The sequence below is a fragment of the Paroedura picta genome, chromosome 9 (assembly GCF_049243985.1).
Source record: "Paroedura picta isolate Pp20150507F chromosome 9, Ppicta_v3.0, whole genome shotgun sequence".
Taxonomy (NCBI): Eukaryota; Metazoa; Chordata; class Lepidosauria; order Squamata; family Gekkonidae; genus Paroedura; species Paroedura picta.
In genome coordinates, this window is record NC_135377.1 from 75,585,050 (window position 1) to 76,738,482 (window position 1,153,433).

The following is a 1,153,433-nucleotide window of genomic DNA, read 5'->3' on the forward strand; positions in this document are numbered from 1 at the left end:
CACCCCCATTCTGGCTGAGCGGGGAGGGGAAGAAATCGCCCGGTCGGAGGCGACCGCATCTCCTCTGCCTGAGAGACGCGACGCCCCCGGGCAGAATACAGCCGCACCCGGGACAAGCACTGAGAGATTACAAGAGCAGGCTGGTAATGTGTTTGTAACAGGAACTGTGGCTGGGAGGTGGGGCAGTGGGACTCCTCTTTCTACAAACCTCCCTTGCTAGAGCAGAACATGTGGTGACTGCAGATAACACCAGCACGCCGTTTCCCCCCACTATTTTAGCACACTCACTGGCAGAGTGGGGGGGGGGGGAACAATGGCAGACTTTGTGGATTCCACAGTCATTAGCTGCTCCTCCACAAGCCCAGACTGCAGCCAGGGTGCAAGAAAAGTCCCTCCCACCCTCCCAAAATAGACGGAGGGAGTCCAGTTCCTCCCCATGCCCAAGTGAAGATACGGATTCCTCATCCACTAGAGGGAGCAGGGGATCCAGAAAGAGAAAAAGATCCTCTTTAAGATCTAGGAGAGCAGCCTCTTCCTCTAGCAGGAGACCAAAGAGACTTCACACAAGGGGCAGACATACCTTTCAACATTCAGAGGCAGAAAGGGAGGATCTTCAGTCAGCAGCTACATCAGTTACAGTGGCTTCAGACAAAGAGGATGGGGAATGGTCAGGGACAGATTCTGACTGCAAAGAAGTCTCCTCCAGACTTTTTCAAGCAGAACATTTTCAAAGACTTTTGAAAAAGGTCACTAAAAGTCTCAGTTATGAGGAGGAGATTGTGACCAGTTCGGCCTCAGGGAAAACCAGGAGATCAGCTAACTTGGATGCAAGAGGTTTCAAGAAGCCCCCCAATAAGCTCACAGTATGCCCATTGACTGATGACTTTGAAGATGTCATGAGAGCTGAATGGGCAATTCCTGGTAGTGGGATATCCTTGCATTCTGTAGCCAAAGGATTTTATATGCTTCCAGATGAAACCATGCAGGATCTAAAAATACCACTGGCCGATGCTCCTGTAGTGGCTATGTTATCAGGAGTAGTACTAACCAAAGATGGAGATAACGTCCTAAAGGATCATCAGAATCATCAGAAAGGCCAAAGCTGAGAGTGAGCTAAGATTGGCCACGGAAGCCCATTGTAACAAGAAAAGATTTTTCAGTTATGTGAGGAGCAAACGTAAAGTAAAGGAGGCAATAGGCCCACTGTTGGGTGCGGATGGACAAACTCTAACAGAAGATGCAGAGAAAGCAGAAAGGCTTAGTGCCTATTTTACATCTGTTTTTTCCCACAGGTCAAAGGGTTTAGGCACATCTAGAGATGGCAGTAACCAGTGAGTCTGACCTCTGTTGTGGGGAAGATAATGGAGCAGATATTAAAGGGAGCGATCTGCAAACATCTGGAGGACAGTTTGGTGATCCAAGGAAGTCAGCATGGATTTGTCTCCAACAGGTCCTGCCAGACCAACCTAGTTTCCTTTTTTGACCAAGTAACAGGTTTGCTGGATCGGGGAAATTTGGTGGATGTCATTTACTTGGATTTTAGTAAAGCTTTTGACAAGGTTCCCCATGATGTTCTGATGGATAAGTTGAAGGACTGCAATCTGGATTTTCAGATAGTTAGGTGGGTAGGGAATTGGTTAGAGAACCGCACTCAAAGAGTTGTTGTCAATGGTGTTTCATCAGACTGGAGAGAGGTGAGTAGCGGGGTACCTCAGGGCTCGGTGCTCAGCTCAGTACTTTTTAACATATTTATTAATGATCTAGATGAGGGGGTGGAGGGACTACTCATCAAGTTTGCAGATGACACCAAATTGGTAGGACTGGCAAATACTCCGGAAGATAGAGACAGAGTTCAATGAGATCTGAACACAATGGAAAAATGGGCAAATGAGAACAAGATGCAATTTAATAAAGATAAGTGTAAAGTTCTGCATCTGGGTCAGAAAAATGAAAAACATGCCTACTGGATGAGGGATACGCTTCTAGGTAACACTGTATGTGAACGAGACCTTGGGTACTTGTGGATTGTAAACTAAACGTGAGCAGGCAGTGTGATGCAGCGGTAAAAAAGGTGAATGCCATTTTGGGCTGTATCAAAATCACAAGATGTCCCATTGTATACAGCACTGGTCAGACCACACCTGGAGTACTGTGTACAGTTCTGGAGACCTCACTTCAAGAAGGACATAGATAAAATTGAAAGGATACAGAGGAGAGCGACGAAGATGATCTGGGGCCAGGGGACCAAGCCCTATGAAGATAGGTTAAAGTACTTGGGAATGTTCAGCCTGGAGAAAAGGAGGTTGAGAGGGGACATGATAGCCCTCTTTAAGTATTTGAAAGGTTGTCACTTGGAGGAGGGCAGGATGCTGTTTCTGTTGGCTGCAGAGGAGAGGACACGCAGTAATGGGTTTAAACTTCAAGTACTACGATATAGGCTCGATATCAGGAAAAAAATTTTCACAGTCAGAATAGTTCAGCAATGGAATAGGCTGCCTAAGGAGGTGGTGAACTCCCCCTCACTGGCAGTCTTCAAGCAAAGGTTGGATGCACACTTTTCTTGGATGCTTTAGGATGCTTAGGGCTGATCCTGCGTAGAGCAGGGGGTTGGACTAGATGGCCTGTATGGCCCCTTCCAACTCTATGATTCTATGATTCTAGACAGAAGAAATGAGACTGTGTTAAAGAAAGCTCATGAAGCCAACTCCTTAGCTATCAGATACAGTTCTTTCTAATTTTGCCAGAGCAGCAGTAGTCTGGACTGATGACTTGTTGCAAGATCCAGAGCCAGACCCCCTAAGGTTGAGAAGGGCTCTTATAAAGATCAAAAGAGCCTGCCAATTTGCTGCAGATGCCTCACAAGATGCATTGCAGTTCTCAGCCAGGGCACAGGGGGCCAATATAGTAGCCAGGCGTAATCTCTGGCTTAAACACTGGAAAGTGGATACTCTATCAAAATCTAATCTGGCAACGGAAAAATTTTCAGGCAGACTTCTTTTTGGGGAAAGTGCGCTAGACAAAGTCTTAGTAGAGACCAAAGAGAAGAAAAAACCAATGCCATCAACTTCTCAGAAGGACAAGGAATTTAAAAAGAAATCCTTTCAGTCCTTTCATTCGTACAAGTTTCAAAGTACCCAGAGAGAGAGTTTCAGAGGAAGACATTCTTTCCCATACCAGTCTAGATACCAGAGACCCCAGTATCAACCCAACAAACAAAGGGATGGAAATACAGCATCCAAAAAATCTACAGCATGACGCCAGAATAGGAGGCCGGCTTCAGAATTTTCTTCCTGCATGGCAGCAGTCCAATTCAGACAAGTGGGTCCTGTCAGTTGTGGAGCACGGCTACAAGATACAGTTTGTTCAGACACCTCCACACAAATTTGTGTCATCCCCTATGCTGAAAGAGGAAGTGAAAGCTTCTTTAGTACAGGAAGCTATTCAACATTTACTGGACATTGGGGTGATAGAGGAAGTTCCAACATCTCAGAGGGGCAAGGGCGTATATTCTATACTGTTCATTGTGCCCAAGAAGTCAGGAGAATGGAGGGCAATTCTGAACTTAAAGGAACTAAACCTATTTGTCAGAAAACAGAAGTTCAGAATGGAGTCCCTTCGTTCCATTCTACAGGTGCTTTGGGTCAACGACTTCATGGCTTCCTTAGACTTGAAAGAAGCCTATCTACACATTCCAATACATCAAACTTCCAGACAATTCCTCAGATTTGCCTTCAGGAACAAGCATTACTAATACAAGGCTTTACCCTTTGGCCTCTCTTCCTCTCCAAGAGTTTTTACCAAGGTGATGGTGACTTTGGTTGCAGTTCTTCGACAAAGAGCTGTTCATATTTATCTGTATTTGGATGACGTTTTGCTGATGGGGGAGAGCCTCAGGGAAACCCAGAAGAGTGTAGAGGTTACAGCATGCACACTTCAAGAGCATGGGTTCTTGATCAACTTTCAGAAGAGCAATCTGACACCATCCAGAGAGCTGATTCACTTAGGCACTCTGATCAACACCAAACAAGCCAGGGTATTCCTGACTCCAGACAGGGTGAGGAAGGTGAAGGATATGGTGTCAAAGGTTTGCAAGACAAAAAAAGTGGACTTGATGCTCTAGGCACAACTGCTAGGCCTCTTGATAGCAACCATAGAAACAGTTCCCTGGGCAAGGTTACACCTCAGACCACTACAATGGACATTACTACAATTTCAACGTCAGATCATCAAGAAAAGACACAAAATGATCTTCATCTCAGAGAGACTGAAAAAGGATTTTAACTGGTGGCGCTTGAAGGCAAACCTGACCAAGGGAGTGAAATTTATTCAGCCAGTGCCAATCATTGTGACCACGGATGCGAACCTCAGAGGTTGGGGAGCACACTGCAGAAACCAGATGGTCCAGGGAAAGTGGACAAAAACAGAGTCCACCTACAGCATAAATCTGTTGGAGTTAAGGGCCATCAGATTGGCGCTGGTAGCTTTTCAGGATTTACTCCAGGACCAGTATGTCCTAATCAAAACAGACAACGTGATAGCCAAGGCACATGTGAACCGACAAGGGGGCACAAGAGCGTTGATGCTACACAAGGAGGCAGTGATGGTATGCCAGCGGGCAGAAAGCCATGTCCAAGGAGTGAAGGCTCAGCATCTTCAAGGCACCCAGAATGTGATGGCGGATTGGCTGAGCCGCAAGGATGTGGATCCGACAGAGTGGTCAATCAATAATCAAGTGTTCCAGCAGATCATCCTTCGCTTTGGAAATCCAATAATGGATCTGTTTGCCACAGCAAAAAACAAGAAAGTGAACAGATTCATGTCCAGGTTTCCGGAAAAAGGATCAGAAGGCATAGACGCTCTTCTCCAGAACTGGCTGAAGGGGCTTCTCTATGTGTTTCCCCCAACTCGACTGTTGAACAAAGTGTTGAACAAAATCAGAGAGGATCAGGCAACTGTAATACTATTGGCACCCTGGTGGCCAAGGAGACCATGGTTCTCGGACTTAATACAACTATCAGTAGAGAAACCATGGACCTTGCCAGTGACTCCAGATCTGTTAAGCCAGGGACCACTTTGGCACCCAGATCCTCAGTGGTTAAAAATGGCGGCATGGAAATTGGTAGGGAAGCGCTAGTAGAGTCTGGCATTCCCAAAGAGATTGCGGATGTAATGTTTCATGCTAGGCGTCCAGCAACCAGGAGAATATATAATTATACCTGGCTGGCTTTTAAAAAATGGGCACGGAACCACAATTTGGACCCGACTAAGCTGTCTTATAAAGATATCTTGGAGTTCTTACATGATGGTAGAAGTAAAGGGTTAAAGCCTAATACGCTGCGACGTCAGGTGTCAGCCTTAGCAGTGTTAGTAGTGTTGGAGTTCAAAGGTCTAAAAGGCCTTGCAAACAATAAACTGATAAGAAAATATCTCAAAGGGGCAGCTCAATTAGCTACACCTATCCAACGTAGGTTTCCAACATGGAACCTCTCAAGGGTGCTTCAGGCGCTTACGAGACGTCCATTTGAACCCCTAAAATCGATAGAATTAAAGTACTTGTCTTGGAAAGTGGCCTTTTTGAATGCGGTTAGAACAGCAAGAAGGGTGTCTGAACTGGGTGCCGTATCGATTGCCAAAGATCTGTGTATATTCCGTAAACGGTCTGTTTTGTTACATACAGATCCTTCCTTTGTGCCAAAAGTCAATTCAGGTTTTCATTTGAACCAACAAATAGTGATTCCATCATTTTTTCCAAACCCTTCAGGGGAGACAGAAAAGAACTGGCACAAATTAGATGTCAGAAGGGCACTGAGATGTTATACCAAAAGAACTCAGGCATTTAGATTAACGGAGGCCTTATTTGTGGCTTACGGCACAACAAACATAGGTAATAAGGTATCAAAGTCTACAGTGAGCAATTGGATAAGACTGTGTATCAAGCAGGCTTATGATTCACAAGGGTTGAGTTGTCCAAAGAATATCACGGCGCACTCAACCAGAGCTGCAGCCACCTCGGCAGCCTTTAGAACCAGAGCCTCGATTGAGGAGATTTGTAGGACAGCTACATGGTCCTCCTTTACTACTTTTGTGAGGCATTACAAAATTGAGTCTCAGGAGGAGGAATTGGTAATCTTTGGCAGACGAGTCTTGAAACAGGTGGCAGGTTGAATCTGTAAGACGGATATACATAAGCCCACCCTATTTAGCTTGGTTACATAACCAGTGTGGAGGACTTCCCCCACTGAAGGAGAACAAAACATTGGTCTACCTGAAGGTTTCTTCTCTTCAGTGGGGCGAAGTCCTCCAATATATTTACCCTCCTCAATAGGTTGTGTAGCAAAACTGTTGAAAAGCAGATATGTTATGAAAAGTTGGTTTTCATGTTAATATTGCTGTTCATGTTTAAGTTCAATAATTAAAGAAGTTAAATGATTCATCAAGTTGGTTGGATAAGAACATTATTGGTTGGAGCTTGGCTATTCCAGGCCTGGAGGGGTCAGCCTACCACGATCCCAGAAGGCTTGCTCATTACCCTGCAAGGAGCAGTTGGAGGCGTGACCTAACCAGTGTGGAGGACTTCGCCCCACTGAAGAGAAGAAATCTTCAGGTAGGCCAGTGTTCCGTTTTCTCTGCTCTGGTTCGGCCTCACTTGGAGTGCTGTGTTTGGTTTTGGGAACCCCAGTTGAAGAGGGATGTTGACAAACTGGAGTGTATCCAGAGGAGGGCAACAGAGATGGTGAGGGGTTTTGAGACCAAGATGTATGAAGAAAGGTTGGGGGAGCTTGGTCTGTTTAAACTAGAGAGGAGACGACAGAGAGGGGATCTGATAACCATTTTCAAGTATTTAAAAGGGTGCCATATGGAGAATGGAGCAGAATTGTTCTCTCTTGTCTCTCACCTTTCTGCAGGGCTGTCTCACAACAGGTCTGCCCTGTTTCCCACTAGCTCACGGAAATCCTCATCTTCCTCAGACCCCTCACTGGAAGAGGTTTCCAGGGTTTCTGTCAGTGGAGTCAGGAGAGCCCAAACTGTCTTCCAGCTGGTTTTGCCGCCGGCCACGGGAGGAGTGGTTGGCATGGAAGTGGGTTTCGTTGGGGACGATCCCTCGCTGCTCAAGGATTTCTTGGTCTTCTTGGTAGGACATTCCGCCAGGAAATGCCCTTGGCTGTCGTATCCCAGGCACAAACTTTTATCTCGTTGCCTCGCTCTTTCTGCTGCATCTGGTGAGGGGGTCTTTGCCACCGGGCTCTTTCGTGTTCCCCCCTGATCGCTTTTGCGATTTATCGCCGGTGCCTTTGGCATCTAAATAGGTTAGAATGCACATCCGGTTTTCAATTTCCCCAGCCATTTGAATCCAACCCAGCAGGGTACTCAGGTGCGCCTCACGTACCAATCCACTGCCTCTCCATCCAGGTCTACGCCCACGAAATGGACTCGATCTGCGCCATCTGAACAGAAAATCAGAGTCCATCATGTAGCCTTGCAGCTGGATCATGAAGTGAGCAAATTTCTCTGGTGAAATTTCTACTGAGATTGAAAATGTTGCACACGCTGGCGGAGATCACCCTCCAGGCCCGCTGCTGGCTGAGCAGGGGGACCGTGTTGCTGTGGAACTCCCGGCTGGACGGGACCTGACAATTGCTCCGCCAGCTGCTGCGGTTGTGCTCTCTGCTCTTGCAGGGCCGGCAGCACCAGCGGTTACGGCGGTCCTCCAGTGGTGGTTGTCCCAGCCAGCTGGGCGACGTCTCCCTCTGGACAAAGCATGGGCCGTCCTATTTCATTCAGGATGCACTGGACCTCAGCATCCTGCGATCCCGGCAACATGACCATCCATTCCCCCATCGTGGCCATTCGATCTCAAAGGACCTCCAAGGCAGCGGCTGTCTTCACATCTGGGATGGCCCGTGTCAGGTTGTACCCAGAGGGTTCCACTTCATCGTAGTGAGTGGGGACATTCCTTCCCCAACGCTCCGTCACATATCTGGTTGTTGAAATATCAATCCATGACGGGGATCCGCACACTCGGGCAACAACCTATCTCCGATCTTCGAAAAAGGAGACCTGGCGCTGCACATCCGGTGCTGTAGGAGTAACAGGATGAGGCCGGGTCGGAGTCTCCATTCCACCCGCTCTACCCATAGTTTCTCCAGTGGCTCTGTCACCAGCACCGTCCCCAGCTCCTCCATCTGGGACCAAGACATTGTCCTCGTTGGCCCTTCTGGCTATTAGCAAGACCGGTAATCAACCGTGAAATAAGGGGAGATTTGGCTTACTGTCAGGATGACAGACTTGTAATAAAAACTTCATGTATTGAAAAGGTGAAAGTTTATTCGAAGCAGTTCTCCCAGGACTCACAAACCAAATCTGATTAACACAGGTCAATGTCAGGATCAGTACCTGTTCTCTGCCATGACTTGTCCATGAACAGGGGTCCCTCCATCTTGTCTGTATCTTGTATGCTTTGTATTCAGCTGGGGCTCTCTATGTAACTCAAGCCCCTTGATTCTGCTGTCTGCCTAAAACCGAAACCTTTCTGCTGTTCCCATGTTATCATGATTTGTAGTGCCCGCTTTGAACTGCTTGTCTTTTGAACCTTATAGCTAGCTCTGCTTTTTGTAACAATAATAGTGTATCTTGTCAATAGGCGCCAGGCAGTCCAAGGACGCGCCACATGTAACACTCCCTGGCTGGATGCCTAAACTGGCACCTGGGATCCTCCCTCTGGGAACATTCAAGTTTTGGGCGGGAGAACTGCCTTGAAAAGGGCTTGCATTTTTATTGTAGGTTAGATTTGACTTTGCTAGTTATAGTGACTGAAGTAAACTTCCATTAAAGCTTTCTTATTACAGAAGTTTTGTTGTGAGTTCTTTTAGCACTTGACATTAAGTCAAATCTCACAACACCTTTCTCCCGGCATAATGAGTAAGCAGGGAGAAGGTACCTTTTATAGTGACCAGGAGGACGAGGGGGACGGCTACGCGAGCGACATCGGGGATGACCTCGTGGCAATGGGTTCCCTCGGCCTGAGCGGTGCCTCCGAGATGGCCAAAGCTTTGGTAAGCTTCACTCCTGGGCACGCAGAATTCTTGGAGCGGCACGTCACGTATCGGGATCAGCAGCGGCTGTCCAAGTATGACAAACCCACTGAGGACGAATACTGGCCTGTAGGACTCCCCAAGGGGGTCCCTGACCGTGGGACCACGACGGCGCTGGAGATCCAAGACCTACAGGACCAGATGAGTCGTGTAGGAGACTGGCTAAACTCGGTGTCCGGAGAATTGGGGCCGGATTCTCGGAGAGCAGCACGGCGCCTGCTCCGGGATTTGCAGGCAACCTCTGGGTGATCTGGTGTGAGGATGTCTCCCGCGCCCATGGCGCACTCGACTCACAGAGTTCAGATGGTGGCGGCAGGACCCTCCGGAGGGGCGGGCGCAGGAGCCGGTACCGGCGGAGCCCGGGGTGGTGCAGAATCCTTGTCCTCGGAGGACGAAGGGCACCGGGATGCTGATCTCGGTGCCGGGGCAGCCGGCAGCCAGCCAGAGGCGCCCCCCACCTGGCCAGACGGTGGGGACGGCGGCGATGGAGGCGACGGTGGCGATGGCGCTGGTGACAGAGACAGAGCAAGGGATGGAGCTGCAGGATGTGGAGACGGCGCTGGACCCGGAGCAGGGAGAGGACAGCGCCACAGAGGGGGTTGCCCCCGCCCACGCGAGCCGGATCAAGACTGGGCAAACACTCCCTGGCTAATTGCCTAAATTGGCACCTGGAGAGGAGGGAACCCTCCCTCTGGGAACATTCAAGTTTTGGGCGGGAGAATTGCCTTGAAAAGGGCTTGCATTTTCATTGTAGGTTAGATTTGACTTTGCTAGTTATAGTGACTGAAGTAAACTTCCATTAAAGCTTTCTTATTACAGAAGTTTTGTTGTGAGTTCTTTTAGCACTTGACAGTCAAGCACCAGTTATTAACCCTCTTTCCCCGCTTTTCCCAGGCCCCAGGTCTAGCATCCCCCATAGACACAATATCATAGACAATGCAGGTGCAAGGCCGGGAAACCAGCCCGCACTGAGATGACATACAGCAAGAATGACCTTGGAGCACAGAGTCTAATTCTACAAGTATTACAAAAAGCAGATAGCATTCAAAATGGTTGCACATAGGCTAATTACTCATTACTAAATCATGGCAGAAACCTTGGGGTTCTGACATTCACGATGACCGTGTTGCATCTTTCTCTGCCTCTTTACTCTTCAAAACTGTTTTGTCATTCGGTTAAATTGTTATATCATTGTTACTATTATCATTATCACTGTTATTTGTTTCAATTCAATATATATAAGTGAGTTTGATGTACAATTATTTCATGTTCCATGAAAACCAACCTGTCTCAGGGTTTGGCTACTTGAGCTATGCATTCTCCCTGTGTATTTGGCTAAGGTGACCAGATTTTAACATTGGTAAAATTGGAAACTGTTGACCGGGAGGGGGGGGGGTCTTGATTAAATATTTGGTCTATATGGAGCAACAGAAAGTTTCATAGAACGCATAGAATGCAAAAATAGTATTGTAATATATATTTTTTTAATTTCAACATAAGTACAATTTGCCAGGTACCCCCAGATGTCCCTCCAAAAGTGGGACAATCTGGTCACCTTATATTTGGCCAAGATTTCTCACACACCCCCACAGACACATACCTCTTTTGTTTTCTGGCATGCCAACATTGCATACTTTTGGCACTTGAGTTGCCAGTTGAGGGCAACAAAAATGGTGAGGGGTTTGGAGACCAAAATGTATGAGGAAAGGTTAAAAAAAAGCTTGGTCTGTTTAGCCTGGAGAGAAGACAACTAAGAGGTGATCCAATAACCATCTTCAAATACTTGAAGGGCTGTTATAGAAATTTTGGAGCAGAGTTGTTTTCTGTTGCCCCAGAGGGTAGGACCAGAGCCAATGGGATGAAATTTTCAAAAGGATTTTTGGCTAAACTTCTGGAAGAAGTTCATGACAGAGTTCCTGAGTGAAACAGGCTTCCTTTGGAGGTGGTGGGTTCTCCTTCTTTGGATTTTTTTAAAGCAGAGGCTAAATAACCATCTGACAGAAATTTTGATTCTATGAACTTAGGCAGATTGTGAGTGGGTGGGCAGAAGGGATTGTTTTTGTGCTTGGCTGTTTTGGCCTTTTCTTCCATGCCCAGGGAAATGCCAATTACCACTTAGGGGTTAGGAGGCAAATTTCCTCCAGGCCAAACTGGCCATGGGTTCTAGTTTTTTTGGGGTAACATATCTGGGTATGGAAATGGGGTCACTGTGGGTGGGCAAGTAGCTGTAAATTTCCTGCATTCTGCAGGGTTGGATGAGATGATCCTGGAGGACCCTTCCAACTCTGATTCCATGAAATAGAAGCCTCCATTTGCACATGTTCAGGTATCTCATGAGGCTGGAATGTTGGTTTAGGGCTACTGTAAGTGAAAAGAAGCCTTTCATTATGATGTGAGCTAACTTAAGACTTCAGTAAAAGTCAGAAAGAAACAAACACAAGCCCCAGATGGCAGCTACAGATCAGTGGCTAAGTAGGGCAACTGCCAAGACATCTTTGAAATAAGGAACGGCTTTCTGATGAGAAAGTCACAGATGTTCTGAGAAAGCAGTTGTTGCCTTAATTTCATATTAGCTTTATGTGAATTGCCATTCAACAACCAAACCAGCAACAGAGAGGATGGGTTTCCATGAAAACAGACCCCTGTCACAATTGTGTGTCATCTTTGTATTTTGCCCATTGGGGAGTTCTCTGGGCTCAAAAGCTTCTATACTGAAATATAAAGATGTTTACATATTAAGTCAAAATGTTTTGCTCCTCTCCTGGTGGTGACTTTTGCATACTTGTTGAAGTGCCAGCTGTAAGGCTGCCAGGTTTCCTGCTATGGGAGCAATATCTGTGGCATTGCTCTATCACTTTTGGGGAAATCCTGATACAAAATAGAAGAATAGAATAGAGTCAATAATGCCCTCAAGACACAATAAACATCCACTTACAAATGGCAAAATCAATGCAATAGAACAGAAACCAACAAAATGCTATAAGGTCTGTATCATACAGTTACCAATAGTGCCATTCCCCTTGCAATCACGTTTGCATATAGCTCTAATTCAGAGCACCTCCAGAAAGATATGTCTTAGCATATCCAGAAGGCCTTGAAAGAGCCAGTCAATTATCAGTGAAAAGTACTTAGGGATGGAAAATAATCAACACTGGTTAATTATATTGGTGTTGTTCCCCCATCACTTATGTGCCCTCAGGATCAGTATCATCATCATCATTATTTTATTAGGCTTATATCCTGCAACTTTCTGAAGACTCGCAGCGGCTTCCAACATAACCACCCCCCATAAAATCTCCACATAAAACCCACTATACCCAGGGCTCTTATCCCCCTACAACCACAAATGATTGGCAGCCTAGAAACCCCTCCCTCAAGCAGACCTCCCTAGAGATTGGGGGTGTAGATGTAATACAATTGAGCCTGAGGAGGGGCCATGATATTTTGAGCACTAGCGCTGGCCTCAACCAAAGACCTGGCGGGAGAGCTCCATTTTGCAGGAACTGCAGAACTGTGGTAGTTCTGTCAGGGCCCTCAGCTCTCCTAGGAGGCTCTTCCCACCAGGTTGGGGACAGGACCAAGAAGGGTCTGGCCCTGGTTAAGGTCAGGCACACTTCCTTGGGGCCAGGGACCCCCAAGAGATTCGCACCCGCAGAACAAAGTGCTCCAATGTAGGCTATATGATCAATTCAGGGGAGAACGTATACCTTCCCTACAGAATAATCCCAACTCAGAGGCAACCACAGACATGTTGTCAGACAAAAGCACAGAAATAACTTCTGTTGTGGTCAGATTTGCTTGGAGAGCTATCAAAACAAGGAAGAGCTGGGTGGATTCGGAGCAACTTAGGTAGAGATAGTCTCAATTGCTTGAGATAATGCTTGTGAGTTTTAAAAGCAGAATGATTCTTATAGCTAGAATGTTTTTATGTTATAATATTTTAGTTTTATCTTGTTAATGCCAGATGTTTTTATGTATCTTGTAATTTGACTACTGGTCTAGCACTGTAATAATAAAGACTTGGACTTGGATCTGTGTTAGAACTGTCAGCCAATAAAGCTGCCTCAGCACCGGCTGGATATGAGTCCTGCAAGGTGTTTTTGTGGTTTGCCACTTTTAGACCATGGATCCTCCTGCTTCCAAGAGGGAGGAAGCAAAACTGATCAGTGAAATGGCTGATGGCTGAAGTTGCATTCTGTACCAGGTGCAGGACAAGGCCAGCATAGAGCGAGTTACGGAAGTCCAATCTGCAGGTGACCATCACATGGATCGCAATAGTCAAGCAGTCTGGAGGCAGGTAGGGCACTAATAGCCTCACCTGGTGCAGATGGAAAAATGTTGTGTGGGCTACTCCCGTGACCTGGGCCTCCATGCAGAATCATGTCAAAGTTCCTCAGCCAAGGTGGGCAACAGTACTTTCTGTCCTGCAACCTTTCTGCCCAGCACAGGACCTCCATCTTGGAAAAAAATGAGTTTCTCATTACTCTGCTCCAACCGTCCAGTGATGGCTTTCTGACATCTGGAAAATGTAACTGGGGTAGGAATCCAGGTGGCCATCGGTAAGGAGATAGAGCTGGGTGTCACCCTCATACTGGTGACAACCAATCCCAAAACTCCAGACCAACTGCACCAGAGGGTACATAAGCATGTTAATTAGTGTAGGAGAAAGAAATGCACCCTGAGGGACCCCACAAGGGAGTCAATAAGGGTGCGAAAATTCATCCCCTACCACTACCCTCTGTATCTGGTTCCTGAGTAACGAAAACAGTCACTGAATGGCTGCGCCCCAAATTCTGCCCCTGGCGAGGTGGTGAGCCAACAACTCATGGTCGACCATGTCATACGTGGCCAACAGATTGAGCATAATGGGTATGGCTGAACTGCACTGATTCAGTTGGCGCCAGAGATGGCACAAAGGCAATTAACACCTTCTCCATCGCATGGCCAGGATTGAAGCCTGACTGGTATGGGTCGAATTGAAACTTCCTCTAAGTATGACAGGGGCTGGTCCACCATGGCCCTTTCAACTACGTGACCCAGGAATGAAACCAGGTGGTAGCTGGCCGGGTCCTGCAGGTCCAGTGATGACTTCATCAGTAGAGGGCGGACCACCACCTACTTCAGCATCTCAGGGAACATCTGCATGGGTAGGAAGAGGTTGATGATCTCTCTCAGAGGGCTTCCTATCTGCTGGTCACCCAGTTTGAGCAACCATGACAGACTGGGATTCAAGGGGCAAGTGGTTGCCCTCACTGACCCTAGCAACTTGTCCACTTTGGTTACTGAAGCCATCAGGTTCCCCCCCCCCCATCCATCAGCCAACAGGTTTCTAGTTCCCTCTCTGTATTAAAGGTGGCAAAAAGGTCCCAGCAGAGCGACAAGAACTTATCCAAGAAAAAGCTCTCTAATGCCTCACAGCCAATTACAATAATAGAATCATAGAATAATAGAGTTGGAAGGGACCTCTTGCATCATGTAGTCCAACCCCCTGCACTATGCAGGACACAAACCTATCGCTCATCTACTGTAACCTGCCACCCCTTAAGCCTTCACAGAATCAGCCTCTCCGTCAGATGGCTATCCGGACTCTGTTTAAAAATTTCCAAAGATGGAGAACCCACCACCTCCCAAAGAAGCCTATTCCACTGAGAAACCGCTCTAACTGTCAGGAACTTCTTCCGGATGTTGAGACAGAATTTCTTTTGAATTAATTTCATCCCATTGGTTCTGGTCTGTCCCTCCGGGGCAAGAGAGAACAGCTCTGCTCCATCCTCTATCTGGCACCCTTTAAAATACTTGAAGATGGTTATCATATCCCCTCTCAGTCGTCTCTTCTCCAGACTAAAAAGACCAAGCTCCCCAACCTTTCTTCATACGTCTTGGTCTTCAAACCCCTCACCATCTTTGTTGCCCTCCTCTGGACGTGCTCCACTTTCTCTACATCCCTCTTCAACTGGGGTGCCCCAAACTGAATACAGGACTCCAAGGGAGGCCGAACCAGAGCAGACGAAAGCGGTACCATTACCTCTCGAGATTGGACACAATACTCCATTTGATACAGCTCAAAATCCCATTTGCCTTTTTAGCCACCGAGTCACACTGCTGACTCATGTTCAATGTATGGTCTACTAAGACTCCTAGATCCTTTTTGCACATGCTACTGCCAAGACAAGTCTCCCCCATTTTATATTGGTACTAGGGGCAAAGCCCGTTGTCTCCAAGAATACAACGGGCGCTAGAGCTTGGCAGTGGGAAGAGGAAGGGGAGGAGTTGTCCAGTCTGTAAGGGCTTGGGGTTGTCATGTGTGTTGTGTGGGAGGTTGTGGTGGCATGGTGGCAAATGAGGCCATGGGTGTGGAGATATGGGTGTCAAGAACCTGTGGTGTGGAATGTTGGTTGATTGTGGGAGAGGACTGACCTTTGGGAATTGTGGCATAGTGGTTACAGATGAGCTTTCCAGAGCCATGTCCTCAGATATGTGAAGGGAAAATCAGACTGGAGACTCTTTGCCAGTTACTATTTCAGTTACGATGTGTCTCCAGACATTTACTTGTTCTCTATTTAGTTTCAGGCTGTAAATATTTATTTAGATCTTCCTGCACTTTCCAGACTCACAGGACTGATGCTGGTCTGCCTGTCTGCGCCCCAGAATACAAACAGTTGCTGTTAAGTGCTGGCCATAACCCATAGCCCAGGAGGGACACTCCTGCACCACTCCCTACCAACTGCAGGCAAAAGTGGCTCCTTTGAAGGCTGGACTCTGAGGCATTGTATGATTTTGAAGTCCTACCTCCAAACCTCTAGGAATATTTCCAACCCAGGGGTAGCCAACCTACAGGTGTGGCCTGGAGAGCTCCTGGAATTACAGCTCACCTGCAGAGTATAAAGATCAGCTCCCCAGGCAGAAAGAGCTACTTTGGACAGGGTTGTGGTAGAGAAGAAACATTTAAGGCTTCCCACACAGGTTGTTGTTGAATTGAAAGACTTGAGGCCTACTGCATAGGGTTGTTGTGCAGATGAAACAGGAGACAAAAGAGCCAGCTTCCTCTGCAGAATAACGCTGTGCAGTGGCCTCAAATCTGCAGAGAGTTGCAAAGAAGAAAGACACATGGCTTGGCTGTGTCTAACCCCCGGCCAGAGCAGTATTTTAAGTGAGAAGGGGCTTTTCTGTGGCCTCCCTGTCAGCCAGCTGTTTGGCAGAAAGGGAAAGTCCCCCCCCTCAAAAGGAAGGCCCTCAGGCTCCCCTGCGTTGCTCTTGGAAAGGCCTCCCTCCCCTCAGTCAGGGCCTGTCAGAGGCTCCTTCACAGCAGGCCTGAAGGGGGGGGGGACCTCCTGCCAGCTCTGTCAGGGTTCTGAGGCAATTTGCAGTTGGACATGACAGTTAGGACAGCCTTGGGGCAAAAAGGGCTGGCGCAGCCTCTGTTCTCATCCCCCTTGGCAGCCCTACTGATCTCCTCTCCCTGTGGTGGTCAGGAGCAGACTGGCAGCCAGACTGGGCTGCGTGAATGGAATTTTGGTCTGTCCTGGTGAGGGGCCAATAGGAAGGCACTTTGCGCGCCTCCCCATTGGCTGCTTGGCCCTGGATGGACACTCGGAGGGCCCAATTATGATTGGGCCCTCTGAGTATTTATCCTGGACAGGGCCCACCCTAACTCTTCCCCAGGTGGCCTTACTCTTTTATTTAATAGGACCCTGTCGTATTTAAAGATATTTGGTTTTTCCTACCTAAATACAGAACTTTACATTTGTCCCTATTAAACTTCATTTTATTCAGTTTAGCTTCTCGAGCCTATTAAGATCATCCTGTATTCTGATTCTGGCTTTGGTTGTGTTTGCTACCCCTCCCAATTTAGCATCATCTGCAGATTTTATAAGTATCCCCTCTAAACCTTCATCAAAATCATTTATAAATATGTTGAACAACAGAGGCCCCAGGACAGATCCCTTCGGTACTCCACTTGTCACTCTTCTCCAAGAGGATGCTGAACCATTAACAGGTACCCTTTGGGTACGATCTGTACCCTTTGGGTACAACCAATTGCAAATTGACTGCAATATTGGTGCCCCTTTTCAAGGGTAGTCAAAGATCGAACTACCCTAAACAATTGGGCTGGGCTTACGTATGTGATAGAATCATAGAGTTGGAAGGGTCCATACAAGCAATCTAGTCCAACACCCTACTCAACGCAGGATCAGCCCAAAGCATCCTAAAGCATCCAAGAAAAATGTGTATCCAACTTTTGCTTGAAGACTGCCAGTGAGGGGGAGCTCACCACCTCCTTAGGCAGCCTATTCCACTGCTGAACTACTCTGACTGTGAAAATTTTTTTCCTGATATCTACCCTATATCGTAGTACTTGAAGTTTAAACCCATTACTGCGTGTCCTGTCCTCTATACCCAATGGGAACAGCATCCTGCCCTCCTCCAAATGACAACCTTTCAAACACTTTAAGAGGGCTATCATGTCCCCTCTCAACATCCATTTCTCCAGGCTGAACATTGGCAAGTCCCTCAACGTCTCTTCATAGGGTTTGGTCCCTTGGCCCCAGATCATCCTCGTCGCTCTCCTATGTACCCTTTCAATTTATCTACGTTCTTCTTGAAGTAAGGCCTCCAGAACTGCACAAAGTACTCAAGGTGTGGTCTGACCAGGGCTGTATACAATGGGAATATGTCATCTTGTGATTTTGATGTGATGCCTCTGTTGATACAGCCCAAAATGGCATTTGCCTTTTTTACCACTGCATCACACTGCCTGCACATGTTTAGTTTACAATCCAAAAGTACCCCAAGGTCTCGTTCACGCACAGTGTTACCCCACTACTCACCTCCCTCCAGTCTGATGAAACACCATTGACAACAACTCTTTGAGTGCAGTTCTCTAACCAATTCCCTATCCACCGAACTGAAAATCCAGATGAACCATTGTGTTCAGATCTCGTTGAACTCTGTCTCTATCTTCCGGAGTATTTGCCAGTCCTCCCAATTTGGTGTCATCTGCAAACTTGATGAGTAGTCCCTCCACCCCCTCATCTAGATCATTAATAAATATGTTAAAAAGTACCGGGCTGAGCACCGAACCCTGAGGTACCCTGCTACTCACCTCTCTCCAGTCTGATGAAACACCATTGACAACAACTCTTTGAGTGCGGTTCTCTAACCAATTCCCTACCCACCTAACTATCTGAAAATCCAGATTGCAGTCCTTCAACTTATCCATCAGAACATCATGGGGAACCTTGTCAAAAGCTTTACTAAAATCCAAGTAAATGACATCCACCAAATTTCCCCGATCCAGCAAACCTGTTACTTGGTCAAAAAAGGAAACTAGGTTGGTCTGGCAGGACCTGTTGGAGACAAATCCATGCTGACTTCCTTGGATCACCAAATTGTCCTCCAGGTGTTTGCAGATCGCTCCCTTTAATATCTGCTCCATTATCTTCCCCACAACAGAGGTCAGACTCACTGGTCTGTAGTTTCCCGGGTCATCCTTCCTCCCTTTTTTGAAGATCACAATAACGTTTGCTCTTTTCCAGTCCTCCAGGACATCTCCAGTCCTTAAAGTGGTCCTGAAGATGATGGACAAGGGTTGTGCAAGTTCTCTGGAAAGTTCTTTGAACACTCTCAGGGGCATTTCATCCGGCCCAGGGGATTTGAACTCATCCAGTGTAGCTAAATGCCTCTCGACAACCTCTCTGTCCATGTCAACCTGCCACCCAGACATTATCAAGCCCTATGAAGATAGATTGAGGGACTTGGGAATGTTCAGCCTGGAGAAAAGGAGGTTGAGAGGGGACATGATAGCCCTCTTTAAGTATTTGAAAGGTTGTCACTTGGAGGAGGGCAGGATGCTGTTTCTGCTGGCTGCAGAGGAGAGGACACGCAGTAATAGGTTTAAACTTCAAGTACAACGATATAGGCTAGACATCAGGAAAAAGTTTTTCACAGTCAGAGTAGTTCAGCAGTGGAATAGGCTGCCTAAGGAGGTGATGAGCTCCCCCTCACTGGAAGTCTTCAAGCAAAGGTTGGATACACACTTTTCTTGGATGCTTTAGGATGCTTAGGGCTAGTCCTGCGTTGAGCAGGGGGTTGGACTAGATGGCCTGTATGGCCCCTTCCAACTCTATGATTCTATGATCTCTTGGCTACGGCCAACTCTAGATGTGCCTAAACCCTTTGACCTGTGAGAAAAAACACATGTAAAATAGGCGCTGAGCCTTTCTGCTTTCTCTGCATCCTCCGTTAGAGTTTGTCCATCCGTAACCAACAGTGGGCCTATTGCCTCCTTTACTTTACGTTTGCTCCTCACATAACTGAAAAATCTTTTCTTGTCTTGAAATATTCTTCTTGTTATAGTGGGCTTCCCTGGGCAATTTTAGCTCACTCTCAGCTTTGGCCTTTCTGATGATTGATCTACAGTGCCTAGTAACCAGTAGGTACTCTTCCTTAGAGCTCTGTCCTTCCCTCCATTTCATGAACATTTTCCTTTTCTTTCTTAGTTCCTCTTGAAGTTCTCTGTTCATCCAAATAGGCTTCTTAGAGCTCCTGCAGTGTTTTCGTCTTTCTGGGATAGTAATTGATTGAGCATCCAATAGCTCTTATTTGAGTAGCGCCCACCCTTCACATGTTCCTTTCCCTTCCAGCATTCTCGTCCATGGTATGACACTCATCATGTCTCTGAGTTTATTAAAGTTTGCCCTACGAAAATCCAACATCCGCGTCTGGCTACAAGCTTCCTTGGCTCCCCATCTCAAAAGGAATTCTATGAGGACATGGTCACTTCCCCCTAGGGTCTCCACATCCTTCACCTCATCTACCAACTCTTGCCTGTTGGTCAGTATTAAGTCCAGTATGGCTGAACCTCTTGAGGATTCATCTCCTATCTGTTAAATGAAATAGTCAACCAGGCAGGTCAGAAAGTTGCATGACTATGGACGCTTTGCAGAGTTTGTTTCCCAGCACACATCTGGGAAATTGAAGTCATCCATGACGCTTGGATATTTTCTCAAGCTACTCACAAAGTGCAGCATCCACATCCTCTCGTTGGTCTGGCGGTCGGTAGAAGACACCAACCACCACACTGTTTTTTCCCCCCTCCCTTTTTTTCACCCAGATGTATTTCACTGTAGATATACATTTTCTTGTTACAATGGGCTTTTGGTGTAGTGGTTTGGTGTAGTGGTTAGGAGTGCGGACTTCTAATCTGGTATGCCGGGTTCGATTCTGCACTCCCCCACATGCAGCCAGCTGGGTGACGTTGGGCTCACCATGGCACTGATAAAACTGTTCTGACCGAGCAGTGATATCAGGGCTCTCCCAGCCTCACCCACCCCACAGGGTGTCTGTTGTGGGGAGAGGAATGGGAAGGTGACTGTAAGCCGCTTTGAGCTTCCTTCGGGTAGGAAAAAGCGGCATATAAGAACCAACTCTTCTTCTTCTTCTTCTTCTTCTTCTTCTTCTTCTTCTTCTTCTTCTTCTTCTTCTTCTTCTTCCCTGGCCAATCTTAGCTCACTCTCAGCTTTGGCCTTAATGATGATTGATCTACAGTGCCTAGTAACCTGAAGATGCTCTTCTTTGTCCTTCCCTCCATTTCCTGGACATTTTCCTTTTCTTTCTTAGTTCCTCTTGAAGATCTCTGTTCATCCAAATAGGCTTCTTAGAGCTCCTGCAGTGTTTTCGTATTTCTGGAATAGTTATTGATTGAGCATGCAATAGCTCTTGTTTGAGTAGCGCCCACCCTTCACATGCTCCCTTCCCTTCCAGCATTCTCGTCCATGGTATGACACTCATCATGTCTCTGAGTTTATTAAAGTTTGCCCTACGAAAATCCAACATCCGCCTCTGGCTACAAGCTTCCTTGGCTCCCCATCTCAAAAGGAATTCTATGAGGACATGGTTACTTCCCCCTAGTGTCCCCACCTCCTTCACCTCATCCACCAACTCTTGCCTGTTGATCAGTATTAAGTCCAGTACGGCTGAACCTCTTGTGGGTTCATCTATCATTTGATAAATGAAATTGTCAGCCAGGCAGGTCAGAAAGTTGCATGACTGAGGATGCTTCGCAGAGATTGTTTCCCAGCACACATCTGGGAAATTGAAGTCACCCATGATGACAAGGTCCTGCCGCTTGGATATTTTCTCAAGCTGCTCACAAATTGCAGCATCCACATCCTCTCGTCGGTCAGGCGGTCGGTAGCAGACATCAACCAGCATACTGTTTGTTTTCCCCTCGCTTATTTTCACCCAGATGCTTTCCACTGTAGATATGCTCTCCTTCATTAGAATTTCCTGACAGGTAAGCCCTTTCCTCACGTACAGTGCCACTCCTCCACCTCTTCGAGCTATTCTGTTTTTCTGAACAGTTCATAACCATCCACTATTACATTCCAGTCATGAGAATCATTCCACCACGTTTCTGTGATGCCTACTAGATCATACCTTTCCATCAGCATGAGAAGTTTCAGCTCTTCCTTCTTATTGCCCATGCTTCGGGCGTTAGTATAAAGGCATCTGAATCCTTGGACTTTTGGTTCCCTATGAGCTGGCCTTCCTGGCTGAGCTGCCCCTGATCGGTCTCCTTCCTTACACTCCCTATATTGAATGTCTCCTTCCCCTTGTGGCTTCAGTTTAAAGCTCTTCTGATGAATTTCCCCAGGTTCCTGCCAAACACATTCTTCCCCAGTTTCGATAAGTGCAGTCCATCAGGTGCTAGTAGGCCTTCCTCAAGAAAGCCTATCCCATGGTCCCAGAAACCAAATCTCTCCTGCCGGCACCAACTACGCAGCCACTGATTCACTTCCATTATCTTCCTCTCCCGACGCATTCCTCTTCCCTTGACAGGAAAATTGAAGAGAATACCACTTGTGCCCCCATTTGATTGAGCTTTCTCCCCAGATCTTGATAGTCTTTTTTAATAGGAGCGATGGTATTCAGGGACGTGTCATTCGTTCCCACATGGACCATCACAAATGGGTAGCGATCCGTAGATTTGAGGAGTTTGGGCAGCCTTTCTGAAATATCTTTAATTTTCGCCCCTGGCAAGCAACACACCTCTCGGGTTAGGGGGTCGGGCCCAGCCACATGGCGATCCATTCCTCTTAGCAGGGAGTCTCCAATTACCAGTACTCTCCTTTTTTTTTTTCCTCAACTCCATTTCCTTCTGTCCCCGTGGCCTCTTCCCTTTGTCTTAGACTTTGTTTTGGGACACTTGTTGACACTTGCACGTCCTCTGCAATGCCCTGAAATCTATTTTGGAGCTCCAAAGGCCCCGAGAACCGGGTTGCTCTACACCGTGGAGTCTTTTTCCTAACTCTCTGCAGAGGTTCCATAATGAGGTCAATCCCCTTATCCTGTTCAAGACTGGTTGTATCTCTTTATTCTGAGTTGCACAGCTCCGGTCTATGAACTCCTCCCCTCTCTTAATTTGGGTCAGAGTAATAATCCTCTCTTCTAAGTTCCTAATCCTTTCCTCCAAAAGTCTTACTAGCTTACACTTGGGGCAGATGTAGTCCATCTTGTCTTCAGGGAGGAAGGCAATCATGTCGCACTCACTGCAGATGATGGGATGAGTGTCCTGGAGGTCCATTGTAACTTCTAGGCAGTGCAAGTACTAGGGAAATATAATCTACTGATTCTAATTGCTAGGCCAAGAACCCCTTTGTCTCGCGCCTCTGGTGAGGAGCAGCCTTTTTTAATCCTCCCAGCAATCACCTAGCAATCACCTCACTCAGCACCACAATAGCCTCACCTGGTCAGCAGCAGCAGCAGTAGCAGCACTCCCCAGCAGCTTTCTCCACGTGCTCTCAGTTGTCTGAGGTAGCATAGAACTCATGTTTAGCTGCTGTAACTGCCCTCTCATATAGCCTCATAAGTGTGTAATCAGATGCCTTTGCCACTTCTTTGTGAGACTACCTCCACAATCACTCTAGCTGTCTTACTTCCCTCTTCCTCTTCCTTAGCTTCCTAGAATACTAGGGAGGCAGTTTAAGGTGAGGGCAGAATGGGCACGTGGGAGCGATCTCATCAATAGCGACAGTCAATCAGGACTGCCAGTCCTCCACTAACGCCTCCAGCGAGTCACCAGGAGGCATTGAGTCCCACAGAGCATTCAGGAATCCAATTGAATCCATTAGTCTCCACAGATGGGGCTAAAATACACTTGCCGCCCACACGGGGAAGGGGTGGTATCTTGAGCGAGGCCTTCTGGGCATAGTGGTCTGACCATGGAATGGGATCAACCACCAGCAGATCCACCTCTACCCCAGCACCAAATATCCCTCTATCAGTGATGGCAGGTTATAAGGGGCTACTTGATTATCACTGCCTCTTTTTCCCATGTAGCCCAGATCCTTTCTATATTGTTGAACTATTTTGACAGATAAAACTGCCCATCCTCCCACCGCTGCAGGAGAACTGCTCACATTGATATGTTACTTGAATATACTTGCACCATGAAGGGCTGGGCAGGTTCAGTATGGCAGAGAAGGAGTCTGGTGGTGAAAAGCAGCTTAAGCTCCTTGAAAGCTCACTGGTACTCAGCGGACCACTAAAGTCATGCTTTGGGTCGCTTCTCCCCCACTCCTTCCCCTTGGTCTTAAGTAAATCAGTAAAGGGAGGGCTACTTTAACAAAATTCGGGATTAAATCATGGTAGAATTCAGCAAAGCCTAAGAAACTTTGCGTCTAGTCAAGGCTACGGTCTTCCCAGTTGCAATGTATGGCTGTGAAAGTTGGACCATAAGGAAGGCCGAACGTCAAAGAATTGGGGCTTTTGAACTCCGGTGCTGGAGAAGACACTTGCGAGTCCCTTGGACTGCAAGGCGAACAAACCGGTCAGTCCTAGAGGAGATCAGCCCTGCCTGCTCCTTAGAAGGCCAGATCCTGAAGATGAAACTCAAATACTTTGGCCACCTCATGAGAAGGAAGGACTCCCTGGAGAAGAGCCTAATGCTGGGAGCGATCGAGGGCAAAAGAAGAAGGGGATGACAGAGAATGGGGTGGCTGGATGGAGTCACTGAAGCAGTAGGTGCAAGCTTAAATGGACTCCGGGGAATGGTAGAGGACAGGAAGGCCTGGAGGATCATTGTCCATGGGGTTGCGATGGGTTGGACACCACTTCGCCCCCATCAACAATAAAGAAACTTTGCAGTTACTTCCAAGTGCAGGGCAGGTTCCAGCCTAGCTGGGTACATACTTAGTCCCTGCAAGGATGCCCGGTAACCCAGAACATCCAGTCTTTCCTTATGGAAAACACATTTGGAAAATTTTGCATAGAGATGATTGGCTAGGAGCCTAATCAACACATCCCATATCATGTGTACATGTTTATCCCTCATTCTTGAATAAATCTAAACATCATCCATGTAAACCCCTTAGTACAATAAATCATGCAAGACCTCATTTATGAGGTTCATGAACATCTCTAGTACGTCCATATGGTATAATGAAGTACTCAAACTTTCCAAGGGAGTGCTGAATGCTGTAAGGTGCTCATGTCCCTGCTGTCCCTGTAGTTAGCGTCCCGCAGATCAAGTTTGGTGAAGGTCCTACCCGAACACAATTGACCCAAGAGATTTTTTTTTATATACCGCCCATTCTTTACAGCTCTGGGCAGTTTACTTGGGACATTATGTAATTTTACATGGAACATTATAATAATTTAATCTATAATATACAAGTTTCAATACAACATCATAACAACCAAGTAACAATTTATAACACAACATAAATAACAACAAAACTGGGGAGATCAAATTTGTTCAGTCATGGAAGGGTGTCTGTGGGGGGGGCCCAGGAGATGTTCTCAGTCAGTCGACCTCAAGCAAATGCCTGGTGGAGGAGCTCCCTTTTGCAGGCCCTGCAGAACTGTGGAAGTTCTGGCTGGGCTCTGATCTCTTCAGGGAGCTTGTTCTACCGGGTGGGGACCCGGACTGAAAAGGCTCTGGCCCTTGTTGAGGTCCGCCGTGCTTCTTTGGGGCCAGGGATCTGCACCTAGTTGGAGGTGGTGGCGCGGAAGGCTCTTTTGGGGGTATAGGCAGGAAGGTGGTCTCTCAAGTACACTGGGCCCAAACCACATATGGCCTTAAAGGTGGTTACCAAAACCTTAAGCTTAATCTGGAATTCAACTGGGGGCCAGCCGAGTTGTTGGAGTATCGGCAGGATGTCGGATCTCCATGATGTTTTAGTGAGGATCCTGGCTTGAGCATTCTGCACTAGTAGTTTCCGGATCAAGGATGAAGGTAGGCCTGCGAAGAGTGAGTTGCAGAAGTCTAGTCTAGAAGTGACCGTCACATGGATCACTGTGGCTAGGTGCACTGGGTCCAGGTAGGACGCTAGTAGCTTGGCTTGGCGGAGATCGTAAAATGCCAGCTGCGCTACCTTTGTGACCTGGGCTTTGTGACCTGGGCTTTGTGACCTCCGCACCAGCTGAGCCAGAGGGCGCATAAAGATGTTGAATAAGTTAGGAGAGAAGACAGCTCCTTGAGGGACTCCACATGTGAGCTGGTGCTGGTTGGATACTCTCTGTCCTATCACTACCCTCTGTCCACGGCCTCGGAGGAAGGAATTCAGCCATTTGAGGGCTGTTCCCTGTATCCCGGCATCAGCTAGGCGGTGAGCTAGGAGCTCATGATCCACTGTATCAATCGCTGCTGACAGGTCTTATAGTATGAGCAGCGCTGACCCTCCTTGGTCTAGCTGACGTCGGAGATCGTCCGTCAGGGCAACTAGTGCTGATTCTACCCCATGTCCAGGCCAGAAGCCTGACTGAAATCTTTTATATTCAGCAGGAGATACTCATTCAAAGTAGAAATGTTATTGAGCACCCGGAAGAGGGATACAACCGGAGCATCCCATCTTAATTCTTGACAAACAGCATCGGTGCCACCATATGTAACATGGCGGGCCAAGTGAAACCCCGGGCCAGGTTCTTATCCAAGTACTTCTGGAGCTCCCCCATCTTCTGTGAACTCGTAGAAGAAATCTTCACCTTTGGTGGTGGCTCCCCTGGCTTGAGCTCAGTGGCGCAGTCTATCTCACAGTGTGTGTATGGGGAAAGTTCATCACATGAACGTTTCTCAACCCACCCACCCCAGGTCCCAGTACTCTTAGAACAGGGCTCCCCCTCTTCATGACTTAGCCCTGCTAATTTGTTCAGGGGATCAGTTGCTACATAGGAATGCTTCAGGGAGCCCTGTGGCATAACTGAGTGGCAGTGGATGTGGCACACTGGAAAATGAAAGTCATTACTTAGGCCTGCCAGCAAATCCTAGGATCATGCCACCAGAGCCATTACAGCCACAGGACAAGTCAAAAAGCTGCCCGCGGTGCCAGTACTGATGGTCTCCTCTCCCAGTGATCCTCAATGTCTTAGTGGAGGAGGGACACACAATGGGTAGATGCCCCCTTTGAAAAACAGGCATCGATCTGTGCAAAGTGGATGGGTCATTTCAGTTCCTCCAGGCCCACTCTTGGTACCCAAGACCGTCTCTGGGTGAATCAAAATCTGGTGAGCAAGAGCCTTCGTAGCACAAAGTTCCACCCAGCAGAGGGTGGTGCTAGCAGTCAGCCCCAGGCAAAACTGCCACCTTATGCAAATCAGCTAATGTGATTAGCTGTAGACCCTCACTACCCCAGCAGGGAAACGACGAAAAAACGACAACACTCAAACAGCTCTCACTCTTCTTCAACCTATATATCTTCTCACACTGCCCTTACAGCATATATGAGGGACCGCCTTTCGCCCTATATCCCCTGCAGGGCTTTACGCTCTGCGGGGGCTAACCTATTGGTCGTTCCCGGCCCCAAGGAAGCCCGCCTGGCCTCGACCAGGGCCAGGGCCTTTTCGGTCCTGGCCCCAACCTGGTGGAATGAGCTCCCGGAAGAGCTGAGGGCCCTGCGGGAATTACCAGCATTCCGCAGGGCCTGTAAGACGGAGCTCTTCCGCCAGGCTTATAACTGAGGCCGGGCGGAAGGAAGATCAGCCCCCCCCCTCACAAACTGGCGGTAGAGAGTGTCACCCCCTTCCTGTAGTTGAGGATGTGTAGACCAAATGAGCAGATTAAGCCATCGTTGTTGCCATTATAGTAAATTTATCGGATCTTATTGTTATTTTATGGTTTTAGGGGACGGGGTTATGTAAGCCGCCTCGAGCCTTCGGAGGGAGGCGGGGTATAAATATAAATATAAATATAAATATAAATATAAATATAAATATAAATATAAATATAATAATAATAATAATAATAATAATAATAATAATAATAATAATAATAATAATAATAAAATTATAAAAACAATAAAATCCCAATTTACACAATGTACACAATAAAACATCACAAAGATGGCAGTAATATCCTTATTTAATCCTTTCCACCTTGTTCAGGTTGGGGTCCTGATCTTCCTCAAGTGAGAGCGGTCTGGTGGAACTTGGGATCCAGTTGGAAAAACCCGGGACTCTGTCCTGGCCTCAACCGTATGCCCGGTGGAAGAGCTTCGTCTTACAATCATAGAATCATAGAGTTGGAAGGGGCCATACAGGCCATCTAGTCCAACCCCCTGCTCAACACAGGATCAGCCCTAAGCATCCTAAAGCATCCAAGAAAAGTGTGTATCCAACCTTTGCTTGAAGACTGCCAGTGAGGAGCTCACCACCCCCTTAGGCAGCCAATTCCACTGCTGAACTACTCTGACTGTGAAACTACTTTTACAGGACCTGTGGAAAACTGGTAACTCTGACAGGGCCCTCAGCTCTTCCAGGGCCCTCAGCCACCAGGCCGGGGCCAGGACTGAAAAGGCCCTGGCCCTGGTCAAGGCCAGACGTATGTCCCAGGGGCCTGGGATAACCAGTAAATTCATACCCACAGAGCGGAGAGCTCTATGGGGGTTATAAGCAACCAAGTGGTCCCGCAGGTAGGCAAGGCCCATGCCGCGTATGGCCTTAAAGGTTAATACCAGTACCTTAAACTTGACCCGGAAACAGACCCGATAACCAGTGCAGATGACGACGCACCAGCTGAATATGGGCCCTCCAAAATGTCCTAGTGAGGACCCAATCAGCTGCATTCAAACAAGAGCTATTGCATACTCAATCAATGACTATCCCAGAAAGACGAAAACACTGCTGGAGCTCTAAGAAGCCTATTTGGTTGAACAGAGAACTTCAAGAGGAACTAAGAAAGAAAAGGGAAATGTTCAGGAAATGGAGGGAAGGACAGAGCTCTAAAGAAGAGTACCTACAGGTTACTAGGCACTGTAGATCAATCATCAGAAAAGCCTAAGCTGAGAGTGAGCTAAGATTGGTCAGGGAAGCCCACTGTAACAAGAAAAGATTTTTCAGTTATGTGAGGAGCAAACGTAAAGTAAAGGAGGCAATAGGCCCACTGTTGGGTGCAGATGGACAAACTCTAACGGAGGATGCAGAGAAAGCAGAAAGGCCCAGCACCTATTTTACATCTCTTTTTTTCCCACAGGTCAAAGGGTTTAGGCACATCTAGAGATGGCAGTAGCCAAGGGTAGTGTCTGGGTGGCAGGTTGACATGGATAGAGAGGTTGTCGAGAGGCATTTAGCTGCACTGGATGAGTTCAAATCCCCTGGGCCGCATGAAATGCACCCGAGAGTGCTCAAAGAACTTTCCGGAGAACTTGCAGAACCCTTGTCCCTCATCTTTAGGGCCTCTGGAGATGTCCTGGAGGACTGGAAGAGAGCAAATGTTATTCCGATCTTCCGAAAAGGGAGGAAGGATGAACCAGGAAACTACAGACCAGTGAGTGTGACCTCTGTTGTGGGTAAGATAATGGAGCAGATATTAAAGGGAGCGATCTGCAAGCATCTGGAGGACAATTTGGTGATCCAAGGAAGTCAGCATGGATTTGTCCCCAACAGGTCCTGCCAAACCAACCTGGTTTCCTTTTTGACCAAGTGACAGGTTTGCTGGATCATGGAAATTCGGTTGATGTCGTTTACTTGGATTTTAGCTTTTGAGAAGGTACTGATGGATAAATTGTTCTGATGGATAAATTGAAGGACTGCAATCTGGATTTTCAGATAGTTAGGTGGATAGGGAATTGGTTAGAGAGCCACACGCAAAGAGTTGTTGTCAATGGTGTTTCATCAGACTGGAGAGAGGTGAGTAGTGGGGTACCTCAAGGCTTGGGGCTCGGTCTGGTACTTTTTAACATATTTATTATTGATCTAGATGAGGGGGTGGAGGCACTACTCATCAAGTTTGCAGATGACAACAAATTGAGAGGACTGGCAAATACTCCAGAAGATAGAGACAGAGTTAAACGAGATCTGAACACAATGGAAAAATGGGCAAATGAGAACATGATGCGATTTAATAAAGATAAGTGTAAAGTTCTGCATCTGGGTCAGAAAAATGAAAAACATGCCTACTGGATGGGGAATACACTTCTAGGTTACACTGTGTGTGAACGAGATCTTGGGGTACTTGTGGATTGTAAGCTAAACATGAGCAGGCAGTGTGATGCAGTGGTAAAAAAGGCAAATGCCATTTTGGGCTGTATCAACAGGGGCATCACATCAAAATCACAGGATGTTATAGTCCCATTCTATACGGCACTGGTCAGACCACACCTGGAGTACTGTGTGCAGTTCTGGAGGCCTCACTTCAAGAAGAACGTAGATAAAATTGAAAGGGTGCAGTGGAGAGCGACAATCTGGGGCCAAGGGACCAAGCCCTATGAAGATAGGTTGAGGGACTTGGGAATGTTCAACCTGGAGAAAAGGAGGTTGAGAGGGGACATGATAGCCCTCTTTAAGTATTTGAAAGGTTGTCATTTGGAGGAGGGCAGGATCCTGTTCCCGTTGGCTGCAGAGGAAAGGATACACAGTAATGGGTTTAAACTACCTTCCCTTCTTGGTGTCCAAATCCCTTACCATTTTCAGAAGAGGTGAAATAGGACCTCAGGAGAGGAAAAAGGAGTTTATAAGCCAGTTTGGAACTCCTTCAGATATTGAAAAGTGGGGTATAAAAACAGCTCTCTTCTTTTTCAAATACCTAGATAAAAACCCACAAGACATCTTTTAATTACACTGGTGCTAAAAATAGTACTCAAATCCAAGGCAAATCAAAGTTCTTTGTTTTGCCTTCCAATATGCACTTCATGATAATCCAGCTACTTATAGCCAGTAAACCATGCCAGCTAGTCAATTAGCCAAGTATGTGATTAATCTTTTCATAGAAAGAAACATGAAATTCAATTAAAATCCCACAGCTTCAGAATGGTAATGAGCATCATGATCTACTGACATTTTGATGATGGAGAATTTGGGTACAAGCCAGTTTCATTCCTCTGAAGGCTATTTGGATGGTCAAAGAGAAAAACTGGCCTAAATCCAAGTTTTCTATGGTTAATTATATTCTACCATAGTAGGAAACAAAATTGTGTCTGAACTATATGATAAATTTAAATGAAAATGTGAATACTGAGCCTTTGCAAAGGACAATTTTCCTAACATTGAGCTATTCATAGATTTTGAATGTTTCTGTCAGCCTTTCTAATCCAGTTCTGCAGTGAACTATCCACATTCTTCAGATGTACAGCATTTTCTTCTTCTTCTTCTTCTTCTTCTTCTTCTTCTTCTTCTTCTTCTTCTTCTCCACATATTTCTCTCATAGTTGTCTTCTACAGATCCCACTGTACCATTCCTAGGGTTCACTCTCCGTTTCTGTGGCAGATAAGAGATTCCCTGCCCCCCCCCCCTCCACCAGGTGCTGGTACTCAATGTCAATAGGAATCTCAAGTCCCAATAGGAATTATAGCAGCAACAAAAACAAAAAAAAACTGGATGTCATATACAAAATTTTCAGATAGATCAGCTAAAGAGCACTCTGGAAAACCAATATGACTTGCTGTAGGTGCTGGTGAGGAGGAGGTGGAGAAGAAAGGAGGAGGCGGAGGACGAAGAAGAAGAAGAAGAAGAAGAGTTGGTTTTTATATCCTGCTTTTCCCTACCAGAGTCTCAAAGCAGCTTACAATTGCCCTTCCTTCCTCTCCCCACAATAGTCACTCTGTGAGGGAGGTGAGGCTGAGAGAGCCCTGATATTACTGAAGAAGAAGAGTTGGTTCTTATAGGCCCCTTTTCTCTACCCAAAGGAGCCTCAAAGCAGCATACAGACACACTCTGAGGGAGGTGAGGCTGAGAGAGCCCTCATATTACAGAAAAATTCTTATATGCTGCATTTGCGGGAGGAGTGGGGAACCAAAGCCGGCTCACCAGATTAGAACCTGCATCTTTACCAGGACACCAAGCTGGCTCTCAAGCAACTGAGAATACGGAGAAAGGCAGGATAGTGTTGTATGGTTTTATCCCTGCAATTTAAACTGGAAAATTCCTATGTAGACTGAAATTTCTCCCATATGTGAATTCGCCCTGGGATTTTTAGAAACTATTTACTGCATTTTCTGTTTCTTGGCCTCAATTTTTTCCTGCTGTAACATGTTCATTTTTAACACAATTTTTGTAGCAATAAATTAGCATCGTATTTTCTGAAAATACATGTCACAACAGAATTTGGTCCAGAGTTGGGATGAAATAACTCAAGCAGATTTTATAGAACACAGGAAACACAGACATGGTATAGCTCTGCCCCAAGAGAGTCAGTTCAAAACAAGGGACTCAAACCTGGTCTACTCTTGACCTTGTTCCAGATGTTACAGCTGGTACAAAATATCGCTCCTTGAGTCCTCACCAGGCTCTGTGGAGAGTCCATATTCGACCTGCTGAGGGACAGCCTCTCTAAATATGTCTCCCAAAGAGCTCTATGGTCTGCTGATTCCATCACATTTGTGATACCTGACCCCAAACATGCCCTTTTCAGCCCTTGCTCCAGCCTGCTGGAAGGAGTCACCCACAGACAACTGGGTCTGTTAGAGCTCACAGAGTTCCAAGTGGGCCTGCAGAATGGTGCTGTTCCGCCACACATTTGGGTGAAGCACAGAAGCAAATAACAACATCTCCTCTCTTCCCTACTGCCCTTCCATCAGAATTCAAACTGGGGATGAAGAAATTAGAAATTAGAATAATTGATTTAACTCGTACAAGAAATTTTATCAGAGCATTTTTATTGTACTTAATCTGTATAATAGAAATTTATCTTATAATCAAACTATGTTTGTCAGGTTGTTGGCAATGCCCCTAAAATTGGGGCCATCTATAAATCAAATAATAAACACAAATAAATTTTATTTTAACTGCAGCTTCCACCAAAGTGTTTATTTAAGAAAGGAGATGTACTTACATGAGATGGAGAGGGAGGAAGTAGCCAATGCCCAGAGAGAGAAGGACAGGGAACAGGAAGTGGGCCCTGAAGTTCAAACAACAAAGGTTGGAGCCAAGGAGAGGGAATAAAAGGGAGAGCATGGAGACACGGGTGGTGGGTGAAGCAAGTTGGAATTGGAACTGTGGAGAATTATATCGGTTTGCTGGAGGGAATGATTAAACAACACCTTGTACAAGATTATGAGTTGTGGTTTTGCTTCTGTGGGGGAAAAGTAAGACAACAGAAAGGGGCAGGGCCAAAAGGGGTTGGCCTCCAAACATCACAGTGGTGGAGAATGTGGGCATTTTAGCTCTGCCCCAGAGACCTCTACCTGTAATTCCCACCCGACAGGGGTGGACCCCTCCAGTATGATATGCAGCGATCTCACCAGCACAAACAATAAGCAAGAGTAGTTCCGAGGAAGAAAAATCCAAGGCATTCTCCACCGGCTCAGTCATAGAGAAAATGTCAGAAAAGACAAAAATGGATTTTGCCCAGTTCGGTAAATGGCTCATGGAACATCAATATCAAGTGCGGCAAGAAGTTTTAGACCAACAGGCCATGGCACAGGAGCACATGCTACAGGAGAATAGGCTGCCTAAGGAGGTGGTGAGCTCCCCCTCACTGGCAGTCTTCAAGCAAAGGTTGGATACACACTTTTCTTGGATGCTTTAGGATGCTTAGGGCTGATCCTGCGTTGAGCAGGGGGTTGGACTAGATGGCCTGTATGGCCCCTTCCAACTCTATGATTCTATGATTCTATGAGATGCATGAGGGGGGAGAAAAAGGGCTCTGCAATACTTGTGGACAGTGGGGGCATTTTAAGTGAGACTGCCCTCTCATGGAGTGTGAAATGGGATGCGACATAGCCATGAGCAGCTCTCTGTCCATGGCTTGAGCCGATCAGGTACCTAGGTCCCTCCCATACATCCAGTGGGTGACTAAAACCTACTGTCTTGGGCTTATTGAGAAATGATGGTTTTAAGTCTTTAATGGGAGTTTTAATGGGGTTTTAAGACATTGTAACCCGCCACAAGCCATTTGGGAGTGGCGGGAAATGAATCGAAATAATAATAATAATAATAATAATAATAATAATAATAATAATAATAATAATAATAATAATAATAAATTTCCAATACCTCAAGTCAGCATTAGCTATTTGGGAGGACACTGTGAACTAGACATGGCCTTATTTCCAAATCTCCTGCACTCCACCCTGTTCGGCCGGGATGCCCTCAACTTCAAGGCTGCATTTAGAGCAGTGTCTGGAAGCAATCGGGCGGTAACTTGCCCGGGAGTGAGTCAAAAAGACCCCAGTGACCAAGAGAAGCAGTCTGACCCCAGTGATGAGCTACGCAAGAATCTCCAGAATGACCCGGATTTCCTACACTTACAAGAGACTAATGCTTCCCTGGAAGACCTATGGCAACAAGTAGTGGTGGATGAAGCGGTTGTAAAAGAAGCCAGACAGAGTCCGAGTTCACCACACGTAACATGGGAAGGGGGCCTATGTTTTTGTTTCCCAAAAGAAAAAGGGGTAATTATCTCATAACTACTGGTGCCCCAAGCATACAGGTGGGAGACGTTAGAGACAGCTCATGACCATCAATGGGCAGGGCATCGGGGCAGTAAAGCAACCCTGTGTTGCATCTTAAGATGCTTCTTGTGGCCAAATGTGGCCCAAGATGTACAAGGCTATTGCCGCTCATGCAAAGTGTGCCAACGGACCACGGGATGGACTCCTTCCTGGGCTCCGCTGCAATCCACTCCCAATAATTGAGACCCCATTTGAACACATCAGCATGGACTTTGTGGGATCCCTGCCCCGTATCCCACAGGGGTCCCATTACCTACTGGTAATAGTAGACTAAGCTACTATATATCACAAAGCTATTCCCATATGGTCCATGAAAAGTGAGGGGGTAGCCAGAGCTCTAATGAGGTTATTTGCACATGTGGGGTTGCCTTGAGAGGACTTAAAAGACCATGGATCCCCCTTTACCACTGCCTGCATACAGCAAATGTGTCACACTTTAGGGATAAGACAAATATTCACAACTGTGTATCACCCACAAATGGATGGGTTAACTGAACATATGAATCAGACTGTAAAGAGCAATCTAAAATGTTTAGCATATGACAATCCAGGAAAATGGGATTTTTACGTTGTCCCCATACTGTTTGGGATCAGGGAAACTACACAAGCCTCCATGGGGTATTTCCCGTTTGAGCTCTTACATGGGCGGTGACCCTGAGGTGTTCTAGATCTGGTGGGAGAAAAATAGGTCTACACCCCACCAAAGCCTGGGAAAGCCCTAGGGGAAAATACACCCCAGTCCAAAAATTACAATACCACCCAACCCAGGTTAGCGAGGAAGCCTGTAACAACTTAGCCATGGCCCAATTATATAAAACAGAATGGTATGACAGGGGAATCAAGGACCAGTCCTTCAGTGTAGGGGATTTAGTGATGCTACACCAGAAGGGGTGTGGTCAAGTGGATGGAGATCGATGGAGAGGCCCCTTCCAGGTAAAGAGCATTCCGGGGCCAGTAACCTACATGATAGCCCCTATAGAGGGGCAAAGTCAATCACAATGGCTACACATTAACCACCTAAAATCCTGGCATGCCCGACAAGGACTCCCTACCAGATGATATTCCTTAATGGCAGGAGGGAGATGTGGCCTCATAGGAAGAGCCACCCACACAAGAAATGTTGTCAGTGGAGCAACAATGCGCTGTCCGACAGTTAGTCCATTGATTTTGGGGATTTTTTTCAAACATATAGAATAATAGAATCATAGAATCATAGAGTTGGAAGGGGCCATACAGGCCATCTAGTCCAACCCCCTGCTCAACGCAGGATCAGCCCTAAGCATATCTGGAAGAACCCACCTGATTCAGCATACTAGCCAGACAGAACCCGGCACCGTGGTCCTTGGCGACTTCTCCCATTTAAGAAGTGGCCTACAATTCAAAAGGAGGTAGAAGACATGTTATCCTTAGGGGTCATTGAACCCTCTACAAGTGGTTGGTGTAGTCCCATTGTGATGGTACCCAAGCCAGATGGTTCAGTACACTTCCGGGACGTTAAACAAAAGGCAAAGTTCAAAGCATATCCTATGCCCCCGGGCTGAACATTAAGTGCATCAACTAGGACATGCCCAGTTTATATCAGTCTTGGACCTAACTAAGGGCTATTGGCGGATCCCCCTTAGAGAGGAGGATAAGGAAAAAATGACCTTTGCCATGCCCAGGAGACTATCAGTTTAAAGTTATGCTGTTTAGGTTGTATGGGGCCGCAAACCTCTAGCGGTTGGTAGATAGGGCCTACAAAGGCGGCACACCTTTGCATTTGCATTTATTGATGATATAGTGATCTGTAGTCCCGATTGGCTCGCACACCTGGAAACCTAACTCAGGTCTTCCAAGCCCTTAAAGACACCAGTTTAGTGATCAAACCCAAGAAGAGCTGATTGGGGTTTAGAAGTCTCCAGTATCTGTGTTTTATCATAGGCAATGGACAGCTAAAACCCCTGCCAAAGTAGTCAAACTCGTTATGTACAAGAAGCCTCAGACTAAGAGACAAATGAGACAGTTCCTGGGGTACTATCAAGGATTCATTCCCCATTTAGCCTCTCTAGCCACCACATTAACTGACACCTTAGTGAAAATCCAACCGGCTGAGATCAGTTGAGACCCAGAGAAGGATAGCGCTTTCGACAACCTCCAAAATAGTTTCTCGCCTGGAACACTATTACACAACCCGGACTTCAAAAAAACATTCATTGTCCAAACAGACACATCCTGGTAAGGGCTGGGAATGGTATTGGCCCAAGAGATCAAATTAAGCCACGCAGAAGCCTGCTACTCAAAGATCGAATGAGAAGCACTGGCCATCTTTTGGGCTGTCAGTGCCATTTGCTTTAATTTGGCCGACAACCCATTTGTCCTTATCACCGATCATGCTCCATTACAATGGATAGACAGAGCAAATGATGCCAATGCACGAATTATGCATTGGTACAGGTTATGGTCTTCCCAGTTGCAATGTATGCTGTGAAAGTTGGACCGTAAGGAAGGCCGAGCGTCAAAGAATTGAGGCTTTTGAACTATGGTGCTGGAGAAGACTCTTGCGAGTCCCTTGGACTCCAAGGCGAACAAACCGGTCAGTCCTAGAGGAGATCAGCCCTGACTGCTCCTTAGAAGGCCAGATCCTGAAGATGAAACTCAAATACTTTGGCCACCTCATGAGAAGGAAGGACTCCCTGGAGAAGAGCCTAATGCTGGGAGGGATTGAGGGCAAAAGAAGAAGGGGACGACAGATAATGAGGTGGCTGGATGGAGTCACTGAAGCAGTCGGGGCAAACTTGAATGGACTCTGGGGAATGGTAGAGGACAGGAAGGCCTGGAGGATCATTGTCCATGGGGTTGTGATGGGTCGGACATGACTTCGCACCTGACAACAACAACAAGAACCACAGGTTCTTAACCCCTTTTTCGTTTCAGGTGGTCCACCGGCAGGGGCGCCTGCCTACCAATGCTGATTTCTTCTTCAGGTGGTTCAAGAAACAAAGATCCATCACCTCAAATGGGGAGGGGTGTCTGGGCTGGGACAAAGATGAGGGCAGCCCGAACATCTCTCACCCAATGAAGGAGGGGGGGCAAAACAACAAGGTGGAATGTGGCCCCAGGCCCCGCCCATCCCGTTACCCTAATCCATAGAGCCCTGAAGGCAGCCAACCAGGAGCAGATATGGGACCTCACCCAGCCCGTAGAAGGGGGAATTGGGGGGACCACGAGATCAATGCCCCACCCATGCTTCCCCAAGAAAGGCACAGGGAGTTAACAGCCTGTGGCTGGAACCTGCAGGGAAGAAAGGTGATGTAGTTACCTGAGATGGAGAGGGAGGAAGGAAAGGGAACAGGAAGGGTGGAGCCAAGGAGAGGGATACAAAGTAATTGCCGGTAACTATCTTATCCCATCTTATCTTATCCTTATCCTATCTTATCTTATCCTTAGAGCCTCTTGTGGCGCAGAGTGGTAAGGCAGCCGTCTGAAAGCTTTGCCCATGAGGCTGGGAGTACAATCCCAGCAGCTGGCTCAAGGTTGACTCAGCCTTCCATCCTTCCGAGGTCGGTAAAATGAGTACCCAGCTTGCTGGGGGGTAAACGGTAATGACTGGGGAAGGCACTGGCAAACCACCCTGTATTGAGTCTGCCATGAAAACGCTGGAGGGCGTCACCCCAAGGGTCAGACATGACTCGGTGCTTGCACAGGGGATACCTTTACCTTTACCTTTTTTATCTTATCCCAAGATAAGAATGTTTCATACTGGTATGGGAACAGATGGGGCAAGCATCATATGGTGCTGTGATAGCCTTTGATCACTTTCATAGACAGTTTTATTTCTCCCATGTTTGGGTGAATAACAACTGGATTTCAAGGGGATCGATTGACTGTTTTGGCAAAGAATTATCATTGGCTGTATTTGGATGTGTGACACAGTCTACTAATGTAACAGAATTAATTTTTGCTATATATTCCCACGGTCATGTAAGGTGTTCTTAGTCTGATGAAGAGTGCTTGCACTCGAAAGCTCATGCCCTGAATAAATCTTTGTTGGTCTTAAAGGTGATACTGGACTCTGATTTTATTGTGCTACTTCAGACTAACACGGCTACCTTCTTGAATACTGTAAGGGAACTGGAGGCCCCTTGGCCACCTCAGGGGGATATGTTTGATGGCTTCAGGCAGCTCTCAGAACCCGAAGTGGAAGAATTTCTGGGGTCAGTGAGGGTGACCGCCTGCCCCCTTGATCCATTTCTGTTTTGATTGTGCAAAACAAGGGATCGCAGATAGGAGGCCCTTTGGGAGATATTATCAACCTCTCTTTCTGTCTACTAGGGAGTTCCAAGAGGAGCTGAAGGAGGCGGTGTTCTATTCCTTACCAAAAAAACATTGATGGAGCCACGGGATCCAGCCAGCTATCACTCTGTATCACATTTGGTGTTCCTTGGCAAGGTGGTCGAGAAGGCCACGGTAGACCAGCTCCTAGCATATTTCTATGTAGTTGACCACAGTTTGTTGGACCACCACCTCGTTGGGGCTGGGATACAAGGGACAGCAATCCAATGGTTGTGTTCTTTTCCTTGGAACCAGACATGGAGTATGGCTGTTGGCGAGGAGTTGTCACACCCCTATCTCTCTCCCCCAGTTACATTCACCAGATGTTTTAAAGTGGTCACTGGGTGGTTAGAACAGAGTATCCTGAAACTCAACCCTTCAAAGATGGAGGTCTTGTGGCTGAGCAGAAAGGAGGCAAGTCAGGAAACGTCTATCCACTCTGATTGGGGTGCAGCTTACCATCACACCCTCGGCAATCAATTTGGGTGAGATTCTGGATGCCCTCCAGCCACCAAAAGTTGGGGAAAGACACATCTCACTTTTATTATATGCTGATGACTTAGCCATATTTGCCAGAACCCCTATAGGACTGAGAAGAGTCTTAAGAGCGCTAAACTCCTACTGTCAATTGAATAGCCTGGTAATTAACCATGATAAGACCAAGATCATGGTATGTGGTAAGAGACCTACATTTCATATCTGGAGACTAAATGGCACCCTAATAGAACAAGTCCAACATTACAAATATCTTGGTGTTATTTTCCAGGCAACCTATTCAGAGAGCCAGTTTGGTGTAGTGGTTAGGAGTGCGGACTTCTAATCTGGCATGCCGGGTTCGATTCTGCGCTCCCCCACATGCAACCAGCTGGGTGAACTTGGGCTCGCCACGGCACTGATAAAACTGTTCTGACCGGGCAGTGATATCAGGGCTCTCTCAGCCTCACCCACCTCACAGGGTGTCTGTTGTGGGGAGAGGAATGGGAAGGCGACCGTAAGCCGCTTTGAGCCTCCTTCGGGTAGGGAAAAGCGACATATAAGAACCAACTCTTCTTCTTCTTCTTCTCATCTGCCCATATTAATAACCTCTCTTTAAATGCACAGAAAAGTGCAGGTGCAATTATAAATTCTTCTGGCAGAAAGGAGGCCGCTACATTCCAGCAGCAATTAACATCTTCAAGGCTAAGGCTCTTGCTCAGCTAACATATGGGGCTCCAATTAGTATAATGGGCAGATTGGGCAGTCTAGAAAAGATCCAGTCTAAATTTCTGAGGGCATTTCTGGCTATACCAAACAACATCTCAAACGTAGCAGTTAGGATTGAGACAGGTATGGTCAACGTTCAATCCAGGCTTTGGATAGCTACCTTTACATTCTGGCTAAAACTACTTTTCCAACAGCAAGGTCCTGCAAGTCTAATAGTGATCGACACATTGCACTCACTAAAACGTTGTGCTACTATGGTCTCTCATATCAATTGTTTTTGACTATGGGTTATGACAAGGATATAGATCTTGTTAAGACAAGAGTGATAGAAGTAGAGAGGCAACATGATCTCAACAATATTCAGGACCCACTCTTTAGGAAAGATCTCCTAAACAGGAACAACCAGAGCAATATCTAAGAAAAAGTGGTAAATCCTGAGCACAGGAGATCCTTTACCCTCCTTTGTCACAATGCCCTACCCTCTGCTTACTTGAGTGGGAAATTTGATGGACTCTGTATCTGCAATGAGGGTCAAGTAGAGAACACAGAACACATCTTATTTGAGTGCAAACTGTATAATCATATTCGCACAGGTGCATTAGTACCAATGCTTATAGAATGCCCTCGCGACCTGAGAAAGCATCGCCTGCAAATATTGCTATCAGATACAGATAATTTGTTAACTACCAAAGTAGCAAAATTTGCATGGCTAGCTTTAAGAATTAGGAAAGAATGGGTTACTCATGTATAGGCATAATAGGTCCACAGAACTTCTTACGTTTTTTGATTAGTAGATGTATTGCACGTCTCTTAATCTTGTTTTATATTTTAACAGCTTTATTAGTTTTATTGCTTTTATGGCTCATTTTATCTGTGTAAAATAACGGCAGTTAATGCTTCTAAATGTTGGTTTTTATGGTGGAGAAGTTTTAAGTTTTATTGTTGATGCATTTTTAACCTTTTAATGTATTACCTTCCCTTTTACAAACTGCTATTGTATAGTAGCAATAGGCTGCGGCAAACGCTTGGGGCTGGAGTCCGGTGGTTGCGGCAGAGGTTCATCCTGCGGACAGTGAGAGGCCACTTGGGCCGGCCCCTCTGCGCGCGGTTCGACTGCTGGAGTCCCGGGCGGTTCCTTCCCTGGTTGGATGGTAACCTAGAGGACGAGGAGGACTGGGGTGCTGCTGCTTTAAGAACTCAGCCGAAACTGGAGGAGTGGAGAATCATGTCTCTTGGGCGCCACCCAGTGGCAACTGAGATATTGGCCAGAGCAGGGATTCTGAGTTTTAGTACTCGCCTCCCTTGCACCATCTGGTGGCAGAAGGCCGAATTTCATCTCAAATTCTTTTTTTTGCTCTTTTCTTGCTGCTGTGGCCTAGGCCCTCTCCTGAGGTGATAGGAAGGTGTTAGTGACCATCATTGAGAGAGGAATGATAATTGGGAGCTAGGTTCAGCTGAATTAGGTGGGGATGAGCTGGGGGGCAGAGAGAACCCCTGAGATAGGCGGGATCTCACCCCTACAGTGCTGCCCAGCTCTCCAGCTGTTAGATTAGGGTGGGGGAGGGGGGAGGGTGGTGACAGAGTTAGTGGGGTCGGGAGGGTTAGGGAGGGTTAGTGCAGCTGGGGAGGAGGCGGGACTTAGCATAGGAGTTAGGATTGACGTCCTCTCTCGAGGGGGGCACATGGAGAGGGAGGGTTGCCTGGGAGAGATGGCAGATGCTGGGGCCGGGATCCAAACGATCATGGGCCATGGGCCAGGGGCGCTATGGCTGGGGGAGGAGGTTGGACAAGAGAAGGGGTGGGAGCACTGGTGTCCCACAAAGGACCTGGCGGTGGAGACACGGCTGGCGCCCTGGGTGTGCTCGATCCCCTTCTAACCTCCGTCCCATCCCCAGGGCTGTGAGGGTGGAGGCTAGGGAGGCTCTGATCTTGGTCCTGTGCAATGCAAGGTCGATTAAGAACAAGACCTCCACTCTGCAGCACTTCTTTGCAGAGTCGGGGGCGGACCTTGCTTGCGTGACTGAGACCTGGGTGATGGAGGGGGAGTCGGTGGCCTTGAAAGAACTGCCCCCCCCCAGGATTCTCGGTCCTACACCAATCTCGGACCCATAAGAGGGGGGGTGGCAATTCTGGCTCGGGAGTGGAGTGTGTCGGTATTGGGTGGGGCTTGGTCGAGAGCGCGGCCGTTATACCGTCCGCCCAATGCGCCACCAGATGCCCTGCCCCGCCTGCTGGAGGCGGCAGCCACCTGGGCGTTGCAGTTCCCTAGGCTCCTAATCCTGGTGACTTCAATGTCCACGCGGACTCGCCCACTTCAGGACTTGGTGGGAACCTGGTGTCATCCATGGCGACACTAGGGCTCTCGCAATTTGTTGCCGCTCCCACTCATCACGCCGGCCACACGCTTGACTTAATTTTCAGTGCCAGGATAGAGGTGGTTCTGGAGCCAGCTTTGGCTGTGCCATGGTCAGACCACTATGCCCTGCGGGCCCGGCTTGGGATGCCACCCCCTCCCCAGTTGGGCAGCGGGCGCACTTTTGCCCGCCCGCGGAGACTCATGGATCCAATTGGTTTCCGGAATGCTCTGCATGACCCGATGCCTCCTGGCAACTCACTGGCGGTGTTAGTAGAGGACTGGCAGTCCTGTCTGACAGCCGCTATAGATGAGATTGCCCCTAAGCGTCCTCTCTGCCCTCGACTCAAACGGGCCCCCTGGTACACGGGGGTGCTCCGGGAAAAGAAGAGGGAAGTGAGACGACTAGAGTTAGTGTGGCGGAAGACTCGCGACGAAGCTGCAAGAACATCTTATCGCATGCTTATGAGGGCGTATGAGATGGCGGTGAAAGTGGCGAAGCGAGAGTTCTTCGCCACGGAAATTGCGTCCGCAAGCTCTCGCCCAGCCCAATTATTTTGGGTAGTTAGATCGCTTACCGCCCTTCAGGGGCGCCAAAATATTAGTCAATTGGCACTTGGCTGCGAGGCATTAGCGAGCTTTTTTGCGGATAAAGTCTTGTCGCTTCGCCATGACCTTCCTGTCGCAATTAATACAGTAAACGAACTGGAGACCTGTTGGCCGTCTTTGGCAGCGAGGTTTGATGGCTTCAGACGGCTCTCTTCTTCCGAAGTGGACAAGTTGCTGGGGTCGGTCAGGGCAACCACCTGCCCCCTTGATCCCTGTCCCTCTTGGCTTCTCAAGGGGAGCGGAGAGGGGATAGGAGGCCAACTCAGGGATATTATCAACCTTTCCCTGAGTTCCGGGGAATTCCCCGAGCGGCTAAAGGAGGCGGTGGTTCACCCTCTCCTGAAAAAAACAACGCTGGACCCGCAGGACCCTGCCAACTACCGCCCGGTGTCGCACCTAGCGTTCCTGGGCAAGGTGGTGGAAAGGGCTGCGGCGGACCAGCAACTAGCTTTCTTGGATGAAACTTCGGCACTCGATCCATATCAGTCTGGCTTCCGCCCTGGCCACGGGGTGGACACGGTGTTGGTCGCCCTGCTGGATGATCTCCGTCGCCAGCTGGATAGAGGCGGGTCAGCCGTGCTGGTCCTTCTGGATCTGTCGGCTGCTTTAGACACCGTGGACCATGAGATATTGGGCCACCGCCTCGCCGGTACGGGGATACGGGGTACAGCCTTGCGCTGGATACGCTCCTTCCTCCAGAACCGGACCCAGAGGGTTGCAGTGGGGGATGAGCTCTCGCGCCCTTATGGACTCCCTTGTGGTGTCCCACAGGGCGCGGTTCTCTCCCCCACACTAACATCTTCATGCGCCCTCTGGCCCAGCTGGTACGGAGTTTTGGGTTGGGTTGCCATCAGTACGCTGATGACACCCAGCTCTATCTCCTCATGGACGGCCACCCAGACTCCCCCCCGGAAACATTCGCCAGATGTTTGGAAGCGGTGACAGAATGGTTTGAGCACAGTCACCTGAAACTCAACCCCTCCAAGACAGAGGTCCTGTGGCTGGGAAGTAGGGGGCGGGAACAGGAAGCGCATTTACCCACCCTGGCAGGGGCGCATCTTACCATCGCGTCCCAGGCCAGAAACTTGGGTGTGACCATTGATGCCTCCCTGACTATGGAGGCACAGGTCAGGAAAGTAGCTGGCCAGGCATTTTTCCATCTTTGCCAAGCTCAGCTACTAGCGCCCTACCTGTCCCCCGAACACCTGGCCACTGTGATCCATGCAACGGTCACCTCCAGATTAGATTTCTGTAACTCACTCTACGCGGGCCTATCCCTGTCTCTGATCCGGAAACTCCAGCTGGTACAAAATGCAGCCACTAGGGTCCTCACCGGCACACCTTGGAGGGCCCACATCCAGCCTGTGCTGAGGCAGCTGCACTGGTTACCAATTGCTGTCCGGATCCGGTTCAAGGTTCTGGTTCTAACCTTTAAGGCTTTACGCGGGCTGGGACCCACATACCTGAGGGACCGCCTAGTGCCCTATGCCCCCCGCAGGGCTCTGCGCTCTGCGAGTGAGAATCTTCTGGTCGTTCCCGGCCCTAGGGAAGCATGCCTAGCCTCAACCAGGGCCAGGGCCTTTTCGGTCCTGGCCCCCACTTGGTGGAATGAGCTCCCGGGTGAGTTGCGGGCCCTGCGGGACCCTTTAACGTTCCGCAGGGCCTGCAAGACGGAGCTCTTCCGCCAGGTCTATGGTTGAGGCTGGGGCTGCTGGGGTACATCGACTGCTCTCCCCCGGGCTTCTTGAACAACGTTGACCTCCTTCTCCTCCACCCCCCCCTTTTTAGGAATGGGGGTAGGAAGGGGATCTTATTATTTTGCTGCCATGTTGTGACATTTTAAAGTCTTTTAATGGGAGTTTTAATGGGTTTTTTAAGACATTGTAACCCGCCGCGAGCCATTTGGGAGTGGCGGGAAATAAATCTAAATAATAATAATAATAGTAATAGTGCTTCTAAAATTTTGCTCTAAATGACTGTAAATAAATGATTTGATTATGGATGCCTCCCTTTCTATGGTGGCCCAGGTCATGGTTGTATCCCGCATGGCATTTTCCCCATCTTCACTAGGCTAGGCTACTAGTGCCCTACCAGCATCTGGACTGTCAGGCTACAGTGATCCATGCAATGATCACCTCCAGATTAGATTTCTGTAACTTGCTCTGCACAGGATGACTGTCAGGATCAGTCCCTGCTCTTTGCCATGTTTGACTTTCAGTGAACCTGTCTGACTCCATCTTGAATGCTGTGCCTCTGCTGTTACGTTCCCATGTAACCACAATACATGCCTGTAGTTTTCCTTTGATTCCCCCCTCCTTTGATCCTTGCATTTTCACACTGCATAGTCTCCCCGCTGTGAAACAATGTTGCCTGGTTCCTGTAAACATCTTATCAGCTAGCCCGAGGCACCTGCCTCACCAAGGCCGTGCTAATTTCAACACCTTGGCAGGAAGCCTGGGATGGCACCTGGGTGAGGGGCTCCCCTCCTCCCTTGGAACGCTCAGGTTTTGGGTGGGAGAAATGTATTGATAAGTGCTTACTGTCCCGATATCGAACAGTCTTGACTTCGAATGTTATAGTGACCTGATCTGCTTCCAATTAAAGCTTTCTTATTATAGAAGTTTGTTTGTGAGTTTTGTCAGCGTTTGACAATGACTAGGATGATCTGGGGCCAGGGGACCAAGCACTATGAAGATAGGTTGAGGGACTTGGGAATGTTCAGCCTGGAGAAAAGGAGGTTGAGAGGGGACATGATAGCCCTCTTTAAGTATTTGAAAGGTTGTCATTTGAAGGAGGGCAGGATGCTATTCCCATTGGCTGCAGAGGAAAGGACATGCAGTAATGGGTTTAAACTACAAGTACAATTATATAGGCTAGATATCAGGAAAAAAAATTTCACAGTCAGAGTAGTTCAGCAGTGGAATAGGCTGCCTAAGGATGTGGTGAGTTCCTCCTCACTGGCAGTCTTCAAGCAAAGGTTGGATACACACTTTTCTTGGATGCTTTAGGATGCTTTGGGCTGATCCTGCGTTGAGCAGGGGGTTGGACTAGATGGCCTGTATGGCCCCTTCCAATTCTATGATTCTATGATTCTATGAAACCCATGCTAAGTCTTAAAAATCACAGCTCTCAGTTCCAGCTGCTCAAGGACTGAGTGTTTATTTGTTCCAAAATTTTGCCAGCTACAGATGTCAAGCTGACGGGTCAATAATTACCCAGATCCTCCTTTTTCCCTTTCTTGAAGATGGGGACAACATTTGCCCGCCTCCAATCATCTGGCACCTCACGTGTTCTCCAAGAAGTGTCAAAAATAATGGACCCAGAGGTTCAGAGATGACATCTGCAAGTTCTTTTAGTACCCTTGGATGCAGCTCATCTGGCCCAAAAGACTTTGTTTCATTTAAAGAAACTAGGTGTTTGTTGACTGTTCCAACAGTGGTCCTAGGCCACCATTCCTGTCCCCCATGTTGCGTTACGTTTTTGCCACATTGATCACTATTTCCCTCACAAGAGAAGACCGAGGAGAAATAGGAGTTAAGCAGTTCAGCCCTCTCTTCATCATCTGTTATAATTTCACTTTCTTGTCCTCACAGTAGTCCTATGGTGTCCCTATTCTTTTTCTTGTTTGCTCTCCAACAGATCTGCAGTATACCTTGGAATGAGTTTGAGAAGAAGTCACAGAGGACGTTGAGCAATTTTGTCAATGACAGCCAACAAGTAGGACTGCCAGTACCCGTTGTTCGCCATCCCTATGACTTACCTGGACTGGGAGGTAGTGCTGGAAATGGCCTGTCTCCCAAAATTATCATATGTGGTACTACTAATGAGGGACTCCCTCTCATTTCAAGATATATTCAAGGCTCTCCAAAACAGTGCTGGCAACGTAAGCTGCCCTGCAGATGACTCGAACACCGAGGTTGTAAGACAAAACCTCAGGTATTAAAACCCACAGGTATTAAAAGAAGTTCCAAGCCCCACTCCAACCTCTACCAATCGTAGAACTCCCTTTTGACTGGACAGCAATGGACTTTGAGGGCCCACTGCCAAGAACTCCCCATGGGGCGCAATATCTCCTGGTCATTGTAGACTATGCTATGAGATATCCTGAGGCCATCCCTCTAAAGTCCATGAGGAGCGAAGGGATCACCTAATGGACTAAGGGTCTCCCCTTACGTCACAATATATAAGACAGTTGAGTCACACGCTGAGCATACGGCAACTCTTCACAACAGTATATCACCCCGAAACACATGGGTTGACCAAAAGGGTCAATCAAAAATTATCTGTCTATCTTTCTGTTTGTCTGTCTGTCTATCTTTCCAATTTATTTCCGACTGCTTCCGAGACCGACTCATGGTGGGTTACAAGTCTCATAAAACCCGATTAAAATCCCCACTAAAAGACATTAAACCCCCAACATGGTGGAAAACCCCACCCAACCCCCCACTAACCAGAGGGGTGAGGAAGGAGGTCAGAATCGATACACTGCTCATACCGGGGGGGGCGTTGATCTATCTTACCGAACCAAATGTTCCATTTTGCAGGTCCTGTGGAACACCGAAAGCTCCTGCATGGCCTACAGCTCACCTGGGAGCTCATTCCACCAGGTTGGGGCAAGGACCGAAAAGGCCCTGGCCCTGGTTGAGGCTAGGCATGCTTCCCTGGGGCCAGGAATGACCAGTAAATTTTCACCTGCAGAGTGTAAAGCCCTGCAGGGGGCATAGGGCGATAGGCAGTCCCACAGGTATGTGGGTCCCAACTCACGTGAGGCCTTAAAGGTTAAAACCAAAACCTTGAACCAGACCCAGACAGACCCTGGCAAACAATGCAGCTGCCTCAGTACAGGCTGGACGTGGGCCTCCAAGCTGTACCAGTGAGGACCCTAGCAGCTGTATTTTGGATCGGCTGGAATCTCCGGATCACGGATAAGAGTAGGCCCGATTAGAGCAAGTTACAGAAATCTATTCTGGAGGTGACCGTCACATGGATCACTGTGGCCAAGTATTCAGGGGACAGGTAGGGCGCTAGTAGCCAAGCCTGGCGAAGATGAAAAATGCCTTTCTTGACATGAGCCTCCATGATTAGTGAGGTATCAATGATCACACCCAAATTCCTTGCCCGGGATGCAATTGTAAGTTGCTTCCCTGCCAGGGTGGGTAAATGTGCTTCATGCTCCCGCCCCCTACTTCCCAGCCATAGGACCTCCATCTTGGAGGGGTTGAGTTTCAGGAAACTCTGTTTGAACCATTCCATTTAAAAAGCAAATTCAGCGTTTGCCGTACAGCAAGCCAGGCAGTTGGGACCTTTATGTAGATCCTATTCTTTTTGCATTAAAGGAGACCTCACAGGCATCCACAGGATACTCCCTATTTGAGTTAATTAGTTTAGTTTAGTTTGATTTGTCTGGTTGAAATCAGGGTTATGAAGCACCGCTTGGTGTGACAAACTTCCTTTGAGACTCGAGAATGCATTTTCAGCTTTTAGTGTCCATTCAGTCTTATTGGGTTTCCCTTTCTGAAACATGTCTGTCAATGGTGCAGCAACACTGGAGAAATGGAGGATGGATTTTTGGTAGTCATCTGAGCAGAGTTAAGGAATAGGGTGAATTCACTGCCAACTTTAGGTGACCATCTAATTCTATTAATGATCATAGTGTTTTCCAGGGGAGAAGGTTGAGTTTGGTCTGGAGTAACAGTATAAAGGGTTTGGAATGAGAGCTGGAGTGGTAGATGGTCACTTTCGGTGCGTGAGCCTATTGACAGAGAATAAACTGATGCGAAAAAATTGAAAGAACATAAGCTATAGTCAAGTACACTCCTACCACGGGTTGTGCAAAAAGTGAAATCCTTTGAACCGGGAAATTGGTCGAGGCCACTTAGAACAAGCAGATTGTGTGCCAACAGTATTCGATCAATTTGAGACCTGCCCTATTCAGTGTGACATCCGAGGATGACCGATTGAAAGAAAATTGAAAAGGTATATGATCTTCAATGTCAATCCCCAGGGAGGAGGCTAGATCTGAGTTAGGCGCACCTATGCGAGCATTGAGGTCTCCCATGACAACTAAGCGGGCCGTGGGAAATTGGCCTTGGGTCGTTAGGGTGAATTCTGAAAGTTTGGACCGGTTATCATTCAGTTCACTCTCAGTTGTAACTGGGGTAAATATGTGTTAATCAGGATGATATGGTAGTCCGCAGAGAGCGACAGCAGAATAGCTATAGCAATCGGGGGACAAGATCCTAAAAATAGGCTATTGAGTCCTGAGTTGGCTTTGACAAAACATGCCAACCCAGCTTTACAACGACCTTTGCGATGGACTCTAGTTGCAGGAGAATGATAAACTATAAAATCTTTGAAGTTGGGAGCATCAGCTGACCAGGTTTCTTGAAGTAAAATGCAGTGAAAATTAGAAAGATAATTAATAAAGTCTAAAAGGTAAAGGTAAAGGTATCCCCTGTGCAAGCACCGAGTCATGTCTGACCCTTGGGGTGACGCCCTCCAGCGTTTTCATGGCAGACTCAATACGGGGTGGTTTGCCAGTGCCTTCCCCAGTCATTACCGTTTACTCCCCGGCAAGCTGGGTACTCATTTTACCGACCTCGGAAGGATGGAAGGCTGAGTCAACCTTGAGCCGGCTGCTGGGATGGAACTCCCAGCCTCATGGGCAAAGCTTTCAGACTGCTGTCTTACCACTCTGCGCCACAAGAGGCTCTATAAAGTCTACGTCACTGCATTTGTTAGTCCAACCTGCAACGTTCCACAAAATAATATTGAAAGTACTAGCAGTTGGCCTCTGGGCTAGTCAGTTCTGATTGGAGATTTGGTCCAGAACGCCATCAAAATCATTGAAAATGCAGCCATTAAGGATGGAGGTTCTTGAACTAGCAGTTGGAGCGGAAGGATTTTTGGTAATAACCATTGAGCCCTGGAATTGTCGTATCTGTTTTTTAAATTGGGGCATTGGATATCGTTCCACATTGGCAACCTCACCAGGGACCGGTTTCAGCTGTCCTTGCCCCACTCTGAACCCTAGGTACTGTAGCTCATTGAAGCCTATGCGGCTTTTCTTGACATTGACCACTAGCCTGGCGACCTTCAGGACCTGGAACACTTGGCTCAGATGTACATGCGTCTCCCAATTGGGGCTGCATATCATTATATTGTTGATATAGGTGAAGGCAAAATCATGTTGTTGTTAGGTGCGAAGTCGTGTCCGACGCATCGCGACCCCATGGACAATGATCCTGCAGGCCTTCCTGTCCTCTACCATTCCCCGGAGTCCATTTAAGTTTGCACTCCATCCAGCCACCTCATTCTCTGTCGTCCCCTTCTTCTTTTGCCCTCGATCGCTCCCAGCATTAGGCTCTTCTCCAGGGAGTCCTTCCTTCTCATGAGGAGGCAGGAGGACTCACAGCGGGCGAAGGCAGTCTGTCCTTCGACGCGGCGAGTCCCCCCTTTGCGCGCCTCCCCAGTGGCCGCTTGGCCCTTGAGTGGCACTTGGAGGGGCGAATCAGGAGCCGCTTTGCGGCTCCTGATTGTCCCCCCCCCCGAGTTTTTATCATGGACAGAGCCTGCCCTAACTCCTCCCCAATAGCCCTTAGGGCTTTATTTTATCCGCTCCGCATGAGCGGTTAAAGATGTGTCCAATTTCTTAGATTTCTTTTGGGACTTATGTTCCAAAAGTTGTCCTTTTAGCTTCTGGGACATCATTACAGCTGAAGGATGTAGAGGCCAAAACATTTAACTTTTAAACTTCTCAGGTGTACTCTTTTTCATGTATACTTCAGTGCATGACTGACTTTCCTTTTCACCTATTGCGTGCATCTGACATTTAGAAATAAGCAAAAAGTCTAAACTAATCTGCCCCTGTTTGTGAATTCCTCCCACATTTGTGATCCCTGCTATCCCAAGGTTGCTTCCGCTCTCTGTCTCCCCTTCCTTCTCCCTGGAGGTGGCTCTTTTCCTTTCTCCTTTGCAGTGATAGCAATGTTAACAGCTCCCCCTCCCCATTTCTCTCCTACCATCCTCCTTGTTCCAGGAATACTGCTGCATTTGTGTCTCCAGGCCACAGTGTGAAACACTTAACAATTCAGGTTCACTGCACCAGTCGTTTCTCGTTATCATTCTTACAATGGTTTTCCAGGAAGAAATGGATGGTGGTGAGCTGTGGAGACCCCCCCCCCCCCCGCTCCTTTCATGGCTCTAGTTATCCGCCCATCACATTTCAGACCATGTGAGCTACAAAAGAAATCTTTGCGTGGTGAGCCCTTTAGAAAGGAACGGACTGAATCCATTGGCAGTCCTGTCATGGTATGCTAAGTTTCCATGTGGAAAGCTGGGTCTTGATATTGCGGCTCCAGGCGCATTTTGTCCTTGACCTGGGAAGGAGGTGATGGTAGAGAATCACAACCTCATTGCTGATGTGATTATTTACCAGGTTTCTGAAATCTTTCAACTAGGAGTGTTCATTTGATTCTCAGCCAAAAAACAACAACAACACACACACACACACACACACAAATACCTTATCAGTATTTATTGGGTTTTCTTTCAGCCAGATAAAGAGGGATGGGTGTATTTTCAGCTAATTAGTATAGCCAATTTTGGACCAATTTTGGATTATCCTGGAAAGCAGGCTATCCATAGATAATAATAAGTATAACAATAATATCTTTATTTTTGTAACCTGCCCTTCCTATGCTCAGTGCAGTCAAAACAATAACAACAATTAAGCAACATTTTTAAAAAGTACACTCCCTTTAAACACTGTTTCCAGGTGAAACTACAGCTTCAAAAGGCATTTAAAGGGAACGTGACATCTTTAAATGCATTCGGCTTCATTATAGCCCCTGAGACTATCATGTCAATGATCCATATAGGTGATAATGGGGAATATCTGCAAGTATGCAGCAGGGGGGGAGGCTATTTGGGGTTGGGGAGATCCTGTTTCATGAGTCACCAAATTTTCAGCATAACTTCTGGTGCCTCTACTCAAAATAGATCTCAAGTATTAAATGATTGAACGTGGGGTCCAGTTCTATGCCCCCCCATCCCGCATTATCTCCAATGGAAGAGGAAACAGCAAAACAAACTGTAGCGGGTTGCACACCCCACCCCTTTTGGCCATTTTGTTTTTGGTAATAGGAGAAGACTTTTGAGGCATATTGGCTTCAATAAAGTTTATTTCTTACTCTTATACTTCACCTCTTTACCTCCTGCACCTCCTCTTTTCTCTCTCCTGCCTCTAACTGCCCTTTTCCTTAAAGTCCCACCACATTTTCTCTCTTCCTGGTCCCCCCCCCTCCATTCTCTCTGGTTCTCAGGCATTCCATCCTCTTGCCTGCCACTCTTTCCTCTCTTGCAGTCATCCCATGGCTTCTCTCCAAAGACTCACGTGCTTGCCCCTTTATGCAATGGAGTGGAGAGGCATGAATTTTTCTCCCCCTCTACTCCCACTCTCCAGAGTGGCCCTGGTCTTTCCTAAGTCTGGGGACATACCTATTTCTTTTCCCCTGTCTTCTATGTCATTCTCAGTCTCTATTCTTGCATTCAAAGTTGTGCCTGCCATTTTAGAGGCTGCGTCTCCGTGGTTTGCATCAGCTGTCCCTCGTTTTGTTTTCCTGCCGTTTCTCCTGCAGTCACCAATGTCCCCACACACACACACCCCTGGGGTCTCTGGAAATGGCAAACCACTCCAGTATCTTTGCCATAAAAACTCTATGGACAGTTCCAAAAGGCAAAAAGATATGATGCCGGAAGATGAGCCCCTCAGGTCGGAAGGTGTCCAATATGCTACTGGGGATGAGCAGACGGCTAGTACGAGTAGCGCCAGAATGAATGAAGCGGCTGGGCCAAAGCCGAAAGGACGCTCAGTTGAGGAAGTAACTGGTGGCGAAAAGACAGTCCAATGCTGTAAAGATTTTTATTCCATAGGAACCTGGAACGTCAGATCCATGAATCAAGGCAAGCTGGACGTGGTTAAACAAGAAATGACAAGACTGAACATCGACATTTTAGGAATCAGTGAACTAAAATGGACAGGAATGGGTGAATTTAATTCAGATGATCATCAGGTATACTGCTGTGAACAAGAATCTTGCAGAAGAAATGGAGTAGCCTTCATAATCAATAAGAGAGTAGGAAAAGCAGTCTTGGGATACAATCCCCAAAATGACAGAATGATCTCAGTTCGAATCCAAGGCAAACCATTCAACATCACAGTAATCCAGGTCTATGCCCTGCTGCTGAAGATGAAGTTGATCAATTCTATGAAGCCCTACAACACCTTCTAGAAGCAACGCCAAAAAAATGATGTGCTTATCATCATGGGGGATTGGAATGCTAAAGTAGGAAGCCAAAAGATAACTGGGATAACAGGCAAGTTTGGCCTTGGAGTACAAAATGAAGCAGGGCACAGGCTGGTAGAATTTTGTCAAGAGAATACAATGGTCATAGCAAACACTCTTTTCCAACAACCCAAGTGACGATTCTACACATGGACATCACCAGACGGTCAAAACAGAAATCAGATTGACTATGTGCTCTGCAGCCAAAGATTGAGAAGTTCTATACAGTCAATAAAAACAAGACCAGGAGCTGATTGTGGTTCATATCATCAGCTTCTTGTTGCAAAATTTAGGCTTAAATTGAAGAAAGTAGGGAAAAGTACTAGGCCACTCAGGTATGAACTAAATCATATCCCCGACGAATATACAGTAGAGGTGACAAATAGATTTAAGGAATTAGATCTGATAGACAGAGTGTCTGAAGAACTATGGATGGAGGTTCACAAAATTGTACAAGAGGTAGCAACTAAAACCATCCCAAAGAAAAAGAAATGCAAGAAATAAAAATGGCTGTCTGAGGAAGCTTTACAAATAGCTAAGGAGAGAAGGGAAGTGAAAGGCAAGGGAGAAAGAGAAAGATACACCCAATTGAATGCAGAATTCCAGAGAAAACCTAAAAGAGATAAGAATGCCTTCTTAAACGAACAGTGCAAACAAATAGAAGAAAACAATAGAATGGGGAGGACCAGAGATCTTTTCAAGAAAATTGGAGATATGAAGAGAATGTTTCATGCAAAGATGGGTATGATAAGGGACCAAAATGGTGGGAACCTCACAGAAGCAGAAGAGATTAAACAAAGGTGGCAAAATTATACAGAAGATCTATACAAGAGTGAGGACAATGCAGTAAAAGTACTACACTCAATATGCCAGCAAATTTGGAAAACTCAACAATGGCCACAGGATTGGAAAAGGTCAATTTACATTCCAATCCCAAAGAAGGGCAATGCCAAACAATGTTCAAACTACCGTACCACTGCACTCATTTCTCATGCTAGCAAGGTTATGCTCAAAATTTTACAAGCTAGGCTCCAGCGGTATGTGGACCGAGAACTTCTAGAAGTACAGGCAGGATTTCGAAGAGGCAGAAGAGCTAGAGATCAAATTGCCAACATACGCTGGATCATGGAGAAAGCTAGGGAGAACCAGAAGAATGTCTACTTCTGCTTCATTGACTATGCTAAAGCCTTTGAATGTGTGGAGCACAACAAATTGTGGCAAGTTCTTAAAGAGATGGGAATACCAGAGCATCTTATTTGTCTCTTGAGAAACTTATATGCAGGTCAAGAAGCAACAGTGAGAACTGAACATGGAATCACTGATTGGTTCAAAATTGAGAAAGGAGTTCGGCAAAGCTGTATACTGTCGCCTTGCCTATTTAACTTGTATGCGGAGCACATCATGAGAAAGGCAGGATTAGAGGAGTCACAAATTGGGATCAAGATTGCAGGGAGAAATATCAACAACCTCAGATATGTAAATAATACCACTCTAATGGCAGAAAGTGAAGAGGAACTAAAGAGCCTTTTGATGAGGGTGAAGGAGGAGAATGCAAAAGTTGGCTTGAAACTCAACATCAAGAAAACAAAGATCATGGCATCTGGCCCTCTCAATTCCTGGCAAATAGATGGGGAAGAAATGGAGATAGTGACAAATTTTATTTTCCTGGGCTCCAGGATCACTGCAGATGGGGACTGCAGCAAAGAAATTAAAAGACACTTCTTCCTGGGGAGGAAAGCTACAGCAAATCTAGACAGCATCCTAAAAAGCAGAGACTGCCAACAAAAGTGTGTTTAGTCAAGGCTATGGTCTTCCCAGTTGCAATGTATGGTTGCGAAAGTTGGACTATAAGGAAGGCCGAGCGTCAAAGAATTGAGGCTTTTGAACTCTGGTGCTGGAGAAGACTCTTGCGAGTCCCTTGGAGTGAAAGGCGAACAAACCAGTCAGTCCTAGAGGAGATCAGCCCTGACTGCTCCTTAGAAGGCCAGATCCTGAAGATGAAACTCAAATACTTTGGCCACCTCATGAGATGGAAGGATTCCCTGGAGAAGAGCCTAATGCTGGGAGCAATCGAGGGCAAAAGAAGAAGGGAACGACAGAGAATGAGGTGGCTGGATGGAGTCACTGAAGCAGTAGGTGCAAACTTAAATGGACTCCGGGGAATGGTAGAGGACAGGAAGGCCTGGAGGATCATTGTCCATGGGGTCGCCATGGGTCCGACACGACTTCGCACCTAACAACAACAACAACAACAACAACTGTTGTGAACTGTCCCAAGCTGATTCAGAGAGGAGTGGCTTTGTCAGGTTTCTTCGGTTGCCCACAAAACACAGTCTTTGACTTTATTCTAAAGCAAGAAAGTAAACTCAACAAATACTTCATCAGAACTGGAGTTCAGGAAATTAAACACAGCATTTTTGTACTGCCCCCTGTGAGAACATAAATAATGCGGGAAGCTTCAAAGGGAAAACAAACAAGGCAACAGGGAGCCCAAAGACAGGGAAGGCAGGGGAGAGTTAGGGGGAGAATGGTGCGAATGAAGAAGGATGGGAATGAATAATAAATTTTCTAGAGCTGATCTATACATCTTACAAAAATAAGCTGAATAGCATAGGCATTCTGATGAAAAAGAACAAACATTCCAAATGGTGGAATGGTGTCCAGACTCAGGATTCCAGGTGAGAACTGGAGATCCCAAAGCTCTTCGTCCAATGCATCAATGAATCCCAACAAGATTTACAACACAAAACCAATTCTATACAGGAACACATCCCCTCTTCAAGAGACCAATAATAGTTACTATATGCAAAATAAGATGTGTGGTGGTGGAAGGAACCACAACAATTTGACAGAACCAAATTGGTTCTGACAGCTATACAAGTTGAATAAATAATAATAATGTAAATGAATAGTCCATGGAACAGAGAAATAAAATTTCAGCCTATGGGTGTGAGGATTGTCGTCCCCCCTGACACTAACCAAAGGTGTTCATCAAAGTGCAAGCACTAAAGGGCTCTGGGCTTGTGGATCAAGCCAGAGGACTCTATAAATGTTTGAGAGTTTGCAGGAGTCTGGTTCTTCCCGCAATAGACAAAAACAGCACAGCTGGTGATGGATCTGAGGCTGTGACATGTTTGTATTTTTAAATCAGGATAATTTAAAATACACATGTACCAAATGCAAGTTAGTAGCACTCTTGGAGGAGAAGGTACAAAATCTAGAAGAACACCTGTCCACACTTTATTCTAAAAAGGAGGATGAAGAGTTCTTGGAAGGAATTCATGGAACAATTTTCAAAGGGAATTTGGGAGAGGTGGAAAGGTGTCTGACAGATTAAAGGATATCCCAATAAAAAAGGACAATGGATGGAAGAATGTTACCCAGAGGTGTCAAAAAATGAGATGTTCTGCCCCTTTGCTTAGAATCATAGAATCATAGAATCATAGAGTTGGAAGGGGCCATACAGGCCATCTAGTCCAACCCCCTGCTCAACGCAGGATTAGCCCTAAGCATCCTAAAGCATCCAAGAAAAGTGTGTATCCAACCTTTGCTTGAAGACTTCCAGTGAGGGGGAGCTCACCGCCTCCTTAGGCAGCCTATTCCACTGCTGAACTACTCTGACTGTGAAAAACTTTTTCCTGATATCTAGCCTATATTGTTGTACTTGAAGCTTAAACCCATTACTGCGTGTCCTCTCCTCTGCAGCCAGCAGAAACAGCATCCTGCCCTCCTCCAAGTGACAACCTTTCAAATACTTAAAGAGGGCTATCATGTCCCCTCTCAACCTCCTTTTCTCCAAGCTGAACATTCCCAAGTCCCTCAACCTATCTTCATAGGGCTTGGTCCCTTGGCCCCAGATCATCTTCGTCGCTCTCCTCTGTACCCTTTCAATTTTATAGACGTCCTTCTTGAAGTGAGGCCTCCAGAACTGCACACAGTACTCCAGGTGTGGTCTGACCAGTGCCGTATACAATGGGACTATGACATCTTGTGATTTTGATGTGATGCCTCTGTTGATACAGCCCAAAATGGCATTTGCCTTTTTTACCGCTGCATCACACTGTCTGCTCATGTTTAGTTTACAATCCACAAGTACCCCAAGGTCTCGTTCACACACAGTGCTACCTAGAAGCGGATCCCCAATCCAGTAGGCATGCTTTTCATTTTTCTGTCCCAGAGGCAGAACTTTACACTTATCTTTATTAAATTGCATCTTGTTCTCATTTGCCCATTTTCCCATTGTGTTCAGATCTCGTTGAACTCTGTCTCTATCTTCCGGAGTATTTGCCAGTCCTCCCAATTTGGTGTCATCTGCAAACTAGTTAGAGTTTGTCCATCCGCACCCAACAGTGGGCCTATTGCTTCCTTTACTTTACGTTTCCTCCTCACATAACTGAAAAATGTTTTCTTGTTACAATGGGCTTCCCTGGCCAATCTTAGCTCACTCTCAGCTTTGGCCTTTCTGATGATTGATCTACAGTGCCTAGTAACCTGTAGGTACTCTTCTTTAGAGCTCTGTCCTTCCCTCCATTTCCTGAACATTTTCCTTTTCTTTCTTAGTTCCTCTTGAAGTTCTCTGTTCATCCAAATAGGCTTCTTAGAGCTCCTGCAGTGTTTTCGTCTTTCTGGGATAGTCATTGATTGAGCATGCAATAGCTCCTGTTTGAGTAGCGCCCACCCTTCACATGCTCCCTTCCCTTCCAGCATTCTCGTCCATGGTATGACACTCATCATGTCTCTGAGTTTATTAAAGTTTGCCCTACGAAAATCCAACATCTGCGTCTGGCTACAAGCTTCCTTGGCTCCCCATCTCAAAAGGAATTCTATGAGGACATGGTCACTTCCCCCTAGGGTCCCCACCTCCTTCACCTCATCCACCAACTCTTGCCTGTTGGTCAGTATTAAGTCCAGTATGGCTGAACCTCTTGTGGGTTCATCTACCATTTGATAAATGAAATTGTCAGCCAGGCAGGTCAGAAAGTTGCATGACTGAGGACGCTTCGCCGAGTTTGTTTCCCAGCACACTTCTCAGAAATCTCAGAAATCTTCTCAGAAATCATTTCCAGGATCTGCCTGTAGATAGTGACTCTGGAACACAGAAACAAGCGCTATTCCCTCAACTCTCCTGAAGCTCAGAAGATGTCTCACAAACCCCTGCGGATGAGAGGACTAGCTCTTCTGCTCCCCAATGTTTTAGGACTAGGAGACATGTTCTGGTAATGGGGGATTCCCTATTGACAGGAGTAGAAGCAAAAGTGTGTTGACTGGACTTGTCTCAGGAGGTATGCTGTCAATGTGGCACGAGAATCAAGGATGTCACAGAAAAGGTAGAAAGACAGATATTCCTTCCTGCTCATTCATGTGGGAACAAATGATATTGCCTGTTGCAGTGTGGAGCATAAGAAATGAGACTACATGGCCTTGGAGAGAAAAGTGAAGTACTTCGGAGCTCAGATGTTGTTTTTGTAGGTTTTTGCTATTAATGGCCAAGGCTTAGGAAGGAAAGGATAAATACCATATTTGCCGGCGTATAAGACGACTTCCCCCTCCCTGAAAAACATGCCTCCAAGTGGGGGGGTCATCCTATACACTGGGTGCACTTCAATTAGGATAGATATAGCTGCCCATAGTGGCCTCCCGATGCTTGCCCGGTGCCCATAGTGTAAGGTGACCAGAATTAAGGGACGCCGAGGTGGAGGAGGCAGCAGTGGTAGCAGCAGCGCCCCCCCCCCGACTGGGCTCACCAACTGTGCTGCTGTCTTGTGACCTCCTCGCGTCTCGGAACTCGCTGGGTCCGCCATAGGCTGCAGAGTGAAGTGGAGGCAGTGGCGATATCAGGAATCAGAGTGGCAGGGCCAGGGCTTCTTGGGGCCACCTCGTCATGCTCCGTGGCCAGCGGCAGCTGCTGCTGCTCGGAATCCGGCCCGCACACCCCGCCTCGCTCAGCCAGCCGGCCATCACCTCCAGCAGGGTGGGCAACTCGGCGGCAGCAGCAACGGCGGCCCCTCACCTCCTCACCCCCACCCCCTCCCCAGCAAGTTTCCCGGCAGCGGTGGCCCCTCACCCCCGCCCCCTCACCCCACCCCCTCCCCAGCAAGTTCCCCAGTAAGTTCCCCAGCAGCGGCAGTGGTGGGTACAGACACTTGCCTCTGACGCCTGCCTCTGACGAAGGGCGCGAGGAGCTGCTGCCACTTCCCACCCAACCCTCAGCACTTGCCAATGGTGGCATCCTGCAAGCCCCGCTCCAGAGCCTGGGCGCCTGTGTGGGGTCCTCCTGAGCCTGGGCTGCTTGCTCAGGGTGTCTGTTGGGCTGTTGCCCCCCCCAGAATTGATTTTTTAAAAAATATATTAAATTGGGACATATGCAGGACAGCCCAGGAGGCGGGGGAGATGCCGAAAAGGCGGGACAGTCCCTCCATAAGCGGCATATCTAGTCACCTTAGCCTTGTTCCACCCTCTCCACAGTCCACGCATCATCCGATAGAGAGAGAGAGGGAGAGAGAGAGGATTTAATGGGCTTCCCCACAAGGTGGTTTGAATCATGGGTCTGAGTTTGTTGCCAAGGTCTGGTGGGAGCTCCTGACATTACAGGGAGTCAAGTAATGTCTGAATTCAGGCTACCACCCAGAAATTAATGGACAAACTGAGCAGGTTAATCAGATTTGAGAACAATATCTTTGGTGCTTCCTCAACTACCAGCAGAATGATTGTGTTGACCTGATCCCACTAGCTGAGTTCACCTATATAGTAGTAGTAGTTGTAAGTTTATTGTATTAGAAGACATTGACTGTCACAATCATATAAAAACAAGGTTATACAAAAAAAATGACCAAACAAGTGGTATGTAAAAGTATGCCTAAAATGATTAAATCTAAAAAATGTGATCAATAAATGTGATAAAATACAGAAACAGCCACTGATGCCTGAAATAGAGATATGGATAAGCCAGCTAGAAGATCTTGTTTCAACAGCCCAATTAACAAGCCTGCTCCACAGAGAATCCCCAAATAACTTTCTTCAACGTTGGAAAGGCTTCTTGGCCTTCAGAGAGAAATAATCATATTGCGGTGCAATGAAGGATCAAGTTCAGGCCAAAAGGAATACAATCAAAAACATTCATAAATATTTTTTATCTTTAATCTTTAGGTATTACTAACTAATAAATAAAGCCATCAATAAAAAACAAAATAAAACAAAATGAACATAATATAAGAATAAATAAAAAGAATCATTTATTTCTTTCGTGGTGGTTAAAACTTATTTATCAAATTTGCTTCTTCTATGGAAACGGGCTCAGCATTGGCTGAAGGGCCGGTCAGCCTGACCTCTGGATGGATCAAACCTGCCTTGCCTTTCTCTCTCTTTTTCTTTTCAGAATATTGGAGACTATTTCCCAGGATAAAGATGGAACAAGAAGGCATACACCTCAGACAAGATTATAATAGCTTCGTGATTCGTGAGGAAGAAAAGGGCTTCCAGCCACCTTCTCCATAGAGGGGAGAGAAGAATGATCAAGATCTGCATCCAGATCAGAGAAGACTAGACCTGGGGAAATCCCTGTGTAATTAGAACAAACACATTTGGGCAATAACATTACAATGGTGGGGTATTTCAAAATTAGTAATTTGAGGAAATAACATATATCTTATTTGTACAACTCTTAAAAACAAAAATAAGAAGTTATATTAAAAACAATAAAACACAGAAATAAGATTGGCATTTTAAGAGAAGACCCTCAAAACTTAGAAGTGCTACTTGCCTAAATCCGATAATACTGGGATCCCAGAAGCACGGGGATGCCCTCCTTTCAAGTGGTTGGGACTAACTTAAAAATAAATATATAAATAAATAACTTGTTGGCTACCCCTATGTGGGTGCCTCATCTTGACAGCAGCCCAAATCTGAAAGTTTGGGCTGCATGCATCCAGGCAGCTTGGCCGACTATCGTGGCTGTCCCTGATGTGGCTAAAGAGTAATAGAAGAAGCAGGCTGAGAAAAAACATCTTCTAGAGCCCCAATGGAAAGAGGGGGATCAGGCGTATCTATCTACCAAACACCTCCGGTGTTAGTGTCAGGATCAGTGCCTGCTCGCTGCCATGAATTATTGGATTGGCCTGGGTTTCTCCATGTTTGCTTAGCCTATGTTTTACCTTTCGCTTTTTGGGTCTCTTGTAACTTCGACCCTTTGTATTTTTAGCTGCCTGCCTGAAATCGAAACTAGTCTGCTATACCCTGCTATCATGATTTACTGTGAACTATTTGTCTTTTGTAAAGAGCCTCTTGTGGCGCAGAGTTGTAAGGCAGCAGACATGCAGTCTGAACCTCTGCCCATGAGGCTGGGAGTTCGATCCCAGCAGCCGGCTCAAGGTTGACTCAGCCTGTGGCTGGAACCTGCGGGGAAGAAAGGTGATGTACTTACCTGAGATGGAGAGGGAGGAAGGAAAGGGAACAGGAAGGGTGGTTTATTGCACCTGGTGCTCCTTCCCCCCTCCCTTGGGAACCTTCAAGTTTTGGGCGGGAGAGTTGCCTTGATAAGGGACGGCTAATGTAACTTTTGGCAGAATTGACTTTTCCAGCTTAGGTGTCTGAAGTAACTTCTCAATACACGCTTTCTTTTCATAGAAGCTTGTTGTGAGTTCTTGCTGCACTTGACAGTCAGCAGCCTTTTAAAAAACTGGGGCCCCAGTTCATGGGGCCGTTTACAGTTTCCCGTATCATTAATGAAGTGATGCCTAAGACTTATACAAATGTCCATCCTGTCTTTCATTGTAGCATGCTGTCCTGCACTCATGAACGGGGCAAATGGCATTCTGGTCCTGGCGCTCCAGTTCAAGTGTTTGTTGAAGAACACACATATTATGAAGTCAAGCAGATTTTTGACTCCAGGAGGCACCGAGACAAACTCCAGTATCTCGTCGATTGGAAGGAGTTTCCCATAGGGCACACGGAGTGGGTGGATGCCGCTCATGTCCAAGCACCCAGGTAGGTCCAGGACTTCCAGTCAGCCGACCCCTGAAACCTTCCCCATCATCCATTGCTGCTGGGGGTTAATCTTGAGGCAGCAGGATATCAGAACCCTGTTGTTTTTGCCGTTATTTTAGTGATGTTTATGTCGCTAGGTATGTAGAGTGTCAGCCCTGCAGGGGTTGGAGGCAGCCTGTCTTCTTTGACATGTTTTATTGCCTTTTGTTTTCTTTAGTGCACAGATGCTCCTTCCTGTATTCTACCGCTAGTAGTAAAGGGGTACACATATCATAATGAGCTGAAACCACGCCCACCACCTTGCATACTAATTAACATATTTGCATAACCACGCCCCCTGACATCACCGGAAGTGGTGTCATCATGCCCCGCCCTTGCACCCTTGACCCGGAAGTGCTACCATGTCCCCACGCCCCCTTGATGTCACCGGAAGTGCCGTCAACATGCCCCACCCTTTCACCCTTGACCCGGATGTGCCGCCATTACGCCACACCCCCCCTGACGACACCCGAAGCGGCGTCATCATGCCCTCTGGCCCCTGCCCCCTGCCCCAGATGTGCTGCCATTATGCCACGTACACCCCCCTCCCTGGAAGTGATGGTGTCATGCCCCCACCTTCTGCCCCGGAAACAATTTCCACAGACCATGCTCCCGCCGCAAACGCAGCCATCTTTTTACATTCCTCGTGACAGCGTTGGAAGTGACGTGCAGCATAGACCAACCTTCCCTACTGCGTCACAACCAATGCGGATGACCAGGTACGGCCATGTGTTCCCTCTAGCAACATGCCCTGTCACCTCTGGCCAATAGCAAAGAGGCTGGGACAGCCCCCCTCCCCCCCCCCAAAGAAGTGATTTTAGGAAAGAAGCCACTTTTGCTAGCAGACACTCACCACGGCTCTTGCTGAAAACATGGAGACTCCTAGCAGGCCCCTGATGCTCACCACAGCAGCCCCGAGGGTCAAGTCTGATTGGTGCCGAATATTTAACTGTCCGCCTTCAGAAAGCCATCATGCTGCCGCCCATGCTGCAGATGAGATGGACTTGAACAAGGTGACTCCTAGCAGGGCCCTGATCCTCACCACCCCACCACCGGTGTTGAGGCCTAATACAAAAAGGCAATATATAAGTAATAGTGAGGATGAAGAGCTTGTTCCTGCCAAGCTCCATTTTACATCACCAGTTGTTGACCATGAGACTCAGCCACATGGATTTTGGCAAAGCAGCCGCAGACATGATGTCTGGAAGTGAGGAAATGTGGCAGAAGCTGCTGGGAGATTATCTGGATACACAGGCATTGATTTTACCAGAGGATTCCTCAGCACAGGTAAATTGAAAAAATGGCCACTAAAGGTGGAGGTGGGCAGGAGGAGGGAAGGGGGGGGAGAAACCCAAAGGGACAGTATCAAATGTTTAAAGTAAATATTCTCTTTATTTTTCTAGACCCCCGCCATCAGCCAGCCAGAATTTCCTTCACCAAGTTCTACAGAACCAGCGCATGGCTTGGTTGACCACGAGACTCAGAGCCACATGGATTTTGGCAAAGCAGCCGCAGACATGATGTCTGGAAGTGAGGAAATGTGGCAGAAGCTGCTGGAAGATTATCTGGATACACAGGCATTGATTTTACCAGAGGATTCCTCAGCACAGGTAAATTGAAAAATGGCCACTAAAGGCGGAGGTGGGCAGGAGAGAAACCCAGAGGGACAGTATCAAAGTTTAAAGTAAATATTCTCTTTATTTTTCTAGGCCCCTACCATCAGCCAGCCAGAATTTCCTTCAACAAGTTCTACAGAACCAGCGCATGGCTTGTTTGGGGAAGAAATTTCTGATTCCCAGCTGCTATCTTTAACAGAGATCTCTCTGGAACAGGTAATTTTGGAAAGAGAGAGAAAAGTCATTTAAAAAGTCTGTGGGGGTGAGGCGGGGATATGTCTAGCATTTACCAAGCAGGAAAATTTTTTTTTAATGTGTTTGGAATTCTTTTTAACAGGAACAGCCACCAACCACCACATTGCCTATATGTATGAGGCCCAGCGAGACAATTGGCGCTATGAGGGAAGCTCTAAGAATGGATATCGATGAGGTTTTGGACTTTATCCCCCCAAAAAGGCATAAGGCCACCATGCGAAGCCTTGTGAGGGCCTCTGTTTATGGTATTTTAAAAGATTGTATTGGAGAATATTTACATCAGCTGTGTGAAGGCTGTTCTTTAATGTTACCTGCCCAACGTGATCACGATTGTCTCACATGGACACCTAAGTTTTTTGATCAGAAGGTTAAGTTTATATGTGATGAGTTATGCTGTACACAAATTGCAGTTATCATAACATCCATAGGTTATGCACTAAAATGCCTGGCTTTCACTCAAGAAAATATGGATGAGATTTTCAACCTTTTAAGCACTATAGGTGATGCCGCGGACTCAAGAAAAGCCCTTGAAAGAATTTTGAAAAAAACTGATAAAAGAATGTTACAGTTTGTTAAAGATTATATTAAGGATAAACACTACAAGTGTTTTGTAACTCGCCATGGAAAATAAAACTGTGTGACACTGTTGTAATTCATGAGCAAGACATTACATCTTCTTTTACTGACTGTAAATAAATCTGTAAATAAAGAAACCATTTTGTTTAAAACACAGGCCTGTTTTTTTCTTGCCTGGGCATGCCCCAGTGGAAGGAGGGGGGGATTGGTGTGGGTTTTACCATAGCTTTTCAATTTGCAAGGGATGTTAGTACAATCCTATTAGACCCAATTGGGGGTGGGGGCTCTTACGCACACAACAGAGTATTGGAGGGAGGTTGGGATACCCAAAATTATATAAGCCCCATTTACAGCAATAATAAAAATATAAACACTTACCAAAATCCAAAAGCAGGCCATGTGGGACACATTGCTGGAGTGAGGGGGGTGAGTGAAGAGGGGGTGGGGCCTGGGTGAGGGAGGAAGCAGAATGCAGTGAGGAGGAGGAGCATTTCCATGGAGCCTGCAAATCACCTGACGCCAACGGCGAATTATGGGACAGCTTTTACACAAAGGAGATTAGAATGTTTTAAAGGGATTAGCGCATCTGTAGGCTTCCTCTTTCTCAGTTCCACAGAAAGGAGCCAGCATCACCATCTCCATAGCTTGGCTCTTTCTGGCCATTCAGGGTGAAACCAAATCAGAGGCAACACTAGGTAAGTTTTTAAGGCATATTTTCCTTTAGTAATGGGTAAATTGAATTATGTAGGAGCAAAATGATTTAAAAAGTAACTGGGGTAATGGGGAGGCCTTGCTTATCTGAAGCAGCAGAATAAAGTTTGAGTCCAGTGGCACCTTTAGACCAAAAAAGTTTTATTTTATTTCATGTGCATCCACATTTTTCTCTGTTTCTCATTTTTAGTGTAGTGATAAACTAAATCAAAACCCCACAATGTTTGAAGGGAGCCCTTCCAAGCAACCAGGTATGTTTTTTGTATATTTAGAATATTAATTTTGGGCCATGTGGTTCCCCAAAGTTTATCCTTATTTTCTTGTTCCCCCATTTAGTACAAAACAGCTCGAAAGAATCTAATACTGTAAGGGAGTGGCGGGAAATAAATCGAATAATAATAATAGTAGTATAATAACTACTATTACTACTACTACTACTACTACTACTACCACCACCAAATGGTATTTGGTCCCTCAGATCTTATTTGTTCCAGGGAGGAGCTCTTCTGGGGTTTTACTGCAAGAGGCCAATAGGATGTTATACCACAGATCATTCTACTACTACTACTACTACTACCACCAAATGGTATTTGGTCCCTCAGATCTTATTTGTTCCAGGGAGGAGCTCTTCTGGGGTTTTACTGCAAGAGGCCAATAGGATGTTATACCACAGATCATTCATTGGCCTCAATCAAATGCCTGGAAGAAGAGCTCCATTTTGCAGGCACCTTCAGAACTGTGGGAGCTCCCGAGACAGGCATTCAGATGACAGAGTTGGAGAGTTGGTAGAGTTGGTGGATGAGGTGAAGGAGGTGGGGACCCTAGGGGGAAGTGACCATGTCCTCATAGAATTCCTTTTGAGATGGGGAGCCAAGGAAGCTTGTAGCCAGACGCGGATGTTGGATTTTCGTAGGGCAAACTTTAATAAACTCAGAGACATGATGAGTGTCATACCATGGACGAGAATGCTGGAAGGGAAGGGAGCATGTGAAGGGTGGGCGCTACTCAAACAAGAGCTATTGCATGCTCAATCAATGACTATTCCAGAAATACGAAAAGACTGCAGGAGCTCTAAGAAGCCTATTTGGATGAACAGAGAACTTCAAGAGGAACTAAGAAAGAAAAGGAAAATGTTCAGGAAATGGAGGGAAGGACAGAGCTCTAAAGAAGAGTACCTACAGGTTACTAGGCACTGTAGATTAATCATCAGAAAGGCCAAAGCTGAGAGTGAGCTAAGATTGGCCAGAGAAGCCCATTGTAACAAGAAAAGATTTTTCAGTTACGTGAGGAACAAACGTAAAGTAAAGGAGGCAATAGGCCCGCTGTTGGGTGCGGATGGACAAACTCTAATGAAAGATGCAGAGAAAGCAGAAAGGCTTTGTTGATGTTGTTGTTATGTGCGAAGTCGTGTCCGACCCATCGCGACCCCATGGACAATGATCCTCCAGGCCTTCCTGTCCTCTACCATTCCCTGGAGTCCTTTTAAGTTTGCACCTACTGCTTCAGTGACTCCATCCATCCACCTCATTCTCTGTCGTCCCCTTCTTCTTTTGCCCTCGATCACTCCCAGCATTAGGCTCTTCTCCAGGGAGTCCTTCCTTCTCATGAGGTGGCCAAAGTATTTGAGTTTTGTCTTCAGGATCTGGCCTTCTAAAGAGCAGTCAGGGCTGATCTCCTCTAGGACTGACCAGTTTGTTCGCCTTGCAGTCCAAGGGACTCGCAAGAGTCTTCTCCAGCACCAGAGTTCAAAAGCCTCAATTCTTTGACGCTCGGCCTTCCTTATGGTCCAACTTTCGCAGCCATACATTGCAACTGGGAATACCATAGCCTTGACTAAACGCACTTTTGTTGGTAGGGTGATGTCTCTGCTTTTTAGGATGCTGTCTAGATTTGCCATAGCTTTCCTCCCTAGGAGCAAGCGTCTTTTAATTTCTTTGCTGCAGTCCCCATCTGCAGTGATCTTGGAGCCGAGGAAAATAAAATCTGTCACTATCTCCATTTCTTCCCCATCTATTTGCCAGGAATTGAGAGGGCCAGCTGCCATGATCTTTGTTTTCTTGATGTTGAGTTTCAAGCCAACTTTTGCACTCTCCTCCTTCACCCGCATCAACAGGCTCTTTAGTTCCTCTTCACTTTCTGCCATTAGAGTGGTATCATCTGCATATCTGAGGTTGTTGATATTTCTCCCTGCAATCTTAATCCCAATTTGTGACTCCTCTAATCCTGCCTTTCTCATGATGTGCTCCGCATACAAGTTAAATAGGCAAGGCGACAGTATACAGCCTTGCCGAACTCCTTTCTCAATTTTGAACCAATCCGTGATTCCATGTTCAGTTCTCACTGTTGCTTCTTGACCTGCATATAAATTTCTCAAGAGACAAATAAGATGCTCTGGTATTCCCATCTCTTTAAGAACTTGCCACAATTTGTTGTGCTCCACACAATCAAAGGCTTTAGCATAGTCAATGAAGCAGAAGTAGATGTTCTTCTGGAACATCCTAGCTTTTTCCATGATCCAGCGTATGTTGGCAATTTGATCTCTAGTTCCTCTACCTCTTCGAAATCCTGCCTGTACTTCTGGAAGTTCTCGGTCCACATATTGCTGGAGCCTAGCTTGTAGGATTTTGAGCATAACTTTGCTAGCATGAGAAATGAGTGCAATGGTGCGGTAGTTTGAACATTCTTTGGCATTGGCCTTCTTTGGGATTGGAATGTAAACTGACCTTTTCCAATCCTGTGGCCATTGCTGAGTTTTCCAAATTTGCTGGCATATTGAGTGTAGCACTTTTACTGCATCGTCCTTTAAGATTTTGAATAGTTCAACTGGAATGCTGTCACCACCACTAGCTTTATTGTTGCTCAGACTTCCTAAGGCCCATTTGACTTCACATTCCAGGATGTCTGGCTCCAGGTCAGTAACTACCCCACTGTGGTCATCAGGGATGTTAAGCTCGCTCTTGTATAGTTCTTCTGTATAATTTTGCCACCTTTGCTTAATCTCTTCTGCTTCTGTGAGGTCCCTACCATTTTGGTCCCTTATCATACTGGAGGACTGGAGATGTCCCGGAGGACTGGAAAAGAGCAAACGTTATTCCGATCTTCAAAAAAGGGAGGAAGGATGACCCGGGAAACTACAGACCAGTGAGTCTGACCTCTGTTGTGGGGAAGATAATGGAGCAGATATTAAAGGGAGCCATCTGCAAACATCTGGAGGACAATTTGGTGATCCAAGGAAGTCAGCATGGATTTGTCTCCAACAGGTCCTGCCAGACCAACCTAGTTTCCTTTTTTGACCAAGTAACAGGTTTGCTGGATCGGGGAAATTTGGTTGATGTCATTTACTTGGATTTTAGTAAAGCTTTTGACAAGGTTCCCCATGATGTTCTGATGGATAAGTTGAAGGACTGCAATCTGGATTTTCAGATCGTTAGGTGGATAGGGAATTGGTTAGAGAACCGCACTCAAAGAGTTGTTGTCAATGGTGTTTCATCAGACTGGAGAGAGGTGAGTAGCGGGGTACCTCAGGGTTCGGTGCTCGGCCCGGTACTTTTTAACATATTTATTAATGATCTAGATGAGGGGGTGGAGGGACTACTCATCAAGTTTGCAGATGACACCAAATTGGGAGGACTGGCAAATACTCCGGAAGATAGAGACAGAGTTCAACGAGATCTGAACACAATGGAAAAATGGGCAAATGAGAACAAGATGCAATTTAATAAAGATAAGTGTAAAGTTCTGCATCTGGGTCAGAAAAATGAAAAGCATGCCTACTGGATGGGGGATACGCTTCTAGGTAGCACTGTGTGTGAACGAGACCTTGGGGTACTTGTGGATTGTAAACTAAACATGAGCAGGCAGTGTGATGCAGCGGTAAAAAAGGCAAATGCCATTTTGGGCTGTATCAACAGAGGCATCACATCAAAATCACAAGATGTCATAGTCCCATTGTATACGGCACTGGTCAGACCACACCTGGAATACTGTGTGCAGTTCTGGAGGCCTCACTTCAAGAAGGACATCGATAAAATTGAAAGGGTACAGAGGAGAGCGACGAAGATGATCTGGGGCCAAGGGACCAAGCCCTATGAAGATAGGTTGAGGGACTTGGGAATGTTCAGCCTGGAGAAAAGGAGGTTGAGAGGGGACATGATAGCCCTCTTTAAGTATTTGAAAGGTTGTCACTTGGAGGAGGGCAGGATGCTGTTTCTGCTGGCTGCAGAGGAAAGGACACGCAGTAATGGGTTTAAACTTCAAGTACAACGATATAGGCTAGATATCAGGAAAAAGTTTTTCTCAGTCAGAGTCGTTCAGCAGTGGAATAGGCTGCCTAAGGAGGTGGTGAGTGCCCCCTCACTGGAAGTCTTCAAACAAAGGTTGGATACACACTTTTCTTGGATGCTTTCGGATGCTTAGGGCTAATCCTGCGTTGAGCAGGGGGTTGGACTAGATGGCCTGTATGGCCCCTTCCAACTCTATGATTCTATGATTCTATGATTCTATGATTCTAATACCTTATCCAAAGATGAGGTGCTAAGAAGGTTGCAGTCAGGTATATTTAAACTATTTGAAATGCATGATATTTTCACAGATTTGGGAGATGGGTGTGTGTGTGATGAAGCCATGATTATTTCAGGGGAATTCATTTCTCTTGACTCCCTAGATGATGAGGATAATTTCATTCCTGAATCCTTTATTAAATATCGCAAGCATTGTAAAACTCCACAGGATTCCTTTCAGAAAAAAGAGACAGGCTCCAAAAGCAAACGCCCGCAGAAAGGTATTGTATAAATAGCTGGTTTGTATATTTTGTTGTGCTTGTGATAGACATACAGGGAGATGTGTGTAATCAGCCCATTTTTTTCTCTCTCCCCACACAGAAAAAATATCATCCAAACAAGCCTCAAATTTTTCCACTCTGTATCAACCCCTGTGCTTGGTCTTACAACCTGAAAATACCAGTGCCCCTGTCCATTTGCTTCAGAACTCAAGCTCGAAAGAATCTAAGACTTTATCAGATAATGTTGTTCTAAGAAGGTTGCAGACAGGTATATTTAAATATTTGAATTGCATACTTTTGTGATAAAATGCATACTTTTGTGATAAAATGCTAACAATACAATTTATAAGGCCATGTGTGAGGGACAAAGCCTGGAAACTTATCTTCAAATCTACGGATCACTACCCATTTGTGATGGTCCATGTGGGAACGAATGACATGTCCCTGAATACCATCGCTCCTATTAAAAAAGACTATCAAGATCTGGGGAGGAAGCTCAAGCAAATGGGGGCACAAGTGGTATTCTCTTCAATCTTGCCTGTCAAGGGAAGAGGAATGCGTCGGGAGAGGAAGATAATGGAGGTGAATCACTGGCTGCGTAGTTGGTGCCGGCAGGAGAGATTTGGTTTCTGGGACCATGGGATAGGCTTTCTTGAGGAAGGCCTACTAGCACCTGATGGACTGCACTTATCGAAACTGGGGAAGAATGTGTTTGGCAGGAACCTGGGGAGATTCATCAGGAGAGCTTTAAACTAAAGCCACTAGGGGAAGGAGACGATCAACATAGGGAGTGTATGGAAGGAAAACGATCGGAGGCAGCCCAACCGGCAAGGCCAGCTCATAGGGAACCAAAAGTAAAAGGATTCAGATGTCTTTATACTAACGCCCGAAGCATGGGCAATAAAAAGGAAGAGCTGGAACTTCTCATGCTGATGGAAAGGTATGATCTAGTAGGCATCACAGAAACTTGGTGGAATGATTCTCATGACTGGAATGTAATGGTGGATGGATATGAACTGTTCAGAAAAAACAGAATAGATAAAAAAAGGTAAAAAAGGCGAATGCCTTTTTGGGCTGTATCAACAGGGGCATCACATCAAAATCACAAGATGTCATAGTCCCATTGTATACGGCACTGGTCAGACCACACCTGGAGTACTGTGTGCAGTTCTGGAGGCCTCACTTCAAGAAGGACGTAGATAAAATTGAAAGGTGTCGTGGTTCGGTCCTTGGTGGCTTGGGAACCGGACCGAACCCCGCCATCAGAGGCGCCCGCGATCACGGAGGTAGGGCATGGTGATCATAGGCAAGCCGGCAGCTGGGCGCCCCACCCGATCGTTGAGGTGGCAATGGCCGCTAAAGAACCTCAATGTCCCCCTCCACCTTTTGACAAGGGCCCGGAGATGGCCCTTTGTTCCAGGAAAATGGGCCATCAGGAACCCCGGAAAACCTCGCATATGTGCATGAGTCATGATTGTATCAGCATGTTCCCTCCGCAAGTACTGGGTGGGGCAATACAGCCTAAGGAGGTGGGTTTTGTATAAAAGGGAGCTTCCACCTGGAGTTCAGTGGAAGCTCTTACTCCATACCAGCGGACTCCACGTTGCTGAAATAAAGCTTGTTCCTGTTGTATCGTTCACCAGGCCTGGCGTGACGTTTTCTTCAAAGGGGCACCCTGTTTTTTCAGTTAGCAAGCGGGTCCCCGACATCGTAAGAGCTTCCACTCCCGAACTCCAGGGTCGGCATCGCATCCGAGCGCTTATCGGGACGGATCCAGAGATGGCGTTTTCAAGCAACGGGGCGGTCTCGACCCCCACGAACCCCGGGAACATGAGTTTAATGTCCCCGGGAGATTTCCTCCGAAAATCGGGGGGCCAGGAGCAGCTGTCCGGGACCCCGAGACCCTCGGCAGCGGCGGCCAAGGGAAGGCGCCGGGCCATGGGGTTCCCAAGCACGGCGGGGAGCGCGCCGAGGTCTGGGGGGTTGGCCCCAACCTGGGACACCCAGCTGAGGCAGGCGCTTCGCCCGGTAGGACCTGAGGAATCCCTAGAGGACCTGCGGCGGGCCATGGCGGACTTGGCCAGGCGCTTGCAGGCAGCTGAAGCCCGTGAGCAAGCTCGGGCCGGGCCCGGAGGGACTGGTAATACAACGGCGGAGGGGATCGCGTCGAGTGAGGACGTCTCCAGCGACGAGGACGAGCCCGGCACTGGTGAGCGGGCCCCGGACCCCGACCCGGAGCAGTTTTCAGTCCCGAGTAGGCGAGACGGCCAGCGGAGAGGCGAGACAGCAGAGGATCTCGGGGGAGCGGGTGAGCCGACGGGGCGGCGAGAGCCGGACCAACGCAGGAGCGACGTGCAAGGCAGGGAGCGGCACGGCGTCGTTGGGCAAGTTGGTAGCCGGTGGAGCGGAGCAGGACGAGACGGCGGACGCCGAGAATCCCGGATCCGGAGGGGGTCGGACTACTCTCCAAAACGTTCCCCCCCAGAGCTTAAGGCGCGTTTCGACGGGACGCCGGACAACCTCCCGCAGTTCCTCCTCCACGCGCTGACGCATGCCCGGAGGTATGGAGACCGGTATGAGGACTCCGAGGACTTGGTCTGGGGGGTGGCCTCGTGTCTCCAGGGCAAGGCGGGTCAGTGGTACCTAGGGTTGGCCGAGCGCAGCGACCCGGCAACTCGGGACCTGCAGGACTTCGTGGTCGCGCTCCGCCGACGATTCCAGGACCCCCAGGCTGAGGACAAGGCAAAGAGTCGGATCAAGGGACTTCGACAGGGTACTAGGGGGGTTATGGACTATATAGACATTTTCCGGAGGGAAGCAGGCAAGGTGTTCTCCTGGAACGAGGAGACCCAAATCGAGTACTTCCGGGAGGGCCTTAACCCGAAGCTCAGGGAATGGGCCGTGATCAAGGGGACGGAAGAAGATCTGTCTACACTGGAGGGGTGGTGTTTTGTGGTCGCCAAGCTGGAAGCCAGCCTGGGTTGGGCCGCCGCACCCCCCCGGGAGGCCAAAGGCGGGTCAGCCGAGGCGCCGAGACCGGGCCCCGACAACTCTCGCCCCAAACGACCCCCGAACCCCGAGCGGGAAAGGAGACGCCGGGAAGGTCTGTGCCTGAAATGCGGGGGGTCAGGACATTTCGCAGCAGCGTGCCAACGGCAAGGGGGGGAGGACCGCGGGCTCTCCCAGGGGGGAGGTGCGACACGCCCCCAGCAGGCACGCCGGGCGGAGGACCTCCGCAACGAACCGGGAAGCGCCCAGGCGACGGGAAACGGCCAGGACCTGCTGTAGACGGCGCCGGGCAGCAGGTCCCGCGGTGCGAGGGAAAACCCCTACAGCATGAGGCGCGACCTCCGAACGTGGTAATTTTAGAGCTCCGGAACCCGGAGAACGGACTAAGTTGGGTGGGGGAGGCTCTTTTGGACTCTGGATGCGACCACAGCATGGTCCACCCCCAGATAGCCCGGGCTTTGGGGCTACCGAAGCGCATTCGGAAGGTTCCCCTGGTTTTCGTCCAGATGGACGGCAGCCCGATTCAGGGGGGACCTTTCGGGGAGGAGGTGGGTCCTATCGCCATCCACATAGGGGACCACCAAGAGCTGCGGTGGCTGATCCAGGTCCCCGTAGCGGGATATCGGGCGGTGTTGGGCCTGGATTGGCTGAAGGAACACAACCCCGTGGTGGACTGGCGGGCGGGGACCCTGAAGTTCGACTTGACGGTGGGTGCACGGCATCGGGTCCCCCACGAGAATTCCAGCCACAAGAGGACGGCGGCGCGTCCCAGGGGAGCGGCGGCGGCGCAGCAGGAGATACCAGAGCCCGAGGTCCCGCCAGAGTACCGAGACCTCGCAGCCGTTTTCAGCGAGCGGGAAGCGGACGAGCTACCCCCACACCGCCGCACGGACTGCGCTATCAACATCCCAGAGGGGGCGGTACTACCCAAAGGGCGCATCTACAAGATGAGTGAGGGTGAGCTCAAGGACCTCCGGGAGTTTTTGGGTAAAAATCTGGCCCGAGGTTTCATCCGGCCCGCTTCCAGTCCCATGGGAGCTCCAGTCTTGTTCGTCCGGAAAAAGGATGGGTCCCGACGGCTGTGCCAGGACTACCGGGGCCTCAACGCCATCGCAGCGGGGAACGCTTACCCCCTCCCGCTGATCCCGGATTTGCTGGCCCGGCTGGGCAAAGGGACTCTGTTCACTAAGCTGGACCTAAGGGAGGCGTACTACCGGGTACGCATCCGGGAGGGGGATGAGTGGAAAACAGCGTTTAACTGTCAATTGGGACAATTCGAATTTAAAGTGATGCCGTTCGGTTTAAGCGGGGCACCTGGGGTTTTCATGAGTCTAATTAATGAGGTGTTGCAGGACCTTCTGTTTCAGGGGGTGGTTGTTTATTTGGATGACGTCCTGATCTACAGCCAAGATCCCCAAGAGCACGTGACCCTGGTGAGGGAGGTGTTAAAGCGCCTGCTGGCAAACCACCTATACGTGAAGCTGGCTAAGTGCGAATTCCACCGTCCCTCCCTGGACTATTTGGGCTACCGCATCTCAGCCCAGGGCATAGCTATGGACCCCGAGAAGGTGCAGGCGGTGCTGGCCTGGGAAAGGCCCCGCACCCGGAAACAGCTACAAAGCTTCCTGGGGTTTGCTAACTTTTTTAGAAGCTTCATCCCCAGATACTCCTCCGTAGTGGCTCCCCTCACGGACTTGCTAGGTACCAAGGGGAGAGGTCCTCGCGCCACGCGGCCCAGCGCAGCGCTCGGCTGGAATGAGAAATCGGAGGCAGCGTTCCTGGCCCTCAAGCAAGCTTTCGCGTCTGAGCCCACGCTACTGCACGTCGACCCAACCCAGCCGATGGTGGTACAAGTCGACGCCAGCGACGCAGCAGCCGGGGCGGTTCTCCTGCAGCGAGACAAGGCGGGACAGCTGAGGCCGGCGGCCTACCTCTCACGAAAATTCGCCGAAACGGAGCGGAACTGGTCTACCTGGGAGAAGGAGGCGTTTGCGATTAAGTTCGCCCTCACCGAATGGCGGCATTGGCTGGAGGAAACAGAGGAGCCGTTCGAGGTCTGGACAGATCACAAGAATCTGGAGGCGCTCCGGCAACCGCGATCCCTGAACGCCAAGCAGATGAGGTGGGCGGAGTTCTTTTCGCGGTACAATTTCAAGCTTGGTCACATCCCCGGCAAAGAGAATTTCCTCGCGGACGCCCTCTCCCGTCTGCCGCATTATGGGGAGGGGTACGCTCCCTGCACCAGGTCCGTGTTTGGTGAGGAGCAGCTGGGACGGGGGGTCGTCACTAGGCGTCGGGCCAGGGAGGAATGGGAGCCCGACCCGGCGACCGCCCCGCTCCGAGACCGCCTAGTGGCAGCCTACGGGACAGACGAGGAGCTGGCTGAGCTCCGGGACTCTTTGATTTTGGACTCCGGTCTCTGGCGGAGGGGGGAGGCTGTCTACGTCCCGGAAGGGCTACGACGGGAAGCCCTCAGCCTCTGCCACGATGCTAAGACCGCCGGGCACTTCGGTTTCGTAAAATCCTGGAAGTTGGCCCGGCGGCGGTTTTGGTGGCCCAGTCTGCGGCGGGACACAAAAGCTTACGTCAGTGGTTGTCCTGTCTGCCTGACCTGCAAGCCGGGGGTTGGCAAGCCGAAAGGTCTGCTGCACCCGCTCGAGGTCCCGACCCGGCCGTGGTCAGTGATCTCCATGGACTTTATAACAGACTTGCCTCCCAGCAAGGGGAAAACGGTGATCTGGGTGGTGGTAGATCTATTTTCCAAACAGGCCCATTTCATTCCTTGCGCCAGTGTCCCCAGTGCTTCACAGTTGGCTCGGATGTTCCTGGATCACGTGTTCCGACTGCACGGGCTGCCGGACAAGGTGATTTCCGATCGGGGCTCACAATTCGTGTCCCGGTTTTGGCAAGCTTTCCTGCGCCTGTTAGACATCGAGCAAGGGCTGAGCTCCGCTTACCACCCCCAGACGGACGGGCAGACCGAGCGGGTTAATCAAGTACTGGAGCAGTACTTGCGGTGTTTCGGTTCCTATCATCAAGACACCTGGGTGCCCCTGCTCCCCCTGGCCGAGTTCGCGTACAACAACGCAGACCACAGCAGCACGGAGATGTCGCCTTTTGCCGTCGTCTACGGGACAGACCTGAGACACTTCCCGGAGCTTGGAGAGGTCCCCGCCCGGGAATCGGCCGACCTTCGCGAGTGGGGGAAGCGTGCCGGGAGCTGCTGGAAGTCGCTGCAGGAGCAGCTCCACAAAGTCAAGGCACCGCAGAAAGAGGACGCCGACCGGAAGAGACGACCAGCTGAAGAGATCCGACCGGGGGATCGAGTTTACCTTTCCACCCGGAACCTACGGTTGAATTTGCCCAGCAAGAAGCTAGGCCCTCGGTTTTTGGGGCCTTTCGAGGTCTTGGCCCCGATCAACGAAGTTTCGGTCAAGCTCAAGCTCCCCAAGAACCTCCGGCACATCCATCCCGTCTTTCACGTGAGCCTTCTAAAAAAAACTCCGGACGGTGACGTTTGGCACCCCGTGTTTTCCCCGCCAGCGCCCGAGGTCCTGCCGGGGGGGGAGCACCACGAGGTGGCGGATATCCTGGACTCTAGACTCCACCGGGGGAAGTTGCAGTACCTCGTGGAATGGAAGGACTTCGCTTTGGGGGACCGGGAATGGGTCTGGGCAGCGGACGTCCTTGCGCCCCGACTCACTGAACGTTTCCACAAGCGGTATCCTGGCCGTCCCGGGGGGTTGGAGAATGGACCTTTGGGGGGGCAGAATGTCGTGGTTCGGTCCTTGGTGGCTTGGGAACCGGACCGAACCCCGCCATCAGAGGCGCCCGCGATCACGGAGGTAGGGCATGGTGATCATAGGCAAGCCGGCAGCTGGGCGCCCCACCCGATCGTTGAGGTGGCAATGGCCGCTAAAGAACCTCAATGTCCCCCTCCACCTTTTGACAAGGGCCCGGAGATGGCCCTTTGTTCCAGGAAAATGGGCCATCAGGAACCCCGGAAAACCTCGCATATGTGCATGAGTCATGATTGTATCAGCATGTTCCCTCCGCAAGTACTGGGTGGGGCAATACAGCCTAAGGAGGTGGGTTTTGTATAAAAGGGAGCTTCCACCTGGAGTTCAGTGGAAGCTCTTACTCCATACCAGCGGACTCCACGTTGCTGAAATAAAGCTTGTTCCTGTTGTATCGTTCACCAGGCCTGGCGTGACGTTTTCTTCAAAGGGGCACCCTGTTTTTTCAGTTAGCAAGCGGGTCCCCGACAAAAGGGTACAGAGGAGAGCGACGAAGATGATCTGGGGCCAAGGGACCAAGCCCTATGAAGATAGGTTGAGGGACTTGGGAATGTTCAGCCTGGAGAAAAGGAGGTTGAGAGGGGACATGATAGCCCTCTTTAAGTATTTCAAAGGTTGTCATTTGGAGGAGGGCAGGATGCTGTTTCTGCTGGCTGCAGAGGAGAGGACACGCAGTAATGGGTTTAAGCTTCAAGTACAACGATATAGGCTAGATATCAGGAAAAAGTTTTCACAGTCAGAGCAGTTCAGCAGTGGAATAGGCTGCCTAAGGAGGTGGTGAGCTCCCCCTCACTGGAAATCTTCAAGCAAAGGTTGGATACACACTTTTCTTGGATGCTTTAGGATGCTTAGGGCTAGTCCTGCGTTGAGCAGGGGGTTGGACTAGATGGCCTGTATGGCCCCTTCCAACTCTATGATTCTATGATTCTATGATTCATTTTTCTCTCTCCCAGACCCAAATTTGTTCTGCTTGTATCCATGCCCACGACTGGTCCTGAAACCTGTAACGGGGTGCAAAGCAACAGAGCCAACTTCCCTGAAGCAGCAGCAGATCTGCATGAAAGAAACATCAAAACCCACCAGCCCAAAAGTATAAGGTAAACCACAGCCAACATTCAAACACCAAACTGCACATAAGCGTAAACAAAAGAGCAATGGTTCTGAACACCCCTGCAAGCAACATAAAATGGACACTACTGATACTGAATCTACAGTATTATGTGACATAAGAGCTTTGGTTAACAATTATTCAGATCCTAAAGTGACCTTGCATGCCGTGCGTAGTCTTATTGGTGCCACTTTCAAAAATTCAGAAAGTGCTGAAGCCAGTATAAGTGTTGATAGGGGGTTCAGGCAAAGGGGGTCTGGGAAGGTCATAGGGCAGCTGCCCACACACCAAAGAAAAAGCAAGCACTTGAAATTGAAAAAGCAACGGCAAAGAGTAATTCTCAAATGCCGGAAGAATGAAAAAATGGTTATGTCTCGACAAAAAGGATATGAATCTCCTAACAATGGCAGAAATCCTGAGAGATCAGACAATTGCCCCATCGGCTCTGAAGAACAGGCTCCCACTACTTCTCAATTAGACGTTAACAACGCTGCCACCCCCGTATGTGACTCTCCTGAGGAATTTCCCTTAGAACTTCCCCCACAAGAAGTTCCCCAACCTCCTGATATGCCAAGAGTTTACCTAGAAAGGCTTGGACATTGGGAAAGGCAACTGCAGTGCTTGCCAATGGATCAACATTCAGAAGTTTTCAGATTTGTTAACTTGGAGCAGTTAGGCCATCCAATGCTAGCACAGGAAGCTATCCGTCAATCTATACAGCAGCTTCTGAATGAGATGGGTGATAGAGTGCATGAGGGAGATTTAGTTCAACTACATCTTGATGGAGGGGGTCTAACTAATCCTCTGCGATCCGTGAGGAGGCCATTGGGTGGATTCCCAGCTGATGATTTTATTAACCAGATGGCAAACCTCATGCAGAGTAATGCTGAAATCCATCTTCATGGCTCCCTGCGCTTACTGTAATTAGAAACAGAGGTGGGAAAGGAAGGAGGGTTATAAGTACTGTCCTTTACAGTGAAGTTATCCATAAGAAGAAGCGCCACTTATTAGATCCTGATAATGTAAATGGTAACTTGTGCTTTGGTATAAGTCTTTTGGGTGTTATGGAAGAAAAACTGGTCACCATTCCAGAATTAGCCCAAAGTGCCCGCCAGTTGTATAGAGATCTTAGTTTTTCTGATGAACAGAAAATATTACTGTCTGATGTGACTGCATTTGAAAGTCACTTAAAGGTGAATATAGGTGTTGTGCTATATAGTGGAAAAGGCTGGGAAATTTTTAGATCAGGCCCCTCAGCATACCCACATACATACTTCCTCTTGCTACACGACGAGCACTATTTTGGGGTGAAAAATATAAAGGGGTTTTTTGGCCAAAGAAATTACTGTGCTATATGTGGCAATGTTTATAGCCACTCACACAACTGTAAGTATAGATGTCGCTTATGTTTGGACCCCCGATGTGGTCAGCAGCTTCAGCAGCAGCAGGAGGTAATGTGCCCTTATTGTAAAGTATATTGCAAATCCAGTGTCTGCTTAGAAAGGCACATGGTCAAACATATGTAAAACTAAAATCTATTGCAAATCTTGGTTAGCCTATGCCCCAAAGAAACATGTCTGCAGAGTTCGTTGTTGTAAACAATGTAAGGATGTTGTCGGAGATATAAACAGGCACTACTGCTTCATGCCCCCTATCAAGCATTCTGAAATAACAGAGAAATACATATTTTATGATTTTGAATGTATGCAAGAAACCAGCATACACATACCAAATTATATTTATGCAATGGGTCTAGAGGAGTGTGATACCTGGGAATTCAAAGGAACTGACTGCGTTCTAATTTTGTTAAAAGGTTCATTACCAAACAATTCAGGGGTTACACTTTTCTAGCCCACAATGCAAAAGGTTATGACAATTACTTTATAATTAGACAACTTTTGGCAGAGAAGGTAGATGTGAACCTCATCACACAGGGTGGCAAACTGATGTGTGTAACTGTTAAGAAGCTGAGCATCAGGTTTCTGGATAGTTTAAACCTTTTGCCAATGAAACTGGGCAAAATGCCACAAGCCATGGGTTTTAAGGGCTGCAAGCCATGGGTTTTAAGGGCTGCATGGGTTTTAAGGGCTCCCCCATTTCTTTAACACACTGGCCAATTCTAACTATGCGGGGCCATTACCTAGGATGGAGGATTATGGCGTTGATAACATGATGCCAGGTGAGAGAGCCACATTTATTTCCTGGTACCAGGAAAACCAAGGCTCTGTATTTAACCTCCAAAAAGAACTGGCCTATTACTGTCAGCAGGACGTTAAAATCCTGAGAAAGGCCTGTCTCCTGTACAGGGGAGAAATTATTGCCATGTCCTCAGTTGACCCTTTTAATTATATAACTCTTGCGGGTGTTTGCATGTCCATGTACAGACACATGTTTTTAAAGCGAAGCACAATTGCTCTGCTGCCACACGACCATTGCCACAGACAAACAAAGAGATTTTCAACCCCCTCTATACAGTGGCTACTGTATCTTGAGCATAAAGAAGGTTATGAGATACAGCATGCACTAAGAGGTGGCGAGTTTCAAATAGGCCATTATTTTCTTGATGGCTATGCTGTAGTTGGAGGGCAACCCACAGCTTATGAATTTGAATGCTGTTTTTTCAGTGGCTGTCCACAATGTTTCAGCCCCACTGACAGAAATCCACTGACAGATCCACTGACAGATTCATCCTTTGGTGACTTACACTAAGGAAAGAAAGTTATTTGAAAAGCCAGGGGTTTGCAGTTAGGATCCTGTGGGAACATGAGTGGAGGGACATGGTGAAGTTTGACAACGAGCTTAGAGCTTTTCTGAGTGAGAATAAATTCCCAACACCTCTCTGCCTCAGAGACGCTCTCTTTGGGGGCTGGACAAATGCTATTTGTCTATATTACAAACCTAAGGTGGGTGAAAAAATACACTACTATGATTTCACCAGACTGTACCCGTTTGTGAACAAGACAAAGAAATATCCAATTGGACATCCGCAAATTATTTATAAGGACTTTGCCCCATTATCTGAATACTTTGGCACTGCCAAAGTTAAGATGCACCCACCTCGAGGTCTCTTTTTCCCTGTTTTACCCTTCAAAGTGGACAAACTTCTATTCCCATTGTGTTGCACATGTGCTGAGACTAAGCAGAGGGTGAGATGTGGGCACTCTGCTGAGGAAAGGGCTCTAGAAGGGACATGGTGTACTGTAGAACTAATGAAAGCTATAGAGAAGTGGTACAGGATCATGTCAATGAGTGAGGTGTGGCACTTTGCAGAATCCTCTGAAGAACTGTTTTCAGATTATATTAAGCTTCACCTCCACCAAAAACAGGAGGCTTCTGGTTATCCGAGTTGGTGTACAGATGATGAAAAAAAGGCAAAATACATTGCAGATTACTTAGAGAAAGAAGGTATTCAACTGCGCGCCGATCACATAGCTGTGAACCCTGCAAAGCGGCAAATTGCAAAACCTTTTCTAAATTGTTTGTGGGGAAAGTTTGGTCAGCGTTCAGACTTAGTAAACACCAGCATAGTGAGGAATACAACCCAGCTTTTTTTGGCGGCTGGGCCTAGCAGCTGTGGCAAAAGTTTCTTTGTTAAAAACATTTTGGACAATGCCCAGCATGTACTTTCTGTAATGCCTGAAAATGTGATTTTTTTAATGGCGTTTGGCAACATTTATTTGAAGAACTTCTTTGTAAGTACCCCTTTGTAAAGTTTGTTGAAGGGTTGCCTGAAATACTTAATGATGATCAGCTGCTGCCTCCTAATAAAGTAAATATGATCATAGTAGATGATTTGATGGACTCTGCTTGTGAAAATCCTGAGATTGAAAGGGCCTTTACTAAATACGTACATCACCGGAATCTCAGTATTTTATTTATTACTCAGAATATTTTTTCCGTGGAAAAAGCAATAGAACCATCAGCTTAAATACCAAATATCTGGTACTGTTTAAAAATCCCAGGGACAAATTGCAGATTGCAACATTGGCTCATCAAATGGAAAGTCACAATTCTTTCTGGAGGCTTTTGAGAATGCCACACAAAAGCCTTATGGATATCTGGTTGTGGATTTAAATTCCTCTACACCAGATTCTTACAGGCTAAGAACTGGACTTTTCCCACCCGAGTGGCCTGTGGTATATGTCTTAAAAACAAAACAGACCTCCACTGCATACAAAAGGAAACCGCAAGTCCCTTAAACATCCTGTTTCCCTGAATCCTCCGAAGAGCAACATGTTGTCGTGGTTCGGTCCTTGGTGGCTGGGGAACCGGACCGAACCCCGCCATCAGAGGCGCCCGCGATCACGGAGGTAGGGCATGGTGATCATAGGCAAGCCGGCAGCTGGGCGCCCCACCCGATCGTTGAGGTGGCAATGGCCGCTAAAGAACCTCAATGTCCCCCTCCACCTTTTGACAAGGGCCCGGAGATGGCCCTTTGTTCCAGGAAAATGGGCCATCAGGAACCCCGGAAAACCTCGCATATGTGCATGAGTCATGATTGTATCAGCATGTTCCCTCCGCAAGTACTGGGTGGGGCAATACAGCCTAAGGAGGTGGGTTTTGTATAAAAGGGAGCTTCCACCTGGAGTTCGGTGGAAGCTCTTACTCCATACCAGCGGACTCCACGTTGCTGAAATAAAGCTTGTTCCTGTTGTATCGTTCACCAGGCCTGGCGTGACGTTTTCTTCAAAGGGGCACCCTGGTTTTTCAGTTAGCAAGCGGGTCCCCGACATCGTAAGAGCTTCCCACCGAACTCCAGGGTCGGCATCGCATCCGAGCGCTTATCGGGACGGATCCAGAGATGGCGTTTTCAAGCAACGGGGCGGTCTCGACCCCCACGAACCCCGGGAACATGAGTTTAATGTCCCCGGGAGATTTCCTCCGAAAATCGGGGGCCAGGAGCAGCTGTCCGGGACCCCGAGACCCTCGGCAGCGGCGGCCAAGGGAAGGCGCCGGGCCATGGGGTTCCCAAGCACGGCGGGGAGCGCGCCGAGGTCTGGGGGGTTGGCCCCAACCTGGGACACCCAGCTGAGGCAGGCGCTTCGCCCGGTAGGACCTGAGGAATCCCTAGAGGACCTGCGGCGGGCCATGGCGGACTTGGCCAGGCGCTTGCAGGCAGCTGAAGCCCGTGAGCAAGCTCGGGCCGGGCCCGGAGGGACTGGTAATACAACGGCGGAGGGGATCGCGTCGAGTGAGGACGTCTCCAGCGACGAGGACGAGCCCGGCACTGGTGAGCGGGCCCCGGACCCCGACCCGGAGCAGTTTTCAGTCCCGAGTAGGCGAGACGGCCAGCGGAGAGGCGAGACAGCAGAGGATCTCGGGGGAGCGGGTGAGCCGACGGGGCGGCGAGAGCCGGACCAACGCAGGAGCGACGTGCAAGGCAGGGAGCGGCACGGCGTCGTTGGGCAAGTTGGTAGCCGGTGGAGCGGAGCAGGACGAGACGGCGGACGCCGAGAATCCCGGATCCGGAGGGGGTCGGACTACTCTCCAAAACGTTCCCCCCCAGAGCTTAAGGCGCGTTTCGACGGGACGCCGGACGACCTCCCGCAGTTCCTCCTCCACGCGCTGACGCATGCCCGGAGGTATGGAGACCGGTATGAGGACTCCGAGGACTTGGTCTGGGGGGTGGCCTCGTGTCTCCAGGGCAAGGCGGGTCAGTGGTACCTAGGGTTGGCCGAGCGCAGCGACCCGGCAACTCGGGACCTGCAGGACTTCGTGGTCGCGCTCCGCCGACGATTCCAGGACCCCCAGGCTGAGGACAAGGCAAAGAGTCGGATCAAGGGACTTCGACAGGGTACTAGGGGGGTTATGGACTATATAGACATTTTCCGGAGGGAAGCAGGCAAGGTGTTCTCCTGGAACGAGGAGACCCAAATCGAGTACTTCCGGGAGGGCCTTAACCCGAAGCTTAGGGAATGGGCCGTGATCAAGGGGACGGAAGAAGATCTGTCTACACTGGAGGGGTGGTGTTTTGTGGTCGCCAAGCTGGAAGCCAGCCTGGGTTGGGCCGCCGCACCCCCCCGGGAGGCCAAAGGCGGGTCAGCCGAGGCGCCGAGACCGGGCCCCGACAACTCTCGCCCCAAACGACCCCCGAACCCCGAGCGGGAAAGGAGACGCCGGGAAGGTCTGTGCCTGAAATGCGGGGGGTCAGGACATTTCGCAGCAGCGTGCCAACGGCAAGGGGGGGAGGACCGCGGGCTCTCCCAGGGGGGAGGTGCGACACGCCCCCAGCAGGCACGCCGGGCGGAGGACCTCCGCAACGAACCGGGAAGCGCCCAGGCGACGGGAAACGGCCAGGACCTGCTGTAGACGGCGCCGGGCAGCAGGTCCCACGGTGCGAGGGAAAACCCCTACAGCATGAGGCGCGACCTCCGAACGTGGTAATTTTAGAGCTCCGGAACCCGGAGAACGGACTAAGTTGGGTGGGGGAGGCTCTTTTGGACTCTGGATGCGACCACAGCATGGTCCACCCCCAGATAGCCCGGGCTTTGGGGCTACCGAAGCGCATTCGGAAGGTTCCACTGGTTTTCGTCCAGATGGACGGCAGCCCGATTCAGGGGGGACCTTTCGGGGAGGAGGTGGGTCCTATCGCCATCCACATAGGGGACCACCAAGAGCTGCGGTGGCTGATCCAGGTCCCCGTAGCGGGATATCGGGCGGTGTTGGGCCTGGATTGGCTGAAGGAACACAACCCCGTGGTGGACTGGCGGGCGGGGACCCTGAAGTTCGACTTGACGGTGGGTGCACGGCATCGGGTCCCCCACGAGAATTCCAGCCACAAGAGGACGGCGGCGCGTCCCAGGGGAGCGGCGGCGGCGCAGCAGGAGATACCAGAGCCCGAGGTCCCGCCAGAGTACCGAGACCTCGCAGCCGTTTTCAGCGAGCGGGAAGCGGACGAGCTACCCCCACACCGCCGCACGGACTGCGCTATCAACATCCCAGAGGGGGCGGTACTACCCAAAGGGCGCATCTACAAGATGAGTGAGGGTGAGCTCAAGGACCTCCGGGAGTTTTTGGGTAAAAATCTGGCCCGAGGTTTCATCCGGCCCGCTTCCAGTCCCATGGGAGCTCCAGTCTTGTTCGTCCGGAAAAAGGATGGGTCCCGACGGCTGTGCCAGGACTACCGGGGCCTCAACGCCATCGCAGCGGGGAACGCTTACCCCCTCCCGCTGATCCCGGATTTGCTGGCCCGGCTGGGCAAAGGGACTCTGTTCACTAAGCTGGACCTAAGGGAGGCGTACTACCGGGTACGCATCCGGGAGGGGGATGAGTGGAAAACAGCGTTTAACTGTCAATTGGGACAATTCGAATTTAAAGTGATGCCGTTCGGTTTAAGCGGGGCACCTGGGGTTTTCATGAGTCTAATTAATGAGGTGTTGCAGGACCTTCTGTTTCAGGGGGTGGTTGTTTATTTGGATGACGTCCTGATCTACAGCCTTCCTTTTAGCAGGTCGTGGGGGTCCGGTAAGTTGCACACGTTATGCTTTTCTTTTAACCCCTCGCTTTCTTGGAAGGTACATGAGGCCTGACCCATCTTGCGGTTCAGGCGGACTCACTCTTTTCAGAACAGCTTCAGAAACATGACCTACAACGTCTTTAGCAAGATTTCGGGCAGCAGATTTCACATGGGGCTTTATGAGCTCAAATCCCCTTCTCAAAAGAGGGACAGCTTTTCGAAAAAGGCTCCAGAATATGCCCCCTACCCCTGCCCCATACATAACCAGGGCTCCATGGTAACCAGGGAGAGCATAACCGGCTTGGTTCTTGTAATAATTCCTATAAAGTTCTGGGTCTCCATAGCTTTTTATAATGACCATCCTGGTGAGCTTAAAAGAGCAGGCTTTTCCGAGGACGAAAGTGAAGCTTCACAATCACCTTACCAAAACGAAATGACACGTTCTTGTTCTGGTCAGTCTTTATTTCAATAGTGATGGTATCTATGTGTTGCTTATTCACAGGGACATAATGAGGCTTGTCATAGATGTTGTTGATACAGTCACCGGTCTCCCCATGGACAGGAATACAGCGCAGTAATGGTACATATGCATCACCCACAATTTGGTGGTCCACAATGTCTGTGTAAATGTACAATGTGTTGAACCCCCCTGTAATGTCTGCTGTGAAGTGTACTTTTTGGGCAGGCTTATGCGGAACTAACCCTAAAATATGTGACAATTCTGTAGTAGCTGAAAAACTGCAAGTAGATGACGCTTTTAGAGTGACCTTCCTAAGCACTCTGTCATACTCCAGGCTCAGTTCAGGGGGTCACCAGTGAGACTTTATAAGGCTGTTGATTTTCTCAATCAGATCAGGAATGCTTGAATAATAGCCACTGGGGAGTTTGAAAGTCCAGCGCTTCTCCTTATCGAGGATTGTAAAGGCGGCATCTTCATTCAGAGCATACCAGCTGTGAGGATATTATATCTCCACCAACCCTACATCCCAGGCCCCTGGTAGGTCAATTGGCCGTGCTAGACGGATGGTAAAGGCAGAAGCAGTGTTCTGTGGGAAAACCGTGGCGCATGCATTGCTAGGAAGGGCGATGTAAAATCCGCTGTCAGCCATTTTCTTCTGGTGCAGGCTCACAAAGTTGAGAAGCAGGAACCCAGCTGTTAAATTTATCAGGCCACCCTAACCACTTCACTAGCTGGTATTTTCTCTTGCCTCGTCATTTTGATGCTAAGATTTTTTCAATTTGATACACTCTGCCTCCTTTATTTTTAACTTTCTGTAACTCTTCAGGATAGAATGACCATAGGACAGGATCTCCAGCATAATCTTTTAACCGGTACACAGGTCTGTGTCCTCTTGGGATTACCTGTTCCACTATGAATATTTCCCCCGTGTAACTCTGCTCATATCCCTTTGCAAAAAGTCCTTTGCTTTTAGACACTCGAACATGGTCCCCTTTTTTAAAGAAAGGCCTCTCTCCCTCCTTTTCATTTGTTCTCACATAGTCTCTGTAAACCGTTTTCCAGACTGTCTGTGCATTAGTTTAGTTTACATCCACAGGGCGGGCCCTGATAGTCTGTCGTGGTTCGGTCCTTGGTGGCTTGGGAACGGGACCGAACCCCGCCATCAGAGGCGCCCGCGATCACGGAGGTGGGGCATGGTGATCATAGGCAAGCCGGCAGCTGGGCGCCCCACCCGATCGTTGAGGTGGCAATGGCCGCTAAAGAACCTCAATGTCCCCCTCCACCTTTTGACAAGGGCCCGGAGATGGCCCTTTGTTCCAGGAAAATGGGCCATCAGGAACCCCGGAAAACCTCGCATATGTGCATGAGTCATGATTGTATCAGCATGTTCCCTCCGCAAGTACTGGGTGGGGCAATACAGCCTAAGGAGGTGGGTTTTGTATAAAAGGGAGCTTCCACCTGGAGTTCGGTGGAAGCTCTTACTCCATACCAGCGGACTCCACGTTGCTGAAATAAAGCTTGTTCCTGTTGTATCGTTCACCAGGCCTGGCGTGACGTTTTCTTCAAAGGGGCACCCTGTTTTTTCAGTTAGCAAGCGGGTTCCCGACATCGTAAGAGCTTCCACCGAACTCCAGGTGGACCACCAAGACCACCAAGAGCTGCGGTGGCTGATCCAGGTCCCCGTAGCGGGATATCGGGCGGTGTTGGGCCTGGATTGGCTGAAGGAACACAACCCCGTGGTGGACTGGCGGGCGGGGACCCTGAAGTTCGACTTGACGGTGGGTGCACGGCATCGGGTCCCCCACGAGAATTCCAGACACAAGAGGACGGCGGCGCGTCCCAGGGGAGCGGCGGCGGCGCAGCAGGAGAAACCAGAGCCCGAGGTCCCGCCAGAGTACCGAGACCTCGCAGCCGTTTTCAGCGAGCGGGAAGCGGACGAGCTACCCCCACACCGCCGCACGGACTGCGCTATCAACATCCCAGAGGGGGCGGTACTACCCAAAGGGCGCATCTACAAGATGAGTGAGGGTGAGCTCAAGGACCTCCGGGAGTTTTTGGGTAAAAATCTGGCCCGAGGTTTCATCCGGCCCGCTTCCAGTCCCATGGGAGCTCCAGTCTTGTTCGTCCGGAAAAAGGATGGGTCCCGACGGCTGTGCCAGGACTACCGGGGCCTCAACGCCATCGCAGCGGGGAACGCTTACCCCCTCCCGCTGATCCCGGATTTGCTGGCCCGGCTGGGCAAAGGGACTCTGTTCACTAAGCTGGACCTAAGGGAGGCGTACTACCGGGTACGCATCCGGGAGGGGGATGAGTGGAAAACAGCGTTTAACTGTCAATTGGGACAATTCGAATTTAAAGTGATGCCGTTCGGTTTAAGCGGGGCACCTGGGGTTTTCATGAGTCTAATTAATGAGGTGTTGCAGGACCTTCTGTTTCAGGGGGTGGTTGTTTATTTGGATGACGTCCTGATCTACAGCCAAGATCCCCAAGAGCACGTGACCCTGGTGAGGGAGGTGTTAAAGCGCCTGCTGGCAAACCACCTATACGTGAAGCTGGCTAAGTGCGAATTCCACCGTCCCTCCCTGGACTATTTGGGCTACCGCATCTCAGCCCAGGGCATAGCTATGGACCCCGAGAAGGTGCAGGCGGTGCTGGCCTGGGAAAGGCCCCGCACCCGGAAACAGCTACAAAGCTTCCTGGGGTTTGCTAACTTTTTTAGAGGCTTCATCCCCAGATACTCCTCCGTAGTGGCTCCCCTCACGGACTTGCTAGGTACCAAGGGGAGAGGTCCTCGCGCCACGCGGCCCAGCGCAGCGCTCGGCTGGAATGAGAAATCGGAGGCAGCGTTCCTGGCCCTCAAGCAAGCTTTCGCGTCTGAGCCCACGCTACTGCACGTCGACCCAACCCAGCCGATGGTGGTACAAGTCGACGCCAGCGACGCAGCAGCCGGGGCGGTTCTCCTGCAGCGAGACAAGGCGGGACAGCTGAGGCCGGCGGCCTACCTCTCACGAAAATTCGCCGAAACGGAGCGGAACTGGTCTACCTGGGAGAAGGAGGCGTTTGCGATTAAGTTCGCCCTCACCGAATGGCGGCATTGGCTGGAGGAAACAGAGGAGCCGTTCGAAGTCTGGACAGATCACAAGAATCTGGAGGCGCTCCGGCAACCGCGATCCCTGAACGCCAAACAGATGAGGTGGGCGGAGTTCTTTTCGCGGTACAATTTCAAGCTTGGTCACATCCCCGGCAAAGAGAATTTCCTCGCGGACGCCCTCTCCCGTCTGCCGCATTATGGGGAGGGGTACGCTCCCTGCACCAGGTCCGTGTTTGGTGAGGAGCAGCTGGGACGGGGGGTCGTCACTAGGCGTCGGGCCAGGGAGGAATGGGAGCCCGACCCGGCGACCGCCCCGCTCCGAGACCGCCTAGTGGCAGCCTACGGGACAGACGAGGAGCTGGCTGAGCTCCGGGACTCTTTGATTTTGGACTCCGGTCTCTGGCGGAGGGGGGAGGCTGTCTACGTCCCGGAAGGGCTACGACGGGAAGCCCTCAGCCTCTGCCACGATGCTAAGACCGCCGGGCACTTCGGTTTCGTAAAATCCTGGAAGTTGGCCCGGCGGCGGTTTTGGTGGCCCAGTCTGCGGTGGGACACAAAAGCTTACGTCAGTGGTTGTCCTGTCTGCCTGACCTGCAAGCCGGGGGTTGGCAAGCCGAAAGGTCTGCTGCACCCGCTCGAGGTCCCGACCCGGCCGTGGTCAGTGATCTCCATGGACTTTATAACAGACTTGCCTCCCAGCAAGGGGAAAACGGTGATCTGGGTGGTGGTAGATCTATTTTCCAAACAGGCCCATTTCATTCCTTGCGCCAGTGTCCCCAGTGCCTCACAGTTGGCTCGGATGTTCCTGGGTCACGTGTTCCGACTGCACGGGCTGCCGGACAAGGTGATTTCCGATCGGGGCTCACAATTCGTGTCCCGGTTTTGGCAAGCTTTCCTGCGCCTGTTAGACATCGAGCAAGGGCTGAGCTCCGCTTACCACCCCCAGACGGACGGGCAGACCGAGCGGGTTAATCAAGTACTGGAGCAGTACTTGCGGTGTTTCGGTTCCTATCATCAAGACACCTGGGTGCCCCTGCTCCCCCTGGCCGAGTTCGCGTACAACAACGCAGACCACAGCAGCACGGAGATGTCGCCTTTTGCCGTCGTCTACGGGACAGACCTGAGACACTTCCCGGAGCTTGGAGAGGTCCCCGCCCGGGAATCGGCCGACCTTCGCGAGTGGGGGAAGCGTGCCGGGAGCTGCTGGAAGTCGCTGCAGGAGCAGCTCCACAAAGTCAAGGCAGCGCAGAAAGAGGACGCCGACCGGAAGAGACGACCAGCTGAAGAGATCCGACCGGGGGATCGAGTTTACCTTTCCACCCGGAACCTACGGTTGAATTTGCCCAGCAAGAAGCTAGGCCCTCGGTTTTTGGGGCCTTTCGAGGTCTTGGCCCCGATCAACGAAGTTTCGGTCAAGCTCAAGCTCCCCAAGAACCTCCGGCACATCCATCCCGTCTTTCACGTGAGCCTTCTAAAAAAAACTCCGGACGGTGACGTTTGGCACCCCGTGTTTTCCCCGCCAGCGCCCGAGGTCCTGCCGGGGGGGGAGCACCACGAGGTGGCGGATATCCTGGACTCTAGACTCCACAGGGGGAAGTTGCAGTACCTCGTGGAATGGAAGGACTTCGCTTTGGGGGACCGGGAATGGGTCTGGGCAGCGGACGTCCTTGCGCCCCGACTCACTAAACGTTTCCACAAGCGGTATCCTGGCCGTCCCGGGGGGTTGGAGAATGGACCTTTGGGGGGGCAGAATGTCGTGGTTCGGTCCTTGGTGGCTGGGGAACCGGACCGAACCCCGCCATCAGAGGCGCCCGCGATCACGGAGGTAGGGCATGGTGATCATAGGCAAGCCGGCAGCTGGGCGCCCCACCCGATCGTTGAGGTGGCAATGGCCGCTAAAGAACCTCAATGTCCCCCTCCACCTTTTGACAAGGGCCCGGAGATGGCCCTTTGTTCCAGGAAAATGGGCCATCAGGAACCCCGGAAAACCTCGCATATGTGCATGAGTCATGATTGTATCAGCATGTTCCCTCCGCAAGTACTGGGTGGGGCAATACAGCCTAAGGAGGTGGGTTTTGTATAAAAGGGAGCTTCCACCTGGAGTTCGGTGGAAGCTCTTACTCCATACCAGCGGACTCCACGTTGCTGAAATAAAGCTTGTTCCTGTTGTATCGTTCACCAGGCCTGGCGTGACGTTTTCTTCAAAGGGGCACCCTGGTTTTTCAGTTAGCAAGCGGGTCCCCGACACATGTCCAGACGGATAAAGAGGAATTTGGGTCTCCTAAAAATACTTATCAAGGCTTCGCCGCAACAGAGGAAAGCAGTTCTTTGCTCAGCTTCGGATGATCTGGTTGCAGCAATCTCTGAAATCGCTCTCAATACTTTAAAAGGCAACATCCCTCTATCACCGCGCCAAGTATGCGTACTGAGGAAGCGGCGGACTTTTATTAAAAATCTGAGTAACAAAAGAATATCTCTGAAAAAGAAGAAGGCGCTGGTCAAACAATCTGGGGGGTTTATAGCGCCTCTGTTAAGCTTTGCCATTCCCCTCCTAACTAGCCTTCTAACAAACCAGTAATGGAATATGCAGAAAAAATGTACCTGGTTCCTAGCCACCAGGAACACTTAAGGAACCCACCGCCCCTTAAAGAGGAAAACATCAGAACCACTACAATGCAATCCTTAAATACTGAAATGAAGGGGGCTCTCCAAAGGCAAGATTTATCAGAATATGACAAGGCCAAGCATTTTGAAGGACTGCTTCAAAAGTATTTGGCTCATGTGAAGCAGGGGAAAACTGAAAAATCTAAACGTAGCCTGTTTCTGCCTACACCAGAGGCTGCTTCTGCAGAAAGCCCTGCAAGTTCTGACGTGGTCTTCCAAGAAATCATAGACACCCTGCCTGCTAGATACAAAAGCCGTGCAAAGGTGCTGTTCAACAAAATGAAACAAAACAAAAATATTTCTTCTTGGGATGACAGTGGAATGTTTGTATACAGAGGAGAAAACATAAAGGGTTCTGATTTGATGGATTTAGTGAAGGCGATTACTCAAATAAATGATCTGTCTAGCCATAACATACCAAAAGGCTGGGATGTTTTCATGAAAGCCATGGCTGAAATGAACCTCCCATCTTCTGTTGTGGGTAACCTGACTAATCGCCATTCCTTGGAACATCTAAAGAACCCAAGTCCTGGTACAGGGACACCACTGCTTTCTCGCAGAGCTTCTAAAAAGCATCAAGCTACAACACCGCCCAACTGGATAAGCTTGTAATTATGTAAAATAAAAAAATTTTTGAAATTGAACTGGTGTGCTTTTTTCTTAAAAAAAAAAAAGACAGACAAAAGTCACTTTTAAACCCTCATGAGGGCACTTTATAGAAATTCGATATTATTGTGGTGTTGGTGAAACATGCTGCAAGAGACACATGCCTGGGGTTATACAAAGAAGTTGGGGGCAAGCCTGGACATGCCTTTCTTGTTTTTTACAAACTGCTCCACCATTAGGTCATTCTGTGCTAGATCATCAGAGTAGAGTTCTTGAATTTGTTCAAAAGAAAGCCCCTTACTGCGCAGCTGCAGAAAGAATATGCAGTGATATCCACAGACGACAGAGTCAGAGGCTTGCAGTTGTCAGGGCTGGAATACAGTCTCACTGGCATTTTGCCTCAAGAATCTCACAATAGTTTTTGGAAATAAGGGGCTGTTTGGAGGGTGTCCATAAGAGTCAAAGAACTCGCCACGTCCATCCTTTTCCAAGTATATGGCAAGCCAATGTTCTCCAGGGAGGTTGTGGGGGTGGGTGTTCACAACTAGACCGGCAGGTCTTCGATGCAATCTTTGTTTGGGGAGCCAATTGCTTGGAAACACTCCTGAGAAAGTCTTTTTGGTGTAGTGGTTTGTAGATAACACAGCTGTTAACTGGAGGGTGTCCATGTTACATATAGTCAAATAAAACGTTTCGTCTATGATTTATCTCTATGACATTGTCGAAAACACCATAGACCACCATATTGACAGTGTGAGGCAATGCTCTAGCAAAGCGCACTTCAGCTCGCAGGTTTCCAGTTTTAATCAAGGAATAGTGGTCTGCACATTCCTGATCTGGGGAAAGGTCAAAAGCAAACAGTGTGTAGCCACTTGCAAACTCCTCATGGTTCACTAACAAAGATCTGTCTTTCATGTGTTTGCCAGCTGCCTGAACCAGATGCATATATTCCCTAACGCAGTTTCCAGCACCAAAGTCAGGTTGCAACGGCTTAGCAGGTATCTGTTAACCATCCATGTACAGCGCCACAAAATTGATGTCATAATGCTTAAAGTTAAATGGATTTTTATTGTGGGCTCCGCTGAAGGAATCATTATCCACCAGGCCAATCACTAACAACTTGGGCAATTGCCCCAAAAAGAGATTCTCCTGGTTGCTGACACGACTCCCAGCAGGGATGCTAAATACTTTCATGCCCACATGGTCCACAGGGTATTTTGCATTCGCTGTAAAGAGTGCCTCTGCATGGCCTAAGCGGACACCAGGAGCTACTCGTACTTTCTTTATAAAAAGGGAAGCGGTCAAGATCTGTAATTTGCAAGCCCTGTTCAGATCATCCGTCATGAGGCAAAAGGCATCTTTGCTGCGTGTCAGTTTAATTTTCACATCCACTCCATTTAGCATAAGTTTTTCTTGAAAAAACAAGTCACTGTGAAGGCGGCCGAGCAGATCTACTTTTCTGCTTTCAGCTGTGAAGGCGGCTTTTTAAACAAACCCCTTATTATCTCCATCCAGGGCAGTTGATTCATGTTCTCCATGGGTGTCTTTGTAAAACAGGCCTGCGGAGAACTGAGTGGATAGGGTGTCTTCACTATAATTGAGGACAGCTTCTATAAAGGCCCTGTAAGGGTAGCAGTTGTTACTCTGGCTGATGAGACGGTCCCCCAATGTCACATCCAACTGGCTAAAGAGGCCGGCGATCGGGTAATTCACCAGACTTACCCTTGCACCTCTGTCAAGGTTTGTCCCATCCTCTTTGACAATTTTGCCGCATAGGTAAAGCAGGGTGTTATTTAAATCCAAGTAATCTTCACCATTTCCAGCGATGAAAAACTCGAGTGGCGCTGTTTCTGACAATGCTGCTAGGGGTGGGACTTCAATATATAGGCACCTCTCAATGCTAGTTTGCTTAGGTGCTATTTGGAAAAGGTCTAATTCAGATTTCGTGCATTCTTGTGACCCGTCGTGAATAAAAGCCATTGCAGTTTAAAATATATTTCCGGGGCTCGGAGGTCGTCTTCCTACCCTTCTCTTTGCCTTCTGCTTCTGAGGTGGCCGCCACTAGGTAGCACTGTGTGTGAACGAGACCTTGGGGTACTTGTGGATTGTAAACTAAACATGAGCAGGCAGTGTGATGCAGCGGTAAAAAAGGCAAATGCCATTTTGGGCTGTATCAACAGGGGCATCACATCAAAATCACAAGATATCATAGTCCCATTGTATACGGCACTGGTCAGACCACACCTGGAGTATTGTGTGCAGTTCTGGAGGCCTCACTTCAAGAAGGACGTCGATAAAATTGAAAGGGTACAGAGGAGAGCGACGAAGATGATCTGGGGCCAAGGGACTATGAAGATAGGTTGAGGGACTTGGGAATGTTCAGCCTGGAGAGAAGGAGGTTGAGAGGGCTTTAAGTATTTGAAAGGTTGTCACTTGGAGGAGGGCAGGATGCTGTTTCTGCTGGCTGCAGAGGAGAGGACATGCAGTAATGGGTTTAAACTTCAAGTACAACGATATAGGCTAGATGTCAGGAAAAAGTTTTTCACAGTCAGAGTAGTTCAGCAGTGGAATAGGCTGCCTAAGGAGGTGGTGAGCTGCCCCTCACTGGAAGTCTTCAAGCAAAGGTTGGATACACACTTTTCTTGGATGATTTAGGATGCTTAGGGCTAATCCTGCGTTGAGCAGGGGGTTGGACTAGATGGCCTGTATGGCCCCTTCCAACTCTATGATTCTATGATTCTATGATTCTTAACAGCCTTCCTTTTAGCAGGTCGTGGGGGTCCGGTAAGTTGCACACGTTATGCTTTTCTTTTAACCCCTCGCTTTCTTGGAAGGTACATGAGGCCTGACCCATCTTGCGGTTCAGGCGGACTCACTCTTTTCAGAACAGCTTCAGAAACATGACCTACAACGTCTTTAGCAAGATTTCGGGCAGCAGATTTCACATGGGGCTTTATGAGCTCAAATCCCCTTCTCAAAAGAGGGACAGCTTTTCGAAAAAGGCTCCAGAATATGCCCCCTACCCCTGCCCCATACATAACCAGGGCTCCATGGTAACCAGGGAGAGCATAACCGGCTTGGTTCTTGTAATAATTCCTATAAAGTTCTGGGTCTCCATAGCTTTTTATAATGACCATCCTGGTGAGCTTAAAAGAGCAGGCTTTTCCGAGGACGAAAGTGAAGCTTCACAATCACCTTACCAAAACGAAATGACACGTTCTTGTTCTGGTCAGTCTTTATTTCAATAGTGATGGTATCTATGTGTTGCTTATTCACAGGGACATAATGAGGCTTGTCATAGATGTTGTTGATACAGTCACCGGTCTCCCCATGGACAGGAATACAGCGCAGTAATGGTACATATGCATCACCCACAATTTGGTGGTCCACAATGTCTGTGTAAATGTACAATGTGTTGAACCCCCCTGTAATGTCTGCTGTGAAGTGTACTTTTTGGGCAGGCTTATGCGGAACTAACCCTAAAATATGTGACAATTCTGTAGTAGCTGAAAAACTGCAAGTAGATGACGCTTTTAGAGTGACCTTCCTAAGCACTCTGTCATACTCCAGGCTCAGTTCAGGGGGTCACCAGTGAGACTTTATAAGGCTGTTGATTTTCTCAATCAGATCAGGAATGCTTGAATAATAGCCACTGGGGAGTTTGAAAGTCCAGCGCTTCTCCTTATCGAGGATTGTAAAGGCGGCATCTTCATTCAGAGCATACCAGCTGTGAGGATATTATATCTCCACCAACCCTACATCCCAGGCCCCTGGTAGGTCAATTGGCCGTGCTAGACGGATGGTAAAGGCAGAAGCAGTGTTCTGTGGGAAAACCGTGGCGCATGCATTGCTAGGAAGGGCGATGTAAAATCCGCTGTCAGCCATTTTCTTCTGGTGCAGGCTCACAAAGTTGAGAAGCAGGAACCCAGCTGTTAAATTTATCAGGCCACCCTAACCACTTCACTAGCTGGTATTTTCTCTTGCCTCGTCATTTTGATGCTAAGATTTTTTCAATTTGATACACTCTGCCTCCTTTATTTTTAACTTTCTGTAACTCTTCAGGATAGAATGACCATAGGACAGGATCTCCAGCATAATCTTTTAACCGGTACACAGGTCTGTGTCCTCTTGGGATTACCTGTTCCACTATGAATATTTCCCCCGTGTAACTCTGCTCATATCCCTTTGCAAAAAGTCCTTTGCTTTTAGACACTCGAACATGGTCCCCTTTTTTAAAGAAAGGCCTCTCTCCCTCCTTTTCATTTGTTCTCACATAGTCTCTGTAAACCGTTTTCCAGACTGTCTGTGCATTAGTTTAGTTTACATCCACAGGGCGGGCCCTGATAGTCTGTCGTGGTTCGGTCCTTGGTGGCTTGGGAACGGGACCGAACCCCGCCATCAGAGGCGCCCGCGATCACGGAGGTGGGGCATGGTGATCATAGGCAAGCCGGCAGCTGGGCGCCCCACCCGATCGTTGAGGTGGCAATGGCCGCTAAAGAACCTCAATGTCCCCCTCCACCTTTTGACAAGGGCCCGGAGATGGCCCTTTGTTCCAGGAAAATGGGCCATCAGGAACCCCGGAAAACCTCGCATATGTGCATGAGTCATGATTGTATCAGCATGTTCCCTCCGCAAGTACTGGGTGGGGCAATACAGCCTAAGGAGGTGGGTTTTGTATAAAAGGGAGCTTCCACCTGGAGTTCGGTGGAAGCTCTTACTCCATACCAGCGGACTCCACGTTGCTGAAATAAAGCTTGTTCCTGTTGTATCGTTCACCAGGCCTGGCGTGACGTTTTCTTCAAAGGGGCACCCTGTTTTTTCAGTTAGCAAGCGGGTTCCCGACATCGTAAGAGCTTCCACCGAACTCCAGGTGGACCACCAAGACCACCAAGAGCTGCGGTGGCTGATCCAGGTCCCCGTAGCGGGATATCGGGCGGTGTTGGGCCTGGATTGGCTGAAGGAACACAACCCCGTGGTGGACTGGCGGGCGGGGACCCTGAAGTTCGACTTGACGGTGGGTGCACGGCATCGGGTCCCCCACGAGAATTCCAGACACAAGAGGACGGCGGCGCGTCCCAGGGGAGCGGCGGCGGCGCAGCAGGAGAAACCAGAGCCCGAGGTCCCGCCAGAGTACCGAGACCTCGCAGCCGTTTTCAGCGAGCGGGAAGCGGACGAGCTACCCCCACACCGCCGCACGGACTGCGCTATCAACATCCCAGAGGGGGCGGTACTACCCAAAGGGCGCATCTACAAGATGAGTGAGGGTGAGCTCAAGGACCTCCGGGAGTTTTTGGGTAAAAATCTGGCCCGAGGTTTCATCCGGCCCGCTTCCAGTCCCATGGGAGCTCCAGTCTTGTTCGTCCGGAAAAAGGATGGGTCCCGACGGCTGTGCCAGGACTACCGGGGCCTCAACGCCATCGCAGCGGGGAACGCTTACCCCCTCCCGCTGATCCCGGATTTGCTGGCCCGGCTGGGCAAAGGGACTCTGTTCACTAAGCTGGACCTAAGGGAGGCGTACTACCGGGTACGCATCCGGGAGGGGGATGAGTGGAAAACAGCGTTTAACTGTCAATTGGGACAATTCGAATTTAAAGTGATGCCGTTCGGTTTAAGCGGGGCACCTGGGGTTTTCATGAGTCTAATTAATGAGGTGTTGCAGGACCTTCTGTTTCAGGGGGTGGTTGTTTATTTGGATGACGTCCTGATCTACAGCCAAGATCCCCAAGAGCACGTGACCCTGGTGAGGGAGGTGTTAAAGCGCCTGCTGGCAAACCACCTATACGTGAAGCTGGCTAAGTGCGAATTCCACCGTCCCTCCCTGGACTATTTGGGCTACCGCATCTCAGCCCAGGGCATAGCTATGGACCCCGAGAAGGTGCAGGCGGTGCTGGCCTGGGAAAGGCCCCGCACCCGGAAACAGCTACAAAGCTTCCTGGGGTTTGCTAACTTTTTTAGAGGCTTCATCCCCAGATACTCCTCCGTAGTGGCTCCCCTCACGGACTTGCTAGGTACCAAGGGGAGAGGTCCTCGCGCCACGCGGCCCAGCGCAGCGCTCGGCTGGAATGAGAAATCGGAGGCAGCGTTCCTGGCCCTCAAGCAAGCTTTCGCGTCTGAGCCCACGCTACTGCACGTCGACCCAACCCAGCCGATGGTGGTACAAGTCGACGCCAGCGACGCAGCAGCCGGGGCGGTTCTCCTGCAGCGAGACAAGGCGGGACAGCTGAGGCCGGCGGCCTACCTCTCACGAAAATTCGCCGAAACGGAGCGGAACTGGTCTACCTGGGAGAAGGAGGCGTTTGCGATTAAGTTCGCCCTCACCGAATGGCGGCATTGGCTGGAGGAAACAGAGGAGCCGTTCGAAGTCTGGACAGATCACAAGAATCTGGAGGCGCTCCGGCAACCGCGATCCCTGAACGCCAAACAGATGAGGTGGGCGGAGTTCTTTTCGCGGTACAATTTCAAGCTTGGTCACATCCCCGGCAAAGAGAATTTCCTCGCGGACGCCCTCTCCCGTCTGCCGCATTATGGGGAGGGGTACGCTCCCTGCACCAGGTCCGTGTTTGGTGAGGAGCAGCTGGGACGGGGGGTCGTCACTAGGCGTCGGGCCAGGGAGGAATGGGAGCCCGACCCGGCGACCGCCCCGCTCCGAGACCGCCTAGTGGCAGCCTACGGGACAGACGAGGAGCTGGCTGAGCTCCGGGACTCTTTGATTTTGGACTCCGGTCTCTGGCGGAGGGGGGAGGCTGTCTACGTCCCGGAAGGGCTACGACGGGAAGCCCTCAGCCTCTGCCACGATGCTAAGACCGCCGGGCACTTCGGTTTCGTAAAATCCTGGAAGTTGGCCCGGCGGCGGTTTTGGTGGCCCAGTCTGCGGTGGGACACAAAAGCTTACGTCAGTGGTTGTCCTGTCTGCCTGACCTGCAAGCCGGGGGTTGGCAAGCCGAAAGGTCTGCTGCACCCGCTCGAGGTCCCGACCCGGCCGTGGTCAGTGATCTCCATGGACTTTATAACAGACTTGCCTCCCAGCAAGGGGAAAACGGTGATCTGGGTGGTGGTAGATCTATTTTCCAAACAGGCCCATTTCATTCCTTGCGCCAGTGTCCCCAGTGCCTCACAGTTGGCTCGGATGTTCCTGGGTCACGTGTTCCGACTGCACGGGCTGCCGGACAAGGTGATTTCCGATCGGGGCTCACAATTCGTGTCCCGGTTTTGGCAAGCTTTCCTGCGCCTGTTAGACATCGAGCAAGGGCTGAGCTCCGCTTACCACCCCCAGACGGACGGGCAGACCGAGCGGGTTAATCAAGTACTGGAGCAGTACTTGCGGTGTTTCGGTTCCTATCATCAAGACACCTGGGTGCCCCTGCTCCCCCTGGCCGAGTTCGCGTACAACAACGCAGACCACAGCAGCACGGAGATGTCGCCTTTTGCCGTCGTCTACGGGACAGACCTGAGACACTTCCCGGAGCTTGGAGAGGTCCCCGCCCGGGAATCGGCCGACCTTCGCGAGTGGGGGAAGCGTGCCGGGAGCTGCTGGAAGTCGCTGCAGGAGCAGCTCCACAAAGTCAAGGCAGCGCAGAAAGAGGACGCCGACCGGAAGAGACGACCAGCTGAAGAGATCCGACCGGGGGATCGAGTTTACCTTTCCACCCGGAACCTACGGTTGAATTTGCCCAGCAAGAAGCTAGGCCCTCGGTTTTTGGGGCCTTTCGAGGTCTTGGCCCCGATCAACGAAGTTTCGGTCAAGCTCAAGCTCCCCAAGAACCTCCGGCACATCCATCCCGTCTTTCACGTGAGCCTTCTAAAAAAAACTCCGGACGGTGACGTTTGGCACCCCGTGTTTTCCCCGCCAGCGCCCGAGGTCCTGCCGGGGGGGGAGCACCACGAGGTGGCGGATATCCTGGACTCTAGACTCCACAGGGGGAAGTTGCAGTACCTCGTGGAATGGAAGGACTTCGCTTTGGGGGACCGGGAATGGGTCTGGGCAGCGGACGTCCTTGCGCCCCGACTCACTAAACGTTTCCACAAGCGGTATCCTGGCCGTCCCGGGGGGTTGGAGAATGGACCTTTGGGGGGGCAGAATGTCGTGGTTCGGTCCTTGGTGGCTGGGGAACCGGACCGAACCCCGCCATCAGAGGCGCCCGCGATCACGGAGGTAGGGCATGGTGATCATAGGCAAGCCGGCAGCTGGGCGCCCCACCCGATCGTTGAGGTGGCAATGGCCGCTAAAGAACCTCAATGTCCCCCTCCACCTTTTGACAAGGGCCCGGAGATGGCCCTTTGTTCCAGGAAAATGGGCCATCAGGAACCCCGGAAAACCTCGCATATGTGCATGAGTCATGATTGTATCAGCATGTTCCCTCCGCAAGTACTGGGTGGGGCAATACAGCCTAAGGAGGTGGGTTTTGTATAAAAGGGAGCTTCCACCTGGAGTTCGGTGGAAGCTCTTACTCCATACCAGCGGACTCCACGTTGCTGAAATAAAGCTTGTTCCTGTTGTATCGTTCACCAGGCCTGGCGTGACGTTTTCTTCAAAGGGGCACCCTGGTTTTTCAGTTAGCAAGCGGGTCCCCGACACATGTCCAGACGGATAAAGAGGAATTTGGGTCTCCTAAAAATACTTATCAAGGCTTCGCCGCAACAGAGGAAAGCAGTTCTTTGCTCAGCTTCGGATGATCTGGTTGCAGCAATCTCTGAAATCGCTCTCAATACTTTAAAAGGCAACATCCCTCTATCACCGCGCCAAGTATGCGTACTGAGGAAGCGGCGGACTTTTATTAAAAATCTGAGTAACAAAAGAATATCTCTGAAAAAGAAGAAGGCGCTGGTCAAACAATCTGGGGGGTTTATAGCGCCTCTGTTAAGCTTTGCCATTCCCCTCCTAACTAGCCTTCTAACAAACCAGTAATGGAATATGCAGAAAAAATGTACCTGGTTCCTAGCCACCAGGAACACTTAAGGAACCCACCGCCCCTTAAAGAGGAAAACATCAGAACCACTACAATGCAATCCTTAAATACTGAAATGAAGGGGGCTCTCCAAAGGCAAGATTTATCAGAATATGACAAGGCCAAGCATTTTGAAGGACTGCTTCAAAAGTATTTGGCTCATGTGAAGCAGGGGAAAACTGAAAAATCTAAACGTAGCCTGTTTCTGCCTACACCAGAGGCTGCTTCTGCAGAAAGCCCTGCAAGTTCTGACGTGGTCTTCCAAGAAATCATAGACACCCTGCCTGCTAGATACAAAAGCCGTGCAAAGGTGCTGTTCAACAAAATGAAACAAAACAAAAATATTTCTTCTTGGGATGACAGTGGAATGTTTGTATACAGAGGAGAAAACATAAAGGGTTCTGATTTGATGGATTTAGTGAAGGCGATTACTCAAATAAATGATCTGTCTAGCCATAACATACCAAAAGGCTGGGATGTTTTCATGAAAGCCATGGCTGAAATGAACCTCCCATCTTCTGTTGTGGGTAACCTGACTAATCGCCATTCCTTGGAACATCTAAAGAACCCAAGTCCTGGTACAGGGACACCACTGCTTTCTCGCAGAGCTTCTAAAAAGCATCAAGCTACAACACCGCCCAACTGGATAAGCTTGTAATTATGTAAAATAAAAAAATTTTTGAAATTGAACTGGTGTGCTTTTTTCTTAAAAAAAAAAAAGACAGACAAAAGTCACTTTTAAACCCTCATGAGGGCACTTTATAGAAATTCGATATTATTGTGGTGTTGGTGAAACATGCTGCAAGAGACACATGCCTGGGGTTATACAAAGAAGTTGGGGGCAAGCCTGGACATGCCTTTCTTGTTTTTTACAAACTGCTCCACCATTAGGTCATTCTGTGCTAGATCATCAGAGTAGAGTTCTTGAATTTGTTCAAAAGAAAGCCCCTTACTGCGCAGCTGCAGAAAGAATATGCAGTGATATCCACAGACGACAGAGTCAGAGGCTTGCAGTTGTCAGGGCTGGAATACAGTCTCACTGGCATTTTGCCTCAAGAATCTCACAATAGTTTTTGGAAATAAGGGGCTGTTTGGAGGGTGTCCATAAGAGTCAAAGAACTCGCCACGTCCATCCTTTTCCAAGTATATGGCAAGCCAATGTTCTCCAGGGAGGTTGTGGGGGTGGGTGTTCACAACTAGACCGGCAGGTCTTCGATGCAATCTTTGTTTGGGGAGCCAATTGCTTGGAAACACTCCTGAGAAAGTCTTTTTGGTGTAGTGGTTTGTAGATAACACAGCTGTTAACTGGAGGGTGTCCATGTTACATATAGTCAAATAAAACGTTTCGTCTATGATTTATCTCTATGACATTGTCGAAAACACCATAGACCACCATATTGACAGTGTGAGGCAATGCTCTAGCAAAGCGCACTTCAGCTCGCAGGTTTCCAGTTTTAATCAAGGAATAGTGGTCTGCACATTCCTGATCTGGGGAAAGGTCAAAAGCAAACAGTGTGTAGCCACTTGCAAACTCCTCATGGTTCACTAACAAAGATCTGTCTTTCATGTGTTTGCCAGCTGCCTGAACCAGATGCATATATTCCCTAACGCAGTTTCCAGCACCAAAGTCAGGTTGCAACGGCTTAGCAGGTATCTGTTAACCATCCATGTACAGCGCCACAAAATTGATGTCATAATGCTTAAAGTTAAATGGATTTTTATTGTGGGCTCCGCTGAAGGAATCATTATCCACCAGGCCAATCACTAACAACTTGGGCAATTGCCCCAAAAAGAGATTCTCCTGGTTGCTGACACGACTCCCAGCAGGGATGCTAAATACTTTCATGCCCACATGGTCCACAGGGTATTTTGCATTCGCTGTAAAGAGTGCCTCTGCATGGCCTAAGCGGACACCAGGAGCTACTCGTACTTTCTTTATAAAAAGGGAAGCGGTCAAGATCTGTAATTTGCAAGCCCTGTTCAGATCATCCGTCATGAGGCAAAAGGCATCTTTGCTGCGTGTCAGTTTAATTTTCACATCCACTCCATTTAGCATAAGTTTTTCTTGAAAAAACAAGTCACTGTGAAGGCGGCCGAGCAGATCTACTTTTCTGCTTTCAGCTGTGAAGGCGGCTTTTTAAACAAACCCCTTATTATCTCCATCCAGGGCAGTTGATTCATGTTCTCCATGGGTGTCTTTGTAAAACAGGCCTGCGGAGAACTGAGTGGATAGGGTGTCTTCACTATAATTGAGGACAGCTTCTATAAAGGCCCTGTAAGGGTAGCAGTTGTTACTCTGGCTGATGAGACGGTCCCCCAATGTCACATCCAACTGGCTAAAGAGGCCGGCGATCGGGTAATTCACCAGACTTACCCTTGCACCTCTGTCAAGGTTTGTCCCATCCTCTTTGACAATTTTGCCGCATAGGTAAAGCAGGGTGTTATTTAAATCCAAGTAATCTTCACCATTTCCAGCGATGAAAAACTCGAGTGGCGCTGTTTCTGACAATGCTGCTAGGGGTGGGACTTCAATATATAGGCACCTCTCAATGCTAGTTTGCTTAGGTGCTATTTGGAAAAGGTCTAATTCAGATTTCGTGCATTCTTGTGACCCGTCGTGAATAAAAGCCATTGCAGTTTAAAATATATTTCCGGGGCTCGGAGGTCGTCTTCCTACCCTTCTCTTTGCCTTCTGCTTCTGAGGTGGCCGCCACTAGGTAGCACTGTGTGTGAACGAGACCTTGGGGTACTTGTGGATTGTAAACTAAACATGAGCAGGCAGTGTGATGCAGCGGTAAAAAAGGCAAATGCCATTTTGGGCTGTATCAACAGGGGCATCACATCAAAATCACAAGATATCATAGTCCCATTGTATACGGCACTGGTCAGACCACACCTGGAGTATTGTGTGCAGTTCTGGAGGCCTCACTTCAAGAAGGACGTCGATAAAATTGAAAGGGTACAGAGGAGAGCGACGAAGATGATCTGGGGCCAAGGGACTATGAAGATAGGTTGAGGGACTTGGGAATGTTCAGCCTGGAGAGAAGGAGGTTGAGAGGGCTTTAAGTATTTGAAAGGTTGTCACTTGGAGGAGGGCAGGATGCTGTTTCTGCTGGCTGCAGAGGAGAGGACATGCAGTAATGGGTTTAAACTTCAAGTACAACGATATAGGCTAGATGTCAGGAAAAAGTTTTTCACAGTCAGAGTAGTTCAGCAGTGGAATAGGCTGCCTAAGGAGGTGGTGAGCTGCCCCTCACTGGAAGTCTTCAAGCAAAGGTTGGATACACACTTTTCTTGGATGATTTAGGATGCTTAGGGCTAATCCTGCGTTGAGCAGGGGGTTGGACTAGATGGCCTGTATGGCCCCTTCCAACTCTATGATTCTATGATTCTATGATTCTTAACAGCCTTCCTTTTAGCAGGTCGTGGGGGTCCGGTAAGTTGCACACGTTATGCTTTTCTTTTAACCCCTCGCTTTCTTGGAAGGTACATGAGGCCTGACCCATCTTGCGGTTCAGGCGGACTCACTCTTTTCAGAACAGCTTCAGAAACATGACCTACAACGTCTTTAGCAAGATTTCGGGCAGCAGATTTCACATGGGGCTTTATGAGCTCAAATCCCCTTCTCAAAAGAGGGACAGCTTTTCGAAAAAGGCTCCAGAATATGCCCCCTACCCCTGCCCCATACATAACCAGGGCTCCATGGTAACCAGGGAGAGCATAACCGGCTTGGTTCTTGTAATAATTCCTATAAAGTTCTGGGTCTCCATAGCTTTTTATAATGACCATCCTGGTGAGCTTAAAAGAGCAGGCTTTTCCGAGGACGAAAGTGAAGCTTCACAATCACCTTACCAAAACGAAATGACACGTTCTTGTTCTGGTCAGTCTTTATTTCAATAGTGATGGTATCTATGTGTTGCTTATTCACAGGGACATAATGAGGCTTGTCATAGATGTTGTTGATACAGTCACCGGTCTCCCCATGGACAGGAATACAGCGCAGTAATGGTACATATGCATCACCCACAATTTGGTGGTCCACAATGTCTGTGTAAATGTACAATGTGTTGAACCCCCCTGTAATGTCTGCTGTGAAGTGTACTTTTTGGGCAGGCTTATGCGGAACTAACCCTAAAATATGTGACAATTCTGTAGTAGCTGAAAAACTGCAAGTAGATGACGCTTTTAGAGTGACCTTCCTAAGCACTCTGTCATACTCCAGGCTCAGTTCAGGGGGTCACCAGTGAGACTTTATAAGGCTGTTGATTTTCTCAATCAGATCAGGAATGCTTGAATAATAGCCACTGGGGAGTTTGAAAGTCCAGCGCTTCTCCTTATCGAGGATTGTAAAGGCGGCATCTTCATTCAGAGCATACCAGCTGTGAGGATATTATATCTCCACCAACCCTACATCCCAGGCCCCTGGTAGGTCAATTGGCCGTGCTAGACGGATGGTAAAGGCAGAAGCAGTGTTCTGTGGGAAAACCGTGGCGCATGCATTGCTAGGAAGGGCGATGTAAAATCCGCTGTCAGCCATTTTCTTCTGGTGCAGGCTCACAAAGTTGAGAAGCAGGAACCCAGCTGTTAAATTTATCAGGCCACCCTAACCACTTCACTAGCTGGTATTTTCTCTTGCCTCGTCATTTTGATGCTAAGATTTTTTCAATTTGATACACTCTGCCTCCTTTATTTTTAACTTTCTGTAACTCTTCAGGATAGAATGACCATAGGACAGGATCTCCAGCATAATCTTTTAACCGGTACACAGGTCTGTGTCCTCTTGGGATTACCTGTTCCACTATGAATATTTCCCCCGTGTAACTCTGCTCATATCCCTTTGCAAAAAGTCCTTTGCTTTTAGACACTCGAACATGGTCCCCTTTTTTAAAGAAAGGCCTCTCTCCCTCCTTTTCATTTGTTCTCACATAGTCTCTGTAAACCGTTTTCCAGACTGTCTGTGCATTAGTTTAGTTTACATCCACAGGGCGGGCCCTGATAGTCTGTCGTGGTTCGGTCCTTGGTGGCTTGGGAACGGGACCGAACCCCGCCATCAGAGGCGCCCGCGATCACGGAGGTGGGGCATGGTGATCATAGGCAAGCCGGCAGCTGGGCGCCCCACCCGATCGTTGAGGTGGCAATGGCCGCTAAAGAACCTCAATGTCCCCCTCCACCTTTTGACAAGGGCCCGGAGATGGCCCTTTGTTCCAGGAAAATGGGCCATCAGGAACCCCGGAAAACCTCGCATATGTGCATGAGTCATGATTGTATCAGCATGTTCCCTCCGCAAGTACTGGGTGGGGCAATACAGCCTAAGGAGGTGGGTTTTGTATAAAAGGGAGCTTCCACCTGGAGTTCGGTGGAAGCTCTTACTCCATACCAGCGGACTCCACGTTGCTGAAATAAAGCTTGTTCCTGTTGTATCGTTCACCAGGCCTGGCGTGACGTTTTCTTCAAAGGGGCACCCTGTTTTTTCAGTTAGCAAGCGGGTTCCCGACATCGTAAGAGCTTCCACCGAACTCCAGGTGGACCACCAAGACCACCAAGAGCTGCGGTGGCTGATCCAGGTCCCCGTAGCGGGATATCGGGCGGTGTTGGGCCTGGATTGGCTGAAGGAACACAACCCCGTGGTGGACTGGCGGGCGGGGACCCTGAAGTTCGACTTGACGGTGGGTGCACGGCATCGGGTCCCCCACGAGAATTCCAGACACAAGAGGACGGCGGCGCGTCCCAGGGGAGCGGCGGCGGCGCAGCAGGAGAAACCAGAGCCCGAGGTCCCGCCAGAGTACCGAGACCTCGCAGCCGTTTTCAGCGAGCGGGAAGCGGACGAGCTACCCCCACACCGCCGCACGGACTGCGCTATCAACATCCCAGAGGGGGCGGTACTACCCAAAGGGCGCATCTACAAGATGAGTGAGGGTGAGCTCAAGGACCTCCGGGAGTTTTTGGGTAAAAATCTGGCCCGAGGTTTCATCCGGCCCGCTTCCAGTCCCATGGGAGCTCCAGTCTTGTTCGTCCGGAAAAAGGATGGGTCCCGACGGCTGTGCCAGGACTACCGGGGCCTCAACGCCATCGCAGCGGGGAACGCTTACCCCCTCCCGCTGATCCCGGATTTGCTGGCCCGGCTGGGCAAAGGGACTCTGTTCACTAAGCTGGACCTAAGGGAGGCGTACTACCGGGTACGCATCCGGGAGGGGGATGAGTGGAAAACAGCGTTTAACTGTCAATTGGGACAATTCGAATTTAAAGTGATGCCGTTCGGTTTAAGCGGGGCACCTGGGGTTTTCATGAGTCTAATTAATGAGGTGTTGCAGGACCTTCTGTTTCAGGGGGTGGTGGTTTATTTGGATGACGTCCTGATCTACAGCCAAGATCCCCAAGAGCACGTGACCCTGGTGAGGGAGGTGTTAAAGCGCCTGCTGGCAAACCACCTATACGTGAAGCTGGCTAAGTGCGAATTCCACCGTCCCTCCCTGGACTATTTGGGCTACCGCATCTCAGCCCAGGGCATAGCTATGGACCCCGAGAAGGTGCAGGCGGTGCTGGCCTGGGAAAGGCCCCGCACCCGGAAACAGCTACAAAGCTTCCTGGGGTTTGCTAACTTTTTTAGAGGCTTCATCCCCAGATACTCCTCCGTAGTGGCTCCCCTCACGGACTTGCTAGGTACCAAGGGGAGAGGTCCTCGCGCCACGCGGCCCAGCGCAGCGCTCGGCTGGAATGAGAAATCGGAGGCAGCGTTCCTGGCCCTCAAGCAAGCTTTCGCGTCTGAGCCCACGCTACTGCACGTCGACCCAACCCAGCCGATGGTGGTACAAGTCGACGCCAGCGACGCAGCAGCCGGGGCGGTTCTCCTGCAGCGAGACAAGGCGGGACAGCTGAGGCCGGCGGCCTACCTCTCACGAAAATTCGCCGAAACGGAGCGGAACTGGTCTACCTGGGAGAAGGAGGCGTTTGCGATTAAGTTCGCCCTCACCGAATGGCGGCATTGGCTGGAGGAAACAGAGGAGCCGTTCGAGGTCTGGACAGATCACAAGAATCTGGAGGCGCTCCGGCAACCGCGATCCCTGAACGCCAAGCAGATGAGGTGGGCGGAGTTCTTTTCGCGGTACAATTTCAAGCTTGGTCACATCCCCGGCAAAGAGAATTTCCTCGCGGACGCCCTCTCCCGTCTGCCGCATTATGGGGAGGGGTACGCTCCCTGCACCAGGTCCGTGTTTGGTGAGGAGCAGCTGGGACGGGGGGTCGTCACTAGGCGTCGGGCCAGGGAGGAATGGGAGCCCGACCCGGCGACCGCCCCGCTCCGAGACCGCCTAGTGGCAGCCTACGGGACAGATGAGGAGCTGGCTGAGCTCCGGGACTCTTTGATTTTGGACTCCGGTCTCTGGCGGAGGGGGGAGGCTGTCTACGTCCCGGAAGGGCTACGACGGGAAGCCCTCAGCCTCTGCCACGATGCTAAGACCGCCGGGCACTTCGGTTTCGTAAAATCCTGGAAGTTGGCCCGGCGGCGGTTTTGGTGGCCCAGTCTGCGGCGGGACACAAAAGCTTACGTCAGTGGTTGTCCTGTCTGCCTGACCTGCAAGCCGGGGGTTGGCAAGCCGAAAGGTCTGCTGCACCCGCTCGAGGTCCCGACCCGGCCGTGGTCAGTGATCTCCATGGACTTTATAACAGACTTGCCTCCCAGCAAGGGGAAAACGGTGATCTGGGTGGTGGTAGATCTATTTTCCAAACAGGCCCATTTCATTCCTTGCGCCAGTGTCCCCAGTGCTTCACAGTTGGCTCGGATGTTCCTGGATCACGTGTTCCGACTGCACGGGCTGCCGGACAAGGTGATTTCCGATCGGGGCTCACAATTCGTGTCCCGGTTTTGGCAAGCTTTCCTGCGCCTGTTAGACATCGAGCAAGGGCTGAGCTCCGCTTACCACCCCCAGACGGACGGGCAGACCGAGCGGGTTAATCAAGTACTGGAGCAGTACTTGCGGTGTTTCGGTTCCTATCATCAAGACACCTGGGTGCCCCTGCTCCCCCTGGCCGAGTTCGCGTACAACAACGCAGACCACAGCAGCACGGAGATGTCGCCTTTTGCCGTCGTCTACGGGACAGACCTGAGACACTTCCCGGAGCTTGGAGAGGTCCCCGCCCGGGAATCGGCCGACCTTCGCAAGTGGGGGAAGCGTGCCGGGAGCTGCTGGAAGTCGCTGCAGGAGCAGCTCCACAAAGTCAAGGCAGCGCAGAAAGAGGACGCCGACCGGAAGAGACGACCAGCTGAGGAGATCCGACCGGGGGATCGAGTTTACCTTTCCACCCGGAACCTACGGTTGAATTTGCCCAGCAAGAAGCTAGGCCCTCGGTTTTTGGGGCCTTTCGAGGTCTTGGCCCCGATCAACGAAGTTTCGGTCAAGCTCAAGCTCCCCAAGAACCTCCGGCACATCCATCCCGTCTTTCACGTGAGCCTTCTAAAAAAAACTCCGGACGGTGACGTTTGGCACCCCGTGTTTTCCCCGCCAGCGCCCGAGGTCCTGCCGGGGGGGGAGCACCACGAGGTGGCGGATATCCTGGACTCTAGACTCCACAGGGGGAAGTTGCAGTACCTCGTGGAATGGAAGGACTTCGCTTTGGGGGACCGGGAATGGGTCTGGGCAGCGGACGTCCTTGCGCCCCGACTCACTGAACGTTTCCACAAGCGGTATCCTGGCCGTCCCGGGGGGTTGGAGAATGGACCTTTGGGGGGGCAGAATGTCGTGGTTCGGTCCTTGGTGGCTTGGGAACGGGACCGAACCCCGCCATCAGAGGCGCCCGCGATCACGGAGGTGGGGCATGGTGATCATAGGCAAGCCGGCAGCTGGGCGCCCCACCCGATCGTTGAGGTGGCAATGGCCGCTAAAGAACCTCAATGTCCCCCTCCACCTTTTGACAAGGGCCCGGAGATGGCCCTTTGTTCCAGGAAAATGGGCCATCAGGAACCCCGGAAAACCTCGCATATGTGCATGAGTCATGATTGTATCAGCATGTTCCCTCCGCAAGTACTGGGTGGGGCAATACAGCCTAAGGAGGTGGGTTTTGTATAAAAGGGAGCTTCCACCTGGAGTTCGGTGGAAGCTCTTACTCCATACCAGCGGACTCCACGTTGCTGAAATAAAGCTTGTTCCTGTTGTATCGTTCACCAGGCCTGGCGTGACGTTTTCTTCAAAGGGGCACCCTGTTTTTTCAGTTAGCAAGCGGGTTCCCGACATAGTCCTGTGAAAACTGTGGTTGTAACTTTGTATGAGTAGCGACAGCACGTCAATGTATCTGAACGTATTTTTGGCAGTAAAATACCTCCACATTTTTGTTTTTAAGGTCCGATTGAAGCACTCCACAATGGCAGCTTTGACTTCATTATGGGTGAAAACGTGGTGAACTCCATGCTGCTTTAGCACCCTGCTTACAGCCTGGTTTAAAAACTCTTTCCCCTTATCTGTTTGGAGCTTGGCAGGAATTCGATTCTTCTTAAATATATCCTTAAAGGCTTTGGCCACCCGCTCCCCTGTCTTGGTCACCCGCTCCCCATGCAAATTTTGAGAGTATGTCAACAACTGTTAAAATGTACTTGTAGCCATCATTATATTTAGAAAACTGTTGCATGTCCACTAAATCAGCCTGCCATTGTGCATCCAGGCCAGAAACTATGGTCTTGTTTCTCTTAAAGCAGACCCTGGCCTGCTTATGCAGAGTGTAAGCATCTTGCTCTGAAAGCCAGGTAGTAACATTTTTTCGAGTAAGAGTTTTGCAATGCTTTTTGGCTTCCTGGAATAGTGGGCTCATGCCACCAAAAATCCCTACTTCTCCAGGTGTATATATGCCTTAAGACTCCATCTTTGTCATGCATCTCCATCACAGCCCCCTCTTAGCACCAGTATGACCACACAAGACTAAAAAACAAGCACTTTTATTGTAACAAAACTATAGCTTCCTCTTCAGTTTCCCCTTTTTTGTCTTTTTTGTCTTTTTCTTTTTTTTCTTCTCACGTGGGGTCACACTGGTACAAAAACACGATGTGCAAGAGAGGTTCACGTTAACAGGGTTACCAATGTGCAGATTGCCAAAAACCTGGATAAAGCACTCATCAAGCTGTCCAAACAGAATAATAAACAACTGGTCAGTGTAATAGAACTCCTCAATGGACACCCTAGTTTCATTATACAACCCACAAACAAAAACACTTTTTTTTTACCTGTTTACCTGGGCATTGAATGCTTTGTCTTCCATTTCCATGGATTCATTAAAAGCCTCGTCATGTTCTGTGTCCTTTTGAGTGAATGCTTTGTTTTCCATTTCCATGGTTTCATTAAAAGCCTCGTCGTTTTCTGTGTCCTTTTGAGTTTCCTCATCTTCAGATTCCTCCACAGGATTCTGGTGCATGCAACGCAAAGGATTGGGTATCCCCAAGTCCGCCTCATCTGCAATATGGCCTGTAACAGGATGGGTTCCCCAAGATGGTAGCATTGTACTTTCTATGTTTGCAAGGACATTTACTTCTCCAGTTGTAGGGCATTTGGCCAAGCTACCCATAGTTGCTGTAGGGAGGTTAAATACCAGGCACCTCTTGGCAGCATTAGGTCTCAGCATGGGTGGTGTGGTAAGGATCAGGGGCCTGCTAGGAGTCTCCATGTTTTCAGCAAGAGCCGTGGTGAGTGTCTGCTAGCACAAGTGGCTTCTTTCCTAAAATCACTTCTTTGGGGGGGGAGGGGGGCTGTCCCAGCCTCTTTGCTATTGGCCAGAGGTGACAGGGCGTGTTGCTAGAGGGAACACATGGCCGTACCTGGTCATCCGCATTGGTTGTGACGCAGTAGGGAAGGTTGGTCTATGCTGCACGTCACTTCCAACGCTGTCACGAGGAATGTAAAAAGATGGCTGCGTTTGCGGCGGGAGCATGGTCTGTGGAAATTGTTTCCGGGGCAGAAGGTGGGGGCATGACACCATCACTTCCAGGGAGGGGGGTGTACGTGGCATAATGGCAGCACATCTGGGGCAGGGGGCAGGGGCCAGAGGGCATGATGACGCCGCTTCCGGTGTCGTCAGGGGGGGTGTGGCGTAATGGCGGCACGTCCGGGTCAAGGGTGCATGGGTGGGGCATGTTGACGGCACTTCCGGTGACGTCAAGGGGGCGAGGTGACATGGCGGCAATTCCGGGGCATGGGGCACAGGGCGGGGCATGATGACGCCACTTCCGGTGACGTCAGGGGCGTGGTTATGCAAATATGTTAATTAGTATGCAAGGTGGTGGGCGTGGTTTCAGCTCATTATGATGTGTACCCCTTTACTACTACCACTCCCTGTCCTTCTCACCCCTACCCAATTCATCTCCATCCTTCCCCCTCCTCTTTCACCCTTTGCAAACTTTAATCCCCTTATCTAGGTGTTTTGATTGTTTGATGTTATCCTACTTTCTCTGAATTCTCACAGATTGGGGGAGCAGGGTTCGGGTTATATGTGGAGACCTCGATATTTTGCCTGGGTTTCAACAATGTTTTGATGAAATTATTTCCTTACTCAATAAATGAAATCTTTTGCTTCAAATCAAAAGTTTGCTTTTCTGGGTAATTGAAGATCCTCACAGGTTCCTTCCAAATCTATAATGCTATGATTCTATGAAGACTAGTGATTGCAAAATCAATTCTGGGGATGCTGGGGATCCCTTCTTCTGCCTGGGAAGCAGCAGTCCTGGTCAACTGAAGAGAGATGGAAGGCAAAGTGTCACTTAAATGTGGCAGTACATTTCAATGACTTTCTCAGTGCTGAACATGATTTTTCTAATAATAATAAGAATCTTATCTACTATGTTGGTTAAACTGGAAATTGCAATCCTTTTATCCCCTCACTTGAAGCATTATGAGATCAGACAACCATTTGCCAACCATTGTCACCCTAAATTTGCTTTAATGTAAACTTCAAAGAGAAGATGGCTGATTCTGCAAAAGGTCAGGTTTACATGATTCATGTTGAAAATCTTCTCACAACTAAAGCCTCTGCAGCACAGGAATGGACATTCTGTAACTGTCATTTTTGGCTCACTGGTGTGAGTTTCTTCATTAGTCGAAGAAAACAAACTTTCTTTTAGAAAAGGTTCATTTATTTCAGCTCTGCAAACACACTTGTTGCAGGCAGTGATAGAACTAACATGCAATCTACAGAGCAAAGCATATATTACCCTCGGCTGTGCCCCTCCCCCCCCGGAACCCTCACCAAATAATAGATTTTTACCACCGCATACGATCATAGAATCATAGAATCATAGAATCATAGAGTTGGAAGGGGCCATACAGGCCATCTAGTAAAACCTCCTGCTCAATGCAGGATTAGCCCAAAGCATCCTAAACCATCTAAGAAAAGTGTGCATCCAACTTTGCTTGAAAATTGCCAGTGAGGGGGAGCTCACCACCTCCTTAGGCAGCCTATTCCACTGCTGAACTACTCTGACTGTGAAATTTTTTTCCTGATATCTAGCCTATATCGTTGTACTTGAAGCTTAAACCCATTACTGCGGGTCGTTTCCTCTGCAGTCAACAGAACCAGCATCCTGCCCTCCTCCAAGTGACAACCTTTCAAATACTTAAAGAGGGCTATCATGTCCCCTCTCAACCTCCTTTTCTCCAGGCTGAACATTCCCAAGTCCCTTAACCTATCTTCATAGGGCTTGGTCCCTTGGCCCCAGATCATCTTCGGCACTCTCCTCTTTACCCTTTCAATTTTATCTGCGTACCCCAAGATCTCGTTCACACACAATGTTACCTAGAAGCGTATCCCCCATCCAGTAGGCATGCTTTTCATTTTTCTGACCCAGATGCAGAACTTTACACTTATCTTTATTAAATTGCAACTTGTTCTCATTTGCCCATTTTTCCATTGTGTTCAGATCTAGTTGAACTCTGTCTGTCTTCTAGAGTATTTGCCATTCCTCCCAATTTGGTGTCATCTGCAAACTTGATGAGTAGTCCCTCCACCCCCTCATCTAGATGTTAATATGTTAAAAAGTAAATATGTTAAAATGTTAATATGTTAAAAAGTTAAATAAATATGTTAAAAAGTACCGGGCCGAGCACCGCGCCCTGAGGTACCCCGCTACTCACCTCTCTCCAGTCTGATGAAAAACCATTGACAACAACTCTTTGAGTGCGGTTCTCTAACCAATTCCCTATCCACCTGACTATCTGAAAATCCAGATTGCAGTCCTTCAACTTATCCATCAAAATATCATGGGGAACCTTGTCAAAAGCTTTACTAAAATCCAAGTAAATGACATCAACTGAATTTCCACGATCCAGCAAACCTGTTACTTGTTCAAAAAAGGAAACCAGATTGGTCTGGCAGGACCTGTTGGAGACTAATCCATGCTGCCTTCCTTGGATCACCAAATTGTGCTCCAGATCTGCCTTTCTGCTCCACTATCTTCCCCACAACAGAGGTCAGACTCACTGGTCTGTAGTTTCCTGGGTATCCTTCCTCCATTTTTTGAAGATCGGAATAACGTTTGCTCTCTTCCAGTCCTCTGGGACATCACCAGTCCTTAAGGAGGTCCCAAAGATGATGGACAAGGGCTTTGCAAGTTCTCTGGAAAGTTCTTTGAGCACTCTCGGGTGCATTTCATCTGGCCCAGGGGATTTGAACTCATCCAGTGCAGCTAAATGCCTCTCGACAACCTCTCTATCCATGTTAACCTGCCAACCAGACACTATCCTTTGGCTACTGACATCTCTAGATGTGCCTAAACACTTTGACCTGTGGGGAAAAACAGATGTAAAATAGGCACTAAGCCTTTCTGCTTTCTCTGCATCTTCCGTTAGAGTTTGTCCATCCGCACCCAACAGTGGGCCTATTGCCTCCTTTACTTTACGTTTCCTCCTCACATAACTGAAAAATCTTTTCTTGTTACAATGGGCTTCCCTGGCCAATCTTAGCTCACTCTCAGCTTTGGCCTTTCTGATGATTGATCTACAGTGCCTAGTAACCTGAAGGCGCTCTTCTTTAGAGCTCTGTCCTTCCCTCCATTTCCTGAACATTTTCCTTTTCTTTCTTAGTTCCTCTTGAAGTTCTCTGTTCATCCAAATAGGCTTCTTAGATCTCCTGCAGTGTTTTCGTCTTTCTGGGATAGTCATAGATTGAGCATGCGATAGCTCTTGTTTGAGTAGTGCCCACCCTTCACTTGTTCCCTTCCCTTCCAGCATTCTCGTCCATGGTATGACACTCATCATGTCTCTGAGTTTATTAAAGTTTGCCCTACGAAAATCCAACAACCACCTCTGGCTACAAGCTTCCTTGTCTCCCCATCTCAAAAGGAATTCTATGAGGACATGGTTACTTCCCCCTAGGGTCCCCACCTCCTTCACCTCATCCACCAACTCTTGCCTGTTGGTCAGTATGAAGTCCAGTATGGCTGAACCTCTTGTGGGTTCATCTACCATTTGATAAATGAAATTGTCAGCCAGGCAGGTCAGAAAGTTGCATGACTGAGGACGCTTCGCAGAGATTGTTTCCCAGCACACATCTGGGAAATTGAAGTCACCCATGATGACAAGGTCCTGCCGCTTGGATATTTTCTCAAGCTGCTCACAATGTGCGGCATCCACATCCTCTCATTGGTCAGGCGGTTGGTAGCAGACACCAACCACCATACTATTTGTTTTCCCCTTGCTTATTTTCACCCAGATGCTTTCCACTGTAGATATGCTCTCCTTCACTAGAATTTCCTGACAGGTAATCCCTTTCCTCACATACAGTGCCACTCCTCCACCTCTTCGATCTATTCTGCTTTTTCTGAACAGTTCATATCCATCCACCATAACATTCCAATCATGAGAATCATCCCACCAAGTTTATGTGATGCCTACTAGATCATACCTTTCCATCAGCATGAGAAGTTCCAGCTCTTCCTTCTTATTGCCCATGCTTCGGGTGTTAGTATAAAGACATCTCAATCTTTTTACTTTTGGTTCCCTATGAGCTGGCCTTGTCAGTTGGGCTGCCCCCAATCGTTCTCCTACCTTACACTCCCTATGTTGATCGTCTCCTTCCCCTTGTGGCTTCAGTTTAAAGCTCTCCTGATGAATCTCCCCAGGTTCCTGCCAAACACATTCTTCCCCCGGTTCGATAAGTGCAGTCCATCAGGTGCTAGTAGGCCTTCCTCAAGAAAGCCTATCCCATGGGCCCAGAAACCAAATCTGCTGGCACCAACTACGCAGCTACTGATTCACCTCCATTATCTTCCTCTCCCTTGACAGGCAAGATTGAAGAGAATACCAACTGTGCCCCCATTTGCTTGAGCTTCCTCCCCAGATCTTAATAGTCTTTTTTAATAGGAGCGATGGTATTCAGGAACATGTCATTCGTTCCCACATGGATCATCACAAATGGGTAGCAATCCGTAGATTTGAGGAATTTGGTCATTCATTCTGAAATGTCTTTAATTTTCGCCCCTGGCAAGCAACACACCTCTCAGGTTAGGGGGTCGGTCCCAGCCACATGGCGATCCATTGCTCTTAGCAGGGAGTCTCCAATTACCAGTATTCTCCTTTTTTTTTCTCTTCTCAACTCCATTTCCTTCTATCCCCGTGGCCTCTTCACTTTTCTTGTTTATTCCTTTTGAATAGATTGTACCCCTCAATTTTAGTATTCCAATTTTGAGTATTATCGCAACAGGTTTCTGTGATTCCTATTAGGTCATAGCCCCCTTCCTCTATTATGACTACTAGTTCCTCCTGCTTGTTTCCCATACTCTGATTTGGATGAGGGATTAGAGGGGATACTTATTAAATTTGCAGACGATACTAAACTGGGAGGGGTAGCAAACACAACTGAAGACAGCAACAGAATACAGGATGATCTTGATAGGCTCGAGAAGTGGGCTAAACTGAATAAAATGAAGTTCAATAGGGGCAAATGTAAAGTTCTGCGTTTAGGTAGGAAAAACCAAATACACCAATATAAGATGGGAGAGACTTGTCTTGGCAGTAGCATGTGTGAAAACTATCTAGGAGTCTTAGTAGACCATACATTGAACATGAGTCAGCAGTGTGACTCGGTGGCTAAAAAGGCAAATGGGATTTTGGACTGTATCAAATGGAGTATTGTGTCCAATCTTGAGAGGTAATGGTATCGCTTTACTCTGCTCTTGTTCGGCCTCACTTGGAGTCCTGTGTTCATTTTTGGTCACCCCAATTGAAGAGGGATGTTGACAAACTAGAACATGTCCAGAGGAGAGCAACAAAGATGGTGAGGGGTTTGGAGACCAAGACGTATGAAGACAGGTTGGGGGAGCTTGGTCTGTTTAGCCTAGAGAAGAGATGACTGAGAGGGGATCTGATAACCATCTTCAAGTATTTAAAAGGGTGCCATATAGAGGATGGAGCAGAATTGTTCTCTCTTGCCCCAGGGGGACAGACCAGAACGAATGGGATGAAATTAATTCAAAAGAAATTCCACCTAAACATCTGGAAGAAGTTCCTGGCTCATCATGCTTTTAAGTCTTAATTAACTAGACCTAGCTAATGAGCAGAGAGCCCATGGGATAATAAATATGGAGCAGTGAAAACATTAAGAAAATACAATCACAATCATTGAGGAAGTTTGGGAAAACGGGATATTATTTACCTATTATTTACCTTTTGGTTGTGATTTATGATTTTGGATGATTTACAAAGTTTTGAATTATTATAAAATGAAGAAATAAAAAGATCTATTAATGATTTGAAATAGCCTGGACAATTCCTATACATTTTGTTTGGACTGGATTTAATCAATGTGGCCATATATTTTTATTTTGGTTTTTCTTGACATGTTCCTGCAATGCCTGTCCTCAGTTCCCAAGTTCAACCTCTTGAGAATATGTGTCTGTCTGTTCTCCAGCACAGCAAGAAAGCCCAACGATACAGAGAGGATTTTACTTCTGCAACTGGGAAGGCATCAGATTAGTGCTCACACAAACAAGGCAACCCCCAGGGGGCCAAAGTCCCCAGGGGCCCTGCCAACCCCTGGGACCCTGCCAATGTCCACTCCTGGAGCTTCAGGAAGAGGTGGACAGAGGCCATTTTTCAGGGGACAGGGAAGATGATGCCTGCTGTCTCCTGGGGAGGGTGATCAAGAGATGCCTGAAATGTTTCCCCTGGGGGAGACTGTTGTAAAAGGAAAGGAGTGAAAGTGTGGGTAGACATCAGAAATGCAAATGAGAAAATAATATCTCATTTAGCTGTTAATATTTTCATACACCACTGTTATGCTTGTCAGGGATAGTGATTCATTTGAAGTGAGAAAAACCATCCAAGAAACAAAACATTTCTGTCTATCCATTTTAAAATTAATCTAAACCAAGATGTACTTCCCTTTGTGTTTTGTTCCCTCTGGCTGAAATAAGAAAACATAGAATCATAGAATCATAGAGTTGGAAGGGGCCATACAGTCCATCTAGTCCTACCCCCTGCTCAACGCAGGATTAGCCCTAAGCATCCTAAAGCATCCAAGAAAAGTGTGTATCCAACCTTTGCTTGAAGACTGCCAGTGAGGGGGAGCTCACCACCTCCTTAGGCAGCCTATTCCACTGCTGAACTACTCTGACTGTGAAAATTTTTTTCCTGATATCTAACCTATATCGTTGTACTTGAAGTTTAAACCCATTACTGCGTGTCCTCTCCTCTGCAGCCAACAGAAACAGCATCCTGCCCTCCTCCAAGTGACAACCTTTCAAATACTTAAAGAGGGCTATCATGTCCCCTCTCAGCCTCCTTTTCTCCAGGCTGAACATTCCCAAGTCCCTCAACCTATCTTCATAGGGCTTGGTCCCTTGGCCCCAGATCATCTTCGTCGCTCTTCTCTGTGAACATGTTTCAGATAAGTTCTTTATTTTTCATTTGGTGAAAAGAATGTTCCCAGAAATGATGCCTTGAGCTACCAGGACTCCTGCAAAGCCGTGGCAGCAGGCTAGCTGCATTTCATAGAATCATAGAATCATAGAGTTGGAAGGGACCTCATGGGTCATCTAGTCCAACCCCCTGCACAATGCAGGACACTCACAACCCTATTGCTCCTCCACTGTCACTTGCCACCCCCTTAAGCCTTCACAGAATGAGCCACTCTGTCAGATGGCTATCTAGCCTCTGCTTTAAAATCTCCAAAGATGGAGAACCCACCACATCCCGAGGAAGCCTTTTCTACAGAAACTACTCTAACTGTCAGGAACTTCTTCCTGAAGTTTATTTTTCTTTCATTTCATCCCATTGGTCCATCCCCCCAGGGCAAGACAGAACAACTCTACTCCATCCTCTACATGGCAACCAGTTATCGATCCACCTGACAGAATTGGGATCCATACTGCATTTTACCAACTTGTCAACAATATCATGTGGAACCTTATCAAAAGCTTTACTGATATCCAGATAAAATATGTCCACAGCATTCCCCTGATCCAACAATCTTCCCATCTTCAGGTTCTGAATATCAGGAATTAGTCAGAGGTTCAATGGTAAAGTCCCATCAAATGAAGCATCCGAGATTTCCAGGTGAAATCCAGTGTCAGGATCAGTCCCCTGATCTCTGCCATATTTTGAGATTGACCAGAGAGACTCCATCTTTTGTAGATTGTGTGTTCGTAGAACCTTTGTAACCCCTCTTTATGACCCTGAGCTATTTCACACTGCAATGTGCATTCTCTCCTGCTGTGACACTTAGTTGCAAATGTTGCTCTGTACTTTGTTATGTACAAAGAAGGGCGCCAATTGCACCAAGGATGCCGGAGCCAGAGACGGTCTGGCAGGAAGCCCAGGATGGCATCTGGAGGCGGAGGGTAATTCCACCCTGGGAAAGTGGGGACATTTGGGCGGGAGAAATGCATTGATAATTGCTTGCCATCCATGTATCGATTAGTTTCGACTTCAGACGTTAGAGTGTTCAGAACTACTTCCAATATGTTACTTTTTAACATATTTATTAATGATCTAGATGAGGGGGTGGAGGGACTACTCATCAAGTTTGCAGATGACACCAAATTGGGAGGACTGGCAAATACTCCGGAAGATAGAGACAGAGTTCAACGAGATTTTAGTTTCTGTGGCTGCAGAGGAGAGGACACACAGTAATGGGTTTAAACTACAAGTACAACGATGTAGGCTAGATATCAGGAAAAAAAATTTCAGTCAGAGTAGTTCATCAGTGGAATAGGCTGCCTAAGGAGGTGGTGAGCTCCCCCTCACTGGCAGTCTTCAAGCAAAGGTTGGATACACACTTTTCTTGGATGCTTTAGGATGCTTAGGGCTGATCCTGCGTTGAGCAGGGGGTTGGTTCTATGATTCTATGATTCTAAAGCTTTCAATTAATACAGAAGCCTTCTTGTGAGTCTGTGTGCCTTTGACAGTAAGTCGAAACTCACAACGGTCTCTGTCCGTGCCAATGGCAGAACACGGAGAGGACCTAATCCTTACAGACCTCCAGGCTCGGAAGGCTTGGATACCCAAGATGAGGGAACCAAGCTGGTCAACAGAGGAGCAATGGTCGGCACCCGTACTGGGGCACGAGGCAGCACAGTCGTCATCCGGTCGGGGATAGCTAGAGTCCTGGAGAGCGCAAGGGCACATTGTTTTCTGGAACGGCATGTCACTGGAGCGGTATATCACGGAGCGGCGCCTATCCAGATATGACAACCCGGCCGGGTCGAGTGGTGACCAGCGCTGAGGCAGGGAATCCCCGACCAGGAGACAGCGGTCGTCCTGGAGAACATGGACCTCCAAGACCAAATGGATCGCATATGAGAGTGGCTGGCCATGGTGGCTGATCCAGCTCCAGGCCTACATGCTGGATGTTGGCCATATGTTTCCAGATGATGTCGACTGAATCCGCTTCGTGGGCGACTGCATGGACAGCGAAGCAGCCAGGTGGTTTGTGAGCCTCTACCGGTACGCCCTAGCAGAAGTCCGGGATTATGACCACTTCATCCGCTGCAAGAGGGAGAGGTTTGAAGACCCTTTCGAAGCAGTGACAGCCGAAGAGAACCTGAGGAATCTGAATCAGGGCTCGATGACGGTGGGCCAGTACACACGGAAGTTCTGGAAGCTGTCTGCATCCATCCTGCACTGGGTGGAGGCGCAGTGCGTCCGGGCATCCCGAAAAGGGTTGCACCGGGACGTGGTACGAAAGAGTTTGAACCTGGACAACCCCGAAACTAGGGATGGGCGATTCAGGTTCAGAAACGCCCGAATCGCCCGAATTGGGGCGAATCGGCCCTCTAGCTCCCCCTAGCAGTTCGAATCGCCAAGATTCGGCGATTCGGACAGCTGAATCGATTCGGCTGAGTCGGAGGCTTCAGGCAGCCGTTGCCTGAAGCCTCTGGCTGCCTTTTTTTTTTTACTTGATTTTTGCTGCCTAAAATGGCAGCGGGGGGGAGGGGGGAGTGAGTGGCCAACCAGAATGCCTGTAGCTTTTCAGCTCAGGCATTCTGGCCACTCACAGAAGGGTTTTTATTTTTTAAATCCCCTTGCTTTAAGCCTGCCCAGGAGGAGGCTACTTAAAGCTTGTTGGAGCTCACTTGAGCTCTCTGACTGGCTGGCTGTGCTGCTCCTAAGCTCCCTGCTTGGTAGAGCGGCTTGCCTGCCTGCCTGGACTCCTGGACCTGGCCTATGGATTGTGGACAACTGGACATCGCTGGAGAAGACAGCGAATAGTTTGTTTTAGGGTTTTTTTTCTCCTTTCCTATTTTTCTCTTTTTTCCCTCCCTCTTCTTCCTATCTCTCCCTCCTCTTTTCCAAAGTTTTATGTGCCTTTGGGTTACTGTGGGTGAGGGCCTGGGGGGGGGGGGTTTGGGGAATTGTATTTGCTTTTTATTGTATTTGTTTACTGTTTTTCTTTTAAAGTATTTTGGGGGTGGGGGTGGGGGCTTTTGAAGTTGTTCTGTTTCTGGTTGTTTTTTGGGGGGTTGTTTGGTTGTTTGGAGTTTTTTTTCCACAGGTTTCCTCAGTTGCCACCTTAGGGCTTCATGCCCTGGGTGGCAGCTGGTTGTTTGATAGTTGTAGGTGTTTTTTTGGTAGGGGGGCTAGTTTCAGTTTAGGGGGGGTTGTGTTTGTTCTTAGGTTGGTTTAGCTTAGGGCCTTGCAGGGCCAGTTTTTCTAGATTGCCAGCCATCTTTGGGGGAGTGCCCTGGGTGGCTGCTGCTTGTTTGTTGAAGCTGTTTCTTTGGTTAGCCTAGGAAGAGTTAGCTTGTTTGGTTAGGCCCCTACGGGGCAAGTTTTTCTTGGTAGACACCTTTGGGGGAGTGCCCTGGGTGGCTGCTGGTTGTTTGCTTGTAAAAGCTGTTTGGTTGGCCTAGGCTAGGCTTGGTTTGGTAGTTTGGGCCTTGCAGGGCCACTTTTGCTCAATTGCCACCTTTGGTGGAGTGCCCTGGGTGGCTGGCAGCTGGTTGGTGTTTCATAGATTGTTTCCTTCCTGGGGGGAATTGCTGCGTTCTTCTTGGGGTGCCCAATTAGTGACCCTTTAAATAGGCAGTAAAATCCATAGTGTTAGGAGAAATTATAAAGTACAAATAATTTTTTAGAATAGATAGTTTCTTTCCTAAGTAGCCAGATAGGATTTTTATAAGAGAACAGTGATTTGGGTTTTAGGTTAAAATAGTACTTCCTTAATAGTTTAAAAAAAATTAAACCAGCAGGGGCTGTGCCTTATTGAAGTCCAGCTTTCTTGGTAGAGACAGGAATTGATTTAGAGGCCAACAGGTTTAGGGGTTCTTCTTAGCAGATCTGGTGGCGGCTTGGTGCACAAATCTGCTCCAGCCTTCCTTCTAGCTAGTAATACTCAGGTAGCTTAAAACACTTTAAAAGTGTAAAAAGGGTTTTTTTTCTAATTTTTCCCTGCTGTAGGTTAGCTAGGGCCAGTTAAACTTAACTAGGCCCAGACAGGTTCCTTTAGTTTAACAAAAAAAAAACAACAACAACAGAGAACAGGAAAACTCCATAGAAGTTAGGTCAGCTTAGGGTCTAAAAAAACTAAACAGGTAGCTGGTGGGAGGTTTTATAAGTTTCAAGGTTTCCTTAGAAACACGTGTTAGGGCAGTTAGTGGTAGGGCCTCAAATTTCCCTGTCTCTTACATTACAGAAGTTAGTAGAAAAAGTTTGTCCAAGGGAACATGAGTGGGAAGAAGGAAGGTCAGGCTAGGGGCCCTGGGGGAAAGGCCCTACAGAAAACTAGAGAGGTGGAGGGGAGTGAGAGGGGGAAGAAAGCGTCCTTCCCCCCCTCCTGAGAAGAGGCCTGTCTTGGGCTGACCTTCCACCACTCCGACCTCTGGCCGGAGTGGTGCAATAAAGAGGGTCCGCAAGCGTCTCTTTATTGAGGCGGCTGACGGGGCGCCCCCTTCTAAGGTGCATCAGGCAGGGGTCTTTGCTGGCACTTCTGCGGAGCCTGCTGATCAGGCGGCCCCTCATGTCCTTTTGCTAGTGAGGCACGGGGGCGTCAGGAGGAGTTGCCTGATATCTCCCTCGGGGTGAGCCTTGGGGACATGAGTGGCTTGTCCTTCATGTCCCCAGGCATCACCTCGGGGGTGCAGAGAGCCCTGGAGGAGATGGCCCGCCAGTCTATTCCCCTTTCTCCTCCAGGATCCAGCAGGATTCTTTTTTTTGGGGGGGGGAACAGGAGCAGAAAGAATCATAGAGTTGGAAGGGACCTCATGGGTCATCTAGTCCAACCCACAGCACTATGCAGGACACTCACATCCCAATCGCTCATCTACTGTCATAGAAAATCATAGAATCATAAAATCATAGAGTTCGAAGGGGCCATACAGGCCATCTAGTCCAACACCCTGCTCAATGCAGGATAAGCCCTAAGCATCTTAAAGCATCCAAGAAAAGTCTGTATCCAATCTTTGCTTGAAGACTGCCAGTGAGGGGGAGCTCACCACCTCCTTAGGCATCCTATTCCACTGCTGAACTACTCTGACTGTTAATTTTCTTTTCCTGATATCTAGCCTATATCCTGCCCTCCTCCAAGTGACAACCTTTCAAATACTTAAAGAGGGCTATCATGTCCCCTCTCAACCTCCTTTTCTCCAGGCTGAACATTCCCAAGTCCCTCAACCTATCTTCATAGGGTTTGGTCCCTTGGCCCCAGATCATCTTCGTCGGTCTCCTCTGTACCCTTTCAATTTTATCTACGTCCTTCTTGAAGTGAGGCCTCCAGAACTGCACACAGTACTCCAGGTGTGGTCTGACCAGTGCCGTATGCAATGGGAATATGACATCTTGTGATTTTGATGTGATGCCCCTGTTGATACAGCCCAAAATGGCATTTGCCTTTTCTACCGCTGTATCACACTGCCTGCTCATGTTTAGTTTACAATCCACAAGTACCCCAAGGTCTCGTTCACACACAGGGTTACCTAGAAGCGTATCCCCCATCCAGTAGGCATGCTTTTCATTTTTCTGACCCAGATGCAGAACTTTACACTTATCTTTATTAAATTGCATCTTGTTCTCATTTGCCCATTTTCCCAATGTGTTCAGATCTCGTTGAACTCTGTCTCTATCTTCCGGAGTATTTGTACCGGGCCGAGCACCGAGCCCTGAGGTACCCCGCTACTCACCTCTCTCCAGTCTGATGAAACAACAACTCTTTGAGTGCGGTTCTCTAACCAATTCCCTATCCACTTAACTATCTGAAAATCCAGATTGCAGTCCTTCAACTTATCCATCAGAACATGATGGGGAACCCTGTCAAAAGCTTTACTAAAATCCAAGTAAATGACATCAACCGAATTTCCCTGATCCAGCAAACCTGTTACTGGCTCAAAAAAGGTAACCAGGTCGGTCTGGCAGGACCTGTTGGAGACAAGTCCATGCTGACTTCCTTGGATCACCAAATTGTCCTCCAGATGTTTGCAGATCACTCCCTTTAATATCTGCTCCATTATCTTCCCCACAACAGAGGTCAGACTCACTGTAGTTTCCCGGGGTGGTAGATGGTAGAGGTGGTGCAAGAGGGAGAGATGGAGGTGGCACCCCCTGCCCCGCTATCTCGACCCCTTTCCCCTCTCTCACCTCCTTCTGTCCCCACCTCAGGACATGGTGTGTCCGGCCCGAGCTCCTCACAGGAGGCAGCTCAGAGGACTTCGCAAGCTGCGAGCCAGCCTGTGTCGTCCAAAGGCTCCAAAGTCCGGAATTACTTCCAGACAGTGGAGGGAACCCACCTAGCAGAGTGCCAGCTCTGTAGGCAGAAGGTTAGTCTTGGAAGACAAGAACGTCACTACACGACTAGCGTCCTCATGAACCACCTGAAGAGGCACCACCAGGCTGTCCTGCTTCAGGGGGAGAGACAGGCTGGTAGTGGGGTGCCTGCGCAGGAACAACCTACCAGCATGGGGCTGGAGAGTCTACCTGGGACCTCCACCTCCAGAGCTGTCCCTAAGAGTTCTTCTCAGGGGTTGGGTGGAGTTAGAGGGAGGCAAGCGACCATGGTGGAGATGCTTGCCCGGGCTGGCAGCGGCATGCCAAAAGGGGGGGTTGAGGCAGGGTGTAGGGCCATGAACCATGACCTAGCTGCGCTCATGGCCGTGGGTGGGTACCCCTTTCGTCTGGCCGATGACATGTACTTCCACCAACTATGCTGTCGCACATCCACCTGGTACATGCCTCCTATTAGTACCACGATTAGCAGGTCAGTGTTGCCCTCTCTTTATAAGGCAGCCAGGTTCCGCGTGGAGGTAGAGATGTCCCGAGCTTCACGGACCGTACACTTCACGTTGGACATATGGACGTCATGTCATGCGCAGGATGCGTACATCTCGCTGACTGCGCATTGGTGGGACATATGGGAGGTGCTGGGTGGGTTTGAGCCTGTTAGGCAGGGTGAGGGCTGCCGGGCAGGCTATCGCCATGCCTTGCTGCACATCGGGCCCTTTGATGTGCGGCACATGGCAGACAACATCAAGGGCACCATTCGTAGAATGGTAGATGGGTGGGTAGGCAGTGGGATGGGGTCACCAAGGGTTTCTTGGTGACAGATGGTGCCCTCAACATGACCAAGGTGGTCAAGGGCATGGGCCTGAAGCACATCTCCTGTGTGTCCCACCTTCTCCACCTCGTGGTTAAGGATGCCCTTAGTATCGGCTCCAAGGGAACCGGTTCATCCGCCGAAGCCATTCCGGCATCTCATCGAGAAGTGCCGGAAGATTGTGGCGCATTTCTCTCACAGCTCGTATGACGTCTCAAGGCTGGAGAGACAGCAGGTCCTGATGGGCGTGCCGCAGAACTGCCTTATCAGAGACGTCAGCACGCACTGGAACTCCACCCGCGCCATGCTTGAGCGCTTGGTGGAGCAGAAGAGAGCCTTGTCCAGGAGACGATGTTTATGCTTGGGGAGTGGCTCACCCACCGAGAGTGGGAGATCCTTTCTCAGACCATGGAAGTGCTTGGGCCCTTCAAGACTTTCATGGAGATGCTCTCGTCTGACACAGTGAGTTTGGGTCTGGTCGTGCCCATGGTCCACAACGCCCGTTTGATGCTGGCCCCATTCCTGGCCCCGGCTCGAGGACGTGCAGATGCTGTTCCAGCCATGCGTGCGCTTGCAAGGAGGCTTCTGAGAGGGCTTGACAGCCGCTTTGAGCCCCTCTGTAAGTCAGTGACATACAGACTCGCCGCCATGTGTTATCCGCCGCCATGTGTTATCAAGGGCAGCTTAGCAGAGAAGGAGAGGAGCCTTCCTGAATGGCGCGAACTGCTCATTCAGAGGCTTGTATGGTGGAAATCCAAGGAGGCTGAGGTGTCAAGCCAGGCAGGGGAGGAAGGAGCCAGCACGGAAGCTCAGGGAGGGTCTTTCCTGAGTCCCCTCAAAGTTTCAAGAAGATTGGACCAAGGGGTCCAATCCTAGGGGCTCCCAAAGAGGGTGCCCCTATCCGCTCCATTGGTTACAATAGAGTGTCAGGTTCTTTAGGCTGAACATGTTTCCCCATAGACTTCTATGGGGAATGTTCCTTGGGAGCCCCAGGATGGGACCCCCTGGTGCAATCTTCCTAAAACTTGCAGGGGACTGAAGGAAGACCCCCCTAGAGCTCCCCTGCAAGTTTCAAGAAGATTGGACCAAGGAGTCCCATCCTATGGGCTCCCAAAAGCGTGAGAAAAAAATGATTTCAGAACAAGGAAATTCCCAATTTACCTGCCAATTTACCAATGGAGCGGATAGGGGTTCCCTCTTTGGGAGCCCCTAGGATTGGACCCCTTAGTCCAATCTTCTTGAAACTTTCAGGGGACTCAGGGAAGATCCTCCCTGAGCTTCCCAAGAGGTTTCAGGAGTGCAACTTACACCCCCTCCCCCCAGCCCCCGGGGAAGGCGGGAGGAGGATTTCCAATGCAAATCAATGGAGCCATTGACTTGCATTGGCCCCGAATCGATTTGGACAGCTCCGAATCGATTCGGGAGCCTTTCCAATGCAAGTCAATGGCATCCAATCCCAGGAGAAGCCCTGAATCCGAATCGGTCTGAATCAGCTGATTCGGATCTGAAACGGTCCGAATCAGGGCCTCCACACACTATCCTGCCCGAAACCATGATGGGCTGGGTATGACTGGCCGGGGAAGTGGAGAAGCGGATGTGCTTGGCAGCCCAACTCAGAGGAGAAAAGCCCAAAGTGGGAATCAAGTCATAGACTCCAAAGCGAAGCCCCACCGCCAAGGCATCGGCTCCGGATGCAGTGGAGCGCACCCAACGCCGGGAGAAAGGGCTCTGCTGGGGCTGCGGGGGACAGGAGCACTTCCTGGCTCAGTGCCCCTCCAAGAAGTTAGCGGCGCCTGCGAGAGAGAAATCTCCAAGCAAGCCCACGACCGGCAAGCCGGCCAGAGCCCCAACCAAGGGGGCGACCACAGGAGAAAAAGGTAGCGAAAGTGCTCCTGACTCCTTTTCTGGAACCCATCGTCTACGTACCCACCTCCACCAGCGACAGCGGAGCAGACAAAGGAGGAGCCTCCGGAGAGCTGTTGGAGAACGAGGACGACCTGCTGTGAGGCGGCCCCACCAGCAGGTCCGAGGCAGGGGCAAGCGTTCAGTGAGTCCTCTCCCCCTACTCCTCCTCCCAGTGACCTTGACAGTTCCTGAGACAGGGAAGAAGGTGGGGGTGCAAAACATCCTAGACTCGGGGTGTACTCAGACAATGATTAATCCACCCCTAGCGTGAACTCTGGGGGTGGGGGAGGAGCCGCTGTGTCAACTGCTCCACTTCGCCCAAATGGATAGGAAGTGCGTGCCCAGGGAAAAGCGGTGACCCACACCCTCCTTCTGGCCTTAGACATTGCAGAGCATTGGGAGCAGATTCAACCGGTGGTCGCTCCCAGTTCAGTGTTTCCGTGTGTCTTGGGGCTGGATTCGCTACGCAAGCATGACCCCAGTGTTCATTGGTGGTCCTGCGTAATCCAGTATACTAACCCAGGATGCCAGGAGCACTGCCGAGCCAAACAGGTGAAGCCTGTAAAGGAAGGGCGGCATGAGCATGCAGCAGTGTGTCACACTGGAGCACCGGGGTTGTCGAAGGACTATTGGGATATGCAGGATGTGTTTGCAGAGAAAGAGTGTGATCAGCTGCCCCCCATCGTAAAATGGACTGTGCCATTGAGCTTAAACCATAGAATCATAGAATCATAGAATCATAGAGTTGGAAGGGGCCATACAGGCCATCTAGTCCAACCCCCTGCTCAACGCAGGATCAGCCCTAAGCATCCTAAAGCATCCAAGAAAAGTGTGTATCCAACCTTTGCTTGAAGACTGCCAGTGGGGAGCCCATCCCGCGAGCCAAATTGTATTCCATGAGCCCTTTATGCAAAACTGTCCAAATGTGAGTTCCATAAAGACTGTGTAGACTTCCTAGGTTACAGAGTGTCCCCAGCAGGCATTGAAAATAGACCCAGAGTAGGTATGGGACTTGCTGGTCTGGGAACCGCTCCGCACGCGCAAGCAACTACAAAGCTTCCTAGGATTTACAAACTTTTACCATTCATTTATCCCCAATTTCGCCCAAGTAGCACTGCCCCTTATGGACTTACTAAAAACCAAAGGGGGGGGGAACAGGCTGCCAAACTGAGCGCCGCACTAGCGTGGTCAGAAATGTGTCAAACTGCTTTTGAAAACCTGAAAGCCTTGTCCACCACGGATTCAGTGCTGGCTCATGCGGACCCGAGCAAAACATTTACGGTGCAAGTAGATTCTTCAGATGTGGCCACTGGGGCAATGATCCTCCAAGACAGTGGTCCCCAACCTTTCCGAGGCTGGGGACCGGCAGGGCATCGGGCCGTGCCCCCGCGGACCGCGCCCGTGCGGGCCACACCCGCGGACCAGGCCGCGCCCGCGGATCGGGCCGAGCGGGCGTGGCCCGCACAGGCGCGGCCCGGCCCTGATTCCCTCTCCCCGCCTCCCGCAGTAAGAAGCTTCCCGGGCCGCAAGCTTGCGGCCTGGGAAGTTTTTTACTGCGGGGGCGGGGCGGGGAGAGGGAGCTGCGGCCCGGTGCCATGGCCTTTGCGGCCCGGCACCGGGCCGCGGCCCGCAGGTTGGGGACCACTGCTCCAAGAGGAAGGGGATGGCCGGTTGCACCTCCTCGCCTATATTTCTAAGAAATTCTCGGGGTCGGAAAGAAATTGGGCGATTCGGGGAAAGGAAGCCGCCGCTGTAAAACTCGCCCTTTCCACATGGCAGCATTGGCCTGAGGGTTCTACCCCCCCTTCATTGTCTGGACTGATCCTAAGAACCTCCAGGCCCTGAAACAGCCCCATTCACTCTTGGCCAAGCAAATGTGCTGGGCAGATGTTTTCTCACACTTCAACTTCACCTCAAGCATCTGCCAGGCAAATGAACTTTTGGGTTGATACGCTATCGCGCCTCTCTGAGTACGATTGCAAACGTGAACGGTTGGTGGACCCTGTCTTTACCCCCTCCCAATTGGGGTTGGCCGTGGTGACGCGGAGTCAGACCATGGGGGGGCACCCTCTCCCGGGGGTTGGTTCCAGAAGGACGTCACCAGTGATCCGGATTTTGTCCGCCTCCTCTCGAAGCTCCTGGACAAGGAGGGGTTGTTTTTCCGGGGGGATCGACTGTTTGTGCTCATGACGGCGTGGCGAGCCATTCTGAAACTGTGCCATGACTCCAAAGCGGTGGGGCATTTTGGCTTTGTGAAAACACTGCACTTGGTGCGGCGACACTATTGGTGGGCCACTTTACACAAAGATGTGGAACTGTATGTGCAAGGGTACCCAGTGTGCCTCACGTCCAAAACAGCGGGGGGGGGGGGGGGAGAAAAAGGGGTTGCTACAGCCACTGCCCATGCCTTCGGCCCCCTGGAAGGATATTACAATGGACTTTATCATGCATCTCCCGCTCAGCCGTAGGAAATCGGTCATTTGGGTGGTGGTGGATGCATTTTCAAAACAAGCCCACTTCATTCCCTGTGCAGGCTTTCCTTCAGCCCCAAAGCTTGCCTCTCTGTTTATTGGACACATTTTTAAACTGCATGGAATTCCGTGGTGTATTTTTACTGACAGCGGTTCACAGTTCGTTGCCAAGTTCTGGTGGGAGCTCCTGAGTTTGCTAGGGCCCTCACCTCGGGCTACCACCCAGAGACCAAATGGGGGAATCCAATTCTAGAACAATACCTCCGTTGCTTCATCAACCACCAGCAGTCTGCTTGGCTTGCCTTACTCCCGTTAGCTGAATTTGCATATAATAATGGAGTGCATTCATCCACGGGGGTCTCTCCTTTTAAAGCTGTCTATGACACGAATTTGACAGCTGTGCCTACTTGGGAATTCTCACCCTCCAGTTCCCGGATGTTAAGAAATGGGCCAGTGGGATCGCTGCTGCCTGGCCGCAGATTGTGGATTGTTTGGAGGAGGTGAAACGCTTGTATAAGGCTCAAGCGGACAAGAAAAGGGCAGTAGCAACTGCTTGGGCAGTGGGGGATTTGGCTTATCTGTCTACCAAGAATCTGCGCAGCCAACAACCCTCCCGCAAGTTGGGCCCCAAGTTTGTAGGTCCTTTTACTGTCAAGAGACTAATCAATGTTGTGACTGTGGAACTGTCCCTCCCCAAAACTTATAGACATGTTCATCCCGTTTTTCATTCCAGCTTGCTGAAGAAAGCCCCGCCACCTGATGACTGGCATCCTGCTTCTGCTGCTCCCATCCCCGTATTTGTTGATAAAGACACACAATACGAAGTGAACAAGATTTTGGACTCTCGGTGGCATAAGGGAAAATTGCAGTACCTGGTTGATTGGAAGGAATTTCCCATGGGGGACAGGGAATGGGTGGAGGCGGGACATATACGAACTCCCAGGCTCATCAAGGAGTTTCACCGTGAGTTTCCCCAGTGCCCTAGACCTGTCGATGGTGGGTGAGGAGGGAGGGGGAGACCCCCTTGGAAGGGTGGAATGTCAGGATCAGTCCCCTGATCTCTTCCATATTTTGAGATTGACCAGAGAGACTCCATCATTTGTAGATTGTGTGTTTGTAGAACCTCACAGGGTGTTTGTTCTGGGGAGAGGAAAGTCACATTGAGACTCCTGGAAGAGTGGCACATAAAATGCAGCTTTTCCGCCTCCTCCTCCTCTGTGCTAGAAGTGCCTACCTCCTCTGCTGGCCCACGTCTCAAAGGCAGGCTGGGACAGAGAGTGGAGTGGCTGAGAGGGAGGAAGAGGCTTGGTGTTCCCTTCCGCACACCTGTCATGTGCCATGCCAATTTCTCCAGTTTTTTCCAGTATGGAAGTAAGCCATGTGAGATCCTCAGCTTTAACCCCCCCCCTTTCTTTTATGTGTCCTTTGTTTCTTTGGTGTATTGTGGCTTCCTTTGAAGCCCTGCTTTGACCAATGTTATATTAATGTTATCTCTAGCCTTGGGGGAGCTGTAAAACATCCCACCTCCTAGGTGTCCAAATCCTCTGGTTTCTGCCATGATTGTAACAATGTGCTCTGAACATCTCTGTAACCATTTTGTTCTTTCAGTCTGGCTGTTAGATTTAGGCGCTCACCTCAAGGTCACTGCTTGCTGCCCAGTTATCTCTCTTGGCGAGCTTCCCAGACTCTGCAGCTGGGCCTCTTGATATTATGACTTGCCTGCTTCTGTGAAACTAACGGTTGTGGAAGGGCAGGAAAGCTGAGGGAATAAGTGTTCTGGTTTGATTTGTAAGCGCCAGAATCGTCTATGAATGTTCTGTTTGTTGTAGTGGTTAGAACATCCTGAGAGCCAGTTTGATAGGTCAGTGGATAAGTGTAGTGGTTAGGAGTGAACCAACTCTTCTTCTTCTTCTTCAATGATTCTATGATTCTAGAACTCTGAAGATGTTGTATAAGAGCTTCCTAAATAAATCATAAACTCACTCAATGAATTTTATCTGCTGAACTCCACAGAGATGGGAGAAAGGTCACATACAATCAAAGTAATTAGATTAGAATTTAGATTCAAGTCTTAGAAAATGAATGCATCTAATTAGCAGCAAATTGGGAAGTCATTTGTATCCGCAGGGTAATTCAGATGGCCTTCAATCAATTATTACATTTAACAGGTGTCATGGTCTGTGACAGTTTCCCCCCAAAAGGCTAACTCAGAGCCTTGGATGGAAGCTTGGTAGTTTATTGAGAGAACAACAATGGTTAGATAGGGTTCTTTGCTGCTAAAGCTAGAGATATACAAAAGTTTGGAATCAGGGTTCCAACCTCACCGCTGTGAACCCTGTGGGATGGGTGAGGCTGAGAGAGCCCTGACATCACTGCTCAGTCAGAACAACTTTATCAGTGCCGTGGTGAACCCAAGGTCACCCAACTGGCTGCATGTGGGGGAGTGCAGAATCGAACCTGGCATGCCAGATTAGAAGTCTGCATTCCTAACCACTACACCAAACTGGCTCACAGATGCTCTGCCTACTTGATGCCAGTGGGGTCTATGCCTTCCCTGGGATTGCTTTAGCCAGCAGGGGGCTTTGCTTCACTGCCCCCCCCCACCTTTCCCCTCAGGACAATTCCTGATGGCCACACCCTGGACCATTCAGCTGCTGTCTCTGCCTCCACGGCTGCAGCAGCAGGATGTGGCATCGCTGGCTGAATGTTCCATACAAAGTTTGATAGGTCAGTGGATAAGTTGGACTTCTTCCTGGTGCAGGCCTTTGTGCAGAGCTGGGGGGCCTCATTCCTGAGAGCAGCAGCAGTAGTGTGTTTCCTCAGCTCCTACATTGAGGGGGAGGCTGGGGACTGGTGGGCCATCAATCAGTGCTAGGGGTGGAACTGACTGACTTTTGACACTTTCAGGCCACCTTGCATGGGTCCTTTGGGGACTCATTTCAGGACAAAAAGGCACAGGCTGACCTACAACAGCTCCACCAGCACAGTCTACCCCTGGTGAAGTATGTTGGTGAACCCTCCTGGCTCATGTATGGGGCCTCAATGAGGACTCCCAAATTCAGTTTTTCAACCAAGGGTCTGCCTCTAACAAGAGGAGCTGGACACCATGGAATGTTGGTTGCTGGTGGCAGGATGCACAGAGAATTGCATCCATGAGATGAAGCTTTGGTGCCACCATCCAAGTCACCCCCTCAGAGTTGGACTGCCACCACCAGCAAGGACTCTGCTTGAATTTGGGATGGCAAGCAACTACATGGCAAATTGCCCCATATGCAAGCCTCTGGTAGTGTAGCATGGTGGGCCCAGCCAAATGTGTGACCAAGAAGTCTGCTACAGGTAGCAAGTCCCAGGCCATGCTGGGCCCCAGTGTAGAGCCTCCCCCTCTGATCTGCAAGCATTCTGGCAAGTTGGAGGGGAATGCAACAGGGGTCTGTTGGGAATTGAGGAAGACCTGCCATGAGTGGTGCCCTACAGGAGATCGGCTACCAGTGACCCCCAGGAGTTCCTCATCATCTCTACTGGGTCCCATATATAGTCAAGTACACTCCTAACATGGGTTGTACAAAAAGTAAAGTCCTTTGAACCAGGAAATTGACCGAAGCCATTTAAAACAAGCAGATTGTACAAACAGTATTTGATCAGTTTGAGACCTGCCCTATTCAGTGTAACATCCATGGATGACCGGTTGAAGGAAAACTGAAAAGGAATATGGTCTTCAGTGCCAATCCCCAGGGAGGAGGCTAGGTCTAAGTAAGAAGTGCCTATGCGAGCATTAAAGTCTCCCATGACAACTAAGTGGGCCGTGGGAAATTGACCTTGGGTTGTTAGAGTGATTTCCAAAAGTTTGGACCAGTTATCATTCAATTCACTCTCAGTTGTAACTGGGGGTAAATATGTGTTAATCAGGATGATATGGTAGTCCGCAGAAACTGATAGCTATAGCAATCAGGAGACAAGATCCTAAAAATGAACTATTGAGTCCTGAGTTGGCTTTAACAAGACATGCTAACCCAGCTCTACAACGACCTTTGCGATGAACTCTGGTTGCAGGAGAATGATAAACAATGAAATCTCTGAAGTTGGGAGCATCAACCGTTTCTTGAAGTAAAATGCAATGAAAATTAGAAAGATAATTAATGAACTGAGGATGCAGCACGGACCTCATCCAGCCCCATGGAATCATGCCTAGCTTCAATCAGGGCCAGGGCAGATTCATTCCTGTAAAATGGAGCTCTTCTGCCAGATCTATGGTTGAGGCTGCGGTCGGCGAGGTAGATTGATGCCCCCCCCCCAGGTTTGAGTAGTACATTGTTAGACCTCCTTCTCCACCCATCTAGTAGTGGAGGTTGGGAGTGGGTTTGCTGAGATGTTGGGGGTTTTTGTTGGGTTTTTTGTCTTTTAATGGGTGTTTTAATCGGGATTTTATAAGATGCTAAAAGCTGCCACGAGACGGTCAGGGAGTGGCGGGGAATAAATTGAATCATCATCATCATCATCATCATCATCATCATCATCATCATCATCATCATCTCCCTGAAGCTGGTCAGGGGCCTCAATTTGTCAATGGAGGACCTGGAGCATCCCCCCCAACATGGAACATGTAGATGGGAAACCTGTTGGGAATGGGGTGACCTCATCCTTCACCAAACCCATCCTCATGCTGATTGGCCATCATAGCAATTGGCCATCATAGAACCCTCATCTCTGGGTATGCCATATTGCTGGGAATGGACTGATTCATTTCCCAGTTCCCAGCATTCCTATGGGAGGAGCAGGTGATCAAATGATCTCATCTTACATGGGCTGAGTACTTCTGTCATTGTACCCCAGCTAAGGCCACCCTGGCACAGGTTGCCGTAGAGGTTCCACATGTCAGAATCCCCAGGTATTCCTGCCATGATTTCATTCTGTTTTATTCTGTTGCTTGTTAGGGTGTTGATCTAGCCTGGCACCTCGGCCCTGATATAACACAGATGCTTTTGCTTGACACCAAGATGGCGGCGGTGAGGAGATAACACAGCAGGTGACGCTCTTGGGGAAGTATTTTATTTTTAATCTTTTATTCGGGCTGTTAATGATTTACTTCTTTACTTCTCTTTCATGCTACTGTAATGGTCATCTGGGAGTCTTAATTGGTGTGCGGTTCTTGAGGTAATCTGCCAGCACACAAAAATCAGCAAACAGCTTGTGATTTTGCCTCGTCCCGCCCAGCTGTGGAACATAGCAACATCCCAACCCTCCTTAATTAGAACTCACAGACAAGGAGTTACATCTTCAAACCTTGTTTTGGCACACCTGAAACTAGGCACAATTATTGGAACATAGTATTTTATAGTGGCTGCTTAGTAAAGTCGTTATTAAAATGATAAAGACGGGTGGAAACAAACGAAGAAGAAATGGCAACTCTAAGGAGGAAGAGTTATTGCCAGCCAGCAAACAAAAGAAGATAGATGATTATTTTCCAAATAAAGACTCCCACCTTAACAAAATACCAGTATCAAATCACTATGCAGCTCTGGCAGAGAGCCAGCAAAGCAATAGCAGGCAAGAGTCAGAAAGAGAAAAGGACAAACTAAACCAGGAAGTAAGAGAACTAACTTATAAAGACAGCAGACTTAATGAGAGTAAAGTTGATTTACTATTAAAGTTTGTAGAACTGATGGCTAACACAGTTACCAACATATTTGGTCTGATAGCTGAATTAAAAAAAGATATAAGTGCCCTTTCCTTGAAAACTGATCTGTTAATTAAAGAGAAACAGGGCAAGGATAGGATGCAAGGTGCATCTAAGTATTTAACTAATCCTCTAGGATTATCAGCTGATAACACCGAACAGCCAGGGTCCAACCAACTGCACTATGCAGGACACTCACATCCCAATCGCTCAACTACTGTAACCTGCCACACCCTTGAGCCTTCACAGAATCAGCCTCTCATTCAGATGGCTATCTAGCCTCTGTTTAAAAAATTCCAAAGATGGAGAACCCACCACCTCCTGAGGAAGCCTGTTCCACTGAGAAACCGCTCTGTCAGGAAATTATTCATTACATACATACATAAGACTTTATTGTTTCCAGCCGTAGGCCATTACAATGCAATGCAATCAATATCATATCAGTTGATATAAAAACAGTAAAAGAATTAGAACAATACATGCGGTAGTCCATAGATAATAAAAGACAATAAGAATTCAGGTTTCTAGCTCTCTGGTGGCATAAGTTTGGCTCGAATTTTCCTTGCAGCTAATGCAAATAGGGAAACATTATAACTAATTAGGGGGTTGGTATCTGATAATAAAAAGACTATTTTGTCCAAATTCATAGGGAAGTTCTGGCCACTCAAACATCTCTCAATATATTTGGTTCTTGGCTCCAAGTATAGTGGGCAATCCAAAACATAATGATAAAGGTCTTCAACAGCAGGTTCTCCACAAATACATAGGCGAAGGGCAAAAGATACACCAGAAAAACGGCCTGAGAGTAGGTCTGATGGCATAACTTGAAAGCGTAAATGAGTAAACGCCATTCGAAGTTTTTGTACAGAGATGGTTACTAAATAGTCTGATCTGAGATGGACTGTTTTGAATAGTTTAAACAAAGGAGAAAAGTTAGATTTTATTATTGTTTGTCTATCCAGTATGGCATCAGTATTAAAGATCCAGTCTCTCAGATTAGACCCATCAACTTGTGCTCTTAATAAATCATCTGGGATGGAATACCGTGATTGTACTTTATCATAACTGGCAAGTCGTAAAGGTTCAGTATTCAAGGTTAGTTCAAAACATTGCTTGAATATTGAATTTGTAGTGTTTTTCCTATGTTTTGCCCAAAATTTTAACAAAGCTAAGTGGACTCGAGCTCTGATCGATGGAAGCCCTAACACTGCACGTATATGTGCGGCAGGAGTTCCTTTAGGTAAGGCCAAAATATGTCTAAGGAAGTGATTCTGAATCTCTTCCAAACTAGAAATCAGATGATCCCTCTATCCCCAGACTTCGATACCATGAAGGAGATGAGGTAAGGCCTTGGCTACAAATAGTTTTATTGCTGGATCAATAAGAAATCCTCCCTTAGATGCATAGAATCTTAGTATGGCCCCAATTATTTTAAGAGTGGAGGCCTTAATCAAGGCTAAATGGTTGTTCCAACTCAGTGTCTCAGTGAAGGTCACTCCCAGGTGTTTGAATGAGCTGCTTTGTTCAATGGGAATATTATGGATGTTCCATTTAAATCTCTTTGGCCTTCTCCTAAAGACCATGACTTTGGTCTTGTTGTAATTTATCTTAAGAGCCTCCTCATTACAGTAATCTCCTAGTTTGACCAACAACCTCTTTAATCCAATGCAGGTGCATGAAATTAAAACCATATCATCCGCATATAATAAGATTGATACTTTTTGCTGCCCAAAGGAGGGAGGAGTAAACTCTGGTCCAGTTAACCTCAAAACAATATCATTCAAATAAAGATTAAACAGCATGGGGGCCAGGACACAATCCTGTTTAACTCCTCTCTGAATTGGAATTGGGTCAGTCACTGAGCCAGAAATACCAACTCTGACTTTTGCATGTATGTCCATGTGTAGTGCTTATAGGAGGAATAACAGGCGTTTATCAATGTTTGTTTTGGCAACCTTTTCCAAAAGGCGGGCTCTATTGATTGTATCAAATGCTGTGGCCAAGTCCACAAAAGCTACAAAAAGGGCTTTGGTGGGGCCATTAATGCTTAAAGTGGCAAGTTGAAAAAGACTCTGACAGTGTTCAATAGTGCTTTGTCCTTTTCTAAACCCTGCCTGATTGGGGTGAATAACACAGTTAGATGATTCCCAATCCTCTAATTTATGCAACAGATGTTTACTATAGAGTTTAGCAGTTATATTCAGCAAGCTTATAGGGCGATAGATCTTTGGGCCTGTTTTGTCCCCTGTCTTGTGAATAGGAACCACAATGCTCATTTTCCAATCGGGTGGAACAATGCCTGAATCATTTATTTGAGTAAATATCTTGGCTAATACTGGAGCCCACCAGTCTGGAAAGGATTTATACAAGTCTGGGGGAATCATGTCCTCCCCTGGAGATTTTCCTCCTCTTAATGATAGAATAAGTTTGGGGTGTGGCTAAAGATGTCGTTCTGAGAGGGTGGCAGGGCATTTGCTCTGCTATCTCTGAAGCCTGACAGGGGTCAATTGCGCAAGCAATTGGCAGAAAAGAGAAGGGGTACGCAAACCCCACCTCACCTTTCTACCCAGGAAGTTCTTGGGGCCGTCTCCAATCCTTTAGGGAGTATATCTCCCTGGATTATAGGCTGTCAGTGTTCCAGGTACAGAGGACGACTGCCATTTTCTATCTCGGACTTTCTTTTCTTTCTTTAATCTTAAAGTATCTGCTTCAACCCTACATGATGATTTACTGCAAATGAACATTGTGAACTGAGGGGAGGACATCGGCTGAGTTCCAAAACATAATTTACTGCAAGTATCTCTTGTTTTTTTTTCTCCGTCTCTCTTCCTGCATCAAAGCCCTTTGTTTCCCCCCTCCTCTTACTCTGCTCTGCCCGAAGCCACCTCGTTATGAGGCAGGCTAATTCTCCTAACTAAGCAGAAGAAGGACTCAAATCAACTCAAATTAATTGGCAAAAGCTCTTATTGTAATTGTTTTGGTTTTCGGAGATAAGAGATAAGAGCTGTGAATGGGAAGATCTCACGAGAACTCTGTTCCAGCACGAGAATATCTACCTTAACTGACTTCAATACGTCACATGCCAGAGGATAAAACAGAGGACCTCTACTGGCCACTTGTAAAATTGTTAGAGGCCGGCTGTTTTCTTTTTAAGTCAAAAACATGTCTATGTTAAAAAGACTGGCTCATCTAATAGAGGAACAAACCCAAGATTTCAAAGCATTTACAGAAGGATTGGTCAAAAATATCTTCAAGGAGATCCAAGATGGCAAGGAAGAAGTCTCCAACAGGAATGATGGATTAATAACAGTGGCTGATGACAGCTTTAAACAAGGTGGAAAACCAACAGTAGAAGAGAAATCTGAAATAACAGTGGCTGATGACAGCTTTAAACAAGGTGGAAAACCAACAGTAGAAGAGAAATCTGAAATTCATATCTTCAAGGAGATCCAAGATGCCAAGGAAGAAGTCTTTAACAGGAATGATGGATCAATAACAGTGGCTGATGACAGCTCTAAACAAGGTGGAAAACCAACAGTAGAAGAGAAATCTGAAATTCTGGAGACGGAAAAGGGGATGCCGGAGTTCTGCAGCCCAGATAAGGACACCCTTTTAAAAAAGACATACAGCCATCTCAAAGCTACAGTGTACAAAAATCAATCAAAAGAAATATGGATCTGTAGTGAAAGTAACCGATTTAAAGGAGCTCTTTGGGGAAAAAATTGTATTGATACTGGAGTCAATACTGGAGTCCAGGAGGTGCAACGGCCTCAAGATTTATCGATGCATATTCTGCGGGAAAGAGTACAACTGCACTTTCTATGCCAAAGGCCAATGGGACAGAATATAAGTCTACGGGAACGACAAGATGTAGCAAGCCTCGAGATGAGACCCCCTTAAGAAGTCTGAAAGCTCATATTGTTTTATGTTCAATGTTATACTGTATTCTATATTTCTATTTTTATGAAAAAGGGGAAGCAGTGTCTCTTTCTCTTGTTTCTTTTCCTTTGTAGGCATATAGGTAATATAATCATTAGTGTTGGAAATATAAAATGGGGTTCTCCCCCCTTATTTTTTCTTTTTTCTATTAGTGTATTGTTCTAGGGCCAAAGCCCACACTGACCTGTAGAAAACGTTTAATGTTAAGCTTTTAACTTAAATCTGAAAATATACCTGTCAGGATGGCTCTTAGAATGGGTCAAGTATAAATTGTTTTGTAGATGTATCTGAATTAAGGATAAGGAGAAGCTATAGAAGACTGAAAGCTTATATTGTTCTATGTTTAATGTTAAGCATTTACTCTAAACCTGGAAACTTTACTATTCTCTGTATTAACAACATATACTGTATCCTACATTGCTATTGTTATGAAAAAGGGGAAGCAGTGTTTTTTTCTCTCTCTTGTTTCTTTTCCTTTGTAGGCATATAGGTAATATATGAGGGTATTGATACAGGGCCAAAACTCATACTGTTCTACAAGAAATGTTTAATGTTAAGCATCTAACTTAAACCTAGAAATATCTGCCAGGATAGCTCTTAGATTGTATCAAGCAGTTAACGTGAGGTCTACGATCTCTCAAGTAAGTCGATTAATAACAACTTTTCTTTTGTATATCTAAATAGGCCTTGTTTAATGTAGTGGAAATGTGGATGGCTCTTAGACTCAGTTTTGGGCAAAAGTTTATATCACTGTGTAGTTAATGTGGGGTCGTATATTTTCAAATGATTATTATATTTTATTTACTGTTTTTTGTATTAATAACTTGTATTGCATTCTATATTTATATCTTTATGAAAATAAAAAAACTTGTATATATAAAATGATAGAATAAGTTTTTTGATTTCTGATTCAGTTACTTGGGACCAAGCTGGTAAAATTTGAGGGATTTGTGCTTGAAAGATTTTTGTATTTACATCTGAGTGAATTAAGAGCAGAAACTGAGATATTAGTATTTGAGTGGCGAAACTTTCTGGTGTAGGATACAAGTTCCTTCCTGGCCATCTTACATTCAGCATCAAACCAACCTTTATTAAGATATGTTAAGTTATTTAAAGGTTTGTCATTGGAAAAAAAAGGCTTAAGAAAATAAACTATGTCCATGAAGTATTTAGAAGAGTCGCTATCCGATTGAATTAAAGCACAACGCCTCGCCCATATATCCCCCTCAATCAGAGCATGAGATAATGTTGCATGAAGCTGTTCTGACCACTTGATTCTTCTAGGTCCAGGGAAACAGCCTTCTGCTATATTAGAGGTAGAATTCAAATAAATGCCGGGCTGGAAATTTAAAGAAGAAGAAGAAGAAGAAGAAGAAGAAGAAGAAGAAGAAGAGTTGGTTCTTATATGCCGCTTTTCCCTACCCGAAGGAGGCTCAAAGCGGCTTACAGTTGCCTTCCCATTCCTCCCCCCACAACAGACACCCTGTGGGGTGGGTGAGGCTGAGAGAGCACTGATATCACTGCCCGGTCAGAACAGTTTTATCAGTGCTGTGGCGAGCCCAAGGTCACCCAGCTGGTTGCATGTGGGGGAGCGCAGAATCGAACCTGGCATGCCAGATTACAAGTCCGCACTCCTAACCACTACACCAAACTGGCTCTCAGAAGTCTCAATGGGCAGTGGTCACTTTCAACTCTATTGATAATGACAAATAACCCAACATGACTCAAGAGTGAGGGGGGGACAGCTATATAGTCTATAGTACTAGCGCCATGAGAAGATAAAAACATAAAAGAACCACCTGATACATCATATTTTCTTCCATGTAGAATAGATAAGTTAAAATCAGAAGTCAATTCAAGCAGTTTTAACCCTGGTCTATTAATAACTAAGTCCTTTGAAGCTCGGTCTAAGATACAAGTAGCAGTTGCAATCTGGTTTTTTATGCCTTAACAAGGAGTTAGATAGGCCAGGGCCAATTCTGGCATTAAAATCTCCACAAAGTACTAAATTGGCATTGGAAAACTGAGAAGTTAAACGTTCCAAGGTGTCTATTAATAGATTCCAACCGTTTTCACCATTTAGGGAAGCCGGTAATTTAGGTGGAATATAGACGTTAAAAAGTAGGATGGGTCTTATTTTCCTCCCCTGCAAAAGTAAGGCCTGGAAATAATGAGAGGATTTAGTGTCTAAAACTTGGATATTGATTTGCAAGTCAACAAACTTGGTGGAATGATTCTCATGACTGGAATGTAATGGTGGGTGGATATGAACTGTTCAGAAAAAACAGAATAGATCGAAGAGGTGGAGGAGTGGCACTGTATGTGAGGAAAGGGCTTACCTGTCAGGAAATTCTAGTGAAGGAGAGCATATCTACAGTGGAAAGCATCTGGGTGAAAATAAGCAAGGGGAAAACAAACAGTGTGGTGGTTGGTGTCTGCTACCGACCGCCTGACCAACGAGAGGATGTGGATGCTTCACTTTGTGAGCAGCTTGAGAAAATATCCAAACGGCAGGACCTTGTCATCATGGGTGACTTCAATTTCCCAGATGTGTGCTGGGAAACAAACTCTGCGAAGCAAGTTTCAAGGGAAGCCCATTGTAACAAGAAAAGATTTTTCAGTTACGTGAGGAGCAAATGTAAAGTAAAGGAGGCAATAGGCCCGCTGTTGGTTGCGGATGGACAAATGGACAAACTCTAACGAAAGATGCAGAGAAAGCAGAAAGGCTTAGTCCCTATTTTACATCTGTTTTTTCCCACAGGTCCAAGTGTTTAGGCACATCTAGGGTGGGTGGCAGGTGACAGATGTTTCAAAAGAATTCATCTTCAAACTTGTCAACCAAAATGAAGACTGAACCTAGGAAACAGACTGGAAAGGGCAGTCATGAAGGAGCAAGAAAAGATATTTAATTGTAAGAATGGGTTGCTGATGAACAAAATCAAGGCAATTCAAACTATAGTATTCCTCCTTTACTAAGTTAAATTATATAAAGAAACTGATAGTACTACTCGACTTTCCAAACGGCATAACCAGTACCTTCAACCTTCTGAAACCTAGCATGCAGCTGCTGCGAGGATCTTCAATAATCAAAACTGAGGCATAGAGCAACCGACATCCTTATCCATGATTCCTCTATATGGAATGAGTGGAATGATCCTCATGACTGGAATGTAATGGTGGGTGGATATGAACTGTTCAGAAAAAACAGAATAGATTGAAGAGGTGGAGGAGTGGCACTGTATGTGAGGAACGGGCTTACCTGTCAGGAAATTCTAGTGAAGGAGAGCATATCTACAGTGGAAAGCATCTGGGTGAAAATAAGCGAGGGGAAAACAAACAGTGTGGTGGTTGGTGTCTGCTACCGACTGCCTGACCAATGAGAGGATGTGGATGCTTCACTTTGTGAGCAGCTTGAGAAAATATCCAAGGGGCAGGACTGTCAGGATTGCTGCTGAACCCTGCCATGAGTTAGCATGAGTTTCTCCATCTTTGTTTGCCTGGTCTTTTCTCTGCTTTGTTCTTGGGGCCCCAGGCCCATATATTATGCTTGCATGCTTGAAACTGAAACTATGCTGCTGCATCCTGTTATCACAGGGAGCTGTGAATTATATGTCTTTTGAACCTCCCGGCTGGGTCTGCCTTTTGTAACCATAACATCTTATCTTGTCCGGAGACGACCAAGGACGTGTGAGTTGTAACACTATGGTTTATGGCACTTGGTGCCTCCTTTCCCCCTCCCTTGGGAACTTTCAAGTTTTAGGCGGGAGAACTGCATTGATAAGGGGAGGCAAATCTGTCCTCAGGCAGATTTGACTTCTTTAGCTTAGGTGTATGAAGTAATTTCTCAATAAACGCTTTCTTTAATAAAGAAGCTTGTTGTGAGTTCTTGCAACGCTTGACAAGGACCTTGTCATCATGGGTGACTTCAGTTTCCCAGATGTGTGCTAGGAAACAATCTCTGTGAAGCGTCCTCAGTCATGCAACTTTCTGACCTGCCTAGCTAACAATTTCATTTATCAAATGGTAGATGAACCCACAAGAGGTTCAGCCATACTGGACTTAATACTGACCAACAGGCAAGAGTTGGTGGATGAGGTGAAGGAGGGGGGAACCTAGGGGGAAGTGACCATGTCCTCATAGAATTCCTTTTGAGATGGGGAGCCAAGGAAGCTTGTAGCCAGATGCGGATGTTGGATTTTCGTAGGGCAAACTTTAATAAACTCAGAGACATGATGAGTGTCATACCATGGACGAGAATGCTGGAAGGGAAGGGATCATGTGAAGGGTGGGCGCTACTCAAAAAAGAGCTATCGCATGCTCAATAAATGACTATCCCAGAAAGACGAAAACACTGCAGGAGCTCTAAGAAGCCTATTTGGATGAACAGAGAACTTCAAGAGGAACTAAGAAAGAAAAGGAAAATGTTCAGGAAATGAAGGGAAGGACAGAGCTCTAAAGAAGAGTACCTACAGGTTACTAGGCACTGTAGATCAATCATCAGAAAGGCCAAAGCTGAGAGTGAGCCAAGATTGGCCAGGGAAGCCCATTGTAACAAGAAAAGATTTTTCAGTTATGAGGAGCAAACATAAAGTAAAGGAGGCAATAGGAGTGTTGGGTGCGGATGGACAAACTCTAACGGAAGATGCAGAGAAAGCAGAAAGGCTTAGTGCCTATTTTACATCTGTTTTTTCCCACAGGTCAAAGGCACATCTAGAGATGGCAGTAGCCAAAGGATAGTGTCTGGGTGGCAGGTTAACATGGATAGAGAGGTTGTCGAGAGGCATTTAGCTACACTGGATAAGTTCAAATCCCCTGGTCCGGATGAAATGCACCCGAGAGTACTCAAAGAACTTTCCAGAGAACTTGCACAGGCCTTGTCCATCATCTTCGGAACCTCTTTAAGGACTGGAGATGTCCCGGAGGACTGGAAGAGAGCAAACGTTATTCCAATCTTCAAAAAAGGGAGGAAGGATGACCCGGGAAACTACAGACCAGTGAGTCTGACCTCTGTTGTGGGGAAGATAATGGAGCAGATATTAAAGGGAGCGATCTGCAAACACCTGGAGGACAATTTGGTGATCCAAGGAAGTCAGCATGGATTTGTCTCCAACAGGTCCTGCCAGACCAACCTAGTTTCCTTTTTTGACCAAGTAACAGGTTTGCTGGATCGGGGAAATTTGGTTGATGTCATTTACTTGGATTTTAGTAAAGCTTTTGACAAGGTTCCCCATGATGTTCTGATGGATAAGTTGAAGGACTGCAATCTGGATTTTCAGATAGTTAGGTGGGTAGGGAATTGGTTAGAGAACCGCACTCAAAGAGTTGTTGTCAATGGTGTTTCATCAGACTGGAGAGAGGTGAGTAGCAGGGTACCTCAGGGTTCGGTGCTCAGCCCGGTACTTTTTAACATATTTATTAATGATCTAGATGAGGGGGTGGAGGGACTACTCATCAAGTTTGCAGATGACACCAAATTGGGAGGACTGGCAAATACTCCGGAAGATAGAGACACAGTTCAACGAGATCTGAACACAATGGAAAAATGGGTAAATGAGAACAAGATGCAATTTAATAAAGATAAGTGTAAAGTTCTGCATCTGGGTCAGAAAAATGAAAAGCATGCCTACTGGATGGGGGATACGCTTCTAGGTAGCACTGTGTGTGAACGAGACCTTGGGATACTTGTGGATTGTAAACTAAACATGAGCAGGTAGTGTGATGCAGCGGTAAAAAAGGCAAATGCCATTTTGGGCTGTATCAACAGAGGCATCACATCAAAATCACAAGATGTCATAGTTCCATTGTATACGGCGCTGGTCAGACCACACCTGGAGTACTGTGTGCAGTTCTGGAGGCCTCACTTCAAGAAGGACATCGATAAAATTGAAAGGGTACAGAGGAGAGCGACGAAGATGATCTGGGGCCAAGGGACCAAGCCCTATGAAGATAGGTTGAGGGACTTGGGAATGTTCAGCCTGGAGAAAAGGAGGTTGAGAGGGGACATGATAGCCCTCTTTAAGTATTTGAAATGTTGTCACTTGGAGGAGGGCAGGATGCTGTTTCTGCTGGCTGCAGAGGAGAGGACACGCAGTAATGGGTTTAAAGTACAACGATATAGGCTAGATATCAGGAAAAAGTTTTTCACAGTCAGAGTAGTTCAGCAGTGGAATAGGCTGCCTAAGGAGGTGGTGAGAGCCCCCTCACTGGAAGTCTTCAAGCAAAGGTTGGATACACACTTTTCTTGGATGCTTTAGGATGCTTAGGGCTAATCCTGCGTTGAGCAGGGGGTTGGACTAGATGGCCTGTATGGCCCCTTCCAACTCTATGATTCTATGATTCTATGATTAATACAAATCGCCAAGCCACCACGACCACGACCTTTGGAATTTACTTTGATAGATGGGACTGTGTATAATCGAAAACCTTGAAGGTTACTGGGACCAGACTCTTGCACCCAAGTCTCCTGTAAACATAGAATCTCAAATTTACCCAGAAATAATAGAAATTCTGAGTCATTAAGTTTGTTACGCCACCCACCTAAATTCCAAGATAAGACATTTAATTGTCAATCTGTTTTTTCAATCTTTTCAATCTTTTCCAAGGAGCCCTCATAGTCCATATAAATACAGCCATTTTTAGTAGAGTTTGAGGATTCATGGTTTTGTACTTTTACTATAAGTCTTTTTCCTATTGAACTGTCCTTTGTTGCTGTTGTCATACTGTCAGACTTGCTGATCAGTTGTTCTTCCTAACTCTTGAGTTTTGATGCTGTCTGAAGAAGAGAAATTGGTGGGCTCAAGGTCCTGGATAGAAACAAACGTGGAATTGTCAAATAGGGATAGAGTTTGAATATGACTCTGTGTTGCTGATGCTTTTGTGGATCCCAATAGTCTGCATCTTAACAGACCCAGCCTGTCCATAATGTTCTTTTGATCCTGGAGTGGTAAAGCTGAGAAAGAGGTTAACAAGTCTTTTTCAACTGAGTTTGCAAGAGTAGGACACTTGGAAATGTGAGTAATGATGGAATTTTAGAACTAGCAAACGAGAGTAGAACTCTGTGTGTTTGATTGGGCTGATTGAGTAGTTCTATAGAATTCAGATCGATAAATCCAATTTGGTTTCCAAAAAGGGCTTTAAGATGCCGTTTAGCCAAGTTTTTAATTCCCCAGAATGGTAGATGTCCATTATACCGACCTATAATCAGGCCAACTGTATGAGGCTGGAGTACTACACGATAGAATTGTCCTGATTCTTGGCTTGATGTAAAGATTTGTTTGTCCATATAGCTCCTCCTTGTCTTTTTTGGCTACATTTCTAGTTAAAGGTATAGTTACTTCCTGTATGAGATGATCAAGCTTATTTGTTATTAACTTCGCTGTTGTAAATAAATTGTACAATTCTGGCTGTCAGCTGACATAACTCTTTGATATCACTTTTGTTCTCTTCAGGTCCCTCGATGCCTCTAATCTTCTCCATTTCTTTCTCCTTAAGTGTTAGAGATACTGGTTCCTCACAGGAGTTCTTTAAAACATCCTCCTCTAGAGGAGTGCAGCCCAATGAAGCCAGGGGGGTAAACTGATTAGAGGTGGGAATGTTGTATTTTAGTATATTATCTGGAGCAAAGTAATCTTCTATCTTTTTTTGCTTGCAAGCAGGAGTTGTCAAATCTTCCATTCCTTCTGTTCCCTCTAAATCCTGGATCCTCCTTTTTTGCCCCATCTCTTGCAGGCTTATTAATTAATCAGGTAATTAACACGACTCAGCGGTATACAGTAAACAATCCACGAGACCAGGATAAACTTTCAGTCTTTTCCAATAAAGTTTAAAAGATCAGAAATTAGTACCAGTAATCCTTCTCAGTGTGCTTACCCGAGTTGCACATTTAGCAGATAAGAGAATTCAGTTGTAGACAGTCCGCTTTAAAAATCCTCCTTAATCAGCAGAGATAACCGTTCCAAGGAAATGTGAGAAGGAATTCCAGTTGTTATTAATAAATAAAAGAACTTAAAACAACTTAAAACAACTTAATTAGCTGTTGAGAGATTAAAAGAGGAGGTTTAAGACTCCCAGCTCTCAGCATCAGAACCTCGCCGCCGTCATCTTGTTCCAATTATTCATTATGTTTAGACAGAAATTCTCCTCTCCATCGTCTCCTCTCCAGGCTAAACAAACCAGACTTCTTCTTGCAAAACCAATGCTGAGTCATAGAAATGGTTGAGCAGCTGGAACTGAGAGCTGTGATTTCTAAGACTCAGCATGGGTTTCGCAAGAACAAGTCATGTCAGAACAACCTTATCTCTTTTTTTGAGAAAGTGACTACCTTGCTGGATCAGGGGAATGCCGTGGACAAGCTTATCTGAATTTCAGTAAAGCTTTTGATAAGGTTCCACATGATATTATTTTTGACAAGTTGGTAAAATACGGTATGGATCCTAATTCTGGCAGGTAACTGGCAGGATCGATAACTGGTTGACAAATTGTACCCAGAGGGTACTTGTTAATGGTTGAGCGTCTTCTTGGAAACGAGTGACAAGTGAAGCACCCCAAGCATCTGTCCTGGGGCCTGTGTTGTTCAACATATTTATAAATGATTTGGATGAGGGATTAGAGGGGATACTTATTAAATTTGCAGACGATACTAAACTGGGAGGGGTAGCAAACACAACTGAAGACAGCAACAGAATACAGGATGATCTTGATAGGCTCGAGAAGTGGGCTAAACTGAATAAAATGAAGTTCAATAGGGACAAATGTAAAGTTCTGCGATTAGGTAAGCAAAACCAAATACACCAATATAAGATGGGGGAGACTTGTCTTGGCAGTAGCATGTGTGAAAAGGATCTAGTAGTAGACCATACATTGAACATGAGTCAACAGTGTGACTCAGTGGCTAAAAAGGCAAATGGGATTTTGGGCTGTATCAAATGGAGTATCGTGTCCAGATCACATGAGGTGATGATACTGATTTAGTCTGCTCGGGTTCGGCCTCACTTGCAGTACTGTGTTCAGTTCTAGGCACCCCAATTGAAGAGGGATGTTGACAAACTGGAATGTCTCCAGAGGAGGGCAAGAAAGATGGTGAGGGATTTGGAGACCAAGACATATGAAGAAAGGTTGGGGGAGCTTGGTCTGTTCAGCCTAGAGAGGAGACAACTGAGAGGGGATCTGATAACCATCTTCAAGTATTTAGAAGGGTGCCATATGGAGGATGGAGCAGAATTGTTCTCTCCTTCCCCAGAGGGATAGACCAGAACAAATGAGATGAAATTAATTCAAAAGAAATTCCATCTAAACATCCGGAAGAAGTTCCTGATAGTTAGAGCCATTTCTCAGTGGAACAGGCTTCCTTGGGAGGTGGTGGGTTCTCCATGTTTGGAAATTTTCAAACAGAGGCTAGATAACCATGTGATAGAGAGGCTGATTCTGTGAAGGCAAAGGGGTGGCAGGTTACAGTAGATGAGTGTTGGGATGTGAGTGTCCTGCATAGTGCAGGGGGTTGGACTAGATGACCCATGAGGTCCCTTCCAACTCTATTATTCTATGATTCTATGATTCTATGTTCCATGCTCTTCTGGGCAGTATTATTTGTTCCTACATGGATGAGAAAGAAGGGGTAATGGGCCTGTCCAGCCATTCTTTGATATCCTTGATGTGTGTACCAGGTAGGCAGCAGACCTCTCGAGGGAACAAGTCTGGTCTACACACTAGCAGGGAATCCCCAATTACCTGTACCCGTTTCTTCATACCCTTGGGAGCAGAACTAAAATTCTTCTGTGGGGGACTGCAAGGTGTTTCCTGAATTTCGTGGTGTCAGTGTGGGAGAAGACCTAGAACTCTCACCTGTGGGGGCCTGTGACTTTTTCCCTCATCTACACTGGGGCTTGCTCTTCATGGGGGATTGCACATGCTCCTGTGTTCCTGAATCAACCTCTTCAGGCACATCTTGGAACCAATTGCTGAGCATCAGTGAGTCAGACCTTCTCCTTATTCTCCTCCTCCTATGTGTAAAAGTCTTCCAGGTATTACTCTCCTGTATTTGGTGCTCCTGATTTTGTTTTGATAGATTTCCCTCCTCCTGCAGTGTAATCAGTCCCGGTCTTCTTTCCCAAAATGGATGGGATCCTCCAGCTCTTCATGGACTACACAATCTCCAATACAAATGCCAACCTTTATTAAAGATTTGTTGGTCCAGTTTGGAACAAGATGTTTACCAAATTGGACCTGAGGGAGGTGTGCTTCTGTACCAGAATTGCCCTGGAGATGAATAGAAGTCAGCCCATGGGACAGTTTGAGTACTTATACTGTTTGGCGTAAGCAGAACACTGGAAGAGCACATCCCCCACGTCAGGGAGGTCCTCAGAAGGCTCCTCAAAAACAATCTGCATGCTGAACTCCAAGTTTAAATTTGATAGGGTGAGTCTGAACTACCTGAGTGTGTGCCTAGGAAATCCAAATGTGCTTAAGAGACTCCAGCCAGGGAATCCAGCAAAGATACTGGATGTCCTTGACTAGGCCCCACCTTATACTCGCAAACAGCTTGAATTGTTCTTAGGCTTTGCCAATGCTATGCCCACACCTGCTGACCAGAGGGTGTTCCAGAGGCCATGGATCTCCTGGAGCTGCCGGGAGACCCAGCAATTGCAGAACCAGATCTCCCACTTGCCCCTGAGGACAAACAGCGCAGGCCCACCCAGGCAGACACCAAGACCTATTATGTAAAGCCACTGGACAAGGCAGTGACAAACCCCAAGGACTCGTCAGAAGAGAAGCCTCAGAGGACATTAGCAAAGGCTCCAGCCAGTCCAGATCAGCAGTGTCAGAGGAGGAGATCTACCCTGACAGCCGTCCATAGAGAGGCATACCTGTCAACATGCCATCAGGGTAGATTGGGGCTAGGTTCACTGGCCTCCTCCAGATATGATTTAATCCAGCTGCAAGCCCTCAGGCTGAGTGTGTGTGGCTCTAACCCGGAATAAGCTGTATTTCAGCAGAGCCTTAGAACAAGGGTTTTGTGGGTCAATGCATTTGTTACCCTGTCCAGTTCCTGAGACTCCTGTTCCCATGTAGCGAAGCTCCCTTCCTGTGACCCTCAGCTCTTCCACCCCAGTCTGACTGACATACCTTTCTGGATCTTCGACCCCAGCTTGACTGATGTTTCCTTCTGGCTCCTTGACACTGGCTGGACTGACGACCCTCCTTCAGCTCTCCAACCTTCATTGTCTTCCTATGACTCTGCCTCTGGTTTGTGTTATGAACTCTGATTCTCCCAGCTCCTGACCACCTGGACTGGATTCTGACTGGTTCTCTGCTCTACTCCAACTCCTTGATTGTGTTGGTGCTGCCCAGCAGGACAGCACAGACAATTTCTATTGTGACTTTATATCTCACTTCTTCCCAGGTCACATTTTCCCTCACCGACCTGTTGAAAACCCGTGGGAAGGAGGACAGAACAAAGAAGATCAGCAGTTCCCTGGAGTAGTCAGACGCTTGCCAGGCTGCCTTTGATGTACTCAAACATCTGTTTTCCACTGAGCCCATCCTCACCCACCCAGCCCCCCACCAGCAATTCATTGTCCAAGGTGATGCCAGCAAACTAGAAGTGGGTGGGATCCTGTCACTACAGGGGAAGAATGGGAAATTGTGCCCCTGTGCTTACATCTCCCATAAATTTTCTGCCACGGAATGGAACTGGGCTAAGTGGGAGAAGGAGGCAGTCACGGTGAAGACTACCCTCGTAACTTGGCACCACTTCCTACTGGGGGACAGGGAGCCTTTTCAGACCTGAAAAAAACACAAGAATCGCAAAGTCCTGGGCAAACCACACAAACTTAATGTCAAGCAAATTCATTGGACAGAGTTCTTTTAACATAACATGGATAACATATCCATAACATGGATAGAGAGGTTAACATGGATAGAGAGGTTGTCAAGAGGCATTTAGCTGCACTGGAAGAGTTCAAATCCCCTGAGCTGGATGAAATGCACCCGAGAGTGCTCAAAGAACTTTCCGGAGAACTTGCACAACCCTTGTCCATCATCTTCGGGACCTCCGGGACATCTCCAGGAGGACTAGAAGAGAGCAAACGTTATTCCGATCTTCAAAAAAGGGAGGAAGGATGACCCGGGAAACTACAGACCAGTGAGTCTGATCTCTGTTGTGGGGAAGATAATGGAGCAGATATTAAAGGGAGCGATCTGCAAACATCTGGAGAACAATTTGGTGATCCAAGGAAGTCAGCATGGATTTGTCTCCAACAGGTCCTGTCAGACCAACCTAGTTTCCTTTTTTGACCAAGTAACAGGTTTGCTGGATCGGGGAAATTCGGTTGATGTCGTTTACTTGGATTTTAGTAAAGCTTTTGATAAGGTTCCCCATGATGTTCTGATGGATAAGTTGAAGGACTGCAATCTGGATTTTCAGATAGTTAGGTGGATAGGGAATTGGTTAGAGAACCGCAGTCGAAGAGTTGTTGTCAATGGTGTTTCATCATACTGGAGAGAGGTGAGTAGCGGGGTACCTCAAGGCTCTGTGCTCGGCCCGGTACTTTTTAACATATTTATTAATGATATAGATGAGGGAGTGGAAGGACTACTCATCAAGTCTGCAGATGACACCAAATTGGGAGGACTGGCAAATACTCCGGAAGATAGAGACAGAGTTCAACGAGATCTGAACACGATGGAAAAATGGGCAAATGAGAACAAGATGCAGTTTAATAAAGATAAGTGTAAAGTTCTGCATCTGGGTCAGAAAACTGTCAAGCATGCCTACTGGATGGGGGATATGCTTCTAAGTAACACTGTGTGTGAACGAGACCTTGGGGTACTTGTGGATTGTAAACTAAACATGAGCAGGCAGTGTGATGCAGCGATAAAAAACATGAATGCCATTTTGGGCTGTATCAACAGGGGCATCACATCAAAATCGCAAGATGTCATAGTCCCATTGGATACGGCACTGGTCAGACCACACCTGGAGTACTGTGAAGGCCTCACTTCAAGAAGGACGTAACTAAAATTGAAAGGGTACAGAGGAGAGTGATGAGGATGATCTGGGGCCAAGGGACCCAGGTTGAGGGACTTGTGAATGTTCAGCCTGGAGAAAAGGAGGTTGAGAGGGGACATGATAGCCCTCTTTAAGTATTTAGAATCATAGAATCATAGAGTTGGAAGGGGCCATACAGGCCATCTAATCCAACCCCCTGCTCAACGCAGGATTAGCCCTAAGCATCCTAAAGCATCCAAGAAAAGTGTGTATCCAACCTTTGCTTGAAGACTTCCAGTGAGGGGGAGTTCACCACCTCCTTAGACAGCCTATTCCACTGATGAACTACTCTGACTGTGAAAAACTTTTTCCTGATATCTAGCCTATATCGTTGTACTTGAAGTTTAAACCCATTACTGCGTGTCCTCTCCTCTGCAGCCAGCAGAATCAGCATCCTGCCCTCCTCCAAGTGACAACCTTTCAAATACTTAAAGGGGGCTATCATGTCCCCTCTCAACCTCCTTTTCTCCAGGCTGAACATTCCCAAGTCCCTCAACCTATCTTCATAGGGCTTGGTCCCTTGGCCCCAGATCATCTTCATTGCTCTCCTCTGTACCCTTTCTATTTTATCGACGTCCTTCTTGAAGTGAGGCCTCCAGAACTGTACACAGTACTCCAGGTGTGGTCTGACCAGCTAAATGCCTCTCAACAACCTCTCTATCCATGTTAACCTGCCACCCAGACACTATCCTTTGGCTACGGCCATCTCTAGATGTGCCTAAACACTTTGACCTGTGGGAAAAAACAGATGTAAAATAGGCACTAAGCCTTTCTGCTTTCTCTGCATCTTTTGTTAGAGTTTGTCCATCCGCACCCAACAGTGGGCCTATTGCCTCCTTTACTTTACGTTTGCTCCTGACATAACTAAAAAATCTTTTCTTGTTACAATGGGCTTCCCTGGCCAATCTTAGCTCACTCTCAGCTTTGGCCTTTCTGATGAATGATCTACAGTGCCTAGTAACCTGTAGGTACTCTTCTTTAGAGCTCTGTCCTTCCCTCCATTTCCCTCCATTTTCCTTTTCTTTCTTAGTTCCTCTTGAAGTTCTCTGTTCATCCAAATAGGCTCCTTAGAGCTCCTGCAGTGTTTTCGTCTTTCTGGGATAGTCATTGAGCATGCAATAGCTCTTGTTTGAGTAGCTCCCACCCTTCACATGCTCCCTTCCCTTCCAGCATTCTCGTCCATGGTATGACACTCATCATGTCTCTGAGTTTATTAAAATTTGCCCTATGAAAATCCAACATCCGCATCTGGCTACAAGCTTCCTTGGCTCCCCATCTCAAAAGGAATTCTATGAGGACATGGTCACTTCCCCCTAAGGTCCCCACCGCCTTCACCTCATCCACCAACTCTTGCCTGTTGGTCAGTATTAAGTCCAGTATGGCTGAACCTCTTGTGGGTTCAACTACCATTTGATAAATGAAATTGTCAGCCAGGCAGGTAAGAAAGTTGCATGACTGAGGACGCTTCGCAGAGTTTGTTTCCCAGCACACATCTGGGAAATTGAAGTCACCCATGATGACAAGGTCCTGCCACTTGGATATTTTCTCAAGCTGCTCACAAAGTGCAGCATCCACATCCTCTCGTTGGTCAGGCGGTCGGTAGCAGACACCAACCACCACACTGTTTGTTTTCCCCTCGCTTATTTTCACCCAGATGCTTTCCACTGTAGATATGCTCTCCTTCACTAGAATTTCCTGACAGGTAAGCCCTTTCCTCACATACAGTGCCACTCCTCCACCTCTTCGATCTATTCTGTTTTTTCTGAACAGTTCATATCCATCCACCATTACATTCCAGTCATGAGAATCATTCCACCAAGTTTCTGTGATGCCTACGAGATCATACCTTTCCATCAGCATGAGAAGTTCCAGCTCTTCCTTTTTATTGCCCATGCTTCGGGCGTTAGTATAAAGACATCTGAATCCTTTCACTTTTGGTTCCCTATGAGCTGGCCTCGCCGGTTGGGCTGCCTCCGATCGTTTTCCTTCCATACACTCCCTATGTTGATCATCTCCTTCCCCTAGTGGCTTTAGTTTAAAGCTCTCCTGATGAATCTCCCCAGGTTCCTGCCAAACACATTCTTCCCCAGTTTCATTAAGGTGCTAGTAGGCCTTCAGGTGCTAGTAGGCCTTCTTCAAGAAAGCCTATCCCATGGTCCCAGAAACCAAATATCTCCTGCCGGCACCAACTACGCAGCCAGTGATTCACCTCCATTATCTTCCTCTCCTGATGCATTCCTCTTATCTTGACAGGCAAGATTGAAGAGAATACCACTTGTGCCCCCATTTGCTTGAGCTTCCTCCCCAGATCTTGATAGTCTTTTTTAATAGGAGTGATGGTATTCAGGGACATGTCATTCGTTCCCACATGGACCATCACAAATGGGTAGCGATCTGTAGATTTGAGGAGTTTGGGCAGCCTTTCTGAAACAACTTTAATTTTCGCCCCTGGCAAGCAACACACCTCTCGGGTTAGGGGGTCGGGCCCAGCCACATGGCGATCCATTCCTCTTAGCAGGGAGTCTCCAATTACCAGTACTCTCCATTTTTTTTCTTCTCAACTCCATTTCCTTTTGTCCCCGTGGCCTCTTCCCTTTATCTTAGACTTTGTTTTGGGACCTCTTCCCTTGTTGACCCTTGCACCTCCTCTGCAAGGGCCTGAAATCTATTCTGGAGCTCCAAAGGCCCCGAGAACTGTCTCGCCCTTTGCCGTTCAGTCTTTTTCCAAACTGCCTGCAGAGGCTCCCTATTGTGGTCAATCTCCTTATCCTCTTCAGGACTGGTTGTATTCTCTTTATTCCAAGTTGCAGAGCTCTGGACTATGAACTCCTCCCCTTTCTTACTTTGGGTCAGAGTAATAATTCTGTTTTCTAGTCCCCTAATCTTTTCCTCCAAAAGTCTTACCAGCTTACACTTGGGGCAGCTGTAGTCCATCTTGTCTTCTGGGAGGAAGGCAATCATGTCACACTCACTGCAGATGATGGGATGAGTGTCCTGGAGGTCCATTGTAATGTCTAGGCAGTGGAAGTACTAGGGAAATATAATCTACTGATTCTAATTGCTCGGCCAAGAACCCCAGGCTCAGTGCCACAGGCCAAGAGCCCTTTGTCTCGCGCCTTTCGGCTCGTGCCAAAGGCTCGCGCCTGTGGTGAGGAGCAGCCCTTTTTAATCCTCCCAACAATTACCCAGCAATCACCTCACCCAGGCAGAACAATAGCTTCACCTGGTCAGCAGCAACTCTCCCCAGTAGCTCTCTCCACGTGCTCTCAGTTGTCTGAGCTCTGCCTCTTGTGAGGAGCAGCCTGTTTTAATCCTCCCAAGAATTACCCAGCAATCACCTCACTCAGGCAGAACAATAGCCTCACCTGGTCAGCAGCAACTCTCCCCAGTAGCTCTCTCCACGTGCTCTCAGTTGTCTGAGAGCACGTGGTTGTCACTTGGAGGTTGTCACTTGGAGGAGGACAGGATGCTGTTTCTGTTGGCTGCAGAGGAGAGGACACGCAGTAACTTCAAGTACAACGATATAGGCTAGATATAAGGGAAAAGATTTTCACAGTCAGAGTAGTTCAGCAGTGGAATAGGCTGCCTAAGGAGGTGGTGAACTCCCCCTCACTGGCAGTCTTCAAGCAAAGGTTGGATACACACTTTTCTTGGATGCTTTAGGATGCTTAGGGCTGATCCTGTGTTGAGCAGGGGGTTGGACTAGATGACCTGTATGTCCCCTTCCAACTCTATGATTCTATGATTCTATGATTCTTTTCCTGGTTTGATTTTACTCTAAGCCTGCTCATTCTAATTTCCTGACCAATGCCCTCTCCCATCTCCTAGAATCACAGAATAATAGAGTTGGAAGGAACCTCATGGGTCATCTAGTCCAACCAACTGCACTATGCAGGACACTCACATCCCAATCGCTCAACTACTGTAACCTGCCATCCCTTTGCCTTCACGGAATCAGCCTCTCTATCAGATTGCTAACTAGCCTCTGTTTAAAAATTTCCAAAGATGGAGAACCCACCACCTCCCGAGGAAGCCTGTTCCACTGAAAGACTACTTTAAATGTCAGGAACTTCTTCTGGATGTTTAGATGGAATTTCTTTTGAATTAATTTCATCCCATTCATTCTGGTCTGTCCCTCTGGGGCAAGAGAGAACAATTCTGTTCCATCCTCTATATGGCAGCCTTTTAAATACTTGAAGATACTTGAAGATCCTATAGCATGACAGCAAATGTGGTCACTGTGTTCACCTCTCATCAACTGGGACAGCTGGTCTAGTCCAGTATTCATACCAAGACTTATGGATTTAGGGACTCTTTTGACTTAGGGAGGGGTGAGCTGGGATACTTTCCCCCAAAATACCCCAATCTCCTACAGCTTCAGAGATGCTCACAGACGTCAATCATCTGTTTAATTTGAGGTCTAGGTTCTATGTTCTGGATGTGCTCTGCAGCCTGTTCTGCTGTCTGGTGCATCGACAGTTTTTGTGGCTCCATCTAAGCAAAGATGTAGAGCCCTACATCTGAGGTTGCCCTGTGTATACTACTATGAAGAAGGGGTGGGGAGAACCCTGCGGCCATTGAAGCCCAAAGAGACACCCCCCCCAGCATTCATGGTCCATTATTTCCATGGACTTCATCACTGACCTTCCCCCCAAGCAATGGGAAAATGGTGATCTGGATGTTGGTTGATCTCTTTTCCAAGCAAGCCCAATTCCTGCCTTCTGTATCCCTGCCCATGGCCCAGTGCCTTACAGAGTTGTTTTTAACAGGACATCTTCCACCGACACACATTCGAAGATAATCTCTGACCAAGAGGCCCAGTTTTCTGCTAAGTTATGGGGGACCCTTCTCAAACTGGTGGAAGTCAGTCAAGGGCTCACATCCACCTAGCACCCTGCCACCAATAGACAGACTGAACAGATAAATCAGGTTTTGGAGCAGTACCTCTGTTCCTTCATGAACTGTCAGCAAGACAATTGTACTCAGTGCTCCCGCAGGCTCAGTAGGCATACAACAATGCTCCCCACCAGAGCACTAGCCTCTCTCCCTTTGAGGTAAACTACGGTTATGCCTCATGGCCATTAGCCTCCTCCTGTGGACCCCAAAAGTATATAGCTAGGGTGTGAAATGGGGGTGGCACCAGAGGGGGCAAAGTCTTCCTTTAAAAAGCATCAGACTGGAAGCAGTCTCCCAGGCCCGATTTCAAGGCATTGACCTTGGTATTCCTTTCCACCAAACACTTGAAAAACCAATGCCCCAATAAGAAAATCAGTTTCCATTTTGTAGGAGTGTTACCATGATCAGGAAATGGCTTGCAACTCATGAGGGTGGGGAAAACTGTCTTTGCAAAGAGTCTTGCAGACCTGGTGAGGAGGCCTTTAAACTAAGTTCAAAGGCGGAGTGAAACATACATTCAAAGCCAAAGATAACTGTAGATGGAAACACTGCAGATTTAAAGGGAATGGTAAATATGCAGGGAACTATTATTTTACTGGAAAGTTCACAAAAATAAAAGCCTGGGGTACTCATATGAAGGATCACGATGTCTCTACACTAATGCGCAGAGTATGGGAAACAAGCAAGAAGGAACAGAAGTTCTAATAAAAAAGAGGACTATGATCTAATAGACATTACAGAAACCTGGTTAGGCAATGTTCACAACTGGAATAATAGTATTGAGGGATATAACCTATTTAAAAAGTGGAGGAGTAGAACTATATGTTAAGGAGATACACACACACACACACACATACTGGTAAGGAAATATCTGTGCCTGAGCATGAACGTTCAAGCTGAGAATCTTTGGGTAAAAATTAAAGGGGTAGGAAATAAAAGTGGTAATAATAATATGAGTTTAGGCTAGCAAGAAATGAAAAACAGCAAGAAAAGGTTCTTTCATTATATTCAAAAGAAAAAGAATAGAAATACGGTAGGAACATCACGCGGACCAGAAAGTGACACTGTCACAGGTGATGAAAAGAGTGCTGAATCGTTCAATTCCTACTTCCCTTCTGTGTTCTCTTGCAAGAGGAATCATTCTCAACCCAGCTAAATCATTTCACTGGATGAGTTGTGGCCAAGGATCACTATGGAAAGACCTAATTTCTTTAAATGAAACCAAATCCTCTGGGCCAGATTAATTGTATTAAATGGTACTAGAAGAACATGCCGATGTAATTTGGGAGCCACTTTCCATTATTTATGATTCTTGGAGAGCAGGTGAAGTGCCAGAAGGTTGGAGGCGGGCAAATGTTTTCATATCTTCAAGAAGGGGGGAAAGGAGGATCCCGGTAACAACCAACCCATCAGTTTATAGCTGATAAAATTTTAGAAGAAATCATCAATCAGTCAGTCCTTGAGCACCTAAAGAGGATGGCTGTATTTACTAAGAGTCAGCATGGCTTTCTCAAGAACAAGTCATGTCAGACTAACCTTATCTCTTTTGTTGAGAAAGTTACTACTATGCTAGATCAGGGGAATTCTTGGACATAGTTTAGTGTGATTTCAGCAGGCTTTTGATAAATTTCCTCATGAATTCTTATTAACAAGTGGGTAAAATGTGGGAGAACTGAAGATGGCGCCATAAAGAAAGCTGGACTTCTGTTCAGCTCTTAAGCCATGCCGAGGGTCAGGGGCTTCTGCACCTGGCTGACCTGAACAGATACGCAAATCTGCTCACCGGTCGCCCCAGGAACCGGGAACGGTGACCTGAGGGTCCTACAGATCCGTAGGGAGATAGCAAGACCTCCCTGGATTAATAGCGGCTTGTGCTCAAGGTCACGATGGCGTCTTTGTCGCAAACAACTTTACAAGCTTGAAACAACCAGCCGACCTCACATTCTTCCCAGACCATCATTTACCAGATCGACAGGAGCAGAAGCTGATAGAAGCTGGAACCTACAACAGTAAGAATTGAAAGCTTTCTGGCTTTTCTCTCTCTTCTCCCACAAGCTCTTCCCTCCCCCCCCCCTCAACCAATTCACAAGCGAATTCCTTCTTTCCCCGAGTGAGAGACTCCCAGCTAATTATACCCATTAACCAAACAAAGAGAGTGCTTTGAAGATTTATGGGTGAAGGTTCAGTGGGGGAATTTGACTTGATACGGAGATCGACAAACTGATAATTTGGGATCGCTCGTGCTCCCGCAAGACCTTACGAGACTTTCTGTTTACAGTTTGTGACTGCCTAGAACTATGGAAGAATTAACTAAGGCACAGCTTTTCCATTTGTTATGCAAAGGAAACTCAGAGATACTGAAAGCAGTCAATAAGCTGGAAAAGGAAATTCGTGGGACTAAGGGGGAGCTTTTGGATGGAGCCCAAGGTCCGGAGAGACCAGCTGATGACGCAGCTCAGCTAACAGTAAATCAAGTGAAACTTCAATGTCTGGAAGCTAATCAACTGGAGGGAGAGAGTGCCAGAGATGTAAAAACCCAAAGTATCTTTAAAGAACCTGGGAAAACAGATTCACAGAAGGAAAGTACCAAAAACCTGGAAGTCTATTCAGAGCAGGAAATGACTTGGATCAGCAAAATAAAAAGAGTCTATTCAAAAGCGACAGCAACTAGGAAGCTATCAGGAGATATTTCTGTGCGACCAGAGGAAGAGATCCAGATTGACAAAGGATTCAGAGCCCCCTTAAAGGCGATTACAAGCAAGAATCAAGTAAGAGATTTCTCTGGCCCTGACAGAAGGACAATCAGAAACACTCTACTATGGAAAAAAACACAATTTCATTTTCTGCGACCACCTGAAAGATGAGCTGAACACTGGAGTATTCTCCTGGCTTCCTGGGAGAAAAATAGCAGTAGCAACCTTTAGGACAGGTCCAATATATGAAGGGAACTGACTTTATATCATTTAAGACAATAATAGAATATATCCTTATAATAGATTATACTCTCCTATGTATCAACAACTACTTTGTTAAGAAAGATGGTAATAACTCCTAGATCAGGATTAATATGCGATGGGAATTGAATATGTATGTTAATATGTATGCCAAAAGAGGATGACAAACCATATTTTATAGGCATTAACAAGACAACAGTAGTAATTCTTGGGTCAGGGCCAATTTATGAAGGAGACTGACCTAATATCATTTAAGATAATAACAGAATGTATTCCTATAACAGATCTCATATGTATTAACAATCACTTGGCTAAGAAAAATGGTAAAAACTTCTAGATTAGGAATAATATGTGATGAGAACTAAATATCTATGTTAAAAGAGATGGCAAACCATATCAACTGGTCGCTTTTTCTTTACAACTTCTCTGTAAACGCTTTATATAATAATAAACAATAAAATTATTAAAAAAAAACAAGTTGGTAAAATGTGATATGGATCCTATTACTGTTAGGTGAAATAAGTATTCAAAAACATTTAACCTACTGGCACCTCAATTATTGTAAATTTACCAGTAACTGCTGCATTTTCCACCCTCAGCTTATATGCGAGTCAATAAGTTTGCCCAGATTTTGTGGTAAAACTAGGTGCTTCGGGTTATATGCGGGTCGGCTTATATGCAAGTATGTATGGTATACTGTCCAGATCATGTGAGGTAACATTATGAATTTACTACGCTCAGGTAATACCTAATTTCGAATACTGTGTTCAGTTTTGGGCACCACAACTGAATAATTTGTAGAGAAACTGGAGTGTGTCCAGTGGAGGGCTACAAAGATGGTGAGGGGTTTGGAGTCATATGAGGAAAGATTGAGGGAGCTTGGTCTGTTTAGCCTGGAGAGGAGATATGATATGATATGATAACCATCTTCTAATACCTGAAAGGCTGTCATATAGAAGATGGTGCAGTTATTTTTTCTGTTGTCCCAGACCAGAACCAATGGGATGAAATTAATTCAAAAGTATTTTCAGCTAATCATCCCTGCTGCCTATGCCTCTTGTTTTCTTCTTTTGTGGGTCTCCCTTTTGGAGGTCTCTCTAGAATATGGCACATTGTGAGTATCTCTTTTGTCTTCTGGCCTGGCTGTCCCATGTTCCCTTTGGGGGTGGTGAGGGTGAGGGGTGGCCCTCACTCCGCCATTGGTGGTGTCACATCACTTCCAGTCTAGCCACACTGACCTGTTTGGATTGTGCTGTTGCAGATATATGGCCACTGTCTTGCTCCCATGTAGCTGTTGTCAGATACTGGCAATAATAGCTGCAGATCTCACCTGGGTGAGACCCTGTTTCAGACTGCCAATCAAAGAACTGGCAAAGGTAATGGGATTTTATGATGGAGGACATTCCTGAGTGTCCTCCCCACTTCCACTTTCAAAATCCAGGAACTCTGTATTGTGTGATTTATCTGAACGTGTCATGGGGTCCTACGAATCATTTAACAGCAGAAGCTGTGCCTCAAAACACAAAGCCTCAGGGGAAGTACGGTACAGCTCTGCAGTTAGACTACTCCATGCCCAAGCAAATCACACAGTTGTGTGAAATTTAAGGTGTTATACTTCTGATTATTTAGAATGACAAATTCACATGCATCCCATGTCTAAATTATTTATGTGGTATCCAGAGCAGTATAGGTGATCTTGTAACTTAATGTTTCACATCCTTGCACAGATTTTTTTTAAATGCATTTTGGACACATAATGCCATTTTCCTCACTGACATTTCCAAAACAGTTCTATAAACATAAAATTACCCAAGCAACACTGACAACTCTGAGATCTTTTTCTAATGGCTAAATTATTGTAGTAAGGAGAAGCTGTGTGTTTTGTGTATTAAACTTTAAACATTTTCCATAAAAGCCCAAATGCTTAAACATATCTATTATGAACATATCTATTATAGATATGAATTAGATATGAACATATCTATTATCAAAAGGGATCAAATGGGATTTAACATTTGCTCTTCAGTTAACTTGATGATAACACAGACTCCTATTGTTTGTTTGGCTCTTAGGTGATAGAACTGGAAACATGAAACCAGATGCAAATACAAACATTCCACAATCCTACTGTATGTATGTTTGAAAGTCGCCATTATTCGTTTTTAATAGCCTGAGGGGTGTTCCTGAATTCTCTGCTCATTTCTCAGTGTATTAAAAATGCATTATTAATCATGTTCACAAGACTGCTTAGAAGTCTAGGTTTTTCACCTCTCTTTCTATTGTTTGTTATGTTGAGATTATCAGAATTCCTTTTCTATCCATGCATTTAGTTAGCCTGATTCTTTTCTGCAACTGAAGGCCAGACATATGGATGTTCCAAATTCAAAGGCTGTTCCAGGAAAATCATTTACTTGCCTATCTCGCCCAAAACAAAATCATTGTCAGATTTCTGTAGATTGCCACCAAACAAGAATCCTTGACTTGATCCATTTTACTGAAAGCAAGCAAGTTAACCCAGAGAACACTTTGTCAGAACTGAGGTCCGAGCTTCCTCCATCTTTCCTCATGCCCCTGACCATCTTCGTAGCCAACCTCTGTACGTGCTCCAGTTTCTCTACATGTTTTTTTCAGTTGTGGTGCCCAAAACTGAACACAGGACTCCAAGTGAGGTCTCACCAGAGTGGAAGATGGTGTGCACTTCAGGATGGTGGGGGAAATGTCTTTCTGAAGAGTCTTGCAGACCTGGTAAGGAGGGATTTAAACTAAGCTGAAAGGGGGATTAAGATGTGCATTCAAAGCCTAGTTTGTTGAAGATAACTGTAGATGGGTAGACTGCAGATTTAAAGGGAATGGCACATATGCAGGGAACTGGTAACCTACAAGAAAGTTCAAAACTAAAATACTTGGGGTACTTATATGAAGGATTGTGATGTCTTTACACTAATGCACAAAGTACGGGAAACAAGCAGGATGAACTAGAAGTCGTAATAAATGAAACGGTCTATGATCTAATAGATATTACAGCAACCTGGAGGGATAACTCTCATAATTGGAATAATAGCATTGAGAGGTACAATTTATAGGAACAGACAAATAAAGAAAAGGAGGAGGAGTAGCACTATATGTTAAGAATATATATACGTGATAAAATATATAGAATCATAGAATCATAGAGTTGGAAGGGACCTCATGGGTCATCTAGTCCAACCCCCTGTACTATGCAGGACACTCACAACCCTATCGCTTATCTACTGTAACCTGCCACCCCCTTGAACCTTCACAGAATCAGCCTCTCTGTCAGATGGCTATCTAGCTTCTGTTTAAAAATTTCCAAAGATGGAGATCCCACCACCTCTCGAGGAAGCCTGTTCCACTGAGAAACCGCTCTGTCAGGAACTTCTTCCGGTGGTTTAGATGGAATTTCTTTTGAATTAATTTAATCCCATTCATTCTGGTCTAGGAGTTTTCATAGACCATACATTGAACATGAGTCAACAGTGTGACTTGGTGGCTAAAAAGGCAAATGGGATTTTGGGCTGTATCAAATGGAGTATTGTGTCCAGGTGATGGTACCGCTTTACTCTGCTCTGGTTCGGCCTCGCTTGGAGTACTGTGTTCAGTTTTGGGCACCCCAGTTGAAGAGAGATGTAGACAAATTGGAGCGTGTCCAGAGGCAGGCAACAAAGATGGTGAGGAGTTTGGTGACCAAGAGGTATGAAGAAAGGTTTGTTTGGTCTGTTTAGCCTGGAGAGGAAGCGACTGAAAGGGGGTGTGATAACCATCCTCAAGAATTTAAAAGGCTGCCATATAGAGGATGGAGCAGAGTTGTTCTCTCTTTCCCCAGAGGGATGGACCAGATCCAATGGAATGAAATTAATTCAAAAGAAATTCCATCTAAATATCCGGAAGAAGTTCCTGACAGTCAGAGCGGTTTCTCAGTGGAACAGGCTTCCTCGGGAGGTGGTAGGTTCTCCATCTTTGGAAATTTTTAAACAGAGGCTGGATAGCCATCTGACAGAGAGGTTGATTCTGTGAAGGCAAAGGGGTGGCAGGTTACAGTGGATGAGCGATTGGGATGTGAGTGTCTTGAATAGTGCAGGGGGTTGGACTAGATGACCCTTGAGGTCCCTTCCAACTCTATTATTCTTTGATTCTATGATTCTATGGCAAAATTATTTCACACTAGGAATTAAGCCCGCTGTGGTATAAATACAGCGGGCGCTAGGTAAGAGAGAACATGTCTGCGGGTGGCTGGGCCACGGTCCCTGGCTTGGGGGGGGGTCCTGTTGTTGCGCGACCACCCTCCCCGTCCTGAAGACTCACCGGGGCTGGGGCTGGCAGCAGCGTCCTGGACTCGCAGTGGGCAGCGGAAGGGCAGGTGGCTGAGGTGTGGGCACAATGGCTGCGGGTGGTGTTGTTGGCGCCATTTTGTGCCGGGCGTGGAAGGCGTCAGCGGGCCGCCAGCGTCGGAGCAGTTCGGCGGCGTGGCATGGCGGGCGTTGTTAGTTGAATGGGCTTCGGCGGCGGCGTCCTGGGGAAGCATCAGTCGCAGGTATGTAGTGGCCGCGGCAGCGGCGAACTCCGGGGCCGGTCGAGTGAGCGGCGGCATGGAAGTCGGGGTTTGGGGGTGGGAAGATCTCGTTCTGGGGTGGGCGGGTATGGACGGTGGGGTGGGGGGGTTGTTGTGGGCACGGCAGCGGGGAACTCCGGGGCCGTGTGGGCCAGCGGCGGCATAGAAGTGTGGGTTTGGGGGTGGGAAGGGCGCGGTCTGGGGCGGGCGGGAACGTACGCGGGCGGTGAGAAGTGGTCGAGTGCCGGCTGGTAGTAGGACGTAGTGGAGGGCAGTTTGTGGGGAAGGGCAGTCGCTGGGTGGAGGGGAAGAAGTTTCCCTGGAGCCCAGCGTCATGGGGCAAGGCTCCTGGCCAGCAGCCATCTGGCAAGGATGGCTGCTCGGGAGGAGTGTAGACTTAGCGGCGGGCCATTCGGGAGAGCACCGAGCACCGAGCCCTGAGGTACCCCGCTACTCACCTCTCTCCAGTCTGATGAAACACCATTGACAACAACTCTTTGAGTGTGGTTCTCTAACCAATTCCCTATCCACCTAACTATCTGAAAATCCAGATTGCAGTCCTTCAACTTATCCATCAGAACATCATGGGGAACCTTGTCAAAAGTAAATGACATCAACCGAATTTCCCCGATCCAGCAAACCTGTTACTTGGTCAAAAAAGGAAACTAGATTGGTCTGGCAGGACCTGTTGGAGACAAATCCATGCTGACTTCCTTGGATCACCAAATTGTCCTCCAGGTGTTTGCAGATCGCTCCCTTTAATATCTGCTCCATTATCTTCCCCACAACAGAGGTCAGACTCACTGGTCTGTAGTTTCCCGGGTCATCCTTCCTCCCTTTTTTGAAGATTGGAATAACGTTTGCTCTCTTCCAGTCCTCCGGGACATCTCCAGTCCTTAAAGAGGTTCCGAAGATGATGGACAAGGCCTGTGCAAGTTCTCTGGAAAGTTCTTTGAGTACTCTCGGGTGCATTTCATCCGGACCAGGGGATTTGAACTCATCCAGTGTAGCTAAATGCCTCTCGACAAACTCTCTATCCATGTTAACCTGCCACCCAGACATTATCAAGCCCTATGAAGATAGATTGAGGGACTTGGGAATGTTCAGCCTGGAGAAAAGGAGGTTGAGAGGGGACATGATAGCCCTCTTTAAGTATTTGAAAGATTGTCACTTGGAGGAGGGCAGGATGCTGTTTCTGCTGGCTGCAGAGGAGAGGACACGCAGTAATGGGTTTAAACTTCAAGTATAACGATATAGGCTAGCCATCAAGAAAAAGTTTTTCACAGTCAGAGTAGTTCAGCAGTGGAATAGGCTGCCTAAGGAGGTGATGAGCTCCCCCTCACTGGAAGTCTTCAAGCAAAGGTTGGATACACACTTTTCTTGGATGCTTTAGGATGCTTAGGGCTAGTCCTGCATTGAGCAGGGGGTTGGACTAGATGGCCTGTATGGCCCCTTCCAACTCTATGATTCTATGATTCTATGATTCTATGATTCTATGATTCTATGATTCTATGATCTCTTGGCTACGGCCAACTCTAGATGTGCCTAAACCCTTTGACCTGTGAGAAAAAACACATGTAAAATAGGCGCTGAGCCTTTCTGCTTTCTCTGTATCCTCCGTTAGAGTTTGTCCATCCGTAACCAACAGTGGGCCTATTGCCTCCTTTACTTTAACCTGCCACCCAGACACTATCCTTTGGCTACTGCCATCTCTAGATGTGCCTTTGACCTGTGGGAAAAAACAGATGTAAAATAGGCACTAAGCCTTTCTGCTTTCTCTGCATCTTCCGTTAGAGTTTGTCCATCCGCACCCAACACTCCTATTGCCTCCTTTACTTTACGTTTGCTCCTCATAACTGAAAAATCTTTTCTTGTTACAATGGGCTTCCCTGGCCAATCTTGGCTCACTCTCAGCTTTGGCCTTTCTGATGATTGATCTACAGTGCCTAGTAACCTGTAGGTACTCTTCTTTAGAGCTCTGTCCTTCCCTTCATTTCCTGAACGTTTTCCTTTTCTTTCTTAGTTCCTCTTGAAGTTCTCTGTTCATCCAAATAGGCTTCTTAGAGCTCCTGCAGTGTTTTCGTCTTTCTGGGATAGTCATTTATTGAGCATGCGATAGCTCTTTTTTGAGTAGCGCCCACCCTTCACATGATCCCTTCCCTTCCAGCATTCTCGTCCATGGTATGACACTCATCATGTCTCTGAGTTTATTAAAGTTTGCCCTACGAAAATCCAACATCCGCATCTGGCTACAAGCTTCCTTGGCTCCCCATCTCAAAAGGAATTCTATGAGGACATGGTCACTTCCCCCTAGGTTCCCCCCTCCTTCACCTCATCCACCAACTCTTGCCTGTTGGTCAGTATTAAGTCCAGTATGGCTGAACCTCTTGTGGGTTCATCTACCATTTGATAAATGAAATTGTTAGCTAGGCAGGTCAGAAAGTTGCATGACTGAGGACGCTTCACAGAGATTGTTTCCTAGCACACATCTGGGAAACTGAAGTCACCCATGATGACAAGGTCCTTGTCAAGCGTTGCAAGAACTCACAACAAGCTTCTTTATTAAAGAAAGCGTTTATTGAGAAATTACTTCATACACCTAAGCTAAAGAAGTCAAATCTGCCTGAGGACAGATTTGCCTCCCCTTATCAATGCAGTTCTCCCGCCTAAAACTTGAAAGTTCCCAAGGGAGGGGGAAAGGAGGCACCAAGTGCCATAAACCATAGTGTTACAACTCACACGTCCTTGGTCGTCTCCGGACAAGATAAGATGTTATGGTTACAAAAGGCAGACCCAGCCGGGAGGTTCAAAAGACATATAATTCACAGCTCCCTGTGATAACAGGATGCAGCAGCATAGTTTCAGTTTCAAGCATGCAAGCATAATATATGGGCCTGGGGCCCCAAGAACAAAGCAGAGAAAAGACCAGGCAAACAAAGATGGAGAAACTCATGCTAACTCATGGCAGGGTTCAGCAGCAATCCTGACAGTCCTGCCCCTTGGATATTTTCTCAAGCTGCTCACAAAGTGAAGCATCCACATCCTCTCATTGGTCAGGCAGTCGGTAGCAGACACCAACCACCACACTGTTTGTTTTCCCCTCGCTTATTTTCACCCAGATGCTTTCCACTGTAGATATGCTCTCCTTCACTAGAATTTCCTGACAGGTAAGCCCGTTCCTCACATACAGTGCCACTCCTCCACCTCTTCAATCTATTCTGTTTTTTCTGAACAGTTCATATCCACCCACCATTACATTCCAGTCATGAGGATCATTCCACTCATTCCATATAGAGGAATCATGGATAAGGATGTCGGTTGCTCTATGCCTCAGTTTTGATTATTGAAGATCCTCGCAGCAGCTGCATGCTAGGTTTCAGAAGGTTGAAGGTACTGGTTATGCCGTTTGGAAAGTCGAGTAGTACTATCAGTTTCTTTATATAATTTAACTTAGTAAAGGAGGAATACTATAGTTTGAATTGCCTTGATTTTGTTCATCAGCAACCCATTCTTACAATTAAATATCTTTTCTTGCTCCTTCATGACTGCCCTTTCCAGTCTGTTTCCTAGGTTCAGTCTTCATTTTGGTTGACAAGTTTGAAGATGAATTCTTTTGAAACATCTGTCACCTGCCACCCACCCTAGATGTGCCTAAACACTTGGACCTGTGGGAAAAAACAGATGTAAAATAGGGACTAAGCCTTTCTGCTTTCTCTGCATCTTTCGTTAGAGTTTGTCCATTTGTCCATCCGCAACCAACAGCGGGCCTATTGCCTCCTTTACTTTACATTTGCTCCTCACGTAACTGAAAAATCTTTTCTTGTTACAATGGGCTTCCCTTGAAACTTGCTTCGCAGAGTTTGTTTCCCAGCACACATCTGGGAAATTGAAGTCACCCATGATGACAAGGTCCTGCCGTTTGGATATTTTCTCAAGCTGCTCACAAAGTGAAGCATCCACATCCTCTCGTTGGTCAGGCGGTCGGTAGCAGACACCAACCACCACACTGTTTGTTTTCCCCTTGCTTATTTTCACCCAGATGCTTTCCACTGTAGATATGCTCTCCTTCACTAGAATTTCCTGACAGGTAAGCCCTTTCCTCACATACAGTGCCACTCCTCCACCTCTTCAATCTATTCTGTTTTTTCTGAACAGTTCATATCCACCCACCATTACATTCCAGTCATGAGGATCATTCCACTCATTCCATATAGAGGAATCATGGATAAGGATGTCGGTTGCTCTATGCCTCAGTTTTGATTATTGAAGATCCTCGCAGCAGCTGCATGCTAGGTTTCAGAAGGTTGAAGGTACTGGTTATGCCGTTTGGAAAGTCGAGTAGTACTATCAGTTTCTTTATATAATTTAAACTTAGTAAAGGAGGAATACTATAGTTTGAATTGCCTTGATTTTGTTCATCAGCAACCCATTCTTACAATTAAATATCTTTTCTTGCTCCTTCATGACTGCCCTTTCCAGTCTGTTTCCTAGGTTCAGTCTTCATTTTGGTTGACAAGTTTGAAGATGAATTCTTTTGAAACATCTGTCTGTACTAGGAGATAGTACATCAAACATTTCATGAATGGCAATACTGGATGGTTTGGTCAGGTAGGCTATAATCTGCTTTACTTAAACAGGAGCCCATCCTAGCAGACTTGTGTGCTTCTAAATCTAGAAGACATGCTAGGCAACTCAGAAATCACACAATCTCAAGCAAACAGGTTAATGCACTGTGATACGAGACAAGTAACAAATGCAGTACAATATCCTGATAGGCTTACATATGTAGGCATGACTGCAGGACCAGTTAGAAGGAGGATTTTAGAACATAAAAGCTGCCTTGTAACTGTCAGAATCTCAGGAGAAACACTTCTGTGCTGCAAAATATACTAAAACAAGGAGCTTCCATTCTGGGTAATTGAGAATATCTCAGCCTCAGGACTTCAGCTTCACCAAGAAAAGAGAGGCTTTTTGGATGTTAACCCTCAAGACTATGTCTGCTATTGTTATTCAAACAGGAGGTCACCTAATGTAGTTTGGGGGGTTTAGTGAAAGGAGATATAGCAAGAGTGGGTAACTGGAGATCTCCACCAATGTTTGTGGAGATAGTTCCCTAAGAGAAACTCAGAAAACCCAATTAGGTGGTAGAATATAGGCTAGATATCAGGAAAATGTTTTTCACAGTCAGAGTAGTTCAGCAGTGGAATAGGCTGCCTAAGGAGGTGGTGAGTGCCCCCTCACTGGAAGTCTTCAAGCAAAGGTTGGATACACACTTTTCTTGGATGCTTTAGGATGCTTAGGGCTAATCCTGCGTTGAGCAGGGGGTTGGACTAGATGGCCTGTATGGCCCCTTCCAACTCTATGATTCTATGATTCTATGATTCTATGATTCTATGATTCTATGATTCTAATACTTTTTATTGAGGGGAATTTAAAGCCTACACAAAAACATAAAAAGCACACTAAAAACAAAAGGGTGGCTAATAAGGGATGAAAAGGGAGATAATTTTTTTTTGGTGGGGGAGGCAATATTACCAGTCATGACCTGAAGAGGTCCATTGAGGCAGCAGAAAAGGAAAGTAGAAGGGACTCAAACAAGTGGGAGTTTCCTGAGAGTCCAAGAATACAGATTGGGACAAGAGGCCTATATTTTATAGGGTAAAGGTGCCTTTGAGAAATGCTGATGTGTAAGCCCCTAAAACAGTGTATGGATAAGACCTTTGGTTCTTGACAATGCCTTTGGGAAATGTTTGATGGTTTTGTCCAGAAAAGGAGAGGAATCTCAATGGGTTCTCAGGAAATAAACAATAGGTATAATTATGTTATTTGAGGTGAACTCTAGGAGAAAAGGGTTTCTGAACAATTCCAAGATTGTTGTTGTTGTTGTTAGTTGCGAAGTCGTGTTGCGACCCCATGGACAATGATCCTCCAGGCCTTTCTGTCCTCTACCATTCCCTGGAGTCCATTTAAGCTTGCACCGACTGCTTCAATGACTCCATCCAGCCACCTCATTCTCTGTCATCCCCAGGATTACTGGATGGGAAAGCTATTAAGTTTGAATAAAGTGTTAGGAATTGCTAATTGAGATGGGCAGATATCCAAAGAGTGAGACTGGGGAAATGACAAGATTACTTGCTAGTTCCTGAGAAACCTATTGCCCTAAAGTATGCATATCCCTGGGGTGTGGAGGAGAGTAGTTAGAACATCAGCCCTTCAATCTCACATGATCAAAATGATATGTCAAGATGTCACCTGGAGACTGGCATATGTTGGAGAGCCAGTTTCGTGGGCTTCTAATCACATAAAATCCCATTAAAAACCCCATAATAATTACAGTGATTCCAGATGGCAAAAATTTTATACTTTCCATGGAACTTACAGAGGTAACATGTGGGCCGGATGGTCAGAGCTGGATGTAATCACTTTTGATAGTTATTTTCTGGAAATCAATTTTTCCTTGTACGTAATATTTCTGTCAGTTTCTGTCAACATTTTTACTGTTTCAAGAGGCATCTGTACAATTTAATGCCCAAAGAAGTGACTAGCAGAGGAGCTGGGAGAAGAACATTATCTCAAGAGCTGACTCAGGAGCTGCTAGCTCTGCTGAGTAGGCCTTTGTGCTATCTAAAACTCTTGCTTGACAAAGGAATACAAACAAAACGCAAAGCCTCTTGGGTCTGGATCAAACCATAATACTTTGTGAGTGTCAGGATCTGTCCCTGCTCTCTGCCATGCTTGAGTTTCAGTGAACCTAAGAGACTCCATCTTGAAGTGCTGTGCCTTTACAGAAATGTTCCCATGTAACCAGGGTGCTTATGCCTGTAGTTTTCCTTTGATTCCCCCCCCTCTTTGATCCTTGCATTTTCACACTGCATAGTCTCCCCGCTGTGAAACAATGTTGCCTAGTTCCTGTAAACATCTTATCTGCTAGCCTGAGGTGCCGGTCTGACCAAGGCCGTGCTAACTTCAACACCTTGGCAGGAAGCCTGGGATGGCACCTGGGTGAAGGGGTTTGCTGGGAACACTTGGGTTTGGGTGGGAGAATTGTATTGATAACTGCTTGCTGTCCTAGTATCGAACACCTGGTGAAGATGACTTTAAACTAGACACAAGGGGGGTGTGAGATCCTGCGTTGAGCAGGGGGTTGGACTAGATGGCCTGTATGGCCCCTTCCAACTCTATGATTCTATGATTCTATGAATTCAGAACTTGGTGTGATGGCAAGATCCGTACATGAGAAGATCTCAAATCTACAGGGAATGTTACTTAAGCAGGGAACTACTAGCTTACAAGGAAGTTCAAAAACCAATGCCATGAGGCACACAAAGGAAGGACTATGATGTCTCTACACTAATGCACAGAGTATGGGAAACAAGCAGGAGGAACTAGTAGTCTTAATAGAGGAAAGGGGCTATGACCTAATAGGAATCACAGAAACTTAGTGGGATAATACTCACAATTGGAATACTAAAATTGAGGGGTACAATCTATTCAGAAGGGACAGACAAGAAAAGAAGGGGGGAGGTGTAGCAATATATGTTAGAAATACCAGTACCCGAGCATGAAAGTTCAGGTGAGTGTATTTGGATAAATATAAAAGGAGTAAAAAAGGAGTAAAAAATGAGAGTGGTATTATTGTGGGGGTCTAAGCCACTAAGCCACTCAGAGGACTTGAATGAGATACACATTTTTTTAAAAAAGGGGGAAACAGTGGTTATGGGTGACTTCAATTACCCAGATAACTGTTGGAGGACCATATCTGCTAAAAATGCTAACTCCATTAAATTCTTAACTTGTCTTGCCGAGAGCTTCTGCCATGATTTATAAATGTTCTCTGAACCTGTTTTTTCCCTCTGCCTGCTTTGTTGGCTCCAAGGTCACTGCTAGTTGCCTTTGACTGGGCCTCTCGGCCTTGCACCTGCATTCCTACCTATTATGACTGCTTGCTATGTGAAACTTAATGGTTCTGGAGAAGGCGGGAAAACTTTTTGAAGAAGAAGAAGAAGAGGATTTGGTTCTTATATGCCGCTTTTCTCTACCCGAAGGAGGCTCAAATTGGCTTACAGTCGCCTTCCCATTCCTCTCTCCACAATAGACACCCTGTGAGGTGGGTGAGGCTGAGAGAGCTCTGATATCGCTGGTCAGTGAGAGCAGTTTTATCAGTGCCATGGCTGGTTGCATGTGGGGGATCACAGAATCGAACCCAGCTGGTTGCATGTGGGGATCACAGAATCGAACCCGGCTTGCCAGATTAGAAGTCCGCACGCCTAACCACTACACCAAACTGGCTCTCAGTTTGGTGCTGGTGTTTGTTCTGTGTGGCTCAGAATCATCTGTGTATGTCCAAGGAGTTCTGCTTGAATAAATTACCATCTTATTGCAGTGGTGTTTATTTGCAAGTCTGTAAACCTGACATATTGACTGTTCCTGTAGAATAGAGAGTCAACGATCAGCAACATGAGCCAGTGTGGCAGGAGGTTCCAATGGATCCTGAGTTGGAAAGTACTCAGTCTGGCTGTGTACAGCCATAGTTTATATAGTTTTTTGGGGGGAGGGGGCTACATGAGGAGGCCTTGGAGTCAGACAGGTTCACTGAACAGTAATCATGACAGAGAGCAGGGACTGATCCTGACATTCCTCCGGCCTAAAAACAACCTCCCTTCACCCAGCGTCCTTAGGCCTCGGGCACTACGGGAATTCCCTATGGAAAGCCCGCAAGAGTCTGGCGGCCCGAACATTACCGGCCTGAACCCATTCACTGTCCCCCATTGGGAAAGTCCTTCCAGTCAACAAGGTATTGAAGCTTCCCCTTATGCCAGCGAGAGTCTAGAATTTTGTCGACTTCATAATGCGTGTACTTGTCCACACAGACGTGAATAGGTGCAGCAGACAAGGGGTGCCAGGCATCTGGGGGCGGAGCACGTTTCAGCAGGCTGGAATGAAAAACGGGGTATACATTCCGGTAAGTCTTAGGCAAGGACAGTTCTACAGTCACAGCATTGATTAAACGCTTCACCACAAACGGCCACAAACTTAGCCCCTAGTTTGCGCGAAGGCTGCTGACACCGAAGGTTTTTTGTAAACAAATAGGCCAAGTCCCCCACCACCCACGCAGGGCTTGCAGTTCGTTTTTTGTCTGCCGCGGCTTTGTAGGAGCATTTCGCCTCCTCCAGGCCATCAACAATAGAGGGCCATGCCTGGGAAATTCCACTCGGCCACTTTTGGACGTCTGGGGCATCCGGGGAAGAAATGTCCCAGGTGGGCACAGCAGACAAGTCAGCCCCATAGACAGCTTTAAAGGGGGTTACTCCTGTAGTCACAGGTCACTCCTGTGCACCCCGTTGTTGTATGCAAATTCGGCCAGGGGGAGGAGGGACACCTAATCGTCCTGCTGGTGGTTAAGGAAGCAACGTAAATACTGCTCCAGGATTTGGTTTACCCTCTCAGTTTGTCCATTAATCTCTCGGTGGTAGCCTGAAGTAAGAGCTTGCTCTACCTCCAGTAGCTTCAAGAGCTCCTGCCAGAACTTGGCAACGAACTGGGAGCCCCAATCCATGAGCAGCCTGCTCGGGATCCCATGCAGACGATATACGTGGGTGATGAACAAAAAAGCCAGTTTCAAAGCCGAGGGAACCCCGGCGCAGGGGACAAAATGCGCTTGCTTAGAGAAAGCATCTACCACAACCCAAAGCACACTTTCCCCTTGTCTAAGGGGAAGGTCCGTAATAAAATCCATAGTGACAGCCATCCAGGGTCGTGACGGGGTAGGCAGGGGCTGCAGCAGGCCCTTCTTTTTCCCACCCATGGGTTTAGCGGTAAGACATACAGGGCAACCTTGCACATAAAGTTCAACATCCTTTTGCAGGGAAGGCCACCAGTAATGCCGCCAGGCAAGGTGGAGTATCTTCACGAAACCAAAATGCCCAGTGGGTTTGAAATCGTGGCAGAGTTTCAGTACTTCTTTACGAGAGGCAAAAGGGACAAACAAAAAATCCTCCTTAAAAAACAGTCCTTCCTTTTCCACCAGGGAGGGGCGGAGGCATTCAAACTCCACGTCTAGCCTGACGTCCTTCTGGACCCAGCCTCCTGGGTACGGCCCCCGTCCCTCACCTTGCTATGCATCATGACCGTCAGGCTGAGCTGGGAGGGGGTAAACACTGTGTCGACTAATTGGTTGCATTTGCAGTCATATTGGGGAGGCATGAAAGAGCATCAGCAAGAAAGTTCATTTTGCCTGGCAGATACTTGAGGGTGAAGTTGAACCGGGAGAAAAACTCCGCCCAATGCATCTCTTTGGCGGACAAGGAGCGAGGCTGTTTGAGCGCTTGCAAGTTTTTGTGATCTGTCCAAATTATGAACGGGTGGGCTGCTCCCTCCAGCCAATGCCTCCAAGTTGCCAAAGCCAATTTGACGGCCGCCGCCTCTTTTTCCCAAATCGCTCAGTTCTTTTCTGGGCCAGAGAATTTTTTCGAAATGTACGCAAATGGGTGCAGTTTGCCATCCCCCCCTCCTGGAATTTGCCATCCCCTCCTCCTACATCCAAGGAATCCACTTGCACTGTAAATTGCTTTTGGGGGTCTGCGTGGGCTAGCACCGGCTCTGAGGTGAACAGTGCCTTCAGTTTGTCGAAAGCCGCTTAGCAGTCAGGTGACCACACCAAAGGAGCGCTAGGTCGTGCCGCCGTTTCCCCCCCTTTCGTCTTTAGTAGGTCAGTCAGAGGGAGGGCAACCTTTGCAAAGTTGGGAATGAAGGAACAGTAAAAATTGGCTAACCCCAGGAAACTTTAGAGCTGTTTTCTCGTGCGGGGGGGTTCCCAAGCCAATAAGTCTCGGACCTTTCCAGGGTCCATTTCAATTCCGCCACTGGAGACGCGGAAACCCAGGAATTCCACCGCCTCCCAGTGGAACTCGCATTTTGAGAGCTTAGCGTATAGGTGGTGTGCCCACAGCCGGCGCAGTACTTCACAGACCAACGAAACATGTTCTGCTGGGTCCTCTGAATACACCAAAATATCATCTCGTTAAACTAGGGCTCCTTTGTACAGCAGTTCATGCATGACCTCATTAATCATGTTCATGAACACGCCCGGAGTGCCGGCGTGGCCGAATGGCATGACGGTGTACTCAAATTGTCCTAAGGGGGTGTTAAACGCCATCAAGTACTCGTGCCCCTTCTAGATTCGCACACAGTAGTAGGTTTCCCTCAAGTCTAGCTTTGTAAAAATCCGCCCCCCCCCTAAATGACCCAACAAGTCTTTAATCAAAGGCAATGGGTAGGCACTGCAGGTAGCGACTGCATTCAGCCCTCTGTAATCCGTAAAGAGACGCAGGGAACCGCCCTTCTTTTTCACAAACAAGACAGGGGCGGCCAGGGATGAGGTGGCGGGGTGGATGAACCCGCGCGCCAAATTCTTGTCTAGGAATGCTCTCAGATCCTGCATTTCTCGGGGGCTCATGGAATAAAGTTTAGCCTTGGGGAGCAGCTCTCCAGGCTTGAGTTCAATCGCACAATCAGTTTTATGGTGGGGGGGCAATTGGTCACACTCCCGTTCTGCAAAAACGTCTTGTAAATCCCAGTACTCTTTGGGCAAACCCTCAGGTTCTGTTTTAGCCACCGCAGCTATTTCATGGGGCTTGCGTTTCTGGGGCTTGCACGGCTTGCCCCTGGCACTGGGAAACTGACCGTGCCTTTGTGCCAACTTATCAACGGGTCATGTTTGTGCAACCAGTCTTGCCCTAGAACACATGGAAACGCCGAACTGGGCGCCACCACAGGTTGGATTTTTTCCCAGTGTTCAACAACGTCCATTTGCAGTGGGAGCGTCTTGCTCATTGCCTCCCCCCCCCCCGGGGCACATTTCCCATCCAACTGGGTGATGCAGAGAGGTTTTGCCAACAAGACCTCTCCTACCCCCAACAATTAGGCCAATGGAGGATTGGTACATCCAGAGCCCACGATACACTGGACCCTCACGTGCTTCCCCGATTTTGGCACAGTCAAAGTCACAGGGAGGAAGACTAAAGGGGGAGCACTCACTGAACGTTTGCCCCTGCCCGGGACCTGCTGGCAGGGCTTCTTCACAGCAGGTCATCCTCGTTTTCCGACAGCTCGCTGGTGGACACCTCCTCCTCAGTCCCACTGTTGCTGATCCCGGATCCTGGCTCGGTGCCTCCAAGCGGGGCAAGCAGTGAACGCACGGTTTTCTTGGTGGAATGAGCCTCTTGTGGCGCAGAGTGGTAAGGCAGCCGTCTGAAAGCTTTGCCCATGAGGCTGGGAGTTCAATCCCAGCAGCCGGCTCAAGGTTGACTCAGCCTTCCATCCTTCCGAGGTCGGTAAAATGAGTACCCAGCTTGCTGGGGGGTAAACGGTAATGACTGGGGAAGGCACTGGCAAACCACCCCGTATTGAGTCTGCCATGAAAACGCTGGAGGGCGTCACCCCAAGGGTCAGACATGACTCGGTGCTTGCACAGGGGATACCTTTACCTTTTTTTACCTTTAGGTAGAAGGATGGAAATTAAAATGCGTAGGACTGATGGAGGGAGTTTGCTGTAGAACTGAAGGTGGAATCTGGGAGGGGGACATGATGGCAAAGTGGGGATTTTATCTGGAATATATGCAACCCATGCAGGTGTGATAGACCAGGACAAATTTAGAGTCCAGTGGCACCTTTAAGATCCCAGCGCAAAGAATAATATTCTGAAAGGATACATAGGGATACTTAGATGGCCAAGTGGGTCTGTAAGCCATGTTGGTCTGAAGCAGCACAACAAATCTAGAGTCCAGTGGCACCTTAATGCCACCTTCCCCCCTGCAAACACAGAAGCATCTGTATTGATGAAGGAAACATAGAGATACTCAGAGACCAAAGTGGATTTAATCCTGTTGAGGGTGTCATCGAGCCGTCCAGATGAAAAAGAAATCAAGCAGATCCAGAAATCAAGCAGTTCCTGCATGTATGTGACTGAAGTTGGTCTGAAGCAGCGGAACAAATTTCAGTGGCACTGGGAAGAACTCTCCACAAAGACAAAGGCAACTGTATAATAAAAGTAAACAGGGATATTTGGACTCCAAAGTGATTGTAATCCTGTGGAGGGTCTGACAGAGCTGGCCAAGTGGAGAAGTCATGAAGTCTCCTGTGGATGATTTGGTGAGAGGTAGAAAGATGGAAATCAGATTTCCTGGGACTGATGAAGGAGGGTGTGTGTGTGAGCACTGAAGGTAGGATCAGGGCGGAGAAGTTGATGACAGAGTGGGGAATTTTGCCAGGATGTCTGCGACCCATGTCGGTCTCAAGAAGCAGAAGAGGGTGGGGAGAAGACTGTGAGAGGAAGGAAAACATAGAGATGGGAAGGAAGTAAGAAAGGGAAAGAAAAAGGAAGTGAAAGGTAGAAGAAGAGAGGCAAACATAGGGAGAAAGAGAGGGAAAGACAAAGAGAGTATCACAGAGGAAGAGAGAGATTGTAAGAGATAGAGAGGATGAGCCAGCCCCCCCCCCCGCCGCCGCTGCAGGGCTCGAGAAGGGGCGGGGAGAGTTAGAGAGACGGCAGTTCTCGAGGCAGGCGTAAAGTGTTGGTGTGAGGGCTGGGTGGGGGAGGAGGGGGGGGGTCCCGCAGGCAGTTCCGAGTGGTTGGAGAAGGCTAAGTCTGGCGCTGTCTGCTGCTTTCTGTCTCTCGGAACCTTTGCCTTTCTCTTCCTCTCGCTGTTATGTCACAGAGTTTGTCACTCACTCAACATCTTCGCCTCTCTCTCCACAGGGGACAATAACAGCTAATCTCTAACGCTTCCTGTCTCCAGGTCATCTTTATGACCTCTTTGTGTGACTGTCGATCTTTGTTTTGAGAAGCAGGTAGGGGTGGGGGTGGGGGTGGGGGTGGGGGTGGGGGTGGGGGTGGGGGTGGGCGGGTCAGGAGGCCCTTCTCGCCTCCCAAGTACTTCAAACTCCAGCCATCCCCAAATCCCGAACGGCATTCTCTCTCCCCCAGGAGAGGCCAGGCGGTAGCGAGGCCTCTCCCGGGGGAGAGAGAAGGCCCACCCCCCACCCTCCCCAAGTCCCGAACGGCGGGCAGTAGCGCAGCTCACGGCGGCTGGCGGAGGAGAAGGTGGAGTGGGCTCCAACTCACATGGCTTTGGCTTCTCCCGGCTGCTGAAGCAGGCCGGAGAAGCAGGAGGAGGAGCAGGCCGGCCGGAGGACTGTCGGCGCGGTCTGGCAGACTGGACTGAGTTCCAGCCGGCCGAAGCAGCCAATGGCTGCTGGCCCTCGATGGACACTTGGAGGGGCTTCGTGGCTCCTGATTGGCCCCTCCGAGTTTTTATCCCAGACAGGGCCTGCCCTAACTCCTCGCCAACAGCCCTTACTCTTTTATTTAGTCCGTGGTGCCCACAGCGCCACGGGCGGTTTACAGATGAGATCAAATTACTTAGAGAGGATTTCCAACTAATTTTGGATAATGAAATGGGAAACAATTAAAAATTCATTAGACAAAAATACTTCAAACATGATAATAAACTAGGGAGATACTTGGCCTGGTGTTGAGATCAAAAAGGGACAGTAAAATAATTAATAAAATTAGAAAAGGAGAAGATATTATATCTTACCAATTAACTATGAAGAAACAATATTATAACTATTATTCTAGCTTATATATTGGAAATACCACTAATTTGTCTGCCACAGCTCCTGATAAGACCCAAAGAGATCTCTTAGGTGTTGAAATACCTGGTGCTTGGTTTTCCAAAGATGCATTTGGCCTTTATATCTGCAGATAGTCACACAGATTTTGCAAGGCTGTAATTTTAGCTGGTATTGTAGACTTTTGCCATCTTGTATTCTTGGAATCCCCCGTCAAGGATCGCTGCCTTGTTGTGGCAAGGGGGCTTGCGTAGTTCAGTGAAGCTATGAGCTATACTGTGCAGGGCCACCCAAGATGGACAGGTCATAGCTGAGAGCTCTGACAAAAGGTGATCCACTGGAGAAGGAAATGGCAAACCACTCCAGTATCTTTGCCATGAAAACTCTATGGACAGTTCCAATAGGCATAACGATATGACGCCGGAAGATGAGCCCCTCAGGTAGGAAGGTGTCCAATATGCTACTGGGGATGAGCAGACGGCTAGTACGAGTAGCGCCAGAATGAATGAAGCGGCTGGGCCAAAGCCGAAAGGACGCTCAGTTGTGGAAGTAACTGGTGGCGAAAAGACAGTCCAATGCTGTAAAGATTTTTATTCCATAGGAACCTGGAACGTCAGATCCATGAATCAAGGCAAGCTGGATGTGGTTAAACAAGAAATGACAAGACTGAACATCAACATTTTAGGAATCAGTGAACTAAAATGGACAGGAATGGGTGAATTTAATTCAGATGACCATCAGGTATACTACTGTGGACAAGAATCTCGCAGAAGAAATGGAGTAGCCTTCATAATCAATAAGAGAGTAGGAAAAGCAGTCTTGGGATACCTCCCCAAAATGACAGAATGATCTCAGTTCGAATCCAAGGCAAACCATTCAACATCACAGTGATCCAGGTCTATGCCCCAACCACTGCTGCTGAAGAGGATGAAGTTGACCCCTTGCCAGACAACTGAGAGCACGTGGAGAGAGCTACTGGGGAGAGTTGCTGCTGACCAGGTGAGGCTATTGTTCTGCCTGGGTGAGGTGATTGCTGGGTAATTGTTGGGAGGCTTAAAAAGGGCTGCTCCTCACCACAGGCGCGAGCCTTTGGCGCGAGCCGAATTGCGAGAGAGACAAAGGGCTCTTGGCCTCGGGCTCTTAGCCTGGGGTTCTTGGCCGAGCAATTAGAATCAGTAGATTATATCAGTAGATTATATTTCCCTAGTACTTGCACTGCCTAGACATTACAATGGACCTCCAGGACACTCATCCCATCATCTGCAGTGAGTGTGACATGATTGCCTTCCTCCCAGAAGACAAGATGGACTACAGCTGCCCCAAGTGTAAGCTGGTAAAACTTTTGGAGGAAAAGATTAGGGGACTAGAAAACAGAATTATTACTCTGACCCAAAGTAAGAAAGGGGAGGAGTTTGTAGTCCAGAGCTCTGCAACATGGAATAAAGAGAATAAAGAGAATACAACCAGTCCTGAAGAGGACAAGGAGATTGACCACAATAGGGAGCCTCTGCAGGCAGTTCGGAAAAAGACTGAACGGCGAAGGGCGAGACAGTTCTCGGGTCCTTTGGAGCTCCAGAATAGATTTCAGGCCCTTGCAGAGGAGGTGAAAGGGTCAACAAGGGAAGAGGTCCCAAAACAAACTCTAAGACAAAGGGAAGAGGCCACGGGGACAGAAGGAAATGGAGTTGAGAAGAAAAAAAAAACGAGAGTACTGGTAATTGGAGACTCCCTGCTAAGAGGAATGGATCGCTATGTGGCTGGGCCTGACCCCCTAACCCGAGAGGTATGTTGCTTGCCAGGGGCGAAAATTAAAGATGTTTCAGAAAGGCTGCCCAAACTCCTCAAATCTACGGATCGCTACCCATTTGTGATGGTCTATGTGGGAACGAATGACATGTCCCTGAATACCATCGCTCCAATTAAAAAAGACTATCAAGATCTGGGGAGGAAGCTCAAGCAAATGGGGGCACAAGTGGTATTCTCTTCAATCTTGCCTGTCAAGGGAAGAGGAATGCATCGGGAGAGGAAGATAATGGAGGTGAATCACTGGCTGCGTAGTTGGTGCCGGCAGGAGAGATTTGGTTTCTGGGACCATGGGATAGGCTTTCTTGAGGAAGGCCTACTAGCACCTGATGGACTGCACTTATCGAAACTGGGGAAGAATGTGTTTGGCAGGAACCTGGGGAGATTCATCAGGAGAGCTTTAAACTAAAGCCACTAGGGGAAGGAGACGATCAACATAGGGAGTGTATGGAAGGAAAACGATCGGAGACAGCCCAACCGGCAAGGCCAGCTCATAGGGAACCAAAAGTAAAAGGATTCAGTTGTCTTTATACTAACGCCCGAAGCATGGGCAATAAAAAGGAAGAGCTGGAACTTCTCATGCTGATGGAAAGGTATGATCTAGTAGGCATCACAGAAACTTGGTGGAATGATTCTCATGACTGGAATGTAATGGTGGATGGATATGAACTATTCAGAAAAAACAGAATAGATCGAAGAGGTGGAGGAGTGGCACTGTATGTGAGGAAAGGGCTTACCTGTCAGGAAATTCTAGTGAAGGAGAGCATATCTGCAGTGGAAAGCATCTGGGTGAAAATAAGCGAGGGGAAAACAAAGAGTGTGGTGGTTGGTGTCTGCTACCGACCGCCTGACCAACGAGAGGATGTGGATGCTGCACTTTGTGAGCAGCTTGAGAAAATATCCAAACGGCAGGACGTTGTCATCATGGGTGACTTCAATTTCCCAGAAGTGTGCTGGGAAACTAACTCTGCGAAGCGTCCTCAGTCATGCAAGTTTCTGACCTGCCTGGCTGACAATTTCATTTATCAAATGGTAGATGAACCCACAAGAGGTTCAGCCATACTGGACTTAATACTGACCAACAGGCAAGAGTTGGTGGATGAGGTGAAGGAAGTGGGGACCCTAGGCGGAAGTGACCATGTCCTCATAGAATTCCTTTTGAGATGGGGAGCCAAGGAAGCTTGTAGCCAGACGCGGATGTTGGATTTTCGTAGGGCAAACTTTAATAAACTCAGAGACATGATGAGTGTCATACCATGGACGAGAATGCTGGAAGGGAAGGGAGCATGTGAAGGGTGGGCGCTACTCACACAAGAGCTATTGCATGCTCAATCAATGACTATTCCAGAAATACGAAAACACTGCAGGAGCTCTAAGAAGCCTATTTGGATGAACAGAGAACTTCAAGAGGAACTAAGAAAGAAAAGGAAAATGTTCAGGAAATGGAGGGAAGGACAAAGCTCTAAAGAAGAGTACCTACAGGTTACTAGGCACTGTAGATCAATCATCAGAAAGGCCAAAGCTGAGAGTGAGCTAAGATTGGCCAGGGAAGCCCATTGTAACAAGAAAAGATTTTTCAGTTACGTGAGGAGCAAACGTAAAGTCAAGGAGGCAATAGGCCCACTGTTGGGTGCAGATGGACAAACTCTAACGAAAGATGCAGAGAAAGCAGAAAGGCTTAGTGCCTATTTTACATCAGTTTTTTCCCACAGGTCAAAGTGTTTAGGCACATCTAGAGATGACCGTAGCCAAAGGATAGTGTCTGGGTGGCAGGTTAACATGGATAGAGAGGTTGTCGAGAGGCATTTAGCTGCACTGGATGAGTTCAAATCCCCTGGTCCAGATGAAATGTACCCGAGAGTACTCAAAGAACTTTCCAGAGAACTTGCACAGCCCTTGTCCATCATCTTCGGAACATCTTTAAGGACTGGGGATGTCCCGGAGGACTGGACAAGAGCAAACGTTATTCGGATCTTCAAAAAAGGGAGGAAGGATGACCCAGGAAACTACAGACCAGTGAGTCTGACCTCTGTTGTGGGGAAGATAATGGAGCAGATATTAAAGGGAGCGATCTGCAAACATCTGGAGGACAATTTGGTGATCCAAGGAAGTCAGCATGGATTTGTCTCCAACAGGTCCTGCCAGACCAACCTAGTTTCCTTTTTTGACCAAGTAACAGGTTTGCTGGATCGGGGAAATTCGGTTGATGTCATTTACTTGGATTTTAGTAAAGCTTTTGACAAGGTTCCCCATGATGTTCTGATGGATAAGTTGAAGGACTGCAATCTGGATTTTCAGATAGTTAGGTGGATAGGGAATTGGTTAGAGAACCGCACTCAAAGAGTTGTTGTCAATGGTGTTTCATCAGACTGGAGAGAGGTGAGAAGCGGGGTACCTCAGGGCTCGGTGCTCGGCCCGGTACTTTTTAACATATTTATTAATGATCTAGATGAGGGGGTGGAGGGACTACTCATCAAGTTCGCAGATGACACCAAATTGGGAGGACTGGCAAATACTCCGGAAGATAGAGACAGAGTTCAACGAGATCTGAACACAATGGAAAAATGGGCAAATGAAAACAAGATGCAATTTAATAAAGATAAGTGTAAAGTTCTGCATCTGGGTCAGAAAAATGAAAAGCATGCCTACTGGATGGGGGATACGCTTCTAGGTAGCACTGTGTGTGAACGAGACCTTTGGGTACTTGTGGATTGTAAACTAAACATGAGCAGGCAGTGTGATGCAGCGGTAAAAAAGGCAAATGCCATTTTGGGCTGTATCAACAGAGGCATCACATCAAAATCACAAGATGTCATAGTCCCATTGTATACGGCACTGGTCAGACCACACCTGTAGTACTGTGTGCAGTTCTGGAGGCCTCACTTCAAGAAGGACGTCGATAAAATTGAAAGGGTACAGAGCAGAGCGACGAAGATGATCTGGGGCCCAGGGGCCAAGCCCTATGAAGATAGGTTGAGGGACTTGGGAATGTTCAGCCTGGAGAAAAGGAGGTTGAGAGGGGACATGATAGCCCTCTTTAAGTATTTGAAAGGTTGTCACTTGGAGGAGGGCAGGATGTTGTTTCTGCTGGCTGCAGAGGAGAGGACACGCAGTAATGGGTTTAAATTTCAAGTACAACGATATAGGCTAGATATCAGGAAAAGGTTTTTCACAGTCAGAGTAGTTCAGCAGTGGAATAGGCTGCCTAAGGAGTTGATGAGCTCCCCCTCACTGGAAGTCTTCAAGCAAAGGTTGGATACACACTTTTCTTGGATGCTTTAGGATGCTTAGGGCTAGTCCTGCGTTGAGGAGGGGGTTGGACTAGATGGCCTGTATGGCCCCTTCCAACTCTATGATTCTATGGTTCTATGATTCTATGATTCTTCTAGCTTTTCTCTGGAATTCTGCATTCAGTTGGGTGTATCTTTCTGTTTCTCCCTTGCCTTTCACTTCCCTTCTCTCCTTAGCTATTTGTAAAGCTTCCTCAGACAGCCATTTTGATTTCTTGCATTTCTTTTTCTTTGGGATGGTTTTAGTTGCTACCTCTTGTACAATGTTGCGAACCTCCGTCCATAGTTCTTCAGGCACTCTGTCTATCAGATCTAATTCCTTAAATCTATTTGTCACCTCTACTGTGTATTCGTTGGGGATATGATTTAGTTCATACCTGAATGGCCTAGTGGTTTTCCCTACTTTCTTCAATTTAAGCCTAAATTTTGCAACAAGAAGTTCATGATATGAACCACAATCAGCTCCTGGTCTTGTTTTTATTGACTGGATAGAACTTTTCCATCTTTGGCTGCAGAGCACATAGTCAATCTGATTTCTGTGTTGACCGTCTGGTGATGTTCATGTGTAGAGTCGTCTCTTGGGTTGTTGGAAAAGAGTGTTTGCTATGACCATTGTATTCTCTTGACAAAATTCTACCAGCCTGTGCCCTACTCAATTTTGTACTCCAAGGCCAAACTTGCCTGTTATCCCGGTTGTCTTTTGGCTTCCTACTTTAGCATTCCAATCCCCCATGATGATAAGCACATAATTTTTTGCCGTAGCTTCTAGAAGGAGTTGTAGGGCTTCATAGAACTGGTCATAGAATCATAGAATCATAGAATCATAGAATCATAGAATCATAGAATCATAGAATCATAGAATCATAGAGTATTTGCCAGTCCTCCAAATTTGGTGTCATCTGCAAACTTGATGAGTAGTCCCTCCACCCCCTCATCTAGATCATTAATAAATATGTTAAAAAGTACCGGGCCAAGCACCGAGCGCTGAGGTACCCCGCCACACACCTCTCTCCAGTCTGATGAAACACCATTGACAACAACTCTTTGAATGGGGTTCTCTAACCAATTCCCTATCCACCTAACTATCTGAAAATCCAGATTGCAGTCCTTCAACTTATCCATCAGAACATCATGGGGAACCTTGTCAAAAGCTTTACTAAAATCCAAGTAAATGACATCAACCGAATTTCCCTGATCCAGCAAACCTGTTACTTGGTCAAAAAAGGAAACCAGGTTGGTCTGGCAGGACCTGTTGGAGACAAATCCATGCTGACTTCCTTGGATCACCAAATTGTCCTCCAGATGTTTGCAGATCGCTCCCTTTAATATCTGCTCCATTATCTTCCCCACAACAGAGGTCAGACTCACTGGTCTGTAGTTTCCCGGGTCATCCTTCCTCCCTTTTTTGAAGATCAGAATAACATTTGCTCTCTTCCAGTCCTCCGGGACATCTCCAGTCCTTAAAGAGGTTCCAAAGATGATGGACAAGGGCTGTGCAAGTTCTCTGGAAAGTTCTTTGAGTACTCTCGGGTGCATTTCATCCGGACCAGGGGATTTGAACTCATCCAGTGCAGCTAAATGCCTCTCGACATCCTCTCTATCCATGTTAACCTGCCACCCAGACACTGTCCTTTGGCTATGGCCATCTCTAGATGTGCCTAAACACTTTGACCCGTGGGAAAAAACAGATGTAAAATAGGCACTAAGCCTTTCTGCTTTCTCTGCATCTTCCGTTAGAGTTTGTCCATCCGCACCCAACAGTGGGCCTATTGCCTCCTTTACTTTACGTTTGCTCCTCACATAACTGAAAAATCTTTTTCTTGTTACAATGGGCTTCCCTGGCCAATCCTAACTCACTCTCAGCTTTGGCCTTTCTTATGATTGATCTACAATGCCTAGTAACCTGTAAGTACTCTTCTTTAGAGCTCTGTCCTTCCCTCCATTTCCTGAACATTTTCCTTTTCTTTCTTAGTTCCTCTTGAAGTTCTTTGTTCATACAAATAGGCTTCTTAGAGCTCCTGCAGTGTTTTCATTTTTCTGGGATAGTCATTGATTGAGCTAAGAATGCCTTCTTAAATGAACAGTGAGATAAGAATGCCTTCTTAAATGAACAGTGCAAACAAATAGAAGAAAACATTAGAATGGGGAGGACCAGAGATCTTTTCAAGAAAATTGGAGATATGAAGAGAACGTTTCATGCAAAGATGGGTATGATAAGGGACCAAAATGGTAGGGACCTCACAGAAGCAGAAGAGATTAAACAAAGGTGGCAAAATTATACAGAAGAACTATACAAGAGCGAGCTTAACATCCCTGATGACCACAATGGGGTAGTTACTGACCTGGAGCCAGACATCCTGGAATGTGAAGTCAAATGGGCCTTAGGAAGTCTGAGCAACAATAAAGCTAGTGGTGATGACAGCATTCCAGTTGAACTATTCAAAATCTTAAAGGATAATGCAGTAAAAGTGCTACACTCAATATGCCAGCAAATTTGGAAAACTCAACAATGGCCACAGGATTGGAAAAGGTCAGTTTACATTCCAATCCCAAAGAAGGGCAATGCCAAAGAATGTTCAAACTACCGCACCATTGCACTAATTTCTCATGCTAGCAAAGTTATGCTCAAAATCCTACAAGCTAGGCTCCAGCAATATGTGGACTAAGAACTTCCAGAAGTACAGGCAGGATTTCGAAGAGGCAGAGGAACTAGAGATCAAATTGCCAATATACGCTGGATCATGGATAAAGCTAGGGAGTACCAGAAGAACGTCTACTTCTGCTTCATTGACTATGCTAAAGCCTTTGATTGTGTGGAGCACAACAAATTGTGGCAAGTTCTTAAAGAGATGGGAATACCAGAGCATCTTATTTGTCTCTTGAGAAATTTATATGCAGGTCAAGAAGCAACAGTGAGAATGAACATGGAATCACTAATTGGTTCAAAATTGAGAAAGGAGTTTGGCAAGGCTGTATACTGTCACCTTGCCTATTTAACTTGTATGCAGAGCACATCATGAGAAATGCAGGATTAGAGGAGTCACAAATTGGGATCAAGATTGCAGGGAGAAATATCAACAACCTCAGATATGCAGATGATACCATTCTAATGGCAGAAAGTGAAGAGGAACTAAAGAGCCTGTTGATGCGGGTGAAGGAGGAGAGTGCAAAAGTTGGCTTGAAACTCAACATCAAGAAAACAAAGATCATGGCATCCGGCCCTCTCAATTCCTGGGAAATAGATGGGGAAGAAATGGTGACAGATTTTATTTTCCTGGGCTCCAAGATCACTGCAGATGGGGACTGCAGCAAAGAAATTAAAAGACGCTTGCTCCTGGGGAGGAAAGCTATGGCAACTCTAGACAGCATCCTAAAAAGCAGAGACATCACCCTGCCAACAAAAGTGCGTTTAGTCAAGGCTATGGTCTTCCCAGTTGCAATGTATGGCTGCGAAAGTTGGACCATAAGGAAGGCTGAGCGTCAAAGAATTGAGGCTTTTGAACTCTGGTGCTGGAGAAGACTCTTGCGAGTCCCTTGGACTGCAAGGCGAACAAACTGGTCAGTCCTAGAGGAGATCAGCCCGGACTGCTCTTTAGAAGGCCAGATCCTAAAGATGAAACTCAAATACTTTGGCCACCTCATGAGAAGGAAGGACTCCCTGGAGAAGGGCCTAATTCTGGGAGCAATCGAGGGCAAAAGAAGAAGGGGACGACAGAGAATGAGGTGGCTGGATGAAGTCACTGAAGCAGTCGGTGCAAACTTAAATGGACTCTGGCGAATGGTAGAGGACAGGAAGGCCTGGAGTATCATTGTCCATGGGGTCGCGATGGGTCGGACACGACTTCGTACATAACAACAACAATTCTTGGAATATTATCCACTGTCATGAGGGGTTTAGGATTCTGTTTTCATGGTACAGTTTCATTAGAACTATAGTGAATAGCTTCCCTCTTTATATGACATGAGATAAGCTGTGAAAGATTGTCAATTTTGGCATCAATTTCATTTAGCCTTTCAAAAATAAACTTCATTGTTGTAGCAGTCAGGCGTAGAGGGTCATTTGATATGTTATCTGGGTCTCCAGGGTATTCTCCTTGCAACGAATTAACTAAATCGTCTTTTTCTTTTTCACAACAATTATCAGTTGTAGGGTTGATCAGAGGAGAGAATTTATTGGCAGTTGGATGAGTGCATAATACATTGTTTGTGGCAAAATAATCATCTATTTTTAACTGCTTGGCTCCTGGAGGCGAGCATGATTCTTCTCATGGCCTTTTGTTAACACCCATAATTAAAGGCACAAGCCCAAGCACCAGCAGAAAATAATTCCTATGAGCGTCTAAAACATATTTTCCAGACAAAGAATGAGTATGAGATAAACACAAAACGGTGTTTTCCAAGCCTGCAATCCAACAAACATCAAATTCCCCAGCTCTCTGTCACAGCGCCTCTTCAGAACTCAGACAGCTGACTGCCATTAGCTGCTAATTAAAGGATTTACTACTTTCTTTCAATACAGTTCTCCAGTAAAAAAATAAAATTCTAATCAAAGTTGAGCCACCAGATGTATCTAAAATCCTACTGCCCTCCAACATAATTGTCCCTGGCTTCGAGCAAGGTCCTTAGCGTTCTTCAGCTCAATTCAAGGTTGTGGGCATTGAGGCTCCTCTTGATAAATTAAGACAAACAAAGATAAAATCCTACCAGGAACTGTAATGTTGGCAGCCTGGGCTGAAAAGTTCTTAAAAACTTCCAAGGCAGCTCACAAAACCCTGACTCCTTGTTGCAAAGGCAATTTTGCAGTTTGAATTAGGCTTATAGGAAAACAAAATAAAATAAAACTTGTGGAGCGAGATAGCTGGAGTTTCTATCTGGACACCATCTTGAGGAGTGGCGAGCAGTTAAATGAGATAAGACCCGGACTGGACTCTTGACTCTGCTTTCTGGTATGTGCTTTGAACTTGGTTTACTGGCCAAGAGTGCGTTCATCTGGACTGACCCTGCGTGTGCCTGGCTAGGGTAGCACATTTTGCACCCACCACACCCCAAGCCCATCCTGCAGGCTCCCCTGGGGGTGCTATGGAGCAGCAGCTAACTGACCTCATTGCTTGCCAGCAAGTGCTGGAAACCCGGGTGCAAGAACTGACTTGCAAGAACTGACTGCTGTTGTTTTGGCTCGACAGCGAGTACGCCCAGTCCCACATATCCCCTTTAAATGCCAGACAAATTTGCTGGAGAAGTTCCCAATTTTCCTGGGCCATGAATTTTCTTCATGAATTTTCTTCAAAATTAATCCCATGAATTTTCCCATGAATTTTCTTCAAAACAGGCAAAGGTTAGTTTTCTCATCAGCCTTTTAAAAGGGGCCGAAGCTCGCTGGGCCATGCCCCTACTACTCGCCAATGCCCCCAAACTGGCAAATTTCCCCACCTTTGAAGCACAGTTTAGAGGAGGCATTTGGAGATGACCAAAAAGTCCTCAGAGCCAGCAGACACCTGCAACAACTCCACCAAGGCTTCAACTCAGTATGGGACTATGCAGCGGTATTCCAGGTGCTTGCCCATGAACTGGACTGGAATGAGCCAGCACTAGTGGACCAGTTTGTAATTGGGTTGTCAGATGAAGTGCTGGATGAACTAGCCCACGTGGACCGGCCCCGGGATTTGAGGGATGTGCAACCGGATCAATAACTGCCTTGAGGAGTGTCGGCTCAACCGGGATGAGCAACTCCCACATCACCCCAGTAACCAGACCCTGCCTAGCACTCCTCCTCCACCATCTGCTATCCCAAGGGAAAAGAAGTCAGTCCCACTGGAAGGAGTTTGATCCCAACTAGACCTCACGGAGAAACTGCACAGATGGCAACACCATATCTGCCTCTTTTGTGAGGGGTCCTGACATTAAGTGGGACAATGCCCGGAGATAACGCACCCACTGTATTCCAGCGGTTCATTAATGATGTTTTTAGGGACCTGTTAGATTGGTTAGATAGGAGCCTCTTGTGGCGCAGAGTGGTAAGGCAGCCGTCTGAAAGCTTTGCCCATGAGGCTGGGAGTTCGATCCCAGCAGCCGGCTCAAGGTTGACTCAGCCTTCCATCCTTCCGAGGTCGGTAAAATGAGTACCCAGCTTGCTGCTGGGGGGTAAACGGTAATGACTGGGGAAGGCACTGGCAAACCACCCCGTATTGAGTCTGCCATGAAAACGCTGGAGGGCGTCACCCCAAGGGTCAGACATGACTCGGTGCTTGCACAGGGGATACCTTTACCTTTACCTTAGATTGGTTTTTCATTATTTACTTGGATGATATCTTGGTGTACTCCAGAAGCACTCAGGCCATGTAAGGCAAGTCCTCCAATGGCTCTGGGGCCAAGACAAGTCCTCTAATGGCTAAACAGTCCAAGTGCTCTTTTTCCCAGACTAGGGAATTCCGTAAGCCTAAAATTCTGTGGTAGAAGGCGGCAGACATACAGTCAGCTTCTTTATTCAGAGACTAGATCCATACGGGAATCCCAAAGAGCAGTCGAAGGATCACAGAGGCTTGAGAAACCCAAAGAGCCACAGGCACATATTAGTTCTGGAAGTGGAAGTGACTAATGGCCTGTGATTTATTCTTGGCCAAGGAACTATGTGTTATGCTGCGTAGACCATTTTAGGTTATAATGAAAAAGAAGCCCCAGATATCTGAAGGACTTAACGTGTTCAATCTTTTTTCCTGCAACTCTCCAAGTGGCAAGCTTCCAAGATTTAGAAAAGATTAATATTTCGGTCTTATCAAAATTGATATCTAAGGAATTCAAATCACAGAATGAGATAAATTTGTGTAAAGAACATTTAAGACCCATTTTTGTGACTGAGAGAACCACTGCATCATCAGCATATAATAATATAGGAACCTCAGCTGATTTTAATTTAGGGGGATGTCCATCCACTGTAGCCAGATACAGAGGTAGATCGGCAAGAAACAAATTGAACAGGCTTGGGGCTAATACACAGCCCTGCTTTACCCCTTTTGAGACAGGGATTCTATGGGATAAAGTGGCCAAGCCATCTAATCTAATTTGGCAAAAATTAGAGTAATGTAATTTTTGAAGTAAAAAAAAGAGACGGTGTTCTATTCTCGTCTTTACTTTCTCCCATGGTATTGGACGCTTGACTGAGTCAAAAGACTTACATAAAACAATAAAACCTGTATATAACTTTCCACACCCCTTCTGGGAGTATTTTTCAGCAAGGAGGCCAAAATTGAACAGTGATCCAGGGTGGAATACTGAGGCATACATCCGATTTGTTCCCCACCCAGTAAATTAGAAGCATTCATCCAATCTTTCAGTTTTTTATGCAGATGTTTAGAACAGAGTTTTCCCACTATTGTCAGTAAACTAATAGGTCTATAGTTTTCTAAATTATCGGGATCACCTTTTTTGACAATAGAGATCAAAATGAAATTCAACCAGGAGTCTGGGATAGAGCCATATTTATCTATCAGAATGAAGAGATGGGCAAGCGAACCTGACCACCAATCAACATTGTTTCTCAAGAGCTCACCTGGAATTCCATCTGGGCCTGAGGCCTTGTTAAGGCCGGGCGTGGCTCGTGGGTGCGGCCCGAGGGCGCGGCCGGGCGCGGCTCGTGGGTGCGGCCCGAGGGCGCGGCCGGGCGCGGCCCGAAGCATGGGCGTGGCCGGCGTGGTCCCTGCGGGCGCGACCCAATACCCTGCCGGTCCCCAGCCTAATAAAGGTTGGGGACCACTGTCATACAAGCTTATCATAGAATCATACTGGACTTAATACTGACCAACAGGCAAGAGTTGGTGGATGAGGTGAAGGAGGTGGGGACCCAAGGGGGAAGTGACCATGTCCTCATCGAATTCCTTTTGAGATGGGGAGCCAAGGTAGCTTGTAGCCAGATACGGATGTTGGATTTTCGTAGGGCAAACTTTAATAAACTCAGAGACATGATGAGTGTCATACCATGGACGAGAATGCTGGAAGGGAAGGGAGCACGTGAAGGGTGGGCGCTACTCAAACAAGAGCTATTGGATGCTCAATCAATGACTATCCCAGAAAGACGAAAACACTGCAGGAGCTCTAAGAAGCCTATTTGGATGAACAGAGAACTTCAAGAGGAACTAAGAAAGAAAAGGGAAATGTTCAGGAAATGGAGGGAAGTACGGAGCTCTAAAGAAGAGTACCTACAGGTACTCTTCTTCCACCTGGATAGGGAATTGGTTAGAGAACCGCATTCAAAGAGTTGTTGTCAATGGTGTTTCATCAGACTGGAGAGAGGTGAGTAGCGGGGTACCTCAGGGCTCGGTGCTCGGCCCGGTACTTTTTAACATATTTATTAATGATCTAGATGAGGGGGTGGAGGGACTACTCATCAAGTTTGCAGATGACACCAAATTTGGAGGACTGGCAAATACTCCGGAAGATAGAGACAGAGTTCAACGAGATCTGAACACAATGGAAAAATGGGTAAATGAGAACAAGATGCAATTTAATAAAGATAAGTGTAAAGTTCTGCATCTGGGTCAGAAAAATGAAAAGCATGCCTACTGGATGGGGGATACGCTTCTAGGTAACACTGTGTGTGAATGAGACCTTGGGGTACTTGTGGACTGTAAACTAAGCTTGTGTTGACAAGCTTTTCTCAAATCACTGTAAAGAGAAGGCTTCCATGGGAGTAAACCTGAATGCATCAGATGGAAATATTTACGTACACTTTTTTTGCAGACACACACTCAGTATCAAACCAGACATTTAAAGATCGTTTAGCTGACCGAGAGGGAATGGGATGTGCAAAGCCACTAAGATTATCGATGATGCAATTAAATTTGTTTAATGCCTCTTCTATTGAGCTGCTCCCATTTAAATCATTCTTTAATGACATCGCAGTTATAGAAGATAACCAAAGTTCCATATGTGTGGCAGCTGTGGGTGACCAGATGATTCTTTTAAAAGTGAGGGCATCTGAATCGGCAGAAGCATTAGGAAGGGGATTATCTGAGTCATGGCAAATATCTAACGAAAGCATTATCGGAAAGTGGTCACTCTCAGAGTGGTTACCTATCGAGAATTTTGTTACATATCTGATGCAATCCATGGAAATGGTTGCATAATCAGCCATGCTGCAGCCACGAGGGGAAACAAAAGTAAAATGGCCCTTGGGGTCATAAAAGGAGGAGCCATTCAGAATATTTAATTTAAATTTAATACAGAGGTCTGCTAGCCAGCGGCCACCTAGGTTGATAGTTGAGTTTTTGAAAAGTCTGTTTAAAATAAACAGGAAAGGGGTATGATTAACATCCTCCCAATGCAAGAAGTTGCTTAATTGATCATTGCTTGCTCCTATTCATGCATTGAAGTACCCCACCAAACAAAAAGGGAAAGTGTGAAAATTGGAACTAGGCCTTCTAGGTAGACAGTTAAAGAATTCCAGTGAGAGAGCAAACATTATTCCGATCCTCAAAAAAGGGAGGAAGGATGACCTGGGAAACTACAGACCAGTGAGTCTGACCTCTGTTGTGGGGAAGATAATGGAGCAGATATTAAAGGGAGCGATCTGCAAACATCTGGAGGACAATTTGGTGATCCAGGGAAGACAGCATGGATTTGTCTCCAACGGGTCCTGTCAGACCAACCTGGTTTCCTTTTTTGACCAAGTACCAGGTTTGCTGGATCGTGGAAATTCGGTTGATGTCATTTACTTGGATTTTAGTAAAGCTTTTGATAAGGTTCCCCATGATGTTCTGATGGATAAATTGAAGGACTGAGAGGGGACATGATAGTCCTCTAAGGATTTGAAAGGTTGTCACTTGGAGGAGGGCAGGATGCTGTTTCTGTTGGCTGCAGAGGAAAGGACGCGCAGTAATGGGTTTAAACTACAAGTACAATGATATAGGCTAGATATCAGGAAAAAAAATTTCACAGTCAGAGTAGTTCAGCAGTGTAATAGGCTGCCTACGGAGGTGGTGAGCTCCCCCTCACTGGCAGTCTTCAAGCAAAGGTTGGATACACAGGGCCTTTTCGCACAGGGATCTTTGTTGCAAATTGTTTGCGGAATGAAAAATCGCCATTTAAAATAGTGGAATTCGTCGTTATGCATACCTGCCTTTGTAGTGGAATCAGTTGCGTTTTTTAGCGTTTCCCACAGGCTTCCGGTCTCGGCACAAATCGCTAGAAAGGAAGCGCTATTGCCAAGCTCATCCCGCCCCTGGCCGTCAAGCTGCCAATGGGCAGCCGTTAGCATGCTCCCAAACAGCCCCTTTCCCTTTAAGAAAGGTTTTTTTTAAAAAAAAAACGACCCATAGCAATGAATCTAGGTAGATTCGTTGCTACGGAGAGACCCATCCAGCTGCCTAATGTGAGCTGTCGTTTGATTGTATGATCATTTGCACGCTGCCTCGAGTGATAAAAAAAAAAATCCCCCCCCTCTCACGGGCACGATTTTCAGCTGAATTTATTTGTAAAAAATAAAGGGACTTTATTTCAGCAAACGGGCTTTTCAGTTGTTTGTGCTTAGTGACTAAAGGTGAAGGACTGAAGCCAGGGAAGCCTCTAAACAGAAAGAGGCTCGCCGGTGCGTTTATCCCCGCTCGCTCGGAGAAAAAAAAATGGCGATCGCTTCGCCGGAAGTTTGGAGGAGAGAGCCAGGGGGAGGGACTTTGAAGAACCAGCAACAATGGTAACGCACAGATCTTTAGCGCTACTGTTGCAGATTGGTTGCAGGAGTGTATCGCTATCCGGAGGGTGAATCCACTTTTCTGGATTCCCCTGAAAGCGCCACAACGAAGCGCTTTTTGCTGATTGGTTTCAGGATTGTTGCAGATTGTCTACGACTTCGTGGGTTATGTCAAATTAGTAGCGTTTCCAAATAGCAACCATTCTGCTACTTTGAAGCCGTGCGAAATGGCCCACACTTTTCTTGGATGCTTTAGGACAGGGGTAGTCAACCTGTGGTCCTCCAGATGTTCATGGACCACAATTCCCATGAGCCCCTGCCAGCAAATGCACATCTGGAGGACCACAGGTTGACTACCCCTGCTTTAGGATGGTTTGGGCTGATCCTGCATTGAGCAGGGGGTTGGACTATTTGGCCTGTATGGCCCCTTCCAACTCTATGATTCTGTGATTCTGTGAATTTGGATTTTCAGATAGTTAGATGGATAAGGAATTGGTTATAGAACCGCACTCAAAGCGTTGTTGTCAATGGTGTTTCATCAGACTGGATGGAGGTGAGTAGCGGGGTTTCTCAGGGCTCGATGCTCGGTCCAGTACTTTTTAACATATTTATTAATGATCTAGATGAGGGGGTGGAGGGACTACTGATCAAGTTTGCAGATGATACCAAATTGGGAGGACTGGCAAATACTCCGGAAGATAGAGACAGTGTTCAACGAGATCTGAACACAATGGAAAAATGGGCAAATGAGAACAAGATGCAATTTTTTTTAATAAGATTTTTATTTTTATTTTCCAGGATTAAAGATAATGAAATACAGGCAATCTACATTGTTAGTACAGAAGAAAAAAGGTTATGCTCTTCATTTGATACATGTCGTTCCCCGTTTCAATCCCCTTTTAAAATATTTAAAGATAATACAATGCAAGTAATCTACATTATTGATACAAAAAGAAAAGGATTATGCTCTTCGTTTGATACACTTGATACCCCGTTTCAATCCCCTTTTAGGTAAATCAGATAAGGGCCCCATTGTTCTTGAAAACCCTCTTCTCTTCATTTAAGATTATAAGACTCCACATGGCTACAATATTATGGACTTTTACCCAAAGCTTATAAACTTTTTCACGTTTCCACCACATTTAAAAAGAGAAGTCTACTTTGTTACCATCGTTTCAACATTTGTTTGCATAGTTTTTAACAATTTTAGCAATCATAAACAATTTATACTTAGCGTGGTCTTAGAGCCATCCACATTTCCACTAGGGAAAAGAAAAAAGGAAAAAATTAAAGCCTACTTAGTTGTACGGAAAGAAAAAGAAATATATATATATATAGGTTAAGGTTGTTAAGTTATATAGGTGTACATTATTGATACCAAAAATGATAAAATAGAGTCTTCATTAGTTAGTAAAATAAAGTCTTCGTTAGTTACATTTACACCTCCTCAGTTAGGTGCCTCCTTTTAGTTATGCTTTAAGATTGAGCTAAGAGTCACTACAGAGATATGTTAAATAATTCAAATTCAGCTAACATAGGAAATCTAAGACCCCACACTTACATGGTAGTATAAACCCATTCCATTAAGTGTCTCCTTTTAATTAAGCTTGGGCTGGTAGACACTACGAAGTTAAATTTGATAATACAAATTCAGCTTACTTAGAAGATCTTAGACCCCAGATTAACTTCTTAACTAGTTATATTGCCTATATGGCTACGGAAAAAAGGAAAAAGGAGGAAAAGAATTTCAACCACTGTGTCTTATTTCCGTTCCCCAAGCTTCTTAAGGGGGTCTCATATCGAGGCTTGTTGCATCTTGTTGTTCCCATTGACTTATGTTCTGTCCAGTTGGCCTTTGGCTTAGAAAGTGCAGTTGTAGTCTTTCCCTCGGAGTATACATCGGTGAATCTTGAAGCAATTGTACCTCCTGGGCTCCAATATCAGTACAGTTTTTTTTCCAAGAAGCTCCTTTCAATTGATTACTTTCACTACAGATCCATATATCTTTTGATTGGTTCTTGTGTACTGTTGCTTGAGAGTGGCTGTATGTCTTCTTAGGCAGGGTGTCCTTATCTAGGCTGCAAAGCTCCGACATCCCCTTTTCCATCTCCATAGTTTCAAGTTTCTCTTCTGCTGGTAGTTTTCCACCTTGTTTAGAGCTATCATCAGCCACTGTTGTTGATTCGTCATTCTTGTTAGAGACTTCTTCCTTGCCGCCTTTGAACTCCTTGAGCATATTTTTAAGCAAGCCATCTGTAAATGCTTTCAGGTCTTGAGTTTGTATCTTTAATAAGTAAGCAAATTCTTTTAGCATAGACATGTTCTAGGCTTGAAATTTTCTTAGGCAATTTTGCAAATAACCAGTAGAGGTCCTACGGAGTCTTAACGAAAAGCAACAGTCTGTTATGATATTGAACTCAGTAAAGCAGCATAGTAAAGCAATGTCTCGTACTGGAACAGAATTCTCACGAGATCTTCCCACCCACGGATCTTATCTCTTATCTCCGAAAACCAAAACAAATGCAGTAAGGGCTATTACTAATTAGTTTGAGTTGATTTAAGTCCTTCTTCTTCTTAGAAAAGAGAATTAGCCTGCCTCATATTGAGGTGGCTTCAAGGAGAGCCAGAAACGGGAGAAACGGAGGAACGGAAAAATACTTGCATCTCTGTGCGTTAATTGATGTCTTAATATCTTGGAATTTAGCAGATGTCCTCCCCTCAGTTCACAGCATTCGTTTGCAGTAAACCGTAGTAGAGGAACGAAGTAGCTTCACTTACACTCTATCTTGCTTAGATTAAAGAAAGCAGCTTTCCACGCCGAGAGTTTGTTCCAGGGGAGAAGGTGCCGGGGGAAACCCCCACTCACTGTTTATAGGCTCGATCTGATGTCTGCCAGTGGTTTTCACTCCGGAGTTATGATGAGTCGAAAGTCTTGCAGGGAAGTATCCAATTAGCTTTGTAGATTAAAATAAGAGCTTTGTAGATTGCAGAGTTGAAAGAAAAGAAAAAAGTTTTAAAATGGCGGACGGCACTTACTGGACCCTGTGCACACTGAGCTTGCGTTCCATGGAAAATTAATTTCCCTGCGGAACAGAGAGGCCCCAGAGATTCACAAGGAATTCCTGAGTAGATGGTGGGTGAGTTAGCGTACCCAAAACCCGGTTCTGTCAATCACAGCAGCAATTGACCCTCAGTGAAACAGGAGCTCGAAGTATTCGAGCTATCCAAGTGCCATGTCTCCCCCCACTCCCCTCAGAACAAGATGCAATTTAATAAAGATAAGTGTAAAGTTCTGCATCTGGGTCAGAAAAATGAAAAGAATGCCTACTGGATGGGGGATACACTTCTAGGTAACACTGTGTGTGAACGAGACCTTGGGGTACTTGTGGATTGTAAACTAAACATGAGCAGGCAGTGTGATGCAGCGCTAAAAAAGGTGAATGCCATTTTGGGCTGTATCAACAGGGGCATCACATCAAAATCACAAGATGTCATAGTCCCATTGTATACGGCACTGGTCAGACCACACCTGGAGTACTGTGCGCAGTTCTGGAGGCCTCACTTCATGAAGGATGTGGATAAAATTGAAAGGGTTCAGAGGAGAGCGACGCGGATGATCTGGGGCCAAGGGACCAAGCCCTATGAAGATAGGTTGAGGGACTTAGGAATGTCCAGCCTGGAGAAAAGGAAGTTGAGAGGGGACATGATAGCCCTCTTTAAGTATTTGAAAGGTTGTCACTTGGAGGAGGGCAGGATGCTGTTTCTGTTGGCTGCAGAGGAAAGGACGCACCGTAATGGGTTTAAACTACAAGTACAATGATATAGGCTAGATATCAGGAAAAAAATTTTCACAGTCAGAGTAGTTCAGCAGTGGAATAGGCTGCCTACTGAGGTGGTGAGCTCCCCCTCACTGGCAGTCTTCAAGCAAAGGTTGGACACACACTTTTCTTGGATGCTTTAGGATGCTTTGGGATGATCCTGCGTTGAGCAGGGGGTTGGAGTAGATGGCCTGTATGGCCCCTTTCAACTCTGTGATTCTGTGATTCTAACGGTGGAAGTGACAGTCTCCCCCCAATTAATATACAAAATCTAGTGTAATGATAGAACGTGTAGAAAGGTACCAGTCCAGAGAAAGCTATCAAATTCTAATGTGTCAACCCACATTGACACATGGAGGGACTACTCATCAAGTTTGCAGAAACACCAAATTGGGAGGACTGGCAAATACTCCGGAAGATAGAGACAGAGTTCAACGAGATCTGAACACAATGGAAAAATGGTCAAATGAGAACAAGATGCAATTTAATAAAGATAAGTGTAAAGTTCTACATCTGGGTCAGAAAAATGAAAAGCATGCCTATTTGTTACAAGTTTCTTGTAAGCAGATGATATCAAAATATTTAGAAAGGTAGATAAGTCCGAATCACCCCTTTTATTCCCCCAACCCACGATATTCCAAGAAATTAAATGGAGAGGGAGGGATTCAGGACTGTCTTGAGGGTCTCCTGCAGAAGGTAGTCAGGCCATAGTAGGCACCTAAAAATACTTCTCCAAGTGTTCGCAAGGTACTGCAATCAAAATCAACTCTGGATCAATTTCAACAAATCTAAAATAGTCGTATTTTCTAAATCCAGAAAGCTCACCAAGTAAAAAATAAATGAATATTTCATCTATCAAGTACACCACTTTAAATATTTAGGAGTCCATTTCCAGCACTCTCTGAAATGGGCCATACATTGGAACTAAATAACAACCTGCACAAAACTCAAGGCAAATGCAATAGTGCGATTCTACTTTTCTAAGGGAGGCCAAAATCTGCCTGCCGCTATTAAGATTTTTCGGACTATGGTGATCCCAAAACTTTTCTATGGCCTATCAGTGTGGGGTATAGACCTCCCTGCAGGAGTAGAGAGGCTGAAATTTGCCTTTCTTTGCTGGTTATTGGGTCTCCCCAAATGCTTCTCTGCCTTTACAATATACTTGGAGACTGGCATCACCCAACTGGCCTCTCTCGCCTGGCTCCGTATCTTTAAATCTTGGCTCCGACTGAACTTTAGAGCCCAAGCTGGGAGCCTAGTCTACCTTAAGTTGTCTAATAAGTTTATATCACCCTGGTTTGTGAAGATTAATACCAAATTAAAGTCTATAGGCCTGTCTATTGAGCTCTTGGAAAACCTTGAAGAGAACCAAGCTTACAATACCATCAGAATACTATCGCTGGAGCATGCAGAACATGCTTCCCCATCCATTTTGAAATCTATCCCCCAGTAAGAAGGATTCCGGAGTACTTTACATCTTTAAAGTCGCCTTCCCTGAAGCATTTTTTTATGCTAGCAAGGCTAAACCTCCTACCAACAGCAGTGACTAAAGGCTGATATGCCAAAATCCCATATGGTGACAGACTCTGCTCATGTCCTGCAAAGAAACCTGAGTCAGTGGAACACGTCCTCCTCTTCTGTGAGCAACACAACCATCTCAGAGAATGGTACATATATCCTATCATGTGGATACTGGACTTAATACTGACCAACAGGCAAGAGTTGGTGGATGAGGTGAAGGAGGTGGGGACCCTAGGGGGAAGTGACCATGTCCTCGTAGAATTCCTTTTGAGATGGGGAGCCAAGAAAGCTTGTAGCCAGACGCGGATGTTGGATTTTCGTAGGGCATACTTTAATAAACTCAGAGACATGATGAGTGTCATATCTTGGAAGAGAATCCTGGAAGGGAAGGGAGCATGTGAAGGGTGGGCGCTACTCAAACAGGAGCTATTGCATGCTCAATCAATGACTATCCCAAAAAGACGAAAACACTGCAGGAGCTCTAAGAAGCCTATTTGGATGAACAGAGAACTTCAAGAGGAACTAAGAAAGAAAAGGAAAATGTTCAGGAAATGGAGGGAAGGACAGAGCTCTAAAGAAGAGTACCTACAGGTTACTAGGCACTGTAGATCAATCACTGTAGGCCAAAGCTGAGAGTGAGCTAAGATTGGCCAGGGAAGCCCATTGTAACAAGAAAAGATTTTTCAGTTATGTGAGGAGCAAACGTAAAGTAAAGGAGGCAATAGGCCCACTGTTGGGTGCGGATGGACAAACTCTAACGGAAGATGCAGAGAAAGCAGAAAGGCTTAGTGCCTATTTTACATCTGTTTTCCCCCACAGGTCAAAGTGTTTAGGCACATCTAGAGATGGCCATAGCCAAAGGACAGTGTCTGGGTGGCAGGTTAACATGGATGGAGAGGTTGTCGAGAGGCATTTAGCTGCACTGGATGAGTTCAAATCCCCTGGTCCGGATGAAATGCACCCGAGAGTACTCAAAGAACTTTCCAGAGAACTTGCACAGCCCTTGTCCATCATCTTTGGAACCTCTTTAAGGACTGGAGATGTCCCGGAGGACTGGAAGAGAGCAAATGTTATTCCGATCTTCAAAAAAGGGAGGAAGGATGACCTGGGAAACTACAGACCAGTGAGTCTGACCTCTGTTGTGGGGAAGATAATGGAGCAGATATTAAAGGGAGCGATCTGCAAACATCTGGAGGACAATTTGGTGATCCAAGGAAGTCAGCATGGATTTGTCTCCAACAGGTCCTGCCAGATCAACCTGGTTTCCTTTTTTGGCCAAGTAACTGGTTTGCTGGATCAGGGAAATTCGGTTGATGTCATTTACTTGGATTTTAGTAAAGCTTTTGACAAGGTTCCCCATGATATTCTGATGGATAAATTGAAGGACTGCAATCTGGATTTTCAGATAGTCAGGTGGATAGGGAATTGGTTAGAGATCCGCACTCAAAGAGTTGTTGTCAATGGTGTTTCATCAGACTGGAGAGAGGTGAGTAGCGGGGTACCTCAGGGCTCGGTGCTTGGCCCGGTACTTTTTAACATATTTATTAATGATCTAGATGAGGGGGTCATCAAGTTTGCAGATGACGCCAAATTGGGAGGACTGGCAAATACTCCGGAAAATAGAGACAGAGTTCAATGAGATCTAAACACAATGGAAAAATGGGCAAATGAGAACAAGATGCAATTTAATAAAGATAAGTGTAAGGTTCTGCATCTGGGTCAGAAAAATGAAAAGCATGCCTACTGGATGGGGGATACGCTTCTAGGTAACACTGTGTGTGAACGAGACCTTGGGGTACTTGTGGATTGTAAACTAAACATGAGCAGGCAGTGTGATTCAGCGGTAAAAAAGGCAAATGCCATTTTGGGCTGTATCAACAGGGGCATCACATCAAAATCACAAGATGTCATAGTTCCATTGTATACGGCACTGGTCAGACCACACTTGGAGTACTGTGTGCAGTTCTGGAGGCCTCACTTCAAGAAGGATGTAGATAAAATTGAAAGGGTACAGAGGAGAGCGATGAAGATGATCTGGGGCCAAGGGACCAAGACCTATGAAGATAGGTTGAGGGACATGGGAATGTCCAGCCTGGAGAAAAGGAGGTTGAGAGGGGACATGATAGCCCTCTTTAAGTATTTGAAAGGTTGTCACTTGGAAGAGGGCAGGATGCTGTTTCTGTTGGCTGCAGAGGAGAGGACACGCAGTAATGGGTTTAAACTTCAAGTACAACGATATAGGCTAGATATCAGGAAAAAAAATTTCACAGTCAGAGTAGTTCAGCAGTGGAATAGGCTGCCTAAGGAGGTGGTGAGCTCCCCCTCACTGGCAGTCTTCAAGCAAAGGTGGGATTCTTGGATGCTTTAGGATGCTTAGGGCTGATCCTGCGTTGAGCAGGGGGCTGGACTAGATGGCTTGTATGGCCCCTCCCAACTCTATGATTCTATGATTCTATGTGGGCGTGCAAGATTTACGGTCCCTCAACAGCAGTGCACTTTCTTTTACTGGATCACAATCCTCAAGTAACCGAAGGTATCGCAAAATTCCTCCATGAGCTTTTCTCCAAGTGGTCTGGGATCTGAATTGTCTGGTCTTTTATAGAGATGTTTTGCTTTGATTATGCCAATAAAGGTGTTTGAATTGAAATCTGAATTTGAAATTGTCAAGCAAAATTAGAAGACAGTGAACCAAGTACATGGTCAGAGATACAAATAATCTTAAAGATGCTCCTAATTTTGGGGACTGCGGCCCTTTGCAGTCTGTTGGAGGCCACGTGCATATTTTCTCTTGGGGTGCTGTCAGGGCCAAATTTTGGGGTGGAAGACCTGGCCCTCAGCTCAGCTGCTAGTGGTGGAATGGGGGGGGGGGGTGCAGTCCTAGCTACCAAACCTTAATAAATTCAGTAGGTCTTACTTCTCCATAAATGGGTATAGACACAGATTACATTTTGTGTGTTAATCTATGGAGATGGCAGGATGGGATGAGATCCCATTTGAAATATAATATCTGAAGATTTCCAAAGAACCTTATGCTCAGAATTTAAAATTACCAAAATAATTTTCCTTTTTCTTCCCAATACAAGTGAGGGCTCACTCCTAATCCCTGCTTGTATTCAGAAAGGAAACATCAAACCCTTCCAGAGAAAGCAGAGTGCTTCTACCCTAGCAGATTGCCTTATTGCCAGGCCCTGCCTCTGTCTGTGCTGGTAACAGCCAGGGATATATCGATGTGGCTGGGAGGAAGACAGGGAAGAACAGAATAACTTTGTCATGTAAATATGCTGAATACTATTAGAATTTCACTACTAAATTATAGGAACTTCATCTTGGCTGGGATCCATTTCAGTTATTTTTCATTTTCATTGATGTGTTGGCACTAAACAACTCGTACAAGAATGATTTTGCTGCTGGGTGCATTTTCAGGTCCTCCATCGTTCATATGATAAAATTCTGAACACGTTCCAGAGAACTATTATTTAGACATGTTTAGCTCTTTGCTATCAGCATAAATAAATTATTACATGTGGGTTATTCTGACTGTGAAGGTGTACGTAGCATGTCAGTTATGAATTATACATCATTCACTAAATTTAAAGTAAGTACATAGAATTGACACTGTTCTCAGTCAGACTCTGGTGGTGAGTCATCAGAGTCTCGAAAAAATGATGCATTACATTCTGTTTCCATGATAGTATTGCCTAATTATTGAAGGTACAACAATACTAAAAATGCACTAGGTGGAACAGCAGATCTTGTGAAACAGTGGTCCCCAACCCCCGGTCCGGGGACTGGTACCGGTCCATTGATCAGTCGGTACCGGGCCGCAGCTCCTCCTCCCCGGCTGCTGCCTCTGGGGCTGCCCTGCCACGCTGCCGCCGGCTCACCTTTGGTGCTCTCCGGCAGCTGCCATGGCTGGGGCTCCCCCTCGGCGTGGCACTGTGCAGCTGTTGCTGGCAGCGCCCCTCAGTGGGCAGCGCAAAGTCAGGAGCACTGGTGGGAAAGCAAATGGAGCAGAGGCTCAGGCGGCGGTGATGTCCTCTGCAAAAGACTACCCCCCCCGGGCCTCAGTAAAATTGTCAAGCATTGACCAGTCCCCAGTGATAAAAAGGTTGGGGACCACTGTTGTAAAGGATACTAGCTAGGGCTATATATGTGACTAACAATGGTTAAACAAGGAGGTAGATCCAGATGGGTAGCTGTGTCTGTCTGTAGTAGCAGGAAAGAGCAGAATTTGTGCCAGAGGAAGACCTTTGGGAGACATGGCTTCACTTCTTCTCCATCTGTAGCTCTATTATACCACACTGGGCACCGTGTGATGGTGGTTTGAATCTATTATATGAGTTTTATGTGATTTTACTGTGATTTTATATTTTATTGTAAACCACCATGAGACCTTTTGCCAAATGGCGTTATATAAATCCAACTATAAATAAATAAATAAAATAAATTAGAGGGGTGGGACTCAGAAGGTGGTATGGGTAGGATTCTTGCTTGGCTTCATGGGTGGGATTGGCCTGTGGGATTCTGCAGGGTGGAGCTGTGCAAAACGGCTGCGAGTGGTCACTGGGACCTTTAGGCTGTGATGTTATCAATATACAGATGATGGCCATGACCACACTTGGTCAAATTTTCTAGCAATCTTGAGTTGTGACTTTGTTTTTTATGCATTTTATCTATGCTGTAAACCACCTTGCCCCCTTCAAGGATCGCTGCTTTGCTGTGGCAAGGGGGCTTGCGTAGTTCAGTGAAGCTATGAGCTATGCCGTGCAGGGCCACCCAAGACGGACAGATCATAGCTGAGAGCTCTGACAAAAGGTGATCCACTGGAGAAGGAAATGGCAAACCACTCCAGTATCTTTGCCATGAAAACTCCATGGACAAGTTCAAAAGGCAAAACAATATGATGCCGGAAGATGAGCCCCTCAGGCCGGAAGGTGTCCAATATGCTACTGGGGATGAGCAGACGGCTAGTACGAGTAGCGCCAGAATGAATGAAGCGACTGGGCCAAAGCCGAAAGGATGTTCAGTTGTGGGGGGAACTGGTGGCGAAAAGACAGTCCGATGCTGTAAAGATTTTTATTCCATAGGAACCTGGAAGGTCAGATCCATGAATCAAGGCAAGCTGGACGTGGTTAAACAAGAAATGACAAGACTGAACATCGACATTTTAGGAATCAGTGAACTAAAATGGACAGGAATGGGTGAATTTAATTCAGATGATCATCAGGTATACTACTGTGGACAAGAATCTCGCAGAAGAAATGGAGTAGCCTTCATAATCAATAAGAGAGTAGGAAAAGCAGTCTTGGGATACAATCCCCAAAATGACAGAATGATCTCAGTTCGAATCCAAGGCAAACCATTCAACATCACAGTGATCCAGGTCTATGCCCCAACACTGCTGCTGAAGAGGATGAAGTTGATCAGTTCTATGAAGCCCTACAACACCTTATAGAAGCAATGCCCCAAAATGATGTGCTTATCATCATGGGGGATTGGAATGCTAAAGTAGGAAGCCAAAAGATAACCGGGATAACAGGCAAGTTTGGCCTTGGAGTACAAAATGAAGCAGGACACAGGCTGGTAGAATTTTGTCAAGAGAATACAATGGTCATAGCAAACACTATTTTCCAACAACCCAAGAGACGACTACACATGGACATCACCAGACGGTCAACACAGAAATCAGGTTGACTATGTGCTCTGCAGCCAAAGATGGAAAAGTTCTATACAGTCAATAAAAACCAGACCAGGAGCTGATTGTGGTTCAGATCATGAGCTTCTTGTTGCAAAATTTAGGCTTAAATTGAAGAAAGTAGGGAAAAGCACTAGGCCACTCAGGTATGAACTAAATCATATCCTCGACGAATATACAGTAGAGGTGACAAATAGATTTAAGGAATTAGATCTGATAGACAGAGTGCCTGAAGAACTATGGATGGACGTTCGCGACATTGTACAAGAGGTAGCAACTAAAACCATCCCAAAGAAAAAGAAATGCAAGAAATCAAAATGGCTGTCTGAGGAAGCTTTACAAATAGCTAAGGAGAGAAGGGAAGTGAAAGGCAAGGGAGAAAGAGAAAGATACACCCAATTGAATGCAGAATTCCAGAGAAAAGCTAGAAGAGATAAGAGAGATGAACAGTGCAAACAAATAGAAGAAAACAATAGAATGGGGAGGACCAGAGATCTTTTCAAGAAAATTGGAGATATGAAGAGAATGTTTCATACAAAGATGGGTATGATAAGGGACCAAAATGGTAGGGACCTCACAGAAGCAGAAGAGATTAAACAAAGGTGGCAAAATTATACAGAACAACTATACAAGAGCGAGCTTAACATCCTTGATGACCACAATGGGGTAGTTACTGACCTGGAGCCAGGCATCTTGGAATGTGAAGTCAAATGGGCCTTAGGAAGTCTGAGCAACAATAAAGCTAGTGGTGGTGACAGCATTCCAGTTGAACTATTCAAAATCTTAAAGAATAATGCAGTAAAAGTGCTACACTCAATATGCCAGCAAATTTGGAAAACTCAACAATGGCCACAGGATTGGAAAAGGTCAGTTTACATTCCAATCCCAAATAAGGGCAATGCCAAAGAATGTTCAAACTACCGCACCATTGCACTCATTTCTCATGCTAGCAAAGTTATGCTCAAAATCCCACAAGCTAGGCTCCAGCAATATGTGGACCGAGAACTTCCAGAAGTACAGGCAGGATTTCGAAGAGGCAGAGGAACTAGAAATCAAATTGCCAACATACGCTGGATCATAGAATCATAGAATCATAGAATCATAGAATCATAGAGTTGGAAGGGGCCATACAGGCCATCTAGTCCAACCCCCTGCTCAACGCAGGATTAGCCCTAAGCATCCTAAAGCATAGGATCAGATCATAAAGGATCATGGAGAAAGCTAGGGAGTTCCAGAAGAACATCTACTTCTGCTTCATTGACTATGCTAAAGCCTTTGATTGTGTGGAGCACAACAAATTGTGGCAAGTTCTTAATGAGATGGGAATACCAGAGCATCTTATTTGTCTCTTGAGAAATTTATATGCAGGTCAAGAAGCAACAGTGAGAACTGAACATGGAATCACTGATTGGTTCAAAATTGAGAAAGGAGTTCAGCAAGGCTGTATACTGTCGCCTTGCCTATTTAACTTGTATGCGTAGCACATCATGAGAAAGGCGGGATTAGAGGAGTCACAAATTGGTATCATGATTGCAGGGAGAAATATCAACAACCTCAGATATGCAGATGATACCACTCTAATGGCAGAAAGTGAAAAGGAACTAAAGAGCCTGTTGATGCGGGTGAAGGAGGAGAGTGCAAAAGTTGGCTTGAAACTCAACATCAAGAAAACAAAGATCATGGCATCCGGCCCTCTCAATTCCTGGGAAATAGATGGGGAAGAAATGGAGATAGTGACAGATTTTATTTTCCTGGGCTCCAAGATCACTGCAGATGGGGACTGCAGCAAAGAAATTAAAAGACGCTTGCTCCTGGGGAGGAAAGCTGTGGCAAATCTAGACAGCATCCTAAAAAGCAGAGACATCACCCTGCCAACAAAAGTGCGTTTAGTCAAGGCTATGGTCTTCCCAGTTGCAATGTATGGCTGCGAAAGTTGGGCCATAAGGAAGGCCGAGCGTCAAAGAATTGAGGCTTTTGAACTCTGGTGCTGGAGAAGACTCTTGCGAGTCCCTTGGACTGCAAGGCAAACCAACCGGTCAGTCCTTTAGGAGATCAACCCTGACTGCTCCTTGGAAGGCCAGATCCTGAAGATGAAACTCAAATACTTTGGCCACCGCATGAGAAGGAAGGACTCCCAGGAGAAGAGCCTAATGCTGGGAGCGATCGAGGGCAAAAGAAGAAGGGGACGACAGAGAATGAGGTGGCTGGAGGGAGTCACTGAAGCAGTCGGTGCAAGCTTAAATGGACTCCGGGGAATGGTAGAGGACAGGAAGGCCTGGAGGATCATTGTCCAGGGGGTCACGATGGGTCGGACACGACTTCGCACCTAACAACAACAACAAAACCACCTTGAGCTCCTTAAGGATGAATGGCAGTTAATACATGTTAAAGGTAGTTAATACATGCAGGGTTCACACACACTTGTCAGCCCAGCCTAAATCATGAGAAGTAAAATGGTAGCCAGAGGGAGGGGAACTTGGCGGGAGGAAGACGCAAGAGAGTAGTCAAGGGACCACTCACCAGCTCCTGCAACCACAGTTGTATAAGAAGACTCCTAGCTGAAATAAGGAATGGAGGAGAGGCAGGAGCAAGCAAGGCCAGAAGTCAGAGCAACCAGCTCTTGTTGGGGAAGGAAGGATGCTTTTGCTTGCAGCAGCAGCCTCACCAGTCACTTTGGAAGCCACTTGCTTTGATGGGTGGAGCCTCTAGAGATTTTCAGTATGCAAAACACTTTGCATCCTTCTTTCCCAAAACTACTAGACTTTTTCCTGTCCTTTTCCTGCCTCCCCCCCCCCTGTAAAAACAGATCTGACATCTGAGCCCATTCATACAGTGACTTTACATCCCTTACATACATTACTTCAGCATGGTAATTCATGGAAAGGGGGAGTTAAAATGCTGAGTGGTCTGGGTGCCTAGCATACCTTGATGAAGCTTCGGTCTGTATACTGGTGTTTCATCAGACTGGAGAGAGGTGAGTAGCGGGGTACCTCAGGGCTCGGTGCTCGGCCCGGTACTTTTTAACATATTTATTAATGATCTAGATGAGGGGGTGGAGGGACTACTCATCAGGTTTGCAGATGACACCAAATTGGGAGGACTGGCAAATACTCCGGAAGATAGAGACAGAGTTCAATGAGATCTGAACACAATGGAAAAATGGGCAAATGAGAACAAGATGCAATTTAATAAAGATAAGTGTAAAGTTCTGCATCTGGGTCAGAAAAATGAAAAGCATGCCTACTGGATGGGGGATACGCTTCTAGGTAGCACTGTGTGTGAACGAGACCTTGGGGTACTTGTGGATTGTAAACTAAACATGAGCAGGCAGTGTGATGCAGCGGTAAAAAAGGCAAATGCCATTTTGGGCTGTATCAACAGAGGCATCACATCAAAATCACAAGATGTCATAGTCCCATTGTATACAGTACTGGTCAGACCACTCCTGGAGTACTGTGTGCTGTTCTGGAGGCCTCACTTCAAGAAGGACGTAGATAAAATTGAAAGGGTACAGAGGAGAGTGACGAAGATGATCTGGGGCCAAGGGACCAAGCCCTATGAAGATAGGTTGAGGGACTTGGGAATGTTCAGCCTGGAGAATAGGAGGTTGAGAGGGGACATGATAGCCCTCTTTAAGTATTTGAAAGGTTGTCACTTGGAGGAGGGCAGTATGCTGTTTCTGCTGGCTGCAGAGGAGAGGACACGCAGTAATGGGTTTAAACTTCAAGTACAACGATATAGGCTAGATATCAGGAAAAAGTTTTTCACAGTCAGAGTAGTTCAGCAGTGGAATAGGCTGCCTAAGGAGGTGGTGAGCTCTCCCTCACTGGAAGTCTTCAAGCAAAGGTTGGATACACACTTTTCTTGGATGCTTTAGGATGCTTAGGGCTAATCCTGCGTTGAGCAGGGGGTTGGACTAGATGGCCTGTATGGCCCCTTCCAACTCTATGATTCTATGATTCTATGGTCCTTGATTTCTTCCATCCAGCTTCCGACCTGGCTATGGGATGGAGACAGCACTGGTCTCCCTGATAAATGAACTCCAGCTCCAACTTGACCAAGGTGGTTTGGCCCTGCTAACATTCCTAGATCTCACAGCAGCATTTGACACTGTTGACCAAGAACTCCTTACTCACCACCTCACCAGTGTGAAGATTTAGATGACTGACTAAAAATGGCTGACATCCTTTCTCCAAGGTCAAAGACCAATTGGATTCCTAAATGCTCTACGGGACCCAATACCTCCTGGCTCTGGTCGGCGACTGGCACAACAGACTGCTGGCCACCATTGATGAGATAGCTCCCAGACGTCCTCTCCGTCCCCATCTCAAGTGGGCCCCCTGCTATACTGAGGAGCTTCGTGAGAAAACGGGAATTGAGACAAATCGAGTGAGTTTGGGGAAAGACTCACGATGAACAATCAAGAGCATCTTATAGAACGCAGTTAAGAGCCTATGAGATGGCGGTGAAGTCAGTGAAATGCAACTTTTACTCGACTAGCATCGCATCTGCGCACTCACGCCCAGCACAACTATTTAGGGTAGTCTGATCTCTCACCGCCCTTGATGAAGGGCGCCAAAACAATAGCCAATTGGACATTAGCTGTGAGGCATTTGCGAGTCACTTCGCAGACAAAATCTCGATTCTCCGCCATTACCTCCCTCCAACTTTGGACACAGAAAGTGAACTGGAGGCCCCTTGGACGTCTTTGGAGAAAACAATGAGTCACTTCAGATGACTCTCACTAGATGAAGTGGACAGGATGCTAGCAACAACGAGGCCAACCACTTGCCCTCTAGACCCGTGACCATCATGGATCCTAAAAACAACAGACCTAAGAATAGGAGCCCTCCTCCAGGAAATAATCAACCTCTCCTTTTCAACGGGAGATTCCCGGAGGGATTAAAAGAGGCAGTGGTACGCCCGATGCTCAAAGAACCATCCTTGGCTCCACAGGAGCCTGACAACTACCGCCCCGTTTCGCATCTGCCGTTTCTGGGGAAGTTGGTTGAAAGGGCTGCTGCGGGCCAAATATCAGCATTCCTGGAAGAAACTTCAGCCCTTGACCCATTTCAGTCGGGCTTCCCGCCTGGCCACGGGGTGGAGACAGCGCTAGTCGCCCTGACGGATGACCTCCACCACCAACTGGAACGAGGCAGGTCAGCGCTGCTGATACTATTAGACCTGTTGGCAGCGTTTGACACAGTCGATCATGAGCTCCTAACTCACCGCCTTGCCGACACTGGGATACGGGGGACAGCCCTCAAATGGCTGACCTCCTTCCTCCAAGGTCATGGACAGAGGGTAGCAATAGGAGAGAGAGTATCTAGCCGTCACCAGCTCACATGTGGAGTCCCACAAGGAGCAGTGCTCTCTCCTATCCTATTTAATATCTTCATGCGCCCTCTTGCTCATCTGGTGCAGATGACACCCAGCTCTTCCTCCTGATACATGACCGCCCTGATCCCCCCCCCCCCCAGAATCTTTAGCCAGATGCCTGGAAGCAGTGATGAAGTGGATCAAGAAGAGTCGTCTGAAGCTCAACCCTGCAAAGACGGAGGTCCTGTGGTTGGGTATGAAGAGACCATGGGAGGAAGCTCGCCTGCCCACCCTGGATGGTGTGCAGCTCTCACCAACGCACTCTGCCAGGAACCTGGGCGTGTTTCTGGATGCTTTCCTTAAAATGGAAGCCCAGGTCACAAAGGTAGCATGGCTACCTTAGGCAGCGGTTCACCCGGTTTCAGTTCAATGACACAGTCTGTTTTATGATGGGGGGCGGGGCAACTTGTTGCACTCATGCACCTCAAACACATCCTGAAGGTCCCAATACTCTTGGGGTAGGACATCCCACTCATCATGGCTAAGCCCCGCATATTCACAATGTTTTGGGGTTCCTGAGTGGGGAACAGGCACCCAGCAATGCTTTCTACAGCTTGGATCTTTAAAAGTCAGGATCTGGGCTCTCCACCTTACACAGGGGTCATGGTGTCCACAGCCAGTCCAGACCCAGCACAAAAGGGGAAACTGCCCCTGGGGCTACCACTGGCTGAATCCTCTCCCAGTGTTCCTCCATGTCCAAGTTAAAGGGGGCTGTCCATTTCATGTCTGTGCCACCTTTTGAGAACCCCCTGTCCACTTGGGCAAATCTTATGGGCCACTGCAGGGGTTCCAACCCTATTCCCAACACCCTCAACATCTCCAGGTTTATTAAGAGCTCGAGTGCACCCACAGTCCAGCACCCCTTGAACCCTCACCCCCACTCCCATCTTTGGGTCTTAAAAATGAAATACTGAAGACAAAATAAGAAACAATTTCCTTGAGAAGGAGAAATGGAAGTTGCCTAAAGAAGCCAGAGTGGCTCCATAAACAGCTTTCAAAAGATTTGTGTAATAAAAAAGACTCATTTAGAAGAGCCTTATAACTGAAAAATATAAACAAATAACCAAGGCTTGTAGGGAGAGTGCTAGAAAAGCTAAAGTATAGAGTAGCAATAAATGCTAAACACAACAAAAAAGGCTTCATTATTTTCAAAGGAAGAAAAAGAGGAAGGACATGGGAGGACCATTACTGGGACAAAAAAGTGAAGTTATAACAGGTGATGAAGAGAGGGCTGAACTGCTGAATTTACTTCTCCTCAGTCTTTTCTTGTGAGGGATATCATGGTCAAGTGACAAAATCATTTCACATGATGAAGGATGGGACTTGTGGCCCAGGATCAGTGTAGAGGTACTCCATAAACACCTCGTTTCTTTAAATGGAATCAAATCATCTGGTCCAGATGAACTGCATCCAAGGGTACTAAAAGGACATGGAGCTGTAATTTCTGAGCCTCTGTCCATTATTTTTGACAATTCCTGGAGGACAGGTGAAGTGCCAGAAGATTGGTGGTGGGCAAAAGTTGTCCCCATCTTCAAAAAGGGGACAAAGGAGGATGTTATTATCTTCCTGGATCAGGCGAATGCTGTGGACATAGTTTATCTGGATTTCAGTAAAGCTTTTGGTAAGGCTCCACATGATATTCGTGTTGACAAGTTGGTGAAATGCGGTATGGATCCTCATTCTGTCAGGTGGATCAATAACTGGTTGATGGATTTCAACCCAAAGGTGCTTGTAAATGGTTCCTCATCCTCTTGGAGAGGAGTGACAAGGGGAGGGCCTCAGGGAGTACTTGAGCGGCTTGAGATGTAATTAATCAGAGCCAGCACAGCTTTCTCATAGGGTTGAGAGTTTGGGTGCCTGAAGTGGCCAGTCTCTCCCGGCGCAGCCAGCGCCACGCTGCAGGGGGGAGGGGTAGTGCTGGTGTTAGCATGCTGACAGGCGCACACACAGGCGCAGAGCCGCACATGCTTGTGTGTGCCCGCCGGCACACTGACGCCCGTGCCTCCCCTCCCCCCCCCCCGTGATTCAGTGCTGGCTGCGCCAGGAGAGACTGGCCGCTTCGGGCACCAAAGCGTCCAACCCCACTTTCTCAGGAACAAGTCATGTCAGACTAAACTGTCTCTCTTTTTAAAAGAAAGTTACTGTTATGCCTGTGGGCATTTGGACACAGATGCAAATGAGGGTCCTCTGCTAGCCAAGGAACTAGCCAATCAAGGAACCTGATCACTCTGCCAGAGCCAATCCGATTGCTCTGTTTAGGGCCAACTGGACTGCTCTGCTGCGGGCCAATCAGATTGCTCCACTTAGGGGTCAATTGGATTGCTCTGCTAGAGCCAATCAGATTGCTCTGCTTAAGGGCCAATCAGATTGCTCTGCAAGTACCAATCAGATTGCTCTGCTTAGGGCCAATCAGAGGCAGCAGCTGGCTGCCTGAAAGGTATAAAAGTACATGAGTTTGCCTGTTTTTCTCCGTTCAGTATTTGGAGTTTGTTGCTGGAGTTGCTAAATAAAAAGAGCTGCCCTGAAGACTTGGAGTCTGGGATCACTGAACCCGCAGACTTAACAGTTACCACCTTGCTAAATCATGGGAATGCTCTGGATATTGTATAGCTTGATTTCCTTATTCTTATTGATATTCTTATTGGCAAGTTGGTAAAATGCAGTATGGATCTTATTACTCTTAGATGACAGGGATCTGTCCTGGGCCCTGTGTTGTTCAACATATTCATAAATGATTTGGATGAAGGAATAGAGGCGCTTTTTGTTAAATTTGCAGATTATACTAAACTGGGAGGTGTAGCAAACACAGCAGAAGGCAGAATCAGGATACAGGATGATCATGACAGACTGTAAAACTGGGCTAAAATGAATAAAATGAATTTCATTAGTGAAAAATGTAAAGTTCTGCATTTAGGGAGGAAAAATCAAATGTATCCTTATAGGAAGAGAGAGACCTGTCTTGGCAGTTCCTGGCAGTTAGCATGGTTCTTCTGTGGAACAGGCTCCCTCAGGAAGGGGTGGGTCTTCTTCTTGGGAAGTTTTAAAGCAGAGACTAGATAGCCACCTCACAGAAATGCTGATTCTGTGAATGTAGGTGAATTGTAAGTGGCTGGGCAGAAGGGACTGTGTGCATGCTTGGCTCTTGTGGCCCTTTCTTGCATGCCCAGGGAATGACAATCACCGTGTTGGAGTCGGGAGACTAATTTTCTCGAGGCCAGACTGCCCAGGTAATTCTGTTTTTTTTGGGGGGGGGGAGGATTCATTTGGAAGGGGAATCCTAGTCACTGTAGGTGGGCAGGTGAATTTCCTGCAGAATACAGGGGATTATACTACATTACCCCCAAGGTCCCCTCCAACTCTATGATTCTACACTGAAACTACTGGAGAGCATCCTTGCCATAAATACATCAGCCCCAGATTTGGTGTGTGTGTGGGGAGGGGGGCACAATGCTCTCTCTCATACTGACTCTCCATACTCTCCCATCCATTGTTACCAACTGCCTGGGGGGAAAAGCATATCCTGTCCCTCTTATAGAGGATCAATGGAACGTTATTTCCCGGGGAGTTATTGACCTCCCTGCCAGGAGCTCTGCCTGTTTCCACACATTCCGTCTGGCTTTTAAAGAGAAGATATTTTCCTCCAGATCTGTTGGCAACGTGAGTCATAACTTCAGCAATGAATCGACACTGCCCCCAAAAGACAGATATGCATCCTGTTCAGTTTAACAGTTTGGCACTAATGAATAAAACTTCCCAGTAGTGGTTTTTAATACAGTGATGATACTAAGCTATTATCCAGCGGAGTTACTTAGGCATATCAAAACAATATTATTTTTAAATGAAAAACAGCAATGATTGTTCTATGTTCATCACAAAAGGCTCAAGTAATTGGATAGAGGTTTATTTGCATACAAGGTTGTCCTTTTAGCGTATATGCTTTTCAATTACTATATAAATGAAATGGTAAAGCATGTGAAGGATTCCAAATTTCATCCACCTAAATAGGCCTCTTGCCATCTTTAACCGCTCCTGCGGAGCGGATAAAATAAAGCCCTAAGGGCTATTGGGGAGGAGTTAGGGCGGGCTCTGTCCGTGATAAAAACTCGGGGGGGTGGGGAATCAGTAGCCGCAAAGCGGCTCCTGATTCGGCCCTCCGAGTGCCACTCAAGGGTCAAGTGGCTAATGGGGAGGCGCCTCCCCAGTGGCCGCTTGCCCCGGCCTCACCCGCCTGGGGACTCGCCATGCCGAAGGACAGACCGCCTTCGCCCGCGGTGAGTCCTCCTGTCTTCCCATCGCCCTGGGGAAAGGAGCCGGGACGCCGATGCAGCATCCCTGCTCCTTTCCCGCCCACTCCCAAACACGCTACGCGAGCGCAAAGCCCCAACTGCCGCCCTCCGTCCACACACCCCTTCCCCCACCCTCGCCAATACCCTCCCTTCAAACAACCCCCCCACACACACACTCACTGGCGCCCACACCGTCCGCTCACCCTTCCACCCTCCCCAGACCCCTTCCCGCCCCGCCACGCTTCCCACGCTTCCACCACCCACCCAACCACACAATCACCCGTCCCGCCGCCGACTGATCACCCCCCAACCTACCCAGACCCCTTCCCACCCCGACATGAAGCCCAAACAACCAGCCACCGCCTATCGCCCAGCCCCCATTCCCGCCCTTCCCCACCTCCCCTTTCCTAGCCCCACCCAGCCACACCGACATGACGATCACCTTACCCTGGTCCTCGCTGGCCCTGGCCCTTCCTTCCCATTCTCCCTAAGCCAGCCCCAGCTGCCACTCTCTGCCCGGCTCCTCCGCCGGCCCTGGAATGAACCAGGCATGCACAAAGTCACGCGCATGCCTGGTTGCCGGCCCCAACGCGCTACCGTGCCCCAAGCACCCCGCCCCCACACTGCTGCATGCATGCCCAGATTCCCGAGCATGCGTCCTTCGCCTCCCCATTGTTCGCCCCACCCCCCAGCCCACGCTGCGCCGCTTCCTCGCTTACACCTAATGCCTGCCGCCCAATACTCCGCCGCCTCCCCCCTCCAGTGCCCTCCACAGCCCATGCTCCCTACGCCCAACCTCTGCCCATTTTTACAAATGGCCTTTATCCCTAGTTTACCTATATTGTTATATGCAGGTGATGCTGTCTTACTATGTAGAATATCCAGAGGGGTGCAGAGACTATTAAAGAAAATTACAGCATATTGTGAGGAGGATAACCTAGAAGAGGAAGAATGGATGCCACTATTCTCTACCCAAAGGAGTCTCAAAGTGGCTTACAGTCGCCTTCCCTTTCCTCTCCCCACAACAGACACCCTGTGAGGGAGGGGAGGCAGAGAGAGCCCTGAGATTACTGAAGAAGAAGAAGAGCTGGTTCTTATATGCTGCTTTTCTCTACCCAAAGGAGTTTCAAAGCGCCTTCACCTTCCCTTTCCTCTCCCTGTGGGGGAGGTGGGGCTGAGAGAGCCCTGATATTCCTGCTCGGTCAGAACAGTTTTATCAGTGCTATGACTAGCCCAAGGTCACCCAGCTGGTGGCATATGTGGGAGGAGTGGGGAATCAAACCCAGCTCACCAGATTAGAAGTCGACGCTCCTAACCACTACACCAAGCTGGCTCTCCTAGAAATTAATATTGATAAAACTAAAGAAATTCTGTTGAGCAGATACCCCAAACCTTGGAGGGCAATAGAACTGAACAGGTTAGCAAATTTAAATATCTGGGGGTGTTGTCTAAGCATCAGGGTCTCTGGCACTACACTGCAACATCTTGACTGATCTTACTGAATGGTCAGTGCATTCTATTGTAAAAATTTTCATGTGGGACACATCTTCTGGTATGCCTTGTCAAACAAAAATGTAGACGGACCTGATATCTGTCATCTCACCCACAAAGCACGCCAGAAGATAGAAGGCCCAGCCAGCAGCTGAGCTGGACCCTGGGGCCCGGGCAGCCACTGCGCAACCCATGGGGGCTGAGGCATCAGCTGCCCTGCCACTGAGCCAGGCAGTGGCTGCCCCACCCCAAGACCTTGGCAGCAGCCACACCGGCCCTGGGAGGCCGAGGGAGCCTCCGCGTGACCTACAAGAGCTGAGGCAGCAGCTGCCCCACCCCCAAGGTGTTCACAGCAGCTGCACCAGCCCCCCCCCTCACATCTTGGGCCTAGGCAGCCCTGAGCAACCCCCGAGGGCCAAAGCAGCAGTGGAGGAGCACGTAAACAGGTGCGGGAGGTTGGAAGGGGAGTGAGAGAGAGAGAGTGTGTGTGTGTATGTGTGTGTGCACATGTGTGTGTGTGCATGGGTTTGCTTGTTTGGAGGGATAGAGGTTGGGGAACCAATAGGTAAGGGGGGAACAGGAGGGGGGAAGGGGAATGTGTTTGAGAGGGAGAGAAGCGGAAGCAGGGAGAAAGTTTGGAAACCAACAGGTAAGGGGGGGAACTGCGGGTGGGGAGAGAAGTGAGTCTCTGTATGTCTCTCTCTCTCTGTGTATGTGTTTGTGAAGGCAGGAGGGAGGAGTCGCTCCAGATCAGGTATGTGTCTCACAAAGCCTCTGAGAGTCAGACTGTCAGGACAATTTATTTCTCATCCAAAGTGGGCTTCTATGTTCCCGCAGCTTTAAAGCTGTATCAAACTAAAATTATGGCACAGTTACTCTGCGGCATGAAATCTGGCCTTCCTGCCTCTTCTATAACTTGACTAGGGAAGATACAATCCAAATTTCCTCAAGCAATTTTACAAGTCCTCTCTTGCCTGCCCAATGCTTTGATCTGTCTTCAGACTGGTTGTATGCATACTGAGGACAGGATTTTTTTGTTTCCCTTTTATCAGAGCTTCGCAGCACATCAGAAACAAAGAGGTCTATTTCTGCTGATTGTACAAGATCTTTACCAACCTAAATGGATTAATGTGGCTAGGATTCATCTTAAAAAATTGGTTTTCCGTCTGATTGTAGTTGAAAGGCTAACTATAAACAAGCCAAATTTACAGTCAAACAGAGAGAGGGTGACATACAGAGACGGCAAGACCTAAGGAAGTTGGCCTGCTTTCGAGCCCTGGTCCTGAGGAAATATACATTGACACCACCCAAGTATTTATTACACACCAAGGCTCATTTTAAAAGAAGAGCTGTAACACTGGCCAGATGTGAAGCCCTAACCGCTGTGGCTCTTGATGGTAAATAAAGGGGACCCCTTACATAGAAAGACTCTGCCCTTGAACACTGGGAGGGGTAGAATCTATAGGACACATACTTCTTCACAGTCCTCACTATAAAGAGCTAGTGGCTAAGCTTATTCTTCCAAAGAATCATGGAAAAATGGACCTCCAGAGTCATCTAGTCTAACCCACTGCACAATGCAAGAACTCAACTACCTGCCCACCCAACTACCTGCCCACCCAAGGAGACCCAAATTTCATGCCCAAGTGATCCCCCCCCCCACCAAAAATCTCCAGAATCCAGTCTCGCCTGGAAGAAATTCACCTACCATCCAATGGCAGCAATTAGCATATGCAAGGAACGGCCACAAGAGGCAAACCCTGGCACATCCCTCCCTGCCCACCCACTTACAATCTGCCTAAGTTCATAAAAGCAGCATCTCTGTCAGATGGCTATCCAGCCTCTGCATAAAAACTTCCAAAGAAGGAGAACCCACCACCTCCTGAGGAAGCCTGTTCCACTGAGGATCTGCTCTAACTGTCAGGAACTTCTTCCGGAGGTTTAGCCAAAAATTCTTTTGAATTAATTTCAACCCACTGGTTCTGGTCTAACCCTCAGGGGCAGTGGTTCTCAACAAGTGCGTTGGGACCCCATTTGGGGCTGCCTGAGTCCCCAGGTTGGTTGCTGCTGTGGCAGCAGTGGCCAGTGGTGGCCGGTAGCAGTAGCAGCCAGTGGTGGCCACGGGCAGTGGCTGCGAGTGTCCGCAGGTAGCGGCAGGCGGCAGGCGGCAGGCGGCAGGCAGCAGGCGGCAGCGGTGGGCTGGGGCCAGCAGAGGAGGAGCCATGTCAATGGCTGCCTCCACACTGCCTGACCATTGTGTGCCTGCACAAGCACATTCACGTGTGCACATGCTCACATTCACGTGTGCACATGCTCGCAACACTTCCAATATGAACCTGCGTACTTTCCCCAAATTGCTCTAATGGAAAACACTGGTTGTCGGATAAGATGGTCCCCTCAACTAGATGATTCGGTAAAAAGAATGTTAGTCTCGGACAACTTAAAGGAACTGCGCAAGAAGCTTCTTGTGCCCAGTTCTTGCCAGAACCTTCTTTCCTTGTATGTTGAACTCACTGACAAGTTGAAGCCTGTCCTAACCAAAAAAAACATCCCACATAGTCCGACAACGGGCCATTTTGGCAAACCTTGGTTCGATAAAGACTGCATCAAATCAAAGAAAGATCTAACAGCCGCTTACAAACGGTATAATGAAAACGGAGCTGGGTCTTTGAATAACAAGCCTTTACAAATTTTAAATCTTAAGAAAAAGTATAAAAATCTAATAGCTCGTAAGAAGAAAAAATACAGTCTTGAGCTCTGGCAGTCCTTAATACAGTCTGTAAAAAATAAGAACACCACTCTCTTTTGGAAACTGACCTCAGGGGTGAAGTCAAGTGGCAGAATGACTACTGACCTATGCATCCCCCCACAAAAGTGGGTCACTTACTTTCAAAACCTTTATAACGATTCTTCAGAAATGAACCAACCAGGCACATTGGAGGGGCTTCCTGAGTGGCCTCCAGTCACTCAAAATGAAGTAAAATCACTTATTAATCAGTTAAAGGGAGGCAAGGCCCCGGGGCTGGATGGGATCCCCCCTGAACTTCTAAAGAATAATGAGGAATGGTGGAGCCCAATATTAGCAACTCTTTTTACATCTATTAATTCCTCAGGTCATATTCCCAGTAGTTGGCTGACAGCAGTGGTTGTACCTTTATATAAGACTGGCAAACGAAGTGACCCAGCAAACTATCGCCCTATCAGCTTATTGAGTATTCCCAGCAAATTATATGCCAAACACCTACTAGAGAAACTCTCGAGTTGGAGCGAGCAGGAAGGGCTGATAGGGTCCGAACAAGCTGGCTTCAGAGAAGGTGCCTCCACTATCGATCACTGCTTGACTATCCAACACCTAGCAGAAAAATACACCTCTGCAAAATCTGCTCTCTACGCTGTATTTGTTGATTTTAAAGCGGCCTTTGATTCCATCTCTAGATCTCGCCTCTGGAAGAAATTGGAGAACTCCTCTATTGACCGACGGCTTCTTGCCCTTATTAAATTATTATACCAGGGTACAACAATAAGGGTCAGATGCAGTAACCAAGGCCACCTTACCAATCCCATTAATGTTACTAAAGGAGTTAGACAAGGCTGCATCTTAGCTCCTACTTTGTTTAATATTTACATTAATGGTATAATTAACTCATTCCAGGACAAGGAATTTCATCCTCCTAGTTTAGCCCATCGTCCAATTCCAATTCTCCTTTATGCTGATGACGTAGTTTTACTTTCCAGAACTGCAGTAGGACTCAAAAGAATGCTAAGGAGGCTTAGCAGTTACTGTAAAGAAGAACAACTACAAGTAAACTACAAAAAAACAAAGGTCATGATTTTCGGCAAGAGGACCAAACCAAAAATTTGGAAACTAGACAACTATAAAATTGAAGAAGTCCACAGATTCAAGTACCTGGGAATTGTATTACAATCTTCATGTGCTAGGACTGCGCACTGTCAATATGCTGCTGAGCAAGCCCAAAGATCGGCTAACAACATTCTCAAATTCTATCGAACCAAGGGGAAATACTTTGTACCAGCTGCCCTAGAGCTCTACAAAGCCAAGACACTTTCTCAGCTGCTTTATGGCTCCTTTTCAGGAACCCCAACATCTAGTGTTATGTTACTGGAAAGGGTGCAGTCAGTATTTCTAAGGAAGATCATCCAGCTCCCTAAGTGCGTATCAAATGCTAGAGTGAGATTGGAAACAGGTATGCAAAGTGTGGAAGATAAGATCTAGGTGTCATCGATCCTATATTGGCTGAAGCTAACCTATGACCCAAAGCGATTGTCTGCTTTGATCTTAAGAGACAACTTTCAGCCAATCTGGCTAAAAACTGTGAAATGCAAATTATCACAGCTTGGCTTTATGGAACAACAGCTAGCCTTCATACAGCAAGATCAAGCTAAATCCATAATTAAACAAAGGGTCAAGGACATCAGTCGGCAAAGGGATCTAGCCAAAACACCAGAATTTCTGTGTCCAGATAGGATCCGATACACGCTTGTTCCAGCTCCATACCTGTCAGACCTAGAACTTATCACCCATAGAAGGGCCTTCGCCCAAGCAAGATGCTCAGCTCTACCCACTGCCGTGCTGGAGGGGCGTTACCAAAAGAAACCCCTTGCTCAGAGACTCTGTCCTTGTGCCAGCGGATGGATAGAGTCAGATGAACATGTGCTTCTGTTCTGCCCCATTTATGACACTATCAGACGCACCTTTATCCAGCCAATTTTGAACACTTACCTGAGATCTTCCACAAAGGAGAAAATCAAGGTACTGCTTCAAGACGAAGATAAGCAAATAACTCTCTGCACAGCTAAATTTTGCACCGCCGCCATGAAATTGCGTACTCGGTATATGGATCAAAAAATTCTCTCTGATCCAACCTTATAAACTGGTAACTTAAAGTATGTTTTAAATACTGACTATGATGTCAGATTTTTAAGATTTTTATAGTATTGGCAGTTTTCCTGCTTTTTGTATTGTCTTAGTTTTAACTGCATGTATTTGGGTTTTGGTCTGAATGACCGTGAATAAAATACACTCATGCTCGCATGCACATGTGCATGCTGCCCGTGTGCATTTGCACAACAACCCTGCCACCGCCACAGTTGGGGTCGCCAGCTCAGAACGGCTGAGAACCCAACCTCCAGGGAAGGGACTGTCCAGTTGCTGAACATGCTGCTCGGAGAGCAGACTCAGCAGAATGAACGCTTTGGCTACCTTTCCATTGGCAGTCCTATGAAAGGTGATTCTACCACTACCTCTTGGCCAACAGCATCACCAATGGAGCAAGGAAATGGTCAGTGTTCCTGAGCTTGTGTTGGTCAGATACCTATGACCTTACACAATATCCCTTCCAGATGACGTGGACAACATGGAATTGGGTGAGATATTCCCGTCCCTGTAGGAAAACTGTAACCCCCATCCAGGAGGGATTACCTGCCACCATGTGATTCTGTGAAGGTTCAAGGGGGTGGCTGGTGACTGTGGATGAGCAAGAGGGTTGTGAGTGTCCTGCATCGTGCAGGAGGTTGGACTAGATGACCCAGGAGGTCCCTTCCAACTCTGTTATTCTATGATTCTATGTGTTCTTCCAGTGGGTACAACAGGAGGGTGAGTCCATTGTTGCTCTCACAGCCGCTCTTTGCAACCTCACTCAAGATTGCCACTTCTCAAATCTTGAGGAGACACTTTGGAACCATTTAACCTGTGGCCTCTGGGATGAGGCCATCAACAGGGACTCCTCAGGGAAAAGGGGCTGACCTTCAAAGATGCTCCGGAGGAAGCCACCAATGCAGAGATAAATCCCAAGGGAGCGAACCCCCCCCCCCGCGAAATCCTCCACTCTGGATGCTGCGGAGCGGTCTTGGCACCGCGAGAAGGGGCTTTGCCTGGGATGCGGAGGCCAGGGGCACTTCCTCGCCAACTGTCCATCTAAGAAGGATCAGCTGCAAGAAAGAAGTCTGTGAGGACGCCCAGGCCAGAGATGGCCTGGCAGGAAGCCCGGGATGGCACCTGGGACAGGAGGGGTATTTCAACCCTGGCAACGGGGGGACATTTGGGCGGGAAGGATGCATTGATAATTGCTTGCTTGACGTGTATCGATTAGATTCGACTACAGACGTCGGAGTGTTCAGATCTACTTCCAATAAAGCTTTCTATTAATCCAGAAGCCTAGTTGTGAGTCTGTTTGCCTTTGACAATCTTCTTGTTTGAAGTATAAAGATACACTCAAAGGTTTATCACTGTGGTTATTACAGGTCTGTTAGAAGAGGTCTGTCAACTTGTGTTTTGTTGAATGGCTGCTGAGCATACAGGATTTTGAAATGCTAAAGCAGCAACAAGTAAGATCCATACTAACAAAGATTATACTAGGCATGTGTGCTAACCAAAAAAACCTGAACCGCATCAGCTTCAGAAAAGCCCCTTCGGTTGTTTCGGAGAACTCTGAAGCTTCAGAGGTCTCTGAAGTGCATCTGTTAAGTCTGGCAGATGGGCACACTGTCTTCTACAACCAGTGGAACCCTTCAATAGTCTAGGCTTGGGCCAAAGCCAGACACTGTTAAAGTCTGCTAGGCCAGGGCAGACTCCATCTTAAGAGCTTGCTCATAGCCACAGGTTCAGACAGAATGGGAGCCTCTGCCTGACACATGTATTGCTCTCCTCCTTCTCCCCATCCCATTGTATTGCTGATTCAGACTCAGACTCAGAAAACCTTTATTGGCATACACAATCACAATCCAAGGAAACAAAATGGATTAGACAAGACTATGCTTCCGCACTAGCAAACATAAGTGGTTTATTTGGAACATGCTTCCAAGGGCATCGGCTACCCTGGCAACTTTAATGGGATCCTTTTCTGAAAGCATTAATTTAATGATGAGGGATTTAGAGTTGACTTTGGAATTTAAATCCATCAGCATTTGGAGGACCTGGGAGAAGGAGAGTGTTATCTCAGGAACTAACTCAGGAGTTGACTGCCAGCTCCGCCCACTGCAGAGTAGGCCTTTGTGCTATAAAAGGCTTTTGTTTGTCAGAGGCATGTGCCAAAGGCACACACAATACTAAAAGAACCAAAGAACTCTTGGGTTCTGGATCAAACCAGAAGTCTCTAAGGAGTCATAGGGCAAGAGCTAAAGGACTATTGCCTGTAGGCTCATTGCTGAAGGATCAAGCCAAAGGATTGAGTGAAGTGTAGGATTGTTTGAAACAATTTCAGATGAATCAAAGTGGCAAGAAGACTGAAGAACCTCAGGTAGTGACATGTACCATGTGCGGAATGTATGTCTTCTTACCTTGGTGGGACAGTTTTTACAAATGCAGCAAGTGTAAATTAGTGGCTCTGCTAGAACATTTACGCACTGGGAACTTCATTGCCCCAGCTTCCATGCAGGAACACTAATTGGAGGAGCAAGAAATGCTAAACATAACAAAAAAGGCTTCTTTAGTTATATTTCAAGCAAAGTATAGGGACACCATAGGACCACTGTGAGGACAAGAAAGTGAAATTATAATAGATGATGAAGAGAGGGCTGAACTGCTTAATTCCTATTTCCCCTCAGTCTTCTCTTGTGAGGGAAATAGTGATCAATGTGGCAAAAACATAACATAGCACGGGGGACAGGAATGGTGGCCTAGGATCACTGTTGGAACAGTCCACAAACACCTAGTTTCTTTAAATGAAACAAAGTCTTCTGGGCCAGATGAACTGCATCCAAGGGTACTAAAAGAACTTGCAGATGTCATCTCTGAACCTCCGTCCATTATTTTTGACACTTCTTGGAAAACAGGTGAGGTGCCAGACGATTGGAGAGGGGGGCAAATGTTGTCCCCATCTTCAAGAAAGAGAAAAAGGAGGATCCAGGTAATTATTGACCCATCACCTTGACATCTGTAGCTGGCAATATTTTGTTTTTTTTTATTTTATTTTTATTGTATATAAAGCGCTTACAAAGGTAGAAAGAAAGAGAAAAAGAAACAACCAGCTGAGAGAGTAATTGTTGATACATGTAAAAGTATAGTCTGTTATTATCTTAAAGAAGAAGAAAAAAACATATTCAGTTCCCATTGCATGTTAGTCCTAATCTAAAAGTTACTGTTGTCTTTCTTAGCCAAGTAATTGTTAATACTTATAGGGATACAATCTATTATTATCCCAAATAATATATAGTCAGTTCCCATCGTATATTGGCCCTAACCTAAAGGTTGCTGCGGCCTTTCCTAAGAGAGACCAAGTAATTGCTCCACTGTTCATCACATTCTTCAGGTGGTCGCAAAAGGTGGAATTGTGCTCTTTTCCATGATGTATCTGCTGGCAGGTCTTGAAGTATTTGTGCTTCTTCCTTGTTGTCAGGTCACACAAAGATATCTCTTGATTGCTTCCTGCGTATGGTCGCCTTTGAGTAGACTCTGTATATTTTGTCAATCCGAATCTCTTCCTCCTCTAAGTAGTCTTCCAGGCTTTTGGTGCTTTCCTTCCTTAAATCTGTTTTTCCCAAATTCTTCCAAGATGCTTTTGATTTTTATGTTCCTAGCTCTCTCCCACTCCTGTTGATTAACTTCCAGACATTGAATTCTCGTTTGGTGTATTGCTGGCTGAGTTGTGTTTTCATCGGCTGTTTTTTTCAAGATTCTGTCTGAGAGCTCTTTCTTGGTGTCTTGGATTTCCTTTTCAAGCTTTTTGACTGCTTTCAGTATCTCTGAGTTCCCTTTGCATAACAAATGAAGGAACTGTGCCTTAGTTAATTTTTCTATAGTTCTAAGCGGCCACAGATTATAAGCAGAAAGTCTCACGAGGTCTCGCGGGAGTTCGGGCGATCAAAAATTATCAGTTTGTCAATCTCCATGTCAAGTCAGTGTCCCCCACTGAACTCTCTCCAATAAATCTTTAAGCTTTCTCTTTTATTTAAGCTCTTTCTTTGTTTGTTTAACGAGTGTATTTAGCTGGCTTGCCTCCCATCCGAAGAAAGGATTCCCTTGTAAATTGGTTAGGAGAGGGGAGGGGGGCTGGTGCCTGGCTCCAAAGAATAAGAAAGCAGACAGAAAACTCACAGTCTTTACACCACCGACCTTCCCAGACTTCAGCTCCTGTCAGTCTGGTGAGAGATAATCTGTGAAGAATGCAGGATCAGCTGGTCGTTTCAAGCTTAGAAAGTTGTTTACGACAAGGACGCCATCGTGACCTTGAGCACAGGCAGCGGAGATCCGGAGAACTCAGTCTCCGCTGATCTAGTAGGACCCTCAGGATGCCGTTCCTGGTTCCTGGGGTGAGCGGCGAGCAAGATTTGCGTATCTGTTAAGGTCTGCCAGGTGCATTTGCTCCTGACCCACTGTTTGGCTCAAGAGCTCGTCACGGACCGAGCTAGCACGGCGCCATCTTCAGTCGTTCTTTCTAGCTGGCAATATTTTGGAACAAATAATCAAACACTTGGTCCTTGAGCAGCTGGAACTGAGAGCTGTGATTTCTAAGTCTCAGCACGGATTTCGCAAGAACAAGTGATGCACCAAGCTTATCTCTTTTTTCGAGAAAGTGACTACCTTGCTGGATCAGGGGAATGCTGTGGACATAGTTTATCTGGATTTCAGTAAAGCTTTTGATAAGTTTCCATATGATATTCTTGTTCACAAGTTGATAAAATGCAGAATGGATCCTAATTCTGTCAGGTGGATCAATAACTGGTTGACAAATCGTACCCAGAGGGTACTTCTTAATGGTTCAGGATCTTTTTGGAAAAGAGTGACAAGTGGAGTACCCCAAAGATCTGTCCTGGGGCCTGTGTTGTCTAATTTATTTATAAAGGATATAGATGAGGGATTAGAGGGGATAATTATTAAATTTGCAGACGATACTAAACTGGGACAGGTAGCAAACACAACTGAAGACAGCAACAGAATACCAGATGATCCTGATAGGTTCGAGAAGTGGGCTAAACAGAGTAAAATGAAGTTCAATAGGGACAAATGTAAAGTTCTGCATTTAGGTAGGAAAAACCAAATACACCAATATAGGTTGGGGGAGACTTTTCTTGGCAGTAGCAAGTATGAAAAGAATCTAGGAGTCTTAGTAGACAACACATTATTGTGGTATTATTATGGGGGCCTGCTGTAGACCACCAAGCCAGTCATTTATAAAGTCATTTATACACAATTTTAAAAAAAGGGGGAAACAGTGGTCATGGGTGACTTCAATTACCCAGATATCTGTTGAAAGACTAACTCTGCTAAAAATGCAAACTCCATTAAATTCTTGTCTTGCTGAAAGCTTCATTTCCCAGAATGTAGAGAGGAGAACCAGGGGCTATGCTATTTTACACTTGATTCCCATCAATAGGGAAGAATTGGTAGATGAGGTGAAAGTAGTGGGCACACTTGGTAGCAGTGACCATGTGCTTTTGAAATTTTCAATTGTGGGAAAGAGAAAAACTTTATGTAGTCGTACATATAGACTGGACTTCAAGAAAGCTGATTTTCACAGACTTAAAGTAATGTTGCGTAGAGTCCTGTGGTCAGAAAGATGAGGGAGTAGAGGGGATACTTATTAAATTTGCAGATGATACTAAACTGGGAGGGGTAGCAATCACAACTTATTTATTTGTTTGTTTGTTTGTTTTTCGATTTCTTCCCCACCACTCCCTGGCCTCCTGGTGGCGGGTTACAGCATCTTATAAAATCCCCATTAAAACACCCATTAACAGATACTAAAAAAACCCCAACATAGCGGAAACCCTCACTACTAGTAGGGTGGAGAAGGAGGTCTGATGATATACTACTCAAACCCCGGGGGGGGCGTTGGTCTACCTCGCCAGCCACAGCCCCAGCCTCAACCATAGACCTGGCGGAAGAGCTCCATCTTGCAGCCACCCACATTCTCCCCCAGAACCATTCGTCGGATGTTTGGAAGCAGTGAATGGTTTGAACAGAGTCTCCTGAAACTCAACACCTCCAAGATGGAGGTCCTGTGGTTTGTAACCCCTCCCAGTTTAGTATCATCTGCAAATTTGATAAGCATGTCCTCTAATCCCTCATCCAAATCCTTTATAAATAAATTGAACAACACAGGCCCCAGGACAGATCCTTGGGGTACTCCACTTGTCACTCTTTTCCAAGAAGATGCTGAACCATTAAGAAGTACCTTCTGGGTACGATTTGTCAACCAGTTATTGATCCACCTGACAGAATTAGGATCCATACCACATTTTATCAACTTGTGAACAAGAATATCATGTGGAACCTTATCAAAAGCTTTACTGAAATCCAGATAAACTATGTCCATGGCATTCCCTTGATCCCGCAAGGTAGTCACATTCTCTAAAAAAGAGATAAGAAGAAGAGTTGGTTCTTATATGCAGCTTTTCTCTACCCGAAGGAGTCTCAAAGCGGCTTACAGTCGCCTTCCCATTCCTCTCCCCACAACAGACACCCTGTGGGGTGGGTGAGGCTGAGAGAGCGCTGATATCATTGCTCGGTCAGAACAGTTTTATCAGTGCCATGGCGAGCCCAAGGTCACCCTGCTGGTTGCATGTGGGGGAGTGCAGAATCGAACCCAACATGCCAGATTAGAAGTCCGCACTCCTAACCACTACACCAAACTGGCTCTCTGACATGGTTGGCCCAACATGACTTGTTCTTGAGAAACCCATGCTGAGTCTTAGAAATCTCAGCTCCCAGCTGCTCAAGGACTGAGTGTTTGATTATTTGTTCCAAAATTTTGCCAGCTAGATGTCAAGGTGACAGGTCGATAATTACCCGGATCCTCTGTTTTCCCCTTCTTGAAGATGTGGACAACATTTGCCTGCCTTTGATTGTCTTGCAAAACCTGACTTGTTTTACAAGAGTTGTCAAAAATAATGGACAGAGGTTCAGAGATGTCATCTGCAAGTTCTTTTAGTACCATTGGATGCAGTTCATCTGGCCCAGAAAACTTTCTTTCATTTAAAGAAACTAGGTGTTTGTGGACTATTCCAACAGTGATCCTAGGCCACTATTCCCGTCCCCCGTGTTGTGTCACATTTTTGTCACATAGATCACTATTTCCCTCACAAGAGAAGAACGAGGAGAAACAGGAGTTAATCAGTTCAGCCTAGTCTTCATAATCTGTTATAATTTCACTTTCTTGTCCTCGCAGTGGTCCTATGGTGTCCCTATTCTTTTTCTTGCTTGAAATATAACTAAAGAATCCTTTTTTGTTATGTTTAGCATTTCTTGCTAGCGTAATGTTTAGCATTCCTTGCTAGCCTTCTTCTTCTTCTAACATTCTTTAGAAAAGAGATACAGTTTAGTCTGACATAATTTATTCCTGAGAAAGCCGTGCTGACTCTTATTAATTACATCCATCCACTCTTCCTAAGCAAAAGATCTTGATAGCAACAATAAGCAATAGTCAGTACAGAACAGATATAGGGTTCTCTCCATAAGGGAGGGGCACAAAGGCATTTTGGCAGGAGAGCGAGGGGGCACCTAAGGTGCCAGGGTTCACAGGATTGCCAGATGGCCGGAATCTAATCTATACAATTACAGCTTTGTTGAGACTAGGCTGTCTAAGCAAGGTCACGAAAGGGAGATTGATAAAGCAACGGAAGAAAACTCCCGCTGGGAAAGAAGGGGAGTCTTGGAGCCTGAGGACAGATTTACAGGTTTACAACCCTCGACTTTGCCAGCCTTCAAGAAACGAAACTGAACGGGCATGAATCGAAGTTCATGACAACCATGCTGTGTCACGCTCCTGAACAGGACACATCGCATTCTGGTCCTGACATTCCTATTCTGGAGTATGTGAATTCCTATTCTGGAGCCCACTATGAGGTCAAGCAAATCTTAGACTTCAGGATGCACTGACATCGGAAGGAATTTCCCATGGGGGAAAAGGAGTGGGTAGATGCTGCTAATGTTCTAGCACCCAGGCTTGTCCTCTCAGCCTACCCCCTAAAACCTTCCCCGTTACCTACTGGGGACAGGATGTCATAATCCAGTTGTTTTTGCCATTATTTACTGATGTTTAGGATATCAGAATCCTGTTGTTTCAACCATTATTTAGTGATTTTCATGTAGCTAGGAATGTAGAGTATCACCCATGTAGGAGCTTGTCTCCTTTGCTTTGGCTTATGGCCCTTGATGATATTTCCTGCATTTCCACCCCTCCCTTCTTTCTCATCCTAGGAAACCCATCTGCTCCTTCCCCCCACCCCTCTTCGAGCCAAATTCTCTTTCTGAGTGTTAAGGCTGTTTGATGTTCTCCGGCTTTTGCTGGATTCCTATGAGAGGGGGAACAGGGTGTGAGATATATGTGAAGACCTGATCCTTGGCCTCAGTTTCAGCAATGTCTTGATGAGAGTGCTTTCTTGCTTAATAAATGAAATCTTTTGCTACATGTCAAGAAATTGTTTTTCTGGGCAATTGAAGATCCTCACAGTATTTCACTCTTGAGAAACGCCCAAACTTCATGGCCTTCCATCTCCTTAAATTTTTCTGAATGTGGGATTGTACCCAAAACAATTTTACGTTTGTTAAAATTTGATCTCCTGACATCCAACTTGTATGTGTGACTTGTATGTGTGACTGTATGCAGATTTTCTCTTCGCCAAGATCATAAAGTCCAAAATCACATGGTCTCTACTACCAATAGCCCCTGCAACATTTACATTGTCAGCCAGTTTTTCTCGGCCTTTTGGCTAAGATCAAGTGTAGTATCTGTTCTTATCAGTTCCTTGTGGTGAGAATCAAGTCTGGTTGCCCCTGCTTGCCCCTTCCACTTTCTGGAAAATGAAGTTGTGAGCAAGACAAGTCAAGGATTAATTGGACTTTTCATTTTCAGCAGAAATGGTCTTCCAATAGATGGAGCTCTTCCACCAGGTCTATGGTCAGGGCAAGTGCTAGAGCCAAGATTCATGTCCCCTCTCTGGCCAGAGCATTTACACCTGGCTTTGAACATCAAACCCCCAGGCTCCCTGTGAAAGTTATTGCACTAAGCAGGGTTTTTTAAGCATCTGGAAGTATGGAATCTTAATGTGTGTTTTAATGGGTTTTTAATGTGTTTTGTTGTATTTTGATATATTGGATTTTATGTAACTCGCCGCGAGTTTTGGGAACAGTGGGCTAAAAATTGAAATAATAAAAATAAAAATATCTGGGTAATTGAAATCTCTCATGACCACTAGGTCCCGTCTCTCTGAGAACTTTGTAATCTGGTCTAGCAGTATCTCATTCAAGTCCTCTGCTTGGCCTGATTGTCTATAGTAGACAATAATACTATTGTTTCCTACTCCTTTCATTTAACCCAAAGACTCACAATTGAACGCTCATGCTCAGACACATATATTTCTTCACAAGTATATGATTATTCTTAACATATAGTGATATATAGTGATATCCTCATCCTTTATTTCTCTGTCTCCTTTAAATAAGTTTTACCCCTCAATTATTCCAGTTTTGAAAGTTATCCCACCAGGTTTCTGTAATGCTATATGCGGCTTGGGTCCAGCCTACCTACAGGACCACTTGCCTCCTTATGCTCCCCTCAGGGCACTTTGTGGGTATGAACCTGCTAATGGTCCCGGGACCCTGGGAGGCAGGCCTTTTCAGTCCTGACCCCTACCTGGTGGAACAAGCTCCCTGAAGAGCTGTGAGCCCAAACACACCTCTTGATGTTCCAGCGGGCCTGCAAAGAGCTCTTCCACAAGGTTGAGGTTGGGCTAAACTCTTGGGGTTTAAGAATGGGCTGCCCTACCCTCTAGGCTTAAGTTTAAGGATTAATCCGCTGAGCTATCTTTCTTATCTACCATCCTTGGTCACATATAGAAATGTTGGAGGGAAAATCCTATACATTTTACCATCATATTATCATTATTATTGTTAAAAACATTTAGTCTTTAAGTGGAATTTTTTAGTAAGGATGTTTTATTGTTGAGATATTGTTTTATGATAGGTTTATGAACCACCCCAAGCCTGCAAATGCTGAGTGGTGGTACAGAAATATAATAAACAAACAAACAAAATGACACAGCCAGTTATTTTTCTGCATTGTTTTTCTTTCCCTTCCTAAGCCTCGGCCTTAAACAGGAAGAAGCGATGAAAACACAACCTGCCCTCTCAAGTTTCCACTTTTCCCCCAAGGCCACGTAGTCTCATTTCTTATGCTCCACACTGCAGCAGTGGGCAGTATCATTTGTTCCCACCTGAATGAGCAGGAAGGGACATCTGTCCTTGCACTTTACAAGAGTTCCCACCCTTTCCGTGACATCCCTGATTCTCACACCAGGTAGGCAGCATACCTCTCAAGACAACAAGTCCGGTGGACATACTTTCACTTCTCCTCCTCTCAATAGGGAATCCCCAATTACCACTATATGTCTCCTAGTTCCAATACATTGGGGAGCAGAAGAGCTAGTCCTCTCATCCGGAGGGGCCTGTAAGCTTCGAGGTTGTTGGGGGAATAGCCCTTCTTCCTGTAGTCCAGAGTCACTATCTACAGGCAGATCCTGGAAACGATTTCTGAGAATCAGAGGGGCAAAACCAAAGAAGAACATGATGGAGAGTGGGTTCATTGGGAATAGAATCACAGAATCATGGAATTGGAAGGGACTTACAGCGGTCCCCAACCTTTCTGTGGTCAGGGACCGCCTCCGGGGTGAGAGGAGAGCCGACGGGCCGTGCGCCATGCGGCAGCTGCGCGCAAACATGCAAAAGCAGTTCCTGTACATGCGCATTTTCACCACCAGGGGGCGCATGCGCGGCAACTGCACATGTGAGTTTGCATCGCTGGCATGCTTCCCACTTCTGGGATATTCCCATATCTTGCAAATCCATGCCCATGTATCTCCAAATTTTGGAGACACACCAGTTAAGAAGAGCATTTCTAGTAGCTCGCTTAAACATCTTTCCCTCAAATGTCACCCAACGTAGATTTTTGAAGATTCCTCCTCAGGAGAGAGACTGTTTACATGGATGTAGTGTCCCTGACACGTTGCACCATATACTTCTGGTGTGTCCTAGGTTTGAAGTATTTCATCGCCCGTTAGCTAATTATTTGAAAAATTGAAATTCAGCTGTGTTAACGAGAAACACTGGATTAAAATGATACTAAATGTGAGGGACACAGCAACTATTATAAAAGTAGCAAAGTTTTTACTGGCAATTTTAAAAGAAAATCTTTTACGATAGATTTTACATCTGAAACTGTTTGAAATTTTCATTTTATTCTTTGCAATTTTATGCCAATAAATCTGCCGGTGGCTTCATGGGAAGGAGGCTTGGGGACCAATGAAAGGTGATTGGTTCAGGTTATTATTATTATCATTATCATCATCATCGTCATCATCGATTTATTCCTCGCCACTCCCTGACCAGCTCGTGCTGGGTTACAGCATAAAATCCCCATTAAAACATCCATTAAAAACATAAAAACCCACATGACGGGAAACCCACTCCCAACTCCCAGTACTAGCGGGATGGAGAAGGAGGTCTGATGATTGCCAGGGGGGCCTCGGTCTAGGCGTGCTTCCCTGGGGCTGGGAATGACCTCAACCAAATGCCCGGTGGAGAAGCTCCCTTTTTCAGGCCCTGCAGAATGGTTCTAGCTCCACAAGGGCCATGATCTCCTCTGGGAGCTCTTTCCACTAGGTGAGGGCAAGGATGGAGAAAGCTCTGGCCCTGGTTGAGGTCAAGCGGGCTTCCTTGGGGCCAGAGATCACCAGGCAATTGGAGGTAGTGGAGGTGCTCTCTCTCATGCACTTTGGCACAATTTGGCTGGAAATTCTGTCATAACATGAGTTCTAGCATTTTAAAACAACAGCCTAACAAGGGAATAATATGTCCCAACAGAGCTGTTTAGAACCAAATTATTGTCGGTGGCTGTCCACTGGAGTAAATGCATTTGGGACAACTGCCAGAATTTTCAATCAGAAGATCCTATAATTCATAATGAAACAGATATATTTTTGTCTTGTATAAATAACACATTAATCAGCATGCTATATAAATGGTTTTCAAACATCTTCCACTGCTATCAAAGAAATGTTTATGATTCTTTATTGATGTGTGTATGATTTCTTTTTCTGAACAGTGCTGTTCCAGAATCACCGTCTCCTATAAGAGGAACACTCAACAATGGCCACAGGATTGGAAAAGGTCAGTTTACATTCCAATCCCAAAGAAGGGCAATGCCAAAGAATGTTCAAACTACCGCACCATTGCACTAATTTCTCATGCTAGCAAAGTTATGCTCAAAATTCTACAAGCTAGGCTCCAGCAATATGTGGACCGAGAACTTCCAGAAGTACAGGCAGGATTTTGAAGAGGCAGAGGAACTAGAGATCAAATTGCCAACATACGCTGGATCATGGAGAAAGCTAGAGAGTACCAGAAGAACGTCTACTTCTGCTTCATTGACTATGCTAAAGCCTTTGATTGTGTGGAGCACAACAAATTGTGGCAAGTTCTTAAAGAGATGGGAATACCAGAGCATCTTATTTGTCTCTTGAGAAATTTATATGCAGGTCAAGAAGCAACAGTGAGAACTGAACATGGAATCACTGACTGGTTCAAAATTGAGAAAGGAGTTCGGCAAGGCTGTATACTGTCGCCTTGCCTATTTAACTTGTATGCAGAGCACATCATGAGAAATGCGGGATTAGAGGAGTCACAAATTGGGATCAAGATTGCAGGGAGAAATATCAACAACCTCAGATATGCAGATGATACCACTCTAATGGCAGAAAGTGAAGAGGAACTAAAGAGCCTGTTGATGCGGGTGAAGAAGGAGAGTGCAAAAGTTGGCTTGAAACTCAACATCAAAAAAACAAAGATCATGGCATCCGGCCCTCTCAATTCCTGGGAAATAGATGGGGAAGAAATGGAGATAGTGACAGATTTTATTTTCCTGGGCTCCAAGATCACGGCAGATGGGGACTGCAGCAAAGAAATTAAAAGACGCTTGCTCCTGGGGAGGAAAGCTATGGCAAATCTAGACAGCATCCTAAAAACGTAAAGTCAAGGAGGCAATAGGCCCACTGTTGGGTGCGGATGGACAAACTCTAACAAAAGATGCAGAGAAAGCAGAAAGGCTTAGTGCCTATTTTACATGTGTTTTTTCCCACAGGTCAAAGTGTTCAGGCACATCTAGAGATGGCCGTAGCCAAACGATAGTGTCTGGGTGGCAGGTTAACATGGATAGAGAGGTTGTCGAGAGGCATTTAGCTGCACTGGATGAGTTCAAATCCCCTGGTCCGGATGAAATGCACCCGAGAGTACTCAAAGAACTTTCCAGAGAACTTGCACAGCCCTTGTCCATCATCTTCGGAACCTCTTTAAGGACTGGAGATGTCCCGGAGGACTGGAAAAGAGCAAACGTTATTCCAATCTACAAAAAAGGGAGGAAGGATGATCCAGGAAACTACAGACCAGTGAGTCTGTTGTGGGGAAGATAATGGAGCAGATATTAAAGGGAGCGATCTGCAAACATCTGGAGGACAATTTGGTGATCCAAGGAAGTCAGCATGGATTTGTCTCCAACAGGTCCTGCCAGACCAACCTAGGGGCTTTTTGCACGGCTTCAAAATCGCACAATGGTTGCTAATTGGAAACGCTATTGATTTGCCTTAACGCACGACGTCGTAGACAATCTGCAACACTCCTGAAACCGATCAGCAAAAAGCGCTTCGTTGTAGCGCTTTCAGGGGAATCCCAAAAAGTGGATTCACCCTCCGGAAAGCGCTACACTCTTGCAAACAATCTGTAACACTAGCAATAAAGACCTGTGCGTTACCATTGTTGCAGTTTCTTCAAAGTCCCTCCTCCTGAGCCTGTCCTCCAAACTTCCGGCGAAGCGATCGCCATTTTTTTTTCTCCATGCGAGCGGGGATAAACGCACCAGCGAGCCTCTTTCTGTTTAGAGGCTTCCCTGGCTTCAGTCCTTTACCTTTAGTCACTAAGCACAAACCACATAAAAGCCCGTTTGCTGAAATAAAGTCCCTTTATTTTTTACACATTAATTCAGCCGAAAATCGGGCCCGTGAGAGGGAGAGGGGGTTTATCACTCGAGGCAGCGTGGCAACGATCATACGATCAAACGACAGCTCACATTAGGCAGCTGGATGGGTCTCTCCGTTGCAACGAATCTACCTAGATTCGTTGCTATGGGTCTGTTTTTTTTTTTTTTAAACCTTTCTTAAAGGGAAAGGGGCTGTTTGGGAGCATGCTAACGGCTGCCCATTGGCTGCTTGACGGCCAGGGGCGGGACGAGCTTGGCAATAGCGCTTCCTTTCTAGCGATTTCTGCCGAGACCGGAAGCCTGTGGGAAACGCTAAAAAACGCAACTGATTCCACTACAAAGGCAGGTATGCATAACGACGAATTCCACTATTTTAAATGGTGATTTTTCATTCCGCAAACAATTTGCAACAAAGATCCCCGTGCGTAAAGGCCCCTAGTTTCCTTTTTTGACCAAGTAACAGGTTTGCTGGATCGGGGAAATTCGGTTGATGTCATTTACTTGGATTTTGGTAAAGCTTTTGACAAGGTTCCCCATGATGTTCTGATGGATAAGTTGAAGGACTGCAATCTGGATTTTCAGATCGTTAGGTGGATAGGGAATTGGTTAACCGCACTCAAAGAGTTGTTGTCAATGGTGTTTCATCAGACTGGAGAGAGGTGAGTAGCGGGGTACCTCAGGGCTTGGTGCTCGGCCCGGTACTTTCTGGGGCCAAGGGACCAAGCCCTATGAAGATAGGTTGAGGGACTTGGGAATGTTCAGCCTGGAGAAAAGGAGGTTGAGAGGGGACATGATAGCCCTCTTTAAGTATTTGAAAGGTTGTCACTTGGAGGAGGGCGGGATGCTGTTTCTGCTGGCTGCAGAGGAGAGGACACGCAGTAATGGGTTTAAACTTCAAGTACAACAATATAGGCTAGATATCAGGAAAAAGTTTTTCACAGTCAGAGTAGTCCAGCAGTGGAATAGGCTGCCTAAGGAGGTGGTGAGCTCCCCCTCACTGGAAGTCTTCAAGCAAAGGTTGGATACACACTTTTCTTGGATGCTTTAGGATGCTTAGGGCTAATCCTGCGTTGAGCAGGGGATTGGACTAGATGGCCTGTATGTCCCCTTCCAACTCTATGATTCTATGATTCTATGATTCTAAAAAGCAGAGACATCACCCTGCCAACAAAAGTGCGTTTAGTCAAGGCTATGGTCTTCCCAGTTGCAATGTATGGCTGCGAAAGTTGGACCATAAGGAAGGCCGAGCGTCAAAGAATTGAGGCTTTTGAACTCTGGTGCTGGAGAAGACTCTTGAGAGTCCCTTGGACTGCAAGGCGAACAAACCGGTCAGTCCTAGAGGAGATCAACCCTGACTGCTCTTTAGAAGGCCAGATCCTGAAGATGAAACTCAAATACTTTGGCCACCTCATGAGAAGGAAGGACTCCCTGGAGAAGAGCCTAATGCTGGGAGCAATCGAGGGCAAAAGAAGAAGGGGACGACAGAGAATGAGGTGGCTGGATGGAGTCACTGAAGCAGTAGGTGCAAACTTAAATGGACTCCGGGGAATGGTAGAGGACAGGAAGGCCTGGAGGATCATTGTCCATGGGGTCGCGATGGGTCGGACACGACTTCGCACATAACAGCAATAAGAGGAACAGTTTCTCTGTGGTTCTTTATGTCAGGTTTACTCCTCATCAACAACAACAATTATTATTATTATTGTTTTTATTGAATTTATTACCCGCCACTCTCGGCAATGCCGGCTCAGCATTGTAATGTAAAAACAATACAGTCCCCTAAAACCTCTATTTCCCTTAAAACCAGCCATTAAACTAGAACTACCCAAAAGCAGCAGCAACCGACCCACCCTCCACCCCCACTGGGAATCAGGGGACCACCACAGATGACACATGGTGGAATACTCCTCCTGGGGGGCGGGGGCTAGATCTTCTCTTCCAGGATGAAGAATGAAGAACAGGAGTACTGGTGACAAGGACTGACCAAGACAACTTAACACAAACTTACATGAGTTGATATAGGGGCCAAACCTGCCCATACATAACATCAATTGACAAGGGCACACATCACAGGTACAATTCTGCAGGGCCCACTAAACAGGCAGTCCTAAAACAATTCTCACTGTTCACATAATTTAGAAATGTTTTCAAAGAAACATGGCATTGTAGTGCCCTATCAGTGCAGCTGGGTTTATGCACAACAATGTTGCAAAATCTCAAAACAGGCACTGCAAACACCAGCAATGGAAAATAACGTCTAAACCAGTTTCAGGGATGTGTTCTAATGATCCCTAACTATAGGGAATTGGGTTTAACATACAATTCAGATGTCTCCTGGAATCTCCAGGTTTCCCCTGGAGAATGTCCAAAATGGCCAAATTAAACATGGAACAATTTTGGCAAATTTAAACATTATGAACATATTCACCAAATTATTCTAAAGTATAAGACTACTCCATTAACATTCACCAAAGCCTCTGAAGGCACTAATGGAAAAAGATATTACATAACATATTTTAACATCATTATCATATAACAACATTTCTTAAACTTAACATCCCCCCACCCTATAGAGACGTCTACTTAAATTCTATAGGCAAATCCACAATCACTGTTGTTAAAGGTAAAGGTATCCCCTGTGCAAGCACCGGGTCATGTCTGACCCTTGGGGTGACGCCCTCCAGCATTTTCATGGCAGACTCAATACGGGGTGGTTTGCCAGTGCCTTCCCCAGTCATTACCGTTTACCCCCCAGCAAGCTGGGTGCTCATTTGACCGATCTTAGGAGAATGGAAGGCTGAGTCAACTTTGAGCCGGCTGCTGGGATTGAACTCCCAGCCTTACGGGTAGAGCTTTCAGACTGCATGTCTGCTGCCTTACCACTCTGCGCCACAAGAGGCTTTTCACTGTAACTGTGAGTCCTATTCTCTGCTCTCTCATTCTTCAGATTCTCCTCTTTTCCCAGGGGCCAGGAAGAGCTACCATCTCTGTAGTTAATGTTTGCCAAATCGAAAACACAAACCTTAACCCCATAAAAGACCTTTCAATACAATCAATACTTAATTAATCAATATGATTACTCTATAAAAGCATACTTAACTTTTGCAAATATACTCTTAATCCTATAACCCAGATACAAGGCGTATTAAAGAGACTAGATAATTCACTTAACAACTTATGGACTATTCATGCTTGTTCAGTTCTCTACTGAAAACACTCCAAAGCCCTTGGGCATTGCTGGGGGCAGGGCCAAGAGACCAAGAGGCAAAATCGTTCTCTGCCAGGCAGAGCTCAGCCCAAACCTAAAAGAAATAAAACCAAATAGCTCTTCCTGGCCCCTGGGAAAAGAGGAGGGGCTGAAGAACAAGAGAACAGAGAATAGGACTCACAGTTATGGGTTTAAACTATGTGGAAAATGATCTCAGTTAGATATCAGGAAAAAAAATTCAGTCAGAGTTGTCCAGCAGTGGAATGGGGTGCCTAAGGAGGTGGGGAGCTCCCCCTCACTGGTGGTCTTCAAGCAGCGGCTGGACAGATCCTTCTCCTGGATGCTTGAGGCTGATCCTGCACTGAGCAGGGGGTGGGACTAGATGGCCTGCATGGCCCCTTCCCACTCTAGGATTCTAGGAGTCTAATTCAGCAGTGGAAGGGGCTGCCTCAGGAGGTGGGGAGCTCCCCCTCACTGGTGGTCTTCAAGCAGCGGCTGGACAGACCCTTCTCCTGGATGCTGGAGGCTGATCCTGCACTGAGCAGGGGGTGGGACTAGATGGCCTGCATGGCCCCTTCCCACTCTAGGATTCTAGGAGTCTAATTCAGCAGTGGAAGGGGCTGCCTCAGGAGGTGGGGAGCTCCCCCTCACTGGTGGTCTTCAAGCAGCGGCTGGACAGATCCTTCTCCTGGATGCTTGAGGCTGATCCTGCACTGAGCAGGGGGTGGGACTAGATGGCCTGTGATTCTTTGATTATTATTTTTTTTTAGAATAATAGAGTTGGAAGGAACCTCATGGGTCATCTAGTTCAACCCCCTGCACTATGCAGGACACTCACATCTGAGAGAACCAGGAATGGTCCACATTAACCCAGCAGGCCTCAGTTGTCTCCAAGCAGTTTAAAATCGCCTTTTCTCCCTCTCCCCATAACAGACACCCTGTGAGAGAAGTGGGGCTGAGAGCTCTGAGAGAACTGGGATGGCCCACAGTCACCCAGCACGCCTCAGTTGTTTCTAAGCAGTTTAAAATTGCCTTCCCTTCCTCTCCCCATAATAGACACCTTATGAGAGAAGTGGGGCTGAGAGCTCTGAGGATGTCGGGGACCCGCTTGCTAACTGAAAAAACAGGGTGCCCCTTTGAAGAAAACGTCACGCCAGGCCTGGTGAACGATACAACAGGAACAAGCTTTATTTCAGCAACGTGGAGTCCGCTGGTATGGAGTAAGAGCTTCCACCGAACTCCAGGTGGAAGCTCCCTTTTATACAAAACCCACCTCCTTAGGCTGTATTGCCCCACCCAGTACTTGCGGAGGGAACATGCTGATACAATCATGACTCATGCACATATGCGAGGTTTTCCGGGGTTCCTGATGGCCCATTTTCCTGGAACAAAGGGCCATCTCCGGGCCCTTGTCAAAAGGTGGAGGGGGACATTGAGGTTCTTTAGCGGCCATTGCCACCTCAACGATCGGGTGGGGCGCCCAGCTGCCGGCTTGCCTATGATCACCATGCCCTACCTCCGTGATCGCGGGCGCCTCTGATGGCGGGGTTCGGTCCGGTTCCCAAGCCACCAAGGACCGAACCACGACATTCTGCCCCCCCAAAGGTCCATTCTCCAACCCCCCGGGACGGCCAGGATACCGCTTGTGGAAACGTTCAGTGAGTCGGGGCGCAAGGACGTCCGCTGCCCAGACCCATTCCCGGTCCCCCAAAGCGAAGTCCTTCCATTCCACGAGGTACTGCAACTTCCCCCGGTGGAGTCTAGAGTCCAGGATATCCGCCACCTCGTGGTGCTCCCCCCCCGGCAGGACCTCGGGCGCTGACGGGGAAAACACGGGGTGCCAAACGTCACCGTCCGGAGTTTTTTTTAGAAGGCTCACGTGAAAGACGGGATGGATGTGCCGGAGGTTCTTGGGGAGCTTGAGCTTGACCGAAACTTCGTTGATCGGGGCCAAGACTTCGAAAGGCCCCAAAAACCGAGGGCCTAGCTTCTTGCTGGGCAAATTCAACCGTAGGTTCCGGGTGGAAAGGTAAACTCGATCCCCCGGTCGGATCTCTTCAGCTGGTCGTCTCTTCCGGTCGGCGTCCTCTTTCTGCGCTGCCTTGACTTTGTGGAGCTGCTCCTGCAGCGACTTCCAGCAGCTCCCGGCACGCTTCCCCCACTCGCGAAGGTCGGCCGATTCCCGGGCGGGGACCTCTCCAAGCTCCGGGAAGTGTCTCAGGTCTGTCCCGTAGACGACGGCAAAAGGCGACATCTCCGTGCTGCTGTGGTCTGCGTTGTTGTACGCGAACTCGGCCAGGGGGAGCAGGGGCACCCAGGTGTCTTGATGATAGGAACCGAAACACTGCAAGTACTGCTCCAGTACTTGATTAACCCGCTCGGTCTGCCCGTCCGTCTGGGGGTGGTAAGCGGAGCTCAGCCCTTGCTCGATGTCTAACAGGCGCAGGAAAGCTTGCCAAAACCGGGACACGAATTGTGAGCCCCGATCGGAAATCACCTTGTCCGGCAGCCCGTGCAGTCGGAACACGTGATCCAGGAACATCCGAGCCAACTGTGAAGCACTGGGGACACTGGCGCAAGGAATGAAATGGGCCTGTTTGGAAAATAGATCTACCACCACCCAGATCACCGTTTTCCCCTTGCTGGGAGGCAAGTCTGTTATAAAGTCCATGGAGATCACTGACCACGGCCGGGTCGGGACCTCGAGCGGGTGCAGCAGACCTTTCGGCTTGCCAACCCCCGGCTTGCAGGTCAGGCAGACAGGACAACCACTGACGTAAGCTTTTGTGTCCCGCCGCAGACTGGGCCACCAAAACCGCCGCCGGGCCAACTTCCAGGATTTTACGAAACCGAAGTGCCCGGCGGTCTTAGCATCGTGGCAGAGGCTGAGGGCTTCCCGTCGTAGCCCTTCCGGGACGTAGACAGCCTCCCCCCTCCGCCAGAGACCGGAGTCCAAAATCAAAGAGTCCCGGAGCTCAGCCAGCTCCTCGTCTGTCCCGTAGGCTACCACTAGGCGGTCTCGGAGCGGGGCGGTCGCCGGGTCGGGCTCCCATTCCTCCCTGGCCCGACGCCTAGTGACGACCCCCCGTCCCAGCTGCTCCTCACCAAACACGGACCTGGTGCAGGGAGCGTACCCCTCCCCATAATGCGGCAGACGGGAGAGGGCGTCCGCGAGGAAATTCTCTTTGCCGGGGATGTGACCAAGCTTGAAATTGTACCGCGAAAAGAACTCCGCCCACCTCATCTGCTTGGCGTTCAGGGATCGCGGTTGCCGGAGCGCCTCCAGATTCTTGTGATCTGTCCAGACCTCGAACGGCTCCTCTGTTTCCTCCAGCCAATGCCGCCATTCGGTGAGGGCGAACTTAATCGCAAACGCCTCCTTCTCCCAGGTAGACCAGTTCCGCTCCGTTTCGGCGAATTTTCGTGAGAGGTAGCCCGCCGGCCTCAGCTGTCCCGCCTTGTCTGGCTGCAGGAGAACCGCCCCGGCTGCTGCGTCGCTGGCGTCGACTTGTACCACCATCGGCTGGGTTGGGTCGACGTGCAGTAGCGTGGGCTCAGACGCGAAAGCTTGCTTGAGGGCCAGGAACGCTGCCTCCGATTTCTCATTCCAGCCGAGCGCTGCGCTGGGCCGCGTGGCGCGAGGACCTCTCCCCTTGGTACCTAGCAAGTCCGTGAGGGGAGCCACTACGGAGGAGTATCTGGGGATGAAGCCTCTAAAAAAGTTAGCAAACCCCAGGAAGCTTTGTAGCTGTTTCCGGGTGCGGGGCCTTTCCCAGGCCAGCACCGACTGCACCTTCTCGGGGTCCATAGCTATGCCCTGGGCTGAGATGCGGTAGCCCAAATAGTCCAGGGAGGGACGGTGGAATTCGCACTTAGCCAGCTTCACGTATAGGTGGTTTGCCAGCAGGCGCTTTAACACCTCCCTCACCAGGGTCACGTGCTCTTGGGGATCTTGGCTGTAGATCAGGACGTCATCCAAATAAACAACCACCCCCTGAAACAGAAGGTCCTGCAACACCTCATTAATTAGACTCATGAAAACCCCAGGTGCCCCGCTTAAACCGAACGGCATCACTTTAAATTCGAATTGTCCCAATTGACAGTTAAACGCTGTTTTCCACTCATCCCCCTCCCGGATGCGTACCCGGTAGTACGCCTCCCTTAGGTCCAGCTTAGTGAACAGAGTCCCTTTGCCCAGCCGGGCCAGCAAATCCGGGATCAGCGGGAGGGGGTAAGCGTTCCCCGCTGCGATGGCGTTGAGGCCCCGGTAGTCCTGGCACAGCCGTCGGGACCCATCCTTTTTCCGGACGAACAAGACTGGGGCTCCCATGGGACTGGAAGCGGGCCGGATGAAACCTCGGGCCAGATTTTTACCCAAAAACTCCCGGAGGTCCTTGAGCTCACCCTCACTCATCTTGTAGATGCGCCCTTTGGGTAGTACCGCCCCCTCTGGGATGTTGATAGCGCAGTCCGTGCGGCGGTGTGGGGGTAGCTCGTCCGCTTCCCGCTCGCTGAAAACGGCTGCGAGGTCTCGGTACTCTGGCGGGACCTCGGGCTCTGGTATCTCCTGCTGCGCCGCCGCCGCTCCCCTGGGACGCGCCGCCGTCCCCTTGTGGCTGGAATTCTCGTGGGGGACCCGATGCCGTGCACCCACCGTCAAGTCGAACTTCAGGGTCCCCGCCCGCCAGTCCACCACGGGGTTGTGTTCCTTCAGCCAATCCAGGCCCAACACCGCCCGATATCCCGCTACAGGGACCTGGATCAGCCACCGCAGCTCTTGGTGGTCCCCTATGTGGATGGCGATAGGACCCACCTCCTCCCCGAAAGGTCCCCCCTGAATCGGGCTGCCGTCCATCTGGACGAAAACCAGGGGAACCTTCCGAATGCGCTTCGGTAGCCCCAAAGCCCGGGCTATCTGGGGGTGGACCATGCTGTGGTCGCATCCAGAGTCCAAAAGAGCCTCCCCCACCCAACTTAGTCCGTTCTCCGGGTTCCGGAGCTCTAAAATTACCACGTTCGGAGGTCGCGCCTCATGCTGTAGGGGTTTTCCCTCGCACCGCGGGACCTGCTGCCCGGCGCCGTCTACAGCAGGTCCTGGCCGTTTCCCGTCGCCTGGGCGCTTCCCGGTTCGTTGCGGAGGTCCTCCGCCCGGCGTGCCTGCTGGGGGCGTGTCGCACCTCCCCCCTGGGAGAGCCCGCGGTCCTCCCCCCCTTGCCGTTGGCACGCTGCTGCGAAATGTCCTGACCCCCCGCATTTCAGGCACAGACCTTCCCGGCGTCTCCTTTCCCGCTCGGGGTTCGGGGGTCGTTTGGGGCGAGAGTTGTCGGGGCCCGGTCTCGGCGCCTCGGCTGACCCGCCTTTGGCCTCCCGGAGGGGTGCGGCGGCCCAACCCAGGCTGGCTTCCAGCTTGGCGACCACAAAACACCACCCCTCCAGTGTAGACAGATCTTCTTCCGTCCCCTTGATCACGGCCCATTCCCTGAGCTTCGGGTTAAGGCCCTCCCGGAAGTACTCGATTTGGGTCTCCTCGTTCCAGGAGAACACCTTGCCTGCTTCCCTCCGGAAAATGTCTATATAGTCCATAACCCCCCTAGTACCCTGTCGAAGTCCCTTGATCCGACTCTTTGCCTTGTCCTCAGCCTGGGGGTCCTGGAATCGTCGGCGGAGCGCGACCACGAAGTCCTGCAGGTCCCGAGTTGCCGGGTCGCCGCGCTCGGCCAACCCTAGGTACCACTGACCCGCCTTGCCCTGGAGACACGAGGCCACCCCCCAGACCAAGTCCTCGGAGTCCTCATACCGGTCTCCATACCTCCGGGCATGCGTCAGCGCGTGGAGGAGGAACTGCGGGAGGTCGTCCGGCGTCCCGTCGAAACGCGCCTTAAGCTCTGGGGGGGAACGTTTTGGAGAGTAGTCCGACCCCCTCCGGATCCGGGATTCTCGGCGTCCGCCGTCTCGTCCTGCTCCGCTCCACCGGCTACCAACTTGCCCAACGACGCCGTGCCGCTCCCTGCCTTGCACGTCGCTCCTGCGTTGGTCCGGCTCTCGCCGCCCCGTCGGCTCACCCGCTCCCCCGAGATCCTCTGCTGTCTCGCCTCTCCGCTGGCCGTCTCGCCTACTCGGGACTGAAAACTGCTCCGGGTCGGGGTCCGGGGCCCGCTCACCAGTGCCGGGCTCGTCCTCGTCGCTGGAGACGTCCTCACTCGACGCGATCCCCTCCGCCGTTGTATTACCAGTCCCTCCGGGCCCGGCCCGAGCTTGCTCACGGGCTTCAGCTGCCTGCAAGCGCCTGGCCAAGTCCGCCATGGCCCGCCGCAGGTCCTCTAGGGATTCCTCAGGTCCTACCGGGCGAAGCGCCTGCCTCAGCTGGGTGTCCCAGGTTGGGGCCAACCCCCCAGACCTCGGCGCGCTCCCCGCCGTGCTTGGGAACCCCATGGCCCGGTGCCTTCCCTTGGCCGCCGCTGCCGAGGGTCTCGGGGTCCCGGACAGCTGCTCCTGGCCCCCCGATTTTCGGAGGAAATCTCCCGGGGACATTAAACTCATGTTCCCGGGGTTCGTGGGGGTCGAGACCGCCCCGTTGCTTGAAAACGCCATCTCTGGATCCGTCCCGATAAGCGCTCGGATGCGATGCCGACCCTGGAGTTCGGTGGGAAGCTCTTACGATGTCGGGGACCCGCTTGCTAACTGAAAAAACAGGGTGCCCCTTTGAAGAAAACGTCACGCCAGGCCTGGTGAACGATACAACAGGAACAAGCTTTATTTCAGCAACGTGGAGTCCGCTGGTATGGAGTAAGAGCTTCCACCGAACTCCAGGTGGAAGCTCCCTTTTATACAAAACCCACCTCCTTAGGCTGTATTGCCCCACCCAGTACTTGCGGAGGGAACATGCTGATACAATCATGACTCATGCACATATGCGAGGTTTTCCGGGGTTCCTGATGGCCCATTTTCCTGGAACAAAGGGCCATCTCCGGGCCCTTGTCAAAAGGTGGAGGGGGACATTGAGGTTCTTTAGCGGCCATTGCCACCTCAACGATCGGGTGGGGCGCCCAGCTGCCGGCTTGCCTATGATCACCATGCCCTACCTCCGTGATCGCGGGCGCCTCTGATGGCGGGGTTCGGTCCGGTTCCCAAGCCACCAAGGACCGAACCACGACAGAGGGGCAGCAAGCAGTCACTCAGCCCCTGACCCAGAGTAGGACTGACTGGTTTCTAAAGTGGAGTGGGACTCAAACCTGGGCCTGGCACATTTTAGTCTGAAACTAAAGTGCTAGTCACAGTGGCTTTCATTGGGTGGCTGGTGCTGAATAGTAGCAGGCAGCCAGTCCTGGATGAGTTGTCTGAATTTCATGGTATCATGTCCTCTCTGTGTGAATTCTGCAGGACCATGGAGAGCTCCCAGGCAAGTCAGTCTGTGCTTTGATGAGAATCAAATGGAAGTATGTCTAAGTAACAAGTCACGCCTGGGAATGCAAGCAGAGGGGCAGCAGGGTGTAAAAGGAGCAGAACCTTGGCTGGAAGGCGTGCACTGAAATGGACCCTTTCTGCCTCCACTGGGAGCTTACAGTGGGGTGACCAGACTTAGCCACTGAGGAGCTACACTTTCCAGTTCCTTCCTTGAGCGTGAACCTCCAGCCGCACGGCAAAATGAGGGACTAATCCCCTTCATCTGGGCCTCCTCCTCCTCCTCTTCTTCAGACTGGCTCTCAGGGCCAGTTTGGTGTCTGCAGAATCCGGACTGCTGTTGACTGAAACCTGACCTGGCCCTTGGGAGCTGCTCTCTGAAGGGTAATGGGAAGTGGTGTCCTGATGTGGCGTCTGTGGGCCCCCAACATCTTTCCTGGTGCCTGCCTAGTACTTTTAGAAAATGCACAGGGCTAGGTGGAGCTTTTTCTCAGCAGAGCTCCTGATTGGCTGTGCAGATTCAACGTCCTCTTGTTAAGCAAACCTTCTGCCTGAAAACACTGAACAGCTACTTTAGAGTTGCATAGAAGTTCAATTGCTTTGTGGTTGGTTCTGCCTATAGCAACAGCCAATTTGTGACTGGCTCTGCCTCCAGTGACAAACATTTTGTGCTTCCACACTTTGCCCTATTTCAAATTCCTCTGGCTTAATAACAAATAGCTGTGACTTCATTTGCCATCCTAAGCCGTTTCCCCCTTCCAAGTCCATATAAGTCAACGTGCCCTGAAGGGTGTCACTCTGCTTAGCTATAGTTCCCCCAAGTCTAAGGTTAGGCCAAAGTCTAGGCCAGTGGTTCTCAACGTACCTGATGGAGCGACCCCCTTTGGGTCGCCGAGGCTGCCACCGTGTTGCTGTTACTGCTGCTGCGGTAGCAGCGTAGCAATGGCGGCCTCGGCGACCCAAGGGAGGTTGGTAGGACTGTGTGCTTCGGCGAACTGGTGATCGTGGAAGCCCAAGGTGGCCAGTGCTGTGGCATGGAGGGGCAGCGCTGGCACGCCAGCTGGCCAGCAGGCACAGAGCTCTGCACCACCCCTCCACGCTGAGGCACTGGCCACCTTGGGTTTCCGTGATTGCCAAAGCGGCCAGAGTGTGCTGTAGCATGCCACCCTTGCGCCATTAGGAAGGTGGTGGCGGCATGGCGGCAGCAGTTTGGCGACCCCTGGGAAAACAGTTGATTATTATTAGTAGATTTATATCCCGCCACTCCCCCAGGTTGAGTATCGCTGGTCTAGACAATTCATTTTTTGTTTGTTTGTTTGATGACCTAGGAAAGAAACTACAAAATAGTGGGGGAGAAAGAGAGAGAGGGTGAAATGGAACATCCTCCCTCCCCAGTTATTAGGATGTACAAATGATTAATGCCACAGAGAAATTGTGGACAACATTCAGCTTTGTAAGGTGACCTGAGGAATGCATGTTTTGTGAACGTCATTTCCTCTTGTCATTGGAATCCATCCTTGTTTGAACTCCTTGTCTGAATGGCCTTCTTTAACCACTAAAGGAGAATGTCCTACATTTCAGTTCAACAGAGATGTTGTTAATTAAACAGCAACCAGGAAGGGACAGGAACATTAAAGTCATCATTTTTAATATTAAAAGCTGAAGTAAATTGCAATTTCTGACACAAAGTATTTATATTTCTTTGCTCATAGGTGGATAAATACAAATAGAGGTCAGCAAGAAGACACAAATTTAGGGCAGCTGCTTCCACACAGTTTGTGTCAATGGCATTTCAAGAATTGTTTTAATTGGTTTATTTGTTTTAATTAATGTTATAATTATGTTAAAGTTTTAATCTCATGTAATTCTTATTATGTTGTCAAACATCCCGAGCCGGCAAGCCTGCTTGGGGCGGCACATAAATTGAAACATGCACACATACATATTTCTTCAAGCAATTTCTTCAAGCAATGGATCTTAATTATATGGCTCTTGCCAGATTTTTCTGTGTAACTTTTGTATGTGCACATCTGTCCTTTTTCCCCCATTTCATTTTGAAAATTTGGCCTTGTTGAAGAAGTTGCAGCCATTATTTCTTAACCCACTAACATGGAGATCTTTTCAAAAGAGCAAAAAAAAAATGTTTTCTATTTCTGCTTTTCTACATCTGCTTTTCAGCACTTGTCCAACTCCCAAATCTCCCTCTCACTGACCAGTCACAGATCTAAACACTTCTTTCCTGTACTTTCTTCCTGATGATGTCAATATAAAAGCTAATAGAGTTATTCCTTATTTTTAGCCTCAGTTTGCAAGCTTGAGCAATTGATTGAATATATATCCCTTTGAGCTAAGGCAGTGATTCTCAAATGGTTGGTTGAGAGACATATGTAGGCCTCAAAGATTTTTTTAGTGGGTAACCATGGTAACATTATTGGATGTTAGTGATCTATCTAGCACAGGAACTTACTGAGACAAATATCTGGTATAAAATGGGAAGTTGTGTATTTACTGGTGGGCAGAAACACTAATGATTAACTGCTGCTCCTACTACAATGTTTTTAACACACTGGCACTATTTTTTAAAAAAAAGTTTAGCTTAATGCAATAAAAAATATTTGTATTTTCATTCCTCAACAGGACTTAAAGGGGCTTACATCATCATTCCCTGTGCAGTCCTGAACCTAGTTATGCCCCCTTTTAAGTCCTTTTAAGTCCACTGGAGTCTACGTCCTTAAAAGGGTAGAACTATGCTCAGGATTGAATTGTAAAACCAGCTTGACATCTCACTTAACAGAAATACCACGAAAATTTAAAAAGAACAGAACAAAGCATTACCCATCATGCTAACTGACTGGAAGTCCTGCAAGGCGGAATGGAGTAGTTTCATTTTAAATGTCTACAGTGATGGGGCCTTCCGCGTGCTTTCAGGAGGCCTGTTCCACAATGGAGGAGCAGCCACTAAGGAACCCCTAGCAGGAATTTCAAATAACCCATTATGAAAATAAACGTCTGTAATGATAGCTAAAGATACTGGCTTTTAAAAACAGAAATAATATCTAACACAATTACATAGCAATTAAAAGTTTTAACTATTTGTGGTTCTTTCAAAGTCTGAGTGCTTGAATAGCTTTGCAAGAACACAGGGCAAACAACAGTTCTGAAACCTGTTTTTAGGGATTTTTGTACAAAACCTGCAATTTAAAAAATCAGTGCTGTGAGATTTTTCAGCATGTAGGGGGTCAAAAGCCTTCTTTGCTTAAATAGGGACCTTGGGACCTGCCAAATGTTTTTAGGAAATGTGGTCAGGTGGGGATTTTTGACATTTGATTGGCCACTGAACTGGTTGGTCACCTTTAAAAATGTTTTACTTGTAGTTGCCATCAATAGATGATAGATAGATAGATAGATAGATAGATAGATAGATAGATAGATAGATAGATAGATAGATAGATAGATAGATAGATAGATAGATAGATAGAGAGAGAGAGAGAGAGAGAGAGAGAGAGAGAATTACTTTTCTTTTTACCCATGCACATTTGAGCATGCTGGTTCCAAGAACAGGAAAATGGGGAGCATTAAGGAAAGACCTGGCAAGTTGTAAAAAAAATTGCCAAGAAAATCCTATAGTACAGCTCTCAAGTGATTAATATGGTGCCCAGTGGTGAGCCCCTAAGGCCCAACAAGTGACGGGGCAGGAGAAAGGACCTGCAGCAAGTAGGATTTTATGATGAGCTATTGCATGCTCAATGATGAGCTATTGCATGCTCAATCAATGACTATCCCAGAAAGACGAAAACACTGCGGGCGCTCTAAGAAGCCTATTTGGATGAACAGAGAACTTCAAGAGGAACTAAGAAAGAAAAGGAAAATGTTCAGGAAATGGAGGGAAGGACAGAGCTCTAAAGAAGAGTACCTACAGGTTACTAGGCACTGTAGATCAATCATCAGAAAGGCCAAAGCTGAGAGTGAGCTAAGATTGGCCAGGGAAGCCCATTGTAACAAGAAAACATTTTTCAGTTATGTGAGGAGCAAATGTAAAGTAAAGGAGGCAATAGGCCCGCTGTTGGGTGCGGATGGACAAACTCTAACGGAAGATGCAGAGAAAGCAGAAAGGCTTAGTGCCTATTTTACATCTGTTTTTTCCCACAGGTCAAAGTGTTTAGGCACATCTAGAGATGGCTGTAGCCAAAGGATAGTGTCTGGGTGGCAGGTTAACATGGATAGAGAGGTTGTCAAGAGGCATTTAGCTGCACTGGATGAGTTCAAATCCCCTGGTCCAGATGAAATGCACCCGAGAGTACTCAAAGAACTTTCCAGAGAACTTGCACAGCCCTTGTCCATCATCTTCGGAACCTCTTTAAGGACTGGAGATGTCCCGGAGGACTGGAAAAGAGCAAACGTTATTCCAATCTTCAAAAAAGGGAGGAAGGATGACCCGGGAAACTACAGACCAGTGAGTCTGACCTCTGTTGTGGGGAAGATAATGGAGCAGATATTAAAGGGAGCGATCTGCAAACATCTGGAGGACAATTTGGTGATCCAAGGAAGTCAACATGGATTTGTCTCCAACAGGTCCTGCCAGACCAACCTAGTTTCCTTTTTTGACCAAGTAACAGGTTTGCTGGATCGGGGAAATTTGGTTGATGTCATTTACTTGGATTTTAGTAAAGCTTTTGACAAGGTTCCCCATGATGTTCTGATGGATAAGTTGAAGGACTGCAATCTGGATTTTCAGATCGTTAGGTGGATAGGGAATTGGTTAGAGAACCGCACTCAAAGAGTTGTTGTCAATGGTGTTTCATCAGACTGGAGAGAGGTGAGTAGCGGGGTACCTCAGGGTTCGGTGCTCGGCCCGGTACTTTTTAACATATTTATTAATGATCTAGATGAGCGGTTGGAGGGACTACTCATCAAGTTTGCAGATGACACCAAATTGGGAGGACTGGCAAATACTCCGGAAGATAGAGACAGAGTTCAACGAGATCTGAACACAATGGAAAAATGGGCAAATGAGAACAAGATGCAATTTAATAAAGATAAGTGTAAAGTTCTGCATCTGGGTCAGAAAAATGAAAAGCATGCATACTGGATGGGGGATACGCTTCTAGGTAGCACTGTGTGTGAACGAGACCTTGGGGTACTTGTGGATTGTAAACTAAACATGAGCAGGCAGTGTGATGCAGCGGTAAAAAAGGCAAATGCCATTTTGGGCTGTATCAACAGAGGCATCACATCAAAATCACAAGATGTCATAGTCCCATTGTATACGGCGCTGGTCAGACCACACCTGGAGTACTGTGTGCAGTTCTGGAGGCCTCACTTCAAGAAGGACGTCGATAAAATTGAAAGGGTACAGAGGAGAGCGACGAAGATGATCTGGGGCCAAGGGACCAAGCCCTATGAAGATAGGTTGAGGGACTTGGGAATGTTCAGCCTGGAGAAAAGGAGGTTGAGAGGGGACATGATAGCCCTCTTTAAGTATTTCAAAGGTTGTCACTTGGAGGAGGGCAGGATGCTGTTTCTGCTGGCTGCAGAGGAGAGGACACGCAGTAATGGGTTTAAACTTCAAGTACAACGATATAGGCTAGATATCAGGAAAAAGTTTTTCACAGTCAGAGTAGTTCAGCAGTGGAATAGGCTGCCTAAGGAGGTGGTGAGCTCCCCCTCACTGGAAGTCTTCAAGCAAAGGTTGGATACAGACTTTTCTTGGATGCTTTAGGATGCTTAGGGCTAATCCTGCGTTGAGCAGGGGGTTGGACTAGATGGCCTGTATGGCCCCTTCCAACTCTATGATTCTATGATTCTATGATGCGCCTGGGGCAAATTCAGCAGGAACCCCAGGTGCTCATGCTGCCAATGGTGAAAGGAAGAGTCTGCACTTTACAAAGATGCACTGAATAGCAACTTGGAATGCTAGAGGACTAACTCCGAGAAAATTGGAAATTGTCAAATGAGAAATGGTCAGGTTGAACATTGACCTCCTTGACATCAGTGAATTACATCAGACATGATGGTTTCTTCCAGTCAAAGGATTTTACCATCTACTATTCAGGACACAACTCAAGAAGAAGGAATGGCGTGGCTTTCATTGGAAGCAAAACATTTTCTCGAGCAGAGGAAAGTTTTTCGTTGATCAACAATTGAATCATGGCAATTCGAATTTGTGTCAAGCCAATAAATATCACAACTGTCCAAGTATATGCTCCAACAACTGATGAAACAGAGGCAGGAATTGAAGACTTCTATACTGTGATTCAAGACACTGTAAAACTAGCACCCAAGAAGGATGTCATTTACAGAACGAGTGACTTTAATGCAAAAGTTGGCACACAAACAGAGAGAGACATTACTGGCAATTTGGATTTGGAGAAAGGAATGATGCTAGTGATTGTCTGGCACAATTCTGTGATGAAAATAAGTTTTGCATCATGAATACTTAGGTCAAACAGCATAAACATTGTCTATACGCTTGGACATTACCAATGGACTACACTGGAACCAAATCAACTACAGTATTTGCTGGCATATAAGACTACTTCCCCCCCCCCTGAAAAACATGCCTCCAAGTGGGGGGGTCGTCCTATACGCCGGGTGCCCTTCAGTCGGGATAGACATAGCTGCCCATAGTGGCCCATAGTACTGTAATGTAATGTGACAAACTCTATATTTTGAGTGGAAATGTTGGGGGGTTGCCTTATACACTCAGTCGTCTTATACACCGGCAAATACGGTATATCTTATGTGGTTGACGATGGTCCAGTTCACTCCTTGATGTCAAAACATATCCAGGTGCTGATTGCAGTTCAAATCATGAACAGTTACTGGCTAATATCAACCCAAAAGTCCCCAACATCAAGAGAACATCAAGGTTAAGGAAATTTGATGTAAATAAAATTCAGCTCACATATGTAGTGAAGGTGAAAAATCAATTTCAACTATTAGACGCAACAGAGAAGATGCATGATGAACTGTGGCAGGAAATTCAATCAACTGTGGTTCAAACAGCAGTTAAACATCGCACAAGTAGACAGAAAAAAGATCAAAATGGCAGATGAAACAATAATAGCTGAATGTAGAAAAGCAACAAAAGCTGCAGGCAAAAGGGAGGAAGCAAGAAAAATTTCAAAGGGCAGCAAGAATAAATGCAAGCAGTTAGAAGATTACAAAAAGGGACATACAAGAAATTCTCCTGACTCCATGACAATGAATGATAGTAACATTCTGATCCTAAATCAGCCCATGACAACATATTCTGCTTACACTGATAAAATATTCTTCGAGGTAAGGAGTTGATGAATCAGGTTATAAGGTTAGATTAAGTTATGCAAGGGATATTGAAGTGGTAATAACTTTTGGGCAACCCAATCATCAGGTACATAATTGCTCTGAAGCAAGTCCACTTTAAGAGGATTTTCTCCCAGATTAAATGTACATGAAACTGTAGTCTAACATGCTGATCGTAGGCACACTTATTTGGAAGCCTGTTCTACTTTGCTCAATGGGACTTACATCTAAGTATGTGGACAGAGAATGGCAACCATATGTTTCGTGTCTCTCGTCTCAGGCAAGTGCTGCCCTCCCTTACCCGCAGATATCTTTACGCTGTACAAAGCCTGAAACCACCGGAGTTTCTCTAATGGCAGGGCACTGTAGAGAGGGAAACCAAAGTATCACTCTGTCAGAAGGACTCATCTTGCTCAGCTCCATTTCCAAGGGATGCAGGACCAAGCAGGAGCCTCAACCTGCATGGCCAGGGCCCCTCCCCTCCCCACCCCCTCAGTCCCATCATTGGCCACTTTGGGCGTAGGAGGGTGGAAAAGGTAAAGGTATCCCCTGTGCAAGCACCGGGTCATGTCTGACCCTTGGGGTGAGCCCTCCAGCATTTTCATGGCAGACTCAATACGGGGTGGTTTGCCAGTGCCTTCCCCAGTCATTACTGTTTACCCCCCAGCAAGCAAGCTGGGTGCTCATTTTACCGACCTTGGAAGGATGGAAGGCTGAGTCAACCTTGAGCCGGCTGCTGGGATTGAACTCCCAGCCTCATGGGCAGACAGCTTCAGACAGCATTTCTGCTGCCTTACCACCCTGCGCCACAAGAGGCTCTTGGAGGAGGGTGGAAGGGTACTTAAAAAAAACAACAAACTTTTATATCATTCAGACACAGGCTGGGGAGGCACTTCTGGTCACCATTCTGAGACCCACACATGGCAGTTCCATTGGAGGGTTTGCATGGCAGTACCTTTGGGAGACCCGGAAGGAGAGGATAGCATCCTGTGGAGGCTCTGGGAGGCCAAAATCAGGGGATGCAGCCGAACTCTTCCGAATATTCCTCGGGATCAGACTGGAAGAGGGGCTGCTGGAACTGAGCTGTGGTGTCTGGGGCACTCCCTAGTCTCTCAAGCCCTTAAGCACAAGCTGGATGGCATCCACAGTCGGCCGCGCCCACCTCCACACGCCCCGATCCAGGTGTGCCGGGCCTGACTAAAAGCGGCGGGGCCCGAGAAAGGCGCGGGGCCCCTGAGGCGGATCCCCCTCCCCCCGCTGCTGGGCTCCGGAGAAGCAGGAGGAGACAGCGCGAGGGCGGCTGCCCCCCACTCCGCCGAGCCCAGTGGAGCTGCGCCTGGGCCGCGCCGCCTCCCCGCTGGCCCCGCACCCTCGCCCGCCGCCTCCCCCACGCACGGCCGCCTCACGCCGCGCGCCTCTTCCACGCGGACACGGCCCCACCGCGCGCCCGCCCGCCCGCCCGCCCAGCCAGGAGCCGACGAGGGCGGCGCATCCGCCGAGGAGTCCCGCGCAGAGCCGCGCCCCCCCCCCCCCCACTCCGCCGAAGCCGGGCCCGTGCGGGGCCTCTCCTCGCAGGGAGGGAGCTGTGGGCAGAGGAGGCTTCGCGCGGCCCCGCGCCAGCCCCCCGTCCTCGTCCTCGTGGCGGCGGCGCGCCGGTGGCGTCGGGGGCTGCGGGAGCGGCCGTGGCGGAGAGCGCAGCCGCCTGGATGGCTTTTCCCGCCCGCCGGGCCTGAGCCGCGCGCGCTCCTGCTGCTGCTGCTCTAGCGGAGGGCGGAGGCGGCGGCGGAGGCATCAGCAGCATCAGCATCAGCAGCAGCAGCATCAGCATCAGCAGCAGCAGCAGCCTCTCCAGCGGCGGGAGGGCGCCGAGCGGCGGGCCGTGCCCAGAGAGAGAGAGAGAGAGAGAGAGGGAGGGAGGGAGGGAGGGAGGGAGGGAGGGAGGGAGAGGCGGAGGCGAGCCAGACGCCGCCCGCCCTCCCAGCCCAGCCGAGGCGAGGCGAGGCGAGCCGGTGCCCGGAGGAGCTGCCAGCCAAGCCCTCGGCGGCCAGCAGGATTCGCGTCGCCCTCGTCGCCGGGCAGGATGCGGTGACCGGCCAAGGTCAGGCCCTGCGCCGAAGCACTCGCTGCCCGCCCGCCCGCCGGAGGACTGGCCCTTTGTGCTCGGCGGATGCTCGGCAAGCAGCGCGCGGCAGCGCCCGGTGAGTCGCCGGCGCCGGGAAGGCAGCCTCGCCCTGGCAGACGTGGGGGGGGGGGGCAGGGAGAGAGGCGGCCGCGTCCCGCGAGGGCCCAGCCGGGGATGCTGCGGGGGGGGGGGGCACCTGGAGAGGCGTGGCCGGGCCTGCCCCCTCTGCCCGCCGGGTTCGCTCGACGCCCTCCCCGGGGGCGCCCCCTCCCCTCCCCTCCCCGGGGGCGCTGCGGCCCAGGCCAAGGGCGCGCGCGCCACCGCCGCCGGAAAGCCTGAGTCATCCGTCGGCGCCCCCTCCCCGGACGCCTGGGCCCGTGGCGGCGGCGGTGGGGGGGGATTGGGGTGGGCATCGCGGCGGGGGAGGGGGAGGGCCCAGCCGCCCGGCCTCTGCCCGCGGGGATTTGGCGGCTCGATGCCGGTGGCGTCCCTCGGCGCGGGGCTGCGGCCGGGCAAGCGGCCGGCAGATGCTGCAGGTGAGGGAGACGCGCGCTGGAGCCGCGGCCGCGGGGCCCTCGAGAAGCGCCGGGGGCCCGTGACGCCAGGCAGCCTGGGCAGGGGCGGGGGAGCGGGGGGGCGGGCTGGGAAGCTCCCCAATCTGCTTGTTCCGAGGGGCTGGAGGCGGAGGCGGAGGCCAAGATGGTGGCAGCTGCAGCAAGCGGCCTTCGCGCGGCACATGCCAGGAGCTCCCGAGCCGTCGGGAGCCATTTGTGGAGAACTGAGATCTCGTGGAACTTTGACCAAGGCCCTTATTTCTCAACGGAGGCCTTCTTCTTCATACGGCTGGCTTTCATCTTCCAGCTGCAGAAGTCTCATTTTTATTTGAACAAATGGCTCTGACTGGTGGTGATTACAGTAGGTTTATTCAAACTGATGATAGGAAAGTAACTTGCTTGTGTGAAAAGAAGTAAGAGAAAATAAGTATATATCAATAACAATGGCTCACAATAGTGGATGCTCTGGGCCAGTTTATTTTAAGTTGCCTTGGATGTCCTCTTGAGGCCCTCCATCTGAATTGACGTTGAAGGAAGCAGACGGATTCACGAGGGTTAAATCTCACATGACATTTCAGATGTTATTTCTACCTGCCACTTTTTTGTGCAGGTTTGTGTTGTGGCATTTCAGTTCATCTCATGCATTTCCCTTTCCCCCACAGCTGCTAGAGCAAGAGTTGTCATGGTTCATTTGTCATCTGTTGGTTTGACCAGTATGGGTGTTCTTTCAGCAGCTGGTATGAAAACCTATTAAATATATATTTAGAGATCTTAAGCGTATGATGTGCTAATGGTATCCTTACTTCTCACAAATGCTTACATGAAATCTCAGTAGAGGTTCATCCAGATTTTCTTAAAGTTAACAGATTTTCGCCAGGGGAATGAGCCTTTCTGTCCTTTGCTCTCCTGTAGCAACCCCAAATCCCCCCCACCCCCACCCCAATCCTGTTTCTCAATACTCCTCCCTCATGGGGATCCAAGCCAAAATTCTTAACTTTAAAATAAGTTTAAAAATAAATAACTTTCCATTTCATTATGAAATGTGCTGGTTCCCTTCATTCTTATTCTCAAAGAAGAATTTTTGTGCAGATCTTCTGTTTCCTCAGGGCTATTACTATGAAAAGAGTCACTCTGCATGGCTCTACCTAAACTCAGTATTTAATTTCAAATCCTCATTGACATCAGTTCCCAGGAGAAAGTTCTGTTTACATTGACAGCAACAATTTGGCAAGAAAGTTAAAAAAGACAAGGCTTAAAATTCTACCAAAGGGAGGGCACTCCAGGAAAAAGCTGAAAGACAGAATCAAATGCCCAAAGCTTGGGCACTACCACAGGCAAATCTTGGCTCTGGTGGGCATCCCACAGAGGGAGGGGGTTGGCCCAGGGGAAGAGGGCCTGCTTCAAAGATCCTTAGGTGCCTGCAAGGGGTTTCCTGTTAAATATCCAACACCCAAGGTATGTAGGTCTGTCCAGATTGAAAACAACACTTTTGAGTTGTACCCCAAATGGACAGGACATCCAACTAAAATGAGCTTAATTTTAGTTATTTAAAAATTGGTAATTTTAGTTATGTAAGGACTGACATGCTGTCTCTTTGGCCAACAAAATGTGTCCAGAGGAGGGCAACAAAGATGGTGAGAGGTTTGGAGACCAAGACATATGAAGAAAGGTTGGGGGAGCTTGGTCTGTTTAGCCTAGAGAGGAGACGACTGAGAGGGGATCTGATAACCATCTTCACGTATTTAAAAGGGTGCCATATGGAGGATGGAGCAGAATTGTTCTCTCTTGCCCCAGAGAGACAGACCAGAATGAATGGGGTGAAATTAATTCAAAAGAAATTCTATTTAAAGATCCAGAAGAAGTTCCTGACAGTCGGAGCGGTTTCTCAGTGGAACAGGCTTCCTCAGGAGGTGGTGGGTTCTCCCTCTTTGGAAATTTTTAAACAGAGGCTAGATAGCCATCTGACAGAGAGGCTGATTCTGTGAAGATTCAAGGGGGTGGCAGGTTACATGATGAGCGATTGGTAGATGAGCGATTGGGATGTGAGTGTCCTGCATAGTGCAGGGGGTTGGGCTAGATGACACATAAGGTCCCTACTAACTCCATTCTGTGATTCTATGATTCTAAAATAAAAAGCTGGTAACTGTAGTCTCAGTTTCTAAGTTGTCTTCAAGAGCAGTTGTGCACTGCATGCAGTGAGGTTCCTGCAGATTCAAGAAAAACGCAACTGAGGAAAGGGAAGTGTAGGCATCTGCAGATAATCACAGCATATGTAAGAAGTTCCCATCTGTCTAGATCACTGGAGAAGCAGCAGAGACACCTGCTAGCCAACAGGAGAGGATGAAAGGGAGGAGAAATAGCTGTGTAGTTAGGAGAGAAACAACTCTTTTTTGAGGTGCTGAGAAATTAACACTCTTACAATGTTTCCTTACAGTATCTTCCTGATGCCTCCCCACTTACACAGTGCAGAGCTTCTACAATCTTGCAACAAATGTGTTTTGAGGAGAAACATTGTTAATTGGGTTTGCTTGAGTGTCCATGATAAAGCATGCATCTGTAGAACCTGGGATGTCACTTTATGGCACACGTGACCTAGCCTGACAAAATGACATTTATGTTAGACCTGGCCCTCATTACAAATGAGTTTGACATATCTGATTTACCATATTAAGAGCAAGGGGGAGGGTCAGTGGTGGAGAATCTCTTTGCTGTGCAGAAGGCCCCAGGGTCAGTTCCTGTCCGCTCCGCTTCATTAGGTAGAGGGTGAAAGGAACAGCCTTAGCCTTGAGACAACACAGCAGTGCTCCTGCCTCTCTGGGTAGACAGGGCTGAAGGCCTCATTCTGCATTTTTCACAGTCAGAGTAGTTCAGCAGTGGAAGGGGCTGCCTAAGGTGGTGGGGAGCTCCCCCTCACTGGCAGTCTTCAAGCAAAGGTTGGATACACACTTTTCTTGGATGCTTTAGGATGCTTAGGGCTGATCCTGCGTAGAGCAGGGGGTTGGACTAGATGGCCTGTATGGCCCCTTCCAACTTTATCATTCTACTAGTAATATAGCCCGCTGTATGAGGAATACAGCGGGCGCTAGAAATGTACCTCCACTCCTCCAAGTGCAGTTCCTGTGGCTCGCAGTCCCGCCAGCATTCAGAGGTGTGCCTTCATACCCCCGGCTCAAACTTCGGAGAAGAAATGGGGGAAACGCAGTCTGAATACTCCGATTCCAGCTGTGGTGAGTCCCGCTGGCCCTCGCTGACCCACTGACGGCTCTTTGAGGCGGCGGCCTGATGCGGCGAGAGGCGCAAAGCGTCTTTCGCCGCGTCAGGCCGAGAGCAACTGCGAGCTGCGCTGCGCGCGGCTCGCAGTTGCTGGGGCTTTGGTCCCTCTGATTGCCTGTCCGGAGGAAGGGTCCAGTCCGGACCCTTCCTCATCCCGGACACATCCCGCCCCAGAACCCCTTAGCGCTTTATTTAGTCCGCGGCACCCGCAGCGCTGCGGGCGGTGTTTAGATTATTCATAAGGCAGTATAAGGTGAGTTCAAATGTGATTTGCCAATCAATGAAGCTCCCCCCTCCAATAAAACAATTTGAATGGTTACTTGGCTTTTATGGATGGTTGCCCAACATGTACCATCATTGGACTGATTTCATATTTTTGGCTGCTGATCTTGTATTGTTATGTACATTAAGTGGTAATTTAAAAAAACAAACAAGTGGTAATTTTTGATTATTTATTTATCTTTATATTTATATAACACCACTCTCAAAAGTCTCACAGCGGTTTACAGAAATTCATAAGAACACTAAAATCCCATAAAAACCAATTGAAACATAATTAAAACACAATATCACGATGGTGGATAATAATATATAACCCACTCCCTTCCCCCCGTCCAGCAAAGGCCTATTACTCTCTATCTGGGAGTGAGGGACTTAGTTGTTTTCAGCTAGAGATCAACAGCTGACAGTGCCGGGAGTCGCCCTGGCCTCAACTATATGCCAGGCGGAAGAGCTCCGTCTTGCAGGGCCTGCAGAAAGCTGACAAATCCCGCAGGGCCCGTAGCTCATCTGGGAGCTCGTTCCACCAGGATGGGGAAGGGCTGAAAAAGCCCTGGCCCTGGTCAAGCGCCACCTGCAGAGCGAAGAGCCCTGCGTGGGTCATAAGCAGATAAGCAGTCCCGCAGACAAGCCGGACCGAGGCTGCATATAGCCTTAAAGGACCATAAACTTGATCTGGAAGCAAACTGGTAAACAGTGCAGATGGTATAGCACCAGCTGAATATGGGCCCTCCAAGATGTTCCAGTAAGGACCCTTGCAGCCACATTCTGTACCAGCTGCAATTTCCGGGTCAAAGCTAAGCATAAGCCCGTGTAGAGCGAGTTACAGTAGTCTAGTCTGGAAGTGACTGTCGCATGGATCACTGTTGCCAAGTGTTCAGAGGGCAGGTAGGGCGCTAGTAGCCACACTTGGCACGGATGAGAAAACGCCGTTCAGCCTACTTTAGTGACCTGACCCTCCGTGGAAAGGGAGGCATCAAAGTTCACACCCAAGTTCCTGACTTCTAGTGCCAATGTTAATTGCACCCCATCCAGGCATGGGAGACATGCTTCCTGATCCTGCCCCCTTCTACCCAGCCACAGGACCTCCGTCTTGGAGGGGTTGTGTTTCAGGTGATAATATTTTGTCCCAGACACTAAATAAAAATAAATAGAACTATAAATCAAGGTGTATTCTATTACAGAAACTCATAGCCACTCAAATTCTGTTAGTCTCCTGGACTCTTACTCTTTTCTCCTGCTACAGCCTTGGCTACTTATCTGGATCTTCATATAATCTATATCTTGAACTTTAGGTTCAGGCTGATCCTGCATTGAGCAGTTGGTTGGACTATGGCCATACGATAATTCTTTGCTAAAAAGCTAATCAGTCCCGTTGAGTTCAGCTGTAGTTCACAAAAACTTTTAAGCATCCCTGCAAGGGACAAGCTGTGCTGGCAAGTATCTTGTCCTGATACCAAAGTTAAATTCTGAGTTCCAGTACATATTGCTAGCATCACATTACAGTCACATTGTCCCAAATAAAATGAATTAAAAAGAAGAGAGGATTGTGAGGAGTGTGGATATAAGAGTTGAACAAGGTTAGCATGCATAGTGAGATAAAAAAAAACTATGTCCTTGTTGAATCATAGAATCACAGAATAACAGAGTTGGAAGGGACCTCCTGGGTCATCTAATCCCACCCCCTACACTATGCAGGACCCTCACAACCCTCTCGCTCCTCCACTGTCACCTGCCACCCCCTTGAGCCTTCACAGAATCAGCCTCTCCATCAGATGGCTCTCCAGCCTCTGTTAAAAAATGTCCAAAGATGGAGAACCCACCACCTCCCGAGGAAGCCGGTTCCTCTGAGAAACCGCTTGAACTGTAAGGAACTTCTTCTGGAGGTTTAGATGGGATTTCTTTTGCATTAATTTCATCCCATTGGATCTGGTCTGTCCCTCCAGGGCAAAAGAGTCCACGGCATGCCACTGTTTTGAGTGTTATAATAACTTGCATTTCTGCAATCTCCCTTTCTAGCCTGTTCTTGAAGTTCCTTTGCAATAAAACAGCCACTTTGAGGTCCCTTATTGAATGTCCTGGAAGGCTGAAGTGTCCCCCTACAGGTTTCTCAGTCCTGTGATTTTTGACATCAGACTTGTGACGATTAATTCTCGTGTGGCCAACCGTTGTTCAAAGCAATCGCACTCATGACTAGTATTGGTTGCTACACTAACTCCAAAAAGATACTGGATTTACTTGGAACAAAAAAAGCATTGCATTTTCTTAAAGCTTCCACTTATAGTTTAGGAAAAAAAAGCCCTACATGACTGCTATTGCTTTATAATGCTCTTCTCTTTAAAAAGCATAGGATTAGGAAGAAGAGTTCAGTTCTGTTCCCAGTTATAAAGCATTGATGATATGAGAGTATTCTCAGAACAATCTTGTGCTTACTTTAACTGTATGCATTACATGTGGGTTTAACAGTTCTGACATCTTTGAAAGATAGTCATCTTATGATGAAGCTTATGCGGAGACTAGGGGCCAAGACCCTTGCATCCAGGAATACAACGGTTCCTTAGATTGGGTGGGAGGGAGATGAAGAACTCTGCGGACGGCCTCCCCGCAGGACCTGGAAAGGCTGTAGACAGCTGTTAGGGAACTCACCAGCAGGGGCAGCTCTCACGCGACAGGGAACTGCCGCCTCCAAGCCTCAGAGGGAAGTGGAAGGAGGAGGGGGTGTTCAGGGGTGGGGGATGGAAGGTGCTGGACAGACAGGCAAGCAAGTAGGAGGAGGAGGCACTCAGGGGCGGGACAGCCACCCTGAGTGGGTGTTAAGCGCCGAGTGGTGCTTAAGCCGTGAAACACACTCCTCCTTCAAGGCCTTACCAGAATTATGTGAGACAGATGAGAGGACTTAGACCATCTGTTGTACAGTATTTCCTAATACGCTATATTAGTACTAGATATTAAGCCCGCTGTGGCCAAAATACAGTGGGTCCTAGCATGATGGGTGGGTGGAGGGATGAGGCAAAGGAAGGAGGAAAAGGAGAAAGAGAGACAGAAAGAAAGGGAGGAAGATAGAGACAGAAGAAGAGGGAGAGAAACAGGTAGCCAGAAAGAGGCAGATGGAAGAGAGGGAGGAAGGGAGGAAGGGAATCTTGCAATAGCTTCAGTTACTTGAGAGTTTTGATCCGCTAAGAGAAAGTGCAGTATTGTTGAGGGATTATGGATCTTCTTCTTCTTCATGAGAGGATTTATGGAGTGTTCTCGCAGATGGTTGCGCTGCTCACAAAAGAGCAGAACATATTCCACTGATTTGGGTTTCTTGAAGAGCACGTACAAAATCTGTCGGCATATGGAATTTTAGCATAGTGACCTTTAATCACTGCCATCGGTAGGAGGCTGAGTCTTGCAAGCATTTCAAGAGAGGTGATGTTAAAGACATAAAATACTCTGGGATCCTCCTTGCCGGAGGACAGATCAGAATTCAAATTTCAAAAAACCTTTAATGGCATATACGGGGGATAGATTAAAAATGATGGAAGAGCATGTTCTGCATGCTCCAGCAATAGTATTCTGATAATCAATATCCAAGATTCATTGCCTGATGGTATTATACGCTTGTTTCTCTTCAAGGTTTTTCATAAGCTCAGCAGACAGGCTTATATACTTCCATTTGTTGTTTAACTTCATGAACCAGAGCAATAGAAAATGATCAGATAACATAAGATGAACTAGGCTCCCCACTTGGGCACTAATGCTCAGATGAAGTCAGTATTTAAAGATGCAAAGCCAGGCTAGAGAAGGCAGTTGGATGATGCCAGTCCCCAAGTATATTGTACAGAGATGCATTTGGGGAGACCCAATAATCCAGTGGTTCTCAGCCTTCCAAATGCCGTGACCATTTAATACAGTTCCTCCTGTTGTGGGGACCCCCAACCATAAATTTTTGCAAGGGCTCTTTCATAGAAATTAAATGGCGTGAAGCCTATTGTGTGGATGGCGCCCACCCTGGCCATGCTGCTTGCCCTGCCATGACCCCTGTGAAAGGGTCGTTCGACCCCAATGGGGTCCCGGCGCCCAGTTTGAGAACCACTGCAATAATCGGTGAAGAAAGGCAAATTGCAGCCTCTCTACCCCCACAGTGAGGTGTAAACACCATATTGGTAGGCCATAGAATAGTTTTGGGATTAGCATGGTTTGAAATATTTTAAAACTGGAAGGGAGGTTTTGGCCTCCCTTAGAAAAGTAGAATCTAACTATTGCATTTGTCTTGAGATTTGTGCAGTTTGACATTTGCTTCCAATATAAGGTCCATTTCAGTGTGTGATGAAAATGAACTCCTCTAAGTATTTAAAGTGGTGCACTTGCTTGATGTAATGTTCATTAATTTCCCACTTAGTGAGCTTTCTGGATTTGGAAAATATGATTATTTTAGATTTGGTGAAGTTGGTTTTGATTGCAATAGCATGAGAAAACTTGGAGAAGAGCTTTTAGGCCAACCTTAGTACAGGAAAGGAGGGCCGCATTATCCGCGTACAAATGGAGTGGGACTGGAGGGCTTCCCAGCCTTGGGACATAGCAGAGGATTCCTGTAATGTTTAACACTTTTCATGGAATCATAGAATCATAGAATCATAGAATCATAGAGTTGGAAGGGGCCATACAGGCCATCTAGTCCAACCCCCTGCTCAACGCAGGATTAGCCCTAAGCATCCTAAAGCATCCAAGAAAAGTGTGTATTCAACCTTTGCTTGAAGACTTCCAGTGAGGGGGAGCTCACCACCTCCTTAGGCAGCCTATTCCACTGCTGAACTACTCTGACTGTGAAAAACTTTTTCCTGATATCTAGCCTATATCGCTGTACTTGAAGTTTAAACCCATTACTGCGTGTCCTCTCCTCTGCAGCCAGCAGAAACAGCATCCTGCCCTCCTCCAAGTGACAACCTTTCAAATACTTAAAGAGGGCTATCATGTCCCCTCTCAACCTCCTTTTCTCCAGGCTGAACATTCCCAAGTCCCTCAACCTATCTTCATAGGGCTTGGTCCCTTGGCCCCAGATCATCTTCGTCGCTCTCCTCTGTACCCTTTCAATTTTATCGATGTCCTTCTTGAAGTGAGGCCTCCAGAACTGCACACAGTACTCCAGGTGTGGTCTGACCAGCGCCGTATACAATGGGACTATGACATCTTGTGATTTTGATGTGATGCCTCTGTTGATACAGCCCAAAATGGCATTTGCCTTTTTTACCGCTGCATCACACTGCCTGCTCATGTTCAGTTTACAATCCACAAGTACCCCAAGGTCTCGTTCACACACAGTGCTACCTAGAAGCGTATCCCCCATCCAGTAGGCATGCTTTTCATTTTTCTGACCCAGATGCAGAACTTTACACTTATCTTTATTAAATTGCATCTTGTTCTCATTTGCCCATTTTTCCATTGTGTTCAGATCTCGTTGAACTCTGTCTCTATCTTCCGGAGTATTTGCCAGTCCTCCCAATTTGGTGTCATCTGCAAACTTGATGAGTAGTCCCTCCAACCGCTCATCTAGATCATTAATAAATATGTTAAAAAGTACCGGGCTGAGCACCGAACCCTGAGGTACCCTGCTACTCACCTCTCTCCAGTCTGATGAAACACCATTGACAACAACTCTTTGAGTGCGGTTCTCTAACCAATTCCCTATCCACCTAACGATCTGAAAATCCAGATTGCAGTCCTTCAACTTATCCATCAGAACATCATGGGGAACCTTGTCAAAAGCTTTACTAAAATCCAAGTAAATGACATCAACCAAATTTCCCCGATCCAGCAAACCTGTTACTTGGTCAAAAAAGGAAACTAGGTTGGTCTGGCAGGACCTGTTGGAGACAAATCCATGTTGACTTCCTTGGATCACCAAATTGTCCTCCATATGTTTGCAGATCGCTCCCTTTAATATCTGCTCCAAACAGAGGTCAGACTCACTGGTCTGTAGTTTCCCGGGTCATCCTTCCTCCCTTTTTTGAAGATCGGAATAACGTTTGCTCTTTTCCAGTCCTCCGGGACATCTCCAGTCCTTAAAGAGGTTCCGAAGATGATGGACAAGGGCTGTGCAAGTTCTCTGGAAAGTTCTTTGAGTACTCTCGGGTGCATTTCATCTGGACCAGGGGATTTGAACTCATCCAGTGCAGCTAAATGCCTCTTGACAACCTCTCTATCCATGTTAACCTGCCACCCAGACACTATCCTTTGGCTACAGCCATCTCTAGATGTGCCTAAACACTTTGACCTGTGGGAAAAAACAGATGTAAAATAGGCACTAAGCCTTTCTGCTTTCTCTGCATCTTTCGTTAGAGTTTGTCCATCCGCACCCAACAACGGGCCTATTGCCTCCTTTACTTTACATTTGCTCCTCACATAACTGAAAAATGTTTTCTTGTTACAATGGGCTTCCCTGGCCAATCTTAGCTCACTCTCAGCTTTGGCCTTTCTGATGATTGATCTACAGTGCCTAGTAACCTGTAGGTACTCTTCTTTAGAGCTCTGTCCTTCCCTCCATTTCCTGAACATTTTCCTTTTCTTTCTTAGTTCCTCTTGAAGTTCTCTGTTCATCCAAATAGGCTTCTTAGAGCTCCTGCAGTGTTTTCGTCTTTCTGGGATAGTCATGGATTGAGCATGCAATAGCTCTTGTTTGAGTAGCGCCCACCCTTCACATGCTCCCTTTCCTTCCAGCATTCTCGTCCATGGTATGACACTCATCATGTTTATTAAAGTTTGCCCTACGAAAATCCAACATCCGCGTCTGGCTACAAGCTTCCTTGGCTCCCCATCTCAAAAGGAATTCTATGAGGACATGGTCACTTCCCCCTAGGGTCCCCACCTCCTTCACCTCATCCACCAACTCTTGCCTGTTGGTCAGTATTAAGTCCAGTATGGCTGAACCTCTTGTGGGTTCATCTACCATTTGATAAATGAAATTGTCAGCCAGGCAGGTCAGAAATTGTCAGCCAGGCAGGTCAGAAACTTTTGTTGGCAGATGTTCTATCAGAAAGCTTCCCATCACCGGCATTGTGGATTCGGCAGCCAGTGTTTGTGTAAAGGTTACAAATAAGATGTAAAAGGTGGGTATCCATTCCCATCTTGAACTGCTCCTGTGGTTATAAAATAAAGCCCTAAGGGCTATTGGGGAGGAGTTAGGGCGGGCTCTGTCCGTGATAAAAACTCGGAGTGCCACTCAAGGGCCAAGCAGCCAATGGGGAGGTGTGCGAAGCACCTTCCCATTGGCCCCTCACCAGGACAGACCAAAATTCCATTCGCCCAGCCCAGTCTGGCTGCCAGTCTGCTCCTGACCACCAAAGGGAGAGGCGGTCAGTAGGGCTGCCAAGGGGGATGAGAACAGAGGCTGTGCCAGCCCTTTTTGCTCCAAGGCTGTCCTGACTGTCATGTCCAACTGCAAATTGCCTCAGAACCCTGACAGAGCTGGCAGGAGGTCCCCCCCGCTCTTCAGGCCTGCTGTGAAGGAGCCTCTGACAGGCCCTGACTGAGGGGAGGGAGGCCTTTTCCTTCAGAGAGCAATGCAGGGGAGCCTGAGGGCCTTCCTTTTGAGGGGGGGGACTTTCTGCCAAACAGTTGCCTGACAGGGAGGCCACAGAAAAGCCCCTTCTCACTTAAAATACTGCTCTGCCCGGAAGTTAGACACAGCAAAGCCATGTGTCTTTCTTCTTTGCAGCTCTCTGCAGATTTGAGGCCACTGCACAGCGTTATTCTGCAGAGGAAACTGCCTCTTTTGTCTCCTGTTTCATCTGCACAACAACCCTGTGCAGTAGGCCTCAAGTCTTTCAATTCAACCACAACCTGTGTGGGAGGCCTGAAATGTTTTTTTCCACAACCCTGTCCCAAGTAGCCCTTTCTGCCTGGGGAGCTGATCTTTATACTCTGTAGGTGAGCTGTAATTCCAGGAGCTCACCAGGCCACACCTGTAGGTTGGCTACCCCTGCGTTGGAAATATTCCTGGAGGTTTGGAGGTGGGACTTCAAAATCGTACAGTGCCTCAGAGTCCAGCCTTCAAAGGAGCCATTTTTGCCTGCAGTTGGTAGGGAGTTGTGCAAGGATGTCCCTCCTGGCCTATGGGTTATGGCCAGCCCTTACCAGCAACTGTTTGTATTCTGGGGCACAGACAGGCAGACCAGCATCAGTCCTGTGAGTCTGGAAAGTGCAGGAAGATCTAAATAAATATTTATGGCCTGAAACTGTAAATAGAGAACAAGTAAATGTCCGGAGACACATGGTAACTGAAATGACTTATTGGCCTGGCAAATTAACAAAAACAGTATAAAAAACCTTACTAAGGTCAAGACTGCTGTGCACAGAGAGTCTTCCTCTTAGGGTTGATAGCTTCCATGTGAGGCACTCTACCCCACCTCCCTCATGAGGAGTCTGCTATGGAGGGAGGATTGGAAAATGCTTTGAGACACCTGAGGTCTGCTGGGTAACTGCGGCCCATTCTCAATTCTCTCAGATCTTTCACAACCCCACATACCTCACAGGTTGACTATTGTGGAAGATAGAAAAGGTGTTTGTAAACCGCTTTGAGACTTCTTTGGGTAGTAAGCAATAGGGTACAAAAATCCATTCTTCTAAGGAGCAACCATGAAAGAAGCATGTGGGCACATAACATTTTACCAACAGTGAAAAAATGGAAAAGAAGGAACAGGGTGGACACCTGTGTACTGTGACTACCCCATGTGTATTAGGGCAGAGGGGCATTTTGGTGAATGTGGCCTAATTCACACAAGAAGGGAAATATAGCAGAACTGGGAGGAATTCATTGCCATGTATTCTTCCCCTAAGAAGAGTCTCCAGTCTGATTTTCCCTTCACATATCTGAGGACATGGCTCTGGAAAGCTCATCTGTAACCACTATGCCAAAATTCCCAAAGGTCAGTCCTCTCCCACACTCAACGGACATTCCACACCACAGGTTCAGGCACGCATATCTCGACACCCATACCCTCATTTGCCACATCCCCACCACAACCTCCCACACAACACACATGACAACCCTTACAGACACACATGACAACCCTTACAGACTAGACAACTCCTCCCCTTCCTCTTCCCACTGCTAAGCTCTAGCGCCCGTTGTATTCTTGGATACAACGGGCTTTGCGCCTAGTAATGATAATTTCTTTTCCTGCCAGATATAGTCCAGGATAGTAAATGTGAGGACGATTTGCCGAGAGACGTTTTAGTCAATCTTGTTCCACTAAATGATCCAGGACTGCACGTTGGTGATAGAAAATGCTGCTGTTCCTTGGATTAATGGTATTGGATTTAAACATATGGATGCTGGAAGGATTTCTCAAGGAGGTTGATGATACAGAAAGCTGTGAGTTTGGGTTGTCTTTATTGCCTGTTTTTTTTTTTTTTTTTTTGGAAGGTGATGTTGAGGACTGGTGATGTTGAGGACTGGTGGTCAAAAATAATCCAAATTAAGCCCTTATGCAATATTTGTTTTGTATTCAGACTTTTCCTAAGTTCATTTAACAGCTTATCTAGTTGTAAATCATTTGTTTGATGTGCATTTGGTGCCGTTGGGGGTTGGTCTTTACAGTCACCTCTGGAATCTGCCATTCTTCAGCGATCCGAGAATTCCTGAGAGAGACAGTTTCTCGAGTTGTTAATGTATAATCTACCCCCTGCCTGAACAGGCAGGTTAGGAGCTGTAGATGACACTAAAGTGGAGTCGATTCCAGTAAGGCACGGGGTCGAGTTTTGGGATTTGTTTTGGAGATGCAAGGGATTTTGGCAGATCTTCACCTAATAGGGTGATCTCTGGCTCTTTAAACTACTGCTTGGCTGCTGCCTTGAGATTTCTTGTCAACAGACACTCATTTTCCTCTAAGGGTCTCAAGGTTTGACCTTTCTTTAGTGGATTTTGATGGAAGGTTCCTTTTGTATGTCAGTATATGCAAAATTGTGTTTATGAAAGCTTGATGCATATAAATATTGAAGGAGGCTAAAAAATGACTTTTGGCCTGAAGGATGTCTGGAATTCCTGGTTTAAAGAAGGTGAGCAGTACCTTTGTTTTCCGGGGATCTTTCCATAGGTATTCTAAGTCTTTTAGTTCAATAGAGGTCCTATATCTCTTGGTGAGTTGACTAATGACAGTGATCATTTGGGGTCTATTTCCCCATCTTCTCCTGTCTATTTCCAGAACAATTTTATTCTTTTCATATTTGTAATTGTTATTTCCAAAGATTGAGTTGTGAGGCCTTGTCTGTTGTCGACACCCTCCACATACTGGGATCCATACTTTGAATATGTCTATTTGGTGTAGTTGTGATAAAATCTCATTGCATTGAGAAAATAAAATTTTGATTGTTTCTACCATTATAATAGCCAAATTTGCTAATAAAGACCATTGTTTTAATTGTAAATTTGCTTCTGTTGGTTGCTTCTCACAGCTCCCTGAATGGCTGTTTTTTTGGGGAGGGTCTGAAGGGGAGACAAGGGGGGACTGCGTTCTCATAGCCATTCAGGTCCCCCAGATTATTAGCAGAGAAGTTCCACTGTGTTTCATTTAAGCCCAGCCTCCTTCTGGACGGATATTGTGAAGAAGATGTAGCTTGGTCATGTTGAAAAATTGCCCCCCCCCCAAGGAAGCTGGCTTGCAGGGGGCTGCGAACTCATGGACGCCTCTGGATCCTCTAAAATGCCCCTTGAAGAAGAACTTTATGGGTCAGACACTGGTGGTATACTCTCAAGTTCTAATGGCCTCTGAGTGGGAGATAGAATGGGGACTAAAGTTGCATTCTGAAATGGCTGGAATGGGGGCTCTTCAATGCGTGGCTGTTTAAAGGCTTTTTGTTTTAAACCAGCTTCTAGAGCCTCCCCCAAGTGTTTTTTTCTTCTTTCCTATCTATATGGTTTGATAGTATTCAATGAGAAAGGGGGTGTAAGCCCTTTGATAATTTAGTGAGTTTAATTTAGCAAGCCCTTGACATTCAAACACTCAGATTTGACCTCTTTTCATCTTTATTGCATCATGCCTATACAACATCAGCAATCTAACTTTTCAGAAGCAGGATTACACTGTTTATCAAACCATCTAACTTATATTGTCTGAAGCAAATTGGAACAAAAAAATAACTTAAAAAACACTTAAAGATTATACAGTGAAATCTTGTTAAAATACCCTCTTTTCCTACAATGATAATTTATGTATAAACTAGGGTCAAAGCCCATTGCAGAGGAAGGGGAGGAGTTGTCCAGTCTGTAAGGGCATGGGGTTGAATGTGTGTGTTGTGTGGGAGGTCGTGGTGGCATGGTGGCAAATGAGGGCATGGGTGTGGAGAGATGGGTGTCAAGAACCTGTGGTGTGGAATGTTGGTTGATTGTGGGAGAGGACTGACCTTTGGGAATTGTGGCATAGTGGTTACAGATGAGCTTTCCAGAGCCATGTCCTCAGATATGTGAAGGGAAAATCAGACTGGAGACTCCTCTTAGGGGAAGATTACATGGCAACCAATTCCCCCCAGTTCTGCGTCATTTCCCTTCTTGTGTGAATTAGGTGGTGAGGGATGGGGACAGAACAAAGGTATGCTGGAAGTTTATCATGCTACATAAGGTAAAAGCAGGATAGCAACTGAACATCAAGGCAAAAATATTTAAGGCGAAGGAATTATATGAAGAAGAAGAGTTGGTTCTTATATGCCGCTTTTCCCTACCCGAAGGAGGCTCAAAGTGGCTTACACTCGCCTTCCCTTTCCTCTCCCCACAACAGACACCCTGTGAGGTGGGTGAGGCTGAGAGAGCCCTGATATCACTGCTCGGTCAGAACAGTTTTATCAGTGCCACGGCGAGCCCAAGATCACCCAGCTGATTCGAACCTGGCATGCCAGATTAGAAGTCCACACTCCTAACCACTACACCAAACTGGCTCTCAGCTTCAAGATTAGCTTTAAGATATAACTTTAAGATTAGCAATGAGGAAATTGAAATTGTTCATAATTTTCTGTTCTGCAATTCCATCATCAACCAAAACAGAAACTGCAATGAAGAGATTAAAAGGAAATTGAGGCTGGGAAGGGAAGCCATGAAAGAGCTAGAAAAGATTCTTAAGTATAAGGATGTGTTTCTGGTGACCATGATCAAGTCAGTTGATGATTATAGTATTCCCTGTTACTGTGTGTGGGTGTCGAAGTTGGACAGTGAAGAAAGTTGACAGGAAGAAAATTGATTCCCTTGAAAGGTGATGTTGAAGGAGAGTTGGTCACATTAGGAGAAGGATCTGCATCTGGTACTTTTTGACTGCTACACTGAGTAATTTCAAGGTGGTTCTTTCTTTACCCAGCAAACATGAAACTTTTATTTATTTGGGGGACCCTCCAAATTGTGTCTCTTTTTCTTCAAGGGAGAAATATACAAATCTCTCCTTTTCCCAGGCTGTTCCTAGTAATCAGTGTGACTTGTTCTGCTTGTGTACAGATTTTTACTTTGCTAATTTGGGTGGAAATACCCTGTTTTATTAAACCCACCAAACAACAAAAAAACTCCACAATGGCCACAGGATTGGAAAAGGTCAGTTTACATTCCAATCCCAAAGAAGGGCAATGCCAAAGAATGTTCAAACTACCGCATCATTGCACTCATTTCTCATGCTAGCAAAGTTATGCTCAAAATCCTACAAGCTAGGCTCCAGCAATATGTGGACCAAGAACTTCCAGAAGTACAGGCAGGATTTCGGAGAGGCAGAGGAACTAGAGATCAAATTGCCAACATACGCTGGATCATGGAGAAAGCTAGGGAGTTCCAGAAGAACATCTACTTTCGCTTCATTGACTATGCTAAAGCCTTTGATTGTGTGGAGCACAACAAATTGTGGCAAGTTCTTGAAGAGATGGGAATACCAGAGCATCTTATTTGTCTCTTGAGAAACTTATATGCAGGTCAAGAAGCAACAGTGAGAACTGAACATGGAATCACTGACTGGTTCAAAATTGAGAAAGGAGTTCGGCAAGGCTGTATACTGTTGCCTTGCCTATTTGTATGCGGAGCACATCATGAGAAAGGCAGGATTAGAGGAGTCACGAATTGGGATCAAGTTTGCAGGGAGAAATATCAACAACCTCAGATATGCAGATGTTACCACTCTAATGGCAGAAAGTGAAGAGGAACTAAAGAGCCTGTTGATGCGGGTGAAGAAGGAGAGTACAAAAGTTGGCTGGAAACTCAACATCAAGAAAACAAAGAACATGGCATCTGGCCCTCTCAATGCCTGGCAAATAGATGTTGAAGAAATCGAGATAGTGACAGATTTTATTTTCCTGGGCTCCAAGATCACTGCAGATGGGGACTGCAGCAAACAAATTAAAAGACGCTTGCTCCTGGGTAGGAAAGCAAATCTAGACAGCATCCTAAAAAGCTGAGACATCACCCTGCTAACAAAAGTGCGTTTAGTCAAGGCTATGGTCTTCCCAGTTGCAATGTATGGCTGCGAAAGTTGGACCATAAGGAAGGCCGAGCGTCAAAGAATTGAGGCTTTTGAACTCTGGTGCTGGAGAAGACTCTTGCAAGTCCCTTGGACTGCAAGGCGAACAAACCGGTCAGTCCTAGAGGAGATCAGTCCTGACTGCTCCTTAGGCCAGATCCTGAAGATGAAACTCAAATACTTTGGCCACCTCATGAGAAGGAAGGACTCCCTGGAGAAGAGCCTAATGCTGGGAGTGATTGAGGGCAAAAGAAGAAGGGGACGACAGAGAATGAGGTGGCTGGATGGAGTCACTGAAGCAGTAGGTGCAAACTTAAATGGACTCCGGGGAATGGTAGAGGACAGGAAGGCCTGGAGGATCATTGTGCATGGGGTCGCGATGGGTTGGACACGACTTCGCACCTAACAACAACAATAACAATTAAACCCACCAGTCTGCTCATACCTTTTAATTCCCCCCCCCCCCGATTTATACCCCCATCCTTCCCAACATGATTTATACATAGTAAAATTTTGGGAGTCGTGCGATATTTGATTTGGTAATGTGTTCTGTGGTTGGAACAGTACCAATGTAACTGGACACCAGATATTGTAACATCTGGACAATCTGTTAATATGTTGAAGGACCTGCACTTGATAGTGTGGCCAGAAAGCATGGAGGCCAAATGTATGTTAATAATTCCTGGAGTTTTAAAAAAGTCTACAGTGTTTGCGTTTGTTGGGGCAGCTGTGTAGTATATATTCTGCAGTTTTAAGAACTATTATTTTTAGTTGTACCATGTTCTTTAACTCAAGTGAATCTGAAAATTACAATAGCAAAAAGATCTCCAAATTGGGGTGTGATGTGGCTTCTGCGAAGATTAAGAGGAAATAATTTCAGTGCATAGAATGTTACGCAGGCAGTTGGATGTCTCTGGATTTTTTGTTTGGAATTTTTTGTCTATTTGAATTGTTAGCAGTTATTCATGATCTAGTGATATTGTATGCCAAGCGCATTGCATTCTATTTAGCAGTAACAGAAATGTAATTTTCCATGCACTGACTAGCTCTTTCTCTGATGAAATGTCATAACTCATCAACTTTGAATAGTTGGCAAAGAGGAAAAAAAGGAATAAAAAAATTAGGAAAAAATGCAACAATGATGATGTTATCCATTCAGTCATGTCCCGACCCTTGGTAATTCTATAGGAAAGTTTTTGCTTTACGTTTCTGTCAATGGCTGCTTGTTTTAGTTGGTTCATGGTCATCCTTATATCAGCTTTGATTGTGTTAAGCCAGCAAATCCTTTGGTGACCATGTTTCCTTTTGCCACTGACCATGCCGAGCATTAATGATTCTTCTAATGAGTTTGATTGCATGATGTGTCCTTCCAGCTGTCCATCACTAGACCCCACTGAGTTCTCTTCCTGGTTCTTCTGTAGTCTGTCTTCAAGGCACCCATCCTATCATATTGTTTGGCACAAACATTTGTATTGTCAGCCCATGAGTTTTGATAGATTTTTTCAAATTCTACTTGTTCTTCAATTTTCTGGCCAACCCAGCTCTACCTCCTGATGGACGGCTGGACAGACTTTCCCCAGGATCCATTTGCCAGATGTTTGGAAGTAATAGCTGGATGGCTCAAGCAGAGTTCTCTGAAACTCAACTCCTCCAAGATGGAGGTCCTGTGGCTGGGTAGAAGTGGACAGGAACAGGCAACTCATTGCCCATGCCTGGACGGGGTGCAACTAACACCTACACTCACCGGCAGGAATTTGGGGATGTCATGTAGGCTCAGATCACTAAAGTAGGTCAGATTGTGTTCTTCCATCTGCACCAAGCACACCTACTAGCGCCCTACCTGTCCTCGGACCACTCAGCTGCAGTGGTCCATGTAACAGTCTCTTACCGACTAGACTTCTGTAACTCTCTGTATGTGGGCATATCCTTGTCTTTGACCTGGAAATTCCAGGTGGTATAGAATGCAGCTGACAGTGTCCTCACTAGGACACCTTGGAGGACCTACATTCAGTTGAGACAACTACACTGGTTACCAGTCTGCTTCTGGATCAAGTTCAAGGTTCTGTTTTTGACCTTTTAAACTATACGTGGCCTGGGTACTACCAATCTGAGGAACCACTTGTCTGCTTATGCCCCTTGCAGGGCTTTATGCTCTGCGGGTAGGAATTTTCCGGTTGACCTGGGCTCCTGGGAGATTCACCTTGCCCTGGTCCCAAGCTGGAGAAATGAGCTCCCAGAAGAGCTAAGGGCCCTCACGGACAGAGCTATCTATGTTCCGCAGGGCCTGTAAGTCGGAGCTCTTCCGCCGCTCTTCCGCCAGGTGTTTGGTTGAATCCAGTGGAGGGGGTGTGTGTGACTGGAATTATGAACAGGGCGTCCTGCCCTATCCTGTTTTAGCTGATCCTGCATTGAGGAGGGGGTGGGACTAAATTGGCTATATGGCACCTTCCAACTCTATGATTCTATAATCCAAGGTTAACACGTAAATGTATTCTTTTCCATTGATCCATCGCTATATCATATCAAAAATTTTCTGCCCAATTTACCATACATTCTTTCACCTATTCTTCTTACTTTGATAAAAGTTTATACAATTTTGCTATCATAGCCAAAAAATGCAAAAAAGAAACTTTTTGGCTTAACTTCCTGACAGTTAGAGTGGTTCCTCTGTGGAACAGGCCTTCTTGGGAGGTGGTGGGCTCCACTTCTTTGGAAGATTCAAAGGAGAGGCTAGAGAGCCACCTCACTGTAATGCTGATTTTCTGAACTTAAAGGTGAAGAGCCATCAGCCATCATATAATCAGAAGAAAAACATCTCAAAGTGGCAATGGCAAAATTATTTATTCCAATGAAAATAACGTTCAAAATTTCAAAACGGATTCCTAGGTCTAGTCCGTTTTCAATATCTACATCAATGATATTCTCAATATTATCAATAACTGAATCTCCTCTAAATGTATTCTTTTAGATGCTACAATTATAGGAAAAAACTTTGTCTCTGAACATCATTTTCATTGGAATAAATCTCTTCTCCATCTGTAGCTTGGAACTTTTTTCTTCTGTTTTGATTTTATGAACATAGGCAGGTGGTGAGTGGGGGGGGGGCAGGAAGGGATGGGCCAGGGTTTGTCTCTTGGGGCCCTTCCTTGCATACTCAGCGAATTGCTGATCGCCACTGTGGGGTGGTAGGTGAATTTCCTTCAAGGCAGGCTGGATTCTGGCTGGGTTCTGGGGATTTTTGGTGTGTGTATAAGGGATCATTTGGGCATGACGTTGGGGTCACTGTGGGTGGGCAGGTAGTTGTGAGTTCCTGCATTGTGCAGGGGGTTGGACTAGATGACCCTGGAGGCTCCTTCCAACTCTATGATTCTACATAATATCATTTGTACATATTTCTGTTTCAGTTTTTTAAATCCATTTTAAACATCTATTGAACATAAAAATCCATTGGCAATTAAACCTTCCTTGTATTAAAACTTCTCTTGATTTCATTTTATAATTTGCTTGATCAAATATTTAGATAATTATTATTAATGGAGGCAATTATTATTATTATTATTATTATTATTATTATTATTATTATTATTATTATTATTATTATTATTATTATTATGGCATCGAGACGTGCTCTTGCTCTACTGAGAGGGCCTCGTGAAAACTGCCTGCTGTCCATAGTGCTAGTTTGTTTTCCATGCTGGCATTTAAAGGAATGCCTTCAGTCTCTCTCCTGGAGGGAATGGCGAATTGCATGTCTGATTTGCCATTTGCAGCCAGGGACAGGGAACTGGGCTTGACAGCTATTTCCCTGCTCTAGTGATTTAAATAGACATGGGTGTCCACACGTAGTATGACTTGTGCCACTTCCCACACTTCTGTGTAGGAAGTTTAATCTTGACTGGATGGTTTGATACTCTGTGATCTTGACTGCAGTTAATTATCACAATTTAGCCTAGCCTTATAAGTAGTCAGTTGTGTTCTGGTAAATTGTGAAAAGTAAGATATAAATTCCAGGTCACCATATGGAGAAATTTGTATAAACTGGATGATCCTTGACACTGCATTGTACTTGATGTGGCAAAAATGACTCCTCCTGAAATAGGAGATCCTGGACTGTTCATACAAAATGCTCGTTAGGTTAATCACATGAGTGGACTTGTTTGCAAAGGGATGGTGTACACCTTTGCAAGTCACAGTGGTTTTTCTGCGTGGCTGCACAGGTTCAGGGGGTCTCATTTCAGTCATGTGAAACAGTTATGCCTGCTCAGCTTAAACCAGGGATGGGCAAATTGTGGCCCTCCAGATGTCCATGGACTACAATTCCCACAGGCTTATGGGAATTGTAGTCTATGGACATCTGGAGGGCCACAGTTTGCCCACCCCTGGCTTAAACGGTAGAGATATGTAGCTATTTTGTGTGGGTTGCAGTGCATGCTGAAACTTAAAGCCATAAGGGAAAGCTCCTTGCCTGAAATGATGCTGACCAAGATTGCCTTTGGGATACATAGAACTCCCTCCCCTCAGCACAATGAGGCTCCTGACAAGGGGAGAGGGAGAAATGCTAGCTGTGCAAATACAAAACAAAGAGCCTTCCCACAGTCTCCCAGGGCATACGATCCAGTGTCCATGAAGTGCAGCTGCCTGAGCGCCACATACGTAAAGTGCAAAACATCTTTGATGGTTCATATATGGGGGGGGGGGGGGTGAATGTAATCTGTACTTTGGCCTGCAGCCCTGCTCAGACCCTTGCAGCATTTTTTCTTTCAGTGTGCATCTCCTTGCAGTTACCCACTCTGCCGTGTAACTGGACAATGCAAAACAAAATGGGGAAAGGCCCTGTTTGTTCAACTTCCATTTTACTGTCCTGCTGTATTTTTCCAATGCCGAATCAGCACCTTTATGGAAGTGGTCCTGAGACTTCTCTTTAAAAATACTATATAGATAGCATTGCATTCTTGACCAGTGATGTAAATATGTATGGAAGGAAACTCCACCTGCTGCAGGTGTGAGAAACATGCTGGGAAATCTAAACATATAGGGGTGGGGGAATTCTATCTGCTGCTTGGCCTCTCTCGGTAGATATTATTGGATGTTCAAGCTATGGTAGTTGCAATGAATGCAGCATTATTTTGCTTGGGAATTGAGAAGAGATGGTGAAAAAAGACATATATATTTGATAATGATTGTAATGAGTTTGGTCAGAATTTTAATTGAAAAGCATTGGAAGCAAAGTAGTGCTTTTGGGAAGGCAGTGTGGCATTTAAGGAAAAGCAGTGATAACTTTTAAGCAATAGAATATAAAATAGCAGCTAAATTGTTGCAAAATTCTCTACTTTCTTGGTTAAAAACTGAAGTGAACTGAAGTCTGAATGTGTCAGACGCTGAAAGGACTCACAACCAACTTCTTTGAAATAGAAAGTTTAATTGAGAAATACTTCATACACCTAGACTAGAGAAGTCAAATCTGCCTGAGGACAGATTTGCTTCTCCTTATCAATACAATTCTCCCGCCCAAAACTTGAAAGTTCCCAAGGGAGGGGAGGAAGGAAGAGGAGACAGATACAATTAAAAACAGTGTCACTTTCACATGTCCTTGGCTGTCTTCAGGCTTAGATAAGGTGTTATGGTTACCAGAAGCTGGCCCAGCCGAGAGGCCTCAAGGAAAGGAACATTCAGAGATATTGGCTACATCAACATAGTTTCACTTTTAACAAGCATGCATGATATAGGGGCCTGGAGCTCCCAGGCACCAAGCATTCCTGGAAGGTGAATGTGTGCTGCATGGGCTACTCTATGTATGCATGGGACTAAGCAAGCTGGGAAGAGCACCTAGGCCTCAGCCCACACCGGTTGGACAAGGAGGTTGCCTCATTTTAATGTGAGGTAGAGGACTTGAAGGACCAGATATGAGAGATGGTCCAATGGATGCCCACCATGGGGGATGAGGCCCAGGTTGAATGGCTCCATCAGAATCCTGTGCTTCTGCTGCTGCCCGATTAACTCATGATGCCTGTGGCCCATGTGGCCCCAACACCAGGGCCGGGGCCAACTGCAATGTCCCAGAAGTTGCAGGCCACCTTTGATGGGTCCATGGAAAAACTGCCTTGCTTTATTCTGCAAGTAGCATTGTCCATGGGAGGGTACAAGGGTACTTTCAAGGTGGACAACAGGCGGGTGTGCTACATCAGTGGTCCCCAACCTTTTTATCACCGGGGACCGGTCAACGCTTGACAATTTTACTGAGGCCCGGGGGGGGGGGGTGGCTGGCTTTTGTTGGAAGGCATTGCCGCCACCTGAGCCCCTGCTCCGCTTGCTTTCCCACTGGTGCCCCTTACTTCCCGCCACCCACTAGGGGTCACTGCCAGCAGCAGCTGCGCAGTGCCACGCTGAGGGGGAGCCCCAGCCATGGCGGCCGCTGGAGAGCACCAAAGGTGAGCTGGCGGCAGAGTGGCAGGGCAGCCCCTGAGGCAGCAGCCAGAGAGGAGGATGAGGAGCCGTGGCCCGGTACCAACTGATCCACGGACCGGTACCGGTCCCCGGACCGGAGGTTGGGGACCACTGCGCTACATGGGATCATATCTCAAGAGGGAGTCCACAGAATGGCTGCTAGACCTGTATGACATGAATGCCCCAGAACTACAGAACCTTGAATTTTCCATGCAGGCACTGTGAGAGCACATTGAGGTCCCTCTGCAGGCAAATCAGGAATGCAACCAGCTATGGCACCTGAAGCAAAGCACTTATAAGAGTTCACCTGATAGCTCTCAATAAGCTGACTTCACTGGAGAAAATCTCTTTATCGAAGAGATATGATTTTAACATCTATAGTTCCTTTGCGGAAACTCCCAGAATCCGTTACTCTGCTTTAATCTCCAACCCTTGGGTGCAACCAGTTGGGTGCAAAACACTCCAAATGACATCCCCCTCTTCATGAGAGAAGACACAACCTGCGACCTATCATGCTAAAATTCTCACCTAAGACAATCAATTATACAAGGCAGAAAAACACAAGAGAACAAATGACAAAACCATTGATGGGACTTGACTGGCCGCCCGCTACACCAGTGCATTCTGCAGACTGTTAACAACAACAAAGCCTTTGTTGGTGTAACAGAAGTAAAGAATTTTTAAAAATACAGTACAAACATGGTGTGAACTAGGTTTGCAATAGAAAACAATTACAGACAATCATGTTCAGATTCAGATATCTTTATTGACATAAGATTTGATACCCACAAAACAACAATTAAAACAGCAAACAAATTCTGGGGATAACTTAGGTAACAATGATAGTGCCGTATGTCATGCAGTCGATCTGCAACAGAGGTAGATTGGCCCTTAAAATAATTGACAGAATTTTTGCAAAGTCCACTATCCAAGAAGGCTCCTTTACAAGCAACATCGTTTTCACCAGATGTTTCTGATCAGTACACATATACTTCAGTTTACCCATAAAACCCCCAAATAATAGTACTACAGCTGAAATTTTGGACAGTTGAATAATAGGTGGATAAGGTAATCTGGAACACAGACAATCATGTTTGGTTACAGCAGTTGTAGCATTCAGCCGTTCCAAGCTGGCAACTAAAATAGCACACCTCTTTAGAGGGTCCTTCTCATCCAGTGCTATCTCAATGCAGTGTTTCCTGTCTAGATGGATAATATGAGCCTTGTATAAGGATACTCTCCAAGCTGAACGACAACTCTCAAAGACCCATTATGCACGGGCCAGAATGCCCGAAGTTGCAGCGACAGGGCTTCGGGGAAAATCCCCGATTATGCCCGACGTCGCCACCATCCAGGGCCCAGCCCAGGGCCACGGAAGGCCCGCATTATGGAAACGGGGAAACTTCTGCAGCTTCCTGATACTGCGGGCACCTGCAGTGGCTGGGATGGGCCGGCGCTGTGCATAATTGCCAGCGCCAGGCCTTTTGGCCCGCCCGGCCCCAAAGTACGGTGTTCCTGTAGGGACACCGCACACCCATGCAGGCTCCATGGAGCCATGGAGCCAGCAGGTGCATCCCCCTGCCTCCACCAAAGCATGTGGAGGGGGCCAAGGCCCCCCACTCCACCTGGTCCCTTCCTACCTCTCCTCCCCCGGCTGCTGCCACTTATCCCGCTGGCCCCGGCGCAAAGCGCATGTGAACGCACTATGCCAGGGCAGCCCTGCACGCCCCACCCCCGTGTGTTCACAGGGAACAGTGGGGCATCCTGCCCCGGCGCAATGGCATGGCAGCAGCACAGAGTAGCTGCCGCCATGCATAAAGTGAGGGCAGTCTAAGATTCAGTAATCTAGGGTGAAGCACCCATTCAGGCACAGCCTTTGGGAAACAGGGATCTTATTTTTTTTCTTTATATGATTTTTATTATTTTTATATAGAAAGAACAAGGAAAAATATCTTTGATTACAATATTACAATATCATCCCTCCCTCTACTCCCCAAAGTCCCCATTTGCTTGAAGTTTTGCATTGCTGAATACTGTAGATGTCTGTTGCCTGTAAATATAAAAACAAAGCCACAACAAAAAATCCCACTTTAACATTTCCAGACTTACAGGGATCTTATTAAATTTGCTTTTTGTTAAATTAGAGGGAAATATGTTTCTTCTGGCTAGCAAAAAAGCCCTTCTTGAAAGTGAATTGTCTAATGCTCAAAGATAGGGATGTATTTCTCTATAGTCTGTTGTTATTCCCCTGTGCTTTGGCAAACACAAACTCACTGGCTCAGATCTCACAAAAACTGAGTTTTCAGATCCTCCAGTCTATGGATAATCCGTAGCAATATTGATTTCCCATCATGTCCAATCAGAAACGATAGTATATATTCCCATTGTTGCTATTTTCAGATGGACTTATGCTGACCAGTTGGACGCAAAGGGATCTTCATTAGAATAGAAACCAGACTCCCCTGGTGGGGCTTAAAGTACAACCAAAGCCAGTACTTAAAAGTTTGCTTCCATTCTCTTGGTCAGATGCTGACCAAGTTCTGCAACCAGGGTTTTATCGCCTACACCAGTGGTCCCCAACCCCCAGTCCGGGTACTGGTACCAATCCGTGGATCAGTTGGTACCGGGCCGCAGATCCTCCGCGTCCTCCTCCCTGGCTGCTGCCTCGGGGGCTGCCCTGCCACTCTATTTCTGGCTCACCTTTGGGGCTCTTTAGTGGCCACCATGGCTGGGGCTCCCCCTCGGCCTAGCACTTCACAGCTGCTGCTGGCAGTGCCCCCCAGCGGGGGGCAGGAAGTCAGGGGTGCTGGTGGGTAAGCAAGTGGATCAGGGGCTCAGACAGCGGCGGTGACGTCCCTCGGCAAAATACTATCCCCCCTGGGCCTCAGTAAAATTGTCAAGTGTTGACCGGTCCCCAGTGATAAAAAGGTTGGGGACCACCGGCCTACACAGTTAGGCACTCCAAGAAGTGAACGCAAGAAAGAGGCTTGTAATTTTTCAAGATCTTTATTTAATGCCTCAATCCACACTGGGACCCCATAGAGGAGATGAGGCAATATATTGGATTCAAGCACTTTCATTATATCTGGTAGATTCTTATTACCTTTACAATGAAAGAATTTAGATAGCAGTGCCAGCTGATTTTTAATAGATTTTGTGACAGATCTCCTGTGCTCTGCCCAGTTGTTGTTGTAGAAAAAGGTTATGCCCAGATATTTTAAATGGGAAGTTTGGTGGATCTCATTTGACCCTAGTTTCCATTTATATTCATTCCTCCTAGTAGCAAAATCCATTATTTTTGTCATGATTGGTTTGAAGTAAGTTGTTCTGGCAATAGTTAATGTAGGCATGAAGGTATCTCAGTAGACCTACTCTGGTCCTTGAAAGATTTACCATGTCATCAGCAAATAGTGGTGTAGGCCTTTTCGTAGGATCAGTGAGTGTCCAGTGACCTCAGTCAGGACCTTAGGGAAGTCACTTAAAAAGAGACTGAAAAACTGTAGGGCTGAAATGCAATCCTGTTTTACCCCAATATAGATGTTTACTTTATTTGCAAATGCTCCTTCTGCTGTATACTTGCATTGACACATATTTCCTTTGTGAAGTTGTTTTATTAAGAAGAGGAGACTTTGATCTATTTTTAGAGAGTCAAGATTCTCTGACAGACGTTCCCTAGGGATAAGGTCGAAAACTGATTTTAAATCAATAAATGCTGCAGGTTTCCCTTTTGCAGGTCTTTTATGTTTTTCTCATAAGAAGGCAAGTATTGAACAATGATTTAAAATTGAGTTCCCTTTTCTGAAGCCAATTTGTACAGGTCCCAGTATGTCATTTGCATCGCTCCAGGTGGTCAATTTTTGAGCCAAGAATCTGGCATATAGGTTACCTATGATTACCAGTAAACTAATGGGACCATAGTTCCCCAGAATATCAGGTTTTCCTTTCTTAAACATAGGGATGATTATGGCATTCAGCCATGAATCTGGGATTGAGCCAGACTAATTATTGAAAATAGGTTGGCAAGGGGGGTGGCCCACCACTCAAGAAATTGTATTAATAGTTCCAGTGGTATCCCATCTGGGTCTGGGGATTTCTGTAACTTCAGGGATTTTATCAACTCCAACATTTCATTTGGAACAACCTCTGGCCAGTCAGGTAGGTTGGGGGTTGATTTACAGGTACCATCAACTTAGCAGAGGGCCTGGAAAAATGGTCTTCCCACTTATGAGCTGGGAATTGGTACAGGACGGTGTTAGACCTGTTTCCACTAAATTCATTAGCAACTGTTTTCCGGAATAATCTAGGGGCTGTGGAATTTAATCTTTCTCTACTGTTCTTAAACTCCACTAAAGTGGAGTGATCATAGCTACCTGTTTGCAGTCTCCTTAAGCATTCCCTCAGTGATTTCTTTGTGCAAAAACACTCTTTATCAAACAAGGAGCTCTCCTTTTATTCCTAAGGGGTTTTGTCTGGTTCTGCAAGGTTTTAATAAGGGCGTCATATAATTGTATACCCTCTACAGGGGAGCTAGAGCTGAGCTTCTCTTTCAGTTCTAATAGTGCGGGGGAGTTTAAAAATGTTTCCATGTGGGAGGTCATATTCTTAGAATACGTTTCCTATAGATATCATTGCTTGGATGTGGCACTGCCACTATATCCTCAACAGGCCTTCCGGCCCTGAGTCTCAAAGCCAGTTGAAGTGACATGTGATCACTGTGAATTCCAGCTGTGATGTATTGGAATATGTTATCTCTCCTGGACCCTGGGGCAGGACATGGGGGTATCATCCACATGGAATAGGCTGCCTAAGGAGGTGGTGAGCTCCCCCTCACTGGCAGTCTTCAAGCAAAGGATGGATACACACTTCTCTTGGATGCTTTAGGATGCTTAGGGCTGATCCTGCGTTGAGCAGGGGGTTGGACTAGATGGCCTGTATGGCCCCTTCCAGCTCTATGATTCTGTGATTCTATGATTCTATAGTTTTTGTGTCCAAATGGGCAGGCAGGGGCAGTCAGGGGACTGGAGGTTAAGTCGGAGCAACCCTCCTATTTAGTCTCAGCAAAGGATTTAGAGATGTTAGCAGAGATTTTCTTCAATGAATTCTGCTTATTGGGAGCACTCGGGTGTACTCTCACACCAGGGAGATTGGTCTAAGCGAGAATTTAAAGATGCTTACATTGTTGTTTTTTCAGTAAAGAGATTTTATTCAACAAATGTCTACTTATTGAGAGCAATCAGGTGAAACCTCACAGTTTGACAGGCGAAGGCCACATCTTGCCACATCTCTAACAACATTTACATAACAGCATCCCTTTCTCAAATCAGCTTCTCCTGCTAACATATTCCAAGGTCTTTCTACCAGCAAGGCAGACATCCTTCCTATCCTTCCAAATCCATCTCAGCTCCCAGGCCAAAGCACTCTAAGATAACATTCCCTTGGACTCCACTGGGGAAGCCGAAGAATGAGGCCAGGAATGAGGCCCCCTGAGGGGAAGGTCACTCCACCACAGCTCTGAAGTCAAGACCCCGAGGAGGAACCTGGCTTACAAACACTACCACAACACAGCAGCACAACAACAACACATAGCAGGGAAAAATCTGGGTCTTGTCAATATCAATAATTAGGATAAAGGAGTAAATATTTGGAGAAATATAATAAAAAGATAGATAAATAAGTAAACAGTTAAGGTAATCCTTCTAGAGCTCCATAGAATGGCACCCATCTTCATGTTTCTATAGCAATGCCCCCAGCTGATTTTCCTTTAGCTGGAGGGTTTTCAAGGTAAAGAAAATAAATTTTAACAGAACAAACCAGCTAAAAAACTCAAAGACAGCTACAGTAGAATTTCAGCTTCAAGCCTTATGCTGTTCCCAGTAAAAGCATTTTTGGAACAGTTTTCTTTGTATGCATTAAATCAATTAGCGAAGGAGACACAGGCTTGGATCAAAAAAATGTCCATGGGTGCAAAGATTTCTTCCTCTGGAGCATTACATTTTCACCTCCTTTCTCCTCCAGGAGTTCCAAACACCCCAGGAAATGCTACTCCTGAAAGTCTTGGTGGGAAAACAGGGTTTTGAAGGTAGAGATTCTTACATGAATGGCAACAATCCTCTGGATTGAAGCACTCCTTAGAAACCAAATTCATTAGTAAAGAAATGAACATAAATGCAGGTGTCATGCAATGGATATTCTCAATATTAAAAACAATGCTATTCATTCTTTGATAACCACTGAAATGTCAGCATCATGTTAACAAAAGTGGGAGAAAACCAACAACAGATCTATCCAGAGTTTCCTTCCTGACTTGCAGTCCCGAGTTTGGGGGAAACAAAGATATGTCTGGCTCTGTTACAAACCGTGTGGCCCTCCACCTTCACGAACAGATCCACAGATGAACCTTTGTTGACTTACAATGTTACCTGTTCTAAAACAAATTGTTGATCTCCCCTACAAACTGATGAATCAGGTAAACTTTTGGAGATTTGCACTGATTTACAAACAGAAAATGTTAAAGTCTGTATTCCCAGAAAAATAAAAATAATGCTATAAGGTAAAATACATGTTTTTGGAACCTAACTCATATAGCATCTGCAGCTAGGCCAGGAAAGGAGAATGAAGCAGGTGGTAAGCTGCTGAAAGGTGGTGTGCTGCTTCTCTCTGTTCTTCCACTGTGTGAGGGTATAGAACTTGCAGGAGAGTGGGGGCTGTTTGAGTAAGTGTTTTTTAAGTCCATTCATTGCTTTGATAACAAGGGCAAGAGCTAAAGGGCTCTTGGCCTGTGGCTCTTCACCTGGGGGGTCAAGACAGAAATTTCTGTAAGTATCCAGGAGAGTGCAGGAAGATACAATCTACTTTTGCAGTGGACCAAAGTGGCACGGCTGGTGATGTCTGCTATAAGTTGGTATTCTTACCTCAGGGAATGAATGAGCCTCTTGTGGCGCAGAGTGGTAAGGCAGCCGTCTGACAGCTTTGCCCATGAGGCTGGGAGTTCAATCCCAGCAGCCGGCTCAAGGTTGATTCAGCCTTCCATCCTTCCGAGGTCAGTAAAATGAGTACCCAGCTTGCTGGGGGGTAAACGGTAATGACTGGGGAAGGCACTGGCAAACCCGTATTGAGTCTGCCAGGAAAACGCTGGAGGGCGTCACCCCAAGGGTCGGACATGACTCGGTGCTTGCACAGGGGATACCTTTACCTTTTACCTTACCTCAGGGAAACTGAAATTCCACTTGCAGCAAGACTAAGAGTAAGTTGGTAGCTCTACTACAGGAGAAGATACAGAGACTAGAGACATACCTGTCCACATTGAATTCTACAAAGGAGGGTGAAGGTTCTTGGGAAAAACTTATGAAGCACTTTTGGGGAAAGAGGGAAAGGCATCTCACCAAATAGAGAAGCACACAAAACAGGAGGACGACACACGAGGGCAAGTTACAAATAGGGGTAGAAAAATAAAGAAATGTTCTGCCCCTTTGATTCTTAGTTATCGATTCCAGGATCTGCCTGAAGATATTGATACAGGTCCACAGGAGCAAAGACCATTTCCCCAGTCCCCTCAAAGCTCAAAAGATTTTCCATGGATCTTGCGGACGAGCTCTTCTGCTCCCCAATATAAGATGAAGTGGGTGCTGGTAATTGGGGATTTCTTACTGAGAGGGGTGAAGGCCAAAGCATGTTGACTGGACTTGTGGTCTGGAGAGGTCTGCTGTCTATCTGGTGCATGCATCAAGGACGTCACAGAAAGGCTGGAAAGGCTCGTGAATCCCACGGATCATTATTCCTTCCTGCTCATTCATGCGGGAACAAATGGTGCTCCCGGGTGCAGTATGGAGCATATTAAAAGAGACTGTGGCTCTGTGGGAAAAGGTGAAGGACCTGGGAGCAAAGGTCGTGTTTTCATCAGTTCTCACTGTGAATGACCATAGTTTGAAAGAAAATAATGCAAATAAATGACTGGCTGTGCCATTGGTGTCATCATGAAAGGTTTGGATTTTTGGACCACGGCTTATACTATCATGATGAGGATCTTCTCTTGGGCGATGGTTTGCGGAGAGCCTTGCAGTCCAGGTGAGGAGGGCTTCAAATTAAATCCAACAGGGAGAGACATAAATTCAAAAGCTAGTTGAAGACAGATGGGAACCATGCTGATTTACAGGGAATGGGGCATATGCAGGGAGCCATTTACTTACAGGTAAATTCAAAAACTTAAACCCTGGGACACATGAATGAAGGATTATGATGTCTCTACATTAATGCACAGAGTACGGGAAACAAGCAGGAAGAACTAGAAGTCCTAATGGAAGAACGGAACTATGACCTAACTAGAGGCAAAGCCCGTTGTATCCAGGAATACAACAGGTGCTAGAGCTTGGCAATGGGAAGAGGAAGGGGAGGAGTTGTCCAGTCTGTAAGGGTATGGGGTTGAATGTGTGTGTTGTGTGGGAGGTTGTGGTGGTGTGGAGACAAATGAGGGCATGTGTGTGGAGATATGGGTGTCAAGAACCTGTGTTGTGGAATGTTCATTGAGTGTGGGAGAGGACTGACCTTTGGGAATTGTGGCATAGTGGTTACAGATGAGCTTTCCAGAGCCATGTCTTCAAATATGTGAAGGGGAAATCAGACTCTTCTTAGGGGGAGATTACATGGCAACCAATTCCTCCCAGTTCTGCATTCAACATCATTTCCCTTCTTGTCCCCCTGCCCTAATCCACATGGGGTAGTCACAGTACACAGGTGATCACCCTGCTTCTTTTGTCTCCATTTTTTTTTACTGTTGATAACATATGTGCCCAGATGCTTCTTTCATGGTTGCTCCTTAGGAGAAGAAGAGCTGGATTTTTGTACCCTGCTGTTTACTACCCAAAGGAGTCTCAGAGTAGTTTACAAACACCTTTTCCCTTCGTCTCCCCACAATAGACAACCTGTGAGGGATGTGGGGCTGTGAGAGGTCTGAGAGAACTGGGAATGGGCCGCAGTGATCCAGCAGGCTTCAGGTATCTCAAAGCAGTTTCCAATCACCTTCCCTTCCTCTCTCCATAGCAGACTTGCTGTGAGGATGGTGGGGTAGAGAGCCTCACTTGGAAGATGGCAACCCTCTGTGCACAGCAAGCTTGACCTAGGTAGTGTGGAATTCCAGAAGATGAATCTACACCAATCTGGCAACCTTACCTCTTCTCTGCAATGTTTTATTGACCTAATATAGGTCAGGGGGTGCTAGGAAGCTGCGGGGGCATTACACACTTTTGAGGCCCCAATTTCAGACTTCAAGGAATATATTCAGACCAGGGACAGCCAACCTCCAGGTGGTGCCTGGAATTGCTGCTCATCTCCAGACTACAAAGACCAGCTCTGCAGACAAAAATGGCTACTTTGGAGGGTGTACTGTGTAGCATTGTATCCCCCTGAGGTTTAGGGATGCCAGCCACCAGGTTGGGTCCGAGAATCCCCTGGAAGTACAGCTCATCTCTAGGCAGTTAAGCTGAAGGGAAAGCTCTCTCCCCTCCCCTTCAAAAGGAATGCATGTGGCCCCAGAATCCACTTGGTTGCTTGACTGGTGATGTCTGCCCTTCTGAAGACTTACTGCTGGCAACTGCAGTCCCTGTTGTTGTCTGCAAGGTCAAGTCATTGCCTAATAAAAGTGGATCACCTAGTTTCCCCCAAACTCTCACTGTCTACTTTCCTGTAAAGCTAACTAAACTTGAAATTCTGGACCACTTATGTCTTTGAGTTCATAGGAGTTTTTATTTACCAGGCCAAGCTTGAGAAAAGTCACTTTAGTTCCCATGTCTCTCCAGCCATTTACTTGTTCACTATTTATAGTTTCAGGCTGCAAATATTCTTTATTTAGATCTTCCTGAACTTTGCAGACTCGCAGGATTGATATTGGTCTGTCTGTCTCTCTGCACCCCAAAATACAAACAGTTGCTGGTAAGGGCTGGCCAAAGCCCATAGCCCAGGAGGGACACAGCAACAACCACTTCACCCCAACCACAGTCTGTGAGCCTCTACCATCCTCTCTAGATTGCTGCTTTTTTTCACAGTCAGAGTAGTTTTTCACAGTCAGAGTAGTTCAGCAGTGGAATAGGCTGCCTAAGGAGGTGGTGAGCGCCCCCTCACTGGAAGTCTTCAAGCAAAGGTTGGATACACACTTTTCTTGGATGCTTTAGGATGCTTAGGGCTAATCCTGCGTTGAGCAGGGGGTTGGACTAGATGGCCTGTATGGCCCCTTCCAACTCTATGATTCTATGATTCTATGATTCTATGCTCATCTCTAGATTATAATGATCACCTCTGCAGGCAAAAATGGCTACTTTGGAGGCTGGACTCTGATGCATTGTACAATTTTAAAGCCCTCCTCCAAACCTCCCGGAATATCTCCAACACAGGGGTAGCCAAACTCCAGGTGTGTCCTGGAGAGCTCCTGGGATTACAGCTCATCTGCAGAGTATAAAGATCAGTTCCCCAGCCAGAAAGGGCTCCTATGGAGTTTGGACACGGTTGAGGAGAAGAAACATTTAAGGTCACCCACGCAGGTTGTTGTGGAGTTGAAACACTTGAGGCCTACTGCACAGGATTGTTGTGCAGATGAAACAGGAGGTAAAAGAACCTCTGTAACAGCTTCCAGTTTCACCTGCACAACAACCCTGTGTGGTAGGTCTAAAATCTGCAGAGAGTTGCTTGGCTGTTTCTTTCTTCCAGCAGCATGGCCGGCCACAGCCGTATTTTAAGTGGGAAGGGGCTTTTCTGTGGCCTCCCTGTCAGCCAACTGTTTGGGAGAAGGGGAATGTTCCCCCCTCAAAAGGAATGCCCTCAGGCTCCCCTGCGTTGCTCTTGGAAATGTCTCCCTCCCCTCAGTCAGGGCCTGTCAGAGGCTCCTTTGCAGCAGGCTGAAGGGAGGGAGGGGGAGGGAGCGCACTCTCCAGCCTCCTGTCAGCTCTGTCAGTGGTCTGAGGCAATTTGCAGTTGGACATGCCAATTAGGACAGCCTTGGGGCAAAAAGGGCTGGCGCAGCCTCTGTTCTCATCCCCCTTGGCAGCCCTACTGACCTCCTCTCCCTGCGGTGGTCAGGAGCAGACTGGCAGCCATGTCTCCAGATTGCTCCTGGGTAGGCGGGCCCTGTCAGAACTTTGGCTCAATGACTGGGCCTCCCGACTGGCTTTGCACCTCACGATTGGCTAAAACTCCTGTCTTGGTGAGGGCCCAATCGGAAGGCACTTTGCGCCTTCCCATTGGTCCCTTACCCGACTGGCTAGAACTCTTGTCTGTTCTCATGAGGGCCCAATTGGAAGGTGGTTTGCGCCTTCCAATTGGGCCCTCACCTGGACTGGCCTCGCCCACTCTCCACCCACTTAGCCCTTAACCAAATATGTATACCGTTCCTTGAGTGGCTTAAAGATAGGCATTGCAGAAACTTGGTGTGATAACATTAGTATTAAGGGGTACAACTTATTTGAACGGAAGAAATAAAGTAGGGGGGAGTAGTAGAACTTTATGTTAGGAATGTGTATACTTGTGAGGAAGTAAAATGATCTGAGCATGGAAGTTCAGTTGAGAGATTTTGGGTCAAAATAAAAGGAATAGGAAATAATAGTGGTAGTATTGTGGGGGTGTGCTATCGACCACCAGGCCAGGCAGAGGACTTGGATGAGATGCTTCTAGACCTGATTACAAAGCTCTCAAAGAGGCAGGACACAGTGGTCATTATAATTACCCAGATATCTGTTGGAAGATCAACTCTGCTAAAGATGAAAGTCCAGTAAATTCTTGACTTGTCTTGTTGACAACTGTATTTCTGAGAGTGGGCAGCTAGGGGGTCTGCAATTTTAAACTTGATTCTTACCAATACGAAGGAGGTTATTGATGAGGTGAAAGTGGTGGGCACATTTGAAAGTAGTGATCATTAGATTTAGGCATTCACAATCGTGGGAACAGAAAAACTGTTCCTAGTAAGACATATGGACTGGACTTCAGGGGAACAAACTTTAACAAACTTAAAGTTATGTTGCATAGAGTCCTGTGGACAGAAAAACTTAAGGAGATGGGATGGGAATTTCTTAAAAGTGAAATACTGAAGGGTCAATCACAAACAGTGCCCTTGAGAAAGAAAAATAGGAGAAGCCTGAAGAATCCAGTGCAGTTCCATAAACAGCTTTCAAAAGTTTTGAGTATTAAAAAGTAATTTAGAAAATGGAAGGGGGGGCTTATAACTGAGGATGAATATAAACAAATAACCAATGCTTGTAGGGATCTACATGGGCCTTCCTTTGTCCCTTCTCTGGAAAGTACAAATGGCCCAAAATGCAGCTGCCAGAGTCCTCACTGGAACAACTTGGAGGGCTCATATATTCCCTGTGCTTAGCTAAAAGCATTGACTTCCAATAGAGTACTGGATTAGTTGTTTGTTTTGACCTTTAAAGGCATTCATGGTCTGGGCCCTGCATAGCTGAAGGATGGCCTCCCCAAATTCATCCCCCACATCCCCTTACAGACTCCCTTGTGGGGTACCTCAGGATCCGGTGCTCTCCCCCACATTATTTAACATCTTTATGCACCCTCTGGCTCAACTGGTGCAGAGTTATGGGCTGGGCTGCCATCAGTATGCTGATGACACCCAGCTCTAACTCCTAATGGATGGCTGCCCAGACTCCTCCCCGTAATCTTTCGCCAGATGTTTGGAAGCAGTGACAGAATGGTTCGAGCAGAGTCGCCTGAAACTCAACCCCTCCAAGATGGAGGTCCTGTGGCTGGGAGGCAGGGGGTGGGATCAGGAAGCACATTTGCCCACCCTGGTAGGGGCGCAACTTACCATCGCGCCCCAGGCCAGGAATTTGGGCGTGACCATCGACGCCTCCCTGACTAGGGAGGCGCAGGTCAAGAGAGTAGTGGGACAGGCATTTTTTCCACCTTCGCCAAGCCCGGCTAGTAGCACCCTACCTGTTCCCTGATCACTTAGCCACAGTGATCCATGCGACAGTCACCTCCAGACTAGATTTCTGTAACTCGCTATGTGGGCCTACACTCGTCCTTGAGCCGGAAACTTTAGCTAGTGCAAAATGCAGCTGCCAGGGTCCTCACTGGCACATGTTGGAGGGCCCACATCCAGCCTGTGCTGAGGCAGCTGCACTGGTTGCCAATTGCTGCCCGGATCCATTTCAAGGTTTTGGTATTAACCTTTGAGGCTTTACGCGAGTTGGGACCCACATGCTTGAGGGACCACCTATTGCCGACGCTCTGCGAGGGAAAATCTGTTAGTCATTCCTGGCCCTAGAGAAGAACGCCTGGCCTCAACCAGGGCCATGACCTTCTCTGTCCTGGCCCCGACCTGGTGGAATGAGCTCCCAGGTGAGCTGTGGGCCCTGCGGGATTTGTCAGCTTTCCGCAGGGCCTGTAAAACGGAGCTCTTCCGCCAGGTTTATGGTTGAGGGTGGGGTCTGCAAGGTAGAAGACCGGGGGGTCTGAAGTATACATCACCTCCCCCATTCTCTATCGCCTTGGTAGGTGGGAGTAGATTGTGATTGGCTGCCGCCATGTTATGTTATGTTTTTTAATGTCGTTTAATGGGGTTTTAATTGGGGTTTTTAAGACAACTGTCACCCGCCACGAGCCTACCCAGTGGTGGGAAATAAGTCCAATAATAATAATAATAATAATAATAATAATAATAATAATAATAATAATAATAATAATAATAATACATACATACATACATACATACATACATACATACATACAGCCAGTTTCAACAGGCTGGTGGTCCCTGGCCCACAAGAGGTGTGCCTGGCCTCAACCAGGACCAGGGCCTTTTTGGCCCTGGCCCCTACATGGTGGAATGAGCTCCCAGCAGAAACAAGGGCCCTGTCAGAACTTACCCAGTTCTAGAGGACCTGCGAGATTGGGCTCTTCTACCAGGCATTTGGTTGAAGCTGGGCTGCCAGTAACATCTAGAAGAAGAAGAAGAAGAGTTGGTTTTATATGCCGCTTTTCCCTACCCGAAGGGGGCTCAAAGCGGCTTACAGCCGCCTTCCCATTCCTCTCCCCACAACAGACACCCTGTGGAGTGGGTGAGGCTGAGAGAGCCCTGACATCACTGCTTGGTCAGAACAGTTTTATCAGAGCCGTGGCGAGCCCAAGGTCACCCAGCTGGTTGCATGTGGGGGAGCGCAGAATCGAACCTGGCATGCCAGATTAGAAGTCTGCACTCCTAACCACTACACCAAACTGGCTCTCTAAGAACCTCTCCCCCAATACTATTTCTTGTAATATGGTGAAAATGCTTTGGTTTTATGTGCTAGATACAACATTTTAATAATGTATTTTATTAACAATGTAATTTTGCATCAAATATGTTTTTTCTTCTAATCACATGCCTTCTGTGTCTTTAGAATGGCTGGCATTATGCTATATTTAATAAACTATCTATAGCATGGTTGTCTGAAAGGCTGCTAGCAGGATGAAGAGGCAATAGTATTGTTATTTTACGGTGTTTTAACTGCTTATTTTAATTAATAATAATAATATATATTATTATTATATTATATATATATATATATATATATATATATATATATATATATATATATATAATAATATATAATAATAATAATAATTATTATTATCTGACCCAAATTAAGAAAGGGGAGGAGTTCATAGACCAGAGCCGTGCAACTCAGAATAAAGAGAGGATACAACCAGTCCTGAAGAGGATAAGGACATTGACCTCACGACGAAGTCTCTGCAGACAGTTCGGAAAAAGACTCAACGGCGAAGAGCGAGACAGTTCTCGGGGCCTTTGGAGCTCCAGAATAGATTTCAGGCCCTTGCAGAGGAGGTGCAAGGGTCAATGAGGGAAGAGGTCCCAAAACAAAGTTTAAGACAAAGTGAAGAGGCCACGGGGATAGAAGGAAATGGAGTTGAGAAGAAAAAAAAAGGAGAGTACTGGTAATTGGAGACCCCCTGCTAAGAGGAATGGATCGCCATGTGGCTAGGCCTGACCCTCTAACCCGAGAGGTGTGTTGCTTGCCAGGGGCGAAAATTAAAGACGTTTCAGAATGGCTGCCCAAACTCCTCAAATCTATGGATCGCTACCCATTTGTGATGGTCCCTGTGGGAACGAATGACATGTCCCTGAATACCATCGCTCCTATTAAAAAAGACTATCAAGATCTGGCGAGGAAGCTCAAGCAAAAGGGGGCACAAGTGGTATTCTCTTCAATCTTGCCTGTCAAGGGAAGAGGAATGTGTCGGGAGAGGAAGATAATGGAGGTGAGTGAGTGGCTGCATAGTTGGTGCCGGCAGGAGAGATTTGGTTTCTGGGACCATGGGATAGGCTTTCTTGAGGAAGGCCTACTAGCACCTGATGGACTGCACTTATCGAAGCTGGGGAAGAATGTGTTTGGCAGGAACCTGGAGAAATTCATCAGGAGAGCTTTAAACTGAAGCCACAAGGGGAAGGAGATGATCAACATAGGGAGTGTAAGGAAGGAAAATGATTGGGGGCAGCCCAACCGGCAAGGCCAGCTCATAGGGAACCCAAAGTAAAAGGATTCAGATGCCTTTATACTAACGCCCGAAGCATGGGCAATAAATAGGAGGGGCTGGAACTTCTCATGCTGATGGAAAGGTATGATCTAGTAGGCATCACAGAAACTTGGTGGAATGATTCTCATGACTGGAATGTAATGGTGGATGGATATGAACTGTTCGGAAAAAGCAGAATAGATCAAAGAGGTGGAGGATTGGCACTGTATGTGAGGAAAGGGCTTACCTATCAGGAAATTCTAGTGAAGGAGAGCATATCTACAGTGGAAAGCATTTGTGTGAAAATAAGCGAGGGGAAAACAAACAGTGTGGTGGTTGCTGTCTGCTACCGACCGCCTGACCAATGAGAGGATGTGGATGCTGCACTTTGTGAGCAGCTTGAGAAAATATACAAGCGGCAGGACCTGGTCATCATGGGTGACTTCAATTTCCCAGATGTGTGCTGGGAAACAAACTCTGCGAAGTGTCCTCAGTTATGCAACTTTCTGACCTGCCTGGCTGACAATTTCATTTATCAAATGGTAGATGAAACCTCAATAGGTTCAGCCTTACTGGACTTAATACTGACCAACAGGCAAGAGTTGGTATATGAGGTGAAGGAGGTGGGGACCCTAGGGGGAGCGACCATGTCCTCATAGAATTCCTTTTGAGATGAGGAGCCAAGGAAGTTTGTAGCCAGACGCGGATGTTGGATTTTCGTAGGTTAAACTTTAATAAACTCAGAGACATGATGAGTGTCATACCATGGACGAGAATGCTGGAAGGGAAAGGAGCATGTGAAGGGTGGGCGCTACTCAAACAAGAGCTATTGCATGCTCAATAAATGAGTATCCTAGAAAGACGAAAACACTGCAGGAGCTCTAAGAAGCCTATTTGGATGAACAGAGAACTTCAAGAGGAACTAAGAAAGAAAAGGGAAATGTTCAGGAAATGGAGGGAAGGACAGAGCTCTAAAGAAGAGTACCTACAGGTTACTAGGCACTGTAGATCAATCATCAGAAAGGCCAAAGCTGAGAGTGAGCTAAGATTAGCCAGGGAAGCCCATTGTAACAAGAAAAGATTTTTCAGTTATGTGAGGAGCAAACGTAAAGTAAAGGAGGCAATAGGCCCATTGTCGGGTGCGGATGGACAAACTCTAACAGAAGATGCAGAGAAAGCAGAAAGGCTTAGTGCCTATTTTACATCTGTTTTTCCCCCACAGGTCAAAGGGTTTAGGCACATCTAGAGATGGCAGTAGCCAAAGCCACCTGTCTGGGTGGTAGGTTAACATGGATAGAGAGGTGGTCGAGAGGCATTTAGTTGCACTGGATGAGTTCAAATCCCTTGGGCTGGATGAAATTCACCCGAGAGTGCTCAAAGAACTTTCCAGAGAACTTGCACAGCCCTTGTCCATCATCTTCAGGACCTCTTAAAGGACTGGTGATGTCCCAGAGGACTGGAAAAGAGCAAACGTTATTCCGATCTTCAAAAAAGGGAGGAAGGATGACCCGGGAAACTACAGACCAGTGAGTCTGACCTTTGTTGTGGGTAAGATAATGGAGCAGATATTAAAGGTAGCGATCTGCAAACATCTGGAGGACAATTTGGTGATCCAAGGAAGTCAGCATGGATTTGTCTCCAACTGGTCCTGCCAGACCAACCTGGTTTCCTTTTTTGACCAAGTAACAGGTTTGCTGGATCGTGGAAATTCGGTTGATGTCATTTACTTGGATTTTAGTAAAGCTTTTGACAAGGTTCCCCATGATGTTCTGATAGGTAAGTTGAAGGACTGCAATCTGGATTTTCAGATAGTTAGGTGGATAGGGAATTGGTTAGAGAACTGCACTCAAAGAGTTGTTATCAATGGTGTTTCATCAGACTGGAGAGAGTTGAGTAGCGGGGTACCTCAGGGCTCGGTGCTCGGCCCGGTACTTTTTAACATATTTATTAATGATCTATAGATGAGGGGGTGGAGGGACTACTCATCAAGTTTGCAGATGACACCAAATTGGGAAGACTGGCAAATACTCTGGAAGATAGAGACAGAGTTCAACGAGATCTGAACACAATGGAAAAATGGGCAAATGAGAACGTGATGCAATTTAATAAAGATAAGTGTAAAGTTCTGCATCTGGGTTAGAAAAATGCAAAGCATGTTACTGGATTGGGGATATGCTTCTAGGTAACCGTGTGTGAACTAGAATGAACAGCAGTTACTGGAAAGCAGTTAAGTTTTTGGGCTTAAGTTTTGGTGGGCAGCCATGTTGGTCTGAAGCAGCAGAATGAAGTTTGAATCCGGTTGCACCTTTAAGACCAACACTTGACTGGGATTCAGTGTTGCTTATGTTAATTTCCTGTCAGTTTCCCATGATAAATCAACCATCCATAAAATATCATTCTTTGCTATTACTTGTATAAATCTTTGCATTGGTTCAGCAGCACATCTACAACCATACCAAAAAACTCTACTTCAAACCATCATCAACATTCTCAGAGATCCAGAACTACAGAAGCAATAGAAGCAATGGACTTTGACTTTTCCTCAGACCCACAACAAACTGGCTCACTTCCTCAAGATATTATGTCACCCTGTGATTCCTTACTCAACCAACTGCCTGTACCTAACTCGAGCCAATTAGCAGACAAGCGTAAAAACCAGTCTGACCTAGGAAAGCCATGTGACAGAGCAGAAGGTGACAAAAAATCAGAACCTGCCGATCAATCTCTGATGCTCCCCCACTTACTCAATATCTACAGTGACTGTGATCTGGCCATGCAAACTCCACTTAAATCTTGCCCCAGTCTGACATCGCAAGCGACGTGTAACAACAAATCATTGGCACAAGAGCTGTCAGAAGCTGGAGTCCTTTTAGGAAGTCCCACATGTAGCCCTACCGAACTTGAGAATCCTTCCACTCCAACTGCTAGTTCAAGAACCTCCATCCTTAATGGCTGCATTTTCGATGATTTTGATGGCGTTCTGGACCAAATCTCTAATCAGAAATGACTAGCCCAGAGGCCAACTGCTAGCACTTTCAATATTATTTCGTGGAACGTTGCAGGTTGGACTAACAAATGCAGTGACGTAGACTTTATTAACTATCTTTCTAATTCCCACTGCATTTTACTTCAAGAAACCTGGTCAGCTGATGCTCCCAACTTCAAAGATTTTATAGTTTATCATTCTCCTGCAACTAGAGTCCATCGCAAAGGTCGTTGTAAAGCTGGGTTGGCATGTTTTGTCAAAGCCAACTCAGGAATCAATAGCCTATTTTTAGGATCTTGTCCCCCGATTGCTATAGCTATTCTGCTGTCGCTCTCTGCGGACTACCATATCATCCTGATTAACACATATTTACCCCCAGTTACAACTGAGAGTGAACTGAATGATAACTGGTCCAAACTTTCAGAATTCACCCTAACAACCCAAGGCCAATTTCCCACGGCCCACTTAGTTGTCATGGGAGACCTCAATGCTCGCATAGGTGCGTCTAACTCAGACCTAGCCTCCTCCCTGGGGATTGACATTGAAGATCATATACCTTTTCAATTTTCTTTCAATCGGTCATCCTCGGATGTCACACTGAATAGGGCAGGTCTTAAATTGATCGAATACTGTCTGGCACACAATCTGCTTGTTCTAAATGGTCTTGACCAATTTCCCGGTTCAAAGGATTTCACTTTTTGCACAACCCGTGGTAGGAGTGTACTTGACTATAGCTTATGTTCTTTCAATTTTTTCGCATCAGTTTATTCTCTGTCAATAGGCTCACGCACCGAAAGTGACCATCTACCACTCCAGCTCTCATTCCGAACCCTTTATGCCGTTACTCCAGACCAAACTCAACCCTCTCCCCTGGAAAACACTATGATCCTTAATAGAATTAGATGGTCACCTAAAGTTGGCAGTGAATTCACCTTATTCCTTAACTCTGCTCAGATGACTAACCTAAAACAGGTTATCACTAGAACTGGTTCCCCTTCTGAGATTCTAAGAACATTTGATCAAATTGCTTTGGCCTGCAGAACTAAGGCCCAACCCCTAAGATCTACTACAACCCGACCTTCTTCTTGGTTTGATAATGATTGCCTCAGTGCAAAGGTTGCTCTGAGGAAGTCATTCCATGAGGCTCGTCTGTCCAAAGACCTCACTTTGTTAGAAAACTATACACTCCAAAAAAGACACTATGAATCTTTAATAAACACTAAGAAGCGCTCTTATTATCAGGCAAAATGGGACCATCTTCTAGCAACATTTAAATCTAACAACAGCAGCTCTTTCTGGAAAACGATCGCAAACTACTTAGGTGAAAGCAACAGGCCAGTTAAATTTTCCATCCCTTCCCAAACATGGCGCAATTATTTTTCTACACTTTTTGCTGCCTCCCCAATCCAAAACAATCATCTCAGCCTACCCTCTGCTGATTCTCTTCCTAGCTGGCCTCCTGTTAGCCTAGATGAAATTGAAAACCTTATCCAAGAACTAAAATTAGGCAAATCTCCAGGGCCTGATGGTCTACCAGCTGAACTATTTAAACTAAACTCTAACTGGTGGAAACAACTCCTGGCTGTCCTTTTTACAGCCATCGACCAATCGGGAATATTCCCTGAATCCTGGCTTAACTCAATCATTGTGCCTATTTATAAAAAAGATGGCTCCAGCTCTCCAGAAAATTAACGCCCTATTAGCCTTCTATCCATTGCCAGCAAAATGTATGCCAAACATCTAGAACTTAAGCTATTAGATTGGGTGACTTCAAATGACCTAATAGGTCCTTAACAAATTGGCTTCACTAAAAACTGTTCCACCTTAGACCACTGCTTAACCCTCTACTCTCTTGCAGACAAATATCTCCATACAGGTAGGAGGAAACTCTATGTAGCTTTTGTTGACCTCAAGGGTGCATTTGAGTCTATCTCCAGGTGTTTACTATGGAGAAAATTGCAAGACCTTAATACTGATTTGCGCCTATTACTACTTCTAGTGAACCTCCATTCCAACAATACCTGTCAGGTTAAATTTACTGAAAAGGGTCATTTAACTAATCAAATTCCCATCCTGAGAGGAGTTAAACAAGGCTGCGTCCTTGCTCCTCACTTATTCAACCTCTTTTTACATGATCTCCCAAAAACCCTAAGACTCATAAATGGTCATCCACCCAAACTAGATAAACTGCCAATCCCACTTCTTCTGTATGCTGATGACACCGTTTTGCTTTCCCATTCCAGAATTGGTCTGAATAGATATCTGAATGCTTTCCACGAATATTGCCAACTCAATGACCTATCCATAAACTTTAAAAAAACCAAAGTGATGGTCTTTGCACAGAAGTGGTCTCCCTCAAACTGGCGCATTGGTGGTCATAAAATTGAGCAGGTCAAATGTTTCAAATACCTAGGAATCACCTTCCAACATAATTTGCACTGGACCAAACACAGAAATAGGATTACTGTGCAGGCTAACTGTTCCATTACCCATCTAAACCGTTTTTTCTTCCTTAAAGGCAATCATTTTGTCCCAGCTGTCTGTCGTGTGTTTGACTCTAAAATTCTTCCCCTGGTAGCCCTCTGTGGATTTCAGGTTTTAACAAAAACATAGAGAGGTTACAGTCTGCCTTTCTCCGGCAGATTTTGAGAACTCCAAATTGCGTCCCTTACTCCTCTTTATGTCTTGAAACTGGACACAATCTTCTCGAAACTAAGGCCTGGATTTTCACCTTTAAATATTGGCTAAAACTGCATTTTAGGGTTCGATCAGATAGTCTATTGGCCTATTTACTGAGAGACACTTTTAAATTTAAATGGTTCTCTACCATCCTGACTACACTCCAACAAATTGGCATTGACTACGATTACATCTTATCTCTGAATGAATCCTCCATTATGTACCAGATCAAACAAAGGCTACTAGATCAGGAATTTCAAAAAATCCATCCCACTGTGCCAGCAATCTGCTCTCCTTGTGCGCTTGGTCTCCAAGTGAAGCACGGGATAATGCCGGCTTATTTCCATAACTTGGCAAATCCCCTCCATCGCAGAGCGTTTTCACTTGCTCGGCTTAACGCCTTTCCATCTAAAGTATTACAAGGGAGATTTGCCAAGATCCCCTTCGAAAACAGACTATGCACCTGTGAATCAAGTTCTCCTGACACCATCCAACATATCCTACTGGATTGTCCCTTGTTCACTGAACAGAGAAGGCATATCATACCTCTCATACCAAAACGGAGAAACCATTCAAGAGACCTGATTTGCCAATTTTTACTGAGTGATAAGGATGCCGACGTCACTTTTATTACGGCTGAATTTTTGTCCTCAGTTTTTAAATTTAAACTGTCTGACGTATCCTGACTAACTTTGTTTATCCTGCTTATCTGCTTTATGCCAATAAAGGTATTGTATTGTATTATATTGCATTGGTTCATTGAATTGATATTCTTGTACTGGAGGTCTTCTAATGTAGTCTTCTAATGTAGTAATGTAGTCTTCTAATGTAGTCTTCTAATGTAGCAGTGAGATATTTCATCCAGGCTGAATATTTATGCCCAATGTTTTGGTATTTTTATTGCAATGTTTTATTTGTATTTTGTAATTCAACATCACAACTTCTTCATTATTGTAATGACCTTTATCTATAAACAATTTGACTTTTCTCGTCAAGCAATCTTACTTCAGTTGCCCCATTTGCTGTGATATTGTTTTATTCATGTTGCTCTTGCCATCCCTTTAGAATGGTCATGACTTTTCTTTTCTAGCTTTATCAATATTGCCTTTTGCTGGCAAGCACTTTAGGCCAATTGCTTACTTCAGCCTCCCACCTTTCTCACTGTTCCTCTAAGTTGCATTGCACTGGGCCCTGAACTGTCAGGAGAAAGGCAGCATAATATAAATATTTTAAAAGAACAATGGATATAGTTCAGAATCCATCCTGAGAGTTGCATGAACCCGACCTTCTAATGTGCCTCAAGGAATAAGCAAGAAAAAGAAAATGAGCATGAGGAAGGGGAGCCCATGTTTCCCAGAGATCCCTAAAATTTCCTCTCGAATCTAAAAGTCCTCAGCTGTTTTATTGGACTGTGCTCAGGATCTGGAGGATTTATTTTAGTCAATGTCTTGAGACGAAGAAAGGAAATGTGATGACTAGGTTATCTTATGGTTTTATATTCACTCTAAATGCCACCTGAAAGCTGATCAGATTCTTCTCTAAGATTATATTAGGTCATGCTGAGGATATTTCTAACAAGAACCCAAGATGGTGGAATCCGTTCTTGTTCTTCCTGCCACAATGCCTAAGTGACCAGATTTCGTTCCAAAAGCATTATCACATTTCATACTCTTAGAATGATAGAATCATAGAGTTGGAAGGGGCCTCCAGGGTCATCTAGTCCAACCCCCTACACTATGCCAGACACTCACAACTACCTGCCCACCCACTCACAACCTGACTAAGTTCATAAAATCAACATTTCTGTCAGATGAGTATCTAACCTCTGCTTAAAAACTTCCGAAGAAGAGTTGGTTCTTATATGCCGCTTTTCTCTACCCAAAGGAGTCTCAAAGTGGTTTACAGTCACCATCCCTTTCCTCTCCCTACAACAGACATCTTGTGAGGCTGGTGAGGCTGAGAGAGCCCTGATTTTCCTGCTCAGTCAGAGCAGTTTTCTCAGTGCCGTGGCGAGTCCAAGGTCACCCAGCTGGATGCATGTGGGGGAGTGCAGAATCAAACCCGGCTCGCCAGATTAGAAGTATGCACTCCTAACCACTACACCAAACTGGTGAGAGCTCCCCACCTCTTGAGAAAGCCTATTCCACTGAGGAACTGAGGAAACATCTTCCGGATGTTTAGCTGAAAACTCTTTTGAATTAATTTCACCCCATTGGTTTTGGTCTGACCCTCAGGGGCAACAGAAAACAACTCTAGTCTATCTTCTATAAGACAACCCTTCAAGTATTCAAACTTTTCATATCACCTCTTTGTTGTCTCCTCTCCAGGCTAAACAGACCAAGCTCCCTCAGCCTTCCCTCATACGACTCGGTCTCCAAAGACCCCACTTTAATCAGTGATTGTATAATTATTTTAACTGTTGCATTAAAGAACTACAATGTTGACAAAACCTAGTTATTTCTAGCAGTCTAATATTCTGCCCACCTACGTGTTTCAGTTTGTCAGCAATTATACTTGGGAGAAGCGACAATGAATCTTAGTTGAATGCCACTATGTATTCAGAACAATTTTTGGAACTTTGTCTGCTCATGCTGTGCCTTAACACAAAGCCTTCCCAATATTAATTATTTTTGTTGGCGTATGTAACAGCCTTTCATGCTGTTTCAGAGATTCTTCCACCATGGTGTGAGATAAAATTGTCTATCCTGACTCGGAATTGGCCTTTTCTTTGAGTTTCCTCTCTACTGTCTGAGGGTTAGATCGGCTGCCCTTTGCCCCCGTGGTTCTGCATATCTGTGGAGAAGGGTGCTTTTCTCATTTTTTTCTGGCTGGGTTAGTTTGACAATAGAAGCCACAGATTTCAAAGCACACACGCATTCTTGCTGGTTTAACATCCTGTTGTTTGGCTCCCTCACCCACTTTCACAGATGCTAGTGTGTGTTTTATGTTCCTGCCCCATTTGAAATTTACATCGAGCCCTTAAAAACTGCAGGATCAACATTTATTTTCTGTGCACCTTATTTTATTTATGATTTATCATCTAGGCTGCCTTAAACCCACTCACAGGTTTGGGGTGGTTTAGAATGGGAGTTTACATCTCAAGACCATTTCAATAAAAGCAAAATTTTAACAAAGTTAACTGGACTCAAGCCCTGAACGATGGAAGCCCTAACTCTGCATTCATATGTGCAGCAGGAGTTCCTTTAGGTAAGGCCAAAATACATCTAAGGAAGTGATTCTGAATCACTTCCAAACTAGGAATCAGGTGATCCCTCCATCCCCAGACTTCTATACCATAAAGGAGATGAAGTAAGGCCTTGGCTACAAATAGTTTTATTGCTGGATCAATAAGAAATCCACCCTTAGATGCATAGAATCTTAGTATGGCCCTAATTATTTTAAGAGTGGAGGCCTTAATTAGGGCTAAATGGTTGTTCCAACTCAGTGTCTCAGTGAAAGTCAGTCCCAGGTCTTTGAATGAGCTCCTTTGTTCAATCGGAATATTATGGATTTAATTTAAATCTCTTTGGCCTTCTCTTAAAGACCATTATTTTGGTCTTGTTGTAATTTATATTAAGAGCCTCCTCATTACAGTAATCCCCTAGTTTGACCAACAGTCTCTTTAAACCAATGCAGGTGTGTGAAATTAAAACCATATCATCTGCATATAATAGGATTTATATTTTTTGCTGCCCAAAGGAGGGAGGAGTAAACTCTGGTCTAGTTAACTTCAAGACAATATCATTTAGATAAAGATTAAATAGCATGGGGGCCAGAACACAGCCCTGTTTAACTCCTCTCTGAATTGGAATTGTGTCAGTCACTGAGCCAGAAAAATCAACTCTAACTTTTGCATGTATGTCTGTGTGTAGTGCTTGTAGGAGGAATAGCAGGCGTTTATCAATGTTTGTTTGGGTTTGTTGTTGTTGTTAGGTGCGAAGTCATGTCCGACCCATCGCGACCCCATGGACAATGATCCTCCAGGCCTTCCTGTCCTCTACCATTTCCCGGAATCCATTTAAGTTCACACCCATTGCTTCAGTGGCTCCATCCAGCTATGTTTTGGCTAGCTTTTCCCAAAGGCGGGTTCTATTGATAGTATCAAATGCTGTGGCCAAATCCACGAAAGCTACAAAAAGGGCTTTGGTGGGACCATTAATTTTTCAGTGGCAAGCTGAAAAAGAGTCTGACAGTGTTCAATAGTACTTTGTCCTTTTCTAAACCCCGCCTGATTAGGGTAAATAACACAATTAGATGATTCCCAGTCCTTTAATTTGTGCAAAGCATGATAAAACACTGTAAAAATGTTTTAGGATTTTGCCAATTTCCGCTGCCACCACTGTCTAACTGGTAGTTTTCTATTTTTCTCAGTGGTAATATGCTCCCATTATTGGGGGGAAATCCAAAGTATCATGGCAGGGCATGGAGAGGAGAAGCTGGAGGCCTCCAGTTCTTTCTAAGCTATCTTGGCCTCAACCATTAACCTGGTGAAAGAGTGCCATCATACAGGCCCTGTGGAACTTTGATAGCTCTGTCAGGGCAGGAGCCAAGACTGAAAAGGCCAGGGATCACCAGCAAGTTGGTATTTGCAGAGCATAGTGCATTTTGGAGGATATATTGGGAAAAGTGGTCCTTCATTTATCGAAGGCATTCATGTGCATGCACACTTCCTCAGACAATGGAAAAAAATCATATGAGTACAGATATAAAGAGAGATTAAATTAGTAAAGATTGGATAGTTTCTTGCTAGAATAATTGTTCTTTGGGTTCAGTCATCATTCACAAAATGACTTGTCTTGCTGACAACTTCATTTTCCAGAGAGTGGAAGGGGCAACCAGGGGGTCTGCTGTTTTAGACTTGATTCTCACCAATAGGGAAAAATTGGTGGACAAGGCAAAAGGTTTTGGTGCAGTTGGAAGTATTGACCATGTGATTTTGTACTTTATGATCTTGGGGAAGAGAAAAGCTGTACATAGTCATACACACAGGCTGGACCTCAGGAGAGCAAATTTTAACAAACTTCAACTTACATTGGGTAGAATCCCATGGTCAGAAAAACTTAAGGAGATTGAAGTCCAAGAAGGTTGGGAGTTTCTCAAAAGTGAGATACTGAAGGAACACTTGCTGACCATTCCCTTGAGAAGGAAAACTGGAAGGAACCTAAGAAAAACAAAGAATATAAACAAATAACCAATGTTTGTAGGGATAAAAGCTAAGTATGAGCTTAGGCTAGCAAGAAATGTTAAAAACAACAAAAATGTTCTTTAGTTATATTCAAAGTAAGAAAAAGAATAGGGACATGGTAAGGACCATTGTGGGGACAAGAAAGTGGAGATGCAACAGGAGATGAAGAGAAGTCTGAACTGCTCGATTCCTACTTCTCAGCCTTCTCTTGTGAGGGAAATCATGCTCAATGTGGCAAAATCATTTCACATGATAAGAGAGGGGAGTTGTGGCCTAGGATCACTATAGGGTTAGTCCATAAATATCTAGTTTTTTTAAATGGAATCAAATCTTCTGGTCCAGATTAATTGCATCCAAGGGTAATAAAAGGACATGGAGCTTTAATGTCTGAGCCTCTGTCCATTATTTTGACAATTCTTGGAGGACAGGTGAGGTGCCCAATGACTGGAAGCTGGCAAATGTTGTCCCCATCTTCAATAAGGGGGAAAAGGAGGATCTGGATAATTACAGACCTGTCAGCTTGTCATCTATAGCTGGCAAATTTTTAGAACAAATCATGGAACAGTTAGTCCTTGAGCAGGTAGAGTAGATGGCTGTGATTACTAAGAGTCAGCATGACTTTCTCAAGAAAAAGTCATGTAAGACTAACTGTATCTCTTTGTTATTTTTTTGAGAAATTTACTACATTGCTAATTCAGGGAAATGCTGTGGACATAGTTAATTTGATTTCAGTAAGGATTTTGATAAGGTGATATTCTTGGCTAAAATGAATAAAATGCATTTCAGTAGTGACAGAATCATAGAATCATAGAATAATAGAGTTGGAAGGGATCTCATGGGTCATCTAGTCCAAGCCCCTGCACTGTGCAAGACACTCACATCCAAATCACTCATCTACTGTAACCTGCCACCCCTTTGCCTTCACAGAATCAGCCTCTCCATCAGGTGGATATCTAGCCTCTGTTTAAAAATTGCCAAAGAGGGAGAACCCACCACCTCCTGAGGAAGCTGTTCCACTGAGAAACCACTCTAACTGTCAGGAACTTCTTCCGGATGTTTAGATGGAATTTCTTTTGAATTAATTTCATCCCATTCATTCTGGTCTGTCCCTCTGGAGCAAGAGAAGAATTCTGCTCCATCTTCCATATGACACCCTTTTAAATACTTGAAGATGGTTATCAGATCCCCTCTCAGTCGTCTCCTCTCTAGGCTAAACAAACCAAGCTCCCCCAACCTTTCTTAATATGTCTTGGTCTCCAAACCCCTAACCATCTTTGCTGCCCTCCTCTGGACACTTTCCAGTTTGTCAACATCCCTCATCAACTGGGGTGCCCAAAACTGAACACAGTACTCCAAGTGAGGCCGAACCAGAGCAGAATAAAGTGGTACCATCACCTCCCGTGATCTGGACATGATACTCTGTTTGATACAGCCCAAAATCCCATTTGCCTTTTTAGCCACTTAGTCACACTGCTGATTCATGTTCAATGTATGGTCTACTAAGACTCCTAGATCCCTTTTGCACATGCTACTGCCAAGACAAGTCTTCCTCATCGTATATTGGTGTATTTGGTTTTTCCTACCTAAATGCGGAACTTTACATTTGTTCCTATTGAACTTCATTTTATTCAGTTTAGCCCACTTCTCGAGCCTATCAAGATCATAGAATCATAGAGTTGGAAGGAGCCATACAGGCCATCTAGTCCAACCCCCTACTCAACGCAGGATCAGCCCTAACCATCCAAGAAAAGTGTGTATCCAGCCTTTGCTTGAAGACTACCAGTGAGGGGGAGTTCACCACCTCCTTAGGCAGCCTATTCCACTGCTGAACTACTCTAACTGTGAAATTTTTTTTCCTGATATCTAGATACATTTCACTGAAACCTTCGGCTTGATCCTCAGGCAAAAAGCCAACATCCAAGAGTCTTTTAGCTCATGCTCTTGGCTCCTTACACATTGTTCAGGTTTAATCCAGACCCGAAGAGTCCTTTGGGTTTTGTTAGTATTGCACGCACCAAATGCGCACATCTCTGGCAAGTGAGAGGAGCCTTTTGTAGCACAAAGGCCTGCTCAGCAGAGGGTTGAGCTAGCAGTCAGCTCCTAAGTCAGCTCCTGAGATAATACTTCCTCCTTCTCCCAGCTCCTCCAAATAAATGTAAAGTTCTTCATTTAGGTAGGAAAAATCACATGACTCACTATAGGATGGGTGAGACTTGTCTTGGCAATAGTACACATAAAAAGGATGTGGGGGTCTTAGACCAGACACTGAACGGTGTGACTCTGTAGCTAAAAAAGCAAATGGGATTTTAGGCTGTATTAAAAGAACTATAGTGTCCAGATCATGTGGGATAGTGTTACTGCTTTATTCTGCTCTGGTAAAGCCTCACTTGGAGTCCTGTGTTCAGTTTTGGGCACCGCAACTGAAAAAAAGATGTCGAGAAACTGGAGCGTGTATGAAGACAGTGAGGGGAGTGGAGACGAAGTGGTATGAGGAAAGGTTGCGGGAGCTTGGTGTGTTTAGGGTGAAAACAACTAAAAGGTGATACAACTGTCTTCAAATATTGGAAGGGCTGTCTTGCAGAAGATGGAGCAAAGTTGCTTTCTGTTGCCCCAGAGGGTCGGACCAGAACCAGTGGGTTGAAATTAATTCAAAAGAATTTTCAGCTAAACCTCTGGAAGAAGTTTCTGAGGTGGTGAGTTCTCCTTTTTTTGGAAGTTTTTAAGCAGAGGTTAGATAGTCATCTGACAGAAATGCTGATTTTATGAACTTGGGCAGATGGTGAATATTTGGGCAGGAAGGGATAGGTTTGTGGATGATTGGTAAATTTTCTCCAGTTCTGGAGGTCCCGTTCAACTCTGTGTTTCTATGATTTTGTGTCCTGTTGTCAAAGTGAGTTTTTATTTCAATCTTTTAAAAAAATCTTCTTTGATTTCTGTAACCTTAAAGAAATCTGCCTTGTATACTTCTACTAGAAGCTTGCCTTTGTTGTTCTAGCTGTAGAGATAGATGCAGGTGGGTAGCCATATTGGTCTAAAGTAGCAGAACAAAATTTGAGTCCACCTTTGAGACTAACCAGTTTTTCTTCAAGGTGTGAGCTTTGTGTGCATATTCACTTCCTCAGACAATGAATGAGAAATTATCAGAGTACATATAAGGAAAAATAGGGGTTTTAGGGGATTGCATTGTTTTATTTTGTAACCCGCCATGAGCCAGCTTTGCCGAGAATGGCGGGTAATACATTTAATAATGATGATGATGATGATGATGATGATGATGATGATGATAATAATAATAATATCATCCAACAAATATGCAGCATAATGAAGATGCTCCTGGGAATTGTAGTCCATGGACATCTGGAGGGCCGCAGTTTGACTACCCCTGGGTTTGAGTATTGCAATAACTTGCATCCCAGCAGTTTCACTCTCTAGTCTGGTTTTTGATGTTTCTTTGCAATAAAATGGCTGCTTTGAGGTCCCTCACTGAATGTCTCAGAAGGCTGAAGTGTTCTCCTAAATCAGTGGTTCTCAACCTTCCTAATGCCATGACCCTTTATATAGTTCCTCATGTTGCGGTGACCCCCAACCATAAAATAAAGCAAGGGTTCTTTCACAGAAATTAAACCAAAACTGACCAAGGACTTGAAGATCCTTTATTCATGATTGTATATAAATTGTACTTTTTCCCGGGGAAGCTGATGGAGTGGCTGAGCCTGCAGGAGGAGCAGCAACAGTGGCGGCCCCCCCAGCCAAGCTGCTTGCCTTGCTGTGACAGCTGTGAAAGGGTCATTCGACTCCCAAAGGTGTCCCGACCCCCAGGCTGAGAACCACTTTCCTAAAGGTTTCTCAGTCCTGTGATTTTTGAAATCAGGTTTGTATTCCTTTATTCTTTGATGGGAGTCTCTTGTGGCGCAGGGTAGTAAGGCAGCTGACAGGCTGACTGAAGCTCTGCCCATGAGGCTGGGAGTTCGATCCCAGCAGCCGGCTCAAGGTTGACTCAGCCTTCCATCCTTCCGAGGTCGGTAAAATGAGTACCCAGCTTGCTGGGGGGTAAATGGTAATGACTGGGGAAGGCACTGGCAAACCACCCCGTATTGAGTCTGCCATGAAAATGCTAGAGAGCGTCATCCCGAGGGTCAGACATGACTCGGTGCTTGCACAGGGGATACCTTTACCTTTACCTTATTCTTTGACTGAGGGTTTGATCCCTATGGCCTAAGTAGATAACAGAAGGGCATTGTTGGCATTTAAAGGCATATATAGTGTTAATGTAGATTAGCTTGATCTATCATATTTCATGTAGCCACTTATGGCTGTGAAATGTGGATGATGAAAATATCAAATAAAAGAAGAATCAATTTATTTAAACTCTGGTGTTGTAGAAGGCTTCTGCGAGTTCCATGTATAACAAAAGTCATAAACAAGGAAATAACACAGTGCATAGAGTCTGATCTATCACTGGTAGTCAAAATCACGAAACTCCAGCTCATTTACTTTGGCCATATCATGCAATCAAACTCAGTAGAGAAAGCAATTATGCTGGTATTGGTCAGTGGGAAAAGGTGACCAGGCCAACAAAGAACCCTCGTTAGACAGGATCAAAATAGATACTGGCCAGAAGAGTGCATGGCTGAGGGAGGCCGTGTGGGATCAGGGATCATGGCAATAACTGTGCCATGGGATTACCAAGAGCTGGACACAACTGAATGGCTGACAACAACAACGAGAACATGACTTTGATGGTATAGTTGATGTTGTTAGGTCCAGTGGTTCTGTTGCCTGGGTTATGTGGCAGCAATGTTGACATCTCGGTTTGTTGCAAGCAGGCAACAGCCTGCTGGAGATCTCCCGCCCCTGTTGCTGGCAGTATAACTTCAGAAACTGGAGATGGCTTTCAGCATGCCCAGCTGCCATGTACCACCCCTCGATGGTGTCTGGGTTGTTGCTAGTGAGCACCCGCTTGAGAGTAGAGCGGTCCCTTCTGGAGTTATTGAATCTGTGAGTCTTCATTGAGGTTGCTGATGTTCTGGCCACGGGGACACCCCCTCTGTTTGATCTGCTGCAAGAGAGCCCTGGCCTCGTGCTCCCGGAAGAGGTCCCCAGAGTGCTCCCCTAGCGCAGCCCTGAATAGTCCAAGTCCATGAGGTCACGACCCTCTGGTTCACGGAGGGTTGCCCACCCCTCCAGAGCTTCCCCTTCCATATTGTTACCCAGACATTAGGGAAACCGGCCGTCCACTCCTGCAGGAGCCCTGCAGCCTGAGCCAAGAAGCAAGAGTGCTTGTCCACTGACCCACTGCGCTTTGTTTTAAACCTTGCTTGGCCACCCCTCCTGGCATCAGGACTGCTGGGGCCCACAGGGAGCATGTGCTCTGACCCTCCTGGGGAACCACCAGAGCCACTGTGCCAGCCAGGCCGGGTTATCTTCCCAGCTGGCATTATGTTGCTAGCTGCTACTAGTGTTGCTTAGCATTTCAAAGAAGAAGAAAGTGATACTGCTCGCCCTGAGCAGGCATAGCTAAGCACAATCAGGAAAGAACCAGAAAGGGAGGGGTGGGAGGGAGGATTCCAGTACATCAAAGGAAGCACAAAAGGCCCTGACACAATACAGACCTAGGAATCCGGAACTCACTTGGAACTCCAGGGCACAGGCTAGAGATGGTGAAAGAACAATATGGATGCCAGTTAACAGGCTCACAGCCTCCTCCCCCCTCCTCATTCCATCACACATGGTATCGCACCCCCACCACAGCTGGGGCATAACAGAAGCTGGGGCAGAACAGATCATTGCACAACCCCCCCCCCCAGCAAGCGGGCTGGACTCATGGCATGGGTAGTGCAGGCCTGCATGTAACTCCCTGGAGCTGCCAATGTGGGTGTGTGGGAGGGCAGTGGGATTACCTCGGGGATGCTAGGAGGCCGGGAGGGGTGGTGGGGCACAGGAGGTGAGTCCTTTTGACTGCCTTGGTGGCAGCAAGCACTCTAGATTTCTGCAGCTGAAACATGATGGAAAATGCCAGAATTGTTAGTAAACGCATCACCAGAGCGCTAGTCAGACCAATATTTCACGTTTCAAGAAACTTTCATAACTTCATGTGCATTTTTTGTTATTGGTCATTTCCCCCCCAATTTCTTGGTGTCAAGTTCTTAACATAATACTATCCTGTGTCCTTTTGATTATGAAGTGCACTTTTAAGCTATGTAAGCATCATTTTCCTCACAGTCTGCACATTTCAAAATCCACCAGCGCTGTGAAGCACGTCTTGCAGTGCTCCATAAGAAAACACTGATGCTTTCTGTGCATCATGCAGGGTTTCATTGTTGACTGCTCACCCTGGAAAGCCAGACACACTTGGTGAAGGACTCACCCTGTCAGCAGTTAGTGAGGGTCTGAGTCCCCTTTTGCATAAGTCACTGCACCATCTCACTGAGGTGATCCCATTCTGGGCAAAGATTGAAACTGCTGAAAATGTGAAAGATGCCTGGCACAGCACACTCAAGGAAACAGAGTTTGCCTTACAGCTGGGTGAATCAGCTCTGCCCTGCAATGGATCTTGCTCCTTGCTTAGGGTGTTTCGTGACAGAGGAAGGTTGGCGCGAGAGTTGTTGTTGCCAAGGCAACCAAGAACTGATACTCAAGGGTAATAAATAATTCATGCTGTTAAGCAGTTCTTCACCGATGAGGACATTATGCTGACTAACACATTTGCTTGTGCAGCTGAGGGAGCCCCATCCGGGATTGGTCACTCTGTAGGTTTGTTGCTGTGCCAAATGGCTTGACCATTCACTGTGTCATGCATCGGCAGCCTCTGGCCCCAAAGCCCCTCAGTGATTACTGGCACCGGTTGTGTTGTTATCTGCTGCTGTCATTGCAGTGAATAAAATGGAAGCCCATGTTCTCAGTGATCGAGTATTCCTACGGGAATTGGTGGGCTATAAAAGACAACTGTGTGAGATGCTTTTGTGATCTTTTTTACACTGCTGTGGAGTGTTCTGACGACACTAATGTTTCACTCGGGTCTATTCTGCACAGCAGCGGCTGTGCCAGGTCACGACTGGTGCGGCGTGGAGGAGCAGCATGCTCTGCTGTTTCCTGTGTCCCATTTTGCAGCAGATGGTGTTCGCCCTGGATTTCTGTATCCTGATGGATACAGCCATGGCGGAAAGGGTCCGCCCCACGGGGGCTAGGGGGGACTGCAGGGGCTTGCAGGAAGGTGGGATATATAATCCTTTGTTGTTGTTGTTGTTGTTGTTGTTGTTGTTGTTAGGTGCGAAGTTGTGTCCAACCCATCGCGACCCCATGGACAATGATCCTCCAGGCTTCCTGTCCTCTACCATTCCCCGGAGTCCATTTAAGTTTGCACCTACTGCTTCAGTGACTCCATCCAGCCACCTCATTCTCTGTCGTCCCCTTCTTCTTTTGCCCTCGATTGCTCCCAGCATTAGGCTCTTCTCCAGGGAGTCCTTCCTTCTCATGAGGTGGCCAAAGTATTTGAGTTTCATCTTCCGAATCTGGCCTTCTAAGGAGCAGTCAGGGCTGATCTCCTCTAGGACAGACCGGTTTGTTCGCCTTGCAGTCCAACAGGCTCTTTAGTTCCTCTTCACTTTCTGCCATTAGAGTGGTATCATCTGCATATCTGAGGTTGTTGATATTTCTCCCTGCAATCTTGATCCCAATTTGTGACTCCTCTAATCCCGCCTTTCTCATGATGTGCTCCGCATACAAGTTAAATAGGCAAGGTGACAGTATACATCCTTGCCGAACTCCTTTCTCAATTTTGAACCAATCAGTGATTCCATGTTCAGTTCTCACTGTTGCCTCTTGATCAGCATATAAGTTTCTCAAGAGACAAATAAGATGCTCTGGTATTCCCATCTCTTCAAGAACTTGCCACAATTTGTTGTGCTCCACACAATCCAAGGCTTTAGCATAGTCAATGAAGCAGAAGTAGATGTTCTTCTGGAACTCCCTAGCTTTCTCCATGATCCAACGTATGTTGGCAATTTGATCTCTAGTTCCTCTGCCTCTTCGAAATCCTGCCTGTACTTCTGGAAGTTCTCGGTCCACATATTGCTGGAGCCTAGCTTGTAGGATTTTGAGCATAACTTCGCTAGCATGAGAAATGAGTGTAATAGTGCGGTAGTTTGAACATTCTTTGGCATTGCCCTTCTTTGGGATTGGAATGTAAACTGATCTTTTCCAGTCTTGTGGCCATTGTTGAGTTTTCCAAATTTGCTGGCGTATTGAGTGTAGCACTTTTACTGCATTGTCTTTTAAGATTTTGAATAGTTCAACTGGAATGCTGTCACCACCACTAGCTTTATTGTTGCTCAGACTTCCTAAGGCCCATTTGACTTCACATTCCATGATGACTGGCTCCAGGTCAGTAAATACCCCATTGTGGTTATCAGGCATGTTAAGCTCGCTCTTGTATAGTTCTTCTGTATAATTTTGCCACCTTTTTTAAATCTCTTCTGCTTTTGTGAGGTCCCTACCATTTTGGTCCCTTATCATACCCATCTTTGCATGAAATGTTCTCTTCATATCTCCAATTTTCTTGAAAAGATCTCTGGTCCTCCCCATTCTATTGTTTTCTTCTATTTGTTTTTACTGTTCATTTAAGAAGGCATTCTTATCTCTTCTAGCTTTTCTCTGGAATTCTGTATTCAGTTGGGTGTATCTTTCTCTTTCTCCCTTGCTTTTCACTTCCCTTCTCTCCTTAGCTATTTGTAAGGCTTCCTCAGATAGCCATTTTGATTTCTTGCATTTCTTTTTCTTTTCAATGGTTTTAGTTGCTACCTCTTGTACAATGTTGCGAACCTCCGTCCATAGTTCTTCAGGCACTCTATCAGATCTAATTCCTTAAATCTATATGTCACCTGTACTGTATATTCATCGGGAATAGGATTTAGTTCATACCTGAATGGCCTAGTGCTTTTCCCTACTTTCTTCAATTTAAGCCTAAATTTTGCAACAAGAAGCTGATGATCTGAACCACAATCAGCTCCTGGTCTTGTTTTTACTGACTGTATAGAACTTCGCCATCTTTGGCTGCAGAGCACATAGTCAATCTGATTTCTGTGTTGACCGTCTGGTGATGTCCATGTGTAGAGCCGTCTCTTGGGTTGTTGGAAAAGAGTGTTTGCTATGACTATTGTATTCTCTTGACAAAATTCTACCAGCCTGTGCCCTGATTCATTTTGTACTCCAAGGCCAAACTTGCCTGTTATCCCGGTTGTCTTTTGGCTTCCTACTTTAGCATTCCAATCCCCCATGATGATAAGCACATCATTTTTTCACGTTGCTTCTAGAAGGTGTTGTAGGGCTTTATAGAACTAGTCAACTTCATCCTCTTCAGCAGCAGTGGTTGGGGCATAGACCTGGATCACTGTGATGTTGAAGGGCTTGCCTTGGATTCGAACTGAGATCATTCTGTCATTTTGGGGATTGTATCCCAAGACTGCTTTTCCTACTATCTTATTGATTATGAAGGCTACTCCATTTCTTCTGCGATATTCTTGTCCACAGTAGTATACCTGATGGTCATCAGAATTAAATTCACCCATTCTTGTCCATTTTAGTTCACTGATTCCTAAAATGTCGATGTTCAGTCTTGTCATTTCTTGTTTAACCACGTCCAGCTTGCCTTGATTCATGGATCTGATGTTGCATGTTCCTATGGAATAAAAATCTTTACAGCATCGGACTGTCTTTTCGCCACCAATTACTTCCACAACTGTCCTTTCGGCTTTGGCCCAGTCGCTTCATTCATTCTGGTGCTACTCGTACTAGCCGTCTGCTCATCCCCAGTAGCATATTGGACACCTTCCAACCTGAGGGGCTCATCTTCCGGCGTCATATCGTTTTGCCTTTTGAACTTGTCCATTGGGTTTTCATGGCAAAGATACTGGAGTGGTTTGCCATTTCCTTCTCCAGTGGATCACCTTTTGTCAGAACTCTCAGCTATGACCTGTCCCTCTTTGGTGGCCCTGCACGGCATAGCTCATAGCTTCACTGAGCTACGCAAGCCCCCTTGCCAGAGCAAGGCAGCGATCCTGGAAGGGGGGAACACAATCCTACCTTCCTGCAAAATAAAAGAAATGCCCCATTTTTCTGTGTGGCATTGCGAACCATCACGGAGCTGAGTGGGGCAGTTTTGGTCCCCTCTGGACCTCCGCAGGATGGGGAGGAGCTGGGCATCTCTTTCGCATCCACATGGAGCTGTGGCAGGACAGGCCCCACTGGAATCCTCCGTGTTCCCTTCACGCAGGGCAACTGAGGGCCTGATCTGCTCCAGGCTTGGGAGATGTGCTGTGGCAGCAGGGACTGATCACCCCACTTCTCAATGAACTCCCTCCCAGGCTTTTTCACCTGTGTGGAAGGGGCCTCTGATGAGCTCAACAAGATCAGGCATGGCACTGCTTATTCATCAGGACCATTTGCAAAGTTCAGTAAGATGAATTTGCACTTGCAAGGAAATGAGGTCACTCTTATTCAAGCCAAATCTATTATTTCCATACTTATTTCAAAGTTGACTCTATTCAGATGCCATGTAGGTCATCTCAAGCGATGCCAGTCTCTGAGCCAGTCTGAGATTAGGAGGACAGGAAACAAAATAATGATCCAGAAGGTTTTCTTCCTGACAATTTGCTGGGCCTGTATCTTGGAAAGTAAGGCTGAATAGGTATTCGTGGATTATAAAGAGTGGTTGGATATAGATATGATAAGGGCCTGTTTCCATCTGCCTGGCATTCTCATAAACAAAGGCCCTAGTCCTGTGCCCCACCATTAAGGGTTGCTCTTTAATATTTCCACTGGTATTTGATCTATTCCAGGGCTCTGCCGGCTTGCAAGCACCTTAACAAAAGAGGCCTTTCTTGGCCCTGCTGCTAGATTTAGTGGGTCTAGAGCATCTCTAGTATTGGCTCCATCACTGGAAAAGTCCTTTCCAGTCTCCCAAAGATGGAGACTCTGGGGAAGTGTTGCCAACCCTGGGTTAAGAAATTCCTGGAGATCGGGGAGGGGAGCCTGGGAAGGATGGAGTCTGAGGAGGAGAAGCAGCTCAGGAGGAGGATGATCCCATTCAGTCCACCTCCTGAAGCTGTTGTTGTCTTCAGGAAGCCAAGCAGGGTTGGCCCTGGCCAGCACTGGGATGGGAGCCCACCAAGGAGGCCCAGGGTGGCTACTGCCCAGAGGGAGGCGATGGCCAGCCCCCTTGGGATGTCTCTCGCTAGGAAAATGCGGCTGCAGCTGGAAGAGTCAGACTACTTCCCCCCTACTGGTCCCAAATTCCTCACTGCCTCCCTGGATCCTTCTGCCACCCCTGGGGGGGATGTACTTTGGGAACCCCCAGGCTACATGATTAATAAATACCTTGTGGAAATGAATTTCCCAGGTATCACCTGAGATGCAGTAATTAAGAGGGGCACATATATTAAGACCATCTGGCACGAGATTCCAGAAAGCTCTGATACCCTTACTTAAAACAGTATCTTCTGCTTGAGAATCATATATTATCTTTTTAATTAATGACTTGCACATGATTTTCCAGAAACCACTGTTGATGGGGTGGCCAAGCTACTCTTGGGGATCGTATCAGCACAGGTGCCCCACCCTGAACTGCGCTGATTACTTGTTGTCAAAACCTGGTGCTGTTTGCCACGTCTAATGGGATTTGATTTTGATTTGATTCCTCACCACGTGGCTATGTTTGTTGTATTGTTCCAAGCCCTTTTGTCTAAAGAAAACCAGCAGTTATTCAGCCCTGGGAATCTCGCAGGTAGCTCACATCCCTCAGTCAGTTTCCTTGCCCTTGGCTGGTCCCCCTACATCCCACACCCTTGTCATTCATGTCCCCTCCAGCCAGCCAGCCAGCCAGCCTGGCACCTGGGCCATCCCCACCACCTTCAGCCACGGGACCAGCTCCCACTGTTGCCATGCCGACCCTCTGCCTCTCAAGGCAAAGCGGTACCTGGTGGGGGGAGTGGGGGTGACTATCTGGAAGCCACATAGTTCCTGGACCGGGAGGCCCTTCTCAGTGCAAGCAAAGCGTGTGTCTCCTGCCGCCTCAGGGCTCCAACAAATAAAGAACCTGCTTTCTGCAATCACAAGACTTGTTAGTGTCCACGGGGGCAATCTTCACACCTACCTTTATGGCCAGGGTTTTTGAAGAACTGTGTCTTCTGGTGTGGTCCAGGCTGCCAGCTGAGATCTTTCTGATCAGCTGTGCTCTCTGGGCCCCCTTCTCCTTCTGAGATGACGCACAGGGCAAGTGGCACCTTTGTTTGTTTTTTTAATTTTTATGCTGCCCTCCCATAAGGCTCAGGGTGGTTTACACAGGGGAGTACATTATAACCATAATAATAATAACCATAATAGTAACAATGAGAACCAGTATTGATCAACAATAACGTAACAGTTAACCAAGGACTAAAAGAGGCAGTGGTTTGCCCACTACTCAAACCGCCTTCTCTGGACCCACGACCGTCCAACTTCCACCCTGTGTCGCACTTAGCGTTTCTGGGGAAGATGCTTGAAAAGGCTGTTGCAGACCAACTCTCAGCATACTTGGAAGAAGCTTTGGTCCAGTCAGGTTTCTAGCCTGGCCATGGGGTAGAGACAGTGCTAGTCGCCCTAATGGACAACCTCTGTCACCATTTGGATTGGGGGGGGGGTCCACACTGCTTATATTATTAGATCTTTCAGCAGCATTTGATGAAGTCAACCATGAGCTTTTTGCTCACTGCCATGCTGATGCCGGGAGCAGAGAGAATGCCCTTTGGTGGCTGATCTCCTTGCTCCGGAATCGTGGACAGGGGGTAGGACTAGGAGAGAGCTCATGAAGCTGCAGCCAACCGGCTTGCAGAGTCCCCCAGGGGGCAGTTCTCTCTACAATTCTATTTAACATCTTTGTGTGCCCTCTTGCCCAGCTGGTGCAGAGGTTTGGGATGGGTTGCCACCAATATGCTCTTCTTTCTGATGGATGGCTGCCCTAACTCTCCTCCAAAGCTATTAGCCAGGTGCCTGGAAGCAGTGACAGGGTGGCTCAAGCAGAGTTATCTGAAGCTCAATCCTTCGAAGATGGAGGTCCTTTAGCCAGGCAGGAAGGGCCCAAGCAAGGAAGTGCAACTACCCACCCTGGATGGAGTGCAGCTATCAGTGGCCCACTTCACCATAAACCTGAGCTTGTTTCTTGATGCCTCCCTCTCAATGGAGGCTCAGATCACAATGGTAGCCCGGCTGGCATTTTAACACCTTTGAAAAGCAAAACTAGTAGCACCCTACTTGGCCCTGGAACACCTAGCCACAGTGATCCACGCGACGGTCACCTCTAGACTGGACTTCTGTAACTTGCTCTATGCTGGCCTGTCCTTATCCTTGATCCAGAAACTACCACTGGTCTAGAATGCAGCTGCCAGGATCCTCACAGCAACACATTGGAGTTCCCATATCCAGCCCATCCTCCAGCAGTTGGGCTGGCTTCCAGTTGAATTCTGGATCAGGCTTAAGGTTTTGGTGGATCGCCTCTTGCCTACAGGGCCTTGTGCTCCACTACTTCAACCGTCTGGCGGTCCCTGGCCCCAAGGAAGCCCACTTGACCTCAACCAGGGCCAGAGCTTTCTCCATCCTGGCCCCCACCTAGTGGAACGAGCTCCCAGAGGAGATCAGGGCCCTGACAGAACTAAAGCAGTTCCACAGGGCCTGCAAAAGGGAGCTCCTCTGCCAGGAATTTGGTTGAGGTTGTCCTGAACCACCGCTTCTCATTGGCTCCCAAGCCTTCCTCCTACGACAACCACTACAAATTTTCCCAACGCACTGGTCCTCAGTATGAGTTGAATTCAATGCTCTTCACAGTATTTCACCATTCTATAATGTTGGCATGGTTATTACTATGTTAAGATTATTATCACCACATTACTACAAATAGAGTTAACTGTATCGTTCTTGTTTCATGTAAACCACCCTGAGCCTTTGGGGAGGGCGGTATATAAACAAAGAAACAAACAAATAAATAAACAAGCAATGCAACTTTTCAAACAGAACCCGTAGGGTGTGTGGTTGGGTTCAGGATGTGGAGAGGATGTCTGTGATGACTGGGGTGGGGGCAGCTGCATGGTGTTAGATCTGTCAGCCTCAGTCGGATGCCTGGTGGAGCTCCCTTTGGCAGGCCCTGTGGAATTGTGGGAGTTCGGGCAGGGCCCTGATCTCCTCTGGGAGCTCATTCCACCGGCTGGGGGCCAGGACAGAGAAGGCTCTGGCCCTGGTTGAGGCCAGCCGTGCTTCTTTGGGGCCACAGATCCTCAGACAGTTGGCGGTGGCAGAGTGTAATGCTCTTTGGGGGGTATAGGCAGGTCTCTCGGGTACACTGGGCCTAGACCGCGTACGGCCTTAAGCCTGATCTGGAATTCAACTGGGAGCCAGTGGAGTTGTTGAAGGACCAGCCAGATGTGAGAGCTCCATGGAGTGTTTGTGAGGATTCTGGCTGTTGTGTTTTGGACCAACTATAGTTTCTGGATCAAGGTTAAGAGGAGGCCTGCGTAGAGTGAGTTACAGAAGTCCAGTCCTGGGGCTCACCTGATACCAACCTCACTGGCTTTTGAAAAAGAAGAGCTGGCTTTCATATCCCGCTCTTGACTGCTAGAAGAAGTCCCAAAGTGGCTTCCAAACACCATTCCCTTCATCTCCCCACAACAGACACCTAGTGAGGTGGGTAGGATTGTGAGAACAGCTGTAACAGGACTGTGATTAGCTCAAGGTCACTTAGCTGGCTGCACATGGAAAAGGAGTGGGGAATCAAACCTGGTTCTCCATAGAGTTGGATGGAAACTTAGAATCATAGAATCATAGAGTTGGAAGGGGCCATACAGGCCATCTAGTCCAACCCCCTGCTCAACGCAGGATCAGCCCTAAGCATCCTAAAGCATCCAAGAAAAGTGTGTATCCAACCTTTGCTTGAAGACTGCCAGTGAGGGGGAGCTCACCACCTCCTTAGGCAGCCTATTCCACTGCTGAACTACTCTGACTGTGAAAAACTTTTTCCTGATATCTAGCCTATATCGCTGTACTTGTAGTTTAAACCCATTACTGCATGTCCTCTCCTCTGCAGCCAACGGAAACAGCATCCTGCCCTCCTCCAAGTGACAACCTTTCAAATACTTAAAGAGGGCTATCATGTCCCCTCTCAACCTCCTTTTCTCCAGGCTGAACATTCCCAAGTCCCTCAACCTATCTTCATAGGGCTTGGTCCCTTGGCCCCAGATCATCTTCGTCGCTCTCCTCTGTACCCTTTCAATTTTATCTACTTCAGGGCCATCTAGTCTAGCCCCCTGCACCATACATGAACTCACAACTACCTGCCTATGCACGGTGACCCCAGTTTCATGCCCAAATGACCCCCCCCCCCTCAGAGGATTCTGTTTTAACCACAACAACACGCTTGCTCTCTTTGGTGTCAGGCAAACCATTTCTTTTTTACCCAGGCTTCTAATTAGGCTTTTATCTTTTTAGCCTTTTCAAAGTTTGCTTCTTGTCTGAGACCTGTTTGGGGGCAGTTTCATAAGGTTTTTATGTCCCTGAGCTTGGTGGTCCCTTGTTTAAATATTTATAATTCATTAGATGTAACCATCTTCAGCAGGACTCTGGAGAAGTAGCATAAAAAATTCCTAATTAAACAAACAACATTTCAGACCAGCCTTCATCCGTGGCTGAGATGAAAGCTAGAGATGGCCCTGAAGATCATGTGGATGGCGCCACCTGTCTCTGAAGGAGATCCCTGAGCATCTCCTGTGGACATTGACTGGAGCCCTGCCCTGCTCTCCATCATCTGCCTTCCAGCCCCGCTCCTGGAGCCCTCCCTGCCACGTAGGAGCCAAGTCCGAAAGAAGCCTTCCTTCAGCTCCACCCTGCTGTTGCTCCAGGATGTAGTTATGCCTTTACTACTGCCCTGGCTGTCTGTTAGCAGTTAAAGATAAATTAGGGAGGACTGAAGGGCCCAGGTTTGGCACAAGTCAGAGGTTTATGCCAATATTTAAAAAATTAATTCCCGAAAATGCAGAAAATGTCATTTTGTTGTTCTTTCCATAGATGTAAAACAGAATATCACTTCTGTGCATCATCAAAGGAAACCCCTTCAAACCTTCACTTTCCTGTGTGCTGAAAAGCATGTTTGTAATCATTCTGACACAGAAAGGGATAGACTTGAGTTTTCATTTTTTGCTTTCATGTTGCAGAAGACCACAGCAATGTAAAAAAAAAAAAAAAGACCAAGATAGAAACCACTTCAAAACTAAGCCACTGTATGCCAGAAATTTATTTGTAAAATCTCTCTCTCTCTCTGAAACAGTTTCATTTTTGGTATTCCTTTCCAGAAGAATACAGTTGTGTTCTTTATACAGCATTATAACTACAACCATCCCTCTCTCCCTCCCTCCATCCTATAGGCAAAGCCAAAGGCAGCCAGGAATACTATGGGCACTAGCGTGCACACCTACACTGTGGCCTCCCTGGGGGCTGGCCCTCCTGCCCCCCCCCCCCAGTCTTGAGACGGAGTGTGACCTAGTGGTCAGAGGGTGGCAGGCTCTAATCTCGAGAGTCTGGTTTGACTCTCCACTCTTCCTCCATGTGCCGTCAGCTGTGTTTCCAACCTCAGGCGGGGCCTAGAGGTCATCACTTATTCGCCAGGCATCAGTTCCCCTGGGGGAAACAGCTGCTGACTTCCCCTGGCTCAGAACAAAACGTGGTTGGGCTCCAAGGGGCCGCTGGCTCAGACTTTGTGCTGCTTATGCCCAGAGAGTGGATACGTTTTCTGTTTTGTTCCCTCACCGATTCCTCCTTCCTTGCATGTATTGTAACCGGAACATATGTATTCTAACTCAGTTTTAAACTCTTTTGTAAATTGTTTTAATGGCTTCTATTTGGAATGGAAGTTGATTTTAATGGTTTTGTAATTTTATTTTTCATTTAAATTGTTAGCTGGCTTGGTGGCCCTTGTAATAGCCTGTACATAAATAATCACATCATCTTTAACCCGCTCCTAGCAGAGCAGATTATGGGTATGATAAGGGACCAAAATGGAAGGGACGTCACAGAAGCAGAAGAGATTTTAAAAAAGGTGGCAAAATTATACAGAAGAACTATACAAGAGCGATCTTAACATCCCTGATAACCACAATGGGGTAGTTACTGACCTGGAGCCAGACCTGGAGCCTCGAAATTGGCCCCTGCTTCCTGGACTGACTAATCGGGAGGCACGAAGCCTTGACCGTCGACCGCAGCCGCCCCCCTTGACCGTCGACCGCAACCGCCAACGAGCAGCCATTAACTCACTCCCCAGCGCCATGGCAGCTCGCTTCCTCTCTGCCCCAACACGACAGCCCGCCGCCCGCCGCCTCCAGACCTCTCCCCCTGCACAGCGTGCCGAGGCGCCCGATGCCCGATGCCCCATGGAGATTCAGGAAGTGGCTGAGGCGCCGGCGCCCGGCCTGCTCACTTCCACACCCCCTCCGATGCCGCGTCACTTCGCCCGCCGCGCCTCCCGCTCCAGGTACCTCCACGCGCCTATGTGGACCTGCAGCCTGCGCTGCCCCTGCCCGCGACCCCGACAGACAACCACCCCGCCGACAGCCCACTCACCGACACCTCCGCCGCCCCAGGGGGGGCCAGAATAAGTCGCCTCCGCCTTGTCCGGCGCCCCATGACCACCCTCAAGTTCGGACCCTCGCCCAGTGCCCGTGGACACCCGGCCCCTGACAAGCCCAAGCCCCGCTAGCGCCCGCTGCATTCCGAGAGCAGCGGGCTTATTTACTAGTTATATATATATATAGAGAGAGAGCCTCTTGTGGCGCATTGTGGTAAGGCAGCAGATATGCAGTCTGAAAGCTCTGCCCATGAGGCTGGGAGTTTGATCCCAGCAGCCGGCTCAAGGTTGACTCAGCCTTCCATCCTTCCAAGGTCGGTAAAATGAGCACCCAGCTTGCTGGGGGGTAAACGGTAATGACTGGGGAAGGGAATGGCAAACCACCCCGTATTGAGTCTGCCATGAAAACACTAGAGGGCGTCACCCCTAGGATGAGACATAGTTCAGTGAAGCTATGAGCTATGCCGTGCAGGGCCACCCAAGATGGACAGGTCAAAGCTGAGAGCTCTGACAAAAGGTGATCCACTGTAGAAGGAAATGGCAAACCACTCCAGTATCTTTGCCATGAAAACTCTATGGACAGTTCCAAAAGGCAAAACGACATGATGCCGGAAGATGAGCCCCTCAGGTCGGAAAGTGTCCAATATGCTACTGGGGATGAGCAGACGGCTAGTACGAGTAGCACCAGAATGAATGAAGCAACTGGGCCAAAGCTGAAAGGACGCTCAGTTGTGGAAGTAACTGGTCAACTGGAAGTAACGGTCAACACAGAAATCAGATTGACTATGTGCTCTGCAGCCAAATATGGAGAAGTTCTAGGTAAAGGTAAAGGTAAAGGTATCCCCTGTGCAAGCACCGAGTCATGTCTGACGCTTGGGGTGACGCCCTCTAGTGTTTTCATGGCAGACTCAATACGGGGTGGTTTGCCAGTGCCTTCCCCAGTCATTACCGTTTACCCCCCAGCAAGCTGGGTACTCATTTTACCGACCTCAGAAGGATGGAAGGCTGAGTCAACCTTGAGCCGGCTGCTGGGATTGAACTCCCAGCCTCATGGGCAAAGCTTTCAGACGGCTGCCTTACCACTCTGCGCCACAAGAGGCTCTAGGAGAAGTTCTATACAGTCAATAAAAACAAGACCAGGAGCTGATTGTGGTTCAGATCATCAGCTTCTTGTTGCAAAATTTAGGCTTAAATTGAAGAAAGTAGGGAAAAGCACTAGGCCACTCAGGTATGAACTAAATCATATCCCCGACGAATATACAGTAGAGGTGACAAATAGATTTAAGGAATTAGATCTGATTGACAGAGTGCCTGAAGAACTATGGACGGAGATTCGCGACATTGTACAAGAGGTAGCAACTAAAACCATCCCAAAGAAAAAGAAATGCAAGAAATCAAAATGGCTGTCTGAGGAAGCTTTACAAATAGCTAAGGAGAGAAGGGACGTGAAAGGCAAAGGAGAAAGAGAAAGATACGCCCAATTGAATGCAGAATTCCAGAGAAAAGCTAGAAGAGATAAGAATGCTTTCTTAAATGAACAGTAAAAACCAATAGAAGAAAATAATAGAATGGGGAGGACCAGAGATCTTTTCAAGAACATTGGAGATATGAAGAGAACATTTCATGCAAAGATGGGTATGATTAGGGACCTAAATGGTAGGGACCTCACAGAAGCAGAAGAGATTAAACAAAGGTAGCAAAATTATACAGAAGAACTATACAAGAGTGAGCTTAACATCCCTGATGACCACAATGGGGTAGTTACTGACCTGGAGCCAGACATCCTGGAATGTGAAGTCAAATGGGCTTTAGAAAGTCAGAGCAACAATAAACCTAGTGGTGATGACAGCATTCCAGTTGAACTATTCAAAATCATAAAGGACGATGCAGTAAAAGTGCTACACTCAATATGCCAGCAAATTTGGAAAAGTCAGCAATGGCCACAGGATTGGAAAAGGTCAGTTTACATTCCAGTGCCAAAGAAGGGCAATGCCATAGAATGTTCAAACTACCACACCATTTATCATGCTAGCAAAGTTATGCTCAAAATCCTACAAGCTAGGCTCCAGCAATATGTGGACCGAGAACTTCCAAAAGTAAAGGCAGGATTTCGTAGAGGCAGAGGAACTAGAGATCAAATTGCCAACATATGCTGGATCAAACCGAGCAAGATGGCGGCCGGAGCAGTCATGAAATCAGACTGCTCCCGAAACTAAACAGGCCCAGACCAAGAATAGCCGCCAAAAAAGCACCCAAATTTGATCAGACAAAAAATAAAAAAGAATAAGAAGAACCCCACCAACTTAGCCACAAAAATCCGAGGGAAAACACCCTCACCCACCTATCCAGCTAATTAAATTAACACCTCCACCCACCTACCCAGCCAATTAAATTAATACCCCACCCACCTACCCAGCCGATTAAATTAACACCCCACCCACCTACCCAGCCAATTCAATCAATACTCCCACCCACCTACCCAGGCAAAGTAATAAATCACCACCCACTGATCTATCCCAAACCAATACAATTAATTAATTATTTCTGACTCATTCCAAATAAAATTAACACCTTTACCCACCAAAAACAGTTTACTACCACCAACTGATCTATCTCAACCCAACCACCAATTGACCTATCCCAACCCAACCACCAAGTGATCTATCCCAACCCAACATAATTAAATACCATCAGCTGATTCCGCCCAAACTCACCCGAACAATTAACAGTAGCCAATTGGACATCAGCTGCGAGGCATTTGCGAGTCATTTTGCAGATAAAATCTCGACACTCCGCCACGACCTCCCACCAACCTTAGATACAAAAAGTGAACTAGAGGCCCCTTGGCCGTCTTTGGAGAAAACTATGAGTATTTTCAGACGATTCACGCTGACCGAAGTGGACAGGATACTAGAAACAGCAAGGCCAACCACATGCCCACTAGACCCTTGCCCATCCTGGCTCTTAAAAACAGCTAGCATAAGGATAAAGGGCCCCCTCCGGGAGATAATCAACCTATCTCTCACAACGGGAGAATTCCCGGAGGGATTGAAAGAGGCTGTGGTACGCCCACTGCTGAAAAAAACATCTCTAGATCCGCGAGAGCCTAACAATTACAGACCCATCTCGCATTTAGCGTTTCTGGGGAAGATGATTGAAAGGGCAGTTGCAAACCAACTGACGGAATACCTGGAAGAAGCTTCGGTCCTAGACCCATCCCAGTCAGGTTTCCGGCCTGGCCATGGGGTAGAGACAGTGCTAGTTGCCCTGATGGATGACCTCCATCGCCAGTTGGACCAAGGCGGATCGGCACTGCTGATATTACTAGACCTCTCAGCAGCGTTCGACACAGTCGATCATGAGCTACTAGCTCGCCGCCTCATTGATGCCAGAATACGAGGAACAGCCCTTCAATGGAGAAAGAACATCAGACTGCCGACAACTCACTTGTGGAGTCCCACAGGGAGCGGTCCTCTCTCCTATCCTATTCTTTATACGCCCTCTTGCACAACTGGTACGGAGGTTTGGGCTGGGTTGCCATCAATATGCCGATGACACCCAGCTCTTCCTCCTGATGGATGGCCGCCCTGACTCCCCCCCAGAAGCATTAGCCAGCTGCCTGGAAGCAGTGACGAGATGGCTCAAGCAGAGTCATCTGGAGCTTCAAAGACGGAGGTCCTGTGGCTGGGTAGGAAGGGCCCATGCGAGGAAGCATGCCTGCCTGTCCTGGATGGTGTGCAGCTCTCTATGGCTCACTCAGCCAGGAACCTAGGCGTGATTCTGGACACTTCCCTCACAATGGAAGGCCAGATCACAAAAGTAGCGTGGCTGCCATTCTACCACCTTCGCCAAACCAAGCTACTAGCGCCCTACCTGGCCCCGGAACACCTAGCCACAGTGATCCATGCGACGGTCACCTCTAGACTGGACTTTTGTAACTCGCTCTATGCAGGCCTGCCCTTAGTCTTGACCCGGAAGCTACAGCTGGTTCAAAATGCAGCAGCCAGGATCCTCACTGCAACACCGTGGAGATCCCACACCCGGCCCATTCTACATCAACTGCAGTGGTTGTCAGTTGAATTCCGGATCAGACTAAAGGTTCTGGTAATTACCTTCAAGGCCATACGCGGTCACGGCCCAGTGTACCTGAGGGATCGCCTCCCTGCCTACGCCCCCAAAAGAGCCCTGCGCTCCACTGCTACCAACCAGTTAAAGATCCCTGGCCCTAAAGAAGTCTGCCTGGTCTCAACCAGGGCCAGAGCATTCTCTGTTCTGGCCCCCACCTGGTGGAACGAGCTCCCAGAGAAGATCAGGGCCCTGACGGAGCTTAAACAGTTCCGCAGGGCCTGCAAGGAGGAGCTCTTCCACCAGGCATTCGGTTGAGACCAGATATATATAACCAACAGCGACCAAAGGGCCCCTGCTCCCCGCCCCCCTCAGAACACCACCTATACACTCTGGACCTGTTTGTATGTTGCAACGTTGTATTGTTTATTGGTTACACAATTATGATGTTACTAGTTTCAAAGCCCATTTCTAAAAATGGGCCTTGAAAGGCGATAAGGGGGAAGGGAAAAGGAGAGAGGAGGGCCGCGGCAGCTTACCCGTTCGTCCGGCGGGCCGTTGGCCAGGCGCGCAGGCCGCTCCGTCGGGCAGTCAGGCAGGCTTGTAGCGGGGAGGCCCCGGCAGCCGCGCTCCGCGCGACTGCCGGGGGCTCATTGGGGCGGTGGCCTGTCGCGGCGAGAGGCGCTTTGCGCCTCTCACTGCATCAGGCCGCCGGGCTGGGCAGGGGCTCCCTCGGGCGGCGGTCTGACGCGGCGAGAGGCGCTTTGCGCCTCTCGCCGCATCAGGCTGCCTGGCAGGGAGCCCCCGGCAGGGCTCCCTTGCAGGCGGCCTGACGCATTGGAGGTGCTTCGCGCCTCCAACACGCCAGGCCAGCGGCTAAGGGAGCAACTGTGAGCCGCGCGGCTCGCAGTTGCTGGGACTGGGAATCGGAGGGACCAATCGGCAGGCGCTATGCGCCTGCCGATTGGTCCCTCCGATTGTCTGTCCGGAGGAAGGGTCCAATTCGGACCCTTCCTCATCACGGACACATCCCGCCCTAGAACCCCTTAGCCATTTATTTAGTCCGTGGCGCCCGCGGCGCCACAGGCGGTTTAAAGATATGTTTACAATTATGTTATTATTGCTCCGTTACCCAAATGTTTTATAAGACTGTTCCATGTATTGTTCTTGTGTTTTTATGTAAACCACCCTGAACCCCCGGGGAGGGCGGTATATAAATATAATAAATAAATAAATAAATAAATAAATAAATAAATCATGGAGAAAGCTAGGGAGTTCCAGAAGAACATCTACTTCTGCTTCATTGACTATGCTAAAGTCTTTGATTGTGTGGTACACAACAAATTGTGGCAAGGTCTTAAAAGTGATGGGAATACCAGAGCATCTTATTTGTCTCTTGAGAAATTTATATGCAGGTCAAGAAGCAGCAGTGAGAACTGAACATGAATTAAATGATTGGTTCAAAATTGAGAAAGGCTTTCGGCAAGGCTGTATACTGTCGCCTTGCCTATTTAACTTGTATGCGGAGCACATCATGAGAAAGGCGGGATTAGAGGAGTCACAAATTGGGATCAAGATTGCAGGGTGAAATATCAACAACCTCAGATATGCAGATGATACCACTCTAATGGCAGAAAGTGAAGAGGAACTAAAGATCCTGTTGATGTGGGTGAAGGAGGAGAGTGCAAAAGTTGGCTTGAAACTCAACATCAAGAAAACAAAGATCATGGCATCCGGCCCTCTCAATTCCTGGCAAATAGATGGGGAAGAAATGGAGATAGTGACAGATTTTATTTTCCTGGGCTCTAAGATCTCTGCAGATGGGGACTGCAGTAAAGAAATTAAAAGACGCTTGCTGCTGGGGAGGAAAGCTATGGCAAATGTAGACAGCATCCTAAAAAGCAGAGACATCACTCTGCCAACAAAAGTGCGTTTAGTCAAGGCTATGGTCTTCCCAGTTGCAGTGTATGGCTGCGAAAGTTGGACCATAAGGAAGGCCGAGCATCAAAGAATTGAGGCTTTTGAACTCTGGTGCTGGAGAAGACCCTTGAGAGTCCCTTGGACCGCAAGGTGAACAAACCGGTCAGTCCTAGAGATCCGCCCTGACTGCTCTTTAGAAGGCCAGATCCTGAAGATGAAACTCAAATACTTTGGTCACCTCATGAGAAGGAAGGACTCCCTGTAGAAGAGCCTAATGCTGGGAGCGATCAAGGGCAAAAGAAGAAGGGGACGACAGAGAATGAGGTGGCTGGATGGAGTCACTGAAGCAGTCGGTGCAAACTTAAATGGACTCCGGGGAATGGTAAAAGACAGGAAGGCCTGGAGGATCATTGTCCATGGGGTCGCGATAGGTCCGACACGACTTCGCACCTAACAACAACAATATATATAGTAATAATAAATAAATAAATAAATAATAATAAAAGGTTCAGAAGTTAAAGTGTCAGGTGCTTAGTTTACTCTAAGAAAAGCAAACCTCCTTTGGAGAAGTTTCTTTATTAGAGCAGAGCACTCTTAGTGACCCATGGGGAACTCTTTCCAATTCACAAGGGATTGCAACCTTCCCTAATGCCACCTAGAGTCAAGCATTTGATGCCCTTTGTAGTGGGTCTGTTCATCCACAAACACGTAAATAGGTGCCTTTGGGGCGGGGTGCCACCGGTCAGGTTCAGGAGCTTGTTGCAACAAACTGGAATGAAAAACAGGATGTACATTTGTGTAAGTCTTGGGCAAATCCATCTCAACAGCTGCCTCATTCAGATGCGAAAGGGTCACCCCATTCACAAACAGGTGGCCACTTTCTTCCATGTATGACTGCATCTGGACCAAGAAAAAATGACAACTTGTTGGGTGAACCGTTGAAGAGGGCTCGATGTTTCCTCAGTTCCTGGATCACTTCTGGGTTTAGCATTTGGGGGTTTTAATAAGTGGCTCCCCCTGGACGGTCCAGTTTGTGGGCTCCACTGCCACCCACAGCTCTGGGGGCTGTTTGCCCCTATCCTGCTAGAGAGGTTCTAGGCTCTGTTGGGCCAGATCCAGCAGTCGCCATTCCCAATGTTCCTTATCGGCGAGGTCTACTGGACACTCCTGGCCCCTTCCGAGGTGGATGGTTCAGGCTCACACTGTTCCAACAGGATCTCCCACCTCAGGCCTGTCAGGAAAGGCCAAAGCTGAGAGTGAGCTAAGATTGGCCAGGGAAGCCCATTGTAACAAGAAAAGATTTTTCAGTTATGTGAGGAGCAAACGTAAAGTAAAGGAGGCAATAGGCCCACTGTTGGGTGCGGATGGACAAACTCTAACGGAAGATGCAGAGAAAGCAGAAAGACTTAGTGCCTATTTTACATCTGTTTTTTCCCACAGGTCAAAGTGTTTAGGCCGTAGCCAAAGGATAGTGTCTGGGTGGCAGGTTAACATGGATAGAGAGGTTGTCGAGAGGCATTTAGCTGCACTGGATGAGTTCAAATCCCCTGGTTTGGATGAAATGCAACCGAGAGTGCTCAAAGAACTTTCCAGAGAACTTGCACAACCCTTGTCCATCATCTTCAGAACCTCTTTAAGGACTGGAGATGTCCCGGAGGACTGGAAGAGAGCAAACGTTATTCCGATCTTCTAAAAAGGGAGGGAGGATGACCCGGGAAACTACAGAGAAAAGGATGCTGTTTCCGTTGGCTGCAGAGGAAAGGACACGCAGTAATGGGTTTAAACTTCAAGTACAACGATATAGGCTAGATATCAGGAAAAAAACTTTTCACAGTCAGAGTAGTTCAGCAGTGGAATAGGCTGCCTAAGGAGGTGGTGAGCTCCCCCTCACTGGCAGTCTTCAAGCAAAGGTTGGAAGCACACTTTTCTTGGATGCTTTAGGATGCTTAGGGCTGATCCTGCGTTGAGCAGGGGGTTGGACTAGATGGCCTGTATGGCCCCTTCCAACTCTATGATTCTATGATTCTATGATACCCATGCCATCATTTGTCACCACACTACCACAACCTCCTCCACAACACATACATTCAACCCCATACCCTTACAGACTGGACAACTCCTCTCCTTCCTCTTCCCACTGCCAAGCTCTAGCGCCCGTTGTATTCCTGGATTGTTGTTGTTGTTGTTGTTAGGTGCGAAGTCGTGTCCGACACATCGAGACCCCATGGATAATGATCCTCCAGGCCTTCCTGTCCTCTATCATTCTTCGAAGTCCATTTAAGTTTGCAGTGACTAATTCAGTGACTCCATCCAGCCACCTCATTCTCTGTCATCCCCTTCTTCTTTTGCCCTCAATCGCTCCCAGCATTAGGCTCTTCTCCAGGGAGTCCTTCCTGCTCATGAGGTGGCCAAAGTATTTGGGTTTCATCTTCAGAATCTGGCCTTCTAAGGAGCAGTCAGGGCTGATCTCCTATAGGACTGACCGGTTTTGTTCACCTTGCGGTCCAAGGGACAAGAGTCTTCTCCAGCACCAGAGTTCAAAAGCCTCAATTCTTTGATGCTCGGCCTTCCTTATGGTCCAACTTTCGCAGCCATACATTGCAGCTGGGAAGACCATAGCCTTGACTAGACGCACTTTTTTTGGCAGGGTGATGTCTCTGCTTTTTAGGATGCTGTCTACATTTGCCATTGCTTTCCTCCCCAGGAGCAAGCGTCTTTTAATTTCTTTGCTGCAGTGATCCTGGAGCCCAGGAAAATACAATCTGTCACTACCTCTGTTTCTTCCCCATCTATTTGCCAGGAATTGAGAGGGCCGGATGCCATAATCTTCATTTTCTTGGTGTTGAGTTTCAAGCCAACTTTTGCACTCTCCTCCTTCACCCGCATCAACAGGCTCTTTAGTTCCTCTTCGCTTTCTGCCATTAGTGGTATCATCTGCATATCTGAGGTTGTTGATATTTCACCCTGCCATCTTGATCCCAATTTGTGACTCCTCTAATTCCGCCTTTCTCATGATGTGCTCCGCATACAAGTTAAATAGGCAAGGCGGCGGTATGCAGCCTTGCCAAACTCCTTTCTCAATTTTGAACCAATCAGTGATTCCATGCCCGGTTCTCACTGTTGCTTCTTGACCTGCATATAGGTTTCTCAAGAGACAAATAAGATGTTCGGGTATTCCCATCTCTTTAAGAACTTGCCACAATTAGTTGTGCTCCATACAATCAAAGGCTTTAGCATAGTCAATGAAGCAGAAGTAGATGTTATTCTGGAACTCCCTATTTCTGGATACAATGAGCTTTGCCCCTAGTATATAATTTAACTCCCATCCATTCATCAAATATTTCCAGGGCTGTCAAGAAATCTAAGGGTTCATGAAACCCTGTACTAGGATGAGTAGATGCCATTTATTTTTTGCTTAAAATTTTAAATTAAACGGAGCTAATAATGGTTGCTTTTATTAAACAGCATGACAATTTAATTTAAAGTAATATCATGACTTTATGTGCTGAGAAAATTGAAAGTACATAGCTCTGTTCATCGAATGAATTAAGCATTATATTCTCACCATCTGCTAAAAGAAGTTGACTACCACTATAGGCATCTCAGGGAGCCCTGTCTGAGAAAGCCAGTCATAACAGAACAATAGAAAAAACATTCTTTCTTTGAAGAAGAAGAAGAAGAAGAAGAAGAAGAAGAAGAAGAAGAAGAGTTGCTTCTTATATGCCGCTTTTCTCTACCCGAAGGAGTCTCAAAGCGGCTTACATTCGCCTTCCCTTTCCTTTCCCTGTAAGGCCGAGAGAGCCCCAATATTACTGTTTGGTTAGAACAGCTTTATCCATGCTGTGGTGAGAACAAGATCACCCAGCTGGCTGCATGTGGAGGAATGGGGGATCAAACCTGGCTTGCCAGATTAGAAGTCCACACTCCTAACCACTACACCAAGCTGTCTGTCTGAAATATTCACAATACTTCAATAAGAGTATGCCTTCATGAAAGATTATGCATGTCTTGAGAAGATTGTTTTGCAAGAAGTCCATAAAGTATGTTTGTCCATAAAACAATCACAAATGATTGTTCATTGAGTGGCCACCCATGGGCACTGAAGGTACAGAGGCCTACATTGAGGAAGTTTTTGAAAGCTTAAAATCCCCCTCTCCCACAGTTTTCTCACCTTCCCACAGCAAGGTCAACAGTGGACACTCTTCTCTCAGTTCCTTACTGTCACCATCAGAGAGAAGTCAACACATCACAGTATATCTAAGACAGGAATTGTAGGCAGCTTTCTGCTCATGGAAGCAGGGATGGTGGAGGAGGCTGGATGTTGGTTCCTAGAATCACAGAATCATAGAGTTGGAAGGGGCCATACAGGCCATCTAGTCCAACCCCCTGCTCAATGCAGGATCAGCCCAAAGCATCCTAAAGCATCCAAAAAAGTCTGTATCCAACCTTTGCTTGAAGACTGCCAATGAGGGGTATCTCACCACCTACTTAGGCAGCCTATTCCACTGCTGAACTACTCTGACTGTGAAAATTTTTTTCCTGATATCTAGCCTATATCGTTGTACTTGGAGTTTAAACCCATTACTGCGTGTCCTCTCCTCTGCAGCCAACAGAAACAGCATCCTGCCCTCCTCCAAGTGACAACCTTTGAAATACTTAAAGAGGGCTATCATGTCCCCTCTCAATCTCCTTTTCTCCAGGCTGAATATTCCCAAGTCCCTCAACCTATCTTCATAGGGATTGGTCCCTTGGCCCCAGATCATCTTCGTCGCTCTCCTCTGTACCCTTTCAATTTTATCTACGTCCTTCTTGAATTGAGGCCTCCAGAACTGCACACAGTACTCCAGGTGTGGTCTGACCAGTGCCGTATACAATGGGACTATGACATCTTGTGATTTTGATGTGATGCCCCTGTTGATACAGCCCAAAATGGCATTTGCCTTTTTTACCGCTGCATCACACTGCCTGCTCATGTTTAGTTTACAATCCACAAGTACCCCAAGGTCTCGTTCACACACAGTGCTACCTAGAAGCGTATCCCCCATCCAGTAGGCATGCTTTTCATTTTTCTGACCCAATGCAGAACTTTACACTTATCTTTATTAAATTGCATCTTGTTCTCATTTGCCCATTTCTCCATTGTGTTCAGATCTCGTTGAACTCTGTATCTTCCGGAGTATTTGCCAGTCCTCCCAATTTGGTGTCATCTGCAAACTTGATGAGTAGTCCCTCCACTCCCTCATCTAGATCATTAATAAATATATTAAAAAGTACCGGGCCGAGCACCAAGCCCTGAGGTATCCCGCTACTCACCTCTCTACAGTCTGATGAAACACCATTGACAACGACTCTTTGAGTGCAGTTCTCTAACCAATTCCCTATCCACTTAACTATCTGAAAATCCAGATTGCAGTCCTTCAACTTATCCATCAGAACATCATGGGGAACCTTGTCAAAAGCTTTACTAAAATCCAAGTAAATGACATCAACCGAATTTCCCCGATCCAGCAAACCTGTTACTTGGTCAAAAAAGGAAACCAGGACCTGTTGGAGACAAATCCATGCTGACTTCCTTGGATCACCAAATTGTCCTCCAGATGTTTGCAGATCTCTCCCTTTAATATCTGCTCCATTACCGTCCCCACGACAGAGGTCAGACTCACTGATCTGTAGTTTCCCGGGTCATCCTTCCTCCCTTTTTTGAAGATTGGAATAATGTTCGCTCCCTTCCAATCCTCTGGGACATCTCCAGTCCTTAAAGAGGTTCCGAAGATGATGGACAAGGGCTGTGCAAGTTCTCTGGAAAGTTCTTTGAGTACTCTCGCGTGTATTTCATCCAGACCAGGGGATTTGAACTCATCCAATGCAGCTAAATGCCTCTCGACAACCTCTCTATCCATGTTAACCTGCCACCCAGAAACTATCCTTTGGCTACGGCCATCTCTAGATGTGCCTAAACACTTTGACCTTTGGGGAAAAAACAGATGTAAAATAGGCACTAAGCCTTTCTGCTTTCTCTGCATCCTCTGATAGAGTTTGTCCATCCGCACCCATCAGTGGGCCTATTGCCTCCTTTACTTTACGTTTGCTCCTCACATAATTGAAAAATCTTTTCTTTTACAATGGGCTTCCCTGGCCAATCTTAGCTCACTCTCAGCTTTGGCCTTTCTGATGATTGATCTACAGTGCCTAGTAACCTGTAGGTACTCTTCTTTAGAGCTCTGTCCTTCCCTCCGTTTCCTGAACATTTTCCTTTTCTTTCTTAGTTCCTCTTGAAGTTCTCTGTTCATCCAAATAGGCTTCTTAGAGCTCCTGCAGTGTTTTCGTCTTTCTGGGATAGTCATTGATTGAGCATGCAATAGCTCTTGTTTGAGTAGCGCCCACCCTTCACATGCTCCCTTCCCTTCCAGCATTCTCATCCATGGTATGACACTCATCATGTCTCTGAGTTTATTAAAGTTTGCCCTACGAAAACCCAAATCCGAGTCTGGCTACAAGCTTCCTTGTCTCCCCATCTCGAAAGGAATTCTATGAGGACATGGTCACTTCCCCCTAGGGTCCCCAACTCCTTCACCTCATCCACCAACTCTTGCCTGTTGGTCAGTATTAAGTCCAGTATGGCTGAACCTCTTGTGGGTTCATCTACCATTTGATAAATGAAATTGTCAGCCAGGCAGGTTAGAAAGTTGCATGACTGAGGACACTTCGCAGAGTTTGCACACATCTGGGAAATTGAAGTCACCCATGATGACAAGGTCCTGCCGCTTGGATATTATCTCAAGCTGCTCACAAAGTGCAGCATCCCCATCCTCTCATTGGTCACCGGTCGGTAGCAGACACCAACCACCACACTGTTTGTTTTCCCCTCACTTATTTTCTCTCAGATGCTTTCCACTGTAGATATGCTCTCCTTCACTAGAATTTGCTGACAGGTAAGCCCTTTCCTCACATACAGTGCCACTCCTCCACCTCTTCGATCTATTCTGTTTTTTTCTGAACTGTTCATATCCATCCACCATTACATTCCAGTCATGAGAATCATTCCACCAAGTTTCTATGATGCCTACTAGATCATACCTTTCCATCAGCATGAGAAGTTCCAGCTCTTCCTTTTTATTCCCCATGCTTCAGGCGTTAGTATAAAGACATGTGAATCCTTTTACTTTTGGTTCCCTATGAGCTGGCCTTGCCGGTTGGGCTGCCCCCGATCGTTTTCCTTCCATACACTCCCTATGTTGACCGTCTCCTCCCCCTTGTGGCTTTAGTTTAAAGCTCTCCTGATGAATCTCCCCAGGTTCCTGCCAAACACATTCTTCCCCAGTTTCGATAAATGCAGTCCATCAGGTGCTAGTAGGCCTTCCTCAAGAAAGTCTGTCCCATGGTCCCAGAAACCAAATCTCTCCTGCCGGCACAAACTACGCAGCCACTGATTCACCTCCATTATCTTCCTCTCCCGACGCATTCCTCTTCCCTTGACAGGCAAGATTGAAGAGAATACCACTTGTGCCCCTATTTGCTTGAGCTTCCTCCCCATATCTTGATAGTCTTTTTTAATAGGAGCAATGGTATTCAGGGACATGTCATTCGTTCCCACATGGACCATCACAAATGGGTAGGGATCCGTAGATTTGAGGAATTTGGGCAGCCGTTCTGAAACATCTTTAATTTTCACCCGTGGCAAGCAACACACCTCTCGGGTTAGGGGGTTGGCCCCAGCCACATGGCGATCCATTCCTCTTAGCAGGGAGTCTCCAATTACCAGTACTCTCCTTTTTTTTTCTTCTCAACTCCATTTCCTTCTGTCCCCGTGGCCTCTTCCCTTTGTCTTAGACTTTGTTTTGGGACCTCTTCCCTCGTTGACCCTTGCACCTCCTCTGGAAGGGCCTGAAATCTATTCTGGAGCTCCAAAGGCCCCGAGAACTGTCTCGCTCTTCGCTGTTGAGTCTTTTTCCGAACTGTCTGCAGAGGCTCACTAGTGTGGTCAATCTCCTTATCCTCTTCAGGACTGGTTGTATTCTCTTTATTCCAAGTTGCAGAGCTCTGGTCTATGAACTCCTCCCCTTTCTTACTTTGGGTCAGAGTAATAATTCTGTTTTCTAATCCCTTAATCCTTTCCTCCAAAATCTTACCAGTTTACACTTGGGGCAACTGTAGTCCATCTTGTCTTCTGGGAGGAAGGCAATCATGTCACACTCACTGCAGATGATGGGATGAGTGTCCTGGAGGTCCATTGTAATTTCTAGGCAGTGCAAGTACTAGGGAAATATAATCTACTGATTCTAATTGCTCGGCCAAGAACCCCAGGCTAAGAGCCACAGGCCAAGAGCCCTTTGTCTCTCGCCTCTGGCGAGGAGCAGCCCTTTTTAATCCTCCCAGCAATCACCCAGCAATCACCTCGCCCAGGCAGCACAATAGCCTCACTTGGTCAGCAGCAACTCTCCCCAGTAGCTCTCTCCATGTGCTCTCAGTTGTCTGAGCTCTGAAGACATGGGTGTCAAGAACCTGTGGTTTGGAATGTTCATTGTGTGAGGCAGGGGACTGACCTTTGGGAATTGTGGCATAGTCGTTGAAGATGAGCTTTCCCGAGTTATGTCTGCAGACATGTGAAGGAAAATCAGACTGGAGACTCTTCTTCTTATTATTATTATATTTATATTTATACCCCGCCTCCCCCGAAGGCTCGAGGCGGCTTACATAACCCCGTCCCCTAAAACCATAAAATGACAATAAAATCCGATAATTTACAGTAATGGCAACAACGATGGCTTAATCTGCTCATTTGGTCTCTGCATCCTCAACTACAGGAGGCGGGTGACACTCTCTACCGCCAGTTTGTGAGGGGGGGGGGGCTGATCTTCTTTCCGCCCGGCCTCAGTTATAAGCCTGGCGAAAGAGCTCCGTCTTACAGGCCCTGCGGAATGCTGGTAATTCCCGCAGGGCCCTCAGCTCTTCCCGGAGCTCATTCCACCAGGTTGGGGCCAGGACCAAAAAGGCCCTGGCCCTGGTCGAGGCCAGGCGGGCTTCCTTGGGGGCGGGAATGACCAATAGGTTAGCCCCCGCAGAGCATAAAACCCTGCGGGGGATATAGGGTGAAAGGCGGTCCCTCATATATGCTGGGCCTAGACCATGGATGGCCTTGAAGGTCAAAACCAAAACCTTGAACCTGATCCGGAAGGTGACTGGTAACCAATGCAGCTGCCTCAGAACTGGCTGGATGTGAGCCGTCCATGGTGTAGCTGTGAGGACTCTAGCAGCCGCATTTTGGACGAGTTGCAGTTTCCGGATCAAGCCCAGAGGCAGGCCGGTGTAGAGCGAGTTACAGAAATCTAGTCTAGAGGTGACCGTCGCATGGATCACTGTGACCAGGTGTTCGGAGGACAGATAGAGCGCTAGTAGCCGAGCCTGGCGAAGATAGAAAAATGCCCGGCTAGCTACCTGTTTAACCTGTGCCTCGAGTGTTAGTGAGGCATCAATGGTCACCCCTAAATTCCTGGCCTGAGACGCTATATTAAGTTGCGTCCCGGCCAGAAAGGGTAAGTGCGCTTCCTGATCTGCCCCCCTATGGCCCAACCACAGAACCTCCGTCTTGGAAGGGTTGAGTTTCAGGCGACTCTGCTCGAGCCATCCAGCTACGGCTTCCAAACATCTGGCAAATGGATCTGGGGGGGAGTCCGGGTGGCCATCCATGAGGAGAAAGAGCTGGGTGTCATCAGCATACTGGTGGCAACCCAGCCCATAGCTCCGTTCCAGTTGAGCCAGAGGGCGCATAAAGATATTAAATAATGTAGGAGAGAGCACCGAGCCCTGTGGGACCCCACACGGGAGCCAGTAAGGGCCTGATACTTCCTCTCCTATGGCTACCCTCTGTGTCCGGTTTTGGAGGAAGGAGCGTATCCAGCGTAACGCTGTACCCCTTATCCCCGTACCAGCAAGGCGGCTTGCTAGCAGCTCGTGATAGACCACATCAAATGCGGCCGACAGATCTAAAAGAACTAGCACAGCAGAGCCACCTCGGTCAAGCTGGCGACGGAGGTCATCCAACAAGGAGACCAACACAGTCTCCTCCCCATGACCAGGCTGGAAGCCAGACTGGTATGGATCGAGTGCCGAAGTATCTTCCAGGAACGTTAGGAGCTGGTCCGCCGCAGCACTTTCTACCACCTTACCCAGGAACGCTAGATGCGCTACTGGGCAGTAGCTTGCAGAGTCATGCGGGTCCAGAGATGGCTTCTTGAGGAGAGGGCACACCATCACCTCCTTCAGCACCTCAGGAAACTCCCCCAACTGGAGAGAGCAGTTAACAATATCCCTGAGCTGCTCACCTATCCGTCCATCCCTCCCCTTAAGGAGCCAAGACGGACAGGGATCAAGGGGGCAGGTGGTTGCCCTCATCCTCCCCAGCAACCCATCCACTTCGGATAAAGAGAGCTGCCTGAAGCCATCAAACGTTACCTCCAAAGGCAGCCAACGGGCCTCTAGTTCATTAACTGTATTAACTGTTGCTGGAAGGGAGTGGCGGAGCGACAAGATTTTATCCGCGAAATGGCTCGCAAATGCCTCACGGATGATGGTCAAATTCCTACTATTTTGGCACCCATCTTCCAGGCCGGTAAGAGATCTAACAACCCTAAATAATCAAGCTGGGCGAGAGCTAGTGGATGCAATTTCTGCAGCAAAGAAGTCACGTTTAGCCACTTCCACTGCCATCTCATACACCCTCATAAACGTGCGATGAGATTCTTGTAGCCTCATTACGGGCCTTCCGCCACACTCACTCTAGTCGTCTCAATTCCCTCTTCTTCTCCCGGAGCTCCCCAGTATACCAGGGTGCCCGTTTGAGTCAAGGGCAGAGAAGACGTCTAGGAGCAATTTCGTCTATGGCAGCCGACAGGCGGGACTGCCAGTCCTCCACCATCGCCGCTAATGAGATGACGGGAGGTTTCGGGTCCCGCAGAGCATTCTGGAAACCAATTGGTTCCATGAGTCTCCTTAGGCGGGCAAAAATGCGCCCGCCGCCCAACTGGGGAGGGGGTGAGGTCTTGATCCGAGCCCACAGGGCATAATGGTCTGACCATGGTACGGCCAAAGCTGTATCCAGAACCACGGCTTGGCCCAAGGACTAGCACAAGTGCTCTCTGACCTTTTCTTGTCTAACCTCCTCCCCCAGCCATATCGCCCTCGACCCATTATGGACGAGATCCCGGCTCCAACTTGGGCCCCCCCTCGTGGTGGTACCCCTCCAATCATACTCCCAGGGGAACAAACCCTCAGCTAACTAGCTGCCCTAGAACCCTAGCACTAATACTCCTAGGTCGCACTGAAATATCCCACCCTAGCCCCCCCAAACCAATTCCACCCACTAAACCCACCCTAACCTCCCTCCCTAACCTTATCTCTGCAAGCCAGCAGTCCTATTTCACCAGCGGGCTAGGGCCTGGTCAGATCCGCCTCGTGGGGGTTCTCACGACCTTGCCCCCTACTGGTTCCAATAGATCCCTGCTAGGGCACCTTAACTTATCTAATTCCCCGTAGATGGCCTTGAGTATGCCCGTATTCTTATCCTTATCTTGCCCCTCCCCCTCAGCCCCCTAATGAGCTGATTCGTGCAGGTGCTGAGTCCAATTTCCACTTTAGTCGGTCGCCTGCTTCCAATGGTAACTCCAGGAGGCAGCTGTTTTGCTAGTCCAGCAGAATGATCCTGATAATCTTGAATGATTATTCTAGAGGCCAGTAGATGGCGTTGGAGGTCCAGGGCTGCGTTTCCCGGATGATCTTCACGACCCTGCCAGGTCGAGCCACTAGAGGGTGCAGGATGGTAGATCTTCGTAATGCTGGTTTGCAGCTTAAAGTGGTAGCACAGCTCCGAAAGCCTCCCAGACCGGCAGCTCACAATAGAACAAAGGCCCCCCGAACGCCCTACCCAGCGGCAGGGCCAGCAGGGAATACGCTGGGAGATCTTCCTCCGCAGCTCGATTTCTTAAGTTTGGGGTGCCAATTCCACGCACTTGCCAAGCAAATGGCTGCCCAAACCCTAGACGCTGCTCCGCGGTCTCTCTCCAGCCCCTTGCCGTGCAAGAGCGATTTTCAGTTGCTGCGGCCTCGCCCACGATTCCCACGCTGGTAGGGACTTCTTCTTTTGTCTCCCTCTGTGGACTTAATTGGGGAACAAGCCTAAGGGCAGCTCCCCAGAGGGAGGAGGGTAAGCTTGCAGACGCGAGGAATAAGGAGCAGGTGAGGAGGGGGGGAGGGCGAGGGGGGTGAACGGTAGCATTTCCACTGCACCCCCCGACTTCAGTTGCATTCCACAGCTGCAATAAATCCAGCCGGGTATCTTTATCAAGCCGCCGGGTCGTCAATAATTGGGCCAAAGTCCTGCATCAGTGTGACCTGTCTGACAGGCCATGCCCACTCTGTCCACCTAGCCCTTAGCGAAATATTATATCATAGCTCCCGCTGTTACAGATGTGTTTGTGATATGACCATATGTGGTCATGTTGACCCCCCTCCCAATGGGCCTGGAGGGAGTGGGAAGGGGAAAGGCTCCAGGTGGGCCTGTCCACAGCTAGACTCTGCTCCCCCACTATATTCTGCACCATCACACCACTTCGGAGGTTTCTCGAAGCCTGCAGAATGTTTCAGGAGTTTCTCAATGATAAAAAAGTTGAGAAAGGGTGCCCTAGTTCATGCTTCCTATATTTTAAATAAATATCTGGAGATTAGTATTGTCTGTGCCGGAGGTTTCTTAGCTCCTGGTTGAGAAATATCTGGGGTTTGAGGGGTTGGGTGGGGAGTGGAGGCTGAGGAAGGAGGGGGTTGGGGAAGGTAGGGGCTTCAATGGGGATACTATAATCTTTCAAAGCAGCCATTTTAAGTCCAGTGGGACCTTTAAAAGCAACAAAGGTTAAATCTGGGCATCAGTTTTCATGTGGCCTCTGGCCCCAAAATTTCTGTGCTTAAAAACTATTGTACCCAGACTCAAAGGAGATCACACAAGCCCACAACTGCTCTTGGATGAATACGGTGCTGTTATTCCCACAGCATACCTTGACTCTTCCTCTGGTGAGGACTCCAGGGCTTACATGAGGATCAGTTTGCCCACCAGCAGGGAGACCTGGGTGAGGGAGGGCTTCAGCAGCCATTGACAGTACTATGAATTTTGCCCGCAGACACATTGGCTGGCACAGGGCTTTGGTGGCACATTCCCACAATGGGTCCCTGTGACTCTAGTCTAATCTGGAGGTTCCCAAAACATTTATAACTTATCTATAAGTGGCTACAGTTCAGCCAGATACAGAATTCAAAAACAAAGTTAGGTCAGCTATTTTTATGCACATTGAACTCTTGTTAAAAGCTGCGTGTATGACTGTTCATGCTTTCCTTCGTGCAGGAGCTATGCCTGTTCCAGATCAGCCGTCATCTTCAGACAATACAAGTTCTCTTAGCCCAGTGCTGAACACATCCAGTGGAAATGGATCTGAAACAGAGACCACCTCTGCCATTTTGGCATCGGTCAAGGAACAGGTAAGCTATTACAAAAAAAAAAAATTACAGAATGAGCAGAGACTAATTTCAGTGGTATTTTATGTTATGCACATGAGATTACCCCATTACTTGATATATTCCATAAAAGAGCTATAGATTAAATTTTGGAAATGTTTCTCGTTTGCATTCCTCATTGTAATTTGCAAGTATTGTTTTGTGAGTGAAACTTTAATTTCAGTAATTATTTCCTTATTTGCCTTAAAATAGTTTAAAATGAGTCTGTGGACAGCATACTATTCATTTTTCCAAGGAAGTCAGCATGGATTTGTCTCCAACAGGTCCTGTCAGACCAACCTGGTTTCCTTTTTTGACCAAGTAACAAGTTTGCTGGATCGTGGAAATTCGGTTGATGTCGTTGACTTGGATTTTAGTAAAGCTTTTGATAAGGTTCCCTATGGTGTTCTGATAGATAAATTGAAGGAATGCAATCTGGATTTTCAGATAGTTAGGTAGATAGGGAGTTGGTTGGAGAACTGCACTCAAAGAGTTGTTGTCAATGGTGTTTCATCAGACTGGAGAGAGGTGAGTAGCGGGGTACCTCAGGGCTCGGGGCTCGGTCCAGTACTTTTAAACATATTTATTAATGATCTAGATGAGGGGGTGGAGGGAATGGTCATTAAGTTTGCAGATGACACCAAATTGGGAGGACTGGCAAATACTCCAGAAGATAGAGACAGAGTTCAACGAGATCTGAACACAATGGAAAAATGGGCAAATGAGAACAAGATGCAATTTAATAAAGATAAGTGTAAAGTTCTGCATCTGGGTCAGAAAAATGAAAAGCATGCCTACTGGATGGGGGATACGTTTCTAGGTAACACTGTGTGTGAACGACGCCTTGGGGTACTTGTGGATTGTACACTAAACATGAGCAGGCAGTGTGATGCAGTGGTAAAAAAAGGCAAATGCCATTTTGGGCTGTATCAACAGGGGCATCACATCAAAATCACAAGATGTCATAGTCCCATTGTATATGGCACTGGTCAGACCACACCTGGAGTACTGTGTGCAGTTCTGAAGGCCTCACTTCAAGAAGGATGTAGATAAAATTGAAAGGGTACAGAGGAGATCGACGAGGATGATCTGGGGCCAAGGGACCAAGCCCTATGAAGATAGCTTGAGGGACTTGGGAATGCTTTTTCCGTTGGCTGCAGAGGATAGGACACACAATAATGGATTCAAATCAAATCAAATGTATTTGTTACAGCACTGTGGCCAGATAAAACAGATAGCGAGAAAAAACATTTAACAGTAAAAAATTGCAAAATCAGGGAGCCAGTACAAAATTTAAAATATATAAAATTGAATAATGGATTTAAACTACAAGTACAACAATATAGGCTGCCTAGGGAGGTGGTGAGCTCCCCCTCACTGGCATTCTTCAAGCAAAGGTTGGATACACACTTTTCTTGGATGCTTTAGGATGATTTGGGCTGATCCTGCGTTGAGCAGGGGGTTGGACTAGTGGGACTGTATGGCCCCTTCCAACTCTATGATACTATGATTCTGTGAAATCCAATCCCCTTATCGTTTGACATCCTTCCTCAAGGGTGGTAAGAGACCCAATTATTTTAAATAATTGTGCCATGCGAGAGCTTGCAGATGTGATTTCTGGGGCATAGAATTCTCGTTTTTCCACTTTCACTGCATTTTCATACGCCTTCATAAGTGTGCAATGAGATGTCCTTGTAGTCTCGTAGCAAGACTTCTTCTACACCCGGTCTAGCTGTCTCTCTTCCTTCTTCCTTTCCCGAAGCTCCTGGGTATACCATGGAGCCTCTTTGAGATGAAGGCGGAGAGGACCCCTGGGAGCAATTTTAACAATAGCGGCCAAAAGGCAGGACTGCCAGTCCTCTACCAAGGCCATTAACGAGATGCCAGAGGGCATCGTGTCTCGCAGAGCATTCAGGAATCTCTCGAAATCCACAAGTCTCCATGGGTGAACCAAAATACATCCATCACCCAAACAGGGAGGGGGTGGCATCCTCAGTCAAGCCTTCAGGGCATGGTGGTCTGACTATGGAACAATGTTATTCACCACTGGATCTATCGCTACGCCTACACCAAAGATCAAATTGAGAGTGTGATGAGGCTGATGGGTGGGAACAGGAACAAATTGCGAGAACCCTTGTGTCACCATGGACAACACTAGGTCCAGGCCAAGTTATGAAGTCAGCGCATCCGTGTGAACGTTGAAGTCCCCGAAAACAAAAGTTTTGTGTACTGCAACATCCAAGCAGCCACCGCCTCCAGCAGGCCTGGCAGGGAATCTGGAGGGGCAGTGGTTGATTGGTACTCTAACCGACTCCCACCCTAAACCAACACACTCAATTCCCAGAATCGATGGTGCAGGGAGCTCAGGTGGCAGTGGTGACGTCCCTCGGCAAAAGACTACCCCCCCCCCCCACAAGCCTCAGTAAAATTGTCAAGCATTAACCGGTCCCCGGTGATAAAAAGGTTGGGGACCACTGTCCTATAAGATGTTTTTGAAGTGTCGTTATGAGTTTTCCTCACAACTCATTCTAGTCATCTCAGTTTCCTCTCACATAGCTTCTCTGTATGCTGGGGGCTTGTTTGAGGTGGGGACAAAGAGAATGTCAGGGAGTGATCTCATTGATGGCTGTCACCATCCTGCTATGCCAGTCGTTGACTGGCCTGTCCAGTGAGTCACCAGGAGACAACAGGTCCTACAGAGGTAAGTGAGCATGAAATGAAGGGGTGCTATTGAGTGGGAACAACATGTAGAGCATATGGAAGAGAGGCACCTTTCCTATGTGGGGGGGGGGGAAGGGAGGAGGGAGGGAGGGAGGCAATGGGTCCTACAGAGCATTCAGGAATCCATCCGGATCCATAAATCTTTGTGGGTGGGCCCAAATTAGCCCATCGCTCACACAGGGAGGTGGTGCTATACAAAGCCGGGCTTAAGAGCATAATGGTCTGACCATGAAATGGCATTAATCACTGAAAAATCTACTTCCAGACCTGTATCAGTCCATGGTATGGGCTGCCTATGGGTGGGGCCAGCAACAACCTGTGAGAGCCCTAGCATCGCCATGAATATCACTAAGTCCATTCCATTGCCAGAGGACAACAGCTCTGTATGGACACTGAAATCCCCCAGTGTCTGGGGACTGCAGAGTCCAGGCAGCCACCACCTCTACAATGCTTGACAGGGCATCTGGAGGTGCAGAGGGTGATCAGTACACAAATCAGATGGCTGAGCTCTCAGCTGAATCCCATCCAAGGACAACACATTCAGTGCCTGGGAGTCAGTATTACCACCCTTCCGACCTGGAGTCTGTGAATGATGGTGGATTGAGAAACTGGGGTGGGGGGAGCTCTTTCAGGGCAACCATTTCACCCTCCCTGTCAATCACAGATGCCAGGTCTCCTCCAGTTTTGCAAAATGTGCTTGTAGAAAGGAGGCTTTGTTGTTAATTCACTTAGCATTGCACAACATCAGTGTCAGTGTTCAGTTAACACCCCTAGCTTCTGTTCCTGCATCCTAGGGATGGGTTGGGTGTTGTGTGTCCTTGGAATCTCCAAGTGTATGAACCATTTGAGAAAAGATATCTCACGTTCCTTCTTTTGCCCAACTTCCTCCCATCACTATATCTGCCATACCCTCCAATTGTCTAAGTGTCGAACTATGCTCAAGAATTAGGCCATTTTAAAAGCCTAACACAAGGTAGTCGGAGAGGGCTGTAATATGTTTTTTATGTTGCCTGTTCAGGTGTAAAACTGCCACAAGCTGCAGCAGATTTTTTATGAATGCAATTTACTCGTGAATGCGGTTTACTTGCCAAGGCCTGTCATAGCCATGATCCTGTAGCATATGAAACAATATACTAAGCTGGAAAGCTGGTGAAAACAGCTGCTGCACAGGTGCAGGGTTCAGTTGGTTAGTTGCTGGTCTGAAGCAGCTGGACAAAGTTTGAATCCAGTGGCATGTTTAAGACCAATGAAGTTTATTCTGGGTATAAACTTTTCATGTGCATTCACATGAAAGCCTATAAGCAGAATAAAACTAGCACCACTGGACTCAAATGTCATCCAATTTGAAGTTCAAGCAATACATGGGATTTGCTGCTGTGAGAACAAGCAGTTTGTATTGTGGTCAGAGAATGTTGAGCATATATTTGGTGAAGTTTCCAATCCCCCGGCTGACTTTAGGCATCCATGCTTGACTTTCTTTTGCTGAAAATCAAAGTAAAGTACTAGAAGCATGGTTCATACAAAGTTACTTAAGGAAACAGCTTTGCTCTGGAAGTAACTGAACAAAACAGACATTAATTCATTTCTGAGTTTATTAGGACACCCCTCTCCAACTGTGGTTTCGGGGCAGCTAACCTCATTGAAATTCAACATATTCTTAAAAATCATTTTTAAAACATTAACTTCTGAAAAGGCTGTTGCCCTTCCTTGGCTGTGTTCGTCCACCTTTAAAGTTCACAGTCCTTATGCAGAGGACTTCATCTGTTGCTGCAGACTTTGTTGCTGGCCTCTTTTACTGTAACAAGGTAAAGGTATCTCCTGTGCAAGTACCAGGTCATGTCTGACCCGTGGGGTGACGCCCTCCAGCGTTTTCATGGCAGACTCAATACGGGGTGGTTTGCCAGTGCCTTCCCCAGTCATTACCGTTTACCCCCCAGCAAGCTGGGTACTCATTTTACTGTAGGATGTAGCAATTTTCCTTTAGGAGCCAAGAACTAAAAGCCTGCATTTTTGTTCCCTCCCCCTTCCTCCAATGTTTATGGAAGACCAGTTTCATGGAATTTCAGTAAAATTAATGCTATTTCTCAGCATGGAGTGTTGCATGTGCCTCCCTAATGACAAGCACAAGAGAGTGGTACTTTAATTTGCCAGGGCTATCTCATAAACGGCTTTCAAAATCTCTGTGTGTCAAAAAGCATCCAGTAAATAAAAGTGGGGGAACTGACTATCAATTCTGAGGGGACAAAATTAAAAATCATTGAGGGAGTGGGGAAGGGGGTAGCTGTGAATTCCCTGCGTTGTGCCAGGGGTTGGACTAGGTGACTCTTGGGTGCCTTCCAGCTCCATGTCTGTTTCCCACAGCAGGGGTCCCCAACTCCCGGTCCGCGGCCCGATACCGGGACGCAAAGGCCATCGAACTGGGCCGCCAACGGCCGCGCCTGCCTCCCCCTCTGCAGCGAGAGGGGGGGAAAGAGGCCGGCACGGCAGCTGGTGCGGCAGCCTGCGCGGCAGCGACGCTAACGTGCATGCGCGGAACTGCCGCGCATGTGCGTTTGCGCCCCCTGGTGGCCAAAACGCGCATGCGCGGCAACTCCGCGCATGCGTGTTAGCGCCACCCGGTGGCCAAAACGCGCATGCGTGGCAGTTCCGCGCGTGCGCGTTTTTGAGCAACTGCGGCAGCCGGGCCGCTGGCTCTCCCCCACCCCCGGAGGCGGTCCCCGACCAGATGAAGGTTGGGGACCGCTGTCCCACAGCACAGGATCAGTTCCTAGGTACAGTCTGGATCCCTCAAAGTTCAGCAAGAGTTCCATGCGTAACTTTAAAAGGAAATGAATGTTGCCAATTAAAGGGTCGGGGAGATTCCATTTAGGGAGGTGACTCATTTTTCAAAATAAACCATTTAACCACTCATTCTGTGGAATGGGGCTCTTTGCTTGTGCAATTGGGATGGGAATAGATAGCAAAAACATGTGCTTTCTGTCAGTTATGGAATGCAGTACCCATTGTTGGTGCCACAGCTTTATTTATTTTATTTATTAATTACAGTTAGATTCCGCTGTTCCTAGCACAGTTGGCTCTAAAATGAAGGTTGTATGATTTCCACATTTTCCTTCTATTATGGTAGAAGCATGTTTCTTTTGACAGCCTTATAATTTATTTTTAATTTACAACTGCAAGTAAAACACTTCTTTTAAATTCTTGTTAAAAGAAAATTAAGCCATCACAAATTAAGCCATGCAGGAAAATTCAGTGTAGAATCTATTAAACTAATATTCAACTTTCTGTCAAAAATGCAATTTAAATACTAATCTCATTAAACAACTGGAATGTTATTCTTAATGTGATTTTTCTTCCCTCCCCTCAGAATGATCAGATTCATATAGTAGCTTTAGTTTTATAGGTTTTCATGCAAATAGTGAGTAGTGTACACCTATCATGTGTACAAAGAAAAACTTTATTTTAGCAGTTGTTGCTGATAATTCTGACTTTGTTTAGATTTTGCCTGTTAAGGATGGGATGGTACAATTTAGTAATTGCTACAGGAGTATGAGTTGACATCTTATCCACACGGCAATGTTGTTGGTTCCTGTATCAGTGTTTTTCAGGAATCCTGGGGGTTCTTTGGACAATTACCATGCTTCTTCTCACAGTGAAGAAATGTGCTGGGAAACATTCTTCTTTCACAGGCAGGTAAATTAACACTACCAAGTTATTTTTTAGCTTTCAAACTTTTTAACATAATTTATATTCTACTTTTCTCCCCAGTGGGGACTAAAAGTAGCTTAAATCGTTCTTGTCTCCTATATTTTAGCTTCACAACAAAATTGTAAGATAAGTTAGGCTGAGAGTTCAGGCTGGTCCAAAGTGCCATAGTGAGTTTCCACGGCAGGGTGGGCACTGTAGTCTGAGTCTCCCCAATTTTGTGTTTTCTGGTCCATCCATTGGATCAGCTGGCAGGGGACGGAGGTGAACTTACCGGAAGCAGGGAGGGAACGAGTCAGAAATAAGCAAGATGTCCCTATTTTCTCAGAAGTGACACAGGCACATTGGGGGGCCATGCTCTGGTTTTTTGATAGAACCGTAGAGTTTCACCTAAAATACAGAGCATCACCCCCCTGACATCCCCAGTGTCATGAGTCAACCTTAATAGTCAAGACTATCAAGATCTGGGGAGGAAGCTCAAGCAAATGGGGGCACAAATGGTATTCTCTTCAATCTTGCTGTCAAGGGAAGAGGAATGCGTCGGGAGAGGAAGATAATGGAGGTGAATCACTGGCTTGCACAGCCCTTGTCCATCATCTTCGGAACCTCTTTAAGGACTGGAGATGTCCCGGAGGACTGGAAGAGAGCATATGTTATTCCGATCTTCAAAAAAGGGAGGAAGGATGACCCAGGAAACTACAGACCAGTGAGACTGACCTCTGTTGTGGGGAAGATAATGGAGCAGATATTAAAGGGAGCGATCTGCAAACATCTGGAGGACAATTTGGTGATGGATTTGTCTCCAACAGTTCCTGCCAGACCAACCTGGTTTCCATTTTTGACCAAGTAACAGGTTTGCTGGATCAGGGAAATTCGGTTGAAGTCATTTACTTGGATTTTAGTAAAGCTTTTGACAAGGTTCCCCATGATGTTCTGATGGATAAGTTGAAGGACTGCAATCTTGATTTTCAGATAGTTAAGTGGATAGGGAATTGGTTAGAGAACCGCACTCAAAGAGTTGTTGTCAATGGTGTTTCATCAGACTGGAGAGAGGTGAGTAGTGGGGTACCTCACGGCTCGGTGCTTGGCCCGGTACTTTTTAATATATTTATTAATGATCTAGATGAGGGGGTGGAGGGACTGCTCATCAAGTTTGCAGATGACACCAAATTGGGAGGACTGGCAAATACTCCGGAAGATAGAGACAGAGTTCAACGAGATCTGAAAACAATGGAAAAATGGGCAAATGAGAACAAGATGCAATTTAATAAAGATAAGTGTAAAGTTCTGCATCTGGGTCAGAAAAATGAAAAGCATGCCTACTGGATGGGGGATACGCTTCTAGGTAACACTGTGTGTGAACGAGACCTTGGGGTACTTGTGGATTGTAAACTAAACATGAGCAGGCAGTGTGATGCAGCGGTAAAAAAGGCAAATGCCATTTTGGGCTGTATCAACAGAGGCATCACATCAAAATCACAAGATGTCATAGTCCCATTGTATACGGCACTGGTCAGACCACACTTGGAGTACTGTGTGCAGTTCTGGAGGCCTCACTTCAAGAAGGACGTAGATAAAATTGAAAGGGTACAGAGGAGAGCGACAAGGATGATCTGGGGCCAAGGGACCAAGCCCTATGAAGATAGGTTGAGGGACTTGGGAATGTTCAGCCTGGAGAAAAGGAGGTTGAGAGGGGACATGATAGCCGTCTTTAAGTATTTGAAAGGTTGTCACTTGGAGGAGGGCAGGATGCTGTTTCTGTTGGCTGCAGAGGAGAGGACACGCAGTAATGGGTTTAAACTTCAAGTACAACAATATAGGCTAGATATCAGGAAAAAAAATTTCACAGTCAGAGTAGTTCAGCAGTGGAATAGGCTGCCTAAGGAGGTGTTGAGTTCCCCCTCACTGGCAGTCTTCAAGCAAAGGTTGGATACACACTTTTCTTGGATGCTTTAGGTTGCTTAGGGCTAATCCTGCGTTGAGCAGGGGGTTGGACTAGATGGCCTTTATGGCCCCTTCCAACTCTATGATTCTATGATTCTATGATTCTAACCTCAGTCTTCGGTCTCCTCGGAGGAGCTGGAGAGCAACCAGGGGGCACAGGCAGAGGCTTAACACAGGGAATGGGAGAAGCCCTCTGCTCCAGAAGTACCAGCAGAAGCCTCTCTGTCCAGCAGTGAGCCCCCCTCCCCTCAGGACCAACTGCTAGTGATCAGCCTGACATTTTACCTGATAGCCCATGTGAAACAGCTGTGGCTCGCTTAAGCCAACACTCACCTTGCCTGACCCCTGCCTGAAATCCTACCCGACCAGATCCTTGACCATCCTCTTTGGCTCTTGTCCGCCTGCTTAATTGAACCTCTGGCTTTCTCACCTGGCTTGCTGACTAATCACCCTCTCTTGCTTCCAGCATGCTAAATGGCTGCTGAAACCCGACACTTCTGACAGGGTCTGCCATCTGCAACAACCCACGTGCCTACATCACTTGGGGGGTGACATAGGCATGTAATGTTTTCTTTTGGCTTCTTGCCCTTTTTTGTGGGTGGTGGGGGGTGGCAATTTCTCTGCTGGCAGCAGATAGGAGTACCACAGGAGGTCTGGCATCAGTACCCTGATTTGAGTCTAGCACTCTGTTTGCGCCAAAGTTAAATAATTCATTGGTGGGGATTGTTTCAGCTTCTAAAAATATTGTGGGGATGAGGCAGAGTTCCTTGTCCTCCCTGCTCCGGTCACAACAGATCTGCCTCTGACCTTTGAAGGGACATTCTTTACAGCTGAAACCCAAACTCAACTTGCTAGGAAGTGGTTTGGCCCTTATTCGATGGAGAGCAAGCTCTGACACTTTTGAACCCCTCTGCCCACTAATAGGGGAAAGAGGCCCAAAAGGACAGGGGCTAAACCCTAAAGGTGCCAGCCTGGCAACTGGCAGTAGCTTCAGGAAGAGGATCAAAGGGAAGGCAACATGTTCTGTGCACCGTGATGTCACACCCAGAGGAAATGCAGAAGGGATGCCCACAACTGCCAGTCTGGAATTGTGCCAGGGAGCACCAGACCAGCACTGGTTTGTTTGACAGGGACAAGAAAATTCCTCCGCAGCACATAAAAGAAAGACTCTCAAAGCAGAATTAACATAATTTAGCTGGCAGGAATAAGAGCCTCTTGTGGTGCAGAGTGGTAAGGCAGCAGTCATGCAGTCTGAAAGCTTTGCCCATCCCAGCAGCCGGCTCAACGTCGACTCAGCCTTCCATCCTTCCGAGGTCGGTAAAATGAGGACCCAGCTTGCTGGGGGGTAAACGGTAATGACTGGGGAAGGCACTGGCAAACCACCCCGTATTGAGTCTGCCATGAAAACGCTGGAGGGCCTCACCCCAAGGGTCAGACATGACTCGGTGCTTGCACAGGGGATACCTTTACCTTTTATCTGGCAGGATTGCAGAGTTGGCTTCTCTTTCTCACATAGAATCATAGAGTTGGAAGGTACCTCCAGGGTCATCTAGTCCAACCCCAGCAGAATGCAGGAAATTCACAGCTACCTGCCCACCCAATTCCATGCCCAGATTATGTCTTCCAAACCAGAATCCCTGGCCAGTCTGACCTCTTTCCCTCATGCCTTAGATAGTATCTGCAGTGCCAGAAAAGCTGAGATGCACCTGGGGAAATGAGTGAGCCGTAATAACTTATTTTTAGCAATGGCAGGTTATTTCATAAGGGTTTTTTTGGGGTACTCATTACCAATCATGCTTTCCAGCAGAAATTTAATAATAGTAAACCCGCTTTATTAAAATTAGAATCCTGGTCCTGCGGCAGCACTGAGAGGGAGCCAGAGGGAGGACTCGGCCGCACAGGGAGCCTCCTATTGATCTGCTTGGCCCATTTTGCCAGAAATGGTGCACTTGAGACTTCTGTGCGACCCAGCTACTCTGAGCTAATTTTATAACAGCTACCGTGTTTCCCCGAAAAAATTCCCCATAAAATAAGCCATAGCAGGATTTCTAAGCATTTGCGCAATATAAGCCATACCCCGAAAATCAAACATTCCCATAAGCTATAGCAGGATTCCGAAGTGTTTGCACAATATACGCCATAGAAGTAAAGTTGCAGCTGACTTTTTACTCAGCATTGTGGGTTTCTCTCCCCCAGCTGCAGGGCCGGGAATCCACTCTGACTTGGGGGTGTTTCTCTCTCCTCTCTTCAAAGGAGGGGGCGGAAAAGCCCAGCCAAGAGGAGGCAAAGGGAAGAGCCGCCCTCCCTCCCTCCCTCCCTCCCTCCCTCATGGCAGGATACAGCATGGGCCTCCTCCTCCTCCTCCTCCTCCTCCTCCTCTTCCTCCTCAGTGCAGCGGCACTGATCCTGGCTTGCTCCCAGCAGCCAGAGCAGCAGAGGCGAGGAAGGCATTTTTTGTAACCAGGGACGACCAGCAGCAACATGCCAGCTGATGTTTGGTGAAAGACTTGGGCACCTGTAGCAAGCCAAGCATCTTCCCAGGCACCAGCCCCGAGCACACCCGGCACATTTCCACCCCCACCCCACTTTTCCCTACCCCCTTACCCTGCTGTGCACCCACTTCCTTCCCCTGGCCTTTTGGGGGGTTTCTTTCCTGGTGGGAGGGGCAGAGCTTGCACCAGCACGCCAGCCAGCACCCACATGCGGGCACAGAGCTCTGCGTCTGGGGCGGGCGCCGGCTGGTGCACCTCCAGTTTCAGCACTCTGCCCCTCCACAGTGCTGGCCACCCAGGTTGTTCTCACCCACCACAGACACCTGCAAAGCTGCTGCTCCCCAGCACTGACCAGCAACAGTCTTTGGGTCTCTTTCGCCCCACACAGAATCCTTCGTTGATGGCATCGACTTCTCTAAATAAGAAGCCCCTGAAAATAAGCTGCAGTGTGTCTCCTTGAGGAAAAATAAATATGACAGTGTCTTATTTTCGGAGAAACACGGTAGTATTCCGGCACCTCCTTTGGACTTACTGAAACATTAAATGTTTTGCAACAGTTACGGTGGAGTTTTGTGTAAGGATTCTGTCTCTTTTACAGAGTTTCAGGCAGGGTGCCACTGAGAAAAGTGCATGAGGCATTTGAAAAATTCATTTTGGTATTTGGTGTTCAACTCACAAAGGAGCCGCATATTGTTGTTGATGTCAGAATAAATTTGATGAATGTCACAGAAATCCATATTGAATCCAGATTGGTGGAAGAAGTCCACAGACAATTCCCTTGAGAACGAAAACTGGGAGGGACCTAAAGAAACCAGGGTGGCTCCATAAACAGCTTTCAAAAGAACTGAGTAATAAAAAAAACTAATTTAGGAAATGGAAGTAGGGCCTTACAATCAAGGAGGAATATAAATATACTAGTAATCAAGCCCGCTGCAGGGGAATGCAGCAGGCGCTAGGTCCTTACATTAGTCGTCGGCGGGCTGGTCTGCGGCTCCTTCATCGTCGTCGGCGAGCTTCTTTCGGCGTGGGCGGGCTGACGCGGCGAGAGGCGCTTCGCGCCTCTTGCCACGTCAGCCCGCCAGGCAGGGAACCCTCGGCAGGCTCCCTGTGTCGGCGGCCTGATGCGGCGAGAGGCGGGAGGAACTGCGAGCCACGCTGCGCGCGGCTCACAGTTGCTGGAGCTGGGAATCGGAGGGACCAATTGGCAGGCGCGAAGCGCCTGCCGATTGGTCCCTCCGATTGTCTGTCGTGAGGAAGGGTCCAATCCGGACCCTTCCTCATCACGGACTAATCCCACCTCCACACCCCTTACCGAATTATTTAGTCGGTTTAAAGATAACCAATGCATGTAGGGAGAAGTGTTAGAAAAGCTAAAGCTCAGTATCATTTATCAAATGGTAGATGAACCCACATCATTTATCAAATGGTAGATGAACCCACAAGAGGTTCAGCCATACTGGACTTAATACTGACCAACAGGCAAGAGTTGGTGGATGAGGTGAAGGAGGTGGGGACCCTAGGGGGAAGTGACCATGTCCTCATAGAATTCCTTTTGAGATGGGGAGCCAAGGAAGCTTGTAGCCAGACGCGGATGTTGGATTTTCGTAGGGCAAACATTAATAAACTCAGAGACATGATGAGTGTCATACCATGGACGAGAATGCTGAAGGGAAGGGAGCATGTGAAGGGTGGGCGCTACTCAAACAAGAGCTATTGCATGCTCAATCAATGACTATCCCAGAAAGACGAAAACACTGCAGGAGCTCTAAGAAGCCTATTTGGATGAACAGAGAACTTCAAGAGGAACTAAGAAAGAAAAGGGAAATGTTCAGGAAATGGAGGGAAGGACAGAGCTCTAAAGAAGAGTACCTACAGGTTACTAGGCACTGTAGATCAATCATCAGAAAGGCCAAAGCTGAGAGTGAGCTAAGATTGGCCAGGGAAGCCCATTGTAACAAGAAAAGATTTTTCAGTTATGTGAGGAGCAAACGTAAAGTAAAGGAGGCAATAGGCCCACTGTTGGGTGCGGATGGACAAACTCTAACGAAAGATGCAGAGAAAGCAGAAAGACTTAGTGCCTATTTTACATCTGTTTTTTCCCACAGGTCAAAGTGTTTAGGCACATCTAGAGATGGCCGTAGCCAAAGGATAGTATCTGGGTGGCAGGTTAACATGGATAGAGAGGTGGTCGAGAGGCATTTAGCTGCACTGGATGAGTTCAAATCCCCTGGGCCGGATGAAATGCACCCGAGAGTGCTCAAAGAACTTTCCAGAGAACTTGCACAGCCCTTGTCCATCATCTTCGGAACCTGTTTAAGGACTGGAGATGTCCCGGAGGACTGGCAAAGAGCAAACGTTGCTCCGATCTTCAAAAAAAGGGAGGAAGGATGACCCGGGAAACTACAGACCAGTGAGTCTGACCTCTGTTGTGGGGAAGATAATGGAGCAGATATTAAAGGGAGCGATCTGCAAACATCTGGAGGACAATTTGGTGATCCAAGGAAGTCAGCATGGATTTGTCTCCAACAGGTCCTGCCAGACCAACCTAGTTTCCTTTTTTGACCAAGTAACAGATTTGCTGGATCGGGGAAATTCGGTTGATGTCATTTACTTGGATTTTAGTAAAGCTTTTGACAAGGTTCCCCATGATGTTCTGATGGATAAGTTGAAGGACTGCAATCTGGATTTTCAGATAGTTAGGTGGATAGGGAATTGGTTAGAGAACCGCACTCAAAGAGTTGTTGTCAATGGTGTTTCATCAGACTGGAGAGAGGTGAGTAGCGGGGTACCTCAGGGCTCGGTGCTCGCCCGGTACTTTTTAACATATGTATTAATGATCTAGATGAGGGGGTGGAGGGAGTATTCATCAAGTTTGCAGATGACACCAAATTGGGAGAACTGGCAAATACTCCGGAAGATAGAGACAGAGTTCAACGAGATCTGAACACAATGGAAAAATGGGCAAATGAGAACAAGATGCAATTTAATAAAGATAAGTTTAAAGTTCTGCATCTGGGTCAGAAAAATGAAAAGCATGCCTACTGGATGGGGGATATGCTTCTAGGTAGCACTGTGTGTGAACGAGACCTTGGGGTACTTGTGGATTGTAAACTAAACATGAGCAGGCAGTGTGATGCAGCGGTAAAAAAGGCAAATGCCATTTTGGGCTGTATCAACAGAGGCATCACATCAAAATCACAAGATGTCATAGTCCCATTGTATACGGCACTGGTCAGACCACACCTGGAGTACTGTGTGCAGTTATGGAGGCCTCACTTCAATAAGGACGTAGATAAAATTGAAAGGGTACAGAGGAGAGCGACGAAGATGATCTGGGGCCAAGCCCTATGAAGATAGGTTGAGGGACTTGGGAATGTTCAGCCTGGAGAAAAGGAGGTTGAGAGGGGACATGATAGCCCTCTTTAAGTATTTGAAAGGTTGTCACTTGGAGGAGGGCAGGATGCTGTTTCTGCTGGCTGCAGAGGAGAGGACACGCAGTAATGGGTTTAAACTACAAGTACAACGATATAGGCTAGATAGCAGGAAAAGGTTTTTCACAGTCAGAGTAGTTCAGCAGTGGAATAGGCTGCCTAAGGAGGTGGTGAGCTCCCCCTCACTGGAAGTCTTCAAGCAAAGGTTGTATACACACTTTTCTTGGATGCTTTAGGATGCTTTGGGCTAATCCTGCGTTGAGCAGGTGGTTGGACTAGATGGCCTGTACGGCCCCTTCCAACTCTATGATTCTATGAGCTCAGGCTAGCATGAAATGCTAAAAAAAGATGGGGGTTATTTAGGTATATTCAAAGTATGAAAAAGAGTAGAAACAGGCTAGAAAGCTGCCTAAAATGGGTAAAATGAATTTTAATAGTGACAAATGTAAAGTTCTGATTTTAGGTTGGAAAAATCAAATGCATGACTATAGGATGGGTGAGACTTGGCAGTAGTACGTGTGAAAAGGATCTGTGGGTCTTAGTAGACCTCATTTGGAATATTGTGTTCAGTTTTGGGCACCGCAACTGAAGAAAGATTCAGAGAAACTGAAGTATGTCCAGAGGAGGGCTACAAAGACGGTGAGGTGTTTGGAGACCAAGACGTATGAGGAAACATTGAGCAAGCTTGACCTGTTTAGCCTGGAGAAAAGACAACTAAGAGGTGACATGATAGGGTTGAATAGAATCATAGAGTTGGAAGGGGCCATACAGGACATCTAGTCCAACCCCCGGCTCAACGCAGGATCAGCCCTAAGCATCCTAAAGCATCCAAGAAAAGTGTGTATCCAGCCTTTGCTTGAAGACTGCCAGTGAGGGGGAGCTCACCACCTCCTTAGGCAGCCTATTCCACTGCTGAACTACTCTGACTGTGAACATTTTTTTCCTGATATCTAGCCTATATCGTTGTACTTGAAGTTTAAACCCATTACTGCATGTCCTCTCCTCTGCAGCCAACAGGGGTACACCCTGAGGTACCCCGCTACTCACCTCTCTCCAGTCTGATGAAACACCTTTGACAACAACTCTTTGAGTGCGGTTCTCTAACCTATCCACCTGACTATCTGAAAATCCAGATTGTAGTCCTTCAACTTATCCATCAGAACATCATGGGGAACCTTGTCAAAAGCTTTACTGAAATCCAAGTAAATAACATCAACCGAATTTCCATGATCCAGCAAACTTGTTACTTGGTCAAAAAAGGAAACCAGGTTGGTCTGACAGGACCTGTTGGAGACAAATCCATGCTGACTTCCTTGGATCACCAAATTGTCTTTTTCCTAACAGTCTGCAGAGGTTCCATAATGAGGTCAATCCCCTTATCTTCTTCCAGACTGGTTACATCCTCTTTATTATGAACTCCTCCCCTTTCTTAATTTGGGTCAGGGTAATAATCCTCTCTTCTAAGCCCCTAATCATTTCCTCCAAAAGTCTTACCAGCTTACACGTGGGGTTATATGTAGTCCATCTTGTCTTCAGCGAGGAAGGCAACATGTCACATTCACTGCAGATGATGGGATGGGTGTCCTGGAGGTCCATTGAAACTTGTAGGCATTGCAACTACTAGGGAAATATAATCTACTGAGTCTAATTGCTCGGCCAAGAACCCCAAGCTAAGAGCCACAGGCCAAGAGCCCTTTGTCTCTCGCCCTTCGGCTTGCTCCAAAGGCTCACGCCTTTGGCAAGGAGCAGACCTTTCTAATCCTCCCAGTAATCACCCAGCAATTACCTCACTCAGCACAACAATAGCCTCACCTCGTCAGCAGCAGCAGCACTCCCTAGCAGCTTTCTCCACGTGCTCTCAGTTGTCTGAGCTCTGCCTCTGGCAAGGAGCAGACCTTTTTAATCCTCCCAGTAATCACCCAGCAATTATCTCACTCAGTACGACAATAGCCTCACCTGGTCAGCAGCAGCAGCAGCAGCACTCCCCAGCAGCTTTCTCCACGTGCTCTCAGTTGTCTGAGCTCTTCAGGGAAGCAATCATGTCACACTCACTGCAGATGATGGGATGAGTGTCCTGGAGGTCAATTGTAACTTCTAGGCAGTGCAACTACTTGTCAGCAGCAGCACTCCCCAGCAGCTCTCTCCACTTGCTCTCAGTTGTCTGAGAAAGGATTACCATTCCTGCAGAAAGAAAGGATTACCATCCACAGAGTATCGTTTCCATGCACAGAGTATCGTTTCCATCCTTTTTCGGTAATCCAGAATACCCCCCTGCATGTTGCGTCTAGAAGAAATTGGACTTCAAGAACAGCACAGGCGGAGCAGATCTCTGTGCTGGGAGAGCTGGATCACCCCAAATACCCCAATCCATTCATAGCAATTTTGAAGGCAATTTCAGCTAAGCTTTGCACAGAAAAAGAGAAGCTCAGCATTCATGTTGTTTATTTCATCTATTGTTGGGTTTCCATTTTGGGAGGGCTTTTACTGCCCCTCCAGTCCTGAAACCCACTAGGTCATTAACCAAACTGTCAGCCATGCCAGCAGGATCTTCGGTATATTGCTCCTTTGTACCTAATCTATCTATCTATCTATCTATCTATCTATCTATCTATCTATCTATCTATCTATCTATCTATCTATCTATCTATCTATCTATCTATCTATCTATCTATCTATCTATCTATCTATCTATCTATCTATCTATTAAACTTTTATACCGCCGTTCCCTTAGGCTCACGGCAGTTTACAAGAAAGAAATTGCAATAAAACCCATAGTTAAAACCATTAAAACCAATCCACCCTATCAACATTATCCATGTTAGGCAACAGGCGAGCAATAACTAACCCCACTAACATCCCCCAAACTGCCCCACGTTAGCCGAGGGTCATCAGGTTGCTAATATGAGAGTGAGGCAATCAGATCATTCAGATTAACCCAGGGAGCCCAAATCTAATGTCGGGATCGCCCACCCTGGCCTCAACCGTATGCCTGGCGGAAGAGCTTCGTCTTGCAGGCCCTGCGGAAAGCTGTTCACAGGGCCCTTATCTCTTCCGGGAGCTCATTCCACCAGGTTGGGGCCAGGGCCGAAAAAGCCCTGGCCTGGGTCGAGGTCAAGCGAACATCCCGAGGGCCGGGAACCACCAGTAGGTTTGCACCCGCAGAGTGAAGGGCCCTGTGGGTGGCATAGGCAACCAAGCAGTCCCGTAGGTAGGCAGGACCCAGGCCGCGTGTTGCCTTAAAGGTTAAAACCAAAACCTTGAACTTGATCTGGAAACAAATTGGCAACCAGTGCAGATGTTGGAGTACCGGCTGAATGTGGGACCTCCAAGGTGTTCTAGTCAGGACCCTAGCAGCCGCATTCCGTACCAATTGGAACTTCCGGGTCAAAGATAAGGGCAGGCCCGTGTAGAGCGAGTTATAGTAGTCTAGTCTGGATCACTGTGGCTAAGTGATCTGAGGACAGGTAGGGCGCTAGTAGTCTGTCTTGGCGAAGATAGAAAAACGCCGTCCGGGCTGCTTTCATGACCTGAGCCTACATGGAAAGGGAAGCATCAAAAGTCATGCCCAAGAGAACGACTGAAGATGGCGCCGTAACATCTGGGCTTCTGTCCGGCTCTTAAGCCATGCTGAGGGTCAGGAGCAACCGCACCTGGCGGACCTGAGCAGATACGCAAATCTGCTCGCCGGTCGCCCCAGGAACCGGGAACGGCATCCTGAGGGTCCTACAGATCCGTGGAGAGGGAGAGAGACGAAGCTCTCTGGATCAACCGTGGCATGTGCTCAAGGTCATGATGGCGCCCTTGTCGTAAATAACTTTCTAAGCCTGAAACGACCAGCTGACCCTACATTCTTCCCAGATCATCTTTTACTAGACTGACAGGAGCTGAAGTCTACAACAGTAAGGATTGAAAGCTTTCTGGCTTTTCCTTTTCTTTCCCCACAAGCTCTTCCCACCCCCTCCTCAACCAATTTACAAGTGAATTCCTTCTTTCGTCGAGTGAGAGGCTTCCAGCTGATTATACCCACTAACCAAACAAAGAGAGAGCTTAAGAAAAAAGAGACTTTAAAGCTTTGCTGGAGAGAGTTCAGTGGGGGAAGCTGACTTGATACAGAGATCGACAAACTGATAATTTGGGATCGCTCGTGCTCCCGCGAGACCTCACGAGACTTTCTGTTTATACTTTGTGACTGCCTAGAACCATGGAAAAATTAACTAAGGCACAGCTTTTCCATTTGTTATGCGAAGGGAACTCAAAGATACTGAAAGCAGTCAATAAGGTGGAAAAGGAAATCCGAGGGACTAAGGGGGAGCTTTTGGACGGAGCCGACGGTCTGGAGAGAGCTGTTGAAGAGGACACAGCTCAGTCAACAATACAAATGAGAATTCAATGTCTGGAAGTTAATCAACAGGAGGGGGAGAGAGCTAGGGACGTAAAAATCCAAAGCACCTTGGAAGAACTTGGGAAAACAGATTTAAGGAAGGAAAGCACCGAAAACCTGGAAGTCTATTTAGAGCAGGAAGTTATTTGGATCAGCAAAATAAAAAGAGTCTATTCAAAGGCGACAGCACGCAAAAAGCTATCAGGAGATATCTCTGTGCGACCAGAGGAAGAGATCCAGATTGATGAAGTATACAGAGCCTACTTAAAGGCGACTGCAAGCAAGAATCAAGCAAGAGACTTCTTTGGCCCTGTCAGAAGGACAATCAGAAATACTCTACTATGGAAAAAAACACAATTTCTTTTTTTGCGACCACCTGAAGGATGTGTTGAACAGTGGAGCATTCTCCTGGTTTCCTGTGGGGAAGACAGCGGCAGTAACTCTTAGGACAGGACCAATATATGAAGGGAACTGACTTTATATCATCTAAGACAATAATAGAATATATTCTTATAATAGATTATACTCTTATATGTATCAACAATTACTCTGCTAAGAAAGATGCTAATAACTTCTAGATCAGGATCAATATGTGATGGGAACTGAATATGTATGCCAATATGTATGCTAAAAGAAGATGACAAACTATACTTCATATGTATTAACAAGTCAGCAGCAGTAACTCTTAGGTCAGGGCCAATTTATGAAGGGACTGACCGTATATCACTTAAGATAATAATAGAATATATTCTTATAATAGATCATATTCTCATATGTATTAACAATCATTTTGCTAAGAAAAATGGCAAAAATTTCTAGATTAGGATTAATAGGTGATGGGAACTGAATATGTATGTTAAAAGAGGATGGCAAACCATATCAGCTGGTCGCTTTTTTCTCTTTACTTTTCTGTAAATGCTTTATATAATAATAAATAATAAAATTATTAAAAAAAAAAGTCATGCCCAAATTCCTGCAGGTGTTAATTGCACTCCGTCCAGGGATGTGAGGCACGCTTCCTGATCCGGCCCCCTTCTACCCAGCCACAGGACCTCTGTCTTGGAGGGGTTGAGTTCAGGCAACTCTGCCTGAGCCATCCAGCCACTGCTTCCAAACAGTTGGCAAATCTATTTATGGGGGAGGGGGGGGAAGTCTGGCCATCCAGCCATTAGGAAGTAGAGCTGGGTGTCATCTGCATATTGAGTGCAACCCAGCCCATAGCCCCAGACCAGTTGGGCTAGAGCGCGCATATAGATGTTGAAAAGTGTGGGGGAGAGTATCGCCCCCTGCGGAACCCCACGTGGGAGCTCGCAGGGTTCTGATAACTCATCCCTCACTGCAACCCTCTGCGTCCGGTCCTGGAGAAAGGAGACCAGCCATTGTAGCACAGTCCCTCTTATTCTGGTTCAGGTGAGGCGGTGTGCCAATATCTCATGGTCAACCACATCAAATGCAGCTGACAGATCTAAGAGCACGAGTATGGAGGAACCACTTCAGTCCAGCTGGTGCCAGATATCATCCATCAGGGTGACCAGCATGGTCTCCACCACGTGGCCAGGTCGGAAGCCAGACTGGTATGGGTCAAGGGCTGAAGTTTCCTCCAGAAATACTAGAAGCTGGTCCACTGCACCTTTCCCAGAAACACAAGATGTGAGACTGGGCGGTAACTGGCGGGGTCCCGCGGGTCTAGCGATATGCCAATGGAGGCTTCGTCGTTGTTGTTGAAAACTTGGAAATACTAGTGTGGGTGGATAGCAAAATAATAACATATCAGCCATTGTGTTCTCTAAGAACAATGTAAATAAATAGCTTTTCCAGGCCATACACTCCAAAAGCTTTTACTAATGAAAATCTCATTCATTAATTGTATCTGATTATACTTAATTATTTTTGTGACTCTTATTTCTGTGTTTTGAATTTAATTTACAAGTAACTAATAGGTATTATACCAACTCTCAACTGACTTTTAAAATATATCTGATGGCATCCGTATACTCCTCTCTCCAAATTAGATGTGCCTTTTCAATCACTTTTGCAATTAAGCTTCCATGGAATCAGGAGGGCTTTGAGTATCCTCTTCTGTGGTGTTCAAAGCAGCTCACTACAATGTCCAGAATTCTGTTAGTGCCTTTCCTGGCTATGGATGCTATGAACGAAGAGACTCTGAAAAGGATTGCCTTCCAATTAAGTGGCCTTTTTGTATTCATGCCCTGTTCCTTCTAGCCCAACTTGGTCCTATCACCCTTTCAAATCCTATTAGCTAGGTTGTTTTCACTTTCTTTTATTGATCTCTCTATTGATCCAGCTATTAATGAAACTTTTCTACTGTGGAGTGGAACATCTAAAATGAACAAAAAGTCATTCTCCAAGCCGTGAGTTCATTAACTTACAGGGAAGCAAATAACCTTCTTCTTGTGGTTCTTTTTTGCTCTCAAGTTATGGCTGACCTGCGGTAACCCCATAGGGATTTAATGAGAAGAACTGTTCAGTGGTGCTTTACCATTGACTGCCTCTGCATAGTAACCCTGAACTTTTTGGGAGGTCTCCCATCCAGGTACTAGCTGGTGCTAATCCTGCTTAAGTTCTGAAATAGGCTGATCCAGTCTTGAGCAGGGGGTTGGGATGGGTGGCCTGCATGGTCCCTTCCAACTGTAGACTCTATGAGACAATCACATCGGGCTCGCCTTGCCTCTCCCAGTCAGAACAAACAATCTAGCAGGTTAAAAAAAATCCTTTGCTTTTATGAGTAGTCTACTCTTTTCAGTTTGAAATCTAACAGACTCATGATCATGCAAGGCCAGGGCTATGTAAGAACTGATCATTTGCAAAGTAATCCTGTGCAGTTTCTTCAGTCTAAGCCTGTTGAAATCAGTGAGCATATGAGTAACTCTGCATCAGCGGTACTGTAAGTAATCCCAATACGGTGTACTGAATATCCATCTTAAAATGATATAGAAATGAGGAGGAAAAGGGATTGAAAGACTCCTTGCCTGGAGCGTGGTCACACAGAGAGGAAGAAGGCGGATTGTCCTGCTGTTACATCATGGGCCATCGTTTAATGCACTGTCATGGCCAGAACTGGTAAAATGTGGGAATGGGGTGGGATGGGGGGCTGTTGAAAGTTCTTTTTAAAATTTATAAAACATATGTGGTCATGTAACCCCCCCTCCCCAGTGACCATCGATAGGCCTTGAGGGGGTGGGAAGGAGAGGGTCCTCTGGTGGGCATGGACACAGCTATGCTTCCCAACCATATTCTGCACAATGGGGACGCTCCTGGGGTTTCCCAAAGCCTGGAGGAGGTCTCAGAGGTTCCTCAAGGGTGAAAAAGGTTGAAAGAGGCTGGTCCACAAGATGCCATTGAAGACTTTCCTCTAGGACTCACTCTAATGGCAGAAAGCGAACTAAAGAGCCTCTTGATGCGGGTGAAAGAAGAAAGTGCAAAAGTTGGCTTCAAGCTCAACATCAAGAAAACTAAGATCATGGCATCCGGCCCTCTCAATTCCTGGCAAATAGATGGGAAAGAAATGGAGGTAGTGACAGATTTTATTTTCCTCAGCTCCAAGGTCACTGAAGATAGGGACTGCAGCAAAGAAATCTTTGGAGAAGCTGGGAGCTGTCTTTGGAGGAGCTGGGAGAAGGAAGAAGGATTATCTCAGGAGCTGACTCAGGAGCTGACTGCTAGCTCCGCCCTCTGCCGAGTAGTCCTTTCTGCTATAAAAGGCTCTTGCTTGCCAGAAGCAATACTAAAAAAAACCCTAAGGACTCTTGGGGTCTGGATCAAACCAGAATACTCTGTAAGGAGCCAAGAGCAAGAGCTAAAGGACTCTTGGCTGTTGGCTCTTTGCGGGAGGATCAAGCTGAATGGTTCAGTGAAGTGTAGGACTGTTTGTGGAGCATTTCAGATGAATCAAAGTGGCATGGATATTGAAGAAGGTTGCGTAATGACATGTACCATCTGCGGAATGTTTGTCTTTTTCCCTCAGGGGGACAATTTTTACAAATGCAGCAAGTGCAAATTAGTGGCTCTGCTGGAGGAGAAGGTCTGGGGATTAGAGAAATGATTGAGTACACTGCCGGAGGAGGGAAATCTATCAAAAGAAAATCAGGAGCACCTAATACAGGAGGGTAATAATTGGAAGAATGTTACACATAGGAGAAGAAGAATAAGGAGAAGGTCTGACCCACGGATGCTCGACAATCGATTTCAAGATCGGTCTGAAGAGGTTGATTCAGGAACACAGAAGCATGTGCAATCCCCCATGAAGAGCAAGCCCCAAAGTAGACCACAGGTGAGAGTTCTTCTTCCCCACCGACCCCATGAAGCTCAGGAAACACTTCAAAGTCCCCCACAGGTGAGAGTTTTAGTTCTGCTCAGAAGGGTACAAAGAAACAAGTATTGGTAACTGGGGATTCCCTGCTGAGAGGCATAGAGGCCAACATGTGTAGACCAGACTTGTTGTCTTGAGAGGTCTGCTGCCTACCTGGTGCACACATCAAGGATGTCACAGAACAGCTGGACAGGCTCATCAACCCCACAGATCATTACCCCTTCCTTCTCATCCATGTAGGAACAAATAATACTGTCCAGCAGAGCATGGGACATATTAAGAAAGACTTTGTGGATATGGAGAAAAGGTAAAGGAACTGGGAGCACAGGTTGTGTTTTCATCAGTCCTTCCTGTAAGTGGCCGAGGCATAGGAAGAGAGAAGAATCATGCAAGTAAATGACTGGCTACGTTACTGGTGTAGTTGGGAAAGGTTTAGATTTCTGGGTCATGGTCTACGATGTCACTATGTAGGGCTATCATCAGGAGAAGGTGTGCACCTCACAAGGGACAGAAAAAGGAGTTTTGGGAGAACCCTTGCACACCTGGCGAAGAGGGCTTTAAACTAGATCCAAAGGGGGAGTGAGACGAAAATTCAGAACTTGGTGTGATGGCAAGAACTCAAGATGAGAAGATTGCAAATCTACAGAGAATGGCACCTAAGCAGGAAACTGCTAACTTGCAAGGAAGATCAAAAAACAAAACCATGAGGCACACAAAGGATGGACTACGATGTCTCTACACTAATGCACAGAGTATGGTTAACAAGCAGGGGGAACTAGTACTCCTAATACAGGAAGGGTTCTATGACTGAATACGAATCACAGAAACTTGGTGGTATAATACAATTGGAATACTAGAATTGAAGGGCAATCTGGGTTTTGCAAGATCTCTTTTTTTTTTTTTGAGAAAGTGACTACCTTGCTGGATCTGGGGAATGCTGTGGACATAGTTTATCTTGATTTTAGTAAAGCTTTTGATGAGTTTCCACATGATATTCTTGTTTTCAAGTTGGTAAAATGCGGTATGGATCCTAATTCTGTCAGGTGGATCAATAACTGGTTGACAAATCGTACCCAGAGGGTACTTGCTAATGGTTCAGGATCCTCTTGGAGAAAAGTGACGTGGAGTACCCCAAGGATCTGTCCTGGGGCCTGTGTTGTTCAGCATATTTATAAACGATTTGGATGAGGGATTAGAGGGGATACTAAATTTGCAGATGATACTAAACTGGGAGGGGTAGCAAACATAGCAAACAGAGGGGAAGATAGCAGAATACAGGATGATCTTGATAGGCTCAAGAAGTGGTCTAAACTGAATTAAATGAAAATAGGGACAAATGTAAAGTTCTGCATTTAGGTAGGAAAAACCAAATACACCAATATAGGATGGGGGAGACTTGCTTGTCAGTAGGATGTGTGAAAAGGATCTAGGAGTCTTAGTAAACCATACATGGAATCATAGAATCATAGAATAGAGTTGGAAGGGACCTCATGGGTCATCTAGTCCAACCCCCGGCACTATGCAGGACACTCACATCCCAATCACTCATCTACTGTAACCTGCCACCCCTTTGGCTCCACAGAATCACCTGTTTAAAAATTTCCAAAGATGGAGAACCTACCACCTCTTGAGGAAGCCTGTTTCACTGAGAAACCGCTCTGTCAGGAACTTCTTCCGGATGTTTAGATGGAATTTCTTTTGAATTAATTTCAAGAATGCAGACCATCACTGCCAAGAATGCAGACCATCACTGCCCGTTTTAATGATTGGGCCAAAGTCTTGAGTGGGCGTGACCTGTCTGAGGCTTTGTGCGTCCCAGCACGGTAGAGCTCTGACCACTGAGGAAGACCCAGTAGGGTTGAAATGTGTTTGGTTTTATGTGCTGTTAGTTCTGTATGTTGGTATTTTTACCTCAAGGTAACATTAAAGGCACCTGCACCAAGTGCAAGTTAGGAGTGCTCCTGGAGGAGAAGGTGCAGAAGCTGGAAGAACATCTCTCCACACTTTGTTCTATAAAGGAAGGTGAAAAATTCTTAGAAAGATCTGATGGAGCACTTTTCAGAGGGCAATGAGGAGAGGTGGGAAAGGTGTCTCAAAAATTAGAGAACACAATACTAGAGGAAAGTGGATGGAAGTACATTACCCAGATGAGACGAAACATAAGGAGATATTCTGCCCCTCTGATTCTCAGAAATTGTTTCCAAGATCTGCCTGTAGATAGTGACTCTGGACCACAGGAAAAAGGGCTTTCCCCCCCTCCCCCGAAGCTCAGAAGGCGTTTCACAGGCCCCTCCGGATGGGAGGACCAGCTTTTCTGCTGTATTGGGATTAGGAGACATGTGCGGGTAATGAGGGATTCACTATTGAGAGGAGAGAAATGAAAGTATGTCCACCGGACATCTTGAGATGAATGCTGTCTACCTGGCACGAGAATCAAGGATGTCACGGAAAGGGTGGAAAGGTTTGTAAAGCCCAAGGATACATATCCCTGGCTGCGCATTCATTTGCTCCCAGTGCAGTGTGGAGCATACGACATGAGACTATGTGGCACTTTTCCTAGAATATATAAAATATTAGTAATTAAGCCTGCTATAAAAAAAATACAGTGGGCGCTAGCCGTTCCCAACCGCCCTGGCAGCACTGCCTGGGCAGGTGAGAAGGGCTGGGCCCCCCTGAACTTCCCCCCCCTCTATGGAAAAAGCCTCCCCAGGGCTGATCGCCGACTCTGTTAGCCGGCGATTGGCGTGGCCAGGCCCTGGGGAGGCTTTTTCCTCCCCCCCTCCATAGGAAAAGCCTCCCCAGGGCCCAGGCGCTAGCGGCTCTCCTATCCTTGCCGAGGCACCTCTCAGCTGTCCCGCCCCCCCCCGCACCCGAGGCCGGCCTGGGAGGCCTCCTCGCCACTGCCGCTGCCTCTTCTTCCGTCCCCGCCCCGCCGCTGACCTCTCTTCTTGGCGACGAGGCAGCAAATGGCGGCGGTCGGCCGAATGTGGCTGACGCACGGCTCGCAATTCGTCCCTTGCCGTCGGACTGACAATTGGACTGACAATCAAGCAGTTCTGTAGAACTTGTGGGATTTTGTCACCCTTTAGCAGAGCCACTCTGTCATCCTGTGCAGAGATCTTCTTCAGGCCAGCCCAGGTCAGCTCACTTGCTGGTCCGTCTTGCATTGCAGACAAACCAGGTCAGCACTGAGCCCAGCGGCTAGATTTGTTTGTGATTTAATTATGTAAATTGTTTTAATTTCAAGTTGACTTTTAAAATGTATGATGAAGTTAAAAGTCTCCCATCAGCGCCTTTGTTTTATATGCCAAAGATAAGGTAACGAGAAATGCAGTGAAATTTATTATCAGTGTGCCTAGATAATTTATCTGCTCCTGCTTTCATTTTCCTTCCTTCCTTCCTTCCTTCCTTCCTTCCTTCCTTCCTTCCTTCCTTCCTTCCACTGTATCTGAACACATTTTTCTCCTCGGCTCATTTCCTGCCCACGCTGTGTGAAGGCACAATGGCTCGTCTATGACAGAGACATTTTGAATTTCATCGGGGAAATGGGATTAAGCATAAACTCTGTATAAGGTTCAAAGTACGCTGTCTGCCTGAGAGATGGAGCATGAAGGGACCAGCTGCATTATTATTTTCAGCTTTGGGGAATCTAAATAAATGGAAAGGCCCCATTCCAGTGGGGAAGAGCTTGGAGGTCCCTGTTAGGCATGTCAGAGGGTCCTATTGTGATGAAACATTGCATAAGTAATAGCAGAGGGGAGGGCTACCTACCCTGTTGCCATGGAGACCTTTGTGGGTGACTGAATTCTGTTCTTTTCTCCTTTACGTCTGCAGCCGCTGGATCGTGGAGTAGCTCAACATTTTGCCTTTTATTCTCTGCCAACGCTGGCATGCCTAAAAAACAGGCAAGAAGATTTCTGATCTGTGTTACGTTTATGATAAGGCTGGTTGTCGTTATTTGGGATTTAAAATGGCCCGTGTTCTGTTTATATCTGATGAAAGGAGAGCAAGGACTGAACTTGCTTGAATTGGTGAGGTCGAAAGAGGCAAAACTGCCTGTTCAGCTTTTTGACAGGATTTCTTTTGCCTGGATGGCTGTGGATTTTTTTTGGGGGGGGGGACTGATCAAGAAATCACAGGTAAAAACACAAATACACACTATAAAGCTAAATGGATGCATGTATTTTTTATATTTAATAATAATAAGTGTATAAGGGATTTTATTTTAATAGCAAACATATAAGGTTTCCTTTTCAGTTGCACAGGCAAGCTTTCTGAATGTTGTACTCTGTAATATCTGCTCCCAGTGGATCAACTCACTGCGCTTTATGCTAGGTGGTAAATTAACTTTTTGTCAAGGTAAGGTCTTAAGAGCTCTTAACAGAATATAAACACAGAGTAAATGACCAGTCTTTGTTAACCCTGGGCTGCATAATTGTTGAAGTGAAACTCATCAACATTTGAAACTTAATTAAGTGGCTGAGCATTATTCACTTTCTCTTAAAAAATTTTTTAACTTGGTGCACTTTTAAATGTAAGAAAATTCTCATTATACAAAAGAAGCCTGTCAAGTGTAGCAAGAACTCACAACAAGCTTCTTTAGAAGAAAGCGTTTATTGAGAAGTTACTTCAGACACCTAAGCTAGAAAAGTCAATTCTGCCCGAGACCACATTTGCCACCCCTTTTCAATAGAAATCTCCTGCCTAAACCTTGAAGGTTCCCAAGGGAGGGGGGAGAGGAATACCAGGTGCTATAAACCAAAGTGTTACTTCTTACACGTCCTTGGGCATCTCCGGACAAGATAAATGCTTTGGTAACAAAAAGCAGGCCCGGCTGGCCGGTTCAAAAGACAAATAATTCACAGCTCTTTGAGATAACAGGCTACAGCAAAATAGTTTCGATTTCAGGCATGCAGGCATAATATATGGGATCTGAGTTATAAAGAGGCCCAAGCAAGAAAGGTAAAACACAAGTTAAACAAACATGGAGGAAACCAGGCCAACCCATGGCAGGGTCAGGCACTGATCCTGACATTCCTCTGTTCCAAAAAAGGTCCACTCATCTACGGGTCTAGGGCACAGAGGAAAAGCCCGATGAAAAGCACGTAGCAACCGTGGGGCTTTCACATTCCCGGCCTCTACCCACTCCCTATCCCCGGAGGGAAAATCTTTCCATTCCACCAAATATTGGAGGCGCCCCTTATGAACCCGAGAGTCCAGAATTTGGTCAACTTCGTAGTGGGTGTCCTTATCGATGAAAACAGGAACTGGCATTGAGTGCGGAGGGTGCCAGGCATACAACAGGGGGGCACGTTTCAGCAGGTTGGAATGAAAAACTGGATGCACATTTCTATAAGTCTTAGGCAACCCCAATTCCACAGTCACGTCATTGATTAGTCTAGTAACACGGAAAGGCCCCACAAACTTGGGCCCCAACTTGCGGGACTGCTGCTGACAGCGGAGGTTTTTGGTTCAGGGGTAAACACTGCCCACGAAGGGTTGGCTGAGCGTTTTTTATCCGCCTGGGCTTTGTAAGTCTGTTTAGCCTCTTCCAGGCAGGTGATGATGGAGGGCCAAGCCTTGGAAATGTTACTAGCCCTGTTCCCCACATCCAGAGCCTCTGGGGACACAAGCTCCCATGTGGGCGCTGCTAACAGGTCGGTGCCATAGACTGCTTTAAAAGGGGACACCCCAGTAGAAGCATGGACCCCGTTGTTGTAGGCAAACTCCGCCACCGGAAGTAGCGAGACCCAATCATTTTGTTGATGGTTGAGAAAGCAGCGGAGGTACTGTTCTAGGATTTGGTTCACCCGTTCGGTTTGGCCGTTTGACTCTGGATGATAACCAGAGGTGAGGGCTTGCTCCACCCCCAGGAGCTGCAAAAGCTCCCGCCAGAACTTGGCAAGGAACTGGGGGCCACGATCCGAGAGCAGTCTCCTAGGGATACCATGCAGGCAGTATACGTGCGTGACGAACAAAGACGCCAATTTGGCGGCTGAAGGCAATCCCCCACATGGCACAAAATGAGCTTCCTTGGAAAAGGCATCGACCCCCACCCAGATCATGTTTTTCCCTTGGCTGAGAGGGAGGTCGGTTATAAAGTCCATCGTGACATCCGACCATGGGCAGGAGGGTGTGGGCAACGGTTGCAACAAGCCCCTTTTCTTTCCCTCCATGGGTTTGGAGGTGAGACAAGTAGGACATCCCTGCACATAGTTCTCCACATCCCCCCGCATAGAGGGCCACCAATAGTGTCACCGGATCAAATGCAGAGTTTTGACAAAACCAAAGTGCCCTGCTGATTTAGAGTCGTGGCACAATTTCAAAATTTCCCCCCACGCCACTGCAGGGACGTAAAGCCGGTCATCTTTGAAAAACAGGCCCCCCTTCTCGACCAAGGAGGAGCGCAGCATCTTGAATTCCACGTCCCTTAGGACCTCCTTCTGGACCCACCCTCCAGGGACAGGAACCCCTCCCTTCGCCTTGCTGCGTGTCATCGCGGCCAGCCCCAACTGGGCAGGCGTGAACACCGTGTCCACCAATGGGTCGCGCTTGCTGTTGTACTGGGGGAGGTGTGACAGGGCATCAGCGAGAAAGTTCAGTTTCCCCGGCAGATGTTTGAGCGTGAAGTCGAACCGGGAGAAAAACTCCGCCCACCGCATTTGTTTGGCGGACAAGGAGCGGGGCTGCTTGAGAGCCTGCAAATTTTTATGATCCGTCCAAACCATGAACGGGACTGCTGACCCCTCCAACCAATGTCTCCAAGTGGCTAGGGCCAGTTTCACAGCTGCAGCCTCCTTTTCCCAGATCGACTAATTCCTTTCAGGACCAGAAAACTTTTTTGACAAATAAGCAATAGGGTGCAGCTTCACGTCCCCCCCTTCCTGGAGGATCACCGCACCCATGGCCACGTCCGAAGAGTCCACTTGCACCATGAACTGTTTGGTGGGGTCCGCATGGGCCAGGACGGGCTCCGATGTAAAGAGCTCCTTCAGTTTTTCAAAAGCCCCCTGGCAGAGCGGGGACCATTTTAAAGGGGCCCCGGGCTGCGTTGCCGCTTTTCCCCCCTCCTTGGTTTTTAGCAAGTCCGTTAAGGGGAGGGCCACCCTAGCAAAATTGGGGATAAATGTTCTGTAGAAATTAGCGAACCCCAAGAAACTTTGGAGTTGCCTGCGCGTCTTGGGCGGTTCCCATGCCAGCAGGTCTTTCACTATCCCCGGATCCATCTCAATGCCCCCGCTGGACACCCGGAATCCCAGAAACTCCACCGAGTCGCGGTGGAACTCACACTTAGACAGTTTGGCAAACAACTGGTGCTTCCGGAGTCGATGCAACACTTCCCGGACCAGGGCCACGTGGTCTGCCTGGTCGTCAGAATACACCAGAATATCATCAATGTACACCAGGACCCCTTGATACAACAAGTCATGGATTATTTCATTAATCATGTTCATGAACACGCCCGGAGCGCCGGCGAGGCCGAACGGCATGACAGTGTATTCGAACTGTCCAAGGGGGGTGTTAAATGCCGTTAAATATTCATGCCCCTTCTTTATACGGACCCGGTAATAGGCCTCCCGCAAATCCAATTGGGTGAAAATCCTCGCCCTCCCCAAATGTCCCAACAGATCCTTGATCAAAGGCAAGGGGTAGGCGTTGCAGGTAGAAACAGCGTTCAACCCACGGTAGTCACTGCAGAGGCGCAAGGAACCGTCCTTTTTCACAAAAAGGACCGGGGTGGCCAGCGGGGAGGTGGCAGGCTGGATAAAGCCCCGGGCCAAGTTTTTGTCTAGGAACTCCCTGAGCTCCTTCATCTCACGCGGACTCATAGAATAGAGCTTGGCTTTTGGGAGCGGCTCCCCTTTCTTGAGCTCAATCGCACAATCAGTCTTACGGTGGGGAGGCAGCTGATTGCACTCAGCCTCCACGAACACATCCTCAAAGTCTCGATACTCCGCCAGGAGTCCAGGTTCCCCCACCCCCGCAATTGCAGCGGTGACGGGCCCTTCCCCCGGTGGCTCGGGACGTCGGTGTCGCTTACACCCAGGCACCGAGAATTTCACTGTTCCCGTTTTCCATTTTACAGTGGGGTCGTGCTCTCGTAACCAGTCCAGCCCCAACACACATGGGAACGCCGATCTGGGAGCCACCAGCGGTTGTATCTGCTCCCAATGTTTGTCAATGTCCAGAGCTATGGGGAGCGTCTTGGCAGTGGCCTCCCCCCCAGGGGCACACTTCCCATCCAATTGGGCAATGGGCATCGGTTCCGCTAAAGGCTCCTTTCCCACCCCTAAATTCTTGGCCATCGAAGGGCTCACCAGTGTCTTGGTGCAGCCCGAGTCCACGATGCACTGCAATCCCACTTGCTTCCCCGAATTGGGCTCAGTGAGGGTGGCCGGCAAAAGTACCAAGGGAGAGTCACTCACCAAACCTTCGCCCCTGGCCGGGACCTGCTGGCGGGGCGCGTTTACAGCAGGTCGTCTTCGTTTCCTGACTGCTCACTGGAGTTCGTGCCCTCCCCCGGGCTGCTGTCACTGGAATCCGCAGTCACAGGCATGGCGCCCGCTGGAGCCAGGAGCGACCGAACGACTTTCTTGGGTGGTGGCTTCTTAGGTACTGCGCTACGGGTAGAGGCACCTCCCTCCGGCTTGGCATCGGTTGTGGTTGTCCCGGCCGTCTTCGTCGGGCACTGAGCAAGGAAATGCCCGGACTGGCCACAGCCCAGGCACAACCCCTTCTCACGTCGGCGTGCCCGCTCGCTGGAATCCACTTTTCCCTTTGGCTTCGGTTTCTTGGGAGTTGAAGTCTTCACCGCCGCCTTCTCCTTCCCACTGCCTAAGCCTGCGGCCAGCATCAGGCGATGCTCCATTTCCCCGGCCAGATGCACCCAGCCCATCACTGTTGCCGGGTTGTCCAGGTGCAGGCACTTGCGGGCCAAGTTCCCAGATAGCCCCTCTCGGAAAGTGTGGACCCGCTGAGGTTCGGTCCACTCCGGTACCGAGGCTGACAGCTTCCGGAACTCCCAGGAGTACTCTGCCACCGACATCGACCCCTGTTTGATTGCCTTGAGCTTTTTCTCTGCTGTTTCACACTCAAACGGGTCCACGTACATCAGGCGCATCGTTCTCATGAAGCGGTTGTAGTTCCTCACCGCCCTGGGGTTGTAACGGTAGAGGTCGATGAACCATTTCGCTGCCTCACCCTCCAAGCAGTCACCCACGAATCGAATGCGTTCAGCATTGTCCTGAAAGGTGAATCCCACATCCATCATGTAGGCTTAGAGGTGGACCAAGAACCCTGGGAAAGCAGACGGGTCCCTGGCGAATCGAGTTTTAAACTTGTAGGATCTACGGATCTCGGCTCCTCGTATTGTGGGGGCAGCCGACCTGGTGGGGCATTGGCCCAATCCTGAACTGCCCCTCTCGGCCGCCTTGCTCCCCTGGGTCGAGGGTGCGCTCCGCGTCCCGCTCCTGCGGCCGCTGCTGCGTCGGCTCCGAGCCGCCCCGGCTCCGCCAGCACCAGCCCTTTGGGTGCGCCACCACCCTTTGGGTGCGCCCGCTCGGGGTTCTTCTCCACCCCCTGCTGCCGCTGCTCCCTGGTCATCAGCATCCTCCTCTTCACCGGAAGAGTAGGCCGCGACCTCAGCCGCCCCTGGGGCAACGGCCCCGTTCCCTGTTCCAGTTGCCGAACCTGCAACCGTCGCCATGTGGTCTCGACGGGTCGAGTGACTTCCCGAGGATCGCCGACCTCCCGGCCGTCTGGCGGCTGCCTGTAAATCCCGTAGGAGGCGCCTCGACTCACGCTGGGACTCCGGCCCCAATTCGCCAGACAGTGAGTGCAGCCAATCACCCACACGGCTCATCTGCAACTGTAGCTCCTGCACCTCTAGTGCCGCCGCCATCCCACGGTCTGGCACCCCCACAGGCAGTTTTTTGGGCCACAGTTCATCGTCCGTCAGGTGGTCTTACTTGGACAATCGCTTGCGATCTGTAATGTGCCATTCCAGGAACTCCGAGGGCCCTGGGGTAAAGTCACTCAGGACCTTCGCCATCCCCGAGCCAAAGGAACCCGAGGCGGCAAAGTCATCCTGAGTCTCATCCGCATACAGGTCTCCCTCATCTTCCTGCTCACTATAGAGGTTACCTTCGCCCTGCATGATTACAGGCGAAAGGTGTTGTGAGAATTGACTTAATGTCAAGTGTTGCAAGAACTCACAACAAGCTTCTTTAGAAGAAAGCGTTTATTGAGAAGTAACTTCAGACACCTAAGCTAGAAAAGTCAATTCTGCCCGAGACCACATTTGCCGCTCCTTTTCAATAGAAATCTCCTGCCTAAACCTTGAAGGTTCCCAAGGGAGGGGGGAGAGGAATACCAGGTGCTATAAACCAAAGTGTTACTTCTTACACGTCCTTGGGCATCTCCGGACAAGATAAATGCTTTGGTAACAAAAAGCAGGCCCGGCTGGCCGGTTCAAAAGACAAATAATTCACAGCTCTTTGAGATAACAGGCTACAGCAAAATAGTTTGGATTTCAGGCATGCAGGGATAATATATGGGACCTGAGTTATAAAGAGGCCCAAGCAAGAAAGGTAAAACACAAGTTAAACAAACATGGAGGAACCCAGGCCAACCCATGGCAGGGTCAGGCACTGATCCTGACAAAGCCATATAATACTGTTCTGGTCCCTAAAGGACCTCATGTATTTGAAGACTTACTTTACTTGTTTAAAGCATTTAAAGAGAACTGATAACCAAATATGCTCTGATCACGCATGCTCAAAATACATCTCTATCGTAATAGCTTATAGAAATATTGATATAGAGACCTGTTGCTTTCTGCCTTCCCTTAGGATGACATTCCTTTTCAGTTCAAGTTAATGAAATATGTGTATGTTCAAAGAAGTCCTTGAACTACTAGCATTTTGGGCAGTTTACAGTCAGATAATCCAGGCGTTATATATATATATATATGTGTGTGTGTGTGTGTGTGTGTGTGTGTGTGTGGAAGGTTCTTGACAGTAGTGTGTGCTTATAACCTTAAGATGAATAGCCATGCATTGCTCCTGGCTGCTTAGGAAATTTAATAAAATAAATGGATGTCGTCATCCATCTATGTCTGAAATACTTGGGTCCATTCCACACAGTTTTAATGTAGCAGGAGTGTGGCAAATTGTAATTGCTACTAATATGCTGTTATGCACAACGTCGTACACAATCTGCCACACTCCTGAAACCAATCAGCAAAAAGTGCTTCGTTGTAGCGCTTCCAGGGAAATCCCAAAAAGTGGATTCACCCTCTGGAAAGCACTACACTCTTGCAAACAATCTGAAACAGTTTCGAGAAAGTTCTGTGCGTTACCATTGTTCGGTTTCAGCAAAGTCCCTCCCTCTGGCTCTCTCCTCAGAACTTCCTGTGAAGCGATCACCATTTTTTTTTCTCAGAGTTAGCGGAGAGCAATGAACCGGCGAGCCTTCATTCACCCAGCGAGGCTTCTCTGGCTGCAGTCCCTCCACAGAGCTGCTTTAAAGCTGGCCTCAAGTCACCAAGCACCACACAGCCCCGTTTGCAAGTTCCCTTTATTTTCGGCAAAAAATCGCGCCTGTGCACGGGGGGGGGATTTTTTTTTCACTTGGGGGAGCGTGGCAACGATGAATCGGCAGCTCACAGGCCAGCTGCCAGCTAGATGGGTCTCTATGTTAGGAGGAAGCAAGGAATCAAGGCATATTCGTTGCAACGTGTGTTTTGCTTTTTTTTTAACAACATGTTCTTAAAGACAAAGGGGCTTTTCTGGAGCATGGTAACAACCGCCCATTGGCTGCTCGCTTGATTGACGGCCAGGGGCGGAACAAAGCACGGCAAAAATCACTTCCTTTCTAGCGATTTTTGCCGAGAACGGAAACCTGTGGGAAACGATTGAAATGCAACTGGATTCCACTACAAAGGCAGGTATGCGTTACACCGAATTCCACTATTTTAAATTCCGTTTTTTCTTTCCGAAAGCAATTTGCCACATTGAACCTGGTGCAGAATGGGCCTTGCTGTTGCCTTTCTTTTCAACTTGTACTCAGAATTCTGTTCCATATACTGAATTTACTGACACCTCTTATTGGTACTCACCCATGTCTTCTGCACTTCAAAGAGACTTTGATTAATTTAATAATTTTAAATTCCTCTGCTGATTTAAGCATGTGACTTAATCCCCCACACCCCCCACCATTGTGTAGATAATATTTCTTTTTTTAAAAAAATCAATGGAACAAGCCTCACTAATTGTGAATATAATATCACAAATAAAATTAAATGAAATAATATTTTGATATGCTTCCAAATGGTATTTGCCTGAACTCAGAAATAAGTTATTGTTCTTGTATTAGTAAAGCTAAGCTGCTTAAACCTATGCTGAATGTTATATTTGCATTTGAACATTCTACATGAAGCAATCTTAGATTTTTCTAGTTCTTAAGAATACAATAATGTAGCTGGAATCATGTTATGATTCCAAGAGCTTTTATCTATGGAAAATGTAATGGTTTAGTATGTTATGTTTTAGAATCCCCCCACCCCCAGGTTTCTTAAAATCTGCTCTAGATTTGCAATTCAATTTTGTTTCACATAACACACATTTGACAAATACTGCTGGTAATACTAAGCTGTATTTGAAGGAGAAAAGTGACATCTCTTTGAACATGAGCATCATCATATCACAATAGATTTTTGAATAATATCAGGTTGGTTTATGTGATTTCTGAACTCTTATACCTGATAGTTAAGTGTGGCCCACACAGTGGATCAGGGCACATTGTCAGAAATGGGATTTCTCTCCAAAATTGAGGGATTTCCCCCTCCCAAGTTGCAGAGAAATCCAATAACAGTGAGTGAAATGGAGAGGCTAACAGCGAAGTGTTGCCTGTACCAACAACTCTTCTCTTCTGGAGACACTGCATGCAAATTGCATCAGCACCTCTACTGGGCCACCACTGCAATGCCTGGCTCTGCTGGCAATTTTACCACCTGGCTTGAGCCTGTCCTGACACAACTGGTGCAGTTCCCTGGGCTACTTTGCCATCGCCCGGGCTCAGCATTGCTGCTGCAGCCATGGCAGCCTGCTCCTGGCGTTATTGACCCCCAGGCCTGGCCAGGCTCTCTGCTGTGTCGCCAGTCCTGCTACAGCCAGAATCTATTTTTCTTGGATCACAAATTGGCGATTGCAGCATGGAAATAAAACATCACAGTGCTCTGGGCCACTCAGCAATGATGAGCTTGAACCAAACAAGGACATAAGCCTGTAGGTTAGTTCGATCTATCATAGGTCCAGTAGCCACTTATGGCTCTGAAAGTTGGACAATGCCAGACACCATCTTCTCTAACAAGGGGGCTCAGTTCACCATGTTGGAGTTCAAGGATTTCCTTGATGAGCGCTTGATCCAGCATGTCACTTCAGCTTCATTCACCAATGGAAAAGCAGAGCTAATGGATGACCAAGGAGTTGCCGGGCCTGGTGGTCTATAGCCCTCCTCACTAGATCTACTAGAGACTTCACAAAAACATTTTTCCCCACCCTCGTGTGGTGCAAAACATCTCCTGTTAGAAAATCCCCATCACGGTAACGTTATCCATGGTCCAAAACCCCAAACCACCGTTCCTCATGACACCAATGAGATTGCCAGTCATTTATCTGCATTATTTTTCTTTCATTTCCTAAGCTTCGGCCATGAACAGGAAGAACTGATGAAAGCACAACTTGTGCTCCCAAGTCTTTAACATTTTTCCCCAAGGTCACATCATCTCATGTCATATGCTCCACCCTGCACTGTGCAGTATTTCTTCCCAAATGAATGAGCAGAAAGGGATATCTGTCCTTGCGCTTTACAAGTCTTTCTTGTGCTTTACAAGTCTTTCTGTTGTACTGAGGCAAGCGGGAGAGGGCGTCCGCCAAAAAGTTCATTTTGCCTGGCAGATGCTTAAGAGTAAAGTTGAAACGAGAGAAAAACTCCGCCCACCGCATTTGCTTGGCAGAGAGTGAGCGGGGCTGCTTGAGTGCTTGGAGATTTTTATGGTCTGTCCAAACTACAAACGGAACGGCAGACCCCTCCAACCAATGTCTCCAAGTGGCAAGTGCTAATTTTTCCCAAATCGCCCAGTTGCGTTCTGCCCCGGAAAACTTCTTTGACAGATAGGCTAAGGGGTGCAACTTTCCATCCTCCCCCTCTTGTAGGATTACAGCCCCCATTGCCACATCCGAGGAATCTACTTGCACAGTAAATTGCTTAGTTGGGTCAGCATGGGCCAACACCGGTTCAGATGTAAAAAGAAGCTTCAGATTCTCAAAGACTTCCTGACACCGGGGGGTCCACTGGAGCGGTGCGCCTGGTCGATTTGCCGCCTTTCCCCCCTCCTTTGTTTTCAACAAGTCAGTAAGCGGCAATGCCACTTTGGCAAAGCTGGGAATAAACGTTCTATAAAAGTTCGCAAAGCCTAAGAAGCTCTGGAGCTGCCTCCTCGTCCTGGGGGGTTCCCAGGCCAACAAATCACGCACTTTGCCCGGGTCCATTTCAATTCCCTCTTTGGAAACCCGGAACCCCAGAAACTCCACCGCGTCCCGGTGGAATTCGCATTTTGAAAGTTTGGCAAACAGATGGTGCTTCCGCAGCCGGCTGAGCACTTCGCGGACCAATTTGGCGTGTTTGCCCGGGTCCTCTGAATACACCAAAATATCATCAATATAAACCAGCACCCCTTGATACAACAAATCATGCATAATTTCATTTATCATGTTCATGAACACGCCTGGAGCGCCGGCGAGGCCGAACGGCATGATGGTGTATTCAAATTGGCCCAAGGGGGTGTTGAAAGCGGTCAAGTACTCATGCCCCTTCTTTATGCGGACCCTGTAATAGGCTTCTCTCAAGTCCAGTTTTGTAAAAATCCGAGCCCTCCCCAAATGTCCCAACAAGTCCTTAATCAAAGGCAAGGGGTAAGCATTGCAGGTGGAAACAGCATTCAGCCCCCTGTAGTCCGTACAGAGGCGTAGGGACCCATCCTTCTTTTTCACAAAGAGGACTGGGGCAGCCAGGGAAGAAGTGGCCGGTCTGATAAATCCCCTGGCTAAATTCTTGTCCAAGAACTCCCTAAGCTCCTTCATTTCCCTGGGGCTCATAGAATACAACTTGGCTTTGGGCAGCGGCTCCCCCTTCTTCAGCTCAATTGCACAGTCTGTTTTGCGGTGGGGAGGTAGTTGATCGCATTTGCAAACACATCCTCAAACTCTCGATACTCCCGTGGGAGGGCAGGCGCCCTAGCTGCCCCCACTGCGGCCACGGTTCGACAGCCCTGAGCGGGTTGGGGCCGCACATGCTGTTTGCAACTAGGAGACGAAAACTTCACTGTCCCTTTCTTCCACTTCACCGTGGGATCGTGTTCCCTCAACCAGTCCAGCCCCAACACACACGGAAATGCAGAGTGGGGCGCTACCAGGGGTTGGATCTGCTCCCAATGTTTTTCAATGTCCAAGTCCATCGGGAGCGTTTTCACCGTGGCCTCCCCCCCTGGGGCACATTTCCCATCCAGTTGAGTAATGGGTAGGGGCTCCCCCAGAGGCACCTTCCCCACCTCCAAAGTCTCGGCTAGCGCTGGGCTAACGGGTTTCCGTACACCCCGAGTCCACTATACAACGGACACCCAATTTTCTCCCAGAGTTGGGCTCTGTGAGAGTCGCGGGCAAGAGAACCAGTGGAGAATCGGCGTGACCCGGGGTCGCCTCTCCCAAGGCTCTGATCATGCCTGAGCTAAACGAGCCCGCTCCGGCCCCCTCGCCCTGAGAGAGATCCCAATCCAGGCCTTCTTCCTGCTCAGTATAGAGATTGCCTTCGTCCTGCATATTGGCAGGTGAAAGGTGTTGTGAGATTTGACTTAATGTCAAGTGCTGAGAGAACTCACAACAAGCTTCTTAATAATCAGAAAGCTTTATTGAGAAATACTACATGCATCAAGACTGGCGAAGTCAAATCTGACCTGAGTACAGATTTGCTTCTTCTTATCAATACAATTCTCCCGCTCAAAACTTGAAAGTTCCCAAGGGAGGGGAGAAGGAGAGAAGAGGCACAGGCAATTAAAACAGTGATACATTCTCATGGCCTTGACTGGGTGATAGCGAAACCGGGCCCAGCCGAGAGGCCTCAACAAGTGATAAGAGTTACAACAACATATATTTCACTTTTAATTGTTAGCATGATTATAGGACCTGTAGCAACCAGGCGCCAAGCATTATAACTGTCATGGAAGAACTCAGGCTAATTTATGACAGGGATTCTACAATCCTGACACAGAAGAGCTCGTCCTTTCATCCGGAGGGGCCTGGGAAACATCTTCTGAACTTTGTGGTTGTTGGGGGAATAGCTCTTGCTCCTTTGGTCCAGAGTCACTATCTACAGGCTGATCCTGGAAGTGATTTCTGAGAATCAGAGGGGCAGAACATCTTATTTTTCGACATCTCTAGGTAACATTCTTCCATCCTTTGTCCTCTTGTACTGGGTTCTCCTTTATTTGGTGAGACACCTTTCCCACCTTTCCCAAATACCATCTGAAAAGTGCTCAATTTGTTCCTTTCAAGAACTCTTCACCCTCCTTTTTAGAATAAAGTGTGGACAGGCATTCTTCTAGCTTCTGTACTTTCTCCTCCAGGAGCACTACTTGGTGCATGTGTATTTAAAGTTACTCTGAGGTAAAAATGCAAGCATGCCACAGACAGTGCAGGTCCATCGCCAGGTATGCTGCTTCGATCCATTGTGGGAAGAACCAGACCCCTTCTCAAAAGTCTTGAACACTTACATACAGCCCAAAATGGCATTCGCCTTTGTTACCGCTGCATCACACTGCCTGCTCATGTTTAGCTTACAATCCACAAGTACCCCAAGGTCTCGTTCACACACAGTGTTACCTAGGCCGCCCTCGGTTATTTCCATCTCCAGTCATTCCAGCCTATTGGTAAACTGCATCAGAGGTTGGGGGAGACTTTTTTGTAGCTTATAACCGCTGTCTTGATTTTGTTATTGGTAACTGGGGAGTTTTAGAATGTGTTTATGGCACGAGTGTTTTATGCTTGATGTTTTATTAATATATCTTTGAATTTATATACCGCTGCTTACCATAGTCTCGTGGCTGTTTCCAACAGACCTTTAGCTCTCCCCCTGATGAGCAAGGATGGCTCAATTAGTGGTTCTCAGTCAGTTGGACATGGGCCCGCCATGATGATCTACTGCTGCATTCTGTACTAGCTGTAATATCCAGGTCAGGAACAAGGGTAGGCCTGCCTAGAGTGAGTTACAGATATCTAATCTGGAAGTATCTGTAACATGGATCACTGGCTCAGAGTACCTTTATTGGCTAGGTGTTCCAAGGACAGGTAGGCTGCTAGTAGCCGTGGCGCAGAGGGAAAAGTACCGTTTGGGCTACGTTTGTGATCTGAGCGTCCATGGAACGTGAGGCATTAAAGATCACACCCAAATTCCTACAGTGCAGATGTCAATTGCACCCCATCCAGGCAGGGTAGACATGCTTCAGGCCTTCAACCCTTGAAAGTCGTGTCACCAGTTGGGTTTTTATGGTTCCAGTTCCAGTCCCCCCACCCCACCCTTTGATTTTTATTGCTTATAACAAAGCCTGAGTGAATGAAGCTAGGTCTTTGTTGGCTTTGAGCGATCCATTAAAACATACAGAGACAACTATATGATATAAGAGCACTTACACTGGTTGTGAAGATCTTGTACTAGCAACCATGGAAACTTTTCCCCAACAATTGTGTGACATTTGATTCCATTAGGGCCTTTGCACAGAAGAGTATTTTCTGAACTATATTTTTAGCAGTCACATTTTACCAAGAATGCCTTTCATCCTGGAGTGCCTTTTTTTTTTGCAGTATCCAGATCCAGAAGTGGGAGGCTCAGTCTGCTATTTGTTGTAGTGATTATCCTGTCTGAGGGAACAGAGGGCTCTGGACAGATCTCCGTTGAAGTTCTTTGTGAACTTTCCATAGTGAATAAGGACATTTTTGTCTTGAAGTTGAGATTTTAAAAAATCTTAATTGACATGATGATATTAACCATTCAGTCGAGTGGGTAGATGAAAATCATATTTTATAACCACATCAAGCTGGATTCAGAGAGGGCCTTAGCACCATTGAGAAATATCAGATACTTCAGCAATTGGTACATTCAGGGATAAATGGCCCTAAGAAAGTGTTGTATGTGGCTTTCGTTGACTTGGCTGCAGCATTTGATTCTATGGCAAAAATTAGCAAACTTGAATATTGATAGATTGCTCCAATTTCTGCTGTGGGAGTTGCACTTTGACACTTATGCTCAAATTAGAGTGGGAATTTCTGGCTCCCTAACCAAGAAAATTCTAACATGCAAGGGTGTCAAGCAGGGATGCGTGTTAGCTCCCCTGTTGTTTAATTTATATATAAACAACATTGTAGAAAGATTCTCTGGTCCACAATATGTTTCTCCTATACTAGGAGGTCAAAAAATATCTATTTTACTGTATGCGGACGACATGGCCCTTATTTTCCTCACAAAGATTGGGATGCAAAGATTATTACAACAACTTGGTGCTTATTGTAACAAAGAAGGTCTTAAAATAAACTACAATAAGACGAAAGTAATGGTCTTTAAAAAAAGGGCCAAAAAATTATCTTGGAGCCTATCTGGAAATGCTGTTAGCTAGTGCAATTCATTCAAATATCTGGGTATCACATTTAGTGAGAGCCTGAATTGGAAACTTCATCTGGACACCATTAGAGCCTCTGCAACATGCTTAGTGGGCACTACTCTGAAGTTTTATTATACACAAGGAGGCTTCCTCATTGATCCAGCCCTCAAATTATACAACCGCAAGGTTATCCCCTATCTATTGTATGGAGTAGAGGTCTGGGAATGGAAGGAAAACATCATACTTAGGTTGGAATCTGTTCAAAAGACATTCTTAAGGCGAATTCTAGCTCTCCCCAGGGGAACTCCAGCTATTTTGATGAGGACAGAAATAGGCCAACCTTCTCTTAGTGCCCGAGTACATTTTGCAATTCTAAAATTATGGAAAAACCTTAGGTTAGCCAACTCAAACAAATTTAGTCATCAGTCCTTTAATATAATGTTATCAAAGGACCCAGCATGGCACAGCCTTATTAATACCCTTCTTGCACGCTACTCCATCCCCGATGACCTCCTAAATCCATCAGCTAATAACTCTCACCTTAGAGACTGGATGCCCAGCTAGACAGAATGCAAATTTTGAAAATTAACTCAGCAACATGGTTCAAGCAGTTTAAATATGACCACCATAAATCCTCTTACCTAATTAAGATTACCAACTACAAACTCAGAGCAGCTTTCACATCACTCCAATTTGAAACGGTGCCCACAGAGGTTTTAGGTGGCCGTTTTAGCTGTACGCCAAAAAAACAGCGGGTTTTTTTGTATCTGTGGTGCCCAAGCTCTGGAGGATTTACCCCATTACATATTTGACTGCCTACTTTACACTCAACCCAGGGCCAAATTCTTCAACGTGATTTTAAGGGGTTCTAACCTTTCCTCTATTGCTGAAAAGACAATCTGTTATCTGACCAGGTTGATAAAGTAACATATAAAACCGCTCTTTTTGCTTTGGCTACAAGGAATATAAGGGCCAACATTGTTAAGGTAGGCTCTTAATATTCTTGCACTTTGTACTCATGTATGTTGTTTCAGTTCTTTGGTCTTAAATTTTATATTTTTATACAGTTCTTTTTATTCTATTTTACTGTTAATAAATTTGTATTTTATATTTTGTAAAGGCCTATGGCTATATACAGATAAATGTATCACTATCACTGTTAAAATAGCTCAAAATGCCTTTTAGCTGCCCAGTCACACTGCTGACTCATATTCCCTGTCTAGTCTATGAAGACGCCCAAGACAAATCTCGCCCATCCTATAGTGATGCATAAGATTTTTCCTACCTAAATGAACTTTACATTTATCACTATTGAAATTCATTTTAGCCCAATTTTCTAGCATGCCAAGATCATCTAGTATTGTGATTCTGTCTTATGCTGTGTTAGCTATCCCTACCAGTTTAGTGACATATGAAAACTTAATAAGTACCCCCTCTAGTTCTTCATCCAGATAATTTATGAATTTGCTGAACAACACTGGGCCCAGGACAGATCCCTGAGGCATTCCACTTGTCACTCCTGTCCAAGATGTTCTGATGGATAAATTGAAAGACTGCAACCTTGATTTTCAGATAGTTAGGTGGATAAGGAATTGGTTAGAGAACCTTGTCAAAAGCTTTACTAAAATCCAAGTAAATGACATCAACCGAATTTCCACGATCCAGCAAGCCTGTTACTTGGTCAAAAAAGGAAACCAGGTTAGTCTGGCAAGACCTGTTGGAGACAAATCCATACTGACTTCCTTGGATCACCAAATTGTCCTCCAGATGTTTGCAGATCGCTCCCTTTAATATCTGCTCCATTATCTTCCCCACAACAGAGGTCAGACTCACTGGTCTGTAGTTTCCCGGGTCATCCTTCCTCCCGTTTTTGAAGATTGGAATAATGTTTGCTCTCTTCCAGTCCTCCGGGACATCTCCAGCCCTTAAAGAGGTCCCGAAGATGATGGACAAGGGTTGTGCAAGTTCTCCGTAAAGTTCTTTGAGCACTCTCTGGCCCAGGGGATTTGAACTCATCCAGTGCAGCTAAATGCCTCTCGATAACCTCTCTGTCTATGTCAACCTGCCACCCAGACACTGCCATCTCTAGATGTGCCTAAACCCTTTAACCTGTGGGAAATAACAGGTGTAAAACCACTCCCAGAACCTTCCGCTGCATGCAGAGACCTGGGATCAGGGCAGGAATTGTCCTTCTAATTGGCACAGGCCTTTGGGTTGAGGTCGACCCAAACCACCTCTACCGATTAGCCCCCAATACCCCCCCCCCACTATGACTGACACTAATCGCATTTACCCACTGGGTCCCAGTAAGAGTTGAGCTGAGGCTCTTGCAATTTCTATTTTATAATGTTATTGTTATGACCTTGTGAAATTATTATTGTTATAATGTTATTACTGTTATCACCTGTTATCATATGTTCTCTGTATCTTTTCCTGTTTTCTGTAAACCGCTCTGAGCCTTCGGGGAGGACGATATATAAATATTTACACAAATACACTCAACTGAACTTTCATGCTTGGATACCTATATTCCTTCACAAGTATAAAGATTCTTAACATATATTGCTACACCTCCCCCCTTCTTTTCTTGTCTGTCCCTTCTGAATAGACTGTATCCCTCAATTTTAGTATTCCATTTGTATTATCCCACCAAGTTTCTGTGGTTCCTATTAGGTCATAGCCCCCTTCCTCTATTATGACTACTAGTTCCTTCTGCTTGTTTCCCATACTCTGTACATTAGTGTAGAGACATCATAATCCATCCTTTGTGTGCCTCATGGTTTTGGGTTTTGAACTTCCTTGTAAAGTAACATTTCCCTGCTTATGTAATATTTCCTGTAGATTTGAGATCTTCTCATCTTCAGATTTTGCCATCACACCAAGTTCTGAATTTTCATCTCACTCCCCCTTTGGATTTAGTTTAAAGCCCTCTTCGCCAGGTGTGCAAGGGTTCTCCCAAAAGTACTTTTTCCGTCCTCTGTGAGGTGCATGCCGTCTCCTGATAATAGCCCCTCATATTGACATCGTTGACCATGATCCAGAAATCTAAACCTTTCCCAACTACACCAGTAACGTAGCCAGTCATTTACTTGCATGATTCTTCTCTCTCTTCCTATGCCTCGGCCACTTACAGGAATGACTGATGAAAATACAACCTGTGCTCCCAGGTCCTTTACCTTTTTCCCATATCCACAAAGTCTTTCTTAATATGTCCCATGCTCTGCTGGGCAGTATTATTTGTTCCTACATGGATGGGAAGGAAGGGGTAATGATCTGTGGGGTTGATGAGCCTGTCCAGCTGTTCTGTGACATCCTTGATGTGTGCACCAGGTAGGCAGCAGACCTCTCAAGACAACAAGTCTGGTCTACACATGTTGGCCTCTATGCCTCTCCCTCCTCCGGCAGTGTACTCAATCATTTCTCTAATCCCCAGACCTTCTCCTCCAGCAGAGCCACTAATTTGCACTTGCTGCATTTGTAAAAATTGTCCCCCTGAGGGAAAAAGACAAACATTCCGCAGATGGTACATGTCACTACGCAACCTTCTTCAGTCTTCATGCCACTTTGATTCATCTGAACAGTCCTACACTTCACTGAAACCCTCGGCTTGATCCTCAGGTGAAAAGCCAAACAGCCAAGAGCCCTTTATCTCTTGCTCTTGGCTCCTCACAGAGTATTCTGGTTTAATTCAGACTCCTCGAGTCCTTTGGGTTTTGTTAGAATTGCGCGCACCAAAGGCATGTGCTCCTGGAAAGCAAGAGCCTTTTATAGCACAAAGGCCTACTCAGCAGAGGACGGAGCTAGCAGTCAGCTCCTGAGATAATGCTCTCCTTCCCCCAGCTCCTCCAAAGACTGGTTCCTCTGGCAAGCAAGAGCCTTTTATAGCACAAAGGCCTACTCAGCAGAGGGCCGAGCTAGCAATCATCTCCTTTGTCAGCTCCTGAGATAATGCTCTCCTTCTCCCAGCTCCTCCATTAACTGTCCTTCCCCTTTATTTTCAAGTCTATTCCTCAGATGTTTCTCATGACTATCCTGCTTGGCAATACAATGTACTTCACTATGTTAATATTTTGCACAGAATGGGGGTGATTTCACATTTCCCTGAAATTTAACAATTTAGTAAAAGGATGCCTCCTCTTCACCTCTACTCTTTACATATTGCCCATGCTGAAGATAGCCAGTTCCCTTCATTTATGGCACTATAACTTCCATCAAGGTTGGTAGCCAGTTTTGAGCTCTGTGCCACAAACAGAAACTCTGAGCTTCCTTTGCAAATAGCATGGTGTCTTTGTGGTTTGTTTTCCCATGCCTTTCAAGCTAGCTGCATGATTTGTTGTGAGATTTGCTTTGGATCACAGTGACACTGTGTAAAGACAGGTGGGGAGGGGGTCAAAAATGGCAGCTGCAGCATCTTCCCATGTGCCCCCCAAGTGTGTTCGGAAAGTGGGAAGGGGCAGGTGGGCCTTTGCCCAGCAGGGCTCCTCATCTGGGCATCTGATTGACAGTAGAGCTTAAAATGCATCCTTTTAAACAGGATCCCTGAGGGAGACCAGGGTGTTTTAAGTCTTGGTATTACTAAATTCAGAGTCAGAGAGAGGGAAGCTATTCATTAGACTGCATCATTGCCAGCAGTGTTTAAGAATACTGCCGCACCTTTGCCGCATCTTCCTCAGTATGTAATGCCCTTGTTCTTCAATATGTATGTAATACATTTTTCCTTCCTGAAACATTTCAATTCATCTGCAGAGTTAGAAATCATACTGTAGTTTCTCGATACTTTTAATTGTTTTATTTTTAAGGGGTTTCACTGATGCACTCACCAAGCTTTATGACTTATTTAGATCAATTTGCATTATCTTCTGTGTTCTATGGGAGACTATCTTGTCATTTTTCTCCCTCCCTGGCAGTTCCAATAACTTTTGCATAACTGACAGAATCAGCTCTCCATTCTGCAGAAGCTTCAGGGAACAGGAACATTGCAAGAGCCCCTCTGTCATCACAGGAGCCAAACCCTGGCTTCCAAATAGCAGTAACATAGAGATTCAGCCAAAAAGCAACACAAAAATGTGTGGAGTGCAACACCTGGCTGAGATTGCCTTCTCTTGGCCTCACGCAGTCTCCTGTGCCGCAGAGAGATACATTGGCAGATGCAGAATCCTGGATGGAGCCGTGCCCACCATAGGTGACTATGATGGCCAAACAACTGCTCACCTACTTGGTAATTCTGCAGGAACCAGGCAGGAAGAAAAGAGAAGTTGGCCACCACACATCAGAGCAGCTAAACAGAGGCTGGTGGCTGCAGCTGTGCGGGATACCAATGAAGGCCTGGTCATTCCTTAGCACCCCCTTCGTGCCACCTACTTCTTACTTCAGTGCCAGCACAGCCATGCCAGCATCAGTGAAGGGCCAGCAGTCCAAAGACATCTCTCCAAGCTACAAAGGCATGGGGGTTCCTGGCTATCCTCAGCAATCTGCGGATGGGAATGGCTACATCTGTGCAGTCAAATACCAGAAATCATGGGGTTATATTATTATCTTTGAAAATCCCGTGATGCTGAATGCTAGCTATTGTAAACTTCAGTTTGAGCTGCTTCCACCCCTCACCCAATATTAACTGGAAGAGGGCTTTTTGTCCGTTTTTTGTGTTTTTTAAATTTCCTTCTTGGGATTTTTTTTTTATTTCTTGAAACTTTTACAATCATATAATAGTATTATAGAATCAGGGACCTCCAGGATCATCTAGTCCAGCAGTTCTCAAGCGCCATAAAGTGGCGGGGGTGGCGTGCGCAGGCACAGAACAATCTGGAGGCAGTGCAGAGGCAGCGAGTGTCATGGCTCCTCTGCAACCGGCCACCACTGCAGTCACCAACTTGGCAACCCTGCAGAAGGGGCCAGGTGACCCCACTTGGGGTAGGGACCACAAGGTTGAGATCCCCTGATCTAGTCCAGCACCTGCAGAATACAGGAATCTCACAACTGCCTGCCTACTCACAGTGACCCCAATTTGAATATGAATAAATATGAACAAATATGAATAAATAAATACATTTAATGGCCGAGTGATCCCCCCAACAAAAATCTCCATAATCCAGCCTGGCCTGGAGGGAATTCACCTCCCATCCCACAGTGGTGATCAGCAATTCCCTGGGACTGCAAGGAAGGGCCACAAGTGACAAACCCGGCACATCTCTTCCTGCCCACCCACTCACCATCTGCCTAAGTTCATAAGACCAGCATTTCTGTTAGATGACTTTCTGCTTAAAAACTTCCCAAGGGAAGTTCCCACCACCTCCCAAGGAAGCCTGTTCCACTGAGGAATCACTGTAACTGTCAGGAACTTCTTCTGGATGTTTAACCAAAAATTCTTTCAAATCAATTTAAACCCATTGGTTCTGGTCTGACCCTCTGGGGCAACAGAAAACAACTCTGCTTCATCTTCTATATAACAGTCCTTCAAGTCCCTGAATATAATTATCATATCACCTCTTAGTCATCTTATAGAATCATTCATTCATTCATTCATTTGCCTCCACTCCAAGGCTAGCTGGCTCGTGGTGGATTACAATACTTAAAGTCCCACGATAAAACATAAAATCCCCACCTCTTAAGAAAATCACAGTGGCGTGTAACCTAAACCCACCCTCACCCATTTCCCCATGCTCAATGCACTCTGAGAGAGCCGAGATATCCCTGCTCAGTCAGAACAGTTTTATCAGTGCTGTGGCGAGCCCAAGGTCACCCAGCTGGCTGCATGTGGGGGAGCAGGGAATCAAACTTGGCTCGGCAGATTATTAGTCCATGCTCCTAACCACTACACCAGTGGTTCCCAAACTTATCTGGCCTACCGCCCCCTTTCCAGAAAAAATATTACTCAGCGCCCCCTGGAAATTAATTTTTAAAAATCTTCTTTCTTTTACGCTTTCACCACCCCCTTACAGTTATTCATCACCCCCAAATGCACCTGTGGCCCATCACCGCCCCCCTGAATCGCTGCAGCTCACACTAGGGGGCGGTAGCGCCCACTTTGGGAATCACTGCACTTCACCAAGCTGGTATATGGGGACCGAGACCGCAGAGGCCTTGAAGGTCAATACCAAAACCTTAAACTTGATCTGGGATACAACTGGCAACCAGTGTAGCCTCAGCACCAGCTGGATGTGAGCCCTTGAAGGTGTCCCTGTGAGGACCCTAGCAGCTGCATTCTGCACAATTTCCAGTTCGAGGATAAGGGAAGACCAGCATTGAGCAAGGCACAGAAGTCAAGCCTAGAGGTGTCCGTGACATGGATCACTATGGCTAGGTGATCTGAGGACAGATAGGGTGCTAGTAACCTTGCCTGGCATAGATGGAAAAATGCTGTACAGGCTATCCTGGTAACTTGTGCCTCCATCAATAGGGAAGCATCAAGAATTGCTACTAAATCTCTGGCCTCAGGCATGATCTGAAGATGCACACCAGCCAGGCTGGGAAGGCACACTTCCTGATCTGGCCTCTTCTTCCAGAACCACAGGACCTCCATTTTGGAGGGTTCAGGTGATTCAGCTTTAATGATCCAGCTACGGCTTCCAAACAACTGGGAAATGTTTTTTTTGGGGGGGGGGGAGTCTGGGCAACCATCTATTAGGAGATAGAGCTGGATATGATCCACATTTTGGTGACAACCTGGCTCAAATCTCTGAATCAACTGAACCAGAGGGCAAATGTAGATGTTAAAAAGTGTAGGGGAGAGCACTACCCCCTGTGGGACTCCACAAGGGAGCTGAAAGGGGTGTGATATCTCCTCCCCTGCTGCAAGCCTCTGTGTCTGGTTCTCGACAAAGAAATGAGTGAAGAAGATGGCCCTTCCATTTATTATTTGTCCCTTAATATCTGTGTTCCCTTTTGATTTTCAAAAAATATTATGTTCTAAACTTGGGGTGAGGAGAAAAGATGTTGGCGGTTCTGGTGCTTCAGAGAAGGGAGCTGAATGATGAAATATAGTTGACCCTGCAAGACAGAAGAATCCCCTTCTATCAGCAATCAGGACTTCTTTTCAGGACAGTTGCTTCCCTGTCTCCTTCTAAAATGGTGTTCAAAACAGAATCATCAGATGTTTGCTGACCATCCTGGTTTTACTTAATGTGACCCAATTTATGCCATTCCTTTTCTTGCTATTGGAGAAAATGCAGGCATATGTTGGGATTGTTTTTGCTGCCTCCTCTCTTCCTCCTCAGTCATCTTGCTTAGCTTTGCCACCAAGACTCTTGCATGATTGCCTGTGTTTTACATTTCAGGAGTTACAGTTTGAAAGGCTTACCCGAGAACTCGAGGCTGAACGCCAAATTGTAGCCAGCCAACTGGAGAGATGTAAACTTGGATCAGAGACTGGAAGCATGAACAGCATTAGGTACCGCATGGGAGTTGTTTGGTTTGGTTTCTCTATCTATGTGATTGATTTTCATTGTGGTCATTGTCTACTGGTCATCTTCCTTTGGTGAACACCAGAGAGGGTCTGATATTTTTAACAGAGGAAAAAGTTATTTTTAAGTAACTTCACACTGTTTCATATGTGTTAGCTGATAATGAACTGTTGGCAGAAACAGATAGAGAAAATAAACCCCGTGAAAACTGTGGAGGAGATGAAAAGGCATAACTTCTTGATCTGATTAGCAGTAAGTCCTTTTTCTGAAGATCTGGGGTAAGAAAAGAAGGTGGAAAATAAATGATGTTCTGTAGACTGTGGGAAAGTTAGGATCACTTACTGTCCCACAGGCATAAATATCTCAAAACAGCTCCACTGTCAAAAGATGTCCCCCGTGGAGCCACATCTGCAGTGGAAAGGTTCCCCCACAAGGGAGGTGCGGTGGGGGGCAGGTTGCAGGAAGATGGGATTGTGACCAAATGCAATCCTACCTCCCTGCAGAAATTTTTTAAAACACTATCTGACCCTGTGGCATTGCAAAGCACCATGGAGCTGAGCAGAACATTTTTCGTCCCCTCCCGGCCACCGTAGCATGGGCCAGGCCAGATTGCACAGGCCTGGCTGCCAATAGCAGTCATGGCAAAAAAAAGGAAATGCTGGAAAACAATGTATCCTTGCTGTGGCCCATTGGAGGCCCTAAAGCAGGCCAGGGCTAGGAGGGTGCCGGGTCGGCAGCAATATCATGCATGTAGGGAGAATTAGCCCTGCTGCCACACAAGCACCAACCTGGCCTTTCCTCTCTGAGCATAATTGGTCTAAGTCATGGCATGCCTAGAATACTATATTGAAGGTTGATTTCATAAGATGACGGTGATCTGGCTTGTAAAGAGAATATATGATGGATTCAGGTGGATTGTCATAGAATCACAGAATCATAGAATCATAGAGTTGGAAGGGGCCACACAGGCCATCTAGTCCGAGGCAAGAGAGAACAATTCTGCTCCATCCTTCATCCTTCATATGGCACCCTTTTAAATACTTGAAGATGGTTATCAGATCCCCTCTCAGTCGTCTCCTCTCTAGGCTAAACAGACCAAGCTTCCCCAACCTTTCTTCATATGTCTTGGTCTCCAAACCCCTCACCATCTTTGTTCACAGAATCACAGAATCGTGGAGTTGGAAGGGGCCATACAGGCCATCTAGTCCAACCCCCTGCTCAATGCAGGATCAGCCCAAAGCTTCCTAAAGCATCCAAGAAAAGTGTGTATCCAACTTTTGCTTGAAGACTGCCAGTGAGGGGGAGCTCACCACCTCCTTAGGCAGCCTATTCCACTGCTGAACTACTCTAACTGTATAGAGCGAGTTGCAGAAGTCCAGTCTAGATGTGACTGTCGAATGGATCACTGTGGCTAGGTGTGCCGGCTTTGACCAGGATTGCAGACTTTTAATAAAAACTCCACTGTTATTTCAAGATTGTAGTTTATTCAAGCAGATTCTCTGGACGTTCATAGATGAATCTAAAGGGCATTGGTCAAAACCCCATTCTTATTACGCACAATTTCCTGCCTTTCCAAGGCCAGTTAGGATTTACAGTACAGCCAGAAAAAATAGTTACAGGCACAGGTGCAAGGTATGGGAGAGCGGCCAGACCAGATAACAAGTGGCAGCACTTACCCCGGAGATCAGTCTAAGTCTACAAGTAATACAAGCAGAGCAGAATCATGGCATTTCAAAATGGTTACACACAAGTTCAATAGGGACAATTGTAAAGTTCTGCATTTAGGTAGGAAAAACCAAATACACCAATATAAGATGGGGGAGACTTGTCTTGGCAGTAGCATGTGTGAAAAGGATCTAGGAGTCTTAGTAGACCGTACACTGAACATGAGTCAGCAGTGTGACTCAGTGGCTAAAAAGGCAAATGGGATTTTGGCCTGTATCAAACGGAGTATCGTGTCCAGATCACGGGAGGTGTTGGTACCGCTTTACTCTGCTCTGGTTTAGCCGCACTTGGAGTAGTGTGTTCAGTTTTGGTGACCCCAATTGAAGAAAGATGTTGATATGTCTTGTATGGATATCTGAGTACTTGAGTGATGTTGAGTGATGTTATCAGCCACCACCACTCCTCAGATGGGAAGGCATCATCCATATGGAATAGAATCCCCGTGTGGAAATGCGGCCCCAAGAAAACTCCCCTGCTATGCGGTTTCGAGATAGATGGCGAGCCCCCTGGAGAGGAGAGAAAACCCCAGGGCCATTCCGCACCAGGATCTATGTAGTGAATTGGTTTCGGAACGAAAAAACGCCATTTTAAATAGCGGAATTCGTCGTTATGCATACCTGCCTTTGTAGTGGAATCCAGTTGTGTTTCTATTGTTTCCCACAGGTTTCCGGTCACAGCAAAAATCGCTAGCCAGAAAGTGATATTACCGAGCTTTGTCCCGCCCCTGGCCGTCAATCAAGCCAATGGGCGGCCGTTATCATGCTCCCCTCGAGTGAAAAAAAAATAACCCCCCCCCCACGGGCGCGATTTTCGGCCGAAAGAGTGAAAAATAAAGGGAAAATAAACCAGCAAACGGGGCTGTGTGGTGCTTGGTGCTTGGTGACTTAAAACAGCTCTGGGGAGGGACTGCAGCCGGGGAAGCCTCATTGGGTAAACGAAGGCTTGCCGGTGTGTTGATCTCTGCTCGCTCCGAGAAAAAAAAAATGGCGATCGCTTCGCTGGAAGATCAGAGGAGAGAGCTAGGGGGAGGGACTTTGCAGAAACCGCAGCAATGGTAACGCACAGAACTTTCCTGCTAGTGTTGCAGATTGGTTGCAGGAGTGTAGCTCTTTCTGGAGGGTGAATCCACTTTTTGGGATTTCCCTGAAAGCGCTACAACGAAGTGCTTTTTGTGGATCGGTTTCAGGAGTGTTGCAGATTGTCAACGACGTTGTGCTTAACAGCAAATTAGTAGCGATTTCAATTAGCAACCATTGTGCAATTTTGAACGAGTGCAGAATGGCCCCCAATTCTGTTAAGAAAAGTCATTTTTGGTTATGGTCTAATTTGGAAGCGACAAAAGAAGAGGGAGAGAAAGAGGGAGCGAGAAAGAGGCAGATAGGAGGGAGGGAGGGAGGGAGGAACCTACTCATCAAGTTTGCAGATGATACCAAATTGGGAGGACTGGCAAATGCTCCAGAAGATAGAGACAGAGTTCAACGAGATTTGAACACAATGGAAAAATGGGCAAATGAGAAGAAGATGCAATTTAATAAAGATAAGTGTAAAGTTCTGCATCTGGGTTAGAAAAATGAAAAGCATGCCTACTGGATGGGGGATACGCTTCTAGGTAACACTGTGTGTGAACGAGACCTTGGGGTACTTGTGGATTGTAAACTAAACATGAGCAGGCAGTGTGATGCAGCGGTAAAAAAGGTGAATGCCATTTTGGGCTGGTAAGTAGCGGCGGAGGTGAGCGGGGATGGTGGGGCGGGTGGGAAGATCGCGCGGGGGGAGGAGGGAGGGCTTGTTTGGGGCAATGGAGGTGAGCGGGGATGTGGGTGCTCAGGAAGCCCATTGGGCTCGGCAGGTTCGACGCTGGAGCCAGAGCTTCCTGCACAGCAAAGGGACAGCCCTGCTGCGGCTGCGCCACGGCCAGGCTATCCCTTTGTCGGACTGAAGCTTGGGGGGCCGCCCTGATCGCTGCCTGCCTTGCTTGGCTGCAGCATAATAGCAGTGGTGGGCAAGGCAGCTGACGTGGGGGGGGCAGCTGACGTGGGGGGGCAAAGTGCCTGCTGCTTCATCAGTCAGGGACCAAGAGGCCGATTGGCTCCGGTACTTTTTAACTTATTTATTAATGATCTAGATGAGGGGGTGGAGGGACTACTCATCAAGTTTGCAGATGACACCAAGTTTGGAGGACTGGCAAAAACTCCAGAAGATAGAGACAGAGTTCAACGAGATCTGAACACAATGGAAAAATCCACAAATACCCCAAGGTCTCGTTCACACACAGTGTTACCTAGAAATGTATCCCCCATCCAGTAGGCATGCTTTTCATTTTTCTGACCCAGATGCAGAACTTTACCCTTATCATTATTAAATTGCATCATGTTCTCATTTGCCCATTTTTCCATTGTGTTCAGATCTCGTTGAACTCTGTCTCTAGGTTTCATTGAACTCTGTCTCTAGGTTTTATGTAGGTTTCATTTTGATTGTAAAAATGAGAAGTATTTGGAAGACAGGGAAGGACTCCTGTTCTATACAGGCTGAGAGGACAAATAGCACAAGACCGAGGGTTGTTTACTTAAGCTATATCCTATTTATTCCTTTAGTTTACTTTTTATCCCACATTTACTCTAATGCAGACCCAAAGCAGTTGACAAAAATACACTCCTAGTTGAGAAATTAAACGAAACAACTGACAAGACCTCCTGATGCTGTGGCCACCAAGGCCCCAGCTGAGTTAAGAGTCACCCTTCAAGAGTGTTTAGCTCTTCCCCTTTGGCTGCCGCCTCTGGCCACACACTGGCAATAGGGGAGAGAGAAGAACACTCAGCCTAGAGGTTTCCCGGGAACATTTTCCTATCGTTTTTAAACACAGAAATTTGTCCACAATCATGCAAATCCTGGCTGCCTATAAAAAACCAACAACCTTAATACACATTGATGCCATTTCCTTCTTCTGGGAGAACAAGCCAAGATTAAGTCAGGATATCTGTATTCAGACTTCTTCTGAAACCATAATTAGGACAAACTGTGTGGCAGTTAAATCAACCAGTTCTGGCTTGATAAACATCATTTGTTAGGTTGATTCACAGTTTCAAAATTGTTCTTTTAAGGTTTTATGAACTTGCAATCAACAGAGAGCAAGTCCAATCTGGGTCTTTCACAGGGGTTCCTGAGCCAGTGAAAATTGTTAGATTTTTGACAGCCTCCAGCTTTGACTGCCAGTATGATGCCTCATTCGCCAAAGAGACAGAGTGTGAGCTGGTATATTTAGGGAATCAATTTGGTGATGAAGGGGGAAATATTGTTTCCATCAAGACATCTAAGTACATTGCGTTAAGCTGGGCAAGGAAATATTGTTTTCCAATTAACATAAACAGACCCCTCTTTGGAAAAACAGTTTTGTTGGCAGAAGGAAAACCAAGTTTAATATTGCATGAAGCTTAATTATATATGTTAATTATGCAGTTTCTTTTACAGATCTTTAAACTCAGAAGTACCCATTAGGCATTTGTGCTCGGACTGTTGTGGCCAAAAAATGTCTAAATTGGCTGCTTTGGACAAAGATCGGCCAAATACGGTCCTGAGCAGCTAATGCTATAGATTTGTATGGCTGAATTACAGCCAACCGAATTGTCATGATTGGAACTCTCCAAAGGTATTTAACCATTAAAGTCAATTAGAATTTTCCCATTTCTATCTACTCCAAGGCCTGGGGGGGGGAGGTCTGCATTAGAGACTCCAAACTTTCAGTGTAGTTTGAAGAATCTCTTCTTTAAAGACTTCCCAAGTTTCAAGAAAATTGGACCAGGGGGTCCAATTCTAGGGGCAGCCAAAGTAGGGGCCCCTAATTAGCTCCATTGTATCGTATGGTGGGAATTCAGACTCTCTAGTCTAATCTCACTCCATTGGATACAGTGAAGGCCAGATGGAGCAACCACTTTGGGTGCCCCTACAGTTGGACCAATTGGCCACCCAAAACTGTATGTCACTTGGGGCTTTTCCCCCTCGTTTCTTGTTTGGTATTGTTGGTGTTTGCTGATTGTTGCTTCAAATAAAAAGAGCTAAATTCATTGAACCTACAGATTCAACAGCGAGTCTCATAGTTTGTAGAGTATATTTATGAATTGTCAGGATCCTAGTGCAGATAAGACATTAATGGTTCCATTTAGCAGAGTCTTACAGCGACAAGCAGGGCATAAGTAGGAATAAGGGGTAAAATGGAACCACCCTGCAAATAAAGTTGTCTACTCACAGGACAGCAGCCAAAGTGGGGCGAGAGCTGGTAGTGGCAGAGAGCTCCTGGATAAAGAGTCATGCATGTGGTGTAACCTGTTAAGGGTGCCAGCAGTGGGTATAAAGACATGTGATCAATAGCAATTTGAGCCCCTGCAAAAACATATTGTGTAATTTGAGTCAGAAGTGATAGGATCAAAGGATCGTGTCATAGAATCATAGAGTTGGAAGGGGTCATACAGGCCATCTAGTCTAACCCCCTGCTCAAAGCAGGATCAGGCCAAAGCTTCCTAAAGCATCCAAGAAAAGTGTGTATCCAACCTTTGCTTGAAGACTGCCAATGAGGGGGAGCTCACTACCTCCTTAGGCAGCCTATTCCCCTGCTGAACTACTCTGACTGTGAAAAATGTTTTCCTGATATCTAGCCTATATCGTTGTAAGGTAAAGGTAATCCCCTGTGCAAGCACCGGGTCATGTCTGACCCTTGGGGTGACGCCCTCTAGAGTTTTCATGGCAGACTCAATACGGGGTGATTTGCCAGTGCCTTCCCCAGTCATTACCGTTTACCACCCAGCAAGCTGGGTACTCATTTTACCGACCTCGGAAGGATGGAAGGCTGAGTCAACCTTGAGCCGGCTGCTGGGATTGAACTCCCAGCCTCATGGGCAGACATTCAGACATCATGGAATCATAGAATCATAGAATCATAGAGTTGGAAGGGGCCATACAGGCCATCTAGTCCAACCCCCTGCTCAACGCAGGATTAGCCCTAAGCATCCTAAAGCATCCAAGAAAAGTGTGTATCCAACCTTTGCTTGAAGACTGCCAGTGAGGGGGAGCTCACCACCTCCTTAGGCAGCCTATTCCACTGCTGAACTACTCTGACTGTGAAAAAATTTTTCCTGATGTCTAGCCTATATCATTGTACTTGAAGTTTAAACCCATTACTGCGTGTCCTCTCCTCTGCAGCCAACAGAAACAGCATCCTGCCCTCCTCCAAGTGACAACCTTTCAAATACTTAAAGAGGGCTATCATGTCCCCTCTCAACCTCCTTTTCTCCAGGCTGAACATTCCCAAGTCCCTCAACCTATCTTCATAGGGCTTGGTCCCTTGGTCCCAGATCATCTTCGTCACTCTCCTCTGTACCCTTTCAATTTTATCTACGTCCTTCTTGAAGTGAGGCCTCCAGAACTACACACAGAACTCCAGGTGTGGTCTGACCAGTGCCGTATACAATGGGACTATGACATCTTGTGATTTTGATGTGATGCCTCTGTTGATACAGCCCAAAATGGCATTTGCCTTTTTTACTGCTGCATCACACTGCCTGCTCATGTTTAGTTTACAATCCACAAGTACCCCAAGGTCTCGTTCATACACAGTGTTAACTAGAAGCGTATCCCCCATCCAGTAGGCATGTTTTTCATTTTTCTGACCCAGATGCAGAACTTTACACTTATCTTTATTAAATTGCACCTTGTTCTCATTTGCCCATTTTTCCATTGTGTTCAGATCTCGTTGAACTCTGTCTCTATCTTCCGGAGTATTTGCCAGTCCTCCCAATTTGGTGTCATCTGCAAACCTGATGAGTAGTCCCTCCACCCCCTCATCTAGATCATTAATAAATATGTTAAAAAGTACTGGGCCGAGCACCGAGCCCTGAGGTACCCCGCTACTCACCTCTCTCCAGTCTGATGAAACACCATTGACAACAACTCTTTGAGTGCGGTTCTCTAACTAATTCCTTATCCAACTAACTATCTGAAAATCCAGATTGCAGTCCTTCAACCTATCTATCAGAACATCATGGGGAACCTTATCAAAAGCTTTACTAAAATCCAAGTAAATGACATCAACCGAATTTCCCCAATCCAGCAAACCTGTTACTTGGTCAAAAAAGGAAACCAGGTTGGTCTGACAGGACCTGTTGGAGACAAATCCATGCTGACTTCCTTGAATCACCAAATTGTCCTCCAGATGTTTGCAGATCGCTCCCTTTAATATCTGCTCCATTATCTTACCCACAACAGAGGTCAGCATGTTGCTGCCTTACCACTCTGCGCAACAAGAGGCTCCTTATCGTTGTAGTTTAAACCCATTACTGCATGTCCTTTCCTCTGTAGCCAGTGTAGCTAAATGCCTCTCAACAACCTCTCTGTCCATGTCAACCTGCTACCCAGACACTATCCTTTGCCTACTGCCATCTCTAGGTAAAGGTAAAGGTATCCCCTGTGCAAGCACCGGGTCATGTCTGACCCTTGGGGTGACGCCCTCTAGCATTTTCATGGCAGACTCAATACGGGGTGGTTTGCCAGTGCCTTCCCCAGTCATGACCGTTTACCCCCCAGCAAGCTGGGTCCTCATTTTACCGACCTCGGAAGGATGGAAGGCTGAGTCAACCTTGAGCCGGCTGCTGGGATTGAACTCCCAGCCTCATGGGCAAAGCTTTCAGACGGCTGCCTTACCACTCTGCGCCACAAGAGGCTCTTCACTGCCATCTCTAGATGTGCCTAAACCCTTTGACCTGTGGGAAAAAAACAGATGTAAAATAGGCGCTGAGCCTTTCTGCTTTCTCTGCATCCGCCCAACAGTGGGCCTATTGCCTCCTTTACTTTACGTTTGCTCCTCATAACTGAAAAATCTTTTCTTGTTACAGTGGGCTTCCCTGGCCAATCCTAGCTCACTCTCAGCTTTGGCCTTTCTGATGATTGATCTACAGTGCCTAGTAACCTGTAGGTACTCTTCTTTAGAGCTCTGTCCTTCCCTCCATTTCCTGAACATTTCCCTTTTCTTTCTTAGTTCCTCTTGAAGTTCTTTGTTCATCCAAATAGGCTTCTTAGAGCTCCTGCAGTGTTTTCGTCTTTCTGGGATAGTCATTGACTGAGCATGCAATAGCTCTTGTTTGAGTAGTGCCCACCCTTCACATGCTCCGTTCCCTTCCAGCATTCTCGTCCATGGTATGACACTCATCATGTCTCTGAATTTATTAAAGTTTGCCCTACGAAAATCCAACATCTGCGTCTGGCTACAAGCTTCCTTGGCTCCCCATCTCAAAAGGAATTCTATGAGGACATGGTTACTTCCCCCTAGGGTCCCCACCTCCTTCACCTCATCCACCAACTCTTGCCTGTTGGTCAGTATTAAGTCCAGTATGGCTGAACCTCTTGTGGGTCCTTGCTCACCCCGGAATCTCTAATCACAATACAAATTGAATGCTTCTTCAGTCATGGGAGCTGTTAAAGCCAGAAGCTATGAGCCTCTGCTTTGCCCTTCTTCTTGAAGAGAATATACTATAAGAAACAGGCAACATAATCCTCAGGAGACATATCTAAAACTGGTTTATGATAAAGTGCAGACTATTTTTAATTATTCAAGAAACTAATAGGCCAAGATATTTAATACATTCATTGGAAAATTTAAGTGGCCACTGATCTACAGAAAGCACACTGTCAGGATTTTCAGTTAATATCTCATCTAATATTTCCCAATTCATTTTACAGTTGGAAATGTTGACCAGTTTCCTCTATTCAAGCTTTTAAAGAGACTGAAGAGATGATTCAGTTATTGTAAGTGCATCAGTAGCTTACAGTAGCCATTTATATTTATGGTCTCCAAGCAGAACCCCTTTAATGTATGAGGTATAACGTGTTAAATGTGGCAGTAACTCTTAAGTGGGTCTGAAGCCAAACAGTACAGTATGTTTATTCTGTCGATTGACCCATATAAATAATTCATCAGTAGAGACTGCAATCCATTATAAAAGTTAATCGATGTGTGTAGTAAAAAATACAAAAGTATTGCTACATAAAAATATTAAGATAATAAAACAATGTTAAAAATAATGTATTGGTGGAAACAATATGTTATTGTAGGCTGGGGGGGAAGGGTTATAACATGTAAAGAAGAAGGGGGGAGAAACCTCAAAGGAGTTAACTGCAGGGACAGGGAATCAATATATCTTCTAGAACACTCTGTTAACCCAAGTGATAAGATGGCCTATCCCTTATCCATTACTATCATTCAGACATTCTTTCCGATCTAATTCTAGTAGAGATGTAAAGGAATTTTGCTACCATGTTAGAAATGAGTGGGTCTTTATCCCTTAGCAAAAATTTAACTAGATTGTCACTATTATGAGATGATAAGGATGAGTGTCTAGTGTAGTGGGATAGTAAAGGTAGGATTAGATGTTTTCAGGAGCTTTCATTAAAAGGACAATATAATAAGATGTGCGAAATTGTCTCAGGTCGGGAGTTATCACAGGGGCATACACTTAGCTCCAGTGGATGATTGAGAAACCTGCCCTCGAGGGCGGCTGAGGGGAATGAGTTAAAATGTGCTCTTGAGAAGGCCCAATGGTATTTTGCTATTGAGATGTTTGTGAGATACCAAGCTGGAGTATATCCTGACCATCCTTTCAGAGTGCTATAGATTCTAGGAAGAATTGAGAATTCCTCCTGAGAATCTGTATCGGAAAGACGTTGCCGTCCGACAGCTTTGGCTGTTTTAAGGCCAAGTTCTATTAGATGGTTCGGATTGAGGCCCAGAGTTTGGATTTTTCCAATGATTTTACTATTCCATGGGAATTGCGAGGAGACTGCTAAAAATTTCGGGATTAATCCCTTAGGATAGAGGCAAATTTTTAGCCAGTAATTGATGGTTGTCAGCCAGGCACGGGTTTCTACAGAAGGCCAGATTCTTGGCGTAGAACAACATTTGGTGTGCAATTAGGTGTTTTATAAAGGTCTCTCAAAAATTTTGATTGCAATCTTTCAAGCAGTACATAGCTTCTGTAAGGACCCAATTGGGTACCGTATAGCAGTGGTCCCCAACCTTTTTATCACTGGGGACCACTCAACACTTGACAATTTTATTGAGGCCCGTGGGGGGGTAGTTTACTCCTCTACTCTCAACCACTGCCCTAACGCTCTCTGATCGCTATGATAATGTTTAAACATCCTTTCAAAATAAGATACAGACACGGCACAACATTGAACATAAGGAACATTTTATTTTCATGGAAATTTTAACTCATGACAATGACAAATCAATGGGAACCCTGAGCTTGTTTCTCTGCAACGAGATAGTCCCATCTGGGAGTGATGGGAGACAAGGACACCCGAAGTGTGTTGTAAAGGGCCAGGGGGGATGAAGTAAAGGGCCGGGGGGGAGAAGGTGTCCTTCGCGGCCCACCTCCAATTAGTTGACAGACCACATGTGGTCCGCGGGCCACAGGTTGGGGATCGCTACCGTATAGGATTTGCGCTAATACCTTTGCAGAATAAAGCTTCAGGGCTGCTGGAATAAATTTACCGCCTTTGGTATGAAGGAATCTAAGGATGGCTAGAGCACTTTTTTTTGTGGAATCTGTTACCGAATGTATGTGGACGTAATGGCCACCATTATATTGGAAGCTGACTCCTAAGTATCTAAAGCACTTAACCTGATCAATTATCTGCCCGTCAATATGCCAGCGATGTTTCTGGAACCTGTTGTTATAGTGCAGTATTTTGGTTTTCTCATAGTTAATATTTAGATGTTCTTCTTTGCATTGTTGGCTTAAAATAAGCAGAGCGCGTTTAAGGCCAATTTTGGTTTGTGAAAGGATCACAGTGTCGTCTGCATACATAAGGATTGGTATTTTCTTATCGTCCAACTTAGGGGCATGGATATCAGAGTTCTGAAAGCGTTTGATTAAGGAGTCAATGTAGAAATTAAATAAGAAGGGGGCTAGGATACAACCCTGTCTCACGCCTTTCTGAGTGTTCACTGGTTTTGTTAGGTTACCCTCATTGCTAAATCTTACTTGCAATCTGGTGTCCTTATGTAGCATGACCATCAAATGTAGTAGCCTTTTATCAATGGAGGAATTGACCAGCTTGGCCGACAATTGGTTTCTTGGGATGGTATCAAAAGCAGCCTTGAGATCAATGAAAGCTGCGTATAGGGAGCCCTTAACTTTTGTGACATGTTTATGGATTAAGTATTGTAAGATAAGGCAGTGATCCATGGTTGATCTCCCTGGTCTGAAGCCAGCTTGTTCATCTTCTAAGATTTTTTCTTGTTCTAGCCACTTGCATAGTTTAAGGCATAGGTGTTTAGAATATAGTTTAGAGATCACATTTAACAGACTAATTGGTCTGTAGTTAGATGGTTCAGATCTGAGGCCTTTCTTGAAGATGGGTATAATTATGGCTAGTCCCCAATCATATGGGATTTGTGCAGTTTGATCTATATATGTAAAGAGTGATGCCAAAATAGGGGCCCACCAATCAATATTAGATTTTAATAGGTCAGAGGAGATAAAGGAGCCTTACCACATTTTAATTCTTATATCAGTTGTTTGATTTCAGATATGACAACCTGCGATCATTGAGGAATTGTATCTAAAGATTCAGGTGCAAACACTTCAGATGGGGTGTCATTGTACAGAACAGAGAAAAATTGCATCCATTTAGTTGCACTAATATTATCAGATGCAAGAAGGGGATCTAGATTTGAATGTGAGGAGGTCAGTCTCCAGAATTCTGCAGTGTTGTTGGATTTAGTGGCTTCAATGATGGTCCTCCAGTTATCCATCATCATCTCCCTCTTTATTTTTTTAATTATGATTTTAAAGGCTCTTTTATTTTCCAATACACTTGTTTTTAGCTGAGGAGATGGATTGAGTTTGAATTCATAAAGTTGTCATAATAATTCTTTTTTAGCTACCACACATTCTTGGTCAAACCATTTTGCTGGTTGGGGCTTAGGGTGGTGGTATTTTGAGTTGGCTTTAGAGAGCAAAGGATTTAAAGTTTGTATAAGTTCCCCATATGCAACAAGGATAGAGTCATTGTTGCTAGGGTTTGTCAATTTGGCATGAATCAGTTTGGCTTGATGAGAATTTAGCCACCCATTTACGTTATCTTTTAGCTGGCAGCTCCACTTGATTTTTTGTCTATCCAGTACGATTGAGGTGTCTAGATAGGTAAGATCCCTAAGTTTTACAGAGTGCCTATCAGGATTGCAAAATAGCGTAAGAGGTAAGTGATCACTTTTGGATCTTGAAAGTATTTCAAATTTATTTACTCTTTTTGCCAGACCTGGGGCAACTGCAAAATAGTCAATAGTAGAGGATCTGGATACAGTCCAGAAGGAGAATTGACCAGGGTAGTCTCTAGGAGCTGAGCCATTTAAAATTGTAAGATTTAGTTTGTTAAAAACATGCCAGAGACAAAGACCAGCAAAATTAGCTATCGGATCTAGAGATAAGCGTGATGGGAAGTACTGTTCATTATCTGCAGGTGAGGGTATATATTGAAATTTGTTAGCCAGTGAGTCATCTTTATGTCCTGATCTAGCATTTAAATCACCTCCTATAAGAGGCAGTGCAGTAGGGTATTTGCTTATGAGGGAAGTTATGAAAGACTCTCCTTCCTTCCAGAGAGTGAATTCACTCAATTTGGGAGTGAATACTTAGAGGTGGTAAGTATAGGTTGATACATAAGATTGTTAGTTCTTTCATGGAGAGCAGAACAGCCACTGCCCAATTGGGGTACGGAGCTATACTGGTGACTTGTGCCTCTAGATGGGTGGAAACTAAAATACCCAATCCTCCCTAGGGTCTTCCCCCTCTAACACTTGGGATTGCCATCTTAGTAAAAGATTGATAATTGGGAATGTTAAGCTCCTCAGTTTCTTCCAAGTTTCTTGGAAGAAAATAATATCAAATTTTGAAATAAATTTTCTAAAGTCCAAATCTGAACACTTGTTTTGCCACCCCGCTATGTTCCAACAGAGAAAAGATAGTGAGCGGGGAATCTCCTGTAGTCATTTGGCAGAACCAACACTGGAATTTATCACTGCTTTTATCTTATTTTGTGGAGGCAAATCATTTATGCTCTCATCCTGTTGAGGTCTTCTGTCTTTTGAGGGAGTGTTAGTGGAAATAAGTGGATCGAGGGTGTAGATCTTCTCTAATTCCCCAGAAGAATCTTGAAAAATAGAACCATTCGATGGTCTCATGTCAGGATTTGTAGGATCCTTATTATGCATAAGGAAAGAGAATTTTGTGGTGTTCTTGGGCAACTCATCCCTATTTGGTAAGAGTAGTGTGTCCAGAGCAATGGACTTAGTTTCAAGATTTGGTGAGGGAGTGCATGTTGCATTACAAGAAGAGGTTAGTTCTCTTTCATTAGATACCGTTGGTCTGGAGGAAATAATATTCAGTTTTATTTCTTGCTCTCGGGGCAAGGGATCCTTGGACACATGGGAGCTCTCTCTTCTGTCCTGTATTGTTGGTGTGAGCGAGTTGTTACAGTCCATAAAGTCCGCGTTGTCAGGAAGTTGGTTCGTCTGGATGTTGCACAGCTGGGCAGAATGAGTAATTTGTAATTTATGTTTTACCAAATCCAACCTTTCAATAATTGTCTGCTGTTCGGGTAAGGGTAGATTCCCAAAGGTAAGCAAGAGGTAATCTTCGGTGGAGTTTTCCAAAAGGTTATGTTCTTGACTGGTAGAGGTCCAGTCATCTCTTCGGTTTGTATCTGAGTTTGTTTGTCTCCAGAAGTTCGTCTGGCTGGTCCCACCTTTTTAGGTCTTGTTGAGCTGAGACTTGAGGCATCAACACCTCCTGCAGGGAGTTGTTTGTCACAGAATTTTTGGGGAACAGATCAACTACTGTGGAATTTGCAAAAATGCATGTTGAATAAATCCCTTTTATTCTCAGCTGCCTTTTCTGTCTTTGGATAGATGAGGGGATTCTTGGGGAGCTAAATGTGAGCAGAATCTTCATTGCCTGAGACTGGTAGTTAACTGATTCTAGTTCTGTATGATCATTGACAGAATAATTAGTTTTAAGCAGTACACTTAAGTGGTGTTTAATTTCATGTTTGTTTCTCCAGCTGGGGAGCTTCCCTATATACCTGCAAATAGTCAAGAAGATTGAATTTGGTCTTAAAGTCAGCTTATATTGGTTTCCTGAAGGCATAGCTGTTTTTTGACCACATTGTTGTACGTTGTTTATGGCTGTTTTGGGGGGTCTGGATGAATGAGTGCAAGGCTTCACTTGATGCAGGTTATCAACTGCAGATGTCAGTTTTCCAATTTCAGAAGTAAGGGTTTTGAGATGCGTTCTAATATCATTCAAACTTCTAAAGATATAATCAACAGTCTTTGCAATCAATTCAGTTTGGTTGTAATCCACAGGTGATGAGAGCTCCCCAGTATTAGACATCGTTTGGGAGAGTTGGTTCGGTGTCAATGTCAGTTGTAGCTTCACAAACAACCAACTTATCAGATATAGTTGATTCATCCTCTGTGGATTCCTCTTGTTCACAGCACTGACCTTCAAGCGGGGCAAAGCGGTTGGCCATTCTAATTGAACACACCTGTGTTTGTTGCTTATTAGTGTTGGTTGAAGTGAAGAAGTCTCCTATTCTTGTCTGTTTACTCTTGTGTAGGGCAGTGGTCCCCAACCTTTTTATCACCAGGGACCACTCAACGCTTGACAATTTTACTGAGGCCCGGTAGGGGGGGTAGTTTACTCCTCTGAACACAAGGAACATTTTATTTTCATGGAAATTTTAACTCATGACAATGACAAAATGAGCTTCTTTCTCTGCAACGAGATAGTCCGATCTGGGAGTGATGGGAGACAATGATACCGAAGTGTGTTGTAAAGGGCCGGGGGGGTGAAGTAAAGGGCCGGGGGGGGGGAGAAAGTGTCCTTCGCGGCCCACCTCCAATTAGTTGATGGACTACATGTGGTCCGAGGCCCACAGGTTGGGGATCACTAGTGTAGGGAGTTAGTGTTTTCCTCTTGATCTTGATCCCTTGACGTTTACCGGGGGCCATAGTTGATTAAGGAGTGAGCGTTCTCTTGCACGGGTTGAGATTTTTAGTCATGAAAAACCCTGCGTGCTCCCCACAGAGTTAATTGAGTCACAGTTTCAGAAATAAATAAAAGCAGGAGGACGCTATCAGTCAATAGAATAAAATATATTTTAAGACAAAGAGCCCTTTAGACTTATCGGTGTCGAGGTAACTAGAAGAAGCTTCACTGAGCGGTAGCAGCAGCTTTGTCAGCCCAATCAACAGGTAGAGTAAAAAGAACTATTTTGTAAAGTAATGCTCAATTGTTCTTTGCAAACAGTCAACTCAGCTCAACTTGAGGTCGTTTTGCTTGGCAGCTATTGCACTTTTATCTTTTATCTTAGTAGGCTTTATCGTTACCAGGAGTAAAACTGTCCTCCTCGTGTCAGGATCAGTCCCTACTCTCTGCCATGTTTGAGTTCAGTGAACCTAAGAGACTCCATCTTAGTGTATTTTGTCCTTGCTAACTTTCCCATGTAACCAGAATGCTTATGCCTGTAGTTTTCCTTTGATTCCCCCCTCCTTTTGATCTCTTCATTTTCACACTGCATAGTCTCCCTGCGGTGATACATTGTTGCCTGTGTTCCTGTAAACATCTTATCTGCTAGCCTGGGGCGCCGGCCTGACCAACTTTGGCACCTTGGCAGGAAGCCAGGGGTGGCACCTGGGTGAGAGAGTGACCCCCCCCCATGGGAACTCTTGGGTTTCGGCGGGAGAATTGTATTGATAACTGCTTGCGCTTCTGATATCGAACAGTCTTGACTTCGAAAGTTAAAGTGTTCAGATCTACTTCCAATTTTTTTCTATAGAAGTTTGTTTGTGAGTTCTGTCTGCTCTTGATAGTAAGTCAAGACTCACAACGCCTTTCCTCCGACATAATGGCTATGTTTGGAGGGGGCACCTTTCTTGGCGAAGTCCCGGACGAGGAGGACGAGACGGCCGGTGCCCCAGACGGGGAGACCAATCTGATTGAGTTGCTCGATCTGGGAGACTCCTCGAACAGGGGAGGCCTGATGCTGACGCCCGTGGGGGTGCAATCCCGAACTGCTACCCATTCCGGTCCGGAATGGCACGGGCACTCGAAAGCTTCAGCCCAGCGCCTCAGTTTTTTCTGGAGCGGCATGTCACTGAACGGCAACGAAGGTCCTGTTTTGACGACCCCACCGTGCAGATTGAGTGGCGTCCGGCCTTCCTGAGAATGGCACCCGACCGAGAAGCCACTGATGGAGGTGCTGGACCTCCACAATCGAGTGGGCCGAGTGGGAGACTGGCTCACGTCGGTGGCAGGCGAGCTGGGAGAAGAGTCAACGGCCATTCCCGAGGAGGGGTCAGCAATCGCCATCCTTGCTAGCCCTTGGGAAATGGAGGCGGTAAGGGGAACTGGACGTCCCGAGGAGCCGCCACCACAGAAGCTGCGTCCGCGGGGAGCTGGAGCGGGACTCCCCGAGCCGCGCCTGCTGCCACCGTGGGGGGACGAAGGCAATCGCCGGAGGACCCAGCCTCCGCCCCAGGGAGAAGGAGCTTGACCCCAAGAGCCCTGGCCACCGTAGCCTCAAGGAGATGGAGCCCGGCTGGGAGAACCAAGGAGACCGGTGCCACTTGGTGGGGAAGCCATCGCAACTCTGAGGGGCAGAAATCCGCCGCCTGTACCGGTTCAAGACCCGATTTACGGGGGATCCCGAACCGTTTCCTGGATTCCTGGTTCACCTCCAAGCCTACATGATGGAGGTAGGGTTTCACGTTCCAGGACACCGCCGAGCGCATCCCCTTTGTTGGCAATTGCATGGACAGCGCTAAGCCGCCAAATGGTTCGTGGACCTGTACCGGTACGCCCCGGCGGAGCTGTGCAACTATGACCGCTTCATGCGATGCATGAGGGAGCGATTCGAAGACGCATTCGAGGAGGAAAGGCTGGCCTAAAATCGATTAAACAAGGTACCATGTCGGTGAGCCAGTACACCAGAGAATTCCGGAAGCTGGCTGTAGCGGTGCCCCGCAGGGGTGAGCCCGAGCACGTCAACGCCTACAGAGAAGGGCTGCGAAAAGACCTGGTGCAAAAATGCCTTCACCTGGATGACCCAGAAACAGTGATGGGTTGGGCCCGCCTGGCTGGGGAGGTGGAGAGGCGTCTGTGTGTGGCAGCCGAGCTGGGAGGTGAAAAACCCAAAGTTCCACTGAAGATGTCCACCCCAAAGAAGGCTTCGGCCCCAAAAGCCCTGAAAGTGGATGCGGCCGAACGCAATCGGCGCAGGGAAAACGCGGTTTGTCTGGGATGTGCCGGTCAGGGCCACTTCCTCGCTCAGTGCCCTTCCAAGAAGCAGCCGCCCGCCTACGGGGACAAACTGTCCAGCAAGGCAGCGGCCAGCACAGCCAAGCCTGTGGGAGGAGCGCCGATGCAAAAAGCTCCGGCCAAGAAAACCATCCGCTCCTTACTTGCCCCACTGGGGGGTTCGGCTCAACTGGAAGCTGTCAGCGGCAGCAGCATGGAGGAGGAGGCTACTTTGGGTGAGCCATCGGGAAACAAGGATGACCTGCTGTGAAGAAGCGCCACCAGCAGGTCCCGGGGAGGAGCAAACGTTTTGTGAGTGCTCCCCCTTTAGTCTTCCTCCCAGTAACTTTGACTGTGCCAATAACGGGGAAGCAGGTGGGGGTCCAGAGCATTGTGGACTCTGGGTGCACCAAGACTTTGATTAACCCCCCCCCATGGCAAAATCATTAGGAATGGGCCAGGTGCCATTGGCCAAACCCCTCCACTTCACTCAGATGGATGGGAAGTGTGGGGGGGGGGAAGCGGTGAGCAAGACGCTCCCGTTGCAAATGGATGTGGCAGAACATTTGGGGAAAAATTCAGCCCGTGGTGGCACCCAGTTCGGCATTCCCATGTGTCCTGGGATTGGAATGGTTGCGCAAGCATGACCCCACGGTGAATTGGAGCAAAGGAACGGTCCAGTTCTAGAGTTGGAATGCGTGAAGCATCGCCGCACGAAGCCCTGGAGAGCCCTGGGGTACTCTGTTTCCGAGACAGCAGCGGTGGCTGAGGCGGGGCCAGAGGGTTTGCCTAGGGAATATTGGGACTTGCAAGATGTGTTTGCAGAGACGGATTGTGACCAGTTTCCCCCCCCCCACGAAAAACTGATTGTGCCAGCAAACTATCATCCACCCGAAAGCCAAACTTTATTCCATGAGTCCTAGAGAAATGCAGGAACTACAGAAAAGAACCTGGCCCGCAGGTTCATCCACCCCGCTACTTCCCCCATGGCAGCCCCAGTTTTATTTGTCAAAAAGAAATATGGGTCCCTGCGTCTTTGTACAGATTACAGAGGATTGAATGCTGTGTCCACATGTAGCACCTACCCTCTGCCCTTAATCAAAGACCTGTTGGGGCATCTGGGGAGTGCGCGCATTTTTACTAAACTGGATTTACGAGAAGCAGAGTAAGGATAAAAAAAGGACATGAATATTTGACTGCCTTTAACACCTCGCTGGGACAATTTGAGTATATCGGCCTTGCCGGCGCTCCGGGCGTGTTCATGAACGTAATTAACAAGGTCATGCATGACCTACTGTACAAGGGGGCCCTGTTTTTTTTTAGATGATATTTTGCTGTATTCAGAAGACCCTGCTGAACACGTGTCTTTGGTTCGTGAAGTTTTGCGCCGTTTACAGGAGCATCACCTTTACGCAAAACTTTCTAAGTGCGAGTTCTACTGGGAGGCGATGGAGTTTCTTGGCTTCCGCGTCTCCTGTGAAGGGATTGAAATGGACCCTGGGAAGGTCCGAGACTTATTGGCTTGGGAGCCCCCGCGCACGTGGAAGGAGTTACAGAGTTTCCTGGGGTTCGCCAACTTTTACCGTTCTTTCATCCCCAATTTCGCTAAGGTCCCTTCGCTAAGGTCCACTGACAGACTTATTAAAAACCAAAGGGGGGGGAGAAACTGGCATCCCGACCCAGTGCGCCTCTGGTGTGGTCCCCCCAATGCCAGGCGGCATTTGAATGCTTAAAAGCTCTGTTTACCATGGAGCCGGTGCTGGCCCATGCAGACCCCCACATCCCTTCATTGTGCAAGTAGACTCCTCTGATGTGGCTATGGGGGTAGTGATCCTCCAAGAGCGACAGGGAGGAAAGTTGCACCCGCTGGCATACATTTCAAGAAAGTTCTCGAGGCCCGAAAAGAATTAGGCAATTTGGGAAAAGGAGGTGGCAGCAGTAAAGCTGGCCTTAACTACCTGGCAGCATTGGCTGGAGTGGGCGGCTCACCCTTTCATTGTTTGGACGGATCACAAGAACCTATGAGCCCTAAAACAACCCTGATCGTTGTCTGCAAAACAGATGCACTGGACAGATGCACTTTCTTCCGCTTCAACTTCACCCTAAAGCATCTGCCGGGGAAAATGAACTTTTTGGCTGATGCACTTTCGCGCCTCCCCCAGTACGACTGTAAACGAGACCGATTGGTTGACACAGTGTTCACCCCCTCACAATTAGGTCTGACGGTGATGACACGTAGCAAGGCAAAGGGAGGTAGACCTTTCCCAGGGGGCTGGGTTCAGAAGGATCTAACATTGGACTCTGAGTTTGCTAGCCTCTGCACCTCCTTGATTGAGAAAGAGGGTTTGTTTTTTAAGGTCGACCGGTTGTTTGTCCCACTGGCTGCGCGCAAAGATGTTTTGAAACTCTGCCACGATTCCAAGCCTGCAGAACACTTTGGATTTGTGAAAACTTTGCACTTGGTGCGCAGACATTATTGGTGGCCCACTTTGAGAAAGGATGTGGAACTGTACATCCAGGAATGCCCAGTGTGCCTCACAGCGAAACCCATGGACGGCAAAAGGAAGGGACTGTTGCAGCCTTTGCTGACCCCCTCGTGTCCCTGGAAGGACATTACAATGGACTTTATTACTGACCTCCCGCCCAGCCACGGGAAGAGCGTAATCTGAGTGGTGGTGGATGCTTTTTTGCCAAGTTCTGGTGGGAGCTTTTGAGGCTCCTAGGGGTGGAGCAGGCACTCACATCCGGCTATCACCCAGAGACTAATGGCCAGACCTAAAGAGTAAACCAACTTTGGAACAGTACTTGCGCTGCTTCATTAATCACCAACAAACTGATTGGGTCTACCTTCTCCCCCCTAGCAGAATTTGCCTACAATAATGGGGTTCACGCATCCACCGGGGTGTCCCCTTTCAAGGTGGTCTATGGGGCTGACTTAACTGCAGTGTCCACGTGGGACATTTCCTCTCCAGAAGCTCCGGACATTCAGAAATAGGCGGGGGAGATTTCGAAGGCCTGGCCCACCATTGTGAATTGCTTAGAGGAGGCAAAACACGCATACAAAATGCAGGCGGACAGAAAATGGGTGGAAGCCCCCACTTGGGCTGTGGGGGATCTAGCCTACTTGTCTACTAAGAACCTTCAGTGCCTGCAGCCATCGCGTAAATTGGGACCGAAATTTGTGCGGCCTTTTCCTGTGAAGAGACTGATTAATGCGGTGACCGTAGAACTGTCCTTGCCTAAGACTTACAGACATGTGCATCCCGTTTTTCATTCCAGCTTGCTGAAGCATGTTCCACCCCCGGACGACTGGCACCCGCCGACTGCTGCCCCTATTCCTGTATTTGTGGACAAAGACACGCACTACGAAGTCAACAAAATCCTGGACTCTCGATGGCATAAGGGGAGGTTGCAGTACCTAGTGGATTGGAAAGAATTCCCCATGGGGGACCGGGAATGGGTGGAGGCTGGGGATCTTCGGGCCCGTAAGTTGTTGCGGGAGTTCCATCGGGAGTTCCCGCAATACCCTCATCCCAAAGATGGTGGGTGAGGGGAAGGATGTTTTTAGACCGGAGGAATGTCATGATCAGTCCCTGTTCTCTGCCATGTTTGAGTTCAGTGAACCTAAGAGACTCCATCTTGGTGTATTTTATCCTTGCTAACTTTCCCATGTAACCAGAATGCTTATGCCTGTAGTTTTCCTTTGATACCCCCCTCCTTTTGATCTCTTCGTTTTCACACTGCATAGTCTCCCTGCGGTGATACATTGTTGCCTGTGTTCCTGTAAACATCTTATCTGCTAGCCTGGGGCGCCGGCCTGACCAAGGCTGTGCTAACTTTGGCACCTTGGCAGGAAACCTGGGATGGCACCTGGGTGAGAGGGTGACCCCCTCCCCTTGGGAACACTTGGGTTTCGGTGGGAGAATTGTATTGATAACTGCTTGCTCTTCTGATATCGAACAGTCTTGACTTCGAAAGTTAGTGTTCAGATCTACTTCCAATTAAAGCTTTCTTTCTATAGAAGTTTGTTTGTGAGTTCTGTCTACTCTTCACACCTCGCTGTGAGGCAAATGAGCTAGTCTCATAAAAGCATTTTAAATATGCAGTCGTACTACGAACTCTGGTGCCTGAAGTTCACTAAGTTATTACAGAAGCAGCAGATAATAATGTAAAAAGAGTAAAACTTGCGGAGCAGCAATCAGCGCGTCCTTTCCCTCAGCGACCGGAACCCAGCTTTTTCCTGAAGCCAAAGTCTGTTCACACATTACAGCAAGGACACTCAATGTGGCACCTATTGGCACCTTTCCTGGCACCCACCAAATGTGGACATGGCCAGATGGGGCTTCTGATTGGCCACTGGAGATTCGATTGGCATTGAAGAATAAACGGCATCCTATTTTATTTGATTCAGAGTTGGTGAGGTCATGTCTCCCGCTCCTAAGGAAAGAGCTCCGGACTGCTAGCTGAACAGGGGTGGGGGGAGTAGAATAGTCTTCTTTACTGTGTTTTATGAGCAGGAGATTATAAGGGTTCTGTGTTTATATCATTTGATTGTAACCCACCGTGAGTCTCTAAGAGCAGCAGCATATAAATAAATAAATAAATAAATAAATAAATAAATAAATAAATAAATAAATAAATAAATAAATAAATAAATAAATATTTGAATACCGCCCTCCCCTGGGGCTCAGGGTGATTCACATGGAACAGAAAGAATACATAAAAGTGTGTTTCTTCATAACTTGACATATAAATGGACTGCAACAGTAACTATTTATTGATTGATTAGATTTCTGTACCGCCGCTCACCGTAGCCTCCCGGCAGATTACACATAAAATTCTAAAACAATAAAACCCCAATAAAATCCCCATTAAAATAACAATCACATACTAACTAACTATGCAATGCCGACCATAATCTCTAATAATCTCTTCTTGTTCAGGGTGGGGCATTGGATCTAATCTAATGTAATGAGCTGGGGCCAAGATGAATTTGGGACCCAGTTGGAAAACCGCTCCCCCGGGACTCTGCCCCGGCCTCAACTGTATGCCTGGCAGAAGAGCTCCATCTTACAGGCCCTGTGGAAAGCTGATAACTCCGGCAGGGCCCTTAGCTCTTCCGGGAGCTCATTCCACCAGGTTGGGGCCAGGACTGAAAAGGCCCTGGCTCTGGTCGAAGCCAGGCATACGTCCCGGATGCCCGGGACAAGCAGTAAATTCATACCTGCAGAGTGAAGGGCCCTGCGGGGGGCATAAGCAAGCAAGTGGTCCTTAAAGGTCATTTGTGATCTGGGACATGCTTTGAACCTGACCCGGAAAGAGGTAACCAGTGCAGTTGACGAAGCACTGGCTGGATATGGGCCCTCCAAGATGTCCCAGTGAGGACCCTTGCAGCCGCATTTTGTAACTTCTGGAGCAAGGACAAGGGTAGGCTGGCGTAGAGCGAGCTACAGTAGTTTAATCTGGAAGTGACCGTTGCATGGATCACAGTGGCCAGGTGTTCTTGAGGGCAGGTAGGGCACTAATATCTGGGCTTGGCAAAGTTGGAAAAAAGGAGGTAGAGCTGAGTGTCATCCACATATTGGTGACATTGGTGACAACAGCAAACATAACCATAACTTCCTCCAAACTCGCTCTAGTTGTTTCAGTTAAACAGGATTTCTGCTTGAAATGTTAGTTGCTATTAGAGACATGCATAAGTTCACCAATCAAATATCTTGGAACAGCTCATCATTCAAGGCTCTCTGGCTCTTTGAAGAATTAACAGAGCCTTCACAGTCCTTTCCATATTTGAACAGCATTTCTAACTATTAAAAATGCTGTCTATCACAGGTGCATAAAGAAATATTTAGCTGGTATCTGCCTTGGTGAAATACTCAATCCAAGTTAAAAAAAAATAAAACCATAGCGTTTGGCCAGGTAAGGTCAATGGAAAGCATTCAAACCCAGGACACCAAGCAGGAAATGAGTCTATAAAATGCATTTATCGTCCTTACTTTCTGGACTCAAACCATTTTCACAATTTAAGCCTCTGTCAGCTGTCAGATGGAAACGTGCATTCTTGTTCGAATAAATTATTCCAAATATGAGAGAAATTAAAATATAGATAATATTAGGCTTTCCTGAGGGTTTGTTTGAGGGTTTGCTAATAATGCAGGTTAGCATAGTGAGTTAAGAAATCAATGTCACTGTTGAGTCCTGGGGATTCCATTATTCTGAGTGCATTTCAGCAATTTCCCTTTCCATTCTATTCTTGAACAAGAAGATTATACTATAATTTAAGAAAGGTATTAGTTTCTTAATCTCGTGATATGCTAACCTACATTCTCAACAATTCCTCATAAATGCCGAATGTCTTCTGTATTTTAATTTATCTCTTATTGGAATATTTGAACAAGTAAATTGTAAGGTAACTATGACTAGTATGATGCAATATGGTTTGGAATAGTGTGTGTGTGTGTGTGTATTGTTGTTATGTTGTTATGTGCGAAGTCGTGTCCGACCCATTGCGACCCCATGGACAATGATCCTCCAGGCCTTCCTGTCCTCTACTATTCGCCGGAGTCCATTTAAGTTTGCACCTACTGCTTCAGTGAATCCATCCAGCCACCTCATTCTCTGTCGTCCCCTTCTTCTTTTGCCCTCGATCGCTCCCAGCATTAGGCTCTTCTCCAGGGAGTCCTTCCTTCTCATGAGGTGGCCAAAGTATTTGAGTTTCATCTTCAGGATCTGGCCTTCTAAAGAGCAGTCAGGGTTGATCTCCTCTAGGACTGACCGGTTTGTTCGCCTTGCAGTCCAAGGGACTCGCAAGAGTCTTCTCCAGCACCAGAGTTCAAAAGCCTCAATTCTTTGACGCTCGGCCTTCCTTATGGTCCAACTTTCGCAGCCATACATTGCAACTGGGAAGACCATAGCCTTGACTAAACGCACTTTAGTTGGCAGGCCTCCAGACCTGCTGCGAAGGAGCCTCTGACAGGCCCTGACTGAGGGAAGGAGGCCTTTCCAAGAGCAACGCAGGGGAGCCTGAGGGCCTTCTTTTTGACGGCGGGGGGGGGGACTTTCCCCTTCTGCCAAACAGTTGCCTGACAGGGAGGCCACAGAAAAGCCCCTTCTCACTTAAAATACTGCTCTGGCCGGGGGTTAGACACAGCCAAGCCATGTGTCTTTCTTCTTTGCAGCTCTCTGCAGATTTGAGGCCACTGCACAGCGTTATTCTGCAGAGGAAGCTGGCTCTTTTGTCTCCTGTTTCATCTGCACAACAACCCTGTGCAGTAGGCCTCAAGTCTTTCAATTCAACAACAACCTGTGTGGGAAGCCTTAAATGTTTCTTCTCTACCACAACCCTGTCCAAAGTAACCCTTTCTGCCTGGGGAGCTGATCTTTACACTCTGCAGGTGAGCTGTAATTCCAGGAGCTCTCCAGGCCACACCTGTAGGTTGGCTACCCCTTGGTTGGAAATATTCCTGGAGGTTTGGAGGTGGGACTTCAAAATCGTACAATGCCTCAGAGTCCAGCCTTCAAATGAGCCATTTTTGCCTGCGGTTGGTAGGGAGTGGTGCAGGAGTGTCCCTCCTGGGCTATGGGTTATGGCCAGCCCTTATCAGCAACTGTTTGTATTCTGGGGCGCAGACAGGCAGACCAGCATCAGTCCTGTGAGTCTGGAAAGTGCAGGAAGATCTAAATGAATATTTATAGCCTGAAACTAAATAGAGAACAAGTAAATGTCTGGAGACACATCGTCACTGAAATAGTAACTGGCAAATAACCTTGGCCTGGCAAATAAAAAAACAGTATTAAAAACCTTACTAAGGTCAAGACTGCTGTGCACAGAGAGTCTTCCTCTTAGGGTTGCCAGCTTCCCTGTGAGGCTCGCTACCCCACCTCCCTCATGGGGAGTCTACTATGGGGAGAGAAGGGGAAGACGATTGGAAAATGCTTTGAGACACCTGAGGCCTGCTGGGTCTCTGCGGCCCATTCCCAGTTCTCTCAGATCTCTCACAATCCTACATACCTCACAGGTTGACTATTGTGGAGAGACAAATGGAAAAGGTGTTTGTAAACTGCTTTGAGACTCCTTTGGGTAGTAAGCAATAGGGTACAAAAATCCATTCTTCTAAGGAGCAACCATGAAAGAAGCATGTGGGCACATAACATTTTACCAACAGTGAAAATATGGGAGACAGAAGGAACAGGGTGGACACCTGTGTACTGTGACTACCCTATGTGTATTAGGGCAGAGGGGCATTTCGGTGAATGTGGCCTAATTCACACAAGAAGGGAAATGATGCAGAACTGGGGGGAATTGGTTGCCATGTAATCTTCCCCTAAGAAGAGTCTCCAGTCTGATTTTCCTTTCACATATCTGAGGACATGGCTCTGGAAAGCTCATCTGTAACCACTATGCCACAATTCTCAAAGGTCAGTCCTCTCCCACACTCAACGAACATTCCACACCACAGGTTCTTGACACCCATATCTCCACACCCATGGCCTCATTTGCCACCATGCCACCACAACCTCCCACACAACACACATGACAACCCCATGCCCTTACAGACTGGACAACCCCTTCCTCTTCCCACTGCCAAGCTCTAGTGCCCGTTGTATTCTTGGAGACAACGGGCTTTGCCCCTAGTGGTATAATAAAATACCAAATGTTGCATTGTAGTATGGTGAAATATCATAATCGCTGTCATCGAATCCAAATTACATATTAAAAATAATTTGCTCACCCATTGTCCAAAAATGTGTCCTAAAAATATTTCCCACCAATTACTTCTTTCCCTTGGCTGCTTCTCATATACCATTCTTCTGATTTCCATTCTTTGCTCACAAATATTTGAAGACAATTTTTGTTGTATATATGTTGCATTCTCCTCTACTACCAAGTATTTATTTCCATGTAGAATTTTTTTCATCGTCCTGCAACTGAAGAAGGTCTCTCTCAATCTCACTGCTGGTTTTTTCATCTAAGATCCTTTGCTATAGATTTTCTGGAAGCTAGGATTTTATTACTTGGTGACTTTAATACCAAAATAGGCTTTGATAATAGTGCTTTGGAGGCAAACCTTAACAGGCTTTCAAAACAGAGCTCTTCCATCAGGTGTTTGGTTGAGGCTGGGTTAGCAAGATCAGTGGGCCCCCCTCAAGTCCTGCCACAATAGCTAACACACCCTTGTTAGCTGGCTGCAGGAGATAAGAGGGATTTTGTCATCTTAGTAAATTTTGGATTTGTGCTGTTTGTAGAATGGTGTTTTTATAGGGATTTTTTACTTGTAACCCGCCTTAAGTCCAAGGAGGAAGGCAGGCTAGACATTTGATGTGGTCGCATTTGATGTGGTCGACCACGAGCTATTGGTTCACCGCCTCGCCGGGACCGGAATTAGAAGAAGAAGAAGAGTTGGTTCTTTCCCCTACCCGAAGGAATCTCAAAGCGGCTTACAGTCACCTTCCCATTCCTCCCCACAACAGACACCCTGTGGGGTGGGTGAGGCTGACAGAGCGCTGATATCACTGCCCGGTCAGAACAGTTTTATCAGTGCCGTGGCCAGCCCAAGGTCACCCAGCTGGTTGCATGTGGGGGAGCGCAGAATCGAACCTGGCATGCCAGTTTACACTCCTAACCACTACACCAAACTGGCTCCTAACACTCCTAACCACTACACCAAACTGGCTCTGCGCTGCAATGGCTGGCCTCCTTCCTCTGGAACCGGACGCAGAGGGTGGCAGTGGGGGATGAACTATCGGATCCCTGTGGGTTCCATAGGGGGCGGTACTCTCCCCCACGTTCAACATCTACATGTGCCCTCTGGCCCAGTTGGTTCGGGGTTATGGGCTAGGGTGCCACCAATATGCAGATGACACCCAGCTCTATCTCCTAATGGGCGGGCGGCCGGACTCCCCCCCAGATACATTCGCCACTTGTTTGGAAGCAGTGGCTGGATGGCTCAGGCAGAGTTGCCTGAAACTCAACCCCTCCAAGACGAAGGTCCTATGGCTGGGCAGAAGAGGACAGGATCAGAAAGCGTGCCTGAATGGTGTACAATTAACATCTACACCAGTGGTCAGGAACTTGGGAGTGACTTTGGATGCCTCCCTGTCTATGGAGGCTCAAGTCACGAAAGTAGCCCAGATGGCTTTTTTTCATCTTCGCCAGGCCTGGCTACTAGTGCCCTACCTGTCCTTGGAACACCTAGCCACTGTGATCCATGCAACGGTCACTTCTAGACTAGACTACTGTAACCCGCTCTACGCAGGCCTACCCTTGACTCTGATCTGGAAGTTACAGCTGGTACATAATGTGGCAGCTAGGGTCCTCAGTAGGATACCTTGGAGGGCCCATATTCAGCCGGTACTCCGTCATCTTCATTGGTTACCAGTCTGTTTCTGGGTCAAGTTTAAGGTGTTGGTATTAACCTTTAAGGCCATACACAGCTTGGGTCCTACTTACCCGCAGGACCGTTTGGTTGCTTATGCCCCCTGCAGAGCTCTCCACTCTGCGGGTATGAATCTACTGACTGTCCCGGCCCCCCGGGACGTTCGCCTGGCCTCAACCAGGGCCAGGGCCTTTTTGGTCCTGGCCCCAACCTGGTGGAATGAGCTCCCGGAGGAGCTAAGGGCCCTGTCGGAATTACCATCTTTCCGCAGGGCCTGTAAGACAGAGCTCTTCCGCCAGGCATATGGTTGAGGCCGGGGCAGAGCCCGGGTTCCATCCAAGATCCCTAATCCATTGGCCGGTCTTCCTCTCCTCTCTCTCTTACAGAATTAATGTCCAACCTCTCTCTGAACAAGCGGGGAAAGTTATAGAATAGAATGCCATCTTTTATTGTAATAATGGGGTATTTATGGGATTTTATGTGATTTTACTTTGATTTTATATTTTATTGTGAACCGCCATGAGACCTTTTGGCGAACGGCGGTATATAAATCCAATTATAAATATAAATAAATAAATAAAAATAAAGAAATAAAGAAGTAAATACACAGCCTTCCCAGCTTTTTCCTGCCCAGAGTTTTTAAAGAGCAGCACTGTAATCTAGCAGGCTCTTGTCTAGCCAAATTGGCTTATAGACTTTGGTTGCATATTTTAAATGGCTCAGTTCCTAGAGATCATCCTGGGGAGTACGCCTTCATGTCTGGTAACAGATGTAGTACGGTGAACTACATGTTGGTGTGTTCCTCCCTTTTACAGAGTACTAGAAACTTTCAGATTTTACCATTTATGGAAAGAGATCTTTTCCCTCTCTCCATTTGATCCCCTTTGTACAGTTTGCTCACTTCTCTTTCAAATCCTTATATCTAACCCCTATATGTCCGCAGAACAGGTAGGTTGCTGAGCTAGATGGTAACCCCAGATCGACCCATTATTCATGGGCCAGACCACCTGAGCTGGTGGCAATAGGGCTTCGGGGAAAATCCCTGATTATGTTTGATGTTGCCACCATCCTAGGCACCACTGAACCCAGGCCCTCAGAAGACCCTTGTTAAGGAAATGCAGAGTCTTCCACATTCCTGGGTCTCCCGAGGGCACAGGCGAGGGCTAGGTCGGGCTATCCCTGTGCATAATCGGAGGAGTAGGGCCTTTGGGCCTTTGGGCCCGGCTCCTCCCCCAACCTATGGTGTCCCTGCAGAGAAGCCTCTAGCTCCTGCCGGCTCCGCAGTTCCGCAGAGCTGACAAGGCTGTACTCCCACCTCCTCCATGTCCCCACCATCATGCAGTGGGGGCTCTATGCTCCGATCTCCACCATTGCCATTGTATGCCAGGGGAGCTCCACCACTGTGCATACATGGACAGTGGGGCTTTGTGCCCTGCCACAACGTCACGGCAGCAGCATAGCTGCCACCTTGCATAATGGGTATCTGACAGCAACCTAAAAGGTATTCTACAATCCCTAGACCTTCAATCTTATTTCTTAGCCTTTACCAGATTAGATGCTTCAGTGGATCCACTATCTGTCTATCAGAAATTATACAAAAGTCTGAACCTAAGCTAACAGATTCCACTAAAAAAGAAGAAGGAAACCCCAATCTTGTATATCCACCAAAAAAGTTCTTATCTCCATGTTTTATCTCCATGTAACATACATATGTTAAATCGCTAGGCCTTGGAAGATAGGATGCTTATTCATGACTGCTTATTTGAAAGAATTGAAAGAATCTTAATTCCTAGTAACCCAAAAGAAAGAAAAATTACTAGAAAAATGGAGATTCCTTTTCCAGGCTGTGAAAGGCAAAGATTCATCCAGTGTTTGGTGTTTAACTTCCAGTCAAAGTTGTGTGAACTCATTTAAACTGGATATAGTAATCCTTCCAGAAACATGGGAAGCTTTTTTCAAAAATATGTATGAGGTTAATATACAGTCCTTGACACCAACTCATGTTACAGTGCTTGCTAAACTGCTACTCTGGCCTCCCGTCTCTTTAGGGGAAATTGTGTCTCTCATTGATTACTTAAAAAGAGGCAAGGCTCCAGCAATAGATGCCATTCTCTCAGAATTTATAAAGGAGACTCAGAACTGGTGGGGTCCCATTTATGCTCTTAGAGAAGACCGAACTTTATCCCAAAATTGGGGCACTCTTAAAAAAAAAAAGAAAGGTAGTATCTTGTATGCTACAGATCTATCAGCTTACTAAGTATTGTTAGTAAATTATATGCTAGTCACCTGGAACGGTGATCCCCAACCACCGGGCTGCAGCCCGGTGCCGGGCCACGGCCCAGTGCCGGGCCGCAAAGGCCCTGGCACTGGGCCATGGCACCCTGCCGGGTCGCACATGCGCGTTTGCACAATGTGCGGCCCCAACCGCACATACGCGGCACTCATGCGCATGCATGGCTGGGGTCGTGCATGCGCATTTGCGCCGTGTGCAGCTGCGAATGCACTTGCGCAGCACTTGCGCGCGCATGCGCAGGAGTGCCACACAGACCTCCATCCACCCAAATTAGCACAATGACATGTCCCTCTATTACTCTGAGCGAATGATGCTGTATTACTGTCCAGAACACCACTTGGGCTAAGGAGAGCCTTAGTTAGGCTTGCAGTATATTGTGAAGGCAAAAATTGAATATTATTTATGTTTGGCACCTTTCAATAATCAAGAAAGTGGTCTATTAACAACTGTAACATAGAACAAAAATACATTTAAATACCTAGGAATGGTTCTGCAGGCAAACGGATTGAAACTTGCCCATAGTAACCAATTTGCAAATATTGGAGCTAGATCTACACACAATATTCTTAAGTTTCTTTGGAACAAAGGTGGCCATTATGTCCCAGCCCATCTCAAAGTCTATCAGGCCAAGACGCTACCTCAACTAGTTTTGGGTACATTCTTAGGTTTTGCCAGCCACCTGCTTTACTGCACTTGAATGAGTTCAAGCAAAGTTCCTGAGAGCAGTTTTACAATTCCCTAGATGTGTATTGAACTCCTTGATTCATCTGGCAACTGGAATGCTGAAAGGTGAGACACAGGTCGCACTTTCATCTCTCCAGTTTTGACTTAAGCTGTTTTTCAACCCTAGAGGCCTATTATCTTGAATTCTAATAGACAGCTTTCAATCTAGCTGGTTAGTGGCAGTTAGATGTAATATTGAACATCTAGGCTTATCCTCTCACGCCTTAATCTTGATATTATGTACTGAGCTAGAAATGTGATAAAATCGAAATCCAGGATACTGAATGGCAAGCAGATCACAGCAGTACTATTTTTAGGTCACCGCCCAACAAAAATATAGTCTTTCTCTTGTCACAAATCTTTTTACTCTGGAAAGACATCTTTCTTCAGCTGCAGTACCCAAAACTGAACACAGTACTCCAAGTGAGGTCTTACCAAAGCGTAGTAAAGTGGTAACATTACTTTTCGCAACCTGGACACCATACATATTTTAATACAGCCCAAAATATCATTTTTAAGCTACTGCGTCACAGCTGCTAACTCATGTTCAGTGTATGGTCTACTAAGACCCCCAGATCCTTTTCATATGAACTAATGCCAAGACAACTCCATCCTATAATGATGCATTTGATTCTTCCTCCCGAAATGCAGAACTTTACATTTTTCACTATTGAAATTCATTTTAGCACAATTTTGTAGCATGTCAGGATCACCATTTATAAATATTTTGAACAACACAGAGCACATGACAGAGCCCTGAGGCTCTCCATTCATCACTCCTCTCCAAAAAGATGACAAATCATTTACAAGCACTGTTTAGAATCTGTCAACCAGTTCTTGATCCACTTCACAGTAATAGGATTGATTCAACATTTTAACAACTTATCAATGAGAATATCATAGAATCATAGAATCATTGAGTTGGAAGGCACCTCATGGGTCATCTAGTCCAACCCCCTGCACTATGCAGGACACTCACATCCCAGTCGCTCATCTATTGTAACCTGCACCCCTTTGCCTTCATAGAATCAGCCTCCCCATCAGATGGCTATCCAGCCTCTGTTTAAAAATTTCTAAAGATGGAGAACCCACCACCTCCTGAGAAACCGCTCTAACTGTCAGGAACTTCGTCCAGATGTTTAGATGGAATTTCTTTTGAATTATTTTCATCCCATTTGTTCTGGTCTGTCCCTCTGGGACAAGAGAGAACAACTCTGCTCCATCCTCCATATGGCACCGGTTTAAATACTTGAAGATGGTTATCAGATCCCCTCTCAGTCGTCTCCTCTCTAGTCTAAACAGACCAAACTCCCCCAACCTTTCTTCTTATATCTTGGTCTCCAAACCCCTCACCATCTTTGTTGCATACCTCTGGTCACGTTCCAGAGCAGAGTAAAGTGGTACCATCACCTCCCATGATCTGGACATGATACTCCATTTGATACAGCCCAAAATCCCATTTGCCTGTTTAGCCACTGAGTCACACTGCTGACTCATGTTCAGTGTATGGCCTACTAAGACTCCTAGATCCTTTTTGCACATGCTACTGCCAAGACAATTCTCCTCCATCTTATATTGCTGTGCTTGGTTTTTCCTACCTAAATGCAGAACTTTACATTTGTCCCTATTGAACTTCATTTTATTCTGTTTAGCCCACTTCTCGATCCTATCAAGGTCATCCTCTATTCCCTTGCTGTCTTCAGTTGTGTTTGCTACCCGTCCCAGTTTAGTATCATCTGCAAATTTAATATCTCCTCTAATCCCTCATCCAAATCATTTATAAATATATTGAACAACACAGGCCCCAGGACAGATCCTTGGGATACTCCACGTGTCACTCTTTTCCAAAAAGATGCTGAACCATTAACAAGTACCTTCTGGGTACGATTTGTCAACCAGTTATTGATCCACTTGACAGAATTAGGATCCATACCACATTTTACCAACTTGTGAACAAGAATATCATGTGGAACCTTATCAAAAGCTTTACTGAAATCCAGCTAAACAATGTCCATGGCATTCTCCTGATCCAGCAAGGTAGTTACTTTCTCTAAAAAAGAGATAAGGTTGGTCTGTCATGACTTGCGAAACCCATGCTAAGTCTTAGAAATCACAGCTCTCAGTTCCAGCTGCTCAAGGACCGAGTGTTTGATTATTTGTTCCAAAGTTTTGCCAGCTACAGATGTTATGCTGATGGGTTGATAACTACCCGGATCCTCCTTTTTCCGTTTCATGAAAATAGGGACAACATTTGCCCGCCTCCAATTGTCTGGCACCACACCTGTTCTCCAAGAAGTGTCAAAAATAATGGACAGAGGTCCAGAGATGACATCTGCAAGTTCTTTTATTACCCTGGGATGCAGTTCATCTGGCCCAGAAGACTTAGTTTCATTTAAAGAAACTAGGTGTTTGTGGACTGTTCCAACAGTCAGGGGTAGTCAACCTGTGGTCCTCCAGATGTTCATGGACTAAAATTCCCATAAGTCCATGGACATCTGGAGGACCACAGGTTGACTACCACTGCCCACAGTGATCCTAGGCCACAGTTCCCTTTCCCCATGCTGTGTTTTTTGCCACATTGATCACTATTTCCCTTATAAGAGAAGACCGAGGAGAAATAGGAGTTAAGCAATTCAGCCCTCTCTTCATCATCTTTAATCTGCTCCTGCGGAGCGGATTAAACAAAAGAGTAAGGGCTGGTGGGGAGGAGTTAGGGCGGGCTCTGTCCGGGATAAAACCTCGGGGGAAGCGGCTCCTGATTCGCTCCTCCGAGTGGCACTCCAGGGCCAAGTGTCCAATGGGGAGGCGCGCGAAGCACGCCTCCCCATTGGACACTTGGCCCGTCTCCCGAACGCCGCGCCACAAACTCCACTCCTCCCGAGCCGCCATCCTGCCCGGGTGGCCGCCAGGGAGGAGGCTTGCCCCACTTCCCTGGGTTCAGGGAAAATAGCTTCCCCTCAGCCCAGCGAACGCCTTTCCCCGGCTACGGACATGAATCCACCCACGGCCGCCGCCGACTGCGCCCTTCCCACCCTACTCCCTTCCTGACACCCCCGATCCCCACCGTCCACCCACGGCCGCCACTGCCCGCACTTCCCCGCCAACCCCCACCGCACTTGCGCCTCGCCACTTTCCAGCCTGTCCCCGACCTTCCCCGCCGCCACCACAGACATGCCCTGACATCCAACAGCCCCTTACCTGCTTGCCCTCCTTACCTGCTTGCCCTTACCTGCTTGCCCGCGCTCCGACATTGCCACATTCACCATGAGGCCATCAACGAGCCGCACCTGGAGCCGCACCACAAGTAAGCTCCCCTGCCTCGTGCAGCCCTCGCCTCTTCCTTGCTCTGCCCCCCCGGGATCCCTGCCGTGCTGCCTACAACGCCCGCTGCCGCACATCTCCCACCCCACTGGAGTGGGGCCACTGTGCTGCTAGGCTACACCTCCGCTTCCACGGAGCCCTGCCCGCACCCACGCAACCCCTGCTAGCGCCCATTGTATTTTCCCTACAATGGGCTTTATTCCTAGTCTGTTATAATTTCACTTTCTTGTCCTCGCAGAGGTCCTATGGTGTCCCTATTCTTTTTCTTGCTTGAAACAAGAATATCATGTGGAACCTTACTGAAGGGTGGGCGCTAATCAAACAAGAGCTATTCCATGCTCAATCAATGACTATCCCAGAAAGAAGAAAACACTGCAGGAGCTCTAAGAAGTCTATTTGGATGAACAGAGAACTTCAAGAGGAACTAAGAAAGAAAAGGGAAATATTCAGGAAATGGAGGGAAGGACAGACCTCTAAAGAAGAGTACCTACAGGTTACTAGGCACTGTAGATCAATCATCAGAAAGGCCAAAGCTGAGAGTGAGCTAAGATTTCTGTTTCTGTTGGCTGCAGAGGAGAGGACACGCAGTAATGGGTTTAAACTTCAAGTACAACGATATAGGCTAGATATCAGGAAAAATTTATTCACAGTCAGAGTAGTTCAGCAGTGGAATAGGCTGCCTAAGGAGGTGGTGAGCTCCCCCTCACTGGAAGTCTTCAAGCAAAGGTTGGATACACACGTTTCTTGGATGCTTTAGGATGCTTAGGGCTAATCCTGCGTTGAGCAGGGGGTTGGACTAGATGGCCTTTGTGGCCCCTTCCAACTCTATGATTCTATGATTCTGTGATTCTAAGATTGGCCAGGGAAGCCCACTGTAACAAGAAAATTTTCAGTTATGTGAGGAGCAAACATAAAGTAAAGGAGGCAATAGGCCCACTGTCGGGGGCGGATGGACAAACTCTAACAGAAGATGCAGAGAAAGCAGAAAGGCTCAGTGCCTATTTTATATCTGTTTTTTCCCACAGGTCAAAGGTTTTAGGCACATCTAGAGATGGCCGTAGCCAAGAGATAGTGTCTGGGTGGCAGGTTGACATGGACAGAGAGGTTGTTGAGAGGCATTTAGCTGCACTGGATGAGTTCAAATCCCCTAGGCCAGATGAAATGCATCTGAGAGTGCTCAAAGAACTTTCCGGAGAACTTGTAGAACCCTTCTCCATCATCTTCGGGACCTCTTTAAGGACTGGAGATGTCCCGGAGGACTGGAAGAGAGCAAACGTTATTCTGATCTTCAAGAAAGGGAGGAAGGATGACCCGGGAAAATATAGACCAGTGAGTCTGACCTGTGTTGTGGGTAAGATAATGAAGCAGATATTAAAGGGAGCTATCTGCAAACATCTGGAGGACAATTTGGGGATCCAAGGAAGTCAGCATGGATTTGTCTCCAACAGGTCCTGTCAGACCAACCTGGTTTCCTTTTTTGACAGGTTTGCTGGATCGTGGAAATTCGGTTGATGTTGTTTCCTTGGATTTTAGTAAAGCTTTTGATAAGGTTCCCCATGATGTTCTGATGGATAAGTTGAAGGACTGCAATCTGGATTTTCAGATAGTTAGGTGGATAGGAAATTGGTTAGAGAACCGCACTCAAAGAGTTGTTGTCAATGGTGTTTCATCAGACTGGAGGGAGGTGAGTAGCGGGATACCTCAGGTCTCGGTGCTGAGTCCGGTACTTTTTAATATAAAATCATAGAATCATAGAATCATAGAGTTGGAAGGGGCCATACAGGCCATCTAGTCCAACCCCCTGCTCAACGCAGGATTAGCCCTAAGCATCCTAAAGCATCCAAGAAAAGTGTGTATCCAACCTTTGCTTGAAGACTTCCAGTGAGGGGGCGCTCACCACCTCCTTAGGCAGCCTATTCCACTGCTGAACTACTCTGACTGTGAAAAACTTTTTCCTGATATCTAGCCTATATCGTTGTACTTGTAGTTTAAACCCATTACTGCGTGTCCTCTCCTCTGCAGCAAACAGAAACAGCATCCTGCCCTCCTCCAAGTGACAACCTTTCAAATACTTAAAGAGGGCTATCATGTCACCTCTCAACCTCCTTTTCTCCAGGCTGAACATTCCCAAGTCCCTCAACTGAAATTCATAGGGCTTGGTCCCTTGGCCCCAGATCATCTTCGTCGCTCTCCTCTGTACCCTTTCAATTTTATCTACGTCCTTCTTGAAGTGAGGCCTCCAGAACTGCACACAGTACTCCAGGTGTAGTCTGACCAGCGCCGTATACAATGGGACTATGACATCTTGTGATTTTGATGTGATGCCCCTGTTGATACAGCCCAAAATGGCATTTGCCTTTTTTACCGCTGCATCACACTGCCTGCTCATGTTTAGTTTACAATCCACAAATACCCCAAGGTCTCGTTCACACACAGTGTTACCTAGAAGCGAATCCCCCAGCCAGTAGGCATGCTTTTCATTTTTCTGACCCAGATGCAGAACTTTACACTTATCTTTATTAAATTGCATCTTGTTCTCATTTGCCCATTTTTCCATTGTGTTCAGATCTCGTTGAACTCTGTCTCTATCTTCCGGAGTATTTGCCAGTCCTCCCAATTTTGTGTCATCTGCAAACATGATGAGTAGTCCCTCCAACCCCTAATCTAGATCATTAATAAATATATTATATATTATAAATATATCCTCAGTCATGCAACTTTCTGACCTGCCTGGCTGACAATTTCATTTATCAAATGGTAGATGAACCCACAAGAGGTTCAGCCATACTGGACTTAATACTGACCAACAGGCAAGAGTTGGTGGATGAGGTGGGGACCCTAGGGGGAAGTGACCATGTCCTCATAGAATTCCTTTTGAGATGGGGAGCCAAGGAAGCTTGTAGCCAGACGCGGATGTTGGATTTTCGTAGGGCAAACTTTAATAAACTCAGAGACATGATGAGTGTCATACCATGGATGAGAATGCTGGAAGGGAAGGGAGCATGTGAAGGGTGGGCGCTACTCAAACAAGAGCTATTGCATGCTCAATCAATGACTATTCCAGAAATACGAAAACACTGCAGGAGCTATAAGAAGCCTATTTGGATGAACAGAGAACTTCAAGAGGAACTAAGAAAGAAAAGGAAAATGTTCAGGAAATAGAGGGAAGGACAGAGCTCTAAAGAAGAGTACCTACAGGTTACTAGGCACTGTAGATCAATCATCAGAAAGGCCAAAGCTGAGAGTGAGCTAAGATTGGCCAGGGAAGCCCATTGTAACAAGAAAAGATTTTTCAGTTAGGTGAGGAGCAAATGTAAAGTAAAGGAGGCAGTAGGCCCGCTGTTGGGTGCGGATGGACAAACTCTAACGAAAGATGCAGAGAAAGCAGAAAGGCTTAGTGCCTATTTTACATCTGTTTTTTCCCACAGGTCAAAGTGTTTAGGCACATCTAGAGATGGCTGTAGCCAAAGGATAGTGTCTGGGTGGCAGGTTAACATGGATAGAGATGTTGTCGAGAGGCATTTAGCTGCACTGGATGAGTTCAAATCCCCTGGTCCAGATGAAATGCACCCGAGAGTACTCAAAGAACTTTCCAGAGAACTTGCACAGCCCTTGTCCATCATCTTCGGAACCTCTTTAAGGACTGGAGATGTCCCGGAGGACTAGAAAAGAACAAACGTTATTCCGATCTTCAAAAAAGGGAGGAAGGATGACCCGGGAAACTACAGACCAGTGAGTCTGACCTCTGTTGTGGGGAAGATAATGGAGCAGATATTAAAGGGAGCGATCTGCAAACATCTGGAGGACAATTTGGTGATCCAAGGAAGTCAGCATGGATTTGTCTCCAACAGGTCCTGCCAGACCAACCTAGTTTCCTTTTTTGACCAAATAACAGGTTTGCTGGATCGGGGAAAATTGGTTGATGTCATTTACTTGGATTTTAGTAAAGCTTTTGACAAGGTTCCCCATGATGTTCTGATGGATAAGTTGAAGGACTGCAATCTGGATTTTCAGATCGTTAGGTGGATAGGGAATTGGTTAGACAACCGCACTCAAAGAGTTGTTGTCAATGGTGTTTCATCAGACTGGAGAGAGGTGAGTAGCGGGGTACCTCAGGGTTCGGTGCTCGGCCCGGTACTTTTTAACATATTTATTAATGATCTAGATGAGGGGGTGGAGGGACTACTCATCAAGTTTGCAGATGACACCAAATTGGGAGGACTGGCAAATACTCCGGAAGATAGAGACAGAGTTCAACGAGATCTGAACACAATGGAAAAATGGGTAAATGAGAACAAGATGCAATTTAATAAAGATAAGTGTAAAGTTCTGCATCTGGGTCAGAAAAATGAAAAGCATGCCTACTGGATGGGGGATACGCTTCTAGGTATAGGCTAGATAGCAGGAAAAGGTTTTTCACAGTCAGAGTAGTTCAGCAGTGGAATAGGCTGCCTAAGGATTTGGTGAACTCCCCCTCACTGGCAGTCTTCAAGCAAAGGTTGGATACACACTTTTCGTGGATGCTTTAGGATGCTTAGGGCTGATCCTGCGTTGAGTAGGGGGTTGGACTAGATGGCCTGTATGGCCCCTTCCAACTCTATGATTCTATGAAGGGGGAAAAGGGAGATCTGAGTAACTACCAACCCATCAGTTTGACATCTATAGCTGGTAACAATTTAGAACAAATCATCAAATAGTCGGCCCTTGAACAGCTAGAGCGTATGGCTGTATTTACCGCTACTCCTCCAGTGGTGTTGTGGTGGTTCACAGAAATAAATCATTAAAGTACAATAAAACCCTATAAAATCCTCCCTTACAACAAGCAAGCAGTCAGATACCCTTCTAATTACTCCCGGTCCTATCCCTCCTCATTCAGCCAGAGGCCATGTCTTCTTCCACTGGGAGTGGGTGACAGATTTAATTGGGCCTTTTGTGTGTGTGTGTGGGGGGGGATCCTCAGTTGGAATGCTGGGACTCTGTCCTGGCCTCAACCATGGAAGACTGCGATCTTGAAATCCGTGAGGAAAGTTGACAACTCTGGCAGGGCCCTCAGCTCTTCTAGGAGGGTTGAGGCTAGGTGAATGTCCCGGGGGCCTGGAACAACCAATAGATTCATACCCACAGAGCGAAGGGCCCTGCAAGGGGCATAAGCAACCAAGCGGTCCCACAGGTATAAATGATTTGGATGAAGAAATAGAGGAAATTATTAAATTTGTATATGACACTAAACTGAAAAATGTAAAGTTCTGAATTTTGGTAGGGAAAAATTAATGTATCACTTTAGGATGCGTGAGAATTGTCTTGGCAGTAGTATGTGTGAAAAGTTATCTTGGGGACTTAGTAGCGCAGACACTGAACTTGAGTCAGCAGTGTGACACAGTGGCTAAAAAGGCAAATTGAAATTTGGGTATTTGTTGTATTAAAAGAATTATAGTGTCCAGATCACATGAGGTGATGTTACCACTTTACTCTGCTCTGTTAAGACTTCAGTTGGAGTTCTGTGTTCTGTTTTGGGCACCACAACTAAAGAAAGAGGCAGACAAATTGGAGCATGTCCAGAGGAGGGTCACAAAGAAGGTGAGGGGTTTGGAGACCAAGTTGTATGAGGAAAGGTTGAGGGAGTTTGGTCTGTTTAGCCTGGAGAGAAGATGACTAAGAGGTGATATGATAACCATCAACAAACACTTGAAGGTCTGCCCTATAGAAGATGAAGCAAAATTGATTTCTGTTGCCCCAGAGGGGCGGACCAGAACAAATGAGTTGAAATTAATTCAATAGAAATGTTGGCTAAACATCCAACAGATGTTCCTGACAGAGCAGTTCCTCAGTGCCGGGACTCTGTCAGCTTCCTTGGGAGGTGGTGAGTTCTCCTTCTTTGGATGTTTTTAAGGAGGGGCTAGATAGTCATCTGACAGAAATGCTGATTTTATGAACTTAGGCAGATTGTGAGTGGGTGGGCAGGAAGGGATGTGCCAGTGTTTGTCTCTTGTGGCCCATCCTTGTATGCCCAGGGAATTGCTGATCTCTACTGTGGGATGGTAGATGAATTTCCTGCAGGCCAGGCTGGATTCTGGAGATTTTGATGTATGTGTATGTGGGTCACTTGGGATGAAGTTGGAGTTACGGTGGGTAGGCAGGTTGTTGTGAATGCCTGTATTGTTCAGGGCGTTGGACTAGATGACTTTATTATTCACAAACACTAGCCAAGATTCTGACTTATGCGCAGTTTTCTTCATGTACGGTAAAATCTACTGTCTTTCAAATTCTTGTTCCAGACCAAATAGACCAAAAAAACAAACAGATTATTCAAATTTGTATTTTGAGATTCAAAATAATAATTGGCAGGGAGTTTTAGTTCTAATTTAGACGATGACCAAATTTCCCATTACATCACTCTGCAGTGTAGTGTGTTTAAGTGTTTTCAACAAGGAATATGATATCAAATGTGGAAGCTGAACTGAATTTTAATTATTCATCTAAAGTTTTATTCTTTATATTAATTTATGTATTTCATACATTTGTTTTTGTAGCTCAGCTGAAGAACAGTTTCAGTGGCAAACACAAGGTGAGTTATAATTGTGTAGAATTCTGCACTGAAAGTTTTATCTCAGTACTCTATATCTTCTATTAAAATACTCCAATTTTCCTTGCATGATTCCTTCAGGGTGGTCTAAGCTATTTCTGTTGGCTATCCTTAATCACGCTCCACAGGGAAATAAACGGGAATTTGCAGACAGATAAATAAGCCCTAAAATGAAAGAATATTTATGAATAACTATTCCTTATTAAGAGCCTCTTGTGACGCAAAGAGCCTCTTGTGGCGCAGAGTGGTAAGGCAGCAGACATGCAGTCTGAAGCTCTGCCCATGAGGCTGGGAGTTCCATCCCAGCAGCCGGCTCAAGGTTGACTCGGCCTTCCATCCTTCCGAGGTCGGTCAAATGAGTACCCAGCTTGCTGGGGGGTAAACAGGAATGACTGGGGAAGGCACTGGCAAACCACCCCGTATTGAGTCTGCCATGAAAACGGCATCAACCCAAGGGTCAGACACGACCCGGTGCTTGCACAGGGGATACTTTTACCTTTATTCCTTATTAATGGGTTTGGAAAATGATGTGACACATCTGAACAACGAGATTGTGAATAAGCAGGAACAGGGACAAGATGTGTTGCTGCTCTGAGAAGTACTGCTAGGTGCTCCTTTAATAGTTGTTCTGCTGCCATTTTGTGTGCTGCCTTGATTGTGATGCAGGTTATAGGTCTACAGTGGAGCTAGGCTGACTTTTCAGTTTGGGACCAGAGGGACCTTAGCCTCCCTTCAGAAGTCAGAACCGAACCCAGGCAAAGAACAGCTGATTTAGATGTCATCCCCCTCAAGTCAACAGCTGGCTCACGGGCACATTACCCAAACTGACACATCAGTTGTGAGACAGGTGAATTATGCTGCAGCTGTCAGTGCTATGGACAGGACAGGACGGGGGGGGGGGGAGGTGAACCTTCTCCTTTGAGGCAGTAGTTGTGAATTAACAGGGTTGTAAATGTCACCAAATTTACCAAAGATTCTGTTAGTTGGTTGATGGTTGTAATATAAAACTTTGCTCCTAAATTTATGTTTTTATACAATAATACACGGCCTCAGAAGTGTCTGTTGAAGTATCCAGAAGGAACTCACGTGGGGCAACAGCAGCTGTGATCATGAGGAACTCCAGGGTAAAAAGTCAAGAGTTCATGGAAAGGAGAGGATAAGAATTCATATTTCCAACTCAATTTTCAATCCCTATTGTTGTATTAAGCTTGATTTATGGTTATAACTGGAATTAATGATCTTGAGTAAGTTTCTCTTAATTGATGATCTTAAGCAGGATTGTTGCCAGCAGTATGAAGAACACTGAGGGCCATTCCGCACCAGGATCTATGTAGCAAATTGATTGCGGAATGAAAAAACGGCATTTTAAATAGTGGAATTCGTTGTTATGCATACCTGCCTTTGTAGTGGAATCCAGTTGCGTTTCTATCGTTTCCCACAGGTTTCCGGTCTCGGCAAAAATCGCTAGCCAGGAAGTGTTATTGCCGAGCTTTGTCCCGCCCCTGGCCGCCAAGCAGCCAATGGGCGGCCGTTATCATGCTCCCCAAAAGCCCCTTTCCCTTTAAGGAAGGTTTAAAAAAAAAACGTTGCAACAAATCTGCGTTGATTCGTTGCAACGGAGAGACCCATCTAGCTAGCAGGTGGTGTTTGAGCTGCCGTTTCATCGTTGCCACGCTCCCCCCGAGTGAAAAAAAAATACCCCCCCCCCCCGCACGGGCACGATTTTTGGCCGAAAATACAGTGAAAAATAAAGGGAAAATAAACCAGCAAACGGGGCTGTGTGTTGCTTCGTGCTTGGTGACTTAAAACAGTTCTGGGGAGGGACTGCAGCCAGGGAAGTCTCGCTGGGTAAACAAAAGCTCACCAGTGCGTTGATCTCTGCTCGCTCCGAGAAAAAAAAATGGCGATCGCTTTGCCGGAAGATCAAAGGAGAGAGCTAGACTTTGCAGAAACCGCAACAATGATAACGCACAGAACTTTCCTGCTAGTGTTGTAGATTGGTTGCAAGAGTGTAGAGCTTTCCGGAGGGTGAATCCACTTTTTGGGATTTCCCTGAAAGCGCTACAAAAGGTGAAGGTAAAGGTATCCCCTGTGCAAGCACCGAGTCATGTCTGACCCTTGGGGTGACGCCCTCTAGCGTTTTCATGGCAGACTCAATACGGGGTGGTTTGCCAGTGCCTTCCCCAGTCATGACCGTTTACCCCCCAGCAAGCTGGGTACTCATTTTACCGACCTCAGAAGGATGGAAGGCTGAGTCAACCTTGAGCCGGCTGCTGGGATTGAACTCCCAGCCTCATGGGCAAAGCTTTCAGACAGCTGCCTTACCACTCCGCGCCACAAGAGGCTCTTTGAACGAAGCGCTTTTTGCGGATCAGTTTCAGGAGTGTTGCAGATTGTCAACAACGTTGTGCATAACAGCAAAACAGTAGCGATTTCAATTTGCAACCATTGTGCAATTTTGAACGAGTGTGGAATGGCCCTGAATGTTGTAAACAGGTCATGCTTTATCCAACAATTTAACTAATTCTCCTTTAAAAAAACTTTTTTTTCAAAAGGGTCTTGCCTCCATTTTCTTTGAGGTTGCTAAGAACATTTTGTATTCTCTTTCTACAGATGGCCAGAAGGACATAGAAGATGAGCTTACGACCGGTCTTGAACTGGTGGATTCTTGTATTAGATCCCTGCAAGAGTCAGGAATACTTGATCCACAGGACTATTCAACTAGTGAAAGTAAGTTTCTGAAGCATTTACCTTTCTTTGTGTTCTGCTCTGAATTGAAGCCCAACCTATTCAGAATACTTTATGCTCTTAAGATGAAAGGCTATCTGGACATTATGGGGACAGCTGCCAGTGTGCCATGAGCAGCTGCTTCTCTGTGCGTGAAGAGGTTGGCCCTCATGTCGGTTTTGTGTCCTTTCCACATGACAGACAACACAGAGAGCAGCAGCAGATCCTTTTGCAAGCTCCTGGCTGTCAGGAGGAACATGCTGGATAGGGGAAAAACAAATGTCGACCTCAAATTTTAGAAGGGGTTTTCATGTACCTGGATGTTTGGACATTTCCTCCACAGCTTATTTCTGTGGGCTGTCTTCCTTGAGTCCCCTCGCCTTAACATTTTCTTTTGCACATCGCAGGTCTCTTTGCCATGGAATTGTTGTTTCCTTCCCAGACTGTGCCTGTGCGGTTTGATTCATAAATGTTCTTGTCCTGTTGCTGTTGTTAAAGCAGTCCCCCCCCCTCACACACACACACACACACAAACACGAATACTGTTTCCATGTCTTCAGGCCATGGAAGGCTGTTGGGGCCAGTGGCAACTAGAAAGAGACTGACATGAATGCACACCATCTCCTTCCTGAGCTCCCTTTTGTATTTTTCTTAACATGCCATCTTCCCTCTTTGTGCATTTTATGCTCTGCTTCTTCACCAAAGTTGTTAATATCCGTAGGGCTTCACTTCTTTTCCAGCCACTGCAAATAGGAACAGAATTGAAGTTCAGGTATGGATACCCTCTGGTGCTCATTCTCAGAGCCCAAATAGTTCCCACCAAAACCCTCTGTGGACGAAAGAGAGGTAGACATGCCCTTTGCTCTTGGCAGAATCTGGAGGAGGGAAAACACTTTTATACATTTTTGTATCAGGTCTGGGAGAAAGGATACATGTGACCACTGGAAAACATGGCTAAGTTACTGGCAAATGCAGTAATCCTAGCAGTGCCTGTCCTACAAGCTGCCTGTCATGCCAGCTTGGCCATTTTCTTCCATCCTGGAGTGGGACTGGCTCATCAGAGGCTTCTCCTAAGCAGCCCCCCTTGCTTGTTTTGTGAGGCTCTGTGTTCGTATGTGTGTTCCTTTGTGGTACACATAACAGTCCTCTGCTAGATCAAACATGGTTACTTTGGGAAAGTGGACCTCCCACCCGAATTTGGGTTTAGGGGATGTGGGGGTCTGAGGGCATCATCTCTTTAGTTCTTTGTCTTCAACAATGCTTATCTGCAAATGCTGATTTCCTATAAGATGCTGTCTTGCTATAATAAGGTTAACCTCTTATTATCCCAATAATTGGGACTCCTGTGTGCTCATCTTGAGGGATCTGTAAGACTGCACCCCAGGGTCATGACACCACCCTTCCAGCAGAATGGTACAGGTGAGGTGTGGGATGCTGAGAGGGGAGAACCCACAATAAGGGAGAGACACTGATCAGGAGGACAAAGGAATACAAGGAGGGGCTGGGGCAGGGGCCCCAGGAGAAGGAAAGGCTGGCTGTTGAAGAGGCTGCTGTCGGACCGCCCACTCAGTCTCGTCCAACAGCGAGAGGGATTTCTTTTCTGCCACTGAAAAAGAAAAGTAATTTGGAAGATTTAGGAAGCACCCTTTTCCCACTGAGAGGACCTAGGAGTGAAGAAGTGGCCTTATATGGTTCAATAGCTACAGCAAAGAAAAACCGCATCTATATAACTATAAAGACTTTTATCTATAAAAACTTTTTATTTCTTGTTTGAAGTTCTTATTTATTTAGTTGTAATGAATATGCAACATTTTGGTGTATTCTTCAGTTATACTGTACAAGGTATAACAAAAATTGCAATTTACATGAGAATAGTCCATTGGCATAGTAAGGAAACAAGTGCATTTAAAATGATTTCAAATCCTTAAAAGGTTAAACTCAGCACTGAGATGTAAATAGTTATATAAGTGAGTAAGGAAACAATAGCAAATTATTCTGTAAAACAAAGGCATAAAGTAACTTTTAGTACAGTAATAATAGTATTAGAAACCACTATTTACACTAAAGAATAAATGCTCAATGACCGTTCATGCACTGGGAACCTTATTCATTCATTCATTCATTCATTCATTCATTCATTCATTCATTCATTCGGGTTTTATACCGCCGTTCCCAATTGGGCTCACAGCGGTTTAGACAATAAAAGAATAAAACACAGTAGGTCCCATAGAGAGCCAAATTATGTTACTAAAATTTTTAAAACTAAGATAGTGACAGACTCAATTTATCCCCCTTGATCAGCCAGGGTCAACAATCCTACTAACCTACTGATGAGAATGGGAGCAGATGGAGGCGATGGACATAGGGGATCCCAGATTGAATAACAGGAACCCACCCCTCCCCCCAGGCGGCTTGAACACTTCCCCCTCCCCCTCTTGAATGCTGCCGGCTGGGTGCAAGCCTGCCATGCTCGCCATCCAGCGGCAGTCTAGCAGTGAGGCTCGGAGAGCGGAATCCGCATGCCATCCGGAGGCGGGCCCTTTTGGGGCTGGGCCAGTCAGAGCATTGCGCCTTCTGATTGGGCCTGGGCCAGTGGACCTGGACAGACAGGGCCAATCTCCTCCTAGGACAATCTCCTCCTAGGAGGCTGTTTGCCAAATATATAAGGGAGCAACATAGTATTAAGGATTGCAATTGCCACTCACATCAATTTTGTGATCCAAGAAAAATGAATTCTTGAACACATTTGATCACTTCGTCACACAAGACATATTGTGATATGTCTGGGTTTTTTTGCAGTTATCACTATTTTTCTTTTTAGTGTTTAAGAAAAGGCCAAATTTCTTACTTACTTCATTGACCCTTGTAATCAGCTTTTTGAGGCCTTCCCTAATTTCTGACAGGCGGGTCATGTCATCATCATACCTAAAATTATTTATATTCCTTTGTCCAATCTTAATTCCAGTGTTTGATTCTTTGAGTTCCATCTTTCTCATAATGATCTCAGCATACAAAAGTTAAGCAGGTAGGGGGAAAGAATACAACATTGGTGCACTCCTTTCCCTATTTTGAACCAGTCAGTGTCATCAAATGATATTTGTATAATCAACTTTGTGGTTTGCATAGAGCAATGTCTGGGGGTCTTAGTAGACCATAAACTGAATATGATTTTATTAAAAGGGTATAGTGTTCAGATCACGCGAGGTGATGTTACCGCTTTACTCCGCTCTGGTTAGACCTCACTTAGAATACTGGGCACCACAAATTCTGGGCACCACAACTGAAGAAAGATGTAGAGAAACTGGAGCATGTCCAGGGGAGGGCTACAAAGATAGTTAGGGGTTTGAAGATCAAGTCATATGAGGAAAGATTGAGGGAGATTGGTCTCTTTAGCCTGGAGAGAAGAAAATAGAGGCTGGATAGCCATCTGATGGAGAGGCTGATTCTGTAAAGATTCAAGGGAGTGGCAGGTTACAGTGGATGAGCGATAGGTTTGTGAGTGTCCTGCATAGTATAGGAGGTTGGACTAGATGACCTTGCAACTCTAAGATTCTATGATTTTTATTATTATTGTTGTTGTTGTTATTATTATTATTATATTTATATAATAATACCCGAAGTCTCAGGTATTTACATCAAACTTCCTTAACCCTGATGTTCTCTTGATGTTGTGGAGCTTTAGTGAGTTACAGTTCTTTATCTGAACCAGTAGTTCTCAACCTGGGGTTTGGGACTAGATGGCCTGTATGGCCCCTTCCAACTCCATGATTCTATGATTCTATTATTCTATGACAAGAGAGCCAGTTTGGTGTAATGGTTAGGAGTGCGGACTTCTAATCTGGCATACCGGGTTTGATTCTGCACACCCCCAGCTGGGTGACCTTGGGCTCGCCATGGCACTGATAAAACTGTTCTGACCAAACAGTGAAATCAGGGCTCTCTCAGCCTCACCTCCCTCATAGGATGTCTGTTATGGGGAGAGGAAAGGGAAGGTGACTGTAAGCCACTTTGAGCCTCCTTCTGGTAGAGAAAAGCGGCATATAAAAACCAACTCTACTTTTTCTTCTTGAAATGAGAAACCCCAGGTAAAAACCAATTTATATACAATCATGAACAATGGATCTTTACACCATTGGTCAATTTTTGTTTAATTTCATTGAAAGAACACTTGTAGAAATTTATGGTTGGGGTCACCATAACATGAGGAACTGTATTAAAGGGTTGCGGCATTAGGAAGGTTGAGAAACACTAATCTGAACTGTAATCAGGATATGTTTTCACAGCAAGGATTGAACTTGACCATTGTCAGCTGTGTAGTCCTTTTGGTAATGTCCAAGTGTATTATGTGAAATTGATTTTCATGATGGAATTGTGCCAGATGATCACCTGCATCAGTCCTCTCTCCAAGTCTGAAATTGCCAACTTTTGCATTAAAGTCACCCAGTATATAAATGGCAACCTTGTTGGGGACTCGTTTTAATATGTCTTGAATGCCAGTATAGAAGTCTTCAATTTCCACCTCAGTTGCCTCAGTTGTCGGAGCGTATACTAGGAGAGCTGTGATATTTATTGGCTAGGCACAAATTCAAATTGTTATGGTTCAATCGTTGTTCATTGAAAAACTTTCTGTGTGCTTCTTATGGAGTTGTGTCCTGATTTGTTGTTGTTGTTGTTAGGTGCGAAGTCGTGTCCAACCCATCGCGACCCCATGGACAATGATCCTCCAGGCCTTCCTGTCCTCTACCATTCCCCGGAGTTCATTTAAGTTTGTATCTACTGCTTCAGTGACTCCATCCAGCCACCTCATTCTCTGTCGTCCCCTTCTTCTTTTGCCCTCAATCGCTCCCAACATTAGGCTCTTCTCCAGGGAGTCCTTCCTTCTCATGAGGTGGCCAAAGTATTTGAGTTTCATCTTCAGGATCTGGCCTTCTAAGGAGCAGGCAGGGCTGATCTCCTCTAGGACTGACCGGTTTGTTCGCCTTGCAGTTCAAGGGACTCTCAAGAGTCTTCTCCAGTACCAGAGTCTCAATCCAGTCTCAATTCTTTGATGCTCGGCCTTCCTTATGGTCCAACTTTCGCAGCCATACATTGCAACTGGGAATACCATAGCCTTGACAAAACACACTTTTGTTGGCAGGGTGATATCTCTGCTTTTTAGGATCCCATAGCTTTTCTCCCGAGGAGAAAGTGTCTTTTAACTTCTTTGCTGAAGTCCCCATCTGCAGTGATCTTGGAGCCCAGGAAAATAAAATCTGTCACTATCTCCATTTCTTCCCCATCTATTTGCCAGGAATTGAGAGGGCCAGATGCCATGATCTTTGTTTTCTTGATGTTGAGTTTCAAGCCAACTTTTGCACTCTCTTCCTTCACCCACATCAACAGGCTCTTTAGTTCCTCTTCACTTTCTGCATATCTGAGGTTGTTGATATTTCTCCCTGCAATCTTGATCCCAATTTGTGACTCCTCTAATCCTGCCTTTCTCATGATATGCTCCGCATACAAGTTAAATAGGCAAGGCGACAGTATACAGCCTTGCCGAACTCCTTTCTCAATTTTGAACCAATCAGTGATTCCATGTTCAGTTCTCACTGTTGCTTCTTGACCTGCATATATGTTTCTCAAGAGACAAATAAGATGCTCTGGTATTCCCATCACTTTAAGAACTTGCCACAATTTGTTGTGCTCCACACAATCAAAGGCTTTAGCATAGTCAATGAAACAGAAGTAGATGTTCTCCTGGAACTCCCTAGCTTTCTCCATGATCCAGCGTATGTTGGCAATTTGGTCGCTAGTTCCTCTGCCTCTTCGAAATCCTGCCTGTACTTCTGGAAGTTCTCGGTCCACATATTGCTGGAGCCTAGCTTGTAAAATTTTGAGCATAACTTTGCTAGCATGAGAAATGGTGTGGTAGTTTGAACATTCCTTGGCATTGCCCTTCTTTGGGATTGGAATGTAAACTGACCTTTTACAATCCTGTGGCCATTGTTGAGTTTTCCAAATTTGCTGGCATATAGAGTGTAGCACTTTTACTGCATCGTCTTTTAAGACTGTGAATAGTTCAACTGGAATGCTGTCACCACCACTACCTTTATTGTTGTTCAGACTTCCTAAGGCCCATTTGACTTCACATTCCAGGATGTCTGGCTCCAGGTCAGTAACTACCCCTTTGTGGTTATCAGGGATGTTAAGCTCACTCTTGTATAGTTCTTCTGTAGAATTTTGCCACCTTGTTTTAATCTCTTCTGCTTCTGTGATGTCCCAATCATTTTGGTCCCTTATCATACCCATCTTTGCATGAAACATTCTCTTCATATCTCCAATTTTCATGAACAGATCTCTGGTCCTCCCCATTCTATTGTTTTCTTCTATTTGTTTGCACTGTTCATTTAAAAAGGCATTCTTATCTCTTCTAACTTTTCTCTGGAATTCTGCATTCAGTTGGGTATATCTTTCTCTTTCTCCCTTGCCTTTCACTTCCCTTCTCTCCTTAGCTATTTGTAAAGCTTCCTCAGACAGCCATTTTGATTTCTTGCATTTCTTTTTCTTTGGGATGGTTTTAGTTGCTACCTCTTGTACAATGTTGCGAACCTCCGTCCATGGTTCTTCAGGCACTCTGTCTATCAGATCTAATTTCTTAAATCTATTTGCCACATCTACTGTATATTTGTCGGGGATATGATTTAGTTCATACCTGAGTGCCTAGTGCTTTTCCCTACTTTCTTCATTTTAAGCCTAAATTTTGCAACAAGAAGCTGCAACAAGAAGCTGATGCCCTGAACCACAATCAGCTCCTGGCCTTGTTTTTATTGACCGTATAGAATCATAGAATCATAGAGTTGGAAGGGGCCATACAGGCCATCTAGTCCAACCCCCTGCTCACCGCAGGATCAGCCCTAAGCATCCTAAAGCATCCAAGAAAAGTGTGCATCCAACCTTTGCTTGAAGACTGCCAGTGAGGGGGAGCTCACCACCTCCTTAGGCAGCCTATTCCACTGCTGAACTACTCTGACTGTGAAAAAGTTTTTCCTGATATCTAGCCTATATCGTTGTACTTGAAGTTTAAACCCATTACTGCGTGTCCTCTCCTCTGCAGCCAACAGAAAGCATCTTGTTCTCATTTGCCCATTTTTCCATTGTGTTCAGATCTCGTTGAACTCTATCTCTATCTTCCAGAGTATTTGCTAGTCCTCCCAATTTGGTGTCATCTGCAAACTTGATGAGTAGTCCCTCCACCCCCTTATCTAGATCATTAATAAATATGTTAAAAAGTACCGGGCCGAGCACCGAGCCCTGAGGTACCCCGCTACTTACCTCTCTCCAGTCTGATGAAACACCATTGACAACAACTCGGAAGAGCAAACGTTATACCGATCTTCAAAAAAGGGAGGAAGGATGACCCGGGAAACTACAGACCAGTGAGTCTGACCTCTGTTGTGGGGAAGATAATGGAGCAGATATTAAAGGGAGCGATCTGCAAACATCTGGAGGACAATTTGGTGATCCAAGGAAGTCAGCATGGATTTGTCTCCAACAGGTCCTGCCAGACCAACCTAGTTTCCTTTTTTGACCAAATAACAGGTTTGCTGGATCGGGGAAATTTGGTTGATGTCATTTACTTGGATTTTAGTAAAGCTTTTGACAAGGTTCCCCATGATGTTCTGATGGATAAGTTGAAGGACTGCAATCTGGATTTTCAGATCGTTAGGTGGATAGGGAATTGGTTAGACAACCGCACTCAAAGAGTTGTTGTCAATGGTGTTTCATCAGACTGGAGAGAGGTGAGTAGCGGGGTACCTCAGGGTTCGGTGCTCGGCCCGGTACTTTTTAACATATTTATTAATGATCTAGATGAGGGGGTGGAGGGACTACTCATCAAGTTTGCAGATGACACCAAATTGGGAGGACTGGCAAATACTCCGGAAGATAGAGACAGAGTTCAACGAGATCTGAACACAATGGAACAATGGGCAAATGAGAACAAGATGCAATTTAATAAAGATAAGTGTAAAGTTCTGCATCTGGGTCAGAAAAATGAAAAGCATGCCTACTGGATGGGGGATACGCTTCTAGGTAGCACTGTGTGTGAACGAGACCTTGGGGTACTTGTGGATTGTAAACTAAACATGAGCAGGCAGTGTGATGCAGCGGTAAAAAAGGCAAATGCCATTTTGGGCTGTATCAACAGAGGCATCACATCAAAATCACAAGATGTCATAGTCCCATTGTATACGGCGCTGGTCAGACCACACCTGGAGTACTGTGTGCAGTTCTGGAGGCCTCACTTCAAGAAGGACATCGATAAAATTGAAAGGGTACAGAGGAGAGCGACGAAGATGATCTGGGGCCAAGGGACCAAGCCCTATGAAGATAGGTTGAGGGACTTGGGAATGTTCAGCCTGGAGAAAAGGAGGTTGAGAGGGGACATGATAGCCCTCTTTAAGTATTTGAAAGGTTGTCATTTGGAGGAGGGCAGGATGCTGTTTCTGCTGGCTGCAGAGGAGAGGACACGCAGTAATGGCTTTAAACTTCAAGTACAATGATATAGGCTAGATATCAGGAAAATTTTTTTCACAGTCAGAGTAGTTCAGCAGTGGAATAGGCTGCCTAAGGAGGTGGTGAGCGCCCCCTCACTGGAAGTCTTCAAGCAATGGTTGGATACACACTTTTCTTGGATGCTTTAGGATGCTTAGGGCTAATCCTGCGTTGAGCAGGGGGTTGGACTAGATGGCCTGTATGGCCCCTTCCAACTCTATGATTCTATGATTCTATGATTTTATATTAAAAAGTACCGGACTCAGCACCGAGACCTGAGGTATCCCGCTACTCACCTCCCTCCAGTCTGATGAAACACCATTGACAACAACTCTTTGAGTGCGGTTCTCTAACCAATTTCCTATCCACCTAACTATCTGAAAATCCAGATTGCAGTCCTTCAACTTATCCATCAGAACATCATGGGGAACCTTATCAAAAACTTTACTAAAATCCAAGGAAACAACATCAACCGAATTTCCACGATCCAGCAAACCTGTCAAAAAAGGAAACCAGGTTGGTCTGACAGGACCTGTTGGAGACAAATCCATGCTGGCTTCCTTGGATCCCCAAATTGTCCTCCAGATGTTTGCAGATAGCTCCCTTTAATATCTGCTTCATTATCTTACCCACAACACAGGTCAGACTCACTGGTCTATATTTTCCTGGGTCATCCTTCCTCCCTTTCTTGAAGATCAGAATAACGTTTGCTCTCTTCCAGTCCTCCGGGACATCTCCAGTCCTTAAAGAGGTCCCGAAGATGATGGACAAGGGTTCTACAAGTTCTCCGGAAAGTTCTTTGAGCACTCTCAGATGCATTTCATCTGGCCCAGGGGATTTGAACTCATCCAGTGCAGCTAAATGCCTCTCAACAACCTCTCTGTCCATGTCAACCTGCCACCCAGACACTATCTCTTGGCTACGGCCATCTCTAGATGTGCCTAAAACCTTTGACCTGTGGGAAAAAACAGATATAAAATAGGCACTGAGCCTTTCTGCTTTCTCTGCATCTTCTGTTAGAGTTTGTCCATCCGCCCCCGACAGTGGGCCTATTGCCTCCTTTACTTTATGTTTGCTCCTCACATAACTGAAAATTTTCTTGTTACAGTGGGCTTCCCTGGCCAATCTTAGAATCACAGAATCATAGAATCATAGAGTTGGAAGGGGCCACAAAGGCCATCTAGTCCAACCCCCTGCTCAATGCAGGATTAGCCCTAAGCATCCTAAAGCATCCAAGAAACGTGTGTATCCAACCTTTGCTTGAAGACTTCCAGTGAGGGGGAGCTCACCACCTCCTTAGGCAGCCTATTCCACTGCTGAACTACTCTGACTGTGAATAAATTTTTCCTGATATCTAGCCTATATCGTTGTACTTGAAGTTTAAACCCATTACTGCGTGTCCTCTCCTCTGCAGCCAACAGAAACAGAAATCTTAGCTCACTCTCAGCTTTGGCCTTTCTGATGATTGATCTACAGTGCCTAGTAACCTGTAGGTACTCTTCTTTAGAGGTCTGTCCTTCCCTCCATTTCCTGAATATTTCCCTTTTCTTTCTTAGTTCCTCTTGAAGTTCTCTGTTCATCCAAATAGACTTCTTAGAGCTCCTGCAGTGTTTTCTTCTTTCTGGGATAGTCATTGATTGAGCATGGAATAGCTCTTGTTTGATTAGCGCCCACCCTTCAGTAAGGTTCCACATGATATTCTTGTTTCAAGCAAGAAAAAGAATAGGGACACCATAGGACCTCTGCGAGGACAAGAAAGTGAAATTATAACAGACTAGGAATAAAGCCCATTGTAGGGAAAATACAATGGGCGCTAGCAGGGGTTGCGTGGGTGCGGGCAGGGCTCCGTGGAAGCGGAGGTGTAGCCTAGCAGCACAGTGGCCCCACTCCAGTGGGGTGGGAGATGTGCGGCAGCGGGCGTTGTAGGCAGCACGGCAGGGATCCCGGGGGGGCAGAGCAAGGAAGAGGCGAGGGCTGCACGAGGCAGGGGAGCTTACTTGTGGTGCGGCTCCAGGTGCGGCTCGTCGATGGCCTCATGGTGAATGTGGCAATGTCGGAGCGCGGGCAAGCAGGTAAGGGCAAGCAGGTAAGGAGGGCAAGCAGGTAAGGGGCTGTTGGATGTCAGGGCATGTCTGTGGTGGTGGCGGGGAAGGTCGGGGACAGGCTGGAAAGTGGCGAGGCGCAAGTGCGGTGGGGGTTGGCGGGGAAGTGCGGGCAGTGGCGGCCGTGGGTGGACGGTGGGGATCGGGGGTGTCAGGAAGGGAGGAGGGTGGGAAGGGCGCAGTCGGCGGCGGCCGTGGGTGGATTCATGTCCGTAGCCGGGGATATCAAGAAAAAGTTTTTCTCAGTCAGAGTAGTTCAGCAGTGGAATAGATTGCCTAAGGAGGTGGTGAGCACCCCCTCACTGGAAGTCTTCAAGCAAAGGTTGGATACACACTTTTCTTGGATGCTTTAGGATGCTTAGGGCTAATCCTGCGTTGAGCAGGGGGTTGGACTAGATGGCCTGTATGGCCCCTTCCAACTCTATGATTCTATGATTCTTTGAGTGCAGTTCTCTAACCAATTCCCTATCCACTTAACTATCTGAAAATCCAGATTGCAGTCCTTCAACCTATCCATCAGAACATCATGGGGAACCTTGTCAAAAGCTTTACTAAAATCCAAGTAAACGACATCAACCGAATTTCCCCGATCCAGCAAACCTGTTACTTGGTCAAAAAAGGAAACCAGGTTCGTCTGGCAGGACCTGTTGGAGACAAATCCATGCTGACTACCTTGGATCACCAAATTGTCCTCCAGATGTTTGCAGATTGCTCCCTTTAATATCTGCTCCATTATCTTCCCCACAATAGAGGTCAGACTCACTGGACTGTAGTTTCCCGGGTCATCCTTCCTCCCTTTTTTGAAGATTGGAATAACGTTTGCTCTCTTCCAGTCCTCCGGGACATCTCCAGTCCTTAAAGAGGTTCTGAAGATGATGGACAAGGGCTGTGAAAGTTCTCTGGAAAGTTCTTTGAGTACTCTCGGGTGCATTTCATCCGGACCAGGGGATTTGAACTCATCCAGTGCAGCTAAATGCCTCTAGACAACCTCTCTATCCATGTTAACCTGCCACCCAGACACTAACCTTTGGCTACGGCCATCTCTAGATGTGCCTAAACACTTTGACCTGTGGGAAAAAACAGATGTAAAATAGGCACTAAGCCTTTCTGCTTTCTCTGCATCTTCCGTTAGAGTTAGTCCATCTGCACCCGACAGTGGGCCTATTGCCTCCTTTACTTTACGTTTGCTCCTCACATAACTGAAAAATCTTTTCTTGTTACAATGGGCTTCCCTGGCCAATCTTAGCTCACTCTCAGCTTTGGCCTTTCTGATGATTGATCTACAGTGCCTAGTAACCTGTAGGTACTCTTCTTTAGAGCTCTGTCCTTCCCTCCATTTCCTGAACATTTTCCTTTTCTTTCTTAATTCCTCTTGAAGTTCTCTGTTCATCCAAATAGGCTTCTTAGAGCTCTTTCAGTGTTTTCGTATAGAACTTCTCCATCTTTGGCTTCAGAGCACATAGTCAATCTGATTTCTGTGTTGACTGTCTGGTGATGTCCATGTGTAGAATCATCTCTTGGATTGTTGGAAAAGAGTGTTTGCTATGACCATTGCATTCTCTTGACAAAATTCTACCAGCCTGTGCCCTGCTTTATTTTGTACTCAAAGGCCAAACTTGCCTGTTATCCCGGTTATCTTTTGGCTTCCTACTTTAGCATTCCAATCCCCCATGATGATAAGCACATCATTTTTTGGTGTTGCTTCTAGAAGGTGTTGTAGGGCTTCATAGAACTGGTCAACTTCATCCTCTTCAGCAGCAGTGGTTGGGGCATAGACCTGGATTACTGTGATGTTGAATGGTTTGCTTTGGATTCGAACTGAGATCATTCTGTCATTTTGGGGATTGTATCCCAAGACTGCTTTTCCTATTCTCTTATTGATTATGAAGGCTACTCCATTTCTCCTGCGAGATTGTTGTCCACAGTAGTATACCTGATGATCATCTGAATTAAATTCACCCATTCCTGTCCATTTTAGTTCACTGATTCCTAAAATGTCGATGTTCAATCTTGTCATTTCTTATTTGACCACGTCCAGCTTGCCTTAATGCATGGATCTGACATTCCAGGTTCCTATGGAATAAAAATCTTTACAACATCTGACTGTCTTTTCGCCACCAGTTACTTCCACAACTGAGCGTCCTTTCGGCTTTGGCCCAGTCGCTTCATTCATTCTGGCTCTACTCGTACTAGCCGTCTGCTCATCCCCAGTAGCATATTGGACAGCTTCCGGCCTGAGGGGTTCATCTTCCGGCGTCATATCGTTATGCCTTTTGGAACTGTCCATAGAGTTTTCATGGCAAAGATACTGGAGTGGTTTGCCATTTCCTTCTCCAGTGGATCACCTTCTGTCAGAGCTCTCAACTATGACCTGTCCATCTTGGGTGGCCCTGCACAGCATAGCTCTTAGCTTCACTGAGCTACGCAAGCCCGTAGCGATCCTTGAAGGGGGAGTGTCCTGATTAGTAGATGGCAAAATCCTCCAACTGAAACCATCATCTGTCCAATGTAATTCATTGATGCCATGAAGGTCGATGTTCAACCTGACCGTTTCTCTTTTGTCAATTTCCATTTCTCTCTTTGTCAGTCCTCTAACATTCCAAGTTGCTGTTTGGCGTATCTTCGTAAAGTGCTTTCACCTTGGCAGCATCAGCATCTTGCTGGATTTGCCCCAGGCATGTCATAAAATCCAGGGTTATGTGCTGCAGGTCCTTGCTGCTTCCCAGTCACTTGTTGGTTATTTTCTGGCCTGAGGAGCTCATCATTGAAATCATTGGAGAGCTGTACCATAGGAGGTTCTTAGCAAAATTGTTTTACAAAGTAGGTTGCCAGGTCAATCAATCAATTTACGGTCTTTTAGACCAAAATTTTAGATGCACTACTATAAAATTGCAGTTTGTAAAAGGGAAGGTAATACATTAAAAGGTTAAAAATGCATCAACAATAACACTTAAAAACTTCTCCACCATAAAAGTCAACATTTAAAATCATTAAATACCATTGACTATTTTACAAGGATAAAATGAGCCATAAAAGCAATAAAACTATTAAAGCTGTTAATATATAAAACAAAAAAACAAGATTAAGAGACGTGCCATAAAAGCTACTAACCAAAAAACATAAGAGGTTCTGTGGACCTATTGGCAAGGTTATAATGGTTATACATGAGTGACCCAATCTTTCCTGGTTCTTAAAGCTAGCCACGCAAATTTTGCTACTTTGCTAGTTAACAAATTATCTGTATCTGATAGCAATATTTGCAGGCGATGCTTTCTCAGGTCGTGAGGGCATTCTATAAGCATTGGTACTAATGCGCCTGTGCGAATATGATTATACAGTTTGCACTCAAATAAGATGTGTTCTGTGTTCTCTACTTGACCCTCATTGCAGATATAGAGTCCATCAAATTTCCCACTCAAGTAAGCAGAGGGTAGGGCATTGTGATAAAGGAGGGTAAAGGATCTCCTGTGCTCAGGATTTACCACTTTTCTTAGATATTGCTCTGGTTGTTCCTGTTTAGGAGATCTTTCCTAAAGAGTGGGTCCTGAATATTGTTGAGATCATGTTGCCTCTCTACTTCTATCACTCTTGTCTTAACAAGATCTATAGCCTTGTCATAACCCATAGTCAAAAACAATTGATATGAGAGACCATAGTAGCACAACTTTTTAGTGAGTGCAGTGTGTCGATCACTATTAGACTTGCAGGACCTTGCTGTTGGAAAAGTAGTTTTAGCCAGAATGCAAAGGTCACTATCCAAAGCCTGGACTGAACAATTGACCATACCTGTCTCAATGGTGACTCTTAAGGAAGAAGAATTATTGCCAGCCAGTAAACAAAAGAAGATTGACAATTATTTTCCAAATAAAGACTCCCACCTTTACAAAATACCAGTATCAAATCACTATGCAGCTCTGGCAAAGAGCCAGCAAAGCAATAGCAGGCAAGAGTGAGAAAGGGAAAAGGACAAACTAAACCCAGAAGTAAGAGAACTAACTTATAAAGACAGCAGACTTAATGAGAATAAAGTTGATTTACTATTAAAGTTTGTAGAACTGACGGCTAACACAGTTACAAACATATTTGGTCTGATAGCAGAATTCAAAAAAGGTATAAGCGCCCTTTCCTTGAAAACTGATGTTAATTAAAGAGAAACATCTGGTACAGGGCAAGGATAGGATGCAAGGTGCACTTAAGCATTTAACTAATCCTCTAGGATAATCAGCTGATAACACCAAACAGCCAAGGACTCAGCTATCAAATGGATCTTCATTGCTCCAAAATCTTATTCTTCAAAAATGAAGTGTTGGCCTGACAGTCTGCCCGTATAGAGGCCACTTACCATCCTTGGGGCCAACCTGGAAAGCGACCAAACACTTGAGTGTTATTTTAAATAAACAAATAAACTCTATTAATTTGAATATGATAGAGATTTTGAGCAGCCCAAACCAAACAATGAAAGTATTGTTAACCTTCTGGAGTGCAACCATTCCCAAACTAATTTTGGCGGAGAGGGGAAGATTGGAGCAATTGGGGGTGTTCCCAAACAGAGTATTTAAAAACACAGTTATAAGCCCCCTAACCAATTTAAAGACATGCTCAATGGAGAGATCTTCACGGGAACAAAATCATGCTAAACAGATCATAAGCAAACAGCCTAACCCGAAAAGCTCCACAGAGACTGGCAAAGGGGGATAATCAACTTGGACAACTCAATAGAGGAGGAGCTTCTGCACTCATTTGGGAAGTTGGCCAGGCCAGAATACGATGCAATCACAGCATGCCTATCTTCCCTTAGAGACAAACTCCTCGAAGCCACAGATGGTGAAATCAACATGGAAGTGACACACGCCACCTCTGCGGAAAGCGGTAACATAACTGGAGATCCAGGACAAGAGACAGACTTTCCTCCTGAGAAACCCTTGAGGCATGAAAAACCAAAGGGCTCCAAAGGAATATCCCCGGTTATTGAAGGTTCACAGCTGGAAGAACAAGCCACAAATTCCATCTACTGGAAAGACAGTCAAGTTCCCGAAGCTACTGAAAGCTTGCTTCCAGGAGGGATTTCTGCCAACCTTGAATCATGGGGAAAGCCTTTGCTAAATGTAGGTGCAAGGCTTTATCTGGATGCTGGCAGAACTATGCAAGGCTCCCCCCTTTGCTACTAAAGAAATATTGAGAACGTTCCTATTTAGTATGGATGACTTAGCAGAATTTTTCTCTTTTGTCCACCATGATTTGAACAACTTCTAACCCATTTTCAAATTCCATCATTCAATTTTTTCCATAATTCAAAATCTTTGATAATTCTTTCACAATGCCCAAGTCAATATTGTACATTCTCAACCATTAAGTTTCTCATGCATTAAATCCAACTGTTTAACTGTATTTCTGCAGCTACAGCCTCTCTCTGTTGGGGACTACCTAACCACTTTATCAAAAGATCTCAAAACTCCTTCTCCACAGATTTGACAGGATATGCAAAATAACACATAACCAAAGGAAATAGTGTCAAAAACTTTTGCTAGAACATACAGGTGTCTATTCTGCTGTTCGAATAACATAAATTTCCATTCTTTATGGCTTATAAACTTCAGGATGTGTGTACGGTTTACCCAAGCATAGCCAAGGCATTAGGCAATTCACTCACCATTGTAATCGTAAAATCCAAGCAGGACTCCTATTGTCTCATGCATTACCTATACAGATGTAAACTTTGAATTACACCTAATTTGCCGATATACGTTGAATTACAGAACATCCCAGAAACCTTACTGCTAAAGATGTTCCTCTGTGCCATGTGGGCCTGAAAATGCATCCATCCAGTCCTAGAGGCAAAGCTTATTGCACTCAGGGAAACAGTGGGTTTCCTGGAGGTTCCTGGAGATGAATGGGCTTGCTTGGGAGGGGAGAACTCTGTGAGTCACATGATGCCAATCTCCACTTGGGGCCTGGGGAACAGACCAAGCTCCCCCAACCTTTCTTCATATGTCTTGGTTTCCAAACCCATCACCATCTTTGTTGCCCTCCTCTGGACACATTCCAGTTTGTGCAGGGATGCCAGTCTCCAGGTGAAGACAAAGGGATGAAGACAAAAGGGTGGCAGATTACAGTAGATGAGCGATAGGATTGTGAGTGTCCTGCATAGTGCAGGGGGTTGGACTAGATGACCCATGAGACCCCTTCCAACTATATGATTCTATGATTCTATGATTCTATGATTTGTTTATACTCATCCTTGGTAATAAGCCCTTCCTTCCATTTCCTAAATAAATCTTTTGACAACTGCTTATGGAGACAACTTATCTTCCTTATGCTCCTTCCATCTTTTCTTCTCAAGGGAATGGTTTGTGATTGAGCCTTCAGTATTTCAAGTTTAAAAATTGTCTTTCCCACAATTGAAAATTCCAAAAGCACATGTTCACTGCTACCAAGTGTGCCCACTACTTCCACCTCATCTACCAGTTCTTCCCTATTGATGAGAATCAAGTCTAAAATAGCAGAGCCCCTGGTTCCCCTCTCTTCTTTCTGGGAAATGAAGCTGTCGGCAAGACAAGTTAAGAATTTAACGCAGTTTGCATTTTTAGCAGAGTTGGTCTTCCAACAGATATTTGGGTAATTAAAGTCACCCATGACCACTGTTTCCCCCTTTTTTGAAAATTGTGTAATTTGGTCTAGCAGTATCTCATTCAAGTCCTCTGAGTGGCTTGGTGGTCTATGTTAGACCCTCACAATAATACCACTCTCATTTCCTACTTCTTTTATATTTACCCAAATACACTCAACTGAACTTTCATGCTTGGGTACCTGTATTTCTTCACAAGTAAAAATATTCCTAATGTACACCTCCCCCCTTTTTTTCTTGTCTGTCCCTTCTGAATAGATTGTACCCTTCAATTTTAGTATTCCAATTGTGAGTATTATCCCACCAAGTTTCTATTATTCCTATTAGGTCATAGACCCCTTCCTTTATTACGACTACTAGTTCCTCCTGCTTGTTTCCCATACACTGTGCATTAGTGTAAAGACATCGTAGTCCATCCTTTGTGTGCCTCATGGTTTTGGTTTTTGAACTTCCTTGTAAACGAGTAGTTCCCTGCTTATTTAACATTCCTTGTAGATTTGAGATCTTCTCATGTTCAGATCTTGCCATCACACTAAGTTCTGGATTTACGTCTCGCTCCCCCTTTGTGTCTAGTTTAAAGCCCTCTTCACCAGGTGTGCAAGGGTTCTCCCAAAATAGTTTTTCCATCCCTTGTGAGGTGCATGCCGTCTCCTGATAATAGCCCATCATACTGACATCGTAGACCGTGATCCATAAATCCAAACCGTTTCCGTCGACCCACTCATTTACGTGCATAATTTCCCTCTCTCTTCCTAATCTACGGCCACTTACAGGAAGGACTGATGAAAACACATCCTGTGCTCCCGGGTCCTTTACCTTTCTCTCCGGATCCACAAAGTTTTTAAAAAAATGTTCCGTGTTCTGTTGGGCAGTATTATTTGTTCCTACATGGATGAGAAGGAAGGGATAATGATCTGTAGGCTTGATGAGCCTGTCCAGCCATTCTGTCCCATCCTTGATGCGTGCACCAGGTAGGCAGCAGACCTCTCAAGACAACAAGTCTGGTCTACACTCTTCGGCCTCTATGCCTCTTAGCAAGGAATCCCCAATTACCAGTACCCGTTTCTTCGTTCCCATGGGAGCAGAACTAAAACTCTTTCTTGTGGGGGACTGTGAAGCGTTTCCTGAGCTTTGTGGGGTTGGTGGGGGAGTAGACCTAGAACTCTAATGTTTGGGGGCCTGTGACTTTTTTCCTGGTCTACGTTGGGGCTTGTTCTTCATGGGGGATTGCACATGCTCCTGTGTTCCTGAATCAACCTCTTCAGGCAGATCTTGGAACCGATTAGAATCATAGAGTTGGAAGGGGCCATACAGGCCATCTGTTCCAACCCCCTGCTCAACACAGGATCAGCCCTAAGTATCCTAAAGCATCCAAGAAAAGTGTGTATCCAACCTTTGCTTGAAGACTGCCAGTGAGGGGGAGTTCACCACCTCCTTAGGCAGCTGAACTACTCTGACTGTGAAATGTTTTTTTCTAGCCTATATTGTTGTACTTGTAGTTTAAACCAGTGGTCCCCAACCTTTTTATCACCGGGGACCACTCAACGCTGGGGACCACTCACCGGGGACCACTCAACACCTTTTACTGAGGCCTGGGGGGGGTAGTTTACTCCTCTAATCTCAACCACTGCCCTAACGCTCTCTGATCGCTATGGTAATGTTTAAACATCCCTTCAAAATAAGATACAGACATGCCACAAAAATGAACATAAGGAACATTTTATTTTCACGGACATTTTAACTCATGACAATGACAAATCAATGGGAACCCTGAGCTTGTTTCTCTGCAACGAGATAGTCCCATCTGGGAGTGATGGGAGACAATGACACCCGAAGTGTGTTGTAAAGGGCCGGGGGGGGGATGAAGTAAAGGGCCGGGGGCGGGGAGAAGGCGTCCTTCGCGGCCCACCTCCAATTAGTCGAAGGACCACATGTGGTCCGAAGCCCACAGGTTGGGGATCGCTAGTTTAAACCCATTACTGCGTGTCCTCTCCTCTGCAGCCAACGGAAACAGCATCCTGCCCTCCTCTAAGTGACAACCTTTCAAATACTTAAAGAGGGCTATCATGTCCCTTCTCAACCTCCTTTTCTCCAGGCTGAACATTCCCAAGTCCCTCAACCTATCTTCATAGGGCTTGGTCCCTTGGCCCCAGATCATCTTCGTCGCTCTCCTCTGTACCCTTTCAATTTTATCTACGTCCTTCTTGAAGTGAGGCCTCCAGAACTGCACACAGTACTCCAGGTGTAGTCTGACCAGTGTCGTATACAATGGGACTATGCAGAACTTTACACTTATCTTTTTTAAATTGCATCTTGTTCTCATTTGCCCATTTTTCATTGTGTTCACATCTCGTTGAACTCTTTCTCATTCTTCTGGAGTATTTGCCAGTCCTCCCAATTTGGTGTCATGTGCAAACTTGATAAGTAGTCCCTCCACCCCCTCATCTATATCATTAATAAATATGTTAAAAAGTACTGAGCCAAGCACCGAGCCCTGAGGTACCCCGCTACTCACCTCTCTCCAGTCTGATGAAACACCATTGACAATAACTCTTTGAGTGCGGTTCCCTATCCACTCTACTATCTGAAAATCCAGATTGCAGTCCTTCAATTTATCCATCAGAACATCATGGGGAACCTTTCCTGAACATTTTCCTTTTCTTTCTTAGTTCCTCTTGAAGTTCTCTGTTCATCCAAATAGGCTTCTTACAGCTCCTGCAGTGTTTTTGTCTTTCTGGAATAGTCATTGATTGAGCATGCAATAGCTCTTGTTTGAGTAGCACCCACCCTTCACATGCTCCCTTCCCTTCCAGCATTCTCGTCCATGTTATAACACTGATCATGTCTCTGAGTTTATTAAAGTTTGCCCTACAAAAATTCAACATCCACGTCTGGCTACAAGCTTCCTTGGCTCCCCATCTCAAAAGGAATTCTATGAGGACATGGTCACTTCCCTCTAGGGTCCTCACCTCCTTCACCTCATCCACCAACTCTTGCCTGTTGGTCAGTATTAATTCCAGTATGGCCGAACCTCTTGTGGGTTCATCTACCATTTGATAAATGAAATTGTCAGCCAGGCAGGTCAGAAAGTTGCATAAATGAGGACGCTTCGCAGAGTTTGTTTCCCAGCACACATCTGGGAAATTGAAGTCACCCATGATGACAAGGTCCTGCCGCTTGGACATTTTCTCAAGCTGCTCACAAAGTGCAGCATCCACATCCTCTCATTGGTGAGGCGGTCGGTAGCAGACACCAACCAACAAACTGTTTGTTTTCCCCTCGCTTATTTTCACCCAGATGCTTTCCACTGTAGATACGCAGCCAGTGATTAATCTCCATTATCTTCCTCTCCTGACGCATTCCTCTTCCCTTGACAGGCAAAATTGAAGAGAATACCACTCTTAATAGTCTTTTTTAATAGGAGCGCTGGTATTCAGGGACACGTCATTCGTTCCCACATGGACCATCACAAATGGGTAGCGATCCGTAGATTTGAAGAGTTTGGGCAGCCGTTCTGAAACGTCTTTAATTTTCGCCCCTGGCAAGCAACACACCTCTCGGGTTAGGGGGTCGGGCCCAGCCACATGGCGATCCATTCCTCTTAGCAGGGAGTCTCCAATTACCAGTACTCTCCTTTTTCTTTTCTTCTCAACTCCATTTCCTTCTGTCCCCATGGCCTCTTCCCTTTGTCTTAGACTTTGTTTTGGGACCTCTTCCCTCGTTGACCCTTGCACCTCCTCTGCAAGGGCCTGAAATCTATTCTGGAACTCCAATGGCCCCGAGAACTGTCTCGCTCTTCGGCGTTGAGTCTTTATCCGAACTGCCTGCAGAGGCTCCCTAGTGAGGTCAATCTCCTTATCCTCTTCAGGACTGGTTGTATCCTCTTTATTCCGAGTTGCAGGGCTCTGGTCTATGAACTCCTCCCCTTTCTTACCTTGGGTCAGAGTAATAATGCTGTCTTCTAATCCCCTAATCCTTTCCTCCAAATGTCTTACCAGCTTACACATGGGGCAGATGTAGTCCATCTTGACTTCTGGGAGGAAGGCAATCATGTCACATTCACTGCAGATGATGGCATGAGTGTCCTGGAGGTCCATTGTAATTTCTACGTAGTGCAAGTGCTAGGGAAATATAATCTACTGATTCTAATTGCTCGGCCAAGATCCCCAGGCTAAGAGCCACAGGCCAAGAGCCCTTTGTCTCTCGCCCTTCGGCTCGCGCCTCTGGCGAGGAGCAGCCCTTTTTAATCCTCCCAGCAATTACCCAGCAATCACCTCACCCAGTCAGCACAATAGCCTCACCTTGTCAGCAGCAACTCTCCCCAGTAGATCTCTCCACATGCCCCCAGTTGTCTGATTTCTTAACTTGCTGCTGTGTAAAAGAGAACTACATTTGGATGAACTTAAGATTCAGATTATTTTGACATCCCAGAAACCTGATATGATTGGACCAGTTGCAAAGTTTTTATATCTTGCCATGAGAGATCGTCTTGGGAGAAGCTGGGAGGAGACCATTATCTCATGAGCTGACTGCTAGCTGAGTATGCATTTGTGCTATAAAAGGCTCATGCTTGCCAGAGGCACACATCTTTTGCGTGCGCAATACAAACAAAACCCAAAGGACTCATGGGTTCTGAATTAAACCAAAATACTCTGTGAGGAGCCAAGAGCAAGAGCTAAAGGAATCTGGGCTGTTGGCTTTTCGCATGAGGATCAAGCCGAAGGTTTCAGTGAAGTGTAGGATTGTTTGTGGAGCAGTTCAGATGGATCAAAGTGGCATGAAGACTGAAGAAGGTTGCGTAGTGACATGTACCATCTGCGGAATGTTTGTCTTTTTATCTCAGGGGGACAATTTTTACAAATGCAGCAAGTGCAAATTAGTGGCTCTGCTGGAAAAGGTCCGGGGATTAGAGACACTGCCGGAGGAGGGAAATCTATCAAAAGAAAATCAGGAGCACCTAATACAGGAGGGTAATAATTGGAAGAATGTTACACATAGGAGTAGAAGAATAAGGAGAAGGTCTGACCCACTGATGCTCAGCCCGGTATTTTTTAACATATTTATTAATGATCTAGATGAGGGGGTGGAGGGACTACTCATCAAGTTTGCAGATGACACCAAATTGGGTGTGAACGAGACCTTGGGGTACTTGTGGATTGTAAACTAAATATGAGCAGGCAGTGTGATGCAGCAGTAAAAAAGGCAAATGCCATTTTGGGCTGTATCAACAGGGTCATCACATCAAAATCACAAGATGTCATAGTCCCATTGTATACGGCACTGGTCAGACCACACCTGGAGTACTATGTGCAGTTCTGGAGGCCTCACTTCAAGAAGGACGTAGATAAAATTGAAAGGGTACAGAGGAGAGCGACGAGGATGATCTGGGGCCAAGGGACCAAGCCCTATGAAGATAGGTTGAGGGACTTGGGAATGTTCAGCCTGGAGAAAAGGAGGTTGAGAGGGGACATGATAGCCCTCTTTAAGTATTTGAAAGGTTGTCACTTGGAGGAGGGCAGGATGCTGTTTCTGCTGGCTGCAGAGGAGAGGACACGCAGTAATGGGTTTAAACTTCAAGTACAACGATATAGGCTAGATATCAGGAAAAAGTTTTTCACAGTCAGAGTAGTTCAGCAGTGGAATAGGCTGCCTAAGGAGGTGGTGAGCTCCCCCTCACTGGAAGTCTTCAAGCAAAGGTTGGATACACACTTTTCTTGGATGCTTTAGGATGCTTAGGGCTGATCCTGCGTTGAGCAGGGGGTTGGACTAGATGGCCTGTATGGCCCCTTCCAACTGTTTGATTCTATGATTCTATGAAATTTAGCTCAGATCGAGAAATAAAATGGACAATGGAAAAAAATGTGTGTAATTCATTCTATACAGCATTGTCCTCCTAGCTGAATGTGGGATGTGCTGAAATCTCCCATACGGCACAGCAGAAGGTAGTATATTGGAAGGTATGTTATGGTGCTTTGTAAAATTATGAACTATGTTTTGAAATTTTACGTGCATATATTGTCTACTTGTCTATTCATTTTGCAGAGCAACCACTGACGAAGATAAAACAGAAAGCGGGTCACAACCTAGGATCCCGTTTTGGTTGACTCTTTATGTTTGATCATATGTTTGACCATTTAGACTTTGTTATGACCTTTTCCCCTCTCAACATAGAGAAGACGACTACATCATTGTGCCTCGTGATTTCCTTTTTCTTCTGAGTCCACCTTGAGGAATCCCCGGTTCTATACTTGACAGCAGAAAGTCGAGCAGTAGTTCTAGCCAATGTAAATGCTCTATGATGTTGTGGGGTGATTCGATCGTAGAAGGACACAGCTAGGGGCTGAGAGCTGTCAAACGTGAAGAGAACTCACAACAGGCTTCTTAATTAAAGAAGGCTTTATTGAGAAGTACTACACGCTCTAGGACTGAGAAGTCAAATCTGACTAGAGTACAGATTTGCTTCTGCTTATCAATACAATTCTCCCGCTCAAAACTTGACAGTTCCCAAGGGAGGGGAGCAAGAGAGAACACATACGTAATTAAAACAGAAATACATTCTCATGGCCTTGACTAGGTGATAGCGAAACCAGGCCCAGCCGAGAGGCCTCAACATGTGATAAGGTTACAACAACAAATTATTCACTTTTATGGTTAGCAAGAATACAGGACCTGGGGCAACCAGGCGCCAAGCAATATAACTGACATGGAGGAACTCAGGCTAATTTCTGACAGAGATTCTACAATCCTGACATCCCTCCGCACTAAAATAGACCTCCCCCACCCTAGCCCGCATCTACTGGACGAGGGCAATCAGGGAATGCGCGGTGGAATGCCCGGAGGAGGCGAGGCGCTTTTACATTTTCTGCCTCCACCCACTCCCTTTCTCCTGAAGGGAAATCTTTCCAATCCACTAAATATTGGAGGTGACCCTTGTGCACACGAGAGTCCAAAATCTGGTTGACTTCGTAGTGAGTGTCTTTATCAATGTAGACCGGTACTGGTATTGAGAGTGGAGGGTGCCACACATCAGGCACAGGGGCTCGCCGCAGCAGGCTGGAATGAAAAACCGGATGTACATTCCTGTAAGTTTTTGGCAAACACAATTCTACAGTCACAGCATTGATCAGTTTCACAATTGGAAAAGGTCCCACGTATTTAGGACCCAACTTCTTAGATTTTTGCTGACAGCGTAGATTCTTTGTAGACAGGTAAACGAGATCACCCACTTTCCAAGCGGGCGCTGGTGCACGTTTTTTGTCTGCCTGAGTTTTGTAAGCCTGTTTTGCCTCCTCAAGGCTAGAGACAATGTCAGGCCAACCAGCACTAATAGTTGCTGCCCATTTGGTGACTTCAGGGGCCTCAGTAGAAATTAAATCCCAGGTGGGTGCAGCCACTAAGTCTGTCCCGTACACCACTTTAAAAGGTGACACTCCAGTGGAGGCATGCACCCCATTGTTATAGGCGAACTCAGCAAGAGGCAAGAGGGCGACCCAATCATTTTGTTGGTGGTTAATAAAACAGCGCAGGTACTGTTCAAGAATTTGGTTCACCCTTTCAGTCTGGCCATTGGATTCAGGGTGGTAGCCCGATGTCAAGGCTTGTTCAACACCCAGCAACTTCAGGAGCTCCCGCCAGAACTTGGCAACGAACTGGGGGCCCCGATCCGTGAGCAAACGCCTAGGGATCCCATGTAGGCGGATTATGTGGGTCACGAACATGGAGGCCAGTTTGGCCGCTGAGGGCAAGCCCGCGCAAGGAATAAAATGGGCTTGCTTGGAGAATGCATCCACAACCACCCAGACTACCGATTTGCCCTGGCTGGGAGGCAGGTCCGTGATAAAATCCATGGTGACATCGGACCAGGGACGGGCGGGGGTGGGCAGGGGCTGCAGCAACCCCCGTCTCTTCCCTCCAGAGGGTTTGGAAACCAGACAGGTGGGGCAGCCTTGCACGTATTTCTCCACATCGCTCCGCAACGTTGGCCACCAATAATGTCTCCTGACCAGGTGCAGAGTTTTCACGAAACCAAAATGCCTTGCGGTTTTTGCATCATGACAAAGTTTTAAAACGTCCCCACGCGCAGCCGCTGGGACGTAGAGACGCTCCCCCTTGAAAAACAGGTCCCCCTTGTCGGTTAGGTCAGGGCGGAGGGAAGCAAACTCAGAGTCCTGTAACACCTCCTTCTGAACCCACCCACCAGGAATCGAGTTTCCCTTCTTTGTTTGACTGCGCGTCACTGCGGCCATCCCCAGTTGGGCGGGAGTGAAAACTGTGTCCACCAATGGGTCGCGCTTACTGTTGTACTGGGGCAAGCGGGATAGAGCGTCCGCCAAAAAGTTCATTTTGCCTGGCAGATGCTTAAGAGTAAAGTTGAAACGAGAGAAAAACTCCGCCCACCGCATTTGCTTGGCAGAGAGTGAGCGGGGCTGCTTGAGTGCTTGGAGGTTTTTATGGTCTGTCCAAACTACAAACGGGACGGCGGACCCTTCCAACCAATGTCTCCATGTGGCTAGCGCCAACTTTACTGCGGCTGCCTCTTTTTCCCAAATTGCCCAGTTGCGTTCTGCTCCAGAAAACTTCTTTGACAAATAGGCTAATGGGTGTAGCTTCCCATCCTCCCCCTCTTGTAGGATCACGGCCCCCATTGCCACATCCGAGGAATCTACTTGCACGGTGAATTGCTTAGCTGGGTCAGCATGGGCCAACACGGGCTCAGATGTAAACAGGAGCTTCAAATTCTCAAAAGCTTCCTGACACCGGGGGGTCCACTGGAGTGGGGCGCCCGGTCGATTTGCCGCTTTTCCCCCCTCTTTTGTTTTCAACAAATCAGTGAGCGGCAATGCCACCTTGGCAAAACTAGAGATAAACGTTCTGTAAAAGTTTGCAAATCCTAAGAAACTTTGGAGCTGCCTTCGCGTCCGGGGAGGTTCCCAGGCCAGCAAGTCACGCACCTTGCCCGGGTCCATTTCGATCCCCGCTTGAGAAACCCGGAAGCCTAGAAATTCCACCGCATCCCGGTGGAATTCACACTTTGAAAGTTTAGCAAACAAACGGTGCTTCCGCAGTCGGCGGAGCACTTCGTGGACTAATTTGGCGTGCTTGCCCATATCTTCTGAATACACTAAAATATCATCAATGTATCAACACCCCTTGATACAACAAATCATGCATAATTTCATTTATCATGTTCATGAACACGCCTGGAGCACCGGCGAGGCCGAACGGCATGACGGTGTACTCAAATTGGCCCAAGGGGGTGTTAAAAGCAGTCAAATACTCATGCCCCTTCTTTATTCGGACCCGGTAATAGGCTTCTCTCAAGTCCAGTTTTGTAAAAATCCGAGCCCTCCCCAAATGTCCCAGCAAGTCCTTAATCAAAGGCAGCGGGTAAGCATTACAGGTGGAAACGGCGTTCAGCCCTCTGTAGTCTGTGCAGAGGCGCAAGGACCCGTCTTTCTTTTTCACAAAGAGGACCGGGGCCGCCAAGGGAGAAGTCGCGGGTCTGATAAATCCCCGGGCTAAGTTTTTGTCCAAAAACTCCCTAAGTTCTTTCATTTCTCTCGGGCTCATAGAATAAAGTTTGGCTTTGGGAAGGGGCTCCCCTTTCTTTAGCTCAATGGCATCAGTCTGTTTTACGGTGGGGAGGAAGTTGGTCGCATTCAGCCTCTGCGAACACATCAGCAAAGTCTCGATACTCCCGAGGGATGGCCGCCCCCCCGGCGGTCCCTACTGCGGCCACGGCTCTGCAGTTTTGAGCGAGTTGGGGCCGCACATGCCGCTTGCAACTAGGCGAGGAAAACTTCACTGTTCCCTTTTTCCACTTCACCGTGGGGTCATGCTCCCTCAACCAGTCCAAACCCAGAACGCATGGGAAAGCGGAGTGGGGCGCTACTAGGGGTTGAATTTCCTCCCAATGTTTCTCAACGTCCAAGTCCATCGGGAGCATTTTCACCGTAGCCTCCCCCCCTGGAGCACATTTCCCATCCAGTTGGGTAATGGGTAGGGGCTCCCCCAAAGGCACCTTCCCCACCCCCAAAGTCTCGGCTAGTGCTGGGCTTACTAGGGTTTTGGTACACCCTAAGTCCACAATGCAATGAACCCCCACTTTTCGTCCAGAATTGGGCTCTGTGAGGGTCGCGGGAAAAAGAACCAAGGGGGAGTCACTCACCACGCGTCTGCCCCTGCCGGAGGCCTGCTGGCGGGGCGCCTTTACAGCAGACCATCTTCGTTTCCCGACTGTTCCTCCGATTGAACTTCTTCGTCCTGGCCCGCTGCTCTCCTCCGATTCCTCCACCACAGTCGTGGCCCCAGCTGGAGCAAGCAGAGACTTGGCACTTTTCTTCGGGGCCGTTTTCTTAGTAGTGGGCGCTTTGGCTGGGGTTCCTCCCGTTGACTTGGCGCTGGGCGACGTCTTGGTTGGGCATTGTGCAAGGAAGTGGCCAGCCTGACCGCAACCCAAACACAATCCCTTTTCCATGCGCCGAGTGCGCTCGCTTGGCTCCAGTTTCGCCTTTGGCTTGACTTTCTTGGGGGCAGAAGTCTTTGTCCCCGTCTTGCCTGCAACTCCTTGATATTCGGCCGCCCTTTCCAGGCGGCTCTCCATCTCTCCTGCCAACTGCACCCATCCCGCCACCGTAAGTGGGTCTTCCAGGAGGAGGCACTTGCTGGACAAATCCCCGGAGAGTCCCCCCACGAACGCGTGCACTCTCTGGGGTTCAGTCCACCCCGGGACCGCCGAGGAAAGCTCCTTGAATTCCCTGGCATATTCAGCCACCGTCATTTTCCCTTGCTTCAGGGACTTGAGTTTCTTTTACGCCGTCTCCTTCTCGAACGGTTCCACGTACATCAGGCGCATGGTTCTCAGGAAGTGATTGTAATTATGGACGGCTCTCGGGTTGTAACGATAGAGGTCCATGAACCATTTCGCTGCCTTCCCTTCCAGGCATTCTCCCACAAAACGAACGCGCTCGGCATCATCGTTAAAAGTGAACCCCATGTCCATCATGTAGGCTTGGAGATACACCAGGAACGAAGGGAAGGTTGATGGGTCCCCCGAGAATTTAGCTTTAAACTTGTAAGTGCTCCGCATTTCCACTCCTCTGAGACCGGGCAGCCGTCCCGGTCCCCAATCCATCGGGGCTCCTGCAGCTGTGCTGCCGCCCTCGCCTCGGCCAAGGCGGCGGCTTCGGCCTCGGCGGCCGCCCGCATCACCACCTCCTCGCGCTCCCGCAGGGTGGGAAGATCCCCCAGCATCCGACTGCTGGGTTCGCGAAAGTCTCCGTGCAACTCGCACAGCAGGCGCCGCGCTTCGCGCTGCTCTTCCGGATCCAACCGGCCCGAGACATCCTGCAGCCAATTGGTCACCTTGTCCAGTTTATGCTGCAAGTCGCGCACCTCCAAGGTGGGCTCCATCCCGTAGCTAGGCATCCCCAGTTGATCCGGCCACTGCTCATCCCCCATCAGGTGGTCATACTTTGACAGACGCCTGCGTTCGGTGATGTGCTTTTCCAGGAACTCTGCATGACCCGGAGTCGCCTCTCCCAAGGCTCTGATCATGCCCGAGCTGTACGGACCCACACCGGCCCCGTCGCCCTGAGAGAGGTCCCAATCCAGGCCCTCTTCCTGTTCAGTATAGATATTGCCTTCGTCCTGCATGTTGGCAGGCGAAAGGGGTTGTGAGATTTGACTTAATGTCAAACGTGAAGAGAACTCACAACAGGCTTCTTAATTAAAGAAGGCTTTATTGAGAAGTACTACATGCTCTAGGACTGAGAAGTCAAATCTGACTAGAGTACAGATTTGCTTCTGCTTATCAATACAATTCTCCCGCTCAAAACTTGACAGTTCCCAAGGGAGGGGAGCAAGAGAGAAGACACATACGTAATTAAAACAGAAATACATTCTCATGGCCTTGACTAGGTGATAGCGAAACCAGGCCCAGCCGAGAGGCCTCAACATGTGATAAGGTTACAACAACAAATTATTCACTTTTATGGTTAGCAAGAATACAGGACCTGGGGCAACCAGGCGCCAAGCAATATAACTGACATGGAGGAACTCAGGCTAATTTCTGACAGAGATTCTACAATCCTGGTGAGATCCCCCAGCTCAATGGAGAGCAAGAAAGCAAATCAAAACCGTTGTATCAAACATGAAACATTGGCTGGCATAGAACTTACAGAGGGTTTCTGAATAACTGCCTCTGTGTCAGCTTTTCTCAACTTTTTTAGCATTGAGAAACCCCTGAACTATTCTTCAGGCTTTGAGAAACCCCAGAAGTGGAAGCTTCAGGTCCCAGCTGGAGGCTGGTATCCCTGTCATGGTTCAGGGATTCCAACCTCCAGGTAAGACCTAGAGAACCCCCAGAATGAAAGCTCCAAACTGTAGAGATCAGTTCCCCTGAAGGAACAGCTGCTTGGGATAGGGGGGCTGTTTAGCACTCCCACTCCACACATAGACACACAGAATGAGAGAACACACACAGAAGACAAAAAAACATCCCTTCCTTCTTGAATAGCAAACTTTATTAACCACACAGTCACCTCCTCATGAAATACCTGAGTTTCTCCCTCGTTGGACTGCTCTGAGAAGCCATTGGCCAGAAGGTCCAGATTTAAAGGAAAAGAAACCCCTAACAGTCACTGAGCAAGCCAAAAAAGACTCATTTACATCTGCATTTACATACCGCCGTGAATACAGTAAAATCCCGTACACCATCCTCCTACAACAGCTTCTTCTACCTGTACTCTAGCTGCATCTCTGTTAGGCAATGGCAATTTCAGAAACCTTTTCCTTCTCATCCTTGGATGAAAGCTCGCACAGGGTGCTTCAAAAAGCTTCATTAAGAGTTACCAAATAACTAACTTATCTCTATTGCTCAGGCATTGCTGATCCATTAGACATGTGCCTGGTTCTTTAGGCACTAGAAAAGTATTCAAATATGTGTCTGTAACAGGTGATTCCTCTTCTCTACAGGTGACAAGAATCCTTGGTCAAAGTAAAGTTTACTACTATGACAAGAATTCCTAGTCCAGGTAAAGGATCTAGGTAATTAGCAATCTTAGCATGAATCTACTCTATTTACTCAGGATTATAAGGGTTGGTTTTCCTCACTCTTAACATTAGGTGATCTTTAGTGTTCTTCCCACCTGTGAAAAACAGTAATTCTTGTTCAAAGATAGCCTGCTCTCTTTCTACAAACATAACACAGCAACAATTTGACATTGACATAAGAGCGAGGTAAGAACAAATTAAGAAAGAACAAATAATGCATCTATCCTAAATATCATAAGCACTCTGTAAAAATCTTTCACCAATTCTTGAGTTCTTGAATTGAGACTTATGCATCGGCCCACAAAATGGAACAGTCTGGAACAGTACAGCAGGTTTGCAGCCAGCTTCTCCCTTATAAGATGCCCCTATGGTCCCTGTCCTGTCCATTTCCAGAGTCTCCCCTCTAGTTCTTTCAGGAACACCCAAAAGACTGATCAGAGTATATCTCAAAAAAAAAGGAAAGGGGGAAAAGAGGGTAGAAGAAAGAGGGCCAGAAGAGGCAGGTAGGCAGGCAAGGGGGAAAAGGAGGAAGGAAGGAAGGAGAAGGAAGGAAGGAGGCAAAAGAGGAAAGGGAGGGAGGAAAGTTCAGGTCAAAGAGGAGGGCTTGTGGGGAGCCACCCCCCCCCCAAAGGTGTGCCGTGGCCTTTCCCAGACTCTGCAAGCCTGCAAAGGGGAGTGCTGGCAGGGACTCAGATCCTCTCTCCCCCCATCCTGGGCAGCCTCGTTGAGGCTGGGAAATGCCACGGTGCACCTTCTGGGGGTGGGGGGAAGAGAAGAGACGAATCCCAGCTAGGGCTCCCATTTGGCCTGAGAAGGCCCGGTGCAGCCTTTCCTGGCCTTTGCAAGCCTGCCTGGGGTGAAAGAAGGGCTGTCTGGGACTCGCCTCCTACCCCCACACTGCAGGCAGGCCCGTTCAGGGTTGAGTTCGCGTCGGTGGGGCAGACGTTTTGGAATGGCATGCTGAGGGGGCTGTAGGCTGGTTGTAGGCTGGGCATTTAGGTGGCTTGGGCAGCAGAGGCCTGGGGCCTTGAGGGGTGAGTTGGGCTTGGCGGGGTCAGGAGTTTTGAAAGGGCAAGCTTGTGGGGTGGGGGTCATGCTGGGAGGGTGTTAGGCCTTCCCCAGCAGCATTCAGGCTCAGAATGGCGGTGATTGTGTCACAGTACACCTCATCCGGTTTGTTGGGGCCAATGCTGGCCCAATGGAATGGAAGCAGAGGCTGGAGCGGCTCCGCCCAGTATCCTTCTATGCAAATATTTATAGAATTAAGTGTTAAAGACTAGGGGCAAAACCTGTTATATTGAGGAATACAATGGGTGCTGGAGCTTGAGGCTGGGAAGAGTAAGGGGAGGGATTGTCTAGTCTGTAGGGGCATACATGGTTACAGATGAGCTTTCAAGAGTGATGTCTTCAGATATTTGAAGGTAAAATCAGACTGGAGACTCTTCTTACGGTGAGATTACATGGCAGCCCATTCCTTCCTGTTCTGCGTTCAACCTCATTTCTCTTCTTCTGTAAGTTAGGTCACAAACATCGAAATGTCCCCCTGCCCTAATCCACATGGGGTGGTCACAGTACAGAGATATCCACCCTGCTCCTTCTGTCTCCATTTTTTTTACTGTTGATAAAATGTTGTGCCCACATGATTCTTTCGCTTTGCCCCTTAAAAGAATAGCTGAAGTTTTGTATCCTGATTTTTACTACTCAAAGGAATCTCAAAGTGTTTAACATACACCTTTTCCATTCCTCTCCCCATAACAGACTCCCTGTGATGGAGATGCGGCTGAGAGAGCTTTGAGGGAACTGGGAATGGTCCACAGTACACCTTGGGTGTCTCTAAACAGTTTACAATCGCCTTCCCTTCCTTACCCTATAACAGACTCCCTGTGAGGGAGGTGGGAATGAGAGAACTCTGAGAGAACTGGGACCATCCCAAGGTTACCCAGCAGGCCTCAGGTGTCTCAAAGCAGTTTCCATTGCCTTTCCTTCCTCTCCCCATTACAGACACCCTGTGAGGGAGGTGTGGCTGAGAGAGTTCTGAGAGATCTGAGACTGTCCTAAGGTCACCTGGCTGGCTGCCTGTGGGGAATCAAACCTGGCTCTCCAGGTTAGAGACTGCCGTTCTTTAACTGTGACCCTACAATGGCTCTCAGAGACCCACGCCAAAGTTGCTCTTCTCTCTCCTTTGTATACCATCAGGTCTCCTGCTTCATTAGCTGTCCCCTCTGAAACTTGGGGTGGTTGGCCTTCTTGAAGTGGACTGATCTCGAGATGGTTGTGTCTTTGGTGACTTGATCCAGGATTCTGTATGGTTTAGACTGAGCTGTGTAGTCCACCATTATTCCCTTTTTCACCCTAGCATCCAGCTTGTGTCTTTTCTCTTCTGGGATGCGTGTATAGGCAGTGTATCCAAAGGTGCACAAGTGTTTTATAGATGACTTACACCCCTGCCACAGTTCATAGGGTCATGCTCAGTGGCCTTTGTATAAAGTCTGTTCTGTGAATATGCAGTATTCATAACTGCCTCTCCACTGAGTTGTGCTGGTAAACTGGCATAAGTCAGCAGAGATCCTACCATGTCCAGCAGCGTCCTGGACTTCCTCTCGGCAACTCCGTTCTGTTCCGGGTTATAAGGGCCGGTAGTTTGGTGCTGGATAACTTCACTTCTCTGGTCTAGCTGTGCTTCTCTGGACATGATCTCCCCTGCATTGTCTGATTGGAATATCTGTGGTTTCCTGAGAAATGTGTTACTTGATATGGCCATAAAATCTTTCAGGTACAGAAGCATCTCTGATTTGTGCCCTAATAGATGCACAACCCAGCAGCCTGAGAAATCATCTTGTCATAAAATAATGTTTTTTTACCTACAGTGTCTGCCTTTGGACCACATACGTTACTGTGGATTCGATGGTTCTCAAGCTCTGCTTTCACTCTCCTTTGGAAAAGAAGCTCTCACTGGCTTGGAGATTAAGCAAGATACACAGTTAGAGATATCAGTACATGTTACAAAATCAAAACCTTCAACCAGTTGATTTCTTTTCATAGTCTGGATAGATTTAGAACAACAATGTCCCAGTCTTTTGTGCCATACCTGATCATACATAGCAGGAGCACAGGCTGCTGCTAAATTCACTTTGTGTTGACTGCTTCTTATAGGTGGGCTATCACCCTCATTGTACTCCTCAGTCACTTGATGTATAGAATCATAGAATCATAGAGTTGGAAGGGGCCACACAGGCCATCTAGTCCAACCCCCTGCTCAACGCAGGATCAGCCCTAAGCATCCTAAAGCATCCAAGAAACGTGTGTATCCAACCTTTGCTTGAAGACTGCCAGTGAGGGAGTGCTCACCACCTCCTTAGGCAGCCTATTCCACTGCTGAACTACTCTGACTGTGAAAATTTTTTTCCTGATATCTAGCCTATATCGTTGTACTTGTAGTTTAAACCCATTACTGCGTGTCCTCTCCTCTGCAGCAAACAGAAACAGCATCCTGCCCTCCTCCAAGTGACAACCTTTCAAATACTTAAAGAGGGCTATCATGTCCCCTCTCAACCTCCTTTTCTCCAGGCTGAACATTCCCAAGTCCCTCAACCTACCTTCATAGGGCTTGGTCCCTTGGCCCCAGATCATCTTCGTCGCTCTCCTCTGTACCCTTTCAATTTTATCTACGTCCTTCTTGAAGTGAGGCCTCCAGAACTGCACACAGTACTCCAGGTGTGGTCTGACCAGTGCCGTATACAATGGGACTATGACATCTTGTGATTTTGATGTGATGCCCCTGTTGATACAGCCCAAAATGGCATTCGCCTTCTTTACCGCTGCATCACACTGCCTGCTCATGTTTAGTTTACAATCCACAAGTACCCCAAGGTCTCGTTCACACACAGTGTTACCTAGAAGCGTATCCCCCATCCAGTAGGCATGTTTTTTTTATATTTCTGACCCAAATGCAGAACTTTACATTTATCTTTATTAAATTGCATCTTGTTCTCATTTGCCCATTTTTCCATTGTGTTCAGATCTCGTTGAACTCTGTCTCTATCTTCCGGAGTATTTGCTAGTCCTCCCAATTTGGTGTCATCTGCAAACTTGATGAGTAGTCCCTCCACCCCCTTATCTAGATCATTAATAAATATGTTAAAAAGTACCGGGCTGAGTACCGAGCCCTGAGGTACCCCGCTACTTACCTCTCTCCAGTCTGATGAAACACCATTGACAACAACTCTTTGAGTGCGGTTCTCTAACCAATTCCCTATCCACTTAACTATCTGAAAATCCAGATTGCAGTCCTTCAATTTATCCATCAGAACATCATGGGGAACCTTGTCAAAAGCTTTACTAAAATCCAAGTAAACAACATCAACCGAATTTCCCCGATCCAGCAAACCTGTTACTTGGTCAAAAAAGGAAACCAGGTCGGTCTGGCAGGACCTGTTGGAGACAAATCCATGCTGACTTCCTTGGATCACCAAATTGTCCTCCAGATGTTTGCAGATTGCTCCCTTTAATATCTGCTCCATTATCTTCCCCACAACAGATGTCAGACTCACTGGTCTGTAGTTTCCCGGGTCACCCTTCCTCCCTTTTTTGAAGATCGGAATAATGTTTGCTCTCTTCCAGTCCTCCGGGACATCTCCAGTCCTTAAAGAGGTCCCGAAGATGATGGACAAGGGCTGTGCAAGTTCTCTGGAAAGTTCTTTGAGCACTCCATGTGCATTTCATCCAGACCAGGGGACGAACTCATCCAGTGCAACTAAATGCCTCTCGACAACCTCTCTATCCATGTTAACCTGCCAACCAGACACTATCCTTTGGCTACGGCCATCTCTAGATGTGCCTAAACACTTTGACCTGTGGGAAAAAAAAGATGTAAAATAGGCACTAAGCCTTTCTGCTTTCTCTGCATCCTCCGTTAAGAGTTTGTCCATCTGTACCCAACAGTGGGCCTATTGCCTCCTTTACTTTACGTTTGCTCCTCACATAACTGAAAAATCTTTTCTTGTTACAATGGGCTTCCCTGGCCAATCTTAGCTCACTCTCAGTTTTGGCCTTTCTGATGATTGACCTATAGTGCCTAGTAACCTGTAGGTACTCTTCTTTAGAGCTCTGTCCTTCCCTCCATTTCCAGAACATTTTCCTTTTCTTTCTTAGTTCCTCTTGAAGTTCTCTGTTCATCCAAATAGGCTTCTTAGAGCTCCTGCAGTGTTTTCGTCTTTCTGGGATAGTCATTGATTGAGCACGCAATAGCTCTTGTTTGAGTAGCGCCCACCCTTCACATGCTCCCTTCCCTTCCAGCATTCTCGTCCATGGTATGACACTCATCATGTCTCTGAGTTTATTAAAGTTTGCCCAACGAAAATCCAACATGGCTACAAGCTTCCTTGGCTCCCCATCTCAAAAGGAATTTTATGAGGACATGGGCACTTCCCCCTAGGGTCCCCATCTCCTTCACCTCATCCACCAACTCTTGCCTGTTGGTCATTATTAAGTCCAGTATGGCTGAACCTCTTGTGGGTTCATCTACCATTTGATAAATGAAATTGTCAGCCAGGCACCAACTATGCAGACAGTGATTCACCTCCATTATCTTCCTCTCCCGACACATTCCTCTTCCCTTGACAGGCAAGATTGAAGAGAATACCACTTGTGCCCCCATTTGCTTGAGCTTCCTCCCCAGATCTTGATAGTCTTTTTTAATAGGAGCGATGGTATTCAGGGACATGTCATTCGTTCCCACATGGACCATCACAAATGGGTAGCGATCCGTAGATTTGAGGAGTTTGGGCAGCCTTTCTGAAACATCTTGAATTTCGCCCCTGGCAAGCAACACCCCTCTCGGGTTAGGGGGTCGGGCCCAGCCACATGGCGATCCATTCCTCTTAGCAGGGAGTCTCCAATTACCAGTACTCTCCTTTTTTTTTTCTTCTCAACTCCATTTCCTTCTATCCCCATGGCCTCTTCCCTTTGTCTTAGACTTTCTTTTGGGACCTCTTCCCTCGTTGACCCTTGCACCTCCTCTGCCTGAAATCTATTCTGGAGCTCCAAAGGCCCCGAGAACTGTCTCGCTCTTCGCCGTTGAGTCTTTTTCCAAACTTTCTGCAGAGGCTCCATAGTGAGGTCAATCTCCTCATCCTCTTCAGTAGCGATCCCCAACCTGTGGGCCACGGACCACATGTGGTCCTTCGACTAATTGGAGGTGGGCCCCGAAGAATGCCTCCCCCCCCGGCCCTTTACTTCATCCCCCCCCCCCCCGGCCCTTTACAACACACTTCATTGTTGTGGCTTGTCTGTATCTTATTTTGAAGGGATGTTTAAACATCACCATAGCGATCAGAGAGCGCTAAGGCAGTGGTTGAGAGTAGAAGAGTAAACTACCCCCCCACCGGGCCACAGTAAAAGGCGTTGAGTGGTCCCCGGTGATAAAAAGGTTGGGGACCACTGCTCTTCAGGACTGGTTGTATCCTCTTTATTCCGAGTTGCATTGCTCTGGTCTATGAATTCCTCCCCTTTCTTACTTTGGGTCAAAGTAATAATGCTGTCTTCTAATCCCCTAATCCTTATCTCCAAAAATCTTACCAGCTTACACTTGGGGCAGATGTAGTCTATCTTGTCTTCTGGGAGGAAGGCAATCATGTCACACTCACTGCAGATGATGGGATGAGTGTCCTGGAGGTCCATTGTGATTTCTAGGCAGTGCAAGTAGTAGGGATTCTAATTGCTCGGCCAAGAACCCCAGGCTAATAGCCACAGGCCAAGAGCCCTTTGTCTCTCTCCCTTCGGCTCGTGCCTATGGCGAGGAGCATCCCTTTTTAATCCTCCCAGCAATCACCCAGCAATCACCTCACCCAGGCAGAACAATAGCCTCACCTTGTCAGCAGCAACTCTCCCCAGTAGCTCTCTCCAGGTGCTCTCAGTTGTCTGAGCTCTGCCTCTGGTGAGGAGCAGCCCTTTTTAATCCTCCCAGCAATCACCCAGCAATCACCTCACCCAGTCAGCACAATAGCCTCACCTGATCAGCAGCAACTCTCCCCAGTAGCTCTCTCCACGTGCTCTCAGTTGTCTGAGCTCTGCCTCTGGTGAGGAGCAGCCCTTTTTAATCCTCCCAGCAATCACCCAGCAATCACCTCACCCAGTCAGCACAATAGCCTCATCTGATCAGCAGCAACTCTCCACAGTAGCTCTCGCCACGTGCTCTCATAGTCCTATTCTAATCTAAACAGCTAGATGGAGAGAGATGCAGGATACAACTCTATATCCTCCATGTTGGAGGCTGAAAAGATGGAGAAGAAGAGAGAGGAGAATACAGCTGAGGTAGAGTTCTGCAGGGCCTGTAGGATGGATTTCTTCTCCCTGTTGTTTGGTTGAGGCCAGGATAGGGCCCTGTTCCGTCTAGGTCCCTGGCTTGTTCATTGACACCATAGACTGCGAGAAGACCCAAGTTAGAATTAGGTGCAATTTATATTATGTTGTAGATATGTGTGATGATGCTGTGGGGGTTAATTTATGGTGTTTTAATAGGTGGGTTTTATTATATTTTGAAAATTTTGTAAGCTGCCATGAGCTGGTGACCCCAGGAGTAGCGGCATAGAAGTCTAAATAGATTGTAAAAAATATTCCAGACTTTATGATAGGCTTGTGCGGGACTACCCTGCCTCAGAGGGATTTATGTTTGTTTTGGTGTAGGGCATTGGTACCTACTTGGTCCATCCTTGGTCTGCTTCTTTCCCCACTACCTGTGCAACTACTTAGGGACTGCATGTAGCTCCAACTTGTTTTTGTGTTGCTAGTGGTGCTTTTGATTTTACTAAAAATTAAAGTAAAATTACAGTACCAGAAAGTTCAGCTTTCCAAGCATACATTTTCTCTAGGGGAACATATCCCTTTAATCTGGAGCTGTAATTCTAGGGGCTCCCCAGGTCCCACCTGGAGGCTGGCATCCCCAGTTACAATACCAGAGAGTTCACCCTTCCAAACATCAATTTTCTTTATAGGAACTGATTTCTTTCTTTCTTTCTTTCTTTCTTTCTTTCTTTCTTTCTTTCTTTCTTTCTTTCTTTCTTTCTTTCTTTCTTTCTTTCTTTCTTTCTTTCTTTCTTTCTTTCTTTCTTTCTTTCTTTCTTATATATTTCTATACCTCCCCCCCGGAGGCTCAAGGCGGGTCACATAAAACCTATCCCCTAAAAATAGTAATAAGAACAATAAAACATAGTACATTAATCACAACAAGGCAAGACAAGAATGGCAGCCAGGTTTATGCAAACTAACCCAATTTCCATAACCCCACTAAAAGGAAGAAAAAAAAGGGGGGGCTGATGTGAGGGCGGGGCGGATCTCCCTTGCTGCCCGGCCTCAACCAAATGCCTGGCAGAAGAGCTCCGTCTTGCAGGCCCTGCGGAACATTGAAAGTTCCCGCAGGGCCTGCAGTTCTTCCAGGAGCTCATTCCACCAGATAGGGGCCAGGACCAAAAAGGCCCTGGCCAAGGCCAGGCGGGTTTCTCTGGGGCTGGGAATGACCAATAGGTTAGCCCCCGCAGAGCGTAAGGCCCTCTGGGGGGGGGTATAGGGCGATAGGCGATCCCTCATATACGCTGGGCCCAGACCACGGATGGCCTTGAAGGTCAAAACCTTGAATCTGATCCAGAATATAACTGGTAGCCAATGCAGCTGCCTCAGCACTGGCTGGATAAGGGCCCTCCAAGGTGTAGTTGAGAGGACCCTAGCAGCCACATTTTGGGCCAGTTGCAGTTTCCAGGTCAAGCCCAAAGGCAGGCCAGTGTAGAGCGAGTTACAGAAATCTAATAGAACCTAGGCGTGATTCTGGACACTTCCCACACAATGGAAGCCCAGATCACAAAGGTAGCACGGCTGGCATTCTACCACCTCCGCCAAGCCAAGCTACTAGCTCCCTACCTGGCCCCGGAACACCTAGCCACAGTGATCCATGCGACGGTCACCTCTAGACTGGACTTTTGTAACTCGCTCTACGCAGGCCTGCCCTTAGTCTTGACCCAGAAGCTACAGCTGGTTCAAAATGCAGCGGCCAGGATCCTCACTGCAACACCGTGGAGGTCCCACATCCAGCCCATTCTCCATCAACTGCAATGGTTGCCAGTTGAATTCCAGATCAGACTAAAGGTTCTGGTAATTACCTTCAAGGCCATACGCGGTCAGGGCCCAGTGTACCTGATGGATTGCCTATGCCCCCAAAAGAGCCCTGAGCTCCACTGCTACCAACCGGCTAAAGGTCCCTGGCCCTAAAGAAGTCCGCCTGGTCTCAACCAGGGCCAGAGCATTCTCTATTCTTGCCCCCACCTGGTGGAACGAGCTCCCGGAGAAGATCAGGTCCTTGACGGAGCTTAAACAGTTCCGCAGGGCCTGCAAGGAGGAGCTCTTCCGCCAGGCATTCGGTTGAGACCAGATATATATAACCAACAGTGACCAAAGGGCCCCTGCTCCCCGCCCCCCTTCAGAACACCACCTATACACTCTGGACCTGTTTGTATGTTGCAACGTTGTATTGTTTATCGGTTATACAATTATAATGTTATATGTTTACAATTATCAGTTATTAAACGTAAAGTTAAAAGTATCCCCTGTGCAAGCACCGAGTCATGTCTGACTCTTGGGATGACGCCCTCTAGCGTTTTCATGGCAGACTCAATATGGGATGGTTTGCCAGTGCCTTCCCAGTCATTACCGTTTACCCCCAAGCAAGCTGGGTACTCATTTTACCGACCTCGGAAGGATGGAAGGCTGAGTCAACCTTGAGCCGGCTGCTGGGACTGAACTCCCAGCCTCATGTTCAAAGCTTTCAGACGGCTGCCTTACCACTCTGTGCCACAAGAGGCTCTTTATCAGTTATTATTACACGGTTATTCAAATGTTTTATAGACTGTTCCATATATTGTTCTTATGTTATTATGTAAACCGCCCTGAGCCCCTGGGGAGGGCGCTATATAAATAAATAAACAAACAAACAAATAAATAAATAAATAAATAATCTGGAGGTGACCGTCGCATGGATCACTGTGGCCAAGTGTTCAGAGAACAGATAGGGTGCTAGTAGCCAAGCCTGGTGAAGATGGAAAAATGCCTGGCCAGCTACCTACTTGACCTGTGCCTCGAGTGTTAATGAGGCATCGATGGCCACCCCCACATTTCTGGCCTGAGAGTTGCATCCCAGCCAGAGAGGGTAAATGCGCTTCCTGGTCTGCTCCCCTACGGCCCAACCACAGGACCTCCGTCTTGGAGGGGTCGAGTTTCAGGCGACTCTGCTCAAGCCTTCCAGCCACGGCTTCCAAATATCTGGCAAATGGTTCTGGGGGAGAGTCCGGGTGGCCATCTATGAGGAGAAAGAGCTGGGTCTCATCAGCATACTGATGGCAATCCAGCCCATAACTCCACACCAGTTGAGCCAGAGTACACATGTTGAATAATGTGGGGGAGAGCACCAAGCCCTGTAGGACCCCACAAGGGAGCCGGTAAGGGCCCAATAATTCCTCTCACACAGCTACCCTCTGTGTCCAGTTTTGGAAGAAGAAGCGTATCCAGCGCAAGGCTGTACCCCTTATCCCCGTACTGGCGAGACGGCTCGCTAGCAGCTCATGATCGACCACGTCAAACACGGTCGAAAGATCTAAAGGAACTAGCATAGCAGAGCCGCCTCGGTCAAGCTGGTGACGGAGGTCATCCAACAAGGAGACCAACACTGTCTCAACCCCGTGGCCAGGATGGAAGCCAGACTGGTATGGATCGAGGGCCGAAGTATCTTCCAGGAACGCTAGGATCTTTTCCGCCGCAGCCCTTTCCACCAACTTTCCCAGGAACGCTAAGTGCTCTACTGGGCAGTAGCTTGCAGAGTCATACAGGTCCAGAGATGGTTTATTGAGGAGAGGGCATACCACCGCTTCCCTCAATGCCTCAGGGAACTCCCCCAGTTGGAGAGAGCAGTTGACAATGTCCCTGAGCTGATCACCTATCCGTCCACTACTCCCCTTAAGGAGCCAAGACGAACAGGGATCGAGGGGGCAAGTGGTCGCCCTCATCCTTCCTAGTAACCCGTCCACTTTGGATAAAGAGAGCCACCTGAAGCCATCAAACGTCACCTCCATAGGCGGCCAACAGGCCTCCAGTTCATTAACTGTACTAACCATGGCAGGAAGAAAGTGGCGGAGCGACAAGACTTTATCCGCAAAGTAGCTCGCAAATGCCTCACAGCTGATGGTCAATTTCCTACTATTTTGGGGCCCTTCCACCAGGGCGGTGAGAGATCGAACAACCCTAAATAGTCAAGCTGGGCGAGAGCATGCAGATGCAATTTCCGTGGCAAAGAAGTCACGTTTAGCCATTTTCACTGCCATCTCATACGCCCTCATAAGCGTGCGATGAGATGTTCTTGTAGCCTCGTCACAGGCCTTCCGCCACACTCGCTCTAGTAGTCTCAATTCCCTCTTCTTCTCCCGGAGCTCCCCAGTATACCAGGGTGCCCGTTTGAGTCGAGGGCAGAGAGGACGTCTAGGAGCAATTTTGTCTATGGTGGCTGACAGGCGGGACTGCCAGTCCTTCACCATGGCCGCCAATGAGATGCCGGGATGTTTCGGGTCCCGCGGAGCATTTTGGAAACCAATTGGATCAATAAGTCTCCTTGGGCGGACAAAAATATGCCTGCCGCCCAACTGGGGAGGGGGTGGAGTCTTGATCTGAGCCCGTAGGGCATAGTGGTCCATGGCATGGCCAAGGCCGTATCCAGAACCACCTCTATCCCAGCCCCGAAAATCAGGTCGAGGGTGTGTCCGGCCTGATGGGTAGGCCCAGCAACAAGTTGCGAGAGCCCCAGCATCGCCATGGATGACACTAGGTCCGAGCCAAGTCCCGGGGACATTGAAGTCCCCCAAGATTATAAGACTGGGGAACTGCAAAGCCCAGGTGGCCTCCTCCTCCAGCAGGCTCGGCCGGGAATCTGGTGGTGCATTGGGCAGGCATTATACCAATCAGATGGCCAAGTAGCAAAATAGTGGGAAGATGTTGAGAGGTGGGAGTTCTAATCTGATTGGGCAGCCAGTGGGTGAACGGCCAAACAGCATCAATGATTGGCCAATTACCCTTAACACCAAACTCCTCCCAGGATCCCTTACCCCTTTTATTTAGATGCTCATTGTTACAGATATAATTGGAAGGGGCCATCCAGGCCACCTAGTCCCACCCCCTGCTCAGTGCAGGATCAGTCTAAAGCATGCTTGAAGACTGCCAGTGAGGGAGAGCTCCCCACCTCCTTAGGCAGCCCATCCCACTGCTGAACTAGACTCATAGAATCCTAGAGTGGGAAGGGGCCATGGAGGCCATCTAGTCCCACCCCCTGCTCAGTGCAGGATCAGCCTCAATCATCCAGGAGAAGGATCTGTCCAGCCACTGCTTGAAGACCGCAAGGGAGGGGGAGCTCATCACCTCATTAGGCAGCTGATTCGACTGCTGAACTACTCTGACTGTGAAAATTTGTTTCCTGCTATTTCGCCAGTATTGTTGTACACATAGTTTAAACCCATTACTGAGGGTCCTGTCCTGTGCTGCCAACAGGACCCCTTTCTCTGACCTCTAAGTGACAGTTTTTCAAATGCATAAAAAGAATCATAGAATCATAGAGTTGGAAGGGAACCATAGGGTCATCTAGTCCAACCCCTGCTGAATGTTGGAAATTCACAACTACCTGCCCACCCACAGTGGCCCCATTCCCCCCCAAAAAAACCAGAATTCCTGGTCTGGTCTGGAGGAAATTCACTTTCTGACCCCAAAGTAGCGATCAGCATCTCCCTGGGCATGCAAGAATGGTCCACAAGAGCCAAGTTCAGACACCATCCCTTCTGCCCACCCACTTACAATTTGCCTAAATTCACGTAATTATTGTTTCTATCAGATGGCTATCTGTCCCCTCTCAACCTCCTCTTCTCCAGGCAGAATATTCTTTCCTCAGAGGGCTTCATTCTTCTTCTTCTTCTTCTTCTTCTTCTTCTTCTTCTTCTTCTTCTTCTTCTTCTTCTTCTATGTTGAAAAGGCCCAAACCTAGTACTGATCCCCATGGCACCCCTCTGCTCACCTCCCTCCAATCATATTTATTTGTATTTGTATGTTTGTTTGGTCTCTTTGTTTCTCTCTGCTTTCAGCAATGCTGGCTTGTGGAGGGTTACAAGTTAAAACCCCATAGTAACAACAACAACAACAACAACAAAAACAACTCATAAAACCAATCCCAACTATTCAAAGTAAATCCCATTGATGGTGGCGGGTAAAATCAAAATGAAGTTCCCACCCTCCCCGAAGTCCCAGCAGCACACAGCCTAGAGACTGCGCTCCGCAGTAATTCTCTGTAAAACCCATGTCTCCAGCCATGGGGAGATGGGAAGGGAGCCCGGATCTTCTGGCCCTTGCCTTGACCAAAAGCCTGGTGGAAGAGCTCTGTTTTGCAGGCTCTGTTGATCTGTGACAGCTGAAACTGGGCCCTCAGCTCTCTCAGAAGCTCATTTCACCAGGGTGGAGCCAGGACCAAAACGGCCCTGGCCTTAGACAAGGCCAGGCACATCTCCCAGGTGCCAGCATATTCATACCTGCAGAGTGTAAAGCCCACTGCCCAAGCAGGAAGGGGACAGGACCCAAAGTGGGGCCTTCAAGGCATAGGAGTCTCATTATAGGACAACTATGGCACCATCAGTTCCACTTCATCCCATCACCGAAGATCAAGTCGAAGGTCTGACCAGCCCAGTGTCACCATGGTTGATACCAGGTCCGAGTCAAGTCCTGGAGACAGCGAATCCGTGGGGATGTTGAAGTTGCCCAGAATCAGTAATCTGGGGACTGCAACATCCAAGCAGTCACTGCCTCCACCAGGCTGATAGGGCAGCTGGCGGTGCATTGGGCAGACTGTAAGCCAACTGAATGGCCAATCCTTCAACCAAGTCCCATTCTGGCACTTTCCATACCAGGTATTGACGGGGCTGGGAGAGCCCTGTAGGGATAAGAATCCCAGACCAGGATCGCCACCCCCATGCACACAGCAGAGGTCCAAGATCTGTGAAGTATTGAGAACCTAGGCAGCACTGGATCTTTCAGGGGGACAGCCTTGCCCTTGCACGCATGCCATGTTTACCTCTTGCAGAGTGGAAGACTTGCTTTTAATCAACATGGCGTTGCACATCATTGGTGTCAGAGCCACTCTAACCTCCACTCCCTCATTTCTGGGGATGAGACAGAAGTTAGAAGGGCCATGGGTGTACCCCTGCAGGGGCCAGTTGTGAAATCCTCATGTCCAGGGCCCTGTTGGTCCTCAACATCCTGTGGACCTTCTCTTGTCCACCCTTCTCCCACCGTGGTATCTCCCTGGGCCCATGATGGCTGGGATCTCCAGCCCAGACTGGGTCCCTCCTCTCATCTCCTCCAACCGCAGCACCCCCTGAAAAGACAGCAACTGGCCACAAATACAAACTGACTAGCCTAACTATTGGCTCTAACTAACTCCACTCCCACTCTACCCCCACCCTATTAAACCCACCCCCCACCCATCCCCATGAGCTATCCAATGATAAAGGACGGCTTGCCCCTGCCAGCAACCTGAGCTACAAAACTGCATCTAGATGATCCTCAGGATCCAATTAGGGTGGGCTCACCCCTATTGTGAACTGCTGTCTTTGGTTGAGGTCTTCTTTCTGCAAGAGAGGCCGTCCTCTCTCTCACCCGACATGGCTCTGTTGTTACTGTCCCTAGTGAGTTCTCCACAGGCAGAATCCACCCCCAAAGGGGGTGAGGGTCCTCCTTCTGCTCTGATCTCTTCTGAACCACTCCCGTCACCCCTGAATGTTCTACTCCACCCTCCTTCAGGATGTCTAATGCTCCTTCCCAGGCCTCTGACCGGCAGCAAGCAGGCCAAGATCTCCCATTTATCTGCTGAAATCCCATTGACAACCATCGTTCCGATGTGCTATTCTCGCTAATTCCCTCTCTGCCTCACCCTCTGAAAATCCCTGCTTCTTCCCTCTGCATATCCTTAGGAAGTGGGGTGGGGGAAACATCATGATGTCAGAATGTCAACTAAGCACGACAACAGGACCTCAGAATGTGGCGACAATGGAAACTGCATTTTTTGGAGCACGAAGGGGTTGGTTGGAGAACTCTGACAAAGGGTTGCAGCAGCACAGTGATCTTGCCATGTTTTCCTCTGTCCAACAGTCTTTCATTGATTAGTTTGGGCTTTATTTATTTTTTTGTAAAAGACCAGCGGGGAAGCTTTTCAGTTATGAAGGACTCTGTTACCTTGTTGAGAATGGCAGAACGATGGTGTTTAACTAATCAAGTGCCAGATTGAAGGCTGTGACCTGATTTCTATGTGCTGAAATGCCAAGAGACACCAAGTAGGGAGTCGCCACCCAGCCCTTCTGGGCTGCTGGCAACCAATACTGCGTGCTTTTCCACTGGCATGGTGGCACTGGCTGACTCCTGCCCATTCCTTCCCACACAGGGCCCAGCCTCCTCTCCCAGAGTGCACTTCAGCTCCATTCCAAACCAGAAGGGTCCTTCCAGTACTCCTCTAGCTACCATAGCAACCAGACCCTTGCCCTCGGTGACACAGCAGCGTCTCAGCTCCCAGCCCGAAGCAGTCAACCCAGATCAGCTATACAGAACTATAGCCAGGTACGTGTTGAGAAGGAGCCTCGTGCCTCGGAGGGTTCTGACGGGGAGGTGTCTGGGAGCCAAACTCCGGGCGGAGGCTGGGCAAGTCGAACCGTTCCTAAGGAACACTGAAGGAACTGCCCTGCTGCCTGAGGGTGAGGCACTCAGTCAACTCCGTGTAATAGGAAACAAATGGGTCAGAATAACACCGAGCACAGTCATGTGTTTATCTAGCAGCAAAGTATATGACTGTTAATATTACATTTTATTACAAGGTATTTTATCTCGTATTAACATGTGATTATGACTTCACAATGCAAATCTGAACCATTGCTCTCTGTTGTATGTGTATGGGTGTGTGTGGGTATCTGAAGTTGACCTAATCTTGCATAATATTCCACATTGTATAGCATGGATGACTGAATGATGTAGATGTGAATCCCTGTTGTGCATTTCATGTATAAATAGCTGAATTGTATAAGTTTGTGCAGCCTATCACTTGCTCTCTTCCCCCTTCTTTTTCTTTCCATGGCTCAGTGAGCATATTTACCACCTTGAGAAGTCATTTTTGCATGTTATTGTCATTCAGAATAAGCAATATTTTGGGGTAGTCTTGCACTGTGCTGAATTTAGGTGAGCAGCTGTTATTTATTAGTACAGGGAATTTATGTTCCCTCTCTCTGAAGTCCAGTTGTGAGTGGTTTATAAATCAAACAATAATATCAAATAATGTGAAAAGTTATCAATAGATAACCAAACAAGGAAGCTGCTGTTAATATGTAGTCAGAATTTGTGAGGGTTTGCTTGGATTACACCTGCCCCGGGATTCTCCGGCATGGATTACACATCATTTTAAATTTGCTATACTGCAAGTTATCACATGCTCAGAACTTAATAGGTGGCCATGTGTAGAAGAACAAAGTATTTCTATCCTACTCGGATGTCATGCACTGGATCACCCTGGATGCGCTCCACTCTGGGAGTCAGGTGGGCAGAGGGCAAGGGCAACATCTCAGTGGTGCAACATCCACTTTGCACGCTGAAGATCCCAGTTTCAGGCAAGGGCATCTCTCCTTACCAAGCGGTATGCGATGTGAAATGCCCTGGACCGTTTACGCACTGGAGGTTTCATGCAAGGCTGCAGGCTGGAGTTTTAGTCGTGGCAGGTTGCCCCACCTCTTCCTGCACCTACCTGGGGGAGCATTTGGACTGGTGCAGCTCATCTGCCCCCGATTTGTGCTCCTGCATGGGAGATGGGGCAGAGAAGTTCCCAGTGCATAAACGGTCTTGGAGAGCCCCTGACAATTGCAGTGAACAAGACCAAACAGGATGGACCAATGGTCTGACTCAGGATAAGGCAAGTTCACATATTATTTGTCAACTATGAAAGTCTAAGCAAGAAACGAACCATACAGCTTTTAATGCTTTTCTTAAGCCCAGCAGGCAGCAACAAAAACAACAATAACAACATCAACAAAAGCACCACTTTTGGAATGTTTGTTTCTATGGACAGGGAGCACTTCCAAAACACAAAGTCTTTTTATTATGAAACGCCATAGAATACCTTTTATTAGGACACAAAACAGTGTGCTAGCTTTTGCACTCTTGAGCACTCTTTGCCCAGGTGAATGCTTCTTGTTTAGAAGGATGCCTCATTTAATAGGGAAAGCAGAATACTTTTCTCCAGCCTTTCCCTTGTGGCTTTCATGTGGCTCCTTCGGTCTCTGCCCCGCTGCAAATTACCAGCGCACATGACTGCAACTCTGCTTGTCTCTGGCCATTGAGCAGCCATAGCCTCCCATTCAGAATGAGACTTGTCACCTGCTGGCCCCAGCTCAGCCTTGCCTTGGTTTCTGTCTGGGATTGTCCTGCTTCCTGTTTAGGCCCCGGAGAACATCCCTCCTAGTTGGGGGGGGGGGGGGCAACGGGAAAAAAATCAAAATGGAATGGGTCAGAGAGGTGAAAGTGGCCTCAACCAGTGCCCTGGCGCTGGCCTGGTGGAAGTCTCCCCACCCACCTCACAGGGTGTCTGTTGTGGGGAGATGAAAGGGAAGGCGACTGGAAGCCCCTTCAGGTAGAGAAGAGCAGCTTATAAGAACCAAATTTCTTCTTCTTCTTCTTCTTCTTCTTCTTCTTCTTCTTCTTCTTCTTCTTCTTCTTCTTCTTCAAATGAGATCAAGACCCTGCAGGACCTAAACCAGATCCATGGGGCCTGCAAGACAGAGAAGTTCGGCCAGAACTATGGTTGAGGCCTACAGAATACCTGTGCCCAAACACTAGGCGTATTTACTACCTGCCCCTCCCGATGGAGTAGTAGATGAAGCAGATACCAGACCCCCCCCTCCTTCTGAACACTCCCTGAACCCAGCACAAGCACTGCAAATCTATGCAGACACTAACAGCAAAAAAATGCACAATGGAGCTGCAGTAGCCATGGCAAAAGCCTGTGAATACTCGGTTTTGACAGTTCTGTCCTCGCCATATAGCCCAGTTTAGGCTGATCTCATCTGATCTTGGAAGCTAAGCAGGATCAGTCCTGGCCAGTACGTGGGCAGAGGGCCACCAAGGAAGTCCCCAGGTTGCCCTGCAGAGGTAGGCGATGGCAAACCACCTTGGAAGCCCTACAGGGCGTCCATAATTTGGCTGTGACTTGACAGCAAAACAAGCATAAAAACATGGTTGCAAAAACATGGCTGCATATCCCCTGGAGAGGTGACATAATTTTTTCTAAATAAATAAACTTCATTATTATTTGTCATCTTTGAGACTCCTTCGGGTAGTTAAAAGTGGGGTACAAAAAAGCCTCCAGCTCTTCATCATCATCTTCATCATCACTTCCTTGATTATTAAAATTGACCTCAAATGCCTCTCTGACCATTTTTTTACAGCAGCCACAGGTATCAACTATAGTCCATCCGAGCTCTCTAGCAACCAGAAGGTGTAGAACTTATTTATCATACACAAGGCCATGTATCTTCAAAATGCAAACTGTTTGCATGCACGTGGCCAGGCCCCTCCTGCAGGCTGCATATCTGGGCAGGCTTCAGACCTTCCATGTCTGATAAGGAGTCTCACTGTTCTTTCCAGCTTCTGTTAGAAGATCACTGGCATTTTCCTTCTTCTGACTCAAATTGAAATAGGATTAGTATGTGCTTGCATTCATATATGACTTGACTTATGGACCGGTTTTGTAATCTTTCTTAAAGCACAGTTGAGGCTTGCATATTAGTGTGGGGGAAATACAGCACAAGCAGAGAAGAGCACACAGAAATATTTTAAATGTGCTTTCAGCTTATCTACTTCACACTGTTAGCAGATACCGTGCAGGATCATATTAATTCTTATAGCATAACACAGCTTATTGTAGATACACTGGAACAGGAATTGTAATTGTACATCCACAGCATGACATTTGAAATCGCACATTTATTTTGCTCCCAAGGAATTAAAACGACAGACACATTTTATCCCTGTTACACTTATCTCTTTTTCTACATCAAGCAGCATGCTGTATTGCCTAGAGATTTTATTATAAGCATAGGAGTTGGCTGACATCATCCAGTTAAGGCTTTTTAACTGAATGCTTTCCATTTTACAGGTCGGGGGGGGGGGGCTTTCTTTTTGCTTAGTTTTTAGGAATCAGTAATGATTTGGACAAGCACTTTTCCACCCACCTAAGGGATGTTTGTACCAAGCATCCTGGACTCTAAGGAGGCCTTTGTTTGATTTATTTATTTTTATGATTTTATTGTACTTACTTTATAGCTCAGCTTTCTCTCCATGCCAGTGAGTTTGATCTGGCTTAGAGAATGTGACAGGTGGCAGAGTGAGGATTCAAACCTGTCCAAGTCCAACACTGACATGACTACCAGACTTGGACCCTCCTCCTGTACATGGAAGTTGTCGTGGCTGGCAAATACTGATCGACATCTTAGTTTGCCTGCCTTAGGGGTTTCCAACCCTCCTAGTGCCAGTATTGTTATACTTGATGGCATCTCAGCTGAACGCTGGGGACATCTGCATTCCAGTCCCCATTTAGCCATGCCTACTTCACTTATTTGTTTGATGAATAAAATTGGATGAGTGAGCTTGGACTGAGCTGCTACCATTACATAGATGACGCTCGGCTTCATCTCTTGCTACCAGCAGATCCCAGGGGACACCGTGGAAACTGGCGCCATTGGCCTGGGGGCCATTTTGGAATGGATGAGGTCTAACAAGCTGAAACTTTATTCCCCCAAAACGGATGCTATACAGGTGGGGGGAAGGCCAGGCATAGGTTGTACTGTCCCTAAAGGAGCAGGTTCATAGTGTGGGGATGCTTCAGAACCTGGGCCTCCTGCTGGATGACAAATAACATAAAGAGAAATAGAAACACAACCTGGAAACAGGTAAGAGCCATGAAGGTTAGGGATTAAACTAACCTAACCTTAGAAAAACATAAATAATCTATTACTGGAGCAATGTTTAAAAACCATAAAAGAACATCGTACTCAGTGTGTACACCACTAATACCAACAAGTTCAGATCTAACGCGTTTTGATCATACTGATCTTCCTGAGAGATCAATATATAGACATACACAGTTGTACGTATGTTTTATTTCAATTTTCAATGGGGTAAATACTCGTGGGTAGCAGAAATAATGAGAAATCAGTGATGATATTATCCTTTTTCAATTACATAAATATAAATCTAAAAATATTATTTGCTTACTTCTTGGCCTTTTGGCTAAGAGCAGGCGTAGTACCTTTAACCTATTCTAGCTGATTCTGGTCCTACAATATATTTGTATTGGTTGATGTACACCATATTACCCGAAATGCACTTACACACGTGTCCTGTGACGTGTGTATAATCAGCTGTGGGGAATTTATTTATTTATTGTATTTCTATATTGCCTCTCTTGGACCTGCCGACTCATGGTGATTTACAATAAAGCATAGTAATAAAACACAAGAGCCCTATACTACAGGCAAGGCTATGCCATCTTGCCAAGAAAATATACAGTACACACTAAATAATAACAATAACAATAGAAATTAATAGTAAACAGTAAAGAGTAGATGGTGGCAACAATTTCTCTCTACTAATCCACAACCCCTCAGCGCTTCAATTCAAAGTTGTATATCCAACTTCGTATCCCCCAGAGGTGTTATCCCAAGAGGGTTATGTTGGCCAGGGGATGGGGACCAATGGCCCAGCTGTGGAAAACCCAATCTATCACCCCAGTCTCCAGCCCAGCTTCAGCCAAAAGCCTGGCAGAAGAGCTCCATCTTCCAGGCCCTGCGGAACTCAGAGAGCGCCATCAGGGCCTTCTGTTCTTTTGGGAGCTCATTCCACCATGTGGGGGCCAGGAGAAAAAGCCCTGGCCCTGGTCAAGGCCAGGCACAGTTCCCAGGGGCCTGGGACAACCAGCAAATTTATACCCGCAAAGCAAAGTGTTCTTTGGGGAGCATAAGGAGATAAGCAGTCCCAGATAGGTAGGACCCAGGCTGCGTATAGCCTTAAAGGTCAAAACACCACTAATACCAACAAGTTCATACCTTTAACTTAATACCTTTAACTTAATACCTTTAACTTAACTTAACTTAAATACCTTTAACTTAATTCAGATGCAAACTTGCATCCAATGCAGCTGTCTCAGCAATGGCTGGATAAGGGCCCTCCTAGATGACCCAGTGAGGACCCGTGCAGCCGCATTCTGTACCAGTTGCAGTTTCTGGGTCAGGGACAAGGGTAGGCCCGTGTAGAGCAGGTTACAGAAGTATAACATGGAAGTAACTGTTGCATGGATCATTGTAGCCAAGTGTTCCAGGGACAGGTAGGGCACTAGTAGCCATGCTCGGTGCAGATAGAAAAACACCACCCGGGCTACCTTCATGACCCGAGCCTCTATGGATAGAGAGGCATCAAAGATCACCCCCAAGTTCCTGGCTATTGGTGCAGATTGTAAATTGCACTCCATCCAGGATTGGGAGAAGTGTTTCCTAATCCTTCTCCTTTCTTCCCAGCCACAGGGTTGAGTTTCAGATGACTCTGCCTAATCCACCCAGCTATGGCTACCAAACATCTAGCAAATATATCTGGGCGGAGGTCCAGCTGGCTGTCAAGAAATTAAGCTGGGGGTGTGTGGCTAAAGATGTCATTCTGAGAGGATTGCAATGCAATCACTGGAGCCTGACAGGGGCCAATTGTGGAAGCAATTGGCAGAAAAGAGGAGGGGTACGCAAACCCCACCTCACTTTTTCTACCCAGGAAGTCCTAGTGTACTCTTGGGGCCATCTCCAATCCTTTAGGGAGTTTATCTCCCCGGATTACAGGCTGTCAGCATTTCAGGTCAAGAGGACGACTGCCATATTCTATCTTGGACAATTTTCTTTCTTTCTCTCTTAAAAGAAACTGCTTTAACCCTCTTCTACGATTTATTTACTGCAAGTGAACATGGTGGACTGGGTGGAGGACAGCATCTGACGGCCTCAACGAAAGCCATTAATCAATGCTTCAATAAATAACAGCAAGTAATCTCTCCGTCCAAGCCACTTTTCACCTCTCTCTTTCCCTCCCCCTCGCTCTGCCTGAGTAGCCATCTCGATTCGGGGCAGGCTAATTTTCTTAAGTAGAAATAGAGGACTTAGATTAACTAGCAATAGCTTTTACAGCAATTGTTTTGGTTTCCGGAGATAAGAGCCGTGAAGATCTCACGAGTACTCTGAAGATCTCACGAGAACTCTGCTCCAGGACGAGACTATTGGCTTCACTGACTTCAAAACGTCATCTACTAGTGCCAGGAAATTCTGATGTGCGACCAGCTCTTAAAGGACACCTATTTAGGCTATACTAAATTCAACTTGCTGAAAGTGCTTTAGTTCTGAATTGCCCTGTTTTTAATTTCCATGCTGTTTTTTGGTCTTCTGTTGTTTTTTATTTAGTTTTTGCATTCTACACTGAAGAACGTCGGATGACTAAACAGACTTTCGCTTTTGCCTAGGACTGTATAGAACCTCTCCTTGCTATTTGCAATATTGTCTGAGATTGCCTGCTGACATAAGCCTAAAACATGTCTATGTTAAAAAGAATGGCCCATCTAATAGAGAAACAAACTCAAGATTTGAAAGCATTTACAGAAGGTTTGCTTAAGAATATTTTCAAGGAGATCCAAGACGGCAAGGAAAAAGTTTTTAACAGGATTGATGAATCAATAACAGTGGTTGATGACAGCACTAAACAAGGTTGGAAATCATCAGCAGAAGAGAAATCCGAAATTTTGGAGACGGAAAAGGGGATGTCGGAGCCTCGCAGCCCAGATAAGGACACCCTTCTTAAAAAGGCACACAGCCATTTCAAAGCAACAGTACACAAGAATCAACCAAAAGATACATGGATCTGTTTTGAAAGCAATCTATTTAAAGGAGCTTCTCAGGAAAAAAAATTGTACTGATATCAGAGTCCAGGAGGTGCAACTGCCTCAAGATTCATCGGTGAATATTCTGCGGAAAAGAGTACAACTGCACTTTCTATGCCAAAGCCTAACTGGACAGAATATAAGTCTACGGGAAGAACAAGATGCAGTAAGCCTTGCTGGAACAAGATGCAGTAAGCCTTGACCCCCTTAAGAAGATTGTGGAAGGGAAAGGAGAAGCAAAGGAAAGGGAGAACAAAATGTTTGAAATCTTTTCTTTATTCTTCTTCTGCACACTTTTAAGGCAATATAATTGTATGTGCTGGAAATGCCATGATAAAGTGGGGGTTTTTATGTGACAACAAAAGTGACTGCTAAAATTGCTAAAAACTATGTTAACAATTGTTGGATATGTGGTGATAGACTTCTTTTTCTAAATGTGGTGGAAATGTGAAAAAGCTTATAAGTTCTGGGCAAAAATTCATACCATTGTGTAGTTAATGTGGGGTCTTAGATTTCCTATGTAAGCTGAATCTGTATTATTAAGTATATCTCCGCAGTGCCTCCCACCCCAAACTCAAAGCTTAACTAAAAGGAGACACTTAATGGAGGGGTTTTAAGTGTAACAAGTGAAGACTATATTTTACTGTTCTTTGTATTAACAACTTATACTGTCTTATTTCTATCTTTATGAATATATGTATATGTATAAATAAATAAATAAATTAAGCTGGGTATCATCCACATACTGGTGACACTCCTGCCCATAACTCTGATCCAGCTGGGCCAAAGGGCACATATAGATGTTTAAAAGTGTGGGGGAGAGTATCACCCCACAAGGAAGTACAAAGAGGTCTGACAACTCCTCCCCCACAGGAACCCTCTGTGACCAATTTTTGAGAAAAGAGGTCAGCCATTTCAAGGCTGTACCCCTAATCCCTGTGTCTGCAAGGTGGTGAACCAATAGCTCATGATGGGTCACATCAAATGTGTCTGATAGGTCTAATAAAACAAGAATGGCCTACCCGCTGGAGATTGTCCATAAGAGCAACCTGCTCAATCTCCACCCCATGGCCAGGACGGAAGCCAGACTGGTATGGGTCCAGGGCCAAAGTTTGCTTATCGAGAGGTGGTAATGTAGCTAAATAGATTGTTTGCCAATGTTTATAAGGTGATTACACCATTAAGAACTCTAGGTAGACTAAAGGTATATAGTAAAAAGAGTCACAATCATTATTAGAAGGAAAATAATGAATATATATCTATAGCACACTAGCAGTAAGTCATATAGGGAAAAACAGAGTTGGAAAAGATTTTTCAATTCAGTTATCGGTATTGAAGAGTAGAGAGGCTGAGATCAACAACATGAACCAGCACTAAGGGTGTTTTAATGGATCCAAATCAGAAAGTACAAGGTGGCTTTGTGAAGCCACTATTTATATATGTGTTTGGGCAGGGGGCTACATGGTATAACCCAGGTGAGCATATAATGGAGTTTTCCATGGAGTAGGATGTTGGGCTATGCCCTGGCCAGGTCCGGAGATCAGGGTTGATGGGCTTAATGGGTCTAAGAAAGGGAGCCATCCTGTCTCAGTGGGTCTAGCTGCTGAGTTGGGGAAGAGATTTCCCCTGGCAGAGGGGCCAAGCAGGAGTCATCTGTGAGACACAAAGAAGTCTGCCTAGGAGCCACTGGGCAAAGAGATTTTAGCCAGGCCACTGAATCAGCAACACAATGGGGTGGGGAAGAAAGAGGAAAGAAATTCCTGAGTTAGGTGGTACCTGTGATTCCCAACCTATAGTGAAGGACAAGCCGAAGAGCGGGGGTCCAAAATTCAGTTAGTCCCTAGCAGTGTCTTGTCAGGTTTTTACTGAATCTGGCTTTGGCCCAAGCCTAGACTATTGAGCAGTACTACTGGTTGTGGAAAGACATTGCGCCAGCCTGGGGGGCAAGGGTCCTGCCATACTCAACAACCATGCAGAACTCTCAGTCAGCAAATATTTCTTATTCTTAATAAATAACTTAATAAATAATCAATAAATACGCATTGATGTCTTCAAAATATACAGCACCCACTTCATGTTCATAACACTACAAACCTCTCCTGGGTATTTTAGCATGGAGATGCTTTATATGTGCCCAGTAGATAAGATATTTTGTATGGTTTTTAAACATTTTGAGCTCTCTAATAATAAATTGTTTCTATTTTTCTATATACATCCCTAACCTTCGTGGTTTTCTCCTCTTGTTGGATAAACGGGTAGCAGCAGTGGCCACGGGTAGCTTTTAGCAGCTTTGGCTGGTGAGCTAATTGCAGCCCTTCTTAGAAAAGATTTTACCACTATGGTGCATGATCTGGCGACATCTAGAGTAGATCACTGCCATGTTTTGTGTGGGGCTGCCGTTTAAGGCTGTCTAGAAGCTATAGTTGGTACAGAATAGTGCAGCCAGAGTGTTGACCAGTGTGATCGTAGGAACCATCTCACTCCAGTCTTGTTCCATCTACAGTGGCTATGCTGTCCGGCATGGTCAGGCACGCTGCTACCACGACACAGTACTGAACTGGGAGGGAAACCCTGAGCAGGAAGAGCTGTTGGGTTCAGCTGAAATCAGAGCTTCTTGCAGCAAGGGGGCTGCACTGAAAGGAATGTCCAAGGCCATGTGTGAGAGTCCAGCTGATTGCTCCCAATAAGCATGTATTATGGAAGAAAATCTCTTTATTGAACATACAATACTAACATCTCCAGGTCCTTTGCTAAGACTATCCTCCCAGAATCCATCATTCTGTTTTAACCTCCAACCACCTGGCTCCCCCTGCCTGCCCATTTGGGTATGAAAATCCTTCAGATGCCACCTCCTGTCCAGTCTAGGAAGACACAGGGCTTCCTGCCCCTAGGTCAACGAGAGAGATAACTCTTATCCACAGATAAAAGCGGCAGTGCCGGAATTCCTGAGCTAGCTAAACTTCCCTAACTTAGCTGCAATTCACACCTAGGGTAATCAGTTATACAAGACAAAAAACAGAGTCAAAAAACACATGACTAAAACAGGGATACATGGTTTTGACACTGTGGTCGTAAACCCACCAGGAGTCAATAGTTACCCAGTCAGAGGGTCTAAAATCAAACTGAAGAGTCCAAGCCGAGAAGTCATGATGCCAACAGAGAGTGTCCAGAGTCAAGATCGTTGCTACCAGTCTGGGATCATCAAGGAGTTCAGGAACAAGACTAAGGCAACTAAGGATGTTGCATCCACACTGCTCTCTTTATGACTATTCCTTGAATCAGGTTGAGTAGTCTGCCTGGAAGCCATCTGGCAATCATTTATTGCCAAGATCTTTTGCACCCCAGTGGCTTAGTAAGCATGCCAAGTGTCTCCTCTTGTATAAACAACCCTAAGACTTTGCTGACAGTGTCTATCTGCTTGGGGAGAGCCTGAAGAACTACTTGTTTCAGAGTCTGTAGGTTTAACGGGCATGCTGCTCAAAGCTCCTTGCTGGGACTGTGCCTCATCAGCTATAGCTGGCTGAGCCCACATTCCTTCTCCTGTTGGGGGCTCTAAAACCCACCAGCAACCAGAGGCTGTCCAGAGTCAGATTCCTCATGTAGAAATGGTCTAAGCTTTAGCTTTTCTAACACTCTCCCTATATGCATTGGTTATTTGTTTATATTTCTCCTTAGTTATAAGGTCCTCCCTTCCATTTCCTAAATGAATCTTTTTTGCTACGCAATTCTTTTTAAAACTGTTTATGGAATTGCTATCTTTAAATCCCTCCCAGTTTCCTTTTTCAAGGGTCTGCAATTGTGCGCTCAGTATTTCAACTTTGAGAAACAACCAACCTTTTTCGATTTCCATGTCCTTAAATTTTTCTGACCATGGGATTCTACCCAACATTTGTTAAAATTTGCTCTCCTGAAGTCCAGCCTGTATGTGTGACTACAAATCCCATTATTCAAGTAGTGAGATTAATCCCACCAGTTTTCTGCAGTGAATATTAGATCATAGTCTCCTTCCTTTATTAGGACTTCTAGTTCTTCCTGTTTGTTTCCCATACTCTGCATATTAGTTTAGAGACATCATAATCATAGAATCTGCAAACTTAAATGGACTCCGGGGAATGGTAGAGGACAGGAAGGCCTGGAGGATCATTGTCCATGGGGTCGTGATGGGTCGGACACGACTTCGCACCTAACAACAACAACAATCATAGGATCATAGAGTTCGAAGGGGCCATACAGGCCATCTAGTCCAACCCCCTGCTCAACGCAGGATCAGCCCTAAGCATTCTAAAGCATCCAAGAAAAGTGTGTATCCAACCTTTGCTTGAAAACTGCCAGTGAGGGAGAGCTCACCACCTCCTTAGGCAGCCTATTCCACTGCTGAACTACTCTGACTGTGAAAATTGTTTTCCTGATATCTAGCCTATATCGTTGTACTTGAAGTTTAAACCCATTACTGTGTGTCCTCTCCTCTGCAGCCAACAGAAACAGCATCCTGCCCTCCTCCACGTGACAACCTTTCAAATACTTAAAGAGGGCTATCATGTCCCCTCTCAACCTCCTTTTCTCCAGGCTGAACATTCCCAAGTCCCTCAACCTATCTTCATAGGGCTTGGTCCCTTGGCCCCAGATCATCTTCGTCGCTCTCCTCTGTACCCTTTCAATTTTATCTACGTCCTTCTTGAAGTGAGGACTCCAGAACTGCACACAGTACTCCAGGTGTGGTCTGACCAGTGCCGTATACGAGTGGTCCCCAACCTTTTTATCACCGGGGACCACTCAACGCTTGACAATTTTACTGAGACCCAGGGGAGGGGGTAGTTTACTCCTCTACTCTTAACCACTGCTCTAACGCTCTCTAATCGCTATGGTAAAGTTTAAACATCCCTTCAAAATAAGATACAGACACGCCACAACAATGAATGTAAGGAACATTTTATTTTCATGGAAATTTTAACTCATGACAATGACAAATCAATGGGAACCCTGAGCTTGTTTCTCTGCAACGAGATATTCCCATCTGGGAGTGATGGGAGACAATGACACCCAAAGTGTGTTGTAAAGGGCCGGGGGGGGGATGAAGTAAAGGGCCACGGGGGGGGGAGGTGTCCTTCATGGCCCACCTCCAATTAGTCGATGGACCACATGTGGTCCGCAGCCCACAGGTTGGGGATCGCTACCGTATACAATGGGACTATGACATCTTGTGATTTTGATGTGATGCCCCTGTGGATACAACCCAAAATGGCATTTGCCTTTTTTACCGCTGCATCATACTGCCTGCTCATGTTTACTTTACAATCCACAAGTACTCCAAAGTCTCGTTCACACACAGTGTTACCTAGAAGCGTATCCCCCATCCGGTAGGCATGCTTTTCATTTTTCTGACCCAGATGCAGAACTTTACACTTATCTTTGTTCTCATTTGCCCATTTTTCCATTGTGTTCAGATCTCGTTGAACTCTGTCTCTATCTTCTGGAGTATTTTCCAGTCCTCCCAATTTGGTGTCGTCTGCAGACTTGATGAGTAGTCCTTCCACCCCCTCATCTAGATCATTAATAAATATGTTAAAAAGTACCGGGCCGAGCACCGAACCCTGAGGTACTCCGCTACTCACCTCCCTCCAGTCTGATGAGTGCGGTTCTATAACCAATTTCCTATCCACCTAACTATCTGAAAATCCAGATTGCAGTCCTTCAATTTATCCATCAGAACATCATGAGGAACCTTATCAAAAGCTTTACTAAAATCCAAGTAAACGACATCAACCGAATTTCCACGATCCAGCAAACCTGTTACTTGGTCAAAAAAGGAAACCAGGTTGGTCTGGCAGGACCTGCTGGAGACAAATCCATGCTGACTTCCTTGGATCACCAAATTGTCCTCCAGATGTTTGCAGATCGCTCCCATTAATATCTGCTCCATTATCTTCCCCACAACAGAGGTCAGACTCACTGGTCTGTAGTTTCCCGGGTCATCCTTCCTCCCTTTTTTGAAGATGGGAATAACGTTTGCTCTTTTCCAGTCCTCCGGGACATCTCCAGTCCTTAAAGAGGTTCCGAAGATGATGGACAAGGGCTGTGCAAGTTCTCTGGAAAGATCTTTGAGTACTCTCGGGTGCATTTCATCTGGACCAGGGGATTTGAACTCATCCAGTGCAGCTAAATGCCTCTCGACAACCTCTCTATCCATGTTAACCTGCCACCCAGACACTATCCTTTGGCTACAGCCATCTCTAGATGTGCCTAAACACTTTGACCTGTGGGAAAAAACAGATGTAAAATAGGCACTAAGCCTTTCTGCTTTCTCTGCATCTTTCGTTAGAGTTTGTCCATCCGCACCCAACAGCGGGCCTATTGCCTCCTTTACTTTTGCTCCTCACGTAACTGAAAAATCTTTTCTTGTTACAATGGGCTTCCCTGGCCAATCTCAGCTCACTCTCAGCTTTGGCCTTTCTGATGATTGATCTACAGTGCCTAGTAACCTGTAGGTACTCTTCTTTAGAGCTCTGACCTTCCCTCCATTTCCTGAACATTTTCCTTTTCTTTCTTAGTTCCTCTTGAAGTTCTCTGTTCATCCAAATAGGCTTCTTAGAGCTCCTGCAGTGCTTTCGTATTTCTGGAATAGTCATTGATTGAGCATGCAATAGCTCTTGTTTGAGTAGCGCCCACCCTTCACATGCTCCCTTCCCTTCCAGCATTCTCGTCCATGGTATGACACTCATCATGTCTCTGAGTTTATTAAAGTTTGCCCTACGAAAATCCAACATCCGCGTCTGGCTACAAGCTTCCTTGGCTCCCCATCTCAAAAGGAATTCTATGAGGACATGGTCACTTCCCCCTAGGGTCCCCCCCTCCTTCACCTCATCCACCAACTCTTGCCTGTTGGTCAGTATTAAGTCCAGTATGGCTGAACCTCTTGTGGGTTTATCTACCATTTGATAAATGAAATTGTCAGCCAGGCAGGTCAGAAATTTGCATGACTGAGGACGCTTCGCAGAGTTTGTTTCCCAGCATACATCTGGGAAATTGAAGTCACCCATGATGACAAGGTCCTGCCGTTTGGATGTTTTCTCAAGCTGCTCACAAAGTGCAGCATCCACATCCTCTCGTTGGTCAGGCGGTCGGTAGCAGACACCAACCACCACACTGTTTTCCCCTTGCTTATTTTCACCCAGATGCTTTCCACTGTAGATATGCTCTCCTTCACTAGAATTTCCTGACAGGTAAGCCCTTTCTTCACATACAGTGCCACTCCTCCACCTCTTCGATCTATTCTGTTTTTCTGAACAGTTCATATCCATCCACCATTACATTCCAGTCATGAGAATCATTCCATCAAGTTTCTGTGATGCCTACTAGATCATACCTTTCCATCAGCATGAGAAGTTCCAGCTCTTCCTTTTTATTGCCCATGCTTCGGGCGTTAGTATAAAGACATCTGAATCCTTTTACTTTTGGTTCCCTATGAGCTGGCCTTGCCGGTTGGGCTGCCTCCGATAGTTTTCCTTCCATACACTCCCTATGTTGATCGTCTCCTTCCCCTAGTGGCTTTAGTTTAAAGCTCTCCTGATGAATCTCCCCAGGTTCCTGCCAAACACATTCTTCCCCAGTTTCGATAAGTGCAGTCCATCAGGTGCTAGTCGGCCTTCCTCAAGAAAGCCTATCCCATGGTCCCAGAAACCAAATCTCTCCTGCCGGCACCAACTATGCAGACAGTGATTCACCTCCATTATCTTCCTCTCCCGACACATTCCTCTTCCCTTGACAGGCAAGATTGAAGAGAATACCACTTGTGCCCCCATTTGCTTGAGCTTCCTCCCCAGATCTTGATAGTCTTTTTTAATAGGAGCGATGGTATTCAGGGACATGTCATTCGTTCCCACATGGACCATCACAAATGGGTAGCGATCCGTAGATTTGAGGTGTTTGGGCAGCCTTTCTGAAACATCTTTAATTTTCGCCCCTGGAAAGCAACACACCTCTCGGGTTAGGGGGTCGGGCCCAGCCACATGGTGATCCATTCCTCTTAGCAGGGAGTCTCCAATTACCAGTACTCTCCTTTTTTTTTTTCTTCTCAACTCCATTTCCTTCTGTCCCCGTGGCCTCTTCCCTTTGTCTTAGAGTTTGTTTTGGGACCTCTTCCCTTGTTGACCCTTGCACCTCCTCTGCAAGGGCCTGAAATCTATTCTGGAGCTCCAAAGGCCCCGAGAACTGTCTTGCCCTTCGCCGTTCAGTCTTTTTCCGAACTGCCTGCAGAGGCTCCCTATTGTGGTCAATCTCCTTGTCCTCTTCAGGACTGGTTGTATTCTCTTTATTCTCTTTATTCCATGTTGCAGAGCTCTGGACTACGAACTCCTCCCCTTTCTTACTTTGGGTCAGAGTAATAATTCTGTTTTCTAGTGCCCTAATCTTTTCCTCCAAAAGTCTTACCAGCTTACACTTGGGGCAGCTGTAGTCCATCTTGTCTTCTCGGAGGAAGGCAATCATGTCACACTCACTGCAGATGATGGGATGAGTGTCCTGGAGGTCCATTGTAATGTCTAGGCAGTGGAAGTACTAGGGAAATATAATCTACTGATATAATCTACTGATTCTAATTGCTCGGCCAAGAACCCCAGGCTAAGAGCCACAGGCCAAGAGCCCTTTGTCTCTCGCCATTCGGCTCGCGCCTCTGGTGAGTAGCCCTTTTTAAGCCTCCCAACAATTACCCAGCAATCACCTCACCCAGGCAGAACAATAGCCTCACCTGGTCAGCAGCAACTCTCCCCAGTAGCTCTCTCCACGTGCTCTCAGTTGTCTGAGCAATGAGTTTAAACTGCAAGTACAATATAGGCTAGATATCAGGAAAACAATTTTCACAGTCAGAGTATTTCAGCAGTGGAATAGGCTACCTAAGGAGGTGGTGAGCTCCCCCTCTCTGGCAGTCTTCAAGCAAAGGTTGGATGCACACTTTTCTTGGATGCTTTAGGATGCTTTGGTCTGATTCTGAGTTGAGCAGGGGGTGGACAAGATGGCCTGTATGAATCATAGAATCATAGAGTTGGAAGGGGCCATACAGGCCATCTAGTCCAACCCCCTGCTCAACGCAGGATCAGCCCAAAGCATCCTAAAGCATCCAAGAAAGGTATGGCCACTTCCAATTCTATGATTCTGTGATTCTGGGAAAGCGGCATATAACAACGAACTCTTCTTCTTCAGTAATCTCAGGGCTCTCTCAGCCTCACCCACCTCACAGGGTGTCTGTTGTGGGGAGAGGAAAGGGAAGGCGACTATAAGCCGCTTTGAGACTCCTTCGGGTAGAGAAAAGTGGCATAGAAGATCCAACTCTTCTTCTTCTTCTTCAGTAATCTCATGGCTCTCTCAGCCTCCCCTCCCTCACAGGCTGTCTGTTTTGGGGAGAGGAAAGGTCTTTGAGTCCTTTCCTCTCCCCTGGAACAGCCGATTTGGATGCTGCCGCGCACAACCCTAATTGTTACATGGAAGAGGAAAATCTGTATATCCTCAGTCTCTTCATTATAATTATATAGAGCTTATTAATTACTGTTGCTCTTAGATTGGCAGCCTTGACATGAAAGCTCCTTGAAGCGAGCTTGGTACTGGAAATGCTTTAGCAGCTGCCTGGGGGCTCTGATGCCTACCTAGATTTCCAGGCTCCAGATGTGTGTCCTGTTCCCGTCCATATCTTCTCAACAGCTATCAACAGTTGGCCACTCCTATTTTAAAGTTAATGCCATTCCTAAAATGTTAACAAACCTTTATGATTATTAACAAAAGTACAGCTGAATGAACATTAACATATCCTAACTTAGAGTTGAATTTCATTCCGAAGACAATTAGTATAATTGGTCCACACTAGAATATTGGAGTGGGGAAAAGAATGCCTTTTTTTTTAAGGACTTAATTATGAACTATTTTTGTGACTTTCAAGGAAGTTTCTTCCATGTTTATAGAAATCCTGACCTTGTCAGTGGGTCAGTCATTTTTTCTGCCACTGAGCATTACATGTGTTCCTTGGAGGTCGGCAGGCAATTGTGGGTCAGGGGATCAAGCCCTAGCATGGTCTTGCTTTGCTGGGACCCCTTCAGAGTCATTTATTTTGACATGGAAAGCATATCGTACTACATAAGGATCCAACAGGTTCTGAATTCTCCCACACATGTGACTATGTTGGCTCAAGAAGTCATGCCCTGATTTAAGAATTCCCAAACACATATGTTTAGGATTGCTAAAATCTCTTCTGGGAGACAGGCTGCCGACAGTTGATCCTGAGAAGCAAGAGAAAGTAACAGCAGCCTCTCCCGCTGAAGGGAAACTGAAAGAATCCTAGAATCATAGAGTTGGAAGGGACCTCATGGGTTATCTAGTCCATCCCCCTGCATTATCCAGGACACTCACATCCCGATTGCTCATCTCCTGTAACCTGCCACACCCTTGAACCTTCACAGAATCAACCTCTCTGTCAGATGGCTATCCAGCCTCTGTTTAAAAATTTCCAAAGATGGAGAACCCACCACCTCCTGAGGAAGCCTGCTCAACCGAGGAACCGCTCTAACTGTCAGGAACTTCTTCCGGATGTTTAGATGGAATTTCTTTTTAATTAATTTCATCCCATTCATTCTGGTCTGTCCCTCTGGGGCAAGAGAGAACAATTCTGCTCCATTCTCTATATGGCACCCTTTTAAATACTTGAAGATGGATATCAGATCCCCTGTCAGTCATCTCTCCAGGCTAAACAGACCAAGCTCCCCCAACCTTTCTTCATACGTCTTGTCTCCAACCCCCTCACCATCTTTGTTGCCCTTCTCTGGACACGTTCCAGTTTGTCTACATCCATCTTCAACTGGGGTGCCCAAAACTGAACACAGTACTCCAAGGGAGGCCGAACCAGAGCAAAGTACAGCGGTACCATCACCTCCCATGATCTGGAGACGATACTCCATTTAATACAGCCCAAAATCCCATTTGCCTTCTTAGCCACAGAGTCACACTGCTGACCGAGGTTGGGAACATGTCAGGATCTATGCTTTTTGGCTTTTTAACTCCCAGTGCCCCATTTTCATAAGGTTGTCTAGCTTTTAGGGACATACTTTCAAGTTTCCAATATTTGTGCCTGATCAAGACGAAGCAGGGGGAGGGGGGGAGGCAGTGTGGCTTTTGGCAGAGCGCATAGCCATCCTTCACACTGGCGGCATGCTGACATTAGAGGACTTTAATGTTACCAGATGATCTCTTGGGCCTCAGATCCCCAGTAAGAGCTGGAATGCTGAGAGACAAAGAGGCACATGCTATTCTCTTCTGCTCCAGAAGGGACTCAGGCACATAATTGAAATTTTTAATAGGCAGTATCTGCTGGGGATTTTCTCTGTTCCTCTTCTTCCCCCTCTTCCTCTTTTTTTTTAATTACAAGATTTAGGGGAGACTTTGCACTAGGCTGTGTCACAGACGGGGAAGGCGAAGCCCTCCTGTGCAGACGCATCTGACAAGGCACTGTTTCCACACAATCCGCCTGGATTGGCCCCAGAGGAAGGGTCTCTTTTCATCTTGCATGCCTTGCCAATAAGCGAGCCAACACTGCTTGACACTGCAGAAGGGCTGCAGCTGCAGAGGTGTCTTGCAACTGAGCCAGAGCGAGGTGTGGGGCTGGTATCCTTCCATCAGAAAAAGAAAGGCAGACCTGGAGGGTCACGCAGGAGGTAAAATGGCCATTTTTGGAAGAGCTTGTTCCCTCTTCATGTCACCCAGCTTGTCAGGCCCATTTCTGTCAATGGGAAGCCAAGTCAATTGCCCAAGGTCAGGAACCGAGTCAGAACTCCCTTTTGGGGAATGGCTGGCCTGGAGGGGCATGGTGACCTCTCTGCTCTCAGGCTGGTCCTGAATAACAAGGGATCTTTTCTTGTTCACCTAAAAGAAGCAAAATCCCTTGAACTGAAACATTATTTAACTACTTTTATTTCAGCTATGCAACAGTCACACTTCATAGCAACAAGCTTCATTCCTTCGACTTATTAGAGAGGATAAATGCTTCAGAAAAAAACAACAAATATTTCCCAAGAACAAAGTTCTAAAAGTTACAATCTCCACTAGTTCCACTCAACTGAAGAGGAAAATGTCCCCCCAAGCATAAATTCTCAATAAATCCTAACTCTTCATGGTACTAGAATCATAGAATCATAGAATCATAGAGTTGGAAGGGGCCATACAGGCCATCTAGTCCAACCCCCTGCTCAACTCAGGATCAGCCCACAGCATCCTAAAGCATCCAAGAAAAGTGTGTATCCAACCTTTGCTTGAAGACTGCCAGTGAGGGGGAGCTCACCACCTCCTTAGGCAGCCTATTCCACTGCTGAACTACTCTGACTGTGAAAATTGTTTTCTGGATATCTAGCCTATATTGTTGTACTTGAAGTTTAAACCCATTACTGCGTGTCCTCTCCTCTGCAGCCAACAGAAACAGCATCCTGCCCTCCTCTACGTGACAACCTTTCAAATACTTAAAGAGGGCTATCATGTCCCCTCTCAACCTCCTTTTCTCCAGGCTGAACATTCCCAAGTCCCTCAACCTATCTTCATAGGACTTGGTCCCTTGGCCCCAGATCATCTTCGTCGCTCTCCTCTGAACCCTTTCAATTTTATCTACGTCCTTCTTGAAGTGAGGCCTCCAGAACTGCACACAGTACTCCAGGTGTGGTCTGACCAGTGCCGTATACAATGGGACTATGACATCTTGTGATTTTGATGTGATGTCCCTGTTGATACAGCCCAAAATGGCATTCGCCTTTTTTACCGCTGCATCACACTGCCTGCTCATGTTTAGTTTACAATCCACAAGTACTCCGAGGTCTCGTTCACACAGTGTTACCTAGAAGCGTATCCCCCATCCAGTAGGCATGCTTTTCATTTTTCTGACCCAGATGCAGAACTTCACACTTATCTTTATTAAATTGCATCATGTTCTCATTTGCCCATTTTTCCATTGTGTTCAGATCTCGTTGTACTCTGTCTCTATCTTCCGGAGTATTTGACAGTCCTCCCAATTTGGTGTCATCTGCAAACTTGATGAGTAGTCCCTCCACCCCCTCATCTAGATCATTAATAAATATGTTAAAAAGTACCGGGCCGAGCACCGAGCCCTGAGGTACCCCGCTACTCACCTCTCTCCAGTCTGATGAAACACCATTGACAACAACTCTTTGAGTGCGGTTCTCTAACTAATGCCCTATCTGAAAATCAAGATTGTAGTCCTTCAACTTATCCATCAGATCATCATGGGGAACCTTGTCAAAAGCTTTACTAAAATCCAAGTAAATGACATCAACCGAATTTCCACGATCCAGCAAACCTGTTACTTGGTCAAAAAAGGAAACCAGGTTGGTTTGGCAAGACCTGTTGGAGACAAATCCATGCTGACTTCCTTGGATCACCAAATTGTCCTCCAGATGTTTGCAGATCACCCACTTTAATATCTGCTCCATTATCTTCCCCACAACAGAGGTCACACTCACTGGTCTGTAGGTCATCCTTCCTCCCTTTTTTGAAGATCGGAATAACATTCGCTCTCTTCCAGTCCTCCGGGACATCTCCAGTCCTTAAAGAGGTCCCGAAGATGATGGACAAGGGCTGTGCAAGTTCTCTGGAAAATTGTTTGAGCACTCTCGGATGCATTTCATCCGACCCAGGGGATTTGAACTCATCCAGTGCAGCTAAATGCTTATCGACAACCTCTCTATCCATGTTAACCTGCCACCCAGACACTATCCTTTGGCTACTGCCATCTCTAGATGTGCCTAAACCCTTTGACCTGTGGGAAAAAACAGATGTAAAATAGGCACTAAGCCTTTCTGCTTTCTCTGCATCTTCCATTAGAGTTTGTCCATCCGCACCCAACAGTGGGCCTATTGCATCCTTTACTAGCTTACAAATTATTGAGAGAGATAATACCTTTATTTGCACAATAAAAATAAATAAAATAGTAGTGCCAGAAGAGTACAATTAAATGATATATACAATCCTTCAGTAGTATATGAATTCTACAGTGGGGTTCACAGAGGTTAGTTATTTAGCCGGTAGTGGGTTCAAGCATGAATAATTTACCCTTTGTATTGTTACTAATACCTTGGCTACTTCTCAGATCCCTTCAATCTAGGATTATATGCACTGAGCCATTTTCAACCACACTAGTGGATTTCATTTTTCCCCAATATTTGGCCACTGGTTTTTGTAAGTGGACATATCTAGGGCATTCCACCAATAGGTGATCAGGTTCACTGCATCCATGAAGACACAACCTTTTGGTGAAGAGAGTGTCCAAAAGGCAGCATCTGGATACACAGGGAGGGAGGATATTTAGCCACGCTAGAATAAAGGCTTTTCTAAGAGAATTGTCTTCTCTTAGGCCCATTATGCACGGAGTGGAAGGTCCGCATTTGGTGTGGAATGGTGATGGCTAATATTACCAATTATGCACGCTGCAGGCGGCAACCAGGCACAGAGTCAATGTATGCCACCGAAAAAGCCGCATTAGCGAGATGCGGAAGAAAGTGGAGGTTGCCGGGACCAGGGCGCAACCAGAAGTGGCTCCGGAGTAACCGTGTGCATAATCAGATACTCTGGGTTTTGCCGCCGTTGCGTTCTATCCCGTGCATAACCGGTTTGCTTCGCTTCTTCCTCCTCCGCGTTCTCCATGCCACCATTTCAGCGGCCGTGCATAACAGGCCTTTGAGACACAAAGAGGGAGTGAGACGTAAATTCAGAACTTGGTGTGATGGCAAGATCTGAAGATGAGAAGATTACAAACCTATAGGGAATCTTACTTAAGCAGGGAACTACTAGCTTACAAGGAAGTTCAAAAACCAAAACCATGAGGCACACAAAGGATGGACTATGATGTCTCTACACCAATGCACAGTGTATGGGAAACAAGCAGGAGGAACTAGTAGTTCTAAAAGAGTAAGGGGGCTATGACCTAATGGGAATCACAGAAACTTGGTGGGATAATACTCACAACTGGAATACTAGAATCGAGGGTTACAATCTATTCAAAAGGGATAAACATGAAAAGAATGGGGGAGGTGTAGCAATATATGTTAGGAATCTCTATACTTGTGAAGAAATACAGGTACTCGAGAATGAAAGTTCAGTTGAATGTATTTGGGTAAATATAAAAGGAGTAGGAAATGAGAGTGGCATTATTGTGGGGGTCTGCTACAGACCACCAAGCCAGTCAGAGGACTTGAAAGAGATACTGCTAGACCAAATTACACAATTTTTAAAAAAGGGGGAAACAGTGGTCATGGGTGACTAAAATAACCCAGATATCTTTCGGAGGACCAACTCTGCTTAAAATTGTTGTTGTTGTTGTTATGTGCGAAGTCGTGTCCGACTGATCGCGACCCCATGGACAATGATCCTCCAGGCCTTCCTGTCCTCTACCATTCCCCAAAGTCCATTTAAGTTTGCACCTACTGCTTCAGTGACTCCATCCAGCCACCTCATTCTCTGTCGTCCCCTTCTTCTTTTGCCCTTGATCGCTCCCAGCATTAGGCTCTTCTCCAGGGAGTCCTTCCTTCTCATGAGGTGGCCAAAGTATTTGAGTTTCATCTTCAGGATCTGGCCTTCTAAAGAGCAGTCAGGGTTGATCTCCTCTAGGACTGACCGGTTTGTTCGCCTTGCAGTCCAAGGGACTCGCAAGAGTCTTCTCCAGCACCAGAGTTCAAAAGCCTCAATTCTTTGACGCTCGGCCTTCCTTATGGTCCAACTTTCGCAGCCATACATTGCAACTGGGAAGACCATAGCCTTGACTAAACACACTTTTGTTGGCAGGGTGATGTCTCTGCTTTTTAGGATGCTGTCTAGATTTGCCATAGCTTTCCTCCCCAGGAGCAAGCGTCTTTTAATTTCTTTGCTGCAGTCCCCATCTGCAGTAGTCTTGGAGCCCAGGAAAATAAAATCTGTCACTATCTCCATTTCTTCCCCATATATTTGCCAGGAATTGAGAGGGCCGGATGCCATGATCTTTGTTTTCTTGATGTTGAGTTTCAAGCCAACTTTTGCACTCTCCTCCTTCACCCGCATCAACAGGCTCTTTAGTTCCTCTTCACTTTCTGCCATTAGAGTGGTATCATCTGCATATCTGAGGTTGTTGATATTTCTCCCTGCAATCTTGATCCCAATTTGTGACTCCTCTAATCCCGCATTTCTCATGATGTGCTCTGCATACAAGTTAAATAGGCAAGGCGACAGTATACAGCCTTGCCGAACTCCTTTCTCAATTTTGAACCAGTGATTCCATGTTCAGTTCTCACTGTTGCTTCTTGACCTGCATATAAATTTCTCAAGAGACAAATAAGATGCTCTGGTGCCAGATCATCATCTGCTTAAAATACAAACCGTTAAATTCTTGTCTTGCCGAAAGCTACATTTCCCAGAAAGTAGAGAGGGGAACCAGGGGCTCTGCTATTTTAGACTTGATTCTCATCAATAGGGAAGAACTAATAGATGAGGTGGAAGTAGCACTTGGTAGCACTGACTATGTGATTTTGGAATTTTCAATTGTGGGAAAGATAAAACCTTTACGTAGTCGTACGTATAGACGGGACATCAGGAAAGCTGATTTTCACAGACTTAAAGGTATCTTGCGTAGAGTCCCATGGTCAGAAAGACTTAAAGAGATGAGATTCCAAGAGGGCTGGGAGTTACTTAAAAATGAAATACTGAAGGCTCAATCACAAACAATTCCGTTTAGAAAAAAAGATGGAAAGAGCCTAAGGAAGCAAAGTTGGCTTCATAAGCAGTTGTCAAAAGATCTGAGGAATAAAAAAAAAGAGTCATTTAGGAAATGGAAGGAAGGCCTTACCAATAATTGTAGGGGGAGTGTTAGAAAAGCTAAAGCTCAATATGAGCTTAGGCTAGCAAGAAATGCTAAACATAACAAAAAAAGGCTTCTTTAGTTATATTTCAAGAAAGAAAAAGAATAGGGGCACCAGAGGACCACTGCGAGAACAAGAAAGTGAAATTATAACAGATGATGAAGAGAGGGCTGAACGGCTTAACTCCTATTTCTCCTCACTCTTCTCTTGTGAGGGAAATAGTGATCAATGTGGCAAAAACGTAACACAACACGGGGGATGGGAATGGTGGCCTAGGATCACTGTTGAAACAATCCACAAACACCTAGTTTCTTTAAATGAAACAGTCTTCTGGGCCAGATGAACTGCATCTAAGGGTACTAAAAAAACTTGCAGATGTCATCTCTGAACCTTCGTCCATTTTTGACATTTCTTGTAGAACAGGTGAGGTGCCAGACAATTGGAGGCGGGCAAATGTTGTCCCCATCTTCAAGAAAGGGAAAAAGGAGGATCTGGGTAATTATTGACCCGACAGCTTGATATCTGTAGCTGGCAAAATTTTGGAACAAATAATCAAACAGTCGGTTCTTGAGCAGCTGGAACTGAGAGCTGTAATTTCTAAGATTCAGCATGGGTTTTGCAAGAACAAGTCATGTCAGACCAACCTTATCTCTTTTTTCGAGAAAGTATCTACCTTGCTGGATTAGGGGGATGCTGTGGACATAGTTTATCTGGATTTCAGTAAAGCTTTTGATAAGGTTCCACATGATATCCTTGTTGACAAGTTGGTAAAATGCGGTATGGATCCTAATTCTGTCAGGTGGATCAATAACTGGTTGACAAATTGTACTCAGAGGGTACTTGTTAATAGTTCAGCATCTTCTTGGAAAAGAGTGAAAAGTGGAGTACCCCAAGGATCTGTCCTGGGGCCTGTGTTGTTCAACATATTTATAAATATGTTCCCACCACTTCCCAAGGAAGCCTGTTCCACTGAGAAACTGCTCTGTCAGGAATTTTTTCTGGATGTTTAGCTGAAAATTCTTTTGAATTAATTTCAATCCATTGATTCTGGTTTGACCCTCTGGGGCAACAGAAAACAACTCTGCTCCATCTATATGACAGCTGTTCAATTATTTGAAGAAACCTTTTTATTGAATTATTTTTTATTGCATCAGTTCCCTTAGTGAAAAAGTTAACCCTATATGAAAATGAATGCTAAAAATATCAAAGTACCTAATATTGTTTTTTTTTTTTTACAAATAACAGCCTTTAAAAGCAAACCAGGTTTAATTTGTTTCTTTCATTATTTGAAGGGATGATCAGGACAGGGATCTGTTCTGGGGCCTGTGTTGTTGAACATATTTATAAATGATTTGGATGAGGGATTAGAGGGGATACTTAATAAATTTGCAGACAATACTAAACTGGGAGCAGTAGCAAACAGAACTGAAGACAGCAAGGGAATACAGGATAATCTTGACAGGCTCGAGAAGTGGGCTAAACTGAATAAAATGAAGTTCAATAGGGACAAATGTAAAGTTCTGCATTTAGGTAGGAAAAACCAAATACACCAATATAAGATGGGGGAGACTTGTCTTAGCAGTAGCATGTGTGAAAAGGATCTAGGAGTCTATGAAGCCCTATGAAGATAGGTTGAGGGTCTTGGGAATGTTCAGCCTGGAGAAAAGGAGGTTCAGAGGGGACACGATAGCCCTCTTTAAGTATTTGAAAGGTTGTCACTTGGAGGAGGGCAGGATGCTGTAATGGGTTTAAACTACAAGTACAACGATATAGGCTAGATATCTGGAAAAAAAATTTCAGTCAGAGTAGTTCAGCAGTGGAATAGGCTGCCTAAGGAGGTGGTGAGCTCCCCCTCACTGGCAGTCTTCAAGCAAAGGTTGGATACACACTTTTCTTGGATGCGTTAGGATGCTTAGGGCTGATCCTGCGTAGATCCATACAGGACTAGATGGCCTGTATGGCCCATTCCAACTCTATGATTCTATGATTCTTAGTAGACCATACATTGAACATGAGTCAGCAGTGTGACTCAGTGGCTAAAAAGGCAAATGGGATTTTGGGCTGTATCAAATGGAGTATCGTGTCCAGATCACGGGCGGTGACGGTACCACTTTACTCTGTTCTGGTTCGGCCTCCCTTGGAGTACTGTGTTCAGTTTTGGGCACGCCAGCTGAAGAGGGATGTTGAGAAACTGGAGCATGTCCAGAGGAGAGCAACAAAGAAGGTGATGGGTTTGGAGACCAAGATGTATGAAGAAAGGTTGGGGGAGCTTGGTCTGTTTAGCCTAGAGGGGAGAAGACTGAGAGGGGAATCTGATAGCCATGTTCAAGTATTTAAAATGGTGCTATATAGAGAATGGAGCAGAATTGTTCTCTCTTGCCCCAGAGGGACGGACCAGAATGAATGGGATGAAATTAATTTAAAAGAAATTCCATCTAAACATCCGGAAGAAGTTCCTGGTAGTTAGTTAGCAGGAAGTGACTGTGGACATTCCGGGATGTTCATCCACGCAGCCTGTGACTGTTCTTGGGACTCCTTTGACTATTTATAGCCTGGGGGAGGGGGCATCCAGTGTAGAGACTTTGCCTGTGGTAGATGTTATCAGGCTGTGGAGTCTGGCCAGATGCATGAGCCATACTGACTTCTCCTGCTAAGTTGCCCAGTTCCCCACCTTGACTTTGGAAGGCATCCATACCTCACTAGTCTTCAGAGCTATAAACCCAAACCATTGTTTCTTCCATGCTTGGTTTCCCTCTTTCCTGGTGCCTCTGCTCTCAGCTGTTCTGATTTCTGGCCAACTTGACTGCCAGCAACAGGATTGCTGCTACTAAAAAGCTTTACCCAGGTCAGATCCTGAGGAACCACAAAGACCTGAGAACCACAACATTGACAGAGACCAGATCAGCATTTTCTAAGTAGACAGAAAGAAATCCTCACCAAGCTTTAGGCCTGAGTTTAGTTGTGTAGGTTCCTTGCATACATTGGGTTGCTGGAATCTGTCAGTCTAACAGTCCCTGACTCAGGTCTCCTCATCTCTCCCCTCACCCATTATTCCCATGATGTTCTTTGCACTTGTATTTTCTGAAAGAAAGACTTGTGTTTTCTCCCCTCCTCCTGGAGCCAGTACTCTTAGAGCATGATTCCTCTGGAGGTCCCATTTCACCACCACAACTAATACCCATTGCTGACAGACCTCTACGGCAGGACGTCATTTATAAAGCCATCTTCAGCAAGTAACAATCACATCACCTTGTGTGGCAAGAGATTCTTGCATCCAGTCAGAGAACTGGAACTTACCACTTCAGTCAGTCAGTAACCTTTTATTGGCATAAAATATGTATAAAACATAGAAATAGGGCTCAACATTTCAACGAAATAATAAAATAGGCCATGGGGTTACATAACCGAACAGATCTTAAAATGATTAGATAAACTATAAAAGATAAAATACAAAATACCCTAGTTGAAGAGGGATGTTGACAAACTGGAACATGTCCAGAGGAGGACAACAAAGATGGTGAGGGGTTTTGAAACCAAGATGTATGAAGAAAGGTTGGGTGAGCCTGGTCTGTTTAGCCTAGAGAGGAGATGACTGAGAGGGGATCTGATAACCATCTTCAAGTATTTAAAAGGCTGCCATGTAGAGCAGTGGTCCCCAACCCCTGGTCTGGAGAATGGTACCGGGCTGTGGCTCCTCCTTGTCCTCCTCCCTGGGGGGCTGTTCTGCCACTCTGCTGCCGGCTCTCCTTTGGTGCTCTCCAGCGGCCGCCATAGCTGGGGCTCCCACTTGGCGTGCCACTGTGCAGCTGCTGCTGGCAGCGCCCCCCAGTGGGTGGCAGGAAGTCAGAGGCGCCGGCGGGAAAGCTAGTGGAGCAGGGGCTCCTTCTACTCCTGAAAATTGTCAAGCATTGACAGGTCCCTTGTGATAAAAAGGTTGGGGACCACAGATGTAGAGGATGGCACAGAGTTGTTCTCTCTTGCCCCAGAGGGATGGACCAGAATGAATGGGATGGAATTAATTCAAAAGAAATTTCATCTCAACATCCGGAAGAAGTTCCTGACAGTTAGAGCGGTTTCTCAGTGGAACAGGCTTCTTCGGGAGGTGGTGGGTTCTCCATCTTTGGAAAGTTTTAAACAGAGGCTGGAGAGCCATCTGACAGAGAGGCTGATTCTGTGAAGACTTGGACTAGATGGCCCAGGAGACCCCTTCTAACTCTATGATTCTATGATCAGAAAGTTCAAGTTAACCACCAACTACTCTCCCTTATTCTTCCATGCAAAGAAATCTGGTCTCCTCCTCACGGGAGTGCATATTTACAGGGAAATATCAATCCTTATCTCTAAATTTCGTCCATCATAGTCATGTGATATTATTTAGATAACTGACTGGTTTATAATGAAATAAGGGATAAGCAATGTGAGTGCTGATTCGCTAACAGTCCTGGGATGTTATCTTGAAAACTAATTGGTTCTTAACCAAATAAGAGATATGAGCTAATCTGGAGGTGCATATCAGATTCATCTGGGAAAGCAGGATAAGAAGGCCGATCTCAGTTTTTAGCCTCCATTAAAAACCAGTTAATCGGCCCTCTTTGATAAGCAGCTCAGCTAAGTATCCAGCTGAAAGGAAGCTCAGGGGGTGTTCAGTTGTGCCTCAACTCTCCACTGCTTTGCCCGCTCAGCAAGGAAAAGCCCTGTGAGGTTTCAGCTGCCGCCCCATCCGCCGCGATTCCCGCAGGGGGATGGAGCCCTGGCGCCCCGGCATATTCCTCCCAGCACAGGGCGACCGGACCAAGCCGCCCTGCCTCCTAGGGAAGCGCCTCCAGCCGCCGTGTCTGCGGACCCCGTGCCAGGGCGGAGGCTGCGTGCGGCACCCGGGCACCCTAGTCCCCCACTGCGGGGAGCTGCGGGAGGTCGGGGCGGGAGACGCAGAGACCCCTCCATCGATTGGCCACCCAGGCAGGCGCAGGCTCCTGCCGCTGCAAAAAGGGCTTTCTTTCAGCTCCAACCTCCTGCTCACACGAGGCCTCTGGGCGCGCCCGGGACTTTGCCCTCGCACAGACATCCACTGGGGGGGGGGGGCAGGCTTGTTGCTCCCCTTGGGCGAGCCCACCGTGGGCCCCCTCCCCCGGGGCTGCCTACAGAGGCCCAGGAAGGCGCCCGCCCTGCCAGGCTGAACGGGGGGGGGGGGTGGCTGGGTGGGGTGCCCCTGCTTGCCCTGCTGGGGGGGGGTTGGCGGGGGTCGTCCTGGGGGGGGCTCTGCCGGGCCTCCCCGTCCCCCCTCCCTGGGCGCGGCGGCTCTGACGCTGTCTCCTCCTCCTCCTCCTCCTCCTCTTTCTCTCCCCTCCCGGTCCGCAGGGCAGCTCGGGCGGGCGGCCGGGTCCGCTGTCGGCGTGCGAGGGCTTCGCGCCCAGCCACGGGAGCGCCTTCCACCTGCCGGACTCGCTGCTGTCTTCCCCGTCGCCGCCGCCGCCGCCGCCTCCCGCGCAGCCCTCGCCGGCCGCCGCCGCCGCCGCCCACTACTCCAGCGCCACGCTGCCCGCGCAGCGCGTCAGCTCGCCCCTCTCGCTGCCCGCCGCGCACGGCGGGTCGCCCACCAAGCTCCAGCGCGCCGGATCCGCCTCGGAGGGCGGCGGCGGCGGCGGCGGCGGCGGCGGGGGGGCGCGCGGCTCGTCGCCCAAGGGCTCGTCTCCGGGCCGCCTGGCCAAGTCGCACAGCACCAGCTCGCCCATCAACATCGTCGTCGCCGCCGCCGCCGCCGCCGGCCTGCCGCCGGCCCGCCTCGCCGCCGCCGCCGCCGCCTCCTCCTCTTCGTCCTCTTCGCCGCCGCCGCCGCCGGCCCACCCGCAGCTGAGCGCCGCCCTGGGCGCCTACGCCACCCTCTCGCCCGCCAAGCGCCAGCTCGCCCACCCGCCCGACCTCTACGCCAAGCACGCCGCCGACCTCGTCTACGCCGCCGCCGCCGCCACCCTCCAGCGCCCCGGCAGCCTCGCAGGTACGACCCGGGGGACCGGCGGGGCGGGGCGGGGCGGGGCGGGGGCCCGGCGAGCGCCAAGGGCAGGCGGGAGGGGGGGGTGGGGAGGCCGCCGGAGCCCCTGAGGATGGAGCGAGGGGGCCAAACAGTCCGAGCCGCGCTCAGCACCAGGCGGCGCCCGGAGCCCCCCCCCGGAGCCCCCTCCCTACTTCAGCCGCGGTCACCGGGGGCGGGGGGGGGGAAGGGGTTCCCCAGGCCTCCTGCTTCGCCTTTGCCCCTTCTCCTGCCCGACCCCCAGAGAACAAGGCCTGTGGGTGGGTGTGTGGGGTGGGTGGGTGTGTGCAAGGGAAGCAAAGAAACTGGCAGGCAGGCTGGTCCAGAGCCAGTGTGGTCCCTTTACTTCTGAGTATACCCTTTCCCCTGGGCAGTGATGGTAAATATTAAAAATAGCCCAAACTTGTACCAGTTCTATAGTATAAGCCATGTTTTCAATGCTTTCCTTAGCGGGGACTATACAAGTAAGTAATACAGTGCCATGCAAGGAATTGGGAAAGTGGGCCTAAACCTTTTAGAATGTGTCCTGACTTACTCTTTACAGATCATCAAGAATTTATGGCTGTGACACAGTTGCTGGTAGCGTTCTATAAATAAATAAAAACATAAATAGCTGTAATTTTACACTATTATCACCAAAAGCTGTATAAACACAACACCAAAGTATCACCAACAAAGAAACAAAATTTCACTGCATGCCCATTAATAAGAAGTTATTTCAGTCACCGTAATATGGTGGGGAACAGAGTATCTACTGGAGTCTTCCTACATGTCTCAAATGTCCTCCAAAACACAACACTCAACCTAGCAATCTACTGAGTCATTCTTAAAAGGGCAATAAAACACTTAAATGTAGGCTTGCGTTTAAATACTTTGGAGAAAGGGTCTGGGGTTTAAATATATAATAGGATTCCCACTGGAACAATCTTTTCATAATGCCTATTTTTCTATCTGCTGGTTGTTGAATATGTTTCAAACAACAACAACAAAAATAATAACAATAATTGTGGTCATGGTTACATTTCAGGAAATATTCTACCATAGAACCAGCTTTGGTTAGTGGTCAGGAGTGCGGACTTCTAATCTGACGAGTCAGGTTTGATCCCCCACTCCTCCACATGCAGCCAGCTGGGTGACCTTGTTCTCACCACAGCTGTTCTTACCGAGCAGGACTATCAGGGCTCTCTCAGCCTCACCCTCACCCACCTCACAGGGTGTCTGTTGTGGGGAGAAGAAGGGAAGGCAAATGTAAGCCGCTTTGAGCCTCCTTCAGGTAGAGAAAAGCGGCATCTAAGAACCAACTCTTCTTCTTCTTCAGTAATCTCAGGGCTCTCTCAGCCTCACCTCCCTCACAGGGTGTCTGTTGTGGGGAGAAGAAGGGAAGGCAAATGTAAGCCGCTTTGAGCCTCCTTCAGGTAGAGAAAAGCGGCATCTAAGAACCAACTCTTCTTCTTCTTCAGTAATCTCAGGGCTCTCTCAGCCTCCCCCTCACAGAGACACTCCCAATGACACATCCTGGTCTGTGGGGTCCCACTGGGAGCCCTTCTCTCCCCAAGGTTATTGAGCATCTGTATGCGCCCCCTTGCCCTACTAGTCCAGAGTTTTGGGACAGGGTGCCATCTGACAATGCTCAGTCATCTGTCAACACTACCAGATCTGTTGGCCAGTAGTTTGGAGGCTATGGTGAACTTGCTCAAGCAAATTCAGCTGATGTTGAATCCAGCTACGCCAGATGTCCTCTGGCGGTTCAGCATGCCCCAGGTGAGTCAGTGTAACTCCTGGCTCTTGATGGAGTCCAGTTGACCATTTTGACCTTTGTTATGAGCCTGGGTGTGATTCTGTGCTCCTTATCTATGGAGGTTGCAAAAGTTTCCCACCAGAATTTCTACCATCTTCACCAAGCACAGCAACTGTCACCTTACCTGTCCACATTCGACCTAGCCATTGTGGTCACTGCAATGATCTCCTCTAGACTAGACATCTGCAGATTACTCTGCACAGGGCTGCCATGGAGGTTGCTCCAGAAGCTTCAACTGTTCCAGAATGCGGCTGCATTACAGGAACTCAGTGGAGAGCACGCATTGGTCTGCACTGGCTCCAGATTGAGGACCAAATCAGATTCATGGTGTTGGTTCTTACATTTAAAGCCCTGAATGGTCTGGGACTTTAGTATCTGTGCTTCCTCCACCTACAACTCCCCCCCCCCCCAGTGTAAGGAGTAAACCTGGCTTCACCTGGACTGGGGCCTTTGGTGGAACATTCTGTCTCATGAGATCAGGGTCCTGCAGGACTGTAGATGGATCTACAGGTCCTGTAAGACACAGCTGTTCCTCCAAGCTATGGCTGAGGCCCAGAAGTACCATCAGTTGCCTGCCTCCCTTACCTGAGACACCTAAAATGCCCATCTATTGATCAGTAAAGTTGCACTTCATGTGACCCTCTCTCTAAAGCGGAGGCAGCCACTCTGAAACTGTTGTTTATCTATTAGGGCTTTTTGTAGCGGCATCCAAATCGGCCGTTCCAGGCCAACGCAGCCAGCACCGTGGGGGGGGGGGGAGATGTGGGTGCCGATGTACAACTCAGCGCACACACGCAGGCACAGAGCTCTGCGCCTGTGTGTGCATGTCGACTGACACACTGGCGCCCGCACCTCCCCTCCCTCCCGCAGTGCTGGCTGCGTCAGCCTGGAACAGCCTATTCGGACACCGCCATGCACAATTCTTGTATCGATCTTTGTTGAATTAACTTATTAGGTGTTTTGTGGGGCGGGGGTTGTGGTGTTGTGGTGGCAAATGCGGGCCTGGTAGTGGGGACATGGGTGTGAAAAACTGTAGTGGGGAAGGTTGGATGGGAATGGTTGCTGGCTTCGAAGGGGCTGGGTGGCAGAGGGTGGTGGGGAGGGCTTTTGCAGGGAGGAGGACAGCAGGGCAGGGCAATGTGCAGCTCCCAAGATGCCCATCCTGGAGGCCATGGCAGAATTTTTGTTAGAGAAAGGGGTCCAAGGCCAGTGTTAGTTGCATTGCAGGTGAGCTTGGTTGGGGAAGGTTTGGGGGGGGGGGATGCAAGTGGGAGTGAGGTTGGTTTCTGGGGCAGGGGTGGATGAAGAGGGGGAGAGACCCTCTGAGGGAAGTGGGGCTGAGAGAGCTCTCCAGTATAGAGGTCACCATTTCCTTTAGGGGAACCTAAGTCTGGAGCTGTAATTTTAGTGGGTCCCCAGATCCCACCTGGAGACTGGCATCTCCAGTTACAGTACCAGAAAGTTCTCTCTTCAAAACATCAATTTTCTCTAGGGGAACTGATCCCTTTAGACTGGAGCTGTAATTCTAGGGGGGCCTCCCCTCTCCCTGGTGTTTCCCCCTGGCCCTCCCCTCTGTTTGCAGTTTAGACCGCACCCCGTCAAGCTTTTCTTGGCCTGCAGGCATGCCTCTGAATTGGCAGGAGGTGGTGTTGAGGCATGTGTGGAAAGATGTTTAGGGGTGGGAGTTCTAATCTTATTGGGCATCTAGTGGGTGGACAGCCAATCAGAAGTGTACAGACTCTAATGATGGACCTAATTGGCCTATAACCTTTAACACCAAACTCCTCCCAGGACCCTTACCGCTCTTATAGCTGCTCATGGTTACAGATTTTGAGGCTTGCCCAGTCCACGTACTTGAGGGAAGAAACAAAATGACCTCCCTTCTACTCCTGAAATAGCACACAAAAAGCTTTAGTAAGTTTAAGATAAATTGCTTTATTTAACTTAGAGGAATAAGAGGAAAGCTGAAGTGTCTGAGGTGAACTGGTGATAAAAATGGAGACAGTTTTGTATTCATACTAAATCCATCTAATATGTTGGCAACATGTAAATGTTTTTGCTTTAAAATGAAGTCTTTAAAACTTTGGGGATAAAGGCTTTCTTTTCAGTTTGTTTTAATTCACAAGCAGAGATTTCTGAGTTTCACTGGCACTTCATGTTTAAAAGGCCATGTTCACAGGATCCTTCTACATATACAAGCCAAGGGTCACTTGTCTTTCAAGAGCTGCCTCCGTTTGTTGGCTTGCATGGAGATCCCTCTTGGTCCACCCACTCCTTCAGCCTCTTTCCCAGTCCAGTGGCAGGGCTGAACTTTCCCTTCTTCAGCTGCCATTTCTTTCCTGACGCTCTCCAAAGAGTTGCCTTGGAGCCGCCTCTCACTGAAAGGTTCTTGCACAGACTGTTGCAGGCTCCCATTGGCTTGAAGGTTTGATCAGGTGTTCAGATTTTTTAAAACTTTTCTTTCGCGTCATCTGGAACAGCTTGCGCTCCCTCCTGCAGCAATTTGAGGACTGTGTCCACCACAAAGATGCCTGCAGGATACAACAGACTCCTGTCCTAAACTGCTGAGAGCTTGAACAGGTCACTGTTTCCTTAAAAACAAAAACCCTTACCCTTGACCACTGTCATCATTCTGAGGTTGATGTGCATGCTCAATCTTCGTTAGACCCCTTTTGGGGATGAGGAGAGTAATTTACAAATTATCTCTCTTTTCTTGTATGTGTTGGAGGTCCTGTGAATACCCAGAAGCCTTGGTCTTGTTGGAAGGTGGGCTTCTTTTGTTGTCTCAAATGGGAGAGAGGCGGTCTAGAATCTTCATCATCATCTATATAAGACAGATTTCTAAAACATTCAACCAAGAGAAGCAGGTGCATCCATTTTTTTTTCTTGAATGTATTAATTCAAGCACACACAAAGGAACGGATTACGTTTCTTTTTCTTTTCCTTTATGAAGGACTACCTTTCTAGCAATTAATGACATCATACATGACAAAAAAGATACTTAATTGGTTCAGTTTCCAGGTCCCCCATAAACCCTTTGGACTCCCCTTCAAATGAGCCAGGGTCCACCAGGCGGGCATAGGACCCCTGTTGAGAATAGCATTCAGAGAATTTTACTCTCTGGCCAGCATGGTGAAGTGGTTAATAAGTGGTGGACTCGAATATCCAAAACTGGGTTTGATTCCACCCTATTCCACATGAAGCCAGCTGAGTGACCTTGGACTAGTCACAGTCCTCTTGGGCCTGTTCTCACAGAGCAGTTTTCTTAGAACACTCAGCTCCATCTTCCTCACAGGGTGTCTGCTTTGGGGAGAGCGAGGGAAAGGTTTTTGTAAGCTGCCTTGAGACTCCTTTGGGTAGTGAAAAGCAGGATATTTGAAAACCATATCCTCTGCTAAACGATAAAGAATTCCGGGTGTATGGGGTCCCCATGGGTCCCCATAAGATTGTTCTTGGGGTATATTTGTCAAGGGCCTTTGACTAAGGTTACCAGTTTCCCTTCCTTCTCAATGATCCTTGGAGAGTCTCAGCTGCAGCTCTCCTGCTGGCCCTTGTGTCTTTGGCCTCTGCTTGCTCAGCTCTCTGCAGTGATGCCTGTCCAGGAAAAACCTGAAGGCTGAGTGCACAGGAAGGGGGGAAAAGATGATCCGGGTAACTACCGACCCATCAGCTTGACATCTGTAGGTGGCAAAATTTTAGAACAAATCATCCAGCAGTAATTACTAAGAAAGCATGGCTTTCTCAGTAATAAGTAATATCAGACTAACCTTGTCTCTTTTTTGAGAAAGTTACTATCTAGCTAGATCAGGGGAATGCTGTGGACATAGTTTATCTGGATTTCAGTAAAGCATTTGATAAGCTTCCACTTGATTTCTTATTGGCAAGCTTGTAAAATGTGATATGGATTCTATTACTGTTGGGTGGATTGAGAACTAGTTGCCGTATTGAACCCAAAGGGTGCTTGTAAATGTTTTGTCATCTTCTTGGAGAGAAGGAGAAGAAAGAAGAAGGAGAAGAATTTGGTTCTTATATGCCGCTTTTCTCTACCTGAAGGAGGCTCAAAGCAGCCTTCTCTTTCCTCTCCCCACAACAGACACCCTGTGAGGTGGGTGAGGCTGAGAGAGCTCTGCTATTACTGCTCGGTCAGAACAGTTTTATCAGTGCCGTGGCGAGCCCAAGGTCACCCAGCTGGTTGCATGTGGGGGAGTGCAGAATCGAACCTGACATGCCAGATTAGAAGTCCCCTACTCCTAACCACTACACCAAACTGGCTCTCTGAGGGGAGTGCCTCAGGGATCTGTCCTGGGCCTTGTGTTGTTCAATATATTCATAAATGATTTGGATGAAGGAATAGAGGGAGTGCTTATAAAATTTACAGATGATGCTAAATAGGGAGGGGTAGCAAACACACCAGAAGACAGAATCAGAATACAGGCTGGAAAACTGGGCTAAAATTAATTTTAATAGTGAAAAATGTAAAGTTCCACATTTAGGTACGAAATAACAAATGCATCAATATAAATTGGGTGACACTTGTCTTGGCAGTAGTACATGTGAAAAGGATCTGGGCTCTTATTAGACCAGACACTGAACATGAACCGGCAGTGTGACTCAGTAGCGAAAAAGGCAAATGGGATTTGGGGCTGTATTAAAAGAAGTATAGTGTCCAGATGACACAAGGTGTTGTTACTAGTTTGCTCCGCTCTGGTTAGACCTCGCCAGGAGTTCTGACTTCAGTTTTGGGCACCGCAACTGAAGAAAGATGTAGAGAAATTGGAGTGTGTCCAGAGGAGGGCAACAAAGATGGTGAGGAGTTTGGAGACAAAGTCCCATGAGGGAATTTGGTCTGTTTAGCCTGGAGAGGAGGCAACTAAGAGTTGATATGATGACCATCCTCCAATACTTGAAGGGCTGTTACATCAAAGATTGGGCAGAGTTGTTTACTGTTGCCCCAGAGGGTCGGACCAGAACTAAGGGGTGAAACTAATTTGAAAGAATTTTCGGCTAAACTTCTGGAAGAAGTTCCTAACAGAGTGGTTCCTCAGTGGCTTCCTTGGGAGGTGGTGAGTTTCTCCTTTGAAAGTAAACAAAGGCTAGATAGAAATGCTGATTCTATGAACGTAGGCAGATGGTGAGTGGGTGGGCAGGAAGGGATGTGCCAGTGTTTGTCTCTTGTGGCCCTTCCTTGCACCTGCAGGGAATTGCTGATCTCTACTGTGGGTTGGTAGGTGAATTTCCTCCAGGACAGGCTGGATTCTGGAGATTTTTGGTGGAGTGATCACTCGGGCATGAAATTAGGGTCACCGTGAGTAGGCTGGTAGTTGGGAGTTCCTGCATTGTGCAAGGAGCTGGACTAGATGACCCTGGAGGTACCTTCAAACTCTGTGATTCTATGATCCCTTGCTGTAGTCCCCTTAAACGTTGGGCAGACACGTGCTGGTTGTCTCAGGACATGTTTGGTAGTTAATGCTGACCAACAGGCAAGAGTAGGATGAGGTGAAGGAGATGGGGACCCTAGGGGGAAGTGACCATGTCCTCATAGAATTCCTTTTGAGATGGGGAGGCAAGGAAGCTTGTAGCCAGACACGGATGTTGGATTTTCGTAGGGCAAACTTTAATAAACTCAGAGACATGATGAGTGTCATACCATGGACGAGAATGCTGGAAGGGAAGGGAGCATGTGAAGGGTGGGCGCTACTCAAACAAGAGCTATTGCATGCTCAATCAATGACTATCCCAGAAAGACGAAAACACTGCATGAGCTCTAAGAAGCCTATTTGGATGAACAGAGTACTTCAAGAGGAACTAAGAAAGAAAAGGGAGATGTTCAGGAAATGGAGGGAAGGACAGAGCTCTAAAGAAGAGTACCTACAGGTTACTAGGCACTGTAGATCAATCATCAGAAAGGCCAAAGCTGAGAGTGAGCTGAGATTGGCCAGGGAAGCCCACTGTAACAAGAAAAGATTTTCAGTTGTGTGAGGAGCAAACGTAAAGTAAAGGAGGCAATAGGCCCACTGTTGGATGCGGATGGACAAACTCTAACGGAGTATGCAGAGAAAGAAGAAACGCTCAGCGCCTATTTTACATCTGTTTTTCCCCACAGGTCAAAGGGTTTAGGCACATAGAGATGTCAGTAGCCAAGAGATGGTGTCTGGGTTGACATGGACAGAGAGGTTGTTGAGAGGCATTTAGCTGCACTGGATGAGTTCAAATCCCCTGGGCCAGATGAAATGCACCCGAGAGTGCTCAAAGAACTTTCCAGAGAACTTGCATAACCCTTGTTCATCATCTTTGGGACCTCTTTAAAGACTGGAGATGTCCTGGAGGACTGGAAGAGAGCAAACGTTATTCCAATCTTCAAGAAAGGGAGGAAGGATGACCCGGGAAACTACAGACCAGTGAGTCTAACCTCTGTTGTGGGTAAGATAAGGGAGCAGATCTGCAAACATCTGGAAGACAATTTGGTGATCCAAGGAAGTCAGCATGGATTTGTCTCCAACAGGTCCTGTCAGACCAACCTGGTTTCCTTTTTTGACCAAGTAACAAGTTTTCTGGATCGTGGAAATTCGGTTGATGTCGTTTACTTGGATTTTAGTAAAGCTTTTGATAAGGTTCCTCATGATGTTCTGATGGATAAATTGAAGGACTGGAATCTGGATTTTCAGATAGTTAGGTGGATAGGGAATTGGTTAGAGAACCGCGCTCAAAGAGTTGTTATCAGTGGTGTTTCATCAGTGTGGAGGGAGGTGAGTAGTGGGGTACCTCAGGGCTTGGTGCTCGGTCCGGTACTTTTTAACATATTTATTAATGATCTAGATGAGGGGGGCGAAAGACTACTCATCGTTTGCAGATGACACCAAATTGGGAGGACTGGCAAATACTCCAGAAGATAGAGACAGAGTTCAATGAGATCTGAACACAATGGAAAAATGGGCAAATGAGAACAAGATGCAATTTAATAAAGATAAGTATAAAGCTCTGCATCTGGGTTAGAAAAATGAAAAGCATGCCTACTGGTTGGGGGATATGTTTCTAGGTAACACTGTGTGTAAACGAGATCTTGGGGTACTTGTGGATTGTAAACTAAACATGAGCAGGCAGTGTGATGCAGTGGTAAAAAAGGCGAATGCCATTTTGTATCAACAGGGGCATCACATCAAAATCACAAGTTTTCAATGTCCCATTGTATACGGCGCTGGTCAGACCACACCTGGAGTACTGTGTGCAGATCTGGAGGCCTCACTTCAAGAAGGACGTAGATAAAATTGAAAGGGTACAGAGGACAGCAACGAGGATGATCTGGGGCCAAGGGACCAAGCCCTATGAAGATAGGTTGAGGGACTTGGGAATGTTCAGCCAGGAGAAAAGGAGGTTGAGAGGGGACATGATAGCCCTCTTTAAGTATTTGAAAGGTTGTCACTTGGAGGAGGGCAGAATGCTGTTTCCGTTGGCTGCAGAGGAGAGGACACCCAGTAATGGGTTTAAACTACAAGTACAACGATATAGGCTAGATATCAGGAAAAAGATTTTCACAGTCAGAGTACTTCAACAGTGGAATAGGCTGCCTAAGGAGGTGGTGAGCTCCCCCTCACTGGAAGTCTTCAAGCAAAGGTTGGATACACACTTTTCTTGGATGCTTTAGGGTGCTTAGGGCTGATCCTGCGTTGAGCAAGGGGTTGGACTAGATGGCCTGTATGGCCCCTTCCAACTCTATGATTCTATGATTCTATGATTCTGCTCGGCCCTGTTCAGTGGTTTCTGTGTGGCCATGGATGTGCTTTGAACGTGGTTGCAAAGTACTGCATTGCATTGCAAGGACAGTTTTGCTGTGCTGTCTGTACGTTGTTTAAAGGTTTGAGGTTTAAAAATGGACATACATTACATCATGAACTCTTCAAAGTTCCTTGTTTTCATAGAAACTCTCTCCATTGAATTCCTGGGTCCGCATTTGGAAGGTGTGGAAAGGAAAGAAAACGGAAGTAATTTTCTGAAAAGGAGGGGGAGAAAGCGCTATTTGTTCTTATTTGGTCTGTTTATTTCTGGAAAAGGTGGTTTTCTGCTTTATGTATGTATTAGATTAGAAATTCAGGTCTTGTCTGCTCATGATAGATTATGGCATATCCAGAGACGGAAACTAAACATGTCTCTGTCTTTTTCATTTCTTAGCTCAACTGACTAATGAACTCTTGAATCAAAGGTTGTCTTTGTTAAGTATAAAGCCCTGCCAGATCTTTTCAATTAAACTCTTTTGATTCATGGTACCCAGACCTTGGGAAGGGGAGGGGGGTGAGACTGTTGGGGGAAAATGTTCAGCTTCCTTCAACAAATAGAAATACTTTTTGGTGGTCTTTTTTTTCTACAGCTCACCTTCTTTTCAAAGACCAGTGGGGTTGCTTTTCATTTGAAGAATGAGGCCTCTGTTTCTTGCTTCCTGGGGTTAGTGGCAGCTCCCTCTGAGGATTTGGAACAGTAATGCTCACGTCTCTGCCAGTTGCTTCGGCTTGCTTGCAGCAGTGGTCTTCCTCATGGTGGGAAGGGGGATGTTGCTCTCTTTGGCTGAGCTGTCTGATTAGAAACTGGCGTGTTGGAGACGGGGGACTTTGGTCTCCTGACAGTCCTTCCATGGAGCTATTTAATGCTGAGTCAGCATTCTCTGTGTGTGTGTTTCTAAAATGTGTGCCTGGCAAGAAAAGAAAAGAAATGAAGCTCTGTAAGTTTGCAGAATCAGGAACTGAATCCAGGAATGTGTGGGCTTCTCCAATATTCACATACCTGTCCTTTGCTTTACCATACTGTCAGTCACTAAGTGAAGTAAACTATGGTTTATGTACTTAAATTCCATTCTTCCTGCAGGGAACTTAGGGCAACCAATGTAGGCTTCTTACTGCATCGTCCTATAGGTTAGGTCAGGCCGAGGCATGCAGGGAACTCTGTGCTTGTGAGGAATGGGAAAGGAATCCCTGGCTACCTAGTGGGAGTCCAGCATGTATTGGCTGGGCCACACTGCCTCCTCAGAGAACAAGCCTATGCTAAGTAGTTTTACTGAGGTCTGCTGAGTGGGCCTTCTTCCCAGGAAAGTCCTAGGATCACCCTGCTATGCTCTGTGGTGCCACACTCCCAATGTAACTTTATTTCATAATGCTGCTGTGTTTGTCACCCCCCACCCCAACTGATACCCTCCCAGTCTCCTGGGACATCTCTCCCCCACCCATCCAGCTTCGTCAGTCCCCAGTCCTTGAAACCGATATTTGACAGCCGTTTGCTGCAAGAATTCCTGGGGTTGACCTCCTCTTTCTGCTGACAGTCCAGACAGTACTGTTGTAAAGCTCTTTTGGAAAGTCAGGTCAGGAAAATGATAAAGAAGCACATGATGAATTTACATAGATTTATTATTGTATTTCTTGCAATGAATATTTCGAGTGCTGTGCTGTTCAAGTTGCTTGTTGTGCCTTGATAATGCTTTCCCTCTCACAGCTGAGGAAAATTTAGCTTTTAAAATATGCATCATTTCCTTCTATTTTCTTCAGCTTTCAACAACTACTTGTTTTCCTTTGCCAATTCCCAGTTTAGGGCTTTGTAAAGTGATGGGTATTGTCAGCAAATTAAACGGATTATATTATCACCCCTTCTTGCCCCCTCAGATGCCCAGTGAAGCTTTCAAAGGAACTCCTTTAGCCAAGGCCAAAGGCGTGTCCTTCTCAAGTGGGATTTTCCCCTCCCCTGCCCTCGCCCTCCCTCCCTCCCTCCCTCCCTCCCTCCCTCCCTTTTTATGTTGCAGCCATCTCTGTGGCCGCCCTCTGCTTCAGAAGCCTTTGCCATACAACCTGGAAGCACAAGTACAACCAGCCTTGGACTCAGCTTGTTGGCAGGTTGTTTGGGCCTTAACTATGTCCCTTGGTACCGGAGCCCATTCTGTAAGCGGATTGTATTGTTTAGGGTAGTTCCTCCTCCTGGCCTGTAATTTTTTACTTATGGCAAAGTATATGGAGGAAGGGTTCTATCTGTCATTGGATGTACTATGGTTTTTTAACATGGGGATGGTTTTATGTTTTATTTTGGGGTTTTAATAATGATGTAATCCACTGCAAGCCATCTTTCTGGGAGCGGCGGGAAATAAATCAATAAAATAAAAGTAATAAAACATAAAACCAGTCCCATCAGTTGGATTTAGTTATAAACCAAGAAGTTTCAGAACTAGATGCTGTCCACTAACAACAAGGAAAATACATTGCTTTATCTTTGTCTCTTGTGTCATACTGCAGTCATCCCATGGTTTTTCAAGTTTATTCCTGTCATAATATATATCCTGGCTTACAGATTCTGATGTTTTTGCATCAGAGACAAATTTGGGCCCCAGAAGGGAAACAGGATGGGAAACTCAACTGGCCTTTGGTCTGATGCAGCTGTGCTTTCCCATGTCAAGTTCTTCTGGTTGATGGAGCAGTTTGCTTCTAGATTTGTTCAGCCTTTCTACATGTCAGATGTTGGGAAGGGTATTTTATGAATGGAACAGTCAGATTGTAAAGGGAAGGCTCTGTTTTTGTCATTAGAGCTAAGATCAGATAAGGTCAGTTGTCTTAAAGTGAAAAGGAGTCCTTCCACAAAAAGGTAGTACAGCTTACTACCACTCTGGGATTTTTGAATCAATGGACTGTGTTCATCTAGAAGCAGAAGGTATAAGAGGTAACGTGTATAGATTCTGGTGGGTAGCTGTGTTGGTCTGAAGCCACAGAACAAATTTAGGCCATTCAGCTGGCGTAACACAGTTCAGGACACAGAAACATGACGTCACTGCCCCAGCCTCAACCAAACGCTTGGTGGAAGAGCTCCTTCTTGCAGGCCCTGCAGAACCCAGCAAGCTCTGTCAGGGAGCTCATTCCACCAGGTTGGGGACCAGAGCCAAAAAGGCCAAAAAGGCTCTGTCCCTGGTTGAGGCTAGGCAAATATCCTGGAAGCCTGGGGCTACCAGCAAATTCATGCCCACAGAGAGAATAGCTCTGCAGGGGGGATAAGGAGGTAAGCGGTCCCTCAGATAAGTGGGACCCCGGCCACATATAGCCTTAAATATCAAAACTAAAACCTTGAACTTGATCTGGAAGCAGACAGGTCACCAATGCAGCTCCCGTAGCACCACTAGATATGGGTCCTGAGGACCCTCGCACCTGTATTTTGCACCAGCTGCAATTTGTGGGTCAAAGACAAGGGAAGGCCTACATAGAGGGACTTACTGAAATCTAATCTGGAAGTGACTGTTGCATGCATCACAGTGGCCAAATGTTCTGAGGACAGCTAGGGCGCTAATAGCCATCCTTGGTGAAGATAGAAAAAATGCCGTTTGGGCTACTTTCATTATCTGAGCCTCCATTGAAAGGGAGACATCAAAGATCAACCCTTGGTGCCTCCAGGACTTTGTGCACCGTCTGCTAAATGACTACTTGAGGGGGGAGGAGTATTGTGTCTGTCGCCCTGCCACGGAGCAATCTTGAGGTCTGAGGCAGTATCCATGCCCGCACAAAACTGACCAATGTGCGGCTAGATCCGCATTCAGTTTGATGTGATACTGACCAATAGCATGCACTGGCAAGATCTATTGTGTGGCTTGTGTATATATGTTGGGGTGTTGGGGGGATTATGTGGTTCAGTTATCAGTTCTGTTTGTAATATGCTGGATCAAATCATTACCAGTGTCCACCAATGCTTGATGGTGCCATCCTAAAAGGAGTTAATACTCTTCTAAACCTGTTGGTTTAAGTTGATTTAGAAGGGTGAAACTCTTCTGAGAATAGCATGGCAAGGCATCTAGCATCTCTTTCTGGTACCATGGAATATTGTGAGGTTTGAGGAATCAGTAACTGGAAATGGAATACAAATTCCAAATTACAGCACAGGAAAATTCAAAATTCTCCTAAGTACCCCTCCTCCCATGTCTCCATTCTGAATTGTCTTTCTGAATACTACTGCAAGCCAATCACAGATTTATGTGTTTGCCTTTTACTCTTTCATATATCATGTAACAGAGTTCTCAACAGAGTACTTGCTAATGGTTCAGCATCCTCTTGGAGAAGAGTGACAAGTGGAGTGCCCCAGGGATCTGTCCTGGGGCCTGTGTTGTTCAATATATTTATAAATGATTTAGATGAGGGTTTAGAGGGGACAATTATTAAATTTGCAGACAATACTAAACTGGGACAGGTAGCAAACACAATCGAAGACAGAATCAGAATACAGGATGATCTTGACAGGCTCGAGAAGTGGGTAAACTGAATAAAATGAAGTTCAATAGGGAAAGTGTAAAGTTCTGCATTTAGGTAGGAAAAACCAAACACACCAATATAGGATGGGGGAGACTTGTCTTGGCAGTAGCATGTGCGAAAAGGATCTAGGAGTCTTAGTAGACCATACATTGAACATGAGTAAACAGTTTGACTTGGTGGCCAGTTTGGTGAGTGGTTAGGAGTGCGGATTTCTAATCTGGCATGCCGGGTTCGATTCTGCACTCCCCCACATGCAGCCAGCTGGGTGGCCTTGGGCTCACCACGGCACTGATAAAACTGTTCTGATCGAGCAGTGATATCACGGCTCTCTCAGCCTCACCTTCCTCATACGGTGTCTGTTGTGGGGAGAGGAATGGGAAGGCGACTGTAAGCCGCTTTGAGCCTCCTTCGGGTAGAGAAAAACGGCATATAAGAACTAACTCTTCTTCTTCTTCTTCTTCTTCTTCTTCTTCTTCTTCTTCTTCTTCTTCTACAAAGACAAATGGGATTTTGGGCTGTATCAAATGGCGTATCGTTTCCAGATCACGAGAGGTGATGCTACCACTTTACTCTGCTCTGGCTTGGCCTCACTTGGAGTACTGTGTTCAGTTTTGGGCACCCCAGTTGAAGAGGGATGTAGACAAACTGGAGCGTGTCCAAAGGAGGGCAACAAAGATGGTGAGGGGTTTGGAGACTGAGATGTATGAAGAAAGGTTGGGGGAGTTTGGTCTGTTTAGCCTGAAAAGGAGACCACTGAGAAGGGGATTTGATAGCCATCTGACAGAGAGGCTGATTCTGCGAAAGTTTAAGGGGGTGGCAGGTTACAGTAGATGAGTGATAGGGTTGTGTCCTGCATGGTGCAGGGAGTTGGACTAGATGACCCATGAGGTCCCTTCCAATTCTATGATTCTATGATTCTTCAGGTAGGGTTTTCAGACTAGCAATATGGCAGAGTCAAATATTGTACTTGTCATCAAGTTTTCCTGTTATCTCTAAGTCTACGTGTGGTAGAAATGTATATGATAAAATAAAAAAGTCAGGAATGCAACCCATGTAGTGGGCCCAAAAAGTATGAGGAAGGAACCTTAAAATGCAAGGAATAGGTAGCTACCTGGGCCTTATGTCAACCATACGTTTAATGCTGGACCAGAATTAAATGTGGGATAGAGTAGAAATGGGTTACAGAGCCGAGAACATGCTCCTACTTGTGAGCCTTTCACTGTGAGAGAGGGAGACTGGCAGGGTTACAAATTCTGCTACCCCACAGCACTTTCAGTTTAGAGCTGTGTTGCAAAATCCCAAATACTGAGGAATCAAAAAGGATAATACATCCTGCTTTTTGCCTTTGAACACTGTGACCTCTTTGTAGGTCATGTGTAGAGTATTTAGCATCAGCAGACTACTTTGGGGCCTGTTGGTTTCACCATGTGCTTTTGGAATCACCGTTTTGTTAAGCACATGGCATGGGATGCACTATGTATCACAGAAGGACCGGGAGAACTTCCAGCCTGTTCCTTGGGACTAGCTGCACAAGAGCGCCACCCTGCTGTGCTCTGGTGCTTTTCAGAAGCAACCAGCTGGCCATGGTAGGAGAAGATCATGTTGTTCTAGAGGCAGCTTTGAGCTGTGACCTTCAACCAGGCTGCTTAAAATTCTGTTGAAAGGATTGATGCTCAAGCAACCCAATTGTGTGCAGGATTGCAGTAGGAGTCAGCAAGGCAGCAATAAGAGTCCTTTTTAATGTCCTTTTCTCAGAGGTGCTTGAACCTGAAGGACCGAGGAAGTGCAGCGGCCTTATTGCTTCTTAGACCCCACCTCCTCCTCCTCCTCCTCCTCCTCCTGCTCCTCAGCAAATGCATGAAAGATGGTTCTGCTCCCCCCCCTCTCCAGTATCCATGCACCCACTACTATTATTCAGTGTGCTTTTGAACAAATGCATCTCTTTCCACTTAAAAGGGGCAATGGGGAAAACCCTGACTGAGACAGAGGTCAAAGCTTTGAAAGGCCCTTCTGTTCCCAGTGATTTTAGTGTGAATTTGGGAACTGTCGCAGAGCAATGGTGAACCTCCTAGACAGTGTGCAGGGCATTGCCTGGCAACACCAGGCCTTCACGACAATACTCGACTTGGATTCAGTGTCTAACGAAAAGAACTGGACATGGTGATTTACATTTAAAGAAATCAGGGTCTGTGTCCAGTTTCTACAAAACATCTTGTCTTTCTTTTGTTCTTTTAAACATTATTTTTAAGTAAAATAGAAGGGTGAAAGAATTAGTTACATTTCCACAATATGGTTAAATTTCATCTAAATATGAAATGATGATGACTGGGCATTGTTGGTTAGAATTTTTTCTTTTTTTGGGGGGGGCTCTTTTTATTGAAGTATTACTAAATAGAATGGACAAGGGAGGGTTTTCTTTCTTTCTTCATTCCTTCATTCCTTCATTCATTCATTCATTTATTTGATGTTTATACTGCCCTTCCGTATGGCTCAGAATGGTTTACAGATAACGTCAAGGGAGGATATCTGGAACGGTCTAACATATAACGTAGTCAATACATGAACAATAATTCAACAGTGGATCTGAATAACACAATTTCAGTATAACAGGAACAGTAACTTAGCCAAGTCCCCCAGAGAGGTCAGACTGGTTCAGGTCATGGAGGGGATGTCTGAGGGGGACCTGGGAGCCAGTTTGGTGTAGTGGTTAGGAGTGCGGACTTCTAATCTGGCATGCCAGGTTCAATTCTGCGCTCCCCCACATGCAGCCAGCTGGGTGACCTTGGGCTCGCCACAGCACTGATAAAGCTGTTCTGACCGAGCAGTGATATCAGGGCTCTCTCAGCCTCACCCACCCCACAGGGTGTCTTTTGTGGGGAGAGGAATGGGAAAGCAACTTCGGGTAGAGAAAAGCAGCATATAAGAACCAACTCTTCTTATTATTATTTGGGTTTGGTCAGCCTCAGCCGGAGGAGCTCCCTTTTGCAGGCCCTGCATAATTGTGGGAGTTCGGGCAGGGTCCTGATCTCTTTGGGGAGATTGTTCCATCAGGTGGGGGCCAGGACAGAGAAGGCTCTGGCCCTTGTTGAGGACCGACGTGGTTCTTTGGGGCCAGAGATAACCAGCCAGTTGGCGGTGGCAGAACGTAATGCTTTTGGGGGATATAGTCAGAAAGACGGTCTTTTGGGTACACTGGGCCCAGACTGCGTATGGCCTTGAAGGCAAGAATCAAAACCTTCATCCTGAACTGGAATTCAATTGGGAACCAGCTGAGGTTTTGAAGTGTAGGCCGGATGTGAGAGCTCCTTGGTATATTGGTGAGAATCCTGGCTGCTGCATTCTGAACCAGTTGCAGTTTCCGGATCAAGGATAAGGGTAGGCTTGCATAGAGCAAGTTGCAGAAGTCCAGTCTTGAGGTGACTGTCACATGGATCACTGTGGCTCGGTATTCTGGTGCCAAGTAGAGTGCTAGTAGCTTGGCATGGCGTAGATGTTAGAAGGCCTGCTGCATTACTCTCGTGACCTGTGCCTTCGTGGAAAGGGAGGCATCAACAATCACACCAAGGTTTCTGGAGTAGTGAGCTACTGCTAGATGCACTCCTTCCAAGTTAGGTAGGCGCGCTTCCTTACTTTGTCCCTTCCTACCCAGCCACTGGACCTCAGTCTTTGAAGGGTTGAGCTTCAGACAACTCTGCTTGAGCCATTTGTTCGCTGCTTCCAGGCATCTGGCTAAGCTTTCTGGCGGGGGGGGGGAGATCAGGGCGGTCATCTGTCAGGAGGAAGAGCTGGGTTCATCTGCATATTGGTGGCAACCCATCCTAAACCTCCATACCAGCTGAACAAGAGGGTGCATGAAGATGTTAAATAAAATAGGGTAGAGGACTGTTCCTTGTGGGACTCCACATGTGAGCTGATGATGGTGGATACTCTCATAGATTCAGAGTACCTTTATTGGCATAAAATTGCAAAGAATAAAATGAAAATTTCAAACAGTTTCAGATGTAAAATCTATCGTAAAAGATTTTCATTTAAAATTGCCAATAAAAAACTTGGCTACTTTTATAATAGTTGCTGTGTCCCTCACATTTAGTATCATTTTAATCCAGTGTTTCTCGTTAACACAGCTGAATTTCAATTTCTTCAGCTAACAGGCGATGAAATACTTCAAACTTAGGACACACCAGAAGTATATGGTACAACGTGTCAGGGACACTACATCCATGTAAACAGTATCTCTCCTGAGGAGGGATCTTTAAAATCTACCTCGGGTGACATTTGAGGGAAAGATGTTTAAGTGAGCTACTAGAAATGTTCTTCTTAACTGGTGTGTCTCCAAAATTTGGAGATACATGGGCATGGATTTGTAAGATAAGGGAATATCCCAGAAGCGGGGAGAACATACACTGTTGTTAGAGGAGCCCAGAATCTGTGTATCCTGATCTTCTAGTCTCTGTGATATTAGCTTTAGTATCGTCCTTACGTCTTGCATGCTAAGGGATGAGATGTCCATACCCATAATTTGAAGTTTCTTTGACATTTTGCCCAGCCAGCTGAAAGAATAAAGGTCACTCAAAAGGTTAATTAACAAACTACCCGTTTGAGCATGGAAATTAATTTTTAACCAGTATTTAAAGGACTGAAACCAAGCCCGGACTTCTAGACTCTGTTGGCCAAGTTCTGCGACAAGTGTATGATTGGCCACACAGTTTGGGACTCCTAGCAGATTTCTGAAAAAGAAAGATTGGATGTTCTCTAATTTATTATTAAATGCATCCATCCATATTGGGATTCCGTAAAGTATCTGAGGAATTATTTTGGCATTCTAGATTTTAATGGCTGCTTGAAGGTTTTTGTTGCCTTTTTGATGATAAAACTTGGCTAAAAGGGACAACTGGCCTTTTGCAGATTTGATTGTTTTTTCTCTATGGTTGACCCAACTGTTATTATAAGTAAAGTTTATGCGTAAATACTTGTTGTGATTGACCTGTTCTATATGTTTATTATCCAGGGAAACTTATATCTGGTTTTTGCAAATACCGTGATCTTCGTTTTTTCAAAGTTTATTTTTAGTTGATTGTCACTACAGTAATCTCCAAATGTCCGGAGATAGCGTATAAGGCCAACTCGAGTTCTAGATAACATAACTGTGTCATCTGCGTATAAAAGAAGTGGAGTGGGTCTTTTGCCAAGAATGGGGGGATGACCATTAACTTTGACAAAATAGAAGGGTAAGTCACTTAAGAAAAGGTTAAATAGCTGAGGGGCAAGGATTCAGCCGTGTTTCACCCCTATGTTTATTTGGATTTTTGTTGTTAAATTTCCCTCAGCAGAATATTTGACTTAGAATCATAGAATCATAGAGTTGGAAGGGGCCATACAGGCCATCTAGTCCAACCCCCTGCTCAATGCAGGATCAGCCCACAGCATCCTAAAGCATCCAAGAAAAGTGTGTATCCAACCTTTGCTTGAAGACTGCCAGTGAGGGGGAGCTCACCACCTCCTTAGGCAGCCTATTCCACTGCTGAACTACTCTGACTGTGAAAATGTTTTTCCTGATATCTAGCCTATATTGTTGTACTTGTAGTTTAAACCCATTAGTGCATGTCCTTTCCTCTGCAGCCAATGGGAACAGCATCCTGCCCTCCTCCAAATGACATCCTTTCAAATACTTAGAGGGCTATCATGTCCCCTCTGAACCTCCTTTTCAACAGGCTGAACATTCCCAAGTCCCTCAACCTATCTTCATAGGGCTTGGTCCCAGATCATCCTCATCGCTCTCCTCTGTACCCTTTCAGTTTTATCTATTTACTTACTTGGCAGTGGTTGTTATGATGGAGCTGTTTTAATAGAAATAGTAGACACTGGTCTATGTCTAGATTGTTTAATTTTATTCAGAGTTGGATAATCTCCTATTTCAACTGTATGTCTGCGACCCCAGAGGAAGGAGATCAGCCATTTGAGGTCTCTCCTCCGTATCTGGCATCGGCAAGGCGGTAATCTAGGAGCTCATGATCTACGGTGTCAAACGCTGCTGACAAATCTAATAGTATGAGCTGCGCTGACCCACCTCAGCCTAGCTGGCAATGGAGGTTGTCTGTGAGGGCAACTAGCACCATTTCCACCCCATGGCCATGCCAGAAACCCATCTGAAATGGGTCAAGGGCTCCAGGAATGCTGATATTTGATCTGCTGCAGCACTTTCAGCTAACTTCCCCAGGAATTCTAGGTGCGAGACGGATTGGTAGTTGTTAGGTTTCTGCAGGTCTAGGGATGGTTTTTTGAGCAGCTGGCACACCACTGCTTCTTTTATTCCTACCGGGAATTCTTCCATTGAGATTGTTTATTTCCTGGAGGGGGGCCTAATTCTTACGTCCATTGTTTTTAGGAACCACAATGTGTATGGGTCTAATGATAAATGGGGGCAAGGAGGATGGGGGCAAGGAGGATGTCTGAGATACACATCTCATCGATCGCGGCCAGCATTCTGTCATGCCAGTCACTGACCATCTAGAGAAGTGCCAGGAGGCATTGGGTCCTGCAGAGCATTCAGGAATCCAAGTGGATCCATAAGTCTCAGCGGGTGAGCTGAAATCTGCTTGGCGCCCAATTGAGGTGGTGGTGGCAGCAACCTTAGAGCCTAGTGATATGACCATGGCACAACCATAGTCATGACTGGATCCACATTCAACCCTGCACCGAAAATGTGATCCAGGGTGTGGCCTGCCTTGTGGGTAGGGCTAACAACAAATTGTGAATGCCCTAGCATCGCCATGGCTTACACCAGATCCAGCCCATTGCCAGAAGACGGTAGATCCGCATGGATGTTAAAGTCCCCCAGTGTGTGACTAATGATGGACAGAGAACCCAGCAGGGGCTAGCTCTTTAAGGGTGACTGATTCACCATCCCTGGTCCATCCCCTGCTCTGGTCTACCCCCTGCTCTGCAAAGTAGGCTTGCAGAGTGTAGGCTTTGTTGTTGATCGACCTGGCATTGCACAGCATCAGTGTGGGATGTGGGTTGTTCACCTCCAACCTAGCGGTCAGAGAGACGGGGAAGAGGTTAGAAGGGGTCCTAGCTTGATCATATCTCAAGCCCCTTCTTTTGTGCAACCTCCTCCCACCTCTGTCTCTGCCTCTTCCCCTTATTATTGGGATCCCTGACGATGTTATGACTATGATTGTACCTGCTGTTTGTGTGCCATCTGTGTCTGATGTTTTGCTGGCTTTTCTTGGGTGGCTAACAGTTTTATTTCTAGGGAAGCTTCAACCCTGGCTTTCTTGCTTAGTTTCTTGAAATTTGGATTACCTGGGGGGTTTGGGGTTGCGTGGTGTGGTTGGATTGGGTGAGTTTTTTTCCAGGGGGATGGCCCTGATTGTCTTTTGTGACCTCTCAGGGATGTCCAGCCTGGTGTGCTTTTTCTTTTGATTTTATATTTATTTATTTATTTTATTTATTTATCATACTTCTATACCGCCCTCCCCGGAGGCTCAGGGCGGTTTACATTATAACAAAGAACCTTACATAAAACAGTCTGTAAAACATATACATCAATAACCAACAATTGCAACCAAACACAACACAGTATAACAGTAAACAGTTGTGATACAAACAGGTCCAGGGCTTGTTGATGGGATTCTGAGGGGGGTGGTTTATTGATTGAATTCTGAGGGGGGGTGGGGGGGGAGCAGGGGCCCTTGGTCGCTGTAGATTACGTCTGGTCTCGGCCAAATGCCTGATGGAGGAGCTCCTTCTTGCAGGCCCTGCGGAACTGTTTAAGCTCCGTCAGGGCCCTGATCTCTTCTGGGAGCTCGTTCCACCAGGTAGGGGCCAGAACAGAGAATGCTCTGGCCCTGGTCGAGACCAGACAGACTTCTTTAGGGCCAGGGATCCTTAGCTGATTGGAGGCAGTAGAGCGTAGAGCTCTTTTGGGGGCATAGGCGGGGAGGCGGTCCCTCAGGTACACTGGGCCCTGACCGCGTATGGCCTTGAAGGTAATTACCAGAACCTTTAGTCTGATCCGGAATTCAACTGGTAGCCATTGCAGCTGATGGAGAATAGGCCGGATATGGGACCTCCACGGTGTTGCAGTGAGGATCCTGGCTGCTGCATTTTGAACTAGTTGTAGTTTCCGGGTCAGGGCTTAGGGCAGGCCTGCGTAGAGCGAGTTACAAAAGTCTAGTCTAGAGGTGACCGTTGCATGGATCACTGTGGCTAGGTGTTCCGGGGCCAGGTAGGGCGCTAGTAGTTTGGCTTGGCGGAGATGGTAGAATGCCAGCCGCGCTACCTTTGTGATCTGGGCCTCCATTGTGAGGGAGGCGTCCAGAATCACGCCTAGGTTCCTGGCGGAATGAGCCGTGGAGAGCTGCACGCCATCCAGGGTAGGCAGGCACGCTTCCTCGCAAGGGCCCTTCCTACCTAGCCACAGGACCTCCGTCTTTAAAGGATTGAGCTTCAGACGACTCTGCTTGAGCCATCTCGTCACTGCTTCCAGGCAGCTGGCTAATGCTTCTGGGGGAGAGTCAGGGCGGCCATCCATCAGGAGGAAGAGCTGGGTGTCATCTGCATATTGATGGCAACCCAGCCCGAACTTCCGTACCAGCTGTGCGAGAGGACGCATGAAGATGTTGAATAGGATAGGAGACAGGACCGCTACTTGTGGGACTCCACAAGTAAGTTGCCGGCGGCCTGATGTTTTCTCTCCTACTGCAACCCTCTGTCCACGATCCTGGAGGAAGGAGATCAGCCATTGAAGGGCTGTCCCTTGTATTCCAGCATCGATGAGGCGGCGAGCTAGAAGCTCGTGATCGACTGTGTCGAACGCTGCTGAGAGGTCTAATAATATCAGCAGTGCCGACCCGCCTCAATCCAACTGGCGACGGAGGTCGTCCGTCAGGGCGACTAGCGCTGTCTCTACCCCATGGCCAGGCCGGAAGCCAGACTGGGATGGGTCTAGGACCGAAGCTTCTTCCAGGTATTCTGTCAGATGGTTTACGACTGCCCTTTCTATCATCTTGCCCAGAAACGCTAAGTGAGACACGGGCCTGTAGTTGTTAGGCTCTTGTGGGTTTAGAGATGTTTTTTTCAACAGTGGACGTACCACAACCTCTTTCAAACCCTCCGGGAATTCTCCTGTTGTTAGAGATAGGTTGATTATCTCCCGGAGGGGGCCCATTATCTTTATGCCAGCTGTTTTCAAGAGCCAGGATGGGCAAGGATCTAGTGGGCATGTAGTTGGTCTTGTTGTCGCTAGAATCCTGTCCACTTCGGTCAGCGTGAGTCGTCTGAAGTTACTCATAGTTTTCTCCAAAGACAGCCAAGGGGCCTCTAGTTCACTTTTTGTATCTAAGGTTGGGGGGAGGTCGTGGCGGAGTGTCGAGATTTTGTCCGCAAAATGACTCGCAAATGCCTCACAGCTGATGTCCAATTGGCTACTGTTTTGTTGCCCTTCAATCAGGGCAGTGAGGGACCGAACTACCTTAAACAATTGAGCTGGGCGTGAGTCTGCAGATGCGATGGTAGCCGAGTAAAAATTGCGTTTTACTGACTTCACCGCCATCTCATAGGCTTTCATCTGCATTCTATAAGATGTTCTCGAGGCTTCGTCACGAGTCTTCCTCCAAACTCGCTCTAGCCATCTCAGTTCCCGTTTCTTGTCGCAAAGCTCCTCGGTGTACCAGGGGGCTCGCTTGAGACGGGGCCGGAGAGGGCGTCGGGGAGCTATCTCATCAATGGCAGTCAGCAGTCTGTTATGCCAGTCACTGACCAGGCCATTGAGAGAAGTGCCGGGAGGCATTGGTTTCCGCAGAGCATTCCGGAATCCTATTGGATCCATAAGTCTCCGTGGGCGAGCTAAAATTTGCTCGGCGCCCAACTGAGGAGGTGGTGGGAGCCTTAGCCGAGCCTTTAGAGCATAGTGGTCATGGCTGTTGTTGTGACCAGATCCACATCCAAACCTGCGCCGAAAATAAGATCCAGGGTGTGACCTGCTTGATGGGTGGGGCCAACAACAAATTGCGAGAGCCCTAGTGTTGCCATGGTTGACACCAGGTCCTGCCCAATTCTAGAGGACGGTAGCTCAGCATGGACGTTAAAGTCCCCCAGAATTAATAGGCTGGAGAACTGTAGCATCCAGGCCGCCACCGCCTCTAGCAGGGCAGGCAGAGCATCTGGCGGTGCATTGGGCGCGCGGTACACTAGCCAGATGGCCACGCTCTCGATTGATCGATTGATCGATGGGGTTGTATTTTGCATTGTGTGCTAAGACAGGTCCAGGTAGGGGTGGGGAGAGAGGGATAGGAGAGGGTTATGGTGCTTAATTTAGATTAGTTTTCATTCCAGGGTTGAGTAAATCTATTTGGGAGTTTGGGCTATTTTAATTTGATTAGGGATTATTAATTTAAATTGGTTGATTAAATGGTTAATAGTATATTGGGATTTGATTGTGGGTAGTTATTTGATTTGGGGGTGGTTGATTGGGCATGGTATTTTCCTTCTCTTTCCTCCCTTCTTCCTCCTTGTTAGACAGACTTTTCTCTTCCTTCCCTCCCTCTTTCTTTCCACTCTTTTTTGTTATTTGACAGGTTCACTTTACCATTTTCCATTTTCCTCCATTCCTTCCCTTCCCTCTCTTCTCTGTATTGGGCAGGTTCTTTCTTTTTCTCTCTTAGATTTTCTCCCCCCCCCCACACACACACATTTTCCTTCTCCTCCCCCCTCCCCCTTCTTTCCCACGTTTTTGTTGCTCTTCAGTGATTTTTCTCCCTTCCTCCCTCCTTCCCCGTTTGTTATATTCCCACCTCAAGTTTTACCGATAGAGGTTCCCGCCTAATTTTTATTTGTTTCTTTGGAGTGTGTCTCTTCCACACATTTGGGTTGATTTTGTTTAATTAATTCCACCTGTCCAAACCCCCTCCCCCCATGGATCAATTCTGGCCAGTTTCCCCACCTGCCAGTAACCAATTTCTGCTAGTCTCCCTTTGCTCCCCCAATCGATTCAATCAGTTCGATTCTCTACCCCCAATTAATTTCAGTCTGGTTCACCCCCCCCCCAATCAATTTTGATCAGTCCAGTTCTTCTCCCCCTGATCAGTTTCATTCAGTGTTTTTTCTTTGTGATGGTGGCGTTGGTCACAGTGCTTCTCCGTGGTGATAGCAGGGCCGGTTGTGCCGGGAGAAGGTGGAGAGCACACGGTGGCAACGATAGGTTGCGGGTCCCAGGCTGGATCTTGCAGGGCATGGTGGAGGACATGTGGCGGCGGCAGTGATGGGAGGTACTGTCATATATTAAAAATAATTAACTCCTACGCACCTGGGAAACCCTTCCAAGGCCGTCAAGACACCCCAGGGTTTCATGAAACCCTGGTTGAGAAAGCCTGAATTATCTAATTTATATGCCACCCTTCCCCAAGGACTCAGGGTGGCATACAACATTTGTAATAACATATTTAAAACATTTTCACATTAAGATTTAAAAACAAATCTTAAACATTAAAAGTTAATATTAAAAACTCATGAGCTCATCAAATGTGTTGGAATTTTGCAGAAGCTGTAAATGCCTCCAAATATAATGACAGCAATTTGCTGAACAAGAAAAGCCACAGAAGCTTTAAGGAAATGTAAATAGGTTGACAGTTTAGTGATTTTTTTTCATGGCTTGTAAATATAAATTACATTAAAGGCATTACAAATTGTCTGGAACTTTAAGGTACTCTGAAGGGAGAGAAAGAACATTTTGAAGCTAGATACATTTATTTACTCATTTATTTATTTGTATGCCACCACTCCCAGCACAGCAGGCTTGCTCATCAAACGTCAGACAACAGAATTTCGATTTATGAAAGAAACAAGTGTGGAAGACATAAAGGGGATTGGGTCCCATGGAGCTCTTAGGTGGACACAGCAAGTCCCTCATGTAAAAAAGGAAAGCCTCTCATAACAGAACAAATCGTCAGGATCCGCCCAGAGCAACTTAGCATGCAGAAATAAGAGCTTTTTCTCTTCCCCCAAGATCATAAAGTCCAAACTCATATGGTCACTGCTACCAAGTGCTCACACAAATCTTACCTCATCAACCAGTTCTTCCCTATGGGTGAGAAAAAAGTCTAAAATAGCAGACCCCCTGGTTGCCCCTTCCACTTTTAGGGAAATGACATTGTCAGTGAGACAAGTCAAGACGTTGTTGGACTTCTCATTTTTAGCAGATCTAGTCTTCCAACAGATAACTGGGTAATTGGAATCTCCCATGACCACTAGGTCCTGTCTCTCCAAGAACTTTGTAATCTGGTCTAGGAGCATCTCATCCAAGTCCTCTGCATAGCCTGGCGGTCTATAGCAGATCCCACCATAATACCATTATTATTTCCAGATCTCACACTATTTGCTCACAAGTATTTGACTCACAAGTCCAGAACGCTGCAGCCAGGGTGCTCACAGCAACACCACGGAGGCCCCACATTCAGCCCATCCTGCAGCAACTACACTGGCTTCCAGTCGAATTCCAGATCAGGCTTAAGGTTCTGGTAATCACTATTAAGGTCATCCGCAGTCTGGTTCCAGTGTACCTAAGGGATCGCCTCCCTGCCTACAGTCCCAAGAGAGCCTTATGCTCTGCTACCACCAACTGCCTAGTGATCCCTGGACCCAGGGAAGCTCATTTGACCTCAACCAGGGCCAGCGCTTTCTCCATTCTGGCCCACATCTAGTGGAATGAGCTCCCAGATAAGACCAGGGTCCTTGTGGAGCTAGAACAATTCTGTAGGGCCTGCAAAAGGAGCTCTTCTGTCAGCCATTTGGTTGAGGTTGACCAGAATTCAATCACTTCCCATTGGCCTCTGAGCCCCCCTCCCATGAGAACAACCACCAACATGTCCATCCTACAGAGCCATCAGTATATTACAGTAAAAATTGGATGTTCTCTCCAAGTTTGTTCCATTATGTTACTGTTCTCCAGTTATGACTGTTTCACTATTGTTCAATTTATCATGTTATCTGTACCATTTTTTAATCTCTTCCTGGAGTTCCATGTAAACCGCCCTGAGCCTCAGGGGAGGGCAGTATATAACTAACTAACTAGCTAGCTAGCTAACTAACTAACTAACTAACTAACTAACTAATAAATAAATATTCTTAACTTACTAGCTTCAAAGCCCATTTTAAAAAGGGAGCACCAGGTAGGAGGACCTCTGCAGATAGTGGGGCCCCTAACAGGTATGTGCGGGAGGGGGAAGTGCCTCGGGGGCTGCAAGATGTGGGGGGCGACCCTTTGCCGAGGGGCAAGAGGTGTCTGGAGGCCCCTTCCCCCCTCCCTCCCATCCAGAAGTCAGGGGTGTCCTCCCTCCTTCCTCTCGTTCCCCCCGCTCCCCCGTGCCTGGCTGGTTCACCTTCATGGAGAAGGCAAACTGCTAGGTCTTGGGCAAGGAGCATAGGGCCCAGCAGTGCAGTCGGGCGCAACTGGCGATGGTGCCCGAGATCCAAGGGCGGTCTGATGTGTGCAGGGAGAGGGCTCGACGGAGAGGCGGGACGGCAGCAGCACCTTCCTCGCTTTGGCCGAGCACTGCTTCGCCCTCACTTGAGCTGCTCTGTGCATGCCTCCGAGAAGGCAAGGCGAGGCCTAGGTGGGCAGGTGTCAGGCGAGAGGGCAGAGTCACAGGTGAGGGAGGGAGGTGCAGGAGGCAAGGGTGAGGCAGGGCTTGCAGACCCGTGGTAGTGGCTACGCCTCCTGCTGATTCCTCAGTGTCACTTTGGCCTTGCGTGGTACATGGTGCTCTTTTAGTTCTTTAGTATAATTTTGCCACCCTTTTTAAATCTCTTCTGCTTCTGTTAGGTCCCTACCATTTTGGTCCTTTATCATTTCCATCTTTGCATGAAACATTTTCTTCATAGCTCCAATTTTCTTGAAGAGATCTCTGGTCCTCCCTATTCTATTGTTTTCTTCTATTCTGATCTTCAAAAAAGGGAGGAAGGATGACCCGGGAAACTACAGACCAGTGAGTCTGACCTCTGTTGTGGGTAAGATAATGGATCAGATATTAAAGGGAGCAATCTGCAAACATCTGGAGGACAATTTGGTGATCCAAGGAAGTCAGCATGGATTTGTCTCCAACAGGTCCTGTCAGACCAACCTGGTTTCCTTTTTTGACCAAGTAACAGGTTTGCTGGATCGTGGAAATTCGGTTGATGTTGTTTACTTGGATTTTAGTAAAGCTTTTTTTTTTTTAAATAATTTTATTATTTATCTTTAAATAGGACAGGGTCCTATTAAATAAAAGAGTAAGGCCACATGGGGAGGAGTTAGGGCGGGCCCTGTCCAGGATAAAAACTCAGAGGGCCCAATCAGGAGCCGCGAAGTGGCTCCTGATTGGGCCCTCCGAGTGTCCATCCAGGGCCAAGCAGCCAATGGGGAGGCGCGCAAAGTGCCTTCCTATTGGCCCCTCACCAGGACAGACCAAAATTCCATTCACCCAGCCCAGTCTGGCTGCCAGTCTGCTCCTGACCTCCGCAGGGAGAGGAGGTCAGTAGGGCTGCCAAGGGGGGTGAGAACAGAGGCTTGGACAGGCTGCGCCAGCCCTTTTTGCCCCAAGGCTGTCCTAACTGTCATGTCCACCTGTAAATTGCCTCAGAACCCTGACAGAGCTGGCAGGAGGCTGCAGAGTGCTGCGAAGGAGCCTCTGACAGGCCCCGACTGAGGGGAGGGAGGCCTTTCCAAGAGCAACGCAGGGGAGCCTGAGGGACTTCCTTTTGAGGGGGGGGGACTTTCCCCTTCTGCCAAACAGTTGCCCGACAGGGAGGCCACAGAAAAGCCCCTTCTCACTTAAAATACTGCTCTGGCCGGGGGTTAGACACAGCCAAGCCATGTGTCTTTCTTCTTTGCAACTCTCTGCAGATTTGAGGCCACTGCACAGCGTTATTCTGCAGAGGAAGCTGGCTCTTTTGTCTCCTGTTTCATCTGCACAACAACCCTGTGCAGTAGGCCTCAAGTCTTTCAATTCAACAACAACCTGTGTGGGAAGCCTTAAATGTTTCTTCTCTACCACAACCCTGTCCAAAGTAGCCCTTTCTGCCTGGGGAGCTGATCTTTATACTCTGCAGGTGAGCTGTAATTCCAGGAGCTCTCCAGGCCACACCTGTAGGTTGGCTACCCCTGGGTTGGAAATATTCCTGGAGGTTTGGAGGTGGGACTTCAAAATCATACAATGCCTCAGAGTCCAGCCTTCAAAGGAGCCATTTTTGCCTGCAGTTGGTAGGGAGTGGTGCAGGAGTGTCCCTCCTGGGCTATGGGTTATGGCCAGCCCTTATCAGCAACTGTTTGTATTCTGGGGCGCAGACAGGCAGACCAGCATCAGTCCTGTGAGTCTGGAAAGTGCAGGAAGATCTACATAAATATTTACAGCCTGAAACTAAATAGAGAACAAGTAAATGTCTGGAGACACATCGTAACTGAAATAGTAACTGGTAAATAACCTTGGCCTGGCAAATAAAAAATCAGTATTAAAAACCTTACTAAGGTCAAGACTGATGTGCACAGACAGTCTTCCTCTTAGGGTTGCCAGCTTCCCTGTGAGGCGGGGAGTTTGCTATGGGAAGAGAAGGGGAAGACGATTGGAAAATGCTTTTGAGACACCTGAGGCCTGCTGGGTCACTGCGGCCCATTCCCAGTTCTCTCAGATCTCTCACAACCCTACATATCTCACAGGTTAACTATTGTGGAGAGACAAATGGAAAAGGTGTTTGTAAACTGCTTTGAGACTCCTTTGGGTAGTAAGCAATAGGGTACAAAAATCCGTTCTTCTAAGGAGCAACCATGAAAGAAGCATGTGGGCACATAACATTTTACCAACATTGAAAATATGGGAGACAGAAGGAACAGGGTGGACACCTGTGTACTGTGACTACCCTATGTGTATTCGGGCAGAGGGGCATTTCGGTGAATGTGGCCTAATTCACACAAGAAGGGAAATGACGCAGAACTGGGGGGAATTGGTTGCCATGTAATCTTCCCCTAAGAAGAGTCTCCAGTCTGATTTTCCCTTCACATATCTGAGGACATGGCTCTGGAAAGCTCATCTGTAACCACTATGCCACAATTCCCAAAGGTCAGTCCTCTCCCACACTCAACGAACATTCCACACCACAGGTTCTTGACACCCATATCTCTACACCCATGGCCTCATTTGCCACCATGCCACCACAACCTCCCACACAACACACATGACAACCCCATGCCCTTATAGACTGGACAACCCCTTCCTCTTCCCACTGCCAAGCTCTAGCGCCCGTTGTATTCTTGGAGACAACGGGCTTTGCCCCTAGTTACTATATAAAGCATTTACAAAAAGTAAAAGAGAAAAAGCAACCAGCTGATATGGTTTGCCATCCTCTTTTAACATACATATTCAGTTCCCATCAAATATTAATCCTAATCTAGAAGTTTTTACCATCTTTCTTAACAAAATAATTGTTAATACATATGAGAGTATAATCTGTTATAAGAGTATATTCTATTATTATCTTAGGTGATATAAAGTCAGTCCCCTTCATATATTGGCCCTGACCTAACAGTTACTGCTACTGTCTTGTTAATACATATGAAGTATAGTTTACCATCCTCTTTTAGCATACATATTAGCATACATATTCAGTTCCCATCACATATTGATCCTGATCTAGAAGTTATTACCATCTTTCTTAGCAGAGTAATTGTTGATACATATGAGAGTATAATCTATTATAAGAATATATTCTATTATTGTCTTAGGTAATATAAAGTCAGTTCCCTTCATATATTGGCCCGGACCTAAGAGTTACTGCTGCTGTCTTTCCCACAGGAAACCAAGAGAGTGCTCCACTGTTCATCACATTCTTCAGGTGGTCACAGAAAATGAAATTGTATTCTTTTCCATGTCGCCTGATGGTTCCTGCATAGAGTATTTCTGGTTGCCTTTCTGTCAGGGCCAAAGAAGTCTCTTGCTTGATTCTTGCTTGCAGTCGCCTTTAAGTAGGCTCTGTATACTTTGTCAATCCGGATCTCTTCCTCTAGTCGCACAGGAATATCTCCTGATAGCTTCCTGCGTGCTGTCGCATTTGAATAGACTCTGTTTATTTTGTTGATCCAAATCACTTCCTGGTCTAAATAGACTTCCAGGTTTTTGGTGCTTTCCTTCCTTAAATCTGTTTTCCCAAGTTCTTCCAAGGAGCTTTTGATTTTAACGTCCCTAGCTCTCTCCCCCTCCTGTTGATTAACTTCCGGACATTGAATTCTCGTTTGATGTATTGTTGGCTGAGTTGAGTTTTCATCAGCTGTTTTTTTCAAACCGTCGGTTCTGTCTAAAAGCTCTTTCTTAGTCTTTTGGATTTCCTTTTCCACCTTGTTGACTGCTTTCAGTATCTTTGAGTTCCCTTCGCATAACAAATGGAAAAGCTGTGCCTTAGTTAATTTTTCCATAGTTCTAGGCAGTCACAGATTATAAACAGAAAGTCTCGTGAAGTCTCGCCGGGAGCTCGAGCGATCCAAAATTATCAGTTTATCGATCTCCGTATCAAGTCAGCGTCCCCAACTGAACTCTCTCCAACAAATCTTTAAAGTCTCTCTTTTCTTTAAGCTCTCTCTTTGTTTGATTAATGAGAGTATTTAGCTGGGAGCCTCCCACTCAACGAAAGGATTCACTTGTAAATTGGTTGAAAAGGGGGGGAAGCGCTTGTGGGGGGAAAAAAAGGAAAAACCAGAAAACTCACAGTCTTTACTGTTGCAGACTCCGGCTCCTGTCAGTCTGGTAAAAGATGATCTGGGAAGAATGTAGGGTCAGCTGGTCGTTTCAAGCTTAGAAAGTTATTTACAACAAGGGCGCCATCATGACCTTGAGCATATGCCGCGGCGATCCGGAGAACTCAGTCTCCACGGATCTGTAGGACCCTCAGGATGCCGTTCCCGGTTCCTGGGGCGACCGGCGAGCAAGATTTGCGTATATGCTCAGGTCTGCCAGGTGCATTTGCTCCTGACCCTCAGCATGGCTTAAGAGCCCGGCACAAGCCCGGCTAGTAAGGCGCCATCTTCTGTCGAAACCTCGGATTTTAGTAAAGCTTTTGATAAGGTTCCTCATGATGTTCTGATGGATAAGTTGAAGGACTGCAATCTGGATTTTCAGATAGTTAGGTGGATAGGGAATTGGTTAGAGAACCACACTCAAAGAGTTGTTGTCAATGGTGTTTCATCAGATTGGAGGGAGGTGAGTAGCGGGGTACCTCAGGGCTCGGTGCTCGGTCCGGTACTTTTTAACATATGTATTAAAGATCTAGATGAGGGGGTGGAGGGACTATTCATCAGGTTTGCAGATGACACCAAATTGGGAGGACTGGCAAATACTCCAGAAGATAGAGACAGAGTTCAATGAGATCTGAACACAATGGAAAAATGGGCAAATGAGAACAAGATGCAATTTAATAAAGATAAGTGTAAAGTTCTGCATCTGGGTCAGAAAAATGAAAAGCATGCCTACTGGATGGGGGATACGCTTCTAGGTAACACTGTGTGTGAACGAGCCCTTGGGGTACTTGTGGATTGCAGCGGTAAAAAAAGGCAAATGCTATTTTGGGCTGTATCAACAGGGGCATCGCATCAAAACCACAAATGTCATAGTCCCATTGTATACGGCAGTGGACAGACCACACCTGGATTACTGTGTGCAGTTCTGGAGGCCTCACTTCAAGAAGAACGTGGATAAAATTGAAAGGGTACAGACGAGAGCAACAAAGATGATCTGGGGCCAAGGGACCAAGCCCTATGAAGATAGGTTGAGGGACTTGGGAATGTTCAGCCTGGAGAAAAGGAGGTTCAGAGGGGACATGATAGCCTTCTTTAAGTATTTGAAAGGTTGTCACTTGGAGGAGGGCAGGATGCTGTTTCCATTGGCTGCAGAGGAAAGGACATGCAGTAATGGGTTTAAACAAATACAAGGCTAGATATCAGGAAAAGATTTTCACTGGCAGTCTTCAAGCAAAGGTTGGATACACACTTTTCTTGGATGCTTGGGGATGCTTTGAGCTGATCCTGCGTTGAGCAGGGGGTTGGACTAGATAGCTTGTATGCCCCCTTCCAATTCTATGGTTCTGTGATTATGTGTTTTGTTTGCACTGTTCATTTAAAAAGGCATTCTTATCTCTTCTACCTATTCTCTGGAATTCTGCATTCAGTCTGGTGTATATTTCTCTTTCTCCCTTGCCTTTCACTTCCCTTCTCTTCTCAGCTATTTGTAAATCTTCCTCAGACAGCCATTTTGATTTCTTGCATTTCTTTTTCTTAGGATGGTTTTAGTTGCTACCTCTTGTACAATGTTGCGAACCTCCATCCATAGTTCTTCAGGCTGTCTATTAGATCTTAAATCTATTTGTCACCTCTACTGTATATTCATCGGGGATATGTTTTAGTTCATACCTGAGTGGCTTTTCCCTACTTCAATTTGAGCCTAAATTTTGCAACAAGCTGATGATCTGAACCACAATCAGCTCCTGGTCTTGTATAGAACTTCTCCATCTTTGGCTGCAGAGCACATAGTCAATCTGATTTCTGTGTTGATCGTCTGGTGATGTCCATGTGTAGAGTCGTCTCTTGGGTTGTTGGAAAAGAGTGTTTGCTATGACCATTGTATTCACTTGACAAAGTTTTATCAGCCTGTGCCCTGCTTCATTTTGTACTCCCAAGACCAAACTTGCCTGTTATCCCGGTTATCTTTTGGCTTCCTACTTTAGCATTCCAATCCCCCATGATGATAAGAACATCATATTTTGGCATTGCTTCTAGAAGGTGTTGCAGGGCTTCATAGAACTAGTCAACTTCATCTTCTTCAGCATCAGTGGTTGGGGCATAGACCTGGATTACTGTGATGTTGAATGGTTTGCCTTGGATTCGAACTGAGATCATTCTGTAATTTTGCGGATTGTATCCCAATACTGCTTTTCCTACTGTTTTATTTATTATGAAGGCTACTCCATTCCTTCTGTGAGATTCTTGCCCACAGTAGTATACCTAATGGTCATCTGAATTAAATTCACCCATTCCTGTCCATTTTAGTTCACTGATTCCTAAAATGTCGATGTTCAGTCTTGTCATCTCTTGTTTGACCATGTCCAACTTGCCTTGTTTCATGGATCTGACGTTCCAGGTTCCTATAGAATAAAAGTCTTTACAGCATCGGACTATCTTTTTGCCACCAGTTCCCTCCACAACTGAGCATCCTTTCGGCTTTGGCCCAGGTGCTTCATTCATTCTGGTGCTACTCGTACTAGCCGTCTGCTCATCCCCAGTAGCATATTGGACACCTTCTGACCTGAGGGGCTCATCTTCTGGCGTCATATCATCCGTCTTGGGTGGCACTGCATGGCATAGCTCATAGCTTCACTGAGCTACGCAAGCCCCCTTGCCACAACAAGGCAGCGATCCTTGAAGGGGGATAATAAATTAAGAAAACCTAATTTATAAATATGGTATGAAAGGAGTCAAATGGACCAGCATCTAGTGGAAATCTCTGTGGATGGAATATGCTGCCTTGGATGGTGGAGTCTCCTTTGTTGGAAGTTTTTAAGAGAAGATTGGAGGAAGTGTTTTTAAATTCCCTGAGAAGTTGGGGGGCTGGACTGAATGGTTCTCTAGCTCTGTGTGATTTTGGTCCTGAAAAAAATGGGGTCTGCTCATTCTATGGCACCTTAATGTTTGTGTGTATTAACTTTTGTAAGGTGGGCTTCATGATCCATCTGCCATCTATCTAACCTGTGTCAGGGCATAAATCCCCTCTGCTGTTTGTGCTGTGAAGATTAGAACAGAAATTATTCTTCAGAATTAACATGATTGCATTTTTTTTATTTTTTATGCTGGCACAGATGACGGTACTTGGTTGGGGATTTACTACTTTAAAAAAAAGTAGTAAATCCTCAACCAAATACCGTCATCATATGTGCCAGCATAAAAAATCTTTAAAAAATAATAATAATAAAATAAAAACCTGATGCGATCACTCATGAGCTGCTTGAAACCTTCCCAGACTGGTGGGCTCCTCTTCTGGCTGCTCTCTTTACTGCAATTAGCAAAACAGGCTTAATGCCTGACTCATGGACAAACAAAATCCTTGCTCCAGTATTTAAAAAGGGGGACCGCTCGCTCCCAACCGATTATAGACCCATCAGCCTTTTCTCTATTGTTGGGAAGCTATATGCCAAACTCCTGTCAAATACACTCACCTTGTGGTTGACTGAGAAAAAGATTTTAGGCCCTGAGCAGGTTGGATTCTGTCAAGGGAAATCCTCCCTTGATCATTGCACCATCCTTGCCCACCTTGTCAACAAATATAGTAAGAAAGAGGGTCCAAAGCTCTTTGCGGCTTTTCTGGACCTTAAGGGGGGCTTTGATTCTATCCCTAGTGATCTTCTCTGGGATAAGCTGTTAAAGATGGAGATAGATAAAAGGCTCCTATATCTTATAAATACCTATTTATACCTATAAATACCTTATAAATACCTATATCTTATATCTTATAAATACAAATACTTTGGCCACCTCATGAGAAGGAAGGACTCCCTGGAGAAGAGCCTAATGCTGGGAGCGATCGAGGGCAAAAGAAGAAGGGGACGACAGAGAATGAGGTGGCTGGATGGAGTCACTGAAGCAGTAGGTGCAAACTTAAATGGACTCCGAGGGAATGGTAGAGGACAGGAAGGCCTGGAGGATCATTGTCCATGGGGTCGCGATGGGTCGGACACGACTTCGCACATAACAACAACAACAATATCTTATAAGGAAACTCTATTCTTCTACCTGTTGCCAAGTCAAACTCACCCCCCTTGGGAGTCTTACTCCTAAAATACCAATCAGCAAGGGTGCATTTTGGCTCGCCTCCTATTTAACCTTTTTATGAATGACTTTGCTCCGTCCCTATCCACCAGTGCTGGCCATAGCCCAAAAATTGGTTCTCTTCACATCCCACTGCTTTTATACGCAGATGATGCAGTAGTGCTGTCCCATTCACAAATTGGCTTAAAACGCTTACTGGTTCAATTCCTGGACTTCTGTGAAGTAAGCAAACTTGCTCTGAACTGTGAGAAGTCAAAAATTGTGGGTTTTGGAAAGCCTTGGAAGCCTCTTAAATGGAATGTAAGAGGTAACAACACTGAACAAGTTAAAAGCTTCAAATACCTGGGAATATTTTTTCACCATAATGCAAATTGGGCTACACAGAGGAAACATGCAATCACATCTGCAAAAACTAGTGCCCTGGCAATTACACGTTTCTTCTACACCAGTGGAAACCAGTATGTGCCAGCAGCCCTCAAAGTATTCAATGGGAAACTAAGTGCCCAACTGTTCTATGGCATCCCTATTTGGATCAACGCTTTTAACCAAGCAGTCAAACGTCTCCAATCTGTCTTCCTTCGTAAAATCCTTGGGACCCCGAACTGTGTCTCTTACGCAGTCTTATGTCTAGAAACCAGCCAAAGACTTTTGGAAACCAGAGCATGGTTGTTAAAAATCAAGTTCAGGCTTCACATTCATTTTAGATCTGACCCCAACAGTCTAATTTCCCTTATGCTATCTGAACATGAGTCATCTACTTGGATAAGACACATTGAGGGAAAAATTAAATCTATAGGCATCTCTTTGGACTCCTTGTATCTGGTATCTGAAAAGTCTGCATTTGATTCAATTAAATGCAGACTGTTAGACATAGAACTGCAGGAACTTAGCAGTAAAACTAGAAATGTTTGCTCTCCATTGAGCTTGGGGATCCCACCAAGCTCTCATCCCCTAGCTGTGTATTTCTACCATCTAATCATCCTGCAACAGCATAGCCATAGAGCATTCATGTTAGCTAGAACTAACAATCTACCTTCTGCTGAACTATATGGGAGATTTCAACAGATCCCGCATTCAGCTAGGTTGTGCCCCTGTGGACAATGCTGTATAGAATCAATTACACACGTTTTCTTCCATTGCCCATTTTATTCCTTGATCTGAGCTAAATTTCTTAACTGATGTGTAAAAGAGAACTGCATTCGGATGAACATAAGATTCAGTTTCTTTTGACATCCCAGAACCCTGATATAACTGAACCAGTAGCAAAGTTTTTATTTCTTGCCATGAGTGATCGTGAATGTAATATGTCTTCCTCTCTAAAGCATGATCTTTGCCTTTGTTTTCTCTAGCAGTGGATCCCTTTGCACTTTCCCTCCGCATATTGTACTTTTCTATGCTATTAAAGGCTTGTTGTTGTTGTTGTTGATTTACTACCTTGCCCGCTAGCAGGCAAATCCATTTGTCAGTAAGCGAGGAGATGTGGGTGTGGGGGTGAAAACCGACCCCAAAATGAGCTTCCCTGAAATGTCCTGCCCTTGACCTGAGACCTTCCTGCTGTGCGCCAGAAGCAGGCGCCTGGGCGACCTCAGCAGTCTGCTTTGCTTGAATTCTTGGCTTCTTCCAGGGTTCCTTCTTGTTTTTACATGTGTCTTTTGGGGAAATGGGCTTAGGTGGGTCAGTTTGCTCTTTCTGTGGTTGTCCTCGTTTGTTGTTTCCCCACCTGCCTGGATCTCTTTTACAGCTGGATGTCGGGCTTCGTATACCAGCCAGCACAGCCACCTGGGGTCCGAGCTGAGGGCGCTGCAGTCCCCCGAGCACCATATAGGACCCATTTATGAAGACAGAGTCTATCAGAAGCCCCCTATGAGGAGTCTCAGCCAGAGCCAAGGGGACCCTCTTCAGCCAGCACACACAGGCACCTTCCGCACTAGCACAGGTAGGTGGAAATGACAACTGCCCTTCCTATCCCTTTTCCTCACCAGAGCAATCTCACGTGTCTATATTTCCTTGGAAAACATGACTGAGTTCATAGTGAGACAGTTGTGCCAACTACTGATTGCAGTAATTTTCTCAAAGAGTTTATGCATCTTCATTTATTTTCCCTATGGGCCTTTTGCACTTGAATTTCTCTTTTGAACAGCATGTATGATGGCTCTCTGAAGAGGTGGTTTTTTTGTGGAAGACGTGCAGGTGAAAAAAGGGCAGGGAGGTATTTTCTGATGAGGTTCGGGATAGTTTAATTTCGGGGCAAGAGAGTCTTGCCCCGACTCGCCCCGATAGGGAACATGGGTTCTTTCCCCCCTTCCTATGTGTACACACATGCTCATTCATTCACGAGTTCTCTCATGTCACTCCATGTAAAACCGTATTGTAAATGGCTGCATTTCTGTACCATTGACCTATCCTCAGCGTAACAGTGCATGATCTCACACATCTGCCATGTTGTTGTGCAAGTCTTAGTTGTGGTGTGTCCTCTCGCCTGCAGAGTAGTTCTGTCTCTGAAGCCCTGCATACAGGAATGAAATCAGTTGTGGCAATTAAGACATGAATGAAGGAGTCTGCCCAAATAGACGGTGAAGAGGTGTGTTAGGCTGATGTTAGACATGATGGTGGTGGTGGTGTTCATGTCAGTGAGATTTTTATCTTTGCTGTACAGACGATTGTGTTGGATTTTCTTAGGTGCAAAAGAGATCATTTGAATTACCACAAAACTGGTTTCTGCTCCAGCCTTTTTTGCATATGTATATTTAGTCATAAGGTTTCTTGTCTTTAACATTTTGATGACTACTTTTCTGTTCTCTGTGGATCCAGACGTCAGTTAAGGTCATCCAAAAATGAAGAATCTTAGGATTTAATTTGACTCATAAATAGGAGCCCCTCCATTGCCTGACAGCGAAAAGACATTACCAAGGACCCCGCCTCAGTCCGGTTTTCCAAAAAGAGTAGGCTGACTGGACAGGAGCCACGCCAGTAGCCGTGATGAGCAAATGTTACAGCAGAAATTGCATGGCCTCATTTAAAAGGAGTTAAGAGGAACATGGATGATTTCCTGTGTGCAGTAGTAGCCTTGATGGAATGAATATTGTGTGTGGAAACACTCAGGAGGCAGGATACCTAAGAGGTGGGGAGATGACAGTGGGGAGGAACTCAAAAGTTGAGCTGAACAATAAAAATAATGTAAAACTTGTTAATTATTTATTGTAGTGCACAATTAAAAACAGAATAGCTTTTTCTGACACACATGAGATTACACTCTGAGTACAGAACTTAATGATAGCGAAGAGTGTTGACTTTAGGGACATAACATAGGAATTGGTCTCCAAAAAGGATAAAATTTACACATTACAGATCCCACTCAACCATTCAGCTACACATTATAGAGAGTTCTATATAGGTATATTTCTATATAGAGTGTATTATCATAATCTTGACCACTGAGGAAGAACCGGAAGGGTCGAAACGCGTTTGGTCCTTGGTTCTATGTGCTGTTAGTTTGGTATAGTTTTTAAGAAGTTTTTATTCTGTTTTTAATTGCGCACTACAATAAATAATTAACAAGTTTTACATTATTTTTATTGTTCAGCTCGTTCCTGCCTAATTTTTTGTTTAGCATTGAGATGACAGTGGGGCCTGTGTTGTCCTGGATTGGGAGACTCAAAATTAGCCGATTCAGTTGCTCTCCTTTACTTGGGATAACCTGGATTCATGGCTCTGCTGCGAACATGAGGCTCTCAGAATGAGCCTGGGCCAGGGCTCCTCTCTTACCCTAATCTTCTTCACAGGGCTGTTTGGAAGACCAGATAGGATTGCCCTCATCAGTATGTGTTCCTCTCCATGCCTTTCAAGGCCAGGTAGAAATGTGATGGACAGGTTCCATGCAGATTAACTGCAAAGTGTGCCCTGTGGACAGCAGATACAGCAGCAGCCCTAACCTTGCTGTAAAGATACAGAATTTGGGGGAGGAAAGAAAGAAGGAACCTCCACCCCAGGGCTGACCCTGGCAAAGACTGCTGTCAGGTCACTTTTTGTGTAGTAGGGAACGAGATAAATACATCCATATTCATTGGCCACATTTGTTTGTATGTCTTGGTTTATGGGAAGTGGCCGGACATCCTGTTGGCTTTGAGGGAATCCACAGCCTAATGCTCAGGAAATTTTCAGAGAATTAAGTGACACTTGCCCCTTGGAATATGTGTTTGGCATACAGTCATTAGTTCCACAGTCCTGCTTCGAATTTAGCCGAAATCTTAGTGAGAAAGGCAGACTTAGTGAGAAAAGCAGAAAACAAAACAATGTTACTGGTGTAGAACCCACACCTCCTTCTGGCCCTCCAAATAATGCTCAGGCAGTGATTGCAAAGGAAGTGAAGTAGAGTAACAATTCAGCTGGGGACTGAGAGCCAAGTCATATTGCAGTTTCATATCCTGGTTCAGTGAGCAACCTGGTTCAGTGAGCAACCTGGTGGTCCTTAGCCATCGATGTTGTCACACTAGCCCATTGTGAAGTTATCATTGAGCTCCTCAAGAAACAGCTTCTCTTATGACAAAATCTCTTTATTGAGGAAGACAAAATCTCTTTATACCGCAGAGCGGTATAAATAAAAGCCTAAGGGCTAAGTGGGAGGAGAGTAGGCGGGCGCTGTCCGTGATAAAAATTCGGAGGAGCAAATCAGGAGCCATGAGCCGGCTTCTGATTCGCTCTTCCGAGTGGCACTCCAGGGCGAAGCGCACCTCCCCATTGGCTACTTGGCCCATCCTAGGAACACCGCACCTCTGACTCGCCAGTCCTCGCCACTGCGCCCTCCAGACGGTGAGTCCTGTTTGCATGGAGAAGAGCAGGGACACGCGTTGAAGACGCCCCGGCCCTGCTCTTTTCTTGCCGCCCACTGACGGGTGCTGCCAGCAAAGCAGGCGAGCAGGCGCCACGTTAGTACGGGCGGTGATAAGCGGAGGAGGCTCCCAAAGGGACCGGCAGGGTCCACGCCCCTGCTCTGCCCATTTTTTAAAATGGGCTTTACTTCTAGTAAAACAGTAAGGAGGGTTGGGGTGGGCTGAGTCTGTGATCAAAACTACCGGACTGGCCCCTTGGCCCTGGACTGACAAGCGGAGGGGCCAATCAGAAAGCACGACCACCTTCCAATTGGGCCCTCACCAAGACAGACCGGAGTTCCAGGGCAATCTGGAGAAATGGCTACTAGTCTGCTCCTGACCCCTGCAGGGAGAGGAGGTCAGCAGGGCTGCCAAGGGGGAGGAGAACAGAGGCTGTGCCAGCCCTTTTCGCCCCAAGGCTGTCCTAACTGCCATGTCCGACTGCAAATTGCCTCAGAATCCTGACAGAGCTGGCAGGAGGCTGGAGAGTGCGCTCCCCCCCTCAACTTCGGGCCTGCTGCGAAGGAGCCTCTGACAGGCCCTGACTGAGGGGAGGGAGGCATTTCCAAGAGCAATGCAGGGGAGCCTGAGGGCCTTCTTTTGAGGGTGGGGAACTTTCCCCTTCTGCCAAACAGTTGGCTGACAGGGAGGCCACAGAAAAGCCCCTTCTCACTTAAAATACTGCTCTGGCCGGGGGTTAGACACAGCCAAGCCATGTGTCTTTCTTCTTTGCAACTCTCTGCAGATTTGAGGAAAGGTGGTACGGGGTGGACACCTGTGTACTGTGACTACCCCATGTGTATTAGGGCAGAGGGGCATTTCGGTGAATGTGGCCTAATTCACACAAAAAGGGAAATGACACAGAACTGGGAGGAATTGGTTGCCATGTGATCTCCCCCTAAGAAGAGTCTCCAGTCTGATTTCCCCTTCACATATCTGAAGACATGGCTCTGGAAAGCTCATCTGTAAGCACTATGCAACAATTCCCAAAGGTCAGTCCTCTCCCACACTCAACGAACATTCCAAACCACAGGTTCTTGAAACCCATCTCTCCACACCCATGGCCTCATTTGTCTCCACACACCACAACCTCCCACACAATACACACATTCAACCTCATGCCCTTACAGACTGGACAACTCTTCCCCTTCCTCTTCCAACTGCCAAGCTCTAGCGTCCGTTGTATTCTTGGAGACAACGGGTTTGCCCCTAGTATACAAATATCCCATTGGAAGAGGCCAGATTATCTATCAAAAATATTTTAAATCAACACCCCAATCCCCATCCTCCAAGCCATTTTTTAAAAAGTTTATTGGATATTATTTTTGAAAATAATTTTTTTTGTATTCAAACAGCAATTATTTCTACAAATTCATGGCATAGCTATGGGCAGCCCAATTTCGCTCTTGGTGGCCAATATTTCCATGAAAGATATACAAAGAACTTGGTTATGCAATCTGCAGATCAATCCATTTTTCAGGCATGTTTTCTTTTACACACGTTTTCTTGATGACATCTTTTACATTTATGATGGCGCCAGTAGCTTGGGTGAGATAGCCAGTTTGGTGTAGTGGTTAGGAGTACGGACTTCTGGCATGCCGGGTTCGATTCTGCACTCCCCCACATGCAGCCAGCTGGGTGACCTTGGGCTCACCACGGCACTGATAAAACTTTTCTGACCAAGCAGAAATATCTGGGCTTTCTCAGCCTAACCTATGTCACAGGGTGTCTGTTGTGGGGAGAGGAAAGGGAAGGTGAATGTAAGCCGCTTTGAGCCTCCTTGGGGTAGAGAAACAACTTAATAATCAACATCAAACTTAATTACTATGAAGATGGACACTAAATGCAATAATTTTTTGGATACCAATGTTTCTTTAAATACCAAACAAACGTTGCACATTTTGACTTTTCAAAAAGAAAGAAACACTCTTCTCCATTTCAACAGCTTCCGTCCATTTCATTTAAAAACAGACTTACCAATTGGGCAGTTCCTTAGGCACAAACAAATTAATGCAGGAGAGAATGAATTCCGCAAAGCTAGGGAATGCCTGTCTCTGCATTTAGAACAACGTGGATACCCAACAGGGGTAGTCAACAAGGCTTTAGAGAGGGCGCGGAACACTAAACAGGAAGATCTACTTGTGCACAAGGAAAAGTTGCTGCATGGCAGGATAGTATGCTCTTTTGAACATTCAGTCAGAGCAAATACTTTAGGATGCTTTTGGATGCTTTGGGCTGATCCTGCGTTGAGCAGGCGGTTGGACTAGATGGCCTGTATGGCCCCTTCCAACTCTATGATTCTATGAAATACAATCAGACAGATAATCAGCAAGCACTGGCACATTGTTTCTGATATTAGGAGCTGCGAGAGACACACACTTCTTTCATGGTGCCATGGTAGGAATATTAAGTCATTTTGGGAGCGCTCTAAAACGGAATGGTTACAGCACGGAATACAGCACGGAATGGCTACACTTTACCGAAATACTATCTGTGGATCATGTTGAACATGCAAATGCTTGCTGAAAATCAAGGAGTCTGTGCATGCCTTCAATCATTATAAAATCATTATATATAGTTTGATACATTGTGACAGAAAATGTTTTATTCATGGGATTTTATGTCCGTGCCAAGTCTTATATGTGGGCATGACATCTAAAGCCCTCAATGTTAGAATTCTCGAGCAGTTCTCCCATTTAAAACTCCGCGTTCGCACAATCTTGAAGCTATAAACGTTCCCCTGAAAGGTAAAATCGATATTAAAAAAGAGCTGCTACAATGGGAGAATTTTTATATTTTTACTTTGGACACATTAACACCCAATGTGTTGAACACAAACTGGGATTTATCATGTCATTTGTAACACTGTCTCTTTAAATCATTTGTAGTCAGCACACCTGCCATTTAACACTGCAGTTAAATGTTAGCTCTTATGGGGAATAGGTGGGCACCTTACCATTGAGCCTTGAAGAAGCCCCAGCGAAGTTTGTGAGCCTTCGGGACAAGGTATCCTTTGAGATTTATTATGAATACATACAATCTTTGTGCATGTTTTAAATTGGCTTCTATAAGTAACATTGCATTGTTATGATTCTAAATGTTTACTTATATATTTCATTTTTAGAAATACTTGAAGAACATACTGAATCAATTAGCATCACGATTTTCAAGAATACTATTAATTTGCTATTTCACTGTTTCATTGTAGGTTAGCCACTGAGGAAGAATACTTGAAAATGGGAGATTGATACATAGAAAAATTGTTCATATCCAGACCCCATTTTGGCTTGAATTTCTTTCCAGTGATGAAAGAAAAATCATGTAGATTTAATTTTCAATTATATTTATTGTGGTAAAACGGTGGAAAAATATCACAAATTGTATTGAGAATAAAGAGGAGCATCATTTAAGCCGGTGGTCCCCAACCACCGGGCCGCGGCTCCCTCTCTTTCAATTGGATAAGTCTTCACCTGTCTCCTGTCCCCATTTCCAAGAAACTGGGTCAACTTGGTCTCCTCCTCTGAGAAGGCTCCGGGGGTGGTGAAACCAGAGTAAGCTGCTGGGGCTAATAGAATGCTGGCAGAGTGTCTCCCAGACTTCTGTTTGCCTTTAATACAATAAGCAAACTTTGCTGAAGAAAATCTTGTTTTGGAAAACTAACTTTGTTTGTTTGTTTGTTTGTTTATTCATTCATTTATTTATTTATTTATTTCAATGTATATATTCCTGCATTTCCTAAGACCCCATAGTGGTTCACAGAATAAAACATTAAAATACAATAAAACCCCAATTTACAATAAAAAAGCAAGTGGTCAAAACACCAATACTCCCACCCCACCTCGTTCAGATGGTTCAGGCAGAGGCCGAGTATTCTTCCACTAGGAGTAAGTGGGTGCAGGTCTAGTAGATTCTAATAGATTTTGATAGACTTTGGGAAGGGGTTGTTGATGGAAACACCGGCGTTCTACCCTGGCCTCAACCAAACGCCTGGTGGAAGAGCTGACAATTCTGACAGGGCCCTCAGCTCTTCCAGGACCAGGTTGGGGCCAGGACTGAAAAGGCCCTAGCCCAGGTCAAGGCCAGGTGAACATCCTGGGGGCCTGGAACGACCAGTAAATTCATACCCGCAGAGCGGAGGGCCCTGCAGGGGGGCATAAGCAACCGAGCGGTCCTGCAGGTAAGTAGGACCCAAGCCACATATGGCCTTAAAGGTTAATACCAAAACCTTGAACTTGATCTGGAAACAGATTGGTAACAAGTGCAGATGGTAAATCACCATCTAAATATGGGCCCTCTAAGATGTCCTAGCGAGGACCCTGGCAGCTGCATTTTGTACCAGCTGTAACTTCCGGATCAAAGTCAAGGGCAGGACCGCGTAGAGCGAGTTACAGTATTCTAGTCTGGAAGTGACCGTTGCATAGATCACTGTGGCCAAGAGATCTGAGGATATGTAGGGCATTACTAGCCGGGCTTGGCGAAGATGAAAAAATGCCGTCCTGGTTACTTTAGTGACCTGAGCCTCCATAGAAAGGGAGTTATCAAAGGTCACTCTCAAATTCCTGGCAACAGGTGCAGGTGTTAATTGCACACCGTCCAGGCATGGAAGGCATGCTTCCTGATCTTGCCCTCTTCTTCCTAGCCACAGGACCTCCGTCCCTCTGCATCCGGTTCTGGAGAAAGGAGACTAGCCATTGAAGTGCTGTCCCGCTAATCCCAGCCCCAGCAAGGCAATGTACCAATAGCTTGTGATCGACCACATCAAATGTGGCGATAGATCTAAAAGGATGAGAATGGGGGAACCGCCCCAGTCCCTCAGGGCGACCAGCACAGTCTCCACCCCATGGCCAGGATGGAAGCCAGACTAGTATGGATCAAGGGTTGAAGTTTCTTCCAAGAATACTAGGAATTGGTCTGCCGCAGCCCGCACTACCTTACCCAGAAACGCAAGGTGTGAGACTGGGCAGTAACTGGTGGGGTCCTGCGGGCCCAACGATGGTTTTTCAGTAGAGGGTATAGCACTGCTTCCTTAAGCCTAAAGTGACCAGATTGTCCCACTTTTGGACCGTTTATGCACTGGAGGTTTCATGCTGGGCTGCAGGCTGGAGTTTTAGTTGTGGCGGGTTGCCCTACCTCTTCCTGCACCCACATGGGGGAGCATTTGGCCTGGTGCACTTCATCTGCCCCTGATTTGTGCTCCTGCACAGGAGCTGGGGCAGTGAAGTTCCCAGTGCGTAAACGGTCTTGGAGGGACATCTGGGGGCACCTGTCAAATTGTACTTATGTACAATTTTTGTTGCTCCATATAGGCCAAATTTTTAATCAAACACCCCCCCCTCCAGTCAATGGTGTCCTGTTTTACCAATGTTAAAATCTGGTCACCTTACTTAAGCCCCTGGGGGAACTCTCCTGGTGTTAAGGAGAGGTTGATAACCCCTTTGACAGCCATGGAGCTTCCAGTTCGCTAACTATATCAATAGTGGCAGGTAGATAGTGGCGGAGTGACTGGACTTTGTTCACAAAATAGCTCGATAATGCCACACAGCTCAAATCCAATTCTCTCATTGTTAGGCGCCCTTCCTCGAGGGAGGTAAGAGACCTAATTATTATTCTAAATAATTGTGCTGGGCAAGAGCTTGTGATTTCCGTGGCATAGAAATCTTGTTTTGCCGCTTTCACTGCATTCTCATACACCCTCATTAGCTTGCAATGACATGTCCTTGTAGCCTCTTTGCGAGTCTTCTTCCACACTCCCTCAAGCCGTCTCACTTCCTCCTTCTTCTCTCGAAGCTCCTGGGTATACCATGCAGCCTGTTTGAGGTGAGGGCAGAGGACGCCTAGGAGCAATCTTGTCAATATCGGCCGATAGGCGGGACTGCCAGTCCTCCACCAAGGCCGTTAGCGAGATGCCGGAGGCCATCAGGTCCCACAGAGCATTCAGGAATCTCTCGGAATCCATAAGTCTCCGCGGGCAGACTAAAATACGTCTGTCACCCAAAAGGGGAGGGGGTGGCAACCTCAGTCAAGCCTTCAGGACATGGTGGTCTGACCATGGAACAATGTTATCTGCCACCAGATATACTGCTACACCTGCGCCAAAGATTAAATCGAGGGTGTGCCTGGCCTGATGGGTGGGACCGGCAACAAATTGCCAGAACCCCAGCGTCTCCATGGCATCTCTAATTTCCTGCCAAGCCTAAAACACTTCTAGACAAGTTCCTCTCCAGAAAGTTGTTGGACCACTCTTGGGCCCAATAGCACCTTTTAGACCAGCAAAGATTAATCAAGGTGTGAGCTTTTGAGTGCATGCACACTTCCTTAGACAAAATGGAACAAGGATCATAAGTGTAAAGGTATAAAGAAAAGGTAAATTAGTGGCAAATTAGTATACTGTGTCATAATTTCCAAATTATGCAGTATGATAATTCTTTGCTAAAACAGCTAGTTGGTCCTTTTGATAAAAGTTCACAAAAACATTGGAGAAATAAAAATCTCAAGATTAGTAATTAATGGCATATACATTCCCCCTTGTGAAAAGAAATAATGAAAAGAGATTAATCAGAGAAAAGACTTCCCAACACTCCTTTTATGCTTTAGTTTGAGGGACATGAAAATTTATGGCTAGTAATATAAATGTTATTTCTACTACTTTGACCCATTATGTACGGCAGCAGCCAAGGTGGGCTGCTGCTGGGCCCCAGTGCTTTTCACATATGCGTGGGGGAGGGTATCCCCCAGTGTATGCAGGCTGCCTTAGCGTAGCGCACATGCACAAAATGCCGGGGCTGGAAAGCCTGATATGCTGCCTGGACGCAGAAGCAATGGGGGGGGAGCGGGGTGCATGGGGCCCCCACTTGCATGATGTCGGGGAGCAGCATGCCACTCTCTCACCAAGGTGGGGGTGGGGGCCTCCTCAGCCAGCTCTGCGGAGCTGACAGGGTCCCTACAGGGACACCATAGGTTGAGGGAAGAGCCGGGCCCAAAGGCTGGCCTGACCTAGCTCCCACTGAACACTGGCCCCCATGGTATCCCAGGGAACATGGAAGATTCTGCATTCCCTTACCGCGGGCCTTCCGGGGTGCTGCGCTGGGCTAGGGCTGGGATAGCGGCAGCGTTGTGCACAGTCGGGGCTGCCCTGCTACCGCCACCCTGGATTTCCTGCCCTGTGCATAATCAGTCTCTGAGACTGATTTGGGAACACAACAATGATTAAGCTTCCCAAATTGCTAGTAATGTTTTCTGCTTCTGTTCCTGGAAGTAAAACATGTAGCAGTCATTTGTTAGCAGCATGCACATGTTTGAAGTCTGTGGCTAAATGGCCACATTTTTATGAACAAATCACTGCAGATAGATTGAAAGAAGCTTATTTACAGAACAAAGTATACACAATCCATCATTTCGTTGCTAGAAGACACTGAACTGTTGCAAAAAGGCATTTGGATTGGGCCAATAGCCAGTAAACAGTAAGATCTTGAGTTGGCCCCATCCTGCGCTGAAGTTCCCCTGAAAATGAAGAATATTTATTTGCAATTGTTCAGATACTATCGTGGCAGCGGAATCTTAAAGAAATGTTTTAGAATAATAGAATCATAGATTTGGAAGGGATACCCATGGTCATCTAGTCCAACTCCCTGAACAATACAGGAACTCACAATGACCTGCCCACCCATGGTGACCCCAGTTTGATACCTGTGATCCCTCCAACAGGAATCTCCAGAATCCAGGCTGGCCTGGAGGAAATTCACCTACAATCCCACAATGGAAATGATAGATTTCCTGGGTATGCAAGGAAGGGACGCAACAGACAAACAGTGACACGTCCCATCTTGCCCAGCCACTTACAAGTTCATAAAATCATCATTTCTGTGGGATGACTATCTAGCCTCTGGTTAAGAACTTCCAAAGAAAGAGAACGCACCACCTCCCGAGGAAGCCTGTTCCACTCAGGAACTACTCTAACAGTCAGGAAGTTCTTCTAGACATTGCTCTGAATTAATTTCAATCATTTGTTGGGGTTCGACCATCTGGGTCAAGAGAAAACAACTCTGCTCCATCTTCTCTATGACAGCCCCTCCAGTATTCGAAGATGGTGATGATATCTCCTCTTTGTTGACTTCTTTTCAGGCTAAACAGACTAAGCTCCCTCAACCTTGCCTCATACAACTTTGTCTCCAAACCCCTCACCATCTTTTTAGCTATCCTTTGGACACACTCCAGTTTCTCTACATCTTCTCTTCAGTTGTGGTGCTCAAAACTGAACCCAGTACTCTCGAGTGGAGTCTAAGCAGAACAGAGTAAATGGGTAACATCACTTCACGTGATCAGGAAACTATATTTCTTTTAATAGAGTCAAAAATCCCAATTGCCTTTTTAGCTACCGAGTTACACTGCTGACTCATGCTCAGTGTCTGGGCTACTAAGACCCCCAGATCCTTTTCACACCTACTACTGTGAAGACAAGTCTCACCTATCCTATAGTGATGTATTTGATTTTTCCTACCGGAATTTTATATCCAGAATTTTATTTTCACTATAACCAATTCATTTTATTCATTTTAGCCCAGTCTTCCTATCAAGATCATAATGCCTCTGAGTCTGTCTTATGGTGTGTTTAGTATTATCATCTTGAAATGCACCCCCCTCCATTCCTTCACCCAAAAATGTTATGAATATGTTGAACCCAGGACGTATCCCTAAGGCACTCCACTTGTGACTTCTCTCCAAGAAGATGGTGAACCATTTACAAGCACACTTTGGGTAAAATCTGTTAACCAATAAAATCAGAGTCCAGTAGCACCTTTAAGACCAACAAATATTTATTCAAGGTGTGAGCTTTTGAGTGCAAGCACTCTTCGTCAGACTAAGAACTGACCATCATAACAGTAGGAATATATAAGCAAAAGTTAATCCTGTTACATTAGTAAACTGTGTCACAGCATCCAAACACAGCCACATGATAACTCTCTGCCAAACCAGCCAATCAGACTCCTCGAACCCATTTGTAGTTCACAAAGACATATCTTTAAACCGCTCCTGCAGAGTGGATTAAATAATCGGTTAAGGGCACCTAAGGAGGGCCCTGTCCGTGATGAGGAAGGGTGCTGATAGGCTCCTTCCTCATGACTGACAATTCGCGTCTGCCGATTGGGCCCTCCGATTGTCAGTCTGGCGGATTGGTCCCTTGCCGCCAGACTGATTAATCGGGAGGCGCGAAGCACCTCCAGAACCACCCCCTCGAACATCCACCGTGTTCCCCCACACTCCGCCATTTATTCCCTCGCCGCCGAGACAAGCAGTGGCCCCCCCAAGCGACAGGCCGCGCCAGCGCGACCACGCGCCCCCAGCAGCTGCCGATCACAGGCGCCAGCTGTCGCCCACCACTATCGGCACCGGGGAACCGCTGGTGCCCATTCTGTGCCGAGGCGCCCGCTGCTGCTGGGCCTGGAGCCAACACGCGCTTCGATCCCACCGCCAGCCGCTCGCCACCATTTTCTGCCTCGCCGCCAAGACAACCGGCGGCCTGCAGCGCTGAGAGGTGGCGGCGGCAACTCCCGGCGCCAACCAACGCGGCGAAGACGCCCGCCAGCCACGCGGCCAACAACAGGCCACCGTCCACCCACCTCTCTCCCGGTCCACAGCCCACTGGGACAGGCCAACACGCATACTTCAGCCCCACCGCCAAGCGCCCGCAGACATCTCCTCTCTGGCCCCAAGGAACACAGGTAGGCAGCGGCGCAGACACACCACTGGACACGGCCGTGGCAGCGGTGAAGACGACCCACCTCGCACACACCCGGCCGCGGCAGTGGGGGGGGGGCTCGCGAAGGCTGCCACCCGCCCCGGGAAGGGTCTGACGCCCGCTAGCGGCCGCTGCATTTCAAGTGCAATGGGCTTTATTAATAGTCAGAAATAAAACTGTCAAAGTCACGGCTCACACCCTACTATTTACTGCTGGCCCCATCTGTCTCCATACCAGTGTGAAACTTTCTTACAAGTAGAAGCTAAGCAGGTAGCTATCTTGTCCTGGGACCAGAAAGTAGAATTCAAAATTACATTACATATTACTAACAGTCAAATAATCCCAATTAAAATAAATTGTGAGGAATGTGGATACACAAGATACATAAGGTTATCGTGTACAGTGAGATAAAAAAAAAACCTTTGTCCTTGTTGAGTCCAGGGTATGTCAAAGTATTGAGTGTTGTAATAACTTGCATTTCTGCAATCTCCATTTGTAGCCTAAAACAGCTACTTTCAGGTCCCTTCTTGAATGTCCTGGAAGGTTGAAGTGTTCCCTTACAGGTTTTTCAGTCTTGTGGCTTTTGATGTCAGACTTGTGTGCATTAATTCTTTGGCGGAGGGTTTGACCTGTTTGCCCTATATAGAGAACAGAGGGACGTTGTTGGCACTTAATGGCATATACCAAGTTTGAAGATGAGCAGGTGTATAAGCTTTTGATGGTATAGGTGACGTTGTTAGGTCCAGTAATTGGCATTGGAGTGTATATGGCTGCACAGTTGGCATCTGGGTTTGTTGCAAGCTCTAGTACCAGTGTCCATGTTCACATTAGATGCTACATTGTTGTGGGTGAGGAGTTGTTTGAGATGCGTGGGGGGGGCTGTCTGTGTGAAAGAAAAGGTTTACCCCCCAGTGCTTGGGAAAGAGAACTGTCATTATCCAGTAGAGGTTGCAAATCACTGATGATGCGTTGTACTGTCTTGAGCTGAGAGCTATGTGTAACCACTAGTGGTGTTCTGTTGTTTTCTCTTTTGGGTCTGTCTTCTAACAGGTTTTCTCTTGGTATCTTTCTGGCTTTGTTAATCTGTTCCTTGACCTCCCTGGCTGGGTACTTTAGTTCCTAAAAGGTTTGTTGTAGGTCATTTAGATGGGAATCTCTGTCTGCGGGATTGGAGTAGATGCGGTTGTAACGTAGGGCCTGGCTGTCTACAATGGATTGTTTGGTATGTTCAGGATGGTAGCTAGAGGCACGCAGGTACGTTTGCCGGTCAGTAGGCTTCCGGTATTAGGTAGTCTCTGGGCATCCATTGTTTATTCTTACATTAGTGTCCAGAAAGTGTATTTCTTGCGTAGATTGGTTCATTGTCAGGTTGATAGTGGGGTGAAAGTCATTGTATGTCTGGTGGAAAGTATCCAGGGCTTCTTTACCATGTGTCCAGACAATAAAAATGTGATCAATGAATCGCAGGTATACGAGAGGTGTGAGTGGGTGAGCATTCAGGAAGCGTTGCTCCATGTCTGCCATGAAGATGTTCATTGATTGAGGTACCATGAGGGTGCCCATGGCTGCACCATTGATCTGAAGTGGTTATGGGTGAGAACAAATTGGCACAGTTTGGTGGCTGATTCAGCTGTGGTGGTGTTAGAAATTGTATTCCTAATGGCTTGCAATCCATCTTTGTGTGGGATGTTGGTATACAGGGATTCCACATCCATAGTGGCTAAAATAGTATTTTCTGGAAGGTTGTTCAAAGATTGTTTTTTTCCTCAGAAAGTCTGTGGTGTTTCATACATAACTAGAAGCCTAGATGGCATAGGGCCTTAGAACAGAGTCCATATAGCCAGACACCCCCGTGGTGATAGTGTTTATGCCTGAGACAATTGGGCATCCTGGGTTGCCAGGTTTGTGGATTTTGGGTAGAAGATAAAAGGTACCTGGACGCGGTTCCTCTGGTGTGTCTGAAAGGATTTCTTCCTGAATGCATGGGGGTAATTCCTTGATAATCTTGTCAATCATCAGAAAGGCCAAAGCTGAGAGTGATCAATCATCAGAAAGGCCAAAGCTGAGAGTGAGCTAAGATTGGCCAGGGAAGCCCACTGTAACAAGAAAAGATTTTTCAGTTACGTGAGGAGCAAACGTAAAGTAAAGGAGGCAATAGGCCCGCTGTTGGGTGCGGATGGACAAACTCTAACGAAAGATGCAGAGAAAGCAGAAAGGCTTAGTGCCTATTTTACATCTGTTATTTCCCACAGGTCAAAGTGTTTAGGCACGTCTAGAGATGGCTGTAGCCAAAGGATAGTGTCTGGGTGGCAGGTTAACATGGATAGAGAGGTTGTCGAGAGGCATTTAGCTGCACTGGATGAGTTCAAATCCCCTGGTCCAGATGAAATGCACCCGAGAGTACTCAAAGAACTTTCCAGAGAACTTGCACAGCCCTTGTCCATCATCTTCGGAACCTCTTTAAGGACTGGAGATGTCCCGGAGGACTGGAAAAGAGCAAACGTTATTCCGATCTTCAAAAAAGGGAGGAAGGATGACCCGGGAAACTACAGACCAGTGAGTCTGACCTCTGTTGTGGGGAAGATAATGGAGCAGATATTAAAGGGAGCGATCTGCAAACATCTGGAGGACAATTTGGTGATCCAAGGAAGTCAGCATGGATTTGTCTCCAACAGGTCCTGCCAGACCAACCTAGTTTCCTTTTTTGACCAAGTAACAGGTTTGCTGGATCGGGGAAATTTGGTTGATGTCATTTACTTGGATTTTAGTAAAGCTTTTGACAAGGTTCCCCATGATGTTCTGATGGATAAGTTGAAGGACTGCAATCTGGATTTTCAGATCGTTAGGTGGATAGGGAATTGGTTAGAGAACCGCACTCAAAGAATTGTTGTCAATGGTGTTTCATCAGACTGGAGAGTGGTGAGTAGCGGGGTACCACAGGGTTCGGTGCTCGGCCCGGTACTTTTTAACATATTTATTAATGATCTAGATGAGGGGGTGGAGGGACTACTCATCAAGTTTGCAGATGACACCAAATTGGGAGGACTGGCAAATACTCCGGAAGATAGAGACAGAGTTCAACGAGATCTGAACACAATGGAAAAATGGGCAAATGAGAACAAGATGCAATTTAATAAAGATAAGTGTAAAGTTCTGCATCTGGGTCAGAAAAATGAAAAGCATGCCTACTGGATGGGGGATACGCTTCTAGGTAGCACTGTGTGTGAACGAGACCTTGGGGTACTTGTGGATTGTAAACTAAACATGAGCAGGCAGTGTGATGCAGCGGTAAAAAAGGCAAATGCCATTTTGGGCTGTATCAACAGAGGCATCACATCAAAATCACAAGATGTCATAGTCCCATTGTATACGGCACTGGTCAGACCACACCTGGAGTACTGTGTGCAGTTCTGGAGGCCTCACTTCAAGAAGGACATCGATAAAATTGAAAGGGTACAGAGGAGAGCGACGAAGATGATCTGGGGCCAAGGGACCAAGCCCCATGAAGATAGGTTGAGGGACTTGGGAATGTTCAGCCTGGAGAAAAGGAGGTTGAGAGGGGACATGATAGCCCTCTTTAAGTATTTGAAAGGTTGTCACTTGGAGGAGGGCAGGATGCTGTTTCTGCTGGCTGCAGAGGAAAGGACACGCAGTAATGGGTTTAAACTTCAAGTACAACGATATAGGCTAGATATCAGGAAAAAGTTTTTCACAGTCAGAGTAGTTCAGCAGTGGAATAGGCTGCCTAAGGAGGTGGTGAGCGCCCCCTCACTGGAAATCTTCAAGCAAAGGTTGGATACACACTTTTCTTGGATGCTTTAGGATGCTTAGGGCTAATCCTGCGTTGAGCAGGGGGTTGGACTAGATGGCCTGTATGGCCCCTTCCAACTCTATGATTCTGTGATTCTATGATTCTATGATTCTAGTTCTTTTTTGTATTCCTGTGTGGGGTCTGCGTCCAGTTGTTTGTAAAAGGTGGTATTGGAGAGCTGTCTTTGAGCCTCCTGAAGGTAGTCTGATCTAGTCATGATGACAACAGCTCCTCCTTTGTCAGCTTCCTCAATTACTATATCCGGATTGCTCCTAAGGCTCTCTATGGCCTTCCTTTCAGCATAGCTGATATTCTGCTGTGTGCGATGTTGTTCGTTGATCACATCAGTTTGGACACAGTTTACTAATGTAACAAGATTAACTTTTGCTTATATATTCCTACTGTTATGATGGTCAGTTCTTAGTCTGAGGAAGAGTGCCTATACTCGAAAGCTCACACCTTGAATAATTCTTTGTTGGTATTAAAGGTGCCCCTGCTGGACTCTGGTTTTATTGTGCTACTTCAGACTGACACTGCTACTCATTTGAATCTAATCTGTTAACCAGTTCTCCATCCACCTAACAATAATAGGACCCATTCCACATTTTACCAATTTGCCAATAAAAATATCATGCGGAACTTTATCTAAAGCCTTACTGAAATCAAGGTAAACTATGTCCACAGCATTCCCATGATCTAGCTAGATAGTAACTTGCTCAAAAAAGAGATAAAGTTAGTCAGACATGACTTGTTCTTGAGAAAGTTACACTGACTCATAGTAATTACAGCTATCCACTCGAACTATTCAAGGAACGACTGATGATTTATTCTAACATGTCGCTAGCTATAGAAATCAAGCTCAGTCAGTAGTTACCTAAATCCTTTTTCCCCTTCCTAAATCATAGATAAACTTAGTCTGACAGGAATTGTTATTGAGAAAGCCATGCTGACTCTTATTAATTACAGCCATCCCCTCTAGCTGCTTAAGGACTAACTGTTTGATTATTTGTTCTAAAATAGGTCGGTAGTTACCCATATCCTACTTTCCCCCTTTCTTGAAGATAGGGACAACATTTGCCTCCCTGCAGTCTTCTGGCACTCCACCTGTTCTCCAAGAATTGTAAAAACTAATGGACAGAGGCTCGGAAATTATATCTGCCAGTTCTTTTATTACCCAGAGTTTTTGGTTTCATTCAAAGAAACTAGGTGTTGATGGATTGCCCCTAAAGTAATCCTAGGCCACAACTCCCTTCCCTCATCACATGAAATGATTTTGCCGTGTTGAGCACAATTCCCTTCACAAGAGAAGGCTGAAAAGAAGGAATGGAGCAGTCCAGCCCTCTCTTCATCACCTGTTACAAGGTCACTTTCTGGTCCCTGCAATGGTCCTACCAGGTCTCTATTCTTTTTTTCTTTTTTTTTACTTTGAATATAACTAAAGAACCATTTTACCCAAATGTTTTAGCATTTCCTGCTAGCCTAAGCTAATACTGAGCTTTAGCTTTTCTAACACTCTCTCATCAAGCATTGGTTATTTGTTTATATTCCTCCTTGGTTATAATGTCCTCCTTAGATTTCCTAAATGAGCTTTTTATTATTCAATTTATTTGAAAGCTGTTTCTGGAGCCATCCTGCTTTCTTTGGGTTCCTCCCAGTTTTCCTTCTCAAGGGAATTGTCTGCAATTGTGCCTTCAGTATTTCACTTTTGAGAAACTCCCAACCTTCTCCCAATACGACTATTATTTCCTACTCCTTTTATTTTTATCCAAACACTCTCAGCTGAACACTCATGCTCAGACACACGTATATCCTCACAAGTATATATATTCTTAACATACAGTGCTACTCCTCCCCCTTCTTTATTTGTCCCTTTTAAATAAGTTGTACCTCTCACTCCCATTCCAGTTGTGAGTGCTATTCCCCCTAGTTTTCTATAATGTCTGTTAGATCATAGGCCCCTTCCTTTATTAGGACTTCTAGTTCTTCCGGGTTGTTTCCTGAACTCTTCGCATTAGTGTAGAGACTTCGTAATCCTTCATACGAATACCCGAGGCCTTTAGTTTTGAACTTTCCTGTAAGTTAACAGTTCCCTGCTATGGGCTTATGGCCAGAGAAAACACACGAAGCAGGCAGTTGGGGTAAAAAAGCCTCTCGAGCACATGGCACAGCTTTATTTATACAGAGGTAGACAAAGAACATTCCTGAGGAGCGTGTGTGTACCCAATTGGTCAGGTCATACAAAACCCCTAGCAAGAGGTCAGCGGACATTCCACGACCTTATATAGCAAAAAGCCAAAGCCTAATTAACTTGGAATGCAATCCCAGGTTCGGCCATTAAGGGGAGTGGTTTGCCAACCTCCCGGCCTGGTCGAAACCAGGACTACATCTCTCCTTTTTTCGTTTTAATTTGATAATACTTCCGATAGAGCACTCGACACTGAATGTCATCCTGCGAGCGGCAACACATGACCCATAGACCAGATAAACATTGGATACAACATCCTATACCAACCAATAGCATAATTCCAAAGAGAATACAAGCAAAAGTAGTCTTGACCCACGAGAGATTGGGTAACCAAGAGATGAGCCAGTTGAATGGCTCCCAGCCCTTAGAGGTCAGAACATTGTCTTGTATCATGTCTTGGAGCTTTTGTAGCTCATCTTCAATAGTTTTATTCAAGTCATGAAAGGTTACCTTGCAACCTGCTTGTCCCACAATCCTACAAAATCCTCCCTGGCGAGCCAGGAGAAAATCAAGAGCGAAACGGTGTTGCAGGGTGATTTGATGGAGTTCAGAAATTTCCTGTTGCAAGTCCTGAATCAACCTGCTAGTGGCATCCACTGTTTTTTCTAGGCGGCATGTGAGACCCAGAATTGATCTCCTGTTTTCCTGGACTATAATCCCTGGGTAAGATCCCAGAGTGAAAAGACCAGTGACAGCACCAGACACCGCCCATCCCCACTCAGTTCCTTTACTGAGTTGCCCATCTACGATGACTTCGTCTGAACAGGCGGGCCCTAGAGGTCCCTGTTTTTCCCCGCACTTGGGCCTGGGGCGCCTGTAGGCAACCTGCACTGGGATAGCGAGGTAGCCAATGGCAGCACATTGATAGTTTCCAGGATGGTAATTTGTTGCCCATCCATGACCAAAGAAAAAACAAAGATTGGGGTCTTTGATAAGCCACTTAGCGCAAATGGGCTAAACATGGGAAATGTATGATATAATTGACCAAGGGTGCTATTCAAGAGAGAAAGGTCCGGCTGAAAGGTGTGATTATAAGCTCCCCATAGGTAAAAGTAATCAGAACATGCAGAATAATTTCTAGCCTCATTTCCCCATTGCATGTCTGCCTGACTCTTTGGTGCCCAGTCTTCAAACCCGTTATTCTGTGCATGGCAGCAAAAACACAACCCTGGCAGCGTTCTGTGATAGCGAAAACGAATAAATCTTGATACCTGAGAAATATTACCCGCAAAAAACAAAGATTTGTCCACATCTTGCAGTTCAGCTAAAACCATTTCAGGGGAATTAAAAGGTGTGGGAATAAATGATAGGGAGGCTACCGATAAAGGGGGTTCATAAACTAAGGACACATTCTTCCCATGAAAGGCAAACATATATGCAGCATGACGCACCCAAAGATTAGGCGCAGACATATCATGCGGAGTGGCAACCCCACTTGGTAAAAAACCACACATACAACATAACCAAATAACAACAGAATTGAAATGTAAGGATGGTATAACAGAAGCAAGAAAGTTTTCCGGAGTCTCTGGCAGGCCTTGGTCCCTGAGTTGCCATTGAGCTTGATCAGACAGGCCCTTTATTGCCCCCCAAGTCACTGGGGGGTTGGATGTCTTCCCTCCCCGTTTTCTCTTGAACACGGGCTCCATCTCCTGCAGCTGCAGGTTGAACTGAGGAATCGGGTTGCTTAACTCCTGATGCCAAGCCATCAAGTGCAGGGCGGACACAAGGAGCAGGAACCCACAACGGACCAGAGGGAAGGGCAACTGCTGCGTAGCCCCGGCCCAGGTAATCATTGGGACTGGCCCGTACCACCTCAGGTCTGGTAAACGACGGCATTGAACCTGGGGCCGAGGAAGAGGGACGTCGGTCTGGAAATGACGCTGAGTCCTAGCTAAAAATTGAGAATTAAAAGAAATAAGATTAAGATGATTTAAAGTAAACAAAGTACTTGAAAGCAGGGATTCCTTGTCTAAAAGGGAAATCCCAATTCCCCCTTTTTTTTTTAGTTTGTCGAGCATGCGTTTCAGGGTCCCATTGGCACGCTCTACAATAGCTTGACCCGTGGAATTATAGGGAATTCCAAAGACATGTTTGATGTTCCATTGCATGCAAAACTGAGCAAAAGCTGTGGAGCAATATGAAGGAGCATTATCCGTCTTCAGGGTACTTGGAACGCCCATGACCGAAAATGCTCTAAGCAAATGTGCATGGACATGCTTTTCTTTTTCTCCTTTTTGCATGGTAGCAAAAATATACCCAGAGTAAGTATCAATGACTACATGGAGATGCTCCCAAGGAGAAAATAGTGGAAAAAGAGTGACATCCATCTGCCAAACTTGGTTAGCCCCAAATCCACGGGGGTTCACCCCAGTAGTTGGAGAAGAGGCCTGATTGGAGCATTGCGGACATTGGCGCACAATAGCCTGTGCATCTGCCAAAGGAAGGTTAAATTCCTTGGCTAAGGCCTTTGCATTTTGATGATGAAAAGCATGACTCTCAATTGGGGAACGGGCTAAAAAGGAGACAAGAGAGTCAGCCTTGGCATTGCCTTCCGTGAGAATGCCAGGAAAAGGTTGATGACTTCTTATATACAGTGGAACTGTACGTTGTTGGAGGAAGTGCTGTACAGCCAAAAACAATTCTAACAATTGCTCATCACAAGTTGGAGACAAATATGAATATTCTATAACAGATAACACATTACAGACATACAAGCTATCAGAGATCAGGTTAAAAGGTTGAGAAGAAAAAAGATCCAGAGCCAATATAATTGCAGCTAATTCAGAGCGCTGTGCTGACCTCTGCCTTAATGGACCCCTGGGGGGGGGTACCAGGGTCCCTGGGGGGGGGTACCCGGGTACTAGGGACACTGACAATTAATTTCCCTAATTAACTCTTGGAGGTCCTTTACCGAAACCACCTGCCTCGTACATTCTTTAACGGCCTGTCCTAACTCTTTCACATGACTTTTCTGTTCTGCACTTAAAAAATTCCCCATACTTACCTGAAGAGCGCGCACAATGCAGACTTTTTCCGTCTGGGCAAGCAGGGGGTCCTTCAGATGAACTACACTGGGATCTAATGACTTCACAGTCACTAGATGAAAAGAGCTCTTGGGATCCGTGACACACTAGATACTGTGTGGCACCAGATGAAGGAAGAACTCCGGAATCTGAAGAACGCTCTATTTTCTCTACCACGTCTGTGGTCACTACTTATGGGCTTATGGCCAGAGAAAACACACGAAGCAGGCAATTGGGGTAAAAAAGCCTCTCGAGCACATGGCACAGCTTTATTTATACAGAGGTAGACAAAGAACATTCCTGAGGAGCGTGTGTGCACCAGGTTATACGAAACCCCAGCAAGAGATCAGCGGACATTCCACGACCTTATATAGCAAAAAGCCAAAGCCTAATTAACTTGGAATGCAATCCCAGGTTCGGCCATTAAGGGGAGTGGTTTGCCAACCTCCCGGCCTGGTCGAAACCAGGACTACACCCTGCATCTGTGCCATGCCCTTTAAATCTGCAGTCTACCCATCTACATTGATTGTTATTGAACTAGTCTCGCTCCTCCACTGAGCTTAGTTTATAGCTCTCCTCACTAGGTTCACAAAACTCTTTGCTAAGACATTTTCCCCTTACCTTTGTGAGGTGCAAATAGAAGATCCAATAGAAGATCCTCATCATGGTAGCGTGATCTGTGGTCCAACCCCCCAAACTTTTCTGATACCAATGTTTTAGCTAGTCTTCATTTTTCTGCATTGTTTTTCTTTCCCTTCCTAAGCCTTGGCCTTAAACAGGAAGAAGCAATGAAAACACAACCTGCCCTCTCAAGTTTCCACTTTTCCCCCAAGGCCACGTAGTCTCATTTCTTATGCTCCACACTGCAGCAGTGGGCAGTATCATTTGTTCCCACCTGAATGAGCAGGAAGGGACATCTGTCCTTGCACTTTACAAGAGTTCCCACCCTTTCCGTGACATCCCTGATTCTCACACCAGGTAGGCAGCATACCTCTCGAGACAACAAGTCCGGTGGACATACTTTCACTTCTCCTCCTCTCAATAGGGAATCCCCAATTACCACTATACGTCTCCTAGTCCCAATACATTGGGCAGCAATCCTGGAAACGGGGCAGATTATCTCCTTATTTTTTAACACCTCTGGGTAATGCTCTTCCATCCGTTGTCTTCTTGGATTGGGTTCTCTTTTTAGTGAGGCACCTTTCTCACCTCCCCTGATTGCCCTCCAAAACTGCCCCTTGAGTTCTTTCTAAAAGCTCTTTACCCTTCTTTTTAGAATAAAGTGGGGACAGGCATTCTTCTAGCTTCTGTACCTTCTCCAGGAGCACTAGTAACTTGCACGTGGTATATGTGTATTTAAAGGTACCGTGAGGTTAAAATACAAACATGCTACAGACCGTGTAAGTCCCAGCCTCAGGTCCATCGCCAGCTATGCCGTTTTGATCCATTGTGGGAAGAAGCAGACCCCTTCTGCAAACTTAGTCCCCCCCCCCGTCTTGATTCACAAGTCAAGAGCCCTTTAGCTCTTGCACTTTGGATTGTGCCTCTGGCAAGCAAGAGCCTTTTATAGCACAAAGGCCCACCCAGCAGAAGGTGGAGCCAGCAGTCAGCCTTTAACACTTATTTGCTCTATATTTGAGTAGCGGCCTCCTGGGCAGAGCCAGTCCAGCCTCTGTTTCCAGTCCACGGGCCATTTGCTGTGCCCTTATTGGACCGTGGACCAGAAACAGTATCTGGACCGGGCCCCAACAAACCTGCCGAGGGGCAGTCTAGTTGGTGGTGTTGGTGGAGCGTAATGCTCTTTTGGGGTTGTAGGCAGAGACGGTCTCTTAGGTACACTGGGCCCAGAATGTGTATAGACTTTTAGATGAGAACCAAAACATTCACCCTGATCCAGAATTCAGTTAGGAGCCAGCTAATTTGTTGAAGTATGGTCATTTGTGGGATCTCCGTGGTGCATTGGTGAGGATCCTGGCCGTGACATTCTGAACCAGTTGTAGTTTCTGGATCAAGGATAAGAGTAGGCCTGTGTAGAGCGAGTTGCAGAAGTCCAGTCTAGAGGTGACCGTAGCATGGATCACTGTGGCTAGGTGTTCTGGTACCAAGTAGGGCCCTAGTAGCTTGGCTTGCAGTAGGTGGTAGAAAGCTGGCCACGCTAATCTCTTGATCTGTGCCTCTATGGACAGGGAGGTGTTGAGGATCACACCCAGATTTCTGATGGAGTGGGCTACTGCTAGACTCATCCCATCCAGGTTAGGGAGGGACGCTTCCTCATTTGGACCCTTCTTCCCCAGCCACAGGACCTCTGTCTTTGAAGGGTTGAGCTTCAGATGGTTGTTTTTGATCCACTTTGTCCAGGCATCTGGCTAAGGTTTCTGGGGGCAAATCAGGGTGATCATCCATCAGGAGAAAGAGCTGGGTGTCATCTGTGTATTGATGGCAACCAAGCCCAAGCCTGCGCACCAGCTGAGCAAGAGGGTGCATGAAGATGTTAAATAAAAAAGAGAGAGGACAGCTCCCTGTGGGACTCCACATGTGAGCTGATGGTGGTTGGATATTCCCTCTCCTAATACTACTCTCTTTCCACAACCCTGGAGGGTGGTGTTTCCTGCTTCTCATACCCACCCAACTCAGGAGAGTACAAAGTCTACACACAGTCCTATGGGGGCTTGTGGGGGGGGGGCTGGAGCCCCTATCTCATCCCCAGGAGCTCAAGGGGACATAGAGGCTACTCTTGCTGTCCTGGGGCTGTATGGCAGACTGAGCTCCTTCCTCTCTCCCAGCTACTCTACTCTCTAACTAACTTTGCTTTTGGGTAATTGGCCAGCGGGGGGGGGGGGGCTCTTATTCCAGCAGAAAGAAAGAAGTAGTATGAGGGCACTTGGAGTGGGACAGACCTGCCATTGGCCCTCCTTGAGAGAGTGGGACTCCTGAGGTCCAATCAGGTAAGGTGTGAGTTGTCCTCACACAACTTCATTCTGGTTAAATATAAGTTTTATTTAAAAATAATACAGTGCATATTACAGAACTATTGCTTCTTAAAGACGCTAAACTACTATTATATAACTAGTAATAAAGCCCGCTGTAAAAAAAATACAGCAGGTGCTAGCCGTCCCCAACCGTTGTGGCAGTGCTGCCCGGGCGGTTGGGAAGGGCAGCCCCCCCCCCAGCAAGCGAAGACGCAGGCCCCAGGGAGCCTGGGGAGCGTTTTTCCTTCCTCCCCCCCCAGCAAGCGAAAACACTTCCCGGGGAGCCTGGGGAGCGTTTTTCCTCCCCCCCCCCCCCCAGCAAGCGAAAACTCTTCCCAGGCTGCTAATTGGGTGTTTGAGGCTGAACTGACAAGCGGTGAAGTGCCTCCCAATTGGGCCCTCCACTTGTCAGTCCAGGGGAAGGGGCCAATCGGCACCCTTCCTCATCCCAGACAGGGCCCGCCCTCAGGGCCCTTACTCTTTTATTTATTCCTCTCCGCCGGAGTGGTTAAAGATATTATCGTTTATTTATGGTCCATTGACCAGTGAATTCCAACAAACAAATAAAATACCACAATACATGTAGATTATAACAATTGGTTACAAATGATTAATAGCAATAATTAAAAAGATGATAAAATTAATATATAATAATATCTAGAGAATTACATTGTTATTTAAAAGCTTTGCATTTGTAAACCACACTATTATAAAATTTTACAACCATGAATGACATTGTCTTGTTCTTGCCATCCAATTTTCTAGAGGTATGGGTATAGCTTTTAAAAAGAGAAGAGAGGGAGGAAGAACCATCCTTATCCATTGTTGTTTCTCTATATATTTATCAAACAGCCTAGGGGGTGGGACGTGTCCGGCTGTCTAAGTTGGAATATGGCCAATCAGGGTGCAGCCAGCTTTGCCCTGATTGGCCATGCCCCTTCAGCTCCTGCCCTCCGTCCCTTGACTCTAGCCTCTTTGCTCTCAGATGCCTCAGTGCCTGGAGCCAGCAGCAGGTAAGGAAAAAGACCCTGACAAAGGATCGTGGTGGAGGGCCTCCTAACAAGAGCCTCTTGGCCTGCGAGGCTGGGCCTGCTGATGAGGGCTTCCTGGTCTGCTGACTGCTCGTTAAGGACTGCTAAGGAGCTGACTACCTGACTGCTAAGGAGCTCTGTCAGCCCTGCTAATGCTCTTAGTGTACCCAGCTGCCCAGCCCCCGCCTGCCCCACTTGATCTGGCTGCGAGCTGCCTCCCAAGGCCACCTTAAGCTGCCTGGCCGGAGTCCAGGGGAGGGGGCCCTTTCAAGGCCCATTCTTAGGAATGGGCTTTGAAGCTAGTAATAATATAATTTCCATTATATAACTCCTTTTTCTTTCTTTACTTATCTCTATAGTCAATATAGTCTTAGATAGGACTCCATTTTATTTTCAGATCTTACATTAGTTGTGTATCAGCTATGTGAGTTTTGCCATTGTTGCCTATTCAGCCATTTTGTTTGATCAGGCATGTCAGAAATGTGCATGACTCTGGATGCTTAACAGAGTTTATTCCCCATCACACATCAGGGAAATTGAAGTCTTTACAAGGTCCTGTTGCCCAGCAATTTCATCAAGCTGCTCAAGGAGGGCAGCATCCATGTCCTCACCTGGTCAGGGCAAAGCAGGCAACATTTCTTAATCTGGTGTTCTGACTTTGCAATTGAACACTTTGTGCTTTCGTATGCCATGTTCTACTAACCTGTTGTATGCTTTGCCTGAAAGGTGTTACCTTTGACCCTGTGTCTAATTAAGTCAATGCTTTCTCACAGCTCTTTTTCAGATGTTTATCACCTTGACCTTTTGGGCTGGTCTATGCTCTTAAGAATGGCAAGTGGTGCCTGTGCTTTTGAGCTTGGGGAATCTGGTTTTGGAAAAACAGGGCCTGGTACACTAAGAGCATCCTTCTAGATTTGAATTGGGGGAAGGGGCTGCAAGGTACATCAAAGGAACCTTGTAGTTTGGTGTCTCACTTCAGGCAATGAAAAGCCTTGTTTCTCTGTTCATTTGCATTCTACAATAAAGAGGTTCTTTTTCCACATCTAGTCTGCTTATTAAGTCTTGATAGGGGACTTGACAACCCTGAGAAACAGAGAAAGAAATGTATAAATTACATAGAAGGTATTAACCTTTGTTTATGTTAGGATTAATGATTTAAAAACCCTCCTCAGGGATAATGATGCAGAGGGTAGACTGAAGAAGAAACTAGCTTCTAGTTCCACAGGGCCTGTAAGATGGAGCTCTTCTGCCAAGCCTACGGTTGAGGCCAGAAAAATCTATGATAACATCTGATCAGGGCCTTCCTCATCTCACCCTCCCCCCCCTCCCCCATTATGGGGCAAATGGTTTCATTTTAACATTTTATACTGGCTAAGTTGTATTTTAAGTTTTACATGATTTCTACAGCAATTATATGTCTTGGCTTTTATATTGATTGTTATTGATGCCTGTGTTGTTCACTGACTCAGGGCTATGGGTGACAGTGACCCTTCAGTGGGTGACTCCTTTCTCTGCAGAGGACGAAGGGCAGAGGATTGTCATCAGTCACACCACTGTGAACTCCATATGATTCTCTCCCCAACATTATTTAACATATTTATGTGTTCCCTTACCCAGCTAGTCCAGAGCTTTGGGCTTGGATGCCAACGGCATGCAGATGATACCCAGCTCTATCTCCTGATGGATGTCCAAGCATCTGAGTCCACTGGCAAGGTGTTTGGAGGTGGGGTAGACTGGCTCAGAGCAAGTCAGCTGAAGCAAAGCCCTTCAAAGATAGCAGTGTTGGAAAAGTGGCCAAAGGAGAGCAAGATGCAGTTCAATAAGGAGGAGTGCAGAGTTCTATGTCAGGGTTACAAAATGAGAAGCAGGCACGCTGGATGGAAGATACTCTTCTGGGTAGCAGTATTGATGAACAAGGTTTAGCTCAACCTGGAGGAAAGGAGGTAGAGAGGGGACATGATTACACTCTTAGAATCATAGAATCGTAGAGTTGGAAGGGACCTCATGGGCCATCTAGTCCAACCCCCTGCACTATGCAGGACACTCACAACCCTCTTGCTCATCCACAGTCACCTGCCACCCCCTTGAACCTTCACAGAATCAGCCACTCCTTCAGATGGCTATCCAGCCTCTATTTAAAAATCTCCAAAGATGGAGCACCCACCACCTCCCAAGGAAGACTGTTCCACTAAGAAACCGCTCTAACTGTCAGGAACTTCTTCCAAATGTTGAGACAGAATTTCTTTTGAATTAATTAATTTCATCCCATTCGTTCTGGTCTGTCCCTCCGGGGCAAGAGAGAACAATTCTGCTCCATCCTCTTATCTATATAGCACCCTTTTAAATACTTGAAGATTGTTATCAGATCCCCTCTCAGTCGTCTCCACTCTAGACAACAACAACAACAAGCCTTTAATAGCATATAAAAGTACAATATAAGAAGGGAAAGTGCAAAAGGATCCACTGCTAGTGAGAACAAAGGCAAACATCATGCTTTAGACATAATACATTCACGATTTCTCATGGCAAGATGTAAAAACTTTAATCCTCTCTAGGCTAAACAGATCAAGCTCCCCCAGCCTTTCTTCATATGTCTTGATCTCCAAACCCCTCACCAACTTTGTTGCCCTCCTCTGGACACGCTCCAGTTTGTCTACATCTCTCTTCAACTGGGGTGCCCAAAACTGAACACAGGACTCCAAGTGAGGCCGAACCAGAGCAGAGTAAATCGGTACCATCACCTCCCGTGATCTGGACACGATACTCCGTTTGATACAGCCCAAAATCGCATTTGCCTTTTTAGCCACTGAGTCACACTGTTGACTCATGTTTAATGTGTGGTCTAATAAGACTCATAGATCCTTTTCACACTTGCTACTGCCAAGACAAGTCTCCCCCATCCGATATTGGTGAATTTGGTTTTTTCTACCTAAATGCAGAATTTTATATTTGACCCTATTGAACTTCATTTTATTCAGTTTAGCCGACTTCTCAATCCTATCAAGATAATCCTGTATTCTGATTTTATCTTCGGTTGTATTTGCTACCTCTCCCAGTTCAAATCTCTTCAGACATTTATTTATTATTTAGTGACTTCTATATCACTAAATAAAATAAATAAATAGATAAATAAGCAAACTCTGCACTTCTCCTTATTGCATCTTGTTCTCATTTGCCCAGTTTTCCCCTCAGATTCTGATGTGTATCTTCTGGGGTATTTGCTGTTCTTCTTGATTTGGTGTTATCTGAAAATTTAATTTTCTGTTTTCTGTGAGTTCTCTACATTTCATTGGAATATGTTGCCTATATAAAACAAAAATGTGTATGAAATAGAGTGTACAATAAAATATTCTAAAAGCATAAAGATTGAAGTACATCTGCTTTGTAAATTAATAATTTAATTTCTCAGTGTATATAGGATAATAAGTATACGAGTTATATATGTTTCATTCCACTTCTTTTGTCACACTTTTGTAGTTAGATCATTAGCAAAGTTCTGTATGTCAGAGATAACCCTGAAATTGGGTGCTGTACAGCAGTTCTGGAGGCCTCACTTCAGAACTGTAGACTTTGATCTAGATCAATGGTTATCAATCTTCCTGATTTGACCCTTTGAATATCTGATTTGACCCTTTAATACTTATTTGACCCTTTAATACAGTGCCTCATGTTGTGGTGACCCCCAACCACAAAATTATGCAAGGCTTATTTCACAGAAATTAAACCCAAACTGACCAATGGCGTGAAGATCCATTGTTCACAATTGTATATAAATTGCTTTATTTCCGGGGTTTCTCAGTTCAGTTCTGCCTCTTGTCCCGCCATGACAACCTCGCTCTTTTCCTCTGCTCCAGAAAGACGAACGCTCTATCTTGATCTACCCCGCAAGGCTGTTGTGTGGATGGCGCCCCCCCCCTGGCCAAGTTGCTTGGTGTGCCGCGACCCCTGTGAAAGGGTCGTTCGACCCCTAAAGTGGTCTTGACCCCCAGGTGGAGAACCAATTATCTAGAGGAATATATGATAACGAAGCAGCAGCTGGACAGATACTTATCATGGATGCCTTAGGCTGATTCCACATTAAGCAGGTGGTGGGGGTTTGGAGTAGATGACCTATATCGCCCCTTCCAACTCTGTGATTCTAGGATGTACCTGAAGAAGTGGAGTGAAACAAGTTCACAACCGGTGTACTTGTCATACTGTAAACATTGAGAAAATAAATTGTTAATTTATAACTTGGATGTGAATGAGAAGATTATTTAATGCAATTCTATCCATTTTGCGATTGTTCTTTAGAATACTTTAGTATTCAGCCTGTTCCATACAAAGCTTTGCATCTTGTGTTTCACTCTGTGTCGCCTCTTTTTATTGTTTATGTAAAATGAAGCCAACGCTTGGCGCTTCTAGGTCTGTTGCATGGGCCGGTGGCTTTCCAGTAGATCTGCATTTGGAAATACTCAGAGTGAAAAACAGAACACAACAGTGTTGACTGATATTGCCTTCTGGGGAGGGGGGAAGTTGTGTGGAGTAACATTGCAGGTAGGTCCTGAAAAGTCTAGTAAGTTGAGAAGAGAATCCAGAAGAGTTCAAAAAGTGGGTTGCACTTCAGAAAAGTTCCCATTCTTTCAGCTCATTCATAACAAAAAACCATGCTTAGTTGTTTCCCATCAAATCATGATGGTTTAGATTTGATTTAATAATCATAGGCTTACTTGGGCACTGTGTGAAACCAGGCCTCAGGTAAAGGATGGCTAGCATCAGTGTCAGAATGGAGGCCGCTCCACTAGCTGTCAGTAGAGGGCCCATTAAACTTGGCCCCAGAGTGGGCTAATTCGTTATATTTATTAGTTGAAACTGTAGGTTCATGTGCACTGAAGAAACTTTTAGCTGAATACAGTCTGGCCTGAGTCCCAATGACCGAGGAGACCAAGGACTCCTTCCCCCTAAGTGTAAAATCTTTGTCCATTAAAAGAAAATTCCTTGTTTGTGAAAGGGAGTCCTTGGATCCAACCAACATATTTGTCAACCATCTATCTACAGGACACTTTTACATATGTACAGTACAGTATGTTTATTCGGTCGATTGACCCATATAAATAATGCATCAATACAAACTGCAGTCAATGATAAAAATTAATGATAAAAATAAACAAGGGCCTCCAGACACCCCTTGTAAAAAAATACAAAAGTATTGCTACATAAAAATATTAAGATGATAAAACAATCTTAAAAACAATGTATTGATGGGAACAAATAATATGTTATTGTAGGTAGGGGGGAAGGGTTATAACATGTAAAGAAGAAGGGGGAAGAAACCTCAAGGAAGTTAGCTGCAAGGACAAAGAATCAATACGTCTTCTAGAACGGTCCATTAACCCAAGTGATAAGATGGCTTATCCATTACTCTCGTTCAGACATTCTTTTTGATCTAATTCTAGTAGAGATGTAAAGGAATTTTGCTATCATGTTAGAAATAAGTGGGTCTTTATTCCTTAGCAAAAATTTAACTAGAGTGTCGCTATTATGTAATGATAAAGATGAATGTCTAGTGTAGTGGGATAGTAAAGGTAGGATTAGATATTTTCGGATGGTTTCATAAAAAGGACAATATAATAAGATATGTGAAATTGTCTCAGGCCAGGCGTTATCACAGGGGCATACACTTAGCTCCAGCGGACGATTGAGAAACCTGCCCTCGAGGGAGGCTGAGGGGGATGAGTTAAAACGTGCTCCCAACGGTACTTTACTATTGATTTTTTTATGAGATACGGAGCTGGAGTATTGTAAGTTCATGTGATGTCTGTCTGACTGCAGACTTATGCTTGGTTGAGATGAGATGTGAAAGCCTGGGGGGAAAACTGGAAACATTCAGAAAATTTCCAAACATTTTCAATCATAGAACTATAGAGGTGGAAGGGACAATACAGGCCATTGAGTCCAACCACCCTGCTCAGTGCAGGATCAGGCAAAAGCTTCCCCACTATCTGTCCAACCATTGCTTGAAGAAGAGGAGCTCAGTGCATCCTTTGTTGGACTAGAGTTAACTTCCATTAAAGTGACTAGAGTTAACTTCCATTAAAGCTTTCTTTTTACAGAAGTTTTGTTGTGAGTTCTTTTAGCACGACACTCCAAGTTTGTTTGTTATGTTACTGTTCTCCAGTTATGACTGTTTCACTATTGTTCAATTTGTCATGTTATCTATACTGTTTTTTAATCTCTTCCTGGAGTTCCATGTAAACCACCCTGAGCCTCAGGGGAGGGCAGTATATAACTAACTAACTAACTAACTAACTAATTTAAATAAATAAATAAATAAATAAATATTCTTAACTTACTAGTTTCAAATCCCATTTTAAAAAGGGAGTAGCAGGTAGGAGGACTCCTGCAGATAGTGGAGTTCCAGGAGTTCCATGTAAACCGCCCTGAGCCTCAGGGGAGGGCAGTATATAACTAACTAACTAACTAACTAACTAACTAACTAACTAACTAACTAACTAACTAACTAAAATAAATAAATAAATAAATAAATAAATAAATATTCTTAACTTACTAGCTTCAAAGCCCATTTAAAAAAGGGAGTAGCAGGTAGGAGGACTCCTGCAGATAATGGCGCCCCTAACAAGTATGTGCAGTAGGCGGAAGTGCCTCGGGGGCTGCAGGACTTGGGGGGCGACCCTTTGCCGAGGGCAAGAGGTGTCTGGAGGCCCCTTCCCCCCTCCCTCCCATCCAGAAGTCAAGGGTGTCCTCCCTCCTTCCTCTCGTTCCCCCCGCTCCCCTTGTGCCTGGCTGGTTCACCTTCATGGAGAAGGCAAACTGCTAGGTCTTGGGCAAGGAGCATAGGGCCCAGCGGTGCGGTCGGGCGTAACTGGCGATGGTGCCCGAGATCCAAGGGCGGTCTGTTGTGTGCAGGGAGAACAGTGCAAACAAATAGAAGAAAATAATAGAATGGGGAGGGCCAGAGTTCTGTTCAAGAAAATTGGAGATATGAAGAAAACATTTCATGCAATGATTGGTATGATAAGGGACCAAAATGGTAGGGACCTCACAGAAGAAGAGATTTAAAAAAGGTGGCAAAATTATACAGAAGAACTATACAAGAACGAGCTTAACATCCCTGATAATCACAATGGGGTAGTTACTGACCTGGAGCCAGATTCTGGAATGTGAAGTCAAATGGGCCTTAGGAAGTCTGAGCAACAATAAAGCTGGTGGCGGTGACAGCATTCCAGTTGAACTATTTAAAATCTTAAAAGACGATGCAGTAAAAGTGCTACACTCAATATGCCAGCAAATTTGGAAAACTCAACAATGGCCACAGGATTGGAAAAGGTCAGTTTACATTCCAATCCCAAAGAAGGGCAATGCCAAAGAATGTTCAAACTACCGCATCATCGCACTAATTTCTCATGCTAGCAAAGTTATGCTCAAAGTCCTACAAGCTAGGCTCCAGCAATATGTGGACCGAGAACTTCCAGAAGTACAGGCAAGATTTCGAAGAGGCAGAGGAACTAGAGATCAAATTGCCAACATACGCTGGATCACGGATAAAGATAGGGAGTTCCAGAAGAACATCTACTTCTGCTTCATTGACTATGCTAAAGCCTTTGATTGTGTGGAGCACAACAAATTGTGGCAAATTCTTTATATATAATTTTCATAAAGATAGAGATATAGAAATGAGACAGGATAAGTTGTTTATACAAAGAACAGTAAAATATAGTCTTCATTTGTTACACTTACACCCCCTCCATTAAGTGCCTCCTTTTAGTTAATCTTTGAGTTTAGGCTTGGAGGCACTGCGGCGATATATTTAATAATACAGATTCAGCTTACATAGGAAATCTAAGACCCCACATTAAGTACACAATGGTATGAACTTTTGCCCAAAACTTATAAGCTTTTTCACATTTCCACAACATTTAGTAAAAGAAGCCTACTTTGTTACCACATTTCCAACATTTGTTAACATAGTTTTTATCAATTTTAACAGTCACTTTTGGTGTCACATACCACCTATAAAACATTTTATACTTGACACAGTCTAAGAGCCATCCTGACAGATATTCAACACATATTTTCAGATTTGAATTAAATGCTTAACATTGAACATTTCTTGTAGAACAGTATGAACTTTGGCCCTATAACGATACACTAATAAAGAAGAATAAAGGGGACGAACCCCCACTTTATCATGACATTTCCAGCACTAACAGTTATATTGCCTTAAAAGTGTACAGAAGAAGAATAAAGAAAATATTTCAAACATTGCTTCTCCTTTCCCTTCCCCAGTCTTCTTAAGGGGGTTTCATATCAAGGCTTACTGCATCTTGTTCTTCCCGTAGACTTATATTCTGTCCAGTTAGACTTTGGCGTAGAAAGTGCAGTTGTACTCTATTCCGTAGAATATTCACCGATGAATCTTGAGGCAGTTGCACCTCCTGGACTCCGATATCAATACAATTTTTTTCCTGAGAAGCTCCTTTAAATCGATTACTTTCAAAACAGATCCTTGCATCTTTTGGTTGATTCTTGTGTACTTTGAAATGGCTGTATGCCTTTTTAAGAAGGGTGACCTTATCTGGGCTGCGAGGCTTCGACATCTCCTTTTCCATCTCCAAAATTTCAGATTTCTCTTCTGCTGATGATTTCCCACCTTGTTTAGTGAATCATAGAATCATAGAATCGGAAAGGGCCATACAGGCCATCTAGTCCAACCCCCTGGTCAACGCAGGATTAGCCCTAAGCATCCTAAAGCATCCAAGAAAAGTGTGTATCCAACCTTTGCTTGAAGACTGCCAGTGAGGGGGAGCTCACCACCTCCTTAGGCAGCCTATTCCACTGCTGAACTACTCTGACTGTGAAAATTTTTTTCCTGATATCTAGCCTATATCGTTGTACTTGAAGTTTAAACCCATTACTGCGTGTCCTCTCCTCTGCAACCAGCAGAAACAGCATCCTGCCCTCCTCCAAGTGACAACCTTTCAAATACTTAAAGAGGGCTATCATGTCCCCTCTCAACCTCCTTTTCTCCAGGCTGAACATTCCCGTCCCTCAACCTATCTTCATAGGGCTTGGTCCCTTGGCCCCAGATCATCCTCGTCGCTCTCCTCTGTACCCTTTCAATTTTATCTACGTCCTTCTTGAAGTGAGGCCTCCAGAACTGCACACAGTACTCCAAGTGTGGTCTGACCAGTGCCGTATACAATGGGACTATGACATCTTGTGATTTTGATGTGATGCCTCTGTTGATACAGCCCAAAATGGCATTTGCCTTTTTTACCGCTGCATCACACTGCCTGCTCATGTTTAGTTTACAATCCACAAGTACCCCAAGGTCTCGTTCACACACAGTGTTACCTAGAAGCGTATCCCCCATCCAGTAGGCATGCTTTTCATTTTTCTGACCCAGATGCAGAACTTTACACTTATCTTTATTAAATTGCATCTTGTTCTCATTTGCCCATTTTTCCATTGTGTTCAGATCTCGTTGAACTCTGTCTCTATCTTCCGGAGTATTTGCCAGTCCTCCCAATTTGGTGTCATCTGCAAACTTGATGAGTAGTCCCTCCACCCCCTCATCTAGATCATTAATAAATATGTTAAAAAGTACCGGGCCGAGCGCCGAGCCCTGCGGTACCCCGCTAATCACCTCTCTCCAGTCTGATGAAGGACTGTGACTACTGTGACCAAAGAAATTAAAAGACGCTTGCTCCTGGGGAGGAAAGCTATGGCAAATCTAGACAGCATCCTAAAAAGCAGAGACATCACCCTGCCAACAAAAGTGCATCTAGTCAAGGCTATGGTCTTCCCAGTTGCAATGTATGGCTGTGAAACTTGGACCATAAGGAAGGCCGAGCATCAAAGAATTGAGGCTTCTGAACTCTGGCGCTGGAGAAGACTCTTGAGAGTCCCTTGGATTGCAAGGCGAACAAACCGGTCAGTCCTTTAGGAGATCAGCCCTGCCTGCTCCTTAGAAGGCCAGATCCTGAAGATGAAACTCAAATACTTTGGCCACCACATGAGAAGGAAGGACTCCCTGGAGAAGAGCCTAATGCTGGGAGCAACTGAGGGCAAAAGAAGAAGGGGACTACAGAGAATGAGGTGCCTGGATGGAGTCACTGAAGCAGTAGGTGCAAACTTAAATGGACTCCGGGGAATGGTAGAGGACAGGAAGGCCTGAAGGATCATTGTCCATGGGGTCACGATAAGTCGGACACAACTTCGCACCTAACAACAACAAATGCAGGCCATCTAGTCCCATGGGACCAGCCTAAAGCATCCAGCCACACTTAAAGACTAATGAGGGGAAGCTCCCCACCTCCTTAAGCAGTCTATTCCACTGCTGAATTACTCTGACTGTGAATTTTTTTTCCTGATATCTAGCCTATATCGTTGTACTTGTAGTTTAAACCCATTACTGCGTGTCTTCACCTCTTCAGCCAACGGAAACAGCATCCTTCCCTCCTCCAAATGACAACCTTTCAAATACTTAAAGAGTATTAAACGTTTCATGCAAAGATGGGAATAATAAAGGATCAAAATGGTAGGGACCTACCAGAAGCAGAAGAGATTTAAAAAGGGTGCCTCCTGCACCTCCCTCCCTCACCTGTTACTCCGCCCTCCCACCTGACACCTGCCCACCTAGGCCTCGCCTTGCCTTCTCGGAGGCATGCACAGAGCAGCTCAAGTGAGGGCGAAGCAGTGCTCGGCCAAAGAGAGGAAGATGCTGCTGCCGTCCCGCCTCTCCGTCGAGCCCTCTCCCTGCACACATCAGACCGCCCTTGGATCTCGGGCACCATCGCCAGTTACGCCCGACTGCACTGCTGGGCCCTATGCTCCTTGCCCAAGACCTAGCAGTTTGCCTTCTCCATGAAGGTGAACCAGCCAGGCACGGGGGAGCGGGGGGAACGAGAGGAAGGAGGGAGGACACCCCTGACTTCTGGATGGGAGGGAGGGGGGAAGGGGCCTCCAGACACCTCTTGCCCCTCGGCAAGGGTCGCCCCCCCCAAGTCCTGCAGCCCCCGAGGCACTTCCCCCTCCTGCACATACCTGTTAGGGGCCCCACTATCTGCAGGAGTCTTCCTACCTGCTACTCCCTTTTTTAAATGGGCTTTGAAGCTAGTAAGTTAAGAATATTTATTTATTTATTTATTTATTTATTTATTTTAGTTAGTTAGTTAGTTAGTTAGTTAGTTAGTTAGTTAGTTAGTTAGTTAGTTAGTTAGTTAGTTAGTTAGTTAGTTATATACCGCCCTCCCCTGAGTCTCAGGGCGGTTTACATGGAACTCCTGGAACTCCACTATCTGCAGGAGTCCTCCTACCTGCTACTCCCTTTTTTAAATGGGATTTGAAGCTAGTAAGTTAAGAATATTTATTTTAGTTAGTTAGTTAGTTAGTTAGTTAGTTAGTTAGTTAGTTAGTTAGTTAGTTAGTTAGTTAGTTAGTTAGTTATATACTGCCCTCCCCTGAGGCTCAGGGTGGTTTACATGGAACTCCCGGAAGAGATTAAAAAACAGTACAGATAACATGATAAATTGAACAATAGTGAAAGTCATAACTGGAGAACAGTAACATAATGGAACAAACTTGGAGAGTGTCGTGCTAAAAGAACTCACAACAAACTTCTGTAAAAAGAACCTTTAATGGAAGTTAACTCTAGTCACTATAGCTCGAGAAGTCAAGTCTGCCAAACAACAGAACTACAAGCGTTTATCAATACAATTCTCCTGCCCCAAACTTGAATGTTCCCAGGGGAGGGGTATCCCCTCTCCTAGGTGCCATCCCAGGCTTCCTGCCAGAGGTGCTACATTCGTGCGTCCTTGGGCCAGCCAGCTCCAGCGACAAGATAAGGCCACTCACAGGCACCCCAGGGTTTCTGTTACTATGTTGCTGTTACAATATGCAGAGCGAGCAGGCAGAGATCAAAGCACAAACAATTCAAAGTGGACACTACAGAGCATGATAACATGGGAACAGAGCAGAGGCTTGGATTGCATGAAATGCAAGGAGAGGTACACTAGAATACAGGCAAGATGGAGTCACCCCTGTCTATAGACAGGGAACAGGCACTGATCCTAACATTCCTCCAACCCAAAAACACTTTCCCCTCACCTATTGTCCCGGGGCCTTGGGCACAGCGGGAATTCCCGGTGGAACGCCCGTAGGAGCCTGGGAGCTCGGATGTCAGAAGCCCCAACCCACTCCCTATCACCCATGGGGAAATCCTTCCATTCAACCAGGTATTGCAGGTTGCCTTTATGCCAACGCGAGTCTAAGATTTTGTCGACCTCGTAGTGGGTGTCCTTGTTGATGAACACTGGAACGGGTGTAGACAAGGGGGGGATGCCAAGTGTCCGGAGGCGGGACACGTTTCAGCAAGCTGGAATGAAAAATGGGGTGCACATTTCTGTAAGTCTTTGGCAGGGCAAGTTCCACAGTCACTGCATTGATCAGCCGGGTTACGCGGAAAGGACCCAAAAATTTGGCCCCTAACTTACGAGAGGGCTGCTGACACCGCTGTTTTTTTGTGGGCAGGTAGGCAAGATCCCCCACAGCCCAGGTAGGATTTGCCACTCTTCATCCAAGCTCTGAACAATGGCCGGCCAGGCCCGGGAGAGCCCGCTGGCAGAGAATAGGCACTGATCCTGACAGAGAGAACATCCAATTTTAACTGTAATATACTGATGGCTCTGTAGGATTGACATGTTGGTGGTGGTTCTCATGGGAGGGGGGCTCAGAGGTCAAAGCGAAGTGATTGAATTCAGGCCAACCTCAACCAAATGCCTGGTGGAAGAGCTCCTTTTGCAGGCCCTACAGAATTGTTCTAGCTCCACAAGGACCCTGGTCTTCTCTGGGAGCTCATTCCACTAGATGTGGGCCAGAATGGAGAAAGCACTGGCCCTGGTTGAGGTCAAGTGAGCTTCCCTGGGTCCAGGGATCACTAGGCAGTTGTCCTTAATGGTGATTACCAGAACCTTAAGCCTGATCTGGAATTCGACTCGAAGCCAGTGTAGTTGCTGCAGGATGGGCTGAATGTGGGGCCTCCATGGTGTTGCTGTGAGCACCCTGGCTGCAGCGTTCTGGACTTGTGAGTCAAATACTTGTGAGCAAATAGTGTGAGATCTGGAAATAATAATGGTATTATGGTGGGATCTGCTATAGACCGCCAGGCTATGCAGAGGACTTGGATGAGATGCTCCTAGACCAGATTACAAAGTTCTTGGAGAGACAGGACCTAGTGGTCATGGGAGATTCCAATTACCCAGTTATCTGTTGGAAGACTAGATCTGCTAAAAATGAGAAGTCCAACAACGTCTTGACTTGTCTCACTGACAATGTCATTTCCCTAAAAGTGGAAGGGGCAACCAGGGGGTCTGCTATTTTAGACTTTTTTCTCACCCATAGGGAAGAACTGGTTGATGAGGTAAGATTTGTGTGAGCACTTGGTAGCAGTGACCATATGAGTTTGGACTTTATGATCTTGGGGGAAGAGAAAAAGCTCTTATTTCTGCATGCTAAGTTGCTCTGGGGGGATCCTGACGATTTGTTCTGTTATGAGAGGCTTTCCTTTTTTACATGAGGGACTTGCTGTGTCCACCTAAGAGCTCCATGGGACCCAATCCCCTTTATGTCTTCCACACTTGTTTCTTTCATAAATCGAAATTCTGTTGTCTGACGTTTGATGAGCAAGCCTGCTGTGCTGGGAGTGGTGGCATACAAATAAATAAATGAGTAAATAAATGTATCTAGCTTCAAAATGTTCTTTCTCTCCCTTCAGAGTACCTTAAAGTTCCAGACAATTTGTAATGCCTTTAATGTAATTTATATTTACAAGCCATGAAAAAAAATCACTAAACTGTCAACCTATTTACATTTCCTTAAAGTTGACCTGAATTCAATCACTTCCCATTGAAGCTAGTAAGTTAAGAATATTTATTTATTTATTTTAGTTAGTTAGTTAGTTAGTTTGTTCAGGACGTATTAGGTCATTTGAAGTCACCCAATCTAGTAGCTTAAGTTCTAGATGTTTGGCATACATTTTGCTGGCAATGGATAGAAGGCTAATAGGGCGGTAATTTTCTGGAGAGCTGGAGCCACCTTTTTTATAAATAGGCACAATGATTGAGTTAAGCCAGGATTCAGGGAATATTCCCGATTGGTCGATGGCTGTAAAAAGGACAGCCAGGAGTTGTTTCCACCAGTTAGAGTTTAGTTTAAATAGTTCAGCTGGTAGACCATCAGGCCCTGGAGATTTGCCTAATTTTAGTTCTTGGATAAGGTTTTCAATTTCATCTAGGCTAACAGGAGGCCAGCTAGGAAGAGAATCAGCAGAGGGTAGGCTGAGATGATTGTTTTGGATTGGGGAGGCAGCAAAAAGTGTAGAAAAATAATTGCGCCATGTTTGGGAAGGGATGGAAAATTTAACTGGCCTGTTGCTTTCACCTAAGTAGTTTGCGATCGTTTTCCAGAAAGAGCTGCTGTTGTTAGATTTAAATGTTGCTAGAAGATGGTCCCATTTTGCCTGATAATAAGAGCGCTTCTTAGTGTTTATTAAAGATTCATAGTGTCCTTTTTGGAGTGTATAGTTTTCTAACAAAGTGAGGTCTTTGGACAGACGAGCTCCATGCAATGACTTCCTCAGAGCAACCTTTGCACTGAGGCAATCATTATCAAACCTAGAAGAAGGTCGGGTTGTAGTAGATCTTAGGGGTAGGGCCTTAGTTCTGCAGGCCAAAGCAATTTGGTCAAATGTTCTTAGAATCGGAACCAGTTCTAGTGATATCCTGTTTTAGGTTAGTCATCTGAGCAGAGTTATGGAATAGGGTGAATTCACTGCCAACTTTAGGTGACCATCTAATTCTATTAAGGATCATAGTGTTTTCCAGGGGAGAGGGTTGAGTTTGGTCTGGAGTAACAGTATAAAGGGTTTGGAATGAGAGCTGGAGTGGTAGATGGTCACTTTCGGTGCATGAGCCTATTGACAGAGAATAAACTGATGCGAAACAATTGAACGAACATAAGCTATAGTCAAGTACACTCCTACCACAGGTTGTGCAAAAAGTGAAATCCTTTGAACCGGGAAATTGGTCGAGACCATTTAGAACAAGCAGATTGTGTGCCAGACAGTATTCGATCAATTTGAGACCTGCCCTATTCAGTGTGACTTCCAAGGATGACCAATTGAAAGAAAATTGAAAAGGTATATGATCTTCAATGTCAATCCCCAGGGAGAAGGCTAGATCTGAGTTAGGCGCACCTATGGGAGCATTGAGGTCTCCCATGACAACTAAGTGGGCCGTGGGAAATTGGCCTTGGGTTGTTAGGGTGAATTCTGAAAGTTTGGACCGGTTATCATTCAGTTCACTCTCAGTTGTAACTGGGGGTAAATATGTGTTAATCAGGATGATATGGTAGTCCGCAGAGAGCGACAGCAGAATAGCTATAGCAATCGGGGGACAAGATCCTAAAAATAGGCTATTGAGTCCTGAGTTGGCTTTGACAAAACATGCCAACCCAGCTTTACAACGACCTTTGCGATGGACTCTACTTTCAGGAAGAGATTAAAAAATGGTACAGATAACATGATAAATTGAACAATAGTGAAACATTCATAACTGGAGAACAGTAACATAATGGAACAAACTTGGAGAGAACATCCAATTTTAACTGTAATATACTGATGGCTCTGTAGGATGGACATGTTGGTGGTTGTTCTCATGGGATGGGGGCTCAGAGGCCAATGAGAAGTGATTGAATTCTGGTCAACCTCAACCAAATGGCTGACAGAAGAGCTCCTTTTGCAGGCCCTACAGAATTGTTCTAGCTCCACAAGGACCCTGGTCTTATCTGGGAGCTCATTCCACTAGATGTGGGCCAGAATGGAGAAAGCGCTGGCCCTGGTTGAGGTCAAATGAGCTTCCCTGGGTCCAGGGATCACTAGGCAGTTGGTGGTAGCAGAGCATAAGGCTCTCTTGGGACTGTAGGCAGGGAGGCGATCCCTTAGGTACACTGGAACCAGACTGCGGATGACCTTAATGGTGATTACCAGAACCTTAAGCCTGATCTGGAATTCGACTGGAAGCCAGTGTAGTTGCTGCAGGATGGGCTGAATGTGGGGCCTCCGTGGTGTTGCTGTGAGCACCCTGGCTGCAGTGTTCTCTACTTGTGAGTCAAATACTTGTGAGCAAATATATGTGTCTTAGTGTGAGATCTGGAAATAATAGTGGTATTATGGTGGGGTCTGCTATAGACCGCCAGGCTATGCAGAGGATTTGGATGAGATGCTCCTAGACCAGATTACAAAGTTCTTGGAGAGACAGGACCTAGTGGTCATGGGAGATTCCAATTACCCAGTTATCTGTTGGAAGACTAGATCTGCTAAAAATGAGAAGTCCAACAACGTCTTGACTTGTCTCACTGACAATGTCATTTCCCTAAAAGTGGAAGGGGCAACCAGGGGGTCTGCTATTTTAGACTGTATTCTCACCCATAGGGAAGAACTGGTTGATGAGGTAAGATTTGTGTGAGCACTTGGTAGCAGTGACCATATGAGTTTGGACTTTATGATCTTGGGGAAGATAAAAACTGTACAGGCTGGAATTCAGGAGAGCAAATATTAACAATCTTAAAAATTATGTTGGATAGAAACCCATGGTCTGAAAACCTAAGGAGATGGAGGTCCAAGAAAGTTGGGAATTTCTCAAAAGTGAAATACTGAAGGCACAATTGCAGACAATTTCCTTGAGAAGGAAAACTGGGAGGAACCCAAAGAAGCCAGGGGGCCCCATAGTTTTCAAAGCAATTGAGTAATAAAAAGATTGGTTTAGGAAATGGAAGGAGGACCTTATTAGCAAGGAGGAATATAAACAAATAATCAATGCATGTAGGGAGATTGTTACAAAAGCAGAGTTGTTCTCTCTTGCCCCAGAGGGTTGGATCAGAACCAATGGATTGAAATTAATTCCAAATTATTTGCAGCTAAACATCCAGAAGATGTTCTGATAGAGCGATTCCTCAGTGGAACAGGCTTCCTTAGGAGGTGGTGGGTTCTCCTTCCTTGGAACTTTTTAAGCAGAGGCTAGATGGTCATCTGACAGAAATGCTGACTGTATGAACTTAGGCAGATGGTGAGTGGGTGGGCAGGAAGGGATGTGCCAGGGTGTGACTCTTGGGGCCCTTTCTTGCATCCCCAGGAAAATGCCAATTGCCACTTTGGGATCAGGAGGCAAATTTCCTCCAGGCCAAACTGGCCAGGGATTCTGGGGAGGGGGGGTTGGGAGGGGGGGAATCACCTGGGCATGGAATTGGAGTCACTATGGGTGGGCAGGTAGTTGTGAGTTCCTGCATTGTGCTGGGGGTTGGACTAGATGACTCTGGAAGTTCCTTCCAACACTTAAGATTCTATTATTCCAGATCTTGCTGAATTCTTTTTCTATGTTCTGGGGCATTTGCTACTCCTCACAATTTGATGTCATCTACAAGTGTAATGAGCAATCCCTCCACCCCTCCAACCCTTTTTCCAGATCATTGATAAAGCTGCTGTGGTACCCCACTACTCACCTCCCTCCAGTCTGATGAAACACCATTGACAACTCCTATTTGGGTGTGGTTCTCTAACCAGTTCCCTATCCAGTTAACCATCCAAAAATGCAGCCTGCAGTCCTCCAGTTTACCCATCAGAACATCATGGGGAGCCTTGCCATTACTAAAATCCAGGTAAACAACATCACCTGAGTTCCCACGATCTAGTAAGCCTGTCACTTGGACAAAGAAGGACACCAGGTTGGTGTGGCAGGGCCTGTTGGAGACACATTCATTCTGACTTCTTCAGACACATGGCTGCTTTTAGCTGTGGTTAGTCAGTGAAACCAAATAGTACGCACACACTACCAAAGCCTTCTGGCTCCTTTTGGCAACTGCAGCACTGTTGCTTCCTACCCCTTCCTTCCTGCCACAGACCTCACCGCTACCCTAGATAGCCTTGCAGTTGTAAATGGCAGTATCTCACTGCACCATCGATACCCTTGCTGTGGGCAACTAGAAGCAGGAAGGCCTCTCTTGAGGTGCTTCTCTATGGCTGCTATCCAAGCAGCATCTGGGTGCAAGGCACGACTGACCCCCCCCCCCCCCCCCCGGCTTTCAGGAAATCCTGCGGGAAGCAAGTTTCTGCAGTCAACAAATGCAGCCGTATGCCCTCAGCTGAGCATTTGGTCTCTTCCATGCCATATCTGACATTTATTACAGGTTCTCTATCCCTCCTCTTCCTCCTCCTGACCCCTAACTTTTAACTTGTATTTTCAAAGTGTTTTTTTGCTTCCTTTAAATGCTTGTCTGCCAACCAAAAGCCTAAATTGTTCCCACCCAGAGAGCAAGCCTGGGCAGAGTCTGCACTTACTTTCTTTATTCCATTGTCAATCCTGTTGAATTCAGATCACTTTGAACTCAGGTCTTCCGCTCCCCCCCCCCCCATTGAAACAGGAAAGTCTTCTGCACATGGTTAGGGAGGCTCAGAAGGTGGGGGGGGAGCCAAGCCTCTTTCTTTCTTTTCTTGAAGGGGGGGGGGAGAGAAGCCAGGCAGGGAGCCTCTTTCTTTTCTTGAAGGGGGGGGGGAGAGGAGCCAAGCAGGGAGCCTCTTTCTTTTCTTGGAGGGGGTGGGGGAGAGGATCGAAAAAGGATTCAGTCTTCTTTTTTCCTTTATGAATAATAATAATAAAGGTGGAGGTAGAAAAGCGAGCAGAATGGGAGGAGGGGAGATAGAATCATAGAGTTGGAAGGGCCTCCAGGTCATCTAGTACAACCCCCTGCACAATGCAGGAACTCACAAGTAACTACCCACCCACTGTGACCCCAATTTTATGCTCAAGTGATCTCTGCCACCAAAAGTCTCCAGAATCCATCCTGGCAAGGTAGCCACAAGACCCATCACTGGAGGAAGCCTGTTCCACCGAGAAATCAGAAACTTCTTCCAGATGTTTAGCTGAAAATTCTTTTGAATTAATTTCAACCCATTGGTTCTGGTCCACCCCTCTGGATCAACAGAAAACAATTGTTCTCCATCTTCTCTATAACAGCCCCTCAAGTAATTGAAGATGGTTATCATATCCCCTCTTATTCATCTCTCCAGGCTAAAAAGCCTAAGCTCCCTCAACTTTTCCTCATACAAGTTAGTCTCCAAACCACTCACCATCTACATAGTCCTTCTCTGGACATGCTCCAGTTTCTTTATGTCTCTCTTCAGTGGTGGTGCCTAAACCTGAACACAGTACTCCAAGTCGGACTCAGAAAACCATTATTGCCAATAAAGGTTTTCTGAGTCGGATTACTCCAAGTGAGGCCTTACCAGAGTGGAGTAAACTGGTAACATCACCTCGTGTGATCTGGCTACTATAGTTATTTTAATACAGCCTAAAATCCCATTTGCCTTTTTACTACTGAGTCACAATGCTGACTCATGTTCAATGTCTGGTCTACTAAGACCCCCAGATCCTTTTGACGCATACTGCTACCAAGTAATTTCTCACCCATCCTATAGTGATGCATATGACTTTTCTACCTAAATGAAGAACTTTCCATTTATCACTATTGAAATTAATTTTAACCCAGTAGATTATATAGATCATCTTGTATTCTGATTAGGTCTTCAGGTCTGTTTGCTACCCCTACTATCTTAATGTCATCTGCAAATTTAATAAGCACCCTCTCTATTCTTTCATCCCAATCATTTATAAATATATTGAACAATACAGGGGGCAGGATATATCCCTAAAGCACTCCACTCATCACTCCTCTCCAAGAAGATGATGAACCATTTACATGCACCCTTTGGGTGTGATCTGTCAACCAGGTCTTGATCCACCTAACAATAATAGGATCCATACCTCATTTTACCAACTTATCAATAAGAATATCACATGGAACCTTATCAAAAGCCTTACTGAAATCAAGGTAAATGTATATCCACTGCATTCCCCAATTTAGCAAGGTAGTAATTTTCTCAGAAAAGAGATACAGTTAGTCTAACATGACCTGTCCTTGAGAAAGTCATGCTGAATCTTAGTAATTACAGCCATCCGCTCTAGCTGCTCAAGGACTGACTGTTTGATGATTTGTTTTATAGATGACAAGCTGATGGGTCAGTAGTTATCGGATTCTCCCTTTTCCCCTTCTTGAACCTGTTCTCCAAGAATTCTCAAAAGTAATAGACAGAGGCTCAGGACTTACATCTGCAAGTTCTTTTAGTACCCTTGGATAAATTAATCTGGCCCTGAGGATTTGGTTTCATTTAAAGAAACTAGGTATTTACGGACTAAGCCTACAGTGATCCTAGGCCACCACTCCTGTCCCTCATCACATGAAATGATTTTGCCACATTAAGCATGATTCTCCTCACAAGAGAAGACTGAGAAGTTGAAATTCAGCAGTTCAGCCCTCTCTTCATCACCTGTTACAATGTCACTTTCTCATCCCCGCAATGGTCCTACCATATCCCTATTATTTTTCTTAATTTGAATATAATTAAAGAACCCTTTCATGTTATTTTTAGCATTTCTTGCTAGCCTAAGCTTACAATTAGCTTTAGCTTTTCTAACACTCTCCCTACAAGCATTGGTTATTAGTTTATATCCCCTTTGTTTATAAGGTCCTCCTTCCATTTCCGAAATCAGTCTTTTTATTACTCAATTCTTTTGAAAGTTGTTTATGGAGTCACCCTTGTTTCTTTAGGTTCCTCCCAGTTTTAGTGTCTGAGGTTTCCTGTAATTTAATAGTTCCCTCCATATGTGCTATTCCCTTTAAATCTGCAGTGTTCCCATCTGCAGTTATTGTCATCCAACTAGGCTTTGAATGTATGTCATGATCCCCCATTGAACATAGGTTAAAGCGCTCATTACTAGGTTGGCAAGAGTCTTCTCAAAGACATTTTTTCCCACCTCGTGAGTAGGGTTGTGTATGGCAGTGTCCGAATTGGCTGTTCCAGGCCGACGCAGCCAGCACCACGCTGTGTGGGGAAGGGGAGGCATGGGTGCCGGTGCGTAGCTCAGCGCACACACGTGGGTGCTCCTACGCGCTTCCCCCCATCGGCACAGCGCTGGCTGCGGCAGCCTGGAATGGCTGATTCAGATGCCGCCACATACAACCGTACTCATGAGGTGCAAATCATATAGAAGAGCCTCATCATGGTAGCACAATCCATGGTCCCAAAACTCAAAACGTTCCCAATGACACCAATAGAGGAGACAGTCATTTATCTGCATTATTTTTCTTTCCCTTCCTGAGCCTCGGCTAATATCAAGAACTGATGAAAACACAATCTGCACTCTCAAGTCCTTCACTTTCCCCCACAAGGCCACATAGTCTTGCTTCATACGCTCCACACTGCAGCAGACGGTATCATTTGTTCCCACAAATGATGAGCAGGAAGGGACATCTGTCCTTGCGCTTTACAAGAGTTCCCACCCTTTCCGTGACATCCCTGATTCTCACACCAGGTAGACAGCATTCCTCCCGAGACAACAAGTCCGGTGGACATACTTTCACTTCTCCTCCTCTCAATAGGAAATCCCCCATTACCGGCACATGTCTCCTAGTCCCAATACATTGGGGAGCAGAAGAGCTGGTCCTCTCATCCACAGGCGCCTGGGAAACGCCTTCTGAGGTTCGGGGGAGTTGGGGGAACAGCCCTTCTTCCTGTGGTCCAAAGTCATTATCTACAGGCAGATCTTGGATAATCAGATGGGCAGAACATCTCCTTATTTTTTGACACCTCTGGGTAGCATTCTTTTCCATTGTACTCTTGTATTGGGTTCTCCTCTGTTTGGTGAGACAGCTTCCCCACCTCACCAAACTGCCTTCCAAAAAGTGCTCCATTACTTCCTTCCAAGAACTTTTTACCTTTCTTTATGGAATAAAGTGTGGACAGGTGTTCTTCTCGCTTCTGAACCTTCTCCTCCAGGAGCACTCCTAACTTGCACTTGGTGCATATGTGTGAGGTAAAAATACAAACATGCCACAGACCGTGTAAGTCACAGCCACAGGTCCATCGCCAGCTATGCTGCTTTGATCCATTGTGGGAAGAACCAGACTCCTTCTGCAAACTCTGGATGGTGTTGTTCCATTGGAGGAATCCGCTTGACCTCGGCTATTGTTAACCAGCAATGGCTATTTGTCAGCTGGCTGGAGGGATAAAAGTAGTGCTCCAAAGCCATTATGAGAGTAGCCCTGTAAACAAAAGGGATACCTGTGCTGGTTGTATAGCTCATGTGGGCAAGGCATAGCCAGTGTCTTCGAAACAGGTGATGAACGGCAATCAGGTGGTCCTGTTTAGCGGGTTTACTTCCATCCTCTGAAATGCCACATGTAGTTTCACTTTATTTTGTAGAATCATAGAATAGAATCATAATCATAGAATCATAGAGTTGGAAGGGATCTCCTGGGTCATCTGCAGGAAATTCACAATTACTTGCCCACCCACAGTGATCCCAAATCCATGCCCAGATGATGCCCCCCCCAAAAAAAACAATTCCTGCCCAGTCTGGCCTGGAGGAAATTTGCCTCCTGACCCCAAAGTGGCGATCGGCATTTCCCTGAGGATGCTAGAAAGGGCCACAAGGGCCAAGCTCAGACAGAATCCCTTCTGCCCAGCCACTTCTGCCTAAATTCACAGGATCAGCATTTATGCAAGGTGGCTATCCAGCCTATGCTTAAAAACCTCCAGGAAAGGAGAACCCACAACCTCCTGAGGAAGCCTGTTTCACTGAGGAACTGCTCTGACTGTCAGGAACTTCTTCCGGATGTTTAACCGAAAAGTCTTTTGAATTAATTTCATCCCACCCTCTGCAATGCCATAGCTATGTTCACTTTATTTTCATACTTGCAGATTCATTGCAAATGTTGAATTCAGGCAGTAACTTGGAAGAGCTGGGGGGGGGGTTCCCCACAGTCCAGAAATTGCTTCAAACGTCCATGAAGATCTTGAGTTATGATTTTCATCAACATTTGTGAAACTTGCTGCCGCTGAAGTAATTTTTATTTCTTTCTTTCATGATGCCCAATTGCATTTCCTGGCTATTCATGTTCATGCAGTGCAGGCTTCCTTAAATCTCACTGAGGTCAACATAGTTAAAATCTGATGATCTGTTTGGCATAGGAAACTGCAGGAACTGCTTCCTTTTAGACTCTCTGCTTGTTTTTCACGTGCATTTCACGTGCAAAAACATACTGTGGATTTGGGGTGTTTGTGACTTAGTATATATTTATTTATTTTGTTTTATAGTTCTTTTCTTCCAGAAATGTTGACCATTGTTTTCAATCAAATGATTTTGTACATGGTTATGGGCTTGTATCCTAGTTTATCTTTATTCATCCTTTTAGATGTTCATTGGACAGATCACCGGTTGTTATAAAATGCACACAGTCAAATGAAGATTGAATAGCTGTTTTGTACTTTTGTGCATGTGGACTACTAACTTGATATCATTGCATTCTTTTCTGAGTCTACTAACCAATGGGATTTCAGTACTGAACCATCTTACTCATTGCCATAAATAACAAGTACATTCAGTAGCTTAGTTTGCTGTTCCATATACATGAAAAATGGTGATTTCATGAAGAAAATTGAAAATTGAACCCAACATGGAAGGAGTAAACTAATAGTCATAACTTCCACTGTGAAGAATGCTGCATATGTGCTCATATTCAAATTGGTGGGTGGGTTTTTTTAAGGTCTCATAAAGACACTTAGGAAATGTATAATCTGTTTCGTTTACCAGTTTTCACCAAGGTCTACAGCATCAAAATAGTATTCCAGTCAAGATGGAAGAATAGGTGGACATGGAGCAGTTGCATCTGTTAAATTTATATTTGGGAGAGAAATCACTGGCACCATTATGCAATATTTTAATGTGTACCTAAAAGTTGAATGAGAGCAGCCCTCCAGCAGGTGTACTTACTTTCCAGGAAAGTGTTCTTAGGGGTGACACCTCCAAAGTTCTGTCTTCCGTGACAGCAGCCAAATGTTATGCCTATTGTCATCCTCTGTTGTTCATTCCTGCTTCATGATGCTCCATGTCCTCTGCTGAGGGAAGGGATTCTTGCATCTTCCCCCATCAGCTGCTTTTCCCATGCAGATCTCTTCTCCCAGCCAAGGGGAGCGCAGAGAAGATGCATCTCTTCCCCGCCAATCATATTTCCCCTCCAAATTTTGCACCTCTCCCATTGCATTTTAGATACTTGTTAGTGACCTGGTTTCCAGGCACGTGTCACCAAAAGTCTTGTTTAACCCTGAAAAAATTAAAATAGGAAACTTTCAAGGAGAAAGCTCTGAAAATGGGCTCTTTTCTCTCTTGATTTTATATGCACCTGAACCAATCAGAGAGGAATGGAATAACAATTAAATGTGATAAAAATAGAGGAAACCTACATTTTGGCTAGATTCTCTTCATATTTACTCAGAAGTAAGTCTCATTCAATGGGATTCATTTCCAAGTAAGTCTGTGCATGGGAGGGAAGGCGGCTTGGTGCAGTCTGACCTTGACAGATCTTGGAAGGCAAACCACCAAGGAAGGCTCTATAGAAGACCGCCCTGGCCAACCCCTCTGCCTCTTCTCACTTGCTTTGAAAGGCCCTTGCCGGGGTTGCCAGAAGTCAGAAGACGTGTATGCATGCTTAGACATGATTACAATCCTTGAGAATCGCTGTTTCAAAAACATCTTTAAAAATAAAAACAACTGTAGAGCATGGTTGACTGCTAATATATAGTTTCCCAAGATTACATTACAAGATTACCCACTGAGGACCAATTGATGACTTAGGTTTTGTCCCATTTCAGTTTGCTTTTTTCCACTGTATTATTGACAGTTTCTGTGTGAAAGTATTCCAAATGCCTGTCCATATATCCAAATCAATTTTAGTGTCCCAACATTCATTTTTCAAAGAGATCTGCTGAAATGCTGCCTCGTAGATGTGATCTTGGTGGCGTTTTTACCACGGATGGTGGCCTTCCGTGGTGGCAGGAAAGTCTGTCCTTACAGACTACCAGGAAAGCCATGTAACTAAGCTGGGCTGGTTGTTTTCTCGGGGGGGGTGTGTGCGGTATTTGGAGGTTGGTATCCTCATGCAACTTGACTTGAAAGTTAATTTAAAAGCCTGGTCATTATGAAGCAGCTTCCCACTCATTGGCTGTAAAAATCCTTAATACTATGACTGCTCTTAATACCCAAACTTGGATTGCTTTTTCCTTTTTCTGCAAGCAGCATTCTCAGTATGATGTCACACACTTGAAGATCCCACATACAGAAGGAAGGGAATGTACATAGAAAGAGAGAGGTCATTTTCATTCAGATTGCAATAGGAAGGAGACCTTGGGGCATATGCATGCAGATTTCATCCTTGAGAAACATTTTTTCTCTTCTGGCGCCCTTCCAAAGAGTCCTGCAATTATTAGGCTGTAATTGTGCCTTTTTAAAAGATCTCATCATCAAATCTGGAAACTCAGGAGGACTACGATGCCCTGAAAGTCATGGGGGATTTTGTTTACATGTGGTTTATATCACACTTACCTGCGGCAAATGTCTTTGAAATGGTGTTACCAGTTAGGAAATCACCCTTCAGGAGGAGAATGCGATAATGTATTTAAAATTGTCATCAGTGTATCTCATTGTGGTTTCAGGTATTACAATGTTCTTTTTTCCCCCTCATTCTTTTTGAACCCCTGTTTATATGTGTTGTATTTTTTTCCTCTGCCTAGACCTGGTTAACCATTTCTGTGAACAGGTCCTCAATTTTTTACTTTGTCCCTACTTTCCTGTCGTAGCCCCATCTTCCCCTGGTGTCGACTCCGTACCCTTACAGCGCACAGGCAGTCAGCACGGCTCCCAGAACACAACCGCGACCTTCCAGAGGGCCAGCTATGCGGCAGGCCCCACCTCCAATTACACAGACCCCTACCGGCAGCTGCAGTACTGTCCTTCTGTCGAGTCTCCATACAGCAAATCTGGACCAGCCATCCCACCTGAGGGAACCTTGGCTAGGTCACCTTCCATTGATAGCATTCAGAAAGATCCAAGGTGGGTGAAATGTTCCTTCTTTCTATGGTTGGTTGCAAGTGCGTGAAAGAGGTTGACAGTTGCAGCCAGCTTCATATTGTACAACGATGGGCATCATGGGTGGCTTAAGGAGCCAAACCGGTGGGACAGGGGGGCTCGCTGCTTCATCAAAGTATGCTTTCGTTGGCCTTTTCCTCGTAAGAACAAAAATGAGAGCGTACCATGAATACATATGATTGGTTCTCCCTAAAAAGTCCATTAAACTTTTTCTAAGAACAAGTTATGTGTCTTGACAAAGAATTCAAGAAGCCTCTGATAGTATTTTTGAATTGTTTGGGCATGTTTTCCATTAACAAACAACAAAAAAATAATGGAATGTCTGGGAAGATGAATCATGTTTTGTAAACTCACTGATTCTGCAAGGTCAGAAAGCTGGGACTGAGGAGAGAGAGAACTGTGAGGGAGTCTCTCATTGGCAGGGAATTTGCATTGCGATTTCAATTGAGTTTCTTTAGTATGTAAAGTCCAAGCTAGTTGCAACTGCAAGACATTCCCTGTGTGTTTGTGAGAACTGCATCAGTGGGTGCAGAGGAAGGAAGCAGGTTGATGCTGTCAGTGGCATTTTCTCAACTTGGCACATTCCTCTGGAGCTGTTCTTTGCTTTGTGCAGGGGAATTGTTCAAACACCATCTATGTATTTGAACATTTCACCTGTCAGGCAGACAGCAGCGCTGGAAAGGGTGAGGGGAGCCAATGCAGGCCCCACATGCTGGGGTTGTGATTTGCATTTCAATAGCCAGAGCGCCATTCCTGGATTTCACAATGCCTTTTCGGTTGGCCCCTGATGGTGAAGCTGCGTTCACGAAAAATATGCAGTTAGACTTATTCATAAATCTGTGACCTTCTCATTCAATACTTCCATTACCAGTTGGTTAAATAAGCATGGTAAAATAAAGTTCATTCAGTATTATGTGCTTCACATTTGAAATGTATAAACAGCACATTCAATCAGCTAGATGCTTGTTCTTTCGGGGCACATGGGAGCATTGTACTTCTGAGCCAGATGCAAATAATTCTGTCTTATGTTCTCAGTGTCTTTCATGTTTAACATGGAAAACAATGAGAGGATGACTGACTCTTTTCTCCTTCTTCTGTTTGTAAAAATGAAATATTGTCCTACAAAAGAGTAGACACTTGTCCGTTGAGTGTTGACAGCCTTGACTTTAAGAAGCCTCAGCCTAAAAAGAAAGGGTACCTGCAGGAAATGGCAGAGAGAGTTTTGGCTGTGCTGGCTACAGGTGCAGAAATAGTAAGTTGAAGACATTTTGCACAGAGTAAAGAGCCAGATGTCTCATGTGACATAAAGGGCTTGACATCAGAAGTTGTCTGTTACAGAAATGAAATTACTATAAGATGGGCGAGGTTGGTATCTCCCTGCTGCTTTTCTTGTGAATTTCATAGTATACGATATTTCAATTTGGTATTTCAGTTTTATAGAATTTGGTGTTTTGCCTATTTCGTGGATATTTCATATTTCCCTAGGTGTTTCCATATTTCCTTAGGTAAGTTTCCCTTTGTACATTCTGTATTCAATCAATTCCGTTCATAGCAATTTTGGTTAGAAATACCAGCATCAAATTGGTGTTTGAGGATCGTGTGGGGCTCATGGATGCCTGCACCTCATATCTCCACCCACCTGCCTCCTGCTCCATTTCAAGATGACTTCCCTGGCTATGCATGTCCCCCGGGACTAGGGTTGCCAGCCTCCAGGTTGTACATGGAGATCTCATGTTCTTATAACTGATCTCCAGGTTATAGAGATGAATTCCCCTGCAGAAAATGGCTCTTCTGGAAGGTGGATTCTGTGGCGTTATATCACTATGAAAGCCCCTCCTCTTCCCAAACCCCTTTCTTCTTAGTCTCTACCACAACCTCCCCAGGTATTTCCTACCCCAGAGATGGCAAGCCTGGATGGGCCTCCCTACCTCTCCTCCTGAAAGGCCAAACCCCTCTCTCCTTCCTTGGAAGTCAACTGGTTCATGTGGAGAGATAACCTCAAGGGCACATCTTGGCAGCAGTTCACAAACAGTCCTCCAGGTAAGTCCAGGGATTCTCTCCCCCGCCCCCCTTAGGCTTAATCAGGTCCAATATTGATAAGCACAGATTTGCTGAACACTTTCGCCCAAAAGAATTTCCTGTATACACAACTCAGTGATATTTCTTATATGACCCTTCAATATTATTTTTTAAGATTCAGATTAAAAAGGTAAAGGTAAAGGTATCCACTGTGCAAGCACCGGGTCATGTCTGACCCTTGGGGTGACACCCTCTAGCGTTTTCATGGCAGACTCAATACGGGGTAGTTTGCCAGTACCTTCCCCAGTCATTACCGTTTACCCCCCAGCAAGCTGGGTACTCATTTTACTGACCTCTCACCTCAGTCTCCTGGTCTCCTCCAGGCCAGTTGTCATAAAACCATAAATCCCTTTGCTGGTTCCTGACCGCCTCTGCATTCCAAAGCTATCCTCAGCAGGGTGTCCTTATCTCCCTCGTTTCCTTGTGATCTTGCCAGTCTTACTGGAGAATCAACAGGAATACCGGTTTAGATCAAATCTTGGCAATCTGGATCTGCTTGGAACTTTTGTAACTCTTTTGCAAAAGTACCTTTCTCGCCATCCTGATACACCATGCCCCCTCCCATGCTTGGTCCCCCCTATAACTACACCTTAATGTCCGTTGTATCTTTGTCTCTGCCAAAACATTTGTTCAATGAGTCTTGGCACGTACTAGCTGTTGTATTGTTCTGTTTAATAAAGACTTTCCTTTGGATCTTCACTCTGCCTGAGATCTTAGAATCATAGAATAGTATAGTAGAGTTGGAAGGGACCTCATGGGTCCAACACCCTGCACTATGCAGGACACTAACATCCCTATCGCTCATCTACTGTAACTTGCCACCCCTTTGCCTTCACAGAATCAGCCTCTCCGTCAGATGGCTATCTAGCCTCTGTTTAAAAATGTCCAAAGATGGAGAAGCCACCACTCTGTCAGGAACTTCTTCCGGATGTTTAGATGGAATTTCTTTTGAATTAATTTCATCCCATTCATTCTGGTCTGTCCCGCTGGGGCACAATTCTGCTCCATCCTCCATATGGCACCCTTTTAAATACTTGAAGATGGTTATCAGATCCCCTCTCAGTCGTCTCCTCTCTAGGCTAAACAGACCTAGCTCCCCCAGCCTTTCTTCATAAGTCTTGGTCTCCAAACCCCGCACCATCTTTGTTGCCCTCCTCTGGACACGTTCCAGTTTGTCAACATCCCTCTTCAGTTGGGGTGCCCAAAACTGAACGCAGTACTCCAAGTGAGGCCAAACTAGAGCAGACTAAAGCGGTACCATTACCTCCCATGATCTGGACCCGATACTCCGTTTGATAAAGCCCAAAATCCCATTTGCCTTTTTAGCCATTGAGTTACACTGCTGACTCATGTTCAATGTATGGTCTACTAAGGCTCCTAGATCCTTTTCGTACATGCTACTGCCAAGACAAGTCTCCCCCATCTTATATTGGTGTATTTGGTTTTTCATACCTGAATGCAGAACTTTACATTTGTTCCTATTGAACTTCATTTTATTCAGTTTAGCCCACTTCTCAAGCCTATCAAGATCATCCTGTATTCTGTTGCTGTCTTCAGTTGTGTTTGCTACCCCTGCCAGTATAGTATCATCTGCAAATTTAATAAGTATCCCCTCTAATCCCTCATCCAAATCATTTATAAATGACAGGCCCCAGGACAGATACTTGGGGTACTCCGCTTGTCACTCTTTTCCAAGAAGATGCTGAACTATTAACAAGTACCCTCTGGGTACGATTTGTCAACCAGTTATTGATCCACCTGACAGAATTAGGATCCATACTGCATTTTACCAACTTGTTAAGAATATCATGTGGAACCTTATCAAAAGCTTTACTGAAATCCAGATAAACTATGTCCACGGCATCCCCCCTGATCCAGCAAGGTAGTCAGTTTCTTGAAAAAAGAGATAAGGTTGGTCTGACATGACTTGTTCTTGTGGAACCCATGCTGAGTCTTGTGGAACCCATGCTGAAATCACAGCTCTCAGTTCCAGCTGCTCAAGGACCGAGTGTTTGATTATTAGTTCCAAAATTTTGCCAGCTACAGATGTCAAGCTGACGGGTTGATAATTACCCGGATCGTCCTTTTTCCCTTTCTTGAAGATGGGGACAACATTTTCCCGCCTCCAATCATCTGGCACCTGTTCTCCAAGAAGTGCCAAAAATAATGGACAGAGGTCCAGAGATGACATCTGCAAGTTCTTTTAGTACCCTTGGATGCAGTTCATCTGGCCCAGAAGACTTCGTTTCATTTAAAGAAACTAGGTGTTTGTGGACTTATCTAGCAGTGATCCTGTCCCCTGTATTGTGTTACGTTTTTGCCACATTGATCACTATTCCCTTCACAAGAGAAGACTGAGGAGAAGTAGGTGTTTAGCAGTTCAGCCCTCTCTTCATCATCTGTTATTATTTCACTTTTTTGTCCTCACCGTGGTCCTATGGTGTCCCTATTCTTTTTCTTGCTTGAAATATAACTAAAGAAGCCTTTTTTGTTATGTTTAGCATTTCTTGCTAGCCCTAGCTCATATTGAGCTTTAGCTTTTCTAACACTCCCCCTACAATTATTGGTTATTTATTTATACTCATCCTTGGTAATAAGGCCTTCCTTCCATTTCCTAAATCAGTGGTCCCCAACCTTTATTAGGCTGGGGACCGGCAGGGCATTGGGTCGCGCCCGCAGGGACCGCGCCCGCGCGGGCCACGCCCATGCTTCGGGCCGCGCCCGCGAGCCGCGCCCGGCCGCGCCCGCGAGCCGCACCCGCGGATCGGGCCGCGCTCGCGAGCCGCGCCCGCGAGCTGCACCCGCGGATCGGGCCGCGCCCGCGAGCCGCACCCGCGAGCCGCGCCCGGCCGCGCCCGCGGGCCGCACCCATGGATCGGGCCGCACCCGCGAGCCGCGCCCGCGGGCCGCACCCACGGATCGGGCCGTGCCCGCGGATCGGGCCGAGCGGGCGCGGCCTGCACGGGTGCGGCCCGGCCCTGATTCCCTCCCCGCCCTCCCGCAGTAAGTTGCTTCCCTGGCCGCAAGCTTGCGGCCTGGGAAGTTTTTTACTGAGGGGGGGGCGGGGAGAGGGAGCCGCGGCCCGGCGCTATGGCCTTTGCCACAGGTTGGGGACCACTGTCCTAAATGACTCTTTTTTATTCCTCAAATTATTACACAGCTTCTTATGTAGCCACCTTGCCTTCCTTAGGCTCCTTCCATCTTCTCAAGGGAATTGTTTGTGATTGAGCCTTCAGTATTTCACTTTTAAGAAACTCCCAGCCCTTTTGGACTCCCATATTTCTGACCACGGGACTCTACGCAATATACCTTTAAGTCTGTGAAAATCAGCTTTCCTGATGTCCCGTCTATACGTACGACAACGTAAAGGTTTTCTTTTTCCCACAATTGAAAATTCCAAAAGCACATGGTCACTGCTACCAAGTGTGCCCACTACTTCCACCTCATCTACCAGTTCTTCCCTATCTTGGAAGCTCCTTTATCACAGACTTTGCTGGCTGACATCTGCCTGATTCATGACAGGAGGTCCCACATTTGGCCCATCCTCCATTAATTGCAATGGCTACCAGTCGAATTCCAGATCAGGCTAAAGGTTCTGGTAATCACCTTCAAGGCCATACATGGTCAGGGTCCTGAGTATACCTGAGGGACTGTCTCTTTCTCTTATGTTCCCAAAGAGCTCTACACTCTGCTACCGCCAACTGGCTAAAAGAAGCTCACTTGGCCTTAACCAGGGCCAGAACCTTCTCTGTCCTGGACCTCCACTTTGTGGAATGAGCTCCTGGAGGAGAACAGGGCCATGACAGAGCTGAAATAGTTCCACAGGCCCTGCAAAAGGGAGCTCTTCCACCACGCATTTGGTTAAGGCTGACCAGAATCAATAACATCTGCAGGGCCCCTGAACCTCCCTCCCAAGAACCCTGAACTATGGACCTGTTGAACTATGAATTAGATTGTTAAAGTTGCTATTGTTATTGTTATTACTGTTATAGTCCACTTACATGTTATGAAGAAACAAAGTCCATGTATTGTTTATGTTTATGTTCCATGTGAACCGCCCTGAGCCTCAGGGGAGGGAGGTATATAAATATAATAATGTGATACATTGTTGTGATGAGCTCTTCTTCTGTGCACAGAATTAAAAAGCTACTACATCAAAGCAAAGACTATGAAATTATTACATGTTCCTTTTCCATGTGGAGGTTCCAGTCACACAGCCCCCTTTCTTGTACACCAGTAAGCTGTACATCCCTTTCTCGTTTAGTCTAGTACTCAAAGCATTAATGACATTTTCATAGAATAAAGGAATGGAGAACAATTCCAGGAATTTGAGGGAGGCAAGGTTCAAAGATAAGACCTTCCAGTTCAGAAATCCTCTAAAAGGAGAGCATAGGGCAGCTAGGAGGTCTGCCAAAAGCTCTGGACGCTTCAGATTTCCCAACGTTATGCAACAAAATCTTCAAATTAATCCTGGGGAGTAATTCTTTTTTATTTAACTGATGGACCAGGTGAGGTAAAATTTAGTTTCCAGATTTCCCTTCAATCACTGTATAAACAGCAGCCCCTCTAAGTCTTCTGTGACCCCCAGAATTGTGCTTCCATGGGTCAATGGATCCCTTGGAACACTATGCAGGATCAAAGTGGAGGGATAAACTACAAACACCATCTTCCTTTTCTTTAAGCACAAAACTAAAGGGAAGTTGGGATCCATGCCATTGTTTTTGCTGCAAGAGAGTGTGTATGATGGGATGTTTTATGTATTTATTCAATTTAATATGTATAGCCCTGGGTCTCAAATAAACAACCTAATCACAATCCTCAGCCAGTGACTGGTGGAAAGGACACAGCACATTTGGATAATTCGTTAAAGAATCATAGAATCATAGAATCATAGAGTTGGAAGGGGCCATACAGGCCATCTAGTCCAACCCCCTGCTCAACGCAGGATTAGCCCTAAGCATCCTAAAGCATCCAAGAAAAGTGTGTATCCAACCTTTGCTTGAAGACTTCCAGTGAGGGGGCGCTCACCACCTCCTTAGGCAGCCTATTCCACTGCTGAACTACTCTGACTGTGAAAAACTTTTTCCTGATATCTAGCCTATATCGTTGTACTTGAAGTTTAAACCCATTACTGCGTGTCCTTTCCTCTGCAGCCAGCAGAAACAGCATCCTGCCCTCCTCCAAGTGACAACCTTTCAAATACTTAAAGAGGGCTATCATGTCCCCTCTCAACCTCCTTTTCTCCAGGCTGAACATTCCCAAGTCCCTCAACCTATCTTCATAGGGCTTGGTCCCTTGGCCCCAGATCATCTTCGTTGCTCTCCTCTGTACCCTTTCAATTTTATCGATGTCCTTCTTGAAGTGAGTCCTCCAGAACTGCACACAGTACTCCAGGTGTGGTCTGACCAGTGCCGTATACAATGGGACTATGACATCTTGTGATTTTGATGTGATGCCTCTGTTGATACAGCCCAAAATGGCATTTGCCTTTTTTACCGCTGCATCACACTGCCTGCTCATGTTTAGTTTACAATCCATAAGTACCCCAAGGTCTCGTTCACACACAGTGCTACCTAGAAGCGTATCCCCCATCCAGTAGGCATGCTTTTCATTTTTCTGACCCAGATGCAGAACTTTACACTTATCTTTATTAAATTGCATCTTGTTCTCATTTGCCCATTTTTCCATTGTGTTCAGATCTCGTTGAACTCTGTCTCTATCTTCCGGAGTATTTGCCAGTCCTCCCAATTTGGTGTCATCTGCAAACTTGATGAGTAGTCCCTCCACCCCCTCATCTAGATCATTAATAAATATGTTAAAAAGTACCGGGCCGAGCACCGAGCCCTGAGGTACCCCGCTACTCACCTCTCTCCAGTCTGATGAAACACCATTGACAACAACTCTTTGAGTGCGGTTCTCTAACCAATTCCCTATCCACCTAACTATCTGAAAATCCAGATTGCAGTCCTTCAACTTATCCATAAGAACATCATGGGGAACCTTGTCAAAAGCTTTACTAAAATCCAAGTAAATGACATCAACCGAATTTCCTCGATCCAGCAAACCTGTTACTTGGTCAAAAAAGGAAACTAGGTTGGTCTGGCAGGACCTGTTGGAGACAAATCCATGCTGACTTCCTTGGATCACCAAATTATCCACCAGATGTTTGCAGATCACTCCCTTTAATATCTGTTCCATTATCTTCCCCACAACGGAGGTCAGACTCACTGGTCTGTAGTTTCCCGGGTCATCCTTCCTCCCTTTTTTGAAGATCGGAATAACGTTTGCTCTTTTCCAGTCCTCCGGGACATCTCCAGTCCTTAAAGAGGTTCCGAAGATGATGGACAAGGGCTGTGCAAGTTCTCTGGAAAGTTCTTTGAGTACTCTCGGGTGCATTTCATCTGGACCAGGGGATTTGAACTCATCCAGTGCAGCTAAATGCCTCTCGACAACCTCTCTATCCATGTTAACCTGCCACCCAGACACTATCCTTTGGCTACAGCCATCTCTAGATGTGCCTAAACACTTTGACCTGTGGGAAAAAACAGATGTAAAATAGGCACTAAGCCTTTCTGCTTTCTCTGCATCTTTCGTTAGAGTTTGTCCATCCGCACCCAACAGCGGGCCTATTGCCTCCTTTACTTTACGTTTGCTCCTCACGTAACTGAAAAATCTTTTCTTGTTACAGTGGGCTTCCCTGGCCAATCTTAGCTCACTCTCAGATTTGGCCTTTCTGATGATTGATCTACAGTGCCTAGTAACCTGTAGGTACTCTTCTTTAGAGCTCTGTCCTTCCCTCCATTTCCTGAACATTTTCCTTTTCTTTCTTAGTTCCTCTTGAAGTTCTCTGTTCATCCAAATAGGCTTCTTAGAGCTCCTGCAGTGTTTTCGTATTTCTGGAATAGTCATTGATTGAGCATGCAATAGCTCTTGTTTGAGTAGCACCCACCCTTCACATGCTCCCTTCCCTTCCAGCATTCTCGTCCATGGTATGACACTCATCATGTCTCTGAGTTTATTAAAGTTTGCCCTACGAAAATCCAACATCCGCGTCTGGCTACAAGCTTCCTTGGCTCCCCATCTCAAAAGGAATTCTATGAGGACATGGTCACTTCCCCCTAGGGTCCCCACCTCCTTCACCTCATCCACCAACTCTTGCCTGTTGGTCAGTATTAAGTCCAGTATGGCTGAACCTCTTGTGGGTTCATCTACCATTTGATAAATGAAATTGTCAGCCAGGCAGGTCAGAAACTTGCATTACTGAGGAACCCATTTGGGAGGCTACCTAAGACTGAACACGATGCAATCACATCATGCCTGTCAAAGACAAGCTCTTAGAAGTAACAACAAATGTAAATTTTATTTATTTATATTTGATTTTTATACCACTCATCATGGTAGCTCGGCTCTGAGTGGTATACAGTCAGTCAGTCAGTCAGTAAACTTATTGGCATAAAATATGTATAAACATATAGAAATAGGGCTTAAAATTTCAACGAAATAATAAAATAGGCCCTGGGGTTACATAATCGAACAGATCTTAAAATGAGATAAACTAAAAAAGATAAAATACAAAATAGGCAGCATATTATAAAAGCATCTTAGTTAAGACTCTGGCGACTATAATGGTTACCTCTGGGTCTTTGTCAGAGAGCAGAAATCGCAAGGTCATAGACTTACTTAGAAGGCTTGTTTCCCAGCAAAGCAACAAAACTGTCATCCCGGCATTGCTCATATAAGGGGCAATCTAACAAAATGTGTACGTTAGAGTCAGGGCAGCCAGAACCACACGGATGGAATCTCGCATGGTATGGGATACGGTTAAACCTTCCTTCTAAGATCTTTGAGGGGAAAGCATTCATTCATGCAAGGAGAAAAGCTCTTCTCAGAGTAGTATACAACATGCCATAGAAATACAGATTAAAATATAAATTGATTAAGACAGCTAAAACAACAATTAAGATAACAGTAAAACAGCTTCTGGCTGAAAATTCTTCAGCTGCTGAAAGTCTGGAATCTCCTGCTAATCTTGATCATGTCAGATGGTGGTCTAGAACTCCCGCAACAATGGTAGATGGTCACATATGGTTGAGTAGGGCCCTTTAAAGATGTTTAGTCTACACCTGCCTAATGACATGGAGGTGACTGCCATTAATCCAGCCGATAATAGCACTGTGGTGTGGGTACAAGCCAGTGATACCCTCTTTGAGATGCCCTCCCCAGTATGTGGAGTCTGATGGCTCCCAAAGAAAATCATTGTTTAATCAAACATCACAGCAGGAACAACCACATACCAATGGGAAGGAGAAACCCTTACTATCTATGAAGAACGGTTGAGTTTATAACTACTCAGAGGGCCAGCTGGATATTATTACTGGGGATTGACTAGTTATCTTGAGGTTGGAAGGCAAGAAGAAGTGGGGATCCCAGAAGCTTACATGATTATCATGGAATCCCAGGGGTTGCTCCAACAGGAAAAGTGATCCAACAGTCCTCAGATATCTCATTGGGTATGATACAAGGATTCAGGAGACATGGCTATTAGATTCACCACACTTCCCTCGCTATGTCCTTTGATTTCCTGGCAGAACCTTCACCACAGGGGAGAGCTAAAGGGGGGTTGGCCATTTTGATCCCTACCAAATTTTAGGCAGTCAGCAATGGCTGTGGTTATTACATGCCAGCAGGCAACTTGTGTGAACATTTTATTTATCTTTCGATTTATCCCCACCACTCCCGAAACCAGTCTGGCTCATGGTGGTTTACAGTAAAATACAATATGACATAATAAAAATACAATATGCTCCTCAAAAATAGCAATAGCCAAGATGGCGGGAAAACAATCTAAAACCCCACCCCCTCCAATTCATCCCCAATAACCACTGTCATCCTCAGGAGAGAGACTGTACCCAGACATCAAAGGCAATGTCCCCACAAGGCCTATATAGGGAGTGACCCAATCCTGACCTGAACTCAACCACGTGCCTGGCAGAAGAGCTCCATCTTACAGACCCTGTGGAATGATGACAGGGCCCTCAGCTCTTCCGGGAGCTCATTCCTCTGGGTTGGGGACAGGACCAAAAAGGCCCTTATTTAGCCCTGTGTGTAGATCCAAAGCACATAAATATGTAAAGCCCACATTTCCCTTGTGGCTCAAGGCAGCTTAATTGGTTCTTTGGGCAGCCATAATCAGCCAGTTGTTGGCTGATCTTTGTTACTGGGTTTGTTTTTCACCCCATCTTTAACCCCCCCCCCCCCGATTAGCTGTTCACCAGCACAGCATGCACAGAAGGATGATGTCCCCATTGGATTGGCAAGAAGGGATTAGGAACCTAGAGGAGAGGGCAAGTCTGTGAAGTCCATTAGCGGTGCCCAGATCAGCCCAGTGCGAGTGAAGAAAAGCGGAGGGTGGCATCCATTTCTGGCCAAGGCAAGGCAGAAGGCAACATGGCGAGTCAGACATCAGTTCCTGGCCTGGCAGAGCTCTGGGCAGGCAACAAAAAAGAGGAGGGGGGAAATCAACTTGGAATAGAGATGAGAACCTTAAAAGGTTGAGAAAGCTACAACTTTCTAATGTTCATTTGAATTTTATTTATGGGGCTCAAATGGACAAAAGTATTAAAAAGAATAAAAACAACAGGGAGTGACACTGGCAGTCTTCAAGCGAAGCTTGGATACACACTTTTCTTGGATGCTTTAGGATGCTTTGGGCTGATCCTGCATTGAGCAGGGGGTTGGACTAGATGGCCTGTATGGCCCCTTCCAACTCTATGATTCAGTGATTCTATGATTCTATGACATTTATCTCTAGGTCACAAATATATAAGTTAGTTCTATCCTGACATCTAAAGACCTAATGCATTTCGACCCATGCAGGTCTTCCTCAGTGGTCAATTGTTTTAAAACACACAGATATAAATAAAATTATATGTTTTTATGTCATTTTTCAATCACCAGGGTAGTAAACCATCATCCTGGGGATGACAAAAACATTTTATTCATTCTTTGATTTTTAGCCCACCATTCATACAAGCAACTCATGGCAGGTAAATAAGATCCCCAATAAATCTCCCGTAAAAGTCCAGTATGCCTGGTGGCTCAAACCCCTCCCTCCTTTCCTCCCTACAACAACATCCTGCCTCAGGGATAGTGAGGAGAGGCCCGATGACCTGGCCCAGCCTGGGAGGGACCCTTGATCTTACTCTGCCTCAACCAAACACTGGCAGAAGAGCTCAACTTAACAGGCTCTGCAGGACCCTGCAGACAACTCTGCAGGACCCTCAGCTCTCCTGAAAGCTCATTCCACCAGATCTGAGCCAGAACCAAAAAGGCCCTGGCCCGGTCAAGGCCAGGTGACCTTCCCTCGGGCCACAGATCTCCAATAGATTAGTCCCCACAGAATAGCCCTGCAGGGGGCATACGTTTCCTCAGGTAAGTAAGCTCAGACCACCTTAAAAGGTCACTACCAAAACCTTGAACTTTATCCAGGCTGCAAATGGCAACCAATGCAGCTGCCTCAGCAGTGCCTGGATATAGGTCCTCCAAGATGTACCCCAGCATCTGTTCTGCAAGCACTGCAATTTTTGTTTTAAGGGCAAGGGTAAGCCCGCATACAGCGAGTTACAGAAGTCCAGTCTAGGGGTGACTGTTGAATGAATCACTGTAGCCAAGCAATCTGAGAGCAGGTAGGGTGTTAGTAGCCTCACCTGGCACACATAGAAAATTGCCTTGCGAGATATTCCCATGACCTGGACCTCCATCAATAGGGAAGCATCCAGAAGCGCCCCCAAGTTCCTGGCTGAGGGTGAGGTATTAAGCTGCACCCCAACCAAGGTGGGGAAACACATTTCCTAATCTGCTGCCTTCCTTCCCAGCTACAGGATCTCTGTCATGGAGAGGTTGAGAGTCAGGCAACTCTGCTCTAGCCATAAAGCCACAGCTTCCAAACATTGCTGAATGTATCTGGGGGGCAGTGTGGGCTGCCACATGAGGAGATAGAGCTGGGTGTCATTCATATATTTTGTTCATATATTCATATATATGGTGACAACCCAGCCCATAACTCTTGACTAGTTGGGCAAGAGGTCGCATGAAGATGTAGGGTAGGGTAGAGTATCGCCCCCTGTGAAACTCCAGAAGGGAGCTGATAGGGGCACAACAACTCTTCCCCCACTGCTACCCTCTATTTCTAGCTCTGCAGAAAGGAGCACAGCCACTGAAGGGCTGTCCCCCAAATCCCGGCTCCGGCAAGGTGGTGGGCCAATAACTCATGGTCAGCCCCATCAAACATTGCTGATAGATCAAGAGTCATGAGTATGAGTGAACCACCCAGATTCAGCTGGCACCAGAGATCATCCATCTGGGGAACCAGCACCATTTCCATCCTGTGGCCAGGAGGGAAACCCAACTGGTGTGGGTCAAGCACCAAAGTTTCCTCCAATTATGCTAGAAGCTGGTCCACAGTGGCCCTTACAACTACCTTGCCCAGAAATGCAAGATTTGAGTCCTGATGGTAGCTGGCCAGGTCCTGTGGATCCAGCAATGTGTTTTTCAGTAAGGGACAGAGCACTGCCTCCTTCAGCATCTCTGGGAACTCCCCAGAAGACAGGGAGAGATTGACAACTTCCTTCATAGGGCCTCCTATCCGCTGGTCACTCGATCAGAGCAGCCAAGATGGACAGGGATCAAGGGGCCATGTGGTCACCCTCACTGACCCCAGCAACTTGTCCACTTTGGTTTCCGAGAGCTGGCTATCCCCCTTCCCATTCTGTATCAAATGTAGCAAGAAGGTCCAGGAGAAGGGACAAGACTTTATCTGCAAAAAAACAAATGCCTTACAGCCTAATTCCTACTGGACTCTGATTTTATTGGCCTAATTCCAATTGACTGTGCCCTTCCTCAAGGGCGGTAAGGGGCTGAAGGCAAGAATATGCAAGAATAAAGGCAGCATAAAACTCTTGTTTAGCTGCCTTCGCCACCATCGCATATGCCTTCATAAGCATGTGATAAGATGTTCTTGGTCCCTTGTCGTGAGTCTTCCTCCACACTTGTGCTACCTGTCTCACTTCCCTCTTTGTCACCTGCAGCTCCATGGTATATGATGAAGCTAATTTGAAGTGAGAAGAGAGCATCAGGGAGCAATTTTATCAATGGCGGCAGCAAAGCGAGACTGCCAGTTCTCCATTAGTACTGCCAATGAGTCATTGGTGGGCATTGTGTCCCACATAGCATTCAGGAATCCAACAGGATCCATAATTCTGCAGGTGGGCTAAAATGCACCCAGCGCTCACACAGGGGAGGGGTGGTGTCCTAAGACGGGCCTTCAGGGTATAGTGGTCCGACCATGGGACAGGGTCGTCATCAGATCCACATCTACCCCAGCACCAACGATCAAATTGAGTGTGTGGCTGTACTGCTGAGTGGATCTGGTAACAAATTGGGAGATGCCCAGCATCACCATGGTTGACACTCAATGACGCCAGAGGAACCCTGAAGGAGAAAGTCTCCAAGTCCAGGATTGCCACTCAACCCCCACCCTGCCATGGAGCTGGGACTTGTGAAGGACCATAAACCAGGTCTTTAAGTCTTGCTCTCTCTCACTCAGGTCTCAGTCACACACACCAGGTCTACCCCTGCCTTACAAAGTAGTCTTGTAGGTGGAAGATTTGTTTTTAATTGATCTGGCATTGCACAAGACCAGTGTCAGTTCCACCCTAGCCTCATCCCTCTCCTGTCTTGGGATGGGACAGAGGTTGGAAGGACAGTGAGCATGTCCAGGCTTGCGTCCCTGAGATCTCCACAACCTGGGGCCTATTGGACCTTTATATCTCCCTCTCTTGTCCAGCCTCCTCCATTCAAAATACTTCTCCTCCCCCTGTATGACCCCCTGGAACGAATACAGCCATCCCTATCTAACCTCTTAGCCCCAGTCCATTGTCTGTACTAAAAGAACCCACCATCCTACCCTATCCTAACTATACATAACAAAACTGATCTCTCCTCCTCGGGTCTCTCATGGGTCTGCTATACACACCCTCCCGGCTATTTAAAAATCTTCTCTGATCCTCGCTGATTGTTAGAGGAATCAACAACCATTCCCCCTGGTGGCTTGCAGTCCCAGCACAGTTCACTCTCCAGGAAACTCCCCTTTCCATCTGCCCCTTGTAGTTCTCTGGTGACTTCGCCGCAAGAGAGCTTTTCTTCTCTTCTGGGGCCAAATGCCCTGGGGCACCTATCTGGACCAACCCTCCGCGGTTTGTACCACTGATAGGCCTTCAGATCTGCTCTGTGCTGCAGTCCGCCTGCGGCTTACTGAACCTAGCAGGCAGCAAAGGGAATCACTATGCTACCACACCTTCATGGGTGCCTCTTCTGTCACCCTAGGCTCACCAGCTCCTGCTCTTTCAGGTGTTGCTTTGTCCCCCCTGGGACCAGAAGCCTGGGTAGGGGGTTATGCTGATCCTCCCATCACTCCAGATCTGTACTTCACAATCCCTAGAGACCACCATCATCCAGGAGACACTCCATCGTGCCCGTCATGGGTGGGAGGGGGCCCAGGAAAAAATTCATAGGTAGGGGGGCACCATGACAGTGGGGCCATGTTTCCTTTGCCTCTCACGTTGCTCACCCTTCAACCTTCGGGTTCGAGGGTTAGTACAAAAATTACCAGACATGATATAAAAATACTCAAATGGTTCGATAATAGTGTCTCCCCACTATATTCATGTCATTTGCATGTCCACTGGATATTAAAAGTTCAGGTTTTTTCAAGGGATTGCCTTCAATAACCTATTCCATATCAGGGGAAAAGAAAGACATTTTCTGGTAGTTCCCAATTTAACCAACCTTTTAAATCTTATTTTATTTATTTTAGAAATTAATTTTATACATATATAAAACCGTCCCTGTTTTTCAACAAAACTCCCTATGTGTTCTTCTGTGCCTCTCAAAATATGAACTATCCCAAAGGAGGGGAGGAAAAAAATGTGAGATGATGCAATAATCTTCTGCTGAGTCCTGCAGATAGAAAACAAGTGGCAGGGGGGGGGGGCTAATAGCCAAATGTGAACCACTATTACATACTGAAAAAACACAAAGCAGTCATAGATGCATCCAGTCAATTTCTGAATTCATGCCATCTAGTGCTAAGGTTCTTAATGTAAAAATCCAGAAGCGTTCCCTTCTGCTGAGGGTGAAGGAGATAGAGATGACCTTCCGTGGCTGGAGCTCATTCAGTCACCCAGAAGCACAGGACCCCATGTGGTCCAACGACATAGTGAGGCACAATGGGGGCAGAAGCATACTGATGATTTCATGAACTTTGTAACTATTTAATGTTCAATTTTTGATGATGTCTTGATTCATATAAGCATACAAAAAAAAAACAAAAAACCTAAGGACATGCTAGTCAGAATCTTTCATGGGTAATTCAAGAATCTTTCATGGGTTATTCCACTGTAGACATCAGAGATGTACCAAAAAAGTTTCCCTTGTGGGTGTTGTGCTGTGTGCAGACATTCTGACAAGAGGCAAACATTTTAGAACTCAGATGAGTAGTCTGACGAAGAGTGCTTGCATTTACAGAATCGTAGAATCATAGAGTTGGAAGGGGCCACACAGGCCATCTAGTCTCACCCCCTGCTCAACGCGGGATCAGCCCTAAGCATCCTACAGCAAACTCGAAAACTCACACCTTGAATAAATCTTAAAGGTTTTGATTTTATTGTTTTAGAACTCAACAAGAGAAAACTTTTAACATCAATGAGTTTGTGATTTGTAGCAACAAAGGTGTTGTCTATGATAGAATGTGAAGGGTCAGAGCTGAATTTCTTGTTTAGCTGCACAGAAGTTCTGCCTCATAATAAAATGGGTTAGAGAAACAACATATTAGATACACTCTAAGAATTCTGGTGCCTGCTTGACAGAGAAGAGCCCTGTTGTAAAAATGAGCTTATTGGAATAAAGACAAAAGATGCAGATACTGACGCTGGCACAGACAAATGGTTAGGCCTATTAGCACGTTAGAGTTACCACCCCGGGCAGACCTAGAGCTCATTTTAATGCCCGTGTGACACATGAAGCTGTATGTTTTGGGTGGTTGGGGAACAGAATGTGAGCCTGGCCCAGGGATGCCCTGGGAGGGACAGTTTAGATGCAGCCTTCCTGGATAAGTAGGATAAATAACTGCTTTGGTCCAGCAACTTTTGAGTGAGGTCTTGGCTTTCACCACAGAAGGCTAAAGGTTAGCATATTAGAACACGTCAGTTGTATCAGGAACAGGACTTCCGTTGTGCCTTGCTGGGTGTCCTTGGACCACATGGAGAAAAAAATCAATAAATAACCCACAGAGCTAAAGATCATAGAATCCTAGAGTTGGAAGGGACTTCCAGGGTCATCTAGAACCCCTTGCACAATGCAGGAACTCACAACCACCTGCCTACTGTCAGGAATCAAGCGGCTGAGACACCACAGACTCACTCCATAGACATCACTCTCAGGCTTCAGGAAGAAGCTTTGAGTAGAAGTCTTTATTGGAAGAATCGGAGCTCAGGATCTACACATCACATATGTTTGCAGACAGGAATCTTGGCAGAGACCCTGGAGGAGGGGGTGGGGTCACATGCAATATATACCTGGGCTCTAAGGGGGGTACGGAATGGGCTCTTGGCGGGAACTGGGTGTTCACTCAGGAAAGAAGGCAATAGTGTTCTTTGCTCTAAAGGTGCCAAAACAACTGTGCTAACCATCTGGTGTTTTGACTGCCAGGCCCAGGGAAGGCAGCCTTCAATTGTGTTGACAAGAGTCAGAGAGCAGGATGCATCTTTGAAATGCAAGGAGGCAAGAGATGGGAGGGGCATTGCCTGGAGGACCCAGGGAGGTGCCATAGCTCAGCGGGGGATCCGGGAGCATGAGAAGGGTCAGGAACTAAGGGTTGATGACACTCTATTCCTCCCAGGGCCCCCTTCTATCCACCTCCTGAGTGAAGAGGCCTGGGACACGGTTTGGAGGGACAGGCATCATGGAAATGCTTTACTGGTACTCTGCCTCCACCCATTCATTGTCGGAGTCAGGGAACCACTTCCATGCTACCTGATACCGCATGGGAATCTATTGCCTAAGAAAGTTCATAGTGTGTCTCATCCCCCACCAAAACCTTAAGCCTGATCCGGAATTCAGTTGGGAGCCAGCTGAGTTGTTGAAGTATAGGCCGGATGTGAGATCTCCACGGTGTGTTGGTGAGAATCCTGGCCGCTGCATTCTGGACCAATTGCATTTTCCGGATCAAGGATGAGGGTAGGCCTGCGTAGAGAGATATGCAGAAATCTAATCTAGATGTGACCATCACATGGATCACTGTGGCTAGGAATTCTGGTGCCAAGAAGGGTGCTAGTAGCTTGGCTTGGCGTAGGTGGTAGAAGGCCTGCCATGCTACTCTTGTGACCTGTGCCTCCTTGGGAAGGGAGGCATTAAGGATCACCCCCAGGTTTCTGGCGGAGTGGGTTACTGTTAGATGCACTCCATCCAGATTGGGTAGGCGTGCTTCCTCATTTGGTCCCTTCTTACCCAGCCACAAGACCTCCATCTTTGAAGGGTGTCATTTGCATATTGGTGGCAACCCAGCCCAAACCTCCGTACCAGTTGAGCAAGAGGGTGCATGAAGATGTTAAATAGAGAGAGTCCCTGAGGGACTCCACATGTGAGCTGATGATGATTGGATACTCTCCTATTTCAACCCTCTGTCTGCGACCCCGGAGGAAGGAGATCAGCCATTTGAGAGCTGTTCCCGTATCCCGGCATCGGCAAGGCGGTAAGCTAGGAGCTCATGATCTACAGTGTCAAACGCTGCTGAAAGATCTAATAGTATAAGCAGTGCTGACCCGCCACGGTCTAGCTGGCGACGGAGGTCATCCATCAGGGTGACTAGTGCCGTTTCCACCCCATGGCCAGGCCAGAAACCCCACTGAAATGGGTCAAGGGCTGAAGTTTCCTCCAGGAATGTTGATATTTGGTCCGCTGCAGCCCTTTCAACTAACTTCCCCAGGAACACTAAGTGCGAGACAGGGCGGTAGCTGTCAGGCTCCTGCAGGTCAAAGGACGGTTTTTTGAGCAATGGGCGTGCCACTGCTTCACCCTGGATGGCAGCTTCCAGAATAAGGTATCATTTTGTCCCTCACAGATTGGACTAGGGATCGCCAAGGATCAGCACAATATTCTTCTTACCATTTAGTAGTTTTGAAATAGTTTTTCTTAAATTTAAAATATGGGAAGATTCATTGGTCCTATCCCCAGTCTCTATATACTGTTTGCAAGCTGATGTCAATTCTTTCTTCACAGTAATAACACCCCCTGGTTTGCCTGAATGGCCAGATTTATTTATAGCTGTAGATGGGGAAGAAATTGAGATAGTGAAAGATTTTATTTTCCTGGGCTCCAAGATCATTGCAGATGGGGACTGCAGCAAAGAAATTAAAAGACGCTTGCTCCTGGGGAGGAAAGCTATGGCAAATCTAGACAGCATCCTAAAAAGCAGAGACATCACCCTGCCAACAAAAGTGCGTTTAGTCAAGGCTATGGTATTCCCAGTTGCAATGTATGGCTGCGAAAGTTGGACCATAAGGAAGGCCGAGCGTCAAAGAATTGAGGCTTTTGAACTCTGGTGCTGGAGAAGACTCTTGCGAGTCCCTTGGACTGCAAGGCGAACAAACCGGTCAGTCCTAGAGGAGATCAACCCTGACTGCTCTTTAGAAGGCCAGATCCTGAAGATGAATCTCAAATACTTTGGCCACCTCATGAGAAGGAAGGACTCCCTGGAGAAGAGCCTAATGCTGGGAGCGATCGAGGGCAAAAGAAGAAGGGGACGACAGAGAATAAGGTGGCTGGATGGAGTCACTGAAGCAGTAGGTGCAAACTTAAATGGACTCCGGGGAATGGTAGAGGACAGGAAGGCCTGGAGGATCATTGTCCATGGGGTCGCGATGGGTCGGACACGACTTCGCACATAACAACAACAACAAGCAGAACTTCCCTTGTCAGGATTTCCTTTAGCCTGTCAGTGAGTGTACTGAACTAGGGGATTCTGAGAAAGACTTAGGTGTAAAATCATCTTGCGAAATCCGTGTAGATCATCTGTGGCAAGCATTTTTCAATTTGCTTGTCTAATTCTGAAGACCACCTTAACCAACAGGCAAAACGTTCCATTAAAGTAATTTGAAATAGATGTTCTGAGTCAAGGTGGTATTGTCCATCAAAAGGAAGAATTTGTAATACGAGGAAGAAATTATCAATCTCCAAATATGGTAAAACTTGAAATTATCAACTGACCTATGAAGAACTCCATCAGTGAACATATAGTCAATCGTACCAGCTCTTGTTCCTGCCATAAAGGTGAATTCTCTGGGATGGTTCCCAAGAACTGAACCATTTAATATGTACAAATTTAATTTAGAAGCCATCAAAACAAGTTGTGCCCCCACTTGATTTAACCATTTATCAGATATATTGGGGGTGGGGGGAGAAGGTTACTAGCTATCCCCTCCTTGTTTACAGGGTATATTATTTCATATTTGGCACATAATGTTTTGAGTATTTGAACCAATTCTGGCATTCAGATCTCCAACCACCAGAATCTGTTGGGTGCTCCAGGCTGGTTTCTTTAAGGGCTTTCCAGGCATCCTTAGTAGATTAAGGTGACCAGGTTGTCCCACTTTTGGAGCGACATCTGGGGGTACCTGCCCAATTGTACTAATGTTGACATTTAAAAATGTATATTGCACTACTATTTTTGCATTCTATGCATTCTATGAAACTTTTTGTTGCTCCATATAGACCAAATTTTTAATCAAGAACCCCCCTGGTCAATGGTTTTACCAATGTTAAAATCTGGTCACCATATAGTAGATAGATATTATAAATCAATATTTTACCGGTTTCATAACTTGCTAAAATATCTGTGGCCAAATTATTTAAAGAATTTAATGATGAGCAAGTTCCCTTAAGCTTAGTAGACCCCAGAATGCCTAGTGCACGCCCTCCTGAGTTGAAGCCTTTATCTTGAATTAAGTCAGTTGAAAGACCTGATGCCTCCAAGTTTCCTTCCAGAGATGGACAGTGTGATGTTTCTAATGTTGGCATAGAATCAGATGATATTGGGAGAAATATCTTGTTTTTGACATATCTTGTCTTTCTTCTGGCACAATGTCAATATCTAGGGCCATTTCGCACGGCTTCAAAGTAGCACAATGGTTGCTATTTGGAAACACTACTAATTTGCCATAACCCACGACGTCGTAGACAATCTGCAACAATCCTGAAACCAATCAGCAAAAAGCGCTTCGTTGTGGCGCTTTCAGGGGAATCCAGAAAAGTGGATTCACCCTCCGGATAGCGATACACTCCTGCAACCAATCTGCAACAGTAGCGCTAAAGACCTGTGCGTTACGATTGTTGCTGGTTCTTCAAAGTCCCTCCCCCTGGCTCTCTCCTCCAAACTTCCGGCGAAGCGATCGCCATTTTTTTTTCTCCGAGCGAGCGGGGATAAACGCACCGGCGAGCCTCTTTCTGTTTAGAGGCTTCCCTGGCTTCAGTCCTTCACCTTTAGTCACTAAGCACAAACCACTGAAAAGCCCGTTTGCTGAAATAAAGTCCCTTTATTTTTTACAAATAAATTCAGCCGAAAATCGGGCCCGTGAGAGGGGGGGGGATTTTTTTTTTATCACTCGAGGCAGCGTGCAAACGATCATACAATCAAACGACAGCTCACATTAGGCAGCTGGATGGGTCTCTCCGTAGCAACGAATCTACCTAGATTCGTTGCTATGGGTCGTTTTTTTTTTTAAAAAACCTTTCTTAAAGGGAAAGGGGCTGTTTGGGAGCATGCTAACGGCTGCCCATTGGCTGCTTGACGGCCAGGGGCGGGACGAGCTTGGCAATAGCGCTTCCTTTCTAGCGATTTCTGCCGAGACCGGAAGCCTGTGGGAAACGCTAAAAAACGCAACTGATTCCACTACAAAGGCAGGTATGCATAACGACGAATTCCACTATTTTAAATGGCGATTTTTCATTCCGCAAACAATTTGCAACAAAGATCCCTGTGCGAAAAGGCCCCTATTTTTTCTGACTTCTTACCCTTGCCGTTATTAGGCTTGACTTAGGGTTTGCTCTTTTGTTAGTTTGATGGCTCAGTATCATTTCATACTCACTGTGAGCTTGAAAGTTTGTAATTCCAAAGATTCCTCCATTAACAGAGATTTAACTTCTTTGTCTTGTGTTCTTCTTTTTTTGGGGGGGCAACATTCCCAGAACTGTATGGAGCACCATTTCTTTTCATTTTTAAAACATTAGAGTCCGGTATCTCACTTTGCTTTATACAATTGGGGGGGGGGCAAGATGAGTCTTTAAAAACTCCTTAAACACTCTTAGCCAGTTTGAGCCAGTTTGGTGTAGTGGTTAGGAGTGCGCGCTTCTAATCTGGCCTTTTTTGACCAAGTTTGCTGGATCGGGGAATTTCGGTTGATGTCATTTACTTGGATTTTAGTAAAGCTTTTGACAAGGTTCCCCATGATGTTCTGATGGATAAGTTGAAGGACTGCAATCTGGATTTTCAGATAGTTAAGTGGATAGGGAATTGGTTAGAGAACCGCACTCAAAGAGTTGTTGTCAATGGTGTTTCATCAGACTGGAGAGAGGTGAGTAGTGGGGTACCTCAGGGCTCGGTGCTCGGTCCAGTACTTTTTAACATATTTATTAATGATCTAGATGAGGGGGTGGAGGGACTACTCATCAAGTTTGCAGATGACACCAAATTGGGAGGACTGGCAAATACTCCGGAAGATAGAGACAGAGTTCAACGAGATCTGAACACAATGGAAAAATGGGCAACAGAGAACAAGATGCAATTTAATAAAGATAAGTGTAAAGTTCTGCATCTGGGTCAGAAAAATGAAAAGCATGCCTACTGGATGGGGGATACGCTTCTAGGTAACACTGTGTGTGAACGAGACCTTGGGGTACTTGTGGATTGTAAACTAAACATGAGCAGGCAGTGTGATGCAGCGGTAAAAAAGGCAAATGCCATTTTGGGCTGTATCAAAGGTTGGATGCACACTTTTCTTGGATGCTTTTGGATGCTTAGGGCTAATCCTGCATTGAGCAGGGGCTTGGACTAGATGGCCTGTATGGCCCCTTCCAACTCTATGATTCTATGCAGGGTTCAATTCTGCACTCCCCCACATGCAGCCAGCTGGGTGACCTTTGGCTCACCACGGCACTGATAAAACTGTTCTGACCGAGCAGTGACATCAGTGTTCTCTCAGCCTCACCCACCTCACAGGGTGTCTGTTGCGGGGAGAGGAAAGGGAGGGTGATTAGAAGCTGCTTTGAGACTCCTTCGGGTAGGGAAAGCAGCATCTAAGAACCAACTCTTCTTCTTCTTATCAGAAAAATTTGGTATTTGGCAAATGTTCCCTTTTCCCAAAAGCAAGGCTTGAGTCATATTTTGCCCAAATTTTTTTTTACTAACCTCCTGTAAAAATTCGTACTCATCAGCCACTATAGGTTATTTATGTCTACCCATAACAGTGTAACATCTAACAATGCAACATCTAATTTGCACATGGACACTGGTATCAGAGCTTGCAAAAACCCCAGATGCCAACTTTGCTGCCACATACAACCAGGCAATAAAATCACTGCATCTAACAGAATCAGATACATCTCAGGTGTATTCACTTGTTTATTTTCAAACACTGGATATGCCATCAAATGTTATCTATACCCTTCAGTTTTTTATGTAGTGCAAACAGGTCAAATTTTGTGCCAAAGATTAAATGGACACAAATACACTCACAGGACCGAGAAACCTGTAGGGGAACACTTCAACCTTCAAGGACATTCAGTAAGGGACCTCAAAGTAGATGTTTTATTGCAAAGGAATTTCAAGAACAGAACAGAAATGGAGATTGCAGAGATGAAAGCAATTACAACAGAGCAGTGGAATATCTTGGGCTCAACAAGGACATTGATTTATCTCACTACATATGCTAAACTCATTCCGCTCTTATATCCCCTCTTCTTTTTATTATATTTGGGTGGGACGATGAGATAGTTATGCAATGTAGGTAAGTATGCAATGCTATTTAGAATCTAACTGTTCTCAGGACAGAATAACAAACTCAGCATGGGTTGTCATTTGCTTCCATGCCTGGATGGAGAGAAATGGGCTAGCAAGGATCACTTCTTTTCCCAACTGGGAAAGTGTCTGCCATTAATTACTAACCTTCACATTTTATTGCTCCAATGTTTTTGTGAATGACATTGGGACCGAAGGTACTGATTTGTTTTTCTAGCAAATAATTATCATACTGCATATTTTGAACATAATGATGCTGTTTATTAATCTGCTACTAATTTATTTTCTCCAGTTTGGTGTAATAGTTAGGAATGTGGATTCTAATCTGGCAAGCCAGATTCAATTCTGCGCTCCCCCACATGCAGCCAGCTGGGTGACCTTGGGCTCACCATGGCAATGATAAAGCTGTTCTGACCGAACAGAAATATCAGCGCTCTCTCAGCCTCACCCACCCCACAGGGTGTCTGTTGTGGGGAGAGGAATGGGAAAGCGACTGGAAGCCGATTTGAGCCTCCTTCGGGTTGGGAAAAGCGGCATATAAGAACCAACTCTTCTTCTTCTTTAGAATTTCAGGACTCTCTCAGCCTCACCCACCTCACAGGGTGTCTGTGGTGGGGAGAGGTAAAGGAAGGCAAATGTAAGCCATAGTGAGACTCCTTTGGGTAGAGACTCCTTTGGGTAGAGAAAAGCAGCATATAAGAACCAACTCTTCTTCTCCTTCAGTAATATCGTGGCAGTAATCTGTATCCTGTGTAATACTGATGCAGTAAATAAATCATCACAGGAAATAAAAGTACTCTCTAAAAACAGTCAACCTTAGAGGATTGAATAAAGAAGTTAAATTGTATATGGCACTGGTCAGACCACACCTGGAGTACTGTGTGCAGTTTTGGAGGCCTCATATCAAGAAGGACGTAGATAAAATTGAAAGGGTACAGAGGAGAGCGACGAAGATGATCTGGGGCCAAGGGACCAAGCCCTATGAAGAAGTTCTCTGCTTATGTAACATTCCCTGTAGATTTCAGATCTTCTCATGTTCAGATATTGCCATCACACCAAGTTCTGAATTTACGTCTTACTCCCCCTTTGTGTGTAGTTTAAAGCCCTCTTCACCAGGTGTGTAAGGGTTCTCCCAAAAATACTTTTTCCGTCCTTTGTGAGGTACACACTGTCTCCTGTTAATAGTCCCTCATAATGACATATTGACATTGACTTCTGTATACAGACAATGTAGTTCTCCTATCCAGAACATTAGTAGGACTTAGGAGACTGTTTACAAGAGTGACCTTAACATCCCTGATAACCACGATGGGGTAGTCATTGACCTGGAGCCAGACATCCTGGAATGTGAAGTCAAATGGGCCTTAGAAAATCTGAGCAACAATTAAGCTAGTGGAGGTGACAGTATTTCAGTTGAACGATTCAAAATCTTAAAGGACGATGCAGTCAAAATTCTACACACAGTATGCCAGCAAATTTGCAAAACTTTACAGTGTCCGCCGGATTGGAAAAGGTCAGTTTACATTCCAATCCCAAAGAAGGGCAATGCCAAAGAATGTTCAAATTACCGCACCATTGCACTCATTTCTCATGCTAGCAAAGTTATGCTCAAAATCCTACAAGCTAGGCTCCAGCAATATATGGACCGAGAACTCCCAGAAGTACAGGCAGGATTTCGAAGAGACAGAGGAACTAGAGATCAAATTGCCAACATACGCTGGATCATGGAGAAAGCTAGGGAGTTCCAGAAAAACATCTACTTCTGCTTCATTGACTATGCTAAAGCCTTTGATTGTGTGGAGCACAACAAATTGTGGCAAGTTCTTAAAGAGTTGGGAATACCAGAGCATCTTATCTGTCTCTTGAAAAACCTCTATGCAGGTCAAGAAGCAACAGTGAGAATCGGGCATGGATTCACTGATTGGTTCAAAATTGAGAAAGGAGTTCGGCAAAGCTGTATTTAACTTGTATGCAGAGCACATAATGAGAAAGGTGGGGTTAAATGGGTCACAAATTGGGATCAAGTTTGCATAGAGAAATATCAACAACCTCAGATATGCAGATGATAGCACTCTAATGGCAGAAAGCGAAGAGGATCTAAAGAGCCTTGATGCGGGTGAAGGAGGAGAGTGCAAAAGTTATCTTGAATCTCAACCTCAAGAAAACAAAGATAATGGCATCCGGCCCTCTCAATTCCTGGCAAATAGATGGGGAAGAAATGGAGATAGTGACAGATTTTATTTTCCTGGGCTCCAAGATCACTGCAGATGGGGACTGCAGCAAAGAAATTAAAAGACGCTTGCTCCTGGGGAGGAAAGCTATGGCAAATCTAGACAGCATCCTAAAATGCAGACATCACCCTGCCAACAAAAGTATGTTTAGTCAAGGCTATGGTATTCCCAGTTGCAATGTATGGCTGCGAAAGTTGGACCATAAGGAAGGCCGAGAGTCAAAGAATGGAGGCCCTTGGACTGCAAGGCGAACAAACCGGTCAGTCCTAGAGGAGATCAGCCCTGACTGCTCTTTAGAAGGCCAGATCCTGAAGATGAAACTCAAATACTTTGGCCACCTCATGAGAAGGAAGGACTCCCTGGAGAAGAGCCTAATGCTGGGAGCGATCGAGGGCAAAAGAAGAAGGGGACGACAGAGAATGAGGTGGTTGGATTGAGTCACTGAAGCAGTAAGTGTGAGCTTAAACGGACTCTGGGGAATGGTAGAGGACAGGAAGGCCTGGAGGATCATTGTCCATGGGGTCACGATGGGTCGGACAGAACTTCGCAACTAACAACTGCAACAAGGAAACCGTTAAGACTGTTAAACTGCCCTCTCCCTCCAGTCTGATGAAACACCATTGACAACAATTCCCTATCCACCTAACTATCTGAAAATCCAGATTGCAGTCCTTCAATTTATCCATCAGAACATCATGGGGAACCTTATCAAAAGCTTTACTAAAATCCAAGTAAACGACATCAACCGAATTTCCACGATCCAGCAAACCTGTTACTTGGTCAAAAAAGGAAACCAGGTTGGTCTAACAGGACCTGTTGGAGACAAATCCATGCTGACTTCCTTGAATCACCGAATTGTCCTCCAGATGTTTGCAGATTGCTCCCTTTAATATCTGCTTCATTATCTTCCCCACAACAGAAGTCAGACTCACTGGTCTGTAGTTTCCCGGGTCATCCTTCCTCCCTTTTTTGAAGATTGGGATAATGTTTGCTCTCTTCCAGTCCTCTGGGACATCTCCAGTCCTTAAAGAGGTCCCGAAGATGATGCAACTTCTCCAGAAAGTTCTTTGAGTACTCTCGGGTGCATTTCATCTGGACCAGGGGATTTGAACTCATCCAGTGCAGCTAAATGCCTCTCGACAACCTCTCTGTCCATGTCAACCTGCCACCCACTCACTATCTTTTGGCTACTGCCATCTCTAGAAGTGCCTAAACCTGTGGGAAAAAACAGATGCAAAATAGACGCTAAGACTTTCTGCTTTCTCTGCATCTTCCGTTAGAGTTTGTCCATCCACACCCAACAGTGGGCCTATTGCCTCCTTTACTTTATGTTTGCTCCTCACATAACTGAAAAATCTTTTCTTGTTACAATGGACTTCCCTTTAATAAACTTTAATGAATTTAGCAGAGTTTGTTTCCCAGCACACATCTGGGAAATTGAAGTCACCCATGATGACAAGGTCCTGCCGCTTGGACATTTTCTCAAGCTTCTTACAAAGTTTAGCTTCCACATCCTCTCGTTGGTCAGGCGGTCGGTAGCAGACACCAACCACTACCCTGTTTGTTTTCCCCTCGCTTATTTTCACCCAGATGCTTTCCACTGTAGATATACTCTCCTTCACTAGAATTTCCTGACAGGTAAGCCCTTTCCTGACATACAGTGCTACTCCTCCACCTCTTCGATCTATTCTGTTTTTTCTGAACAGTTCTGAACAATTAAGGCTTAGAGGTCTCCTGGATCGAGAATGGTTTGACCATGGAGCAGTAATGCTCAACGTGGAGTCGGGACCCCTTTGGGGGTCGAACAACCCTTTCACAGGTGTCACAGCAGGGCAAGCATCTTGGCTGGGTGGGAGCCATCCACACAACAGCCTTGTGGGGTATATCGAGAGAGCATTTGTCTGTCTGGAGCAGCGGTAAAGAGCAAGATAGACATGGTGGGTCAAGAGGCAGATCTGAACTGAGAAACCCCGGGGAAAAAATGTATATATACAATCATGAACATGGATCTTCACACCATTGGTCAGATGAGGTTTAATTTCTGTGAAAAAACACTTGCTTAATTTTATGGTTGTGGGTCACCACAAACTGAGGAACTGGTTTAAAGGGTCACAGCAGGATGGTTGAGAACCTCTGCCTTAGAGACTTCTTAGTGGCAGGCCTAGCCAGAATGCTGAATATATATACCAAAGAGCTTAATGAGCCATTTGAAAAAAACATATTGGATTAACACATCTAATCCTAAATATAAGAATGCAAGAGATTGTATTGTACAGTTTTAATAATCAAGCTATTAAAGATCAAATTTTCCAAGAATATTTCCTTACTCTATTCTGCGTAGAAGCCCACAAGACTAAAATACTAAAAGATATCACACCCACCTTGTTGTAGAAGGGGAAACCGTATAAATTTCTGATGGAAGCTTTGAAGGAAAAAGGAATATCTTTCAGATGGGAACTTCTACAGGGCATGGCCTTCTGCTACAAAAGCAAAATATTTTAAATAACAAAACTTATCAAAGCTAAGGTGACTGAATTTTAACATGGGTAAACCATTGACTGGGGTGGGGGTTCTTGATTAAAAATTTGGTCTATACGGAGCAACAAAAATTTTCATAGAAAGCATAGAACGCAAAAATAGTATTGTAATATATATTTTTCAATTTCAACATAAGTACAGTTTGCCACCCTCTTCAAGGATCGCTGCCTTGTTGTGGCAAGGGGGCTTGCGTAGTTCAGTGAAGCTATGAGCTATGCCGTGCAGGGCCACCCAAGACGGACAGGTCATAGCTGAGAGCTCTGACAAAAGGTGATCCACTGGAGAAGGAAATGGCAAAACACTCCAGTATCTTTGCCATGAAAACTCTATGGACAGTTCCAATAGGCATAACGATATGACGCCGGAAGATGAGCCCCTCAGGTCGGAAGGTGTCCAATATGCTACTGGGGATGAGCAGACGGCTAGTACGAGTAGCGCCAGAATGAATGAAGTAACTGGGCCAAAGCCGAAAGAAGGCTCAGTTGTGGAAGTAACTGGTGGCGAAAAGACAGTCCGATGCTATAAAGATTTTTATTCCATAGGAACCTGGAACGTCAGATCCATGAATCAAGGCAAGCTGGACGTGGTCAAACAAGAAATGACAAGACTGAACATCGACATTTTAGGAATCAGTGAACTAAAATGGACAGGAATGGATGAATTTAATTCAGATGACCATCAGGTATACTACTGTGGACAAGAATCTCGCAGAAGAAATGGAGTAGCCTTCATAATCAATAAGAGAGTAGGAAAAGCAGTCTTGGGATACAATCCCCAAAATGACAGAATGATCTCAGTTCGAATCCAAGGCAAACCATTCAACATCACAGTGATCCAGGTCTATGCCCCAACCACTGCTGCTGAAGAGGATGAAGTTGATCAGTTCTATGACGCCCTACAACACCTTCTAGAAGCAACGCCAAAAAATGATGTGATTATCATCATGGGGGATTGGAATGCTGAAGTAGGAAGCCAAAAGATAACCAGGATAACAGGCAAGTTTGGCCTTGGAGTACAAAATGAAGCAGGGCACAGGCTGGTAGAATTTTGTCAAGAGAATACAATGGTCATAGCAAACACTCTTTTCCAACAACCCAAGAGACGACTCTACACATGGACATCACCAGACGGTCAACACAGAAATCAGATTGACTATGTGCTCTGCAGCCAAAGATGGAAAAGTTCTATCCAGTCAATAAAAACAAGACCAGGACACTCTTTTCCAACAACCCAAGAGACGACTCTACACATGGACATCACCAGACGGTCAACACAGAAATCAGATTGACTATGTGCTCTGCAGCCAAAGATGGAAAAGTTCTATCCAGTCAATAAAAACAAGACCAGGAGCTGATTGTGGTTCAGATCATCAGCTTCTTGTTGCAAAATTTAGGCTTAAATTGAAGAAAGTAGGGAAAAGCACTAGGCCACTCAGGTATGAACTAAATCATATCCCCGACGAATACACAGTAGAGGTGACAAATAGATTTAAGGAATTAGATCTGATAGACAGAGTTCCTGAAGAACTATGGACGGAGGTTCGCAACATTGTACAAGAGGTAGCAACTAAAACCATCCCAAAGAAAAAGAAATGCAAGAAATCAAAATGGCTGTCTGAGGAAGCTTTACAAATAGCTAAGGAGAGAAGGGAAGTGAAAGGCAAGGGAGAAAGAGAAAGATACACCCAATTGAATGCAGAATTCCAGAGAAAAGCTAGAAGAGATAAGAATGCCTTCTTAAATGAACAGTGCAAACAAATAGAAGAGAACAATAGAATGGGGAGGACCAGAGATCTTTTCAAGAAATTTGGAGATATGAAGAGAACGTTTCATGCAAAGTTGGGTATGATAAGGGACCAAAATGGTAGGGACCTCACTGAAGCAGAAGAGATTAAACAAATGTGGCAAAATTATACAGAACAACTATACAAGAGCGAGCTTAACATCCCTGATGACCACAGTGGGGTAGTTACTGACCTGGAGCCAGACATCCTGGAATGTGAAGTCAAATGGGCTTTAGGAAGTCTGAGCAACAATAAAGCTAGTGGTGGTGACAGCATTCCAGTTGAACTATTCAAAATCTTAAAGGACGATGCAGTAAAAGTGCTACACTCAACATGCCAGCAAATTTGGAAAACTCAACAATGGCCACAGGATTGGAAAAGGTCAGTTTACATTCCAATCCCAAAGAAGGGCAATGCCAAAGAATGTTCAAACTACCGCACCATTGCACTAATTTCTCATGCTAGCAAAGTTATGCTCAAAATCCTACAAGCTAGGCTCCAGCAATATGTGGACCGAGAACTTCCAGAAGTACAGGCAGGATTTCGAAGAAGCAGAGGAACTAGAGATCAAATTGCCAACATACGCTGGATCATGGAGAAAGCTAGGGAGTACCAGAAGAACGTCTACTTCTGCTTCATTGACTATGCTAAAGCCTTTGATTGTGTGGAGCACAACAAATTGTGGCAAGTTCTTAAAGAGATGGGAATACCAGAGCATCTTATTTGTCTTTTGAGAAATTTATATGCAGGTCAAGAAGCAACAGTGAGAATTGGACATGGAATCACTGACTGGTTCAAAATTGAGAAAGGAGTTCGGCAAGGCTGTATACTGTCGCCTTGCCTATTTAACTTGTATGCAGAGCACATCATGAGAAATGCGGGATTAGAGGAGCCACAAATTGGGATCAAGATTGCAGGGAGAAATATCAACAACCTCAGATATGCAGATGATACCACTCTAATGGCAGAAAGTGAAGAGGAACTAAAGAGCCTGTTGATGCGGGTGAAGGAGGAGAATGCAAAGGTTGGCTTGAAACTCAATATCAAGAAAACAAAGATCATGGCATCCGGCCCTCTCAATTCCTGGCAAATAGATGGGGAAGAAATGGAGATAGTGACAGATTTTATTTTCCTGGGCTCCAAGATCACTGCAGATGGGGACTGCAGCAAAGAAATTAAAAGACGCTTGCTCCTGGGGAGGAAAGCTATGGCAAATCTAGACAGCATCCTAAAAAGCAGAGACATCACCCTGCCAACAAAAGTGCGTTTAGTCAAGGCTATGGTCTTCCCAGTTGCAATGTATGGCTGCGAAAGTTGGACCATAAGGAAGGCCGAGCGTCAAAGAATTGAGGCTTTTGAACTCTGGTGCTGGAGAAGACTCTTGCGAGTCCCTTGGGCTGCAAGGCGAACAAACCGGTCAGTCCTAGAGGAGATCAACCCTGACTGCTCTTTAGAAGGCCAGATCCTGAAGATGAAACTCAAATACTTTGGCCACCTCATGAGAAGGAAGGACTCCCTGGAGAAGAGCCTAATGCTGGGAGCGATCGAGGGCAAAAGAAGAAGGGGACGACAGAGAATGAGGTGGCTGGATGGAGTCACTGAAGCAGTAGGTGCAAACTTAAATGGACTCCGGGGAATGGTAGAGGACAGGAAGGCCTGGAGGATCATTGTCCATGGGGTCGCGATGGGTCGGACACGACTTCGCACATAACAACAACAACAGTTTGCCAAAAGTGGGGCAATCTGGTCACCTTAATCAAAGTTCAAGCATTCTGGCAAAAATATTACAAAGACCTTGGTTCATTTCAAGAACAGAGCTCATTATAGTTATCAGATATATTTGCTTTCCTTAATTAACTTAAAGTAAGTTTATGAATTTAAAATTCCTTTCTTGGAATATTAATGGTTTAAATGAAAAGGTTAAGCAGCTGGGCAGGGAGAAGAAGAAAGTGCCAGTGGAGGAGCTACTGGTGACTGTGGCTTTCTTTCTTGCCATGTGTGAGGTTACATAGGTTGCAAGAGAGGGGAGGCTGTTTGAGTATTGTTTTTTCTCTGGTCCTTGCCTAGGTGGTGGAGGGCTGAAGCTCATTGCATTGGCTGATTTGCATTATTGGTAGTTTTGCCTGAGGCTGACTGCTAGCTCCACCCTCTGCTGGGTGGAACTTTGTGCTATAAAATTATTGGTTATTTGTTTATACTCCTCCCTGGAAATAAGGCCTTCTTTCCATTTCCTAAATGACACTTTTTTATTCCTCAAATCTTTTGACAATTGCTTATAGAGCCAACTTGGCTTCCTTAGGTTCCTTCCATCTTTTCTTCTTAAGGGAATTGTTTGTAAGAAACTCCCAGCCCTCTTGGACTCCCATCTTTTTAAGTCTTTCTGACCACCGGACTCTACACAACATACTTCTAAGTCTGTGAATATCAGCTTTCCTGAAGTCAATATACGTACCACTACATAAAGGTTTTCTCTTTCCCACGATTGAAAATTCCAAAAGCACATGGTCACTGCTACCAAGTGTGCCCACTACTTCCACCTCATCTACCAGTTCTTCCCTATTGATGAGAATCAAGTCTAAAATAGCAGAGCCCCTGGTTCTCCTCTCTACTTTCTGGGAAATGAAGCTGTCGGCAAAACAAGTTAAGTATTTAACGCAGTTTGCATTTTTAGCAGAGTTGATCTTCCAACAGATATCTGGGTAATTGAAGTCACCCATGGCCACTGTTTCCCCCTTTTTTGAAAATTGTGTAATTTGGTCTAACAGTATCTCATTCAAGTCCTCTGACTGGCTTGGTGGTCTATAGCAGACACCCACAATAATACCACTCTCATTTCCTACTCCTTTTATATATACCCCAAAACACTCAACTAAACTTTCATGCTCGGGTACCTGTATTTCTTTACATGTATAAAGATTCTTAACATATATTGCTACACCTCCCCCCTTCTTTTCTTGTCTGTCCTGAATAGATTGTACCCCTCAGTTCTAGTATTCCAGTTGTATTATCCCACCAAGTTTCTGTGATTCCTATTAGTTCATAGCCCCCATCCTCTGTTACGACTACTAGTTCTTCCTGCTTGTTTCCCATACTCTGTGCATTGGTGTAGAGACATCATAGTCCATCCTTTGTGTGCCTCATGGTTTTGGTTTTTGAACTTCCTTGTAAGCTAGTAGTTCTCTGCTTATGTAACATTCCCTGTAGATTTCAGATCTTCTCATGTTGAGATATTGCCATCACACCAAGTTATGAATTTACGTCTTACTCTAACAACTGCAACAAGGAAACTGTTAAGACTGTTAAACTGCCCTCTGGGAAGGGTGGTATATAAATATGAGAGAGAGAGAGAGAGAGAGAGAGAGAGAGAGAACTTACATGATACTGCATAGAAGAACAATTAGAAGTGAATTATCATAAGATGAAGGAAAGCAGCTAAAATTGAGAGCATGGAAACTGAACAATCACAAAATTGAACAGGTCAACAAGTTTAAATATGTGGAGTCTTCGGGAGCCAGGAATGCCCAATTCCAGGAATGCTGCAGAACATGGCCAAAGCGTTACAATCATCAATTGCTCAGAAAAGCAAATGTAAAAGATTTCATTTATTCAGAGCAAGAAAGCGCTCTCTACAATATTTTGTCAAAACTGAGGCAAAGACAAAGAAACAGAGCATATGACCCCTTGCCCCATACCTCCCCCCACCGTGAAAACCTGTGTAACACAGGAAGACTTTAAACGGTCACAACAATTTCCGAGGTTGCATTCTGGAGGGAAATGGAGATGGAGGGGAAGAGGTGAGATGAACATGAAGGGAAGGGGGAAGTGTGAATGCAGGAAGAACACTGAGGTAATAAAACGTGGCAAATGGACTCCAGCATGGCTAGCAAGCTAAATAAGCAAATATACTTCATCGCAGGACCCAAAGATCAGCTAATAACATTATGCCAAGGGCAGACAATTTTTTCCAGCAGCCTTAGAATTATTTAAGGCAAAGTCCTTCTCCCAACATTTATTTATTTATTACATTTATATGGTACCTTTTTAGGAACCTCATTTACAAGTATCATCCATCCGGAGAAGGTTCAAGCATAATTCTAGGACCATTTTCCAGCTTCCCAAATGTGTCTCTAAATGCCCAGATGTGCCTGGAAACAGGAATTCAGAGAGTGGAAGACAAGATAAGAATACTTTCTAACTCTCAGTGGTTAAAATTAAATCATAACCCAAAGAGCCTAAGTGATAATTTCCAGTCACTTTGGCTGAAACCTGTGAGGTCCAGGTTAGTACCACTCGAGTTCTTAGAACTGTGAATCACGTGAGATGTCTGGGTGAGCACACCAGAATTGCCAATTTGTTAGGACCAGTAATAACATGTTTTGATCTAATAGTCCTTCATCAGGAGTAAAAAGACAGGTGCACAAAGGTAAATATATATTTTTGTACAATGTTACAGGTGGGTGAAATAACTTATTTGATCCTGCCTAGTGCAGGGGGTTGGACTAGATGACCCATGAGATCCCTTCCAACTCTATTATTCTATGATTCTAGGTATAGCTAGTTCCAGTCCTGCAAGGTGTTGTTATTTAGCAGAATTCTCAGCCAGCTTGTATCCTATACCTCCCGTGGATATTTGAGATTCCTACAGTGTGCTGATCTGACAAAAGGTCCTAAGTGTAGTTTTGAATTTAACTCTCTGCTCTCAGGAAAAGAGAACTGGCCAGCACAGCTTGTCCCTTGCAGGGATGCTTCTACACTTGGGGGGAGAAGGATGGGGCCAGCAATTAACCTCTTTTCATTATTTCTTTTCACAACTGGGAAAGTATCTTCCATTAAACTACAAGTACAACGATATAGGCTATACATCAGGAAAAATTTTTTCATAGTCAGAGTAGTTCAGCAGTGGAATAGGCTGCCTAAGGAGGTGGTGAGCTCCCCCTCACTGGCAGTCTTCAAGCAAAGGCTGGATACACACTTTTCTTGGATGCTTTAGGATGCTTTGGGCTGATCCTGCGTTGAGCAGGAGGTTGGACTAGATGGCCTGTATGGCCCCTTCCAACTCTATGATTCTATAATTCTATGCTTTAGGATGCTTTGGGCTGATCCTGCATTGAGCAGGGGGTTGGAATAGATGGCCTGTATGGCCCTTTCCAGCTCTATGATTCTATGATTTTATGATTAATTACCAACATGGAAAGTTTGATTTCCCCAGTGTTTTTATGAACTACAACTTAGCCACTTTAGCAAAGAATTATCATATGGCATAATTTAGATACTCTGACACAGTTTACTAATTTGCCACTAATTTACCTTTTCTATATATCTGAATGGTAGAGGACAGGAAGGCCTGGAGGATCATTGTCCATTGGGTCACGATGGGTCGGACACGACTTCGCACCTAATAACATATATCTGCACGATCATGATCCTTGTTACATTTAGTCTGAGGAAGAGTGCATGCACACAAAAGCTCACACCTTGAATAAATCTTTGTTGGTCTTAAAGGTGTTCTTGGACTCTATTTTTTTTTTAATCTAGTTTGCTAAAATATTCAAAAACCATCCATCACTATTAGGCTCCATAGATTCAAGGGTGTGGATCTTAGGCATATGCTTTGCCAGAGCAGAGCTTTTATTTTCATAAATCCTTCAGGATAGTGGTCAGATCCATCATTTCATCTTTTTGATGTAATAGTAAACTTTTCCTGCTGTGCACTTTTCCTGTAAACATTTAAGAACTTACAATAAGAATATCCATATTGACCTTAAAATGAATTACATAGATGAGCAAAGAGAGTGGTGTGAAATACTGGGTTTAGCTAAAGAAAAGTATGGGTACCATTGACTATAGTTGAACAAGTGTTTATGTTCCTAAGCAGATTTCCAGAGTTCAAATCTAGGGTGTGACCGGCCTGATGGGTGGGACCAGCAACAAATTGCAAGAACCCTAGCGTCTCCATGGCCAACACTAGGTGTCACTCCCCTGCGGCCACCTCCTGTCTCCTGTCTCCCAGGGGTTGCCATAGCAACTGGAGCCGTCAGCTGAGTCAGCTCTGGCTGAAGATGCTGAAGAAACAGGGGATTCCGACAGGGACAATGGGGAGGGCTGCTCCAGTCAGCCGGGCCCGGCATATGAGCGATCGTGGACACTGCCACAGCAGGAGTCTGAAACAGATCTGGATGGGAGCCAGTTTGGTGTACTGGTTAGGAGTGCGTACTTCTAATCTGACATGCCAGGTTCGATTCTGCGCTCCCCCACATGCAACCAGCTGGGTGACCTTGGGCTCGCCACAGCACTGATAAAACTGTTCTGACCGAGCAATGATATCAGCACTCTCTCAGCCTCACCCACCCCACAGGGTGTCTGTTGTGGGGAGAGGAATGGGAAGGCCACTTTGAACCTCCTTCAGGTAGGGAAAAGCGGCATATAAGAACTAACTCTTCTTCTTCTTCTTCATCGCCCGAGCGACTCAGAAGAAGCCTTAGGGTGGGGTTGGCAGAACGCTGAAGAAACAAGAGGATGCAGGCATGCTGCCAGAATAGATGGGGTCCAGTTGAGTTAACTCGGGGGAGGATGGGTGAGTCATCCCCCAGGTGCAGCTAATTAGCTGGGCTGCATTTAGGAAGACAGAAGCGACTCTTCGGCGTGGATGCAATCTATGCAACTACCCTCCGGACCAGCTCTGCTCTTGTGAACGTCTGGTTGATCTCTGGCTCAACTGACCTCTGGCTTTGTTCTTGACTATGGCATTGGTAAAGTGAACTGGCTTTGTTTGACTATCAGATTCTCTGGACTTTGACCTTGGGACTGCTCGACTATTCTTTGCCTTGCTCTGCACTGACTTGTTTAACTCCCGGTGACTTGGACTGAACTCTGACTCTGCTCTGGCTAGGTTGGATGCCCAGGCTTCTCCGAGACAGCTGCTACTGGGTGTGGCCAGCTAGGGCAGCATACCAGGTCCAGGCCAAGTCCTTAAAGCGGCGCATCCGCATGGACGTTGAATTTACCCAAAACCAAAAGTTTTGGGTACTGCAACATCCAGGCAGCCACCGCCTGCTGCAGGCCTGGCAGGGAATCTGGAGGTGCAGTGAGTGATCGGTACACCAGCCAGATAACCACATTCTTAACCGACTCCCACTCTAGGCCAACACACTCTATCCCTCTGATCAATGCTACAGGGAGAGCCCTGAAAGAGAAAGACTCTCTGACCAGGATTGCCAACCCCCTCCCCTTCTCCAGAGCCTGGACTGATGCAAGACTGAATACCCGGGTGGTGCCAGATGTTATGAAATTGCTGTACAACTTAGGGCCCAGGACAGATCCCTGAGGCACTCCACTGGTCCAAGAAGATGATGATCCATTCACAAGCACCCTTTAGGTGCAATCTGTCAACCAGGTCTCAATCCACTAACAGCAATAGGATCTATATTGCATTTTACCAACTTGGCAATAATAATATCATGTGGAACCTTATCAAAAGCCTTACTGAAATCAAGGTAAACAATGTCCACAGCATTTCCCTGAACTTGCAAGGTTTTAACTTTCTCAACAAAAGAGATAAAGTTAGTCTGACATGACTCGTTCTTGAGAAAGACATGCTGACTCTTAGTTACTCCGTGGATAGCTTGGAGAGAGGCCACTAAGTATCATATATAAGAATATATAAATTTTGCCTTAGACCCCTGTTCCATCCATTTACCTAACCATTTTGCAAGATTTGGTAAGGATTTTTTTTTCCATCTTGAAGCGTATAAGATCCTGGCAGCTGTAAATTCATTGTACATTTTAATATTGTTTGTTATTGTATTTAATAACATATATTTTGGATCCATCTAGTTTTCAATATCTTTTGCATGTCATTATGAATATTTACCACTTATGATAGAATGATGTATTTCATAATGTTTCCAGCATTTCCCATTATAACTTTTATTGATCTTTAATATATTGGGGGGGGCAGTGCACCATCTATAAAAAGTTTATACCTATATTCTTTTAACATTTGACATTCTGTAAACTTCAGCTCATGGACCCATAATGCCTCGTATTGGACCATACTTATATTTTCTCCAAAATTCGGAGCCCATTTTGTCATTCAATTTTTGATTTGTTCTGGGTAGAATCATATTGAAATACCAGTTTGTAAATTTTCCCCAGCGTTTTGTATCACCCATTACCATTGTTTTCAAAGACAGTTTTTTCTCTCAGATGACCTTTCATAATTTGCTCTTTCATTTTTTAATCCATAGGTAATTATGGATTCCTTCTTTAATATCTTTTGTCTCTGACTTATTATTACTTCCTTGAGAATCAATGATCCAATCTGTAATCTCAACCAATGCTGCTGCTTGTCTGTATAGGCCTCCCTGTTTTTTATAATCTCGTAACGTCTTGAGCCTTATCTTGGTCTTTTCCCCCATCTTTAACCACTCCCGCGGAGCGGAATAAATAAAAAAGTAAGCCCTAAGGGGGAGGAGAAAGGGCGGGCTCTGTCCGGGATAAAAACTCGGAGGGCCAAGTGGCCAATGGGGAGCCACGCAAAGCACGGCTCCCCATTAGCTGCTTGTCCCAGCCTCGCCTTGCCCGGCCGGGGATTCACCGCACACAAGGAGAAGCAGCCTTCCCCGATGGTGAGTACTCCCGCTGGCTTCCCCTCGCCCTCACGAAAGGACCACGGACGCCGCCTCTGTGATGCGGCATCCCTGCTTCTAACCTGCCTGGAGTCTTTGCGCGGCCGCCACTTCCCCAAACCCAGACACACACACATACAGCCTCACCAGGCAAACCCCCCTGGCCACCCCCCACGATCACCCCACCGCCGCTTCCCCGCCCCCACAGACACACACACACACACACACAGCCTCATCAGTCAACCCCCCCTGGCCGCCCCCCCATGATCACTCCGCCGCCGCTTCCCCAACCCCCATCCCCCACACACACACACACAGCCTCACCAGGCAAACCCCCCTGGCTGCCCCCCCAACAATTGCCCTGCCGCCCCTTCCCTGCCCCCACAGACACACACACACAGCCTCACCAGGCAACCCCCCTGGCCATCCCCCTGCGATAGCCCCGCCGCTGCTTCCCCACCCCCACGATCGCCCACCGCAGCTGCCCCCCCACAGACACACACAAACTGCCTCACCAGGCAAACCCCCCTGGCTGCCCCCCCGCGATCGCCCCGCCGCTTCCCCGCCCCCCCCCCACAGCCTCACCAGGCAACCCCCCCTGGTCGCCCCCTCGCGATCGCCCCGCCCCCACAGACATGCACACACAGCCTCACCAGGCAACCCCCCCAGCCGCCCCCCCATGATTACCCTGCCCCCGCTTCCCCGCCCCCACAGAGATACACACACATACAACCACCCACCCACTGTGCTCTCCCACCACTTCCCCCACCCCACACACCCACACACCCACTCCTCTCTTCCCTCGCCACCTCCCCCTCCCGATTTGCCCCCCCTCGTGATTTCCCCCCACCCTTCACACCCCCTGTCCCCTCCCCTTTCACCTCTGCCTGCCTTCATCTCTTCCTTCCTGACTTCCACTATTTCTCCATCTCTTTCCTGTCTCTCTGTCTCTCCCTCTCACTTGCTTCCTGTCTTTCGCCTTTACTTCCTTTCTTTCTCCCTTCTACCCATCCCTTCAACCATCCCTTGCCCTTTTTTCTCCCTCCCATACCTCCTTTCCTCTTCTTCCTTCCTTTCCTACAGTCTGCCTCCCCAACCACTACCTCCCACTGTATTTCTTCAACAGCGGGCTTAATTTCTAGTTCCATATAAATGTATTTATTACTCTCTGCCTTGATCTTTAGCTACTTTTTGTTATAAAATTTGAGTCATTCTGTCTAACAAGAAGGCATACGCTTAACTCTCCCACATAAATCAGTGAGGCTCAAAGTGGCTGGGTTCTTCCTCATTCTTCTGTCCCACAGCTCAAGTGGCTGTAGAGCTGCTTCCAGAAAGTGTTCAACTCAAAACAAACATATTTAGATCACTTTAATTACGTATCTCAGTAGCAGACTTACATGATTGCAGGAGTTCTTCTAAAGGAAAAGTGATTCTTTACAAGTTCGGGTCAGTGAAAAAGAGTGAGGCATCTATCTGCTGGGTATGGCTGAAGACTAACAAAGAGTTTGGAAAGAGAGAGGAAGGGGTGTTTTCCCGCCTTCGCTATTAGCCAGGAAATTAGCTTAACTTCCAATCACATTTGAGGAACACAGGAAGAAGCTAGGTTACTATAATTCCCAGCATCCTATCTCTTAAAGTGACAGGGGAGAATATCTCCTGTTTCTCAGAACTCGAGCTGAACAGAACACTCCCCGGCTGGAATTACTAAATTCCACTCACTACTTGTCTGTATGAATGTTATGTGCTAAACTGAATGTCATGCAATTAACATTCTACACTGCTAAGCTAAACAATTACAGCATGCAAGCTTGGTCTTCATTCTTCCAGCGCGTTCTTCTTCAGCAGCATCACCAAGTCGGTGATTGGTCTGGTATAAGTCTTTCTAGTCTGAGTCCCGGATTCACTGGAGTTTGTGATATGTACTATAACTTAACAAATTAGTTCATCTGAGCTTGGGAGCACTTGGTCTATCAGTCCCAAAGGGCAAAGGTTCCTGGGGGTTCCTTTGTCCTTTAGCAGCACAAGGTCTCCTACCTCGAGATTGGTCTCAGGTGACTCACACTTCGATCTGCTTTGCGAGGCTGGTAGGTGGTATTGCTTCCATCTTTCCCAAAAGGCATTGGCAAGCAGTTGGACTTGTCTCCACTGCTGTTTTGTCTTTAGGAACAGAGTCTCCTGGAGGTGTTGTCCGGACCCTTCTCTTCTGAGTCAATGAGGAAGTTTTGATCGGCTTTCTGTTCTCAATGACTTTGGTGTGAAAGGCTTCTTCCTTTCAAAATCTCAAGATGTCATAGTCCCATTGTATACGGCACTGGTCAGACCACACCTGCATGGCCCCTTCCAACTCTATGATTCTATGATTCCTTGCCATAGGCTCCAATAGGCACAGCCGATGCTGTTGTCTCAATGACTGTGTCAGAAGAGATGTGTAGTTTTCTGTGCAACATTGGGATGGGTGACACAGGAATACAGGTGCAATGTAGGTTAACATCTCCTGAGGTGCTGAGGGAGCTACTCTGTTTCTCCCAGTTTGTCTTCTGATCAGAAGGTAGGGGCTTGTGGTCTTTGGGTAGCAGTTGCAATTTGTCTTCTATGGACATGGCTGCATTGTTGTTCACCAAGGTTGTCTGGAATATCTTAGCTCCCAAGGTAGGTTCAGGTTCCTTTACAAGTGGGGCGAAGCATTCCTGACATGGTTTGACATGGGGTGTACGAACCCTTTTTGGGAGAGTTGCCATGAGAGCACTTGCCTGAGTTGGTGTCTTCTGACAGTTCTCACGCACGTTCCCAATGATGAGCCATCCAAGCTCTAACCTCTGGGCATGTGGGCTGCCCCATGGGCCAGTCACTTGTTCTAGACATACCAGCAGGTCTGGAATGTCTGTTCTGAGGAGGAACAGGACGTCTGCTTCAGGTTCCAGAGCAGGAACGTCTGTTGCAACTTGCCTCAGTTGAGGATGATAGCTCACTACTTTAGGTATAGGGATCTGGTTGTGATCATCTGGGAGTGTGTCACATTCTAACAGTGGTGGTAGACCGAACCGAGCATTTCCATCTATGCCTCGATCTCAAACCCGACGGCTCACTTCCTGGCCATGGTCTGGACTCCAGCGCACATTCTCAGAGAGTAAGGTGTCTCTTTGCCTTTGATTCCAAAGAGTTTGAAGAAGGCAGGACTTGCAAGTGAGTGAGTGCTTTTACCATCAAGGATCACGTATATTTTTATGGCCCGCTCTGGTTGGTTGACAGGATAGACCTTGGCCAAGCAGATCCGATGGCAGGATCTCTGATGAAGAGTGATGTCGCAGACCTTTATGTAGTGGGTGCTAATGGTGGTTTCAGGAGTTGTCCCAGGGCTGGTCTGAGTCTCTGTCATGGCAGAAGGGCTGGAAGGCTATTGTGGTGATGCAGAGTCTGGATGCAGAGAGTCTGGATGCCTGCCGTTGTTGCATATGAGACACTTGATGATGGCACTGCAGTCTCACTCCATGTGTGAGATGGAGTCACAGCACTTGAAGCAAAACCTATACTCTTTAAGCAAGGCCTTGCGTTGCTCCAGAGATTGTGCTCCGAACTCTCTGTACTTGTTCAGGGCATGTGAGGTTTTGTGATAGGGACAAGTCAACTTTTTCCTCATCCCTGTGGCCTCTGATTCCACCTGTTCTGCTGACTGGGTGTCTCCACACCCTACTGTCGACCCGGAAACATCAGTCTTTCTGACAGACACGATTTGTTTGACCCTTTTGCCTGACCTGTCATCTTGGATATCCATGACTGCATGCCAGCATGGAGTGCATCGTGAGGTAGCATGCTCAGCAACAAAGTCAGCGAACACAGAAAAAGGTGGGTACTGGTCGCCACTCGCTTTTCCGTACTTGGTGATCTTTGCGAGCCACTTGCGTTCCAAATCGTCAGGTACCTTCTTGATAATCGGTAATTGCGATGAAAATTGATCAAGGCATGCAAGTCCTGGTAGGGCAGGGCCGGCCTTTGCCCTTGCTGTCTCGATGAGCAGGGTTGATAACTTCCAAAGACTATAGGTTTCCTTGGGACCCAATTTGGGAAAGTTGCATAACTGTTGCAGAAGTGAGGTTTCCAGCCCCACTGACATACCATACCGCTGGTCCAGTCGGGTCCGGGCCAGCTCCAAAGCTGATACAGGATCTGCAAGGTTAGCCCTTGCAGATAAATGCCCTTTACATCATCAGCAGATTCTGTTCCTAACCAAGACATCAATAGGATAAGCTCTTCATCTGCGTGCAGGTCCTTGTCACTGATGGCTGTTTTGAAGATGTGCTTCCACATCATGTAATCACCTCCTTTATCGTTGTTCTGTAAACCTACAGTTACCCCATTGGCATTTTTCTAAACTGCAAAAGACATTTGGGGGGACAAATTTTGAAAAGTGAAAAGCTATGGTTGGTTCTGTGTTTTATTCCTCAGGTTTATGTTGCAAAAGTTACGCAAACGTTGCAAAATTACAGTGTGAAAGAAACTTGTGGAGAGATTTGGAGCAAAAGAATTATTTTGAGAGAAGTCTGCACTCTGTCTTCTTCTTGCCACATCTCTTCACAAGGTGCCCTTCTCGAATCAGCTTTTTCTGTTTTACCCTAGATGATTGGGGTAATTTTACACAAGCATGTAAATAACTTTTAGCTTAGATCTGTCATATCTTCCCTCCTGTCTTTCACAGGAGAGTTGAGTAAGAGGCTTAACTGAGAATCACCCCCCCTCCCTGGAGTGAAGTTCCTGACATTCTTTCTGAACCTTTCCCCTTGCCCCCAATCGCAAGGTTATATGGACCAGAGAGGCCCTCTCTCCTGCGCTGTGAGAACTCGCCCTTATCTACCCACATCCTTGGTCTGTCTAGTAGGTTCTGGAAATTTACTGCCAAAAACTACAGGCAGGGCATACTGGATATCTCTTAGGATTCATGCCTTTTTAGATCAAAAAACCTTCCTATGTGAACCCATTTTCCCTCCTAATCTGCCCCCTATTTATACCCCCAACGGGGCTACCTATGCTTGTCTCTGTTAATGCTCCCTGTGCTTGCCATGCTTTGTCCTGTTTCACCTTATGGTGACTGACTTCTTAGCAGCACATCTGTCTAGAGCAACTCTGTACAAGGGGCTCTGTTCTGGTCAAGCAGACCAGCCTATGGTTCGTGACAAGATTGAATACATTACAATTGCAGAATTAGTTTTGTTAGAATCCATATGGATTTTTCCATTTTTTCCTAGAGAAAAGCTGTTTTGGAGAGGGAGTAAAAATAATATTTCTAACACCCAAATCTCATTTTTTCACAGGGAATAGACTGACAATCTATCAATTTATCTTTAGAGAATATGATTGAATGTTCAATTAATTTTTACTAGAAAACATGCTGATCCTGCATTGAGCAGGGGGTTGGACTAGATGGCCTGTATGGCTCCTTCCAACTCTATGATTCTATGTGCATTCCCTTAGATGAACAATGAATTATATTTTATAAGCGTAGATTTTTCCCTGCTGGCAAATTTTATCATTGAAAAAATAGTCTTGGCAAGAATATTTTTGTCTCTGTGCAAAGGAAACGCCAGTGAGTGTGGCATGATAAGCAAACGTTTGGCATCCTTGTTTGTAGCATAGAATCATAGAGTTCGCTCCCTTTAATATCTGCTCCATTATCTTCCCCACAACAGAGGTCAGATTCACTGGTCTGTAGTTTCCCAGGTCTTCCTTCCTTCCTTTTTTGAAGATAGGAATAACGTTTGCTCTCTTCCAGTCCTCCGGGACATCTACAGTCCTTAAAGAAGTCCCAAAGACGATGGACAAGGGTTCTGCAAGTTCTCCGGAAAGTTCTTTGAGCACTCTCGGGTGCATTTCATCCAGACCAGGGGATTTGAACTCATCCAGTGCAGCTAAATGCCTCTCGACAACCTCTCTGTCCATGTCAGCCTGCCACCCAGACACTATCCCTTGGCTACTGCCATCTCTAGATGTGCCTAAACCCTTTGACCTGTGGGAAAAACAGATGTAAAATAGGCGCTGAGCCTTTCTGCTTTCTCTGCATCCTCTGTTAGAGTTTGTCCATCTGCACCCAACAGTGGGCCTATTGCCTCCTTTACGTTTGCTCCTCACATAACTGAAAAATCTTTTCTTGTTACAATGGGCTTCCCTGGCCAATCTTAGCTCACTCTCAGCTTTGGCCTTTCTGATGATAGATCTACAGTGCCTAGTAACCTGTAGGTACAGCGTGATGCTGTAGGTGCTTTAGTTCCAGATTTCTTTACAATGTGCTCCCATATCAGTCTTCATCTTGTGGCATTTTTATACTCATTACTTGTCAGTACCAGCTCACAAGCTTATCTGCAACTATCACACTGCCAGATTCGTTCCAAGTAAGACTGAATTCAGCCTGAATTTAATCCTGAATGTAAGGGCCTATCTGGTGTGTATCACAGACCTGGCTGGATGAAGTGGCAAGAAAAGTTATCACTCTCCTGATGTCAATATAGTATATTTTACTGAGATTCTAGGTTTATTACTTCTGTACCTGTGAACCCAAAGGCAGCTGGTGGTCATCCCAACAACAAAAGAAAGAACAGATTTGTGCTAATGAGTATTATTTTGCTTCAATTAGATACTCATCCTTATCCATTGTTGTTCCTCTATATATTTATGAAACAGCCTAGGGGATGGGACATGTCTGGCTGTCCAAGATGAAATAGGGCCAATAAGGGTGCAGCCAGCTTTGTCCTGATTGGCTCTGCCCCTTCAGCTCCCACCCTCCGGCCCTGGACTCAAGGCACTTTGCTGTCAGACCCCTCAGTGCCTGGAGCCAGCAGCATGTAAGGGGAGAGGCCCTGGGCAAAGGGTCGTGTTGGAGGGCTTGCTAACGAGGGCCTCTTGGCCTTGTAGGCTGGGCCTGCTGACTGCCTGCTAAGAAGCTCTGTCTCGGCCCTGCTAACGAGCCGCCCAGCCCCCACCCACCCCACTTGATCTGGCTACGAGCTGCTGCCCACGGTCAACTTAAGCTGTCTGCCAAGGGGCCATGGGAGGGGACCCTTTCTTAGGTACGGGCTTTGAAGCTAGTTTTGATGTATAATCCAATTTGTTTAACATTGACTCTTCATTGTTTGAACATCATCCTACCTTCTAACATCAGTAGAGGGGGAAAAAATTACCTAAAAGAGTAAGAGGAGATACTGCTGTAGTTGTAAGTGAGCAGTTTTAGAATTCCCTTGTATTAGAGAGAGAGAGAGAGAGAGAGAGATACCCTCTGTGCTGGTAGGGGAAGGTAGCAAAACATTTTTCCTGTGAACACACAGTCACTCCTTGGGGTCCAGTTATCATGGCCACATCTACCCAAACATAAATAGAGACCATTGCATGAAGAACCCCCAAAAGAGGAAGGAATGTTTTTTGTTGTGTCATTTCTCCATAGCAATGTGGAAGTAATCCTACGATAAATATTAGTGGGATGGATGCCCAGAAAGGGTATTCCAGCAAATGGAGCCCCACCTCCTGCTAGCGGAGGGAACCAAAGATACTGCTGCTGTTCTGCAGAGCTGTTGTGGCCATGCCCATCCATCATCAGTATCTATGTCTTCAGCAGCAAAGATACTGGAAGGAAAAGTGTGTATCCAACCTTTGCTTGAAGACTGCCAGTGGTGAGCTCCCCCTCACACTTTTCTTGGATGCTTAGGATGCTTTGGGCTGATCCTGCGTTGAGCAGGGGGTTGGACTAGATGGTCTGTATGGCCCTTTCCAACTCTATGATTCTATGGTTCTATGATTCTAAGTGTTAGTTTTAAAAGAAAATGGTTGTATGTTGTGGCATTTCTCTATAGGAACACGGAAGTGCATTTTTTTTAAATTCAGGGATTGGGAGGGGAAGGAATGTCGAGTCCCCAATACAACCACTGTTCAGGGATTGGTGGCTTGTGATTGATAAGCCAAGGAAGGGGGGGAGATGTTTGTGTTGTTTTCCCTTGCCACCTCGTCAGGAGGGAATAAGCCATGATGAGGTGGCGGGAAAACATACGAAGGGAAGCATACAAACACGCATTTGCAAGCAGGAGGCAGCACGAGTTTTATGCCTCTGTATGGAATTGGGGGGAAATGAAGCTTTTTTTCTGACACACCTGTAATGCACTCTTTGTGCAGAATAAGACAATAGCTGGGAGTAGTGGTCCTAGACATTATATATCTTAGATAGTGGGCTCCAAAAAGAAACACTATAGAAGTATTTGTTGGGGCCACACCAAACAGATTTCCCTTGACTTCCCAGCTAAAGTTCAAAATTGGTTCAAAAACTCTTAACTCAAGAGTGCCTTGTATAATAATAATGACCACTGAGGAAGACCCAGGAGGGTCAAAACATGGTTGGTCTGTTCGTGTGCAGTTAGATCTGAATCGTTTTTACTTTGTTTTTAACAATATATTGGTGCATTTTAATAATATTTGTTCTAATTTTTATATTGTTTTATAGCTCAGTTTTTGAGTTCCTGACTTTGTTAAAGTTGGATTTCCATTCCGTTTTTGGTTTTGCTCTGTGCAGAATTGGTCAGTGTCTCTTCTCCTTTTCTGATCCCTTTACGTTGGGAAGAAGGACTTTATGAGTAATCATAAATTGAAATGGAAATGGTTTCATGGGAAAGGCCACACTTCCTTTTGAGCAACACAAACCAGATGCAACATGACGCTGAGCCTGGTGAGCATCAAGAGGCAGGTACTTCACAAGCCAAATGGTTTTCAGACCCACTCCAAGTACCAACTTCTCAGACCCACTGCAGGTACCAACTATGTGGTCATTCCCGACCCCAGAGAATCTCACCTGGTCTCATCCAGGGCCAGGGCCTGCAAGATGGAGCTTTTCTGCCAGGTTTATCATTGAGGTCAGGCAGAGATAAAGTCCTCCCCCCCCCCCCACCCCACACACACACACTCACTAAGAAATAGATACCACTTCCACTGTTTGGTATATCGGGGGGGGGGGGAAGCTGAGGCTGCAGAAGATGCATAAGAAGCACCAAGGAAAGGAGGGAATCTTCTTGCATACTTTATTGTGTTGGGCCCTAGTAAAGGTACTTTCTCCTAGTGGGGCTTCTCTCCTTGTACCAGATACAGGTTAACTGGTCATGCAACTTACTGGGAAATTTCCTGGTGGGCCACTCCACTAGCCAGCCCTTGACCAGGGTCTTCAGCAGAAATGGCCATTGGTGTCGGCTGAACAGTTGCCTCTACCACAAGTTTGTGAAAGAAGGCATTAGGTGGTCCAATGTCCAGTGTTGATATTGCTGGTTGGATGGTAGTCAACTGGCTCTCAGTGCTGATGGCCACAGGGGCTGTTTGGCCTGGCGTACTCTGGATCCATTTTAATTGCTCACTCTTGGTGTAGAGAGCCAGCTTGGTTTAGTGGTTAGGAGTGCGGACTTCTAATCTGGCACACCGGGTTTGATTCCTCGCTCCTCCACCTGCAGCCAGCTGGGTGACCTTGGGCTCACCACAGCACTGAGGAAACTGCTCTGACCGAGCAGGAATATCAGGGCTCTCTCAGCCACACCCACCTCACAGGGTGTCTGTTGTAGGGAGAGCAAAGGGAAGACAACTGTTAGCCGCTTTGAGACTCCCTCAGGTAGAGAAAAGCGGTACATAAGAACCAACCTTCTTAATATCAGGGCTCTCTCAGCCTCACCCACCTCACAGGGTGTCTGTTGTGGGGAGAGGAAAGGGAAAGAGATTGTAAGCCACTTTGAGACTCCTTTGGGTAGAGAAAAGCAGCATATAAGAACCAACTCTTCTTCTTCCACTGTCACCAGAGGAAAGCAGCTCTAGTAGCAGAAGAGAGCCACAACTTTCAGACCGTGGTATCTTTTTCATCCTTTCCACTTGGACTACGTGGGACCCAGCTGAGGGCAATTATGACTAAGAAAATGATAGGCATGAACACATCACCCACCACCAGTACCTGTAACTGATTTTTGAAGCCTATACAACCTAAATTTCCAGCATCATGTGTCATTTAATATCAAGGTGCAAGCCCTCCAGTTCTAAGCAGTCACTCCACTCTAAATAGACCAGCAATGGAATTCTAAGCACAACAAGAGCCTTGATTTGACTTGACTTTGGTGGACTTAGAAGGAGAGAACCCCAAGACAGTTGCTACAGACTACTGTGTGTGTTTTGGAAAGATTTCCATAGTCTGAAGGAGGCCTTTCTGTCATCTGGACACATGCTACACATGTCCCTCACAGGTCTTTGAGTATGTTAGTCAAATAAAATATTCCCATTTTTTGAGCAGATATAACCTCATTTTTCTCTTGATCCCCCCCCCCCCGAATTAGTTGCAATTTCATGCCTCCCTCCAAGGGAGAGACATATGTAGAATCAGATACCATACCATCTTAAAAATGTAAAAAATTAGGTAGAGGGTTAATTCCCCCCTTTTAAACAATCACATTGTCTTCTGATGCCAATGACAACCTCCTGGACCGTAGCTGCTATTGACTGTGATACAGTAGATCCTGGGTGCCCTGGCCAATGCCAGAGGCCTTGCTGTCAACACAGCAAATGCCTGGAGCTCCGTCATCTCTGTGGACCCTGCTGCCAATGGGGGATCTCCCCAGTGGCCCAAGAGGAGGTCCAGGGAAGGATGGGGGGAGGGAGGGAAAAGACAAGGCTATTGCCAGAAAAGGGCAGGAGGAGAAAGAGGGAGAGGAGGATTGTCAGAGCAAGGTAGGGGGGAAAGTAGGGGGAGGATTTCTAGAGAAGGGGAGAGGGAGAAAAAGAAAGAGAGGGATTGTAAGTGAATTGGAACATAAGAAATTAAGGGAGAAGATTGTCAGAGAAAGGTAGAGAGGAAAGGACTCAATAGTAGGAGGGGTACAATGCACCCTCCCTACAAGTTTCTTGCAGGTCCTCATTTGACTGTATTCTAATAGCCAACTCATACAGATCTGAGAAAAATTAAATCTGAAAAGTGGAGCAGTGAGTGGAAAAGATGGATCAATCACCCATACCTGAAAAATTTCTCAGGTTTATAGAAAATTCTGAAATCTAAAACTCCAACAGGATACAAGAAATTTCTGTAGCTTTAAGAATTTGATGGCACGAGTTGCCATTGCTTGGCAGTTGTTTCTGTCAGTAAAAGACAAGGGTGGGCCCTTCCCAGGGCTGTTTTGGCCCTTGGAGGAGGCAACGACCTGGCAGCAACCCTTGGACATATTTGGCAGCAGCCACCGGGGAACTTCATGCCACACAACTTGCTTGACTCATCAGGGTCTGGGTATTTGCTATGTTCAATAGCAGCCACCCCAGGAAAGCCAGCGCAGTAGAATTGGATTTTGGGTCCCCATTCTGCCCAGGAAACTCACTAGGTTCCTTTGAGCCAGTTACATATCCCCAGCCTCTTACCTCACAGAGTAGTACTTGGAAGATACTTTGACACTTGACCCTTACCAGTATGGCTTCCAACCTGATCGTGGGGTGGCGACAATGTTGGTTGCCTTGATAGATGGTCTCCAGCACCAATTGGATATGGTGGAAAGGACTGTGGCAGACCAAATATCAGCATTCCTTAATGAAGTTTCAGTACTAGGCCTATCCCAGGCAGGCTTCCAGCCTGGCCATGGGATTGAAGCAGTGCTGGTCACCCTGACGGACAACCTCCACCATCAGGTGGACCAAGGAATGTTAGCACTGCTCATGCTATTAGACCTCACAACAGTTTTTGACACCGTTGACCATGACCATCTAGCTCATCACCTTATTAATGCTGGGATACAGAGAACAGCCCTCCAATGGCTGATGGTCCAGGGTTGCAGATAGAGCATTGGAGAGAGACAATCAAAACACAACACACTCACATGTGGAGTCCCACATAGAGCAATCCTCTCTCCAATCTTATTTAAAATCTTGGTGTGCGCTCTTGCCCAGTTGGTACAGTAATTCTGGCTCAGATGTTGTCAGCATGCAGATGACATCTAGCTCTTCCTCCTGATGGATGGCCACCCTGATTCACCACCAGAAGCCTTAGCCAGATGTCTAGAAACAGTGATGAGGTGGCTCAAGCAGAGTCATCTGAAGCTCAAACTTTCAAGATGGAGTTCCTATGGCTAGGCGGAAAGAGTCCAAGCAAGGAAGCACAACTGCCCAACCTGGATGGAGCACAACTATCAGTAGTTCACTCTGCCAGGAACCTGGGCATGATCCTGAACACCTCCCTATCTTTGGAGGCACAGATCACAAGAGTAGCGTGGCCAGATTACAAAATTCTCAGAGGGGGACACAGTGGTCATGGGGGACTTCAATTACCTGGATATCTGCTGGAATATCAACGCTGCTAAAAATGAAAACTCCCATAATTTCTTGACTTGTCTTGCTGACAGCTTCATTTCCCTCTCTACAGAAAGTAGACAGGGGAAATGGGGGGTTACTATTTTAGACTTGATTCTCATCAACAGGGAGGAACTGGTAGATGAGGTGAGCTTGGAGGAGCTGGGAGAAGGAGAACATTATCTCAGGAGCTGACACAGGTGAGCTTGGAGGAGCTGGCCGAAGGAGAGCATTATCTCAGGAGCTGACACAGGAGTTGACTGCTAGCATTATCTCAGGAGCTGACTGCTAGCTCCGCCCTCTATTGAGTAGGCCTTTGTGCTATAAAAGGCTCTTGCTTGCCAGAGGCACATGCTTTCAGCGCGCACAATGCAAACAAAACCCAAAAGACACTTGAGGTCTGGATTAAACCGGAATACTCTGTAAGGAGCCAAGACCAAGAGCTAAACGATTCTTTTCACCTCAGGATCAAGCCGAAGGTTTCAGTAAAGTGTAGGACTGTTTATGGAGCAGTTCAGATGAATCAAAGTGGCATGAAGACTGGAGAAGGTTGCATAGTGACATGTACCATCTGCTGAATGTTTGTCTTTTTACCTCAGGGGGACAATTTTTACAAATGCAGCAAGTGCAAATTAGTGGCTCTGCTGGAGAAGAAGGGCTGGGGATTAGAGAAACGATTGATTACCCTGCAGGAGGAGGGAAATCTATCAAAAGAAAATCAGGAGCACCTAATACAGGAGGGTAATAATTGGAAGAATGTTACACATAGGAGTAGAAGAATAAGGAGAAGGTCTGACCCACTGATGCTCAGCAATCGGTTCCAAGGTCTGCCTGAAAAGGTTGATTCAGGAACCCACAAAGCAGTAGTTCATTTTCTTAGTGGGGCACCAATTCTTGAAATGTTTGGTGAAAATAAACACCATATCACCCACCTGGTACTGTGGGCCCAGCGTCTATTTTCTGTTCACGAACTTTTTGTATTCAGTCTTTGCACTCCGGAGTGCATCTGACACTTCCTCCCATGTGTCCCTCACTCAAGAGGCCCAATCCATCACCCCTTGAGGGAGGCTGTGTGGGTCTGCGGGAGGAGGTTAAAGAGCAGGAAATGGGCATGGGGTGTACCCATTTACCACCTCGAAAGGGGATAACCCTGTGCTCAGGTGGGGAGCATTATTGTAGGCATATTTGGCCAGGGGCAACAGTGGGACTCAGTCATCCTGGTGATAATTTAGGAAGCAGTGCAACTACTGCTCTAACACCTGATTCGCTCGTTCGATCTGGCCATCTGTCCCTCAAAACTTGGAAATGAACTGGCTCCCCCTGTTGATCACCACCTTTGCTGTGAAGGAGTGGAGTCTCAGCACGTGCTGTACAAAAAACTTTGCCAATTTATGGGCACTGGGTCGTGAAGCACAAGGCACAAAATGTTTTACCATTGCTGGGTGGGAAGTCAGTCATTAAATCCATGGAAATTGCTTCCCAGGATCAACTAGGGGTTTCTAGGGGCTTTAAGAGACCTGGGGTCTGTATACAATCCACTTGGTTATGGCACACATGGGGCACCCTTTCACATAGTCCTCCTCATCCCGGTGAAGGCGGGGCCACCAGAATTGCCACATCACCAACAGGTAGGTCTTAGTAAACCCAAAATGCCCTGCCACTTTACAATCATTGCAGACTTCAAGCATCCCTCCACACAGGGAAGCTGACACATATACTTTGGCATTCTTGTACCATAACCCATTGCATTCCTCCAGAGATCCCTTCAGTGAAACCAGCTGGGGGTCCGTGGCCAGAGCCTGATAAAATTCTTCATGGATCCTACCCATTAGATTGAGGCGGACATTTGCACCGCTGCCTTGTTCTTGGTGAGTTGTTCGTGGTGAGTGCGGTTTTTACTACAGCCACCTCTTTCTCCCAGGTCACCCAATTCCTCTTGGCCAGGGTGAACTGGCTGGACAAAGGCATAGTTTTCCCCCTCCCCTCTTTGGAGTAAAATTCCACCCACCACAGAGTTCAAGGTGTCTACCTGCACAATAAAGGGCCATTACATGTCTTGGTGTGTGAGCACTGGCTTAGTGGTGAACAATCGCTTGAGTTCCTGGACATGACCCCGTGCTTGCACAGGGGATACTTTTACCTTTACCTTTATCTGGGAGTACAAATCCCTATAAAAGTTTGTGAATTCTAAGAATGATTGTAACCGCTGCAGTGTGCGGGGGGCAGGTCAAGTCAACACATCTTTTACCTTGGTTGGGTCCATCTGGATCTCCTGAGCCGAGACCCTATACACGGGTTGACGTTTTAAATAAAAGTCTTTATTGGAAGAATTCAGGATCTAAACGTCGCATGTGCTCTCACAGACAGGAACCTTGATAGAGATGCTGATGGGGGTGGAGGTACATAGAATATATACTTGGCAAGGGGCAAGGGATGGGCTTTGGGTGGGATCGGGCATTCACACAGGAAAACAGGGCCATAGCGTTCTTTGATATTGAAAGGTGCCAAAACAGTTCAGCCAGCCATCTGGTGTTTTGCCTAGCAGGGCAAGCTAGCCTTGAAGTAAGATAGCTAGAAGCTGCAAGCTGGACGAGCCTGTGAAATGCAAGTGAGGGAATGGTAGGGGCTTTGCTCCTAGGTCCTGCAGAGGTGCTACAACCCAGCCAGAGTTCCAGGAGCATCAGAGGGAACAAACAGCATCAGAGGAAACAAACAATCTTACTGAATGCAGTCCCTGGGGCAGGAACCAGGGGTTCATGACACCCAGGCCTTTTGGCCAAACTTTATGGTTCAGGGAAGCTCTCCCTCCCCTGCTGTGAGAACTGAGAAACTTTGCTTATCACCCTTGTCCTTGGGTGCTGCAGATTTACAACCGTAAGAGCAGGCCAGATGTTTCCAACTATTCACACCTTTTTAGATCAATAGTCTTTTCCCATGTGAGCCCTCCTCCCTACCTGAGCTACCCCCATTATAAAAACTATCCCCATCTCAGTCACTGCTCCCCTGAACCTACTCTGCTGTGTTTTTCACATCATCTAATGGGATCTTTCAATAAAGACTAGCTTCTTTGCATCACATGTGTCAGGAGCAGTTTTGTTTGAGAGGGTGTCTTCCGATTGAGCGGGATCAGCCTCGGTTTGTGATATAGGGTAGGTCCTTGAAGTGACCTTGCAGAGCTTGCATGAACAAGCTAAAGTCTAGTAACTCTGGGTTGTAAAGGTTGTAGAGGCCCAAGTACCAGTTGGCTGCATCTGCACCCCACATAGCACACCCAGGAGGCCTCATCTGGGAAAATGGATCCACATTTGTCCATGAAGGCCTGCACCTGCACCAGGAAAAATGTCAGCTTCCCGGATGTTCCATCAATGTAGGTGTGTAGATTCTACGCCTTAGCTAGGACACCAGGGATTGGAGGAGGAACTGCACCCATGCCACCTTCTAGGGTCTGCACCATAGTATCTGCAACCATGGTTGTAGTGGATGAGGGTCCTGCAGTGTCCCCTGTAGCCCAGGTCCCATAAAGCTAGCGGGTGGCATTGAGCAAACGCCGAGGCCAAATCCTTGTCAGTCTTGGAAGAATGCCACCATTTGTCCCTGTAATCTCGCTTTGCTGGGCACTAAATTCAGCTCACATCTCCACCATCTCCTTGATCCATTGTTGGACAATTGCAACCCACCACCTCCATCCAGTCAGTGAGGTCGCAGTCGTAGGCTGTGGACATTTGAAGTCCCTGACCGTCAGTCATGTACCTTCCCACTTCAGCCAGGGCACCCCCTCGCTTCAAGCTTGGAATGCTGACGATACAGTAGGATAACAAATAAAATCAGTGTCCAGTGGCACCTTTAAGACCAACAAAGATTTATTTGAGCCATGAACTTTTGAGTGTTGAAAACTCACGCCTAGAATAAATCTTTGTTGCTTTTAAAGGTGCCACTAGACTCTGATTTTGTTTTGTTGTGCTGCTTAAGACCAACACGGCTGCCCACTTGAATCAATGCAGGAGGATACGTAATGAGTTTTTGTGCCTGCTCCAGTGTTCCAAACGTAAGTCTCTGCCATGGTGTCCTTGGGATTTATGCAAGGCAGGCACCAGGATTGGAGCTGGAACTTGAGTCACTTTCCACAGTCACGTTGTCTGAGTGAGGAACATGAGTGCTAATCTTAGGAGTTCCAACCGCCTGTCAAGTTGTTCCTTCTAAAGCAAGAATGTTAACCCAACAAGTATTTTGTCAGAACTGGGGCATAATAGAACAAGCACAGCATACAAATGCCTCGCCCGCACCCCCTCCTGTGAGAACCTGAGAAATGCGGCAGATTTCCAAAGGGAACAGATCAGGCAGATAACAGGGTGCTCAAGGCCATGGTTCTGCCTTCTGAAGACAGGGAAGATGGATTGGGGAAAAAGTTTGAGAGGGAGAAGGGAGGCAAGGAAATGGGTACAATAAACCATCTGGATTTAAACATCAAACTATACACACCAAACAGACCCAAAACAAATGGCAGAAGCACAGCATTCTGACAAAGGAAAGTGGACGTAGTGGGGAAGGGGAAATTAGCACCCCCCCCCCACATCAGTCCTTGTAGGAACTTTACTTCTCCTGGATGGAATTTGAGTGTGTTTGAGATGCTGCGTTCCTGGAGAATGCCACACCAAAGCAGCACTTCACAGCCTTCATATGGCCACCCTGCTGGCAGAATGGATTTTTTGGTCCAATCCCCCCCACCAAAAAAAAAAAAAAACATGGTTCCAGAGCTAGTAAAAGGCCCTGAAATATCTAGACTGGGAAAAACAGATGTTCCCCTTCTCTATGAGGAAGCTGTGATTTTAGTAATTCATGGTTCAAAATAAGATTATGATCATCTGCCAGTGACTTCTAATAATTACTGACTTTAAAACAACTGAAAGAAAAACTGTAACATTGATTTTGAATATTATCTATTTAAGAGCAGCGTGCGCAATATGAACGTTAAATGAAAGTGACTATTTTCTTTTTAATCAGTTACGGGGGGGGGGGGGGAATGATTGTAAGTTTATTGCTCAAGCAAACCTGGAGATTTGTTGTGATCCTTTCATCATTGGCCCATTGGGCTGGGCTCCACCTGCATTCACAGCCTGAGCCAGATCCCATTGCAGGAATGCCCAAAGAGTTGGATCCAGTGCTGGATCCTGGGAAGACATTTGATGGCAGGTGGCTCATGGGAGCTTTGGAAGGACTGGCTTGCTCTTCCTCTTCCCCCTGGCAGAAATATTAATGGAAGGCACCGTGTGCACCATGGCTGTGTGTGTTAGTTGACTCAGAAAGCCTTTATTGGCATACACAATCACAATCCAAGGAAACAAAATGGATTAGACAAGACTATGCTTCCGCACTAGCAAACATAAGTGGTTTATTTGGAACATGCTTCCAAGGGCATCGGCTACCCTGGCAACTTTAATGGGATCCTTTTCTGAAAGCATTAATTTAATGATGAGGGATTTAGAGTTGACTTTGGAATTTAAATCCATCAAATATGACTGGACAGAAGCTTGTTGGGGAGGGAAGACTGGACAGTCCAAAGCAATATGTGGCCGTGTGTCCAGGACTTTACAACCACGTAGACAGAGTCTGATGGAATCTTTCCCAGGACATGCTTGAGGGAAAGGAGCTTACTCTGACAAGAACAAAGGCCCTTCCTAGACAAATGAGAATCCAACTGATTGCGATAAGCAGGTAGGAGTTTATAGTTGGGTGGAATTGGGGGGAGCAGGTATTACATGGAACGGAAGAGGAAGTTTGCATTTTGATATCAAGTCTACGTGTGTTAGTTGTATTGTGTCATTTCTCAAAGTTCTATCATTCATTATCTGTTTTCTATGTAGACATTTTGTTCCACCTTTGTTTTCAAAGTAGAATAATCCCCCCAGGAACAGTTTTCCTGTGGTTTGCTCAGATCTTTTAAAAATCAGTAAATTGCTAGTCTGCAATAGTGCAACATTATAACAATCTATAGTCATAATCCTATCACTTCCGCCATGGCTCTTAACTACTACTACACAAAGCTGGATCTCTCATTTTCAAAATGCATTCCGTATCAAATAAGCATTCATAGCCAGCCGTTTGGAGAGAACTGAGCTTTGGACCACAAAAGAGGTCACTATTATAATTGGGCTTCTTAGGCTAGATATCAAGATTTCTGAATTCTGACATGGAGCAGGTATATGGCTTTCAGCATTTCACCGTTGCATGTGACAGGATATATTGGGTTAATTTGATTGTTAACTTAATGATTTCATAGTTTACTTTTTAATCTATGGCTTGACATTGAGTGGCATATTTTTATGTCTCTTTCAAAATACCAGGAAGCCTACTCCATATGAATGAGCTGGAAGCTCTTCTGAAAACAGATGGACTAACATGTCCATTTGGGGGGGGGAGGGGGGTTTCATTCAGTGTTGCCAGAATGGACAAGGCGATCCTTGTAGGAAGCACCTTGTGTGTCTGTTAGAGTCTCCTTTCCAGGAGCTCCATTTGGAGAGCTGAGCCCTTTTCACTAAAGCCGGCCCCGCCATCCCTGAACAGCAGCAGCCCCTCTTGTCTAGGCTGCTCAGTTAGATAAGGAGAACTGACCCCTTCTGATTCTGTTGCAGTTGGTGTAAGAATGGGTGGAAAGCAAAGTCTTCATGAGAAGGCAGATTGTAGCATTTAAAACAGGATGGTCCTTCAGCTAACAATACTGTTAATGATGATGCTCTGAGACGGAAAAACACCATCCCTCCATCCATCCACAAATGAAGAAGTACTTTCTCCCGCCTTCCTCCAGCTGCTGCCGGTAACCCCTACAAAGTTGTTGTCATGGGATTGTCCCAGCCACGCAGGGGGCTGTATGAGGAGGGGATGTTTACTAGCAGGAGAAAGAGGAAGGCCATTTTGCTCAACTTTTCCTTCTTTCAACTACAGGCCCCCTTGTCAGTTGGTTTTTCTTTGGCCCATGAGCCTTCTCGCCCTTGTCATTACCTTTTCCCGAGTCGCAGGGGTGTTTTGGGGGGAAGGTCTGCCTCTGTGATTGGGTCCACCCCATAATACTTCTCTGTACTGGGGGCTGAAATGCATTTCCTGGTAGTGCTTGTACAGGTAAATGACCAGGACAAAGTTTGAGTCCAGTCAGGTACTTTTAAGACCAACAAAGTACAAGGTACAAGCTTTTGTGTACAAGCTCAGTTAAATTACCAGCCATAGTAAACAAGGCTAATTTGATTCTCAACATAATTGTAGGAGTCATTGAAAACCAATTTAATGAGTAATTTTGAAATACCAAATATGGTTTAAAAATGCTGTGTTCAGTTTTTAAAAGATTCCGCTTATAGGTAGGAAGGGCTCTGCCTTGTTTGCAATGTTTTAAACTTGTTTCATCTAATTTTGATTGCAGTTCTTATGACAGAAGGTGCACAATCTTCTCTTAATGACTGACTGAACCGTGTGTGTCTGTTTTTCTTCTAACCTCCACAATTCTGTTCCTCTCCAGATCTTTCATGAACCCTTTTTCCTGGATGATGGTTGCCTCCAATAAGATTTCAAATACGCATTCAAATGTGTATGTACTTGAATGATTGATTCATTTCTAGCACATTTTAAAAAGAGGGCAAGTTGGATTGGACTCCAACCTCCTTGATGCAATGCATTCAGACATATTCTCTTGCTACATATTACTTGGTTTTATCATGTTGATTTCTATGTTGATTTCCATTTTCCCCCAAAATTCAGAGCATTATGAAGACTTACTCCCCCCTCCACAAAAAAACTCACCCCTTTATAGTAAAAATTTGGAAGGTCATAGTTTGTGTACTGCATGCATATTTGGGTCTCTTCAGGTGCTTGCCCGCTCCCCCGCTGCCTGTGAAGATCAAGGGACCCTCAAGGCTATGTCTGCATGTGCACATACCACCTCTCTGTGACCCAGTTAATCAAACCAATGCAACCAGTGACAAACAAAAAGGAAACAGAAACCTCCATCAGCTTGGCTGGCCCACCTGTTTCTGGCCAGATACTCTTGAGAGGGGCACCATGATCCCCTGCCAATAGAAGCTTAATGTCAGCACTTAAAATGCTGAAATAAGACTGTAGGTATAAAAAGCCAATTAAGGTACTTTCCTCTTTCACAGACATTATCATTTGGCACTATATGAAGCACTGATTTTGTTTTACAGAAATTATTTATGTCCGTGCTTGTGAACTATTATAATTCCTTTTGTGCTTTTCATAGGTGTGCATGTTGTATTCCAGGGATCAGTATCATCCATCATGGCATTTAAATATATGTGATATGAAGACAGTAGGCAGGGGGAAATAGCTTTACACGTCATAATTTTTGCAATATTTCCCAGAGTGGCTTACAGTCACCTACCCTTCCCCTCCCCGCAGTAGGTAGATCCCTGTGAGTTCGATGTGGGTGAGAGAACTGTGGTTGGACCAAGGTCACAAGGACTGGGAGGGAGTGAGGCTGGCCGGCTCTCTGGAAAGCAGTTTGACTGAAGTGGCCACTTCTAGTTTAACAATTGTGAGGGCTGTCTTAATCTATTGGCCATGGCAAATGGAAATACTGCATTTCCTCAGCTTCACACCTGCAGACTCTTCTGGCCCACTCATGCTGTTTGGTGCCACGTTCACCCAAGTAATACTCCTAACACACTTTTAATCATGTTCCTTAATGCCAGGCCCTCGGGTTAAGGGTTGGATTTAATTTTGAACCCTGGAAAGGTCTCATTTTCAGAGTGCAGGCATCTAGACAGCAGGAAGAAGAGTTCTTCACCCATCAGCTTCTTGTGTGGAAGGGGCCTTCTATTTAAATAAAAAGAGCCCCATCCTGGAAAGGGATGTCATGACTCAGGCTTATCATGTTAAGGTCAAACCAGAATTCTTAAAAGGAACTTGCCATGCAAAATCCTGATGCTGCAGAGCGGGTGCAAGAGGTGTTCCCCCTTCCCACCCCAGCTGGCCCCAGGTGTTCCTCGTGTTTTTGTGTTGAAAGGAGAGAAAGAGAGCCCTTCTCGTTATAGCCTGTAGGTACCAGGCTTTTGATTGGTGAAACACTGTGGACTGGATAAGGGAAGCATCATGCTGCCCTGCTGGGCCACACTGAAATGAGTCTCTGTTCCTGCAGCTAGAGAGCCATAACCAAAACACAGTCCAAGAACAGCATTGCTAGCAGTCTGTGATGAAGCCCACAGAGACAGAATCATAGAATCATAGAATCATACAGTTGGAAGGGGCCATACAGGCCATCTAGTCCAACCCCCTGCTCAACACAGGATTAGCCCTAGCATCCTAAAGCATCCAAGAAAAGTGTGTATCCAACCTTTGCTTGAAGACTGCCAGTGAGGGGGAGCTCACCACCTCCTTAGGCAGCCTATTCCACTGCTGAACTACTCTGACTGTGAAAATTTTTTTCCTGATCTCTAGCCTATATCGTTGTACTTGTAGTTTAAACCCATTATTGTGTGTCCTTTCCTCTGCAGCCAATGCAGAAGACAGAGTGTGATCCAAAAGCATGCCAGACATCGTGTCTGGGAGTCAGTCCTGGGGCAGGGGAGACAGGTGGGGCGTGAGGTACTAGAACAGGTAGGTTGGGTTCAGAGAAGGGCTGGGACAAGTCACAGGAATTAGGGCACAGGAGACAGGTTACCTGGAACAAGGAGTGTCACAGGTCTGTAGAGCAAGCCAAGGTCATATTCCAGAAGACAAACCAGGAGAGCTTCGCCAGGAGTCAGGAATCCAGACGGGTGGGCAGGGAACACTGATGTTGCAACTACAAAGCCATCTGGATTCCATTGCCTTGTGTCAGGAATCAGGCTGAGCCCAGCCAGTGGAGTCCCAAGTAAAAGCACATCCGAAATCCAACAGCCGGTTGCAAATTTCCAAGAAGAGCTTCATTAGGCAAAGTCCACAGATCGCTAAAGCAGGCCAAGATCTTCCTAAGCAAAGATCTTGATAATAACAAAGTACAGGGGGACCAGGTGGGGCAGTTATAGGGCTCACCAGATAGGGGAGGGGGACCCAGAAGGTTTCGGCAGGAGAGCAGAAAGAGGTGACAAAAGAGAGCCTGTTCCCAGGCTGCCAGATGGCCAGGAGCCTTATCGGGAGGTTGGCACATTGTTGAGACTTTGTTGTCTCCGCAAGGACACTTACAGTAAGATTGATACCTTTGGTGGAGCTCCTCACCCGCTGGAAAAGGAAGGGAGTGAAGTTCTCAGAAGACAGGTTTATTGCTTTATGGCCTTGGCCAGAACCGGCCGGGGAAGACATAGAAGTGTGAGAATATGCAGGGTCGGGACAGATCAGGATGGCATGAATTAGGGGATTCATGACACTTGCCTCCCCTTAAGGGCCCCCCTCAGGCACCCGCGGCGACGGGGGCTGGGCCAGGCTTGCCGGGGAAGCGGGCGTGAAAGTTGCGGAGGAGGATGGGAGCGGCCACGTCCTCCGCGTCCACCCACTCATTGTCGGAGTCGGGAAACCCCTTCCAAGAAACTAAGTATTGCAGCTGCTTACGGAAGAAACGGGAATCAACGATGTCGGCCAGCTTGTAGTGGGTGTCCTCCCCCACCATGGCGGGGGGAGGAGGACGGGACTGAGGGTGCCAAGCGTCAGGCGGGGGGGCTTTTTTGACCAAGCTGACATGGAAAACTGGGTGTACTTTGCGATAAGCTTTTGGGAGGTCCACCCGTATGGTAACTTCGTTTAGCACTTTTACCACTTTAAAGGGGCCAACGAATTGGTAGCTCAGCTTTTTGCACGGTCGCCTATTCTTGAGGTGTTTTGTGGAAATGTACACCTCGTCCCCCACGACGTAGGGGGGGGACTCTGTCGCTTCCAGTCAGCCCACCATTTGAAATCAGCTTTTGCCTTCCCCAGGGACTCTGTCACCTCTCCCCAGGCCTCCCGTACCCGGGCCGCCCACTCGTCGACCCCCGGCGGGGTGGCAGAGGGGTCCCCCGGTGGCTTTGTCAAAGTGGGGAATGGGGGTGAGGCGTAGCCATGCACCAGCTCAAAGGGGGATTTCCCCTTGCTGGAGTGCGGCGCATTATTGTACACGTACTCCGCCAGGGGCAAGAGGGAAACCCAGTCATCCTGATGATAGTTTAGGAAGCAGCGGAGGTATTGTTCGAGCACTTGGTGTACACGCTCCGTCTGCCCATTTGTAGCGGGGTGGTACGCGGAGCTGAGCCCCCGGGACACGCCCGCCAGGGTCATCAGGGCCCCCCAGAATTTGGCAACGAATTGTGCCCCGCAGTCACTGATTATTTTGCGGGGGAACCCATGGAGTCTTACCACGTGGGCAACGAACAGTTCCGCGAGGCGTTGTGCGGTGGGCAGACCCGGACAGGGCACGAAGTGGGCCTGTTTCGAGAATTGGTCCACCACCACCCAAATCACCATCTTCCCCTCACTAAGGGGTAAGTCCGTGATGAAATCCATGGAGATGATCTCCCAGGGGCGATCAGGAACTTCCAGGGGCTTCAACAGGCCCTGGGGCTTCCCCACGCCCCGCTTGTGCGAAAGGCAGACCGGGCAGCCCGCCACGTATTACCCCATGTCGCGGCGGGCTCCCGGCCACCAGAACTGGCGCCGAAGCAACCCCCACATTTTCAGGAAACCAAAGTGCCCAGCGGCCTTGCTGTCATGGCACAATTCAAGAATCTGTTTGCGGAGAGAGGCGGGGATGTACAAGCGGTCCCCCCTGTACCAGACCCCCTCGTGGGCGCGTAGCTGCGAACGGAGGTTGGCCAATTGTGGGTCAGGCCCAAGGGCCGTTCGGAACTCCGATAGAGGCACTAGGGGCGGGGCCCCCGGAGATGCCAGCGTAGGGCCCTGGACTCGTTGACCCGCTGCCTTGGCCTGGCTACGGGTTTGGACCAGGAGGCCCAGCTGTTTCGGGGTGAAAACCGTGTCGACCGGGGGGCCCTGTGCTCGCCCGGGTGCATGCGGGAAAAAGCGTCCGCCATGAAGTTTTTCCGACCAGGAATGTGCACCAGGGTGAAATCAAACCTGGAGAAAAAGTCAGCCCATTGGATTTGTTTGGTGTTTAGCGTACGCGGTCTCCTCAGGGCTTCTAAGTTTTTGTGATCGGTCCAGACCTCTAACGGGATGTTGGACCCTTCCAGGAAGTGGCTCCAGGTAGTGAGGGCGGCCTTTACAGCCGCTGCCTCTTTCTCCCAGATGGGCCAGTTCTGTCGGTTGGGGAGAACTTACGGGAGAGGTAGGCGCAGGGCCGCAATTGCCCCCGCCCCCCTCTGTAGGAGAACCCCCCCGATGGCTTCGTTCGAGGCGTCGACCTGCACCACGAAGGGTTTGTCGGTCTCGGGGTGGGCGAGGATGGGCTCGGAAGTGAACAGCCGTTTGAGATGTTCAAAGGCTTGTGTGCAGTCCAGGGTCCACGGTAGTGGTGCCCTCGGACGGCCGTCCCGGGTGCCCTTCCCCTTGGTCTGCAGGAGGTCGGTGAGGGGCAGGGTCACCTTGGAGAAGCCGGGGAGGAAGTCACGGTAGAAATTGGCGAACCCGAGGAAGGATTGGAGCTGGCGGCAGGTTCGAGGGACCTCCCAGTCTAGGACAGCTTGGACTTTGGCTGGGTCCATCCCAATCCCCTCCCCGGAAACCCGATCGCCCAAGAAATCAACCTGGGGTTTGTGGAACTCACATTTCTGAAGTTTGGCGTACAGCTTGTGGTCGGCGAGGCGGCACAGGACCTCCGGCACCAAAGCCGTGTGCTCCTCCTCCCCCTTAGAATAAATCAGCACGTTGTCAACGTAAACCACCACCCCCCGGTACAGCAGGTCATGCAACACCTCATTAATTACATTCATGAACACGCCCGGAGAGCCGCTTAAACCGAACGGCATGACGAGATTTTCTAATTGTCTAAGTGGGGTGTTGAATGCTGTCTTCCACTCGTCTCATTTGGCGATGCGGACCCAAAAGTAGGCATCCCGCAAGTCCAGTTTAGTGAAGATGCATCCCTCCCCCAGGCGACTAAGCAAGTCCTTGATGAGGGGGAGGGGGTAGGCGTTGACGCGAGAAACGGCGTTGATCGCTTGGTAGTTGGTGCAAAGTCTGAGGGAGCCGTCCTTCTTAGCAAACAGGACGGGGGCCGCCATGGAGGAGGTGGCGGGGCGAATGAACCCACGGGCCAGGTTTTTGTCCACAAAGGCGCATAACTCACGGAGTTCGACCGGGCTCATGTTGTAGAGCTTCGTCTTTGGGAGCTTCGCGCCGGGGACCAGTTCGATGGCGCAGTCGGTTGGGCGGTGGGGGGGGGGAGTTGGTTGCACTCTTCCTCCGAGAAAGCCTCAGCCAGGTCCCGGTAACAGGCGGGGATCCCCTCGTCGGACTCGGGGTAGAGGCCTATCGCCCTCAGCCATGGGTTGAGGGTGGCGGGGCTTTCGGACCACGGGACCACCGTTCCCACGGTGGCCACCGGCGGTGCTTCTGGCTGGTCGCGGTACCAAAAATGCAGCTTGCAGTTGGGGTGAGAAAAGACCAGGCGCTTTTCATCCCAGTCGATTTCAGGGTGGTGCAGGTCCATCCAGTCCATGCCGAGCAAGATGGAGAAGCCCGCGACGGGGGCTATGGTGAGCGAAAGGCGCTCCCAGTGGGGGCCCAGGTTTAGGGCGAGGGCGTTGGTGGCGTGGCGGATTGCCCCCCCCGCCCACCGGGGCTCCATCTACCTGTCGCATGATGAACGGCTTGTCCAGGTCGTCCAGCCTTGCTCCCAAGGCTTGCGCACCAGGGAGCTGGAGCAACCGGAGTCCACGCATACCTGGACCTCGACCCTGATGTCGGCCTCCTCGTTGATTAGTACAGCCGGGAGGAGGATGGGGGGTAGGACTCGTCTGGGAGGCGCCGGTGTGCCGACTGGGAGGGTCTGCCAAGGGGCGCCCGTCAGGACGGACCGTCCTCGTTTCCCAAGCTGTCAGATTGAGAGGACTCAGGGCTGGCCCGGGAGGAGAGCTCGGTGTCCGTCGAAGAGGTGGCCAGGGCAAGGAGTGCCCTGGGCCCCTCTTCCTTGCCGGCCGGCTTGTCGGTTGTACGCTGTAGATCGGTGGGGGGGCGCGGTTTGCTCCTGTCTTGCCTTCGCCAACCGCGTCGGGCACACCGAGGCGAAATGGCCTTTCCCCCCGCATTCATGGCAGAGCCCCAATTGTTTGCGCTTCTCGCGGTCAGGAGTGGGCGCGGAGGTCGACTAGGCGGCGATCGGTCTGGGAGCCACGGGGGCCTTGTCCCCCCGCGACGACCGCAACAGGCGGGCGGCCTCCTGGCGGCGGTGGTAGGCCCTGTAGTCAGCGAGGTTTGCTTCGATCACTCCGGCGGCGTCGATCCACTGCTGAAGGTTTCCGTCCTCGGGGGGCCCTCAATTGAAGACCCCGTCGGCCACGGGGAGATCCAGGCCGTCTACGAAGGCGGTGATGATCTGGGCGTCGTTCATGGTGGGGATTCTGGCCACTATCACATGAAAGTCGATGACATAGTCCATCAGTGGCCTCCCCCGCTGTTTCAGTTCGGCAAGCGCCTTTTTCGCTTTCCGCTCACAAAAAGGGTCACTGAAGGCGTCCCGGAGGGTGGCTCTGAAGGATTCTAAGGAGGTGGCCGCCTCCGTTCCCCGCTCATACTGGGTGATCCACCACTCCATGGCCTTGCCTTCCAGGTTGCAGCCCAGGGTGCGGACTAGGTCCGCTTCGTTCCGGAAGGAGTCCCCCCATTCCGCCAAGAAACCATCCACCATAATTAAAAAGTAGGTGAGCCTCTCCGGCGAACCATCGAATTTCACCTTGAATTTCCAGCCACCCAAGTGGTCGTGGCGCTCCCCTCGGGCGGCTCCACCTTCCGGGCGTTGTGGGGGCGGCCGGGCGGGTGAAGGCGGGGGCGTGGCGGGCGGTTGAGGCTGAAGAAGGGGGGGCGGGTGCTGGGTGTCCACGGCAAGAGGGGCATAAGGCTCCCTCCTCGGGGCTGCAGGGCGCTCCCACTCCCATGCCCGTAGGTCTCCTCGGGGCGCCGGAGGCTGCTCTGGGGGCGTGGGGATCCGCGTCGGGGGCTCCCCCCAAGGGCCCGATAGAAACGTTCCGGGGTCCGGGGCCCCCGGCTGGGAACGTGATGGTGAGGCTTCCCCCCTCGGGCGGCGGGGTTCTTGGCGCGAGGGCGGCTCGCTGAAGACTGTGAGCCTTTTGGGCCCCGGCCGGGGCTCTGGCACAGTGTCGACATCGTCCTCCTCCAGCCAGGTGGTCGTTACGCCCGGGCAAGGGAAGGCCAGCCGCCTGGGGGGGGCAACGTGGAGAGAAGGCCCGAGGTGGCGACTTCCCCCAGGGATTCGAGAGTTCCGTACCCGAGCGAGGGGGTACTGTGGTGCTTGGGCCTGGCAACGGGGCCCACAGGGGGGCGAATAGCAACTCGGGTGGCCTGGGCAGTGGAGTCACCGGGCAGGAACGCGGGCAAGGAAGATCGTCCCTTCTTCCCCTTCTCAGAGGCGAGGTGGGCGTTCCAGAGGCCGCGATAAGTCTCGGCTTGGCGAAGGGCCTTGGTTTCGGCCCGGCGAAGGGCTTCGATTTCTCTCCGCTGGTCCCCCACGCGTAGCATCAGGCCCTCGAGTTCTTCGGCCGGGACGAGGTGTTGGGGTCCTTCTCGGGTGAAATCGACTCCCACCTGGTGGCCCATTTCGATCAGTCGGCCCACGTCTCCTGGATCTTCGGGGGCTCCTTCGTCCTCGTCCGGGTTGGAGGGGGAGGGTGACTTCCCCGTCGCACTCGCAGCATCCTTCCCGGGAGTCGGGCATGACGGGGTCTGGTGGTCTCCGGTGTCCGGGGGGGTTGTTAGAGGCACCGTGGTTGCGCCGTCCTCGGCCCGCTCCTCGATGGAGATGTGGATGATCAGCCGCTGGCGGCCCCCGTCCGGGGACTGCTTCACGATGTCTGACCCTGAGTCCTCCGGGGCTGCCGCGGCCATGGGTAGCGAGGCACCCCAACGGATGGATTAACAGGGAGAAGAGGTTATTATCAATTTGTCAGGAATCAGGCTGAGCCCAGCCAGTGGAGTCCCAAGTAAAAGCACATCCGAAATCTAACGGCCGGTTGCAAATTTCCAAGAAGAGCTTTATTAGGCAAAGTCCACAGATCGCTAAAGCAGGCCAAGATCTTCCTAAGCAAAGATCTTGATAATAACAAAGTACAGGGGGACCAGGTGGGGCAGTTATAGGGCTCACCAGATAGGGGAGGGGGACCCAGAAGGTTTTGGCGGGAGAGCAGAAAGAGGTGACAAAAGAGAGCCTGTTCCCAGGCTGCCAGATGGCCAGGAGCCTTATCGGGAGGTTGGCACATTGTTGAGACTTTGTTGTCTCCGCAAGGACACTTACAGTAAGATTGATACCTTTGGTGGAACTCCTCACCCGCTGGGAAAGGAAGGGAGTGAAGTTCTCAGAAGACAGGTTTATTGCTTTATGGCCTTGGCCAGAACCGGCCGGGGAAGACATAGAAGTGTGAGAATATGCAGGGTCGGGACAGATCAGGATGGCATGAATTAGGGGATTCATGACACCTTGTAGGTGCAGCTTCTCTGCCCTACTTCAGGGGTAGTCAGCCTGGGGTCCTCCAAATGTTCATGGACTACAATTCCCATGAGCCCATGCTTGTAGTCTATGGACATCTGGAGGACCACAGGTTGACTATCCATGGCCTACTTCACAGCCTCATAATGCCTTCAGCTGTGCCTAGTCCTCATCAGCGAGAGAGCCCTCACCTGTGCGTCATCACAGGGAAGCTCGCAGGGATCCCCCACTGCCACCCTCTGCGTCCGGTTCCGGAGGAAGGAGACCAGCCATTACAGCGCAGTCCCCCTAATTCCGGTCCCGGTGAGGTGGTGAACTAATAGCTCGTGGTCGACTACATCAAATGCCACAGACAGATCTAATAACACGAGAATGGCGGACCCGTCACAATCCAGCTGGCATTGGATATCAACCGTCAGAGCGACCAGCGCGGTCTCCACCCCATGGCCAGGACAGAACCCAAACTGGTATGGGTAGAGGGCCGAAGTTTCCTCCGAGAAAACTAGGAGCTGGTCTGCTGCGGCCCGCTCTACTACCTTCCCTAGAAATGCAAGATGCGAGACAGGGCGGGACCTGGCGGGGTCTCGCTCGTCTAGCAATGGTTTTTTTTAGCAGAGGGAGAACCATGGCTTCCTTAAACCCCTCGGGGAACTCTCCAGATGTCAAAGAGAGGTTGATAATCTCCCTCAAGGGGCCTCCCATCTGTTGGTCGCCCTGTTTAAGCAACCAGGATGGACAGAGGTTTAGGGGGCAAGGGGTTGCCCTCACTGATCTTAGTAACTTCTCCACTTCAGTTAAAGAGAGCCACCTAAAGCCATCAAACACTAACCCCCTCAGCTGCCACGGAGCTTCCAGTTCACTAACTGTGTCAATAGTGGCAGGAAGGTCGCAGTGGAGTGACGGAACCTTATCTGCAAAATAGCTTGAAAATGCTACACAGCTCAGATTCAATTCCCTTAATTTTGGGCGCCCTACTTTGAGGGCGGTAAGTGACTTAATCACTCTAAACAGTTAGAATCATAGAATCATCGAATTATAGAGATGGAAGGGGCCATTCAGGCCATCTAGTCGAACCCCCTGCTCAACGCAGCATCAGCCCAAAGCATCCTAAAGCTTCCAAGAAAAGTGTGTATCCAACCTTTGCTTGAAGACTGCCAGTGAGGGGGAGCTCACCACCTCCTTAGGCAGCCTATTCTACTGCTGAACTACTATGACTGTGAAATTTTTTTTCCTGATCTCTAGCCTATATCGTTGTTTTTGTAGTTTAAACCCATTACTGTGTGTCCTCTCTGTAGCCAACGGAAACAGCATCTTGCCCTCCTCCAAGTGACAACCTTTTAAATACTTAAAGAGGGCTATCATGTCCCCTCTCAACCTCCTTTTCTCCAGGCTGAACATTCCCAAGTCCCTCAACCTATCTTCATAGGGCTTGGTCCCTTGGCCCCAGATCATCCTCGTCGTTCTCCTCTGTACACTTTCAATTTTATCTACATCCTTCTTGAAGTGAGGCCTCTAGAACTGCACACAGTACTCCAGGTGTGGTCTGACCAGTGCCGTATACAATGGGACTATGACATCTTGTGATTTTGATGTGATGCCCCTGTTGATACAGCCCAAAATGGCATTCACCTTTTTTACCGCTGCATCACACTGCCTGCTCATGTTAGTTTACAATCCACAAGTACCCCAAGGTCTCGTTCACACACAGTGTTACCTAGAAGCATATCCCCCATCCAGTAGGCATGCTTTTCATTTTTCTGACCCAGATGCAGAACTTTATACTTATCTTTATGAAATTGCATCTTGTTGTCATTTGCCCATTTTTCCATTGTGTTCAGATCTCGTTGAACTCTGTCTCTATCTTCCGGAGTATTTGCCAGTCCTCCCAATTTGGTGTCATCTACAAACTTGATGAGTAGTCCCTCCACCCCCTCATCTAGATCATTAATAAATATGTTAAAAAGTAACGGACTGAGCACCGAGCCCTGAGGTACCCCACTACTCACCTCCCTCCAGTCTGATGAAACACCATTGACAACTCTTTGAGTGCGGTTCTCTAACCAATTCCCTATCCACCTAACTATCTGAAAATCCAGATTGCAGTCCTTCAATTTATCCATCAGAACATCATGGGGAACCTTATCAAAAGCTTTACTAAAATCCAAGTAAACAACATCAACCGAATTTCCATGATCCAGCAAACCTGTTACTTGGCCAAAAAAGGAAACCAGGTTGGTCTGACATGACCTGTTGGAGACAAATCCATGCTGACTTCCTTGGATCACCAAATTGTCCTCCAGATGTTTGCAGATCGCCCCCTTTAATATCTGCTCCATTATCTTCCCCACAACAGAGGTCAGACTCACTGGTCTGTAGTTTCCCGGGTCATCCTTCCTCCCTTTTTTGAAGATCGGAATAACGTTTGCTCTTTTCCAGTCCTCCGGGACATCTCCAGTCCTTAAAGAGGTCCTGAAGATGATGGACAACAGAGCCTTGGGCCCAATATTTCAGCTCTGTAGAATAGGCAGGAAGTCCTTTTACTAGGAAATAATTCTCCAGGCAGGCCTTCTTTGCTTCGTGCTTCCTGCAGTAGAGGCAGGAGATGGTTGGTCAGCGGCTTCCCCTGGCCCTTCCATCATATTCCCATCATCCGACTGTCCCCACATAGCAGAGGCCGTTCCTTTTAGCCAGCCTGTTTTGGTGGGTGCATTCCAAGGAGTATCTGATCCGGATCAGTTGGGGGCAGGGGGGTCTGGGGCTGGTGAAACTTTGTGTGTTGACTGCCCCTTTGAGAGATCTATGGACATCAGTGGTGGTAGTTTTCTAGCTTTTTGTGTCTTCCCTACTAGCACATACTGATTGTGGTTTTACTTTTGGCTGTAGTTAAATTTCTGGCCACAAATTCTTCTGTTCAGGGACAGAAATACGACCGGTTCTGTCCAAGCCAGCCGGGTCACTTAATAGTGCTTTCATAATGCTCCAGACACTATAAACAGAAGTCATTGTTATTAATGACTAGGTGCTGCCATAACAAAAAAGGGACCTTTTAATCTGAAATCACTAAAGGAAAACTTAGGAAGACTGCCAAATGTCCTCCACTGGTTAGTGGACTTGCAAAGAAAATGTGCAGAATTGACCAGACAATCTTTATTCTGGTCCACAGGCCTCAAACAGAATGTGAAATCATTGTACTTCTTTTGTTCTAACATAGCGATCCCCAACCTGTGGGCTGCTGACCGCATGTGGTCCTTCGACTAATTGGAGGTGGGCCACGAAGGACGCCTTCTCCCCTCCCACCGACCCTTTACTTCATCCCCCCCGGCCCTTTACAACACACTTCGGGTGCCATTGTCTCCCATCTCTCCCAGATGGGACTATCTCGTTGCAGAGAAACAAGCTCAGGGTTCCCATTGATTTGTCATTGTCATGAGGTAAAATTTCCATGAAAATAAAATGTTCCTTATGTTCATTGTTGTGGCGTGTCTGTATCTTATTTTGAAGGGATGTTTAAACATTACCATAGCGATCACAGAGCGTCAGGGCAGTGGTTGAGAGCAGAGGAGTAAACTCCCCCCCCCCCCACCAGGCCTCAGTAAAAGGCATTGAGTGGTCCCCGGTGAGTGGTCCCCAGCGCTGAGTGGTCCCCAGTGAAAAAAAGGTTGGGGACCACTGTTCTAACAGCATGGTTTTCTTTGTGCCTGTATGTGGTTTGTATTTTTTAAGGAAGGAAAGGGCACCAAATGCTCTTTTTTGTCATTGCAAAAATGTGAAGGTTCCTTTTTCTCCCTGGAAATAGTTGGGTAGCACTCAGCTGTCTGGTCCACCCTGTCACACAGATGCAGGACTGCAATTAAGCATACGTGAGTTCTAATCCTCCGAATCCTGTGTTCCTAGGAGGGATAGGCAAGCACTTTCTACTCTAAACTGCGAAGGAATGAAGGGCCATTATGAAACATCAGCCGTTTTGAAGCGGGATATCTTTTGCTTTGACCAATCAGAATGGGATAGACTCGAAGAGCTAATCTTTAAATAGGACAGGGTCCTATTAAATAAAAGAGGAGTTAGGGCGGGCCCTGTCCAGGATAAAAACTCAGAGGGCCCAATCAGGAGCCGCACAGCGGGCCCTCCGAGTGATTGGGCCCTCCGAGTGTCCATCCAGGGCCAAGCAGCCAATGGGGAGGCGCGCAAAGTGCCTTCCTATTGACCCCTCACCAGGACAGACCAAAATTCCATTCACCCAGCCCAGTCTGGCTGCCAGTCTGCTCCTGACCACCAAAGGGAGATGAGGTCAGTAGGGCTGCCAAGGGGGATGAGAACAGAGGCTGTGCCAGCCCTTTTCGCCCCAAGGCTGTCCTAACTGTCATGTCCAACTGCAAATTGCCTCAGAACCCTGACAGAGCTGGCAGGAGGCTGCAGAGTGCTGCGAAGGAGCCTCTGACAGGCCCTGACTGAGGGAAGGAGGCCTTTCCAAGAGCAACGCAGGGGAGCCTGAGGGCCTTCTTTTTGACGGCGGGGGGGGGGGGGACTTTCCCCTTCGGCCAAACAGTTGCCTGACAGGGAGGCCACAGAAAAGCCCCTTCTCACTTAAAATACTGCTCTGGCCGGGGGTTAGACACAGCCAAGCCATGTGTCTTTCTTCTTTGCAACTCTCTGCAGATTTGAGGCCACTGCACAGCGTTATTCTGCAGAGGAAGCTGGCTCTTTTGTCTCCTGTTTCATCTGCACAACAACCCTGTGCAGTAGGCCTCAAGTCTTTCAATTCAACAACAACCTGTGTGGGAAGCCTTAAATGTTTCTTCTCTACCACAACCCTGTCCAAAGTAACCCTTTCTGCCTGGGGAGCTGATCTTTACACTCTGCAGGTGAGCTGTAATTCCAGGAGCTCTCCAGGCCACACCTGTAGGTTGGCTACCCCTGGGTTGGAAATATTCCTGGAGGTTTGGAGGTGGGACTTCAAAATCGTACAATGCCTCAGAGTCCAGCCTTCAAATGAGCCATTTTTGCCTGCGGTTGGTAGGGAGTGGTGCAGGAGTGTCCCTCCTGGGCTATGGGTTATGGCCAGCCCTTATCAGCAACTGTTTGTATTCTGGGGCGCAGACAGGCAGACCAGCATCAGTCCTGTGAGTCTGGAAAGTGCAGGAAGATCTACATAAATATTTACAGCCTGAAACTAAATAGAGGACAAGTAAATGTCTGGAGACACATCGTAACTGAAATAGTAACTGGTAAATAACCTTGGCCTGGCAAATAAAAAATCAGTATTAAAAACCTTACTAAGGTCAAGACTGCTGTGCACAGAGTCTTCCTCTTAGGGTTGCCAGCTTCCCTGTGAGGCGGGGAGTCTGCTATGGGAAGAGAAGGGGAAGACGATTGGAAAATGCTTTGAGACACCTGAGGCCTGCTGGGTCACTGCAGCCCATTCCCAGTTCTCTCAGATCTCTCACAATCCTACATACCTCACAGGTTGACTATTGTGGAGAGACAAATGGAAAAGGTGTTTGTAAATCGCTTTGAGACTCCTTTGGGTAGTAAGCAATAGGGTACAAAAATCCATTCTTCTAAGGAGCAACCATGAAAGAAGCATGTGGGCACATAACATTTTACCAACAGTGAAAATATGGGAGACAGAAGGAACAGGGTGGACACCTGTGTACTGTGACTACCCTATGTGTATTAGGGCAGAGGGGCATTTCGGTGAATGTGGCCTAATTCACACAAGAAGGGAAATGACACAGAACTGGGGGGAATTGGTTGCCATGTAATCTTCCCCTAAGAAGTGTCTCCAGTCTGATTTTCCCTTCACATATCTGAGGCTCTGGAAAGCTCATCTGTAACCACTATGCCACAATTCCCAAAGGTCAGTCCTCTCCCACACTCAACGAACATTCCACACCACAGGTTCTTGACACCCATATCTCCACACCCATGGCCTCATTTGCCACCAAGCCACCACAACCTCACACACAACACACATGACAACCCCATGCCCTTACAGACTGGACAACCCCTTCCTCTTCCCACTGCCAAGCTCTAGCGCCCGTTGTATTCTTGGAGACAACGGGCTTTGCCCCTAGTTTCAAATAAAACAAATAAACCTCAATTTCCAGTTGCCCAAAACATTCTCCAGATGAACCTGATATAGGCTTTGAACATTGTTTAATTCTTAAAGAAGATCACCAGTGTAATTATTTTGCCATCATGTTTTCTGACTCTTCTGAGCTATATTCACTGCAAGGTTGAACAATTTATAAATCTTAACAGTCCTCAAAAGTTCTTTAAAGTCCTCAAACAAAGAAATGCAGGGCGGAAAAGCTTTCTTGTCTTTCTCTAACATTAAGGGGCAAGGGACTGCATTTATTATAGAGCTAGATAACTTTGTATAGTCAACATTTTGTGCTTATGTAATGCCAGTTCTTTTGAGTTGGCAAGTGTTCTTTACTACAGGACTTTTCTTTTTAAAACATGCCTTTATGCTTTTGTTACCTGCCATGTATAATATACATCCCTCATCTGGTTTACGGAGCGACATGTCTAAACTCAGTCATAAGTTTATAGTTCACATCCTCACAAAAGTGCAGATTTTCATGTTGACCCAGGCTGAGCTGCCACGATCTGACAAGGCAGCTTTCAGCATGTTTGTGCTGAAGTAAGCCTGGCTGTTTTTAGTGGCACCACAGGATTGCATGGGAGTCCCTGAACACTCTCCTCCCCAAAGTGCTCTCGAGGTTAAGAAATCTCCTGCAATCCAAGCTGCTCCCAAGACTTATGCCGATACTGTGCCAGCTTTAAGAGCTTCCTGATACCCCTCCACTGCGGAAGAGAACATTTGCAGCTTGCTGTTTTGAGAGACTGCTTTGTCGGCCGATCACTCTGGTGTAGCGAGCGCAGCGCTATGGGGGGGAGAGGAAGGCTGCCATTTTGAGAGGCTGCTTCGTTGGCCGATTGCTCCCGGCTTTCCTGCGGCTTTTCTGCTACGTAGTGAGTGCCGCGATTCGGGGGGGAGGGAGGCATGGGTGCCGACAAATGTGCCTGCATGGAGCTGCTGCGCCTGTGCATTGGCGCCTCCCTGGAGCGATGGGGGGGAGGGGAGGCATAAACGTGCAGGCATGGCAGCTCCGTGCAGGCGCATTTGCCCCTGCGCACCGGTACCCAGGCCTCCCTCTCCTCCCCTCCCGTGGACCGGTCTCGAGCCCAGAAAACGTTGGGGGCCACTGCTTATGGGAACACCTTGTAGGACCCATATTCTACCTGTGATTTGGCTACTGCACTGGCTCCTAGTTGAATTCCAGATCACGTTTAAGGTTTGACCTTCAAGGCCATCTGCAGTCTGGGCCTGACGTACTTGAGGGACCGCCTTGCTGATTGTGCCCCCCAAAGGTCATGACACTCCAACCAACTAGTGAGCTCCAAGAAAGTAAGTCTGGAGGATTATAATGTTTTATTGTATGGAGATCTATTTCTATCAGTTGTAAGTCCCCCTGATACCTTTTTAAAAGAGGGGTGACTCAGAAATCCAAGAAAATGAATGAATGAATGAATGAATGAATGAATGAATGCATGCATGCATGCATGAATGAATGAATGAATGAATGAATGAATGAATGAATGAATGAATGAATGAATGAATGAATGAATGAATGAATGAATGTCTTCAATTCTTCCACTCATTCTGAGTAACAGAACCAGACAAAACTGTATCCCTCTATCAATTTGTTTTGCATCTAAAGATTCTTTTCCAATAACGCTGGACCCAGTGTGTTCTGCAGTGGTATGCTCTATTTGCCAGAACAGAACCTTTGAATCCATCCAAAGATTTTGATCAGCGCTTAATGACTAAAAGTAAAATTATAAAAAAATATTTATGTAACTACAGATCCCCCCCCCCAAAAAAAAATCAAATATATTCCTTTCCCTGCAAACTCGTATACAATTTCCGCACAAGGAATTTTTCATGTCACAGCCTCCTAATGTTGTCGGCTTATTGAGCCCCCTCCAAATGACATCGACAACATTCGGAGACTATTTCACAAAGTGACCATTTTTAAAGAACAATGTGGTCAATCCAAGAAAGTGTTTTTGCCACCCTCTATCGCCCGTCCCAGAGGTGAGCAAGCAGCCAGGGTTAAGAACTTACGGAGATGAAAACGTGCTACAGTCTATGGAGCGCTGCCCTCCCCCCCCCTCTCTGCTTGCTCACCTGCAGTGGCTCAACCGCCATCTTTATCTGCAGTTGTCCTAAGTAACCTCTGCCACCGTGACCGTCTCACCCCCATCCCTTCCACTCCTTACCCCCACCCCACACTGCTGGTTGGTCTGCCTGCCACTCAGCCTCCCCCACTTGCCATGGCCCTCTTCCTTCCTCCATGAACACTGCTGAAGCATGGGTGCCACTGTCGCCACCTCCCCCCTGCACACACGCACACAGGCTTCCCCATGAGGCCTCGCCACTGCTGCTGCCACTGCCTCCTTTCCACGCACAAATTCTTCCCTGCGAGGTGTGTGCCTGTGTGCGGGGGTGGTGGTGGCGAGGCTTCACGGGGAAGCATGTGTGCGTGCGGGAGAGGTGGGGGGGCAGCAACGGCAACAGCAGTGAGGGCTCATGGGGAAGCGTGTATGCGTGTGTAGGGGGAGGCAGCGGCAACAGTGCCCATGCTTCAGAAGTGTTCATGAAGGAAGAGGGCCAAGGCAAGTGGGGGAGGCTGAGTGGCAGGTGGATGGACCAGCGGGATGGGGGGGGGAGGAATGGAAGCGATGTTGGTTTGACAGCTTGAGCAGCGAGACAGCAACAGCAGCAGAGGTTACTTAGGAGACAAATGGTGGTTGAACTACTGCAGGGGTGGGAGTTTGCCTCCCTCACCCTGTAGTGTTATTTTGTGCTGCTTTGTCTGGCGTGGCAATGCATATTCCTTCCCACACATAAGTCTCAGTTACTTTTAAAAAATAATCACGCTCGGAGGAACTTTGTAGGCACAGAAACCTCTGATTGGCTGCCTCCATTGACTGACAGGCATCTAACAGAGTGTGTTGCTCTCTCTACTGCCCTTTTCACCACCAGTGATAACAGGGAAAGGCAAGACGCCAAGGTAGAGTGTGGAGGGGAGAAATGGATGAAGTTATTATCATGCAATTGTGGGTAGGAGACATCGTGCAATTTTGCCTCACATGCAGAAGTGGTTTTATAATCCAGTCTTCAATGAACTCCAAGAATACCATAGCCATTGATGTGCGGTTATGCATGCAAACACAGCTGTGGATAGAAGACTTCCCCTGGCCTGGCATCCAAAGCTGCAGTAGTGACTTCTCACAGGGGTCCTCACCAGCTGCAGAGACACTGGCTGACAAGTCCCTTGGATGCATGCACACATGTGCCCTGCTCAGCAGTAGCCTGCAGATGTCGCTTGGGGGCACTTGAAATGTCTGGCTACTTTTTTGTGACATGTAAGCCATAATAAGATAAAGTAAATTAGTGTAGTTGCCGTAATGGTTCTGTATTCATAAATCAAATGTGCGGTGATTTTAATGCTGCCTTCAAATAAATATACTACTTTCCTAAAATTTTAAGTTTTAGTTACAACTCGGGAGATCATACTTTTGAGGAAGTAACCATCTAGTGATTTTGGTACTATTAATAATTATTAGAATGGGTTGGAGCCCATGGTTGGCTACTGTGAGCTGCTGATGGATGCTGAGCTTTCCCTTCTCCAACCCCGAGGAATGTGGATTCCAGCGAGCATAGGTTCCCTGTGGACTAAGAGCTGCACAGGACAGGAGGAAGAACAAAAGCAAACACTGGTGGCATTTCCGCACATCGTTAAAAATAGCTGAGTGGCGTAACACTACATATCATCGCGCCTCCCGGCCCCCTCCTTACCTTTCTTGCTGTCTCGCTTTTCTCTGCTGCCATTTCGCACAAAGTATGGTTGCATACCGCTGGTCCCCCTCCACAAGTGCTGCTGGAAATGGCAGAAGAGAGCAAAACAGTTCATATGCATCAATCAAGCCAGCCAGCCAATCCCCGTCTCCATGCTTCAAATGGTCCACGATGCCCACTAATTGTTTTTAAATCAATAGTTCTTTGTTGAAACGCCTATGCATCTAACGCCTATGCATAGTGCTTCTTTATTGCCCCTGCTTATGGAATCACAAGTATTGCTTCTTTTAAAAATACATCTCGTTCCTGATTGGCGGGGAAGCTTAGTGAGGCATGCTTTGTGCTACAAGTTTTTTTTTTTTTTTTGGGGGGGGGGTGTTGCCTTTGCCTGCATGATGGAATGCCTATTTGCTGCTGCAGGCAGTCCATTTAAAAAAAACCTTCCATCCCCAGGAGAAGGGAGAGGGAGGCTGGTGGATAGGCGTGACATTGGAAGCAGAGATAGCACTTCTTCGCCTCCGTACATTTTTTTGCTGGTTGCTCTCTGGTAGGTAACACTACATATGGTCCCGCAGTCACACTGGGCCCAGACTGCATATTGCCTTAAAGGTGATTACCAGGACCTTAAGTCTGGTCTGAAATTCGACTGGGAGCCATCACAGTTGTTGAAGAATGGGCCGAATTTGTGACCACCATTGGTGTTCCTGTGAGGATCCTGCTCATGGCATTCTGGACCAGCCGTAGTTTCCAGATCGAGGTTAAGGGCCGGCCTGTGTAGAGGCACTCTTAAGGGACATCTCAAGGTACAGAATTTCTGGAAGCAGATTAATTCTGTTCATGTGAATTTGAAATATACTATGCATTATAGTCAGGATTGTATTACATTTTTGGATACAGAAGTGTAACATCTCAACGTATATTGGAAGTGACATAAAATCCTCTGACAGAAATTCTTTATTTTCCCTCATATCATCCAAGGAACATCAGGGATAATATTCCTGTAGGTCAGTTTATAAGATTAAGGCAGAATTCTTCTACCTTTAGTGATTTGGAAAGAGAAACAAACATCAGGGAGTCACAGTTTATGAAACGGGGCTATACCAGGGTAAGGAGAGCTATCATCAAGGTGTGCAATGTGGATAGGGCAGTGTTATTGGAAGATAAGAAATGGGAGAAGTTCAGTTCTATTTTCTCTACAGGCTGCCTTGTATTAAAGCGGTATCAGAGGATACTGGCATCTGGTCACAGGCACTTTGGGGTTATTATTGATGGCTGATAATTTAGAATCATAGAGTTGGAAGGGAACTTCAGGGTCATCTAGTCCAACCCCATGCACAATACAGGAAATCATATCTACCTGCCTACACATAGTGATGCCAATTTCATGTTTAAGAGGTTCCTACCATCAGAAATCTCAAGAATTCAGCATAACCTGGAGGGAATTCACCCACCATCCCATAATGGCAATCAGCAGTTCACTGGGCATGCAAGGAAGGGCCACAAGAGACAAGCACTGGCACATCCCTTCCTGCCCACCTACTTACAACCTGTCTAGGTTCATATAACATACAATCATACTTTCTGTCAGATGACTATCTAGCCTCTCCTTTAAAACTTCCAAAGTAGTGCCCACCACCTCCTGAGGAAGCCTGTTCCACGGAGAAACAGCTCTAACTGGCAGGAACTTCTTCCGGATGTTTAGCTGAAAATTGTTTTGAATTAATTTCAGCACTTTGGTTCTGATCTGACCCTCTGGGGCAACAGAAAACAACTCTGCTCCATCTTCTACAAAGCTGAGAGTGAGCTACGATTGGCCAGGAAAGCCCACTGTAACAAGAAAAGATTTTTCAGTTATGTGAGGAGCAAAAGTAAAGTAAAGGAGGCAATAGGCCCACTGTTGGGTGCAGATGAACAAACTCTAATGGAGGATGCAGAGAAAGCAGAAAGGCTCAGCGCCTATTTTACATCTGTTTTGTCCCACAGGTCAAAGGGTTTAGGCACATCTAGAGATGGCAGTAGCCAAGAGATAGTGTCTGGGTGGCAGGTTGACATGGACGGAGAGGTTGTCGAGAGGCATTTAGCTGTATAGATTAGTTCAAATCCCCTGGGCCTGGTGAAATGAACCCAAGAGTGCTCAAAGAACTTTCCAGAGAATCCTTGTCCATCACCTTTGGGACCTCTTTAAGGACTGGAGATGTCCTGGAGGACTGGAAGAGAGCAAACGTTATTCCAATCTTCCAAAAACGGAGCAGGGATGACCCGGGAAACTACAGACCAGTGAGTCTGACCTCTGTTGTGGGTAAGATAATGGAGCAGATATTAAAGGGAGCGATCTGCAAACATCTGGAGGACAGTTTGGTGATCCAAGGAAGTCAGCATGGATTTGTCTCCAACAGGTCCTGTCAGACCAACCTGGTTTCATTTTTTGACCAAGTAACAGGTTTGCTGGATCGTGGAAATTCGGTTGATGTTGTTTACTTGGATTTTAGTAAAGCTTTTGACAAGGTTCCCCATGATGTTCTGATGGATAAATTGAAGGACTGCAATCTGGATTTTCAGTTAGTTAGGTGGATAGGGAATTGGTTAGAGAACCGCACTCAAAGAGTTGTCAATGGTGTTTCATCAGACTGGAGAGAGGTGAGTAGCGGGGTACCTCAGGGCTCGGTGCTCAGCCCGGTACTTTTAAAAATATTTATTAATGATCTAACGAGGGAGTGGAGGGACTACTCATCAAGTTTGCAGATGACACCAAATTGGGATGACTGGCAAATACTCCGGAAGATAGAGACAGAGTTCAACGAGATCTGAACACAATGGAAAAATGGGCAAATGAGAACAAGATGCAATTTCATAAAGATAAGTGTAAAGTTCTGCATCTGGGTCAGAAAAATGAAAAGCATGCCTACTCGATGGGGGATACGCTTCTAGGTAACACTGTATTTAAACAAGACCTTGGGGTACTTGTGGATTGTAAACTAACCATGAGCAGGCAGTGTGATGCAGCGGTAAAAAAGGCAAAAGCCATTTTGGGCTGTATCAACAGAGGCATCACATCAAAATCACAAGATGTCATAGTCCCATTGTATACGGCACTAGTCAGACCACACCTGGAGTACTGTGTGCAGTTCTGGAGGCCTCACCAAGAAGGATGTAGATAAAATTAAAAGGGTACAGAGGAGAGCGACGAGGATGATCTGGGGCCAAGGGACCAAGCCCTATGAAGATAGGTTGAGAGACTTGGGAATTTTCAGCCTGGAGAAAAGGAGGTTGAGAGGGGACATAATAGTCCTCTTTAAGTATTTGAAAGGTTGTCCTTTGGAGGAGGGTAGGATGCAGTTCCCATTGGCTGCAGAGGAAAGGACACGCAGTAATGGGTTTAAACTACAAGACCAGTGAGTCTGACCTCTGTTGTGGGGAAGATAATGGAGCAGATATTAAAGGGAGCGATCTGCAAACATCTGGAGGACAATTTGGTGATCCAAGGAAGTCAGCATGGATTTGTCTCCAACAGATCCTGCCAGACTAACCTAGTTTCCTTTTTTGACCAAGTAACAGGTTTGCTGGATCGGGGAAATTCGGTTGATGTCATTTACTTGGATTTTAGTAAAGCTTTTGACAAGGTTCCCCATGATGTTCTGATGGATAAGTTGAAGGACTGCAATCTGGATTTTCAGATCGTTAGGTGGATAGGGAATTGGTTAGAGAACCGCACTCAAAGAGTTGTTGTCAATGGTGTTTCATCAGACTGGAGAGAGGTGAGTAGCGGGGTACCTCAGGGCTCGGTGCTCGGCCCGGTACTTTTTAACATATTTATTAATGATCTAGATGAGGGGGTGGAGGGACTACTCATCATGTTTGCATATGACACCAAATTGGGAGGGCTGGCAAATACTCCGGAAGATAGAGACAGAGTTCAACGAGATCTGAACACAATGGAAAAATGGGCAAATGAGAACAAGATGCAATTTAATAAAGATAAGTGTAAAGTTCTGCATCTGGGTCAGAAAAATGAAAAGCATGCCTACTGGATGGGGGATACGCTTCTAGGTAGCACTGTGTGTGAACGAGACCTTGGGGTACTTGTGGATTGTAAACTAAACATGAGCATGCAGTGTGATGCAGCGGTAAAAAAGGCAAATGCCATTTGGGGCTGTATCAACAGAGGCATCACATCAAAATCACAAGATGTCATAGTCCCATTGTATACGGCACTGGTCAGACCACACCTGGAGTACTGTGTGCAGTTCTGGAGGCCTCACCAAGAAGGATGTAGATAAAATTGAAAGGGTACAGAGGAGAGCGACGAAGATGATCTGGGGCCAAGGGACTAAGCCCTATGAAGATAGGCTGAGGGACTTGGGAATGTTCAGCCTGGAGAAAAGGAGGTTGAGAGGGGACATGATAGCCCTCTTTAAGTATTTGAAAGGTTGTCACTTGGAGGAGGGCAGGATGCTGTTTCTGCTGGCTGCAGAGGAGAGGACACGCAGTAATGGGTTTAAACTTCAAGTACAACGATATAGGCTAGATATCAGGAAAAAGTTTTTCACAGTCAGAGTAGTTCAGCAGTGGAATAGGCTGCCTAAGGAGGTGGTGAGCTCCCCCTCACTGGAAGTCTTCAAGCAAAGGTTGGATACACACTTTTCTTGGATGCTTTAGGATGCTTAGGGCTAATCCTGCGTTGAGCAGGGGGTTCGACTAGATGGCCTGTTTGGCCCCTTCCAGCTCTATGATTCTATGATTCTATGATACAAGTACAACGATATAGGCTAGATATCAGGAAAAAAATTTTCACAGTCAGAGTAGTTCAGCAGTGGAACAGGCTGCCTAAGGAGGTGGTGAGCTCCCCCTCACTGGCAGTCTTCAAGCCAAGGTTGGATACACACTTTTCTTGGATGCTTTAGGAAGCTTTGGGCTGATCCTGCGTTGAGCAGGGGGTTGGACTAGATGGCCTGTATGGCCCATTCCAACTCTATGATTCTATGATTCTACAAGACAGCCCCTCAAGTTTTTTGAAGATGGTTATCATATCACCTCTTAGTCAGCTTCTCTCCAGGCTAAACACATCAAAATCCCTCAAACTTTCCTTATGTGACTTGGTCTCCAAACCCCTCACCATCTTTGTAGCCCTCCTCTGAACATGCTCTAGTTTCTCTGTATCTTTTCTCTGTTTGTCAGTCCGGCGGCAAGGGGCTGATTGGCCCCTTGCCTCCGGAATGACGAGTCAGGAGGCGCAAAGTCAGGCGGGAGGAGTCGGGCGGGAGGTGGGCAGGCAGGTGGCGGGCAGGGAGGGGCTTCAGGGTGGGCCAAGGGACAGCCTTGCTGCTGAAGCCGGAGGATGTGGGAGGGGCCCAGGGGGCCTCCCGCACCCACTCACCCACTGCCCGCTAGTGCCCGCTGTATTTTTTATACAGCAGGCTTAATTTCTAGTTTATACATATGTTGAATATCACAGGGCCCAAGACAGATCCCTGAGGCACTCCACTCATCACTCCTCTCCAAAAAGATACCGAACCATTTACAACCCCCCTTTGGGTGCGATCTGTCAACCGGTTCTCAATCCACTTAACAGTAATAGGATCCAAGTGGGGAGCCGTGTGGGTCTGAAGCAGCACAACAAAACAAAACAGCAGGGGCACCTTTAAGACCAACAAAGATTCATTTAGGGTGTGAGCTTTCGAGTGCAGGCTCTCTTCCTCCGACTACAGGATAAATCTTTGAATAAATCTTTGTTGCTCTTAAAGGTGCCTCTGAACTGATTTTGTTTTATAGTAATCCATCCTGCATTTTACCAGCTTGTCAATTAGAATATAATATAATGTGGAATTGTATCAAAATCCTTACTGAAATCAAGGTAAACAATGTGCACAGCATTCCTCTGATCTAGCAAGGTCATAACTTTCTGCAACTGGCTTTATGCTGGCCTTCCCTTATCCAGTCGATGCAGAATGCAGCTGCTAGGGTCCTCACTGGTTAATCTTTAAGGACTCATAACCTGCCAGTGATGAGGCAGCTGAATTGGTTTTGGTTTTGACCTTTAAGGCCATCCACATCTTGGTCCCAGGCTGAGGGACCTGACAGAGCTGGCAAAATCCCAAAAGGCCTGTAATACAGAGGTCTTTCATTAGGTCTTTGGTTGAGGACAGGTTAGCAAGATCAATGGGCTCCTTCAATTCCCATCATCATATCTAGTATACCCTTGTTAGCTTCCTGTAGGAGGTAGGAGGGATTTTGCCATCTTAGTAAATTTTGGGGTCCATTCCGCACGATTTCAAAGTAGCAGAAGGCTTGCAAATTGTAAACGCTACTAATTTGCAGTTCCGCAAGACAATCTGCCACACTCCTGTAATAGTCCCGCAAAAAGCCATTTGTTGTAGCTCTTAAAGGGAAATCGGGAAAAGTGGATTCACCTTCCGAAAAGCGCTACACTCTTGCAAAATCTGCAACACTAGCGGAAAAGACCTGTGCGTTCCCATTGTTGCCGTTCCAGCAAAGTCCCTCCCCCTGGCCCTTGATCCCAATTTGTGACTCCTCTAATCCCGCCTTTCTCATGATGTGCTCCGCATACAAGTTAAATAGGCAAGGCGACAGTATACAGCCTTACCGAACTCCTTTCTCAATTTTGAACTAATCAGTGATTCCATGCCCGGTTCTCACTGTTGCTTCTTGAGCTACATATAAGTTTCTCAAGAGACAAATAAGATGCTCTGGTATTCCCATCTCTTTAAGAACTTGCCACAATTTGTTGTGCTCCACACAATCAAGGGCTTTAGCATAGTCAATGAAGCAGAAGTAGATGTTATTCTGGAACTCCCTAGCTTTCTCCATGATCCAGTGTATGTTGGCAATTTGATCTCTGGTTCCTTTGCCTCTTCGAAATCCTGCCTGTACTTCTGGAAGTTCTCGGTCCACATATTGCTGGAGCCTAGCTTGTAGGATTTTGAGCATAACTTTGCTAGCATGAGAAATGAGTGCAATAGTGTGGTAGTTTGAACATTCTTTGGCATTGCCCTTCTTTGGGATTGGAATGTAAACTGACCTTTTCCAATCCTGTGGCCATTGTTGAGTTTTCCAAATTTGTTGGCATATTGAGTGTAGCACTTTTACTGCATCGTCTTTTAAGATTTTGAATAGTTCAACTGGAATGCTGTCACCAGCACTAGCTTTATTGTTGCTCAGACTTCCTAAGGCCCATTTGACTTCACATTCCAGAATGTCTGGCTCCAGGTCAGTAACTATCCCATTGTGGTTATCAGGGATGTTGTATAGTTTGTATAATTTTGCCACCTTTTTTTTCATCTCTTCTTCTGTGAGGCCCCTACCATTTTGGTCCCTTATCATACCCATCTTTGCATGAAATGTTCTGTTCATATCTCCAATTTTCTTGAAAAGGTATCTGGTCCTCCCCATTTCATTGTTTTCTTCTATTTGTTTGCACTGTTCATTTAAGAAGGCATATCTCTTCTAGCTTTTCTCTGGAATTCTGCATTCGGTTGGGTGTATCTTTCTATTTCTCCCTTGCCTTTCACTTCCCTTCTCTCCTTAGCTATTTGTAAAGCTTCCTCAGATAGCCATTTTGATTTCTTACATTTCTTTTTCTTTGGGATGGTTTTAATTGCTACCTCTTGTACAATGTTGCGAACCTCCGTCCATAGTTCTTCAGGCACACTGTCTATCAGATCTAATTCCTTAAATCTATTTGTCACCTCTACTGTATATTCATCGGGAATATGATTTAGTACATACCTGAGCGGCCTAGTGCTTTAAGCCTAAATTTTGCAACAAGAAGCTGATGATCTGAACCACAATCAGCTCCTGGTTGTTTTTACTGACTGTATAGAACTTCTCCATCTTTGGCTGCAGAGCACAAAATCAATCTGATTTCTGTGTTGACCGTCTGGTGATGTTCATGTGTAGAGTCGTCTCTTGGGTTGTTGAAAAAGAATGTTTGCTATGACCATTGTATTCTCTTGACAAAATTCTACCAGCCTGTGCCCTGCTTCATTTTGTACTCCAAGGCCAAACTTGCCTGTTATCTTGGTTGTCTTTTGGCTTCCTACTTTAGCATTCCAATCCCCCATGTTGATAAGCACATCGTTTTTTGGCGTTGCTTCTAAAAGGTGTTGTAGGGCTTCATAGAACTGGTCAACTTCATCCTCTTCAGCAGCAGTGGTTGGGTCATAGACCTGGATCTATGGTTGGGGCATAGACCATAGATCACTGTGATGTTGAATGGTTTGCCTTGAATTCGAACTGAGATCATTCTGTCATTTTGGGGATTGTATCCCAAGACTGCTTTTCCTACTCTCTTATTGATTATGAAGGCTACTCCATTTCTTCTGCGAGATTCTTGTCCACAATAGTATACCTGATGGTCATCTGAATTAAATTCACCCATTCCTGTCCATTTTATTTCACTGATTCCTAAAATGTCGATGTTCAGTCTTGTCATCTCTTGTTTAACCACGTCCAGCTTGCCTTGATTCATGGATCTGACGTTGCATGTTCCTATGGAATAAAAATCTTTACAGCATCGGACTGTCTTTTCGCCACCAGTTACTTCCACAACTGAGCCTCCTTTCGGCTTTGGCCCAGTCGCTTCATTTATACTGGAGTGGTTTGCCATTTTCTTCTCCAGTGGATCACCTTTTTTCACAGCTCTCAGCTATGACCTGTCCATCTTGGGTAGCCCTACATGGCATAGCTCATAATTTCACTGAGCTACGCAAGCCCCCTTGCCACAGCAAGGTAGCGATCCTTGAAGGGGGACCTTGCGTGCTACCATCCCTAAATGTTTTATTTATTTATTTTATTTAGAATTGGATTAATATAACTGCCTGTCCCAAAGCTGGCTCATGGTGGTTTACAATTTAATAGAATCATAGAATCATAGAGTTGGAAGGGGCCATACAGGCCATCTAGTCCAACCCCTTGCTCAACGCAGGATTAGCACTAGCATCCTAAAGCATCCAAGAAAAGTGTGTATCCAACCTTTGCTTGAAGACTGCCAGTGAGGGGGAGCTCACCACCTCCTTAGGCAGCCTATTCCACTGCTGAACTACTCTGACTGTGAAAATTTTTTTCCTGATATCTAGCCTATATCGTTGTACTTGAAGTTTAAACCCATTACTGCGTGTCCTCTCCTCTGCAGCCAACAGAAACAGCATCCTGCCCTCCTCCACGTGACAACCTTTCAAATACTTAAAGAGGGCTATCATGTCCCCTCTCAACCTCCTTTTCTCCAGGCTGAACATTCCCAAGTCCCTCAACCTATCTTCATAGAGCTTGGTCCCTTGGCCCCAGATCATCCTCGTCGCTCTCCTCTGTACCCTTTTAATTTTATCTACATCCTTCTTGGTGAGGCCTCCAGAACTGCACACAGTACTCCAGGTGTGGTCTGACCAGTGCCGTATACAATGGGACTATGACATCTTGTGATTTTGATGTGATGCCCCTGTTGATACAGCCCAAAATGGCATTTGCCTTTTTTACCGCTGCATCACACTGCCTGCTCATGGTTAGTTTACAATCCACAAGTACCCCAAGGTCTTGTTTAAATACAGTGTTACCTAAAAGCGTATCCCCCATCCAGTAGGCATGCTTTTCATTTTTCTGACCCAGATGCAGAGCTTTATACTTATCTTTATTAATTTGCATCTTGTTCTCATTTGCCCATTTTTCCATTGTGTTCAGATCCCGGAGTATTTGCCAGTCCTCCCAATTTGGTGTTATCTGCAAACTTGATGAGTAGTCCACCCCCTCATCTAGATCATTAATAAATATGTTAAAAAGTACCGGGCCGAGCACTGAGCCCTGAGGTACCCCGCTACTCACCTCTCTCCAGTCTGATGAAACACCATTGATAACAACTCTTTGAGTGCGGTTCTCTAACCCATTCCCTATCCACCTAACGATCTGAAAATCCAGATTGCAGTCCTTCAACTTATCCATCAGAACATCATGGGGAACCTTGTCAAAAGCTTTACTAAAATCCAAGTAAATGACATCAACCGAATTTCCCCGATCCAGCAAACCTGTTACTTGGTCAAAAAAGGAAACTAGGTTAGTCTGGCAGGACGTTGGAGACAAATCCATGCTGACTTCCTTGGATCACCAAATTGTCCACCAGATGTTTGCAGATCGCTCCCTTTAATATCTGCTCCATTATCTTCCCCACAACAGAGGTCAGATTCACTGGTCTGTAGTTTCCCGGGTCATCCTTCCTCCCTTTTTTTTTTTAAATAATTTTATTATTTATTATTATATAAAGCATTTACAGAAAAATTAAGAAAAAAAGCGACCAGCTGATATGGTTTGCCATCTCATTTAACATACATATTCAGTTCCCATCACATATTATTCCTAATCTAGAAGTTTTTACCATTTTTCTTAGCCAAGTGATTGTTAATACATATGAGAATATGATCTATTATAAGAATATATTCTGTTATTATCTTAAATGGTATAAGGTCAGTCCCCTTCATAAATTGGCCCTGACCTAAGAGTTACTACTGCCATCTTGTTAATACCTATGAAGTATATTTTGTCATCCTCTTTTAGCATACATATTGACATACATATTCAATTCCCATCACATATTGATCCTGATCTAGGAGTTATTACCATCTTCCTTAGCAGAGTAGTTGTTGATACATATGAGAGTATAATCTATTATAAGGATATATTCTATTATTGTCTTAGATGATATAAAGTCAGTTCCCTTCATATATTGGTCCTGTCCTAAAAGTTACTGCTGCTGTCTTTCCCACAGGAAGCCAGGAGAATACTCCATTGTTCAACTCATCCTTCAGGTGGTCGCAGCAAATGAAATTGTGTTTTTTTCCATAGTAGAGTGTTTCTGATTGTCCTTCTGTCAGGGCCAAAGAAGTCTCTTACTTGATTCTTGCTTGCAGTCGCCTTTGAGTAGGCTCTGTATACTTTATCAATCTGGATCTCTTCCTCTGGTCGCACAGGAATATCTCCTGATAGCTTCCTGGGTGCTATCGCTTTTGAATAGACTCTTTTTATTTTGCTGATCCAAATCACTTCCTGCTCTGAATAGACTTCCAGGTTTTCGGTGCTTTCCTTCCTTGAATCTGTTTTCCCAGGTTCTTCAAAGGTACTTTGGGTTTTTACATCCCTAGCCCTCTCCCCCTCCTGTTGATTAACTTCCATACATTGAATTTTCGTTTGATTTATTATTGGCTGAGCTATATCAGCTGCTCTCTCCAGACCGTCGGCTCCGTCCAAAAGCTCCCCCTTAATCCCACGGATTTCCTTTTCCAGTTTATTGACTGCTTTCAGTATCTTTGAGTTCCCTTCGCATAACAAATGGAAAAGCTGTGCCTTAGTTAATTTTTCCATAGTTCTGGGCAGTCACAAATTATAAACAGAAAGTCTCGTGAGGTCTCGCGGGAGCACGGGCGATCCCAAATTATCAGTTTGTCGATCTCCGTATCAAGTCAGCTACCCCCACTGAACTTTTTCCAACAAAACTTCAAAGCTGTCTCTTTGTTTGGTTAGCGGGTATAATTAGCTGGGAGTCTCTCACTCCACGAAAGAAGGAATTCACTTGTAAAATGGTTGAGGAGGGGGGAGGAAGAGCTTGTGGCAGAAGAAAGAGAAAAGCCAGAAAGCTTTCAATCCTTACTGTTGTAGACTTCAGCTTCTGTCAGCGCTTCTGTCAATCTGGTAAAAGATGGTCTGGGAAGAATATAAGGTCAGCTGGTCGTTTCAGGCTTGTAAAGTTGTTTGCGACAAGGGCGCCATCGTGACCTTGAGCACACGCCGCTGTTGATCTGGGGAGCTCGGTCCCCCTACCTCCCCACAGATCTGTAGGACCCTCAGGATGCCGTTCCCGGTTCCTGGGGCGACCGGCGAGCAGATTTGCGTATCTGCTCAGGTAAGCCAGGTGCAGAAGCTCCTGACCCTCGGCATGGCTTAAGAACTGAACAGAAGTCCAGCTTTTATGGCGCCATCTTCAGTCGACTCTCCTTCCTCCCTTTTTTGAAGATCGGAATAACGTTTGCTCTCTTCCAGTCCTCCGGGACATCTCCAGTCCTTAAAGAGGTTCTGAAGATGATGGACAAGGGCTGTGCAAGTTCTCTGGAAAGTTCTTTGAGTACTCTCGGGTGCATTTCATCCGGACCAGGGGATTTGAACTCATCCAGTGAAGCTAAATGCCTCTCGACAACATCTCTATCCATGTTAACCTGCCACCCAGACGCTATCCTTTGGCTACGGCCTTCTCTAGATGTGCCTAAACACTGACCTGTGGGAAAAAACAGATGTAAAATATGCACTAAGCCTTTCTGCTTTCTCTGCATCTTCCATTAGAGTTTGTCCATCCGCACCCAACAGTGGGCCTATTGCCCCCTTTACTTTACGTTCGCTCCTCACATAACTGAAAAATCTTTTCTTGTTACAATGGGCTTCCCTGGCCAATCTTAGCTCACTCTCAACTTTGGCCTTTCTGGTGATTGATCTACAGTGCCTAGTAACCTGTAGGTACTGTTCTTTAGAGCTCTGTCTTTCCCTCCATTTCCTGAACATTTTCCTTTTCTTTCTTAGTTCCTCTTGAAGTTCTCTGTTCATCCAAATAGGCTTCTTAGAGCTCCTGCAGTGTTTTCGTCTTTCTGGGATAGTCATTGATTGAGCATGCAATAGCTCTTGTTTGAGTAGCGCCCACCCTTCACATGCTCCCTTCCCTTTCAGCTTTCTCATCCATGGTATGACACTCATCATGTCTCTGAGTTTATTAAAGTTTGCCCTACGAAAATCCAACATCCGCGTCTGGCTACAAGCTTCCTTGGCTCCCCATCTCAAAAGGAATTCTATGAGGACATGGTCACTTCCCCCTAGGGTCCCCACCTCCTTCACCTCATCCACCAACTCTTGCCTGTTGGTCAGTATTAAGTCCAGTATGGCTGAACCTCTTTCAACATACAACCTCTTTCAACATACAATCCATACAGTGAACAATACTATCCCCATTATAACATTCTAAAACTCAGATATAATTTATGGAGATACAAAATTTAAATTTACATCCCACACGAGCCCGGTCAGTGGACCAAAGATGGCTGATGGAAAATTGGGATGATGTCACAGGGAACCTGTGAAGGCCAGTCTAGTACTAGCCCTGACTCTAAAGAGAGAGGGGATCCCGATCTCAACTCCCAGGACCACCTCCAGGCCTGAGACAAACACCTGGTGGGAGAGCTCCGTTTTGCATGCCCTGCAGAACTCAGAGAGCTTCGACAGGGCACACAGCTCTTCAGGGAGCTCATTCCACTAGGTCGGGGCTAGGACCAAAAAGGCCCTGGCCCTTGTAGAGGGCAGGTGTGCTTCCTGGGGTCCTGGGATCATCAGCAGATACATACCCATAGAGAGAAGAGCTCTGTGGGGGGCATAAGGAGGTAAGCAGTCCCTCAAGTATGCAGGACCCAAGCCGCACATAGCCTTAAAGGTTAAAACCAAAACCTTGAATCTGATCCAGAAACAAACTGGTAAGCAGTGCAGCTGCTTCAGCAAAAGTTGAACATGGTTCCTCCAAGATGATCTAGTGAGGACCCGTGCAGTTGTGTTGTGAACCAGCTGTATCTTCTGAATGAGAGATAAGGGTAAGCCTGTGTAGAGCGAGTCATAGAAGTTTAACCTAGAAGTGACCATTGCATGGATCACAGTGGCCGGCTGTCCTGGGGGCAGGTAGGGCGCTAGTAGCCATGCTTGGCAAAGATGGAAAAATGCCGTCTGGCCTACCCTGGTGACCTGGGCCTCCATAGAAAATGAGTCATCCAGGATTACCCCAAGTTTCCTGGCTTGGGGCACAGATGATAGTTGTACCCCATCCAGGCAGGGAAGACACGCTTCCTGCTCCTGCCCCTTTCAACCCATATTCTTCAGGGAAAACACAGAGGCAAAATAGGTACTGAGCCGTTCTGCTTTCCCTCTGTCCTCTGTCAGAGTCTTTCCATCTTCACCCAGTTGCAAGTCTATTGCCTCATGTACCTTAGTTAGCTCCTTTATATATCTGATGAAGCTTTTCTTGTTATAGTGGGCTTCCCTGGCCAGTCTCAGCTCATTTCCAGGTTAGGATCTTTGATGGCTGACCTATTGTTCCTTGTAACCTGCAGATGCTCTTTAGAAGTCTGTCCTCCCCTCCATTTTTTGAACATTTCCTTTTTCTTCCTTAGCTTCTCCTGAAGTTCTCTGATCATCCAACTGGGCTTCTTGGATCGCTTACCCTATTTCCATCTTGCTTGAATAGTCATGGCTTGAGCATGCAATAGCTCTTGTTTAAAGAGAGCCCACCCATCTCTTGCTCCTTTCTAGCATTCTGGTCCATGGGATGTTCCCCATTATGTTTCTGAGTTTATTAAAAATTCTACAAATTCTAACGGTCATGTCTGAGTATGAACTTCTTTAGCTCCCCATCTTATAAGAAATTCTAGGAGGACATATTTACTCCCCCCCCCCAGGGTCCCACCTCCTTCACCCCATCTACCAACTCTTGTCTGTTGGTCAGTATTAAGCTGAGTATGACTGAGCCTCTCGTAGGTTCTTCCATTTTATAAATCAAATTGTCAGTAAGGCAGGTCAGAAAGTTGCCTACTCAGGACACCTAGCAGCGTTTGTTTCCCAGCAAACATCAGGGAAATTGAATTCACCCATCATTACAAGGTCCTGTTGCTGCTTAAGGAAGGCAGCATCCAGATCTTCACCCTTGGTTAGGTTGTCTGTAGCAGATGCCAACCACTAAGCCCTCTGTTTTCCCTTCCATTATCTTCACCCAAATACTTTCCCCTAGAGTGTCCCTCTTTTGACAGTCAAGCTCTCTCCTCACATAGAGCACCACTCTACCTCCACTTTGACGTTTTCTGTTTCTTTTGAACAACTCTTATCCATCAACTACTGCATTCCAGTCATAGGAATAATTCCACTAAGTTTCTGCAATGCCTACTAAATCATATCTCTGTCTGTTTTAAATAAGAGCCTATACTTTTTGTACACAGTATTTTGTATACTTCTGGAGTGCTCATATTGATCCAAGCAACACCATCAGTGGACCCAACAACATCAGCCAGACCATCTCAGGTTCAAGTGAAGGAGGAGATTAGTCTGCTGCTGGGTGAAAAATGGAGAAAATTCAACAAAGGGAAATATAGAAGCAGAGAGGTTTAATGACTCAGTCTTTTGCCTCAGTCTTCTCTCTGAAGGAGAGGAGGCCCACTTAAGGACAGTGGGATGCAAGGTTAGGGTTTGCAGATGGATATAAGTACAAAGGTTGTTCAGAAGCATTTGGAGTGCATATAGAAGTAGCCTGGGAGTTGACAGAGCTACTATCTTTCAGGCTTCTTGGAGGATGGGGATATACCAGATGACTGGAGAAGGGCAAACATTTCTACTGATGTAACATAATTGATTTTTGCTATATATTCCATGTCATGTAAGAATCACAGAATCATAGAGTTGGAAGGGGCCATACAGGCCATCTAGTCCAACCCCCTGCTCTACGCAGGATGAGCCCAAGAAGATCATAGTCTGAGGAAGAGTGCTTGCACTCAAAAGCTCACACGCTGAATAAATCTTTGTTGGTCTTAAAGGTGCCCCTGGACTCTGATTTTATTTCACTTTTAAGATAGGGAAGAAAGGATGAGCTGGGGATCTATAGGCTAGTCAACTTAAATTCTCTGTGTTCCAGGGGAAATCATGAACAGATTTTGAAAGGGCTTTTAAACATCGACACGATAATTTGGTGATAAGAATTCGTCAGCATGGATTGGCCCCAATAGGTCCTGACTAATCTCATTTACTTTTTTGATTCATCTACCATGGATATTGTATATTTGGATTTTGGTAAAGCATTTACTAAAATCCAAATCGGAGCTGTCAGAGTTTTCCCAGTTCCACAGGACCAGCAAGATGGATCTCTTCCACTAGGTCTTTGATTAAGATCAGGGGCCCCTCTCTGAAATGGCCAGGACAGCAGCTTATTCCTCTAGCATCAATATCCCCAGGCAAATGTTAAGTCCATTGAGCAGGGGGGAGTAGAGATTAGTTTTTTTCACTCCTAGAGAGGGATAATTTCTGATTTATTGGGGTTTTATTGTATGGAATCTTATTATGCTACCCACCATGAACCAGTTTGTCTGGGAGTAGCAAACTATGAATAATAATAATAATAATTATTATTATTATTATTATTATTATTATTATTATTATTATTATTATTATTATTATTATTATTTGATCTATTTCCCGCCACTCCATACAGGCTCGTGGTATGTAACAATAGTCTTAAAATCCCCCATTAAAACCCCCGTTAAAAGACTATAAAAATACCCAACACGGCGGAAAATACCACTCTCCCTTACCCGAACAAGGGCATTGGGGGATGGAGGGTGATGATGACTACTTCAAACTCCCCAGGGGGGCAATGTTCTTCCTTGCCAACCCCAGCCTCACCCATAGACCTGGTGGAAGAGCTCCGTTTTACAGGTCCTGCGGGATACTGACAGCTCCCGCAGGGCCCACAGCTCACCTGGGAGCTCATTCCACCAGGTTGAGGCTAGGCGCGCTTCTCTGGGGCCGGGAATGATCAGTAGGTTTTCTCCCGCAGAGCGTAGACCCCTGCGGGGCACATAGGCAACAGGCGACCTCAGGTATGCAGGTCCCAACAACCTCCAATTTTGTCTCCGATCATAAATTCTTCCAGATTAAGCTTCCGCATAATTACTTCTGCATAAAGGTTAAAAAGAAAGGGTGATAAGATACACCCTTGTCTCACTCCTTGGTGACCTTGAACCAATCAGTGTCTCCATATATTATTCGTACTGTGGTCTCCGGGTTGGTGTACAATGAATTGATGGGGTGGGTTAAGTCGGGTGACATTCCCAATTCATGTAAGGCATCCCATAGCTTTGGATAACTGTACCCAAAGAATAGTTGTCAATGGTTCCTTGTCTGATTGCAGGCTAGTATCTTACAATACAATTTGTTGTTGTCAGGTGTGAAGTCGTGTCTGACCCATCGCGACCCCAAGGACAATGATCCTCCAGGCCTTCCTGTCCTCTACTGTTCCCCAGAGTCCATTTGAGTTTGCACCGACTGCTTCAGTGACTCCATCCAGCCACCTCATTCTCTGTCGTCCCCTTCTTCTTTTGCCCTCGATCGCTCCCAGCATTAGGCTCTTCTCCAGGGAGTCCTTCCTTCTCGTGAGGTGGCCAAAGTATTTGAGTTTTATCTTCAGGATCTGGCCTTCTATGGAGCAGTCCGGGCTGATCTCCTCTAGGACTGACCGGTTTGTTCGCCTTGCAGTCCAAGGGACTTGCAAGCGTCTTCTCCAGCACCAGAGTTCAAAAGCCTCAATTCTTTGACGCTCGTACAATATAATACAATACCTTTATTGGCATAAACCAGATTAACAAGATAAACAAAGATAGTCAAGAAACAACAGTTAGTTTAAATTTAAAGACTGAAGACAGAAATTCAGCCATAGTAAAAGTGACATCAGAGTCCTTATCACTCAATAAATATTGGCCAATCGGGTCTTTTGAATGGTTTCTCCATTTCGATATCTCAGAGTCCAACTGCGAGCACTTCAAATATTATTTCATGGAATGTTGCACGTTTGACTAACAAATGTAGCGATGTAGACTTTATTAATTATCTTTCTAATTTTCACTGCATTTTACTTCAAGAAACTTGGTCGGTTGATTCTCCCAACTTCAAAGATTTCATTATTTATCATTCTCCTGCAATGAGAGTTCTTTGCAAAGGTCGTTGTAGAGCTGGGTAGTATCTACTGTGGTACCACAGGGCTCAGTTTTGTGGCTCAGTACTCTTTGGCACTTTTCTCAATGATCTAGATGTGGGTGTGAAAAGATGACTCATTAAATTTTCAGATGACACCAAATTGGGCAGGGTAGTAAACACTCCAGAAGATCAAGGTAAGGTACAATCAGACTTGAATACGTTGAAAAAATGGGCAGATACAAACATGATGTGATTTAATAGAGATGAATGTAAGGTTTTACATCTGGATAGTATAAACTTTATTCACATAAACCAGAAAAGAAACAGAAACAGCAAAAAGGGATGTATATGAGGCTGATAAAGCATCACACTGCTGACTCTGTGGTCTGGCATAATGGAGAGGAAGAGAAGAGAGGCAGAGAATAGCCTGCTGCTGCAGCTGTGGCAGCCCACAGTTCCCCCTGCCACGAGAGGCCAGAGAATTATGGGATTGATGCAGAATTGATACATACTTAAGACCCCAGCTTTTGTGCCTTGTACCAAGCAGCCTCATACGTACTAGACACCATCTTGCTGGAGTCCAGGTGGCTGGTCTGTACCTTGGCGAAGAAGAAGAGTTGGTTCTTATATGCCACTTTTCTCTCCCTGAAGGAGTCCCAAAGCGGCTTACATTTGCCTTCTCTTTCCTCTCCCCACAACAGACCCCGTGTGAGGAAGGTGAAGCTAAGAGAGCCCTGTGATTACTACTCGGTAGGAACAGCTTTATCAGTGCTGTGGTGAGCCCAAGGTCCCCCAGCATTATTTATATCACCGTAGGCATATACTTACAAACATATACTTACAAACATGCCCTACTTCTGGAGCACTTTTAATTATATTGTACAAGAAGTGTCTGAAATGGAAATAAAGTTAAATGGGTTAATGAGTCACTCCTGACCATTTTAATATAAGATGTCAGGAAATGACTCAGTCTCAGGATCCTGACTGAATGCACTTTTGGTCAGTCGTGGAAGCTCCAAGGAACTGATTACCCCACTCCCTTCCATGAGTAAATAAGAAAACTAATTATCTGCACACTATTAAGTTAATGCACACTTATCTACGACCATTCAAATCTGATCCTTCTAGTCTATAATTATACTCCAGTTTAATTAGCATAATTCCTATGGCTTGTTCTTTAATAAAGAAGCTGATAATACTAGGGCTGCTTTCAAATACCAAGGACATTATGAGCAAAGAACATAAGAATGGGTGGCAGCGGGAAGAGAGAGGGATGTCTCCAATGCACGGATTGCAGAAATTCCTACAAGCACACAGGGAATGCTGTGATGGAGTACCATGGATTTGAAAAAGTTCATATATTAAAACCAGAAGGTGCTTACAGATGTCAAGGAAGTTGAGTGTTGCCGTGTCTCTCTGCCGCTCAGAATCTCCGACTCTTACAATTCAGTTCTAAGCACAGTTAACCCTCTTCTAAGCCCAGATGATTTAGGAAAGTACAGTTTGGTTTAGCAGAGATGGATTGGTAATTTATGTCAGAGGGGAAAGTCTTGGTGAGCCGAGGGTAGATGTTATGGGCATGTGTGATCCGGGATGCTCCTTCCTCCCCTGGACCGTTTATGCACTGGAGGTTTCATGCCGTTCTGCAGGCTGGAGTTTTAGTCATGGCAGGTTGCCTCACCTTTTCCTGCACCCACACTGGGGAACATTTGGCCTAATGCACCTCATCCATCCCCGATTTGTGCTCCTGCATGAGAGCTGGGGCAGTGAAGTTCCCAGTGCATAAACGGTTCTGGTGGGTCTGAACCACATCAAGGTCAAGGCCCATTCCACAGCAGTTTTTGCCTCACCCCCTAGTTTGCCCCTACTGCTTAGGACTACATGGCTCAGAGCCCCCTGTATACAACCTGGAAACTGGAAGCACACGTGTAAGCAAAGTTACTCCCTTGTAAACTCATTCCAATTCTGCTTAGGATGAGTTTTTGAGACTAGGAAGAAGCCAGACAGCTCATATTGCCACTAGTCCATTTCTCATTGTTTCTGAATTGAGCATGGTTTGAAAGAGACAGGAATCCAGATCTGTCCAAAATGGAAAAGAACTTGCTGTCAATGGACTGAGTCCCATTCACTGGCCTTGACTTAAGAGGACCACATCCATGTGTCAACCATGAAAACATATGGGCAAGGTGCAACCATGTCACTTAATGTTTCTGCTCGTGTCCAGGAAAAGCTCTGCTGAAACGAACATGCTGTGAATCAAGCCCTAACACCCCCAGGAGCACTAAGATCTTCAACTCAACATCTGGTTGGGTCCCTGGCCCAAAGGAGATGAAACTAGCTTCAATCAGGACTAAGGCTTTTTTGGTGCTGGCCCCAGCCTAGTGAAATGCACTCCCAGGAGAGATCAGGGCCCTGCAGGACCTAGTTACACAGAGCCTGAAAGATGGAGCAATTCCACCAGCCTTAGAGTCAAGGCCTAAAATAACATTCAACAAGAAATGCTGAACGTCACTAGGAGGAGGAGAGCTGGAAGTTCAGCTCCTTCTTGTCAACACCCATCTGGGAATTTTCATTGGAAGGCATTAGAAAAATTGTAAATGTTTTTAACTTCTAAACCTTTGTATGTTGCTTTGCTGTTGTACTCTGAGCATGGAAGGGCGGGATAGAAGTAAACATTATTGTTGTTGTTGTTATTGTTATTGTTGTTGTAAGCGCATCAAGGACGATTGTCTTGAAGAATAGTGCCAGGTGTGAGTTAGCGGAGGTAATGGAATGCAAGGCTGAAGCTGAGGAAGTGGGGCCCAGGACAGAGCCACCTGCTGCAAGGCTACCACTCAAAGAGCCAGCTTGGTGTCGTGGTTAGGAGCACGGACCTCTAATCTGGGGGTTTGATTCCCCACTCATCCCCCACATGCAGCCAGCTGGGTGACCTTGGGCTCACCACAGCACTGCTAAAGCTGTTCTGACCAAGCAGGAATATCAGGGCTCTTTCAGCCTCACCCACCTCAAAGGGTGTCTGTTGTGGGGAGACGAAAGGGAACGTGAATTTAAGCTGCTTTGAGACTCCTTTGGTAGAAACAAGTGGCATATAAGAACCAGTAAATATCGGGGGGGGGGGATCTCTCTGTCTATCTCTCCAATGGTGAAAGTAAAGAAAGACTATGAAGCATTTCAGACTTCGGAAGGTCCTGTTGATTGCTCCCAAGAAGCAGGCTTCATTGAGGAAAATCTCTTTAATTAAAAGTATAACAAAACAAGCATCCCGAAATCTTTGCTAAGACTAAGTCCCTTTGCTAAGGCTAAGACTGTTACCTTCTGCTCCCCCTGCACACTCATTTGACAGCAAATCATTTCAGGTGCCATCTCCATCGCTGGATCAGGGGAATGCTGTGGACCTAATTTATCTGGATTTCAGTAGAACTTTTGATAAGGTTCCACATGATATTCTTGTTGAAAAGTTGGTAAAATGTGGTATGGATTCTATTACTGTCAGGTGGATCAATAACTGGTTGTAGAAGAGTGACAAGTGGAGTACCCCAACACCTGGGGCCTGTGTTGTTCAACATATTTATAAATTATTTGGGTGCGGTATACTTATTAAATTTGCAGACAATAAAGTTCTGCATTTAGGTAGGAAAAACCAAACACGCCAATATAGGGTGGGGGAGAATTGTCTTGGCAGTAGCATGTGTGAAAAGGATCTAGGAATCTTAGTAGACCACACATTGAACATGAGTCAGAACTGTGCCTCGGTGGCTAAAAGGGCAAATGGGATTTTGGGCTATATCAAATGGAGTATCGTGTCCAGATGATGGGAGGTGATGATACCGCTTTACTCTGCTCTGGTCCGACCTCACTTGGAGTACTGTGTTCAGTTTTGGGCACCCCAGTTGAAGAGGGATCTAGACAAACTGGAGCATGTCCAGAGGAGGGCAACAAAGATGGTGAGGTGTTTGGATACCAAGACGTAAGAAGAGAGGTTGGAGAAGCTTGGTCTGTTTAGCCTGGAGAGGAGATGACTGAGATAGCCATCTTCTGATAGCCTGATAGCCATCTTCAAGTATTTTAAAAGGTGCCATATAGAGGATCCCTTAAGTCTAATCCAGAATTCAGTTGGGAACCAGTTGTGTTTTTGGAGTACCAGCTGGATGTGGGATATCCATGGTGTATTTGTGAGGATCCTGGCTGCAGCATTCTGAACCCATCATGGTTTCTAAATAAAGGATAAGGTAAGGCGTGTGTAGAGCGAGTTGCAGAAATCCAGTCTAGAGGTGACTCTCACATGGATCACTGTGGCTAGGTGCTCCGGGGCCAAGTAGTAGCTTGGCTTGACATAGGTGGTAGAAGGCCTGCTGCACTACTCTTGTGACCTGCACCCCCACAGAGAGGGCAGTGTCAAGGATCACACCCAGGTATCTGGCGGAATGCGCTAAAGCTAGTTACACTCCGTCCAAGATGGCAAGCACACTTCCTCGCTTGGTCCCTTCTTATCCAACCACAGGAACTCTGGTTTTGAAGGGTTGAGCTTCAGACAACTCTGCTTGAGCCACTTTGTGACTGCTTCCAAGAATCTGGTTAAGGATTCTGGGGGAGAGTCAGGATGGTCATCCATCAGGAGGAAGACCTCCATTCTCAGAAATCCCCATGTATTTCTGCCATGATTATATCTCTACTGGCAAATAGGTGAGAGGGGAAGGACTCCCCGCGGAGTGGGATGAAGAGTCCTCGTCGGATTCAAAAACATAGTCTTCCAACCCTGGGACCTTGACTTCAGGAAAGTGTGCTGGGAAATCGGCCGCAGGGCCCACCCATGCCACTGGCTGTTGAATCAGGATTGGTCTAAGGAACAGGAGTGGCAGATGGGTGAATAAAGTGCAATTCTTCCAAGAGGGTCTACTCAAGGTGTTTCTGCAACGGTGCCTGGGTCAGGTGAATATAGCTACCCTGTTGGGCTGGATCCGCCTGGCAGGGGAAATAGAGGGCTGTCTGTAACATCCTGGAGATAGTGGTGGCCAGGGATGCTGGCAATAGGGAGATCAAGTGTTCCAATTTCCCATGAAGGAGCACCCCCCAGAAACTGCGAGGCTACAATGCAGCTGAGAGAACCTGACATCGTGAGAAAGGTTTGTGCTTGGGATGTGGAGGCACCGATGATTTCCTAGCCGACTACCCATCCCGAAAGGAGAAGAAACCAACAGCACAATCATCTGAAACACCGAAAGCCCCAACCCAGATCCCGGGGGGTAGAGCACCAAAGAAGGCTATGTGAGCTCTACTGACCCCCTTGGTTTAACTTCCTGCCCAAGGCTCCTTCAGGGAATCCGAGGAGGAAGTGGCTGCACTTAAGCCAGTGGGAAATGGGACCAACCTGTTGTAAGCCAAAAGAAAACCAGAAAGATTGTAACATGGAATGTATGTGGAATGTCACGAGGAAAATTGGATATTGTGAAATCAGAAATGACCCGACTCAACATTAGTCTGATCGGCGTCAGTAAATTACACTGGACAATGGCTACTTTCCATCCGAAGACTTCACAGTCTACTATTCTGGTCACCACAGTAACAGAAGAAATGGTGTGGCCTTTATTGCGGATGAGATGACAGCTCATGCAGTGGAAAGTTTCACAGCAGTAAATGATCGAATTATGTCCATCTGAATTTATGGAAAGCCAATGAACACATTTGTTTTACAAGTGTATGCACCAACGACAGCTGCTGATGAAAATGAAATTGACGATTTCTATACAAAAGTGCAGGAAACAATTAAACAGATGCCTCAAAAGGACATGATATACATTATTGGGGATTTCAATGCCAAAGTTGGAAATCAACAAGAACACGGCATCTGGGGTAGGTTTGGACTAGGTGAGTGAAATGAAGCTGGTGACAGTCTTCTCCTGTTCTGTCAAGAAAACAAACTGACTCGCTTACACCTTCTATCAACAACCGAAATGCGGTTTATACACCTGGACATCTCCAAATGGCATACACCATGATCAGATCAATTTTATCTTTTGCAGTCAAAGGTGGCAGAGCTCCATTATAGCAATAAAAACATTTCATGGAGCAGATTGTGGCTGTGATCATGAACTATTGGTGGTCAAGTTGAAAGTCAGATTATGTAATATCAAGAAAAATGTACCCCCAAAGAAGCTTGATGTCACCAAGATTCCACCAACATATGCCATAGAAGTGAAGAACAAATTCAGACTGCTTGATACTACTGAGAAGCTACCTGAGGAATTGTAGCAAGAATTTCAGTCTAATGTCATAGAAGCTGCTTTAGAACATATACCATACAAAAAGCTGGAAAGAAGATGCAAATGGTTAACATCTGACACAATCAAAATTGCTGAAAAACAAAGTGCAGCAAAAGCTGCTGTCATGAGAGATGAATTCAGGAGGCTAAATAGAGATTTTCAACATGCTGCTAGACAAGATCAGGAAGTGTATCGGAGGCAATGATGCAAGTGATTGGAAGAGGAGTGTACTAGAGGCCACATCAGAAGCCTCTTTGCTCCGGTGAAACAAGTTCAGAGCACCTTCACTGTTCGTAAAGTGACCATCATAGACAATGGAAAAGACTTGACTGACCAAACCAATATCAAGGATCGATGGTGACAATATGCAGAAGAATTATCAGTCACCAGCCAAAAACACCCAAACACGAATTGGAACTGCTTATACTGGAAGAAGAAGTGGTCTGGGCTCTGAAACAGCTCCCAAATTATAAGGATCCTGGCATAGCATTCCAGCAGAACTACTCGGATCTGTTCCACCAGCAGCAATCACAGCATTATGTCAAAAAGTCTGGGAAACTAGCACAGGGCCAATAGACTGGAAAAGGTCCATTTTTATCCCATTATTAAAGAAAGGTGAAGCTCGCGTCTGCTCAAACTATCGAACTTTAGGCCTGAGCAAGTAAAATCTTATTGAAGATCACCCAGAACCGTCTCAAATCAACCATTGATACTCAGCTGCCGAATGTTCAGGCTGGCTTTCAACATGGTCGCGGCACCCAAGACCACATTGCAAATTTGCGCTGGATTCTTGAAAAAACACATGAATATCAAAAGGCCATCTATCTATACTTTATTGATTATTCACAAGAAGGAATGGAATGCCTCACATGAATTGGGAATGTCACCTCACTTAACCCACCCCATCAGTTCATTGTACACCAACCCAGAGACCACAGTACGAATAATATATGGAGACACTGATTGGTTCAAGGTCACCAAGGAGTGAGACAAGGGTGCATCTTATCACCCTTTCTTTTTAACCTTTATGCAGAAGTAATTATACGGAAGCTTAATCTGGAAGAATCTACGATCGGAGACTAAATTGGAGGTCGTAACATCAATAATCTCTGCTGTGCAGATGATACAACACTCCTTGCTGAATCGGAGCATGATCTGAAGACCCTGATAAAGAGACTAAAAGGAGAAAGTGAAAAGATGGGACTATGCCTAAATATCAAAAAGACAAAGATCATGATAACTACTGGCAGTAGAACCAAAGTCACGATTGACAACGAGAACATTGAATGTATTGATGATTTCATCTTTCTTGGCTCCATGATCAATCAAAGGGGTGGATTCAGTCGTGAAATCAAACCGCGAATAACACTGGGCCGGAATGCAATGTGAGGCATGAACCGAATATGGAAGAGTAAGAATATCAGCCTTAATGCAAAGTGCCGGCTAGTCAACGCCGTTGTCTTCCCCATAACAACCTATGGATGCGAAAGCTGGATCCAGAAGAAGGAAGACAGGAAGAGAATAGATAGGGCCATTCCGTGCGACTTAAATGTAGCAGAAGTCTTACCTTTGGTAAACGCTATTAATTCAACATTCCGCACGACGTTGTACACAATCTGCAACACTCCTGCAACACTCCCGCAAAAATTGCTTCATTGTAGTGCTTTTCGGAAAAATCCAGAAAAGTGGATTCCCCCTAGAAAAAACCACTAGACTCTTGATAACAACCTGCAACACAGCCGACAAAGATATGTGAGTTCTCAATGTAGTGGTAGAAAGAATGTCCCTCCCCCACTCTTGCCCCTGAGCTTCCAGTGACGTGATCGCCATTTTTTTCCCTTAGACCGGCAAAAGCAACGAACGAGCCAGGCTTCTCTGGCTAAAGTCCCTCCACAGAAGTGATTAACAGTAAACAGTCCTCTCTGCCCTCGACTCAAACGGGCCCCCTGGTACACGGGGGTGCTCCGGGAGAAGAAGAGGGAAGTGAGACGACTGGAGCGAGTGTGGCGGAAGACTCGTGACGAGGCTACAAGAACATCTTATCGCACGCTTATGAGGGCGTATGAGATGGCGGTGAAAGTGGCTAAACGTGAGTTTTTTGCCACGGAAATCGCGTCCGCAAGCTCTCGCCCGGCCCAATTATTCAGGATAGTTAGATCACTTACCGCCCTTGAGGGGTGCCAAAACACTAGAGAATTGGAAATCGGCTGCGAGGCATTTGCGAGCTATTTTGCGGATAAAGTCTTGTCACTCCGCCGCGACCTTCCCTCCACAATTAATACAGTGAATGAACTGGAGACCTGTTGGCCGCCATTGGTAGTGAGGTTTGATGGCTTCAGGCGGCTCTCTTCTTCTGAAGTGGACAAGTTGCTAGGTTCAGTCAGGGCGACCACCTGCCCCCTCGACCCCTGTCCTTCTTGGCTCCTCAAGGGAGGTGGCCAGAAGATAGGAGGCCAGCTCAGAGACATCATCAACTCCTCCCTGAGTACGGGAGAGTTTCCTGAGCGGCTCAAGGAGGCGGTGGTCCGCCCTCTCCTGAAGAAACCATCGCTGGACCCGCTGGACCCTGTTAACTACCGCCCAGTGTCGCATTTAGCGTTCCTGGGCAAAGTGGTGGAGAGGGCGGCAGCGGACCAGCTCCTGGCTTTCTTGGAGGAAACTTCAGCACTCGATCCATATCAGTCTGGCTTCTGCCCTGGCCATGGGGTGGAGACGGTTTTGGTCACTCTGCTGGATGACCTCCGTCGCCAGCTGGATAGAGGCGGGTCAGCCGTGTTGGTCCTTTTAGACCTATCGGCGGCCTTTGACATCGTGGCCCACGAACTGTTGGTCCATCGCCTGGCCGGTACGGGGATACGGGGCACAGCCTTGTGCTGGATACGCTCCTTCCTCCAGAACCGGTCCCAGAGGGTTGCTGTGGGGGAAGAGCTCTCCCTTGCGGGGTCCCTCAGGGTGCGGTCCTCTCCCCCACATTGTTTAACATCTTTATGCGCCCTCTGGCCCAGCTGGTACGGAGCTTTGGGCTGGGTTGCCATCAGTACGCTGATGACACCCAGCTCTATCTCCTAATGGATGGTCACCCGAACTCCCCCCCGGAACCATTTGCCAGATGTTTGGAAGCAGTGACAGAATGTTTGGAAGCAGTGACAGAAGATGAAACTCAAATACTTTGGCCACCTCATGAGAAGGGAGGACTCCCTGGAGAAGAGCCTAATGCTGGGAGCGATTAAGGGCAAAAGAAGAAGGGGACAACAGAGAATGAGGTGGCTGGATGGAGTCACTGAAGCAGTCAGTGCAAACTTAAATGGACTCCAGGGAATGATAGAGGACAGGAAGGCCTGGAGGATCATTGCCCATGGGGTCACGATGGGTCGAACATGACTTCGCACCTTACGCTCTGCGGGTGAGAACCTGTTGGTCGTCCCCGGCGCGAAGGAAGCGCGCCTAGCCTCAACCAGGGCCAGGGCTTTTTCAGTCCTGGCCCCTACCTGGTGGAATGAGCTCCCGGGTGATCTGCGGGCCCTGCGGGATTTGTCAGCTTTCCGCAGGGCCTGTAAAATGGAGCTCGTCTATGGTTGAGGCTGGGGTCAGCGAATCAGGGACATCGCTCCCCCCCTAGGAGTTGGAGGGTACACTACTCCCCTATCCTTTCCTCTTCACCTCTTAATAATTGGGGGAGGGATGTTTTAATGGGAATTTTAATGGGATTAGTTGTTGTGACCCGCCTCGAGTCTATCGGGAGAGGCGGGATATAAATCTAATAATAACAACAATGACAACAACAACAACAACAAATGGAGTATCATGTCCAGATCACGGAAGGTGATGGTACCGCATTACTCTGCTCTGGTTTGGCCTCACTTGGAGTACTGTGTTCAGTTTTGGGCACCCCAGTTGACGAGGGATGTAGACAAACTGGAGTGTGTCCAGAGGAGGGCAACAAAGATGGTGAGGTGTTTGGAGACTGACATATAAAGAAAGGTTGGGGGAGCTTGGTTTGTTTAGCCTGGAGAAGAGATGACTGAGAGGGGATTTGATAACCAAGAAGGACGTAGATAAAATTGAAAGGGTACAGAGGAGAGCGACGAAGATGATCTGGGGCCAAGGGACCAAGCCCTATGAAGATAGGTTGAGGGACTTGGGAATGTTCAGCCTGGAGAAAAGGAGGTTGAGAGGGGACATGATAGCCCTCTTTAAGTATTTGAAAGGTTGTCACTTGGAGGAGGGCAGGATGCTGTTTCTGTTGGCTGCAGAAGAGAGGACACGCAGTAATGGGTTTAAACTTCAAGTACAATGATATAGGCTAGATATCAGGAAAACATTTTTCACAGTCAGAGTAGTTCAGCAGTGGAATAGGCTGCCTAAGGAGGTGGTGAGCTTCCCCTCACTGGCAGTCTTCAAGCAAAGGTTGGATACACACTTTTCTTGGATGCTTTAGGATGCTTAGGGCTGATCCTGCGTTGAGCAGGGGGTTGGACTAGATGGCCCGTATGGCCCCTTCCCACTCTATGATTCTATGATTCTAATGGTTCGAGCAGAGTCACCTGAAACTCAACCCCTCCAAGACGGAGGTCCTGTGGCTGGGGGGAAGGGGGCGGGAACAGATAGCGCGTTTACCCACCCTAGCAGGGGTGCAACTTACCATCGTGCCCCAAGCTAGGAATTTGGGTGTGACCATTGATGCCTCCCTGACTATGGAGGCTCAGGTCAAGAGAGTAGCGGGCCAGGCATTTTTCTACCTTCGCCAGGCCCGGCTACTAGCGCCCTACCTGTCCCCTGACCACTTGGCCACAGTGATCCATGCGACAGTCACCTCCAGAATAGATTTCTGTAACTCGCTCTACGCAGGCCTACCCTTGTCCCTGATCCGGAAACTACAGCTGGTACAAAATGCAGCTGCCAGGGTCCTCACTGGAACATCTTGGAGGGCCCACATCCAGCCGGTGCTGAGGCAGCTGCATTGGCTGCCAATTGCTGCCCGGATCCGGTTCAAGGTTTTGGTTTTAACCTTCAAGGCCATACGCGGGTTGGGACCCACATACCTGAGGGACTGCCTACCGCTCTATGCCCCCCGCAGGGCCTTACGCTCTGCGGGTGAGAACCTGTTGGTCGTCCCCGGCCTGAAGGAAGCGCGCCTAGCCTAGACCAGGGCCAGGGCTTTTTCAATCCTGGCCCCTACCTGGTGGAATGAGCTCCCGGGTGATCTGCGGGCCCTGCGGGATTTGTCAGCTTTCCGCAGGGCTTGTAAAACGGAGCTCTTCCACCAGGTCTATGGTTGAGGCTGGGGTCAGCAAATCAGGGACATCGCTCCCCCCCTAGGAGTTGGAGTGTACGCTACTCCCCTATCCTTTCCTCTTCACCTCTTAATAATTGGGGGAGGGATGGGATTTTTAGCCGCCATGTTAGTAGAGTGATGTTTTAATGGGAATTTTAATGGGATTAGTTGTTGTGACCCACCTCGAGCCTATCGGGAGAGGCGGGAAATAAATCTAATAATAATAATAATAATAATAATAATAATAATAATAATAATAATAATAATAATAATAAAACAAAGCTCCCTACTAGTGTCTTTAAAGTTCCCAAGCACAATACAGCCCCCTGTTCGACACTGGCCATAATTTCGGCCACAAATCGCGCCCGGGGGGGGGAGGGTTACGTAAATGATTACGCGCCAGCTCCTACGCCAGCAAAAAAGTTCTGAGACAATGAATGAACACATATTCGTTGCTACAAATGAACACATATTTGTTGCTACTGGTGTTTTCGGCTTTAAAAAAAGTTTTTAAAGGGAAGGGGGCTTTTTGGGAGCATGAACACAACAGTTCATTGGCTGTTCTGTTGGATTAACGGCCAGGGGCAGGAAGAAGCGCAGAAAAAAATCGCTTCCTTTGATGCGATTCCAGCAAGACCGGAAACCTGTGGGGAATGAATACAACGCTACTGGGACTTCAATATTCCACTAAAATTAAAGGTATGTGGAATGACGAAATTCCACTATTTAATATAGCGTTTCTGCATACTGAAAACATTCAGCAAAATTGGTCCTTGTGCGGAAAGACCCATGCTTTCAAATTATGGTGTTGGAGACGAATGCTGCGAATACCATGGACAGCCAAAGTTACCAACAAGACAGTTTTAGAGAGGAGCAAACCAACCATGTCATTAGATGGGAAGATATTATGGCTAAAGCTCACTTACTTTGGACTCATCATGCGATCAAACTTTCTAGAAAAATCATTAATGCTTGCCGTGGTCAGCAGCAAAAGGAAACGTAGTCGTCAAAGAATCTGCTGGCTCAAAGCCGATAGAGGGATGACCATGAACCAACTGAAAGAAGCAGTCAGAGACAGGGGTGCATGGCGAAGACTTTCCTATAGAATTGCAGAGGAGTGGACAAGACTGAACAGATAACATCATCATCATCATCATTAGATGCCTCAGAGTTAGACCTCGGGGCTCTAATGCAATAGGGTTATGATGGTGAACTTCACCCTGTAGTGTAAGTGAGTAGGAAACTGTTGCCCAGAGAGAAGGCCGATTGTGTTATGGGAAAGGAATGTATGGCATTAATCTGGATTCTTAATAATTTGGGCACATAGTTTGTGGTGGGAACCTTCCTGCACCAAATGAAGGAAAAGAGTGCCAGAGTCTCTAGATATAATCTAAGCCTACAGGATTTTCAGTTTGAAATCTAACACATTAAGGGAAGTTCCACTGAGACAACTGACACATTATCTCAACAAGGAATGTGATTGTACTGTTGTATGTATTTGTATATTTCCTGCACTCTTCTGTGCACTGTACACAAGCATGTTCTTTTTCCGTATCCTATAATGTTAATGTAAAGAGCTGAAGGAATTTCTGATCCCTTGAGACCTTTTAGGGGGGTCATGTGAGGACAGGCTGATATCAAGCATCTGCATAAGCACATCGAGGGTTAGGAAAGGTGTCCACTCTTGACAATGTACCTTTGAGCAAACTGCCTGATAACATCCTGGCCAGATTTCTGGCGAACAAACCGGTCAGTCCTAGAGGAGATCAGCCCGGACTGCTCCTTAGAAGGCCAGAACCTGCAGATAAAATTCAAATACTTTGGCCACCTAATGAGAAGGAAGGACTCCCTGGAGAAGAGCGATCGAGGGCAGAGGAAGAAGGGGACGACAGAGAATGAGGTGGCTGGATGGAGTCACTGAAGCAGTCGGTGCAAACTTAAATGGACTCCGGGGAATGGTAGAGCACAGGAAGGCCTGGAGGATCATTGTCAATGGGGTCGCGATGGGTTGGACACGACTTTGCACCTAACAACAACAAGGTGTGTTTAGAGCAATACCGACAATCTAGGTTTACACCTTTTTCCCATAGCCAGGAGCCAGGAGCTTTATCTGTTCCCAGCCAGCAAAGACTAAATAAAAGCGCGGTTTCTCTAAACAGCTCTAACAATGGGAAAGGGCCTGCAAGACGGATCTCTTCTGCTAGATGTGGTTGAGGCCGAGGAGGGGCCCAGAGTTATGAACTGGGGGCCATTCCGCACCGGGATCCATGTAGCAAATTTTTTGCTGAACGAATAATCGCCATTTTAAATAGTGGATTTAGTCGTTATGCATACCTGCCTTTGTAGTGGAATCCAGTTGCGTTTCTATTGTTTCCCACAGGCTTCCGGTCTCGGCAAAAATCGCTAGAAAGGAAGCGCTATTGCCAAGCTCGTCCCGCCCCTGGCCGTCAAGCAGCCAATGGGCGGCCGTTAGCATGCTCCCAAACAGCCCCTTTCCCTTTAAGAAAGTTAAAAAAAAAAAAAACACCCGTTGCAACGAATCTGCGTTGATTCATTGCAACGGAGAGACCCATCCAGCTGGCAGGTGGTGTTTGAGCTGCCGTTTCATCGTTGCCAAGCTCCCCCCGAGTGAAACCCCCCCCCCTCATGGCCGCGATTTTCGGCCGAAAACAGTGTGAAAAATAAAGGGAAAATAAACCAGCAAACGGGCTTCTGTGTTGTTTGTGCTTTAGTGACTTTAAACAGAGGGACTGCAGCCGGGGAAGCTTCCCTGGGTAAATGAAGGCTCGCCGGTGCGTTGATCTCTGCTCACTCGGAGAAAAAAAAATGGCGATCGCTTCGCCGGAAGATCAGAGGAGAGAGCCAGGGGGAGGGACTTTGCAGAAACCGCAACAATGGTAATGCACAGAATTTTCCCACTAGTGTTGCAGATTGGTTGCAAGAGTGTAGCGCTTTCCAGAGGGTGAATCCACTTTTTGGGATTTCCCTGAAAGCGCTACAACGAAGCGCTTTTTGCAGATCGGTTTCAGGAGTGTTGCAGATTGTCAACGATGTTGTGCATAACGGCAAAACTGTAGCGTTTTCAATTAGTAACCATTGTGCAATTTTGAAGGAGTGCGGAAAGCCCCTGGGGATTCCTCCTACACTGCTAAGCGTGATTGCTTGACATGGTAAATGGGAGGCCTTGAGTGATATCAGTGGGTGAATGCAGTTGTAGGTGAGCAGATCTGGAATAATGAGTTGTTTTATTCCACCATCAGGGTTCATATTGTTAATTGTTGTGGGTATTTGGATTTGAAATTGTAGGGTTTTTATGGGTTTTATTGTTTTATATTTTATATTTTACTAGGGACCAAATACAACGGGCGCTAGGTGTGCTTTTGGGGCCGGAAGCACACTCGCGGCCTCCTCGAAGGCTGGACTCTGAGGCATTGTATGATTTTGAAGTCCCACCTCCAAAACTCAAGAATATTTCCAACCCAGGGGTAGCCAACCTCCAGGCAGGGCCTGGAGAGCTCCTGGAAAAACAGCTCACCTGCAGAGTATAAAGATCAGCCCCCCAGGCATAAAGGGCTATTTTGGCCAGTGTTGTGGTAGAGAAGAAACATTTAATGCCTCCCACAGATGTTGTTGTTGAATTGAAAGACTTGAGGGCTACTGCATAGGGTTGTTGTGCAGATGAAACAGGAGACAGAAGAACCAGTTTCGTCTGCAGAATAACGCTGTGCAGTGGCCTCAAATCTGCAGAGTTGCAAAGAAGAAAGACACATGGCTTGGCTGTGTCTAACCCCCGGCCAGAGCAGTATTTTAAGTGAGAAGGGGCTTTTCTGTGGCCTCCCTGTCAGCCAGCTGTTTGGCAGAAGGGGAAAGTCCCCCCCCCCCTCAGAAGGAAGGCCCTGATGATCTCCTGCATTGCTCTCCGAAGGAAAATGCCTCCCTCCCCTCAGTCAGGGCCTGTCAGAGTCCGCTTCGCAGCAGGCCTGAAGGGAGGGAGGGGAAGGGAGCGCACTCTCCAGCCTCCTGCCAGCTCTGTCAGGGTTCTGAGGCAAAGTGAGGGATGCAACAGTTAGGGCAGCCTGGGGGCGAAAAGGGCTGGCGCAGCCTGTCCAAGCCTCCGTTCTCATCCCCCTTGGCAGCCCTACTGACCTCCTCTCCCTGCGGTGGTCAGGGGCAGACTGGCAGCCATGTCTCCAGCTTTCCCCTGGTTGGGCTGGATGAGTGGGTCAGGAGGCACGACTCGATGGAACTCTGGTCTGTCCTGGTGAGGGCCAAATCACCCGACTGGCTGGAATTCTTGTCAGTCTGGGGCCAAGGAGCCAATCATTGGCCCCTGTTTCTATCCTGGACTCTGCCCACCCCTTAGCCCTACTGTTTTATTTATACCGCTCCCTGAGCAGTTTGCACATTATTCTGTGAGCCACCTCGAGATGACTTTGTCAGGAGAGGTGGGATATAAATTAAATTACGAATACATTAAATAAATATAATGGAGTAAGCACTTGAGAAAAAATGTGTCTCAGTATAGGCCAGCTTCCTCAGGACTCAGAGGGAAGACTCCATCTCACTCAGGGGACTCGCCAGAAGGGAAGCAACAGCGATGGTCTGCAGATCTGACCCTTGTCAAGAGATCAGCTTGGCTGTCAGCAAGCTGTCCATCCCAATGAGGTGCTCCTGCAGTTCCTTCCCCAGATGAGGACTAGGCCCAGCTGCAAGTCCTCTGGCTGAAGGCTACTCCAGCAGCCTTGGTGTACTGGAGGAGATGCTTGAGGCAAGATTCTCTGAGGCAAGAATACAATGTGTGTATTCCCTGTCTGTCTACCTAGAAAAGTGGTGTTTCGGTTAGCTATGGTGAAGCTCTGCTCAGTTAACTCCTGGTTTCTGACTTTTGTTTTGCATCTTGACTTCGTTCCTAGTTCCTTATTTCAGCTTGTCCTGACTTCATTCCCAGCTCCTGACCCCAGCTTGTTCTTTGACTCCATTCTGGGCTCTGGCTTGGCTTGCAACTCTACTCCCCAATTTAGAGACTCGCCCTGGCAAATAACGCCAGCTCAGCTTTGACTCTGCTCCCCACCCACCCTCCTTGGTGAACTGAATCCCCTCAGAAGCATCCAGTTAGCAGCCAACTTAAAGGGAACCATCAAAGCCATTCAGTTCAAACTCAGTATTGCATAGTGAGAGGCTTGAGTGGGTTCCAGACCTTGTGGACACCCTTCTTTGTTGCAGTGGGACCAGCTAATGAATGATTTCTGCTTTGTGACATTTGGTAAGTTTGCATGTATGTTCAAGCCACTGCTTCTGCTTTCCCTGCAAAATCTTCATAAATTCCAAATACTGATGAGACATTGGTTCAAATTGCTGGTTTGCTTGAAATGTGCAAACCATAGTTTGGCAGCAGCAGTGTGCCTCATTCCTCTGGGATCAGAAATCATTCATCAGCTAGCCAGTTCAGTTGATTTTGATAAGTGAGAGTGACCTGTCCCCAAGGTTCCCCCAGGATCTTTTGCATAGTGGAAAGGTATGGGAGGTTAAGTCTGAACCAAGCTTGCTGTCATGTTGGTGCTCTGATCGCTATTATTTAATTCTGTGCTGAGATTGTATCTTGTCTGTGTCAGAAAAAAAGCTATCAAGAACAAGTCATGTCAGACGAAGCTTATCTCTTTTTTTTTAGAAAGTTACTACCCTGCTTGATCAGGGGAATGCTTTGGATATAGATTACTTTGATTTCAGTAAGGCTTTTGATAAGATTCAACATGATTTTTTTATTGACAAGTTGGTAAAATATACTATGTATCCTATAACTGTGTCAAAGGCAGACAGACCCACAACTAGGATTCTGGATTAATAGAAAGCTTTATTGGAAGTAGATCTGAACACTCTAACGTTTGTAGTCGAATCTAATCGATACATGGAAAGCAAGCAGTTATCAATGCATCCTTCCCGCCCAAATGTCCCCTCTTTCCCAGGGTAGAATCCCCCCCCCCCCCGCCTCTCACAGGTACCATCCTGGGCTTCCTGCCAGACCGTCTCTAGTCTGCTGGCCTTGGGTGACAAGCGCCCTCCCTTTCAGATAACAAAGCACAGAGCAACATTTGCAAGAAAGAGAAACAGCATGAAAGGATACACAAGGCAGTGTGAAATAGTTCAGGGTTGTAAAAGGGTTACAAAAGGTTCTTCAAACAACACACATCAAACCAACATGGAGTTTCTCTGGTCAACCACAAATCATGGCAGAGATCAGAGGGGCTGATCCTGACAAACTGTTAGGTGGATTGAGAACTGGTTGACAGATCACACCCAGAGGGTGCTTGGAAATGGTTCGCCATCTTCTTGGAGAGGGGAGTGCATCAGGGATCTGTCCTGGGCCCTAATCTGTTCAACATATTCATATCATATATACTCACATATAAGCCGACCCGCATATAAGCCGAGGCACTTAATTTTACCACAAAATCTGTGCAAACCTATTGACACGCATATAGGCCGAGGGTTGGGAAATGCAGCAGGCTACTGGTAAATTTACAGGGTGGCCTAAGCGCTTAATCCATCATCACAGGCTTTCCCATACAGCTTCCCTCCCAACAAATACACTAAAGAGGATGAATAGCTGCTGGTTTTTGTACTCCCCTTTTCACTAATTAAAGGAATCTCAAAGCGGCTTACAATTGCCTTCCCTTCCTCTCTTGATGCCACTAGCTCACTTGAAAAGGGCTTAGTTTTTAAGATCTTTGTAGAAGGCAAAAGTTACCTGGAGGCCACTTGCTCAAGGCAAAGGTTAACTGGAGGCTACTAGCTCACTTGCAAAGAGCTTAGGTTGCAGATGCAATGCTGCAAGTGGCTGGCTGGGGGAAGGCTCTTAATCAATTACCTGTGTATAAGTATAAGAGGAGGTCTTTGAAGTGCTAAAAACTGTGCTGGAAAACTCGGCTTATATGCGAGTATAGACGGTAAGTGATTTGGATCAAGGATTAGAGGGGGTCCTTATTACATTTACAGATGGCACTAAACTGGGAGGGTTAGCAAACTTGGCAAAAGACAGTATCAGAATACAGAATTATCTTGACAGGCTAGAAAACTGGGCTAAGAATTACTCTCTAGGTCTGATTTATATTATTTAGCATTTCCACACAGATTAAGTCAATTTGGTTCACTGCAACACCTAATAATATCCTGAGGTGATCTTTTGCCAGGATGTTTGAATTCCAACAGGAGTGCCATCCTCAATATTTGCAGACAGTTAGAAAAATTTGCTTTGGCTCAAGTACCAGATGATAAGACTGCTCTTTCTCATTAGTAGACAGCACTTAGTACACAGTAATTTTAGTTTTCGCCAATAGGGCTTAAGAGTGGAATGTTAAGCTGAGACTTAGAATTAGTGTATACCTGGTTCTCTTTTGTCAGCACATTAACTAGGAGGTCCAAATTGGTGTAAATTTGATTTAACTTCTCACATATAAAATTCAAATATATATATATATTTGAATTGATTTGATTTGATTTGTGATTTGATTTGATTTGTATCCCGCCACTCCCCAGTGGGCTCATGGCGGGTAACATGGTCTTAAAACCCCATTAAAACACCCCCATTAAAAGACTTAAAAACCCCTAACATGGCGGATGATCTCTCAACCAGATAGAGCTGGATATCTCCCCTTTCTCCCCCGCAGCCTCCTGACACTCTTCACATGATATAGGGGATGCACTGCCTCGATCTGTTGCAGACTCAAGGCCAGTCTCAGTTCCATGTAGCAGGGGGTCTAGAGAGTTCCCTTCAGTCTCCACCAGAGCAGAGAATCGGTTTGATGTGGACACCTGAACTTGATAGAAGTCTGCAATCTCTAGTTGTTTAGGCAGTGGGGGAGAAGAGTCTTCTGAATTTCTCGTATGACTAAGAGAACATTTTAAGGTTGCTCAAAGCACAGTCCACTGAGGGAATCCCTTAACCCAGTTGCAGTAGATCAATCACCTCCTCTCTTAGGGTTGACAGCAGAGTGCAGCAGAAGGGAGTTCCCATTGGAGTTATATTAGAGACGATAGGACGACTTATTTGGAAAAGAGCTTCAGCATCCGGCCACACTCAACATAGGCACTCACACACATTTGTCTCCCTTTCATCTTTGTTTATATGCAAGGAGAACTGAATAACCTCGGAAAGAGCATTTTAGTAACGTTGTTTCCTTGCCGCCATCTTCCCATGAATAAAATTAATTTTAATTATTCTACATGCAAGGTTTTTCATTTAGGTAGGAAAAATCAAATGCATCACTATAGGATGGGTGAGACTTGTCTTGGCTGTAGTACATGTGAAAAGGATCTGGGGGTCTTAGTAGACCAGATGCTGAACATGAATCAGCAGTGTGACATGGTGGCTAGAAAGGCAAACAGGATTTTGGGTTGTATTAAAAGAAGTATAATGCCCAGATCATGTGAGGTGCTGTTACCACTTTACTCTGCTCTGGTTCGGCCTCACTGTGTTCTGTTTTGGACACCACAACTGAAGAAAGATGTAGACAAACTGGACCGTGTCCAGAGGAGGGCTATGATGATGGTGAGGGGTTTGGAGACCGAGTTGTATGAGGAAAGGTTCAGGGAGCTTGATGTGTTTAGCTTGGAGAGATGACTAAGACATTCTTGAAGGGCTGTCATATAAAAGATGGACCAGAGTTGTTTTCTGTTGCCCCATAGGGTTAGAACAGAAACAATGGGTTGGAATTAATTCAAAAGAATTTTCGCCCAAACATCCAGAAATTACTGACATTTACAGCATTTCCTCTGCAGAACAGGCTTTCTCGGGAAGTGGTGGGTTCTCCTTCTTTGGAATTTTTAAATCAGGGGCTAGATAGTCATCTGACCGAAATGCAGATTTTATGAACTTAAGCAGACTGTGAGTGGGTGGGCAGGAAGGGATGTGCCAGTGTTTGTCTCTTGTGTCCCCTCCATGCATATCCAGGGGATTCCTGATTGCCACTGTGGGATGGTAGTTGAATTTTCTCCAGGCCAGGCTGGATTTTGGAGATATTTGTTGGAGGGATCACTTGGGTATGAAATTGGGGTCACTGTGGGTAGGCAGGTAGTTGTGAGTTCCTGCATTGTGCAAGGGGTTGGACTAGATGACCGTGGAGGTATTTTCCAACTCTCTGATTCTAGGGGGGGGGGGGAGAAAATGGGTAGCATTAGTGGGATAATTGGAGAAGTAGGGAATAGAAGGGGAGAGAGTGAAAGTAGTGAATCCAGTCACAGGCTGGGGATCCCCATAATTGGGGATCAAGGGAAATGTGGTGGCAGGATAAGTTAATGAAACCAAAGCAGGAGATATAGAAATGCTCACACCCCTTCTAGCTTCTGTCCCATCCTGAGAAACAGCAGTGGAAGAACTAGGAGGCCAACTTGCTCTCTGACATTGGTATTGTGCAAGGTCATGTCCATAAATAATACGACCAGCAACCTACATGACTTTTTTGTAGGGCAGGATATAGACCTGGCTTGCTGGACATGGACATGGAAAGCTGGACATGAGAGGGCAATACTGTTACCCTCATACAACTTTCTCCACGCAGATTATCAGTCCTTCATCAGTCTTGGACAAGAGGATGGAGGGATGGCAATGTTGGTCTGAGAATATTTTTCCTTTCAGGTATTACCCATCCCAAATATCCCAGGAACTGAATGTGTGGCTATGATGTGGGGTGCAGTGAAGAGTTTGGCCATCTGTACCAATAGATGCCCTGCCATATTTCCTGGAGTTGGTTGTTGGGTGGGCCATAAGATACCCTAGGCTATGGGTACTGGTGGACTCCAGTGTCCATACAGATAAGGCTGGCTCCTCACAGAATTTAAATCTGTTGTTAGCCATGGCAACATTAGGAGTCACCCAATTTGTTGCTGGGAGCCCTGTGTTTTGTGAACTAGTATTATTACAAGGGATCCTCCAAAAGAACTTCATGAACCACTGGTCACTTTATATGATAATAAATCATTGTATAACATTTACAAAATGATTTAGGAATTGAGGACCAAGCCTCTGAGGAAATATTGTATTTGAAAACAGGAGGAAATTCGAATACCGTTTTAGCTTGTCTCCACTGTAAAAGCTTTGAGATTAGATCATTCAGCTGTCACATCAATTCCTTGCTTCGCTTTTGCTTCTGTTGGATCGACAGGTTTTCATTTTCAAGGCCCTACATATCAAGGACACCTGGGACTTCAATGGGGATAAATGTGAGACTAGCCCAAACACCCTACCCAGTGGATTTGATGCAGATAGCAAACTAGAGTTCCCTTGGCCATCTCAAAGTCCTCTTCTGGACCACTTCAGTCAGCTCTCCTTGGCTGACATAAACAGGGTTCAGGTTAATTAAAAACAATAATTGTAGATCATCTTACTTAGCTAGGATCACAGATAATAACTTAAGAGCAGCCCTTATGGCACTGCATAGAAATGATACCGGTATAACAGGATGCTAAAGGATTAATGATTTTATACTTGTCATCTCCTAGTTGTGGAGAATCTACCACATTGCATCTTCAAATGCCCTCTGTATTCGCAACCTAGGGCCAAGTTTATAAATAGGACTCTTCGTGATTCAAAATTTGACACTGCTATAGACAAGATGATATCCTTGCTGTCAAATATTGATTGTAACTTCATTCATAATGTGTCTATTTGCTATGGCCGCAAAAAAATAAGAGCCAATATCTTTCTAACAATTGTGCCTATTAAAGGTGGTTTTTAGACATTTTGTATACAAGTAAAAGATTTTCTGATACGTTTTTATTCAAGTATTTTGTATACCGTATATACAACTTATAGTGTTTTGCAGTGAACTATTTTGAACTCTGTTGAAATGTATTTCATTCTTGTGTGCTTTGGGATTTCATAGATGTTTTTCTGGACTGGACAGGGCCCTCAGCTGTCCAGCGAATCATGTATCCCCTTGACCCATGACCCTTATGGTTGGTGAAAGCTGGTAGTGATGAAATGGTTGCCTCTACTGGAAGCTATCTATCTGCCCCTGGGATCAGGGACCTCCTTGGAGAGATTGAAAGAGGCCATTGTTAGGCTACATTTGAAAAAAACAAGGGCTGGATCCTTCTAATCCAGTCACCTACCACTGGGTTTTGCATCTAGCATTCCTGGGTAAGGTGGTTGAACGAGTGGTTGCAGGATAGCTGGAGGTTTTCCTAGCATCCAGCCTGGCCGTGGGTTGGAGACAGTTCTGGTCATCCTGACAGATGACATACAGGAAAAATGGATCTAGGGTCTGCTGTTCTTATTAGATTAGACAGTGGTGTTTGTCCTGCCACCTAGCTGAAATGAGGATTCATGGCAAAGTCCTGAAATGTCTGTAGTCCTTTCTCCAAGGCTGGGGACAAGCATGGTTTCAGGTGGGAGCACTTCCCAGCATTAGGCCCTTATATGTGGGGTCGCGTGGGAAGCAATACTTTCCCTGATGTTATTCAACATAATAGAGACCAGAAAGAAGGCAGCCCTGGGAAGCATTCCTCCCTTCCCCTCCCCCTTTTGTTTTTGTTTAACCAAATCCAACCAGTTTTAAAAGCTCAGTACAGATAAGTCCCAAGTCCATGGTTTTGGTACTAACCTTCTAAATGGTTTGGGACTGTCATATATGTGGAACCATCTGTTCTACTACACCCCCTCCCCCCAAAGTGTGTTTAGGTCATCAGACCAAAACCCACTTAAGATGCCTGGCCCAAAAGAGGTGATAGTGACCTCAACCAGTGTTAGGACCTTTTCGACCTTGGGCCTGGATTGGTGGCATGCTCTAGCAGAAGAGATCAGGGCCCTGTGGGACCTGAACCAGTTCCGCAGGGCCTGAAATACAGGCCTGTTCCACAAGGCCTATGGTTGAGGCCAGGCCAAACAACAAGAAGTGCTGACCTCACTGTTGGAATATCTGCCTCCCTAAGAAAGGTTTGAAAGCTCTACCCCCAGTTCTACTGAATGGGGGCTGATGATGTATATAAATGTTGTAATGATTCTACTAGTTCTTATATAATCCTTATTATTTTAATCAATGCTTGGGTTACCAGGAAGGGTGGGATACAAAAATATAGATATGTCTGTCTGTCTGTCTGTCGGTCTGTCTGTTGGTCTGTTGTCAGGATTGCAGACTTATAGTCCCACAGTCACAATAACTGATCACTTTTATCACTTTAAAAGGACCCACAAATCTGGGTCCCAATTTCCGTGAGGGCTGTTGGCATCTCAGATATTTCGTGGATAGATAGGCAAGGTCCCCCACTTTCCACTGTGGGGCAGGACCCTGATTTTTATCCACCTGAAGTTTAAAAGAATTCTTTGCCGCCTCAAAAGTTTGCAAAAATATTTGGCCAGGCAACTGCAATAAAGTCCTGCAATAAACTGCAACAAAGTCCATGACTTTAAGTCCATGGAGCATTCAGGCAGGGGTGTCCAGGCAGGCACCACCAATAAATCGGTGCCATACACTACTTTAAAAGGAGACAAACCAGTAGATGAATGTACCCCATTGTTATAAACAAATTCACCCAAGGGGAGCAACAATACCCAATCTGACTGTTGGTAGTTTGGAAAACACCTCAGATACTGCTCGAAGACCGGATTAATCCGTTCGGTCTGACCATTCATCTCAGGGTGATACCCCAATGTCAGAGCTTGGTCCACCCCCAAAGTTTTCAGAAGCTCCCGCCAGAACTTGGCAACGAACTGGATTCTGATAAACATCGAGTTGGCAATCCGTGCAGTCTGTACACATCTTCAATAAACAGTGAAGCTAACTTAGCCACGGACGGCACACTGTCGCAAGGAATAAAATGGGCTTGCTTGGAAAATACATAAACAACCCCCCAAATCACTGTCTTCCCGTGGCTGGATGGTAGATCAGTGATAAAATCCATTGATTCTTAACCGTGATACAGATGGAACAACCCCGTACATAGGACTCTATATCCCCCCTGAGAGTGGACAACCAATAGTGATGCCAAACAAGGTGCAATGTTTTGACAAAACCAAAGTGCCCAGCCGGCTTGGAATCATGACACGGTTACATCCGGAACATAGATTTTTTCTCCTTTGCAAAACACCCCCTCCTTTTCCTGAAGGGAGGGTTGGAGGCGGGGAAACTGCAGGTTGCTAGCCAAGCCTCTCTGGACCCAACCCCCTGGGAAGGGTCCTCCTGCTGGTGCTTGACTGCGCATCACTGCCGCCAAACCCACTTGGGAGGGACTGAAGACTGATGCCACCAATGGCTCCTTCCTGCTCTCGTATTGTGGCAGGCGGGACAGGGCATCAGCGAGAAAGTTCAGTTTGCCCGGCAAATGCTTGAGAGTAAACGAGAACCGAGAGAAAAAGTCTGCCCACCAAATCTGTTTAGCTGTTAATGTTCAAGATTGGCACAGTGCCTGTAAATTCTTGTGATCCATCCATACTTCAAATGGAGTAGGGGAACCTATCACCAGTGCCGCCAGGTGGTTAGTGCCAATTTCATTGCTGTGGCCTCTTTTTCCCAAATGGTCCATTTTCATTCAGTGTCATTGAACTTTTTGGAAATGTAAGCTAAGGGGTGCAGCTGACCGTCCTCCCCCCTCTGGAGGATCACAGACCCCACTGCCACATCGCTTGAATCTACCTGGACCTCAAAGGGTTTCAGGGGGTCTACATGACCAAGATTGGTTCAGAGGTAAACAGTGTTTTAAGTTTCTCAAAAGCCACCTGGCACTTCTCAGTGCACGCCAAAGCCATTCCAAGCCTCAGCACCTTGATCCCCCCCCCCCACTTTCATTTTTAACAAGTTAGTATGGGGGAGCACCACTCACGCAAAGTTTGGAATGAAGGTGCGGTAAAAGTTTGAGAACCCCAAGAAACTTTGCAATTGCTTACATGTGTGGGGGGCCTCTGAGTTGAGCAAGTCCTTTACTTTATTAGGGTCCATACTCAGTCCTTGGGGAGAGATGTGGTACCCCAGAAAATCCATACTGTTTTTATGGAATTCACATTTGGACAGTTTGGTGTACAATTGATTGTCTCTCAAGCGAGTCAGGACCTTGTGAACCAACACCACATGATCTCTCAGGTTCTCTGAGAAGAGTCAAATGTCATCTAGGAAAACCAGGGCCCCTTTAAACAACAAATCATGAAGAACCTCATTGATTAGGTCCATGAACACGTCAGGAGCACCGGACAACCCAAACGCATCATGCGGTACTCAAATTTTCCCAGTGGGGTGTTGAAAGCGCTTAGGTGCTCATGGCCTTTTCAAATCCTCACTCTATAGTACACTTCCCTTAAATTCGTGAAAATCCTCCCCTTCCTCAATTGCCCCAAAAGGTCCTTTATAAAGGGGAGGGGGACGCGTTGGATGTGGACACAGCATTCAGCCTCTGGTAATGCATGCATAAGTGTAACGTCCCATCTTTCATTTTCACAAATAACACAGGCGCCTCCATGTGAGTGGCAGCAGGACGGATAAAACCGCATGCCAAATTCTTGTCCAAGAAGGCAGGCAACTCCACCAGATGGGCTCATGGAATAAAGCTTAACTTTTGGTAGGGGTTCCCCCAGTTTCAATTCAATGGCGCAATCGGTCTTGCAGTTAGGGGGCAGCTGGTCATATTCCTGCTTCTCAAAAACCTCCCCCAAGTCCCAATACACTTCCAGCAAACCTGGCACTGCTCTCTTACACAGCACCCCAAATTCCCACTGCCCGTCCTTGGAGGGCTCCGATGTACCAATATGGGGGAGACTTGTCTTGTCAGTAGCAAGTGCGAAAAGGATCTAGGAGTCTTAGTAGGCCATACATCAAGTCAGCAGTGTGACTCAGTTGCTAAAAAGGCAAATGGGATTTGGGGCTGTATCAAACGGAGTATCGTGTTCATATCATGGGAGGTGATGGTACCGATTTACTCTGCTCTGGTTCGGCCTCACTTGGAGTACTGTGTTCAGTTTTGGGCACTCCAGTTGAAGAGGGATGTAGACAAACTGAAGCATGTCCAGAGAAGGGCAACAAAGATGATGAGGGGTTTGGGACCAAGACATATGAAGAAAGGTTGGGGGAGCTTAGTCAGTTTAGCCTGGAAAGGAGACGACTGAAAGGAGATCTGATAACCATCTTCAAGTATTTAAAAGGCTGCCATATGGATGATGGAGCTGAGTTGTACCCCGGAGGGATAGACCAGAACCAATCGGATTAAATTAATTCAAAGGAAATTCCATCTCAACATCCGGAAGAAGTTCCTTACAGTTAGAGCAGTTTCCCAGTGGAACAGGCTTCCTCGGGAGGTGGTGGGTTCTCCATCTTTGGAAATTTTTAAGCAGAGACTGGATATCCATCTAATGGAGAGGCTGATCCACTGAAAGCTTAAGGGGGTGGTAGGTTACAGTGGATGAGCGATTGGGATGTGAGTGTCCTGCATCATGCAGGGGTTTGGACTAGATGACCCATGAGGTCCCTTCCAACTCTATGATTCTATGATTCTAATGGTGCTTACATCCGGGTTCATTAAAAGTCAGCATCCGGGACCGCCACCGAACACTGGGATCATGCTTCCTTAACCAGTCCAACCCTAAGACAAATGCCCAAGGAGCAACTATGGGTTGGATTTGTTCCCAATGTTCCCAATATCCAAAATCAAAGGAGATGATGTGGACCACTGCCTCACTCCCCTTGGAGAATTCTCCTTTCATCTGGGCAAAACGTATTGGTTTCCGTAAGGGCTCTACTCCCACCCCCAATATCTGCACCATGTGTGGGTTCACCAGGGTTTTTGTGCACCCACAGTCCAAAATCATTTCACCCTCATTCCTGCTCCAGTCTTGGGATCGGACAAAGTCACCGGGATTAGCAGAAGGGGAATGGGAGTTACCGAATGACTGCCCCTGCCTCTGACCTGATGGCGGGGATGTCTCATGACAGGTCTGTGCCATTTCCCGCTGGCTTGCGGGGCTCTTCTTCCAGCTCAAAAGGAACCAAAAGTAAAACGATTCAGATGCCTTTATACTAATGCTCGAAGCATGGGCAATGAAGAGCTAAACTTCACATGCTGATGGAAAGGTATGATCTAGTAGGCATCACAGAAACTTGGTGGAATGATTTTCATGACTGAAATGTAATAGTGGATGAACTGTTCAGAAGGAACAGAATAGATCGAAGAGGTGGAGGAGTGGCACTGTATGTGAGGAAAGGCCTTACCTGTCAGGAAATTCTAGTGAAGGAGAGTATATCTAAAGTGGAAAGCATCTGGGTGAAAATAAGCAATGGGAAAACAAACAGTGTGGTGGTTGGTGTCTGCTACCGATTGCATGACTAACGAGAGGATGTGGGTGCTGCACTTTGTGAGCAGTTTGAGAAAATATCCAAGCGGTAGGACCTTGTCATCATGGGTGACTTCAATTTCCAAGATGTGTGCTGGGAAACAAACTCTGCGAAGCGTCCTCAGTCATGCAACTTTCTGACCTGCCTGGCTGACAATTTCATTTATCAAATGGTAGATGAACCCAGAAGAGGTTCAGCCATACTGGACTTAATACTGACCAAAAGGCAAGAGTTGGTGGATGAGGTGAAGGAGGTGGTGATCCTAGGGGGAAGTGACCATGTCTTCATAGAATTCCTTTTGAGATGGGGAGGCAATGAAACTTGTAGCCAGACGCGGATGTTGGATTTTCGTAGGGCAAACTTTAATAAACTCAGAGACATGATGAGTATCATACCATGGACGAGAATGCTGGAAGGGAAGGGAGCATGTGAAGGGTGGACGCTACTCAAACAAGAGCTATTGCATGCTCAATCAATCCCTATACGAGAAAGATGAAAACACCGCAGGAGCTCTAAGAAGCCTATTTGGATGAACAAAGAACTTCAAGAGGAACTAAGAAAGAAAAGGGAAATGTGACAGTGAGTGTAACATGATTGCCTTCCTCCCAGAAGACAAGATGGACTACAGCTGCCCCAAGTGTAAGCTGGTAAGACTTTTGGAGGAAAGGATTACGGGATTAGAAGACAGCATTGTTACTATGACCCAAAGAAAGAAAGGGGAGGAGTTCATAGACCACAGCTGTGCAACTCGGAATAAAGAGGATACAACCAGTCCTGAAGAGGATAAGGAGATTGACCTCACTACGGAGCCTCTGCAGACAGTTCGGAAAAAAACTCTATGGCGTAGAGCACAACGGTTCTCGGGGCCTTTGGAGCTCCAGAATAGATTTCAGGCCCTTGCAGAGGAGGTGCAAGGGTCAACGAGGGAAGAGGTCCCAAAACAAAGTCTAAGATAAAGTGAAGAGGCCACGGGGATAGAAGGAAATGGAGTGGATTGCCATGTGGCTGGGCCCGATCCCCTAACCCGAGAGGTGTGTTGCTTGCCAGGGGCGAAAATTAAAGACGTTTCAGAACAGCTGCCCAAACTCCTCAAAACTACGGATGGCTACCCATTTGTGATGGTCCATGTGGGAACGAATGACATGTCCCTGAATACCATCGCTCCTATTAAAAAAGACTATCAAGATCTGGGGAGGAAGCTCAAGCAAATGGGGGCACAAGTGGTATTCTCTTCAGTCTTGCCTGTCAAGGAAAGAGGAATGCATCGGGAGAGGAAGATAATGGAGGTGAATCACTGGCTGCCTAGTTGGTGCCGGCAGGAGAGATTTGGTTTCTGGGACCATGGGATAGGCTTTCTTGAGGAAGGCCTACTAGCACCTGATGGACTGCACTTATCGAAGCTGGGGAAGAATGTGCTTGCCAGGAACCTGGGGAGATTCATCAAGAGAGCTTTAAACTGAAGCCACAGGGGGAAGGAGACGATCAACATAGGGAGTGTAAGGAAGGAGAACGATTGGGGGCAGCCCAACCAGCAAGGCCAGCTCATAGGGAACCAAAACTAAAAGGATTCAGATGGCTTTATACTAATGCCCGAAGCATGGGCAATAAGAAGGAAGAGCTGGAACTTCTCATGCTGATGGAAAGCTATGATCTAGTAGGCATCACAGAAACTTGGTGGAATGATTCTCATGAAGGAATGTAATGGTGGATGGATATGAATTGTTCAGAAATAACAGAATAGATCGAAGAGGTGGAGGAGTGGCACTATGTGAGGAAAGGGCTTACCTGTCAGGAAATTCTAGTGAAGGAGAGCATATCTACACTGGAAAGCATCTGGGTGAAAATAAGCGAGGGGAAAACAAACAGTGTGGTGGTTGGTGTCTGCTACCGACCGCCTGACCAACGAGAGGATGTGGATGCTGCATTTTACATCTGTTTTTCCCCACAGGTCAAAGGGTTTAGGCACATCTAGAGATGGCAGTAGCCAAATGATAGTGTCTGGGTGGCAGGCTAACATGGATAGAGAGGTTGTCGAGAGGCATTTAGCTGCACTGGATGAGTTCAAATCCCCTGGGCCGGATAAAATGCACCCGAGAATGCTCAAAGAACTTTCCAGAGAACTTGCACAACCCTTGTCCATCGTGTTCGGGACCTCTTTAAGGACTGGAGATATCCCGGAGGACTGGAAGAGAGCAAACGTTATTCCAATCTTCCAAAAACGGAGAAGGGATGACCCAGGAAACTACAGACCAGTGAGTCTGACCTCTGTTGTGGGTAAGATAATGGAGCAGATATTAAAGGGAGTGATCTGCAAACATCTGGAGGACAATTTGGTGATCCAAGGAAGTAAGCATTGATTTGTCTCCAACAGGTCCTGTCAGACCAACCTGGTTTCCTTTTTTGACCAAGTAACAGGTTTGCTGGATTGTGGAAATGTGGTTGACGTTGTTTACTTGGATTTTAGTAAAGCTTTTGATAAGGTTCCCCATGATGTTCTCATGGATAAATTGAAGGACTGCAATCTGGATTTTCAGATAGTTAGGTGGATAGGGAATTGGTTAGAGAACCGCACTCAAAGAGTTGTCAATGGTGTTTCATCAGACTGGAGGGAGGTGAATAGCGGGGTACCTCAGGGCTCGGTACTTGGTCCGGTACTTTTTAACATATTTATTAATGATCTAGGTGAGGGGGTGGAAGGACTACTCATCAAGTTTGCAGACGACACCAAACTGGGAGGACTGACAAATACTCCGGAAGATAGAGACAGAGTTCAACGAGATCTGAACACAATGGAAAAATGGGCAAATGAGAACAAGATGCAATTTAATAAAGATAAGTATGACATTCTGCATTTGGGTCAGAAAAATGAAAAGCATACCTACTGGATGGGGGATACGCTTCTAGGTAACACTGTGTGTGAACAAGACCTTGGGCTGCTTGCGGATTGTAAGCTAAACATGAGCAGGCAGTGTGATGTAGCGGTAAAAAAGGCAAATGCCATTTTGGGGCATCACATCAAAATCACAAGATGTCATAGTCCCGTTGTATACGACACTGGTCAGACCACACTTGGAGTACTGTGTGCAATTCTGGAGGCCTCACTTCAAGGACGTAGATAAAATTGAAAGGGTATAAAGGAGAGCAACGAAGATGATCTGGGGCCAAGGGACCAAGCCCTATGAAGATAGGTTTATTTATTTATTTATCATACTTCTATACCGCCCTCCCCGGAGGCTCAGGTTGAGGGACTTCGGAATGTTCAGCCTGGAGAAAAGGAAGTTGAGAGGGGACATCATAGCCCTCTTTAAGTATTTGAAAGGTTGTCACTTGGAGAAGGGCAGGATGCTTTTTCCATTGGCTGCAGAGGAAAGGACACACAGTAATTGGTTTAAACTTCAAGTACAATGATATAGGGTAGATATCAGGAAAAAAAATTTCACAGTCAGAGTAGTTCAGCAGTGGAATACGCTGCCTAAGGAGGTGGTGAGCTCCCCCGCACTGGCAGTCTTCAAGCAAAGGTTGGATACACACTTTTCTTGGATGCTTTAGGATGCTTAGGGCTAATCCTGCGTTGAGCAGGGGGTTTGACTAGATGGCCTGTATAGCCCCTTCCAACTCTATGATTCTACTAGATAAAAAGCCCATTTTAAACCTTAATAAAATGGGCGCTTGATGGGCTGTCCCTCCCCCTGGCAACTGGCGAAGGCTTCTCAGGGGCTGTGGTCGGCAAGGTCGCAGAAGGCTCTTTCCTCCCCCCCCACCCCGATGGACTGGGGATGGGTGGTGGGCGGATTTTCGTAGTGGGCCTACCTGTTGACTTCCATCGCGATTGGCGAGTGGGCGGTGGATTGCAGGCCGCGGCGCTGTGCTCAGGCATGTGGTGCAGCGTGGCGGCAGGCCAGGTGCGGTCCTTGGGGCGGCGTGCGAGGCATAGCGGTGGTGGTGGATCGGCTCAGCGGGGGCGTCGTCGCCCTCATGGCAGCAGGGAGTTGTGCGTCGCAGCATCTGCACCAGGATCGAGGAGGCGAGTGTGTTGGTGGCTCCGGGGCGCGGCGCGGTTGTGCAGGAGGCGGGCTGCCGGGGGAAGGAGGCACATTAACAGGGCGCTGCTGGTGTTGTGCACCAGTCCCGCCGCAGGGCGGCCGCCGCCTCTTACTGGTTTCAGCGTTGGGTACGGTGGTGGTTGGCGGCGGCAGTGGCCGCTGCAGCTGGTCGGCCAGCTCGTCATGCCCGCGGCTGTTGCGGCGGGGCGGAACGTGTTGGCGGCACGGCAGGTGAGGCTCGCAGGACGCTGCAAATGGCGGCAGGTGGGCTCCGGTGGTAGTCGAGGGGTGATGAAGGCGGCTTGAGGGGGGAGGCTCGTGGAGTTCCCCCGGTCCCATGTAGGTTTTTCTGCGAGGCTGTGCGGAGGGAACTGCGATACTCCGGCGGCGGGAAAGGAACAGGGTCTTTGATGCGGCGGCCCTGCTCCTTTCCCGGCGGCGAAGCATCTGGGTGGGCAGCCCTGGGCGGGCCAAGTGGCCAATAGGGAGGCGCGCATAGCGCAACTCCCATTTGGCCATTTGGCCCCCGAGTGGCAGTCTGCGGGTCCCAATCAGGTGCCGCTTCACGGCTCCTGATTGGACCCCTCTGAGTTTTTATCCCGGACGGGTCCCGTTCTGATTCTATGATTCTATGGGATTTTCTTGGATGCTTTAGGATGCTTTGGGCTGATCCTGCGTTGAGCAGGGGGTTGGTCTAGATGGCCTGTATGGCCCCTTCCAACTCTATGATTCTATGATTCTATGATTCTGACCTATCACTGGACGATATTTCTAGAGGTCAGTGGAGTAAGGAGAGTGTGCACTGTCTTACTGCCCGGTTTCCCGGCTAGGGTGGAAGGGTTGATTTGCTAGCCGCTTTCCGGGTGGATCTCATTCCCGGAGTAGGTTTCTTTGCCTTCTTGGAAGGGCAATCCACCAAAAAATGCCCTTGTCCTCTACATCCCAGGCACAGCCCTTTCTTCTGACACCGATCTCTCTCTGTCGCATCTGGCACTGCCCATTTTCCGTTCGACATCTTCCGACCCCTACTGGTTCTCTTGGTGGCTTTCTCCCCAGCATTGTTCACATCAACCAATTATAGAATCATAGAATCATAGAATCATAGAATCATAGAGTTGGAAGGGGCCATACAGGCCATCTAGTCCAACTCCCTGCTCAATGCAGGATTAGCCCTAAGCATCCTAAAGAATTTGTATCCTGGTCTCGATTTCTCCTGCCAGATGAACCCAGCCCCTCAGGGTAGTGGATGGCACTTGGGTCAGGCATTGTTGGAGGAAATCGAGGCGCAACCCATCCCGGAAGGCATGGACCCACTTCGTCTCCGACCACTCCGGCACCCTGGCCACCAGCCTGCAAATTCCCCCTGCGTACTTGTATACGGCTGGGTCAGAGCTTCAGTGCCAGCTGCACCCCCACTCATGCCGGTGTCCCCGGCACCATCGTCCCCTTCATCTCCGTCGCCAGGAGTCAGAGCGTTCCCATCGTTGCGAGGATCAGTGGTCATTCCAGATATTTTTTGAGACCAGTAATGTACACTAAACTGTGAGATTCATCTAACTGTCAGGATTGCAGACTTCTACATAGATAGATACATACATTTATTTATATATAGCCGTTTTATTTATATATAGCCATAAAAGGTAAAGATAAAGGTGCAAGCACCAGGTCATGTCTGACCCTTGGGGTGACGCCCTCTAGCGTTTTCATGGCAGACTCAATACGGGGTGGTTTGCCAGTGCCTTCCCCAGTCATTACCGTTTACCCCCCAGCAAGCTGGGTACTCATTTTACCAACCTCAGGACGATGGAAGGCTGAGTCAACCTTGAGCCGGCTGCTGGGATCGAACTCCCAGCCTCATGGGCAGAGTTTTCAGACTGCATGACTGCTGCCTTACCACTCTGCGCCACAAGAGGCTCTTTATATATAGCCGTAGGCCTTAACGAAATATAAAATACAAATTTACAAACAGTAAAATAGAATAAAAATAAAAATATATAATTTAAGACCAAAAAACTGCAATAGCATACATGACTACAAAGTGCAAGAGTGTTAAGAGGCTGCCTTTGCGGTTGTAACGTTGGCCCTTATTTTTCTTGCAGCCAAGGCAAATAGAGTGGTTTTATATGTTACATTATCAACCTGGTCAGATAAGAGATAGATTGTCTTTTCAGCAACAGAGGGAAGGTTAGAACCCCGTAAGGTCTCATTGAGTAATTTGGCCCTGGGTTGAGCATAAAGTAAGCAGTCAATGCAGTCAAAATCCTCCAGAACTTGTGCACCTCAAATACAAAAATGCTGGGTTTTTTTGGCGTACAGCTAAAATGGCTCGCCAATACCTCTGTGGGCATCATTTCAAATCAAAGTGATGCTTTGAGATTATGGTTAGTGATCTTAATTAGATAAGAGGATCTACGGTGTTCATATTTAAACCGCTTAAACCATGTTGCTGACTTAATTTTCAAAATTTGCATTCTGTCTAACTGGGCCGACTTGTAAATAAAACACCACTCTATTGAAAGATGGTTGTTTATTCAAGCAGATCTCCCTGGACTCCCATAGACGAATATGACGAATGCAAGACAGACCCCTGCTCTTATCCCCCCAGCTTCCCGCCTTCCCCAGACCTGTTAAGATTTACATAACAAGCATAATAGTGAGAGATGCAGGTGGTAGGCCCGGGAGGCCAGCCAAACGAGATAACTAAGCGGCAAGCTGTGACCTCGGAGAAAGGCACCTAACACTAACAGCCAGACAGAAAGAGAAACGGGAGTACATTTCAAAATGGTTACATACAGGTTCAGAGTATATTAATAAATCATGGCAGAAACCCAGAAATCCATCTATCTATAAATTAAAAATTGGGAAGCCAGGCAGTCTTTACACATTTAAAAATTACTGTAGACATGGATAAGAATTTAGCCACTTAAATAAATGGGCTCTAGTCCAGTGTTCCCCAACCCCTGGTCCGGAGACAGGTACCGGTCCATACATCAGTTGGTACTGGGCTGCGGCTCCTCCTCGTCCTCCTTCCCGGCTGCTGCCTCGGGGGCTGCCCTGACACTCTGCCGCCGGCTCAACTTTGGTGCTCTCCAGTGGCGGCCATGGCTGGAGCTCCCCCTCGGCAGCACCCCCCAGTGGGTGGCGGGAATTCTGGGGCGCTGGCAGGAAAGCAAGCAGAGCAGGGGCTCAGGCGGCAGTGGCGACGTCCCTCGGCAAAAAACTCCCCTCCCCCTGGGGCCTCAGTAAAATTGTCAAGCGTTGATCGGTCCCCAGTGATAATAAGGTCGGGGACCACTGCTCTAGTCCATTAAAAAAATGTTCTGTAAAAACTTTAGTTTGGTGCCACTTGGTTAGGTCCTGAGTATTTTAGCTCTCTTAAGAAGCAAGATTTGTCCACTTTTCACAATCAGAGTATGGCACTGTGTAGGTCAATTCTGAGCACTTGTGTATGTTTTTGTGTAAGTGTATATTTGTGCTGTTACACACTGATTTTGTTGCATCAGGCTATAATAGGAGTGGAAACCCACTGGCCAATGTAGAAGGTTGGACTGCTTTGGACTTTCACTTCTGCTTCTCTGAATTAAAGCAGAGACCTCAATTAGGCCAAAGGAGTGGAAACAGTTTAAATACATTTCCTCATTTCTACTTACCCCATCCAAGTCACCTCTCTGCTGCAAACTGCTGCCTGGCAAGATCCAGGCACTGCTGTTGTGTGTTCCTCATTCTTATTATTGAATAATGGGTTCAATAAGGCATGGAGTTGCTTGGATAGATGCAACAACCAATAGCAGAATGGATCCTGCAAGCTAGCCAACAGTAATTAGACATTCCCTTTCCAGCAGTAAGATTCAAGGTCCCGATCTCTGTTGCCTCACGTATACAACACTTTGCAACTCCCCATTACACTCAAAGCCTTGCAGATATTCAAAGGTCAGCGTAGGACTGCTGCTGCCTTAGTTGCTGCCTCCTTGCCATCTGGTGATTCAGGCTGTGAATCCAGGATGTTGGATTGTAGCGACTACTAATTTCCAGTGCTGGGGGAGGAGGTGCTTCCTTGTACAGAATGATCAAGAAGAAAAAACAGGCATCAGAAATAATTTTGAATCAACAGAGATTGCTTTAAACAGTAATCAGTCATTGATCATTATAGCCAGTCTGTCAATTTTGTGTTATCTCTCCCACACTTCTGTCTTATTCCACTGGCAGAGATACTAAGGCACTAATATGGCAGCTGTTGCTCTCAGCATCAAAGACTGAAATAATGGGAGGCAATTGAGTCTAATTGTCTTGAACTTTCCTACGGTTATACATTTGAAGATCATTCTGAACATACTGTTCCAGCAGGGGTTGGGGCTTTGGTTCAAATAGTTCATGTTGTATAAGCACCCAATTCGCAATCTTTCCATGACTAGGCAGTAAGTCCGTAATGAAGTCCATTGAAATGACTGTCCATGGGACTTCAGCAGTCCTCACTGTTGCCCCCTGCCCACTTGGCAGTTATGCAGGTGGGGCAACCCTGACTAGATGATTCAATATCTTGGTAGCCCATCAGAACTGCCGCCTCATAATGTGTAAGCTTCGTTTTCACAAATCCAAAATGTCCTGCGACCCAACTGTACCATTCGCTCCTGGGTCCTAATCTGTAACCGCTCCTGTGAAGTGGTGATAATAAAACCCTAAGGGGTAGGTGGGAGGAGAAAGGGGCGGGGCCTGTCCATGATAAAAACTCGGAGGCCAAGTGGCCCATTGGCGACTTGGCCCGCCCTGGATTGGCCACTCTGGGGGTTCGCCGCAGGGAAAGGAGCAGGACTGCCGCGTCGAAGACCCTGCTCGTTTCCTGCTGCCGAGGCAGGGACCTTGCCCGGGGGGGGGGCTTACCTGGTTGGCCGATGGACGAGGTAAGCCGCCCCCATGGCGGCACCCCCACCCATCCACCCTCCATGCTCTTCCGACCCACCTCGCCCCCCCTCCCAACAACCTGCCCGCCCACCCCCAAAAGTCACCGCCATGCTCCCCCCTCCGCCGTGGAGCCACCATCGCACCCGTCACTGTCTTTCCCCCCCACGCTCAACACTTGGCCCCGTGCTCCCCTCCACCACCGATCCCCCGACCCACCCATCCATCCCCGTCTGCCCCCGACCACCCCCCCAAGAAAAGCTGCGCCCGTTATCCGCGCACCCACTCCTCTCTACCCAATGCTTTTCCCCCGCCCCCCCTTCATGTCCCCCTTGCCATTCCCCCCCGGAACCTTCGTCAGGTGCTGCTGCAGCTGCAAGGTCATTTAGTGGATAATTTTATCAACACTCTTTGCTGGCTGGTTTCCTGGACTCTGCACTTGGTAGTTTCATGTTATGTCTTAGCTTGATACCTTTGTTACCAACTGCTGCTGGGGGGGTTGGGGGGGGGTCATGAGATCTTATAATGTACTGTTTGGCCTGGCAAAGCCAGAACTGTCTTTGAGTTTCAGTATGATACAGCTTGAATAAAGAATCTATCTTCTAAAGTGGATTTCTTGTCTACAAGTCTGGGATCCTGACACCAGCTCCCACAACTGTTTTAGGGCCTGCAGATTTTTGTTATCTGTCCAGACTTCAAATGGCATTGCCCTCCCCCTTCCAGCCAGTGCTGCCATGTGGTCAGCTTAATGGCCGCTGCCTCCTTCTTTCAAATGCCCCAGTTTTCTTCTATATCTTAAACTTTTTGGACAGGTAGGCACTGAGGTGCAGTCCCCATTCCCTCCCTCTCTAGAGTAGGCCCACCCCTATTTTCATGTCACTCAAGTCAACTTGGACAATAAACTCCTGTGCAGGATTGGTATGTCAGAGGATGGGCTCCAAGGCGTCTAAATTAGTTCAAGAATTCCGTTGTGTTAATCCTACAAAAATTGTGCCTCCTTTGCATGAAGAGGGGAGGTTGATTTTAGGGGTGCAGAATATCATTCTTTTCTTTCTCCTTTCTTCTCCCCCCCCCCCATTCTCACTTCGGGGTTGTTATTATGATGATGCGCGGCATCTGTTAATTATTCCCAGGAAGGGGGGGGGAGGCAGCCCTGCTGAATCCTATATGTAGCAACCTGTAGTTTGAATGTTAGTTCTAAATTTGCGTCTGGTGTAGCAGCTTGCTTTATTCTAATACATTAAACTTTTAAACAAGAACATTAGCTTTATTGGGAGTAAAAGAAGAATCTCAGGGCTCTCTCAGCCTCCCCTCCCTCAAAGGGGGTCTGTGGTGGGGAGAGAAAAGGGAAGGTGCTCTGAGACTCCTTTGGGTAGAGAAAAGCGGCATATAAGAACCAAATCTTCTTCAGTGATCTCAGGGCTGTCTCAGCCTCACCCACGTCATAGGGTGTATGTTGTGGGGAAAGGAAAGGGAAGGTGACTGTAAGCATCTTTGAGCCTCCTTTGGGTAGAGAAAAGTGGCAGATAAGAACAAACTATTATTTTTTATTTTTTTTATTTTTTTTATTTTATCTTTATCTTTCTTTTATTCTTACTCTTCTACCCAGCAAATGTTTCACAGTGAAAAAAGCAGTGTATAAGAACCAACTCTTCTTCTTCAGTAATCTCAGGGCTCTCTCAGCCCCTCTTCCCTCACAGGGTGTCTGTTGCGAGGAGAGGAAAGGGAAGGCGAATGTAAGCCGCTTTGAGACTCCTTCAGGTAGAGAAAAGCTGCATATAAGAACCAACTCATATTCTTCTTTGAGGGCTTCCTGGGTGGCAGCAGGCAAGCCCCTCAGCCACCCACCCCCAGACTGGGGCCTTTGACATTGACCTCAATCCCTGGTGATATCCAGTGGCCAAATGGCAGCCACAGGCTTTGCTGGGTTTGTGGAGGGCTGGCCCGAGAGTGGCTTGCCAATCAGAAGGTGCACAGGACAGACAGAGCACTAGACAGTCTCCATCCAGAAGGCTGTTTCCAAAATATTAAATGGAGCAAAAAGTGTTAAAGATGCACAGTACAACCAATAGTTTGAAAAATCTGCAGAATTCGTTTAGTTTGGGTTTTCAACACAATGTAAGTCATGTAGCTCTTCCTTCTTCATAACATTATGTTCCACAGGCAGACAAGAACCCGGTGCATTCTTGTTTAGTTAAGTGACTCCACTTTAGTTAAGTGACTCCACTAATATTTTCAAGGAACAAGGCATTGGACAAAGTTTCAACCACTGTGTTCTTTGTTGGCCTGGTCTCCTTTTTCCGCTGACCAATCCCAGCATAATTGCTTTCTCCACTGGGTTGGATCTCATGATATGGCCAAAGTAAGTGAGCCGGAGTTTCATGATCTCGCCTACCAGTGATAGATCAGGCTTTATGTGCTGTAGTATTTCCTTGTTTCCTTGTTTCCTTGTTTGTGACTTTTGCTTTCCATAGCACCCACAGAAGCCTTCTCCAACACCAGAGTTCAAAGAAATTGTTTTTCTTCTTGTCTGTTTTTTTTCATCATCCAATTTTCACAGCCATAAATAGCTACTGGAAATATGACAGAACTAATCAACATTTGGTCATCAGGCTTATGTCCTTGCTTTTCCATGTTTGGTTCAAGTTCATCATTGCTGAGCAACTTGGCTACAGGCTTTGGAAATAACTAGGGTAATATAACACTAGAACTATCTGAACCAAAAAGAGTACGATATCTGGTGGTCCTTCTTCAAAAGAGGAAGAACAGCAGGGCAATGGCAGGGATGGAGAGACACTGCAGAACGTCTGCCTAAAGAAACATAAATTGAAGAGTAAGGAGATTTCTAATGAGGGACTGACTTTTCTGGTTGAAAACCCTGGAATGGAGCTCCTTCAGTACAGAACATACACGATGCTCATGGTATAATTAGGTATCTGTGATGTGGAAAATAGCACCAACATATACTCTTGTGGATATGGCCCAGTGGAGACCACTATTGGGCACTTGGGTTCTGCTGTATGAGAATTAGGTGTCATGCGTGTGTATATAGGCCCTGTAGCCAATTTGAGGCTAGATGAGGGAGATCCAGCATCTCCCAGGTGGGCCCAGGCATCTCTTTCTTGGAGCACTCCCGGAGCATACCTGGTTTGGCTTCACTTCCTCTGAGGCTGCTTAGCTCAAAATGTGACCCCACCCCAAACCCTGCTATTTGAGAGGGGCTCTGCTCAGCCGCCCCCCCCCCATGGAAAAAGCATGTCTTTGCATATTGACTGTGTGTGTATGTGTGTGTGTGTGTTTCATTTTTCCCCATCATGATCAGGGCTTCCTATAGTGCGTCTGATTTTTATTATTTTAGAATACTGGTGCAGTAAGAAAATAAATCCCAGCAAAGTCTGTAATGGCAAAGCATATTTAAAATTGTGGGTAGCGTTGTTTCCATATGTTAATTCTGGCAGTGACACTGGTAAACACCCCCCCCCCCCGTTTCCCCTTAAATATATTTTCTGTTGTCTTGGCGCATAAGCCGATAGGCCCTTCAGCCATGCTAGGTGCTCCTGCCATCTTTCTAGGATAACTACTGAATTTTTCTCTTGTTCTTTGTGCACAGAGAGTTTGGATGGCGAGATCCAGAACTTCCAGAGGTTATACAGATGTTACAGCATCAGTTCCCCTCAGTGCAGTCCAACGCTGCCGCCTACTTACAACATCTTTGTTTTGGAGACAATAAAATAAAAGCTGAGGTAAGACAACAAGAACGGTGGCATTAAGATTAGCAATCATTTCACTTGTGTGTTTTTGTGTGTATGTCATACATAGCCTCTTGGGGTTGTGCCACCCTCCAGCTTGGAACTCCCTTCTTGGCCAGGCTGAGGTCCTTTCTAGAGCACTAAGTCTCATATTTCAGCAGTCTAACAATCAGATCCAGTTTTCCTATTGGTGAATAAATGAAGAGGGATTCCTCATTGACCACCGAAATGCTGGTGATCTTGGACAAGAGCCAGTGTGGTTGGCAAGGGGTCTATAGCGAGGGGGGGGGTTGGAAGAGAGCAAAAAGGATGCCTGGATCCAAGACAGCCCCTCATTTCTAGGTTCTGAGGCTAGAGGAATAGTGTGTGTGCATTTCTCAGTCATGGCAAAGTGTCATAGGGCAGCTTTCTGGACCATTTTGATACCCAGACTTCTTGATAGAGACATAAATGAGCAGATGGGTTATATATAGAGAAATATTTTTTAAACTTCTTGTACTGCTGTCATAAAGCAGTCATTTCTCAATTTGTCATATATTAGTTTTCTTCCTGTGGGCAAGAGAGCTGGGCATTCCTGTGGGCAAGAGAGCTGGGCATTCAATGAAATGATAGTGACTTGGCCAAAAAAGAAAGGAAGACCTTTGTGGTTTGCCTGTTTCCTGGAGCTCTTAAAGGACATTTCAGTCACTAATTAATGAGCTATCAGTTTTTGACCCAGTGATCTCCAAATGATTCTATCACAGCAGTTGTTAGGGGTCTTCTGTCCACAGAACAGCATTTCATAGAGAACATTTCTCCTTGGAGAATAGTTGACAAAAGTCGGAATCAAATGTAGGCATTGGGCAGGGGGTGCATTCGGCTAAATCCAAACTGGAAAAATAGCCAGAGAATACCTCAATGGCATTTTTCAACTATTCCTTCTACTGGATATATATTTTTTCAGCTTCGCACTATAGTGTATCCTGGATAATCTTGAAAAAAATAGGATTAACCAGGGAAGCTGGATGGCCTCGGTTAAACAGCATTTTTATTTATTTATTTATTTATTTATTTATTTATTTATTTATTTATTTATTTATTTATTTATTTATTTATTTATTTATACTTAATTTTATATACTGCCGATTACCAACAGGGCTTGCGGCGGTTTACACAGTAAATGAATAAAAAGCATAAAACTCATAAAACCTATAATTCCCTTAGTAATAATACATGATAATACATAAAACCAGGCGGCAGGCAGAAAAAGCCCAATTGCTCTCTATTCCCCTCATCCAACTGGGGGCAGCCCTCCTGTTGTTCTGTTGGTGTTCTGTTGGTGGGAGTGAGGTGTCAGATCACTCAGATGGACACAAGGAATCAAGATCAAATGTCAGGACCCCCTCCCCCACGGGCTCAACCATATGCCTGACGGAAGAGCTCCATCTTACAGGCCCTGCGGAAAGTTGACAATTCCGACAGAACCTGTAGCTCTTCCGGGAGCTTATTCCACCAGCCATTGCCTCCTAATCCCGGTTCCAGCAAGGTGGTCAATCAATATCTCATGGTCGACCACATCAAATGTGGCCAACAGATCTAACTGAATGAATATAAGGGAACTGCCCCGATCCAACTGGCACCGGATATCATCCGTAAGGGCGACCAGCGCGGTCTCCAACCATGTGGTCAGGATGAAAGCCAGACTGGTATGGGTCAAGGGCCCAAGTTTCTTCCAGAAATACTAGTAGCTGATCCGCCGCGGCCCGCTGTATCACCTTGCCCAGAAACGCTAAATGCGAAACTGGGAGGTAACTGGCGGGGTCTTGCGGGTCTAGCAATGTTTTCTTCAGCAAAGAAAGAAAACTTCCACTGCCTCCTTAAGTCCTTCAGGGAATTCTCCAGATGTTAAGGAGAGGTTGATAATCTCCCTCAGAGGACCTCCTATCTGTTGGTCACCTGATTTAAGCAACCAAGATGGACAGGGATCTAAGGAGCAAGTGGTCGCCCTCACTGAACCTAATAATCTGTCCATTTTGGTTAATGAGAGCTGCCTGAAGCCATCAAACACTAGCCCCTGTGACAGCCATGGAGCTTCCAGTTCGCTTACTGTATCAATCGGAGGCGAAGAGGGTGCCTAGGAGCAATCTTGTCAATGGCGGCCGTGAGGCTGGACTGCCAGTCCTCCACCAAGGCTGTTAGCAAGACGCCGGTATGCATTGGGTCCCGCAGAGCATTCAGGAATCGGAATCCATAAGTCTCCGTGGACAGACTAAAATCAGTGCATCACCCAAATGGGGAGGGGGTGGTATCCTCAGTCGAGCCTTCAGGATGTGGTGATCTACTGCTACACCTGCGCTAAAGATCAAATCGAGGGTGTGACCGGCCTGATGGGTGGGACCGGCAACAAACTGCAAGAAGTCTTGGGTACTGCAATGCCCAGGTGGCCGCTGCCTCCAGCAGGCCTGGCAGGGAATCCGGAGGCACAGTGGGGGTGATCGGTACACCAACCAGATAGCCACATTCTTGACTGGCTCCCATTCTAGGCCAACACACTCTATCCCCGGGATCAATGGCACAGGGAGAGCCCTGAAGGAGAAATACTCTCTGACCAGGATTACCACCCCCCTTCCCTCCCCTGGAGCCAGGGCTGATGCAGGATCGAAAAACCGAGTGGTGCAAGATCTTTCAAGGCGACAGTCTCACCCTCACGCACCCAGCTTTCAGTCACACAAGCCAGGTTAGCCTATTGCCTTGTGAAGTACTCCCGCAAGGTTGAGGACTTGTTGTTTATCGGCCTGGCATTGCATAGGATCAGCACTGGTTCTACCCTAGCCCTCTCTCCTGTGAACCTGGGGATGGGACAGAGATTTAAAGGGCAACGACGGTTTAAGAAAAATGTTTAAAGCCAGTGTAGTGTAGTAGTTAAGGATGGTGGCTTCTAATTTCATGAGCTGTATTTGATTCCTTGTTCCTCCCCATGCAATCAGCTGGATGATTTTGGACTAGTCACAGCCCTGAAAGAACTGTTTTAGAAGGCAATCCTGTCATAGGGTGTCTGTTGTGGGGAGAGAAAGGGAAAAATTGTCAGCTGCCCTGAGACTCCTTTGGGCATTGAAAAGTGAGGTATAAACACCAACTCTTAGTGTTTCTTTAAAGCAGGCTTTCTCTTTATGGGTTTTTCTTTATGGCCATCAAAGGGTTTCCCAAATGGATGGGAGTTAATTATTTGTATAGTTTTTAAAAAATTTAAACATTTATTGGGTGATCGGATTATTTATTATTATTATTATTATTATTATTATTATTATTATTATTATTATTTGATTTATTTCACAATGTCTTAAAAACCCCATTAAAACTCCCATTAAAACTTAAAATCCATCACAACATGGTGGCAGCAAAAAAGGTCCTTCCTACCCCCATTGCTAAGGGGGGGTGGCAAAGAAGGAGATCAGTGATGCAAAAGAAGCCCAGGGGGGAGCCATCGGTGTACTTTGCCGACCCCAGCCTCAACCATGGACCTGGTGGAAGAGCTCCATTTTGCAGGCCCTGCGGAACTCCGAGAGATTCTGCAGGGCCCGCAGCTCACTCGGTTTGGTGTAGTGGTTAGGAGACCCAGTTTGGTGTAGTGCTTAGGAGTGCGGACTTCTAATCTGGCATGCCAGGTTCGATTCTGCGCTCCCCCACATGCAACCAGCGAGGTGACCTTGGGCTCGCCACAGCACTGATAACTGTTCTGACTGGACAGTGATATCAGTGCTCTCTCAGCCTCACCCACCCCACAGGGCGTCTGTTGTGGGGAGAGGAATGGGAAGGCGACTGTAAGCCGCTTTGAGCCTCCTTCGGGTAGGGAAAAGCGGCATATAAGAACCAACTCTTCTTCTTCTTCTTCTACCCAGCCACAGGACCTCCGTCTTGGAGGGGTTGAGTTTCAGATGACTCTGCTCAAACCATTCTGTCACCGCTTCCAAACATCTGGCAACTGGTTCCGGGGGAGAGTCCGGGCAGCCGTCCATAAGGAGATAGAGCTGGGTGTCATCAGTGTACTGATGGCAACCCAGCCCGAAACTCCGCACCAGCTGGGCCAGAGGGCACATAAAAATGTTGAATAATGTGGGGGAAAGAACCATGCCCTGTGGGACCCCACAAGGGAATCTATAGGGGCGTGAGAACTCATCCCCCGCCGCAACCCTCTGGGTCCGGTTCTGGAGGAAGGAGTGTATCCAGCGCAGGGCTGTGCCCTTTTATCCCCGTGCTGGCGAGGTGGAGGACCAGTAACTCATGGTCCACGATGTCAAAGGCAGCCGACAGATCCAAAAGGACCAGCACAGCTGACCCGCCTCTATCCAGCTGGCGACGGAGGTCATCCAGCAGGGCGAACAACACCGTCTCCACCCTGTGGCCAGGATGGAAGCGAGACTGATATGGGTCAAATGCCGAAGTTTCTTCCAAGAATGCTAGGAGCTGGTCTGCCATGGCCCTTTCCACCACCTTGCCCAGGAATGCTAAGTGCAACACCGGGCGGTAGTTGGCAGGGTCTCACGGGTCCAGCACTGTTTTTTTCAGGAGAGGGCGAACCACCGCCTCCTTCAGCCATTCAGGGAACTGCCCGGAACTCATGGAAAAGTTGATAATGACCCTGAGTTGGCCTCCTATTCCTTCCCCACCCCCTTGAGGAGCCACGAGGGACAGGGATTGAGGGGGCAGGTGGTTGCCCTGACCGAACCCAGTAACTATAATGGTAAACAGTAAATAACAATAGAACTATGTAGTGGAACAGTAGAACATTAGTAAGAACAGTAATTCAAACAACAACATACTAACAGCCTCAGGGATTTGATGATTCAGGCAATGCTTTTCATGGGAGGGAGGACCCAATGAAAGGTGTTGGATCTGGTTGACCTTAAACAAATGCCTGGTGAGGAGATCCCTTTTGCAGGCCCTGCAGAATTATTCTGGTTCCATTGTATCATGCAAGGAGGAGAACAAAATGAAGGATGAGAAATGTTTGGAAAGGGGGGGGATATCTTAAAAAGGGGGAAGCTTTTTTATTTTTTACAGTACACTAACAGGGCAAGATCTGGATGAGCCGACAAAACGATGGAGCTGGGTATAAGGAAAGTTAGAGGGAAACAGTGGCCTCACAAGGATGCTGCAGCCCGGCAGTGACTCTCACAGCCATGAGCTGTGGGGGCAGATCTTGTCTTGATCCAGGGCTGGCTTGGTTGATGGGCTAAGCAGATGTGCAAGTGTTTGCCTCTTTGTTTTGCAAGCCACAATGAGTGGAAAGCAGAGCTATGGCTCTTTAAGGCACTCTGACTGCACAAAGGCAGAAGACCTTTAGAAGTAGATTAAATCGAGGTGCATCCTGAATGCAGAATGACACTGGCTTCAGGAGTCCTCCAGCTGACTTGAACCCCCCCCCCCCCCCCGTGGGATGATCCTCCAGGCCAGGCTGAATTCAGATATTTTTGGTGGGGGGGATCACTTAGGCATGTAATTAGGATCACTGTGGGTGGGCAGGTAGTTGTGAGTTGCTGCATTGTGCAGGGGATGGACTAGATCAGGGGTAGTCAGCCTGTGGTCCTCCAGATGTCCATGGACTACAATTCCCATGAGCCCCTGCCAGCAGGGGTTCATAGGAATTGTAGTCCATGGACATCTGGAGGACCACAGGTTGACTACACCTGGACTAGATGACCCTGGAGGTCTGTTCCAATGCTATGATTCTATGATACTAAGAAACAATGATTAAGTACTTAGGAAATGAACATTAAATCAGCTTTTGATTTCATATTGAAAACTATTTTGTGGAAGTGGTTAGAAACACCTTCAGTAGATAGGTGTCTCTTTTTTTTAATATTAGCCCTTCAGAAAATTACTTTTATAAGGGTCCAATGCGATCCACAGGGCCATTGAACTAAGCCAGTGAGATCAGAGAAGGGAGTTGAACAGGGCCATATTTTAGCACCCCTTCTGTTCAGTATCTATATAAATGATCTGGTCCCTTGTCTAAGCAAACTAGCATTCCATCCTCCAAAGCTTATGGAAAGCTAAGTTTTATACAGATTATGACTGGAATGTAATAGTGGATGGATATGAACTGTTCAGAAAAAACAGAATAGATCGAAGAGATGGAGGAGTAACACTGTATGTGAGGAAAGGTGAAGGAGAGTATATCAACAGTGAAAAACATTGGGTGAAAATAAGCGAGGGGAAAACAAACAGTGTGGTGGTTGGTGTCTGCTACAGGCCTCACTTCAAGAAGGACGTAGATAAAATTGAAAGGGTACAAAGGAGAGCGACGAAGATGATCTGGGGCCAAGGGACCAAGCCCTATGAAGATAGGTTGAGGGACTTGGGAATGTTCAGCCTGGAGAAAAGGAGGTTGAGAGGGGACATGATAGCCCTCTTTAAGTATTTGAAAGGTTGTCACTTGGAGGAGGGCAGGATGCTGTTTATGTTGGCTGAAGAGGAGAGGACACGCAGTAATGGGTTTAAACTTCAAGTACAACGATATAGGCTAGATATCAGGGGAAAAAATTTCACAGTCAGAGTAGTTCAGCAGTGGAATAGGCTGCCTAAGGAGGTGGTGAACTCCCCCTCACTGGCAGTCTTCAAGCAAAGGTTGGATACACACTTTTCTTGGATGCTTTAGGATGCTTAGGGCTGATCCAGCGTTGAGCAGGGGGTTGGACTAGATGGCCTGTATGGCCCTTTCCAACTCTATGATTCTATGGTTCTATGATTCTAAGACAGAACTCCCCCCCGCGCTCCGTTTTCCTCAAGTGGGGGTCAGTAAACAAAAACAAAAGTTATTCCTGGGCTGGAAACAAAGGATCATTCCTTTGTTGTGGAAATCCTTTTAGTTATGTAGATTAGTGAGTGATGGCGGAGACAATAAGACATGACTCACTGGGCTGTTCAGATTTCTAACTGAATTCCTAGCTTAGGAACTGGAAAGAGAGAGCCTGATTCCAAATTGCAGCAAAATTTGAAAATTTGAAATGCAAAAATAAAGGTACCATGTTGGGGAATCATTCTGTTAGCTCCCTGGCACTGGAGCAGTTTTGGAAAATTGAGGTGCAAAGCAGCATAGATTACTTTCACCCAGTTTGAAGTCCGCTAAGACTTTGTTTGTGCAATGCACTGGGAGAATGGAAGCAAGGAGTAAATTGAGAAAGAATATAATTCTTGCTACAAGTTCTTCCTTGATAAAGGAAATGCTGTGAGCCCGGATTCTGGAACTCTGTTTATGCTTAGAGACTAGGCTTTCTTCCTGACTCGGAGGTGGGGAAACTGAGATACCAAATGTTTTTTCTTTTGGGAAGAAAGGTAAAGTTGGGCGTTGTACAGATTACTGGCTAATTTATTTTCTGTGTTGCTCTGGGAATCCAGTACATTTTGCAAGCATGTCATTACACTGGCATTTTCTCTTCTGTTCATCTCATCCTGACTTTTTACTCTGCAAAATTCATCCTGGAATTCCTGGTTTTGCTTACGAAGTTGCTGGATTTCTAAATCATAGAATAATAGAATCATAGAATAATAGAGTTGGAATGGGCCATACAGGCCATCTAGTCCAACCCCCTGCTCAACGCAGGATTAGCCCTAAGCATCCTAAAGCATCCAAGAAAAGTGTGTATCCAACCTTTGCTTGAAGACTGCCAGTGAGGGGGAGCTCACCACCTCCTTAGGCAGCCTATTCCACTGCTGAACTACTCTGACTGTGAAAAATTTTTTCCTGATATGTAGCCTATATTGTTGTACTTGAAGTTTAAACCCATTACTGCGTGTCCTCTCCTCTGCAGCCAACAGAAACAGCATCCTGCCCTCCTCCCAAGTGACAACCTTTCAAATACTTAAAGAGGGCTATCTTGTCCCCTCTCAACCTCCTTTTCTCCAGGCTGAACATTCCCAAGTTCCTCAACCTATCTTCATAGGGCTTGGTCCCTTGGCCCCAGATCATCTTCGTCGCTCTCCTCTGTACCCTTTCAATTTTATCTACGTCCTTCTTGAAGTGAGGCCTCCAGAACTGCACACAGTAATCCAGGTGTGGTCTGACCAGTGCCGTATATAATGGGACTATGACATCTGGTGATTTTGATGTAATGCCTCTGTTGATACAGCCCAAAATGGCATTTGCCTTTTTTACCACTGCATCACACTGCCTGCTCAAGTTTAGTTTACAATCCACAAGTACCCCAAGGTCTCGTTCACACACAGTGTTACCTAGAAGCGTATCACCCATCCAGTAGGCATGCTTTTCATTTTTCTGACCCAGATGCAGAACTTTATACTTATCTTTATTAAATTGCATCTTGTTCTCATTTGCCCATTTTTCCATTATGTTCAGATCCCGGAGTATTTGCCAGTCCTCCCAATTTGGTGTCATCTGCAAACTTGATGAGTAGTCCCTCCACCCCCTCATCTAGATCATTAATAAATATGTTAAGAAGTACTGGGCCGAGCACCGAGCCCTGAGGTACCCCGCTACTCACCTCTCTCCAGTCTGATGAAACACCATTGACAACAACTCTTTGAGTGCAGTTCTCTAACCAATTCCCTATCCACCCAACTATCGGAAAATCCAGATTGCAGTACTTCAACTTATCCATCAGAACATCATGGGGAACCTTGTCAAAAGCTTTACTAAAATCCAAGTAAATGACATCAACTGAATGTCCCCGATCCAGCAAACCTGTTACTTGGTCAAAAAAGGAAAACAGGTTGGTCTGGCAGGACCTGTTGGAGACAAATCCATGCTGACTTCCTTGGATCACCAAATTGTCCTCCAGATGTTTGCAGGTCGCTCCCTTTAATATCTGCTCCATTATCTTCCCTACAACAGAGGTCAGACTCACTGGTCTGTAGTTTCCCGGGTCATCCTTCCTCCCTTTTTTGAAGATCGGAATAACGTTTGCTCTCTTCCAGTCCTCCGGGACATCTCCAGTCCTTAAAGAGGTTCCGAAGATGATGGACAAGGGCTGTGCAAGTTCTCTGGAAAGTTCTTTGAGCACTCTTGGGTGCATTTCATCCGGCCCAGGGGATTTGAACTCATCCGGTGCAGCTAAATGCCTCTTGACAACCTCTCTATCCATGTTAACCTGCCACCCAGACACTATCCTTTGGCTACGGCCATCTCTAGATGTCCCTAAACACTTTGACCTGTGGGAAAAAACAGATGTAAAATAGGCACTAAGCCTTTCTGCTTTCTCTGCATCTTCCGTTAGAGTTTGTCCATCCACACCCAACAGTGGACCTATTGCCTCCTTTACTTTACGTTTGCTTCTCACATAACTGAAAAATCTTTTCTTGTTACAGTGGGCTTCCCTGGCCAATCGTAGCTCACTCTCAGCTTTGGCCTTTCTGATGATTGACCTACAGTGCCTAGTAACCTGTAGGTACTCTTCTTTAGAGCTCTGTCCTTCCCTCCATTTCCTGAACATCTTCCTTTTCTTTCTTAGTTACTCTTGAAGTTCTCTGTTCATCCAAATAGGCTTCTTAGAGCTCCTGCAGTTTTTTCGTCTTTCTGGGATAGTCATTGAATGAGCATGCAATAGCTCTTGTTTGAGTAGCGCCCACCCTTCACATGATCCCTTCCCTTCCAGCATTCTCGTCCATGGTATGACACTCATCATGTCTCTTAGTTTATTAAAGTTTGCCCTACGAAAATCCAACATCCGCGTCTGGCTACAAGTCTTTTTAAATAGGAGCGATGGTATTCAGGGACATGTCATTCGTTCCCACATGGACCATCACAAATGGGTAGCGATCCGTAGATTTGAGGAGTTTGGGCAGCCGTTCTGAAACATCTTTAATTTTCGTGCCTGGCAAGCAATACACCTCTCGGGTTAGGGGGTCAGGCCCAGCCACATGGCGATCCATTCCTCTTAGCAGGGAGTCTCCAATTACCAGTACTCTCCTTTTTTTTTCATCTCAACTCCATTTCCTTCTGTCCCCGTGGCCTCTTCCCTTTGTCTTAGAGTTTGTTTTGGGACCTCTTCCCTCGTTGACCCTTGCACCTCCTCTGCAAGGGCCTGAAATCTATTCTGGAGCTCCAAAGGCCCGAGAACTGTCTCGCTCTTCGCCGTTGAGTCTTTTTTCGAACTGTCTGCAGAGGCTCCCTATTGTGGTCAATCTCCTTATCCTCTTCAGGACTGGTTGTATTCTCTTTATTCCGAGTTGCAGGGCTTTATTCCGAGTTGCATGAACTCCTCCCCTTTCTTACTTTGGGTCAGAGTAATAATTCTGTTTTCTAATCCCCTAATCTTTTCCTCCAAAAGTCTTACCAGCTTACACTTCGGGCAGCTGTAGTCCATCTTGTCTTCTGGGAGGAAGGCAATCATGTCACACTCACTGCAGATGATGGGATGAGTGTCCTGGAGGTCCATGTCTAGGCAGTGCAAGTACTGGTCAGCAGCAACTCTCCCCAGTAGCTCTCTCCACGTGCTCTCAGTTGTCTGAGCTCTGCCTCTGGTGAGGAGCAGCCCTTTTTAATCCTCCCAACAATTACCCAGCAATCACCTCACCCAGGCAGCACGATAGCCTCACCTGGTCAGCAGCAACTCTCCCCAGTAGCTCTCTCCACGTGCTCTCAGTTGTCTGAGCTTTTTCTGGCTATTAATTTTGCACTCATCTATTTCCTTCTGCCAATCCTTAGGGGATTCAGAAGAAATTTCTGTGGGGCTAGTTCTTGCATCCATCTCTGGCTGAGATCTGAGCGTTTCTTCAGTTTTCTTCTTCCTCATGGCCTTTACAAAGGCACACATGAGCACAGATGTTATCTGTGGGTCATACTGGGTCATGTCTACCCCAGTATTTCTAAGTTCCCGCCACAGAAAAATCCGGTCACTAATTTTATTCTGCCGCTGAGGGACAGAATCTCTATTAGGTTTGGGATTGTTCTGGGGGAAGTTACTAGAAGGAAAGGCACTCTGTGGCTTATCCCTGTTTTGGCCAGGGGAAGTTGGCTGTGGGAACTCTGCCTGGTTGAGGGAGAGTCTCCCTTACGCTAGCATCAGCTTGTCCATGGGTTGCTTGTGGAACTGGGCCATGTCCAGTCCAGCTTTTCTGAGTCTAGCCCACAAGCACTTTCGAAGGGAAGTTTCTGGGGGCTGAGACTGTTTCTGGGCAGAGGGAACGGCCTGCTGAGGGCTCCCATGAGGGGTTGGTGGAGCAGCAGCCTGGATGCCAAGAGAAGACTCTGCACTTTGGCCAAAGGGGTTCTTCCTGGCTCTAAAGCTGCTGCTTCTCCTGTTCTTTCTAGGTATCAAATGGGCGTCAAAGATGGCATCAGTGACTGCTTGAACAGGCTCTTGTGCTGCCTGTCTCTCCTTCCCTGTCTCCCCTTCCCCTTCCCTGAACAGGCTCTTGTGCTGCCTGTCTCTCCTTCCCTGTCTCCCCTTCCCCTTCCCTGAACAGGCTCTTGTGCTGCCTGTCTCCCCTTCCCTGCAGGGAGCCAGTTCTCTGAGAACATCAGAGACTTGCCTAAGATTGATGGCAAGGACATCCCAACAGGTCAGCCAGTTCAATGGGGCCTAACATGATTTGGGACGGGGTATTGAGTCCTTTTAGGATATCTTCCTTGAACTCAGGGGTGTTATACTGAAGGACAGCATTGTGGTCTGCCCTCGCACGCTTCGAAAGCAGCCCTAAGAACTGCTTTCTGCAGACATAAACCTCTGTAATTTCGTCTGCTCCCTGCTTGCTTGTGTAAAACAAGTCAGTGAGAGACTGATCTGGCCAAATATTCTGGCGACCTCTTGGGCCCACTCTAGACGCAGAAGCCCTCTAGATGCTACTGCTGAGTTCAAGACAGCTAGGTCAGACCCTGACATGCAAAGTCGCGCTAGCTGGCACAAGTCCTCCACAGTGGCATCAGTGTGCTGATAATAAACCACCGAAAGCCACTGTACTCCGGTGTCCTTGTCTAGAGGTCCAAGCCAGTCTGCTACTACTTTAACCTCATGTGGTTTCCAAGCTAGGGTCTTCCTGATCTCTTGTTGTTCCACGGGGTCACCCTGGGTGGTCTGCTGAACTGATTCAGTTTGGACTGGGTTTGCAGGAGCCCGACTTACCCAGTCAGGGTTTATTGGTAGACTGCTAACAGCCTCCTCTGGCAAGGGCTCAGACAGAACCAAACATGGCAGATTGGGAAGTCCACTAGGGCAAATGACAAAGATCAGGGCATTCTGACTCCCTAATCTCTTTTTCAGGGCTTCTACTTCTCTGTGGCACGCGTCAGGACTGACTTGTGCATGCTTGGCCACATTGTTCTCAACTAGGAACTGTGCAGCTCCTTTGATCTAGAATCATAGAATCATAAAATCATAGAGTTGGAAGGGGCCATACAGGCCATCTAGTCCAACTCCCTGCTCAACGCAGAATTAGCCCTAAGCATCCTAAAGCATCCATGAAAAGTGTGTATCCAACCTTTGCTTGAAGACTGCCAGTGAGGGGGAGCTCACCACCTCCTTAGGCAGCCTATTCCACTGCTGAACTACTCTGAATGTGAAAATTTTTTTCCTGATATCTAGCCTATATCGTTGTACTTAAAGTTTAAACCCATTACTGCGTGTCCTCTCCTCTGCAGCCAACAGAAACAGCATCCTGCCCTCCTCCAAGTGACAACCTTTCAAATACTTAAAGAGGGCTATCATGTCCCCTCTCAACCTCCTTTTCTCCAGGCTGAACATTCCCAAGTCCCTCAACCTATCTTCATAGGGCTTGGTCCCTTGGCCCCAGATCATCCTCGTCGCTCTCCTCTGTACCCTTTCAATTTTTTCTACGTTCTTCTTGAAGTGAGGCCTCCAGAACTGCACACAGTACTCCAAGTATGGTCTGACCAGTGCCGTATACAATGGGACTATGACATCTGGTGGTTTTGATGTAATGCCTCTGTTGATACAGCCCAAAATGGTATTTGCCTTTTTTACCGCTGCATCACGCTGCCTGCTCATGTTTAGTTTACAATCCACAGGTACCCCAAGGTCTCATTCACACACAGTGTTACCTAGAAGCGTATCCCCCATGCAGTAGGCATGCTTTTCATTTTTCTGACCCAGATGCAGGACTTTACATTTATCTTTATTAAATTGCATCTTGTTCTCATTTGCCCATTTTCCCATTGTGTTCAGATCTCGTTGAACTCTGTCTATATCTTCCGGAGTATTTGCCAGTCCTCCCAATTTGGTGTCATCTGCAAACTTGATGAGTAGTCCCTCCACCCCCTCATCTAGATCATTAATAAATATGTTAAAAAGTACCGGGCCGAGCACCGAGCCCTGAGGTACCCCGCTACTCACCTCTCTCCAGTCTGATGAAACACCATTGACAACAACTCTTTGAGTGCGGTTCTCTAACCAATTCATTATCCACCTGACTATCTGAAAATCCAGGTTGCAGTCCTTCAATTTATCCATCAGAACATCATGGGAAACCTTGTCAAAAGCTTTACTAAAATCCAAGTAAATGACTTCAACCGAATTTCCCCGATCCAGCAAACCTGTTACTTGGTCAAAAAAGGAAACCAGGTTGGTCTGGCAGGACCTGTTGGAGACAAATCCATGCTGACTTCCTTGGATCACCAAATTGTCCTCCAGATGTTTGCAGATCGCTCCCTTTAATATCTGCTCCATTATCTTCCCCACAACAGAGGTCAGACTCACTGGTCTGTAGTTTCCCGGGTCATCCTTCCTCCCTTTTTTGAAGATCGGAATAACATTTGCTCTCTTCCAGTCCTCCAGGACATCTCCAGTCCTTAAAGAGGTTCCGAAGATGATGGACAAGGGCTGTTCAAGTTCTCTGGAAAGTTCTTTGAGCACTCTCGGGTGCATTTCATCCGGCCCAGGGGATTTGAACTCATCCAGTGCAGCTAAATGCCTCTCGACAACCTCTCTATCCATGTTAACCTGCCACCCAGACACTATCCTTTGGCTACGGTCATCTCTAGATGTGCCTAAACACTTTGACCTGTGGGGAAAAACAGATGTAAAATAGGCACTAAGCCTTTCTGCTTTCTCTGCATCTTCCGTTAGAGTTTGTCCATCCGCACCCAACAGTGGGCCTATTGCGTCCTTTACTTTATGTTTGCTCCTCACATAACTGAAAAATCTTTTCTTGTTACAATGGGCTTCCCTGGCCAACTAACTCTGCTTCTAGCTCGAGAATCTGAACTTCTGCTGACTCAGCTCTCTGCCCTGTGGCTTTGAGCTGGCTCTCCAGCTCCTGGATGGTTTGAAGCTGGTGAGCTTTCTCTACCTGTGCACTCAAGCACTCACTTCTCCAATTCCCGACCTCATCGTTGAGATGGAGAATGTGAGATTCACACTGTTCAAGGAGGTCAGTCAGCTGAGCCTCCCTTTGTTCAAGCTGTTCCGTCAGAAGGCTGTCCTTCTCAGCGAGCAGGGTATGCTACAGCTCAGTGATCTGAGCTACACTGTCCTGGAGGGACATATACAAACCCCAAGCAGCATAAGAGTCCTTACTGCTGCTCCTGAACCTCCGGGTGTCACACCATCTTTGGAAGGCTTCGGTGAGGGTTTTTAAGGGGTTAGGGCCTTTGAAAACTCCTGGGCGCCAGAGGTTCTGGCCGCCACGCTTGGCTACCGGTTCCTTGTCAGCAACCATGCTGGCAAATTCCAATTGGGATGCCATTCCTCAATTTTCAGGGACTGGGGCACTGTTTTTCTGGCTTCCTGCAGCTGAGCAAGCAAGCACAGAGGAATGAGCTTAGGGTCTGCCGCAACTAGTCTCTTAAGAAGCGGAGGAGAGGGGGAGAGGAGCCCGTAGAGTTACGCTCTCACGGGTGTGGCTAGTTTTTCTTTTGACCGAGATGGCCTGGGCTCTCTCAGTTCAGGGGGAAAACTACCAAAAGCCTGTCAGCTGGCTGATTTTTCTAATTGAGATTGCCGGAGCGCACTCAATCCTCGGGAAAACCACCAAAAACCTGAGTGTACTTGGCTAATTTTGGTTAGGATTGCCGATGCTTTCCTGAACATGGGGGAAATTACCAAAACCTGCACTGCGGAGCTTCGCTAAGCCCGCCCAAGTTCAGTGCCACTCTCGACACTCAAACTTCACTGCCTGCTTTCACAGGGCAGTTTTGTGCTACAGAGGGCGACTCTGCTTGCACAGATTTTAGCAGTAGGGGGATTTTCCTGGTCCTTCCTACAGCGAAGAGGAATTTTCCCTAACGCCTTCCTACGCTTGGCTAATCCCTAGTTCTTGTTGGGTGCGTGTCGTCCACCCGCCCGTCTAAGCCTAAGAAAACCTTGCTTCAGTGTTCCTAGCCTTAAAGGAAACTGTTGTTGGGTGCATGTCGTCCACCCGCCCATCTAAGCCTAAGAAAACCTTGCTTTGGTGTTCCTAACCTTAAAGGAAACAAGTCTCCCGTAGGAGCAAAATGATAGTGAAAGATCAGAAAGGAGAGAAAGGCCCACCCTTTTAGAAAGCACACAAGAGCACATTCACACACACACACACACACAACTGCCAAGAGTTCACTCAGGCTTTTTCCCTTATGTCCGGGTTACTGGAGAGTGCCGTGCATCTACTTTACTCCCTTGTAAGCATGGGGCAAATGCCCGCATTCTTCACCATAATCTGTTACCCAAACTGTGTGAACAAGTGTCCTAAAACACGTATCTTTGAGCTTGTGGGGAAGATTAGCCCAAATGCTGCGAGAGGGGGGTAACTTAGCGTTTATGGATTGAAATGCCTATATATACCAGGGTCGATGACTCCCATAGGAACTCAAAGCAAACAAAGATGTAAATGGTAAAATAGTAACATAAACAGGAGGAAGCCAGTCCACTCCCTTAGAAATACAATGGGGGGGGGGGGATGAGCTGATGCATGCTTGAGTCCAGAGGCACCTCTGGGTCAGGCAAAGGCTGTCATTCCAAACCTAAGGCAGAGATGGAGTCTGGCCTGGCTTGGCCAACCCTAGCAGTGTCGGCTTGGCTTTAGCTTAAGCCTAGACTATTGTGGGGTGCCATTCGTTATAGAAGACAGTGTGCCTGTCAGTGAGGCAGGGGGCCCTGCCACACCTTAACACTGTTTTTTTCCCACAGGTCAAAGAGTTTAGGCACATCTAGAGATGGCAGTAGCCAAAGGATAGTGTCTGGGTGGCAGGTTAACATGGATAGAGAGGTTGTCGAGAGGCATTTAGCTGCACTGGATGAGTTCAAATCCCCTGGTCCAGATGAAATGCACCCGAGAGTACTCAAAGAACTTTCCAGAGAACTTGCACAGCCCTTGTCCATCATCTTCGGAACCTCTTTAAGGACTGGAGATGTCCCGGAGGACTGGAAAAGAGCAAACGTTATTCCGATCTTCAAAAAAGGGAGGAAGGATGACCCGGGAAACTACAGACCAGTGAGTCTGACCTCTGTTGTGGGGAAGATAATGGAGCAGATATTAAAGGGAGCGATCTGCAAACATCTGGAAGACAATTTGGTGATCCAAGGAAGTCAGCATGGATTTGTCTCCAACAGGTCCTGTCAGACCAACCTGGTTTCCTTTTTTGACCAAGTAACAGGTTTGCTGGATCATGGAAATTCGGTTGATGTCGTTTACTTGGATTTTGGTAAAGCTTTTGATAAGGTTCCCCATGATGTTCTGATGGATAAATTGAAGGACTGCAATCTGGATTTTCAGATAGTTAGGTGGATAGGGAATTGGTTAGAGAACCGCACTCAAAGAGTTGTTGTCAATGGTGTTTCATCAGACTGGAGGGAAGTTGAGTAGCGGGGTACCTCAGGGCTCGGTGCTCGGCCCGGTACTTTTTAACATATTTATTAATGATCTTCCTAAAGGAGATCAGCCCGGACTGCTCCTTAGAAGGCCAGATCCTGAAGATGAAACTCAATTACTTTGGCCACCTCATGAGAAGGAAGGACTCCCTGGAGAAGAGCCTAATGCTGGGCAAAAGAAGAAGGGGACGACAGAGAATGAGATGGCTGGATGGAGTCACTGAAGCAGTAGGTGCAAACTTAAATGGACTCCGGGAATGGTAGAGGATAGGAAGGCCTGGAGGATCATTGTCCATGGGGTCGCGATGGGTCGCACACAACTTCACGCTTAACAACAACAACAAATTAATGATCTAGATGAGGGGGTGGAGGGACTACTCATCAAGTTTGCAGATGACACCAAATTGGGAGGACTGGCAAATACTTCGGAAGATAGAGACAGAGTTCAACGAGATCTGAACACAATGGGAAAATGGGCAAATGAGAACAAGATGCAATTTAATAAAGATAAGTGTAAAGTTCTGGGTCAGAAGAATGAAAAGCATGCCTACTAGACGGGGGATACGCTTCTAGGTAACACTGTGTGTGAACGAGACCTTGGGGTACTTGTGGATTGTAAACTAAACATGAGCGGCAGTGTGATGCAGCGGTAAGAAAGGTGAATACCATTTGGGCTGTATCAACAGGAGCATTACATCAAAATCACAAGATGTCATATTCCGATTGTATATGGCACTGGTCAGTCCACACCTGGAGTACTGTTTGATTGTCTGTCCAGAAGAAGGGTCCAATTTGGACCCTTCCTCATCACAGACACATCCCGCCCCAGAACCCCTTACCCTTTTATATAGTCCGTGGCGCCCGTGGCACCACGGGCGGTGTCAAGATGTGGTTTTGTAATCTTTTGATGCTTTATTGAAAGTTGTTTTGATGTTATAGTCTGTATAATGTTCCGTGTAAGTTCAGTGTAAACCGCCCACAGCTGCAAAATAATGGGCGGTTTAGAAATGTAAATAAATAAAAGTAATAAAATAAAGCTGTACATGTTATCATGCTTGGACGCCTTCCCAGACAGCACCTGCACACGAATGCCTATTTTGTCTAATTTGTGAGAACACAGTTGTGCGGGGAAATTGGGTTTAAAACTGCGTTTTTGGGTTGGCAAGTTAGTTTTGGCTTTGAATGGTCCTGGATAGCATGCCTTCGAGATAAATGCTTACTTTTCTCAAGAAGTCATTGTTTTCAAGTCTGTCTTCCTGACTCCATCCTCCACTGACTACAATGGCTACCAGTCGAATTCTGAATCAGGCTAAAGGTTTTGGTAATCATCAAGGCCATATGCAGTTAGGACCCAGTGGAACTGAGGGACCGCCTTTCTGCCTATGCCTCTCAAAGAAATACACGCTCAACCACTGCCAACCGGCTAATGATCCCTGGCCCAAAAGAAGCGCACCTGGGCCTCAACCAGGGCCAGAACCTTCTTTGTCCTGGCCCCTACCTGGCAGAATGAGCTCCTGGAGGAGACCTAAAGCATTTCTGCAGGACCTGCATAAGGGAGCTCTTTCACTAGGCATTTGGTTGAGATCAGCTGGAATCTACAACACCCACTGGGCCCCTGAACCTTCATCCCTGGAATCCATGTAGCAGAATCTATACTATGGACCTGTTTGATTACTATTCTGTTAAATTCTTATCTTCTGTTACTATTACTATTGTCACTATTGTTATATTCTAGTTCAATGTATAATTTTTCACGTTCCATGTAAACTGCCATCAGCCTCAGGGCAGGGTGGTATATAAATATAACAGAATAAATAAATGTTCCAGATATAGGTTGAACAGGAAGGGAGATAAAATCAGAAGTCATTCTGGTTTTCTATGTTTTGTCCTAAGAATGACCTCCAGAGAATAATTTGCACGCCCATTTCATTTAAAACCAACCACAAGTTTTCATGATCTTACAGTGGTCCCCAACATTTTTATCACTGGGGACTGGTCAATGCTTGATCATTTTACTGAAGCCCGGGGGGGTAGTCTTTTGCCGAGGGATGTTGAGGGGGAGCCCCAGCCATAGTGGCCGCCGGAGAGCACCAAAGGTGAGCCAGCGGCATAGTGGAGGGCAGCCCCTGAGGCAGCAGCCGGGGATGAGGGAGAGGCGGAGTCATGGCCCAGTAACGACTGATCCACAGACCAGTTCCAGTCCCTGGTTGGGGACAGCTGATCTACACAATCAAAAGTTTTACTGTAATCTTTGAAACACAAGTTATTTTTCTTCCCAAATTCTCTTGTTCCGCGTGTTGTAAACTTTAAAGCATAACTTTATGGTCTGATAGCTACTGCAGCCTTTGCTGTCTCCTTTATCAGAACTGGAATGTAAACTGAGGATGCCTAGCCTGTGAGCTGCTGTTTTCCATATTTGTTGATATATTCTTGTTAAAATTTTGATGAACTGTATTTCTGTCCCTTGGAATAATTCTATTCCTGGTTGTCAGACGCACAGGAAACTCACAACAAAACTTATTCAAAAGAAAATAGTTTTATTGATTAGCACTATACGCATTGGACTGAAAGTCAAATCTGACTCGAAGCCAGATTTGCCTCAGCTTATCAATACATTTCTCCCGCCCAAAACTTGACAGTTCCCAAGGGGGGGGGTTAGTGAGGAAAGACATATGTGAAACAACAACAGGATTCCAAACTCCCATCCTTGAGAGAGGTGACAACAACCCTGTGAGCCCATAACAAGATAAGGTTAACATAACATCGCTATTCTATTTTATTGCTTACAAACTACAAGGCCGGGGCTAGCAGGCGCCAGGCTCAATCAAGCAATATAACTGACATGGAGGAACTCAGGCTAATTTATGACAGAGATTCTACAATCCTGACATCCCTCCGCATTAAAACTAACTTCACCCCCCCACCTAGCCGGCATCCACCGGGCGAGGACAATCAGGGAATGCTCGGTGGAAAGCCCGGAGAAGGCGGGGTGCTTTCACATTCCCAGCCTCAACCCACTCTTTGTCCCCAGAGGGGAAATCTTTCCAATCGACCAGATATTGAAGGCGACCCTTATGCAAACGAGAGTCTAAAATTTGGTTGACTTCGTAGTGGGTGTCTTTGTCGATGTAAATTGGCACAGGCGTGGCTGGAGGAGGGTGCCACTCGTCCGGGACTGGAGCTCTTCGCAGCAGGCTGGAATGAAAAACCGGATGCACATTCCTATAAGTTTTTGGTAAAGCCAGCTCAACAGTCACATTATTAATCAGTTTTACCACTTTAAATGGTCCCACGTATTTTGGGCCAAGTTTCTTGGATTTCTGCTGGCACCTCAGGTTCTTAGTAGACAAATAGGCCAGGTCCCCCACTTTCCATTCAGGTGCTGGTACTCTTTTCTTATCTGCTTGAGCTTTATAGGCTTGTTTTGCCTCCTTGAGGCTAGCAACAATTTCTGGCCAGCCTGTACTAATAGTTGCTGCCCATTTATTTATGTCAGGAGCCTCAGTGGAGCTGAGTTCCCAGGTGGGGGCTGCCACCAAATCAGTTCCATACACCACCTTGAAGGGTGATACCCCTGTTGAGGCGTGAACCCCATTGTTGTAGGCAAATTCGGCAAGTGGCAATAAGGAGACCCAATTATCCTGCTGGTGATTAATAAAACAACGCAAATATTGTTCCAGGATTTGGTTTACCCTTTCGGTCTGACCATTTGATTCAGGGTGATAGCCCGAAGTGAGTGCTTGCTCCACACCTAATAGTCTTAAGAGTTCCCTCCAAAACTTGGAAACGAACTGGGGGCCCCGATCCGTCAGAACACGTGTCGGGATCCCGTGCAGACGTACCACGTGTTTAATAAAAAGAGAAGCCAATTTAGGTGCTGAAGGCACACTCGTGCAGGGAATGAAGTGAGCCTGTTTAGAAAAAGCATCCACTACCACCCATACAACGGTGTTCCCGTGGCTGGGAGGGAGGTCCGTGATAAAGTCCATAGTAACATCTGTCCATGGACGAGAGGGGGTGGGCTGTGGTTGTAATAGCCCCTTTTTCTTGCCCCCAACCGGTTTTGAGGCAATACAAATGGGGCACCCCTGTACATATTTCTCCACATCTTTGCGCAGGGACGGCCACCAATACTGTCTCCTGACCAGGTGCAGAGTTTTTACGAAACCAAAATGTCCAGCAGTTTTTGCATCGTGGCAAAGTTTCAAAACCTTTCCCCTGGCCGCAGCAGGAACAAAGAGTCTCTCGCCCTTAAAAAAGAGCCCCCCCTTCTCAGTCAGATCAGGGCGGAGGGAGCAAAACTCCGGATCTTGTGACATCTCCTTCTGGACCCAGCCCCCTGGGATGGGCGTATCAGTCTTTGTGTGGCTACGCGTCACGGCAGCCATCCCTAGTTGGGCGGGGGTGAAAACGGTATCTACCAATGGGTCTCGTTTGCTGTTGTACTGGGGCAGGCGTGACAATGCGTCTGCCAAAAAGTTCATTTTGCCCGGCAGATGCTTTAGAGAGAAGTTGAAACGGGCAAAAAACTCCGCCCATCTCATCTGCTTGGCCGAAAGCGAGCGGGGCTGCTTGAGTGCCTGAAGGTTTTTATGATCCGTCCAGACTACAAATGGGACCGCGGACCCCTCCAACCAATGCCTCCAGGTGGAAAGGGCCAATTTTACTGCAGCCGCCTCTTTTTCCCAAATTGCCCAGTTGCATTCCGCCCCCGAAAACTTTTTTGAAAGATAGGCCAGCGGGTGTAATTTCCCGTCCTCCCCCTCTTGGAGGATCACGGCCCCCATTGCTACGTCCGAGGAGTCTACTTGTACAGTAAATTGCTTGGAAGGGTTAGCATGGGCCAGTACTGGTTTGGACGTAAACAACAACTTTAGTTTGTCAAATGCGTCTTGACAGGGTGGAGTCCAGAGAAGGGGCGCCCCCGGGCGGCTCGCTGGTTTTCCCCCTTGTTTGGTTTTCAACAAGTCAGTGAGGGGCAACGCCACTTTGGCAAAGTTGGGGATAAAAGTCCTGTAAAAATTAGCGAATCCCAGGAAGCTTTGCAGTTGCCTCCTGGTGCGGGGAGGTTCCCAAGCCAGCAAGTCGCGCACCTTGCCAGGGTCCATCTCAATCCCAGCCTGGGAGACTCGGAAACCCAAAAACTCCACCGCATCGCGGTGGAACTCACATTTAGACAGTTTAGCAAACAATTGGTGCTTCCGCAAGCGGCTGAGCACTTCGCGGACCAGATCAGCGTGACTCTCAACATTCTCTGAATACACAAGAATATCATCAATGTAAACCAACACCCCCTGGTACAATAAATCATGCATAATTTCATTTATCATATTCATGAACACGCCCGGAGCGCCGGCGAGGCCGAACGGCATTACAGTGTACTCAAACTGCCCCAGGGGAGTGTTAAAAGCCGTTAAATATTCGTGCCCCTTCTTGATCCGCACTCGGTAATAGGCTTCCCTCAAATCCAGTTTCGTGAAAATTCGTGCCTTCCCCAAGTGGCCCAATAAGTCTTTTATCAGGGGGAGCGGGTAGGCGTTGCAGGTGGAAACCGCGTTCAACCCACGGTAGTCAGTACACAAACGCAGCGAACCATCCTTCTTTTTTACAAAAAGGACCGGGGCTGCCAGGGAAGATGTGGCCGGTCTAATAAAACCCCTCGCCAGGTTTTTGTCCAAAAATTCCCTAAGCTCCGCCATCTCACGAGGGCTCATGGAATAAAGTTTGGCTTTGGGGAGCGGCTCCCCTTTCTTCAATTCGATGGCACAGTCAGTTTTACGGTGGGGGGGAAGTTGGTTGCACTCCACCTCCGCGAACACATCACCAAAGTCCCGATACTCGGGAGGGAGCGCTGCCCCCCCTGATCCCAAAGCGGCCACAACCCCCGAACTTGGAGGACCCTGCGGTCGAGCGTGCTGCTCGCAGGCGGGAGAGGTAAATTCCACAGTCCCTTCTTTCCATTTCACTAGGGGGTCATGTTCCTTCAGCCAATCCAACCCCAACACGCAAGGGAAAGCAGAGTGAGGGGCTACCAAAGGCTGGATTTGCTCCCAATGTTTTTTTATGTCCAAGTCCATTGGGCGCGTTTTCACCGTGGCTTCCCCCCCGGGAGCACATTTCCCATCTAATTGGGTGATTGGCAAGGGTTCTCTCAGTGGCACCTTTCCCACCCCCAAAGTCTCGGCCAGTGCCGGGCTCACTAGGGATTGGGTGCACCCCGAGTCCACGATGCACCGGACTCCCACTGTTTTCCCCGACTTGGGGTTGGAGAGATTGGCCGGTAGGAGTAGCAAGGGGGAATCACTCACCACGCGTTTGCCCCTGTTGGCGGCCTGCTGGCGGGGCGCCTTTACAGCAGACCGTCCTCGTTTCCCGACTGCTCCTCAGCTTGATCCTCGTCCTCCAGCCCGCTTCCCTCCTCCGAGTCGTCCACTGCCGGCACGGCAGCCACTGGCACCAGAAGAGACTTGGCACTTTTCTTCGGAGTGGTTTTCTTAGCAGGCTGGGCTTTCGGCGGGGGGCTGCTCACAGCCCTCGGGGTCGATGCTGCTTTCGTCGGGCAGTGTGCGAGAAAGTGCCCCGCTTGGCCGCAGCCCAAGCACAGCCCCTTTTCCATGCGCCGGGTGCGCTCAGCCGGCTCCAATTTGGCTCGGGGCTTGGCTTTCGCCGGGGTGGAAGTTTTCGCCACGGTTTTGCCTGCCAGGACCTGAACCATTGAGGCTCGCTCCAATCGATTTTCCATCTCTCCAGCTAATTGGACCCACCCTTCGACTGTAAGCGGGTCTTCCAGGAGGAGGCATTTGTCTGCCAGAGTAGGATTGAGGCCCCCCACAAACGCCAGCACGCGTTGGGGCTCTGTCCAGTCCGGTACAGAGGAAGCCAGCTCTTTAAATTCCCTAGCGTACTCGACAACTGACAACTTCCCTTGCCGGTGAGCCCTGAGTTTTTTCTCCGCAGTCTCCCGTTCAAACGGTTCCACGTACATTTGGCGCAGGGCCCGCATAAAGTGGTTGTAGTCACGGATGGCTTGGGGGTGGTAGCGGTACAAGTCCACGAACCATTTGGCAGCTTTGCCTTCTAGGGCTTGACCCACGAAACGCACCCGCTCGGCGTCGTCCTGGAAAGTGAACCCCATGTCCATCATGTAGGCCTGGAGGTGCACCAGAAACGTAGGAAAATCGGAGGGGTCCCCAGCAAACTTAGCCTTGAATTTATAGGTGCTCCGCATCTCCACTCCACGGAGGTGGGCAGGTAGGCGCCCTGGGCCCCAATCCGCTGGTGCCGGGGCCGGGACCAGGGGTCTTGCGCCACGGCCGATGCCTCGTCCTCTCCCCGCCGCCACTCTTGCTCGTTCCGCTACCCGCGCCGCCTCTGCTGCCCGCGCGGCCGCCACCGCTGCTTCGCGCGCCGCTGCTGCTGCCGCCGCCTCGGCTCCCGCCACGTCCGCCGCCGCCGCCGCCGCCGCCGCCGCTGCTGCTCCTTCGCCTCCATCCGCGCCGTCCCCTCCGGCTCCATCGCCACCCGCGCCGTCTTCGTCCTCTCGCTCCTCGTCCTCGTCTTCTCTTTCCCTCTGCGCTCTCGCTCGCGCCGCCGCCTCCGCCTCGATCTCTAGCTGCGCCCTGGCCCTGGCCACCGCCTCAGCATCCGCCGCTGCTTGCGTGTCCGCCATGCCGTGTTCCCGCAGCGCAAGCCCACCGCTCGCTCTTCGCACACTGGTATCGTGCGCACCACCACCGAGCACTTCCTGCAGCAGGCGTTGTGTTCGGCGTTTCTCCTCCGGATCCAGCCGACCCGAAAGATCCTGCAGCCAGTTAGTCACCCTGTCCAGCTTGTACTGCAAGTCCTGTGTCTCACCCACAGGCTCCAGTGCGTAGCTAGGCAGTCCCAGGTGCTCCGGCCACCGTTCATCCCCAGTGGGGCGGTCGTATTTTGACAATCGCCTGCGCTGGGTGACGTGTCGTTCCAAAAATTCCTCGGGCCCCGGGGTTGTTCCCGAGATTGCCCGCATCATGCCCGAGCTGTGCGGCCCAGCACCAGCTCCATCGCCCTGGGAGAGGTCCCAATCCAGGCCCTCTCCCTGCTCAGAAAAAGTATGTCCCTCGCCCTGCATTTTGCAGGTGAAAGGAGTTGTGAGATTTGACTTGATGTCAGACGCACAGGAAACTCACAACAAAACTTATTCAAAAGAAAATAGTTTTATTGATTAGCACTATACGCATTGGACTGAAAGTCAAATCTGACTCGAAGCCAGATTTGCCTCAGCTTATCAATACATTTCTCCCGCCCAAAACTTGACAGTTCCCAAGGGGGGGGGTTAGTGAGGAAAGACATATGTGAAACAACAACAGGATTCCAAACTCCCATCCTTGAGAGAGGTGACAACAACCCTGTGAGCCCATAACAAGATAAGGTTAACATAACATCGCTATTCTATTTTATTGCTTACAAACTACAAGGCCGGGGCTAGCAGGCGCCAGGCTCAATCAAGCAATATAACTGACATGGAGGAACTCAGGCTAATTTATGACAGAGATTCTACAATCCTGACACTGGTGACTTTTTTCTCTGAAGGACTATGTCAGCATCTGTGTTTGGGGCAAAAACTTGAGAGATGGTTATGTGGACAGGCTTTCCATGAAATCTGATGGATATTATTTGGTCAATCAGGTTATTACTGTCATTTATCAGATCAAAACACCCACAATATTTTTAAAAATTAGTCATACAATAAAATCTGGATTTCAACATTAAAATCAACAGAGCATTAAAATTAATACAACATTAATACAAAAACAAATTGCAAAATGTTTAAGATTAATTAAATTATCCATAATTTATGTTCTTGAATGAATGAAAGCATTGTTGCCAATATATTAGAAGCAGACCTTTGTAGAGACAAGTTACAGTGGAGAATCTCCTAACTGCCCACATTTCCCTTGAAAAAGCCTACGGCCAAATGTGGAGAAGGGAGTTATGTCTTGGACCTGTAACTTGTGCCAAGGTCCCGTCTACAGTTGAATAACATGCAAGAGAAGAAGATACTAGCCTTGTTGATAATTTACATTTGCAAAAGGTTATTTTATCAGACGGGAAACCACTAAACTTGTTTTGAAATACAACAACTTATGTATTGACTATTATCAACTCTTTAAGATACGGTGGCCAGACGTCCTGCCTTTGGCGGGACAGTCCTGCATTCGGGCATTTGCCTTGCATCCCGCCGCGTTATCCAAATGTCCAGCTCCTTCCTTTCACTCCCTGCTTGCTCTGCAGTGTGTGTGAAGGAATCTTCAGCCAACACTGGCTGCCCAGATGATGGATGTGGAGCAGCTGGCTCTGGTTGCTGTGGTAACACCTCAGAGGGCCCAGGAGGCATCGGCAGGGGCATGACACCCACCCCATCATTTACTGCTGGCTCCATCTGTCTCCATACAAGTATGAAACATTCCTTCAAGTAGAAACTAAGATGGCAGCTATCTTGTCCTGGGACCAGAGAGTTAAATTCAAAATTACATTATATATTACTAACAGTGACATAATCCCAATTAAAATAAATTGTGAGGAATGAGGATAGAGAATGGGGGAGGTGATGTATACTTCAGACCCCCATTGGTCTGAAGTATTTTATAAATATTTTATTTTACATAATAACTATTTGAGAATTTACAACCTTTTTTCTAAAAAAATTGCCAGTCATCATATTGAATCTCTTGGCGCAAATTAACATAAAATGTTTAATAATTTCAGTCTCAGAATCCAAACTCAGACATTCTTCATATACTCTACTTATCAGATGTTCATTACTTTTCATTAGCTGACTTAACAATATATTAGGCTTACTTTCAAATCCAAATTCTTTATTGTTTCTAATGAATCTGTCTCTTAATTGAGCAAAAAGCTACCAGTCTTTTAATTCACCTTCCTCGCGTAATTTTAATTCAGTCTTTTAATTCACCTTCCTCGCGTAATTAATCTAATTATTTTAGTTTAAATTCAGTCTTTCCATCTTCTATCTGTTCATTTAATAGTTGTTTGTATGCGAACCATACTTCCTTGGAGCCAACCTGTCTCCTGGATAACGCTTTGTGCCGTGATAGCCATAAAGGAATTTTTTCTAATAACTTCCCTTTATACTTACGCCATACTCTATTTAATGCAAATCTTAATAAATGATGACCAAACTATTTATTTTTCCTTTTCCATACCACATATAGGCGTGGCAACCGTAAATGGTCTCTTCTCCTTCTAGTGTCAACAATCCATGGCTTTTTAGTAATATCCATTCTTTCACCCAGGTGAGGGCCACTGCTTCAAAATAAAGTTTTAAATTGGGAACTTTTAGACCTCCTCTCGTGCTTATCATCATGGGGGATTGGAATGCTACAGTAGGAAGCCAAAAGATAACCAGGATAACAGGCAAGTTTGGCCTTGGAGTACAAAATGAAGCAGGGCACAGGCTGGTAGAATTTTGTCAAGAGAATACAATGGTCATAGCAAACACTCTTTTCCAACAACCCAAGAGACGACTCTACACATGGACATCACCAGACGGTCAACACAGAAATCAGATTTACTTTGTGCTCTGCAGCCAAAGATGGAGAAGTTCTATACAGTCAGTAAAAACAAGACCAGGAGCTGATTGTGGTTCAGATCATCTTGTTGCAAAATTTAGGCTTAAATTGAAGAAAGTCGAGAAAAGCACCAGACCACTCAGGTATGTACTAAATAATATCCCCAACGAATATACAGTAGAGGTGACAAATAGATTGAAGGAATTAGACAGAGTGCCTGAAGAACTATGGACGAAGGTTCACAACATCGTACAAGAGGCAGCAACTAAAACAATCCCAAAGAAAAAGAAATGTAGGGAATCAAAATGGCTGTCTGAGGAAGTTTTACAAATAGCTAAGGAGAGAAGGGAAGTGAAAGGCAAGGGAGAAAGAGATACACCCAATTGAATACAGAATTCCAGAGACTAGCTAGAAGAGATAAGAATGCCTTTTTAAATGAACAGTGCAAACAAATAGAAGAAAACAATAGAATGGAGAGGACCAGAGATCTTTTCAAGAAAATTGGAGATATGAAGAGAACGTTTTATGCAAAGATGGGTATGATAAGGGACAAAAATGATAGGGACCTCACAGAAGCAGAAGAGATTTTAAAAGGTGCCAAATTATACAGAAGAACTATACAAGAGCGAGCAACATCCCTGATAACCACAATGGGGTGGTTACTGACCTGGAGCCAGACATCCTGGAATGTGAAGTCAAATGGGCCTTAGGAGGTCTGAGCAACAATAAAGCTAGTGGTGGTGACAGCATTCCAGTTGAACTATTCAAAATCTTAAAAGACGATGCTGTAAAAGTGCTACACTCAATATGCCAGCAAATTTGGAAAACTCAACAATGGCCACAGGATTGGAAAAGGTCAGTTTACATTCCAATCCCAAAGAAGGGCAATGCCAAAGAATGTTCAAACTACCGCACTATTGCACTCATTTCTCATGCTAGCAAAGTTATGCTCAAAATTTTACAAGCTAGGCTCTAGCAATATATGGACCGAGAACTTCCAGAAGTACAGGCAGGATTTCAAAGAGGCAGAGGAACTAGCGATCAAATTGCCAACATACGCTGGATCATGGAGAAAGCTAGGGAGTTCCAGAGGAACATCTACTTCTGCTTCATTGAGTATGCTAAAGCCTTTGATTGTGTGGAGCACAACAAATTGTGGCAAGTTCTTAAAGAGATGGGAATACCAGAGCATCTTATTTGTCTCTTGAGAAACTTATATGCAGGTCAAGAAGCAACAGTGAGAACTGAACATGGAATCACTGATTGGTTCAAAATTGAGAAAGGAGTTCGGCAAGGCTGCATACCGTCGCCTTGCCTATTTAACTTGTATGCGGAGCATATCATGAGAAAGGTGGGATTAGAGGAGTCACAAATTGGGATCAAGATTGCAGGGAGAAATAACAACCTCAGATATGCAGATGATACCACTCTAATGGCAGAAAGTGAAGAGGAACTAAAGAGCCTGTTGATGCGGGTGAAGGAGGAGAGTGCAAAAGTTGGCTTGAAACTCAATATCAAGAAAACGAAGATCATGGCATCCAGCCCTCTCAATTCCTGGCAAATAGATGGGGAAGAAATTGAGATAGTGACAGATTTTATTTTCCTGGGCTCCAAGATCACTGCAGATGGGGCCTGCAGCAAAGAAATTAAAAGACGCTTGCTCCTGGGGAGGAAAGCTATGGCAAATCTAGACAGCATCCTAAAAAGCACAGACATCACCCTGCCAAGTGCGTTTAGTCAAGGCTATGGTCTTCCCAGTTGCAATGTATGGCTACGAAAGTTGGACCATAAGGAAGGCTTATGAATTAAAGCTTTTGAACTCTGGTGCTGGAGAAGACTCTTGCGAGTCCCTTGGATTGCAAGGCGAACAAACCGGTCAGTCCTAGAGGAGATCAGCCCTGACTGCTCCTTAGAAGGCCAGATCCTGAAGATGAAACTCAAATACTTTGGCCACCTCATGAGAAGGAAGGACTCCCTGGAGAAGAGCTTAATGCTGGGAGCGATCGAGGGCAAAAGAAGAAGGGGACGACAGAGAATGAGGTGGCTGGATGGAATCACTGAAGCAGTAGGTGCAAACTTAAATGGACTCTGGAGAATGGTAGAGGACAGGAAGGGCTGGAGGATCATTGTCCATGGGGTCGCAATGGGTCGGACACGACTTCGCACTTCACAACAATAACAAGACCTCCTCTCTCTGTAGAGTCACATAATGTTATCATTTTAATTCTTGCTTTTCGTCCCTGCCAGATATATTCTTCTAATTGCTTTTGCCAGCAATTCAATACTTTGTCTGAACTGGGTACATTATGGAAAAGAAACATATTTCGGGGTAAGATATTGGCTTTAATTACTGAGATTCTCCCTAGCAGAGATAAATTTAGATGCTTCCACCGATTTATATTCTCGTTTATTTTTTTCCAAACCTTCTCATAATTATTTTGAAAAATTGTTAAATTAGAGTTATTATAACTCCTAAATATTTTACTTTACTGACTATTTGAAAACCTGATTTTTCCTCCGTTTTTGATCTTTTAACAGGATATTTTTTTCAATGATTTTAGATTTACCCTTGTTAACTTTTAAGCCTGATACTCTACCAAATTCTTCTAATTTTGCATTTAAGTACTGAATGCTATCTTCTGGGTCTTCTAAAATAATGAATAAATCATCTGCATATGCCTTAACCTTACATTCCTCTTTTCTAATCCGAAACCCTCCTATCTTTTTTCTTCTCTTATATCATTAATCAGTATTTCCAGTACCAGAATAAAAAGTAGTGGGGAAAGAGGACATCCCTGCCTTGTTCCTCTGCTTATTTTATGGGTAGGGGTTATTTCTTCATTAATTATTAAACTAACATCTTGATCTTTATATTTATTTATTTAATTAGTTAATTAAAAAAAAACTTTGTCCTTGTTGAGTCCAGGGTATATCATAGTATTGAGTGTTATAATAACTTGCATTTCTGCAATCTCCTTTTCTAGCCTGTTCTTGAAGTTCCTTTGCCATAAAACAGCTACTTTCAGGTCCCTTATTGAATGTCCTGGAGGGTTGAAGTGTTCCCATACAGGTTTTTCAATTTTGTGGTTTTGGATGTCAGACTTGTGTCCATTATTTCTTTGGCGGAGTGTTTGACCTGTTTGCCCTATGTAGAGAACAGGGGGGCATTGTTGGCACCTGGTTCTATGCTTGCTTGAATGGTTAGTTCCTTTATTGTGTGTAGTAAGTTGTGTGTCTCTGGAGGGATGTCGCTGATCACCGCTTAGGGCTTTCCATTCCAGTTGTTTGTTGTATGTAGGGTCTGGTTGTTGTGTGGTGTATGTTTCTGGAAGGTGACTTGAATCACCAGTTGTGGCATCTCAGGGTTGTCCAGTCCAAATGTGTTGTGTGTTTATTATATGTTAGATCATACTGGGAGTCTGTAGGGGCCTCTGTCTTATTGGATTGGTATAATTGATTCCATTTGTTGTTTTGGTTATTTGGTGATTCATAATTTGAGATTAAAATTAGTTGGGGAATTGGTGTGAGTATGGTTAGGTAATTAAGAACGGGTTGGGTTGGTTGAATTTGATTGGATTAGGGAGATCGATTTGGAGTAGGTTGAGGTAATCAGTCAGGCAGGATCACTGGATTGATTTGGGTTAGGGGTGGTAATCAGTTGGGATTGTGTTGGATGGAAAGTTAGCAGTTTGATTGATTGGGGTGGTTGGTTTGGGATCAATCAGTGGTGGTAAATGATTATTTGAAAATGAGTGGTTGGGAAGGTTCTTTTCTCCTCCTCCCTCTTTTCTACCTCTCTTCCCTCTTTTCCCCCAGTTGCCAGTGTCCCTCAAGGAGCCCTCCCCTCTCTTTTCCCTTGTTTGTTAAGGTTCTTTGTTGCTTTTGTTCTCCTTTGACCTCCCCCTCCCCATTTGTTTCCTACTTAATTTCCTCCCTGGAATGTTCCCGCCTAGACTGATTCCTGCCTAGATCTGTAGCCTGGTGGTGGCCTAGTTTAATAGTATCCTCCCCATCTGACCCCCCCCCTCCCATCAGCAGTAATTGTCTTTGTCCAGATTAGATGTGGGTGTTTTCTGGTGGCATTCTCCTTTTCCCCTCTTTGGTTTCTGTTTGAGATGTTTCTTCCTCTTTTGGTATCTTTCTTCATTTTCCCCATTCTGTTTCTTATGTCTCTTGGTGTTGGTGAGGTCGGTTCATTGAGTGGGCTGGGTTGGGTTGCGTCAAAGCAGGCTGTGGTGATGGTTCCTGACTTTGCTGGCTCCCGAAGCTGTCCAGCAGTATATACTGGTGGCTTGGCTGGTCGACATAGTTCAGGTGCGGTGATGTCAGCGGCCTGGTGGCAGTGGGATCCCTACAGGATTCCAGTGCCCTGAGCAGCAGCAAGCTGTGCAGTAGCAGGCAGGAGACATTCCTGGTGATGTCCTACATAGTGGTGGGATGGAGGCAGTGGCAGCTTGTTGGGTCTGCAAGGTTTGAGAGTGGCCATGGTACCAGCTCGGTGGATCTCCGGAGCTGATAGTGGTGAGCTGAGGACATCCTGGGCAGTGTGAGTTTGCAGCAGGATGGTCCCTCCCTGCGAAATGGCTTAGTATGTGGGATTCAAATTGTTGGATCTCTGGTGCCCTGGGCAATGGCGAGTCAAAGGTAATTGTGGCATCGGAGGTGTCCCAGGTGGAGGCGAGCTTATGACAGGATGGGCTCTTCCTGCAATGATGGCTTGGTGCGTGTTCACCATGGCCTGCATGGTGTCTGGGGGCAACAGGGAAGGCTAGATTATATACATATTAGTGGAAGGAAGATTAACTCTTTTTGAGCAGAAATCAGCGACTCCTTGAGATAATTATTGATGAAAGTAGGTTTACAACTCAAAATTAATAAAACAGATGTAATGACTACTTGTGGAATTACATAACTTGGTAAAGTTAACTATGAAGAAATTGAAGAACTATGAAGAAACTAAAAATGGATGGATCCAAGGAACAGAAAATCTTTGAATAGTTCAAAGATTTTCTGTTCCTTGGATCCATCATCCATTTTTAGTGACTGAAACCAAGAAGTCAGAAAGATTGAAACTAGGGAGAAGAAGAGTAGTCCGTCAGGGGTCTCCACCTGGTAGGAGACAGGCCTGGTCGCTTGTGTGTCAGCTGCAGGAACCCAATTGGGGCCAGCCCCATAGTTCCAGATGAAGACCTGGTTGTTCACGATGAAGTAGTGGGGTGTGGCAACCGTTCCCCTCAGGCTGGTATCCTGGATCACATTGTGGTATGGGTACAGGCGATCTAGCAGGGTCTGAAGATTCGTACCAAGGGATAGTGTCTGGGTGGCAGGTTGACATGGACAGAGGTGTTGTCGAGAGGCATTTAGCTCCACCAGATGAGTTCAAATCCCCTGGGCCGGATGAAATGCACCCGAGAGTACTCAAAGAACTTTCCAGAGAACTTGCACAGCCCTTGTCCATCATCTTCGGAACCTCTTTAAGGACTGGAGATGTCCCGGAGGACTGGAAGAGAGCAAATGTTATTCCGATCTTCAAAAAAGGGAGGAAGGATGACCCGGGAAACTACAGACCAGTGGGTCTGACCTCTCTTGTGGGTAAGATAATGGAGCAGATATTAAAGGAAGCGATCTGCAAACATCTGGAGGACAATTTGGTGATCCAAGGAAGTCAGCATGGATTTGTCTCCAACAGGTCCTGTCAGACCAACCTGTTTTCCTTTTTTGACCAAGTAACAGGTTTGCTGGATCGTGGAAATTCGGTTGATGTCATTTACTTGGATTTTAGTAAAGCTTTTGATAAGGTTCCCTATGATGTTCTGATGGATACATTGAAGGACTGCAATCTGGATTTTCAGATAGTTAGGTGGATAGGAAATTGGTTAGAGAACAACACTCAAAGAGTTGTTGTCAATGGTGTTTCATCAGACTGGAGGGAGGTGAGTAGCGGGGTACCTCAGGGCTCGGTGCTCGGTCTGGTACTTTTTAACATATTTATTAATGATCTAGATGAGGGGGTGAAGGGACTGCTCATCAAGTTTGCAGACGACACCAAATTGGGAGGACTGGCAAATACTTCAGAAGATAGATACAGAGTTCAACGAGATCTGAACACAATGGAAAAATGGGCAAATGAGAACAAGATGCAATTTAATAAAGATAAGTGTAAAGTTCTGCATCTGGGTCAGAAAAATGAAAAGGATACCTACTGGATTGGGGATACGCTTCTAGGTAACACTATGTGTGAACAAGACCTTGGGGTACTTGTGTATTGTAAGCTAAACGAGCAGGCGGTAAAAAAGGTGAATGCCATTTTGGGATGTATCAACAGGGGCATCATATCAAAATCACAAGATGTCATAGTCCCATTATATATGGCACTGGTCAGACCACACCTGGAGTACTGTGTGCAGTTCTGGAGGCCTCACTTCAAGAAGGACGTAGATAAAATTGAAAGGGTACAGAGGAGAGCGACGAAGATGATCTGGGGCCAAGGTTACCAAGCCCTATGAAGATAGGTTGAGGGAATTCGGAATGTTTAGCCTGGAGAAAAGGAGGTTGAGAGGGAACATGATAGCCCTCTTTAAGTATTTGAAAGGTTGTCACTTGGAGGAGGGCAGGATGCTGTTTCTGTTGGCTGCAGAGGAGAGGACACGCAGTAATGGGTTTAAACTTCAAGTACAACGATTTGGATAGATATCAGGAAAAAAATTTTCACAGTCAGAATAATTCAGCAGTGGAATAGGCTGCCTAAGGAGGTGGTGAGCTCCCCCTCACTGGCAGTCTTCAAGCAAAGGCTGGATACACACTTTTCTTGGATGCTTTAGGATGCTTAGGGCTGATCCTGCGTTGAGCAGGGGGTTGGACTAGAAGGCCTGTATGGCCCTCTTCCAACTCTATGATTCTGTGATTTTATGACTTGGACTTACCAACGCCATGGCACACAGAATTTGCACAAGTGTTATGCATGTGAGTTGCCACAGCGGGCTAAATGGCAGAGTGGTGTTGTTGAATGGCTTGGAATCTCAACCTGGACTCACTGGACTCGGAGGAGATGGCCTCATGGTGCACGGCAGCTGCTCAGGAGAGGTGGTGGTGTGATCTAGGGCTGTGGCCATGGACCTCTATTGTGTCCAAGAGAGTAATCTCCGTGGACAGAGCCTCCTCCAGTGCCACCTCGGAACCTCAGTCTTTCATGGTGAGGAAGTGGTGCTAGGTGTGCTCAGGACGGAGGCCGCACATCAGCCAGTCTCACAACTTTTCTTCCATGTCGTGGAAGTTGCCGAACTTCACTGTGCTCCAGAGTGCAGCCACAAACGCAGGCCTGGTCTCTTCTTCTCACTGCACTCACTCGTAAAATGCATGCCAGCTCGCTTTGACACTGGGCTTCAGACTGAGGGAGTCATTAAGCCATGTGATGAAATCTTCGAAGGAGACAGTCTCGAGACTGACAGGTGCTGTCAGTTCACTGGCAAACCTGAAGATAGCCGGGCTGCACATGCAAGACAGAGTTTGCTCTCCAGGCAGCACATTCAGTCCCTTCCTTCTCTGAGCAGAGAGCGATTTCAGCTGGTGGATGGTCCCTCCTCAGAAGGTTATATTAAGCCAGCAAGTACACTTATTCAAGGCATTTATGGAACTTGGGTTCAAGGTGCAGGTCTCTGCCTCCCCCCCCCCATTGGAATCCCATACAAGTGGAGGCCTTTGCATAGTCAAGACATTCTGATAAGAGTCCAGGCTCCAAGGCAGGGAAACACAGGAGAGGTTGTGAGGTCGAGGGGAGGTGTATGAAAGAATGAAAGGAGGGAATGAGATTGCTCTAAACCATACATCATAGACAGGCTGCTCTAATTTACACAAGGACAATTTCTAAGCAGCATGCGAGTTTGCGCCGGGGCTGCCGCGCGTGCGTGGGCCCCCGGACCACCCTCTCCCCTCACTCCGGAGCACCGGTCCGCAGCGGCCGAAAGCTTGCGGACCGCTGTCCTAAAGCATCCAAGAAAAGTGTGTTCAAACCTTTGTTTGAAGACTGCCAGTGAGGGGGAGCTCACCACCTCCTTAGGCAGCCTATTCCACTGCTGAATTATTCTGACTGTGAAAATTTTTTTCCTGATATCTATCCAAATCGTTGTACTTGAAGTTTAAACCCATTACTGCGTGTTCACTCCTCTGCAGCCAACAGAAACAGCATCCTGCCCTCCTCCAAGTGACAACCTTTCAAATACTTAAAGAGGGCTATCATGTTCCCTCTCAACCTCCTTTTCTCCAGGCTAAACATTCCGAATTCCCTCAACCTATCTTCATAGGGCTTGGTCTCTTGGCCCCAGATCATCTTCGTCGCTCTCCTCTGTACCCTTTCAATTCTATCTACGTCCTTCTTGGAGGCCTCCAGAACTGCACACAGTACTCCAGGTGTGGTCTGACTAGTGCCGTATACAATGGGCCTATGACATCTTGTGATTTTGATGTGATGCCCCTGTTGATACAGCCCAAAATGGCATTTGCCTTTTTTACCGCTGCATCACACTGCCTGCTCATGTTTAGTTTACAATCCACAAGTACCCCAAGGTCTCGTTCACACACAGTGTTACCTAGAAACGTATCCCCCATCCAGTAGGCATGCTTTTCATTTTTCTGACCCAGATGCAGAACTTTACACTTATCTTTATTAAATTGCATCTTGTTCTCATTTGCCCATTTTTCCATTGTGTTCAGATCTCGTTGAACTCTGTCTCTATCTTCCGGAGTATTTGCCAGTCCTCCTAATTTGTGTCATCTGCAAACTTGATGAGTCCCTCCACCCCCTCATCTAGATCATTAATAAATATGTTAAAAAGTACCGGGCCAAGCACCGAGCCCTGAGGTACCCCACTACTCACCTCTCTCCAGTCTGATGAAACACCATTGACAACAACTCTTTGAGTGCGGTTCTCTAAGGAATTCTATGAGGACATGGTCACTTCCCCCTAGGGTCCCCACCTCCTTCACCTCATCCACCAACTCTTGCCTGTTGGCCAGTATTAAGTCCAGTATGGCTGAACCTCTTGTGGGTTCATCTACCATCTGATAAATGAAATTGTCAGCCAGGCAGGTCAGAAACTTGCATGACTGAGGACGCTTCGCAGAGTTTGTTTCCCAGCACACATCTGGGAAATTGAAGTCACCCATGATGACAAGGTCCTGCCGCTTGGATATTTTCACAAGCTGCTCACAGTGCAGCATCCACATCCTCTCGTTGGTCAGGCAGTCAGTAGCAGACACCAACCACCACATTGTTTGTTTTCCCCTCGCTTATTTTCACCCAGATGCTTTCCACTGTAGATATGTTCTCCTTCACTTGAATTTCCTGACAGGTAAGCCCTTTCCTCATATACAGTGCCACTCCTCCACCTCTTCAATCTATTCTGTTTTTTCTCAACAGTTCATATCCATCCACCATTACATTCCAGTCATGGGAATCATTCCACCAAGTTTCTGTGATGCCTACTAGATCATACCTTTCCATCAGCATGAGAAGTTCCAGCTCTTCCTTCTTATTGCCCATGCTTCGGGCATTAGTATAAAGACATCTGAATCCTTTTACTTTTGGTTCCCTATGAGCTGGCCTTGCCGGTTGGGCTGCCTCCAATGGTTCTCCTTCCTTAGACTCCCTATGTTGATCGTCTCCTTCCCCTAGTGGCTTCAGTTTAAAGCTCTCGTGCCAAACACATTCTTCCCCAGCTTCGATAACTGCAGTCCATCAGGTGCTAGTAGGCCTTCCTCAAGAAAGCCTATCCCATGATCCCAGAAACCGAATCTCTCCTGCCGGCACCAACTACGCAGCCACTCATTCATCTCCATTATCTTCCTCTCCCGACGCATTCCTCTTCCCTTGACAGGCAAGACTGAAGAGAATACCACTTGTGCCCCCATTTGATTGAGCTTTCTCCCCAGATCTTGATAGTCTTTTTTTATAGGAGCGATGGTATTCAGGGACATGTCATTCGTTCCCACATGGACCATCACAAATGGGTAGCGATCCGTAGATTTGAGGAGTTTGGGCAGCCGTTCTGAAACATCTTTAATTTTCTGGCAAGCAACACACCTCTCGGGTTAGGGGGTCGGGCCCAGCCACATGACAATCCATTCCTCTTAGCAGGGCGTCTCCAATTACCAGTACTTTCCTTTGTTTTCCCTTCTCAACTCCATTTCCTTCTGTCCCCGTGGCCTCTTCCCTTTGTCTTAGACTTTGTTTTGGGACCTCTTCCCTTGTTGATCCTTGCACCTCCTCTGCAAGGGCCTGAAATCTATTCTGGAGCTCCAAAGGCCCCGAGAACTGTCTCGCTCTTCGCCGTTGAGTCTTTTTCCGAACTGTCTGCAGAGGCTACATAGTGTGGTCGAACTCCTCTACAGGATTCTTGCAGCTCATTGGTCTAAGCCATGCTTGCTTCGATCCTAGCTCTGGACCTCAATCTCAGTCCTCTGTAGGATCATTAGCTTGACTACAGACACAACACCCTTAATCAAAATGATATCCAATTCATTCGTTCATCTTGGAAGAGAACCTAATCTGAATGAAGCGTCCTCCCATTTTTTGATCCAACTCAATTCAATGCAGTCTGGGTTTTTTTCTGGTGCTCATCCTTTGGTCACGACGGTGAAAGTAATTTGACCTTTCTGCCTTTCTCCAGTCCATTATGATCAGTCACACCTTCACCCACGCTGGGTGTGTAGCCAGGCAAAACTTGTTATGAGACATGGTCTGACCAGTGTCACAGAATCTAAAAGTTTTTTGGGGGATAAAGTTCTCCTTGTTTGAGAGCAGAAGGAGTCACACGCAGAGATGTGTTCTGTCTGCATGTTGGCTTGCCTGTAGTCCTGTGAGGTGATGAAGTTTCCACAGGAATGGACTTCAGGGAGCCAAAAGTGTCCCTGGAGGATTTCTACTCAGGCCTTCCGGAACCATCCTTGAACACTGGTGGAATAGGCTCCCTACATGATACTTCACGGAAAGGATGTGGCAGCATTTTGCTTTCATCATGTAGCCAGGGAGCATAGAAAACCCCCGCAGGAAGAAGCGGCTCAAGGGCCACTGGCTACCCAGTGCCTGCTTCTAGAGTCCCAGTAATCCAGGTATATGCCCCAACCACTGCTGCTGAAGAATCATAGAATCATAGGGTTGGAAGGGGCCATACAGGCCACCTAGACCAACACCCTGCTCAATGCAGGATCAACCTAAAGCATCCTAAAGCATCCAGGAAAAGTGTGTATCCAACCTTTGCTTGAAGACTGAAGCTCTAACCCAGCCAGATCCCGGTACACCCACGGCTCCAGATGTTGGGACCACGATCCCCTACCTGGTCGACCGCAGGTCCGGGGTGCCATGGGTGCTGGAGTTGCCATTGTGGGTTGAAGGACCAAAGGGGAAGGCACGCATAACTGCTACGATGAAGAGGTCTCTGGATGGATGTACAGTCAGGCTTGGGCAATTCCTGATGTGGAGAAGGCAGCCACCCTTGAGGTCCTTGAATTGCGGGCCTGAATGGAGCGGATGGGGGATTGGATGGCCATGTTGGCAGGTTCACGGGATGAAGAGATCCAGCGCAACGCCCGATACTTCCTGACCGAAATGGGCAGGCCAGTGCTGAGATCACAGGCAGAGCCAACCCGTCTGGTGGCTACAGGAGTTGGAGTGCCTCAGGCACTACCCGTCCAACCTGCACAGCCTGCCCAGCCACCACAGCTAGCGCCACCTGCTCAGCCAGCATTCTCCCAGGCACCCACTGCCCTGTGGGTTCCCCAGCAACCTCTGCAACTGGGGGTTCCTCTGCAACCATGGTTCAACATGGAATGGGACCCTTGTCAGCGTTTGTGGCAGGTCCAGTTGTGGTACGATGGCTCCCCTGAAAAATTGGCTCATTTCATTTTTATTTTTTTTATAGAAAATTTTTATTTTTATTTTCCAGAGTTAGAGACAGTGAAATCTACATTGTCAGTACAGAAAAAAGGAGGGTTATGCTCTTCATTTAATACACTTAGTTCCCCGTTTCAATCCCCTTTGTATTATTTTCTTAAATAATTCAGGTAAGGGCCCCATTGTTCTTGAAAGGCCTCTTCTGTTCTTCCGTTAACTATTAGTGTCAGTTTAGCCATCTTGGCAAAGTCAGCTAGTTTATTCAGCCAGTCTTCTATCGAGGGTATTTCTTGCGTTTTCCATTTCTTGGCCAATTCTAGTCTTGCTGCCGTTGTCGCATAGAAGAAAAAACTCTGTGTGTGGGTTGGGAGGCACTGCGGAGGAACACTTAATAACATAGCTTCAGCTTTCATAGGAAATCTAAGACCCCACATTTTCTGCATAATAGTATGTATTTTTGCCCAAAACTTATAGACTTTTTCACATCTCCACCACATATGAAAAAAAGAGCCTACTTTATCATCACATTTCCAACATTTGTTGTTACAATTTTTGGCAATTTTAGCGATCACTTTTGGTGTTACATACCACCTATAAAACATTTTATACCAATTTTCTTTAAGTATTTGACTGTTAGTATACTTTGGTATTCTAGACCATACTAACTCCCATTGTTCCATTGTCACATTAATCTCAATATTTTACATCCATTTGATCATACCCGTTCCATTTCTGTCTCATACCTTAATAACAGTTTATATATTTGGCCCTGTAAATGTGGTTTATCTTGGATTACTAAGTTTTCAAACTCTGGTATTGGAGCCTCTAGATTTAACGGTTGCTGAAACTCTGCTTTAAATCTAGATACTAGTTGGTTGTACTCTAACCATTGAATTTCTACTCCTTCTTTCTTTATTGTTTGTATGTCCTTGAACTTGCCAGTCTTTGATATTAAGTCTTTGTACTGGAGACAAGTCAACCTTTTCTGTTGGGCTTTCCCAAAATATGCCTCAATTGGCGATTTCAATACTGATGGTGTTGGGGATAGTCTCTTATTATATCTTGACCATACATTCAAGAGCCCACTAGTCCAGGTGTTTGCTACTGCTTTTTGTTTTTGTTTTCCTGCTGGCCATAGTCTTTCATGGAAGCTGTTACCCATGGTTTTTCTTTCAAATACCAATTCTCTTGAGTGCGGTTCCCTAATCCAGTCCACTATGTATGTAAGTGCTGCTGCGTCTTTGTATAGTTTTAGATTGGGAACACCTTGGCCTCCTCTCTCCTTCACATCTTGAAGTATTTTAAAAGCAACTCTTGGCCTTTTTCCACTCCAGATAAATTTGTTAATCACTGATTGCCATTTTCTTAGCGTTTTCTCCTGGATCACTATTGGTAACATTTGGAACAAAAAGTTGAATTTGGGCAACAAGTTCATCTTGACCGTGGCCATTCGAGCTGACCAGGACAGTTTTGACTCGTTCCATCTTTTGATATCCAGTTGCATAGTCTTCCATAGTCTTTCATAGTTACCAGTGAAGAGTTCTTGGAAGTCTTTGTCTAGGTAGATTCCCAGATATTTCACCCATTTGGGATTTGTCTCACATCCGGTTTTTCATCAAGATCTGTGGCTCCCTGTAAAACGATTTTTGTTTTATCTTTATTTATTCTGTACCCTGAATAGTGCCCAAAGTCTTTCAGTAGTTCCAGGAGAGGGGGAATTGACGCTTTTGGGTTCATAACAGTACACACTACGTCATCAGCATAACATTTTAATTTAAATTCCTGATCATCGATTTTGATTCCCATGATCTCCTCTGTAGCTCTTATCTTAGTTGTCAGCATTTCTAGTACCAGGTTGAATAACAGTGGAGACAAGGGGCATCCTTGTCTGGTACCTTTACCTATTTTAATAGATTGTTTTGTGAGCATTCCATTTATTAAAATTCTGGCTTCTTGTTCAGAGTATATTTGTCTGATGAATTCCAGGAAAGTACCACCACAATCGGTTGCTTTCAGTGTTTCAAACAGAAAGTCCCAACTAACGTTGTCAAAAGCTTTCTCCGCATCCAGGAATATAAAAGCGGCCTGCAACTTTTCTTTACGCACGTAGTCTGCCACATTCAAGACGAATCTTATGTTGTTCCTCATTAATCTTCTTGGCATAAATCCAGTTTGATCTTGGTGTATAACGTCACCGATACATTTTTTCAGTCTTTCTGCTAAGATTTTTGCCAAAATTTTATAGTCCACGTTTAGCAGAGAGTCTATACGAATTGGGTGAGTTCATATCTCCTCCTTCTTTGTGAATAAGTGTTATTGAGGCCTGTTGCCATGATTTTGGGAGGGATTTTCCAGGGTTGTCTATAATCTCATTCAATAGTTGAAGTAAATGTGGAGAGACAACATGGCTCATCTTCTTGTAATATATTGCACTCAGTCCATCCGGCCCTGGGGCTTTTTGGGCTTTTGTTGCCATTATTGCATCATTTATTTCTTGCATTGTAATTCTTTGATTGAGAATTTTTCTGTGATGGTCTGTGAATTTGCTCATTGATATTTTTTGACAGAATGTTCCAGGGTCTATATTTTGTTCCTTTTTTGTAAATATGTTCTGAAAAAATTGGGTAAGACATGAATGAATTTCTGCTTTATTATTATAATTCAGGCCTTCATGTGATGCTAAGCTTCTGATAACTCTTCCGCAGTCTTTGAGCCAGCCATCTCCCCGGTTTATCTGCCCATTCAAAGTTTTTTTGTTTGAGATAATCCAGTTTCTTCCTCATTTCCTCCACCTCTAGATTGTCTCTCTGTATTCTTAATAATTTTATTTGTTTTGCTAATCCTCTAGTTTGATGTTCTTGGTGTTGCTTTTCTGTCTGTTGCAGTTTTTCTTTTATTTTACTCAGAATCTTTTCCTTTCTTTTTCTTATTGTAGTGTTAAGTCGCAAAAGTATGCCTCTCATATATGCTTTACTGGCATCCCACACCGTGGCCAATGAAGAGTCTGGGGTGACATTTAGTTTGAAGAACTCTTGTAGACTTGCTTCACAGGTCTGCTGGACCTTTGGGTCCTCCAGAAGATAATTATTCATTTTCCACCTTCTTATTCCGACTCTTTTCACACATAGCTCTATTTGTAATGGGTTGTGGTCTGCGAAGGTGTTTGGTAGTATCTCTGAAGTTCTCAGTTTGTGTAACATTTGTTTTGACGCCCAACATTGATCCAGTCTTGAGTAAGCATCATGTCTGTTTGAATAGAAAGTATATTGGCGCGATTTTGGATGGTGTTCTCTCCAGACGTCCACTAGAGCCAGGTATTTAAAGTTAGATCTTGCAGAGGGAGGAAATGTTGAGCCTGTTTTCCTTGAAGATTTGTCCCAATATGAACCTTGGACTGCATTAAAGTCTCCGATTATCATTACCTCATTTTCCAATAAATCCGAATTGGACAAGAAAAAGTCCCTATAAAACATCTCTTTGGCATTATTTGGCGCATATAAATTCACCAAGACAAAGTTTTGACCATCAGGGAGCTTAATCCTTAGGATAGAAAAGCGTCCATCTGGGTCCTCGGATATAATCTTCGCATTTATATTGGGGTTTACAATATACGTCACCACCCCTCTTTTCTTTTCCTTTGCTGATACAATCCATTCTTTTCCTAGACTTTTGTTTTTCAATAAGTTTTGATGTCTTTTTGCAATATGGGTTTCTTGTAGACATATTATATCACATTTTAGTTTCCGTAATTGATTGAAAACTTTCGATCTTTTATTCGGTGAATTTAATCCATTGAAATTAACAGAAACTATCTTCAAGAGCTCCATTTTTACTTTCTGGTCCCAGCACCTTTTCTTGCTACTCCTTTGTATTCTTGTTGGCTTGACTGTTTTCTCTGTTCTTCTGCCAAGGCAGAGCCTTTGGCTAGGGTATCCGCTAATTCTTGTGCTTGTTGTAGTGTTTTTATGATCCTTCTTCCTGTTGGTAAGATAACTTCCAATGCGAATGGAATTTTCCAGACGTATCTAATGTTTTGTCCAATCAGAATTTGCCATAGGAAGTGAAATTGTGCCCTTTTTTGTAATATCTCTGGTGGCAAGTCTTGAAAGATCTTAACTTCTTGGTCTTCCAGGGTGAATGGATCTTCTCTATGCTTTCCTTGGAGTGCATTCTTTACTGACTTAGATTCGAAGCCGACGAGAATGTCTCTTGGCTGGTTGTTTCTCTTGGCTGCTCTAGAATTTACTCTGTAAACTTTCTCAATTTTCACCTCTTCTTCCTCCAAGTATGCACCGATCACCTCAGTAAGTTCTTTCTTTAAATCTTCCTTGCCAAAAGATTCCGGGGCCCCTCTGATCTTCACGTTCCTACTTCTCACTTCTGACTGCAGGATTTCAAACTTATCATCTGCTCCTGTTCTCCAGCCTTCCAATTTTTCAATTTTGGCGTTGTGTTCTTTTAGTTGTTTTATATTTCCTTCTACAAGTGTTTTTATTCCATCTATACTATCTGTGAGTTCTTTCTTGATGTCTTGTATTTCTTTGGAGATTTCTTTAGATTGTTTTTTTAGTGCTTCATCCATATAAGCTTTTATCTCTTTGCTATGTTTCTCCAGAAAGCGAGCTATTTTTTCCATATCTATGCTTTCTTCTTCTGAGCTTTCTTCCAATTCTTCTGGGTCTTGTTGTTGCCATTTCAATCTTTCTAGTTCTTTTTCTTTTTCCTTAATTTTCTTTGCTTTGGCAGCTGTTGACATATCCTTCTTTCTTCTCCAGAAGGCTGTCATATCAATCTTTAATTTCTTTTTTGGTGATCTATCAGCTTTGGGGAGTTGCCTATCTTTTTTTCCAGACATACATTGAATACAAATTATATTAATCAACAAGTGGTTATATCACCTGGTATATGTCACTCTTAAAACTCTATTATTGCAAAACACTATTAAATCAACATATATACCGATATACCCAATATACTTTATAGCCAAGTTATAAAAAATAGTTACACCAATGTTCTACCCTCCAATCCTGCAGTGCCTCCTTGATGTTCTGGCTTTACTCCGCTTCACTTCTTCAATCCTTCTTGTCTACAACATCTCAACAGCAACAGATAGGGAGCTTGTCCAGGTTATATGCACCTGCACCTTAACCTGTCAGGCACCTCTGGAAGCAAAGAGAGATAAAAAGATAAAGGTGTGTTAGATATGGTTTGAGAGCAACAAGGGGAGGGGAGAGGATGGGGGGAAAAGAAGGAAAAAAAGAAAAAAAGTAAATCCACGGCAAAAAGAAGGTTCAAAAAAGAAAAAAGAAAAAAAGAATGATAATAGAAAAAAATAATTAAAAATAGAGTAAAAATACTAATAAAAAGCAATATGCTAAAAATAACAACAACCTGAGAGGGAAAAAAATGTCCACTAGATGGCAGCAAAGTCTTGATAGTCTATCAGTCTCTCATTATAAAGCTCAGAATCCTGGGAGATCAGCCAAAAAACAAAAGCGAAACAAAACAACACAAAGAGATACAGAACGGGACAGAGCAAAACAGAGAAAAAAAGACCAAAAATAGCACTCCAGATAGAATTTTGTCTCTTTGCACACTCTGGTCCCTGTAGCTGCCAATGGGAAACCGAAACTATTTTCTTCACCAGCTGTCGTCCGTCGCTTTAATGACCTGTTGAAGCTTTTCCAAGCCTGAGATCTCGTTCTGGCGCAAAGCTCTCGCGAAGTCCTTTTATCTGCTTTTCAATCTCCGGTTTATAAACAATGGCGAGGGAATGTTCTGGCTGTCTGAACCCCTTTTTCTACCTTCTCACACTTATCTTCCTGTCACTCTAGCTTGCTTAAATTAGAGAAAGCAGCTCTCCACGCCGAGAGTTTGTTCCAGAGGGAGAAGGTGCCGGGGGAAAACCCCACTCACTGTTTGTAGGCTCGATCTGATGTCTGCCAGTTGTTTTCACTCTGGAGTTGTAATGAGTTGAAAGTCTTGCGGTAGGAATCCAATTAGCTTTGAAGATTAAAGTAAGAGCTGTGTAGATTGCAGAGTTGTAAGGAAAGACGAAAGTTTTAAAATGGCGAACGGCTCTTGCTGGACCCTGTGCACACTGAGCTTGCGTTCCAGGGAATATTAATTTCCCTGCGGAACAGAGAGGCCCCAGAGATTCACAAGGAATTCCTGAGAAGATGGTGGGTGGGTTTGCGTACCCAAATCCCGATTCTGTCAATCACAGCAGCGATTGACCCTCAGTGGAACAGGAGCTCGAAGTATTCGAGCTATCCAAGTGCCATGTCTCCGCCCACACTCCAATTGGCTCATTTCATGATTCAACTGCAGGGCTACATGATGGACGGTGATTTCCTGTTTTGACATGGGGTGGACCAAGTGTGCTTTGTGGGGGAAGCCCTAGATGGGGTGCCTGCAGAGCGGTATGTGAGCCATAAGTCCCAGTCGTCATTTCTTCAAGAAGGGTTAGTTGGCCTGTAGCTCGGCAAAAGAGCTAGAGTACTTTAAGAAGTACCATAAAAGCATCTGGGCCAGGATAGGCGCTTTGGCCACCTCATGAGAAGGAAGGACTCCCTGGAGAAGAGCCTAATACTGGGAGCGATTGAGGGAAAAAGAAGAAGGGGAAGACAGAGAATGAGGTGGCTGGATGGAGTCACTGAAGCAGTCAGTGTAAACTTAAATGGACTCCGGGGAATGGTAGAGGACAGGAAGGCCTGGAGGATCATTTTCCATGAGGTCGCGATGGGTCGGACACGATTTCGCACCTAACAACAACAACAACAAGAGTCCCAGTTTCACAAAAATGAGGCTGGATAATGCTTTTCAGCATAACCTATGGATATACGATTAAAATCATATCTATATAACAGCTGATATTCACAGCGGATTTTCATATTGCCTCCCTGATATAGCAATTGGCTGCATTAAATGAGGATTGGAAATATCAAATTGTAGGTCTTCTAATTATGGAATATCATGTCTGCTGTTAACAAGATTTTTGAGATTCTGCAAGCGTCCAGCCAATTATTAAGTGTCCAGCCAACTTTTCAGAAGTATTGGTATGCTGAGAGACTGCGCATGAAAGATGTTTCAAGCCCTCTGAAAAGCATTAATGGCCCAGACCACTTTATTTAATCAGTGTTGGCAGACTGAGGCAGAATAAAGCAGCATATCTTTAAACTGCCCCGCGGCGCACTCAAATAATTGAGTAAGGGCTGTCGGGGAGGAGTTAGGGCAGGCCCTGTCCGGGATAAAAACTCCGACTGTCCATCCAGGGTCAAGCCATCGCTGGCTTGGCCCGGCCTCGCTCGGCTGCCAGAAGACTTTTCTTGGATACACACTTTTCTTGGATGCTTTAGGATGCTTAGGGCTAATCCTGCGTTGAGCAGGGGGTTGGACTAGATGGCCTGTATGGCCCCTTCCAACTCTATGATTCTATGATTCTAAGACTCACCGCGCTGAGGGACAAGCCGCCTTACGATGCTGTGAGTCCTCATGGCGCCCTCCCCTTGCCCTAGGGAAAGGAGCAGGGACTTTGACACGGCGTCCCTGCTCCTTTCCTGCCCCCCCAAATGCTTCCTAACACTCCCTACTACCTCCCTCGCCCCACAGACCCCTTCCCGCCACACTGCCGCTTCCTACTCAACATGCACACACACACACACACACAGCCCTTGGAGACTACCCCCCCTCTTCCCCAATACCCCTTCCCGCATCGCCGCTGCTGCCTACGCTACACACACGTACGCACACACACACTCCAACCCAGACATCAAACACTCACCCCCCCTCGCCCCTCAGACCCCTCCCCTCCCCGCCACGCCGCCATGCCAAGACGCACCAACAGCCACTCGACCCATTCCGCTCCGTCACCGTTCTCGCCCTTCCCACCCTCACCACAACCCTCCCTTTACCTGGCTGATCGCCGCTCACCCCGCACCTCCTTACCTTTTCCTTCTCCTCTGCTGCGCCGCCCCTTCCCGGACATCACTCCAGCGCTGCGGCTAGGCCGCGCCACCTGCGCGGCCCCAGCCATGGCACTAGACTGAGCCAGGCATACGCAGAATCTCGCGCATGCCTTCTTCCCCTGCACAGCATGCTGCCACTGGACCGCTCCACTGGATCACGCATGCGCGGCCTGCCGCGCATGCGTTTCCCCTTTCCACGTCGCCCGCCCCGCAACTCCAAGCCCCCCGACAAGCCGCAGGACTCACCGCGGCAACAGAGCGTGGATCCTTGCTTCCCCTCCCCCCCACACCAAGCGCCCGTACGTGCTCCGCTGCCCGCCTCTGGACCGACCCATCCCCACCCCGCACGCTCCACCCACCCCTCCCTAGCACCGCCCGCCGCCCTCCCCGACCCTCTACTCCCTTGTCCATTTTTATAAATGGGCTTTATTTCTAGTGAACAAATGTTTCCGTAATTGGACAGAGAGTCGGTTCATGCTTCATTGTAATCCGCCCTGAGCCATAAGGGAGGGCAGCATATAAGTGTGATAGATAGATAGATAGATAGATAGATAGATAGATGGATAGATGGATAGATGGATAGATGGATAGATGGATAGATGGATAGATGGATAGATGGATAGATAGATAGATAGATAGATAGATAGATAGATAGATAGATAGATAGATAGATAGATAGATAGATAGATAGATAGATAGATAGATAGATAGATAAGGACACAGCGTCTATTCCTGAGCTCACCAAAGAGCTGATCCCTCTGAGAGACTTCTCTTACTGGGATCAGCTGTTGGGCAGGCTCAGAGGCATTTAGGCATCTAGGCCACTTTAAACGCCTCAAAGCCAAAACTGATTTGGCTGTCCTCAGATTGTCTGAATCCAAAAAGTACTGGGTTGTTACTGTCGTTGTAGTTACTGAATTTATTGCCCACCATTCTTGGCAAAGCACATCCCTACTTAACACCAAATAAATCTGCTGAGCCGAGTTTTTCTCACCATTCATCTTCAGCCACCTGCTGGAGAAGTCTAACTTTCTTGCAGATATCTTGTCTTGCCTACCATAGCATTACAGCAAAAGGGAAGAGTTGGTGGAAACAGTGTTCTGGAAATACCTGGTTCTGCTCGTGCAGACTGGTAGCCAAACCCCTGTCCAGCAGACCCCAGGAGTGAGGTCTGAGTTTGGTTGAGGAAGGCATTACAAAAAGACCCTGCATTGGATGATTTGTACCCCCAATTGTTATGTTTTATTAAGGGGACAGCTGTACATCCACAAGGGGGCCCACAAAAGAATTTTCAAAATACGTCATGCCAACAAGGCTGCAGGATATTTCGGGTTCCTAAAGCCTTATCATCTGATGCCCTGGTCAGTGATCTTAATCGATATCATCATTTTCCCCAGTTGAGGAAAGACTGTGTTCTGGGTTGTGGTAAATCTGTTTTTGAAACAGGTTCATTTCATAATCTGTGCCTCACTACCTATGGCTGAAAATTTAGCATTTTATTCAGCACGTGTTCCACCCCCATTCACCTCCAAGCAAGATTAGTGAAAGGGGCCATCAGTACATGGCCAGATTTTGGAAAGAGTTTCTAAGACCCTGGGGGTTGAGCAGGGACTGAGCTTTGACTACCATCCCAAAAGCAACAGCCAAACAGAACAAATAATCAGACCCTTAAGCAGTACCTGTATTGTTTCATAAATTAACAACAAGATGCTTTGCTGAATCTGCATATAATAATGCCTCCCCCCATTGGAACACAGAGATGGCTCATCTCAAAGTGGTTCCCAGACATGCCCCCAACACTCTTCCAGCACTAGATCTCCCAGGCAGGGGCCCAATAGATCTCTGGAAATGGACAGATCATATATAAGACTCCTGGGGGGACATTGTCTCAACCATGGAGAATTAGAATAATTGCTCAGGATGGGTTACAATAAAAGACACATACAAACAATGGGCTGAATGCAAATTGGCTCTTCACCTGGTTTGGTTCCTGGGGATTTGGTGTACATTTCTACTAAAGTGCCTGATTGGTGTAGTGGTTAGGAATACAGGCTTCTAATCCAGTGAGCTGGGTTTGATTCCACACTTTCCCACATGTCACCAGCTGGGTGACCTTGGGCTCACCACAGCCCTGATCAAGCTGTTCTGACTGAGCAGTAATATCAGGGCTCTCTCAGCTCCGCCTCCCTCACAGGGAGAGGAAAGGAAAGGCGAATGTAACCCGCTTTGAGACTCCTTTGAGTACAGAAAAGCGGCATATAAGAACCAACTCTTCTTCTTCAGTAATCTCAAGGCTCTCTCAGCCTCACCTCCCTCACAGGGTATCTGTTGTGGGGAAAGGAAAGGGAAGGCAAATGTAAGCTGCTTTGAGACTCCTTCGGGTAGAGAAAAGTGACATATGAGAACCAACTCTTCATCTTCTTCTAAACATTTGAACAATATGCAGCCAAGTAAGAAGTTGAGTTACAAATATGTATTTCCATTTAAGGTGGTTGAGGTCATAAACAAAGTGGCTGTCTGGGGTGAGTTACCACTCACTCTGTGTGTGGGAATCCACCCTGTGTTCCACTGTAGCCTGTTAAAGTGCACTCCTCCACCTGATGCATGGCACCTGGCTATGGACAAGCCAGTGCCTATTAGGGTAAATGAGAATTTACATTTTGAACTATCTAAAGTGTTGGACTCCCAGTGCCACTGAGGACATTTTGTATCTTGGAAAGACCTGCCACCTTGTGAAAATTAGTAGGGGAATGCATGCGACATGAAGGCTCCTGACCTGCTCTGGGATTTCCATGCTGTGTACCCTGACCATAATTTGGAGGGGAAAGTTGATCTTGGGGTGGCAGGATGTCATGTTCACTTCCGGTACATGCCATGATACTTGACCAATGTCCTAGGATGCCCCTCAGGCAATCAATTGATTTATCTCCTGGAAGTTTCCCCTTCTGTTTTCTCAACACCTCTCTGGCTTCATTGGCCATCTGGTTTCTTATTACCTTTTGTGTATTATGACTATGCTCTTCCTGCCCTGAGGTGCTGGGTTGTAAACTGTACTTTCAGTTTAAAATCATAGAATCATAGAATAATAGAGTTGGAAGGATCTCATGGGTCATCTAGTCCAACCCCCTGCACTATGCAGGACACTCACATCCCGATCTTTCATCTACTCTAGCCTGCCACCCCCTTAAGCCTTCACAGAATCATCCTCTCCATCAGATTTCTATCCAGCCTCTCTTCCACCACCTCCCGAGGAAGCCTGTTTCACTGAGAATCCATTCTAACTGTCAGGAACTTCTTCCTAATGTTTAGTTTGAAGGTAAGTGGGTACATTCTGTAAGATCAAAGACTTTGGGAGACCAGTTGTCATGGGGTCAAATTAAGCTATAGAATTCTCAAACTCTGTATGTGGTCAGTTTCAGTAATGAAGCATCCTATGTAGCTGTCTCTCCTATAAACTACTGCAAGTTCTATAAACTATAAACTACTGCAAGTTCTTTTCTAAGACTCAGAGTTGCCTTCTTGGGGAGAATTGCCATGGAACATGACTTTTTTCAACTGAGCTTTTATTTCTGTAGCACCTTTGAAATAAACCTGATGGATTTCACAAATCCATTCAACTAATGGCGACCCCTTTATACAATGGAATTCTCTTTCATTGGGAAGGCACCACGAAGGACTGCGTAGAATCTTGACTCAATGAACGTTGGTCCTGCACTTTGTCTTATTATTGGATGCTAACTTGTAGCGCAGAGTGGTAAGGCAGCAACATGCTGTCTGAAGCTATCTGCCCATGAGGCTGGGAGTTCGATCCCAGCAGCCGGCTCAAGGTTGACTCAGCATCCCATCCTTCCGAGGTCGGTAAAATGAGTACCCAGCTTGCTGGAGGGTAAACGGTAATGACTGGGGAAGGCACTGGCAAACCACCCCATATAGAGTCTGCCATGAAAACACTAGAGGGCGTCACCCCAAGGGTCAGACATGACTCAGTGCTTGCACAGGGGATACCTTTACCTTTACCTTTAACTTTCTCTGCTTTCTGTAGTTGTTGTGTAAAAACTGTCAGTATAGACTATGGTAAAAATATAATAGCATCAGCCAGTAATTCTCTTTTCTTTTCCAATGTTTACTATTACAGATAAGAAGACAAGGAGGAATACAGTTATTGGTGGACCTCCTAGACCATCGAATTACAGAAGTCCACCGCAGTGCCTGTGGAGCTCTGAGGAACTTGGTCTATGGGAAAGCAAATGACGACAACAAAATTGCTTTGAAGAACTGTGGGGGTATTCCAGCACTGGTACGGTTACTCCGCAAGACTACAGATTTGGAAATCAGAGAACTAGTCACAGGTTTGAAGATCTTTTGTTGTTCTATGCCAAAGTATAGCTTGGAATATACTCAGAGTTTAATATCACTCACTACTTGGCTAGTAGATTTGAAAATGTCACACATTCTTACTAGGTCACTAGATTTGGTTCTGTGAGTTTAATTATATATCTTGCTGTTGTTTCCAATTTGTTGTAGAAATGAGGCAGCTTATGTGGAGGAAATCCTAAATCCTACACAATATGTAAAAACTATTAGCCAAGCCTGTTGAGTGTTGAAAGTCAATGGGCACTAGCTAGTGGTTTTCTAGGTCTAGCATTAGTGTGAAGGGCTGTCTGCAGTCCATTGCGCAGGTGGATCACAGCTCTGCCACTCCACCCCACATTGGCTACAGTCAGACTAACATGGCCACACATCTTGATCCATCTCCATGGAAGGCCCTACAGGATGGAAATCCATCAACCATATGCTATCTGAAGAAGTGAGCAGTGATACCTGAAAGCTCCTTGTTGCTGTTGTTAGGTGCGAAGTCATGTCCAACCCATCGCGACCCCATGGACAATGATCCTCCAGGCCTTCCTGTCCTCTATCATTCCCCGGAGTCCATTTAAGTTCGCATCGACTGCTTCAGTGACTCCATTCAGCCACCTGTCTTCCCCTTCTTCTTTTTCCCTCAATCGCTCCCAGCATTAGGCTCTTCTCCAGGGAGTTCTTCCTTCTCATGAGGTGGCCAAAGCTCCTATCCTGGCCCAGATGCTTTTATGGTACTTCTTAAATAACTCTTTTGCCGAGCTACAGGCCAACTAACCCATCTTGAAGAAATGACGACTGGGACTTATGGAAGCTCCTTCTGGACACCGATTTGGTTGGTCTTTCAGGAGTCCCTGGGCTCCTTTCTACTGAAATGTGCATCTATTAATGTTCAGTTTGGCCCTAATAAGGAGGTCCAAATAATTGGCTGGGCATGATACAGATGCATGTGTGCATGTCTGGGAAACGCCTGTGGTGAGCCACCTGGCCAGAGCCTTGTGTCAAAGCTGAAATTGCAGCCTGCCTTGGGTCCCAGCCTGTCCACCTCCTGAAGTCCAGCCTGTATGTGTAACTAGGTATAGCTTTTCTCTTCCCCAAGATCATAAAGTCCAAAATCACATGGTCACGACTACCAAGCACAACTTTTACCCTGTCAACCAATTCTTCCATATTGGTGAGAATCAAGTCTAACACAGAATACCCTCTGGTTGCCCCTTCCACTTTCTGGGAAATGAAGTTGCTAGCAAGACAAGTAAAGAATTTATTGGACTTTTCATTTTTAACAGAGCTGGTGTTCCAACAGATACCTGGGTAATTAAAATCTCCTGTAACCATTAGGTCCTGTCTCTCTGAGAATTTTTTAATCTGGTCTAGGAGCATCTCATCCAAGTCTTTTGCCTGGAATGGCAGTCTATAAATAATACAATTCGGAAAAAGACTCAACGGCGAAGAGCGAGACAGTTCTCGGGGCCTTTGGAGCTCCAGAATAGATTTCAGGCCCTTGCAGAGGAGGTGCAAGGGTCAACAAGGGAAGAGGTCCCAAAACAAAGTCCAAGACAAAGGGAAGAGGCCACGGGGACAGAAGGAAATGGAGTTGAGAAGAAAAAAAAAAGGAGAGTACTGGTAATTGGAGACGCCCTGCTAAGAGGAATGGATCGCCATGTGGCTGGGCCCGACCCCCTAACCCAAGACGTGTGTTGCTTGCCAGGGGCGAAAATTAAAGATGTTTCAGAACGGCTGCCCAAACTCCTCAAATCTACAGATTGCTACCCATTTGTGATGGTCCATGTGGGAACGAATGACATGTCCCTGAATACCATTGCTCCTATTTAAAAAGACTATCAAGATCTGGGGTGGAAGCTCAAGCAAATGGGGGCACAAGTGGTATTCTCTTCAATCTTTCCTGTTAAGGGAAGAGGAATGCGTCGGGAGAGGAAGATAATGGAGGTGAATCACTGGCTGCGTAGTTGGTGCCGGCAGGAGAGATTCGGTTTCTGGGATCATGGGATAGGCTTTCTTGAGGAAGGCCTACTAGCACCTGATGGACTGCACTTATCGAAACTGGGGAAGAATGTGTTTGGCAGGAACCTGGGGAGATTCATCAGGAGAGCTTTAAACTAAAGCCACTAGGGGAAGGAGACGATCAACATAGGGAGTGTATGGAAGGAAAACGATCGGAGGCAGTCCAACCGGCAAGGCCAGCTCATAAGGAACCAAAAGTAAAAGGATTCAGATGTCTTTATACTAACGCCCGAAGCATGGGCAATAAGAAGGAAGAGCTGGAACTTCTCATGCTGATGGAAAGGCATGATCTAGTAGGCATCACAGAAACTTGGTGGAATGATTCTCATGACTGGAATGTAATGGTAGATAGATATGAACTGTTCAGAAAAAACAGAATAGATCGAAGAGGTGGAGGAGTGGCACTGTATGTGAGGAAAGGGCTTACCTGTCAGGAAATTTGAGTGAAGGAGAGCATATCTACAGTGGAAAGCATCTGGGTGAAAATAAGCGAGGAGAAAACAAACAGTGTGGTGGTTGGTGTCTGCTACCGACCGCCTGACCAACGAGAGGATGTGGATGCACTTTGTGAGCAGCTTGAGAAAATATCCAAGTGGCAGGACCTTGTCATCATGGGTGACTTCAATTTCCCAGATCTGTGCTGGGAAACAAACTCTGCGAAGCGTCCTCAGTCATGCAAGTTTCTGACCTGCCTGGCTGACAATTTCATTTATCAAATGGTAGATGAACCCACAAGAGGTTCAGCCATACTGGACTTAATACTGACCAACAAGAAAGAGTTGGTGGATGAGGTGAAGGAGGGGGGGACCCTAGGGGGAAGTGACCATGTCATCATAGAATTCCTTTTGAGATGGGGAGTCAAGGAAGCTTGTAGCCAGACACGGATGTTGGATTTTCGTAGGGCAAACTTTAATAAACTCAGCGACATGATGAGTGTCATACCATGGACGAGAATGCTGGAAGGGAAGGGAGCATGTGAAGGGTGGGCGCTACTCAAGCAGGAGCTATTGCATACTCAATCAATGACTATCCCAGAAAGACGAACACACTGCAGGAGCTCTAAGAAGCCTATTTGGATGAACAGAGAACTTCAAGAGGAACTAAGAAAGAAAAGGAAAATGTTCAGGAAATGGAGGGAAGGACAGAGCTCTAAAGAAGAGTACCTGCAGGTTACTAGGCACTGTAGATCAATCATCAGAAAGGCCAAAGCTGAGAGTGAGCTAAGATTGGCCAGGGAAGCCCATTGTAACAAGAAAAGATTTTTCAGTTATGTAAGGAGCAAACGTAAAGTAAAGGAGGCAATAGGCCCACTGTTGGGTGCGGATGGACAAAATCTAACGGAAGATGCAGAGAAAGCAGAAAGGCCTATTTTACATCCTTTTTTTCCCACAGGTCAAAGTGTTTAGGCACATCTAGAGATGGCCATAGCCAAAGGACAGTGTCTGGGTGGCAGGTTAACAAGGATAGAGAGGTTGTCGAGAGGCATTTAGCTGCACTGGATGATGCACCCGAGAGTACTCAAAGAACTTTCCAGAGAACTTGCACAGCCCATGTCCATCATCTTCGGAACCTCTTTAAGGACTGGAGATGTCCCAGAGGACTGGAAGAGAGCAAATGTTATTCCCATCTTCAAAAAAGGGAGGAATGATGACCCGGGAAAATACAGACCAGTGAGTCTGACCTCTGTTGTGGGGAAGTTAATGGAGCAGATATTAAAGGGAGCGATCTGCAAACATCTGGAGGACAATTTGGTTATCCAAGGAAGTCAGCATGGATTTGTCTCCAACAGGTCCTGCCAGACCAACCTGGTTTCCTTTTTTGACCAAGTAACAGGTTTGCTGGATCGGGGAAATTCGGTTGATGTCATTTACTTGGATTTTAGTAAAGCTTTTGACAAGGTTCCCCATGATGTTCTGATGGATAAATTGAAGGACTGCAATCTGGATTTTCAGATAGTCAGGTGGATAGGGAATTTGTAAGAGAACCGCACTCAAAGAGTTGTTGTCAATGGTGTTTCATCAGACTGGAGAGAGGTGAGTAGCGGGGTACCTCAGGGCTCGGTGCTTGGCCCGGTACTTTTTAACATATTCATTAATGATCTAGATGCGGGGGTGGGGGGACTACTCATCAAGTTTGCAGATGACACCAAGTCTCAGCCCTCTGCTGTGGGCTGCCGGGTTACCATGATGGTGAGTTGCCTCATGGGGCCATCTCATGGTTCCTTTCCCTTTCCTCTGGAGGACTTCCCTCCCCCCAGTCCTTCTCCCACTGCTTCTCCTCTACCGAGGCCTGCTCCCATGATACTGTTGCCGCTTCGTGCCGGGCCTCCTCAGCTGGTGTTGTGGTATCCTTGGTTGCTGCTGTGGCTCTCTCCCGGTCTGTCTCTGACCCTCCCCAGTTGTTGGGAGGGGTTCTGTCAGATGCTGGCTGTCCTGGACAGCTGTGGAGTAATCCAGGATTCTGCCCGGGAGACCTGGGAGGGCAGAAGGAGCAGGTGGTGCCACAGAACACTTTGCATTCCACTGCTCTCAGTAGGGAATCCCCATTTAGCAGCAGTCATCTCCTTGTTGGGGAGCAGAAGAGCTGTTCCTCTCATCTGTGAAAGGTAGTCCAGTTATCTGCCTGGGAAACATCTTCTGAGCTTCAGGGGAGTTGGGGAAATAGCCCTTGTTCCTGTCGTCCAGGGGGAGATCCTGGAAACAATTTCTGAGGATCAGAGGCCAAAACATCTTATTTTTTGACACCTCTGGGTAACATTTTTCTATCCGTTGTTATACCTATGGGCAGATCTTGCATAATTTGCCTTCAATATCACAGCAAGGTACTTGTATTTTTGAACCTGTTCTATCAGGGATCCATTAAGTCTCCAAACTTCATGATGGTGAAGTTACCCACTCAGTCCATTCCAACTCTTGCTGATCCAAACATGGAGATTCAGTCTATTACCGCATACCATGATCTTGGTCTTCTCATGATCTATTACCAGGCTATTCGTTTGCCCATAGGAGATTAAGTCCCTTAAGCCTCTTCTCAGACCTATTGGAGATCTGGCAAATCATTAATTCATTTGTTCATTCGTTTATTCATTTGTTTGTTTATTCGTTTATTAGTTTATTCATTTATTCATTTCATTTTTTCAATTTATATACCGCTGCTCCTCGAATGGTCTAGAATCATAGAATTGGAAGGCACCTCCAAGATAATCTAGTTCAGCACCCTGCAAAATGCAAGAACTTGCTACAACCTGCACACCAACAGTGACCCGAATTTCATGGTTAATTGATTCCCCCCCTCTAAAAATCTCCAGTATCTAGTCTGGCCTGGAGGGGTTTCACCTACTATCTCACAGTGGCAATCAGGAATTCCCTGTGTATGTAAAGAAGGGCCACAAGAGACAAACACTGGCGAATCCTGCCCACCCACTCACAATCTGCCTAAATTCATAAAATCAGCATTTCTGTCACATGACTAGGCTCTGCTTAAAAACTTCCAAAGAAAGAGAACCTGCCACCTCCTGAGGAAGCCTGTTTCACTGAGGAGCCACTCTAACTGTCAGTAACCTTTTCTGGATATTTATCCAAAAATTCTTTTGAATTCATTTCAACCCATTGGTTGTGGTTTGCCCTTCTGGGACCCCCTCTATTCCTTGATCCAAATCATTTATAGATATAGAGTCCAGTAGCACCAGTGGTTCCGTGACATTGTATCTGAGGAAATGTGCCTGAACTTGAAAGCTCATCCCTTGAATAGAACTTTGTTGGTCTTAAAGGTACCTGACTGGACTCTACATTTTTTCTGTCTCTTCAGATCAACACTGCTTCCCACTTGAATCCATTTATAAATATGTTGAATAACACGGGCCCCAGGAAAGATCCCTGAGGCACTGTACTCTTCACTCCTTCAAGAAGCTGACCAATCATTTGCAAGCATTCTTTAGGTCCAATCTGTCAACCTCCCGATTCCTGGATGAGCAGGTTTTCTTCTTCTGGCTAATCTTCAAATTTTCAGTTTAGGCGCCTTGTGTCCAGTTTGCTTATTGTGTCCCCCTTTTTATAGATTGGAACCACCGCTGCTGTTTCCCATCCTTGCAAGTGTCTGCCTGATCTATCAATTGCAGTAAAGACCTTGGCTAGTACTTGTGTCCACTAGTTGATATTTCTCTTTAATAAATCAGGGGGTACTAGGTCATAGGCCAGAGCTTTACCTGATTTCAAGCTTAGAATCATAGAAGGGGCCATACAGGCCATATAGTCCAACCCCCTGCTCAACACAGGATCAGTCCTAAGCATCCTAAAGCTTCCTATCAGCTTCCTTATTTCTATGGAACCAACTTAAATATAACGGGATCCCCAGAACCTGGCCACGAGTCCTGTATTCATGGTTATTAATTTAGTACATGGGACCTCCAGCCTACTCTAGGGTTGTGTCCATCAAGCACAAGTTCAAAATCCCATGCAGTTTCATCCTTTGCCTCAAGTGGGTGCTCCCCAGTGTCACTGTTACCAAGATCAAAAAGGTAGAGTTGCTTCACCAGAGTTGCATCTGCACCCTGTCGAGGGGCCTGCTGAGAGGCACATTTCACAGCAGTTCACCATTGTTTCCTGGGGGATGCTGCAACTTGGGCTCCTCATCCAAGGACTCCTCCTGGGTGGTGGTGATAACAGAGCTGGTCACCAGGCCAGAAGCACCTTAGTGAAGTGACCATTGGCTCTTGGTACCCATGCTGTGCACATGTTCCCCTGTGTTTGCAAGCAAAAAGTGCCTTGCAATTGCTGGACCTCTACCTTGCCAGCTCATCAGTGTCCCTGGTGGTGCCATGTCAGGAATGATGCTGCTGGAGATGCTGCTGGAGACCAAACTGGCTCCCACTATCTTGTTCATTCCCTTCTGGTGCTGCTTGGCAATCTTCACCTGCTGATTGCAGTTTTCAGTTTCACCTTTAGTTTCAGTTCCACCTCATCCGGGCCACTGGATTGTTGTATGCCAGGGCCTTCTCCAGGATTTCTCTTGAAAAAACTGGTCCTCTTTGGGCTGATGGCAATTGTGCATGTGGTCCTTCATGAGCTGAAAAGTGACTCCCACTGCTGGATATCGAAAGGCAGAGTAGCTCTTTAATAAACCCTGGGGCCTAACAAGGAAGGGTCTCTGAAACATCTAGGTCAGGGATTCCCAACCAGGGGTCCATAGGAGCTCTGGAGGGGGTCCACAGCATTTCCTCTCCTCTTTTAATGGCCTTGGCCACAAGCTAGGACCACTTTGCTCCCCCACCCCTCCTGAACGTCTTGTGGTTTCTGTGCCAAAGAAGGGGCCTACCTATTCCCGCCTTACCCAATGCCCCCCACCTCAGTCCTCCTCAAAACTGTCGGTTAACACAGGTGGTGATGTCATTTCCAGCGACATGCAACTTACAGGGGCATGGTAGAGAGACGTAGCCAGCTGCCAGAGCTCCTTGAAACCTGAAAAATTATTCCAGAGGCTGATCTAGGCCTTCAAATCTGGAAACACAGTTCATGCAGGGCATTCTTATCATGATGTAAGCTGCCTTGGGTCCCCATTGGGGAGAAAGGCAGGGTACAAATTATTTCCATAAATATATACAATACTCATTTTGCCACTCTGCTACAACCAAGCTACACTGGTTATTATTTGTTTATTCTTTTCAGGTGTTCTCTGGAATCTGTCCTCTTGCGATGCATTAAAGATGCCAATTATCCAGGATGCCCTTGCAGTGCTGACCAATGCAGTGATCATTCCTCATTCAGGATGGGAGAACTCCCCTCTCCAGGATGACCACAAAATTCAACTTCATTCATCACAGGTGCTGCGCAATGCCACTGGGTGCCTACGGTGAGTTTAGACATCCAACACTCAAGGCGTTCCATTCGCCTATCTGTGCCTAAGTTTCTAAGATGTTCCACTGAATCGTGCTTTGTGGAGCATCTTAAGCATCACAGATGTTTAAGGAATGGTTTTGCATTACTCTTCTCAACCTTTGAAAGGAAATAGTTTTGTGCCATCACTAGGTGCAAAGTGACCCAGGAATGCACCAGGTAATAGGACAGTCTTGCACTCTGTCTTTCCTGTGTGCTGGCTCTCTCCCCCTGCTGGACCTTGAGATCCAGCACAGCAAAGTGGTTAAAGAGTAGTACACTCTAACACTGCATAAGAGTAGTACACTCTTATCTCAAGGGCTGGGTCTGATGCCCCATTCCCGCTGATCTCAATGCAGCTGATCTCAATGCAGTTCTTGTGGAGAAAACAGCTGGAATCTACTGGTTGTCCCGGGCCTCCAGGACATTCTCCTGGCCTTGACTTGGACCAGGGCTTTTTTGGCCCTGACCCCAACCTGGTGGAATAAGCTCCCAGAAGAGCTAAGGGCCCTGCTGGAGTTGTCAGCTTTCTGCAGGGCCTCCAAGACGAAGCTCTTCCGCCAGGCATACGGTTGAGGCCAGGGCAGTGTCCCGGTGTTATCATCTTAGAATCTCCATCTGAGACCAATGGAGATCACCTTGCTCCCAGTTTCCTTACCCACATGCTGAACGGAGAGGGAAGGTCGATCTTTTATTGTTCACCATCTTGTTTTTATTGTTAGTTGTTACATTTTTAAGGGTATTGTTGGGGATTTTATCGTGTTTTATTGACATCTGTAAACTGCCGCAAAACATTAGTGAGCAGTGGTATAGAAATAAACGAAAGAAAGAAAGGATGAGGAAGGACAGAAGAAGAGAAAAAGAGAGAGAAAGAATAGGGAGGGAGAGATAGAGAGGGGTCAGGAGGAGGGAGGGAGGAACAGAGACAGGCAAAAGGAAGGAAGGAAGGAAGGAAGGAAGGAAGGAAGGAAGGAAGGAAGGAAGGAAGGAAGGAAGGAAGGAAGGAAGGAAGGAAGGAAGGAAGGAAGGAAGGAAAAGCTACAGAGGACTGGTACTCCTGCCCTCTTCAGCTGCACCCCCCTCCAAGGCATAATTCCCTTGTGACAGATGTAACTGTTTCTTGTCTCTGTGGCTGTTTAAACCTGAACAGACATTGGGCTATTATGAATGGCAGGAAATTTCACCCTAAAGATGTATTTTTAAAATTTATGCCCATGGGACCGTTTTTGCTGTGGACAACACACTGTAGTATTTTTGAGTCTGCATGGCATTCCCCCCCTCTCAGCAGTGACTGCATCTTTTTATTGCAGTATTTAAAACTAGCTTTCCAATGACTTTTCTTATACGACGGTGCCAAGAACAGCTCTTTATTCATGTATAAATGTTAGACTGTTTTGGTCTCCTCCCCTGTGTCCATGACAGCCCCTTTTCTACTTGCAATTCACCAATGGGACCTTGAGGCATCTACTACTGATTCTCTGCCAAAGCGTGTTGCCTTCGCTCTGGGGAAGTGGAACCTCTGGCTGCTGTAGCTTCTCTGATGAACTGTAGCAATAGCAGTCAATCTCTGAGCAGTAACCATGGTGGAGGTGGGGCTGTTGTTTGACAGTTTATCAGGCTGACAGTCTATCAGGCTTTCTCAGCCTCCAGTTATTCATTTAGAGACAGAATTCAACGAGATCTGAACACAATGGAAAAATGAGCAAATGAGAACAAGATGCAATTTAATAAGTGTAAAGTTCTGCATCTGGGTCAGAAAAATGAAAAGCATGCCTACTGGATGGGGGATACGCTTCTAGGTAACACTGTGTGTGAACGAGATCTTGGGGTACTGGTGGATTGTAAACTAAACATGAGCAGGCAGTGTGATGCAGCGGTAAAAAAGGCAAATGCCATTTTGGGCTGTATCAACAGAGGCATCACATCAAAATCACAAGATGTCATAGTCCCATTGTATACGGCACTGGTCAGACCACACTTGGAGTACTGTGTGCAGTTCTGGAGGCCTCACTTCAAGAAGGATGTAGATAAAATTGAAAGGGTACAGAGGAGAGCGACGAGGATGATCTGGGGCCAAGGGACCAAGCCCTTCAGCAGTGGAATAGGCTGCCTAAGGAGGTGGTGAGCTCCCCCTCACTGGCAGTCTTCAAGCAATGGTTGGATACACACTTTTCTTGGATGCTCTAGGATGCTTAGGGCTAATCCTGCGTTGAGCAGGGGGTTGGACTAGATGGCCTGTATGGCCCCTTCCAACTCTATGATTCTATCATTCTATGATTTTGGGAGCATTGCCATATCAGAGCATTGCTCTGACCCCTGGAGTCATTGCTTCTGCCAGCCAGGGGCGCTTACTTCACTGCCTGCTGGGCAGCCTCGCCAGCGTACACATGGCTTGTTGCTTTCATCGCAACAAAATACAAACTTCCCCAAAGTGCCTGAAGTTATACCCTTCGGGGAAGGAAATGGAGACAGGGTCAGCCTCCTATAAAATGGAAGTGCTGACTTTTGAGGACAGCCAAGGCATAATAGGCATCAGTTAACCCCCCCCCCCCCACACACACACACACACACAGATGTCATGTAGTCACCATAATTGGTGATTGGGGTTACCTCCAGAAACATACATTACACAACAACCACACCCTACATACAACAGACAACCAGAATGTGAAGCCTGAGATACCATAAGCGAGGATTGGGGTCATCCTTCCAGAAACACACAACCCACTACACCCAACAAAGAAACCAATCACCCAAGCAAGTACAGAACCAGGACACAAGAGGATCCCTAGCTAAAACTAAAAGAAACAAAAAACAAAAAAGGAAACAAAGCCAACAAGTTCCACGGGAAACAGAACAGCCAAAACAAACAGACCACTAACATAGACATTCCACCAACACCAAAAGGAACAAATGGAGGACCAACAACAGGGGACCCAAAAGGGTCAGGGATCCCAATAATAAGGGAAAGATGCAGAGACAGCAGAGGGCGGAAGTGGACCAAGACAAGGGGCCCAAAATTCAACCGTATCTGGGCCCCCTCAAAACTCCACCCCTTCCCTTCCAACACCTATGACACTGGCGTTGTGCAACGCCTGGTCAATAAACAACAAAACCTCTACCGTGCACATTTTTTTTCCAGAGCATAAAACTGACCCGATGTGTGTAACAGAGACCTGGGCCGAGAGGTTAAACAGTTGCCGTTAACGAACTAGCCCCTGCCAGGTTCTCTGTCCTCTACCAGGTTCTCTGTCCTCTGCCAGGTTCTCTGTCCTCTACCAATCTTGGATTGCAGGGTGGGTGGGGGAGTGGCAATACTAATCCTACTAATTTCCTTCAGGGCCCTTCCTGCACTGTCAATCCCAGGCATTGTGTTGGTCTCAGGTGGTGATCAATTGACAGCATGGCCATCTTGCTGGTGTGCCAAACACCCAATGCACCTCCAGATGCCCTGCCAGCCCTGCTGAAGGGGATGGTTGCCTGGACACTTCAGTTCTCCAGGCTATTAGTTGTAGGGGACTTTAACGTCCATGCTGACCTGCTGTCCTGTAGAAATGGGCTGGACCTGGTGTCATCCATGGTGACAGTAGGGCTCTCACAATTTGTTGTTGGCTCCACCCACCAAGCAGGCCAGACCCTTCTCGGTCCTGGCCCCCACCTGGTGTAATGAGATCCCGGAAGAGATCAGATCCCTGATCTTGACTCAGGTCAAGCATAAATCATGGCAGTGATCATGTGATCCTGACATGCAAGAACGCTGAACAAGAACCCATACACCTGAACCATGGCCTGTTTGAACTGTTATAGATTAGACTGTTATCTTCAGTTATGGTTGCTATTATTATTGTTATTGTTGCAGTTCACTTATATGTTTTGAAGAAACAAAGTTCCATGTACTCATAGAATCATAGAATCATGGAGTTGGAAGGGGCCATACAGGCCATCTAGTCCAACCCCCTGCTCAACGCAGGATCAGCCCTAACCATCTTAAAGCATCCAAGAAAAGTGTGTATCCAGTTCCTCAGGGCTTGCAAAAAGTAGCTCTTCCACCAGGCATTTAGTTGAGGTCGACCAGAATTAGTAACATCTGCAGTGTCAGGGCTGACAGACTAGCAACAAGACTTCTGGATTAATAGAAAGCTTTATTGCTAAGCATATCAGCACACCTCAACTTTTGTAGTCAAATCTGATCAATACACAGAATGCAATCACTTTTACTAGTTCTTTTCCCGCCCAAAGACATACATTTTCCCAGAGAACACAAGCCCCCTCCCGCAGGTGTCATCCAGGGCTTACAGCCAAAGGTGATAGCTGGTCCGCCTTGGCCTTGGGTGTTACACAGCGACCCCCCTCAGAGATAACACAGTCTAGCATCCTTGGTGCGAGAACTAAATCACTTCACCAAGAGTTCGGGGTTGTTACAGAGTCAGAGAAACAGACACACGTTGATACAAGATGGAACCACTCAGGTCAAGCATAAATCATGGCAGTGATCATGTGATCCTGACATGCAAGAACGCTGAACAAGAACCCATACACCTGAACCATGGCCTGTTTGAACTGTTATAGATTAGACTGTTATCTTCAGTTATGGTTGCTATTATTATTGTTATTGTTGCAGTTCACTTATATGTTTTGAAGAAACAAAGTTCCATGTACTCATAGAATCATAGAATCATGGAGTTGGAAGGGGCCATACAGACCATCTAGTCCAACCCCCTGCTCAACGCAGGATCAGCCCTAACCATCCTAAAGCATCCAAGAAAAGTGTGTATCCAGCCTTTGCTTGAAGACTGCCAGCGAGGGGGAGTTCAACACCTCCTTAGGCAGCCTATTCCACTGCTGAGCTACTCTGACTGTGAAATTTTTTTTCCTGATATCTAGCCTATATTGTTGTACTTGAAGTTTAAACCCATTACTGCGTGTCCTCTTCTCTGCAGCCAACAGAAACAGCATCCTGCCCTCCTCCAAGTGACAACCTTTCAAGTACTTAAAGAGGGCTATCATGTCCCCTCTCAACCTCCTTTTCTCCAGGCTGAACATTCCCAAGTCCCTCAACCTATCTTCATAGGGCTTGGTCCCTTGGCCCCAGATCATCCTCGTCGCTCTCCTCTGTACCCTTTCAATTTTATCTACGTCCTTCTTGAAGTGAGGCCTCCAGAACTGCACACAGTACTCCAAGTGTGGTCTGACCAGTGCCGTATACAATGGGACTATGACATCTTGTGATTTTGATGTGATGCCCCTGTTGATATAGCCCAAAATGGCATTCGCCTTTTTTACCGCTGCATCACACTGCCTGCTCATGTATAGTTTACAGTCCACAAGTACTCCAAGGTCTCGTTCACACACAGTGTTGCCTAGAAGCATATCCCCCATCCAGTAGGCATGCTTTTCATTTTTCTGACCCAGATGCGGAACTTTACACTTATCTTTATTAAATTGCATCTTGTTCTCATTTGCCCATTTTTCCATTGTGTTCAGATCTCGTTGAACTCTGTCTCTATCTTCCGGAGTATTTGCCAGTCCTCCCAATTTGGTGTCATCTGCAAACTTGATGAGTAGTCCCTCCACCCCCTCATCTAGATCATTAATAAATACGTTAAAAAGTTCCGGGCCAGGCACCGAGCCCTGAGGTACCCCGCTACTCACCTCTCTCCAGTCTGATGAAACACCATTTACAACAACTGTTTGAGTGCGGTTCTCTAACCAATGCCCTATCCACCTGACTATCTGAAAATCCAGATTGCAGTCCTTCAACTTATCCATCAGAACATCATGGGGAACCTTGTCAAAAGCTTTTCTAAAATCCAAGTAAATGACATCAACCGAATTTCCACGATCCAGCAAACCTGTTACTTGGTCAAAAAAGGAAACCAGGTTCGTCTGGCAAGACCTGTTGGAGACAAATCCATGCTGACTTCCTTGATTCACCATATTGTCCTCCTGATGTTTGCAGATCGCTCCCTTTAATATCTGCTCCATTATTTTCCCCACAACAGAGGTCAGACTCACTGGTCTGTAGTTTCCCGGGTCATCCTTCCTCCCTTTTTTGAAGATCGGAATAACGTTTGCTCTCTTCCAGTCCTCCAGGACATCTCCAGTCCTTAAAGAGGTCCCGAAGATGATGGACAAGGGCTGTGCAAGTTCTCTGGAAAGTTCTTTTTTTTAATGAAATTTTATTGTTTATTGTTATATAAAGCATTTACAGAAAAGTAAATGAGAAAAAAAACGACCAGCTAATAAGTAATTATTAATACATAGTCTATACATCGTCTATTCATGTATACCATACATAATATAATCTGATATTATCTCAAGAGATATGTAGTCATTTCCCACTGCTGTCTTTTTTAAGTTTACAGAAAAATAGAGGGGGGAAAAAAGGAAACAGCCGGCTGGCCAAGTAATCATTAATCTATATAAAAACACAATCCATTCTTATCTTGAGAAGTACGTACTCAATTCCCATCGCTTAAGTTATAAAGAAAAAGAGACAATCAACTAACCAAATAATTATTGATACATATGAAAGTATAGTTTGCCATCCTCTTTTAACATACATATTCAGTTCCCATCACATATTAGTCCTAATCTAGAAGTTATTACTATCTTTCTTAGCAAAGTAATTGTTGATACATATGAGAGTATAATCTGTTATGAGAGTATATTCTATTATTGTCTTAGGTAATATAAAGTCAGTTCCCTTCATATATTGGCCCAGACCTAAGAATTACTGCTGCTGTCTTTCCCACAGGAAGCCAAGTGAATGCTCCGCTGTTCATCACATTCTTCAGGTGGTCGCAGAAAATGAAATTGTGTTCTTTTCCATGATATATCTGCTTGCAGGTCTCGAAGTATTTGTGTTTCTTGATCCACCCAACTCAGCGGTGTCACCTGATGGTTCCTGTATAGAGTATTTCTAGCCGCCTTTCTGTCAGGGCCAAAAAAGTCTCTTGGTTGATTCTTGCTTTCAGTCGCCTTTGAGTAGGTTCTGTATACTTTATCAATCCTCTTGTATGTAATGTTCCAGGCTTTTTGTAATTTCTTTCCTTAGATCTGTTTTCCCAAGTTCTTCTGGGACGTCTTTAATTTTAATTATTCTAGCTTGTGGTTGTGCTTCCAATGTTGTCTCCCACTCCTGTTGTCTGACTTCTGGACTTTGGTATGTTGCCAGCTGATTTGTGTTTTCATCAGCTGTTTTCTTCAAACCGTCGATTCTATCTGAGAGCTCTTTCCTGGTATCCTGAATTTCATTTTCAATCTTTTTAACTGCTTTCAGTATCTCTAAGTTGCTTTTGTTTAACAAATAAAACATCTGTGCGTTTGTTAGATTTTCCATTTCTGTGCACAGTATGCAATAAAGTCTCGTCTCTGCTCAGACGTTATCAGTTAGCAAAATCTCCGTGTTCTGTCAGAAACTTCCCCTGAGCTCTCATTAACAAATTCTCAAGCTCTTTCGTTGTCGGTTTTAGCGAGTCTATTTAGCTGGCTTGCCTCCCGTCCAAGAAAGAATTCTCTTGTAGATTAGTTCGGGTGAAAGGAGGGGGGTTGGAATGCCGAGCTTTGAAAGAGCGAAAACCAAACAAAGAACTTACAGTTTTTGCGTTCCTCAGACTTCTGCTCTCTTCAAGCTGGAGGAGAAAAAAGTGGTACTCTGGGGAAAACGCAGGCTTTTATCAGCTTGTCGTCCCAGGCTTAAAAGATTATTTACGACAGGGTCGCCATTATAACTCCCAGCACAGGAAGCAGTGATCCGGAGACCTTAGTCTCCATGGATCTGTAGGACCCTCAGGATGCCGTTCCCGGTTCCTGGGGGCGATCTGCAATCAAGATTTGCGTATCTTGCTTCTGATCAGCCACGTGCTTCTGCTCCTGGTCCTCTGCCTGGCTGGGAAGCCCGATACAGATTGGGCTAGCATGGCGCCATCTTCAATCGTCTCCTCTGGAAAGTTCTTTGAGTACTCTCGGGTGCATTTCATCCAGCCCAGGGGATTTGAACTTATCCAGTGCAGCTAAATGCTTCTCGACAACCTCCCTATCCATGTTAACCTGCCACCCAGACACTGTCCTTTGGCTACTGCCATCTCTAGATGTGCCTAAACCCTTTGACCTGTGGGAAAAAACAGATGTAAAATAGGCACTAAGCCTTTCTGCTTTCTCTGCATCTTCTGTTAGAGTTTGTCCATCCACACCCAACAGTGGGCCTATAGCCTCCTCTACTTTACGTTTGCTCCTCACATAACGGAAAAATCTTTTCTTGTTACAATGGGCTTCCCTGGCCAACCTTAGCTCACTCTCTGCTTTGGCCTTTCTGATGATTGATCTACAGTGCCTAGTAACCTGTAGGTTATTTAGAGCTCTGTCCTTCCCTCCATTTCCTTTTCTTTCTTAGTTCCACTTGAAGTTCTCTGTTCATCCAAATAGGCTTCTTAGAGCTCCTGCAGTGTTTTCATCTTTCTGGAATAGTCATTGATTGAGCATGCAATCGCTCTTGTTTGAGTACCGCCCACTCTTCACATGCTCCCTTCCCTTCCAGCATTCTCATCCATGGTATGACACTCATCATGTCTCTGAGTTTATTAAAGTTTGCCCTACGAAAATCCAACATCCGCGTCTGGCTACAAGCTTCCTTGGCTCCCCATCTCAAAAGGAATTCTATGAGGACATGGTCACTTCCCCCTAGGGTCCCCACCTTCTTCACCTCATCCACCAACTCTTGCCTGTTGGTCAGTATTAAGTCCAGTATGGCTGAACCTCTTGTGGGTTCATCTACCATTTGATAAATGAAATTGTCAGCCAGGCAGGTCAGAAAGCTGCATGACTGAGGACGCTTCGCAGAGTTTGTTTCCCAGCACACATCTGGGAAATTGAAGTCACCCATGATGACAAGGTCCTGCCGCCTGGATATTTTCTCAAGCTGTTCACAAAGGGCAGCATCCACATCCTCTCATTGGTCAGGCGGTCGGTAGCAGACACCAACCACCACACTTTTGTTTTCCCCTCACTTATTTTCACCCAGATACTTTCCACTGTAGATATGCTCTCCTTCACTAGAATTTCCTGACAGGTAAGCCCTTTCCTCACATACAGTGCCACTCCTCCACCTCTTCGATCTATTCTGTTTTTTCTGAATAGTTCATATGCACCCACCATTACATTCCAGTCATGATTCTGTGATGCCTACTAGATCATACCTTTCCATCAGCATGAGAAGTTCCAGCTCTTCCTTCTTATTGCCCATGCTTTGGGCATTAGTATAAAGACATCTGAATCCTTTTACTTTGGGTTCCCTATGAGCTGGCCTTGCCGGTTGGGCTGCCTCCAATGGTTCTCCTTCCTTAGACTCCCTATGTTGATCGTCTCCTTCCCCTAGTGGCTTCAGTTTAAAGCTTTCCTGCCAAACACATTCTTCCCCAGCTTCGATAAGTGCAGTCCATCAGGTGCTAGTAGGCCTTCCTCAAGAAAGCCTATCCCATGGTCCCAGAAACCAAATCTCTCCTGCCGGCAACAACTACGCAGCCAGTGATTCACCTCCTAATCCTTTCCTCCAAAAGTCTTACCAGCTTACACTTGGGGCAGATGTAGTCCATCTTGTCTTCTGGGAGGAAGGCAATCATGTCACACACACTGCAGATGATGGGATGAGTGTACTGGAGGTCCATTGTAAGTTCTAGGCAGTGCAAGTACTAGGGAAATATAATCTACTGATTCTAATTACTCAGCCAAGAACCACAGGCTAAGAGCCACAGGCCATGAGCCCTTCGTCTCTCGCCCAGCAATCACCTCACCCAGTCAGCACAATAGTCTCACCTGGTAAGCAGAAACACTCCCCAGGAGCTCTCTCCACGTGCTCCCAGTGCTCATGTTTAGTTTACAATCCACAAGTACCTCAAGGTCTCGTTCATACACAATGTTACCTAGAAGCGTATCGCCCATCCAGTAGGTATGCTTTTCATTTTTCTGACCCAAATGCAGAATTTTACACATAGAGTTTGTCCATCCGCACCCAACAGTGGGCCTATTGCCTCCCTTACTTTACGTTTGCTCCTCACATAACTGAAAAATCTTTTCTTATTATAATGGGCTTCCCTGGCCAATCTTAGCTCACTCTCAGCTTTGACCTTTCTGATGACTGATCTACAGTGCCTAGTAACCTGTAGGTACTCTTCTTTAGAGCTCTGTCCTTCCCTCCATTTCCTGAACATTTTCCTTTTCTTTCTTAGTTCCTCTTGAAGTTCTCTGTTCATCCAAATAGGCTTCTTAGAGCTCCTGCAGTATTTTCGCCTTTCTGGGATAGTCATGGATTGAGCATGCAATAGCTCTTGTTTGAGTAGCGCCCAACCTTCACATGCTCCCTTCCCTTCCAGCATTCTCCCTTCCCTTCTAGCATACTGTTTATGTTCCGTGAGAACCGCCCTGAGCCTTAGGGGAGGACAGTATACAAATATAATAAATAAACATAATAAATAGTTGGAAAGACTATACTGGCCAAGTAGGACCCCACCTTTGTCCTGGCAGGGGTCTGATCAACGGGACAGGGAACCCGCAGCTGGATCCCTGATTTCCTTTTTTGACCAAGTAACAGGTTTGCTGGATCGGGGAAATTCGGTTGATGTAATTTACTTGGATTTTAGTAAAGCTTTTGACAAGGTTCCCCATGATGTTCTGATGGATATGTTGAAGGACTGCAATCTGGATTTTCAGATAGTCAGGTGGATAGGGCATTGGTTAGAGAACCGCACTCAAAGAGTTTTTGTCAATGGTGTTTCATCAGACTGGAGAGGGGTGAGTAGCGGGGTACCTCAGGGCTCGGTGCTCAGCCCGGTACTTTTTAACGTATTTATTAATGATCTACAAGAGCCTCTTGTGGCGCAGAGTGATAAGGCAGCCGTCTGAAAGCTTTGCCCATGAGGCTGGGAGTTCAATCCCAGCAGCCGGCTCAAGGTTGACTCAGCCTTCCATCCTTCCGAGGTCGGTAAAATGAGTACCCAGCTTGCTGGGGGGTAAACGGTAATGACTGGGGAAGGCACTGGCAAACCACCCCGTATTGAGTCTGCCATGAAAACACTAGGGGGCGTCACCCCAAGGGTCAGACATTACTCAGTGCTTACACAGGGGATACCTTTACCTTTACCTTTATTAATGATCTAGATGAGGGGTGGAGGGACTACTCATCAAGTTTGCAGATGACACCAAATTGGGAGGACTGGCAAATACTCAGTCCCCAGTCCTTTCTGCGCCCCCCCCCCTCCACACCCAGTGCAGCACATGGGCTATAGTGAGATCCTTAGCAGACCAGCAGCAATGTCTGCAGTATGGATGAGAAACCATACATGTATTTGTGGAATTTCTTTACCCCCACCATGGTCGCCAGGGCCTCAGGTGCCAAAGCACCCAACCCTAGATGAAACCACACTTCCATCTGCTGGTGACTGGAGACATAACTGGCTCTGTGCAAACTGTACTGACTCCCAATTAAAAAACTGCAGAAGAGGATCAGCATAGGAGAGGGGGCTAGTTAGCCCTAGGGTAGCCTCTGGGGGTCTGACACTAAAAGAGCCCCTCTGGTGAAGGGGATCTGGGAGAATGGCTCCATAGGGGCTAGTTGCTTTTGATAGTAGTTAGCTGGTAGTTAGGAAGGGTAGGGATGGGAGAATGATTAGGCTGGGACTGTGGGTGGGATGATTTGAGTGGGGGTGGGTTGTGATTAGTGCAGCCAGGCATTCAGGGACTAGGGGGGTAGTCATAGAATCATAGAATCATAGAGTTGGAAGGGGCCATACAGGCCATCTAGTCTAACCCCCTGCTCAACGCAGGATCAGCCCAAAGCATCCTAAAGCATCCAAGAAAAGTGTATATCCAACCTTTGTTTGAAGACTGCCAGTGAGGGGGAGCTCACCACCTCCTTAGGCAGCCTATTCCACTGCTGAACTACTCTCACTGTTAAAATTTTTTTACTGGTATCTAGCCTATCTATCGTTGTACTTGTAGTTTAAACCCATTACTGCGCGTCCTTTCCTCTACAGCCAAATTGTTGGATCCCTTTGGAGGAACCATGCCAGGGGAAGGTGGAGGCACTGGAGGGGCCTGTCCTGGGTCTGGGATCTCAACAATAATGGGCAAAGGGAGGAGGAGGAAGAGGAAGAAGAAGAGTTGGTTCTTATATGCCGCTTTTCCCTACCAGAAGGAGGCTCAAAGCAGCTTACAGTCGCCTTCCCTTCCTCTCCCCACAACAGACACCCTATGAGGTGGGTGAGGCTGAGAGAGCTCTGATATCACTGCTCGGTCAGAACAGTTTTATCAGTGCCGTGGCGAGCCCAAGGTCACCCAGCTGGCTGCACGTGGGGGAGTGCAGAACCGAACCAGGCATGCCAGACTAGAAGTCTGCTCTCGTAACCACTACACCAAGTTGTGGTGGGAGGAGGCCTGACAAGAGAAGGGAAGGGAGCTTTAAGGGTCTGTATAGGCCCTGGCCATGTGGACCTGGCCATGCTAACTGTCGTCCTAACCACTGTCCCATCCCAGGACATGGGAGGATGGAGGCTAAGGAGGAGGCCGTGAGTTGTGCAATGCCAGCACATCACCAGAGGGCCTGTCAAGTCTCCTGGAGTTATGGCCTGGACGTTGCAGCACCCAAGGCATATTTATTTCTTACATTTCTATTTTATTTATATTCTTAGGGGACTTAAATGTCCAATGCTGACTCGCCATTCTTGGGTTTTGGCTCAGACCTCGTGTCAGCCATGGCAATCTAGGGTTCTCCCAGTTTGTTACTGGACCCACCCATCAGGATGGCCACACTGACAACTAGATCTTTGTGGCCGGGGTAGAGGTGGATCTGATGGTAACAGGTGTCAGCCCACGGTCAGACCACTGTGCCTTGAAGGCCCAGCTTAGGGTACCACTCCCTCCCTGCTTAGGTGGCAGGTGCAATTTAGCCCACTCAATAATGATCTGACCAGATTTCTGAATGCTCTGCGGGATCCAGTGCCTCCCGTCAACTTGCTGGAGGCCCTGGTGGAGGACTGACAGCGCTGCCTGACACCTCCCATGAACACGATCACTCCTTGGTGCCCTCTCCGCCCTCACCTCAAACAGGCTCCGTGATACATGGCAGAGATGCGGGAGCAGAAGAGAGAAGTGAGGCAGCTAGAGCGAGTGTGGAGGAAGACTTGCAATGAGGCAGCAAGAATATATTATTAGGCGCTTATGAAAGGTGGCTAAATAAGTGCTTGTTACCTTTATTGCGCCCCCAAGGTCTCACCTAGCACAATTGTAGAGGGTCAGTTGCTTACTGCCCTCGATGGAGGGCATCAAAATTGTAGAAAGTTGGCTGTAGGCTTTGAGGCATTAGTCAGCTTCTTCATGGACAAAGATTTTTTGCTCCGCGAGGACCTTAGAGACAGAAAGAGAACTGGAGGCCCCTTGGCCATCCCAGGGAGATACATTTGATGACTTCAGGTGGCTCTCAGTAACTGAAGTGGACAAGTTGATGGAATTAGTGAGGGCGACCACTTGCTACCTCGATCCCTGTCCATCTTGGTTGCTGAAGATGAGCAGCCAACTAAAAGGACGCCCTCTGAGGGACATTGTCAACCTCTTCCTGTCTACTGGGGAGTTCCTAGAGGTGCTGAAGGGAGAGAGGGCTCATCCCTTACTGTAGCGATTCCCAACCTGTGGGCCTCGGACCACATGTGGTCCATCGACTAATTGGAGGTGGACCGTGAAGGGGAAAATGGGGCAGCCAGCCTCAGAGCCTGTGGGGCAGGCCCCTCTTGCTGGGGTGTTTGTAGAGATCTCTGTCCTTTTAAAAGGCAACCAAAGCTGGTACATTCTCTGAAAGATGCACAATCTTTCTCTCTGAGCTTATTTCCATTCGTAGGCATACTGATGCTACAACACCGGATGGAAGGGCAGCAAACCGAAAGGTCTTGTAAGAATGCCTAATGGCAGGCATTGTTACTGTCTTTGAAATCTTAGAATCTTTAAACCGCCCGCGGCATCGCAGGCGCCGCGGACTAAATAAAGCGATAAGGGCTGGTGGGGAGGAGTTAGGGCGGGCTCGGTCCGGGAAAAAACTCGGAGGAGCGAATCAGGAGCCGCAAAGCGGCTCCTGATTCGCTCCTCTGAGTGCCAATCCTGGACCAAGGAAGCAATGGGGAGGCGCGCAAAGCGCGCCTCCCCATTGCCTCCTTGGCCGCCATTGCCTCCATCTCAATGCAGGGAAAGGAGCAGGACCGCTGCATCTTCGATGCGGCGGCCCTGCTCCTTTCCACCCGCACATCCACCCAGCTCTGCCTTCTCCCGGCCGCTGGAGTGGCCGCGCCGTGTCGCAGACGCGGCGAGGCCGCTCCAGCGGCCGGGAGAAGGCTGCCAACAGGGAGAAGGCGCTGCCGACCGGGAGCAGGCTGCCGGCAGGGAGAAGGTGCCGCCGACTGGGAGAGGCCTGCCGACAAGGACAAGAGTGCCGGCTGGGAGAAGGCTGCTGACCGGGAGAACGTGCCGCCGACTCCGAAGACCCCACCCGGCCGCTCCATGCTTCGGCCCGCTGAAGCCTTGCAGCCGAAACATGCCGCCGCAGCATCGCTGCCCGCTCTGGGGCCTGCGCTGCCCAGCCATCGCACGACACCCACTGGGCCGGGACACGCCCGATCAGCCTCTCCATCACCACCGCCGTGCCTGCCCCGCCGGCTCCAGTACCACGCCTAGGCCGCCGCCATGCAGAGCCGCCTGCCCGCCCGCCTCGGCCCATCCCACGATCCACCGTCACCTCCAGAGCAACGACACGACACTGATGGTAGGCCCACTTTACACACGCGCACCCCGGCTCCGCCGAACCGTTCCCCAGTCCGGGGGGGGAATGCTGAAATGCTTCTGCGGCCTCGCAGACCCGCCCCAAGCCATCTAGCGCCCATTTTATTTAAAAATAAAATGGGCTTTTTATCTAGTTTATGAATAAAATGCAAAGTGGCAATAAAAATAGAGATAAAGTAATACCTAAAAATAAGCAAATACAGAATGACATTTTAAAATGAAAATGTCTTCTGTCTCTAACATGTAACTAGTAATTTCCAAAACAAATTAGACCCACATCATTGGGAAATTGGGAACACCTTGTCATCTACCAACAACAAGCTCTCTGAGATGGACGGCCTGGGCTGTTGTGTGATATTTTTAGCCAGTGTTCCAGTCATTGCCCATGAGTCTGAATTAGGGGTCCCCATGGTGTCGCCTGGGGGGGGGGCACGGAACCAAGCAATGTATTTCTTGGCCATTGCCTAGTGCAGTGGTCCCCAACCTTTTTAACACCGGAGACTGGTCAGTGCTTGATAATTTTACTGAGGCCCGGGGGGAGGTAGTCTTTTGCCAAGGGACGTCACCACCTGAGCCTTTGCTCCACTTGCTTTCCCGCTGGCGCCCCTGGCTTCCCACTACCTACTGGGGGTACTGCCATCAGAAGCTGAACAGTGCCACGCCAAGGGGGAGCCCCAGCCATGGCGGCCACCAGAGAGCACCAAAGGCGAGCCGGCGGCAGAGTGGCAGGGCAGCTCCCGAGGCAGCCCCCAGGGAGGAGGACGAGGAGGAGCTGTGGCCCGGTACCGATTGATCCACGGACCGGGAGCTGGGGACCACTGGCCTAGTGTTTGTAGACAGGAGGGGGCACTTTTGCATAGCAAGATTTCTGACTGGAGGTGTAATTGGCTGTGCAGATACTTATACTGTTGTTTTGATGGCAGCTGCCACCACAGCAGAAGGATCTTCAGTGTGTGACTGAAAATGGCTTAAAAGTATGCAATGCTGCCTATTTTTAACAATGCTGAGAGGAGGTTCCCTTAATTCTTGAAAAGTGCTTGAACAGTATCAGAAATCTGCCTAAGGAACACAGCTGTCTGAAGCAGGACATGGATTTTGCTTCCCAGTACTGTTTCTGAACTGTTTGTTCTTGGGCTATAAGCAAGACCATTGCACCCGACATCATTGCAGACCTGACAGATCATGATTTTTATCTCCTCTCTTCCTTTCTGGCTCAGTTGCTTGCTTTCCTCCCCTGTACAGGGGTGTTTGAAGCTTCCATATTATTTATAAGCATACTGCAAACTGACGTTGCATGTACAAGACAATTGTTTGGAACTGCTGGAACATATTTTGCATGAGTTTAAGATGGCTTCCATCCCAGCCTAGGTGGGCCTCTTATTAGATCTGTAATACTTGTGGCTTCTTGAAGACTTAAAACTGGTTTGACTCTGTTTCAATGAGAATTTTATGAGGAAAGTTAGCTGAGACAGATATTGACAGGAGGTTTGGAGGAGGACCTTGAAATGGTACAATGCCTCAGAGTCCATCCTCCAAAGTAGCCATTTTTGCCTGCAGAGCTGATCATTATAATCTAGAGATGAGCAGCAATACAAGAGACGATGGTAGAGGCTTGCAGACTGTGGTTGGGATGGAGTGGTGTGGGTGTGTCCCACCTGGGCTATGGCCAGCCCTAACCAGCAACTGTTTGTATTTTGGGGTGCAAACAGACTGGCAAACAGACAGACCAGCATCGGTCCTGCAAGACTGGAAAGTGCAGAAAGATCTAAATAAAGAATATTTACAGCCTGAAACTATAAATGGTGAAGTAAATGGCTGGAGAGACATGGGAACTGAAGTGACTTTTCTCAACTTTGGCCTGGTGAAGAAAAATCAGTATTTGCCAGAAAGGTCCTATGAAATCAAAGGCATAAGTTGCCCAGAATTTCAAGTAGAGTTAGCTTTACCGGAAAGTAGACAGTTGTCAAAGGCAGGCAGACTCACAACTAGGTGCCATCGTGGGCTTCCTGCCAGACCGTCTCTAGTCCGGCTAACTTTGGGTGACAGATAACAAAGCACAGAGCAACATTTGCAAGAAAGAGACACAGCATGAAAGGACACACAGAGCACTGTGAAATAGTTCAGGGTTGTAAAAGGGTTACAAAAGGTTCTTCAAACAACACACATCAAACCAACATGGAGTTCCTTTAGTCAACCACAAATCATGGCAGAGATCAGAGGGGCTGGTCCTGACATTCCGCCCTTCCATAAACAGCCCCCCCTCCCCATCTACTGGCCTCGGTTAATGGGGAAATTTATGATGAAATTTCTGCACCAGCTTGCTGGCCCATTCATTCCAAGCCTCCACCCACTCGCGGTCCCCCATAGGGAACATTTTCCAGTCCACAAGATATTGAAACTTTCCACGATGCCAGCAAGAGTACAAAATCTGGTTCACTTCATAGTGTGTGTCCACAAAAATGGGGATGGGTGCTGCGGGGGACAAGCATCTGGAGGTGGGGTCTTTTTCAGCAAGTTGGAATGAAAAACGGGATGAACATGCCTGTACGTCTTTGGCAGATCCAGTTCAACAGTCACAGAGTTTATAAGGCATTTAATTGCGAAAGGACCCACAAATCTGGGTCCGAGCTTGTGCGAGGGTTGTTGGCTGCGTAAATTCTTAGTGGACAAGTAAGCCAGGTCCCCAACCACCCATGATGGGGCTGCACCTCTGTTCTTGTCAGCCTGCTCTTTATAGTCCCGTTTTCCCTTCTCCAAGCAATTCACAATCTGGGGCAAAGCTGAGGCAACCCCCGCCACCCATTTTTGTATATCCACGGACCCTTTGGCAACCAGTTCCCAGGTGGGCATGGCCGTCAGGTCCATGCTGTAAACCACCTTGAAGGGGAAGACCCCTGTGGATTAGTAGGCCCCATTATTGTATGTGAACTTGGCCAATGGGAGCAAGGCCACCCAGTCCGTTTGCTGATGATTAATAAAACAACATAGGTACTGTTCTAAAATTTGGTTTTACTCGTTCAGTTTGACTATTTGTCTCTGGGTGGTACCCCGAGGTGAGGGCTTGTTCCACCCCCAGTAATCCCAAAAGCTCCCACCAGAACTTGGCAATGAACTGAATCATAGAATCATAGCATCATAGAATCACAGAGTTGGAATGGGCCACACAGGCCATCCAGTACAACCCCCTGCCCAACTCAGGATCAGCCCCAAGCATCCTAAAGCATCCAAGAAAAGTGTGTATCCAGCCTTTGCTTGAAGACTGCCAGTGAGGGGGAGCTCACCACCTCCTTAGGCAGCCTATTCCACTGCTGAACTGCTCTGACTGTGAAAAATTTTTTTCCTGATATCTAGCCTATATCGTTGTACTTGAAGTTTAAACCCATTACTGCATGTCCTTTACTCTACAGCCAATGGGAACAGGATCCTGCCCTCCTCCAAATGACAACCTGACCAGTGCCGTATACAATGGGACTATGAGATCTTGTGATTTTGATGTGATGCCCCTGTTGATATAGCCCAAAATAGCATTTGCCTTTTTTACCGCTGCATCACACTGCCTGCTCATGTTTAGTTTACAATCCACAAGTACCCCAAGGTGTCATTCACACACAGTCTTACCTAGAAGCATAACCCCATCCAATAGGCATGCTTTTCATTTTTCTGACCCAGATGCAGAATTTTATACTTATCTTTTTTATATTGCATCTTGTTTTCATTTGCCCATTTTTCCATTGTGTTCAAAACAAAGTCTAAGACAAAGTGAAGAGGTCACAGGGATAGAAGGAAATGGAGTTGAGAAGAAAAAAAAGGAGAGTACTGGTAATTGGAGACTCCCTGCTAAGAGGAATGGATCACCATGTGGCTGGGCCCGACCCCCTAACCCGAGAGGCGTGTTGCTTCCCAGGGGCGAAAATTACAGACGTTTCAGAACAGCTGCCCAAACTCCTCAAATCTACGGATCGCTACCCATTTGTGATGATCCATGTGGGAACAAATGACATGTCCCTGAATACCATCGCTCCTATTAAAAAACACTATCACGATCTCGGGAAGAAGCTCAAGCAAATGGGGGCACAAGTGGTATTCTCTTCAGTCTTGCCTGTCAAGGGAAGAGGAATGCGTCGGGAGAGGAAGATAATGGAGGTGAATCAGTGGCTGCGTAGTTGGTGCCGGCAGAAGGGATTTGGTTTTTGGGACCATGGGATAAAGGCCTACTAGCACCTGATGGACTGCACTTGTCGAAGCTGAGGAAGAATGTGTTTGGCAGGAACCAAACTTGATGAGTAGACCCTCCACCCCCTCATCTAGATCATTAATAAATATGTTAAAAAGTACCGGGCCGAGCACCGAGCCCTGAGGTACCCCGCTACTCACCTCTCTCCAGTCTGATGAAACACCATTGACAACAACTCTTTGAGTGCGGTTCTCTAACCAATTCATTATCCACCTGACTATCTGAAAATCCAGATTGCAGTCCTTCAATTTATCCATCAGAACATCATGGGGAACCTTGTCAAAAGCTTTACTAAAATCCAAGTAAATGACATCAACCGAATTTCCCCGATCCAGCAAACCTGTTACTTGGCCAAAAAAGGAAACCAGGTTGGTCTGGCAGGACCTGTTGGAGACAAATCCATGCTGACTTCCTTGGATCACCAAATTGTCCTCCAGATGTTTGCAGATCGCTCCCTTTAATATCTGCTCCATTATCTTCCCCACAACAGAGGTCAGACTCACTGGTCTGTAGTTTCCCGGGTCATCCTTTCTCCCTTTTTTGAAGATCGAATAACATTTGCTCTCTTCCAGTCCTCCGGAACCTCTCCAGTCCTTAAAGAGGTTCCGAAGATGATGGACAAGGGCTGTCCAATTTCTCTGGAAAGTTCTTTGAGCACTCTCGGGTGCATTTCATCCGGACCAGGGGATTTGAACTCATCCAGTGCAGCTAAATGTGTCTCGACAACCTCTCTGTCCATGTCAACCTGCCATCCAGACACTATCCTTTGGCTACGGCCATCTCTAGATGTGCCTAAACCCTTTGACCTATGGGGAAAAACAGATGTAAAATAGGCGCTGAGCCTTTCTGCTTTCTCTGCATCCTCCATTAGAGTTTGTCCATCTGCACCCAACAGGGGACATATTGCCTCCTTTACTTTACCTTTGCTCCTCACATAACTGAAAAATCTTTTCTTGTTACAGTGGGCTTCCCTGGCCAATCTTAGCTCACTCTTAGCTTTGGCCTTTCTGATAATTGATCTACAGTGCCTAGTAACCTGTAGGTACTGTTCTTTAGAGCTCTGTCCTTCCCTCCATTTCCTGAACATTTCCTTTTTTTTTCTTAGTTCCTCTTGAAGTTCTCTGTTCATCCAAATAGGCTTCTTAGAGCTCCTGCAGTGTGTTCGTCTTTCTGGGATAGTCATTGATTGAGCATGCAATAGCTCTTGTTTGAGTAGTGCCCACCCTTCACATGCTCCCATCCCTTCTAGCATTGTCGTCCATGGTATGACACTCTTCATGTCTCTGAGTTTATTAAAGTTTGCTCTACGAAAATCCAACATCCGCGTCTGGCTACAAGCTTCCTTGGCTCCCCATCTCAAAAGGAATTCTATGAGGAAATGGTCACTTCCCCCTAGGGTCCCCACCTCCTTCACCTCATCCACCAACTCTTGCCTGTTGGTCAGTATTAAATCCAGTATGGCTGAACCTCTTGTGGGTTCATCTACCATTTGATAAATGAAATTGTCAGCCAGGCAGGTCAGAAAGTTGCATGACTGAGGACGCTTCGCAGAGTTTGTTTCCCAGCACACATCTGGGAAATTGAAGTCACCCATGATGACAAGGTCCTGCCGCTTGGATATTTTCTCAAGCTGCTCACAAAGTGCAGCATCCACATCCTCTTGTTGGTCAGGCGGTCGGTAGCAGACACCAACCACCACACTGTTTGTTTTCCCCTCGCTTATTTTCACCCAGATGCTTTCCACTGTAGATATGCTCTCCTCCACTAGAATTTCCTGACAGGTAAGCCCTTTCCTCACATACAGTGCCACTCCTCCACCTCTTCGATCTATTCTGTTTTTTCTGAACAGTTCATATCCATCCACCATTACATTCCAGTCATGAGAATCATTCCACCAAGTTTCTGTGATGCCTACTAGATCATATGTACAATACCAGCCTGTCTGAACAAGTGAGCAGTGACTCACAAAAGCTCCTCCCGTACTTTAGTACTTTGACTGTTTAGGGTGCTCCTAGACTCCTGCTGTTTTCTACTACTACTGCAATCCTAAACAGAGCTATACCCTCTGAAGTCTAACAGATTTAGAATGGAGTAACTCTGTTCAGGATTGTCCTGCTAGAATTAAATTGTTGCACTATAGAAGGTATGAAATCCTTTTTAAGGGAAAAATATAGAACATCTGCTGCCTAAAATACAGAGCTGTGTTGGAGAGTCTGTGACCACTGTGGTTTTCTTTCAGGAATGTCAGCTCTGCTGGAGAAGAGGCCCGCAGAAGAATGCGAGAGTGCGATGGTCTTACTGATGCACTGCTGTACGTGATTCAGTCTGCTCTAGGAAGCAGTGAAATTGATAGCAAGGTTTGTCATCTTTTTCCTTCAAAGAACAGAATTTAGGCCTTTTAGGTGAATTAGGCCTTTTAGGTGAAATTGGATGCTTTTATAATGGTAAGGGATCTTGGGGTTTTATTGGAAGCCTTTGTAGGATGTTTGTTTTGCTTTGTATATCTGGTATGTTGGGATGGGCACAGTCTGGTTCATGTTCCAAAATGCATCTCAAATTTTGCCCAGTTCTGGATCCCCAAACCAATACTTAGGTGAGACAACTTTCCAAAGCATTTCTCAGACTTTTCTACAATTCTGTTCATGAGGTCGGATCATTTAAACCTGACAGCTGAGCAAGGAGACCTGTCAGGTGTTAGATTTAAATGGCTGAGTCATTTAAACTATCAATTTCCTCCCCCCACAACCACCACTCAAAAGCAAGGGGAAGCAAAACAGAACACTGAAATTGCTGGTAGCCATTTATACTTATACAGCTGACAGGCGGACCCACCAAGCTGATGGGTTTGAATGACTTACAGCTGTTTCACTGATTTTGTTCCCTTCCTTCTTCTAAACAGGTAGACATGAAATGGACAGGTTGCAGTCATTTAACATTTCCTGGATGATTCCTCCTCCCCTTCTCCTGGCCACAACCAGGAGAAAGAGGGTCTGAACTGGCCAGTTCATTTGGGGGTTTTCAATTCAGGTCAGGGGTTGAGTTCAGGAACATGCCGAACCGAACCAGAATTTCCTGCTTAATGCCTAACACTACTGGTTTCCCCTAAAATTCACTACGTTTGAGCAAAAAGCATTTCAGTCATGGAAGTATTTATTTGTTTGTTTGTTTGTTTATTTCTTCTTCCCTACGGCTCTGGGTGGTTTACATAGAACATTTTTGAACATTCACATAGAACACTATCAAAATCAATATAACAGTATAACAATAACAACGTATCAACTGGAACAATTTGAACTGCATTTCAACAATAACTTGACAATCCCTCAGTGGGGGGCACCTGTAGGTGTTATGGCTCAGTAGGCCCCACCAAATGCCTGGTGGAAGAGCTCCTTTTTGCAGGCCCTGCGGAATTGTGGAAGTTCCGGCAGGGCCCTGATCTCTTCGGGGAGCTCATTCCACCAGGTGGGGGCAAGGACCGAGAAGGCTGTGGCCCTTGTTGAGGCCTGACGTGCCTCTTTAGGGCCAGGGATCCGTAGCCAGTTGGGCATTCTTCACCAGTTGTAGTTTCCGGATCAAGGATAAGGGTAGGCCTGCATAGAGCGAGTTGCAGAAGTCCAGTCTGGAGGTGACCATCGCATGGATCACTGTGGCTAGGTGCTCTGGTTCCAGGTAGGGCGCTAGTAGTTTGGCTTGGCAGAGGTGGTAAAATGCCAGCCGTGCTACCTTCGTGACCTGGGCTTCCATTGTAAGGGAAGCATCCAGGATCACGCCCAGGTTTCTGGCGGTGTGAGTCGCTAGGGGCTGCATACAATCCAGGATGGGCAGGCGCGCTTCCTCCCATGGTCCCTTCCTACCCAAACAGAGGACCTCCGTCTTTGCAGGACTGAGCTTCAGACGACTCTGCTTGATCCATTTTGTCACTGCTTCCAGGCATCTGGCTACAGATTCTGGGGGGGAGTCAGGGCAGTCATCCATCAGGAGGAAGAGCTGGGTGTCATCTGCGTATTGGTGGCAACCTGTCAGGAATCAGGCTGAGCCCAGCCCGTGGAGTCCCAGGTAAAAGCGCATTCGAAATCCAACAGTCGGTTGCAAATTTCAAAAGTAGCTTTATTTGGCTAAGTCCACAGAACGCTAAAGCATGCCAAGATCTTCCTAAGCAAAGATCTTGATAATAACAAAGTGTAAGGGAAACAAGTGGGGTAGTTATAGGGCCCACCAAATAGGGGAGGGGGACCGAAGGTATTTCGGCGGGAGAGCAGAAAGGTAACAGAAGAGAGTCGGTTCCCAACCCGCCAGATGGCCCGGAATCTTATCAAGCGGTTGGCACTTTGTTGAGACTTTGAGTTGTCTCCGCAAGGGCACTTACGGTAAGATTGATACATTCACATGGAGCCTCTCCCGCTGGGAAAGGAAGGGAGTGAGGATCCCAGAGGACAGGTTTATTGCTTTACGGCCTTGGCCAGAGCCGGCCGGGAAGAACAGAGAAGTGTGAAAAAATGCAGCAACGGCTGGAGCCCTGGATGGCATGAATCGGGGTTCATGACACAACCCAGCCCAAACCTTCGCAGCAGCTGAGCAAGAGGGCGTATGAAGATATTAAATAGGATAGGAGAGAGCACTGCTCCTTGTGGGACTCCACATGTGAGCTGGTGACGGCTAGATACTCTCTCTCCTATTGCTACCCTCTGTCCGCGACCCTGGAGGAAGGAGATCAGCCATTTGAGGGCTGTCCCCCGTATCCCAGCGTCGGCAAGTAGTGATAATTCCAAACTTTCAACCAAAACAGGAAATACTGTGGACTTAAGTAAAGGCCTGATGAGATTTATTTGATGCTTTATTTGATGAGGCTCATGATATCAATTCTAGGTTGAGTATAGTGGGGTTTAATCCCTTAGGCCTATTCTGCTAACAGACATGTTTTTTCTATCAGATGGAGACTTGCAAAAAGGAGAGCCTAAATCTGCTGGAGTAAATTATCTCTACTATCAGTAGAATTCTATGGGATCCAACCCTTTTTTTGTTACACAAAAACTGCACAAAAATATATCCATCTCTCACTTTTTTCAAAATATATATTTTGGGTTTTGCTTTTTCTTTCAGTTTTGGGGCCACATTGTGTATTTTCTATTTACCACCCTGCATGGCTGAGGGAAAGAGGTGCATATCTTTTGTCTGGACAATGGTACAGAAGAGGCTTGGAAGTCAGCAGCTGCTCCATTCAAGCAAGCGAGAGCAGTGAAACTTTATCCTATAGCTGACAACTATCAGGAAGAGCACAAGTAGCTGAGCAGGGAGAAGGAGACAGTGCCAGCTCAGGAGCTACTGGTGACTGTGGCTTTCTTTCTTGCAGTGTGTGAGGGTAGATAGGTTGCAGGAGAGGGGAGGATGTTTGAGTGTTGTTGTTGTTTTCGTCTTTTCCTTGCCTGGGTGGTGGCGGACTGCAGCTAACTGCATTGGCTGATTTGCATTAGTTGGCAGTTTTGCCAGGGCCTGACTGCTAGCTCCACCCTCTGCTGGGTGGAACTTTGTGCTATAAAAGGCGCATGCAAAAGTTGTGCACCAAACTACAAAAGCTAAAGGACTCCTGGCTTGTGGATCAAGCTCTGTAAGTGTTCCAGAATATGCAGAACGGTTCTGGTTCTTCCAGCAATTGATCAAAGTGGTATAGCTGGTGATGGACCTGAGGCTGTGACTTGCACCGTTTGTGGCATGTTTGTATTTTTACTTCAGGGTAACGTTAAACACACATGCACCAAGTGCAAGTTAGGAGTGCTCCTGGAGGAGAAGGTTCAGAAGCAAGAAGAACACCTGTCCACACTTTATTCCATAAAGGAAGGTGAAAAATTATTGGAAGGAAGTAATGGAGCACTTTTTGGAAGGCAATTTGGTGAGGTGTGGAAGGTGTCTCACCCAATACAAGAGTACAATGGAAAAGAATGCTACCCAGAGGTGTCAAAAAATAAGGAGATTTTATTATCCAGGATTATCTGATTATCCAGGATCTGCCTGTAGATAGTGACTTTGGACCACAGGAACAAGGGCTGTTCCCCCAACTCCCCCAAAGCTCAGAAGATGTTTCCCAGGCCCCTCCAGATGAAAGGACTGGCTCTTCTGCTGCCCAGTGTATTGGGACTAGGAGACATGTGTTGGTAATTGGGGATTCCCTATTGAGAGGAGGAGAAGTGAAAGTATGTCCATCGGACTTGTTGTCTCAAGAGGTATGCTGCCTACCTGGTGCAAGATTCAAGGATGTCACGGAAAGGGTGGAAAGACTTGTAAAGCCCAAGGACAAATGTCCCTTCCTGCTCATTCATGTAGGAACAAATACTGCACCGTGCAGGGTGGAGCATATGAAGGGAGACTACGTGGCCTTGGGGGGGAAAAGGAAAGGACTTGGGAGCACGGGTTGTGTTTGCATCAGTTCTCCCTGTTAATGGCCAAGGCTTAGGAAGGGAAAGAAAAGTAATGCAGATAAATAACTGGCTGTCTCATTGGTGTTATAGGGAAAGTTTTGGGGCTTTGGACCATGGATCATGTTACTGTGACGAGGCTCTTCTATCAGAAGATGTACTGCACCTCACAAAGGTGGGGGGAAATGTCTTTGCAAAGAGCTTTGTGAGCCTGGTGAGGAGTCCATTGGAGGAGCGAGACATACATTCAAAGCTTAGTTTTGATGAAGATAACTGTAGATGGGAACACTGCAGATTTAAAGGGAATGGCACTAATGCAAGGAACTATTAGATTACAGGAAAGTTCAAAAACTAAAAGTCTTACATTTGAAGGATTACGATGTCTATTGTGCAGAGTATGGGAAACTAGCAGGAAGAACTAGAAGTCCTAATAAAGGAAGGAAACTATGATCTAATAGGCATTACAGAAACCTGGTGGGATAACTCTCACAACAGGAATAATAGGACTGAGGGGTACAACTTATTTAAAAATGAATAAATAAGGGGGAGGAGTAGCACTATATGATAAGAAAATATATATACTTGTGAAGAAATATATGGATTTGAGCATGAGAATTCAGCTGAGAGTCTTTGGATAAAAATAAAAGAAGTAAGAAATAATAGTAGTATTATGGTAGGCGTCTACTATCGACCATCAGGCCAGGCAGAGAACTCAGATGAGATGCTCCTAGACCAGATTGCAAAGTTCTCAGAGAGACGGTAGTGGGAGATTTCAATTTGCCCAGATATCTGCTGGAAGACCAGCTCTGCTAAAAAACAAAAGTCCAATAAATCCTTGAATTGTCTTGCTAACAACTTCATTTCACAGAAGGTGGAAGGGGCAACCAGGGTGCCTGCTATTCTAGACTTGATTCTCACTGATAGGGAAGAACTGGTTCATGAGGTAAACGTTGTGGGTGCGCTTGGTAGTTGTGACCATGTGATTTTGTAATTTATGATCTTAGGGAAGAGAAAAGCTGTACATAGTTACACAGACAGAATGGACACCGGGAGAGCATTTTTTAACAAAGTTTGATTGGGTAAAATCCCATGGTCAGAAAAACATAAGGAGATGGAAATCCAAGACGGTTGGGAGTTTTTCAAAAATAAAATACTAAAGGCACAATCACAGGCAATTCCCTTGAGAAGGAAAACTAGGAGGAAACTAGAGAAACCAGGATGGCTCCATAAATAGCTTTCAAAAGAACTGAGTAATAAAAAGACACATTTATGAAATGGAAGGAGGGCCTTGTAAAGGAGGAATATAAACAAATAAAGGAGGAATATAAACAAATAACCAATGCTTGTAGGGTGAGTGTTAGAAAAGCTCACTGTGAGCTCAGGCTAGCAAGAAATGCAAAACATAACAAAAAAGGCTTCTTTAGTTATATTCAAAGTAAGAAAAAGGGACCTGGTAGGGCCATTGCAGGAACCAGAAAGTAACATTGTAACAGTTGATGAATAGAAGGCTGAATTCCTATTTCTCTTCAGTCTTCGCTTGCAAGAGGAATCGTGCTCAACATGGCAAAATAATTTCATGTGATGAGGGGATGGAGGTTGTAGCCTAGGATCACTGTAGGGTAAGTCCATAAACACCTAGTTTCTTTGGGGCCCATTATGCACGGCCGCCGAAACGGCGATTTCGGGTCACATGGAAAACGCGGAGGGGGAAGACGCGACGCATACCGGTTATACACGGGGTGGGGCGCGACGGCGGCAAAACCCAGAGTAACCGATTATGCACGCGCCGATCCGGGCGCCGCTTCTGGTTGCGCCCCGCTCACCCGGAAGCTGCACTTTCTTCCGCGTTTCACTGACGCGGCTTTTTCGGCTGCATGCACCGAAGCTGCAGCCGGTTGCAGCCGGCTCCGTGCGTTATCCGTGATTTTAGTCGCCGCCATTCCACCCCGAATGTGCGCTAAAACCCCCGTGCATAATGGGTCTAAATGAAACCAAATCTTCTGGGCCATGTAAATTGTACAAAGTACTTGCAGATGTAATTTCTGAGCCTCTGTACATTATTTTTGGCAATTCTTGGCAAACAGGTGAAGTGCCGGAAGACTGGAGGTGAGCTAATGTTGTCCACAAAGTGAAAAAGGAGTCTTAGTAGACCATACATTGAACATGAGTCAACAGTGTGACTCAGTGGCTAAAAAGGCAAATGGGATTTTGGGCTGTATCAAATGGAGTATCGTGTCCAGATCACGGGAGGTGATGGTACCATTTTACTCAGCTCTGGTTCGGCCTCACTTGCAGTACTGTGTTCAATTTTGGGAACCCCAATTGAAGAGGGATGTTGACAAACTGGAGAGTGTCCAGAGGAGGGCAACAAAGATGGTGAGGTGTTTGGAGACCAACACGTATGAAGAAAGGTTGGGGGACTTTGGTCTGTTTAGCCTGGAGAAGAGACGACTGAGAGGGGATCTGATAACCATCTTCAAGTATTTAAAAGGGTGTAATGTAGAGGATGGAGCAGAGTTGTTCTCTCTTGCCCCAGAGGGACAGACCAGAACAAATGAGATTAAATTAATTCAAAAGAAATTCCATCTAAACATCTGGAAGAAGTTCCTGACAGTTAGAGTGGTTTCTCAGTGGAACAGGCTTCCTCAGGAGGTGGTGGGTTCTCCCTCTTTGGAGATTTTTAAACAGAGGCTGGATAGCCATCTGATGGCGAGGCTGATTCTGTGAAGGTTCGAGGGGGTGGCAGGTGACAGTGGATGAGTGATAGGGTAGTGAGTTTCCTGCATAGTGCAGGAGGTTGGACTAGATGACCCATGAGGTCCTTTCCAACTTTATGATTCTGTGAAGGCTCAAGGGGATGGCAGGTTATAGTGGATGCGCAAAAGGCAGGCCATTTTGGCTTTATGAAACATACTGTTTAGTCCACAGACAGTTTGGGTGGCCATGCCTTTACATGGGGGCTCATGTCATGAGCTGTCCAGCATTTGTCACTACTAATCAGGGGGTGGGGAGGACTCCTGGTCTCCTGAAGCCTCTGGAGACACCCCCCCCCAACACCCATGGGAGCTGGTTTTTCATGGATTTTATTATTGACCCACACACACACACACATCCCCAGCAATAGGAAGACGGTTTTCTGGATGGTGGTGGGTCTGATTTCCAAGCAAGCTCACTTGGTACCCTGTGCCTCCCTACCCACTGCCTTGGAAGGGTTTCCCTAATTTTGAAAATGTGGGGGTGGATGTGGAGGACATCTCTGCTCCCAAACTGGTTTGCAAGTTCCAGGAGTCTTATCCTAATAAGCCATTTCTTCAGCCATCATGATTTTTTTTGGGGGGGGAGGCATTTAAAGGTGGGTGGGTGTCATTTGCCATTTCAATTTTTGGGTTCACCTTTCCTGAGCTGGGGCTGGGGCCCTCCATTCTACCCCTCCCTCCTAGCTCCTTTCCTGTTGACACCTGGCCTTTCTGGGTGAGCTTGTGAAATGCAACTGTTATTGCCCAGTTCCTCTTTGAAATGGTAAACATTTTGTGTAGCTGCTAGAAGTAAGAGCCATTTGGCTCAATTACCCTGCCAAGCAGGCACCAGGATGCACACCTCTAAGATCAAACACTTTTCCCGCACAGCGCTATGGGGGGGAGTGTGGGTCTGAGCCTATATCTGCCTTGGGCTTCACTCATCTATTGTCTTCATCAATCTACCTATGCTTTGATGAGCTTCTACTGATGCCTTTCGCTGTATGTGCCTTCTAATAAAACTCTTTGGTTACATGCTTGATGCCTGGGACTTGGCTCTGTTGGTGAAAAAGGTAAAGCCTGCCTGCGTCCAACCACTTTTTAAAATCATTTGAGAGGCCCCAGTGGGCACCACTGCCTCCAGGGGCATCACACCAGGAGCTCCTGTCCTTTCCTCACTCAGTTCTTGCCTTCCAGTTTAGAGTACTTTGTGCTAAGGCAATAATCGGAGTTCACCACTGGTCCTTGTCTCGTTTAATACTAGGATTTTGACAATCTGGAGCTTGATACACAAAAGATAAAGGTATCCCCTGTGCAAGCATCGAGTCATGTCTGACCCTTGGGTTGACACCCTCCAGCGTTTTCATGGCAGACTCAATACGGGGTGGTTTGCCAGTGCCTTCCCCAGTCATTACCGTTAACCCCCCAGCAAGCTGGGTACTCATTTTACCAACCTCGGAAGGATGGAAGGCTGAGTCAACCTTGAGCCGGCTGCTGGGATTGAACTCCCAGCCTCATGGGCAAAGCTTTCAGACGGCTGCCTTACCACTCTGCGCCACAAGAGGCTCTCTACACAAAAGATGGGTTGGATCAAATCAGTTTTTTTCACTGGCAAAAAGGCTGTGCTGAGGCTCATGGGGCCTGCATGGGAAAAAGCCACGTAGGACAGCTGCTTCAGCCAAGAGGAGAATGGTGAGATAGCATTAGATGCCTGAATGGATCCAACCCGGAATGTAATTGACAAGTATATCCCCTTTTGTAAAGCTGAGGAAGCACATAAGCACTTATGGCCTATTTTGTGTCTCTTGGCCACCATCTTAAAGACAAAATACCAGACCCAGACCTGGAAATGATTGCATTCCTTTCAAGAAACCTACCATTGCACATTTAGGACTCATTACTAAGGAAAGTCGGTGGGATTCCCACAAAACACAGATCCATTCCTGCTAACTACGGAGCTGTCCTTGGATACCAGTGGAAGAGGTTTTTTGTCCAGGAAGAAGGCAAAATGGGCTGCCTCTCCATTCGTTTGCAGTCTAAATATAAGATGCAGCCAGCTAGTGTGCAGGGGAACTGTTGTTCAAGAATACCTGCAGCTTTTCTGGGGGTGAATGTGTAAAACCTTCCTGTAACCTGTGGTGTCCCTTTGATTATTGCCTTTCAGACCGTTGAAAACTGTGTGTGCATCTTAAGGAACCTCTCGTACCGACTGGCTGCAGAAACCTCTCAGGGACAGCAGACGGGGACTGATGAACTGGATGGTTTACTTTGTGGTGATGCTAATGGAAAAGATGTGGAAAGTTCTGGATGCTGGGGCAAGAAGAAGAAGAAGAAGAAAGCTCAAGATCAGGTAGGCCAGATTGACGGAGGGTGGGGGGCAGCACATGCTCATGCTGAGGGCCTTGACCCACAAAGAAACACATTGGGCAGCAAAAAAAAGATGGGGGGGGGCTTTGATTAAATGGCGTGGTCTTGAGCTATATTTTTTCATGTTGCTACAACCGCCCTGAGCCTCAGGGGAGGGCGGTATATAAATATAAATAAATAAATAAACTTCTTTCTTTCATATAATTTGTAAATATAACACTTTAAATTACTTTATTGGCAATATTTGACAGCATTGCTCAGCAGTTTCTGCAAGGCTGTTCTGGATAATCAAACCATTGTGCATTCCCTGAATGTGCCTAGAAGGACATGGGATTTCCCCGGCACTTTCAGTCCCAGAACTCTGTTGGGTAACTCAGAATGGGAGACCAAGAGAGGTACTTGCAAGGCTCAGGAACCTGAGTGGGACGTGTGCTGTTGCCGCAAGGGTGCTTCAGGCTATGAATTTGGCCCCTAGGAGCACCTGGGCCTGTGGTGCCTAGCTGAGTGGACTCCCTGCTAGGTTGGGCTCCATTCCTGACAAGTGCCCTCACCTTGTGAGTAAGGTACATGACCGGACCGAGGGCATGAACTCCAAGATTCTCCAGTAGCCCCTGGTGCAAGACAACCCCCAAATGCTCGAGGGTTGGGCTCTGGATTAAGGTGGTGTGGGAGAGTCAGGCCTGGGGCTCAGGGGGAGTAGCGAGGCTAGAGACACGTCTGGCTTGACGACTAGGATCTACGGAGAAGTAATGATGCCAACAGTGGGGATTATGCCTAGAATGTGGATCCGAGGGTCACTTTTTGGCTGATTGCTCCCCAAACATTACCACCCAAGGCCAATGATATCAGCAGAGACACCCACTGGGAAGCAGCATAGCTGGGTGGAAACTGTCAGGAGAAAGCCTTGGTTCAGTGACTCCCTACTGCCGTGCTTCTAGTGCCTGTGGTGGAATCAAGCTCTACAGCACCCAAAAAATGGTACTCCATGGAGGGATGCAATCCCAGCCATCTGGCAGGAAATGAGGTGGGCCTGCTGTGAAATGCACCCACATGCAGGCCAAAGAGACAGGTGCATCCTCTGTGGTGAGTGTCAAGATCTTGTTACTGCTGGGACTAAGAAACCAGAGGCATGGAGCTGGTGTGAATTTTTAATGGAGTAATAGGCTCTGGCTGCAACCAGAGCCTAATCCATCCTGCCATGACAGCAGGCTTGAGACCTTGAATGAGCTATCCTATTTGAGCAAATGGATGGGGGATTCCCATGAAACTGAACCAGTGACGATGGACATAGGTGACCACTGGGAGTGGATCCTGTGGACTGCAGCTCCTGCGGCTAAGTACCCACTGTTTCTGGGTTTGAACATGATGGCCCAGGGCCTGGTCTGGGCTTTTTAGGATCATTTGCCTAGTGTGCAATGCCCAAATAGAATGACCACTAGACTGGAAAACCTTTTATGATTTTTATTCTGCTGCAGAAGAACAAAAAGGACGCAGGTGGGATGGCCCCAAAGGACCTTTGTGTAGAACAAGACAGTTACATGAAATTAGATAACTTCTTATTGGAGGTGGGAAAAGTGATGCCTTCATGGTTCAAACCAATAACCTGGGGTCTCCACCCCTTTGTACCTCCCACGGGACCACCCTGATGCCATTGTGCTACGTCACCGGAAAAGGTTCCCAAAAAGGCAATTTCCGTTTCTCCCAGTTCTTTGCCCACCCTCATGGCTAATATAAACAATTCCAGTTTCTTCCTTTGGCTGTGAGGATAGGTCAGGCCACCATATCAGCATTGGCAATATTACAAGACATAGCAAAGTACATCCTTCTCACAAGCAAGGCCTTCTGATTAAGAAATAGTTCCAGAAGCCAAGTTACAGAGACAAAAAATTACAGAATTTGCATTTTCACATACAATGTCTTAAACACTTTAGATGTCTTAGCATTTCACAGCATAGCAAAAGCTAAAGAGACTATATTATTTCACCCCTCACCCCATCAGTCCCCCTTCTGGGACTTTCTGTCCCGTTGGGACAAAGAAAATATCCCACACTCCTCTTACTCCTAAGGGTTGATTAAAAAGGGTTACCCTGGGGGTGTAGGCAGCATCACGGCTGTCAGGACCATGACATTGGGGCTTGTTTTCTGTGAACAGCAACCTTTAATTGACTGAAAGATAACAGGCAAGCATTGCAATGCGCAACAAATCATGACACCTATCGTTATGAGTAATAACAGGAGCAAAAACAAAGATTTTGACCAAGTTACTCCAGGCAGCCAGCTGGTTCTCCAAGACAGATTGAGTCCACCAGACATCTGAATATCATCTACCATCTCTTGAAGTTTCTTAATCTTTACTTTAAGTTAAGTTAAAACAACACATGCCTTTGAAGGAGGAACATCCCAAGCCATGCTGCGGCAAACGATAGTTTGCTGCTCTGTTTTGCAGAGTTGCATCTCTTGCACTCCTTACAAACTGGCTGGAGGGTCTCAATTCTACTTTTGACTGGGAAAAGTGGATCTATTCATTCCCTGATCCAGTGTGAAAACCCCATTGGGGGTTTCCAAACAGAGGCTGGGGTAGGAGTGGCAATGGAGGAGTTGGAACACCTTCCCGAGGACTACTGGAATTCGAGAGAGGTGATTATGGAGAAGGACTACAATATGTTGCCCCTACCCACCACCAAACTGACTGCACAATTGAGTTGAAACCAGGGGAGCCCTTGCCCAAGGCATGCTTGTTCTCCATGAGTCCCAAGGAGATGGTGGCACTCCGGAGAAGCTACGTGAGAGGAAATGGGAGCTGAGACAGCTAGAGCCATTTTGGAAAAACACTTGCACTGCAGCTTTAAGAACATCTTATAGGACATTGATCAAAGCCTGAGAGGTGGGAGTGAAAACTGTGAAACGTGAATTCTACACAGTCTTCATCATGTCCGCTAGCTCATGCCCAGCACACTTATTTAGGCTAGTTCAGTTTTTAACTGCTGTTGAGGAAGGGTGCCAAAAAAATCAGTTATCAGCTGCAAAGCATTTGTGAGCTTTTTTGGAATCAGATCTTGATATTCTGCCATGATCCCTCCACAACTATTGATGCAGGAAGGGAACTGGAAGCCCCTTGGTTTTGGAGGATTTGATGCTTACAGGCAGATCATGCTGACTGAAGAAGTGGATAGGTTGCTAGCATCTGGCCCATTATGCATGGCCGCCGAAACAGCAATTTCGGGTCACATGGAAAATGCGGAGGGTGAAGACGCGAAGCACACCGATTATGCACGGGAGGGGGCGCGACGGCGGCAAAACCCAGAGTAACTGATTATGCACGTGGCGATCCCAGTGCCGCTTCTGGTTGCGCCCTGGTCACCCGGAAGCTGCGCTTTCTTCCGCGTTTCTGACGCGGCTTTTTCGGTGGCAGCCCGAATGTGCGTTATTGCCCCCGTGCATAATGGGTCTCTGTGAGGCAAACCACATGCCTCTCTGTAGGCCTCAGCCAAAGGCCCAGCGGGACAACTCTGTCTTGCAGGCCCTGCAGAACTTTTTAAGTCTCACAAGACTTACTCAGAGGACTGATCCGCCAGTCTGGTGCCACGGCAGAAAAGGCCAGGGCAGTTTCACCTCTCTGGGATTTAGCACTTTTTGTATGCTTGATAGCCAAGCTTCCTACCCTAGCTGAGAAGTGATGAAAAATCAAGACCAATACTTTCAGTTATCAAGCACATTTAGAATCTTCCAGCGAAGGTATTTTCTGCAACTATCAGATTGCAAACTTTTCATAACATGGCCTAAACCTTCTTCAGTGTAGCCATCATGGTGTTGTGTATGTGGGTCTGCTTGAGGTCTGAGGCAGGATCCAAGCAAACACGTAACTGACCAATATGCAGTGAAGATCTGCCTGATCCTATCAGTTTAAACCAATCAATCTATCAAATCACACGCATGGGCAGAGAGCTCTATCGTGTGCTTTGTTTTATATGTTGGGTGTTTGTGTGAGGTTTCTCAATGTGGTCTTGATACAACTTGCACCATTTTCTGGCACCAATAAAGAGCTGCAACAATTCCAGAATCTGATTCAAGTGGGTAGCCATATTGGTCCAAAGTAGCACAACAAAAACTGAGTCCAATTGCACCTTTAAGACCGATAAAGATTTATTGATGGCATGAGCTTGTGCATGCACTCTTCCTCAGATTGTGAACGACCATCATAACTGTGGAGATATCAGCCCAAAGCAAATTGTGGCAAATTAGTAAACTGTGTCATAATATCCAAATTAAGCCATATGATGCCATATGATAATTCTTTGCTAAAACAGCTAATCAGTCCTGTTGAGTTCAGCTGTAGTTCACAAAAAATGATTTTTCATTTATGTGAGGATCAAACGTAAAGTAAAGGAGGCAATACTGTTGGGTGCAGATGGACAAACTCTAACGGAGGATGTAGAGAAAGCAGAAAGGCTCAGCGCCTATTTTACATCTATTTTTTCGCACACGTCAAAGGGTTTAGGCACATCTAGAGATGGCAGTAGCCAAGGGATAGTGTTTGGGTGGCAGGTTGACATGGACAGAGAGGTTGTGGAGAGGCATATAGCTGCACTGGAATTCAAATCCCCGGAGACAGATGAAATGCACCAAAGAGTGCTTAAAGAACTTTCTGGAGAACTTGCAGAACCCTTATCCATCATCTTCAGGACCTCTTTAAGGACTGCAGATGTCCCAGAGGACTGGAAGAGAGCAAACGTTATTCCGATCTTCAAAAACGGGAGGAAGGATGACCCGGGAAACTATAGACCAGTGAGTCTGACCTCTGTTGTGGGGAAGATAATGGAGCAGATATTAAAGGGAGCGATCTGCAAACATCTGGAGGACAATTTGCTGACCCAAGGAAATCAGCATGGATTTGTCTCCAACAGGTCCTGTCAGACCAACCTGGTTTCCTTCTTTGACCAAGTAACAGGTTTGCTGGATCGTGGAAATTCGTGATCTAATAGAATCATAGAATCATAGAGTTGGAAGGGGCCATACAGGCCATCTAGTCCAACCCCCTGCTCAACGCAGGATCAGCCCAAAGCATCCTAAAGCATCCAAGTCCCTCAACCTATCTTCATAGGGCTTGGTCCCTTGGCCCCAGATCATCCTCGTCGCTCTCCTCTGTACACTTTCAATTTTATCTACGTCCTTCTTCAATTGACGCCTCCAGAACTGCACACAGTACTCCAGGTGTGGTCTGACCAGTGCCGTATACAATGGGACTATGACATCTTGTAATAGGATCTGTCCTGCCTGTGTTGTTCAGCATATTTATAAATGATTCGGATGTGGGATTAGAAGGGATACTTATTAAATTTGCAGATGATACTAAACTGGAAGGGGTAACAAACACCACCGAAGACAGAATCAGAATACAGGATGATATTGACAGGCTCGAGAACTGGTCTAAACTGAATAAAATGAAATTCAATAGGGACAAATGTAAAGTTCTGCATTTACACCAATACAGGATAGGGGAGACTCATCTTGGCAGTAGCATGTGCGAAAAAGGTCTAGGAGTCTGAGTAGACAATACACTGAACATGAGTCAACAGTATGTCTTGATGGCTAAAAAGTCACATGGGGTTTTGGGCTGTATCAAACGGTTTGTCATGTCCAGATCACGGGAGGTGATGGTATCGCTTTACTCTGCTATGGTTCAGCCTCACTTAGAATCATAGACTCCAAGTGAGGCCCAACTAGAGCAGAGTAATGTACTTGGAGTACTGTGTTCAGTATTGGGCACCCCAGTTGAAGAGGGATGTAGACAAACTGGAGTGTGCCCAGAGGAGGGCAACAAAGAAGGTGAGGGGTTTGGAGACCAAGATGTTAGAGGAAAGGTTGGGGGAGCTTGGTCTGTTTAGCCTGGAGAGGAGATGTCTAAGAGGGGATCTGATAACCATCTTCAAATATTTAAAAGGGTGCCATATAGAGGATGGAGCAGAATTGTTCTCTCTTGCCCCAGAGGGATGAACCAGAACCAATGGGTTGAAAATAATTCAAAAGAAACTCCGTGTAAAGGGAGCGATCTGCAAGCATCTGGAGGACAAATTGGTGATTCAAGGAAGTCAGCATGGATTTGTCTCCAACAGGTCCTGTCAGACCAACCTGGTTTCCTTTTTTGACCAAGTAACAGGTTTGCTGGATCGTGGAAATTCGGTTGATGTTGTTTACTTGGATTTTAGTAAAGCTTTTGATAAGGTTCCCCATGATGTTCTGATTAATAAATTGAAGGACTGCAATCTGGATTTTCAGATAGTTAGGTGGATAGGGAATTGGTTAGAGAACCGCACTCAAAGAGTTGTTGTCAATGGTGTTTCATCAGACTGGAGAGAGGTGAGTAGCGGGGTACCTCAGGGCTCGGTGCTCGGCCCGGTAGTTTTTAACATATTTATTAATGATCTAGATGAGGGGGTGGAGGGACTACTCATCAAGTTTGCAGATGACACCAAATTGGGAGGACTGGCAAATACTCCAGAAGATAGAGACAGAGTTCAACGAGATCTGAACACAATGGAAAAATGGGCAAATGAGAACAAGATGCAATTTAATAAAGATAAGTGTAAAGTTCTGCATCTGAGTCAGAAAAATGAAAAGCATGCCTACTGGATGGCGGATACGCTTCTAGGTAACACTGTGTGAACGAGACCTTGGGGTACTTGTGGATTGTAAACTAAACATGAGCAGGCAGTGTGATGCAGCGGTAAAAAAGGCAAATGCCATTTTGGGCTGTATCAACAGGGGCATCACATCAAAATCACAAGATGTCATCGGCCCATTGTATACGACACTAGTCAGACCACACCTGGAGTACTGTGTGCAGTTCTGGAGGCCTCACTTCAAGAAGGACGTAGATAAAATTGAAAGGGTACAGAGGAGAGCGACGAAGATGATCTGGGGCCAAGGGACCAAGCCCTATGAAGATAGGTTGAGGGACTTGGGAATGTTCAGCCTGGAGAAAAGGAGGTTGAGAGGGGACATGATAGCCCTCTTTAAGTATTTGAAAGGTTGTCACTTGGAGGAGGGCAGGATGCTGTTCCCATTGGCTGCAGAAGAAAGGACATGCAGTAATGGGTTTAAACTACAAGTACAACGATATAGGCTAGATGTCAGGAAAAGATTTTTCACAGTCAAAGTAGTTCAGCAGTGGAATAGGCGGCCTAAGGAGGTGATGAGCTCCCCCTCACTGGCAGTCTTCAAGCAAAGGTTGGATACACAATTTTCTTGGATGCTTTAGGATGCTTTGGGCTGATCCTGAGTTGAGCAGGGGGTTGGACTAGATGGCCTGTATGGCCCCTTCCAACTCTATGATTCTATGATTCTACCCATGAGGGTAGAATCCATAGAATCTGTCTTAAACTGTTGGTGATTGTTGTGTCAGGTCATATATTTTTCTTCTAACAGTTTCATGTTGCCTGTGCTTGTAATAATCTCCTTTTCTGCCTCTTTCTAGTGGGATGGAGTAGGACCTCTCCCAGACTGTGCAGAACAACCAAAAGGAATCCAGATGCTGTGGCACCCATCCATAGTCAAACCCTACCTCACACTTCTCTCCGAGTGCTCCAATCCAGATACATTGGAAGGGGCAGCAGGTGCACTACAGAACTTGGCCGCGGGAAGCTGGAAGGTAGGCCGTCTGTCTTCCGACTCAGAGCCACTTGAAGCAGCCAGTTCCTGACTGGGGTAGACCCAAAGCAGCCAGTTCCTGACTGGGGTAGACCCAAACTCCAGTGGGGATGATGCTCTCTTGGTGGACACTTGGCTCTTTTAAAAGGTTCCCACTGTAAAATGTGTGACTATCCATTATTTATGCAGGTATATGTTTGCTCTCGTTGGTGTCAATGTTTAGAAACTAGAATATTTATCTGTAGCCTGTGCTTTCAGATTAATTCTTAAAATTTCACTTTACCTAAAGTAGCTCTGTACAACTTGTTTGATTTCAACAGGGCAATCCCTTTCTGCAAAAGAAAGAAATTCATGAGCTAATAAATAGATCACTAAATGACTTTGAGGATTTAATTGATAATGCAGGTAAAATAGAAGAGAAATTAATATCAAAATTATATAAACTATCAACCACCCAGTCGATTAAAATGACATTAGTATTATAATTAAATACTATTAATAATTCGAGGGATTGAAATATGATATTTAAGCAAGTTCCTTTTGTCCTTATCAAGGGAAAGAAATTCTGGATATAAACATGTTGAAGAGGCTATGATAATGAGAATGCCCAGTAATAATGGAATTTTGGCAAAAAGAATTTTATAGAAATCGTCAGTAAATTATAAGAAATTAGAATTCTCAGTTCAATTAGTTCTCCTTAATTTATTTTCAAACTAGAGACTAGATTGGCGGAGGGTGGAAGAAGTCTGCAGATGGCCTCTCTCTTCCCCCAGGATGGACCAGAACGAATGGGGTGAAATTAATTCAAAAGAAATTCTATCTAAACACCCAGAAGAAGTTCCTGACATAGTGGTTTCTCAGTGGAACAGGCTTCTTCGGGAGGTGGTGGGTTCTCCATCTTTGGAAATTTTTAAACAGAGGCTAGTTAGCCATCTGACAGAGTGGCTGATTCTGTGAAGGCAAAGGGGTGTCAGTTTACAGTAGATGAGCGATTGGGATGTGAGTGTCCTGCATAGTGCTCTAGTCTATAGGGATGGACTAGATGACCCATGAGGTCCCTTCCAACTCTATTATTCTATGACTAGATATTAAGCCCACTGTAGCCGAAATACAGCGGGCGCTTGCAGAGTGGGTTGAAGGAAGGAAGGAAGGAAGGAAGGAAGGAAGGAAGGAAGGAAGGAAGGAAGGAAGGAAGGAAGGAAGGAAGGAAGGAAGGAAGGAAGGAAGGAAGGAAGGAAGGAAGGAAGGTGCCGTGAAAGGGGACAGGGCAGGGGTGGGAGGAAGGGGTGGAAGGTTCCGTTGGGAGAGGGGCAAGTAGCGATGGGTGGGTAAGAGTGGGGGTTTAGAAGGGTGGGTGGGAAAGCAACAGCGGTGGTGAGTGGCAATGGGGGGGGCTTGGAAGATCGAGCGGGGGAGAAGGGGGAGGGGGAGAGTGGCGGTGGTGATGAGTGGGGATGGGGGGGCTTGGAAGATGGGGCTTTGAAAGGGGAGAAGGGGCAAGGGGAAGGGATGGAGGAGGGATTTCCCCCCACCCCGGCTTACCTGATTTAGGCATCCCAGGCTACTTCAGGTGGGCTCTTCAGGAGCAGCGGCATGTGCGGGTGGGCGGCAGGTTCCTCGGGGCTTCTGCCAGGCTTAGGGACAGCCCTACCACATCATAGATATGGCGGGGCTGTCCCTGGGCCCGCCAGAAGCCCCCGGCTGTCCACACAGATTCCTCCAGGCTTCTGGTGGGCCCAGGGAGAAGCTCACAGGCGAGATTGGGGCTTCGGGTCAGGGCCAGGCCCCTATGGTCGGGGCGAGACCTCCCCAGGTGGCCAGTTCCCACTGGATGCCGGGGCCTGGGGCCCAACCTTCCCCCATGGCTGCCAGAGTGGGAATGGCGGCCATGGGTGAAGGTGGCCCACGTTGGGGGGTGGGCAGGTTGGGAGGCGTGAAGTCTGGGGCAAGGGGCCAATTGGTCCCCTGGCCCAGAACTGGCAAGCTTCACACCTCCTGATTGGTCCCTCCGCTTGTCAGTCCTGGGCCAGGGGCCAATCTTTGCCCCCCATCCCGGACAGCGCTCCCCTCCCCAAGCTCTTACTGTTTTATTTTTACCACTCCCATGGAGTGGTTTAAACATTCTTTGATCCTATGATTCTCTATATAAAAATAATGTTATGGGAGACATGAGATAATGAGTAATGGAATTGAATGGTAACTGAAATGAATGACATTTCAGATTATTTGTATTCTGTTAGATATTTCTTGTGTTCTTTTTGCTGTATTGTCTTTAGCTTTATATGTAATTTATTTTCTTAAAATTAAGTAAATAAAATATCAACAGGGAAGTCCCTTTGCAGGAACATTCATGTATACTACTTGGCACTAATTAGCATCCTTGCTAATAGCTCCAATTGAAGAGCCATGAATAAATTAGAGAACACAGGCATGGGCTCCTTCTGCAGGGCATGAGAACAACCTAGGTAGATTCACTGACTTACTGGAAGCAAAGGATTGATTCTGCTGAAATGTTTTCCTGGACTTTAATGCATGGGCTCAGGTTGTGTAAGGCTGAGGTGATTGAATCCATGTTTCCTGTACTCTGGCAGCATGTTTCATTTAAGCAATGGAGCTGTTAATACAGTGTAGTAATCTATACAGACCAGGTGGTAGAACACATGATTTATCCTGATGATGCTTGCCAATAATAGTCCATATACTAAGAAGATTCATGGTTTGTCAAGTCCAATCACTGCTTCAAATGGTACAGCTGAGCAGTTAATGAAATTATCTGCCTTTCTAGAAAACATATCCTTATTCCATGGTTCCTCTATATATTTATGAACCAGCCTGGGGGTGGAACGTGTCCAGCTGTCTGAGTTGGAATGGGACAATCAGGGTGATTGGCTCTGCCCCTACAGCTCCTCTCAGATGTGTCAGAGACAGAGAAACACACACAGAGCCCTGCCAGACCGAGCACAAGCCCTCATTCCCTTCTTCCCTCCTATCACTCCTGCTGCGAGGGAAGCAGAGAGAGACACAAAGAGAGCTGACCCCAGGTGCTGACCAGCCCTGCTTCCCTCCTAATCATGAGCCCTAATTACTTGCTGTGGCTCCTGCTGCCATGGAGAGAGAGACAGAGAGAGCCACCCCTGCTGCAACAGAGGGAGAGAGACAGAGAGCTGCCCCAAACTGCACACCAGCCCTGCTTCTCTCCTAAGAACGAGCCCTGATTACCCGCTATGCCTCTTGCTGTGCGGCACACCAAGAGACACAGGGAGAGGGAGAGAAAGAGAGAGAGAAATCTGCACCTCCCAGTGTCCCCTAGGTCCTAGCGCCCATTTCATTCCTAGAGACCATTTCCAGGAGAAAAAGCAAATGGCCCATCCTCCTGTATCTGTTGCTTAAACAATGTCATTTAGTTCTTGCTGTTTGTCAGTTGTGGTGCCTTTCTATAAGGCAGAAAATATTTGTCTAGTGGAGTGTTCTTCTCACTGTCTGTCAGGAAACCCATTGAGGCAAAAAACAAACAAAACAAAACCAGGCACTCTGTGGGAAAAGACAGCCTTTAATTGGGAAGCAAGCAACAGGTCACAGGAGATGGAATCTTTGCTAGGACAGTAAAGACAAAGAGACTAGCATCTTTTATGGTTCAATAACCTCGCCCCCTGAAAGTGCCCAGGTTCCGACAATGCCCCATCCCTTCAGCTCCCTCCCACAGCCAGGTGCTTGGAAAACGAGTCCACCACCACCCAAATGGCAGTATTCCCATGGTAGGTCCATGATAAAGTCCATTGACAGGACAAGCCAGAGCCTACTTGGCTGTAACACAGACTGTAACAAACCATGTGGCTTTCCTCCAGCCTTTTTTGCCATAATACACACAGTGCAGCCCTGCATATACAGTTCAATATCCTTCCTAACTGTGGGTCACCAGAACTACCTTTGGACTTTGTTAGGTTTTCAGAAACAAAAGAGACCAGCTGCTTTTTTATTGTGTCTTAATGCTAGCACATATTCTTGTTCACCTTTGTTATACAGTCCATTGCTTTCTGTGAGCCTTTCACGCAAGGCCTCCAGCTCTATGTCCTCTCTTTGAGCTGGCAGAAGCCAGGACAGAGTTTTGGCCCCCCTATCTTGCCCAAGGCTCTGTTGTCCATCATCTTCAGGACGTCTTTAAGGACTGGAGATGTCCCGGAGGACTGGAAGAGAGCAAATGTTATTTGGATCTTCAAAAAAGGGAGGAAGGATGACCCAGGAAACTACAGACCATTCAGTCTGACCTCTGTTGTGGGGAAGATAATGGAGCAGATATTAAAGGGAGCGATCTGCAGGCAAAATGATATTCGACCTGCCAGCCTCAGGTGTGTTGCACTGTTTCCAAGGTTATAAGGAACAGGAATTGATACTACCCCCGGGGCAAATAAAATTCTATGCTCAGAGGCCTCCTTTTTCAAAGGAATCTGCCAATATTCAGATGTTAAGCCCATAGAGCTGAACGAAAGAAGCACTCACCAATTCCTCCAACAAAATCCCCATTTTAGGTGCAGCGTAGGGGCCTGGTTATCATTAGCTGGTTCAATTTCCTATCGTCCACACAGCCTGGAGAAAAGGAGTTTGAGAGGGGACATAATACTCTTTAAGTATTTGAAAGGTTGTCACTTGGAGGAGGGCAGGATGCTGTTTCCTTTGGCTGCAGAGGAGAGGACATGCAGTAATGGGTTTAAACTACAAGTACAACGATATAGGCTAGATATCAGGAAAAAAATTTTCACAGTCAGAGTAGTTCAGCAGTGGAATAGGCTGCCTAAGGAGGTGGTGAGCTCCCCCTCACTGGCAGTCTTCAAGCAAAGGTTGGATACACACTTTTCTTGGATGCTTTAGGATGCTTTGGGCTGATCCTGCATTGAGCAGGGGGTTGGTCTAGATGGCCTGTATGGCCCCTTCCAACTCTATGATTCTATGATTCCTGGTTTGGCTCTGGCCAACAAGATAAGCTGTTGGGGACTCTCTTCCCTCTCTATTACTCTCTTCCCTCTCTATGACTCTCTTCCCTCTGACTCTCATGTTGAGGGAGACGGGAGAGGGCATATGCAAGGAGATTACCTGGGGCATGATTTAGAACGAATTCAAACTTAGAGAAGAACTCTGCCCACTGGAGTTGCTTGGCATTTAAACACCAATGAATCTTTAAAGCCTCAAAGTTCTTACAGTTAATGTTGCATCCCCCTTCCCCCCCCAAAAAGAACCCTTTTTAAGTCCCTGCATTCCTTCAGGAGGCCAGGGCACTCTTCCTCCACAGCATTAGCACTAACCTTTTCCCCAGGTGTGGGACTCTCTACGATTTCCAGCACCTGACCCTCTGTATGATTAACCTCCCCCAAAACCATGGAATCAAAAATTACAGATGTTAGCTGTGGTAACAGCACTGAAGAAGCTTTATTTGACTAATATATGGCTTGATTGTTTTAATAGGTTATATATGATATGATGATATGATATATGATATGATTACTAGATTCAAAGCCCTTTCGTGAGAACAGGCTTTGACAGCCCCCCCCCCCCGCCACGGCCGCCCATCAGACACATAGAGGTAGCATTGCCCCCGGGTGCGGTGTTTTTGGGCCTGGTGGGTAGGCCTGCTTCCCCCCTCCACCCTGGCGGCAGCGTGGCCTTTCCCTCAGGCCTAGAAGCACACCCAAGACTCCGGGTGTGCTTCTAGGCCTGAAGGGAAGGCCTCCTTCTTTACTCATGGTGTCCTGACACTTCCCCGTCGCTTTCTGGCCTGTCCTGGTGAGGGCCTAGAAGCCTTTCTGGCCTGTGCTGGGGTGGGCCTAGATTGTGCTCTCACCTGATTGGCTAGAACTGCTGTCTGTCCTGGTGATGGGCCCCGCCCACTTACCCCTTAGCGAAATATGAAGGTTGAAAAATATTTTATATATATAGATATTATATTTATTATAATATATAAATACTAGTAAAAAAGCCCATTGTATTCCAAATACAATGGGCCCTAGCAGGGGGGGGGAGAGCGAGGGACTGGCGAGGGCAGGGTGAGGAAAGGTAGCTTACCGGTGAGAGGGCTGTAGCGACGTCGGGCAGCTCCTTCGCGGCGGGCAGCTCCTTGGGTGGCTCCTTCTCGGCGGGCAGCTCCTTTGCGGTGGGCAGCTCCTTCGGCGGTCGGCTCCCTGGCGCGGTCTTCTTGCCGGCGGCCATCTTCTTTTTAGAGGCCGGGGGCTCCCTGGGCGGCGGCTTGAATCGGCGAGAGGCTGCGCGGCCCGCGGGCGCGGCCCGATCCGCGGGCGCGGCTCGCGGGCGCGGCCCGATGTGTGGCTGCGGCCCCCGCGGGGGCGGCCCCCATGGGCGCGGCCCGATGCCTTGCCGGTCCCCAGCTTAGAGGTTCTTAGAGGCCGGCTGGCTTGGAGCAACTGCGAGCTGCGCTATGCGCGGCTCGCAGTTGCTCCGACAAGGAATCGGAGGGACCAATTGGCAGGCGCTTTGCGCCTGCCGATTGGTCCCTCCGATAGTCTGTCATGAGGAAGGGGCCAATCGGCACCCTTCCTCATCCCGGACACAGCCCGCCTTCCAAGGGCTTACTGTTTTATTTAGTCCGTGGCGCCCGCGGCGCCACGGGCGGTGTAAAGATTAACATATAAATATTATAACATTAAAATGTTAGATTGGAATTGTACTGTATGTTTATTAATCCAATTTGTAATGTGTATAACTGAATGTTGGAAAGCACCCTGAACCAGCTATGCTGGGTTGGGCAGTAAATAAATTGCATAATCTCATAATAAATCATAAATCTGGCTCAAGGTTGACTCAGCCTTCCATCCTTCCAAGGTCAGTAAAATGAGCACCCAGCTTGCTGGGAGGTAAACGGTAATGACTGGGGAAGGCATTGGCAAACCACCCCGTATTGAGTCTGCCATGAAAACGCTGGAGGGCGTCACCCCAAGGGTCAGACATGACTCGGTGCTTGCACAGGGGATACCTTTACCTTTTTAAACTAAGAACAATGTAGCCTCTTGTGGCGCAGGGTGGTAAGGCAGCCGTCTGAAAGCTTTGCCCATGAGGCTGGGAGTTCGATCCCAGCAGCCGGCTCAAGGTCGACTCAGCCTTCCATCCTTCCGAGGTCGATAAAATGAGTACCCAGCTTGCTGGGGGGTAAACGGTAATGACTGGGGAAGGCACTGGCAAACCACCCCGTATTGAGTCTGCCATGAAAACGCTAGAGGGCGTCACCCCAAGGGTCAGACATGACTCGGTGCTTGCACAGGGGATACCTTTACCTTTACTTTTTGCATTAAATACCATTTTCTGAAACCTCGTGTTCCTTCTCCCTTCTGCCCTGTATTTTCACAGTGGTCAATATACATCCGCGCTGCTGTTCGGAAAGAGAAAGGCCTTCCAATCCTGGTGGAGCTGCTTCGAATAGACAATGACCGGGTCGTATGTGCCGTTGCGACAGCTTTACGGAACATGGCCTTAGATGTCCGAAATAAAGAGCTAATAGGTAAGTGCTCCCCAAAGAAAATGCACGTGTGCACACCCACACATGTATAATCGATTTCCCCAGAGCAGGGTTCCATTGGATTTTTTAACTGCTCAGTACTTAGATGCAATTCTGCAAGACTTTTAATGTCTTTTAGCATTAGAATGTTCCAGAAAATATTTAATTCCATTTTTAAAAGTTACATGGGGACCTAAGGCAATTTAACCTCAATCAGCTAACAACTGTTGTTGCCTTTTCCATCTTCAGATAGTGGCTTCTCTTGGGAATAATGAGATGCAGTTACTTTATGTTTAATGGGGAATTTTAATGTTTTAATGTATTGATTTTGTATGAAGTATTGTAAACCGCTGCGAGCCGGTTCTCCGAGAGTGGCAGTCATATCAATCTAATAATTAAATACGGAACATTGATGGTTTGGCTCAGTGTAAAAAAACTTATGTTGATGGCCACTGCATGATACCAAGGTTGAACCTAAAGTTACTAGCCTCCAGGCAGGGCCCAGAGATATCCCAGAATTACAAATGATCTTCAGATTACAGAAATCAATTCCTCTGAAGAAAATGGCTCCTTTTGGGGGGGGGGGATTCTAAGGCCTTACCTTCTGCTGAGGTCCCTGCCCTCTGCAAACCCTGGCATCTCCATGGGAAGATGTGTGGGGGAGCTTACTACCTCTTTAGGCAGCCAATTCCACTGCTGAACTACTCTGATGTGAAAAATTGTTTTCTGTTCGGTTCCACATGTAGTTTAAAGCCAGTACTGTGAGTCCTATACTGTGCTGCCAACAGGAACCGATCCCTGCCATCCTCTAAGTCAGTGGTCCCCAACTCCCAGTCTGGAGACCAGTACCAGTCTGTGGATCAGTTGGTACCGGGCCGCGGCTCCTCCTTGTCCTCCTCCCCGGCTGCTGTCTCAGGGGCTGCCCTGCCACTCTGCTGCCGGCTCACCTTTGGTGCTCTCCAGCGGCTGCCATGGCTGAGGCTCCCCCTCGGCATGGCACTGCGCAGCTGCTGCTGGTAGCGTCCCCCAGCAGGCGGCGGGAAGTCAGGGGTACCGGCAGAAAAGCAAGTGGAGCAGGAGCTCAGGCGGCGGTGACATCCCTCGACAAAAGACTACCCCCCCCCCCAGGCCTCAGTAAAATTTTCAAGTGTTGACTGGTCCCCAGTGATAAAAAGGCTGGGGACTACTGCTCTAACTGACAACCTTTCAAATATTGAAAGAGAGCAATCATGGACCCTCTCAACCTCCTCTTCTTCATGCTAAACATTCCCAAGTCTCTCTCCCTCCCTCATAGGGTTTGGTCTCCAGACCCCTGCTCACACACACATCCAGTGTGTATGCCTCTCAGTTCAGTGACCCAGATGTAAAACATCTGGCATTTTTGTTCCATAAATGTTAACAGTCTTTGTTGTAAGATTTTGAGCATCACTTTAATTGCATGAGAAATTAATGTGATGGTATGATAGGTGCTAAGTTAAATTAAACTTGGGTCAAAACCATACCCACCTTGTGGAATCCTGTGCCCCTAAATCCAAAAGAGTCCAACCAATTCTTCCTTCCCTTTGAACAATCATGATAAAAGCCAATATTCTTCATTCACATATTGCTCTGTTTTCTTTCATTTGCTGTAAAAAGGCCAAGGCAGTTTGATCTGTTTCATAAATAGGTTTTCAGCTTGTTTAAGACCCATATCAGTGCTAGCCCCTCCTTTCCCATCACACAATATGTTAATTCTTGGAGCAGCAACTTACAAATTACCATTCATACTCGCATATAAGCCTAGTTTTCCAGCACCCTTTTTCACACTGAAAAAGCCCTCCTCAGTTTATATGCGGGTATATATGGTAATTGAAATAAAAGCCTGCTCCAGCCAGCCAATCGTTGCATTGCCTTTTGCAAATCATAGAATCATAGAATCATAGAGTTGGAAGGGGCCATACAGACGATCTAGTCCAACCCCCTGCTCAATGCAGGATAAGCCCTAGCATCCTAAAGCATCCAAGAAAAGTGTGTATCCAACTTTTGCTTGAAGACTGCCAGTGAGGGGGAGCTCACCACCTCCTTAGGCAGCCTATTCCACTGCTGAACTACTCTGACTGTGAAAAATCTTTTCCGGACATCTAGCCTATATTGTTGTAGTTTAAACCCATTACTGCGTGTCCTTTCCTCTGCAGCCAACGGGAACAGCATCCTGCCCTCCTCCAAGTGACAACCTTTCAAATAAAGAGGGCTATCATGTCCCCTCTCAACCTCTTTTTCTCCAGGCTGAACATTCCCAAGTCCCTCAACCTATCTTCATAGGGCTTGATCCCTTGGCCCCAGATCATCCTCGTCACTCTCCTCTGTACCCTTTCAATTTTATCTACATCCTTCTTGAAGTGAGGCCTCCAGAACTGCACACAGTACTCCAGGTGCGGTCTGACCAGTGCCATATACAATGGGACTATGACATCAATGGGAGACGATCAACATAGGAAGTGTATGGAAGGAAAACGATCGGAGGCAGCCCAACCGGCAAGGCCAGCTCCAGCTCATAGGGAACCAAAAGTAAAAGGATTCAGATGTCTTTATACTAACGCCCGAAGCATGGGCAATAAAAAGGAAGAGCTGGAACTTCTCATGCTGATGGAAAGGTATGATCTAGTAGGCATCACAGACACTTGGTGGAATGATTCTCATGACTGGAATGTAATGGTGGATGGATATGAACTGTTCAGAAAAAACAGAATAGATCGAAGAGGTGGAGGAGTGGCACTGTATGTGAGGAAAGGGCTTACCTGTCAGGAAATTCTAGTGGAGGAGAGCATATCTACAGTGGAAAGCATCTGGGTGAAAATCAGCGAGGGGAAAACAAACAGTGTGGTGGTTGGTGTCTGCTACCGACCGCCTGACCAACGAGAGGATGTGGATGCTGCACTTTGTGAGCAGCTTGAGAAAGTATCCAAGCGGCAGGACCTTGTCATCATGGGTGACTTCAATTTCCCAGATGTGTGCTGGGAAACAAACTCTGCGAAGCGTCCTCAGTCATGCAACTTTCTGACCTGCCTGGCTGACAATTTCATTTATCAAATGGTAGATGAACCCACAAGAGGTTCAGCCATACTGGACTTAATACTGACCAACAGGCAAGAGTTGGTGGATGAGGTGAAGGAGGTGGGGACCCTAGGGGGAAGTGACCATGTCCTCATAGAATTCCTTTTGAGATGGGGAGCCAGGGAAGCTTGTAGCCAGACGCGGATGTTGGATTTTCGTAGGGCAAACTTTAATAAACTCAGAGACATGAAGAGTGTCATACCATGGACGAGAATGCTGGAAGGGAAGGGAGCATGTGAAGGGTGGGCGCTACTCAAACAGGAGCTATTGCATGCTCAATCAATGACTATCCCAGAAAGACAAACACACTGCAGGAGCTCTAAGAAGCCTATTTGGATGAACAGAGAACTTCAAGAGGAACTAAGAAAGAAAAGGAAAATCTTCAGGAAATGGAGGGAAGGACAGAGCTCTAAAGAAGAGTACCTACAGGTTACTAGGCACTGTAGATCAATCATCAGAAAGGCTAAAGCTGAGAGTGAGCTAAGATTGGCCAGGGAAGCCCATTGTAACAAGAAAAGATTTTTCAGTTATGTGAGGAGCAAACGTAAAGTAAAGGAGGCAATAGGCCCACTGCTGGGTGCGGATGGACAAACTCTAACAGAAGATACAGAGAAAGCAGAAAGGCCTATTTTACATCTGTTTTTTCCCACAGGTCAAACGGTTTAGGCACATCTAGAGATGGCCATAGCCAAAGGACAGTGTCTGGGTGGCAGGTTAACAAGGATAGAGAGGTTGTCGAGAGACATTTAGCTGCACTGGATGAGTTCAAATCCCCTGGTCCGGATGAAATGCACCCGAGAGTACTCAAAGAACTTTCCAGAGAACTTGCACAGCACTTGTCCATCATCTTCGGAACCTCTTTAAGGACTGGAGATGTCCCGGAGGACTGGAAGAGAGGAAATGTTATTCCGATCTTCAAAAAAGGGAGGAAGGATGACCCGGGAAACTACAGACCAGTGAGTCTGACCTCTGTTGCGGGGAAGATAATGGAGCAGATATTAAAGGGAGCGATCTGCAAACATCTGGAGGACAATTTGGTGATCCAAGGAAGTCAGCATGGATTTGTCTCCAACAGGTCCTGCCAGACCAACCTGGTTTCCTTTTTTGACCAAGTAACAGGTTTGCTGGATCAGGGAAATTCGGTTGATGTCGTTTACTTGGATTTTAGTAAAGCTTTTGACAAGGTTCCCCATGATGTTCTGATGGATATATTGAAGGACTGCAATCTGGATTTTCAGATAGTCAGGTGGATAGGGAATTGGTTAGAGAACCGCACTCAAAGAGTTGTTGTCAATGGTGTTTCATCAGACTGGAGAGAGGTGAGTAGCGGGGTACCTCAGGGCTCGGTGCTTGGCCCGGTACTTTTTAACATATTTATTAATGATCTAGATGAGGGGGTGGAGGGACTACTAATCAAGTTTGCAGATGACACCAAATTGGGAGGACTGGCAAATACTCCGGAAGATAGAGACAGAGTTCAACGAGATCTGAACACAATGGAAAAATGGGCAAATGAGAACAAGATGCAATTTAATAAAGATAAGTTCTGCATCTGGGTCAGAAAAATGAAAAGCATGCCTACTGGATGGGGGATACGCTTCTAGGTAACACTGTGTGTGAACGAGACCTTGGGGTACTTGTGGATTGTAAACTAAACATGAGCAGGCAGTGTGATGCAGCGGTAAAAAAGGCAAATGCCATTTTGGGCTGTATCAACAGAGGCATCACATCAAAATCACAAGATGTCATAGTCCCATTGTATACGGCACTGGTCAGACCACACTTGGAGTACTGTGTGCAGTTCTGGAGGCCTCACTTCAAGAAGGACGTAAATAAAATTGAAAGGGTACAGAGGAGAGCGACGAAGATGATCTGGGGCCAAGGGACCAAGCCCTATGAAGATAGGTTGAGGGACTTGGGAATGTTCAGCCTGGAGAAAAGGAGGTTGAGAGGGGACATGATAGCCCTCTTTCAGTATTTGAAAGGTTGTCACTTGGAGGAGGGCAGATGCTGTTTCTGTTGGCTGCAGAGGAGAGGACACGCAGTTATGGGTTTAAACTTCAAGTACAACGATATAGGCTAGATATCAGGAAAAAGTTTTTCACAGTCAGAGTAGTTCAGCAGTGGAATAGGCTGCCTAAGGAGGTGGTGAGCTCCCCCTCACTGGCAGTCTTCAAGCAAAGGTTGGATACACACTTTTCTTGGATGCTTTAGGATGCTTAGGGCTAATCCTGCGTTGAGCAGGGGGTTGGACTAGATGGCCTGTATGGCCCCTTCCAACTCTATGATTCTATGATTCTATTCTTGTGATTTTGATGTGATGCCCCTGTTGATACAGCCCAAAATGGTATTTGCCTTTTTTACCATTACATCACACTGCCTGTTCATGTTTAGTTTACAATCCAAAAGTACCCCAAGGTCTCGTTCACACACAGTGTTACCTAGAAGCGTATTCCCCATCCAGTAGGCATGCTTTAAATTTTTCTGACCCAGATGCAGAACTTTATTAAATTGCATCTTGTTCTCATTTGCCCATTTTTCCATTTTGTTCAGATTTCATTGAACTCTGTCTTTATCTTCTGGAGTATTTGCCAGTCCTCCCAATTTGGTGTCATCTGCAAACTTGATGAGTAGTCCTTCCACCCCCTCATCTAGATTATTGATAAATATGTTAAAAATTACCGGACCGAGCACCGCGCCCTGAGGTACCCCGCTACTCACCTCCTTCCAGTCTGATGAAACACCATTGACAACAACTCTTTGAGTGTGGTTCTCTAACCAATTCCCTATCCACCTAACGATCTGAAAATCCAGATTGCAGTCCTTCAATTTATCCATCAGAACATCATGGGGAACCTTATCAAAAGCTTGACTAAAATCCAAGTAAACTACATCAACCGACATCAATCAAATGTGTACTGCAAGCTGAACTTGCTCTGGCAGCTTGTCGGACATCAACGTTTTGACTGTGGAATTCTCATCTTCTCTTTCCTTTTGCTTTCACTTCTTCCTCTTCTTAATCACTTCTTCCAAACTATTCTTTTGGTTTCTGTGGGTGTGGTTGGGTGGGTTTTGGGGGTGGTTTGGGATTTCCTTTTTCTTTCTCCTAGTGTTTCTTCTTTTATCTGAGGGGCAGCATTGTTTGCCTTTTCTTCTTGGGGTTGTGTTTCTTTTAGAAGTTGATTTTTACAGTTCTTTATTTCAGTGTTTTCTGGGGGGGGGCACTACAGTTGTAGTTAGAGTTGTACTTGTTGTAGTAGGTTTCCAACTTTGGGTATTGTTGTTCTGCTCTGGTTTGCTGGCCTGGGGAGGGCACTGTTTGGTTCTCTGGCCAGAGCTGTTCTCACAGAGCAGTTCTATCAAAGCTCTCTCAGGGTGTCTAGCATCAAGAGAGTAAGGGAAGGCAATCGTAAGCTGCTTTTAGACCCCTTTGGTTAGTGAAAAGCAGGGTACAAAAAGCTATTCATCCCCTTGACTTTTCTGTCTTTGTTTGAGGGGGGAGGTTGGATGGGAGAGCCTGTGATGATGGAGCATTTCCCACCCACAGTTTTTGTGGTAAAATTAGCCTCGGCTTATATGCGAGTATATACGGTAGACTACCGGGTGCAGTTCGCCATCTCCACCTTCTTGCATCAGAGTTGCCCCGAATGGTAAATCGGAAGCGTCTGTGTGCACATGGAACACTTCCTGATACTTTGGGGCCCTAAGAATAGGGGCTTGGGCCAAGCACTGCTTTAACTGATCCAATGCCCTCTGGCACTCAGCCGACCAAACCACTCTCACAGGAGCTTTCTTGCGCCACAGTTCATCCGAAGGAGCTGCTCTTTCCCCCAAATCCTTACAGAAATGCCTGTAATGCTTAACTAAGTGTACCTCCTCCTTTGTCTGGGGCACAGGCCGCTTGATAATACTGGCAATCTGGCCCTCCTTTATGGCCCCTGCCTCCACCACATGACTGAGCTCCATCCTTGCAGGCAAAATGATATTCGACCTGCCAGCCTCAGGTGTGTTGCACTGTTTCCAAGGTTATAAGGAACAGGAATTGATACTACCCCCGGGGCAAATAAAATTCTATGCTCAGAGGCCTCCTTTTTCAAAGGAATCTGCCAATATTCAGATGTTAAGCCCATAGAGCTGAACGAAAGAAGCACTCACCAATTCCTCCAACAAAATCCCCATTTTAGGTGCAGCGTAGGGGCCTGGTTATCATTAGCTGGTTCAATTTCCTATCGTCCACACAAAATCTACACTCCAAAGGGTGCCTCTACTTTAACCTTCTTCTTAGGAATCACCACAGTGCGGGAGCCCCACTCTGAGATGGACTCTGATAATCCCCCATTTCTAACAGCTGCTTTAACTCTTCAGCCACCCACCCTTTGGAGCTTAGCATTTAGAGGGCAGGGCCTGGATTTAACAGGCTGGTGACCCCCTGTATCTCTGTGATGCTGTAGTACCTGCGTGATTTCGGGAACCGTAGAAAACATATCAGCATCCTAAAATATGATGTAATTTTAGGATTTTTTTATTATACTTATAATAGAGTTTTGTATTGTGTACTTTTAATTATTTTTGTAAATATAACATCTTGTTTTAATAAATTTATTTTAAAAGAAAAAAGGAAACACATCAACATATTTACCCAGCGGCCTCTGGAGATCTTCATGCTGCAATCCGGTCAGCAAAGGGTCAATATTGGGCCGGGGAGTTTGTAGATTTAATGGGCATGTCAAGGCTGGGGAAGACTGAGTGACGTGGCTAGGAAAGGGCATGAGATGTATAAATATTTTTTGACATTGCTGTTCATGTATATATATGTTTTAAAAAGCAGATTTATTACAGAGTAAATTCTCCAGTAAGGGTTAGCTTTAGCATGAGTCAGGGTGAGGAACTTTGAGCTTTAGTTGATTTTATTAACTTAGGCAGGTTGTGAGTGGGTGGGCAGGAAGGGATGTGCCAGGGGTTGTCTCTTGTGGCCCTTCCTTGCAGACCAGGGAATGGCTGATCACCACTGTGGGATGGGAGGTGAATGTCCAGGCTGGATTCTGGAGATTTGGGGGGGGGTCATTTGGGCACGAAATTGGGGTCATTGTGCATAGGCGGGTAGTCATGAGTTCCTGCATTGTGCAGGGGGTTGGATTAGATTACCCTGGAGGTGCCTTTCAACCCTATGAATGTACTGCAGTAGCACGCCTATCCAGTGCTTGTTGTCATCCACCTTTTGGCATCTCTGACAGAGAGCAAGGTTTTCTTCAAACTCGACCGTACTTAAGTATACCCACAATGGCCAGTCAACAATGCCTTGGCTGAGGCCCAAACGATCGTCACCCACTGGGGGCGTGCCGGGTCAAGCGCCTCAAATTCAGTGTCAGCATTGCAACAGAGATCTTCCGGAACCTTATAGAAGATCTCCTTAAGGGAATTCTGGGGGTGGTTCCCTATATTGCCAATATTTTGCCAATGTTTTGCTTGTGATCCCCTACCTCGCTGACCCCATACAAGAGGTCCTCCACCATTTCAACTCAGCTGGCCTGAAGGTAAAGCAAGAAAAATATTGTCTTGGAATACCATTGGTGGGGTTCCTCGGGTTCCTCATTGAAGCCACTGAAGACCATCTGATCATCTGACAAAGCGATGGTCATCCGGAACATGCTTTTCCCATTTCTCTCAGCCCAACAAGGCCACTGTCACAGTCCCTACATTGGCTCTTACATAAATCATTTTCTGGGTCTGGGGACTTGCTCAACAATATGCTTTTGAAGCTGTCAAACATCTCATCACTTTGGACAGCATGTTGATTCTTGCCTGCAACACCTCCAAACATGGAATAGGTGCCGTTTTTAGCAGTGGCTTACTGGAGGCTCCAGTGTCCTTCTATTCCTGGACCTTCTCTTCAGCTGAGTGCAATTATGTGCAAATTAAAAAAGAGACACTGTTATAGTCATTGAAATTTTTAAAAATCCATGAATACGTCTACAGCTGTTGGTTTACAGTCATTATGGACCACAAACCTCTTCCTGGCCTCTTCATGATGGACTGCCAAACACCACAGATCCTCTCCACAGATGCTGTGCTGGTCCATTTTTCTCCATGGATATGACTTCTGCCTTGAACATTGACCCAGGAAATCCACTCTCTGTCAGATGCTCTCTGCCACTGCCTCAAGTCGATGCAGACCCTAGCCCTAATATGGAGGTCCTGCTGTTCAATTCACTGCTGCACTCTGTGGACATTGCTGCCTACTCTCTTGCACTCTCAACTTGATGCTGAGGGGGCCTAGCAACAAGCAAGACTCAGACTTCACCCCCTTCATTGCCTCACAACTGAGGTGTCAGGCCTCAAGGGATGCTTGCTGTGGGGTCACCAGTTTGTGATACCCCTCAAGTTGTAGCTGTCAGTCCTTGAAGCACTGCCTGATAGCCACCCTGGCATTTTGCACATGGAAGTGCTAGCACACAGCTTTGTTTTATGGCCTGGGATCGACAAGGGTGTTGAGTCTAGTGTCCACTGCTATTCGACCTGTGAAGAACACCTCCCCAAGATGCCACAAATGCCAGTGTAACCAGAGGGCTAAGAATCCCTGCTGCCAGTTACACCTTGATTTTGCTAGCCAAGGACACATGCTCCTGGTTGTTGTGGACCCATTTTCCACATGGCTAGAGGTAGTGTCAGTCTCAGCCATGACATCTACCATGGTCATCAGGACACTGGAATGCCTTTTTGCAACTAATTGCCAGACATGACCATCTCAGATAATGGGACTCAATTCACATTGGCAGAATTCACATTTGCAGAATTTCTTAGAGGAGCACCTGATTGGTCAAGTCACCTCCACACCGTTCCATCCTTCAATGAATGAATAGGCCAAGCACATGGTCTGCAAAACCAAAGATGTGCTTTCCAAGCTGAAACAAGAAGACTGGAAACAGCAACTGACCCATTTCCTGGTTCGCCAACAGATGACACTGTGGACACTGGCAAGAACCTGGCAGAATTGTTCATGGGCTGGAGACGCCACACTCTCCTTGACTGCCTGCATGATGCAACCCAATCTCTGTGCCAAGAGGTCTCGACTGCGCCCTGCACCTGCATCCTGGATGACCCTGTCTACTTCTGGCATTACGGTGATGGCCCCAAATGAATTCTGGCCCCCATCACTCAAGCCACAGACCCAGTCTCCTGCAGTGTCCAGACCTGGCACATCAACCAGGTACATCAATGCAATTCCAGTTCAGCAGCAACAGTAAGGTAGAGCCCAGTGCCCACAGACACAACCATCACTGGCAGGTCACCTCTACAGTCTGTCACAGCACTATCTGCCTGCACCACTGCTGGCTGAGCCAGGGCCGAGCGTTCCTGTAGCCCCTGTCATTACTCAGGACATTGATCCACTGGCTCCTGCCACAGAGCTGTGCCAGTTTACACGAACTGTTATGGCATCCCACTACTTGCAGTACTTTGGATCCCTTCTGCTGGATCCAATCAGTTTAAATCAATCACACTTGATCTAGCCAATTGTGTGCAATTGCAGTAAGTTGTTTTGTCTACCACACACACACACACACACATTGCCATTTTCTTGAATAAGATTTGTGATTGTAAAGTAAAATATCTTTATTAGGTTGCATTGACGTAGCAACAAATGTGCTCATTGCTTCAGCTGGGGATGAACCCCCAGCTCAGGTCATAGAATCATAGAATCATAGAGTTGGAAGGGGCCATACAGGCCATCTAGTCCAACCCCCCGCTCAACACAGGATTAGCCCTAAGAATCCTAAAGCATCCAAGAAAAGTGTGTATCCAACCTTTGCTTGAAGACTGCCAGTGAGGGGGAGCTCACCACCTCCTTAGGCAGCCTATTCCACTGCTGAACGACTCTGACTGTGAAAAAATTTTTCCTGATATCTAGCCTATATTGTTGTACTTGAAGTTTAAACCCATTACAGAGTCCTCTCCTCTGCAGCCAGCAGAAACAGCATCCTGCCCTCCTCCAAGTGACAACCTTTCAAATACTTAAAGAGGGCTATCATGTCCCCTCTCAACCTCCTTTTCTCCAGGCTGAACATTCCCAAGTCCCTCAACCTATCTTCATAGGGCCTGGTCCCTTGGCCCCAGATCATCTTCATCACTCTCCTCTGTACCCTTTCAATTTTATCTACGTCCTTCTTGAAGTGAGGCCTCCAGAACTGCACAAGGTACTCCAAGTGTGGTCTGACCAGTGCCGTATACAATGGGACTATGACATCTTGTGATTTTGATGTGATGCCTCTGTTGATACAGCCCAAAATGGCATTTGCCTTTTTTACCGCTGCATCACACTGCCTGCTCATGTTTAGTTTACAATCCACAAGTACCCCAAGGTCTCGTTCACACACAGTGTTACCTAGAAGCGTATCCCCCATCCAGGAGGCATGCTTTTCATTTTTTTGACCCAGATGCAGAACTTTACACTTATCTTTATTAAATTGCATCTTGTTCTCATTTGCCCATTTTTCCATTGTGTTCAGATCTCGTTGAACTCTGTCTCTATCTTCCGGAGTATTTGCCAGTCCTCCCAATTTGGTGTCATCTGCAAACTTGATGAGTAGTCCCTCCACCCCCTCATCTAGATCATTAATAAATATGTTAAAAAGTACCGGGCCAAGCACCGAGCCCTGAGGTACCCCGCTACTCACCTCTCTCCAGTCTGATGAAACACCATTGACAACAACTCTTTGAGTGCGGTTCTCTAACCAATTCCCTATCCACCTGACTATCTGAAAATCCAGATTGCAGTCCTTCAACTTATCCATCAGAACATCATGGGGAACCTTGTCAAAAGATTTACTAAAATCCAAGTAAATGACATCAACCGAATTTCCCCGATCCAGCAAACCTGTTACTTGGTCAAAAAAGGAAACCAGGTTGGTCTGGCAGGACCTGTTGGAGACAAATCCATGCTGACTTCCTTGGATCCCCAAATTGTCCTCCAGATGTTTGCAGATCGCTCCCTTGAATATCTGCTCCATTATCTTCCCCACAACAGAGGTCAGACTCACTGGTCTGTAGGTCCTCTATTAACTTTTGGAGGGCCAGCCCGCACTTCCCAACAAAGTAACATGTTGCCTTGAGCTGCAAATGGTTGGGATGGTCATGATGGGGGCTTGTGGAATACACCCAAAATATACCCTAATAAAACATACCATATTTTAAAACTGCAGTCACAGTTCAAACAAGCTTCATCAGAAGTGTATGGCCACAGCTAGGAATGCCAGTCTCCAGGTAGGAACTGGGGATACCTCAAAATTACAGTTCAACTCCAACCTACAGACAACAGTTCTCCTGGATAAACCTGGTGCTTGTGGGAGGATGGATTCTACAGTCCACAGATTCTACATATTCTACAGTCTACAGCCCCACCCTGGATTTGGCAACCCTCCCCCAACCCTTGCTGGTGGTCAAGGGGAAATCGGGCAGCCCTACCTGTGGGAAGCATGGCGTGGATGTTGTGTGTCTCTATCAGAGGAGGATCTCATGGTAGATGGCATTCTTTGTCACAATGAGGTCCGATTGAGGGAGGAGCATGCCCTGCTGTGGTCCAGGGGCAACATGGACCCTGAAGGTCTGTGAAAGGTCTGACTCGTGACAGGGCAACATATCCACAGAGCCTGTGACTGAAGACAGGCCCGGCATGGCCCTGATGTCATCTGAGTGCCCATTCCACCAGGTGGGAGCCTGGACAATCCCCGACTCTGGTCAAATTCAGGCAAGCTTTCCTGAAACCAGGGATCACCAATTTATTGATGGTGGTGAAGTGCTATGTTCTCTGTGAGGTATAGGTAGAAAGGCTGTTTCTCAGGTACACAGGCCGTGTATGGCCTTAAAGATGATTACCAGAACCTTAAGCTTGATCCAGTAGTCAACTGGTAGCCAGTGCAGTTGTTGGAGTCCATTGTGTTCCTATAAGAACCCTGGCTGCTGTATTCTTCACCAGTTGAAGTTTCCAGATCAGGGATAAGGGAAGGTGAGTTACAGAAATCCAGCCTAGAGATGACTGTAGCTTGGATCACTGTGGTTAGGTGTTCTGGAGACAGGTAGGACACTAGTAGTTTGGCTTGATGCAGGTGGAAGAATTCTTCCATGGAGAGGGAAGTGTCAAGGATCACACCAAAGTTCCTGGCTAAGTACTCTACAGATAGCTGCACCCCATCCAGGTAGAGCAATTGTGCTTCTTGCTTGGACCTTTCCTACCAAACCACATCTTTGAAGCATTGTCAGAAGGCTCTGCTTGAGCCAGCCCATAAATTCTTCTAAACAGCTGGCTAATGAATCTTGGAGAGTCAAGATGGCCCTTCATCATGAGGAAGAGCTGAGTGTCATCCACATATTGATGACATCCCAGTCTGAAGCTCTATAACAGCTGGGCAAGAGGATGCATAAAGATGTTAAATAGGATTGGGGAGAGAACTGCTCCTTGTGGCACCCCACATGGGAGTTGTTAGTTATGTGATTGGTTCTCTCCTATTCCTAACCTCTGTCAACAACCCTGGAGAAAAGAGATCAGCCATTGAAGGGCTGCCCCTCATATCCTGGTGTAGGCAGGGCAGTGATCTGGTAGCTCATGGTCTAATGTGTCAAACACTGCTGAGATGTCAAGTAGTATTAACAATGCTGACTTCCCTTGTTCCAGCTGACAATGGAAGTCTTCCATCAGGGTGACCAGTGCTGTCTCAACCCCCTGGCCAGTCTGGAAGCCTGATTAGGCTGGATCTAGGACTGAAACGTCATCTGTTGGTCTGCAGCACCTCTTTCCAGCACCTTCCCTAGAAACTTTAGATGAGAGACAAGGCAGTAGTTGGTGAGCTCTCAGGAAGCCAGGAATGATTTCTTCATCAGAGGCTATACCACTGCCTCCTTCAGACCCACCAGGAATTCTCCAGTTAAAAGGGAAAGGCTGATTATCTCCCAGAGAGGGTGCCTATCCTCATGTCTGACATTTTGATGAGCCATAAGGAACTGGGGTCCAGGGAGCAAGTGGTTGGCCTCATCAAAATTTATTTATTAAAACATTAAAATCCCATTAAAACATTAAAACATTAAAATCCCATATTACAAGAAGTGGTAAAAATCCAGATCCCTCTTCCCAATTGCACCTCAGTGTGCCAGAGATTCCCATAACCCAGAGCAACATGGGGTTTCTGACATCGAGTCATCCTCAGTTCCAGGAATAGAGAGTTTAGACAATCTGTCAGACTTCTGCAGATTGCCTAATATATGAATCCTTGACTTGATGCAAAAGATCAAGTTTATTGAAAGCAAGCAAGTGAAACTAAACAATACCTTGTTGGAACTGAGGTACAGCAAAGCAGGTTCAACATATAACTCAAAAGTCCAGGCCGTCTTGATAGCAAGGCAATCCACATTCCCGGAGCCAAGCAGAGATTAATCTGCGGGGGGGAGGGGGGTGCTAAAGGAAATAGAACAGGCTATGGGGGCAATTAACATAGGCATGCATTCTTAATATATACACTTCTAACAGTTGCTAAAATTCATGGCAGAAGCCTAGTACTTCAGACACTGTTTAGGTGGGAAAATGGCTTCAGCATGCTCCAAAGGGCAGTGGCCTCCTCAATTAGGCTCTAAAGGGCTAGAAGCAGCTATAAAGATTTTTCAGAATGCCTAGCCCATTGTTTGCCTGCATAGAACACAATTTGATGAACAGTTTCAGGTAAGCACAATACTGTTTTATTTAGATCAGTGGTTCCCAACCTTCTTAATGCCACGATCCCTTTTTGGGCCATGGCAGCAGCCTTGGCAACTCCTGGGAAAAGTCGATCGACCCCCCGCCCCAGGCGGTCACTACACCCAGTTTGAGAACTGTTGATTTAGATTGTAAGGTGTTTTGAGTTTCATGAGGTATAATGGTAGTTGATAAATGTTTTAAATTAAATAAATAGTGTTCTCTGCTGTGAGATGAAACATAATAGGGAAGAGCCATAATGGAGGAACAGACCATAGCTTCAGTCCCCAGGCAGCCCCAATTAAAAAGGATTTCAGGTAGCCGGGCAAGAGACCCAACTGGGACCCTGAAGAGCCCCTTCCTCTCAGAGCAGCCTGCAGCAAGCTTTGTGGGGCCAATTATGGGATACTATAAAGTAGCGATCCCCAACCTATGGGCCATGGACCACATGTGGTCCTTCGACTAATTGGTGGTGGGCCCCGAAGGACGCCTTCTCCCCCCCCCCCCGGCCCTTTACTTCATCCCCCCCAGCCCTTTACAACACACTTCATTGTTGTGGCATGTCTGTATCTTATTTTTAAGGGATGTTTAAACATTACCATAGCGAACAGAGAGTGTTGGGGCAGTGGTTGAGAGTAGAGGAGTAAACTACCCCCCCCCACCGGGCCTCAGTAAAAGGTGTTGAGTGGTCCCCGGTGATAAAAAGGTTGGGGACCACTGCTATAAAGCATCATCGCATTTCAGGGTAATACCTTTTTTATTGAACTCTTCTCTATCTTCCGGAGTCTTTTTCCAACACCTTTTTTCAGATTTTAGCTAAGGTATTGAGCCTCTTGTGGTGCAGAGTGGTAAGGCAGCCGTCTGAAAGCTTTGCCCATGAGGCTGGGAGTTCAGTCCCAGCAGCCGGCTCAAGGTTGACTCAGCCTTCCATCCTTCCGAGGTCGGTAAAATGAGTACCCAGCTTGCTGCTGGGGGGGTAACCAGTAATGACTGGGGAAGGCACTGGCAAACCACCCCGTATTGAGTCTGCCATGAAAATGCTAGAGGGCGTCACCCCAAGGGTCAGACATGACCTGGTACTTGCACAGGGGATACCTTTACCTTTACCTTATTACCTGCATTAATGCCCAATCTGAGGCACAGACAAAGAAGAAAACTTGGTTCTTAGATGCTGCTTTTCTCTACCCGAAGGAGTCTCAAAGCGGCTTACAGTCGCCTTCCCTTTCCCCTCCCCACAACAGACACCCTGTGAAGGAGGTGAGGCTGAGAGAGCCCTGATATTACTGAAGGAGAGTTGGTTCTTATATGACACTTTTCTCTGGTCCTTTATTTTGACCAGTCTTCCCATTGCAACTCCAACCAAAGTGCAGCTGTGTGTGTGTGTGTGTGTATGAATCAAGAAAATGTTTTGACTGATTAGGAATATCTGGTGCTGATAATATAATAAAATAAACAATAACAATAGTATAAAGTAAAGCCGGCTGCTGGGATTGAACTCCCAGCCTCATGGGCAAAGCTTCAGACTGTATTTCTGCTGCCTTACCACTCTGCGCCACAAGAGGCTCTAATAATAGTATACATTAAAATTAATAACATTTTAAAACAATGATGTTTTCATGGAAGTGTAGGGGAGGAGCATATTATGTTATTTTATGTTTATGTATCTTAGCTTTTGTTTGTGCTTTAAATCAGTGGTCCCCAACCCCCGGTATGGGAACCGGTACCGGTCCGTGGATCAGTCGGTACAGGGCCGTGGCTCCTCCTCATCCTCTTCCCCGGCTGCTGCCTTGGGGGCTGCCCCGCCACTCTGCCGCTGGCTCACCTTTGGTGCTCTCCAGCGGCCACCATGGCTGGGGCTCCCCCTCGGCCTGGCACTGCACAGCTGCTGCTAGCAGCGCCCCCCAGTGGGTGGTGGGAAGTCAGGGGTGCTGGCGGGAAAGCAAGTGGAGCAGGAGCTCAGGCGGCAGCGATGTCTCTCTGCAAAATACTACCCCCCCCCAGGCTTCAGTAAAATTGTCAAGCGTTGACCGGTCCCCGGTGATAAAAAGGTTGGGGGCCACTGCTTTAAATTATAAGCTTCTATGAAGAACAGGAGAGAGGCATAATATGAATGTGGTACATATTTGTCCTGGAAGTGAATTCTGACAGATTAGCAGGGCCTTAACAGAGGTCTCTGTTTCGAGTGCAGTTGTAATATACTACTTTTGAATGTTCAAACCGTTTTCCGTACATGAGGTCGGGCCCAGCAGTAATTCCTTCTGCCAGAGGGAGACTTTCTTGCCTCCACCCTTCAAGTACAAATGTGTGCTGCTTCTGAACACAGGGGGCCAAAGGAACATTATGAGAAATGAATTGGGTATCTCCAATGGAAGGAAAGAACTGAAAAAAATTGACCGCTCTTTTAGTTAAAGTTTATAGTGGGATCCAACCCATAATCTTGTAAACCTTGTAGCAACCCTGTAAGGCCAGCTGCTGTTATTTACAGCCCATTACAGATGGGCTGTTTAGTGGTGGTTGTTCTCCTAGACCTTCCTTTTTTGCTTTTTGCTTGTACTGTATGACTCTCTCCTGCATGTTCGTTTTCTTCTCAAAAGGCAAATATGCCATGCGGGACTTGGTACACCGGCTTCCCGGAGGTAACAACAGTAACAGTTCGACAAGCAAGGCCATGTCTGACGATACCGTGACTGCCATTTGTTGCACCTTGCATGAAGTCATCACAAAAAACATGGAGAATGCCAAGGCCTTACGGGATGCCGGAGGAATCGAGAAGCTTGTTGGAATTTCCAAGAGTAAAGGAGACAAGTATGTTTCACAATCCCTCTCACTTATTAGCTCTTAATTTCATTAGTGTTTGTCTGCTCTGATTGTTTCCCAGAGAGTTGCAGTTTATCATTTATTAGTAAGCTTGACAGATGATGGAGGAGTTGGGGAAGGTGTCAGTGAAAATTCACATAGCAATGCATCTGACACACTCAATCCTGAATGATGTCGGTCTCATAATATTCATCAAGGGACTCTTGGATTAGCCCACATCCACTAACAGGGCCCAGAAAGCAAGAACTGTACTTGTTAACAGAGGGGCCTATTTCTCCAGGATCAGGAAACACATGCTTGGATATTTGCAGGTGGTCCTGTTGGGCATGAATGCCTCCCATGCATGATACTTGTGAGCCTTTTCTGTCTGGAAACATCCCACCGCTAGCCATTCATGACCTTGTATCTTCAAGGCTTGATGACTGTCATGTCCTGTATGTGAGGAGAGCATCCAGGAGCTTCAGCTGGAGCAGAATGCTATGAGCCATCCAATACCCTGTGCTGAACACAATATGATCTGGACACATTTCTTGGTTTGCCAACTGTAGGCAACCAACAGCATGAGCCCTGCACAAGTAAGAGAAGAAAAATTGGGTCATCCAAGCACTCTGTTTGATGTTCTCTGACTCTTTGATGATGAAACTCCATCCCAGAGCCAAGCTTTCAGGATCTTTTTCTGACACCGAGATCTCTATGCGTGTGGTTTTAATTAATCAAAAGCTTGTGCATTGTTAATGAAAGAGATGCCAGGTAGTTGAAACTGGACTAGATTATAAAGTATACAGTATATTTTTGAATGCATTTTAAATTATTGCAAGCTCTTTAAAATTATTAGGAGCTGCCATGAGTTATGTGGCAGGTGAAAAGGAAGAAGGGAAATATTTAATTTTTTAAAAATATATACAAATGTATACCAGCCTCCCAAAGTCATCCTATGTGAATTTTATTTTAACGGGGTGTAAAGTTTTTGTTTAGCACTAAGCCTTTCAAAGACGATTTTTGCTGTTATTTTAAATGTTACACTTTCTTCTGACTACTTTGTCAATTGTTCGTTTATAGATAACAACTGTTCTTGTTCTCTCAGCAAGCCCACTTGCTTGTCAATCCAAATCTTGTGAATTTGGAGATCTTTCCCCCTTTATCTAACACATAGTAAATATTGAGATGATGTTGGCCAAGACAATTCCAATGTTCAGCTACCATGAATGAACAGAGCACATCTCACAAGCTACGGGCTGAAATCTACAGGGGGAATCTCAGACCAGCTTCCTTGAGGTCTTCAGTTACTCATAAGTGTAACCTTTTTCCTTTCTTAAATAGGCACTCACCAAAAGTAGTGAAGGCAGCATCTCAGGTCTTAAATAGCATGTGGCAGTACAGGGACCTGAGAAGTCTCTACAAGAAGGTAAGAGTTGTGTAGTTATGTTTGCTATGCATAAAATTAGCATCTCTCAAAGTAGAAATGAAGAGCTATAAAGGAAAAAATTATGAATGGATCTCCTATTTCCAATAGAAGCCCAAATCCTGGTTCTGTCATCCAGGATGTGTGGTCAGAGGCACCACACTTGGGTTGTGGGTTCAGACATTGCAGTTCAGGTTTTATTTGGCATGTGGGAAAAGGGATTTTAAATTCATTCAGAGATAAATTATATTTAAAAGTATATTTTAAAACTACTTTTGTTCTGATTGACTTTTTTATGTCTCATAAACCACCACCACTCACAATTGAATCAAGGGGTACAATCTATTCAAAAGGGACAGGCAAGAAAAGAAGAGGGGAGATGTAGCAATATATGTTAAGAATCTTTATACTTGTGAAGAAATACAGGTACCTGAGCATGAAAGTTCAGTTGAGTGTATTTGGGTAAATATAAAAGGAGTAGGAAATGAAAGTAGTATTATTGTGTGGGTCTGCTATAGACCACCAAGCCAGTCAGAGGACTTGAATGAGATACTGCTAGACCAAATTTCATAATTTTCAAAAAAGGGGGAAACATGGGTGACTTCAATTACCCAGATATCTGTTGGAAGACCAACTCTGCTAAAAATGCAAACTCCATTAAATTCTTAACTTGTCTTGCCGACAGCTTCATTTCCCAGAAAGTAGAGAGGGGAACCAGGGGCTCTGCTATTTTAGACTTGATTCTCATCAATAGGGAAAAACTGGTAGATGAGGTGGAAGTAGTGGGTACACTTGGTAGTAGTGACCGTGTGCTTTTGGAATTTTCAATTGTGGGAAAGAGAAAACCTTTATGTAGTCGTACGTATAGACTGGACTTCAAGAAAGCCATCTGACAGAGAGGCTGGTTCTGTGAAAGCTTAAGGGGGTGGCAGGTTACAGTGGATGAGCGATAGGGTTGGGAGTGTCCTGCATAAGGCAGGGAGTTGGACTAGATGACTCAGGAGGTTCCTTCCAACTCTGTTATTGTATGATTTTGTGTTTCTACCCCCCTTCAGCAAAGTTAATAAGATGGATGAAATCATCTTAATTTAAAACATAAAGGCAAAAATTTCAGCATATTTAGTAGGAGTATCTAATATGTGTGACAAAACAGGTCCACTTTTGACTTGCAAGCCCTGTTGTACCTCACCCACCTCCTTTCTCAGCTGGTTCCCAACTCTAGAAGAGCAACCACCAACACCACCTGATCATAGTCCAAGGCCACCCTAGCCACCCCTTTCAGTCCTGAGGCCTCACTTCCATGTGTTCCACAGCCCCAGCAAGAGTGCCATGGGGACAATTTACTGCAGGGCACACACTCAGAGGAGTAGCTGCTTGCCAAGATACCTCCCCTGGCCCAAATTTCAAATTTATAAAAGATTTATTAAAATAATAAGGTTATTTTAGCACACCACAGAGTTAAGCAGAAGAATCATAATAAGTTGGATGAAACACAATCCGTCTGTTCCTCTGCTAAAACATCCCTTATCTAATTTTAAATACAGGAGTTCCCAGTTCTCATTGCATGTTCCTCAGCTCAGCTTGCAGCCACATGGTCCATGATGGCTGCTCACCTCTTCCCCTAAGAGCATGTGTCTACTTTGATGATCGGCAGGTAAAAGAGAGACCTTTCTTTGGTCAACATCAGAAATACTTCACTGCCCGCTCCCATGGGAAGCTCCTTTCTCTTAGAGAAGTCTGGGGAAAAGTGGCTTCCCTCCACCCCAGGTGCCTATTTCTTGGCTAGGTCAATTAGCATCTGAAAGGAGACGAGTAAGGGATTAGCTGCCCCTCCCTTCTCTCCACAGCACAAAGGAAAAACCTGTGCCCTTTTGAAATAGCAAGCAGGGAGGGGGATTTCATCACAAAGACCATTTATGCACAGGGAACTTCACTGCCCCAGCTCCCGTGCAGGAGCACAAATCAGAGACGGATGAGGTGCCCAGGGCCAAATGCTCCCCCATGTGGGTGCAGAAAGAGGTGGGGCAACCTGCCACAACTAAAACTCTAGCCTACAGCACGGCACGAAACCTCCAGTGCATAAATGGTCAAAGTGAAACCAATTTAATAGAAATGCATCATCCAGTATATAGAGACCAAGAGATTATATTATTGTGTTGTTGTTGTTAAAATTTATTACCTGCCACTCCTGAGACCGGCTCGTGGCGCGTTACAATTAAAATCCCATTAAAACACTCCAAGGACACAAAGACGTACAACAACAAACCCAACAACATGGTGGTAGTCCTCAATCACCCAACCCCCCCCTCCACACACACACAAAACATCTAACAAGGGGAGTGGGAAGAGGGGGCCATAATTAACAGGTGGTCTTAATGTTGCCTCATAATAGGGGAGCCACAATCAGATCTTCCATCAGATCTGATGGGTGCCTCTGAGGAATATATGAGATCGGGAAATTGCCCCAGATCTAGGATTTTTGTTTGTAATAATGTCATGTAAGCTTTCCATACTGCTCATTTATGACCTTCCAAATCTCTACTAGAAGTGAGAGCACCGAAGCTAAAGCTCCATAGCTACTTCAAGTGTCCAGGCTGTTCTTTAAGATATAGGCAATCAGACATTGGGATGAATTTCTTTTGTTTTGCATTCAGCCTTTGGGAACCGAAATATGATTAATATCTGTAAATCGCTCCTGTGGACCAGTAGGAATAAAAGGGTAAGGGCTAAAGTGGAGGAGAAAGTGCGGGCCGTGTCCAGGATAAAAACTTGGAGGGCCCTCCGAATGTCAATCCAGGGCCAAGTGGCCCATTTGGCTGCTTGGCCCGGCCTCACCTGGGCCAGCCAGGGAGTCACTGCGCAGAAGGAGCCCTTTTGACACAGTGAGTCCTCTGGCCGGCTTCTCCTCGCCCTAGGGAAAGGAGCAGGGACGCCGCGTCAAAGAGTCCCTGCTCCTTTACTGCCCTGGGTGCCTTTACACTGCGGGGGGAGAGCTGAAGGCCCTAACGGAGCTATCAGAGTTCCGCAGGGCCTGCAAAACAGAGCTCTTCTGCCAGGTCTTTGGTTCAGGTCAGAGTCAGGAACAATGGGGGGGACCCTACTCAGGTTACGCAATAAGATCCAGCATATCCCACCCTGCAGGGTGGACGGCTGCAGGGATGGGGTGGGGGAAGAGGAATTATACCACCAATTTTGTTTTATCCTCTTCTATCTATGTTTTGTTATGGGATGGGGTTTTATCATGTTTTATAGTGGGGTTATATTGTACCTTGCCATGAGTCCCCGGAGAGTGGCGATATAAAACTATAAGGAATAAATAAAATAATAAACAGAGAAGGGGAATGGGATCCTCTTAATGGACAATCAAGCAGTTCAAAACCTCATCCTAACATTTTTAAGAAGACATTTCCCAATAGGTAAGACAAATGCCAGAAAACTACCATAAATGGACTAGTTGGGACAATAAAAGTAGAGTCTTGCACTCGAAAGCTCACGCCTTGAATAAATCTCTGTTGGTCTTAAAAGTGCTACTAGACTCTGATTTTATTGTGCTACTTCAGACCAACACAGCTACCCATTTGAATCTGGACTAGTTGGAGCAATTATTAAGTTGAAAAAGAGGTTAGCAATGTGTCCCTAGACATCTTTTCCCTAGACTGGTCTTAAACCTATTTGGAAGATATAACCATTTTTCTGTGGAGCTATGGCTGATGAAGAATGACCAGCTGGAGCTCAGCTCTGCCAACAGAAGGCCAAAAGAACTAAGGAGCAAGCTATCCAAGAGGGGTTCCCTCAGAAATGCCTCTGTACACACAATGCAAACAAAACTACCTCTGAGGAAGCTGAACACGGTAGTCCAATTACAAATAATAGAAATGTAGCCCCTGAGTCTCCAGGGCCGGATTGAGACACTCAGGTAAAATTAAATCCAGTTTCTTTAAACACAATGGAACAGTTTCTGTTGGGGGAGAAATGTCCCAAAGATGTGACTACAGATTCACCAGTTGCCCCAGAGCAGAGTCTTACTCACAATCCCTTTTGTGGAAAGCACAGCAGAGTCCCAGATGTCAAAAAGGCCTTCTGCAGTAGCAAAATATATCTGGGGAAGATGCTGAACAGCAGGAACTCTTTTGGTAGAGATGCTGGAGGTGAGCTTCCTTGCAGCAGGCCTCCTGGCATGATGGAAGGGGTGCAGGTCTCCACTCAGGTGCTCCCTTTCCAAGCCAGTCAAAGCAGAGTTCACCCTCAACCAAATCCTGTACTGCAGCTCTTCCCAAACAGCAGTTTTCCTCAATTTTTGCTGGGACCAAAACTTCACAAAACAAGCCTTTCCTTTCAGAAAGGGAATATCAACTCTTTTTCTTAGTAACTTTTCCAATATCAACTCTTTTCCTTTTAGCTGGCCTAGCCTGGCTTTACAATATCCCTTGAGGTTATGGAGAGCCTTGTCAAAAGCCTACCCATGAGCCTTTGCTAAACATGCAAATTTGTACAAGCTCATTTACATATCAGCTGTCAGCTTGATCTTGCCTGAGGGCCTGTCTAAGTGCACTCTGCACTCTGTTAATCTTACCTAGATCCAAAATCAGTCCTAGGCCTCAAGCACTTTTTCCAATACAGGCTGACATAAATTCTAAGACAGAAGTTTGACAATTTGGAGATGTTTCAGTAAAATCCAGAAAGGAAAAAGTAGATGTCAAGGAAAATGTGGGTACTGCAAAGACTGCAAAAGAAGGTGGTGTGCATTATAGTGTGAATTATAGGGACTCTGCTAACTGGCCTATCTATTGCCGTGATAATTTGCACCACCTTATAGTACAACATAGGCCAACAGCAGGTTGCATCCTATGATATCCCCAGAGATTTAAGAAACAGAAGATTTTATCTGATACTCTACAACAGGAGCCTGGCAAATGGTGAAGAAGTGTGCCGTCAACGGTTGTTATATTCCACCTCAAAAGATGCGGCTTTCTATTTTTGCTGTGAATTGCACAGCAACGGAAATAATGCATCAATTCTACAACAACCAGGTTTAAAAAACAGGAAGAAAATGGAGCATTTCAGTCTTTACAATTGTGACATGCTCTCCATTTACATACCTAACAGACCTGGAGAGAATTTGGACTGCGCTTATCTAAAGGAAAAACCATTATAATAACCAGCTCAAAATCAGGCAAGAAGGACAAAATTGGCAACAAATCTTGGAATGTTTGACTGTTTTGGTCACAGTTTTAGATAAACAAAATTTGGCATTCTGCGGTATAAGTGAAAAGCGGAACAGTACAAATAATGGAAATTTTCTGAAATATTTAGCCCTTTGTTCTTTCATGAATGGTAGTAACATAAAGGTCAAAGAAAATGGCATACACACGAGTCCTTGACATTAATCTAAATGCCTTTCTTGTGCCCTGCAATGCACGTTCTTTAAACTCAATAGTCATTGAAGCTGCTAAGTGTTGTCAGGAATAGAATCATAGAATCATAAAGTTGGAAGGGGCAACACAGGCCATCTAGACCAACCCCCTGCTCAACGGAGGATCAGCCCAAAGCTACTAAATTCTTCAGTTTGGTTCAATAGATCTATAATTATTTCTCTGCATTGACTCAGAATCGACAAATTCTAACTAGCTACGTATCAAGCATAACTGTTAAGCCATTGAGTCAAACAAGATCGGAGAGTCGGATGGATGCTTTGAAACTACTATATACTACTATCTTCGTAGTATATATGATGGTTTAATGGAGATAGAATCATAGAGTTGGAAGGGGCCATACAGGCCATCTAGTCCAACCCCCGCTCAACGCAGGATCAGCCCTAAGCATCCTAAAACATCCAAGAAAAGTGTATATCCAACCTTGGCTTGAAGACTGCCAGTGCGGGGGAGCTCACCACCTCCATAGGCAGCCTATTCCACTGCTGAACTACTCTGACAGAGAAAAACTTATTCCTGATATCTAGCCTATATCGTTGTACTTGAAGTTTAAACCTATTACTGCGTGTCCTCTCCTCTGCAGCCAACGGAAACAGCATCCTGCCCTCTTCCAAGTGACAACCTTTCAAATACTTAAAGAGGGCTATCATGTCCCCTCTTAACTTTACACTTAACTTTATTAAATTGCATCTTGTTCTCAGTTGCCCAGTTTTCCATTGTGTTCAGATCTCGTTGAACTCTGTCTCTATCTTCCGGAGTATTTGCCAGTCATCTGCAAACTTGGTGTCATCTGCAAACTTGATGAGTAGTCCCTCCACCCCCTCATCTAGATCATTAATAAATATGTTAAAAAGTACCGGGCTGAGCAACGAGCCCTGAGGTACCCCGCTTCTCACCTCCCTCCAGTCTGATGAAACACCATTGACAACAACTCTTTGAGTGCGGTTCTCTAACCAATTCCCTATCCACCTAACTATCTGAAAATCCAGATTGCAGTCCTTCAATTTATCCATCATAATATCATGGGGAACCTTATCAAAAGATTTACTAAAATCCAAGTAAACGACATCAACCGAATTTCCACGATCCAGCAAACCTGTCACTTGGTCAAAAAAGGAAACCAGGTTGGTCTGACAGGACCTGTTGGAGACAAATCCATGCTGACTTCCTTGGATCACCAAATTGTTTGCAGATCGCTCCCTTTAATATCTGCTCCATTATCTTCCCCACAACAGAGGTCAGACTCACTGGTCTGTAGTTTCCCGGGTCATCCTTCCTCCCTTTTTTGAAGATCGGAATAACATTTGCTCTCTTCCAGTCCTCCGGGACCTCTCCAGTCCTTGAAGAGGTCCCGAAGATGATGGACAAGGGTTGTGCAAGTTCTCCAGAAAGTTCTTTGAGCACTCTCGGGTGCATTTCATCTGGCCCAGGGGATTGGAACTCATCCTGTGAAGCTAAATGCCTCTCGACAACCTCTCTATCCATGTCAACCTGCCACCCAGACACTATCCTTCAGCTACTGTCATCTCTAGATGTGCCTAAACCCTTTGACCTGTGGGGAAAAACAGATGTAAAATAGGCGCTAAGCCTTTCTGCTTTCTCTGCATCTTCCATTAGAGTTTGTCCATCTGCACCCAACAGTGGGCCTATTGCCTCCTTTATTTTACGTTTGCTCCTCACATAACTGAAAAATCTTTTCTTGTTACAATGGGCTTCCCCTGCCAATCTTAGCTCAGTCTCAGCTTTGGCCTTTCTGATGATTGATCTACAGTGCCTAGTAACCTGTAGGTACTCTTCTTTAGAGCTCTGTCCTTCCCTCCATTTCCTGAACATTTCCCTTTTCTTTCTTAGTTCCTCTTGAAGTTCTCTGTTCATCCAAATAGGCTTCTTAGAGCTCCTGCAGTGTTTTCTTCTTTCTGGGATAGTCATGGATTGAGCATGCAATAGCTCTTGTTTGAGTAGCGCCCACCTTTCACATGCTCCCTTCCCTTCCAGCATTCTCGTCCATGGTATGACATTCATCATGTCTCTGAGTTTATTAAAGTTTGCCCTACGAAAATCCAACATCCGCGTCTGGCCACAAGCTTCTTTGCCTCCCCATCTCAAAAGGAGTTCTATGAGGACATGGGCACTTCCCCCTAGGGTCCCCATCTCCTTCACCTCATCCACCAACTCTTGCCTGTTGGTCAGTATTAAGTCCAGTATGGCTGAACCTCTTGTGGGTTCATCTACCATTTGATAAATGAAATTGTCAGCCTGGCAGGTCAGAAAGTTGCTTGACTGAGGACGCTTTCCTCACATCCAGTGCCACTCCTCCACCTCTTCAATCTATTCTGTTTTTTCTGAACAGTTGATATCCATCCACTATTACATTCCAGTCATGAGAATCATTCCACCAGGTTTCTGTGATGCCTTCTAGATCATACCTTTCCATCAGCATGAGAAGTTCCAGCTCTTCCTTCTTAATGTCCATGCTTCGGGCGTTAGTATAAAGGCATCTGAATCCTTTCACTTTTGGTTACCTATGAGCTGGCCTTGCCTGTTGGGCTGCCCCCGATCAGTCTCCTTCCTTACACTTCTTATGTTGATCATCTCCTTCCCCTTGTGGCTTCAGTTTAAAGCTCTCCTGATGAATCTCCCCAGGTTCCTGCCAAACACATTCTTCCCCAGCTTCGATAAGTGCAGTCCATTAGGTGCTAGTAGGCCTTCCTCAAGAAAGCCTATCCCATGGTCCCAGAAACCAAATCTCTCCTGCCGGCACCAACTACGCAGCCACTGATTCACCTTCATTATTTTCCTCTCCCGACGCATTCCTCTTCCCTTGACAGGCAAGACTGAAGAGAATACCACTTGTGCCCCCATTTGCTTGAGCTTCCTCCCCAGATCTTGATAGTCTGTTTTAATAGGAGCGATGGTATTCATGGACATGTCATTCGTTCCCACGTGGACCATCACAAATGGGTAGCGATCCGTAGATTTGAGGAGTTTGGGCAGCCGTTCTGAAATGTCTTTAATTTTTGCCCCTGTCAAGCAACAAACCTTGCTTAAGGGGTCGGGCCCAGCCACAGGGCGATCCATTCCTCTTAGCATGGAGTCTCCAATTACCAATACTCTCCTTTTTTTTTTTTTTTTTTTGCTTCTGAACACCATTTCCTTCTATCCCCGTGGCCTCTTCACTTTGTCTTAGACTTTGTTTTGTGGTCTCTTTCTTCATTGACACTTGCACCTCCTCTGCAAGGGCCTGAAATCTATTCTGGAGCTCCAAAAGCCCCGAGAACCGTCTCGCTCTACGCCGTTGAGTCTTTTTCCTAACTGCAGAGGCTCTTTAAGGAGGTTAATCCCCATATCCTCTTCAGGACTGGTTGTATCCTCTTTATTCCGAGTTGCACAGCTCCGGTCTATGAACTTCTCCCCTTTCTTAATTTCTGTCAGAGTAATAATCCTCTCTTCTAAGCCCCTAATCCTTTCCTCCAAAAGTCTTACCAGCTTACACTTGGGGCATATGTAGTCCATCTTGTCTTCAGGGAGGAAGACAATCAGGGAGGAAGGAAATCTATGGCACTGTGATCCCACCTTGTGAGATTTGCATTTATAGAAATAGCTGTAACCCAACTTCAACAGATATCATCTTTCGAACAATTTAACATATCCAGCAGCAACCAAGAGTGGACCATTTAGGCCCGTTGCCTTTGGGCAGACCTGCAGGGCCTCCATCTTTCTGACTTCTGGCCAGACAGTCCCTTGAAGAAGCACCAACTGGCAGCTGGGCTGCCTTGGAAGATCCGCTGTTCTTCACAGAAGTCTCTGGTACGCTGCTTCCCCAACAATAAGACCTACTCCGAAAGTAAGACCTAGTGGCACTTTTTCATGTACCGCTAGTATAAGCCCTCCCCTGAAAATAAGACCGGCCTCTAATTGGTCCTTACAGCCAGGGCCGGCCTTAGGAGTGTTCCTGTAGGGGTGTTTGCGGTCATACAGGGCACTGGGCCAGCTGACATCCAAATCTGCAGCACACATGTATGCTGTGCAGCTGTGCCGCTCGTCCCCCCCCACCCCCGCTGGCAGCGATACGCACTGCAGAGCCCTGCCCTTGCTCACTCAGCCTCTGTCATCTCCGCCTACAGCCGCAGAATCCCCCGGCTGGACAGAAGCTGTGCCCTGCACTTAAGGTACCATTTAACGGGATTCTGGAGAGGGGGGTGGACCAGTCTAGGGAAAAGATGGCTAGGGACATTTTTGGGGACATCAATAAATATAAGACCTACCCGAAAATAAGCCCTAGTGCATTTTTAACCTAAAATTAATATAAGACACTGTCTCGTTTTCAGGGAAACATGGTCTCTTTTCATTTTCCAGATGGAAGGCATCATGCACAATTAGCAGCAGAATTCCTTACCTAAAATGTTAGTAGGTGTAGTTTTTTTTCAAAGGAGTGCTGCTGCTTCTGAAGGGAGAGGGCTTCGCCCTGCAGCTTCAGGCCTCCAATCCTTCTGGGGAAATGGCATATAACATTCATTTTAAATAATTCCAACAACTATCAAAATCCAGAATAACAGACAATTGATATAAACACAATCCCTCCCCTCTGGTAATTAGTGTAATAATCTTTCCTACCTAAAATGTTAATAGATTCAAGTGGATACCCATATTGGTCTGAAGCAGCACAACAAAATTAGACTCCAATAGCACCTTTAAGACCAGCAAAGATTGATTCAAGGTGTGAATAAAAGCACTTTCCAGCCCTGGCATTTTGCACATGGGATTCCCTCCCCTGTGATTACGCGGGAAATGCCAGGGCATGTTGCCCCAGCGCAATGCCCAGCAGCAGCCCAGTGTGGCTGCTGCCATGCATAATGGGTCATACTGATTTGCTCTGACAATGAGGGCAAACAAGACTGCATACAGTCAGGGCAAAGAAGGTGGAGGAGGAAAATGTAGCAGAGAAATAAAATATTTAAACAACACAAATTACAACAAGGTCATGTCCAGAGGAGGGCAATGAAGATGGTGAGGGGTTTGGAGACCAAGTCATATGAGGAAAAGTTGAGGGAGCTTGTTCTGTTTAGCCTGGAGAGAAGATGACTAAGAAGTGATAAGATAACCATCTTCAAATACTTGAAGGGCTGTCATATAGAAGATGGAGCAGAGTTGTTTTCTGTTGCCCCAGAGGGTCGGACCAGAATCAGTGGGTTGAAATTGATTCAAAAGAACTTTTGGCTAAACATCAGGAAGAAGTTCCTGACACTTAGAGCGGTTCCGCAGGAGGTGGTGAGTTCTCTTTCTCTGGATGTTTTTAAGGCTAGATAGTCATCTGACAGAAGTGCTGATTTTATTAACTTAAGCAGATTGTGAGTGGGTAGACAGGAAGGGATGTGCCAGTGTTTCACTCTTGTGGCCTTTCCTTGCATACCAGGGAATTGACAGTTTCAAGGTGTATCAGGGAAACTGCTTTATCCTTGTTTAAAACAAAGTACTCAGTAGTCCATTTCTCATTAAAGTCATGGTGTCAATGTGCAATTTTCGTTTCTTTGAAACAATACTTCCTTTTGCAGACATCTTACAGAGGTTTTAGCAGAGCAGCAGTTGCAGAATTTCAAAGTTATCCCTGAATAAATAAAAATATGAGTAGTATAATTTTAGGGGCCTAACTGCTCCCTTTCCCATTAAATCCACTCCACTCTAGCTGCTAGTAGCTGGGGATTTTCAAATTGACCATGGCAAAGAAGAGCCCTGCTCTCCCCAGCGACACCAGTTCTCAGAAGCACTGGGCTGTATACACAGGCTAGGAACAATTTTTTAAAAATCGTTGTGAATTTGGCCTTCCATATGGTAGAATTGCAACCATAAGTACATTGAATACTATGAGATTTATTTCACAATAAACACATTTTTTTGCAAAAGCAGACCTGACACCTTCTGAACTGATTCATACAGCTACTTTAAAAAGGTAAAGGTATCCCCTGTGAAAGCATCGAGTCATGTCTGACCCTTGGGGTGATGTCCTCCAGCGTTTCCATGGCAGACTCAATACAGGGTGGTTTGCCAGTGCCTTCCCCAGTCATTGCTGTTTTACCCCCCAGCAAGCTGGGTACTCATTTTACCAACCTCAGAAGGATGGACGGCTGAGTCAACCTTGAGCCGGCTGCTGGGATTGAACTCCCAGCCTCATGGCCAGAGCTTTCAGACTGCGTGTCTGCTGCCTTACCATTCTGCGCCACAAGAGGCTCCTACCTTTTACAGAAGAGTGATGTGAACTGCAGAGTTTGAAAGACACCAAATGATTATTTAGTCTTCATCATGAAATCGATGTTTCTTAAGGAGAAAAGTAAAGTTCAAGAAGCACATTCTGACCCTGAATGGATTTTTGATTCAGCTTTAGAATCATAGAATCATAGAATCATAGAGTTGGAAGGGGCCATACAGGCCATCTAGTCCAACCCCCTGCTCAACGCAGGATTAGCCCTAAGCATCCTAAAGCATCCAAGAAAAGTGTGTATCCAACCTTTGCTTGAAGACTTCCAGTGAGGGGGCGCTCACCACCTCCTTAGGCAGCCTATTCCACTGCTGAACTACTCTGACTGTGAAAAACTTTTTCCTGATATCTAGCCTATATCGTTGTACTTGAAGTTTAAACCCATTACTGCGTGTCCTCTCCTCTGCAGCCAGCAGAAACAGCATCCTGCCCTCCTCCAAGTGACAACCTTTCAAATACTTAAAGAGGGCTATCATGTCCCCTCTCAACCTCCTTTTCTCCAGGCTGAACATTCCCAAGTCCCTCAACCTATCTTCATAGGGCTTGGTCCCTTGGCCCCAGATCATCTTCGTCACTCTCCTCTGTACCCTTTCAATTTTATCGATGTCCTTCTTGAAGTGAGTCCTCCAGAACTGCACACAGTACTCCAGATGTGGTCTGACCAGCGCCGTATACAATGGGACTATGACATCTTGTGATTTTGATGTGATGCCTCTGTTGATACAGCCCAAAATGGCATTTGCCTTTTTTACCGCTGCATCACACTGCCTGCTCATGTTTAGTTTACAATCCACAAGTACCCCAAGGTCTCGTTCACACACAGTGCTACCTAGAAGCGTATCCCCCATCCAGTAGGCATGCTTTTCATTTTTCTGACCCAGATGCAGAACTTTACACTTATCTTTATTAAATTACATCTTGTTCTCATTTGCCCATTTTTCCATTGTGTTCAGATCTCGTTGAACTCTGTCTCTATCTTCCGGAGTATTTGCCAGTCCTCCCAATTTGGTGTCATCTGCAAACTTGATTAGTAGTCCCTCCACCCCCTCATCTAGATCATTAATAAATATGTTAAAAAGTACCGGTCCGAGCACCGAACCCTTAGGTACCCCGCTACTCACCTCTCTCCAGTCTGATGAAACACCATTGACAACAACTCTTTGAGTGCGGTTCTCTAACCAATTCCCTATCCACCTAACAATCTGAAAATCCAGATTGCAGTCCTTCAACTTATCCATCAGAACATCATGGGGAACCTTGTCAAAAGATTTACTAAAATCCAAGTAAATGACTTCAACCGAATTTCCCCGATCCAGCAAACCTATTACTTGGTCAAAAAAGGAAACGAGGTTGGTCTGGCAGGACCTGTTGGAGACAAATCCATGCTGACTTCCTTGGATCACCAAATTGTCCTCCAGATGTTGGCAGATCGCTCCCTTTAATATCTGCTCCATTATCTTCCCCACAACAGAGGTCAGACTCACTGGTCTGTAGTTTCCCGGGTCATCCTTCCTCCCTTTTTTGAAGATCGGAATAACGTTTGCTCTTTTCCAGTCCTCCGGGACATCTCCAGTCCTTAAAGAGGTTCCGAAGATGATGGACAAGGGCTGTGCAAGTTCTCTGGAAAGTTCTTTGAGTACTCTCGGGTGCATTTCATCTGGACCAGGGGATTTGAACTCATCCAGTGCAGCTAAATGCCTCTTGACAACCTCTCTATCCATGTTAACCTGCCACCCAGACACTATCCTTTGGCTACAGCCATTTCTAGATGTGCCTAAACCCATTGTGGGACCTGTGGGAAAAAACAGATGTAAAATAGGCACTAAGCCTTTCTGCTTTCTCTGCATCTTTCGTTAGAGTTTGTCCATCCGCACCCAACAGCGGGCCTATTGCCTCCTTTACTTTACATTTGCTCCTCACGTAACTGAAAAATCTTTTCTTGTTACAATGGGTTTCCCTGGCCAATCTTAGCTCACTCTCAGCTTTGGCCTTTCTGATGATTGATCTACAGTGCCTAGTAACCTGTAGGTACTCTTCTTTAGAGCTCTGTCCTTCCCTCCATTTCCTGAACATTTTCCTTTTCTTTCTTAGTTCCTCTTGAAGTTCTCTGTTCATCCAAATAGGCTTCTTAGAGCTCCTGCAGTGTTTTCGTATTTCTGGAATAGTCATTGATTGAGCATGCAATAGCTCTTGTTTGAGTAGCGTCCACCCTTCACATGCTCCCTTCCCTTCCAGCATTCTCATCCATGGTATGACACTCATCATGTCTCTGAGTTTATTAAGTTTGCCCTACAAAAATCCAACATCCGCGTCTGGCTACAAGCTTCCTTGGCTCCCCATCTCAAAAGGAATTCTATGAGGACATGGTCACTTCCCCCTAGGGTCCCCACCTCCTTCACCTCATCCACCAACTCTTGCCTGTTGGTCAGTATTAAGTCCAGTATGGCTGAACCTCTTGTGGGTTCATCTACCATTTGATAAATGAAATTGTCAGCCAGGCAGGTCAGAAAGTTGCATGACTGAGGACGCTTCGCAGAGTTTGTTTCCCAGCACACATCTGGGAAATTGAAGTCACCCATGATGACAAGGTCCTGCCGCTTGGATATTTTCTCAAGCTGCTTACAAAGTGCAGCATCCACATCCTCTCGTTGGTCAGACGGTCGGTAGCAGACACCAACCACCACACTGTTTGTTTTCCCCTCGCTTATTTTCACCCAGATGCTTTCCACTGTAGATATGCTCTCCTTCACTAGAATTTCCTGACAGGTAAGCCCCTTCTTCACATACAGTGCCACTCCTCCACCTCTTCGATCTATTCTGTTTTTTTTGAACAGTTCATATCCATCCACCATTACATTCCAGTCATGAGAATCATTCCACCAAGTTTCTGTGATGCCTACTAGATCATACCTTTCCATCAGCATGAGAAGTTCCAGCTCTTCCTTTTTATTGCCCATGCTTCGGGCGTTAGTATAAAGACATCTGAATCCTTTTACTTTTGGTTCCCTATGAGGTGGCCTTGCCGGTTGGGCTGCCTCCGATCGTTTTCCTTCCATACACTCCCTATGTTGATCGTCTCCTTCCCCTAGTGGCTTTAGTTTAAAGCTCTCTTGATGAATCTCCCCAGGTTCCTGCCAGGTTCCTTTCTTAATGGATATCACAAAGCATCTGAACACATTGAATCTAAGGTTGTAGGGGAAAGGAAAGCTTTTGTGTAACATGTATACTGATGCAAAATTAAACATTTTTGTGAAACAAGTTATTGACGGTAACTTTTCAAACTTCTCTTGCTGCAATAGACTAAAATTTGAGAAGGATGGGAATTTACAATTCAATGTTGAAAGACAAATCAAAGTACTGAACCTATTGCAGGTGGAAACAGAACAGTTTCGCTGATTGTCATAAGCATGGAAAGGAAATAAGAATGTTTCAGAATCCATTTGAAGTAGCACCAGAAGATGCAAGTAACTTTTATCAGATGGAACTAATTGACTTGTTAGTCAGTGACCATCTCAGAGAAAATAGTCTGTTAGATTTGATAAGGTTCCACATTATATTCTTGTTCACAAGTTGGTAAAATGTGGTATGGATCCTAATTCTGTCAGGTGGATCAATAACTGGTTGACAAATCATACCCGGGAGGTATGGTTAATTGTTCAGCATCTTCTTGGAATAGGGTGACAGAGGATCTGTCCTGGGGCCTGTGTTGTTCAACATATTTATAAATGATTTGGATGAGGGATTAGAGGGGATACTTATTAAATTTGCAGATCATACTAAACTGGGAGGGGTAGCAAACACAACTGAAGACAGCAACAGAATACAAGATTATCTTGATAGGCTAGAGAAGTGGGCTAAACTGAATAAAATGAAGTTCAATTGGGACAAATGTAAAGTTCTGCATTTAGGTAGGAAAAACCAAATACACCAATATAAGAAGGGGGAGACTTGTCTTGGCAGTAGAAAAGGATCTAGGAGTCTTAGTAGACCATACATTGAACATGAGTCAGCAGTGTGACTCAGTGGCTAAAAAGGCAAAAGGGATTTTGGGCTGTATCAAACGGAGTATCATGGCCAGATAACGGCAGGTGATGGTACTGCTTTACTCTGCTCTGGTTCGGCCTCACTTGGAGTACTGTGTTCAGTTTTGGGCACTCCAGTTGAAGAGGGATGTTGACAAACTGGAACATGTCCAGAGGAGGGCAACAAAGATGGTGAGGGGTTTGGAGACCAACATGTATGAAGAAAGGTTGGAGGAGCTTTGTCTGTTTAGCCTAGAGAGGAAACAACTGAGATGGGATCTGATAACCATCTTCAAGTATTTAAAAGGGTGCCGTGTAGAGGATGGAGCAGAATTGTTCTCTCTTGCCCCAGAGGGACGGGACAGAACGAATGGGATGAAATTATTTCAAAAGAAAGTCCATCTAAACATCTGGAAGAAGTTCCTGCCAGTTAGAGCGGTTTCTCAGTGGAACAAGCTTCCTCGGGAGGTGGTGGGTTCTCCATCTTTGGGAATTTTTAAGCAGATGCTGGATAGCCATCTGACGGAGAGGCTAATTCTGTGAAGGCAAAGGGGTGGCAGGTTATAGTAGATGACTGATTGGGATGTGAGTGTCCTGCATCGTGCAGGGGGTTGGACAAGATAACCCATGAGGAACCTTCCTACTCTACGTTTCTATGATTCTATGATTTCTATTCTGGTCTACCTAATATATTTATATATTTATCAACCTAATATATTTATCAAACTAAAGAAATCAACCTAAAGAAACCTAAAGAACATGCTGCAGGCATGTTCAAAGTCTTTGGCAACACATACAAACGTTTGTGAAATTGAAAATGAAAACTGTGAAATTGAAGTGTAGGTCAAGGCTTACAGATGAACATTTACATGACGTTTTTAGAGTTTCCCAAACCTTCACTTGGACATCAATGCCTTGGCTAACAGAAAACAGCTACCAAAATCACATTGACTAGATAAACATGTGTAGCTAAATAAAAGGATTCCACGGTAAAATATTGTTCCAAAATGGATTGCATTAAAGTTAACATTTCTTCATTTATCTTTGAATGTTGACTTTTGATCTAAATAAGTAGGTTAATTATTTTGTTACATTTTGGTTTAAGATGTAGCCCTCTTTAGGCACTGGGCACGCTAATATGGCCCCCATGTGCCAAATGGTTGGGGACCCCTGGCTTGCCATGGAGGCCATTTTCTGGTCATTTTTCTCCAGTAGACTAGGGCTGTGTCCATCAGGGATGAGCCCAGAGCCAGCATAGATCCAGAGCCGGTTTGCTGGGAGTGGTGGGCAATGGGTCTAAAAATAAAATAAAATAAAAAGTAAAGTAAAATAAAATAAAATAAAATAAAATAAAATAAAATAAAATAAAATAAAATAAAATAAAATAAAATAAAATAAAATAAAATAAAATAAAATAAAATAAAATAAAATAAAATAAAAAGATTATGATGGTGATGGTGATGATGATGATGTTGATGTTGATGATGATGTCAGAAGAGTTTCCTTCCAGTTGAATTACTTTTGCTGTTATTGTGCACATATTAACTATGCTGGTGTACCATCTGCATTGAGGCATTGTATGGAGATGCAAATAGCAAACAAATTTCCACCCTGGAAGTTTTATGCATTGATCCCCAAGTCCACTTGCCAGTAGCAAAACACATCCTGTGGAATGGTGATTGGGCTCTCCCCCCTTCCCCAGTGTTGTGCAGGGGTGGGGAGTCCCACTGATTTTAGTCAGTCTGTTAATTTTAGCACAGCAAGAAGAGGAGGAGGAGTCCTTATGCACATAGAATTGGGAGATGGCTCAGGAGGGCACAGGTGCTACTTGGTCAAGCAGTGGAAGCAGCCATGAGAGATGCACTGAGATGAAGGCAAGAGCATTGTGCAATATTTGCTTGGCTCAGAGAGTGTGTGGTAGCATGTCTTCTATAACTTCTGTTAACTTCTAGAGACCTAAATCATTGTGGATGATGTGAGAGGAATAGAAACATAGAATCATAGCATCATAGAGTTGGAAGGGACCTCCTGGCTCATCTAGTCCAACCCACTGCACTATGCAGGACACTCACATCCCCATCCCTCATCGACTGTAACCTGCCACCCCCTTAAGTCTTCACAGAATCAGCCTCTCTGTCAGATGGCTCTCCAGCGTCTGTTTAAAATTTTCCAAAGATGGAGAACCCACTACCTCCCGAGGAAGCCTGTTCCACTGAGGAATCGCTCTAACTGTCAGGAACTTCTTCTGGATGTTGGGACGGATGAAGTAATAATTAAAACTTTGTGTGAAGTGCAGAGATTTAGGTTTCGTCTTTTCTAACTGTGTGATCTATGTTTGTTTACTCAGAAGTAAGTATCATTGAGAGCTGGCCAGGCCAGCACTGGTCTGGCAGTGGGGCTAATGAATGCCTGCATCCAGATGACAGTGGCACCAGCCTGAATTAGTCCCTTTGCAAGGGAGTGCAGATTCTTCCAGCCCTGGCCCTTCTGGCAGGGAACAGGTTGGCCTTCCAGCCCCGATTCCTCTCCCTGCCCTGGGCTGACTACGATGTCCAATGAGGAACACAAAATTCCCCGAGTGGCTCCACAGCACCACCAAGCTACCTGGGACATTTTTTTTTCTATTTAGGAATTCGGTACTACTCCTGCATTACTAAACAGGACAAAAGAAAACAGCCCCTGGCACCCCACCCCCAAGCACAGCAGAACCTTTCCGCCCTGGAGGCAGAAATCCAGGGCGGATAGGGGGTGCCGGTGAAAACGGTCCCCCGTGGGGACTCTGAAAGTGACTGTGCCATCTGCCCCCTTTCAAAGAAGCCATGGAAGCCTGGTGTGGCCGTGGCATGCAGAATGGTCTGAGCCCAGAGGGACAGACGGACGGACTCACACACTCTGTGAGTGGGACTGCCGGACTGAGTTGTGCTTGTGGCTGGTCCTGCTGTTGTTCAGTTGGCTCCCTGTATGCCTTAAGCGGTCGAAGAAGAAGAAGAAGAAGAAGAAGAAGAAGAAGAAGAAGAAGAAGAAGAAGAAGAAGAAGAAGAAGAAGAAGAAGAGTTGGTTCTTATATGCTGCTTTTCTCTACCCGAGGGAGGCTCAAAGTGGCTTCCAGTCACCTTCCCTTTCCTCTCCCCACAACAGACCCCCTGTGAGGCCAGTGAGGCTGAGAGAGCTCTGAGATTCCTGCTCGGTGAGAACAGCTTTATCAGTGCTGTGGCGAGCCCAAGATCACCCAGCTGGCTGCATGTGGGGGAGCAGGGAATCAAACCCAGCTCACCAGATTAGAGGTCCACACGCCTAACCTCTTCACCAAGCTGGCTTCAAAAGAAACTGAATAGGAGGCAAGTCTGACGTTCGGGAACTCAAAAAAAATCACTACGAACTTATTCTTGGGGTATATGTATATAATGCCCCCATGTCAAGAGTCACTAAGACTGCCTCCTTAGGAAACACTTTTCCATCAGTGAAATTAATAAAATGTTTTGAATCCTTTAATAATTCCAGACATTTAGGAACCGCTCTTTGCAAAAGGAAACCTAACATTTTAGCCAAGGGTTCCAAAGTGGACCCCCATTGGGACAGCTGATTTCCCTGGAGGATGTATTAAGTTTTTATGATTTTTTGGGTAAAGTGTACTAATGAGGGGTGATTGGGATTTTATTAATCAAATATAGTGTTTCATGTTCATTAATGAAATTCTGTCTTAGTCCCTCATGGACAGTAGTCCATGAATTCTAATCACTTTCTTTTGATCTTCTAAAGAGCTCCAAGGGGATGGTTTATAAATGGTGTGATCAGTTAACTGTCTCAAAACCTCCTTATGGTAATCTTATCCTGCATTACTATTCCTCGCCCTTTATCAGCTTGTTTTATTACTATGGAGGTATCATGTCTCAGGGTGCCTAGGGCCTTACCCCTCCCGCTTAAGGCTGAAGGGAATACGTTTAAGTTTAGTTTCCATCCCTTTCAAGTCCCTTAATGCTACTCTCTTGAATGTTGGAGTTTCTTCTGGAGTGAATATAGATTTTATTCTGAACCACTTTTACTTTAAAAATGACTCATCATTAGGGGGGAAATGATTTTAATAAATGAATCACTTTAAAGAAATCTAAAGAAATAAATAAATAAAATGTCAATGGTGTATTGACATGTTGAAATTGAAAGCGGACAAGTTGCTGGGGTCAGTGAGGGTGACCACTTTCCCCCTTGCTCCCTGTCCATCTTGGCTGCTACAGCGAGATGCTACTCTTTGCTGTTTGGTAGATCGGTACTCCAAATGCAGTTCCCAACCCCTCATTATAAAATCATTGTGATTGTGATCTCAACAAGATCCTTCCAGACTTCCCAGGGTTGTGGTGACTCTTGGGAATATGCTGAAAATAAATAGCCAGTATTTGTTGAGGCAGAAACATGACTTTTTATTAGTTTTCTTTGGTATCTGATTTTTGTTCTCTCTGGATTGTGGTTTGTTATGCCAATAAAAGTCTATTTATCTAAGATCTATCTACCTAAGTGGGGTCAAGGCAGGAACCGGAGTTCAAGGCAGTGGGCAGGTTAATGGGCAGTTGCAGACATAAGCAAGCGCAGGCATTGCCTTGCTTAAGTGCAATTTCTAGTAACCAGCTAAATGGCCACACCTGGAGGCTTCAGGCACCATCTGCCGAAATGCCCCCACCTGGGCCCCATCTGCATTGAGCTGGCATTTTTCCATCTGCATTCCAGCAAAATATCCTGGCTAGAGTGGGGGGGGGCTGCAGATGATGGGGTGATAGGGGCAGGTGGGGCTGCTCATCCAGCTCAGGAGGGCTCGGATCCTCCCAATTGCCCAATTGCGCCCCAGATCCTTTCCAGCCGGCCCAATTGCTTCAATTGCCACAGGCTCTGACAGCAGTGGTAGCTGGTGTGCTGACAGCACAGGCGCCAGTGAGTCCTCTGGCAGTGGCAACTGCTGCGGGGCTGGTGCAGGCATGACCTCCTTTCTGGAGCAGGGGGCTGGACGATAGCCTAAACGGCCCCTTCCAACGCAGAATGGTTCCACGTGGGTCTCCCTTTAAATGAGGCCACTGATGGGGGTGCTTGTTGGTGCACTACCTGCTAGAATGACTTGGCTAACTCTACCTAGCAGTGCTTTGAAAAATAAAATTTTAATTTGTGACATTTAAATTATTTCCCTTTTTGAACAGGAAAGTATCTGATTTGCCTGAGGGCCCTTCCAGTCACACCATTTTTACTGTACAGCCCAGACTGGTAGACTATTCCAAGTAGGGTTGTGTGCTTCGGTGGCTGAAGTGCACAACTCTAATTCCAAAATCACTATCCTGAACATACTTTTGGGTTATTGATAGAGGGCACAAAGGACATAAGAATGATATTCATGTAAGACAGGTGTTCATTGCAAGCGTGTAAAAGCTTCACAAGCTTAAAACAGCTGTTCTGATGCATCTTACTGTATTTCTGACTAGAGGGCGCTAGACTGACCTTGTGGCGGTTCTGCGGGAGTGGCTGCGGTCATCGTCGGGGCGGTAGGCAGTGCAGGGTGGTGGCCTAGCGTCCGGGCGAGGTGGTCCGCGTCCGGGCTTGTGTTGCAGCGCAGTGGCATCGGGGCAACAATCCTGAGGCTGGGAGGCCGCTCCAGCGGGCGGGAGAAGGCGGCAGGGCCCCGGCTCCCCTACGGCAGCCATCTTCATCCATCTCCCGGCCGTTGGAGCAGCCGGGAGAAGGCGGCGCAGCACCCCCCTCAAACGGCGAGCCATGGCAAGGCTTGTTGCACAGCGGCGGTGAGAAGGCGGCAGAGCCCCCTCCAGCAACGGCAGCCATCTTCAGCGGGCTCCCGGCCGTTAGAGCGGCCGGGAGAAGGCGGCGCGGCTCCCCCGCCACACGGGGAGCAATGGCGAGGCTTCTGCTGCTGCGGGCGGTAGAAGGCGGCAGGGGCCCCCCTCCCTAACGGCAGGTATCTTGAGGGGGCTCCCGGCCGGTGGAGCGGGCGGGAATAGGTGCCGCGGCACCTTCCCCAGGAACAATCGTGAGGCAGAGCGGCCCCCGCGTAGGTGGTCGTTTTCGGGCCACTTCCCGGGCCAAGTTGGGAGGATGTGCGGCTGGAAAGGATCAGGGCCGCCACATCGTCAATGCGGCGTCCCTGCTCCTTTCCCTGCATTGACGAGCAGTCTCTGGCAGCCAAGGAGGCAATGGGGAGGCGCGCAAATTGCCTCCTTGGTCCAGGATTGACACTCGGAGGGGCGAATCAGGAGCCGCTTTGCGGCTCCTGATTCGCCCCTCTGAGTTTTTATCCCGGACAGAGCCCGCCCTAACTCCTCCCAACCTGGCCTTACTGTTTTATTTAGTCCGCGGCGCCCCGCACCGCGGGACGTTTAAAGATGCTGCTTAGAGATCCTGCAGTGCTTTGTGCCAAGGGCTAGATATTTTTTGGTTATGCAGAGATCACTTAATTGCCATTCACACTAAGGAAGCGCCACCTAGAAAAATTGGCTACAATTCTCCTTTACCTGTACTTTTAGTGGTCGAGCTACAGGTGTGCAGAAAATCTTCCCTTTCATTTATCGCCTCTGTGAGTGTGGTTAGTTAGTTTGTTACAGACTTTGACCAGCATAAATAAAATGTATAATAAAATAAAATCAAGTAGTCACAGTACTTACAGACAATCTTTAGGTCATAATGCAGTAACTTAAAAAAAAAAGTAGATAACCCAATTCAAGCTATTTAGCCGATTCTTCAATAGAATATTTTGTTTCTATAAAGCAAAATTTTGCAACAGCAAATGAACTGATAAGACTTTTTGTCTTCTAGCAAAACTTTAATCAGAAAGCTCTCAGAAGTTGCTGAGTGCTTTAAATGTTTAAGAGAAGGCTAACAATTATATGATTCCTATCCCCAGCATTAAATGATTCCTATCTTCAGCATGGGAGCTTTTCTACCACATTGGCAAACTACAGACATTCGCGCAACACATTGGGTTGATGTTGAAATCCACTGAAAAGAATGGCAGAGGGCAGGGCATCGAACAGAGATCTAGAGAAGGCCCATCTAAATTTAGATGAAATAAGACTAGATAAGCAAGAAGCCAGCACCCAGTTAGACCCGGAGTCTTGGATAGTAGTGTCTGAGGGCTACATACTTTGCTGCGTAAGAAATACTTGGCTGTCACATGACCTTGTCTACCCTGGCAGGTACCACCATTGAACCACTAGGACTAGGAGAACGGAAGATTTTGCATGGGCCTCTTAGTGGTGTGAGAGCAGCCCCCTCGCTGCCAGCAACCATGAGGCTAGAAATGCAGGTAAAGGGAGCCTAGCTCTCTAGAAAGGAAATAATTTCTTTCCAAAAGGTCTCCTCTTGCTAAGACTATGAGTTGTTCAAGGCATATATTGTTCATTTGAGATCCTTAGGGCTGCTTTGGAACAGGAGTGAATCTGCAGGATCTATTTCTGCTTGCCATATAAAACTGTTATCATTCAACAACAACAAAAATATGATCCCGTATTTCTATATCATTGTAAAATAAAATACAGCCTCATTGAAATTATCTGATTTATTGACTGACTGACTGACTGACTGACTGACTGATTGATTTATGGCAGCGGGCGGCCCCAGACTCCAGAGTGGCTGAGGACAGAGGGATTTCACCCACCCATCATTCTGAGTCGTGGCATGCTCAGCAAGCCCACTCCCAGAGCCAAGAGGCCAGCCTCTATTCCCACACCCAGGTATTCTGGTTATCAGATGACCAGTCTTGATTTGTTTTTTTTCTTTCTCTCTTTTACTTACTTCTTTATTCTAACATTTATATGCCACCTTCTAGCCAACAGTAGCTCTCATAGTGGATAACCAAACATTAACACATTTAAATTTAAATGTGAAATAATGTTTAATGAATTGTTAAATGTGCATCTGTGACAAGCATTTAAGAGTTTCTTTAAATATTCAGATTATGAAAGAGACAATTGCCAAAAGAGATATGTAGAACTGATTGGAACATCAGTTGCTTTGTCAGTCAATCTTTTTGGTTAATGGAATTTGACACCCTTGTGCTACTGTTTAATGAAAGGTGAATTTTACACTGAAGAAATATAACACAAAGGGGACTTTTATGTTTGGTTTATTCAATTCTTCTTTAAACAAAATAACAGTTTGTTATTTCAGTGCTAGATTTCTATTATGAGAAATTTGGTCCTTTTAGCTGGCCAAGAAGATTCTTTAACCATGTGCTTCCTTTTATACGTGGTACATTGTGGTCTACACTTCATCAGAACAGAAAGATGGTAAACACTTTATTTGGATAATGTATCCTGAGCCCTAACCTGGATGACCCATCTCATCAGATCTCAGAGACTATGCAGGGTGAACCCTGGTTTGGACTTGGATGGGAGGTTCCAGGGTTGCTACACAATTGGTGGACAATTGCAAACCACCTCTTGCTTTGAAACCCCATAAGGGGTCACACTAAATTGGACCTTAGGCAAGCTGCTGTCTCGTGATTTCAGCCATTCCAGTATGGAGAGAATAACAGTAGCCTACCTTACAGATCTGAAGTAGGTTGGGTGCTTCGGCGGCTGAATTGCCCAACCCTAATCTGAAGTAATGAGCCTCTTGTGGCGCAGAGTGGTAAGGCAGCCATCTGAAAGCTTTGCCCATGAGGCTGGGGGTTCAATCCCAGCAGCCGGCTCAAGGTTGACTCAGCCTTCCATCCTTCCGAGGTCGGTAAAATGAGTACCCAGCTTGCTGGGGGGTAAACGGTAATGACTGGGGAAGGCACTGGCAAACCACCCCGTATTGAGTCTGCCATGAAAACGCTGGAGGGCGTCACCCCAAGGGTCAGACATGACTCGGTGCTTGCACAGGGGATACCTTTACCTTTACCTTTAATCTGAAGTAAAGGATTTGTGACATAGAGGTATCATTATTAGGCTGGAGGCTGCCTATCCAAACAGCCTACCCAAAATAGTGCAAGTTAAGTTTATTCATGTAGCCAAAGGCCATTGCAAACCTTACAACAATCATAACGTAACTATACAGTTTCAAAACAACAAAAATTCATTATCACAAAGTAGGTTTAAATTTAACCTAATCAAATAAAATCATGTTACACACAATTATCCCTCGGTTTTTTTGCAGCCAAAGCAAATAAAGTCTAACACTGACAATGCAGGGGTCTAAATGCATCTGATAATCTATTTATTTATTTGTTTGTTTGTTTATTTATATATTTATTTATTTGGATTTTTATACTGCCCATTTTTTACAGCTCTGGGCAGTTTACATGGAACATTATGTAACTTTACATGGAATATTATAATAATCTATAACATTATACAAGTTTCAATACAACATCACATCACAACAATCATAGAATCATAGAATCATAGAGTTGGAAGGGGCAATACAAGCCATCTAGTCCAACCCCCTGCTCAACGCAGGATCAGCCCAAAGCATCCTAAAGCATCCAAGAAAAGTGTGTATCCAACCTTTGCTTGAAGACTGCCAGTGAGGGGGAGCTCACCACCTCCTTAAGCAGCCTATTCCACTGCTGAACTACTCTGACTGTGAAATTTTTTTTCCTGATATCTAGCCTATATCGTTATACTTGTAGTTTAAGCCCATTACTGCGTGTCCTGTCCTCTGCAGCCAACAGAAACAGCATCCTGCCCTCCTCCAAGTGACAACCTTTCAAATATTTAAAGAGGGCTATCATGTCCCCTCTCAACCTCCTTTTCTCCAGGCTGAACATTCCCAAGTCCCTCAACCTATCTTCATAGGGCTTGGTCCCTTGGCACCAGATCATCTTCGTCGCTCTCCTCTGTACCCTTTCAATTTTATCTACGTCCTTCTTGAAGTGAGGCCTCCAGAACTGCACACAGTACTCCAGGTGTGGTCTGACCAGTGCCGTATACAATGGGACTATGATGTCTTGTGATTTTGATGTGATGCCCCTGTTGATATAGACCAAAATGGCATTCGCCTTTTTTACCGCTGCATCACACTGCCTGCTCATGTTTAGTTTACAGTCCACAAGTACCCCAAGGTCTCGTTCACACACAGTGTTACCTAGAAGCGTATCCCCCATCCAGTAGGCATGCTTTTCATTTTTCTGACCCAGATGCAGAACTTTACACTTATCTTTATTAAATTGCATCTTGTTCTCATTTGCCCATTTTTCCATTGTGTTCAGATCTCGTTGAACTCTGTCTCTATCTTCCGGAGTATTTGCCAGTCCTCCCAATTTGGTGTCATCTGCAAACTTGATGAGTAGTCCCTTCACTCCCTCATCTAGATCATTAATAAATATGTTAAAAAGTACCGGGCCAAGCACCAAGCCCTGAGGTACCCCACTACTCACCTCCCTCCAGTCTGATGAAACACCATTGACAACAACTCTTTGAGTGTGGTTCTCTAACCAATTCCCTATCCACCTATCTGAAAATCCAGATTGCAGTCCTTCAACTTATCCATCAGAACATCATGGGGAACCTTATCAAAAGCTTTACTAAAATCCAAGTAAACGAAATCAACCGAGTTTCCACGATCCAGCAAACCTGTTACTTGGTCAAAAAATGAAACCTGGTTGGTCTGACAGGACCTGTTGGAGACAAATCCATGCTGACTTCCTTGGATCACCAAATTGTCCTCCAGATGTTTGCAGATCGCCCCCTTTAATAACTGCTCCATTATCTTCGCCACAACAGAGGTCAGACTCACTGGTCTGTAATTTCCCGGGTCATCCTTCCTCCCTTTTTTGAAGATCGGAATAACATTTGCTCTCTTCCAGTCCTCCAGGACATCTCCAGTCCTTAAAGAGGTCCCGAAGACCTCAAGTAACAATTCACAACACAACATAAATAGCACAACACTGGGGAGATTGTTCACTCATGGAAGGGCATCTGAGGTGGGGACCCAGAAGATGTTCTGAGTCGCCTCACGCGAATGCCTTGTGGAGGAGCTCCCTTTTGCAGGTCCTGCGGAACTGAGGAAGTTCGGGGAGGGCTCTGATCTCCTCAGGGAGCTTGTTCCACCAGTTGGCGGCCAGAGAAGGCTCTGGCCCTTGTTGAGAACCGATGTGCTTCTCTGGGGTCAGGGATCCCCAGCCAGTTGGAAATGGCGGAGCACAAGGCTCTTTTGGGGGTATAGACAGGGAAGCGGTCTCTCAAGTACACTGGGCCCAAACTGCATATGGCCTTAAAGGCATATGGCCAAAACCTTAAGCTTAATCCGGAATTCAACTGGGAGCCAGCCGAGTTGTTGGCGTACTGGCCGGATGTGGGATTTCCATGATGTTTTGGTGAGGATCCTGGCCGCAGCATTCTGCAGTAGTTGTAGTTTCCTGATCAAGGATAAGGGTAGGCCTGCGTAGAGCGAGTTGCAGAAATCTAGTCTGGAGGTAACCATCACGTGAATCACTGTGGCTTGGTGCTCTGGGTCCAGGTAGGGTGCTAGTAGCTTGGCTTGGCGGAGGTAGTAAAATGTCAGCTGCACTACCTTTGTGACCTGGGCTTCCATTGTAAGAGAATCATCCAGGATCATGCCCAGGTTCCTGGCAGAGTGCATTGCTGAGAGCTGCACACCGTCCAGGGTGGGCAGACGTGCTTCCTCCCATGGTCCCTTCCTACCCAACCACAGGATGGGTTTGATGGGTTGAGCTTCAGGCGACTCTGCTTGATCCATTTTGTCACTGCTTCCAGTCATCTGGCTAAGGGTTCTGGGGGAGAGTCAGGGTGGACATCCATCAGGAGGGAGAGCTGGGTGTCATCAATAACAGGAATAGTACATCAGACTTTGTGTCCCCATTAGACTTAAGATCTTGGCTCTGAGTAGAAGGGGCAGTGAAGTACATAATGGATTGTGTCTTCTACAGCTGGTTCTCCACAAGCACAGATCCTTGATTCAGCTGGTGCCTGGGCATCTCCACCTTCTCAGTAGGTCCTTGGCATGGTCTGGAATTGCAGGGCAGCAGATGCCATTCTAAGTTTAGGGCTACTGATGTTACTTAAACATGCAGAGCAATCAAAATGTTTAAATTTCTTATACCATGCAGAAAATTTATTTAGATTTATAATTATTCTCTTTCACAGCATCATGACTAAAACCCATTCATGAATAGCAATCCCAGGCACACAATCCCAGGTACAAGATATTCTAACAGACTATCAGGTATATCATACTATGCCCAAAAGATATTAAGATAAATCAATCCATTTTCATCAATTGTCTCCAATCTTGTACTTTGGGTATTATTCCAGCCCCAAATAGTCAACCCGTATAGCAAATGGGGGATCACCTTACTCTTAAATACAATGCAAGTTCAGTTAAATAGCCCCAATTGTTTTTAGGACAGTAGCTCTTGGAGTATCTATTTGTACTTTCCATCTTAATGCCTCTTTAAATGTTATACCCAGGTAGTTGAATGAATTACTTTGTTCAATTAGCAATGCCATTTCTGACACTGAAATCCCACAATAAAATAAAATCAATTTTTTAGAACTGACCAGTATGTCCATGACATTAGAAAAATCATCCCAGAAGATCTTATTTCCATCTAATTACCATAATTTCAATCTGCCATTTCTAATGTTTTCAGGAAGATTTAAAGAATAAAGTTACTGCTGATGACCTACCAACCAAAAATGTCAAATACTCATGGGTTGCTGTTTAAGTAGAGATCATGTTCTCCTTTACATAAAAGCTGCCAAATATTCCTAATTCTAAGGATCATCAAAGTGGAAGGAGATCCAAGTGTCAGTCAAGGTTAACCACTACAATCCTAAATAGACCAGGGTTGTCAACCTTCAGGAAAGGCCTGGGTTTTAGAATCATAGAGTTGGAAGGGGCCATCTAGTCCAACCCCCTGCTCAATGCAGGATCAGCCTCAGGCATCCAGGAGAAGGATCCATCCAGCTGCTGCTTGAAGACCGCCAGTGAGGGGGAGCTCCCCACCTCCTTAGGCAGCCCATTCCACTGCTGAACTGGACTCATAGAACCCTAGAGTGGGAAGGGGCCAACCAGGCCATCTAGTTCAACCCCCTGCTCAATGCAGGATCAGCCTCAGGCATACAGGAGAAGGCTCTGTCCAGACACTGCTTGAAGACTGCCAGAGAGGGGGAGCTCCCCACCTTCTTGGGCAGCTTCATGCTCCACAGCAATCTGTGTCCACATGGGGGACACATTTCAGTGGGACACCTACTGTCCCGCTGAAATGAGTACCCCTGGGAAACAAAGCAGCAGCAGATAGGTTCCGCCACGTGGGAGGGCCGTGGGGGCGTTATTTTGCAGGAAGGTGGGATTGCATGGAACACAATCTCACCTTCCAGGAAAATCAAAATAAATGGCAAAGCACTGCAAAGCTGACCGAGTCATCCTTTTCCCCCTCTGGGCCACCATAGGACAGGGAAAAGCCAGGCCTGGAAAGCTTGGCTCTTCCCTCTCCACTCGGGCTTGCCATAGGACAAGCCCTGTTGGCCCCTGCAGTGGGCTAAACATGGAGAATTTGTAGAATTCCATAGTCTCTTGGAGAACTTGGAGAATTCCATATTTACATATGGAATTGCACCAGGCCCAGGAGGGCAGTGGCCTGGTTGCAGCATCATATGGAAGCGGGGATTTGCCCTACTTCCATATGGTTCCCCTCTTGGCCTTTTCCACCCGTGTAGAATCAGCCTAAGTGTGGCAGACAGAAGGTATGTGGTTGAGAAATGGTAGGCTCTGGAGTTGTAAAATGCAAGCTTCTAAGTGGAATAATTAAATATGCCACAACAGGCAAATATTTTGATTGCAGTAAGAGTATATTTGCTAAAAGATGGTGACATCATTTGGAGAAAGATGGTTCATCAACCAAGAAAGATATTTTCATCACATGAAGAGGGAAATTGATTGCAACCGCGACAGTGTGGGAAGATTTGTATTACTTAGACAGATACATGCAGAGTACAAACCTGAACAGATGTTGCAATCTAAAGAGTGTTCCTGGCTTTGTCATAGACATGTTGGACATAGAGATAATAATGCCATTGCCCAAGTGGAGAGTCAGAACCTGACCAAGGATGTACAGATAGCAAAATGCAATACTGAAAGAGACTCTATGTAGAGCATTCAAGGAAAAGAAACAATACTTACCTTTAGAACCATGAGGCAAGCCAGACACAGCAACCTCTATAGCAACCTTTCTCAAACTTTTTTCCATTAAGAGACCCCTGAAATATACTACATTTCCCTGCCATGCCCCTGGAAGTCACATGTCACCAGAAGTGACATCACCCAGACACTCCCACCAGATCATGCTCCCTTGCCCCCACCCCACAATGCCAGAAACAGCCCAGGGGCTAACTCTGCTGAGATGGGAACAGGGCTGGGGCAGACATCCATCACCTCATAGCCCCCTGCAACCCCCATGCAGTTAAGTTAAAATGAGAGTACTTTCTCCTCTGGACTCCAGTCACTACCATGTGTGATAAGCCTTGGCCAGCAAAGATTTTTATGACCTTTCCACCCCCTCAAGGTCCATCATTGGTCATTTGGAGAGGGGAGCAAGTCAATATAATCATATATGGTTATATCACCTGATGATTTTTTTTTAATTAAAAATATAAAATATTAACTCCCACTAAATCAGAGAAACCCTTCCAGGGCCTTTTAGAAATCCCAGGGTTTCACGAAACCACTGTTGAGAAAGCCTACTCTAGAGCTAATTCATAACAATGTATATCGCCCAATGAAGACTAAGATCCCTAGTGGGAACAAATACATTCTAATTTTTATAGATGATTTCTCAAAGTATGCACTTACCTACTTAATCAAGGAGAAAAAACAAGTCCTGGAGAAGCTCAAGACATATGTTGCAATGTTATGCAAGAGGTTCCAGAGAAAACCATTGGCCCTTTAGACAGACAATGGAGGAGAATAGATGAGTCATGACATGAATGCCTGCTTGACTAAAGAAAGAATAGAACAGGAGCTCACTGTTCCATATAGCAGAAAGAAAGAAATACTCCTTAATTAAGATGTACACGTGCATGCTTCTGGAAGCACAGTTCCCTGAAAAACACTGCCGAACAGTGATTAACACTGATATCTACATACAGAACAGGTTACCAAAGATGCCAGAAAGATGCCATATGAACAATGATATGGACACAAACCAAGCATTAACCAACTGAAAGGATTCCCATCAAAAGCCTACACCTGCATTCCCAAAGGAAAAAGGACATGAGAACTTAGGAAGACATTTTTTGTAAAATAAACCTTAGGATGTAAAGGATATAGGATCCTTATATTGTTATACTGAACTATTGTCAGTGACTGATCAACTTCCCCATAAGCACTCTTGGTTGAAGAAATCTCTTTATTGAAAGGATTAGTAAAACAGGCTCATTATTCTGTGCTGAATCTAAAGTTAGCACAAGCCTACCTCCCTAAACTAAAGTTAGCACAAGCCTACCCTTTGGTACATAAAGTGACAGGTGCTTATAGCACTAGTCTGCCAAAGCGAAAGCAATAAAACAGACTGCCCAAGACATACCAAGAATGCAGTCTGTGCTGCCCAAGGTCAAGAGATAAGCAGGAGACTCAACGAAGGCTCTTTGGAAATTTACTGCAAGCCTCCCCAGGTTTGGAAAGTTAAAATAACAAATTTCACAAGATATTTTCCAGCAGGCCCCATTCTTCGGTCAAGCACACAACATCATGGTTGGATGCAATACAGATAGACGCAACACAGATCATTGAATCATCATGGCAAGAACATGTGACACAATTTGCACACTTCTATAGGTCTTAGGAAGGTTAAGTTCCCCAGCCACCTTATTCACCACTCGAATAATAGAAAAAGGTCCCACATTTTTCTGTCCCAGTTTTTTGCAGGGCTGGTGGCATTTCAAATGCTTGGGGGATTCCCCACACCTGATTCCCCACTGCCACAGTCAACTCTAGGGCCGTTGTTGGGTATAGGCTTCCTTAGCCTTATTCAGGGTGGCCACCAGTTTAGGCCTTGAGGCCTTAATTAATTTTATATTTGTGGGGCTCTCCAGGCTCAGATCTAGAGCAGGCAAGGGCTTTGCCTCTATCCCGTGCTCCACCACAAAAGGTGACATATCACTACTCTGATTTCCAAGTCCATCTCATCTGCAGGGGGGCTGGCAACATGATGGCTTCCCGAAGATGGCAGCATAGTTGCTGTAGGAAAGTTAAATACCAGGTACCTTGTAGCATTGCAGGGAGAAATATCAACAACCTCAGATATGCAGATGATACCACTCTAATGGCAGAAAGTGAAGAGGAACTAAAGAGCCTTTTTATGCGGGTAAAGGAGGAGAGTGCAAAAGCTGGCTTGAAACTCAACATCAAGAAAACAAAGATCATAGCATCTGGCCCTCTCAATTCCTGGCAAATAGATGAGGAAGAAATGGAGGTAGTGACATTTTATTTTCATAGAATCATAGAATCATAGAGTTGGAAGGGGCCATACAGGCCATCTAGTCCAACCCTCTGCTCAACACAGGATCAGCCCAAAGCATCCTAAAGCATCCAAGAAAAATAACAAATTAATTTTGTTCCAAGATCACTGCAGATGGGGACTGCAGTAAAGAAATTAAAAGACGCTTGCTCCTGTGGAGGAAAGTGATGGCAAATCTAGACAGCATCCTAAAAAGCAGAGACATCACCCTGCCAACAAAAGTGCGTTTAATCAAGGCTATGGTATTCCCAGTTGCAGTGTATGGCTGTGAAAGTTGGACCATAATCCAGCTTCAGGCCTGGTCATGGAGACAGCTCTGGTCACCCTCAGCACTGCTGATATTTCTAGCATTCAACACAGTAGAACATGGACTAGTCACCCAACGCCTTGCTGACATGGGGATACAGGGCACAGCCTTGAAATAGAATCATAGAACCATAGAGTTGGAAGGGGCCATATAAGCCATCTCGTCCAACCCCCTGCTCTACGCAGGATCAGCCCAAAGCATCCTAAAGCATCCAAGAAAAGTGTGTATCCAACCTTTGCTTGAAGACTGCCAGTGATGGGGAGCTCACCACCTCCTTAGGCAGTCTATTCCTAGAAGTGTAATGAGCTGTGGCTGCCTGTGGAAGAGTAGGGAATCAAGCTCAGATCCCCAGATTAGGGTCTGCCATTCTTAACCACAACACCATGCTGGCTCTCTCTCTTTCTCTTTCTCTTTCTCTTTCTCTTTCTCTTTCTCTTTCTCTTTCTCTTTCTCTTTCTCTTTCTCTTTCTCTCTCTCTCTCTCTCTCTCTTTTGGCATGCATGCAGCTTCATTGCATGACTGAAGTAAAATCTTTGTGCTGTGATGGAGGGTACTGCTGAAGTGACTTAAAAAAAAACTCTGCACTGGCTGATTCCACATGGCGGTGGCAGTACCAGGCTGCCGGCTGTGCAGTGCTGCAAAGCATAAAGCTGTGCAGTTTATTGTTTATTGTTTCCCTACATGGGATGCATTCCAGCACCAGATCCTCTCCAGGGGTGAAATGTGTCCCCCCAGGAAACAATTCAGTGGTGGAATGGTTCCACTATGTCTGGGGGCTGTGGGTTTTTGTTTTTTTAGTTTGCAAAAAGATGGGATTATATTCCACGCAATCCCACCTTCCTGCAAGATAAAAAAGAATGCCCGATCCCATGGACCGATCCCATGGCCCAGCAAAGTGCTGAGAAGTTGACCAGGGCATTCTTTGCCCCCTATAGGCCACCCCTCAAATTGTCCACAGGGGCCTTCCACAGGACAAGCCTTGTTGGCCCTCACAGCAGGCTAAGGGAACTCGGAAGAATCCGCGTTCCCTTACCCTGGGGCAACTGAAGGCCCAGTCCGCAGCAGGCCTGGGAGGGGGCCTGCCCAGCAGCTGCATCATGTGGAAGCGGGGATTAGCCCTGCTTCCATATGATGACCCTTTCAGCCTTTTCCACCTGTGCGGAATCAGTCACAGTGAATCAGATATTGAGATGCCAGTCAGAAGCCCTCCTAGGCAAAAGACCCACCTGCCCCTTCCTTTCTAAAGGGAAGTGCTAGAAAAAGTGTCAGCAGGTGTCATGGAAAGAACCCCTAAGAAGAAGAAGAGTTGGTTCTTATTTGCCGCTTTTCCCTACCCGAAGGAGGCTCAAAGCGGCTTAAAGTCGCCTTCCCTTTCCTCTCCCCACAACAGACACCCTGTAGGGTGGGTGAGGCTGAGAGGGCACTGCTCGATCAGAACAGTTTTATCAGTGCCATGGCAAGCCCAAGGTCACCCAACTGGTTGCACGTGGGGGAGTGCAGAATCGAACCCGGCATGCCAGATTAGAAGTCCGCACTCCTAACCACTACACCAAACGAGCTCTCTGGTTAGCACAGAATCTCCAGTTACTGCATGCCTCTGCTACTGAAATTATTGTCTTTATTGTTTGTATTGCTGAATTGATTTATGATTTATGGTTATTGTTATTGACTATATATTGTGATTTTTCTGGTTTGGGAACATTTTGGTCAATTTGCTTAACCAAACAACTAACTAATTAATTTATATAATTGTTTTGGGCAAACTAGAATCATAGAATCATAGAGTGGGAACAGGACATCTAGTCCAACAACCTGCTCAATGCAGGATCAGCCCTAAGCATCTTAAAGCATCCAAGAAAAGTCTGTATCCAACCTTTGCTTGAAGACTGCCAGTGGGGGGGGAGTTCACCACTTCCTTAGGCAGCCTATTCCACTGCTGAACTACTCTGACTGTGAAAATTTTTTTCCTGATATCTATATCATTGAGTAGTCCCTCCACCCTCCAAGCCCTGAGGAACCCCGCTACTCACTTCCTTCCAATCTGATGAAACACCATTGACAACAACTCTTTGAGTGCGGTTCTCTAAGCAATACCCTATCCACCTAACTATCTGAAAATCCAGATTGCAGTCCTTCAATTTATCCATCAGAACATCATGGGGAACCTTATCAAAAGCTTTACTAAAATCCAAGTAAATGACATCAACCGAATTTCCCCGATCCAGCAAACCTGGTTAGAAAAGGAAACCAGGTTGGTCTGACAGGACCTGTTGGAGACAAATCCATGCTGACTTCCTTGGATCACCAAATTGTCTTCCAGATGTTTGCAGATTGCTCACTTTAATATCTGCTCCATTATCTTCCCCACAACAGAGGTCAGACTCACTGGTCTGTAGTTTCCCGGGTCATCCTTCCTCCCTTTTTTGAAGATCAGAATAACATTTGCTCTCTTCCAGCCCTCTGGGACATCTCTATTCCTTAAAGAGGTCCCGAAGATGATGGACAAGGGTTGTGCAAGTTCTCCAGAAAGTTCTTTGAGCTCTCTCGGGTGCATTTCATCTGGCCCAGGGGATTTGAACTCATCCAGTGCAGCTAAATGCCTCTCAACAACCTCTCTATCCATGTCAACCTGCCACCCAGACACTATCCTTTTGCTACTGCCATCTCTAGATGTGCCTAAACTCTTTGACCTAATGGGGAAAAAACAGATGTAAAATAGGGACTAAGCCTTTCTGCTTTCTCTGCATCTTCCATTAGAGTTTGTCCATCTGCACCCAACAGTGGGCCTATTGCCTCCTTTACTTTACATTTGCTCCTCACATAACTGAAAAATCTTTTCTTGTTACAATGGGCTTCCCTGGCCAATCTTAGCTCACTCTCAGCTTTGGCCTTTCTGATCTACAGTACTAGGCACTTCATGATCTACAGTGCCTAGTAACCTGTAGGTACTCTTCTTTAGAGCTCTGTCCTTCCCGCCATTTCCTGAACATTTTCCTTTTCTTTCTCTTGAAGTTCTCTGTTCATCCAAATAGGCTACTTAGAGCTCCTGCAGTGTTTTCTTCTTTCTGGGATAGACATTGATTGAGCATGCAATAACTCTTGTTTGAGTAGCACCCACCCTTCACATGCTCCCTTCCCTTCCACCATTCTCGTCCATGGTATGACACTCATCATGACTCTGAGTTTATTAAAATTTGCCCTACGAAAATCCAACATCCGCGTCTGGCTACAAGCTTCCTTGCCTCCCCATCTCAAAAGGAATTCTATGAGGAAATGGTCACTTCCCCCTAGGGTCCCCACCTCCTTCACCTCATCCACCAACTCTTTCTTGTTGGTCAGTATTAAGTCCAGTATGGCTGAACCTCTTGTGGGGTCATCTACCATTTGATAAATGAAATTGTCAGCCAGGCAGGTCAGAAAGTTGCATGACTGAGGACGCTTCGCAGAGTTTGTTTCCCAGCACACATCTGGGAAATTGAAGTCACCCATGATGACAAGGTCCTGCCACTTGGATATTTTCTCAAGCTGCTCACAAAGTGCAGCATCCACATCCTTTCGTTGGTCAGGCGGTCGGTAGCAGACACCAACCACCACGCTGTTTGTTTTCCCCGCGCTTATTTTCACCCAGATGCTTTCCACTGTAGATATACTCTCCTTCACTAGAATTTCCTGACAGGTAAACCCTTTCCTCACATCCAGTACCACTCCTCCACCTCTTTGATCTATTCTGTTTTTTCTGAAGAGTTCATATCCATCCACTATTACATTCCAGTCATGAGAATCATTCCACCAAGTTTCTGTGATGCCCACTAGATCATACCTTTCCATCAGCATGAGAAGTTCCAGCTCTTCCTTTTTATTGCCCATGCTTTTGCAGGGAGCTCATTCCACCACATAGGGGCCAGGACCAAAAAGGCCCTGGCCCTTCTTGAGGCCAGGCATGCCTCCCAGGGTCCTGGGATCATCAGCAGATTCTTACCTGCAAAGCGAAATGCCTTGCGGGGGACATAAGGAAATAGGTGGTCCCTCAAGTATGCAGGACCCAAGCCACGTATAGCCTTGAAGGTTAATACCAAAACCTTGAACCGAATCTGGAAACAAACTGGCAACCAGTGAAGGCAAAGGGGTGGCAGGTTACAGTGGATGAGCAATTGGGATGTGAGTGTCCTGCATAGTACACACGGTAGGACTAGATGACCCATGAGGTCCCTTCCAACTCTATTATTCTATGATTCAGTGCAGCTGCTTCAGCAGAGGCTGAACATGGGACCTCCAAGATGATTTAGTGAGGACCTGTGCAGCTGCGTTCTGTACCAGCTGTAACTTCCAGGTTAGGGATAAGGGTAGGCCCGCATAGAGCGAGTTACAGAAGTCTAATCTAGAAGTGACCGTTGCATGGATCACTGTGGCCAGGTGTTCTGGGGGCAGGTAGGGCGCTAGTAGCCGAGCTTGGCATAGATGGAGAAACGCTGTCCAGGCTACCCTAGTGACCTGGACCTCCATGGAAAGTGAGGCATCCAGAATCACTCCCAGATTCCTTGCTTGGGGCACAGGTGACAATTGCACCCCATCCAGGCATGGGAGGCGCGCTTCCTGTTCCTGCTCCCTTTGGCCTAGCCAAAGGACCTCTGTCTTGGAGGGTTTGAGTTTCAGGCAACGCTGCCTGATCCATCCAGCCACTGCTTCCAAACAACTGGCAAATATCTCTGGGGGAAGATCTGGCTGGCTGTTCATCAGGAGACAGGGCTGGGTGTTATCCTCATACTGGTGACACCCTAGCCCTTAACTCCATACCGCTCTCCCCCTATTATTGAACCTCCTCCCACCGCCATTCCTCCCTTGGCCCAGAAGTGCTGGAATAATTCTCCCAGGTTGGGTTATAACCTCCTCCCCCCTTCCATGCCCATTCTGTCGCTCCTGTCTGGCAGACCATGCCATATCTAAGACACAGCCAGTAGAGCCTTGCATGTTGGCCCCAAAACCTTATCTAATTACTGCAATACCTTGGGTAGAGTGGATCCAGCCAGCCGGAGGATCTGGAAGGGGGAGGAGGGTTGATCCAAGGGCCCCCTTTGGCTCTTGCAGCTCCTTTTCCCCTCCAGATGGCCGCCAAAGATCCCTTCCGTCCCAGGATCAAGTCGAGCAGTGTGATGTCCTTTGTCTCTGCTCTGCCTGGTGCTGCCGGGTTGAATGAGTCCCCCTTCAGGCCCTGGGCAGGGTTATTCTCAAAGCCCTCCTGAGCCCCTTGCAGAGAAACCGTCTCTCTCAGAGCTCCATAGACTCCCCCCGAGATTGAAGGAGGGGAGTTTGCGCTCCTCATTCTATCTGAGCCGCCATAACCTTCTCCCTTCCTGGGAGGAAACTGGCACAAAGAGATGGGCGGAAGGGAGGACACTGCGATACCTCAGAGCCGGAATTTGCCTCCAGGAACTGTCCGATGGCACTTCCCAGGCGGGTTGATGGCCTTCTCCCACGGGCCACACCAAAGTCTCCCTGCAATTATGTTGGTCAGCCGGGAGTGAAGATGCAAGCCCATGGCCTCCACGTCCCGGTGGGCCAGGAAGGCAGTCCGCTCATCTCTCCTCCTCCTTGCATGTTTCTCGCAGTCTGAGTTAGGAAGGTCCACTGGGGGTCTAGATAACAACAGGCTCCCTTAGGCGGCAGGATAAAAACGGGGGGGGGGGGGAATATTCCCTCTCCCTAGCTAAAAGAAGCCAGGGACAGAGCAAGAGCTCTGGCGTCCGTCCTCACCGCCACCTTATTTTAAATTCAACCACAGTTAATTAGCTGAGCCATCAGGGGAACTGGCCCCCAATTAAAAGATTTAATTCATTCATTCATTCATTCGATTTTTTACTCGCCTCTCCCTGGAGGCTCCTGCAGAGCAGATAAAATAAAGCAGTAAGGGGCCCGAGGGCAGGCCCTGTCCGGGATGAGGAAGGGTGCCCATTGGCTCCTTCCCCCGGACTGATAATCGGAGGGCTGCGACCAAGAAGCTTCGAGGCACAGGAAGAGCCAGGGCCGGCGCATCTCTGGGTGAAGGGCCCAAAGGCTTCGCGGGGGACAGCGCCCACGCTGCCCAAAGCCTCCCGCCGCCCCACGCGAGGCCCCGGGAAGCCTTCGAAGGCTTCCCTGGGGAGGGGACCTAGCGCCCATTTTATTAAAAAATAAAATGGGTTTAAATCTAGTAAATAGAATAAAACAGTAAAACAGATGTGGCAAAAAACTCCAGTCTCATCTATACTACCCCAAGATAACCCATTCTAGAGGGGTGATGGGAGACAGAGGGTGCCAACTGCACTTCGCTACTGCTGCAATTTATTTTGATTTTAATAATTATTATGTTGGGATCTCTTGTTCCCCCAGCCTGAGATATTCCACGATAAGAGTTTAATATCCTGAGATAGGAGGAAGATAGGCAGTCTACTTTGACAATTTGATTCAAAATATCTTGAGATTCAGTGCAGATACGCCCATTGGTAGAGGTTCTTGGAAGACGGCAAGCCAAGTTTCTTGTCATACGCCTTTCAATGGCTGTTCCAGATCCTCGGAGACTAAATCTATCAGACGTTCATTGTACAAATCAGAATTTCTTTGAGGCTCAGTTTGTGAAGATCATAACCATATCCCTTCTAGGTTTTCTGTCCTTTGAGTTTCAGGGGAGAATGAAGTCTGTTGCCTAGGGCCTCGTCCAGCCAAAAGTCTCGCCTCATATGGAACAATGAGACCTGTTCCAAGTTGCACTGAGAGTTCTAGTGTGTGTGTTTTTGGGCTCCTTCAAACTGGGAGGAATAGTTGCAACTTCAGTTTCTTTCAAAGAACCCATGTTCAAATGAGGGGTGATGCCTTGGGATGTGGGTAGGGTAGAGAGGCCCCTTTGTTGTGTCTGCACTCCATCCTTAGGGTGCTCATCAGGACAAACTGGGGTGATTTCTTTAAATCGTTGGCATAATTCTTTTGATAGTAGTGGTTTGCATATAGTATCTTGAATGAATTAATATCAAATCTCTTTGGAGTCTTTGTGGTATAAAATGGCTTTTGAAGATTAAAAGAATTCTAATAGTTGAATTAGAGCATCTTGTGGCGCAGAGTAGTAAGTGGCAGAAATGCAGTCTGAAGCTCTGCCCATGAGGTTGGGAGTTTGATCCCAGCAGCCGGCTCAAGGTCGACTCAGCCTTCCAGCCTTCCGAGGTCGGTAAAATGAGTACCCAGCTTGCTGGGGGGTAAACGGTAATGACTGGGGAAGGCACTGGCAAACCACCCCATATTGAGTCTGCCATCGGTGCTTGCACAGGGGATAACTTTACCTTTACCTTTAATTGTAATGGTAAAAAAATTGAATGATTTTGGGTCAATCTTTGTATGGCTGACTTTTAGGAGGGTGGCAAGCGAGGTCAGAATACTCTTAGAATCAAAGAATCATAGAGTTGAAAGGGATCTCCAGGGCCCCCCTGCACTAGGCAAGACCATTGGACCTAGGGTTGTGAGATTTGGCCGCCAAAGCAGCCATTCCCACCCGTAGCAGCCAGCGTTGCGCCGCAGGGGAGGGGGGGAGGCATGGGCCGGGCACGCCGAGCAACACACACACGGAGGCACAGAATTCTGCACCTGCATGTGTGCATCTCCTGGTGCAAAATATGGGAGCTACTGTTAGAGCTACCTAGTAGCTGCTTAATTGGCATGCATAGAGATTTTGATTTTCTACTTTAGGTGGGCCGATTTCCATATGAGTAGAAATTCTGGGGACATCATGATTAATTCCCACCTCTAAAAGCTTAGTGGAGTTCAATATGCAGTCCAATTTCTTTGAAGTATCTTGTAGTTGGTGAGATAGAATCCAAAGTGTATCACCTATTAAAATACGAAAATCAGCTAACAAACTCCAACTTGATAAAGAATCCTTATCTGCTGTCATTGCAGATCTGTTATTTGATTAGCAGCACTGAGGTCAAAAGGGGGGTTGCAGATTAATCCAGTTTGTATTCCTTTTTTTTTTAATAAGATTTTTATTTTTATTTTCCAGGATTAAAGATAATGAAATACATGCAATCTACATTGTTAGTACAGAAAAAAGAAAGGTTATGCTCTTCATTTAATACATTTAGTTCCCCGTTTCAATCCCCTTTTGTATTATTTTCTTAAATAGTTCAGGTAAGGGCCCCATTGTTCTCGAAAGGCCTCTTCTGTTCTTCCATTGACTATCAGTGTCAGTTTAGCCATCTTGGCAAAATCAGCTAATTTATTCAGCCAGTCTTCTATCGAGGGTAGTTCTTGCGTTTTCCATTTTTTGGCCAATTCTAGTCTTGCTGCCATCGTCGCATAGAAGTATATTTTATCATTACATTTCCAACATTTGTTGTTACAATTTTTGGCAATTTTAGCGATCACTTTTGGTGTTACATACCACCTGTAAAACATTTTATACCAATTTTCTTTAAGTATTTGACTATTAGTATACTTTGGTATTCTAGACCATACTAGCTCCCATTGTTCCATTGTCACATTAGTCTCAATATTTTGCATCCATTTGATCATACATGGCTTAACCCATTCCATTTCTGTCTCATACCTTAATAACAATTTATATATTTGGCCCTGTAAATGTGGTTTGTCTTGGATTACTAAGTTTTCAAACTCTGGTATTGGAGCCTCTAGATTTAACGGTTGCTAAAACTCTGCTTTAAATCTAGATATTAGTTGGTTATACTCTAACCATTGAATTTCTACGCCTTCTTTCTTTATTGTTTGTATATCCTTGAACTTGAGGGTCTTTGATATTAAGTCTTTGTACTGGAGACAAGTCAGCCTTTTCTGTTGAGCTTTCCCAAAATATGCCTCAATTGGCGATTTCAATATTGATGGTGCTAGGGATAGTCTCTTATTATATCTTGACCATACGTTCAAGAGCCCACTAATCCAGGTGTTTGCTACTGCTTTTTGTTTTTGTTTTCCTGCTGGCCATAGTCTTTCATGGAAACTGTTACCCATGGTTTTTCAATATGCTAGAAATACCAGCAATTCGAGGGAGAAAAGAAAAAGGAGTATGTGCTTTAGTCCACCAGATGGCAGCAGAGTCTTGATAGTCTATCAGTCTCTCCTTATAAAACTCAGAGTCCTGAGGGATCAGCCAGAGAAAAAGAAATACGGAACGAAACAGAACAAAAAAAAAAAAAGACCAAAGATAAAAATGGCACTTCAGATAGAATTTTGCCTCTTTGCACACTCTAGTCCCTGTAGCTATCAATGGGAAACCGAAACTATTTTCTTCACCAGCTGTCGTCCGTCGCTTTAATGACCTGTTGAAGCTTTTCCAAGCCTGAGTTCTCGTTCTGGCAAGCAGCTCTCGCGAGACCCTTGTATCTGCTTTTCAATCTCCGGTTTATAAACAGTGGCGAGGGGATGTTCTGGTTGTATTAGCCCCTTTTCCTACCTTCTCTCATCTTCCTGTCACTCTAGCTTGCTTAAATTAAAGAAAGCAGCTTTCCACGCCGAGAGTTTGTTCCAGAGGGAGAAGGTGCCGGGGGAAAACCCCACTCACTGTTTGTAGGCTCGATCTGATGTCTGCCAGTTGTTTTCACTCCGGAGTTGTGATGAGTCGAAAGTCTTGCAGGGAAATATCCAATTAGCTTTGTAGATTAAAATAAAGAGCTTTTTAGATTACAGAGTTGAAAAGAAAGAAAAAAGTTTTAAAATGGCGTGCGGCACTTGCTGGACTCTGTGCACACTGAGCTTGCGTTCCATGGGATATTAATTTCCCTGTGGAACAGAGAGGCCCCAGAGATTCACAAGGAATTCCTGAGTAGATGGTGGGTGGGTTAGCGTACCCAAAACCCGATTCTGTCAATCACAGCAGCGATTGACCCTCAGTGGAACAGGAGCTCGAAGTATTCGAGCTATCCAAGTGCCATGTCTCCGCCCACAAATCCAGTTTGTATTCTTTGTGTACCATTACCAACACGCAAGTTGGTATCCACAGAGCGTAACACTGCCTAAGGCAGCAGATGGTCCCTCAGATAGAAGGGTCCCAGACCGCATCTGGCCTTAAAAGTCAAAACCAAACCCTTGAAACTGATCCAGACCACAACTGGCAACCAGTGCAGCTGCCTCAGCTGGATATGAACCCAGGCTAAGGTGTTCCTGTAAGGACTCTAAGTAGCTGCATTTTGTACCAGCTGCAATTTCTGGGTCATGGACAAGGGTAAGCCAGCACAGAGCGAGTTACAGAATTCACTTCTGGAGGTGAACGTTGCCTGGATCACCATGGCCAGCTGCTCTGGAGACATTAGTAAAAAGCTGGTAAAAAGCCTGGTGGGCTACGTTCATGAACTATGCCTCCATATAAAGGAAGGCATCAAGAATCACCCCTAAATTACTGGCAAGGGGCACAATATTTACTTCTTCAGCACACTGTCCATCTTTGTCTATTCTAGATACCAAGTATATAAAATTGATGACTATTGCCAGTCCTTCTCCATCAACTGTAAAATCTCTCCAACCATTTACACACTGGGAAATTCACTGCCCCAGCTCCTGTGCAGGATCACAAACCAGGGGCGAATGAGGAGCACCAGGCCAAATGCTGGAAGAGGTGGGGCAACCTGCCATGACTTCAGCCTGCAGCCCGGCATGAAACCTCCAGTGCGTAAATGGTCTCAGAGGTGAATTTGACACTACTTTTGTCTTCATATTATTGAGTATTAAAGGTAAAGGTAAAGATATCCCCTGTGCAAGCACCAAGTCATGTCTGACCCTTGGGGTGACGCCCTCTAGCGTTTTCATGGCAGACTCAATACGGGGTGGTTTGCCAGTGCCTTCCCCAGTCATTACCGTTTACCCCCCAGCAAGCTTTTTTTTTTACCGACCTTGGAAGGATGGAAGGCTGAGTCGACTTTGAGCCGGCTGCTGGGAATGAACTCCCAGCCTCATGGGCAGAGCTTTCAGACTGCATATCTGCTGCCTTACCACTATGCGCCCCAAGAGTGTTAATATTGAGTGTTAATATTGTCAATATTGAGTCAAATTTTAAACTTTTCCATTTTAATTTCCTGAGGAGTTCCAACAAAGCTGTATCATCTGCATGTTATTGGTTTTCTGTCTTCCAATATAAATATCAGCTGTAATTCCCTCTAATCTAGTTAAAACTGTACAAGTTTTTAAAAGTTGACACTGACCCCATCATGAACACATCTCTTTGGACTTTATCATAGATCTTCCAAAAGTCCAGATGGACACCACCACCCTGCTGGTGGTTGACTCCTTTACAAAAATGGCTCACGTGTTCCATGTGTGGGCATTCCAACTGCCCAGGAGACCACCTCAATCATGTATTTATTTTTGTGTTTGTTTGTTTATTTATAATTTGATTTATATACTGCCATTCTCAGAAATTCTGGCTCATGGTGGTTTACAACATGTATAATAAAACAGTAAAAACTTAATTCATAAAAACATCAAACCCAATAAAACATCCTAATATTGCAGATTCCCAAGATGGCAGTTAACAAATTCAAGTCTCCCAGACCTCTAAGGCTGTTGAATCTATAGTTGTAACAACTGAGGATGGAAACCACTTTGGGGTAGTTCCTGCCAGTCTAGCATGGCAACTAGGGGAGGTCTTGTTTCCCCCGGTACTTATCGCACTCAGCCTCAACCAAATGCTTGGTGGAAGAGCTTCGTATTGCAGGCTCTGCAGAACATAGACAGTTCTTTCAGGGCCTGCAGCTCTTCTGGGAGCTCATTCCAAAAAGGCCCTGGCCCTAGTTGAGGCCAAATATGCTTCCTGGGGGCCCAGGACTATCAGCAAATTCATACCTGCAGATCAAAGTGCCCTGCGGGGGGGGGGGGGGCATAAGGAAGTAAGTGGTCCTGTAGGTAAGTAAAAGCCAAGCTGCATATAGCCTTAAAGGCTAAACAGAATCTTGAACTTGATCCAGAAACACACTGGCAACCAATGCAATTCCCTCAGCAGTGGCTGGACATAAGTTCTCCAAAATTTAGTAAGGACCCGTGCAGCTGCATTCTGTACCGGCTGTCATCTCTAGATCAAGGACAAGAGTAGACCTGTATAGAGCGAGTTACAGAAGTCTAACCTGGAAGTGGATCACAGTGGCCAAGTGTTCTGAGGACAGGCAGGGCGCTAGTAGCCATGCCTGGTGCAGATGAAAAAAATGCCATCTAGGCTACCTTTGTGATCTGAGCCTCCATGGATAGTGAGTCATTAAAGATCACGCCCAAATTCCTGGACAAGGGTACAGGTGTCAGTTGCACCCCATTCAGGTAATCATACTTCCTTATCCCAGCTCAGACAACTGGGAGCACGTGGAGAAAGCTGCTGGGGAGTGCTGCTGCTGCTGACCAGGTGACGCTATTGTGGTGCTGAGTGAGGTGATTGCTGGGAGGATTAAAAAGGGCTGCTCCTTGCCAGAGGTCCACCTTTGGTTGTCGCTGGATGTGCTAAATTGTTCGAAAGATGATATCTGTTGAAGTTGGGTTACAGCTATTTCTATAAATGCAAATGTCACAAGGTGGGATCACAGTGCCATAGATTTCCTTCCTCCCTGATTGCCTTCCTCCCTGAAGATAAGATGGACTACATCTGCCCCAAGTGTAAGCTGCTAAAACTTTTGGAGGAAAGGATTAGGGGCTTAGAAGAGACGACTATTACTCTGTCAGAAATTAAGAAAGGGGAGAAGTTCATAGACCGGAGCTGTGCAACTCGAAATAAAGAGGATACAACCAGTCCTGAAGAGGATATGGGGATTGACCTCCTTAAGGAGCCTCTGCAGACAGGAAAAAGACTCAACTCAAAAGAGTTGAGATGGTTCTCGGGGCCTTTGGAACTCCAGAATAGATTTCAGGCCCTTGCAGAGGAGGTGCAAGTGTCAACGAGGGAAGAGGTCCCAAAACAAAGTCTAACACAAAGTGAAGAGGCCACGGAGTTAGAAGGAAATGGTGTTGAGAAGAAAAGAAAAAGGAGAGTACTGGTAATTGGAGACTCCCTGCTAAGTGGAATGGATCGCCATGTGGCTGGGCCCGACCCCCTAACCCGAGAGGTGTGTTGCTTGCCAGGGGCAAAAATTAAAGACGTTTCAGAACGGCTGCCCAAACTCCTCAAATCTACGGATCGCTACCCATTTGTGATGGTCCATGTGGGAACGAATGACATGTCCCTGAATACCATCGCTCCTATTAAAACAGACTATTAAAATCTAGGGAGGAAGCTCAAGCAAATGGGGGCACAAGTGGTATTCTCTTCAATCTTGCCTGTCAAGGGAAGAGGAATGCGTCGGGAGAGGAAGATAATGGAGGTGAATCACTGGCTGCGTATTTGGTGCCGGCAGGAGAGATTTGGTTTCTGGGACCATGGAAGGCCTACTAGCAACTGATGGACTGCACTTATCGAAGTTGGGGAAGAATGTGTTTTCACAGTCAGAGTAGTTCAGCAGCGGAATAGGCTGCCTAAGGAGGTGGTGGGCTCCCCCTCACTGGCAGTCTTCAAGCAAAGGTTGGATACACACTTTTCTTGGATGCTTTAGGATGCTTAGGGCTGATCCTGCGTTGAGCAGGAGGTTGGACTAGATGGCCTGTATGGCCCCTTCCAACTCTATAATTCTATGATTCTAAATTCTGCGCTCTGCCTTAAAATTAGGCTGTTAACTGGCTCATAAATTGACAGTTAACAGTTAAATTGACTTTTTAACATATTTATTAATGATCTAGATGAGGGGGTGGAGGGACTCATCAAGTTTGCAGATGACACAAATTAGGAGGACTGGCAAATACTCCGGAAGATAGAGACAGAGTTCAACGAGATCTGAACACAATGGAAAAATGGGCAAATGAGAACAAGATGCAATTTAATAAAGATAAGTGTAAAGTTCTGCATCTGGGTCAGAAAAATGAAAAGCATGCCTACTGGATGGGGGATACGCTTCTAGGTAGCACTGTGTGAGAACGAGACCTTGGGGTACTTGTGGATTGTAAACTAAACATGAGCAGGCAGTGTGATGCAGCGGTAAAAAAGGCAAATGCCATTTTGGGCTGTATCAACAGAGGCATCACATCAAAATCACAAGATGTCATAGTCCCATTGTATACGGCACTGGTCAGACCACACCTGGAGTACTGTGTGCAGTTCTGGAGGCCTCACTTCAAGAAGGACATCGATAAAATTGAAAGGGTACAGAGGAGAGCGACAAAGATGATCTGGGGCCAAGGGACCAAGCCCTATGAAGATAGGTTGAGGGACTTGGGAATGTTCAGCCTGGAGAAAAGGAGGTTGAGAGGGGACATGATAGCCCTCTTTAAGTATTTGAAAGGTTGTCACTTGGAGAAGGGCAGGATGCTGTTTCTGCTGGCTGAAGAGGAGAGGACACGCAGTAATGGGTTTAAATTTCAAGTACAACAATATAGGCTAGATATCAGGAAAAAGTTTTTCACAGTCAGAGTAGTTCAGCAGTGGAATAGGCTGCCTAAGGAGGTGGTGAGCGCCCCCTCACTGGAAGTCTTCAAGCAAAGGTTGGATACACACTTTTCTTGGATGCTTTAGGATGCTTAGGGCTAATCCTGCGTTGAGCAGGGGGTTGGACTAGATGGCCTGTATGGCCCCTTCCAACTCTATGATTCTATGATTCTATGATTCTATTCCATATGGCACCCTTTTAAATACTTGAAGATGGTTATCAAATCCCCTCTCAGTCATTTCCTCTCCAAGCTAAACAGACCAAGCTCTCCCAACCTTTCTTCATACGTCTTGGTCTCCAAACCCCTTACCATCTTCGTTGCCCTCCTCTGGACACGTTCCAATTTGTCAACATTCCTCTTCAATTGGGGTGCCCAAAACTGCACACAGTACTCCAAGTAAGTGCGAACCAGAGCAGAGTAAAGTGCTCCCGTGATCTGGACACGATACTCCGTTTGATACAGCCCCAAATCCCATTTGCCTTTTTAGCCACTGAGTCACACTGCTGACTCATGTTCAATGTATGGTCTACTAAGACTCCTAGATCCTTTTCGCACATGCTACTGCCAAGACAAGTCTCCCCCATCCTATATTGGTGTATTTGGTTTTTCCTACCGAAATGCAGAACTTTACATTTGCCCTTATTGACCTTCATTTTATTCAGTTTAGCCCAGTTCTCGAGCCTATCAAGATCATCCTGTATTCTGATTCTTTCGGTTTTGTTTGCTACCCCTCCCAGTTTAGTATCGTCTGCAAATTTAATAAGTATCTCCTCTAATCCCTCATCCAAATCATTTATAAATATGTTGAACAACACAGGCCCCAGGACAGATCCTTGGGATACTCCACTTGTCACTCTTCTCCAAGAGGATGCTGAACTATTGCAATGGCCTACACATACAAGCTTTCTAAGCCATGATGCGTTCCTTACAGAATTTCTTTTACGTCTCCAGTCTGAAAGCCTGGAACCAGACATGTTGCCAGGAATAGCCTGTCACAATTTATTTGTTTGTTTGTTTATTATTTATGCATACATACATACATACATACATACATACATACATACATACATACATACATACATACATACATACATACATACATACCGCCCATTTCTTTGCAGCTCTGGGCGGTTTACATAGAACATTATATAATACAACTTACATGGAACGATATATAGACTGTAGCATCAACTTTCAAATAAGGCATCAAAACACTGCAAAACCACATTATAATATAAAATAAAAATTAACAGTAACATTGGGGGTTGGTTCTTTCAGTCATGGAGGGGGTGTCTGGGGGTTCAGCAGCTGTTCTAAGTCAGTCAGCCTCAAGCAAATGCCTGGTGGAAGAGCTCCCTCTTGCAGACCCTGCAGAACTGTGGAAGTTTGGGCAGGGGTCTGATCTCCTCAGGGAGCTCATCCCACCAGATGGGGGCCAGGACCGAGAAGGCTGTGACCCTTGTTGAGGTCCAACGCGCTTCTTTGGGGCCAGAGATCCCCAGCCAGTTGGAGGTGGCGGATCGTAGGACTCTTCTGGGGGTATAGGCAGGGAGGCGGTCTCTCAAATACACTGGGCCCAATCGGCATATGGTCTTAAAGGTGATTACCAGATCTTTTTTTTTTTATTGTAATGTTTTTTTTTTATTTTCATAAACATAGAAATATAGGATGCAACACGAGTTATTGATACAAAAAGCAGTAAATAAAATATAATCATCATTTGAAAATATACGACCCCACATTGACTCCACAGTGATATAAACTTTTGCCCAAAACTCTAAGAGCCATGAGTCTAAGAGCCATCCACATTTCCACTACATTAAAAAAAAGGCCTGTTTAGATATACAAAAGAAAAGTTATTATTAATCAACTTACTTGAGAGATCGTAGACCTCACGTTAACTGCTTGATACAATCTAAGAGCTATCCTGGCAGATATTTCTAGGTTTAAGTTAGATGCTTAACATTAAACATTTCTTATAGAACAGTATGAGTTTTGGCCCTGTATCAATACCCTGATGAAGGGGTGATTACCAGATCTTAAGCTTGATCCGGAATTCAACTGGGAGCCAGCCAAGTTGTTGGAGTGCCGGCCGGATGTGGGATCTCCATTATGTTTTAGTGAGAATCCTGGCCGCAGCATTCTGCACCAATTGTAGTTTCCAGATCAAGGATAAGAGTAGGCTTGCATAGAGCGAGTTGCAGAAGTCCAGCCTAGAGGTGACCATTACATGGATCACTGTGGCTAGGTGCTCTGTGTGCAGGTAGGGTACTAGTAGCTTGGCTTGGTGGATGTGCTGCCCTAGCCAGGCACACGCAGGGTTAGTGCAAGGGCAAGCACGGTTACTGAGTCCAGCAAGTTCAAAGCGCGTACCAGAGATTAGTCAAAAGTCCAGTCCGGGTGTTATCAGGCATTGTTAGCTGATGAAGTCCAAAGGAGAACCGAAAGAGTTGTCGTTTATCTTTACCAAGGTCAAGCCGGGAATCTGTGGAGCATTCAATCAAAGCATAGTCTAGTCGGGTAAAGCAAGGGTCAAGCCGGGAGTCAGTCAAGCAGAGCTTCGCCGAAGCATCGGTGAGCAGGAAACTAGTCAAGGCAACGGGTGGACATGTGCACAAGGTTGTACCCACACTAAGAAGCACTTCTGCTGTGCTTAAGCTGAGCTGTCATACCAAGTGGCTGCACCTAGCACTCAGCCTTCCTCCAATGAATGAGCCCTACCTGAGCCCAACCTAGCCTGTTGCTTTAGTCTAAGCCGAGCACTTTGCCTGCATGTTGCCAACGTTGTCCTCCTGCATTCCCTCCTGCGCTCTGGAGATGAGTCTGGGCTGTTCAGGGGTGTTGCTGCAGGCTGAGGTAATGCTGGTGCAGAGGGCATGGTGCTTGTCTGGCTGGGACCTGGTTGTGGCTCCCTATCGGGACTTGCCACTCTAAGCAGCACCCTGCTGCTTTGTTCCAGTTCCTCCACTTCTTCCTCCGTGGGAGCTGGTACAGAGGCACCCTCTGGAGACGGGGCCATGACAGCGGAGGTGGTAGAATGCCAGCCTTTGTGACCTGGGCTTCCATTGTAAGGGAAGTATGCTGCCCTAGCTGGCCACACCCGGTAGCAGCTGCCTCGGCGGCCAGCCCAGATGGAGATAAAGTTCAGTCCAAGTCACCAGGAGTTAATAAGGACAACGTAGAGCCAGGCAAAGAGTAGTCAAACAGTCCAAAGGTCTGAGTCCAGAAAATCCAAGAGTCAACCAAGCCAAAGCACTTTACCAAAAGCCGTCGTCAGGTCCAAAAGCCAGGGGGTCAAGGATTAAGCAGCAGGTCATGATAGCAGAGCCGGTCCAGGGGGTAGTCGCATAAATTGCTTCCACGCTGGCTAGCTGTTTCTGTCTCCCTAAATGCAGCCCATCTAATGAGCTGCACCTGCAGGATGACTCAGCGCTCCTCTCCCGCTGAACCCCATCGCTTCTGTTAGCTCGCCTGCAATCTCTGGCTCCTTCTGAGTTCTGTCAGCCCCACCCTTTGGCTTCGTCTGAGACGTACAGCCACTTCCTCTGAGTCTGAGTCTGAATTAGACTCCTGTTGAGGTCTGTTATCTGCCAGCTGCTGGGAACATCCCTCCCCCGGGTCCATCTCATCACTCAGATCTGGCTGGGCTGTTGACCCTGGTTGCTCCGGCAACCCCGGGGAGCCGGGAGGAAGCAGTGAGGGTGTGGCAGGAAGCATCCAGGGTCACTCCCAGGTTCCTGGCAGAGTGCGTTGGTGAGGGCTGCGCACTGTCCAGGGTGGGTAGACACACTTCCTCCCAAGATCCCTTCCTACCCAACCACAGGACCTCCATCTTTGCAGGGTTGAGCTTCAGGTGATTCTGCATGATTGATTTTTTCACTGCTTACAGACATCTGGCTAAGGGTTCTGGGAGAGAGTCAGGACGGTCATCCATCTGGAGATAGAGCTGGGTGTCATCCGCATATAGGTGGCAAATTATGATGGGGAATTAATGTCTGAAGTGACAGGAGTGAGAGGCAAGATCCTATAACCTGTGTATACCAGGATCCAATTGTAGGAATTGTTGTCATGGATGCCCATTAAGCAACAATACCTTGGCTGAGCATGAGACAAAGACTGTGGGGGGGGGTAAGTGGAGCAATTTAGAGTTTCCTGGCAGGTGACAATGAGTCACAGCAGCGTGATTGGGGAGACCAGATGGTCCCTGAATAGATTATTAAAAATGACAATTCCCTTGCTGGCCCGTGATCAATATCCAGATGGGAAATGGACTGAGATTCGATGCTTGAAAAGGGGAAGCCTCATACAGAAACCTGAAACTGCAAGAATCTTGACAGGATTAAGGGAGCATGTGAGTCCCATTGATTCATTAATATGACCTCTCTGTGGGTGGGGGAGAGGAATGACCAATCCAGAGATTTATTTTCTAATATTTCCTAACCTATCATTTGCTACAGTCTTCTTGCAGGATTTGGCTGTGAATAGACATACCTGAGCCAGTTACCTGGGGTGAACACTGACCTTCTGGAACCTCCATTGATGTAGTTGCAGAGAGAAGCTGCAAGATAGATGCTGGCTGAAAGCTTTGGGGAAGAGGCACCTCTACCAGGGAGGTGTCCCCTTGGCTTTACAGAGAGGGAAAGAGCAGCACGTGTTGATTTTGTACTTCAGCTGTGCCCCAAGTGTATAGCACAGCTAGACATTAGACATTAGACATGTGCAAGAACATTAGCCTTTGCAAGCACGTGTTCCCAAAAGACAAATCAATACTGAAGAAAGAAAATTAAGGAATGGTTTATCCAAAATTAAGTCCTGTTAATTTTATCAGGTGACATTTAAACAAGTACTTAACACTCCCATTGAAATTAGTGTGACCTAGAATTGATTTAGATCATAGTTTTCAGCCACACTTGAATGTATGCATTTCTATTTAGCAGGAATATTTTTTAACCTATCAGTTTCAGTAAATAGATAATAAATTATTAAATGTAGAAAACTATGGAAGCTGGCACAGAACAAAGAGAAAGGGTCAGTAGGGTAGAATATAATGTTCGTCATATACCCGAAAATTTCTGATGGTAACTCATATTTTTATACCTCTCTTAATGACCTCTTTCCAGGGTCCTCCATGTGAGAGGCAGGCCTTTTGACACTTGTACCACTCACCTTCCATTGTATGCAAGTTGGGTTAGAGGGAGTAGCATCAATCTTGGTTAATCAACAGCTGTTCAACCTATAATATAATAAGAGAAATACCCCAGTAGCAAAAGAGCACAGAAGAATGTGGAGGGAGGAGGAAGAATGACCAGAGATTTATTTTCTAATATTTCCCAACCTGCTCTTCGCTGCAGTCTCCTGGCTTCCTTCAACCCTGTTAATGAAAACCAACATTTTGAATTTGGAACACAAACATATTCTTGAAGTACCCCTTAGGTTGTTCACTTTTATAGAGGGAGGTCAGTCTCAGAGATACTACTTGGACACAGAAGGTAGCTATGGGGGATGCCCACATGGGCTCTCTGGTGCCCAGAGGGCACAGTATGGGCTGGATTGCCATCAATATGCAAATGATGCTTAGCTCTGTCTGTTCATGAATGGCGACCCAGACTCCCTCCCAGATACATTTGCCAGTTGTTTGGAAGCTGTTGCTGGATGGTTAGAGCAGAGCCGTCTGAAACTCAGCTCCTCCAAGACGGTGCAGGACAGGAAGTGCATCTTCCCACCTTTGTAGGGGCACAACTTAACATCTCACCCACAGCAAGGAACTTGGGAGTGATCTTGGAGGCCTCCCTTACGATGGAGGCATAGGTCACAGGGGTAGTGCACAAGGCACATTATCTTCTTCACCAAGCATGGCTACTAGCCCCCTACCTGCCCCCAGACTGTCTGTCCGCAGTGATCCATGTGATGGTCACCCCTAGACTAGATATCTGTAACTTGCTCTACTCTGGCCTATCCTTTTTATCGACCTGGAAACTCCAGCTGGTGCAGGATGTAGCTGCTAGTATCCTCACTGGTTCATCTTGGAGGACCCGCATCCAGCCAGTGCTGAAGAGCCGCACTTGGTTGCCTGTTTTGGCCCCGATCAAATTCAAGGTCATGGTTCTATTTGCGACTTGGGCCCAGCCTATCTGAGGGACTGCTTGTCTGCTTATGCTTCCCACAGGGCCCTTTGCTCTGCAGGTACTAATTGGTTAGTGGTCCCTGGCCCCAGAGAGATATGCCTGGCCTCGACCTGGTGGAATGAGCTCCCAGGAGAGATGAGGACCCCAACAGAGCTGACAAAATTCTGCAGGGCCTGCAAAACGGCCAGGCCAGCCAGAGCGATGGGCCCCCTTCAGGCTCTGCTACAGCACATCCCTACATCCCTACAGCACATCCCAGCACATCCCTTGTTAGATGACTATGGGAGGTAGGAGGGATTGGGCCATCTTGGTACCTTGGGAGTTATATGGTTTAGGGGGTTTTATGTGTTTTCATTTATTTATTTCCCCAGACTCCAGGGAATGGGAGAGGACTGGAAGGCCTGGAGGATAATTGTCCATGGGGTCACGATGGGTCGGACATGACTTCGCAATTAACAATAACAACATTTATTTATTATATTTATATACTGCCCTCCCTGAAGGCTCAGGGGTTTACATTTATGGAATTTATATTTTATGTTACCTGCCTTGAGACTTTGGAGAAAGGTGGGTTATAAATTTAATAATAATAATAATTGAGAGGATGATATACAAATCCAATGATGATGATAATGTGTAAAAAAAAATGGGTTTGATTCTCTGCTCCTCCCTTTGAAGCCTGCTGAGTGACCTTGAATCAGTCACAGTTGTCTCAGAATGCTCAACCTCACCTACCTCACAAGGTGCCTTTAAGCCATTTTGAGATTTCTTAAGGTAATGGAAAGTGGGATATAAAAGCTAACTTTTCTTCATTATGTGTGGATCTCTTGTAGGATGGATGGTCACAATATCACTTTGTAGCCTCATCTTCAACAATAGAGAGGGATCGGCAAAGACCGTACTCATCATCACGCACACCTTCCATTTCTCCGGTACGCATGTCTCCCAACAATCGTTCAGGTAAGAACAAAGAATTGTTTCGATCCATACTGGCATTGAACTGAGAAAAAGCTCCAGGACTCACCTGGGGGCCCCCTCCTTCAATAGCAGCCATACTTCTCAATCTGGTACTTATGGTAATCTCCATAGCCCTTTTCAATCCGTATATTCATTTGTTCATTCGTTCGTTCGTTCATTCATAGAATAGAATCATAGCGTTGGAAGGGGCCATACAGGCCATCTAGTCCAGCCCCCTGCTCAACACAGGATCAGCCCTAAGCATCCTAAAGCATCCAAGAAAAGTGTGTATCCAACCTTTGCTTGAAGACTGCCAGTGAGGGGGAGCTCACCACCTCCTTAGGCAGCCTATTCCACTGCTGAACTACTCTGACTGTGAAAATCTTTTCCCTTCTATCTAACCTATATCGTTGTACTTGAAGTTTAAACCCATTACTGCGTGTCCTTTCCTCTGCAACCAATGGGAACAGCATCCTGCCCTCCTCCAAGTGACAACCTTTCAAATACTTCAAGAGGGCTATCATGTCCCCTCTCAACCTCCTTTTCTCCAGGCTGAACATTCCCAAGTCCCTCAACCTATCTTCAAAGGGCTTGGTCCCTTGGCCCCAGATCATCCTCGTCGCTCTCCTCTGTACCCTTTCAATTTTATCTACGTCCTTCTTGAAATGAGGCCTCCAGAACTGCACATAGTACTCCAGGTGTGATCTGACCAGTACCGTATATAATGGGACTATGACATCTTGTGATTTTGATGTGATGCCCCTGTTGATGCAGCCCAAAATGGCATTCGTCTTTTTTACTACTGCATCACACTGCCTGCTCATGTTTAGTTTACAGTCCACAAGTACCCCAAGGTCTCATTCACGCACAGTGTGTTCAGATCTGGTTGAACTCTGTCTCTATCTTGTGGAGTATTTGCCAGTCCTCCCAATTTGGTGTCATCTGCAAACTTGATGAGTAGTCCTTCCACCCCCTCATCTAGATCATTAATAAATATGTTAAAAATTACCAGACTGAGCACCGAGCCCTGAGGAACCCCGCTACTCACCTCCCTCCAGTCTGATGAAACACCATTGACAACAACTCTTTGAGTGCGGCTCTCTAACCAATTCCCTATCCACTAACTATCTGAAAATCCAGATTGCAGTCCTTCAATTTATCCATCAGAACATCATGGGGAACCTTATCAAAAGCTTTACAATTTGAAAGATTGTCATTTGGAATAGGGCAGGATGCTGTTCCCGTTGGCTGCAGAGGAAAGGACACGCAGTAATGGGTTTAAACTAAAACTACAAGTATAGGGTAGATATCAGGAAAAAAATTTCACAGTCAGAGTAGTTCAGCAGTGGAATAGGCTGCCTAAGGAGGTGGTGAGCTCCCCCTCACTGGCAGTCTTCAAACAAAGGTTGGATACACATTTTTCTTGGATGCTTTAGGATGCTTTGGGCTGATCCTGCGTTGAGCAGGGGGTTGGACTAGATGACCTGTATGGCCCCTTCCAACTCTATGATTCTGTGATTCTATGATTCTATGATACAATGTCTCTGAATGTTTGTGCACAGGACAGCTCATACCTTGAATAAGACTTTGTTGGTCTTAAAGGTGCCTTAACATTTGTTTTATTGAGGAAGAATCAGGTAGTATCAGATAGGAACTCATAGTAAAGGTAAAGACATTGTTGAAAATACCTGTATCCCAGAACGCCAAGGCAATTATACCCTCATACTTACGAACCCCCCCCCCATCACCATATTTTAGACGGGAAAGATCAGTTCCCACAGTGGACCTGTTTGATCCAGGACAGTGTGAAAAAAAGTCGGAACCAGGTGCAAGGAACAGCCACACAACATGCTTACCTCTTCACTGGGAATGGGCGATGACAGGCTCTCCACCTCAGAGGGCCAGACGAAAGCCAGATGTCCGGAACAAGGAGGGGCACTGACCAAAATGTACAACTCAAGCCAGGAGATGAGACCAGAGATTGACATGGCCAAAATGTGGCCCATGACACTTAGTTGGTGATTCTTCAAACAGCTGATGGCAACAACATCATTTCCTTTTCCCTCTTGTTTTTGTGTGTTCACCAGGGGCAAATTTTGTATGCACAGACTTGAGGAGTGTAAAAAACCTTCAATATGTTTCTCTTTTGTAGCAAGTGCCCCAGCCTCACCTCGGGAAATGATTAGCTTAAAAGAAAGAAAAACAGACTATGAATCCCCTGGAACAAATGCTTCTTATCATGGAAATAAAGGAGAACACACTTCTAGGAAAGACACCATGACAGGTGAGACTGCAATTGCATATCCAAATAAAATATGATTGACAGAACACCAATCAACCTGGGGCAAGTTGATCTCCCTGTCTGTTACATCACAGACCCGGAACAATGTAAAAGGTCCTCATTTCCAATGTATTTTTATTTGATCTACCTCTGTCATGGTCACAGAAATCTACACTCTGCCATCCATTCTTTTACTATCCTTATCTATGGTTTCTCTTTATATTTGTAAAACAGCCTGGGGGGTGGAACGTTTCCAGCTGTTCAAGTTGGGCCAACGCAGCTTGCACCCTGATTGGCCCTGCCCCTACAGCTCTCGCCCTCCCTCCCTGGACGCTAGCCACGTTCCTCTCAGCTGTGCCAGAGACAGAGAGAGACACACAGAGCCCTGCCAGACCGAACACGAGCTCTCATTCCCTCCTATCGCTCCTGCTGCGAGGGAGGCAGAGAGAGACACAGAGAGAGCTGCCCCTAGCTGCTGACAGAGACACAGAGAGAGCCGCTCCTGCTGTGATAGGGGGAGAGAGACAGAGACAGAGAGAGCTTCCCCAAACTGCACACTAGCCCTCCTTCCCTCCTACAAACCAACCGTAATTTCCTGCTATGCCTTCTGCTGCAAGGCACACTGAGACACGCAGCGAGAGGGGGAGAGAGAGACACACACACACACACAGAGATTTGCACCTCCCAGTGTCCCCTGGCTCCTAGCGCTCATTTTATTCCTGCTTGCAATGGGCTTTCTTGCTAGTCCTTACCACAGTTCCTCTATATATTTTTGAAAAGGCCATCTGGGTGGCGCTGTCTGGGTCTTGGGGCTGCTGTCCGAGCCTGTCCGACCCTCCAAGACCACAGGCAGTGGGCCAATCCGGACGCGTCCAGCAAAGCAGATTAGGTCGGCCCCTGGAGCGCCCTCCTCCAGGAGCCGCCCACGCCACATGGAGACCATTTGGGCCCTCCAGTTAGGAGGTCACACACCCGGGTAAGTACCACTCTTCCCGGGCAGAAAGGGGCTGGAGATGCCTTCTCCGATGCCCGCCAACCACATCCACCACCTCACAGAGGTGGCGGGTGTGCTCGGCGAGCTGTGGGGAGCCTGCCTGCTCGCCAGGGGGGCCGGCAAGGTGCTTCACCTCCCCCCTTTATTCCCCCCCTCCATCACAGCTCCCACTAACACTCATTGCATTTCTTATGTAATGGGCTTTTTGGCTAGTATTTAATAAAATAGATCTGAGCTGGTGTTCAAGCCCTAAGATGCTGCTGAAGGAGGCTGGGAATTACAATTTCAATCCTTGGAGCACAATGTTTCACTCAGCAACAAAGCTTCATGTAGGAATGATGTTTACATACTAATGGGTTTTGTCATACATTAAAAAAAATGCTTTCAGAATACTTTGTTTCCAAAACAGAAAGTTTAAACATGACTTATAATGACCACTTTGTTTTTTATATTCCTTCCTTGCATCTGCATGCCCAGTGATCTTTAACTGGTGCTTTGCAATTAATATTTTGTTCTTGGCATGATGAATATGAATAATCAGCCAACCACATAGCAACTACCTGGACTTCGCCCCCCCCCCCTTCCTTTATTTACAACTTTATTTTATCTCTCTTCTCAATTGGCACACCTTACCTAAGAATAACACAAATAACACAAAAGCAATGGATTTTTATTCAGTAGGTTGCGTGTTTTACTGTAAACTCTGTAGGGTTTTCAAGGCAAGAGACATTCCGAGGTGGCCTTCCTGGTCTTCCATCCAAATACTAGCTGGAACTGGCCCAGCTTAGTTTAGGAGATCAGCTGAGATTGTGAGCCTGAACTACCCAGGTCAGGGCCCAGTAGTACTACAGACTGTATATTTATGGTTAGGAAGGACAGGGATTGTGCTGGATCACAAATGGGCACCATGTTTTGGGGAGCTGAGAAAGCCAGAAGACAGGAAGGGTCACAGAGAGCCCTGGGTGAGATCTTGCCTCCTTGGGTACATCCCTAGAGGGAGAGCCTCATCTCCTCACTGTTCTCCCTTGCCAGCCCTGGAAGACAGGAGGCAGGAGGAGGCAGGAGGCGGCAGAGGCGGCACAGCAAGCAGGGCTCAGAGCCACATCTGGCTAGCCAGCCCCTCTGTCGCCCATCTTCCAGGTCCAGCTCCACCTTCTGGAGTGCACGGTGAGGAGAAATGGGCATGGTGGCTGGCCAGGCACAGTGCTGAGCCCCCTGCGCCGCTTCCACTGCCCATCTTTTACGGCCACCCCGCTGTCTAGAATCCATGTTGAGGAGGAATGGGTAAGAGTCTCAGTCACTCAGTTTCTTCGCTGTCACCTGCTCCCTGCTTGTGTCCCTTCACTGTCAGGCATCCAGGCTCTTGCTTTGGTTGATGTCACCTGCCTGCTTCCCCTCACCTTCTGCTCTGCCCTGCTCTGCTGTCGGGGGTGGGGTGGGGACATATGGACATCTTATCTGTATTCATTTATGTTTTGATGGCCATGCTAGAAGATGTGTTTCCACATCAAGAAAACTGAACTCATATATTATATGAGCTGGGAAGAACAAGCACCCCATATGTCAGAATCAGTAAATTTTCAGTGTTGTGTTTCCCTGGTGGGTTTCGTGTTTATAGAAAGAAAATGGTAAGCAACTATAATTTAGGAATATGTGGTTGAATTCCCCTCCTTAGAACATCCTCAGCTTGATTGTCTGTGAAGAGTCCGTAGTCTCCAGCATAGTTTTTTTAATTGCCTTAGTGAATCCCCCTCCTCCTCCTCTCTTTTTCATCCATGGACAAACTAGATGGATTCATAAAGTTGTTCCCTAATATGTACTGATGGTGTCCTAATGAGAAAGTTGGAGAACCACTTATCCATGCAGTCTACCAAACAAAAGGGCAATTGGGGTAGAATTTACCACCACCACCACCCTCCAAATAGTCTTCAAGGCTACATACATTCATCTAAGTGGTATTTGCCAAGATTTTACTTAGGTGAAATTTTCCACCATGGTGCACAAAGCCAAACTATTAAGCTGATATACTCGGTTCTTCTTTTCTCCATTCTTTAGCTCAAAATGCAACAATCTCCACTTTGTACAGAAATTCTTATGGTGCACCTGCTGAAGATATCAAACACAACCAGGTAAGTGGTCACAGCACCTTCTCTGCTTTTCCAACTGGAACAGAAACTAAGTTCTGTGGCTCAGACAGAAGAGGATTTTCCTGTTAAAATGGGACTTCCTCACCTCCCCCCTCATATTTATTTTATTTATTAATTATTGGACTTATTGCCCAGTGAACCAACTCGTGGCAAGTTACAAAACAGGCTCCAATATAAAAGCCCCCAATAAAACCCCATTAAAACCCAATTAAAACCCAATAAAGCACAATATAGCAACATAAACAACATGGAAGTAAAAAACCCCATCCTATGGTGGTACACGTTCCTGGGAAGAACAGCAATGCAATAACTGGTTGCCACCAAAGGTGTCACGAATTGGTAGCAGATGTCTTCCTTGGGGGGCCCCACCATATCTATGCCCTGAAACTGGTCTCATCTGTAAACCTAGCAGAAGAGCTCTGTCTGAAAAGTCCCGCAGGGCCCATAGCTCTTCTGGGAGCTCGTTCCACCAGGTGGGGGCCAGAACTGAAAAGCCCCTGGCCCTGGTCAAGGCTAGACAAGCCAGGGATGACCAACAGATTGGTGCCCGCAGAGCATAAAGCCCTGCGGGGGGCATAGAACAACAAGCGGTCCCGCACATATGTGGGTCCCAGACTGTTAAGGGCCTTAAAGATCAATACCAAAACCTTGAACTGTATCTGGGCCGCAACTGGCAACCAATGCAGCTGCCTCAGCACAGACTGGATATGGGCCCTCCAAGATGAACCTGTGAGGACCCTAGCATCCGCATTTTGCACCAGCTGCAATTTCTGGATCAAGGACAAGGGCAGGTCCACATATAGTGAGTTACTGAAATCAATTCTGGAGGTAACCATCATATGGATCACCATGGCTAGGTGTCCAGAGGACAGATATGGCTCTAGTAGCCTCGCCTGGCACAGGTGGAAAAATGCCTGTTGAGCTACCTTCTTGACCTGTGCCTCCGTGGTCAATAAGGCACCCAAATTCACCCCCAAATTCTTGGCTTGAGGCGCAATGCTCAGCTGTGCTCCAGCCAGGGTGGGTAAGCCTCTTACTAGACTGCACTTTTCCTTCCCAGCCATAGGACCTCGATCTTGGAGGGATTGAGTTTCAGGTGACTCAAGCCATCCAGCCACGGCTTCTAAACATCTGGCAAATGATTCCAGATGGCCCTCCATAAGGAGATAGAGCTGGGTTTCATCCACAGATTGATGACAGCCAAGCCCAAAACTCTAGACCAGTTTCCCCAGAAGGTGCATAAAGGTAAAAGGTAACGGTATCCCCTGTGCAAGCACTGGGTCATGTCTGACCCTTGGGGTGATGCCCTCTAGCATTTTCATGGCAGACTCAATACGGGGTGGTTTGCCAGTGCCTTCCCCAGTCATTACCGTTTACCCCCCAGCAAGCTGGGAACTCATTTTACTGACCTCAGAAGGATGGAAGGCTGAGTCAACTTTGAGCCGGCTGCTGGGATTGAACTCCCAGCCTCCTGGGCAAAGCTTTCAAACTGCTGCCTTACCACTCTGCGCCACAAGAGGCTCATTGTGACTAACTGGGGAGGGGTGGCGGCTCACTGATAGAGCATCAGCTTGGCATGCAGAAGGTCCCAGAGTCAATTCCTAACTATGCTAGTTTTTAAAGAATCAGGTGATATCGAAAAGACTTTCCAGGCTCTAGAGAGCTGCTGCCAGTTAATAGGCCAGTTGACTGATCCACAATTAGGCAGCTTCTTGAAGAGGGTGGAAAGGCCTTCAGTGTTCCTTGGATTGGAAATGTTGGGAGGGTTGAGAAGATGCTGGGAGATGTGCCACAGAGGACCGGAGCTGATAGGTAGATCTAGGTCAGAGCTGTAGAAAAGGGAGTGTTTCTGCCCCACTTGGGTGCTTCTTTTCCTTAGTGAGGTCTCAAATCTATTATTATTTGCTGGGTGGGGAAGGGGCTCACAGGATGAACATAGATACGATTTAATGGAGCCTGAAAAATTCAGCACTCCTGAATATTTACTGAACTCCATTATGATACTATTATTGGGATTTAGGAAACACCGATTATTTGGGGGGTTCAGTAAACCTGTAGCCCAAAAATATTAGGGTTTTTGCACACCCTCACTTCCATTGATTCTGTGATTTTGGATATTTTGATTCAGCACCTCACTGTTTCCTGATGGTTTGGATTGTATACTTCTTTACCTGATGCTTGAACACACTTTGGAAGATGGTAGAAAGCATTTGGATGCTTTTTAATTCAGATTTTGGGAACTGTTTCAAAATCATTTGGCCGTATCTTTAGCCAAAGCTATTAGTAATAAATTCAAGTAAACACATGGCAAGATAAAGCAGTGAAATTATTTCTGGAGGTGTAAAAGATTTTTTATGTAGTTGCCATGATGTCAGATGTATTCTTATTAACAGTCTCATAAGCGGTGCTGATGTGGATTCATCAGATCTTGTGCCCTTTGGTTCCCTGTGTCTTCTCTAGGGAAAATTATTGGAGATTTGGAGAAGCCCAGGGAGAGGTGGGTGCAAGCAGACCCTCAGTGGGACATCAAGATGCAGCGCATCCTCCAATCTAGCCATTTTCTCCAGGGGAATTGCTCTCCATAGCCTGGAGGTCTATCTAAATTCCAAGCGACCTCCAGGCCCCACCTAGAGTCTGATTGACCTACTCTTACCTACAAAACTGAACCTCTTCTTCTGTTGGGCAGGTTTCAACACAGGCAGTTCCACAGGAACCCAGTAGGAAGGACTATGAAGCATATCAACCATTTCAGAATTCAACAAGAAACTATGAGGAGTCCTTCTTTGAAGATCAAGTGCATCACCGTCCACCTCCAAGTGAATACAATATGCATCTTGGACTTAAGTCCACTGGCAACTATGTCGACTTCTATTCAGCTGCACGACCCTACAGTGAGCTCAATTATGAAACCAGCCACTATCCAGCATCTCCAGATTCCTGGGTTTGAAATTTGGGCAAGAGTTAAAACAGACAAAAAAGAGGCTCCAGGGACTGTGCATGTGCATGCAAACCACAAGACATTATTTTCCTGCAAATTTATTTGTTCAAGCCTGTTCCATAGGAAGGCCCGGGAAAATGGAAGACACTGTTGACAGCTAAGCGTGTCGGGGGGGGGGGGGGGAGTTGTTAGCAAGAAGGGAATTGTATATCTCTTTCTGTATCTATATAGTCCCGTCTCCATATATAGATATAGAAATATATTGAGGGGAAACAGCTTTACAGTTGATGTATGTAGAGTTTTAAAATGAATCGTGCTGCATATGGAATGTGGCTGAAGGGAGTAGGAAGAGAGGAAGGCAGCAGAAGAGGGTCCAGAGTTAAGCACAAGAAAATGAGGCCATTGGCACACCCTGGGGAAGGGGGGACAGCTTCTCACACTTGGTTTACTCTCCTCATCCATTGTGAATTTAGGCTTCCAGTTGCATTTGGGGTTCCCTCTGTACAGCAAGATGTTTCTTGCCTTTTGTTAATGCATTGTTGTAAAGTATTTGATGTACATTACAGATCTAAAAAGAAAAAGCAAGAGAGAAGTGCATTGTGTATAGTACACCAATGCCACAATGTTTCTTCATCTATAGTTCTAAATACTGCTTCAATTTCCAAACTTTGAAATATGTATGAATTTCCAGAGGGGAGGGGAGAGGGTGTTTTTTTCTGTTTTATTTCTTTTCCCCCGTACATAACAACAACAAAAAATACCAGACTATTTAGCAGTATTGTTTGTTCTGATATGTGAATTTGTTTGTGGCAACTAAAAAAAGACATCCAGCAGTTTTGGACAATTAACATTCATCATTCCACACTCCTTGTCAACGAAGTGCTTTTTCACTGCCTAAAAATTTAGCTGTAGATATTTGAAATAGATTTTTTTCATTTATACCAGTTTTCTTTATGATGATACAGTGTTAAAAGAAAATAAATTACAATTGATCTGTCATCGACATTTGCTAAGAATATCTGTTTCCAGGAACCCTCCTTCAGACCTTAGACTCCCTTCTGCCCCATGATCCTCTGATACCCTACTCTTCTTCTGTGGGTGGCTGTGCTCTAGAAGCCATGTTTGGTGCCAGGGCTGGCGGGCAGAAAACCTTTTGTGTTCTCAGCTAAATCAAGAATTCAAGCATCCCTGTTGCACAGCTCACTTTGGTCCCTGCTGGTTTGGGGAAGGCAGCGCAGTAGCCGTCTTTCCAACACATCCAAACTTGTGTTTGCCATGCTGCTGGGTGAGACTGAGCCATAATTTCGCTTCTGGTACAGCTGTCGCCTAATCTGCACCACATAAGAAATGAAGTGAGAAAGCCAAGAGTTTTTGAAAAACAGCCAAGGAGGAGACATTCTGTGCTCTTTCATGTAGGCTGTGTCTGGCGGGCAGCAGACCAGACTTTTGATCACTGGCACCTGAGGAAAGAAATGGCCGAGAAACAAAGGGATCGCTGTTCTTCCCAAGTTGTGTGGCTGTGACCAAGGTTAGAATTTGTCTTCTCTTCCACAAGTACAGGAGGTCTGCTCTAAAAAACAAAACTTGAGAATTTTGAGGCACTGCAACAAGGAATGTGAAAAAATTCTCAGGATTTGTTTATTGTTTATAGGAAACTACTACATTTTAAAACCTGCCTATGATTGAGGCAATAGTGATCAGCTCAAAGTAAGGTTATTAGATAATGATGGATAATATATATTGACTAGCAAGAAAGCCCATTGCAACCAGGAATGAAGTGGGCGCTAGGACCTAGGACTGGCAGGCGCAGATCCCGCTCTCTTTCTCTCTTGCTCACTCTCTCACAGCAGGAGCCATAGTAGGGAATCAGATGTTGTTTGCAGTTTGGCAGGGCTCTCTGTGTCACTCTCAGGCATCTGAGAGCAAAGTTGCTAGCATCCAGGGAATGACGGCGGGAGTTGTGGTGGCAGGGCCAATCGCACCCTGGCCACACCCTGATTGGCCCTATTCCAGCTCGGACTCCCCGGAAACATTCCACCCCAGGGTGTTTCACAAATATTAAGAGGAATAATGGATAAGGATATGTGTGCTTCCATCACTGTGAGCTGACCACTATTGACTCACCGGTTGACTCAACAGTAGGTAGGATTAAAATATGGTATTCTATGTTTAGTCAGCTCTGGAGACCCTTTAATATCATTTCCAGTGATGGGCCAGGAGTGATATGGCAGGGGGACAAGGTTTGACAACAGAAGAGTTGGGAGCACTGCAGCTTATGCTGGATCCTCTTCTAACCTCCGTCCCATCTGCAGACATGTGAAGGTGGAGGCTAGTGGGGATCCAAACTTGCTCCTGTGCAATGCAAGGTCAATTAACAAGATCTCAACTCTGAAAAAAAATTTCGAGTCAGGGGCAGACATTGCTTGCATGACAGAGAGTTGGGTGCGGGAAGCCGAATCAGTCACCTGGAAAGAGCTGGCCCCACCTGAGTACTTGGTCCTGCACCAATCTCAGATCCACGGTAGTGGATGATGATGATGATGATGTTATCTGTTCAGTGGTGCCCGACCCTCAGCGATTCTATAGGAAAGTCTTTGCCATGCGCCCCTGTCTCTGACTGCTTCTTTTAGTTGGTTCATGGTCATCCCTGTATCGGCTTTCATGGTGTCAAGCCAGCGGATCCTTTGGCGACCACGTTTCCTTTTGCCGCTAACTATGCCGAGCAAGACAATCTAGTGGCATCTTTTGCCTGAACCCGAAAGAAAACCCTGAAACCGAACTTTTCTTCTGTTCTGGAGGCAGCCTTGCATTGCGGATGACATTTCTCTGGCCAGCTGGCCACAAGTGTTTTCCACTCATTGCAAGACACTGAGCAGGAAGTATTTGGCCCCAGAGGAACATTCTCCATGACAGGAGAAACCAACATTTTGGGGCCTTTGGCATTCGGACACAGAATGAAGGACACAAACACAGAACGGCTGCTAGTCACAGAAAACTCAACAAGCCACAAAATGGCTGCCACAGCTTCCTATCAATCCTATAGTGAAAGACCTTGGTTCTGTCATGGCAGCTGCTGCCTAAACAACATTATAAATGTCTGCACAATTAATCAAAACTTTAATGGCCAGTGAGAAGTCTTGGCTCCACCCACTTTGTCAAAACATGAGATGGGTACTGTTGCCAAAAAAAGACTTTCAGAGAGACACACCAACACTGAAAACAAATTTAAAACTAAACACAGACATTTATTTATTTATTATTTATTTATCTGGGTGGTTTACATAAGACATTTTGGAACATTTACATAGAACAATAACAAAATCAATATGACAATGTAACAATAACAATACCATACCAACTAGAACAACTAGAACAGTATTTCAACAATAACTTTGACACTCCCTCAGTAGGTTTGATCTTTCAGTCTGGTGGGGGGAGGGACACCTGTAGATGTTATGGGTCAGTCGGCCTCACCAAATGCAATTTAAAATGAACCCTAACTCCCAAGAGGAAAGGAGAGAGTTGAAATCATGCTATAGATCGGTGGTCCCCAACCACCGGGCCGCAGCTCCCTCTCCCCGCGCCCCCCATAGGCTGCAAGCTTCTTTTTGCGAGAGGAGTGGGGAGAGGGAAGTGCAGCCGCATGCAGGTGGAGGGAAATCTATCAAAACAAAATCAGGAGCACCTAATACAGGAGGGCAATAATTGTAAGAATGTTACACATAGGAGTAGAAGAATAAGGAGAAGGTCTGACCCACTGATGCTCAGCAATCGGTTCCAAGATCTGCCTGAAGAGGTTGATTCAGGAGCACAGGAGCATGTGCAATCCCCCATGAAAAACAAGCCCCAATGTAGACCAGGAAAAAAGTCACAGGCCCTCACAGGTGAGAGTTCTACGTCTTCTCTCCTACCAGTGCCACAAAGCTCAGGAAACACTTCACAGTCCCCCATAAGAAAGGGTTTTAGTTCTGCTCCCAAGGGTATGAAGAAACGGGTACTGGTAATTGGGGATTCCTTGATAAGAGGTGTAGAGGCCAAAGTGTGTAGACCAGACTTGTTGTCTCAAGATGTCTGCTGCCTACCTGGTGCACGCATCAAGGATGCGACAGAACGGCTGGACAGGCTGATCAAGCCTACAGATCATTACCCCTTCCTTCTCAAATAATACTGCCCACCAGAACACTGTTGTTGTTAGGTGCGAAGTCATGTCCGACCCATCGCGACCCCATGGACAATGATCCTCCAGGCCTTCCTGTACTCTACCATTCCCCAGAGTCCATTTAAGAGTCCACCGACTGCTTCAGTAACTCCATCCAGCCACCTCATTCTCTGCCATCCCCTTCTTCTATTGCCCTTGATCGCTCCCAGCATTAGGCTCTTCTCCAGGGAGTCCTTCCTTCTCATCAGGTGGCCAAAGTATTAGAATTTCATCTTCCGGGTCTGGCCTTCTAAGGAGCAGGCAAGGCTGATCTCCTCTAGGAATGACTGGTTTGTTCACCTTGAAGTCCAAGGGACTTGCAAGAGTCTTCTCCATCACCAGAGTTCAAGAGCCTTAATTCTTTATTCTTATTTATTTTATTTATTTATATTTATATACCGCCCTCCCCCGAAGGCTCAGGGCAGTTTACAGGGAACAGGAAACAGATACAGATAATATGAGTTAACATATATGACAACAGCAATAACAGTGCAACACTAATAACCCCAACATGATAACAGCAATAATAATATGATAGAACTGCAAAGGAGCCTCAGCTCAACTCTTGCTTGGACCCACAAACACCTAGTTTCTTTAAATGAAACAAAGTCTTCTGGGCCAGATGAACTGCATCCAAGGGTACTAAAAGAACTTGCAGATGTCATCTCTGAACCTCTGTCCATTATTTTTGACATTTCTTGGAGAACACATGAGATACCGAATGATTGGAGACGGGCAAATGTTATCCCCATCTTCAAGAAAGGGAAAAAGGAGGATCCAAGTAACTATCAACCTGTCAGCTTGACCTCTGCAGCTGGCAAAATTTTGGAACAAATAATCAAACACTCAGTGATTGCGCAGCTGGAACTGAGAGCTGTGGTTTCTAAGACTCAGCACGGGTTTCGCAAGAACAAGTCATGTCAGACCAAACTTATTTCTTTTTTTGAGAAACTGACTACCTTGCTGGATCAGGGGAATGCCGTGGGCATATTTTATCTGGATTTCAGTAAAGCGTTTGATAAGGTTCCACATGATATTCTTGTTCACAAGTTGGTAAAATGCTGTATCGATCCTAATTCTTTCCGGTGGATCAATAACTGGTTGACAAATCGTACCCAGAGAGTACTTGCTAATGGTTCAGCATCTTCTTGGAAAACAGTGACAAGTGGAGTACCCCAAGGATCTGTCCTGGGGTCTGTTTTCTTCAACATATTTATAAATGTTTTGGATGAGGGATTAGAGGGGATACTTATTAAATTTGCAGATGAGACTAAACTGGGAGGGGTAGCAAACACAGGGGAAGATAGCAACAGAATACAGGATGATCTTGATAGGCTCGAGAACTGGGCTAAACTGAACAAAATAAAGTTCAATAGAGACAAATGTAAAGTTCTGCATTTAGGTAGGAAAAACCAAATTCACCAATATAAGATGGGGGGGGACTTGTCTTGGCAGTAGCATGTGCAAAAAGGATCTAGGAGTCAGCAGTGGCTAAGAAGGCAAATGGGATTTTGGGCTGTATCAAACAGAGTATCATGTCCAGATCACGGGAGGTGATGCTACCGCTGTACTCTGCTCTGGTTCAGCCTCACTTGGAGTACTGTGTTCAGTTTTGGGCACCCCAGTTGAAGAGGGATGTTGACAAACTGGAACGTGTCCAGAGGAAGGCAACAAAGATGGTGAGGGGTTTGGAGACCAAGATGTATGAAGAAAGGTTGGGGGAGCTTGGTCTGTTTAGCCTGGAAAGGAGATGACTGAGAGGGGATCTGATAACCATCTTCAAGTATTTAAAAGGGTGCCATATGGAGGATGGAGCAGAATTGCTCTTGCCCCAGAAGGACTGACCAGAATGAATGGGATGAAATTAATTCAAAAGAAATTCCATCGAAACATCCAGAAGAAGAACCACTGACAGAGTGGTTTCTCAGTGGAACAGGCTTCCTCGGGAGATGGTGGGTAAGAATAATAGAATCATAGAGTTGGAAGGAGCCATACAGGCCATCTAGTCCAACCCCCTGCTCTACGCAGGATCAGCCCTAAGTATCCTAGTCTGCTGCCTGAATGATGGGTTGGACTAGATGACCCTGGAGGTCTCTGAGAATCCTGTGCTCTTGCAAACCAAGACGGCTGCCTGAATCAGGGGTTGGACTAGATGACCCTGGAGGACCCAGAGAATCCTGTGCTCTTGCAAACCAAGACCTCTGCCTGGATCAGGGGTTGGACTAGAGGACTGCGGAGGTCCCTGCCAATCCTGTCCTCTTGCAAATCAAGAACTCTGCCTGAATCAGGTGTTGGACTAGATGACCCTGGCCACAGACACCGAAATGCCCCTCTGCCCTAATACACATGGGGTAGTCACAGTATACAGGTGTCCACCCTGTTCCTTCTTTTTCATTTTTTCACTGTTGATAAAATGTTATGTGCTTCTTTCATGGTTGCTCCTTAGAAGAAGAATGGATTTTTGTACCCTGCTGTTTACTACCCAAAGGAGTCTCAAAGCGGTTTACAAACACCTTTTCCATTCTTCTCCTCACAATAGTCAACCTGTGAGGGATGTGGGGTTCTGAGATGTCTGAGAGAACTGGGAATGGGCCGCGGTGACCCAGCAGGCCCCAGGTGTCTCAAAGCATTTTCCAATCGTCTTCCCTTCCTCTCCCCATAGCAGACACCCCATGCGGGAGGTGGGGTAGAGAGACTCACAGGGAAGCTAGCAATCCTAAGAGGAAGACTCTGTGGACAGCAGTCTTGACCTTAGTAAGGTTTTTTATACAGCTTTTTTATTTGCCAGGCCAAGGTTAGTAAAGTCAATCAGTTCCCATGTCTCTCCAGCCATTTACTTGTTCGCTATTTTCGCTATTCTGGCCGAACCAGAGCAGAGTAAAGCAGTACCATCACCTGCCGTTATCTGGCCATGATACTCCGTTTGATACAGGCCAAAATCCCTTTTGCCTTTTTAGCCACTGAGTCACTCTGCTGACTCATGTTCAATGTATGGTCTACTACTAGATCCTTTTCTACTGCCAAGACAAGTCTCCCCCTTCTTATATTGGTGTATTTGGTTTTTCCTACCTAAATGCAGAACTTTACATTTGTCCCTATTGAACATTTTATTCAGTTTAGCCCACTTCTCGAGCCTATCAAGATCATCCTGTATTCTGTTGCTGTCTTCAGTTGTGTTTGCTATCCCTCTCAGTTTAGTATCGTCTGCAAATTTAATAAGTATCTCCTCTAATGTTGTTCCAACATTTTGCCAGCTACAGATGTCAAGCTGGCGGGTCGATAGTTACTTGGATGCTCCTTTTTCCCTTTCTTGAAGATGGGAACAACATTTGCCCGCCTCCAATCATCTGGCACCTCACCTGTTCTCCAAGAAGTTTTGAAAGTGTGCACAGGAAGCCCTCAGTCCTTTTTCAAACTCTATCAGATTTTCCATGGAGGGTCCAGGGCACACAAAGGCTTCTTCCACAAGGCTTGAAGCCTGGCCATCCTCCCATCTTCTGTTTTTGGTGTCCAAGAGCAACAGGCTGGGCTCGTGGCTATATTACCCAGATATAACAAACATGACATGGTCATCATATTTGGCCATTTCGGCTCTGCATTTCTCACATTTTTAATCGATCCATTGTGGCTCTTAGTATTCACAACCAAAAACAAATAAAGCTTGTAAAGGTTCTCCCTCCCTCCATCATGGGAAAATGAATACACTGGAGAGGAAGGGGAGGAGAGACACTCTTTGGTTCTTGAACAATCTTGGGAAAAGCTTGCTTACTCTTTCTGTGGCTGGCCTGTAACTGCACAGTCCTATATGGGACTGCACAGAAGCCATGCAATGAACTGTACATGCAAATTTAAAGAGCAGATCAATAACATTAACTCCTCAGCTGTAAAACTAACTACATACCATACAAATAAGAAACAAAAGATGGAATAAAGTTTCAGTTAAAAGCTTTTCCTGCGGGAGTTGTCCGCTGTTGATGTATCAATCTCACTATAAGTGTCCTTGTGGAGACAGCTCAGTCTCAACCACTTGGTAACAACTTAGATTCCTGACCATCTGGCATCCTGTGTACCTACTCACCTTTGATGCCCTTTCGCTCTCCTGCCGAAATGCCTTTGTACCCCTCCCTTATGAACAGGGCTCTATATCTGCCCTGGGTTACCCATTGCTCTTTGTTATTATCAAGATCTTTGCTTAGGAAGATCTTGGCTTGCTTTAGCGTTCCGTGGACTCTGTTTAATAAAGCTCTCTTTGGATTTACAACTGCCTGTTGGATCTCGGATGTGTCTTTATCACGGACTCTGCAGGCTAGGCTCACCCTGGTTCCTGACAGTTACGCTCAAAATCCTACAAGCTAGGCTCCAGCAATATGTGGACCAAGAATGTCCAGAAGTACAGGCAGCATTTCGAAGAGATCAAATTGCCAACATATGCTGGATCATGGAGAAAGCTAGGGAGTTTACAACTCCTGTTGGATCTGAAAAAGCCCTGGCCCTGGTCAAAGCCAGGCGTACCTCCTACATTTATTTTTTTGCCCCTTCAGAGAGCAACGATAACCTCATGTGCTCCAAGGTCTTCTGAATTGCAGCTAGGAAGCTTTTTCAGTGGTGAAAAAGAAGAGAAAGGGTCCAGCAAAGGGGTCCAGGAAAGGGTCCAGGAAAGGGTCCAGCAAAGGGGACAGCAAAAACACTATGTTGGGAATCAGGAGACCTAAATGGACAAAAGCCATTTGTGTTGTGATAGGAAAAGAAATGGGTCAGGATTGAGCAAAAAAGCCGATTCACCCATTATATGAAACTCCCAGAGATGTAATTAACATTTACTTCTGTGTAAGTGCCCTTAGTTGAAGGCTTTCATGCAGCCTTGCCTGTAGCTTATGTGGAAGAATGATCCAACTCTTTTCTCCTATGCATGGTTTTGGTAAATCTCATCGCACCCAATGTCACTTTAAACTCTCTCATGCACAAATTCCAGATCAACCTTAAGGTTTTGGTTCTTACCTTCAAGGCCATACGCGGTCTGGGCCCAGTGTACCCGAGAGACCGTCTTTCTGCCTATACCCTCCAAAGAGCATTACGCTCCCCCCTTGACGTTTTCTGTAAACCCCTCTGAGCCATATGGAAGGGCGGTATAAACGTCTAATAAACAAAATAAATAAAAATAAAGTGGCTTTGGGTACACAAGGGGCATTTCTGATCAACTACTGTATCAGAGTCCCCCATGTTTTGGAGCCTGTGTGCACCTTTGTCAATTTTCGAGGTGAGGTGAGCAGCAGTCCAAAATGGCTGCCACAGGAATCCAACCTCCTGGGAAGAAGGGAAGTCTGAAGGGTGATGGAATCCTGCCCTGACTAAGGACCAAGCTCAGCAGGCACCCAAGACAATCACAAGGGGCACCCGGGCAGACATGGGCACCACAAATCAGAGAGCCACGTGCCATGTGCCAAATAAATACAATAAATAAATATCACATAGAAAATGACAGAATTTATAACTGGCCAGCTCCTGAAGTCAGCCGGACTTTCTTCTGGAGTTTCTTCTATGCTCCTGGCTCTAATCAACAGTGAGAGTTCTCCTTTGGTGTGCCTTTAAACTTTATTCTTTAACTGTGTAGTTCCAAGCTGAATGAAGTGGAATTCAATTTAAACTGAATTAAATATGTGGTATAATTCTGCATCTGTGGAACCATGAAATTATATGAATGTGTTGGTTTCTTATTGATTATATGTACTTCTTCTGCCGTATTGTGTTTTTGTGTGAAATGTGTTGATTTTATTGTGTTTTAGAGTGTGAAAAAGTGAGATTTTAAAAACCAGCAAGGGCACACGTATGAACCCAGAATGCTGCTTCAAGGAACAGAAAGCTCTTATAGATTCAAGTGGGCAGCCGTGTTTGTCTGAAGCAGCACAACAAAACAAGGTGGCACTTTTAAGTGGCACTTTTAAGACCTACAAAGATTAGTCATTTAATTTAACAGGATTAACCTTTGTTTATGTATTCCCACTGTCATGACGGTCAGTTCATAGCCTGAGGAAGAGTGCTTGCGCTCGAAAGCTCACGCCTTGAATAAATCTTTGTTGGACTTAAAGGGGCCACTGGACTTAAATAGATCTTATAGTTAGAGGAGAATTTCTCTCCCCAGTCAAATAGGGAGTTAGCTCTGAAGAGTGAAGAGATCCCTAGATTGGTGTGGTTGGAAACTGTCTTTGGAAACCTTAAAAGTCAGCAAAAAATTCAAGATGAGTACTGGTGTTGCAAAGAAGACACTGGAAAGAGAATACCAGTCTTCTGGAAACTAAAAGACTCAGAGAAACTCAAAGAAAATACACTAGAGTGTATATTCTGCTTTTCCAGCATATTTGCTATAATTAAGGAGGACCCAGGTACATTTCAAGACAATAAAATGCATCCTAACTATATCACACGCAGTGCTAATTGCAAGCCATTGAAACACAGTGCGACATAGAGAAATTCTGGTGTGGCTGTGCTTGTTGTTGATGCAGGGAAATCCTCCAGTCTACAGATGAAGATTGGAGATTGTGAAGAAACAAAACCAAAGGGACTATTTAGTCATGCAGAAGATATTAGATAGGAATTTGTAACCCACAAAAAGCCCCGGGAGACTTACCTGCCGGGGCCATTGACGCAGCGTGGGCAAGCGCGGCAAGGACACTGGGGCTGGGAGTGGAAACTCCATTTCCCAGCTGCCCCGGGCAATCGCGCATGTGCACGAGTGGGAGGGGGTGGGGGCTGATCGACCGGCTATTTAAGGAGCGGCCGTTGTTGCCTGGGCCTCTTTCCCGCTCCTACGGCTCCTTGAGAGCACGTCGCTGGGCAGCGGGAGCAGACGCTGGGCCTGCCGCCTTGGCGACGTGAAGGGGGCTGGCTGACCAAAGCAAGGGAATTTTTACGGCGGTAGAGTGGACGCGGGACGAGCGGCAGGCGAGCGACGAGGCAAAAAAAAAAAAGCCATTGCCGTTCGTCTTTCAGGGGGCTATTTGGTGCTTCGCCCACGCCCTTCTCCTCATTGCTTCCCTGTCAGGATGGCCCCTAAGAAGGGAGGGAAACAGACGGGAGGAAAAAGGAGGGAAAGGGCGGCGTTTGGTTCTTCCTCCGATCTGGGCTCAGGCGGTGGAAAGGCCCCATCAACGGCTGCAGGGCCTGCTGCGGCCTACGGGACCCGCAGTAATTTGCGGCGGGCAGCGAGGGCCGCAGCAGCTTCTGAGAATTTACTCGGCAGGGGGACAAATTCGTCTCCTGTTCCCTCACAGAGGGCTCCCTTCCGTGTTGGGGATTACCCCACCATGCATGATGGATCGCGGGGGGAGAATTTCATGGCTCACCCGGGCAATCTGGGCATGAGGGAAGTTTTACACACCCAGGTTAGGGAGGGGGTTTCATTCCCCATCAATACCGGTGTTGGACAGGGGCCTTCGGGCTACAGCCCAGTGCCAGCGGGTGGGCATATGGGACTCGGCCTCCCGGGGCATAACGTCCTAGGGGTTGATTGGGGGCAAACGCCTTACATAAGAGCAGGAACATTGCCAGTTCCCCATGCAGGGGCTGCAGGTCCCCCAGGGTCAAGGGGCTTTCACCCAGTGGGGCCGGCTTTTCATCTGGAGACCCAGGGCCAATTAAATTATGGGATGGGTGCTCATTCAGCGCAGCTGCCTGCCCCTCATTTGGGTTTCGGGCAACAAGTCAGTACATGGCCAGGAAATCAACAGGTGATTGGGCCAGTGCCCTACGAACAGAGGATGTCTGATTTTCAAACCTGGGGCCTACATGCCACTCAAGGGAGAGGCATAGGTGCTCCGCCCCGTGTAGCATATAGCTGTTCATATGGCCCGGTCGAGGCTAACGGGTTGGCCGCATCCCAGCAATACCACTTCACCATGGTATGCTAATAGGGAGCCCTCGCAATCATGGCCTATGCCTTTTCATGGATCCCATGGCGGGCAAGGTCCTCAGTTGGATCAAGGGGGTCCACTTGCACAGGGCTCCTCAGCAGTGGGGGGCCGTTTTATTGAGGCCAGCCAGGGGGCGCCTTTGCGGGTTGATCAGTCCGTGGCAGGTCCTGATTGCTCGGTGCCTTCCTTAGGGATGGTTCGGGCAGGTGCCGAACCTGGGCAACCCCAGGTAGTGTTGCATCAAGGGTCTCAAGGTGAGCAAGTTCCTCAATTAGCTCAAGGGCCAATGCAAGACGAAGCTTTGGTGCCCTCTCAGGCTGTTACCACGACAGTCAGCTTGGCTACGGTGTCACAGCCGGGCCAGGATCTGGCAGGTACAGCCAGCATAGTCGACTCTGTTACAGTCCCTTCAGCCATACAGGCTGTGGTTTCCACGGCCCAGGGTCCATCATCGGGGCAGGTTACTTTGGGTGTTTCAGGTGATGCTGGCTCTTCTGGAGAGGCACCATGGGGTGGAACTGAGCAACGAGAGGCTAATGGGAAAAAGGCAGCAAAAAACCGCGGAAAGAAGTGCTCCAGGGCTCGGCATGTGGTTAACACCTCTGGTGAGTCATCCTCTACGGAGGATGAAACTTCTGAGGGTCAGCGTGATGGCTCTTATTGGCTGCAAAGTTATCTTGTCCCAGGGATCCCAATTTGGTTGATGAGCCGTCGTGACTCGGCTGACACCTATTACAGAGAAAAAGAAGGGGCGGGTCCGTCACACAAGCCTCCTTTGGGGTATCCTTCAGGGGAGCACCCCCCGGGGGTTCATTTCCCTAGGAAGATAAAAGAACGCGCCCTGGATGGGTTCTATGTTGATGTGTTTGATATGGTTCCCCCTGATGGAGATGCACCTCGGACGGGCCCTAGGATGGATAAGAAGACTTACGGTCAAACTGATAGATCATAGAATCATAGAATCATAGAGTTGGAAGGGGCCATACAGGCCATCTAGTCCAACCCCCTGCTCAACGCAGGATTAGCCCTAAGCATCCTAAAGCATCCAAGAAAAGTGTGTATCCAACCTTTGCTTGAAGACTTCCAGTGAGAGGGAGCTCACCACCTCCTTAGGCAGCCTATTCCACTGCTGAACTACTCTGACTGTGAAAAACTTTTTCCTGATATCTAGCCTATATCGTTGTACTTGAAGTTTAAACCCATTACTGCGTGTCCTCTCCTCTGCAGCCAGCAGAAACAGCATCCTGCCCTCCTCCAAGTGACAACCTTTCAAATTCTTAAAGAGGGCTATCATGTCCCCTCTCAACCTCCTTTTCTCCAGGCTGAACATTCCCAAGTCCCTCAACCTATCTTCAAAGGGCTTGGTCCCTTGGCCCCAGATCATCTTCGTCGCTCTCCTCTGTACCCTTTCAATTTTATCTACGTCCTTCTTGAAGTGAGGCCTCCAGAACTGCACACAGTACTCCAGGTGTGGTCTGACCAGTGCCGTATACAATGGGACTATGACATCTTGTGATTTTGATGTGATGCCCCTGTTGATACAGCCCAAAATGGCATTTGCCTTTTTTACCTCTGCATCACACTGCCTGCTCATGTTTAGTTTACAATCCACAAGTACCCCAAGGTCTCGTTCACACACAGTGCTACCTAGAAGCGTATCCCCCATCCAGTAGACATGCTTTTCATTTTTCTGACCCAGATGCAGAACTTTACACTTATCTTTATTAAATTGCATCTTGTTCTCATTTGCCCATTTTTCCTTTGTGTTCAGATCTCGTTGAACTCTGTCTCTATCTTCCGGAGTATTTGCCAGTCCTCCCAATTTGGTGTCATCTGCAAACTTGATGAATAGTCTCTCCACCCCTCATCTAGATCATTAATAAATATGTTAAAAAGTACCGGGCCGAGCACCGAGCCCTGAGGTACCCCGCTACTCACCTCTCTCCAGTCTGATGAAACACCATTGACAACAACTCTTTGAGTGCGGTTCTCTAACCAATTCCCTATCCACTTAACTATCTGAAAATCAAGATTGCAGTCCTTCAACTTATCCATCAGAACATCATGGGGATCCTTGTCAAAAGCTTTACTAAAATCCAAGTAAATGACATCAACCGAATTTCCCCGATCCAGCAAACCTGTTACTTGGTCAAAAAAGGAAACTAGGTTGGTCTGGCAGGACCTGTTGGAGACAAATCCATGATGACTTCCTTGGATCACCAAATTGTCCTCCAGATGTTTGCAGATCGCTCCCTTTAATATCTGCTCCATTATCTTCCCCACAACAGAGGTCAGACTCACTGGTCTGTAGTTTCCTGGGTCATCCTTCCTCCCTTTTTTGAAGATCGGAATAACGTTTGCTCTTTTCCAGTCCTCCGGGACATCTCCAGTCCTTAAAGAGGTTCCGAAGATGATGGACAAGGGCTGTTCAAGTTCTCTGGAAAGTTCTTTGAGTACTCTCGGGTGCATTTCATCCGGACCAGGGGATTTGAACTCATCCAGTGCAGCTAAATTCCTCTCGACAACCTCTCTATCCATGTTAACCTGCCACCCAGACACTATCCTTTGGCTACAGCCATCTCTAGATGTGTCAAAAACTTTGACCTGTCTCCTTCCCCTAGTGGCTTTTGTGCTCGCATGGCTAGATCCATGTCGGGCGTATCTGATCTGCATCATCACATTCGTTTGACCAGGCAATTGAAAGATGATTTGCAAGTGTGGAAGGATTTCCTGCAGCAATTCAACGGTGTTGCAATCTGGCAGACACCCATCATACCGGAAAACTTGCTACAGGTGCATTCTGACGCCTCGGGGAGTCTCGGGTTCGGAGTTTACTTTAATGACAGATGGTGTGCTGAGCGTTGGCCGGTATCTTGGCATGACTCCGATATTTTATGGGACCTTACATTCCTGGAACTGTTCCCTGTTCTAGTAGCAGTGGTATTATGGAGCGAATTTTTCCGGAATCATAGGGTGCTGTTTTGGAGCAACAACCAAGCGGTTGTCCGCATCATCAATAGGCAAACTAGTCGCTTTGCCAGAGTTATGCGCATTGTGTGCTATCTTGTAAGATCCTGCCTGTTGTATAACATAACTTTTGCAGCCCGGCATGTGCCAGGCGTGAATAATGAAGTGGCCGATGCGTTGTCTCGGTTCCAGGAACACCGGTTTCAGACTTTGGCTCCCTCAGCGAACCTGGCGCCGGACCTGTTCCCGGAGGAACTCTGGAATCTTGGCAACGAGCCCTTCGACAGGCAGTGACTGCTTCATTGGCCCCTGCTACTCGACAGGCTTATTCAAAAGCAGTTGAGGGATACATCGCGTTTACTGAGTCTTGGGGTTGTTTCATCCCTCTGCCACCGAAGGAAGATTTCGTTTTATGATATTTAGTTCATCTGAAGGCTAAGGGACCAGCTCCTAGAACCTTGGGGGTGCAGCTATCCACTTTGTCATTTTTCTGTAAGGCTCAAAATTGGTGGGATCCTGCAACTTCGTTCCTAGCCCGGAGTGCCATTGCAGGATGGAAACGTTCAGGACCGCCAAGGTCGGACTCTAGGAGGCCACTGTCTCTGCAAGTTTTAGGTGACATGGTCACTGAGCTTCCAGTCATATGTGACTCGGAGTTTGAGTCTCTACTTTTTGCTGCAGTTTTTACGGTCACCTTCTTTGGTGCCTTCAGGTGTAGTGAGGTTGTTTCCACATCTAAAGCAGCAGTGTCTTCTAAGGCACTTTTGTTACAAGATATAAGTCTATCCGAACAAGGGTTATATATCTGGCTGCAATTTTCAAAAACTGATCAAATGGGAAAAGGGACTGGGGTATTCTTGCAGGCCAGATCTGAAGGGTCCCCCTGTCCAGTACGTAGCATGAGAGACTACCTGCGGGTGCGCCCAGCAATTGAAGGCCCCCTTTTCATACATGTGGACGGGACGTGTTTATCCCGTTATCAGTTGGTCACAGTGATGAGGTCGGTCCTATCGAAACTTGGCCTTCCTGCATCACAATTTGGGATTCACTCATTCCGCATTGGCGCTGCAACCCAAGCAGACATGTCAGGGGTGTCGAGGGATGATATAAAGACCCTGGGACGATGGCGGTCGTCTGCTTATAAACATTACGTTAGAAGGGATCTTCTTCTCTGAACTTTGTTTTTTCCAGATTTGGCACCTCCTACCCCTGTCGTTTGGGTCTTGGGACACAGCATTGTGTATTGGGCCTCCATTTACGCTTCCTCGTCGGGATGGGATGACTGCCTGGGACTTGGAAGTCGAGTTCGAGTTGCTTGGAAAGGCTACCGAGGGATGCGTTGGAAGTCGTTTGTGAGCACACTTATGAAAGCAGTGCAACGTGATGGTCCCCCGGACATGCTGGTTATACAACTCGGCGAAAATATTATTCCAGAGACTCCAGGCCGAGTTTTGAAGCAAGTAATTCTTCAAGATCTGGATTTCACCCGGTCCCGGCTTCCCTGGATGGCAATTTGCTGGTCGTCCCTCCTCGAACGTCATGCCTGGCGAGCGGCGGTTAATCCCGACAAAGTGGACCTCGCAAGACGCCGTGTTAACAAGGCCATTGTTCGTTTAATTGAAGGCTTTAGTAACACACTGTGACATCTCCCATCGACAGTGGGCACTTTATCGAAATGACGGGGTGCACCTATCGAATTGGGGCATGGACATCTGGCTCCATGGTATTCGGGATGGCATTTTGAATTGGCTACATAGATGAGCAGTGGCGGAAGCACAGAAGGCATTGGCCTTTGATATGCTTTGTGGCGAAATTGGAGCATGGGAAGGGTTGAGTATGGGGTGGCTAAGATTGCGTGCTGGCCTCCCCTAGGTTTGGGGGTCCCATTAAGGGACCGTGTGGATGCTGAGCCTGATTGAAGGCCCACATTTCCGGGAGGCAGGATAACCCAACAGAGGCGGACGCCCAGTAGGGTTAATCCACTGTGCCTCCTCCCATTATTCAGCCTGCCATTGCATCCGGGTTGAGGTGGGCTATTAGCCAAAGTCACCCGTTGGGGGGCAAGCTGGATCCGGGGGCTGCCTTGTGGTCGGCTGACCACAAGAGGGCTGCATTCCCTTCCCATGTATGCCATGCTCAAAAAATGTTAATAAAGGCTGTGGCCAAATTATAATGCCAAAGTTGTGTACCAGTGTCTTCTTAAAGCGATTATAGTTCCCTGCAAGGCAATATGACCAATATATTAAAATTATTAACATTTATAAGGGAACTCTCATAGTATAAGGGAGCAGCCCGTAAAGGACTTGTCCATGTATTTCAAAGAGGATCACGTTTATTATTGCATCAAGGGATCTGTAATTAAATTCCTGTAAGAGCACACATTGACAGGAGCAGCAAGCCCTTTGAGAGAAGCAGCAAGCCCAACCAGTTTCTTGCGTTTCCGGAACAAAATTTTCTCCTGTGTCTAAATTGCCTCTGACTTTCCAGGAAGAAACAAAGACATAAGCAAGGCCAAGTGGTCCAAAACAAATGATAAGCATGCTGATGTTCTTTAAATACTAATCTTAAGATTTGAGCAGCATACGGTGCTATTTGGCCGCTTCTCGCCATTGCTGTCTCTGTACCCACTTCTCCAAGGCAATCCAGAGTGCCTGAGAATGAAAGGTGCTCTCCAAAGTACATCTTGTGGCACGGCAGCAGTGCACCCTGAGACTCGATCCCTCTTTAATGCAGAAGAGGTTTCCAAACAACCTATGAAAAATGAGAGAGAACTATATAAAATCCTTTCCACATCTGCCAAAACACAGCTACATTCTTCAAGTTGCTTCAAGTATTTCCAGCCATGCTGGTCTGTAGTAGAGGAGCACAATTCAAGTCCAGTATCAATCAATCAAACTTTATTACAGTCGTTCAGACCAAGTTATATGAAGTTAATACATAAAAGAACAAAAGAATATGGTCATTTTTAATACAATTTAAAAGATCATAAAACAGAACTTAAAATTAGAGCATCGGATTTTTATGGCTGCGGCACAAAACGTAGCCAGCTGAGTTGTCACCTGGGGGGACTCATCACTTAGCAGCCTCTTTGCTCGATCTACATCATGATGTTCTGGCAACGTTTTAAGGAGTGGTTTAATCAAGTTGCTACGAAAGTCTACATAAGCAGGGCAGTGGAACAATATATGCTCTCTTGTATCCATTTCACCACTCCCACAAAAACATCGTCTCAGTGTAAGGCAAATGTTCTTATAGTGGCCCTCTATAAGCGCTGAAGCCAAGATGGAGCATCATGCAAGGGTAAATGCCCTTCTTTGCTTACTTATTACTAGCTGAGACAGATAAGTGGCAGGGGCCAGGACATATCTTGTTTTAACTGGGACCAAAAATGTTGGAGCTTTACTCAGGTCCAGTTGATATTGATTGTCCTGTATCCGCTGCTTAACTAATGATGCAGCTTGATCATGAGCTAATTTGGATAAGTGTATGAAGAAGCCCAGACTTTGGATTCCTCTGTAGACAGCCTTATTCCAAGATAATTGGAAGTTGTCATTCAGGGTTAAAGAAACTATACCCTGTGGGATATGTATTAATTTCAGCCACATTCCCGTTGCTGACAGGCAGATTTTGTCTTGGACCATTAACATTCCGGTTTCTAGATGCACCATGGAGTTAGTTACACAGCATGGAAGTTGGAGGAGTGCCCGAAGGAATTTAGACTGGACCCTTTCAAGCTTGATAGTATCTGATATCGGAGCACCCAAAAATGCACCATAAGTGAGTTGGACTTTATGTCATTGATTACATCCATACAACGAATGGGATATACACCTGCTATATAGCATGCATGCTAAAGACACCTTAAATACTTGGCTAAGAAATCATTTGATGTCATGGATTACATCCATACAAGGAATGGGTTATATATCTGCTTTATAGCATGCAAATTACATCCAGAAAACGAATAGGAAATATGCCTGCTAAGGATTCCTTAGTTTTATGAAATTCTATCTTCTAATGTCTATGAGATAAACTTAAATACTTGTTGGCTAAGAAATCACTTTATGTCATTGATTACATCCATACAACAAATGGGATATACAACTGCTTACCACTGCTCCCTTGAACAGGACCTGTCCTGCAGATTCATATAGCATGCATGCTAAAGACACCCTTTAGTGTAAATCAAGGTGGTGTACCGAAATGTAAACAACATTTACCAGAGAACGACCCATTTTATTTTCATTACTTTGGATGTCTTCATATAGTTAGCAGAGAACATCCCACAGTTTTATCATATCCTGCAGATCCAGCAGATTGCAAAAGAAACATTTGCTATTTCCAAATTTTCTGTTATTATTACATAGTATTATTATGAAATTCTATCTTCTACTGCCTACGAGATAACCTTAAATACTTGTTGGCTAAGAAATCACTTTATGTGATTGATTACATCCATAGAACGAATGGGATATATACCTGCTTAGCATTGCTTACTTGAACACGAGCTGTCCTGCAGATTCATATAGCATGCACCAATGCGCTGTACCATTTTCACCCGGTTAAGTTTTCAATTTGGGTGAGGGTTAGGGAAATTATGCTTCAGGATGGGTAGGTTTTTGGTTTAGTTGAAGCATCAGGGCTGGGGAAGTTGCTGTGATGTGGTTGGGAAAGGCCAAGTAGAGTATAAATATTTTTTCACATTATTTTACCTGTAAAAATTATGTTAAAAATACGGTTTTGCACCCGGTTACTTTCTCAAGTTATGGTTACGGCAAGGGGTAGTATGCTTCAGGATGCGTAGGTTTTTGGTTTAGTGGAAGCCCTAGGGTTGGGGAAGATGCTGTGACATGGTTGGGAAAGGCCAAGGAGAGTATAAATATTTTTTCACAATATTTTTCCTTTAAGAATTATGTAAAAAATAGGATTTTGAACTTGGTTAAGTTCTCACAGGCTGAGGGTTAGGGAAGGATGCATAAGGATGGGCATGTTTTTGGTTTAGTTGAAGCATAAGGGCAGGAGAAGTTCCTGTGACATGGTCAGGAAAGGCCAAGGAGAGTATAAATATATTTTCACAATATTTTACGTTAAGAATTATGTAAAAATATGGTTTTCCACGTGGTTAAGTTCTCATCTTAGGGTTAGGGCTAGGGAAAGTATGCTTCAGGATGGGTAGGTTTTTGGTTTAGTTGAAGCATCAGGGCTGGGGAACTTGCTGTGATGTGGTTGGGAAAGGCCATGGAGAGTATAATTATTTTCTCTCATTATTTTACCAGTAAAAATTAAGTAAAAAATAAGGTTTTAAACCCGGTTAAGTTCTATATTTGGGTTAGGGTAAGGGAAATTATGCTTCAGGATGGGTAGGTTTTTGGTTTAGTTGAAGCATCACGGCTGAGGAAGTTCCTGTGAGGTGGTTGGGAAAGGCCAAGTACATTATAAAATATTTTCACATTATTTTACCTGTAAAAATTATGTAAAAAATAGGGTTTTGCACCCGGTTAAGTTCTCAATTTGGGTTAGGGTTAGGGAAATTATGCTTCAGGATGGGTAGGTTTTTGGTTTAGTGGAAGTATCAAAGCTGGGGAAGCTGCTGGGACGTGGTTGGGAAAGAGTAAAAAGTGTATAAATATTTTTTCACAATATTTTACCTGTAAGAATGATGTAAAAAACAGGATTTTGTACCAGGTTAAATTCTCAAGTTATGGTGACGGCAAGGGATAGTACGCTTCAGGATGGGTAGGTTTTTGGTTTAGTGGAAGCCCTAGGGCTGGGGAAGACGCTGTGACATGGTTGGGAAAGGCCAAGAAGAGTATAAATATATGAAGACATCCAAATAATGAAAATAAAATGAGTCGTTCTCTTGTAAATGTTTACATTTCGGTACACCGCCTTGGTTTACACCAAAGGGTGTCTTTAGCATGCATTCTATATGATTCAGCAGGACAGGTCCTCTTCAAATGACCAATGCTAAGCAGATATATATCCCATTCGTTGTATGGATGTAATCAATGACATAAATTGATTTCTTAGCCAACAAGTATTTAAGGGTATCTCATAGGCAGTAGAAGATAGAATTTCATACCCAGTATGACGGACAATTTCATAACGGAATTTGTAAATAGCACGAGTTGCTTTTGCCATAAAACGTGACTTACCTTGTAAAAGTTTTAAGAAACTAACTTTACCTTGTTAAAGACCTTTTGATTTTATGAAAAAAACCAAGGGACTCCATCTGCAGGATATGATATAACTGCGGGATGTTCTCTGATAACTATATGAAGACATCCAAAGTAATTAAAATAAACTGAGTCGTTCTCTTATAAAGGTAGTTTATATTTCGGTACACAGCCTTGGTTTACACCAAAGGGTGTCTTGAGCATGCATGCTATATGAGTCTGCAGGACAGGTCATGTTCAAGTGAGAAATGCTAAGCAGGTATATATCCCATTCGTTGTATGGATGTAATCAATGACATAAAGTGATTTCATAGCTAACAGGTATTTAAGGTTATCTTATAGGCAGTAGAAGATAGAATTTCATAATACTATGGAATAATAGAGAATTTGGAAATAGCACTAGTTGCACCAAAGGGTGTCTTTAGAATGCATGCTATATGAGTCTGCAGGACAGGTCATGTTCAAGTGCGAAATGCTAAGCAGAAGCAACTAGTATATATCCCATTCGTTTTATGGATGCTACATAGCTGGTATATATCTCGTTCGTTGTATGGATGTCATTAATGACATAAAGTAATTTCTTAGCCAACAAGTATTTGAGGTTATCTCATAGGCAGTAGAAGATAGAATTTCATAATACTATGTAATAATAGAGAATTTGGAAGTTGCACTAGTTGCTTTTGCGATTCAACCTTACTAGTTAAATATGTCAGTTACAATTATATGTGATTTACAAAATAATAAATTATATGAGACATAGTCTTGAAAATGTTGTTTACATTTCAGTAAACCGCCTTGGTTAACACCAAAGGGTGTCTTTAGCATGCATGCTGTATGAATCTGCAGAACAGGTCCTGTTCAAGTAAGCAATGCTAAACAGGTATATAACTCATTCATTGTATGGATGTAAATCACAAAATAATAAAATAAGATGAGACGTTCACATGAAAATGTTGTTTATATATCGGTAAACCGCCTTGGGTCACCCCAAAGGGTGTCTTTAGCATGCATTTTATATGAATCTGCAGAACAGGTCTTGTTCAAACAAGGATTGCTTGCCAGGTATATATCCCATTAGTTGTATAGATGTAAATCTCATAAAGTGATTTCTTAGCCCAGTATTTAAGGTGAATTTAGCATGCATGCTACATGGCAGGTATCTATACTATTCGTTGTATGGATGTAATCAAAAACATAAAGAGATTTCTTAGCCCTGTATTTAAAGTGTCTTTAGCATGCATGCTACATGGCAGGTGTATATCCTATTCGTTGTATGGATGTAAATCAATGACACAGACTAATATCTCTGTCCAGGATTTCATGTGTCTTTAGCATGCATGCTATATAGCAGGTATATATCTCATTCGTTGTATGGAAGTAATTAATGACATAAAGTAATTTCTTAGCCAACAAGTATTTAAGGTTATTTCATAGGCAACAGAAGATAGAATTTCATAATACTATGTAATAATGGAGAATTTGGAAATAGCACTAGTTGCTTTTGCGATACAAACATACTAGTTCAATATGTGAGTTACAATTATATGTGAGTTAGAAAATAATAAAATAAGATGCGACGTTCTCTTGAAAATGTTGTTTACATATTGGTAAACCGCCTTGGTTAACACCAAAGGGGTCTAGAATGCATACTATATGAATCTACAGAACAGATCAAGTAAGCAAAGCTCAGCAGGTATCTATCCCAATCATTGTATGGATAATGTGATTTCTTAGCCCAGCAATTAAGGTGACTTTAGCATGCATGCTATATAGAAGGTATATATCTCATTCGTTGTATGGATGTCATCAGTAACATAAAGAAATTTCTTAGCCAACAAGAATTTAAGGTTATTTCATAGGCAGTAGAAGATAGAATTTCATAATACTATGTAATAATAGAGAATTTGGAAATACCACTAGTTGCTTTTGCGATACAACCTTACTAGTTCAATATGTCAGTTACAATTATATGTGAATTACAAAATAATAAAATAAGATGAGACGTTCACATGAAAATGTTGTTTATATATCGGTAAACCGCCTTGGGTCACCCCAAAGGGTGTCTTTAGCATGCATTTTATATGAATCTGCAGAACAGGTCTTGTTCAAACAAGGATTGCTTGCCAGGTATATATCCCATTAGTTGTATAGATGTAAATCTCATAAAGTGATTTCTTAGCCCAGTATTTAAGGTGAATTTAGCATGCATGCTACATGGCAGGTATCTATACTATTCGTTGTATGGATGTAATCAAAAACATAAAGAGATTTCTTAGCCCTGTATTTAAAGTGTCTTTAGCATGCATGCTACATGGCAGGTGTATATCCTATTCGTTGTATGGATGTAAATCAATGACACAGACTAATATCTCTGTCCAGGATTTCATGTGTCTTTAGCATGAATGCTATATAGCAGGTATATATCTCATTCGTTGTATGGAAGTAATTAATGACATAAAGTAATTTCTTAGCCAACAAGTATTTAAGGTTATTTCATAGGCAGCAGAAGATAGAATTTCATAATACTATGTAATAATGGAGAATTTGGAAATAGCACTAGTTGCTTTTGCGATACAAACATACTAGTTCAATATGTGAGTTACAATTATATGTGAGTTAGAAAATAATAAAATAAGATGCGACGTTCTCTTGAAAATGTTGTTTACATATTGGTAAACCGCCTTGGTTAACACCAAAGGGGTCTAGAATGCATACTATATGAATCTACAGAACAGATCAAGTAAGCAAAGCTCAGCAGGTATCTATCCCAATCATTGTATGGATAATGTGATTTCTTAGCCCAGCAATTAAGGTGACTTTAGCATGCATTCTATATAGAAGGTATATATCTCATTTGTTGTATGGATGTCATCAGTAACATAAAGAAATTTCTTAGCCAACAAGAATTTAAGGTTATTTCATAGGCAGTAGAAGATAGAATTTCATAATACTATGTATTTCCATTTGGAAATACCACTAGTTGCTTTGGCGATACAACCGTACTAGTTCAATATGTGAGTTACAATTATATGTGAGTTAGAAAATAATAAAATAAGATGAGACTTTCTCTTGAAAATGTTGTTTACATATCGGGAAACCACCTAGGTTAATCCCAAAGGGTGTCTTTAGCATGCATGCTATATGAATCTGCAGAACAGCTCCTGTTGAAGCAAGCAATGCTTGCCAGGTACATATCCCATTTGTTGTATGTATGTAAATCACATAAAGTGATTTCTTAGCCCTGTATTTAAAGTGTCTTTAGCATGCATGCTACATGGCAGGTATATATCCTATTCGTTCTATGACTATAATCCAGAGAACGAATAGGATATATACCTGCCATGTACACAGACTAATTTCTCAGTCCAGTATTTCATGTAGCATGCATGTAGCATGCTATATAGCATGTAGCATGCGTGTAGCATGCTATATAGCATGTAGCATGCATGCATGCATGCTATATAGCAGGTATATATCTCATTCGTTGTATGGAAATATTTAATGACATAAAGTAATTTGTTAGCCAAGAAGTATTTAAGGTTATTTCATAGGCAGTAGAAGATAGAATTTCATAAATCTATCTAATAATAGAGAATTTGTTAATAGCACTTGTTGCTTTTGCGATACAACCGTACTAGTTCAATATGTGAGATACAATTATATCTGAGTGACAAAAAATAATAAAATAATATGCGACGTTCTCTTCAAAATGTGGTTTACATATTGGTAAACCGCCTAGGTTAACCCCAAAGGGTATCTTTAGCATGCATGCTATATGAATCTGCAGAACAGGTCCTGTTCAAGCAAGCAAAGCTTGCCAGGTATATATCCCATTTGTTGTATGGATGTAAATCACATAAAGTGATTTCTTAGCCCAGTATTTAAAGTGCCTTTAGCATGCATGCTACACGGTAGCTGTATATCCTATTCGTTGTTTGGATGTAATCAATGACACAGACTAATTTCTCAGTCCAGTATTTCATGTGTCTTTAGCATGCATGCTATATAGCAGGTATATATCTCATTCGTTGTATGGAAGTAATTAATGACATAAAGTAATTTCTTAGCCAACAAGTATTTAAGGTTATTTCTTAGGCAGTAGAAGATAGAATTTCATAATACTATGTACTAGAATTTGGAAATAGCACTTGTTGCTTTTGCGATACAACCGTACTAGTTCAATATGTGTTATAATTATATGTGAGTTACAAAATAATAAAATAAGAGGAGACGTTCTCTTGAAAATGTTGTTTACATATCCGTAAACTGCCTAAGTTAACACCAAAGGGTCACTTTAGCATGCATGCTATATGAATCTGCAGAACAGGTCCTGTTCAAGCAAACAATGCTTGCCAGGTAGTTGCCTTGCAGGTGAATACCTGTCACCATAAAGACACCCAGACAACTGTTGGCCAACAGGCATGCCCGGGGCCCTCTGGCATCCTGCCGGGCTCCCCAAGCCCCCAATGGCCTGTTGGTTGTCCAGGGAGGTGACCCCCATTTTGAGAACTCGTTGAGGCGTGAACCTCTGCCGAGTTCCCTAGTCACCCGGAAATGCGTGTTTTGCCGGCAAGGATCCTCCTCCATGAGGGATGGCCGCCTGGCACCGCGTACACACAGCCTCTTATGGAGGCCCCCTTTCTATAGCAGGCCTGCACGCAGGCTGGGTCTGCTCTCATATGGTTCCTCCCCAATGCCCAAATTCCGCTAGTTGTGACAATCAATTCAACCAAATCATTAATACATTCTTATTCAAGTTCTTATTTTCAAAACTCTGCAATTACAAACTTTCCAATACCATCATATTTTTTAACAATCATAGTAACAGGGAGGGAGGGTGGGCAACCTCGTCAGCAGGGAAGAGGGAAAGAGACTCGCGCCTCTTTTCCCTCTCCCTAAATGGGCAACGCTGAGGAGCCTGGGAGGAGAGGCTTGAACTCCCTCCCTCCCAGGCCTTCCCCAGCAACCCAGCCCCCACAGGATCATGGGACTTGAAGTCCCAGGCAGCCTCTTCATGGCGAGGGCTTACCCGCGGCGGCCCATTTGTGATGGTCCATGTGGGAACGAATGACATGTCCCTGACTACCATCGCTCCTATTAAAAAAGACTATCAAGATCTGGGGAGGAAGCTCAAGCAAATGGGAGCACAAGTGGTATTCTCTTCAATCTTGCCTGTCAAGGGAAGAGGAATGCGTCGGGAGAGGAAGATAATGGAGGTGAATCACTAGCTGCGTAGTTGGTGCCAGCAGGAGAGATTTGGTTTCTGGGACCATGGGATAGGCTTTCTTGAGGACAGCTTACTAGCACCTGATGGACTGCACTTATCGAAACTGGGGAAGAATGTGTTTGGCAGGAACCTGGGGAGATTCATCAGGAGAGCTTTAAACTAAAGCCACTAGGGGAAGGAGACGATCAACATAGGGAGCGTATGGAAGGAAAACGATCGGAGGCTGCCCAACCGGCAAGGCCAGCTCATAGGGAACCAAAAGTAAACGGATTCAGATGTCTTTATACTAACGCCCGAAGCATGGGCAATAAAAAGGAAGAGCTGGAACTTCTCATGCTGATGGAAAGGTATGATCTAGTAGGCATCACAGAAACGTGGTGGAATGATTCTCATGACTGGAATGTAATGGTGGATGGATATGAACTGTTCAGAAAAAACAGAATAGATCGAAGAGGTGGAGGAGTGGCACTGTATGTGAGGAAAGGGCTTACCTGTCAGGAAATTCTAGTGAAGGAGAGCATATCTACAATGGAAAGCATCTGGGTGAAAATAACCGAGGGGAAAACAAACAGTGTGGTGGTTGGTGTCTGCTACCGACCGCCTGACCAACGAGAGGATGTGGATGCTGCACTTTGTGAGCAGCTTGAGACAATATCCAAGCGGCAGGACCTTGTCATCATGGGTGACTTCAATTTCCCAGATGTGTGCTGGGAAACAAACTCTGCAAAGCGTCCTCAGTCATGCAACTTTCTGACCTGCCTGGCTGACAATTTCATTTATCAAATGGTAGATGAACCCACAAGAGGTTCAGCCATACTGGACTTAATACTGACCAACAGGCAAGAGTTGGTGGATGAGGTGAAGGAGGTGGGGACCCTAGGGGGAAGTGACCATGTCCTCATAGAATTCCTTTTGAGATGGGGAGCCAAGGAAGCTTGTAGCCAGACGCGGATGTTTGATTTTCGTAGGGCAAACTTTAATAAACTCAGACATGATGAGTGTCATACCATGGACGACAATGCTGGAAGGGAAGGGAGCATGTGAAGGGTGGGCGCTACTCAAACAGGAGCTATTGCATGCTCAATCAATGACTATCCCAGAAAGACGAAAACACTGCAGGAGCTCTAAGAAGCCTATTTGGATGAACAGAGAACTTCAAGAGGAACTAAGAAAGAAAAGGAAAATGTTCAGGAAATGGAGGGAAGGACAGAGCTCTAAAGAAGAGTACCTACAGGTTACTAGGCACTGTAGATCAATCATAAGAAAGGCCAAAGCTGAAGGTGAGCTAAGATTGGCCAGGGAAGCCTATTGTAACAAGAAAAGATTTTTCAGCTATGTGAGGAGCAAACGTAAAGAGAAGGAGGCAATAGGCCCACTGTTGGGTGCGGATGGACAAACTCTAACGGAAGATGCAGAGAAAGCAGAAAGGCTTAGTGCCTATTTCACATCTGTTTTTTCCCACAGGTCGAAGTGTTTAGGCACATCTAGAGATGGCCATAGCCAAAGGACAGTGTCTGGGTGGCAGGTTAACATGGATAGAGAGGTTGTCGAGAGGCATTTAGCTGCACTGGATGAGTTCAAATCCCCTGGGCCAGATGAAATGCACCCGAGAAAGCTCAAAGAACTTTCTGGAGAACTTGCACAACCCTTGTCCATCATCTTCTGGACCTGTTTAAGGAATAGAGATGTCCCAGAGGGCTGGAAGAGAGCAAATGTTATTCTGATCTTCAAAAAAGGGAAGAAGGATGACCCGGGAAACTACAGACCAGTGAGTCTGACCTCTGTTGTGGGGAAGATAATGGAGCAGATATTAAAAGGGAGCGATCTGCAAACATCTGGAGGACAATTTGGTGATCCAAGGAAGTCAGCATGGATTTGTCTCCAACAGGTCCTGCCAGACCAACCTGGTTTCCTTTTTTGACAAAGTAACAGGTTTGCTGGATCGGGGAAATTCGGTTGATGTCATTTACTTGGATTTTAGTAAAGCTTTTGACAAGGTTCCCCATGATGTTCTGATGGATAAGTTGAAGGACTGAAATCTGGATTTTCAGATAGTTAGGTGGATAGGGAGTGGGTTAGAGAACCGCACTCAAAGAGTTGTTGTCAATGGTGTTTCATCAGACTGGAGAGAGGTGAGTAGCGGGGTACCTCAGGGCTCGGTGCTCGGCCCGGTACTTTTTAACATATTTATTAATGATCTAGGTGGAGGGACTACTCATCAAGTTTGCAGATAACACCAAATTGGGAGGACTGGCAAATACTCCGGAAGATAGAGACAGAGTTCAACGAGATCTGAACACAATGGAAAAATGGGCAAATGAGAACAAGATGTAATTTAATAAAGATAAGTGTAAAGTTCTGCATCTGGGTCAGAAAAATGAAAAGCATGCCTACTGGATGGGGGATACGCTTCTAGGTAGCACTGTGTGTGAACGAGACCTTGGGGTACTTGTGGACTGTAAACTAAACATGAGCAGGCAGTGTGATGCAGCGGTAAAAAAGGCAAATACCATTTTGGGCTGTATCAACAGGGGCATCACATCAAAATCACAAGATGTCATAGTCCCATTGTATACGGCACTGGTCAGACCACACCTGGAGTACTGTGTGCAGTTCTGGAGGCCTCACTTCAAGAAGGACGTCGATAAAATTGAAAGGGTACAGAGGAGAGCGACGAAGATGATTTGGGGCCAAGGGACCAAGCCCTATGAAGATAGGTTGAGGGACTTGGGAATGCTCAGCCTGGAGAAAAGGTGGTTGAGAGGGGACATGATAGCCCTCTTTAAGTATTTGAAAGGTTGTCACTTGGAGGAGGGCAGGATGCTGTTTCTGCTGGCTGCAGAGGAGAGGACACGCAGTAATGGGTTTAAACTTCAAGTATAACGATATAGGCTAGATATCAGGAAAAAGTTTTTCACAGTCAGAGTAGTTCAGCAGTGGAATAGGCTGCCTAAGGAGGTGGTGAGCTCCCCCTCACTGGAAGTCTTCAAGCAAAGGTTGGATACACACTTTTCTTGGATGCTTTAGGATGCTTAGGGCTAATCCTGCGTTGAGCAGGGGGTTGGACTAGATGGCCTGTATGGCCCCTTCTAACTCTATGATTCTATGATTCTAAATGCGCCCGGGGTAAGTCCCAATCGCCCTTGCCTTGCAGGTCAATACCTGTCGCCATAAAGACACCCAGACAACTGTTGGCGTTTAAATAGGCCACAACTTTATTATAACACATAAACCAAGCGTTGGAGAGCATGGGGTGAAGGAACCAGCCGTCTCGTGGCGCACCGGCCACAAGGAAGCCAAGCATTATTCCAACAGGCATGCCCGGGGCCCTCCGGCTTCCTGCCAGGCTCCCCGAGCCCCCAATGGCCTGTTGGTTGTCCAGGGAGGTGACCCCCATTTTGAGAACTCGTTGAGGCGTGAACCTCTGCCAAGTTCCCTAAAGGTAAAGGTAAAGGTATCCCCTGTGCAAGCACCGAGTCATGTCTGACCCTTGGGCTGACGCCCTCTAGCGTTTTCATGGCAGACTCAATACGGAGTGGTTTGCCAGTGCCTTCCCCAGTCATTATCGCTTACCCCCCAGCAAGCTGGGTACTCATTTTACCGACCTCGGTTGGATGGAAGGCTGAGTCAACCTTGAGCCAGCTGCTGGGATTGAACTCCCAACCTCAAGGGCAGACAGATTCAGACAGCATGTCGCTGCCTTACCACTCTGCGCCACAAGAGGCTGAGTTCCCTAGTCACCCGGAAATACGGGTTTTGCCGGCAAGGCTCCTCCTCCATGAGGGATGGCCGCCCGGCACCACGTACACACAGCCTCTTATGGAGGCCCCCTTTCTATAGCAGGCCCGCACACAGGCTGGGTCTGCTCCCATATGGTTCCTCCCCCATGCCCAAATTCTGCCACAGCTCCCACCAACGCTTCCACCAGCTGCAGCCTCAAACAATGCATAACGCAAATCCTGTAACCAGAAGTCCATCCCCCATTCTGACAGATGGACTCCATCTGCTCTGTATAGAGCCCAAAAACTTTGGCAGATATCATGGTGCGGAATATAACGACCGCCTGCCTTTTTCAACCACTTTGCAATTGCTTTATTAATTTTCTTGCGTGAAATGTCAACTTTTGGGGGGAAACTGCCCCTCTCCAATTCCAACGCTCGAGAAGTGCCGACCACCATATTCTAATGCCTGGAAATCCTGATGTAATCTTCTCAAGGTCCAACTTCATGGACTCTGCCAAACCGAGTGCCTTAATGCTGGTGATGTCTTTTTCTCCCAGTTGAATGACTAAAATATCTGGCACACCAGTTCGCCTCACAGCTGTGGTTAGATCATCCAGCAGCGAAGCTCAACACATACCACGCCAACCAGCCCAGGCAATCTGGCAATCTTCCAGACCCAAGTTGCTGGTCTATCTGGACCGTAAAGAATAGCGGGCCGCCCAGTGGACAATACTGTGCCCGATGACCAGTACTTTTGGCACTTCCGAGCATCGATCTGCAATTAAATGGCACATGAGATAGTTATAACACCAAGCCCGGGTGGACATAGTGCTTGAAAGCAGAGGAATGCCACCTCCCCACTGCCTTGATGTCATCAGAATTTTGAAATAGCACTAGGCTGCCCCAATACGGAAGGAGTGAGTCCCAAATTGCTCAGCTGGTAAGCCCGAGCTTCTCAATGCACGCTTCAAAACTGAACCAAATTGGTACCGGGACAGACACGTTCCGTTCAAATGTATCAGCAATGGACCAGATATGTCTAGCCGAACCTCCAAAAATGCTCTCGTAGCTCGGACCGGGCAAGGACCGCCCAGTGGGGAAGCACGTAAAACCACAAGCGAACCTCGGCCCAATTGGTCTGTCTTCGATCGGCGAAGGAGTATGTGCAGACCCTCTTCCGATACCTGCACATCCACCTTTGCTAATGCCCTGTCCCCCGGACTTGAACGGGTTTCAGCCAACAATTCCCCACATCGGAAAGCCCCAAAAAAGGCAAGCGTAAAAGCCGCCCCAAATAAAACTGCTTCGTAACAACTAGAGCATACAGTGGGTAGCTGTTGCAATAGGCCTTGAAGTATTGCCAGAGAAATCGGCCGCCTTGCGTCCGCTACAGCCGGACTAAGCCTCCTCCAACTCGCTAGGGCCTTACGGACTAGGAATGATGAAGTCGGGTCCGCATTCCCAATTGCTTTACACAAAAAAGATAAGCCTGCCATGTGGATTCCCATTGTCCGAGATGATAACCCCTGCGACCTTAGCTGTATAAGATATCTTAAAACAGACTCCTCAGTGGGGGGCCAAGCACATAAGCCGATGAAGTCAGCATAACCCCGAATAGTGGCTGAATAAGACCGATGAGTTGCCGGTGCCAATGAATTGTTCACAGCCTCTATGATGGGTCCAAGCCAAGCGTCCACAATTCCTCCGGGAACCGGTCCGGAAACTGGCGTGCCGCCGGTGCCAACTGGCAAAATCTCTGCTCCTGAAAGCGAGACAGTGCGTCTGCAATATCATTAGAGGCGCCTGGCACATGTCTAGCCCAAAACGTAATGTTGCTCCCCAAGCAGGCCCTCACCAACCAGCGCACTAAGCGCATTAACTTTAAGGACTTGCTGGACTGGCTGTTAATGATGCGCACCACAGCTTGGTTGTCGCACCAAAACAATACCCTGCTATTGAGGAACAATTCTTGCCATATCTCCACCGCTACCACTACTGGAAAAAGCTCCAGAAAAGTGAGATCCCTAAGGATCCCAGACACCGCCCACGAATGTGGCCATTTTTCAGCGCACCATCTGTTTTGGTAAAGTACCCCAAAACCCAGGCTGCCTGATGCATCCGAATGAACCTGAAGGGATGACTCTGGGGACAGTGGCGTCTGCCACATAGTCACCCCGTTGAATCCCTCTATGAACTCCCTCCACATTGAAGGTCCTCCTTCAAAGATTTTGACAATCTAATGTGATGGTGTGGCGAGGTCACCCCCGCAGTTGCCCTTGCCAACCTTGCACAAAAGGCACGCCCTGGTGAAACTGCTTTGCAGGCAAAATTTGAGTGTCCCAGGAGACTCTGCATCTCCCTCAGTGTACATTTTCGTTTTGCCAACAAGCCCTCCAACCGGTTCCCTAGTGTTAGGACCTTATCTTCCGGTAACCTTGATAAGCCCAACTCAGAATCTAACAATATGCCTAAGTAGCTCAACCTGGTTGAAGGACCTTCGTTTTTTTCCGCCGCTAGCGGAACCCCAACTTCCTCCGCTAAGGACTGGAAAATCACTAGTTTGTCTGTGCAATCTGACGTACCAGCTGGGCCAATAGACAAAAAATCATCCAGAAAGTGCGTGATATGCGGACTCCCCGCTCTGGTTTTGGCCTCCCATTCCAAAAAGGTACTGAAGGACTCAAAAGCAAAACAGAAAATGGAACATCCCCATAGGCATAGCCTTGTCCACATACCAACGATCCTGGAAATGACAGCCCAATAAACAAAAATCTCCTGGATGCACATCACATTTTGCCATCAAAGCACCCAGGCCACAGTCCCGTACCAAAGCTATCGCATGGTCTAAGGATGCATATTTAACTGAGCAGAGCTCCGGAGCAATCCCGTCATTCACAGATGATCCCTTTGGGTAGGACAGATGATGAATGAGTCTATACTGTCCTGGTGCTTTTTTAGGCACTACACCCAATGGCGAAACTCTAAGGTTCTGAAGGGGAGGCCGGAGGTAAGGGCCAGCCATGCGACCCGCTAAACATTCCTTTCTTATCTTTTCCGCCACTACTTCAGGCATTTGTATTGCTGATTTTAAGTTTGGGCTAGTCGTAGCCTGTCTCTGCCCTTCATATGGTATGCGGAAACCCACCAAAAATCCGGCAGCCAGGTATTCAGCGGCTTCCTTTTTTGGATAAGTCTGTAACAACGCCAACAACGATGGCACTTTTACCAGGGATGCTGCTAGGGTGGTGAGCTCCACTGGGACCTCATTCAGCTTTTTGACTTCCAGTTGTTCCTGAATTAGCCGACCCACTCCCCTTTTTGTGGTGGGCCAGCTGGATCAAAAAGGCCGGTTCGAACCAGACCGACCACAATCCATCTTAGAATGGCCACCCCCACACCCTTCACAGCTGTGATCAAAGCGACATCGACGCCGTTGGCACGTTCCTTTGTTGTAGTCCCAACACAATCCCCTGCTTTCCCGCCTGCTGCCAGACCCTCGTCTCTCATATTCAGTTCTCTGAACATAGGGGCCCACTTTGACCATCCAAGAGTCACGTTCCTTTAAGTCCCATCTGGCCTGATCGTTGTTGGAAGCCTTCTCCCTAGCTTTTTTGTCATATGCAATTGCTGCAGTGCCCCCCGATAATACCTTGGCCTCCATCACATTGGTAAAGTGTCTGATCAAGTGCCACCCCCTCTCTGGGAATGCCCCTGCCACCAAACACATATATTCCCCAAAACCTCTAATCCAGTTGGTAAAATTCCGTTCCACTACGTTGTGGCTTTTCCACACCCTCCCCCTTTTGGAGCCCATTTTGGGAGCTTCATCCTCAGGCCAGACAAAATCAAAGACATCCACATAATATCCGGTCAGAGCCTTTGTTCTCTGCCTTGTGTCAAGCGTTGCAAGAACTCACAACAAGCTTCTTTAATAAAGAAAGCGTTTATAGAGAAGTTACTTCATACACCTAAGCTAAAGAAGTCAAATCTGCCTGAGGACAGATTTGCCTCCCCTTATCAATACAGTTCTCCCGCCTAAAACTTGAAAGTTCCCAAGGGAGGGGGGAAAAGAGGCTGCAGGTGCCATAAACCATAGTGTTACAATTCGCACGTCCTTGGTCGTCTCCGGACAAGATAAGATGTTATGGTTACAAAAGGCAGAGCCGGCCGAGAGGTTCAAAAGACAAATAATTCACAGCTCCCTGTGATAACAGGATGCAGCAACATAGTTTCAGTTTCAAGCATGCAAGCATAATATATGGGCCTGGGGCCTCAAGAACAAAGCAGGGAAAAAGGTTAAACAAATAATCATGGAGAAACTCATGCTAACTCATGGCAGGGTTCAGCAGCAATCCTGACATTCCTCCGCATTAAAAATAGCCCCCACCCCTCACCCCGCATCTACTGGCCGAGGGCACAACGGGAAGGCACGATGGAAAGCACGAAGCAAGCGAGGGGCTTTTACATCAGTAGCCTCCACCCACTCCCTCTCCCCCAAGGGGAAATCCTTCCAGTCCACCAGGTATTGAAGCCTCCCCTTATGAATGCGAGAGTCCAAGATTTGGTTGACCTCGTAGTGGGTGTCTTTGTCGATGAATACTGGAACAGGCTTAGAGTGCGGAGGGTGCCAGGCGTCTGGCAGGGGGGCACGTCGCAGCAAGCTGGAATGAAAAACCGGATGCACATTCCTGTAAGTTTTAGGTAGCCCCAATTCAACAGTTACAGCATTGATCACTCTCATGACAGGGAAAGGTCCCACGAACTTGGGGCCCAGTTTGCGGGACTTCTGTTGGCAGCGAAGGTTTTTTGTAGAGAGGTAGACCTGGTCGCCCACAACCCACGCCGGAGCAGGCGCACGCCGTTTGTCTGCATGGGTCTTATAAGAACGTTTAGCTTCCTCCAGGCTGGAGACAATGGATGGCCAGGCTTCACAAATGTCTTTTGCCCATTTGGTCACATCAGGGGCCTGGTGGGAAACGAGCTCCCAGGTGGGAGCCGCGAGTAGGTCAGTGCCATAGACCACTTTAAACGGGGACACCCCAGTGGATGCATGAACCCCGTTATTATAAGCAAACTCGGCCAAAGGCAGGAGGGAGACCCAATCGTTCTGCTGATGGTTAATGAAGCAGCGCAAGTATTGTTCCAGTATTTGATTCACTCGTTCTGTCTGCCCATTGGATTCTGGATGGTAGCCTGAAGTAAGGGCTTGTTCCACCCCCAACAATCGTAAAAACTCCCGTCAGAACTTGGCAGTGAACTGGGGGCCCCGATCCGAGAGCAATCTCCTAGGGATACCATGTAGTCTAAAAATGTGGGTAATTAACATGGAGGCAAGTTTGGACGCTGAAGGCAATCCCACGCAGGGGATGAAGTGAGCCTGTTTCGAAAAAGCATCCACCACAACCCAAATCACGTTTTTTCCCTGGCTTAGGGGTAAATCCGTTATAAAGTCCATTGTCACATCGGACCACGGGCAGGAGGGAGTGGGCAGGGGCTGCAGTAACCCCCGCTTCCTACCCCCCAGCAGTTTGGAGGCGAGGCAGGTGGGGCACCCTTGCACATATGTCTCCACATCCCCCCTCAGGGATGGCCACCAGTAGTGTCTCCTGACCAAGTGCAGAGTTTTCACAAAACCAAAATGCCCCGCGGTCTTTGCATCGTGGCACAACTTCAAAACCTCCCCTCGCGCCGCGGCTAGGACGTAAAGGCGCTCGTCTTTGAAAAATAGGCCCCCTTGTCGACCAGGGCGGGCCGCAACGTGGTAAACTCCCCGTCCTGTAGAACCTCCTCCTGGACCCACCCTCCAGGTACTGGACTGCCCCCTTTTGTTTTGCTGTGAGTTACGGCAGCCAACCCCAATTGGGCGGGCGTGAACACCGTGTCCACCAATGGGTCTCGTTTGCTGTTGTACTGCAGCAAGCGCAAAAGGGCGTCTGCTAAAAAGTTCAGTTTGCCGGGCAGATGCTTAAGGGAGAAGTTGAACCGGGAGAAAAACTCCGCCCACCGCATTTGCTTAGCGGACAAGGAACGAGGCTGTTTGAGTGCCTGCAGGTTTTTGTGATCCGTCCAAACCACGAATGGAACCGCAGACCCTTCCAGCCAATGCCTCCAAGTAGCGAGGGCTAGTTTCACCGCCGCCGCCTCCTTTTCCCAAATCGCCCAGTTGCGTTAGGGACCCGAAAACTTCTTAGATAAATAGGCAAGAGGGTGCAACTTCCCATCCTCCCCTTCCTGGAGGATCACGGCCCCCATGGCCACATCTGAAGAGTCTACTTGCACCGTGAATTGCTTGGCTGGGTCAGCGTGGGCTAGCACTGGTTCAGACGTGAAGAGGTGCTTCAGTCTCTCAAACGCTCCCTGGCAGAGCGGAGACCACTGGAGCGGGGCGCTCGGTCGACCCGCCGCCTTCCCCCCCTCCTTGGTCTTTAACAAGTCTGTTAGGGGCAGGGCCACTTTGGCAAAGTTGGGGATGAATGTTCTGTAGAAATTGGCGAACCCCAAGAAGCTCTGGAGTTGTCTCCACGTTTTGGGCGGCTCCCAGGCCAATAGGTCCCTTACTTTCCCCGGATCCATCTCAATCCCTGCCCGGGAGACTCTGAAACCCAGGAACTCCGCCGCCTCCCGATGGAACTCGCATTTAGACAGTTTGGCAAACAACTGGTACTTCCGTAACCGGCTGAGCACCTCCTGGACTAGCTTCACGTGTTCAGCAAGCTTGTCTGAATACACCAAAATGTCATCAATGTACCAACACCCCCTGGTACAGCAAATCATGCATAATTTCATTTATCATATTCATGAACATGCCCGGAGCGCCGGCGAGGCCGAACGGCATGTCGGTGTATTCAAATTGGCCCAGGGGGGTGTTGAACGCCGTCAGGTACTCATGCCCCCTCTTTATACGGACCCGGTAGTAAGCTTCCCTCAGGTCAAATTTTGTAAAAATCCTCGCCTTTCCCAAGTGCCCCAGCAAGTCTTTGATGAGCGGCAAGGAGTAGGCGTTGCAGGTGGAAACGGCGTTCAACCCACGATAGTCCGTGCAAAGGCGGAGGGAACCGTCTTTCTTTTTTACGAAAAGGACCGGGGCTGCCAGGGGAGAGGTGGCTGGCTGAATGAAACCTCTAGCCAGGTTTTTGTCCAGGAACTCCCTGAGCTCCTTCATCTCCCGTGGGCTCATGGAGTACAGTTTGGCTTTGGGTAGAGGCTCCCCCTTTTTTAGTTCGATCGCACAGTCTGTCTTGCAATGGGGGGAGCTGATTACATTCTGCTTCTGCAAAGACATCCTCAAACCCTCGATATTCCTTCGGGAGCGTTGGCACCCCAGTCCCTGCCACCGTGGCCACAGCCAGCCCATCCGGACTCGGTGGGGGCCGCTGGTGCTGCTTGCATCCCGGAGAAGAAAATTTTACAATCCCCTTTTTCCACTTCACCGTGGGGTCATGCTCTCTTAGCCAGTCCAGACCCAGCACGCAAGGAAAAGAGGAATGGGGGGCCACCAAGGGCTGAATCTGCTCCCAGTGTTTGTCAATGTCCAAGTCCATGGGAAGCGTTTTTACTGTTGCTTCCCCTCCCGGGGCGGACTCCCCATCCAGCTGGGTAATGGGTAGGGGCTCTCTCAAAGGCACCTTCCCAACCCCCAAAGTCTCGGCCAGCGCTGGGCTCACCAAGGTTTTGGTGCAACCCGAGTCCACAATACAGCGCACCCCAATTGTTTCCCCGAGTTGGGTTCCGTGAGGGTGGCAGGCAAAAGAACCAAAGGAGAGTCACTCACCGAACGTTTGCCCCTGCCCGGGACCTGCTGGCGGGGCGCCTTTACAGCAGGTCGTCTTCGTTTCCTGACGGCTCTCCGGAATGCGATTCCTCCTCCGAGCCACTGTCGCTGGATTCACCTATACAGGGCACCACAGCCGCCGGGGCTAGGAGGGACTTGACGGTCTTTTGGGGGGCTGACTTCTTCATCGCCGACCCTCGAACGGGCGCTCCTCCCGCCGGCTTGGTTTCGGTTGGGCTCGCGACCCCCGCTTTCGTTGGGCATTGGGCAAGGAAATGGCCGGCCTGGCCGCACCCCAGGCATAATCCTATCTCGAGGCGGCGAGTTCGCTCGCTGGGCTCCAACTTGGCTTTTGGCTTGGGCTTCTTTGGGGTGGAGGTCTTTCCCCCACCTTCTCCTTGCTTCCGCTGAATTCGGCTGTCCTGAACAGACGGCCTTCCATCTCCCCTGCCAGGTGCACCCAACCCATCATGGTCGCTGGGTCGTCTAGGTGGAGGCACTTGCTGGCCAGGTTTCCGGAGAGTCCCCCCACGAAAGCATTCACCCTCTGGGGTTCCGTCCAATCCGGCACCGACGCAGACAATCTCCTGAACTCCCGGGCATACTCTGCCACCATTTTCGACCCTTGCTTGAGTGCCTTGAGCTGCTTTTCTGCCATCTCCCTCTCGAACGGTTCCACATACATCAGGCGCATGGTTCTCAAGAAGTGGTTGTAGTTCCGCACCGCCCTCAGGTTGTAGCGGTAGAGATCCATAAACCACTTTGCAGCCTCTCCCTCCAAGCACTCCCCCACAAACAGGATACGTTCGGCGGCGTCTTGGAACGAAAAACCCATGTCCATCATGTAGGCTTGGAGGTGCACCAGGAATCGCAGGAAAGCCCCCGAGTCTCCCGAAAAGCGAGCCTTGAATTTGTAAGTGCTCTGCATTTCAACTCCACGGAGATGGGGGGGCAAACGGCCAGGGCCCCAATCCCCCGGCGGGCGCGCTCCACGGGGACGCGGGCACACCCCGCGCCCCACTCCCGCGGCCGCTCCTGCTGCTGCCGCCACTCCTGCTGCGCCGGCCGCCGCCGCTCCACCAGATGCAGCCGCTGTGCCGGCCGCCACCAACACCCACCTGGGGTTCTTCTTGCCATCTGGCTGCGGCACCTCTGAGGTCGACCTCTTCGTCCTCCTCGTCCGAGGAGTGTGCCGCCGCCTCCACCGCTGCCAGGGCTGCAGCTTCGGCTCCAGCCGTGGTGCCTTCAGCTGCCACCAAGCGCTCTCGAAGAGTCGGGTGCCCCCCCGAACGACGACCGCTTGGCCCTCGGGCATCTGCCTGCAGCTCCCGCAACAGGCGCCTCGCCTCGCACTGCGACTCTGGTTCCAGTTCTCCCGACACCGCGTGCAGCCAGTCGGTTACGCGGCTGATTCCCTGCTGCAGCTCCTGCACCTCTAGGGTCGCCGCCATTCCATGGTCTGGGACCCCCGCGGGCAGTTTGTCTGGCCACAGCTCATCCCCGGTCAGGTGGTTGTACTTCGACAGCCGCCTGCGCTCGGTGATGTGTCTTTCCAGGAACTCTGAAGGCCCAGGGGTCACTTCACTCAAGGCTCTTGCCATTCCTGAGCCAAAAGAGCCTGAGGCGGCCAATTCGTCCTGAGTGTAATCCCTGTACAGGTCCTCGTCCTGCTCTCCATAGGTATTGCCTTCGTCCTGCATGTTGGCAGGCGAAAGGTGTTGTGAGATTTGACTTAATGTCAAGCGTTGCAAGAACTCACAACAAGCTTCTTTAATAAAGAAAGCGTTTATAGAGAAGTTACTTCATACACCTAAGCTAAAGAAGTCAAATCTGCCTGAGGACAGATTTGCCTCCCCTTATCAATACAGTTCTCCCGCCTAAAACTTGAAAGTTCCCAAGGGAGGGGGGAAAGGAGGCTGCAGGTGCCATAAACCATAGTGTTACAATTCGCACGTCCTTGGTCGTCTCCGGACAAGATAAGATGTTATGGTTACAAAAGGCAGACCCGGCCGAGAGGTTCAAAAGACAAATAATTCACAGCTCCCTGTGATAACAGGATGCAGCAACATAGTTTCAGTTTCTAGCATGCAAGCATAATATATGGGCCTGGGGCCTTAAGAACAAAGCAGGAAAAAGATCAAACAAATAATCATGGAGAAACTCATGCTAACTCATGGCAGGGTTCAGCAGCAATCCTGACACCTTGTGGATAAATGGGTACCGGGGGGGTTATCCCCCGCTGGGAAACCTGTTGGAGGCTGAGAAGGTTTTCCCGCCCCTGCACCCTCACTGTAATACAACCTTGTTGCCTCCCTGTAGCAGGCCAGCCAAGCAGGCAGGCCTGGGACCAAGGCTCCTTGAAGCCAATACGCCACATCCCCCTGACTCGTTGTCACAGTGTCATCCTCAGAAGAAGAGGACTCACTGGAGGAGCTACCTGATTGGTGCGCCCGGGAGCGCTTGCTCTGACCATGCTTCCGGTGCTTCTTGCCCTTAGCTGCAGGGGCGGCCAGCTCGCCCTGAGAAAGAGAAATGGATCCACTTGCAGAAACCGGATCAGGTTGAACTGCCGGGACCGCAACCACTGGTGTAGTTAAGACAGGCTGTGCTAGTGGAAACTGGACCCGGTTGCCCCACAGATGCCTGGCTCATCGCTGCACCAGCCTCCCCCACAATGTCGGACGACCCTGCCACCTGGCCAGGTGTCATCCACTGAGAAGAGGCCACCCCTCCCCTCTCCCAACCAACCGTGGAAGAGGTTGGTCTATCACCATTGCCCTCCAGCAAGACCTCAGAGCCTGCCATGAAAACCGGCAAGCTGGGGTTCCCACTCCATGCTCGCTGATACCCCCTCTGAAGGGTGGATAAGCTCTCTCCTGCACCCTCTACCTGGGCTTGCCAGTGACCCTGTGCCCCATTAGTAGCCCATGCAACTTGTTGACCAGCTTGAGGCACTGCCATTTGAAGACCCATAGGCTGTTCCCACCAAGGCCCTGCCATCTGTTGCCAAATGGGCTGTCCCATTTGGGGCCAAGCCCCTTGTCCAGATAGCTGCCCCATTGAATGCCAGTCCACATGGTGCCCAGGGATCGGACCAGTATGGAGCCAACCCGCCTGGCCATTCCCCCCCTGCCAATTTTGAAAATCCCTCCTAGGTGGCCAGCATGAAGGAGGAGGCACTCCCCATCCTTCCCCCATCCCACGTTCAAGCTGCCTACCATGTCCAGAATCTGCCTGCCAGTCACCAACCCAGCTGAATTGGCCTGAGCAGGATCTGCAGGGGCCTGGTCTGACATTGACCCCTGCCCCTGATTAGGACTAGGCTCTGAATGAGGGGGGCATAGGGGTGCCAATCCCCATTAACCAGGCACCCCACTGTCCTCCATAGCCACCCTTACTGGAGGAGGGGGAACTTCAGCTGCATTCAGCCTCTCCCGTTCCCATCTCCTGGCCCCCCTGACCCATATGGGGGCTGTCCTGACTGACTCCCTTGTCCAGGGACTGCCCCTTGGGAAGCAGTTGCCACCGCAACCCCCCCCCCTCTGGCCTGCCAGGCTTCCTGTGCCTCCAGTTGTCTGTGAAGTAAGCCTGCCATGGGCCTGCACACCCATGCGCCCGTGCCCCTGCATCCCCTGGCCTTGCCCCACATGCGGAGCCGAAGCCTGCCCAGACCTCAATGAGGCCGCACGCCCACCAGGCCCCGCCCGGGCCGCAGCACGTTTCTGCGGGGCCATTCTCTGCCCCTCTACCCTGCCCTCGGTAACAAGGCTCCTTTTTTTTTTTTTAAGATCGCGCAGGCCTCGCTGCTGCGATCGCTCCGAACCGCTCTTTTTTTTTTAATCTAAACTGCTCCTGAAGGCCAAGGCAGAGCTCCCTCACAGCAGCTCCAACCTCGTCGGCAGGGAAGAGGGAAAGAGACTCGCGCCTCTTTTCCCTCTCCCTAAATGGGCAACGCTGAGGAGCCTGGGAGGAGAGGCTTGAACTCCCTCCCTCCCAAGCCTTCCCCAGCAACCCGGCCCCCACAGGATCATGGGACGTGAAGTCCCAGGAAGCCTATTCATGGCGAGGGCTTCCCCGCGGCAAATGGCCCGGGGTAAGTCCCGATCGCCCATATCCCATTTATTGTATGGATGTAAATCACATAAGTGATTTCTTAGCCCAGTATTTAAGGTGACTTTAGCATGCATGCTACATGGCAGGTATATATCCTATTCGTTGTACGGACGTAATTAATGACAATGACTAATTTCTCAATCCAGTATTTCATGTGTCTTTAGCATGCATGCTATATAGCAGGTATATATCTCATTCGTTGTATGGAAGTAATTCATGACATAAAGTAATTTCTTAGCCAACAAGTATTTAAGGTTATTACATAGACAGTAGAAGACAGAATTTCATAATACTACATAATATTAGAGAATTTGGAAATAGCACTTGTTGCTTTTGCGATACAACCGTACTAGTTCAATATGTGAGTTACAATTTTATATGAGTAAATAATAAAATAAGATGCGACGTTCTCTTGAAAATGTGGTTTACATATTGGTAAACCGCCTTGCTTAATACCAAAGGGTGTAAAGGGTTTTAGAATGTATGCTATATGAATCTGCAGAACAGATCAAGTAAGCAATGCTCAGCAGGTATCTATCCCATTCGTTGTATGGATGTAATCAATCACGTAATGTGATTTCTTAGCCCAGCATTTAAGGTGACTTTAGCATGCATGCTATATAGCAGGCATACATCTCATTCGTTGTATGGATGTCATCAATGACATAAAGTGATATCTCAGTCCAGTATTTAAGGTGACTTTAGCATGCATGCTACATGGCAGGTATATATCCTATTCGTTGTATGGACGTAATTAATGACACACTAATTTCTCAATCCAGTATTTCATGTGTCTTTAGCATGCATGCTATATAGCAGGTATAAATCTCATTCATTGTATGGATGTCATCAATAACATAAAGTAATTTCTTAGCCTACAATTACTTAAGGTTATTTCATAGGTAGTAGAAGATAGAATTTCATAATACTATGTAATAATAGAGAGTTTGGAAATAGCACTAGTTGTTTTTGCGATACAACCTATATGTCAGTTACAATTATATGTGAGTTACAAAATAAGAAAATAAGTTGAGATGTTCTCTTGAAAATGTTGTTTACATATCGGTAAACCGCCTAGGTTAAGCCCAAAGGGTATCTTTAGCATGCATGCTATATGAATCGGCAGAACAGGTCCTGATCTAGCAAGCAATGCTTGCAAGGTATATATCGCAATTGTTGTATGGATGTAAATCACATAAAGTGATTTCTTTATGTGAATTTATAGTGGACTAAGTAATCACTTTATGTGATTTACATCCATACAACAAATGGGATATATACCTGGCAAGCATTGATTGCTTGAATAGGACCTGTTCTGCAGATTCATATAACATGCGTGCTAAAGACACGTGAAATACTGGACTAAGAAATTACTTTATGTGATTTATTAAATCCATACAACAAATAGGAGAGATACCATGTAGCACGCATGATAAGTCACCTTAAATGCTGGGCTAAGAAACATTATGTGATTGATTACATCCATACAACGAATGGGATAGATACCTGCTGAGCATTGCTTACTTGATCTGTTCTGCATTCATACAGCATGCATTCTAGACCCCTTTGGTGTTGAACTAGTACGGTTGTATCGCAAAAGCAATTAGTGCTATTAACAAATTCTCTATTATTACATAGTATTATGAAATTCTATCTTCTACTGCGGGTGAAATAACCTTAAATACTTGTTGGCTAAGAAATTACTTTATGTCATTAAATACTTCAATACAACGAATGAGATATATACCTGCTATATAGCATGCATGCTGAAAGCACATGAAATACTGGACTGAGATATTAGACTGTGTCAATGATAACATCTGGACTGAGAAATTGGTCTTTGTCATTGATTACATCCATACAACGAATAGGATATGTACCTGCCATATGCATCCTAAAGACACGTTAAATACAGGGCTAAGAAATCACTTCATTTGATTGTTTACATCCATACAACGAATAGGATAGATACCTGCCATGAAGCATGCATGCTACAGTCACCTTAAATACTGGACTAAGAAATCACTTTTTGTGATTTACATCCATACAACAAATGCGATATATACCTGGCAAGAAATGCTTGCTTGAACAGAACCTGTTCTGCAGATTCATATAGCATGCGTACTAAAGACACATGAAATACTGGACTAAGAAATCACTTTATGTGATTGATTAAATCCATACAACGAATAGGAGAAATACCATGTAGCATGCATAATAAGTCACCTTAAATGCTGGGCTAAGAAACATTATGTGATTGATTACATTCATACAATGAATGGGATAGATACCTGCTGAGCATTGCTTACTTGATCAGTTCTGCAGATTCATACAGCATGCATTCTAGACCCCTTTGGTGTTAACCAAGCGGTTTACCAATATGTAAACCACATTTTCAAGAGAACGTCGCATCTTATTTTATTATTTTCTAACTCACATATAATTGTAACTCACATATTGAACTAGTATGGTTGTATCGCAAAAGCAACTAGTGCTATTAACAAATTCTCTATTATTACATAGTATTATGAAATTCTATCTTCTACTGCCTATGAAACCTTAAATACTTGTTGGCTAAGAAATTACTTTATGTCATTAATTACTTCCATACAACGAATGAGATATATACCTACTATATAGCATGCATGCTGAAAGCACATGAAATACTGGACTGAGAAATTAGTCTGTGTCAATGATAACATCCATACAACGAATAGGATATATACCTGCCATGTAGATTGCATGGTAAATACACTTTAAATACAGGGCTAAGAAATAACTCTATGTGATTGATTGCATACATACAACGGATAGATACCTGCCATGTAGCATGCATGCTAAAGTCACTTTAACTACTGGGCTAAGAAATCACTTTATGTGATTGATTAAATCCATACAACGAATAGGAGAGATACCTGCCATGTAGCATCCATGCTAAAGACACTTTAAATACTGGACTAAGAAATCACTTTATGTGATTTACATCCATACAACAAATGGGATATATACCTGGCAAGCATTGATTGCTTGAATAGGACCTGTTCTGCAGATTCTAATAGCATGCTTGCTAAAGACACATGAAATGCTGGTCTAAGAAATCACTTTATGTGATTGATTATATCCATACAACGAATGGGATAGATACCTGCTGAGCATTGCTTACTTGATATGTTCTGCAGATTCATATAGCATGCATAAAGACACCTGAAATACCGGACTGAGGAATTAGTCTGTGTCATTAATCACTTCCATACAACGAACGAGATATATACCTACTATATAGCATGCATGCTGAAAGCACATGAAATACTGGACTGAGAAATTAGTCTGTGTCAATGATAACATCCATACAACGAATAGGATATATACCTGCTATGTAGCATGCATCCTAAAGACACATTAAATACAGGGCTGAGAAATCACTTTATTTGATTGTTTACATCCATACAACGAATAGGATAGATACCTGCAATGTAGCATGCATGCTACAGTCACCTTAAATACTGGGCTAAGAAATCACTTCATGTGATTTACATCCATACAACAAATGGGATATAAACTTAAATAGTTGTTGGCTAAGAAATTCCTTTGTCATTAATTACTTTCATAAAACGAATGAGATATATACCAACTATATAGCATGCATGCTGAAAGCACATGAAATACTGGAATGAGAAATTAGTCTGTGTCAATGATAACATACATACAACGAATAGGATATATACCTGCTATGTAGCATGCATCCTATAGACACCTAAATACTGGGCTAAGAAATCACTTTATATGATTGATTAAATCCATACAGTGAATAGGATAGATACCTGCCATGTAGCATGCATGCTAAAGTCACTTTAAATACTGGGCTGAGAAGTCACTTCATGTGATACAACAAATTCATACTTCATTCATACTTCGTTCACACTTCATTCACACTTCATTCATACAACAGATGGGATATATACCTGGCAAGCATTGCTGGCTTGAACAGGACCTGTTCTACAGATTCATATAGCATGCATCCTAAAGACACATGAAATACTGGTCTGAGAAATTAGTCTGTATCTTTGATTACATCCATACAATGAATAGGATATATACCTGCCATGTAGCATGCATGCTAAAGACACTTTAAATGCATGCTAAAGACACTTTACATCCATACAGTGAATAGGATAGATACCTGCCATGTAGCATGGCAGGTATCAATTCATGTGATTTACATCCATACAACAAATGGGATATAAACTTAAATAGTTGTTGGCTAAGAAATTCCTTTATGTTATTAATTACTTCCATAAAACGAATGAGATATATACCTGCTATATAGCATGCATGCTAAAGACACATGAAATCCTGGACAGGGAAATTGGTCTTTGTCATTGATTACATCCATACAACGAATAGGATAGATACCTGCCATGTAGCATGCATACTAAAGTCATTTTAAATACTGGGCTAAGAAATCACTTCATGTGATTTACATCCATACAACAAATGGGATATATACCTGGCAAGCATTGCTTGCTTGAACAGGACCTGTTCTGCAGATTCATATAGCATGCATGCTAAAGACACATGAAATACTGGTCTGAGAAATTAGTCTGTGTCATTGATTACATCCATACAATGAATAGGATATATACCTGCCATGTAGCATGCATGCTAAAGACAGTTTAAATACAGGGCTAAGAAATCACTTTATTGGATTGTTTACATCCATACAGCGAATAGGATAGATACCTGCCATGTGGCATGCATGCTACAGTCACCTTAAATACTGGGCTAAGAAATCACTTTATGTGATTGATTAAATCCATACAATTAATAGGAGAGATACCTGCCATGTAGCATGTATCCTAAGGTCACCTTTAAACTGGGCTAAGAAATCACTTCATGTGATTTACATCCATACAACAAATGGGATATAAACTTAAACAGTTGTTGGCTAAGAAATTCCTTTGTCATTAATTACTTCCATAAAACGAATGAGATATACACCTGCTATATAGCATGCATGCTAAAGACACATGAAATACTGGACTGAGAAATTGGTCTTTGTCATTGATTACATCCATACAACGAATAGGATAGATACCTGCCATGTAGCATACAGATTCATATAGCATTCATCCTAAAGACACATGAAATACTGGTCTGAGAAATTAGTCTGTGTCATTGATTACATCCATACAATGAACAGGATAGATACCTGCCATGTAGCATGCATGCTAAAGACACTTTAAATACAGGGCTAAGAAATCACTTTATTTGATTGTTTACATCCATACAGTGAATAGGATAGAGACCTGCCATGTAGCATACATGCTACAGTCATCTTAAATACTGGGCTAAGACATCACTTTATGTGATTGATACAACGAATAGGACAGATACCTGCCATGTAGCATGCATACTAAAGACACTTTAAATACAGGGCTAAGAAATATTATTTGATTGTTTACATCCATACAGCATGCCATACCTGCCATGTAGCATGCATGCAAAAGTCACTTTAAATACTGGGCTGAGCAATCACTTCATTTGATTTACATTCATACAACAAATGGGATATATATCTGGCAAGCATTGCTTGCTTGAACAGGTCCTGTTCTGCAGATTCATATAGCATGCATCCTAAGGACACATGAAATTCCGGACCGAGGAATTCGTCTGTGTCAATCACTTCCATACAACGAATGAGATATATACCTGCTATATAGCATGCATGCTAAAGAAACCCGTTGAAGTTAACCTAGGCGGTTTACCGATATGTAGACAACATTTTCAAGAGAACGTCTCACCTTATTTTCTTATTTTTTAACTCACATATAATTGTAACTGACTTAATGGTTGCATCGCAAAAGCAACTAGTGCTATTTCCAAATTCTCTATTATTACATAGTATTATGAAATTCTATCTTCTACTGCCTATGAAATAAGCTGTTGGCTAAGAAATTACTTTATATCATTAATTACTTCCATACAACGAATGAGATATATACCAACTATATAGCATGCATGCTGAAAGCACATGAAATACTGGAATGAGAAATTAGTCTGTGTCAATGATAACATACATACAACGAATAGGATATATACCTGCTATGTAGCATGCATCCTATAGACACCTAAATACTGGGCTAAGAAATCACTTTATATGATTGATTAAATCCATACAATGAAAAGGAGAGATACCTGCCATGTAGCATGCATCCTAAGGTCACCTTTAATACTGGGCTAAGAAATCACTTCATCTGATTTACATCCATACAACAAATGGGATATAAACTTAAATAGTTGTTGGCTAAGAAATTCCTTTATGTTATTAATTACTTCCATAAAACGAATGATATATATACCTGCTATATAGCATGCATGCTAAAGACACATGAAATCCTGGACTGGGAAATTGGTCTTTGTCATTGATTACATCCATACAACGAATAGGATAGATACCTGCCATGTAGCATGCATACTAAAGACACTTTAAATACAGAGCTAAGAAATAACATTATTTGATTGTTTACCTCCATACAGCATGCCATACTTGCCATGTAGCATGCATGCTAAAGTCACTTTAAATACTGGGCTGAGCAATCACTTCATTTGATTTACATTCATACAACAAATGGGATATATATCTGGCAAGCATTGCTTGCTTGAACAGGTCCTGTTCTGCAGATTCATATAGCATGCATCCTAAGGACACATGAAATTCCGGACTGAGGAATTCGTCTGTGTCAATCACTTCCATACAACGAATGAGATATATACCTGCTATATAGCATGCATGCTAAAGTCACTTTAAATACTGGGCTGAGTAAACACTTCATGTGATACAACAAATTCATACTTCATTCATCATTCATACTTCATTCACACTTCATTCACACTTCATTTATACAACAAATGGGATATATACCTGGCAAGCATTGCTGGCTTGAACAGGACCTGATCTACAGATTCATATAGCATTCATCCTAAAGACACATGAAATACTGGTCTGAGAAATTAGTCTGTGTCATTGATTACATCCATACAATGAACAGGATAGATACCTGCCATGTAGCATGCATGCTAAAGACACTTTAAATACAGGGCTAAGAAATCACTTTATTTGATTGTTTACATCCATACAGTGAATAGGATAGAGACCTGCCATGTAGCATACATGCTACAGTCATCTTAAATACTGGGCTAAGACATCACTTTATGTGATTGATTAAATCCATACAACGAATAGGACAGATACCTGCCATGTAGCATGCATACTGAACACTTTAAATACATGGCTAAGAAATAACATTATTTGATTGTTTACATCCATACAGCATGCCATACCTGCCATGTAGCATGCAAGATTAAGTCACTTTAAATACTGGGATGAGAAGTCAGTTCATGTGATACAACAAATTCATACTTCATTCATACTTCGTTCACACTTCATTCACCATTCATACAACAAATGGGATATATACCTGGCAAGCATTGCTGCCTTGAACAGGACCTGATCTACAGGTTCATATAGCATTCATCCTAAAGACACATGAAATACTGCTCTGAGAAATTAGTCTGTGTCGATTACATCCATACAATGAACAGGATAGATACCTGCCTTCTTGTAGCATGCATGCTAAAGACACTTTAAATACAGGGCTAAGAAATCACTTTATTTGATTGTTTACATCCATACAGTGAATAGGATAGATACGTGCCATGTAGCATACATGCTACAGTCATCTTAAATACTGGGCTAAGAAATCACTTTATGTGATTGATTAAATCCATACAACGAATAGGACAGATACCTGCCATGTAGCATGCATACTAAAGACACTTTAAATACAGGGCTAAGAAATATTATTTGATTGTTTACATCCATACAGCATGCCATACGTGCCATGTAGCATGCATGCTAAAGTCACTTTAAATACTGGGCTGAGCAATCACTTCATTTGATTTACATTCATACAACAAATGGGATATATATCTGCAAGCATTGCTTGCTTGAACAGGTCCTGTTCTGCAGATTCATATAGCATGCATACTAAGGACACATGAAATTCCGGACTGAGGAATTCGTCTGTGTCAATCACTTCTATACAACGAATGAGATATATACCTGCTATATAGCATGCATGCTAAAGAAACCCGTTGAAGTTAACGTAGGCGGTTTACCGATATGTAGACAACATTTTCAAGAGAACGTCTCACCTTATTTTCTTATTTTTTAACTCACATATAATTGTTACTGACATATCGGTTGTATCGCAAAAGCAACTAGTGATATTTCCAAATTCTCTATTTTTACATAGTATTATGAAATTCTATCTTCTACTGCCTATGAAATAAGCTTAAATACTTGTTGGCTAAGAAATTACTTTATGCCATTAAATACTTCCAAACAACGAATAGGATAGATACCTGCCATGTAGCATGCATGCATGCTAAAGTCACTTTAAATACTGGGCTGAGCAATCACCATGTGATACAACAAATTCATCATTCATACTTCATTCACACTTCATTCATTCATACAACAAATGGGATATATACCTGGCAAGCATTGCTGGCTTGAACAGGACCTGTTCTACAGATTCATATAGCATGCATCCTAAAGACACATGAAATACTGGTCTGAGAAATTAGTCTGTATATCCATACATGCATGCTAAAGACACTTTAAATACAGGGCTAAGAAATCACTTTATTTGATTGATTAAATCCATACAACGAATAGGAGAGATACCTGCCATGTAGCATACATGCTACAGTCATCTTAAATACTGGGCTAAGACATCACTTTATGTGATTGATTAAATCCATACAACGAATAGGACAGATACCTGCCATGTAGCATGCATACTAAAGACACTTTAAATACAGGGCTAAGAAATATTATTTGATTGTTTACATCCATACAGCATGCCATACCTGCCATGTAGCATGCATGCTAAAGTCACTTTAAATACTGGGCTGAGCCATCACTTCATTTGATTTACATTCATACAACAAATGGGATATATATCTGGCAAGCATTGCTTGCTTGAACAGGTCCTGTTCTGCAGATTCATATAGCATGCATCCTAAGGACACATGAAATTCCGGACCGAGGAATTCGTCTGTGTCAATCACTTCCATACAACGAATGAGATATATACCTGCTATATAGCATGAATGCTAAAGAAACCCGTTGAAATTAACCTAGGCGGTTTACCGATATGTAGACAACATTTTCAAGAGAACGTCTCACCTTATTTTCTTATTTTTTAACTCACATATAATTGTTACTGACATATCGGTTGCATCGCTAAAGCAACTAGTGATATTTCACTACATGGCTAAGAAATAACATTATTTGATTGTTTACATCCATACAGCATGCCATACCTGCCATGTAGCATGCAAGCTTAAGTCACTTTAAATACTGGGATGAGAAGTCACTTCATGTGATACAACAAATTCATACTTCATTCATACTTCGTTCACACTTCATTCACCATTCATACAACAAATGGGATATATACCTGGCAAGCATTGCTGGCTTGAACAGGACCTGCCATGTAGCATGCATGCTAAAGTCACTAAATACTGGGCTAAGAAATCACTTTATGTTATTGATTAAATCCATACAACGAATAGGAGAGATACCTGTCATGTAGCATGCATGCTAAAGACACCCTTTGGGGTTAACCTAGGCGGTTTACCGATATGTAAACAACATTTTCAAGAGAACGTCTGATCTTATTTTATTATTTTGTAACTCACATATAATTCTAACTGACATATCGGTTGCATCGCAAAAGCAAGTAGTGATATTTCCAAATTCTCTATTATTACATAGTATTATGAAATTCTATCTTCTACTGCCTATGAAATAACCTTAAGTACTTGTAGGCTACGAAATTACTTTATGCCATTAAATACTTCCATACAATGAATGAGATATGTACCTGCTATATAGCATGCATGCTAAAGACACATGAAATACTGGTCTGAGAAATTTGTGTCATTGATTACATCCATACAATGAATAGGATATATACCTGCCATGTAGCATGCATACTGAACACTTTAAATACATGGCTAAGAAATAACATTATTTGATTGTTTACATCCATACAGCATGCCATACCTGCCATGTAGCATGCAAGATTAAGTCACTTTAAATACTGGGATGAGAAGTCAGTTCATGTGATACAACAAATTCATACTTCATTCATACTTCGTTCACACTTCATTCACCATTCATACAACAAATGGGATATATACCTGGCAAGCATTGCTGCCTTGAACAGGACCTGATCTACAGGTTCATATAGCATTCATCCTAAAGACACATGAAATACTGCTCTGAGAAATTAGTCTGTGTCGATTACATCCATACAATGAACAGGATAGATACCTGCCTTCTTGTAGCATGCATGCTAAAGACACTTTAAATACAGGGCTAAGAAATCACTTTATTTGATTGTTTACATCCATACAGTGAATAGGATAGATACGTGCCATGTAGCATACATGCTACAGTCATCTTAAATACTGGGCTAAGAAATCACTTTATGTGATTGATTAAATCCATACAACGAATAGGACAGATACCTGCCATGTAGCATGCATACTAAAGACACTTTAAATACAGGGCTAAGAAATATTATTTGATTGTTTACATCCATACAGCATGCCATACGTGCCATGTAGCATGCATGCTAAAGTCACTTTAAATACTGGGCTGAGCAATCACTTCATTTGATTTACATTCATACAACAAATGGGATATATATCTGCAAGCATTGCTTGCTTGAACAGGTCCTGTTCTGCAGATTCATATAGCATGCATACTAAGGACACATGAAATTCCGGACTGAGGAATTCGTCTGTGTCAATCACTTCTATACAACGAATGAGATATATACCTGCTATATAGCATGCATGCTAAAGAAACCCGTTGAAGTTAACGTAGGCGGTTTACCGATATGTAGACAACATTTTCAAGAGAACGTCTCACCTTATTTTCTTATTTTTTAACTCACATATAATTGTTACTGACATATCGGTTGTATCGCAAAAGCAACTAGTGATATTTCCAAATTCTCTATTTTTACATAGTATTATGAAATTCTATCTTCTACTGCCTATGAAATAAGCTTAAATACTTGTTGGCTAAGAAATTACTTTATGCCATTAAATACTTCCAAACAACGAATAGGATAGATACCTGCCATGTAGCATGCATGCATGCTAAAGTCACTTTAAATACTGGGCTGAGCAATCACCATGTGATACAACAAATTCATCATTCATACTTCATTCACACTTCATTCATTCATACAACAAATGGGATATATACCTGGCAAGCATTGCTGGCTTGAACAGGACCTGTTCTACAGATTCATATAGCATGCATCCTAAAGACACATGAAATACTGGTCTGAGAAATTAGTCTGTATATCCATACATGCATGCTAAAGACACTTTAAATACAGGGCTAAGAAATCACTTTATTTGATTGATTAAATCCATACAACGAATAGGAGAGATACCTGCCATGTAGCATACATGCTACAGTCATCTTAAATACTGGGCTAAGACATCACTTTATGTGATTGATTAAATCCATACAACGAATAGGACAGATACCTGCCATGTAGCATGCATACTAAAGACACTTTAAATACAGGGCTAAGAAATATTATTTGATTGTTTACATCCATACAGCATGCCATACCTGCCATGTAGCATGCATGCTAAAGTCACTTTAAATACTGGGCTGAGCCATCACTTCATTTGATTTACATTCATACAACAAATGGGATATATATCTGGCAAGCATTGCTTGCTTGAACAGGTCCTGTTCTGCAGATTCATATAGCATGCATCCTAAGGACACATGAAATTCCGGACCGAGGAATTCGTCTGTGTCAATCACTTCCATACAACGAATGAGATATATACCTGCTATATAGCATGAATGCTAAAGAAACCCGTTGAAATTAACCTAGGCGGTTTACCGATATGTAGACAACATTTTCAAGAGAACGTCTCACCTTATTTTCTTATTTTTTAACTCACATATAATTGTTACTGACATATCGGTTGCATCGCTAAAGCAACTAGTGATATTTCACTACATGGCTAAGAAATAACATTATTTGATTGTTTACATCCATACAGCATGCCATACCTGCCATGTAGCATGCAAGCTTAAGTCACTTTAAATACTGGGATGAGAAGTCACTTCATGTGATACAACAAATTCATACTTCATTCATACTTCGTTCACACTTCATTCACCATTCATACAACAAATGGGATATATACCTGGCAAGCATTGCTGGCTTGAACAGGACCTGCCATGTAGCATGCATGCTAAAGTCACTAAATACTGGGCTAAGAAATCACTTTATGTTATTGATTAAATCCATACAACGAATAGGAGAGATACCTGTCATGTAGCATGCATGCTAAAGACACCCTTTGGGGTTAACCTAGGCGGTTTACCGATATGTAAACAACATTTTCAAGAGAACGTCTGATCTTATTTTATTATTTTGTAACTCACATATAATTCTAACTGACATATCGGTTGCATCGCAAAAGCAAGTAGTGATATTTCCAAATTCTCTATTATTACATAGTATTATGAAATTCTATCTTCTACTGCCTATGAAATAACCTTAAGTACTTGTAGGCTACGAAATTACTTTATGCCATTAAATACTTCCATACAATGAATGAGATATGTACCTGCTATATAGCATGCATGCTAAAGACACATGAAATACTGGTCTGAGAAATTTGTGTCATTGATTACATCCATACAATGAATAGGATATATACCTGCCATGTAGCATGCATACTGAACACTTTAAATACATGGCTAAGAAATAACATTATTTGATTGTTTACATCCATACAGCATGCCATACCTGCCATGTAGCATGCAAGATTAAGTCACTTTAAATACTGGGATGAGAAGTCAGTTCATGTGATACAACAAATTCATACTTCATTCATACTTCGTTCACACTTCATTCACCATTCATACAACAAATGGGATATATACCTGGCAAGCATTGCTGCCTTGAACAGGACCTGATCTACAGGTTCATATAGCATTCATCCTAAAGACACATGAAATACTGCTCTGAGAAATTAGTCTGTGTCGATTACATCCATACAATGAACAGGATAGATACCTGCCTTCTTGTAGCATGCATGCTAAAGACACTTTAAATACAGGGCTAAGAAATCACTTTATTTGATTGTTTACATCCATACAGTGAATAGGATAGATACGTGCCATGTAGCATACATGCTACAGTCATCTTAAATACTGGGCTAAGAAATCACTTTATGTGATTGATTAAATCCATACAACGAATAGGACAGATACCTGCCATGTAGCATGCATACTAAAGACACTTTAAATACAGGGCTAAGAAATATTATTTGATTGTTTACATCCATACAGCATGCCATACGTGCCATGTAGCATGCATGCTAAAGTCACTTTAAATACTGGGCTGAGCAATCACTTCATTTGATTTACATTCATACAACAAATGGGATATATATCTGCAAGCATTGCTTGCTTGAACAGGTCCTGTTCTGCAGATTCATATAGCATGCATACTAAGGACACATGAAATTCCGGACTGAGGAATTCGTCTGTGTCAATCACTTCTATACAACGAATGAGATATATACCTGCTATATAGCATGCATGCTAAAGAAACCCGTTGAAGTTAACGTAGGCGGTTTACCGATATGTAGACAACATTTTCAAGAGAACGTCTCACCTTATTTTCTTATTTTTTAACTCACATATAATTGTTACTGACATATCGGTTGTATCGCAAAAGCAACTAGTGATATTTCCAAATTCTCTATTTTTACATAGTATTATGAAATTCTATCTTCTACTGCCTATGAAATAAGCTTAAATACTTGTTGGCTAAGAAATTACTTTATGCCATTAAATACTTCCAAACAACGAATAGGATAGATACCTGCCATGTAGCATGCATGCATGCTAAAGTCACTTTAAATACTGGGCTGAGCAATCACCATGTGATACAACAAATTCATCATTCATACTTCATTCACACTTCATTCATTCATACAACAAATGGGATATATACCTGGCAAGCATTGCTGGCTTGAACAGGACCTGTTCTACAGATTCATATAGCATGCATCCTAAAGACACATGAAATACTGGTCTGAGAAATTAGTCTGTATATCCATACATGCATGCTAAAGACACTTTAAATACAGGGCTAAGAAATCACTTTATTTGATTGATTAAATCCATACAACGAATAGGAGAGATACCTGCCATGTAGCATACATGCTACAGTCATCTTAAATACTGGGCTAAGACATCACTTTATGTGATTGATTAAATCCATACAACGAATAGGACAGATACCTGCCATGTAGCATGCATACTAAAGACACTTTAAATACAGGGCTAAGAAATATTATTTGATTGTTTACATCCATACAGCATGCCATACCTGCCATGTAGCATGCATGCTAAAGTCACTTTAAATACTGGGCTGAGCCATCACTTCATTTGATTTACATTCATACAACAAATGGGATATATATCTGGCAAGCATTGCTTGCTTGAACAGGTCCTGTTCTGCAGATTCATATAGCATGCATCCTAAGGACACATGAAATTCCGGACCGAGGAATTCGTCTGTGTCAATCACTTCCATACAACGAATGAGATATATACCTGCTATATAGCATGAATGCTAAAGAAACCCGTTGAAATTAACCTAGGCGGTTTACCGATATGTAGACAACATTTTCAAGAGAACGTCTCACCTTATTTTCTTATTTTTTAACTCACATATAATTGTTACTGACATATCGGTTGCATCGCTAAAGCAACTAGTGATATTTCACTACATGGCTAAGAAATAACATTATTTGATTGTTTACATCCATACAGCATGCCATACCTGCCATGTAGCATGCAAGCTTAAGTCACTTTAAATACTGGGATGAGAAGTCACTTCATGTGATACAACAAATTCATACTTCATTCATACTTCGTTCACACTTCATTCACCATTCATACAACAAATGGGATATATACCTGGCAAGCATTGCTGGCTTGAACAGGACCTGCCATGTAGCATGCATGCTAAAGTCACTAAATACTGGGCTAAGAAATCACTTTATGTTATTGATTAAATCCATACAACGAATAGGAGAGATACCTGTCATGTAGCATGCATGCTAAAGACACCCTTTGGGGTTAACCTAGGCGGTTTACCGATATGTAAACAACATTTTCAAGAGAACGTCTGATCTTATTTTATTATTTTGTAACTCACATATAATTCTAACTGACATATCGGTTGCATCGCAAAAGCAAGTAGTGATATTTCCAAATTCTCTATTATTACATAGTATTATGAAATTCTATCTTCTACTGCCTATGAAATAACCTTAAATACTTGTTGGCTAAGAAATTACTTTATGCCATTAAATACTTCCATACAATGAATGAGATATATATCTGATATATAGCATGCATGCTAAAGACACATGAAATACTGGTCTGAGAAATTAGTCTGTGTCATTGATTACATCCATACAATGAATAGGATATATACCTGCCATGTAGCATGCATACTGAACACTTTAAATACATGGCTAAGAAATAACATTATTTGATTGTTTACATCCATACAGCATGCCATACCTGCCATGTAGCATGCAAGATTAAGTCACTTTAAATACTGGGATGAGAAGTCAGTTCATGTGATACAACAAATTCATACTTAATTCATACTTCGTTCACACTTCATTCACCATTCATACAACAAATGGGATATATACCTGGCAAGCATTGCTGCCTTGAACAGGACCTGATCTACAGGTTCATATAGCATTCATCCTAAAGACACATGAAATACTGCTCTGAGAAATTAGTCTGTGTCGATTACATCCATACAATGAACAGGATAGATACCTGCCTTCTTGTAGCATGCATGCTAAAGACACTTTAAATACAGGGCTAAGAAATCACTTTATTTGATTGTTTACATCCATACAGTGAATAGGATAGATACGTGCCATGTAGCATACATGCTACAGTCATCTTAAATACTGGGCTAAGAAATCACTTTATGTGATTGATTAAATCCATACAACGAATAGGACAGATACCTGCCATGTAGCATGCATACTAAAGACACTTTAAATACAGGGCTAAGAAATATTATTTGGTTGTTTACATCCATACAGCATGCCATACGTGCCATGTAGCATGCATGCTAAAGTCACTTTAAATACTGGGCTGAGCAATCACTTCATTTGATTTACATTCATACAACAAATGGGATATATATCTGCAAGCATTGCTTGCTTGAACAGGTCCTGTTCTGCAGATTCATATAGCATGCATACTAAGGACACATGAAATTCCGGACTGAGGAATTCGTCTGTGTCAATCACTTCTATACAACGAATGAGATATATACCTGCTATATAGCATGCATGCTAAAGAAACCCGTTGAAGTTAACGTAGGCGGTTTACCGATATGTAGACAACATTTTCAAGAGAACGTCTCACCTTATTTTCTTATTTTTTAACTCACATATAATTGTTACTGACATATCGGTTGTATCGCAAAAGCAACTAGTGATATTTCCAAATTCTCTATTATTACATAGTATTATGAAATTCTATCTTCTACTGCCTATGAAATAAGCTTAAATACTTGTTGGCTAAGAAATTACTTTATGCCATTAAATACTTCCAAACAACGAATAGGATAGATACCTGCCATGTAGCATGCATGCATGCTAAAGTCACTTTAAATACTGGGCTGAGCAATCACCATGTGATACAACAAATTCATCATTCATACTTCATTCACACTTCATTCATTCATACAACAAATGGGATATATACCTGGCAAGCATTGCTGGCTTGAACAGGACCTGTTCTACAGATTCATATAGCATGCATCCTAAAGACACATGAAATACTGGTCTGAGAAATTAGTCTGTATATCCATACATGCATGCTAAAGACACTTTAAATACAGGGCTAAGAAATCACTTTATTTGATTGATTAAATCCATACAACGAATAGGAGAGATACCTGCCATGTAGCATGTATGCTAAAGACACATCAAAAACTGGACTAAGAAATGTGATTTACATCCATACAACAAATGGGATATAAACTTAAATAGTTGTTGGCTAAGAAATTACTTTATATCATTAATTACTTCCATACAACGAATGAGATATATACCAACTATATAGCATGCATGCTGAAAGCACATGAAATACTGGAATGAGAAATTAGTCTGTGTCAATGATAACATACATACAACGAATAGGATATATACCTGCTATGTAGCATGCATCCTATAGACACCTAAATACTGGGCTAAGAAATCACTTTATATGATTGATTAAATCCATACAATGAAAAGGAGAGATACCTGCCATGTAGCATGCATCCTAAGGTCACCTTTAATACTGGGCTAAGAAATCACTTCATCTGATTTACATCCATACAACAAATGGGATATAAACTTAAATAGTTGTTGGCTAAGAAATTCCTTTATGTTATTAATTACTTCCATAAAACGAATGATATATATACCTGCTATATAGCATGCATGCTAAAGACACATGAAATCCTGGACTGGGAAATTGGTCTTTGTCATTGATTACATCCATACAACGAATAGGATAGATACCTGCCATGTAGCATGCATGCTAGTCACATTAAATACTGGGCTAAGAAATCACTTTACATTCATACAACAAATGGGATATATACCTGGCAAGCATTGCTTGCTTGAACAGGACCTGTTCTGCAGATTCATATAGCATGCATGCTAAAGACACATGAAATACTGGTTGGAGAAATTAGTCTGTGTCATTGATTACATCCATACAATGAATAGGATATATACCTGCCATGTAGCATGCATACTAAAGACACTTTAAATACAGAGCTAAGAAATTACATTATTTGATTGTTTACCTCCATACAGCATGCCATACCTGCCATGTAGCATGCATGCTAAAGTCACTTTAAATACTGGGCTGAGCAATCACTTCATTTGATTTACATTCATACAACAAATGGGATATATATCTGGCAAGCATTGCTTGCTTGAACAGGTCCTGTTCTGCAGATTCATATAGCATGCATCCTAAGGACACATGAAATTCCGGACTGAGGAATTCGTCTGTGTCAATCACTTCCATACAACGAATGAGATATATACCTGCTATATAGCATGCATGCTAAAGTCACTTTAAATACTGGGCTGAGTAAACACTTCATGTGATACAACAAATTCATACTTCATTCATCATTCATACTTCATTCACACTTCATTCACACTTCATTTATACAACAAATGGGATATATACCTGGCAAGCATTGCTGGCTTGAACAGGACCGGATCTACAGATTCATATAGCATTCATCCTAAAGACACATGAAATACTGGTCTGAGAAATTAGTCTGTGTCATTGATTACATCCATACAATGAACAGGATAGATACCTGCCATGTAGCATGCATGCTAAAGACACTTTAAATACAGGGCTAAGAAATCACTTTATTTGATTGTTTACATCCATACAACGAATAAGATAGATACCTGCCATGCTACAGTCACCTTAAATACTGGGATAAGAAATCACTTTATGTGATTGATTAAATCCATACAATTAATAGGAGAGATACCTGCCATGTAGCATGTATCCTAAGGTCACCTTTAATACTGGGCTAAGAAATCACTTCATGTGATTTACATCCATACAACAAATGGGATATAAACTTAAACAGTTGTTGGCTAAGAAATTCCTTTGTCATTAATTACTTCCATAAAACGAATGAGATATACACCTGCTATATAGCATGCATGCTAAAGACACATGAAATACTGGACTGAGAAATTGGTCTTTGTCATTGATTACATCCATACAACGAATAGGATAGATACCTGCCATGTAGCATACAGATTCATATAGCATTCATCCTAAAGACACATGAAATACTGGTCTGAGAAATTAGTCTGTGTCATTGATTACATCCATACAATGAACAGGATAGATACCTGCCATGTAGCATGCATGCTAAAGACACTTTAAATACAGGGCTAAGAAATCACTTTATTTGATTGTTTACATCCATACAGTGAATAGGATAGAGACCTGCCATGTAGCATACATGCTACAGTCATCTTAAATACTGGGCTAAGACATCACTTTATGTGATTGATTAAATCCATACAACGAATAGGACAGATACCTGCCATGTAGCATGCATACTAAAGACACTTTAAATACAGGGCTAAGAAATATTATTTGATTGTTTACATCCATACAGCATGCCATACCTGCCATGTAGCATGCATGCTAAAGTCACTTTAAATACTGGGCTGAGCCATCACTTCATTTGATTTACATTCATACAACAAATGGGATATATATCTGGCAAGCATTGCTTGCTTGAACAGGTCCTGTTCTGCAGATTCATATAGCATGCATCCTAAGGACACATGAAATTCCGGACCGAGGAATTCGTCTGTGTCAATCACTTCCATACAACGAATGAGATATATACCTGCTATATAGCATGAATGCTAAAGAATCCCGTTGAAATTAACCTAGGCGGTTTACCGATATGTAGACAACATTTTCAAGAGAACGTCTCACCTTATTTTCTTATTTTTTAACTCACATATAATTGTTACTGACATATCGGTTGCATCGCTAAAGCAACTAGTGATATTTCACTACATGGCTAAGAAATAACATTATTTGATTGATTACATCCATACAACGAATAGGATAGATACCTGCCATGTAGCATGCAAGCTTAAGTCACTTTAAATACTGGGATGAGGTCACTTCATGTGATACAACAAATTCATACTTCATTCATACTTCGTTCACACTTCATTCACCATTCATACAACAAATGGGATATATACCTGGCAAGCATTGCTGGCTTGAACAGGACCTGCCATGTATCCAAAGGTCACCTTTAATACTGGGCTAAGAAATCACTTCATGTGATTTACATCCATACAACAAATGGGATATAAACTTAAATAGTTGTTGGGTTAGAAATTCCTTTGTAATTAATTACTTCCATAAAACGAATGAGATATATACCTGCAATATAGCATGCATGCTAAAGACACATGAAATACTGGACTGAGAAATTGGTCTTTGTCATTGATTACATCCATACAACGAATAGGATAGATACCTGCCATGTAGCATGCATGCTAAAGACACTTTAAATACAGGGCTAAGAAATCTATGTGATTGTTTACATCCATACAATGAATAGGATAGATACCTGCCATGTAGCATGCATGCTAAAGTCACTTTAAATACTGGGCTAAGAAATCACTTTATGTGATTGATTAAATCAATACAACGAATAGGAGAGATACCTGTCATGTAGCATGCATGCTAAAGACACCCTTTGGGGTTAAACTAGGCGGTTTAACGATATGTAAACAACATTTTCAAGAGAACGACTGATCTTATTTTATTATTTTGTAACACATATTGGTTATATCGCAAAAGCAACTAGTGCTATTTCCATATTATCTATTCTTACATAGTATTATGAAATTCTATCTTCTACTGCCTATGAAATAACCTTAAATACTTGTTGGTTAAGAAATTACTTTATGTAATTAATTACTTACCTACTATATAGCATGCATGCTGAAAGCACATGAAATACTGGACTGAGAAATTAGTATGTGTCAATGATAACATCCATACAACGAATAGGATATATACCTGCCATGCAGCATGCATCCTAAAGACACTTTAAATACTGGACTAAGAAATCACTTTTTGTGATTTACATCCATACAACAAATGAGATATATACCTGGCAAAGTATTGCTGGCTTGAACAGGACCTTTTCTGCAGATTCATATAGCATGCGTGCTAAAGACACATGAAATACTGGACTAAGAAATCACTTTATGTGATTGATAGACCTGCCATGTAGCATGCATCCTAAAGACACTTTAAATACAGGGCTAAGAAATCACTATATTTGATTGTTTACATCCATACAACGAATAGGAGAGATACCTGTCATGTAGCATGCATGCTAAAAGACACCCTTGGGGTTAACCTATGCAATTTACCGATATGTAAACAACATTATCAAGAGAACGTCTGATCTTATTTTCTTATTTTTTAACTCACATATAATTGTAACTGACATATCGGTTGTATCGCAAAAGCAACTAGTGATATTTCCAAATTCTCTATTATTACATAGTATTATGAAATTGTATCTTCTATTGCCTATAAAATAACCTTAAATACTTGTTGGCTAAGAAATTACTTTATGCCATTAAATACTTCCATACAACAAATGAGATATATACCTGCATGCTGAAAGCACAAAAATTACTGGACTGAGAAATTAGTCTGTGTCAATGATAACATCCATACAACGAATAGGATAGATACTTGCCGTAGCATGCATGCATGCTAAAGTCACTTCAAATACTGGGCTGAGCAATCACTTCATGAGATACAACAAATTCATACTTCATTCATACTTCATTCACACTTCATTCACACTTCATTCATACAACAAATGGGATATATACCTGGCAAGAATTGCTGGCTTGAACAGGACCTGTTCTACAGATTCATATAGCATGCATTCTAAAGACACATGAAATACTGGTCTGAGAAATTAGTCTGTGTCATTGATTACATCCTTACAATGAATAGGATATATACCTGCCATGTAGCATGCATGCTACAGTCACCTTAAATACTGGGCTAAGAAATCACGTTATGTGATTGATTAAATCCATACAATTAATAGGAGAGATACCTGCCATGTAGCATGCATTCTAAAGTCACCTTTAATACTGGGCTAAGAAATTCCTTTGTCATTAATTACTTCCATAAAACGAATGAGATATATACCTGCAATATAGCATGCATGCTAAAGACAGATGAAATACTGGACTGAGAAATTGGGCTTTGTCATTGATTAAATCCATACAACGAATAGGATAGATACCTGCCATGTAGCATGCATACTAAGACACTTTAAATACAGGGCTAAGAAATCTATGTGATTGTTTACATCCATAAAATGAATAGGATAGATACCTGCCATGTAGCATGCATGCTAAAGACACTTTAAATACAGGGCTAAGAAATCACTTTATTTGATTGTTTACATCCATACAACGAATAAGATAGATACCTGCCATGTAGCATGCATGCTACAGTCACCTTAAATACTGGGATAAGAACTCACTTCTTGTGATTCACATTCATATACAAATGGGATATAAACTTTAATAGTTGTTGGCTAAGAAATTCCTTTGTCATTAAGTACTTCCATAAAACATTACTATTATTACATAGTATTATGAAATTCTATCTTCTACTGCCTATGAAATAACCTTAAATAGTTGGCTAAGAAATTACTTTATGTCATTAATTACTCCCATACAACGAATGAGATTTTTACCTACTATATAGCATGCATGCTGAAAGCACATGAAATACTGGACTGAGAAATTGGTCTTTGTCATTGATTACATCCATACAACGAATAGGATAGATACCTGCCATGTAGCATGCATGCTACAGTCACCTTAAATACTGGGCTAAGAAATCACTTTATGTGATTGATTAAATCCATACAATTAATAGGAGAGATACCTGCCATGTAGCATGCATTCTAAAGTCACCTTTAATACTGGGCTAAGAAATTCCTTTGTCATTAATTACTTCCATAAAACGAATGAGATATATACCTGCAATATAGCATGCATGCTAAAGACAGATGAAATACTGGACTGAGAAATTGGGCTTTGTCATTGATTAAATCCATACAACGAATAGGATAGATACCTGCCATGTAGCATGCATGCTAAGACACTTTAAATACAGGGCTAAGAAATCTATGTGATTGTTTACATCCATACAATGAATAGGATAGATACCTGCCATGTAGCATGCATGCTAAAGTCACTAAATACTGGGCTAAGAAATCACTTTATGTGATTGATTAAATCCATACAACGAATAGGAGAGATACCTGTCATGTAGCATGCATGCTAAAGACACCCTTTGGGGTTAACCTAGGCGGTTTACCGATATGTAAACAACATTTTCAAGAGAACGTCTCACCTTATTTTCTTATTTTTTAACTCGCATATAATTGTTACTGACATATCGGTTGTATCGCAAAAGCAACTAGTGCTATTTCCAAATTCTCTATTATTACATAGTATTATGAAATTCTATCTTCTACTGCCTATGAAATAACCTTAAATACTTTTTGGCTAGGAAATTACTTTTTGTCATTGATGACATCCATACAACGAATAGGATATATACCTGCCTTATAGAATGCATGCTAAAGACACTTTAAATACAGTGGTAAGAAAAGACTTTATGTGATTGATTACATCCATACAACGAATAGGAGAGATACCTGCCATGTATCATGCATGCTAAAGTCAACTTAAATACTGAGCTCAGAAATCACTTTACGTAATTTTATATACCTGCCATGTAGCATGCATACTGAAGACACTTTAAATACAGGGCTAAGAAATAACATTATTTGATTGTTTACATCCATACAGCATGCCATACCTGCCATGTAGAATGCATGCTAAAGTCACTTTAAATACTGGGCTGAGCAATCACTTCATGTGATTTACATTCATACAACAAATGGGATATATATCTGGCAAGCATTGCCGGCTTGAACAGGTCCTGTTCTGCAGATTCATATAGTATGCATCCTAAGGACACATGAAATACCGGACTGAGGAATTCGTCTGTGTCAATCACGTCCATACAACGAATGAGATATATACCTGCTATATAGCATGCATGCTAAAGAAACGGGTTTCTAAAGAAACACAGACTAAGTTAACCTAGGCGGTTTACCGATATGTAGACAACATTTTCAAGAGAAAGTCTCACCTTATTTTCTTATTTTTTAACACATATAATTGTTACTGACATATCGGTTGTATCGCTAAAGCAACTAGTGATATTTCCAAATTATCTATTATGACATAATATTATGAAATTCTATCTTCTACTGCCTATGAAATAACCTTAAATACTTGTGGGCTAAGAAATTACTTTATGCCATTAAATACTTCTATACAACGAATGAGATATATACCTGCTATATAGCATGCATGCTGAAAGCACATGAATTACTGGACTGAGAAATTAGTCTGTGTCAATGATAACATCCATACAACGAACAGGATAGATCCCTGACATGTAGCATGCATGCATGCTAAAGTCACTTTAAATACCGGGCTGAGAAGTCACTTCATGTGATATAACAAATTCATACTTCATTCATACAACAGATGGGATATATACCTGGCAAGCATTGCTGGCTTAAACAGGACCTGTTCTACAGATTCATATAGTATGCATGCTAAAGACACATGAAATACTGGTCTGAGAAATTAGTCTGTGTCATTGATTACATCCATACAATGAATAGGATATATACCTGCCATGTAGAATGCATGCTACACTCACCTTAAATACTGGGCTAAGTAATCACTTAATGTGATTTACATCCATACAACAAATGGGATATAAACTTAAATAGTTGTTGGCTAAGAAATTCCTTTATGTTATTAATTACTTCCATAAAACGAATGAGATATATACCTGCTATATAGCATGCATGCTAAAGACACATGAAATCCTGGACTGAGAAATTGGTCTTTGTCATTCATTACATCCATACAACGAATAGGATAGATACCTGCCATGTAGCAGGCATACTAAAGTCACTTTAAATACTGGGCTAAGAAATCACTTCATGTGATTTACATCCATACAACAAATGGGATATATACCTGGCAAGCATTGCTTGCTTGAACAGGACCTGTTCTGCAGATTCATATAGCATGCATGCTAAAGACACATGAAATACTGGTCTGAGAAATTAGTCTGTCATTGATTACATCCATACAATGAACAGGATATATACCTGCCATGTAGCATGCATGCTAAAGACACTTTAAATACAGGGCTAAGAAATAACTTTATTGGATTGTTTACATCCATACAGCGAATAGGATAGATACCTGCCATGTAGCATGCATACTAAAGTCACTTTAAATTCTGGGCTAAGAAATCACTTTACATTCATACAACAAATGGGATATATACCTGGCAAGCATTGCTTTCTTGAACAGGACTTGTTCTGCAGATTCATATAGCATGCATGCTAAAGACACATGAAATACTGGTCTGAGAAATTAGTCGGTGTCATTGATTACATCCATACAATGAATAGGATATATACCTGCCATGTAGCATGCATACTGAAGACACTTTAAATACAGGGCTAAGAAATAACATTATTTGATTGTTTACATCCTTACAGCATGCCATACCTGCCATGTAGAATGCATGCTAAAGTCACTTTAAATACTGGGCTGAGCAATCACTTCATGTGATTTACATTCATACAAGAAATGGGATATATATCTGGCAAGCATTGCCGGCTTGAACAGGACCTGTTCTGCAGATTCATATAGCATGCATCCTAAAGACACATGAAATACTGGTCTGAGAAATTAGTCTGTGTCATTGATTACATCCATACAATGAATAGATATACCTGCCATGTAGCATGCATGCTAAAGACACTTTAAATACAGGGCTAAGAAATCACTTTATTTGATTGTTTACATCCATACAGCGAATAGGATAGATACCTGCCATGTGGCATGCATGCTACAGTCACCTTAAATCCTGGGCTAAGAAATCACTTTATGTGATTGATTAAATCCATACAATTAATAGGAGAGATACCTGCCATGTAGCATGAATCCTAAGGTCACCTTTAATACTGGGCTAAGAAATCACTTCATGTGATTTACATCCATACAACAAATGGGATATAAACTTAAATAGTTGTTGGCTAAGAAATTCCTTTGTCATTAATTACTTCCATAAAACGAATGAGATATACACCTGCTATATAGCATGCATGCTAAAGACATATGAAATACTGGACTGAGAAATTGGTCTTTGTCATTGATTACATCCATACGAATAGGATACCTGCCATGTAGCATACAGATTCATATAGCATTCATCCTAAAGACACATGAAATACTGGTCTGAGAAATTAGTCTGTGTCATTGATTACATCCATACAATGAACAGGATAGATACCTGCCATGTAGCATGCATGCTAAAGACACTTTAAATACAGGGCTAAGAAATCACTTTATTTGATTGTTTACATCCATACAGTGAATAGGATAGAGACCTGCCATGTAGCATACATGCTACAGTCATCTTAAATACTGGGCTAAGAAATCACTTTATGTGATTGATTAAATCCATACAACGAATAGGACAGGTACCTGCCATGTAGCATGCATACTGAAGACACTTTAAATACAGGGCTAAGAAATAACATTATTTGATTGTTTACATCCATACAGTGAATAGGATAGATACCTGCCATGTAGCATGCATGCTAAAGTCACTTTAAATACTGGGCTGAGAAGTCACTTCATGTGATACAACAAATTCATACTTCATTCATATTTCGTTCACACTTCATTCACACTTCATTCATACAACAAATGGGATATATACCTGGCAAGCATTGCTGGCTTGGTCCTGTTCTACAGATTCATATAGCATGCATCCTAAAGACACATGAAATACTGGTCTGAGAAATTAGTCTGTATCTTTGATTACATCCATACAATGAATAGGATATATACCTGCCATGTAGCATGCATGCTAAAGACACTTTAAATGCATGCTAAAGACACTTTACATCCATACAGTGAATAGGATAGATACCTGCCATGTAGCATGGCAGGTATCAATTCATGTGATTTACATCCATACAACAAATGGGATATAAACTTAAATAGTTGTTGGCTAAGAAATTCCTTTATGTTATTAATTACTTCCATAAAACGAATGAGATATATACCTGCTATATAGCATGCATGCTAAAGACACATGAAATCCTGGACTGGGAAATTGGTCTTTGTCATTGATTACATCCATACAACGAATAGGATAGATACCTGCCATGTAGCATGCATACTAAAGTCATTTTAAATACTGGGCTAAGAAATCACTTCATGTGATTTACATCCATACAACAAATGAGATATATACCTGGCAAGCATTGCTTGCTTGAACAGGACCTGTTCTGCAGATTCATATAGCATGCATGCTAAAGACACATGAAATACTGGTCTGAGAAATTAGTCTGTGTCATTGATTACATCCATACAATGAAGAGGATATATACCTGCCATGTAGCATGCATACTGAAGACACTTTAAATACAGGGCTAAGAAATAACATTATTTGATTGTTTACATCCATACAGCATGCCATACCTGCCATGTAGAATGCATGCTAAAGTCACTTTAAATACTGGGCTGAGCAATCACTTCATGTGATTTACATTCATACAAGAAATGGGATATATATCTGGCAAGCATTGCCAGCTTGAACAGGTCCTGTTCTGCAGATTCATATAGCACGCATCCTAAAGACACATGAAATACTGGTCTGAGAAATTAGTCTGTGTCATTGATTACATCCATACAATGAATAGATATACCTGCCATGTAGCATGCATGCATAAGACACTTATGCCATGTAGCATGCATGCATAAGACACTTATTACATCCATACAATGAATAGGATATATACCTGCCATGTAGCATGCATACTGAAGACACTTTAAATACAGGGCTAAGAAATAACATTATTTGATTGTTTACATCCATACAGTGAATAGGATAGATACCTGCCATGTAGCATGCATGCTAAAGTCACTTTAAATACTGGGCTGAGAAGTCACTTCATGTGATTTTCATCCATACAACAAATAGGATATAAAATTAAATAGTTGTTGGGTTAGAAATTCCTTTGTCATTAATTACTTCCATAAAATGAATGAGATATATACCTGCAATATAGCATGCATGCTAAAGACACATGATATACTGGACTGAGAAATTGTCATTGATTACATCCATACAACGAATAGCATAGATACCTGCCATGTAGCATGCATGCTAAAGACACTTTAAATACAGGGCTAAGAAATCTATGTGATTGTTTACATCCATACAATGAATAGGATAGATACCTGCCATGTAGCATGCATGCTAAAGTCACTTTAAATACTGGGCTAAGAAATCACTTTATGTGAATGATTAAATCAATACAACGAATAGGAGAGATACCTGTCATGTAGCTTGCATGCTAAAGACACCCTTTGGGGTTAACCTACGCGGTTTACCGATATGTAAACAACATTTTCAAGAGAACGACTGATCTTATTTTATTATTTTGTAACACATATTGGTTATATCGCAAAAGCAACTAGTGCTATTTCCATATTATCTATTCTTACATAGTATTATGAAATTCTATCTTCTACTGCCTATGAAATAACCTTAAATACTTGTTGGCTAAAAAATTACTTTATGTAATTAATTACTTCCATACAACGAATGAGATATTTACCTACTATATAGCATGCATGCTGAAAGCACATGAAATACTGGACTGAGAAATTAGTATGTGACAATGATAACATCCATACAACGAATAGGATATATACCTGCCATGTAGCATGCATCCTAAAGACACTTTAAATACAGGGCTAAGAAATCACTTTTTGTGATTTACATCCATACAACAAATGAGATATATACCTGGCAAAGTATTGCTGGCTTGAACAGGACCTTTTCTGCAGATTCATATAGCATGCGTGCTAAAGACACATGAAATACTGGACTAAGAAATCACTTTATGTGATTGATAGACCTGCCATGTAGCATGCATCCTAAAGACACTTTAAATACATGGCTAAGAAATCACTTTATTTGATTGTTTACATCCATACAACGAATAGGAGAGATATCTGTCATGTAGCATGCATGCTAAAAGACACCCTTTGGGGTTAACCTATGCAATTTACCGATATGTAAACAACATTATCAAGAGAACGTCTGATCTTATTTTCTTATTTTTTAACTCACATATAATTGTAACTGACATATCGGTTGTATCGCAAAAGCAACTAGTGATATTTCCAAATTCTCTATTATTACATAGTATTATGAAATTGTATCTTCTATTGCCTATAAAATAACCTTAAATACGTTGGCTAAGAAATTACTTTATGCCATTAAATACTTCCATACAACAAATGAGATATATACCTGCATGCTGAAAGCACAAAAATTACTGGACTGAGAAATTAGTCTGTGTCAATGATAACATCCATACAACGAATAGGATACTTGCCGTAGCATGCATGCATGCTAAAGTCACTTCAAATACTGGGCTGAGCAATCACTTCATGTGATACAACAAATTCATACTTCATTCATACTTCATTCACACTTCATTCACACTTCATTCATACAACAAATGGGATATATACCTGGCAAGAATTGCTGGCTTGAACAGGACCTGTTCTACAGATTCATATAGCATGCATCCTAAAGACACATGAAATACTGGTCTGAGAAATTAGTCTGTGTCATTGATTACATCCTTACAATAGTTACAATGAATAGTTACAATTCATCCTTACAATGAATATACCTGCCATGTAGCATGCATGCTACAGTCACCTTAAATACTGGGCTAAGAAATCACTTTATGTGATTGATTAAATCCATACAATTAATAGGAGAGATACCTGCCATGTAGCATGCATTCTAAAGTCACCTTTAATACTGGGCTAAGAAATTCCTTTGTCATTAATTACTTCCATAAAACGAATGAGATATATACCTGCAATATAGCATGCATGCTAAAGACAGATGAAATACTGGACTGAGAAATTGGGCTTTGTCATTGATTAAATCCATACAACGAATAGGATAGATACCTGCCATGTAGCATGCATGCTAAAGTCACTAAATACTGGGCTAAGAAATCTATGTGATTGTTTACATCCATACAATGAATAGGATAGATACCTGCCATGTAGCATGCATGCTAAAGTCACTAAATACTGGGCTAAGAAATCACTTTATGTGATTGATTAAATCCATACAACGAATAGGAGAGATACCTGTCATGTAGCATGCATGCTAAAGACACCCTTTGGGGTTAACCTAGGCGGTTTACCGATATGTAAACAACATTTTCAAGAGAACGTCTCACCTTATTTTCTTATTTTTTAACTCGCATATAATTGTTACTGACATATCGGTTGTATCGCAAAAGCAACTAGTGCTATTTCCAAATTCTCTATTATTACATAGTATTATGAAATTCTATCTTCTACTGCCTATGAAATAACCTTAAATACTTTTTGGCTAGGAAATTACTTTTTGTCATTGATGACATCCATACAACGAATAGGATATATACCTGCCTTATAGAATGCATGCTAAAGACACTTTAAATACAGTGGTAAGAAAAGACTTTATGTGATTGATTACATCCATACAACGAATAGGAGAGATACCTGCCATGTATCATGCATGCTAAAGTCAACTTAAATACTGAGCTCAGAAATCACTTTACGTAATTTTATATACCTGCCATGTAGCATGCATACTGAATACTTTTTGGCTAGGAAATTACTTTTTGTCATTGATGACATCCATACAACGAATAGGATATATACCTGCCATATAGAATGCATGCTAAAGACACTTTAAATACAGTGGTAAGAAAAGACTTTATGTGATTGATTACATCCATACAACGAATAGGAGAGATACCTGCCATGTATCATGCATGCTAAAGTCAACTTAAATACTGAGCTCAGAAATCACTTTACGTAATTTTATATACCTGCCATGTAGCATGCATACTGAAGACACTTTAAATACAGGGCTAAGAAATAACATTATTTGATTGTTTACATCCATACAGCATGCCATACCTGCCATGTAGAATGCATGCTAAAGTCACTTTAAATACTGGGCTGAGCAATCACTTCATGTGATTTACATTCATACAACAAATGGGATATATATCTGGCAAGCATTGCCGGCTTGAACAGGTCCTGTTCTGCAGATTCATATAGTATGCATCCTAAGGACACATGAAATACCGGACTGAGGAATTCGTCTGTGTCAATCACGTCCATACAACGAATGAGATATATACCTGCTATATAGCATGCATGCTAAAGAAACGGGTTTCTAAAGAAACACAGACTAAGTTAACCTAGGCGGTTTACCGATATGTAGACAACATTTTCAAGAGAAAGTCTCACCTTATTTTCTTATTTTTTAACACATATAATTGTTACTGACATATCGGTTGTATCGCTAAAGCAACTAGTGATATTTCCAAATTATCTATTATGACATAATATGAAATTCTATCTTCTACTGCCTATGAAATAACCTTAAATACTTGTGGGCTAAGAAATTACTTTATGCCATTAAATACTTCTATACAACGAATGAGATATATACCTGCTATATAGCATGCATGCTGAAAGCACATGAATTACTGGACTGAGAAATTAGTCTGTGTCAATGATAACATCCATACAACGAACAGGATAGATCCCTGCCATGTAGCATGCATGCATGCTAAAGTCACTTTAAATACCGGGCTGAGAAGTCACTTCATCTGATATAACAAATTCATACTTCATTCATACTTCGTTCACACTTCATTCACACTTCATTCATACAAAAGATGGGATATATACCTGGCAAGCATTGCTGGCTTAAACAGGACCTGTTCTACAGATTCATATAGTATGCATGCTAAAGACACATGAAATACTGGTCTGAGAAATTAGTCTGTGTCATTGATTACATCCATACAATGAATAGGATATATACCTGCCATGTAGAATGCATGCTACACTCACCTTAAATACTGGGCTAAGTAATCACTTAATGTGATTTACATCCATACAACAAATGGGATATAAACTTAAATAGTTGTTGGCTAAGAAATTCCTTTATGTTATTAATTACTTCCATAAAACGAATGAGATATATACCTGCTATATAGCATGCATGCTAAAGACACATGAAATCCTGGACTGAGAAATTGGTCTTTGTCATTCATTACATCCATACAACGAATAGGATAGATACCTGCCATGTAGCATGCATACTAAAGTCACTTTAAATACTGGGCTAAGAAATCACTTCATGTGATTTACATCCATACAACAAATGGGATATATACCTGGCAAGCATTGCTTGCTTGAACAGGACCTGTTCTGCAGATTCATATAGCATGCATGCAAAAGACACATGAAATACTGGTCTGAGAAATTAGTCTGTCATTGATTACATCCATACAATGAACAGGATATACCTGCCATGTAGCATGCATGCTAAAGACACTTTAAATACAGGGCTAAGAAATAACTTTATTGGATTGTTTACATCCATACAGCGAATAGGATAGATACCTGCCATGTAGCATGCATACTAAAGTCACTTTAAATACTGGGCTAAGAAATCACTTTACATTCATACAACAAATGGGATATATACCTGGCAAGCATTGCTTGCTTGAACAGGACTTGTTCTGCAGATTCATATAGCATGCATGCTAAAGACACATGAAATACTGGTCTGAGAAATTAGTCGGTGTCATTGATTACATCCATACAATGAATAGGATATATACCTGCCATGTAGCATGCATACTGAAGACACTTTAAATACAGGGCTAAGAAATAACATTATTTGATTGTTTACATCCTTACAGCATGCCATACCTGCCATGTAGAATGCATGCTAAAGTCACTTTAAATACTGGGCTGAGCAATCACTTCATGTGATTTACATTCATACAAGAAATGGGATATATATGTGGCAAGCATTGCCGGCTTGAACAGGACCTGTTCTGCAGATTCATATAGCATGCATCCTAAAGACACATGAAATACTGGTCTGAGAAATTAGTCTGTGTCATTGATTACATCCATACAATGAATAGATATACCTGCCATGTAGCATGCATGCTAAAGACACTTTAAATACAGGGCTAAGAAATCACTTTATTTGATTGTTTACATCCATACAGCGAATAGGATAGATACCTGCCATGTGGCATGCATGCTACAGTCACCTTAAATCCTGGGCTAAGAAATCACTTTATGTGATTGATTAAATCCATACAATTAATAGGAGAGATACCTGCCATGTAGCATGAATCCTAAGGTCACCTTTAATACTGGGCTAAGAAATCACTTCATGTGATTTACATCCATACAACAAATGGGATATAAACTTAAATAGTTGTTGGCTAAGAAATTCCTTTGTCATTAATTACTTCCATAAAACGAATGAGATATACACCTGCTATATAGCATGCATGCTAAAGACACATGAAATACTGGACTGAGAAATTGGTCTTTGTCATTGATTACATCCATACGAATAGGATAGATACCTGCCATGTAGCATACAGATTCATATAGCATTCATCCTAAAGACACATGAAATACTGGTCTGAGAAATTAGTCTGTGTCATTGATTACATCCATACAATGAACAGGATAGATACCTGCCATGTAGCAAGCATGCTAAAGACACTTTAAATACAGGGCTAAGAAATCACTTTATTTGATTGTTTACATCCATACAGTGAATAGGATAGAGACCTGCCATGTAGCATACATGCTACAGTCATCTTAAATACTGGGCTAAGAAATCACTTTATGTGATTGATTAAATCCATACAACGAATAGGACAGATACCTGCCATGTAGCATGCATACTAAAGACACTTTAAATACAGGGCTAAGAAATATTATTTGATTGTTTACATCCATATAGCATGCCATACCTGCCATGTAGCATGCATGCTAAAGTCACTTTAAATACTGGGCTCAGCAATCACTTCATTTGATTTACATTCATACAACAAATGGGATATATATCTGGCAAGCATTGCTTGCTTGAACAGGTCCTGTTCTGCAGATTCATATAGCATGCATCCTAAGGACACATGAAATTCCGGACTGAGGAATTCGTCTGTATCTTTGATTACATCCATACAATGAATAGGATATATACCTGCCATGTAGCATGCATACTGAAGACACTTTAAATACAGGGCTAAGAAATAACATTATTTGATTGTTTACATCCATACAGTGAATAGGATAGATACCTGCCATGTAGCATGCATGCTAAAGTCACTTTAAATACTGGGCTGAGAAGTCACTTCATGTGATACAACAAATTCATACTTCATTCATATTTCGTTCACACTTCATTCACACTTCATTCATACAACAAATGGGATATATACCTGGCAAGCATTGCTGGCTTGAACAGGACCTGTTCTACAGATTCATATAGCATGCATCCTAAAGACACATGAAATACTGGTCTGAGAAATTAGTCTGTATCTTTGATTACATCCATACAATGAATAGGATATATACCTGCCATGTAGCATGCATGCTAAAGACACTTTAAATGCATGCTAAAGACACTTTACATCCATACAGTGAATAGGATAGATACCTGCCATGTAGCATGGCAGGTATCAATTCATGTGATTTACATCCATACAACAAATGGGATATAAACTTAAATAGTTGTTGGCTAAGAAATTCCTTTATGTTATTAATTACTTCCATAAAACGAATGAGATATATACCTGCTATATAGCATGCATGCTAAAGACACATGAAATCCTGGACTGGGAAATTGGTCTGTCATTGATTACATCCATACAACGAATAGGATAGATACCTGCCATGTAGCATGCATACTAAAGTCATTTTAAATACTGGGCTAAGAAATCACTTCATGTGATTTACATCCATACAACAAATGGGATATATACCTGGCAAGCATTGCTTGCTTGAACAGGACCTGTTCTGCAGATTCATATAGCATGCATGCTAAAGACACATGAAATACTGGTCTGAGAAATTAGTCTGTCATTGATTACATCCATACAATGAACAGGATATATACCTGCCATGTAGCATGCATGCTAAAGACAGTTTAAATACAGGGCTAAGAAATCACTTTATTGGATTGTTTACATCCATACAGCGAATAGGATAGATACCTGCCATGTGGCATGCATGCTACAGTCACCGTAAATACTGGGCTAAGAAATCACTTTATGTGATTGATTAAATCCATACAATTAATAGGAGAGATACCTGCCTTGTAGCATGCATGCTAAAGTCAACTTAAATACTGAGCTCAGAAATCACTTTACGTAATTTTATATACCTGCCATGTAGCATGCATACTGAAGACACTTTAAATACAGGGCTAAGAAATAACATTATTTGATTGTTTACATCCATACAGCATGCCATACCTGCCATGTAGAATGCATGCTAAAGTCACTTTAAATACTGGGCTGAGCAATCACTTCATGTGATTTACATTCATACAACAAATGGGATATATATCTGGCAAGCATTGCCGGCTTGAACAGGTCCTGTTCTGCAGATTCATATAGTATGCATCCTAAGGACACATGAAATACCGGACTGAGGAATTCGTCTGTGTCAATCACGTCCATACAACGAATGAGATATATACCTGCTATATAGCATGCATGCTAAAGAAACGGGTTTCTAAAGAAACACAGACTAAGTTAACCTAGGCGGTTTACCGATATGTAGACAACATTTTCAAGAGAAAGTCTCACCTTATTTTCTTATTTTTTAACACATATAATTGTTACTGACATATCGGTTGTATCGCTAAAGCAACTAGTGATATTTCCAAATTATCTATTATGACATAATATGAAATTCTATCTTCTACTGCCTATGAAATAACCTTAAATACTTGTGGGCTAAGAAATTACTTTATGCCATTAAATACTTCTATACAACGAATGAGATATATACCTGCTATATAGCATGCATGCTGAAAGCACATGAATTACTGGACTGAGAAATTAGTCTGTGTCAATGATAACATCCATACAACGAACAGGATAGATCCCTGCCATGTAGCATGCATGCATGCTAAAGTCACTTTAAATACCGGGCTGAGAAGTCACTTCATCTGATATAACAAATTCATACTTCATTCATACTTCGTTCACACTTCATTCACACTTCATTCATACAAAAGATGGGATATATACCTGGCAAGCATTGCTGGCTTAAACAGGACCTGTTCTACAGATTCATATAGTATGCATGCTAAAGACACATGAAATACTGGTCTGAGAAATTAGTCTGTGTCATTGATTACATCCATACAATGAATAGGATATATACCTGCCATGTAGAATGCATGCTACACTCACCTTAAATACTGGGCTAAGTAATCACTTAATGTGATTTACATCCATACAACAAATGGGATATAAACTTAAATAGTTGTTGGCTAAGAAATTCCTTTATGTTATTACTTCCATAAAACGAATGAGATATATACCTGCTATATAGCATGCATGCTAAAGACACATGAAATCCTGGACTGAGAAATTGGTCTTTGTCATTCATTACATCCATACAACGAATAGGATAGATACCTGCCATGTAGCATGCATACTAAAGTCACTTTAAATACTGGGCTAAGAAATCACTTCATGTGATTTACATCCATACAACAAATGGGATATATACCTGGCAAGCATTGCTTGCTTGAACAGGACCTGTTCTGCAGATTCATATAGCATGCATGCAAAAGACACATGAAATACTGGTCTGAGAAATTAGTCTGTCATTGATTACATCCATACAATGAACAGGATATACCTGCCATGTAGCATGCATGCTAAAGACACTTTAAATACAGGGCTAAGAAATAACTTTATTGGATTGTTTACATCCATACAGCGAATAGGATAGATACCTGCCATGTAGCATGCATACTAAAGTCACTTTAAATACTGGGCTAAGAAATCACTTTACATTCATACAACAAATGGGATATATACCTGGCAAGCATTGCTTGCTTGAACAGGACTTGTTCTGCAGATTCATATAGCATGCATGCTAAAGACACATGAAATACTGGTCTGAGAAATTAGTCGGTGTCATTGATTACATCCATACAATGAATAGGATATATACCTGCCATGTAGCATGCATACTGAAGACACTTTAAATACAGGGCTAAGAAATAACATTATTTGATTGTTTACATCCTTACAGCATGCCATACCTGCCATGTAGAATGCATGCTAAAGTCACTTTAAATACTGGGCTGAGCAATCACTTCATGTGATTTACATTCATACAAGAAATGGGATATATATGTGGCAAGCATTGCCGGCTTGAACAGGACCTGTTCTGCAGATTCATATAGCATGCATCCTAAAGACACATGAAATACTGGTCTGAGAAATTAGTCTGTGTCATTGATTACATCCATACAATGAATAGATATACCTGCCATGTAGCATGCATGCTAAAGACACTTTAAATACAGGGCTAAGAAATCACTTTATTTGATTGTTTACATCCATACAGCGAATAGGATAGATACCTGCCATGTGGCATGCATGCTACAGTCACCTTAAATCCTGGGCTAAGAAATCACTTTATGTGATTGATTAAATCCATACAATTAATAGGAGAGATACCTGCCATGTAGCATGAATCCTAAGGTCACCTTTAATACTGGGCTAAGAAATCACTTCATGTGATTTACATCCATACAACAAATGGGATATAAACTTAAATAGTTGTTGGCTAAGAAATTCCTTTGTCATTAATTACTTCCATAAAACGAATGAGATATACACCTGCTATATAGCATGCATGCTAAAGACACATGAAATACTGGACTGAGAAATTGGTCTTTGTCATTGATTACATCCATACGAATAGGATAGATACCTGCCATGTAGCATACAGATTCATATAGCATTCATCCTAAAGACACATGAAATACTGGTCTGAGAAATTAGTCTGTGTCATTGATTACATCCATACAATGAACAGGATAGATACCTGCCATGTAGCAAGCATGCTAAAGACACTTTAAATACAGGGCTAAGAAATCACTTTATTTGATTGTTTACATCCATACAGTGAATAGGATAGAGACCTGCCATGTAGCATACATGCTACAGTCATCTTAAATACTGGGCTAAGAAATCACTTTATGTGATTGATTAAATCCATACAACGAATAGGACAGATACCTGCCATGTAGCATGCATACTAAAGACACTTTAAATACAGGGCTAAGAAATATTATTTGATTGTTTACATCCATATAGCATGCCATACCTGCCATGTAGCATGCATGCTAAAGTCACTTTAAATACTGGGCTCAGCAATCACTTCATTTGATTTACATTCATACAACAAATGGGATATATATCTGGCAAGCATTGCTTGCTTGAACAGGTCCTGTTCTGCAGATTCATATAGCATGCATCCTAAGGACACATGAAATTCCGGACTGAGGAATTCGTCTGTATCTTTGATTACATCCATACAATGAATAGGATATATACCTGCCATGTAGCATGCATACTGAAGACACTTTAAATACAGGGCTAAGAAATAACATTATTTGATTGTTTACATCCATACAGTGAATAGGATAGATACCTGCCATGTAGCATGCATGCTAAAGTCACTTTAAATACTGGGCTGAGAAGTCACTTCATGTGATACAACAAATTCATACTTCATTCATATTTCGTTCACACTTCATTCACACTTCATTCATACAACAAATGGGATATATACCTGGCAAGCATTGCTGGCTTGAACAGGACCTGTTCTACAGATTCATATAGCATGCATCCTAAAGACACATGAAATACTGGTCTGAGAAATTAGTCTGTATCTTTGATTACATCCATACAATGAATAGGATATATACCTGCCATGTAGCATGCATGCTAAAGACACTTTAAATGCATGCTAAAGACACTTTACATCCATACAGTGAATAGGATAGATACCTGCCATGTAGCATGGCAGGTATCAATTCATGTGATTTACATCCATACAACAAATGGGATATAAACTTAAATAGTTGTTGGCTAAGAAATTCCTTTATGTTATTAATTACTTCCATAAAACGAATGAGATATATACCTGCTATATAGCATGCATGCTAAAGACACATGAAATCCTGGACTGGGAAATTGGTCTGTCATTGATTACATCCATACAACGAATAGGATAGATACCTGCCATGTAGCATGCATACTAAAGTCATTTTAAATACTGGGCTAAGAAATCACTTCATGTGATTTACATCCATACAACAAATGGGATATATACCTGGCAAGCATTGCTTGCTTGAACAGGACCTGTTCTGCAGATTCATATAGCATGCATGCTAAAGACACATGAAATACTGGTCTGAGAAATTAGTCTGTCATTGATTACATCCATACAATGAACAGGATATATACCTGCCATGTAGCATGCATGCTAAAGACAGTTTAAATACAGGGCTAAGAAATCACTTTATTGGATTGTTTACATCCATACAGCGAATAGGATAGATACCTGCCATGTGGCATGCATGCTACAGTCACCGTAAATACTGGGCTAAGAAATCACTTTATGTGATTGATTAAATCCATACAATTAATAGGAGAGATACCTGCCATGTAGCATGAATCCTAAGGTCACCTTTAATACTGGGCTAAGAAATCACATGTGATTTACATCCATACAACAAATGGGATATAAACTTAAATAGTTGTTGGCTAAGAAATTCCTTTGTCATTAATTACTTCCATAAAACGAATGAGATATACACCTGCTATATAGCATGCATGCTAAAGACACATGAAATACTGGACTGAGAAATTGGTCTTTGTCATTGATTACATCCATACGAATATGATAGATACCTGCCATGTAGCATACAGATTCATATAGCATTCATCCTAAAGACACATGAAATACTGGTCTGAGAAATTAGTCTGTGTCATTGATTACATCCATACAATGAACAGGATAGATACCTGCCATGTAGCATGCATGCTATTGACACTTTAAATACAGGGCTAAGAAATCACTTTATTTGATTGTTTACATCCATACAGTGAATAGGATAGAGACCTGCCATGTAGCATACATGCTACAGTCATCTTAAATACTGGGCTAAGAAATCACTTTATGTGATTGATTAAATCCATACAACGAATAGGACAGATACCTGCCATGTAGCATGCATACTAAAGAAACTTTAAATACAGGGCTAAGAAATATTATTTGATTGTTTACATCCATACAGCATGCCATACCTGCCATGTAGCATGCATGCTAAAGTCACTTTAAATAATGGGCTGAGCAATCACTTCATTTGATTTACATTCATACAACAAATGGGATATATATCTGGCAAGCATTGCTTGCTTGAACAGGTCCTGTTCTGCAGATTCATATAGCATGCATCCTAAGGACACATGAAATTCCGGACTGAGGAATTCGTCTGTATCTTTGATTACATCCATACAATGAATAGGATATATACCTGCCATGTAGCATGCATACTGAAGACACTTTAAATACAGGGCTAAGAAATAACATTATTTGATTGTTTACATCCATACAGTGAATAGGATAGATACCTGCCATGTAGCATGCATGCTAAAGTCACTTTAAATACTGGGCTGAGAAGTCACTTCATGTGATACAACAAATTCATACTTCATTCATATTTCGTTCACACTTCATTCACACTTCATTCATACAACAAATGGGATATATACCTGGCAAGCATTGCTGGCTTGAACAGGACCTGTTCTACAGATTCATATAGCATGCATCCTAAAGACACATGAAATACTGGTCTGAGAAATTAGTCTGTATCTTTGATTACATCCATACAATGAATAGGATATATACCTGCCATGTAGCATGCATGCTAAAGACACTTTAAATGCATGCTAAAGACACTTTACATCCATACAGTGAATAGGATAGATACCTGCCATGTAGCATGGCAGGTATCAATTCATGTGATTTACATCCATACAACAAATGGGATATAAACTTAAATAGTTGTTGGCTAAGAAATTCCTTTATGTTATTAATTACTTCCATAAAACGAATGAGATATATACCTGCTATATAGCATGCATGCTAAAGACACATGAAATCCTGGACTGGGAAATTGGTCTGTCATTGATTACATCCATACAACGAATAGGATAGATACCTGCCATGTAGCATGCATACTAAAGTCATTTTAAATACTGGGCTAAGAAATCACTTCATGTGATTTACATCCATACAACAAATGGGATATATACCTGGCAAGCATTGCTTGCTTGAACAGGACCTGTTCTGCAGATTCATATAGCATGCATGCTAAAGACACATGAAATACTGGTCTGAGAAATTAGTCTGTCATTGATTACATCCATACAATGAACAGGATATATACCTGCCATGTAGCATGCATGCTAAAGACAGTTTAAATACAGGGCTAAGAAATAACATTATTTGATTGTTTACATCCATACAGCATGCCATACCTGCCATGTAGAATGCATGCTAAAGTCACTTTAAATACTGGGCTGAGCAATCACTTCATGTGATTTACATTCATACAAGAAATGGGATATATATCTGGCAAGCATTGCCGGCTTGAACAGGTCCTGTTCTGCAGATTCATATAGCATGCATCCTAAAGACACATGAAATACTGGTCTGAGAAATTAGTCTGTGTCATTGATTACATCCATACAATGAATAGATATACCTGCCATGTAGCATGCATGCTTAAGACACTTATGCAATGTAGCATGCATGCATAAGACACGTATTACATCCATACAATGAATAGGATATATACCTGCCATGTAGCATGCATACTGAAGACACTTTAAATACAGGGCTAAGAAATAACATTATTTGATTGTTTACATCCATACAGTGAATAGGATAGATACCTGCCATGTAGCATGCATGCTAAAGTCACTTTAAATACTGGGCTGAGAAGTCACTTCATGTGATACAACAAATTCATACTTCATTCATATTTCGTTCACACTTCATTCACACTTCATTCATACAACAAATGGGATATATACCTGGCAAGCGTTGCTGGCTTGAACAGGACCTGTTCTACAGATTCATATAGCATGCATCCTAAAGACACATGAAATACTGGTCTGAGAAATTAGTCTGTATCTTTGATTACATCCATACAATGAATAGGATATATACCTGCCATGTAGCATGCATGCTAAAGACACTTTAAATGCATGCTAAAGACACTTTACATCCATACAGTGAATAGGATAGATACCTGCCATGTAGCATGGCAGGTATCAATTCATGAGATTTACATCCATACAACAAATGGGATATAAACTTAAATAGTTGTTGGCTAAGAAATTCCTTTATGTTATTAATTACTTCCATAAAACGAATGAGATATATACCTGCTATATAGCATGCATGCTAAAGACACATGAAATCCTGGACTGGGAAATTGGTCTTTGTCATTGATTACATCCATACAACGAATAGGATAGATACCTGCCATGTAGCATGCATACTAAAGTCATTTTAAATACTGGGCTAAGAAATCACTTCATGTGATTTACATCCATACAACAAATGGGATATATACCTGGCAAGCATTGCTTGCTTGAACAGGACCTGTTCTGCAGATTCATATAGCATGCATGCTAAAGACACATGAAATACTGGTCTGAGAAATTAGTCTGTGTCATTGATTACATCCATACAATGAATAGGATATATACCTGCCATGTAGCATGCATGCTAAAGACAGTTTAAATACAGGGCTAAGAAATCACTTTATTGGATTGTTTACATCCATACAGCGAATAGGATAGATACCTGCCATGTGGCATGCATGCTACAGTCACCTTAAATACTGGGCTAAGAAATCACTTTATGTGATTGATTAAATCCATACAATTAATAGGAGAGATACCTGCCATGTAGCATGAATCCTAAGGTCACCTTTAATACTGGGCTAAGAAATCACTTCATGTGATTTACATTCATACAACAAATGGGATATAAACTTAAATAGTTGTTGGCTAAGAAATTCCTTTGTCATTAATTACTTCCATAAAACGAATGAGATATACACCTGCTATATAGCATGCATGCTAAAGACACATGAAATACTGGACTGAGAAATTGGTCTTTGTCATTGATTACATCCATACAACGAATAGGATAGATACCTGCCATGTAGCATACAGATTCATATAGCATTCATCCTAAAGACACATGAAATACTGGTCTGAGAAATTAGTCTGTGTCATTGATTACATCCATACAATGAACAGGATAGATACCTGCCATGTAGCATGCATGCTAAAGACACTTTAAATACAGGGCTAAGAAATCACTTTATTTGATTGTTTACATCCATACAGTGAATAGGATAGAGACCTGCCATGTAGCATACATGCTACAGTCATCTTAAATACTGGGCTAAGAAATCACTTTATGTGATTGATTAAATCCATACAACGAATAGGACAGATACCTGCCATGTAGCATGCATACTAAAGACACTTTAAATACAGGGCTACGAAATATTATTTGATTGTTTACGTCCATACAGCATGCCATACCTGCCATGTAGCATGCATGCTAAAGTCACTTTAAATACTGGGCTGAGCAATCACTTCATTTGATTTACATTCATACAACAAATGGGATATATATCTGGCAAGCATTGCTTGCTTGAACAGGTCCTGTTCTGCAGATTCATATAGCATGCATCCTAAGGACACATGAAATTCCGGACTGAGGAATTCGTCTGTGTCAATCACTTCCATACAACGAATGAGATATATACCTGCTATATAGCATGCATGCTAAAGAAACCCGTTGAAGTTAACCTAGGCGGTTTACCGATATGTAGACAACATTTTCAAGAGAACGTCTCACCTTATTTTCTTATTTTTTAACTCACATATAATTGTTACTGACATATCGGTTGCATCGCAAAAGCAACTAGTGATATTTCCAAATTCTCTATTATTACATAGTATTATGAAATTCTATCTTCTACTGCCTATGAAATAACCTTAAATACTTGTTGGCTAAGAAATTACTTTATGTCATTAATTACTTCCATACAACGAATGAGATATATACCTACTATATAGCATGTATGCTAAAAGCACATGAAATACTGGACTGAGAAAGTCTGTGTCAATGATAACATCCATACAAGGAATAGGATATATACCTGCCATGTAGCATGCATCCTAAAGACACTTTAAATACAGGGCTAAGAAATCTATGTGATTGTTTACATCCATACAATGAATAGGATAGATACCTGCCATGTAGCATGCATGCTAAAGTCACTTTAAATACTGGGCTAGGAAATCACTTTATGTGATTGATTAAATCAATACAACGAATAGGAGAGATACCTGTCTTGTAGCATACATGCTAAAGACACCCTTTGGGGTTAACCTAGGCGGTTTACCGATATGTAAACAACAATTTCAAGAGAACGATCTTATTTTATTATTTTGTAACACATATTGGTAATATCGCAAAAGCAAGTAGTGGTATTTCCATATTATCTATTCTTACATAGTATTATGAAATTCTATCTTCTACTGCCTATGAAATAACCTTAAATACTTGTTGGCTAAGAAATTATTTTATGTAATTAATTACTTCCATACAACGAATGAGATATTTACCTACTATATAGCATGCATGCTGAAAGCACATGAAATACTGGACTGAGAAATTAGTATGTGTCAATGATAACATCCATACAACGAATAGGATATATACCTGCCATGCAGCATGCATCCTAAAGACACTTTAAATACTGGACTAAGAAATCACTTTTTGTGATTTACATCCATACAACAAATGAGATATATACCTGGCAAAGTATTGCTGGCTTGAACAGGACCTTTTCTGCAGATTCATATAGCATGCGTGCTAAAGACACATGAAATACTGGACTAAGAAATCACTTTATGTGATTGATAGACCTGCCATGTAGCATGCATGCTAAAGACACTTTAAATACTGGGCTGAGCAATCACTTCATGTGATTTACAGTCATACAACAAATAGGATATATATCTGGCAAGCATTGCTGGCTTGAACAGGACCTGTTCTGCCGATTCATATAGCATGCATCCTAAGGAAACATTAGTCTGTGTCATTAATCACTTCCATACAACGAATGAGATATATACCTGCTATATAGCATGAATGCTAAAGAAACCCGTTGAAGTTAACTTAGGCGGTTTACCGATATGTAAACAACATTTTCAAGAGAACGTCTGATCTTATTTTCTTATTTTTTAACTCACATATAATTGTAACTGACATATCAGTTGTATTGCAAAAGCAAATAGTGATATTCCCAAATTCTCTATTATTACATAGTATTATGAAATTCTATCTTCTACTGCCTATGAAATAACCTTAAATACTTGTGGGCTAAGAAATTACTTTATGCCATTAAATACTTCCATACAACGAATGAGATATATACCTGCTATATAGCATGCATGCTGAAAGCACATGAAATACTGGACTGAGAAATTAGTCTGTGTCAGACCCATTATGCACAGGGTTTTAGCGCACATTCGGGGTGGAATGGCGGCGACTAAAATCATGGATAACGCACGGAGCCAGCTGCAACCGGCTGCAGCTTCGGTGCATGCCGCCGAAAAAGCCGCGTCAGTGAAATGCGGAAGAAAGCGCAGCTTCCGGGTGAGCGGAGCGCAACCAGGAGCGGCGCCCGGATCGGCGCGTGCATAATCGGTTACTCTGGTTTTTGCCGCCGTCGCGCCCCGCCCCGTGTATAACCGGTATGCGTCGCGTCTTCCCCCTTCGCGTTTTCCATGTGACCCGAAATCGCCGTTTCGGCGGCCGTGCATAATGGGCCTCAATGATAACATCCATACAACGAATAGGATATATACCTGCCATGTAGCATGCATCCTAAAGATACTTTAAATACAGGGCTAAGAAATCACTTTATTTGATTGTTTACATCCATACAACGAATAGTTAAGATACCTGCCATGTAGCATGCATGCTACAGTCACCTTAAATACTGGGCTAAGAAATCACTTTATGTGATTGATTAAATCCATACAATGAATAGGAGAGATACCTGCCATGTAGCATGCATGCTAAGGTCACCTTTAATACTGGGCTAAGAAATCACTTCATGTGATTTTCATCCATACAACAAATGGGATATAAACTTAAATAGTTGTTGGGTAAGAAATTCCTTTGTCATTAATTACTTCCATAAAACGAATGAGATATTGTAGTATGTCCTTTGTAGTATGGACGGACCATAAAAACCTGCAGGCGCTCAAGCAGCCCCGCTCGCTCTCAGCGAAGCAAGCGTGACCCATTGGTGGATACAGTTTTTACCCCCGCCCAACTGGGGATGGCCGCAGTGACACGCAGCCAAACAAAGCAAGGAGCGTCAATCCTGGGGGGCTGGGTTCAGAAGGAGTTGTCACAGGACTCTGAATTCCACTCCCTCCGCCCAGACCTGACTGAAAAAGGGGGGTTGTTTTTCAAAGGCGAGCGGCTCTATGTCCCAGGGGCGGTGCGAGGGGACGTTTTGAAACTCTGTCAACGATGCAAAAACTGCTGGACATTTTGGGTTTGTGAAAACTCTGCACCTGGTCAGGAGACATTACTGGTGGCCAACCTTACGTAAGGATGTCGAAAATTACGTGCAAGGGTGCCCCACTTGCGTCGTCTCCAAACCTGCTGGTGGGAAGAAAAAGGGATTGTTGCAGCCCCAGCCCACCCCCTCCCGTCCGTGGACTGATGTCACAATGGACTTTATCACAGACCTACCTCCCAGCCAGGGGAAAACCATCATTTGGGTAGTAGTGGACGCATTTTCCAAGCAAGCCCATTTCATCCGTTGTGCTGGCCTGCCTTCAGCGGCCAAGCTGGCCTCGTTGTTTGTGACCCACATACTACGCCTGCATGGGATCCCGGGGCGCCTGCTCACGGATCGGGGCCCCCAGTTCGTTGCCAAGTTCTGGCGGGAGCTCTTGAGACTGTTAGGGGTGGAGCAAGCCCTAACCTCGGGCTATCACCCGGAGTCGAATGGCCAGACTGAAAGGGTGAATCAAATTCTTGAACAATACTTGCGCTGTTTTGTCAACCACCAACAGGATGACTGGGTTGCCCTGTTGCCAATGGCTGAGTTTGCCTACAATAATGGGGCCCACGCCTCCACGGGTGTGTCCCCCTTTAAGGTGGTGTACGGTACGGATTTAGTGGCTGCCCCTACCTGGGAGCTAAAGTCCACCGAAGCTCCTGATGTCAGCAAGTGGGCAGAGACTATTAGTGCAGGGTGGCCAGTAATAGTTGCAAGCCTCGAAGATGCAAAACGGGCTTATAAAACCCAGGCAGACAAGAAAAGGGTACCTGCGCCCACCTGGAAAGTGGGTGACTTGGCCTATTTGTCCACAAACAACTTGCGCTGCCAACAAAAATCAAAGAAACTTGGCCCCAAATATGTGGGACCCTTCCAGGTTGTGAAACTGATTAATGCTGTAACTGTGGAACTTGCTTTGCCAAAAACTTACAGGAATGTGCATCCGGTTTTTCATTCCAGCCTGCTGCGGAGAGCCCCTACCCCGGATGGGTGGCACCCCCCTCCAGCTACACCGGTGCCAATTTACATCGATAAAGACACCCACTATGAAGTCAACCAGATTTTGGACTCTCGAGTGCACAAGGGCCGTCTCCAATACTTGGTTGATTGGAAGGATTTCCCCTCAGGGGACAAAGAGTGGGTTGAGGCTGTGAATGTGAAGGCGCCCCGCCTTCTCCGGGCTTTCCATCGAGCTTTCCCCGACTGTCCTCGCCCTGTCGATGCGGGCTAGGAGGGGGAGGGAAGTTTGTTTTAGTGCGGAGGGATGTCAGGATTGTAGAATCTCTGTCATAAATTAGCCTGAGTTCCTCCATGTCAGTTATATTGCTTTATTGGGCCTGGCGCCTGCTTGCCCCAGGTCTTGTAGTTTTTCTAGCTATAAAAATGAGTAGTGATGTTATGCTAACCTTATCTTGTTGTGGGCTCTCGGGGTTGTTGTCACCTCCTCAAGGTTGTGAGAATGAAATCCTGTTTATGTTACACATATGTCTTTTCTCTTCTGCCCCCTCCCTTGGGAACTGTCAAGTTTTGGGCGGGAGAATTGTATTGATAAGCTGAGGCAAATCTGGCCTCTGGTCAGATTTGACTTCTCAGTCGCTTACGTATAGTTCTAATCAATAAAGCTTTTTATTATTAAGAAGCCTATTGGGAGTTTCCTGTACGTCTGACAATTACATCCATACAACGAATAGGATATACCTGGCAAGCATTGCTTGCTTGAACAGGACCTGTTCTGCAGATTCATATAGCATGCATGCTAAAGACACCCTTTGGGGTTAACCTAGGCGGTTTACCGATATGTAAACAACATTTTCAAGAGAACGTCTCATCTAATTTTATTATTTTGTAACTCACATATAATTGTAACTGATATATTGGTTTTATTGCAAAAGCAACTAGTGCTATTTCCAAATTCTCTATTATTACATAGTATTATGAAATTTTATCTTCTACTGCCTATGAAACAACCTTAAATACTTGTTGGCTAAGAAATTACTTTATGTTATTGATGACATCCAGACACCGAATGAGATATATACCTGCTATATAGCATGCATGCTAAAGTCACCTTAAATGCTTGGCTAAGAAACATTATGTTATTGATTACATCCATTCAACGAATGGGATAGATAACTGATGAGCATTGCTTACCTGATCTGTTCGACAGATTCATATAGCAAGCTTTCTAGACCCCTTTGGTGTTAACCAAGTGGTTTACCAATATGTAAACCACATTTTCAAGAGAACGTCGGATCTTATTTTATTATTTTCTAACTCACATATAATTGTAACTCACATATTGAACTAGTACGGTTGTAGCAACTAGTGCTATTAACAAATTCTCATTACATAGTATTATGAAGTTCTATCTTCTACTTCCTATGAAATAACCTTAAATAGTTGTTGGATAAGAAATTACTTTATGTCATTAAAAACTTACATACAACGAATGAGATATATACCTGCTATACAGCATGCATTCTTAAATCACATGAAATACTGGACTTAGAAATTAGTCTGTGTCATTGATTACATCCATACAACGAATAGGATATATACCTGCCATGTAGCATGCATGCTAAAGACACTTTAAATACAGGGATAAGAAATGACTTTATGTGATTGATTACATCCATACAACGAATAGGATAGATACCTGCCATGTTTCATGCATGCTAAAGACACTTTAAATACAGGGCTAAGGTATCACTTTAAGTGATTGATTACATCCATACAACGAATAGGAGATGTACCTGCCATGTAGCATGCATGCTAAAGTCACCTTAAATACTGGGCTAAGAAATCACTTTATGTGATTTACATCCATACAACAAATGGGATATATACCTGGCAAGCATTGCTTGCTTGAACAGGACCTGTTCGGCAGTGTCACACCCCCGCTGCTGCCTCCCGACTCCCCAGGGTTGCTGGAGCAACCAGGGTCAACAGCCCAACCAGATCTGAGGAATGAGCTGGACCTGAGGGAGGGATGTTCCTGGCAGCTGACAGAGAACAGATCTCCGCAGGTGGAGGGATCGAACACAGAGGACGTGGCTGTACGTTTAAGACAGAGCCACAGGGTGGGGCTGGCAGAACAAAGAAGGAGTCAGAGACTCCAGGCAAACTGTTCAGCTGGACTTACGCCGGGAGAGGAGGGGTGAGTCATCATGCAGGTGCAGCTCGTTAGATGGGCTGCATTTAGGGAGACCGAAACAGCTTACTAGCGTGGAAGCAATTTATGCGACTACCCCCCCCGGAGCTGCTCTGCTATCGTGCCTTGCTGTGTAAACCTTGACCCTCTGGCTTCAGACCTTACGACGGATTTCGGTAAAGAGATTTGGCTTGGTGAACTGTCGGACTTTCTGGACTTTGACCTTCGGACTGTTTGACTACTCTTTGCCTGGCTCTATGTTGTTCTTATCAGTCCCGGTGCCTTGGACTGTACCTTATCTCTGTCTGGGCTGGCCGCCCAGGCCTCACCGAGGCAGCTGCTACCGGGTGTGGCCAGCTAGGGCAGCATACCTTGCTTCCACCCTGTTTCCATCCTTTCGGCTGGGACTCAGAGCCAGCAGCTCCAGCCAGGATGGACCAAGCCACAGCAACTACCTTGGCTGCCCGCAACCAGTTGCTAGAACAGCAGGTGGGTGATTTAACCCTGCAGAACCAAGCCCTGGAAACTCGAGTGCAGCAGCTCACCAATGCTGTGTTGGGGCTGCAGCAAGCAGCTGGAGCCACCGCCCAAGGTGCTCTACCCTCCTGCCCTCTCAAGACTCCAGAGAAATATGAGGGACATAGGGAGGACTTTACCACGTTCCTGGCCCAGGTGAAAATGTTGATTCCCGGCCCGGAAAATGTTGATTCCCGGCCCGGAATTCCCCGCAGAGCAGGCTAAGGTCAGCTTCACTATCAGCCTGCTTAAAGGGCCAGCTGCCCGGTGGGCTACTCCACTGCTCATTGCAGATGCTCCTGAGCTGGCCAAATTCCAGGCTTTTGTGTCCAAGATGGATGAAGCATTCGGGGATGCTCAGAAGGTGATTCGGGCTAGCTGGTGCCTGCGGGAGCTTCGCCAAGGGACCCGCTCCGTGAGGGACTATGCTGCGGAATTCCAGATCATGGCACAAGACTTGGACTGGAATGAGCCCGCTTTAGTAGACCAGTTTGTGGCAGGACTATCAGAGAAGGTCCTGGATGAGCTGGTCCACGTAGACCGACCCCGTCGTATGAGCGACCTGGTGCAACTGTGCTACCGCATCGACGACTGCCTGGAGGAGCGGTGCCTCGCCTGGTCTGGAACCCAGCCACGAAACCGGGGAGAGCAGACTCCACCCCGTCTCACCGCTCCCAAGGCAGCAGTTCCTCTGGATCCGGGGGAACCAATGCAATTCGGCAGTGTGCGGCCTCGATTGGACCCCAGAGAAAAGCAGTGCCACCGCACACAGAACCTGTGCCTGTACTGCGGGGGTGCAGGTCATTAGGCGGGCCAGTGCCCTGAAAAAATTAAGTCAGCGGGAAACGCCCGCTTCCATCCGACTCCGGCCCTGGTCGCCTGGGAGGAACGGTGGGGGCCGCCCCAGGACTGATGCACTTACTACTGCCTGTGCGCCTGCAACTACCCCAGGGGCAGTGGCTCCTGGTCCATGCCCTGGTCAACTCCGGAGCCACCCGGTCGTACATTGACGCCACCTTCCAGCGCCAGAGACGGGTGCCCATTACAAAGAAGCAGGTTCCAGCTAAAGTGGAAGCCACAGACGGGCGATTAATCGAGGCCGGATGGGTGAAATGGGAGACCCGGCCCCTGTTGCTCCAGGTGAAACAACATACCGAGACCATGGTTTTTGACGTCGTTCACATGCTTCGATTTCCCTTGGTGCTTGGCATGGACTGGTTTGCCAAGCATAACCCGCGTATCGATTGGGTGAAGCTGGACTTACGCTTTGGCCGGGACTGCCTACATGCCACTCACCTCTCTGCCGCACCAGACAGCACTGGGCTGCCGCCTGAGTACCGGGACTATGCGGATGTCTTTGAGGAAAAGGGCGCTGATAAACTCCCTCCGCACCGACCATATGATTGCGGCATTGATCTGAAATTGGATGTGCGCCTCCCCGTCAAGTGCTTGTACGCCCTGTCGGAACCCGAACGTCAGGCCCTCTGGGAGTTCCTGGACAAGAACCTGCAGCGAGGGTTCATCCACCGGTCCTACCTCCACTCCGGTCCTCTTTGTGAAGAAGAAGGAGGGGGACTTACGAATGTGCCATGACTATCGGGCCCTCAATGAAATCACAATCAAGGACCACTACCCCTTGCCCCTCATCCCCGAGTTACTGGAACAAGTGCAGGGTGTCTGCGTGTTCACCAAGCTGGACCTGCATGGGGCTTACAACCTCATCCGAATTCGTGCCAGGGACGAATGGAAGACTGCGTTCGGGACCCGGTACGGGCAATTTGAGTATTTGGTAATGCCTTTTGGTCTCTGCAGCGCACCCGACGTGTTCCAGCGGTTCATCAATGATGTATTCCGGGATTTGCTGGACCGCTTTGTCATCATATACCTTGATGACATCCTGGTGTACTCCCGACGGCCGGAACTGCATACCGGACATGTCCGCCAGGTCCTACAAAGGTTACGGGACCATGGCTTATATGCCAAACTCGCCAAGTGCGACTTCTCCCGGGACATTATCGACTTCTTGGAACATCGGTTGTGTGCCCAAGGGGTCCAGATGGATCCTTCCAAGGTACAGGCCATCGTTCAGTGGGAGGCCCCTCAAACCCGGAAGCAGTTGCAGCGGTTTATGGGGTTCGTCAACTATTACCGAACATTTCTACCCCAGTACGCACAAATGGTGCAACCCCTGACCCAGCTCCTGAGTCCTAAACGCCCGTACCAGTGGACTCCAGAAGCTGAGCAAGCCTTCCAGCGGCTCAAGCAATGCTTCACCTCCAAGCCCTGCCTTGCCCATCCCGACCTGAGAAGCCCTTTATTGTGGAGGCCGATGCCTCCAGCACAGCGTTGGGGATGCTCCTCCTCCAGCCGGGTCCAGAAGGGCATCCTCCGCAACCCTGTGCGTTCTATTCCCGGCAGTTCACCCCAGCTGAGAGGAACTACACTATCTGGGAGAGGGAACTGCTGGCCATCAAAGCCGCCTTTGAAAAATGGCGCCATCATCTGGAGGGGGCCAAGTACCCGGTCTTGGTACGAACAGACCACCGGAACCTAGAGTATCTGCAGACAGCACGCTGCCTCAACCAGCGGCAAATCGGGTGGGCTCTGTTCTTTTCCCGATTCAATTTCCGGATCGAATACATCCCAGGGACCCAGAACAAGAGGGCAGACGCCCTCTCCCGCCAGCCACAAGACACAACCGACCCTGATGACGGCCCCGCACCCCTACTGCTTCCAGTCTCAGTGTTTGCGGCCATTCCCGACACACCGGGTTTCTGCCAACAGGTGGCAGCACAACAGGCGACCGACCCCTGGACACAGACCCAGATCCGTTGGCTGCAGGAACACCCCAACGAACGCTCTGAGTTCCATGTCTTGGAGGGGCTCCTGCATCACCGCGGCAGGGTAGTGCTTCCCACTGCAGCTTTACGGACACAGGCGCTGCAACAGACACACGACACCCCGGCAGCAGGCCATTTTGGGCAATACAAGACTCTCCGTTTGCTGACCCAGTACTTTTGGTGGCCTCGAGTGCGGGCGGACGTGGCCCAGTACGTAGCATCCTGTGCTACGTGCAGAACGTCTCATCTTATTTTATTATTTTGTAACTCACATATAATTGTAACTGACTTATTGGTTGCATCGCAAAAGCAACTAGTGCTATTTCCAAATTCTCTATTATTACATAGTATTTTGAAATTCTATCTTCTACAGCCTATGAAATAACCTTAAGTACTTGTAGGCTACGAAATTACTTTATGTTACTGATGACATCCATACAACGAATGAGATATATACCTGCTATATAGCATGCTTGCTAAAGTCACCTTAAATGCTGGGCTAAGATACATTATTTTATTGATGACATCCATACAACGAATAGGATAGATTCCTACCATGTAGCATGCATACTAAAGTCACTTTAAATACTGGGATAAGAAATCACTTTATGCGATTGATTAAATCCATACAACGAATAGGAGAGATACCTGCCATGTAGCATGCATGCTAAAGTCACCTTAAATATTGGGCTAAGAAATCACTTTATGTGATTTACATCCATATAACAAAAGGGATTTCTTGCTTGAATAGGACCTGTTCTGCATATTCATATAACATGAATGCTAAAGAGACCCCTTGGGGATAACCTAGGCGGTTTACCGATATGTAAACAACATTTTCAAGAGAACGTAATTGTAACTCACATATTGAACTTGTATGGTTGTATCGCAAAAGCAACTAGTGCTATTAAGAAATTCTCTATTATTACATAGTATTATGAAGTTCTATCTTCTACTGCCTATGAAATAACCTTAAATAATTGTTGGTTAAGAAATTACTTTATGTCTTTATATACTTCCATACAACGAATGAGATATATACCTGCTATATATCATGCATGCTAAAGACACATGAAATACTGGACTGAGAAATTAGTCTTTGTCATTGATTACATCCATACAAGGAATAGGATATATACCTGCCATGTAGCATGCATGCTAAAGACAATTTAAATACTGGGATAAGAAATCACTTTATCTGATTTACATCCATACAACAAATCGGATATATACCTGGCAAGCATTGCTTGCTTGAACAAGACCTATTCTGCAGATTCATATAGCATGCATGCTAAAGACATATGAAATACTGGACTGAGAAATTAGTCATTGTCATTGATTACATCCATACAAGGAATAGGATATATACCTGCCATGTAGCATGCATGCTAAAGACAATTTAAATACTGGGCTAAGAAATCTCTTTATCTGATTTACATCCATACAACAAATGGGATATAAACCTGGCAAGCATTGTTTGCTTCAACAGGACCTGTTCTGCAGATTCATATAGCATGCATGCTAAAGACACATGAAATACTGGTCTGAGAAATTAGTCTGTGTCATTGATTACATCCATACAATGAATAGGATAGATACCTGCCATGTAGCATGCATGCTAAAGTCATGATAAGTCACCTTAAATGCTGTGCTAAGAAACATTATGTGATTGATTACATCCATACAACGAATGGGATAGATACCTGCCATGTAGCATGCATGCTAAAGACAATAAAAATACTGGGCTAAGAAATCACTTTATGTGATTTACATCCATACAACAAATGGGATATATACCTGGCAAGCACATATAATTGTAACTCACATATTGAACTAGTACGGTTGTATAGCAAAAGCAACTAGTGCTATTAACAAATTCTCTATTATTACATAGTATTATGAAGTTCTATCTTCTACTGCCTATGAAATAACCTTAAATAATAGTTGGTTAAGAAATTACTTTATGTCTTTATATACTTCCATACAACGAATGAGATATATACCTGCTATATATCATGCATGCTAAAGACACATGAAATACTGGACTGAGAAATTAGTCTTTGTCATTGATTACATCCATACAAGGAATAGGATATATACCTGCCATGTAGCATGCATGCTAAAGACAATTTAAATACTGGGCTAAGAAATCACTTTATCTGATTTACATCCATACAACAAATCGGATATATACCTGGCAAGCATTGCTTGCTTGAACAAGACCTATTCTGCAGATTCATATAGCATGCATGCTAAAGACATATGAAATACTGGACTGAGAAATTAGTCTTTGTCATTGATTACATCCATACAAGGAATAGGATATATACCTGCCATGTAGCATGCATGCTAAAGACAATTTAAATACTGGGCTAAGAAATCTCTTTATCTGATTTACATCCATACAACAAATGGGATATAAACCTGGCAAGCATTGCTTGCTTCAACAGGACCTGTTCTGCAGATTCATATAGCATGCATGCTAAAGACACATGAAATACTGGTCTGAGAAATTAGTCTGTGTCATTGATTACATCCATACAATGAATAGGATAGATACCTGCCATGTAGCATGCATGCTAAAGTCATGATAAGTCACCTTAAATGCTGTGCTAAGAAACATTATGTGATTGATTACATCCATACAACGAATGGGATAGATACCTGCCATGTAGCATGCATGCTAAAGACACTATAAATACTGGGCTAAGAAATCACTTTATGTGATTTACATCCATACAACAAATGGGATATATACCTGGCAAGCACATATAATTGTAACTCACATATTGAACTAGTACGGTTGTATAGCAAAAGCAACTAGTGCTATTAACAAATTCTCTATTATTACATAGTATTATGAAATTCTATCTTCTACTGCCTATGAAATAACCTTAAATACTTGTTGGCTAAGAAATTACATTATGCCATTAAATACTTCCACACAACGAATGAGATATGTACCTGCTATATAGCATGCATGCTAAAGTCACATGAAATACTGGACTGAGAAATTAGTCTGTGTCATTGATTACATCCATACAACGAATAGGATATATACCTGCCATGTAGCATGCATGCTAAAGTCACTTTAAATACTGGGCTAAGAAATCACTTTATGTGATTGATTAAATCCATACAACGAATAGGAGAGATACCTGCCATTTAGCATGCATACTATTGTCAAATATTGGGCTAAGAAATCGCTTTATGTGATTTACATCATACAACAAACGGGATATATACCTGGCTAGCATTGCTTGCTTGAACAGGACCTATTCTGCAGATTCATATAGCATGCAGGCTAAAGACACACTTTGGGGTTAACCTAGGTGGTTTACCCATATGTAAACAACATTTTCAAGAGAACATCTCATCTTATTTTATTATTTTGTAACTCACATATAATTGTAACTGACATATTGGTTGTATCGCAAAAGCAACTAGTGCTATTTCCAAATTCTCTATTATAACATTGAATTATGAAATTCTATAATCTACTGCCTATAAAATAACCTTAAATACTTGTTGGCTAAGAAATTATTTTATCTTATTGATGACATCCATACAACGATTGAGATATATACCTGCTATATAGCATGCATGATAAGTCAACTTAAATGCTGGGCTAAGAAACATTCTGTGATTGATTACATCCATACAACGAATAGGATAGATACCTGCCATGTAGCATGCATGCTAAAGTCATGATATGTCACCTTAAATGCTGGCCTAATAAACATTATGTGATTGATTACATCCATACAACGAGTGGGATAGATACCTGCCATGTAGCATGCATGCTAAAGACACTTTAAATACTGGGCTAAGAAATCACATTATGTGATTTACATCCATAGAACATATGGGATATATACCTGGCAAGCATTGCTTGCTTGAACAGGACCTGTTCTGCAGATTCATATAGCATGCATGCTAAAGACACATGAAATACTGGACTGAGAAATTAGTCCTTGTCATTGATTACATCCATACAACGAATAGTATATATCTGCCATGTACCATGCATGCTAAAGACACTTTAAATACAGGGCTAAGAAATCACTTTATGTGATTGTTTACATCCATACAACGAATAGGATAGATACCTGACTTTATTTCATAGTTATTTCATAGGCAGTAGAAGATAGAATTTCATAATACTATGTAATAATAGCCGTCGGGATTCGTTGTATGGATGTAATCAATGACACAGACTAATTTCTCAGTCCAGTATTTCATGTGTCTTTAGCAAGCATGCTATATAGCAGGTATATATCTCATTCGGTGTATGGATGTCATCAATAACATAATGTAATTTCTTAGCCAACAAGTATTTAAGGTTATTTTACGCTTGGTATCGAGGGATGCAGGCTGTCCGTGCAGAGTGGTTGGAGTAGCGAGCGATGGCACACGGGATGAATCCCATACGATCGGGGCAGCTTCAACCGGTAGGCCACAGGATTCTCCTGTTCCAGAACCCCAAATGGTCCCACGAACCGCGCATCCAGCTTTTGGGCCAGACGGTTGGTCCGCAAATGCCTGGTGGACAGCCAGACCCGACTCCCGACTGCTAGTGGAACTCCTTCAGAGCGATGGGCGTCGGCCTGAGCTTTGTACCGGGTCTGCGCTTCCTGCAAAGTGTACTGGAGGATCTGGTGTTGGGCCTGCAGCTCCTCCAAATCAGCTGCCGCTGTGGGTACCGTGGGTGGAACGATGGAATCCGGTAGGAACCGATTGTGAAACCCGTACAGGGCTTGGAACGGGGACATCTGGGTGGATGCGTGGACAGAATTGTTATATGCGAACTCCGCCAACGGGAGCCAGCGTGACCAATCTTCCTGCTGGTATGAGACGTAGCAGCGGAGGTACTGCTCTATGATCCCGTTGACCCATTCTGTCTGGCCGTCGGTTTCGGGGTGATGCGCACTTGAAAGGCTGATCTTGGTCCCCAGTGCCACGTGCAGTTGTCGCCAGAAGCGAGAGGTGAACTGCACCCCCCTATCCATGACGATCTGCGTTGGGAGGCCGTGCAACTGGAATATCTGCGCTAGAAACAGATGTGCCGTCTCCCGGGCCTTGGGCAGCAAGGAATCAGGTGCGCCATCTTCGTGGTTCGATCCACCACAGTCAGGATTGTGGTGGACTCCGGGATACTAGGAGATCTGTGATGAAGTCCATCGTGATTTCTTGCCATGGCCCCTGAGGAACAGGGAGAGGCTGCAACAAGCCCGGGGGTTTGCCTATGGCATGTTTTGCCTGTCTGCACGTAGCACAGGATGCTACGTACTGGGCCACGTCCGCCCGCACTCGAGGCCACCAAAAGTACTGGGTCAGCAAACGGAGAGTCTTGTATTGCCCAAAATGGCCTGCTGCCGGGGTGTCGTGTGTCTGTTGCAGCGCCTATGTCCGTAAAGCTGCAGTGGGAAGCACTACCCTGCCGCGGTGATGCAGGAGCCCCTCCAAGACATGGAACTCAGAGCGTTCGTTGGGGTGTTCCTGCAGCCAACGGATCTGGGTCTGTGTCCAGGGGTCGGTCGCCTGTTGTGCTGCCACCTGTTGGCAGAAACCCGGTGTGTCGGGAATGGCCGCAAACACTGAGGCTGGAAGCAGTAGGGGTGCGGGGCCGTCATCAGGGTCGGTTGTGTCTTGTGGCTGGCGGGAGAGGGCGTCTGCCCTCTTGTTCTGGGTCCCTGGGATGTATTCGATCCAGAAATTGAATCGGGAAAAGAACAGAGCCCACCCGATTTGCCGCTGGTTGAGGCAGCGGGGTGTCTGCAGATACTCTAGGTTCCGGTGGTCTGTTCGTACCAAGACCGGGTACTTGGCCCCCTCCAGATGATGGCGCCATTTTTCAAAGGCGGCTTTGATGGCCAGCAGTTCCCTCTCCCAGATAGTGTAGTTCCTCTCAGCTGGGGTGAACTGCCGGGAATAGAACGCACAGGGTTGCGGAGGATGCCCTTCTGGACCCGGCTGGAGGAGGAGCGTCCCCAACGCTGTGCTGGAGGCATCGGCCTCCACAATAAAGGGCTTCTCAGGGTCGGGATGGGCAAGGCAATGCTGGGAGGTGAAGCGTTGCTTGAGCCGCTGGAAGGCTTGCTCAGCTTCTGGAGTCCACTGGTACAGGCGTTTAGGACTCAGGAGCTGGGTCAGGGGTTGAACCATTTGTGCGTACTGGTGTAGAAATGTTCGGTAATAGTTGACGAACCCCATAAACCGCTGCAACTGCTTCCGGGTTTGAGGGGCCTACCACCCGGCCTGTACCTTGGAAGGATCCATCTGGACCCATTGGGCACACAACCGATGTTCCAAGAAGTCGATAATGTCCCGGGAGAAGTCGCACTTGGCGAGTTTGGCATATAAGCCATGGTCCCGTAACCTTTGTAGGACCTGGCGGACATGTATGCAGTTCCGGCCGTCGGGAGTACACCAGGATGTCATCAAGGTATATGATGAGAAAGCGGTCCAGCAAATCCCGGAATACATCATTGATGAACCGCTGGAACACGTCGGGTGCGTTGCAGAGACCAAAAGGCATTACCAGATACTCAAATTGCCCGTACCGGGTCCGGAACGCAGTCTTCCATTCGTCCCTGGCACGAATTCGGATGAGGTTGTAAGCCCCACGCAGGTCCAGCTTGGTGAACACGCAGGCACCCTGCACTTGTTCTAGTAACTCGGGGATGAGGGGCAAGGGGTAGTGGTCCTTGATTGTGATTTCATTGAGGGCCCGATAGTCATGGCACATTCGTAAGTCCCCCTCCTTCTTCTTCACAAAGAGGACCGGAGTGGAGGTAGGACCGGTGGATGAACGCTCGCTGCAGGTTCTTGTCCAGGAACTCCCAGAGGTCCTGACGTTCGGGTTCCGACAGGGCGTACAAGCACTTGACGGGGAGGCGCACATCCAATTTCAGATCAGTGTCGCAATCATACGGTCGGTGCGGAGGGAGTTTATCAGCGCCCTTTTCCTCGAAGACATCCGCATAGTCCCGGTACTCAGGCGGCAGCCCAGTGCTGTCTGGTGCGGCAGAGAGGTGAGTGGCATGTAGGCAGTCCCGGCCAAAGCGTAAGTCCAGCTTCACCCAATCGATACACGGGTTATGCTTGGCAAGCCAGTCCATGCCAAGCACCAAGGGAAATCGAGGCATGTGAACAACGTCAAAAACCATGGTCTCGGTATGTTGTTTCACCTGGAGCAACAGGGGCCGGATCTCCCTTTTCACCCATCCGGCCTCGATTAATCGCCCGTCTGTGGCTTCCACTTTAGCTGGAACCTGCTTCTTTGTAATGGGCACCCGTCTCTGGCGCTGGAAGGTGGCGTCAATGTAGGACCGGGTGGCTCCGGAGTCGACCAGGGCATGGACCAGGAGCCACTGCCCCTGGGGTAGTTGCAGGCACACAGGCAGTAGTAAGTGCATCAGTCCTGGGGCGGCCCCCACCGTTCCTCCCAGGCGACCAGGGCCAGAGTCGGATGGGAGCGGGCGTTTCCCGCTGACTTAATTTTTTCAGGGCACTAGCCCGCATAATGACCTGCACCCCCGCAGTACAGGCACATGTTCTGTGTGCGGCGGCACTGCTTTTCTCTGGGGTCCAATCGAGGCCGCACACTGCCGAATTGCATTGGTTCCCCTGGATCCAGAGGAACTGTTGCCTTGGGAGCGGTGAGACAGGGTGGAGACTGCTCTCCCCGGTTTCGTGGCTGGGTTCCAGACCGGGCGAGGCGCCGCTCCTCCAGGCAGTCGTCGATGCGGTAGCACAGTTGCACCAGGTCGCTCATACGACGGGGTCGGTCTACGTGGACCAGCTCATCCAGGACCTTCTCTGATAGTCCTGCCACAAACTGGTCTACTAAATAAGGTCATTCCAGTCCAAGTCTTGTGCCATGATCTGGAATTCCGCAGCATAGTCCCTCACGGAGCGGGTCCCTTGGCGAAGATCCCGCAGGCACCAGCTAGCCCGAATCACCTTCTGAGCATCCCCGAATGCTTCATCCATCTTGGACACAAAAGCCTGGAAGTTGGCCAGCTCGGGAGCATCTGCAATGAGCAGTGGAGTAGCCCACTGGGCAGCTGGCCCTTTAAGCAGGCTGATAGTGAAGCTGACCTTAGCCTGCTCTGCGGGGAATTCCCGGGGCCGGGAATCAACATTTTCACCTGGGCCAGGAACGTGGTAAAGTCCTCCCTGTGTCCCTCATATTTCTCTGGAGTCTTGAGAGGGCAGGAGGGTAGAGCACCTTGGGCGGTGGCTCCAGCTGCTTCCAGCAGCCCCGACACAGCATTGGTGAGCTGCCATGTTTCATGCATGCTAAAGACACTTTAAATACAGGGCTAAGGTATCACTTTATGTGATTGATTACATCCATACAATGAATAGATGTATCTGCCATGTAGCATGCATGCTAAAGTCACCTTAAATACTGGGCTAAGAAATCACTTTATGTGATTTACATCCATACAACAAATGGGATATATACCTGGCAAGCATTGCTTGCTTGAACAGAACCTGTTCGGCAGTGTCACACCTCCGCTGCTGCCTCCCGACTCCCCAGGGTTGCTGGAGCAACCAGGGTCAACAGCCCAACCAGATCTGAGGAATGAGCTGGACCCGAGGGAGGGATGTTCCTGGCAGCTGACAGAGAACAGACCTCCGCAGGTGGAGGGATCGAACACAGAGGACGTGGCTGTACGTTTAAGACAGAGCCACAGGGTGGGGCTGGCAGAACGAAGAAGGAGTCAGAGACTCCAGGCAAACTGTTCAGCTGGACTTACGCCAGGAGAGGAGGGGTGAGTCATCATGCAGGTGCAGCTCGTTAGATGAGCTGCATTTAGGGAGACCGAAACAGCTTACTAGCGTGGAAGCAATTTATGCGACTCCCCCCCCGGAGCTGCTCTGCTATCATGCCTTGCTGTGTAAACCTTGACCCTCTGGCTTCGGACCATACGACGGATTTCGGTAAAGTGATTTGGCTTGGTGAACTCTCGGACTTTCTGGACTTTGACCTTCGGACTGTTTGACTACTCTTTGCCTGGCTCTATGTTGTTCTTATCAGTCCCGATGCCTTGGACTGTACCTTATCTCTGTCTGGGTTGGCCGCCCAGGCCTCACCGAGGCAGCTGCTACCGGGTGTGGCCAGCTAGGGCAGCATACCTTGCTTCCACCCTGTTTCCAGCCTGATGTGGTGATGTGCCTAGGTTACCCCCATTGTTGATCTTGCCAAATGAGCTCAAAAAGCTCGACCTGGTGACACTGCTTTACACGCAAAGTTCAAATGTCCAAGTAGACTCTGCATTTCCTTTAACGTACATTTCCGCTTACCCAGCATGCTAAACAGTGTGTTCCGCAGAGCAATAAGCTTATCGTCTGGAAGCTTTGACAACCCAGCCTCCGAATCCAATAAAATTCCTAAATATGTTAGCCTAACTTTGGGGCCTTCAGTTTTTTCAGCTGCTAGCGGAACTCCCAATTCCCCCGCTAACCGCTGAAAAACTGCTAACTTTTCCGCACAACTTGTTGTCCCCGCAGGCCCCACAAACAGGAAATCATCTAGAAATGCATCACATGAAGACTATCAACCCAAGATTTAACTGCCCACTCTAAGAATGTGCTAAAATCTTCAAAGGCTATGGAACAACCCATAGGCATGGCCTTATCAACGTACCAACTGCCTTGGAAAAAACATCCCAAAAGGCAAAAATACTCAGGGTGCACTGGTAACAGGTGAAATGCTGATTGGATATCGCATTTCGCCATCAATGCGCCCTTTCCACACTCCCTTACCAAGCATATTGCGTAATCCAATGATGAGTACTTCACCGTGCACAGTTCTTGTGCAATACCATCATTTACTGATGTACCCTTTGGATAGGACAGGTGCTGTATTAATCTAAACTGGCCTGGGGCTTTCTTAGGCACTACCCCTAGTGGTGATACCCGCAGTTTTCCCAAAGGTGGCTCTGAATAAGGCCCTGCCACACATTCCTTGCGAATTTTTTCGGCCACTTCCTCTGGCATTTGAATTGCCGACTTTAAATTCCCACTGGTAGTAGCCACTCTTTGCCCAGTATAAGATATCCGAAAACCCACCTTAAATCCAGAAGCCAGGTATTCTGCAGCCTGTCTGTCCGGGTAATCACGCAACAACAATAACAGTGGATTCAATTTAACTGGGGTAACAGCCAACGTGGCTAATTTGTGAAGGATTTCACTCTGCCTTCTGGCTTCCACTGGTTCCTGAAGAAGCCGACCCACCACTTTTTTTTGCGATGGGCCGGCCCTTTTGAAAGGGCCGACTAGAGCTAGCCTTTGAACAATCTAGCCTCATGTGACTTCCGCCACACACCTCAAAGGCATGCTCAAAGCGGCACTTCTGCCTCTGGCAAGCCCCTTTATTATACTCCCAGCACACTCCTCAGCTGTCCCTTCTGCCCGTTAGCCAGCGCTTCTCCGACTCGGCCCACCGGACATAAGGACCCACCTTCACGATCCACGAATCGTGTTCCTTTAAATCCCACTGGGGTGGAGCATTATTTGAGGCTTTCTCTCTGGCCTTGGTGTCAACGGAGGGGGCCGGGAGGAGGCCAACAGTTGCCCCGGAGGACCCTGGGACCGTCCACTTCCTTTGCGGTGCGGGGCTTCCCTGCCGCGGCAAACACCGCCAGGGTAAGTCCCGAAGGCTATTATTACATAGTATTATGAAATTCTATCTTCTACTGCCTATGAAATAACTATGAAATAAAGTCAGGTATCTATCCTATTCGTTGTATGGATGTAAACAATCACATAAAGTGATTTCTTAGCCCTGTATTTAAAGTGTCTTTAGCATGCATGCTACATGGCAGGTATATATCCTATTCGTTGTATGGATGTAATCAATGACAAAGACTAATTACTCAGTCCAGTATTTCATGTGTCTTTAGCATGCATGCTATATGAATCTGCAGAACAGGTCCTGTTCAAGCAAGCAATGCTTGCCAGGTATATATCCCATATGTTCTATGGATGTAAATCACATAATGTGATTTCTTAGCCCAGTATTTAAAGTGTCTTTAGCATGCATGCTACATGGCAGGTATCTATCCCACTCGTTGTATGGATGTAATCAATCACATAATGTTTCTTAGCCCAGCATTTAAGGTGACTTATTATGACTTTAGCATGCATGCTACATGGCAGGTATCTATCCTATTCGTTGTATGGATGTAATCAATCACATAATGTTTCTTAGCCCAGCATTTAAGGTGACTTATCATGCATGCTATATAGCAGGTATATATCTCAATCGTTGTATGGATGTCATCAATAACATAAAATAATTTCTTAGCCAACAAGTATTTAAGGTTATTTTATAGGCAGTAGATTATAGAATTTCATAATACAATGTTATAATAGAGAATTTGGAAATAGCACTAGTTGCTTTTGCGATACAACCAATATGTCAGTTACAATTATATGTGAGTTACAAAATAATAAAATAAGATGAGATGTTCTCTTGAAAATGTTGTTTACCTATGGGTAAACCGCCTAGGTTAACCCCAAAGTGTGTCTTTAGCATGCATGCTATATGAATCTGCAGAATAGGTCCTGTTCAAGCCAGCAATGCTTGCCAGGTATATATCCCATTTGTTGTATGAATGTAAATCACATGAAGTGATTGCTCAGCCCAGTATTTAAAGTGCCTTTAGCATGCATGCTACATGGCAGGTATATATCCTATTGGTTGTATGGATGTAATCAATGACACAGACTAATTTCTCAGTCCAGTATTTCATGTGTCTTTAGCATGCATGCTATATAGCAGGTACATATCTCATTCGTTGTGTGGACGTATTTAATGGCATAATGTAATTTCTTAGCCAACAAGTATTTAAGGTTATTTCATAGGCAGTAGAAGATAGAATTTCATAATACTATGTAATAATAGAGAATTTGTTAATAGCACTAGTTCCTTTTGCTATACAACCGTACTAGTTCAATATGTGAGTGACAATTATATGTGCTTGCCAGGTATATATCCCATTTGTTGTATGGATGTAAATCACATAAAGTGATTTCTTAGCCCAGTATTTATAGTGTCTTTAGCATGCATGCTACATGGCAGGTATCTATTCCATTTGTTGTATGGATGTAATCAATCACATAATGTTTCTTAGCACAGCATTTAAGGTGACTTATCATGACTTTAGCATGCATGCTACATGGCAGGTATCTATCCTATTCATTGTATGGATGTAATCAATGACACAGACTGATTTCTCAGACCAGTATTTCATGTGTCTTAAGCATACATGCTATATGAATCTGCAGAAGAGGTCCTGTTGAAGCACGCAATGCTTGCCAGGTTTATATCCCATTTGTTGTATGGATGTAAATCTGATAAAGAGATTTCTTAGCCCAGTATTTAAATTGTCTTTAGCATGCATGCTACATGGCAGGTATATATCCTATTCCTTGTATGGATGTAATCAATGACAAAGACTAATTTCTCAGTCCAGTATTTCATATGTCTTTAGCATGCATGCTATATGAATCTGCAGAATAGGTCCTGTTCAAGCAAGCAATGCTTGCCAGGTATATATCTGATTTGTTGTATGGATGTAAATCAGATAAAGTGATTTCTTAGCCCAGTATTTAAATTGTCTTTAGCATGCATGCTACATGGCAGGTATATATCCTATTCCTTGTATGGATGTAATCAATGACAAAGACTAATTTCTCAGTCCAGTATTTCATGTGTCTTTAGCATGCATGATATATAGGAGGTATATATCTCATTCGTTGTATGGAAGTATATAAAGACATAAAGTAATTTCTTAACCAACAATTATTTAAGGTTATTTCATAGGCAGTAGAAGATAGAACTTCATAATACTATGTAATAATAGAGAATTTCTTAATAGCACTAGTTGCTTTTGCGATACAACCGTACAAGTTCAATATGTGAGTTACAATTACGTTCTCTTGAAAATGTTGTTTACATATCGGTAAACCGCCTAGGTTATCCCCAAGGGATCTCTTTAGCATTCATGTTATATGAATATGCAGAACAGGTCCTATTCAAGCAAGCAATCCCTTTTGTTGTATGGATGTAAATCACATAAAGTGATTTCTTAGCCCAATATTTAAGTTGACTTTAGCATGCATGCTACATGGCAGGTATCTCTCCTATTCGTTGTATGGATTTAATCAATCACATAAAGTGATTTCTTATCCCAGTATTTAAACTGACTTTAGCATGCATGCTACATGGTAGGAATCTATCCTATTCGTTGTATGGATGTCATCAGTAAGATAATGTATCTTAGCCCAGCATTTAAGGTGACTTTAGCAAGCATGCTATATAGCAGGTATATATCTCATTCGTTGTATGGATGTCATCAGTAACATAAAGTAATTTCGTAGCCTACAAGTACTTAAGGTTATTTCATAGGCAGTAGAAGATAGAATTTCAAAATACTATGTAATAATAGAGAATTTGGAAATAGCACTAGTTGCTTTTGCGATGCAACCAATAAGTCAGTTACAATTATATGTGAGTTACAAAATAATAAAATAAGATGAGATGTTCTCTTGAAAATGTTTTTTACATATCGGTAAACTGCCTAGGTTAACCCCAAAGGGTGTCTTTAGCATGCATGCTATATGAATCTGCAGAACAGGTCCTGTTCAAGCAAGCAATGCTTGCCAGGTATATATCCCATTTGTTGTATGGATGTAAATCACATAAAGTGATTTCTTAGCACAATATTTAAGGTGACATTAGCATGCATGCTACATGGCAGGTATCTCTCCTATTCGTTGTATGGATTTAATCAATCACATAAAGTGATTTCTTATCCCAGTATTTAAAGTGTCTTTAGCATGCATGCTACATGGCAGGTATATCTCCTATTCGTTGTATGGATGTAATCATTGACACAGCCTAATTTCTCAGTCCAGTATTTAAATTGTCTTTAGCATGCATGCTATATAGCAGGTATATAGCTCATTCGTTGTATGGAAGTATTTAATGGCATAAAGTAATTTCTTAGCCAACAAGTATTTAAGGTTATTTCATAGGCAGTAGAAGATAGAACATAATACTATGTAATAATAGAGAATTTGTTAATAGCACTAGTTGCTTTTGCGATACAACCGTACTAGTTCAATATGTGAGTTACAATTATATGTGAGTTAGAAAATAATAAAATTAGATGCGACGTTCTCTTGAAAATGTGGTTTACATATTGGTTAACCGCTTGGTTAACACCAAAGGGGTCTAGAGTGCATGCTATATGAATCTGCAGAAAAGATCAAATAAGCAATGCTCAGCAGGTATCTATCCCATTGGATGTAATCACATAATGTTTCTTAGCCCAGCATTTAAGGTGACTTATCATGCATGCTATATAGCAGGTATATATCTCATTCGTTGTATGGATGTCATCAATGACATAAAGTAATTTCTTAGCCAACAAGTTTTTAAGGTTATTTCATAGGCAGTAGAAGATAGAATTTCATAATTCTATGTAATAATAGAGAATTTGGAAATAGCAATAGTTCCTTTTGTGATACAACCCATATGTCACTTACAATTATATGTGTGTTGTTGTTGTTGTTATGTGCGAAGTCGTGTCCGACCCATCGCTACCCCATGGACAATGATCCTCCAGGCCTTCCTGTCCTCTACCATTCCCCGGAGTCCATTTAAGCTTGCACCTACTGCTTCAGTGACTCCATCCAGCCACCTCATTCTCTGTCGTCCCCTTCTTCTTTTGCCCTCAATCGCTCCCAGCATTAGGCTCTTCTCCAGGGAGTCCTTCCTTCTCATGAGGTGGCCAAAGTATTTGAGTTTCATCTTCAGGATCTGGCCTTCTAAAGAGCAGTCAGGGCTGATCTCCTCTAGGACTGACCGGTTTGTTCGCCTTGCAGTCCAAGGGACTCGCAAGAGTCTTCTCCAGCACCAGAGTTCAAAAGCCTCAATTCTTTGGCGCTCGGCCTTCCTTATGGTCCAACTTTCGCAGCCATACATTGCAACTGGGAATACCATAGCCTTGACTAAACGCACTTTTGTTGGCAAGGTGATGTCTCTGCTTTTTAGGATGCTGTCTAGATTTGCCATAGCTTTCCTCCCCAGGAGCAAGCGTCTTTTAATTTCTTTGCTGCAGTCCCCATCTGCAGTGATCTTGGAGCCCAGGAAAATAAAATCTGTCACTATCTCCATTTCTTCCCCATCTATTTGCCAGGAATTGAGAGGGCCGGATGCCATGATCTTTGTTTTCTTGATGTTGAGTTTCAAGCCAACTTTTGCACTCTCCTCCTTCACCCGCATCAACAGGCTCTTTAGTTCCTCTTCACTTTCTGCCATTAGAGTGGTATCATCTGCATATCTGAGGTTGTTGATATTTCTCCCTGCAATCTTGATCCCAATTTGTGATTCCTCTAATCCCGCATTTCTCATGATGTGCTCCGCATACAAGTTAAATAGGCAAGGCGACAGTATACAGCCTTGCCGAACTCCTTTCTCAATTTTGAACCAGTCAGTGATTCCATGTTCAGTTCTCACTGTTGCTTCTTGACCTGCATATAAATTTCTCAAGAGACAAATAAGATGCTCTTGTATTCCCATGTCTTTAAGAACTTGCCACAATTTCTTGTGCTCCACACAATCAAAGGCTTTAGCATAGTCAATGAAGCAGAAGTAGACGTTCTTCTGGTACTCCCTAGCTTTCTCCATGATCCAGCGTATGTTGGCAATTTGATCTCTAGTTCCTCTGCCTCTTCGAAATCCTGCCTGTACTTCTGGAAGTTCTCGGTCCACATATTGCTGGAGCCTAGCTTGTAGGATTTTGAGCATAACTTTGCTAGCATGAGAAATGAGTGCAATGATGCGGTAGTTTGAACATTCTTTGGCATTGCCCTTCTTTGGGATTGGAATGTAAACTGACCTTTTCCAATCATGTGGCCATTCTTGAGTTTTCCAAATTTGCTGGCATATTGAGTGTAGCACTTTTACTGCATCGTCCTTTAAGATTTTGAATAGTTGAACTGGAATGCTGTCACCACCACTAGATTTATTGTTGCTCAGACTTCCTAAGGCACATTTGACTTCACATTCCAGGATGTCTGGCTCCAGGTCAGTAACCACCCCATTGTGGTTATCAGGGATGTTAAGCTCGCTCTTGTATAGTTGTTCTGTATAATTTTGCCACCTTTGTTTAATCTCTTCTGCTTCTGTGAGGTCCCTACCATTTTGGTCCCTTATCATACCCAACTTTGCATGAAACGTTCTCTTCATATCTCCAATTTTCTTGAAAAGATCTCTGGTCCTCCCCATTCTATTGTTTTCTTCTATTTGTTTGCACTGTTCATTTAAGAAGGCATTCTTATCTCTTCTAGCTTTTCTCTGGAATTCTGCATACAATTGGGTGTATCTTTCTCTTTCTCCCTTGCCTTTCACTTCCCTTCTCTCCTTAGCTATTTGTAAAGCTTCCTCAGACAGCCATTTTGATTTCTTGCATTTCTTTTTCTTTGGGATGGTTTTAGTTGCTACCTCTTGTACAATATTGCGAACCTCCGTCCATAGTTCTTCAGGCACTCTATCTATCAGATCTAATTCCTTAAATCTATTTGTCACCTCTACAGTGTATTCTTCGGGGATATGATTTAGTTCATATCTGAGTGGCCTAGTGCTTTTCCCTACTTTCTTCAATTTAAGCCTAAATTTTGCAACAAGAAGCTCATGATCTGAACCACAATCAGCTCCTGGTCTTGTTTTTATTGACTGGATAGAACTTTTCCATCTTTGGCTGCAGAGCACATAGTCAATCTGATTTCTGTGTTGACCTTCTGGTGATGTCCATGTGTAGAGTCGTCTCTTGGGTTGTTGGAAAAGAGTGTTTGCTATGACCATTGTATTCTCTTGACAAAATTCTACCAGCCTGTGCCCTGCTTCATTTTGTACTCCAAGGCCAAACTTGCCTGTTATCCCGGTTATCTTTTGGCTTCCTACTTTAGCATTCCAATCCCCCATGATGATAAGCACATCATTTTTTGGCGTTGCTTCTAGAAGGTGTTGTAGGGCTTCATAGAACTGATCAACTTCATCCTCTTCCGCAGCAGTGGTTGGGGCATAGACCTGGATCACTGTGATGTTGAATGGTTTGCCTTGGATTCAAACTGAGATCATTCTGTCATTTTGGGGATTGTATCCCAAGACTGCTTTTCCTACACTCTTATTGATTATGAAGGCTACTCCATTTCTTCTGAGAGATTCTTGTCCACAGTAGTATACCTGATGGTCATCTGAATTAAATTCACCCATTCCTGTCCATTTTAGTTCACTGATTCCTAAAATCTCGATGTTCAGTCTTGTCATTTCTTGTTTGACCACGTCCAGCTTGCCTTGATTCATGGTATATGTGTGTTACAAAATAATAAAATAAGATGAGACGTTCTCTTGAAAATGTTTTTTACATATCGATAAACCGCTATATGAATCTGCAGAACAGGTCCTTTTCAAGCAAGCAAGGCTTGCCAGGTATATATCCCATTTGTTGTATGGATGTAAATCACATAAAGTGATTTCTTAGCCCAGTATTTAAAGTGTCTATAGCATGCATGCTATATGGCAGGTATATATCCTATTCATTGTATGGATGCAATCAATGACAAAGACTAATTTCTCAGTCCAGTATTTCATGTGTCTTTATCATGCATGCTATATAGCAGGTATATATCTCATTCGTTGTATGGAATTGATTAATGACATATAGTAATTTCTTAGTCAACAAGTATTTAAGGTTATTTCATAGGCAGTAGAAGAATTTCATAATACTATGTAATATTAGAGAATTTGGAAATAGCACTAGTTGCTTTTGCGATACAACCAATATGTCAGTTACAATTATATGTGAGTTACAAAATAAGAAAATAAGTTGAGACGTTCTCTGTGGCTCTGTCTTAAACTTACAGCCACATTCCTCTGTGTTCGATCCCTCCTCCTGCGGAGGTCTGTTCTCTGTCAGCTGCCAGGAACATCCCTCCCCCGGGTCCAGCTCATTCCTCAGACCTGGCTGGGCTGTTGACCCTGGTTGCTCTGGCAACCCCGGGGAGTCGGGAGGCAGCAGCGGGGGTGTGACACCATCCCCCCCTCCAGAGCCCCCTCCTGAGGGGTCGGGGCCTGGTTTGCCCGGAAACTGGGCATGATAGTCCTGCACCAGGTCAGGTGCATGGACCTCGCTGGCGGGTTCCCAGGACCGTTCCTCAGGTCCGTAGCCTTCCCAGTTGATCAGGTACTGGAGCATGCCCCTACGGAGTCGGGAATCCAGTACCTGTCTGACCTGGTACTCCTCTTCACCGTCGATGGACACGGGTCCCGCAGGGGCTGGTATCGGGGGATGCAGGCTGTCCGTGCAGAGTGGTTGGAGTAGCGAGCGATGGCACACGGGATGAATCCGATACGATCGGGGCAGCTTCAACCGGTAGGCCACAGGATTCTCCTGTTCCAGAACCCCAAATGGTCCCACGAACCGCGCATCCAGCTTTTGGGCCGGACGGTTGGTCCGCAAATGCCTGGTGGACAGCCAGACCCGACTCCCGACTGCTAGTGGAACTCCTTCAGAGCGATGGGCGTCGGCCTGAGCTTTGTACCGGGTCTGCGCTTCCTGCAAAGTGTACTGGAGGATCTGGTGTTCGGCCTGCAGCTCCTCCAAATCAGCTGCCGGTGTGGGTACCGTGGGTGGAACGATGGAATCCGGTAGGAACCGAGGGTGAAACCCGTACAGGGCTTGGAACGGGGACATCTGGGTGGATGCGTGGACAGAATTGTTATATGCGAACTCCGCCAACGGGAGCCAGCGTGACCAATCTTCCTGCTGGTATGAGACGTAGCAGCGGAGGTACTGCTCTATGATCCCGTTGACCCATTCTGTCTTGCCGTCGGTTTCGGGGTGATGCGCACTTGAAAGGCTGATCTTGGTCCCCAGTGCCACGTGCAGTTGTCGCCAGAAGCGAGAGGTGAACTGCACCCCCCTATCCATGACGATCTGCGTTGGGAGGCCGTACAACCGGAATATCTGCGCTAGAAACAGATGTGCCGTCTCCCGGGCCTTGGGCAGCAAGGAATCAGGTGCGCCATCCTTGTGGATCGATCCACCACAGTCAGGATTGTGGTGGACCCCGGGATACTGGGAGATCTGTGATGAAGTCCATCGTGATTTCTTGCCATGGCCCCTGAGGAACAGGGAGAGGCTGCAACAAGCCCGGGGGTTTGCCTATGGCATGTTTTGCCTGTCTGCACGTAGCACAGGATGCTACGTACTGGGCCACGTCCGCCCGCACTCGAGGCCAACAAATGTACTGGGTCAGCAAACGGAGAGTCTTGTATTGCCCAAAATGGCCTGCTGCCAGGGTGTCGTGTGTCTGTTGTAGCGCCTGTGTCCGTAAAGCTGCAGTGGGAAGCACTACCCTGCCGCGGTGATGCAGGAGCCCCTCCAAGACATGGAACTCAGAGCGTTCGTCGGGGTGTTCCTGCAGCCAACGGATCTGGGTCTGTGTCCAGGGGTCGGTCGCCTGTTGTGCTGCCACCTGTTGGCAGAAACCCGGTGTGTCGGGAATGGCCGCTAACACTGAGGCTGGAAGCAGTAGGGGTGCGGGGCCGTTATCAGGGTCGGTTGTGTCTTGTGGCTGGCGGGAGAGGGCGTCTGCCCTCTTGTTCTGGTCCCTGGGATGTATTCGATCCGGAAATTGAATCGGGAAAAGAACAGAGCCCACCCGATTTGCCGCTGGTTGAGGCAGCGGGCTGTCTGCAGATACTCTAGGTTCTGGTGGTCTGTTCGTACCAAGACCGGGTACTTGGCCCCCTCCAGATGATGGCGCCATTTTTCAAAGGCGGCTTTGATGGCCAGCAGTTCCCTCTCCCAGATAGTGTAGTTCCTCTCAACTGGGGTGAACTGCCGGGAATAGAACGCACAGGGTTGCGGAGGATGCCCTTCTGGATCCGGCTGGAGAAGGAGCGTCCCCAACGCTGTGCTGGAGGCATCGGCCTCCACAATAAAGGGCTTCTCAGGGTCAGGATGGGCAAGGCAGGGCTCGGAGGTGAAGCATTGCTTGAGCCGCTGGAAGGCTTGCTTAGCTTCTGGAGTCCACTGGTACGGGCGTTTAGGACTCAGGAGCTGGGTCAGGGGTTGCACCATTTGTGCGTACTGGGGTAGAAATGTTTGGTAATAGTTGACGAACCCCATAAACCGCGGCAACTGCTTCCGGGTTTGAGGGGCCTCCCACTGAACGATGGCCTGTACCTTGGAAGGATCCATCTGGACCCCTTGGGCACACAACCGATGTTCCAAGAAGTCGATAATGTCCCGGGAGAAGTCGCACTTGGCGAGTTTGGCATATAAGCCATGGTCCCGTAACCTTTGTAGGACCTGGCAGACATGTATGCAGTTCTGGCCGTCGGGAGTACACCAGGATGTCATCAAGGTATATGATGACAAAGCGGTCCAGCAAATCCCGGAATACATCATTGATGAACCGCTGGAACACGTCGGGTGCGTTGCAGAGACCAAAAGGCATTACCAGATACTCAAATTGCCCGTACCGGGTCCCGAACACAGTCTTCCATTCGTCCCTCGCACGAATTCGGATGAGGTTGTAAGCCCCACGCAGGTCCAGCTTGGTGAACACGCAGGCACCCTGCACTTGTTCCAGTAACTCGGGGATGAGGGGCAAGGGGTAGTGGTCCTTGATTGTGATTTCATTGAGGGCCCGATAGTCATGGCACATTCGTAAGTCCCCCTCCTTCTTCTTCACAAAGAGGACCGGAGTGGAGGTAGGACCGGTGGATGAACCCTCGCTGCAGGTTCTTGTCCAGGAACTCCCAGAGGGCCTGACGTTCGGGTTCCGACAGGGCGTACAAGCACTTGACGGGGAGGCGCACATCCAATTTCAGATCAATGCCGCAATCATATGGTCGGTGCGGAGGGAGTTTATCAGCGCCCTTTTCCTCGAAGACATCCGCATAGTCCCGGTACTCAGGCGGCAGCCCAGTGCTGTCTGGTGCGGCAGAGAGGTGAGTGGCATGTAGGCAGTCCCGGCCAAAGCGTAAGTCCAGCTTCACCCAATAGATACACGGGTTATGCTTGGCAAGCCAGTCCATGCCAAGCACCAAGGGAAATCGAGGCATGTGAACAACGTCAAAAACCATGGTCTCGGTATGTTGTTTCACCTGGAGCAACAGGGGCCGGGTCTCCCATTTCACCCATCCGGCCTCGATTAATCGCCCGTCTGTGGCTTCCACTTTAGCTGGAACCTGCTTCTTTGTAATGGGCACCCGTCTCTGGCGCTGGAAGGTGGCGTCAATGTAGGACCGGGTGGCTCCGGAGTCGACCAGGGCATGGACCAGGAGCCACTGCCCCTGGGGTAGTTGCAGGCACACAGGCAGTAGTAAGTGCATCAGCCCTGGGGCGGCCCCCACCGTTCCTCCCAGGCGACCAGGGCCGGAGTCGGATGGGAGCGGGCGTTTCCCGCTGACTTAATTTTTTCAGGGCACTGGCCCGCGTAATGACCTGCACCCCTGCAGTACAGGCACAGGTTCTGTGTGCGGCGACACTGCTTTTCTCTGGGGTCCAATCGAGGCCGCACACTGCCGAATTGCATTGGTTCCCCCGGATCCAGAGGAACTGCTGCCTTGGGAGCGGTGAGACGGGGTGGAGACTGCTCTCCCCGGTTTCGTGGCTGGGTTCCAGACCGGGCGAGGCGCCGCTCCTTCAGGCAGTCGTCGATGCGGTAGCACAGTTGAACCAGGTCGCTCATACGACAGGGTCGGTCTACGTGGACCAGCTCATCCAGGACCTTCTCTGATAGTCCTGCCACAAACTGGTCTACTAAAGCAGGCTCATTCCAGTCCAAGTCTTGTGCCATGATCTGGAATTCCGCAGCATAGTCCCTCACGGAGCGGGTCCCTTGGCGAAGCTCCCGCAGGCACCAGCTAGCCCGAATCACCTTCTGAGCATCCCCGAATGATTCATCCATCTTGGACACAAAAGCCTGGAAGTTGGCCAGCTCGGGAGCATCTGCAATGAGCAGTGGAGTAGCCCACTGGGCAGCTGGCCGTTTAAGCAGGCTGATAGTGAAGCTGACCTTAGCCTGCTCTGCGGGGAATTCCCGGGGCCGGGAATCAACATTTTCACCTGGGCCAGGAACGTGGTAAAGTCCTCCCTGTGTCCCTCATATTTCTCTGGAGTCTTGAGAGGGCAGGAGGGTAGAGCACCTTGGGCGGTGGCTCCAGCTGCTTGCTGCAGCCCCAACACAGCATTGGTGAGCTGCTGCACTCGAGTTTCCAGGGCTTGATTCTGCAGGGTTAAATCACCCACCTGCTGTTCTAGCAACTGGTTGCGGGCAGCCAAAGTTGCTCTGGCTTGGTCCATCCTGGCTGGAGCTGCTGGCTCTGAGTCCCAGCCGCAAGGTTGGAAACAGGGTGGAAGCAAGGTATGCTGCCCTAGCCGGCCACACCCGGTAGCAGCTGCCTCGATGAGGCCTGGGCGGCCAGCCCAGACAGAGATAAGGTACAATCCAAGTCACCGGGAGCTGATAAGAACAACGTAGAGCCAGGCAAAGAGTAGTCAAACAGTCCGAAGGTCAAAGTCCAGAAAGTCCGAGAGTTCACCAAGCCAAATCACTTTACCGAAATCCATCGTAAGGTCCGAAGCCAGAGGGTCAAGGTTTACACAGCAAGGCACGATAGCAGAGCAGCTCCGGGGGGGTAGTCGCATGAATTGCTTCCACGCTAGCTAGCTGTTTCGGTATCCCTAAATGCAGCCCATCTAACGAGTTGCACCTGCATGATGACTCACCCCTCCTCTCCCGGCGTAAGTCCAGCTGAACAGTTTGCCTGGAGTCTCTGACTCCTTCTTCGTTCTGCCAGCCCCACCCTGTGGCTCTGTCTTGAACGTACAGCCACGTCCTCTGTGTTCGATCCCTCCACCTGCGGAGGTGTGTTCTCTGTCAGCTGCCAGGAACATCCCTCCCTCGGGTCCAGCTCATTCCTCAGATCTGGCTGGGCTGTTGACCCTGGTTGCTCCAGCAACCCTGGGGAGTCGGGAGGCAGCAGCGGGGGTGTGACACTGCCGAACAGGTCCTGTTCAAGCAAGCAATGCTTGCCAGGTATATATCCCATTTGTTGTATGGATGTAAATCACATAAAGTGATTTCTTAGCCCAGTATTTAAGGTGACTTTAGCATGCATGCTACATGGCAGGTACATCTCCTATTCGTTGTATGGATGTAATCAATCACATAAAGTGATACCTTAGCCCTGTATTTAAAGTGTCTTTAGCATGCATGCAACATGGCAGGTATCTATCCTATTCGTTGTATGGATGTAATCAATCACATAAAGTCATTTCTTAGCCCTGTATTTAAAGTGTCTTTAGCATGCATGCTACATGGCAGGTATATATCCTATTCGTTGTATGGATGTAATCAATGACACAGACTAATTTCTAAGTCCAGTATTTCATGTGATTTAAGAATGCATGCTGTATAGCAGGTATATATCTCATTCGTTGTATGTAAGTATTTAATGACATAAAGTAATTTCTTAGCCAGCAACTATTTAAGGTTATTTCATAGGATGTAGAAGTAGAAGTAGAACTAGAAGTCCAGTATTTCATGTGTCTTTAACATGCATGCTATATAGCAGGTATATATCTCATTCGTTTTATGGAAGTAATTAAGGACATAAAGTAATTTCTTAGCCAACAAGTATTTAAGGTTATTTCATAGGCAGTAGAAGATAGAATTTCATAATACTATGTAATAATAGAGAATTTGGAAATAGCACTAGTTGCGTTTGCGATACAACCAAAATGTCAGTTACAATTATATGTGAGTTACAAAATAAGAAAATAAGTTGAGACGTTCTTTTGAAAATGTTGTTAACATATCGGTAAACCGCCTAGGTTAACCTCAAAGGGTGTCCTTAGCATGCATGCTATATAGCAGGTATATATCTCATTCGTTGTATGGAAGTAATTAATGACATAAAGTAATTTCTTAGCCAACAAGTATTTAAGGTTATTTCATAGGCAGTAGAAGATAGAATTTCATAATACTATGTAATAATATAGAATTTGTTAATAGCACTAGTTGGTTTTGCGATACAAACGTACTAGTTCAATATGTGAGTTACAATTATATGTGAGTTAGAAAATAATAAGATACGATGCGACGTTCTCTTGAAAATGTGGTTTACATATTGGTAAACGGCTTGGTTAACACCAAAAGGGTCTAGAATACATGCTATATGAATCTGCCGAACAGATCAAGTAAGCAATGCTCATCAGTTATCTATCCCATTCGATGAATGGATGTAATCAATCACATAATGTTTCTTAGCCCAGCATTTAAGGTGACTTTAGTATGCATGCTATATAGCAGGTATATATCTCATTCATTGTATGGATGTCATCAATAACATAAAGTAATTTCTTAGTCTACAAGTACTTAAGGTTATTTCATAGGCAGTAGAAGATAGAATTTCATAATACTATGTAATAATAGAGAATTTTGAAATAGCACTTTTGGGATACAACCAATATGTCAGTTACAATTATATGTGAGTTACAAAATAAGAAAATAAGTTGAGACGTTCTCTTGAAAATGTTGTTTACATATCGGTAAACCGCCTAGGTTAACCTCAAAGGGTGTCCTTAGCATGCATGCTATATAGCAGGTATATATCTCATTCGTTGTATGGAAGTGATTAATGACACAGACTAATTTCTCAGTTCAGTATTTCAGGTGTCATTAGCATGCATGCTATATAGCAGGTATATATCTCATTTGTAGTATGGATGTAATTAATCACATAAAGTCATTTCTTAGCCCTGTATTTAAAGTGTCTTTAGCATGCATGCTACATGGCAGGTATATATCCTATTCGTTGTATGGATGAAATCAATGATACAGACTAATTTCTCAGTCCAGTATTTCAGGTGTCTTTATGCATGCTATATGAATCTGCAGAACAGATCAAGTAAGCAATGCTCAGCAGGTATCTATCCCATTCGTTGTATGGATTTAATCAATCACCTTATGTTTCATAGCCCAGAATTTAAGGTGACTTTAGCATGCATGCTACATGGCAGGTATCTCTCCTATTCTTTGTATGGATTTAATCAATAACATAAAAAAATTTCTTAGCCCAGTATTTAAAGTGACTTTAGCATGCATGCTACATGGCAGGAATCTATCCTATTCGTTGTATGTATATAATCAATCACATAAAGTTATTTCTTAGCCCTGTATTTAAAGTGACTTTAGCATGCATGCTACAAGGGAGGTATATATCCTATTCGTTGTATGGATGTAATCAATGACACAGACTAATTTCTCAGTCCAGTATTTCATGTGCTTTTCATGTGCGATACAACCGTACTTTATGTGACTGAATAAATCAATACAACGAATAGGAGAGATAACTGCCATGTAGCATGCATGCTAAAGTAAATACTGGGCTACGAAATCACTTTCTGTGATTTATATCCATACAACAAAAGGCATATATTCCTGTCAAGCATTGCTTGCTTGAATATGACCTGTTCTGCAGATTCATATAGCATGCATGCTAAAGACACCCTTTGGGGTTAACCTAGGTGGTTTACAGATATGTAAACAACATTTTCAAGAGAACGTCTCATCTTATTTTATTATTTTGTAACTCACATATAATTATAACTGACATATTAGTTGTATCGCACAAGCAAATAGTGCTGTTTCCAAATTCTCTATTATTACATAGTATTATGAAATTCTATCTTCTACTGCCTATGAAATGACCTTAAGTACTTGTAGGCTAAGAAATCACTTTATGTTATTGATGACATCCATACAACGAATGAGATATATACCTGCTATATAGCGTGCTTGCTAAAGTCACCTTAAATGCTGGGCTAAGAAACATTATGTGATTGATTACATCCATACAACGCATGGGATAGATACATGCTAAGCATTGCTTACTTGATCTGTTCTGCAGATTCATATAGCATGCATTCTAGACCCGTTTGGTGTTAACCAAGGCGGTTTACCAATATGTAAACCACATTTTCAAGAGAACGTCGCATCTTATTTGCTGGCCAACTTCCAGGCTTTTGTGTCCAAGATGGATGAAGCATTCGGGGATGCTCAGAAGGTGATTCGGGCTAGCTGGTGCCTGCGGGAGCTTCGCCAAGGGACCCGCTCCGTGAGGGACTATGCTGCGGAATTCCAGATCATGGCACAAGACTTGGACTGGAATGAGCCTGCTTTAGTAGACCAGTTTGTGGCAGGACTATCAGAGAAGGTCCTGGATGAGCTGGTCCACGTAGACCGACCCCGTCATATGAGCGACCTGGTGCAACTGTGCTACCGCATCGACGACTGCCTGGAGGAGCGGCGCCTCGCCCGGTCTGGAACCCAGCAACGAAACCGGGGAGAGCAGTCTCCACCCCGTCTCACCGCTCCCAAGGCAGCAGTTCCTCTGGATCCGGGGGAACCAATGCAATTCGGCAGTGTGCGGCCTCGATTGGACCCCAGAGAAAAGCAGTGCCGCCGCACACAGAACCTGTGCCTGTACTGCGGGGGTGCAGGTCATTACGCGGGCCAGTGCCCTGAAAAAATTAAGTCAGCGGGAAACGCCCGCTCCCATCTGACTCCGGCCCTGGTCGCCTGGGAGGAACGGTGGGGGCCGCCCCAGGACTGATGCACTTACTACTGCCTGTGCGCCTGCAACTACCCCAGGGGCAGTGGCTCCTGGTCCATGCCCTGGTCAACTCCGGAGCCACCCGGTCCTACATTGACGCCACCTTCCAGCGCCAGAGACGGGTGCCCATTACAAAGAAGCAGGTTCCAGCTAAAGTGGAAGCCACAGACGGGCGATTAATCGAGGCCGGATGGGTGAAATGGGAGACCCGGCCCCTGTTGCTCCAGGTGAAACAACATACCGAGACCATGGTTTTTGACGTCGTTCACATGCTTCGATTTCCCTTGGTGCTTGGCATGGACTGGCTTGCCAAGCATAACCCACGTATCGATTGGGTGAAGCTGGACTTACGCTTTGGCCGGGACTGCCTACATGCCACTCACCTCTCTGCCGCACCAGACAGCACTGGGCTGCCGCCTGAGTACCGGGACTATGCAGATGTCTTCGAGGAAAAGGGCGCTGATAAACTCCCTCCGCACCGACCATATGATTGCGGCATTGATCTGAAATTGGATGTGCGCCTCCCCGTCAAGTGCTTGTACGCCCTGTCGGAACCTGAACGTCAGGCCCTCTGGGAGTTCCTGGACAAGAACCTGCAGCGAGGTTTCATCCACTGGTCCTACCTCCACTCCGGTCCTCTTTGTGAAGAAGAAGGAGGGGGACTTACGAATGTGCCATGACTATCGGGCCCTCAATGAAATCACAATCAAGGACCACTACCCCTTGCCCCTCATCCCCGAGTTACTGGAACAAGTAAAGGGTGTCTGCGTGTTCACCAAGCTGGACCTGCGTGGGGCTTACAACCTCATCCGAATTCGTGCCAGGGACGAATGGAAGAGTGGGTTCGGGACCCGGTACGGGCAATTTGAGTATCTGGTAATGCCTTTTGCTCTCTGCAGCGCACCCGACGTGTTCCTGCGGTTCATCAATGATGTATTCCGGGATTTGCTGGACCGCTTTGTCATCATATACCTTGATGACATCCTGGTGTACTCCCGACGGCCGGAACTGCATACCGGACATGTCCGCCAGGTCCTACAAAGGTTACGGGACCATGGCTTATATGCCAAACTCGCCAAGTGCGACTTCTCCCGGGACATTATCGACTTCTTGGAACATCGGTTGTGTGCCCAAGGGGTCCAGATGGATCCTTCCAAGGTACAGGCCATCGTTCAGTGGGAGGCCCCTCAAACCCTGTACGGGTTTCACCCTCGGTTCCTACCGGATTCCATCGTTCCACCCACGGTACCCACAGCGGCAGCTGATTTGGAGGAGCTGCAGCCCAACACCAGATCCTCCAGTACACTTTGCAGGAAGCGCAGACCCGGTACAAAGCTCAGGCCGACGCCCATCGCTCTGAAGGAGTTCCACTAGCAGTCGGGAGTCGGGTCTGGCTGTCCACCAGGCATTTGCGGACCAACCGTCCGGCCCAAAAGCTGGATGCGCGGTTCGTGGGACCGTTTGGGGTTCTGGAACAGGAGAATCCTGTGGCCTACCGGTTGAAGCTGCCCCGATCGTATCGGATTCAACCCGTGTGCCATCGCTCGCTACTCCAACCGCTCTGCACAGACAGCCTGCATCCCCCGATACCAGCCCCTGCAGGACCCGTGTCCATCGACGGTGAAGAGGAGTACCAGGTCAGACAGGTACTGGATTCCCGACTCCGTAGGGGCATGCTCCAGTACCTGATCAACTGGGAAGGCTACGGACCTGAGGAACGGTCCTGGGAACCCGCCAGCGAGGTCCATGCACCTGACCTGGTGCAGAACTATCACGCCCAGTTTCCGGGCAAACCAGGCCCCGACCCCTCAGGAGGGGGCTCTGGAGGGGGGGGATGGTGTCACACCCCCGCTGCTGCCTCCCGACTCCCCGGGGTTGCCAGAGCAACCAGGGTCAACAGCCCAGCCAGGTCTGAGGAATGAGCTGGACCCGGGGGAGGGATGTTCCTGGCAGCTGACAGAGAACAGACCTCTGCAGGAGGAGGGATCGAACAGAGAGGAACGTGGCTGTAAGTTTAAGACAGAGCCACAGGGTGGGGCTGGCAGAATGAAGAAGGAGTCAGAGACTCCAGGCGAACTGTCAGAGGCAATGGGGTTCAGCTGGACTCACGCCGGGAGAGGAGGGGTGAGTCATCATGCAGGTGCAGCTCGTTAGATGGGCTGCATTTAGGGAGACCGAAACAGCTAGCTATCGTGGAAGCAATTGATGCGACTACCCCCCGGACCTGCTTGGCTATCGTACCTTGCTGTGTAAACCTTGACCCTCTGGCTTCGGACCTTACGACGGATTTCGGTAAAGTGATTTGGCTTGGTGAACTCTCGGACTTTCGGACTGTTTGACTACTCTTTGCCTGGCTCTACGTTGTTCTTAACACCTCCCGGTGACTTGGACTGTACCTTATCTCTGTGTGGGCTGGCCGCCCAGGCCTCACCGAGGCAGCTGCTACCGGGTGTGGCCAGCTAGGTTAGCATAAGGTAAAGGTAAAGGTATCCCCTTTGCAAGCACCGAGTCATGTCTGACCCTTGGGGTGATGCCCTCTAGCGTTTTCTTGGCAGACTCAATACGGGGTGGTTTGCCAGTGCCTTCCCCAGTCATCACCGTTTACCCCCCAGCAAGCTGGGTACTCATTTTACCGACCTCGAAAGGATGGAAGGCTGAGTCAACCTTTAGGTTAGCATAGGCAGATTCATATAGCATGCATGCAAAAGACACCCTTTGAGGGTAACCTAGGCGGTTTACCGATATGTAAACAATATTTTCAAGAGAACGTCTCATCTTATTGTATTATTTTGTAACTCACATATAATTGTAACTGACATATTGAACTAGTACGGTTGTATCGCAAAAGGAACTAGTGCTATTTCCAAATTCTCTAATATTACATAGTATTATGAAATTCTTCTACTGCCTATGAAAAAACTTAAATACTTGTTGACTAAGAAATTACTATATGTCATTAATCAATTCCATACAACGAATGAGATATATACCTGCTATATAGCATGCATGCTAAAGAAACATGAAATACTGGACTGAGAAATTAGTCTTTGTCATTGATTGCGTCCATACAATGAATAGTATATATACCTGCCATATAGCATGCATGCTATAGACACTTTAAATACTGGGCTAAGAAATCACTTTATGTGATTTACATCCATACAACAAATGGGATATATACCTGGGGAAGGCACTGGCATGGGGAAGGCACTGGCAAACCACCCCGTATTGAGTCTGCCAAGAAAACGCTAGAGGGCGTCACCCCAAGGGTCAGACATGACTCGGTGCTTGCACAGGGGATACCTTTACCTTTACCTTTACCTTTACCTTTACCTTTACCTTTACCTTACCTGGCAAGCCTTGCTTGCTTGAACAGGACCTATTCTGGAGATTCATGTAGCGGTTTATCGATATGTAAAAAACATTTTCAAGAGAACGTCTCATCTTATTTTATTATTTTTTAACACACATATAATTGTAAGTGACATATGGGTTGTATCACAAAAGGAACTATTACTATTTCCAGATTCTCTATTATTACATAGTATTATGAAATTCTATCTTCTACTGCCTATGAAATAACCTTAAATACTTGTTGGCTAAGAAATTACTTTATGTCATTGATGACATCCATACAACGAATGAGATATATACCTGCTATATAGCATGCATGATAAGTCACCTTAAATGCTGGGCTAAGAAACATTATGTGATTACATCCAATGGGATAGATACCTGCTGAGCATTGCTTACTTGATCTGTTCTGCAGATTCATATAGCATGCACTCTAGACCCCTTTGGTGTTAACCAAGCGGTTAACCAATATGTGAACCACATTTTCAAGAGAACGTCGCATCTAATTTTATTATTTTCTAACTCACATATAATTGTAACTCACATATTGAACTAGTACGGTTGTTTCGCAAAAGCAACTAGTGCTATTAACAAATTCTCTATTATTACATAGTATTATGAAATTCTATCTTCTACTGCCTATGAAATAACCTTAAATACTTGTTGGCTAAGAAATTACTTTATGCCATTAAATACTTCCATACAACGAATGAGCTATATACCTGCTATATAGCATGCATGCTAAAGACAATTTAAATACTGGACTGAGAAATTAGGCTGTGTCAATGATTACATCCATACAACGAATAGGAGATATACCTGCCATGGAGCATGCATGCTAAAGACACTTTAAATATTGGGCTAAGAAATCACTTTATGTGATTGATTAAATCCATACAACGAATAGGAGAGATACCTGCCATGTAGCATGCATGCTAAAGTCACCTTAAATATTGGGCTAAGAAATCACTTTATGTGATTTACATCCATACAACAAATGGGATATATACCTGGCAAGCATTGCTTGCTTGAACAGGCCCTGTTCTGCAGATTCATATAGCATGCTTGCTAAAGACACCCTTTGGGGTTAACCTAGGCGGTTTACCGATATGTAAAAAACATTTTCAAGAGAACGTCTCATCTTATTTTATTATTTTGTAACTCACATATAATTGTAACTGACTTAATGGTTGCATCGCAAAAGCAACTAGTGCTATTTCCAAATTCTCTATTATTACATAGTATTTTGAAATTCTATGTTCTGCTGCCTATGAAATAACCTTAAGTACTTGTAGGCTACGAAATTACTTTATGTTACTGATGACATCCATACAACGAATGAGATATATACCTGCTATATAGCATGCTTGCTAAAGTCACTTTAAATACTGGGATAAGAAATCACTTTATGTGATTTACATCCATACAACAAAAGGGATTGCTTGCTTGAATAGGACCTGTTCTGCATATTCATATAACATGAATGCTAAAGAGACCCCTTGGGGATAACCTAGGCGGTTTACCGATATGTAAACAACATTTTCAAGAGAACGTAATTGTAACTCACATATTGAACTTGTACGGTTGTATGGCAAAAGCAACTAGTGCTATTAAAAAATTCTCTATTATTACATAGTATTATGAAGTTCTATCTTCTACTGCCTATGAAATAACCTTAAATAATTGTTGGTTAAGAAATTACTTTATGTCTTTATATACTTCCATACAACAAATGAGATATATACCTGCTATATATCATGCATGCTAAAGAAACATGAAATACTGGACTGAGAAATTAGTCTTTGTCATTGATTACATCCATACAAGGAATAGGATATATACCTGCCATGTAGCATGCATGCTAAAGACAATTTAAATACTGGGCTAAGAAATCACTTTATCTGATTTACATCCATACAACAAATCGGATATATACCTGGCAAGCATTGCTTGCTTGAACAGGACCTATTCTGCAGATTCATATAGCATGCATGCTAAAGACATATGAAATACTGGACTGAGAAATTAGTCTTTGTCATTGATTACATCCATACAAGGAATAGGATATATACCTGCCATGTAGCATGCATGCTAAAGACAATTTAAATACTGGGCTAAGAAATCTCTTTATCTGATTTACATCCATACAACAAATGGGATATAAACCTGGCAAGCATTGCTTGCTTCAACAGGACCTGTTCTGCAGATTCATATAGCATGCATGCTAAAGACACATGAAATACTGGTCTGAGAAATTAGTCTGTGTCATTGATTACATCCATACAATGAATAGGATAGATACCTGCCATGTAGCATGCATGCTAAAGTCTTGATAAGTCACCTTAAATGCTGTGCTAAAAAACATTATGTGATTGATTACATCCATACAACGAATGGGATAGATACCTGCCATGTAGCATGCATGCTAAAGACACTATAAATACTGGGCTAAGAAATCACTTTATGTGATTTACATCCATACAACAAATGGGATATATACCTGGCAAGCACATATAATTGTAACTCACATATTGAACTAGTACGGTTGTATAGCAAAAGGAACTAGTGCTACTAACAAATTCTCTATTATTACATAGTATTATGAAATTCTATCTTCTACTGCCTATGAAATAACCTTAAATACTTGTTGGCTAAGAAATTACATTATGCCATTAAATACTACCACACAACGAATGAGATATGTACCTGCTATATAGCATGCATGCTAAAGACACATGAAATACTGGACTGAGAAATTAGTCTGTGTCATTGATTACATCCATACAACGAATAGAATATATACCTGCCATGTAACATGCATGCTAAAGTCACTTTAAATACTGGGCTAAGAAATCACTTTATGTGATTGATTAAATCCATACAACGAATAGGAGAGATACGTGTCATGTAGCGTGCATGCTATTGTCAAATATTGGGCTAAGAAATCACTTTATGTGATTTACATCATACAACAAACGGGATATATACCTGGCTAGCATTGCTTGCTTGGACAGGACCCGTTCTGCAGATTCGTATAGCATGCATGCTAAAGACACACTTTGGGGTTAACCTAGGAGTTTTACCGATATGTAAACAACATTTTCAAGACAACGTCTCATCTTATTTTATTATTTTGTAACTCACATATAATTGTAACTGACATATTGGTTGTATCGCAAAAGCAACTAGTGCCATTTACAAATTCTCTATTATTACATAGTATTATGAAATTCTATCTTCTACTGCCTATGAAATAACCTTAAATACTTGTTGGCTAATAAATTACTTTATGTCATTAATCACTTCCATTCAACGAATGAGATATATACCTGCTATATGTCATGCATGCTAAAGACACATGGAATACTGGACTGAGAAATTAGTCTTTGTCATTGATTACATCCATACAACGAATAGGATATATACCTGCCATGTAGCATGCATGCTAAAGTCACTTTAAATACTGGGCTGAGCAATCACTTCATGTGATTTACATTCATACAACAAATGGGATATATACCTGGCAAGCATTGCTGGCTTGAACAGGACCTATTCTGCAGATTCATATAGCATGCATGCTAAAGACACACTTTGGGGTTAACCTAGGTGGTTTACCCATATGTAAACAACATTTTCAAGAGAACATCTCATCTTATTTTATTATTTTGTAACTCACATATAATTGTAACTGACATATTGGTTGTATCGCAAAAGCAACTACTGCTATTTCCAAATTCTCTATTATAACATTGTATTATGAAATTCTATAATCTACTGCCTATAAAATAACCTTAAATACTTGTTGGCTAAGAAATTATTTTATCTTATTGATGACATCCATACAACGATTGAGATATATACCTGCTATATAGCATGCATGATAAGTCACCTTAAATGCTGGGCTAAGAAACATTATGTGATTGATTACATCCATACAACGAATAGGATAGATACCTGCCATGTAGCATGCATGCTAAAGTCATGATATGTCACCTTAAATGCTGGCCTAATAAACATTATGTGATTGATTACATCCATACAACGAGTGGGATAGATACCTGCCATGTAGCATGCATGCTAAAGACACTTTAAATACTGGGCTAAGAAATCACATTATGTGATTGACATCCATAGAACATATGGGATATATACCTGGCAAGCATTGCTTGCTTGAACAGGACCTGTTCTGCAGATTCATATAGCATGCATGCTAAAGACATATGAAATACTGGACTGAGAAATTAGTCCTTGTCATTGATTACATCCATACAACGAATAGGATATATACCTGCCATGTAGCATGCATGCTAAAGACACAGGGCTAAGAAATCACTTTATGTGATTGTTTACATCCATACAACGAATAGGATAGATACCTGACTTTATTTCATAGTTATTTCATAGGCAGTAGAAGATAGAATTTCATAATACTATGTAATAATAGCCGTCGGGATTCGTTGTATGGATGTAATCAATGACACAGACTAATTTGTCAGTCCAGTATTTCATGTGTCTTTAGCATGCATGCTATATAGCAGGTATATATCTCATTCGGTGTATGGATGTCATCAATAACATAAAGTAATTTCTTAGCCAACAAGTATTTAAGGTTATTTCATAGGGAGTAGAAGATAGAATTTCATAATACTATGTAATAATAGCCGTCGGGACTTACCCTGGCGGCGTTTGCCGCGGCGGGGAAGCCCCGCGCCGCAAAGGAAGTGGACGGTCCCAGGGTCATCCGGGGCAACTGTTGGCCTCCTCCCGGCCCCCTCCGTTGACACCAAGGCCAGAGGGAAAGCCTCAAATAATGCTCAAGCCCGGTGGGATTTAAAGGAACACAATTCATGGATCGTGAAGGTGTGTCCTTATGTCCGGCGGGCCGAGTCGGAGAAGCACTGGCTAACGGGCAGAAGGGACAGCTGAGGAGTGTGCTGGGAGTATAATAAAGGGGCTTGCCAGAGGCAGAAGTGCCGCTTTGAGCATGCCTTTGAGGTGTGTGGCGGAAGTCACATGAGGACTTTTGAAAAAATGGTACTTAGGGATTTGGAGTTACTGAAATACAAGGGTAGAAGTGCCCCTTTTAATCTTACTCAAGAGGAATTTAATACTTTGCAACAGTTACAATCTGATCCAGACATTACTATAAAACCAGCTGACAAAGGAGGAGGTATAGTAGTACTGAACACAGAGGATTGTAGAAATGAAGTTCTCAGGCAACTAAACGACAGAAAATATTATAAGCCTGTTAATTATAGTTGTATTAATGAGATCATAAGAGTGATCAGGATTGTAATACATGAGGGCTTGGGACTTGGATATATTAATAATAATGAAGCTGCTTTTCTTGAAAACGTACCCAAGGATCCCTCACATATATATTTTACCAAAAATACATAAACCTGACCGTCCACCCATAGGCAGACCAATTATTTCACAATGTGGATCCTTCTTGGAACCTTTAGCCAAATTTATAGATTTTCGTTTTCAGAAGCTGCTTCCAACTCAAGACACATTGTTAAAAGACACTACCCACTTTATTAACCTCATAGAAAAATTAAGGGTACCAAAAGGAGCAGTATTAATGACTATGGATGTCACATCCTTATATACTAATATTCCATTGGAAGAGGCAAGATTAGTTATACAAAACTTATTAGACAATAGACAATTATGTATCCCACCTACACACTTTTTGCTGGATTTATTGGATTTGATTTTTGAAAATAATTACTTTGAATTTGAAGACAATTTATATTTACAAACTCACGGAGTCTCTATGGGCTCCCCGATGGCCCCGACCATCGCAAACCTCTTTATGATTCACCTTGAAAACCAGTGGTTATACAATGATATTACCAATCCATTTAAGTCTGATATTAATTTCTATACCAGATTCCTGGATGATATTTTTCTTGTTTATTCAAATTCGGACTCTATAGAACAATTCATACAATGGGTTAATAGCCAACATTCCACAATTAAATTTAAAGGTCATCATGACATGGTGGAAGTACCATTTTTACACACTTTGGTCACTTTAAAACCAGATGGTAGATTGACCACCACATCATACAAAAAACCAACAGATCGTAACACACTTCTTCATTTCAACAGCTTTCATCCTCCCCACCTCATAAGAAATTTACCCTATGGGCAATTTTTGAGACATAAACGTATTAACTATTACTCCTCTTCTTATGAAAATACCAGTAGGAATTAGGTAAAGCCCTGGAACATCGTGGCTACCCACCATCTATTATCAAGCAGGCTAAAACTAGGGTAGACGCCAAGGAGAGACATGATTTATTACAGTATAATAAGAGAGTTAGAAAATAATAAAATAAGATGTGACGTTCTCTTGAAAATTTGGTTTACATATTGATAAACCGATTGGTTAAGATCAACGGGGTCTAGAATGCATGCCCAGTATTTAAAGTGACTTTAGCCTTCATAGGCAGTAGAAGATAGAATTTCATAATACTATGTAATAATAGAGAATTTGTTAATAGCACTAGTTGCTTTTGCGATACAACCGTACTAGTTCAATATGTGAGTTACAATTATATGTGAGTTAAAGGTAAAGGTAAAGGTATCCCCTGTTGCAAGCACAGAGTCATGTCTGACCCTTGGGGTGACGCCCTCTAGCGTTTTCATGGCAGACTCAATACGGGGTGGTTTGCCAGTGCCTTCCCCAGTCATGACCGTTTACCCCCCAGCAAGCTGGGTACTCATTTTACCGACCTCGGAAGGATGGAAGGCTGAGTAAACCTTGAGCCAGCTGCTGGGATTGAACTCCCAGCCTTATGGGCAAAGCTTTCAGACGGCTGCCTTACCACTCTGCTCCACAAGAGACTCATATATGTGAGTTAGAAAATAATAAAATAAGATGCAACGTTCTATTGAAAATGTGATTTACATGTTGGTAAACCGCTTGGTTATGGATGTCATCAATAACATTAAGTAATTTCTTAGCCAAAAAGTATTTAAGGTTATTTCATAGGCAGTAGAAGATAGAATTTCATAATAAGGTAAAGGTAAAGGTATCCCCTGTGCAAGCACCGAGTCATGTCTGACCCTTGGGGTGACGCCCTCTAGCGTTTTCATGGCAGACTCAATACGGGGTGGTTTGCCAGTGCCTTCCCCAGTCATTACCGTTTACCCCCCAGCAAGCTGGGTACTCATTTTACCGATCTCGGAAGGATGGAAGGCTGAGTCAACCTTGAGCCGGCTGCCAGGATTGAACTCCCAACCTTATGGGCAGAAAGCTTCAGACAGCATATCGCTGCCTTACCACTCTGCGCCACAAGAGGCTCTTAGAATTTCATAATACTATGTAATAATAGAGAATTTGGAAATAACACTAGTTGCTTTAGCGATACAACAAATATGTCAGTTACAATTATATGTGAGTTAAAAAATAATCAAATAAGATGAGACGTTCTCTTGAAAATGTTGTATACATATCTGTAAACCGCCTAGGTTAACCTCAAAGGGTGTCTTTAGCATGCATGCTATATAGCAGGTATCTTTCTCATTCGTTGTATGGAAGTGATTAATGACACAGACTAATTTCTCAGTCCAGTATTTCATGTGTCTTTAGCATGCATGCTATATAGCAGGTATATATCTCATTTGTTGGATGGATGTAATCAATCACATAAAGTCATTTCTTAGCCCTGTATTTAAAGTGTCTTTAGCATCCATGCTACATGGCAGGTATATATCCTATTCATTGTATGGATGTAATCAGTGACACAGACTAATTTCTCAGTCCAGTATTTCTTGTGTCTTTAGCATGCATGCTATATGAATCTGCAGAACAGGTCCTGTTCAAGCAAGCAATGCTTGCCAGGTATATATCCCATTTGTTGTATGGATGTAAATCAAATAAAGTGATTTCTTATCCCAGTATTTAAAGTGACATTAAAGTAGATAGAATTTCATAATACTATGTAATAATAGAGAATTTGTTAATAGTACTAGTTGCTTTTCCGATACAACCGTACTAGTTCAATATGTGAGTTACAATTATATGTGAGTTAGAAAATAATAAAATAAGATGCGACGTTCTCTTGAAAATATGGTTTACATATTGGTAAACCGCCTAGGTTAACCCCAAAGGGTGTCTTTAGCATGCATGCTACATGGCAGGTATCAATCCCATTCGTTGTATGGATGTAATCAATCACATAATGTTTCTTAGCCCAGCATTTAAGGTGACTTACCATGCATGCTACATGGTATCTCTCCTATTCGTTGTATGGATTTAATCAATCACATAAAGTGATTTCTTAGTCCAGTATTTCATGTGTCTTTAGCACGCATGCTATATGAATCTGCAGAACAGGTCCTATTCAAGCAAGCAATGCTTGCCAGGTATATATCCCATTTGTTGTATGGATGTAAATCACATAAAGTGATTTCTTAGTCCAGTATTTAAAGTGACTTTAGCATGCATGCTACATGGCAGGTACATATCTTATTCGTTGTATGTATGTAATCAATCACATAAAGTTATTTCTTAGCCCTGTATTTAAAGTGTATTTAGCATGCATGCTACTGTCAGACATTGCAAGAACTCACAACCAACTTCTTAGAAATAGAAAGTTTTATTGAGAAGCACTTCATACATCTAGACTAGCGAAATCAAATCTGGCCTGAGGACAGATTTGCTTCTTTTTATCAATACAATTCTCCCGCCCAAAACTTGAAAGTTCCCATGGGAGGGGAGAGTGAGAGAAGAGACACATGCAATTAAAAACAGTGTTACTTTCACATGGCCTTGGCTGTCTTCATACTCAGATAAGATGGTATTTGCAGTAGAACCAGACCCAGCCGAGAGGCCCCACGGAAAAGCACATTCAGAGATAATGGTTACAATAACATACATTTCACTTTCTACTAGTTAGCATGATATAAGACCTGGAGCTCCAGGCACCAAGCAATAAAACTGTCATGGAAGAACTCAGGCTAATTTATGACAGGGTTTTCTAACAATCCTGACATCCTTCCGCCCCAAAATAGACTTCCCCCCACTAGCCCGCATCCACCGGCCGAGGACATGCTGGGAAGGCACGGTGGAAAGCCCTGAGAAGGCGGGCGGCTTTCACATTCCCCGCATCAACCCACTCCCTTTCCCCTGAAGGGAAATCTTTCCAATCCACCAAGTACTGGAGTCGGCCCTTGTGCACACGAGAGTCCAGGATCTGATTGACTTCGTAGTGGGTTTCCTTGTCAATAAAGACAGGCACAGGCGTTGAGAGCGGAGGGTGCCACACATCCGGCAAAGGGGCTCGCCGCAGCAGGCTGGAATGAAAAACCGGATGCACATTCCTGTAAGTCTTTGGCAAACCCAATTCGACAGTCACATCATTGATCAGCTTTACAATGGGAAAGGGTCCCACAAATTTAGGACCCAGCTTTTTAGACTGTTGTTGACACCGTAGGTTTTTTGTGGACAGGTAGGCGAGGTCTCCCACTTTCTAGGCTGGTGCAGGCGCACGTTTCTTGTCTGCCTGGGACTTATATGCTTGTTTAGCCTCCTCAAGGCTAGAGACAATGTCTGGCCAACCTGCACTAATATTTTCTGCCCATTTAGTGACTTCGGGAGCCTCAGTAGAAACTAACTCCCAGGTGGGTGCAGCAATCAGGTCAGTCCCGTACACCACCTTAAAGGGAGATACTCCAGTGGATGCATGCACCCCGTTGTTGTAGGCAAACTAAGCAAGGGGTAGGAGGGCGACCCAATCATTCTGTTGGTGATTAATGAAACAGCGTAGGTACTGTTCAAGAATTTGGTACACCCTTTCCGTTTGCCCATTGGACTCAGGGTGGTAGCCAGATGTCAGGGCTTGTTCCACCCCTAGCAACTTCAAAAGCTCCCGCCAGAACTTGGCAATTAACTGAGGGCCCCGATCCGTGAGCAATCTCCTAGGAATTCCATGAAGCCGGATTATGTGAGTCACAAACATCGAGGCCAGTTTGGCCGCCGAGGGCAGCCCCACACAGGGGATGAAGTGGGCTTGCTTTGAAAATGCATCCACTACCACCCAAACCACAGTCTTGCCCTGGCTGGGAGGCAGGTCCGTGATAAAATCCATGGTGACATCGGACCAGGGATGAGAGGGGGTGGGCAGGGGCTGCAGCAACCCTCGCCTCTTTCCTCCTGGGGGTTTGGAAACAAGGCATGTAGGGCAGCCCTGCACATACTTCTCCACATCCCCCCTCAACGTTGGCCACCAGTAATGTCTTCTGACCAGGTGCAGAGTTTTTACAAAGCCAAAATGCCCTGCTGTTTTTGCATCGTGGCACAATTTCAAAACGTCTCCGCGCGTCGCCGCTGGGACGTAGAGGCGTTCGCCCTTGAAAAACAGGCCCCCCCTTGTCGACGAGGGCGGGGCAGAGGGAAACGAATTCAGAGTCTTGTAGCACGTCCTTCTGAACCCACCCCCCGGGAATTGGGCTTCCCTTTTTTGATTGACTGCGCGTCACGGCTGCCATCCCCAACTGGGCGGGTGTGAACACCGTGTCCACCAATGGGTCGCGCTTGCTGTTGTACTGGGGCAAGCGAGAAAGGGCGTCTGCTAAAAAGTTCATTTTGCCTGGCAGATGCTTAAGAGAAAAGCTGAACCGAGAGAAAAACTCCGCCCACCGCATTTGCTTGGCTGACAAGGAGCGAGGCTGCTTGAGCGCTTGGAGATTTTTATGGTCCGTCCAAACTACGAACGGGATGGCAGACCCTTCCAGCCAATGCCTCCAAGTGGCAAGAGCTAACTTTACTGCAGCTGCCTCCTTTTCCCAAATTGCCCAGTTGCGTTCTGCCCCAGAGAACTTTTTTGACAGATAGGCTAGGGGGTGCAGCTTCCCATCCTCTCCCTCTTGCAGGATCATGGCCCCATTGCCACATCCGACGAATCTACTTGCACCGTGAATTGTTTGGATGGGTCAGCATGGTCCAACACCGGTTCAGAGGTAAAAAGGAGTTTCAAACTCTCAAAAGCCTCCTGGCAAGGGGGGGTCCACTGGAGTGGAGCGCCCGGTCGATTTGCCGCCTTCCCCCCCTCTTTCGTTTTCAACAAGTCAGTCAGAGGCAATGCCACCTTGGCAAAACTGGGAATAAACGTTCTATAAAAGTTCGCGAAGCCCAAGAAACTTTGAAGTTGCCTCCTAGTCTTGGGAGGTTCCCAGGCCAACAAGTCCCGCACTTTGCCCGGGTCCATTTCAATTCCATCTTTGGACACCCGGAATCCAAGAAACTCAACCGCCTACCAGTGGAACTCACATTTTGAAAGTTTGGCAAACAGATGGTGCTTCCGCAGCCGGCTGAGCACCTCCCGGACTAATTTTGTGTGTTTGTCCAGGTTGTCAGAATACACCAAAATATCATCTATGTAGACCAGCACCCCCTGATACAACAAATCATGCATAATTTCATTTATCATGTTCATGAACATGGCCAGAGCGCCAGCGAGGCAGAACGGCATGACAGTGTATTCAAATTGGCCCAAGGGGGTGTTGAATGCCGTCAGGTACTCGTGCCCCTTCTTTATGCGGACCCTGTAGTAAGCTTCCCTCAAGTCCAATTTTGTAAAAATTCGGGCCCTCCCCAAATGTCCCAACAAATCCTTAATCAATGCCAGTGGGTAGGCATTGCAGGTGGAAACAGCATTCAGCCCCCTGTAGTCCATGCAGAGGCGCAGGGACCCATCCTTCCTTTTCACGAAGAGGACTGGGGCATCCAGGGGGGAAGTGGCCGGTCTGATGAAACCCCTGGCTAAATTCTTGTGCAGGAACTCCCTGAGCTCCTTCATTTCCCTAGGACTCATAGAGTACAATTTGGCTTTAGGAAGCGGCTCTCCCTTCTTCAGCTCAATTGCACAGTCTGTCTTGCGATGGGGAGGCAACTGATTGCATTCAATCTCCGCAAACACATCCTCAAACTCTCGATACTCCCGTGGGAGGGCAAGTGCCCCTGCCTCTGCCACCGCGGCCATGGTTTGGCAGCCCGGAGCGGGTAGGGGTCGCACATGCTGCTTGCAACCCAGGGACGAAAACTTCACTGTCCCCTTCTTCCACTTCACTGTGGGGTCATGTTCACGCAACCAGTCCAGCCCCAACACACACGGGAACGCGGAGTGATGTGCCACCAGGGGTTGGATTTGCTCCCAATGTTTATCAATGTCCAAGTCCATCGGGAGCGTTTTCACTGTGGCCTCCCCACCTGGGGCACATTTCCCATCCAACTGAGTGATGGGTAGGGGCTCCCCCAGAGGCACCTTCCCCACCCCCAAAGTCTCGGCCAGTGCTGGGCTTACTAAGGTTTTGGTACAGCCCGAGTCCACTATGCAACGTACCCCCAATTTTTCCCCAGAACTGGGCACTGTGAGAGTGGCGGGCAAGAGAACCAGGGGAGAGTCACTCACCGCGCGTTTGCCCCTGCCGGAGACCTGCTGGCGGGGTGCCTTTACAGCAGGTCGTCGTCGTTTCCCGACTGCTCTCCAGACTGTATTACCTCCTCTTGGCTGCTGCCATCAGATTCCTCCACCACAGTCGCTGCTCCAGCCGGAGCGAGCAGGGACTTGGCGGTTTTCTTTGGGGCCATTTTCTTGGTTGTCGTGGCTTTGGCTGGTGCTCCGCCTGACGGTTTGGCGCTCGCTGAACCTGCTGCCCCGGTTTTGGCTGGGCACTGGGCGAGGAAATGGCCAGCCTGGCTGCAGCCCAAACATAATCCTTTTTCCATGCGCCGAGTGCGCTCGCTGGGATCCAGTTTAGCTTTGGGCTTGGGTTTCTTAGGGCTAGAGGTGTTTCCCCCCACTTTTTCCGCGATTCCTTTGTATTCAGCAGCCTGTTCCAGATGGCTTTCCATCTCTCCCGCCAACTGCACCCATCCCAACACGGTCAATGGGTCGTCTGGGAGGAGGCACTTGCTGGACAGGTCTCCAGAGAGGCCCCCCACGAAAGCATGCACTCTCTGGGGTTCCGTCCAATCCGGAACAGCCGATGATAATTTCTTGAATTCTCGGGCATACTCGGCCACAGTCATTGTCCCTTGCTTATGAACCTTGAGTTTCTTCTCCGCTGTCTCCTTCTCAAAGGGCTCCACGTACATCAAGCGCATGGTTCTCAGGAAGTGATTGTAGTTAGGAACTGCTCTCGGATTGTAACGGTAGAGATCCATGAACCACTTCGCCGCCTCTCCTTCCAGGCACTCTCCCAAGAAACGAATGCGCTCGGCATCATCATGGAAAGTGAAACCCATGTCCATCATGTAGGCTTGGAGGTGAACCAGGAACGAAGGAAAAGTTGATGAGTCACCCGAGAAACGGGCCTTAAACTTGTAGGTGCTCCGCATTTCAATTCCCCTCAGATGAGGGGGCAGACGGCCCGGACCCCAATCCATCGGAGCCCGCGCTCCACGGGGCTGTGGGCGCACTCCGCGACCAACACCTGCTGCTGCTCCCGCCGCCGCCGCCGCTCTGGCCGCCGCCGCCGCTCCAGCCGCCGCTGCCGCTCCAGCCACCGCCACCGCTGCTCCATCAGCCGCCGCTGCTCCATCGGCCGCTGCTGCTGCAGCTGCAATTTGTAATCCACCGGCTCTGGCTCCATCAGCCGGTACCTGGGCCATGACCTGACCCCGCACTTTATTTGATTGTTTACATCCATACAACGAATAGGAGAGATACCATGTAGCATGCATGATAAGTCACGTTAAATGCTGGGCTAAGAAACGTTATGTGATTGATTAAATCCATACAACGAATCGGATAGATACCTGCTGAGCATTGCTTACTTGATCTGTTCTGCAGATTCATATAGCATGCATAAAAATCCATACAACGAATAGGAGAGATACCTGCCATGTAGCATGCATGCTAAAGACACTTTAAATATTTAAATAAGAAATCACTTTATGTGATTTACATCCATACGACAAATGGGATATATACCTGGCAAGCATTGCTTGCTTGAACAGGAACTGTTCTGCAGGGGGGGGGAGGAGCCTAACCAGTCTTTTCCTTTCTGACATATGTGAGCTATTCAGTAGGCAAACTGGCTGAGCAATTCCTTAGAAAGCCAGATCATACAGGCTGAGAGCTATGTGTTTGAATTGAAATATATATTCATCCAGACTCTACAGTAGATATGCCGGTGTGGTTTCCATGGGGCAGAGGGTCCAGCAGCAGGATGCCTCCCCCCTTTCTCCCTTTTTGAAAGGCAGTTCCCAGCCAGAGCCCCCCACACTCATTGGCACATTTAAATGTTGGTAGCACGTGCACTCCTGGACTTCCAAACACTCTCCTAACACCCCTGGCACACTCTCTGAGATTTCTTCCAGCCACACAGAGAACCCTTTGGAGCCCCAGAGCACTCCCTATGTGTAAATCTGTACAACAGGCCGCTCTGCAGGACTGGCTTTTAGCATCAAAGATCCAAAATTAATACATGTTGTTATTTTAATCAGGCCACAGTTGGATACTGAGTGTATAGGGAAGAAATGCAGAGGTGCTTTTTTACATACACTCACCTGACTCCCCCCCCACAAAAAAACCCCTACCATCCCTTCCACACTCTGAGACTTCTTCCAGCAACACAGAGAACTCCTCGGAGTCCCAGAGCACTCCCTATATGTAAATCTGTACAGCAGCCAGCTCTGCAGGTATGCTTTTTAGCATCAAAGATCCAAAATTAATTCGTTTTGTTATTTTAATCAAGTGGTAGTTGGATACAGGGTGTAGAGTAGGTGCTTTTTTTTGTTTGTTTGTTTGTTTTACATGCTGGTAATAATGATATTGCCTTTAATTGACACAAATCTAGTGCAGGGAGAGATACATTCAAAGAGGGTTGGATAATTTAAAAAAACGATTTGAAATATCCTGGATCTACCATTTAAAAATCCAGTCAGACCCTGCGCGGTCTCTGCACATCGTTTAATATGTGTTGGGGGGGGGGGTTAACCGAGGGGCAAGGTTGAGAGATATGCAAAGGATTCCATTGCAAACCATGTGTTTGAAAGAGAGAAAATAAATCAGGCATCCGTGTATCAGGAGCACAGGGCTGTTTTTTTAGCATCAAAGATCCAAAATTAATATGTTTATTTTAATCAGGCTATGATACTTTTGAAATTAACAAGGATAGAAAATACAGCCATTGCTTAAGCATCCACCCTGGACATTCTGTTGACCTAAGTGATGAACCAGCAGATATTCCCAACAATAGAAAAAAACGTTGCTCATTACATCAAAGCACACTTGCAGGACGATAAAGAAGGCTGCAGCAAAGCAATGTTATCTACCCAAACATCCGCGCACAGGCCTTTCAGGGGGAAGAGAGGGGACAGCCCAAATTCAGCCACACACCATTAGGTCTCTCCACATCCTTTAATATGTTTAGCTGAGGAGAGGAGGATGATAGTGGGGGGGGGGGGAGCCAGGCTGGAAGCTGACCACAAGGATTTCCTGATCAGAGGCTCTCAGTGCTGGCTGTATACACAGGATCTCTGTATCAAGAGCATAGGGGCTGGTACTTTTGAAATTAACAAGTATAAAAAAAAAACACTGCTTAAGTGCCAACCATGGACATTCTGTTGAACTATGTGATTCCCAGGCGAGACTCCCTCCACGGCTTTGTTTGTATGTTTTTTATTTGATCAGTTTTAAGAGGGGAAGTCAGAAATTCCTATATATATTTTTTAGCCAGGCTATTCTTATCTACACACGCAGCTGCACAGGCATTTCCGGACCTGTCAAGTTGATGAGGATTATCTACATCCATACAACGAACAGGATAGATACCTGCCATGTAGCATGCATCCTAAAGTCACTTTAAATACTGGGCTAAGAAATCACTTTATGTGATTGATTAAATCCATACAACGAATAGGAGAGATACCTGCCATGTAGCATGCATGCTATAGACACCCTTTGGGGTTAACCTAGGCAGTTTACCGATATGTAAACAACATTTTCAAGAGAACGTCTGATCTTATTTTATTATTTTGTAACTCACATATAATTGTAACTGACATATTGGTTGTATCGCAAAAGCTATTTCCAAATTATTATTACATAGTATTATGAAATTCTATCTTCTACTGCCTATGAAATAACCTTAAATACTTGTTGGCTAAGAAATTACTTTACGTCATTAATTACTTCCATACAATGAATGAGATATATACCTGCTATATAGCATGCATGCAAAAAGCACATGAAATACTGGACTGAGAAATTAGTCTGTGTCAATGATTACATCCATACAACGAATAGGATATATACCTGCCATGTAGGATGCATGCTAAATACACTTTAAATACAGGGCTAAGAATTAACTTTATGTGATTGAAAACATACATGCAAAGAATAGGATAGATACCTGCCATGTAGTGGAGGATCTGGTGTTGGGCCTGCAGCTCCTCCAAATCAGCTGCCGCTGTGGGTACCGTGGGTGGAACGATGGAATCCGGTAGGAACCGAGGGTGAAACCCGTACAGGGCTTGGAACGGGGACATCTGGGTGGATGCGTGGACAGAATTGTTATATGCGAACTCCGCCAACGGGAGCCAGCGTGACCAATCTTCCTGCTGGTATGAGACGTAGCAGCGGAGGTACTGCTCTATGATCCCGTTGACCCATTCTGTCTGGCCGTCAGTTTCGGGGTGATGCGCACTTGAAAGGCTCATCTTGGTCCCCAGTGCCACGTGCAGTTGTCGCCAGAAGCGAGAGGTGAACTGCACCCCCCTATCCATGACGATCTGCGTTGGGAGGCCGTGCAACTGGAATATCTGCGCTAGAAACAGATGTGCCGTCTCCCGGGCCTTGGGCAGCAAGGAATCAGGTGCGCCATCTTCGTGGATCGATCCACCACAGTCAGGATTGTGGTGGACCCCGGGATACTGGGAGATCTGTGATGAAGTCCATCGTGATTTCTTGCCATGGCCCCTGAGGAACAGGGAGAGGCTGCAACAAGCCCGGGGGTTTGCCTATGGCATGTTTTGCCTGTCTGCACGTAGCACAGGATGCTACGTACTGGGCCACGTCCGCCCGCACTCGAGGCCACCAAAAGTACTGGGTCAGCAAACGGAGAGTCTTGTATTGCCCAAAATGGCCTGCTGCCGGGGTGTCGTGTGTCTGTTGCAGCGCCTGTGTCCGTAAAGCTGCAGTGGGAAGCACTACCCTGCCGCGGTGATGCAGGAGCCCCTCCAAGACATGGAACTCAGAGCGTTCGTTGGGGTGTTCCTGCAGCCAACGGATCTGGGTCTGTGTCCAGGGGTCGGTCGCCTGTTGTGCTGCCACCTGTTGGCAGAAACCCGGTGTGTCGGGAATGGCCGCAAACACTGAGACTGGAAGCAGTAGGGGTGCGGGGCCGTCATCAGGGTCGGTTGTGTCTTGTGGCTGGCGGGAGAGGGCGTCTGCCCTCTTGTTCTGGGTCCCTGGGATGTATTCGATCCGGAAATTGAATCGGGAAAAGAACAGAGCCCACCCGATTTGCCGCTGGTTGAGGCAGCGTGCTGTCTGCAGATACTCTAGGTTCCGGTGGTCTGTTCGTACCAAGACCGGGTACTTGGCCCCCTCCAGATGATGGCGCCATTTTTCAAAGGCGGCTTTGATGGCCAGCAGTTCCCTCTCCCAGATAGTGTAGTTCCTCTCAGCTGGGGTGAACTGCCGGGAATAGAACGCACAGGGTTGCGGAGGATGCCCTTCTGGACCCGGCTGGAGGAGGAGCATCCCCAACGCTGTGCTGGAGGTATCGGCCTCCACAATAAAGGGCTTCTCAGGTCGGGATGGGCAAGGCAGGGCTCGGAGGTGAAGCATTGCTTGAGCCGCTGGAAGGCTTGCTCAGCTTCTGGAGTCCACTGGTACGGGCGTTTAGGACTCAGGAGCTGGGTCAGGGGTTGCACCATTTGTGCGTACTGGGGTAGAAATGTTCGGTAATAGTTGACGAACCCCATAAACCGCTGCAACTGCTTCCGGGTTTGAGGGGCCTCCCACTGAACGATGGCCTGTACCTTGGAAGGATCCATCTGGACCCCTTGGGCACACAACCGATGTTCCAAGAAGTCGATAATGTCCCGGGAGAAGTCGCACTTGGCGAGTTTGGCATATAAGCCATGGTCCCGTAACCTTTGTAGGACCTGGCGGACATGTCCGGTATGCAGTTCCGGCCGTCGGGAGTACACCAGGATGTCATCAAGGTATATGATGACAAAGCGGTCCAGCAAATCCCGGAATACATCATTGATGAACCGCTGGAACACGTCGGGTGCGCTGCAGAGACCAAAAGGCATTACCAAATACTCAAATTGCCCGTACCGGGTCCCGAACGCAGTCTTCCATTCGTCCCTGGCACGAATTCGGATGAGGTTGTAAGCCCCATGCAGGTCCAGCTTGGTGAACACGCAGACACCCTGCACTTGTTCCAGTAACTCGGGGATGAGGGGCAGGGGGTAGTGGTCCTTGATTGTGATTTCATTGAGGGCCCGATAGTCATGGCACATTCGTAAGTCCCCCTCCTTCTTCTTCACAAAGAGGACCGGAGTGGAGGTAGGACCGGTGGATGAACCCTCGCTGCAGGTTCTTGTCCAGGAACTCCCAGAGGGCCTGACGTTCGGGTTCCGACAGGGCGTACAAGCACTTGACGGGGAGGCGCACATCCAATTTCAGATCAATGCCGCAATCATATGGTCGGTGCGGAGGGAGTTTATCAGCGCCCTTTTCCTCGAAGACATCCGCATAGTCCAGGTACTCAGGCGGCAGCCCAGTGCTGTCTGGTGCGGCAGAGAGGTGAGTGGCATGTAGGCAGTCCCGGCCAAAGCATAAGTCCAGCTTCACCCAATCGATACGCGGGTTATGCTTGGCAAGCCAGTCCATGCCAAGCACCAAGGGAAATCGAAGCATGTGAACGACGTCAAAAACCATGGTCTCGGTATGTTGTTTCACCCGGAGCTCCCATTTCACCCATCCGGCCTCGATTAATCGCCCGTCTGTGGCTTCCACTTTAGCTGGAACCTGCTTCTTTGTAATGGGCACCCGTCTCTGGCGCTGGAAGGTGGCGTCAATGTAGGACCGGGTGGCTCCGGAGTTGACCAGGGCATGGACCAGGAGCCACTGCCCCTGGGGTAGTTGCAGGCGCACAGGCAGTAGTAAGTGCATCAGTCCTGGGGCGGCCCCCACCGTTCCTCCCAGGCGACCAGGGCCGGAGTCGGATGGGAGCGGGCGTTTCCCGCTGACTTAATTTTTTCAGGGCACTGGCCCGCGTAATGACCTGCACCCCCGCAGTACAGGCACAGGTTCTGTGTGCGGCGGCACTGCTTTTCTCTGGGGTCCAATCGAGGCCGCACACTGCCGAATTGCATTGGTTCCCCCGGATCCAGAGGAACTGCTGCCTTGGGAGCGGTGAGACGGGGTGGAGTCTGCTCTCCCCGGTTTTGTGGCTGGGTTCCAGACCGGGCGAGGCGCCGCTCCTCCAGGCAGTTGTCGATGCGGTAGCACAGTTGCACCAGGTCGCTCATACGACGGGGTCGGTCTACGTGGACCAGCTCATCCAGGACCTTCTCTGATAGTCCTGCCACAAACTGGTCTACTAAAGCGGGCTCATTCCACTCCAAGTCTTGTGCCATGATCTGGAATTCCGCAGCATAGTCCCTCACGGAGCGGGTCCCTTGGTGAAGCTCCCGCAGGCACCGGCTAGCCCGAATCACCTTCTGAGCATCCCCAAATGATTCATCCATCTTGGACACAAAAGCCTGGAAGTTGGCCAGCTCGGGAGCATCTGCAATGAGCAGTGGAGTAGCCCACCGGGCAGCTGGCCCTTTAAGCAGGCTGATAGTGAAGCTGACCTTAGCCTGCTCTGCAGGGAATTCCCGGGGCCGGGAATCAACATTTTCACCTGGGCCAGGAACGTGGTAAAGTCCTCCCTGTGTCCCTCATATTTCTCTGGAGTCTTGAGAGGGCAGGAGGGTAGAGCAGCTTGGGCGGTGGCTCCAGCTGCTTGCTGCAGCCCCAACACAGCATTGGTGAGCTGCTGCACTCGGGTTTCCAGGGCTTGGTTCTGCAGGGTTAAATCACCCACCTGCTGTTCTAGCAACTGGTTGCGGGCAGCCAAGGTAGTTGCTGTGGCTTGGTCCATCCTGGCTGGAGCTGCTGGCTCTGAGTCCCAGCCGCAAGGATGGAAACAGGGTGGAAGCAAGGTATGCTGCCCTAGCTGGCCACACCCGGTAGCAGCTGCCTCGGTGAGGCCTGGGCGGCCAGCCCAAACACAGATAAATTACAGTCCAAGTCACCGGGAGCTGATAAGAACAACGTAGAGCCAGGCAAAGAGTAGTCAAACAGTCCGATGGTCGAAGTCCAGAAAGTCCGAGAGTTCACCAAGCCAAATCACTTTACTGAAATCCGTCGTAAGGTCCGAAGCCAGAGGGTCAAGGTTTACACAGCAAGGCACGATAGCAGAGCAGCTCCGGGGGGGTAGTCGCATAAATTGCTTCCACGATAGCTAGCTGTTTCGGTCTCCCTAAATGCAGCCCATCTAACGAGCTGCACCTGCATGATGACTCACCCCTCCTCTCCCGGCGTAAGTCCAGCTGAACAGTTTGCCTGGAGTCTCTGACTCCTTCTTCGTTCTGCCAGCCCCACCCTGTGGCTCTGTCTTAAACGTACAGCCACGTCCTCTGTGTTCGATCCCTCCACCTGCGGAGGTCTGTTCTCTGTCAGCTGCCAGGAACATCCCTCCCTCGGGTCCAGCTCACTCCTCAGATCTGGCTGGGCTGTTGACCCTGGTTGCTCCAGCAACCCTGGGGAGTCGGGAGGCAGCAGCGGGGGTGTGACACTGCCGAACAGGTCCTTTTCAAGCAAGCAATGCTTGCCAGGTATATATCCCATTTGTTGTATGGATGTAAATCACATAAAGTGATTTCTTAGCCCAGTATTTAAGGTGACTTTAGCATGCATGCTACATGGCAGGTACCACTCCTATTCGTTGTATGGATGTAATCAATCACATAAAGTGATACCTTAGCCCTGTATTTAAAGTGTCTTTAGCATGCATGCAACATGGCAGGTATCTATCCTATTCGTTGTATGGATGTAATCAATCACATAAAGTCATTTCTTAGCCCTGTATTTAAAGTGTCTTTAGCATGCATGCTACATGGCAGGTATCTCTCCTATTCGTTGTATGGATGTAATCAATCACATAAAGTCATTTCTTAGCCCTGTATTTAAAGTGTCTTTAGCATGCATGCTACATGGCAGGTATCTCTCCTATTCGTTGTATGGATGTAATCAATCACATAAAGTCATTTCTTAGCCCTGTATTTAAAGTGTCTTTAGCATGCATGCTACATGGCAGGTATATATCCTATTCGTTGTATGGATGTAATCAATGACACAGACTAATTTTTCAGTCCAGTATTTCATGTGATTTAAGAATGCATGCTGTATAGCAGGTATATATCTCATTCGTTGTATGGAAGTATTTAATGACATAAAGTAATTTCTTAGCCAACAACTATTTAAGGTTATTTCATAGGAAGTAGAAGATAGAACTTCATAATACTATGTAATAATAGAGAATTTGTTAATAGCACTAGTTGCTTTTGCGATACAACCGTACTAGTTCCATATGTGAGTGACAATTATATGTGAGTTAGAAAATAATAAAATAAGATCCGATGTTCTCTTGAAAATGTGGTTTACATATTGGTAAACCGCTTGGTTAACACCAAAGGGGTCTAGAATGCATGCTATATGAATCTGCCGAACAGATCAGGTAAGCAATGCTCATCAGTTATCTATCCCATTCGTTGAATGGATGTAATCAATAACATAATGTTTCTTAGCCAAGCATTTAAGGTGACTTTAGTATGCATGCTATATAGCAGGTATATATCTCATTGGGTGTCTGGATGTCATCAATAACATAAAGTAATTTCTTAGCCAACAAGTATTTAAGGTTGTTTCATAGGCAGTAGAAGATAAAATTTCATAATTTTGTTGTTGTTGTTATCTGCGAAGTCGTGTCCCACCCATCGCGACCCCATGGACAATGATCCTCCAGGCCTTCCTGTCCTCTACCCTTCCCCGGAGTCCATTTAAGTTTGCACCTACTGCTTCAGTGACTCCATCCAGCCATCTCATTCTCTGTCGTCCCCTTCTTCTTTTGCCCTCGATCCCTCCCAGCATTAGGCTCTTCTCCAGGGAGTCCTTCCTTCTCATGAGGTGGCCAAAGTATTTGAGTTTCATCTTCAGGATCTGGCCTTCTAAAGAGCAGTCAGGGTTGATCTCCTCTAGGACTGACCGGTTTGTTCGCCTTGCAGTCCAAGGGACTCGCAAGAGTCTTCTCCAGCACCAGAGTTCAAAAGCCTCAATTCTTTGACGCTCGGCCTTCCTTATGGTCCAACTTTCGCAGCCATACATTGCAACTGGGAAGACCATAGCCTTGACTAAACGCACTTTTGTTGGCATGGTGATGTCTCTGCTTTTTAGGATGCTGTCTAGATTTGCCATAGCTTTCCTCCCCAGGAGCAAGCGTCTTTTAATTTCTTTGCTGCAGTCCCCATGTGCAGTGATCTTAGAGCCCAGGAAAATAAAATCTGTCACTATCTCCATTTCTTCCCCATCTATATGCCAGGAATTGAGAGGGCCGGATGCCATGATCTTTGTTTTCTTGATGTTGAGTTTCAAGCCAACTTTGGCACTCTCCTCCTTCACCCGCATCAACAGGCTCTTTAGTTCCTCTTCACTTTCTGCCATTAGAGTGGTATCATCTGCATATCTGAGGTTGTTGATATTTCTCCCTGCAATCTTGATCCCAATTTGTGACTCCTCTAATCCCGCATTTCTCATGATGTGCTCTGCATACAAGTTAAATAGGCAAGGCGACAGTATACAGCCTTGCCGAACTCCTTTCTCAATTTTGAACCAGTCAGTGATTCCATGTTCAGTTCTCACTGTTGCTTCTTGACCTGCATATAAATTTCTCAAGAGACAAATAAGATGCTCTGGTATTCTCATCTCTTTAAGAACTTGCCACAATTTGTTGTGCTCCACACAATCAAAGGCTTTAGCATAGTCAATGAAGCAGAAGTAGACGTTCTTCTGGTACTCCCTAGCTTTCTCCATGATCCAGCGTATGTTGGCAATTTGATCTCTAGTTCCTCTGCCTCTTCGAAATCCTGCCTGTACTTCTGGAAGTTCTCGGTCCACATATTGCTGGAGCCTAGCTTGTAGGATTTTGAGCATAACTTTGCTAGCATGAGAAATTAGTGCGATGGTGCGGTAGTTTGAACATTCTTTGGCATTGCCCTTCTTTGGGATTGGAATGTAAACTGACCTTTTCCAATCCTGTGGCCATTGTTGAGTTTTCCAAATTTGCTGGCTTATTGAGTGTAGGACTTTTACTGCATCGTCCTTTAAGATTTTGAATAGTTCAACTGGAATGCAGTCACCACCACTAGCTTTATTGTTGCTCAGACTTCCTAAGGCCCACTTGACTTCACATTCCAGGATGTCTGGCTCCAGGTCAGTAACTACCCCACTGTGGTCATCAGTGATGTTAAGCTCGCTCTTGTATAGTTGTTCTGTATAATTTTGCCACCTTTGTTTAATCTCTTCTGCTTCTGTGAGGTCCCTACCATTTTGGTCCCTTATCATACCCAACTTTGCATGAAACGTTCTCTTCATATCTCCAATTTTCTTGAAAAGATCTCTGGTCCTCCCCATTCTATTGTTTTCTTCTATTTGTTTGCACTGTTCATTTAAGAAGGCATTCTTATCTCTTCTAGCTTTTCTCTGGAATTCTGCATTCAATTGGGTGTATCTTTCTCTTTCTCCCTTGCCTTTCACTTCCCTTCTCTCCTTAGCTATTTGTAAAGCTTCCTCAGACAGCCATTTTGATTTCTTGCATTTCTTTTGCTTTGGGATGGTTTTAGTTGCTACCTCTTGTACAATGTTGTGAACCTCCGTCCACAGTTCTTCAGGCACTCTGTCTATCAGATCTAATTCCTTAAATCTATTTGTCACCTCTACTGTGTATTCGTCGGGGATATGATTTAGTTCATACCTGAGTGGCCTAGTGCTTTTCCCTATTTTCTTCAATTTAAGCCTAAATTTTGCAACAAGAAGCTCATGATCTGAACCACAATCAGCTCCTGGTCTTGTTTTTATTGACTGGATAGAACTTTTCCATCTTTGGCTGCAGAGCACATAGTCAATCTGATTTCTGTGTTGACCGTCTGGTGATGTCCATGTGTAGAGTCGTCTCTTGGGTTGTTGGAAAAGAGTGTTTGCTATGACCATTGTATTCTCTTGACAAAATTCTACCAGCCTGTGCCCTGCTTCATTTTGTACTCCAAGGCCAAACTTGCCTGTTATCCCGGTTATCTTTTGGCTTCCTACTTTAGCATTCCAATCTCCCATGATGATAAGCACATCATTTTTTGGCGTTGCTTCTAGAAGGTGTTGTAGGGCTTCATAGAACTGATCAACTTCATCCTCTTCAGCAGCAGTGGTTGGGGCATAGACCTGGATCACTGTGATGTTGAATGGTTTGCCTTGGATTCGAACTGAGATCATTCTGTCATTTTGGGGATTGTATCCCAAGACTGAGTTTCCTGCTCTCTTATTGATTATGAAGGCTACTCCATTTCTTCTGCGAGATTCTTGTCCACAGTAGTATACCTGATGGTCATCTGAATTAAATTCACCCATTCCTGTCCATTTTAGTTCACTGATTCCTAAAATGTCGATGTTCAGTCTTGTCATTTCTTGTTTGACCACGTCCAGCTTGCCTTGATTCATGGATCTGACGTTCCAGGTTCCTATGGAATAAAAATCTTTACAGCATCGGACTGTCTTTTCGCCACCAGTTACTTCCACAACTGAGCGTCCTTTCGGCTTTGGCCCAGCCGCTTCATTCATTCTGGCGCTACTCGTACTAGCCGTCTGCTCATCCCCAGTAGCATATTGGACACCTTCCGACCTGAGGGGCTCATCTTCCAGCGTCATATCGTTATGCCTATTGGAACTGTCCATAGAGTTTTCATGGCAAAGATACTGGAGTGGTTTGCCATTGCTTTCTCCAGTGGATCACCTTTTGTCAGAGCTCTCAGCTATGACCTGTCCGTCTTGGGTGGCCCTGCACGGCATAGCTCATAGCTTCACTGAACTACGCAAGCCCCCTTGCCACAACAAGGCAGTGATCCTTGAAGGGGGATTTCATAATACATAAATTTCATAATACTATGTAATAATAGAGAATTTGGAAATAGCACTAGTTGCTTTTGCGATAAAACCAATATATCAGTTACAATTATATGTGAGTTACAAAATAATAAAATAAGATGAGACGTTCTCTTGAAAATGTTGTTTACATATCGGTAAACCGCCTAGGTTAACCCCAAAGGGTGTCTTTAGCATGCATGCTATATGAATCTGCAGAACAGGTCCTGTTCAAGCAAGCAATGCTTGCCAGGTATATATCCCATTTGTTGTATGGATGTAAATCACATGAAGTGATTTCTTAGCCAAGTATTAAAGGTGACTTTAGCATGCATGCAACATGGAAGGAATCTATCCTATTCGTTGTATGGATGTAATCAATCACATAAATATTTAAAGTGTCTTTAGCATGCATGCTACATGGCAGGTATATATCCTATTCGTTGTATGGATGTAATCAATGACACAGACTAATTTCTCAGTCCAGTATTTCATCTGATTTAAGAATGCATGCTGTATAGCAAGTATATATCTCATTCGTTGTATGGAAGTATTTAATGACATCAAGTAATTTCTTAGCCAACAACTATTTAAGGTTATTTCATAGGAAGTAGAAGATAGAACTTCATAATACTATGTAATAATAGAGAATTTGTTAATAGCACTAGTTGCTTTTGCGATACAACCGTACTAGTTCAATATGTGAGTGACAATTATATGTGAGTTAGAAAATAATAAAATAAGATCCGATGTTCTCTTGAAAATGTGGTTTACATATTGGTAAACCGCTTGGTTAACACCAAAGGGGTCTAGAATGCATGCTATATGAATCTGCCGAACAGATCAGGTAAGCAATGCTCATCAGTTATCTATCCCATTCGTTGAATGGATGTAATCAATAACATAATGTTTCTTAGCCAAGCATTTAAGGTGACTTTAGCATGCATGCTATATAGCAGGTATATATCTCATTGGGTGTCTGGATGTCATCAATAACATAAAGTAATTTCTTAGCCAACAAGTATTTAAGGTTATTTCATAGGCAGTAGAAGATAAAATTTCATAATACTATGTAATAATAGAGAATTTGGAAATAGCACTAGTTGCTTTTGCGATAAAACCAATATATCAGTTACAATTATATGTGAGTTACAAAATAATAAAATAAGATGAGACGTTCTCTTGAAAATGTTGTTTACATATCGGTAAACCGCCTAGGTTAACCCCAAAAGGTGTCTTTAGCATGCATGCTATATGAATCTGCAGAACAGGTCCTGTTCAAGCAAGCAATGCTTGCCAGGTATATATCCCATTTGTTGTATGGATGTAAATCACATGAAGTGATTTCTTAGCCCAGTATTAAAGGTGACTTTAGCATGCATGCAACATGGCAGGTATCTATCCTATTCGTTGTATGGATGTAATCAATCACATAAAGTTATTTCTTAGCCCTGTATTTAAAGTGTCTTTAGCATGCATGCTACATGGCAGGTATATATCCTATTCGTTGTACGGATGTAATCAATGACACAGACTAATTTCTAAGTCCAGTATTTCATGTGATTTAAGAATGCATGCTGTATAGCAGGTATATATCTCATTCGTTGTATGGAAGTATTTAATGACATAAAGTAATTTCTTAGCCAACAACTATTTAAGGTTATTACATAGGAAGTAGAAGATAGAACTTCATAATACTATGTAATAATAGAGAATTTGTTAATAGCACTAGTTGCTTTTGCGATACAACCGTACTAGTTAAATATGTGAGTGACAATTATATGTGAGTTAGAAAATAATAAAATAAGATCCGACATTCTCTTGAAAATGTGGTTTACATATTGGTAAACCGCTTGGTTAACACCAAAGGGGTCTAGAATGCATGCTATATGAATCTAGATAATCATCAGTAATCTATCCCATTCGTTGACTGGATGTAATCAATAACATAATGTTTCTTAGCCAAGCATTTAAGGTGACTTTAGCATGCATGCTATATAGCAGGTATATATCTCATTGGGTGTCTGGATGTCATCAATAACATAAAGTAATTTCTTAGCCAACAAGTATTTAAGGTTATTTCATAGGCAGTAGAAGATAAAATTTCATAATACTATGTAATAATAGAGAATTTGGAAATAGCACTAGTTGCTTTTGCGATAAAACCAATATATCAGTTACAATTATATGTGAGTTACAAAATAATAAAATAAGATGAGACGTTCTCTTGAAAATGTTGTTTACATATCGGTAAACCGCCTAGTATTAAAGGTGACTTTAGCATGCATGCAACATGGCAGGTATCTATCCTATTCGTTGTTTGGATGTAATCAATCACATAAAGTTATTTCTTAGCCCTGTATTTAAAGTGTCTTTAGCATGCATGCTACATGGCAGGTATATATCCTATTCGTTGTATGGATGTAATCAATGACACAGACTAATTTCTCAGTCCAGTATTTCATGTGATTTAAGAATGCATGCTGTATAGCAGGTATATATCTCATTCGTTGTATGGAAGTATTTAATGACATAAAGTAATTTCTTAGCCAACAACTTTTTAAGGTTATTTCATAGGAAGTAGAAGTAAAATTAGAAGTAGAAGTCCAGTATTTCATGTGTCTTTAACATGCATGCTATATAGCAGGTATATATCTCATTCGTTTTATCGAAGTAAGTAATGACATAAAGTAATTTCTTAGCCAACAAGTATTTAAGGTTATTTCATAGGCAGTAGAAGATAGAATTTCATAATACTATGTAATAATAGAGAATTTGGAAATAGCACTAGTTGCTTTTGCGATACAACCAATATGTCAGTTACAATTATATGTGAGTTACAAAATAAGAAAATAAGTTGAGACGTTCTCTTGAAAATGTTGTTAACATATCGGTAAACCGCCTAGGTTAACCTCAAAGGGTGTCCTTAGCATGCATGCTATATAGCAGGTATACATCTCATTCGTTGTATGGAAGTAATTAATGACATAAAGTAATTTCTTAGCCAACAAGTATTTAAGGTTATTTCATAGGCACTAGAAGATAGAATTTCAAAATACTATGTAATAATAGAGAATTTGTTAATAGCACTAGTTGCTTTTGCGATACAACCGTACTAGTTCAATATGTGAGTTACAATTATATGTGAGTTAGAAAATAATAAGATTCGATGCAACGTTCTCTTGAAAATGTGGTTTACATATTGGTAAACCGCTTGGTTAACACCAAAAGGGTCTAGAATACATGCTATATGAATCTGCAGAACAGATCAAGTAAGCAATGCTTAGCATGTATCTATCCCATTCGTTGTATGGATGTAATCAATCACATAATGATTCTTAGCCCAGCATTTAAGGTGACTTTAGCATGCATGCTATATAGCAGGTATATATCTCATTCGTTGTATGGATGTCATCAATAACATAAAGTAATTTCTTAGCCTACAAGTACTTATTCCGATCTTCAAAAAAGGGAGGAAGGATGACCCGGGAAACTACAGACCAGTGAGTCTGACCTCTGTTGTGGGGAAGATAATGGAGCAGATATTAAAGGGAGCGATCTGCAAACATCTGGAGGACAATTTGGTGATCCAAGGAAGTCAGCATGGATTTGTCTCCAACAGGTCCTGCCAGACCAACCTAGTTTCCTTTTTTGACCAAGTAACAGGTTTGCTGGATCGGGGAAATTTGGTTGATGTCATTTACTTGGATTTTAGTAAAGCTTTTGACAAGGTTCCCCATGATGTTCTGATGGATAAGTTGAAGGACTGCAATCTGGATTTTCAGATCGTTAGGTGGATAGGGAATTGGTTAGAGAACCGCACTCAAAGAGTTCTTGTCAATGGTGTTTCATCAGACTGGAGAGAGGTGAGTAGCGGGGTACCTCAGGGTTCGGTGCTCGGCCCGGTACTTTTTAACATATTTATTAATGATCTAGATGAGGGGGTGGAGGGACTACTCATCAAGTTTGCAGATGACACCAAATTGGGAGGACTGGCAAATACTCCGGAAGATAGAGACAGAGTTCAACGAGATCTGAACACAATGGAAAAATGGGCAAATGAGAACAAGATGCAATTTAATAAAGATAAGTGTAAAGTTCTGCATCTGGGTCAGAAAAATGAAAAGCATGCCTACTGGATGGGGGATACGCTTCTAGGTAGCACTGTGTGTGAACGAGACCTTGGGGTACTTGTGGATTGTAAACTAAACATGAGCAGGCAGTGTGATGCAGCGGTAAAAAAGACAAATGCCCTTTTGGGCTGTATCAACAGAGGCATCACATCAAAATCACAAGATGTCATAGTCCCATTGTATACGGCACTGGTCAGACCACACCTGGAGTACTGTGTGCAGTTCTGGAGGCCTCACTTCAAGAAGGACATCGATAAAATTGAAAGGGTACAGAAGAGAGCGACGAAGATGATCTGGGGCCAAGGGACCAAGCCCTATGAAGATAGGTTGAGGGACTTGGGAATGTTCAGCCTGGAGAAAAGGAGGTTGAGAGGGGACATGATAGCCCTCTTTAAGTATTTGAAAGGTTGTCACTTGGAGGAGGGCAGGATTCTGTTTCTGCTGGCTGCAGAGGAAAGGACACGCAGTAATGGGTATAACTTCAAGTACAACGATATAGGCTAGATATCAGGAAAAAGTTTTTCTCAGTCAGAGTCGTTCAGCAGTGGAATAGGCTGCCTAAGGAGGTGGTGAGCGCCCCCTCACTGGAAGTCTTCAAGCAAAGGTTGGATACACACTTTTCTTGGATGCTTTAGGATGCTTAGGGCTAATCCTGCGTTGAGCAGGGGGTTGGACTAGATGGCCTGTATGGCCCCTTCCAACTCTATGATTCTATGATTCTATGATTCTATAGATAGAGTGCCTGAAGAACTATGGACGGAGGTTCGCAATATTGTACAAGAGGTCGCAACTAAAACCATCCCAAAGAAAAAGAAATGCAAGAAATCAAAATGGCTGTCTGAGGAAGCTTTACAAATAGCTAAGGAGAGAAGGGAAGTGAAAGGCAAGGGAGAAAGAGAAAGATGCACCCAATTGAATGCAGAATTCCAGAGAAAAGCTAGAAGAGATAAGAATGCCTTCTTAAATGAACAGTGCAAACAAATAGAAGAAAACAATAGAATGGGGAGGACCAGAGATCTTTTCAAGAAAATTGAAGATATGAAGAGAAAGTTTCATGCAAAGTTGGGTATGATAAGGGACCAAAATGGTAGGGACCTCACAGAAGCAGAAGAGATTAAACAAAGGTGGCAAAATTATACAGAACAACTATACAAGAGCGAGCTTTACATCCCTGATAACCACAATGGGGTGGTTACTGACCTGGAGCCAGACATCCTGGAATGTGAAGTCAAATGTGCCTTACGAAGTCTGAGCAACAATAAAGCTAGTGGTGGTGACAGCATTCCAGTTGAACTATTCAAAATCTTAAAGGACGATGCAGTAAAAGTGCTACACTCAATATGCCAGCAAATTTGGAAAACTCAACAATGGCCACATGATTGGAAAAGGTCAGTTTACATTCCAATCCCAAAGAAGGGCAATGCCAAAGAATGTTCAAACTACCGCACCATTGCACTCATTTCTCATGCTAGCAAAGTTATGCTCAAAATCCTACAAGCTAGGCTCCAGCAATATGTGGACCGAGAACTTCCAGAAGTACAGGCAGGATTTCGAAGAGGCAGAGGAACTAGAGATCAAATTGCCAACATACGCTGGATCATGGAGAAAGCTAGGGAGTACCAGAAGAACGTCTACTTCTGCTTCATTGACTATGCTAAAGCCTTTGATTGTGTGGAGCACAAGAAATTGTGGCAAGTTCTTAAAGACATGGGAATACAAGAGCATCTTATTTGTCTCTTGAGAAATTTATATGCAGGTCAAGAAGCAACAGTGAGAACTGAACATGGAATCACTGACTGGTTCAAAATTGAGAAAGGAGTTCGGCAAGGCTGTATACTGTCGCCTTGCCTATTTAACTTGTATGCGGAGCACATCATGAGAAATGCGGGATTAGAGGAATCACAAATTGGGATCAAGATTGCAGGGAGAAATATCAACAACCTCAGATATGCAGATGATACCACTCTAATGGCAGAAAGTGAAGAGGAACTAAAGAGCCTGTTGATGCGGGTGAAGGAGGAGAGTGCAAAAGTTGGCTTGAAACTCAACATCAAGAAAACAAAGATCATGGCATCCAGCCCTCTCAATTCCTGGCAAATAGATGGGTAAGAAATGGAGATAGTGACAGATTTTATTTTCCTGGGCTCCAAGATCACTGCAGATGGGGACTGCAGCAAAGAAATTAAAAGACGCTTGCTCCTGGGGAGGAAAGCTATGGCAAATCTAGACAGCATCCTAAAAAGCAGAGACATCACCTTGCCAACAAAAGTGCGTTTAGTCAAGGCTATGGTATTCCCAGTTGCAATGTATGGCTGCAAAAGTTGGACCATAAGGAAGGCCGAGCGTCAAAGAATTGAGGCTTTTGAACTCTGGTGCTGGAGAAGACTCTTGCGAGTCCCTTGGAATGCAAGGCGAACAAACGGGTCAGTCCTAGAGGAGATCAGCCCTGACTGCTCTTTAGAAGGCCAGATCCTGAAGATGAAACTCAAATACTTTGGCCACCTCATGAGAAGGAAGGACTCCCTGGAGAAGAGCCTAATGCTGGGAGCGATTGAGGGCAAAAGACGAAGGGGACGACAGAGAATGAGGTGGCTGGATGGAGTCACTGAAGCAGTAGGTGCAAGCTTAAATGGACTCCGGGGAATGGTAGAGGACAGGAAGGCCTGGAGGATCATTGTCCATGGGGTCGCGATGGGTCGGACACGACTTCGCACATAACAACAACAACAACAACACACATATAATTGTAAGTGACATATGGGTTGTATCACAAAAGGAACTATTGCTATTTCCAAATTCTCTATTATTACATAGTATTATGAAATTCTATCTTCTACTGCCTATGAAATAACCTTAAATACTTGTTGGCTAAGAAATTACTTTATGTCATTGATGACATCTATACAACGAATGAGATATATACCTGCTATATAGCATGCATGATAAGTCACCTTAAATGCTGGGCTAAGAAACATTATGTGATTACATCCAATGGGATAGATACCTGCTGAGCATTTCTTATTTGATCTTTTCTGTAGATTCATATAGCATGCACTCTAGACCCCTTTGGTGTTAACCAAGCGGTTAACCAATATGTAAACCACAATTTCAAGAGAACGTCGCATCTAATTTTATTATTTTCTAACTCACATATAATTGTAACTCACATATTGAACTAGTACGGTTGTATCGCAAAAGCAACTAGTGCTATTAACAAATTCTCTATTATTACATAGTATTATGTTCTATCTTCTACTGCCTATGAAATAACCTTAAATACTTGTTGGCTAAGAAATTACTTTATGCCATTAAATACTTCCATACAACGAATGAGCTATATACCTGCTATATAGCATGCATGCTAAAGACAATTTAAATACTGGACTGAGAAATTAGGCTGTGTCAATGATTACATCCATACAACGAATAGGAGATATACCTGCCATGTAGCATGCATGCTAAAGACACTTTAAATACAGGGCTAAGAAATCACTTTATGTGATTGTTTACATCCATACAACGAATAGGATAGATACCTGCCATGTAGCATGCATGCTAAAGTCACATTAAATATTGGGCTAAGAAATCACTTTATGTGATTTACATCCATACAACAAATGGGATATATACCTGGCAAGCATTGCTTGCTTGAACAGGACCTGTTCTGCAGATTCATATAGCATGCATGCTAAAGACACCCTTTGGGGTTAACCTAGGCGGTTTACCGATATGTAAAAAACATTTTCAAGAGAACGTCTCATCTTATTTTATTATTTTGTAACTCACATATAATTGTAACTGACTTATTGGTTGCATCGCAAAAGCAACTAGTGCTATTTCCAAATTCTCTATTATTACATAGTATTTTGAAATTCTATCTTCTACTGCCTATGAAATAACCTTAAGTACTTGTAGGCTAAGAAATTACTTTATGTTACTGATGACATCCATACAACGAATGAGATATATACCTGCTATATAGCATGCTTGCTAAAGTCACCTTAAATGCTGGGCTAAGATACATTATCTTACTGATGACATCCATACAACGAATAGGATAGATTCCTACCATGTAGCATGCATGCTAAAGTCACTTTAAATACTGGGATAAGAAATCACTTTATGTGATTGATTAAATCCATACAACGAATAGGAGAGATACCTGCCATGTAGCATGCATGCTAAAGACAGGGTGGGGCTGGCAGAACAAAGAAGGAGTCAGAGACTCCAGGCAAACTGTTCAGCTGGACTTACGCCAGGAGAGGAGGGGTGAGTCATCATGCAGGTGCAACTCGTTAGATGGGCTGCATTTAGGGAGACCGAAACAGCTTACTAGCGTGGAAGCAATTTATGCGACTACCCCCCCGGAGCTGCTCTGCTATCGTGCCTTGCTGTGTAAACCTTGACCCTCTGGCTTCAGACCTTACGACGGATTTCGGTAAAGAGATTTGGCTTGGTGAACTGTCGGACTTTCTGGACTTTGACCTTCGGACTGTTTGACTACTCTTTGCCTGGCTCTATGTTGTTCTTATCAGTCCCGGTGCCTTGGACTGTACCTTATCTCTGTCTGGGCTGGCCGCCCAGGCCTCACCGAGGCAGCTGCTACCGGGTGTGGCCAGCTAGGGCAGCATACCTTGCTTCCACCCTGTTTCCATCCTTTCGGCTGGGACTCAGAGCCAGCAGCTCCAGCCAGGATGGACCAAGCCACAGCAACTACCTTGGCTGCCCGCAACCAGTTGCTAGAACAGCAGGTGGGTGATTTAACCCTGCAGAACCAAGCCCTGGAAACTCGAGTGCAGCAGCTCACCAATGCTGTGTTGGGGCTGCAGCAAGCAGCTGGAGCCACCGCCCAAGGTGCTCTACCCTCCTGCCCTCTCAAGACTCCAGAGAAATATGAGGGACACAGGGAGGACTTTACCACGTTCCTGGCCCAGGTGAAAATGTTGATTCCCGGCCCCGGGAATTCCCCGCAGAGCAGGCTAAGGTCAGCTTCACTATCAGCCTGCTTAAAGGGCCAGCTGCCCGGTGGGCTACTCCACTGCTCATTGCAGATGCTCCTGAGCTGGCCAAATTCCAGGCTTTTGTGTCCAAGATGGATGAAGCATTCGGGGATGCTCAGAAGGTGATTCGGGCTAGCTGGTGCCTGCGGGAGCTTCGCCAAGGGACCTGCTCCGTGAGGGACTATGCTGCGGAATTCCAGATCATGGCACAAGACTTGGACTGGAATGAGCCCGCTTTAGTAGACCAGTTTGTGGCAGGACTATCAGAGAAGGTCCTGGATGAGCTGGTCCACGTAGACCGACCCCGTCGTATGAGCGACATGGTGCAACTGTGCTACCGCATCGACGACTGCCTGGAGGAGCGGCGCCTCGCCTGGTCTGGAACCCAGCCACGAAACCGGGGAGAGCAGACTCCACCCCGTCTCACCGCTCCCAAGGCAGCAGTTCCTCTGGATCCGGGGGAACCAATGCAATTCGGCAGTGTGCGGCCTCGATTGGACCCCAGAGAAAAGCAGTGCCGCCGCACACAGAACCTGTGCCTGTACTGCGGGGGTGCAGGTCATTACGCGGGCCAGTGCCCTGAAAAAATTAAGTCAGCCGGAAACGCCCGCTTCCATCCGACTCCGGCCCTGGTCGCCTGGGAGGAACGGTGGGGGCCGCCCCAGGACTGATGCACTTACTACTGCCTGTGCGCCTGCAACTACCCCAGGGGCAGTGGCTCCTGGTCCATGCCCTGGTCAACTCCGGAGCCACCCGGTCCTACATTGACGCCACCTTCCAGCGCCAGAGACGGGTGCCCATTACAAAGAAGCAGGTTCCAGCTAAAGTGGAAGCCACAGACGGGCGATTAATCGAGGCCGGATGGGTGAAACGGGAGACCCGGCCCCTGTTGCTCCAGGTGAAACAACATACCGAGACCATGGTTTTTGACGTCGTTCACATGCTTCGATTTCCCTTGGTGCTTGGCATGGACTGGCTTGCCAAGCATAACCCGCGTATCGATTGGGTGAAGCTGGACTTACGCTTTGGCCGGGACTGCCTACATGCCACTCACCTCTCTGCCGCACCAGACAGCACTGGGCTGCCGCCTGAGTACCGGGACTATGCGGATGTCTTCGAGGAAAAGGGCGCTGATAAACTCCCTCCGCACCGACCATATGATTGCGGCATTGATCTGAAATTGGATGTGCGCCTCCCCGTCAAGTGCTTGTACGCCCTGTCGGAACCCGAACGTCAGGCCCTCTGGGAGTTCCTGGACAAGAACCTGCAGCGAGGGTTCATCCACCGGTCCTACCTCCACTCCGGTCCTCTTTGTGAAGAAGAAGGAGGGGGACTTACGAATGTGCCATGACTATCGGGCCCTCAATGAAATCACAATCAAGGACCACTACCCCTTGCCCCTCATCCCCGAGTTACTGGAACAAGTGCAGGGTGTCTGCGTGTTCACCAAGCTGGACCTGCATGGGGCTTACAACCTCATCCGAATTCGTGCCAGGGATGAATGGAAGACTGCGTTCGGGACCCGGTACGGGCAATTTGAGTATTTGGTAATGCCTTTTGGTCTCTGCAGCGCACCCGACGTGTTCCAGCGGTTCATCAATGATGTATTCCGGGATTTGCTGGACCGCTTTGTCATCATATTCCTTGATGACATCCTGGTGTACTCCCGACGGCCGGAACTGCATACCGGACATGTCCGCCAGGTCCTACAAAGGTTACGGGACCATGGCTTATATGCCAAACTCGCCAAGTGCGACTTCTCCCGGGACATTATCGACTTCTTGGAACATCGGTTGTGTGCCCAAGGGGTCCAGATGGATCCTTCCAAGGTACAGGCCATCGTTCAGTGGGAGGCCCCTCAAACCCGGAAGCAGTTGCAGCGGTTTATGGGGTTCGTCAACTATTACCGAACATTTCTACCCCAGTACGCACAAATGGTGCAACCCCTGACCCAGCTCCTGAGTCCTAAACGCCCGTACCAGTGGACTCCAGAAGCTGAGCAAGCCTTCCAGCGGCTCAAGCAATGCTTCACCTCCGAGCCCTGCCTTGCCCATCCCGACCTGAGAAGCACTTTATTGTGGAGGCCGATGCCTCCAGCACAGCGTTGGGGATGCTCCTCCTCCAGCCGGGTCCAGAAGGGCATCCTCCGCAACCCTGTGCGTTCTATTCCCGGCAGTTCACCCCAGCTGAGAGGAACTACACTATCTGGGAGAGGGAACTGCTGGCCATCAAAGCCGCCTTTGAAAAATGGCGCCATCATCTGGAGGGGGCCAAGTACCCGGTCTTGGTACGAACAGACCACCGGAACCTAGAGTATCTGCAGACAGCACGCTGCCTCAACCAGCGGCAAATCGGGTGGGCTCTGTTCTTTTCCCGATTCAATTTCCGGATCGAATACATCCCAGGGACCCAGAACAAGAGGGCAGACGCCCTCTCCCGCCAGCCACAAGACACAACCGACCCTGATGACGGCCCCGCACCCCTACTGCTTCCAGTCTCAGTGTTTGCGGCCATTCCCGACACACCGGGTTTCTGCCAACAGGTGGCAGCACAACAGGCGACCGACCCCTGGACACAGACCCAGATCCGTTGGCTGCAGGAACACCCCAACGAACGCTCTGAGTTCCATGTCTTGGAGGGGCTCCTGCATCACCGCGGCAGGGTAGTGCTTCCCACTGCAGCTTTACGGACACAGGCGCTGCAACAGACACACGACACCCCGGCAGCAGGCCATTTTGGGCAATACAAGACTCTCCGTTTGCTGACCCAGTACTTTTGGTGGCCTCGAGTGCGGGCGGACGTGGCCCAGTACGTAGCATCCTGTGCTACGTGCAGACAGGCAAAACATGCCATAGGCAAACCCCCGGGCTTGTTGCAGCCTCTCCCTGTTCCTCAGGGGCCATGGCAAGATATCACGATGGACTTCATCACAGATCTCCCAGTATCCCGGGGTCCACCACAATCCTGACTGTGGTGGATCGATCCACGAAGATGGCGCACCTGATTCCTTGCTGCCCAAGGCCCGGGAGACGGTACATCTGTTTCTAGCGCAGATATTCCGGTTGCACGGCCTCCCAACGCAGATCGTCATGGATAGGGGGGTGCAGTTCACCTCTCGCTTCTGGCGACAACTGCACGTGGCACTGGGGACCAAGATCAGCCTTTCAAGTGCGCATCACCCCGAAACTGACGGCCAGACAGAATGGGTCAACGGGATCATAGAGCAGTACCTCCGCTGCTACGTCTCATACCAGCAGGAAGATTGGTCACGCTGGCTCCCGTTGGCGGAGTTCACATATAACAATTCTGTCCACGCATCCACCCAGATGTCCCCGTTCCAAGCCCTGTACGGGTTTCACCCTCGGTTCCTACCGGATTCCATCGTTCCACCCACGGTACCCACAGCGGCAGCTGATTTGGAGGAGCTGCAGGCCCAACACCAGATCCTCCAGTACACTTTGCAGGAAGAGCAGACCCGGTACAAAGCTCAGGCCGACGGACATCGCTCTGAAAGAGTTCCACTAGCAGTCGGGAGTCGGGTCTGGCTGTCCACCAGGCATTTGCGGACCAACCGTCCGGCCCAAAAGCTGGATGCGCGGTTCGTGGGACCATTTGGGGTTCTAGAACAGGAGAATCCTGTGGCCTACCGGTTGAAGCTGCCCCGATCGTATCGGATTCAACCCGTGTGCCATCGCTCGCTACTCCAACCGCTCTGCACGGACAGCCTGCATCCCCCGATACCAGCCCCTGCGGGACCCGTGTCCATCGACGGTGAAGAGGAGTACCAGGTCAGACAGGTACTGGATTCCTGAGTCCGTAGGGGCATGCTCCAGTACCTGATCAACTGGGAAGGCTACGGACCTGAGGAACGGTCCTGGGAACCCGCCAGCGAGGTCCATGCACCTGACCTGGTGCAGGACTATCACGCCCAGTTTCTGGGCAAACCAGGCCCCGACTCCTCAGGAGGCGGCTCTGGAGGGGGGGATGGTGTCACACCCCCGCTGCTGCCTCCCGACTCCCCGGGGTTGCCAGAGCAACCAGGGTCAACAGCCCAGCCAGGTCTGAGGAATGAGCTGGACCCGGGGGAGGGATGTTCCTGGCAGCTGACAGAGAACAGACCTCCGCAGGAGGAGGGATCGAACAGAGAGGAACGTGGCTGTAAGTTTAAGACAGAGCCACAGGGTGGGGCTGGCAGAATGAAGAAGGAGTCAGAGACTCCAGGCGAACTGTCAGAGGCAATGGGGTTCAGCTGGACTCACGCCGGGAGAGGAGGGGTGAGTCATCATGCAGGTGCAGCTCGTTAGATGGGCTGCATTTAGGGAGACCGAAACAGCTAGCTATCGTGGAAGCAATTGATGCGACTACCCCCCGGACCTGCTTGGCTATCGTACCTTGCTGTGTAAACCTTGACCCTCTGGCTTCGGACCTTACGACGGATTTCGATAAAGTGATTTGGCTTGGTGAACTCTCGGACTTTCGGACTGTTTGACTACTCTTTGCCTGGCTCTACGTTGTTCTTAACACCTCCCGGTGACTTGGACTGTACCTTATCTCTGTGTGGGCTGGCCGCCCAGGCCTCACCGAGGCAGCTGCTACAGGGTGTGGCCAGCTAGGGCAGCATAGGCAGATTCATATAGCATGCATGCTAAAGACACCCTTTAAGGGTAACCTAGGCGGTTTACCGATATGTAAACAATATTTTGAAAAGAACGTCTCATCTTATTTTATTATTTTGTAACTCACATATAATTGTAACTGACATATTGAACTAGTACGGTTGTATCACAAAAGGAACTAGTGCTATTTCCAAATTCTCTATTATTACATAGTATTATGAAATTCTATCTTCTACTGCCTATGAAATAACTTTAATACTTGTTGGCTAAAAACTTACTTTTTGTCATTAATCACTTCCATACAACGAATGAGATATATACCTTCTATATAGCATGCATGCTAAAGACAACCTTTGAGGTTAACCTAAGCGGTTTACCGATATGTAAACAACATTTTCAAGAGAACGTCTCAACTTATTTTCTTATTTTGTAACTCACATATAATTGTAACTGACATATTGGTTGTATCGCAAAAGCAACTAGTGCTATTTCCAAATTCTCTAATATTACATAGTATTATGAAATTCTTCTACTGCCTATGAAAAAACTTAAATACTTGTTGACTAAGAAATTACTATATGTCATTAATCAATTCCATACAACGAATGAGATATATACCTGCTAAATAGCATGCATGCTAAAGACACATGAAATACTGGACTGAGAAATTAGTCTTTGTCATTGATTGCGTCCATATAACGAATAGGATATATACCTGCCATATAGCATGCATGCTATAGACACTTTAAATACTGGGCTAAGAAATCACTTTATGTGATTTACATCCATACAACAAATGGGATATATACCTGGCAAGCCTTGCTTGCTTGAACAGGACCTGTTCTGCAGATTCATATAGCGGTTTATCGATATGTAAAAAATATTTTCAAGAGAACGTCTCATCTTATTTTATTATTTTGTAACACACATATAATTGTAAGTGACATATGTGTTGTATCACAAAAGGAACTATTACTATTTCCAAATTCTCTATTATTACATAGTATTATGAAATTCTATCTTCTACTGCCTATGAAATAACCTTAAATACTTGTTGGCTAAGAAATTACTTTATGTCATTGATGACATCCATACAACGAATGAGATATATACCTGCTATATAGCATGCATGATAAGTCACCTTAAATGCTGGGCTAAGAAACATTATGTGATTACATCCAATGGGATAGATACCTGCTGAGCATTGCTTACTTGATCTGTTCTGTGGATTCATATAGCATGCACTCTAGACCCCTTTGGTGTTAACCAAGCGGTTAACCAATATGTGAACCACATTTTCAAGAGAACGTCGCATCTAATTTTATTATTTTCTAATTCACATATAATTGTAACTCACATATTGAACTAGTACGGTTGTTTCGCAAAAGCAACTAGTACTATTAACAAATTCTCTATTATTATATAGTATTATATTCTATCTTCTACTGCCTATGAAATAACCTTAAATACTTGTTGGCTAAGAAATTACTTTATGCCATTAAATACTTCCATACAACGAATGAGCTATATACCTGCTATATAGCATGCATGCTAAAGACAATTTAAATACTGGACTGAGAAATTAGGCTGTGTCAATGATTACATCCATACAACGAATAGGAGATATACCTGCCATGTAGCATGCATGCTAAAGACACTTTAAATACAGGGCTAAGAAATCACTTTATGTGATTGATTAAATCCATACAACGAATAGGAGAGATACCTGCCATGTAGCATGCATGCTAAAGTCACCTTAAATATTGGGCTAAGAAATCACTTTTTGTAATTTACATCCATACAACAAATGGGATATATACCTGGCAAGCATTGCTTGCTTGAACAGGACCTGTTCTGCAGATTCATATAGCATGCATGCTAAAGACACCCTTTGGGGTTAACCTAGGCGGTTTACTGATGTGTAAAAAACATTTTCAAGAGAACGTCTCATCTTATTTTATTATTTTGTAACTCACATATAATTGTAACTGACTTATTGGTTGCATCGCAAAAGCAACTAGTGCTATTAAGAAATTCTCTATTATTACATAGTATTATGAAGTTCTATCTTCTACTGCCTATGAAATAACCTTAAATAATTGTTGGTTAAGAAATTACTTTATGTCTTTATATACTTCCATACAACGAATGAGATATATACCTGCTATATATCATGCATGCTAAAGACACATGAAATACTGGACTGAGAAATTAGTCTTTGTCATTGATTACATCCATACAAGGAATAGGATATATACCTGCCATGTAGCATGCATGCTAAAGACAATTTAAATACTGGGATAAGAAATCACTTTATCTGATTTACATCCATACAACAAATCAGATATATACCTGGCAAGCATTGCTTGCTTGAACAAGACCTATTCTGCAGATTCATATAGCATGCATGCTAAAGACATATGAAATACTGGACTGAGAAATTAGTCATTGTCATTGATTACATCCATACAAGGAATAGGATATATACCTGCCATGTAGCATGCATGCTAAAGACAATTTAAATACTGGGCTAAGAAATCTCTTTATCTGATTTACATCCATACAACAAATGGGATATAAACCTGGCAAGCATTGCTTGCTTCAACAGGACCTGTTCTGCAGATTCATATAGCATGCATGCTAAAGACACATGAAATACTGGTCTGAGAAATTAGTCTGTGTCATTGATTACATCCATACAATGAATAGGATAGACACCTGCCATGTAGCATGCATGCTAAAGTCATGATAAGTCACCTTAAATGCTGTGCTAAGAAACATTATGTGATTGATTACATCCATACAACGAATGGGATAGATACCTGCCATGTAGCATGCATGCTAAAGACACTATAAATACTGGGCTAAGAAATCACTTTATGTGATTTACATCCATACAACAAATGGGATATATACCTGGCAAGCACATATAATTGTAACTCACATATTGAACTAGTGCGGTTGTATAGCAAAAGCAACTAGTGCTATTAACAAATTCTCTATTATTACATAGTATTATGAAGTTCTATCTTCTACTGCCTATGAAATAACCTTAAATAATAGTTGGTTAAGAAATTACTTTATGTCTTTATATACTTCCATACAACGAATGAGCTATATACCTGCTATATATCATGCATGCTAAAGACACATGAAATACTGGACTGAGAAATTAGTCTTTGTCATTGATTACATCCATACAAGGAATAGGATATATACCTGCCATGTAGCATGCATGCTAAAGACAATTTAAATACTGGGCTAAGAAATCACTTTTTCTGATTTACATCCATACAACAAATCGGATATATACCTGGCAAGCATTTCTTGCTTGAACAAGACATATTCTGCAGATTCATATAGCATGCATGCTAAAGACATATGAAATACTGGACTGAGAAATTAGTCTTTGTCATTGATTACATCCATACAAGGAATAGGATATATACCTGCCATGTAGCATGTGTCCTTATGTCCGGCGGGCCGAGTCGGAGAAGCACTGGCTAACGGGCAGAAGGGACAGCTGAGGAGTGTGCTGGGAGTATAATAAAGGGGCTTGCCAGAGGCAGAAGTGCCGTTTTGAGCATGCTTTGAGGTGTGTGGCGGAAGTCACATGAGGCTAGATTGTTCAAAGGCTAGCTCTAGTCGGCCCTTTCGAAAGGGCCGGCCCATCGCAAAAAAAAAAGTGGTGGGTCGGCTTCTTCAGGAACCAGTGGAAGCCAGAAGGCAGAGTGAAATCCTTCACAAATTAGCCACGTTGGCTGTTACCCCAGTTAAATTGAATCCACTGTTATTTTTGTTGCGTGATTACCCGGACAGACAGGCTGCAGAATACCTGGCTTCCGGATTTAAGGTGGGTTTTCGGATACCTTATACTGGGCAAAGAGTGGCTACTACCAGTGGGAATTTAAAGTCGGCAATTCAAATGCCAGAGGTAGTGGCCGAAAAAATTCGCAAGGAATGTGTGGCAGGACGGATGGCAGGGCCTTATTCAGAGCCACTTTTGGGAAAACTGCGGGTATCACCACTAGGGGTAGTGCCTAAGAAATCCCCGGGCCAGTTTAGATTAATACAGCACCTGTCCTATCCAAAGGGTACATCAGTAAATGATGGTATTGCACAAGAACTGTGCACGGTGAAGTACTCATCATTGGATTATGCAATAAGCTTGGTAAGGTAGTGTGGAAAGGGCACATTGATGGCGAAATGCGATATCCAATCAGCATTTCACCTGTTACCAGTGCACCCTGAGTATTTTTGCCTTTTGGGATGTTTTTTCCAAGGCAGTTGGTACGTTGATAAGGCCATGCCTATGGGTTGTTCCATAGTATGTTTCGCCTTTGAAGTTTTTAGCACATTCTTAGAGTGGGCAGTTAAATCTAGGGTTGATAGTCATCATGTGACGCATTTCTAGATGATTTCCTGTTTGTGGGGCCTGCGGGGACAACAAGTTGTGCGGAAAAGTTAGCAGTTTTTCAGCGGTTAGCGGGGGAATTGGGAGTTCCGCTAGCAGCTGAAAAAACTGAAGGCCCCGAAGTTAGGCTAACATATTTATGAATTTTATTGGATTCGGAGGCTGGGTTGTCAAAGCTTCCAGACGATAAGATTATTGCTCTGCGGAACACACTGTTTAGCATGCTGGGTAAGCGGAAATGTACCCTAAAGGAAATGCAGAGTCTACTTGGACATTTGAACTTTGCGTGTAAAGCAGTGTCACCAGGTCGAGATTTTTGAGCTCATTTGGCAAGATCAACCGCTGGGGTAACCTCGGCACATCACCACATCAGGCTAACGAAGTCTTTGAAGGAGGACTTAAGAGTTTGGAGTGATTTTTTACAGGACTTTAATGGAGTATCACTGTGGCAAACACCGGTGACTCCTGAGAATTCTTTCCAGGTTAATTCTGATGCTGCAAGGAGTTTGGGTTTTGAGGTTATTTTCGGGAGTAGATGGTGTGCAAAGAGGTGGCCTGCGGAATGGGAACAAATGGGAATTCTAAGAGACCTTACCTTCTTGGAACTGTTTCCGGTGATGGCTGCTGTCACTATGTGGAGAGAGTTGTTTCAAGATTGTAAGGTTCTTTTTTGGTGCGATAACCAAGTGGTTGTACGCATTATTAATCGCCAGTCCAGTAAGTCTCCGCGCGTCATGCAATTGGTGCGGAAACTGGTGCGGGTTTGCCTGGGGCACAACATTTCGTTTGGGGCCAGACACGTGTCTAATGACATCGCGGATGCTTTATCTCGGTTTCAGGAAGAAAGGTTTCGTCAGTTGGCACCAGCAGCAAACCAGTTCCCGGACCAGTTCCCAGACCACTTGTGGAGGCTTGGCTCGGAACCATCATAGACGCAGTTAACAACTCATTGGCTCCAGCAACGCAGTGGGTCTATGGGGCAGCAATATCAAGTTATACCAGATATTTTGCCGAGATGGGCAACTTGCCCATCTAAGAGACCTTACCTTCTTGGAACTGTTTTATATTTAAGGATGGAACTGTTTTTTATATATCGGTAAACCGCTCTAGGTTAACCCCAAAGGGTGTCTTTAGCATGCATGCTATATGAATCAGCCGAACACGTCCTGTTCAAGCAAGCAATGGCTGCCAGGTATATATCCCATTTATTGTATGGATGTAAATCACATAATATGATTTCTTAGCCCTGTATTTAAGGTGACTTTAGCATGCATATGCTACATCTTTTCTCTCCATTGTATGGATTTAATCAATCACATAAAGTGATTTCTTAGCCCAGTATTTAAAGTGAGTTTAGCATGCATGCTACATGGCAGATATATTTCCTATTCGTTGTGTGGATGTACTCAATCACATAAAGTTATTTCTTAACCCTGTATTTAAAGTTACTTGGGCATGGATGCTACATGGCAGGTGTATATCCTATTCGTTGTATGGATATAATCAATGACACAGACTAATTTCTCAGTCCAGTATTTCATGTGTTTTTAGAATGCATGCTATATAGCAGGTATATATCTCATTCGTTGTATGGAAGTAATTAATGACATATAGAATTCCTTAGCCAACGAGTATTTAAGGTTATTTCATAGGCAGTAGAATATAGAATTTCATAATACTATGTAATAATAGAGAATAATAGATTTATAAATCTATAAATTTCAAAGCAGTGTTATTTTATTTTAGATCCTTTTGTTGGACTTCATTAACTATACAAAAAGTTGGTAAGACTTGGCCCTTTAGTATAATTTTTATAATTTTTATATTTTTTACGATAATAGCCAAAAAGCTGGCTTTTGATTTATACATATATATGATACTTAAAGAAACAATGACTGTATGTTTATAAGAATTATAGGAGGTATGCACTATTGCAGACTGGAATAATGACTGTGTTCAGTTAAATATGTTCTCTTCTGTTTTGTAAAAATGTTTGATAAGCCTGTATTAATTGTATGCTTTTATATTTTAGAAAAACAACCACTGAGGAAAACTCAATTGAAAACGGTTAAATCTGGAGGCCGTTCTGGTTGTGCTTATATATATATACATATATAAAAAAGAAGAGATAATAAATGTTTATTTGTATTCATTGTGAATTTGTTTAAAATAGCCCGGGATACGTTCTGTTTCTTGAGTAATAGGGAGATGGCGGGCCTCTTGTGGCGCAGAGTGGTAAGGCAGCCGTCTGAAAGCTTTGCCCATGAGGCTGGGAGTTCAATCCCAGCGGCCGGCTCAAGGTTGACTCAGCCTTCCATCCTTCCGAGGTCGGTAAAATGAGTACCCAGCTTGCTGCTGGGGGGTAAAACGGTAATGACTGGGGAAGGCACTGGCAAACCACCCCGTATTGAGTCTGCCATGAAAACGCTAGAGGACGTCACCCCAAGGGTCAGACATGACTCCGTGCTTGCACAGGGGATACCTTTACCTTTACCTTTAGGGAGATGGCACCCATAGGAATCCCACTGAGGCGTGAACCTCTGTCAGGTTCCTTGCCATCCGGAATGCGTCACCGACTAGACCCCCCCTCCATGACCGGGGGGCCATCCGGATCCGCTAACACCCAGCCTCTTATTGAGGCCCCCACCAAAGAGTGAGCCAGCTTGCAAGCCTGTCTCACTCGCAAAGGGATCTTCCCCATGCCACCTTCCCGCCACAGAGCCGGGGATACTGAAAACCCATTATATTTAACTACTATGGTTGTATCGCAAAAGCAACTAGTGCTATTTCCAAATTCTCTATTATTACATAGTATAATGAAATTCTATCTTCTACTGCCTATGTAATAACCTTAAATACATGTTGGCTAAGAAATCACTTTATGTCATTAATTACTTCCATACAACAAATGAGATATATACCTGCTATATAGCATACATGCTAAAGACTCATGAAATACTTGACTGATAAATTAGTCTGAGTCATAGATTTACTTCCATACATCGAATAGGATATATACCTGCCATGTAGCATGCATGCTAAAGTCACCTTAAATACTAAGCTAAGCAATCACTTTATGTGATTTACATCCATACAATAAATGGGATATATACCTGGCAAGCTTAACTTGCTTGACCAGGACTTATTCTGCAGATTCATATAGAATGCATGCTAAAGACACTCTTTGGTGTTAACCAAGGCGGTTTACCAAAATGTAAACAACAATTTCAAGAGAACGTCTCATCTTATTTTATTATTTTGTAAAACACAGATAATTGTAACTGATATATTTAACTACTAAGTTTGTATCGCAAAAGCAACTAGTGCTATTTCCAAATTCTCTATTATTACATAGTATTATGAAATTCTTCTACTGCCTATGAAAAAACTTAAATACTTGTTGACTAAGAAATTACTATATGTCATTAATCAATTCCATACAACGAATGAGATATATACCTGCTATATAGCATGCATGCTAAAGACACATGAAATACTGGACTGAGAAATTAGTCTTTGTCATTGATTGCGTCCATATAACGAATAGGATATATACCTGCCATATAGCATGCATGCTATAGACACTTTAAATACTGGGCTAAGAAATCACTTTATGTGATTTACATCCATACAACAAATGGGATATATACCTGGCAAGCCTTGCTTGCTTGAACAGGACCTGTTCTGCAGATTCATATAGCGGTTTATCGATATGTAAAAAATATTTAAAAGAGAACGTCTCATCTTATTTTATTATTTTGTAACACACATATAATTGTAAGTGACATATGTGTTGTATCACAAAAGGAACTATTACTATTTCCAAATTCTCTATTATTACATAGTATTATGAAATTCTATCTTCTACTGCCTATGAAATAACCTTAAATACTTGTTGGCTAAGAAATTACTTTATGTCATTGATGACATCCATACAACGAATGAGATATATACCTGCTATATAGCATGCATGATAAGTCACCTTAAATGCTGGGCTAAGAAACATTATGTGATTACATCCAATGGGATAGATACCTGCTGAGCATTGCTTACTTGATCTGTTCTGTGGATTCATATAGCATGCACTCTAGACCCCTTTGGTGTTAACCAAGCGGTTAACCAATATGTGAACCACATTTTCAAGAGAACGTCGCATCTAATTTTATTATTTTCTAATTCACATATAATTGTAACTCACATATTGAACTAGTACGGTTGTTTCGCAAAAGCAACTAGTGCTATTAACAAATTCTCTATTATTATATAGTATTATATTCTATCTTCTACTGCCTATGAAATAACCTTAAATACTTGTTGGCTAAGAAATTACATTATGCCATTAAATACTTCCATACAACGAATGAGCTATATACCTGCTATATAGCATGCATGCTAAAGACAATTTAAATACTGGACTGAGAAATTAGGCTGTGTCAATGATTACATCCATACAACGAATAGGAGATATACCTGCCATGTAGCATGCATGCTAAAGACACTTTAAATACAGGGCTAAGAAATCACTTTATGTGATTGATTAAATCCATACAACGAATAGGAGAGATACCTGCCATGTAGCATGCATGCTAAAGTCACCTTAAATATTGGGCTAAGAAATCACTTTTTGTAATTTACATCCATACAACAAATGGGATATATACCTGGCAAGCATTGCTTGCTTGAACAGGACCTGTTCTGCAGATTCATATAGCATGCATGCTAAAGACACCCTTTGGGGTTAACCTAGGCGGTTTACCGATATGTAAAAAACATTTTCAAGAGAACGTCTCATCTTATTTTATTATTTTGTAACTCACATATAATTGTAACTGACTTATTGGTTGCATCGCAAAAGCAACTAGTGCTATTAAGAAATTCTCTATTATTACATAGTATTATGAAGTTCTATCTTCTACTGCCTATGAAATAACCTTAAATAATTGTTGGTTAAGAAATTACTTTATGTCTTTATATACTTCCATACAACGAATGAGATATATACCTGCTATATATCATGCATGCTAAAGACACATGAAATACTGGACTGAGAAATTAGTCTTTGTCATTGATTACATCCATACAAGGAATAGGATATATACCTGCCATGTAGCATGCATGCTAAAGACAATTTAAATACTGGGATAAGAAATCACTTTATCTGATTTACATCCATACAACAAATCAGATATATACCTGGCAAGCATTGCTTGCTTGAACAAGACCTATTCTGCAGATTCATATAGCATGCATGCTAAAGACATATGAAATACTGGACTGAGAAATTAGTCATTGTCATTGATTACATCCATACAAGGAATAGGATATATACCTGCCATGTAGCATGCATGCTAAAGACAATTTAAATACTGGGCTAAGAAATCTCTTTATCTGATTTACATCCATACAACAAATGGGATATAAACCTGGCAAGCATTGCTTGCTTCAACAGGACCTGTTCTGCAGATTCATATAGCATGCATGCTAAAGACACATGAAATACTGGTCTGAGAAATTAGTCTGTGTCATTGATTACATCCATACAATGAATAGGATAGACACCTGCCATGTAGCATGCATGCTAAAGTCATGATAAGTCACCTTAAATGCTGTGCTAAGAAACATTATGTGATTGATTACATCCATACAACGAATGGGATAGATACCTGCCATGTAGCATGCATGCTAAAGACACTATAAATACTGGGCTAAGAAATCACTTTATGTGATTTACATCCATACAACAAATGGGATATATACCTGGCAAGCACATATAATTGTAACTCACATATTGAACTAGTGCGGTTGTATAGCAAAAGCAACTAGTGCTATTAACAAATTCTCTATTATTACATAGTATTATGAAGTTCTATCTTCTACTGCCTATGAAATAACCTTAAATAATAGTTGGTTAAGAAATTACTTTATGTCTTTATATACTTCCATACAACGAATGAGCTATATACCTGCTATATATCATGCATGCTAAAGACACATGAAATACTGGACTGAGAAATTAGTCTTTGTCATTGATTACATCCATACAAGGAATAGGATATATACCTGCCATGTAGCATGCATGCTAAAGACAATTTAAATACTGGGCTAAGAAATCACTTTTTCTGATTTACATCCATACAACAAATCGGATATATACCTGGCAAGCATTTCTTGCTTGAACAAGACATATTCTGCAGATTCATATAGCATGCATGCTAAAGACATATGAAATACTGGACTGAGAAATTAGTCTTTGTCATTGATTACATCCATACAAGGAATAGGATATATACCTGCCATGTAGCATGTGTCCTTATGTCCGGCGGGCCGAGTCGGAGAAGCACTGGCTAACGGGCAGAAGGGACAGCTGAGGAGTGTGCTGGGAGTATAATAAAGGGGCTTGCCAGAGGCAGAAGTGCCGTTTTGAGCATGCTTTGAGGTGTGTGGCGGAAGTCACATGAGGCTAGATTGTTCAAAGGCTAGCTCTAGTCGGCCCTTTCGAAAGGGCCGGCCCATCGCAAAAAAAAAAGTGGTGGGTCGGCTTCTTCAGGAACCAGTGGAAGCCAGAAGGCAGAGTGAAATCCTTCACAAATTAGCCACGTTGGCTGTTACCCCAGTTAAATTGAATCCACTGTTATTTTTGTTGCGTGATTACCCGGACAGACAGGCTGCAGAGTACCTGGCTTCCGGATTTAAGGTGGGTTTTCGGATACCTTATACTGGGCAAAGAGTGGCTACTACCAGTAGGAATTTAAAGTCGGCAATTCAAATGCCAGAGGTAGTGGCCGAAAAAATTCGCAAGGAATGTGTGGCAGGACGGATGGCATTCAGAGCCACCTTTGGGAAAACTGCGGGTATCACCACTAGGGGTAGTGCCTAAGAAAGCCCCGGGCCAGTTTAGATTAATACAGCACCTGTCCTATCCAAAGGGTACATCAGTAAATGATGGTATTGCACAAGAACTGTGCACGGTGAAGTACTCATCATTGGATTATGCAATAAGCTTGGTAAGGTAGTGTGGAAAGGGCACATTGATGGCGAAATGCGATATCCAATCAGCATTTCACCTGTTACCAGTGCACCCTGAGTATTTTTGCCTTTTGGGATGTTTTTTCCAAGGCAGTTGGTACGTTGATAAGGCCATGCCTATGGGTTGTTCCATAGTATGTTTCGCCTTTGATGTTTTTAGCACATTCTTAGAGTGGGCAGTTAAATCTAGGGTTGATAGTCGTCATGTGACGCATTTCTAGATGATTTCCTGTTTGTGGGGCCTGCGGGGACAACAAGTTGTGCGGAAAAGTTAGCAGTTTTTCAGCGGTTAGCGGGGGAATTGGGAGTTCCGCTAGCAGCTGAAAAAACTGAAGGCCCCGAAGTTAGGCTAACATATTTATGAATTTTATTGGATTCGGAGGCTGGGTTGTCAAAGCTTCCAGACGATAAGATTATTGCTCTGCGGAACACACTGTTTAGCATGCTGGGTAAGCGGAAATGTACCCTAAAGGAAATGCAGAGTCTACTTGGACATTTGAACTTTGCGTGTAAAGCAGTGTCACCAGGTCGAGATTTTTGAGCTCATTTGGCAAGATCAACCGCTGGGGTAACCTCGGCACATCACCACATCAGGCTAACGAAGTCTTTGAAGGAGGACTTAAGAGTTTGGAGTGATTTTTTACAGGACTTTAATGGAGTATCACTGTGGCAAACACCGGTGACTCCTGAGAATTCTTTCCAGGTTAATTCTGATGCTGCAAGGAGTTTGGGTTTTGAGGTTATTTTCGGGAGTAGATGGTGTGCAAAGAGGTGGCCTGCGGAATGGGAACAAATGGGAATTCTAAGAGACCTTACCTTCTTGGAACTGTTTCCGGTGATGGCTGCTGTCACTATGTGGAGAGAGTTGTTTCAAGATTGTAAGGTTCTTTTTTGGTGCGATAACCAAGTGGTTGTACGCATTATTAATCGCCAGTCCAGTAAGTCTCCGCGCGTCATGCAATTGGTGCGGAAACTGGTGCGGGTTTGCCTGGGGCACAACATTTCGTTTGGGGCCAGACACGTGTCTAATGACATCGCGGATGCTTTATCTCGGTTTCAGGAAGAAAGGTTTCGTCAGTTGGCACCAGCAGCAAACCAGTTCCCGGACCAGTTCCCAGACCACTTGTGGAGGCTTGGCTCGGAACCATCATAGACGCAGTTAACAACTCATTGGCTCCAGCAACGCAGTGGGTCTATGGGGCAGCAATATCAAGTTATACCAGATATTTTGCCGAGATGGGCAACTTGCCCATCTAAGAGACCTTACCTTCTTGGAACTGTTTTATATTTAAGGATGGAACTGTTTTTTATATATCGGTAAACCGCTCTAGGTTAAACCCAAAGGGTGTCTTTAGCATGCATGCTATATGAATCAGCCGAACACGTCCTGTTCAAGCAAACAATGGCTGCCAGGTGTATATCCCATTTATTGTATGGATATAAATCACATAATATTATTTCTTAGCCCTGTATTTAAGGTGACTTTAGCATGCATATGCTACATCTTTTCTCTCCATTGTATGGATTTAATCAATCACATAAAGTGATTTCTTAGCCCAGTATTTAAAGTGAGTTTAGCATGCATGCTACATGGCAGATATATTTCCTATTCGTTGTGTGGATGTACTCAATCACATAAAGTTATTTCTTAACCCTGTATTTAAAGTTACTTGGGCATGGATGCTACATGGCAGGTGTATATCCTATTCGTTGTATGGATATAATCAATGACACAGACTAATTTCTCAGTCCAGTATTTCATGTGTTTTTAGAATGCATGCTATATAGCAGGTATATATCTCATTCGTTGTATGGAAGTAATTAATGACATATAGAATTCCTTAGCCAACGAGTATTTAAGGTTATTTCATAGGCAGTAGAATATAGAATTTCATAATACTATGTAATAATAGAGAATAATAGATTTATAAATCTATAAATTTCAAAGCAGTGTTATTTTATTTTAGATCCTTTTGTTGGACTTCATTAACTATACAAAAAGTTGGTAAGACTTGGCCCTTTAGTATAATTTTTATAATTTTTATATTTTTTACGATAATAGCCAAAAAGCTGGCTTTTGATTTATACATATATATGATACTTAAAGAAACAATGACTGTATGTTTATAAGAATTATAGGAGGTATGCACTATTGCAGACTGGAATAATGACTGTGTTCAGTTAAATATGTTCTCTTCTGTTTTGTAAAAATGTTTGATAAGCCTGTATTAATTGTATGCTTTTATATTTTAGAAAAACAACCACTGAGGAAAACTCAATTGAAAACGGTTAAATCTGGAGGCCGTTCTGGTTGTGCTTATATATATATACATATATAAAAAAGAAGAGATAATAAATGTTTATTTGTATTCATTGTGAATTTGTTTAAAATAGCCCGGGATACGTTCTGTTTCTTGAGTAATAGGGAGATGGCGGGCCTCTTGTGGCGCAGAGTGGTAAGGCAGCCGTCTGAAAGCTTTGCCCATGAGGCTGGGAGTTCAATCCCAGCGGCCGGCTCAAGGTTGACTCAGCCTTCCATCCTTCCGAGGTCGGTAAAATGAGTACCCAGCTTGCTGCTGGGGGGTAAAACGGTAATGACTGGGGAAGGCACTGGCAAACCACCCCGTATTGAGTCTGCCATGAAAACGCTAGAGGACGTCACCCCAAGGGTCAGACATGACTCCGTGCTTGCACAGGGGATACCTTTACCTTTACCTTTAGGGAGATGGCACCCATAGGAATCCCACTGAGGCGTGAACCTCTGTCAGGTTCCTTGCCATCCGGAATGCGTCACCGACTAGACCCCCCCTCCATGACCGGGGGGCCATCCGGATCCGCTAACACCCAGCCTCTTATTGAGGCCCCCACCAAAGAGTGAGCCAGCTTGCAAGCCTGTCTCACTCGCAAAGGGATCTTCCCCATGCCACCTTCCCGCCACAGAGCCGGGGATACTGAAAACCCATTATATTTAACTACTATGGTTGTATCGCAAAAGCAACTAGTGCTATTTCCAAATTCTCTATTATTACATAGTATAATGAAATTCTATCTTCTACTGCCTATGTAATAACCTTAAATACATGTTGGCTAAGAAATCACTTTATGTCATTAATTACTTCCATACAACAAATGAGATATATACCTGCTATATAGCATACATGCTAAAGACTCATGAAATACTTGACTGATAAATTAGTCTGAGTCATAGATTTACTTCCATACATCGAATAGGATATATACCTGCCATGTAGCATGCATGCTAAAGTCACCTTAAATACTAAGCTAAGCAATCACTTTATGTGATTTACATCCATACAATAAATGGGATATATACCTGGCAAGCTTAACTTGCTTGACCAGGACTTATTCTGCAGATTCATATAGAATGCATGCTAAAGACACTCTTTGGTGTTAACCAAGGCGGTTTACCAAAATGTAAACAACAATTTCAAGAGAACGTCTCATCTTATTTTATTATTTTGTAAATCACAGATAATTGTAACTGATATATTTAACTACTACGTTTGTATCGCAAAAGCAACTAGTGCTATTTCCAAATTCTCTATTATTACGTAGTATTGTAGGCTAAGAAATCACTTTATCTCATTATTTACTTCCATACAACGAATGAGATATATACCTGCTGTATAGCATGCATGCTGAAGACTCATGAAATACTGGACTGATAAATTAGTCTATGTCATTGCGTAATCCAATGATGAGTACTTCACCGTGCACAGTTCTTGTGCAATACCATCATTTACTGATGTACCCTTTGGATAAGACAGGTGCTGTATTAATCTAAACTGGCCCGGGGATTTCTTAGGCACTACCCCTAGTGGTGATACCCGCAGTTTTCCCAAAGGTGGCTCTGAATAAGGCCCTGCTATCCGTCCTGCCACACATTCCTTGCGAATTTTTTCGGCCACTACCTCTGGCATTTGAATTGCCGACTTTAAATTCCCACTGGTAGTAGCCACTCTTTGCCCAGTATAAGGTATCCGAAAACCCACCTTAAATCCGGAAGCCAGGTATTCTGCAGCCTGTCTGTCCGGGTAATCACGCAACAACAATAACAGTGGATTCAATTTAACTGGGGTAACAGCCAACGTGGCTAATTTGTGAAGGATTTCACTCTGCCTTCTGGCTTCCACTGGTTCCTGAAGAAGCCGACCCACCACTTTTTTTTTGCGATGGGCCGGCCCTTTCGAAAGGGCCGACTAGAGCTAGCCTTTGAACAATCTAGCCTCATGTGACTTCCGCCACACACCTCAAAGGCGTGCTCAAAGCGGCACTTCTGCCTCTGGCAAGCCCCTTTATTATACTCCCAGCACACTCCTCAGCTGTCCCTTCTGCCCGTTAGCCAGTGCTTCTCCGACTCGGCCCGCCGGACATAAGGACACACCTTCACGATCCACGAATTGTGTTCCTTTAAATCACACCGGGCTTGAGCATTATTTGAGGCTTTCCCTCTGGCCTTGGTGTCAACGGAGGGGGCCAGGAGGAGGCCAACAGCTGCCCCGGAGGACCCTGGGACCGTCCACTTCCTTTGCGGCGCGGGGCTTCCCCGCCGCGGCAAACGCCGCCAGGGTAAGTCCCGACGGCTATTATTACATAGTATTATGAAATTCTATCTTCTACTCCCTATGAAATAACCTTAAATACTTGTTGGCTAAGAAATTACTTTATGTTATTGATGACATCCATACACCGAATGAGATATATACCTGCTATATAGCATGCATGCTAAAGACACATGAAATACTGGACTGAGAAATTAGTCTGTGTCATTGATTACATCCATACAACGAATCCCGACGGCTATTATTACATAGTATTATGAAATTCTATCTTCTACTGCCTATGAAATAACTATGAAATAAAGTCAGGTATCTATCCTATTAGTTGTATGGATGTAAACAATCACATAAAGTGATTTCTTAGCCCTGTGTCTTTAGCATGCATGCTACATGGCAGGTATATATCCTATTCGTTGTATGGATGTAATCAATGACAAGGACTAATTTCTCAGTCCAGTATTTCATATGTCTTTAGCATGCATGCTATATGAATCTGCAGAACAGGTCCTGTTCAAGCAAGCAATGCTTGCCAGGTATATATCCCATATGTTCTATGGATGTCAATCACATAATGTGATTTCTTAGCCCAGTATTTAAAGTGTCTTTAGCATGCATGCTACATGGCAGGTATCTATCCCACTCGTTGTATGGATGTAATCAATCACATAATGTTTATTAGGCCAGCATTTAAGGTGACATATCATGACTTTAGCATGCATGCTACATGGCAGGTATCTATCCTATTCGTTGTATGGATGTAATCAATCACATAATGTTTCTTAGCCCAGCATTTAAGGTGACTTATCATGCATGCTATATAGCAGGTATATATCTCAATCGTTGTATGGATGTCATCAATAAGATAAAATAATTTCTTAGCCAACAAGTATTTAAGGTTATTTTATAGGCAGTAGATTATAGAATTTCATAATACAATGTTATAATAGAGAATTTGGAAATAGCAGTAGTTGCTTTTGCGATACAACCAATATGTCAATTACAATTATATGTGAGTTACAAAATAATAAAATAAGATGAGATGTTCTCTTGAAAATGTTGTTTACATATGGGTAAACCACCTAGGTTAACCCCAAAGTGTGTCTTTAGCATGCATGCTATATGAATCTGCAGAATAGGTCCTGTTCAAGCCAGCAATGCTTGCCAGGTATATATCCCATTTGTTGTATGAATGTAAATCACATGAAGTGATTGCTCAGCCCAGTATTTAAAGTGACTTTAGTATGCATGCTACATGGCAGGTATATATCCTATTCGTTGTATGGATGTAATCAATGACAAAGACTAATTTCTCAGTCCAGTATTCCATGTGTCTTTAGCATGCATGACATATAGCAGGTATATATCTCATTCGTTGAATGGAAGTGATTAATGACATAAAGTAATTTATTAGCCAACAAGTATTTAAGGTTATTTCATAGGCAGTAGAAGATAGAATTTCATAATACTATGTAATAATAGAGAATTTGTAAATGGCACTAGTTGCTTTTGCGATACAACCAATATGTCAGTTACAATTATATGTGAGTTACAAAATAATAAAATAAGATGAGACGTTGTCTTGAAAATGTTGTTTACATATCGGTAAACCTCCTAGGTTAACCCCAAAGTGTGTCTTTAGCATGCATGCTATACGAATCTGCAGAACGGGTCCTGTCCAAGCAAGCAATGCTAGCCAGGTATATATCCCGTTTGTTGTATGATGTAAATCACATAAAGAGATTTCTTAGCCCAATATTTGACAATAGCATGCATGCTACATGGCACGTATCTCTCCTATTCGTTGTATGGATTTAATCAATGACATAAAGTGATTTCGTAGCCCAGTATTTAAAGTGACTTTAGCATGCATGCTACATGGCAGGTATATATTCTATTCGTTGTATGGATGTAATCAATGACACAGACTAATTTCTCAGTCCAGTATTTCATGTGTCTTTAGCATGCATGCTATATAGCAGGTACATATCTCATTCGTTGTGTGGTAGTATTTAATGGCATAATGTAATTTCTTAGCCAACAAGTATTTAAGGTTATTTCATAGGCAGTAGAAGATAGAATTTCATAATACTATGTACTAATAGAGAATTTGTTAGTAGCACTAGTTCCTTTTGCTATACAACCGTACTAGTTCAATATGTGAGTTACAATTATATGTGCTTGCCAGGTATATATCCCATTTGTTGTATGGATGTAAATCACATAAAGTGATTTCTTAGCCCAGTATTTATAGTGTCTTTAGCATGCATGCTACATGGCAGGTATCTATCCCATTCGTTGTATGGATGTAATCAATCACATAATGTTTTTTAGCACAGCATTTAAGGTGACTTATCATGACTTTAGCATGCATGCTACATGGCAGGTATCTATCCTATTCATTGTATGGATGTAATCAATGACACAGACTAATTTCTCAGACCAGTATTTCATGTGTCTTTAACATGCATGCTATATGAATCTGCAGAACAGGTCCTGTTGAAGCAAGCAATGCTTGCCAGGTTTATATCCCATTTGTTGTATGGATGTAAATCAGATAAAGAGATTTCTTAGCCCAGTATTTAAATTGTCTTTAGCATGCATGCTACATGGCAGGTATATATCCTATTCCTTGTATGGATGTAATCAAAGACAAAGACTAATTTCTCAGTCCAGTATTTCATATGTCTTTAGCATGCATGCTATATGAATCTGCAGAATAGGTCCTGTTCAAGCAAGCAATGCTTGCCAGGTATATATCCGATTTGTTGTATGGATGTAAATCAGATAAAGTGATTTCTTAGCCCAGTATTTAAATTGTCTTTAGCATGCATGCTACATGGCAGGTATATATCCTATTCCTTGTATGGATGTAATCAATGACAAAGACTAATTTCTCAGTCCAGTATTTCATGTGTCTTTAGCATGCATGATATATAGCAGGTATATATCTCATTTGTTGTATGGAAGTATATAAAGACATAAAGTAATTTCTTAACCAACAATTATTTAAGGTTATTTCATAGGCAGTAGAAGAGAGAACTTCATAATACTATGTAATAATAGAGAATTTTTTAATAGCACTAGTTGCTTTTGCGATACAACCGTACAAGTTCAATATGTGAGTTACAATTACGTTCTCTTGAAAATGTTGTTTACATATCGGTAAACCGCCTAGGTTATCCCCAAGGGGTCTCTTTAGCATTCATGTTATATGAATATGCAGAACAGGTCCTATTCAAGCAAGCAATCCCTTTTGTTGTATGGATGTAAATCACATAAAGTGATTTCTTAGCCAGATATTTAAGGTGACTTTAGCATGCATGCTACATGGCAGGTATCTCTCCTATTCGTTGTATGGATTTAATCAATCACATAAAGTGATTTCTTATCCCAGTATTTAAAGTGACTTTAGCATGCATGCTACATGGTAGGAATCTATCCTATTCGTTGTATGGATGTCATCAGTAAGATAATGTATCTTAGCCCAGCATTTAAGGTGACTTTAGCAAGCATGCTATATAGCAGGTATATATCTCATTCGTTGTATGGATGTCATCAGTAACATAAAGTAATTTCGTAGCCTACAAGTACTTAAGGTTATTTCATAGGCAGCAGAAGATAGAATTTCAAAATTCTATGTAATAATAGAGAATTTGGAAATAGCACTAGTTGCTTTTGCGATGCAACCATTAAGTCAGTTACAATTATATGTGAGTTACAAAATAATAAAATAAGATGAGACGTTCTCTTGAAAATGTTTTTTACATATCGGTAAACCGCCTAGGTTAACCCCAAAGGGATTCTTTAGCAAGCATGCTATATGAATCTGCAGAACAGGGCCTGTTCAAGCAAGCAATGCTTGCCAGGTATATATCCCATTTGTTGTATGGATGTAAATCACATAAAGTGATTTCTTAGCCCAATATTTAAGGTGACTTTAGCATGCATGCTACATGACAGGTATCTCTCCTATTCGTTGTATGGATTTAATCAATCACATAAAGTGATTTCTTAGCCCTGTATTTAAAGTGTCTTTAGCATGCATGCTCCATGGCAGGTATATCTCCTATTCGTTGTATGGATGTAATCATTGACACAGCCTAATTTCTCAGTCCAGTATTTAAATTGTCTTTAGCATGCATGCTATATAGCAGGTATATATCTCATTCGTTGAATGGAAGTATTTAATGGCATAAAGTAATTTCTTAGCCAACAAGTATTTAAGGTTATTTCATAGGCAGTAGAAGATAGAATTTCATAATACTATGTAATAATAGAGAATTTGTTAATAGCACTAGTTGCTTTTGCGAAACAACCGTACTAGTTCAATATGTGAGTTACAATTATATGTGAGTTATAAAATAATAAAATTAGATGCGATGTTCTCTTGAAAATGTGGTTCACATATTGGTTAACCGCTTGGTTAACACCAAAGGGGTCTAGAGTGCATGCTATATGAATCTGCAGAACAGATCAAGTAAGCAATGCTCAGCAGGTATCTATCCCATTGGATGTAATCACATAATGTTTCTTAGCCCAGCATTTAAGGTGACTTATCATGCATGCTATATAGCAGGTATATATCTCATTCGTTGTATGGATGTCATCAATGACATAAAGTAATTTCTTAGCCAACAAGTATTTAAGGTTATTTCATAGGCAGTAGAAGATAGAATTTCATAATACTATGTAATAATAGAGAATTTGGAAATAGTAATAGTTCCTTTTGTGATACAACCCATATGTCACTTACAATTATATGTGTGTTAAAAAATAATAAAATAAGATGAGACGTTCTCTTGAAAATGTTTTTTACATATCGATAAACCGCTACATGAATCTCCAGAATAGGTCCTGTTCAAGCAAGCAAGGCTTGCCAGGTAAGGTAAAGGTAAAGGTAAAGGTATCCCCTGTGCAAGCACCGAGTCATGTCTGACCCTTGGGGTGACGCCCTCTAGCGTTTTCTTGGCAGACTCAATACGGGGTGGTTTGCCAGTGCCTTCCCCATGCCAGTGCCTTCCCCAGGTATATATCCCATTTGTTGTATGGATGTAAATCACATAAAGTGATTTCTTAGCCCAGTATTTAAAGTGTCTATAGCATGCATGCTATATGGCAGGTATATATCCTATTCATTGTATGGACGCAATCAATGACAAAGAATAATTTCTCAGTCCAGTATTTCATGTGTCTTTAGCATGCATGCTATATAGCAGGTATATATCTCATTCGTTGTATGGAATTGATTAATGACATATAGTAATTTCTTAGTCAACAAGTATTTAAGTTTTTTCATAGGCAGTAGAAGAATTTCATAATACTATGTAATATTAGAGAATTTGGAAATAGCACTAGTTCCTTTTGTGATACAACCGTACTAGTTCAATATGTCAGTTACAATTATATGTGAGTTACAAAATAATACAATAAGATGAGACGTTCTCTTGAAAATATAGTTTACATATCGGTAAACCGCCTAGGTTACCCTCAAAGGGTGTCTTTTGCATGCATGCTATATGAATCTGCCTATGCTGTCCTAGCTGGCCACACCCGGTAGCAGCTGCCTCGGTGAGGCCTGGGCGGCCAGCCCACACAGAGATAAGGTACAGTCCAAGTCACCGGGAGGTGTTAAGAACAACGTAGAGCCAGGCAAAGAGTAGTCAAACAGTCCGAAAGTCCGAGAGTTCACCAAGCCAAATCACTTTACCGAAATCCGTCGTAAGGTCCGAAGCCAGAGGGTCAAGGTTTACACAGCAAGGTACGATAGCCAAGCAGGTCCGGGGGGTAGTCGCATCAATTGCTTCCACGATAGCTAGCTGTTTCGGTCTCCCTAAATGCAGCCCATCTAACGAGCTGCACCTGCATGATGACTCACCCCTCCTCTCCCGGCGTGAGTCCAGCTGAACCCCATTGCCTCTGACAGTTCGCCTGGAGTCTCTGACTCCTTCTTCATTCTGCCAGCCCCACCCTGTGGCTCTGTCTTAAACTTACAGCCACGTTCCTCTCTGTTCGATCCCTCCTCCTGCGGAGGTCTGTTCTCTGTCAGCTGCCAGGAACATCCCTCCCCCGGGTCCAGCTCATTCCTCAGACCTGGCTGGGCTGTTGACCCTGGTTGCTCTGGCAACCCCGGGGAGTCGGGAGGCAGCAGCGGGGGTGTGACACCATCCCCCCCCTCCAGAGCCCCCTCCTGAGGGGTCGGGGCCTGGTTTGCCCGGAAAATGGGCGTGATAGTCCTGCACCAGGTCAGGTGCATGGACCTCGCTGGCGCGTTCCCAGGACCGTTCCTCAGGTCCGTAGCCTTCCCAGTTGATCAGGTACTGGAGCATGCCCCTACGGACTCGGGAATCCAGTACCTGTCTGACCTGGTACTCCTCTTCACCGTCGATGGACACGGGTCCTGCAGGGGCTGGTATCGGGGGATGCAGGCTGTCCGTGCAGAGCGGTTGGAGTAGCGAGCGATGGCACACGGGTTGAATCCAATACGATCGGGGCAGCTTCAACCGGTAGGCCACAGGATTCTCCTGTTCCAGAACCCCAAACGGTCCCACGAACCGCACATCCAGCTTTTGGGCCGGACGGTTGGTCCGCAAATGCCTGGTGGACAGCCAGACCCAACTCCCGACTGCTAGTGGAACTCCTTCAGAGCGATGGGCGTCGGCCTGAGCTTTGTACCGGGTCTGCGCTTCCTGCAAAGTGTACTGGAGGATCTGGTGTTGGGCCTGCAGCTCCTCCAAATCAGCTGCCGCTGTGGGTACCATGGGTGGAACGATGGAATCCGGTAGGAACCGAGGGTGAAACCCGTACAGGGTTTGAGGGGCCTCCCACTGAACGATGGCCTGTACCTTGGAAGGATCCATCTGGACCCCTTGGGCACACAACCGATGTTCCAAGAAGTCGATAATGTCCCTGGAGAAGTCGCACTTGGCGAGTTTGGCATATAAGCCATGGTCCCGTAACCTTTGTAGGACCTGGCGGACATGTCCGGTATGCAGTTCCGGCCGTCGGGAGTACACCAGGATGTCATCAAGGTATATGATGACAAAGCGGTCCAGCAAATCCCGGAATACATCATTGATGAACCGCAGGAACACGTTGGGTGCGCTGCAGAGAGCAAAAGGCATTACCAGATACTCAAATTGCCCGTACCGGGTCCCAAACCCAGTCTTCCATTCGTCCCTGGCACGAATTCGGATGAGGTTGTAAGCCCCACACAGGTCCAGCTTGGTGAACACACAGACACCCTTTACTTGTTCCAGTAACTCGGGGATGAGGGGCAAGGGGTAGTGGTCCTTGATTGTGATTTCATTGAGGGCCCGATAGTCATGGCACATTCGTAAGTCCCCCTCCTTCTTCTTCACAAAGAGGACCGGAGTGGAGGTAGGACCGGTGGATGAACTCTCGCTGCAGGTTCTTGTCCAGGAACTCCCAGAGGGCCTGACGTTCAGGTTCCGACAGGGCGTACAAGCACTTGACGGGGAGGCGCACATCCAATTTCAGATCAATGCCGCAATCATATGGTCGGTGCGGAGGGAGTTTATCAGCGCCCTTTTCCTCGAAGACATCCGCATAGTCCCGGTACTCAGGCGGCAGCCCAGTGCTGTCTGGTGCGGCAGAGAGGTGAGTGGCATGTAGGCAGTCCCGGCCAAAGCGTAAGTCCAGCTTCACCCAATCGATACGCGGGTTATGCTTGGCAAGCCAGTCCATGCCAAGCACCAAGGGAAATCGAAGCATGTGAACGACGTCAAAAACCATGGTCTCGGTATGTTGTTTCACCTGGAGCAACAGGGGCCGGGTCTCCCATTTCACCCATCCGGCCTCGATTAATCGCCCGTCTGTGGCTTCCACTTTAGCTGGAACCTGCTTCTTTGTAATGGGCACCCGTCTCTGACGCTGGAAGGTGGCGTCAATGTAGGACCGGGTGGCTCCGGAGTTGACCAGGGCATGGACCAGGAGCCACTGCCCCTGGGGTAGTTGCAGGCGCACAGGCAGTAGTAAGTGCATCAGTCCTGGGGCGGCCCCCACCGTTCCTCTCAGGCGACCAGGGCCGGAGTCGGATGGGAGCGGGCGTTTCCCGCTGACTTAATTTTTTCAGGGCACTGGCCCGCGTAATGACCTGCACCCCCGCAGTACAGGCACAGGTTCTGTGTCCGGCGGCACTGCTTTTCTCTGGGGTCCAATCGAGGCCGCACACTGCCGAATTGCATTGGTTCCCCCGGATCCAGAGGAACTGCTGCCTTGGGAGCGGTGAGACGGGGTGGAGACTGGTCTCCCCGGTTTCGTGGCTGGGTTCCAGACCGGGCGAGGCGCCGCTCCTCCAGGCAGTCGTCGATGCGGTAGCACAGTTGCACCAGGTCGCTCATACGACGGGGTCGGTCTACGTGGACCAGCTCATCCAGGACCTTCTCTGATAGTCCTGCCACAAACTGGTCTACTAAAGCGGGCTCATTCCAGTCCAAGTCTTGTGCCATGATCTGGAATTCCGCAGCATAGTCCCTCACGGAGCGGGTCCCTTGGCGAAGCTCCCGCAGGCACCAGCTAGCCCGAATCACCTTCTGAGCATCCCCGATACAGTCCAGTATTTCAGGTGTCTTTAGCATGCATGCTATATAGCAGTTATATATCTCATTTGTAGTATGGATGTAATCAATCACATAAAGTCATTTCTTAGCACTGTATTTAAAGTGTCTTTAGCATGCATGCTACATGGCAGGTATATATCCTATTCGTTGTATGGATGAAATCAATGACACAGACTAATTTCTCAGTCCAGTATTTCAGGTGTCTTTATGCATGCTATATGAATCTGCAGAACAGATCAAGTAAGGAATGCTCAGCAGGTATCTATCCCATTCGTTGTATGGATTTAATCAATCACATAATGTTTCATAGCCCAGAATTTAAGGTGACATTAGCATGCATGCTACACTGCAGGTATCTCTCCTATTCTTTGTATGGATTTAATCAATCACATAAAAAAATTTCTTAGCCCAGTATTTAAAGTGACTTTAGCATGCATGCTACATGGCAGGAATCTATCCTATTCGTTGTATGTATATAATCAATCACATAAACTTATTTCTTAGCCCTGTATTTAAAGTGATTTTAGAATGCATGCTACAAGGGAGGTATATATCCTATACGTTGTATGGATGTAATCAATGACACAGACTAATTTCTCAGTCCAGTATTTCATGTGCTTTTCATGTGCGATACAACCGTACTAGTTCAATATGTGTTACAATTATATGTGAGTTACAAAATAATAAAATAAGATGAGTCGTTCTCTTGAAAATGTTTTTTACATATCGGTAAACCGCCTAGGTTACCCCCAAAGGGTGTCTTTAGCATGCATGCTATATGAATCGGCAGAACAGGTCCTGTTCAAGCAAGCAATGCTTGCCAGGTATATATCCCATTTGTTGTATGGATGTAAATCACATAAAGTGATTTCTTAGCCCAGTATTTGAAGTGTCTATAGCATGCAAGCAACATGGCAGGTATATACCCTATTCGTTGTATGGATGCAATCAATGACAAAGATTAATTTCTCAGTCCAGTATTTCATGTGTCTTTAGCATGCATGCTATATAGCAGGTATATATCTCATTCGTTGTATTTAAATAACCTTAAATACTTCTTGGCTAAGAAATTACTTTATGTCATTAATTTCCTCCATACAACGAATGAGATATATACCTGCTATGGTATACCTGCATGTTAAAGACACATGAAATACTGGACTAAAAAATTAGTCTTTTTCATTGATTTTCATTGATCCATACAACGAATAGGGTATATACCTGCCATGTTGCTTGCATGCTATAGACACTATAAATACTGGGCTAAGAAATCACTTTATGTGATTTACATCCATACAACAAATGGGCAACCTGGCAAGCATTGCTTGCTTGAACAGGACCTGTTCTGCCGATTCATATAGTATGCATGCTAAAGACACTCTTTGGTGTTAACCAAGGCGGTTTACCAAAATGTAAACAACATTTTCAAGAGAACGTCTCATCGTATTATATTATTTTGTAACTGACATATTGGTTGTATCGCACAAGCAACTAGTGCTGTTTCCAAATTCTCTATTATTACGTCGTATTATGAAATTCTATCTTCTACTGCCTATGAAATAACCTTAAGTACTTGTAGGCTAAGGAATTACTTTATGTTATTGATGACATCCATACAACGAATGAGATATATACCTGCTATATAGCGTGCATGCTAAAGTCACCTTAAATGCTGGGCTAAGAAACATTATGTGATTGATTACATCCATACAACGAATGGGATAGATACATGCTAAGCATTGCTTACTTGATCTTTTCTGCAGATTCATATATCACGTATTCTAGTCCCCTTTGGTGTTAACCAAGTCGGTTTACCAATATGTAAACCACATTTTCAAGAGAACGTCGCATCCAATAAAATTCCTAAATATGTTAGCCTAACTTCGGGGCCTTCAGTTTTTTCAGCTGCTAGCGGAACTCCCAATTCCCCCGCTAACCGCTGAAAAACTGCTAACTTTTCCGCACAACTTGTTGTCCCCGCAGGCCCCACAAACAGGAAATCATCTAGAAAATGCGTCACATGACGACTATCAACCCTAGATTTAACTGCCCACTCTAAGAATGTGCTAAAAACTTCAAAGGCGAAACATGCTATGGAACAACCCATAGGCATGGCCTTATCAACGTACCAACTGCCTTGGAAAAAACATCCCCAAAGGCAAAAATACTCAGGGTGCACTGGTAACAGGTGAAATGCTGATTGGATATCGCATTTCGCCATCAATGCGCCCTTTCCACACTCTCTTACCAAGCTTATTGCGTAATCCAATGATGAGTACTTCACCGTGCACAGTTCTTGTGCAATACCATCATTTACTGATGTACCCTTTGGATAGGACAGGTGCTGTATTAATCTAAACTGGCCCGGGGCTTTCTTAGGCACTACCCCTAGTGGTGATACCCACAGGTTTCCCAAAGGTGGCTCTGAATAAGGCCCTGCCATCCGTCCTGCCACACATTCCTTGCAAATTTTTTCGGCCACTACCTCTGGCATTTGAATTGCCGACTTTAAATTCCCACTGGTAGTAGCCACTCTTTGCCCAGTATAAGGTATCCGAAAACCCACCTTAAATCCGGAAGCCAGGTATTCTGCAGCCTGTCTGTCCGGGTAATCACGCAACAACAATAACAGTGGATTCAATTTAACTGGGGTAAAAGCCAACGTGGCTAATTTGTGAAGGATTTCACTCTGCCTTCTGGCTTCCACTGGTTCCTGAAGAAGCCGACCCACCACTTTTTTTTGCGATGGGCCGGCCCTTTTGAAAGGGCCGACTAGAGCTAGCCTTTGAACAATCTAGCCTACGTACTAATAGAGAATTTGGAAACAGCACTAGTTGCTTGTGCGATACAACCAATATGTCAGTTACAAAATAATATAATAAGATGAGACGTTCTCTTGAAAATGTTGTTTACATTTTGGTAAACCACCTTGGTTAACACCAAAGAGTGTCTTTAGCATGCATGCTATATGAATCTGCAGAATAGGTCCTGTTCAAGCAAGAAATGCTTTCCAGGTATATATCCGATTTGTTGTATGGATGTAAATCACATAAAGTGATTTCTTAGCCCAGTATTTAAAGTGTCTATAGCATGCAAGCAACATGGCAGGTATATACCCTATTCGTTGTATGGATCAATGAAAATCGATGAAAAAGACTAATTTTTTAGTCCAGTATTTCATGTGTCTTTAACATGCAGGTATACCATAGCAGGTATATATCTCATTCGTTGTATGGAGGAAATTAATGACATAAAGTAATTTCTTAGCCAAGAAGTATTTAAGGTTATTTCATAGGCAGTAGAAGATAGAATTTCATAATTCTATGTAATAATAGAGAATTTGGAAATAGCACTAGTTGCTTTTGCGATACAACCATACTAGTTCAATATGTGAGTTACAATTATATGTGAGTTAGAAAATAATGAAATAAGATGCGACGTTCTCTTGAAAATGTGGTTTACATATTGGTAAACCGCCTAGCTTAACACCAAAGGGGTCTAGAATACGTGCTATATGAATCTGCAGAACAGATCAAGTAAGCAGTGCTCAGCATGTATCATCCCATTCGTTGTATGGATGTAATCAATCACATAAAGTTTCTTAGCCCAGCATTTAAGGTGACTTTAGCATGCATGCTATATAGCAGGTATATATCTCATTCGTTGTATGGATGTCATCAATAACATAAAGTAATTTCTTAGCCTACAAGTACTTAAGGTTATTTCATAGGCAGTAGAAGATAGAATTTCATAATACTATGTAATAATAGAGAATTTTGAAATAGCACTTTTGGGATACAACCAACATGTCAGTTACAATTATATGTGAGTTACAAAATAAGAAAATAAGTTGAGACGTTCTCTTGAAAATGTTGTTTACATATCGGTAAACCGCCTAGGTTAACCTCAAAGGGTGTCCTTAGCATGCATGCTATATAGCAGGTATATATCTCATTCGTTGTATGGAAGTGATTAATGACACAGACTAATTTCTCAGTCCAGTATTTCAGGTGTCTTTAGCATGCATGCTATATAGCAGTTATATATCTCATTTGTAGTATGGATGTAATCAATCACATAAAGTCATTTCTTAGCACTGTATTTAAAGTGTCTTTAGCATGCATGCTACATGGCAGGTATATATCCTATTCGTTGTATGGATGAAATCAATGACACAGACTAATTTCTCAGTCCAGTATTTCAGGTGTCTTTATGCATGCTATATGAATCTGCAGAACAGATCAAGTAAGGAATGCTTAGCAGGTATCTATCCCATTCGTTGTATGGATTTAATCAATCACATAATGTTTCATAGCCCAGAATTTAAGGTGACATTAGCATGCATGCTACACTGCAGGTATCTCTCCTATTCTTTGTATGGATTTAATCAATCACATAAAAAAAAAAAATTCTTAGCCCAGTATTTAAAGTGACTTTAGCATGCATGCTACATGGCAGGAATCTATCCTATTCGTTGTATGTATATAATCAATCACATAAACTTATTTCTTAGCCCTGTATTTAAAGTGATTTTAGAATGCATGCTACAAGGGAAGTATATATCCTATACGTTGTATGGATGTAATCAATGACACAGACTAATTTCTCAGTCCAGTATTTCATGTGCTTTTCATGTGCGATACAACCGTACTAGTTCAATATGTGTTACAATTGGAGAACCACCAGGGGCGCCATAAAGAAAGCTGGACTTCAGTTCAGCTCTTAATCCATGCCGAGGGTCAGGGGCTTATGCACCTGGCTGACCTGAACAGATACGCAAATCTGCTCACCGGTCGCCCCAGGAACCGGGAACGGTGACCTGAGGGTCCTACAGATCCGTAGGGAGAAGCAAGACCTCCCTGGATTAATAGGGGCTTGAGCTCAAGGTCAAGATGGCGTCGTTGTCGCAAACAACTTTACAAGCTTGAAACGACCAGCCGACCTCACATTCTTCCCAGATCATCATTTACCAGATCGATAGGAGCAGAAGCTGACAGAAGCTGGAACCTACAACAGTAAGAATTGAAAGCTTTCTGGCTTTTCTCTCTCTCCTCTCACAAGCTCTTCCCTCCCCCCCCTCAACCAATTTACAAGCGAATTCCTTCTTTCCCCGAGTGAGAGACTCCTAGCTAATTACACCCATTAACCAAACAAAGAGAGTGCCTTGAAGATTTATGGGTGAACGTTCAGTGGGAGAATTTGACTTGATACGGAGATCGACAAACTGATAATTTGGGATCGCTCGTGCTCCCGCGAGACCTCACGAGACTTTCTGTTTATAGTTTGTGACTGCCTAGAATTATGGAAGAATTAACTAAGGCTCAGCTTTTCCATTTGTTATGCAAAGGAAACTCAGAGATACTGAAAGCAGTCAATAAGCTGGAAAAGGAAATTCGTGGGACTAAGGGGGAGCTTTTGGATGGAGCCCAAGATCCGGAGAGACCAGCTGATGACGCAGCTCAGCTAACAGTAAATCAAGTGAAACTTCAATGTCTGGAAGTTAATCAACTGGAGGGAGAGAGTGCCAGAGATGTAAAAACCCAAAGTATCTTTAAAGAACCTGGGAAAACAGATTCATGGAAGGAAAGTACCAAAAACCTGGAAGTCTATTCAGAGCAGGAAATGACCTGGATCAGCAAAATAAAAAGAGTCTATTCAAAAGCGACAGCAACTAGGAAGCTATCAGGAGATACTTCTGTGCGACCAGAGGAAGAGATCCAGATTGACAAAGGATTCAGAGCCCCCTCAAAGGCGATTACAAGCAAGAATCAAGCAAGAGATTTCTCTGGCCCTGACAGAAGGACAATCAGAAACACTCTACTATGGAAAAAAATACAATTTCATTTTCTGCGACCACCTGAAAGATGAGCTGAACAATGGAGTATTCTCCTGGCTTCTTGTGAGAAAAAAAAAAAAAGCAGTAGCAACCTTTAGGACAGGTCTAATATATGAAGGGAACTGACTTTATATCACTTAAGACAATAATAGAATATATCCTTATAATAGATTATACCTTCCTATGTATCAACAACTACTTTGTTAAGAAAGATGGTAATAACTCCTAGATCAGGATTAATATGCGATGGGAATTGAATATGTATGTTAATATGTATGCCAAAAGAGGATGACAAACCATATTTTATAGGCATTAACAAGACAACAGTAGTAATTCTTGGGTTAGGGCCAACTTATGAAGGAGACTGACCTAATATCATTTAAGATAATAACAGAATGTATTCCTATAACAGATCTCATATGTACTAACAATCACTTGGCTAAGAAAAATGGTAAAAACTTCTAGACTAGGAATAATATGTGATGAGAACTAAATATCTATGTTAAAAGAGATGGCAAACCATATCAACTGGTCGCTTTTTTTTTTTACAACTTTTCTGTAAATGCTTCATATAATAATAAACAATAAAATTATTATAAAAAAAATATGTGTTACAATTATATGTGAGTTACAAAATAATAAAATAAGATGAGTCGTTCTCTTGAAAATATTTTTTACATATCGGTAACCCGCCTAGGTTACCCCCAAAGGGTGTCTTTAGCATGCATGCTATATGAATCGGCAGAACAGGTCCTGTTCAAGCAAGCAATGCTTGCCAGGTATATATCCCATTTGTTGTATGGATGTAAATCACATAAAGTGATTTCTTAGCCCAGTATTTAAAGTGTCTATAGCATGCAAGCAACATGGCAGGTATATACCCTATTCGTTGTATGGATGCAATCAATGACAAAGATTAATTTCTCAGTCCAGTATTTCATGTGTCTTTAGCATGCATGCTATATAGCAGGTATATATCTCATTCGTTGTATTTAAATAACCTTAAATACTTCTTGGCTAAGAAATTACTTTATGTCATTAATTTCCTCCATACAACGAATGAGATATATACCTGCTATGGTATACCTGCATGTTAAAGACACATGAAATACTGGACTAAAAAATTAGTCTTTTTCATTGATTTTCATTGATCCATACAACGAATAGGGTATATACCTGCCATGTTGCTTGCATGCTATAGACACTTTAAATACTGGGCTAAGAAATCACTTTATGTGATTTACATCCATACAACAAATGGGCAACCTGGCAAGCATTGCTTGCTTGAACAGGACCTGTTCTGCCGATTCATATAGCATGCATGCTAAAGACACTCTTTGGTGTTAACCAAGGCGGTTTACCAAAATGTAAACAACATTTTCAAGAGAACGTCTCATCTTATTATATTATTTTGTAACTGACATATTGGTTGTATCGCACAAGCAACTAGTGCTGTTTCCAAATTCTCTATTATTACGTCGTATTATGAAATTCTATCTTCTACTGCCTATGAAATAACCTTAAGTACTTGTAGGCTAAGGAATTACTTTATGTTATTGATGACATCCATACAACGAATGAGATATATACCTGCTATATAGCGTGCATGCTAAAGTCACCTTAAATGCTGGGCTAAGAAACATTATGTGATTGATTACATCCATACAACGAATGGGATAGATACATGCTAAGCATTGCTTACTTGATCTTTTCTGCAGATTCATATAGCACGTATTCTAGTCCCCTTTGGTGTTAACCAAGTCGGTTTACCAATATGTAAACCACATTTTCAAGAGAACGTCGCATCCAATAAAATTCCTAAATATGTTAGCCTAACTTCGGGGCCTTCAGTTTTTTCAGCTGCTAGCAGAACTCCCAATTCCCCCGCTAACCGCTGAAAAACTGCTAACTTTTCCGCACAACTTGTTGTCCCCACAGGCCCCACAAACAGGAAATCATCTAGAAAATGCGTCACATGACGACTATCAACCCTAGATTTAACTGCCCACTCTAAGAATGTGCTAAAAACTTCAAAGGCGAAACATGCTATGGAACAACCCATAGGCATGGCCTTATCAACGTACCAACTGCCTTGGAAAAAACATCCCCAAAGGCAAAAATACTCAGGGTGCACTGGTAACAGGTGAAATGCTGATTGGATATCGCATTTCGCCATCAATGCGCCCTTTCCACACTCTCTTACCAAGCTTATTGCGTAATCCAATGATGAGTACTTCACCGTGCACAGTTCTTGTGCAATACCATCATTTACTGATGTACCCTTTGGATAGGACAGGTGCTGTATTAATCTAAACTGGCCCGGGGCTTTCTTAGGCACTACCCCTAGTGGTGATACCCACAGGTTTCCCAAAGGTGGCTCTGAATAAGGCCCTGCCATCCGTCCTGCCACACATTCCTTGCAAATTTTTTCGGCCACTACCTCTGGCATTTGAATTGCCGACTTTAAATTCCCACTGGTAGTAGCCACTCTTTGCCCAGTATAAGGTATCCGAAAACCCACCTTAAATCCGGAAGCCAGGTATTCTGCAGCCTGTCTGTCCGGGTAATCACGCAACAACAATAACAGTGGATTCAATTTAACTGGGGTAAAAGCCAACGTGGCTAATTTGTGAAGGATTTCACTCTGCCTTCTGGCTTCCACTGGTTCCTGAAGAAGCCGACCCACCACTTTTTTTTGCGATGGGCCGGCCCTTTTGAAAGGGCCGACTAGAGCTAGCCTTTGAACAATCTAGCCTACGTACTAATAGAGAATTTGGAAACAGCACTAGTTGCTTGTGCGATACAACCAATATGTCAGTTACAAAATAATATAATAAGATGAGACGTTCTCTTGAAAATGTTGTTTACATTTTGGTAAACCACCTTGGTTAACACCAAAGAGTGTCTTTAGCATGCATGCTATATGAATCTGCAGAATAGGTCCTGTTCAAGCAAGAAATGCTTTCCAGGTATATATCCGATTTGTTGTATGGATGTAAATCACATAAAGTGATTTCTTAGCCCAGTATTTAAAGTGTCTATAGCATGCAAGCAACATGGCAGGTATATACCCTATTCGTTGTATGGATCAATGAAAATCGATGAAAAAGACTAATTTTTTAGTCCAGTATTTCATGTGTCTTTAACATGCAGGTATACCATAGCAGGTATATATCTCATTCGTTGTATGGAGGAAATTAATGACATAAAGTAATTTCTTAGCCAAGAAGTATTTAAGGTTATTTCATAGGCAGTAGAAGATAGAATTTCATAATTCTATGTAATAATAGAGAATTTGGAAATAGCACTAGTTGCTTTTGCGATACAACCATACTAGTTCAATATGTGAGTTACAATTATATGTGAGTTAGAAAATAATGAAATAAGATGCGACGTTCTCTTGAAAATGTGGTTTACATATTGGTAAACCGCCTAGCTTAACACCAAAGGGGTCTAGAATACGTGCTATATGAATCTGCAGAACAGATCAAGTAAGCAGTGCTCAGCATGTATCATCCCATTCGTTGTATGGATGTAATCAATCACATAAAGTTTCTTAGCCCAGCATTTAAGGTGACTTTAGCATGCATGCTATATAGCAGGTATATATCTCATTCGTTGTATGGATGTCATCAATAACATAAAGTAATTTCTTAGCCTACAAGTACTTAAGGTTATTTCATAGGCAGTAGAAGATAGAATTTCATAATACTATGTAATAATAGAGAATTTTGAAATAGCACTTTTGGGATACAACCAACATGTCAGTTACAATTATATGTGAGTTACAAAATAAGAAAATAAGTTGAGACGTTCTCTTGAAAATGTTGTTTACATATCGGTAAACCGCCTAGGTTAACCTCAAAGGGTGTCCTTAGCATGCATGCTATATAGCAGGTATATATCTCATTCGTTGTATGGAAGTGATTAATGACACAGACTAATTTCTCAGTCCAGTATTTCAGGTGTCTTTAGCATGCATGCTATATAGCAGTTATATATCTCATTTGTAGTATGGATGTAATCAATCACATAAAGTCATTTCTTAGCACTGTATTTAAAGTGTCTTTAGCATGCATGCTACATGGCAGGTATATATCCTATTCGTTGTATGGATGAAATCAATGACACAGACTAATTTCTCAGTCCAGTATTTCAGGTGTCTTTATGCATGCTATATGAATCTGCAGAACAGATCAAGTAAGGAATGCTTAGCAGGTATCTATCCCATTCGTTGTATGGATTTAATCAATCACATAATGTTTCATAGCCCAGAATTTAAGGTGACATTAGCATGCATGCTACACTGCAGGTATCTCTCCTATTCTTTGTATGGATTTAATCAATCACATAAAAAAAAAAATTTCTTAGCCCAGTATTTAAAGTGACTTTAGCATGCATGCTACATGGCAGGAATCTATCCTATTCGTTGTATGTATATAATCAATCACATAAACTTATTTCTTAGCCCTGTATTTAAAGTGATTTTAGAATGCATGCTACAAGGGAGGTATATATCCTATACGTTGTATGGATGTAATCAATGACACAGACTAATTTCTCAGTCCAGTATTTCATGTGCTTTTCATGTGCGATACAACCGTACTAGTTCAATATGTGTTACAATTGGAGAACCACCAGGGGCGCCATAAAGAAAGCTGGACTTCAGTTCAGCTCTTAATCCATGCCGAGGGTCAGGGGCTTATGCACCTGGCTGACCTGAACAGATACGCAAATCTGCTCACCGGTCGCCCCAGGAACCGGGAACGGTGACCTGAGGGTCCTACAGATCCGTAGGGAGAAGCAAGACCTCCCTGGATTAATAGGGGCTTGAGCTCAAGGTCAAGATGGCGTCGTTGTCGCAAACAACTTTACAAGCTTGAAACGACCAGCCGACCTCACATTCTTCCCAGATCATCATTTACCAGATCGATAGGAGCAGAAGCTGACAGAAGCTGGAACCTACAACAGTAAGAATTGAAAGCTTTCTGGCTTTTCTCTCTCTCCTCTCACAAGCTCTTCCCTCCCCCCCCTCAACCAATTTACAAGCGAATTCCTTCTTTCCCCGAGTGAGAGACTCCCAGCTAATTACACCCATTAACCAAACAAAGAGAGTGCCTTGAAGATTTATGGGTGAACGTTCAGTGGGAGAATTTGACTTGATACGGAGATCGACAAACTGATAATTTGGGATCGCTCGTGCTCCCGCGAGACCTCACGAGACTTTCTGTTTATAGTTTGTGACTGCCTAGAATTATGGAAGAATTAACTAAGGCTCAGCTTTTCCATTTGTTATGCAAAGGAAACTCAGAGATACTGAAAGCAGTCAATAAGCTGGAAAAGGAAATTCGTGGGACTAAGGGGGAGCTTTTGGATGGAGCCCAAGATCCGGAGAGACCAGCTGATGACGCAGCTCAGCTAACAGTAAATCAAGTGAAACTTCAATGTCTGGAAGTTAATCAACTGGAGGGAGAGAGTGCCAGAGATGTAAAAACCCAAAGTATCTTTAAAGAACCTGGGAAAACAGATTCATGGAAGGAAAGTACCAAAAACCTGGAAGTCTATTCAGAGCAGGAAATGACCTGGATCAGCAAAATAAAAAGAGTCTATTCAAAAGCGACAGCAACTAGGAAGCTATCAGGAGATACTTCTGTGCGACCAGAGGAAGAGATCCAGATTGACAAAGGATTCAGAGCCCCCTCAAAGGCGATTACAAGCAAGAATCAAGCAAGAGATTTCTCTGGCCCTGACAGAAGGACAATCAGAAACACTCTACTATGGAAAAAAATACAATTTCATTTTCTGCGACCACCTGAAAGATGAGCTGAACAATGGAGTATTCTCCTGGCTTCTTGTGAGAAAAAAAAAAAAGCAGTAGCAACCTTTAGGACAGGTCTAATATATGAAGGGAACTGACTTTATATCACTTAAGACAATAATAGAATATATCCTTATAATAGATTATACCTTCCTATGTATCAACAACTACTTTGTTAAGAAAGATGGTAATAACTCCTAGATCAGGATTAATATGCGATGGGAATTGAATATGTATGTTAATATGTATGCCAAAAGAGGATGACAAACCATATTTTATAGGCATTAACAAGACAACAGTAGTAATTCTTGGGTTAGGGCCAACTTATGAAGGAGACTGACCTAATATCATTTAAGATAATAACAGAATGTATTCCTATAACAGATCTCATATGTACTAACAATCACTTGGCTAAGAAAAATGGTAAAAACTTCTAGACTAGGAATAATATGTGATGAGAACTAAATATCTATGTTAAAAGAGATGGCAAACCATATCAACTGGTCACTTTTTTTTTTACAACTTTTCTGTAAATGCTTCATATAATAATAAACAATAAAATTATTATAAAAAAAATATGTGTTACAATTATATGTGAGTTACAAAATAATAAAATAAGATGAGTCGTTCTCTTGAAAATATTTTTTACATATCGGTAAACCGCCTAGGTTACCCCCAAAGGGTGTCTTTAGCATGCATGCTATATGAATCGGCAGAACAGGTCCTGTTCAAGCAAGCAATGCTTGCCAGGTATATATCCCATTTGTTGTATGGATGTAAATCACATAAAGTGATTTCTTAGCCCAGTATTTAAAGTGTCTATAGCATGCAAGCAACATGGCAGGTATATACCCTATTCGTTGTATGGATGCAATCAATGACAAAGATTAATTTCTCAGTCCAGTATTTCATGTGTCTTTAGCATGCATGCTATATAGCAGGTATATATCTCATTCGTTGTATTTAAATAACCTTAAATACTTCTTGGCTAAGAAATTACTTTATGTCATTAATTTCCTCCATACAACGAATGAGATATATACCTGCTATGGTATACCTGCATGTTAAAGACACATGAAATACTGGACTAAAAAATTAGTCTTTTTCATTGATTTTCATTGATCCATACAACGAATAGGGTATATACCTGCCATGTTGCTTGCATGCTATAGACACTTTAAATACTGGGCTAAGAAATCACTTTATGTGATTTACATCCATACAACAAATGGGCAACCTGGCAAGCATTGCTTGCTTGAACAGGACCTGTTCTGCCGATTCATATAGCATGCATGCTAAAGACACTCTTTGGTGTTAACCAAGGCGGTTTACCAAAATGTAAACAACATTTTCAAGAGAACGTCTCATCTTATTATATTATTTTGTAACTGACATATTGGTTGTATCGCACAAGCAACTAGTGCTGTTTCCAAATTCTCTATTATTACGTCGTATTATGAAATTCTATCTTCTACTGCCTATGAAATAACCTTAAGTACTTGTAGGCTAAGGAATTACTTTATGTTATTGATGACATCCATACAACGAATGAGATATATACCTGCTATATAGCGTGCATGCTAAAGTCACCTTAAATGCTGGGCTAAGAAACATTATGTGATTGATTACATCCATACAACGAATGGGATAGATACATGCTAAGCATTGCTTACTTGATCTTTTCTGCAGATTCATATAGCACGTATTCTAGTCCCCTTTGGTGTTAACCAAGTCGGTTTACCAATATGTAAACCACATTTTCAAGAGAACGTCGCATCCAATAAAATTCCTAAATATGTTAGCCTAACTTCGGGGCCTTCAGTTTTTTCAGCTGCTAGCAGAACTCCCAATTCCCCCGCTAACCGCTGAAAAACTGCTAACTTTTCCGCACAACTTGTTGTCCCCACAGGCCCCACAAACAGGAAATCATCTAGAAAATGCGTCACATGACGACTATCAACCCTAGATTTAACTGCCCACTCTAAGAATGTGCTAAAAACTTCAAAGGCGAAACATGCTATGGAACAACCCATAGGCATGGCCTTATCAACGTACCAACTGCCTTGGAAAAAACATCCCCAAAGGCAAAAATACTCAGGGTGCACTGGTAACAGGTGAAATGCTGATTGGATATCGCATTTCGCCATCAATGCGCCCTTTCCACACTCTCTTACCAAGCTTATTGCGTAATCCAATGATGAGTACTTCACCGTGCACAGTTCTTGTGCAATACCATCATTTACTGATGTACCCTTTGGATAGGACAGGTGCTGTATTAATCTAAACTGGCCCGGGGCTTTCTTAGGCACTACCCCTAGTGGTGATACCCACAGGTTTCCCAAAGGTGGCTCTGAATAAGGCCCTGCCATCCGTCCTGCCACACATTCCTTGCAAATTTTTTCGGCCACTACCTCTGGCATTTGAATTGCCGACTTTAAATTCCCACTGGTAGTAGCCACTCTTTGCCCAGTATAAGGTATCCGAAAACCCACCTTAAATCCGGAAGCCAGGTATTCTGCAGCCTGTCTGTCCGGGTAATCACGCAACAACAATAACAGTGGATTCAATTTAACTGGGGTAAAAGCCAACGTGGCTAATTTGTGAAGGATTTCACTCTGCCTTCTGGCTTCCACTGGTTCCTGAAGAAGCCGACCCACCACTTTTTTTTGCGATGGGCCGGCCCTTTTGAAAGGGCCGACTAGAGCTAGCCTTTGAACAATCTAGCCTACGTACTAATAGAGAATTTGGAAACAGCACTAGTTGCTTGTGCGATACAACCAATATGTCAGTTACAAAATAATATAATAAGATGAGACGTTCTCTTGAAAATGTTGTTTACATTTTGGTAAACCACCTTGGTTAACACCAAAGAGTGTCTTTAGCATGCATGCTATATGAATCTGCAGAATAGGTCCTGTTCAAGCAAGAAATGCTTTCCAGGTATATATCCGATTTGTTGTATGGATGTAAATCACATAAAGTGATTTCTTAGCCCAGTATTTAAAGTGTCTATAGCATGCAAGCAACATGGCAGGTATATACCCTATTCGTTGTATGGATCAATGAAAATCGATGAAAAAGACTAATTTTTTAGTCCAGTATTTCATGTGTCTTTAACATGCAGGTATACCATAGCAGGTATATATCTCATTCGTTGTATGGAGGAAATTAATGACATAAAGTAATTTCTTAGCCAAGAAGTATTTAAGGTTATTTCATAGGCAGTAGAAGATAGAATTTCATAATTCTATGTAATAATAGAGAATTTGGAAATAGCACTAGTTGCTTTTGCGATACAACCATACTAGTTCAATATGTGAGTTACAATTATATGTGAGTTAGAAAATAATGAAATAAGATGCGACGTTCTCTTGAAAATGTGGTTTACATATTGGTAAACCGCCTAGCTTAACACCAAAGGGGTCTAGAATACGTGCTATATGAATCTGCAGAACAGATCAAGTAAGCAGTGCTCAGCATGTATCATCCCATTCGTTGTATGGATGTAATCAATCACATAAAGTTTCTTAGCCCAGCATTTAAGGTGACTTTAGCATGCATGCTATATAGCAGGTATATATCTCATTCGTTGTATGGATGTCATCAATAACATAAAGTAATTTCTTAGCCTACAAGTACTTAAGGTTATTTCATAGGCAGTAGAAGATAGAATTTCATAATACTATGTAATAATAGAGAATTTTGAAATAGCACTTTTGGGATACAACCAACATGTCAGTTACAATTATATGTGAGTTACAAAATAAGAAAATAAGTTGAGACGTTCTCTTGAAAATGTTGTTTACATATCGGTAAACCGCCTAGGTTAACCTCAAAGGGTGTCCTTAGCATGCATGCTATATAGCAGGTATATATCTCATTCGTTGTATGGAAGTGATTAATGACACAGACTAATTTCTCAGTCCAGTATTTCAGGTGTCTTTAGCATGCATGCTATATAGCAGTTATATATCTCATTTGTAGTATGGATGTAATCAATCACATAAAGTCATTTCTTAGCACTGTATTTAAAGTGTCTTTAGCATGCATGCTACATGGCAGGTATATATCCTATTCGTTGTATGGATGAAATCAATGACACAGACTAATTTCTCAGTCCAGTATTTCAGGTGTCTTTATGCATGCTATATGAATCTGCAGAACAGATCAAGTAAGGAATGCTTAGCAGGTATCTATCCCATTCGTTGTATGGATTTAATCAATCACATAATGTTTCATAGCCCAGAATTTAAGGTGACATTAGCATGCATGCTACACTGCAGGTATCTCTCCTATTCTTTGTATGGATTTAATCAATCACATAAAAAAAAAAATTTCTTAGCCCAGTATTTAAAGTGACTTTAGCATGCATGCTACATGGCAGGAATCTATCCTATTCGTTGTATGTATATAATCAATCACATAAACTTATTTCTTAGCCCTGTATTTAAAGTGATTTTAGAATGCATGCTACAAGGGAGGTATATATCCTATACGTTGTATGGATGTAATCAATGACACAGACTAATTTCTCAGTCCAGTATTTCATGTGCTTTTCATGTGCGATACAACCGTACTAGTTCAATATGTGTTACAATTGGAGAACCACCAGGGGCGCCATAAAGAAAGCTGGACTTCAGTTCAGCTCTTAATCCATGCCGAGGGTCAGGGGCTTATGCACCTGGCTGACCTGAACAGATACGCAAATCTGCTCACCGGTCGCCCCAGGAACCGGGAACGGTGACCTGAGGGTCCTACAGATCCGTAGGGAGAAGCAAGACCTCCCTGGATTAATAGGGGCTTGAGCTCAAGGTCAAGATGGCGTCGTTGTCGCAAACAACTTTACAAGCTTGAAACGACCAGCCGACCTCACATTCTTCCCAGATCATCATTTACCAGATCGATAGGAGCAGAAGCTGACAGAAGCTGGAACCTACAACAGTAAGAATTGAAAGCTTTCTGGCTTTTCTCTCTCTCCTCTCACAAGCTCTTCCCTCCCCCCCCTCAACCAATTTACAAGCGAATTCCTTCTTTCCCCGAGTGAGAGACTCCCAGCTAATTACACCCATTAACCAAACAAAGAGAGTGCCTTGAAGATTTATGGGTGAACGTTCAGTGGGAGAATTTGACTTGATACGGAGATCGACAAACTGATAATTTGGGATCGCTCGTGCTCCCGCGAGACCTCACGAGACTTTCTGTTTATAGTTTGTGACTGCCTAGAATTATGGAAGAATTAACTAAGGCTCAGCTTTTCCATTTGTTATGCAAAGGAAACTCAGAGATACTGAAAGCAGTCAATAAGCTGGAAAAGGAAATTCGTGGGACTAAGGGGGAGCTTTTGGATGGAGCCCAAGATCCGGAGAGACCAGCTGATGACGCAGCTCAGCTAACAGTAAATCAAGTGAAACTTCAATGTCTGGAAGTTAATCAACTGGAGGGAGAGAGTGCCAGAGATGTAAAAACCCAAAGTATCTTTAAAGAACCTGGGAAAACAGATTCATGGAAGGAAAGTACCAAAAACCTGGAAGTCTATTCAGAGCAGGAAATGACCTGGATCAGCAAAATAAAAAGAGTCTATTCAAAAGCGACAGCAACTAGGAAGCTATCAGGAGATACTTCTGTGCGACCAGAGGAAGAGATCCAGATTGACAAAGGATTCAGAGCCCCCTCAAAGGCGATTACAAGCAAGAATCAAGCAAGAGATTTCTCTGGCCCTGACAGAAGGACAATCAGAAACACTCTACTATGGAAAAAAATACAATTTCATTTTCTGCGACCACCTGAAAGATGAGCTGAACAATGGAGTATTCTCCTGGCTTCTTGTGAGAAAAAAAAAAAAAGCAGTAGCAACCTTTAGGACAGGTCTAATATATGAAGGGAACTGACTTTATATCACTTAAGACAATAATAGAATATATCCTTATAATAGATTATACCTTCCTATGTATCAACAACTACTTTGTTAAGAAAGATGGTAATAACTCCTAGATCAGGATTAATATGCGATGGGAATTGAATATGTATGTTAATATGTATGCCAAAAGAGGATGACAAACCATATTTTATAGGCATTAACAAGACAACAGTAGTAATTCTTGGGTTAGGGCCAACTTATGAAGGAGACTGACCTAATATCATTTAAGATAATAACAGAATGTATTCCTATAACAGATCTCATATGTACTAACAATCACTTGGCTAAGAAAAATGGTAAAAACTTCTAGACTAGGAATAATATGTGATGAGAACTAAATATCTATGTTAAAAGAGATGGCAAACCATATCAACTGGTCACTTTTTTTTTTACAACTTTTCTGTAAATGCTTCATATAATAATAAACAATAAAATTATTATAAAAAAATATGTGTTACAATTATATGTGAGTTACAAAATAATAAAATAAGATGAGTCGTTCTCTTGAAAATATTTTTTACATATCGGTAAACCGCCTAGGTTACCCCCAAAGGGTGTCTTTAGCATGCATGCTATATGAATCGGCAGAACAGGTCCTGTTCAAGCAAGCAATGCTTGCCAGGTATATATCCCATTTGTTGTATGGATGTAAATCACATAAAGTGATTTCTTAGCCCAGTATTTAAAGTGTCTATAGCATGCAAGCAACATGGCAGGTATATACCCTATTCGTTGTATGGATGCAATCAATGACAAAGATTAATTTCTCAGTCCAGTATTTCATGTGTCTTTAGCATGCATGCTATATAGCAGGTATATATCTCATTCGTTGTATTTAAATAACCTTAAATACTTCTTGGCTAAGAAATTACTTTATGTCATTAATTTCCTCCATACAACGAATGAGATATATACCTGCTATGGTATACCTGCATGTTAAAGACACATGAAATACTGGACTAAAAAATTAGTCTTTTTCATTGATTTTCATTGATCCATACAACGAATAGGGTATATACCTGCCATGTTGCTTGCATGCTATAGACACTTTAAATACTGGGCTAAGAAATCACTTTATGTGATTTACATCCATACAACAAATGGGCAACCTGGCAAGCATTGCTTGCTTGAACAGGACCTGTTCTGCCGATTCATATAGCATGCATGCTAAAGACACTCTTTGGTGTTAACCAAGGCGGTTTACCAAAATGTAAACAACATTTTCAAGAGAACGTCTCATCTTATTATATTATTTTGTAACTGACATATTGGTTGTATCGCACAAGCAACTAGTGCTGTTTCCAAATTCTCTATTATTACGTCGTATTATGAAATTCTATCTTCTACTGCCTATGAAATAACCTTAAGTACTTGTAGGCTAAGGAATTACTTTATGTTATTGATGACATCCATACAACGAATGAGATATATACCTGCTATATAGCGTGCATGCTAAAGTCACCTTAAATGCTGGGCTAAGAAACATTATGTGATTGATTACATCCATACAACGAATGGGATAGATACATGCTAAGCATTGCTTACTTGATCTTTTCTGCAGATTCATATAGCACGTATTCTAGTCCCCTTTGGTGTTAACCAAGTCGGTTTACCAATATGTAAACCACATTTTCAAGAGAACGTCGCATCCAATAAAATTCCTAAATATGTTAGCCTAACTTCGGGGCCTTCAGTTTTTTCAGCTGCTAGCAGAACTCCCAATTCCCCCGCTAACCGCTGAAAAACTGCTAACTTTTCCGCACAACTTGTTGTCCCCACAGGCCCCACAAACAGGAAATCATCTAGAAAATGCGTCACATGACGACTATCAACCCTAGATTTAACTGCCCACTCTAAGAATGTGCTAAAAACTTCAAAGGCGAAACATGCTATGGAACAACCCATAGGCATGGCCTTATCAACGTACCAACTGCCTTGGAAAAAACATCCCCAAAGGCAAAAATACTCAGGGTGCACTGGTAACAGGTGAAATGCTGATTGGATATCGCATTTCGCCATCAATGCGCCCTTTCCACACTCTCTTACCAAGCTTATTGCGTAATCCAATGATGAGTACTTCACCGTGCACAGTTCTTGTGCAATACCATCATTTACTGATGTACCCTTTGGATAGGACAGGTGCTGTATTAATCTAAACTGGCCCGGGGCTTTCTTAGGCACTACCCCTAGTGGTGATACCCACAGGTTTCCCAAAGGTGGCTCTGAATAAGGCCCTGCCATCCGTCCTGCCACACATTCCTTGCAAATTTTTTCGGCCACTACCTCTGGCATTTGAATTGCCGACTTTAAATTCCCACTGGTAGTAGCCACTCTTTGCCCAGTATAAGGTATCCGAAAACCCACCTTAAATCCGGAAGCCAGGTATTCTGCAGCCTGTCTGTCCGGGTAATCACGCAACAACAATAACAGTGGATTCAATTTAACTGGGGTAAAAGCCAACGTGGCTAATTTGTGAAGGATTTCACTCTGCCTTCTGGCTTCCACTGGTTCCTGAAGAAGCCGACCCACCACTTTTTTTTGCGATGGGCCGGCCCTTTTGAAAGGGCCGACTAGAGCTAGCCTTTGAACAATCTAGCCTACGTACTAATAGAGAATTTGGAAACAGCACTAGTTGCTTGTGCGATACAACCAATATGTCAGTTACAAAATAATATAATAAGATGAGACGTTCTCTTGAAAATGTTGTTTACATTTTGGTAAACCACCTTGGTTAACACCAAAGAGTGTCTTTAGCATGCATGCTATATGAATCTGCAGAATAGGTCCTGTTCAAGCAAGAAATGCTTTCCAGGTATATATCCGATTTGTTGTATGGATGTAAATCACATAAAGTGATTTCTTAGCCCAGTATTTAAAGTGTCTATAGCATGCAAGCAACATGGCAGGTATATACCCTATTCGTTGTATGGATCAATGAAAATCGATGAAAAAGACTAATTTTTTAGTCCAGTATTTCATGTGTCTTTAACATGCAGGTATACCATAGCAGGTATATATCTCATTCGTTGTATGGAGGAAATTAATGACATAAAGTAATTTCTTAGCCAAGAAGTATTTAAGGTTATTTCATAGGCAGTAGAAGATAGAATTTCATAATTCTATGTAATAATAGAGAATTTGGAAATAGCACTAGTTGCTTTTGCGATACAACCATACTAGTTCAATATGTGAGTTACAATTATATGTGAGTTAGAAAATAATGAAATAAGATGCGACGTTCTCTTGAAAATGTGGTTTACATATTGGTAAACCGCCTAGCTTAACACCAAAGGGGTCTAGAATACGTGCTATATGAATCTGCAGAACAGATCAAGTAAGCAGTGCTCAGCATGTATCATCCCATTCGTTGTATGGATGTAATCAATCACATAAAGTTTCTTAGCCCAGCATTTAAGGTGACTTTAGCATGCATGCTATATAGCAGGTATATATCTCATTCGTTGTATGGATGTCATCAATAACATAAAGTAATTTCTTAGCCTACAAGTACTTAAGGTTATTTCATAGGCAGTAGAAGATAGAATTTCATAATACTATGTAATAATAGAGAATTTTGAAATAGCACTTTTGGGATACAACCAACATGTCAGTTACAATTATATGTGAGTTACAAAATAAGAAAATAAGTTGAGACGTTCTCTTGAAAATGTTGTTTACATATCGGTAAACCGCCTAGGTTAACCTCAAAGGGTGTCCTTAGCATGCATGCTATATAGCAGGTATATATCTCATTCGTTGTATGGAAGTGATTAATGACACAGACTAATTTCTCAGTCCAGTATTTCAGGTGTCTTTAGCATGCATGCTATATAGCAGTTATATATCTCATTTGTAGTATGGATGTAATCAATCACATAAAGTCATTTCTTAGCACTGTATTTAAAGTGTCTTTAGCATGCATGCTACATGGCAGGTATATATCCTATTCGTTGTATGGATGAAATCAATGACACAGACTAATTTCTCAGTCCAGTATTTCAGGTGTCTTTATGCATGCTATATGAATCTGCAGAACAGATCAAGTAAGGAATGCTTAGCAGGTATCTATCCCATTCGTTGTATGGATTTAATCAATCACATAATGTTTCATAGCCCAGAATTTAAGGTGACATTAGCATGCATGCTACACTGCAGGTATCTCTCCTATTCTTTGTATGGATTTAATCAATCACATAAAAAAAAAAATTTCTTAGCCCAGTATTTAAAGTGACTTTAGCATGCATGCTACATGGCAGGAATCTATCCTATTCGTTGTATGTATATAATCAATCACATAAACTTATTTCTTAGCCCTGTATTTAAAGTGATTTTAGAATGCATGCTACAAGGGTTGTATGGATGTAATCAATGACACAGACTAATTTCTCAGTCCAGTATTTCATGTGCTTTTCATGTGCGATACAACCGTACTAGTTCAATATGTGTTACAATTGGAGAACCACCAGGGGCGCCATAAAGAAAGCTGGACTTCAGTTCAGCTCTTAATCCATGCCGAGGGTCAGGGGCTTATGCACCTGGCTGACCTGAACAGATACGCAAATCTGCTCACCGGTCGCCCCAGGAACCGGGAACGGTGACCTGAGGGTCCTACAGATCCGTAGGGAGAAGCAAGACCTCCCTGGATTAATAGGGGCTTGAGCTCAAGGTCAAGATGGCGTCGTTGTCGCAAACAACTTTACAAGCTTGAAACGACCAGCCGACCTCACATTCTTCCCAGATCATCATTTACCAGATCGATAGGAGCAGAAGCTGACAGAAGCTGGAACCTACAACAGTAAGAATTGAAAGCTTTCTGGCTTTTCTCTCTCTCCTCTCACAAGCTCTTCCCTCCCCCCCCTCAACCAATTTACAAGCGAATTCCTTCTTTCCCCGAGTGAGAGACTCCCAGCTAATTACACCCATTAACCAAACAAAGAGAGTGCCTTGAAGATTTATGGGTGAACGTTCAGTGGGAGAATTTGACTTGATACGGAGATCGACAAACTGATAATTTGGGATCGCTCGTGCTCCCGCGAGACCTCACGAGACTTTCTGTTTATAGTTTGTGACTGCCTAGAATTATGGAAGAATTAACTAAGGCTCAGCTTTTCCATTTGTTATGCAAAGGAAACTCAGAGATACTGAAAGCAGTCAATAAGCTGGAAAAGGAAATTCGTGGGACTAAGGGGGAGCTTTTGGATGGAGCCCAAGATCCGGAGAGACCAGCTGATGACGCAGCTCAGCTAACAGTAAATCAAGTGAAACTTCAATGTCTGGAAGTTAATCAACTGGAGGGAGAGAGTGCCAGAGATGTAAAAACCCAAAGTATCTTTAAAGAACCTGGGAAAACAGATTCATGGAAGGAAAGTACCAAAAACCTGGAAGTCTATTCAGAGCAGGAAATGACCTGGATCAGCAAAATAAAAAGAGTCTATTCAAAAGCGACAGCAACTAGGAAGCTATCAGGAGATACTTCTGTGCGACCAGAGGAAGAGATCCAGATTGACAAAGGATTCAGAGCCCCCTCAAAGGCGATTACAAGCAAGAATCAAGCAAGAGATTTCTCTGGCCCTGACAGAAGGACAATCAGAAACACTCTACTATGGAAAAAAATACAATTTCATTTTCTGCGACCACCTGAAAGATGAGCTGAACAATGGAGTATTCTCCTGGCTTCTTGTGAGAAAAAAAAAAAAAGCAGTAGCAACCTTTAGGACAGGTCTAATATATGAAGGGAACTGACTTTATATCACTTAAGACAATAATAGAATATATCCTTATAATAGATTATACCTTCCTATGTATCAACAACTACTTTGTTAAGAAAGATGGTAATAACTCCTAGATCAGGATTAATATGCGATGGGAATTGAATATGTATGTTAATATGTATGCCAAAAGAGGATGACAAACCATATTTTATAGGCATTAACAAGACAACAGTAGTAATTCTTGGGTTAGGGCCAACTTATGAAGGAGACTGACCTAATATCATTTAAGATAATAACAGAATGTATTCCTATAACAGATCTCATATGTACTAACAATCACTTGGCTAAGAAAAATGGTAAAAACTTCTAGACTAGGAATAATATGTGATGAGAACTAAATATCTATGTTAAAAGAGATGGCAAACCATATCAACTGGTCGCTTTTTTTTTTTACAACTTTTCTGTAAATGCTTCATATAATAATAAACAATAAAATTATTATAAAAAAAATATGTGTTACAATTATATGTGAGTTACAAAATAATAAAATAAGATGAGTCGTTCTCTTGAAAATATTTTTTACATATCGGTAAACCGCCTAGGTTACCCCCAAAGGGTGTCTTTAGCATGCATGCTATATGAATCGGCAGAACAGGTCCTGTTCAAGCAAGCAATGCTTGCCAGGTATATATCCCATTTGTTGTATGGATGTAAATCACATAAAGTGATTTCTTAGCCCAGTATTTAAAGTGTCTATAGCATGCAAGCAACATGGCAGGTATATACCCTATTCGTTGTATGGATGCAATCAATGACAAAGATTAATTTCTCAGTCCAGTATTTCATGTGTCTTTAGCATGCATGCTATATAGCAGGTATATATCTCATTCGTTGTATTTAAATAACCTTAAATACTTCTTGGCTAAGAAATTACTTTATGTCATTAATTTCCTCCATACAACGAATGAGATATATACCTGCTATGGTATACCTGCATGTTAAAGACACATGAAATACTGGACTAAAAAATTAGTCTTTTTCATTGATTTTCATTGATCCATACAACGAATAGGGTATATACCTGCCATGTTGCTTGCATGCTATAGACACTTTAAATACTGGGCTAAGAAATCACTTTATGTGATTTACATCCATACAACAAATGGGCAACCTGGCAAGCATTGCTTGCTTGAACAGGACCTGTTCTGCCGATTCATATAGCATGCATGCTAAAGACACTCTTTGGTGTTAACCAAGGCGGTTTACCAAAATGTAAACAACATTTTCAAGAGAACGTCTCATCTTATTATATTATTTTGTAACTGACATATTGGTTGTATCGCACAAGCAACTAGTGCTGTTTCCAAATTCTCTATTATTACGTCGTATTATGAAATTCTATCTTCTACTGCCTATGAAATAACCTTAAGTACTTGTAGGCTAAGGAATTACTTTATGTTATTGATGACATCCATACAACGAATGAGATATATACCTGCTATATAGCGTGCATGCTAAAGTCACCTTAAATGCTGGGCTAAGAAACATTATGTGATTGATTACATCCATACAACGAATGGGATAGATACATGCTAAGCATTGCTTACTTGATCTTTTCTGCAGATTCATATAGCACGTATTCTAGTCCCCTTTGGTGTTAACCAAGTCGGTTTACCAATATGTAAACCACATTTTCAAGAGAACGTCGCATCCAATAAAATTCCTAAATATGTTAGCCTAACTTCGGGGCCTTCAGTTTTTTCAGCTGCTAGCAGAACTCCCAATTCCCCCGCTAACCGCTGAAAAACTGCTAACTTTTCCGCACAACTTGTTGTCCCCACAGGCCCCACAAACAGGAAAGGCGACAGTATACAGCCTTGCCGAACTCCTTTCTCAATTTTGAACCAGTCAGTGATTCCATGTTCAGTTCTCACTGTTGCTTCTTGACCTGCATATAAATTTCTCAAGAGACAAATAAGATGCTCTTGTATTCCCATGTCTTTAAGAACTTGCCACAATTTGTTGTGCTCCACACAATCAAAGGCTTTAGCATAGTCAATGAAGCAGAAGTAGACGTTCTTCTGGTACTCCCTAGCTTTCTCCATGATCCAGCGTATGTTGGCAATTTGATCTCTAGTTCCTCTGCCTCTTCGAAATCCTGCCTGTACTTCTGGAAGTTCTCGGTCCACATATTGCTGGAGCCTAGCTTGTAGGATTTTGAGCATAACTTTGCTAGCATGAGAAATGAGTGCAATGGTGCGGTAGTTTGAACATTCTTTGGCATTGCCCTTCTTTGGGATTGGAATGTAAACTGACCTTTTCCAATCATGTGGCCATTGTTGAGTTTTCCAAATTTGCTGGCATATTGAGTGTAGCACTTTTACTGCATCGTCCTTTAAGATTTTGAATAGTTCAACTGGAATGCTGTCACCACCACTAGCTTTATTGTTGCTCAGACTTCGTAAGGCACATTTGACTTCACATTCCAGGATGTCTGGCTCCAGGTCAGTAACCACCCCATTGTGGTTATCAGGGATGTAAAGCTCGCTCTTGTATAGTTGTTCTGTATAATTTTGCCACCTTTGTTTAATCTCTTCTGCTTCTGTGAGGTCCCTACCATTTTGGTCCCTTATCATACCCAACTTTGCATGAAACTTTCTCTTCATATCTTCAATTTTCTTGAAAAGATCTCTGGTCCTCCCCATTCTATTGTTTTCTTCTATTTGTTTGCACTGTTCATTTAAGAAGGCATTCTTATCTCTTCTAGCTTTTCTCTGGAATTCTGCATTCAATTGGGTGCATCTTTCTCTTTCTCCCTTGCCTTTCACTTCCCTTCTCTCCTTAGCTATTTGTAAAGCTTCCTCAGACAGCCATTTTGATTTCTTGCATTTCTTTTTCTTTGGGATGGTTTTAGTTGCTACCTCTTGTACAATATTGCGAACCTCCGTCCATAGTTCTTCAGGCACTCTATCTATAGAATCATAGAATCATAGAATCATAGAGTTGGAAGGGGCCATACAGGCCATCTAGTCCAACCCCCTGCTCAACGCAGGATTAGCCCTAAGCATCCTAAAGCATCCAAGAAAAGTGTGTATCCAACCTTTGCTTGAAGACTTCCAGTGAGGGGGCGCTCACCACCTCCTTAGGCAGCCTATTCCACTGCTGAACGACTCTGACTGAGAAAAACTTTTTCCTGATATCTAGCCTATATCGTTGTACTTGAAGTTTAAACCCATTACTGCGTGTCCTTTCCTCTGCAGCCAGCAGAAACAGAATCCTGCCCTCCTCCAAGTGACAACCTTTCAAATACTTAAAGAGGGCTATCATGTCCCCTCTCAACCTCCTTTTCTCCAGGCTGAACATTCCCAAGTCCCTCAACCTATCTTCATAGGGCTTGGTCCCTTGGCCCCAGATCATCTTCGTCGCTCTCCTCTGTACCCTTTCAATTTTATCGATGTCCTTCTTGAAGTGAGGCCTCCAGAACTGCACACAGTACTCCAGGTGTGGTCTGACCAGTGCCGTATACAATGGGACTATGACATCTTGTGATTTTGATGTGATGCCTCTGTTGATACAGCCCAAAATGGCATTTGTCTTTTTTACCGCTGCATCACACTGCCTGCTCATGTTTAGTTTACAATCCACAAGTACCCCAAGGTCTCGTTCACACACAGTGCTACCTAGAAGCGTATCCCCCATCCAGTAGGCATGCTTTTCATTTTTCTGACCCAGATGCAGAACTTTACACTTATGTTTATTAAATTGCATCTTGTTCTCATTTGCCCATTTTTCCATTGTGTTCAGATCTCGTTGAACTCTGTCTCTATCTTCCGGAGTATTTGCCAGTCCTCCCAATTTGGTGTCATCTGCAAACTTGATGAGTAGTCCCTCCACCCCCTCATCTAGATCATTAATAAATATGTTAAAAAGTACCGGGCCGAGCACCGAACCCTGAGGTACCCCGCTACTCACCTCTCTCCAGTCTGATGAAACACCATTGACAAGAACTCTTTGAGTGCGGTTCTCTAACCAATTCCCTATCCACCTAACGATCTGAAAATCCAGATTGCAGTCCTTCAACTTATCCATCAGAACATCATGGGGAACCTTGTCAAAAGCTTTACTAAAATCCAAGTAAATGACATCAACCAAATTTCCCCGATCCAGCAAACCTGTTACTTGGTCAAAAAAGGAAACTAGGTTGGTCTGGCAGGACCTGTTGGAGACAAATCCATGCTGACTTCCTTGGATCACCAAATTGTCCTCCAGATGTTTGCAGATCGCTCCCTTTAATATCTGCTCCATTATCTTCCCCACAACAGAGGTCAGACTCACTGGTCTGTAGTTTCCCGGGTCATCCTTCCTCCCTTTTTTGAAGATCGGAATAAGTACTTGTAGGCTAAGAAATTACTTTATGTTATTGATGACATCCATACAACGAATGAGATATATACCTGCTATATAGCATGCATGCTAAAGTCACCTTAAATGCTGGGCTAAGAATCATTATGTGATTGATTACATCCATACAACGAATGGGATAGATACATGCTAAGCATTGCTTACTTGATCTGTTCTGCAGATTCATATAGCATGTATTCTAGACCCTTTTGGTGTTAACCAAGCGGTTTACCAATATGTAAACCACATTTTCAAGAGAACGTTGCATCGTATCTTATTATTTTCTAACTCACATATAATTGTAACTCACATATTGAACTAGTACGGTTGTATCGCAAAAGCAACTAGTGCTATTAACAAATTCTCTATTATTACATAGTATTTTGAAATTCTATCTTCTAGTGCCTATGAAATAACCTTAAATACTTGTTGGCTAAGAAATTACTTTATGTCATTAATTACTTCCATACAACGAATGAGATATATACCTGCTATATAGCATGCATGCTAAGGACACCCTTTGAGGTTAACCTAGGCGGTTTACCGATATGTTAACAACATTTTCAAGAGAACGTCTCAACTTATTTTCTTATTTTGTAACTCACATATAATTGTAACTGACATATTGGTTGTATCGCAAAAGCAACTAGTGCTATTTCCAAATTCTCTATTATTACATAGTATTATGAAATTCTATCTTCTACTGCCTATGAAATAACCTTAAATACTTGTTGGCTAAGAAATTACTTTATGTCATTAATTACTTCGATAAAACGAATGAGATATATACCTGCTATATAGCATGCATGTTAAAGACACATGAAATACTGGACTTCTACTTCTAATTTTACTTCTACTTCCTATGAAATAACCTTAAAAAGTTGTTGGCTAAGAAATTACTTTATGTCATTAAATACTTCCATACAACGAATGAGATATATACCTGCTATACAGCATGCATTCTTAAATCACATGAAATACTGGACTGAGAAATTAGTCTGTGTCATTGATTACATCCATACAACGAATAGGATATATACCTGCCATGTAGCATGCATGCTAAAGACACATACAACGAAAGGGATAGATACATGCTAAGCATTGCTTACTTGATCTGTTTTATCTTCTACTGCCTATGAAATAACCTTAAATACTTGTTGGCTAAGAAATTACATTATGTTATTGATAACATCCAGACACCCAATGAGATATATACCTGCTATATAGCATGCATGCTAAAGTCACCTTAAATGCTTGGCTAAGAAACATTATGTTATTGATTACATCCATTCAACGAATGGGATTGATAACTGATGAGCATTGTTTACCTGATCTGTTCGGCAGATTCATATAGCATGCATTCTAGACCCCTTTGGTGTTAACCAAGCGGTTTACCAATATGTAAACCACATTTTCAAGAGAACATCGGATCTTATTTTATTATTTTCTAACTCACATATAATTGTCACTCACATATGGAACTAGTACGGTTGTATCGCAAAAGCAACTAGTGCTATTAACAAATTCTCTATTATTACATAGTATTATGAAGTTCTATCTTCTACTTCCTATGAAATAACCTTAAATAGTTGTTGGCTAAGAAATTACTTGATGTCATTAAATACTTCCATACAACGAATGAGATATATACCTGCTATACAGCATGCATTCTTAAATCACATGAAATACTGGACTTAGAAATTAGTCTGTGTCATTGATTACATCCATACAACGAATAGGATATATACCTGCCAAGTAGCATGCATGCTAAATACACTTTAAATACAGGGCTAAGAAATAACTTTATGTGATTGATTACATCCATACAACGAATAGGATAGATACCTGCTATGTTGCATGCATGCTAAAGTCACCTTTAATACTTGGCTAAGAAATCACTTCATGTGATTTACATCCATACAACAAATGGGATATATACCTGGCCAGCATTGCTTGCTTGAACAGGATCTGTTCTGCAGATTCATATAGCATGCATGCTAAAGACACCCTTTGGGGTTAACCTAGGCGGTTTACCGATATGTAAACAACATTTTCAAGAGAACGTCTCATCTTATTTTATTATTTTGTAACTCACATATAATTGTAACTGATATATTGGTTTCTATCGCAAAAGCAACTAGTGCTATTTCCAAATTCTCTATTATTACATAGTATTATGAAATTTTATCTTCTACTGCCTATGAAATAACCTTAAATACTTGTTGGCTAAGAAATTACTTTATGTTATTGATGACATCCAGACACCCAATGAGATATATACCTGCTATATAGCATGCATGCTAAAGTCACCTTAAATGCTTGGCTAAGAAACATTATGTTATTGATTACATCCATTCAACGAATGGGATAGATAACTGATGAGCATTGCTTACCTGATCTGTTCGGCAGTTTCATATAGCATGCATTCTAGACCCCTTTGGTGTTAACCAAGCGGTTTACCAATATGTAAACCACATTTTCAAGAGAACGTCGCATCGTATCTTTTTATTTTCTAACTCACATATAATTGTCACTCACATATTGAACTAGTACGGTTGTATCGCAAAAGCAACTAGTGCTATTAACAAATTCTCTATTATTACATAGTATTATGAAGTTCTATCTTCTACTTCCTATGAAATAACCTTAAATAGTTGTTGGCTAAGAAATTACTTGATGTCATTAAATACTTCCATACAACGAATGAGATATATACCTGCTATACAGCATGCATTCTTAAATCACATGAAATACTGGACTGAGAAATTAGTCTGTGTCATTGATTACATCCATACAACGAATAGGATATATACCTGCCATGTAGCATGCATGCTAAAGACACTTTAAATATTTATGTGATTGATTACATCCATACAACGAATAGGATAGATTCCTTCCATGTTGCATGCATGCTAAAGTCACCTTTAATACTTGGCTAAGAAATCACTTCATGTGATTTACATCCATACAACAAATGGGATATATACCTGGCAAGCATTGCTTGCTTGAACAGGACCTGTTCTGCAGATTCATATAGCATGCATGCTAAAGACACCCTTTGGGGTTAACCTCGGCGGTTTACCGATATGTAAACAACATTTTCAAGAGAACGTCTCATCTTATTTTATTATTTTGTAACTCACATATAATTGTAACTGATATATTGGTTTTATCGCAAAAGCAACTAGTGCTATTTCCAAATTCTCTAATATTACATAGTATTATGAAATTTATGTATTATGAAATCCCCCTTCAAGGATCGCTGCCTTGTTGTGGCAAGGGGGCTTGCGTAGTTCAGTGAAGCTATGAGCTATGCCGTGCAGGGCCACCCAAGACGGACAGGTCATAGCTGAGAGCTCTGACAAAAGGTGATCCACTGGAGAAAGCAATGGCAAACCACTCCAGTATCTTTGCCATGAAAACTCTATGGACAGTTCCAATAGGCATAACGATATGACGCTGGAAGATGAGCCCCTCAGGTCGGAAGGTGTCCAATATGCTACTGGGGATGAGCAGACGGCTAGTACGAGTAGCGCCAGAATGAATGAAGCGGCTGGGCCAAAGCCGAAAGGACGCTCAGTTGTGGAAGTAACTGGTGGCGAAAAGACAGTCCGATGCTGTAAAGATTTTTATTCCATAGGAACCTGGAACGTCAGATCCATGAATCAAGGCAAGCTGGACGTGGTCAAACAAGAAATGACAAGACTGAACATCGACATTTTAGGAATCAGTGAACTAAAATGGACAGGAATGGGTGAATTTAATTCAGATGACCATCAGGTATACTACTGTGGACAAGAATCTCGCAGAAGAAATGGAGTAGCCTTCATAATCAATAAGAGAGCAGGAAACTCAGTCTTGGGATACAATCCCCAAAATGACAGAATGATCTCAGTTCGAATCCAAGGCAAACCATTCAACATCACAGTGATCCAGGTCTATGCCCCAACCACTGCTGCTGAAGAGGATGAAGTTGATCAGTTCTATGAAGCCCTACAACACCTTCTAGAAGCAACGCCAAAAAATGATGTGCTTATCATCATGGGAGATTGGAATGCTAAAGTAGGAAGCCAAAAGATAACCGGGATAACAGGCAAGTTTGGCCTTGGAGTACAAAATGAAGCAGGGCACAGGCTGGTAGAATTTTGTCAAGAGAATACAATGGTCATAGCAAACACTCTTTTCCAACAACCCAAGAGACGACTCTACACATGGACATCACCAGACGGTCAACACAGAAATCAGATTGACTATGTGCTCTGCAGCCAAAGATGGAAAAGTTCTATCCAGTCAATAAAAACAAGACCAGGAGCTGATTGTGGTTCAGATCATGAGCTTCTTGTTGCAAAATTTAGGCTTAAATTGAAGAAAATAGGGAAAAGCACTAGGCCACTCAGGTATGAACTAAATCATATCCCCGACGAATACACAGTAGAGGTGACAAATAGATTTAAGGAATTAGATCTGATAGACAGAGTGCCTGAAGAACTGTGGACGGAGGTTCACAACATTGTACAAGAGGTAGCAACTAAAACCATCCCAAAGAAAAAGAAATGCAAGAAATCAAAATGGCTGTCTGAGGAAGCTTTACAAATAGCTAAGGAGAGAAGGGAAGTGAAAGGCAAGGGAGAAAGAGAAAGATACACCCAATTGAATGCAGAATTCCAGAGAAAAGCTAGAAGAGATAAGAATGCCTTCTTAAATGAACAGTGCAAACAAATAGAAGAAAACAATAGAATGGGGAGGACCAGAGATCTTTTCAAGAAAATTGGAGATATGAAGAGAACGTTTCATGCAAAGTTGGGTATGATAAGGGACCAAAATGGTAGGGACCTCACAGAAGCAGAAGAGATTAAACAAAGGTGGCAAAATTATACAGAACAACTATACAAGAGCGAGCTTAACATCACTGATGACCACAGTGGGGTAGTTACTGACCTGGAGCCAGACATCCTGGAATGTGAAGTCAAGTGGGCCTTAGGAAGTCTGAGCAACAATAAAGCTAGTGGTGGTGACTGCATTCCAGTTGAACTATTCAAAATCTTAAAGGACGATGCAGTAAAAGTCCTACACTCAATAAGCCAGCAAATTTGGAAAACTCAACAATGGCCACAGGATTGGAAAAGGTCAGTTTACATTCCAATCCCAAAGAAGGGCAATGCCAAAGAATGTTCAAACTACCGCACCATCGCACTAATTTCTCATGCTAGCAAAGTTATGCTCAAAATCCTACAAGCTAGGCTCCAGCAATATGTGGACCGAGAACTTCCAGAAGTACAGGCAGGATTTCGAAGAGGCAGAGGAACTAGAGATCAAATTGCCAACATACGCTGGATCATGGAGAAAGCTAGGGAGTACCAGAAGAACGTCTACTTCTGCTTCATTGACTATGCTAAAGCCTTTGATTGTGTGGAGCACAACAAATTGTGGCAAGTTCTTAAAGAGATGAGAATACCAGAGCATCTTATTTGTCTCTTGAGAAATTTATATGCAGGTCAAGAAGCAACAGTGAGAACTGAACATGGAATCACTGACTGGTTCAAAATTGAGAAAGGAGTTCGGCAAGGCTGTATACTGTCGCCTTGCCTATTTAACTTGTATGCAGAGCACATCATGAGAAATGCGGGATTAGAGGAGTCACAAATTGGGATCAAGATTGCAGGGAGAAATATCAACAACCTCAGATATGCAGATGATACCACTCTAATGGCAGAAAGTGAAGAGGAACTAAAGAGCCTGTTGATGCGGGTGAAGGAGGAGAGTGCCAAAGTTGGCTTGAAACTCAACATCAAGAAAACAAAGATCATGGCATCCGGCCCTCTCAATTCCTGGCATATAGATGGGGAAGAAATGGAGATAGTGACAGATTTTATTTTCCTGGGCTCTAAGATCACTGCACATGGGGACTGCAGCAAAGAAATTAAAAGACGCTTGCTCCTGGGGAGGAAAGCTATGGCAAATCTAGACAGCATCCTAAAAAGCAGAGACATCACCATGCCAACAAAAGTGCGTTTAGTCAAGGCTATGGTCTTCCCAGTTGCAATGTATGGCTGCGAAAGTTGGACCATAAGGAAGGCCGAGCGTCAAAGAATTGAGGCTTTTGAACTCTGGTGCTGGAGAAGACTCTTGCGAGTCCCTTGGACTGCAAGGCGAACAAACCGGTCAGTCCTAGAGGAGATCAACCCTGACTGCTCTTTAGAAGGCCAGATCCTGAAGATGAAACTCAAATACTTTGGCCACCTCATGAGAAGGAAGGACTCCCTGGAGAAGAGCCTAATGCTGGGAGGGATCGAGGGCAAAAGAAGAAGGGGACGACAGAGAATGAGATGGCTGGATGGAGTCACTGAAGCAGTAGGTGCAAACTTAAATGGACTCCGGGGAAGGGTAGAGGACAGGAAGGCCTGGAGGATCATTGTCCATGGGGTCGCGATGGGTGGGACACGACTTCGCAGATAACAACAACAACAAAATTATGAAATTTTATCTTCTACTGCCTATGAAACAACCTTAAATACTTGTTGGCTAAGAAATTACTTTATGTTATTGATGACATCCAGACACCCAATGAGATATATACCTGCTATATAGCATGCATGCTAAAGTCACCTTAAATGCTTGGCTAAGAAAGATTATGTTATTGATTACATCCATTCAACGAATGGGATAGATAACTGATGAGCATTGCTTACCTGATCTGTTCGTCAGATTCATATAGCATGCATTCTAGACCCCTTTGGTGTTAACCAAGCGGTTTACCAATATGTAAACCACATTTTCAAGAGAACATCGGATCTTATTTTATTATTTTCTAACTCACATATAATTGTCACTCACATATTGAACTAGTACGGTTGTATCGCAAAAGCAACTAGTGCTATTAACAAATTCTCTATTATTACATAGTATTATGAAGTTCTATCTTCTACTTCCTATGAAATAACCTTAAATAGTTGTTGGCTAAGAAATTACTTTATGTCATTAAATACTTCCATACAACGAATGAGATATATACCTGCTATACAGCATGCATTCTTAAATCACATGAAATACTGGACTGAAAAATTAGTCTGTGTCATTGATTACATCCATACAACGAATAGGATATATACCTGCCATGTAGCATGCATGCTAAAGACACTTTAAATACAGGGCTAAGAAATGACTTTATGTGATTGATTAAATCCATACAACGAATAGGAGAGATACCTGCCATGTAGCATGCATGCTAAAGACACTTTAAATACAGGGCTAAGAAATGACTTTATGTGATTGATTACATCCATACAACGAATAGGAGAGATACCTGCCATGTAGCATGCATGCTAAAGACACTTTAAATACAGGGCTAAGAAATGACTTTATGTGATTGATTACATCCATACAACGAATAGGATAGATACCTGCCATGTTGCATGCATGCTAAAGACACTTTAAATACAGGGCTAAGGTATCACTTTATGTGATTGATTACATCCATACAACGAATAGGAGTGGTACCTGCCATGTAGCATGCATGCTAAAGTCACCTTAAATACTGGGCTAAGAAATCACTTTATGTGATTTACATCCATACAACAAATGGGATATATACCTGGCAAGCATTGCTTGCTTGAAAAGGACCTGTTCGGCAGTGTCACACCCCCGCTGCTGCCTCCCGACTCCCCAGGGTTGCTGGAGCAACCAGGGTCAACAGCCCAGCCAGATCTGAGGAGTGAGCTGGACCCGAGGGAGGGATGTTCCTGGCAGCTGACAGAGAACAGACCTCCGCAGGTGGAGGGATCGAACACAGAGGACGTGGCTGTACGTTTAAGACAGAGCCACAGGGTGGGGCTGGCAGAACGAAGAAGGAGTCAGAGACTCCAGGCAAACTGTTCAGCTGGACTTACGCCGGGAGAGGAGGGGTGAGTCATCATGCAGGTGCAGCTCGTTAGATGGGCTGCATTTAGGGAGACCGAAACAGCTAGCTATCGTGGAAGCAATTTATGCGACTACCCCCCCGGAGCTGCTCTGCTATCGTGCCTTGCTGTGTAAACCTTGACCCTCTGGCTTCGGACCTTACGACGGATTTCAGTAAAGTGATTTGGCTTGGTGAACTCTCGGACTTTCTGGACTTCGACCATCGGACTGTTTGACTACTCTTTGCCTGGCTCTACGTTGTTCTTATCAGCTCCCGGTGACTTGGACTGTAATTTATCTGTGTTTGGGCTGGCCGCCCAGGCCTCACCGAGGCAGCTGCTACCGGGTGTGGCCAGCTAGGGCAGCATACCTTGCTTCCACCCTGTTTCCATCCTTGCGGCTGGGACTCAGAGCCAGCAGCTCCAGCCAGGATGGACCAAGCCACAGCAACTACCTTGGCTGCCCGCAACCAGTTGCTAGAACAGCAGGTGGGTGATTTAACCCTGCAGAACCAAGCCCTGGAAACCCGAGTGCAGCAGCTCACCAATGCTGTGTTGGGGCTGCAGCAAGCAGCTGGAGCCACCGCCCAAGGTGCTCTACCCTCCTGCCCTCTCAAGACTCCAGAGAAATATGAGGGACACAGGGAGGACTTTACCACGTTCCTGGCCCAGGTGAAAATGTTGATTCCCGGCCCCGGGAATTCCCTGCAGAGCAGGCTAAGGTCAGCTTCACTATCAGCCTGCTTAAAGGGCCAGCTGCCCGGTGGGCTACTCCACTGCTCATTGCAGATGCTCCCGAGCTGGCCAACTTCCAGGCTTTTGTGTCCAAGATGGATGAAGCATTTGGGGATGCTCAGAAGGTGATTCGGGCTAGCCGGTGCCTGCGGGAGCTTCACCAAGGGACCCGCTCCGTGAGGGACTATGCTGCGGAATTCCAGATCATGGCACAAGACTTGGACTGGAATGAGCCCGCTTTAGTAGACCAGTTTGTGGCAGGACTATCAGAGAAGGTCCTGGATGAGCTGGTCCACGTAGACCGACCCCGTCGTATGAGCGACCTGGTGCAACTGTGCTACCGCATCGACGACTGCCTGGAGGAGCGGCGCCTCGCCCGGTCTGGAACCCAGCCACGAAACCGGGGAGAGCAGACTCCACCCCGTCTCACCGCTCCCAAGGCAGCAGTTCCTCTGGATCCGGGGGAACCAATGCAATTCGGCAGTGTGCGGCCTCGATTGGACCCCAGAGAAAAGTAGTGCCGCCGCACACAGAACCTGTGCCTGTACTGCGGGGGTGCAGGTCATTACGCGGGCCAGTGCCCTGAAAAAATTAAGTCAGCGGGAAACGCCCGCTCCCATCCGACTCCGGCCCTGGTCGCCTGGGAGGAACGGTGGGGGCCGCCCCAGGACTGATGCACTTACTACTGCCTGTGCGCCTGCAACTACCCCAGGGGCAGTGGCTCCTGGTCCATGCCCTGGTCAACT

General features: G+C 45.8%; 1 protein-coding gene and 1 non-coding gene across 14 annotated transcripts; both read left to right on the forward strand.

Moving 5' to 3' along the window:
- The first annotated feature begins 231,577 nt into the window (after positions 1–231,577).
- Positions 231,578–231,759, forward strand: LOC143845287 (U2 spliceosomal RNA). Its single transcript, XR_013234342.1, has one exon. It is a non-coding gene; the product is annotated as a U2 spliceosomal RNA (small nuclear RNA).
- A 24,966-nt stretch (positions 231,760–256,725) lies between these two features.
- Positions 256,726–928,526, forward strand: CTNND2 (catenin delta 2). Of its 13 annotated transcripts, none has more exons than XM_077353364.1 (24): positions 256,726–257,003; positions 344,308–344,441; positions 394,440–394,552; positions 435,883–435,917; positions 438,549–438,665; positions 484,477–484,649; positions 514,254–514,890; positions 552,552–552,746; positions 604,235–604,553; positions 663,796–663,864; positions 740,875–741,007; positions 792,310–792,523; positions 800,216–800,399; positions 821,713–821,830; positions 830,783–830,968; positions 838,460–838,633; positions 845,983–846,133; positions 863,534–863,744; positions 865,077–865,161; positions 888,458–888,583; positions 919,044–919,170; positions 921,320–921,451; positions 924,498–924,571; positions 927,276–928,526. In XM_077353364.1, the coding sequence occupies exons 1-24, from the start codon at positions 256,973–256,975 to the stop codon at positions 927,534–927,536; spliced, it is 3,999 nt and encodes a 1,332-aa protein (XP_077209479.1). In that variant the 5' UTR covers positions 256,726–256,972; the 3' UTR covers positions 927,537–928,526. The 13 variants fall into 13 exon arrangements, with proteins under 13 accessions (XP_077209479.1, XP_077209485.1, XP_077209486.1 ...); XM_077353363.1 differs by lacking the exon at positions 256,726–257,003 and adding an exon at positions 257,354–257,463; XM_077353365.1 differs by lacking the exon at positions 256,726–257,003 and adding an exon at positions 257,355–257,463 and having other exon boundaries at positions 604,301–604,553.
- The last annotated feature ends 224,907 nt before the right edge of the window (positions 928,527–1,153,433 follow it).

Coding starts and splice junctions, on each gene's coding strand:
- CTNND2 (XM_077353363.1), top strand. CDS start 257,403: ATGCCGGTGGCGTCCCTCGGCGCGGGGCTGCGGCCGGGCAAGCGGCCG. Junction 438,666..484,476: donor GGACTATTCAACTAGTGAAA/GTAAGTTTCTGA, acceptor CTTCCCACACAG/GGCCCAGCCTCCTCTCCCAG. Junction 846,134..863,533: donor CCGAAATAAAGAGCTAATAG/GTAAGTGCTCCC, acceptor TCTTCTCAAAAG/GCAAATATGCCATGCGGGAC.